Here is a 1,076,180-nt window from a genome sequence, read left to right on the forward strand (position 1 = left end):
ATAGCATCACACTTCTGCTCAGTAATCTCCAGTGTCCTTCAAATCAAATTATTCTATCAAATTCAGAATCCAAGCACTCAACATCCTCTAACAAAAAGTGGCCTTACATTTCCTGAACAGAATTCCCACTATTATCTGCTTCCTTAAAGCCTTGACTCCTACACTCAAGCTAATCTGCACATTTCATCTCTTATCCTTCCTCTGTGTCTTTATCACCCTATTGGCCCCTACCTCTTCCTCTTCAATGCATATTGGTAATCCACATTGAAGTATACTGTAACAGGAAGTGTCTCTCATCCTCTGGCACAATGTTCACTCCTTTACACAATGTTTCTTTGGCATAGCATGTACTCAGTTCGTAAAACGTTGTAATTTCTATAATTACTTAAACTTATTTTTGATGTAAAAATCATTTGGGCATACAATAGATCAGATTTCATACATTTTCACCATGACCCACTGCACACATTAAGGAATACATTTAAACATGTGAACCAATACACAACTTTGTGTGTAAATGTTGAAAAACATTTACATGTATATGTGTTGCAACAGTTTGAAAAAAAAAACTGCTCTAGACCACATCAGAACCATGCTATAGGAATTACTGGAGTGCAGATAAAAAACCAAAAAACAAGGAAACAAAAATAACAACAAAAAACAAACCAGGAACAAAGTCAGTATGGGTACAACTAGAAAACCTGAGTTCTAACCTGGACAGTGATTATTTCAGTAAACAGAGAGCCTGAAGTAACCATGCACCACAATTAGAGTAGAAAGTTTGAAACATGAGAAAAAAGATGTGTACTCACATAGATAGCACAGGGCAATATGGAAGGTTAGAAATCAAGTTAACAGTCAAACAAAAATTGATTAAGTAAAATTGAGCTCAACTATAAATCCTGTAGGTGATAGGAAACTGAGATGCCAGATTTCAAAGCATATAGGAAAGTGCAGTACTTAGGTGGCCAAAGCAGACAGACTAGGAGAATTTAGATGTGTGGCACTGAAAATACAGGAAAACTTATTTCTGATCCGTAAGAGTAGGCTTCATGCTGTGATCTGTGCAGTTGTCCCGGACTCTATGCTCAGAACTGTGCTTGGTTTAATACTTTACTGTCATTTCTTTGGAACTCTCCAAAGAGTTTTACCTGTGAATATGTGTTTTGTAAGTGAAGTCCAATGGGACAATGGAGCATACCTGTGAGCAGAGAAAATATATACATGCAATATACCTGCCCCCCATTTGTTGCTGACTGTTTAAACACAGAGCTCCTGTGGTCCCATGCACACAAAACACAAAATTCTGGTGAACTTACAATTCAAGGGGCTTCAGTGAGATTCAAAGCAAGTACAAGGTGAGCATGTGACATTTACAGCTGCGTAAGCAGGGGCGCCCCCGGACCTGAGGCCAGGCACTCCATTTTAGTCAGAACTTGCTTCAAATGCGAAAAGAATGCAATGGAGTTGTAAGAAACACAAATGATCAAGGAACACAGTCATATCTTTTCTCACTCATGTTACTTCCCAGTAAAAGCTGACCAATTAAGCTAAAAATGACATCAAAGAAAAGGCAAATATAGAGCAATCCATAGTCTCCTTTCCTTTTAGCCCTTCTGGACTCACCAGTAGGCTAAAGACAGAGTGTTGATAGAACGTGTACCTATCAAAAAGTGAAATAAAAACAGTTGACTTAGTTTTGTGTGGCATTTCCACTGTTCTGGTAAGAACAAAATTCACATGTATGCACAAACTTTTTGGTAACTTGGTAATTATTTTTGTGAGTCTATATAGGAGCTAAGTATGAATATAAAGATGAATGGTAAATTTTGTGCTCACAATTTAGAATTTTAAATTTTTTTCTACTTAAAACAACATTAAGTCACAAATAAAAAACAGTGTGACAAGCCAAGAGAGCAATGGTGAAAGAAAAGAAAAAGCTTTATATTTTAGTATCTTTAATGGCTGCTTTTACTGCTTTTTGAATAGGGGTCTCATTTTTATATTGCACTAAGCTAAGAAGTTATAATTTTAAAATAATTATCTCTTCCTCCTCCTCCTCCTCCTCCTCCTCCTCTCCTCCTCCTCCTCTCCTCCTCCTCCTCTCTTCTTCTTCTTCTTCTTCTTCTTTCTTCTTCTTCTTCTCTTCTTCTTCCTTCTTCCTTCTCCTTCTCCTTCTCCTTCTTCATCTGGCAGAGTCTTGCTCTGTCACCCCAGCTGGCCAGGAGTGGCGTGATCATGATTCAATGCAGCCTCAACCTCCTGGATGATCCTCCCGTCTCAGCCCCGCAAAGTAACTGAGATTACAGGTGCACACCACCACTCCTAGCTAATTTTTGTATTTTTTGTAGTGAACGATTTCTCCAGGTGGCCCAGACTTATCTTGAACTCCTGGGCTTAAGTGATCTACCCGCCTCAGCCTCCCAAAGTGCTAGGATTACAGTCATGAGCCACTGCATCTGGCCGAATTTTTAAATTCTAAAACATGGCAGCCCAGGATTCCAGGTAACTCTGTCATCTCTTCAGCCCACTTCTTCCTTGACACATCCATACTCAGAGCCTAGTACTATATTCTGCACATAGTAGGTGCCTAGTGAGTGTGTGTGGACAGGTTTCCACACTGAGCTTCAGAGAAGCTGCACAGAAAGATGTGCTCTCTCTCTCCCCTCTCTAGAACATCACCAGCCTCAGAAAAATAGAATGCATAAAAACATTTCAGGTTTTGGAGTCAGAAATTATTCACTGTACAAATGTGGACAAATTAATTAACTTCCCTGAGTCTCTTTTTTTCCTCCCAATCTGTAAACAGGGGTTAAAGAGGCACACAGAGGTTCTAATTGAGATCATTTAGGTACATTTTTTGAGTCCCCAGCTTTCTGGCAAACATCAAAAAAGAAATATATGAGATCCTACAAAAGAGGTTTCTGTTTGAGACTCAACAAAAGCAAAGATGTATATTTTTATTTCTTAATTTTCACTGTTGGTTATCACTATCAAGGGGTTCCATAATGAACATTTTTTAAAAAATTACTCTTTGTTCAAAAAGAGATTAACTTAAAATTTTTAGTCTTAGAAGAAAAGTGGTAGTAGTGACTGCATGCATATTTGTTTATTCAAGTAATCAATTATTCAAGTAAAATAACCCTCATTGACTTAGTTTAGGTTCTGGAACTATTAAGTTTCTGGGGCAGTTAATGGTGTATTTTGGGAATGCCAATGCTAGAGGCAGTTCAGAAATCATGACAAGCTATGGAGGTGTAAATGCCAAAAAGTAGAGTAGCCCTAGATGAAACAAGTATTGTGAAGATGCTTATTATTCTAAAGGAAGGAATATTTTTGCTTTTCTTGGAATGGGCAAACAAATGCCATCAAGTTTAATTTACTTTTTGAAATTCTAAAATAAATCATTAAGTATATACAGAAAGGATTAGAATTCCACTTCTGAGCCAGTGGAGTAAACCATACTTTTCCCTATCCTTCCAAGAAAACCCGTAGACTTTAGAAAGAAAACCAATATTAGAAGTCTCTGAGAGGAGGGCTGGGCACGGTGGCTCATGCCTGTAATCCCAGCACTTTGAGAGGCCAAGGCGGGTGGATTGCCTGAGGCCAGGAGTTTGAGACCAGCCTGGACCAAAATGGCAAAACCCCATCTCTACTAAAAATACAAAAATTACCCAGGCATGGTTGCCCGCACCTGTAATCCCAGCTACTTGAGAAGCTGAAGCATGAGAATCACTTGAACCTGGAAGGTGGAAGCTGCAGTGAACTCAGATCGCACCACTGCACTCCAGCTGGACTCTGAGAAGGGGAGAGAAGGACAGCTAGGGACTTTAGAACCCGAGGAACAACATGGTTGTGAGTTCTGTAGGTTTTCTTTTTGCCTTATGTATCTCAGACTTGGCACTGAAAGCCAGAAAACCACAAACACCAATGACTGCTGATGTAAATAAATAATAAATTAAAATAAAATAAAGTAAAATAGCCTGCTCTTTTAGTCAAATAATCAAGAAAGGGGAGACCGAGAGGAAGCAAGGACTTTCATTCCTACCAGGCAGTAATGAGACCTGGAGTCCAAGTGGGTTGCCTGGACTTCCTCCTTCATCCAGCGGTGAAAAGATACTCCTCCCTGTTTCCGTTGTGGTGGTTTCAGAGGAGGCTTAATGGAAAATCGGGACTTTTACCATCACCCAGTCATATCAAGGCCACCCTTCACCCTACCCCTTGATTTTATTGTCATGAAGGCCATTTAGGAAGCAATAACAAGACATCCCTGTATCTCCAAGTAAAGGCTAGTGGGGAGCTGGGACTCCCACCTCCACTCAGAAATAATAAGAAGCACCCCTACTAGATGATAAGTGGAAAAGATGGACCTTTAGCTCCACTTTGCAATAACAAAGGCAGCATATGCCTTGTTCCCACATCAGAACAATGTTAGAGGAAGCCAGCTAAAGCAGAAGGTTTAAATAAGACCCAGAGTCTCTAACATAAAAATAAATGTCCTGTCAAAATCAGAATTTCTTATCACATTAGAAATCAGGAAGATCTCAAAGTATAGAAAAAAAATACTATCACGAGATGCTAATACAAGATGAGAGATGATAGAATGATTTGGCAAAGATTTAAAAGCATCCATCATAAAAATGTTTCACTAAGTAAGTATGAACCTGCTTGAAATAAATGAAACAAATAGAAAGTCTAAACTAATAGAAGACATAATAAAGAACTAAATGGAAATTTAGAATAATAACATACAAACCTGAAATAAAAAATTCAAGGAATGAACTCAAAAGCAGAATGGAAGAGACAGAGGAAAGAAATAGTAGACTTGAAGACAGAGAAATTAGTTCATCTGGACTAAGAGGAAATATACATATACAACAACAAAAAAGAATAGTGCCTCAGGGACCTATGTTATCAGACTCCCTCCTAGAAGGAAAGAAGAAAGCGGGCAGAGTGGAAAAAACTATTCAATAAACAATAGCTGAAAACCTCTCATATTTGGCTAAAGATGTAAACCTAGAGATTCAAGAAGCTAAGCAAATCCCAAACAGGATAAACCTAAATACATGTTGTTTAGGTTTATAAGATACATCACAAACTTCTCAAAACTAAAGACAAAGAAAAATATTTGTAAGCAATGGGAGAATATCTTACCTATAGTGGAAAACAATTTGAATTATAGGATATTTCTCATCAAAAACCATAGTGGTAAGAAAAAATTAGAGCATTATTTATTAAGGCTAAAAGAAAGAGTTTTGAGCTTTAGATCCTATATCCAGCCAGAATATGCTTCAAGAGTAAAGGTGAAGGAAAAAAAAAGAGTAAAGGTGAAATCAAAATATGCTCAGATAAAGAAAAACTAAAAGAATTTGTCATCAGCAGACTTACTGTAAAATAATGGGTAAAGGAAGCTCTTTAAACAGAAAGGAAACAATGAAGAAAAAATCTTGGCACATCAGGGAAGAAAGAAAGAACATCATAAAATGTGAGTAGATTAATTAGACCTTCCTTCTCTTCTTGAGAATGTTTTCCCCTTAATTGTTTGAAAGTTAAAGCAAAAATTGTAACACTGACTGATGTTATTCTAAATGTATGTAGAAGAAATGTTTAAGGAAATTATAAATGGGAATGGGTAATGGGGTGTAAAGGAAGGTTTCTCCACTACACTTGAACTAGTAAAATTACAATATCATGTCATCAAGATAAAGGAAATTCTGAGCAACTGTCATAGCCCAAAACAAAACAAAACCCAAGGAGGCATGACAACTAAATGTAATATGGTTACCTAGATGGAATTCTAGAATAAAAAGTCATTAGGTTTCAAACTATGAAATCTGAACAAACTACCAGCTTTAGCTAATGTACTAACACTGCTTTATTAATTGTAACAAATGTATCATGTAATGTAAAAGGTTAATTATAGAGGAACTGTGTGTAAGAATATATGGAAACTGGACTACCTGCTCAATTTTTATATAAATCTAAAACTCTTCTAAAAAGTAAAACCTGTAAAAACACTAGTGATAACACCAATTGCTGCCAAGGTTGTGGGTAAACTGGATCACTCCCATCGCTGATATGAATGTAATATGGTACAGACACTCTGGAAAACAGTTTAGTGTAGTATTTTAATAATGGAAACAAGCAACTAGACTACAACTCAGGAATTGCACTCTTGGGGATTTATCCCAGAGAAGTGAAAACCTGTGTTCAACACAAAAACCTATAGACAAAGATTTATAGTTGTTTTATTCGAAATAGCCAAAAGCTGGTAACAACCTAACGTCTTCCATTGGTGAATTATTAATCAAGCTGTGACACACGTATACCATGGAATACCACTCAGCAATAAAAATAAATGAACTATTGATACATGCATCAGCTTACATGAATCTCCAGGAAATTATGCTGAATAATAAAATTCAACCTCAAAAGGTTAAATACTGTATGACCCCCATTTCTATAACATGCTTGAAATGAAAAATTACAGAAATAGAGAACAGATTAGTGGTTCCCAGGAGTTAAGGTGGAGGTGAGGTGGAAGAGAACTGTGGGTGGCTTATTATAAGGTCCTTGAGGTGATGGCAGTGTTCTAGATCTCGAGTGTATCAATGTCAAAATCCTATCCTGCTTGTGATATTGCATTACAATTTTGCAAGATGTAATCAGGTAGAAAAACTGGGTAAAGGATATTCAGGATTTCTTTGTATTACTTCTTACAACTGTATGTGAATCTACAATTACCTCAAAATATTACATGATAATAAAAAGCACCACTTGAAAAAATATACGGAAGAGTCTCCTCTCCTTCCATCACACTTTAAGCCTACAGGAACACAAAAATTGTATGAAACTTTTCAGAAAATATTTTTAGTTTATGAAGAGTGATAATGCATACTGCTTTTGAAAATAATTCATTAAACAGGCTATACTGTAGGATGTTAACTACTTTATGAGTATTGAAGTCACAGCAAATCATAAACACAATTTCTCCCTGAAAACGTGGCATTGTACCCTTTGACCCTGGTTTTCTGAGTGAGCAACCCTCAGAATACACATGAAGGTTTAGAGTTGAAAGAGATTTAAAAGGTCGTCTAGATAAAATTTCTCATATAAGAGATAAGAAAACGGAAGCCAAAAGCGTTTAAATGGGGTGGCCAAGGTCACATGACTAACTGAGGCAGCTCTGTGTCTGGAGCCCCAGTCTCTTGGCTCCTAGGCTATTGCTGTCACACTCATATTTCAAACTTTGTATGTCTTCATAGATGGTCCATATAAGAATCTTAAAAATAACTGTGTTTTGTGAATCTGGTTTGCTTGTTGAGCTAGGTAATTATAGATCCATGTAAGAATTCCTTATTAAGCATTTAAGGAAAAGGGACTGTGAAGTTCTTTAAATTTGCCTGCTCTTTGTTGAAAGTGCATACAATTATTAAAAGGAGAAAGTTGGCATATTTGGGTTAATGGTGACAATCAAGCATAAATTGACCTGTATGGAGCATGGAAATGTGCATATAAAACTCTAAGGTTGATTTTAAATACTGTTAAAATAGTGGATGAAGCCAAGTGAGTAAAAATAACAATGCTAAAGGAAACATTATTTTACTACTCTTCAAAAGTGACTCCAGTATTCTGCATACCATTAAATTCAGGGTATATAAGTGTAACCCAAATATTACTTTGTTCTTTCCGTTACCTCTGGGGTCAGTTCCATACCCAACTGCCACACTTAAAAAATGAAACTCCAAAAGCATTTCTTTGCAGAAATTCTAGTGAATCTGAAGACTTGGAAACATCTTCAAGAAACAGAAGAAATTTACATAGCACCTAACATTGCACATGATCTCTTATCTTTGTTTGCTGGTTCTCTTTTCCTGAAATTTCTCAACCCATTAGAGCTGCCAAATTTCTCTGTTTCTGATGTTGGATGTATGCTTTCTGTCTCTGTCCTTCTCTCAATCAACTGATTTCTCTCTCTCTCTCCTCTCTCTCTCTCTCTCTCTCTCTCTCCTTCATTCCCTCTAGCATTCTTCCTTCATACCTAATCTCTCCTCTACTACCACCTCTTCTCTGCAAACTGTCTATTCCCTTTCCAAAGCCCACTCACTTTGCATATTTTTCTGCTCTTACCAGAAAATTCACAGGGTGCATGCATCTGGGTTTCTGGAGAACACAATTTTCCACCTGATAACTTAAGAAAAACTTGAGAATCAAATCAATAATTGGTTGGCTGAAATAAAAGCACAACTATAGGATAATGTAAAATTGGCTTTGCTTTCTGGTTTACTGCATTTTTTCAATTGGAAACCAGATAAAGACTTACTGGATATTTATGCAGTGAAATATGGTTTATAAGTTTATGGAAAACACTCAGAAAACAAACACACACTTGGTCTTGCAAACATAGTAAAGGTCACTGAGTCACAGCCTGAGCATCCCAGATATAGAAAGTATATTTGGTTCTTACTTTCCATATTTTTCTATTATACTGTTTAGTAGAACCTCTACGCATGTAATAGCATTGTATTAAGAAACTCACCCCGCACCCCCAGCCCAGTTACATCAGAACTTCGAGATGATGGGTGATTTGGCTCGTGGTGAATTGTTTTAGAACATAGCAAAGAAAATATTTTCATGAAAACAAATCAATAAATAAATAGCTACCAAAATCAGATGAAGTATTCTATAAATTCTAGAGGGTGTGCATACTGAAGGGAGCCTTACATAGGGATAGGAATGAGTCCTACTGGCTTGCATCATTTCTGACTATACACATTCCTACCAGTCCTTCTCAATATGATTTTCCCTTTCAAATGAAAGTAGCTTGGCTCTTTCCTCATTTTGGTAATCATTGGGAGAAATAATTAAAGCATTATGGAGCACTGGAAAATGGTCAGTACAGCTGGAGCTTATAAAAGAAGTGGAGAGTGGAGGGATACAGTGTGGTCAAGTCACGGAAGCAGCTACATTGGGCAGATACATAGAAAATGGAATTTACAGTATTGATAGAAATATCTGCTTACTAATGCTTTCACTTGATTTCTTATGTGATCTCAGCATGGGAATATAAACCAAGCTCTTTCACCATATAATATTTATTCAAGTAATGTGAATACAGTTGATTCACAAGGATATGATCCTACTCAGCATACTTTGAATCAGAATGAGAAAATTATATTCCAATATCCTACATTCGTCTCCAATACATGGTTCTTAACTTTCTGGAAGATGACATGTAGATTTATGCAGTATAAAGAGAGGGATCCTAAATTTACTTGGATACTAATGCATTCAGATAGTTTCACCAGTCTCAGTGTCATTATATAAACTATTTAAAATGTCATTATTGTTTATATAGTTTTCCTTCACAAGAAATATTAACATATTATTTTTGTATGTATGTATATATGCAAGTCTATACATGTATAGTTTTCCAACTTTTCATCAGAAACAAACAATTATTTCTGGAGGGAAAAAATTTTAAAAACTTATTTCCTCTTCATAGATTTTAAGGTTTGGCATGTGTAATAGACTAGCCATATGTAGAAAGCTGAAACTGGGTCCCTTCATTACACCTTATACAAAAATTAATTCAAGATGAATTAAAGACTTAAATGTTAGACCTAAAACCATAAAAACCCTAGAAGAAAACCTAGGCAATACCATTCAGGACATAGGCATGGGCAAGGACTTCATGTCTAAAACACCAAAAGCAATGGCAACAAAAGCCAAAATTGACAAATGGGATTAAATTAAACTAAAGAGCTTCTGCATAGCAGAAGAAACTACCATCAGAATGAACAGGCAACCTACTGAGTGGGAGAAAAATTTTGTAATCTAGTCATCTGACAAAGGGCTAATATTCAGAATCTACTAGGAACTCATACAAATTTACAAGAAAAAACAACTCCATCAAAAAGTGGGCAAAGGATATGAACAGACACTTCTCAAAAGAAGACATTTATGCAGCCAACAGACACATGAAAAAATGCTCATCATTACTAGCCATCAGATAAATGCAAATCAAAACCACAATGGGATACCATCTCACACCAGTTAGAATGGTGATCATTAAAAAGTCAGGAAACAACAGGTGCTGGAGAGGATGTGGAGAAATAGGAACACTTTTACACTGTTGGTGGGAGCATAAGCTAGTTCAACCATTGTGGAAGACAGTGTGGCGATTCCTCAAGGATCTAGAACTAGAAATACCATTTGACTCAGCCATCCCATTACTGGGTATATACCCAAAGAATTATAAATCATACTGCTATAAAGACACATGTACACCTATGTTTATTGTGGCACTATTCACAATAGCAAAGACTTGGAATCAACCCAAATGTCCATCAATGATAGACTGGATTAAGAAAATGTGGCACATATACACCATGGAATACAATGCAGCCATAAAAAAGGATGAGTTCATGTCCTTTGTAGGGACATGGATGAAGCTGGAAACCATCATTCTCAGCAAACTATCACAAGCACAAAAAAACAAACACCACATGTTCTCACTCATAGGTGGGAATTGAACAATGAGCACACTTGAACACAGGAAGGGGAACATCACACAACGGGGCCTGTGGTGGAGTTGGGGGGTGGGGGAGGGATAGCATTAGGAGAAATACCTAATGTAAATGATGAATTAATGGGTGCAGCACACCAATATGGCACATGTATACATATGTAACAAATCTGCACGTTGTGCACATATACCCTAGAACTTAAAGTATAATAAAAAAAATTCGTGAAACAGGTAATTAAATGGGTATTAATTTTTCCAATTTTTAACATTTCTGCATATTTTTTAATTTACCTAATAAAAGGTTGAAGAAAAAAAAAGAAGTACCTGAGTTATTGTTTATCCAATGCTCTGAATATATGATGGATTATTAGAAAATAATCATATATCTAAGGGAATTTCTCAAAATATACAATGTGAATTGATATTTAATGTACTTTGGGTTGTTAAATAATGACAGTTGTTGGGGTTTCTTAATAATGTTGTGTTCCTTTTGGCCACATATTGATTTCAAATCTTCTAGCATGAAAGGAACTTTCTCATCAAAGAATGAAACAGATAATCACTTATTAATGACACATTTTTTTTCAATTTACTGAAATGTTTGAATAAATTCTAGCCATAAATTTTTAATATTATATATACCAGATACATATGAGGAAGTGTCCCTAAATAGACACATAGTTTTAGCCTAGGGAAGGGCTCAAACCCTGTAGTTTCAATTCTTTCATCAAAATGCATTGGAGGATATTAGGACTAAACTAACCATGTGGCATTTCCATACATTGAGTCTGGAGAGGTTTTTGCTTTGGTTTGTTTCTGAAACTTTGTCTCATTCTTGGAATGCAAATATATCTCATTCTTGGAATGGAATATATGTAAGACTTTAAAGAAACTGAATACTTAGCCCTTTCCTTTGACAAGTTAATGATTAACTTGATATGTTTTAATTCGATCTATCAAATAATCAGTGCTTAAATTAATTATGATTCCTATTGTTCAACTATGACATATATATTTTTAAGTGAGTTGGTTTATTCTATGCATCTTAATATATATTTGGGTAAGTTCTTCTTTAATTGTGCTAATATATGGATAACATAACATTCAACATTTTAATCATGTTTGAGTGTATAGTTCAATGGCATTAAACACATTCCCATTGTTGTGCAACCATCACAACCATCCATCTCCAGAACTTTTGTTATCTGAAACTGAAACTGCATACTCATTGAACAATAATTTCCCATTCCCTCCTCTCCTTCAGCCCTTAGTAACTACCATTCTATTTTTTGTCTCCATGAATGTAACTATTGTAGGTCCATTATAAAAGTGAAATCATTCAGTTTTTGTCCTTTTGTAACTGACTTTTTGCACTTAGCCCAAAGTCTTCAAGTTTCATTCATATTGTAGCAGATGTCAAATCAATTTCCTTTTTAAGACTGAGTAATATTCACTATATTATATGATACATATATGACATTATATCATATACTATATATCATACAATATACTATACATGTATATGTTATATCATATAACATATGTATCATATAATATACTATAATATATAACATCCATATAATACATTGAATATTATATGTACATAAAACATTTTGTTTCTCTATTCACTGATGGATGGGACAGAGATAAGAACATCAATACAGTATCAAGGGAATAAACAGAGAGAGAGAGAAGAGAAAGAAGAGGGAAAAGAAGGAAGAATTGGGAGAGGAGGAGAGGTAGAATAAGAGATAAAAATAGAGACAGAGAAAGAGGGAGGAAACAGAGAAAGAAAGAGATAGAGATGGATACAGATGGATACAGACAGAGGGGCAGAAAGAGATAGAAATGGATACAGATGGATACAGACAGGGGGCAGAAAGAGATAGAAATGGATACAGATGGATACAGACAGAGGCAGAAAGAGATAGAGATGTATACAGAAAGATACAGAAATACAGAAGCATTGCCTCCATCTTTTGGTTATTGTGAATAATGCTAATATGAATATGGGTAAACGAACTTTGTTCAAGTCCCTGCTTTCAATTCTTCTGGGTATTAAGTATGTACAAAGAAGTGGAATTGCTGGATTATACATTTGATCTTAGCCAAAAGGCTGAGAAGTGATGAATTGCTGAATTATATAGTAATTTTTAATTTTTTGAGGAACTACTATACTGTTTTCCACTGCAGCAGCACCATTTTATATTCCCACTAGCAGTGCACAAGGGTTCCAATTTATTCGCATCTTCACCAGCATTTATTATTTTTTGTTGTTTTTGTTTTTGACAATAGCATTCATGTGGTTGTGAAATAGTAGCTTATTGCAGTTTTGATTTCCATTTCCCTAATAATTAATGATATTGAGCATCTATTCATGAGTTTCTTAGTCATTGGTATATCTGGAGAGAAATGTCTATTCAAGTCTTTGGCCATGTTTTAATTAAGTTTGGTTATTGGTTGTTGGGTTGCAGGCGTTCTCTTTGTATTTTGGATATTAACCCCTTCTCATATATGATTTGTTAATATTTAACCCCATTCCATTGGGTTGCCTTTTCACTCCATTCATAGTATATTGCAATTCACAAAAGTTTCAAATTTTGATGTAGTCTAACTTGTCTACTTTTTCATTTGATGCCTGAGTGTTTGATGTTGTATCTAATAAATCGTTTCCAAATTCAATGTCACAAAGATTTTTCTCCATGTTTTCTTCTAAGAGTTTTGTAGTGTTAACTCGTATGTATAGGTCTTTGATCCAGTTTGAGTAGTTAAGGTAAAGGTCCAACTTCATTATTTAACATGTGGATGTCCAGTTTTCCCCACACCGTTTGTTGAAAAGACTGTCCTTTCTCCATTGAATAGTCTTGACACTCTTGCCAAAAATCATTTGACCATATACATTAAGGTTTATTTCCAGGTTTTCTATTCTTCCTCTAGTATGTATGTTTGTCGTTATGCAAGTACCACACTTTTTTGAATACTGTAGCATTTTAGTAAGTTTTGAAATCAAGTGTCAGAATTCCAACTTTCTTCCTCTTTTTCAAGATTGTTTTTGCTGTTCAGGGTTCCTTGATATTCTATATGAGATTTAGGATACATTTTTCTATTTTTACAGGTAATGCCATTTGGGATTGCATTGATTCTGTAGACCATTTTGGATAGTATTGGCATCTGAGCAATACTGAATCTTTCAATCCATGAAAATGGAATATCTTTCTATTTATTTGTGTATTCTTTAATTTCTTTCAGGAACATTTTACAGTTTTCAGGGAACAAACATTTTCCCTTCCTAGTTTATTCTATTTTTTTGTGATGTTATTGTAAATGGAATTTTTTTTTAATTTTCTTTTCAGAAAGTTCATTGTTAGTATATAGAAGTGTAATTGACTTTTGAGTGTTGATTTTGTATTCTACAACTTTGCTAAATTTATTTATAGTCATAACAGTTTTTTGTAAAATCTTTAGGGTTTTCTACACTTATTCATGTTACCTGCAGATAAAATTTCACTATTTCTTTTCCAATTTGGATGCCTTTTATTTATTTTTCTTTCATAAATTTTTCTGGCTAGAACTTTCAGTACTACATAAAAGAGAAGAAGCAAGAGGAATGCTTCCTTGCCTTATTCCTTATCTTAGAGGAAAAGCTTTTCACCTTTAACCATTGAATATTATGTGAGCTGCAGGTTTTAATATATGGTCTGTATATGTTAAAGTAGTTTCCTTTTATTCTTGGTTTGTTAACAGTTTTCATATTGAAAACGTGTCAAATTTTGTCAAGTGCTTTTTCTTCATCAATTGAGATGATCATGTTTATTTTTTCCTTCATTCTATTAATATAGAATATAATTGAAACATATAAAAATTGCATTCCTGGAATAAATCCCACTTGGTTATATGTATAAGACTTTTAACTAAATGTTGAATTTTGCTTGCTAGTATTTTGTTGAGAAGTTTTGAATCAATATTCATCAGGGATATTGATCTGTAGTTTTATTTTCTTGAAGTGCTTTTGTCTGGTTTCGGTATCAGAATAATGAAGGCCTAATAAAATGAGTTTGGAAGTGTTCCTTTGTCTTTAATTTTTTGGAAGAGTTTGAGGTGGATTCATGTTATTTCCTCCTTAAGTGTTTAATAGAATTCACCAGTTAAGCCCTCCATTCCCAGGTCTTTCTTTGTTGTGGGGTTTTTTTGTTACTAGCTGATTTTATCTCCTTTCTAGATATGGGTCTAACTCAGATGTTTCTATTTCTTCAGTCTGGGTGGTTGCATATTTCTAGGCATTTGTCCATTGTATCTAGGTTATCCAATTTGTTAACATACAATTGTTCATAGTAATCTCTTATATATTTTTATATCTCTAAAATTTTTACTAATGTACCCTCTTTTATTTCTGATTTTAGATGGGTGTTCTTTTTTTTTTCATCAATAGACCTAAAGTTTTATCTTTTTTGTTTATCGTTTAAAGACTCAGCACTTGGTTTCATTATTGTTTTCTGTTCTTTGTTTATCTCTGCTTTCATCTTCATTTTCTTTCTTCTGCTAGGTTTAGGTACAGTACTGTATGAGTCTGTTCTCATGCTGCTTTGAAGAACTGCCTGAGACTGGGTAATTTATAAAAGAAAATGGCTTAATTGACTCACAGTTCAGCATAGCTGAGGAGGCCTCAGGAAACTTATAATTGTGGCAGACGGGGAAGCAAACACATCTTTCTTCACATTGCAGCAGAAAGGAGAAGTGCAGAGCAAAGTAAAGGGAGCCCCTTATAAAACCATCAGATCTCACGAGAACTCACTATCATGAGAACAGTATGGAGGAAACACCCCCATGATCTAGTCACCTCCCACAAGGTTCCTCTCCCAACACGTGGGGATTACAATTCTGATTACAATTCAAGATTAGATTTTGGGTGCAGACAAAGCCAAATCATATTATTCTACCCCTGGCCCCTCCCAAATTTTATGTCCTCAACATTTCAAAACACAATTATGCCTTTCCAAAACTTCCCCCAAATCTTAACTCATTCTAGCATTAACTCAAAAGTCCATGTCCAAAGTCTCATCTGAGACAAGGGAAGTCCCTTCTGCCTGTGCGCCTCTAAAATCAAAAGCAACTTAGTTACTTCCTCTATACGATGGGGATACGGGCATTAGGTAAATACACCCATTCCAAACAGGAGATATTGGCCAAAACAATGGGGCTACAGGCTGATATGGATAAACAACCCCCAAAACTTCTTGGTACTGCCAACACCCCACCCCAAACCTCTCTGTGCCACCCCTCCCCTTCCTCCAAGCCTTTTTACATTTCTAAGCCCTTATCTAGGTGCCACAGTGGAGCCAACAGCCTTCACTTATCAGACCTTGCTGTGACAAGCAGACTGCAATTACAAACCATCTGGACCACACAGTGGGAGGTCGTGGGAAGCATAAACAAACTTTACCCACACTATCTGGTACCATAAATGTCACACGGTGACATGTGGCAGAATTAACCAGCAAACAACCCCGAGATGTAGCCATACCAAAGGACTCCCTCAAACTCCCCGCCCCAATATAAACCCTTCGTTCTGTAAGCTTGGGGCTGCTTTCCTTGACTGTTAAGGGGGCAGCTGGCAGGTTGAATAAATTGAATAAAGGCTTGCCTGAACTTGGGTCTCTCTCTCTTGTCCTTTCTCTTGGCTGACCTTACACAGGCCCCATGCCGGTCAGAAATCCAAGGCATCATTAAACCTTAAAGTTCCAAAATAATCTTCTTTGACTCCATGTGAGGGGAGGCCTCACATCCAGGTCACACTGATATAAGAGGTGGGCTCCCATGGCCTTGGACAGCTACAGGCCTGTGACTTTGCAGGGTACAGCCTCACTCACGTCTGTTTTCACAGACTGACATTGAGTGTCTGTGGCTTTTCCAGGCACATGGTTCAAGCTGTTGGTGGATCTACCATTCTGGGGACTGGAGGATGGTGGCCCTCTTCTCACAGCTCCACTAGGCAGTGCCCCAGTGGGGACTCTGTGTGTGGGCTCCTCTGACCTTACATTTCCCTTCTTCACTGCCCTAGCAAAGGTTTTCCATGAGAGTTCCTCCCCTACAGAAGACTTCTTCCTAGATACCAGGCATTTCCATACATCCTCTGAAATCTAGGTGGAGGTTCCCAAACCACAATTCTTTTATTCTGTGCACCCACAGGACCAACACTACTGGAAGCTTCCAAGGCTTGGGGCTTGCACCCTCTGAAGCAACGGCCTGAACTGTATGTTGGCCCCTTTTAGCCATGGCTGGAGCTGAAGCAGCTGGGATGCAGGGCACCATGTCCTGAGGCTGCATAGAGCAGGAGCCCCTGGGCCCAGCCCACAAAACAATTTTTTTCCTCCTAGGCCTCAGGGCCTGTGATGAAAGAGGTGGCCACAAACGTCTCTGACATGCCCTGGAAACATTTTCTCCAGTCTTGGTGATTAACATTCCGAGTTAACTTATGCAAATTTCTGCAACTGGATTGAATTCCGCCCCCCCACCCCCACCCCATGGGTTATTTTCTATTGCATTGTCAGGCTCCAAATTTTCCAAACTTTTATGCTCTGTTTCCCTTTTAAATGTAATTTCAATTTCAGACCATCTCTCTCAAGTTCAAAGTTCCACAGATCTCTAGGGCAGGGAACAAATGCTGCCAGTCTCTTTGCTAAAGAACAGCAAGTGTGACTTTTACTCCAGTTCCCAACAGGTTCTTCATCTCCATCTGAGATCACCTCAGCCTGGTCTTCCTTCTCCATATCACTGTCAACATTTTGGTCAAAGCCATTCAACAAGTCCCTAAGAAACTGCAAACTTTCCCCTATCTGTCTGTCTTCTGAGCCTTCCAAGTCTAGGAAGTACCAGACTTTTCCACATTTTCCAGTCTTCTTCTGAGCCCTCCAGACTGTTCAAAACTCTTGACTGTTAACCGTTAGGTTTTAAAGTTGCTTCCACATTTTCAGGTATCTTTATAGCAGTGCCCCACTCTCTGCAGTACCAATTTACTGTATTAGCCCATTCTCACGCTGCTAGAAATAACTGCCCAAGACTAAGTAATTATAAAGGAAAGAAGTTTAATTGACTCACAGTTCAGCATGGCAGGGGAGGCCTCAGGAAACTTACAATCATGGCAGACGGGGAAGCAAATATGTTCCTCTTCACATGGTGGCAGGTAAGAGAAGTGCAGAGTGAAGCGGTGGAAAAGCCACTTATAAAACCATCAGATCTCATGAGAACTCAACTCACTATCACAAGAACAGCATAGAGGAACCACTCCCATGATCTAATCACCTCCCATGAGGACCCTCCCCCAACAGGTCAGGATTACAATTTAGATTACAATTCAAGATGAGATTTTGGATGGGAACATAGAAAACCATATCATGTTTTCTTTTTTAGTTAGTTAAATGTGTCAAGTTAGGCTGTTGGTTTGAGATATTTCTTCTTTTTTAATGTAAGTCTTTATACATATAAATTTCTTAGTACTGCTTTTGCTGCATCCCATACATTTTGGTATATTGTGTTTTCATTTTCATTTGTTTTGAAATATTTTCTAATTTCCCATTCCTTCTTTGACCCATTGGTTTTTAAGAAATGTGTTTAATTTTCACACATTTGTAGATTTTCTGGTTTTTCTTCTATGACTGATTTATACTCATTCTATTTTGATCACAAGGGATACTTTGTAAAATTTTAATCTTTTGAAGTTTATTAAGAATTGTTTGGTCGCCTAATATATGGTCTATCCTAGATAGTGTTCCATTCACACTTGAGAAAAAATGTGTATTCTTCTGTTGTGTAAAACGTTCTGTATGTCTGTTAGATTCAATTAGTCTATACTGTTGTTCAAGTCCTCTATGTCCTTATCAATCTTTTGTCTGATCATTCTATAGATTATTGAAAGTATGGGAGTCTCCTACTATTATTAGAGCTGTTTATTTCTCTTTTCAAATCTGTAAATATTTGTTTGCTTCATACTATTGTGTATTTTCAAGGGCGCGGATGGAATTATATTTATCCCTTTAAACACCATGAAGCAGGATCAGAAAATTCATTCACATCTATGGTGACCATGTCGGTATCTCACTCAGATGTTCCTTCAAGCAATCTACTATAGGGAATATAGTTGACTGACAGCCCCAGCTGCTGTTCCTTTGGATCTACCATTGTATACAGTCAGAGAACACAGTTCTTTGGGCTGTTTCCAGCCAATAACTGAGCATGGCCCAAATTCTAGAGCTAAGCTATTCTTGTTCAGTGGGCAACTTTTGCTAGGAAATTCCCTTTGTCTTGACTAAGGCTTTATCAGAAGCATCCTACGATCTGAAACCTTTACTTCCCAATTCTCCTTCTTTCTGACTCTCCTTTCATAGATACCGACCAACATCACAGTCTGAAGGTTGTCTGTGCCTCCTTCTGCTCTCTCTAACGTTATCCTTTACAGGTGTTGCACTCAGTAAATCTCCTGTGCTGGAATTCTGTCTTAGAGTCTTCTCCGAGGACTCATGTAATCTTCCTTAAAAGTCTTTGACTCTCATTTCCCACCACATTAGAAGAAAATTCAAGTCTCTTCCATTTTGAATATTCATTTTATTTAAAGTTGAAGTCCCCACTGGGCATATTTAGATAATATCTTATAGAAGATTCTGCTTTTCTAGGCAAAAATAAGAAGAAAAAAATCCCATACCATTTTCCTTCTCTCGGATGGTATTGCCTGTCTGTGTGAGGACTCTGCTTGTCTTTGTGGAGGTAATGATAATGGTGGCAGTAGTGGTGATTGTAGTGGTCTTATTAGTAACTGATATTTATTCAGAGCTTTCTATGAGCCAGGAACTATTATGACTCATTTAATCCTTATAATCTCCCATGATATATGTCCCCCATAAGCTAATTGGTTCAGTGTCCTTTTGCAAATTAGAAAAAAGGTGGTTCATCTTCAAAATACACTGTTTTCACCTGTCAGAAAATTGTTGCTTTATACTGATTTTCTTAGAGTAAAACATTTCGCTGCAATCTACTGGAAAATTTTTGTTAAAATAAATATTCAAACTATGATGTCAGTAAGGTGAATGAATCCTTACTAGATGTGACAATCTCACGCAGCACACAACTGGTGTAGCTGTATGTGGCAGCCCTGAAGTAAAGACTATTGCCTCCAAAAAGCATTTTATTTATTCCTGTTGCTGTGGCAGCAACAGTGGCCAAGTGCTGGGAAATGTAATTTATAAGAACAAGGAATGAAACCCATATTGATTTGTTTTATAAGACCACCAGAGCGGGCACAAAAGAACCAGCGAGTAGGCAAGTGTAGGAGCAAAACTGCAAGTTTATTTTGGTCACCTAGCTTCAGGGGAAGAAGGTGGGTAGGGAGAGGTCTGTCGGCCTCCGGCAAATGAGGCCCACAGAGTCGCCGGTGGAGCTCTCGGAGGGAGTTCCGACAGTCCCCACCGCAGTGGGGAAGCTGGGAAGTCCGTGCGTGGCATTCGTCCGGAGCGGCTTTTCTAGGAGTGGGAGGGCGATAGGCAGGGCACGGGCCTGTCGGGCGGCGTTCTGCAGGTGCGACCAGGTAAATCTTGGTCTCTTCCGATTGACATCACCTGGCGCATGCCTAGTTGGTCTGCACCTTCCCGGGTCGCCGGCTGCATTTTCGCGCGCGGGAAAAGTTGGGGGATGAAGAACCCAGAAGTGCACCATCTTGCCTCCGTTCGTCCAAACACATATCATTATAGTGGTTTCAAAATATTATGCCAATTATATATGCTTTTTTTTTTTTGAGACGGAGTCTCGCTCTGCCACCCAGGCTGGAGTGCAGTGGCCGGATCTCAGCTCACTGCAAGCTCCGCCTCCTGGGTTTAGGCCATTCTCCTGCCTCAGCCTCCCGAGTAGCTGGGACTACAGGCGCCCGCCACCACACCCGGCTAGTTTTTTGTATTTTTTAGTAGAGACGGGGTTTCACCGTGTTAGCCAGGATGGTCTCGATCTCCTGACCTCGTGATCCACCCATCTTGGCCTCCCAAAGTGCTGGGATTACAGGCTTGAGCCACTGCGCCTGGCCTATATATGCTTAATTAAATTATTAACTATGACCCTGGGCATGGCTAAATAAAGTGACTTCTTACTCACTAGACACTCTTCACATTATAAAAGTTTTAGCTTTAGCAAATGCTTGTACTGCAGGGCATTTAAATATTAAGTTAGATCAGTTCGACAACTGAAAAATATAATGAGATGAGTTCTATTTTTCCCAGAATTAATAAAGAATGGAATGGGTGGCCAATTTATTATGCCACTTATCAAACGTTAGCGTATGCTCTATCTATGGATGATCAGTTTAAAAAGCAATTTAACACAAGAAGTATACTGAATATAGTTTAATTCATTGCTTATAATTCAGAAGGTACTGCAGTATCTTAGGTTGCCTAATGTCATGTTTAGCCACATAAATTACAATTGGGCAAAACTATGTTAAAAATACTGTTTAAGTTTTAAGGCTGCTGTGAACTGAATTCTATCTTCTCCAAATTCATATGATGAAGCCTTAACCCTCAATGTAACTGTATTTGGAGAAACGATGATTAGAATGTAATTAAGGTTAAATGAGGTCACAAGGGTGGGGCCATAATCCAATTGGATTGGTGGCCTTATAAGAGGAAGAAGAGAGAAGTAATTCTCTCTCCCTATTGCTTTCTCGTCCCCAAGTACACACAAGAAGTCATATGAGTACACAGAAAGAAAGTGCTGTTTGCAACCCAAAGAAAGTGCCCTCATCAGCTATCAACTCTACTGGCACCTTGATTTTGGACATTCAGTCTCTGTAACTGTGAGAAAATAAATTTCTGTTGTTTAAGTCACTCAGCCTGTTGTATTTTGTTATGGTAGTCTGAGAAAACTAATGTAATTGCTAACTGGATCCTGAATCAATTAAGTTTTACTTTTCACTACATCTAGCAAAAATTTCAAAAATTTCAAAACTAAATATCTAACTGCCTATCTCAAATAAACACTGAGATTTTTGCAAGGCACAGTGGCTCACACCTGTAATCCTAGCACTTTGGAAGGCTGAGGTGGGTGGATCACTGGAGGTCAGGAGTTTGAGACCAGCCTGGGACATGGCAAAAAACCCATCTCTACTAAAAATGCAAAAATTAGCTGGGCGTAGTGGTGTGTGCCTGCACTCCCAGGAGGCTGAGGCAGAATCGCTTGAACCCAGGAGGCAGAGGTTGCAGTGAGCCAAGATTGCAGCACTGCACACTAGCCTGGGCAACAGAGCAAGACTCTTTCTCAAAAAAAAAAAAAAAGAAAAAAATGAGATTTTTATTTGAGATAGGCAGTTAGATATTTAGTTGGTTAAAACTCAAATTAAAAAACAAATTCAGCTTCAATGAAAGGTTTTGAATTACTCTAAAGTAAATATGTGGTATAAGTGGAAATAGCTACATGGCCCATATTTGCCAGCTAATTTTTCTAAGGATATACAGCATATAAACCTGATGTTACAACTCAAATTGCAGGTGAAATATTTCTATGCGACTAATATGATCTTTCTCCCAAGTCCTGATCTGATGGCTAAAAGAAATAAATATATAAACAATAAACAAATCCAGTTAGTCTGAACAGGCTTAAAGCTTAATTGCTTAGCCTGATATAATTTTAGCATAGTCTGTGATAATCACCCCTGTTTTCTCCCAATGCCTCTTCTTAGTATGGAATCTGGGTATATATGAGGAGAGGAGTGTGGCATTAATGTCCTCATGGAATGGAAGGAGTCTGGAGCCTTGCATGACTTCTGAGGGTGTGCTTACTGGCATCCACTGGTCACAGGAGCAATCCCTATAATGTTTATACACATAAATTATAATTGAGCAGAACAATTATAATTGGGCAGGTGACTGGGTGCCCAGTTGGCCTCCTATGCTGAAGTCTTCAGCTGATTAATCATGGTTCATCTCATAGCCCAGTAAGATTTCTGGTGGTGCTTCCTGTTGAACTTGACTTCACCTTGGTTTTTGTCATCTAGTTTTGACTCCCATTCACTCTCAGCCCAAGAGGTCTCCTCTATGCCACCCTATAAGTTTACTCTACACCAACATGTTGCCTACTCTGACCAGTTTGCCGGTCAGCCTGCAGTTACTTCTGAGTCTGCTCAAAGAGAAGCTCAGAAAAGCTCCCCTTTTAGGCCTCTATCTTTCCAACCTTTGTGAGATGCTGACTTTATTTGATGTAGTTGTGGTCCAAATTGTTGGATTGCAAAGTAGGCTCTTCTTAGTGTCCCAAAGAGGAAACATGAGGAAAAAATGATCTTCTATTGAGGAACAAAGCTTGGAGAAGCAAAGTGTTACACATTAGCTCATTTTGCACTGCTAATCACTCTTTCTCCTCTGCTCGCAATTATCTCAGGGTCATAAAGAGACGACTTTTCCTTCTCCTCATCTGTACCTATTTCATCTAAAACTCTAAGGTGTCAGCTACTACAACTGTCCCTTAAAATGAAGTTAAAGTAATTTATAGAATCCTTACTCAGTGTAAGAGTTTTGCATATAATGTATCGTTTGTTTTATTGATAAGTTCTATTTTTTGAATGTCAGAAATTGAATATTACTCAATGGTAATATTTGAATTCTTTCTGTAATTTATCCTAATCTGTCCCCAGCCGTGGGATATCTCATGGAGCCTAGAATGAAGGTTATATATATAAAGCAAAAGAAGTAAGAAACTTTTCCCAAACATTTGGCATAGGTTTCTGTAAGCAAGCCAGCCAAGAGACAGATTAGTAACAACCATATGAGTGGTTAAGTGTGCATGTACATGTGTGTGTCTTGCCCTTTTCCTAGGGTGAGGCCCAAGCATCAAATTTATTTTAAAAGCCCCGTAGTTAATTTTGTGTATGGCCAAGGTGGAGAGTCACCATTGTATGCGTGCATAAATAAATAGAATATTGATGCTTAAAAGGTAGTGCATTGTATCTTATGAAGAGAAGTTAGTTTTTAAGGGTCTTCCAAGCTTATATTTAAAGGTCTTTTATCTCTTAAGACAGTTCTTAATTTTGTTCACACGAATAAGTGATAATCAAACCAAATGCCTTTATTTAAACATGATCCAAATCTAGCATCAGACTGCATAATCGAGACAGCCTTATTCCATGTGGTTGAAAGCTGAGTGGCTTAGAAGTTTCCGCAATTCTCAAACTTCATAAAGATTTGAAGGCACATGAATCAAAATAGAACTTACATGCTTAGTAAACATTCTCATTATTAAATATTATTAGTCTGAATTAAAAGTCTGAAATTCTCCTGTTTCTTCATTATCCAATAATAGTAGCCTCCTAGTGAGTGCAGACACTTCATTGTTTTTGACAAAATATATTCAATATTACACTCAAAATATTCAATTGCATTAATTAAATTTTTGTATTACAAACATTCTTTTATAAAGACCACAGAAAATAAGAGGGAAATGGACATCCCATAGAAGCGCCAAGGCCAAGGACTGAGACTTTGGACAAATCCCACTGTCAATCTATGTCCAGGCATGACTGGACAACATATGCAAGGCAACAGCACTGGTACTGCCAATATTGACTTTCCTATTCCATCTCTGAGAGATAATCACCCTTTAAATCAAAACCTACAAGTTGTGACAACTGCAGGAACTCACCATAATCTAAGAGCTTGGTTCTTTTACATCCCAAGGGCATAATGCATTTCCCCTAAATGACCTTTACTATCCCACATCATTTTAACCTATTCTCAAAAGTGAAAACAAACAAACAAACAAACAAAAAAAAAAACAGTTTTCAGGTTGGAAGAGAAGAGGCTAAGAAGCATGTAATTCTACTCACAATGGATTTTTACAGGCCTCACTGGAGTTAATTACTGAAAACTTGTATATGAAGTAATTAATTTTATGCAATTCAGCACCATCTGCAGATGCATTATTTTCATTCAAAAGTAATATAATTCGATACAAACTTAAAATCGTTGGAAATTTTGAGAAAGCCAAAATGTTTGTACCTTTGTTTACATTATCCAATTAGATAAGGATATTATGTCTTATAGAAAACTCATTCAAAATTATCAACTAGATTTCCTTTAAGGTAGACGTCAAGGAAAAAACAAACCACAAATTCAAAATGTTGACCTTAACTTCAGAGGTTATTTAGTCTAACTGAGATTTCTAGGTTATAATCATGCACTCCTGCTGAAATAATACTGTACAGAGTCTTCAAAACTCCGTAGACTTACAAAGATTTTTATACAGATTGCAAAGTTTGTACTATTCCCATCCACATTTAACAACCTCAGCTATTGCTCCCATAACGCTGGACTGCAGAGCACAAGCATCCTCTGGTTGCACATACACTCCAGAATTTGCTCCTGAGAGCCCGATGAAAAACTAATCAAAAGAGAGTATGAAGGGGAAGTAGAGTATATTACCCTTTTTTGTGGGATCCCTGCCTAGTCCTCATTAGTTTTGCTCTCTCACCCTTTTGTGGGCCTGCCCTAATTTATTCTGGGCTTTAGGCATGTGAGTCAGTACTTTTAGCTTTTCATGACATGTTTAAATAGCAGGTAAACCTTGCTAGAGCACAGCCCACTCTGCCAAGATCTGAATTTATCAGTCAGACACTGTGGAAAAGCAGATTCTCCACTTTACAAACTGCGAGACTACTGAATGCAATTTAAGATCGAGAACACTGTTATCATGTCCTTGGTCTTAAGGATACTGCCGGAATGATTATGATTCATCAGTGAGAGATCCAGGAAAATAAAACATCTGTGTTTTGGACATGGTCTCAAGATTATCCCATAGCAAAATCTTGGTGTGATATGAGTCAAGGTGTGGGGTTCACCTAGATATGCTCCCTTTCATTCTTGGTATAATAAGCACACATGCAATGCATTCGAAGAGTCGGAGTAGATATTTCAGGCCCCAATCACGGCAAGTGTTTTCTTGTATTAAATTAGCAGTATTCTCTTCTCTGACAGGATTGAAAACATTTGCAGACAGAGATACAGATTGTACAAAATATGTACCCAGAGAACTCATCTTTAAAACTATAAATGTAGGAATATAGGATTTGGTTTTTAAATTTTTTAAATGTGGTTTTTCTTTTACATGTGTATTTCTTATCTGCCAAGATGTACTGACCTTCACTTGCTGTGAAATGAGTTGTCAGGGAAGCAACAATATATGACTCTTACCTCTTTTTTTTTTTAAACATTGCCTTAAAACTCATCACAGAAAATTATATAAGCCATTTCTTTATGGCAAGGAGAGAAAGCCATTTAAAAAATTGAATAATTAGTTTGGGAAATAAAATCTTTGTAACAGAGATTATTTATAACATCCTCACTCTTTATGTGGCTACTGTCTTTGTGAACCTTTCCCAATAATTTTAATTAAATAATTCTCACTTCTAAAAGTATAAAAGTAATAGCAGAAAAAAAATTCTGGGGCTTTGTCTGTAATTTAGTCCCACAGGCAAAATAAGTTATAGCAATTCTAATGTCATTTTTAGCAAAAGAAAGTCATGCAGTTTCAGACATTTATTTAACTGACATTTATGGGTAGGAAGTTTCACCTAGAAGTCTTAAGAATGTGAAAACATGATAAGTCATCCATTTCTCTTTCTTGTACAGGTAATTTGATCTTTATCTCACACTTTCACACTTCAACACTGGAATGAAGTCTTTGTACTACCTTAACTGAGTGATAAGACCGGAAGAAACAAAGTCAGGGGCTCAGGAGGCCAATTCACGGTGAGAGCTAGATAAAATCACCCAAGACTAAATGCTGTTATTGAACTAAGTTGGCACAATTTAACACTGATTTTGACATCAGAAGACTAAAGTTCATGCAATATTTTATCTATTGAAGAAAAAGCTACAAACTGTGCTGAAAAACAATTTGACTTTTTAAAATCAATGCTTTAGTAATCCATATTTTTAAAAATGTAAACTATGGCTGCAGCCGTTGGTTACCAATCTCCATTAGTATGTTTTGACCCATAGCCTTATTTCAACATCTCAGGATACACTAGCAGGCCACATTTTGAAATAAACATGTTCACATCTGAATGTTAAAATGATTTTGAGCTAGGAGAGAAGCTTAATATGTGGTTTTTAAAAGATAATCATGTGTTTGAGGAGATTATTTATCTCCCTTTTTGTGCTTTAACATTTAAAATTGGAGTTTTATAAATACAGAAGTAGACTTTCTGTGGAATTAGCAAACATCCATCTTTCTCACCCCCACATCACAAAGATGAAAGCAAATGTCCTAAGACATATGTAAACCCTCAGGGGTGAGTGAATAGGAGAGGAATCAACATGAGATGTCAGGAAAATTTTGGAAGATGAAAAACTAAGAGAGAACTTCAGTGGCAGAGCAAAGGGAGGTGAAAATCAAGTTCCTGAAGAAAGAGGCACACCAGTGACCATTCAGAACCCACAAAAGGCAAAGCTGATGGGAATGTTAGATACCACAGGAGAGAGTAATATACAGAGCTAGAAGGAGCAGAAGTAATCTCAAAGGTTTCCCAGTTCTCTGCCTGACCCCACTAAACAGGTGGTCACTTCTTCCCTGTACAAAGGAGACCTGGCAGGTTCTTCCTGGATGAATGAATTGAAGATAGGTGACAGCCTCGGATACTAAGCATAGCTGAGACAGGTGCAAGGCTTAGGCCTAAAAACATGAATTATCAATAGATAACTACACACTAATGCTGAGACCCTACCACCTTCCCTAGCCAGTAGCCAGACTGACCCCAAAACGGCAGAATGGAGAAGCACTTTCTGAAGAAACTGAAAAATCCCAAAGAAGGAAACACAGATACTGACATTTGATAATTTCCAATAGGATAAAATTTGTGAAAGTTTGCTAATATCACTTTCATGAAGGTTCTAGTACACAGTCTTTCCCACACACACAATCTCCATCCAGCTTCTCGGTTCTCACTCACAAACACCCAAATATAGCAAACATTTGAGGAAAATACCTGAATGAGACAGACACAGAAATTAACAAACAAAAAAAAATGGGGAAATATGAGATAATTGAAACATATTTTAAAATGGTCTAAATAGACTAAGGTAATGAAAGTAGACATATTCATGGATTCCATTCATTCTCATAAAGAGTGATCCTCAGAAAACAAAAGAATATGATGGATAAATCCTTAAGCTTCAATACATCTACTTTAAGACAAATAAATCAAGATAAAACAACCCCACATTCCATCTCATTAAAACTTGGCAAATCTTTGGATCTGCTTAGAGACACTGTGTATAGAAGAATAACTATTATTATTTATGCTTAAAAATGTTTGTTTACCTTGTTTTTCTGCCTTTCTACAACCATCCTGTTGGCTTGGTGACACTCGTACTATTCCAAAAGGTTTTGCCCAACTCATGTAGCTAATAAAGCAGAATTAAGACTCAAACCCAGGTCTTCTGACTATGATCTGATATTCTTCCTACTACTTTCTCTGAACACTTGGATTTAGGAAAGGCACCTGTTTCTAATTTAATAGTCATATACTTAATATTTTTAATGAATATCTCTCCTTTTTGCTAGTTAATATTACCCACTGTAGGAGACCAAAATATTAAACTTGAAAATATACTTCTTTGATGTATTTCAAGATGGCATTTCAGTGAAGATAGAAATACAAGAATAATTGAAAAGCTGACTTTTGTGGAGATTTGCATCTGTAGAGGAAATAAAGTGAAGTGTATAACAGATGCAAACAGGCTCTCTCTGAACCACACCACCCCTTGTCTGAATCTAGGAAAGATTTACAGAGAGTCTGATGCCTTTAAAAGTCTGACAAAAACATTTAGCATCTATTCTTTCTGATGGATTCTGCCTTCAAGGTTTTCGCTGCATGATAAGACCACCTTTGCTAGCCAAGTCTTTCTTTTCTCTCCCTTTCATAACCCCATTTTGCCATCATAACCTGTCACATTCCAAGTCCCTGTTCTTTCTATAATTTCAAAATGGTATAAAAGCGTCAACTCATCCTGGCTAACACGTCTCTACTAAACCCCGTCTCTACTAAAAGTACAAAAACTAGCTGGGCCAGGTGGCGGGCGCCTGTAGTCCCAGCTACTCGGGAGGCTGAGGCAGGAGAATGGCGTAAACCCGGGAGGCGGAGCTTGCAGTGAGCTGAGATCCGGCCACTGCACTCCAGGGTGGGCGACAGAGCGAGACTCCGCCTCAAAAAAAAAAAAAAAAAAAAAAGCATCAACTATGTTACCTTTCTTTAAGTTTTTATACTTCATATAATTCCCATGTACACAAGTACATGTAATAAAATTTGTATGCTCTTTTCCCCCTTTAATTTATTATCAGTTTGTTTTACAGACTCAAATTATTGAATCTTCAGGGAGAAAATTGAAACTTCCATACAGTTTTGGTGCAGTGAATAGGTTAAGAAATCCTACTTACTAGTTAATATTACCCACTGTAGGAAACTTTGTTCTGGAGCCTACAGATGGAATCTTGGGACAACTGACACAAAGCTAACAAAGAAAGTAAGAATTTTTTTACCAAGTCAATTCTCTAAGATCTCTGCCTATGACCCCAGGTCAAATGAGGGTGGTAAGAGACTTGTCTTTTTTCTTTCCCCAATTTGGATTAACAGGAAAAAAATATATGTGAACTGGTTCACATAGTAAATGAATGAATTTGGCTATATTTAAAAGAAAGCTTTTTAGAATGCTCTTGTCTTAAACAGCCATGTTAATGGTACCTATGAAAAGACTTAAAAAAAAAATAGGGCCTTAGAAACTCCCTTGACAGATTGTTTTTAAAAGAAAACAGAAATCAGATTTAAAAGAAAGCAAAATTATTCATACACTCCATCTGCCTGCTTTGGATACCTGTGGGATTTGTGATGAAGGCCATATTGTCTTCTAGTCAAGGAGTTAAAATTCCATGCATTCACCACCATGCCCTGGTGTTCAGTTCCTGGAAAGTGAACCAGTCCCTTGGAAATGAAAGTCCTTTAACTCTGGAGAAGAAACATTTATAAAAATTGGTTTGATATTTGTGCAACTATTGACTTTTTAGGGTACCCATTCATTATTGATTCCTTTCCCTTCCATGGCCGGTTTTTGATTTTCTGTCTTACCAACTGGTTCTAGTAATGAGACACATGAGATTGTTGGCCTTTGTGTGCAGAACATCAGCTAAGAAGCTGAGACCATAGAGAATATGGCCAGATAGAAAAGTGGTTTGTACGCCATTTGTGGCTAGCAAAACTTTTCTTTGAACTGTCTTTGGGATAGTTCTAGGTCTTGCGAGGACTGCTTCTCTGCACCTCTGGAGATGTCTCATGCGTCCTTGGTCAAGTCATAACCTTGGTTATGACTTGATTGGTTTTGGTGAGTCACTTTGAAGGTATCTTTGGTTTAAAAGAAAGGCAAAAAGGTCGAAGAGCCAGGAATATTGGCTATTTGTCCTGGTTAAGATCTAATAATATGAAGTCTGAAAGGATATATATTTTAAAGAGCTCTATGGTCAAAAGTCTGTTAAAAAGGTGATATTCAAGCTATAACTTTATTTTGAAAAAAAAAGGGGGGGCTTTCTGCTTTTTGTCTTTTGGATTGTGTTTGTGGGAATATCTTTTAGTTCACTAAAACCCATTTTTATTTTATATTTGGTTCATTTGTTCATTTCCTTTTTTGTTAGTATGATTTTTGCTAAGGAAATGTAAAACTTAATTGACCTTCATTAAGGAGCTTAAAATCTCTCCAAATCAGCCTCTCTATGACTTGCTCTCCCATTTACCTTCTTCTTTTTTGCCACCTTTGGTACCACATGAAGAGATCTAGAGGGGACTTCTAGTGGCTCTGAAACCCCTTGATGAACACAGAGGAAGATATCGCACACTGCCTTTTTGGGGTCTTCCGTCTTACTCATAGAGCCTGAAGAGTCATGGATCGGTTTTTATCAGGTCTAAAGCTCTACTCTCTTTTGCATTGAGTTCCCTGATCTCTTTGGCTTTGGGGGATATCAGAGATTACTTTGTTCTGTAGAGAGCACTTGACCTTTAAGTGTGCAACGGCTAACAAATCACTGCCGAGGACTGCAGTTTTGAAGGTAACTGACAGCAGTTTTTGCAGTGAATGGTTATTACTACAGAATGCTACTCATTTCCCTGCATGTTTAGGTAGAAAGATGCAGTTTGAACACTCGGAAGTTGTGAGAACACTAGTAATCTCACCAAGGAGTAAGACTTCTATGGGGATGGGCCAATTACAGAGTGGGCTGATTGGCACTGCATTTCTCACCAGCCTTGGGGGAATGTCCTGGCAGCAAGGTGCATTGTGGAAGTGTTTTGTAGGCTGGTCCCATGATGTTTCCCTCCTTTGGTAGGAACCAGGATTCAGTAGAAAAATGGGATCCTAGATTTCTGGAGATCTAGATGCTCTGCCTTCCAGCTACACTGGCTTTTTGCATATATAAGTATTTTCCCTGAAAACTGGAAATGTTCTTTTGGCCCTATTTTTTAATGGGTCCACCTTGAACTCAGTAATCCAGTTAAGAATTAGAAACAAAATTAAAAAGCCACATATCAATTAAATCGTTCTCCAAAATGCAACCTTTTGATATTCAGCTGATATTGTGAGCAAGCTTCTGATTTTTTTTTTCCCTAGTCTCATCTGTAAAATACTGGGTGAATTCCTGTAATCTTCTGTTACCTTGGCATTCATTTTCAATCTTCCTCTAAGTAACACATCTCAACTCCTTGAAAAATCTTAAATTCTCTCTATGTGCTTTCAGACATAAATTTACTACTTTGCTTTCTTTAGAAATCAGTAAGGTCTTTGGCCATATGGGACAGATAAACTATTTAACTTGTTCTAGTTACAGAGCCACAGTATAATCCAACTGTCCTTTTAAAAGAGTGAGTTTCATTCGTATCATGGTTAAAATTTTAAAATCAACTCTACAAAATTCTTATTTATGTTTGTCTGTATTGTTATGTGTACGTGTAAGTGTCTATGCTTGCATATTGTCTACATAATACCAAATTGACAAAAATAAATGAGTACTCATAAAAATAAATAACTATCTGAAATCTTTTCAAGTTCACCAGATTTTATTAATCTTTGGTTAGTAAAACTAGTTTTCAAATTGTTGGTAAAAATGAAATAGAAATGACTTCGGAATTTATTTAGACATTTTTGCCTAGGTCTACCGGTCTGATGAGTAAATATTTTCTCTGCTAGATGTCCTAATACCATTGCTTCAGTAATAGTTTTGATACATGCCTGATTTCTCTGTGAGCTTATGTCTTTTGTTTTGAGCCCTTAGATTCCGATGGCTAGACAAGTGGCCATATTAAGGCTTATGGGCATATGTGTATCCACTCTCCTGGGCCATCATCAGCTATAGGACAGAGCCAAGCCTGTCTTTCTTGACCCATCTCTGCCTCCTGGCTATACCGAGAGGAGTTGAATTCTACAAGCATTGTTTCCACAGTTCTATCCTTTGTCCTGGGCTCTGCATCTGAAACATAACAATTAAAATTGCTTACTTCCCAGGTCTTTTTTTTTTGGACTGGAAATTAGGATGATTAAGAGTAAAAATTGTGATTAATATATGTAATTAAAAGTACTAGAAGTACAGAAGACAATTCTGTATGCGAAGTGTACAAGAAAAGTATCATGTGTTTTTGGTAAGGAAACTTATAAAAAAGACATAGGAATGTGGTCTTGTTTTAAAAAATAATTTTGTCTAGAGGTTATTTAAAAGTTAGTTGAATTCAAGAAATTTAAAAAATCATGCAGACAAAACTAAATGGATATAGAAAGCTAAAAAAGAGTAAAAAATGTGTAAGCAGTTATAAAAAGTTTATGAAAATTGTATCTTGTGTGGTCAAAGTTGATTGAGATTGGATAGATTTGTTTATAAGGTTTTGTTAAAATTAGATTTAGAATTAACAATATACCAAGGCAAAGGTAGAATGTGTTTTTCTCTTTTGAATAAGATTTTCATATAGTATTAATAAGAGATAATAAATAACTTTAGTTTACATTTTGAGTAAACTTCAAAAAAAAAAAAAAGAGGGGAGATTTTGCCTCATGCTGTCTTTATTAGGTCTTTTGTTTGAAAAACTGAGTCCTCTATCATAAATTAAGGGTTTTTGCTTTTTAAAATATTTTAATTATTACTTTGGCTAAATGAGTGACAATTATTTTATGATGATGATGTGTGATCTTATTTTGATTAAATATTTTAAAACTTTGATATTTGACAGACTTCCAAAAATAAAATTTCAGAATTCTAAAATTCAGTCTTCATTATATCAAATTAACTTCTGGACATTCAAACAAAGAAGGAGGGACCCTGGAAGTCCAAGAGAGACATGGTATGTTTAGATTACTTGGTATGTTATAAATATATGGAAACAATTATCAAATAAGAAAATGTTTACATTTTTGGTTATATTTATAAGAAAGTTATTAATATGTTCCAAATTGTATGATTTCCTAAATGTCTTGATATATATTGTTCATTATGATAATTATTATTATTATACTGCAATATTTTGTGGGCCACAAAATATAACCAAATTTGTCAATTGTATCTTTAACCATGACCATTTTAAGTTTTGTTGACCACATTAATTAGCTTTATTTGAAAGCTATTTTTCGGCCGGGCGCGTTGGCTCACGCCTGTAATCCCAGCACTTTGGGAGGCCGAGGAGGGTGGATCACAAGGTCAGGAGATCGAGACCACAGTGAAACCCCGTCTCTACTAAAAATACAAAAAATTAGCCGGGCGCGGTGGCGGGCGCCTGTAGTCCCAGCTACTCGGGAGGCTGAGGCAGGAGAATGGCGTGAACCCAGGAGGCAGAGTTTGAAGTGAGCTGAGATCCGGCCACTGCACTCCAGCCTGGGCGACAGAGCGAGACTCTGTCTCAAAAAAAAAAAAAAAAAAAAAAAAAAAGAAAGCTATTTTTCTAAAAGCACTTTGCAAATTCTACAGTGTTGTGTCTTCAAGGAGATTCATGGAAAGGATAAACATGGAAAGGATAAACAACCCTGATAGGTACTCTCAAATACAGACCTCTGCTTATAACTTTGAAATTATTCAACTTGACTGGGTAAAAATTTCAAAAACTCCAATGGAAAAAATTTGGATATATAAAATAGATTTTATGAATTTCATAAGCAGAACAAGAATTAATTACATGGTACTAAACTGATAGAGGACTCAAATAATTTTTATGACTTTTTGTTTGGAATATTATTGCTTCTTTTTATGTTTTGTTTTCCAGAGTTAAGGAAATTTTATTATTTTAGGTTATTTATAGCTTACAGAAATTGAATAAAGTATACTTTCATGAGAAAAATTGAAACTAATTTACCTTTCTTTCTACCTGAGTTCTCCAGAATTTGAAAATTATTTTTGAGTGTTCTTATTTTATGGCAATATAGTTATTTGTAGAAGTTCAATAAAAATCAGGGGTTTTTTTCTTTTGCATCGGGACACAATTAGAAATGATGGTTATTTTACTACAGCTTTAACTGGAATGTCATATTCAGATATGGTCACACTGCTTTAAGAAATTGAGGTTGACTTTAAAGCCAATAGATTTGGAAAAAGACTGGTCTGGTACCTTGTTTACAGTTTCCTTACAGAGTTCTTGATCTTGTGGTAAAAAAAAAGTCACTTTCTAATAGGCTTAGGAATCTCAAAATATTTTGGAGTCCTTGAGAAGAGAATAACTCACCCAGTTTGTACAGATATTACAGACATAGTCTTTAGGTTAGCTCCTAAACCTTCAGAGGTTTTTAAAAATCTGATCTGAAACATCTTATGAAAAAGTTCCCATTAAGCCAAGTTAAAAAGAGGCTATATGGCCACTTGCTATTCTTGCTGTACTTTATGCAAAAATCAGACCAAGTTTAAGACCAAAACATTTAACAAATAAATTAGTCTTATTATGATTTGTTTTTAGTAGAAGGAGGGGACTAGAGAGGGAAAAATTATGTTTCAGAAGAAAACGTATAGTACATTTGTTGTTAAATTCTAGTCCTGAACAATGCTTTTGAGATTTTGTTTTTTACCTGCAATCTGGACTACATGTTTAACTTCAGTTCCTCAAATATCTGTCTGTGGCTCTTCAGACTAACATTTCTAATTTTCTCCCACCATTCTGACTTAAAATCACTAGAAATTAAAACTCTGCTCTTCTTGAAGCACTGCGAACTGAGGCTAGGCAACTTGTAAACTTTGGGATAAATCACTACAGCAACTCATATATAAAAAGTCTTAATGCCTGTTGCTGTATGGACAACTCAGAAAGTTCACTTGAATATCTAATTCAAACTACATTCCAGAAAACACTGTCAGATTGCCACTTCAACTGAAGATGCTTCAGACACTCTAGAAAAGTTTTTCTAGAGTAGTTCGCAGACTACTCCAGATATTAACCTTTGCTTTTTTCCCTCTGTTTCCGTAGAAATGCCTCATATTAAAGACCTATTTGCCTGCATCATATCTAGAATCCTAAGTTTGATGAGAACCTGTCTGTAACAGCACCTCCTGAAATAAGATTCAACTGTTTAACAAAACAGACCTATTTTTAGTACTAAGAGACTGATTCAAGAAGACATGAGATAATATATTTAAATTTGTTCTTTCTACTAATTTCATGTTTTCTTCCCCTTTCACTTAATCTGTTACCTAAAACCTCTAACCCAAATCTCTTCAAAGCTATCCTCTTGGCTTTTAACATATGAGTTTTTCCAAAAGTAAAGTTTCAAAGGGGGGATAAAAAGAAATCAAAATATTTAACCCCAAAATATACATCTTGGATGTATTTTTAATATGACTATTCAGGAGAGCTAGAAATACAAGAATAGCTGAAAAGTTGATGTTTGTAAAGGGTATTTGCCTCTGCGGAGGAAATGAAGTAAACAGCAGATGCCAACAGGCTCTATCTGAACATCCTCCCAACTCCCAGTTGTCTGGACCTAGGAAAGATTAACTGAGAGTATGACACCTTTTCACTGAGAGTATGACACCTTTAAACGTCTGACAAGAACAGTTACCACTGGCTACCATCTATTCTTTCTTAGGGCTGCTACCTGTGAGATTTCATCTGCATAACAAGACTGCTTTGCTAACCAGATCCTTCCACTTCTCTCCTTCCCATAACCTGTCTGATCACCATAACGTGTCATATTCTGAGTCCCCGTTCTTTCAGTAACCTCAAGACGGTATAAAAGCATCAACCGTATTGCATTTCTTTGAGTTCTTCTATTTTGTATGACTGTGAACACACATGCATGTAATAAAATATTTATGACCTTTTTCCCTTAAATCTATCTCTTATCAGTTTGTTGTATAGATTCAAATTATCAAAACTTTAGGAGGAAAATTTAAAATTCCCTACATCATCCAGTTATATTGAAAATATTTACATAATATGTAAATAGAGATTCCTGACAACTTACAGTGCTCTGCACTTTTGTTTAAAAATTAAAGTCTAAATACGAAAAAAAGACCTCCAATAACCCCTTTTTCAACTAAAGTTATTACCTTTCAGTGTTTTTGCCATATAGTGGCAAGATTAAGAACCACATGTATGTAAATATTTTCCAACACCTAGTGAATATTTTGTATAGCAAATCAAATGCTGGTTGAGTTTCTTCTGGTCTGTGTGTTTGTTTAAAGTCTTGCTGAATCAAGCAACAGGGAGCAAAATAAAAGTTAGCTGATATGCTACATGACATAATACGTTACAAAGATAGCTCTTCTAATTGAATGAGATTTTACACTGTGATTTTAAAATATGTGATTGCTCTGTAAGTTGATCCTCAGCCATTTACTGTCAAATGTATACTACTGCAATATGTATTACTGGAGCCTTTGTAGTTAATCAGTTCATTTGAATCAAACGTATTGTTGGTAGGCTTGAAGTAGTACTTTTGATTCCCATATCATCCAGTTAACTCCATTCCATTTATGCCCATAGACTACATCACTACTTCAGGATACTGAACTATTGGTTACAAGGAAATGATGTGAAAATTAAACTAACTTAATATACCTCTTCTAAAGAAAAGAAGATGTCCTATATTTGTATTGTTTATTTTCATATGTGGAGAGCATATATAAATATTTTTAAATATTCCCAATATTAAGTTGAAAAATTTTCCTACTTTACTCATATCATCAGTAATTTCATAGGACACTTTATCAGTCAGGACCCAACCAGAAAAACACAAACCACTATTAGTATTTAAAACAGAAAAAATTTAGTACCAGGAATTGGTATACAGATGATAGAATTGCTGAGAAGCTACCCAGGAGTAGTGAAGCAAGTCACAGATTAGCAATTGAAGACAGATGGAGACATTTCTAAATCGGTGATGAAAAGAAACGGGAGTATTAACAGAGGCCAGGGCCAGAGTCACCTGGTGGAAGCTGGGAGCACAATGGGCCTGTCTGGGGAAGGCAGAGCCAAAGAAGAGATGTAGCTAGTATAGATGATGCTACTTGAGACAGACAGAAAGGGCAGGAAACACCCTAGCTTCTCCCTTCTTCCTGCCCTCTTTCTTCAAGTGTTTCTCTCATTGTCCAGAGTTGGAAACCAGTAATAGGAAAAGGGTGGAAAACATGGTTTATGGGAATAAGCTCCATGAGCTAGACCAGAGGAAGAAATTAATTAAAGGGCAAATAGATCAAGGGTTGGATCAGACATTCAATGTGTTGGGAAACAGGAAGAAAGACAAACAAATTTATTACCATGCACATGTGTTCACAGGAGTCATAGAAAGTATAAAAAAAGAAAGGCAAGATAGTTGATGCTCAAATATCCTTTTTATTGGAGATATGAGGGATAGGGGTTGTAGGAGTAAATGATTTTCAGGGGAAATCAATGAGCCCAAAGAACAATGAAGTGGGGCCAAGTTTCTCTGAACCCTGAGTGAGGTGGCATAATAGGTTATAGAAGAGTGAAGGAAGGAAAGTATTTCAAGCAAAGGCTGTTCTGTTCTGCAGATGAAAATATCTCAGGAAATGTTGGAGTTGTCCCCTGAAAGCATAGATGGGAGCCTATGATTGAGTTAATCTTTCCTAGATCCAGACAAGAAGATGGGTTCAGAGAAAGCCTGAGTGCTTATGTTATCAATGCAATTTTTTTCTACAGATGCAAATCTCCTCTATGATAGGCAACTTTGTAGGGTTATTCCTGTCTGCAGGCCCTCTGAGTAGCCATCTCACACTATGTCAAGTAAGTATATCGGGGGGTGAAATGTTTTTGGTTTCCTTTAAATGCGAGTATCTGCAGGCATACCTCATTTTACTGTGCTTAGCTTCATTGCAGTTTGCAAATATTGTGCTTTTCACAATTAAAGATTTGTAGCAACCCTGCATTGAGCAAGTCTACTGGTGGTAATTTTCCAACAGCATGTGCTCCCTTTGTGTCTCTGTGTCACATTTTGGTAATTGTCAAATATTTCAAACTTTTCCGTTATTATTTTATCTGTTATGGTGTTCTGTGATCAGCGACCTTTTATGTTACTATTGTAATGGTTTTGGAGTGCCAGAAACCACACCTATGTAAGATGGTGAACTTAACTGATAAATGTTGTGTGTGTTCTGGCTGCTACACAGACTGGTGGTTCCCCTGACTCTCTTCCTCTTCTTGAACCTTCTTATTCCTTGAAATATTAGGCCAATTAATAACCTTACAATGGCCTCTAAGTGTTCAAGTAAAAGGAAGAGGCACACATCTTTCACTTTAAATCAAAAGATAGGTGCAAAAATGTTGCTGCAAAATTAATGATGCAAAAGTAATTGCAGTTTTGGACTGCAATTTAAAATGAATTTTAAATCATTATAACCAGGCTCAAACATATCTTTATTAACCAAAATAGGGACCATTACATTCAACACATTTTTGCCAATGAGAAATAAGTTTGTTTATTCCTGTAGCATAAAAATCTGTGCTTAGGGATTCGACAAAGTCTTGGAAAGCATTTTCTGCATCCTACTCGCTGTGGAAGTGTTTTCCCTGCAAACTGCAAAAAGTTGTCAAGATGTTTGAAGAAGTGGTAGCCAGTTGGCAAGAAGTCAGGAGAATATAATGGGTGAGGCAAAAGCTGGTAGCCAAATTCATTCAACCTTTGAAGAGTTGGGTTGTGTGATATGCAGTTGGGTGTTGGGGAGAAGAATCATGCCCTTTCTGTTGACCATTGCTGGCTGCAGACATTGCAGTTTTTGGTGCGTCTCATCGATTTGCCGAGTATACTTCTCAGATGAAATTATTTTGCCAGGATTTAGAAAGCTGCAGTGGATCAGCCCAGCAGCAGACCACCAAACAGTGACCATGAACTTTTATGGTGCAAGTTTGGCCTTGGGAAGTGCTTTGGAGCTTCTTCTCAGTCCAATTACTGAGCTGGTCATCGCCAGTTGTCATGTACAATCCACTTTTCTTTGCACATCACAATCCAGTCATGAAATGATTCGCTGTTGTTGCATAACATAAGACAAGATGACACTTCAAAATGACAATTTTAAAAAAATTTTCAGTCAGCTTATGGGGCACCCACTTATCGAGCTTTTCCACCTTTCCAATTTGCTTCAAACGCCAAACAACTGTAGAATGGTTGATATTGAGTTCTTCAGCAATTTCTCATATGGTCATAAGAGGATCAGCTTTGATGATTGCTCTCAATTGGTCGTTTTCAGCTTCCCATGGCTGGCCACTACGCTCCTCATCTTCGTGGCTCTCATATCCTTTGCAAACCTCTTGAACCACCACTGCACTGTATATTCATTAGCAGTTTCTGCACCAAATGCATTTCTGACATTGAGAGTTGTCTCCACTGCTTTATGACCCATTTTGAACTCAAATAAGAAAATCTCTCGAATTTGATTTTTGTCTAACATCATTTCCATAGTCTAAAATAAATATAAAATAAGCAGTAAGAAGTCATTAGCAAAAAAGTAAAGCACGAAATGCACATTAAAATGATGCACAACATAACAACATTTATTCAGAATGTATTCCAATATCAAGCAGCAAATTCCAACGATGCAAAAACTGCAGTTACTTGTGCACCAACCTGAATGATTAAGCTTAGTGAGGAAAGCATGTTGAAAGCTGACAGAGGCTGAAAGCTGGGACTGTTACATCAAACATTTAGCCAAGTTGGGAATACAAACGAAAAATGCTTGAAGGAAATTTATAAACTTACAATGGCCTCTAAGTGTTCAAGTAAAAGGAAGAGGCACACATCTTTCACTTTAAATCAAAAGCTAGGTGATGCTGGGGAAGATTCTAAATTCTAAGTCTTGGTCTTCTCTCACTTAAAATGGGGTAATAATATTTGCCTCATAAGGTTATTAGAACACTAAGTTTGCTCATTCAGGTCTCACATTAATGGAGCAGTTAATGTAGTCATTCTTTAGTTGTATTTCTTAAGTGAGCTCTTTTTATTCAGTAATCTTTATTGCCCAGTTGTATTCAACATGTTAAAGTAGTGGAGAGTGAGTCATCAATAAATGTTAACTATTATTATTACAATTTAAATGATGAATAAGACACTGACTCTTTTCCCAAGAATTTTAAAGGGAACAGGATTATACTCAATTATAATGTTACACAGAAAGAAGTAAGTATATCTATAGAGATACAGATGCCGTGCATTTTGTGTGTGTTAATTAGAAGACAGAACATTTGTTTCCAACTTGAGGTACCAGGGAAGCCTGCACAGGGGGAGGAATTTGGGCTGAAGTGGGAAAGAGTGGTAGGATTTGGATATACATATAGAGGTACGCAGAGGATCATATGAGTGAAGGAAATCAAAATATTTTACCCTGAAATAGACTTCTGTGACATATTTTGAGACGGCTCTTTAGAGACCCTGCAAACAGCAATAGCCCTGCAAGGCTGTCCTTTGTGGAGAACATCGGCATCTGTAGAGCATCTGCATTGATGCAGCCAGGCTTTCTCTGAGGCATTTCCTTGTCCAGTCTAGGAAAGATTAACTGAGAGTCTGACAGCTTTAAAGGTCTGAAAGAAACATTTACTATCTATTCTCTCTGAGGGCTGCTACCTGTGAGGTTTCACTTGTGTAACAAGACCACCTTTGCTAGCCAGGTCTTCTCTCCCTCTTAATAACCTGACTGGCCACCATAAACTGTTTTGGGCTGTGCTTTGAGCTCCCCGTTCTTTCTGTTACCTCAAAATTGTATTTAAGCTTCTGTACCCCATTGAGAGTTGGCTTAATCACTCTGTGTTTCCCTCCCATTCGTACTAGTAACTTTGTATGCCTTTTCTCTCATCAATCTGCCATTTGTGGTTAATTTTCCAGTGAAACTTTTGAGGGCAAAGAGGGAGTTTTCCCTTCACCCTCACATGAGCAAAGACATAAGTGTGAAAATGTGAACATGCTGGGTGTCAAGAGCAAATGGTGAGTGGGTGCATTTAAACATCCAGTGGGTGACAAGTGAAAGTAGGAGTCAAAATTGGAAAGAAAGGTTGACTTCAGCTCACAGGGAGTCATCAAGGACTGGCCATAGGGCTTGGACTTTTAGAAGGAAAGCTCTGGGCTGATATCCAGAGCTAGACTTAGAGAACATAATAATAATGTCAGTTGAATGCATGAATCAGGATGGAAAAAAGAAAAGCAAAAATGGAAAACAAGTTAGGTCACTTTTGCAAAGCTGGTGCCAGTGATAATAATAAGTAGTTGAATTCGCTGATTCTATGCATCTGCCTGATGTCTTGGTCATCTGTGATGGAAAGAAAACCCTAGTACTACTATAGACCACTCCCAGAATTCAAAACAGCTGCTGACCACAGATGAGTATACATTATCCATCTGATTCAATATCCCCGATACTCCATAGTCACATCTTTTAACCTACAATATTTCCCCAGTAGAAATAATTTGGTCATTTAGTTTCCAATATTATGGTTATTTTATAGTCTTTCAACTTAATCCGGACCTCACACTGCAATGCATCAGCCTACCCACAAGTCAATTTTATGTAGAATAAGGGTTATTAGAAGTTTTGTTTAAATCTGCTGCAATTCCAACACACGCACACACACACACACACACACACACCCCTAACTTCTTCAGGATGTATAATAGTGATAGATTATTTCTGACTCTGACCCACAGCAATTTTCACAAGTATCTAAGATCATAAGAAGCCTGCAACTGGCTTTCCGTTTCTGCTTTTTAAACTCACTTATGGGATGTATGTATTGATACACTGGAACAAAGAGGTTCCAAAAGAAAAACTAGGAATGTTTTTCACAAGATGCAGAAAAGCATCCCTCATTTTCTCGTTAAGAGATCTTGCTGTGCCTCATCTTTGCATATAGTGAAGATAAACATGTTGCCATAGGAGAACCAAGGAAAATGGAAGCATGATTCAAATCCTCTGACCCTGTGAATTTCTATTATCACACATATCTGACACAGATACTCAACATATTCACATTTAATTTATTTTCATTAGTCTGTCTGTTTTTACTAGATTGTGATCTTCTTAAAATCGGAAACTATATTATATCCTGTTTTTTTAATCTGGTGCCTAATTAATACCTGACACACAACGGGTATTAGACAGTGTGTAATGAATAAATTAATGGAATATTGATTTTATTTAATTCCTCCATATTTTCTTGTTTGTTTCATTAACTTGTGAGTGCAGATTTTAATAATCTTATTTACGTATCTCTTTTATTAAAAATTGACTCAAAATCTTTTAGGAAGAATATGAGATATGAATTATAATTATATATATACACATTACACATAAATGCTGATTCTCAAAGAAGTTTCACATATGAAAGGCTTGAAAATGCAGAAATGTTTCTTATTATAGTAAGGCCAATTTATAATCTGTTCACAGTGATAAGAATGATTAAAGATTTTATGAAGGAGAAGAATTCATTTTGCCTGGATGAGAGAAGTTGGTGTTCTGATTTTCTACCAATCTTGTTTGTATAGATTGTGATATTACCTACTAGAAAAGAAAACCTCTAGCTGAAAATCTGATAATTCCTTTATGGCATTTGAGATGAGTCTCTCACAATGCCCTGGGTAAGATATTTTCCCAGAGGTCTATTCACTAAATTTCAGGAGATAATAGCCACAACATTAACGTGATGCTAGAATGTGATAATAGAGAAACAAATGGAAATTCCCACAAAAAAATCCAAAAGGTAAAAATGTCACAATAAAAATGCAAGTAAAAATACATAGGAAGCTGAATGATGTGTTACCTCTAGAAAAAAAGTGTGACTACTTGATGAAAAATATAAGGAGCTGGAGCTCATATGATTGATGAAATAATAAAATTGGATGAAAAGGAGATATATAAGGGAGGGAGGTAAGATTAGGGTAATTGTGAGATGGAGGGGAACACTGCTGGTGGATACTGTACGGAGGAGGATAATTACTATGACTAAGATAGATTAAAAGAGAATCCAGTGCTAAATATTATGAGAACACAGAGCGGGATATATTGGAAAGAAATTTATTTATGTGATTAATAGAGAAAAGTTAAGATGGATGAGAGAAAAGATTGTGAGTAATAAATATACTATTAAGGAATGCCATTTTTCTTTTCTCAGCAAATGACTGGTAAATTTTAGCTTTGGTTAGATTTAACAAAATGACAATTTCCTGTTCAATTTTTAAGCAAATCACAAAGCGGGGACTAAAATAAGATAAATTTAAAGCCTCATTTTGGAAATGATTAGACAAAACTTCTGTGCCTTCAAGTGTAAATCGGTATGATATGCTGTGTCCTTTCACTAAGGCACTCAATAGCTTATATAAAAATATTTTATAGCTAAAATTAAAATAATAAATTATAAATTCCTCTACTAAGATTATTATTTCCCTATGTTAGTTTGTTTTTGCATTTCCCATATATCCTGGAGACCTTTAGACGTGACCAGATCATCTCTAAAACTCTTTAGCCACCCTTCCTAAAAAAGCAGCGTGAGGACGGGTGGTATTCACTAGCACTGGTTTTACATAAAGTAGTAACCTCACCAGCAGAGAGCTGAGACATCAGTGAAGACAATACATTATTATTTCCTGGTATTATTTTGAGTATAAACTTTTTTTTTCTTAAAATGATGAAACACCCAGTAAATTTTTACTACTCTTAAATGTTATTGGATATCAGAATCTCAAACCTGCCCCAAACCTACTGCATTAAAATTTCATTTTAGCAAGATCCCCAAATGATTATTGTGAACATTAATATCTGAGAAGCACTTCTTTAACTTGTCTCTTTGAATTCTGAATCATTTTTTAGAAAAGTTTGCAAAATAGGCCGGGCGCGGTGGCTCAAGCCTGTAATCCCAGCACTTTGGGAGGCCGAGACGGGCGGATCAGGAGGTCAGGAGATCGAGACCATCCTGGCTAACACGGTGAAACCCCGTCTCTACTAAAAAATACAAAAAACTAGCCGGGCGAGGTGGCGGGCGCCTGTAGTCCCAGCTACTTGGGAGGCTGAGGCAGGAGAATGGTGTAAACCCGGGAGGCGGAGCTTGCAGTGAGCTGAGATCCGGCCACTGCACTCCAGCCTGGGCGATAGAGCTAGACTCCATCTCAAAAAAAAAAAAAAAGAAAAGTTTGCAAAATAATTAATTTTGGCAGGACAAAGGGAAGGTCTCCCTTAACCTCTGTTCAAAATTTCCCCTAGCACAACACCACAGTGTCTAGTTGGGAGACAGTACATGCCTTTTAAATATAATCAATGCAACAGACTTTATTACCACCTACCCTGGGTCCTGACCTCATCAACTATTATTCAGGCTGTCATCCACCAAAAGAAAATTGATTCTTAAAGCATTTCTATTGTTTACAAAATATTAATCTATTTTGCCTCCCCACCCTTGCATTATACATGGGTATGCACAGAAATTCTTTATGGTGCTGTCAAAGAACAGTAAAAACACTCATTGGTTTAAGCTGTCTTATATCAAGGTTTCACTGTATGTAGTTATGTTTTAGGAGGTATGATTTGAGTTGCAGTATATCTGACGTTGTAAAACAGCATTTTAATGTGGTTTTATACTAGGTGGAAAGTATAGAGAAAGACACATGTAAACAAAGGGCAAGAAAGTGTGATTATATGTTACTGAAAAAAACCACTTGATTAAAAATAGAAGTTGAAAAGTATTGTGATTCATACCAGCATCTTCAGACGTGCAAACTAAAGAAAGTTCATGTATATTGAACACATCATGGTTGGAATTAACTTGTTCATCTATTAGTGTTTACAAATCAAGCATTCTGATTAAAGAATTTCAAAAAAAGTTTTTATGTGATGTATTACAATTTTACGACTTAGATTTTTCTTCTAGGTGAAAAGTTAATACAAGATCTTATGTTAGGCCATACTGTTATCCAAAAGCTATAAAAAGTCTTCCTTTAAAGTGAGATCGTTATATTTAACCATTGAATAAAATATTTATCTCATATTCTGTCTTCTTCAAAAGTAATCAAGAAGAGTATGTTTATTGCTTGCTTTAAGTAATAATGACACTGTCAATCTAAGTGATGCTATACATAAAATATTAGAAAGAAATAATTAACTACAAATAATCATTCCAAAGTCAGCAGCACTAAACATCTGAATGTTAAAAAAAAATTAGGAGTTTCAATATAAATTAATTAGAAAGGCAGCTGTAATCTGATTGATTGCTAACCCATAACATTGACTGAGCATGTCCAGAGATTTGGAACTTTTGAAATATTAGTTGTTTCATGAGCAGATTTGCGTTAACATTTCTTTATAATTTCAGTGTGGGTTAGATCTAAGAAGACCTGCCTATTTCAGTAGGCAGGAGAATCTTTATCTCAAGAAAGGGCTTCTAGTCCTAGAACCCCCATTCCATCCCCAGACTCCTTTTCTGAAAAATCTATGGTAATAATGTTTTATGCTGAGCTTTTCAGAGGTAAGTGTTGATCTTATTGAATAGTTAGGAAGGCAGAGAATTCTTTAGAGAATTACTTTCTCCTCCAGAGAATTCCTGCAGTGTACATATAGCCATTGGGTGCTCAATATACATTTGTTACAAGTTACCATTATTGACTGTTCTTAATAAGACTGAATACCACTAAATAACAACTTAGAGTTTAATAAGGACAACTCCATATTTTTAGATAGTTGAAATTGTATTGATTTTTTAGGTTTTTCCTTAAAAGGATACATGGCTACAAATACTTTGTATATAAACAATGTTAAATTTAAAACATTATAATAGAAACACTCCCAGGAATTTATAAACAAGTTTATAATACAGGGTTATACAGAGCTTTAATGCTGTATCTGATTAAAAGTTCATTAATATTTATATTGAACCCTGCAAATGCAGTGAGTAGTGACTGAAAAAAATGACAATTCAGATGCACTAGAAATTTCCATATACATATAATTCTTAAAGATTATTGTAAGATAAGGAAAATGACATGGCTCCTCTAGTATGCCAGCTTAAAAGTCATCACGAGGGGACAAATTTAACATACACTGTCATTAAAACAATAAGGTACTGACAGAATAAACGTAAGGTGAACAGAAGAGACTACAAAAGTAAGATACAGGGCCAACAGTATATGAAAATTTAATATACCCTAAAGGCGGCTTTTGAAAGTAATGGGAAAGAGATAGATTACCCAATAAGTGATGTTGTCTATGCATAAACAAGGAAATGTACACTATAAAATGTATTAATGAAATATTAAGATATAATGTATAAAAGTAACTATAATTATAATTAATTAAATATTAAGTCATTTAAAAATAATCCTGAGGTGGAAACATTTTTCTAAGCAAGGCATGAAGCCGAAAAGCCATTACATATTTTGACAAACTTGACTTTCTAAAATTTATAACTAACTTATGGTAAAAAGTAAAAGAAAATAAAACTTTTTAAAGCAATACACTGAGAGAAAATATCTGCAATATATTTAAAAGTTAGCTAATACAAATACATAAAAAGCTCCTACTCACAAAAAAAGAGGAAAAAACAGTGCAATAGAAGAATAATGAGTCATGGATAGGAACAGATAATTGACAGAGGAAGATAGTAATGACAAGGAAACTTTTAAACAGTTGTCACCTTTATATCTTGCTAAGGATGTGGAAGTTGGAAAAACATGAATTCCATTTAAAATCTATTAATAAAAGTGTCAAAAGATGCACTATTATTGAAAGTTTAAATGGAAATATCTACTTTGGAAGATATTTAGTAATATATATTAATATTTTTAAAATGTGATGCTCAGTAAATATACTTTAAGATCTAGCTTAGAAATAGAAAGGACAATACACAGGATATGTGTACAAGGGTAGACAATACAATATTGTTTGCAATATGAAAAAAACAAAAAAAAAGAAACATATAATGATAGAATAGTTAACTGCATTGGGTACATTCATTCAATCAGATGTCATACAACCATCATCACAAATAATGAACTGCTGATTCATAAAGAAATCCATGATAGAATTGGTAATTGAAAAATGTGGGTTCATACGTAAAAGTACTTTTTTTTCCAAATGAATGAATAAATATCTGTTAGCTCAATTACTGTCGTATGTGTAGGTGTGTATTTGTATAAGCATCAAAATTCTTAAAACGTTTATTATCTGATTTCTTCTAAAAGAGGATTGGAAGGATGGGGTTGGGAATTGACTCTGTGTTACCTTTAAGTAATAAGATTATGAAGAGATTTTCACTTTTTGCTAATTTTTACATTCTGGAAACGAACAAATAAATATAAGTCACTCATAATAAGTTCATTTTCTTTGAAAAAAAATCTTACATCAAGCAAATGTATTTCTTCTCACTATGAACAGAACTGCACATTTTTCAAGAAATTTTACTGATTTGGCTTGAAAAGAAATACTGAATGCAAGTATTCTTATATTTTTGTTTAAAATTTTAGAAAAAAAAGTATATAAAAGCTGATAAATATTGATTGATTCTTCTGCCAGGGTTTTTGAGAACTAACCTCTTAGAACTTCACACCAGCAGGTGCCACCTAGTGGTATATTAAGGATGGTATTGCTGTCCTAGAGAGAAAACAAAGCATAAAAATCACTTTTCTTGAGTAACAGGTTCCTATGAAAATCATGGGGCAAATATTCAGTTTCATGAGTAAGAATTTAAATCCTTATACTTCTAATAATAAAGAATACAATAAACAATAATTAACATAAACAGGACTATGATTTGATTTACAATTTTTTGTAAGTAATTTATATGTTTTTGTTCTTATTTGGAGCACCTGTGTATTATGGTATGCATTTTTTAGCATATTTCTTGAATATGGTTGAACAGTAATCAGCATTCTTTTTCAATTGTTTGTAGTCTGCCTTACTGCAGTGTTTTCAAACTTCAGCATGCATTAGAATCACCTGGAGGGCTTGTTAAACAGACTGGTGGACACATCCCCAGAGTTTCTGATTCATTAGGAGTGGGGTGGGTCAAAAATTTGCTTTTTTCAAAAATTCCTGGGGGATGTTGATGTTATTGATCCTAGGATCACATTTTGAAAATCACTACCTCATTTCACTGCAGAGACTAAAAAGCAAAAACTACATTTTCCAGATTCCCTTGCAGCTAGGGATCCAGATATGAATCTTGTTCCATTAATTAGATGTTCTCTCCTGTGATTTGGAGAATGAATAAAATAAAAAAATTAATTTCATGCTCTTTGGGGCTACTATTTGTGGCATATAAGGGTATGGAGAACTGGGGTTTTTCTATAGTAGCATTCTTTTGTCCAGCCTCCAGCAAAGGAGCAACTGGACTTGGCATTGTCTTGTCAAATATAAGATTCACGGGGACTGACAGGTCTCTCCAGTGGCAGTGGCAGCAACAATGGCAAAAGAGGTGGCCTGACTTCAGCTTCCTGTTTCTTGGAACACAGGTCCAGCAATGAGATTCTCAGAGTGGGCTCCAGAATCATCTTCCGATTGTGGTAGGGGTGGTAGCTTCTTTGGTGGGCCAGTGCCTTGTGTTCAGGGAGTCATACTTGGAGGCACAGCATAATCTCTGCTTCTTCCTGTCATTCTGCATTAAATACCTAGAGTGGTTGCTGTTTTCTCTAAAAAATCCAGACCCAATAGAATACACAAAGATGTTAAGAAAATGTTCAAAATCAAGAAATGTCAACTGGCCACAGTGGCTCATGCCTATAATCCCAGCACTTTGGGAGGCCAAGGTAGGAGGATCATTTGAGGCCAAGAGTTCAAGACCAGTCTGGGAATCATAGCAAGACTCTAGCTCCACAAAAACAAATAAAGAAACATTAAAAAAAAATTAGCTTGGCATGGTGATGTGTGCCTGTAGTTATAGCTACTTGGGAGACTGAGGCAGGAGGATGACTAGAGCCCAGAAGTTTGAGGCTGCAGTGAGTTATGATCACATCACTGCACTCCAGCCTGAGAAAAAGAAAGAAATTTCATCTGTGATTCATTCCTGTATAACCATGTGCAAATTGTGTACCTAGTTTCTATATAGACATGTCTTAAACTAAACATAGTTTTCCATACTATCTAACAAATATGTCTAAATATTTACAATAATAAGGGAAGTTTCCTTGAAACCTAACTGCACTCTAATTTAGAAGCTTACTGCTTATTATGGAATATGTACTAGTCCTCAAATGATGAGATATTAGAGCTGAAAGGAATCTTAGAGGTCATCTAGTCTAATTGCTCTTCCTGATATCCCTGCCCTTGTATGGCAGAAAAGGTAACTACAATTTAGAAAATTGAAATGATAACTTATACTCAAGCCCAGGTTTTCAAATACAATTAATACAATTAATTAGAGGATAATTGGGTTGCCTAATTTACCATCAGAAATAGTTTCTACCTTATACACCACAATGCTTACATACTTTCTTTGTATTAATATGTTTCCTATACCTTGTGTTCTGGTATAATAGTATAAGGTAGCTATTATATCAAGTGATAAGAATGGACTATAAGAATAATAGCAATTACATATACTTTGTAGTTTATAGCATTTTTACATATCTTGTCTCATAAACTCAAATGATTCTTTCCATAGTCCTATGGGCAATAGTTACTCTTTAGGGATCCTAAAATAAAATTCAACTTATATATTGTGTCCACTCTGTAATTGAGGCCCCAAATAAATTTGACTCATGCCAAAAAGTTTGCTGAGCATCTTGAAAGAAAGATATCCTATGAGATAGTCATAGGAAAGCGAATTATTTTTACGCTGTGCTATATGTGTTTCTGAAAAAAAAAAAAAAAAAAAAAAAAACTATCCTAAATCTTTGGAATCCACCCAAGAAAAGAAAATCATCAGAAAATGTGAAATTGTCTAAATCCACTGAATCAATATAGTTACTGTCTACAAGATACCCCTAGGCTCAGAAATTATGTGCTCAGGAGAGAAAGCATACTTCTAGAAATCAGGGCTTTGTTCTTCAGGAAACACTAAAGCTAATAATCAAAATGAAATAAAGGCACCCAATGAAGATTCCCATATTTCAGCTTCTCCTTTTATGTTCATCTTTCTACCACAAAAGCCCATTCTCTGTGGCATTTCATAAGGTTGCTAATGATTTACTGTTGGTAGATGCAGGAGCCTAGAAGGGAGATACACAGAAAGAATGCATTTCTTAAAATGTAGGTCATAAATAGATTTCAAATTTTTTGTCCCATTACTTTCACTTAGAAAAAAAGGAATGTATTTTCTCCACATATTTTCTGGTTATCTTAAATCTATATGTTTACCTTAATATCTGAACATTACAAATATATGAGTTACTATAGGAAAACTGTGAAGAAGTTTACTTGAGGCTTTCTTATTTCATTTTCATCTTTTTCATTTTCTGAAACATCCACAGGGTCACTGTCAGGGACACTATTGTCACTAGCCCTTACTTAAAATTAAATATCCTTCTGTGGCTCTATTAACATTTTCAATTATTCGTTGTAAGTGATTGTACATATATTAAGAGAAAGGCCAGCTAATAAACAATTCCTACTAAAGTATGAGTGACTAATGGCTCCCATACATTTCCCTTTTAAAAGAGTCACTTATTAACAAAATGAGTTTCTAAATTATGAAATTAATATGGATGGGAGAGACTAAAATGCAATTTTCTTCCTAATCTAATAAGGGGGAAAATTACTCAACCTTATCAGTGTAATAACCTGTGCTTTTCAAAAGTTACTTTTTGTTCAAAATACATGAACAAGAAAATATATCACTTAACAATATTAACAGTCATTTGGGTTGCCAGTCATATATGATAAGAACTAAACATCATTTTAACAGAGACTAATTTTCAATTATGACACCAAATCACTTCTACGTTCCATATCTTAAGAAATACTAACTTTTTGGGCTACTTATAATATCTTCCTTAAGTGGAAAAATCTAAATTGAGCCCAAAACTTCCCTCCATTTAGTTTGAGAGGCTATGAACAATGACACACCCTCCCTCCCAGATATGTCAAGTAGGTTCTGTGACCTTAGAGAAACGTGCCCCTTTAATATGATATTGTAGTAGTATATGAGAGAAATGGCTTGAGGTTTTACTATGTGGGACATTTTCCCACTCAAAATCAGACTTCCTTTCTTATTGGGTATCATCTGATACTAGTGAATCTTTAGATAATATTGGGGAATGTGGTGATTCGTATCGTGTACAGGAAGTATGAAACACATTGTGTATGTAACCTGGGTGTAGTTGAGGCACTGGAACCTTTAACATTCAATTTAACATAAGAAAGAATCTATTCTACTGGCTTCTGAAACCTGCTGGCTGAGTTCCTGCTCTGCCTAGGGGAATCAGTCTATGGATCCTTTCTCTATTCAAGGCAAGCTACTTCTATGCCTCTTTTGGTCTTCTTAATCTTGGAAAGAACCATTACATATCCATTCCCTAAGTGGACATGCCCCTGTTCAACTGTCACAGAAGTATCAGAAGTTATGATATAATGGTGAGGTGGGGAACAAGAGACCTCTACATGACCAAGAGCTTATTGTGGGAAATGAAACACACCTGTTTATAAACGGTCCTTCAGCCATTCTCATTTGCCATCACAGGGTGTAGCATTCTGGCTTTCCTTGGGTTGTTGGCCTCCTTTCTGTTCCTTCTAGTGACTTTCTACTTCACTTTCCACTTCTCAACTTGTCAGGAAATTCAAAAAGTCTTATTTTATAATACATTAAGAGCAACATAATGTTGGTTTGTCTCCTTAGCCTTCATAGCTATGTCTAAGCCTCATTTTCCATGTTTAATGAAAGTATTTTGCTAAACAAGTGCAAACCTAAAAGTATCTAAGACAGGTGTCGATCAATTTTGAAGTTTATTTTGCCAAGATTACAGACATGCCCAGAAGAAAAAAACACAAAATCACAGAAACAGTCTGTGGTCTGTGCCTTTCTTCAAAAACAATTTTGAGGGCTTCAGTATTTAAAGAAAAAAATGTGGGCTGGAGAGGAAAGAGGGAAAGTATGGTAATGCACATGTTGCAAAAGAAAAGAAGCAGGCAGGTGAATACTCAATTATGTATTCATCCTGTGCTCAGTAAATCAGTACTTTATATAAGATAAGGTGGATATAGAGTAGCTACCTGTAAAGATATTTAATTTTATCTGTAGCTATCTGCTTAGGAACAAAGGAAAGGCAGTTTCCTGTATTGCTATGGGATACTTCAGGTGATGCTTCACCAGCTGGAAACTTCTGTGGCTAGTGGTGCCTTTACCTGAGTTTTGCTTGGGCCTGCTGGGCTTATCTCACCCACTCAGGTTGGCGGGCTGTGCTCAGCTCATGTTACCAACCTGGATCCCACACCTGCAAAGGAGAAGCCAGGCACAGAGTGGTGAGTGGTGCAAGAGTGAGTGAGTGTGGGGTCCAGCCACTGCTCACAGCCAGGCATGCTGATTGCAGCAGGGCAGGCAGCCCCAGGTGCTGTCATGGGCACTGACTCCCTGGGAGGCTGCAGCTGGACCAGGAGTACCACAAGTGGCTTCCATGGTAGGCACAGGGGGGTAGTGCCCAGAAGTTTGGAGTCACCAGGAACCACAGAGCCCCAAAGAAAGTGTCACAGTCCTGGTTCAGGGAGCTCCTAGGTCTGGGATCCCCAAAGGGATGCAGCTGTTCTCTCCTTCTTGTCACCTGTAATGTGGCAAGTGGGGGGCGTATTTCAGCCCTGTTTGTGTTACAGCTCTTTCAGTTTCACCCCCGCCATTCAGCAGCCCTGAGTTCTTGTCCCACATCCAGGAAGAATGAGGTACACAGACAAGTGGAGAATGAGCAAGGCAAAGAGGTGTTTTATTGAGCAACAGAACAGCTCAGAGGAGACCCACAGTGGGTAGCTCTGCTCTGCAAGCAGGTTGTCTAAATGTCTGCTCAGCTCTCAGCAGAGAGAATACTCACAGTGGGTAGATCCACTTTAAAGGCAGGTCATCCTGATGTCTGCCTGAGTAAGGCTGAGTCTGGGGCTTTTATGGGCTTCAGAGGGGAAGAGGGTGTTCTGATTAGTCCACTGGCAACCATTGGCAGGTCCAGAAAAAGCACAATAAATTCTCACTCTGGTCTGTGGAACTGGAAGCCTGGCCCCCAGGTTTCTGGCCATCCCAGGCCTAAAGGGGGAGCTTCACTGGAGACCCGCCCCTTTCCATCCAGGAACTTGTCTTCCTCCTACCACCATTAACCTGCCACCAATGGTGCCCATGGGGCCCAAGCTGTCTATGTCCAGTGGTGCCTGCAGGCCCATGCCAAGTTGTCCTTAGCCCCCCTTCAGCCTCTCTCCCATGCTCATCAGTGCTCAATATTCAGAGAGGGTCAAGGAATCAGGGGGCTTGTGTGTCAGCACTACCCTGACCATGTGCACACCTGGCCAGGTCATGACAGCACCCAGGCTCAGCCACAACTTTGCTCCAAAATTGGAGTGGGTGCTGGGATTGGGCAGAAGCCAGGCAGTGGAAGCAGGCACTTCCAAGCCTGTGGGGGAAGGGGGGCTTCCTGTGCCCCCAAAAGTGCAGAGATGCCTGAGTCCACAGCCATGGCTGGGCTTCTGCAGCTGTGCCTGGGAGAGTGGAGTTCCAGCCCCAACAACTTGGAAGAGGGTAGGGATCCCACCTGTTCTCAGCTCCCGCCAGCTCCGCAGAACATGCAGCCCTGGTCATGCCTTCCTTGCTGCAGTTGGTCTTTTTGCAGCAGCTGCTCAAGACAGGCCACTGCTGCCATCACCTCCCTTCCCCAAAAGAGGTGCACCTAACTGCCATTAGGATAGGGACAATGACCACTCTTAACTCCTTCATGAAGGGGGCATTTTGAGAAAAATGGCAGTCAGATCTTTCTCAGAGGCCTATCTAAAGACCCCTGGTAAAAAGAAAGCCATTTTCTGAGGCTCCAGTTACATGTCCACTTGGAGTTTGATGGCTTCTAGGTGAGAAGAAACAAATTTTACAAGGAGATTAAGTATGCAAAGGAAAAAAAATCTAGTGCCAAAAAATAACAGAAGTAAGAAGTAAAATAGACTAATCATTCTGAAAACAATGTTGTGGCTAGAGCTGTTTCACCCTGGTAAAAGGAATTGAATCTTGTATGGGGGCAGTTAAACTTTAAAAGAGAAATAACTGCTTAGGGGAGTAGGTAATCCCTTGGGAGTTCAGGATTAAGGGGTCCTTGATGAAGATGCCCTATGGCAAGGAACAAAAACGAGAACAGCAAGCATAGGATATTCATGGAGGGTAAATTGTTAGCACTTCTCTTTTGGGATTGTTAGCTTGAGGTCCCTGATTTATTCACTCTGGTACTTTGGGTGCTCTCCTAGGTCAACGGAGGTAATTTCATCAGTTTCCCAGGACTTCATGCTAGTATAATGAATCCAAGAATCTATTCCAGTGACATTTACTGCTGTAGGAGTAGAAAGAAGTACAGTTTAAGGTCCCTCCCATTCCAGTCCTAGAGAGGAAAAAGGGAAGGAAATGCCTTTATCAGGGCTAAGTCCCCTGGGTTGAATAGAGGTGGCCTCGTTCATGGTACTGGGCCTCTGACAGTTGTTTCAGTTCATGTTGGAAATGGGCCAAAGAACATACATAGTTAAATCAGAGCTTTCTTGGTCTAGCAAGAAATTATTGGTGAGAAAAGGTCATCTATACATCATTTCAAGGGGACCTAAACTCAGATTTGAAGGGGTATTTCTAACACATGGTAGGGCTATGGAGAGAAGAGTAATCCAAGGGAGATGAGTCTCTTGAGCCAGTTTTCTGAGGTGCCTTTTAATAATATCATTTGTCTTTTCTACCTCCATTCTGTCTCTGCAGAGGAATGCGGGGTTTTCTTTCTTTCATGGAGCCCTCCCAGACCAGAGGGGCCTCCACGGTGGATCAGAAATCTAGCGCCCTCTTGCTGCTGGTTTCGCTGCCTGGTCTGCCAACTTATATCCCTCAGCTCTTTCATCCATCTATTACTTCCACCTCCTGTGGAAGGAAGACCAAGAATAATAGTCTGTTAATTTCCTGATGATATTTAATGGGAGACCCACTGACTGTGAGAAAGTTCCTCTTTCCAGATATAGCATTGGCATGGAGGACTAGAAAAGCATATTTAGAACATTTAGTATAAATGTTAACTGGTTTTCCTTTGCTTAATTCAAGTGCCCTCATGAAGGCAATTAGCTCAGCTAGTTGAGCATTTCTGCCCATGGAGAGAGGTGTTCTCTCAATAATGTCACTTAGGGTGGCCATTGCATACCCTGCCTCACAGACCCCTTGCTCTACAAAGGAACTTCTGTCCATAAAGGGAATCTAGTCTGTGTTCTCTAAGGGGCTTTCAGTGAGGTCCTCTCTAGCCACATAGGTTTTCACTACTATCTGTTCATAGCCATTTTCAAGCTCCCCAACTTTCTCTTGGAGGAAGGTGGCTGGATTTAGTGAGGGACAGTTTTTTGGTTTTTGTTGTTGTTGTTGTTGTCATTGTTGTTGTTGTTGTTGTTGTTGTTGTTGTTTGAGACAGAGTTTTGCTCTTGTTGCCCAGGCTGGAGTGCAATGGTGTGATCTCCTCTCATCACAACCTCCTCCTCCTGGGTTCAAGTGATTCTCCTGCCTCAGCCTCCCAAGTAGCTGGGATTACAGGCATGTGCCATCACACCCAGCAAATTTTTGTATTTTTAGTAGAGACGGGGTTTCTCCATGTTGATCAGGTTGGTCTCAAACTCCCAACCTCAGGTAATTCACCCATCTCGGCCTCCCAAAGTTCTGGGATTACAGGCGTGAGCTGGGAGGGTCAGGTTCTTAACTGGACTGCAGATCCCTCTAATACCAAAGCTTGATATTTGAGAAGGCAGTTGTCCATTAGCCAGAGACTCCCCATTAGCCAGAGACTCCCCTAAGACAGCAGTTCGGTCACATTATGTGGGATATAAATGGTTAAGTTATTCCCCTGTGGTTAACTTATAGCCTCTGGTACTAGCAAACTACTGCTGCAACTACCTGGAGGCAGGCTGGTCATCCTTTAGCTACCAAATCAAGCTCCTTGCTTAGGTAGCCTACAGGCTGCTGAGCTAGATCTCAGGCCTGGGTTAGGACTCCAAGAGTGATTCGCTTCCTTTCTGAGACATAAAGATTGAACATCTCCCTATTGGGAAGACTAACAGCTGGTTTATCAAGCAAAACCTGTTTTAATTGGTCAAAGGCCCTTTTAGCCTTTGGTTCCCAAGTTAGGGAATGGGTCTTAGCTGCCTGAGTCACCTTTATTAGATGAGATAAGGGACAAACTATTTCACTGTACCCAGGTATCCATAGCCGGCAGAATCCTGTAATACCCTAGAATCCCCTCAATTGCTTGAGAGTTTGGGGGAGGAAAAAGGAGGAGATGGGCTTTCTTCAAACCTTATAACATGAAGGACTTGAAGGGATCCTTTCTTCACCTAGTGCCCTGCTCCCCTCTAACAAGACTAGACCTAGGTACTTCACTGAAGCCTGACAGAACTGAACCTTAGATTTTGAGACCTTGGAGACTCTTAGTGAGAAATTAGGAAGGGCCTTACTGCCTTCCTGACAGATTTCCTCAGTTAGGGCACAAAGGACAATGCCATCTACATATTGTAATTTAACCTGAGGATTCAGGGACTCAGGGAGATCATTTGATGATGCCTGCCCAAACAGGTGGAGGCCATCTCAGAATCCCTGAGTTAACACAGTCCAGATTAACTGGGTGTTTTGCCTGGAGGGATTCTCTAATGCAGACAAATACTGGGAGTCAGGGTGTGATATGGTTTGACTGTGTTCCCACCCAAAACTCATCTTGAACTGTAGTTCCCATTATCCCCATGTGTGGTGGGAGGGACCAGGTGGAGATAATTCTATCATGGCAGTGGTCTCCCCCATCCTGATCTTGTGAGAGTGAGTTAGTTCTCACAAAACCTGATGGTTTTATAATGGGCTTCGTCCTTCACTAGGCATTCATTCTCTCTCCTGCCATCCTGTAAAGGGTTGCTTTCTGCCATACTTGCAAGTTTCCTGAGGCCTCCCCAGCCATATGGAACTGTGAGGCAATTAAACTCCTTTCTTTCATAAATTACCCAGTCTCAGGAACTCCTTTACAGCAGTGCAAGAAAGGACTAATACAGTAAATTGGAAGCAGGTAGTGGAATGCTGCTGTAAAGATACTCAAAAAATGTGGAAGCACCTTTGGAACTTTCAGAGGTTAAGTCAGAGGTTAAGTTAGGTAACAGTCAGAGGTTACGACAGTTTGGAGGACTCAGAAGACAGGAAAATGTGAGAAAGTTTGGAATTTCCTAGAGACTTGTTGAATGGCTTTGATCAAAATGCTGATAGTGATATTGACGTTAAAGTCCAGGCTGATGTGGTCTAAGATAAAAATAAGGGACTTGTTGGGAACTAGAGTAAAGGTCACTCTTGCTATGCAAAGGGACTGTTGGCATTTGCCCCCATGCCCTAGAGATCTGTGGAAATTTGAACTTGAGAGAGATAGTTTAGAGTATCTGGTGGAAGAAATTTCGAAGTGGCAAAGCATTCAAGAGGAAGCAGAGCATAAAAGTTTGGAAAATTTGCAGTTTGAAGATGTGAAAAGAAAGAAAAACCCACTTTGTGGGGAGATATTCAAGCCCACTGCAGACATTCACATAAGTAATGAGAAGCCAAATGTTAATCACCAAGACCATGGGGAAAATGTCTCCAAGGCACGTCAGAAACCTTCATAGCAGACCCTCCAGCAACAAAGACCTGGAAGCCTATGAGGGAAAAATGGTTTCATGGGCAAGGCCCAGGGCCCCTCTGTTCTGTGCAGCCTCAGGACATGGTGCCCTGCATCCCAGTTGCTTCAGCTTCAAACATGGCTAAAAGGGGCCAACATACAGCTCAGGCCATTTCTTTAGAGGGTGCAATCCTCAAGCATTGGTGGTTTTACGTGGTGTTGGGCCTGTGGGTGAACAGAGGTCAAGAACTGAGCCTTGGGAATCTCTGTCTAGATTTCAGAGGGTGTATGGAAATTCTTGGCTGTCCAGGCAGAAGTATGCTGCAGGGGCAGAGTCCTCATGGAGAACTTCTGCTAGGGCAGTGTGGAAGGCAAATGTGGACTCAGAGCCCCAACACAGAGTCCACACTGGGGCACTTCCTGGTAGAGCTGTGAGAAGACAGCCACTGTCTTCCAGACCCCAGAATGGTAGATTCACTGACAGCTTGCACTGTGCACCTGGAAAAGTGGCAGACACTCAATGCCAGACCATGAAAGCAGCCAGGAGGGGAGCTGTACCATGCAAAGCCACAGAGACAGAGCTTTCCAAGGTTGTGGGAGCCCACCTCTTGCATCAGTGTAACCTGGTTGTGAGACATGGAGTCAAAGGAGATCATTTTGGAACTTTAAGGTTTAGTGAGTGCCCTATTGTATTTTGTACTTGCATGAGGCCTGTAGACCCTTCCTTTTGGCCAATTTTTCCCATTTGGAATGGGTGTATTTACCTAATGCCTGTAACTCCATTGTATCTAGGAAGTAACTAACTTGCTTTCGATTTTACAGGCTGATAGGTGGAAGTAACTTGCTTTGTCTCACATGGGATTTTAGACTGGGACTTTTGAGTTAATGCTGGAGTGAGTTAAGACTTTGGGGGACTGTGGGAAAGGCATGGTTGTGTTTTGAATTGTGAAGACCTGAGATTTGGGAGGGGTCGGGGTGGAATGGTATGTTTTGGCTGTGTTCCCACACAAATCTCACTGTGAGTTGTAGTTCATATAATCCCTATGTGTTGTGAGGGGGACCAGGTGGAGATAATTGAATGCTGGGGCCAGTTTCCCTATCCTGTTCTTGTGATAGTGAGTTAGTTCCCACTAGATCTGATGGTTTTATAAGGGACTGTCTTCTTCAGTGGGCACTCATTCTCTCTTCTGCTGCCCTGTGAAGAGGTGCCTTCTGCCATGATTGTAAGTTTCAGGTGACTTCCCAAGCCATGCAGAACTGTGAGTCAATTAAACCTTTCCTTTATAAATTACCCAGTCTCAGGCAGTTCTTTATAGCAGCGTGACAATGGACTAATATAGGGTGTAATGGTGATATGGTTTGGCCATATCCCCATGCAAATCTCATCTTGAAATGTAGCTTCCATAATTCCCATGTGTTTTGGGAGGGACCCAGTGGGAGATAATTGAATCATGGGGGTGGTTTCCCCACTACCGTCCTCATGGTAGTGAATAAGTTTCACAAGATCTGATGGTGATATACGGGGTTTCCCCTTTCACTTGACTTTCATTCTCTCTTGCCTGCTGCCATGTAAGACATGGCTTTTGCCTTCCACAGTGATTGTGTGGCCTCCCCAGCCACGTGGAACTGTGAGTTCATTGAACTTCTTTTCCTTTATAAGTTACCCAGTGTCAAGTATGTCTTTATTAGCAGCATGAGAATGAACTAATACAAATGGTATGCAGAAAAAGGCATCTTTTAGTTCGGGAATGTGAACCATTTGGTTCCCTCAGCTATTTGAGTTAGCAGGGTATAGGGATTGGGGACCACAGGGTAAACTGGAATCACAGCTTCATTAATGAGGTAGAGGTCCTGGACCAGTCTCCATTCCCTGTTGGGTTTTTACACCTCCAGTATCGGACTATTACGCTGTTGCAAGGTTTGAGGAGGTCCTGTATCCTCAAGTTATCGATGATGGCTTCTAGTCCTTTTCTAACTTCTTGTTTTAGGGGATATTGTCTCTCGTTAGGGAAGGAGGTAGGGTCCTTAAAGTGGATCTGCACCGGTGTGGTGATTGTGGCTTGCCCTATTTTCCCTTGAGGTGCCCAAACTTCTGGGTTAATATTGGTCTCCACTAGGGGGAGACAAAGACTCTGTCTTGGAGCCATAACGATGGTGGCTCCCATAGGAGCCAAAATATCCCTGCCCAACAGAGGAGTTGGACTTTCAGGCATTATTTAAAAGGCATGAGTAAACAAGAGGTTTCCCCATCTATAACTAAGGGGTTGGGAAAAATATCGGCTAAAGGCTTTCTTGAGACACCCCTCACGGTTGTGCTGAGAGGAGGCGAGCCCGGATTGAAGATGAGAACAGAAAGGCCTGCTCTGGTGACCACGAAGAGGTCCACCTTCCTCCCTTCAACTTCCAAAATTACACCAGGACCCAGGATGGCAATGGTAGTCTGGAACACCAGAGCTGGGGAGAGGAGCCCCAGAACCTATCAGTCCTGCTGGACCATTTGGGAGACTGGCTCTGGACCCGGTGACCTGTGTCTCTCTAGACAGTCTGCCCTCCAGTGGTCCCCATTAGAAACTGGATAAGGTTGAGGTGGCTTCCTCATGTTGCTGGACAGTCCTTCCTAAATTGCCCTGGCTTGCCCCATTTGTAGCAGGTAAAATGTGTATCTTGGGGGCTCTGAGGTTTGTGAGCCTGCAAGGCCACTGTTAGAGCCTCTACCTTTTTCTTGTATTTTCTTTTTCTTTTTTGGACTTCCTCCCAATCCCTATTGTGAAAGACCAAGATGGCCACTTTCAGGAGGTTCTCAAAAGTACTATCTGGTGTGGTAGCCTGTTTTTGTAGCTTTCTCCTGATATCACAGGCTGCCCAAGTAATAAACTTATCCTTCAGGATCAGTTGTCCCTTCACTGGATCAGGAAATAGAGAGGTGTGCTTTACCAAAACCACACTTAGCCTTTCCAGGAAGGCAGTGGGGTTCTCATCGAATCCCTGATCTACCATGGATAGCTTGTAGTAATTGAGAGGCTTAGTTGTAGTCCTTTCTAGTGTGCATGCCTGTAAGTGTTTCCTTTTCCATTCTCCCATTTCACCACTGGGGCCCCATTTGGGGTCCTCCAATGGTACTGATATTTTTCCAATTGGATAAGACTCCTCCTCTTCCCTGGCACTATATGAGATACAAAGCTCATCCCCAAAATTCTCTGCTTCTTGCAGGGTGGCCTGCTTTTCCGTGGTAGTCAGTGTTTGATTAAAAACTAATATAACCTCCTTCCAGGAGAGCTCAAATACTTAGGTTAAATTCTGGAAAGCCTCTATATACCTGTCAGGGTTGTCTGAAAACTTGCCAAGATTCCCCTTAATTTGCATCAAGTCCTGTAGAGAAAAGGAGACTTAGCCCTTAATGGGGCCATATTCACCAGACATCTGTTTTAGGGGAAGGAGTGAAAGGGGAGCTTGACTAAAGTGAGAATTTCTAGGACGGGTAAAGTCCAAGAGAAAACCTGGATAGGGAGGAGGGGACGAAGTTTACTCCCCTGCTGGAGGTACCTTTGGGGTTTGCTTGCCTAGTTTCCTGGGATTGCCCCTTGCAGCATCTCCTGAGATGGCCGCCAGGAGGACTGAATCAATCCTACAATATTGGCAAAGGTCCAGACTACCCTGCAAGGCAAAGAAAGCCTGGACATGTGGCACCTCAGACCATTTGCCTTCACATTTAAAGAAAAGATCCAGCTGAAGGAATATATTGAAATTAATGCTTCCTTCGGCCATGCTTCTCCTTCCTGCAGAACATAATTCAGTCACACTTTTGTACAAAGGAATATGAGGTGCATTTCCTACAGAGTCTGAAGGTCAAAGGAGTCTCAGTGATTCAGGAGACACACTAGAGGAGTGTAGGCTGAAGATGATTGGTTACCCATGTGGAAGAGAGGACAGAGGAGGAAAAAGGCATTTTTTTTTGTCTTTCCAGAGTCTGAGGGTCAAAGAAGTCCCAGTGATTCAGGATGCCCTCCAGAGGAGTGCAGGCTGAATATAGTTGGTTTCCCATCTGGAAAGAGGGGATAAAAGGGCACTCTTTGTTTCTTTCTCTTTCCAGTGAAAACTGGGGGTATGTGAGGGAGAGAAAAAAAAAAGTGCCCGCTTCTTTCTTCTGATCTTTTATCTCCAAGTCCCTGTGACCTTTGCAGGTGCCGACCATGGGTCCAAGTGTGACCTTCACCAGTGAAGTGGGCATAGCCAGCAGGAATATCCTCAATCACCTAGGCAGAGCCTAAGCCTCCTGCTGCTAGAAACTTTTGAGTTCCCTACACCTTATCTGTGCCGTGGATATGAGCATAACCTCCATTCATGAAGCAAGTGGGCCTAACTGGCAGAAATCAGTCATGCTAATCTGCATGACTAATTTTTCTTTCTGGGGCTTCAACCCAAAGCTTGGAATTGCCTCCAGAGGGTGTATGGACTCAGTGGTCCCAGGTGACCCTAACCAAACTGCAGCCAGCAACTGGTGGGGCAGCCCCTACGTTGCTTTCCTATCATAAGCAGGTGGAGCTGTGGGACCAGGTCCTCCTCAAACAAGGGAGAGAAAGGGAGTCCTGGGCATTGGGGAACTGGCCTAACAAGGTGCCTCCCAAGAGGAAAAATCAATAGAAAAGCTACCTGTATTCATAGATCTTTGTTGACTCCTGACATGGTAGAGAAAAGAGAAGGAAACAACTTAAGTGCAGGGGAGGGGAAGGTGCCTGGAGGAAAAAGCTTCTTGCCCTTTACAAATGGGTTCCTTCAACAGGAGAAAGAAAATTCTCAATTGTTACATCCTCCTTGCTTCTAAGAACAGACAGAAACCATTGTTCCAATTTACACTCCTGATGACCAAGTCAAATGCTCACTCTACCCAGTAATATTATCTCTAGGTTTGCAAAAACACCCATTACGTTGTATATAAAGAAGAGATAGGAGGCTTGACAGCCACAAAAGAAAGGAAAGAAAGAGAGAAAGGAAGAAGAAATAAGGAGAAAGAAAGAAGGAAAGAAGGAAAGAAGGAAGGAAGGAAGGAAGGAAGGAAGCTCTTTTCTCCTCTCATCTCCTTCTCATCACCACAATGTGGTGAGCAGGGGTGTGTTTCAGCCCTGTTTATGTTACAGCTTTTTCAGCCCTGCTGTTCAGTGGGTCCTGAGTTCTTGTCCCATGTCCAGGAAGAATGAGGTATGCAGGCAAGTGCAGGGTAAGCAAGGTGAAAAGGTGCTTTATTGAGTGACAGAATAGCTCAGAGGAGACTGACAGTGGTTAGTTCCTCTTTGCAGACAGGTCATCCTGATGAGAGTCCAGCTCTCAGCAGAGAGGAGACCCACAGTGGGCAGCTCCTCTCCACAGGCAGGGCATCCTGACATCTGCTCAAGTCTGGCTGAGTCCAGGGTTTTTGTGGGCTTCGGAGGGGAGAAAGTGCATGATGAATTGTCCATAGGCAGCCATGTGCAAACCCAGAAAAACACCATGAGTTCTCATTTCAGTCCACAGAACTGGCAGCCTGCCCACTTGGCTTCAGACCATCCCAGACCTGAAGATGGGGCTTCACTAAGGACCTGCCCCTTTCCTCCCAGGAGCCTGTCTGCGTCCTGCTGCCATTAACCTGCCATCCACAGTTTCCACAGCACCCAGGCTCCCTGTGCTGAGGGTGCCTGCAGGCCCACAATGAGCTGCCCTTAGCACCCCACTCAGCCTCCCTCACATGCTCACTGGCTCCCAACATCTGGAAGGGGCTGAGGCAGCAGAGGCTGGCGTGTCAGCACTTCCCCCAACATGAGCACACCTGGCTGGGTTGTGATAGTGCCCAGGCTCGGCCACAACTTTGCTCTGAAATTGGAGTGGGCACCAGAAGCAGGGAGAGGCCAGGCAGCTGGAGCAGGCTCTTTCAAGCCTTCAGGGGGCTTCCTGGGACTCCCAGTATGCAGAGATACCTGGGTCCTCAGTCATGGCTGCGTGGCTACAGCTACGCCCAGGACAGTGGGATCCCTGCCCCACCAACTTGGAAGCGGGTAAGGATCCCTGTCTGTTCCCAACTCCCACAGACTCTGTGGAGTGTGCAGCCTCAGCCGCATATCCCTGACTACAGTTATCGTCTTTGCAGTGGCCACTCCAGACTGGCTGCTGCTGCTATCATCATGACCTGGCTTTCAGCTTAATTTTTTTTCCATTTGTGCATAATCAATTGGAGTTCCAAGTTTTAACTTTCCTTTCACACTTCTCCCTCCTCCTCTTTTTCTTTTTAAAATCTTTCAGATAAACCATTTTAGAAGAAAATTCATCTCTGGTTTGGGGTTTTGTCTGATCTCTTCAGCTAGGATGGTTATTCCTAGACAGATAGGTCCCATATTGTTAGAAAAGCTCACTTTTTAGCAGGGTGTGAAGTTTCATATCCCAGGAAGAAAGAATAAGAAGAATAGGAGAGAAATAGAACAGAGGGGAAAAAAGGGGAAATAGTATACAACAACAACAAAAAAGGGAAAACAATCGTTGAAAAGTGATACAGACCGTATTATTCTGAAGTCCATACCTCAGCAGGCAGGTATAAAATAATTTGTGTATATAAATAGATTGCTGTCATTGTCTTCTAAAGTTTAAGTGTTTAGCTTCAGTTTTCAAGGCTTTAAGTAAGCACAGCTTAATTTTTAGGGATTCCAAATCAGGAAAAAAATGGGGAAAAAAGAAAAGTAATAAAGAAGGAAGGAAATAATGAAGAAGGAAAAAAAAACTGGAAACATTCTTTTGGAGACTTGTAGCCAGGAAAAATTTTAGGACTCAGTCCAAATTATAGAAAACAATAAAAATTGGAAAATATTGTACAAGGCTAGAATCCAATTACAGCAGCAGTTCTATAGTTTATTTTGAAACATAATTTTTCTCTCTCCAACTCCCACTCTGGCTTTTTTTTTTTTTTTTTTGAAACAGAGTCTTGCTCTGTCACCCAGTCTGGAATGCAGTGGCACAATCTCGGCTCACTACAAGCTCCACCTACGAGATTCAAGTGATTTTCCTGCCTCAGCCTCCTGAGTAGGTGGGACTACAGGCAGGCATCACTATGCCCAGCTAATTCCCAATTTTATTAAAGACAAAATCATAGTAGGAGCAATTTCTTTGTGAAATAAGTTTTAGTCTCATTATATTTGGCTTGATTATTTGCATGAAGTTCACATAGGCTCTCCCTTTTTCTTAACATTATCTTTGCTAGAACCTTTTACTTAAGGAATCTAAGATAAGACCTGTTTATAAAGCTTTGGCCCAGCCAAGGATTTATCTGTGCTTGCAGATACCTGTGTGAATTAGTTGAATTCTCTTTTTGAAGTCCCAATAAAACTTGGGGTTCCTGGGCCTATCAGAGAATGGCATTCTTTACTTACCAGGTCAGGACTCTGAAAAAGACAAGGTATGAGGCCAGTTTCTTTCCAAAGGGCTTTCATTGAAGCTATAGGTCAGCCTCATTTTCTCAAAGTTATCTGAAAATATGTCATTCCAGTCAAGGCCTTGGTAAAATAACCAGTGTCTCCAATTATTCCCTGTTATAAAAGAAAGCAGATTCTTACTGAACTTATGCAAATAACTATATTGACATAAATTAATAATACTCAAAATAGTTTCCAAATTTTGGATAAATTATGTAGAAAGAAAGGAATCATATTTTAAATTTTGCTCACGATATTATATTTTACTCAATTGTTAAAAGCTGTAATAGCTTAAAAGAAAAAATTTTCTTGACTCAAAAACAACAAAAAAAGAATCAACAAATGTTTAAAACAAAAAGTCATAAAAGATAATTTCAGTCTTCTGTTAGTTTACCCCATACTAACTGCTGTTCTGCTCAATCAGAACAACAATTGGAGCAACAATCCTCATGAATACATGGGCTCTCCATGAGGGTTCTGAAAGTTTTTCTCTATTCCAATGGTACAATCTCTAAAGTTACCAGAAACTTATATTTAAGAGTACTCCGCAGAGTTCTATAGTTGATTATAAACTGTCCTATAAAAGGATCAAAGTAAAACATCACTTGTGGATGACAGAAACCTTAGGACAGACATGATTAAAAACACAATTAACAAGAAAATTTGGTTATTTCTGTGGCATACAGCAATTTTACATAATAATTATGACTATAGATATCATATGCTAAGACATATCAGAATCATAATTTCATACAATTTTGGAACACACAGTAATAACACAGTAAATAAATATAATCCATAGAAGGTTATTATTTGACAATGCTGCCTGTGTGATTTTATTATACCAAATAAGCCAAATATGTCTCTTTTTGACTACAGAGGACCTAACATCAAAAAATTAATGGGGTTAAAGGGACAGAATTCAATATGATTTTGGAAAAAGTTTGTCAAACACTTGCTATCACAAAGTAAGATCACAGGTCATTGTAAAATAATTCATTTAGCTAAAGTATTAACTCAAAATTTTCAAAAGAAAAAAACCTTTATTATTTGAGAGAAGAGACTTAATTTACTAAAACAATAAGCCCTAGTAAAGACAGCAGAATGTGACTTAAATCTATCTCTCAATATTTGTAAACAAATCTACAAAATTTTAATCATCTTGACCATAAGATATAATTTTCACAAAACTTTTTATAACTTTTTATAACTAGCCTAGTATTTTGATTTAAAAGTAATCTTCAGAAAAACCTTATTAATTTGACCTAGAGCAAGATACTGGTCATGCATCAGTGTGCCTTTGATATTAATGTTTAATTTACAAATAAATTCTGAACTAATTTTATCTTTTAAAATTGGCCCTTACACCTCTTCTCATGTGGACACCTCTTCGTCAATAGTCCCTACACATAGAGGGGTTTAATAGCTTTAATTCTGGCCCCATGTCTCAATTATGCATTTTGTTTTGATTATCATCTTCTCCCAGATCTGAAGATGAGGCTTTAACTACTGTCACACTTTAAGATTTAGCAGGACTTGGATTTTTAGACACAGAAGTCAAGGCCCTGTAACTTAACAGCACAAAGACTTTGAAAGCAGTACAAAAAGCTACATGGATGTTATAACTTTAATTTTAAAAAAATTTAAAATCGGTTTTCCTAAGCAAATGAAAAACTTAATAACAATGAAATAGACACTATTTTGATTAAATGTAAAATCCAGTTGTTAGGCCAGTTACCAAAAGGCAAAAAATAAAAAAAAAAAACTTCCTGCATTGCGATTGCTTTCCCCCCATGAGGATTCTATTTATACAACCTGCCAGTCAAAAATGAATAGGGTACTTAATTAATTAGACATAGGGAGAATGTGTCCTGGGTCATAAGTGAAGGTTTTCAGTTTCATAGAACATTTTAGGCGTACTAAGAAAAGCCAAGAGCACAGAATGTTATATTGGAAGAAAACATTTCCTCTAGACCTTTAAGATAAAACATTTTTATCATCAGGCCTCAACAGCAGTTAGAACCTGAGGGGAAAAAAATTACAGGAGCTGACAAAAAGGTTGAAGGAGAGAATTATTATCTCAGGTCTTTTCAAAGGGGAGAGAAACCTGAAAATAGCATGATGTAATAGGAGTTACAATTTTGGTTTACAAAATTAAAATCTCTTGCAATTTTATTAAGAGTAAATCAATACTTTCAGAACATTTTGTTGTTCTAGTCAATTTTTAGAGTATTAAAATATTTTAAATATCAAAACCCAAGCTCTAGAAAGACTATAAATAACTTCCTTTTAATTATAGCCAACTTGATCACATGCAGTTTTTTTTTCCATAAATTCTCTTTTTACAAACTTTATTGTGACTTACATAAACCATTTATGACATTCTCGGACTTCCTGTTTTATTATAACCATTCATCTTTCTTAAATAACCAGTTATTTTATTTTGTGACAAAGAAGTTACCGTACATGATTCTTTCTCATAGAAAATTATTTTCCTTTTAACGTTTCTTACCAAAAAGACCTCTTTATGTCTAGAACTTTCTTTACATCTCTGTTATTTACTGGTTGTTTTTCCCTTGTTTCTTAAAAAGCCTTTAAACAAGACAAAAATTATTTCCTTTTAGTAAAAGTTTTTTAGAAGACTACTTTCCTATAATATAATTTTTTTTTTTAAATTGGAAACAACCCAGATATTTAGTTGGTATATATTATTTAATTTAATATAATACTTTTGGATTCTAAGTTATATGACAAGTTTTTATAAGCATTTATTTCCTTATATTTACTTAATTAATTAATTTGAATAGTTTATTTAGATTATTTAAGAAAACATTATTTACTTATTTCCTTATTAACAATTTTTATAGCCTGCAAATTTCAGGTGTTTACCTGAGTAAGACTTTTAAGATTAAATAAATGTTTTGGTTTTTTTTTCTCCAATAACTCAGGATTTAATTGTTTTCATTAAACCAACAATATTAGACAACATATTTATCAAAAAATTACCATAAGATCATTCTGTTTTGGGCTGGATTTATGCAAAATTTTGACACCTTATAATAATATCTTACAGAAATTTTAATTATAAAACCATTTGATCAATACATCTAAACAATAAAGCATGCTGATAAATCTGAAAACATCTCTAATTTTATTTTACCAACAGTATTAAAGCAAGCTTTTCTTTTTTAAAGACTTATTTAAGTCACATGAACTTGAAAAGCATCTGGGCTTATTTACTTAATTTTATGAATACTCCTTTAGTTTTAAGCCATTTTGGTACCTTGTGGCCACAACACACGACGAAACACACATACATACACATAAACACATATAAGCATGCATACACACTTACACAAACAAGATCCTACAGCTTTTATTTTGGAACTTTAGCCATGAGATGTCAAAACTCACTAGTGTAAAAAAAGGTTGGATGCAAGCAGTGGGTTTTATTTCAACACAAGTAGAAAAGTCCTCTAAACTAGAAACATACATTTTCTTAGGCAAAAACCATATCCTCATTTTTTTTAAACTTCATCCAAAACATATCTTATTCTCCTGCTATTCTAATTCTTAGTAACCCCAATTTTCAGTTGAAAGCCTAGACTTATTTAATTTAACATAACGTGGCTTTAAGATTTTAAATTATTGGAGAGAATTTTGAGATTACATTTATCAAATTAATCTTACCAAAGAATACAAAAGTCATGTGAACTAAGAAGCCTCTAAGCTAGTTTCTATTAGTTTGATAAATGCTTACTTTTTTAAAGCAAATTAATTACAGCTCTTTCATATAATTTGGTAGTAAAATATCACCTCCAGATGACACATATAAGCATATAGACATAACAGACCTAGAGAGAGGCAGATATTTTAGATTTATAATCTTTTTACTTGCTTGTTTTTAAAATTTTTCTCTCCCCTACTTTAGACTATTAATCTCTTGATTATACGTTCCATGTCCTACACAATGGTTAACTAGGCAACTGTCAATTTGCATCTCCAAAGGCATGACTTAGGTGAAACAAGGTAGAAAATGTACATCTCAAAGGCACAGACAGATTGATGTAAACAAAGGCAAGGTCTGTTATGTAAACTTTAAGCTATTGTCTTTCCCCTAAAGTTCGTAGTGGTTTTGGGGAGAAGCAGAGATGCCCTTACAAAATGTGATTTCCTTTCAAGTTGTAAATTTCCTTTACAAAGTATTTAATTAAAGTGATTTATTTTGATAGGTGATCCTTTCAATTTGGCTTGATTAGATTACTGGCTTTAGGGTGGAGCCTTTTAAGGAACAGGGACAGAAAATATACAGTTTTTAGGGATTAAACTGTGATTTTCTTATTCAAATGTGCAAATAAACAAGTAGGCCCCTGTAGTAATGAGCATTTCCTGCAAAGTCTTTGCAGTCACCCCCTAACATTGTAGCTGTCATCCACCGTTACACACACCAAGATCAAATGCTCTCACAGTACAAAGTATTCTCTGGTACCACCAAAAGCCAAATAAATCGGGTAATACAATGCAAGAAAACAGAGCTGTAGACCTGAGAAGAATCTACCCTTGACTCTTGAAACTCCACAAAGAAAGCAGATCATCAAAAGAGATGAGTGGTACCTTTATTCTGAGTTGTTTAAGGGGTCTGAGTCATTAGATGCCTTCTCTAGGTTTTTTTTTTTTTCTCAGTACTGAAGGTGGGAAAAGGGGAGGAGAAATAGGGTGATTGAAAGAAATAAATGAAAGAACAATTTTTTAGAAAGAAAGTGAACAGAGAAATCAAGTGTGTGGTTTTTTCTTTCTTTTTGAAGCTGTGGGGAATTTTAGTTAGTTCAGAGGCCTTGTTCCTCATAATTTTGAATTCTCATTTGGATTTAACAAAACTGGGTAGAGTGGGTCAAATCTAATGGAAGAAAATCCAAAACAACAACAAAAAGCAAACAATACAATTACTGAGCACTCCAATGGTAAAGAGAAATTAAAGTCGGCTGGTTGTTAATCTTAACTTTTAGTCATTAAGGACGATTTTTAAGACAAAACCCCAATTTAGCTGCTTTCCTAGGAATGGGGCCCAGGCTTAAGACTGCTCTCTACCACCTCAGAAGCAGCAGAAAACTCAAACTTGCCTACCCTGTTGGAAGCAAGCTGAAACTCCAGAAAGAAGTTGTCTGCCCTCCATCGCCATGGAAGCAGGAAAACTTGCCTTCCATAGTGGAAGTCGGTAAAACTCCAGAAAAGGAGTTGTACAGCAAAATAAACCTTAGATCTCAACCAAATTTTAGCAGATTAGGGATTCTCTGGAGGGGAAAGCTCCCAGGCCTCAGCAAATTGTCCTATTGGTTTGAGCCATAATAATAGCTCAAGATGATACCAAGTTCCCATAGATGTGTCAAAGGTCAGGTCAGGGCCACCTCCACTCAGAGTTCCTTCCATTGGTCACCAATTAGAAAACCAAAAGGTATCTGAGAAAGTCTCAATAAATTTAGAAGTTTATTTTTCCAAGGTTAAGGACATGCCTAGAAGAAAATATCACGGAATCACAGAAAGTCTGTGATCTGTGCCTTTCTCTGAAATTGACTTTGAGGGCTTCAATATTTAAAGGGAGAAATGGGTGAAGAGGAAAGAGGGAGGGTAATAACATAATCCACATGTTACAAGGGAAACAGAACAGGAAGGGGAATAGTCAATTATGTATTCATGTTGTGCTCAGTAAATCTGTACTTTGTACATAAGTAAGATCAACATAGAGTAGCTACCTGTGGAGATATTTAACCTTCTATCTGTAGCTATATGCTTAGGAACAAAAGGAAAGGTAGTTTCTTGCATGACTCAGCTTTCATCTTATTATTATTTTTTTTGGCATAGTGAATTGGGGACCCTAGTTTTTCTTTTCCTTTCACGTGAAAAAAAGTCAACCTGAGAAAAATTATTCCATTCCTGTAAGTTAGAAGCAGATACATTGTCAGTTTTACAAAATACAACTATATTCTCTCTTCAATAAGTGTGTATCAGTATCTATTTCTAAATATAGCTATAAAACAAGTATGTGTATTTAAACCGTAATTAAATTTAATTTACATATAGCATGGAAAGTTACTGTGCATGAGCGAAGTAATATTTAATTCAACATTCAAGGCTGGGCATGGTGGCTCACTCCTGTAAGCCCAACAGTTTGGGAGACTGAGGCAGGTGGATCACTTGAGATCAGATGTTCAAGACCAGCCTGGCCAACATAGTGAAACTAAAGTACAAAAAAAGTGAAACTAAAAATACAAAAATTAGCCGGGAATGGTAGTGCACACTTGTAATCCCAGCTACTTGGGTGGTTGAGGCAGAAGAATCGCTTAAACCTGGGAGGTGGAGGTTGTAGTGAGCCAAGATCACACCAGTGCACTCTATTGCACTGTTTGCCTGGGCAACAAAGTGAGACTGTCTAAAAAACAAAACAAAACATAACAAAACAAAAACTCAAAAAAAAAACCTCATTAAGTGGCTTCTATTTTTCTATTTTCAAAGAAAATAATTTTATGTACTCATAGATCAGAATAGTTGATTCTTATGGTAGGTTTATTTTATGTGAGTAAAAACATATTAAAATCTGTGTTCTGATAAGTATATCTATAAATAAAAGTAATTTTTACTGTGTCCTAAAATAGATTCTATAGACCAACCTAAAGGAAAACTCACTAAATAATTTTTAACTATTAGTTTCTGATTAAATGTAACGGCTAGCCAATGGAGTTGCATTTGGGGTAGTAGTCAAGGTCTGATTCTTGAAACACTTTCAGTATATGTTCTCCTCAGATAACTGATAGTCACAGCAACACCTCGTGCTTCTGCTTCTGTAATAAATAGAAAGAAAAATACAATGAAAAAATACAAGGAATATCTGAAAGTACATATTATTCCAGAAAAAGTTTTATACCATGAAACTTAAGGCCTGAAATTGCGTAGGAGATACTTAGAATGTTAATTATTCCTTACCTCATTGATGATTACTTATCAATGCAAATAGCAAAGAAAGAATTATTTTAATTAATGTGCATATTAAAGGGAGGAAGAAACTGTGGCTTTATGACTGATGTTCTGTATAAGAATAATTGCCTCATTAACCTTACAATATCAACTCCACCTCATTGTGAAGGTCAAATAAATGGATTTATGTACTTCTGAGTCACAGAAAATTTTATACAAAGCATTGAAAGTGTTTCTATATTTTTTGTTACGGTTAAAAATTTTAAAGACAATCCAAAACAATTAAATAATATAGTTATAGAGACATACAATGTAACTATTATTATCTTTATATTATTTGTTCAGAGAAAGAATGATGACCCAGGCTGGCATAAACTATATGCGTTCTTGGAATAAGACATGATCAAAGTAGGAAATATTTTCTCTATATAAAACTTTAAAAATATAATGGCAAGATTCTTAAACAGGGAATTTAGAATATAAAATACAATAGAATCATGGCTCTGGTTATACAAAAAATTCATGTGCTATTTTTAGGACACCACTTCAAGAAGTATCAGGCTCCCTGGCCTATGTTAAATGACCATAACGATATTGCTTCCTAAAATTTTTGGAAGTAATTATCCTTCCTATTGATGTTAACTCTCTGTGAAATAAATTGGGCATGAACAAGAAATTTTTCACTGTAACTGGACTCTCAATTTAACAGAAATTGCCAAAGGATAAGAAGGCATTGGTTTAGTTTTAAAAGGCTGGACTGCTGATTAAATCCTCTGAATTTTCAAATATCCATACAGATAGGCAACCCCAATACTAACATTTATCATAATCTAGAATTATGTAACAGCTTTGGTCATTAGAGTAAAAAAAGGACAAACATGTGTCTTTGCTTACAGCAAGGTATTCTTGTGTCTAAATGAAAAAGAACCTTTCTGTAGTTGCATGATTTATGTCTAAATAAATTTTTGATTAAAAAATCTTTTTTTTTACAGAAAAATTACAAAGATAGTACAGTGGGTTCTCACATACCCTGTATTCAGTTTTTACTATTATTAACATCTTTTATTAGTAGGGTACACTTATCACAACCAATGAACCAATATTGCTACATTATTATTAACTTAAATCTAGACTTCATTCAGATTTTGGTACTTTCTCCCTAATGACCATTTTCTGTTCCACAATCCCATTTGGAGCAACACATTACGTTTATGTGTCATGTCTCCTTAGACTTGACTGGGCTGTGACAGTTTCTCAGACTTTCTTGTTTTTGATACCCTTGACAGTTTTGGAGATCACTAGTCCCAAAATTCTAGGTATTTTGTGAAATGTTTCTCAACTGGAGTTGATCTGATGTTTTTCTCTTAGGACTGTGGGTTATAGGGAAGAAGACCACACATGTAAAGTGCTTTTTCAATACGTATCAAGGCAAGGATACAATCAACATGACCTACCACCATCGATGTGGCCTTTGATTATCTGGCTGTGGTAGTGTTTGTCAGCTTTGTCCACTGTAAAGGTTGTAGACGAATATTTAGTAAACATTAGTAAGTGTTGCAAGAGTTGCGTATACTCAAAAAATAAGACATATGCCCACCTATCTAGTAAGAATTAGTTTCTGGCTGGAGGGAAGGAGTTAAGAGAGGTCTCAAATTCCCTTTCAACTCTGGAATTCCAAATTCCCACTCTGTATTTATTCACTCTTGTTAATAGAAGCTGGGTAAGTGCAATCTTTTTGTTGTAAAGAATTTATGGATGATTCAAAATACATGTCTTAAGGCTGAGAATTAATTGGACCCCCCCCCCCCGCCATGAGTATTTGGAGCATTCCACATTGACTTTACTTTTTAAACTTGATTTTAGGAATAATTTCTGGATTTCAACAGCATTTTTAGGTGGAAAGGCTTATGACACAGATAGAATGTCTAACTTACAATAGTTGGTGGCCCATAAGCTCCAAATACATCACTAAGGGAACATAAAATAATGGGCAAAGAGAGTATTACAGGAAAGAATTGTGGCAGTAGGGGAGTGGTGTATGGGGGAGAATGAGTTATCAGGAATTTATTTGCAAATAGGTCAAAGTCATAGTCCTACAAACATTAATGTTCCCTAGACTTTAGGAAGTAAATTGTATTTAAGATTGTTTTTAAGTTGTATTGTTGCACTAGTTTAAAATTTCCTTGTCTTCAGAGGCTTAGAATGAGCTCATTAGAATGAGAGAGGCAGGGAAAAACTGGATAAATATAATTATCATGGAAAGTACTACACCCATCTGACAGGATAAAATAGGTCAACACCACACACATGCACACACACACACAAACACATTCATACACATTTATAATTGGTACCCTTTATTAATACACCCATTGTGGTTTGTTGGTAGGCCTGTATGTGTTGTATGTGGCATGTGGGTGCTTCATTTGGAATACATGTCCCAGGAACTTTTGGCAGTAATTGAGGTCAACTTAAATAGATAAAGCACACACAGGAAAGAGCAGTCTGATTTCTCCAACTACACAAAGCTAAAGTGAGTCCGAGGTAACCTTAACTGAGATGACCTTATAGCCATCTGCCATTTCCCAAATAAGTCAATACAACATGAGATAAGATTTAAAGGCTATAAACATATGAATACTCTATTTCCTTGGCCAGTTATGGGTAGCAGGGTGATCAGGAAAAAAAAAAAAAAGAGAGAGAGAGAGAAGACAGTTATAAGCTAGAATGAAAGCCAGCAGATGATGTGGCAGCACATGGTCAGCATGGATTACAGGTTAAGATCATGAACTCCAAAAACAGAGTGTTAGGGTTCAAATCCCAGCTCTGCCAATTATTAGGTATGTGACCTATATGTGCCTTCATTTTATAATCTGTAAAACAAGGGTAGTAACAGAACCTATCTAGTTTTCATAATATAGTTTTAAGGATTACATGAGTTAATATCTGTGATAGCATTAAAATTAACTCTGATGTTTAATGACCATGTAAGTGTTAACTGTTTATTATTATTTCTTACAGCAACTAAGGGTAGCTTCTTACAGCTGCTCTAAATAAACACTTTGGAATCAAATAAACTTAAATTTTAGTTCTTATCCAGTATGTGTGACTTTGGGTAAGTCATTTATCCTCTCTGAGTCAGTTTTCTCAACTTTAAAATGGCACTTATGAGGAGTAAATAAACCATGCATATATAATCTTTAAAACATCAGCTTAGTGTTTAGTGTAATTATTAACATACCGATAGTACTGGCTAAATAAAAAGTAGAAGTAAACCAAGTGACAAGAGTTCTCTTAATAAAAAGTATGGGCCCCAGCACTGACTGTCACTAAACTTGAAGGTTCTTAAATATCTATGGTGGGAGAGCAGTGTATTGATACTTTCAGGGCCACAGAAAATGTTGCTAATCTTTGTTATCAAAAGATATTTTATGACTTGGTTTTTGACTTTTAAAGAGAAGGACTTGATTGTCCAGCAGGTACTTTTCTTATATTTGGTGTGTGTGGTTTGAAAGCAAGAGAAATATAAATGTACATAAAATTATTTGTACACTTCATGCTGTGAATGTATTTTTGTATAACGGTTATAATCACTGGATGTATCTTTATTCCAAAGTTGCTTCCAAATGGTGTATCTTTTCTTTACAACTGTGGATTGAATTATTCACAGAGAGAAAATGTGAATACATCAATAAAAACATAATTTTCTCATCCCTACTAAATTACTATATATCTTGTAAACAGATACAAGGTAAGGTCTTATTAGATTAACACATTAGAATGTTTGGGGTGGGTTACAGGGCATTGACTACAGAAGGATATGTAGGTATAAGTAGGATGAGTAGCAGGAAAGCAATTACATAAATATGCTCCATAAGATTTTTAATGAAAAAAAGTAAGCTTCTAGACAAGATGAAAAATGGAAACCAGATGTGTCCTCATACCTGAAATCACTAAAAAGTGGACAAAATATATGAAGCGATAGTTTACAGGCAACAAAGTTAGTAATCCCTGAGAGAAGGGAAACAAATAATTCACTTGATTATTAAAGTCTTCCTTTGCTGAGGTCACCCTTTGGTGAACATTCACATGGCACACAAATATCTTCATGTCTTTTGACCATTCTGAGATGTTTTGTCCACATATCTCTTTCCCACATTTCTTTGTCACCACTTTTCCAGTCATGTTCTTTCCAAGACCCTCACCATTCAGCCGTATCATTGACTACAGCCCATGAGTTGGGATATAATAACGTATCTGGCTATTTCTCCTTCCAAGCAAAGTGTATAACCAGGTGCACTGCCCAAAATTCTGGCCACTGGGACGATTTTTCTTCACCACTGTCCTTCAGGAATGTCCCCCAAAGAGGCCGTAGTGCTACAGTTGTCCACTCTCAGGTAGTGCCTGCATATCATGCAGAACTACCTCTAAACCAGGCCCCAGTCTCTCTTCTTCTGTCTACTGATTATAGGGTATCTTCAAGGATGGAGTTTTGAAATATGCCTTTGAATAAGCATTTCAGATTTTAATATACCCTAAATTTTATATATAGATACATAATTATAGACACAGATTCTTGGAGAAATATTGCTTGACCCATAGTATAACATGCTTTATAAATGAGTTTTATTATATGTATCAGCAGATATGCAGGTTCACTGAACATTTTCAGGAAAAATAGCAAAATGTATATATAGAGGAGAGCAATAACAAGATAACAGTAATGACCTTCATACTCTAAATGCAGAGATAATTGTCAGAAACACCTGAATTCTCTTCTAACTTCATTTTGTGGCTTCAGTCCATCTAGATATCCCCTCTGTTTCTGTTTTGTCAAGTAGTAGAATGGAGGAAAATGCTATAAATGGCATTAAATAAAATATAGATGACTGGCCATCTATAACTCCAGTAATTAAGTTCTCAGGAAATCCTGCCAATTCTCAAGTTTTTAGGAGCTGATTACTGAGCTTGCATTTCTATACTTTGCCTTGCTTACCTGCCCCTCCGCATTCCAGTGCTCATTAGCACTCACCCCTGAGAGTAGGCAGGAAAAAAAGAAGGTGAAATTCATGTCAATGAATCATGATACTTCTTAATTGCTCTGCTAATTTCTCGCAGTGAGAGAGTGAAGAGGATAGGTATAGAACATCATTGTGATTATATAGAAATAGAATAATACAGCTTCCAGCATATATAGCGTGAATATGGCTACTCCATGCATGCTTGTTGCTTGTTGACTACATGAAAGATATGAGGTTTTGACACATAACCAATGAAGTAAGTGGGAAGTTTCAGGAAGTCCTAGAAAACAGTGGGATTTCATTTGCTTGCATTTATTTTTTTTCTTTTCTCTTTAAAAATATAGCTTAAATGCTGATGTTATTTCAATAGGAAGTGAAGAATATCACAATATGGTTCCTAAGATGATGTATGGACATTCAAAGACATATCATTCCACTATCACATTCCCGTGTCCTAATAGTAGGATGCTAGGCTACATTTATATAATTAAAAGTAAAGGTTTGGACTCCAGAAAGTCTGGGTTCAAATTCCCACTCTACCCTTAGCCAGGTAAATTTGAACAATACGCTTTACCTCACTGTACCTCAACTTTCATACATATTATTTCAAAATCACAGGGTTTTTGAGATTAACTGAAATAAAACATGTAAAGCACATAGACACAATTAATATTAAACAAATGTTAATTTTATTATGTGTAGTACTTTACATTTTAAAAAATATTTTTGTATTATCTTATGTGATAACTTTAAATTTTAAAAAGCAAGATCTTTTTCTCTAAAGGTTCTCTTCTTATTACCAAAATATGTAACATCCATTCTATCTACCTAGAAATATAATTAAAAAAAAACATATGAACAGATAAATATGAAGAAATACAATATGAAGAAAACAAAACCACCCAAATTTCTTGAAGGCAAGCATTCAATGTTTTTGTGCATTTTTTGTGTTTGTTTTGTTACTTCCTGTGCATATATCTTTTATCTTTTTTTTTTTTTTTTTTGAGACAGTCTCACTCTGTCACCCAGGTTGCAGTGCAGTGGTGCAATCTCAGCTCACTGAAACCTCCATCTCCTGGGCTCAAGCAATCCTCCCACCTCAGCTTCTCAAGTAGCTGCGACTTAACAGTCATGCATCACCATACCTGGCTAATTTTTTGTACAGATGGGGTCTTGCTATGTTGCTAGGGCTGGTCTTCAGCTCCTGGGCTCAAGCAACCTCCTGCCTCAGCCTCCCAAAGTGCTGGGATTACAGGCATGAACCACAATGCGCAGACCCTGTACATATTTTCACCTCATTGAGATAATAGGTTGAAATCCATGAGATGTCAATGCTCAAATTTTAGGCTCCCAAAAATGGCACTGTGATTTAGTATACAATGTTGTGTCTTGCATTTTTGTCCATTTATTATGATATACACATCAATAATCAACTATAATAATGGATTAATTATTGTTCCCATTTTATAGTTTTAGAAATTGAAGCTCAGTATATTGAAATAATTTATTCTAGGAGAGATAATTTGAAAGTACTGGAAGGAATAATAAGGTCTAGATCATCTGATTTAAGGAAAATGCACTTTATCTTATAGTAATTCATCTTTTAAAATTATTAGTTAAAAACATAAATCTTAAAATGAGATATGATTGAATACTAATTTTATTTTTCATATTTTCAAAAAAGCATCCTATCCATTCTTCTGTCTTTAAAAACTATCCATCTTCTATTTCATTTTTCCATTTTATGCACTCCCCTCAAAAAGTGCTTGAAGCTTCCTCAGTGTCAGTTCATCCAAGGTCATATATGAAATGCCTACAAAGTGAGCCCTAGTGTTTTATAACCACCATATCACAAAGACTATAATAATCTTATCACCAACACTATCAAGGTTATTGCTGCACCAGTTTCTTCAATCCCTTATTCTTAGCTAAAATATTTTAAAGAATGGCCATACTACCCAAAGAAATTTATAGATTCAATGCTATCCCCATCAAGTTACTATTGACTTTCTTAAAAGAATTAGAAAAAACTACTTTAAATTTCATGTGGAACCAAAAAAAGAGTCCATATAGCCAAGACAATCCTAAGCAAAAAGAACAAAGCTGGAGGCATCATGCTACCTGACTTCAAACTATACTACAAGGCTGCAGTAACTAAAACAGCATGGTATTCATACCAAAACAAATATATAGACCAATGGAACAGAACAGAGGCCTCAGAAATAATGCCACACATCTGCAACCATCTGATCTTTGGCAAACCTGACAAAAACAAGCAATAGGGAAAGGATTCCCTATTTAATAAATGGTTTTGGGAAAACTAGCTAGCCATATGCAGAAAACTGAAACTGGATCCCTTTATTACACCTTGTACAAAAATTAACTCAAGATGGATTCAAGACTTCAACATAGGACCTAAAACCATAAAAACCCTAGAAGAAAACCTAGGCAATACCATTCAGAAAATAGGCATGGGCAAATACTTCATGATTAAAACACCAAAAGCAATGCAACAAAAGCCAGAATTGACAAATGGGATCTAATTAAACTAAACAGCTTCTGCACAGCAAAAGAAACTATCATCAGAGTGAACAGGCAACCTACAGAATGGGAGAAATTTTTTGCAATCTATCCATCTGACAAAGGGCTAATATCCAGAATCAACATGGGCAGAGGATATGAACAGACACTTCTCAAAAGAAGGTATTTATGCAGCCAACAAACTTATGAAGAAAAGCTCATCATCACTGGTCACTAGAGAAATACAAATCAAAACCACAATGAGATACCATCTCACACCAGTTAGAATGGCGGTCATTAAAAAGTCAGGAAACAATAACAGATGCTGAAGAAGATGTGGAGACATAGGAATGCTTTTACACTGTTGGTGGGAGCATAAATTAGTTCAACCATTGTGGAAGAGAGTGTGGCAATTCCTCAAGGATCTAGAACTAGAAATACCATTTGACTCTGCCATCCCATTACTGGGTATATATCCAAAGGTTTATAAATCATTCTATTATAAAGACACATGCACATGTATGTTTACTGTAGCACTATTCACAATAGCAAAGACTTGGAACCAACCCAAATGCCCATCAATGGTAGACTGGATTAAGAAAATGTGGCACATATACACCATGGAATACTATGCAGCCATAAAAAAGGGTGAGTTCATGTCCTTTGCAGGGACATGGATGAAGCTGGAAACCATCGTTCTCAACAAACTAACACAAGAACAGAAAACCAAACACCACGTGTTCCCACTCACAAGTGGGAGTTGAACAATGAGAACACATGGACACAGGGTGGGGAACATCACACTCCGGGGCGTGTCAGGGGGTGGGGGGCTAGGGGAGGGATAGCGTAGGAGAAATACCTAATGTAGATGACAGGTTAATGGGTGCAGCAAACCACCATGGCACATGTATACATATTTAAGAAACCTGCACGTTCTGCACATGTATCCCAGAACTTAAAGTATAATAATAATAATAAAGAAATCTCAAATGTCATGTTATTTATTTCACCACCTATTTTGGAAACGTCTCCAAAATATATGTGTTCTCTCATATAACCCCAATGTCATTGTCACACACAATAAAATTAACAAAATACTTCACTAAGGATAACATTCAAGTCGTATTCAAATTTTTTGATTGCCTAAAAAATATGTTTCACAGTTAGTTTTGTGACATACAATCTATATCAGATTACTCTCACATTGCCATTTGGATATTGTACCAGTTAAGTTTCCAAGAAAGCAGTAAGATGATATTAAGAGTGCAGGAGATTTATTGGGAGTAAAAAAAAAAAAACAGAAAACAAGATTGGAGATGGGGAAACCATAAAACCGCCGTGCAATTGTAATAAAATTTCTGCCAGCCCAGCAAGAGACTCTGGATCCCATTATAGATGTCCCATCTTGGGCAGAAATGACAAGACCTATATACTACATTCTTATTCTCTCAATAGGGAGAGCAGAGAACAAAAAGCTGAGGATAACCTATAGGAACTCACATCTGGAGGCTGTCAGCTAGGCAAGAAGTGTTTTTTTAATGGAGGATCTGAGAGGTACATCTCTGTGTCTGCCCCAGTTGTTTGGTTGAGTCTCTTGCTTTCTTCATTCTACTGGCTTATCGAAAGAACTGTGTTGAGGTTTCTGTAGAATAGCGTGCATTCTGCATGTGTTTCTTTCCCCTCCTTGTGGCGTTCTTTAGGTTTTGTTTAATCCGCTATATGTCTGATAAACTGGGCGTTATCTGTGAAGGCTTGATTAGATTAAGTTTCAATATTTTTGGCAAAAATACTTCATAGATGTGCTTGGATTTCATATTGTGTTTATGTGTTAGGAGATAAAGATTATCCATTGTATTAGTCCATTTTCACACTGCTATATAAAACTTCCCAAGGCTGGGTAATTTATAAAGGAAAGAGGTTTAATTGACACAACAATTTCGTGTAGCTTGGGAGGCCTCAGGAAACTTACAATCACAGTGGAAGGTGAAGCGGAGGCAGGCACCTTCTTCACAAGGCAGCAGGAGAGAACAGCATGGGGAAACCAGCCCCATGATTCAGTTATGTCTACCTTGGTCTCTCCCATGATATGTGGGAATTTGGGGTTTTATGGGGATTACAATTCAAGATGAGATTTTGGGTGGGGACACAGCCAAACCATATCACCCATCAATTTTTTATTTAATAATTTTATGCCATGATAATTATTATATTATTAAGAACCACAAAGTCATGATTTTAGAATTTCTATAATTTATTCAACATTTATTGGCATGCAGTTTTCTGTAAAGAATAGCTCTCCCTCTAACCCCACTGGAAATAAGGAAATAAGGAAACAACAACAACAGCAACAAAGAATATCAATATGAGGCCGGGCGCGGTGGCTCAAGCCAGTAATCCCAGCACTTTGGGAGGCCGAGATGGGCGGATCACGAGGTCAGGAGATCGAGACCATCCTGGCTAACATGGTGAAACCCCGTCTCTACTAAAAATACAAAAAACTAGCCGGGCGAGGTGGCGGGCGCCTGTAGTCCCAGCTACTCGGGAGGCTGAGGCAGGAGAATGGCGTGAACCCGGGAGGCGGAGCTTGCAGTGAGCCGAGATTGCGCCACTGCACTCCAGCCCGGGCGACAGAGCGAGACTCCGCCTCAAAAAAAAAAAAAAAAAAGAATATCAATATGAACTATTTGGTTACTCTACAAAGAAACTGTACATGAAAAAACAAATAAATGAATAAATGCTTAACTATTTTCCTGCATAGTGCCAATTTTCATAAGGAGCTGTGTCCTACTTACTTTCTATGACTAATGAGTTATGTTTTATTTATAGTGCTTTTTGTTTTCTCATTTTCATGTAATATTACGAACTTATGGATTTTGTTTGGACTCATATTTAGGAATAGAATTTATTGATAAAAAGAGGATATTTAGGTACAAAATTTAAAACTAACACATTTATTCTGCGACTCGCTACTGAAATTTTAACGAAAATTGAAGTATTTTGCTCCCCCAAAACTACTAAATGCACAGATAAATAGAATTATATATTTACTCATGGATCTCTCAATTACATTAAAATTAAGAACTATTCTTCTATATAACTTTAATACTTTATAAACTCAGTACATTCTTTTGCCCATTATAGTAGTATATGTCAAATTAAAATGGTTTCCATTTCTTCTTTCCTTTGTATTTTAAAAACATTTATAATTTTTTATTTTGAAATTAATTCAGGTTTACAAAACATTGCAAAATATAGTACAAAGAATTTCTGAATGTCCTTCCTCAGCTTCCCTGAAACAAAGACTTGTGGGTATGTTGGACCATGTGGCAACCTTGAGAAGTAATGACACTAACTAAGGATAGTAGTGTAAAAGATGGAAGGAACCTTGGTTCTAAATGATTATGGAGTTGCTATACTAGTTGAGGACTGCCTGCCCTTGACTTCTTGTTTGTGGGAGAAAAATGAAACTCTTTTTGTGTAGCAGATATCTTGGGTTTTCTGTAATACACATGCCGGCTAGTCTCTTCTTAACTGATGCCTGAAGACTTCTCACATTCATCCCCATTATGATCATTCTCATAACATCTTGTAGTGTGTTGTTTTACTGCATATTTTTTCTTTTCATGTTGCATTACTCATAATATTGTTGGAAAGGAATTATGTTCTGAAATATAGCATCTGGATATTCATACTAAGTAGTCTTTTTAACTTTTATACAATTATGTAGGTTTACACACTTTCTGAACCCAATAGATCAGTCATAATCCATGTACCCTTGTTATATGTAATCACTACCTCAAATCATCTCTTGACTAGAATACCTATGTTGTGCCTTGAAATCAGGTTTGCTTTGACTATTCAGTAGCTCACCATCTACTGGTCAAGAAGTCTTATGAGTTCTCTATGTTCTAATTGTATTGTTTAATCATCACTTTATGTTTATAAGGTGAACAGGTTGGAAATTATTTCAATTTAATAAGTAAATAAACTGTGACAAGAGATAGCAAAAAATTTTGTGGTCTCATTCTGGTAAGATATAGAATCAGTTTTCTACTTATGGCTAGCCAGTTTTCCCAGCACCATTTATGAAATAGGGAATCCGTTCCCCATTTCTTGTTTTTGTCAGGTTTGTCAAAGATCAGATGGCTGTAGATGTGTGGTATTATTTCTGAGGGCTCTGTTCTGTTCCACTGGTCTATATCTCTGTTTTGGTACCAGTACCATGCTGTTTTGGTTACTGTAGCCTTGTAGTATAGTTTGAAGTCAGGTAGCGTGATGCCTCCAGCTTTGTTCTTTTGGCTTAGGATTGTCTTGGCAATGCGGGGTCTTTTTTGGTTCCATATGAACTTTAAAGCTGAAACTGGATCCTTTCCTCACTCCTTATATGAAAATTAATTCAAGATAGATAAGAAACTTAAATGTTAGACCTAAAACCATAAAAACCCTAGAAGAAAACCTAGGTAATACCATTCAGGACATAGGCATGGGCAAGGACTTCATGTCTAAAACACCAAAAGCAATGGCAACAAAAGTCAAAATTGGCAAATGGGATCTAATTAAACTAAAGAGTTTCTGCACAGCAAAAGAAACTACCATCAGAGTGAACAGGCAACCTATAGAACGGGAGAACATTTTTGCAATCTACTCATCTGACAAAGGGCTAATACCCAGAACCTATAAAAAACTCAATCCAATTTACAAGAAAAAAGCAAACAACCCCATCAAAAAGTGGGCAAAGAATATGAACAGACACTTCTCAAAAGAAGACATTCGTGCAGCCAGCAGACACATGAAAAAATGCTCATCATCACTCACCATCAGAGAAATGCAAATCAAAACCACAGTGAGATACCATCTCACACCAGTTATAATGGCAATCATTAAAAAATCAGGAAACAACAGGTGCGGGAGAGGATGAGGAGAAATAGGAACACTTTTACACTGTTGATGGGACTGTAAACTAGTTCAACCATTGTGGAAAACAGTGTGGTGATTCCTCAAGGATCTAGAACTAGAAATACCATTTGACTCAGCCATCCCACTACTGGGGATATACCCAAAGGATTATAAGTCATGCTGCTATGAAGACACATGCACACACGTATGTTTATTGTGTCACTATTCACAATAGCAAAGACTTGGAACCAACCCAAATGTCCATCAATGACAGACTGGATTAAGAAAATGTGGCACATATAAGCGATGGAATACTATGCAGCCATGAAAAAGGATGAGTTCGTGTCCTTTGTAGGGACATGGATGCAGCTGGAAACCATCATTCTCAGAAAACTATTGCAAGAACAGAAAACCAAATACCGCATGTTCTCACTCATAGGTGGGAATTGAACAATGAGATCACTTGGACACAGGAAGAGGAGCATCACACACCAGGTCCTATTGTGGGGAGGGGGTAGGGGGGAGGGGTAGCATTAGGAGATATACCTAATGTAAATGACAAGTTAATGGGTGCAGCACACCAACATGGCACATGTATACATATGTAACAAACCTGCACGTTGTGCACATGTACCCTAGAACTTAAAGTCTAAAAAAAAATAGAATCAGGATTAGAAAATATTGTTTTTGTCTTCTGCTCTGTATGTCTATTATTTAATATATAGCAGAAAATGCATCTGTATGTAATAAAGACCCATGTGGAATATTTTTTAAAGTATTACATTTTAACATGATGATTTCTAAATTCTTTAAGTCACATTACTTTCAGTACCTCATATATTATTTTTTATTCTCACTGTGTCATATTTATTTCCAAACCAGTAATGAAGTGTTAAATATATATATTATCAGGCATCATCTCTGTAACAGCAAAGAAATCACATATTTCAACTTAATCTATGCCCTGAACAGTTACTAAAGATAAAGCCATATTATTTTTTATGTTTGTAGCCCAATCAATTTTGTGATTTTTCTCATTTCTATAAACCAATATTATAACATTATTTATTCCACAGTATGTTTTTATACCATGAATACAATATAATCTTAATTACAAGAATTACTGTGGATAATGTTTACCTTTTGCTTTTAATTACAATTTGTAAGTCATACACAACATTTAAAATAAATTTTATATTATTAATTTGCAAAAGCTGTTTAGCCAAATGTTCAAGGTAAGCTGTAATAATCACATGAATGTATTTACTAACATAAAAAATAGGTAGATTGTTTTTATTATATCAAGACACACACATATAATCAGAATATTCTATAACTAAACCAGAATTTGTATGTTTACTGGGACATTAGATAATTACCCTAAAATTGCCATGGAAACAAGGACATTTTAAGGCAATCATCATTGAATCTTTATGACCATTTATGTTACTATCTCCCTATGTTTCAAATTTTCTTATATAGAAATGTTGCTAGAGTGCTAAAATAACTCACCAATTATTACACAGTTATTACCTTGCATTTAGTTCCCAGAAATGCAAAACTCATTCCTACAAAAAGTATTTCTAAACATTTTTTTCTCAGTTACCCTGTGCTTGGTAATGTAGTAAAAACATTGCTAACATTTACAAATAGGAGCATATAATGTAGAATCCACATAATTTCCCTCATTTGCTAGTTTTCCCTTTTTTGTCACCATAAGCTATATGTAGCAAGATAGTTTGAGTAATTCATTGTGTTCTTTTCACTATCCTGAGCTCAGCATGGGAAACAGAACTGATAGGTTTTTCCATTCCTATTCCCTCAAAATGAGGAGCTAGGGCTTTGGGTGTTAGTGATCTGGGTTTTCCTTACCCCACAATAGAAGCCTTTTTTAAAAATATAGGATTCAGAAGATACTGTTTTTGCATAGAGGAGGCTAAAGGTATTTAATGTTATATGAGTGGAAGTAAATCACCCTGACAAGGTGTGAAATATTAAAATCATTAACATTTAACTCTTGATGCACTACTCCAGAAGCGGCAGAGCCTCCAAACGATGTGAGTGTGTGTATGTCTGACATGAAGCATGATGTTCTGGAATCATGGAGAAAGTCCTATGTCAAAATTAAACAAGGGGAAAGTAGATGTTGCCACCAGAGAAAGTCAGTCTCAAATGGACTGCGGAAACTGAGCAAAGAAGAAAAGCAGACTAAATCCACCGGAGCTGCACTGTCTAACATAATAATCACTACCCACCCAAGGCTATTTACATTTGAACATAAATGTATTAAAATTAGATAAAATTTAATTCTTCATTCACACTAGCCACATTTTACATGCTCAATGGCAAGATATGGCTATGGCGACTACATTAAGTCACAGAATAGATCAATTCCATCATCACAGAAAGTTCTATTGCACAGATTTTCCCTAGAGCTTATGCCATACTAAGGAGAGAGAAAATGAAAACAACTGAGATTTTATTTCACAATGATATGTCATTTAGAAAATTTAGAAATATGGCACTTATCAGATGCCCAGTTTCAAGCAGAAAATTATTATTGTCTCCATTAAATTTTTTTCTTTGTTCTTTTTTTCTGTATCTCTTTCCTTCCTACCGTCCTTTCTTCCTTTCTTCTCCCTTTCTCTCACTCTCTTTTTTCTTTTCCCTTTAAATGCATTCCTATAATTCTCAAAATGTCATGTGGAAAGATCCTACAACAAACAAGTAAATATGTTCCTGTGGCACCTTGTATAGTAATGAACTGCACTTCAAAGCAAGATAGCAAGATTTTCCTCAAAGGTTAGTGTTTTGTCGAAAATTTGATATGAATATTTTCTTTCTAGAAACTACAGATTAAAGGAAAAGGAAAAAGAAAATCTCTCTTAAAACAACTAGAAAGACCAGGGGGGAAAAGTTAAAAAAAACAAAAACAAAAAAACCTACTTAAAAATATTTGATACTCATGCAGGCAGAAAGGAAAAGAGATATGACCAGAGAATTGAATCAAGCATTTGGGTTATTTTTTTCCCCTGCAATAGTTCACTAATGGTGACAGTAGTATTAATATATGAGAAACTGAATTGAACTCAGTCAGACTCATAGGTATGAGAGAAGAAGGATTGGAATTTACATAACACCAAAGAGGATGTTCCCTAGCAAACACTCCAAAGTTTACATGGGAAACTTTAATAAAGGGCTACACACTAAGAATAAGGGTAAACCTTAACAAGAGTGAATGAAAGCCCAGATTTAAATTGTACCAATATGTAAGTTAATTGAAGTCATTTGAAATTATTAATGCCTCTAACCCAGTTTTCTGCCAAAAACAAACTAAATCTTCTCTGGAAGAATATATCTTGCAGAGCCTCAGTTTTTCTCTATTATTTATCACATATAATGCATAGAACTTACTTAAAATAAGCAGAGTTACAAGGATATAAGATTATATGATCAAAACTTTAGCTATACAAATTATTTATCATGGGAAATTTAAATAATAAAAATGCCAGAAACAAATTTTATAAAAATTAAGATTGCTATGTTCAAGCAATTAAAAGACAAAATTGAGAATTTTGAAGAAAAAGTGAAAAATATTTTTTAAAAGTGAAAATTATAGAACTGGAAAATACAACAGACAAAATTAAGAATTCAATGGATAAGTTACAGTTGAAGAGAAATTAATAAACCAGAAGATAAATCAGAAAAGATATGCTGATTGAAACACAGAGATTGAAAATAATGGAAAATGTAAAGAGTGGGCATAAGGGAAATATGAGACATGATATAAAGGCATAATATATATTTATCTGAAGCCATGAATGGAAAGAAAATGAAAAGAATGAGGTACAAGCAATCATTGAAGAGGAAGTGGCCGATAATGTTCCAAAATTGGCCAAGTGACATCAAGCAATAAGCTTTTGTTTATCTTAGGATAAACAAAAATAATATCAGCAATAACAATATCAGAAAACTGCCTGGAAATACCATAATAAAACTCCTGAAAGGCCAAAAAAAAAAAAAGGGAAAAAGTCTAATATTCTTCTCTCCCCAATTCTGTGGTAGCCTTGAAAATCATCAGATTTGCAACTATAGTAGCTGTAAAAACCAGTAGCCTCACTGGCACTGGAAAAGAACAGATTTGGGAGCTCCTCAAAAGCCCCATCCCAGACAATTGCCTCTATTAATCCTTTTGGCAATTCACTGCAAAGCTCCATTTTCAGAGCTTGTGTTTATTTGACCTGACTCAGAGCTGTGAAAATAATGTTATCTCCAGTGAACTTGTCAAAAAAAAATCAAGAACAACTGTTTAACAACACAGCTGACTGAGTTAGCATTATGAGTGGCCGCTAACAAGTGGCTGATTAAAAAATCAAAGGGAAAACTTGAAAATAGTATGTTCATAAGGGACTTAGATAAATTCCAACATATATCTGGAAATCTAGAAAGTCATGCAAAAATGTAGCATTGAGAGAGGCGGAGCAAGATAGCAGCATAGAAATCTTCAGAGATTGTCCTTCCCACTCCGTAAACCAAGTTAACAACTATCTACAAAGAAAAAATACCTTCATAAGAACCAAAAATAAGGTGAGCACTCACAGTACCTAATTTTAATGTCATATCGCTGAAAGGGGCACTGAAGAGCTAAGAAAAACAGTCCTGAATCACTGATGCTGCCCCTCCCCCACCCAAGGCAGTGGTGGCATGTTGCTGCCAGTGTCTCTGGGTGCTGGGGGAGGGAGAACACAGCAATTGTGAGGCACTGAACTCAGTGCTGTCCTGTTAGATTAGAAAGGAAACCCAGACCAAACTCAGCTGCTGTCTGCCCGCAGAGGGAGCATTTAAATAAGCCTTAGCCAGAGGGAAACTGCTCATCTCAGTGGTCTGAACCTGAGTGCTCTCACACTTCCCACCTAGGTCCAAAGTGCTCTCTGTCTTCAAGTAAACTTGAAAGGCAGTCTAGGCCATAAGAACTGCAACTACAGGCCAGTTCTAGGGCTGACCTAGGCCCAGAGACAGTGGGCTGGGAGGCATGTGACATATTAAGACACCAGCTAGGACAGCCAAGGGAGTGCTGGCATCACCCCTCCTCTAACCTCAGGCTGCATAGCTCATGCCTTCAAAGAGATCCTTTTCTTCTGCTTGTAAAGAGGAGAGGGAAGAGTGGGGAGGACTTTGTCTTGCATGTAGGATACCAGCTCAGTCACAGTAGGATAGGGCACTGGTCAGATTCATGAGGCCCGCGTTCCAGACCCGAGCTCCCAGATGACATTTCTAGACACACCTTGGGCCAGAAGGGAAGCACTGTCTTGAAGGAAAGGACCTGTTCTTGCCAGCATTTATCACCTGCTAACTGAAGAGCTTTTGTGTGCTGAATAGCAGAGATACCCAGTTATACACTGAGGGCCTTCGTGAGCCTCTGAGACTTGCTGGCTTCAAGTTAGAGTCAGTGCATTACCAGCTGTGGTGGCTACAGGGCAAAACTACTTCTGTTTGAGAAAAGCAGAGGAAAAGGAAAAGGGTCTTTGTCTTGCACCTTAGGTACCAACACTGCCACAGGGGAGTAGAGCACCACGTGGACTCTTGGGGTCTCTGATTCCAAGACTTGACTCTTGACCTGCCGTAGGCCAGAGGGGTCCCACTGCTCTGAAGGGTGAGTCCCTTCAGATGACATTCACCACAAGCTGACTTAAGAAACCTTGGGCCATAAGAGAACATCAGTAATAGTCTGGAAGTATTCCTTATAACCAGAGGTGGCAGTGGCTACAGGGTGAGACACCACTGCCTTTTGAAAGGGGAAGGAATGGTGGGAAGGACTGCATTTTGTGGTTTGAGTGCTAGCTTGGTTGCAATAGAATAGAAAACCAAGTGGACTTCTAAAGTTTTTGACTAGTTCCTGACTCCCGAATGGCACTTCTGGATTGCCCCAGAGCCAGGGGGACTTCACTGCCCTGAAGGGAAAAACACAGGCCTGGCTGGCTTTGCCACCTTTTGATTGAAGAGCCCCAGGGCCTTGAGAAAACATAGTCAGTAGCTAAGATGTGGTTACAGCAGACCTTGGGCAAGACACAGCAGGCTTCTTCTCTGACCCAGTGCAGTCATAGTGGTGGTAGACACAGGAATACTTGTGTAACTTCACCCCCAGCTTTAGATGGTTTATAACAGAGACAGAGACTATATATTTGGGAGAAAGTAAGGGAAGAGAGCAAGAGTCTCTGCCTGGAATCCAGAGAATTCTCCCAGAACCTGTCCAAGATCATCAAGGTGGTATCTCTAGGAACCATAGCATTACTAGGCTTGTGGTGGCCCCTAAAGCAGCTTATATCACAACATTCACATCCTTTCAAATATTTGGAAAGGCTTCTCCAAAAAGATAGCTACAAATAAGCCCAGACAATGAAGGCTATGATAAATATCTAATTCTCCAGTGCCCAGACACCGAAGAACATCTACTAACATCAACACCATCCAGGAAAACATGACCTCACCAAATGAACTGAATAAGGTACCAGGGACCAATCCTAGAGAAATAGAGACATTTAAGAAAGATAATTCAAAATAGCTGTGTTGATGAAACTCAAAGAAATTCAAGATAACACAGAGAAAGAATTAAGAATTCTATCAGAGAAATTTTTTAAAAATCAAGCAAAAATTCTGGATCTGAAAAATGCAATTGGAATATTGAAGAATGTGTCAGAGTCCTTTAACAGGATGGATCAAGAAGAAAGAATTGGTAAGCCTGAAGAAAAGCTATTTGAAAATACACAGAGGAGCCAAAAGAAGAAATAATCAAAAACGATAAAGCACATGTACACGATCTAGTTATAATGGCTCAAAGAGGCAAATCTAAGAGTTATTGGTTTAAAGATGAGGCAGATAAAGAGGTCTAGGTAGAAAGTTTATTCAAAAAGATAACAGCAGAGAACTTCCCAAACCTTCCCAACTGATATATTGAAAGATATCAATGTCCAAGTTCAAGAAATCGATAGAACACCAAGCAGATTTAACCCAAAAAAACTACCTGAAGACATTTAATAATTAAACTCCCAAAAGTCAAGAATGAAGGAAGAATCCCAAAAGCAGCAAGAGGAAAGAAACAAACAACATGCAATGGAGTTCCAATCTGTCTGGCAGCAGACTTTTCAGTAGAAATCTTATAGGACAGGAGAGAGTGGCAAAACATATTTAAAGTGCTAAAGAAAAATACCTTTTATCTTAGAATAGTATATCTAGCAAAAATATCCTTCAAGCATTAAGGAGAAATAAAGACTTTCCCAGACAAACAAAATCTGAAAAATTTTATCATACCAAACCTGTCCTACAAGAAATGTTAAGGGGAGTACTTCAATCAGAAAGAAGTAAATCATTAATGAGCAATAAATAATTACTGATAGTTCAAAACATACTGGTAATGGTAAGTACACACACACACACACACACACACACACACAAAACGCAGAGCATTATGACACTGTAACCAAGGTGTGTAAATTACTCTTATCCCAAGGAGAAAGATTAAACAATGAACCAGTCAAAAACAATAACTGCAACAACTTTTCCAGGCATATGCAGTACAATTAGATACAAATAGAAGCTACAAAAAGTTAAAAAGCAGGGTGACAATGTTAAGGGAAGTTTTTATTAGTTTCTTTTTGCTTTTGTGTTTGTTTACGCAAATAGTGTTAAGCTATTATTAGGTTAAAATAATGGGTTATAAGATACTATTTGCAAGCCTCATGGTAACCTCAAACCAAAAAAACATACAATGGCTAAATAAAAATAGAAAGCAAGAAAATAAATCATAAAACCAGGGAAAATCATCTTCATGACAGGAAGATAGGAATAGAAGAAAGAAAGAGAAGACCACAACACAACCAGAAAACAAATAATAAAATGGCAGGAGTAAGTCCTCACTTATCAATAATAATATTGAATGTAAATGGACTAACTCTCCAATCAAAAGATATAGACTGACAGAATGGATAAACTAAATAAGACCCATCAATCTGTTGTCTACAAGAAACACACTTCACCTATAAAGACACACAAAGACTGAAATAAAGGAATGGAAAAAGATATTCCATGTCAATGGAAACTAAAAAAGAGAAGGAGTAACTACACGTATATCAGACAATATAGATTTCAAAACAAAAACTATAAGAAGAAACAAAGAAAGTCACTATATAATGATAGAGGGATCAATTCAGCAAGAGGATATAACAATTTTAAATATATATGCACCCAACACAGGAGCACCCAGACATATAAAGGAAATATTATTAGACCTAGAGAGAGATACGCTCCAACACGATACTAGCTAGAGACCTTAATATCCCATTTTCAACATTGGACAGATCATTAAGACAGAAAATTAACAAGGAAACATCAGACTTAATCTGCAGCATAGATAAAATGAAGGTAGTAGATACTTACAGAACATGTTATCCAAGAGCTGCAGAATACACATTCTTTTCCTCAGTGTATGGATCATTCTCAAGGACAGATCATATGTTAGATCACAAAACAAGTTTTAAAAATTCAAAAAATTGAAATAATATGAAGTATCTTCTCTGACTGCAATGGAATAAAACTAGAAATTAATAACAAGAGGAATTTAACAAACTATAAGAAAAGATGGAAATTAAGTGATATGCTGCTGGATGACCAGTGGGTCAGTGAAGAAATTAAGAAGAAAATTGAAAAAATTCTTGAAACAAATTATAATGGAAACACAACATAGGAACACCTATGTGATACAGCAAAAGCAGTACTAAGAGGGAAGTTCATAGCTGTAAGTGCCTACATGAAAAGGGAGAAAAAATTTCAAATAAACAATCTAATGATACAACTAGAAAGGCAAAAGTAATCCAAACACCAAATTAGCAGAAGAAAATAAATAATAAAGATCAGAGCCAAAATAAGTGACATTGAAGTTAAAAAAAATAACAAAAGATCAATAAAAAAGGTTCATTTTTTTTCTGAAAAGTTAAACAAAATTGACAAACTTTTAGCCAGACTAAGAAAAAATGAGAGATGATCTAAATAAATAAAATTGGAAATAAAAAAGGAAGCATTACAACTGATAACTGCAGAAATTCAAAGTATCATTAATGGTTACTCTGGGCAACTACATGCCAATAAATTGGAGAGTTTAGAAGAAACAGATAAATTCCTATATATATAAAACCTACCAAAATTGAACCAGGAAGAAATTCAAAACTTGGGCAAGCCAATAACAAGTAACAAGATCAAAGCCATAATAAAAAGTCTTACAGTAAAGAAAAGCCCAGAACCTGATGGCTTCACTGGCGGATTCTACCAAACATTCAAAGAACAACTAACACCAATTGTACTCAAACTATTCAGGAAAATAGAGAAGAAAATACTTGCAAACTCATTCTATGAAGCCAATATTATCTTGATATACCAAAGCCAGATAAAGACATATTAAAAAAAAAAAAAAAGAAAGAAAACTACAGGCCAATATCACTGATGAATATTGATGCAGAAATCCTGAACAAAATACTAGCAAACCAAATTCAGCAATATGTTAGAAAGATCATCCATTATGACTAAGTAGGATTTATCCCTGAGTGCATGGATGGTTCAACATATACAAATCAATCAATACGATATATCATATCAATAGAATAAAAGCATATGATCATTTCAATTTATGCTGAAAATGCATTTGATAAAATTCAACATTTCATCATTGTAAAAACCCTCAAAAAACTGGGTATAGAAGGAACATACCTCAACACAATAAAAGCCATATATGACAGACACACAGCTAGTATCATACAGAATGGGGAAAAACTGAAAGCCCTTCCTCTAAGATCTGGAACACAACAAGGATGCCCACTGTCACTACTGTTATTCAGCGTAGTACTGGAAGTCCTAGCCAGAGCAATCAGACAAGAGAAATATATACAGGACATCCAAATTGGAAAGGAAGAAGTCAAATAATCCTTCTTTGCTGATGATAAGATCTTATATTTGGAAAAACCTAGAGTCCACAAGAAAACAATTAGAACTCATAAATTCAGTAAAGCTGATGGATACAAAATCAACATGCAAAAATCAGTAGCATTTCTATATGTCAATAGTGAATAATGTGGAAAACCAATCAAAAAGTAATTCCATTTATAAAGTCACAAAAACAATTAAATACCCAGAAATGAACTTATAAAAGAAGTGAAAGATCTCTATAATAAAAACCATAAAACACCGATGAAATTGAAAGGGACACAAGAAACTGGAAACATATTCCATGTCCATAGATTGGAGGAATCAATACTGTTAAAATGTCCATACTACCCAAAGTGATCTATAGATCCAATGCAATACCTGTCAAAATACCAATGACATTCTCCACAGAAAAAAAATCTGAAATTTATATGGAACCACAAAAGACCCAGAATAGCCAAAGCTATCCTAAACTGAAAGAACAAAACTGGAAAAATCACATTTTCCCCTGGCTTCAAATTCTACTACAGAGCTATAGTAACCAAAACAGCATGGTACTGGCATATGAACAGACACATATACCAATAAAACAGAATACAGAACCCAAAAACAAATCCGCACACCTGTAGTGAATTCATTTTTGACAAAGGTGCCAAGAAAATACACTGGGGAAAAGACAGTCTCTTCCATAAATGGTGCTGGGAAAACTGGATCACCATAGATCCATGGATCACAAAAGAATAAAACTAGGCCCCTATCTCATACCATATAAAAATAGCAAATCAAAATGGATTAAAGACTTAAATATAAGATCTCAAACTATGAAACTACCACAAGAAAATATTGGGGAAAATATCCAGGTCATTGGTCTGGGAAAAGATTTTTTTAACAGTACCCCAGAAGCACAGGCACCAAAGCAAACATGGCAAAATGGAATTACATCAAGTTAAAAAGCTTCTGAACAGCAAAGAGTACAACCAACAAAGTTAAGAGACAACTCAGTAAATCAGAGAAAATATTTGCAAACTACCACCTCTGATAAGGGATTAATAACAAGAACACATAAGGAGCTCAAACAACTCTACAGGAAAAAAAATCTAATAATCTGATCAAAAATGGGCAAAAGGTTTGATTAGACTTTTTTTTGTATGCAATGTATTTTTTTTTTAAATTATACTTTAAGTTCTAGGGTACATGTGCATAACGTGCAGGATTGTTACATATGTATACTTATGCCATGTTGGTGTGCTACACCCATCAACACGTCAGCACCCATCAATTCGTCATTTATATCAGGTATAACTCCCAATGCAATCCCTCCCCCCACCCCCCTCCCCATGATAGGCCCCGATGTGTGATGTTCCCCTTCCCGAGTCCAGGTGATCTCATTGTTCAGTTCCCATCTATGAGTGAGAACATGCGGTGTTTGGTTTTCTGTTCTTGTGATAGTTTGCTAAGAATGATGGTTTCCAGCTGCATCCATGTCCCTACAAAGGATGCAAACTCATCCTTTTTTATGGCTGCATAATATTCCATGGTGTATATGTGCCACATTTTCTTAATCCAGTCTGTCACAGATGGACATTTGGGTTGATTCCAAGTCTCTGCTATTGTGAATAGTGCTGCAATAAACATACGTGTGCATGTGTCCTTATAGCAGCATGATTTATAATCCTTTGGGTATATACCCAGTAGTGGGATGGCTGGGTCATATGGTACTTGAGGAATCGCCATACTGTTTTCCATAATGGTTGAACTACTTTACAATCCCACCAACAGTGTAAAAGTATTCCTATTTCTCCACATCCTCTCCAGCACCTGTTGTTTCCTGACTTTTTAATGATTGCCATTCTAACTGGTGTGAGATGGTATCTCATTGTGGTTTTGATTTGCATTTCTCTGATGGCCAGTGATCTCCAGGCTCGGAGACCTGTGGGACACCGTCAAGTATACCAACATACGCTTAATGTTAGTTTCAGAAGCAAAGGAGAGAGAGTGAAAGAAATGGAAAGAATAACTGGAGAAATCATGGAGATTATATAATCTAGCTATCTAATGACACACACACACACACATATATATATATATATATATTTATTTATATATAAAATAGGAGAAAAAAATTTGAAATTTTATGCAAAACATTTATCTCCACATCCGAGAAGCTCAACAAACTCCAAGTGGAATAAACTAAAAGCAATCCACACCTTGATATTCAAGGTGTCAAGAGCCAAAGACAGAGAGAATATTAAAATCTGCAAGAAAAATGTGGCTCATCACTACCAGGGACACTTGATAAAATTAATAGTTGGCTTCTCATCAGAAACAATAGAGACCAGAAGGCAGTGGTATAATATATTTAAGGCAGTGGTATGACATATTTAAAGTGCTTTAAAAAATAGACCATCAACCAAGAATTTTATATCCAGCAAAAATCTTTCAAATATTGCAGAGAAGCAGTAGTTCTGCACATACATGCAGACCGTATTAGAAATGGATACATAGGCAGTGGTGGTGGTTTTCTCTTACAGAATAAAACACTCTGTGTAGAACTCAATTCTTCAGTGTCTTGTCTTCTCTTTGGAATTATATAAAGCTCAAAAATGATGTCTCGAACATATGATTCCAAGACCATCGTATTTTCTTCAGAAGGCCACTTCTACCAAGTTGAATATACCAGGGAATCATCAAACACGCTGGCACCTTTTGGAGAATTTTAGCAAACAGTGGTGTTTTGCTTGCAACAGACAGATATAACCTCCACAAGCCTCTTGATAAAATCTTTTATTTAAAAAATTATGAACTCAGTGAGGAAATGGCTTACAGTATATAGGAAATAATAATGTTCAGACTAGTAAACTAAGGCTCATTGCTCAACGTTATTTTTTACAGTATCAAGAGCCAATTCCTGTGAGCGGTTGGTTATAGCACTATGTAATATCAGACCAGCCTATATACAATTTGGAGGGAAACTTCCCATTGATGTTTCATCGCTATGCACAAGCTGGAATAAGGACTGTGGCTTTCAGCTCTATTAGAGAAACCCTAGTAGAAATTATGGAGAATGAAAAGTCACATGACCTATATCTAGATAACTAAACTCCTAGATATATTCCTCAAAAAGCTAAAAACATATATCCACCAGAAAACTTGTACACAAATGTTCATAGGAGCATTATTCATAGTGGCCAAAAAGTGGGAACAACTATTTATCAAAGGATGAATGGATAAACAAAATATGGTATATCTATACAATGATTTTTTGGGCCATTCCTTTAGGAATGAAAAACTGATATATCCTACAACAGAGATGAACTTTAAAAATATCCTGCTAAGTGAAAGAGTCAGATCACGAAAGACCACATGTTGTATGATTCAAGTTATATGAAAACGTCCGGAATATGTGAATCCACAGTAACAGAAAGTATACTAGTGGTTGCTAGGAGCTAGCACAAAGGAAAATTTGAAGTGATTGCTAACAAGTATGAAGATTCTTTCTAGAGTGATGATGCATTCTGAATTTGGATAGTGTCAGTAGATGAATATACTGAATATGCCAAAATAAAAACACTGAATTCTATGTTTTAAAGGGTAGGACTTTAAGGTACATGAATTATATGTCAAGAAAGCTGTTATTTAAAAAAATCTGCATGGAAAACTATAATACGCTATTGAGAAAAATTAGAGAAGATGTACATATAAGTACATAAGTAGAGAAATATGCATTCATCGACTGCAACATAAAATGCCTATTTATGTTGAACCTATTGAACATAAATAAATATTCCTCAAATATTTCTGTGGATTAAATGCAATGCCAACCAATTACAAGCTTATTCTAAAATTTATATGGAAGTGTAAAAGGTCAAGAGAAAATAAAAATTCTTGAAGTAGAACAAAGAAGGTAGTCAAATTTTACTAAACATAAAGATTATTACAAAATTAAATCAATTAAGACATTGTGGTATTGACACAAGGTAGACAAATAGATCTGACACTGTTGCAGGGGGCCCCAGTCAGCCAGGGGGCCCCAGTCAGCCACAACGCCTGGCATTGTTTACACATAATTGGAAGTAAGTGGAGGAGACAACTGAAAAAAGAGGATGCAAAACCATAAATGCAAAAGGATGCTTGGATTATGCAGCAGGACATTCAACTCCCTGCCGACTAGCTGAACAGGGTCCTACAGATTTCATTATTTCATACTTTTTAAAACGTTTTCTTAAAAGTTTTTAAACAGTTTTTAAAAGTTTTAAAAAGTTTTCTTTAAAGACCATATTTTATAGTTTTAAAACTTTCGAACCCCACTCATCATATTATAGCAGATTTTACAGTGATTCCTCTGAGGTGCCTAGGAAGGGTATAATTATGGAGGGCTGAGTATCATCTAGTGGCTGGGAATGTGGCATGTGTTAGCATAGTTTCTGTTTGGTGTAAGCAACTCCCAGAAGGACTAGCCTTCTAACCTAATTTAATCAGGAATGAGCTCCATCTCTAGGGATGCTGTGTTCCCTTCGGCTACACATTCCCACATTGTTGAAAACACTTGCAGTTCCAAAACACAGAAGAAAATACTCCATCTTTGGCCCAGGATCAGTCTTTATATTTTATGTTTCCTGCGTGGCTGAACACTTACATATTGTAGGCTCCTGTGTCTTAGCTTACTGCCTTCACTCAGCCTTTTGCCTCCCTGGCAACACCAATGTATTTCTAATCTTTAAAATTCTATAAGTATATCTTGAACTTGACCCCCAACCCTTGATGACATTACTTAAGTCAAATCCTTTATTTGAAAATGGCTATTAAAATACATCATACAATATTGTAACAGCCAAGTGAATACATTAATATGTTTTATGAAATGTCTTCAATTACATGGAAAGATTTCTGTATTTGTTAAAATGGAATAACTGCTATATTAAACAAACTCCAATATTTCACTATTTAAAACGATACAAGTTTATTGTTCATTTATGTAAGAGACTAGATTTGGTTCAGTTGGGGATGGAAGGAAGGGTCTGCTGCTCCACACAATTGAAACTCAGTAATCCAGGTTGCTGCAGGTTCTTCTATCAAAAAGTGGCTTCCTAGGTATTGGCATTTCACTGACAAATAGAAAATGAGCACTGAGGATCATTACGGAGGTTTTTATGGACTATGCCCAGGCAAGTCTGACATATGTTATTTCTACTGGCTTCCATTGGCTAGAACTCAGTCACATGGCCCTATCTAACTGAGAGGGAGGCTGGGAAATGTAGTTTTTGCATGTCCAAGAAGAGGAGGAATTGGTTTGATAATATGTTAGCACTACAATATGAAAGCTCTCTATTTTCCTGATCATTTAGTTTATTCCCTTTTATATACAATCACTAAATTTGCATTCAAGTCCATTTGGAGAGTGGGACCAAATGAATATGAATAAATTGTTCAGAAACCAAGAGGTAATTGCCTGCTGTATAGTTTGCCTCTAAGAGAGAGAGTGAAAATGGCATTCTTGGAAAGGGATTGGAAGGAGTTCTCTACCAACTTATAGTAAGCAGGTTGGTAGTAGGGTAGGGGGGAAGAAGAGGAGGAGTACATAGGAATCCTGTGGACCAGCCTGTAGAATACAGGAGAGCTTTTGCAACAAGTTTTTTAAAAATTAGACACACAGAAATAGCGTAGTGGAAGCAGTTAAAAAGTAAAGGCAAAAGCATTGGACTTCAAAAAGCAAACAAAAATCTAAGAATCAAAGCTATACTACTCTAAAAACATCACTACTCTAAAAACAAAATCAAATAAATAACAGTGTCTTTCTTTGCCAAGCGTTTCCCACCACTAAAGTGGAGGTGAGTTGTTGAGGAGAGTGCTACCATAAGTCCAAAAGATGGCAAAAGAATTTTCAAAAGATTATCTAAACACACATTTTCTTCATAATTATAGCAATATGATCAGCTAATCACACTTTTATAAGATCAAACTTATGGTAATACTACCCTTCTTATTGTTCCTTCTTCAGAAGGTTGTATGTAGAAATTTCAGATCATTACAAATAAAATGTTTAGCACTTATTCTAAGGTTGATTTAAAATGGGATAAAAAGGGCCTGGCGCGGCGGCTCAGGCCTGTAACCCCAGTACTTTGGGAGGCTGAGGCAGACATATCACCTGAGGTCTGGAGCTGGAGACTGCCCTGGCCAACATGGCAAAACTCCATCTCTACTAAAAATACAAAAATTAGCCGGGTGTGGTGGCTGGTACCTGTAATCGCAGCTACTCGGAAGGCTGAGGCGGGAGAGTGGATTGAACCCAGGAGGCAGAGGATGCAGTTAGCCAAGATGGTGCCATTGCACTCCAGCCTGGGCAACAAGAGTGAAACTCCGTCTCAGCAAAAAGACATAAGATCCTGTCACCTAAGTAGCGAACTCAATAATGAATCCTTATGGTGTTATAGGTTTGTCTTCTTCTCAGTTTCATTTTCCCTGCTTTTCTACTCCTGCATTCTGGGATCATGTCCTAAATAACCTACCTGCACCCAATTTGTTTCCACAAACTCTGCCTTTTGGGGAACCCATTCTAAGATAGTAGATTTGAAGAATATTATTTTATAAATAAGGACAAAGAGACACAGTCCAAAGTCATGTGGCAATAGGTGATGGAGCCATTATTACAAATTTAGTCTGCTATAAAATCTATGCTTTTATGCTGTATAACCCCAGATGATCTCTGTCTCTTTTTCAATTCTAATAATCTCTGAAATTATGCATATACGTTATTTTTTCTCCTTTGCAATACGTTTCAATCTCATCAAATATTCACTAATTAGTACCATGACAGGTATAAATGGTAAAAAGAAAATTTTTTAAGATACCACCTATATTATTAATATGCTCATGATATAAAAGGAAGAACAGAAATACACATTGTTATATTTAATTATTTAGTAGCAATTTCAATAGTGTATTTTTAAAAGTTTTTTTCATCAACCTGCTGGAACAGTGTCACCATTCTCGGAGTTTTCAGCATAAACAAAAGGGTAACAAATCCCAGTAAGCTGAAAGTTGACATCTCCTGATATCAACAGAAAAAAAATGATATTGGATATGAAGTCTCCTGAACTTTATATTCTGATTTAAACACTGATCTTGCCTCACATATTATTTGTGCGTTGTTTTTCTATATTTGCTCCATACTGAAAGATGAGAGGACACAAGAGAAGTATCACCAATGACAATTTATTTCAGGAAAAATGGTGTTTGTAAAATACCATCTGAAGCACTCAAATCTCAATCAAGTCTAATTTATCACTGTCATAATCAGCCTGATGATGTTGCTGGAAAGCTCATGTATTATTTTTCTGGATAGTAAAATAAAGATACCTATTACCAGCACCATTTCTGATTCATTTCAAAATATGTAACCATTCAGAAAATGGACCCCATTTATTTCATTGTTATTCTTTCTCTATAATGTAAAAATACTACATTGGATGTGCTTTATATATTCATATACTTACATTTTTGAACAATTTTCAATGAATTGTTGAGAAAATAATAATTATTTTTCTCTGCTATTTATTACCATAAGCCAGGAAGGGTGATATTACAATTTATCAGCCTGAACACACTTGAACAATACAGCTAAATTGCTCACTTGCTGCATTCCTAAGTTTATTTTTCAAATGCATATGTATTATTTTAATTTCTGGGTCACTCATTTTGCCTGAAATTTCTATCTTATTCTAGTCATCTCTGTTTTTCAAATAATCAGCTACTGATGTTCATCTAGTTGTTACTATTCTTGATAACGTCACGCATTTCCTTGTCAAAGTATTATCCCCTATCACTGGTGGTTGTTAAAGTCTGCTACACTATTTTTTTACTGGATAAGCTTCCAGTGTTCCTCCATTTATGGCCACCTTTTGTCTAGTAAAGTGTTTTCTGGTTTCCTTGAAATGGCAGCGGCAAAAGGAATGTGATTGCAGACAAGGGGAAGCTGTTTATTAGAGAGCCAAATAATACCTCTGCCAGGTTGTGCTGCTGGGAGACCTCTCTTTATTTAATCATTTGCTGAGAAAATAACATTCCCTTAAATAAGCAAATTCTCTTTCTTTTTCTTTTTTACATGTCTTTAAAATGTTGAATTGAAGTGACAACTGGAACCAGAGCAAATAAAAGACAACATCATTATGCTGATATTCCCATGTCTTTTTTATTTATGGTCTCCACCAATTTCAAAAGGGGTTTCATGAAACTCACAATAAAAGCAGAATTTGCATGGGGCATTTAAAATAAGAATGAAAGACCAAAACTCTACAGATAAGGGAATATTTTCACATACAAGCTAAAAATTAGTATGCCATATCCTTCAACTTTATCATCTATAGAAACATGAATACTACAACTAAATAGTCTCTGAAAGCATGAATCCCAACTAGAATCAGGTCACTACCCATAGTTGGCATGGTCGATTGGTTAGCAATGGATCAGAATACAACTGCAGTTAGGGACAAATGTACCACAACGAAACCTGACATTGTTTAAGGCCTGTGGGTTGAGAAAGGGAAACTGGTAATACCCCACAAACAAAAGTAGCTGAGGAGAACTGACCTTGGGTGCAACCTACAAGGAAGCCCTTCCACCCAAAAAGGTATATTTCCTTTCCTGCCACATGCACACTGCTTGACATCTTTTTTTTTTTTTTTTTTTTTTCGAGACGGAGTCTCGCTCTGTCGCCCAGGCTGGAGTGCAGTGGCCGGATCTCAGCTCACTGCAAGCTCCGCCTCCCGGGTTCACGCCATTCTCCTGCCTCAGCCTCCCGAGTATCTGGGACTACAGGCGCCCGCCACCTCGCCCGGCTAGTTTTTTGTATTTTTAGTAGAGACAGGGTTTCACCGTGTTAGCCAGGATGGTCTTGATCTCCTGACCTCGTGATCCGCCCGTCTCGGCCTCCCAAAGTGCTGGGATTACAGGCTTGAGCCACCGCGCCCGGCCGACATCTTTCTTTTAACTCTTATAGTAGCTGGAGTTTCAGAATTGAAGTTTATTCAGGTTAATATGCATCAGCTTCAAAATGCAAATAATTAAGACATGTTAAATAATTATCAGTCATTCACACTGTAGTCTGATTAGTTTGATTGTGTTCAAAATAGAATAATTTGATATGTCATTTGATAAAGACAAAGAGCTAAAGAATGTGAGTAGTAGCAGCAGAGTAGGAAAATTGGGGTTAAGTAATTTAGAACATGCCTCAGTTTTTCCTTCCTTGACCCAGCCTAGCATATCACATTAGAATAGTCCTGAATGCCTCTGGTCATGTCAAAGGTTCTTATTTAAATGACACTTTAAATAAATGAGTAAGTATGTATATACATAAAATAAGTCACTACTTTTTGATATGAATTCATGTCCTCTGTAATCTGGCCTCATATGCGAATATTTCTAGATATTTGTTTACCATCAACCTCCATTATACATACCCTACCAGCAATTCTCAAAATGTAGCCCCCAGACCAACAGCTTCAGCACAACCTGGGAACTTACTAGAATTTCATATTCTTGAGCGTCACCCAAGATGCACTGAATCAGACTCTGAGGCTGGAGCCAGTGTTTAAAAAACACTACATGTCCCTACAAATACTGAACGCATGCAGGGCTTAAAACCCAGATGACAGGTTGATGGGTGCAGCAAACCACCATGACACATGTATACCTATGTAACAAACCTGCATGTTCTGCACATGGATCCCAGTGAAGTATAATAATAATAAAAAGAAACACTATGTGTCTCTGATGCAAATCAAGTTTAAGACTCACTGCCCCACTCCATTCACTCTAGTCCTAATACAACTTATTTTTCTTTGTTCTTGCCTTTCTTAATGATCTTTTCTCTACCCTAAATTAAATTTATTTTTCCAACTTTAACCTGTGAAAACACTAGTTAAAACTTCCAAGATCTCACTAAAATGCCACCTCCTTCATGAAGTGCTTACCTGTAAATGGAGTCTAATGATTACCGAGCTATATTACAGGTGCTTAATCCCTGCTGGGCTCATAGTACACATTCAACTGATTGACTGAATAGCATCCTCTTCCAAGTAGGAGAAAATCCAAAAGTTGCTCATATACTATTTACAGAGGAAATGTCGAAGTCCATTTAAAATAAAATCTGTATATTGGCTGGGCATGGTGGCTCATGTTTGTAATCGCAGCATCTTGGGAGGCCGAGGCAGGAGGATCAGTTTGAGACAGGCTTGGACAATATAGTGAGACCCTGTTTCCAAAAAAAATTTTTTTAAATAAAAATCTGTATCTTAGAGTTTAAAATATCCAGGTATTTACACTTTTTCCTTTAAATTTTTCTATATTTGTCACCATTCTGAAAGCTGTAGAACAATGGTTCATCAATGCTAGCTTTAATTGGAATCACCTGGAGGCTTATACTGACACAGATTGCTGGGACCCACCCCCAGAATTTCAGTGGCAGTAGGTCTGGTATAGAGCTTGAGACTTTGCATGCACTTCTAATAAGTTTCCAGAAAATGCTATGCTCCTGACCCAGGAATCGCATGTTGAGAACCACTGCTGTAGAATAAGACCAATTTTACCACCATTTTTCAAACTGACTTGATTATTTGATTCACTTGGGGTGTGTTTTAAACATATTAATTACCCTCTTTTAGATAGTCTGATTCAGTAAGTTTGCACTAGGACGAGAGGTCTGTGTGCTTAATAAGAGTTCCAAGTAATTCTACCAAGGAAGATTTGGAAAACACTGCTACATACAGTAGTAGCATGTATAGTTTTCTACTACAGCCTTTATTTATATAATCATTTTATTTGTTTATATATAATCTTTGACAAAAGCATAGCTTGTATTTTATTATTTTTCCACTCTAAGTTTTCCAATCCCTCTAAGGCCTAAGGTATATAAAATATCACATGGCTGGATACACGTCTGAGTGGGATAGTGTTTAGGGACGGTACACAGAGGGAAGTGTTTTTACTGGACTGGATGTTCAGAATCTTCTGCTTCTAAATATATTCATCTCATTTTTGACAGTTAAAAGATCAACTTTCACCACAAAAGTGAAAAATTAAATGAACTAGAAATTAGCAGATGTTTTAATTTAGTGCACGCGCACACACACACACACACACACACACACAAACACACACATTGACCTGATAATGTTCAGTAAGCTCAAAGTACTGGTTGCAGGAGGAAATATACCTTGTAGCAGAATCACATGGTAATCTGCTTCCTGCTCCAAAACTTGGAATTAAATTTATACTTTCTGTAATAGACATCATCTAATGCTCTAAGATATGCATCTAATTGTACTTCCCTTGAATTCTTTATTCTGTGAGAGTTGCTCTGGTGCTGTGCCCTCTAAGTCTCCCAAAGCTTCACCTTTTGAGGGCATGGTTCATTTCACTGACCCTTTGGTTACTACTAACTATATTCTGCTGATTTTCCCACTTGAGAAAAGCAGATGCTCATCCACACTCGCTTCATCCTAGCATAGCAACATAGTAAGGTCCCATTCTTTCTGAGAGTGAGTTATATAAAACCCCACTATAAATACCACTTCTGTTGTCAAGTATTACTTATTTTTTAGAAAGTAAGAGAGTTAGTTGTTGAGATATAGAATTGGAAGTTATCTGCATAGAATAACGCAAAAGCAATACAAGCCCATGAAAAGAAAAGTTAAATGCAAAGGATGAGGCTTTCAGGAGACTTGCATTTACTGAGTATACGAAAGAATTGTTGAAGAACACAGAAAAGTATTGCTCATGGATTCGTTAGCTATTGCCACAATGATGCTCTGTAACAAACCACCCAAAAACTCTGTGGCTTAAAATAACAGCTATTTATTTCTCACTCACAGATTTGTGTGTTGGCTTCAACTGGACAAAGCTAGACTTTATGCTTTTTTGTTCCAGGCCCCAGAGGCATTCAGGTCTTCTCCATGTGTCTCTTATTGACCCAGGACCAGCAGCTACCCAAAGGATGATCATCTTAGAGTGAATGGCAGAACAAAATCCAAGCCAAGCCAAACCAAACCATACAGCAATACTTAAGACCGTTGCTCGAGGGACATTTGCTAACATCTCATTGGCCAAAACAGGGTACATGGACAAGAAAAACCTAAAAAAATAATTCCCTGTTCCCCTTTACTCCACAGGGTCCCTCTAATTTATATTTTATTTATTTCTTTTTCCCCTTACTAGACTACACATGAGGATAGTAATCATGTGTGTTTTTTAGCAGTTTTTACTTAGCATATATTCCAAGTAGCCTCTTTTAAAGAATGACCTCAAAAAATATCATTAAAGTCATGAATTAACAAATAGAACCACAAACACACATAAACTTACACAAATGTAATCACGCTATCTGTATTTTATCAAGGAAACATGATTTTGGGTCTAAATAACAAAGAACATAAATCACAATGACATTTATTGTTTACTGAATAAGAAGTATGGAGGTAGATATTACGGGACAGACAGCAGCTGAAGGATGACATCAAAGATCCAGAGTCCTCATTCTTTTTTTGTTCTGACATCTTCTACATTGTAGGTTTTTATCTTCAGCCTTATGGCTTCATGGTCACAAGAAGGGAGCTATAGCTCAGCTATTAATCCCTCACTATAATAGAGTCAGAAGGGTACAGGATGGAACTAGAAGAGGCCTTCTTCTCAGACTAGTCTCACCCTTTATTGAGGAGTGGAAACTTTTCTAGGATCCTCAATATTTTTCCTATTATATCTCCTTAGCCTGAATTTGGTCCGCATCCACTCCGAGAACAAGTCTAGCCCACTGCTCTAAGTCCAAAGAATTTTGGTCCAATTCCTGCCACATGTATTGCAATTTGTCCTTCCAAGATAGTGTATCATAAATATTTCAGTATATATATATTTAATTTATAGAGAGATAAATCTACTTCTTTCTTTCTTTTTTTTTTATTATACTTTAAGTTCTAGGGTACATGTGCATAACATGCAGGTTTGTTACATATGTATACTTGTGCCATGTTGGTGTGCTGCACCCATCAACTCGTCAGCACCCATCAACTCGTCATTTACATCAGGTATAACTCCCAATGCAATCCCTCCCCCATACCCCCACCCCGTGATAGGCCCCGGTGTGTGATGTTCCCCTTCCCGAGTCCAAGTGATCTTATTGTTCAGTTCCCACCTATGAGTGAGAACATGCGGTGTTTGGTTTTCTGTTCTTGCGATAGTTTGCTGAGAATGATGGTTTCCAGCTGCATCCATGTCCCTACAAAGGATGCAAACTCATCCTTTTTTATGGCTGCATAGTATTCCATGGTTTATATGTGCCACATTTTCTTAATCCAGTCTGTCACTGATGGACATTTGGGTTGATTCCAAGTCTTTGCTATTGTGAATAGTGCTGCAATAAACATACGTGTGCATGTGTCTTTATAGCAGCATGATTTACTATCCTTTGGGTATATACCCAGTAGTGGGATGGCTGGGTCATATGGTACTTCTAGTTCTAGATCCTTGAGGAATCACCATACTGTTTTCCATAATGGTTGAACTACTTTACAATCCCACCAACAGTGTAAAAGTGTTCCTATTTCTCCACATCCTCTCCAGCACCTGTTGTTTCCTGATTTTTTAATGATTGCCATTCTAACTGGTGTGAGATGGTATCTCATTGTGGTTTTGATTTGCATTTCTCTGATGGCCAGTGATGACGAGCATTTTTTCATGTGTCTGTTGGCTGTATGAATGTCTTCTTTTGAGAAATGTCTGTTCATATCCTTTGCCACTTTTTGATGGGGTTGTTTGTTTTTTTCTTGTAAATTTGTTTGAGTTCTTTGTAGGTTCTGGATAAGCCCTTTGTCAGATGAGTAGATTGCAAAAATTTTCTCCCATTCTGTAGGTTGCCTCTTCACTCTGATGGTAGTTTCTTTTACTGTGCAGAATCTCTTTAGTTTAATCATATCCCATTTGTCAATTTTGGCTTTTGCTGCCATTGCTTTTGGTGTTTTAGACATGAAGTCCTTGCCCATGCCTATGTCCTGAATGGTACTACCTAGGTTTTCTTCTAGGGTTGTTATGGTATTAGGTCTGACATTTAAGTCTCTAATCCATCTTGAATTAATTTTCATATAAGGAGTAAGGAAAGGATCCAGTTTCAGCTTTCTACTTATGGCTAGCCAATTTTCCCAGCACCATTTATTAAATAGGGAATCCTTTCCCCATTTCTTGTTTTTCTCAGGTTTATCAAAGATCAGATGGCTGTAGACGTGTGGTATTATTTCTGAGGACTCTGTTCTGTTCCATTGGTCTATATCTCTGTTTTGGTACCAGTACCATGCTGTTTTGGTTACTGTAGCCTTGTAGTATAGTTTCAAGTCAGGTATGATTATCTCAATAGATGCAGAAAAGGCCTTTGACAAAATTCAACAGCCCTTCATGCTAAAAACGCTCAATAAATTCGGTATTGATGGAACGTATCTCAAAATAATAAGAGCTATTTATGGCAAACCCACAGCCAATATCATACTGAATGGGCAAAAACTGGAAAAATCCCCTTTGAAAACTGGCACAAGACACGGATGCCCTCTCTCACCACTCCTATTCAACATCGTGTTGGAAGTTCTGGCTAGGGCAATCAGGCAAGAGAAAGAAATAAAGGGTATTCAGTTAGGAAAAGAAGAAGTCAAATTGTCCCTATTCTCAGATGACATGATTGTATATTTAGAAAACCCCATGGTCTCAGCCCAAAATCTCCTTAAGCTGATAAGAAACTTCAGCAAAGTCTCAGGATACAAAATTAATGTGCAAAAGTCACAAGTATTCTTATACACCAGTAATAGACAAACAGAGAACCAAATCAAGAATGAACTTCCATTCACAATTGCTTCAAAGAGAATAAAATACCTAGGAATCCAACTTACAAGGGATGTAAAGGACCTCTTCAAGGAGAACTACAAACCACTGCTCAATGAAATAAAAGAGGACACAAAGAAATGGAAGAACATTCCATGCTCATGGATAGGAAGAATCAATATCGTGAAAATGGCCATACTGCCCAAGGTAATTTATAGATTCAATGCCATCCCCATCAAGCTACCAATGAGTTTCTTCACAGAATTGGAAAAAACTGCTTTAAAGTTCATATGGAACCAAAAAAGAGCCTGCATTTCCAAGACAATCCTAAGTCAAAAGAATAAAGCTGGAGGCATCACGATACCTGACTTCTTTCTTTCTAATTGCTTTATAGTATTCAATTAAATGGATGTTCTACAGTTTACATTGCTTCTGGGGTTTTTTTGTTTGTTTTGTTTTGTTTTTTTTTGCTTTGTTGGTTACAAATTATACTGTGTGAATTTATATTAAGAATTAAATTCTAAAAGTAGAATGGTTGAATAAAAGACTGCAAACATTTAAAAAATGTGAAGTATACTGTCATATTGCCAAAATCAGTGTTGCATCAGTTTATATGTTCACCAACAGTTTATGAAAGTAATTGTTTCTACATATTCATCAATATTAGATACTAAAGTTTTTGAGTGTTTGCTAATCTGGTGGGTTAAAAAAGTATACTGTTATTCTAATTCACATTTATTTAAAAATACATTATATTGAATCTCTTTCAGTAAGATTTTAATTTTTGTGTGAATTGATTTTTCTTACACTTAGCTGATTTTCTAGAATAATATCTTACTGAAACAGTCATGGGCCACTTAACAAAGGGGATACATTCTGAGAAATGCATCTGGCAATTTCATCATTGTGTGAACATCAAATGGTGTACCTACACAAACCTAGATGGTGTAGCCTACTACACTCTGAGGCTATAGGGCATGTAGGCTCTTATAAATCCGTACAGCATGTTACTGTACTAAATACTATAGGCAACTGTAACACAAGGTATTTGTGTATCTAAACATATCTAAACATAGAAAGGGTAATGTTTTTTTTTTTTAATCACCAGATCCAGCAGTTTATTTTTTTATCTGTTTTCATTATTATTATTATTTTACTTTAAGTTTTACAGTACATGTGCACAATGTGCAGGTTTGTTACACATGTATACATGTGCCATGTTGGTGTGCTGCACCCATTAACTCATCATTTACATTAGGTATATCTCCTAATGCTTTCCCTTCCCTGTCCCCCTACCCCACCACAGGCCCCGGTGTGTGATGTTCCCCTTCCTGTGTCCAAGTGATCTCATTGTTCAATTCCCACCTATGAGTGAGAACATGTGGTGTTTGGTTTTTTTGTCCTTAATATAGCTTGCTGAGAATAATGGTTTCCGGCTACATCCATGTCCCTACAAAGGACATGAACTCATCCTTTTTTATGGCTGCATAGTATTCCATGGTGTATATGTGCCACATTTTCTTAATCCAGTCTATAATTGATGGACACTTGGGTTGGTTCCAAGTCTTTGCTATTGTGAATAGTGCCACAATAAACATATGTGGGCATGTGTCTTTATAGCAGCATGATTTACTATCCTTTGGGTATATACCCAGTAATGGGATGGCTGGGTCAAATGGTATTTCTACTTCTAGATCCTTGAGGAATCGCCACACTGTCTTCCACAATGGTTGAACTAGTTTACAGTCCCACCAACAGTGTAAAAGTGTTCCTATTTCTCCATATCCTCTCTAGCACCTGTTGTTTCCTGACTTTTTAGTGATTGCCATTCTAACTGGTGTGAGATGGTATCTCATTGTGGTTTTGATTTGCATTTCCCTGATGGCTAGTGATGATGAGCATTTTTTCATGTGTCTGTTGGCTGCATAAATGTCTTCTTTTGAGAAGTGTCTGTTCATATTCTTTGCCCACTTTTTGATGGGGTTGTTTTTTTCTTGTAAATTTATTTGAGTTCTTTGTAGATCCTGAGTATTAGCCCTTTGTCAGATGAGTAGATTGCAAAAATTTTCTCCCATTGAGTAGGTTGCCTGTTCACTCCAATGGTAGTTTCTTTTGCTGTGTAGAAGCTCTTTAGTTTTATTAGATCCCATTTGTCAATGTTGGCTTTTGTTGCCATTGTTTTCAGTGTTTTAGTTATGAAGTGCTTGCCCATGCCTATGTCCTGAATGGTATTACCTAGGTTTTCTTCTAGGGTTTTTATGGTTTTAGGTCTAACGTTTAAGTCTTTAATCCATCTTGAATTAATTTTTATATAAGGTGTAAGGAAGAGATCCGGTTTCAGCTTTCTACATATGGCTAGCCAGTTTTCCCAGCACTATTTATTAAATAGGGAGTCCTTTCCCCAATTCTTGTTTTTGTCAGGTTTGTCAAAGATCAGATGGTCGTAGATGTGTGGTATTATTTCTGAGGGCTCTGTTCTGTTCCATTGGTCTATATATCTGTTTTGGTACCAGTACCATGCTGTTTTGGTTACTATTGCCTTGTAGTATAGTTTGAAGTCAGGTAGTGTGATGCCTCCAGTTTTGTTCTTTTGGCTTAGGATTATCTAGGAAATGTGGGTTCTTTTTTGGTTCCATATGAACTTTAAATTAGTTTTTTCCAATTCTTTGAAGGAAGTCATTGGTAGCTTGATGGGGATAGCATTCAATCTGTAAATTACCTTGGGCAGTAGGGCCATTTTCATGATAATGATTCTTCCTATCCATGAGCATGGAATGTTCTTCCATTTGTTTGTGTCCTCTTTCATTTCATTGAGCAGTGGTTTGTAGTTCTCCTTGAAGAGGTCCTTTACATCCCTTGTGAGTTGGATTCCTAGGTATTTTATTCTCTTTGAAGCTATTGTGAATGGGAGTTCATTCATGATTTGGCTCTCTGTTTGTCTGTTACTGGTGTATAAGAATACCTGTGATTTTTGCACATTGATTTTGTGTCCTGAGACTTTGCTGAAGTTGCTTATTAGCTTAAGGAGATTTTGGGCTGAGACGATGGGGTTTTCTAAATATACTGTCGTGTCATCTGCAAACAGGGACAATTTGACTTCTTCTTTTCCTAATTGAATACCTTTTATATTTTTCTCCTGCCTGATTGCCCTAGCCAGAACTTCCAACACGATGTTGAATAGGAGTGGTGAGAGAGGGCATCCCTGTCTTGTGCCAGATTTCAAAGGGAATGCTTCCAATTTTTGCCCATTCAGTATATTGGCTGTGGATTTGTCATAAATAGCTCTTATTATTTCGAGATATGTTCCATCAATATGGAATCTATTGAGAGTTTTTAGCATGAAGGCTGTTGAATTTTGTCAAAGGCTTTTTCTGCATCTTTTGAGATAATCGTGTGTTTTTTGTCTTTGGTTCTGTTTATATGCTTGATTACCTTTATTGATTTGCATATGTTGAACCAGCCTTGCATCCCAGAGATGAAGCCCACTTGAGCATGGTGGATAAGCTTTTTGATGTGCTGCTGGATTCGGTTTGCCAGTATTTTATTGAGGATTTTTGCATTGATATTCATCAGGGATATTGGTCTAAAATTCTCCTTTTTTTGTTGTGTCTCTGCCAGGCTTTGGTATCAGGATGATGCTGGCCTCATAAAATGAGTTGGGGAGGATTCCCTCTTTTTCTATTGATTTGAATAGTTTCAGAAAGCATGGTACCAGCTCCTCCTTGTACTTCTGGTAAAATTCGACTGTGAATCTGTGTAGTCCTGGACTTTTTTTGGTTGGTAGGCTATTTTTTTTTTTTTTCTTATACTTTAAGTTCTAGGGTACATGTGCACAACGTGCAGGTTTGTTACATATGTATACATGTGCCATATTGGTGTGCTGCACCCATTAACTCGTCATTTACATTAGGTATATCTCCTAATACTATCCCTCCCCCCTACCCCCTCCCTACAATAGGACCCGGTGTGTGATGTTCCCCTTCCTGTGTCCAAGTGATCTCATTGTTCAATTCCCACCTATGGGTGAGAACATGTGGTATTTGGTTTTCTGTTCTAGTGATAGTTTGCCGAGAATGATGGTTTCCAGCTGCATCCATGTCCCTACAAAGGACACGAACTCATCCTTTTTTATGGCTGCATAGTATTCCATGGTTTATATGTGCCACATTTTCTTAATCCAGTCTGTCACTGATGAACATTTGGGTTGATTCCAAGTCTTTGCTATTGTGAATAGTGCCGCAATAAACATACGTGTGCATGTGTCTTCATAGCAGCAAGACTTATAATCCTTTGGGTATATACCCAGTAATGGGATGGCTGGGTCAAATGGTATTTCTAGTTCTAGATCCTTGAGGAATTGCCACACTGTCTTCCACAATGGTTGAACTAGTTTATGCTCCCACCAACAATGTAAAAACATTCCTATTTCTCCACATCTTCCCCAGCATCTGCTGTTGTTTCTTGACTTTTTAATGACCACCATTCTAACCGGTGTGAGATGGTATCTCATTGTGGTTTTGAGTTGTATTTCTCTAATGCCCAGTGATGATGAGCTTTTCTTCATAAGTTTATTGGCTGCATAAATATCTTCTTTTGCGAAGTGTCTGTTCACATCCTGTGCCCACTTTTTGTTGAGGTTGTTTGTTTTCTTGTGAATTTGTTTGAGTTCTTTGTAGGTTCTGGATATTAGCCCTTTGTCAGATGAGTAGATTGCAAAAATTTTCTCTCACTGAGCAGGTTGCCTGTTCACTCAGATGGTAGTTTCTTTTGCTGTGCAGAAGCTCTTTAGTTTAATTAGATCCCATTTTTCAATTTTGGCTTTTGTTGCCATTGATTTTGGTGTTTTAGACATGAAGTCCTTGCCCATGCCTATGTCCTGAATGGTATTGCCTAGGTTTTCTTCTAGGGTTTTTATGGTTTTAGGTCTAACATTTAGGTCTCTAATCCATCTTGAATAAATTTTTGTATAAGGTGTAAGGAAGGCATCCAGTTTCAGTTTTCTACATATGGTTAGCCAGTTTTCCCAGCACTATTTATTGAATAGGGAATCCTTTTTCCATTTCTTGTTTTTGTCAGGTTTGTCAAAGATCAGATGGTTGTAAACCTAACTCATTTTATGAGGCCAGAATCATCCTGATACCAAAACCTGGCAGACATAGAACAAAAAGAGAAAAATTTCAGGCCAATATCCCTGATGAACATCGTTGCAAAAATCCTAAATAAAATACTGGCAAACCAAATCCAGCATCACATCAAAAAGCTTATCCACCACGATCAAGTTGGTTTCATCCCCAGGATGTGAGGTTAGTTCAACATACACAAAGTCAATAAATATGATTCATCACATAAACAGAACTAAAGACAAAAACCATATGATTATCTCAATAGGTGCTGAAAAGGCCTTCAATGAAATTCAATATCCTTTCATGTTTTTAACTATCAATAAACTAGGTACTGAAGGAACTTACCTCTATGAACATACCATCTATGACAAACCCACAGCTAATATCACATCGAATGGGCGAATGCTAGAAGTATTCCCCTTGAAAACTGGAACAAGACAAGGATGCCCTGTCTCACCACTCCTATTCAATATAGTACTGGAAGTGCTGGCCAGGGCAATCAGGCAAGAGAAAGAAATAAAATATTCAAACAGAAAGAGAAGAAGTCAAATTATCTTTGTTTGCAGATTACATGATCATATATTTAGAAAACTCCATCATTTCAGCCCCAAAGCTTCTTAAGCTGATAAACAACTTCAGCAAAGTCTCAGGATACAAAATCAATGTGCAAAAATCTCTAGTATTCCTATTCACCAACAACAGGCAAACAGAGAGCCAAATTATGAATGAACTCATTTGCTACATTCATAATTGCTACAAAGAGAATAAAATACCTAGAAACACAGATAACAAGGGAAGTGAAGGACCTCTTCAAGGAGAACTATGAACCACTGCTCAAGGAAATCAGACAGGACACAAACATATGAAAAAACATGGCCAGGTGCGATGGCTCATGCCTGTAATCCCAGCACTTTGGGAGGCCAAGGCGAGTGGATCACGAGGTCAGGAGATCAGAGACCATTCTGGCTAACACAGTGAAACCCCGTCTCTACTAAAAACACAAAAATTTAGCTGGGCGTGGTGGCAAGCACCTGTATTCCCAGCTTCTCGGGAGGCTGAGGCAGGAGAATGGCATGAACCCAGGAGGTGAAGCTTGCAGTGAGTCAAGATCACACCACTGCACTCCAGCCTGGGCGACACAGCAAGACTCCGTCCCAAATAAAACAAAAAGAAAAAAATTCCATGCCCATGGATAGAAAGAATCAATATCATGAAAATGGCCATATTGTCCAGAGTAATTTATAGATTCAATGATATTACCATTAAGCTACCATTGACATTCTTCACAAAATTAGAAAAACTATTTCAAAAATTCATATAGAGTCAAAAAGAACCCATATAGCCAAGATAATCCTAAGCAAAAAGAACAAACCTAGAGGCAGCATCAAGCTTCCCAATTTCAAACTATATTACAAGGCTATGGTAACCAAAACAGTGTGGTACTGGTACAAAAACAGACACATAGGCCAATGGAATAAATTAGAGAACTCAGAAGTAAGACCACATGCCTACAACCATCTGAGCTTCGAGAAACCTGACACATACAAGCAATGGGGAAAGGATTCCTTATTTAATAAATGCTGCTGGGAGAACTGGCTAGCCATATGCAGAAAATTGAAACTGGATCCCTTCCTTATACCTTATAGAAAATTTAACTCAAGATGGATTAAAGACTTAATATAAAACCTAAAACTATAAAAACTCCTAGAAGAAAATCTAGGCAATACCATTCAGGACATAGGCATGGGCAAAGACTTCATGATGAAAACACCGAAAGCAATTGTGACAAAAGCAAAAATTGACAAATGGGATCCAATTAAACTAAAGAGCTTCTGAACAGCCAAATAAATTATCAGAGTAAACATACAACCTACAAAATGGGAGAAAATAATTGCATTCTATCCATCTGGCAAAGGTCTAATATCCAGAGTCTACAAGGAGCTTAAACAAATTTGCAAGAAAAATACCAAACAACCCCATTAAAAAGTGGGCAAAGGATATAAACAGACACTTCTCAAAAGAATACATTCATGCAGCCAACAATCATATGAAAAAAAGCTCAACATCACTGATGATCAGAGAAATGGAAATCAAAACCACAATGAGATACCATCTCATAACATTCAGAATGGAGATTATTAAAAAGTCAAGAAACAGCAGATGCTGGCAAGGTTTTGTAGGAAAAGGAACACTTTTACACTGTTGGTGGAAGGGTAAATTATTTAAAAAATTCAACGATTGTGGAAGATAGTGTGGCGATTTCTCAAAGACTTAGAGGCAGAAATACCACTTGACCCAGCAATCCCTTCATGGGGTATATACCTGAAAGAATATAAATTATCCTATTATAAAGGTACATGATTGTGTATGCTCATTTCAGCACTATTCACAATAGCAAAGCCATGGAATCAACCAAAATGCCCATTAATGATAGACTGGATAGAGAAAATGTGGCACATATATACCACGAAATACTATGCAGCCATAAGAAGGAATGAGACCATGTCCTTTGCAGGGACATGGATGGAGGTGGAAGCCATTGTCCTCAGCAAACTAAAGCAGGAACAGAAAACCAAACACTACATGTTCCCACTTATAAAAGGAAATTGAACAATGAGAACATGTAGACACATGGGAGGGAATGACACACTGGGGCTTGTTGAGTGGAGCAGGGAGAGCATCAGGAAGAATAGCTAACGGATGCTGGGCTTAATACCTAGGTGATGGGTTGATCTGTGCAGCAAACCACCATGGCACACGTTTACCTATGTAACAAGTCTGCACATCCTGCACATGTATTCCAGAACTTAAAATAAAAGTTTAAAAAAAAAAAAAAGAAATGAGGTCTTGATACATTGCCTAGGCTAAAAAACCATATTCTTAATTCACTGGCTCAACTAGAACATATTGTTCCCTTTACGTGAAATACGCTTCCCACTTCTTGCTAGATAAACTTGCTTTGTCCTTCAGATACCTTCTGAGACATCAACTGTGCCAAAATGTCCTCCTTGATCCCTTCAAGACTAAATTGGATGTCCTCTCCATATGTTCTCTTACCTCTATCATAGCACTTAATGCACAGTAAGTTGTTTCTTCTTTGTCTCTTTCACTAGATTCTAAATTTCTGGAGGGAAAAGATGGTGCTAACCACATAGTAATTCCACAATAAGTATTTATTGAAAGAACAAATAAATAATATCATGAAGATAAAAATTGACTAGAGCCATGTTTGTCACTACAAAGATGCAAAATTTCCTGACATACTAAAATATTTTAAAATTTCTTAATAGAAAATCTTTAAAGTAACTATCAAGGAAGATAAATTTAGGAGAAATTAAAGAAAGAGTATTCTGGCATGCATGTTTTAAGGGAGGGATCCAGCAGATAGATTATGTCCTCACCTCACCTCAACTTCAGAAAGACCCTTAAGTATATAGAAACCATTGGCTCTAGATACTTAATGATCTTTCTGTCAAATGATTTATGTGATAGAATAATTCTACCATTCTGAAATTTTTAGAGGTATAACAGAAGGAGGGGCAGATTTATTAGTTGTATCAGTAAAAAGATCCAGGGTTGATGGAAAGACTAATTCGAAATGTTCCAGCCTTCCTCCTGTCATTTAATTTCATTATTATGATAGAGTGAGAGGTTTCTGACAGGGAGACAGTGAGGAAAGACAGAGCAAAAGTAGAATAATTTGGGGTCATTGGGTTGAAAATGATTGACTACTATTCATAATGTTACATTAACCTATTGTTCTCCTGTTCTGGGAAGTGAACTGAACACTCCAAATAATTTTGGCATTCACAGCAATTGAAACATCACCTACAAAGCTCCATTTGGTTGGTTATGATCTCAAATGGGAATAGAAGTTGCTGGCTAATCCAGCCAGTGCAATCTATTTATGGAAAAATCAAATCGTTTTATTACATTGGAAAACTTTGAATTTACAGTATAGAGAAAAAGTGATGAATACATTCGCAACAACATATATTTTCATTTGACTTGGTCTTATATAAAGAAAGTATTTAGAACAGTTATATGTCCTTAGTGGTCTTCCTTCTATTCTTCCATTGATATGTGCACATGACTCTCTTTTCTATCCAAAGGAATTTTCTTTCCCTGGGTGTTACACCACAAAAAATAATGAGGAAGAAACAAAGATTGGCTATGTGATCAGCAGATTGTGAATGACTTTCAGCTCCTATTAATGCAAACCAAATATGATTCAACTAAATTCATAGAAAGCCCAGGAGTTCTTAGCTTTGGATATATGGAATACCTGAAGTCTGAGTTTCACAGCTCCACTGAGATGGTTTCAGTTTTAAGCAATACTTTATTTCCACTAAGACAGTTGTGATCATCCGGGTAGCTACATACAGAGAGAAAGTTATATATATATAACTATATATATATATAGAAAGAGAAAGCTATATATATAGAGAGAAAGTTATATATATGTGTGTGCCAAAGGACATAGTTTTGCAAAATCTTAGTCGGAGAAATCCATGTATCTCTTTCTTTAAGAAATTTCAAAGGCAAATGTTCCACTGCAATATCTATATAATTTCAATGACGAATATAAAGCTATAAATGAATGAAGAAAATAAAAATGGCATTTCTCTCCTATTAATTTAATTGTTTTGACCTAAAAATACTTTAAAATGTGGCTAACATACTCATCTCACTTACAATATAGAATGTAGATAACCGATAAATTATGCTTCTAAGTCCTGTGGTTCTTTTAAGATTTCTCAGAAATCTACCACCACCCACTCAAGCAGCATTATTCTTTACATGTTAACAAGATATACTCAATTACCAACAGAAGATATATGTGTAAAAAACTCCATTTTGAAAATAAAATATTTGCAGAGATAAGTGAATAGCAGAACCAATGCCCTACGATTCAACATCTTTCTTCCTGTAATGTGATGGCCTTTTACAAAGTGGTAAAAGGAAAGAAAGAGAACAAAAAAATATGCTACATGTTCCAACTCAAATGTACATTTATTGGAAACTGTTATGGGAACCCTTTTTCCTTCATCTCTATAGAACTAATAAGTCTTCAAGATCCAGACCAAATCTTGAAGGACAGTAACAGCTCCCTTCTCTGGGTTTCTACTACAGAGAACCTCAAATGTATTTCTGTTGGGTGTTTAATATTCATCATCACTGATTTTAGTTCTGAATGCATATACTAGATTTTTTTTGGATCTATGTAGCATATTTTACTTTGTGTGTGTGTGTGACAAGGTCTTGCTCTGTTGCTCAGGCTGAAGGGCAGTGGTGCGATCTCAGCTCACTACATGCTCGATCACCCAGCCTCAAGAGATCCTCCCACCTCAGCCTCCCAAGTAGCTGGGAACACAAGCATGTGCCACCATGCCTGGCTGATTTTGTTTATTTTTTGTAGAGATAAGGTCTCATTATGTTGCTCAAGCTGGTCTCAAACTTCTGGGCTCAAGCAATCCCACCACAGCCTACCAAAGTGCTGCATGAGCCACCATGCCCAGCCCACACTCTAAATTTATAAAGTAATTCCTGTTCTTATCTCTCCTCATCTTGAAAGATTAAGTGAAAAGACTAACATAATAGTGGACTTTATTTGACAGACATTTAGGGAGGCAGCAGGTACAGTAGAGAGGGCAATCACGGGCTTTAGAGCCAGTCAGTACTGCATGAATAATGTATTGAACATCCATATATTATCCTTCACCAAGTTCTCCAATTAAATCATGTTTATTTTCTTGCTTCTCTTGCTCTTTAAGTATATATATATATATATATAAATATATATATACACTCTCTAAAGTATATATATACTCTTTAAGTATATATATATATACACTCTCTAAATATATATATTCTATCTATAAATACATGTGTGTATGTATATATGCACATATAAAAAAATACTTTATCTGAACCACTTTAGGATAAATTTTAGACATTACAGCAATTCAACTTTGAATACTTTAGCATGTGTGTTCCAAGAACAAAAATATTTTATTTTATCTTCTCGGTAAAATTATTCACATTCAAGAAATTTAAACTTGTTTTAATGTATGTATATGTAATATATGTTAACTAATATATAGTACCTATTGAGTTTTTTTCAATTACCTAACAGTGTCTTTTTTTGCAATCTTTTTATATATTTCCAATTTAGGGTCCAATCCAGATCACACATTGAATTTAGATGACTTACTTCTTTTGTTTTGCAAATTTTTCTTTTATTTTTCTTTATTTAGTTTTTCTTCCCAACTTCTATTTTAGGTTCAGCAGGTACACGTGCAGGTTTTTTACGTGGGTAGACTGTGTGTCATGGGGGTTTGATAAACAGGTTATTTCTTTAACTAGATAATAAGCATAGTACCTGATAGGTGGTTTTTTTTATCTTCACCCTCCTCCCACCCTCCAGCCTCAGGTAGGCCATGGTGTCTGTTGTTCTCTTCTCTGTGTCCATGTGTACTCAATGTTTAGCTCCCACTTAAGTCAGAACATGTGGTATTTGTTTTTCTGTTCCTGTGTTAATTTGCTTAGGATAAAGGGCTGCAGCTTCATCTATGTTGCTGCAAAGGACAAGATTTTGTACATTTTTATTGCTGTGTAGTATTCCATGGTGTACATGCACCATATTTTCTTTTTCCAGTCCAATAGTGATGGGCGCTTAGGTTGATTTCATATATTCGCTATTGTGAATAGTGCTGTGATGAACATATGAGTCCACATGTCTTTATCGTAGAAGGAAATGATTCAAACTTCTGCATATTCAGTATGATCTTGGCTGCGGATTTGTAATAGATGGCTCTTTTTATTTTGAGGTATATTCCTTAAATGCCTAGTTTATTGAGGGTTTTTAACATGAAGGAATGTTAAATTTTATGGAAAAATTTTGTATGTCTATTGAAATGATCATGTGTTTTTTTGTTTTTAGTTCCATTTATGTGATGAATCACATCTATTGATTTGCATATGGTGAGCCAACCTTGCATCTCAGGAATGAAGACCTCTTAATCATGGTGGATTAGCTTTCTGAATGCTGCTGAATTCAGTGTGCTAGTATTTTATTGAGGATTTTTGCATCTATGTTGATCAGAGCGATTGGCCTGAAGTTGTCTTTTTTGCTGTGTCTCTGCCAGGTTTTGATACTAGAATGATGGTGGCCTAACAGAATGGGTAAGGGAAGAGTCTCTCCTCAAAGTTTTGGAATGGTTGTGGTAGGATTAGTACAATTCTCTGTAAGTCTGGTGGAATTCGGCTATGAATCCATCTGATCCAGGGATTTTCTGGTTGGTAGTTTTTTTTTTTTATTATTATTATTCATTCAGTTTCAGAACTCATTATTGGTCTGTTCAATTTCTTCCTGGTTCAATCTTGGGAAGTTCTATATTTCCAGGAATGTATTCCTTTCTTCTATATTTTCTAGTTTGTGTGCCAAGAGGTGTTCCTGATAATCTCTGAGGTTTTTTTAAATACATTTCTTTGGGGGTAGTTGTAATGTCATCTTTGTCTACTCTGATTGTGTTTATTGGGATCTTCTCTCTCTTCTTCTTAGTCTGGCTAGTGGTCTATCAATCTTATTTCTCCTTTCAAATAGCAAACTTCGAGTTTTATCAATCCTTTGCATAGTTTTTTGCATCTCAATTTCATTCAGTTCAGTTCTAATTTTTGTTATTTCTTTTCTCTTGCTACCTTTGCAGTTGGTTGGGTCTTGTTTTCCTGCTTCCTCTAAGTGTGATGTTAGGTTGTTAATTTGGGATCTTTCTCAGTTTTCAATGTGGGTGTTTAGTGATATAAAGTTTCCTCTTATCCCAGCTTTAGTTGTGTCCCAGAGATTCTAGTATGTTGTGTTTTTGTTTTCATGAGTTTCAAAAATTTTCTTGATTTTTGCCATAATTTCAGTGTTTACTCAAAAGTCATTTAGGAGCAGGTTATTTAATTTCTATGTCATTGTATCATTTGGGGATATCTTTTTTGGTATTAATTTCTACTTGTGTTGTGGTCTAAGAGTGTGCTTGGTATGATTTTGTTTTTTTTAATTTGTTGAGAATTGTTTCATGGCTGAGTATGTGGCCTATTTAGAGTACACACCATGTACAAATGAGAAGAATGTATATCCTGTTGTTGTTGGATAAAGTGTTCCCTAAATTAGGTTCATTTGGTCTGGTGTTGGGTTTAGATTCCTAATATCTTCGTTACTTTTCTGCCTTGATGATCCATGTAATACTGTCAGTGGGGTGTTGAAGTCTTCCCTTGTTATTGTGTGGTTAACTAAGCCTCTTCATATGTCTCTAAATCTGGGTGCTCCAGGGTTGGGTGCAGAGATATTTAGGATAGTTAAGTCTTCTTGTTGAATTGAACTCTTTATCATTATGTAATGCCCTTCTTTGTCTTTTTTGATCATTGTTAACTTAAAGTCTGCTTTTTTTTTCTGAAATAAAAATAGCAATCCCTTCTCTTTTTTTATTTTCCATTTGCTTGGTAGCTTTTTTCTCCATCCCTTTACTTTGAACCTATAGATGTCAGTGCATATGACATGGGTATCTTGAAGACAGCACTGCCGGATCTTGCTTCTTTATCCAACATGCCACTCTGTGTTTTTAAGTGGAGCATTTAGCCTGTTTATGTTCCAGGTTAATATTGATGTGAGGATTTTATTCTGTCATCATGTTGTTAGGTGGTTTTTATGCGTATTTGATTTTGTAGTTGCTTTATAGTGTTGATGATCTATGCACTTAAGCGTGTTGTGTGGTAGCCAGTAACAGTCTTTTGTTTCCATGGTTAGCACTCCCTTAAGGACCTCTAGTATATCAGATCTGCTTCTTTTAGCCTTTGCTTGTCTGAAAAGGATTTTATTTCTCCTTCACTTATGAAGCCTAGTTTGACTGGATATAAAATTCTTGGTCGGGGCCAGGCACAGTGGCCCATGCCGGCAATCCCAGCACTTTGGGAGGCCAAGGCAGGCAGATCACCTGAGCTCAGGAGTTCAAGACCAGCCTGACCAACATGGTGAAACCCTGTCTCTACTAAACACAAAAAATTAGCTGGGCGTGGTGGCACATGTCTGTAATCCCAGCTACTTGGGAGGCTGAGGCACGAGAATCACTTGAATCTGGGAGGCAGAGGTTGCAATGAGCCAAGGTTGTGCCATTGCACTCCAGCCTGGGCAACAAGAGTGAAAACTCCATATCAAAAATAAAATAAATTCTTGGTTGAAATTCCTTTTTTTAAGCATGCTGAATATAGGCCACTAATTTATCTGGCTTGAAGGATTTCTGCTGAAAGTTTCACTATTAGCCTGGTGTGGTTCTCTGCCCCTCCTACCTAGCAGTCTTAAATAATTTTTCTTTCTTTCTTAGAGAATCTGATGACTATGTCTTGGGGATGGTCATCCTGTAGAGTATCCCAGAGTTTCTCTGCATTTCCTGAACTTAATGTTGACCTCATTAGCAAGGCTGGGGAAATTTTCATAGAAAATATCCTCAAATATGTTTTCCAAGCTGCTTGCTCCCTCTCCCTCTCTTTCAGAGACACAAATGAGCCATAGGTTTGGTCTTTTTACCTAATCCCATGTTTCTCTAGATTTTATTCATCCTTTTTTATTCCTTTTTTAAAAATTTTTATCTGAATGAATTGAAGAACCAGTCTTTGAGCTCAGGGATTCTTTCCTCAGCTTGGTCTATTTTGCTTTTAATACTTCTGATTGGTCCAGGCACAGTGGCTCATGCCTGTAATCCCAGCACTTTGGGAGGCTGAGGCAGGCAGATCACTTGAGGTCAGGAATTTGAGGCCAGCCTGGCCTATATGTAGAAACTGTGTCTCTACTAAAAACACAAAAATTAGCTGGGCGTGGTGGTGCATGCCTGTAATCCCAGCTACTGAGGAGGCTGAGGCAGGAGAATCACTTGTACTCTGTGTGATGGAGTGAGACTGTCTCAAAACAAACAAAAAACCCTTCTGATTGTATTATGAAATTCCTGTGGTGAGTTTTTCAGCTCTATCAGATCAGTTTGGTACTCTCTTAAAATTGCTATTTCATTTTTCAGCTCATATAATTTTATTGGATTCCTTTGGTTGGGTTGGGCTTTTAATTTTTCCTGAATCTCAGTGATTTTTGTTGCTATTCAGATTCTGAATTCTATGTCTGTTGTTTCTGCTGTTTCAATCTGGCTAAGAACCATTGCTAGGGAGGTAGTATGGACATTTGCAGGTAAGAAGAAACTCTGGCTTTTTGAGTTGCCAGAGTTCTTGTGCTGGTTCTTTATCTTCTGTGTGGACTGATGTATCTTTAATTTTTGAAGTTGCTGACCTTTGGGTGGGGTTTTTTGCTTTTACAATCTTTGATGTCCTTGAGGGTTTGACTGTGGTATATTGACTTTAGTCAAATGGCTTTGTTTATGGATATTTCAGGGGGCCAAGGCTCATCTCAGCATTCCTGGGCTGCAAACTCTAACCCTAGGGGCTGGTACCAGGTCTGTGGCTTTGTTCTCTGGTCACTCAAGGTTAAGCACCTGCTGTGTTGGAGGGGCTGAGGTGTTCCCAGTCCACTGGCAACAATACTGATGGGGATGCTGGCAAAAAAAGTACTTCATTGGAGTGGTATCAGCAGGATCTGCACTCATGCATGTGTGCTAGCAGCAGCAGGGCAGTCACACAGCAGGATCTATACATACATGCACATGCCAGTGGCAGTAATGTGGTTGGGTCTAGGCATACACACCAGTGGCAATGAGGTGGCAGGGCCGATGCATGTGTGAGTGCTGGTGGCGGTGGTGCAGCGGGGTGCACACACACGGGTGGAGGCAGGGTGATGGTGTCTATGCACATGTACCTCTTTTTTTTTAATCTACAATAGCTTCTCAGCCTTTCTTCATCTTTCATAGTATTGTTCTGGAAAAAATTTTGATGGCACCCCTTTCACTCTCAAAGGCTTCCTAGTTTGGACAATAAATAATATATCATCTTATTTACATGTAATTGGGGATAATGTTTGATGAATATTCTGCATCATCAGAGTATTTTGAGCAGAGAGCCCTGGCACTTGAATTAAAGGATGATTGTATAGCAGCCCTACAGATAAAGCCACGGGAATGACCAGAGATGTATCTCTCAGAGCTATTTGTTTTCATTTCAGAGTAGTGACTTAGTAACCTTTTCCTTTTTTTCCTAGAGAGGATTTGTCTACATTCCATAGCAAAGTTTCACTTTCTTTTTCCAAGAGGAGAATGGTCAGACCTTGCAGCACCCTATATAAGCTCTAAGTTTCGTATTTCAGAACTCCTCTTCTCCAGCGCAAATTTAGCTCTCACTGCATGGCTTGCAGGGATTTGGGACATGGAGACTTGTGCAAGATGTTCCATTAGCAAATATTCTTTCATCTGAACTAGAGGTCTCAAGTTTCTGCAGAATGGTAACTCTTTAGTCTGCAAGTAGGGTAACATCCCAGACCCTTCAGAGTTTCAGACTTAACAATGTGTCATTAAGCATTTAATCCAAAATGTCCTGAGGTACACTACAGGAAAAGACCTGTGTCTTGACCACTAAGAATTTAAAATCTAGTGAAGGAAATGAACTTAAATTGAAACATAAGAAGAAAAATGTGGTATATTCTATAGTCAAACACTGGGCTGTAAAAATGCAGAGAGAAGGAATCAATTGCTATTAGGGAAATAAAACATGGCTTCCAGAAGAGTGTGATATAAATTTTGAACAGTCCCAAAGGGTAAAAGAACATAAGTGATTTGCACGAAGCCACAAAGAAGCATAACCCAAGTTAGTGTTCTTATTTTGCTAACTCTCAGTGAATTTTTATTTACATTATATTTACATTAACTAAGCTTTACATGTGATTAATAGTCAGGGTAAGAAAATAAAAATTAGATGGGTAAGCCTAATTGTCTCAGAGAAAAATAGTTTGTAATGCATCGTATTGGGCAGCACACACACCTATTAACTCAAATATTTTAATTTTAAAAGGCTTTTCAAAGTATTAGCCCTCAGAATATATTAATTTGCATATATAATTATGTTACACATTTTACAGTTACTGATTTGTTTACATATGCTTTGAGAAATCTACATTCTTATTTATATGCCATAGTATACACGCACAATATTGGGAAATAATTTGTGTTTTAGTCATAGATTTAAAATATAAGGATATTTCTAATAGTGAAATTTCTAGAAATATCTATATTTGGAGAAAAATCATTTTATAATGCAAGAAAATTGAAGTCATGGTTTCAAATATGAGAGGTTAATTAAAAATTTATTACATTGAGATTACAATACATTGATAAACAAGAGAACTGTTTCATATATATATGCAAGAGAAATGGATAAAAACTCAGATAAGCAAGTGTAGCATAGCACAACTAGAATAAAATAATTAAAATAATAAAATCTGATATGCAAAACATATTCTAGTTCCAGGTTTGAATAAAATACTATTAGGTTTTATTTTTAAGCTATTTTAAATTAATGTTAGACAACTTCCACATTCAATATAATTACCATTAGATATCTTTATACAGACATTTTATAAAGTTTTATAAGTAATACTTTTGTAAAGGTAATATCATACCACTCTTTCAAATGCAAATTTTGTAAGTAACATGTAACAGAGATAAAATTGAGAAATGCAATCTAAATACTATATTTATGGTGAAAATAGAACAGAATCTTGAAACTGGGGCTAAAATATCAGTATATATATATATATATATATATATATATATTATATATATATATATATATATATGAATCCAATATATTTTCTCATAAAATGTTAGAGCTTTACAGTATTATATGTGATACTTCTTAGCTATCAAGTATTTCAATTTTCAAAGCTCTAGTTACCTTTCCACTGAAATAAAATATATATTACAAGCAAAGTGTGCTTTTAGGTACATAAGTAGACTTTCTCTTCAACTTATCATGGAAAAAACAGATAAACCATTTTTGTTACATGGATAGCTACTTACCTTTGTGTTTTATTTGGGTAACTCTATATTACGTAGGTGATTATACTAGTTATACTTAGTTAAGGACCTAAGTATAAAAAAATAAAAATTAAAAGAAATATCCTGTGAAGCATTGATAAATTGTAGTAATAACAATGGTGAGAAGATGGCTGAAGGAAATAGTGGACAAGACCAGTCTCTATGGTTTCATCTTCTGAAGCAGAGAGAAATTACTTATCTGAAAGCAAAAGGTGGTAACTGTGGAATGTCAGAAAAGTGAATCATTTATAAACTAGATGGGAATAAAAAGGAGTCAAAGAACTGAAGGAAAGTAAAAATGAAGGATAAGGAGAAAGGAAGGCAGGAAGAGAGGGAAGAAGAAAGGGAAGGAGGCAAATGCATTTCCTAAATCTTCCATTACATCTCAATGGAAGGCTCTACTTTTGAATTTTAAGCCTGACAAAGACAGGTCCATTTAGCTTTATGTTGATGTTTATTGTCTTACATATTCACCCCAGTGCCTTTCCCGACCTCCTGAATGCTGCTAGAATAGGTTGAATTTCCCAAAAGTTTAGCTCATAACAGTCATCCATCAATCTCCACCAGTGCATCCAGGGTAATAAAGCAGGCTAAATTTTTATTCCAGGTATTTTTGACAAGAGAAAAATAATTTTTTTAATGATAAGAAAATTATACTAACTACTTGAAATAATAATGCAAAATAATAATTTGCAGGAGATAGTTTTTTTTTTCTCAACCTACATCATTACCGGAAATCACTGAACGTATTTTAAATGATGTAGCATAAACTTATTTTCCAATACTTTACAATCTAATTTCCTTTTCCTTTTGTGACAACCGAATACGTTGAACATGCTTGCATTTGTTAGGTAATTCATTCATTCAAAATCCATTTCATCATCTACGAAATACCTACCATGCCAAGACACCTTGCCCAATATCATGGAGCCTATAAGATATACACAAAGTTAAGTGACACTATGTAAATATGTTTTTAAATCTATAAGAACGTTATTTAAATAAAAGGTACATAACATTAGGCACAATCCAATACCAGTTCTGGAGAGTAATACTTACAAAAGGATCTTTTTTGGGCTTAGACTAACTCACCATTCAAGCTAACCAATAGATCAGCCTTCAACTAATAGTGAGAATACTTTAAACTTACACATTTTTTGAACTGCAGTTTATTCATTACCTAATTTAATCACAAGGAACTTGGTAGAGAGACAACATGTTAGGCTGTTCTTGCATTGCTATAAAGGAATACCTGAACCTAGGTAATTTATAAAGAAAAAGGTTTAATTCGCTCATGGTTCTGCAGGTTGTACAAGCATTGAACTGGCATCTGCTGAGCTTCCAGGGAAACCTCAGGCAGGGGACACTTTTATTCAAGGTGGAAGGCCAAGCAGGAACAGATATGTCACATGGTGAAAGCAGCAGCAGGAAAGAAATGCCAGGGAAAGAAAGCAGCAGAGGACAGGAATGCCATGCACCCTTAAACACCATATCTCATGAGAACTCACTTACTATTAAGAGGACAGCACTAAGCCATGAGAGATCCGTCCCATGACCCAAACACTCCCACCAGGCCCCACCTCTGACACTAGGAATTACACATCCAGATGAGATTTAGAGACCACACAATCCGTACCATATCAGACAAGGTCTCACTACTGCTGTTTATAGATGAGGAAAATGTGACAGACCTTGTGAATGTGACAGATCACACAGAAAATCAGGGGCAGAGGCAAGGCAAAAAGGCAGGCCCTCTTTACTTTCTGAGCATTGCTTTTGCCATGCCACCCCCTCATCCCCATCCCCTGCTTATGTTTTTGTACTCTGTAATATCTTCAGCCTGGCTGCATTGCTAGAATGTAACAAAATAACCAACTAAAAGCTAAATTGTTCCCTATTACTTCAGTGATTTAAAGAGAAGTCTTAGGTATTCAAATACCCAATTACCATAAAGGTAATGAATTCAAGTTTTATTAATTCTTTCTTCCTCTTCCTGCCCTCTAGTGAAATGTTAACCAATCCCACATCTTTCCAAAGATCCATGATGGATAATTGGCCATGAAATAATTAAATAACATTATGTCTACTGTTTGTAGGATGATAGACATATTAAGTAATTGTGGTGATTTAGGATGGTTTGACTAAAGTCACATGAATAACAAAGCAAGAACTTGAATACATTTAAGGTAAAAATCAATTAGAAAATTAGTATAAGTTAACAGTCATTATTATACCTTAGAATTTTTTGTTTATCAAGGTCATATTAGTCAGAGAATAATATAAATGGTTATTTCTACATACTTTTTATTCCGGTTCTGCCACAAAATATTACTCAAAGGTCATAATGGATCAGTGATAGAATGTAGTGAGCAATAAGAAACCTCAATAACAGGGCCCCGGTGTGTGATGTTCCTCTTCCTGTGTCCAAGTGTTCTCATTGTTAAATACCCTAGAACATAAAGTATAATAAAAAAAAAAACTCACACATGAGTCAGACAGATGGAAATCAAAACACTGTCACTAATAAAGCTCATTTGGAGAATTAAAAAAGAAAAAGAAACCTCAATAAATGCATTTTTCTCAACTCTTTGCTGATATAAGGTAATATTCACATTTTCCAATTAAAACAGAGCACAATAGACTTAAAATTTTCTATAGAGAAACTCACTGCCTATAAAACAGAAACAAGCAGAAACTGAACAGAGAGGAAAGTCTCTCAATGAGCAGTGTAAGCTATGGAGACAAAAGAAGAAGAGAAAGCAAAAATCCTAACTTCCTTTTACCTCTTTATCTGTTATCTGTTTCAAAATTCCAAGGCACGACTGCCTTACAATTGCACCTTGTGGAAGATGTGCTGATGTGAAAACCTGCAGGATCCCAGGGCTACTATCTGTCAATGCTTGGGTTTAAGTCAGCAGCAGCTTCTTCCCTTGAGCATTAGCACAAGAATGACTTGACTTATGTATTTTCAATGGATGCAAATGTCAACCTTATCACCAAGGAAGACATATGGTACCCAGTTCTGGAAGCTGAATTCTATTTCATAATGAGTTCAAATCTCCCGCTGCGATCAGTACTTGGTGCAGGGAAAGACAGAGGTCAACATGCTGAGAGGGTTGCCTCAATGCCTCGCGCAGTGCCTGGACCTGCTTGAAAATGTCAGTTTTCAGAACATGTTTCTGCAAGTAGCTTTTACAAAAATGTGTTGCTAAAATAAAAGAGATGGGAGAAAATAATCTCTTTTTTTTTTGGCAAAGAAAATCATATAATTAAGGATCATCCGTTTATCGTGAAAGTGTCTTTTGCTTTTTTCCCACATTTCTTTGAAATGTGCAAGAGAAAATTGCCAGTAGATAAATTTTAGCTGATATAATTACCATTGGATTTCAACTCTTGCTCTTGGATAGCTGCTGAGGTTGTCTGGTTCTACAGAGGTTATAATGTGGCCTAAAGCTATCTTCAATCATAGTCCACTGATGAGTAATCTTGGTCAAAATTTCCACTTCTGTCCTGAGGTCCATTTAAACTGTTTTGTTCCAAAATACAAGCCCCATTGTACTGGTTTGCTCCAACTGCCATAAGAAAATACCACACATTGGGTTGCTTAAACAAAGGGAATTTATAATATCAAAGTTCTGGAGGCTCAAAGTCTAAGATCTTATTGTCAGGTTTGGTTTCTCCTAAAGTCTCTCCTTGGCTTGCAGACAACTGCCTTTTAGTTGTGTTCATTCCCACGTGGCATTTTCTCTGTGTGCATATCCCTGGTGTCTTTCGATCTGTCCAGATCTCTTCTTATAAGAACCCATAAGAGACCATTCTAATGGCTTCATATGGGCCCATTCTAAGGACCTCAGAACCTAATCATACCTTTACAGGACCCAACTTCAAATGCAGTCATATTCTTGGGTACTGGGGTTTAGGGCTTCAACATATAAATTTTGAGGAGACACGATTCAGCCCATAACACTCATGATTTGTCATTGCGGACTGGGAGCTACTGTAATTTATCCACAGGCAGCAGTCATGCCCAATCTGCAGATTTACAAATTATGTTTCTATTTTTACCTTGAACACCAAAAAACTCAGAGATCTATTTAGTAGTTCTTGCACTTATGTCCTGGTACAATAATTTCTCTCTACTTCTTATATCTACTTTGTTATCTAGATTTCTTATTTTAATGTACTTATTGCACTGAATGTCTGCAATTAGAAGATAACACATGACAGAGGGTAAAAACAGCTAGAATCATTCTCTATTTATAGCCTTAGCCTCACCTATTGCTAAGAATGAGATCCTTGCAGGTCTCTTGCTTCAGTTCTCTTATCTGTAAAATGGGTATAATAACGGCATATATGTCAAAGAGTTGTCGTTTTCATTAAGTGAGTTAATGTATGTAAAGCTCTTTGCACCAAACACATTGTAGTGACTGTTATATATAAATTAATTTTATACAACACATTTGTGTAATATGATTTTTAAAATGTATGAATGAATAAAAAATAAACAAATACCTAACTGGTGACATATTTTTAGAATACCACCTGAAACAGATTATAAATACATACTTGTATTCACAATTCCTTTAACCTGATAGTTCATTAAATCTTCATTCCATAGTTATATTTTCTTTGAATGTCCTTATTTTATCACTTCATTTGGATAAATGTACATTTTCTCAGTTATCACTAGAAGCCCCCTAACTGCACTGCTTTACCTCCCACCCACTTCTTCAAGGCCACTACAGAACTTGTCACCTAACTCAACAAATAGTATTATATCTATGTTTCATGTATGGAAACACAAGCTTGGGAATCGTACTGCTATTACTCTCCCATGGTCAGCAGCTTCCACTCCTCCTGCCGAATGCTCTGTGAATGCTTTACTGTCAGTATCTAAGATGATTTATATACTTTGGAATCTATTTCTCATTTCACTTTGGGCTACTCAGATCTGTGTCTATAGAAATGATCTTCAGGCTTTTGTAGGATTATCTTATTTCAGCATTGCTGACTTCTGTCTTTTTCCTCTGTTCCAGGTGCTATGCCTCCTCCATAAAGCAAGCAGCCTCAGACTTCATACTGTGATTTTCAGAATAAAAATGCAATAGACTCAGTACAACTCACTACTATAGTCTTCATTATATCCCCTTGCCCTACTTCTCAGTTGACAACCTTGCTTCCTATTTTATTGACAACAAAAAAATCCTGATAATGCCTTCTTTTTTTCCCCCAGCACCAAAACAAATAGCCTGCCTGGATCCGTGCCCAGGTCTTCTGCTCTTTCTTCTATCACTATAAGTTATCACAACTCCTGCCCTCCCACTGGTTCCAGACAGCCCTTCGTTCCACTGGTTCCCAGACAGTGCCACCTTCTTGAGGACTTGGATCCCATAATGATCCCTCTTCTTATATCATCATCTTCTTCCTCTTTATTGGATCATGTTTACTAACAAAAAAACATGAAACTACAAAACCAAAAATATTTCCTTGACCCCAGATCATTGTCCAGTTATTGCATTACTTGACTGCTTTTCTTGATAGCTGAAAGACAGCAGAATATGCCACCCCAAAATATGCCACTTTGGCTTAAGAATTATTTTGAGCTGAAGGCAATTCAGAAGCAGACACAAGAAAAGGTGTCTGCCTCTTCTCTGCTGGGACTCACAAAACAATACCCTAAAATGAAGGCCTCAGAAGCAAAAGTTTTTGTCTGAATTTCTCCAATCCTGTATTTCAGTCCCATTCTCTGCCAAGGCTAGCTGTAAAAACTAGAATCCCTCTTCCTCAAGTAGAATTATAGAAACCAAGAACCCTTTTTTCCTAAAGTCAGCCATGAAACCTAAAAATATTACTCTAGCTTTCCCTTTGCCCTATCTGTGTAAAAGTTGGTCATAAAGAAATTATTTGACCTGCACTGTTTCACTGTGTCCTTCCTTGACCACTCGTATTTCTACATGGCTGTGCATACTTTGTTGAACCTCAGGATAAAAATGAGCAATTTCCCCTGTATCTTTGGGTCTTCATTCTGAAGGCTACTGTGTACACATGTTAAACACATTTATATGCCTTTTCTTGTATTAACCTGCATTATGCAAGCTGATTTTTCAGAGAACCTTCCAAAGGGGAAGTTCCCCATTGGCCCCCAGATTGTATTAACCTAAAAGCAGTACATACATTTAAAAAGTGTCCTTCCATCTCTCTCTACCAGGAAAGACAGGCTGATCACTAGAGATTACTTCAGACCCTTATAAATCTGGATATGGCACCAGAGGAATCTATATAACAAACTTCACTAACTAACTTTTATCTACCATAAATTTCCCATACCTTGCCTCCCCAACACCCTTCTTTCTTTCTTTGAACTGAAGATACTGTATCACAGCTAGAGTTCTAGCCTGCCTTGTTGAGATTTACTCTTTTTCCCTGAGTATCTCCCATGTATACATGAGATATACATTATTTATCTGTTTCTGTTTGTTTTTCTGTTACTACTCTGTCTTTTTCCTAGCTAAGAACTATGAAGGATAGAGAGAAAATTATTTTTTTCCTCCCCTACACAGTCAAATTCTCTAAAGATTTGTCTGCCATCAATGTCCTCACTTTCTCATACCTCATTCTCTCTGGAATCCACTGTAATCAGTAATTCAGCCTCAACGAAACTTTGAAACTGTTGCTTTCAATGCCAATAGTGATCTTCTGGTCATAGCCAAAGGTCAGTTCTCAGTTCCCTTTTTCAACTTCTCAGTAGCACTGAGCATGGCTGAACACTCCCTGTTCTTGGACCTTGCTTTGCTTGGCCTGAACAGCACGAACATACTAAAAACACCACAAATTTTAGAGTCAGGCAGATGTAAACATAAATTCTGGATTTTCTACATTGTAGTTGCTTGCTGTCTCTGAAATTATTGAACCTCACCTCAATGTTTTACCTTTCTATAAGATAAGGATAAGAGTACTCCTCCTGTAGGAGCATTAAAGACAGTATATATAAAACCTCAGCTTAATTGATGGCGCACCATAAGTACTCAATAAATGATAACAATAATTACCATTGCTGTTTTCTTTACTTCTTGTTTCATACTTCTGTTTATAATTTTACATCTGTGTGGTAGGTAGTCTCTTATCACCAAAATTTATTTCACCTGTGGAAATCCCACCCCAACCTTAAAATCTATCACCAATTTATTTTTTCCCATGAAGTCATCCTTGCTTGTTTCTGAAAGAAAATGACCCTTCCTAGGAATCATTAGTTGTTTATTTTATCTGTAATTCCTATAGCATCTGCATTATATTACTTTAATTCATGAAAGTATTTTATTGCCATTACTAGTTCTAAGTTTCCAGTGGGCAAAACCAGCTATGTAGAAGAAATCAGCTAAAATTTTCCTGGTGGGTTTTGTACTTTGATGTTTCAGGTTTGGAAAGTTTTTTAAACATTTGGTCAATATGGTAATATTACATAATCAAGAACCCATGAAAAATATTGAAATTAAAAGCAAAATTTATCTGACAGTCACTGAAAGCCAGTGTCTCCAAACAAATGGAAAACCATTCCATGCTCATGGATAGGACAATCAATATTGGTAAAATGGCCATACTGCCCAAAGCAATTTACAGATTCAAGGCTATTCTTATCAAACTACCGATGACATTCTTCAAAAAACTAGAAAAAAACTATTTAAAATTCATGTGGAACCAAAAACAGAGCCTGCATAGCCAAAGCAATTCTAAGCAAAAAGAACAAAGCAGGAGGCATCACACTACTCAACTGTAAACTGTACTACAGGGCTATGGTAACCAAAACAGCATGGCGCTTGTACCAAAACAGACACATGAACCTATGCAACAGAATAGAGAGCCCAGAAATAAGGCTGCATACCTACAATAATCTGATCTTTGACAAAGCTGACAGAAATAAGCAATGAGGAAAGGACTCTCTATTCAATAAATGGTGCTTTGATAACTGGCTACCCATCTGCAGAGAATTGAAACTGGACCTCTTCCTTACTTCATGTATTAGTCAGGGTTCTCTAGAAAGACAGAACTAATATAAACGGGAATTTATTAAGGAGTATTGCCTCACACGATCATGAGGTGAAGTCCCACAGTACACTGTCTACAAGCTAAAGAGCAAGGAAGCCAGTCCAAGTCTCAAAACCTCAAAAGTAAGGAAGCCAACAGTGAAGTCTTCAGTCTGTCACTGAAGGCCTGAGAGTCGCTGGTAAACCACTGGTGTAACTCCAAGAGTCCAAAAGCTGAAGAACTTGGAGTCTGATGTTTGAGGGCAGGAAGCATTCAGTATGGGAGAAATATGAAGGCTGGAAGACTCAGCAAGTCTGCTCTTTCCATCTTCTTCTGCTTACCTTATTCTAGCTGTGCTGGCAGCTAATTAGATGATACCCACCCAGATTGAGAGTGGGTCTGTCTCTCTCAGTCCACTGACTCAAATATTAATCTTTTTTGGCAACACCCTCACAGATACACCTAGGAACAATACTTTGCATCCTTCAATCCAATCAAGTTGACACTCAGTATTAAACATCACACACCATATACAAAAATCAACTCAAGATGAATTAAAGACCTAAATGTAAAACCCAAAACAAAAAAATGTTGGGAAGACAACTGAGGCAAAACCATTCTGGACATAGCAACAGGTAAAGATTTCATGACATAGACCCCAAAAGCAATTGCAACAAAAACAAAAATTGACAAATGGGACCTAATTAAATTAAAGAGCTTCTGCACAGCAAAAGAAACTATCAGCAGAGTAAAGAGACAACATACAGAATGGGAGAAAATGTTTGCAAACTGTGCATCTGACAAAGTTCTAATTTCCAGCATCTACAAAGAACTTAAACAAATTTATAAGAAAAACCCAAACAACCTCATGAAAAGGGGGGCAAAGGACCTGAACAGACACTTTTCAAAAGAAGATACACATATTGCTAACAAGCATATGAAAAAAAGCTCAACATCACTGAGTATTAGAAAAACAAAAATCAAAACCATAATGAGATACCATCTCACACCAGTCAAAATGGCTACTAAAAAGTCAAAAATTAACAGACGCTGGCAAGGTTCTGGAGAAAACAGGAAAGCTTATACACTGTTTGGTGGGAGTGAAAATTAGTTCAACCATAGTGAAAAGCAGTGTGCTGATTCCTCAAAGATGTAAAAACAGATTCAACCCTTCAATAGCATTGCTGTGTATATACCCAAAGGAATATAAATCATTGTATCATAAAGATGCATACATGCATATGTTCACTTCAGCATTATTTAGAATAGCAAAGACATGGAATCAACCTAAATACCCATCAATGGTAGGGTCGATAAAGAAAATGTGGTACATATACACCATGGAATACTATGTAACCATACAAAAGAATGAAATCATGTTCTTTGCAGGAGCATGGATGGAGCTGGAGGCCATTATCCTTAGCAAACTAACACAGGAACAGAAAACCAAATACCACATGTTCTCACTTATAACTGAAAGCTAAATGATGAGAATACATGGACACATAATGGGGAACAACAGACACTGTTGCCTACAGCATGGGAGGAGAGAGAGGGTCAGGCAAAATAACTTAGGGATACTAGGCTTAATACTTGGGTGATGAAAGAATCTCTACAACAAACCCCTGTGACATGAGTTTACCTATATAACAAACCGGCACATGTACCCCTGAACTTAAAATAAGTTTAAAAAAAAGAGAGAAAGGGATGACTGGCAAGATGGATGAATAGGAACAGCTCTGGTTGGCAGCTCCCAGCAAGATCAATGCAGAAGGTGGGTGATTTGTGCATTTCCAACTGAGATACCCAGCTCATCTCATTGGGACTGGTTAGACAGTGGTTGCAGCCCACGGAGGGCAAGCTGAAACAGGGTGAGGCATCGCCTCAACCTAGAAGTGCAAGGGGTCAGGGAACTCTCTCCCCTAGCCAAGGGAAACTGTGAGAGATTGTGCCTTGAGGAAAGGTGCATTCCGGCCCAGATACTACCCTTTTCCCATGATCTTCACAACCCACAGACTAGGAGAGTCCCTCAGGTGCCTACACCACCAGAGCCCTGGGTTTCAAGCACAAAACTGGACGGCCAAATGGGAAGACACCGAGCTAGCCACAGGAGTTTATTTTCATACCTCAGTAGTGCCTAGAACTTCAGTGAGACAGAACCATTCACTTGCCTGGAAAAGGGACGCTGAAGCCAAGGAGCCAAGAGGTCTAGCTTAACGAATCCCACCCCCACGGAGACCAACAAGCTAAGATCCACTGACTTGAAAGTCTTGCTGCCAACACAGCAGTCTGAAGTTAACCTGGGATGCTCTAGCTTTGTGGGGGAGGGGTATCTGCCATTACTGAGGATTGAGTCGGTGGTTTTCCCCTCACAGTATAAATAAAGCCACCCAGAAGTTCTAACTGGGTGGAGTCCGTTGCAGCTCAGCAAAGCCACTGTAGCTAGACTGCCCCTCTAGATTCCTCCTCTCTGGTCAGGGCATGTCTGAAAGGAAGGCAGTGGCCTCAGTCAGGGGCTTATAGATAAAACTCCCATCTCCCTGGGACAGAGCACCTGGAGGAAGGGGCAGCCTGAGTACAACTTCAGCGGACTTAAATGTTCCTGCCTGCTGGCTCTGAAGAGAGCAGTGGATCTCCCAGCACAGCACTTGAGCTCTGCCAAGGGACAGACTGCTTTCTCAAGTGGTCCCTGATGCTCATGCCTCCTGATGGGGAGACACCTCCCAGCAGGGGTTGACAGGCACCGCATACAGGAGAGCTCTAGCTGGCATCTGGTAGGTGCCCCTCTGGGGTGAAGTTCCAGAGGAAGGAACAGGCACCAATCTCTGCTGTTCTGCAACCTCCGCTGGTGATGCCCAGGCAAACAGGGTCTGGAGTGGACATCCAGCAAACTCCAGCAGACCTGCAGCAGAGGGGCCTGACTGTTAGAAGGAAAACAAACAAACAGAAAGAAATAGCATCAACATCAACAAGAGGACGTTCACAGAAAAACCCCATCTGAAGGTCACCAACATCAAAGACCACAGGTAGAAAAATCCACAAAGATGAGGAAAAAGCAGTGCAAAAAGGCTGAATATTCTAAAAACCAGAACGCCTCTTCTCCTCCAAGGGATCAGAAGTCCTTGCCAGCAACGGAACAAGACTATATGGAGAAAGAGTTTGGTGAATTGCCAGAAGTAGGCTTCAGAAGGTGGGTAATAACAAATTCTTCTGAGCTAAAGAAGCATGTTCTAACCCAATGCAAGGAAGCTAAGAACCTTGACAAAGGTTAGAGGAATTGATAACTAGAATAACCAGTTTAGAGAAGACCATAAATGACCTGATGGAGCTGAAAAACACAGCACGAGAACTTTGTGAAGAGTACACAAGCATCAACAGACAATTTGATCAAGTGGAAGAAAGGATATCAGAGATTGAAGATCAACTCAATGAAATAAAGCATGAAGACAAGATTAGAGAAAGAAGAATCAAAAGGAACAAAGCCTCCAAAAAATATGGGACTATGTGAAAAGACCAAACCTACATTTGATTGGTGTACCTCAAAGTGATGGGGACCAAGTTGGAAAACACTCTTCAAGATACTATCCAGGAGAACTTCCACAACCTAGCAAAACAGGCCAACATTCAAATTCAGGAAATACAGCAAACACCACAAAGATACTCCTCAAGAAGGGCAACCCCAAGACATATAATCATCAGATTCACGAATGTTGAAGTGAAGGAAAAAATGTTAAGGGCAGTCAGACAGAAAGGTCGGGTTACCCACAAAGGAAAGCCCATTAGACTAATGCAGATATCTCTGCAGAAACCCTATGAGCCAGAAGAAAGTGGGGGCCAATATTCAACATTCTTAAGGAAAAGAATTTTCAACCCACGATTTCATATCCAGCCAAACTAAGCTTCACAAGCAAAGGAGAAATAAAATCCTTTACAGATAAGCAAATGCTGAGAGATTTTTGTCACCACCAGGCCTGCCTTACAAGAGCTCCTGAAAAACACACTAAATATAGAAAGGAAAAACTGGTACCAGCTGCTGCAAAAACATACCAAATTGTAAAGACCATCAACACTATGAAGAAACTTCATCAACTAATGGCCAAAACAACCAGCTAGCATCATAATGACAGGATCAGATTCACACATAATAATATTAACCTTAAATGTAAATGGACCAAATGCCCCCAATTAAAAGACACAGACCAGCAAATTGGATAAAGAGTCAAGACCCATCGGTGTGCTGTATTCAAGAGACCCATCTCACATGCAAAGACACACATAGGCTCAAAATAAAGGGATGGAGGAAGATTTACCAGGCAAATGGGAAGAAAATAAAAAAGGAGCAGTTGCAATCCTAGTCTCTGACAAAACAGATGGTAAACCAAAAAAATAAAAAAGCACAAAGAAAGGTATTACATAATGGTAAAGGAATCAATGCAACAAGAAGAGTTAAATATCCTAAATATATATGCACCCAATATTGGAGCACCTAGATTCATGAAGCAAGTTCTTAGAGACTTACAAAGAGACTTAGACTTCTACACAATAATAGTGGGAGGCTTTAACACCCCACTGTCAATATTAGACAGATCAATGAGACAGAAAGTTAGCAAGGATATTCAGGACTTGAACTCAGCTGTGGACCAAGGAGACCTAATAGAAAACTATAGAACTCTTTACCCCAAATCAACAATATGTATATTCTTCTCAGCACCAGATCACACTTATTCTAAAACTGACCATATAATTGGAAGTAAAACACTACTTAGCAAATACAAAAGAATGGAAATCATAACAAACAGACTCTCAGACCACAGTGCAATCAAACTAGAACTTAGGATTGAAAAATTCATTCAAAACTACACAACTATATGGAAACTGAACAACCTGCTCCTGAATGACTACTGGGTAAATAAGGAAATTAAGGCAGAAATAGGTAAGTTCTTTGAAACCAATAGGAACATAGACACAATGTACCAGAATCTCTGGGACACAGCTTAAGAAGTATTTAGAGGGAAATTTATAGTACTAAATGCCCACAGGAGAAAGCAGGAAAGATCTAAAATCGACACCCTAACACCACAATTAAAAGAACTAGAGAAGCAAGAGCAAACAAATTCAAAAGCTAGCAGAAGACAAGAAATAACTAATATCAGAGTAGAACTGAAGGAGATAGAGACATGAAAAACCCTTCAAAAAATCAATGAATACAGAAGCTGGTGTTTTGAAAAGATTAACAAAATAGATAGACCACTAGCTAGACTAATAAATAAGAAAAGAGAGAAGAATCAAATAGATACAATAAAAATGATAAAGGAGATATCACCATTGATCCCACAGAAATACAAACTACCATCAAAGAATAAGTATAAACACCTCAACACAAATGAACTTGAAAGTCTAGAAGAAATGGATACATTCCTGGAAACATACACCCTCCCAAGACTAAACCAGGAAGAAGTCAAATCCCTGAATACACCAATAACAAGTTCTGAAATTGAGACTGTAATTAATAGCCTACCAACCAAAAAAAGCCCAAGACCAGATGGATTCAAAGTCAAATTCCACAAGAGGTAAAAAGAAGAGCTGGTACCATTCCTTCTGAAACGATTCCAATCAATACAAAAAGGGGGACTCCTCCGTAACTCTTTTTATGAGGCCAGCATCAAGCTGATACCAAAACCTGGCAAAGACACAGCAAAAAAAAGGAAATTTTATACCAATATCTCTGATGAACATCGCTGCAAAAAATCCCCAATAAAATACAGGCAAAATGAATCCAGCAGCGCATCAAAAAGCTTAGCCACCACGATCAAGTTGGCTTCATTCCTGGGATGCAAAGCTAATACAACATAAGCAAGTCAATTAACATAATCCATCACATAAACAGAACCAATGACAAAGCCACATGATTATCTCAATAGATGCAGAAAAGACCTTCGATAAAATTCAACACCCCTTCATGCCAAAAACTCTCAATAATCTGAACATCAATGGTAAGTATCTCAAAATAATAACAGCCAATATCATACTGAATGGGCAAAAGCTGGAAACACTCCTTTTGAAAACCAGCACAAGATAAGGATGCCCTCTCTCATCACTCTTATTCAACATAGTATTGGAAGTTATGGCCAGGGCAGTCAGGCAAGAGGAAAGAAATAAAGGGTATTCAAATAGAAAGAGAGGAAGTCAAATTGTGTCTGTTTGCAGATGACATGATTGTATATTTAGAAAACCTTATCGTCTCAGCCCAAAATCCCTTAAGCTGATAAGCAACTTCAGCAAAGTCTCTGGATACAAAATCAATGTGCAAAAACCACAAGCATTCCTAATACACCAGTAATAGACAGGCAGCCAAGTCATGAAAGAAATCTCATTCACAATTGCTACAAAGAGAGTAAAATAGCCAGGCATACAACTTACAAGGGATGTGAAGGAACTCTTGAAGGAGAATTACAAACCACTGCTCAAGGAAATAAGAGAGGACACAAATGGAGAAACATTCCATGCTCACGGATAAGAACAATCAATATCATGAGAATGGTCATATTTCCCAAAGTTATTTATAGATTCAACGCTATTCCCATCAAGCTACCGTTGACTTTCTTCACAGAATTAAAAAAAAAACTACTTTAAATTTAATATGGAACCAAAAAGGAGCTCATGTAGCCAAGCCAATCCTAAGCAAAAAGGACAAAGCTGGAGGCATCACGCTCCCTGACTTCAAACTATACTACAAGGCTGCAGTAACCAAAACAGCATGATACTTGTACTAAAACACATATAAAGACCAGTGGAATAGAACGGAGGCCTCAGAAATATCGACACACATCTGCAGCCATCTGATCTTTGACAAACCTGACAAAAACAAGCAATGGGGAGAGGATTCCCTGTTTAATAATTAGTGTTGGGAAAACCGGCTAGCCATATGCAGAAAACTGAAAATGGACCCCTTCCTTACACCTTGAATACAAAACTCATGGCTCATAGTGATGTCTCAAAACTTACCTTGCTTTGACTGAGCAAAAACATCCAAGTTTTGAAAAGAATAGATCCCTGAGGTTCTCTTTTTAATCTATAAATTTGTATGTTATTGATTTTTGCGCATTAGACATAGACAATTTGCTTTTAATTATCTAGACATGCTTTGGATTAAGCAATAGAGTAAAACAAACAAACGTACTTTAAACAAGAAATTGCAGTCCTGCAGCCTGAACTGACATGTAAAACAAAGAATGGATGAAATTCTACTTTAAACTCTAAATGCCTTTGCTTAAGTGTTTTCCTACTTCATATTCATAAGTAAATGTAAACTTTAATATTATCAATTCCATTGCAGTCCCTTCTGAAAAGATTTCTTTGCATTGTTGACTTCAGGGGTAATTTGTCCTTCAAGCAGAGATAAAGTTATATGTTACTGAGGAAAATATCTCCATGTTAGATTGTAACCTACTGCTTTTCTTTTCATGGAAGCCATGCAAAGCCATTATGTGGTAGGGTAGATTGAGAGAAGCCCAGCCAGTGTTAACCTGTTTCGTGAAGAACTAATGATATACCTGCATCTTTACTGAGGATGCTTTTGCTACCAAGAAAGAACACAATTGAGGGATGTAGGCACTCAATGTCTGCCTGACAACAGATGTGAATCTTTTCTAACAGGTACATAGCAACAAAGCTTTAAATAGAATCCAGCAGCTGTTAAATCAAGAACAAGAATATTTACTTCACTTTTTCTACAGTCCCATTATTCTGTGATTCCAATGTCAACTCACCCTATCTTATTTTTAAGCTGTAGCAGATAAGGAGCAAAATTCCCCTATTATCCAAAGGGCTTTGAAGGTTCTAACCTCATTTCACAGATTAAGCTCAGGCAGTTTACTCAGATTCCTTCTTAGGACTAGAAACTGTTTTTCCCCTTTACAGTGAACAGTTTTAAAAACATGTGTATTTCGGCCGGGCGCGGTGGCTCAAGCCTGTAATCCCAGCACTTTGGGAGGCCGAGACGGGCGGATCACGAGGTCAGGAGATCGAGACCATCCTGGCTAACACTGTGAAACCCCGTCTCTACTAAAAAAAAAAATACAAAAAACTAGCCGGGCGAGGTGGCGGGCGCCTGTAGTCCCAGCTACTCGGGAGGCTGAGGCAGGAGAATGGCGTGAACCCGGGAGGCGGAGCTTGCAGTGAGCTGAGATCCGGCCACTGCACTCCAGCCCGGGCGACAGAGCGAGACTCCGTCTCAATAAAAAAAAAAAAAAAAAAAAAAAAAACATGTGTATTTCAGGGGTAAACATACATCATCTCTGAACAGAACTAGGTTAGAGGTAAGCTTAGAGATTTGTCTAGATTAAATTTAGATTTGCTTTCAGATTCAAAATGACCCCATACATTCCATTTCAGGATTACTTTCTTTTTCTGCTGTGAGGTGGATTGGAGGCTGCCTTCCCTAAGATTTTCTTTTCCCTTTTTGAGTATGCAAGTGACATTTTCCTGTTCATCCAAAGAATGAAGTAAACCCGATTAGATTTGTTCTCCATCTGGGAGCAGGAAATTAACTTTGAAAATGATTTAAATCTCTTGCCTGGGGAGGGACTTTTACTGCCCTGAGTTCAATCGTTCAGTTTGACAGAAGCCTTTGCCAGATTTCTAATACATAATTGTGTTTAAAAAAAGGATGAAAATGAGGCTGCTTCAAATTTCATTAACTGAATTCTTATATCAGGCCGAATTTGGAGACCTGTCAGGCAGAATAAGTTGGCCCAGTAAACATTTTAAGTAGACATATATTATTATATTAGTTTCAAAGGAGAAAAAAAAATACATGCTTTTGTATATTAAGAGAAAATCTTTAGGACTGACAATTATGCCTTACAATTTTTTTTTTCTTATTTTGTGACCATAAGAACAGGCAGCATAAACCTGAAACCATGAAAACTGGTTGTACATGTTCAGAGTTTATTTTGGCAATCGAAATCAAAACAACAAAGCTATTCTGATATACTTCTAATGATATACGTAATAGTGGTACTGAAAGCTGACAAAATGTTCACATAAATAACTTTATTTTGAATATTTATTTGCAGACAGATGTCACTTTTAGGATTTTTTTCTTACTTTGTTTATTTGCACATATCCATAATTAACATTGATGATGACAATATTCTCAATGACTATGAACATCATGAAAACAGACATTTGTCACATTCTCTCACACACATTTATGTTTATATATACCGTAGTCCCTCTAACTGGGGTTTCTTTGCTTGGGATACTTTGTCCAAAGACAATATTGGGAATATTTGCATGTTAAGAAAATATTTGTATATTTTTCCATGAAAACATAGTAAACACTAATTGAACATCTTCTGTTTGCTAATTGTGTTAGTACTGGTGTCATGAAATAATTATAAGGACTTGAATTAGACATTTAAAAAGCCCAGGGTTAATACTTTGACAATTAATCTAAAAGAAGCATGTTGATTGCTTCCATAAGAGAGGTATATAAACTGGGGTATATCTGAAAAGGTTTTCCCAAGAAAGTGATGAGTAAACTAAGTCATGAATAATAGAATTGTGAAATGTTTGAAAGACCTGTATAAAAAAAATTATATTCTCGATATCATTTTTTTTCTTTCATGCATTCGCATCCATACTGTTTTCCCCTCAAACCAAGGAGTTCTTGTTCAGTATCTGCCCAGCAGAAAATAGTTACTTTGGCCCAAGTTAGGCTGTTGCAGCAAATGAGTCTCAAATTTCTCTCTCTCTGTCTCTCTCTCTCTCTTTCCCCGCCCCACCTCGGCTTTGTTTCTTGCATCTAATATGTGTCAATTGAGGACTAGATACAGTTCTACTCTATGTCAGTTTCATTCCAAGTCTCAGGATTATGGATCATCTTCTATCTGGGATATCATCAGATTTATGGCACAGAATAAAAGAGCAAAGGTGGAACCATAAGGTGACTTCTAAATCTTCTGCTTGGAAGTAGTACACATCACTTCCCTCTTTTTAATTGGCCAGATCAAGTCATGTTCCCAAACCAAATCTCAATGGACATGGAATATAATTCTCCCACAAAGAGTGGCTTGACAGGCAGGAATACCAGATATTTCTTTTTCTTTTTTTTTTTTTTTGAGACGGTGTTTCACTCAGTCGCCCAGGCTGGAGTGCAGTGGCGTGATCTCGGCTCACTGCAAGTTCTGCCTCCCGGGTTCACGCCATTCTCCTGCCTCAGCCTCCCGAGTAGCTGGGACTACAGGCGCCCGCCGCCACGCCCGGCTAATTTTTTGCATTTTTAGTAGAGACGGGGTTTCACCGTGTTAGCCAGGATGGTCTCGATCTCCTGACCTCGTGATCCGCCCGCCTCGACCTCCAAAATGCTGGGATTACAGGCATGATCCACCGCACCGGGCACCAGATATTTCAAATAAACGAGACTATACCCACTATTAACAAACATTATATGAGCCAGTATCCCAGTATATATGTGTGTGTGTGTGTGTGTGTGTGTGTGTGTGTGTATATGTATATACATGTAAAACAGTGCAGGGAACATAGTAGGTGCACAATAAGTATTTTTTAAATGGATACATGATTATATTAACCAATAAAATATTATATGATGTACTCTGATATTTCTAAGATATTGTGTCTTTTGTATTATATTCTATTTTATTTTTGTAAAGTGCTAATTATGGCCCACTAAATTGATTTCACAAACTACAACTCAAAAACATTGACTAACAGCTGTAAGAACACGAAAGCAATATTATTTTCTTTTTTTTTGTTTTTTTTTTGTTTTTTATTTATTTATTTATTTATTTATTTATTATACTTTAAGTTCTAGGGTACATGTGCATAACGTTTGTATCATGTATAACTCCCCAATGCAATCCCTCCCTCCTCCCCCCTCCCCATGATAGGCCCCAGTGTGTGATGTTCCCCTTCCCGAATCCAAGTGATCTCATTGTTCAGTTCCCACCTATGAGTGAGAACATGCGGTGTTTGGTTTTCTCTTCTTGTGATAGTTTGCTAAGAATGGTGGTTTCCAGCTGCATCCATGTCCCTACAAAGGACGCAAACTCATCCTTTTTTATGGCTGCATAGTATTCCATGGTGTATATGTGCCACATTTTCTTAATCCAGTCTGTCACAGATGGACATTTGGGTTGATTCCAAATCTTTGCTATTGTGAATAGTGCCGCAATAAACATACGTGTGCATGTGTCTTTGTAGTAGAGTAATTTATAATCCTTTGGGTATATACCCAGTAGTGGGATGGCTGGGTCATATGGTACATCTAGTTCTAGATCCTTGAGGAATGCCATACTGATTTCCATAATGGTTGAACTAGTTTACAATCCCACCAACAGTGTAAAAGTGTTCCTATTTCTCCACATCCTCTCCAACATCTGTTGTTTCCTGACTTCTTAAGGATTGCCATTCTAACTGGTGTGAGATGGTATCTCATTGTGGTTTTGATTTGCATTTCTCTGATGGCGAGTGATGATGAGCATTTTTTCATGTGTCTGTTGGCTGTATGGATGTCTTCTTTTGAGAAATGTCTGTTCATATCCTTTCCCCACTTTTTGATGGGGTTGTTTGTTTTTTTCTTGTATATTTGTTTGAGTTCTTTGTAGATTCTGGATATTAGCCCTTTGTCAGATGAGTAGGTTGCAAAAATTTTCTCCCATTCTGTAGGTTGCCTGTTCACTCTGATGGTAGTTTCTTTTGCTGTGCAAAAGCTCTTTAGTTTAATTAGATCCCATTTGTCAATTTTGGCTTTTGCTGCCGTTGCTTTTGGTGTTTTAGACATGAAGTCCTTGCCCATGCCTATGTCCTGAATGGTACTACCTAGATTTTCTTCTAGGGTTTTTATGGTATTAGGTCTAACATTTAAGTCTCTAATCCATCTTGAATTAATCTTCGTATAAGGGGTAAGGAAAGGATCCAGTTTCAGCTTTCTACTTATGGCTAGCCAATTTTCCCAGCACCATTTATTAAATAGGGAATCCTTTCCCCATTTCTTGTTTCTCTCAGGTTTGTCAAAGATCAGATGGCTGTAGATGTGTGGTATTATTTCTGAGGACTCTGTTCTGTTCCATTGGTCTATATCTCTGTTGTGGTACCAGTACCATGCTGTTTTGGTTACTGTAGCCTTGTAGTATAGTTTGAAGTCAGGTAGCGTGACGCCTCCAGCTTTGTCCTTTTGACTTAGGATTGTCTTGGCAATGCGGGCTCTTTTTTGGTTCCATATGAACTTTAAAGCAGTTTTTTCCAATTCTGTGAAGAAACTCATTGGTAGCTTGATGGGGATGGCATTGAATCTATAAATCACCTTGGGCAGTATGGCCATTTTCACGATATTGATTCTTCCTATCCATGAGCATGGTATGTTCTTCCATTTGTTTGTGTCCTCTTTGATTTCACTGAGCAGTGGTTTGTAGTTCTCCTTGAAGAGGTCCTTTACATCCCTTGTAAGCTGGATTCCTAGGTATTTTATTCTCTTTGAAGCAATTGTGAATGGAAGTTCATTCCTGATTTGGCTCTCTGCTTGTCTGTTACTGGTGTATAAGAATGCTTGTGATTTTTGCACATTAATTTTGTATCCTGAGACTTTGCTGAAGTTGCTTATCAGCTTAAGGAGATTTTGGGCTGAGACGATGGGGTTTTCTAAATATACCATCATGTCATCTGCAAACAGGGACAATTTGACTTCTTCTTTTCCTAACTGGATACCCTTGATTTCTTTCTCTTGCCTGATTGCCCTAGCCAGAACTTCCAACACTATGTTGAATAGGAGTGGTGAGAGAGGGCATCCCTGTCTTGTGCCAGTTTTCAAAGGGAATTTTCCAGTTTTTGCCCATTCAGTATGATATTAGCTGTGGGTTTGTCATAAATAGCTCTTATTATTTTGAGGTACGTTCCATCAATACCGAATTTATTGAGCGTTTTTAGCATGAAGGGCTGTTGAATTTTGTCAAAGGCCTTTTCTGCATCTATTGAGATAATCATGTGGTTCTTGTCTTTGGTTCTGTTTATATGCTGGATTACGTTTATTGATTTGCGAATGTTGAACCAGCCTTGCATCCCAGGGATGAAGCCCACTTGATCATGGTGGATAAGCTTTTTGATGTGCTGCTGAATCCGGTTTGCCAGTATTTTATTGAGGATTTTTGCATCGATGTTCATCAGGGATATTGGTCTAAAATTCTCTTTTTTTGTTGTGTCTCTGCCAGGCTTTGGTATCAGGATGATGTTGGCCTCATAAAAAGAGTTAGGGAGGATTCCCTCTTTTTCTATTGATTGGAATAGTTTCAGAAGGAATGGTACCAGCTCCTCCTTGTACCTCTGGTAGAATTCAGCTGTGAATCCATCTGGTCCTGGACTTTTTTGGGTTGGTAGGCTATTAATTGTTGCCTCAATTTCAGAGCCTGCTATTGGTCTATTCAGGGATTCAACTTCTTCCTGGTTTAGTCTTGGAAGAGTGTAAGTGTCCAGGAAATTATCCATTTCTTCTAGATTTTCTAGTTGATTTGCGTAGAGGCATTTATAGTATTCTCTGATGGTTGTTTGTATTTCTGTGGGGTCGGTGGTGATATCCCCTTTATCATTTTTTATTGCGTCTATTTGATTCCTCTCTCTTTTCTTCTTTATTAGTCTAGCTAGCGGTCTGTCAATTTTGTTGATCTTTTCAAAAAACCAACTCCTGGATTCATTGATTTTTTGGAGGGTTTTTTGTGTCTCTATCTCCTTCAGTTCTGCTCTGATCTTAGTTATTTCTTGCCTTCTGCTAGCTTTTGAATGTGTTTGCTCTTGCCTCTCTAGTTCTTTTAATTGTGATGTTAGAGTGTCAATTCTAGATCTTTCCTGCTTTCTCTTGTGGGCATTTAGTGCTATAAATTTCCCTCTACACACTGCTTTAAATGTGTCCCAGAGATTCTGGTATGTTGTATCTTTGTTCTCATTGGTTTCAAAGAACATCTTTATTTCTGCTTTCATTTCGTTATGTACCCAGTAGTCATTCAGGAGCAGGTTGTTCAGTTTCCATGTAGTTGAGCGGTTTGGATTGAGTTTCTTAGTCCTGAGTTCTAGTTTGATTGCACTGTGGTCTGAGAGACAGTTTGTTATAATTTCTGTTCTTGTACATTTGTGAGGAGTGCTTTACTTCCAATTATGTGGTCAATTTTGGAATAAGTGCGATGTGGTGCTGAGAAGAATGTATATTCTGTTGATTTGGGGTGGAGAGTTCTATAGATGTCTATTAGGTCCGCTTGGTGCAGAGATGAGTTCAATTCCTGGATATCCTTGTTAACTTTCTGTCTCGTTGATCTGTCTAATGTTGACAGTGGAGTGTTAAAGTCTCCCATTATTATTGTATGGGAGTCTAAGTCTCTTTGTAGGTCTCTAAGGACTTGCTTTATGAATCTGGGTGCTCCTGTATTGGGTGCATATATATTTAGGAGAGTTAGCTCTTCCTGTTGAATTGATCCCTTTACCATTATGTAATGGCCTTCTTTGTCTCTTTTGATCTTTGATGGTTTAAAGTCTGTTTTATCAGAGACTAGGATTGCAACCCCTGCTTTTTTTTGTTCTCCATTTGCTTGGTAGATCTTCCTCCATCCCTTTATTTTGAGCCTATGTATGTCTCTGCATGTGAGATGGGTCTCCTGAATACAGCAGACTGATGGGTCTTGACTCTTTATCCAGTTTGCCAGTCTGTGTCTTTTAATTGGAGCATTTAGTCCATTACATTTAAGGTTAATATTGTTATGTGTGAACTTGATCCTGTCATTATGATATTAACTGGTTATTTTGCTCGTTAGTTGATGCAGTTTCTTCCTAGCCTCGATGGTCTTTACATTTTGGCATGTTTTTGCAATGGCTGGTACCGGTTGTTCCTTTCCATGTTTAGGGCTTCCTTCAGGGTCTCTTGTAAGGCAGGCCTGGTGGTGACAAAATCTCTAAGCATTTGCTTATCTGTAAAGGATTTTATTTCTCCTTCACTTATGAAACTTAGTTTGGCTGGATATGAAATTCTGGTTTAAAATTCTTTTCTTTAAGAACGTTGAATATTGGCCCCCACTCTCTTCTGGCTTGGAGAGTTTCTGCCGAGAGATCTGCTGTTAGTCTGATGGGCTTCCCTTTGTGGGTAACCCGACCTTTCTCTCTGGCTGCCCTTAAGATTTTTTCCTTCATTTCAACTTTGGTGAATCTGGCAATTATGTGTCTTGGAGTTGCTCTTCTCGAGGAGTATCTTTGTGGCGTTCTCTGTATTTCCTGAATTTGAATGTTGGCCTGCCCTACTAGGTTGGGGAAGTTCTCCTGGATGATATCCTGAAGAGTGTTTTCCAACTTGGTTCCATTTTCCCCCTCACTTTCAGGCACCCCAATCAGACGTAGATTTGGTCTTTTTACATAATCCCATACTTCTTGCAGGCTTTGTTCATTTCTTTTTCTTCTTTTTCTTTTGGTTTCTCTTCTCGCTTCATTTCATTCATTTGATCCTCAATCGCTGATACTCTTTCTTCCAGTTGATCGAGTGGGTTACTGAAGCTTGTGCATTTGTCACGTATTTCTCGTGTCATGGTTTTCATCTCTGTCATTTCGTTTATGATCTTCTCTGCATTAATTAGTCTAGCTGTCAATTCTTCCACTCTTTTTTCAAGATTTTTAGTTTCTTTGCGCTGGGTACGTAATTCCTCCTTTAGCTCTGAGAGGTTTGATGGACTGAAGCCTTCTTCTCTCATCTCGTCAAAGTCATTCTCTGACCAGCTTTGATCCATTGCTGGCGATGGGCTGCGCTCCTTTGCAGGGGGAGATGCGCTCTTATTTTTTGAATTTCCAGCTTTTCTGCCCTGCTTCTTCCCCATCTTTGTGGTTTTATCTGTCTCTGGTCTTTGATGATGGTGACGTACTGATGGGGTTTTGGTATAGGTGTCCTTCCTGTTTGATAGTTTTCCGTCTGACAGTCAGAAGGACTGTCTGTTGGTCTGTTGGAGATTGCTTGAGGTCCACTCCAGACCCTGTTTGCCTGGGTATCAGCAGCAGAGGTTGCCGAAGATAGAATATTGCTGAACAGCGAGTGTACCTGTCTGATTCTTCCTTTGGAAGTTTCCTCTCAGGGGTGACTCCACCCTGTGAGGTGTGGGGTGTCAGACTGCCCCTAGTGGGGGATGTCTCCCAGCTAGGCTACTCAGGGGTCAGGGACCCACCTGAGCAGGCAGTCTGTCCGTTCTCAGATCTCAACCTCCACGTTAGGAGATCCACGGCTCTCCCCAAAGCTGTCAGAGTCGTTCGCGTCTGCACCGGCCCCCGCTGCTTTCCCTATTGGACTGCCGCTGTGCGCTGTCCGCAGAGGTAGAGTCTACAGAGACAGGCAGGCTTCCTTGAGCTGCTGTGAGCTCCACCCAGTTCGAGCTTCCCAGCGGCTTTGTTTACCTACTTAAGCCTCAGCAATGGCGGGCGCCCCTCCCCCAGCCTCGCTGCTGCCTTGGGGATAGATCCCCGCAGACTGCTGTGTTAGCAGTGAGGGAGGCTCCGTGGGCGTGGGACCCTCCCGGCCAGGTGTGGGATATATTCTCCTGGTGTGCCTGTTTCCTTAAAGCGCAGTATTGGGGTGGGAGTTACCCGATTTTCCAGGTGTTGTGTGTCTCAGTTCCCCTGGCTAGGAAAACGGATTTCCTTCCCCGTTGCGCTTCCAGGTGAGGCGATGCCTCGCCCTGCTTCAGCTCACACTGGCCAGGCTGCAGCAGCTGACCAGCACCGATTGTCCGGCACTCCCTAGAGAGATGACCCCAGTACCTCAGTTGAAAATGCAGAAATCACCGGTCTTCTGTGTCGCTCGCGCTGGGAGTTGGAGACTGGAGCTGTTCCTATTCGTCCATCTTGCTCCGCCCAGCAATATTATTTTCAATCCTTGATTCTGTTTTTTTTCCTTTGAAAACATGGGAAACATTAATTGAACATCTTCTGTGTGCTAGTTGTGTTAGTACTGGTATCATGAAATAATTATAAGGACTTGAATTAGACATTTAAGAAGTCCTGGGTGAACATCTTCACAACTAATTTAAAAGAAACATATGGTAATAGCTCCCATAAGAGAGATGTATAAACTGGGGTAGATCTGAAAAGATTTTCCCAAGAAAGTAATGCTTAAATGAGGTCATGATAATGAATAATAGGATTCTGAAACACAAGAAAGACCTATATAAAAAAATTATAAGTAGCATGCAAGCTTTTGGTGAGTTCAAAGAAGCATAAATGGTGCAAGAGAAGGGAGATCAGACATATTGTTGGGGAAGTTAGGGTCTTATACATCACCGACTAACTATTCTTCGACTATGAGATATGTCAGGAATTCCTGGTCTGTAATTCTACCTTTAAAAAAGCAAGTGAAAACAGAGCAGGAAAGTGGTGGAAATCAGAGTTTCATTTTATAAGCAGATCAGATTTAAAGTTAACAAATTCTTTATCTCACATAGTTATGACATGAGTTTCTTTTGTTTTCTAAGTATATTGGGCTGATTTTTTTATTTTCTTAATTTCTCCCACCTGGGATTTGCCCTGTACAAATTATTTGGCTATAAAACAAATCAACCTCCATTTTCTGATCTATACACATAAATTCATAATATTATACTTCCATGCCATTTTGGCAATATGTTTGGCAACACGTAACAACAACAACAAAGATTTAGATTTTTAGTCACATGAGAACTATGGGAACAGGCCAGAGGAGATAGAATGGCTCAAGAACATTTAGGCTGAGATCACTATGATCCAGTGGCATTTCCCTCATGCTCAAAAATAACTGCTGGGCCTTCAGTTATAACATCAATGTATCAAGAACAAGAGGAGGAGGAGAAAGAGACTAGGAAAATGGGGCAAGCCTATACTAGAAATCCCCAGCCAACTTCAACTTACAACTAATTGGCAACAAGACCATATTCATATCACGTGGCCTCTTCAAGCTTCAAAGGAGGCTGGGAAATAAAAGTTTTAAACATATTTCTGCTGTGAGTAAAATTAGAGTTTCTGGTATTATAGGAGGAGAAAACAGTAACTGCTACATCTTCTTACCTCGCAGGGCTGTTGAGGGAATTAGATGAGTGTACAGGTGTAAAACGACTTGAAAAATTTCAAATAATCATGAGCGAGTAAAATGTTTTTAAAAAGTAAGAAGTGTACAAAACTTAAGCTTAGCTAATTAGCCATTTCTGCCATAAAATGTTTGACAATTCCAACGGCAATACAAAAGTACACACATGTACACTCAATCATTCATACTCATAGGTGCTATATTAATGTGTATAGTAAAAACATTGAGTTATATATGTATATAGGCCTACATATTAATTACAGAAAATTAATATTAGTTTATAATTAATTTTCACACACATTATATATATATAAAATAAAGTAATGATGAAAATCAAAGATACGATCTTTCCTCTTAATTTTATACTACTGAAGACACAAAATTTTCCATGATACTGTGTTTATTTCAAGACTTCAAATCAAAGTGTTTATTATTTACAAGGCAACTTTATTGTTTCCAAGGAAAACCCTGATACCAATTAATAATGGGGGAGAGAGGAAGCAGATATACACATTCACCACAAAATGCACAGGCAATCTGCAAAGCTCACAGAGTCAGAAAATTTGAGTGGAGTTTAGGAGAGTTGGCCCTGCTGGAAACAGAAAAACAAGATAAAAAGAAGATATGATAACTCTCAGGTATGTAAAGGTATGTTTTAGAGCAGTTAAATAGCAATTATTCTATAAGCTGATAAGGATAGAACATGGTATAAAGGCACAGCCAGGAGTGTTTTATTAAATAACCGAAAGGAAAGGCAATGAAAACTTCCAGAAGTGGCCTACCATGCACAATGGAGATATTCAGGGAAAAATATCATTGCTGTTTTAGAGATTTCTATCTGACATGGTACAAGAGTCACTGTATATATATTCTATCTACTTCTGAACACTTTATTTCACTCTCTGCATTATTGTTTTTATTTACTAGAAAAATTGGATGGAAATTTTATTCTGTTATACTGTGATTAATGCACGATAATATCTATGAAGAGCATTACTAAACTACAAAATACTATAACAAAAAGTATAAACAAATATAATGCAATATTATTATGCTCCTATTCTAAAACAAAATCCTGCGCTGGTGCACTAGTGTGAAGTAATGGACTTCTAACTGCAGCTGCAGATCTCTGTGGCCACAAGACTATTTCAGGTGGTACATGAGGGCAAAAGTATTTTTGCAGTACTATAACAATATTGTTTGCCTTTTTTATTGTGTTGGAACTTGCACTGATGGTGCAAAGCTATAATGAATAAAACTGCTAACACCTCAGCATAAATAAAGCTACTGGCAACAAACTTTATTGGTAGTCATTGTATTTTTCACCACTATGCACTCTCAGTAAAGAAACAACAACAACAACAAAACACCTCAATTTCACTTAGGGATGTCCAAATGACCACACTAGTTCCCCAACAGTTTTTCTTAACCAGGCTGAAATAGCTAAAATGACAGAAATAGAATTCAGAAGATAGATAGGAATGAAGATCATCAACAATCAAGAGAAAGTTGAAATCCAATCCATGGATTCTAAAGAATAAAATAAATGATACAGAAGATGAAAGATGAAATGGCCATTTTAAGAAAAAAATAAACTGAACTGACATAGATGAAAAACTAACTTCAAGAATTTCAGAATACCATTGCAAGTATTAACAGCAGAATTGACCAAGCTGAGGAAAGTATTTCAGAACTCCAAACCTGTTTTCTGAAATAACACAATGAAGATCAAATAAAGAAAAAATAATAAAGATGAATGAACAAAACTTCTGAATAATATATGATTATTTAAAGAGACCCAATTTATGACTCACTGGCATTCCTGAAAGACAGGGAGAGAAAGCAAACAACTTGCAAAACATATTTCAGGATATTGTTCATGAAAATTTCCCCAACCTGACTAAAGAGGCCAACATTCAAATTCAGAAAATGCAAAAAAACAAAAAAACAAAACAAAAAAACCCTATGAAACAAGAAGACCATCTCCAGGACACATAGTCATCAGATTCTCCAAGGTGAAAATGAAATAGAAAATGTTAAAAGCAGCTAGACAGAAGGGGCAGGTCACCTACAAAGGGAACCCCCATCAGGCTAACAGTGGACCTTACAGCAGAAATCCTACAAGCCAGAAGAGGTTAGAAGCCTATATTCAGCATTCTTAAAGAGAAGAATTTCTGACCAAGAATTTTGTATCCAGCCAAAGTAAGCTTCATAAGTGAAGAAGAAATAAGATGTTTTTCAGACAAGTAAATGCTAACAGATTTTGCTCCCACCAGATTTGCCTTACAAGAGGTCCTGAAGGGAGGGCTAAACATGGAAAGGAAAGAGAGCTACAAGCCACTACAAAAGCACACAAGTACATAGACCAATGACAATATAAAGCAACCACACAAAAATATCTGCATAGTAACCCACTAACAAAATGATAACAGGAACAAATTCACACATGTCAATACTAACCTTCAACGTAAATGGGCTAATTACCCCAATTAAAAGGTGTAGATTGACAAGTTAGATAAAGGAGCAAGACTAAATGGTTTGTTGTCTTCAAGAGACCCATCTCACATGCAGTGACACCAAAAGACTCAAAGTAAAGGAATGGGGAAAAATTTACCAAGCAAATGGGAAACAGAAAAAAACAGGGGTTGCTATTCTAATTTCAGATAAAACAGACTTTAAACCAACAAAGATTTTTAAAAAATGAAACAAAGAAGTGCATTACTTAATGGTTAAGGACTCAATTCAACAAGAAGACCTAGCTATCCTAAATTATATGTACCAAACACAGGAGCACCCAGATTCATAAAGCAAGTTCTAGTGACGTATGAAGAGATTTAGATAACTATGCAATAATATTGGAAGACTTTAACACCCCACTAGCAATATAAGACAGATCACTGAGGCAGAAAGCTAACATAAATATCCAACACATGAACTCAACGCTTGACAAAATAGACCTAATAGACATCTACAAAACATTCCACCCAAAGACAACAGAATATACGTTTATTGCATCAGCACATGGCACATACTCTAAAAGTGATCAGACAATTGGAAATAAACCAATCTCATAATAAATGTTTAAAAACCTGAAATCATACTAACCATGCTCTTGGATCGCAGTGCAATAAAAATAGAAATCAGTACTAAGAAAATCCCTCAAAACCTATAATTACACAGAAATTAAACAACTTGATCCTAAATAACTTTTAGGTAAATAATGAAATCAAGGCAGAAATCCAGAAATTCTTTGAAACTAATGAGAGCAAAGATATAACATACCAGAATCTGGGACACAGCTAAGGTGATGACAAGAGAGAAATTTATAACACTAAACATCAACATCAAAAAGTTGGAAAATTTTCAAATCAGCAACCTAACATCACAAATGGAAGAACTAGAGAAACTAGAGTAAACTAACCCCAAAGCTAGCTGAAGACAAGAAATAACCAAAATCAAAGCAGAACTGAAGGAAAAATTAGACATAAAACTCATGCAAATGATGGGTGAATCCAGGAGCTAGTTTTCTGAAGAAATTAATAGGATAGACAACTTGCTAGACTAATAATGAAAAAAGAGGGCAGATACAAATAAAGTCAATCAGAAATGGCAAAGGGGATGTTACCACCTACCCCCTAACAATACAAAAACTCTCGGAGACTACTACAAATACCTCTATACACACAAATGAAAAAATGTAGGATAAATGGGTAGACTCCTGGACACATACAACCTCCGAAGAGTATACCAGGAATAAATTGAATCCCTGAAAAAATCATAAGTTCAAAATTTGAATCAGTAATAAAAAGCCTACTAGCCAAAAAAGCCAGAACCAGATGAATTCACAGCTGAATTCAACCACATGTATAAAGAAGAGCAAGTATTATTCCTATGGAAGCTATTTCAAAAATTGAGGAGAGGGACTCCTCCCTAAGTCATTCTATGAGGCCAGCATCATCCTGATACCAAAACCCTGGCAGAGACGCAATAACAACAACAACAATAACAGGTCAGGCCAATACCCTTGATGAACATAGATGCAAAATTCTTCAGTAAAACACTAGCAAACCAAATTGAGCAGCACGTCAGAAAGCTAATCCACCATGACCAGGTAGGCTTTATCCCTGGAATGCAAGGTTGTTTCAATACATGCAAATCAACAAATGTGATTCATTACATTAACAGAATTGAAAACAAAAACCACATGATTATTTTGATACATGCAGAAAAGGCTTTCGATAAAATTCAACATCCTTTTATGTTAAAAAATCCTCAAAAAACTAGGCATTGGGGGAATCTACCTCAAAATAGTAAGACCTATATGTAACAAATGCACAACCAACATCATACTGAATGGGTAAAAGTTGAAAGCATTCTCCTTGCAAATCAGAAAAAGACAAGATGCCCACTTTCACCACTCCTAGTCAACATAGTACTGGAAAACCTGTACAAGAGAAATAAATAAAACACCTCCAAGTAGGAAAAGAGGAAGTCAAACTATCCCTATTTTCAGACAATATGATTCTATACCTAGAAAATCCCATAATCTCTGCCCAAAAGCTCCTTGAGCTAATAAACAACTTCAGCAAAGTTTTAGTATGCAAAATCAATGTACAAAAATCAGTAGCATTCCCATGCACCAACAACATCCAAGTTGGGAGCCAAATCAAAAATGCAATCCCATTCACAATAACCATAAAAAGAATAACACCAAGGAATACAGCTATCCAGGGAGATAGATCTCTACAATGTAGAAGATCTTTCTACATTGTAAAAAGATCTCAACATGAGAATTACAAAACACTGCTCAAAGAAATCAGGGATGACACAAACAAGTGGAAAAATATTCCATGCTCATGGATAGGAGGAATCAATATTGTTAAAATGACCATTTACCAAAAGCAATTTATAAATTCAATGCTATTTCTATATAATATAGAAATGACCAAAGCTCCTTGAGCTGATAAACAACTTCAGCAAAGTTTTAGGATACAAAATCAGTGTACAAAAATCAGTAGCATTCCCATGAACCAACAACATCCAAGTTGTGAGACAAATCAAAAATGCAATCCCATTCACATGAGATATATAATGACATTCTTTATAGAATTAGAAAAAAACTAATTTAAAATTCATATGGAACCAAAAAAAAGGCCTGAGTAACCAAGGCAATCCTAAGCAAAAAAAGCAGAGCAGAAGGCATCATGTTATCCAACTTCAAACTATATTGCAAGGCTACAGTAACCCAAGCAGCATGGTATGACACAAAAATAAACACATAGACCAATGTGACAGAAGAGAGTCCAGAAATAATGCTGCACACCTACAACTATCCAGTCCTCAACAAAGCTGACAAAAATAAGCAATGGGGAAAAGACTCCCTATTTCATAAGTGGTGCTGGGTTAACTGGCTAGCCATATGCAGAAGATTGAAACTGGACCCCACCCTTACACCATATAAAAAATCAACTCAAGATAGATTACAAATTTAAATGTAAAATCATAAACTAAAAAGCCATGGAAGATAACCTGGGAAATACCATTCTGGAATAGGAAAGGAAAAATATTTTATGACAATGATGCCAAAAGTAATTATAACAAAAGCGAAAACTGACAAATGGGACCTAATTAAACTAAAGAGCTTCTGTACAGCAGAAGAAATTATCAACAGAGTAACCTACAACTTACAGAATGGAAAAAATATTTGCCAACTATACATCTGACAAAGGTCTAATAACCAAAACCTATAAGAAACTTGAGCAAATTCACAACCAAAAAGCAATCGACCCCACTGAATAAAGGTCAGAGGACAAGACACTTTTCAAAAAAAGACATGCATGCAGCCAACAAGCATATGAAAAAATGCTTATTATTAACCATTAAATAAATCCAAATCAAAACCACCATCTTTGCTGGGCATGGTGATTCATGCCTGTAATCCCAGCAACCTGGGGGCTGTGGCAGGCATATCACTTGAGGCCAGGAGTTCCAGACCAACCTGGGCAACATGGTGAAACTCCGTCTCCACCAAAAAATACAAAAATTATCCAGGCATGGTGGCATGTGCCTTGTAGTCCCAGCTACTTGGGAAGATGAGGAGGAGAATCACTTGAACATGGAAGGTGGAGGCTGTAGTGAGCAGAGATCATGCACCGCACTCCAGCCTGGGTGACAGAGCAAGACTCCATCTCAAAAACAATAAAAACAGAAAAAAAAAAAAAAAAGATACCAAAGATACCATCTCAACTAGTCAGAATGGCTGTTATTAAAAAGTGAAAAAACAATATGTGCTGGAAAGGTTGTAGAGAAAAGGGAATAGTTATATGCTGCTGGTAGGAATGTGAATTAGTTGAGACATTTTGGAAACCAGTGTGGCAATTTCTGAAAAAACTTAAAACAGAATTACCATTTCACCCAGCAATCCCATTTTGAGTATAGACGCCACCACCCCCTAACCTTGGCAAAATAAATCATTCTACCATAAAGACACATGCTCTCATATTGTTCGTTGCGGCACTATCACAGTAACAAAGACATGGAATCAACCTAAATGCCCCTAAATTGTAGACTGGATAAAGCAAATGTGGTACCTATACACCATGGAATACTATGCAGCGTAAAAAAGAATGAGATCATGCCCTTGGCGTCAACATAGATAGAGCTGGAGGATAGTATCCTAAGTGAACACAGGAACAGAAAACCAAATACCACATGTTCTCACTACTAAATGGGAACTGAACATTGAGTACATATGGAATCAAAGAAGGGAAAGACAGACACTGAGACACTGGGACCTGAGAGTGGAGGGTGGGAGGAGGGTGAGGATTTGAAAAACTACCTATCGGGTACTATGCTTATTACCTGGGTGACAAAATAATCTGTACATCAAACCCCCATGACATGCAATTTACCCATATAACAAACCTGCATATGTACCACTGACCCTAAAATAAAAATTCAAAAGTAATTTAAACTTAGGAACTCTGTGCATGGAGGGATTAAATATTCATGCCTTTTTAAATTAAAAAAGAATAGCTTTTGTTTAGTGCATCATAAAACATGTCAATCTTTGGAAGCTCTGCATAACTCAATGAAACAATTTTTCCAAATGACCAAAAAGAATCATTTAACCTAGAAAATAACTTAATAGATTTTAATTTAGCAATACAAAAAGTTCATTGATATGGTTTCTTAAAGATTAGTTGATAGGTTGAATCTAAAACTATCCCAATTTTTGTGTAGAATCAAAAATATATATTCATAATCATCTGAAAAGGTTACTTATCAAGTTTTGGCATAGAATCAAAGAAATATTCACAATCGGCCGGGCGCGGTGGCTCAAGCCTGTAATCCCAGCACTTTGGGAGGCCGAGACGGGCGGATCATGAGGTCAGGAGATCGAGACCATCCTGGCTAACCCGGTGAAACCCCGTCTCTACTAAAAAATACAAAAAAACTAGCCGGGCGAGGTGGCGGGCGCCTGTAGTCCCAGCTACTCGGGAGGCTGAGGCAGGAGAATGGCCTAAACCCAGGAGGCGGAGCTTGCAGTGAGCTGAGATCCGGCCACTGCACTCCAGCCTGGGCGGCAGAGCGAGACTCCGTCTCAAAAAAAAAAAAAAAAAAAAAAAAAAAAGAAATATTCACAATCATTTGAGAAAGTTAATACTTTTCCCTCTTCCAACTGGTGCTTATCTCTCTATGGTCTGATTTTCTTCATGTACTTCCACCAAAACATATAGCAATAGAATGCAGTCCAAACCAAATAGGAGGATACTACTGTTATTAGAGCTAACTCTTCTCATTACATTTTATTTCATTTTATTTGTATTGGAAAATATAATTATTCCTCATAAATAGCATATTTATAATGTTCATCATAAATAGCAACATGTAATGGGCTTATTACTGTCATTTATAAGCAGCTTACTATACAAACAAGTTTAAAATTTCTCTCTTTTGATTTTGAATATGATAAACAATTGACATAATCATGTAAGTAAATGTTCTTTGAGGTATTCAAAAATTTTAAGACTGTGAAAGAGTCTGAGACCAAATGTCTTTGAACCAGTACCACAAAGAAACAACTAAAACACATTGTTTAACATTATGCCACTGTTTAATGCAATTTAGATAGATCCATTTGTTATTTTTGTGTTTTTTTCTTATGTGTCATACTTTGTGTTTTTTCCAATATCTATTTTCATTGTTTAGATAAGAAGACGGCCTCCTTAAGCTCCCTATTGTCCTCTAGTCTTGACAATCCCAAGATCATTGCATTACTCACCATATTTCACATTACGTTTATATTTCTTTTCTTTCAGAATCATGTGTTAAGCCAGAAGCTACATGCCATGCTATGTTGGCAAACCCACTCTGGGGGACATTTTTTAAAGGCCCCGTTCCAAGTGTTTGCTGAGATCTTTACACTACCAACCTAATGTAACTATTCACGGTATTGGAGTTGGGAAGAGATGCACAGAGCCTATTCTCCTGAGTGGTAGGGGCCAACTCCAACATATCCTGGTCTAGGTCAATATTAACGGCCAGTGATTTGTGTTGAGAAAAGATAATTCCACTTTTTCCTATTTTTCAACCAGAACTTATCTGTGGTGATGGTACTGATATCACTCATCAAAAATTAGAGTCAGTCTGTTTTCTGTTGCTCATTCTCCATCTAGTAGTCACCCATTTGGACCCTCAGTGTGTTACAGAGACAAAGCTGTAAAACGAATCAAATATTATTTGCTTTTGAAGTGCAAGTTCGTATTACGCACTTTACATTTTAAATTTGACTATCTTCTGGATAATGTTATCTGCAAGGACTTTAAAGATTAACAGTTTGCGTTGCTAGGGCTCAAGTTGTAGTTCTTGGACAATAACTTCCACATCCCATGAGAGCTTGGTAGAAATGCAGACTCTCAGGCCTCATCCTAGACTTAATCAAATCTGCATTTGAACAAGATTCCCAGGTGATTCTTATGGAAACCACGTTTGTGAGCACTGGTTTAGGGTAATTTGAGCTCTAATGATTTCGGCTTGCTGCCTTATAATTGGAAAATTGTTGCTATATAAATACAGCCCTCATAAAATGTGTTATGTTTAGCCAAAATATCTCATGCTTTCGCTTGTTCCTTAGTTTGTCCTCAATGTTATTTTTCCATAGTTAGTTGAATTTAAGTCTCTTTCCAAATACTGAAATGTTTCTATGTATTTTCAGAATCCATTTCTTTAAAACAGATTTTCTATTCTCTTTTGAAGTATTAGATTCATCATGTCAGTTTCTATTAGATTTTTGTCTCCTTGAAAATATTGATGTGTAAATTCTTTGCTCTGTGGAATGATCAGTCAGAGTTGGTGCATATTTTTTCTTCCCTGTTGATTTGGAGATTCACTTTTATGTGTTACTAAATTAGTAAAGTGTTAAAATGCTGTACCTTTGATTTCTGTGAATCATTCCCAGCCCTTGGCTATAAAGGCCAACATCATTTACTATCATATAGTTCAAGAGCTTGACAGAGAAATTGGATATTTTGGGGAAGAAGAATGCATATAAAATGTATTAACACATTTATAGGAGTTTAAACAAGTCCCTCTAAGGCAGCCAATCTCACCCTGGCTGCACTTCAGAATTATCTGAGAAGATTTTAAGAAGCCCCAGTACTGGCCCCCTCTCCTAGAGACACTGGCTTAATTGGTCCAGCATTGTTTTCATATGTTTGTATTTTTTTTTAAACTCTGAAAATGATGCAAACCAGGGATTAAGAGTTAATGCTCTACCAAAGCACAAAGCCAAAAATAAATATGACTTGGCCAGCCACACTGTAACAAGAGCCTCTTTCATTAAGGGGTCTACTTATCCTGGATACTAGTATATATAGTGATTAAATTTGTCAGCTGGGTCCATCAAATTTAGTTACATATCTTTAGGAATTATGGAAATATTTGTTTTCAACCTGCCTTTATGAAAACAGCAAAAATATTGAAGGAAGATAATGAGGTTACACTATGGAATAAATTATAGAAAGCTTAAGAAATAGCAAATTTTAAGTTAAATCTGCATGCACACTTAAAAGAATGTAAGGGTGAATGTATATGACAATTTTCTCAAACCTGTCCTCCAAGAAGAGGCAAAATACAAATACAGCAGGTTCTCAATGTTGTTCGATTCAACATAGATTCTCATTATAATATTGACCAAAAAAAAAAAAAATCAATTCCCAGTCAGGGCCACTGTCTGTATGGAGTTTGCACATTCTCTCCATATCCGTGTAGATTTTCTCTGGGTACTCTGGTTTCCTCCCACATCCCAAAGATGTGAACATTAGGATCATTGGCCTATCTAAATTGCCCTAATCTAAGTGAGTGTGGCTGTGGGTCTATGTCCTGCAATGGAATCGCATCCTGTCCAGAGTTGGTCTCAACCTTGTGCCCTGAGTTACCTGAATAGGATCCAGCTGCCCTAAACTCTGAACTGGAATAATTTGGTTGGAAAATGAATGAATGAATGAATGAACGAATGAATGAATGAATGAATGAATACAAATTGTTGTAAAACAAAAATTTGTAAATTATATAATAATCATACAAATGCATGACAATAAATAATGTGGTACAAAAGCAGTCGGTGACCCCACCCTATTTGTGAGTGCTGGTACTTGAAATGTATGGTGGTAGGAGGTATTCCTTATAATTTTTGCTTTGAGAATATTTATTCTTTGATTTACCCCACCACCGCTGTGACAACTGATACTCACTGATGAACCAAACATGGAGTAAATCATTATCTTACTTGCTTTTTATTAACCTTTCTTAAATGTGTATGTAGCTCACATGTATTTCAGTGTTTAATATAAGAAGTGTTTGATGTCTTTAGAAGTTAAAGATGCTATTTTTGTGACCAGAAATACGTCATAGAAACTTAACTCTTGTTTAAATTAGCCTGTGGTAAAATTGGTTTCATTATGTTATTTTGCTTGCAGTCACAGTTTCCAAGAACCTATCAATGACATTATGTGAGGATTTACTGGACATAATCTCAGGTAAGCCTAATGCACAAACACAAACTGGCCTAGCACAATAACCTGCAGTTATATAAAGTTTTGTTTTTTCTTAAAATTGTCCATTATTTTTTACATTCTATTTCATAAATATTTTATAATAATATACTTAATATTTGATCAAATATGTACATTTTACTTAATATATAATTTAAAATATAGGTATCTTAATATTGATATACTTAAAATTTTGTCAGAAAACTTGTCATCATCAACTTCCTCTGGTTAAAGGAGAGAAATACTAGATAAAGATTTTTGGTTTAATGTCATATATCTTTACGTGTTTGTCTAAAGAAAAAACATTTAGAGAGACTGTATTAGTCAGCTTGGGCTGCCACTACAAAATATGAGGAGCTGTGTGGCTTAAACAACAGAAATTTACTTTTGCCCAGTTCTGGGGGCTGGAAGTCCAAGATCGGGGAACAGCGTGGTGCCTTTCTGGTGAGTCCTCTCCCCTTGGGTTGAAGACGGCTGCCTTCCCTGTGTGCTCACCTGGCTTTTCCTTGGTGCAGGCAGGCACTCATGAGAGAGCTCTCTGGTGTCACTGCTTTTAAAACCACTAATCCCATCAGACCTACTTCCCTTATGATCTCATTTAACCTTAATTACATCCTTAGAGGCTCCAAATACACTCACTCTGGAAATAGAGCTTCAACATAATAAATTTGGGGATGGGAGATACACAGATGCAAACATTCAGTCTGTAACAGAGAGGATCTCAGTTTATCACAAACATTGCCTTTCTTACTCAACATATTCAGTATGCTACATATACTGTTTTTGAGTATGAATTGATGTATGTGTGTGAAAATCAGAAAGAAATGTATACAAGCAAAGACATACACACACACACACACACACAGAGTAACTAAAAATGATACATATTTTACCTATGAGCTAGCATAATCCCCTCCACCCTCCTTCACAATGACCTAAAATTTCATGTCAAAAGCACATGTTGAAGCAGAGGATCCACATAACAAGAACAAGGCTTAAATTACGAAGAGTAAATCTATCTTGGGAAAGGAAGAAGCAACTGGGGATGATGGCCTAGTGCCTAACTATCACTTCATTTTTTTTTTTTTATTTTTATAAAGATGGGGTCTCACTTTGTTGCCCAGGCTGGTTTCCAACTCCTGGCCTCAAGTGGTCCTCCCACCTCGGCCACCCAAAGTTCTGGGATTACAGGCATGAGCCACCATGCACAGCCCCAAGTATCACTTCTTAAGCCAGAGTTATGTCTCCACTGAAGACCTAAAAACACTGAGCTAGTCAGGGAGCAGGTTCCAACTCAAATTTTTGTGAAGAACTCCTTACTGGCCCTCTTATCTAACGTAGTGTCCAGGAGATCTTTCATTCAACCACACCTGAAAGTGAGGAAGTAAAAGAATGATTTCAAGATTTTCTCTTCCCTACCACTTTCCCCAATTAAACCTAGTGGGAGAGGAATAAGCATTTTAAGCAAGAGATTGTCTTTGCCCTTTATTATTTATTTGCTATTTTAGCTTAGAGGCAAAGTGCCTTTTATTTTTAAATTCTTGAAAATTTTAGAAAAGGATTTTAAAATACAAAAACCCCTCAACTTTTGCTTGTGAGATTAACAGTTCCATAAGGCTCTTAGTTAAGGTGCTGATTATGAAATCTGCTGAAGCTGCTTGTTAATTTGGTAAGAATAATGCTTTTTTAAACTCATTATACTTTTTATTTATTTATGTTAATTTTTAACTTTTTGTGAGAATACAGTAGCTGTATATGTTTATGGAGAACATGAGATATTTTGATACAGGCATACAATGCATAATAACCATATCGGGAAAGTGGCATATCCATCACTTCAAGCATTTATACTTTGTAGTACAAAGAATACAATTATACTCTCAGTTTTTTTAAATGTACACTTGAATTGTTATTGACTGTAGTCACATTATTGTGCTATCAAATACTAGATCTAATTCATTGCTTCCAACTACTTTTTTTTGTACCCACAAAAAATCCACACTTACTCCTACAGCCCCACTACCTTTCTCAGCCTCTGGTAATGATCGTTCTACTCACTATCTCCATGAGTTCAATTGTTTCAATTTTTATCTCCCACAAATAAGAGAACATGAAAAGTTTGTGTTTCTGTGCCTGGCGTATTTCACTTAACATAATGACCTCCAGCTCTATCCATGGTATTGCAAATGACAAGATCTCATGCTTTCTTATAGCTGAATAGTACTCCATTGTGCATATGTACCACCTGTTTGCTATCCATTCATCTGCTGATGGACAATTAGGTTGCTTTCAAATCTTGGCTCTTTCAATAGTGCTCAATAAATATGGGAGTGTAGATATCTCTTCTATATACTGATTTCCTTTCTTTGGGGTATATATCTAGCAGTGGGATTGGTGGATAAGATCATATGGTAGCTCTATTTTTAGTTTTTTAAGGAGTCTTCAAACCATACCTCATAGTGGTTGTACTAATTGGCATTCCCACCAGCAGTGTATGAGGGGTCCCTTTTCTCTACATCCTTGTCAGCATTTGTTATTGCCTGTCTTTGGATAAAAGCTGTTTTAACTGGGATGAGATGATATTTCATTGCATTTTTCTAATGATCATTGATGAGCACCTCTACATATATCTGTTTTCCACTTGTATGCCTTCTTCTGTTAAATGTCTATTGAGATCTTTTGCTCGTTTAAAAAATCAGATTATGAGATTTTTTCCTATAGAGTTTTTTGAGATCATTATATACTTTGATTATTAATCCTGTGTCAGATGGATAGTTTGCAAATATTTTCTCCCATTCTTTAGGTTGTCTATCCATTTTGTAGATTGTTTCCTTTGCTGTGCAGAAGCTTGTTAACATGATGCAATCCGATTTGTCCATTTTTGCTTTGGTTGCCTGTGCTGGTGGAGTATTAAGAAATCTTTGCCAAGGCCAACATTCTGGAGAGTTTCCCTGATGTTTCTTTTAGGAGTTTCATAGCCTGGAGGTCTTACATTTAAATATATAATCCATTTTTATTTGATTTTTGTATATGGCAGGAGATAGTAGTCTAGTTCTACCCCTTTGCATGTGGATATCCAGTTTTTCCAGCATCATTTATTTAAGAAACTGTCCTTTCCCCAGTGTATGTTCTTGGTGCCTTTGTTGAAAATGAGTGTGCTGTAGATGTATGGATTTGTTTCTGGGTACTCTACTATATTTCACTGGTCTGTATGTCTGTTTTTATTATAGTACCATGCTGTTTGGGTTACTATAGCTCTGTAGTATAATTTAAACTCAGGTAATGTAATTTTTTTTGTTTCATTCTTTTTGCTTGCTGAGGACAGCTTTGGCAGTTCTGAGTCTTGTGGTTCCACATTTATTTGAGGATTGTTCTTTCTATTTCTGTGAAGGTCATTGGTATTTTGATAGGGATTGCACTGAATTCTGTAGTTTGTTATGGGTAGTATAAACATTTTAATAATATTGATTCTGCTAATCCATGAACATGGCAATATCTTTCCATTTCCTTGTGTGTCTTCAGTTTTTTGCAGCAATGTTTTATAGTTTTCAATGTAGAGATCTCTCACTTCCTTGGTTAAGTTAATTTCTAGAGATTTAATTTTGTTTATAGCTATTTTAAATAGGATTACTTTTAAATTGTCTTTTTCAGTTGTTCACTGTAGGCATATAGAAATAATATTGATTTTTGTATGCTGATGTAGTATCCTGAAACTTTACTGAATTTGTTTATCAGTTCTAATAGTTTCTTAGTGGGGTTTTAGGTTTTTCCAAATATAAGATCATATCATCTGCAAACAGGATAATTTTACTTCTTCATTTCCAATTTGGATTCCCTTTATTTTTCTCTTCTCTGATTGTTCTAGCCAGGACTTCCAGTATTGTGTTAGATAAAGGTGGCAAAAGTTGGCATCCTTGTGTTTCTGATTTTAGAGGAAAGGCTTTCAGCTTTTCCTCATTCAGTACAACACTAGCTGTGGGTATGTGGTGTATGGCTTTTATTGTGTTGAGGTATGTTTCTAAAAATTCAGTTTTTTGAGGGTTTTTATCATGGAGGGATGTTGAATTTTATCAATGCATTTTCAGCATCAATTGAAATGATCATATGGTTTTTGTTCTTTATTCTGTTGATATGAGGTATCACATTGATTGATTTACATATGTTGAACCATCCTTGCATCCCTGGGATAAATCCCACTTGGTCGTGATGACTAATCTTTTAAATGTGTTGTTGAATTTGGTTTGCTGGTACTTGGTTGAAAATGTTTGCATAAATGTTCTTCAAGAATATTGGCCTGTAGTTTTCTTTTTTTAATGTGTCTGTCTGGTTTTGATATCAGGATGATACTGGCCTCATAGAGCAAGTTTGGAAGTATTCCTTTCTCCATTTTTCATAAGTTTGAGTAGGATTGGTATTAGTTGTTCTTTAAATGTTTGGTAAAATTCAGCAGTGAAGCTATTGGGTGGGTCCTGGACTTTTCTTTGCTGAGAGATTTTTTATTACAATTTTGATCTCTTGTTATTGGTCTGATCAGGTTTTGAATATCCTCATGATTCAAACTTGGTGGGTTGAATGTGTCTGGGAATTTTTCCATTTCTTCTAGGTTTTCCAGTTTATTGTCATATAGTTGCTCCACGCAATCTCTAATGATCCTTTGAATTTCTGCTGTATCAGTTGTAATGTCTCCTTTTAAATTTCTAATCTTATATGTTTGGGTCTTCTCTCTTTCTTAGTCTGGCTAAAGGGTTATCAATTTTTCAATCTTTTTTTTAAATAACTTTTTGTTTCATTGACCTTTTGTGTTGTTTCCTTTATTTCAATTTCATTTGTTTATGCACTGATCTTTATTATTTATTTTCTTCTACTGCTTTTGGGTGTGATTTAGTCTTGCTTTTCTATGTCTTTAAGATGAATCATTATGTTGTTTATTTGAAGTTTTCTTACTTTTTTAATGTAGGCACTTACAGCCATAAACTTCCTTGGCTAGGTTCAGTGGCTCACACCTGTTATTCCAACACTTTGGTAAGCCAAGGCAGGTGTATTGTTTGAGCCCAGGAGCTTGATACCAGCCTGAGCAACATGAAAAAACTCTTTCTCTAAAAACTACAAAAAATGTAGCTAGGCATGGTGGTGCATGCCTATCATTCCAGCCACTTGGGAGACTGAGATAGGAGGATAGCTTGAGCCCAGGATGTTGAGGCTGCAGTGAGCCATGATTATACCATCACAGTCCAGCCTAGATGACAGCAAGAACCTGTCTCAACAAACAAACAAACAAAAACCTGTTTTTGCTGTATCCCATAGGCTTTAGTGTGTTGTGTTTCTATTGTTATTTATTTCAAGAAATTTTTTAAGTTTCTCCTTAATTTCTTCCTTGACCAACTGGTTATTCAGGAGTACATTTTTAATTTCCATGTGTTTGTATAGTTTCCAAACTTCCTGTTGTTGCTGATTTCTAGTATTATTTCATTTTGGTCAGAGAAGTTATTTGACAGAATTTCATCATTTTTGAATTTTTTAAGGCTTGGTTTTGGGGCCTCACATATGGTCTATCATTGACAATGATCCATATGCTGACGAAAGGAATATGTGTTCTGCAGCCATCGGTTTAAATGTTCTGTAAATATCTATTAGGTCCATTTCGTCTATAGTGTAGATTAAGTGTGATGTTTTTGTTGACTTTCTGTCTGGTGGATCTATCCAGTGCTGAAAATGGGGTGCTGACGTCTCCAGCTCTTATTTTGATGGGGTCTTTCTCTCTCTCTCTCTCTAGCTTTAATAATATTTGTCTTATATATCTGGGTGCTGCAGTGTTGGATGCATATATATTTACAAGCATTATATCTATTTGCTGAATTGATTTTTTATCATTATATAGTAAACTATTTTGTCTCTTCCTAAAGTGTTTGTTTTGAAATCTATTTTGCCTGATATAAATATAGCGACTCCTGCTCTTTCTGAGTTTCCATGTCATGGAATGTTTTTTTCCATCCCTTTCTTATCAGTCTATGCATATTTTTATATGTGAAGTGTGTTTCCTGTAGGCAACAGATTATTGGGTTTGCGTGTTTTTTTTTTTTTCTATTCAGCCAGTCTATGGCTTTTAATTGGAGAGTTTAGTCCATTTATATTCCATGTTATTATTAATCAGGTAGGACCTACACTTACCATTTTGTCATTTGTTTTCTGGTAATTTTGTGGTCTTCTCTTCTTTCCTGTCTTCATTTTAATGAAGGTAATTTTCTCTGATGGCATGTTTTAATTTCTTGCATGTTACTTCTTGTGTATTCATTGGATGTTTTTTCATTTGAAATATCCATGAAGCTTGCAAATAATATTTTATAACTCATTATTTTAAACTCACAACAATGTAACACTGATTGCATAAACAAAGAAACAAGCAAACAGACAACTTATAACAACTCTACACTTTAACTCCCACTTTTTAAACTTTTTGTTGTTTCTATTCGTACCTGATTGTACTGTCTTGAAAAGTTGCTGTAGTTATTGTTTTTGATTGGTTCATTTTCAGTCTTTCTGCTTAACATATGAGCAGTTTACATACCACAATTTCAATGTTATAACATTCTTTAGTTTTCTGAGTTTACAGTTAACAGTGAGTTTTGTATCTTCAGATGATTTCTTATTGCTCATTAACGTAAATTTTTTTTCAAATTGAAGAACTCCATTTAGCATTTCTTGTAGGACATGTCTGGTGTTAATAAAATCCATCAGCTTTTGTTTGTTTGGGCAAATCTTTATTTTTCCTTCATGTTTGAAGTATGTTTTGATTAAGTAGGCTATTTTAGGGTAAGACTTTTCCTTCAGCATTTTAAATATTTCATGCCACTCTCTCATAGCCTGAAAAGTTCCTACTGAAAAGTTTGCTGTTAGACACATTGGAACTCCATTCTATGTTACTTGTTTTTTTTACTCTTGTTGAAAAATCAATAATCCTTTCTTTAATCTTGACCTTTGGAAGATTAATAATTAAATGCCTTGAAACATGGGTGTAGACTGATTGATGTTCAATCAACTTCCTTGAGCTGGAATATTGATAACTTCTTCTAGGTTTGGGAAGTTCTGCTGTTATTCTTTTGAATAAACTTTCTACCCCTATCTCTCTATCTCCTCCTTAAGTCCAATAACTCTTAAGTTTACTCCTTTGAGGGTATTTTCTACATCTTGTAGGCATGCTTCATTCTTTTTCATTTTTTTAACTTTTATTTCCTCTGACTGGATATTTTCAAATATCCTGTTCTCAAGCTCACTAATTCTTTCTTCTTTTTGATTCTTTCTGCTGTTAAAGGACTCTGATGCATTTTTCAGTATTCCAATTGTATTTTTCAGCTCCAGAATTTCTGCTTGATTCTTGTTAATGTTTTCAATCTCTTTGTTACATTTATCTGATAGAATTTGGAATTCCTTCTCTATGTTATCTCGAATTTCATTAAGTTTTCTTAACATAACTATTATGAATTCTGTTTCTGAAAGGTCACTTATCTCTGTCTGTCTTGGATTGTCTCTCATGCTTTATTAAGTTCATTTGGTGAGATCATGTTTTCCTGGATTGTGCTGATGCTAGTACATGTTCTTCAGTGTCTGGGCATTGAAGAGTTAGGTATTTATTTCAGTCTTTGCAATCTGGACTTGTTTATACCCCTCTTTCTTGGGAAAACTGTTCAGGTATTCACAGGTACTTGGGTGTTCTGATCTAAGTTTTGGGGCACTGCACTCTTATCTGTATTAATTGGGCACCCCAAACCCAGTACCGATGTGTCTCTTGCAGATTTATAGAAGTCCCACCGTGGCAACCTTTAATAAGATCTAGAAGAATTCTCTGGATTACCAGTTAGAGACTTGTCTTCTCTTCCCTAACTTTCTTTCAAATAAATGGACTCTCTCTCTCTTTCTCTCCTTCTCTGTCTCTGTCTCTGTCAGTCTCCTGAGCCACCTGAAACTAAGGGAGGAATGCCACAAGCACCCCTGTGGTTACCATCACTGTGACTCCACTGGGTCAGACCTGAAACTATTATGGTACTGGATCTTACCCAAAGCTCACTGTATCTACTACCTGGCTACTGCCTCTGTGCTCTCAAAGCCCTGTGGCTTGAAAATCAGTAGGTCCTTCTATGAAGGACAGTGAGTTTTCCTGGACCACAGACAAATTCAGAAATGCTGTCTGGGAGCCAGGACCTATAGTCAGAAACCTTAGGTACCTAGTTGGTATTCTATTCTACTGTAGCTTAGCTGGCACTCAAACCACAAGATGAATTTCTTCCCACTCTTTCCTTCCCTTTCCACAGGGAGAGGAGCCTCTCCCCACTTCACCCCCACAACAGGCACATGAGAGTATTGCCATGGCATCACTGATGTTCACTTAAGGCCAAAAGACTCTTCAGTCAGCTTATGGTGAATGCTGCCAGACTTGGTACTTAGCCCTCAGGGCAGTGGGCTCCTCTCTGGACCAGGATAGGTCCAGAAAGGCAGAATAGTAGTTTTGAGTCAGTCTACCAATCCACCATTTTGCCTACCACAGATTTGGTCTTCATTTTATGCCTATCTATACCTCTTCCCTCCCCATTCCCAACAGCCTACCCTCTAGCCCCTTAGATACCAAGATATCTGCTAGTCACTTCTTTCACCAAAATAATACTTCCAGTTATTTCTTGGCTGCTTCACGTATGTCTTCACAGATAAAATCACTATTAAACTCCCCCCCCCAAAAATGGCTAAATGACCACGTTTAACCAACTGTAGGGAAATTTTCAGACCGTTTACCTCATAATAACATAAAATTCTGACAACATAATTTGACATCATATATTCAGTTAAATTTCTTGCATATATGTAGGGCACAAATATTGTAAAAATTCAAAACTTGTCTCAAATCATCTAGTAAAATCGACAGTCTGTGAAGATGTGAGAAGTTTATCACAACTTCATGCAAGATCAGAGACTACTCTAGTCTGAGAGGCAAAATCAGGGAGGGAACTCAATTTTATCTAATTTGGACTTTAGTAAGTTATGCAGTCAAGAGTTTCCAAGGGAATATCTCTGTTGCGATCCTTTAGGGATGTTCTCACAGGATGGTTCTCAATTGTTGGCTGGTTTCATGGATATGCTTTTAGTATAAAGACTAATACATATTAAAAATAAGAGGGTAAATTATCCCTGTTGAAAGAAGGGAAGACATTTTCCTTTCCCTCTTTTTCTTAGAGTTTTACTTTTTAAAACTTTGTAAGCACTTTCTTCTCTCTTTGAAATGTATATAAATCCTTTAGGTAACTAGACAGGCCTTTTGTCAGTACTATGGCCTAGAAATGTCTTTCTTAGGGACCTCAGAGTCAAGTCTTTGAAATGTAAACATCAAGGAAGATAGAACCCCCATCTCCCAATCCCTGTGGGAGAGCAGAAACCTAACTTTGAGGGTACCTTGATCCAAAATACAAGAGTATCTCCTGTAATGAAAGTATGTGAAGTTTGTTTTTCCTCTGGATAAAGCCAAATAGCTAACACAGATGGTTACTCCAATTATGTGTTAAAGTTTTTATAAATTAGTTTTGACAAATGCTGTCAAGTCCTTTTACACGCGAATGAGTTGTTATCTCTCTTAAAAACATGTATATAATGCATTATATCTGTTTGGCTATTTCAAAGGGAAAGAGCTTCTTCTGTCTTTGCATTTTTGTGGATTACCTGTGCAGCACATTACATACTGGCTTAATGCTTATTCAATAATAACAGTGTTTCCTATTACCACCTTTGTCAAGAAGATTTCCAAGTTAGGAGAAGATAATACTGTTTTTAATTATATTTCCCTAACTCATTCCCCAGCTATCTTTCTCCTCTACCAGTTTCTTCAAGACTTTCTGGTATCAACACTAATAAGTATTTAGTGTTTTCAGGTTTGGTCCAAAATTGTTCAAAATCAAGTCTTAAAAATATCACTTTCTCAACTGCATTTTATTACTTTTGTCATGTCAAATTTCCCTGCTACTAGTATGCAAATATGGGGTCCTTTGGAAGTTCTGCTTTCAGTAAGACTGTATTTGAAAATGCCATCTATGAAATCATATCTTATCTATACTCCTGAGTTAGAAGGTATTTTTAAACCTCCTTAATTTTAGGTATAAAAAGAACAACTTCTAAAGTTCTCTATTGCCTTACAGAGATTTCTGTTTTAAGAAGTAAACATCAATTCCTAATCTTGGGCTGAATTTTAACTGATTGCTGAACTTTACTAATGGCAATATTGATAGGAACAATTTAACTTATTAATGAATAGAAACAAGGTGCAGACATTACAAATAAAAGTCACAGTCGAAAGAATATGGATTTATGGGAATCAAGGGCAATTTTAGTCACAGCCCTTTTTACCTCCCGAAAGGCATCCTTTTAATGAGTCTTACAGTTGTACTTTTCATACAAAAGAAGTACAGTCATTAAGATATATTCTAAAGATATTATTGTTGAGATCTAGTCATAGAAAATACATTACACAGTGACAGATAGAGCCTAAGAGAGGATAAGATAGTTAACCAAAAAAGCTCACTGCAGTGTGTGAAAAAGTGTTTTGAAGGTCATTTGCACTTAAATAAAGTTTGCTTCTCCATTATACAAGTTTTAAAACATGAAGCAATAGAGGAATGAGAGTCTGCTTATGATCTTGGACCATTTATTAGTGCCAGCAATCCATCTTAGTTTTCATGTAATACTCATCATATTCTGGTCAAGAAGAAGGATTTTCTGTATCTCTGTGATTACTGCATAAAATTGTCAGTTTGGAGAAAACAAAACAAGCAGTTGTCTCTGCTAAATACCTCAGCCAAGTACAAAACAAATTTTTCTCAAAATCGTAAAAAGCACGAATCAGCTACTTCCTCTCTTTAGCTTTAGTAAGCATGGCAATTCATTTAAGTTCAATTTAGTGGGCATTTTATTAAGCATCTACCACATGGTTTCATGAAGTGTTCTGAATACAATAAAGGTAGTAGAAGGTAATGTTTCTGTCCTTCACAAACCTTAATATTCAAACAGAATTAGAACAAACTGGGCAGAAATCCAGAAATAATTTTTCAACTTTTCTTGGTTTTTAAAATAATGATTTATGTTAGTTCCTCCAGGTGGGGCCAGCTTTACATGGGCCACATTTACATAACAGCTTTCTTTTTGCTTCTTTTATTGTCCTAAGTCATTGTTTGTCTATACCGTTTTATGGTTCTCTGGTGAGTACCTCCCTCCTTACATAAAATGAAGGTGATCTGGTATCTTCCAAGGCAGAAATGTAAGGTTGAGGATAGTACCAATATCCAAGAGAGTAAAAGAAAAACAGAATTACAAGACAGAAGCAAGAAATATCCACTCCTGCCTCTGTTGCTCTGTTTATTAAGGAAAGGGGAGGCTGTGGAGCTGGTGAAGAACCTGGCAAAATTAGGGCATTATTGTATAAAATGTTTCAGTATTGAATAGTGGCTCTCGATTGGCCCCGACATTTTCCCTTTCTAGGTCAGGTTTGTCTCTCATAAATATTACGTAGACAAAAAAGGTCCCGTTCTTAATAGCCAAAACAATCCTCAGCAAAAAGAACAAAGGTGGAAATATCATATTACCTGCCTTCAAATTATCCTACAGAACTTAGTAACCAAAATAGCATGGTGCTGGCATTAAAATAGACATATAGACCAATGTAACAGAGTAAAGAACCTAGAAATAAATTTACACATTTACAGTCAAACCCGAAAATAAATTCACAGATATACAGTAAATTCATTTTCAACGAAGGTGCCAAGAATGTACATTAAGGGAAAGGACAGTCTTTTCAACAAATGGTGCCAGGAAAACTGGATATTCAAATGCAGAAGAATGAAACTAGACCCCTATGTTTCACCACATGCAAATATAAAATCAAATGGATTAAAGACTTAAATGTGAGACCTGAAACTATGAAACTATGAGAACAAAACATTGGGGAAATGCTTAGGACATTGGTGTGGCAAAGGTTTTCTTGAGTAAGACAGCAAAAGCACAGGCAACCAAAGCAAAAATGGACAAATGGGATTACATCAAGCTATAAAGCTTCTGCACAAAAAAAGGAAACAATCAACAAACTGGAAAGACAACCTACAAAATGAAAGAAAATATTTGGAAAGTATGCAACTGACAAGGGGTAAAAACCAGGGTGTAAAAGGAACTCAAACAACTAAATAGCAAAAAATAATAATTTAATTTGAAAATGAGCAAAAGGTCTGAACAGATGTTTTTCAAAAGAAGACATACAAATGGCCCAACGGGAAAATGCAAAATTGCTCAACATCACTAATAATCAGAAAAATGCAAATCAATCCACAATGAGATATTATCTTACCCCAATTAAAATGGCCTTTATAAAAAAATAATAAATGTTGGTGAGGATTCAAAGAAAGGAGAAAGCTCGTACACTGTTGGTTGGAATGTAAATGTGGGAGACTATTGCATAAAATGTTTATACACATTTTTATAACACAGGGAAAACAGTATGAAGATTTAAAGACAACAGTATGAAGATTCCTCAGAAAACTTAAAATAGAACTATTATATGATTCAGAAATCTCATTGCTGGGTATATATCCAAAAGGAAGGAAATCAGTATATTGAAGAGGTATCTGCACTCTCATGTTTATTGCAGCACTATTCACAATAGCTAAAATATTTGAAATAAATCTGTGTCTATCAACAGATGTATAGGTAAAGAAAATTGGTGTGTGTGTGTGTGTGTGTGTGTGTGTGTGCGTGCATGCAATGGAATATTATGCAGCCATATAAAAAAAGAAAATCTAGTCATTCACAATGCCACAGATGGAACTGAAAGATATTTTGTTGTAAAATAAGCCAGATATGGAAAGACAAATATCTCATGTTCTCACTAACATGTGGGAGCTAAAAAACTTGATTTCGTGGAGGTGAGAATAGAATGATGGTTATCAGAGGCTGAGAAGGGTCATGGGGAGGCAGGGATAAAGAGGGGTTGGCTAATGTGTACAAAAATTACAGTTAGATTGTAGGGGTAAGAACTAGTATTCAGTAGTACAATAGGATGATTATAGTTAACAGTAATGCATAGTGTATTTTAAAATAACTGAAGGAAGACATTTGGAATATTCCCAACACAAACAAATGATTAATGTTTAAAGTATTGGATATCCCGATTACCCTGATTTGATCATTACACATTTTATGCTTGTATCAAAATATCACATGTACCCCATAAACATTTGTGATTATTTTGTAATCATAATGTAATCACCCAATGGGCTCCCTTTGCCTGCTTCCTAGACAGAGTCAACTTATCAAGATAATTTGGTGGGTAGGAACTCAGGAAGTGGGGAGTACTTACTGGTCAGGTTGGAGATGGAATCATAGGGGATCAAAGTGAGGTTTTCTTGGTGTCTTCTGTCCCTGAGTGGGATGGCAGAACTGGTTGAGTCAGATTACTTCTCTGGGTGGTGTCAGCTGATCTATGGAATGCAGGGTCTGAAAAATATCTCAAGCGCTGATCTTAGGTTTTACAATAATAATGCTATTCCCAGAAACAATTTGGTGAGATTCAGACTTTTTCAGCCAGAGGCTGCATGACCTCTGAACTTGATTTCTAATCTTATAGCTAATTTGTTAGCCCTACAGAGGCAGACTGGTCCTCAGGCAAGAAGAGGTAGTTTTTTTGTTTTTGGTTTTTGGTTTTGTTTTTTTTTTTTTTTTTTGGGAAATGGCTATTATCAATTTTGTTTGAGACTCAAAACATAAACTGAAGAACTTCCCAAGGTTAGCTTGGCCTATGCCCATGAATGAAAAGGAGAGCTTAAAGGTTAGAAGCAAGATGGAATAGGTTAGGTCTGATCTCTTTCACTGTCATAATTTCTTCAGTTATAAATTTTGCAAAGGTGGTTTCAATAACTTTTTAAAAAATGTTCTATTTTTTTTTTAGCCAATCAAACTATGTTTCCAGTAATTTATTCAGGGATCTAGGAGCCACAGTTCCAAGGGAAGTAAATGGGTGCTGACACTCACTTCTTAGAGTAGGCATCAAAGATGTCCTAAACTAAGTTAGAGTAATGGCAATGTAAAAGAAAAATTACATCAAACCAGCAAAACAGTCAAGAAAGGCTTTATTTAAGACTAAAGCAATAGGGAAGAAAGACTGAACCTAACTCTACTGAAACAAAAGGCAGCAAGATTTTTAAATGCTGGAATGAGCTAATGGGACATTGCTGGAGAACTTCGGGGAGAAGGCTGGTGAATGTGATTTGGCCATCTGTGTTTGCTAGTTATCTCTTATTGAAATTAGCTCCTACTCTGCCATACAGACAGAGACAAGGATGCTATCTCTTTCAATGATTACATTTCAAAAGGATGGCTCCCATGTTCTTGAGAAAGATATTTCTGGGTTGCAGAAGGTTTATATCTCAAAGGGGGGAAAACAAAGTATTTGTAGCTGCAGGTTTTCTAAAGTAAATGTCCTAAGAAAAGGGAGGCCAAGAGCCTGTAGTCAGGAAGGTCCTAGATCTAAAGTTTAGTCAAGGTGAGGGGGAACATTAAGGCTGTCTTGGTCACAAAGATAAATGTAAAATACATCTTAGACTGTTTAGGTGGTTGAATCAGAATTGTGTCAGTCCATTCGTTTGACACCAGCCTCAGCAACAACTCAAGACTCTGTCTCTACAGAAACAATAAAAATAAAATATTAGCCGGGCGTGGTGGGTGCACATGTGGTCTTAGCTACTCTGGAGGCTGAGGCAGAAAGATCACTTGAACCTGGGAGTTTGAGCCTGCAGTGAGAGGTGTTCGTGCCACTGTACTCTAGCTTGGGCAACAAAGAGAGACCTTGTCTTAAAACAAAACAAACAAAGAAACAAAAGAATTTTTTCTTTCTCTCCATCCTTTCCTCTTTCTTATTCTCCCGCTCTCCCTCCTTCTCTTCAGCACTCCTCCCTAACACAACACTCTGTCTTTCTCTCTCTTTTTCTACCTTTCTTTCCTCATCTTTTCTTTTTTAATCTATGAAGCCAAGCCTTAGTACATCTAATACATTAATATAGTAGCCTTTTTGGATGTGAGGGTGATCTGGCTGTGATCGCCAGGGTTGATTCGGCTGATCTGACTGGCTAGGCAGGTGTCCCCTTGCTCCCTCACCGCTCCATATGCATTGCTCCCACAGCTGCTAAGCGAGGGGACCACCTCTCATATTGTCTTCTGCCTAATTTCTGCCTCAAAGGAAAGAGAAAGTAGGAGTTAAAGAAAAGGCAGAAGTGAAATTTAATAGTCAGACAGTCTGGCGGGCGCCATACCCTAGGCCTGGTAGTTAAAGATCGACCCTAAACCTAATCACTCATTATCTATCGATTCCAGACATTGTGTGAGGAAGCATTGTGTAACTCCCTGTTCAGTTCTATTCTGTTCTGATCACCGGTCCATGCAGCCCCAGTCCCCTAGCCCCCACTTGCACAATGTATCACAACCCTTTCACAATGTATCACGACCCTTTCCCTTGGACCCCTTAGAGTTGTAAGCCCTTAAAAGGGACGGGAATCTTGACTTCCAGGAGCTAGGCTCTTGAGACGCGAGTCTACTGATGCTCCCAGCTGATTAAAGCCTATTCCTTCCTAAAACCTGTGTCCAAGAGGTCTTGGCTAAGACTGGCCCTGCTACACTACATGCTCAAAGAGGACAACCATCTGGTCTTCAGTCTTTGGCCTTTGGTCAAGGGTCAAGGGTGTAGGAGTAGCTGCGCTCCCCCTGCTAGAACCTCCAAACAAGGTCTCATAATATATTAACCTTTTTTTTTAACCTGTGTGATCTGATAATGGACATTTGCACCAGGAGTAAATTACCATATTAATAATAGATTTGGCAGTAATCAATTAGAATGTAATGAAATGTATTTATCATAACCTTAAATGTAATTGAACTTACCATTGGTGAACTATTTGAGATGTTTTTGTGGGATGCAAGTAAAATCACCATTACATGCATAAAACAAATTTGGTTATGTTATAATGTTGACGGTTTAGAATACAATATGCAAGATAATTTTCAATTTTGGTATCATAATTTGTAGACAATATTATGGAAATAGGTCTATTTTCCTAAATGGTATAAAAAATATTTGACATTTTATTACTGTTAATATGAAAGACTAAAAAATATTTTTTGAAAGTATAAAAATATGATTGAGATTCCTAACAGTAATTAATATCAAAGCAATGTTTCCATAAAGTGTATCCCAAAATATCCATCATAAGCTTTTATCCAGTTTATTTTATTGCTTGATTTGCTCATTCAAATTCAGGTGAACATTTTGAAAGAATATGACTTTTTCATTTAGAAACATTTCCTGCTTCTACTGATCTTCATAACTGCGAGATGTAATAATCCGTAGTTAGCCAGGACCTGGATGGTTATTAATTCACTATAGTTTCTGGGGCTGGCAGACACAAGCTGATTGGAAATTGTTATATATTGGTTCTTACAGAGCCAGTACTGGGTTATGTATTGACCATCAGTAAAGTTTTAACTAGGAGGAGTTCAAACAGAGAAGCGCTATGGTCAAAAGCCAGGTAAGCAATTTACTTAAAAAGGGTGAAAAGAATAAATGAACACTTGCAAATTTAAAAAAGAGAACCAGAAAGCAAACACAACAAAAACAAAGATAAATAGATGGGACTTAATTAACCTAAAGAGATTCTGCACAACAAAAGAAATAATCAGGAGAGTAAACAGACAACTCACAGAGTGGGAGAAAATATTCACAATCTCTACATCCAACAAAGGACTAATATTCAGAATCTACAAAGAACTCAAACAAATCAGCAAGAAAAAAAAAAAAACTCATCAAAAAGTGGGCTAAGGATATAATTAGACAATTCTCAAAAGACGATACATAAATAATTAACAAACATATGAAAAAATGATCAACATCACTAATTATCAGGGGAATGCACATCAAAACCACAATGCGATACCACCTTACTCCCGCAAAAATGGCCATAATTAAAAAATCAAAAAATAATAGATGTTGGCATGGATGTGGTAAAAAGGGAACACTTTTACATTGTTAGTGGGAATGTAAACTAGTATAACCACTATGTAAAATAGTGTGGAAATTCTTTAAAGAACTAAAAGTAGATCTACCATTTGATCAACAGTCCCACTCCTGGGTATCTACCTGGAGGAAAAGAAGTCATTATATGAAAAAGATATTTACACATGCATGTTTATAGCAGCACAATCACAATTGCAAAAACATGAAACCAGTCTAAATGCCCATTAATCAATAAGTGGATAAAGAAAATGTGGTACATATATAGCATGGAATACTACTCAGCCATAAAAAGGAATGAAATAATGGCATTTTCAGCAACCTGGATAGAACTGGAGACCATTATTCTAAGTGAAGTAAATCAGGAACAGAAAATCAAACTTTGCATGTTCTCACTCATAAGTGGGAAATAAGCTATGAGAATGCAAATGCATAAGACTGATACAAAAGACTTTGGGGACTTGGGAGAAAGGGTAGGAGGAAGGGTGAGGTATAAAGGACTACACATTGAGTACTGTGTACACTGCTCGGGTGATGAGCTCACCAAAATCCCAGAAATCACCACTAAAGAACTTATTAATGTAACCAAACACCACCTGTTACCCCAAAACCTATTGAAATAATAAAATAAAATAAAATGCCAGAATTAAAAAAATGATAATAAGAACATTAGGCAATGGAGTAAGTATAGCTGCTGCTATAACAAGCCCTAAACTTAGTTGGCCAGCATTCACTTCTGTAACGTATTAGTTGACAGCACAAGGGATATCAGCTCTCCTCTGGGTCTCACCCACTGTTTCTTAAAATGGCCAGTGCCTTGGGTCAATGCTAAGACTGATGTAATAAGCTCATTTTTGAAAAAATGGCATCAGGGAAGACTCTCATACTTTTACTCCCCAATTTTGTCTTTCATTTCGATATTTGAGAGATGATATAATATAACGTATGTGAAGCACACAGACTTTGGATACAGACTGCCCTACTACTTACTACTTGACAGCTTCCACTCAGTCACTGCATATAACCAGAGTTAAAATCTGTGCTGCATCCTGGAGGTGAATGCCTTTGAGTATTTTACAAATTATACCTGTGCAAGTTACTTAACTTTAGTTTCTTTATCTCTAAATGAAGATAAAAGCACTCACAGGACAGAGTTTGTATGAAAAGCAAATAAAGTAATAACCATGTAAAAGGATGTCAAATTGGAAATTTCAGCTGAGACACCAAAAGAAAATAAATGCCAAAATCGTTTTGTAAGATAGCCCATTCTGTAGAAATTTCAAAGTAGATTACATGATGACACATTCCTGGTATAAAAGAGTCAAATTTCTTGGAGTTTAGATTTGTAAATAGAATCTCTTGAAGAGAATAGCTGCTGTTCTTTGTCTTTTACCACTATGCCAAAGCGTAAGCGTGAGGATGTCTTCATATTTCCCCCAGGGTCAGGGGAGAGGGCTTCTGTCCCATCAGTTAGAGGGCTTGCTATATGTACTCTAGCTTGAGGGATACAGGAGGCTGCTATCTAATTTCCACCCTAGTAGAAATATGGTAAACTTCTGTGGCAGAGTGAAGTCAAATAGAGCTCCTTTGCTTTGCCCTACACTCCTGCACTTATTCAACTTGTTCTAGAAACAAATGTATGAGTGTTACCTATGGACCAGATGTAGACTAGATGTGTGCTGATAGATGCATCCAAAGGGGTGGCTTGGAGGACCATGAGGCCTTAATATGGGAGAAGCTGAATATGGAACATAGGATTTCCAGGAGCTGAGTAGAGAAAGTGACCCAACACAGTCCATTATCCTGGAAACCAGGGAGCTTTGAGGGAGTGACCAAGAGCACCCCTATGGGAGAAAGGTCAGTTAGAGGACACTGCCAGGCACAGAGAGCAGGACATCATTTTATGAGATGTGAGGATCTTTCTGCCCTCCTTACCTTTCTGTACCATTTTCCTCCTCAATCAAGTTGAGAAATTTGATTATTACATGGAAGCAGGAAACTTTTAATTTACTAAACTGAGAATGTGTTTATAATGTAAAGAGATAGCATGACTTTCCATTACCATAGGGCCTACCCAAGTTTTTGTTCAGACAGAAGGAAAGAATTCCCCCATTGAGTAAATTTCACAGAGACAGAGAATAAAAAATAAAGTTGCATTCTTCTTATATCTCAGGATTCAAGTTTGTTCAATAGACAAATTATAAATTTAAAGCAGTTAGAACGATGACTGGCATATAATAGGCATTCAATAAATGCCAAGGCTTCTTTTTATTAGCTTATTTTGTTTGATTTTGTTGTAATCATTCTACGTATAGACTCCTACTTGACTTTTTGAGGTTAACCATGTCTGAAAATTTGTTTCAACTTTTGCATGAAGGACAAAACAGTTCCTTTGACAATTTCAAGAGTTGCGTCCTTTATAAAGTTCTTCATATTTGGTTTCCTGCCAGCTTTGCCTTATCTTTTTGGGTCTTTAAATATGCTGGCCATTGATTATCTATCTGAAGTTTTGAACTCTCACTTTGCTTACTTTGTATCACCATGGTTTCTCTCTGCCAGACTGGTTTCTGATTCATGATTGACTTTAATGTTGAGTGTTGATGTACTTCTGGCCTCTGAGACTAGGTCACACTGTAGTGGCTTTCTTGTGCTCCCACACTGTGTCCCAGCTGCTCATGGGCGCAGCCTTTCTGAGTAACCACTTTAATCTTATAGTTGTGATAGTTGTGTGGAATTCTTCTTCCCTTCAGAAATTTTTAGTTACTTAATAAAACGACATCTTTTAAGACCCCTTTCCTATTATAAGAACCCAATTCTGGCACAGGTGAATACAAGGAGTATTTCTTTATACTTTTCTACATGGGGACATCTGTATTGTTCTACACTGTAGCTGTCTCAGTCCATTTAGTGTTTCTAAACAGACTATTGGAAATTGGATAATTTGTCAGAAAGAAGTATATCTGGCTCACAAGTCTGGTGAATACAAAGTCCAAGAGCATAGTGCCAACATCTGCTTGGCTTCTGGTGAAGGCCATGTGCTGCCTGCTAACATGGTGAAGTGGAAAAGTGAGCAGGCTTGGTCAAAGAGATATGTAGACGAGGCTTGGCTTGCTTTCCAACAATTCAGGAACTAATGTATTCCCAAGAGGGTAAGACGTTACTCAGTCTCTTGAGATGGCAACAATCTATTCATTAGGATAGTGTCCCCAAGATCCAAATACCTTCTACTTTGTCCCATCTCCCAGCATTGCTAAATTGGGGGTCAAATTTCAGCATGGGTTTTGGAGGGAACACACTCAAGCTGTAGTAGAGGCCATGCTTATCTTTTCACATATATACTCTGCAAGCCTGGCAGTAGAAAAAAATTCTTGTATTACCTGTAGAAATTCAGTTATAACTTACTTTTTTCCATCTTGGAGAATTTAATGCGCCAATAAGGAGGGAGAAAGGCACAAGAATTGGAAGCATGAAGCATATAAATTGTAGTCTTGACTTTCCGTGGAAACATGGAGCATACTTAAACACTTCTTCCATCAGAAAGAAGAGAAGATGAATGTTCTTTCTTCTTGTGTGAATTGCTATACTGTGATTGCACTGAAAACAGAGTTTAGAGCACACACACTAATAATCAAAGTGTACATGTCTTTTGCTCCAAAGGAGCTACTTTAATAAAAAGTAATGGTGAAGACATGGATATGATAGAGGATGATATAATTATTGCTGACTTGAGTTGTATGTATTTATATTGTGACTGGTAGTACTTACTTTGGGTCAGTTGTTTTCTGAACCTGTTAATTTTGTTCATGCTGACAGGAGTGCTGCTGACAAACTTTATGTGGATCATCAAATATTTGCTTATTATTGAATTGATATAGCACCTCTCCTCTTAAGAGCTTATTGTGTTCCACATGAAACTTTTGAAGTGTACAACTAACTTTTAGCTAGGTACTTACATATGGAAACTGTAAAGCATAATATAGAGCCTGGAGAAAAGAGATGGGTAATGAAAAGACAGGGCTAGTATTTGATTATCTGTGACCTTGGCCCAGCTGTGTTTTATAAAAAATAATAAAAGTGATGTTCAGGCCAAATGCACACTCTAATTCCATGAGCAGGACCCTGCCCAGAATTCTATTTAAATTACTCAGTGAATGAGGCAGGGAGGTTAGAAGGAAATCCATTTTCTTACCACCCTGCTTTACCTCACAAAGCAAGTTTTGACAAGTCACTCCTAATTTTTTCTTCATTGATCCCTTCTAAGTAGCCCAGATTAAAAGATAGTGCCCAAATCTCCAGCTCAAAATGTACATTCTTCAGTCTCGTCATAAAAGTGCATCTTGAATACTGGGAAAGCAAAGGGGAGAAGTAGATAGATAAAGGTTTTTTATTCCTTCCAAGTTTACTGGTTTATTATAAAGGTGTAAATCAAAAGTATCTGAGACAAATCTCAATCAAAGTTTATTTTATAAAGGTTAGGGATGCACCCGTGATACAGTCTCAGGAGGTCCTAATGACCTGTGCCCAAGGTGGCTGGGATACAGCTTGGTATTATACATCTTAGGGAGACATGAGACATCAATCAATATATGTAATACATACATTGGTTCAGTCCAGAAAGGTGGGACAACTCAAAGTGGGGGCTTCTAGGTCAGTGGTAGATTTAAACATTTTCAGATTGGCAATTAGTTAAAAGAGTTATTATCATTAGAAATAAAAAATAAAAAAAAAAGAAAGAAAGAAGTGTCTCGGTTATGATAAGGGGTCATGCAGCCTAAGGTTTTATCATGCAGATGAAGCCTCCAGGTAGCAGGCTTCAGAGAGAATAGATTATAAATATTTCTTATCAGACTTAAAGAGCCTATTTTATTAGTAATTCCAAAAGAGAAGAGGGTATAATGAGGCACATTATTATCTGGCTTCCCCTTCTCATCATGACCTAAACTGTTTTTCAGATTAACCTTGGAATGCCCTTGGCAGACAGAAAGGGTCCATTCAGTTGGCTGGGAGAGCTGAGAACTTTATTTTTGGTTTGCAAAGGATGCAGATAAAGAGATGCTTATGGGAAAATATAGCCAAAGGGGCACTGGGCTTCCATTACCTCCCCAGGCAGGCCACCCTCCAGAACCTTCCACTTGCTCAGCTCTTCAGAAACCTCTCAGAACTCTGCACTTTTGGATTTTATTAAGACTTCATTACATAGGCATAGTTGATTAAACCATTGGTCACTGATAATCAACTTAACCTTCAACCCCTCTTGCCTCCCTGGAGGTGGTGAGGTAGGGCTTAAAGCCCTAACTTTCTAATCACCTTTAGGTGGCCAACCCCCATCTTGGAGCTATTTAGGGGCTACCAGTTAACTCATTAGCATAGAAAAATACTAATTCTAAGAATTTTAGGAGTTGTATGCAAGGAAATGAGATAAAAAATCAAACATACATTTTGCATTATTACAGTTCACCACTGATCTTTGAACCTAGATCTCTTACATGAAAAGAATATACAACTCAAAAGATACTCCACATTATTAGAATCCCATTCAGTCACATTAATAATCAGTCCAGTTCATCATCATAGTGTATGAATATGTCTCTCAGGGTGAGGTTACTCAGGTATGCAGGCTTCCATTGATACTTTCAGGTTCCAAAAGCAAAAGTGGTTTCAGCAAACATGTAACTTCACTCTGTCAGGCATCTGGTGTAATTGAGCTAAGAGCCAATACAGTCTCTTGCCCTGAGCCTCTCTTGAGGTATTAACACAATATTGGGTTTTCATCCAATGAAAACCCATGAATTAAAGGATCCCCTTATTTATTTGTTTCCCCTCAGCTCCTATTCCTCCTTCTCCCCATTAAGAGCCAAACTGTTTTATCTTTGGAAGGGACATTAGCATCTAGATCAACCACTGTGCTGGCCTAGATTGCAGGCAGCAATATTAGTATAGCAAATACCCTCCCCTATTTAGTCTACTCCAAATCAGATAGGGTAAGATTACATAGGCGCAGAACTAGTGAGCTATTTTTACCACCGGCAACTCAGCTGCATTCACTGTTAACCTCAATGTTGCCAGATGAGGTAAGGGCAAAATCCATCCCCATCAGGCCCTTAACAATTCCAACATAAAGTTTAAAAACGTAGTTGAACTTGCTTGGTTAGGAATCATCCTTGTTTCCAGCACTTGTTAAGTTGCAGCCCTGCCTGGTCCTGCGACCACTGCATCAGGTACAGAAAAACAATTGAGGTGATGTGAGAAAGGAAAAAGGTATAATCATTATATCAGTATACTCCTCACATGGCAAGAATTGCATAGTTATTCCAGAATCTTTCCTCACTTCCTCATCCTCAGATCAAACAGAAAAAGAGGAAAATTTAGTTGGGACACTGCTCCAGCCGCACTCGTATTGACTGTGAAGACCCACTCATGAAAAGTGTGTAAGCCAGCCCTTCAGAATGCCTTTATTCTTACCCCTCTGCCGCTTTCACACAGCCAGTGTTTTATTTGCCTGTTCTACTTCTCTATCAAGGCGTTACTCTGAGAAGGATATCTCTTTGTCCACATCTGGACATTACGGGTTATACAGTGTTTCTTGGTCTGAAGAAATTATGGCCGTCCAAATGCTTCCACCCTGTGATATGCTTACGTGGGGAAATAGGCATAAGGAATATGTTATTTACTTGTGTCCCCAGAAAATGGGTGTTGTTCACTCACTTCCAATTATGATAAATGGTGCTCTCCAAGTCTCCTCTTTATGGAATGACATTCCATTCTCTAAATGGGAGCCTAGAGGGTTCAGCAGTTGCCAGTACATCAGCTTCAAATATAATGATGACGGTGACACAAGTAACAGGATAAAAGAATCATCTCAACATAGGGATTTTGTAAAATCTTCCCAGTTCCTAACACGGTGCCTGGCATATAGCAGATGCTTAATAAATATTTGTTGAACTAATTAATTAATACAGAATGTGTTTATACATGCACAAATACTAAATTTTTTTATGTCTCTTCTATATAAGATTCATTTAAACAGATGTGTTATTTTACGTATTTATCTTACGTAATAATCTGGACACTATGAAAAAGAAAATTCAGAACCTCATATGATTCTGATATCTTCTGCTTCCCTATTGATTACCAGCTTTTTTTTTTTTTTTTTTTTTTTGGCTAATCATGTTAACCCTGTGGATTCTACATTCTTTCCCTAGCACATTCTCTCTTTAATTGCATTTTGTCTAATTAGCCATTGCAACAAAATAAAGGTGTTTTATCTTTGGTCTGCAGATGTTAAATGAAGCTACACCTATACAAAATTAGTTTTCAAAGGATTTAGGAAAAGGTTAGATATTTGATATAAATATCTCCATATACTATACTTGTTTAAATTTAGATTTCATTACCTTTGTTACCCATTGCCCATAAGACAATGTCTATACTCTTAAACCTGGCACTTTACTTCCCCTCTCTCAATTCCTAGAAACGTATTATGATTGTTTTAAAAAAGCTCATTCTACTGTGAATGTTTCAAGCTACGTTTTACTGATGAATACATAAATTTTGTAGTAAGAAAAATAATTTTGTCATATTGTGTTAAACATTATAGTTAATATTTATAACTATTAAAATCTTGCACCTTTAATAGACACCACATTTTTGGGAGAAAGGATGAAAAAAATAAAAAATACATGGTAGCTATTATCACCCTTCACAATGATCTCCTGGCTTTAAATTGCCAGCTTAGTCAATGCCTCCTTCAGGGTAAGGTAAAAAGTAAGTGCTCAAAGGTAATTCTTGAAGGTAGACAGGATTTTAATAGGTGTATGAAAGTGGAGAAGGCATTTTAGGAGACATATGTAATAGCACATAAGCCAGAATAAGCCCAACTTCCAGGGACAGAATAATAGGAAGAAATTTGCTGGAAAGATTTTGTTTAAATTTTTTAAAAGTCTTCAGAAGTTAATAATGATTGAATGTACTTAAGGAGAAAAAATCCTGATTCTATAAATTACACAAATATTTCTTTCACATATTTGTACTAAATTGACCCTAGACCAAAAATCCCACACCATATTTCTGCCACTTTAGCTGGTAGATAAACCACCGAGATAAAGAGAAAAAAAATGTGCACCCTGTATTTTTCATTAAAAATATATCCTGGAAATACTTTCATATTAATATTATACATTAAATTCCCAGAATGGGAATTCTGAAATAAATTTGGAAATTTGTTAAATTGGAAAATTGCTCTTCAAAAAGTTCATCAATGACACTCCCACAATAAAATAACATATGAAGATCTCTATTTCCTCATATCCTCAATAATGCAATTTACTATTGAACTTTCCAGTTGGTATTGCTTTGTACTATTAACTTGTGTTTTTGTATTTTTTGTATTATGAATGAGGATGAGCATATTTTTTATTAACTTAATAACCATATTTCTTTCTTTTTTATTTATTTATTTATTTTTTGAGACCGAGTCTTGCTCTGTCGCCCAGGCTGGAGTGCAGTGACCCGATCTCGGCTCACTGGAAGCTCCGCCTCCCGGGTTGACGCCATTCTCCTGCCTCAGCCTCCTGAGTAGCTGGGACTACAGGCGCCCGCCACTGTGCTTGGCTAATTTTTTTGTATTCTTTAGTAGAGACGGGGTTTCACCATGGTCTCGATCTGCTGACCTCGTGATCTGCCTACTCGGCCTCCCGAAGTGCTGGGATTACAGGCGTGAGCCACTGTGCCTGGCCAATAACCATATTTATTTCTTATTCTTTAAAGCATCTGCTCATATACTTTGTTCTTTCTGTATTGTTTGACTTTTTCTTACTGATGTATAGTAGTTATTTATATATTATGGAAATTATACCGTGATTGTAATATGAGTTGCAAACACTATTTTGAACCTTGAAATTTTTCTAACTTTATTTATAGTAGCTTTTTCTAGGGTCATTAAAAAAACCTTTAAAAAAACAGATTTAAACAGATTTAAGGGTTACAAATACAGTGTTTTTACATGGACATTTTGTGTAATGGTGAAATCTGAGCTTTTAGTGTAACCGTCACCCAAATAGTATACATTATACTCATTAGGTAATTTCTCATTTTTCATCCCTTTCCCACCCTCCTACTTTTCTGAGACTCCATTGTCTACTATTCCACTCACTATGCCCATGTGTTTGCATTATTTCGCTCCCACTTATAAGTGAGAACATGCAGTATTTGACTTTCTGTTTCCGAGTCATTTCACCTAAGATAATGGCCTCCAGTTCCATCCATGTTGCTACAAAAGACACGATTTCTTTTTTTATTGCTGAGTAGTATTCTGTTGAATATATATATATATATATTTGTGTGTGTATATATATATATATAACATTTTCTTCATACAATCATCTGTTGATGAACGTTTAGGTTGGTTCCATATCTTTGTTGTTATATATAGTGCTATGAGATAAACATATGAGGGCATGTATTTGTTTTTAATATGTTTCTTTTCTTCTGGGTAGATATCCAGTAGTGGGATAGCTGGACTGAATGGTATTTCTGTTTTTAGTTCTTTGAGAAATTTCCATACTGTTCTCTATTGGGGTTGTACTGATTTACATTCCTACCAACAGTGTGTACGCATTCCCTTTGCTCTGCATCCTCACAAACATCTGTTATTTTTTGACATTTTATTAATAACCATTGTGACTAGTATAAGATGGTATTTCACTGTGGTTTTAATTTGCATTTCTCTGAGAATTAGTGAGGTTGAGCATTATTTTTTCATATGCTTGTTGGTCTCCTGTATGTCTTTTTTTGAAAAATGTATGTTTATGTTCTTTGCCCACATTTTAACGGGGTTTTTTGTTGTTGTTGTTGAGTTGTTCAATTTTCTTATAGATTCTGGATATTAGTCCTTTGTTGGATGCATAGCTTGCAAATATTTACTCTCATTCTGTAGTCTGTCTGTTCACTGTGTTGGTTACATTTTTTTTGCTGTGCAGGAGCTTTTTAGTTTAATTAAGTCCCATTTGTCTGTTTTTGTTTTTGTTGCATTTGCTTTTGAGATTCTTAGTAATAAATTCTTTTCTAAGGCCTACAAACAGAAGTTTTTTTTTTCCAGGTTTCCTTCTATCATTTTGTAGTTTCATGTCTTAAATATAAGTCTTTAATTCATCTTGAGTTAATTTTTGTATATATAGAGAGATACAGGTCCAATGTCATACTTCCACATGTGGCTATCCAATTTTCCAAGCACTATTTATTGAATAAAGTGTGCTTTCTCCAGTGCATATTTTTGTGGACTTTATCAAATATCAGTGGGCTCTAGATTTGTGGCTTTATTTCTGGGTTCTCTAATCTGTTCCATTGATTTATGTATCTATTTTTATACCAGTACTTTGTTGTTTTGGCTACTATAGCTGTGGATGATAATTTGAAGACAAGTAATATGTTGCCTTCCATTTTGTTCTTTTTTGCTTAAGATTTCTTTGGCTGCTCAGGCTCTTTTTAAGTTCCATATGAATTTTAGGATTTTTTTCTAACTATGAATAATGACATTGGTGAGAGGGTGTGCTAAGATGGCAGATAAGAGACAGGGCTAATATGCAGCTTTGACTTGGATGAACAGAACAGCATATGGAGACTCACAGTATGAACTTTTGCTCCAAGAACCATGGTAGGAACATACCAGGAAAACAGAAAAAAATCACAGATCCTTTGAATGCTACTGCAAATTCTACAAGGCAGGTGAAAAACTGTGACTTCCTAAAATATGAGAGTGGGAAACTTGACTTTGAACATACATCCCCACTGGAGAATCTGAAAATCCAGATCACAGGAGAAGGATTTTTATCTTACGTAGAGCTGAAATGAATTTAGGGAGCTGTGTGAAATATAAAAGTAGAAGCAGCAGTGGGAAGTGCTTTATAGGCACTCCCAGTCTCCAGCTCAAACCCAGGGAAGCCATCCCTGACATCTCTCACAGGGGCCCTCAGGGAAGGCAGCAAGAGTAACTAGAGAGGGGGTCACAGGGCAAAAGTTTCTTCCAACTGAAATTAGCAACAATTTTGACTTGGTATGAATTTTCTTGAGCAGAATCTGGGGAGAAAATGGGAACTGCTGCAGATATAAGCACAGGAGCTGCTACTGACAGAGTGGGCATATGGGGAAGTGTGAGGTCCAAAAACCGTGCCTGGTTTCTTGGAAGCTCATGGCATGGGGCAAAGTTTGAGTGGGGCACTGTGGGAGTGAGACCAGTCTCAACAACTGAATGGGAGCTGGGTGAAGCCTCTTGCTACTGGCTATCCCTCACCTCCCTGGCACAGCAAAGGCAGCCAAAATCCCCTCTGGAACATAACTCCATTGGTCAGAGAACCACCCTCCCATCCCTCACAGTGGCAACACTAAGCCCTGCCCAAGGAGAGTCTGAGCCCAGACCCTCCTAACCTTGACCCCACCTGATGGTATTTTTCTACCCACCCTTGTAGCCAAACACAAAAGATAGAAACTCTTAGGGGCTTTATGGCTCTGCCCATCATCTAAGAAGTTAAAATACTTACACTGGACAAGTTAGAGCAAGTTTAGATCCCCCTACTTCTGCTGCAGCTGGTGCTTTCTTTAAAATGCCACCTCCTGGCTGGAGGCCAATCAACTCAGGCCATTAAAGCAACTCATGACAGACTAACCCTGATCCCAGAAAGGAGAAATCAACAGCTAATTCCACTGCCTGCAACATCCTGGCTAACCAGAAGTCCATGCAACAACATCACAGCTAGCATAACCAGCATTCAAGGAAGCCAGCACACTAAACATATCTACAACCAAAGACTTCCACAGAGTCCATGACACTCTCCTACCACCTCCACTAGAGCAGGTGCCGGTATCTACAGCTAGGAGACCTGAAGACAGATCTCATCACAGAACTCTTTACAGACATTCTCGAGCATTAGCCCAGAGCCTGGTAGCCTGGCTGGGTGGCTAGACTCAGAAGAACAGTAACAATCATTGCAGTCTGGCCCCTAGGGGAAAGGGGAGAACACCATGCCAAGGAATTACCCCATGGGACAAAAGAGTATGAACAGCAGGCCTTGAGTTCCAGATCTTTCCACTGAAACAGTCTACCCCAATGAGAAGGAACTAGAAAAGTAATTCTGGTAATATGACAAAACAGGGTTCTATAACACACCCAAAAGATCACACTAGATCCTCAGCAATGGTTCCAAACCAAGAACAAATCTCTGTAATTCTAGATAAAGAATTCAGAAGGTTGATTAATAAGGTACTCAAGGAGATACCAGAGAAAGGTGAAATCCAACTTAATGAAATTTAAAAATCAATACAGGATATGGATGAAAATTCTCCAGAGAAATAGAAAAGAAAAACAATCACAACTTCTGGAAATGAAAGACACATGTAGAGAAATAAAATTACAGTGTAAAATTTCAACAATAGACTAGAACAAGTAGAAGAAAAAAATTCAGAGCTCAAGACAAGGTTTTTAAATTAAGCCAGTCAGACAAAAACAAAGAAGAAAGAATTTTTAAAAGCAAAGCCTCCAAGAAATTTAGGATTATGTTAAATAGCCAAACCTAAGAATAATTGTTGTTCCTGAAAAAGAAGAGAAATCTTAAAGTTTGAAAAACTTATTTGAGGCAATGATTGAGGAAAACTTCTTTGACCTTGTAAGAAATCTAGACATCTAAATACAAGAAGCTCAAAGAACACCTGGCAAATTCATCAGAAAAAGATCATCACCTAGGCACATAGTCATCAAGTTATCTACAGTCAAGATGAAGGAAATAATTTAAGAGCTGTGAGACAAAACTATCAGATAACCTATAAAGGAAAATCTATCAGATAAACAGCAGAATTCTCAGCGGAAACCTTACAACTCAGAATGGATTGGGGTCCCATCTTTAGCTTCCTGGAACAAAATAAATTGTCAGCCAAGAATTTTGTATCCAGCAAAACTAAGCTTCATAAACAAAGGAGAGATAAAATCTTTTTCAGACAAACAAATGCTGAAGAGTTCACCACTACCAACAACATACAAGAACTGCTAATAGGAGTTCTAAATCTTGATACAAAACCTCAAAGTACACCAAAATAGAACCTTCTTAAAGCATACATCTCACAGGGCCTATAAAATAATAACACAATGAAAAAAACCAAAGTATTAAGGCAAAAACTAGCATGATGAACACAATAGTACCTCACATCTCAATACAAACATTGAATATAAATGGCCTAAATGTGCCACTTAAAAGATACAGAATGGCAGAATAGATAAAAATTCATCAACCAAGTACTTGCTGTCTCCAAGAGACTCACCTAACATATAAAAATGCCTCACATAAACTTATGGTAAAGGGGTGGAAAAAGATATTCCATGCAAATGGAAACCTAAAACGGGCAGGAGTAGCTATTTTTATATCAGACAAAACAGACTTTAAAGCAACAACTGTAAAAAAGACAAAAAGGGACATTATATAATGATAAAAGGACTAGTCCAGCAGGAAAATATCACAATCTAAACATATATGCACCTAACACTGGAGCTCTCAGATTAATAAAACAATTACTACTAGACCTAATAAATGAAATAAATGGCAATGCAATAATAATGGGGGACTTTGATCAACAGACAGTCCATGTAGACAGAAAGTCAATAAAGAAGCAATGGGCTGAAGCTATACCCTAGAAAAAATGGACTTAACAGCTATTTACAGAACACTTGACCCAACAACTGCAAAATATACATTCTTTTCTTCAGTGCAGGGAACATTTTCCAAGACAGACCATATAATAAGTAACAAGACAAGTCTCAATACATTTAAGAAAATTGAAATTATGTCAAGTATTCTTTCAGATCACAGTGGAATAAAACTGGAAATTAACCCCAAAAGGAACCCTCAAAATATACAAATACATGCAAAACATCTAGGAGACAGCATACATTGTACAAAAGCAGTACTAAGAAGAAAGTTAATAATGTTACATGCTTACATCAGAAAGCTGAAAGAGTGTAAATAGATAGTATAAGGTCACATCTCAAGGAATTAGAGAAACAAGAAGAAATGAAACCCAAATCAGCAGAAGAAAAATTTAATAAAGATAAATTCAGAACTAAATGACATTGAAACAACAAAAAATACAAAAGATAAATGAAACAAAAAGCTGGTTCTTTGAAAAGATATACAAAATTGATAGATCATCAGAAATATTTACCAAGAAAAGAAGAGAGAAGATCCAAATAAGCTCAATTAGAAATGAAATGGGAGATATTACAACTGATATCACAGAAATACAAATGGATTGTCTAAGGCTACTACAAACACCTTTATGCACACAAACTAGAAAATCTAGAAGAGGCAGATAAATTCCTGGAAATATCCAATCCTCCTAGATTAAATAAGGAATAAATAGAAAATCTGAATAAACCAATAACAAATAGCGATATTGAAACAGTAACAAAAACAATTGCCAACAAAAAAAGTTCAGAACCAGATGCATGCAAAGCTAAATTCGATGAGACATTCAAAGAAGAATCAGTACCAATCTTACTGAAATTATTTCAAAAGATAGAGAAAGAGGGACTCTCCCCTGAATAATTCGGTAAAGCCAGTCATCAGGGGAACCAGTCCCCAGTATTTCAATGTAGGTTCTTTTCTATTTTCCCTAAATGTCAGCTGGTCTGAGAAATAAAGAGAAAGAGTACAAAAGAGAGAAATTTTACAGCTGGGTCTCCGAGGGTGACATCACATGCCATCAGGTTCTGTGATGCCCCTGAGCCATAAAACCAGCAAGTTTTTATTAGCGATTTTCAAAGGGGAGGGAATGTACAAATAGGGTGTGGGTCACAGAGATCACATGCCTCAAAAGGCAATAAAATATCACAAGGCAACTTTGGCAGAGCAAGATCACAAGGCCAGGGTGAAATTAGAATTACTGATGAGGTTTCATGTCCCACTGTGCATGCATTGTCATTGATAAACATCTTAACATGAAACAGGGTTCGAGAGCAGACAACCGGTCTGACTAAAATTCGCCAGGCTGGAATTTCCTAATCCTAGCAAGCCTAAGGGTGCTGCAGGAGACCAGGACATATTTTATCCCTTATCTTCAACTGCATAAGACAGACAATCTCAGAGCGGCCATTTTAGAGGCCTCCCCCTGGGAATGCATTCTTTTCCTGGGGCTGTTCCTTGCCGAGAAAAAGAAATCAGTGATATTTTTCCTATTCACTTTTGCAAGTAGAGAAATATGACTCTGTTCTGCCCAGCTCTGCAGGCAGTCAGACCTTATGGTTATCTCCCTTGTTCCCTGAAAATCACTGTTATCCTGTTATTTTAGGATGCCCAAATTTCATATTGTTCAAACACACATGTTTTACAAACAATTTGTACAGATAACGCAATCATCACAAGGTCCTGAGGCGACATACATCCTCAGCTTATGAAGATGACAGGATTAAGAGATTAAAGTAAAGACAGGCATAGGAAATTATAAGACTATTGATTGGGGAAGTGATAAATGCATGTGAAATCTTCACAATTTATGTTCAGAGATTGCAGTAAAAACAGATGTAAGAAATTGTAAAAGTATTAATTTGAGGAATTAATAAATGTCCGTGAAATCTTCACAGTTTATATTTTTCTGCCGTGGCTTCAACCGATCCCTCCATTCAGGGTCCCTGACTTGCTGCAACAGCCAGTATCACCCTAATACAAAACCAGGAAAAGATGTAACAAACAAACAAAAAACTGCATATCATTATCCCCAATGAATATAGATGGAAAAATCCTCACAAAAATACTAGCTAACCAAATCCAAAAGCATATCAAAAAGATAATACACCACGATCAAGTGAGTTTCATAACAGGGATGCAGGGATGGTTTAACAAGTGTGAGTCAATAAAAATGATAGGCCACATAAACAGAATTAAAAGCAAAAGTCATGATCATTTCAATAGATACAGAAAAAGTATTTGACAAAATCCAGTATACCTTTATGATTAAAGCCCTCAGCAAAATTGGCACAGAAGGGACATACATCAAGGAATAAAAGCCTCATATGAAAAACCCACAGCCAACAATACACTAAACAGGGAAAAGTTGAAGGCATTCCCTTTGAAAACTAGAACAAGACAAGGATGCCCACTTTCACCACTTCTATTCAACGTATTACTGGAAGTCCTAGCCAGAGTAATCAGACAAAAGAAAGAAATAAAAGGCATTTGAATTGGTAAACAGGAAGTCAAACTGTCACTGTTTGCTGATTATGTGATTGTATACCTAGAAAACCCTGAAGACTCATCTGAAAAGCTCCTAGATCTGATAAATAAATTCAGTAAAGTTTCAGGATACAAAATCAATGCACACAAGTCAGCAGCCCTGGTATACACCAAAAATGATGAAACTGAGAAACAAATCAAGAACTCCATCCCTTTTACAACAGCTGCAAAAAAATAAAATACTTAGGAATATACTTAACTAAGGAGGTAAAATATCTCTACAAAGAAAACTACAAAACACTGCTGAAAGAAAACATAAATGACACAAACAAATGGAAACACATTCCATGCTCATGGATGGGTAGAATCGATATTGTGAAAATGACCCTACTGCCAAAAGCAATACACAGATTCACTGCAATCCCATCACAGTATTCCCATCATCATTCTTCACAGAGCTAGAAAAAAAAAAAAAAACCTTAAAATTCATATGGAACCATAAAAGAGCCAAGATGGGCATGGTGGCTCATGCCTGTATTCCCAACACTTTGGGAGGCCAAGGCGGGTGGATCACCTGAGGTCAGGAGTTTAACATCAGCCTGACCAACATGGAGAAACCCTGTCTCTACTAAAAATACAAAATTAGCCGGGTGTGGTGACACATGCCTGTAATCCCAGCTACTTGGGAAGCTGAGGCAGGAGAATCACTTGAACTCAGGAGGTGGAGGTTGCAGTGAGCTGAGATCATGCCATTGCACTCCAGCCTGGGCAACAAGAGCAAAACTCTGTCTCAGAAAAAAAAAAGAAAAAGAAAAAGAAAAAGAAAAAGAGCCTGCATAGCCAAAGCAAGACTAAGCAAAAAGAACAAACCTGGAAGTATCACATTACTCAACTTCTAACTATACTGCAAAGCTATAGTTCACAAAACAGAACAGTGCTGATATTAAAAAGGATGCATAGACCAATGGAACACGATAGAGAACCCAGAAATGATGCCAAATACTTACAGCCAACTGGTCTTTAACAAAGTAAACAAAAACATAAAGTGGGTAAATGACACCCTATTCAACAAATGGTGCTGAGATAATTAGCAAGCCATATGTAAAAAAACTAACTGCCCGGCGTGGTAGCTCATGCCTGTAATCCCAGTGGTTTGAGAGGCTGAGGCAGGAGGATTACCTGAGATCAGGAGTTTGAGACCATCCTGGTCAACATGTGAAACACCATCTCTACTAAAAATACGAAAATTAGCTGGGTGTGGTGGTGAGTTCCTGTAATCCCAGCTACTCTGGAGGCTGCCGTGAGATAATTGCTTGAACCTGGAAGCAGAGGTTGCAGTGAGCAGAAATCGTGCCATTGCACTCCAGCTTGGGCAACAAGGGCAAAATACCATTTCAAAAAAAGAGAAAAGAATGAAACTGGATCCTCATCTCTCACCCTATACAAACATCAACTCAAGATGGATGAAAAGCTTAAATCTAAGGCCTGAAACTATACAACTTCTAAAAGATAACATTGGAAAAACTCCTCTAGACATTGACTAATGCAAAGAGTTCATGACCAAGAACCCAAAAGCAAATCCAACAAAATCGAAAATAAATAGATGGGATCCAATTAAACTAAAAAGCTTCTGCACAGGAAAAGAAATAACCAGCAGAGTAAACAGACAGTCCACAGAGTGGGAGAAAACATTTGCAAACTATGCATCTGACAAGACTAATGTTCAGACTCTACAAGGAACTCAAATAAATCACAAGAAAAACCCAAATAATCCCATCAAAAAGTGGGCCAATGACATGAATAGACAATTCTCAAAAGAAGATATACAAATAGCCAAGAAACATATGAAAAAATGCTAAACGTCAGTAATTATCAGGGAAATGTAAATCAATGAGATACCACCTTACTCCTGCAAGAATGGCCATAATTTAAAAATCAAAAACTAATAGATGTTGGCACAGAAGTGGTAAAAAGCAAACACTTTTACACTGCTGGTGAGAATGTAAACTAGTACAACCACTATGGAAAACAGTATAGAAATTCCTTAAAGAACTAAAAGTAGAACCACCATTTCATCCAGAAGTCTCACTACTGGATACCTACCCAGAACAAATGAAGTCATTATATGAAAAACGCTTTGCACACATGTTTATAGCAGTACAATTCACAGTTGCAAAAATATGGAACCAGCCTAAATGCCCAGCAACCAATGAGTGGATAAATAAAACGTGGTATATATGCACCATAGGATACTACTCAGCTATAAAAAGGAACAAAATAATGGCATCTGCAGCAACCTGGATTGAGTTGAAGACCATTATTCTAGATGAAGTTACTCAGGAAAAAAAGACCAAATATCACATGTTCTCACTTGTAAGTGGGAGCTAAGCTATGAGGACACAAAGGCATAAGAATGATATAATGAACTTTGGTGACTTAGGGGGAAGGGTGGGAGAGGGGTGAGGGATAAAAGAGTACACATTAGGTACCGTGTACTCTGCTCAGGTGATGGGTGCACCAAAATATTGGAAATTACCACTAAAGACCTTATCCATGTAACCAGAAACCACTTGTTCCCCCAAAACAAAACAAAACAAAAATAAATAAATAACAGACACTGGTATTTTGATAGGGATTGCATTGAATCTGGAGATTGCCTTGGGCAGTATGATCATTTTAATAATATTGATTCTTCCAATCTGTGAGTGTGAGATGTTGGTTCATTTGTTTGTGTTATCTAAAATTTATTTTATCAGTGTTTTGTAGTGTTCCTTGTATAGCTCCTTCACCCCCTTGATTAAGTGTTTGCCTAGGTATATATATATTTTTGTAGCTATTGTAAATGAGATTGACTTCCTGATTTGTTTCTCAGCTTGATTGTTATCGGTGTATAGAAATGCTACAGATTTTGTATGCTGATACTTTACTGAATTCATTTATCAAATCTAGGATAATTGTGGAGGAGTCTTTAGGCTTTTCTAAGTATAAGATCATATCATCAGCAGAGAATTTAACTTCTTTTTCAATTTGGATGCCTTTTATTTCTTTCTTTTGCCTGATGTAATTAAAATATGTTTTGTTCACAAATTTATTTAGGCACAATTAACACAGTTATTCAAAATTTTGAGCTTTTGAGAAATAGCTTTATTGACATGTAACTGACATAAATTAAACTGTACATAAACTGTATGCTTCGAGAAATTTTAACTCAAGACTATACCTGTGATATCATCACTTACATCACGATAGGGAACATAGTCTAAAAATTTCATCATCCTCCTTTGTAATCCCATGAAGTACTTATTTAGCAACCTCCCACAAATTCTAATATGTTTTATTTTTATTTTCATGCAGTTAAAATACTGTCTAACTTCACATTTGGAGAAACTTAGCTTGACTACTTTGTTTCCTATTTCTCAGGATCACTGTACCTTGTTGCGTGATTCTAGTGTTCAGAAAAGTGTTGATTTATAGATCATGTCTAGTTTTTCAGATGGGAGGATAAGTCCAGTCTCTTTTATTGTATTGCGGGTAGAATCTTATGTAATTAAATTTAACAATCTTTTCTCTTATGATACCTTGTAGTTGTGTTTTATTTAGCAAGGTCTCTAACACTCAGTTTGTGTGTGTGTGTGTGTGTGTGTGTTTCCATCAAGTTTTCTTTTAGTACTTTTTGGTTTGTCTTTCTGAAATTTATTTGGAGTAAAATATGAAGTGTAGAGCCAGGATCACTACTCTTTACTTTACAAATGCTGCAGGTTGGTGTACCTAGCCCCAGCTATCCCACTCAAACCAGCTTCTTCCATGCCTGTGTAAGGTTGCACAAAGTACTTGAGATCTCAGCCTGAACTGGAGGAGGAAACATAGATTCATAGCAGCAATATTGTGAACGTGAGAGAAAGGCCTAGAGTATGTCAGAGACATTCACAATGCTATTTTAGAGTCACTGATCCAATACCAGCAAACTGCACCTTTGATGTGGAGAAAAGAAAATATCAATACATTGCTTTGAGGACTTTGAACGTTTATTTATGATTGATATGAACATTTTTGGGAAATCATATTTTAAGGCTTCTTTTCTAAATTATGACTTTTTAGCAAAAATATACCATTTGGATTAACAATACTAAAATAAGAAATATACTAATAACTGAAATGCTCTTTATACAATATATGTTTTTCATACAGTTAGGACCAGAATATAGAAATAGTATTCTTACAGTAAAATACTTATTATTAACATTTTATTGTAACTGTTCTGGGGCAGCTAAAATACTACAGTCATTTTGTTTTTATTATCCTAACATGTCGAACGTGAGGGTTGTAAAAATTTTAGTCAAGGAATGAGAGTATTTTCCTCCCAATTTTTATTTCAATGATGATTTCACAAAAGTTAAACTTGACAGTAAAATTAATATCATCAAACATTATAAGTAAATACTTGAGAACTACTTATTTTTAAAAGTCTTTCTTCATTAATGAAACTTCACTCATTATTTTTCTGATACATAAAGAAATCTCATGTCTTGAAGGTAGAAGACACTGGACTGATTCCCAGAGAAAAGGCTGAATGTTAAATGTCCTCAGCTTGGTTAAAGCAGTCAGGGCAGGAGCAGGTGGCAGGGCTGAAGGATCGTGGGATGAATAGTGGGGAGATTAGGTCACAAAGGAAGGCTAGGTTGGCGCAAAAGCAATTGTGGTGTTTGCCATTACTTTAAACAGCAAACACCGAAATTACTTTTGCACCAACCTAATAGGTCGTTAATGGCATATTGCATCAACATTTTGTCAAGTGTTTGTAGTATTAGGTGCTTATTTTCACTGAAGAATTCAGAGTGATCTTTCCACAAAACAGTACAGTAGTCAAAAGTGTGTGTGAGAGATTTTAGCGACAATTAGGTGTCATGATTGCATTTGGAATTGAAAAGACAGTGTAGCTGTAAAATCCTGGACTTTTATAGAATGAATTTTGCAAGTCTCTAGTTTATTAGGTCAGTCGCTTGTATCTCCACAGCAGTAAAGCTTTCAGTCAGGTAAAATGTTCCAGATATCATTGCCCTTGTATTCTACAGTTCATCTTAAAGTGCTTTTATCTGCCACTAAAAATTTGCCTTATAAAAACGAAATTGGATTCATCAAACAAGAAGTGTGGCTGCCCCATTGCGTTCGTGTCATAGTCATAGTGATAAGATATTTTTAGTGCGATAAAATCATCTTTTTACAGATTTGTCGGTAGTAAAGCAATTATAGTCAGATGCTTGGACAGTGAAACTATCTTCACCAATTAAATAAAGCAGATTCCAATTTACTGAGGGCAATGGGAAGAGGATTTTCTTTTTCTTTGCTTATTGTCTTCTTTAACATTTGGCTAGCACTTTCCTTTCGCCTCTAACGTCTTATACTTTCCATGGGATTTACATGTTAGTGGTCATTTCCTCTATCGGCCCAGGGGAAGAGTTGGTAATAGTTTTATCCCTATTCAAACAAGCACAAAGTGTGACAACTTGTCACAAAATGTTAGTTGTTTTCATTCCCTGCAGCAGGAAGAGAGGGAGGTGGGCTCCAGTGCTAAGTTTAAATGCAGAATAAGCACATGGGTAGGTTCGGGATTACCAGTAGTATAGAGAACACATTGGCTATTGATAGAAACTTCCCGCCTTTGCTCTACTGTCCTCAGAACTTCTTTCAGGCTCTTAATTCTGTGCCCAGCTCAGTTCTGCTTACGGAACTCTGACCTCGGCTAAATTTCTCTTTGGTAATGAAGAATAAACTATTTGGACTCCATGTCTGGAAATGCTGGTATCTTCTTCCTATACAAATTGTTAATACCATATTACGACTATTAGTAAATATGTGTGGTTGAAGTAGAGATACTGAGGAACCAAAACAAACTCTTTAGAAAGGTTGCCTCAGCCTGAAACTGAAGACTGACCTCACAATTACCATTTTGTTTTGTGTTGTTTTGAGTCTCTATTTACTTTGTTTTCCACATGCTTTAAGTTGATCATTGTTTACTCAGCAATGCAGAAGAGATGGAATGATAGGAAGAAATTACCATGGCAAATCATGATTGGACTGATGACTGCTAGTGACCTAATGTTATTTGAAACTACCTGCAAAGTTGGCAGGGTAAAAATTTATATAAGAAAATGTAAACTTTGTGTAATTAAACCCGGAGTTATGAGAATTTGACTTAACCCTGAGAATTTCTCTTGAATAGGGGCATTGGGTAATCTTCTATTAATCCCCTAAGCATGACTCCAAAGACTGAAAATGTGAAAGGCAGGCCGGGTTCGGTGGCTCAGGTCTGTAATCCTCCTACTTTGGGAGGCCGAGGTGGGCTGATCGCCTGAAGTCAGGAGTTGGAGACCAGCCTGACCAACATGGAGAAACCCCGTCTCTGCTAAAAATAGAAAATTTGCCGGGCATGGTGGCACAGGCCTGTAATCCCAGTTACTTGGGAGGCTGAGGCAGGAGAATCACTTGAACCCAGGAGGCGGAGAATGCCGTGAGCCGAGATCGCGCCATTGGGCTCCAGCCTGGGTAACAAGAGTGAAACTCGGTCTCAAAAAAAAAAAAAAAAGAAAAGAAAATGATAAAGGCTTCTACTTGATGAAAGAAAACACAGATCTTACAGCAACAAAAGAGAACATCCATGGGTCAAACGTTTCTTAGCTAGGATTGAAGTAAACTTTGACAACTAATCACTTTTTATTTTATTTAAGAATTCCCAGCCAGGATTAAAAGTGAAAGGTGAAGCCAGCTGGGCTTCTGGGTCAGGTAGGGACTTGGAGAACTTTCCTGTCTAGCTAAAGCATTGTAAATGCACCAATCATCGCTTTGTGTCTAGCTAAAGGATTGTAAAGGCATCAATCAGCCTTCTGTAAAAACGCACCAATCAGCACTCTGTAAAATGGACCAATCAGCAGGATGTGGGCAGGGCCAAATAAGGGAATACAAGCTGGCCACCCAAGACAGCAGGGCAGCCCACTCCGGTCGCCTTCCATGCTGTAGAAGCTTTGTTCTTTGCTCTTCTCAATAAATCTTGCTGCTGCTCACTCTTCGGGTCGGCACTACCTTTATGAGCTGTAACATTTGCTGCAAAGGTCTGAGGCTTCACTCCTGAAGTCAGTGAGACCGCGAACCCACTGGAAAGAAGAAACTCCGTACACATCTGAACATCTGAAGGAACAAACTCTGGACACACGATCTTTAAGAGCTGTAACACTCACCTCAAGGGTCTGTAGCTTCATTCTTGAAGTCAGAGAGACCAAGAACCCACTGGAAAGAATAAATTCCAGACTCAAAAGTACAAAGGCATGAGTTACAAGGCATATAATAAAAAAAAATAATACTATGAACTAATTTAGTACAAATAATGAAACATAATGTAGAAGGTAGGCACTTTAAATCTACATTATCAGGTTGGGTTTTCAAAACAGGGAGAGGAGACATCAAGCATTTAGAAATCAATAGGAATTCCCCTTTTCTACTCATCCCCAATACAAACTCTCTGCTTCACTCGGGCTGTAGAGCATGTTCTTTCCAAATCATAGGTCGTTTTCTCTTTGCCATGCCTGGTACTGTGCACTGTGTCCTCAAAATGGGATGCTTTTGTTCTTTTTTTCTGTGATCTGGTGGTTTAATTATTCTGAGAAACTTCAATATCTTCTAACAATTTTTTTTCTTTTGAGTTATTTAACCTGTGTTTCTGACCACAGAAATTAAAAATGTTAAGTAATATATGGCTAAATATATAAAATACAGCAAAAATGGCAAAATTAATGTCAAATTTGAATTAAAAGCATAAAGCATCCAGGAGAAGTAGTGAAGACATAAAACTTGTGAAATAATGTATGAAGTAAATATCATTTAAAAATATGAGACAACTATAGTAGTATAAGGAAAAATAGAAAGAAATAAATTGACTTCAAAAATCTGAAAACATCACTTTGCTTTTGAGACAGCCCAAGGAAACCAAGATGGATATATATAGTATTAAAATAGAAAATCTGAATAACACTAAGGAGGCTTGTGAAAGAGATATGTGGATAGCTTTATGCCCAAGATAGATCAAAAAGAGTATATGAAATGCTCATGAATCTTCAAAAATTTACTCTTTAAAAATTTAAAAGAAAAATTATAAATTATATCAAACACATTTTCCCATTTTAAATCTAGACATAAAAAGGTGTAAAGGGAAAATGTCTCTAAACTTAGAGATTTTTAAAAAACAAATAAAAGGGAATCTTATTTTTTAAAAAAGATAATACTACAACTTTAAGTAATAAAAAATAAGTGAACCTCTTTTGGAATAATAGTAAATTTATTATCTAAAAAGTTTTTATATTAGAAGCAAAAGTGAAAATAGGGTGGTAATATGTGAGCTAAGCATTTAACTTAAAGAATTAGAAAAAAGTAATAAACCAAACATAAGAACAATAAATAGAAGAAAATAAGCAGAAAATAGTTATTTAGAATGAACAATGAAAAATCATTGTTTTCGAAAATGATACATGCAAAAAAGCCTAGAAAGCCGATACGAGAAGAAATTTGAAACAAGAATATACAAATAGATACAGATGTTAAAAATGAAAGTATATACTTCCAGAAAACTATAAAAATTCCTAAATTTAATCAGAATAAAGTATAATGCCAGAATAGACCATTAAGCAGATGAGTAAAATAGTGTTCAAAATATCACTAATAAAATGATTCAAAGAAGAGGTGGTTTTAATAGATAAATTTCTCCAAAGTATAAAGAACAAAATTTCTATATCATACAAAATGTTCCAGAACTTTAAAAAGATGGGAAAATAGCTTCTTTTTACAATTTTATAAAGCTAGCACAACATTCATGATCCAACAAAGATAAATCTTCATATATTCCTTATGGTAATTATTATGTAACTTTTTTTTTTTAACTGGTTTTTGTTTTAGAAGCACAAAGATAAATTTAAAGCTTAAAGATATATGTGGTTGCAGATTTGTAATAAACTTTTATTGGTCCTGTTTTTCTCTAGACTTCATTTTACATTTTAATGTATAATTTATGCATTCTTGTATAATTATAATTTTGTGTGTATTCTTGCTGTAAGTCTTTTCAAATCTTTTCAGAATGAGATTTGGACAAAATTAATTACTTTCTTCAAAAAACCATTTTATGTAAAACAAATTTTAAGCCCACAGAAAAACACGAGAATAGTAATATAAACTTCCTACGTTCTTGATCTACATTCACTAGTTGTTAACATGTAGCCACATTTTCAGTCTCTGTCACTCTCATAGAAAAATAGGTTGCATGTCAAGAATAAGAAATTTTCTACCATTCTACAAAATTTCTGTCATGCCCTTTTTCGATGATCTGATATCCTGGAGAAGTGTGATCTGATTTGTATCACCACTGGTTAATTTTACTTATTCTGGAATTTCACTGAGTCAAATAGTATCCACCTTTTATATTTCTAGCTTCTTTCATTCAGCAAAATATTTTTGAGATTCATCTATATAGTTGCATATATAAGTTGTTTATTTCTCTTTATTGCTGAGTAGAACACTATTTTGTAAAATAACACAGCTTATTTATTCTTTGATGGACCTCTGGGCTGTTTACAGTTTGGGGCCAATATGAATAAAGCTGTTATGAATTGAACAAGAATCTTTTTATATGGATATCATTTATTTAAGGGATCTTTATTACTTCAATGAATTACTTTGACATCGTTGTTAAGTCATTTGATCATATATGTGGAAGTCTAATTTTCACTCTATTTTGTTCCATTGGCCTATTTGTTCACCCTTTGCCACACTTACTTGACTGTTGTAGGTTTATAGCAAATCTGGAGTCAGGTAGAATAAGCTTTTCAATTTTGTTCTTCTTGTTCTAGATTATTTAGGCTATTCTAGTTCCTTTGTTTTTTTAAAATAAATTTTTAAATTAGCTTTTAAATTTCTAGAAAGAATCTTGCTAATATTTTTATTGAACCTGTACTGAATATATGGATCAATTGGTGGAAAATTAATATCTTAACAATATTGAGTCTTCCAACCAATAAACACAGTGTATCTCTGATTTAATCCTTTTTAATTGAACTATAAAATGTTTCGTAGTTTTTGCTGTAGATGTCTTATATATATATATATCTTTTATTATATTTTTGCATAACTTTAATGTTTTGTATGCTATTGTAGATGGCATTTTTAAATTTCATCTTCAAATTTTTCATTGTGAGTATTCATAAATACAATTGATATTTATATTCTTTGTATCCTGTGTCATTGCTATATGTAGTTATTAGCTTTAGTACTTTTCTCATAGATTTCCTTAGAACTTTCTAAATAACATTACCATGTTATCTGCATGACAAAGATAAAGACAGTCTTAGTACTTCTTTTCCAATCTGCATGTCTGTTCGTATCTTTTCTTGTCCCATTGCACTAGGGCTAGCTCTAGCACAATGTCGAATAGAAGTGATGGAAGTATACAACCTTGTTTTGTTCCTGATCTTAAAAAGAAAGCGTTTAATATTTCACTGTTAAGTATTATATTAGCTCTAAGTTTTTCACGGATGCTCAAATAACTTGAGGAAATTTTCTTTTATTTCTTGTTTGTGGAGTTTTTAATATAAATGGGCAGTTATCAAAAACATCTATATGTATTATTATATGAACTTTCTTCCTCAATCTGCTAAAGTGATTAACTATATTGGCTGATTTGCATATGGTAAACTAACCTTGCACTTGTAGAATAAACCCCATTTAGTACAAAGTTTATCATTTTTTTGTATATTGATGAATTTAATTTGCTTTTTTTAAGGAGTTAGGCATCTATAATTTTCGGGATAATAAGAGGATGACTTAACAAACATACCATCTAACAAGACATTTAAGATCATTAGAATAAAAATATGCTAGCAATGTGAGTGCATACTTCTTGTTTAGTCATCTTACATAATACCTCCTCTAGGCTTATTTATTGACCCTTAGTGAACAGAATCTGAAGTAGAGATTGTGAATATTCAGTGGTATCAGAAATCACAATATAACAACTTATTCTGAGTTTTGCATGTTTTTTTTCATGAAAACAAGCAAAAAAAATTTTAAGCATAATTTTTGAAAGCATAACATTTGCTTTATAGCAAATTTTATAATTCTGTTGCAAATTTTCTGTTTCATATTGACACTTGCAATTTTTTCTATGTAGCTGTGTAGATGTATAAAAAAGTTGTAAATTTTCTTTGAAACTATTATTGTATTTCTTTCATGCAGAAATAGATAATATGATGTAGAAATTATGTGATTTTATGGAGCATAGAAAAGAGCTGCAGCAAAACAACTTGAATGCAATGTTATTTTACACATAAGTAATCATTTTTACTTAAAACCCATTGTGGATTTATTCCTAGGACCATCTTCCATTCAGTACATAAAAGAGTGATAAAAAAAAAATGTTCAGTAAAACTAGAGAAACCATCGGACAGCTGTGATTTTTTAAAAGTCCTCAAAAATACATGTAATAGAGAAAAATGGTACTTCATCATTTATAAGCCTTCATCCAGTGATGAAAGCATGTTACAGAGTTTCAAAACTCATGCAATAATAATTCAGTGTTGCTGGCTACCATCACAATCATGAGAAGGAAATACAAGGAAAGTTTGACTAAAATTATAATTGTAGTACACGCTAACTGTAGCTTTTGAGAAGCTATAGTTCTATCTTAGCTATTCTCTAAGATAAGAGGCTTAGAAAATATGATTTGCAAGATCTTTTTTGGACATCAGATGTACCACAACACTTTATAATAACTAATAATCATTGTGATGACTCTGAAGCATTATAAAGTCCTGAAATGTGCTTGGGTCATCAAATAAGTTATGGTAAAAATTTTTATTTTGCACATTTACTGTTTTTGCCCACTCAGCATCTATTCCATCTCTTGGGAACAGCACTTAAATATTTCTTTGATATTCATTCTTCCCTCACATAGTTCATTGTTTCACGGTTGATACCAGGGGCTCAAGCTTATAATAATTGGTATAATTCAATTTCACTGATTTCAGTGGTTCACTGGGTATCTAATTGATATCCAGTTGATTCAATTAGACTCAACCCAAGATCTCTTATTTAGAAATTAGAGAACAATTAACTTCTGTGCTTATCACGAAAGAGAAAGCATGATGATCTGAGAGCTATCGGTAGCCGTCTCCAGACTATAAAGGGGAAGTTTGTTGATGGTGGAGCCAACACTGAGATAACACTGAAAAACAAAGAACCAGAATTGAGGTCATAGTCACTTTGTTTGAACTTCTAAATCAAGCCTTGCCATAAGACACCAGAACCTTTGGATTTTTTAGTTACTTAAATCCTTTATTTGCTAAGCCAGTTTGCTTTGGGTATTTGTTACTTATGATAAAAAAGATCCTGCTGATATTAATTGGGAAAATGCTTTAAGATACAGCTACACAAGCTTCAAGGAGCGTATGTCTCCTGATATGTGTATTTGTCCCAATATCAGAACATTGCCCCTTTAGTGGTGAATTCTCTTTCTGTTCAGTATATTTTCCCACCCTGCTTCTTTATGAAACAGATTCATTTTGGGGAAGAATATCTTCCATGTTTTCTACCTCGCTTCTTCTGGGACCAGCTTTCACTTTCTCTAAGGGAACTCTCTAGTTCTCTCTAAGTGGCTCTAATAATGCCTGTAATGACAATGTCCAAGACTTTTATGTTAGCTCAGGCCAATCAAATAATCCAACATTCTTGGCAAGGTGACTAGTACACTATAGCACTCTATAGAAGACATAGCACTCTATAGAAGAATTAGAATTTTTCTTGATATCAATCTATGACATTTGGAAAAAGAAGGTTTTTTTTTTTTTTCTACTTGAGGTTCTAGTCTGGGAGAATTTGAGTTTAGGGATCCAGCGGCCATGTTCCCAGTCACTTGAAAGAAAATATATATGCCATAGGAAAGAATAAAGCCAGCCCAGAAAAAAAAAAAAAAGAAAAGAAAAAAAAGAAAAAATGAAAAAAAAAAAAGAAAGCAGGAATGGGGGAGACAGAGGGCCCTGAAGATAGCTTTCAAGACCAATATTCTCTACATGCCTGAAGCCAGCTTCATCCTTGAACTTCTCTGTTCTTCAGTTCATTACATTCCCTTTTGAGGTTAATCTAATATAAATAGGGTTTTTGCATTTCTCAAGTCCTGACTAATAATACATAAGAAAACTTGTTCAAATTTATTTGTGGAAAAAGATACCTTCTGACTAATTTGGCTGCACACCTGTTCATTTCACTTTCTCCTTGCCATTTTTATTCTGTTTTCAGCATTTGATGCTGTCATGAGTTGGGAAAACTGATAGCACTCCCTACTCCCCCACCAAAACTCTGTGCTGCTTATCACTCTCCTGATAGCAAGCCTCCTAATGAGGAAGCAGCCACAGCTGGCTTTTTGAATCACAGCTTGGGTCTTATATCAACTAGTCTTAGCAGATACTTCTTTTGGAGCTGCCAAATCAAACATACTAGCATGCGTATGAATTATGTTGTAACTGAAATCTCAACATCATTTTGCTGACCATGTGTCAAGACACAGTCAGCTGGTGCTAGGGAGACTATGAAGAGACAGCCTTTTTATCTCTCTCTCTCTCTCTCTGCAATCAGGTTTCTGGGGGCAGAACCTACTGTGAGAGCACATCCCCAGACCAACAGGAACACCAGCACTCACCTTGTGTAATACCAGCTTAATATTGCATTTTACCCTTATTTTTATTGTATTTCAATAGAAAACATACTTTTTTCCACTTTCAAACATTCAGAAATAACACTAAGATTGGCATGGATGTCCCAGTCTTCCTCCATGTGGGATCAGTCTAATACAATACTAGTACTGTACTAGTACTAGTTTTGGTCCCAGAGTTGAGGTCAAAAAAAAAAAAAGATATTTTTAATTTGACAGATTGTGGTTCTTCATGCTATAAGAACAATGGATTGGTTAACTTTCAGAATGTCATTGGTTACAGAACATATCTTTATATTAAACTGTCTCTATCTTTCCCTGATTTCATCTTTCTCTCAAATGCCCTTACACTGTTCCATGCACACACATCATTTTAAATGACCAGTCTCTGACTTCCAGAGATTGGTGTTACTGTCTAATTATAGATGCTTAGAAAACTAACTGTAGTCATCTCTCCCATTCTTGCATTCAAATCTGTGCTTAAGAAACTACATTTGCAGGCAATGGACTGCTTCATCCTTTGTCATCAATTTCTAGTTCATTTAATTGATGGATATTTATGAAGTGCATATTCTAAGCCAGACACCGTGGAAAGCAAGAAAAGGCCACACCCTACCATCATCAAACTAGTTGATAAAAGATGAGTTGGGAGCCCTTAGTTCCATTTCCATTTAGTTAAATGTCCATTTATTAGGGTTTTTAAATGGATTATCCTAATTATGATTCATGTAACTACTGCTTGTTCACTTTGTAAATTTATAAAGCTGCATGCAAATATGAGTGATTAATTATGTCAATAACTCTAAAAGCAACAGTAAGATAAAGAGGACATTCATTGCAGCTGCTGCTGTCTGTTTTGTATTCATTTCTCTCTCCCTTTCTCTACCTTCTCTTCTTTTGAGGTTACACAAATTTAAGAAAAATTAAAGTTTCTTTAACCTCCATGATCGTGACTATGATTATTTTTGCATTGCCTGAGTATGTGAGAGTGATGCTTTGTGGATCACATGATTTAAATTGGTAACATTCACACTTATACTCAGATACAGTATTTTATTAAAAAGTGGAATCCTAGCACTTTGTGAGGCTGAGGTGGGAGGGTTGTTTGAGACTGGGAGTTTGAGACCACCCTGGGCAACACAGAGAGACCCCCGTCTCTACACAAAAAACAAAATCAAAATTAGCTGGACATGGTGGCACATGCCTGCAGTCCCAGTGGCTTGGGAGGCTGAGGTGATAAGATCACTTGAGCTCAGGAGGTCAAGGTTGCAGTGAGCCATCACTGTGCCACTGTACTCCAGCATGGCTGACAGGGCAAGACCCTGTCTCAAAAAAAGACTTGGAACCAACCCAAATGCCCATCAATGATAGACTGGAGAAAGAAACTGTGGCACATATACACCATGGAATACAATGCAGCCATAAAAGAATGAGTTCATGTCCTTCGCAGGAACATGGATGAAGCTGGAAACCATCATCCTCAGCAAGCTAACACAGAAACAGAAAACCAAACACTGCATGATCCCACTCACATGTGGGAGTCGAACAATGAGAACACATGGACACAGGGAGGGGAACATCACACACCGGGGCTTGCCGGGGGTGGGGGGCAAGGGGAAGGAGAGCATTAGAACAAATACCTAATGCATGCAGGGCATAAAACATACATGATAGGTTGATAGGCGCAACAAACCACCATGGCACATGTATACCTATGTAACAAACCTGCACGTTCAGCACATGTATCTCGGAACTTACAGTAAAATAAAATAAAATAAAATAGGTATCAAGATTTTATAGATATCAAGTTAATTTCATGATAGCAGTTAGATGGTTCAGATAATTCTAGCTTTGACCTTTTAGATTCTCAGAAAGAATGGAAGTTACTAGGGACACCTCTTGGGAGACAGCTTGCCTATTCAGGACAACACCTAAATGTCTTCTTATAGTTAAGAATAAGTATGTATTTCAACAACTAAGTTTGAATAACTTTTTTATTGTTTGAGTAACATTTTCTAAGTTCAAGTAACATTTTCTTTACTTATTGTACAAGTTTCTCGGGATAATTTGACCTGAAAGCATTATGAACTAGCTACATCACTCAAACATACTCAAAATACCCCTTTTTACTATTTGGATATAATTTGAGCAAACTATGGTCTGGATAGGAACAAGTTAAGGGGGCAAGGACTCCCAATCCCAGCAGTGGATCATTTTCTTTTTCTATGTCTTCCTTGCCCCAAGTATTTTGTAATAGAAGAAAAATTCATTTGCCAAAAAGAGATGTTTGTAGATGTTGGAAAATAATCGTTTTAGTGACATTTCACTTGGAGTTTTATTTTCCTCACAGAGGACTATAAATAGTCTCTCCCACATTCCCTATGAGGATCCCTCGTCAGTCCCGATCACCAGCAGAGGAAGGAGGAAACCTTATGATATCTTTTCAAATTCCCAAATGTTCAGCTGCTCAAAAACAGTCCCCTCACGGTAACAAAAAACCTGCCAGTGAATGGGACTCTTGGATGTGGTTAGGTTTTACATATCCAAGAAACATCTGCTGATAAACAAAAGAGCAGCCAAATAGAAACAAATATTAGATGAAGAAGCTCAATAGTTTAGCCTATTTAATATGTGTTATTACCCACTTTTTTTGCATTCCTGGATTAGTCATTCTGCTCAACAGGCCTGGAGGACTAGGATCTTGAAAAACAAGTTGTAATAATGAAAAAAATGGGGACTATTAAAAGTATGGAGCACTTTTATGATGCAGAATTTCTTGGTGTTGAGTTTGCACTCCAGAAAGCTACAAATACTAAAAATTCATTCACTACCAGACACAGGGAGATGTCTTGGGTATTGTCTCTTGGATACATAACAGCTCTGCGGTCTCCTAAGAGACCATCAGGATGACATTGACCTTGGTGCATCCAAAGTCTTATCTGAGAAAATAAATTCTGCAAGTTACTCTGAGATAAAAGATTGCTGGAGTCAAATAAATTTATCTATATATCATATCTCACTATTAAAGACTCAAACATGTTATATATAACATGTTATGGGATCTAAGAAGATATAAATTAAATAATCCTGTTTAACATTTGTTTCTCACAGTAGGACTTCTCTTCTTTGAAACATTTAATATCCTGTGGGTTTACTTTGGGAAATAGGGCTTATGTGAATTTTCTTTCTGGTATCTTTTGTCAATACTTATAAAGTACAGTCTATAAGCCAAACTACTTTTTTATGATGAGGAGACTGAGCTAACAGTATGACATAGCTATTAAGTGAAAAAGCTGGAATTCATACTCTGGATGTTTGGTGCTAAAGTCCAGACATTTGATAATTACATATCCAAGGTCTAATTTTCAACATTAAATTTTAAGAAACTTAATCCTGTTCACGGTCATGGGATGCTTCATCTCTAGGCTTGGAGGAACATGAGACTAAATTCACAGATTAATGTTTCAAACCAGAATGATTACTTTATAATTTTCAATAAGAAATTGCCACCATACAGATTAGAACACTCAAAGGGCATCATTTACATTCTTTCTGTAGGTAGAGACATATGGGAAGCCAGAACACATTTAAAATGTTGCAGGATGAGAATGAAATCACAACAATTAGATCACTGTTTCTCATACTGTGCTTCAGGGACTTGCACTTGTGGGGAAATAATGTGCCTTGGAATTCCTTCATCATTGATAGAGTGTCAAGTTTTCCCACAAAACTATCATCAGTAACAGGGAGGCTGCACCAAAATGAAATACTAAGAATACATGCCTACTCACTTTCCCTTCTAAAAGCCAATGAAGATATATAAAAATTAATTTATTCAATGAATAAATCCATAAGTATGGAGAAGCTATATAGAATGTCATTAGAAAACCAAAACCATTAAGAAATTTCCAAAACATAAAAAGCAAACATAAATGGATAAATGAAAAGTAAAACGATAGGAAAACAAAATATAAAACATGATCCGAATATTTTTGAGGTAGGGATATTTCCTGTGGGAGAGAACATGGGGCATTGGTCAGGATGATTTCACTGGTGAGCTACATCTCATGCACCTAGAGTAACTAAACTCTAGTAACTCCCTCTTTTCCCTTACTTGATCAAGCAGTGGTTTATGTGTTCCTTGTTCACAGGATGAAGCAGGAAGCCAGATCAGGGACCACAGAACAGAATTATAAAATCAAGACAAGATACCAGGGAGTTATCTACCCATAAAACAATTTAAGTCACATCCCAAATTTACCACAGCCCTGCTCCTTTTTTTTTTTTCCAGTAAACATCAGGGGCAAGCAGTAATCATCAAAGCAAGGACGGGGTCAAGGGAAAACTTTCCCATTGCCTTCTGAAAGTTTGCTGAAAATCAGTTGACAAAGAGCAGATTAAAAGGAGAAAAGGGGTCAGGTGTGGTGACTGACAGCTATAATCCCAGTGCTTTGGGAGGCCAAGGCAAGAGAGGATCATGGGAGCCGAGAAATTCAAGAACAGCCTGGGCAACATAGAGAGACCCGCATCACTACAAACAACAGAAAAAACTAGCCCAGTGTGGTGGCTCAGACCTGTAGTCCCAGTGATTCTGGAGGCTGATGTGGAAGGATGGCTTGAGCCCAGGAGATCCAGGCTGCAGCGAGGCATGATTGTGTCACTGCACTCCAGCCTGGGTGATAGAGCAAGACTCTGCCAAAAAGAAATAAATAAATAAAAAAGGAGGAAAGAGAAGAAGAGAGATACAGATTTTTAGAAGTGCACACGTGTGCATGGAAGTCTTACAAAATATGAAAATTCAAAGAAAAGACCAGATGGTTTATCCTTTTATATCATCTTGAGGTTACGGTAAAAATAAGGGCCTGAAGCACGGCAAGACAGGTTATGGGAGAGAAGGAGAAAGAAAGGTAAGGCCTGCAAAGATAGTCTTGTTATGCAGATGAAGCCTCACAGGTGGCAGACCTCAGAAAGAATAGATGGAAGGCTACAGTGGAGTTCATCTTTCCTAGATCACGATAAAGGGGCGGGCCTGAGAGAAAGCCTGGCAGTTTATTTCACTGAAGTAGATTTTTCTCTACAAATGCAAATATTCTCCATAAAAGGCAGCTTTTCAAGGCTATTCCTGTCTGCAGGATCTCTGAATAGCTAACTCAAAATATGTCAAAGAAGTATATTTTGGGGTGAAATATTTTTGTTTTTTTTTTAGTGCCCCAGCTGAAAGTTTATTTTCAGAAAGTTTCATATATTAAATTGGGATTGGTGGCTATAGAGAGATTTGGCTTAGAGATTGTGAGATAAGAGATTGGTGAAGAAAAACAAAAGCATAGATGAGGTCCAGCAGCCATATCTTCTTGAATCAAACTCAGTCTTGAGAATATGAGAATCTGTCAGATCAGTTAAATAGTTGAGTCTCATTCCAGGAGTTAAACCATTGAGTCCCATTCCAGGAGGTGGCATTGCAGATGAAAACGCAAAGCTAGGTATCTATACATGATTTACGCAAACAGATCTTTAAGGGGAATTTCTATAGAAATAGAAGAAGAAGAAGAAAAAAGGTTAATGTCTAGAGTAATCTATAAAGTAGTTTTTCTAGAGTCTCTGAAGCATCTTTAGTTGGACTGGGCAGACAGTGGCAAACTGACAGATGTTCCTAGGTTGGAATTTCAGTAAAGTGTTCTAGTAAACTTTCTGCATAGTTCATAAGTCAACAGGCATGAAGGCTGTTTATAAGTTGCTATAGCAATTTCTCCCAGCGTTTATGTCAAGTTGTCTAGTTTCAGTTGGTAGGGCTTTAAAAAAAGCAGTTTTAATCTCTAGTGATTTTAAATCAGAAGGGTAGGAGAAAAGTTGTAAATGTTAATCTGGAGAGTCACAGCCAGATACTGGAGGAAACTAAAAATTTAGGATTTAGTCTAGATTTCAGGCAAATAATAAAATCTCATTTTAAAAAGCCACAATAAGCTGGAATCTCATTATAAGTGTACTATAGGTTTTTTTTTTTGACACATAGTTTTTCTCTCTTTAGTCTCTCACTTCTACCAAAGATAAATTATTGTAAGACGAATTTATTTGTAAAATAAATTTTAGTCTTATTATACTTGGCCTGATTATTTGTATAAAGTGCAGCAAGAACAGTCATTGGCATATAGATTATTTTTAAGTTAGCTTTACAGGAATTTTTTCATAAGGACTTTTGAATTAGACTTCGGGAAACTTCGAAAAGCTTAGAAGCCAAACGAAAGACAGTGTCTGTAACATCTGTGTGAATTAGGTGAATTCTTCTTAAGGTCCTCAAAATATCTTGAGTTTCCTGGGCCTGTCACATTCTTTACTTACTGTAGGGTCAGAAACCATGTAGAGGAACTATATAGACAAAGTACCAAGTTAATCTCTTTCCAGGTCTATTGGCTTTATAAAGTCAAGCTGAACATCTCAAAGCAGCCTGGTCACATTTGAAAATATGACATTCCAGTCAAAGTTTTGGTAAAATAACAGTATCTCCAATTGTGACTTGTAATAAAAGAAAACAGATCTTTATTGAGCTCATACAAATATGTATACTGCCATAAAATAAGAATACTCCCAAACAATTTACAAATCCTGGAGGGATTAGGAAGTGAAAAAGGTAAACATTTCAATTTTACCCACAAAAGTATGATTCATCCAATTTCTGTAACTCTAGAAAAGTAAACATTAAAAAATGAGCAATAGTTTAAACAAAAAAAAAATAAAAATAATTTCGGTTCTTCATCAATTCAGTCCCACATATTTAATTCTTATTGTGCTTGATACTAGGTTGGTAATTTTATGAGTCCAGTTTTCTAATTGGAGTTTTCAAAATTCTTACCTAGTCCAATTGTATGATCTTAAAGTTGTTGGAAACCTGTATTTCAGGGTACTTTTTGTAGTCTTTTCCATAAACCTCCTTGAAGACACAATACTTTAGGAGTTGCAAAGACTTTTTAGGAAAAAAAGCATCAGAAGAAAGCAATTTACTGCAGACAAAAGGCTTACAATGGCCATGGTTAGAGATGCGACTGACAAATACCTTTAGCTATTTTCTGTCGCCTACAATTTAATATATCAGATTTTTAAGAATCTCATACAATTTTGGAACACATTTATGCAAATATAATGCAAAGAAGATTCAACATTATTCCTTTTTGGACAATGCTTCCCATATAACTTAACATATCAAATAAATATGTTTATTATCTCTTTTTCAGATGCCTCAGGGGCTGTCTGTAACATCCCAAAGTAAGATTGGGGTCAAAAGACTTAATTTTGATTTGTGAAATTTGATTTTGAGAAGCCTGTCAAATATGTCAAAGGTTTAAAATACTTGACCAAAATAGATCACAAATCACTGTAAAATAGCAGTCATTCATTTAGCCACAGTGATAATTAAAAGGTTTTAGAAAGCAAAAATCTTCACCAAGAGAAGACACTTAGTTCCCAAATAATCAAAAGACCTAACAAAATTAGCATCAGATATACAGTCTCTGTTTCCTTTTCTCTCTCCCAAAAGTTTTTTCAGTTTACTTAAAGGATGAGCCAACATCTTTTACTACTTCTTTTTAATACTATGTAAAATTCTTTTTAAAAATCAAATTCTAGTTTTTCATTAGTGTATTTTTGCTATTAAGGCTCAACCTAAAAACACTTATAATAAAGCAATCCCATTGCTAGGTATGTACCAAAAGAAAGGAAATTAGTGTATCAAAGTAATATCTGCAGACCCATGTTTATTGCAGTGCTACTCACAACAACCAAGATTTATAAATAACCTAAGTGTCCATTAAGAGATGAATGAAGATTTAATATTAATGAATATTTAATCCACAAAATTTTGAAATTCCCTTTCCCTAACTTTCTATATCCACTTCCCTAACTTTTCAAGGTAGAAATCTCTGTTTTTTTCTTCTCTTAGAAACAAAACCATTTTTTTAAACAAACATACATATTCATGCCTTTATAACTTTCCTCACCAAAAGTGTATCTTGCTTCTCTCATACACTTTGCATATAAAATTTATTTCTCTTATTTTAATACTCCTAATTACATATAATAATTTAAATTTTGACTTTTGGTAGCTCTAATTTCTAGTGAAAACATGGAAAGCAATTTTGGACTGTTTTATATCAGTATTTTCAGATGAAAATGCATTTCATAATTTTTTATAAAAATGTTTTCTCAATTTTTTGTTAATTAACAGATCTAAGTTTAACTTTATGATATAAAAAGATGTCAAAGTATATAAACAAACATGTTTAATAATTAATGTTTTAGTATTTAACTTACAAATGACTCAGACATTTTATGATTATTACTTAATTTAACATAACATGACTTTAATACTTTAAATTACTAAAAAGAATTTTGCAACTATGACAGAGGTACCCTCCCTATATTTTTTCTAGTCATCTTGGGTTTCAAGTACTCACATGGCATCCAGAATGGCTGTGAAATGCAGGTCCCACCTGGGTTTTGAATTCCTACAACAGATGTGGAGCTCAGAACAGAGGACAGAACTGTGAAGATGGCAGCTGGGGGTTCAGGTGCTGTAGACACACCTCACCATGGCCACCTGTCCAGATCTTAGAATCCAGAGGCTGAAAAACAAAGACATAAGCTCACAGCAAGATGTGTGCAAGGCTTCAGGGGAGCCCAGCAGCCAGCCCTTACAGCTTCAGCTTATGGAAAAACCAAACAAATATAAAAAACATTACAGAAGCAACAGTTTCATGATCTTAAGACTGCTAACAGAGGAAGTCAAAATCTGATCAGTAGTCCCACACAAAAACAGTTTAAATTATTTTTAGTACTGAAAATTCTGAAGACATTTTATTTTACCAACAATTTTAAAATTGGCTATATTTACCAAAGATTATCTCACATTGTAAAGGTAAACTGAGGCTGGAGCTGAACCGGGAATGAAGACACAAGGCAAATGGCAGTGAGAATAACCTTTATTAGGACTCGTGGGCGAGGTTCCTCAGTCCAAAGGTGCAGGCCGAGGAAGTCACGCTGAGGGAGGAGGGTAGGGGCTTTTTATAGCCCGAGAGGTAGGGAAGCTGTTTGTGCAAACAGGGCCCGGGGGGTCTTGAAACTACTAGGGCAGGAGTCAAGTAAGGGTCATGAGGAAGGGGTCTTTGGAAACTATTAACCAAAACTGCTGTTTACAAACTTGTGGAATGCAGGTGAGCTGCAAGTCATGGGGGGGTGTGGTTGCCCAGCCAGAACCTCTGAGGTATGCAAGTCTGCAGGTGTGTTCAAAGAGGAAGGGAAGTCTTGGACAAAGGGCCTGCTATGCCAGATGGCGCCGCCATGTCAGGTCTAGATCCCTGCCTAACACACATTACATAGAAATAGCACATATACTTAATACATATACACATGTAGTCATATAGCTACTAAGACAAAAGCAGATCTTCTAGCTTTGGATAAGATTCTTTACTTGTCAGCTTCCAAACTTGGTTTCTTTCCCTCATTTAGACCATAGCTATTCTGATGACCTGTTTTATTGCTCTAAGTAGTTGTTTAGTTGTTAACTAGGCAACCCTATATTTGTACTTCTTTTTTTTAAATTAAATTAAATTTATATATTTATTTTTGAGATGGAGTCTCGCACGGTCACCAGGCTTGAGTACAGTGGCAGGATCTCGGCTCACTACAACTTCCACCTCCTGGGTTCAAGTGATTCTTCTGCCTCAGCCTCCCGAGTAGCTGGGACTACAGGCACGCACCACCACGCCTGGCTAATTTTTGTATTTTTAGTAGAGAAAATGTTGGCCAGGATGGTCTCCATCTCTTGACCTCATTATCTGCCTGCCTCAGCCTCCCAAAGTGCTGGAATTACAGGCATGAGCCACCGCGCCCGGCCACATTTGTACTTCTAAAGAGACGGCTCTTAGGTTAAACAAAGTAGAAATTTATATCTCGAAGATAAAGAACTTAGATCTAAATATCATTTTTTTTTTTTTTTTTTTTGCCAAAACATAGGTAAAGGCCTCGTTAAGGCATGATAGGCAGGAAAAATATCTTAAACAAAAGTAAGATAGATTTTTTTATGTAAACGTTTAAGTCAATACCTTTCTCATTGTAAAATTTTCTGGTGGTTTAGGTACAGAGGAGGAAGATGCCTTTTCAAATGAAGATTTTCTTTTTAGATGTAAATTTCTTTTACAAATAGTTTAGCTAGCCAAATGCCAGAAAGTTGCATTTTGGGGACCAATTTACTTGGGAGGTGACTTTGATTTAGATTCTGTGTCTTAATTGGATATGCAATTCAAGGCAGAGCCTATTAATGAATAAGTCTAAACCAACTCCTGACCCTTAGGGCTCTGTGAGGTGAACAAGGGACCCAAGAATGGTCAGTGGCACCTTGATTGAGTTCCTCAAGAGGTCTCACAGTCACTGGAAGTCTCTTTTAGATCCCTTTATGTGATAACTAGAACTCTCATATTTGTTCTTAATAATTCTTATTCATTGACCAGTAGATGGAGAAAGTAGAGGCTTGCAGGATAACTTATCAATGACTAAAGGAAACTGGATGGGAGATTGAAGGTGGCAAAATAGGGGACAGAAATAAATGAAAGAATGAGTTCTAGAGGAGCCAGCCTGGGGAGATCTTAAGCTTCCCAAAAGGACTAATGGAATTTTGCACCTTTTTTTTTTAATACCAAAAATCTTGCCACTGAGAAAATAAGTGTACTAAAGGGACTAAACAATTAAGAAGGGGTTTCAGTTGGCAAAAACAAACAAACATGGGGAAATAAGATCTAAAGGAAAACATAGAGTTAAATGATTGGTGTGGCTGTCTGCATGCATTCTGGGTATTGATTTTGAAGGATGACTATGCTTTGATCTAGATTATCAGTCTCATTGTCCTAGTTTTCATCTTATTTTGATTATCTTCTTTCTAAAGTACTACACCTATTATTAAAATAATGACTTGAGATTATTTTGTTGCAGCAGTGCTTTATAACATTCTAATATCTTGTAAACCAGATTTATTTTGACATGTTAGGCAGTGAGGGTATGTGATTAGAATTAAATATTAAAATACAAATTAAGAAGAATGTTAATTTATTTTATTCTGAAAGCTTATTAACTGAACAAGACTCTGATTTTTTATCTATTTTGAGTATCTAATGTCAGCAATAGCATGTTCATAGCATACCTCATTAAGTAAAGTAATTTAACAAAAAATTGTGTCCAAATGAATGCTAATAGCTTATAAAAGCACAAATAAAATTGAATTTGTGTGAAGAAGTATTTGCCTATGTCTAGACACTAGGGAATTAATTTCTACACATTCCCTAGAAATAATTAGAGAATTTCATCAAGTTTTACTTAACCTTTGGATTTTCAAGAAGACTATGTAACATTAAAAATTTTTTAAAGCAATAAATCATTTTTTCCCCAAATTGCTATTTTTCCAAGAAAATTTGCACCATTTTAGAATGATCTGCCATTTATTTCTTTAGTCTATCTTTGCATTGTTTTCTGCATTGATACAAATTTTTAAAATATAGAAGGAACCTGAACCTAAACAGAAAGTCAAAATAATAAGCAATGTTTTTGTTGTTGTTTTCTAGCAATGATAACACTTTTGAAGGCAAATCAGTCTGGATGCCTGAATCAATTAATCAACAAATAGAGACTCTACCATTTGTGGGGCACTATTTGAGTCCAATTCTGTACCAAGGACTGTGTCCTTGGGAAATGGCTGTCTTTTCATGATGATCTAGTTACCTAGAAGTTCCAGAATTCAGTGTACCACTATACATGGAACATTCTTTAGGCCCCATGCATGACATGACCAATTTTTTAATTGATTTTAAAGGATAGTTTTTAAAGACATTTTAAACATATTTTAATTTTCCCATTACATTTTCCTGTTAGATGATTACTAGCCTTTACTTATTTATGTATTTGTCTATTTATTTTAACTTCTATTTTAAGTTCAGGGATACAAGTGTAGATTTGTTACATAAGTATAATTGTGTCATGGGGGTTTGTCGTACAGATTATTTCATTCATCTCCCAGGTATTACACCTCGTACCCATTAGTTATTTTTCTTGTTCCTCTCCCTCTTCCCACCCTTCACCCTCTGATAGGCCGTGGTGTGCATTATTCCTTTCTGTGTGTACATGTGTTCTCATCATTTAGCTCCCACTTCTAAGTGAGAACATACAGTATCTGGTTTTCTGTTCCTGTGTTAGTTTGCTAATTATAATGGCCTCCAGCTCCATCCATATCCCTGCAAAGGAAGTTAATTAGCCTTTCAGTTGGAGCTCTTTTAGCGGGCATCTGCTGATAGCTGTAGATCCGATCTTAATTGTTTTCCCATGTATTGCTCTTTCTCAAATGCCTTATTTATTTATATTTATCTGTTTCTTCGGTCATTTTCCTATTAGAATGTAAGCTCTATGAGGGCAGACTTTTTTGCCTATTTTGAGTTATGGTATATTCCTCAGTAGCACATTGAACAAAACATTTTCCCTGTCGTTGTGGAACTAGGCCATTTTAAAAAATAGTATTGAAGAGTAAGTGAGCTAAATTTAGTGAAGTTGAATATTAAAAAAGTTTAATTAAAAAGTCTTTTTTTTTCAATAGCTTTTGGGATACAAGTGGTTTTTGTTACATGGATGAATTTTATAGTGGTGAATTCTGAGATTTTAGTACACCCATCACCCGAGTAGTGTACATTGTACCTAATATGTAGTTTTTTGTCCCTAGCTCTCTCCCCACCCTCCCCCTTCTGAGTCTCTAAAGTCCACTGTATCACTCTGTGTGCCTCCGTATACTCATAGCTTAGCTCCCACTTATATGTGAGAATGTATAGCTTTTGGTTTTCCATTCCTATGTTATTTCACTTAGAATAATGGCCTCTAGCTCCATCCAAGTTACTGGAAAACACATCATTTTTGTTTGTTTGCTTGGTTTTTGAGATGGAGTTTCATTCTTGTTGCCCAGGCTGGAGTGCAATGGCACAATCTCAGTTCACAGCAACCTCTGCCTCCTGGGTTCAAGTGATTCCCTTGCCTCAGCCTCCCAAGTGGCTGGGATTACAGGCATGCGCCACCACTCCTGGTTAATTTTGTATTTTTAGTAGAGACTGGGTTTCTCCATGTTGGTCAGGCTGGTCTCGAACTCCTGACCTCAGGTGATTCACCTGCCTCGGCCTCCCAAAGTGCCAGGATTACAGGCATGAGTCACTGAGCCCAGCCTATTTTTTTTTTTTTTTTAATGGCTGAGTAGTATTCCATGATGTGTATATATCACACTTTATCCACTCAGTCAATGGGTACTTAGATTGTTCCCACATCTTTGCAATTGTGAATTGTGCTTCTATAAACATATATATACAAGTATCTTTTTCATATGAGAAAATGTCTAAATTGTAATCAAAGTCTGTTATTATGCATTAAGACCTCCAGTCTCTAATCTTATGTTTCGATTACTTATGTAAGGGTTGTTATGAGGATAAAAATATAGTTATGGATCACTTAGAAAAATGCTTACCACATAATAATTTTTCCATTGCTGTTGGCTATTTCCCCTCAAAACTCCGTGTGTAGTATTTATTTGCCTAAATCATTTTTAATTAAAAATTATATTTTAAGAATATGCAATGTAAAATGAATAAAAAAATAAAACTATAAGCATTCAGAAGCTTAATTCCACTTTCTTAATTCCTTTTCACTGACTTTGGTAATCATTTAAAAAAAAATCTTATTTAATCTGCCAGTGACCCTGTAAGCAAATAGACTCAAGGAGCCTATTTCATTATTATTATTATTTATTCTTTTAATTGAGATTTTACTTATTTATATATTATGTATTTAAAACAGTATTTATTCTTTCCAAAGTGCCTTTGTTGAGCCAGAGGGTATTCAGTTAGTAGTTACAGTGTGTTATTGGAGAGTCAGCATGGCTTCTGGATCCAGACTAACTTGAATTAAAGTTCTATTTCTGCAGCTTATAAGATGTATTGTTCTGTGAAGTTCCTCAGTGTTGCTAAGTTAAATTTCACCATTGCAAAAGGGAAACAATAACATTTACAGAGATTAAGTGAAATATGGTAGCCATGGAGTTGTGACCCTTAGCTCTTTCTTCAGGAAAAACTGCTGCAAGGAGAGCAGTTGGGAAGAGCCTCCGCCTGCTGCTCCTTCCCACTCAGCATTCACCTAGAGGCTACTATTTATCTAGACTACTCCCAGCTGATAGCTGAAATCAGAAGGGACTTAGAGCTGGGCTACTCCTGCCCAATGCAGGAGTTTGCTGATTGGCAGTCTTTGGGCTCTCCATAGTGAAAGCTAAAATTATTATTTAAAGTTCCTACTACCCATTCTTCTTCTTCTTGTTGTTGTTGTTTTGTTTTGTTTTGTTTTTTGAGACGGTGTCTCGCTCTATCGCCCAGGCTGGAGTGCAGTGGTGCGATCTCGGCTCACTGCAAGCTCCGCCTCCTGGGTTCACGCCATTCTCCTGCCTCAGCCTCCCGAGTAGCTGGGACTACAGGTGCCCGCCACCAAGCCCGGCTAATTTTTTTGTATTTTTAGTAGAGATGGGGTTTCACCGTGTTAGCCAGGATGGTCTCGATCTCCTGACCTTGTAATCCGCCCGCCTTGGCCTCCCAAAGTGCTGGGATTACAGGCCTGAGCCAACGTGCCCCGCTGGCATTCTTCCTTCCTTGCCTCACTCCATTCATATGTTAGAACTGCATTACAATCTGAAGTCTCCTTCCCTATTCCTACCCCTCTCTTTTATCCCTAATATGTATCTCCAATAATTCTCTTGCACATCTGCCTCTCCCTTGGAATCTGCTTCTCAAAGGACTCAAAGTGACCCAGTTAATATAGAAGCAGTTCGAGAAAGGATGCAGTATGACGGGGCTGGGGACTACATTGCTTACTGTCCAGCTGGCATGAAGGACACCGGCCTGAGTAGAATGTGGGGCACAGATAATCCCTGGCACAAGATGGAGGCCTAATTGTTGAAAAGGCATCCACTGATAACCTAGAAAACCATCCCGGTGGAGGGGAATCCCCTTGCCAGTACAATAATCCAGTCATTTGAAATCTATAGGGAAGAACAATGCCTACACGGATGATGGAGTCGTACATTTATTACTAAGTTGTATTGACTCCTGTAAAGGGAAAATCAGAAATGAAAACTAATTGTGGGTTTAAAGGGAAAATTAGAAATGAAAACTAATTGTGGGTAGCAAGTAGTTAATAGATAGACGTGAAACCAAGGACTTTTTGGTAGCTTAGAAAGAGCCCCTTATCTCATTGAGTGAAAGAGCTGACACAGCTGAGTAGCAGGCTAAAGATCCCACAGTTAATAGCTCTCAAGAGCTCCGGAGACATTTAAATACACAGCCAAACGAGGTCTGTTCCAATAAGGGAAAATCTGGCCCACTGAAACATTGGATGGGACATCTGGGTGGATGCTCTGAAATATTTTTATACTTGTGGTGAACACAGTCTAAAGTAACCCCCAGTGATCCATGTTCTTGTATAATTCCTTCTGTTTTAGTGTGGGTAGGACCTCTGACTTGCTTGTAATCGTAACAGAACATGGCAAAAGTGGTAAGATGTCACTGCTGTGGCTATGTTTCATTGATGTAAGACTTCCATTTTCACAGATTGGAAAGAGAGTTTCTCTTGCTAACCTTGAAGAAGCAAATAGCCATCAATGAACTGACTACAGAGGGGATCCCATGAGAAAGAGTTTAGGTATTCTTTATCACCTGAAAAAAGCTTCACCATAGAGCCAGTAAAAAGCTTTGACCTCAGTTATACAGCCAGAAGAATATAATTCATCACAGCCTGAATGAGCTTGGAAGTAGATGTTTTTCCCCAGCAACATTTTGATTGTAGCCTTGTGAGAACTTGGGCAGAGGATCTAGCTAAGATCTACACTTTTGACCTACAGGAACTTTAAGATAGTAAACGTGCATTAAGTCGCTAAGCTTGTTGTAATTTATTATACAGATATCAAAACTAATGTGGCTTGGTAAACTTCTTTAAACCTTAACTGCTTGCAAAGGTGGTCACATCTCTTAGGGGCTTCCCCTATCTTTGAGGCCACTATGAAGTTCTCTCCCCTGTAGGGCAACAGACACCCCTTCAGGAGTTGCCTAACCCCCCCTTTTTGGCTGTTGGGTCAATAGGGTTCAATCTCAGTGTAACCTGGCTAGAAACACGCTGAACCTGACAATGGAGGAAAGAGATTATATCCGAAGGAACTGCAACAATTTGTTATCATGTACCAGATGAATTCAAGAGAGTGCCAATAAGATTCGATTTTGAGATTGCTTGATCAAGTAAGCCAGAATGTAAGTCTGAATATGCAAAGCTGTCTTCATTGACTGGGGTGTCTTTTATTGGAACAAAAGATTTAACACTACAGCAAAGACCATAGGGGATAATGCAAACACAGTGTTAGAGGGGCAATTAGAAGCCTGGAGAAAGTGAGGGTCCATTCTAAACAAAGTGGAAATGCCTGAGTTTCCCCAGCAGGAAGTGAGCATGCTTGAATGGCTGTATTATGTAAGACCCGAAAACCAAACAGGATTATATTGTATGGAAGAGCCCAGAGTACACACCACTAATTAAGGTCAAGAATGAGAATATGATAGGGGCATGTGCATTACCAAGAACGTCAGTGGTAGCTCTCCTCTGCAAGCCAGGGCTGATGGTCAGATAAGTGTTCACAGAACTGACTTTGTTAATGGCAAAGGGAATAATGGGACCTAAAGAAATAGAGTCAGTTTGGAGGTGTTTGATTGTCTGAAGCCAGGGGATTACAGTTATTATAATGACTGGCAGGATTGGAAGGGCAGCCATGAGGACTTGACTTGCAAGAAATTATGGGGGGATTCTTTAGCATCTCTAGGATAAAATTAGATGGACAGTCAATGAAGGAACTGTTTTACATCTACAAACAGAAGAAGGCAAAAATGAAGGAACATGAGTCTAAAGGCAGTAGCTCTTATTAAAAGTCATGATCCCTTGCTCAATTCCTGGATCTGAACAAATTTTCTGGTGTAATGCCAATTGAATAAAAGATATGAGTTCCAGGAGAAAGGATGCTGTAACAACGCAGCAAGAATAGACTGTAAAGGTTCCTCTAGTTCTGTGGCAAATCCTATAGTGTTGGAAATGTCAGTGGTGGGTAAGTATGCAGTGTGGTATTTATAAGCTCTAGTGGGAACATTATAACACAGGTCTCTGGAGTTCTGGAGCTATCTGCAGTAGAAGAATATGTGCCTTCTGAGAAACAGCTCCTGCTGTGTTGCTGAGCTCTGGTAGAGACATACTGTTTGCCCATGGAGTAACAGGCGACCTTCTACTCAGTATTACTCATTATAAACTGGATTCTGTTGGACCCAGAAATCATAAAGTTGAATGGGTCCATTAGCACTCCATTTATTTTAAGATGGAAATAATACATCATGGATTGAGCCTGAGCAGAACCAGAGGGCAGGAGTGTGAAACATAAGCAGGTAGCCCTTTTAGGGTTCATGTTACCCACTACAATTGCTTCAGTGCCTGTGCTCCAGCTTGCACATATGGCCTGATAGAGGTTGTCCCCTATGACCAGCTGAAGAAGGGAAAATAGCCTGTCTAGCTTATGAATAGGTCAGTTTGATATGTGGGGGTGAACTGAAAATTGGTACTGGTTGCATTACAGTCACATTCAGGGATGGCTTTAAAACACAGTGGAGAGAGAAACTTTTCCTAATGGGTGGAGCTGCAAGTTAGGCACCTGGTTATCTACTCTGTGGGAAAGGAAGAGTGTCATGAGGTGAAAACATATACAAATTCTTGGCCAGAAGCCAATGGCCTAACACTGGAAAAGAAAAAGATTAGAACACTGAAGACAAGGAGGTCTGGGGTAGAAGTATGCAGAAAGACATATGAGAGAGAGTACAAAGTTTGAAGAATTATGTATCATCTGTCAATGCCAAGAAGTTGCCTATTACAGCAGAAGTCCTGAATAACCAAGCAGACAAAATGATTTGGCCAATGACTTCAGAAAGCCTTTTTCATAGACCCTCCAGAGATGGCACGATGGGCAGATGAACAGCCTAGCCACAGTGGCCTAGATGGGGGCCATACATTGGCCCTATGGCCACTTAACCAAGGCTGATCCAGCTATTGGCACCTCTGAATGTTCAACCTTCCAACAACAAACACCCAGTGGACACCTGTTGACAATTCAGTTACGTTGGAATTGTTCCCTTACAGAAGAACCAGGAGATCACACTCACAGGGATAGAAATACTCTTATTATGAGTAGGGGTAATACTTATGGCTTTGAGTTTTCTTCCCACAGACCTTAAGTCAGCACCATTTGCCTAATAAAAGGTTGATCCACAGACATGGAATCTGTAACATAACATCCAACAAGAGGAACTACTTCATTACAAATACGGTACAAAATTGGGCTACCGATTGAATCACACACCACAACACCCAGAGGCAGCTCGTGTCCCATAATGCTGGAAGGCACTTCTATGGCACAGCTAGAGTGCCACCTTGATGGCAATGCTGGGCAAGGGTGGGTTGGTATACGTTAGGACACAATATATGCACTAAGTCAGAGGTCTAAATAGGAAGGCTGTATGGGCCCAAGAACCAAGGGCTAGAGAAAAAATGGCATCCTAACCATCCGCCATTACTCCTAATGACCCATTTGGAGGTCCTAGTCTGCAAAAGGGGCAAACTCTTGCCACGGGAAACAGCAGAGATCCTGTTAAACTACAATATAGAGCTGCTCCTGGGCATTTTAAACTTTGTATCCAGAAGACAGCAGGAGAGAAGAGAAGTCATCATCCTGGCAGGAGAAATTGAACCTGATCTCCCGAATGAGTTAAGTGTGCTTTTACCGTAAGGGGATAGAGGTATGCGTGTGGAATCCAGGTGATCTACTTTGAAGCCTTGTGGGATTCTCTTGTTCAATTTTAATGGTTAATTGACATGTGCAGCAATCCTAGTTTGAGAAAGTATGATTACCTCAGGCTGACCTATCAGGAATGAGTATCCGGGTCATGTCACCAGGTAAACTAACAGGACCTCTGGGACTAACTACAGAGATGGGGTTGTAATTTGTCCTCCAAACCTTCCTCTTTCAGAATTTTTCTCAGGGAGAGTGACCCACAGGAATGAGGGAATACTTCCTGAAAACGTGTGCAGAGACTCTGAGACATTCGAGATGGACTGTGGTGGTCATGGAAGTGTACCACGCAGATACCCCCGGCAAGATAATCTGCTGCAAGAATAGATTGGCAAATAACCTCTAGTTGCTACATTTTTGGATGCATCACAGTGTTCATGTAAAGTTCATGCTCCTCCTGGGCTGTCCCTAGCCCATAAACAGCCTGAGGTCAGCAGAGCGACTAGGGCCAGGCAATTCCTGCGTGACACAGCGCTCAGCTGAGAGCCCATCTTTGCTTTTGGATTGTATTGTTCACCCTACCCAAGCTCTCTTTTTTTCTTCTCTCCTTTCACAGATGTCAGACTTGCATCAGAAACTGGAGGTTTTTCCTGTTCCTGCTCCTCTTTTTTATTCTCTGCAGATATTTCTCCCAGTAAATCACTTACACATCTAATTCTGTCTTGGAATCTGCTTCTCACAGGATTCAGACTGACACATCAGATAATACCTACGAAAGTTCTCATTGTGATTAAAACTAAGCACTCTAATATGTTGTAGAAATGGTTTAGTTCTTAAACAGCTTTCTAATAACTCTTAACCATGGAACTGTGAATAATTTGCATGCATATACATTTTCATTATGTGAATACATGGATATAATATTGCATTTATTAATTTGAAACAACAGAAATGTTCATCTATATTTCTCAGATGTCCATAATCTATTATAGAAGTATAGAGAAGCAAAATTCCAATATATTATATTATATATTATAAATTATAATTTATCATACAACATATTCCTTTTCTATTTATAGATATACTTTAAAGGAAGTCATATTCCTTCTGGAATCCACCTCTGATCATTCAAAGGTTAAACAAAAAATAGCCTAAATAGAAATATATATTTTATATCGTTTTTAATTTTGCCACTGTTGCAGAGCAAGATAAAAAATCGTATTTTTAATTTGGATAAAATCCTCTTCAGAGGTAGGTATATGTGGGTATTGTTGCAGGTACAGAGGGTAGGCTGGTTGGTCTTCTATTGTTTGTTAGCTGAAAACTGCAGTATTCTGTGACATTGAATTAAAATGAAAACACATCAAATAGGGTAAATTACAGCTAAGTTTCCACTGGTCCGCAATGCAGAAAATACAGGGAGCATTAATAATTTTTGACCTCATTACTTTTGTATTTGTCTAACAAGAATGAAGTATTTAAGTCACTGCTATGTTAACTTTGGATTTACATAATTTTTTAAGATCACACTTTTTTTAGAGATTGTTTTATCTGCTCATAAAAGATATATATTCTAGACATTTGGTTAAGAAAAGAGATGCAAAAAGAATTATTTCTATTCAAGACGAAGTTTGTATCAGGCTAAAAGTTGCTTTATTTAGAAAAAATATGCTGTCCACGTTTGGGTGGCTTTTCCTATGCATACCGTCTTGTCAAGGACTCTTCCCTCAACTGCAGCCCTTGCTGAGTAGCTATGAACAATGAATTATAGATCAGGTGACCTTTTACTTTGTGGCTGAAGCCATATCTCTAGTCTTCATTTTTCTCTCTCTTCAGTTTGTTTTTGGAGTTTCACCTGCCTGCTGGAGTTTCCACCTGAAAGAGCTAATGTTACCTCAAATTCATTCTGTTGTGTAATAAAGAATTTGGCTGGTTTTTGTCTCTGGTCTTTGGGTGGAAGCCTCGAAATCCTTGGATCTTCCATGTGATAGGAGTGTTTATTATTTATGTTTTATCAGCATAAACACCTGAGTTTATGCTGATGAGACAACTTATGGAGAGCCTCTAGATAGTTTATGCTGATTTGATGAGTAAAGATATGTGGTGGCCATGGCAGAAAGTCCTATCATGTGATTACAGGGTTGGGGCTTTGAGCCTTGTGATCTTGGCCTGACTTCTGGCTTAGAAGAAGAAGGAGGTTGAATTTTGACTTCAACTTTATGGCCAATGAATCAATCGGTCATGCCTACATAATGAAGCTCCAACAACAACTAGATACAATGAAGCTCAGTTCACTTTTCTGGTTGTTGATACACATGGATGTGCCAAGTGGGTGACGCATTCTGGGGACATGGGTGATTCAAGTTTGGAAGCCTCTCAGATCTTGCCCTATGCATTTCTTTATTTGGTTGGTCCTGATTTTCATCCTTTCTAACAAAACTGTAATTCTGAATTTTCTGAAGTATTGATATAATTTATTGAACTCTGTAAGTTGTTCTAGTGAATTTTCAAACCCAAGGGGGTAGTGAGAACCTCAAAAAATATAACCAGTTGGTCCCAAGTATGGGTGGCCTGGGAACTCCAGACCTGTGACTGGAGTCTCAAGTGAGGGTAGTCTTGTGGGGTCTGTGCCTTTAACCTGTGTAATTTGACCTAACTTGGTTTGTTAGTATCTGAACTGCATGGCATATTCTTTAAATCCTGAAGCATAATCCTTTCTCAGAGCCAACAAGCTTAACTACTGAACTTTGTTTCTATTCCCACATTATCAGCCACTCAGTCTAATCTCTTCCCATAAACTTCTTACATGCTTTGGCTTCAGTTCATGTCCAATGCTATATGTGTAACCTTTTTTTTTTTTTTTTTTTTTAACCTGGGCTGTCCCAATACTACTTAAACTGGCTCATCTTCACTGTAATCTATTCTGTATTTCCCAGTGAAGTTCATCTTCCTCATACTCTTCAAACTCAAATATCTTTTTTCAGAGATGTCTAGCTAGTACCCACTGCAACATCTCTCAAGTAGCAGGCACACATGTATATGTTAAATAAATGTCTCCCTGTTGTCTGAACTCCACAGCTGCAGGGGAGCCTGCAATTGTCTCCTAGGTACCCCTTCAACCTCATCTTCTCTTACTTACGTAAATGAATCCTGTATTCCAAACCAATTACTTCACTCATTACTTTGCTTACTCTCAAACACTGTGGATCCATCCCCTGTCCACTGACCAACCAGTGCCTGTCAAAAAGGCTCTGTCTCCCTTTGTACTAAGTTCCATCTCTGCTGTGTGTCTTTTTAGATTTCTTCATTCCTTAGGGATAGCTCTCACTTCTGAATTTCTGTAGTACTTATTGTATGCATACTTCCATACTGTATGTGTTGTGTTGTATGTGGTTATCAATTGGCTACTAGTCTAAACCACACAGGATTTGGGTTATTTTCTATTATTGCAGGTTATTTTGTAAAACTGCACCATCGACTTACGAAAACAGGCAAGTATAACTTCTTGTGATCTCAAGAACATATGTAATAGACGCGAAAGTTTTTCAGTTTTGCTATAGAGTTTCTCTTGTTTAATTAGTACAGTCAAGTCTGAACTGTTAAAAACAATGAAGGTGAGAAAAATATTTTAGCTACTAATTCTTAATATATTCTAATCAACTCAATAATTTAAATGTCCTTGAAATGGTAGAGATAGCATTGTCCATATTGTCCTGCTGATAGCCACAATTACAGAGAAGTTCATTTGCTGTTCTTCATTAGGGCATGTATGGTTTTTCACTTACTTGCTGTAATCTAAACTTTTCTCACTTGAATGCCCAGATAACAAAGGCTCACTTCTCCCACCATAGAACCAAACAAAACTGTGCCTTTAAGTAGAATAAGGTGACCCTTTCTCTTTCTCAACAGAGAAGGAATCATGTCCCAAACATCATGTAAGCAACACAACATATTCAGACAGCTTTGCATCTATAATTTGGCATATATTCTTACACTGCCATATGCCCATATATATTTGAAGACTAAATATTAGCATTCAATTTTTTCATTTTGTGGTAAAGAGAAGAAAAATAAGACTTCAGTCTCACTAGTCAAAAAAGATACACAATTCAGCATTCACTTAATAGAAAGAGACATACCTTGTGTAGAAATGGCCCTAGTTTGAGAAAACACAACTTTTTAAAGAAAGATAAAGCCCTAGAAGTGATTGCAGGGAATTTACTAAGCTTTTTGGGCAAATGGGTTCTGCAGCATTACGGCAGCATTGTTTTAAAGAGTTTTATATGTTCTGAACCTGAATGATCAATAATACTACTGAAAAACTATAATGTTATGAAGCTGAATTTTAAAGTGTAGAACACTTAATCTGTGAATAGAGATGAATGTGTTTGAAAATAAAGATGAAGTGAATAGTGAAAATTTACTTCTCTGCAAAGCTTTCTCTGATAAATTTCAAATTTCTTCGTAAGAGTCCACATTATTTTTACTTACTGTCAATGAAAATATATTTTACAGATCTTGCTTTGTCAAATATAATCTTGTAGTTGTTCTATATTCCTACACCTGAGTTAATTACAGGTTTGTGGGTCAATACACATTTAAAAATATCCAGTAGGAAATTTTTAAATTAATTTCTATCAATTCAAAGGGATAGCAAAACTATGTGCTGATATAATAGTCTATAAAATGACATGGTGACTGAAAAGTTCAATCATTTTTACTGTTATTCTTGCCTCTTGAGTTAGTTAAGCTTTATATTAAGCTAAGGAGAAATGAGACTAGTAGAAAGAAATACAAAAAAGTACATATTTTAAACCCTTCTTTATTATCGAGTTTTACAGATGTGTGATAAGGTTTGGTAACTGAAGACTATTGTTGGATCAAAGTTGACTTTGGGAGTGAGCCCATGAACATTTTTTTGTAGGTAGAGCAAAATTAAACGCGAATGGCTGCATTTTAGTGAAGGCCCCCAGCAGCAACCCCTGAAGGTTTTAATGTCTTCCATGGTGAACAGGATTGTATTTGGAGGAAAGTATCTGTAACCAAACGAGACATACATGGATTCAGAAAGGCTTCCTAGGAAACGTCTCACATGCAATCAAGCATTGTGTTATGGCAACAGTGAGTTGCATGCTTACAGAACAGAAATTCTCAAATGATGCCTGAAACAAGGAGGTGTAGAATAGCTACCAAAAAAGTGAGATTTCTTAGGGGTCCTCAGACACTGAGCCAGAGAAGAGAGTGACCTGGAAACAGTGCCCACAATTTTGAGCAGGGAACGGATTTCATCACATTGTCAAGGGAGGGGAGCTTGGGCTCTAAATATGGGGACATAAACTGTCCCAAAGATGACATTTTGGAGTTTGGTGCATATTTTTAATGCTGAATTGAATAGGGAACTCTTATATCAGGATTCTGCATACATTGTCCATTTGTTTCTTTGTATTCTGTGGTTTTTTAGACTCTTCAGTGAGAGGCAGGATTGCTTTGGAAACAAATTGCTTTGTCTCAGCCTGGGATTCTCAAGTAACACCTCTGTCTTTCTTTGAAGCATATCTGATGTTTTCCAAGAAAGTTAAATTTGATCCAAATTTTGGAAGTGGGAAGGAACATAAAGAAAGATAAAAGGGAAAGGCAGCTATTTACTTAGAAGAGACACATCACTAAGTTTTTGGCATCAGGACCAGCAACACAATACTTATTCAGGACATGCCATCATTTTAAACAATCAGTTTATAAGCACCTCTTACATGCTAATATAATGTTAGCTATTGGAGCTATAAAGACAAATAGGTTCCTTCTGCCCTAAGGAAACTTATATCTTTATAGGGGATACAGATGAATAAGCCAAAAAAAAAAAAAAAAAAAAAAAAGACAATACAATGTGTTACATTTTCTGGTAAGTTTGCTGGAGGTACTTTGGGAGGGGAATATCTAACCCACTTCAGGAGCAAGGGGAAAGGGTTAGAAAATATTTTCAAAGAAGTAGTGGCTGAAGTAAGTCTATATATCTATTTATTTTTTTATTTATTTTTTTATTTTATTTATTTATTTATTTATTTTTTTTGAGACGGAGTCTCGCTCTGTAGCCCAGGCTGGAGTGCAGTGGCGCGATCTCGGCTCACTTGCAAGCTCCGCCTCCCGGGTTCCCGCCATTCTCCTGCCTCAGCCTCCCGAGTAGCTGGGACTACAGGCGCCCGCCATCTCGCCCGGCTAGTTTTTTGTATTTTTTAGTAGAGACGGGGTTTCACCGTGTAGACCAGGATGGTCTCAATCTCCTGACCTAGTGATCCACCCGTCTCGGCCTCCCAAAGTGCTGGGATTAGTAAGTCTATATATCAAATACGTCTTTGTGAGTGTTTGTGTAAAGGGCTCTCTGTTGAATTATGACAAGTAATTATAGCAGTGGTATTCAGAGATGAGTTAGTATTGTGTCTTGAACGTCCACCAGAGAATTCTGACTTGATAGAAATAGGAGGTCATTTAAAATTTTAAGCTGGGAGCAACAATAAGGCAGAAATTCTTCTAAAGCTTTCTGTCCGTAGATCAATCAGATGGAAAGGGGATTGGAGGTGGAGGTGTAAGTTAGTTATTTTGTTAAACAACTTGAGTGTAGGGCAATGGAAACCAACCTGAATCCAGGAGTGTGGTTATGGGGAAAACACAAATCGTCTGACTGTGAGTCTGGATTCTGAGTTTGTCTCCAGTGGCTTTTCCATAGGAATGGTCATTTCATCCAAACTGGAAGAGAGAAGAAAACCATAAATCAATCAGCAAGAGCATCCAACTGATAACTGCTTCAAAGACTATCTGTGAAACTCTTTTGAGATGTAAATATAGATTTTGAAAGAGAAGTGAGAATAAACATAAACAGCGAAGAAGGTAAAAGTTGGTTTCTAGATGAAGGTACTGGTGTCCACTTACACGCCCTTTATCCTTTTGTTTAACATTGCTTCTGCTACTGTTTTTTCATCATTATGAAAATTTCTTAAAAGAAGAGAGGAATGACTTTGTGAAAGGATTGGCACCAAGTATTATGAATATGGCCAACAGAAACTTGTGGTCAAAATAAATTTTGATATGCCTAAATGTTATTTGATACTAAATGATCTTTAGAAGAAAGTGATATGTGATACTTTAGAAGTCCTAGTATGAGAATTTAGCAAACTCAAAATAATTTATCATGATAAATATCAGTGCAGTAAAGGAGGAAGAAAACATTTAAGGAGCCTTTATACTTCATGCATTGTACTAGGCGTTTTACTAGAATAAAAATACTTCATGAATTAGAATGTGCACAGATCATATTATCTTGGTTGAGAAGTTTAGTAGAATACATTAGTTCATCCTAACAAATAAGATTACAGCATAAACAATTTTGAAAAATAATTTAGAAATCTAAAAGTAAAAGTTCATATGAAATTTAAAACTTTTAGGCCATTGATTGTCAATGGCATATTCTTGATTATACATATTTTCTACCTTTGTTTATATGTAATTCTGTTGTTGCCTATGCTTTAGGTCAATCCCTATGAAGATGGTTAATTTTCATCGCTCTGTTGGTTGAAGCAACTTCTTCTGGCAGGGTCACTGCACATTTTCCCAGGGGTGGTTCACCTCAAATTCATCGCTGCCACAGGAAAATTAACAAAGCAGATATCCTACCGATCTCAGGTCACAATAATAGTTTTCCCATACATGAAGGGCAGTGTGCAATTACACAAATATAAATGAAAATTAATATTCTTTTTGCTTAAACATTCTAATTTATCTCTCAGTTATCTTTTTTGAAGTATTCATGTTTTGAGGTTAAAAAAAGAACTGAGTAAAAGCCTACTTATAATAAAATAAATTACCCTTTGATATCCAGTGCAGCAACCTAGTATTTGAGAAAAACAGAACTCCACAAAGGCTTAATATATTCAGAATTTGACAAAGTGTGACCCATTTGCAGAAGCAGAAAATACACCACAGGTATTTTAGTGTTTCTTATTTTTCTTCCAAAAGCAGATAAATCATATTTACCAGCCAAAGAAAAGAACTGTTTCCAAACTTACTTGTTTAGAGAAAAATAGAGAAACAGGGGGAAAAATACAATAATTTTGACTCAGAAAGATATTCTCAAAATACGAAATTTGGAGGGCTTTAAAAGATCTCATAAGAATGGCAAAATATGGGAAGTATTTGATGAACTTATTTTAAAAATAATCGTTGCTATAGATGCCTACAGGCCCTTTACATGCTGTGAGGATATTGAATGATTTCTAGATGCCACATGTTCACACTGCTATTTTTTATAGGTAATTTCTAAGATTTTTGTCAGAAGTTTAAATATACTGGAAAAAGAATAAACAACATTAAAATACAAACTCTGCAATCTGGCTTAGGTATTCTCCTAAGTGCTCATATTTATAATAGCACATTTTCGATTTTTCTGCATGTGCCATTTTAATTTTTTCTTTTATGAGAACATCAACTCCTTAAACATGGGGAACTCTGTCTTGCACATCCCCATGTGCCCAGTACTTAACACATGATAGATGTATGCACACATGTTTGCCAAATATAAGAATGAGTAAACAAGCACCGAAGCCCAAGGGCAATTCTTTATGAAAAAGAGTATATCTTAATATATAGATTGAGATACCTTTATATTACTCAAGCGTTGAAAATAGATCCATATGTTCACTGATTATGTTTAAATCTTCCAGACGTCCTCTCAAAAAGGACTTACATAATACTCATTTATGTCATTTAAGTTTTATAAACTACCAAGATAGCATGCCCTTGTAATTAACACCGTAATTAATATTACTTTAAAAATTCTAAGTGGTGAACATTATGTTGATGAACTGGGACAATGACAGAGATGTCATTTCTTAACCATATTTTTGGAGTTCACACTGAGCTATGCTTTAAGTCTAAGCCAGAGTTGGGACTAAAATTGTTTTTGTTTTTTATATACTTCAATTAAAACTTAAAATGATATAGAAGGATTTAAAAAGGCTTTCAAATGCAGTTCCTTTATTTGTTGACAATCACTCCCAGTGGCCTGGTCAGACAGATTGGATGTGGTTAGAATGACTTGTGCCCACAATGCTGCAGATCAAATTAAAAAAAAAAAAAAAAAAAAGTTGGAAATGGCTTTTGGAACTCTTGGAAACCACTTCCAGTCCAAAGCCACAAGGGCAGAAATAATCAAGAATGGTAGCCATTTGGTTTCATTCACTTCTTTTAATGAACATGCTCACAACTCACTGAAAGCGTTCTTACTGGACTGGGATGGATTTCAATTCTCTGGTGACTGACAAAAATAGAGCCTTTGACAAAACCTGTAGGGTTGCATTGCTCTCCACTGTCTTTCCCTGTCCTAACAGACAGTGCTGGTGTTTAACTCTGAAAATTGCCATCTTGGTAGCGACTGACAAACAGCTGATCTGTAACTATTAGCTAAATTCTCCCCGTGATTTTTGATTCAATTTATTTTAGGAAAGCATCTATAAACTGTAGAGCAGTTTCAAATATGTAAAATCTGTAAATGCAGGCATAAAGGTCTCAAGAAAAAATGGGCTCAGAGCTGATTTAATCAGTGTATTAATATTCAATAGGATAATTTCCATTTCTGTAGTCACTGCCCTAGTTCAAGTAAGCATTAATTTGTATCTAATAAAGTGTCATTAATACTGTGGATACTTAAAAATTGCTTTTGATAAATGAACAACATCTGGCTTATTGCACCAGCCTCTTAACTTGTCTTACTTTATTTAAGTTCCTTCCAATTATTATCTATTTTATAGCTAACTGCCAAAAAAAGAAACCTCCTTGTAATTTTCCACCATAGGTAATTTCTTGCTTATGAAACTAGTTTTCTTTTTTTAACAAAATCAAAATTCCTATGCTTGAGATGAAATTTTCTCCATCAATTTTTCTAGGTTTTCATTTCTTAATATCTAATTAATCTCATTAATTCATTGCATTAGCATTTTTCAAAAAGTACATTTTAATTTTTTGATGACTACCAAATATAGTCATCATTTTAAAAATGTAGTTTAAGAATTTCTAAAATAAGTATACCAGCCCACTGGTAAACAAAGATAGAAGGTCTCTATGATTTCAGAAAATGCCCTTTTCTCATATCCAAGTCAGAATGACTTGGGCAAGAATGGGAGAAGATGTGAAGATAAAAGGGAAGTGATGATTGGTGTGTCTCTTTGTCAGTTGCTTCTTTTTCTCCCTAATTTTAAAACCATAATATCTGCACATGAGAGGATTTAGTGTTCAAAGGGATAATAAATCTTTTCAGAGGGAGTGGACAGTATAGTTACTGACCAAGTGTAAATTTACTTAAGTGCACATTTAGGGGCTTCTCAGGGGTTCTAGTATTATGGTTGCATATCACCCGAAATTGAATTTTGTCCTGCCCTAATGTTTATGTAGCAAAGGGGGAAATGAAGATAAACTGAAATGAATGAATAAATCTAGGCTTTTTAATAATTATTTTTCTTCAACAAGATAATTCAACTTAAATCTCAAGGCCTGGAATAGAAAGTATTCTTTACATACCTACGCTCCATGTTGAGGTTCCCATCACACAAACACATTTTCAAAACTTGTCAAATAAAAATAATGATTAAAAAGCCTAGATTCATAGTTTCTAGGTCACTGGAGATTTATTATTGAAAATGATAACATCTTTTCATTTACCGTTCTAATTCATCAGTTACAACTTTCCACTTCATGGAGTCCCAGAGAATCTGAGTACATCTCTCAATCAGCTCTAGCATCAGGTATCAACTGTATTACAAGAAAACAATCTGAACAACAATTTCCAAGATCAAACATAGAAGAAAATTATAGAGTTAACTTTTTAACTTGTCTTCCTTTCTTATCCTATGCTGGGAAATATGTTTCCCACAATATTCCCCAGTTTCTTCCAAATTATGTTTTTAATGGATTCCTACACCTAAAATGAACTTTTTTGTATGGTCAAATCATTCTGCCCAGAACTGCCATTATAACATTTTGAAAATGATTCTTTATTCATTTCATTTACATGTTCAAGTGACATCCCTGCAAAATGAGAAACATCCTCTTTACATTCAAGAACCTCCATAATTTGATTTCCATTTACTGTATCAGTTTTTATTTACTAATCACTTCTAAAACTCTGAATTCTGTGACTCCTGAACATAATTTATACTTATTGTCTCACCATCTAGAGTTTAGCCACCTTCTCTGTTCCTGAAATGCTCTCCTCTTCTCAACCTACTCATACTAGTCCTTATACCTTTATGGACTTTCCTTGATTCCTCAAATGGAAGTTATTTTCATTAACAAAATGTATATAGGACTTTCCATCTAATCTTGTGGCTCAATATGGCATGCAATTTTGTACTCAGCTCCTAGGGGACATTTGGCAATGTCTGGAGGCATTTTTGGTTGTCACAACTGGGGAGATGCTATTGGCATCTAATGAATAGAGGTCAGAGATGCTGCTAAATACGCCACAATATATAGGATGGCTCTCCACCATTAAGAAGTATCTGATTCAAAATGTCAATAGTGTTGCTGTTGAAAAATCCTAACCTAATTCAATCTTACACCTCTATTTCAAACCTGCCTATAATTTTACTTCTATATGTATGTGTTAATCATCTATACTAGAATACAAGTCTTTGGAATACTAGGACCACATCTCATGCACAATTTTATTTCTTCAAAAGGCCTAGCACAAAGGCTGGTATATGTGTGGACACTCAAAAATGTTAAAAAAAAAAACCTATGTGACATAGAATATCTAGATCGCCATTTATTGAATAAACATACAAGAAGAAAACACTTACCAATAAAGCTCCATTATGTTCAACATATACTTTCTTTGATGACTTTGATAATTCAGCTGTCATTTGAGGATCTTTTAATAGTAAAAATCAATTAGCATTATTCTAGTAAAGACAGAACTTATAGTTCAACATATATATTTATAGCTAATAAGCAGAAAAACATTATTTTATAAACTTCACTGTATTTTTATAACAGATGAAAAGTTTAGAGTTTGAGGTTTGCAGAGCTAATATATCTATCTTTAATAGAGTTATCTTCTACCTCTCCTTTGTTAAATGTGTTCAGTAGTTGTTGTTGTCTTAATGTGCTACCAACAATTAATCCTTGCTTTATGAAGGTCTCTCAGTAGGTGCTGGTTAAATCAGCTCCAATTTGTTTGCATTCCTCTAAGTGGAGCATCTAGCTGTTGGGCAAAATAAAACATTAAATTATCTTGCCAATATGCTATAAATATTTGAAAATGATTGCTATTGGAATACATAAACAGTTTTTTAAGTTCCCTGATGAAATGAGCTGATGCATTTTGGTTACTAATTAAATATCTATGTTTACATAATGTCCTACAGTCTCCCATATATGGAAAAATGAATATAGCTTAGTGGCTGCCTGTCCTAGAGGACAATGTTCAAGCTATTTAGCTTGCCATTCAGTATCTTCCCAAAGCTGTCCCCTGCTTATCTTTTAGGCATATCTCTTTCATAAATATTCTGCTTCTGCTGAATTATTTCACTTATATATAGCATTTGGTAATTATGGAGAGACATGTCAATACATGTTATTCATTTGTCCATTACTAAGAAAATGATTATTCTGGTTTCTTGAACTTATAAAGTTGTGAAGAACATAGCCTTTGTAATTTAGCTTTCACATAAGTTCAGAAAAGTCCTTGAAGTTCCTCAGTTCCCATATCATCTTTACCTCCCAGAAAAACATATTTCACTCACCTATGTATGCAACCAGAAAAGTTTATTATATATTTGAGCTCTTTTGTATCTAACTTTTTATTAGGAAAGAACAAGCAGAAAACGAATACATATGCTACAATTTTATTTATTTATTTATTTATTTATTTTGAGATTGAGTCTTGCTCAGTCGCCCAGGTTGGAGTGCAGTGGCATGATCTCGGCTCACTGCAACTTCCTCCTCCAGGGTTCAAGTAATTCTCCCTTCTCAGCTTCCCAGGTAGTTGGGATTACAGGCACCCACCATCATGCCCGGCTGATTTTTGTATGTTTGTAGAGATGGGGTTTCACCATGTTGGCCAGACTGGTCTTGAACTCCTGACCTCAGGTGATCCACTCACCTTAGCCTCCCAAAGTGCTGGAATTACAGGTGTGAGCCACTGTTCCCAGCCCATATGTTACAAATTTAAATATGCAATTGATCTTTATTATCTTTACAACCTTTACTCTTATGATTCTGAGGATAAAATAAGATCAGTGAAAAATGATGGTGAAAGTATTTTCTATATGGTAAATCATTCTGAAAATATGTTTACTGAGAGCTATAATAACAAATTAGTGTGTGGGGATTTTCATACTTAGGTTTATAATATTACTTGTTTTATATTTCAAAGGAGGGACCAACCTTAGTCAGTATTTTCAAAAACAGATATCGACAAGTCAATAAAACATGATGTTTATGTAAACTAATGTGTAATTTTCTATAATTATCTATAATTGTAGATAATTATATAACATGATACAGAACTCCAATGTTTGTTAACCATTCCTCCCTGCCATAGATATGAATCCTGTTCAGTTATTAGTTGTGATGCACAGGATTAAAACATGGATTATAAGATGCACTTAGTTTCTAAATTCTGAAATCAGATGCTTCTCACAATCAATATTCAAAAAATTGCTGATTATATTTTACACAAAAAGTTTTCATTTAATGTATGACATGTCTTGCAACCAACTTTGTTTCATAGTTAAAGAAGTAGAGGATATTGTACCACCATTTTTCCAGAGATCTTTTGTGGATATGTTGATATCACTCAGTTAGCCTCCATGATCTTTTATGCATTCCAACTATTTATTTTTGCTATGAAGTACTTATTAACTCTTATTCTTATTCTACCTTAATCAGCAAATGCTATGATGTAGAGGTCAAAGACTTCGCAATATTAGTTTTGGTTTTCAATGGCCAAATTATGAACTATGCACAAGTATCTTAGTAAAAAATAGGTGGAAGCAATGACCTAAGTCATAACATGCTTGGACCAGACTTGCTCCCTTAAATAAAAGTAAACTAATAACAGCACTGATACCACAAAGGGGGCTTCTAATAAGGAACAGAAAAATCATCTCAGATTCAGATCTTACATAAGTTGACCTAAAATTCTATTTTTTCTTTTATTTTAAATTTATTTTAAGAAAGCAAAACCAAATTAATATAATAATATTATAAGATAAAATTTAAACTAGCCCTCAATTATGCCATCTTGAGTTTTTATGAAACTAGGTGCCTTGCTAATTGCTTGAGATATTTTTATATTATTTCATTTTCTCCCTATATTATTCCTGTGGGACAATACATGTGAGCTCAATATCCTAATGTCTTTGTTTAGATAAGGCTAGGATCTAACTTCAGATTGAGAAGAAAGAATGGATAGTAAAACCATCATCATGAAAACGAAAAGTATCCTAATCTTCCCCAGCCATTTGAAGTCCTCTATCACTGCATCATCATCATGAGCCTTTTCCACAGCTATTCTAATATGTTCAGATTGCCTATTCATTCAGAAAATATTTATTTTGCCCTGTGTGTCAGGTGCTGTGCTAGATTCCTGGAATTTAGAGATGAATACATGTTCTGCCTCCAAGGACAGCACCATATGAAGACAGACAAATAATGAGACACTTTCAATAATATGTGGTGAAGCAATTATATAGAAAAGCTGTGGAAACAGAAAACAAGGCTGTCATTCTAACCATCCTGACTGGGGAGGGAAGGAGACAGTTTTATCTCAAAGAAACCAGTGTGTGGCCTGAGTAAAAGAATATGAATAGAAATTGATCAAGTGGTAATATTTGTGTTTTTCCTCTTTACTGGATCTCAAATTTTGTAACGCATCAGATTTAGTCGGGCCTTCCTACCTTATTTTCAGGCACTCTTCCTGAATTAGTATCATTGATTCTTTTGGCCTTAATTCCATCTCTATGCTAAATATTTCCATCCCTATGCTAATTATTTCCATCCAGATAGGTATCTCTAGGGTATATTTTTCTGAGTTTTTGTAAGTCATTTTGTGGTTGATCAAGGGGAAAAAAAATGTGACCACAAGGGGCAGTAGCTTTACCGGGGGCTACTTTGACAGTTTCTCTTGTGGAGGAAGTCCTTCACAGCTGGAGTCTGTCTAGTAGCTAAGGGTCAGGGTCACCACTCAGAAAGGAAGGAACGCAAGGGAACTCCTAGGAGAGAGGCGGGGCTTATGTGTCAAGGCAATGTTGCTCAGTGGCATGCTGGGGAGACCGGGTCAAAGAGCTCTAAAGGGCAGCAATGGCTTGGGTCTTTAGAACCCATGAGATTTATCTACTGCTAGCAGCTGTGGGGTGAGGTTTTGTGGCATATGCAAAACAGCCAGATTTTAAATGGCTAAAAATCTGCTTATGTAGCCTATTTTAAAAATAAATGCGTGTGTAAACATTTGATTTGATCCCCTGGCGGGCTTTTGGGCTAGTGGGTGTCAGCCTATATTGAGGAAGTAACAACCTGGGGGCCAATACGCAGAGGCCATCTTTGGCTCATTTATATAACAGCTTCACATCTGTATAAATCAGTATAATCAAATGCCGATTTGTTATCTCCACTGGGGTGTCACATAAATATCATGAAATTAACCTAATTAAGATAGAACTGATACTTCAACAATTTTTCTTTCTTAGTAAATAGAACTATCATCTAAGACTTGAGGCAGAAACTTAAGGATCATACACAGTTCCTCCATTTCCAATCCAAACCATCACGAAATTCTGTCATTTCTACCTCCTGCTTGTCTCTCATATCCAGTTATCGATAGCTACATTACCAACACTCAAGACTAAGTTACATATGTTTCTTGTTTGGATTACTCTAATGTTCTGCTAGGTTGTCTTCTTATTTTACTCTTACCTCCTTTCCATAGGTTCTTCATACAGCAACCAGGGTTATCTTTTGAAGCATGTAGAGATCATGCTAGCTCTTTGCTTAGGTACCTTGTAACAGTACCCTGTTCCACCCTGAGAATATCCAAATTAGAAAAACGCTGCATCATCAGACCTGTAATTCTCCCTCCAAGTCCCAGCTGCTCATCAGTGTCCAGCTACAGGCTCAATGACTCGTGCATGTTCTTTTCTATAGCAGGATCTCTGCACTGCTATTCTTTCTGCCTGCATTATGCAGCATTTCCAACAATTTGAGTGGCTGGTTCCTTTTCTACCTTCAGGTGTTGCTTAAATGTCACTTCCTCAGAGAGGCCTTATGTAACTGGCCTAAAATTTCCCTCAACCTCCCCACCTCTCATCCCCATTATTTTCTCTCCTGCTTTCCATTTATTTCTGGCATAACAATGATTTCAGTTTGTAACTTAAATATTATGTGTTTGGTTTATTGTTCCAAACTCTCTCTAGATTCTAGGCTTCATGCAAGCAGATACTTTGTCTGTCATGCCCTGTTCACTGCTTTTTTTAAAAAATGTTTTTTTTTTTTTTTGCTTTAATCAGATGTCTAGTGCAGGGCTGGCACATAGTAGAATCTAACTAAATATTTGTTAATTTAAATATAAACATAAATTTGCAAAACATAAATAAGTGAATAAGCACAGTCAGATGGGAAAGGTCTCTCTTTTTAAGGGTTAATGATGTTATTATCTTATGCCATACAGTCAAATATATGAAAAACTTAATGCCCCCTTTTTTAAAAAAAAATTAGGCCAAGGATGTAAACAACTATGGGGATTATGAACAACTCTTGAATGAACACATTTGAAAATCATAGAGTTAAATCAATTAAAATTCCTTAGTAAGGCTGGGGGTACTAAAAAGTACATTGTGATACATTGTTCTCCAAATTTTTTAGACCAAAGAAGATAAAATAAGAGTAATTATCATCATTAAGTGTCTAGAAGATGTATGAGGAAAGGTTTTCTAATGGGGGTAAGAATTAAAAAGAAAAACTTTATTAACAGGACATAACAATATCTGAGAATCCTGACTTTCTACTGTGCTGTTTTACATTTCTAAGGCATCTCTGGCTATATTCCCTTTTCCTTCTTACTATTTCCAATGTGTACATTCTCTCTGTTTTCCTTGCTTAGTCTTAATGGAAATTCAACCATTCTGTATTGGAAGTGAAGCAGTCTTAATTTGGAAATGGTGACAGAAATAATAATACAAATAATAAGAATATGATTGATAAACATTTATTGTTTCCTATGTGCTAGACATTATTCTAAGGGTTTTAGGTGGTCTAAGTGATTTAATGCTAAAACAAAGCCTATGACTTAAGTACAGGGGGAGCATTCCTTATTTGGAGTGCATGAGAGCAGAGGTGTTTTGGATTTCAATTGTTTTATAGATTTTGTAATATTTGCTATAATAGATATTTGCTACATAACGAGATATCTTGGGGATGGAACTCAAGTCTAAACATGAAATTTATTTGTTTTATGTACATTTTATATTCATAACCTGAAGGTAGTTTTATTTTCGTCTTGGGGATGCTGAATAAACTGTGTGTTTTGCACCTGCATTTTGACTGCAACTTGTCACATGAGGTCAGGTGTAAAATTTTCCTCTTGTGGCATTATATGGTGCTCAAAAGGTTTCAGATTTTGGTGAATTTTGGACTTGGGATTAGGTCTGCTCAACCTGAACTATTATGATATTCATTTTACAAATGAAAAAACAGAGGCAAAGTAAGATTACATATCTTGTCCAAAATCTCACAGCTAGAAAATTGTGGAACCAGGACTTGAAACGAAGCCTTCTGGCTCACAATGCTTGTCATTAATCACCACAGTCAATACTTTCTCCTGTAATTATGTTCCACTCTTGTTTAGTCATCAGAATTTTTTATTTAGGAGGAATAAGTGCATATGCTCTAAGTATGTTCTAAAGATATCCAGATTGTACTGGTAAAGAAGTGGGAGGTTGTAACAGTAAATGTAGGAATGCCCAATTCGTTTTTTTGCTATACTACTTGGAAATCATTAGCTTTTTAATTGTAATATTCATAGATTTTCTTGGTGGGTAGCACCAACAGTGGACAGCAGAGATTTTCTTGACTTCCCCTTTCCTTTCTCCAGGTAAAAACAAACTGAGAAGTCTGGGAGCCCCTTTCTAGGATAAGACAGATTATAAACCTATGAAATTTTGGAGTGGAGAGAAGAAAATTTGCTCTTTTGCTTTTCTCTGTTTCTAGTTCTCTCCTCTCTATGCTTTTTGTTCAGTAAAACTTAATATCTCATATAATTAATAATTGGAAAGAAATCTTCACTGTCGTAGATACATTCATTCACCTTTTATTTATTTAACAAGTATTTATGATACCTACTTCTGTTAGGCTCTGTGTCAGACTTGGATCTGTAGTGGTGAGGCAAGTTGAGATGAAGAAAATCTGTGGAGAAGAAAAGATGAAAAAATGAAGCAAACACATATGTACGCTCATATGTATGATGTGATTTTTGTATGTATTACTATACATATACATGCATCCACTTTATATTTACTACATTTTACGTATTTATATATAATTTAAGCTTATACACTTTATGTGCTTATTCTATACATACTTTACATGCGTATATAGTTACAAATCATCACAAGTGCTATGAAGGAAACGAACAGGTTATTTGACAGATAACAAATTATTAATGATGGGAACTACTAGAAAGGCAATAGTGAGTCTCTGGGGAGAGATAGGTTAGGGATATTACTTGATTCAAAGAAAAGTGGCAAAGGGGACTTGAACTCCCTGTGCTTCACAGCCTAGCTCCCAGAATCCCTGGTCTGGAATAAAGGAACCACTCAGAGCTGTGTCCTGTGTGGGTGACCAAAATGCCCATGGATGTAGCCACGGGCACAGCGTGAGCATATCAGTGTGTTCATTTTCAAGAAACAACATACCAGCACAGATTGGTGAAATCTAGAAGACATTTAGTTTACAAGCCTATGTTGTGAACATGCTGTGAGGAGATATAAAAGAAAAAGTACCTTTGACTGCAAAGCTCTGAGTCTAATTGGGTAGAATAAACAGATGCATGAGAAATGACACCGGAGGCAATGGACCAAAATGTGCAAAGAGAGCTATTATAAATGGAATAAACAGAGCATGGCTGAGCTCATCCTTTTTAAAGGAAATGAGTTAGAGACATGGCATTTACTTAATTGATGGTGGAGTCAGTGAGAATATATTTTGATGGACACTGAAAATAAGGGCTTAAATTTAGGAAGACAAACACAGAGAGAGGATGCAATTTCTAGTGAAAAAGAATGTAAACGAGATAAGGAGTTGAAAAGCTTTGTCCTAAACTTGTTAAAGTGTTACTGTTCCTCTCAAGTGCCTGTTTACCTTATCAATGTCGTTCAACAAAGATGTAACGACTTCTATGGACAGGGTATAAACACTAGGCATCTTCTGAAATAACAAGTCTGTTATATGTTTGTAAATATTTCTAGTTCTAAAATTATTTAAAAATAAAAATCTTCTATTTGAAGATCCTAATACTAAAATTTGTCCAGCATGAGAGGCCTTGAAACTTTCAGTGTTGTTCAGAATGAGCTTAACAAATATTATTTGAATGATTTCTAGGTGTCAGGGAAGTTAGCGGACACTAGGAATGCAAAGATAAAACAGTCCTTCCTTTATGGAACTTTAAGTCTAATGTGAAACTGAGAGAGAGAGAGAGAGAGAGGAGAGAGAGAGAGAGAGAGGTAAACCATTTCAGAAAATGCTCTATGGAGGCACAAATTGAGGCTACAAAGCAATGCTCCCCAGACAGTGACTGGGAGAGTTCAGAGAATACTCCTGCAAGGATAGTTATTTGGCTTAGAATTTATAACACAACAAAAGAAAGTAAAATAAAAAAGATCATGTAGGGAAGAAGGAGCAGTGTAATAGGATGGGTATACAGAAAAATGGTGAAAAAATTATAAAATATTTTTAGAAACTCAGCAAGATTGCATGTTTCAACATTCAAAATTCAAAATAAATTTAACAAATTCATGGAACACACAACCCTAGTTTGGCAGCTTTGGATTAAGAATATATTTACAGGATTAATTTAAGCTTTTAAGATACGAAGTTGCTTTGTGGCCCAAATTTCTTTCCTTAAAAAAAAAAGCACAAGGAATAGAATTTTAGAATGATAAAATCTAACAGGTCCATACTTCAGTCCTGCTATTCTCCTATGTGGAAATAGATCTGGAGACCCTGTCATTCTGTGTGACTTACTAGAAAGGGCACTAACATTTGATAGACCAACCACCTATAAATTAGTTCCTTGCAGTACATTTGAGGGATGTGGCTTGAAGAAAGTTAATAATCAAGTATAATTTCTGAGTGTCTTGTGACACTAATGTTAGCAGAAACACAGAAAAATATTTTCTCTCTGCCAACATCTCAGGAATATGGTGCAGACTGAGGGTAGAATCATCATTTAACTAAAGGAGGAGAGCTGAAAAGGGAACCATGATTGTTAGTGTTCATGAACCAGAAATCTCTGGAATCTTCATGATGGGTACAGGAGAGAGAAGAGCACTTCTGTTGTTTGCTCAAGAATCCAGTGTGGGCAAGTGGCCTGTGTCAGATCTTGGGTCAATCAGGGTTCAATTAGGAAAATAGGGTTCATTTGGAGCAAAGGACTATAATGCAGGGGCTTAGTTAAAGCAAGAAATGGGTAATGAAAGAGACAAGAAACCAATAGAGGAAAGGCTCACTTCTTGTCTCTTTCATTACCCATTTCTTCTCTGAGTTGCTCAACTGCGAAATTAGTAACAGGAGCAAGTTGTAGCTAACCCTAGGCTGGAGGGACACAGGACAGGACAAGGGGGATGCTTCTATAACTAACACAGGAGCCTTGGATTACCTGCTGGGAACTGGAACTGTGGCAAACTTGAGTCGTGAGAGTCAGAGTGGGGAAAAGATACAGCTGCTGCTGGGGAAGGTGCAGGAAGCAAAGTGAATGTTGGGAAAATAGCCTGACTTCTACCTTTTTCTCAATCTCATAGGCTCCTTCCAGGGTACTTAATCCCCAAACCCCCACTGGCAGAAGCCAGTTGCAAGCCACCTGAGACAGCTCTCTGGGAAACGAAACCTCAGGGGTCAGATCTCCCTCCTGCTCACTGAGCCAGAGAAAAGGCAAAAGGTGCATTCAAAGGCAAACATGCCCAGAAACAACACAAAACCCATTAAGGAGAGTTTAAGTTACAGAAATCCCAGGACTATCCTGCGGAATAAGGTCTGTGTTCCAAAGACTAGATTCTTAAAATGTTTAAATACACACACACACACACACACACACACACATATATTTTCTGAGATGGAGTTTTGCACTCTGTTGCCCAGGCTGGAGTGCAGTGGTGCAAGCTTGGCTCCCTGCAACCTCCACCTCCTAGTTCAAGTGATACTCCTGCCTCAGCCTCCCAAGTAGCTGGGATTACAGGCATGTGCCACCACATCTGGCTAATTTTTTGTATTTTTAGTAGAGACAGGGTTTCACCATGTTGGTCAGGCTGGTCTCGAACTCCTGACCTCAGGTGATCCACCTGCCTCGGTCTCCCAAAGTGTTGGGATTACAGGCGTGAGCCACCGTGCCTTGCCTAAATACATATTTTTAAAACATATATTTTTTCTGCTTTATGTGACCAGAAGGTCAATGGGAAAAGGGAATGTGTCCATGCACAATCAAAAAATTACTTTAAATTTAACTAGAAATGCTCATTACAGAAGACAAACTGATTTTTCTCTAAAAGAAATTGCTATGTTAATATCCTGTTTTATAAAACTTAGCCTACATGTAAGATTTTTTATTTGTTGAACTAGTCCATTTCACACATCAGAAAATCCTTGAATTATCAAAGAAAGGCTTATTTGCCTAAATAACCATGTTGGCCTGATACTGAGATGTGAAATTTGTTTAAAGTTTTTGTACATTTAGTGACCGGATGTATTTTGATAAACGCCATTGCCTCAAAGTATTCAGTAGAAAGTTTGGGCACCATCTGTGTTTGTTTCTGTAGGAGCAGTAACTGTCTAGAGAGAAATCTGATGCTCATTTCAGAGATGCAGTATAAACAAAATTCAAGATGATGTCTTTAACATAATTATTCTACCTTTCATTTACATAGTGCTTTATGCATTTCAGAGTGATTTGATGTGCTTTCACTTAACAGATCTTTACAAAACTTGTGGAAATTGAGTATGGGCTTCTGAGATATAAAAGCTCAACAAGGAAAATAACAATGAATTTAGGCAGTCTTTTAAGAGAAGATTGTAAAAACCATATAGCCTCATGTCTTGTTGCTACTAATAGAATATACTTATTGAGAACCTTCTCTGCCAGGCACATTTTTGAGTGCATCATATATAAACTCATTTCATCATCAGAAAAATCATATGAAGTTCTCATGTTAAGGATAAGAAGACAAAAGGACAGAGAAGTTAAGTGACAACTAATAACAGATTTGAGCGTAGGCAGTCTGACAATAATACTGTGTCTCTTAAGCAGTGTCTTCTTTAAATATTTATTCAGCAAGTAACATCCCTAATTACAGAGACATATATTTATATTGGGTCTCTTTTTACTTCTAAAATGTGCATGTAACTCAGTGGTGTGCTGGTAAACTGGCTCTCTGAAAAATAATTAAAAAGCCCAGATTTGTAACATTCCCCAATTTCTATGGTGTAAGTAGACACACCAGGGTCTACTTCAAGCTACCAAAATGAAGTCATTGAAGTTTAGTTGAGAAGAGATGCATATGTTTGGATCCTCTGAGCTTATATGCGCCGGTGCCAGCACATCACTGACTGATTGAAATTAATGTTGTATTCAAGATGACGTATATACCATGCATGTGATGGTCCACTTTTGAAACATTCCTAAAACAGAAATTCATTTGATTTTCAGCTGTTTTATGCCACCCAGTATGAATTAAACTGTTTTAGATATGTTCTCAATCATTGCTTATAAAGAATTATGTAATCATGTTTATTTTGGATTTGTTTTCCCTTGAGGAAAAACAGGCTTGTCTAGGGTGAAGCAATCACATAGCACCTGGAGAAAGGGGGGGGAAGCCGAAAAAGTGCAGCTACTCAAAAGATGGCCCATAGAGACAGTAGATTACAGGAATCCTGTCCTGTAACAACAGCTTCTGCCCAAGCTCCATCTTCCGGATCTTACCTGCCCCTTTCCTAGTACCAAAATAAGAGGCTGTTATCATTATCAAAGTCATCTCACACTGAAAATGTTTTTACACATGGATGTCCACAGCTAAGCACTGTATGACGCCATCGACTTTTACCCTTATTTTCAAAAGTAGAACCATGAAAATCAAAGCTTTCTGTCATCAACTCACCGTACTTTTTTCCCATCTGTGTTTTGTTTTCATTCTTTCTTCTTATTTTCACCCTACAAAACTGTTTCCAAAAGTATTGTAAAATTCCACTGGGAAAACATGAACATCTGACATCGTTTCCACAACAACAACCAAAAAGCAAAAGAACCCTGGCTTGACTGGTGCTGGGAAGACATAATGCAACATAAGAGAAAGAGCTTTTGTGATCTTTCTACTGTGCCTTTAAAGCTCCATTAACACCCCAAACCAAAACAGTGACAAAACAAACGTGTCCTAAAAAAAAAAAAAAATGGTTAGTAGATAGAGCTTGGGAAAGCTTTGGAAGCCTTTCTTCTGATCATAGGTGGGTCTGGTGACTTCAGTGCTCCCTGTGGAAGGACTGGTCTGAGAACAGTGGTTTACCAGCTGTTCTGGGCATAAACTTAGAAGGAGAACTCTCCTGTTGTTAAAAAGGAACTCTCCTGCAACTCTCATTTGCCTTTTCCACCTGTCTTTCCTTCCCTTCAGTCTTTTTCTCAGAAAGAATAAACCTAAAAGCTTTCTCCTATAAGCTAATGATTGTGAGTCTTTGTCAGAACATTGGTTCTGGGTCAAGAAACAAATAGATGAATAAACCAAAACCTTCATAGCAAAAGTTCTTAAGCCTTCAAATGGAGACCAGTGAAATTTGCCCCACAAGGTGGAATAAATAAAGCAAATAAATCCAAATATCTAATTCATTCAACAAACAAATATATATGATGCATAGGCTAGTCCACTATGCTAAATATCTAAGAATTCAAATTTGAATAAAGCATGAATCCTGCCCTTTGGTAGTTTGCGGCCTAAATTGTATTCATTAGCCATGATTAGATTTCCTTATTATTGATATTAATATAAATATAATAATATACAAGTTTTCTGGCAGGTTTTCAAATCTGATGTTCATATAGCCATATCATAGATATATTAGAAAATAATTGAACATTTCCAGGTATTTATTGTTTTATGTTTTCTTTTCTTTTTTTTTTTTTTTTTTGTTGACTCTGTTGCCCGGGCTGGAGTGCAGTGGCCGGATCTCAGCTCACTGCAAGCTCCACCTCCCGGGTTCACACCATTATCCTGCCTCAGCCTCCCACGTAGCTGGGACTACAGGCGCCCGCCACCTCGCCCGGCTAGTTTTTTGTATTTTTTTTAGTAGAGACGGGGTTTCACAGTGTTAGCCAGGATGGTCTCGATCTCCTGACCTCGTGATCCGCCCGTCTCGGCCTCCCAAAGTGCTGGGATTACAGGCTTGAAGCAGCCTAATCCAATTAGGAATCTGAAATGCAGATAAAAACGTTAAAGATAAAATTTTATTTTGGGCTAAGTAAGAAAAAGAAATAAATGTTTCTTTTACCTTCTGTCCACATCTGACCTTCCATTCAAATCCTATCTCTTCTATAAAGCCATCTTTTTATCCCAGCCAAAATTAACTTTTAAAATCTGCATAATTAACATATTAATATGTTACACATATATTTTAATCCAGTGGTTGTTATCCATACTACACCTCAAAATCATCCATGGAATTTTAAAAACACACATTTCCAGGTTCTAACCTTAAAAAGTTACTTAGTCAATGCAGTAGGGTCCCGACATCTGTAGTTTTAAAACACACCATGTATGATGCTGATATGCATATGTGGTTAAGAACCACTGTTCAAATAACACTATACAATTTGGCATTTTATAATAGTACACAATCCACATTTGTGGATTTATATTCTTATATTCCCAAGTGAATTGTAATCATCTTTTGAGTATAGGCACAGATTTAAATTTACCTTGTTCTTTGCAGTATACAGAACTTACTCTGCACTAATAAAAATTTCCGCACTTTTTATTTGAAAATATGACAAGGAATTTCAACAATCTCTATACACTATTATATCTGTTTTTATATTCTTTATACAGTTGTGGAACAAATTTGATTATCAGCAAATATTATTTATTCATCTTTTTTTTTTTTTTTTTTTTTTTTTGAGACGGAGTCTCGCTGTGTCGCCCAGGCTGGAGTGCAGTGGCGCGATCTCGGCTCACTGCAAGCTCCGCCTCCCGGGTTCCCGCCATTCTCCCGCCTCAGCCTCCGAGTAGCTGGGACTACAGGCGCCCGCGACCGCGCCCGGCTAGTTTTTTGTATTTTTAGTAGAGACGAGGTTTCACCGTGTTAGCCAGGAGGGTCTCGATCTCCTGACCTCGTGATCCGCCCGCCTCGGCCTCCCAAAGTGCTGGGATTACAGGCTTGAGCCACCGCGCCCGGCCTATTTATTCATCTTTAATACTGCTTTTCAGAAAAGTTCCTAAATGATGGTAATCTATAGAGAGTTTCAGAGATAGATGATCTCTCTAGCATAGTGGAGCTAAACTTACATTGGTTCAAATCCAAATTATCTTCTTTTTTGACCTATGGTAAGGAGGAAAATAGAAGAAAATATGTTTACAAAAATATGTAAAGTGCATGCCCTTATTAAGCACTCACTGCACAGTAATTAATGTAAACATGAGGTGCTGAGGAAGTCCCTTTGTGCCCAAGAATTTTTTCTTGCATCCAGATTCTGTGTCTTATATCCTGATAATCAAATACTCCTAGAGACAGTTAGGGATAAGACTGTCAGAGCTTGGAGAGGCCTGCTGAAACTATTTAATGCCCCAAGCTTCATTTGTAACCTATGAACCAATTTAGGGCTAATAGCTAAAGCAATCATATACATTCATGGAGTTCAAATGTTCTGCCTTGCACTGCTGTTTTTAGCATCAGTGATACAACAAAGGGAAAGTCCCAATCTTGCATAAACTAGTCACTCAACAAATCACAGTTATTTTTATTAATATAGTAAAATTAATATCCTGAACTAAAACCCAGATGAATTTTAGTTCACTTCTTTTAGAAATTTTAGCTCTTTTCTTGCATCTTAAAATCCACAGTCCTTATAAAAATATAGTTGTAAAATCTAGGAAGAATAGTAAATGAGAACTATTGATAATCTTTGAGTGTATTTTAAAAAGCAAAGCTAATTCTATCAGCAAGCAAATAAGAAGATAGCATAACCATCTTCTGGCACACGATGTTATAAAGTCAGATATTTGTCTGATTTAAGGTTAGGCCCATTATGTGAGCAGGCCATGCTATTTAACCTCTCTAACTCTTTGTTTCTTCTACTGTAAAATGGGGGAAATAAAATATTTGCCTCATTGGGTTATTATGAAGAATTCGTTATACATGAAAGCACTCAAAGTCTCTGACAAATAGCAAGCTTCCAGTAGGGCTATTGGTTATCATTATTGACATGTTATTATTATTTATAGATAAGGCTACTATAATTTGTCATCCCTATTGGGACACATCTGAGAGTAAAAGGTAGTGCTAATGATAATGACCCTAAAACAACAGGCATAAACCAGGACATATGGTCACTTTATCTACAATGTAGTTTGTAACTGACAGTGAATTCCAAAGACAGTGTCACATTGTACAGGAGAATTTACATGGAACTCTAAAAAGAATTGGGAAAGATGTTAATTAAGTATGGATCAGATTTAAGACGGTCATAAAGATAAGATTCTGTTTTCCTCCAAACTGCTCTGAGACAAAATAGAAGGAAGCCCACAATGTTTCTATAGTATCTATAACTGTTCTCAACTCTTCCCTAAGGTCTTTCTGAATATCAAGTCCTGGGAAATGTACCTTCATTAAAAAAAGTTACTTAAGTTCTTTTAAGAAAAAAATTTCTGAAATATATCTTATACAATTTCTTATCTCATTCAGCAAATATAACTGTAATTTACACTCCCTGTTTTAAAATACAAGAATATATAAGGAAGAAAACAGAAGCTTATCTTCCAAATCATCTATATCACTGACCATCCAGCCATACATTTATTTCTCTTTGTGTTTTAGAACAAATTTGAATTAAAGGGAGGAACAAATAATTGCAGTCCTATTCTACTGGGTTCTGTTCTACCCTACTCCGTTCCATCCCATTTCATTCTACGAAGATTTATTGGAAGTCCCTATATCTTGGCCCTATCCCGTGAAATTGAACTTCTCCTCTAATAAAAAAAAGGTGATAACTTGGCAGGATGACTACAGTAATACTTTAGACAAAGACTCAATAAAGAGCCATCATGTATGGTGGATGACATTTCTTCACAGAAACTTTTGTCCACCATCCTCCTTATTATGAAGAACAGTGCAAACATTCATCACATTCTCTGAGCAAATATATTTCCTTATTAGTTTATTATTGCTTTTATTTTTACTTTGTGATACAGGAATTCATAACCTCATGTCTGGTGATATAAGACATACAGAAATTGTGTGCATATGAAAATCAGCACATTACTACTATGCTGCTACAATGCAGAATAAAACTAAAAGAATTTCTCCTTGTTTGACATTAATTTCATGTCCCCACTTAGCCTCCATCTGATGTAACAGCTACTTTATCCATTTAAACATATATGTTTGGGCCCATAATGAAGTGTTCTATACCTGTCTTATAAGCAGAGTTCATAAATGAAATCACAAACGGATGAAGGGACTTACCTCCGCTGTTAAAAAATGAAACCTCCAAACAGCCAGTCTTGGATTTATTCCAGTTTTTCATTTTTGTATCATACATCTTCACCTACAGTCCCAGATGAGCAGAACAACTTTAAAGCATTGTGCAATCACACATACAAGCATCTATAAGGCATTCTCATATAGGATATCAATCAGTCTCATGGCAAATTTAATAACAGTAGCGGTTGTCAAGCATACCCAAAACAAAATAAATTATCCATCCAACCCTTTGTATTTAAGTGCTTTTTATATTATGTGTTTTAGAAAAACACTTTCACTTTAAGCAGCATCTTAGCTATGATCAGTCTCTCCTGAGGGGTTTTCTAAACTAAGATGGAGTGAAGATAATGACAAACATTAGTCATTGCCATTAGCATAAGGCATGAGGCACATAACAATATTTATAAGCAGTGAGTACATGGCAGTAAAAATATGACTTCCTATGACTTGGGCATGCTTCTGACTACAGCTGACTGCTATTTTGTAAAGTGTAGCTGGTCAAGTCTGGTAGCAGTATCCTTAACGGCACGTGTATCATAAGACCTAATTGTTTTCCACCACACGGTATGGAGCTAAATGTCCTCTATTAATTGAAAACAGTTATACTGCTTAATGACGGTTCAATTAATGTTTATGTGCTACTTTTACACCCTGAGTTATTTGATGAACAAACTTTAAGGTGTCACTTGAGAACTAAGTTTAATGAAACCTCAACTATTATTAAAAACTCCTGAGATTCTTATAGTATCTCACATTATCAGCTAGGGAGTAAAGAGCGCACATCGATATTCAAAAATCTACACTCAGGTAAAAATGAAAGAAAAATCAAGTTTGGAAAGAATTGATCTATGTGGCTTGACTCTTGCTGCCTTGAAATTGAAGATCAAAATGGTTAAAACAGAAATCACCAGGTCAAACCAGTCAAAGGTGAAACTTGGTTTAATATACCAGAAAGGCTTAAACTTTGTATTTCAATTGTTTTCTGAACTTGTAACACCACACTTATTGATCGTTCTACTTTTCTTATATAAAAGCATTTTTAAAGTACAAGCAGATTAGATGTTTTAATTCAACACCCTTCCTTGGGTAGAAGTTTTATAAAATTACTGAAAATATAGTATAATGGAATGTTGAGATTTTTGAATTTATGAGAAAAAATGACTTCTTAATTTTGTAGCCTTTTGGATACAACAGCATTATATTTATCCATTGTTATTCATTCTAATATATCCAAATACTGGGAAAATTAATTAACAATACCCTTTATTGTCTCAAATTTAGTTGGGAATCATTTGATATAAGAGAAAAACAACAATAAGAGCTGAGGAAAAGACAGTGCCCATTTCCTTTTGGAAAACAAGCATCCTTTCACACCATGCATGGTATTTGCAAACCCTGATGTATACATATTTTAACAGAACTGTAGCCACCCTCTTCTTCCTGTACTGTGGTTTTCCATATCAACATTAGGTTCATAAACACAGACAAATTAGATGCAAGTTTAAGAGATGTCAAACATTCTTTACAACTTCCTGCTAAAAACACAACTGAGAAATGAAAAATTTATCACCTACCTGTTGGGTAGAAGTTTAAAACTGACTGCTTTTGATTATAAGGCAATTAGTTTTCCATTCTTTAGCATATTTCGCATTTCTTAAACACTGTTTCGCTGAAATATATTTGGTTAAATTGATTTGAATTTGATTAGTTTAGCACTATAGTTTTATTATCTGTAATAAATAAAGGTCTGTCTATGGTGTTACAGCACATTAAAAATATTTTAGCTGAGCAATGAATTTACTTCTAATTTTTAAATATATGCCTATTTGACATTAAAACAATTTATTTGTAATTTAACAGATATACTTTTTCTAATTCCACATATTATCTAATAATTCATATTCTAATTCATGTCATCTATTTTTGATGCTTCTGAGCAAATTATGTGTTACATAAAAATTTGAATGTGTTTGGTGTGCATTTCATAAAGGAGTTAAATTATAAATCCTAATTTTACTTCCAATTAAAAATCAATATAGTATGTTTCTCCAGTTATTTTATAGCTATTTTTCTTATGTCAAAAATTAAAGCAGAAGAAAATATTTTAGGAAATAGAGTATTGGGAATAAGGTTGAGGTATTACCACGTTAATATAGGACATAAATCACCGGTGTCAAATGTTGCCGGAACTATTGGGAAATATTTTAGTGTTTTATACGTTTTTTCTACTCACTATAATGTAAGGGTATATTTTTAAGTGAAAGAGGAATTGCATCACTTATAAATAATGCTGGTATTCTCACAAAATCGGGGAGAAGAAAGAGTTAACAGGTTGTTGGCTAATTCTGGCAAATGTCCTATTTGAATAGATGATCAGTTCAGTACATAATGCTTATTTACTGTCTTAATGTAGAAAAAAAATAACCTTTCAAAACTGTGTAATCAATAAAATCTGAAGGTGGGTAAGTATATGATATGGAAAATAGAAAAATTACACAAATAATGTTTCATTAAAGTCTGAAATACAATCTTATTCATTTATGTAAGTAGGTTCTGGTAAAATCTGAATATCTTTTGAAGAAAAAATGTATACAGAATTAAACATATTATAAAACTGATGTTCTGTGTAATTATATAAAGAGTACCTTACTTTAATTTTTAATTATAAAGATTATTCATAGATCAGTTTTTACTCTAATAATTTGATTTTGAAATTTAATTCCATCATAATGAATAGGTATCAACAAATTAATTGATGGTGCTTAGTTCTGGAATTTCTATTCTCAAGTTACATTTTCATAACAAATTAATACATGGTGCTTAGTTCTGAAATTTCTATTCTCAAGTTATATTTTTGTATTTTATACATTGAAAATAATTGAAAATAAAAAAAAAACTGTTATATCTAGGAACCAATAGTCTGACAAGTTGAATAGTTATATTTTGATGTTGCCTATTATCTTATTAAGAACAAAATTATTAGTCATATATACAAATCATTTGAGAAGAGAGATATGTGTTATTCTATTACTTGATAAGTCTATGAATTGACTCAATGCAGCTGTAAAACATTAATGTTATCATAGCATTATTTTGAGAAATAAGGCATACTTCTATTGCAATAAAATAAATCCTACTTGGAAAATAAATACAATAGAGCACTTATATCTTCACATTTCTAAAAACATATCCAGAGAATAAAATAATGCCTAAATATTTACCAAATATCATTATCAAGTAATTTAGCTTTATAAATAAATACACATTCTAGAAACATTCTGTAGCATGTTAAAATCTTATTATTATTATTTTTACTGTGGACATTGTAGACATACTTAAAGTTATTTTTCATTTACACTGTGTTTCTAGACCCTTTCTTCTACATTGCAGGATGAGAATAGGTGGTGGGGAAAATTGTATTACCAAATATATATATTTGTTTCACAATTTGCAACTTAGGGGTCACTTCCTAATACAAAAGTGCATTTCCTGATTCTTGTAGTAAACCAGAAATCTGTGTGCTTCTGAGTACACCAGACCCTGAAGTGTACAGCACAGTGGAACTATCTGACCACAGGAATGAAAATTCAGAAACCTGTGTAGAATTTGAAAATAGTTTGACCTGGAAACTAAATAAGCCTAAGGCTTTGAAATATGTTGCTTTTATATTGAAAAAGATGTTTTTTTTTCTTTTTAAACAATGCAATACAGCAGATTAATTATAAAACACTAAACTCTATAATGATTTGCCATGTATTGCTTCAACGGTGGGTTTGTGACAAATAGGTATTTCTGGGTCCTTGCAATGCACTTTAGCAATAAAGGAGGACAGAGATAAATTAGGTCAAATAGTAGAATCCTCCACATGGCTACACTTTCACGAAGAAGTCCAAGTCTCTGAACTGCTAAATGAAATTGTTTAGTAAATTAAATTAAGATCAACTGCTGACCTGTTTAATTTAGACACAAACCTTCTGGGATTTTTTTTTTTCTCTCAAAAGCAGGATTGTTGGTTGAAAATTAGAAAACGTCTGTGACTGTTCTGGCTTTTGCAAACCAAACCAAAATTAGACTTTTAAACTCATTTTAAAATGTCAATTATCCAATAGCCTCAAAGTACTTTTTTTTTTTTTTTTGAAGATGGAAGGACAAATGTAAGTAAGCATATAAAAACAATGACAAAAGTTATGTTAATTTTTATCTAGTGGTAGAATAACAAACTAATTCTCTCTTTTTTAATGACGTTCTTGTAATAGTAGATGCTAAAGAAATGAAATCACAATTCTGATATTTTAAATATAAATTAGAATGTTTCCATTTATTTCTTACTTAGTGTTTCACATTTTTAATTAATTTCAATTCTATTCTTCCCCAGCTAAAGTTGGAAAACATTATTACTTAATTTAGATATTACAATTTCAATGTACACTTTGTAATCATTAGGTTATCAATTTTGAGTAATTTCATATGCATTTGTCCCCAGTATGCTATTTTAAAAAGTATCCAATATTATGACATGCCTGCAGTAAGCATATAAATAAGGCTATGAGTAAATATTTATATATAGAAAAAAATTCCAATACTTGTAGTTAAGTTGGAATGGGTTATAAAAAGATGTTGATAATTACTGTACATAAACAGCTTTCTCTCTCATACAATCTTGATTGTTTTCTCTTCTACCACTGAACACTATCGCTTACAAAATGAGAAGCTTAATTATTTTGCAGAGAATAATGTTTCAGCCCAACTCTCACCATGTAGAATTCATGTAATTTTTGGATAAATCTCTTAATCCTGTGGAATTTTATTTTCTTATCCTTAAAATAAGCATAAGAAAATTTGCCCTGTTTGCTTTATGGAACTGTTATGATAATTAAATACCATATAATAAGAAATAAACTTAGAAGTTGTTAAAAGTATCAATGCATACATTAATGTATATGTATGTATGTATATGTAATAGCATATAAAATATTAGCATTGTGCATACAAATCAATAATTTGCATAAATCATAAACAGTACATAAGAAGTATTATAAGACCAGTTTTAAAAGATGGAAGCATATTGATATTTATTCATTTAGTTAAATTTGACAAATGTCTCTCTTCAACTTGGACCAATATACTAGTTAAGAAAAAAACCACTAAGCCTTTTCCTAAGAGGGCTCCAGTTTTTCCATTAGAAAGGTAAAAACGGCTGCTTTTCCATAAAATATTTCTTCGTTATCTTTAAACCAGGATACTACAGTTGATGTCATTTTTCCTTATGTGACAGCTAGCAGTATATTTAGCACAGCAGACTATTTGGCATTCACTGAATATTTTTTAGCTAAATTGTCATGAGGCTACTTTCTTCTGAACCTACTTCATTTAGTCACAGGCTATCATTACTAGTGTTATTGCAGGGTGAAGTGTTTTCTTGGGTGATACAATGAAATAGTAGAATTAGTGATGGAAAATTATGTGGATTCAGTAAATCATTTGAGTATTACTTAACATATGCAAATACCTTGGAATTAAATCCTGAGAAAATTAATTAGTGGCTCTCTCCTACCTCTGAGGAATCAAATAAACTCATCACTAAGTTTTACCTATGAGTAATTAACTTTTTAAAATCTTCTATGCTAGATATTTCCTATTAATCTAAATACAACAAATAAAGAATACATTCTTATTGAGAACCTTTGTATTATTAAGGCTTTCAAGAAGGTCTATTTGTTACTTACAATATTTAGTATTATATACCAAACTACGAAACTCTTAAAATATAGGTTCAAAAATACTGTCTCTCAAACATCAATATATGTATAAAATAGTGTGGTAAAATTACTTTGGTATACCTTTGGCATGCATAGATTTAGTATTCTTATTTTTTAATATCTCTGAACAAATCTGAAGGTGCATGATATGCAGTATTTATAATTTTCTAAAAATACAAATTTTATTTAACAGACAAGTGAGAGGCTAGTATAAATTTTTATTCTTTACCTAACGCTGGACACAGAAATTTTACAAAATGATAAAAGAAAAATCTGCTGGTGGAAGTAAAAGGAAAGTGCAATGGTCTAAGAAAGTAATTATTCTGAGACCGACAAAAGAAGCTCCAGATGCATTCGACAGTTGAATGTCCTTTTTTCGCTGTAAAGGGAATGCACATTTTAAATATCTAACATTATTGCATTATGTGATAAACAGTACAAGATGGCAATTTATGAGAATTATTAGATCTCAGGACATTACATTCCCTAAAGGATGTAAGGAGAGGTGTTTCTTTTGTTTTTCACATTACCATCTGTTTAATCTCAGCACTTCTAATGAATATTTATCAGCTTTTAAGCTACATTCTTTTTCTTTCCAAATATTTTTCCTTGTTTTTATATTCACCTTCACTTTGGTACCCTGTTACTAAGTATAATAAGGTATAGAATATATTTTAGTGGTGGGTATCATCTGATTGGAAAAGAGATAAATAGAAAACTCCGTTTTATTTTTGCAGTCACATAGATTGAGACAAATCGATACAATACAGCGTGTTGTTAATAAACAAATAAGTAACCACGACTATTTTTCTAGAGGGATAATTTCCCATTTATTTTCGTTTTTCATTGAGATTTTATGTTACTACATTGTTTAGGATATCTCAACCTCCATGAAGGCTAAATTCCATACTTAGATACACATAGCTTCCATTTAATCAATGGTAAGTAGGCAAATACAAATATAGACAGGCATAATATACATGATGATTAGCGTTACTGTACAAGACTCAATATCTTGAACCAATATCAACTTTGTACATAGGGTTGTTGAGAAAATAAATGAAATAATTCTTAAAAACACAACAGTCTTGACAGGTAGTATGCACTCAATTATTGAAAATGTCTTTTTCTTCAGATTATTATTATTATTGAAACAATTGTTAGTCTCATTTTCATTTTTACCCCTGACTGTTTCATTGTAAACAATATATATGCAACATTATTATAAGGACTTTTATGTATAAACATACCTTATAATACCTATTATAAATACTTCCAATATATATTTGCTTATAAATATAATGACGATTTTTTAACAAGTGTTCTAAAGGCTACATTAGCTAAATATTTTATAGAGAACACTATAAAAGTGTTTAAGGTGTTTAAATGCTCAAATATATTTAAACATATTAATATGTTTATAGACTAAATTTTTATTTACATGTTTGATATATACCATGGATGTTTTCAAGTAAAAATGTTAGCCCAAGAAGAAATAACTAACTTGGGGAGGACATTTACTAAACTTGGGAGATTATACACAAACCTGCATGATTTTGCTTAACATAGCTCATAAGTCTATGAGTGTGTACTATTATTATCACCATTTTACCGATAAGAAATTTAAGCTTGAAAAGATAAAGAAATTTTGCTCACACTCTAGAGTGTGTAGTATGGATTAGTTCCATAATACATGATACAACTTTAATCACCATCCCCCCCCACACACAAATCAACCTATTGGAAATGGGCATTAGCTTATTTTCCACTAAGAAACAAAATTCAGCTCACTTCTGAAAATTAAAATTGCATATATTTACACACCAGAGTCCCACTTCAAATAAATAAATAACAAACAGCTGAAGAATGGAGGCGGAAATGAAGGAAAGGAAGACAAAGAAATAGAAAAGAACTATAAACCAGTCTACTAACAGCTATCTCTGAGGAGTAGGATTATACATTTTTTATTTTTAATTACATATTTACATTATATATTATTTTTGTTTACCTTGAGAATGGATTACTTTGTAATCATAGATGACAATGTACCAAAAAAAAAAAAAAAGAAGAAACCCTCCAAAAATACTGATTTCCTATCAATTCTGTCAAATTCTAAGACAATCATTATTTGTACTTGAATTACTCACTAGAAACAAAAAAAGATCTTTAAAAAGTTATGCCAATTTGTGTTTCATTAACGGTTATCAGTGATAAAAGGATTCCAGAGAAGTTTCTCTGATGAAATGTTATATTACTTATTTTACAAATTATTTGCCTTACAAGAAAGCATAAAGCAACATATCTAAATAAATTCTAAATAATTATTTATTGGTCAATAAAGTCAATAAATTAATTTATACTTATAAACCCTTAACAGGAAAGTTAAAAACAGAGTTTAAAAATTCAACATTAATTTCACTTTAAAGAATATCTTTAAGCAACATATAATTGTAATTTTCCCTGTTTAAAGGCATTTAAAACTGCCTTCATTCCAGTCACAGACTTTATTTAATGATCTTTGTAAATTCCATAAATAAGTGTTCATTTCTAATTTTAAAGTTTATATTTTGAAAAAATTATAGAAGTTGGACAAATCAGAGATGTTTGCTCATCTAATTCATCCTCTTGTACTTTATAGATAAGAAATCAAAATTTTATGAAGAGATTACCTAGTAATGTTGTTATTTTTCCATTTTCATTAAATATATTTCTCTTTCCCTTTTATAATTTCTGGCTTAAAATGGACACGTATTGGTTTCATAATTAACTCAATAAACATTTCTCATTGGAGGAGCTCTGTTGAATAGACTGGACATTGCACTCTCCCACATAGCTGTCAATTGCCTTTCTCTCTGTCTTCTCATTTTCCCGTATTCTATTGGGAAAATGACACAAGACACTGAGAAGCTAGGAGCATGATGACATTAGAGTATTTGACAAATGTCTTCATGTCTAAAAAGGTAGACTGTGAATTTAGAGGATAGGAAATATGGTTTACCATTGTGAGAGTGGACAATGAGACAGAGGAGAGGGAACATTTTCCTACTGATATGTCATCCTGAGAGGCATCAAGATGATAGAAAACCTGTGAGATCAAGCATCTTCAATTTTCTCCTGGAAATAGATCCTTCACTATACCCCACAGTGAAGTATGAAGCATGGCGGAACAGGAACTTAAGATTAGTGTTCATTAACTAGTTGCCAATTTTTAAGTTGGTTCATTCTGTATTTTTTTGTGTGGGGGTATAAAGAAAGATAAGCCAGCTGTTGTTAGGGCAACCAGTAGTATATAAACCAGACAACTTTCTCTCCTGTTTTCTCAATTCCTCTCATAATAAAGTGTAAGAGACTGAGATGTAAAACAATATATCAAGTAGAGTTTCTTTTTCCAATGTACACTGTAAATATTCTTTTGAATAACAATTAATTTATTCTACATAAAAAGACTAAGAAACTAATTTTAATGATGGATTTGGAAAACTGGTGCCTGTCACCAAAAACAGCTGTTTTCTTGTTAACTCAGATATTTAATTGGAAACTAGAATGTCAAGTCAAATGTTACACATTATATTGACAACAGGAAATGCCTTTTAAAAATATTTAACACTGAATGGTATCTTCACTTAGGTTCTTAACACATGACTGCATGGCTTATACAAAGATATTTCTAGTTTGAAATTGACCCTTATTCTTTAAAGCAGAGTTTTTATCTATACATTGATGAATAAAAGCTTGAAATTGCTTTCATGCTTATTTAATCATGTGAGTGGTTTTCTTAAATGTCAAAATGGAATTTGGATTATAAATGAATTCATTTGTTCTACCAATGACTGTAGTCATGCTTTGTGGCAAGTGTGGAATACTTTCATTTATGTTTTTCTATAATGAAATCAGAATTATAAATGCTGAAAGATCAAAGTAAAATGACTGACTTCAATTTAAGATGTTTTGTCATATCATTTTTTACATCAATATTCATCATATTGCTATAGAACAGAAATTATGTTAAGGCTACCTGGAATTCTGTATCCTCTTTTCGATCAAATTTATTCAGAGTTAGGAAACTCTGTAGTATTTTGGAAAATGTGTGGGTTATCAAACTGTGTTTTAAATATTGGCTTTGCTATACATATTAGCAGTGTGACAGTATTTCCTCTTCTGTAAAATGAGTTTAATTATACTTCATTTGCATGCTTGTTCAAAGAATTACAGATGCTTCATGTAAGTTTTTATGTGTAAATTCTAGTAACTTGCCCAGTATATATGCCCCAAAACTAGAGGATTCCACTGTCATTATTGTTATTAATGCTATATACCCTTATATCAATCATAAATCATGTAATCAACTTTAACAATTACCATAAAATTCAATATTTTCAATCATTTACTTACTACATGATTTTTTTTTTTGCAGTAAAAGTTAAACTTTTTTTAGCAATAGGTCTTTTGATACTGAAACTTAATATTTGATACTCAACCAGCTCAGATTACTAATCATTGTTCTCTATTCCCTTTAGAAACAAAACAAGACAAGACAAAACAACCCTACAAACTTCTGTATTATGTGAACAAAAACACAGAGTGAATGATATAAGGAGTAACATTTTAAAATTTTATTTATTGTTATGTAATAGAGTACAAATTTTTGGAGTACAGGTGATAATCTAATACGTTCGCATACTTTGTAAAGATCAAATCGGTGTAATTGGGATGTCCACCACCTTAAATATTTGTCTTTATGCAAGAAACATTTGAATTAATCTCTTTCAGCTATTTTGAAATGTATGATAGATTATTATGAACCACGGTCACCCTACTGATCTATCAAACACTAGGTCTTATTTCTACTCACTATATATTTGTATCCATTAATCAACCTTAAAAAGTTACATTTTTAAAAGGTATTTGTAGCTTTTAAAATACTAGTCTATATATTTTCATGTAAAGACCTAAAAGAACAAGAGTAATCTTTTAATAACATAGTTTTAAAAAAAATTCCTTTCAAATAACTATTGACAACCTTTCATATGTCATTTTGTGACAACTGTATTTAAAAACTGTTGGTGCTTCAATTGTTATTAAGCTAAATGGTCACAGTTCCATTAATACTATATATTAAAAGTGAAAATTATCTAAATATTACACTAGGGCATCTAGTGCCGTAGTGACCTCAGGGCACGATAAGACCTCAGGGCACTATTCAGTTTCCTAAAGGGCATCAAATTGATTCTAATTTAATCATATGTGAGTTCAGTAATACATGTTGTTGCACAAATATTAGTAGGCACAAAGAATTTATTCTTACTTTTATTATTACTAAAATACTTTGTTTAGTCTGATTGTCTAGTTTTTAGCTAATCTGATTTGTCTAGTTAATCTGATTTTTCGGTGAGGTTTCCAGTTGTAATGGAATCATCAGTGTTCCAAGAGTTAGAGCATTATCTGAAAAAATACATAAACCATGCATATATATAACTTTAAAATATGCTTAGGCTGCACTACTATCAAAAAACCTTAAAATGCCATGCAAGTTTGTATCACTTGCATGAGGTGGATGCCAGACATGATGTTTGCCAACTTTGGGAGCCACCACACTGAAGATCATGAGAATAGACATGATGCCAAGAACCCATATGAGACTAGCATTGTTTTCTGATACTGACAAGAGAAGGCATCCTCTGTGCATAAGTTTGCCAGTTAGGACCACTTGCTGAATGGTTTTCGTTCAAATAAAAGTTGCCACTTAAAGGATACTAACTTAAATAAATTATCATTCTCTGTTGCTGGAGAAACCTAGCATATTCATTTATGATTATTTTAACAGTCAGGCAAGTTATGACTTGCCTATAAATGTCTCTGCTATATATAATTACATTTTTCTAAACCTCAACTTGATTTCAAACTTAAGTCTCCATTCTGCCGAGTGGAGAAAAATCATACCAGCCAATTCAGATTAATTTTGATCAGAAGTTCCTCTGTCAACTCAGGGATTTATTTTTCCCCTTCTCTTTTTCCTAGCTTGGATTTAAGTTCTGGAGGCATTGGTGGCAGGGAGCAGCCGATCTTCTCGCCTTTCCATGTTATTGTGTCCACTGATAATATCTGCATCCTGGCCAGCACTGGTCTACGTTGAAGCTACTGCATCTTCCCTGCCTTCTTGTGAAAGCAATTGTGTGTGCAGTTTTCTCTGCCACACTTGCTTCACACTTGCCAGTGAATACACCCTATAGATACTTCCACAGGATTGCACCTGACACGCACTGGTGTGGACAACTCTGTGAGGCTTGCTGCCTCCCAGACTCCCCTTTAGTCAGAGGTCCTCTCTGTGTTCCAAACCCATCTGAGGCTTTTATTGGATAAAGGACACAGTGTATACGGCCATTAATATTGCCATATTAAAGGCCATACTAATATTTTAGATATTGCTGCCTCTTGAGCTCTCTTTTCAGCCTGTACAATCTTTGCCTTGTAGATATACGTAGGTAGGTACATAGAAGTCTTTTATATCTACTGTTTAATGCATAAACTTTATGTTCAAAGTCAATCAGGCATATGCTACTCAAAATGAAGGTATCTGAAAATCAAAATTCCCTTTCTTACAAATCATTGTTTTTGTACTTAAAAATAATGTTCTCTTTTCTTGTTCAACACTAATGTTTCTGCTGTGATAACTCTGTCCTGAGTTAATGTATATAAAGATGTAGTCTGAATGGTGAGAGTCATAGGTTTATAAGACCACAACAACAATCAAATAATTACAGTGAATAAAAAGTCATATTGATTAATACATCAAAAGAATAACAACCTATGGTTGGTTGTTCTTTCATTGCTTTATCAGATCAAGCCCAATATTTGAAATGGATAAAAGAGAATAATGAGCAGGATGTCTGGATGAGAGATTATTTTTCCTCTTGTTTTACAAAAATAGTGACAATTTTTAATACTCATATATATGAAATGTTACTGATAAATAAAATTTCAGAATTTAACTCAGAATTCAATCTTGCAGAGAAAAGAACTTTAATTGAAGCAATACAGTATTAAATAATTGTTTTAAGAGTTTGAATTTTAGAAAAGCTATCTCAGATGAAGAGGCAGTTAGTAATGATAAAAATGACTAAATGTGAGGTTTATCTTGTCTTATTGGGGTAGTTTTCTTAGGAACAGCACTCATTCTTTACTTCAAACCTGTAATAGCTTCTTCTTCCTTTTCCTTATAAAATTTGAACAATTCAACACAGCACTTAGTGACAACTGGGACCTCACCTGAACCAGTAGTGTTTTCAGGCTTTGCCTTTTCTCTGTGTACTTTCATAAGTCTGCCCCTCAGGGCCCATTGAGCTTCTGCTTTCCTCTCAAACACACTGAATTTTTCCAGCTGCACAAACTGAGACAGCATATTCCCCTTACCAGGAGGTGCTGCCTTCCTCACAGTGAATGAGCTACTCCTTTCCGTCCATTCTACCTCATATCTCCCTCAGTCTCTGTCACTGCCCCCTTTCCCCACATCATAAGGAATCTCCAGGCTCTCTCATAGCTCCCCTCAGCTGATCACTAAAGTTAACATATATTATGCATATTTATGTAGTAAAAACAGGACTAGACACAGAAGATTAAAACTTGGGGTTTAAAACCCTGCTTTAAACATCACACCAAGTCATTTCAGTTCTTTGAGCATCGGCTCAGCCTGTGGATTTCATAACTCTCCCTGCACTCTTTTCAGTCTGAAGTTTATTGGCTAAAGTTTTCAACTCCTTGTGTACAGAAACCAAGTCTCCATTTCAAATAGCAATTTTGCTCAGTAACTAGCTGCTAAATAAAATAGAATGCTGGATGAGAAGCTAAAAGCTTACTGATCAGTCTAATGGGATAACTGGGGGAAATAAAGGTAATGTTTAGTTATTTTATTTTACTCTTATGACAAGGGGTAGGTAAGGAGTTGGTTACGGACCACCCTGTCCCTTCCCTTTATTTTAGCCAATGATTGTGAGTTCCTTCTCCTATAACCAAGTTTTAGTACTCTTTCTTTGTAAAACTAAGGAGAGGTAGAATATAGTAGTTCATAGCAAAGAAAAAGGCTGAAGTTTAACTACTAATTCACAATTCACTTGACAAACTTCTGATTCAATTCACAAAGTCTTGCCAGGTAAATACTAAGTCATACCACTTTATTTCAAAGAGGATAAAAATACATCCATTTCTTGACAACAACCTACCTAAGCCTTTTCAGTAGTTCAACAAGTGGCATTAGGTGTTTTAGCTCACCACTACAGCTTCACGCTTTATTATCTGTTCATGCTGATGAGATTATCTATTTCAAAGAAGATAAAAAATAAGCTTACCTCCATCCTTCTTAGCAAATCACATCCATTACTCAATTATGTGTTCTTTGCTTGTGGGTACCTGAAATAATGAGAAGGAATAGAAAACAAAAATTACATATAACTCAACAGCACTTTGTAAAAGGCAAATATTTACAATTTTAATTGATGACAGACACACACTTCATAATACTATTAGCATGCAACTCCAGCTGCAAAAACTGAACAGCAATATGCCTAAGCTGGTTAGCAGCAAAAAAGTAAACCAATCACATCGACAAAAAGCCACCATAAACAAAAAAACTGTATTTAAAAGATTAACAGTTTTGGCATTCATCCCTACTATCAAGTCTTTCACTTTCTTTTTTTCCATCAAAATTTAGCTTATGTTTGAAGTTAGCAAGAGTTGCATTACTATTATTGTTAATTTTAGTTCTGTTTATTGCCTTGAGGGTTATATAATTTCAAATAATTTTGGTGCCTCTAGTTAATGTTAATTAGTTGTTTTAATAGCCTATAGACCTATTTGTTATATTTTTGTAGGTTTACTTTTTTAACTATCAGGAACTTAATAACTGAGAATATTTAACATTACTGTTGCATAGGCAAAATTACAGAGTTACTATTAGTGTTACCTGTTTAACGTTTAGTCATCCTTTGAGTCCTGCGACATATTTCCTTAATAATCATCAGCCATCAAGTCTGATAGTCTCAAAAGAAATATCAGCCCTCTAAACTGCCTTCAAGGGCGGTGATATTTAGCACTGAAAATTACAAATAAAGTTTTTGAGGTTGAATAGCAACAACTGGCCAGTGACACTGATGATTTGTTTGTCAAAACAAATTGTTATAAACTACGCAAATGAAGTCCACGCACTCCTTTGAGTGAAAACAATAAAGTGAATCTACGCAATGCTTACATGTTGGATGGGATATTTAATGTGCGGGGAAACTCAAAGGTTGAAGAACTAGGCATTTAGACAGTGGTAAGTGGTAATCTTACCTCTTTATACTCCATTACTCTTTCTCACGAGAGACATGCTAATGCAAACAAGTCAATCAGAATTTGTGTTTAGCAAGATAAAGCTTAGAGGATAGTTTAAAATCCATTTATTATTCTAAATCCATTTTTTTCCATTAACATGTTATACATTAGTGTTTACTAACCATGATTCATGTAACAGTTTAGTTTGTTAACTTTTAAATTATTTAACAACCATAAGTTATTAATACATTTTTAAGTATTACACAAATATCTTAAAACAGGCTTGGGTTCATTTTTGTAATTTTTAAATAGAAAACAGTTTAGGCATCTCTTGAAGAAGAAATAAAGCAGGCATTTAAAGCTAGAAAACAAGTAATTCCAAATTTAGTTTTTACAAAAGTTTTCAGCTTTATTGACAAATTATGGCAAACATATTTGACAAATTGTGGTTTCCTATTTAGAGAAGCTTACACATGGAACTTTATGTGTGTGTGTTTTTTTTCTTTTTTAACAAATACAGGTTAAAACACTGAACAAATTCAGTTAGCTACATACATACAGTAGCTGCTTGTTTTCAACCCCATTAAAACAGCATTTAAAATTAAATTTACAAACTTAATATCGAACATCTTTGTCTAACTAACAGATATTGAAAGACAGGTTAAAACATCTTATCTACAACTTTATTATCAGCTAGTTCAAAAATCATATTACAGTCTTTTAGCAACCCTAAACAAAGTTTCTGCTAGTTGGTTAAGACTCAAAATCTGTTAACAGATTCATGCTTTTTCTCAAAAAAAAAAAAAAAAAAAGGAAAAAAAAAGATTACACACAACAATGAAAAACAACCAAGAGAATATCATCCTACTGAGAGGTTTATAGACTATGCTTGCCAATGTCTTCTTCAGTCTGCTTTGTAAAATAATACTAATGTCAATGTCACGCCAACAGTATAGAGGGAAATACAAGAAATATATGGGAGTAATCATGAGCAGTTATCCCTAGAATAGAAAACAACAAACAAAAAAAAGGACTATTACTTGTCTTGTTGCTGTTTATGTGGAGACCACAGGCTATGAATTGTCTTTGAGGTGAGGTCACAGGTGGGAAGGACCTTCAATATCTACCATAGGGGTGTTCCCTGTATCCCCCTCTTGCTGACCTCGGCGGTGGTGCCTTCAAGCTAGAGCGGGTTGTGGCCCATTCTTCTGGTGCTGTGAAAAAGAGAAAGACAGTAACACACACATGACTTCACAGTTACTAAAAAATAGTCATTTAAGACACAATAGTTGACTGAGAAAAATAAACCAAAGATCTCAACACTGAACGCTAAAGCCTATTTTTTCCACATCGTAAGACTATCAAAAATGTGTATAGAAATGTGTACCGTGTATTTACTATGTGTTAGATTTAAATGCCACAAAATAGAAAGAGGAGTATTAGTGTAAACCCTTGCCCACAAAATCTTTTTACACAGAATTCTTAAAAATAAATAAATAAATCAGATATAGCAAACCAGTAGTCCTTAGCCCTTGAATAACTTGAGAATCACCTGGAAATATTAAACAATCACAATAAAAGATAACTAATGCCTGGTCTCTGTCCCCTAAATCTACTGATTAGAAAAATCTATGGGCTGGGACCTAGGGTTTGGTATTCAGATACTCCCCAGATGATAGTTACATAGGCCAGGGTTGAGATCCATTGGGCTAAATTGTAGAGAGAAAGTGAGAGATAAGCAGAAGATAGAGTAGAAAAAAACCTTAAGCAGCAAAATCAGTAAACAAAACAAAACACAAAGATATCACTTTTTCCAAGTAAACAATTCAGTAAATAAAGAAGTATTAGTACACCAGGAAAACTCCATTTACCTGCTAATTTTGGCTAGGTTCCAAAACATTGAGAGTAATAGAAATCTATTATTCCAAAAGAGCAAGAAAGAAGCAACCAAGCTTTTGAGTACTGTGGACAATAGCTATTGTAAAATCTGTGTCCCCAGAAAAGAAATGCAATTATTCTTTAAAAGAACTCAATGTTGGCTTTATGGTAACATGTTATATGATTCCAGCCACTAGGTTATTTTGGTCTCTCAATCAGAATTCAGTTCCTCATCAAGAGCATATTTCACGCATGGGTGTGTAAAAGGAGGTATGGACAAAGGGAAGAAGGTTACTAGAGACACATAGATATTGATAACTGATATATAAAATAATGGAAATATTAACTGGTAAATAATTGCAGATTGAGGTCAACTAAGGTAGGGCATTTGCCCCTAGATAGTTCATCTGATCATAAGAATTAGTTGAGAAAGATTACTAGAAAAGCATACAAAATTTCAATTGTACTCATTATAATATAGAGCAAATGAAAACAATCTACTATGTAGAAAAATGATCAAAAGTTTATCATTGTTGGGAAAAATGGCACTTAAGTGGACAAATATTAGTTTTTTGAGAATATTCTCACCAGGGAATTATTATTACAACTGATACCTGATAATAAAATTTTAAAAAATCTCTTTTACTATTTAGTATTGTATTTCAGTATGTAATAGGATATAAAATAGGAGTAAGAAACGAAATGAACACAACAAATGTTGCCGTTGCTCAAAATATAGGTTTACCTGGATCACAGGTTGGCTTACTCTGGCCTGTGAACCAAATTTGGCCAGCTTATTGTTTCGTAAATAGTTTTACTGGAACACAGGCATGCTATTTATTTACATATTGTCTATTGCTGCTTTCACGATACAAAGGAAAAGTTGAGTAATTGTGACAGAGATTATACTGCTTGAAAAGCCTAAAATATTTATACTTTGGGCTTTTACAGAAAAGTTTTACAGATTCCTGCTCTAGACCATGTTGCTTTTGGTAGGAAAATGCAGATGTTGGTCTTTCTGTTGTAATCTTTTGAGGGCAGGAATTTATCCCCAAACCATTTGACTTTATCAATATAAAAATGAAAAGAATTCCATGTATTTGCTTGACTGGAACTAAATAAAACTGTTTTTGGTGTACTCATAGGGAAAACACATTCAGCATGTGCAAGCTTGAAAGTACCTACTTAGCCTTATGTAAAATGAGTATTTACACCATGTTCATGAGATAATCCAGGCTATATCATTGTTTTTGTCTTCTGATGGTAAAATGTATCCCAATTTATTATGGGATACCAATTTATTATGGGATATTATTGGAGCAAAAAGAATGTACTACTTTTTGCTCCAATTATCCTAGAGTGTTAGAAATCCCTGGGTTTCACTCTATAGGATTTAAGAGCTGAGATAATAGAGGCTTCAAGTTTTCCCAGGAAATAGAAGTCCCAGGTCCTTTTTTAGATTCTGAATGTTCCTGAAAAATAGCTGAACAATCATGAGCAGAGTGACAGAACACTTGTCACATACACTCCCAGATTTTTTCAGAATTTTAAATTGACATAAACCTAGGAACTTGCTACAGAGGACATAAGTGTTTAATAACTACTCATCAACTTGGCTTCAGTTGACTTTTTCTAAGTCTCTAGGGCAGTTAATTGATGAGCTAAAACTCTTCATGTCTTAAATGTTAGCCAACATTAGAATAGGGACTGTCGCTATCCACTGTTGCTTCCCCAGTGCCTGGGAGAAATGCAATGCCTAGTTACGGCTGAAGCAGTAAAAGGTTACATGAAAGAAAGGGTGGATTAATGAAGAAAGGAACTATGCAGAAAGTTCCAGTGATAATTCAAAAAACAGAAAGAGCTGAGCTAAAGAAGTTTAACATTTATTTTTAAAACTCTTTAATTAGAAATCTTATATATTTGTTATAGAGTTAAAAATCAGACTTCTTACTCAAAAGGGTTAGTTATCTAAGTATCAAAAATATTTCACTATTGAATTCAATGAAGTAATCGTAGTGGGATCCCATTACAAAAAAGTAGAAAAACATCATATTTCATGGCACAAAAATGTGCTCTTTCATAATGCTGTGCTTCTATGTGAATTAATACTATGCTCTTTTCTCCTTGCTCAAGGGTAGGAAAATGGAAATTATTGTTAGTTCATGATACTTGTAACTGGAAAAGTAAATCGCCAGCCAAAGTGATTTCCTACTCAAGCGAAAGTAAGTTTCTAATTGTCCAAGATTCCATACCATTTGCAGAGGAAATTAAGGACTTATTTCACTTAATTCAGACCTTGCTTCCATTGTTTACATGTTCTTGGTAACAATAGCAAAAAGAGATCAGGAAAAATATTATTTTTATTTGTGTCCATCTTTATCTTTCCTAATATCAGAATGTTTATATATAGCTACAGATTTACAATTGCCATATGATAATGCACGCCAGTTTTTCTTAGTGAGAATATGTTCTTTGGATTGCGATTGGAGAGTCCTGACCCAATGAATGTTTTTCCAGTGCCACCATATAGTGCGTCATTGAACTTTATATGGTCGGCCAAGCCCCTCATTGTTCACCAGCGATATTTAAGCCTCTGGATTTCTTTACTGCCAGTACCACAGATAGAAGGGATTCTAACCTGAGTCCCATGGAATCTTGAGCATGGAAGAGGCCCAAACATAGGGAGAGACAAATCATGACTGGGTTCCTCATGATGGAGTTTCTCTGAAATTTGAAGTTATAAAGACCCACCAATGAACTTATAATTCATCTGTCCTCTTGGGTCTCTTAGTAGACAAGAAGATTCTAAATATTTTAAGCCTTCCTACGAATTTTAGAATCCTGTTTTTTTCTAGTCCCATGGTGTGTTCTACGATGTCATTTAAAAAACTCACTGTGATAGTAACAAACCTGCATGTTGTGCACATGTATCCTAGAACATAAAGTATAATAAAATAAATAAATAAATAAATACAATGATGATTAAAATTTAAAAAACAAAACTCACTGCATCCAATGAAATTTAGAAATTTATTTATCCTTTAGGGAAATGATACAAGAATTAAGATTCTGTCAATATCAGGATCACTGTCACATGAGAAGCACCAGCTAGGCTATGAATTAATCTAATAACAAATTCCTCCTCAAAAAAGGTATGAAATAACTATCTGCCAAATTAAAATTATGGAATGGGTTACATAACTGTGAATATGAAAATAGCAAATCAGGACATGAGAAACAGAAGTTAAGTGACTTGATCCAATTGCCACCCTTTCTTGGCTTCCAATTCAGGCTTTAAAGTATCACATATTATAAGAAATATGAGATAAATGTATATTTATTATACGAATAATAAAGCATCACTAAATACATTTTTCATTTATTGAAGATCTCCCATATGCTAGTTACTAAACTATGCCCTGCATATAAGGACAGTTGAAGGGGCCCGTAAAAGACACAGGAAAAAACTAACATGAAATTTCATAGATTATAACACAATTTTAATTGATGTTTTAAGAAAATGCTGGGGAAAGCACAGGGAAGGGAGGTCTAACTTTCATCATTCAGCTGAACTTGTATTGAACTCTAACATTTAATCATCTCAAAGAAGGGATTTTCTGAGCAAATACACTCAGTAAGAACACGGGTGCTGTTTAACTTATCTAAGAGAATTCACTTTCTTTAAAGACTTTCCTGTGTTAATTATTTTGTATTATCTGGCCTTGCTTCTAAACTGGACTCTAAGATCTATGAGAGGAGACATCGTCTACAGTGGTAGTCACTGAATAAGAACAAATAAGAATATTCATAAGCTGTATATAAATGAATGGTGCTACTAAATAAAAAAGGGGTTTCAAACCAATTATGCAAAATAAGTAAAACAGAACTTTTCAAAAAGGCATTGTTAGCAATTAGGTTGTCATGTTGCATGTATACAGTATATGTCAATATTTCTTTCAAAAGTTCTGTTTTTTATTAACTTAGGCTGCTATTTTACCCAGCGAATCGGGTTTTACAGACTGCCTAGAGTTCATCTCTATTTCATGGTAGTCAGCATCATTGAGGAACATTTGACTTTCATAGAAGAGTGTAAATTCCCTAGGTAACTCTTGTGCATTAAATATTACTGTGACTTCAAAAGTTTCTGTATCTCAAATACTGTGCGAGATGAGGCCTGTTAAGTGCTGTGCATTTGTCAATGTGTTCTTATTTCTGCAGTGGGACTAGGTAACTCGGGGAGCATTCACAGTGGGAAAGAAAAATCTGGATGATTTTTAAATTTGCAAAACTGCATTCTCTGATAGTTCCAGAGATACTGAGGTAGTTGGGAAAAACATGAAGTATAGGAATGAGGGGCCAATTCAGGAAAAGCTGGCATTATTTAAGTATCTGGAAAGCAAACTTTTCATGTTTATGTTTCAGGAAGTAGTTTTAAAACACCATCTAAGAGGAAATTAATTTTAGAGATCAGTTCAGAAAGGATAAAGGAGATCATGGAGCTTAATGAGTGCAGTCATGATACTCTTATTTTGCTATCTTAGATAGCTATTTGTCTGTATATCTGAAATATGGAAAAGCATCTTTAAAAACGCTTGTTAAACCCACAGCAAAAAGAAGGAAGTTCATGCTATTTATTTTTGGTACACTGTAAATCAACATGCAAAAATCACAACTAAAGTAGGAAACTTAAGTTAGTCTCTATCATTACAAACCGCTAGTGTTTTTGCTTCGCAAATCATATAATGGCATTATGACATGGTTGATTAAAATTCACCCTGGCTTTGAGCCACTCAGTTTGTTCATCTCAGCTAAGTTTCTGATGTTTCTAAGGAGTATTATTATATTTGAAAGCACCTTTCAAATACAATATTTATGGGTTGTTTTGAGGCTATTTAGTCCCAAAGAATATGTTAGTTTAGATGTTTTACTATTGTTGCAACTCACTATTATGATAACATCCATTTTATTTACTTAATGTTTAAACACCTATCATATTTTAAAAACCCTCACTATTATCACAACTTTGAAGGGCCTATCACAGCGCTAGGTATTTTGTGTATATTATTAGCAAATATCACACTTTTCCTACAAGGTAGCTGTTGACACTACCTTTTTTTAAAGATGAGGAAACTATGGCTCAGAAAGTTTAGTTGTTGGGAAGATACAGAATTTTTGTCTCTAACTGTCTCACCATCTATCGACCAATGCTTTCTCTTTTTCCTCTTTTTTTTCCCCTAGAAAACAAGACTTAATTTATTTTACTTCCCTTGAATTATACAATAATTAGTGTTGATTCCAACAACAATTAATTAGCCAAATGAATGAAACTGTAGTTATAATTCTGTTAGCAAGAATGTGGGCCGCTTCAACTGCATTTGTGAAGGTGCAAATCCAAAGTGGAATGCGGAGTTCTTTGCACTGCTCTGAGCATTTTAAAATATTAATGGAAATTTGGAACTGAGTGGCCCAACCATTTCAACTGTACAACGTGTATTCCCACTATTTGTAATTATATAGTTTATTATTTTAAGATGCAGAGGGTAATAGAAGAGGAAGAAATATGGGTGACCAGCATCTCTTTTCGCGGATGAACACGGTGCATTATGTTCCAACAAGAAGGGTTGCTAACTTTGAGTTCATCATCATTTATCCTCTCAGAAAATTCAATCAGCTTCTGGGAAGCATTTACAGCTTTTATCACTCTTTCAAATTTTTAATCAGATGTCCTCTGTTAGAAAAAATGTATCACTTGGGATAATCCATTTAGAGAGTAACAAGGGCTTAGCCTTTCTATGAAGTCCATTCTCAACCCTAAAATCTTACCATGCACATGGCAAGCACTCAGTAATTATTTACTGAATAAATTAGCTATATTTAAATATTTTGCATCTTCGTTTCAGACCCATAGGCTTCCCTCAGATGGATTCCTTCACTTTTGAATGGTAGTTCCCAGAGTCTTACAGCTGATCTGCATTTGCGTTATTGTTCTGCCTCTTTCTTGTTGAAAGATTCCTTTCAACGATCTTAAAACCATTTTTTAAACTTTTCTGTATTTTTATATTATTGTGCTTAACATCGCCAATTTACTTCATGTATATACCTAATTTCCATGTTATAACCTGGTTTCACAATTTTATCTTCTGTGCCTAAGCTTAGTTGGTTTGAATTACTGCTATATTCTAATTGTGAACTCAAGGAAGGTTAAAAAAAATGACTGACAAACTTCAGGTTGCGCCAAGAACAATATTCCAGGTAGTTTTGCAAGCAATGCATAATTTTTACCAGCTTCTGTTTTCCCAGGCGAGGCCACTGTGATTCCAATATTAGAAAGAATCCCCATAATTCAAACTCCTTGTTGGTAGTGGTGGTGTTTTCAAATTGCCTATTCAGTTCTAGTTCCTATCCTACACATTATTGTATTTAAAAAGTTGACTCAATCTGTACCATTTTATTTCTAATTATCATCCATTAATAATTGAAAATTATATATGTCATTAAAATTTAAACATTTTATTCTTGGCTCTGCTGTATAATATCCTGCAGCTGTAGAATAATACAGGCCAGTGGTTCTTAATATTTTTAAATAAGTATGTGCCTATTTTTATTGCTATAGGGTTAAGAACTCATTTAAATAAAAAGGAGACAAAGAAGCTAGCTAGAGAAAGGATTTTCAAAATGGAAGGTACAGAAAAAATGGTGAATGATAATTGGAAACAATGTAGAGGTTATCTGACTAAAGTCTAAAACACACTTTCATTATTATCAAATAAAATCCCGAATCATTCAAAAGACTGTGGAATTCAGCTAGAGACTTTTTGAAATGTACATAAGGAGTTTATAATATGAAGAATAATAGAAGGGAGAATAAAAATAGTGATATAAAGTAATATGGTATAATTCTCTTCTCAAATAATTTCAATACTCCCTTTAACTCAGCAAAGAAGGTAGGCTTGGTGACAGAGCTTCATAGACAGAGATTAAATTTGTAGTTGCCTGATAGTCTCACTCCCCCTACATTCTTCATTTCTCTACCTAAGAACAGAAATGAGCCAAAGTTACAGCAATTAGAAAAAATCAGGTTTTCAGCTCTACAAATGTTAATATTTCTGCATGACCTACTCTAAGTGCCTGTGCTTATACCACAGTGTGCCTTTCCCTGCTTTTCCAGGTTGTTAAATGGCTCCCACCACTTGTGAAAGATCTTAGATAGTGTTTGTCCCTGGTTACGGGGAGGTAAGCTCTAAATCTTAAAATTTCCCTAGTGATTGAAGTGTCTTTGTTATTCATGGTGAGCCCCTTCAACCACACCTTATAGTTTATACTAAGAAGATGATTCAAGATGGCAATGGTCATGCCTGGAAGACTAACCATAATATTAGAGAGTTGGGGCTTTGGCCTATGTGATAGCAGCCCAACCTGAGGAGTGGAGAAGGCTGGATATTGATATGATTTAATCCATCATGTCTATAAAATGAAACTATAATAAAATGTCTGGACACTGAGACTCCTGTGAGCTCCCCTGGTTAGCAATACTTTTATATTTTATTACATAGTGACGTGCCAGGAGGGTAATGTGGCTCAGCAGCTGTCAGAACCTTTATGTTTGGGATCCTCTCAGACTTTGCTCTTGCCTTATGTGTCTCTCTCTTTGACTGGTTTTGATTTGTACCCTTTTGCTCTGATAAAACTATAATTGTAAGTATAGCACTTTCCTTGGTCCTTTGAGTTGTTCTGAAAAATTATTAAACTTGAGAAGACAGTGGGAACTCCTGAATTTGTAGCCAGCCGGTCAGAAGCGAGAGTAGCCTGGAGTCCCCCAAACTTGTGAGTGATGTATGAAGTAGAATTTCGTGGAAATTTTGTGGAAAACTGTGCCCTTACTTTGCAAAGTTTGGCTTATGTATGGGCATCCCCTTTGTCTCTTTGCTTGCTCTCTTCAGTCTTCTCAGAAGCCTAAATCTTAGCTCTTGGCCCATGATTGAACCTATCTGTGCCAGAACTTCTGGATGCCAAAATCCCCTTGAGTTATCTGTCTATTATGGGCTGCTGCACTCCCCTGAGTCTGAGGGAGCTTCTCCTGGGACCTTCCTGGACAACTGCAAGCTTCAGAGAGACTGATCTAACTATTTTAGTTGTTGTCTTTGTTCGTTTATTTTCTGGCATATCTTGTTACCCACTGAACTAAAGGTTTGATAAGGTACCAGTACGGTTAAGACATTTGTTCAATACAAGAAGACACCGATTGTAAGTCATATATACATGTATATATACAGATATACATAGATACATATATATTTGCAGTGTTGGGAAGAATCCCTGTAATTCAAACTCCTTGGGGGTGGCGATGGTGTTTTTAAAATGCCTATTCTGTTTTAGTTCAGAGCATTTAACAATATTCTATTTCAAAATATTTAGCAAATATGCCGTCATTCAATAAGTTATGATGTTTGATAAATCAAGTGTAGCACATTTATTTTAGACCAACGTATTTAGTCTTTTTTTTCTTTTATTCTTGCTCTCTTTTAATAAACATAAAAAATCTCCTCAAATTCTGGAAATTCTGTAAAGATTTTCTAAGGTGGCATATCCCAGGATATATTTTTTTTCTTAGCTGACATACTTCCATGTGGGCAAAATTTTTTCCCCAGGTTTATATTTTGTATTCTGTACTTTGTGTTTTATAAACAATTCATTTTTCCTATATTCTACATATAAATCTATATCATCTTGAATATACTTTCTTGTACATGATCTGTTCATCCCAAGAGTTCGACAATAAGTCACTCAACTCTCCCATCCCTCTTAGCCAAAATGATTGTGCCATTAACTCAGCAGAAAAGAAAGTGATTAAAAAAAATAAAAACACCTTTCCTATGGCTTGTTTTATTGTCTCAACAAGAGCGTTGTGGACTGTAATTTTTTGTTGACTCTATCTGTTGGGTAAATTTTTTTAAAAAGTCAAGGTTGAGATTTAACTGTTCAACACACAATTGTTCCAAAAGGTAGTTACTTACGTTTATTACTACTTAAACTTACAGTTTTCATAAAGTGAACTTAAAATATCAGGTGCTCTAACACAATGTTTGATTACAAAATACCCAGTGTTATAAAAGGAGCCTGCATATAAGTTGTGTATCACCTTCAAGAATGCAAATGACTGGCACAGTTTGGCCATTCATCTTTTCAGTAGTCATGAGAAGCAGATACTGATGGGGAAAAAAAAAGGGCTTCAAGTATAATTTGGTTTTATTACTGTGAGAGAACTTATAAAGATAGTTATCAAAAAATGGATATTACAAATTAAGATCATAGGATCCTTCTAATGTGCCCCCGTGCATGTGGCTATCTAAAACTTATTCTCAACCTTAGCTTACAGTAGAACCACCCATGAAGCTTTTAAATAATTCTGATGGCTAGTTCTCATCTCCAAAGGTTGTGACAGATCCAGTCTGGGGTGGAAACTGAAAGTTGATATTTTTTTTCAAAGTTCAACAGGTGATCCTAAAATGTGTAATCACGGTTAATAATCTCTGAAACACTCTAAAGCAGGTTTTTGTCTCACCTAAAACTGTTGGATTAAGGAGTGCATTATTCAAAACAAAATTGAAACTGTAAATACTTTGAACGTAAAATAAGCAATACAAGCAGTGACGTAGTGGTGCACTGCTCTTTTTCATTGTTTCTTGCCTAGGCAACATGCTCTGCATTTGTTACCAAGGCTAATTGGATTAGATATCAATCTAATGATAACCACTGAAATAGCAAAAAGGGAAAGCTAATTTTAAAATTAATTTCACAAATGAATTTTAAAATACTTTAGAAGCATTATTTCACTAGGCCTTCTTCCTTTTAATTACAAATAAAGTTTAAAAATCTATATGAAAAGTAAAGCACAGTGATATTTTTCCCCATAACCTATTATGTAATAACTTTAATACATCTCAGAAAAAATAAATTATTTGCATATATTATTTTTAAATGACTGATAAATTATTGCCAAATTAAGAAATCTCATTTCCATTTCTAAGTCAATTTTCCAAAATTTATATTCTATTTACTATTAAAAACAGTCTTTGTTCTTGAATTAAATGGCTGGCACAACTGCCAGTTAGTTTCATTTTCCTTTGCTGTTTTCACAGATTAATCAATGCAGGGCTTATTTTCACACTGGGAAAATAATAATTCCAGCTCCTCAACACAAAATGAATACATTTGTGTTCCACAATTGACTTGAGGCACTCAAATGCCCTAGAATATGGCACAAAATTTCTTTTTGCTTTCATTCATTTCAAGATAGTGTATTAATATTATCCTCCTTGCTTCCACACAGCTGTCATCTAAAACGCCACTAAAGAATGGATGCATAATTAGCTCTTCAGTTCATACATTAAATACATTTTAATAAATAGCTCTTTTCTCAGAGAAAAGAATATTGGTGTCCATTCTTAGCTATCAGTCTCAGAGAGAACTTAGAGGGTATTTCTTATGTGAAGCATTGCTTAGCTAAGCTAATGTAGGCACTGTATTTAAAATACAGCCTTAATGAATTATTAGCCATTCTGACTCATCTGAAACAATCATAGTGATTCTGATAAATTAAGAAATATTTTTAAAATGCAGAAACTGATTTGGAATTCCTGTAAGTCAAATATTCATGCTCCAAAAACAAATTCAAGTTATCAGAAATGTAATATCTAAATGTTAATAGTAACCAATTTAAAATCAATTAAATATTTAATGAATACCAATGCATTAAACATTAATATTTATAATGAACAAGATAAGAATATGCCTTCTCATCAGAACGTAAGTTTCAAGAGATTGTTCACTACAATATCTCCAAGATTGAGATCAATGGCTTACATGTGTTAGCCATTAAGTAAATATCTGTTAAATGAGTAATGTTCTCTCAACTTGTATAAAATTATTACATACAATGGTTTAAAATCTGGTGCAGTTTTTTATCTGTAGGTGTAAGTTTCTCAACATTAAATATCAGAAACCAAGGAAGGACAATGTCCACCTTGTATATCATCATATTCTCAGAGACTAGCAATATCTATATGCACATTTTCAATGAATTAAAGAAAGGCCCAGTTTGTGTCTTACTCATTGATCACCGAGTAACCAATTGTACACGGCACGTGGCCTGATTCCTATATGATCAAGAATGTGCTTGGAACAATAGAAATATAAGTATTGCTGTGTTGAACTCCAAGAGTGCTGCAGGGCAGATGTGGAATCTCTAAAATGCTAGGCAATCTTACACCTCAGCCTGGCTGGTCCCCTGCTGCGGCTTTGGAGACAGCCTAGGATTTGGATGCTAGTGTTTTTATCAAATACCATCTGATGCCTTTGATCCCTTCCTTCCAATGAGTGGAAATTATATAAGGAACAAAACCAAAGCTGTACTTCTTATGGCAGCTTTCCAACTGAGCCAGAACTGTGCAGACTTGTTCATCATGTATATTTCTGTGAAATACTTTCTGAAATTATGTTAATTTGTTTTGGAAAAGAGTTCTAGCTATATAACAGCAAAAGATTAGGTTAATTTGATTAGTGTTAGAGAAACTTGGATTTGGGAGTGGGCCTGGTGCTCATTTTGGATTATTTACTTTTTTTCCTGAATAATAGTATAAAAGATCTCCTTCCCCTTAAAATAGTGAAATAGCAAGTGATAGCATTTTGAGAAATCCAAATTTAGGAAGGAAGATTTAGGATTTAGGAAGGAAGCTGAACGACTTTCCTTTAAACAAACTCAGGTTTAAAGTACCACATCCTGTTCTTTTTACCAAGTCTACTGAACCCTGCTCCCGCCTCCTGACAAAATCAACAAACAAACAAACTCCCAAATAATCAGACACACTTGAATTCACATTCTTGGTCTGTCACTGGCAAATTGTTGAACTGAGGCAAGATACTTAATGCTCTGAGTCTTAGTTTCTCACCTGAAAAATGCAGATGACAATATGAGTATGCATCCCAAAGCCTTATCTGTTTCCCATCCTTCTCTAGAGGATTCTAATGGGGATTAGAGTATACAAATAGATAGATGTATAATGTCTATAAGGATTACTTCTGCAATTGCTAATCCTCATTATAAAATGCTTAGTACAGGCCGGGCGCGGTGGCTCAAGCCTGTAATCCCAGCACTTTGGGAGGCCGAGACGGGTGGATCACGAGGTCAGCAGATCGAGACCATCCTGGCTAACATGGTGAAACCCCGTCTCTACTAAAAAATACAAAAAACTAGCCGGGCGAGATGGCGGGCGCCTGTAGTCCCAGCTACTTGGGAGGCTGAGGCAGGAGAATGGCGTGAACCCGGGAGGCGGAGCTTGCAGTGAGCTGAGATCCGGCCACTGCACTCCAGCCTGGGCGGCAGAGCGAGACTCCGCCTCAAAAAAAAAAAAAAAAAATAAATAAATAAATAAAATGCTTAGTACAGAGCCATAATAGGTACTTCATGTGTGGTAGCAGCAATTAATAGTATTTCAACCACTGATGAGAATATCAGAACAGAAGCTGAGCCTCACAGCCATACTCTCACATTGACTTCACCTTTGTTGTTCAGTTTCCTCATAAAAATGGGTATAAAGATACTTTATCTCCTCACTTACTCCATGACCGTAGTCATAGTATTTCAATTTATTTTAAAGAAATAAATACAAAATATCTGTAACTAATTATCCCATGATTGGTTGGTGGTGGTGGCTTGTTTTTCTCCTCCTATTTCTGGGCTTGGCCTTGTGTTAGTTTATGACTGGTTTTAAGTAAGATATTCTTCTTCCTTTCCTCTCGACATCAGGACTTGCCTTTCCCAGCATCATATGAAGCCCCAAACACAGCAACAACCATTGTCTCCTTTATTTTTCCCCATAGAGAGGAATAAAATGAACATGGTATTATTTAATTTATTTATTTTTGTTAGAGACAGGGTCTCACTCTGTTGCCTAGACTGGAGTGCAGTGGCTATTTGCAGGCATGATTATTGCACAATTATAGCTTCAAACTTTTGGGCTGAAGCAATCCTCCTGCCTCAGTCTCTGGAGTAGCTAGGACTATAGTCATGCACCAATGCCAAGCAGCCTTGGTATTATTTTAATAAAAATTCAAGACTATAAATATTTATATGAGTGTCATTTTTTAAGGTGGGGAGCTAGTGATGCTATTTATTTATTTATTTATTGAGACTGAGTCACGCTCTGTTGCCAGGCTGGAGTGCAGTGGCACAATCTCGGCTCACTGCAACCTCCGACTCCCTGGTTCAAGCTATTTTCCTGTCTCAGTCTCCCAAGTAGCTGGGATGAGAGGCATGCACCACAACGCCCAGCTAATTTGTTTTGCATTTTTAGTAGAGACGAGGTTTCACCATGCTGGCCAAGATGGTCTTGCTCTCCTGATCTCGTGATCTGCCTGCCTCGGACTCCCAAAGTGCTGTGATTGCAGGCGTGAGCCACCGTGCCCGGGTACATATGTATTTTAAAGAATCACAAAGTACGTCTCAAAAATGATGTACTGTATTGATATGTCATAGGAATTCAATAGATCTTAACTGAGTATAATTATGATCAATTTTAAGTGGTATTTTAATTAAGGAATATATTTTTTAAATAAATTAGTTTTATAGACTGACATCCTTATTGACTATCAATTTTTATGAGCCAAGCCTTATTTGGCTATGCATGCTAGAAAAATAACCTGAGAGTTATTTTATAATAACAATTTCTGCCCTTAAAGTTTGTAAATATTTTAAATGTGTATTACTCTGATGATCTTTTGACAGCAGAAAAGACACAATATTGTTGCCAAATCAATGAGTAGACAATGAACACAGTTAAACATACAAGACACTATTTAGAATGATCACTGTTGCTGTTGAAAATGATTTATGATTGTGATTAATTGCTTTTAAAATTTTGATCAAAATTGATCTGTCTAATTTTCTGGTACTAGCTGTGTAAGTCAAATCTCACTCTGGAATTACATAAATCAATTTAGTCTAAACTTCTGGAAAAACTAGGGGGAGAAAGATGGAAATAATTTTCGAGTTGTCAGTGACTGATGGATGTTCCGATTTCACAGTTTTAGTAAAGAAAAGGTCTTACCGTAGCTGTCATAGGCATCCTCACTTACTCCATGACCGTAGTCATAGTATTCAGGCACACTGCAACAAATTTAGACAGCAATCAATGTTACTGTAACCGGGAAAATCAACCCAGAAACTCATATGGAATTTGAAGGCAAAATGTGTGCTGAGGTAATATTCCAGGACCTTCAAGGCATAAAACACAATCCTAAATAAATCTTCAGTAGGAAAAACACAGGTTATTGACAAGGAGTGCTATGATGTTTTGTAATGCCACCTCAGTATTTCTTTATCTCTATCCTCCAATTTGATAAATCAAATTTCCCCTAAAACACAAGTATAACACTTCAAAATCTGTCAAGAAGAGAGTTATAAAAGGCCTATTTCCAAGAAAAAGTGCTCTCTAAGATGACAATCTGGTCAATCATGTATGGCTTTTAATGCTGTTATCTTAAGAAATATGCATCCTTTTTTTCACGTTGAAACACTAAACTATATTTATACTCCCCTCTATCCCTTTCACATCATGTCTGTGCACTCCCCAAATATATAAGCTATTTTGTTTCACTCGACATTTTACTAGATGCCTCCACATTTCAATAACTGTCGACGGTGTTCTTCCTCCATCTCTTACTCAAAGGACACTCTCTCTCCGACCCACTCTGTTACCCCTTTACAATTGTCCTCATTGTTTCCTGCTGCATCCACTTCCCCCTTTAAGGCATGATGCCTACTAGCATTTCAAAGTCTTATGTGTTTCTTATCCGTAAAAAGCTCTCCCTCATCCACATAACTCCTTCTAGCAATTATCCCATTTCTTGAAAAGAAGTGACTCTACTCACTCTTTTCACTGACTCATCTCCATAGGCATTTGAAGACGCCCAATCAGGCTGCCATTCCACTGCTCCACTGAAACAGCTCTTGACAAGATCTTAACATATTCACATTCAATGGCCAAGACTTAGTGTTCATTTTACTTTAGCACCATTTAACACGGTTGATTATTTCATGATTCTGCAAACACTTCACTTGCTTCTGAGATCTCCTCTTTCATGGGTCTTCAAGTGCACTTCATTTCTTCATTCTTCCCTGTGGTTACCTTCTCATTTTCCCAATCACCTATTCTTGGAGACCACTAGGACTCAGTTGAATGTTTCTCTTTTCTATTCATACTTACTCCCTAGGCAGTCTCATCTAGTTCCTAATGCTCTATCTAGTAGCAAATTCACTTCGAATTGTAAAATATATCCGGAATCTGAACATGTCTAAACATATCCACAGCTATCACTGAGTTAAAGTTATTACTATCTCGCATTTAAATGAGAATGCTATCCTTCTAAGCGGTTTCTATGCACTGATTGCTCTGTTGCTATTATCTACGTAGTAGTCAAAGTCATTTTTATAGAAATAAGTTAGACTATATTAGCTCTCTACTCAAAAATTCATAAATAGCTTCCCATATTCTTTAGGAGAAAAATAAAAAATTCTTATTTTGCCTACACCAGTTGCCCCCCCTAGAGTTTCTCAGACCTCATGCTCTAACACTTTCTCCTTGCTCACTCACCTTACTCAGGGGACATGGGCTCCTAGATGTTCTCTGAACACTACAAACACATTACTATCTCAGGGCTTTTTCATTTGCTGTTTCTCCTACCTGAAACATGCTTTCTCTAAATGTCCAGTTGTCCCTTTCCTCATTCTTTCAGAGCTCACTCAAATGTCACTTATGAGAGGTTTCCCTGATCAATATATTTAGACCAGGGCCCACCCACACCTACCTTGCTTTGGTCACCTTAGCATTCATTGACCACCACCATACATATTATACAAACACACACACAAATACCTGTTTGCTTATTTATTTATTGCCTATTCCCCACTTCTAGAATATAAACTTCTTGGTATAGAAAATTGGTCTCTCATTTATTCATTTGCTCTCGTTGTTCCAAGCAGATTTTCTAGAACAATGTTTTGCACATAACAGCTGCTCAATGAATATTTATAGGACAATAGAATAAATTGCTCATAGGAAGCCCAGACACCATTTAATTGAGTAGCCTAATAAAACCATGTCACAATTTAAAAAGAATAACATGTAAAAGTGAAAATTAATTTAATTTAATTATTGGGCTAATTCATATATTTTTAGTCTTACTGAGGGATCTATAAATATTCATGATACATTATATTTTCCTTCAAATACACTTCTTGGTTTAAAGTTAGCTATCAATCATTGTCCCCCTATATAAATCTTAATTTATAAGTTATGTCAAGGTTAGTAATTCATTTTAAGTATATAAAAGTGTATCAAGACAATGGCTGAATATCAAAAACCTAATTGTGTAAGGGCTGAGGGTAGGGGATAGATGTCAAAGGGTTAGGATGGAAGGAACGACAGAAGGGCCTAAAATTAGATGTTCTCTGAATGTGGTTATTATTATCCTGCAAAGCAATTCCATAGGTCTCATTATTTTAAGTATTTTTGATTTTATGGATAGTAAAGAAAGAGAAGAAAAAAAGAAAAGCAAAGTCTATATATCAGAGATAAAAAGAGGGGCAGAGAAAACTTTGGTCAACCTTATCTTCCTTGGAGGCAATTTATAACGCATGAACTTCAATATAAGTGTAAAGAATCTGAAAAAATGATTGCCTAGCTCAGCCCTCACTGCCCAACATGTTTACATTCAAACTGTCTAAAAAATTATGCTAATGTGTTCTCTACATCCTTCTAATGGCTGGAGATTGTAGAAGGCTAATGGCATTGGGTGGAATCTGGATGCGTATCTCTTCTTTCACTTACTTGACATGATAGAAATGATGCAACCCAACTCAGAGTCCTCATACAGGTATAGCAAATTCCTGAGAGTTGTTAAATTCATTCCTTAAGCGATTAAGAGGTGAACTTCATAAGAAAATAATTTAACAACCAGCAGTCCCACTTATAGCAACATAGAGGAAAATGCTGGCATTGAGGGAAGCTTCTCCTTCCCTTGTCATCATCAATACATTTTCTGCGAGTAAGCCCCTGATCATGTTCCCCAGAGTGTGCTGTGTGAGGACCAGTAGCACTATAACAGCATTGCATGGCATTAATATGTTTCTCACTTTTTATTTTAATTGTTAAGATAAGAGAGAGAAAAAGAACAGCAGTGGGAGAGAATATAAGGAAGCACAGTTATTATCTATCATAAGCGATACATACACAGCAAGAAGGAATTTGAACTTTCAGAACTCTAAACAAGGGAGAACAGAACATACAAGATATTTGTAAAATAATGGAAGATAATGGAAAATGACGTATAATAATCAAAATGGACTCTGCCATAGTCTATACCTTAGATTATTAAAATATAACTTCTCATTTCTTCCAGAGATAAATGTTTACTTGGACAAATGGCTGCACTAATCGTGAATACAACCTTTCAGCTAGATGTGCCCTCATGACTAAGTTAGGACACATGGGACGTGTGCAGAGATGGGAGTGGAAATCAACATCCTTTCCCATTTAAGAATAATCTCCTCATCCTGGGCTTGTGCACCTTTACCTTCTCAGTTGGTAGAAGGCATTCAAAGTGATGATCTAGTATCTACAATGCAAATAAAGACAATGCTTTAAGAAGTCATGAGTTGCAACACGGGAGGTACCTCTGCCTCTAAAAGATCACATGGAGCAGTCTTTACACTACTGCTTGCCTTGGGGATTGTTAAGAGAAAAATACATTTTAAAAATATTATTGGAGTCACTGAATTTTGAGCCTCTGTTACAATAGAGTGGATGAACATAGAAATAACTATGTAGAAATATGGAATTACCATTTAAATCTCAAACTATAGAGCATTAGCTTAGTAGGAGGGTGGAGGGTGCAAAGAAAAAACACTTTAGGGTGGGAAACTTATGGCCCTTGTTATACCATTGCCATTGACAACTTGGAAAGCAGGCTATGGACCTGGATACACATTGCTAGAGAAAAATGTTGAACAAAGCCCAACTATTGGTGATCCTTGCTACTTTTTAGAAAGGTTTACAAATTATAAGAGTTCAAATAAGAATGGTCATTTTATAAGATGATATAAAAGTGAATAGAACTTTACTAAGAGAGGCTATCGTTTTCTGATTTATGTGTTAGTTCTATAATTTAAATTGATAGAAGGTTCAAAACTTTGAGGCTTAACAGGGTACAGTGAAGTTACTTGCTTCTCTATTTCAATAGCAAGAGATAATATATGTTGCTCAAAGATGTCCTCACATCTTCCCATTGGACTTTGCTACCATATATGATCCCTAGAACAATCCTTAGGCTTCCAAACATACACCAGAAGAAAGTATGCTGCAAAAATTGTAAAGTTCCCAAGGAGGGCATACTCTACTGGATTAAGATACGGCCATGGATAAGTTCATTTATCCACTGGGATAAAGAAAATCCTTCCAGGATATCTGACTTGACTCCCCGAAAGGAGAACTGAGGTTGCCAGTTCTCAAAAAACAAAACAAAACATTTCACTGCTGTTTCTAGGTGTCTTTACCTCTTGGCAGGATTTTGCAACTGTTATTGCTCACTGAGTCTTATGTGTTTTCTTCTGTTTTTCTCATGATAGCTTCTATTGCAGTTATTCTGTTCCCCTTTGACCACTTAATATTGAGTGTTTTGTATGGGGACGAAGGTTGAGAATAAGAAAGATAATCTATCATTTTCAGGTTGCCAAATTGTGAAGAACTACATCAATACTTAATGTCGAGATCTGCATATTTTCCAGAGGTCCTGGATTTTGGACTGGTTGCAATAATTGGAATGAAACTTAGATTTTCTTTGTTGGGAAGAAAGTAGGTACTTTTTTTTTTAATAGAAAGAAAGATATTCACTCACATGTGGATGACTACAGCATTGGGCTATAAAAGACTTCTCGTTTTTCCCCTCTATAACCAATTCATCCCTTATTCCATAAAAGATACTGATCAGCTCAAAACTACATTTTCTAGTCTCATTTACCTTTGAGCGTCTATGTGCAGAGTGATGTTACTAATTTTTTATGACTTGCTTATCCTTTATTTCCTTTCAGTTTTCATGTAACTGGCTGGAAATGGCAATGACTAGAGTCACTTTGGACTCATGTTAATGATGGCTTCTCACTAGCCTGGATCCATGAAGGATGCCATGGAGCAGAGCCCACCTACCTGCCCTAGCCTATTACGTAGGAGAGATAAACTTTTCTACTGTTTGAGCCACTGCATTGTGAGACCTCCTTATTATGGAAGCTTAGTCCATATCCCAAAATAATATAGTTGGCAATTAACACAATCCCTTGGAGACTAACAGACATTCAGTAACATTTGCTGAATGAATGAATAAATTATTGAATTTTAAAGACTGAAGTTAGAGATCATTGTATTTGAACGTGAATAATCTTAGAGCATTTTGAAGGAAATTTCTTTATAGAATTTTGTGTATGCTTCAGAAGGGATGTCTACTTATATTGACAGCAATTGGAACAGTAAAACAAAAACAACTGATTTCTTTTTTGATAAAAATAAAATTCAAATTAAAAGTAATATATTAATCTGCTATTGACTCCTGCCTCATTTACTCCACTTATTTACATACTAATTTATTTCATTATTTTTAATGTCTAAGGTCTAGAAGTCAAAAAGCCAAAATGGTATGTAGAATTTTACTAATAATTAGATATATTTTGAGTCAATGCAGCTAACATGATATATCTTGATTTCAAGTATGTGCCAGTTCCTAGAAAAATTATATCTGCTATAACCACCAAAGTAATTAAGTTCCAAATCACTGATAATTGCCATAATTTTAATTAACAACTCCATAATTATAACAGTGTGTTTAGAAACCTTAATCCCTGTATTTCTAGAATATAGAGTAATAGTGAATTAAAAATTAAATAACCAGGTTGTATTTATATCGAATTCATTTGTCTACATTTATTCCTATTTCAACATGATTAAAGAAAATGATAAATGAAACAAATGTAATAAAAATAGCAGCCTTCTGAAATAATGAAAAGAAGTATAGAGTTGACTTTTGCTAGTCAATGTCACATATTTTAAAAATTCATTTTGTTATTTTATTGCACATATTTATGGTATAAACACAATCTTTTGATATACAAGGTGAAATGGTTACTATAATCAAGCCAATTAACCTATGTTAAAAATATTATGAAACAACAAATGAAAATCACATGTGAAAGATATAGGGGGTATTCTTAAATTTTGTTCTCATCAGCATTTACACTGAAACCTTATTATATTGTGCAGTTATACTGTATTGATAGAGATATTAGTCAAGCAAAGATAAATTTTCAGCCAGGTCTCCATCCTCAAATTGCAAATTGATAGTGCCTTTATTTTTATATCCACTTATGTTTCTATCAAATTCTTCTATTAAGCTTCCTAAAGCTCCATGAAAGGCTATTTAAAAAACATTAAAGCTACTGTGTAGATGAATGAGTATAACACACATGTAGATATATCAACTCTCACCACCAACCACAACCCCCTCTTAACGTCATTCACGGTTTTCACTAAACACTGCTAGATTGAAGGAATGGGAAACCCCTCACAAAATAGCTCAAGACTCCACAACTTCCATCCACATCTCAATACTGTTGTATTATCTGCTAATTATGATTATTATACTGAATCTTCCCTTGGAGGAGAAAATCTATTATTCCCAGTACTGAAGGTGAAGTTAACCAACAGTTCACCTTCATGCCTATGGTGGGAAACCTATACCTATGGAATGCTTATGTTGGAAAACCTACTTGCAGGTAGGTTTTAAAGACGATTTTCATTTGTCTGTTCCTTCTAGAGAAAGTCCTACCTTCCCATAGAAACTAGCTGCATGTGTTTCTCCCACCTTCACCTATCCCAACACATTCTTTCATCATCCCTAACCATACGAAGTAATAGTATAATGACCATAAAACAAAAACAAATGGCTAGTAGCCACATATAGATACATTCAGTCTATTTTGTAAAACACTAAACATCAAATAAATGGGGCTGAAAAGGGCTTCATGGAAATTAGTCTAATAGAAAAGCCATTAAACAAGTGTTAAGGAGTGCCTCATTCATTCTTTTTGTTGTTGCTGTTGTTCATCATATATGGAAACCCTAAAAATAAGTAGAAATTTCCTGAGTAAGATGGAATGAAGAAGCCTTATGGTAGCGGGTCAGCACCAGCCAAGTCCCAGAGGTAAGAAAAAGTGTGCCATCAGCAGCTACTTCGCTGGAGTGACCACGTGTCAGTATTAGGGAGAGAGGGGCTCAATATTCAATCTCGAGACACATACAGGGACCAAATCTTGAAGGACCTTGTCTTAACATGGTAAGCAGCTTGGATTTTTATATTAAGATCCGTTGAAGACAATGAAGGATTTAAGAGGGAAGCATGATTATATTTTGGCTTAAACAGGTCACTCTGCAGGCAGTGTCTTTCTTTTTTGATGCTGTATCATCAACACCTGGCACGTTATTCAATACATAGTAGATGCTCTACAAATATTTATTGTGTAAATAAATGTATAAGCAAATCATTGTAGTATGAATAATTTTCACAATTGATCTCTGCTTTGTGTTTTTACACCTATATTTCCTTTGTATCCATGAACTTGGGTTTTTTTGTTAAATTAAAACGTGAGAAAATCGACATATTAAGATAAATGATTTGTGAACACCATTTATAATATCTCAGGTCATTAGATGCTACATTTAGGATCCACCATTAAAACTGCTAAAGGCATTTTTTTACAACTTTGCAGGATAATTCTGGGCTAACTTCAATCATCAACTCAAAAGCATTTTGAAAGGTTTGTAAAATCTGATATTTTGGAGGCCCAAATTCAAATGCATAGGTTATTAAGAAGCAGGATTTGCTTAATTCTCTTTTTGCCAAAATTTTAATAACATCTACAGTGAAATACAGAGCCTACATCCATTATATGCTAATTCCTAATTGATTTAAATCTTTTCTACTCCCTACCCCTCTACCATCTGATTTCTACAGTCAAGAATTTTAAAGTAAGAGAGGGCCTTAAACAACAAATTAAGTAATCTGTCTCTTTAACATTCTTCTACTTCTTCTCCCCTCCAAGGAAAAACAATAACCACAAAAATATATCTTTAATACTTCCCTGGCACTTGGTACACACCAAACAGTGCTAAGAACTTTATACAACCTTTCTTATTTAATTGCCACAACTTTTGAGTGATAGTATTAGCCCAAGACCAGAAAAGAAAATTTATTTTTAGCTAATTAAGTTACTTGTCCTAAACTAATCCAACTTTGCAATTCATCCAGTCCATTATACGCATCCAAAACAGTCACTCTCATCTGTATTTGCACAATACTAGACAAAAAATGGGTAACTATTTATAGTATGATCTTGAGCTGCTTGAGATTAGGAATATTAGATGAGCTGTGAGCTCCCCTCTACATTTACCTGTCCTGCTCTTCCTTCTCAGAAAAATCTCAGCTACCATCAAGAACAAGGGCTTGTCCCAAGCACACATGCTTCTCAATATCCCCTTTCAATTTTTTCCTCCTCTGGGAAGCTTTCTCAGATACCCAATAACCCTGTAATGCTATACACCTCCCACAAATAGCATGGTATTGTTGAAAATCCATCTTTATATGTGCAATTATTTGCTTATCTGTCTTCCCTACTAAAATGTGATTTTCTTGAGCTCAGGGCTATTTGCATCATCACTGTATTCCCAGGGGGCAACTCAGTGCCTGACACAGTAAATGGAATATTGGCCAAATGAATAAACTGAAGTATTGGAACTTCTGTGCTTTATATTCATTCCAACTCTGAACAGTTACCTTCTAACCTGCAATCACCATCCAACAACTCATTGCATCACCGTTGATCACCACCCAGTCCTCCCTGTGTACTCTCCCTTTCACTACACATTCTATTTTGGGACCCTCATGCTATCTTATGCCACTGATCAATCACCTTAGCATTCAGTTCTATCTGGAACAAGCTACAGAATTTCCTTTACCACTTTCCTTGACTCTTCTATGACTTAACTTCAATAAGAGGCAACTGTCTGACTATATTCAAGAAATGTGTGGAAGAACCTAAAGGTTTTGAGAAGTTTGTATCCAGAAAAGTAGATCTGGCTATTAGACAGCTCCTAAGTGATAAGGAAAAGATGCTATTCACCTGGAGAGGATAAGACATGGGCTGGGAGATTTAGATAAGAAGCCTGGAAACTATGCCAGGTAATGAGGCTTGGGTTTAAGGTATGGAAATTTGAGATCATTCTCTTTTACTACTTCTCTTGGGATTGAGGACCAAAGCCTTTGCTTTCTATTTACCTAGACAATTGTGATCACATAAAAATCATTACATAATTCAACAAGTATTTGGAGTACCAGTACTATTCTGGGAATATAAAGTGGAAAAGATATATTAACATACCACTTAGATATGCTGGAATAAAATATACAAATGTTGCAAGGTATGCATGAACAGAATAATATTGTGAATGTTTTCAACCTACTTTATCTCAGTTTATGTGACAAAATTTATTTATAACCTATCATGTGCCAGACACTATTCTAAGTGTTAGGAAATATAGCAGTGAACAAAATAGGCAAAGAGATTTGCCCTCATGGAGTTCAAAAGTAAAATACTATACAAGTAAACAAACAAACAAAAAACAAAACAAAACAACAAAACAAAAAACAGTTATAAGTGCTAAGGAGAAAAGACTAAATCTGGAAGGGGGAACATTAAGTTTTCAGAGGAAAAGCATTCTAGGAAAAAAGAATAGAAAACATAAAGGCATTGAGGTAGGGGTGTATTTAGGATATTCAAGGAATGGCAAGAAAGCCAGAGTGTCAGGGCAGAGGAAGCAAGAGAGAGCTGCAGGAGATGAGGTGGGGGATCAAGGATTCCACTCCATGTCCACCCTAAGTGCAGTCTTTCCCAAAGTTGTATTGTGAACTCACTTGACTCTCTATCTCCTTCATCTTTGCCATCAGGTCCATTCCTAAGCCTTCATTGGCCACAAACTCTGTAAGTTCTATAAAGAAATTTCCAATATAAAAATAGCAGTTGTAACATTAACATCAAAGTGGCATGACTGTTAAAAATATTGGCGCTAATACTGTTAAGGTTAAAAACATACATTTTTCATTCAAATGTTAAAAGCTAATTATTTTAGTTAAATGCAAAAGTACAGTGATTTGGGAAAACATTAATTTATTTGAAAGCAACCACATTCAAGCAAGCTTGAATTTTGATAACTAAATTAAATAAATGAGTGGTAGTCTCTGAATCCAGTCATGATTACTAACACTATCAATACTGTAAGTTAGTATTAATACTAATAGTATAAGTAAGAAGAAGTGAAGATATATACTCTTTTTCAGGCTGCTGTTAATTTCATGGGTTTAGAAATGAAATGCTCCGAGTCATTAAAATAGATAGGTATAACAAACAAGCGTGATACATCCAGTCATAATGGAAAGCCATGGGAAAGATAATATATTCTATTTGTAACTGCTATTATGAATTAATTCTTATAGAGTTAAAAATTATTAATCTCTTTTTATAATAAAATCACAGGTGCCAATATCATTGGAATGGACAAGATATTTAAATATAAAAATATATAGCTTATTTAGCCCGCATTCTGTGTACATATTTTAGACAGTTAAATTTTCATTCAAGATTTTTTCCATTTAGAAATTGGCCGTTAATCTGAAGACTGCAAGAGAATTAAAACATACAAGTTAATCTCTCTGATATTAGAAGTTAGTGCTCACATGTGTGATCATTTGCTTTGCTGAGAATTCAATATCCTTACATTCACATTGGTATGAAAATAAACCACATCAACCCTTCAAACTCCCTAAATAACTTTTATTTTACACATTTTAAATATTGGAATAATTAAAATATATTTCAAAGAAGTAGAACTATCTCAACAATTTTTACTCAAAAATTGAAAAATTGATCATTTTTGTACTAAAAAATACTAAATAAAATACATTTTTTTGCATGTATATGTTTCAATCAAAATGCAAATACGTCTCTCTGTGCTCAGATATCACTGGCTCTCACAGACTAACAAAGCAAAGATCATGGGTTTTATTACTACATTTCTAAAGTATCTTTGAAATTCTGTTAAGATTGAATAAATAATTTTTAAATATTTTTGAAATTTTATTACTGTATTATTTACTTATTCAATGAATTCAATGAATAATATTACACGGAAAGCATTTTGCTACAGGGCAGCCATGTTTCTGTATAAATGTAACATAACTTTTTATCTTCCAAAATTAACGAGTACACTAAATACATTAAACATAAATAGACATATAGGCATATTGGTAGATAGATAGAAAACAGTATAACTTCCTGCAGTTATTTTTCTGATTGGTTTGTTTTGAGGAAGTCAAAGATGTAAATCTCCCACTCACAGCCAAGTCACTGTGAGATAAGAAAAGACCATAGTCTCATGATGGAGAAGAGTGAAGTCTCCATTCTGTGATCCACTTGGAATACAATCAGTACTTTTTCTAAAAATGATATACAGAATCCAAAAAAAATTGAAATTAAAATTGAGAATTGCTGAGTGTCATTTTGGACAAATCATTTAATCTCACCAACTGCCAGTTTCCTGATCTTTAAATATGGGCAATAGTGATGTCGACTTGAAGTATTAATGAGATAACCTGTGATAGGGCTGTTTTAAGGGTCTAGTACACATCAGGTGCTCAATAACTATTAATAAGTATTTGTCCACTCAATAAACGTATAGATGCAAAGCTTCTCTTTTTAATATTTATAAAAGTTGCGGCGCTGGAGAGATTTCATCTTCTTGAAATATCCTGAAACATGAAATAACCATATATGCTTTCTTAAGTTTTAGTTGATGGTATTTAATGTTCACAGGATGAAATATAGGCTGATTATTCATGACGAAAGTGACATATTTGCTCTATTCATAGATTAAGAATCAAGACAGATGATCTATATAAGGCATCTAGTGTAGAATTATGATCAGCTTTGCAATGATTCCTTTTATAAAAAATGGGTATTTTGCCTCATTTGAGGTAACCTCATATCTCAAATGAGAAGGAAATATATTTATACATGCTTTTGCTTTTTGAATATAACAATGAGAATAGAATTCTGCAAACTGTCTCCCTTTATAAACACTCTTCAATATTTTCTTTTCAATTTAGCTTTTATTTTTTGCTTACTTTGACCCTTTATTATATAAATGAGGGGTGAGCAATTTTATAACAAAGTACTAATCTTTGTTTTATTATGTAGAATTATTATTTGAACATAGGAATAATTTTCTATAAATAATGCTTTCCACTGACTAATTAGGCTCAGTGGTACATGATGTTATTAAATGAACTGTTACATGCTTTTGGTACAAGTACATAGACGCTATTGAACCCTAGTTGAAATGGACATAATTTTAACTATATCACATATATCTTTGGCTGTCACAATTCATGAACATCAGTAGGATTTCAGTGCTGTAAACATCAGTATAATTTCTAGTTATTTCAATACTTTAGTTGACTTTGCTACTGAATTCATTGGTGCAAGCTGCACTACAGCTATGTGTTAATAGTGATTTATATTCTTCCTCATTTAAGTCCCAAATGGAATTTCACCTGTGTTTGCATGATGTTCCAAAATCAGTTGTTACTTATTAAGTAAAAGGTTATTTTCATGCATCAGACTTTAGAAATTTAAATGACCAGAGTCTGGGGAAAGAATACGTGAGCTGACAACAATGATTTCATTTTGGCAGTTTTTCTTTGTATAAGAAAAAAAAATGTCACATTCACCCAGAAACTCTTGGTATGTACCTAAAGTCAGGTGCAGTTTTTACTGTTTCGTGATTAGAAGCATTATAAAACCTGCTTACCACAAAACATTAGTAATAATGCCAAATTACCGCAAAGAGAAAGGAAATCAGAATTCTGTTTGTCTTTGTTTACCATCACTGTGGCATACTTTGAACTCAATTTTAATCATGTATTTTCATGCCTTCCTTTTCTCTCAGATTGCGAGTGATTATTCCTTAGCACCGAGCACAAGTCCATTTTCTATGTTTCAATTCTATCCAGCCTCTTCCCTGTCACTTCCCTCTTAATATACTCTGTATCAAGACATGGTGGAGTGTCTCTTAAAGACCTGAGTTTTTTATGACTCTATGTCCCTGACTATGGTAATCTTTTTCTACATGGAACTCCTTCTACTTGTTCATCCAGGAAGGTATTCATCATCCTCCTGATATCCAGCGGAATGGTCAGCTTTGTATTATGTATTTACCCACCCTCCCAGGCAAGATTCACCCTTTCTCACTTGTCTTGTGTAAGACTCTGCTCACACCTTCAGGTAGATCAGCTCTCATTGTACCTGAGTTGCTTTTTTTTTTCCAATCTTGATCTAATTCTTTATCACAATGGTTTTTAACATCTAGTATGCATAAGCATTATAAGGATGCTGGGCAAAAAATGCAAACTTCTGAGCCCCATTCTTCAGATTTTAATGCAACTGGACTCAGCAGGGGCTCAGAAATCTGGAGTTGCATTTACAGTGTTCCTGATGCGGAAGTCTGAAATCATACTTTTCAAAAACCTATAGTAACTGTGAATTAATCAAAACCTGAGCAATACCTTATTTGTTTCTGTATACATGAGTCCAGAATAGTGATATTCAATAAATATTTGTTGAATAAATGAATAATTTAAAAACACTAATTTCTAGGTGAATAATTTGTAAGCTGACTGACAGTACAGACACACAGATTTGTGGCTATGTTTACAACTGTTCTTATGGAACTTTAATTAGTGGTCAATGTCAATTTAAGGGTTGCTACTAAACTTAATTCTTGGTATTCTTTTTTCCTAAATTTTTTCTTGAATAGTACTTGAATAAAAATAATAAATATAAGATGTGCTAGGAAGTATAACTAGTAACCTGTTTTAAGAATTAATATTCAAAAGTGAGTTCAAAACCAGTAATAAGAAGCTTAAACAACAAGGTGAAATGTCACAGACATAAATGTGCATTTCTAGGCTTAGTTTAAAAAAATCAATTGTGAAAACTCAAGATAATGTTAGAACTGGTTTGACAACAGTTAATTTAGAAAGAACCTAAGTTTTCAGTCGATAACAAGTTTAATAAAATACAATAATGTGACATAGCCACTTAAGAAAACCACAAATTCATATATGTTGAAGGACTTTTGAAGAAAGAAACACAAGATGTAATAGTGCCCTTTCTTTGCACCCATCAACTCTCATCTGATATATCTCAAGATCACTGAGCCCAACTTTAAGATGGACACTAGGACCACTGGAATTGTTTCAGGAGAAAACATCTAAGATATTTGGTGAAATGGGAATTATGATATACCAAGAATAGTTGAAGGAAATCATGTCTGAGGCAATTATTCTTGATACTAGTTTGTTACTGGTATAGTAATACTGCATAACAAACGACTACAAAATATCAACATCATACAACAATAAGAAATTACTTAGTTCATGAGCTTTTGGTTTGGCTGGAAGTTGGCTGATCTAGGCTGGGCTTCCTGTACTCTGTTCTAGTTATGCACAGAGCTGGGCTTGGCACTCCCTGAGGTCTAAGCTCCTCATGTGTTCATTCTGAAGCCAAGACTAAAAGAAAATCAGGCACATGGGGGAGCTCTTTTCATGGCAATGGCAAGAAGACAAGTGGGAAATACATAAATCTCCTAAGACCTGGGTTTAGTTGTGACTTTACTGTATCAGTCGAGGCAATATACATTATAGCAAAAGTCAGAAAAACATACTCTGCCACTTTATTGAGAGGTACTGAAAAAATCACACGGCAAAGGTCATGAAAGTAGGGAGGGGTGAAGAACCATAATCAAGAATACTCTACCACATTCTGGGTTGGATATTGACAGAGGGATATCTTCTTCTTTAAGCAAGGCTGACATGTGGATGCAAAAACAACCTAGATTTATTTATGTGTAGGTTTACATGACACATTAGAGACCAATGTATATAAATTGAGATTACAAGGAGGTAGATGTTGTTTCTGTTTTAGAGTTTTCCAATAAGCTGAGGTGTTTAAAAAATACAATGAAGTATTTGGGAAGCAATATGATATTAGGACAGAGAGTCCATCTTTGGAATTGGACAGAAACCAGTTTAAAGTTTGGATCTTTTACTTATTAAGCTATAAAGTCCTGGACATAGCAAACATCTGGAATCCTAGTTTCCTTATCTATAACATGAGGATAAAATTATCTACTTCATTAGATAATGTTTACAAAGTACCTAATATAGGCATCTGGCACATTGCAAATGCTTAGTATTTTAGCTATTATTATTAGTAGTAGCAAAGTTCTACCTTTGGAAATGGTTGTGCCCCCTGCCTATCCTTTTACACTTCTCTTTTGCTTCTTTCATATGTCTCCTATAATTTAATAGTACTGAATATTATGTAACACAAGTCCACAATTATTTATCCTCAAATTTCAAATCCAAAAGCTATAAAACCAAAAGTTTCTTCTTAAATAGGGTGTCTGAAGGAATTAAGCAACAAAATTCTGACCTAACATGATAAAAAGCTATTTATAATCATTTATATCTTGCTTAGTATAGTTATTCATATACTTAATACAATAATATTAATATATATTTTTGGCCCAGATGTCACAAGTAGTGATATGCAATATATAAAATATGCATTGTATCGTCTTTCTAAAATACAAAAAACTCTGAGTATGAAACATCAGATGTACAGCATTGCAACTGGAGGATTGTGAACTCATACTTTAATGTACCATATTTGTTAACCATTCCATTACTAGCACCTAGCAAAATAGCAAACCCTTAATAAACATGAATTTAATAACACATCAAAAGATTGAAGAAATTTGAAATTCTAATTATAAAAAATAAATAATATCTGTATCTTCTTCTGACTCTATCCTACATTTTTCCCAGGTAAATTTGATTTTCTTTTCTGAGGTCCTCCAAAGATATAAAGTGTGTTGTTATTAGTTTTCCAATTCTATGATTTAAGACCACAAAGATCTTTCTTTTTCCATGTGGACTGCAGTGTTAGAAGATAGTATCTTCCTTATCTATATCCTTGTAGTACAATTTGAAGTCAGGTAATCTGATACCTTTAGTTTTTGTTTTTGTTTTCTTAGAATTGTTTTGGCTTTTCAGGCTGTTTTTTTGATTCCATATGAATCTCAAGCCTATAGTAGCCAAACAGCATGGTACTTGTACACAATATACACATAGATCAATGAAACAGAATATAGAACCCAGAAATAAAACCGCATATTTACAGCCATCTGATCACTGACAAAACTGACAACAATATACACTGGGGAAAGAACACACCTTCTTCAATAAACAATGCTAGAAAAAATGGATGGCCATACACAGAAGAATGAAACTAGATCCGTATCTTTTACCATGTACAAAAGTCAACTCAAGATGTATTAAAGTCTCAAATGTAAGACCTGAAACTATAAAAACACTAGAAGGAAACTTAGGAAAAACTCTTCTATGCTTTGGTCTACGCAAATAATTCATGACTAAGATCACAAAAGCACAGGTAACAAAAAAAAAAATAGACGAAAGGGACTACATTAAATTAGAAAGCTTTTGCACAGCAAAATAAATAATTACTTGAGTGAACAGACAACCTGCAGAATGGGAGAAAATATTTAAAAACTATTCATTTAACAAAGGACTAATATCCAGAATCTACAAGGAACCCAAACAACTCAACACAACAACAAAAAATCCCTCAAATAATCCCATCAAAAAGTAAGCAAACACATAAATAGACATTTTTTCAAAAGAAGACATAAAAATGGCCAACATCAACATCACCAATCATTAGAGAAATGCAAATAAAACCACAATAAGATACCATCTCACATCAGTCCGAATGGTTGTTATTAAAAAGTCAAAAATAACACATGTTGGCAAGGATGTGGAGAAAAGGAAATGTTTATAAACTGCTGGTGGAAATATAAATTAGTACAACTTCTATGGAAACCAGTATGTAGATTTCTCAAATAACTAAAAATAGAACTATGATTTGATACAGTGGTCCCACTACTAAGTAACTACCCAAATGACAATAAATCATTTTATATATACGTATAAAAAATAACCTGCACTCACGTTTATCACAGCACTATTCACAATAGCAAAGATATAATCAACCTATGTGTCCTTCAATGGATGACTGCATAAAGAAAACACAGTATATGTACACAATGGAATACTACTTATCCATAAAAAAGAATGAAATCATGTATTTTGCAACAACATAGATGGAACTGGAGGCTACTATCTTAAGTGAAATAACTTAAACACAGAAAGACAAATACTGTATTTCTCCCTTATAAGTGGAGATAAATAATATGTACACACGGATGTAGAGTGTGGAATGGCAGACAATGGAGACTCGGAAAAGTGGGAGAACCAGGTGGGAAGTGGGTGATGAGAAATTACTTAATAGGTCCAATGTATGATATGTGGGTGATGGTTACCCTAAAAGCCCTTACTTCACTACTATGCAATCTATGCATAGAACAAATTACAACTGTACCCTATAAATTTATACAAAAATATAAAAACATCTCTCTTCTCTAATTACCAGGGTGTAAGTGCAAAATAGCAAGACCTGGAGGCGTCTTTTTTTTTTTTTTAAACATGCAAATTGACTAAGAAACTAAAGAAAACAATGAAAGCATAGAAAAGTTGCTCAGGAAAGGGATGAAATGGCAGCCAATGGAGAATTTACTGAGCTCAGATAAGTACACTGGCCTGGTGCAGAAAAAGGATGATCATAATTTTTTCCAAAGATGAATTTGGTCTTGCTAAATTCTAGATTTGATAACCTCAAATTCTATCCAAATACCAGTTTTTTCTTATTTCTTAGTGGTGTATTTAGGCTTTATTTCCTTCCTATCTCCTCAACGATATGCCCCATCACTTTCAAATATCTGATCTGCCCGAAGAAAATGTAGTTCTTTAGTAATGAATCATATTCTCATTTCTTTGTCTTTGCACGTGATGAGGTCCTTGCCTAAGTTTTACTTAACATTACAATCTTAGCCTGGCATCAGCTCTTCTGGGAAGTCTTGCAATACTTTCTCTTAACCCTCTACCTATGTGAACGCCCAAGCTCTCTCATATCCTCTAACACATCCTCCCAGCACAGTACTTATCACATGCTATGAGTTTATTTGAATGTCTGTCTTCTTCTCTTATTGTTTATAAATAGTCCTCTGTATTTTAGTACATCCTTCCTACTGTGCCTTTGGAAGAATTTCCTGAATACTGATATTTTTTTCTCTATCTTGATTATTTTGTGTTGAAGAGAATTTAGAAAATCATAGCTATCTATAGATAGGTTTGAATCCTTAAAGTGTATAATTTCTTTAAATTAGTGGTCAGCATCTAAAAATCAGAGTATTGCACAGAAAAACTGATGTAGCAGGTTTTATTTTTTTTAAAAAATGGCTACAACATGTTTTCTTCCATTCTTGAATCATGCTGTCACCCACTGACAGGTAAAGGCTATTATCCCTTCTCTTGAATCTGGCTGGACTTGTGAGGTGTTTGCAACCAACAGAATGAGGCTAAGTCATAAAAAGTAACGCAACTTCTCTTTTGCTTTTTGGGATACTCATATCTGGTAGCCTGAGCTGCCATGCTATGAGGAAGCCTAAGTGACATGGAGAGGACTGTATGGGTGCTCCACACAACAGTGCTAATTAAGGGACAAGCTGACAGCCAGCATCAACTGCTATGTATAATATGAGAAGAATCCCCAGGTGATTTCACATCCCAGCCATTGAGTCACCCTCGGCTTCTGAGCCTTCCCAGCTGAGGCCCCAGACATAGTGGAGCAAAAACAAGCCACCCTTGTTGTACCTTGTTAAGACTCCAGACGCACAAAAAAATTCCTGAGCATAGTAAAAGTGGTTGTTCTATACTACGAGGTTTTGGGGTGGTTTCTAAATGCAGGAATAGTAACCGGAAAACCTAGACTTCCAGCTCTTCTTGGGGAGGAAAAAATAACAAGCATTACTGACCTCCCTTTTCTTTTTTTAACCTAGACTGCTTGGCCACAATATCCTAATGTTGAAAAAATGATAGTCGCTTTAGATAGGGCACATACGTTCCAGTCTGCCACAGTCTTCACCACTCCTTATTGCATACTTTGACAGTTGTATACATTCATAAACATTCCTGATTCCTTATATATGCTATTCATATGTTAACCTTTCTTTTGTGTGTGTGAAGCTAGGCTTCTCTTCACCTACCGGTGAAACCAGCATTTCACTTTAGGTTCTTTACCTGTCCTTAATGCTGGGCTTTTTGCAACACATCAGGTTCTTTCAGAATTTAAGATGATCTAATTCTTCCTATTTTTGAAGCACTGATTGTGTATGGCTTACCCAATACCTTCTTGTTTCCTCCTGAGGAGTGTTTCCAATTCTAAATTAACCTGGTGAGGAGAAATGACTGACATGTTGACATGCCTTGATCTCAATAAAAGATTAAGCAGGTTTTAGTTACTTTCTAAAACACTTCATTAGGTTTTCTTGAGAGACTTGTCATTCATGTGAGTAGAGAAAATGGTTTTTCTAACTCTTCTTATTAGAGTTTCATAAAAAGTATTTTAATGGTAGATTTTTAAATACAGATTGACTGTATTTAACTACTTAGGCAAGTAGTTTAGTTATTATCAAAATTAACCTTAAATTAATTAAAAAATCAATAAATACAATGTATACATAATGATAATTTGAGGAAACACATTATTTCTTTCCTAAAACTAACATTGGTTCTCCAAAGTGCCTAAAATAAATATGTCAAATAAGAACTAAAAAAGAGAAAAAAAAAATCCAGTGTTTATTGAGAGCTGAATTCTCATCCTGGTATGGTAAATTCAAACAATATCAAACCTACTGTTTATGCATGCAGAGGTCTGTAGATGGCAGGAAAATACAAGTAAATTGTAGAATAACTGTGGGAAAATACTTAAATCCAATAAACTTCTGTAAATTCAATCTCATTATAGACTATAGCATTGAGACATAAGAGAATTAAATTACAAAATGAGGGTGAGTGACTTTATAGTGAACAGTGCCACTTAAATGAATAAGACAAGCTGTTATATACTTAATATTATAACTTTTATTAAGTTACTGGGTAACTGCAGTGCCTCCCACTTTAATTTTCATTAGAGGGATTTCTGTAGACTCAGTATCAAATATAAGGGCTTACATTAAACATATAGCCTAAAAACAAATAATTTCTTCTTTTCTTCTTGCTCAGAAGTATCTTTTGGTCAGACCTGTTTGCAAAGCATGCAGATAGCTCCCTATTTTCTTGTATTAAATGCATATTCTCTCTGGTCTTTTGCAGTACATAACAGATGTCTGAATTAATTTACATTTTCAGGTAGTAGTACCTGTTGGTCTTTATGTCTAACACTGTGGAGTTGGCAGATGTGGGTTCAAATGCAACATTTACTATTTAAACGTATTATACTTGGAAAAATCACTTAACATTTCTAAAATTTAAAACTTCTCTATATAAAATGAACAACAAAAAAATACTTGCTTCATATGCTGTTGCAGGGATTAAATGAGATAAAACACCTCCAAACATTTCGCGTAGCAGCTAGCACAAAATGATTGTTAGCTATTATAAACCAATAGCTCCAAGTAGCCTTTGAGCAAAAAAGGCAGTGGATCCCATCCTATAGGCTCTGACCCTTGAGGAGCTAAGAAGTTTGTGTGAGGGAGAACCTATCTTTCCACCAAATGTAGATATGTATATTCACTGTATATTCTGATTTCTTTTGCTTTCTCATAAACAACATATAAATTGCATTTAAAAGCATTACTATTTCTGTAACAATTTCACATTATTATTTATATGTTCAAGCAACTGACACTAATATGCACAATTACTACTTATTGAAGTGTGATAAAAATTTTAGATGTTGTGCTGGATCTTTGCAATTTGCCTTCCCACTTTCATTCTCGCCCCCATTCTGTTCTCTCCCTAGAGGATGACTAATGGCAACACCGTCTATGGGATCAGTTTTTCTCTGCTTCCTAATGTGTCCATCCAGTGGGGAAAATGGTAGGAGACTGGCAGGAGGAAGGAGAGTGAGATCAGGATGCAAACTCCCTGTACTTCCTCCTGTAGGATGGGCATGGTTGCCATTCTGAAGCAGAGGGTCTCAGTTCCTGTCAGGTGGCCTCTCCCACAGCTTTCTCTGCTTCCCTTTCATTTCTATTTTTGGTAGTAGAGCACCTCACCTTACGGATACTATCTTCAGGGGACTAAATTGTTCCTTGTGGTACTCTTCCACTGAAAATAGTTTCCTGATTAAAGTCTCCACAGATTATCCTAATTTAGGAGTCTAATTTTTCCCCTACTGTTTTATCCCTGACAACTACAGATATTCAAAAAGAGTCTTCATTCTAGAAAACTTTGTAACTAATGCCTTATATTTCAGAGGGAGATTCTATCTATATCTGTATCTATATCTACATCTATACATCTTTGCTCTCCTAGTACATTCTCCACAGAAGGGAGGCTTCTTTTCCTAGGTTGTGTGAGTTCCTTACCTGATTCATTATTTAAGAAAAGCAAAGACTTCCACTTTAATATTTTGCCCATTATACCAATCTACAGTTAAAAGTTTACATTGGAAGATTATAAATTTTTAGCATTTCACATCCAAATTAAATTACTATTAGAATCAAATATCTGAATTGGTCTTTTGCTTTTATTTGCAATATTATCACTGATATCTAAGCAAATGAAAACCACTTTTTTTCTACATGTATAATTTGGTTTGGTAGAGTTGTATTTTTTTTTTTTTCTTAATTTGGACGTTGGGAAATGCTGACAAAATCTTGTGAGTTTCCATGATTTCAGAAGCTTGATCTTTGAAAATATTAATGTCTTTGAGGAGTATGTAAAAAAAAAAAAAAACATATCAGAACATGAACAGAATTTAAATGTTTGGTTCAATTAAAGGTGTTAATCCCAGGACGTAACTTGCCTTAAGCCAAAACTTGAAGTATGTGAGTTTCCTTGGAAACTGTAATACTAGCCCTACAATTTGAAGCTTGCATGATAAACTCATCAATTTGTTTCTTAACTTTTTCTCCTCATAGACACAGGGTGAGAGAAAAAGATGATGGTCAGAGACCCCTTATATCATTGTCATCTTTACCAGTCATTAATGTCATTCAGTTAAGCTGCCTCTTGAGGATTCTTTGGTGAAGCACCTTTTCTGATCAATTTTAAATTTTTCTGAACTAACAATGTCTTGCAAGATAACTGGGGATTAATAGCTGCTGAGCTTCAGGTGAACCTTTGTAGGGTTGTTACCTTGTGAACCTCCTCTAGAATTTCTACTGAGGATGATATAATTATTCCATTTAGGCATCTGCCAGATTCTATTTTATAATCTCACAAATTCTGTGTTCACCTATGCTAACTAGTCAATTAAAGACCATTTTCTCTAAAGATTTTTATCTTTTATCTTAGTTCTGCTAAGTCACACATATTCTACTGTTTTACTTTCACAATTCAAAAACAGCATTTCTTCTGATTTAGACTGCTACGATGCTAAAATAATATTAATATTGTTTGTAAACACTGGAGGATGATTATAATTATATATTTCTCTTTATTTTACTTCTTTAGAAAACATTTCCCTCCATCAGTCCAAATCTTACATTTCAGTCTATCAAAAAAGCCACAACTTGAAAAGAAAGACAATTCGAAACTGATCCTTATAGAAAATGAACTTCCTCTCACTCCTAATTCCCATACTTGATTACCATCTTGTTATTTGACTTATATTTGTTTAAGTATGTATGTGTATACATGTGTGTGTATTTTTAGAAGGAAATATTAAAATGTATTTAAAAAATTAAAAATAAGTATTGTCACTGTATGGTTAGCATATTATCTGGCAGATAAAATAATTTAATAAGTGTTTATTTAACTGAACCACTAATCTTACTTTCTGCTGGTGTATTTGGACCAAAAGAAATAATCTAGGGAGACCAGAGAATATGGCTGATTAAAATCAGCTACAGTCCACGGCACTCACAGAGAGGAATGAAAGCAGTGAGTGAATTCGGCACCTTCAACTGAAATATCCATGTTCTCACTGGGACTGACTAGGCGAACAACTCAACCCATGGAAAATGAAGACAAGCAGTGAGGGACAATGGCAGCACAGTGCCAAAGAAACCCTCACCCCCACCAAAGGGAAATGCTGAGTGATTGTGCAACCCCACCCGGGAAATCAGCTTCTCCCATAGATCTTTGAAACCAGTGAATCCGGAGATTCCCTCATGAGCTCATACAACCAGAGCCTTGGGTCCAATACACAGAGCTATGTGGAGTCTTGGCAGAGCAGCCATTGAGGCACACACAGGGACCCAGGAGTTTTATACACTCTGGTCCCAGGATCCCTGGCAAGAAGGGAGATCCATCTGTACATATCCCTAGGAAGGGGGCTGGATCCAGGAAGTCAAGCAGCAACATTCTGCAGACACCACTTTCACAGCACCTCACAAGTTAAGACCCACTGGCTTGGAATTCCAGCCAGCCAGTGGCAACAGGCTGGAGTTGGCCTGAGACTGGACTGAGTTCCTGGGTGGACCGGTGGCCACTCTCTTTGTGGTTTGGTAGACTCAGCTGCTCCTGCCTGTGGGTTTGGAGAATACAAACAGTCCAGATGAGGAAGGGCTACCCACAATGCAGCACGGCTACCTTGCCGGATTGTGGCCAGACTATTTAAGCAGGACCCTGATCCATTCCCCCTCACTGGGCGGGACCTCCCTGGGAGGCTTCAGCCACTCCAGCAAGGGTTCTGTGGACAGAGATCTGATCTCTCTTTGGAATGGAGCTCCCTGGGAAGGACAGCTGACATCTCTGTGGTTCAGTAGATTCAGCTGTTCCAGCGTGCCAGCTTTGGAGAATACAAACTGTTTGGATGAGGAAGAGTCCCCCCCAACAGAGCACACCTGCTCTATCAAAAAGCAGTCAGATGCTTCTTTAAGCAGATCCCTGATCCCATTCCTCCTCACTGGGTAAGAGCCCACAACAGGGGTCTCCAGCCACCTCCTACAGGTGCACTAGGGCTTTCAACAGGTCAGTATCCTCCTGGGACAGTGCTTCCAGAGAAAGAAGCAGGCTGCCATCTTTGATGTTTTGCAGCTTTCACTGGTGATACCTTCAGGTATGGGAAAAACTGAGGAAACTGGGGTCTGGAGCAGACCCCCAGCAAACTGCAGCAGGACTACAGATGAGTGGCCTGACTGTAAATAAAAACAAACAAACAAACAAACAACAATAACATCAACAGAAAGAACTCACAAAAACCCCATTCAAAGGTTAGCAACCTCAAAGATCAAAGGTAGGTAAGCCCACAAAGATGAAAAAGAATCAATGCAAAAATGCTGAAAACTCAAAAAGCCAGAGAGCCTCTTCTCCAAATGACCAAAACACCTCCCCAGGAAGGTCAAAGAACTGGACTGAGCCTGAGATGGCTGACTTGACAGAAGTAGACTTCAGAAGGTGGGTAATAACAAACTTTGCTAAGCTAAAGGAGCAAGCTGTACATCAATTGCAAAGAAGCTCAGAATTATAATACAACAATACAGAAGCTGCATTGCACTCCAGCCAGGCAACAAAGCAAGACTCTGTCTCAAAAACAAACGAACAAACAAACAAACAAACAAAAAATACAGAAGCTGACAGGTAGAATAACCAGTTTAGAGAGGAACATAACTGACCTGATAGAGCTGAAAACTCAATACCAGAACTTCACAATGCAATCACAAGTATCAATAGCAGAACAGACTGAATGGATGAAAGAATCTCAGCGCTTGAAGACTATCTTTTGAAAGAAGATAGGCATACAAGAATAGGGAAAAAAGAAGGAAAAAGAATGAATAAAAGCTCTGAGAAATATGGGATTATTTAAGAGAGCAAACCTATGACTGATTGGGGTACCTGAAAGAGAGGGAGAATGGAACCAAGTTGGAAAACTTGAATGTCATCCAGAAGAACATCCCCAATCTAGCTGCACAGGCCAGCATTCAAATTCACGAAATGTAGAGAACCCCAGTAAGATACTCCATGAGAAGATCAACCCCAAGACACATAATCATCAGATTTTCCAAGGCTGAAGTGAAAGAAAAATAATTTAGAGGCAAGCCAGAGAGAAAGACCAGGTCAGCTGCAAAGCAAAGCCTATCAGACTAATGGAGAACCTCTCAGTGGAAACCCTATGAGCCAGAAGAGATTGGGGGCCAATATTCAATATTGTTAAAGAAAAGAATTTCCAGCCCAGAATTTCATATCTGACCAAACTAAGCTTCATAAGTGATGGAGAAATAAGATCCTTTTCAGACAAGCAAATGTGGAGGGAATTTGCCAGAGCCTGCATTGCAAGAGGATTGCAAGAGCTACGTTGCAAGAGCTCCTGAAAAATACAATAAATATGGAAAGGAAAAACCATTAACAGCCACTGCAAAAACACACTGAAGTACAGACCAGTGACACTATGAAGGAACCGTGTTAACAGTCTGCAAAATAATCAGCTAGCATCATGATTAAAGGATCAAATTTACATATAACAATAAGAATCTTAAAGGTAAATTGACTCATTGCCCCAATTAAAAGACACAGAATGGCAAGCTGTATAAAGAGCCTAGACCCATAGGTATGTTGTCTTCAGGAGACCCATCTCATATGCAAAGACACACATAGGCTCAAAATAAAGGGATGGAGGAGAATTTACCAAGCGAATGGAAAACAGAAAAAAGCAGGGGTTGTAATCCTAGTTTCTGACAAAATAGACTTCAAACCAACAAAGAGCAAAATGGATAAAGAATGGCATTACATAATGGTAAAGGGTTCAACTCAACAAGAAGAGCTAACTATCATAAATATATATGCACTCAATACAGGAGCATCCAGATTCATAAAGCAAGTTCTTACAGATCTACAAGGAGACTTAGGACTCCCATATAATAGTAGTGGGAGACTTTAACATTGCACTGACAATATTAGATAGATCATCTAAACAGAAAATTAATAAAGATATTCAGGACCTGAACTCAGCTCTGTATCAAGTAGACCTGGTAGATATATACAGAAATATCCACCTCAAAGCAAGAGCATATACATTCTTCTCATTGCAACATGGCAATTATTCTAAAACTGAGCACATAATCAAGTAAAACACTCCTCAGCACATGTAAAAGAACTGAAATCATAACAGTGTCTCAGACCACAGTCCAATCAAATTTGATCTCAAGATTAAGAAATTCACCAAAAATCACACAACTACATGGAAATTGAACAACTCATCCCGAATGACTTTTGGGTAAATAAGAAGTTTTTTGACACTAATGAGAACAAAGAGACAATGTACCAAAATCTCTGGGACACAGCTAAAGCAGTGTTAAGAGGGAAATTTATAGTAATAAATGCCCATATTTAAAAGCTAGAAATATCTCAAGTTAACAACCGAACGTCTCAACTAAAAGAACTAGAGAACCAAGAGCAAACAAACCCAAAGTTAGTAGGAGACAGGAATAACCCAGATCAAAGTGGAACTGATGGAGACAGAGACATGAAAAGCCCTTCAGAAAATCAATGAATCCAGGAGCTGATTTTTTGAACCTTTAAAAAAATAAACTGCTAGCTAGACTAATAAGAAAAGAGAAAAGAATCAAATAAACACAATCAGAAATGTTAAGGGGGATATCACCACTGACCCCACAGAAATACAAACAACCATCAGAAAATACTATAAACACCTATTTGCATGTAAACTAGACCATTTAGAAGAAATCAATAAATTCCTGGACACATATACCTTCATAAGACTAAGCCAGGAAGAAATTTTATCCCTGAATAGACTAGTAACGAGTTCTGAAATTGAGGTAGCAATACATAGCCTACCAACCAAAAAATTCTCAGGACCAGAATCTCAGATAGATTCACAGCTGAATTTTACCAGAGATACAAAGATGAGCTGGAAGCATACTGAAAGTATTCCAAAAAATTGAAAAGGAGAAACTCCTCCCTAACTCACTCTATGAGGCTAGCATCATCCCAATGCCAAAACCTGGCAGAGATACAACAAACAAAGAAAACATCAGGCCAATATCCCTGATGAACATTAATGCAAAAATCCTCAATAAAATACTGGAAAACTGAGTCCAGTAGCACATCAAAAAACTTATTTACCATGATCCAATAGGCTTCATCCCCAGGATACAAGGTTGGTTCAACATACAAAAATCAATAAATTTGGTTCATCACATAAACAGAACTAATAATGCAGAAAAGGGCTTCAATATAATTCAACATCCCCTCATTTTAAAAACTTTCAATAAACGAGGTATTGAAGGAACATACCTCGAAATAAGTCAGATACAACAAACCCACAGCTAATACCATACTAAATGGGCAAATCCTGGAAACATTTCCCTTAAAAACTGGCACAAGACAAGGATGCCCTCTCTCACCACTCTTATTCAACTTAGTACTGGAAGTTCTGGCCAGGGCAATCAGGCAGGAGAAAGAAATAAAGCATATTCAAACAGGGAGAGAAGAAGTCCAACTATATTTACAGACGACATAATCCTATATCCAGAAAACCCATCATCTAAGCCAAAAAGCTTCTTAATCTAATAAGCAACTTCAACAAAGCCTCAAGATACAAAATCAGTGTGCAAAAATTCCTAGCATTTCTATACACCAACAATAGACAAGCAAAGAGCCAAATCATGAATGAACTCCCATTCATGACTGCTACAAAAAGAATAAAATATCTAGAAATACTGGTACCAAGGGAAGTGAAGGATCTCTTCAAGGAGAACTGCAAACTGCTGTTCAAGGAAATCAGAGAGGAAGCAGTAAATGGAAACATTCCATGCTTATGGATAGGAAGAATCAATATCATGAAAATGACCATACTGCCCAAAGTAGTTTATAGATTCAATGATATTCCCATTAAACTACGATTGACATTCTTCACATAATTAGAAGAAATATTTTAAAATTAATATGGAACCAAAAAAGAGCCTGAATAGCCAAGACAATCCTAAGCAAAAAGAACAAAGCTGGAGGCATCACGCTGCCTGAATTCAAACTACACTACAAGTTTAAAGTAACCAAAACAGCACAATACTGGTACAAAAACAAACACATAGAACAATGGAACAGAATAAATAACTTAGAAATAAGACCATACACCTACAATCTGATCTTCAACAAACCTGACAAAAACAGGCAATGAGGAAAAGGTTACCTACTTAATAAATGGTTCTGGTAGAACTGGCTAGCCATATGGAAAAAATTGAAACTGGACCCCTTCCTTACACCATATACAAAAATTAACTCAAGATAGATTAAATACTTAAATATAAAATCCAAACTATAAAAACTCTAGAAGAAAAGCTAGGCAATACTATTCAGGACACAGACACAGGCAAAGATTTCATGATGAAAATGCAGTTAATATCATAATGACAGGATCAAGTTCACACATAACAATATTAACCTTAAATGTAAATGGGCTAAATGGTCCAATTAAAAGACACAGACTGGCAAACTGGATAAAGAGTCAAGACCCATCAGTTTGCTGCATTCAGAAGACCCATCTCACATGCAGAGACACACATAGGCTCAAAATAAAGGGATGGAGGAAGATCTACCAAGCAAACGGAGAACAAAAAAGAGCAGGGTTTGCAATTCTAGTCTCTGATAAAACAGACTTTAAACCATCAAAGATCAAAAGAGACAAAGAAGGCCATTACATAATGGTAAAGGGATCAATTCAACAGGAAGAGCTAACTATCCTAAATCTATATGCACCCAGTACAGGAGCACCCAGATTCATAAAGCAAGTCCTTAGAGACTTACAAAGAGACTTAGACTCCCATACAATAATAATGGGAGACTTCAACACCTCACTGTCAACATTAGACAGATCAAGGAGACAGAAAGTTAATAAGGATATCCAGGAATTGAACTCATCTCTGCACCAAGCGGACCTAATAGACATCTACAGAACTCTCCACCCCAAATCAACAGAATATACATTCTTCTCAGCACCACATCACACTTATTCCAAAATTGACCATATAATTGGAAGTAAAGCACTCCTCAGCAAATGTAAAAGAACAGAAATTATAACAAACTGTCTCTCAGACCACAGTGCAATCAAACTAGAAATCAGGACTAAGAAACTCAATCAAAACTGCTCAATTACATGGAAACTGAACAACCTGCTCCTGAATGACTACTGGGTACATAACGAAATGAAGTCAGAAATAAAGATGTTCTTTGAAACCAATGAGAACAAAGATACAACATACCAGAATCTCTGGGACACATTTAAAGCAGTGTGTAGAGGGAAATTTATAGCACTAAATGCCCACAAGAGAAAGCTGGAAAGATCTAAAATTGACATTCTAACATCACAATTAAAAGAACTAGAGAAGCAAGAGCAAACACATTCAAAAGCTAGCAGAAGGCAAGAAATAACTAAGATCAGAGCAAAACTGAAGGAGACAGAGACACAAAAAACCCTCCAAAAAAATCAATAAATCCAGCAGTTGGTTTTTTGGAAAATGCCAAAAGCAATTGCAACAATGGCAAAAATTGACAAATGATATCTAACTAAAGAGCTGCTTCTGCACAGCAAAAGAAGCTATCATCAGAATGAACAGACAGTCTACAGAATGGAAGAAAAATTTTGCAATCTATCCATCTGTCAAAGGTCTAACATCCAGAGTCTATAAGGACCTTAAACAAATTTACAGGAAAAAAACAAACAACCCCATTAAAAACTGGGCAAAGGACCTGAACAGATACTTCTCAAAAGAATACATATATGTGACCAACAAACATGAAAAAACTCAACATCACTGATCATTAGAGAAAAATCGAAACCAAAATGGATAACATTTCACATGAGTCAAAATTGCTATTATTATTAAAAAGTCAAAAAACATCAGATGCTGGTGAAGTTGCAGGCAAAAAGAAACACTTTTACAATGTTGGTGGGGGCGTAAATTAGTTCAACTGTTGTGGAAGACAGTGGGTTGATTTCTCAAAGACCTAGAAGCAGAAATACCATTTGACCCAGCAATCCCATTACTGGGTATATACCCAAAGTAATATAAATCATTTTATTATAAAGATACATGCACACATATGTTCACTGCCACACTATTCACAATAGCAAAGACATGGAATCAACCTAAACCTAATCGCCCAACAATGATAGACTGGATATAGAAAATGTGGTACATATACACATGGAATACTATGCAGCCATAAAAAGGAATGAGATCCTGTTCTTTGCAGGGACATGGATGAAATTGGAAGCCATTATCCTCAGCAAACTAATGCAGGAACAGAAAACCAAAAACCACATGTTCTCATTTATTAAGGGGGAGCTAAATGATGAGAACACATGGACACACGGCAGGAACAAGACACACTGGGGCCTCTTGGAGGGCGGCTGTGGAGGGAGAGAGGGCATCAGGAAGAATAACTAATGGATGCTGGGCTTAATACCTCGGTAATGGGATAATCTATGCAGCAAACCATCATGGTACTTGTTTACCTATGTAATACACCTGAACACCCTGCACATGGACCCCTGAATTTAAAATAAAAGTTGAAGAAAAAAAAAGATTTAGCTACAAAGATATTAATCATGTATTTGTTTAGAGTTATAAATAATTAAAAATAACTTAAACATTTAACTGTACTAGAATGATTAAATTGTGATCCAATCATACAATGAAACAATCTACAGCCATTAAAGATTATGTTGTAGACATGCATTTATTAACATAGATAGATATTCTTATGTGCTGGTGAGTTAAAATTAAATTTAAAAACAGTTTGCAATATATGATTTCAAATATAGGTAGATGTATTAACACACATGAAAGATAGATAAAAAGATGACACATTGATAAACAGATACTCCAAAAATGTTCACAACAGCTATTTCTGGGTGGCTGTATTTATCTTCTTCTTTCTTACTATATTTTCTTTTTAAAAAAACTTTTACATTCAGGTATATAAGTGAAGGCTTGTTATTAAATTAGTTCAGCCATTGTAGAAGGCAACGTAATGATTCCTCAAAGACCTAAAGTCAAAAATACCACTCTACCCAACAATCCCATTATTGGGCATATACCCAAAGGCATATAAATCATTCTATTATAAAAACACAGGCATGTGTATGTTTATTGCAGCACTAGTCACAATAGCAAAGACATGGAATCAACCTAAATGCCCATCACTGATAGACGGAATGAAGAAAATGTGGTAGGTATACACCATGGAATACAATGCAGCCATAAAAAAGAATGAGATCATGTCCTTTGCAGGCACATGGATGGAAGTGGGGGCCATTATCCTTAGCAAACTAACACAGGAACAGAAAACAAAATACCACATGTTCCCACTTATAAGTGACAGCTAAATGATGAGAACACATGGGCACACATTGGGGAACAACACACACTGGGGCCTTTTGACCTTCAGGAGGAGGGAGAGGATCAGGAAAAAGAACTGATGGTATGAGGCTTAAAACCTGGGTGATGAAATAATCTGTACAACAAACCTCCATGACAGATGAATGTTTCATTTCACTTGGGTAAATACTGAACAGAAGAATTGCTGGGTCATATGGTAAATGTAGGTCAACTTCATAAGCGACTGCCTAGTTGTTTTCCAAAGTGGTTTACAGTTTTACATCCCTATCAGCAACATATGAGCATTGCAGTTGCTCCACATCCTCACTAACATTTGATAATTCAATCTGTTTAATGTTAGCCATTCCACAATCTGTACTAGTATCTAATTGTGGTTTTAATTTCAATTTTCCTAATGAATAATGATGTTGAACATATTTTTAGATTCTTACTCGCAATTTGTATATCTTCTTTGGTGAAATGTCTTTCAAATTTTTTGCCCATTTTTTAAAAAGTCAGGTTATTTATCTGATTCTAAAGTTTTAGTAGTTTTTACATATTTTGGATACAATCAAAGATATTCTTTAGAAATAGATATTTTGCTAATATTGCTTCACAGTTTGTAGCTTGCCACTTTATTTAATAACAGTGTCTTTTAGAGAATAAAATTTAATTTTGATAAAATACAATTGATTTTAAAAAATCTAAAGGCAGGCATTAAACATCTTACCTAATAAAAACTCCAGTGTGTGTATCTATTTCAATTAGAAATTGGCATGATATTAAAAAAATTATTTTTCACAGAGTTTTCTGAAAAAATAGTTTACTAATTAATACATTTACTCATTTTTCATTTATTTATTCAACAAATCTTTATTGAGAACCTCTAGTGTTCCAGAAACCGTACTAGTATTGAGGATATAGTTTTGACCAAAATAGGCATTTTATCATTATTGTAATATAGACATTAGCATCACTGCAACTAATTGCATCACCTACTTTCTTTGTCCCTCTGGCTTAACAGTAAAGTATCAGAGAAGAACATAAATATTCTGTCAGTAAATATAATATATGTAATTCTGAATTTTTTATTCTCTTTGAGGAATGAGGCTCTTATTTTGTATCCCCACAGTGTAGAACATATTAGGCTGGACATTCACATACTCAACAATTATGCCTTCAGTGCATATCCCATGAAAGACCTCGTACCTGGTATTGTGAAAGACATGAGGCTGTATTAGAAAAGGATTTGGAACAAATAGAGAAAATGATAAGGGACATGTACACAAATAATCCCAATGTAAAGCAGAGAAATAAATGCTATAGAAAAGTAAATATATGGTACTATTGGAAATCAGGGCAGAAACAGATTATTCCCCAAAACACAATAAAGAAGAGACTTTTTAGAAGAGTTGGCTTTTGAGCTGGGGCTGGAAGGATGGGAAGAATTTAGCTATAAAAATTGAGTGGATAGGAAAGGAGACAGAGAAGGCAGCAGAAGTGTGTAGAATATGTCCCTTTACATATAAATTATACTTTATTAAAGCAAGTTTTATTCTAAAATTATTATATATAGCCATTACTATATGTGTGTGTGTGTTCAATAATTCTAATATTCATTTTTCAGATATTCAAAGTTAAATTATCTTAATCCCATGTTTTTCTTCTTGTTTCTTAGGGTCAGTTAAGCCCACTTAAATCTCACCATAAGAGAAATATCTGTTCATATCCTTTGCCCACTTCTGGATGGGGTTGTTTGTTTTTTTCTTGTATATTTGTTTGAGTTCTTTGTAGATTCTGGATATTAGCCCTTTGTCAGATGAGTAGATTGCAAAAATTTTCTCCCATTCTGTAGGTTGCCTGTTCACTCTGATGGTAGTTTCTTTTGCTGTGCAGAAGCTCTTTAGTTTAATCATATCCCATTTGTCAATTTTGGCTTTTGCTGCCGTTGCTTTTGGTGTTTTAGACATGAAGTCCTTGCCCATGCCTATGTCCTGAATGGTACTACCTAGGTTTTCTTCTAGGTTTTTATGGTATTAGGTCTAACATTTAAGTCTCTAATCCATCTTGAATTAATTTTCGTATAAGGAGTAAGGAAAGGATCCAGTTTCAGCTTTCTACTTATGGCTAGCCAATTTTCCCAGCACCATTTACTAAATAGGGAGTCCTTTCCCCATTTCTTGTTTTTCTCAGGTTTGTCAAAGATCAGATGGCTGTAGATGTGTGGTATTCTTTCTGAGGACTCTGTTCTGTTCCATTGGTCTATATCTCTGTTTTGGTACCAGTACCATGCTGTTTTGGTTACTGTAGCCTTCTCAAAAGAAGACCTTCAGAAAGCCAACAGACACATGAAAAAATGCTCATCATCACTGGCCATCAGAGAAATGCAAATCAAAACCACAATGAGATACCATCTCACACCAGTTAGAATGGCAATCATTAAAAAGTCAGGAAACAACAGGTGCTGGAGAGGATGTGGAGAAATAGGAACACTTTTACACTGTTGGTGGGATTGTAAACTAGTTCAACCATTATGGAAAACAGGATCTAGAACTAGATGTACCATATGACCCAGCCATCCCACTACTGGGTATATACCCAAAGGATTATAAATCATGCTGCTATAAAGACACACGCACATGTATGTTTATTGCGGCACTATTCACAATAGCAAAGACTTGGAATCAACCCAAATGTCCATCTGTGACAGACTGGATTAAGAAAACGTGGCACATATACACCATGGAATATTATGCAGCCATAAAAAAGGATGAGTTTGCATCCTTTGTAGGGACATGGATGCAGCTGGAAACCATCATTCTTAGCAAACTATCACAAGAAGAGAAAACCAAACACCGCATGTTCTCACTCATAGGTGGGAACTGAACAATGAGATCACTTGGACTCGGGAAGGGGAACATCACACATCGGGGCCTATCATGGGGAGGGGGGAGGGGGGAGGAATTGCACTGGGAGTTATACCTGATATAAATGACGAATTGATGGGTACTGACGAGTTGATGGGTGCAGCACACCAACATGGCACAAGTATACATATGTAACAAACCTGCACGTTATGCACATGTACCCTAGAACTTAAAGTATAATAATAATAAAAAAAATTTCACCATAAGAAAGAGAAAGTCCCTCATTTTCAGAAAATTATTCCAAAATTTCTTCTATTTAAACTTAGCTCTATAGAGCTGCATCAAGAAATTATTTTAGTCTATTCTAATTGTGTTTGTCGAGTGTGGTAACCACACTTTCTATCAAGGGTTTCTGAAACTAGTTATGGAATCTTGTTATCACTGTTTTTATGTGCTAATGTATAATGATAAACTAACAATTTGATTGAAAATATTCGCAGATGGTCTAAACATGTAGCCAATTTGCATAAATACTCTGTTCAGTATCTGTAATGTGATGCAAAAATTACCCTAAGCCTAAATAACTGTGTTGTTTTGCAATATGTAATTGGGACAATTAAGATATTACAGCAAAAGCTCTTGGCTCATGATGGCTTCTCTATTTAACTTACTACAAATTAACCAATTATTCAGTGTCAGTGATGGTCATTTCTACAGTGATAACTTAAGTCATACTTAGCTTTAAAGGTATCAGTTCACACTCCTCTTATCTCTCATTGCCCACAGTATTCCCTCTAAATAAAATTTCCCTTCAATACTTGTACTGTGCTGTCGCTCAGGCCATGGAAAACTCAAACTTCCTCAATACATGTAGATTTCTTCTAATCTATAATGATCTTAAAGTTGTTTATTTTTTGCCACTTCCCCTCACTCAAATATTACTTAAGTCCTAAAGGAGGTTTATTAATTAAGTCTCCATCGGTGCCAAAAAAGTTGGCCAATAAATGATCAATGCTATAATGATTTTGCAACAATAAGTTCCATTGGCTTCTGTCAATCACATAAATGGGAGACTCACTTAACTATCACATAGGCCCCCTGTATTTTCCTATGAAATCTATAACATTTCAAAGAAAAAAACCTGTGGGTGACTGAATTTTCTAAAAATGCATTTGTTTTACATCTATTTTATTCATAGTTAACAAAAATAAAAGCCAGACTCAAACGTTACATTATTGTGTTGCTTCTTCTTACAAGACATTCTAGAGAAGTAAAACTGTGGTAACGAAAAATAGATAGTTGGTTTCCAGGGCCTGAGGATGAGGGAGAAGTTGACTACAAAGGGCCATGAAGAAGCATTTTTGAATGTGAAAATGCTCTATATCTTAACTTCGGTGGTTGTTACACACTAGTTTGCATCTGCCAAACATATACAACTATATTCTAAATGGGTAAATGTCATTATATATAAATAACATCTCAATAAATCTGACTTTGAAGAAGTAAACAATCATTTATATCTCAAATTTTGGGTCAATCTAAAGAGATATATTCAACAATCAATATGAGATCTATCAAGAAAGGAAAGGAATTCTTGATTCCCTAAGATGTTTCAAGAATTTTCCTCTTTCCAGAGTACCAATGACATTTTATTATCTTTTACAAATCAATATGACATTTTAGGAAAAAAAAGCTACATTGAACAAGTGCCTTACTTTTATTATTGTCTTTTTTAAAAATCTAAAAATAACATTTAGTTAAATGCAAGCTTATTTAATGAGTTGAGTGGTTACCACAATCATCTAGTCTCAGAATGACACACTACTATTTCTTTGTTTGCAGTTGCAAGGTTATTATAGTTTACCTCTCACAGTCTGGTAAGCAACTTAATAATTCAGAGAGATAATGGAGAAAAAACACTACTAGAAATCCTCACATAATATAATTGACATTCAGATTCAAGAAACAAAATTGATAAGAGATAATTCTGAGAAGGCTGCTTTAGATAGCAAATGCCTTACCTTTGTGTTTGGGTCGCATAGCTGTTATCATAAGCTTCATAGGTCTGGTCATCATATTCAGCCCCGTAGCCATCATCATAACCCTGAGATAAAAAGTGGTACAAACACCTGTTAGCAATCAATTTGATTAACTTTGGTGTGTTTTCAGTTAGCACAATTTTATACAATGTGATCTTGGTTTAGATTTTATGTTGGGTAAGTAGCCACATATCACATTTTACTAGATTAATAATTCTCAAATAACCTTAAATAATATTTCATTGATCAGGTATTAATGTTTATTAAGCTCAGCATATCACTGAAGCAGCAATACTTATCTAAGACTTGTTTACAGTTTTCATCAATAATAATGACTAAGAAATTCAAAATAAGTTTTTCTATTTGGGTATACAAGAACAACTGTGATAACCTAATGGTGGTGTTAACATGTTTGTTACTACCCCACTGGGAGTTTTTTCTTCTCATTTTAATAATCACAATTAAGATAGAAACTATAAACTACAGGATCCTTAAATTGTAGTCAACTTTCAGTAAAAATTATGGAGTCATTGCTGATTAAAATAAATAAATAAATAAAAGAAAAAAAGAGGGAAGAAAAAAGGAAAGAAGAAGTGAAATAAAGACTTTGTGGTTGGGCCTGATGGCTCACACCTATAATCCCAGCACTTGGTGAGGCCAAGGTGGGCAGATCAGCTGCGGTCAGGAGTTCGAGACCAGCCTGGCCAACATGGCAAAATCCCATCTCTACTAAAAAATACAAAAAAGAATTAGCCAGGCATGGTGGTGTGCGCCTGTAATCCCAGCCACTCAGGAGGCTGAGGCAGGGGAATCACTTGAACCTGGGAGGCAGAGGTTGCAGTAAGCTGAGATTGCGCCATTGCACTCCAGCCTGGGCAACAAGAGTGAAACTCTGTTTCAAAAAAAAAAAAAAAAAAGACTTTGTGTGTATGTGTACATTATATGATTTTTAAATCTCATAAGTAAAATAATGTTATGTGATGAGATTTATTACTCGAGTAAGTTACACTAACAAGCTAATGGAGATTTGTCATAGCAGCATGTTCAAACAAGCTAGTAATTATACACTCCAGTTATCAATCACTCTGAATGATTTAGTTTTGTTTCTCTTTGTGGTCATTAATTTTAAACACTAGCCATCCATCTCGATTATTCCCTACTTCTGGAAAAACCTTCAAGTTTTCTGTGCCTGGTGCTGGTGCATCTCTTTCCCTGGAATACAATTCCACCCTCCACCCTACCCTACCACTTCATAAATTCTTTTCATTTCTGGAGGCTTACAAATCTCTCTTCATCTTGTTCAAGAGTTTCAATAGAAAACACCTACATGTGAAATCTTTGACATTAACCTTGGCTAACACTTTTAAGCACATTTAATGAAAAGACTAATACATTTATCAACTTAACAAATTTCTAAAAATTTTATTTATTTCTTCATTTTAATGTGGTTTAACCTTTATATAATGCTATTATTTACATATGAAGTTTTCTGAACCTAACTTCCATCTCTTGTCATTTTTCATTATATTTTTGCTCTGCAGTATGAAATAGTTTCTCTATTTGTTCCTTAAATACCCTAATTAGCTCCTATTGAGTCAACTTTTTTAATGTTCTAAAGTTAATTTTAGTATTTATAAAATAATTACATGCAGATTATTTAGAAATAATACAAACAAGCTTATGTCCCCAAAATAGTAGTTCCTTGTCTTGTTCTCCTTTAACCTTCAGCTCTCTTTCAGTATTTTCATCTATTATTTTAGTATTTATTTTTGTGTTATTAACTGATACACCTAAGTTATTGTTGTTGGATTTACAAATTTTGTCATTTTCTATTGACTGTCCATTCAGGTTGTTAAATTTAGTTCTATTATTTCCCTTACTTATCTTCCCAGTATAGTTTCATCGTAATTTTTTATTAGTCAATATTAATATTATTGAGTGACAATACATAATTGTATCCTCTTATGACATGAATTATTTAATATAATTCTGTTTTTATTCTCATACACATTTTCCTTTCTTCCAAAGTTGATAATTGTTCATTCATCTTATTATTTTCTTGGTTTTCCAAATATTTAGAAATGCCTTCATCAGTTGTCCCAATGGTCATATTAAACTAGCAGTAATATTTCTAAGATTCAAAGACATCAGCTCATCCATAATGTTTTTATGTGTAACATGGAGACTATGACCGGAAGAACTGTGTTATTGCACTCTGGTCCACATTGATGAATTTCTAGGCCTGAAGGCCAAGGTGTTTTCCTAAGGCCTCTTTCACTATTGTTGGTATTGAATTTCCTTTGGCCAGATTCCATCTTTTCCTTGCTTTAATTTCTTGCTGAAACATCTCTTTCAATAACCTCTATTAAGAGACATTTTGGAGAAAAACATTTTGATTCTTTTTTGCTTAGCTTTACACTGCCCCCCTACTCACTGTAGCTTTTCTGTTTTTATTTTTTTGGTGATAAATTTCAATTATACAAAAGTTGGAACAAGAAGTCAATGGAAACTCATCTACCCTTCACCTAGATTCAACAATTATTGACATTTTGTCTCATTTGTGTTATCTCATACATACATTTTTTACAAAACCATTTGCAAATTAGTTCTAGAAACATGATACTTTATCCCCCAATACTTCAGCTTTTATCTCCTGAGTGTAGGGACATTCTTCTACATAAATATATTATTATTACTCCTTAAAAATCACAATATTTCCACATTACTGTGAAGTCCCTAAATGTCTACAATTGTCCCAAGCATTATGAATTTTGTAGCTATTTTAATCTTGCATAGCTATTTTTTAAAAATCATAACCCAATAAATAATTTTGAATTGCATTTGATAATTATATCTGCTTAATGTTTTTAGAGCTAGCATAGTTCTCCAACCTTTTATTGCTTCCCATAATATTAACTTTTTTGAGTGGTCCAAACCAATTGTTTTGTACACCACCCCACATTCTGTATTTGTCTGATTATTCTCATAATTACATTCAGATTTAATATTTTTGAAAGAATGTTACATATGTGATATTGTATTGTACATTTACATTACTGGAAATTTTTAAATTGTTGTCTCATATTTAATTGGTTGGGTGGAGAAGTCTAGGCTGAAAAAAATGACTTTTAATCAGAATTTTGAGAGCTTTGGTACAATATTTTTTACTATTCCATGTTAAAGTTGAGAAGTCCGATTACTTACATGTGACCTAGATTCATTTTGTCTCTTTTTTATTTCTTCTGGATGCTTTTACAATTTTATCTCTGGTGTTCCGAAATTACAGAATGCAATGCCTTTGTGTATATAATGTTAATATTGACTAATAAAAATTATGATGAAATTACATTGGGAAGATAAGTAAGGGAAATAATAGAACTGAATTTAACAACCCGAATGGTTGTGTGTGTGTTTCTTTTCATTCATTGTGTTGGGTGCTCAATGAGCTCTTTCAATCTAGAGGCTTATATTCTTCAGTTGTGGAAACTGTCTCTCAATATTTTTTTCTTTCTTTCTTTCTTTCTTTCTTTCTCTCTTTTCCTTCCTCCCTCCCTCCCTCCCTCCCTCCCTCCCTCCCTCCCTCCCTTCTTTCTTTCTTTCTTCTTTCTTTCTTTCTTTCTTTCTTTCTTTCTTCTTCTTTCTTTCTTTCTTTTCTTTCTCTTTCTTTCTTTCTTCTTTCTTTCTTTCACCCTTACTAGTGATGACATTGAGTCTTCTTTCTTTCTTTAACCCTTACTAGTGACATTGAGTCTTCTGGGTTGGCACAGTAAATTTACTTTTTTTGTCCTATATGATATCTCTTATTCCTTTTATGTTACTTAACACACACACACACACACACACTAACAACTGTTAGGATGTGGAGTGGATGTTTTGTGTTCTCAGGTATAGTTTAAGCACTCTATTCTTAGCCCAAGGTCTCATCTCCTTTGTGGCGGGACAAGGGTTAATATCATAATTGGAGCTTTCTGGAGCTGCAAGAGTCAGGGCAGTCCAGCACTCTATCTTGAGGATCCGCCTGGTCAGTTGTGAGGACATCCACAGGTGCTCCAAGGGGTGCAAACTTCGTTTTAGGAATCGGGCTTTTAGTCCTTCACCAAGATTATAGAAATATGGCTTCACTCATCTTTATTTCTTACTCAGGACTCAAGATCTCTAGCTTCCAACAGGAGGCAAGGCAGTTTTAATTTGTTTGTTTTGTTCCACTTTATTTTTGTGTTTCTGTTTCTGAGCAGGGAGGTATGAGAACCAGGGATGGCAGTAGGTACTTGTCTTCAGGGCTCCAGGGCTCCTGAAATCCCTATGCTTCCCCCATTTCCACCTGTTGAAATGCTACTGATTCCTCAAGGTCATTTTACATAATATCATCTTTAGAAATCTTTTCCTCTTTCTACCAACCATATATTATCAACACTTAGTTCCCCAAATTCCAATAGCCTATTGTTTTCTCTCACTGTTCTTAAAATACCTAAACATATACTGTATTTATTTTCTATAATTTTTTCTTTTTAGAATTGAAGCTTCTGAAAAGCAAGGACTATATCATAGTTTATAACCTTTTGATGTATTGTAGCACTTAGTATTGTAAACTTATAGTTTATTCCATAGAATAGCCATGTAACAAATATATATTGAATTGTTAAATTAGCCAAAGGAGACTATTCTTATCCACTGTAGATATGGATTAACATAAATTAATCACCACTAAAAGATAATTGTTTCAAATAATAAATACATAGAGCTATTGTCTCTATTTATGAAGAATATCTTTACTATTTGGCCCAGGAAGATTATTTCATTTTACTCCCTCACTTACTCTTTTACTTCTTTAAATGTTACACAGAAAATCCACAGAGTGGATGGAAATCTTTCCTGTTAACTTAAAATTTCATAAAGCATATATAGTGCAATGTTCTCCAAATATCTGTACTTGCTGTAAAAGGGACAGTAAATGGGGATATTTTTCTAATACTTGATGTATTTTTAAAACTATCATTTTATTAAGAAATGTGTATGTATATAAATATAAATATATATGTATGTATGTAAATGTATAGTACTACAAAACAGTAAACTATCATTAGACAACCGTCACAAAATGAAAAGCATCACAATGTTTAAGATGCCAACACTGCATCCTAAATGTTAAAAACAGACTGTAAGTTATTCATTGGTATATTCTTATTGCATAAATCAGATCGTTTTCCTAATGCTAGCACTAAGGAAGTAGTAGGTGGATTTCTGAAGAAGTGAGAAAAAAGCAAGAGTGTTCTAGCAGCTAGGGCAGGGAGAGACAACCGCAGAGCCATAAAAGGCATGGACTCCGGCATTATTCTGTCTGCATTCAAATCCTGAATCTGAATAAGATTCTCAGATGTGGAAACTCATAAGACATAGGGAAGAGTAAAGATAGAACATATAATGTTTTACATAATACAGTTTTTATTTAGACCAATAAAGTTGTAGAAAAAGAAAACCATAGTTCTAGGAAACCATATTTATGTGGTTTTCTTAAGACAAGTAAAAATATGCATTGTGCTGATGATAAGATAAGATGTCTAAGATAAATCACTAAAATAGACATGCTCCCTAAAAAGCCAGTCAGTATCTGCATGAGATTTAAGTTGAATATGAATATTCAATTAAGAAATCAAAACACAAAAGATCAAAAATTCTGAAATGATACTTTTTCCAATTTTGCTTCATTGTTTTTGCTGTTTGAAGAAATTACTATCTTATTATGTCCTGGCTTATTAGTATATTTCTACTAAAAAAAATACTACTTTATGGTACTTAAATTATCAGAGTCCCAACGTAGAATTTCCTCAGGTACAAAAAGCACATCCAATGTGTCCAGTAAAAGAAAACCTTCTAAATAAATTAACAATTTTAACTTTACTTTCTTTTAGCTGTAGACAGATGATTTGATATCTCCCACAAAAAAGAAAATACTCAAGGAGATATGATTCATTCCTCTCTGGAACATGGTCATGAAAAATATCTCTTCTAAGATTTCTTTCTATCTGTGAAGTTATAAATTCTTTAGTTTTCTATTCTTTGAGTCAAACAAGACAAGTCCTTACAGGATCCTTGTGAAACATAATCTTGACTACTTTCTGAGTATTTGCTAAGTCCTCTACAATATACTTAAGGCACAATGTGAAGTGTAGGTCTAAAATGAAGACCTGAGCTATAAAGAAAGAAGGCAATTTCTTTGTAGCTTGCTATGAATTATAGACCACTTTATGCATTTGGGTATTGGGCAAGCAGCATACAGGACAAATACGTGTTACCATAAACACATATCTTTACAAAACGAGCCCTTTTCAAATCTACCCTGGAAAATATATTTTTTGTCTTTAATATGCCTACTAATTTCTCAAATTAATGAGGTCATTGACTTAAAACACTTATTATTGAACTATGATTTCCAATTTTGGGTTGTCAAATCTAATACTGGCTCTGCATATGAGCTTAAAATAATAGTAATTCATCAGATGTTATATTAACCACTGAATTACCTATTATCCAGGCATTAAACATAAGAGAAGATTTAGACATAAATCCTATCTTTGAGAAGTTCTTATCCAGTGTAGTTCTGGTAAACGCTTAATAACTACTTCTCCAAAAAATTGTATGCACACGTGTGTATATGAACATATACATACAAATTAATTACTGACATAAAGCACAGGATTTATAAATATAGAATTTATTATAAATTCTATAAACACATAACTTCAGTGTGACTTGCCAAATTTTTTGCAAAATCCACTATAAGTTTTTATAATTGTATTGCCACAGTAGAATCCCAATACATCACAGCACAGATAAATGCTTGCTTATTATCTGATTCAGCAATGATGTCAATGTTATTGATAAACAAGTAGGGTTCTGACATGACTGTTATTTGACACTTTTATTTATGTTTATTTATGTTGACCAGTAAAATGACTAGTAAAATTTCACCAGTAAAGTGAAATCTCAAATATATGTCAGAATTTTTCTTGTTTCTTAATGATAGGAGCAACTTTGCTCTGAATTAGACAATGGTTTTGACATACTAGAAGAGTATTTCCTCAATTTTGTGTTCTGTTTACAATGTAAAGGCTACAGGCATAATACACTTTTAAATAAATAAAGTGTTCTGAATTAGACAATGGTTTTGACATGCTGGAAGAATATTTCCTCAATTTTGTGTTCCATTTACAATGTTAAGGCTATAGGGATAACTAACTTTTAAATGAAATCTGCATTATTAACATTTTTTCCACAGCTTTCTTACATCTAGATAATGAATAAAACAAAAAGTCAAGTCCTGGCTTTTAGTGTTTGCCAATATCTGTAGTGTAAAATCTCTTATTATAGCTGATTTTAAGCTATCACCACGTTACCACTGAAAACACATTTGGGAAGAGGTGAACATTAACACACCATCATATGTTATTTCCACCAAATGGATACACTAGACATAAATAACCGAAAGAGCACAGATTCTAACAGATACTGATGAGTCTGTAAATGTTTATCTTCAATATAATCTATTTAATTCTAAGTTATGTAATTTAATTTTTAATAATGACTGTGTTTAATAATCAACTTACAAAATTCCTACAAATTTTACAAGAAATCTTGTGAGCCAGTATGAGTCACCTTTGCTCTTGGTTACTAGAAGATATCAACAAATGTATATGCAATTGAAATACCAAAGAAAGCACTCTAAGAGTATGTAACAGGTGCTAAGGAAGCACACTGGAGGAATGGCTAAATAGGTCTGAGGATTTCAAGGAGAATTTCTCCAAAAAGGTGTTGTTTGAGATTGGTGTTTCAGGATAAATAAATGTTTTTCAGGTGGACAAGCAGGTAAATGAGAGCATTCCATTTCCAGGTGCACCAAGTGTGAATGCATGGCATTATGAAAATAAATTGTGTTTTGTGAGCTGCTAGTAGCTGGATCTAACTAAAGCACAAAATGTCTAAGAAACAGTAGGGAGTTGGACTAAAGAGCAGAAGGGGTCAGGTCTGAATTGTGTTCTATAACTTGGTAAAGGGTTTATCTGTATCCAGTAGGTAAAGAGCCATTGAAGGGTTCCAGGTGGTAGAACGACAAATTTAGATCAACATTTTATATATTTTATTTGACTCAAAAATAAAAATTACCAGGGCTTTTTAGAGTAGGCTCTATTTTCCCACTATTTTCTTGAACATGTTATCATAGTTACTGTAAAGTCCCTGAATGGTAACTCTAACATCTGAATTACCCATGACTATTTTTTTCCTCTTAGTTTTTATTGAGTTGTTATTGTTTTCAACATTCTTATGGCTTTTCACTGAACTGTTGATATGGTGTAAGGAAATTTGTGAAAGCTTTGGCTGATGGTATTTTCTTCCAAAAAGCATTAAGTGTGTTCTTGCCAGGTCATTAGGATAGCAACAGGTAACCGTGATACCATTAAGAGTTGGTTTCAGGCAGCTGGATATACCGGTTTGAAGCTTAGACAGTTTGAGCTAGAGATATGGCTCTGGTAGTCATCAACATATACATGGCAACCATAATAACCACCATTGTTCAGTGTCCACTGAGAAGAGAAACTTAATTTACAGAAAGCTCTATGTGAACACAATGTTCCAAGCACTACTTCCCCTCTAGGAAATGAGGGCACAAGGTCAGCTGTAATAAATATATTTTGTACAGAAAGACCCCACTTAAAAAAATCAGTCTTGAATTTACACAAAATATATTATTTCTTTAAAGGCTTTATTAAACCCCCATGCCAATGTTTTTTTGTTGTTGTTGTTCTTGTTTAACAGAGACCTGTGAAAATTTCTGGCTCTTCTTTTACGTGCATTACTACCCCATAGACACAGAATCAAAAAGTTCCAAAAAGAAAAAAAATGGAAACATAAACAGAATATATGTTAAATTACCTGTAGATAGAGCTTTTCTAATCAGCACTAGTTTACGGAGCCTAAGATATTTGAAGATTGCTTGTAACTCAGAAAAGGGAATCATCACATTAAAACAGTTTAGAAACATCTCACCACATATTTTAGAAAATAAATGTGTTTTGAAACTATTGTATTACATCACTGACAGTTCAGATAATTTTAAAAAATAATTTCAACTTTTATTCTAGATTAAGGGGGTACATGTGCATGTTTGTTACATGAGTATACTGCATTATGCTGAGGTTTGGGGTATAAATAGTCCTATCACCAGGTAGTGAGTATAGGACTCAAAAGGTAGCTTTTCTTTACCTATTTAAAAAGTCAAGTAGGACCACAGGAAATTGCCATTTTTGTAAGTCAAAAATTGTCAAATGTTGTTAATTTCCTAAGGTTCAACCTAATGCTAATATTAGAAACTGTGAAATTGACATGTTTTTGTCAACTAAAGAGAACAAAAGTGTCTTGTGATACCGGTAAGTTATTGTGGCTTCTAGAAGAAAATCATTTAGAAACTTAAATGATACGAAATGTCATCCTGACTCTGTTATATACCCACATTTTCCGTAAAGACTTTAAAAATTAACAGGTCTTTGTGACAGATTTAGCATCTGCTCATTATTTTCATTTGGATTTTATTTTCTATAAAAGGTCAGCAGGTATTACAACAAAATACATAAATTAAGGGAAGTAATGTGGAATATTCTTATACAATTGAGAGAAAAATAAAGTGAAGAAAGCAATAATAATCAAGAACCATAAAAGATTCTATAATTAAGTAATTTAATTATGAGGGTCAAGATAATAAATTGTCACCGAAAACTAAAATGCTAGGCACAAAAGCGATTTGCAAATGCTGCCCTTTAATATTATTGAATGTAATTAACAGGTCAGATAGGAACTTAACATTTAAGTTACTTTATGAAGTGTGGTTAATTCTTAAAAACACGTCCCTGTCTTAGCTCATTTAGACCATAAAATGCATAGAATGTCTACTTCATATATGATCTCTTGTTACTACAAAAGCACTTCATGGTAATAATTAAAAATTTAAAACATAAAATATTACTAAAACAAAAACTAACTGTACAATGCCAATATTTTGATAGTTAATATTTCTTTAGGATATAAATTATTAATGCTTGTGTAGCCTCTTGACCATAGATTACTTACACTTTTCCATGTATTTTTTCTTAAAAATGTTACATTCTATCTGTGATATTGTTACATTCTCTCTCTGATATTGTGTAGTTGAGTCTCTGATAAAATAAGAAATATTTTAATAGTCTCTTCCATCTCTTTTTTCCCACTGAAAGCATGACTAGATTGCTGGCTTGGGATAATATGGCAATGGTTACTCCCCAGTATGCAGCTTTTGTTACTGATGCAACATGGGAACTCATTATGTGTTGAAAACCATATGAGAGCATAAAGGTCCACATCCTCATTGAGGTCATTAAACCTAACAGTTTAGCTCTGTAATTAGGCAATATACTTAAATCTTTGGAGTTTTCTATAGAAATCAGCAAATCAATCTCTAATAAAAGGAAGCTATTCTGTACCTTCCTTTCCTATGTCGATTGTAGCTGCTAAACAATTTTCCCTTATATATGTACACTCAATATGAAGGCTGGAAATTACATACTTCTGAAATCTAGATTCTTTGGAAATTAAAAGCTCCTATGGAACTACAAGACGTTCTCTGACAGCCATGCATATGCAACCCAGTATTCTACATTAACAAATTAATCTCTGGGGAGGCTAATGCTAACTTTTCAATCAGCCCAGTAAAATCAAATAACAAACCTCAAGAGACACTTGAGGAAGTTGTATATATTTAAAAATAAAATTAATAATATCTCATTCAACTGAACACCATTCATAATCATATATAACGAGCATGCATTGGGAGATCAGTAAGAGCCAGTATGTGAAGCACTCACATACAGTTATTTTGTTAAAAACCAAAATCAAGCCTATATGGCATGTTCTGTATCTTTACACTTACTTAGCAGATCAGGAAAATGAGAAATAATTTCACAAGACTACAGTCCACTAGGAAGTGTCTTGGCTACAATGTAAACTCAGTTCTCTGGCACTGTCTAGTATTTAATCTCTAGTTGCTTTACTAAAGGCCTAATATCATTAATGGCAAAATATAATTCTCATGACTTTTTAAATAATTTCAGTAAGTTTACAATAATAACACAAAACACAATTTGGAATTTTACCTGTTAAAACATATACTGAAGAAAAATGAAAAAATATTTGGCGTTAATAATTTTGTATTATATTTTTTAAAATTGGTGTTTTATTTTTAAATTGATATGCAGTTTAATGAGAATATAAAATATAAAGAACTATGCATATCTGGGATTTTAATGTACTGTAAGTTAATAAGCTAGTCTATTACTGTGTCATGGATGCTGGCAGAAGACATAACTCTTGGGTCAAAAACAAGGGACTTTATTATTCTCAATAAATTAAAAGCCAAATCTTCATATTGGCTTGCCCCACATCCCATAGGGCAATGCAAGTGGGTCTAGGTTAGATGCCTGTATACTCAGTGGGTTGTATTGCAGGGTAGGAACAGTGAGCTCATGGAATTTAAAGTACGTGGAAGCAAACCTGCTCCCTTTTTGGGGATAGATGCTACTCTATTCTTTATGTTGCTAGCTGCAAGCACAGTCCTGAAAAATCACCCCGGTAAAGAGTAATTAGGGCATTGTATTCTTGGCATAACCAGCCAGAAAGTGCAAGGATGTTCAGGTTCCATAGCAAATTGTGTCTCCTACCAAGAGATGAGCAAAACACATGAAAACTGGGAGTCCTTCAAAAGTGATTTGCTGTATTGAGGAGGGAAGGGCAGATGGTTATACTGTTTCCTTATTTGATATCTGCAGCAAATGACAATATGTGCCTTTACTTTTATCTCTTCCGCAAAATTTACCATGCTTTATCCTTTTTATTCTGGATTCCCTTTGTCTTCTAGAGTTCTATATAACATTTTACCCAAGGGCAGTACAAGCCAGTAATCTTTTCTTATTAGGAGAAACAAACATTGTCAATTGTGAGATACCATCTCCTAACAAACATGGCTATTTTAGTAAGACTACCCAGTTCCTACAGAATATTAAGATTTACTACCGTAACTTTCAAATCTGTTTTCCTTTTTTTGGAAAGAATGACTGAAAATTAATTTCAATAGTTTTACAAGTTATTTTTTGGTGATGAACAGTATTTAATGTGATTTAGGTTTCCAAGTAGGTGACTCTAAATCATGAACAGCTGAATTAATTTCCTGTTAAAAAAGGAAGCAATATAATAAACAAAAGTACATTATAAACTCTAGATTAAAAAATAATAAAACTTGGTGCTTGGTGGGGACAAAGGAAAATTTGGCTATTTAGAGATTGCTTCTAGGCTATAATTAAAATGAGATATCCTGAAACATTTTAGCAATTTTTCTGTAGTATGACATGAAAGGATGTTAACTTTGTGTTTTTTGAAAATATTCAGTTGTCAGTAGGTTTCCCTCTACTCCCATTTTTTAAATGCCTTTTAACACCTTAGAAATCAGGTAGCAATCTGTTCAACCCAGTTAATGAACAGAACTATGACTAATGAAACTGGAGTTTAGAGTAATGAAGTGGTAGTTTGTTAATGGATCTATTTTAAATGTGTTAATGCTTTATGTACTTCATATTGTAGGCATCCTTACTGCTTCAGGATAGAGCCCAAAGCAAAGGCTGTAAAAACTCAGTGGTATGTCTCTAACAACTTCTAACACACTCACCAGAAAGAGACAGATAAAATTGTTAATGCTGTCATGACTAAGAACAAGATCAAGTTTTAGAAGCCAACTCATGTTTTTCACTTCTAAGTACCAAAAGGTTAAAGATGAATAAAAGGGCATAGGCATATCTTACTATATTTCTAATCATAGAAATCCAGCAGACTGGCCATACAAGAGGAGAGTTGTTGTTTCTAAAACGGTCTGTTTTAATGCCAATTATCTGTATAGTGCATTGAGGTTGCTGCTGTGTGCCTTTTATTTTTATTTTATTTATTTGCTCACACCTTTAAGTGGTGTTAAAAACACTTGCTAATTGTGTTCTCCTTAACTATATTGTCCTTAGGAGCAAAGAGTGCGTGTCTTGTATTTCTTTAGAATTTGCCCTATTTCCGTTGTCCCACCAGTCACTTAGACTTAGTACTTACTTTTCCCCCCCCAAAAGATTTTATTTTATTTTATTTTATTTTACTTTAAGTTCCAGGATACAAGTGCAGAATGTGAAGGTTTGTTACACAGGTATACATGTGCCGTGGTGGTTTCCTGTTCCAATCAACCAGAAAGAGACAGATAAAATTGTTAATGCTGTCATGACTAAGAAGAGGATCAAGTTTCAGATGACAAGTTTAGAAGACGTCATCTAGGGTTTAAGCCCCGCATGCATTAAGTATTTGTCTTAATGCTCTCCCTCCCCTTGCCCCCCACCCCCGACAGGCCACGGTGTGTGTTGTTGCCCTCCCTGTGTCCATGTGTTCTCATTGTTCAACTTCCACTTAAGAGTGAGAATATGTGGTGTTTGGTTTGCTGTTCCTGTGTTAGTTTGCTGAGGATGATAGTTTCTAGCTTCATCCATGTCCCTGCAAAGGACAAGAACTCATTAATTGTTTATGGATGCATAGTATTCTATGATGTATATGTGCTGCCACATTTTCTTTACCTAGTCTATCATTGATGGGCATTTGAGTTGTTCCATGTTTTTGCTATTGCAAATAGTGCTGCAATAAATATCCATGGGCATGTGTCTTTATAGAAGAATTTATATTGATTTGGTTATATATCCAGTAATGGGATTGCTGGGTCAAATAGTATTTCTCAGTGGTATTTCTCAAATGGTATTACTCAAGATGGATTAAAGACTTAAATGTAAAACCTGAAACCATAAAAACCCTAGAAGAAAACCTAGGCAATACCATTCAGGACACAGGCATGGACAAAGACTTCATGACTAAAACACTAAAGGCAATAGCAACAAAAGTCACAATTAACAAATGTTATCTAATTAAACTAAATAGCTTCTGCATAGCAAAAGAAGCTAGTATCAGAGTGAACAGGCAACCTACAGAATGGGTAAAATTTTTGCAATCTACCCATCTGACAAAGGTTTAATATCCTGAATCTACAAGGAACTTAAACAAATGTAAAAACAAAAAACAAAAACAAAAACAAAAACAAAAAACAACAACCCCATCAAAAGGTGGGCAAAGGATATGAACAGAGATTTTTCAGAAGAAGACATAAAAAGTTCATCATTTCTCTGTGTTTTATATTGCTATGTTAGGACATAAGTAACAAAAGCTTAACATGTTGGCATCATCATAGCTGATTTGATTCAAATTATCTAATTCAACCTGTGTTAGATGGAGAATGAATTAGGAAAACCAAAACAAAAAAACATAAGAAAACAATATCCCATAATGATTCCTGCCACATTTCTTGGTGTTATGTTGGTTGTTGAAAAGGAATTTTATAGCTTTTAAATAAGAGCATGATGATATGATGCACCTATTTAATATTTTTAAATTTTTCCCCCAAAATACTTCAGTTCTGTTCTTTAGTAATATTTTTTCAATTAGAAAGAATTTAAGAACCGATCACTTACATTGATAAATATAAAGCAATTTTTACACATTATTTCACACAACTATTAGTTTCTAATAAACATGACAAATGTATATCAAAATGAAGTAATTAATTTTCTATAAGCCAGTTAAGTAATCTTCATTTTCATGGTGGCTATTTTTCTATTATATGGTACTGAATATAACAAAAATTCCTTTGTTATCCTGAAAGGAAGGCATTTCTAATTGTTTTCGGATTCTTATGATTAGAAACATATTAACAATGCCCTTGTAGTCATCTTTAACCTCTGGTACATAAGAGTAAACAGCATGAGTTGCTTCTCAAATTTAATCCTGTTCTTACTCATGACGGAATTACCAATTTTATTTTCCCAGAATGTTGTTTTCTATTTAGCAGTGCTAGTTAGCAGATAAAATGTAAATGTTCAGGTTAACTAAGTTATTAATAATAAAGTATTTTGATATTATTTGAATAGGGAGGGGCCTCACTGCTAACTTAGGTTTAGTTCTGATCTTTAATTTTTTTTTTTTTTTTGAGACAGAGTCTCACACTGTTGCCTGAGCTGGAGTGCAGTGGTGTGATCTCAGCTCACTGCAACCTCTGCCTCTGGGGTTCAAGCGATTCTCCTGATCAGCCTCCCAAGTAGCTGCAATTACAGGTGCCTGCCACCACGCCCAGCTAATTTTTTGTATTTTTAGGAGAGACGGGGTTTCACTATGTTGGACAGGCTGGCCTCAAACTCCTGACCTCATGATCTGCCTGCCTTGGCCTCCCAAAGTGCTGGGATTACAGGCGTGAGCCACCACAACTGGACTTAATATTCAATTTTTAAAATTACTCCCTCCTACTCTGGTAAGGGTATTTATTTACTTATTCATTTATTTATTTATTTTTGATAGCTCAGCTTTGCTTAAGGCTGGTGACTTAGGGCTACCCTGGAAACCACCAGTCCTGGAAGCCCACCATGTGAACAGGAAGAGGCTCTCTATCAAATATTGCAAACTCACCAGCTCTATATTAAGTTTCACATGAGATGTCTTTGAATAATTCTATCTGAAAAGGTTTCAAATATGTTAGTGCACAACATTCTGCTGTATTAATAAACATTTTTACATATTCTATTGTAACTACCAAATGTAAGTTATATGGGCTAAAAATATAAGTTTGCCATATAGAGACCAAAATTTTCACCAAAAGACAATTCAAATTGCTATATTATTCTATTAACTATTTATTTTCTGGGTAGTGATTCATTTCTTTCCAAATTTAGCATTGTGTTGGCTTGTAATGTTAAAACTCCTGTTATACATCACACTTGGAGACTTCACATATGCTAGCATAGTGCTGTCCAATAGCTGTTTCTGTGCTAATGGAAATTCTCTATGCCCTATGCTATCCAATATGATATTCATGAGTCAGTGTGGTTAATGGGCACTTAAATGTAGCCAGTATGACCAAGGAAACGAATTTTAAATTTTATTTAATTTTATTTAATTTTCAATTTTTATTATATTTAAGTTCTAGGGTACATGTTCACAATGTGCAGGTTTGTTACATATGTATACATGTGACATGTTGGTGTGCTGCACCCATTAACTCATCATTTACATTAGGTATATCTCCTAACGCTATCACTTCCCCCTCCCCTCACCCCACAACAGGCTCTGGTGTGTGATGTTCCCCTTCCTGTGTCCAAGTGTTCTCATTGTTCAATTCCCATCTATGAGTGAGAATATAGGTGTTTGGTTTTCTGTTCTTGAGATAGTTTGCTGAGAATGATGGTCTCCAGCTGCATCCATGTCCTTACAAAAGACATGAACTCATCCTTTTTTATGGCTGCATAGTATTCCATGGTATATATGTGCCACATTTTCTTAATCCAGTCTGTCATTGATGGACATTTGGGTTGGTTCGAAGTCTTTGCTATTGTGAACAGTGTCACAATAAACATATGTATGCTTGTGTCTTTATAGCGGCATGACTTATAATCCTTGGGGTATATACCCAGTAATGGAATGGCTGGGTCAAATGGTATTTCTAGTTCTAGACCCTTGAGGAATTGCCACACTGTCTTCCACAATGGTTGAACTAGTTTACAGTCCCACCAACAGTGTAAAAGTGTTCCTATTTCTCCACATCCTCTCCAGCACCTGTTGTTTCCTGAGTTTTTAATGATCGCCATTCTAACTGGTGTGAGATGGTATCTCATTGCAGTTTTGATTTGCATTTCTCTGATGGCTAGTGATGATGAGCATTTTTTCATGTGTCTGTTGGCTGAATAAATGTCTTCTTTTGAGAAGTGTCCGTTCATATCCTTTGTCCACTTTTTGATGGGGTTGTTTGTTTTTTTCTTGTAAATTTGTTTGAGTTCTTTGTAGGTTCTGGATATTAGCCATTTGTGAGATAAGTAGATTGTAAAAATTTTCTCCCATTCTGTAGAACGCCTGTTCATTCTGAAGGTAGTTTCTTTTGCTGTGCAGAAGCTCTTTAGTTTAATTAGATCCCATTTGTCAATTTTGGCTTTTGTTGCCATTGCTTTTGGTGTTTTAGACATGAAGTTCTTGTCCTTGCCTATGCCTATGTCCTGAATGGTATTGCCTAGGTTTTCTTCTAGGATTTTTATGCTTTTAGGTCTAACATATAAGTCTCTAATCCATCTTGAATTAATTTTTGTATAAAATGTAAGGAAGGGATCCAGTTTCAGGTTTCTACTTATGGCTAGCCAGTTTTCCCAGCACCATTTATTAAATAGGGACTCCTTTCCCCATTTTTGTTTTTGTCAAGTTTGTCAAAGATCAGATGGTTGTAGATGTGTGGTATTATTTCTGAGGGCTCTGTTTTGTTCCATTGGTCTACATTTCTGTTTTGGTACCAGTACCATGCTGTTTTGGTTACTGTAGCCTTGTAGTATAGTTTGAAGTCAGGTAGAATCCAGGAACTGGTTTTTTGAAAAGATCGACAAAATTGATAGACTGCTAGCAAGACTAATAAAGAAGAAAAGAGAGAATAATCAAATAGATGCAATAAAAAATGATAAAGGGGATATCACCACCGACCCCACAGAAATACAAACTACCATCAGACAATACTATAAACACCTCTACACAAATAAACTAGAAAACCTAGAAGAAATAGATAAATTCCTGGACACATACACTCTCCCAAGACTAAACCAGGAAAAAGTTGAATGCCTGAATACACCAATTACAGGCTTTAAAATTGAAGCAATAATTTAATAGCCTACCAACCAAAAAAAGTCCAAGACCAGATGGATTCACAGCCGAATTCTACCAGAGGTACAGGGAGGAGCTGGTGCCCTTCCTTCTGAAACTATTCCAATCAACAGAAAAGGAGGGAATCCTCCCTAACTCATTTTATGAGGCCAATATCATCCTGATACCAAAGCCTGGCAGACACACAACAAAAAAAGAGAATTTTAGACCAATATCCCTAATGAACATCAATGCAAAAATCCTCAAGAAAATACTGGCAAACCGAATCCAGCAGCACATCAAAAAGCTTATCCACCATGATCAAGTGGGCTTCATTTCTGGGATGCAAGACTGGTTCAACATACGCAAATCAGTAAACGTAATCCAGCATATAAACAGAACCAAAAGACAAAACCACACGATTATCTCAATAGATGCAGAAAAGGCCTTTGACAAAATTCAAAAGCCCTTCATGCTAAAAACTCTCAATAAATTCGGTATTGATGGAACGAATCTCAAAATAATAAGAACTATTTATGACAAACCCACAGCCAATATCATACTGAATGGGCAAAAACTGGAAGCATTCCCCTTGAAAACTGGCACAAGACAGGGATGCCCTCTCTCACTACTCCTACTCAACATAGTGTTGGAAGTTCTGGCTAGGGCAATCAGGCAAGAGAAAGAAATAAAGGATATTCAATTAGGAAAAGAGGAAGTCAAATTGCCCCTGTTTGCAGATGACATGATTGCATATTTAGAAAACCCCACTGTATCAACCCAAAATCTCCTTAAGCTGATCAGCAACTTCACCAAAGTCTCAGGATACAAAATCAATGTGCAACAATCATAAGCATTCTTATACACAAATAACACACAAACAGAGAGCCAAATCATGAGTGAAATCCCATTCACAATTGCTTCAAAGAGAATAAAATACTTAGGAATCCAACTTACAAGGGATGTGAAGGAGCTCTTCAAGGAGAACTACAAACCACTGCTCAATGAAATAAAAGAGGACACAAACAAATGGAAGAACATTCCATGCTCATGGATAGGAAGACTCAATATCGTGAAAATGGCCATACTTCCCAAGGTAATATATAGATTCAATGCCATCCCCAGCAAACTACCAATGACTTTCTTCACAGAATTGGAAAAAAACTACTTTAAAATTCCTATGGAACCAAAAAAGAGCCTGCATTGCCAAGAAAATTGTAAGTCAAAAAAAGCTGGAGACATCATGCTACCGTTTTTTTTTTTTTTTGAGACGGAGTCTCACTCTGTCACCCAGACTGCAGTGCAGTGGCACCATCTCGGCTCACTGCAAGCTCCGCCTCCCGAGTTCACACCAAGTAGCTGGGACTACAGGTGCCCGCCACCACGCTGGCTACTTTTTTTTGTATTTTTAGTAGAGAAGGGGTTTCACTGTGTTAGCCAGGATGGTCTCGATCTCTTGACCTCATGATTCACCCGCCTTGGCCTCCCAAAGTGCTGAGATTACAGGCCTGAGCCACCGCGCCCAGCCTTTCAATTTAAGTAGCTACACGTGGCTACTGGTAACCATATTGGACATAGAATAACTAGTAAATAGATGTCTATGGAAATAGGTGATCAGAAATTTTTAAAATATCTATTTTCTTCTTTGGTTCAAAATTAACTGCAGAAGCATAAAAAGCCAAAGGGCTTAGACTTATAAATGATGTCAGTCTGATAGCAAAATTATACTTTTTGAATCCGATCTTCATTTCTCATTCATCTTTTCCTGTCCTGTTGTTTAAATTATCCTTGATTTTCTCTCTTGTGATTTTAAATGATTCAGCTTTTCAATAAATGAGATGAACTAGTAGCTTGGATGACATTTTCTGTATAATTTACTTCTTTGGTAACACTCAAAAATAAGATGAAGAAAACATTAATGACATCATAATCTTTGAGAGTTCTGGAAAACGTCTGAATAGGCACACACCGAACAATATCCAAGAGCAATCAGCCTGGGAACATGAAAAATACTTCTTGACTCTGCACATATCCTTCTTATAAACATAAAAGAATTAACAAAAGGGAAAAAATTAGATCCACATGTCCCAGTCTTTGATGATTAAAAGACTGTTATTTTAAAGAAGAATCTTATGCTGTCAGTCTATATTTGTTACTGTTTTCTTATAAACTAGTAGAATGACCTTGCATTTTATACTTAAGGAGGGTTTCAGCACTCATAAAAATAATAATGAGGAGTTATTTTTAAAAATATAAAGGATCACTGTGTGAAAAAGAGTAGAAGATATCAGATATATCTTAGATGTTATCTGATTTTGAAAGGCCACAGCACCAACAAGATAACATTCTTACCATGAGGAATATCTTACATATAGAAAGAAGAAAAAAGAGATTGACAAAAGCATCAAAAGAGACAAAAGGTCATTCTTTTAAAAGTCTCTGATGTACTTAAATCTGAGGGAGGCTCATGAATACAGGTTTCCTTTAACTCCAGAGACAAATGGAAATTGAAATGAAATGAGCAGAATAATTGTGATGGTGCTTATACAAAGACTGGTAAAGTAGGAAACAAGAGGAATAAGCCAGGCCAGCCTATGGGGTTCAGGCTTTTTCTAACTGGATTTCTGTTCAATCTTGATTAAGACTTTTAGCTATGCAGCTTGTAGTGGGTGTTGTCTTTCTGAAATTCTGCTGTTCTTATATTTACTGCATTATGTCTGGATTCTTACGTACCAGCACCGTCAGTTTCACCTGTTCAATCCGCTAAGTCACCAATGGTGCTTGGCTCACTACTTCTACCAAACTTCTGGGAAAGTAACCAAGTGTTTTTAGACAAATCCATCTCCTGATTCAATCCTCAGTATCTTGTTTTCAACTTTCTTCATTTCCCTCTTTCACATTTTGCTTATTTACCAGGGAGTAACTGACTTTCTTCTTCTCATTTATGACCAGAGAAAAAAGTAAAAAAAAAAAAAAAATCTAGAAGGCAATAAATCATCATGGGAGTAGTCAAATTTGACAAATGTTACAGTTCCTTCCAACACGGAATTTCTGTTTCTAATTATATTTTGAGTAGCCTGCATAGAAAGTGTTAATGTATCTCTATTAACAACAAGGTAAATGATGACAAAAATTATCACGATTGCTATTATTATCATATAACACTAAAATACAAATATATAATTTTATATTACATTATGTGGTGATAATATAGTAAAAAAACCTTGATTGATATATTTTAAGACCTGTACTAAATACTTGCATAAATTATTCTATTTATTGTTAAGAAGCTGCTACTTATACCCATTTTATAACTGAGGATAACCTTGTATGATTTCTAAAGTAAAATTGTGATGGTCTAAAGGAACAGTGGTTCAATTTCCAATGTTCTTGACTATACTTTACATTTTTCATCATGCTTTTTCAAAATTTATACTCAGTTTTCTAACTGCCGAAATTACTAATGGCTTGTAAATGTTGATTCCTACATAAGGGATCATATCTTCACATTTGTAATCATCTGAGTTCCAGGGGCTACTGATGATAATCTGCTAATCTGGCAAAGGGGTCCATCCATGGCAGAAACAGTAAGAATTGGGTATGAGATAAACTTCCTCAGGGTTCACACACAGAACAATGTGCCCTGTTGCAGAAGTGCAGTCTTTATAATGTAAAATATAAGAGTGAGCAGAGAAAAGAGGACAAGGCCATCTGCTACATGACACAAGTCTGAACCGTACATGCTGCAATTCATCCTTAGAGTCCTTCACATTTTCACTAAATAAACATAACACCTAAATGTTGTGTAGTGCTGTATTTTGCCTGGAAATGTAGGAAGGAGCTGCTATTTAAATTTTAGGGATTAACAAAATTGGCACAGTCTGACTGAAGGAACGGCCTGTTAGTACAAAGAAGCTAGAGAAAGTGTATTAATTTCCTAGAGTTGCCATCAGAAAATACCACAAACTGGGTGTTTTAAACAACAGACATTCATTTTCTCACAGTTCTAGAGGTTACAAGTCCAAGATCAAGGTGTCAAAGGTGTTAGCTTGTTTGATTTCTTCTGAGACCTCTCTCCTCAGCTTGCAAATGGCTGCCTTCTCGTTGTGTCTTCACTTGCTCTTTCCTCTGTGTACACACTTCTCTCTCTCTCTGTCTCTGTGTGTGTGTGTGTGTGTGTTCTTATCTCCTCTTCTTAGAAGGACACCAATAATATTCAATTAGGGTCCTCCCTAATGACCCCATTTTACATTAATCACTTCTTTAAAGGCCCTATCTCGAAAACAGTCACATTCTGAGGTACCAGATATTAAAGCCTCAACATACAAATTTATGGGAGGAAGACGCAATTCAGCCCATAAGGAAGTGAGGCATCGTAAATCACAGGAAGGGGTGGAAAGGCACTGAGATATCATAGGCCTGGAGATGGCGTTTGGGCCAAGTCTAGTCAGATTGCCATGAGTCAGTTCTATGCAACATTTAGATGATGTCTAGACTGTTCTGCAAGATAAGGATTCCTTTTTACATTTCAAAGGTGAAAAGAATAAGGCTCACAGAGTTTAGGAACATGCTCAAGATCTCACAGATTCATAAATAGCAGACACAGGATTTGACCTAGCTTTATCTAACTCTAAATGTTAGTCTCTTTCCACTAATTCATATTGCTAAATCTGCTTTTCTCTAAGCTCAAACATACAAAATAATTATAGCTAAAATACAAATAGGTATTCTATTCAATAGCATTATTCTTAAACTTGCATTCCATTAGCTCCTTCTAGTATTTTAATTTTTATTATAGACTTTAACAAGCTGAAAACCTAATTATTTCACTTGACACGTGTGTTTTGAGTCCCCGAAATGTGCCAGGCACTATTCTAGTGATTGTGGTATACAAAATAAATAAATAAATAAATAAATAAAATAAGATAAATAAACAATAATAATAATAATAAAAGAACAAAAATCTCCATGCTCATTGAGGTCATATTCTAGTTGGTGGTTTAAGATGAAGACAGAGAATAAACAAAAAGATTAAACTGAGTATATATTATACTATATGGAAATAAATACTATAGAAAAAATAAAGTGAATTATTTGAGGTGAGAGGTCGGTATGTAAGTTGTATTTAATGTAGTCAGAGCAGGCTTTCCTGAGAGGCAGAACACATTGTTTGAATGAGAGGATATGTTCTGGACTAATAGAATAATAATAATAATTTTAAAAGCAGACTTGCAGAATTCTATGGGAACCCAAGCTCTTAGTTACCTTTCATTGGGTATTTTATTCATAAGCATTTCCACTCTATTTATATCACACAACCAGCTAAATTACACTGGACATAATAATTCACAGAATGGAAGGGAAGGCAGCACTAGGAACACAATAAACTCACTGTTCGTGTTGCTCTTTCTCTCTCCCTCTCATTTTTCCTCTCTCTCTTCACTCTCCATTTATCATTTCTCTTTGTCTTTCAGCCATCTCCAGTCAGCAGAAAACACAGCCATCTCTGTAGCTGCTTTGCAGTCACATTATTCAGTGACCAACCAATGAGAGAAGAAAGCTTCTTCCTCAGTCTCAGTTTTCAAACTGACAAAGGAGGACCCTAATTTGCTTAGGTCACAGGACTTGACTGGTGGTGGCACTGTGGATCTTTTGCTCATATGTGTGTAGTGTTAGAATTTTTATTTTCTTCCTTGGGGCTATATGGAAAATGAAGAAAGCATGAGGATAAGAGGAAAAGCGGGGATATGGCAGCCAATCTTATAAGCCGTCAACTCTGCTACCCACATCTACAATTAATGTATGTTGTAAAGTTGTGCGGTAGACTAATAATGGCATGAATGGTTATGTCCACATCCCCATCCCAGGAATCTCTAAATGTAACCTTCTTTGTAAAAGGGGTTTTGCAGGTATAATTGAGAATCTTGAAATAAGGAGATTAACCTGTATAATTCAGGGAGGCTTTAACTACCATCACAAGTGTCTTACAAGAGGGAAGCAGAAGGAGATAAGACATGTGGACAAAAGATGGAGATAGAAATTGGAGTGTGATGCAGCCACAGCCAAGAAATGCTGACAGCCACCAGAAACTGGAAGAAACGAGGAAGGATTGTCCCCCAGATCCTCCAGAGGGAACAAGTTCTCATGACACCTTTATTTTGAACTTCTGGCCTCCGGAACTGTGAGAGAATAGATTTTTGTGGTTTTAAGTAATCAAGTTTGCGGTAGTTTGTTATAGCAGCTATAGGTAACTGATACAGATGTGGATGAGTAAAAAGGCAATATATCTGGAGTTCTCAGCAAGCTGAGAGGTTAAAAGCTCTCTATGTTAAAACAAAACCACTGAGCCAAGGGGTCTAGTGATGGACCACAAAAAATGGAGAAATGACCTGATTCATTATTCATGAGTGGGGCAAGAGAATATTACAGGTTTGAGAGCTCACCAGTTTTCATGTGTGCTGCAGACTTAATGCTCAATGAGTGAGCAAGTGAGCCTACTATTACCTCACCAAAGTTCTGATTCTCTCTGAACTGAGGTACAAGTTTGAGAATCAGGTGTTACAAACCTGGACAACAAATCTTGTTACACAAAGACAGGATTTCATGAGTTTACAGAAGTGACTGTCTTTAAGGATATGAACTATGTTTTATGCTTTTTCTGTATCAGTCTTCCCTCTGATGCTCCACCTTACATAGGACTTTGCTCATGGTTTTATACAAATCTTTATAATTGATTATTGGAAAAAGATGCAGTATAGTGTATGGAAGCTACTTACTTCCTGTGGACTGGATGTAAACCAAGAAATGGATGCAAGAGAAAAAACGAAGAAAAAATAGGAGTGCACAGATAAATCAATAACCAAGATGCATACATTTAGGGATATCTTTCTTAAATTATAACTTTGAAAGTTAGTGTAAGGTGTTGCTCTGCTAAAATGAAAATAATAGCAATGTTTTTCAGCCCTTAGAGTTAGTGGATAGAACACTTTCAACATCAGGTATTTCCTCCAGCAATTTTCATTGCAATTTTGATGTCAATATCACATTTATAATAGAAGCTAGTATGACATAATATTTATTTGAGCTAAAATTACATGCTTATCTATTTTACATCTAATAAATCAATATTTCAAGGGATTTTGCAAAGGTTACTTTCAGGCGGTTTCTTCTCTGAACAGTTTGACAGGTATGGGTTTATGTTATCCTCCATGCAGGGTATTATTTTTGAGTTCAAGAATGTGTGAAAATAGAGCATCTTTAGGGATAACCTATAAAGTATCTTTAAAACAATTATTTAATAGAATATCTTGATATTTTATCTGGGCCCCATCCCAACATTATGATTGAATTGATCTGTTTTAGGTACTGAGTATTCTTTAGTTCCTAAAGTTCTTCAAGTTATAGAGATAAACAGATAGTTTGGGGAACCATTGCCTTAGAGCCTTATTAGTCCTGGACTATGAAGGAAACCTCCTAATGAGGCTAAAAGTTCATCAAAGCTAGTCTGCAGAAAAACAGAGCTTATCAGAAAATTGAACTGCCATGTTCAGAACCTAAGCAGCTTCTGAGGTCATCAACTTGAGTATGTGTATAAAATCTAGTAGATTGGCTGGGTGTGGTGGCTCATGCCTGTAATCCCAGCACTTTGGGAGGCTGAGACAGGTGGATGACAAGGTCAGGAATTCGAGATCAGTCTGGCCAACATGGTGAAACCCTGTCTCTACTGAAAATACCAAAAATTTGCTGGGTGTGGTGGTGCGCACCTGTAATCCCAGCTACTTGTGAGGCAAAGGCAGGAGAATCGCTTGAACCTGGGAGATGGAGGTTGCAGTGAGCTGAGATCAGGGCACTGCACTCCAGCCTGGGTGACAGGGCAAGATTCCATCTAAAAAAGGAAAATTAATTCAGTAGATTATTTTGAAAAATGTACTATAATAATTAATTGAATGGGGTGAGGGTCCAATAAAGACTTACTGAGCCAGAAGGTGGAGTTAGAGACCACCAATGCTGTGATTTGAAAACTGCTTGTTCTGAGCTCTTTCACTTTTCAGTGATTAAGCAACATCTTACAGTTAATGTATTGCTTTTAGGGAAAGTAGTGGGTATTGGTAAGAGTGATATATAATATTAGTATGCTTATATATCAACATCATTATTGACTAGCATATTACAGTGGCTTCTGGCAGGGAAAGTTTATGCAGTGACACAGTGACACATTTTCTAAACCAGACATATAGTTTTGACAAGACTAATAGATTTATGGATATAATAATTGAATTAGAAACTAATTTTTATTCATACATATTTATGGATACTTACTATATGTCAAGTTCATTATTATGAATTTTATTTTATGTACTTATTTTTTTGAGATGAAATTTCACTCTGTTGCCCAGGCTTGAGTACAGTGGCACAATCTTGGCTCACTGCAACCACAGCCTCCAGGTTCAATCAATCGATTCTCCTGCCTCAGCCTCCAGAGTAGCTGGGTTTCAGGCTCCTGCAACCACACTTAGGTAATTTTTGTGTGTTTAGTAGAGAGGGAGTTTCGCCATGTTGGCCAGGCTAGTCTTGAACTCTTGACCTCAAGTGATCAGTCTGCCTTGGCCCCCCAAAATGCTGGGATTACAGGCATGAGCCACCATGCCCGGCCTCATTATGAATTTTAGTGTTTCAGAATTTACGTATGGGTAATCTTGGATACTATTCATTCTCAACTTGTGGAAATCTTTAGGAAATAAACAGCAGTGCATTTTACTAAATGGTTAAACTTGAAAACAAAATAGTTTAGCTTAACAGTAATTTCACAAACACTTTTCAAGTATACAGCATGACAGGCGCAAACTAGTGTGTAGACACAGGTATGCATCAGGGAAACTATCACCGCAATCAAGATGAGGAACATATTAAGCATCCCCAAATGTTTTCTTACGCTATTTTGTAATTCCTCTCTCCCTTCCCTCTCCACTCCAGCCTCTTTCCTCAGGCAGCCACTGATCTGCTTTCTGTTACTACAGATTAGTTTGACTTTTCTAGAATTTTATGTAAATGCAATAATATAGAATGTACTTTTTTTTACAGTTACCTGCTTTCACTCAGCATAATTATTCAGAGTTTCCTCCATAGTTTGATTTTCATCTAAGTTTATTTTATATTGCTGAGTAGCAGTTTATGGTATGAGTTTGTTTGTCCTTTAATCTGTCCCATGTCCACTTGAAAAAATATGTATATTCTGCTGCTGCTGGGTGAAGTGTTCTATAATTGTCAACTAGGGCAGAGTTGGTAGTATTGTTCACATTTTCTATATCTTTGCTGATTTTGTTTACCTGCTTTTGCAGTTATTAAGAGAGGTTTTGAAACTCTTATTATAATTTTTGATTTATTAGTTTCTCACTGCAATTCTATTAGTTTTTGCTTAAAGTAGTTAAAGATCTGTTATTAGAAGGTTAAATATTTAAGATTGTTAATGTTTTGTGATGTCATGTTGTTAATTGGCCTATTATCATAATGAAAAGATTCTCTTTACCCCTATTAATGTGCTTTGCTTTGAAACTCACTTTGATATTGATATGGCCATTCCAATATGTTTTCTTAAACAGCTTTTTCTTCAAATACATGATTCGTATACCATAAAGTTCATATATTTAAAGTATACAATTCACCGGGTTCTAGTATATTTACAGAGTCAGTCAACTATCACAATAACTTAATTTTAAACATTTGTATCATTCTCTCCACAAGCTTGTACCCATTAATAGTGACTCTCTAATCATCCTTCCCTCTGCAATCCCTCATTTGGCCTAGGCAAACATTAATTTCTGTCTCTATAAATTTGCCTGTTCTGACATTTTATGTTAGTGGGATCAAATAATCTGTAGTCTTTTATAGCTGGCTTCTTTCACTTAGCATAATGTTTCTGAAGATCATCCACATTAGCATGAATCAGTATCCCATTCTTTTATTGCCAAATGATATTCCATTGTATAGATATCTATATACTATATTTTGTTTGTCCCTTAATCAAATAATGAATATTTGGATTGTTTCCACTTCTTGGTTATTATGAATCATGCTGCCTTGCGTATTTGAGTAAAAGTTGTTGTGTAAACATGTTTTCATTTCTCTTGGGTATATTACAATGAATAGAGTTGTTGGATCATATGGGAACTGTATGTTTAACATTTTGTGAAAGTGTCAAACTGTTTTCCAAAGTGGATCCACCATCTTCCCTTCTCCCCAGTAATGTGTGAGGACTCCAGTTTTGCCACATACTCCCTATCAACTTACTTTTTGATTGGTGTTAAAACAGTATGTATATACTTTTTATATCCTTTATAATTAACTTATTATATCTTTATATTTACAATGTGTTTTCTGGAGGCTGCGTACAGTTTGGCCTTTTAAAATTATTCAGTGTGACAATCTATGGGTTTTAATTGGAGTACTTAAAATCATTTACATTTTGTGTGATTGTTGACAAAGGTTTAAAACTATCATCTCACTCTTTGTTCCCTATTTGTCCCGTTTGTTTGTTCTTCCCTTTTTCCTCTTTTCCTGACTTCTTTTGGAGTAACTCAATATTTTTATGATTCAATTTTATCTTCTTTATTGTCTATTTTTCCTTTTCAGTTTTGCATCTAATAATTATTAGGTGAAACCAAAGTAATTCTCAGTTTAGGGCTCATTGTTCCTTACTACTTAGTAAGATCTTTTTATATACTCTACACAATGCCCCATTAATAATAAAAGGTGTTTTCCAGTATGACAACTGAGAATAGACATTATTCCCAGTCCTGTGCGAATGCTGGACACAATTACCTCTGATACTTTAGGCAGTCATTTTCCCCCAAACTCGGTTTATTTATTCCCATACAGGTACTGATCAATATTCTGCAGATCTCTGGAATTCTCTCTTTGTGCATCTCTCTCCTGTCCAGTACTCTTACAATCTTTAGCTGCCTTGGTTTCCTTGAACTCTCACTTCTCTATTCTCAATTCAGGAAGTCTCCCAAGCTTTACCTGGGTTCCTCCTCACTATGTCACAGACTGGAAACTTTCTGAAGAGTAGCCGGGGAAATTGTAGGGCTCATCTTACTTGTTTCCTATCTCTCAGAGATCACGGTTCTTCCCTATCAGATGTCTGATATCATGTCATATATTTTGTGTGTTTTGTTGTTGTTGTTGTTTTACATCAAAAGGTAAGTCTAGTTCATGTTAACTACATATGGCCAAAAGCATGTGCCATCTAACCTTTATTCTGCTTGTAAGTATAGCTTTGTATTCCTTTCTTCCACTAGATCATGAATGTTTGACACATAGGTTCTTTGTCAGTTTCCATCTTTATTTCTGTTCCCATGGCTTACACAGGATTTTATATACATTAAGCACTTACTAAATGTTTGTGGAATTTGAATAAACAAAAGTTCAAGTTGGGATTTGTTCAGTGTTGTACTTCATACTTTACATAACTTAAAAACATGAAGAGTTAAACTCTGTCCCCCAACCTCATTTTATAATTGCGTCAAATATGACCCGCAAGAGTTCATAACTTTTCCAAAATTAGAGTCCAACATAAAGTATACTCCTGCTGTATCATTTTAAGCAAATTCTTAATCAACCTATAGTTTGGTTTTCATATCTATAAAATGAACATAATAATACTGGCTCTCACTAAATGATTGCTGTAATAGCAATTGTTATATAAATATATATTTAAGGTATAGGAGACATGTATATTATTGAATCAACATATTCTCACAGACGCTCGAAGCCATTCAGTTGGTTCACAAACAACGTGCCATATTTACCACACTGCAAATCAAATTTCTCATTTTTATGGTAAATGGTGGAAATACATGGACAATACTATAATGTGCCATGATACCATAAAATTACAAAGAATTTATGTGGCATAGTGTACTCTTAGCAGCTGTCTAAAATATTAATGGAAACAATGATTTTACATATAGAATGTCTGATGTTCAAAGGACTTCAAGCCTTTCAAAGCATTTAATGGAAAAAAGCATAAATGAATAGTCACTATTTCTTTGTTCAGAAGAGAAAATAACATTCTTAACTAGACATCTGCTTGTGTGTACAGGTTGGCAATATTGGTAATGATGATAGATACTGATCTATGACTTATCTAACAATGTACACCAAAGGTATTTATATTTCCATATAGTTGTATTGGTGGTTTTGCATTTTTTGTCAATTTTTTGTGATCCTTCATGTGCTTCTTAAAACATGAAAGTTAAAATGCACTGCCCATTCCCTTTGTACAACACATTTCTAAATGCATTTAAGAAAGCAGTTTTCATAGTAATTTAAACTTTATTACATCTCATAATTTAAAACATGAAGATACTGTTAAAATAGACTTACTGATTTTAATTATTTTTGAAGGGTTTTTTTTAAGATAGGAATTTTGTTTAGTCTGTTAGGTTTCAGGGGTACCCCCAAAGTTAACCAGCTCTTTTTGAAGATGTTGTCAGACTCACTAAGCCATATGCTTCCAATAGGTAACTTATTCCTTGGCTAAACACCAAACTATTTGGGAACATGTTTGATCTCTCTCATTTCCCTTGTTAGCACGATTCGGCCTCAAGTCATGCTAAACAGGCAGGCCCTCTGATACAATAATGGGCATCATAATAATAGTAGGATTTGGCTAATCAACAAAAATTAAATGAACACTAGCAGCCTAAAGGAGCCAGAATGTGTGAAAAGGATTGTCTCTTTCAGCTTTAATTAACTTTTGTCTTTGCCCAGAACTTGCTGTATTTTAAGCCCGGCCAAACTTTCTTAAAGGTCTGAGCCTTTGGGCAGGCACTAAATGGCAAACTTGACTTACTGTAAATGAATTCAGCTTTCTTGTATTTGTTTGCTTACTCAGAAAATAATATTGAAAAAATAACATGCACTTAAATACTTTTTCCTTAATGTTGAACCTCATTTAAAAAATGAGCTATTTAAAATGAATGCTGTATTATTTTTAAGGGGTAATTCAATTATACATTGTGCTAAACATCCTAAAGACATTTTAGGGAAAATAAACTCAATAAATTTGTGACTGTTTTTCTAAAAGCATTTGTATTGTTCTCATACAGAAGGTTTGCAAACAAGTAGAGAAACAAAAGAAGAAGGCCCCAAATTGTTACTAATACTAGGAAACCAATTAGAGCTTTGGAGAGGATGATTTCTAAAAGAAAAGCCATTACTGGGCTGGATGCAGTGGCTCATGCCTGTAATGCCAGCACTGTGGGAGGCAAAGGCAGGTAGATCGCTTGAGCACAGGAGTTTGACACCAGCCTGGGCAACATGACAAAACCTTGTCTCTACAAAAAATACAAAAGCTAGCTGGGTGTGGTGGCATGTGCCTGTAGTCCCAGTTACTTGGGAGACTGAGTGGGAGGATCACCCGAACCTAGGGAGGTGGAGGCTGCAGTGAGCCTGGATCATGACAATGCACTGCAGCCTGGGCAACAGAGTGAGACCCTGTCTCAAGCAGGAAAAAAGAAAAAAAGAAAAAAAAAAAAAAAAGAAAGAAAGAAAGAAAGAAAGAAAGAAAGAAAGAAAAGCCATTAGCAATGGAATAGAAAATTATACATCTTAGAAATAATTTATGACATTCCTGGTTTTAGCTTATTTGAAATGAAAATACAGAATTACAGAAATTGATAGAAAATCAATAATTTGGCAAAGCACCTTCACATTAAGCATACAATTTAAATGTGTTGGCAGGCATCACACAAATAGGTTTATTCAATGACACATTTGGAAATGCCATGAAGAAATGCTTGAACAGTTTTGAAACATTCTTCTATAATTGAGAGGCAAAGATTACTGATTTTTGTATTACACGTTGTTTATTATTAGTATAAAGCTATTTTTAGTGGTAAGATTTAGGCAAATAGTCAGAGTTGAAAGATATTGAAAATGAAATTTGCAGCAGCTTTGCCTTCCGAATATCTTCCCCAGCTACATTTTTGTGGATGAGTTTCATATGCTATAGGGAATAGCTATTTCTGTTGTCTTTTAAGTAAGGTTTTCCAGAGAAATTGTCTTTAAGCTTAAAATGTGTGGTCAGTGAAGGGATGTAATGCCTGTCCGATGCAAATCAGGATGCGGATCAAAGAAAGGTGTTGTCAGTCACAGAGGAGGGCCTCTTTTGGAATTAATCAGGGTGTCTGGGCTTGAATTTAACTGACACTTTTGACTATTACATGTTTTAGAAAACAAGTACATGTCTGCTAAGGTATTCCTATAAACATCCATTGATTTTGTGCCAGTGACACACAGTATTTGTTTATATTTTCTATTATAATAATATGCTGGTGATATCAGCTTATACAATTCTAATGGTTCATTTTAATCCAGGAGATTTAGACACACCAACTAATCTGTTCCTGAATATTTACAGAATGGAATTGCAGATCATTGCATTAAGGTGTCTGGTACTATTTTTTCTGAGGACTAACACCATAAATGTCAAATAAATATCACCTAGCACAGGTTCTTTAAACCTACTGATGGAAATTATTTTAAATGTATACATATGTACTAAATGGAACTGCCATTATAATATGATGCGGTACAGAACTACAGAATTTGAGATCAGATTAAGCCTTATTTGAATTCCGGCTTTAACACGATTCCATTTTGTAAAATTGTGATGCTAATGTAAACATTGTATTTGGGGTGATGGAGAAGAATTTGAGTTAATTTGCACAACTAAATAAGGATGCCCTGACACCATAAAATCGCACAGGATCTAATTTGTCCTTTTCAGCTTTAAAAAATCATTTTCTGTAATATCTGTTATTACTAACAAAAATATCAGTTCAGCTATAATAATAAATTATGAAAATATAAATCAAAATATTATGTATTTCCCTTGGTCTAAAGGGTAATAAACAAGAGTGAAAACTCTTGGTGTTTTTTATTGCAAATGAGCAATCTTCAGATACTAATACAAAATGATTTAAATTAGCAAAAGGGATAATTCTTATTTGGTTATATTTCATACACTTCAATGACCAGCTTAGCATAAGTCAAGGCCACAATATTCTATGAGAATAAAATAAATTGAGAATTTGGGGAAATCCCCTAGAAGGATAAAATTCTGCATAACTTTTCCATAATTGACTCTCAGATATGGGTCTGGATAAACTAGATACTTTTTCCTCCCCAGTTTTTTGACCTGGGAAGAGTCTACTGGGGACTTGCATATCCCAAACAGAACAGGGCTGGATCATAGTCAGTAATATAATTTGGATATTTGAGCCTTCGAAACACATGTTAAGATTTTATCCACAATGTTGGAGACAGGGCCTAATGGAAGGTGTTTGAGTCATGGGGGCAGATTCCTCATGAATGGCGTGGTGCTGTCCTCATGGTAATGAGTGAGTTCTTGCTCTGTAAGTTCCCACTAGAGCTAGTTGTTTGAATCTTGCACTTCCCTCTCCTCTCTCTTGTCTTTCTGTCTTTCCAAGTGATCTCTGCACATGCTGGCTTTTCTTCACCTTGTACTGTGATTGGAAGCAGCCTGAGGCTTTCACCAGATGCCCAGTTTTCCAGCCAGCAGAATTGTCAACCAAATAACCTTTCCTTTATAAATAACTTTAGCAACACAAATGAGTTAAGATAGCCAGTAACAGCATGGTTTCACACATACAGAAGCTCAAATTCAATGTCAATATCCCAGAAACACAACCAGCATTGAAAGTCTCTCAAACAAGTTGCAACAAAGGCTGTATCACCAACCAGAAGGTTCTACTTAAATGTTATTTACCCATCTCTTTCTCAAAGCCCTTGCTTTTTTTTGCCTTCCCCCAACTCAATCAAGCCAGCTGCAGGAATGAGGGGTAGAGAGAAGGCAGTTCTTCTGCCTATTTCTTGGCTTTTACTCTCACTTCCTCACTACCTGTTCTGCCTTTGGGATCTATTCTGTCTATTCTTCAATGAGTAGCTTCATGATCTTGTTAACCTACATTAACATAACCTCCTTCCTTTTCCTATTGCCCAATTTCCATCATATGTAATCTCCGTTAGAACAAGGGAAAGCCCAGGGGTTGAGCAGAAAAGCCAAAGAAATTTGCTAGACGTGGGGAGTGGAAAAGAGTCTTGGAGACTGCGACAGTAAGGGTGTTTGATCACTAGAGTGTTCTTCTACCTTGGGGATTCGAAATGGGCTTTATAAATATCATGGAATAAATAAATAATTGGATAAACAAATGTTTAAACATTAGTATTCTGATTCCTAATGCTGTTGTAGCTCTAACTTGCATACTGTGGAGGCAGTATATGTAGGCCTCTCAGATTTTATTGTGAAGAATTTGGAACATCATCTGAACATAGATGGAAGAGGCAGGGCTAAAATGAGAGGCCAGATGTTCCTGAGAGTTTGTGCTGAGCAGCAGTAAATGTGAATTTCCGACAAAGTTCTAAAACGAATGGAGAGCATTAGGAATCATATATGAGATCATTAGGATCCCTTTTAGAGTTGAAAATGGGCAAGTGTCCAGAATAAAATCTTTACAGGTATCATATTTTATACAATGAAAGTACACGAGGCATATTAATAATAATAGAGAACTGCAAGTTTTTAAAACTAGAGGTGATATCTTGCCACTTTAGACTTACGTGGAATCTTTAAGTCATTTTATGATTGTCCTTCCACAATGGTCAATTGTGAATTTCTCTGCACAACTGGGTTGATAAAAACTATCATTTAAAAAAAAAATATTTTAAGTTACAGGATACATGTGCAGGACGTGCAGGTTTGTTACATAGGCAAATGTGTGCCATGGTGGTTTCCTGCACCTATCAACCCATCACCTAGTTATTAAGCCCTGCATGCATTAGCTGTTATTCCTGATGCTTTCCCACCTCCTACCCTCCCCTCGACAGTTTCCAGTGTGTGTTCTTGCCCTCCCTTTGTCCATGTGTTCTCATTGTTCAGTTCCCACTTATAAGTGAGAACACGCAGTGTTTGGTGGTTTTCTGTTCCTGTGTTAGTTTGCTGAAGACAATGGCTTCCAGCTCCATCCATGTCCCTGCAAAAACATGAGCTCATTCCTTTTTATGAGTGCATAGTATTCTATGGTATATATGTACCATATTTTCTTTATCCAGTCTATCATTGATGGGCATTTGGGTTGATTCCATATCCTTGCTATTGTGAATAGTGTTGCAGCGAACATATGTATACATGCATCTTTGTAATAGAATGATATATATTCCTTTGGGTATATACCCAGTAATGGAATTGCTGGGTAAAATGGTATTTTCTAGTTCTAGGTATTTGAGGAATCATCACACTGTCTTCCACAATGGTTGAACTATTAGGTTGGTGCAAAATAATGGCAGTTTAAACATTACTTTTAATAATTTACATTCCCACCAGCAGTGGAAAAGCATTCCTATTTATCCACAACCTTGCAAGCGTCTGTTGTTTCTTGACATTTTAATAATCACTATTCTGACTAGTATGAGATGGTATCTCATTGTGGTTTCAATTTGCATTTCTCTAATGAGAAGTGATATTGAGCTGTTTTTCATATTTGTTGCCTTTATATATGTCTTCTTTTGAGAAGTGTGTATTCATGTCCTTTGCCCACTTTTCAATGGAGTTGTTTGTTTTTTTCTTGTAAATCTGTTTAAGTTCCTTGTAGATTCTGGATTGTAGACCTTTGACAGATGGATAGATTACAAAAATGTTCTCCCTTTCTGTAGGTTGTCTGTTCCCTCTGATGATAGTTTCTTTTGCTGTGCAGAAGCTGATAAAGACTATCTGTTGGTTCATGTTAGTAGGTCACATTTCAGGTGTGCATTGTACTTTTTTTAAAAAACGAAAACTTAATACTTAAATTAAATTTTCAAAAAATTAGATTAATTTACATTGAAATCAAGCTTGATAGTAATAGAACTATTCTTCAATAGAACTTCAAATTATGAAAGTCATTTCTCAGTTGTCAACAGAAGGGTACAGGGAATTTAAAATGGTGAACTCATTTGTTTTAAAATTTGGTTCAACTTAAAGGGAATTTAGAAGTGACTGGCCAGGCATGGTACCTCATTTCTATAATCCCAGCATTTTGGAAGGCTGAGGTTGTAGGATTGCTTGAGACCAGGAGTTTGAGATCAGCCTGGGCAAAATAGGGAGACTATCTCAACACAAAAAGAGTTAAAATTAGCTGAATGTGATGGCATGTACCTCTAGTCCTAGCGACTCAGGAGACAGGTGTGAGGATAGCTTAAGTCCAGGAGTTTGAGGTTACTGTGAGCTCTGATTGTGTCACTGCACTACAACCTGGGCAACAGAGCAAGACCTGGTACAAAAATAAATAATAAATAAAGGATCCTACTTTTTTTAATCTTTAATTTTTATGGGTACATAATAGGTACGTATATTTATGGGGTATGGGTCTTAGAGAAAAGACTGTTAAGCTTTTCCCTGTTCAGAATGATACTAGCTGTGGGTCTGTCATATACGGCCTTTTTGTGTTGAGGTATGTTCCTTCTATACCCAGTATTTTTGAGGGTTTTTTAAATCATAAAGCAGTGTTGAATTTTATCCAATGCTTTTTCAGCATCAATTGAAAAGATCATATAGTTTTTGTCCTTCATTCTGTTCACATAATGTATCACATTGATTGATTTGCATATGTTGAATCATCTTTGCAATCCCACTGAGTCATGATGAATGATCTTTTTAGTATGTCTTTGAATTCAGTTTGCTAGTATTTTATTGGGGATATTTGCAGCAATGTTCATCAGGTTTATTGGCTTGCAGTTTTCTTTTTTTGGATGTTCCTTTGTCTAGTTTTGCTATCAGGGTAATACTTGCCTTATAGGATGAATTTGGAAGTCTTCCGTCTTGTATTTTTCTGAAAAATTTGAGTGGATTGTTTTTAGTTCTTCTTTAAATGTTTGGTAAAATTCAGCAGTAAAGCCATTATGTCCAGGCTTTTCTTTGCTGGAAGACTTTACATTACCGTGTCAATTCCATGGTAGGTTTATATGTCCAGTAATTTATACATTTTTTCTAGGTTTTTCAATTAATTCACATATAGTTGCTCATAGTAGTTTCTAATGATCCTTTCAATTTCTGCTGTATCAGTTGTAATGTGTCCTTTTTCACCTTTGATTTTATTTATTTGGTACTTCTCTCTTTTTATTTAGTTTTGGTAAAGGTTTGCCAACTTTATCTTTTCCAAAAACCACATTTTTGTTTCATTGATATTTTGTATTATTTTTGTTTAAATATCATTTATTTCTGCTCTGATCTTTATTATTTCTTCTACTAATTTTGGTTTGGTTTGCTCTTGCTTTTTTACTTCTTTAAGATGCATTGTGAGGGTGCTTATTTGAAGTTTTTCTACTTTTTTGATGTAGGTACATAAAGCTATGAACTTCCCTCTTAGTACTGCTTTTGCTGTATCTCATAGGTTTTGGTATGTTATATTTCCATTTTCATTTGTTTTGAGAAATTTTTAAATTTTCTTCCTAATTTCTTCATTGATCCACCAGTCATTTAGCAGTATATTGCTTAATTTCCATGTGGATGTATAGTTTTCAAAATTCTTCTTGTTACTAATTTTTAGTTTTATTCCATTGTGGTCAGAGAAGATACTAGAATGATTTCTTTTTTTTTTGAAATTTTTAAAACTTGTTTTGTGTCCTAGTATATGACCTGTTTTTAATCAATGTGCTGAGGAGAAGAATGTGTATCCTGTAGCAATTGGATGAAATGTTCTGCAAATACCTACTAGGGTTATTGGGTCTATGGCGCAGATTAAGTCCGTTGTTTCTGTATTGATTTTCTGTCTGAAAGATCTGTCCAGTGCTGAAAACAGGGTGTTGAATTCTGTAGCTATTGTTGTTTTGGAATCTATCACTCTCTTTAGTTATCATAATATTTGCTTTATATATCTGGGTGCTCCAATGTTAGGTACATATATATTTATAACTGCTATATACTCTTGATGAGTTGACCACTTTATCATTATATAATGATCTCCTTTGTCTTTTATAGTTATTGTCTTGAAATCTATTTCATTTTGATATTAGTATAGCTAGATACTCCTCCTTTTTTTGGGATTCTATTTGCATAGAATACTTTTTTCTATCCCTTTATTTTCAGTCTGTATGTGTCTTCATAGGTACAGTGTGTTTCATGTAAGCAACATATCATTTGGTCTTGTTTTTATTTAATCCCTTCTGCCATTCTGTGTCTTTTGATTAGAGTTTAGTGCATTTACATTCAATATTATTATTCATAAGTAAGGATTTACTCCTAATTTGTTTTTGGTTTTCTTGTTGTTTTGTCATCTTTTCCTCCCTCCCTTTCACTCACTTTCCTTTTTTCCCTCCTTCCTTTGTTTTTGTGAAGGTGATTTTCTCTGGTAGTATATTTTAATTTCTTGCTTTTTATTTTTTGTGTATCTGTTATGTGTTTTTTCATTGAGGTTACCATGAGGCTTGTGAATAACATCTTATAACCCATTATTTTAAACTGATGACAACACCGATTTCATAAACAAATAAGCAAAGAGAAAACTAATAATAACTCTACAGTTTAATTTTATCCTCTATGTTTAAAGTTTTCATTGTTTCTATTTATATCTTACTATACTGTCCGTGTCTTGAAAAGTTGTTGTAGTTATTTTTGATAGGTTCACCTTTTAATCTTTCTATTCGAGATATGAATTATTTACACACCACAGTTATGATGTTATAATATTCTGTGTTTTTCTGTGTACTTACTATTACCCAAGAGTTTTATATCTTCAGATGGTTTTTTATTGTTTGTTAAAGTCCTTTTCTTTCAGATTGAAGAACTTCTTTTAGCATTTCTTATAAGCCAGGTCTGGAAACGTCTTTATTTTTCCTTCTTGTTTGAAGCATATTTTTACTGGCTATCCTAGTCTAGGATGAAAGTATTTTTACTTCAGTACTTTAAATATGTCATGTCACTTTCTCTTGGCCTGTAAGGTTTCCACTGAGAAGTCCACTGCCAGATGTATTGGAGATACTTTGCATGTTGTGTCTGTATTTTCTCTCAGTGCTTAGGATCTTTCTTTATCCATGATCTTTGGGAGTTTGATTTTTAAGCATCTTGAGACAGTCTTCTTTAGGTTATATCTGCTTGGTGTTCTGTCGCCTTCTTGTCCTTGAATATTGATATCTCTCTCCAGGTTTAGAAATTCTGTTATTATCCCTTTGAATATACTTACTACACCCATCTCTTTCTCTACCTCATTTTAAAGGCCAATATCTCTCTCTTTTTTTTTTTTTTTTTTTTTTGTTTGAGACGGAGTCTCACTCTGTCGCCCGGGCTGGAGTGCAGTGGCCGGATCTCAGCTCACTGCAAGCTCCGCCTCACAGATTTACACCATTCTCCTGCCTCAGCCTCCCGAGTAGCTGGGACTACAGGCGCCGCCACCTCGCCCGGCTATTTTTTGTATTTTTAGTAGAGATGGGGTTTCACCGTGTTAGCCAGGATGGTCTCGATCTCCTGACCTTGTGATCCACCCGTCTCGGCCTCCCAAAGTGCTGGGATTACAGGCTTGAGCCACCGCGCCCGGCCTAAAGGCCAATATCTCTTAGATTTTCCTTTTTGTGGCTATTTTCTAGATATTGTATGCATGCTTCACTCTTTTTTATTCCTTTTTCTCCTGTCTCCTTGATTGTGTATTTTAAAATAGTCTGTCTTCAGGTTCACTAATTCTTTCTTCTGCTTGATCAATTATGCTGATAGGAGACTCTGATGCATTTTTCAGTATGTCAATTGCATTTTTTAGCTCCACCACATGGCTGTTGCCAGGGTTTGAGGGAGGAGTGGTGTCCACAATTCAAGACAGTCTTTCCTACCCTCTTCACTGCCCTTGATTTGATGTTGCAACCAGGAACTGTGATCATTTACGTAATTTTTGGTTCTCATAAAAGTGATTTTTGTGTAAATAGTTGCTCAATTTGGTGTTCCTGCATAGAGAATGATTGCTGGAGGGTTCTATTCAGTCACCTAGTATTGTCTCTTCCCCCTACCTTCTTATTGATTCAAAGTATATCTGTATCATTTTCTTCTGCATGTGAAAGAATTATATTGCCAGTCCTTTTTGATTTCCAGCCTTTATTCGAAGTCTTTAGTATATTTTATTTATAATGAAATTAAAATGCTCAGATAAAGAGAATGGTCTTTTAAACCATTTTTACAGTTTAATATGTTGCATTTTAGGCTGATGTTAAATGAAAGTCACCTAAAATATTTATGATTAAAAAATTCTACTGAGTCTAACAAAATATAAATTTCCAGTTTTTATTTTTAGAAGAGGGCCTGAATTAAGGAGGAAAACAGTGCAGTTTGCCATGCTGTGCTATCAACTCATCGATGAAGACTCAGCGATGCTAGAGGAGGTTACCAACAGAGACAAAGAGTAATGAACTTATTTTGCTTCTTCCTTGCAAATGAACATGAAAACAGAGAATGCCAAAACTTCTGGAAAAAAAATCTAAACTCATTCTATTCCTCATCTGGGAAAGTGCAGAGTAGAATTTTCAAGTGACACAGCAATGGAAGCCTCCAGAGAGATCCATGATTAGAGGGGTAAAAGAATTACATAGGACATTAGGACACTGATGTTCTCTGGTGATAGAAATCGTAAAGGAAATAACCTCCTTAGTTTGGGAAAGAACATAAAAATATGTTCTTGATATCTTTCCAAAATTCCAGCACTCTTAAGAGTATAAAATAAAAACATCACATAGCTGTAAAAATAAAGATTAAGATTGTATTTATTTATTTATTTGCTTTATTTTTTCTTTTAACCTCAATTTCAGGTCCAAGGTACATGTGAAGGTTTGTTGTATAGGTAAAGTTGTATCACAGGAGTTTGTTGTATGGATTATTTCATTACCCAGGTATTAAGCCTAGTACCCAATAGTAATTTTTTCTACCCTTCTCCCTTCTCCCACCCTCTTTCTTCAAGTAGACCACAGTGTCTGTTGCTCCCTTCGGTGTGTTCATGGCCATTCCTATTCAACATAGTATTGGAAGTCCTAGCCAGAGCAATCAGGCAAGAAAAATATTTTAATCTTATATCAGCCTTTATACTGTTTAATAAAAATAACTTACCAAAGTTATCTTTGAAACAATGAGCAAATACTAAAATAGATTAGAAAAATCTCCAAGAATCATAAGGATTCATTTAATTCCATGGATGAACAGAGCATCTGTCACTAAGGCATTTGGGTCGAGCTGGCACTGCCTTTTATGCCTGGGACTGTGCAAGACACCTTCTCTTTCTTGATCTCAGTTATAAATCTTTACCATAACTCAGTGAAACAACTATTTTTCATCCAAATTACAGCTGCAGAAACTTACAGAGGTGATCATAATTTACCCAAAAACATAAAATTTCTTGTGGCTGATGTCACAAGAAATTCAGGTACCATGTAACACTCCAAACAGAAGGCATAGTAAACATGACTTACAGAGGAGAATATTAGAAAATAAAATAGACAGTTAAAAGAAAAAGATAAAAAGACAAATTCTAAGGATACAAGTGTCACGTGATGCCATAATGGGCAGTTTTCTAAAGTTACACAAAGCACAGATGATTCCTCTTTGCTGGGACATAGTGCCACCATGCCACAAGTTGCTTTTTTGCATCCTCTTTTGCCCTTCCATCAGTCCTAAGTGACATATGCCAAACCCTTAATGCCAAGAGGCAGTAGATTGTATTTTTAATATCTTTGCTCAGCCAGTTTAAAGAATAAAATGCCAGAAACAATGGACTAGTTATTGACTGGAAGCCAAACCATTTGGTCATGATTTCAGACCCTTAGCAATTTGATTCTTCTTACTTCTGTAGCCTTATCTTCCATTGCTTTGCTCACTGACAATTTACCACTCATTGCCTGCCTAACTGGGAAATGGGCATCAGACCCATTTCCACACTGACATTTCCTTTCTATTTTGCTCATTGCCAAAATGTACTCAAGTTTCTAAAGGCTTTAAGGAAAGAACTGGGGGCAATTAGTTTACTTGGTGATTTGGGATACTGGTAGACATTTAAATGAAATATCCTCCCATCATGCCATCACTAACAATAATAAGATACAGATTCCTCTATTCAGAAATATTACATTAAATTTATAAATGTAATGTAGTATACCAATTTTTTAAATTTTAAGGACACTAAAAATATTTATATAGTCTTTCTTGGATCCACTTCCTAACATGTGAAGTCCCGTAACTCAGATATATCCTCCCATTGGGGCCATAAAAAATAACCCATGGAGTTTCTATGGTATGAGATAATGTAATAGTAAAAGATAGATATGTGTTTTAATAAATGTAGTAATAATATAAGGATGAAAATAGTATGGGAACCACTGGATTAAGATTGCTGATTTTTTAGATGAGTGTATGGTTCAAAAACATTTTTAATTAACATCACAAGAAAAAGAAAGTGTGGTAACCTGTAGATTATAGTGGCAAATAATATACTTTCCCAAAATGGAGTAAACTGGAAAAGAAGTTAAAGAATGACTGAGAATAATATTTGACCAAAAATTGTGTAAAATGCTTTAGTTTTTGAACCACCCAACCAAAAACCTCAATTAGAAAATACAGCACTGCAAAAATGATGTCTGCTATAATTAAATTTTATATTAATACTAATAGTAACTAATATTCAATGAGTGTGACGTTTCAGGCACTGTGCTACATTTTTTACCTTAATAATTGCCATTTGTTCTGCTTATAACCCCAAGAGGTAGGGTATTCATTCTCATTTTAAAAATGATAAAACTGAGGCATAAATTCCAATACCACATAGATAGAATGCATCTAAGCTGGCAATCAAATTCAAGTCTGTCTGACTCTGAAACTCAGCATTCATGGATGAAACAGAATTTCAAAATACTGTACTCTCAGTACATTTTTCTCCAGGAAATTGAGAATTTCTTTTAACCAATAACTTGAGAATAGTGGTCTGAATAATTACATTCAGTTATACTTAAAATATTCTTTTTAATTTAAAAAATTAAAAAATATACCTTCAGAACCAAACTATAAAACTCTTGTTGAAGGCCTGATGCGGTGGCTCATGCCTGTAATCCCAGCACTTTGGGAAACCAAAGCAGGTGGATCACTTGAGCTCAGAAATTCAGACCAGCCTGGGCGACACGGTGAAACCCCATTTCTATTAAAAATACAAAAAAATAGCCAGGTGTGGTGGCGTATGCCTGTAGTCCCAGCTACTTGGGAGACTGAGGTGGGAGGACGGCTTGAGCCTGGGAGACAGAGGTTACAAATCATACCAGTACAGTTCGGCCTGGGCGACAGAGCCACACTCTCTCTGGAAGAGTCAAAAAATAAATAAATAAATAAAAGCAAAACAAACAAACAAACAGCAAAAAAACACCTGTTGATTTGGGAGAATATTTAACACTGTATTATACCACATGTGACTAACATTTTACTTACTGAAATCACTGAAGCTATCCATGATCATTTTTTACCCCCAAAACAAATCTAGCTGTGGCTTTCTAATAATTTCTTTGTAACAAACATCCATTTAAATCTAACTATGGATCTTCTTTCTGAAACCTAGATTGTAGCTATTTGACGAAAGAGTTAACCATTTATAATAAATATATACCTCTTGCTACCCACTGTTGTCCATGTGAAGAGCAACCTGTCTGTTATCAGGGTTTCTGCCCTTGTGAGTGTTCTTTTTTTTTTTTTTTTTTTTTTTTGAGACGGAGTCTCGCTCTGCCGCCCAGGCTAGAGTGCAGTGGCCGGATCTCAGCTCACTGCAAGCTCCGCGTCATTACGCCATTCTCCTGCCTCAGCCTCCCGAGTAGCTGGGACTACAGGCGCCCACCACCTCGCCCGGCTAGTTTTTTGTATTTTTTAGTAGAGACGGGGTTTCACCGTGTTAGCCAGGATGGTCTCGATCTCCTGACCTCGTGATCCACCCGTCTCGGCCTCCCACCTTGTGAGTGTTTCTTGGGCAGGCCTATCTGAAATCAGTTTGTGCTTCTCAGTTGCATCTTTATGCATACGAGGCATCCCATTTAGCAGGTGTACAGGTCTTTCCCTATATATCAGTTTCATTTGTTACAAAATAAAACGGCCTTATGCTTTGAGGTGTCTGATAAAGTTCTTAAAGTGACAATTATGTAAGCGACAAGCCAATATTTGAAAACAGAACATCCCAAACATATGTTCTAAATTTGAGGAAAATATGTCTACTCAGTTTTACATAATGCAGTAACACAAAGACAGAAATTTCATTTGATTTACATTCTAGTATCCCTTCCATTTTATCTCCAAATACCACAATTATATTAATCATTTTAAGACAGGTGTGCATATAATTTATCCTCCCAGTAACTCTCAACTCTATATTTATATGTAATGGTTTTCCAAAATAACTGATAAAGTAAAAATTGGTAAAATGTGAATAATATTCATAATATAAATGAAATTTCCCCTTAAAAAAATCAACTCTAAGTATTCTAATTTAAAAACCCAGGCTAACCCTTTTCTAGAAATTTGTTTTTGAAAATCCCATTGTGTAGACAACTCCATGCCATAAATAAGATCTACTATTCCAGAGAAGCAAATAATAACAAAATAAATACATGAGTAAAATTAGCATTTCCCCAATAGAAGTCTGCAAACTTTTGCTTTTCCCAAACCTTCATTTTTTATAACCTTTTCTCCCTGTTTATTTCATTTATGTATTTTATCTTTACAAATTTGTGGGATACACGTGCAATTTTCTTGCATGCATAGTTTGCGTAGTGGTCAAGTCAGGGCTTTTAGGATATCCATCACTCGAATAGAAGAATATACATTGTAACCATTAACTAACTTTTCATCATCCACTCCTTCCCTCCCCAAATCTTTGGAACTGGAGGGTAGACTTCATCAATAAATCTCCAGGGAGATAGAGAAGAAACCTCTTATGATTTGACTTTGTGCCCCTCACTCTGAAAACTTTTGCATGACAGGAAGATAAATGAATTGTGTCTAGGGAATGGAAACATAATACTGAGCACCTATAATGATGCTTGTATGCCAAATTAAGAATTTTGGACAAATGTTGAGAAGGGGACACCTTTAAGGAACTCCAGGAAGGGAAATTTGGAAGCGTGTTTTGGTTTGTTTGTTGGTTTTTTTGGGGGGGGAGGGGGTGCAGTTTACAGATGAAGATCCAGTCTCTGTCATATATTAGCAAATCAAAGTCTGGCAACTAATTGTGTTGATTGGCTGGGGATATTTGGGCTGATTCATTAGGTATTGTGTGGGCAATGAACTGAATTTCCCTTTTTGTTTCTTTTTTTCCAGGAAGAGGTTTTAATGAATAAATGAGGCAGCAGTTATTTAAATTCTTGTTTTATCAGGATTCACATTTGAACCTCTGTCATCACGTGAGATGACAAGGCCAAGTTATGTCACTTCATGGGTTTAAGATCAACCAACTTATTCGAGTTGCTAGTTTTATGCTCCTGATAAAGACTATAAAATACCATTTCTGAAGGGCCCAAATATATAGCCTTTTGCACCAGGAACTCTTAGTTTGTTTTTGCAGTTCGAGGGGAATTATGTGAAAGTTTAATATGATTTATATAAATACAGACAAATCTAAACCTCAAGAAACTATCACAGATGAATTAAAGTACTTTCTTCTATTCAGAAGATTTCTATAGATTCCCAGTATGGTTGCATTTATGCTCAAAATTATGTATTATTCAGCTATTATTACATAACAAAGACCACAAAATTTTAATAGCATATAACAATAAGCATGTATTTTTTTATACCTGTGTATAAAGGTTGTGTGTATGTGTGTGTGTATATATATATGTGTGTGTATGTATATATATATATATATATATATATATATGGTCGGTGTGATCTAGGTTGCGCATGGCTGGGCTTACTTCAGACTAATGGTTGGGTCCACATGTCTCTCATTATTCTTGAAATAGATGGTTACTCAGGCCATATTCTTCTTATGGCAATGGCAGAAACAGAGTGGGACACAAGAACATTCTATGCCTTTTCTTAATTTATACTGCATTACATTGGCCAAAGTGATTTACATGGCCTTGTCCATAGTCAAGGGGTGAGGACTTACACTGCACATCATGAGGCCATGCCAAGTTATGGATGTATATTATTACAGGGGAATGAATAATTGAGTACAGTACTTGAAACTACCACACTTTCAAGAGAAAATAATTTTTAATGAAATGCAAATCACCTTCTTAGAAATAATATATTCACCTTTTATCTATATATAATTTATTTGTAATCAGTTACTTCCTATCATTCATTTCCTATACATTCTCACAGACTGTTCCTTATTCTAGAATGTCTTGCTCTTTCTTTTTAGCCTGATACATCTTTACTTATCCATTAAGCTCAGCACACATATCACTTTCTAGAAGAGGTACAAGTCCTCTAGCCCTGCGCTTTCCATGTTGCACTGTCATGATCTATTTGTCAGTCTTCCCAGAAGGCTGAGAGCTCCTTTGAATATTTTGTTCCTAGCACTGTATCTAGCATGTAGCAAGTACTCATTACATATTTATTGAAGAAAGAAAATACATAAAAACAAAAGAAATAAGATAAAAAAGACATAGTCCCTGCCTTCAAAATTTATGCTCTGTGCTCTAAAAATACATTGCCTCAATAGTTTCATACAGTGAATTTGAATTATAAGATCAAATTGATTTTCTTGCTGAAATAAAGTTACATAATTAAGTAATTATTCATGAAAATATTTAGAATTTAGAACCCCACCATCTCTTTACAAAAAGGTGAAATGTATTTATTTTCTAAAACTAAATTTATATTTTGTATAAAATTACAGTATGTATAGGAGATGAATAATAGTAATCATTTACCTATATGAGCCTGTGCTTTGTTGTTAATCATATGTAAACTATTGACTGCTATATTAGGAGGAAAATACAGCATTTAATTATGTGAATGTTTGTTAAGGATTATTTGATAATATCAGGCATCATTGTTTCAAATTATAAAGTGTGAATCATTGAAGCAATTGGATTACAGCGTTCACTTCTCATTAAAGAAGCATGAAAACAAACCTTAGAATGACTCTGACAACTAAGTTTTCTTTAATTCAGTTAAAAAATAAACCCTAAAATTAAATCTAGCAGTAAATATAGGCTTCCCAGCTAGAAATATTTTTTAAAATAGTTTTCAAAGCCTGAATTACTTTAATATTTGGATTCAGGGAGTTATTAAAATATGTTATTTAATTTGAAAACCCATGCATATTCCTAAAAATTTTTTAGTATTTTAGGAATCTTAGCCTTATGTTCTGAGGTACAGCTTCTCATTAAGCCTATGAAAAGTATTTATTACTCTATTTATTATAGTAATTGGATAAGTTTAAAAAATTATCTACTTCATTTAATGACTTTTTCAAGTGGTACACTGTCATTCAGTAATTATTCTATGAAGATGATTTCAATTATTTTGAAATGGTAAACTAAAAAATTCTATACAAATGTAATATGAGAAATAACTCAAAACATAAGTAAGAATGCTTTCTTTCAGAATATAATTTTTCTCATTGCATACCAATTTTGTTTTTGAATCAATTTAATCTGGAAATTTATATGGTATGAAATACATCTTTGAAATAAAAACTGGTGAGAATATTTGATGCAATTAAATGTATAAATATAAACTATTTCACCTTAACACTGTTTGTATAATTTCTGGTGAATACATTAGGTTGAACTACATGAAACTGACAATATCTACTGAAATTTTTACCTACAAATGATAATTTCACATGGTTCAACTTAACTAAAAATGTTTACTAAAAAAATTCTAAATCTACATGTATCCATACAGTAATGTTAGTGTTTCATTTTTAATTGTTACCAATATTAGGATTTTTAAGTTAGTACAAATTTTATAAGCTTTTAAAAATACATGCATGCACTGGGCACAATGGCTCACTCCTGTAATACCAGCACTTTGGGAGGCCAAAGTGAGCAGTTTGCTTCAGCCTAAGAGTTTGAGACTAGGCTGGGCAATGTGGCAAAACTCCGTCTCTGGAAAAAATACAAAAATTAGCAGGGCATGGTAGCACATGTCTGTAGTCCCCGCTACTCAAGAGGCTGAAGTGGGAGGATCATCTGAGCCTGGGAAGATGGAGGCTGCAATGAGTGATAATTGTACCACTAAACTCCAGCCTGGGCGAGAGAGTGAGACCTTGTCTTAGAAAAAAAAAAGAACAGGCAATCAAAGAAAATGAAAAAGATGGAAGAGTGCAAACATGCTACTCAGAATCTAATACTTAGAGAAATGCAAATTTATAAAATAAGATAGCACACTTTTGGCCTCTCATCTCAACAAAAATGGCCAACAACCGTTATTATTCACAATGCAGGAAAAGTAATATTCCTTTTTTTTTGTAAAAGTATAAATTTGTATAAATATTTTGAAGAGTAATTGGACAACAGGCATCAAAATTTAGTATGTACATACCTTATAACCTAGTAATACATTTTTAGGACTTTATTTCACAAATATACTACTAAGGTGAAGTGCAATTTGACCCTTTCTTGAAAAATAAAATGTGTGTCTGTGTATATGCATATGAAAACTGGAAAGACATAAAAATTGTTAAAAATAACTGTCTGTGGGATTGGATAGTGAGAGGATTCTCTTTTTTAAATTATATGTTCCAACCACAATAGAAAGATGAAGAAGTATTGGGATTACATAGATTTTACATTTTTTCTGTATGTTTTAAAATAATTGTCTATATTTAAAATGTACTGTTGCAGAATATATTTTTTAAAAGTTATCCATCTCTTACCTCCAGACAGAAAAAAAGGAAAACAAAAGTATATACCATTTTTGCTTACATAATAATAGCAATAGTGTGAAATGAGCTTTCATTGTCAAATGTGAAACTGTGCTTCTTTTTTTTCTTCCAATTGTATTCAGTTTAACTTATTCAGGCAAATATAGTTACTAATTACTTATATCTGTTTTTCTGCTGATCCTTGGCTAATATCAAATCCAGACATATAGACACACAGGCACAGTCTTTCTCATTCTCTTTCCCTCTTGTTCATACACACACACATAGTTCCCTGATACCTCATGTAATCAGGACCAAGCACTCCTGTAAGACAGTTTGAAAAGTGTAAACAATGCTAGCCTTTAAATTGAACTTTTATTTAGTTTTTATAATCTAATAATGAAAGGGGGAGAGGGAGAGAGAGAGAGAACAGAAGAAGGAAAATGGAGCAGAAAGTGGAAAAATATGCTATTAAATTAATCAAATTACATGTTCTGAAAAATATTCCATACCCTCCCAAACATATTAGTTTATTTAAGTGAATCTCTTATGAAACAGTCTTTTTCATGATTAGGGGTCATATTTAATCACTGAATATAACATTTTATTTGCTTAATAAACAATTTTGATAAAATTAACACATGGCCATTGGAGAAATTTGTAAAATACTTTTGAAAATTAAAATATCCGTGGCCGGGCGCAGTGGCTCAAGCCTGTAATCCCAGCACTTTGGGAGGCCGAGACGGGTGGATCACGAGGTCAGGAGTTCGAGACCATCCTGGCGAACACGGTGAAACCCCGTCTCTACTAAAAAATACAAAAACTAGCCGGGGGAGGAGGCGGCGCCTGTAGTCCCAGCTACTCGGGAGGCTGAGGCAGGAGAATGGTGTAAACCTGGGAGGCGGAGCTTGCAGTGAGCTGAGATCCGGCCACTGCACTCCAGCCTGGGCGACAGAGTGAGACTCCGTCTCAAAAAAAAAAAAAAAGGAAAAAAAGAAAATTAAAATATCCATAATTTTGTCAAGAGATTGCTATTAAAGCAAAGGTCAAACAATCTGCTAAATGAAACAAAGCTACATTTATTTATGATTCTAAACAAAAAATTAGAACAAAGTATCTATGGAATCTGAGGTGATAAACCGAGTAATCTTGAGGTGGGTCTTGCAAGCAAGGGAATTAGGTGGGATCAGGCAGAATTTATGACATAATAATTCTAAATTAGTGGGTAGTAAAACATGAAGGTCTTAAACTCTGCTTTTATGAATGAGCAGTTAGTCTTGGTAAGTAAATGTTTTAGTTGGTTCAACGAGCAGGTACAGTAGTTTAGATCTTTTTGCTGGTCTTCAGTATTTCCCAGCAAATACTCACACACATATATATGAGGAATATTTCCTTTGTGGTACAAGTGTTTAGCACAGGGATAGGAAATTATCTTCAGTTTCTTTTAATCCCATAATCCAAAAAGAATCCCAATAACAATTAAAAAAATTTTTCATTTCCCATAATTTCCTTCACATAAATATCTTTGTGTATTTTATATAATTGTCAGTATTATATTTTATATTTTATAATGTATTTTATAATATTATATAATTATATACAAATATGTACATTATATTAAACAAGTTATTTTCTTTATTAAATATTCCTAAAAGTATGCTATTTTGGTGGATAGATTTATGATGTTATTAGAAATGTCCAATGATTTATTTTACCAGGTCTCTTTTATTAGATACTTAGTTGTTTTAAACATTTGGCTATTATAAATAATGCTGTAATGAACATCTGTGCACATAAATCTTTAACCTCATCTTTTATTATCTCTTTAGTATACATTTTTAGAAATAAAATTAACCGCCAAAGGGTGTCCATCTCTATTTAATATAAAACTGAGTGAAATTATTTATGACTTCACTACGATCACAGTTTCAACCTTCTTGTAAGTTTTGAGGATATTAAATGACAGATACTATTCTAGAATGTGAATAATTTACACATTTTATCTCTTGTGGTTTTTCATCACAAATGAAAATCATGGAGTAATTTTCTTTAGAACTTGATTACTCAGCCTTCCTATGCCTTTTATTAAACAAATGTCAAAGGTTTCATATTAGGCACTTCATCCTTCCTCTTATTAAATTTTTTGTTGTTTTTGTTTTCATTATTTTACTTTGTAAATTGCTCTGACACATTATGAGTCTAAAAAGCTCTGGTATTCTTCACTAATATCAAGGTCTTAACCTGTGTTCCAGTCCAATGACAGTTTGAGTAATTGCATATTTCCTGGTTTCTTCCAATCAGATTCATTTGGAAAAGTTACTACCTTCCTTCTTGGAAATGACAGTGTAATGCTACTTTTATAGATGAGTTTTTATAAGTAGAATGCATTTTAACAGTAAAAGTTTATCATAATCTCAGCTCAGCTCAGGAAACTTATAAAATAAGTCTGTTCCCTAAAACTGTACACCTCTAATGTTACTTTACACATAGTACTGAATAATAACACATAGGTATGCATCACATAATATATTATTGTTAGAGACATTCTAATGCATTAACTAAGTACTATATTTTAGTGAAATTGAATTCATACATTTTTTGGGAATAATTTTTTAAGTGCATCCTAAATCAATGTTGGCCAACAATTTGAGTAGTTGTCTATTTACAAATATGGACAAAATAATGGTCTCATATGTTGTTACAAAATAAAATATTCTATTAGATATATTGGCAAAGAAAATCTGAGTCAGCCACTTTCATGATCTAAAATACTATTGTGTTTTAGACTTTGGCTTACAACCTTGACTAATGAAAGAAATATTGGGGAAGAAAAATTACTGAAGACTTTTACTACTTATAGCTTTTAAATAAGGTTTCAGCAATGGTTATTTCTGCACTTATTGTCATTTCAAACAAATCATTTGCGTAACAACATTGTATTCTAATAAGAGAGAGAATAGGTTTTCTTCCAGCTGGGGTTCTAATGTTGCTTTATTTTATCATGCAAAATATGTATGAGAACAATGTGTTGTTATACATTTGACACGTAGTTGTGAGATATTTATGTAGCATCTCACACATATTCCTTTGTGGTTTTTGAAACAGAGTTTCACATATTTTATGAGAATGTCATACTCCCTTTATTCTTAAAGACAGATACCACATATCTAATTAAGTAAAACTCTTATTACAGAGTAAATTCAGATAGGCTAATTTTATTTAAATGGAAAACTCCCAAGTTTTCTGTTTTTCTTTTTTAAACTAGAATGCTGATTATAGGAAAATAATTTTTAATTACAAGTTTTACTGAAACTAAATTGAAGTTTATAAAGAATATGCCATTCCTAGGAAGAAAAATGTTCATAGATTTTATTTATAAATATTACATACCATGATACCTGAAAAAAATCTACACAAAATTTTCCATTAAATGTTTAAAATATCGGCCGGGCGCGGTGGCTCAAGCCTGTAATCCCAGCACTTTGGGAGGCCGAGACGGGCGGATCACGAGGTCAGGAGATCGAGACCATCCTGGCTAACATGGTGAAACCCCGTCTCTACTAAAAAATACAAAAAACTAGCCGGGCGACATGGCGGGCGCCTGTAGTCCCAGCTGCTTGGGAGGCTGAGGCAGGAGAATGGCGTAAACCCAGGAGGCGGAGCTTGCAGTGAGCTGAGACCCGGCCACTGCACTCCAGCCTGGGCGGCAGAGCGAGACTCCGTCTCAAAAAAAAAAAAAAAAAAAAAAAAAAAAAATGTTTAAAATATATTTAACCCAAGATACATGTAAAAATAGTGAAGATAAATTAGATATATAATAGGCTGAAACTGTTAATAGTAAGATTTCCAAACTGAAAATTCCAGTGTTTTAATCATGGATTTGTCACTTAGTTACCTGGCAAGTTCTTTCTCTCTCTATGCCTCAGTTTTCTCATCTGCAAAATCGTTGTTAAAAAAATGAGTAGTTATCTTGTAATTTATATAAAACAGAATAGTGGTTGGCATCTAATAATCTTCAAAATATTGATACATTAGTACTACCTTACTTTGAAAAGGTACATATCCACTCATTAGTTAATATTTGTAGAAAACCCAATATTAGCAGAGCAGCATTCAACAGATATAAAAAATTTGAAAAGACAAATTGAAAAAGCAAATCTTGAGTATTTAAAATAGAAAGTTAAGTAGTAGGAGAAAAGTATTGGCATAGCAAGAAACTCAATGAAGTTATTAGAACAATTGGTCACAAAAGCAAAAATCAATATTATGTAATAGATTTAATAAATTTGAAAGAATAAAGAAATTTAAAAAGTGAAATTGCTAAGCACAATTAGCAATGGAAAGAAGAAACACAGTATTAGTGTTTCAAAAAGAATTATTTGTACAGGCAAGTAACATGTTTGGAAGATGTATGTATAGAGATTAGCCTTAAGAAAACTACACCAAATATATTAGAGACCTTGTAAGTAAGGTATGTGTTTCAACCTTTTGTTTTTGACACACACAAAACAGGCTTTGGGGTGGGCTCTTATAGGAAAGGCCCTGGTTTGTCATAATTTATTTACTCCTAAATGACTTGTGAATAGGATAATAATTTTCAAGTTATTTCTTTGGGTCTAGAATTTCAGACTTTGGTTAGTAAATAAAATAACTTTAATGCGGCCGGACATGGTGACTCACGCCTGTAATCCCAGCACTTTGGGAGGCCGAGGTGGGTGGATCATGAGGTCAGCAGATCGAGACCATCTTGGCTAACACGGTGAAACCCTATCTCTACTAAAAATACAAAAAATTAGCAGGGCATGGTAGCAGGCGCCTGTAGTCCCACCTACTCGGGTGGCTGAGGCAGGAGAATGGCGTGAATCCGGGAGGCGGAGCTTGCAGTGAGCCGTGATCGCGCCACTGCACTCCAGCCTGGGCAACAGAGCGAGACTCCGTCTCAAAAAAATATAAATAAATAAATAAATAACTTTAATGGATGCATGGCCACATCTATACTGGTAACCAGTGAAAAGCTGCTGAAGTACATTTATCTCACCTAATCCTCACAAAGATCCAGTGAAGGCACCACTATGCTTACTTTATTGTCAGGGAAATAAAGTAAGGCTCAATTATTAATTAGGAATTGCAAAATTCCATGAGATTATTACTATAACGCTAATTGAAATTCCTGTGAAATAATGTTTTATAAAGATGCAGTATAAATGATTATCTTTTATTTATGTTGGCTTGGGTGCTAATGAACTGACTCAGGCATATAACCCCCTGTAAAATCAAAGATATTTTATATCCAGAGCAAGATTATAGATTGTACTGACCAAAATGAGAAATGTGTTTTCCATTTAGGGGTGCTTTTCAAAAGATGTCTTTATATGAAATAAAATAGAAATCTGTGTAAAAGTAAAATACTAGAAGGATTTCCTCACTGGGTGCTCACCAGAGGGCTCTTCTACTTTTTTCTCTACTTGTTTAGAAGAATTTGTCCTTTTATTTCATCAAGATTTTTAATCCGTGAGATTTGAAAGATGCTTAAGTGAATGCAATTTAAAGCAGCAATTGCTAAAGAAATTAATCAAAGCCTTCACAATATACCTTACTTGGGATTTTTTTTTTAACTAACTAACAAACAAACAAACAAACAAACAGAAACACAGCAGAGGCAGACAATAGTAGTCTGAACCAACAAGAATAATTCTTTAATGGCAATTCAACTTAACAAGCTCTGTACCTGGATGGTTTCACATAGTCCTCAAAATAACTCTAAGTTAAAGAAAAATCACTTTCTTCTTTTTCAGTCCTTGAAATGAGGTTATTAATGGATTTTTATACTAAATTACCTTGTATTCTTGGGATAAATCTAACTTTTCCATGATATATATTCTTTTTAAAATTATTGTTATTCATTGTTTAGGAATTTTTGCATCTGTGTTTATGCACAGTAGCATTCAGTAATTTACCTTTCATGCACTGCTCCTCAGGTTTTGACATCCAGTTTATGTAGCTTCAATAAAATGAACCCTTGAATGGTTTACCCCTTTTCTATATTCTGGAATAGTTTGTGTAAACATTGGCATTTATTCTTTGAATGTATAATATAACATATCAGTGACGTCATTATGGTCTAGAATTTTCTCAGTAGAAAAGATAGGTCATGATTTGCAACATCTCCTTAATATAATATACTCATTTTAATATCCGTAGTTTGATCTCCTTAGATAATTTTATTAATCTGTGAGTTTTCACTTTTATATTATTTAAATCAGAGGTTTGCTAAATTTATTGCCATTATTTAAAGAATCAACTTCCGGCTCTCTTTTGTTTTCCCTGCCTCACTCTGGAATGTTTCTATTTCATTGTTTCCATTATATTTTTTTCTCCTACTGTTTTCTTTGGGACTGGTTTTGTTTTCGTCATCTTTCTTTTAAAAAAATACTTGCTTGGCTCCTTAAATTTCAGCCTACCTTCTTTACTAATATGTGCTAAGTTTATGTCCAAGTATTGTTTTAACTATATTCTCAAATTTTAATGTGTAAGATTTTTTATTATCATTGAATTATATTTTTCCAATACCCATTTGAAATTCTCCCTTAAAGCATTGGTTATATACAAGCTGTTTCTTATTTCTTTAGAGATTAAATAGAGATCAAACATTATATTTTAAAGTTTTTTGAAATAAGAGTCTTTGTATGATAAATTCTCCTAGATGAATTCATGCACTTGAAAAGAATGTGCTTCTGCAGTTGTTGGGTGCAGACCAAAAATAAAAATGCAAATCATTACAACTTACAGGTGTATTGAAACTTTTATCGTTATGAAGTTACCTTCTGTCTCTAGCAAGATTTTTTTGGGCCTTACTCTCATACTCGGATATTAACATAACCAGTTGTGTTTTCTTTTTAATAATTTCCCCTGATATATACATATTTTATATATATATATGTTTCCTATTACTTAATAATATTTGCCTTTTAATTTAGTCCATTTATAACTATTATAATTGTTGATATATTTGAATTTAATCCTTACCATCTTATCTTGTTTTTTTGATTTGTCCTTCATGGTCTGTGTGTTTCTTTCCTCTTTCTTAAATCTGCCAAATATTTTTTTCTTCTCTTTTAATGTTTTGCTTCCTGCTAGATTAGAAATTATACTCTTTTTCTATTCCTTCTCTCTCTAGCTTACTAAAATCTAACTTGATAATTAAATTTTAATTAGCATACTTAATTCATCAAAGTCTGAAGTCTAAAGTTGAAACCTGTATCTACTTCCTTCGTAAAAAATAAGATATTACAACATTAGAACATTTTAATTCCATCCACTGCTCATCTCCTTTGATGCATATGCTACTGGTTTATATATATATGCATATGCTACTGGTTTATATATATATATATTTATTTCTATATTATTTTAAATAACATATTAGTTTTTCCTACATAATCAAAGTTATTTATCTTTTTAAAGCATATTTCAATCCTCTTATTTATTCTTAAAATTTATAATTTCCACCTGAAATCACTTTTCTTTTACATCATTTCAAAATTTTCTTTATGAGCATCTGCTGGTAGATATATCAATTAGTTTTTCTTTAATAATTTGGCTCTTATTTTTAAAACACTGAGTTTGAAATTGTATATGGTACACATAGAGTGTATCGCTGAGGAGTGATAGTTTTTTTTTACTTTTGGCACTTTGAAAATATCATTCCTATCACCTTACTTTCATTGTTGCTGCTGAAAAGTCACAATGATAACTATGAATTAGAAAACACACCAAAAAACCTTTCAAGCCCCTCATCTTCAAATCTGTAAGTTAGCTAGGAGTTGTACAAATATAAATTAATTTAATATAGTATATTTTGAATGAAGAAATATAGCATGTTCCTGAATATTGAGACTCAGTATCAGAGAGATGTCGGCCTTTCCCAAATTAATTTGTGAATACAGTGAAACTTTAATTAAAATTCTTAAAGGTTTGTGGTTTGTGTGTACCTGTGTGTATCCATACCAAAATTCAGAGACAAGTATGAAGAGCCAAGAGGGGCCAAGAAAACAGTTAAGAAGATTAAGACCAGTAATGCAGGGTTTCCTCCACTCAATATCAAGATATCACAAAGCTTTGATGATTAATATCTTTAATTTTACTTATGGATAAACACAAAAGAAGAGAATGCTCAGATTTGTGCCTACATGGGAACTTGCTGTACAACAGTGTAGATATTAGAAACCAGTGGTGAAGCAATGTGCTCTTTAGTAAATATGTTGGGACAGTAAGCGTATTGCTGAAAAAAAAAGTAAAATCTGAAACCTACTTCACAATATTTATAAACAGATTTCAGATAAAAATCTAAATCCAAAAAGTAAAATAAACAAAATGAACAAGTAAATGTAGGAATATGTATGTCATTCTGTAGGGTCAGCTTTTATCTGTTGATACACAATATGTGTACACATTTATAAGGTACATTTGATATAAATAAGACACAAATGCCTCAATGTTTAAGGAATACTATGTTTATGGATGCCTGTAGATGCAGTAAAATAATAAAAATATAAACAGGAGTTTATCAACTTAGGTAAACTAATTACTTCTAAGGAGAGAAATCAGGATAAGGAGATGTGAAAAGGAAGTTTCAACAAAACTGTAATGTTTTATTTTTTTCAAAATGAATCAACTAAATGCTGAAAGATTTTAATATTAAGTAAATGTAGTTGGGGAGTCTATGGGGGTATGTTATTCTGCATATCTTTCAATATGTTAATAATATTTCATAATTTTAAAAAGTTAATTCAGAAATATAAACCTTATTTGCAAATTGCACCAGATGCCACAAACCAAATCACTTATTTTTTTAATGGTTATGTGCAGACAGTATTTTTGTTCCTAGTGCACACACACTGATTTTTCCAGATGTTACCTCATAAAAAAGATTATAATCATCAACAAATGTAGTGTTATCTTTGAATTATAGGGGTGTTAATGCCATATATTATAATAAGAACAGCTCAGATGGCAATGGGCTATGGCTATTTACCTACATGAGACAATTTCAGCACTGTGTTATGATTCAAATTCAGCATGCTACCAAGATAGGAACAAACATTTAGTATTTCTTTGCTCAAAAAGGCATTAAACATATAGAATGCTAAAACAAAATTATAAGACTAATAATTAAGTTATAGAGAGTTTTGGTATTACTAAGACAAACTGAAATCTTTATAGTACAACATTAATAAAAACTCAATTTACTGAGCCCTCATTATGATAGACAGTTGAGAATTCTATATACATGATCTCATTTGATTTTCACAACAATCCTGAGAAGTACAATATTGCCCATTTCACTGATGAGGAAGCCAAGAGTAAGTGTTCTAATACGCGTATGACATCACAATAGGTGGCAGAATCCAGCAAATGCAGCCCAGGCAAGCTCCAAATCATTGGCCATTAGGAACAACTTCATTAACAAAGAACTGGTTTTTGTTTTCTATGGCATGTTAGCCTGCTGTATTTTAAGCTACTGAAGCATTTGTACATTTTAGTGGTGGACGATTTTTACCTAGTGCAAAATTTTAAAAGCAATAGGTTTTTGCCTGACTGGATGAGAATTAGTAGGTCAAACATTTTCTTAGTTAATATTTTTTCTCTAAAAATATTTGAAATTTCATCAAATGCCATAAAAAACAACATGGAATCAGAATAGTGGAAGCTCTTCAAATTTGGAGACCACTCACAATTTGAAATATGGGCAAGATGACATCATATAGTACCAACGAAAGTGGTTCTTAACAAATTTTAGAAAGTTATAGGCACAAATACATTTTTTTTAAAACATAGTATATCCCTCAAGAATGCTTAATCAGTGAGTTTTGGTCAATCTGAAAAATTCTGCTAGAAATGGAGAAAAACATATTTAGGCCAGGCGCAGTGGCTAACTCCTGTAATCTCAGCACTTTGGAAGGCCAAGGCGGGAGGATCACTTGAGGTCAGGGGTTCGAGACCAGCCTGGCTAACATGGTGAAACCCTGTCTCTATTAAAAATACAAAAATTAGCTATGCATGGTGGTGGATGCCTGTAATCCTAGCTACTTGGGAGGCTGAGGCAGGAGAATCACCTGAACCTGGGACACGGAGGTTGCAGTGAGCCGAGATTGTGCCACTGCACTCTAGCCTGGCGACTGGCGACAGAGTGAGACTCCATGGCGACAGAGTGAGACTCCATCTCAAAAAAAAAAAAAAAGAAAGAAAGAAAGAAAAAAAGAAAAACATATTTCATTTAGTTTTTCTTTGCATCTTTTCTACATACCTTCTAATTATGCACATAGGTCTCAACCATATAAGTATATAGCAGCAATCATGAATTCAAAGTATTGAAAGTCACACTATTAAGAAATGTTGAGTTAAAGAGAATGAATTATTGTGTATGGCTTACAATTCAGCAAAAACCCAACACAAAAAGCACTAAAAGGGAGGCGTGTCAATTTATACACAAGATTAAATCTCCTGCTGTAAAACATTTCTCAGCCAATACCTTGATGAGGACTCTATACACTCAGAGCTGTTTTTGTCATACACAATGCTTGCACATCTTAAAAAAAAAACAAAAAAACAAAAAAAACTGCTTCAGTTGAGGCAGGCTTCTTGAAGCCACTGATATAAATGGTATTAAAAAAAAAAATCCATGCTCACTAATGCAAGAAGAAAAAGATGCTTTTGATGCCACTTTTGTTCCAGTTTTATTTCTCTTCCATTAATTTCATGGCAAGTTTTACTCGCCACAATTTTCTTACGTGTGTATGCCTGCTCCAGATCAATGCAACTTATAATTTGTTCTTCCCCTGAAAATCATTTTTTACATTTTGCCTCTTTCTTCTTGCTGCAGAGTGTATATTTGAGCAACAGATAATATGCTATATTCTTTGGCTTGTTTACTTTGCTCCAGTTCAATCATCTTATTTTTCAGTACACCTGAGTGCTTTTTTGCTGAAATAGTAAGAGTTATCTTTTTAGTGTCCTAGGATCCTCCAAAGTTACAGTGTTTTTAAAAAGAGTGAAGAAAAAACCAACAAAGAACAAGTGACAAAGTCCAGTAGTTAAGAGCATGAGGATGGGATAAGACAGAATGGGCGTGAGTCTCAGTTTTTGTCACTTTTAACTGAGTAATCTGGCTCCAATCAATTGTGTTTCCTCATTTGTAAAATGAAAATACGAATAGCATTCTCTAAGATTAAATAGGATTTAAAATTCTATTTTCTAGATAATAGAAAATAACTAGTCTTTTGTAGTTTCACTTATTGAGATCATCATGATTTGCCTTATTATTTTTATGTAAATATAAGAAAAATAAATAAGCTTGAAACATGTTACTTAACTCTTTTCTTTCAGTGTGAATAATTGGGAGTTGGCTTTCTCGGCAGAGCCTGAAGATTATATAATAATGAAAGATTATGTAATTAGTAGGCAATTATAAAAATATGTAATAATTTTAATAAGTGCCCTATAGCATTCAACATATATCTTTCAGTGTTGTACTTATTTAAAAATATTATCAGAATATTCATTATCTGCCAAGCATGACTCATATTATGAGAATTTGGTATTAATTACAGAAGACATATTCTCACATTTACAAACCTCACTTTTGAGTCTATTTTTTCTTAAAGGGTACATTAAAAACTATTAGTAAATAATTTTATACAAATAAATAAAATATGTAATTGGAAGAGTAATATAGTGCATAGTGACAAAATAATCTACATGAATGCTTAAGAAATTTGAAAAAGGTATTTAATACCTAGCATGGGTATAATTTTGGTTATGTACAAAATACCCTTTACACTTAAAACACATGACTATTTCTGAAAGGGGCTATATACTTGATTTGACAGACTTTTAAAAGATGCAATTTTACCCCACATGTTATATGCCACAGCAATGGTTCATAGGAAAAGACGGTTGCATTTGAAAATATATCATGTGGTATGAAGACACTCCAGTAATTAATGAGAGTTATTTATAACTGTAAGTAAAATCCTGACAGTGCACTTGAATTTTCAAGTTATCTGTATTTTATGTTTCCATTTAAAATATACAGAACAAATATCACTTCAACTTTTTAAATAATATAAGTGATAATACAGAATAAAATAAAGTAGTCTGGTCTTTATAGAAATGAGATTCTGGTTTAATACAGCATTTTCAGTTGTATTCTTAAATAATTTCCTTGCAAATAAAGAAAAAAATAAAAAATACTAAATACCCCTGGGAACCTAGGTGAACATATATTTTTGACCACAAACAGGAGGAAAGCCGAGGTTCTATTTCACATAGCAGTTAGAGACAGTAAAAAAGAAATTGAGTGAAGGGGAAATGTTTGTTGAAGACGATGCCAAAAACAATGCTACATAATTTCCCACCTTTGCATAATGGCATTATAAAAGCTTACTGGGCACATTTTAAATGCATCTTATTTCAAATAATTTTTATCACAACCCAGTGAGGTAGGTATTTATATCTCCATCTTTACACCAAAGATCACAGAGAGCCTTTAACTGGCAAGAGGTGAGAGAAGCATAAGTATGTGTGGCTAAAGAAAAAATGATAACTGATTGTCAAGATTCAATCATTTTCATCCCAAAAACATTTTTTGAAGCACTTAGCAAGTACCAGGCCTCTGCAAAATATATAAGTGTTTTCCCCTTCTACTGCTGGCCTCTGAACTGTCAGAGCCTCCCTGGGAAATGTCAAATGCCAAGTTCCACTTTCACTTGTTATACCTCACATGCATTAACTCAACATACCTCATTGTAACATAATGCTCCTAAAAATGAACAAAACAAAATAACCTGATGATAACTGATACTGTGTCAGTATGGTGTTTTGGGTGTGTGTGTGTGTGTGTGTGTGTGTATAATATATGCATATATCTAATTTATATATTATATTGAATATATTTTTTCAGATAAAAATACATGCATTTGTAGAGGGGACTTCAGTCATTTTATTTTCCTTTTCTCAACTTCTATTTTAGGTTCAGGAGGTATATATGTAGTTTTGTTAGATGGGTAAGTTACATGTCATTGGGGTTTAGTATACAAATGATTTTGTCACCCAGGTAATGAGCATAGTACCGGAAAGGCAGTTTTTCAACCCTCACCCTCCTCCCACCTTCTCCTCTCAAGTCAGCCGGGATATCTATTGTTCCCATCTTTGTGTCCATGTATTCTTGCTGTTTAGCACTCACTTATAACCGAGAACAAGTGCTATTTGGTTTTCTGTTCCTGCGTTAATTTCCAGTCTTTTGATTCACAGGAGAAAAATCTCACACCACAATTAGTGAAAATATCTCCATGAAGAGTGGTCACTTTGATGCATCCTTATCATAGTATTAGCCTATGTTTGTAGTTCATTCTGCATATGAGTAGAAACATTAAAATGCAGAATCAAAGAACCTTCTGCAAGGTGAAGTATTTCACTTCCATGCTCAAAGGCCTGAAGGGTCTTAATCTGTGTTCATACTGACAAAGCAGCAAAAAGAATATGAGACCACATTCTTTACCAATAAAAATTGTTTAAAGCTATGTAAACCATTAGAGAAGAGTAATTAGTCACGGTCAGTTTCGTTAGAGAATACTGTGGTTAGTTGGTAAGTATGAAACATAAATGTTTTGCAGTACCAATGTATTTTATGCTCTCTACTACAATAATCTGTAAAAGACAATTTTATGACATCAGAATTACTTCTACGTAAATGCTATTCTACTTGGCCACCACAGTCATCATAAATGCAAATAATTACCTTTTTCTTCTTATTACACACATATTTTGGGTAAGGAGGCATTTTAGCTTATTTATTAATTAAAAGATAAAATTGGAAACCACATTTTTTATGTTTTCCAGTGCTATTACTCGCAAAAGTAGTTTTCCTTTTTAAAAAAATGTGACCTATTTTTATAGTCATACATACCTTTAGTATATGTAAGGCAAAAAAAGCTGTTCAATACATTTAATACTTTAAGTAAACAGTTATATATTTATAATGGTACGTTGTTAAAATCCACTAGAAATGAAAGGAAAATTAAAAGAACTGATGATGATGACAATGATGAAGACAGCCTTGAATTATGTGGATATTTGATATCCATCAGAAAAGGAGCCAAAGGAACAGGTGAAAAACTAGTCTGGACTTGAAGCATCTTCCATAAGCCTTGCTATTCTTTTACTGGGCTGTGAGGCATCAGTCATGAATTACAGTACCATACGTTTTTAATGCTGCAGTTCTTTCTCCCCAGGTATCTGTTACAAAACATTATGCTTTTTAAAACAACAACAACAAAAAAAAAAACATTAAATAGGCAGTCAGAGATGTAAGTAGGCAGAGACATAAGCTACATAAGTGCCTTTTTGTTTCTTTTCATAATTTTGAATAACTCGAGGGCTTTTCAGTGCAGATTCCTACTGTTCTGACCTATAAAAATGTATTCTGTCTTTTTCCTTTTTCACATAGTTCATGATTTTGTTAATAATGTATATCTGCAAGAAAATAATCAGGAAATATTACCATCATTATGACATCTTAATGAAACAAAGTAATGTCTCAGAGTTTCTAATAGAAATCAAATTTTTTTAAAACACATAAGCACAGATCTGCCCGTTTTGGAAAATTACTTTTCAGTTAGTTTCCTTCCAACTACAGTTCCACAAATAAATCCTTTCACACATAAAACCAAAACCTGCCATCAACACTACCCTGACCCTTATTCTCTCCATAGTGTTATATTTATTCAGGGTTAGAATGTATTAAGATAATGCTTAGAAGACAGAAAACATTTGGACAGATAGTAAAGAGGAGATTGAAGGATAATCCTTAATTTATTCATCCTTCTATATCCACATTCTTTCACTGTAAAGACTATACTAATTCTACTGTGGTTCAATAAACCTATGAAATATTAGTTTTAAGTATTATATATAGAAGAGATGAAGTTGTAAGTTATGTGTATTAATCAAAACAAATGATATCTAAGTTATATATATGCTAGTATTCATATATACACATTATATATGTGTGCAGAAGTGTATATACACACGTTTTAAGTAACAAGATTTATTCCATAATATGCCTATAAGAATGACTGCTACAACATTTTGTATACATGGTAAAATTTAATTCTGAATTGTAGTAAGACCACTTGGACTTGTCCTAATGTCTAGGAGTTTCCCTAACCTTTAAGCTAAGAATCATAGTTCTTAGTCCCTAATTAATCAGGGTGTAGAATTTTTTAAAGGGAATGATTAAGAACTAAATTTTATATTTTTGTTATTCAAATCCTATATGGATAAAACTTCACATTGCTACATAGTGTACTGTTAGAATAGAAAGTCAGCTACTCCAGTCTAAAAATATGTTTGAATGGCAGTTCCTGTCATCATTAATACTTGGAGCTTTAGTTAGGTGATCATAAATGCTCCTTTCTGCATTTGTGTCTTGGCTCTCCCAGTTCTTCCCCATAAACTGCAAAACAAAAATATTGCTTATGTCTCAGAGTTATCATGTCCAAAATTAACCTGGATCTACACTGGGGCATAGTTGTGTAGTACAACAGTTAGCTTACTTTCTTTTATATATGCTAGTGGGGAAAAATCTTAACTCTGATGTCTTGTTTTTAGGATCTTCCTGACTCTGGACTTTTTTCAACTTAACAGCTGAATCTACTTCCTTCTCCAGAAATGGAGTCTATTCTACCTGCAAGTAGGGGACATAGCCTTCATGTGTCCACCCTTATTTCTGAGCTAGAAATTGCATTCCCATATCCTGCTATGGAAGTTTATTTTTTAACTTGTTCTACCTTTGCTGGAATCTATTTGTTAGTTTCCTCTCTTTTTAGGATTGGGACACCATCTTGTTCTTGTCAGTCTCTTGCACCTGGACAGCTTCCAAACACCTATGACTAAGGCCCTACTTCCTAATGTAGACTGCTTTCATAGGTATCTAAATACTATCAGTTCCTAGATGCTGTGTTGCCATAGCCAACTTGCCTGCCTGGCAGGACATCCTGGATACATACACTGGATTTCCTTTATGCCAAATACATGCCTGCATTTGCACCTATCTAAGGATGATAACAGGAGCAATAACAACAGTTATTATAATTTCTACCAAAATTCTAATTCATCAACATATTTTGTATATTATACTACATCAATAGTTTTCATTCTTTGCTTTAGTTTTAGGTAACATAATATACGAAAGCATATGTTTTCTCACATTTCCATTGATTTTTTTTATTGAACAAATAATTTCAGAGCACCTTTGTTTTGCCAGGACATTTCCTAGGAATTATAGACATTGATTTCTATCCTTAAGGAGTCTAAATACTACTTAGAGAACAGAATGTAGTGAAATAAAATGGAGCTAAAAGCATACAAGAATTCCCCAATTAAGGAAAAAAGAAAAGTAGTATGAGTTAGAGCTTTCCAGATAAGGTGCTTGCACTTAAGCTGAGCATTAATGATTAAGTAAAATTTAAGAAAATGTGCAATGGATTTGTATCTGCTTCCATATATCTCTACTTAAGCTGATAATTTATAGGAATTGTATTTGATAAAGAAAGAACGCCAATGAAAGCTCATTTGTCTTATTCAATTCTGTTGCATTTCAGCCAAAGTAGACTGAAGGTGCCACTGCTCCCTGTCTTCTATTGATGATGGTAATTATAATGACATTGGTGATGATAATGATAGCAAACAAAAACTTCCTGAGTGTTTATATATTCCAGGAGGGCTGTTACAATGCCTTTATAGCCTTATGGTCTTTGTTCCATTTGATTCTCATAATAGGCATCATATTAATACGGCCCTCAATATTTCTGGCCATTTCTGTACATACAACTTCTCTTAGTTATTCAATCAAATACTAATCTTGCTACTTCTGCAAAAGGATTTTACAGATGTAATTAAGACCTCAAATCAGTTGACCTTAAGACAGAGGATTATCTAGGTAGGTCTGAACTAATCATGTGAATCCTTTAATCTGGGTCAGAGACACTGGAGCATGGATCCAGAGCATGGGAAGGATCAATGCATTATTGGTGGCTTTAAAGATGGAGAGGGTCACATGAGAAGAAAATGGGCAGACTGTAGGATCTGAGAGCGACCCCTGGCTGATAACCAGCAAGGAAATGGAAAGTCAGGGGGTCTTAGAATCAACTGAACTGAGAAAATGAATTCATGACCACATGAGCTTGAAAGGGGATGCTGAGCTCCTGCCCACGGCCTGGCTGACACTTTGATTTTAGTCTTGTGAAACCCTAAACAGAAAAATCAGTTAAGTCTGACTAGACTTCTGACTTACAGAAATGTGTGATAATAAGTCAACATTATTTTGAGCTACTGATTGTGGTAATTTGTCATGCAACAATAGAAAATTGATATAATGCTCTCAATCATATAAATTGGTAACATTATTTTAAATAAGGAAAGTGAATCTTAAGGACTTTTGCTCGGTAGGGTTGACAACGCAAAACACAGCACTATTGTGAAGATAATATTTTCATATTACAGCAGTTTTACTTTAGATGTTAGAACTAAGGACTCTTGCCTCCTAATCTGTACACCATAAATTATATATTATTTTCTCCTAAATTCTGGTTTCAAACACAGACACAGAAGCTTGAAATGGCTGTTATGTCCCTAAGTACCTAAGGCAATATTTAGAAAATGCTCCCAATTTCATTAGGGTTAAAGTAGGGAGTTACAAATTTCTTTTTTTCCAGTATTTTCCTTATAATTTTACACATTTCTCTGGGTACAATTTGTGACCTCAGGCCTCACAAACGCTTTGTTTTCATCTACTTGTTGGCAAATCTCTCATCTTAGCTAAGGCCTGAAAGGGTCACAGAAGATAAACTTAAGGAGCACTACATTCATGTCCCCATCCTTCCCATCCCAGAATGAAACAGACATGAGTAAAAAAGGTGGCAGAGTGAGTTAAGAGTGTGTGTGTGTGTGTGCGCGCGCGCGTGTGTGTGTGGAGATTGAGAGAGAGAGACAGAGACACAAAATGGCAACTGGCCAAAAGACAGTTAATGGTTCTCCACATCCTAATAAAGAGAAGATAGAAAGATATAAGGCAATTATCTTGAAAATTTATGGAGATAAAAGCAGGAAAACAAGAAAGGTTTATTGGCCTGAGCATTTTGACAACCACATGGATTTAGTTAAAATCTTGACTTTGTTTTCACAGATTCAAAATGTATTTTCTGAGTCACAGACTGAATCATGATGCCTTGCTTCCTCCTACTCCTCATAATCAATTCTTTAGCTGTTGCTTGAGTTAGTGTGAATTGGGAACAAAACAATTTGTCAATTGGTTTCAGACTCAAAGACACAATCCTTTTGCAGATAGCACTGTTGCCTATGGAAACCATGATTATTAAGAAGTGTAAGAATCAAGGTGGTTCCCAGCACACTTTTCAGAGAGGAACTGAATGGTTATAGGCATCCTTTGAAGTAAAGGTATTAAAAGCCTGCTGACCCTGCAGCTGTGTGTTGATAAAATTACCTATTACTGAGAAGCACATGGGCTCTTATATATTTGTATACTTTCAAGCTTCATAATAATAACAGCCAACACTAAATCATTCTCACTATATGTCAGACATTGTTCATGGCATTTTTACACATATCATCTCATTTGATCTTCAAAACAATACTATTGGGCAGTGTGTTAGTCTGTTCTCATGACCTGGAGACATTTTCCCCATTGTCTTGGTGATTAACATTTGGCTCCTCATTACTTATGCCATGAAGAAATACTCAAGACTGAGTAATTTATGAAGAAAGAGGTTTAACTCACAATTCTGCATGACTGTGGAGGCCTCAGGAAACTTACAATCATGGCAAATGGCACTTCTTCACAGGGTGGCAGGAGAGAGAAGTGCAGAGTGAAGTGGCAAAAATCCCCTTATAAAACCATCAGATCTCATGAGAACTCACTCACCATCACAAGAACAGCATAGCGGTATCACTTCTATGATCTAATCACCTCCCATGAGGTCCCTCCCCCAATATATGGGGATTACAATTCAAGATGAGATTTGGGTGGATACACAGAGCCAGACTATATCATTGTGCCCCTTGCCCCTCCCAAATCTCATCTTCCTCACATTTCAAAACACAATTATGCTTTCCCAATAGCCCCCCAAAGTCATAACTCATTTCAAGATTAACCCAAAAGTCCAAGTCTGTAGTCTCATCTGAGACAAGGAAAGTCCCTTCCACCTATGAGTCTGTAAAATCAAAAGCAAGTTAGTTACTTCCTAGGGAATGGGGGAATTTGGCCAAAACAAAGAGGCCACAGGCTGCTTGTAAGTCTGAAATCCAACAAGGCAGTAATTAAATCTTAAAGCTCCAAAATAATCTCTTTTGACTCCATGTCTCACATCCAGGTCAAGCTGATGCAAGAGGTGGGCTCCTATGGCCTTGGACAGCCCCACCCCTGTGGTTTTGCAGGGTACAGCCCCCCTCCCAGCTGTGTTCATGGGCTGGCATTGAATGTCTGTGTATTTTCCAGGCACATGGTGCAAGCTCTTGGTGGATCTACCATTCTGGGGTCTTGAGGACAGTGGCCTTCTTCTCACAACTCCACTAAGCAGTATCCCAGTAGGGCCTCTGTGTGGGGGCTCCCACCGCACCTCTCCCTTCTGCACTATCTTAGCAGAGGTTCTACATGAGGGCTGTGCCCCAGCATCAAACTTCTGCCTGGATATCCAAGCATTTCCATATATCCTCTAAAATGTAGGTGGAGGTTCCCAAACCTTAATTCTTGACTTCTGTGGACCCACGGGCCCCACACGTGTAAGTTTCCAAAGCTTAGGGTTTGCGCCCTCTGAAGCAACAGTCTGAGCTGTACGTTGGCCCCTTTTAGCCATGGCTGGGATGCAGGGTACTCTGCACGTGTGGGGCCTGTGGGTCCACAGAAGTCAGGAATTAAGGTTTGGGAACCTCCACCTACATTTCAGAGGATTTATGGAAATCAGAATTGCTTTGCCAAGCTATTCCCAAATGCAAATGGATGATTTGAACACCCATTATATAGGAGATAAGTGGACTTTGTTTAAAATGAAGCAATATAATCACTATATTTAAAATGTGTTTTAATTATGTTATTATATTGGTATAGGGGTCTGATTTCCCAAACAGAAATATTCTTATTATGATATTATCACATTTGAATTTTAAATGTTGATGTAATCTAGTTACTAGTTTTGTTTTGCCTTCTATTATTTCAAAGAAAAGCCTAATTTCTATAGATACTGGATAAATTTTACAAGTTGTAACTTATTTTTCAATTTTTAATTTTTATTTTGTAATTAAATAAAAATTGTATATATTAATGATGTACAACATAAAGTTTTGATACATGTATGTACACATTGTGTGGTAGCTAAATTAAGCTTATATTTTACTCACTGTCTTTAATTATGTCAAACCATTTTTTTCAGGATGAAAAGTCCACATTACTGCAAAATATCCCCTTCTTGTGATGAAACATTCTACTTTGTGAATAAGAAACCACCGAAGACATACAGATGGCCAACAAGCATAGGAAATAATGCTCAAGATCGCTAATCATTAGCAAAATGTAAATCAAAACCACAGTGAGATACCATCTCACACCAGTCAGAATGGCTATTATTAAAAAGTCAAAAAATAATAGAGGCAGGTGAGGTTGTGGAGAAAGGGAATGCTTATACACTGCTGGTGGGAGTATAAATTAGTTAAGCCTTTGTGGAAAGCAGTGTGGCAATCCCTCAAGGAACTTAAAGAAGAATTACCATTTGGCCCAGCAATCTCATTATTGGGTATATACCCAAAGGAATATAAATCATTATACCATAAAGACATATGCATATGTATGTTCACTGTAGCACTACTCACAATACCAAAGACATGGAATCAACCTAAATGCCCATTAATGGTGGACTGGATAAGAAAATGTGGCACATATACATTATAGAATACTATGCATCCATAAAAAGAACAAGTTCATGTCCTTTGCAGCAACATGGATGGAGTTGGAGGCCATTATCCTAAGCAGAACTAATTCAGAAACAGAAAACCAAATACCACATGTGTCTCACAAGTGGGAGACAACAACAAAAACACATGGACACTAGGAGGGGAATAACAGACACTAGGGCCTCCTTGAAGGTGGAGGGTGGGAGGAGGGAGAGGATCAGAAAAATATACCTATTGGATATTATACTTATTAACTTGGTGACTAAACTATCTGTACACTAAACCCTCATGGCACACAGTTTATCTATGTAACAAAGCTGCATGTGTACCTCTGAACCTAAATGTTAAAATAAAAAAATAAACAAATCATATGGCAGTATGTAACATACTCTGTTACATACTGAGATTGTAACAATCCAGCAATAAGACTCATACTGGATAACAATATTAAATCAAGTGTCATGTTAGGGAGATATCTGAAGAACAAATTAAATACTTTTTCAGTCACTTAAACAAAGCGACTGTTTGGATGTTCATCCAGTAAGCTCCATCTTATGGCTCAGTGGACATCTTATTTGAGAAGTAATATTTCCACTAACAAACTTATTTACTTACTTAAGCTTTATTTAAAATAATTTCAAATATATAAAGTCAAGTAATATGTAATATGTGGGAGTGTAAGCTCAACCACTACTAGTAGTTTAAATCTATGAAATTGATTACTCTTAAATATTTGAAGTAGAGTTCATTTTCAAGGGACAATCACATTCAGTACCCAGTTCCTACGTATGTCCACTAGAGAGATGTAGAAATTGATCCTAACCCATTAATATGAAGTTGGAGTATTCAAACGTGCCCTAAAAGAAAATATAAAACTTATATTTTATATGTTAGATTATAAACATGAAACTATATCCAGAATTCTAGTTCTAGTTCCATTAAATACATTTATTACTAGAAGTCAGTGTAATTACAATGAAACTGAGTTTTAGCATTAGGTTTCTGAAGAAGTATTGACCAAGGGTAAATGTGATTTCTTAGTGAGATGATCATTATTCTCCTAAATATAACTCCGTAAAATGCCTATTGCCAGAGTCATATCTTTGGAGTGTCTGCTCATTAAGGATAAAACATCAAAAAATAGATAAATGAGAAATGCATGTTTTAGGTTAGATTTGGATTAGTCTTCTTTTCTGTATTTCAATGACTGCAATTGTAACTAAATGAAAAATTGAACATTTTAGGATTTGAAATGAGATAAGAGATTATAGGAATGTGAAAAACATATCTGTATTGGCATTTCATGTATCTTCGCTGTTTTTTAAAAATTGAATTCAAGTTTTCTTTTTTCTTTCTTGGTTTTTACATGAATTAAAACAAAATACAAATAATTCTATAAAATGAATAAAGGGAAGAAAAAAGTAGAACATTAAGTGAAATTCAATTAAATTTGGCGTAAAATGTGCTTAGAAAATTTGTTAAATTCAACATCTATTTATTTCCATGATTGAAATAATAATTGTCTATAATAATGATTTTTTGAATATGTATTCCTCATCTATGTTTTAGCCAGTGAACTCCACTGGGAAAAAAAAAAAAGAAGGTAAACTGTCATGCAATGGTATCACATCTAAGCACCAGCCTCTTTTTACTATATTTGCAGAAGTCAAATTTACTAATACCAGTCTAATGTTTTGTAGTCCCTTCGTGTAGATGGCAGCAGAGCAGGCATAATAAATCAATAGAACAAATTGTCAGACCAGTAGTGTGGCTTCTGTTGTTCTGCTTCTCATTAAAGGCAATGGCAATAGAAGAAAAGCTATTACTGCAACCAGAATTCTTAATGAGTTTTGCTACCAATTAGTTTACAGCCCAAGTACATGCTTTGACATTTGGCTAGCTAGAAACTTGGGCAACTTTTCATGCAAAAGGATATTACTGTACACAAGCCTGAAATGCTTAGCTATTGTAATATCTGAGCTGTTATTAGAACAGGTCTCTACAAAATACCTTAAGAAAAAAATTGACCCTCATACTCCTGCCTTCTTCTGAGCTGATGTCAAATCAATAAAAAAATCCTAAAGCCAATATTTTACTGATACTTAAACTAATGTGGTTTGCAAAATCTTTTTATTAAGCTTTGCAAACCAATGTCAGGTTAAACTGCTGTGCCCAGAAAATGTCAACCTCAAAAACTTATCTGACAAATGTGATGGAGCTTCTTAAGACACATTCTGATCAAGACCCTACCTGACAACCTCTTCTTTTCAATCACTTCAAGGCTATGAACAAATATTGCAGTTTTTATACTGTAACAAGGATTGACTGTATAAATCATGGAGAAAATCCTGGAGCACCAGTCACTGAATATTTTTAGTTTTATCATTGTGAAGATTCATAATGTAAAGACAATTGTTGTAAAGTATAAGAGAAAAAGATATCACTTTTAGCAGTATCTCAAGAAAATTGATGTTGAAAATAATACTATAGGAGCAAGGATTGAGAAACTGGAGGTCCCACAGGGTTTAAAATAAGGTAGACTATGATAGATAAGATCCAGAATCACTGAATTGGACACTTGTAGGAGGCAAATGGCTTTGAGGTACAGCATTCTTCATCCATACCTCGGTTTCTCAGGGTGACTGGGATCCCAGCCGGTGGGTCACCAGTAAGTGTCTTGCAATGAATGGCCTCTGTATGGTAATATTGATCACTCTGGAATACTGAGAGCAAGGTCAGGTTACTAACTAGCCCAGCATCCTTTAGACTAGGCCCTGAAGTGACATGATCAAAGTGACATTGCTGAGGTCAGGCCCAAGGTTGATGTGTGGTGTTAAGAGGTGACCAATTGAGTAACAGGCCAGAAGGGAGTGGCAGGGCAGTCATACTTACAGGGTCTCTGTGTATGTATATAAGCCTTGGGCTTCCTACACCTCTTCTCACCTGCCTAGCCAGTAAAAATTTCTCCAGAGCAGCATTTCATCAGGTCACAACATACTTGTATGCTCTAATAAATAATATATGCTTTGTTATTATAATGAAGCATACAAATTTGTAAATCATGTAAACATTTAATAAAAATATATATTAGAATGAAAAAGGAATATTAATACTACCATACATAAGAGACTTTGGATAGATTATCAAATATATACTGCTTATTACATATTTAAAAAGAAAAAGACATAGCGAAAATATTGACTTCAGGTACAAAACTCTTCTAGAATATTTAGAGAGGGACTGAGAATTGAATAAAATAAGCTACATCTTTAATAAACAAGAACAGAGTAAAATAATGGATTGTGATCTAAAGATCAATGAATGAGCGGGTTCTTTGGGGGGTACAAAGGAAAGGGAGATTTAGGACTAATGTGGTTTTTAAATGCATTTTTGTTTTTACTCCCTAGTCCTATTCCTCCCCATGGAAAACCATTTTATTTTATTATTATTTTTTAAGTTTGAATTTCAATTTTTATTTTAGATTCAGGAAGGTCCATATTCAGGTTTGTTACAGGGGTATATTGTATGATACTGAGGCTTGGGCTTCTATTTATCCTGTCACTCAAGATAGTGAACATGGTACCCAATAATAAGTGTTTCAGCCCTTTCCCCCTCCTTCCCTTTTTTGGAGTCTCCAATGTCTATTGTTTCCAACTTTATGTCCTTATGTACTCAAGATTTAGCTTTCACTTATAAGTGAGGACATGTGATATTTGGTTTTCTGTTTTTGCATTAATTTGCTTAGGATAATGACCTCCAGATGCATCTATGTTGCTGCAAAAAACATGATTCCATTCCTTTTTATGACCGCATAGTATTCCATGATGTATATGTACCACATTTACTTTATCCAATCCACCACTGATGTGCACCTAGGTTGATTCCATGTCTTTGCTATTGTGAATAGTGCTGTGATGAACATCCAAGTCCACGTGTCTTTCAGGTAGAATGATTTATTTTCCTTTGGGTATATATCCAGTAATAGAATTGCTGGGCCCAATGGTACTTACATTTTTAGCTCTTTGAGAAAATTCCAAACTGCTTTCCACAGTGGCTGAACTAATTTTCATTCTTACCAACAGTATATGTGTTCCTTTTGCTCTGCAGCCTTGCCAACATCTGTTATTTTTGACTTTCTCATAGCCATTCTGACTGTGTGAGTGAACCAACATGTTTCTTGATATCTCAGCTTCAATATCACTTCCTCAATCTATTTCCTCTCTTCTTGGATTTTTTTTTTTTTGTTCTGAAGATTAAACACATTTAACATTTTTCTCGTTGGCTTTTATATATTACGAATTTCAGATACCTAAATGTCATAATATTCCTTCTTTTACTCCTTTGAGACTTATAGTCAGCCCACAATAAAATCTGATGTTTCTTCATGTACATTTTTATTCTTCATGTACATTTTTATTAGCAAGGGTGTCATGCTAATTTTATAATTTACCTTCCTTTATAACCACAGTGACTAATTTCACTTACCTTCACCATCCTTCTCTTATCTTCTTCCAACCATCAAGACAAGATAGCCTTTCAGCACTCTTTACAATAACCAATATGATTTTGCATTCTCCAGATAATTAAACCTTGAAGTGTCCATTAATAAAAGGTATACTACACCTCTTTAACTTCCCAGTACTGTGAAGAGTGCTTGTCAACATGGTAGGTGCTCAATAAATGCGTGTTAAATAATAACTCCAGAGACAATGCTTACTAAATGCCAGACCTTTCATGAGGAGCTTCACATGAATCATCTGATTTAATCTTTCCAACAACCCAGGAGGAAACTAAAGTTTATAAATATTAAATAAGTGAACCAAAGTCAAAAGTAAGTAAAATAATTAGTATAAATGCATCATATATTATAATGAAAAATAAGACTCATTAATCAGCTAGTTTATAACTTTGAATGGTTAATACCTTTGAATTTCATATTAAGGAAATTGTAACATCAGAAAGATTCATAATACATTTCACATAGGCAACTTTGCCAATAAAAGGATAAAATATAAAACAAACCACTACTCTGTAAAACAGAATAAATACATATTTAATGTGGTAAAATTCCTTACAAGGAAACAAAAATTAAAAATATTGATAATAAACCATAGTTTGAGAGTTGAGATATAATCATTTATATATTTTTCTAATGCCCTTGGCCTGAGTACATTTTCACATTTGTACCTTGGCCTCAGCATATTTTCACATTTATACATATATAGTTATGTCTTTTCACAAGTATGTTAAGATCATGATAATTTAAGTTCCTTGAAGATACTTATTTTATTTTGGAAGCCTCTCAAAATCTAACATAGTTTGCAACAAATGAAAAGATTTTGCTTCTATCATTATATGTAATGTGCACAAGCAAATGTGTATATGTAAATTGTATGTATTATTAAAATTTAATGGAAAAGAAAATGAAAGTAACAATTTTAAGAAAATCAAATCTAAGAACATATACAGGAGTTAGAATGGAAAAAGTATTCTGGTATTATGAAAATGACATACAAGAGAAAAACAAAGATGATCCAAGATGAGAAACTTAGAGTTGGTTCAGTTAACGAGGTATAGGCCACTCTGATGGAAGACCATCTTTTTTGCCGTAATGTGACAATATTGTGTTCAGAATTATTCTTATTATACCACTAAAGGTCATTGGAACCTAACTATATAAAACTAGGTTTAATAGCATGCTATTGCAAGGAGACCACATCACCAGGGAGACCACTCAATTGGCAGGGATCAGGCAGGATTTGCAAAGCTAGGAATTGCTGGTACCACATTAATCTGTGAGGAGTTACTATTGTCTGTGGTTTTGAGATGGTGTATATAGACTTAAGTAAGCTAATATTAGAAGAGTTTGCGTTTAGATTGTTTTTGCATGTCATTTGCAGGATAGATAGTCATGCATGTCATTACTTGGTATAGTTCATCTGTTTTATATAGTACAGTCTTCCAGGGTGTAGTTTCCATTTGAATTCTCAGTTCTCTGCTCTGTTCTACTAGCAGAATTGCTTTTACTTTATCAATATTAATATAGTGAAATCCCATAAGAGTTAAATGAAATTAACTCACTCTCTGGAATGAATTAGATAGTGGTTAATCATAACAAAGAAAAAATATTTTTCTCCTTGGTGACCTTCCAGTGCTTAGAAGTAGTAGTAAGACACACACTAGGCACTTTGCCTCCATTCTTGCTTCCTGTTTTTACTTACCTCTCATTATTGTTCAGAATCCTGCTGAACAACTCAGTCCCACTCCCACCTCCATGCCAGTGATAAAACGTTTTGTCCTGGGTTAAATCTGGTTGAACTCCAACAAGATTAATGAAATAAAGCAACAAATTTATTCATTTATTTATGAAGCTGTGGCTGAAAATTTATACTAGCTGACCTTTAAGTCCACTTAAATGAGTGATTCTATGATTCTTTGAATCCTGTAGCGAATAGATATCAAGTGAATTCTTCAGGATGAAATGGTGTTTACTTATTGAATAAGCATCAGAACTTTGAGCTGCTGCTCTCTTCTATTTTAGCATTATGTTATAATTCATTATGACTGAAATTAAAATAAATGAACACACTCCAATCTAAGAGCTAATTAGTTACATTAAAAACTGTATGTGGCTGGGGGTGGTGGCTCATGCCTGTAATCCTAGCACTTTGGGAGGCCAAGGCGGGTGGATCATGAGGTCAGGAGATTGAGACCATCCTGACCAACATGGTGAAACCCTATCTCTACTAAAAATACAAAAATAAGCTTGGTGTGGTGGTGCGTGCCTTTAATCCCAGCTATCGGGATGCTGAGGCAGGCGAATTGCTTGAACTAGGGAGTCTGAGGTTGCAGTTGACCAAGATCGCGCCATTGCACTCCAGCCTGCTGACAGACTGAGACTCCATCTCAAAAAACAAAAACAAACAAACAAAAAACTATATGTAGTGTTAATATGGTTTCACTTTACCTAAAGTTTAGAATTGCATGGATTTGTTTGGGTTCAAATGAGTGTGGTGAGGGGTGGGCATAGATAACACAGTGAAAATACAGTAGTCTCCCCTTATCTGCTGGGGATATGATCCAAGATCCCCAGCAGATGTCTGGACCTGTGGATAGTACTGAACTCTGTTTATACAGTTGTTCCTCAGCATCTTTCAGAGATTGGTTTAAGGACTCTGCAGGTAACTAAACTTGAGCACAGAAGCTCAAGTTCCTTATATAAAATGGTATAGTATTAGTATATAACCTACACATATCCTCCTGTATACTTTAAGACATCTCTGGATTACTTCTAATACCTAATATAATGTAAATGACATGTAAATAGTTGTTATACTGCATTGTTTAGGATTTAACAACAAGAAAATATTCTGGACCACCCATTTTTTTTCCAAATATTTTCCACCCAAGGTTGGTTGAATTCATGGATGCAGAATCCATGGATACAGAGGGAAAATTGTACTATGAGTTTTTCCTTTACAGTAGCAAGCAGGTGGCATATACAGTATGTATATGCTAGACAAAGGGATGACTCATGTTCCAGGAGGAAAAGAGTGGGAAGGCATCACACTACTCGGAATGGCATACAGTTTAAAACTTAACAAACTTTTTATAATATTAAAATATTATAATATTAGTTATTATTATTTATATTATTAATATATTAATAATTATTATATCAATATATTAATAATATATAATATTATTATTTATACAATTTAATATTATATAAATATATAATATTAAGATTTTTATAATATTAAAGCTGAATCAATAAACACAACATTTTATATTAGGAAGGATTTTCAACCATGCTGCTTAGCTTAATAGAGCACTCATAAATATCAAAAGTTCCTTAGTAAGCCCAAACTCACTCTACCAAATCTAAAAGCACACTGTTGTGAGATGGAATAATGTATCCCTTAGATTTCTAACTGTTTGTTAAAACACTAACTAAATTTTAATTAAATAATTATGCATAGTGCTTACTTCCACAAAAGAGTTGTTATTGGTTACATTGTGTCCCTAAAGAGATATGTTTTAAATATGAACCCCTGAAAACTGTGAACGTGACCTTATTTGAAAATAAGGTCTTTTTAGATACAATCAAATTTGGAGGCAGTCCTTAGTGTGCATCCTAATCCCATATGGCTGGTGTCCTAATATGAAGAAGGAAGATGCCCGTGTGAAGATGGAGACATACAGAGAGAATACATGTGTAGACAGAGGAAGAAACTGGAGTAATGCAGCTGCAAGCCAAGGAACGCCAAAAATTGATGGCTAACATTAGACGCCAGGGAGAGGCAAGGAAAGAGTCCACCCTGAGTCTTAAAAGGAGTGTGATTCTGCTGACATATTGGACTTCTAGCCTCCAGAACTATGAGAAAAATAAATGTCTTTTGTTTTAACTCACCCAGTTTGTGGTACTTCGTTATCACAATGCTATGAAACAAACACAAGTGTTATCTGTTTTGAAAATCCAGTTTTGCAAAGACAGACTCATTTATTCTTAAAGAATAAATCTACTAAAATGTAGAATGCCATATTACGTAATGAAACAAAATTAACTCACCATATTCATTCAAGGTGACATTTAGAACTCTCCCACATACATTTTATGTTAATATTTAAGTGTGAAAAATATTCCTTTTAAATCTATGAGTGTTGTCCTGATTTAAACCATGCACTTTTACAATTTATGCAGTAGCTAGAAGTTAGTCCACTTCAATTTTTAGTATTTCTACTTGAGACAACTTACCTGGTGATATTTTGCCACCATATCAAAAAACAAGGAAAGTGGTAATGATGGCTGAAACATTAAGGAGAGGTACAGAGGTATGAGTTCTATACTTGTAGATAATATTCAGGTTTTCTAAAAAACTTTTCACAAAGCAATCTGATTTCTCTAGTTTTTCTACAAAGAATGCAAATGCTGCCCCCTGAATGATGACTCAGTTCCAAAGTGATGATTGCATTTCTTGAGAATTACATTTGACGGTACATTACTGATGATGGTGTTCAAGTTTTTTAAAAAAGCACTTATTGTGGAAAATGGTAAGATGAAAATCACCACTTTATGATTTTCTTGTGTCCATGTAGGAGCCCAGAACTATCCCAATACACATTACGTTTCTTTATTTAGTCCCCTATTTGTCACTTATGGTATCAAAATATCACATTAAATGCATTGCTGTACCAAAGAAGAATGGCAATTATAGAAATATTAAGCACTATATAAAAATACAGTGTGCTACATATCCAATGGTACATTAGACATTTTTTTCCTTTGCTATAAGAAAAGTCTAAATATCTCTTTCTAAAGAAAGTCAAATGCATTAGATTTGAAAAATACAATGCTATGTTTTTACACAGTCTGTTTAGATACCTATGGTTTTGGGGAGAATTTTTAGTTCGTAAACTTTTCTCTGTTTTTACTAACTATTATGGCTTTGGATATTTATTAGTTATTAGCTATATTAGTGCCAACTTAGAGCTGTGGTTTTCTGTACAATGCCCTGAAATTTCACCCTACTAACCTTTACATAGACTTACAAGTCATTGGTGCATAACAAGTATAGCTTCCACTTAATGAAGCTAGATCTGTATATTTTTAATACTCATTTGGAAAACCAATTAACTCTGGCTCTATTGAACAAATTGAACGGGAAATAAATCAAGTGTTAAAACATTGGTGACAGGCCAGACTTTCTGTAATTAGGGTGCTGATATCCCTAAGGCTGTCTATGTGGAGTTCTGTATTTTGATCGACAACTTCCATAGATTAAAGTGATTAAGTTTTTTTTAGCACACGTCCGCATCTCACATCTTAAAACCCAGAGGCTTGTATCACAGGGAAAAATCCCTAAAAAGCGCCACACAATTTACATAGGAATTTCACTTATTCTTTCATATTCAACTTGCCAAGATAATATCTACTATGATAAGATGCAACTCTACTGTTCTTCACATCAGTTGCATTCAGAAAGGATATTTCGCTGCCTTCCTCTTTTAAAAAGACCTTTCAATTGTTAAAATCAGAATAATAGGCAAGAAAAACCTCTCTAAGTTAAAAAAAAAAAGGAGGGGGGAGAGCAGGCAATACAGAGACAGAGGAAGAGAAAAGGATGGGAAAAAGACGTTAGGGACTCTTAAGAAGTTATTGAAATTTGATATAATATACTAAGATGAAAAGAAGAAATAATGATTAAAAAGAGAAGTGGAAGCTCCAATGTTAAAAAATTGGGAGTGCTAATTCTGCAGTATCTCTGAGTGACTTAAGAAAGAAGCATCCAGGAAATGAAGGATCCTGGTCTCTGCATACTGGGTTTGGGCTAGAGTGAATTCATATGGTTTTACCAGTACCTAATTCTCCACAAAACTCAGGTCTCTTTCTAGCATACTTAAAAATCTTCTCACGGTTTTCTGTGATTCTTAGGATAAAGTCTAACTTCTTAAAACACCCCAAAATTTTTCTTATTTATTTATGTAGCCTTAGATTAACTCTCCAGCTAACCTATTTCTACTCCCTCCTCTATGCTTTTGTGTTCAGTTCTCTGCACTATGTCAGCAATACAGTCTTACAAACAAGCTGTCTCCTTCTCAAACTCTATCTTCACTCTCTAAGCTGTGACATGGGTTATAACCTCAACTAAATACTCTCTCACATCTCCTCAGAAGAGATCAGTGTCTCTTTTCTCTGTACCCATAACTCATATTATTTCGATTACAACCCTTGAAACAGTCTATCATAGTTAGCTCTCTGATTTGTAACCCCGTATTCCACCAGCTGGTCATCTGCATAAGGACAGGCACTATTCCTATGTGGGTATTTGGTTTTTTACTATTAAATCTCCAGTGTCTGGTACAATGCCTAGGGTAACATATATATGTTAAATGATGCATGATGGGGTCATTCTAGCTGATAGGTGTTGGTTGCTAGGTTTTACTGAGTTAAAGTAAATTCTATGTCTCTGACTAGACTCAGTAGCAAAGGGGCCATGAGAATGTTTTAATATTCTGCCACAACCAAGGAAGGAGGACTGGGGAGACATGCATACCACATTGCTAACATTTCTTAGTTCTCACTAAAGGTTTTCCCCAGATCATCAGTGAGGAAAAATTCAGTTTATATTGGAGCCCTATTAAAAGTTGTATATAATTTTTGATATTAAGCTAAAATTAAATACATTTTCTGATAAAGCATGTGCAGTCTTTTGCAGAATATCACTGCTATTCTCTATACAATTTTATGTAAAGAAGTACTTTCTTTACATAAAGAGATTGCAGAGATTGTGAAGAATTTATCTGATGGTTAAAGATACAGTCTAACGTGCTAAGTGAGCAAACTCAGAAATAGAATATTTCTTCCAGGATATTGTCTTATTATGTGATACTTCTCTCAGAACATGATACATGTTTTAACAAATCTGTTAATTTTATGATTATCCTCATCAACGAGGTAATTCCTTCAAAATGGCTTTCCATTATCTATCACTTTTCCTGAATTTTGGGAGGTATTGATGAATTGTTGCTTCCTGGTAACATACATTTTATCTCCTGAGTATGTGGATTTAAGATGACTTTGTACTGGAAGTATAGGTTGTTCAAATTTACAGTTTTCAAAAATGTGTGGCTACTCACAATTTGGAGACTATAAAATTAAAACTGAGAAATCAAGGACCAGTAAAACGTGTATAAGAATCTCTTAAGGAAGAAATAATGTCTGAAATAAATGCTCCAAAATATGAGATCCAAGTTAAATCATGTAGAAATATTAACAATCAATTCTTTTTAATTTGGTGACACAAAAAACAAACAGAAAATATTTACTTGTATCTTCAGAGTTTTCCCAAAAGAAAATGTTTTAATTTTAATAATACAAGATATGCATAACTTTAAAAGTTCAAGAGTACCAAGCAGTTGTGTTTACAATAAATAAAGCTCTGAATCTGGTAAAGCTTATGCTCCCATTTTTATTCATCTTGTCTAGTCAACTGATATGGTTTGGCTCAGTCCCCACCCAAATCTCATGTCAAATTGTGATGCTGAGTGTTGGAGGGCCTGGTGGGAGGTGAATGGATCATGAAGGTGTTTTTCTAATGGTTTTGAACCATCCCCCTTGTGCTGTCTCATGTTAGAGTTCTCACAAAATCGGGTTATTTGAAAGTGTGTAGCACTCCCGCTTCACATTCTCTCTCTCTCCTGCTGCCATGTGAAGATGTGCTTGATTCCCCTTAGCCTTCTGCCATGATTCTAAGTTTCCTGAGCCCTCCCAGTCATGCTTCTTGTTAAGCCTGAGGAATTGTGAGTCAATTAACCCTCTTTTCTTCATAAACTACCCAGTCTTAGGTAGTTCTTTACAGCAGTATAATGGACTAAGACATCAACAACTGTTGAAAGTGCAGGATTCTACTTTGTACTAAAATTGGAGCACTGAAAAACATGCATTTTAGAATTTCCACTTTCAAATTTCTCGGGAAATTTAAGATACTTTGAAAATTTCATATAACATACATAACTAGGGAGATTTAAAGTTTTATTAATATGACATTAAATCATTTCTGTTTGTTATACATAATAGTATAATGTGGTCAAATTCAGTTAAATAGATTGTCTGCAAATACTTGTTTATGTACAATATTTAAATATTTACCAGAAATCTAAGCTTCCTAAAAATCATATTTACTACACATTTTAAAAATAAGAGTAGTACATTAATCATAGTCATGTCATTCAAATGGCTAACTGTCCACATTGCCAAATATTCACCAGTATTAAAACTGGGAAAATGCTTATGCTATAGATTATTAAAATCTATCATTTCACAATTCTTATCTGGACAATTTTCAGAGATGCAAAACTTTTTATCACAAAGTTAATCTTCACTTTAATATTTATGTTATTTTAGTTGAAAGCAAGGAGGAAATTATTTCATTAGACAAAAGCATATAGAAAAAGAACATAGAGTCTGAAAATAAAACTAATTTATGCTAAAATAGTATTTCCATAAAATGTCATTGCAACCTTTAAACATTATGTTTTTCAACGAATTGTCATCTGACAAAGTGCACATTTTCTTTCTTGTGAAATGAAATGAATTATCAATTTAAAATAGTGTTTCCATAGGCAAAACATATTCTGAGTCTTTGGGATTGACAGTGTAAATGCTGGATTTGCTCATATAAATAGTTGCCATAATTCTGCATCTAATCACACTTAATCTTCTAATGTACCTCTAAATTTCTAGCTCTGACAAATAACGCCCTAACCTATGTGTACTTACACCAAAATTATCCCGAATATTTTTTGTAGTTAGTTTGATTTTGAGTAGAAAATACATTTCTTCTTTAAAGGTCTTACAAGTAAATGAACACAGTTAAGAGGGTTGTAAAAATTAATCTAAGAAAAATCATTCCCTTTGATATGTGGACATAGTGACAGTTTAAAATTTATATGTGCTTGTAGTCATGCAACAAGTCCCCCATAAAGGATGTGACACATTATAGTGGCTAGGAACACAGACCCTACAGCCCAAGAATCTGGGTTCAGATGGTAGTTCTACCACCTATTGTCTGTGTAGGGAAAGCTACTTAACCTCTTTGAGTCTTGGTGTCCTCGTGTACTCAATGGAGATGATGAGAATATAACCTAGTTCACCTCACTGTATGAAGATTAAATTAAATAAGTCAATATTTTAAAAAAATTTAGAGCAGTACCTGCCACATACTAAGCACTGCAAAATTGATGGTTAAATAACTTTGTGAGAAGCAGTGCTAGATTCAGATGCCACCACTTGGATGATTTGTCTCTGTTGGAGAGATAGGACATTCTTAACCTGATAACATGGATGTAAAAATACTTCTGCGTTGCAAACAATCAAAGAAGGAGTTTTTCTAATGTTTTATTTTTCCCCTGAATTATTTTTAGTCCTTGACCCTGGTCTTCATGTAAATAACTGTGGCATTTTTTAGGGGTTTTTATGGGTGTATTTTAAGGTTTTGCTTCCCATAATTAAAATTTGTCTCATCCACTTTTCTTTGTACACCAGGAGACCTCTCTAGACTGCATCCCCAAGCTCTCTTAACACCTGGATTTCTCCTATGTTAAGCCAGGAGCAGGCACTGGCAAGAAATCAGAGAAAAGAAAGGGAAAAAGATGAGGATATATATCTCCCATTGCCACATCTGCTCTCTTCTGATGGGCCAAGGTTTGACAGTGGCTCCTGTCTGACAGCCACTCTTCCATGGTGGCTACTTTTACAGATTTCTTAACATTGCCTCCTGTTTGCCCCTTCAGAGGAGGAGTTTTAAAGCCTCCTACTGTTACTGGCTTCTGGCTGCTCCACCATCCCTAGTTGAAATGGCCCCCTTGTTAGCTCTTTTCATTTACCCCAGTTAGTATGTCATCTGGTTAATGCTAGCAACCTGCCTCATACAGGTAGTATTCATTAATTAGTTATAAATTTTACCTTTCTGCCCTCTAAAGAAACTCATGTTGAGTGTTTAAAATAATAGGATGATTCACTATTTCCTATCTGCCCTTGAAACACTTATTTGTATAAAATGCAGTGGCTCTTTGGGAGACATTTCTACTCACAAACCCTTACCATAAAATTTGGCAAGTTTTTTGAAAGCAGAGTACTTTCATAATTTTTTTTTAGTGTGAGTTACATAAACCAAAACAATATTAAAAGTGAACCCATCCTAACATGACACAGCTAGCTAGAAGATTCCAAGGCCTGTGTTCTTTTCCTCAATTATTCGATATCTACTAGAACGCAATTTTAGCAAGGAAATAATTAAGACTATATAAAATTATATAAACTGCTTACTTCATTAGAAAATATAGGACAGTCATTTCAATGATTATTTCAATCACCTCATGCTGGAAGTATATACTTTTTGGGGCTTCAGTGAGGGAAGCATATTTAGAACAAACAAATGTAAGCTATAGTTTCACCCAGTAGATAATAAACATCATCAGGTCATTCATTCTTTCAATAGCTCTGCACTAGATGACTTGCAAAGCCCAGGATTCACTGTGGTGCTCAAAATGCACAAAGTCCCTCTCTTCCTCTAGGTTACAGTTGGGAGGAGGATGTTAACGCAGGCTGCCTGTGATCCCCCAACTAACTTTGTAGAATTCGGGATGTGAGTGTTGCTCTTTGGGGAACAAGAAGCCAGAACTTCATTTATTTTCTTATCCACTGAACCTCCAGGTAAGCTGACACATGATGCCTGTTAGGAGGAAACAATTTTCTATATTGAAAATGCTAGGCAGGATGTTCCTGCTAAAAGATTCATTAGAGTCAATAAATCTAGTATCTATGGATTTTTAAGGCATAGTTCCTTGGACAATAAAAGTAACTTGGACAGCTCTCTGGGGTACATATTTGTCCACTCAGATTGCCTAAACAAAACACCATAGACTGGGTGGATTAAACAACAGAAATTAATTTTCTCATGGTTCCGGAGGCTGGTAGTCCAAGATCAGAGTACCAATGTGGTCCGACTCTGGTGAGGACTCTCTTTCTGGCTTGCAGATCACACCCTCTTGCTGTGTTCTCACATGGCTAACAGAAAGATATAGCAGTCTCTCTAGTGTCTCTTCTTATAAAGGCGCTAATCCCATCATGAAGACCTTACTCTCACAACCTCATTTAAACCCAGTTATCTTCCAATGGCCTTATTCCCAAATACCATCACATTGGAGGACAGTTCAGCATATGAATTCATGGGCTGTGGGAAGGGCATGATTAGGTCCATAGCAGGTATAAAGTGGAGATATTGCACAATTTAAATCCTCCCTGTTCTGTGAGGTAACCCTGTGGACCTCACCCACAGACATCACTGATCATTCTGGCACTGACAGGCATGTCTGATGCAAGAAAGAAGGAGCTGGGAGACATCTATGATGTTCAGACCTCTCTGTCCTTTGCCCAAGCCTTCTGGATTTCCTGAATCCTTAATATTCTTAACAGATATTCATGCTGGGTACAAGCTCTGATCCATGGATTCAATGTGACAATCTGATCCTGCGTATTAGCTCAACCATCTCACGATGCTTCAATGCACAAATAAGCACAGAGATCACATCTGATTATCAATTTTGACAAAGTCTACAAAGAAAAGGTGCCGGTATCTTAAGAGGGTATAAAAGAAGGATTTCTGAGAAGGTCAATTCAGGAGTAAGGCCTAAAAGGTTCAGATTAGCAAACAGAACTACAAGTTACAGGTGTGGGTGAAGGGTTATAAGCTCCCTTTCATTATTCTTTGTATGGTTAATTTTTGTCAATTATCTTTCATTTCATTATTAACCTAGCATTTGATAAAGCATCAAGAGTTTATCATAACCACTGAGTAAGTCATTAAAAGATATTATACTTTAAGTCTTAGCTCAAAGGTCCTTTCCTCTATATACCTTTTGTGTATCCCTCAGGCTGCTGAGAGGTAACCATTTCTGCATTTCAGCAAGTCCCCTCATTCTTCTCTGTTCCTTGCCCTGTTCTTTGATGTGCTTCTTAAAGTATTTATCACATTAAACATTTATCACAAGATTTTACACTGACGATCATAAGACCTTTGATGGCAGATAACAATATTGTATTTATCTTTGTATATTTTTGCTATCTTTCATTTGTCTTTTATTGATCTTTGTATGCATGACACATAGGGGATGCTTTACATTAGTTTGTCAAATTAACAAATGAAACTTAAGTTGTGTTTAAAGCATTTCTCTTCACTACTATACAGTGGGTTAGGATTATTAATTTACTCTGAAAACCATTAAGTACAAGTAAAATGATTCTTTAAAAATGTATGCAGTCTTTAACTCCAGAGAGTTATATAGAAGTATTTTCTATTCAAACTAATTTTCTAATATCTATTAATGTAACACGGATGTACGTTTTAGTGTGTATATAGCTGACATTGTGTGCATGTGTGTGTGTAGTTGGGATTGAGAATGTTGTTGTTGTTGTTGTTGAGACAAAGTCTTGCTCTGTCACCCAGGCTGGAGTGCAGTGGTGAGATCTCGGCTCACTGCAACCTCCGCCTCCCAGGTTAAAGCAGTTCTCCTGCCTCAGCCTCCCGAGGGGCTGGGACTACAGGCACCCATCACCATGCCCAGCTAATTTTTTTGTATTTTAGTAGAGACGGGGTTTCACGGTGTTGCCCAGGCTTGTGGCGACTCCTGAGCTCAGGCAATCCTCCCACCTTGGCCTCCCAAAGTGCTGGGATTACAGGTATGAGCCACCGCACCCGATTGGATTGAAAATTTTAGGGAAATTGCCTTGTTACTGGCTTAGAAAAATAAACTGAATTGAGCAAGAGATAAGCCCAAAAAATCTTAGAAGGTCAAAAAAACCTAGTAAAAGGTAATACAGTAATCTTATTAAAACTATTTGCTAGCAGGTCAGTTAAGCATGGTGGGAAACACAGATATTTATAGAGTCACATTACAAGTAAAGCAAGAAGTAAAGCAGAAAATGGTGCCCATAAACTCATGTATCAAATCATTTTCATGCAAGTTAATAGTGATATATCAATGTAAAACTGGAGTCACACATAGTATAAATCTTGGGTGCAGTAACACTAGTCAGGTCAAAGACTGGACCCATAGCCTGGGACCCAGAGAGAATGCATCAGAGTGAGAGAACAAAAGGTTCTCTCATGACAGTAATCTGTCATGGCCAGATTACTCCAACGGCAAAGCAACATGCAGATAGGAGACACATTTAAAAATCCACTTTTTCCATCTTCCCCCATATGCCTGCTCATAGATGCTTCAGAAAAATTTCAAGGGAATTAACTCTTTACTATACCTATTCAAGTTGTCTACTACTCTGAATCTATTCTAAGTTAAAAAAACAGATAGATAATTGCATGCTGAATATAGATGATAGTCTGAGAAGCCTGAAGAAAAAGAAATATAAAACATAATATGAAACCTCAATTTCCATGCCCTCTCTAATTAAATTCTCCAAGCAGACAATACTGGAAAGTGGAGGGTATATTGATATGGTAGAGCTTATTCTCAGGGTAAAGAAATGTAGACTCACAGTCAGCCTAGCTAAGTTTTGAGTGGTTTGTTTTTGTTGTCTTTTCCTGTTTGGAGTAAGTCTGGAGTGAATTTCAAGAATGACAAATTGACAGCTATACATTCAGGAGTTATTGTTAGAGGTCTTCTCTGATACCTATCCAAGTCTTGTCTAAATGTGTCCTTATATAACTCACTGTCTAAGAAATAAAACTGGAAAAAAATAATTGGTAAACCATAGAACATTTTGGCAACCTGTCTTCAACTTTCCCTTACGTGATCAAGAGAGATGAATGTTGGATACTCCACTGACTATTGAATTCTGCAATTCTGCATTCATCATACAGAATTTAGTTTTGAAACTTTTAATTCCCATTCCTTTCTATTCTAGTTGACAAAGAGGCTGGCAGGCCAACCTCTTCTCATTAGCCTGTCTGCTTTAACTTGGCACTTGTGTCTTTGGTTTCCCATTTGTAGGTCTAATGTCATGGCCTGGGTCCAGGTTAAGGCTAGCTTGTCATTCTAACTTTGAGCCAAATGGTAAAGTGGCAGTTGGAATACATGCTTGAGTTTATTGTTAATAATATACTCCAAAGCTTGCTATTAGTCATGATAATAATGTAAAAATGATATTAGTGATGTAGATAATTTAGACATCTGTAATATTTTATTCTGCAAAATATAAAATGATGATAAGATAGGCTATTATTTTATATATCATTAAGAAAGGGAAAATGTTTCTAAATAATTTTTTATTTGAAAAGCATACTTTTAAATAAAAAATTTATGTCTGAAAATTTGAGAAAATTTATATTAGATCAGATGTACTTCTCTTAACATACTTAAAAATGCACTGAACATAATAAAAGGTCAGAAGATCAGTGCTTTTCTTCTTTTTGAAGTTATTAAATCTTTTGTGATTAGCATTCAGGCTCCTTAAGCCTTTTAAAGACATGTTCAGTAATTTCTATACCAAAGGAACTCAGAGCGTTAAAGGACATTTCAAATGACTGGCTTATTGTTAATGTCTTATTACATTATAGACTAAAAAACCACAAATGATAGAAAGGTTACATACCTATTTACCCCTAAAGCATTACCAGTTGTCCAACTCCTGAAGATAGGACAAATGTGCGTGTGTGTGTGTGTGTGTGTGTGTGTGTGTGTGTGGCATTTTAGCATTAAGTTTATAATGTACCCTTACTTTTAATTAATAAAATATGTTTCTATCAATATTATTATTGTTTCTGTGATTCCTTCATTTATACCATTACTTCAAGGGACTTTTGAAAGGTATTTTGATTTAGTCAATATTTATAACATTATTTTCCTGAGAAAAATTGAATTCTAAGCAAATGACTAATACATGAACCTTTATAGTATAACCCAATTAAAAAGAGATTTCTGTATCTTTACAAATGAAATTAATATACTCAGTGCACATTAAATGAATAGAATATGATCAATAGATTTATCTAAAATTTCTCAAATGTCTTCTTAAATCTCATAGTGAAAATATAATTATATTAAGAAAACAATTCCTTTTTGGTAAAGAAAATGAAATTATCTATTCAAAACATGCCAATATTATAGAATAACTTAAGGAACAATATAATTACATAACAATTTTCACAAAAATGTCCAAAGGCAATCTTAACTATAGTAAACTGTGAGCATATTCTGAGCATAATTAGGAATAAGTCATTATATAAAGTGAGGATATTTGTACACTAATGAAAAAGGAAAGTATTTTTCCTGGTGTGATGGCTCATGCCTGTAATCCCAGAACTTTGAGAGACCGAGGTGGGAGGACTGCTTGAGTCCAGGAGTTTGAGACCAGCCTGGGCAACAAAGTGAGACTCTCATCTCTCCAATAAATTCGCTAAGTGTGCTAGCACACATTTGTGGTCCCAGCTACACAGGAGGCCAAGGCAGGAGGATCACTTGATCCCAGCAGGTTGAGGTTGAAGGGAGGCATGTTTGGGTTACTGCACTCCAGCCTGGGCAACAGAGCAAGATACTACCTCAAAAGAAAAAAAAAAAAAGAAAAAAAAGGAAAGTATTGAATTGTCTAAATTATTTTTAAATATCACAATAAATACATGTTTAAGGATTGACTTTAGAAACAAGGCCACTTAATCATGGTTTGGAGTATGGCCTATATACCTTCTTATCTATAGGTCTCTTCCCTCTTGTCTTGTGTGTGTCTGAAAAGTTTCAGTAACTTCAAAAGTGTTAATAATGTGATAAGGTAAATAAAAGCTGCAACGACATCAGGAAATTTGAATTCAGCTGCCATTTCTGCCTTGGGAAAGTGCTGGCTTTATTTTCCTCAAAGGAAATTATGTAAATACTTAACTAAAAGGATTGCTGGGAGGGGCATGAGGAAAAAAACTATTTGTAAGATTCTACTTTAAACTGAGAAGTGCCATGTTAGGCAACTAGCACTTTGTTTGTTAGGTCTTAAAAGACAACTGGCTGATTACCAAATTCCCTAAGAACAGTCCAAATGGAGAAAGATACAATGATTGAAGCCCAATCATGATCTGGCTGTTGATGTCCTGTGGTGTATCTGGAACCTAAGATAACTGTGAGATGGAAGTCTCAAGACTTTTTGTGTCCAAATGGCTTGAGTGATCGAACCATGGCTTTTTTGGTTTTAAGTCTATAGCCAAAAACATAATTTATAAATGTTTTTGAAGAGTATATTTAGGGTTCATATTTTTATCTTCATAAACTTAATACATTGATTAAAATTAATTTTTTGTCAAAACCTAAGAGAATACAAATACCTTTTGGACTTGGCATATGTAATTTGTGCTGATCTTTACTTATATGCACAAGTCATAATTTAGCAATTTAGTTTTGTTACAACTTTCCTATAAAACACCATGACTTTTTTCATATTCCAATGGATTTACCAGAATAGGTGCTTAAAAGACAAAATGGTCAGGCTCTTTACCTTAGCTATCTCAGTGTATCTATGAAATTATAGTTTGTGGAGCTTTTATTGACATTGGTATGAATGATGTCTATAGCACAGAGACATGACAATTTGTTAGTAATGCTTTCTGGCCTGAGTGACATTTTTCACATTACCTACATTCTTTGTCCTGGAGTCTTTTCAAAGCTCTTGCTGTTGATTAAATTCTAGGCCAGGCAATTGCTAACATCTCCAAAATGTAATATTTTTGAAATAGCTTTGAAACTGCTATTTCATTCACACATTCTGGAAGAGTTTCTTTTCCTATATGATACCATATGTTCAGCTTCTATCATATATTCCCAGTTCAAAAAACCTTCTGTCTTATGATGCGTCACATCAATCAACAAGGTGTTTATTTGGAAGACATTTGGTCGTGAGCTACAACATTCCTTCCAGATACAAATTAAATGAAACCCCAGCATATAGTTCTCCATCATTCATCATTCTAGGTAGTTAGACAAGACAGGCTTTAATGACTTGAAAAGCTCTTCCAAGGGCAAATGCATTTCCAGACATTTTGGTGTGAAAAATACTATGGTTACACTGAACTTGTGCCCAGATTCTCTTTTGTAAAATATATTTCTGGAATTCTTTAAGAAAACTTATTGAAAGAATGTAATATCCCTGAGCAATTATTTCAATTTCTTTAATATATATATATTAAAGAAATATATATATATCTAAGAAATATATATATATATATATATATATATATATATATATATATCTTCTTCCTCTACCCTTCATTTGAATCTTTTTCAAAGGATTGTGCCACAAGTGTTTCTATACAACAGCCAGAATTAGACTGAAGGCTACATACAGATATAAAAGAGAAATGGACAAACATTTGTTAAATACTGATGTCTTGATCTATGTTTGTTGGTAGATTTTTCTAAATGGAAAATCATTTTACTCTCACTTTCTGTGCAAACAAAGCCTTCACCTATACTTCCATTAACTTCGGGAGTATCTGTTTTACTTTTTAAACCATAAATATTATTTCTGTATATATTACTAAACATTAATAGCTTCAGAAAATTCTCTCAGGGTAGAATTAATCAAATAAAGAGAGCTATTTGGAGGTGCCAGATGAATTCTCCTAACTTTCGGAACCTCAAAACACAAAAGGCATTTTCCTCACTTTCTTCAATATTGTTATTTAAAAACAAAAATATGTATTTAACTAGCATATGAAATATAAAATACAATGAAACTACATCATGAAGTCAACATGTAAACGTAATCACTTAGCATTGTAAAACTAATTAACAGCAGAGAAGATGAGTTATTTCACCTTTGATAGCTCTGATTCTGGTTTAATTTTCTTTATCATAACTGAAGTAAAGAATACTCTCAAAAGCTAATTCTTTTTGGTTTAAGGGCATCTATGCATCTATTGTGTTTGCATTTTTTACATCTGTTCCTCTGGAAGCAAATGTAACGATGTCACTATGCCAAAGTCCTTAGCTGTTGGGAATCGCAAAATAAGACTTGGTTACCTTCTCCAGGTTGTTTGTATGTTTCATCGTTTAATTCTTCTCATTACAAAGGGTGCACTAAAAATAAGCCTGCTTCTCTAAGACAGTAACATAAAATCAATAAAATCTTAATGCATAGGAGCCTTTTGTAAAATGGATAATTTAATAGAAAAAATACAAGTCTATGTGTACTTATAATTTTCAGTCAAGCTTACTTAATACAGATTTATTTAAAAATTTGGTGTTTTACTGCATGTTCTCACTCTTAGGTGGGAACTGAACAATGAGAACCCTTGGACACAGGAAGGGGAACATCACACACCGGGGCCTGTCCTGGGGTGGGGGGAGTGGGGAGGGAAAGCATTAGGAGATATACCTAATGTAAACGATGAGTTAATGGGTGCAGCACACCAACATGGCCCATGTATACATATGTAACAAACCTGCACCTTGTGCACATATACCCTAGAACTTAAAGAATAATTTTTAAAAATAGTGTTATAACTTTCTTGAAAACTAATATATGATTTATGGTTTGTTAATAGAAATGTTATATTACTTAATTCATTTGTACTCTTTCTTTCAAATATTAAATTCCCACAATGAGAAAAGCAAAAGGATGCAAAGTACATCTGTCATGGTCTCTAACTGGATATTTTTCTGCTGGAATGATACCTTTACTTATCACAGATTTTACTTTTATCAGGTTTTTAATTTTGTCAATTTCATTAGGAAAGTGAGAAAAGCTGGGGGGTTATCATCTGAAGTTTGGAGCTTTCAACCTTGGAGAGATGCAGCCAAAATCCACTGCTGACATTTTAACTAATGCAGATGGAGATGACAACTTCAGACTAGTATCAGTTGCAGAAAGTTCCTGAAAATCACCCTCTCATGCCTATGTGGCAATTCTAAATGAAATGTTTCTTATTAATGTATCTTAACTGCAATGGCAATGAGGCATGAAAAGAGTATATGAGTAAGTGTCAGAGGGTCTTTTATTAATCAGTTGTGTTGTGTGATCCCTGGATACAGCTCATTAATCATAGCATTTCATTTCTTTCTTCCATAGTACAGGGATATTGCCATCAGCTACAGCCGTTTCACAGTGCCTCTGCCAAGATCTACTGAGATAATGGATATGAAATAGCTTTGAACAGTGCAGCGTACTATAGAAAGACAAGGACTTATTATTTAACACAAATTGTACATGATGCTTTCCCAAACCCTTGAGGGATTTGGCTTATGGCCTTACAATAAAACAATATTTCATTGACATCATTTCCAGATTAAAAAATATAAATATACTGCATCGGTGCAGCTAATGTTTATGTGTGTGTGTGTGTGTTTGTGTGTGTGTGTGGTGTGTGTGTGTGTGGTGTGTGTGTATGAGAGAGAGATAGAGAGAGAGAGAGGGACAGAGAGACTTCTAAGACAAATTTTAACAGAAGCAGTTAAGGTACTAAGAAAATCAATAATATGCTGTAGTCTTATTAATGAATTACTTAACCAGTGTTGAAAATCTGGGGACCATCATTTATTTCCTCAACCTTCATGCACTTATAGGACACTTGTTGTTTATTCTACTATTTTTAAACTAGAGGATATTTCCCAGGATAACCAACATTGTGAACAACTTAATACATCATCTATGTCTACCTGTTCTCCTTAAATTTTGAAATGACAAAATGAGGTTCAAGAGAGATTAAGTACTATACTCAAAGTCATCTGACTTAGGAGTAGAGCTGAAATGGCAATACCCTCTAATTTTAATCTAGTTTTCTTTTTACTATCGACCTCATGGAATCAGAACTGTCTTGGAGATTTATGCATCTGAACAATAATATTTAGAACATCATCTCATCTTTGCCACCGCTTTGTTCAACACAAAATGGCTATTCAAACTACTCTGGAACCCTGTCCTGTCAACCAGTGCAGGAATCTTAGTTAATGTATTCCATAAACCCACCCACATTTCCCTTAAGCACAGACTCCATGTAAGACAAGTTTCAGACTTTTTAATTGTGAAAGATGCAGGTACTATTGGATGGATCTGAAGAGTTGGCAAAATGACAGGAAGATCAGGCAGTGTGTCTGTTTTTAACTTTATGAAATTTTTCATGTTTTATTATCTATCTACTCAGATAAAATTAGGTGGGACACATTTTTAAAGCTTCCAATAAATAAGAAAAATGTGCCTGCAGCATGAAAAATCCTTTGATTGCCTTGTGTTATTTGCAACAGATGAATCTAATTTGTATTCAGACATCAGTGCTATAACTAACTAGAGAAATAAAATGGATGTCTATGACCTCTCTTCAATTATTTAGTAAGGATGAAGTGTCAATTGGCTAAAAGTAATAACACCATGGCTATACTTAGTGTTACACCTATTAGGTAGAAATTCAAGATGGGATATACACACGTAAACACATACATACAATATATTAATAACACAGAAGGTTAAGCAATCCAAAGTCATCATATTACTTTTGCAGGCCAAAGTATTTATACTCCAATTAGTTGGTGTTGACAAGAGGCTTACAATTCTATCATATTATGCAGATAGAATGCTATTTTTTAAAACAGTTATACGTTGGAAAATAAATTGGTGGAAATATGAAAATTTATCTATTGTGCAGTACTGGCAGAATTCATTTATCTGTGACAGAGTCCTTCTAAACCAGGGATCGAGGGAGTCATAAAAATATCTTAAATGTATGATAAGGAAACTATGGAAACCTTAGGTGTGGAGCACCATTTTGGGTTTAACCCTAAATGATGTTATGCAAATACTCTTGTAACTTCTAAAAAGCAGGAAAAAATATATAATTCACAAATCAGGACATATCTCATTCTATCTATCTAATACTTAGGACAAAGCATTACTATTTGAGTGTCACGTAACTATTCAAAGTGTTCATTATTGTTTCATGTTTTAGTAGCTACTGAAATAATCCTGAATATGCATGATTTTGCATGCTTTTCTCCATCTGTTATCACAAAACTTGGTCTCTGAAGACCATATCTTCCTTAGGCACCAACAGCTAGACATGAGTCAGCTATTGTTTTACTGGAGGAGAGCATCACAGTAAAACTTCAAATTGAAGGTAAGAAGAGATTTATACTATGAAGTAAAAAAGCAGCAAGCTTTACTGTAAGACAGAAAGTTCAAACATTTACTTTCAGAGTCAATAATGCTGCCCTACTTTCCCTTTTCTCTAATGTCATAATTATGGGTCATAAGGGGTGGAAATAGGTAATGAATGACCACACTGGCAAAAGTAGCACCTGACTCAAACACTACAAGCATCAAAAGATGTAGGGCCAGTTACCACACTTTTTTGTTATCTGGTATGAATAAACAATCAACAGCATGCAGCAGACTACTGCCTTACATACAGCAATATTCATTCCAACCAACTTCTGTAAACAATCCCCATTTAACAACTCAGGAGACCTATAACACCTGTATACCATCCAAGCCAGAAATATGGTCAAAGAACCTGGACACCTATGACAGCAGAACCTGGACACCTATGAGAGCAGTATGAAGTAGATGCTCTATCAGCTGATCAAAGAAGAAAAATATATAACTGAGAATTACCTTGAATATTAGTAATTGACAAAAAGATCCTCTTCTTGTACCGGTATGAGAATCAGAAAGAATCTAAATATAGCAAACTTTTCTTCAGGACTAATAAAATAGAAAGGAAGACATTCTGGAAAAAGGAAGGGCACTAATTTAACCAAATTCTTTCTACTTTGCTGTGGATTTTTCCACAGGGATTAACCAAAGATTATCTTGGTGCAGTGTTTATATGAAATACTTCTCATACATATAGGTTACAAGTATTGTGAAGTTAAAAGTTGGGAATGAAAGTCCATTTTATTTAAAAAGCTTGTGTTGTTAAACATATTTTGTAAATATCAATTCTTGAGATGTTCAAATTAAAACATCATTAAGTTACATTTATATTTCAGTAATGCCTAAGGCCAAAGATACAAGAAAATTAAAGAAAGCATACTATCATATCACTGACCCATATCAAAATGAAGAACATGCTAATGTTTATATTATACTTATTTCTTGAATCCTGGGAATATTTCTATGTACAATTTATCTCAAAACACTAATATACACTATTGTAATAATACAATAATAAAAACATCTTATTGTCTCTTCTAAGAAATCAAAGCTCCTTAACATATTTTGCCTTCTTCAACCTATATATAGTCTTGGATTCAGGAATGATATAAAAGAGGTACTAGAGCTCAGACGGAATCTGTGATTTATCCAGGCTTCGGTGAAGGATAATAAATATAAATATACCTGAATCCATCTATTTTGCCCCAGCCCCAATATTACCACAGCAAGCCAAACTGCTATCATCCTTCACGTGGACTAAATACAATGGATTTCTAACTAGACCCTATTTCTGTACTTGCTTACCTTCAATTCACTTTCTGTGCCACAATTGGGGTGATCTTCTGAAATCCAGATGCATTCATATATTCACTTGTTTTACAAGTTTAAAGCTTTTCCCTTGCATGGGATTGAAAAGTTACTCAATATGACCTAAAAGTTGCTGAATAATCCATCCCTGTCTACCTCTTCAGGGTCATTACTCACCACTCTCCTCCAGTATCACAACGCTCCAGAAATTCTTTGATCACCTCAGGGATTTTGCAGATACCTTTCCTTTGGCTGGAACGCACTTCCCTCTGCTACAACTGGATAATTTTTCACATCTTCTAGATCTCATCTTATAGAGATGGGGTGGGGGAAACCATGGAAACTTCTTAATCCAAAAGAAGCTTCTGTATCTCCAATCTTAAATAATTGCTCATCTTATAGTATCTCATTGTAGTATCTACTTTTCTTACATAGAAAGTTGATTATAATTTGTAATTATGTATTTATTTCTGATTATTTTTAATCATTTCTCTATCATCCTACCCCACTCCATGACTGTTTCTATTACTTTACATTAAATACTCTGCACCTTGCAAGGATATGACCAGTAGCAAACCATCAAGTAACAGATATTTGTAAGAGGATGAAAAAATGACTGAGGAAATGGATTGGTAGATAAATGGATAGAGTTAAGACTAATATCCAAATAGGCAAATGTGTTTAATAGTCAATTGTAAAGGATTCATTGTTGGTTGGGTTCAAATATAACTTGGCTATTTTCTGGGTGACTTTGGAGAAGTTAATAAACTTTCTTACTCTTCTAATTTACTTTATGTTTTTGGCTTTACCATAATAGTAAAATTGCAGTGATTTGGTGGATAATACCACCAGCATAAAAAGATACAAAGTGAAGAGAATGTAGGGGAAACTGTGATGTAAACAAGTTATTGAAAGTGGATGAAAGATGAAGAACATAGGTGTTTTGATATCCTTAGAAAGAATGAAGCAGAAACGCTGCCTGAACAGGGAAAGAATATTGTATGGATATCGAAAGAAAGAAGCAGGAATAGGTGAGAAAGAAATATGAAAGAGCAAATAGGAAGTATTTCTTCTTCTTTTCAGTTCATGACTGATGGCTTCTAGTTTTGCGATTCCCTTCCCCATTAGAGTGAATATTTATCTTAGAATGAAAATAGTGCATATTATTTATGCACTAATGATTAAGCAAAATGTTTTCGGTAAAATAATCTATCCAGTTTTTTGTTACCTTTTATAATAATATTTGTCTTCAATTATTACTAAAACAAAAAATGTTTTGTGTGAGTAAAAGGAAAGGTCACATTCAAAGCAGTTCCACAACATCATTTTCAATTCAAATGGGTAGAGACTTGAATAAAAATATACCAGGATTCACACTGTAAACTGATATTAAAATTGCATGCATTTAAAATGTGTAAGTTTGCCAATGTCAAACTAGTAGCAAGGGATCTTTTTTACATCATTATAAATAATAACTTTTGTATCACAAAGCAGGTAATATAAAAATGACTGTGGTTGCTTGCAACATCTCAGTTCATATATTCCAAGATTCAGCATATAACTTAGCACCTTTAGAAAACAGCGATTTTTCTGTTGATAATCAATATAATATAAATAACGACTAAAGCTACTTTAAGTTCTTTGGACAAGTGCTTCCTAAAAACAATACTTCCTTAAATAATCAAATACAAGTAAGTGGGGGAAATCTGAAGCTTAAAATCCTCCACAACCAAGATGCCACTAGATAATAAGAGTAGCTGATTCTAACTAGCCTATCTAAGCTGACTTTCTAAAGATAAGGGCAACTACTGGTATCTACTGAGAGAGAGGGACAGTGACATTTCTCATTCAAGTGGCATGTGTGATGCAACATGCTAATGCTGGCATAATTGATGACTTCTGCTCCAGCTGCATTCCGTGGTGAATCCTCAACATTGCATTCCAACTGAGCTCATTAAGTTCAGAAACTTGAGCCAAGAAGAAACAAAATTCTTATCGTGTGTTACATGGGAGTACAAAAAAAATCTCACTAATTCTGTCTAAGCTCTCATGTTTCATTCCCTAACCATGCAGAAAATAATCTTCATAAATGGAAGTGAAGACATGCAGCCCAAACAACAGGCCTTAGTGACCACTGGAAGCCATCTTTTTTCATGTGTTTTTATAATATTCTGGAATTAAATTTGAGAGCTACAGTTTTTATCAAAATTAATTTGAATTTGTAGTCTATAGTGGCCCTTACAACCATTTAAGTTTGTATAATCAAGGCACTTTAGCTCTGCTAGTACTAATAAAAAGAAAATAAAGCTTTCTTATTTTTAAGATAAACTATCTAACAAGCTGTTACTGGAATCAATCAGTCTCAGTTTAAATATTAATTTTCAACTTACTCTTCTTTACTGCTACTTAAATACTTTGAAAATAGGTAACAAATTACTAAGTATTGTTTTGCATGGTCTACTAGATCCTAAACTCTTTGAGGGCAGGCTCCATGTCTTTAAATTTATCTCCTTTCCTAGAACTGTGCTTTCCATATGGGAAATGTTTGGTACATACTTCCTGAATACATTTAAAACATAAAATAAGTCAACTTAAAAAACTATGTTTAAAATAAAGTGATAAATTAGAAATAGAAAGTAAACAAGATCCAGAAGGTTAATTTGGCTTTACAAAGATTAATGTTACTCTCTGATTTTAATAAAGGCCCCCTTAATAAATATTTATTAGATCCTTACTAATGACACGGACCTAGTCTTGGTACTGTACATTAGACTCTTGTTATTTCCATATACTTTGTTAAAACAGGATTGACTACATCTTCCTAAATGAGTCCCACAATTGCATCTTCCTGGGTATGGTATGAATCATTTACAACACTTAGCATTGAAAAGCACAGTTGATGTGGTGGCATTTATTATAAAACATACTCATTTGAAGCAGTAATTGTTCTGCTACCAGGACACAACTCTTTATAACATCCCTTAAAGAGTTTTTTTATGAAGATGGAACTTTAATTTTTTCAGTAGCTACCAAGTTCAATGCTTGAGTACCTTTCCTCATTTTTTTTATCATGAATCACTACCCAGAGGCAATCATTAGCTAATTTGCTGATTTATGGTTGCAGTTTATGAGCTTTAAACAATGCTGAACCACTTTTGTTCCTTCCTCAGTGAACTGACATTTGAAGAATGTCTGTCCTTTATATTCTTAGCTGTGTAAAGTAAATGCACCTCACTCGATGTGTTCTTGGCTTATATGACATCCAAAATTGCTGCCTTATTACTTTCCTGCTGGATCTTAACTGAAAGCAATGTTTACTTAGCTACCCAATCTGAAAGCTGCTAAGGTTCTTTGTGCTGCCACCTATGACAAAACAAGGTCAGAACATCAGTTTAGTATGGGAATCTAACAGCTATTACTTATGCAGTATTCTAGTGACATACATACTGAAGAGCAAAATTGGTTGTTGCTGTGTAGGCTGACAGGGCCTGGCATCCCGGCTGTGTGAGACATGTTTTCCTTATTCAATGAGACACAAATGTACATTCAAAACTTGTTTTGAATAATGACAGTCTATATTACCTTTACATGTGCGACCCAAATTTTATACTAAAGAGAGGAAAGATTTTGAGTGCTTCCTGGGGCTGACCTACTAGCTGTGTCATAATTATCTAAAAAGCTGAAAAGGCCACAGTGTGAAATAGCATTAGTATGCTTCTAAATTTTCTGGCCAAATACACATATCAGATAGACAACAACAAGTGCTGGCAAGGATATGGAGTAATTGGAACCCTCATACATTGCTATTGAGAATATGAAATGGTACAACTGCTTTATGAAAAACAATCAGGCAGTTTCTCAAACACTTAAGCAATTCCACTCCCAGGCATATACCTAGAGAATTAACAACACATGTCCACACAAAAACTTGTACACAAATGTTCATAACAGTATTATTCATAGCAGCCAAAAAGTGAAAATAACCCAAATGTCCATTAACTGATGAATGCATAAACAAAATGTGGTATATCTGTCATCTATACAGATAATCTATAACCTATCTCTATAGATTATATATATATCTGATCAAACCCCTGATCTCAAGTGATCCACCCACCTCAGCCTCCCAAAGTGCTGGGATTACAGGCGTGAGCCACTTCACCCAGCCTATTATACTATTATTGATATCTTCATGTGCTGTGCATCTTTGTATTAGTAATTGTTAGGCCTTTATTTTTTTTCACATGCATATAGATTATATATATATCTATAGAGATAGGTTATCTGTATAGATGACAGATATACCACATTTTACATTGTTCAGCCACAAAAAACAACAACATTCTGATACATGTTAAAAAACGGATGAGCCTTGAAAATATTATTCTCAGTGAAAGAAGCCAGACACAGAGTCACAAATTATATGATTCCATTTATATGAAATGTCCAGAATAGACAGATTCACAACGACAGAAAGTAGATGGATAGGGATTGGGGGGTGGGGGTGGAGGAGGAATGGGACGTGACTGCTTATGGGTAGAGGGTATCTTTTCGAAGTGATAAAAATGCTCTGGAATTAGATTGTGGTGATGGTTGCACAACTTTGTGAATATACTAAAATTTACAAATTTTGTTAAAGGACAAATGGCATGGTATGTGAATTATATCTATTTTATTATCAATATTGTTATTATTATATTTTGAGACAGAGTCTCACTCCCTCACCCAGTAGAGTGCAGTGGGGCGATCTCAGCTCACTGCAACCTCCGCCTCCAAGGTTCCAGAGATTCTCCTGCCTTAGCCTCCCGAGTAGCTAAGGCACCACACCTGGCTAATTTTTGTATTTTTAAAGTAGAGATGGGGTTTTGCCATGTTGGCCAGGCTGGTCTCAAACCCCTGATCTCAAGTGATCCACCCACCTCAGCCTCCCAAAGTGCTGGGATTACAGGCGTGAGCCACTTCACCCAGCCTATTATACTATTATTGATATCTTCATGTGCTGTGCATCTTTGTATTAGTAATTGTTAGGCCTTTATTTTTTTTCACATGCATATAGAAAGCTTATTTGGATTAATTTCTTTTAAGAAGCACTTAAATTATATTAACCACTATTGTACATTTTTATCAAACAGCCCAAGATTTAGTTTTTCATATATGTTTCTAATTAACATTTCATCTATTATATCTGACATTTCTCACCTCTTTTTATTGAATGAACCCTTAATTCTCTTTGATTTTCTTTAATATGCTTAAGTGTCAATCTTTTCTGTTTCAGATAATGAGAATTACTCCATTGCTCGTATTCACATAGGTTTAAAATCTGAGCTGTTTTAAAATTTATCCTATTGCCTTTGGGGTACAGGGATGAAGGAGAAGGATGCTGTTTCTACTTTCTAATTCTGTTTCTAGAAGACTACTGGAAATAAAGTTCTACCTCCCAGGCAAAAATAAACGTACTTTAAAGGACTCAAATTACCATATTTCTCAAAATCTATCATTATCTTTCCCTGGACTATAAAAATAAGCTATTAACTGGCATCATCCAACCTCTGGCCCCACCTCTCTAATTTATCCTACACTTTTAATCTTCACTAAAGTATATTCCATTATAATATTTCTCTCCTCAAAAATTTTCAGCAAATACTGCTTTCCTATTAAAATTAGTATAATTTTTAGCATATTTTGGCTTTTCTGACCTTCCCATGCCACACTTTACTAATTCCTGCATCTATCTTATAAATCAGATGAACAGGTTCTTTATTTTTCCCATTCCCACACATTCTTATAATGATCTAATGATATCCTACTGCCTGGAATGACTTTACTTCTAGTACCCTTGTTGATATTTTACTTGTTTCTTATGGCTCATGTAAAAATCACAGGTAATACAAAATCTCATAAAAGCAAGAACTTTGTCTTATTCCCTAGTTAACTCCAGTGACCAGAACAGTGCCTAGCACAAAGTGGAAATTCAATCAATCAATCAGTATTAATTTATAGTTGAATGAAGGAGCTAATAGCATTCATATGTCCTTGATACTCCTGTTCACTCTCCTTCTTCTGAAATTATGAAAAGCTACCTTTCTATTATATTCATATTCTGCTGTACATTTTAGTTATTTGACTATTTATCTTTATTTTCCTTGTAATTGTTCATTTCTTATTTCCTGAATTTTGTAATACAGCACCTTACACTTGATCTCTGTTCAGTTAATATTGGCTGAATTAAATTAATCAACAGAGGCCAATATGCTCACTTTGGAAATTGTATCTGCTTTGCATTGTTTTTGCTGCAGGCTGATTTACATAAATATTACATGCCTAGAAGGAGAAAAACTAGTTGACAAGATAGACTCTAGGTATTTTAATTATTCAGTTTTTACTAAAAATGGTGGATTTCATGACATTTTGTTTGGGAATTACTGAATCATATAGAATGTGTCTTTTAAAAACAAATGTGATTGACATATGAGTTCACACTAGTAAAAATAATTCAAAAAAGAAAAGTGTAGCTTTTGAAGCCAAGTATATATAAGTATTTACCCATTTTGCCAATAGTCAGTGATAGCAGAGGTCCTCACCACCTTTTTTTTTTTTTTTTTTGAAACGGAGTCTTGCTTTGTCACCCAGGCTGGAGTGCAGTGGCAAAATCTTGGCTTACTGCAACCTCCGCCTCCGCCTCCCGGGTTCAAGCGATTCTCCTCCCTCAGCCTCCCGAGTAGCTGGGACTACAGGCACATGTCACTACGCCCAGCTAATTTTTGTATTTTTAGTAGAGACGAGGTTTCACCATGTTGGCCAGGATGGTCTTGATCTCTTGACCTCGTGATCAGCCCACCTTGGCCTCCCAAAGTGCTGGGATTATAGGTGTGAGCCACCGCGCCCAGCCCAATGAGGGATACAGTTTTCTATGTCACCTTTGAGATCGGTGTTGGTGCCAACGGAATTTTAAAACACTTCTCATTAAATGGCTACTGGCTGGTTAGGTCACTGGTGGTGAATGCAGAGAGAATAAATTTGAGAAAGCCTCTCTATACATCATTCTTTCCAAAGAACAGTAGTGTTTCATAGATGCAGCACACCTCTTGTTTCGTTACTATTATTGTAACTATCATTTCTAGGTGATATTGTTTGGAAACTTGTCCCCACCCAAAACTCATCCTGAATGTTGGAAGTGGCGTTTGGTGGGAGGTGACTGGATCATGAGGGAAGATTTCTCATGAACTGTTCAGCTCCATTCTCTAGGTACTGTCCTCATGACAGTGAGTTTTCATGAGATCTGGTCATTTAAAAGTGTGTGGTACCTCTCTCTCTCTCCTCTTTTGCTCCTGCTTTCACCATGTGAAATGCCTGCTCCCACTTGGCCTTCCGCCATGAGTAAAAGCTCCCTGAGGATTCCCCAAGAGCATATGATTCTATGCTTCACCTGTACAGCCTGCAGAACCGTGAGCCAATTAAACCCCTTTTCTTATACATTTCCCAGTCTCGGGTATTCCTTTATAGCAATGTGAGAATAGAATAATACACTAGGCAAGAGTAAAATAGACTAAATTATAGACTACTGATTAAATTGCACGCTCCATAGGGAATATTTTATATGTAAATATATAAATAAATCTATCACATAATAGAAAATCTAACCACAGTTGCTACCTTTGTTTACCCCAAAGTGGCTACAAATTCCATAAAATGAGTCACATAGACGTGTTTCATTCATGTGTTACTACTTTCCTGATTGATTACCTAGGGCATGGTAATGACTATTGGTTGAGAATGAGCTCAGAAAAGTCTGCCCTGAGCTGGATTTCACCATCCAACTCATCCTATTTGAAAATATTTCCATCGAGAAAGAAGAGTTAAAATTTAAAAAATACTACTAATAAATGATTTGCAAATACAATTTTCTCTATCCACCAAGAAGTCATGTAATGATTATATATATTTATAATTCATTTTTCTCAAAAATAGCAGACTTTCCTTGTAAGTGTTAAATAATTGCACAAGGTAAGAACTCGAAAAAAGAAACACTGGAATTTGGTAGTTCTAAATAAGATATAGCCCTTGCAAATACACACATATATATGTATGCATACCGGATAAGCATAGGACACTGTTGATTAATTTGCTGTTTAAAAAGTGCAAAACATCTTAAAAATTACATTTACAATAATTTTTCCTTCAAAGACTTTTAGAAAAAAAGATGCTATTTTGTTCTAGTAATATGACAGCTATCCAATTTTGTGTTAGTGTTGTGAAGAAAGAGTGTAAATAAATCACAACTGTCATAGTTTTTCTTCAGAAATATACCTTGGTTTCAAACATGTATTAAGAAAATTTGTATTTTATTTAAAATATATTTGGACATTTTATACAAACCTAGATGAACAAGTGGTTCTAATTTTGTCTTCTATTTTGTAAGTTTTCACCATGTTTCTCCTAATGTTTATTTTTTATAGGGTAAGGACAAATACAGTGAAAAATAGGCTAAATTCTCACTGTTGAAAATAAGGGAAGAGATTTCCTTCTTCTCCATTTTCTCAGAGCCTTTACTTTAGAATACTTATATTTGTAAACACTTTCTCCACTCTTTGAAATGTCCAAAAATCCTTTTGAAGACTAGGTAGGCCTATTGTCAGCTTTATGACCTACAACTGTCTTTCCCAGGGACTTGGGAGCTAACTTTGGTGGGCATTTTGCTCCAAGTTACAGAACTACCTTCTGTCATAAAGATATGAGAAGTTTGTTTTCATCTGGTTTAGTCAATTAGCTACCACACATAGTCAACCCAACTACCATATAAAATTAGGATGAGCTATGTATGTGTGACAAATGGTGCCATTAAGTTCTCTTACTTGAGGACTAGCTATTGTTTATGTTCGAAAACACGTACGTAACAGGACATATCTGCTTAGCTATATAAAAGAGGGAGTTTTCTTTCTGTCTTTGTAATCTCCTAGTGGATTGCCTGTGATCTGCACCATATTTTGGTTTAGTAATTACTTGATAATAAAAGTGTTTTCTTTCTCAACTTCCTTTATGGAGAGGGTTTCCGGATTGGGAGAATATTTTATTTTTAACTATATTTCTTCAACAATTTGTAAGTTACTAACATATATAGGTATGCTACATCAGAGCAATGAATGTAAATCAATCAATTATATTTTAGAGGTCAGAATATATTTAACAAATACTTTAAAATGATTGTTTCTGCTTAATGTTACAAGCTAATTCTATTGTTACTAAACTGAAAATTCACTGCCCTTCCATAATTGGTATTTGTGACATACTTTTGCATTTCTCTTCTACTTGGGTTACTGACTGGCAGCACACTCTTAATAATCACTACCTCTGGCCAATCTTCTGTTACCATACTAGCTCCTGTGGTTCAGTTTACTAAATAATTGCTTGAGAATCACAATGTGCCATGCTATATTCAGGTACTTGGGGTACAAGGCAAGGCAAGATAGTATTTTGGGGAAGTGGTTTCAGGAACCTGTCTTTTTAACAAGTCTTTTAATTCTGATGCAGGTAGCCTATAGCCCACATTTTATGAAACACCATTTGTGAAATTGACTACCTTGCCTCTATTTCATTCCACATTCAAAATCCTAGAGCTTGACATATCTGTAGAAAAGTGCTTATGTAAGTGAACAAGCAAGTCACAATGCTGCATGTCCAATACTAAGATGTATAACACTCCCCATCTGGAAATAAAGATAGAAGGTAATGCTCCAAAGGTTATATTGTGAGAGAAATGGAGGTATATATACATTTTTTTTTTACTCAATTCCAGGCTTTTTTCATATATCCTATCTGTTCTTCAATGAGCTGTGTCTCAACTGATCCCTCTGAAGCACTTTTCTGGTCACTGAAACCTTAAATCACTGGCCTAACTCGAACTACTGCAACCACATATTTATATCTCTTTTATGATGTTTACCATAATAATGTGCATACTTTTTACTTTCCTTTTTAAACTGTAAGCTATTTGAAGACAGGGTAAATTTTTTATTTATATTTCGATCTATGATAAGTTGAAAAGCAGACAATTTTGAATAGTTAAATAAATGCATCTTTACATAAACTTTACATAAACTTGAATTTAAGCATTTTGCTGCCAGAAAAATTATCCAAATCTTTGAAAGAAAGCAAAAGGATGGGTAACACAATCATTACATATCACACAGGGCAACAACTACCCAAAGTTTTTCTAGAAATGTACGTGGTTCATTTCACTGTTTTCTCCTGAGTTTGCTTGTTAACAAGCAGATTTTCTTCAGTAGAGACACAAATATTTCCTGTCTAGTGGAACAGATAACCACAAAGATTGATAGCCTGTTAGAAATTAACCAGATTGTATCTTATCCTAATATTTCTTGTTAAATTGACTATAAATACCTTAGCTTCTTAAATGTTGCTTGAACTGATCATAATATCACTGGTTCTCTAATTAATTGTTAAAAAGAATCTTTGACACAGGTTCCTGTGATATTTGTCTGAGAGTAATGATTTTACCTCTTTGGAAATTATTCCTTCACATGAATATTTTCCTTATTAAACGAATGATTTATATTTCCAAATATCACTTAGAAGTTGCTTGCATGTGTTAAAGTCATGCTATTTTGAAACATCTACATTATTAAATAGAAACAATAAAGTATATAACTTAAGTCCTATTCCAATTGAAAATCTCTTTAATGAGTTCTAAAATAGGAAATTTAACATTTTTCTTTGGATTATCAATATGAATGAGTTTTAACTATTAGCTTGCTAAGTATGACAGAATGTATCTGTTCTTAGTATTGACTTTGGATTTCAATGGCCTGACAAGTAATGTCCTTCAGAGAAACAAAGCTTTTTTTTTTTTTTTTTTCCTAAACTAAATCTTTCCCAAAGACCCAGAAGGAGCTTTCAATGAGATTCATAGAAAGCTATTAATATGAATCATAGACTATGATTAAGCCTCTTTTGAATTTGATAGCAGCTAAAGATCTCTTAAGATCTCCCTTGTGGTTCAACGTTTATTAGAACTAATCTTAACCTTATGGTAGAAACAGAAAATAGCACGTTGCCCAGCTGTCCTGTGGATGAATCCTACGGCTTACTGAATGGGATGGAAGTGCTAGTATCCAAAACTATTTTAACTTAAATTAATTTACTAGCATCTCAATTAACGTAATCTGTCTGAACTTTGATAGACAAAAATATTTTTAGATAATAAGACTGGTACCCACAAATGCTTTCTAAAATCCAAGCTCCTCAGAGTGGTAAATTAGTCCTTGTCCCTCAAAGACATGGGTTAACTCTAAGCCTTTACACTTGTTAACTCTCCATCTTTGAGTTACCTTTCAGAGCTTCAATCTCCTACAAGGTAGAATGGAGATTTCAAATATTCATTTTAACGTTGGGAGGATAGACCGAGAAAAGTAATATTATTTATATTAGTTTTTTGGACTAAGCATTTGCCTAGACCAAGACCTGGTAACACAAATCAGACTTTTAATATATGTCAGCTATCATTTAACAAATTCTTTTGGCATCTGCTTTTTGACCAGCCTCAAGTCAATCCTAACTAATTGTAGATACCTAGTGTTTGGGGAAAAAATATAGTCATTTTCATTGTACCATAGGGAAACACATTTGCATTTATTATAAACAAATAATTAGCAAGAAGAAAATTACTCTTGGAAAATTAGTGGATCCCAGCCTTAAGGCTACCGCTGATATTTCCAATTTCATCTAGTCATGTGATGTTGCTACAGTATCTGAAGAGGTTATATAAAATAACTCACTTATAATTGTATCAATCACACTTCAGAAAAGGTCAATCATGGTCATTTGACACAAAATTTATGTAAAACACACAGAGAATTTTTTCCAATAAACTTTAGTTATTGTAATTTCAGGCCCTAGTTTGATTTCAAACTGTCAACTACCTAGGATCGAGCTTGTGTCAATCCAGCTGAGATAACTGTTGAGGGGACGGTGAGGCAATGCCTTTGAAGGGGACGGTCATGAGATCTAGGGATGTGGTGGGCCTAAGAGAACCAACAGGACAACAGGGAGCCTTTAGAACCTCAGTCACCTCCCAAATCATTGCTGCCACAAGTCGCCACAACCAAAGGATTGTTATATCCTCCAGGCTTGTTCTAGTTGGGAGAAAGTTGCAGATTACTTGTTTAAGAAATAGAAAATGCACCCTGAATGACTACCTCACCCAGTACCCTTGCCTCAGTATTGTGGAGGACCTCAGGGTCTTCCTCTTGAACTGTAGCAGTAGCATCACAGTTGGTCACTCAGCTCCATTTTTTCATTATAGATTCTGCCCTCTACAACATTGTTAGGATTAATTATCCCTAAATACATATAATTATTTCACTTCCTTTACTAAAAGCCTCTTTTGAAAAAATGAGAAAAAATATATATACACACATACACATATATATGTGTATATATAGGTGTGTGTATATATATGTGTGTGTGTGTGTGTATCCTACTTGCTTTAATACAACATAAATCCACGCTTTTGGCATCTGTATGTTGTTTGGGACTGAACTGTGTACTAAAAAATTCACATGTTGAATTACTAAACTCCAGTATCTTACAATGTGACTGTCTCTGGAGACGCGGCTTTTAAAGAGGTAATTAAGGTAGCATGAGGTCATATGGGTGGGCCCTACTCCATTATGACTGGTGTCATCATAAGAAAAGGAAATCGGGACACAGACAATACACAGACTGAGAGGCAACTAAGCTAAGGACACAGCAGGAAGACGGCCAGCTACAAGTCCAAGAAAGAGGCCTCAGAAGAAACCAAATCTGCGACAACTTAGTCTTGGACTTCTAGCTTTCATAACTCCAAGAAAATACGTATCTGTTGTTTGTAGCACCCATTCTATAGCATTTTGTTATGGCAACCTAGTGAACTATAATACAGATGTGTTAAAAAAGATATTCAATATGTTTTATTATTTATATGCTATTACATCAGTGAATTAGAATACAGTGAGAGGTGAAGAATATCAATATTCAATTTATAGAATAACTGAAATTATGATATAAGTTTAAGAAAATGTGCATACTCTGAATTAAATAAATGTAAACCAGGCTGGGTGCAATGGCTCACGCCTGTAATCCCAGCACTTTGGGAAGCCGAGGCAGGTGGATCACCTGTGTTCAGGAGTTCAAGACCAGCCTGGCCAACATGGTGAAACCGCATCTCTACTAAAATTACAAAAAACTAGCTGAGCATAGTAGTGGATGCCTGTAATCCCAGCTACTCGGGAGGCTGAGGCAGGAGAATCACTTGAACCCGGGAGGCAAAGGTTACAGTGAGCTGAGATCACGCCACTGTACTCCAGCTTGGGAGACAGAGCAAAACTCCATCCAAAAATAAATAAATAAACAAAATAAAATGAAGTTAACCAGAATAACACTGACTTTATCACTTATCAAATAAAGAGTTTTTCATGCCTGTAATCCCAGCACACTGGGAGGCCGAGGTGGGCAGATCACAAGGTCAAGAGATTGAGACCATCCTGGCAAACATGGTGAAACTCCATCTCTACTAAAAATACAAAAATTAGCTGGGCGTGGTGGTGCACGCCTGTAGTTCCAGCTACTCGGGAGGCTGAGACAGGAGAATAGCTTGAACCTGGGAGGCAGAGGCTGCAGTGAGATGAGATCACGCCTCCTCACTCCTGTGTGGCAACAGTGCGAGACTCCATCTCAAAAAAATAAAAAATAAAATAAAAAAGATTTTTCCCCCTTTAATTATTCTGCTAATACCCAGTGTGATTAAAGGAGGTCAAATCCATTACTGTTGACAGTCCTGTTTGTTACAGCCTTTATAGAAAGGTTTTATAAGGCTACTTTTTTAAAGATAATTTTGTAAACAGATTTAACAAAAACATAAACTATACAATGGCTTAGCAATTCCACTTTTCTTAAATAATTTATTAAAATAATCTTAAAAATTGAGTGTGTGTGTATGTGTATGTAGCGAGTTCTGTTTACTTTTCTTTATTGAAATATTATTTACAATGAAAAATTAAAAACCACCTACATATATGACAACAGTATATTAAGGACCTTAACTCTACCCACCATACCTAACCATTTAAGCTAGAACAATCTTCTAAAAGGCTATGGCCCTGTTTCCTCCATCTTCACACACCCACACACATATTTTTTGGGATACTGATCTATTGCCATTGGATCTTGCCCCTGAGCTCTGAGCTTCTGGCTATGAACACAGACTCTTTTGTCTTTGGCCTTTACATATTTGGCATCTGGTACCAATATTTTCCTTGACCTTGGATTCAGCCCTACTCTATGGATTCAGCTTTCCTGTTCTCTGCTTTTTGGTCATTATGTTTCAGTGAGTTTTTGCTTAGGCTACAACTCTCTAGAGTCTCTCTCCAAATCTACTCACTGAGCTGGTTATTAAGGCTATTTTTAGTTCCCTATTTCACATTATATAACTATAAAATGTACTTACCACATAATTTAACAATTTATAGCCATTAAAATTTTTCTTAATTCTGTATCATACTGTAGAAAAATGATTATAATAAAAAGTTGCATAAATATAATTACAGTTCTGTGATCAAAAACCTAGGCATAAAAAAAGACTAGAAGAAAATGTACTAAAATCTTAACGAGTACTTTTGTCTCCTCCCTTCTTACATCCTGCTGACATCCTGCTGACATTGTGGAATCTCCTGAATGTAAACATGGATTGATAAGGAAAGGTTGCTTAAGCCAACATTTGCCATTTGATACATCATCTGCAGCAAAAGCAGTAACATTTTATAATTGATAGATTTTTGTCTCGGTATCCACTAGGATTAGCTTCAGGGGCAGAAAACATAACACCCCAAATAAAGGTAAGTTGGACAAGATGAAATCTTATTGCTCTTTCACATAAAAAATCAAGGTGGATGGTTTTTGGGCTGATGCAATTTTTCATACATCAGCTATTTCTATTTGTTGCTCTATCCTACATGACTTTGATATTAAGGTTTGTAAAAGTAGCATCTGTTTTTCATGCAGCTTAAGCTGGCTGAAGGAAAAGATAACAAGAGATAACCTTTCATGCTGTCTTAAGAATGTCTTTTAGAAACTACCACAGAATGTTTTACATTGGCCAGATCTTGGTCACATGTCTCTATTTACCTAGCTGCAAGGGAGTCTGGGACATCTAGTCCCTATTTGGGATTTCCTTGGTCACAGTTATATATCTATTTGTATGAAAAATGAAAAAAGTTAATAAAGAGAAAACTCACCATTTCTGGAACTCTCTCAGTAATTCTGAAAATTTTGAAAAATAGTTGCAGAATTCAAGTCCTGGAATTTTGTTTGCTCCATGGCAATTTTATCATAATACTCGAAATTTTTTTCTGCCTCTTTGTTTCAACAACTTTGACTTGTATAATCTTGATTTTTAAATTTCTTATTTCATATTTTTTCTTTGTTCTATCTTTAATAACTTTTATAGCCATTTATAACTTAACTACTACATTTACTCATAATAGAGCAAATTTTTTTATATATTGGTTTTAAAAGATCTATACACACACACACACACACACACACACTGTTTAAAATTTCATGTAGATACTTTTTCTTATAATATTCTAATGATTATCTTGCCAATACTCTTGAACCATTAACTGGTATGAGACCTTAATACACTGAAATCATTCCAAAATGCTTTAAAAAGGCACAGTTTGAGCAAACTTGAGCTTTATGAAACAAAATTATAATTTCCTTCTTGTAACTCATCCATATCTCGCTATTTTATGCCTACAACTTATTTTAATCAAAACTTGATCTTTATCATTTTAAGAAATTCAGGCCTAAGATGATTACATAGTCAAATACCAAAGTTATTTACAGAATTGATTGCTTTTGAAGATGAACCAGAATAAAAGGAGGTATGAGAATATTTACAGAGGAAACAAAATTTGTCTTGATAATGAAAAAGGTAAAATATATTCACCAAGTCTTTGAAGACCATAATTAGAGATAGTTGAATTAATTGATGCATATGGTGACTTTGGATTTAATAGTGCAAGAGACCTTCTTGAAAGACCATATATTTTCTGTGCTCCATATGCCATGCATGGCTCCCCATATAAACTAATTTGTATTCACATGTAGGACTGTCAAAAGTCCCCAAAGCAATGACAATGAATTTCATCTCCCCTAATATTCAAAGTACACAAGAATAAAAAAGGTTTTCTATTTATTAACCAGTCTGAATGCACTGAAACCTCAATTTTTCCATACAATGACTGCCTCAATTTTGGGTGGAGGGAGTGTTGTTCTTTTATTGACACCGTAGGAAGGCATTACTAGGAGACATGCCATATCCTTTGTAAATAAAAATTAATTCTATAAGTAGTTCTATACTGTAAATTTTAAACATCATAATGCTGTTAGGATACGAGGATCATTTGATTTTTGTAAATATTTTAGGAACAATTATTTTGTTAAAATACATAGACTTTTGAAACTGTATTTTAGTTGAAATCACAGCTCTGACCATTACTTGTTGTTCTACTTCTGGTAATTTACTTATGTGCCTTAGCTTTTCCATCTGTAAAATGGTAATGATAATAATAGGTGCTTCCTAGGGTTTCTTTGAGAATGAATTGATTTCATGTGTGTGTGTATATGTATATATATGCATACTGTACCTTCATGGTATACTAGAACTATATCTCTTTGGTACATCTTATTTCAACCTGGCTGAAATTGATGATTCTAGGCACACTGCTAGGTTCAACATCAAGTACGTGCCTGGTGTTTGTTATGTTTTGTTGTTTTCCCCTGCAGTCTAAGATACGCAGTCCACACAGACATAACCCAGAGGTTCCAGGGTACTCAATGTCCTGAGGAACAGTAGTCTATAGATAAATGTCCCAGTGTCTCTTTCCTTTGGTGAGACAGTTCTGAAGTGCTTTCAACATCGTTCCTTAGGGAGTGAGAATGAGGTCCTCTTTCCCAAATAGTAGCTGGCTCATTAGCACACCCTTCATTGCCTTTTTCCCTTTCTCTCACTCAGCCCACTCCTTCCATTTTGGTTATTGGGATCTCCTCTTAATAAATTACTTGCACTCAAATCTTTGCTTCAGGCTCTGCTTTTGCCATAATACAAATGGACAGATGTTACCATTATTACATCCTATGTGAGTCACATCTGTGATTTTTGTCCAACACTTCCTGGTCTCACTGCCTTTTCCTTTTTTGTTATGTATAGTTTTTATACAGTGTTTTCCCATCTCTCAGATATTTGATGTTAAAATTTCACTATGTGTTTTCATACTCCATTTAGTATTTTAATTTGTCTATGACTCCTCTTTCTTGCCCCTTGTATTACACTGTATCAACACTGGAATCCCTGTCTTGTGGCTTCACACTTTAGTGTCTAAGCTTCACTTAGTAATGGAGAACAAGTAACATAGTGTCTAAGCTTCACTAGTGCAATGGAGAACAGGTAACATTGATTTGCCTGAAACCCGCTGGCTATTTTATTACCCTGATAACAACAGAAACAAAGCCTCTTTTATTTTTACTTCTTTGCAATAGTCACTTACTTATTTTCACTCAGAGCAGATGGTGGAGTCTGAAGAAATTTCCTCAAATCTTCATAAACTGTTTAAATGTCTCCTGTCTTTACTTTACTTTAAAATAGAAGAAAACTATTGGATATGATAAAAATAAAAATGCTTGTACTATGATTGCATTTTTTTAAAGAGAATTGTCAAGTATTTCTTATTCTCAAGATAAGTTTTATTTTGCAGAGTTTCTTTTGCCTTTAGGTTTCGGAAGATTTAGAAAGTAGATGTAGAAGGTCTCTTTCCAGGTTACTGAGTTAGTATGTTGTTTTGTAAAACTGTCATAGCCTGTCCTCTTCTTTCCCCTAGGTGTACAGGTGTATTTTCATGCTAAACTCCAACTGCAGTGGCTTTTAAGACTGACAGGCACTTAAAGAGGACAAGGCATACCCCTGGGATTGCTGGAGGTAGAGTGGGGCCAGATATGTGCAGTAGTTTTGTTAATCCTTTCATTTTACATATAGTACTGGTAGAATAAATTGGGAAAAAAACAGTTTGTCCAGAAAATGAGAACAGTTATAAGATTGAAGACTCTGGCCTTCTTCACATATTGTGCTGAAGTGCATAGCACCAATGTGAAGAATGGATCTAAAAAAAGGATTCTTTTTTTTTTTTTTTTGAGACGGAGTCTCGCTGTGTCGCCCAGGCTGGAGTGCAGTGGCCGGACCTCAGCTCACTGCAAGCTCCGCCTCCCGGGTTTACACCATTCTCCTGCCTCAGCCTCCCGAGTAGCTGGGACTACAGGCGCCCGCCACCATGCCCGGCTAGTTTTTTGTATTTTTTAGTAGAGACGGGGTTTCACCGTGTTAGCCAGGATGGTCTCGATCTCCTGACCTCGTGATCCGCCCGTCTCGGCCTCCCAAAGTGCTGGGATTACAGGCTTGAGCCACCGCGCCCGGCCTAAAAAAAGGATTCTTGCTTTAGGGCACACTTCATCTGGTAATCATATATTAATAGTAATTCCAGTAATGATAATAGAGTCAAATCAACTTTTATTAAGTAACTAGCCTTCCTGGAGGTCCTTTCTTTTATTTTTAAGATTCATGGATTTCAGTAATTTTATGAACTACATATTTCATCAGTAAATGGGAAAATTTTCTGTTGAATAAATCCTGGATATAATTGCATATAACTAAAATATTTCAAAATATAACTTTCACTACAAAAGTTGACAGGATGATTAAACATCTCTCTTAAATTTCCATGACTTTATAATGATGTTCCTTTTTATATCAATCATCCACTTAACTATAACCATGGCTTAAAAATAGTCTCAAATGATCAACCACACTCGTGATAAGAAATGGGCATATATGGTGGAGAAAAGTTTTTTTTCAAATCAAGGCTGGCATATGGACATCTTCTTCTCTTGACTCTTCAAAATAATATTTGCTGGATTCTGATATAACTTATAATCAATGTTTCCATGGATAATGGAAAATGTGATTGTTTACTTCATATTTAAAAAAATAAAATTTTCATAGCACTTTTAAGAAAGAGCCATGTTAGCAACATACTGATTTTGTTGCGAGAGTGAACCCCAGCAACTTATATACACAGAGCTTCCCCTTGTAGCTTTTGGAATTGATTGAACAGTATGATTTCATAAACCTCAAGCAGGGCAATGCCGATGTGACTATAAATCATTTGTGGCAACTCCTGCTCTCTGCAATACCTTGAAATTACTGGTATCCAATAACCTCCTTTATTAAAACATAGAGTGCAACATGATGGAGATTTTTCAGATATTAAATGATATGTATGACCTCTACATATAGGACAAATCTATTCAACTTGCCAGATGATTTAAAATTTATATTATGTTATAATATGTATATGTTATGTCTATTATGGCACACTGTGTCATAATATATCATATCATATATCATATCATATGTTATAATTGTATGACATCTAACGAATGTTATAGGTCAAATAACATGGACTCACTGTGAAAAATAAAATGCATTCAAGATTGACATCATGGTATAGATTTATATTAGTCATAGTGTCAAGCAGCTTGACTTATTTGGTTGATTTTTCTACCTTTGATACAACCAAATGAGCACCTCAGAATAACTTATTCCTGTTTCCCATTTTACATTCTCTGTAGTGTCTATTTGTATCTGAGAGACTTAATATCTTAATTTTAAGAATCTCTCATGCAACTTAAGAAAAAAAATATAATTCTACATTTTCCATATTATGCAAAAAGGGTAAATTTACTCTTGAAGAGATATAATACTAGATATGTAATCTTATTATTGCATTTTCTGTTTTTACCAAGTGAGCAATTTAAAATCTGGTGTAAGTTTTTTTTTTTTTTTATTTCTCAGTATTAATTTTTTCTGTATACTACCATTAATACCTCCCCTATAATTTTAAATTTTAACTGAAAATGGTTGCGACCACTGTAAAGATGTAACATGAAATTTTGTGAAAAGACACGTACTTACACTAACTTATTGCAATATAAGATCATTTCTTACTTTACAAACAATAATAGCTTCCTATTTTACTGCATCAATTTTCCAGCATAATGAGGTCCATACAAATCCTCCTAAAGGTTAAAATTTTGCTTAACTTTTACTGAAGTCTATAAAGAAATCAAATTTTCCACTATTTATTGCCTGTAATTAAGGAAATCAGTAGGTTTGAATCAAAATTTTATATTCAAAGGTGTATCTTCTCCAAGATACTAACTTTACAATGTAATACATAATAGCTAGTTTGTATATAACAGTTGTATATTGGCAAGATTCTGGGGAAACCTATTCAAGTAATATAAAATTATTTAATTTAACATTCAACTTATTGTATAGTTGTATATATATTGCGATTCATAAATTTAAAATTATTTCTACACATGGATAAAAACTGGAATATATGGAACAAATAGAAGTTATTCTCAACAATATCATTGATGAGAAATTCAGTGAAAGCTCTTTTACATTGTGTTAGACTTTAAAATGAGGAACAAAATGCTATATTAAAATATATACACTTAAAACTATGTAAGTGCTATATTAAAATATACATATATTTAAAATTATATAGGTGGGCAGATATAAAGGAATTCCTCGAGAGCTTCAAATGATTACAAGATGTGATTCTGGAAAGTATGTTAACGACTCCAAGTTTTTCTTCAGTCTCTACTTACCCATGCTGCCAACTGTTTAATTTTTAGCAGGCTGCATATACGCTTGGGGCAGGAGATACACACATTAGCACAAGAAAAGTAAAAATCATGTAAAAAAATTCCACAAAAACGTTAAAATCACTTTTAGAATGACACATTAGTGGGTAATTGGGAAACATACTGTTTAAGAGATAAACACGATGAAAATATTATCCTGAAAGGGTCTCATCTCTGAGTCAAACTGAAATAAAATCTCCCATTTATATGGGGTTTGGGCATATATTCATAACACTAATTGATTGAAATCCCTGCAAATAAAAAAGTCGCTTACGGCCTCTTTGGCAATGCTCCTAGAACCCTGGGAGGTATAAGTGTGTATACCTTTGCACTTTAAACCCAGGACTCAATGGATTCTCAGCTGGCACTTCATTAATCACACGGGAGAATAAGTCATCATGAATATGAATCAACATAAACATGCAAGTGCACGTATCAGAATGACAGAAATGATATATGTATATTTAACATATGTATATAAATAGACAAGGGCAATTGAGAAGAGAAAACACGAGGCAATAAAATTCAACCAAACTGGAATATAGAACTTTTAGAAGTTGAAGATACAATAATTATAACAAGGAATTCAAATATCATATTAAAAGAAGTAAATTGAAAGAAAGATCTGAGAGATTACACAGATGCCTGAGAACGAGAGGAATATGGGACATTGTTTGGGACACAGAGAATTGTGTGTGAAAGTTCAATGTATCATAATCAATGTTTAAGAATAAAAAAATAGATGGATTGAGAAAAGGGAATTTTTGAAATTACAAGAGCTCCCAGAATGGATAAAAAATACTAACCCACAGATCTAATCAATCTTCAAATCCAAAGTAGAATAAATAAAAATAAATCCACACTTAGACACCTCATGGTAAAAACAGTAGGACATCAAAGATGAAGAAGTTTAAAAGCAACCGAGACACACAAATTCCCCACAAGAAGAGACAGACTCATAGTTAATGTCCTTTTGTGTGTGTGTCATGGGGGTTTGTTTTACAGATTATTTCATCACCCAGGTATTAAGCCTAGTATTCGTTATTTATTTTTCTGGATCCTACTCCTCCTCCCACCCTCTGCCCCCAACAGGCTCCAGTGTGTGTTGTTTCCCTCGATGCGTCCATGTGCTCTCATGATTTAGCTCCCACTTATAAGTGAGAATGTGTAGTATTTCTTTTTCTGTTCCTGCATTAGTTTACCAAGGATAATAGCCTCCAGCTGCATCCATGTCCCTGCAAAGGACAGGATCTTGTTCTTTTTTATGGCTGCATAGTATTCCTTGGTGTCTATGTACCATATTTTCTTATCCACTCTATCATTGATGGGCATTTAGGTTGATTACATATCTTTGCTATCATGAATACTGCTGCAGTGGACATATGCATGCATGTGTCTTTAAAATAGAATGATTTCTCTTCCTTTGGGTATATACACAGTAATGAAATTGCTGGGTTGGATGGTATTTTGTCCCTAAGTCTTTGAGTAATTGTCACACTGTCTTTCACACTGCCTTTCACAATGGTTGAACTAATTTACCCTCCCACCAACAGTGTAAAAGCATTCTTTTTTCTCCACAATCTTGACAGCATCTGTTCTTTTTTGACCTTTTAATAGTAGACATTCTGGCTGGTGTGAGATGGTATCTCATTATGGTTTTGATTTGCATTTATCTAATTATCAGTGATGTTGAGCTCTTTTTCATATGTTTGATGTCTGCATGTACGTCTTCTTTTGTGAAGTGCATATATTTAGGACCTTTGCCCACTTTTCAATGAGGTTGTTTAAATTAGTTTGCATTCCTTATAGACGCTGGATATTGGACCTTTGTCAGATGCAGAGATTGCAATATTTTTCTCCCATTCTGTAGATTGTCTGCTTATTCTGTTGATAGTTTTTTTTGCTGTGCAGAAGCTCTTTACTTTAATTAGATCCCACTGGTCAATTATTTGCTTTCGTTGCAGTTGCTTTTGGTGTCTTTGTCATGAAATCTTTGCCTGTGCCTATGTCCTCAATGGTACTGCCTGGGTTTTCTTCTAGGGTTCTTATAGTTTGGGTTTTACATTGAAGTCCTTAACCCACTTTGAAATAATTTTTGTATAAGGTGTAAGAAAGGGGTCCAGTTTCAATTTTCTGCATACGGCTAGCCAGTTTTCCCAACACCATTTATTAAATAGGGAGTCCTTTCCCCATTGATTCTTTTGGTCAGGTTTGTCAAAGATATGATGGTTGTAGATGTACAGTCTTATTTTTGGGGTCTCTATTATGTTCCATTGGTCTATGTGTCTTTTTTTGTACCAGTACCATGCTGTTTCAATTACTTGTAGCCCTGTAGTATAAATCCGGGTAGCATGATGCCTCTAGCTTTTTTTCTTTTTCCTTAGGATTGCCTTGGCTATTCAGGCTGTTTTGGAGTTCCATATGAATTTTAAAATAGACTTTTCTAATTCTGTGAATAATGTCAATGGTAGTTTAATGGGAATAGCATTGAATCTACAATTGATTTGGGAAGTATGATCATGGATAGTGATTCTTCCTATCCATGTGCTTGGAATCTTTTTCCATTTGTTTATATCATCTCTGATTTCTTTGAGCAGTGGTTTGTAGTTCTCCTTGAAGAAGTCCTTCACTTCCTTTGTTTGCTGTATTGCTAGGTATTTTGTTCTTTTTGTGGCAATTGTGAATGGGAATTCATTAATGATTTGGCTCTCTGCTTGTCTATTGTTGCTATATAGCAATGCTTGTGATTTATGCACATTGATTTTATATACTGAGATTTTGTGGAATTTGCTTATCAACTTAAGAAGTTGTAGGACTGAGACAACTGGGATGGGATTTTGTAGATACAGGAAATCTCTGCAACCAAACGTAGTTTGTAAGCAAAGATAAAGTTTGACTTCCTCTTTTCCTATTGTCATCTGCAAGCAAAGATAGATTGACTTCCTCTAATCCTACTGTCATCTTCAAGGAAATATAGTTTGACTTCCTGTCTTCCTATTTGTATACCCTTTATTTCTTTCTCTTGCCTCACTTCCCTGGCCAGAACTTCCAATACTATGTTGAATGGGAGTAGTGACAGAGGCTATGCTTGTCTTGTGCAGGTTTTCAAGAGGAATGCTTCTAGCTTTTGCCCTTTCAGTATGATATTGGTTGTGGGTTTGTCACATACAGTTCTTCTTATTTTGAGGTATGTTCCTTCAATACCTAGTTTATTGAGAACACTTAACATAAAGTGGTTTAATTTTATTGAAAGCCTTCTCTACATCTATTGAGACAGTCCTGGGGTTTTTGTCTTTAGTTCTGTTTATGTGATGAATCATATTTATTTATTTGCATATGCTTAACCAACCTTGCATCCTGAGGATGAAGCTTACTTGATCATGGTAAATAAGCTTTTTTGATATGCTGCTGAATTCAGTTGGCCAGCATTTTATTGAGCATTTTGGCACTGATGCTCATCAATGATATTGGCCTCAAGTTTTCCTTTTGGTGATATCTCTGCCAGGATTTGGTATCAGGATGATGCTGGTATCACAGAATGGGTTAGGGAGGAATCTCTCCTCTTCAATTTTTTCAGAATAGTTTTAGTAGAAATGGTACCAGCTCTTCTTTGCACCTCTAGTAGTATTCATCTGGTAAGCTATTTATTACTGCCTCAATTTCAAAACTCATTATTGGTCTATTCAGAGATTCAATTTCTTCCTGGTTCAGTCTTGGGAGGGTGTGTGTCTCTTATTTGTCAATTTTTCCCTAGATTTTGTTATTTATATGTCTAGAGGTGTTATAATATTCTCTCATGATTGTTCGTATTTCTATGGGGTCAGTGATAATATCCTCCTTATCATTTATGGTTCTTCTTACTTGAATCTTCTCTCTTTTCTTATTAGTCCAGCTAGTGGTCTTTTTCCTTATTTTTTTTCAAAAAACCAACTCCCACATTTGTTGATCTTTTGAAGGTTTGTTTTTTTTTTTATTTTTTTTGTCTCTCAGTCTCCTTCAATTCAGCTCTGATCTTGGTTATTTCTTTCTTCTGTCAGCTTTAGCATGTCTTCGCACTTGCTTCTCAAGTTTTTTAGTTGTGATGTTAGAATATTAACTTGAGATCTTTCTAGCTTTTTGATGTGAGCGTGTAGTACTATAAATTTCCTTCTTATCACTGCTTTTGCTGTGTCCCAGATAATGTGGTATGTTGTATCTTTGTTCTCGTTAGTTTCAAAGAACTTCTTGATTTATGCTTTAATTTCAGTATTTACCCCAAAGTCATTCAGGAGCAGGTTGTTCATGTATTTATATGGTTTTGAGTGAACATCTTAATCTTGAGATATAATTTGATCGTACTGTGATCCAAGAGACTGTTTCTTATTATTTCAGTTCTCTGCATTTGCTGGGGAGTGTTTTACTTAGAGTAAGTGCCATGTGGCAATGATAAGAACATATATTCTGTTGTTTCTGGGTGGAGAGTTCTGTAGATATCTATCAGGTCCACTTGCTTCAGAGCTGAGTTCAGGTCCTGAATATGTTTGCTAATGTTCAGACTCAATGATCTCTCTAACATTGTTAGTGGGATGTTAAAATCTCCAACTATTACTGTGTAGTAGTATAAGTCTCTTTGTAGGTCTCTAAGAACTTGCTTTATGAATCTGGGTGCTCCTGTGTTGGGTGAGTGCATATATATTTAAGATAATTAAGTCTTTTTGTTGAATTGAACTCTTTACTATTATGTAATTTCCTTCTTTGTCTGTTTTGATCTTTGTTGTTTTAAACTTTGCTTTATCAGAAACTAGGATTACAAACCCTGTTTCTTCCTGTTTTCCATTTTTCCTCCATCCCTTTATTTTGAGACTGTGTTTCTTTGGATGTGAGATGGGTCTCTTGAAGACAGCATACGGATAGGTCGTGGTTCTTTAACCAGCTTGCCACTCTGTGTCTTTTAATTGGGGCACTTAGCCCATTTACATTTATGGGTTAGTATTGCTATGTGTGGATTTGATCCTGTCAACATGATGCAAGGTGATTATTTTTCAGACTTGTTCATGTGGTTGCTTCATAGCATTATTGGTCTGTACACTTCAGCATGTTTTGTAGTATTGGTAATTATTTTTCCATTCCATATTTAGTCCTGCCTTCAGGATCTCTTGTAAGGCAGGTCTTGTGCCAATGGATTCCCTCAGCATTTGCTTATCTGAAATGGATCTTTATTTCTCCTTTACTTATGAGGCTTAATTTGGCTGGATATAAAACTCTGAGTTGACATTTCTTTCCTTTAAGAAGGCTGAATATTAGCCTCAATCTCTTCTGTCTTTTAGGATTTCCCTGAGAGGTCTGCTGTTAGTCTGATAAGATTCCCTGTGCAGGTGACCTGGCCTTTCTCTCTGGCTGCCCTTAACATTTTTTCTGTCATTTTAACTTTGGAGAATCTGATGATGATGTGTCTTGCAGAATGATCTTCTCATGGAGTATCCTACTGGGGTTCTCTGCATTTCCTGAATCTGAATGTTGTCCTGTCTAGCCAAGTTGGGAAAGTTCTTCTGGATGATATTCTGAATTATGTTTTTCATTCTCCAATTGCTTCCATTCTTGATTGGTACCTCTTTCAGGTATACCAATCAGTTGTAGATTTGGTCTCTTTATATAATACCTTATTTCTAAGAGGTTTTATTCATCCCTTTTCATTCTTTTTTATCTGTTCTTGTCTGCCTGTCTTATTTCAGAGTCTTCAAGCTCTGAGATTCTTTCCTCTGCTGGGTCTCTTCTGCTATTAATACCTATGATTGCATTGTAGTGTGTTTTTCAGCTCTGTCAGGTCAGTTATGCTCCTCTTTATACTCGCTATTTTGGCTGTTAGTACTTGCATTGTTTTATCATGATTCTTAGCATCCTTGCATTAGGTTACGAAGTGCTCCTTTAGCTTAGCAAAGTTCATTTTAAATTCACATTCTGAAACCTACTATATTAGTCTCTTTTCATGCTTCTGAAAAATACATACTAGAGACTGGAAAGAAAAGCAAGTTTTAATGGACTCACAGTTCCATGTGCCTGGGGAGGCCTCACAAGAATGGTGGAAGGCAAGGAGGAGCAAGTCATGTCTTACATGGATGGCAGCATGCAAAAAGAGAGAGCTTGTGCAGGGGAACTCCTCATCATAAAAACCATCAGATGTCATGAAACTTAATGTCACAAAAACAGCATGGGAAAGATTCCCACCATGATTCAATTACTTCCCACTGGGTCCCTCCCACAACATGTGGGAATTCAAGATGGGATTTGGGTGGGGACAGAGCCAAACCATATCATTCCACCCCTCGCCCCACCCAAATCTCATGTCCTCATATTCCAAAACCAATCTTGCCTTCCCAAAAGTCCCCCAAAGTCTTAAATCATTTCAGCATTAACTCAAAAGTCTACAGTCCAAATTCTCACCTGAGACAAGGCAAGTCCCTTCCATCTATGAGTCTGTAAAATCAAAAGCAAGTTAGTTACTTCCTAGATACAATAGGTACAGCATTAGGTAAATACACCCATTACAAATGGGAGAAATTGGCCAAAACAAAGGGGCTACAGGCCCCATGCAGGTCTGAAATTGAGTGAGGTAGTCGAATCTTAAAGCTCCAAAATGATCTCCTTTGACTCTATGTCTCATATCCAGGTCATGATGATGCAAGAGGTGGGCTCCCAAAGCCTTGAGCAGCTTCAACCCTGTGCCTTTGCAGGGTAAAGCCTCCCTCCAACTGCTTGCATGAACTGGTGTTGTGTGTCTCCAGCTTCCAGGTACACATTACAAGCTATTGGTGGATCTAACATTCTGGGCTCTGAAGGATGGTGGCCCTCTTCTCACAGCTCCACTAGTCAATGTCCCAGTAGGGACTCTGTGTGGGGGCTCCAACCCCACATTTCCCTTCCACACTGCCCTAGCAGAGGTTCTCATGAGAGCTCTGCCCCTGCAACAAACTTCTGCCTGGACATCCAGGAGTTTCTATACTTCCTGTGAAATCTAGGTGGAGGCTCCCAAGCACCAATTCTTGACATATGTGCACCGGCAGTCTCAGCACCATGTTGAAGCTGCCAAGACTTGAAGCTTGCACACTCTGAGGCCATGGTCCAAACTCTGTGTTGGCCCCTTTCAGCCATGGTTGGAATAGCTGGGATGCAGGGCACCAAGTCCCTAGGCTGCACACAGCATGGGGACCCTGGGCCTCTGGGCCTGTGATGGAAGGGGCTGCTGTGAAGACCTCTGACATGCCCTAGAGACATTTTTCCCCATTGTCTTGGTGACTAATATTTGGCTCCTCATTACTTATGTAAATTTCTGCAGCTGGCTTGAATTTCTCTTCAGGAAATGGGACTTTCCTTTCTATCACATTATCAGATGGCAACTTTTTTGAATTTCTGTGCTCTGCTTCTCTGCTTTGCTGCTTAGAAATATCTTCTGCCACATACCCCAAATCATCATTCTGAAGTTCAAAGTTCCACAAATCTTTAGGGCAGGGGCAAAATGCTTCCAGTCTCTTTGCTAAAACATAACAAGAGTCACATTTGCTTCAGTTCCCAACAAGTTCCTCATTTCCATCTGAGATAATCTCAGCCTGGACTTTATTGTTCATATCACTATCAGCATTTTGGACAAAGCTATTCAACGAGTCTCTAGAAAGTTCCAAACTTTCCCACATTTTCCTGTCTTCTTCTGAGCCCTCCAAACTGTTCCAACCCTTGCCTGTTACCCAGTTCCAAAGTCACTTCCACATTTTCAGGGATCTTTTCAGCAGTGCCCCACTCTACTGGTACCAATTTACTGTATTAGTCCATTTTCAATGTGCTGATAAAGAGGTACCTAAGACTGGGATGAAAAATAGATTTAACCCCTCCCTGCCAGGCACTCCATCCCAGGGAGAAATAAGAACTCTGTCAGCCTAGAGCACCAGCGAGGGTGGCTGCAGGGCCCGGTTGGGAGATCCTGGCCAGTGAGGAGGAATAAATCAGGGTCCTGCTTAATGTCACAGGGAGAAATAAGAACTCTGTCCATAGAATACTGGCAAGGGTGGCTAGAAGCCCCAGCTGGGAGGTCCTGCTCAGTGAGGAGGAATGGATCAGGGTCCCACTTAAAGAAGCAGTCTAGCTGCATTTTGGTAAAGCAACTGCACTTTGCTGGGGACAGGGGTGGGGGCAAGGTCTCTTCCTCATCCAGGCCATTTGGACTCTCCAAAGCCTGCAGGCTGTTTGGCTGAATCCTTCAAATAACAAAGGTGGCAGCCCACCCCTCCCCGACTAAAGAGACTTACTATTAACAGACTGACAAAGTGAACTTCTAAAGAATGTGTGTTAGGTAGTGCTCAGGTGAGCACTACCCTGTTGCCAGTGGCTATCTGTAATTCCAAGCCAATGAGTCTCATCTTGTGAGGTGCCATGGAAGTAAGGGCCACAGGCTGAGGCTGCTCAGACCCTGGATTCAGCACCCTTCCAAAGGGTGTTATGGACCTCCCGGCTTGCCTGAGTTGTAGTCTCCTTTGTTGGGGATCCTGGGACTGGAGCATGTAAAGGTCCTGGGTGTCTGTGCTTACTGAGCAGCTGCTCTGCTGAGACTCCACATAGCTCTGTGTGTTGGACCCAAGACGCTGGTGGAGTGGGTTCAGGAGGGGATCTCCTGATCTGAGGGTTGCAAGGATCCATGGGAGATGCTTGGTTTTTGGAGGGGTCACACATTCACTCACTGCTTCCCTTGGCTGGGGTTGGGGGTTCCCTTGCCTCCACATTGCTCCTGGGAGGGCCATCGCCCTGCCCTGCTTTTCTCCATACTCCATGGGTCAAGTTGTTTTCCTGATCAATCTCAATATGAGTACCTGGGCATTTCAATTAAAGATGCTGTATTTACTCAGCCCTTTCATTCCTCTCTGTGTATGCCATGCACTGCAGCTGCTGCTTCACACAATTTTCTATTGTTTTTGCTAATTTCTTAATAGCAATGTTAGAAGCAAGTGGAATATCGTCAATATAGTGAGAGAAAATATTTGATGACATAGAATTATATAACCAGTGATAGTACATTTAGTAACAAGGCAAAATAAAAATATTTTAGGCAAATAAAAACTGAGAGACTTACTATTAACAGACTGACAAAGTGAACTTCTAAAGAATGTGTGTTAGGCAGAAGAAAATTTATCCAAAGAAGGTTTGCAAGCAAGAAGACATGATGAAATAAGAAAATAGAGAACAGATTGCTGGCAAGATGGCAAAATAGGAACAGATCCTATCTACAGCTCACAGCTCCCAGTGAGATGGACACAGAAGATGGTGATTTCTGCATTTCCAATTAAGGTACCTGGTTCATCTCATTGGGACTGGTTGGACAGTGGGTGCAGCTCGTGGAGGGCGAGCTGAAGCAGGATGGGGCGTCACCTCAAGCAGGAAGCACAAAGGATTAGGGAATTCTCTCCCCTACCCAATGGAAGCCATGAGGGACTGAGCCTGAGGAACCCTGGACTCCGGCCCAGATACTGTGCTTTTCCCATGGTCTTTGCAACCTGCAGACCAGGAGATTCCCTCCAGTGCCTATGCCACCAGGGCCTTGGATTTCAAGCACAAAACTGGGCAGCCATTCAGGCAGACACCAAACTAGCTGCAGGAGTGGTTTTTTTTGTTTTGTTTTGTATTTTGCTTTTTGTTTTTTTCCCCATACCACAGTGGTACCTGGAATGCTAGCGAGACAGAAGCATCCCCTCCCCAGGAAAGGGGTGGGGGCTGAAGCCAGGGAGCCAACTGCTCTGGCTCAGCAGGTCCCACCTCCACAGAGCCCAGCAAGGTAAGATCCACTGGCTTGAAATTCTCGCTGCCAGCACAGAAGCAGTCTGAGATGGACCTGGGATGCTCAAGCTTGGTGGGGGGAGGGGCTTCCGCCATTGCTGAGGTTTGTGTAGGTGGTTTTATTCTCACAGTGTAGACAGCCACTGGGAAGTTTGAACTGGACGGAGCCCACTGCAGCTCAGCAAGGCCGCTGTGGCCAGACTGCCTTTCTAGATTTCTCCTCTCTGGGCAATGCATCTCTGAAGAAAAGGCAGCAGCCCCAGTCAGGGGCTTATAGATAAAACACCCATCTCCCTGGGAGAAGGGGCGACTGTGGATGCAGCTACAGCAGACTTCAACATCCCTGCCTGACGGCTCTGAAGAGAGCAGTGGACCTCCCAGCATGGCGTTTGAGCTCTGCTAAGGGTCAGACTGCCTCCTCAAGTGGGTGTCTGACCCCCACGTATCCTGACTGGGAGAAACTTCCCAGTAGAAGGCCGATAGACACCTCATACAGGAGATCTCCAGTGGGCATCTGGCAGGTGCCCCTCTGGGACAAAGCTCCCAGAGGAAAGAACAGGCAGCAATCTTTGCTGTTTTGCAGCCTCTGCTGGTAATATCCAGGGAAACAAGGTCTGGATTGGACCTCCAGCAAACTCCAGCAGACCTGCAGCAAGGGGGCCTGACTGTTAGAAGAAAAACTAACAAACAGAAAGAAATAGCACGTCCACTCAGAGACCCCAACTGAAAGTCACCAACATCAAAAACCAAAGGTAGATAAATTCACGAAGATGTGGAAAAACCAGCGCAAAAAGGCTGAAAATTCCAAAAACCAGAATGCCTCTTCTCCTCCAAAGGATCACAACTCCTCTCCAGCAAGGGAACAAAACTGGATGGAGAATGAGTTTGACAAATTGACAGAAGTAGGCTTCTGAAGGTGGGTAATAACAAATTCCTCTGAGCTAAAGGAGCATGTTCTAACCCAATGCAAGGAAGCTAAGAACCTTGAAAAAAGGTTAGATGGATTGCAACTAGAATAACCAGTTTAGAGAAGAATATAAATGACCTGATGGAGCTGAAAAACACAGCATGAGCACTTTGTGAAGCGTACACAAGTATCCATAGCTGAATTGATCAAGTGGAAGAAAGGATATCAGAGATTGGAGATCAACTTAATGAAATAAAGTGTGAAGACAAGATTAGAGAAAAAGGAGTGAAAAGGAATAAACAAAGCCTCCAAGAAATACGGGACTATGTGAAAAGACTAAATCTATGTTGGATTGGTGTACCTAAGTGACAGGGAGAAGGGTACCAAGTTGGAAAACACATTTCAGGATATTATCCAGAACTTCCCCAAACTAGCAAGACAGGCCAACATTCAAATTCAAGAAATACAGAGAACACCACAAAGGTACTCCTCAAGAAGAGCAACCCCAGGACACATCATCAGATTCACCGAGGTTGAAATGAAGGAAAAACTGTTAAGAGCAGCCAGAGAGAAAGTTCCAGCTACCCACAAAGGGAAGCCCATCAGATTAACAGCATATCTCTCAGCAGAATCTCTACAAGTCAGAAGAGAGTGGGGGCCAATATTCAACATTTTTAAAGAAAATAATTTTCAACTCAGAATTTTATATCTAGCCAAACTAAGCTTCATAAGCAAATGGGAAATAAAATCCTTTACAGAAAAGCAAATGCTGAGACGTTTTTTCACCACCAGCCCTGCCTTACAAGAGTTTCTGAAAGAAGCACCGCATGTCCTCACTCATAAGTGGGAATTGAACCATGAGAACACACGCACATAGGGATGGGAACATCACACACTGGGGCCTATTAGAGGGTGGGGGGCAAGGGGAGGGATAGCAGTAGGAGAAATACCTAATATAGGTGATTGGTTGATGAGTGCAGCAACCATCATGGCACATGTATGCTTATGTAACAAAACTGCACGTTTTGCACATATACCCTGGAACTTAAAGTATAATTAAAAAAAAGAAAGAAAACAGAAGACAGACGGGTGAATCTAAAGCCAACATGTCACATAAACTATAAATTCAATATCTATATTTAGGAATAAATTGGAAAACTCCTAAATAGCACATATAATTTGAGAGAGGCATTAGAATTAAAGCAATCTTAGCTCCCTGTGTTATTTAGGAGGCAGTTAAAAAAACTGGTAGATTTTGTATTTTGTTAAGTATAATGCATGTGAATCCAAATTTGTAGCCCAAAGAGTCTTTGGATCATTAGAAAATGTAATAAATTTTAGAAATATTTCTGGGTATAATGTAAATTCATAAGAAACATAAGAAATATTTCTGGATATGACATGAATATCCAAAATTTAAGTTGCTATACAATAAATATAAACAGAATAATGACAATAATAATTTTTAAAGAGTTATTAGGTATTAAAGTAACATAAATATAAGACAACTAGGCCTAAAAAATGTGAAATGTATGTAGAAATATATTAAACTTTATTGACAGTAATTAAAGAAGAGCTAAGTAAATATAAATATAGGCCATGTACAAGACAAATAACTCAATATAATAAAGATGCTAATTCTTTCCCAAATAATATATCAATCTTATTTTTATGTGGGAAAACAAGACCAAGGTAAGCTAAGATGGTACCAAGGAGAAAAATGAACCAAAACATGTTGTGTGACTAGTGCCAAGATTCAATTAAAAAGCTATGAAAATTAAGTTGGTGTTATACTGGCTTATAGAAAGAAAAACAGAGACCAGAGAACTTGGAATCTGATCTGCACATCTATAAACCTGCTATATATGAGATGATTTTGCACATTTATGGGTGAAAGAACAGACTAAATACATTGCACTGATAAAATTGGTTATCCATGAAGGGGGGAAAATGAAACTTAAATATCTTCACATACGATATGTAAAATCTGTTCCTGCTGAATTAACCTGGAGGAAAAACAATATCATTTTAAAAAGATAACATAGGAGAAGATTTTTATGACCTTGGAATAGAAAATAATTTCTTATATAAGACATAAAAATCATAGTCTATTAAAATAAAACTTAAATATTCTACCACATTTAAATAAGAACCTCTCTTCATCAAACATCATAAAAGAGAGTGAAAAGATAGAATCACAAATCAGTGGATGATTTTTTAAAAAGATATAAATGGCAAATAGTATCCAGAATATATAAAGAATTCTCACAAATAAATGCAAAAACAAACAATACAATAGGAAAACAGGCAATAGTTATGCAAGCATTTCCAACAAAATGGAAGTAGCAACACCCAATAAATTTATGAAAATATACCAAATTTCATTAGTAATAATAAAAATGCTAATTAAAACAATAAAAAAATTTGATTTCATACTTGATTAGTTGGCAAAATGTGGAGAACTAAGGACAGTAATAATATACTAGGTAATTTAGTATATCTGCCTAGAAGAACAATTTACCTCAAACAGTTGAACATTCTCATTCTTTATGACCTAGCACCAGAAAGCAAGCACAAGAATGCTCATGTTGTTCACAAAAGCAAAAAAAAAAAAAAAAAAAAAAAAAAGAGGAACTGTCCAAATGTTTATATACAACAACGTGGATTTTTAAAAGTCTGGTATTTTTGTTAGTAAAAATGAATCAGCTATGCTACATGCATCAATATGAATAAACCTTAAAACTTAAAATATACATAGTGTGAGTCTCTTCTTTTTAAAGTTTAAAAAGAAACAAAGTAAACATAATAATTGTTAAGAGATACATATAAGCAATGAGAGAAAATCAAGGTGATAATTAAAATTCAGTTCAGGTCAATATATCTGAGGACAACAATGGGGATAGGATTGGACAAAGATGCATGGGGGGCATTCAGACTTGTTTTGTTTTCTAATCTGTGTACTTTGTGTGTGTTTATTTTATGAATATTATTTTTAAACTACACATTAATGGTATAAACTCATATATATAATTCTTCACATTAATAAAAATGGTGAAAGCAACTGTTTAGCTAATGGGATTAATATATTTTTATTTTTTGATAATTGTCTTTGATTATATAATTTTTTATATGAAATGCTAGAGGAATTTATTCATTTGAAGACTTTTTTCAAATAAATAGTAACTAACATTTATTACACATATACACAAAAATAGCTTTAATAATATATGTCTTCACCAAAAATAAATGCTGATAATTAATTTTTAATGAAATCTAATATTTGACACCTTTTTCAAAAAGTACCTCATTTAGAACATTTGTCAACATCATATAATAATTCATGCTGATTGAAGAGGATAGCTAGCAGAACAAGCACAAAATCAGTCTCTAATGTATATCAGGAATTAATGTTGTTTAGCCCCCTCCTTCCTAAATGTGTCTACTTTTTTCCCCCTTCTTCAACACCAGTAATCACTACTACACATATACTTTATTTCCTTATCAGTAACTAGTCAGTATTTGCTTGGATGCTTCTCTTTGTATAACCACAGCAATGTTGACCCTGGTAGAGAAAGCTGTGTCTTACAAGAATGCAGAGCTCAACATAGGTAATGAGAAAAGCACCTCATCTAAATGTGTCTGAAAGAGCTTCATAATGAGAGTCAAACAAACCTGAACAACCAAGTCTGAAAAATCAAGGAAATTGAGTAGAGGTTGGCTCAATCTCCCTGCTCCATATGCCCATCCGGGTATCAGTATAGGAGTCTAGTCAGAACTGATGCCATGATGTAAAATCCTCCTGGTATTTCTTAAAATGTCCAACTCCTGGCAGGGATTCCACATTTCTTTAGAACTGGCTATCTAGCTGATAAAAGTCAGTCATTTAATTGATTTTTTAATTGAGCACCTATTTGCGAAACAATATAGAAAATAAATGAGAATAAACCCTAGCATGTCCTCTGTAAGGCCTACCATCTAGCAGAAGAGACAGGCAAGTGTGTAACTACTACCTGAAAGGCCGACTGGACTAAGCATTACTTTTTAAGATGGTAGCTAAGGAATGGGAATGGGAATTTTGATTTGGGGACCTGATAGGTTGAATAGATCCCATCACGGGTAAATGTGTGAGTGTGTGTGGGTGTGGGCGTGGTGGGGGGAGGGATAGAGAGAGACAGAGAGTGGTGTTGAAAAGCAGAAAGAATTCTATGCAGAGTCAAATTAGGGAGGTATGGAAACCCATATAATTTTCTGTGCACAGTAAATAGAACAGGCCGAAGCTAGGCTTATAGAGTCAGGATGTGGGGGGAGATGGAGCGAGAAGCCAAGCTTGTCCATAAAAGCCCAGTTCCAGGGTCAACAAAAATGCCCTATAAGTATGTTACACATGCCAATAAGTGAAATCCTTTCAATCTGCTTTACTCAGACTCTACTCTTGCCTAAAGATGACACTTTTCAGAAATTATACAACCTACACTGTCAGGACTGATTCAGGCTTAACTCTGAGAAATAGGTTCCATTACATCTATATAACTGTTTGTCCTTCACAGACCAAAGGAAGCCTTGAACAAGGAACTTTCCACACTTCCACAAAGTATTGTATCTATCCTTCTATTGAACTGTGTCATGATTACAACATATGTCATTAAAATCAACCTTCTACCAGGCACCAAATACAAATAAGACTTTTTACCTTCTGCAGCTAATGTGATAATTATTTTATTCTCCATGTCCATAATAGTTAATTTTATAGTTCTTTAATCCTGAATTCAAACTAGCAGATTTGGTTATAACTGTCTAACTTTAAATGTCGTAGTTACCCTCTTATTTATTTTTTTAATTATTATATTCTTTTTGTCATTTTCTGTATGATTTGGGTTTTTGTTTTCTTGCTGATCTGTGAAGTTGGGATAATCTTAAAAGATTCAGGTATATTTCTCCCATATTTAAAACAATGTCATAGAGAAAGACATTATTTATTTTTTTATTTGCAAATGTGAAGTACCCTGGAGCAGGAATAGTTGACAAATAAATGACCAACTTAAAAGATTAGGTTTTGCAGCATCTTGCAATTTTTCACTTTATGCCCTCCAAACCATTACCTTGAAATTCAGTTGTTCTCTCTATGCCTTACTGATTGCTGAAGTCTTTAAGTGGCCTTAATGTCAAATCTAAGGTGCTAAATTTTACAACAAGATCAATTTCCACAACATTTTTACTGCCAAACACATTTTTTAAAGGATGCATTAAATTTGAGTCTGTCTAAAGCATGATGGCTAACAGGTTCTTTCAGAAGAAAACAAGTAGTGCGCTTGTGTGAATATTTATCTGACAGTAGCTTACAATACTAGATTATTACAAATGGCAGGGACCTAGCACTACCAGTGAGGTGACACAGAAGAATTTATCATCAGAAGTAGGTAGCTATATAGAATATTGGTATTAGTGTACCTACATTCTTCTAAAAAAATACGAGGATCCAAGCTCATTTATCATTTAGCAAGACACTCACCTGCCTGGTGCCTTCATCATCTAGCCTTCTGAAACTCTGCTGAAAATGAGATTTTTTTTTTTTTTTCCTTTAATGGCATTCGGTTGTTGCAGTGAGCAATTTGGCAATGTGCTGCATCACTTATGTATCTTTAAAAGGACGGGAGGAGCTTGAAGTCAAAAATAAGTATATGCAAACTGCCATCTCTGAGAACTGATAGAGTAAATTTGACATGATTTTATGTAATGTTTCGTCCCACCTCTGTGTCATGCAGCCCCTATGAGAAAAGGAAATAAATGGCCTTGGGTAATTTAACCAACTTAAAATTCCAGGGACTTTTTTTTTGTCACCATTGCAGAAATATGTTCCTTGTAAATTTGATTCTGATATCTGTCATGAGACCCAAATACAGTAGGTGGTATACATTAGACTGGGAGTTGGCAAACTATGACCCATGGGCTAAATCCAGCCTTGCCACCTGTTTTCATAAATAAAGTTTAACTGGAAAATAATCACTCTACTCATTTGCATATTGTGTATGGCCACTTTTGTGCCACAATGGCAGAGTTGAGTAGTCATGATAGAGACTGCATTGCCTACAGAGCTTAAAACATTTATTATCTGGCCCTTTATTTACAGGCAAATATTGTTGACCCCTGCACTGGACCTTCAGTCTTACATACCCTCTAAATTTTCTTGTTCTGATCTGGCTAAAAGACCCAAAGGAACAGAAAGAAAATTAGAGAGCCAGAGGACCTAGAAATGCCTAGAAAATACATTAGAAAAAAGATAATTACACACTTCCTATAGTGTGTCTTTTAAATGCCTTCCTGGGAGTGGAAATAGAAAATTCAGTGGAGGATTTATGGAAAAGGAAGACAATGTTTCTTAGTAATCAGAAAGTTCTGTTTTTTTTTTTTTTTTTTTTTTTTTCTGTTTTTTCCCTCTCCCTTACCCACATTGCTTCCCTCCTTTAACTCGGCTGAGTTTACATTCTCAGGGGTTACAGCACACGCAAACCCACACTGCTCCCCTGAGGAGCTGCAGAGGCTCTGCAAACAAACAAGTAATTTCCGACAAATAATAAAGACACAAACTACTTAAAAAAAAAAAAAAAAAAACTATTATGCAACTGGAGCAAGGGCTAAAATTGCCTTTGACAGATGGGTACCTCTAAAAAAACGGTGTAAAAAACCACTGTGTTTCAGTGATAGTATGTTTAAAACATCTCTTTAGAAAATGGTTCAAGCATTTGGCTAAAAAATCTGTAGTCATTACATGATTACCTTACATTATTTTACTTATAGTAAAAATATAGATATTACTTTTCTAAATCTTTTTAAAAAATCTTATGAAGATAGTTTTTTCATAAAAATTATCTAAAATGTTTAATAGTCTAAGCTTTTATCATTATGTAGATGAATTAAAAATGATTTATAGTAAAAACAAATATGATAATATTGAATAGTATTCCATTTTTAGATTATCTAAAATGTCTTATGTAATGACAAAAATTGTGGAATTATTTCCAGAGCGTGGTCCAATTAATTTACTATATGTTCCATAGTGTTTCCTATAGTTCCCTCTTTTCTGTTCCATTCTTATTTAGGTCATTACATAACTTCCAACGATACTTCCCATCTCTGCTTGTCTACCTGCTCCGGTCCCTGCTGCCCTGCACAGCCACATTAATCTTCATGAAGTACAGTTTCTTAGGTGTCTCAGAAACATTGAACAACCCCCCACTAATAACCAACTTAATTATTAAGTTTTCTTCTAGGCAATTCTTTTTCACAATTCATTGTACTACTTTTCCCCTAACTTATTTTTCAAGCTTTTTCTCCTGACAAGACCTTGTTTTTATATGTTCACTTATAGTCCAGGTAGATTGACCAAGTAGTTCCTTCAAGTATTGTACTTATTTCTTTTCCTTTGATATTATCTGTAGCTGACTGTCTAAATGACACTTTTGTTGGTTCCCCAGGGATAGCCGAGCAGCATGAACTAGAGCTAGACGCTAGACGGCTGATTTTGAACTTGCTGTTCTGCTGCTGGTTGCCCGGATGATGTTGGTTGAATTATTCAATTTCTCTGGATGTAAGCTTTCATATCTAGGGCAGGAATAATACTTATACGGGTGCCAAGAAAATAACTTGAATCTATATGTATACAGCACTTAGACAAGCACCCGCCATGTGTTAAACGCTACATTGTTACAGCTTAGAGGCTATGAGCACCACTTTTCCAATCAAACTTACGAACACTGGCTCTGTCACTTACTGGCTAGGCAACTTTGAGCATATTACTTAACCTCTTCAAATCTGTTTGTAAAATGAGCATAATACCAATAAAAACATGGTTACTGCAAAATTAAGTGCTAAAGGTAAAGACCTTTGCCTAGTGTGTAGATCATAGTAACTACTTAATTATATTAGTTGCTTCTATTATAATTTTCATTATTCCCATTGTTTGTGTTGCTACTATTAATATTCTAGACTTCTAAAGAACTTGACTATACATCTAACTGCCCTAGTCTTTTCTATCCTGACTACCATAAAGTTGAAGACTATTAGTTGCTTCCCCTCCACCAAATTCCCACGTACTTACTATATCAAACAGAAAGCAGTATACCTACTTAGTTCTTCAGGCTTTCTGAGTAGAAGCAAGGCTAACAAAAAACCTTACAGATATATTTAGTTTAATGGGATTTCCAGCTGCTACTACTTCACACCCACGTTATGAGGTAAGTCAGGAAAATATCAGCATATATCTAACAATGAAGTCTGGAGTTCACCCTCACAAATTATATTCTGCCCTGTATCTGTGAGCTTTATTTTTCTCCAGCTATCTTACCTGTTTCCTTTTTAAAGCCAGGGACTCTGCCTTTTACATCTTTACATGTTGTTAGCTTTGAAGACAGACCTATCTGGCTCTGTTATCAGGCCTATGCCTGATATATGTATCTAATTATTAAACCCTAAAACTCCTTAATGAAAAAAACAAGAATTATGCCTCTTAACTTTTATTATTGTGATATTAAATACATAAAGTCCTAATATATAATAGACATCTAATAAAGGTGACCACCTTTTTATCCTTCATTGCCTCTGCCTGTGGAAATTAGCATAATACAAAATGGGGAGTCTATAAACATTAAAGTAAATTTAGTCAAATAGCTCAGTATCCTTTAACGTACTAACATCTTAAAGTTGCTGCTAACTATATCTACTATTTAATTTAGGACTTTTGTCTCTTGTTCATCTATTTAAAAATTTTTTTTTTGGTCAAAATCTTATTTGAAAATGAAACCATTAGTTAAGAGTAAGTTCATCTTTATCTTCTCATAATATTTATCTCAGAACATTATATATCTTTATCTTCTCATAGTATTATATATTTATATATGTAAAAATTTGAAATGTTAACCTTTAGGTAACAGGAAGAGATTGATGTTTTTAAACAAAGAAGTGATAAGATAAATTTAGCATTTTAGGAAAATAAATCTGATTTAATATTTGAGACAAAACAAAGAAAGAATCAAATTAAAATCTTTAGATTTTTTTCAGGCTCAACTAAGTGGAAGTAGGCAAATCAGGAGGAATTCTACATTGGAATTGTTTGATGAAATCAGGTTCGGATGCGTGAGTATAAGAAGAGAGGTACTCCGAATGGAAGAGTACACACAAAATTGAAGACTGTCGAACAGATATGACAATAGAGAGAGTCAAGATTTAAGATAGTTGTGGAGATGAAAGCTGAAACTGTGGTGTTGTAATAGCCCTGTAAAAACTTATAATAGAAAAAATACAAAATATAGCTGGAGGAAAACTGTTAATTTGGGAGCCAATTTTAATAGAGGAGATTGCATTCTGGAAGGGAGAGGATTTGGTAGATTTATTTTAGGGGTAATATCTGCTGCCTAAGTGACATATGAAACAATCATATTCTGCTGTCTAGATCTTAAGTGTATATTTTACGTAAAAGAAAATCTCAAACAAAATCTAGATAGGAAATGATTTATATTTTTGCTTCATTATATTTACAGATCTATATGTGTAATTCTGTTCTGTACCAGATACATTGCTTAAAACATTTTAATGTATTTGGAATATAAAACAGGCACATTTTCTAAAGATCTGGTTTCAAACATATAAGGGATCAGTTTCTGCTTAATGAGTAAGAAGCTACTTTTTAACTGACTAAATCCCCAGAAATATCTCCTAAAATCTTTTCCTGCCTCCAAGTGTGTTTTCTGTCTTACAGTAAACTATACTCCTGTCTGCACAACTATAACTTCTTACTTTTGGGTGAAGTCTTAGAAAGAAGTGACATGGAGGGAAGAATATTCTTACATGATTTCTATCAATCCTGTTTCCAAGAAGAAACCACTCTGATAAATAAAGGAAAACTAGGGTCCTTCATTTTGTTTATGCTGCTGACAAACATTTGCTTCCTTAGGAGTGTCATTAACTAAAAAATAAAAGGCAGAGGATGTGGCAGGGATTGTGTGCAGCTTCTAGAAGGCCATTAGGTTTCTGAGGAGGAAAGATAAGAGGAGATATTTGGGCCACAGAAACTTCGTGCGTATATGTACTTGGTATAAGGGCTCAAACATTCTCATATGTCATGTTCTCAGCCTACTCCCTGTAATTTTAGAAAACCCTGAACCTCAGATCCACACGGGTGCCAGATGACTGACATGGAAGGCCCATGATTAAGTGCATTTGTGCCTTTTCTTCTCTCCTTGTAATATCCATTGGAAAAAGAGTTGTAGGGAAAGTCAGCAGATCTATGATTGGCATTGCCAGTCGTGTGACTTTAGTTAGTTACTCTCCTAACTTTAATTTCTCCAACATTAAATTAAAATAGTGAACTCAAAAAGACCTTTTTTTTTTCAACATTCAAAATGCATGAAGTCTTTTGCATTCAGGAGATTCTACATAAATGCTGCAGAGAGGTAGTGAGGTCCATTAGATTATGTTCAACCCTCTTTACAGATGTGGGACACACTGAAAGATTAAGAAAGAGACAGTGAGAAAGTTCAACATCTTGACAGGCAAAGTACAGGGATTTTTGAAGTCACAAATGCATCAGCACTGTGATCACACAAGGTTTTGGTGCAGTGCAACCATCTGGCTTAGACATCTGCTTCAAGGACTTCAATAGGGAATCCTCCTAATCTCTAATTTAGTTGACTTAATTTGTCTAGTTGGGAACACCTGTAGTGCTGAATTTCTAAAATTCACCGGTATGGAAGTGTTGCAATATTCATAGTCAGTATGGCTCAGGCACCAACAAATTGAATAGGAGGTCTGACAACAATGGGTGCTCTGTACCTGTGCAGAAGGGCAAAATATATTGGCTGTGGGCACCAGTTACCATTTAGGTTGGTTATTTGTTATTCTGCAAAGGTATATATTGTAGCTATATTATTTAATCCAAAAATATTGCAATATAAATTACAACATGGGCTAAATTACAACAAAGGGCATCAGCTTTTATTTTCAAGTAGTTTACAACATCCAGTACTGCTGCACAAGAGGAAGAAAGTGAGAACATTAGAAGCAAAATATCTCTTGTTCTCTTTGATACACAAACTCTGTGATTCTTAACATGTGAGGTTTTCTCCCCCTATACCAAGAATAGAAAAAAATAAGAAAGGTCTCAGGCTTATTTGTAGATGTTGAGAAGAAGAAAGAAAAGATCACTTGAAATAACAAATTACTCATCCCCCAGCAACCTGCACCTTCTATCTGGCACTCACACCAGTTGTATCTGCACATCTCCAACTCTGTTAGTATCCATGAAAGTGTAAAATAAAAACTCACTTTATATGGATGTTTATAAGTCAGAGGTATTGCTGAAGAATGAATGTCAACATTTGAAGAAAGATGAAAAAATAAAAAGCCATCAGTATATTCTCTATTTGGTTTCTAAGCAATGCAGCCTATTCTCTATTTGGTTTCTAAGAAATACGAGGCAGAAGGAATAAACAAGCGTCCTTTCTGTGTCCTTCCTCTACCAAATTGACCCACAACATGGTTTCATATAAAGGAAACGTGATTTTCCATCTTCTACGACGAAGACAAGTAGTCTTAACTCAAATCTTGAGATTATTACAAGTTATTGCAAAGAACATCTGCAGCCTCCCTAGTAAAAGCCTTTGGATCATAAGGTATCATAGAAAATAATCACAAATATCTGTTTCTGATAGAAGGATTTAGCAACCTCTATTTTCCACTAAATAGGGAATTCATAACAGAAAAGGTCCAAAATGTAGAAAAGATCTCAATCCTAATTAACCATTCCTATAAAGCTTTCTGCAAAGCTGGTGACAATCTTACTAAGTAGGCAATTTGTATTGACATTTTCCTTGCCAGAAAATTATAAGGGTGGTGTTGTCAAAACACAGTGATGAATGTTTTTCAGCCAACAAAATCTAAAGTGAATTTTAGGATTCTTAGGTATGATTTGTAACTCAATATAGGGTGTTAATTTTTCCGTGGGAGTATAATTGTCAAAACTATAATGAACTCAGAAGGAAAAAATGATTTAAAATTATTAATTTGTACCCAGCATAGCTTTTTAGGAATATACCTATAGAAATAAATCAAGGTTCAACTCACTTTCATTTTTAATCCTTAGGCCATGTGTATGATCAAAAGATAGAAAATAATATAGCCTAAAATATACAAATAATGTTGCAAAAAAATGGTAGAACTCCTTGAGGCTGTGATGGCAGTTTGTCATTTTTGCCACTGCTGTCCTCCCTGTGTCTACAGCAGAAATTGCATAAAGATCATGGCATTTTTTACTCCAACAGAGCCTAGAGGAAACTTTAAAATACTTTATGATATAATACTTTACAGCAGCTAGAAGCCATCTCAAAATGGCACAGAGAGAAACCTATTTTCATCCTTGTAAGTGTTACAAAAGACATTAGTCATCATGTTAATTATAAAGTACAGGTTTGAATATAATTCTGAGTATTGTAGCCAATAGAGGAATCTGCATTTGTTCTAAAATGACTTAAAATTTAAACATAATGCTAGAAGAAGGATGGCTTATTCGAATTTCAACTGCAGAAGAAGAATATGTGCAATTTTAAAAGGTGACATCTTACATAACTATTGGAAATAAATGTAATATCTTAACAGTATTTACATACCTCTGCCTTTTTCTTTTCTATGAATAGTTGAACCGTAATAGTATTTTGTCCATCCTATAGTTTCACAATACATTTCATTAACCTTGCATGTTTCAGTTATTTTAAATATTAGTTACATTTCAAGAAACAAAACTCTGTAATGCATCCTGGTAAATTAGTCTCTAATAAATGGGGACTAGAGCATGAAACTCAAACAAGAATGTTTAATGGAATACAAATATCCAGTCTAAAAATGCTAATAAAAATCTGCCTTCTTTGGGTAAAGGTTCTTGGCTATTACACAAAAAACCACACGTGGCTCCCCTCAAAATGCATTATAGACCAGGCTCATAATCTTTCCTTGCACAAAAATGGCACAAGAATTGATTTCAATTATCATTTAATACCTATTTCCCTCTCCTGTCAAAAAATGTTCCATACACATGAAACTGAGGGTTGGCAGCCTGAACTCATTTATGGAACTTTTAAAGACTATTGATTTACCATTGAATTTTCTAGTTTTCTAGTTCTCTCATTGTTACTGGAAGGATGCCTCAGAGTCTGAATTAGATGATAGGAAAGGCTGGAATGCTGATAGGCTTACTCAAGGCTGATGAAAAGAGAAACTTCTCAAAAATTTGTCAAAATGCATTTTATAAATTAGGTTAGCATGATTGATTATAGAGTCAACATTTCTCATGTCGTGCTGAACTGAATGTTAATTATATCTCTTCTTGCTTTGTTGTGCCCCGATACATCTCCTTGATGTCTGGGTGTTAACCCTTAGAGAAAATATGAAATAATTTAAAAATAAATTAAACATATGTCTTTAGAAACTAGAAACTGTTTTGTATACCTGAAGTCTTTGTTTTTGTTTTTGATCTGCTTTTTAAAAAGCTATACACCAACATATGAGTTACAAGGGAGTGCTTATATAAGCAGACTTTTATGTTGTCAGTATGTTTCCATAGGGTGAAATGTTCTGACTGACACTTCCAGAAGCTGTGTGCCTTTACATGCACATAACGGTAACCTTTGTTACTGTTACACTATATAACCTTTGTTAAAAGGACAGCATTTCCACAAGGAATAGCATACTTATTAACAGCACTAACTTGGTTCTAGCTAAGCAGAGAACAGACTTTTAGTACCAGAAGGAAACTAAGGTGACACAGTTTTTTCTTTAAACACTCTCTCACTGCTCTGTCCCCCTTAGAGATGTGTATTTTCCTATAAATGTTGCCATTATTTTCCTCTTCAGGGTGGGATGCAAAGTTTATGGGGCCTCAAAACTATATAATTTTGCATTCTCTGTTTAAGAAAAAGATTTAAAAATTATGTATACATAGTTGGCAGGAAAGTGAATATTTATTTTGAATGAGAAAAGCAATAACAAACAACTGTAAATTTTCTAAACCTGAAAATACTATTAACATCACAAAATCTAGAAAACAATACAGAATTTCTGTTTTGTTAGTCAACGAATCCCTATGCTTTTTGGAGGTCTACGTTTTGATCATCTTCTAATATGAAAATAATTTTGATAATATTTTCTATAGAGAAGAAAGAAAATTAAGGATTTTTTTCTTTAGCTGGTTGATAGAAAAAAAATAGAGTTGTTACAGATAGTTTTAAAAAGTGCATTTCTGTTTCACAACTCATTGCTAGTTATGTTATAGCCATTAGCATTGTTCTGATATTTGGGGAAACTTCTGTCAAGTCTGTTTCATAGCTGAGCTGAATGATTTGAAAGAGTTGTCCACAGAGCATAATCTGGCCCAATATAATTCAAACCTTATTTCTCCTCCACTAATCACGTCTTTCCTGTATCAGTGTTGTAGTTCACAATCGATAGCCGTAAAACCTCTATCTGTGAATACTTGTGTCACAACACTAGGTGAGATGGTAGGAGTATTCCTGGAAATATTTCTACAACAGAACAGTAGCAATATCTAAATAATGCAAACAAAATATTTCTCTAAACCCAAACTAAATAAATGTCTAACTCTTCTTCACAGATAGTCATGCCCCCTCTACCACCATTTGACCCAAAGGGCAGTGTGATAGGTGGGGATGTCACCTGGGGATTGCAGGTAAAATTCCTTACTTTTGCAACAAAGAGTGACGACCATGTAAACACATTTATAATCCCCTCCCACAGCCATGGAGGGAGCTTCTTTAGCATCAAAGTCACTCCTTCACTGTCCACCCCTCCCCATTATGGCCTTCCTTCCTGTGCCTCTTCCTTTAACCATTCCCATGTACAAACACACATTTGAGTGAGGCCTGCTTGGTTTTTCTTACTCTTTCCAAATGCACTTGCCATCAAACCTATTGTTTTTACCTTCAGCTTTACCTTTGGCCTGAATACTTCCAGTCTCATCCCTGTCATCATAGGTAGGACCACATCTCAGTAAGCCTCACTATTGTTAATTCCCTAAATCTTCTCCTTTCTTCATCCTCTTCTTTAATCTACCCTAGACAACTAAGAATTATGAAATTCCCCAAAACCTCAGGTTACCTTCTGCTATGAAATCTTCAGGTGGCATTTTATTATAAGTGAAGTTACAACCTCAGCCTTGAGGGTATATGTAACTCTTCTCTACTTTTCTCTCCATTATTTCCCTGCTATCTTAAAGAAATTCTATGTCACCAAATTGTTCTTCCAGATTCTTTAGACTTGCTTTGAAAGTTTCCTTTTCTTGTCTTTGCTCTTACCATCCCTTCTGCATGGAGTTTTCTCACTCTTGTCTCTGCTTCTAAATGTTATAACTATTATCCTGGTCTCCTTGCAGTTGTTTTTCTTACCCTCTTAGAGGTTTTCTAAAACAGCCATATAGCCATCAGTGATAATTCCCTTTACTGGAGCAGGCATATTTTCTATTTGGTACTTATTATATGCCATATTCTACTGTCATAATATATATGTTTATATATGTATTAGCATGCATATGTATAACCTTTTCCCCTAAATATCATAAGTAGGTTCAATTCAAAGCACTTTACTTAGTACTGAAAAGAAAAAGCAAATTTAAGAAACACTGCCTTTAGGATGTATAAAATCTTGTAAGTGAGATAAGATAATAGCAAATGACTTCTAATAGAGGGAGAGTAAGATAAGAGCCCTATATAGCAAATGCATATATGTTAATTGTTGGACTAATGCTGTCTCTCCCACTAGATGGCATACTTTTTAGAGTACAGTTTCTCTTTAACTACAGTTTGTATATTTCCAGCACTTAGTTTCTGGAGGTATTGAGTTCTCTGTAGTTGGAGGTATTCATGTAGGTATAAATACTGGGAGATGTCCTAAGTACTGCTGAGAGGACTAAAACACTGGCTAGTGGTCTAGATGGGAGTATGAAGTACAACTGATCTGTGTGAAACGGTGTGAGTTCTCTGTGAGACAGTACTCTACAGGATACTTTATGGTTCTTTACCAAGAGGAAACACAATGCATCAGGTAGAGAGGTTGTAGAGACAGAAAAGTGGATGCAATTCTCAGTTCCAAGCTTCAGTTTCTTTACCTACTAAAATAGTAAAATCTAAAACTAGTTGCTAGTATTATCCTGAGATTAAGAGAGTTAATATACAGTGACTGGAACCTAGGAGGTATTCAAAAGTTTTAGTTTTAATTTATTCTCTTTTAGCACTGGTAGAGCTGATAATGCTTAATATTTTGTCCTATGGAAGCTTTTATTGAAATATTATTTTTGATTCGGCAAATCTACTTCAATCATGAAGATGGATCTACAAAATGTAAATATACCGTCTTAGCAGAAGGTCAATGAAAAAAAGCTTTAAAATATTTAAAGTCTGGGTTACGATGTGTAACACACTAAAATTCAAAAAACTTTTAAGACTCAGCTAACACTAATGATGGTTTTAAACAGCATTCTCAATTACAGTAAGCTGTCTCTTGTCAGGCCAGCTGCCAGGAGTGGATTTGATTACCTAAATACATTCTATGTGGTCAGAAATTTAACACGGAAAACCCAGCAGGGGAGAAAGAAGTCTGAAGAGTGAATTGACTCATAGTGTGATTTACAATAAAAGGAAGCTTTTCTAAGAAATTTTATCTGAAAGTTAAGAACTCCTTTGAGATTTTCACCATCAACTCAGCACGGTGCTATTATTTTGTTATTGAAACACTTAAACTTTTGTTTTTCTTACCCCTTGCAGAGGAATCAATAGTCTAAAATTAGAGCAGAGAGTAGCAGCTCTTGAGTGCTAATCGGGGTTGGGCACTAAGGATTTCAAAGATTGCAGCCAGCAGCCTATCAGCCACGTATTAAACCTTACTCATTAAATTGCTTTTAGAAACAAAAATAATGAAAATATAATACAGGACAGGTTTTCATAAAATATGCTATAAACAGTTTTTCAAAAATATATCTATATACTTTTTACCATTATCAATAGTATGTTCTCCTAGATAGATTTTGGGATGTCTGCCAAGCTCATAATACTTTTTCCTCTCTAAAAATTAGTGTCTCTCCATGTTGGGGCTGGGTTCCCAGTAACTACGTTTATATTGTGCAAACTTCTCCCCTCCCCTTGCCATTGGTGACTGATGAGTGGTAGATCCCAGACCTAATTTCAATTGACTTCTTCCCTATAGTTAGTGACTGACTAGTGCTAGACACCTGACAACCCTGGCTGAATGCCATTTTCCCACCGAGGATATGGAACAGAATGGACAGGCTAGTATCTGTTGGTGACTAGAGCTGAACAGAAAAACATGGCAGCCCTGGGTGGAGGTATTTTACCACATGTAAGTCACATTGTCAGAGGAGCCAAGAAAAAAAAAAAAATCCAGTATGTAGATAAAATGGAATGGAAACACATGCAGACAAAACAGAGATGAGATAAAAAGAGAGATTCCTTATAGTTTTCTAATTCCCTTTTTATTTTTATTTATTTATTTATTTATTTATTGAGACAGACATTCTGTCGCCCAGGTTGGAGTGCAGTGGTACGATCTCGGCTCGCTGCAAGCTCTGCCTCCCGAGTTTAAGCAATTCTCCTGCCTCAGCCTCCTGAGTAGCTGGGACTGTAAGCACATGCCACCATGCCCGGCTTTTTGTATTTTTAGTAGAGACAGGGTTTCACCATGTTAGCCAGGATGGTCTCAATCTCCTGACTTCATGATCCACCTGTCTCGGCCTCCCAAAGTGCTGGGATTACAGGCGTGAGCCACCGCGCCCATTTGGTACAGACCTTTCTTAAGCTCAGATGGAATTCCTGGCATTCCTATGGCAGGATTTTATGAACTAATATTCATATGACACTTCCCCCAAAGCCAGCTTTTTAAAACTTTTACTAAATGAAGTTGAAAGTGCGTCTGCTTTTTGCAATCAATAATGCCTGATTCACAAAAAATAGATTATAAGTATCTATGACTTCAAAGCGTCCATAACTTATCACAAACAAAAATTAAAGAATATTATATATGATAAAATTTTATGTAATAGTTACCTTTTACTGAATACCAACAACATTCTAGGTATTTACACATGCTTATAAGTGCTTATGAATATTTATTTTTAATCTTCAATAGAGTCTTGAGAGGCTGAAACAATTATTCCCATTAGATAGAAGAGAAATCCAAACCTCAAAGTGTTTATAAAATTACACAGGTAGTGTCAAAGCTAGAATTCAGACCTTGAGATGCTGCTGTTTTGAAATGCCACATCTTGTCCACCCAGTGACACTTAGGAATCTCAGACTGAACCTTCAACTTCCCTTGTGATATCTTCATTTCAATAAACAATGTCTCAATTTAATCCAGTCATTCAGTCTAATCACCTTCACTTTATAAAAACATTCCTTTACTCCTCTTTCTTTCACACATCCACATATTTTCCATCATCAAATCTTAACAGATGATTTTTGCAGTACACTTAGAATTGAACGTCCTCTCATCCCTTCCATCATCCTGTCATGGGGTGGGTGCGGGGGCACCGCAACCAGTTAACAGTCTCCTTGTTTCCACTTGTGTGCCTACCTCCACCCTCATGTTCTATTATCCACGGTGTAGGCAGAATAAACCTTTCAAAATATAAATCTAATCATGCCACTTTCCTCCTCCGCACCCTCCAACAGCACCATGAATTGGACTGTCCACTGCCCCAGTGTTATTTGCTACCTCTCCCTCACACATTCTGCTCCAGCTTTAATGTCCTCCTTGCTGATCCCCAAATATTTCAAACAGGTTCCACTTCAGGGCATTTATGCTTGCAGTTTTCTCTACCAGGGATAAGTGTTTACAGAGGCAGCCACTGGCCAAGACCCTCAATTATTTTAAGCATTTGCTCAAATGCCTCCACTTCAGTGAGACCTTCCCTAACCACCCATTTTCTGGCAGTGGACTCTCCTCATCTCTCTCTAGAGCACTTACCTCTACATCACTAATTTTTATTCATTTGTTTACATATGTTTGTTTTCTGTCTCTTCCCACTAAAATGTAAGCTTTATGAAAGCAGACATTTGGTTTGATTTGTTCACAGATATGTCTCCAGGACCTTGAGAACACACCTAAAATAAGATGGCGGCTCAGTGACCCCTGACTGACTGAATAGATAAAAGCAAGTGGGTTGATTGTCTAAGTTTTTAAATATTGATACTTGATGTAGTAAAGATGCTTAGATGAACACATTTCATCTGTTCCAGTAGAAGTGGATTTTTACACTTACTTCACTCTTATAGATAATAGTCAATATTTCATATTTAAGCAGTAACATTATTCCTAAAAATGAATACATGATAAAATTAATATACTCTTAGTAATACCTATAAACTATATTCACTTTATTTTATAGCTAAGTTTTGACTATTAACCAGTCCATATGTTTTGAGTGCCCCGTATGTGACAGTAACTGTATTTGACGAGTTTGTTTAATGAGCAATAATTTATGTAAGACGTTGAACAGGACAGCACGCTTATGGACAGTTGCGTGAAACAAATACCTAGATCAGGAGGTGGACATGCTGGAGAGGTTAAAGGCAAAATAAATCTTTTTCATAGTACAATGATCTGGCTTGCATCAGTTAAATTTAACATTTATAGACGACTTCTTATTGTTACACTGTTAGTAAATTTTCCCTTTTCACAAGTTTCACAATCTAGTCTGAGAAATGAACACAGGGACCACGATGTAATTAGTGGAATACTGACAACCAGAACTAAAGGTTAAAAGATGTGTAGATACATAAGATGACCAAAAGATATAGTAGATAGGAAAGGAGGGGGATGCTTGGAAACACTGCATTTCATCTGCTCATTGTATACTTTTTTGAATTTTTTATGCCAATCCCATCTTTAACATGGTGAAAGAAAGAGTCAGGATATATAAATGAAAGACCAGCCACACCGTCTTACAATATTCCCAAAGTGTATAATATAATCATATTATATTTGTCAAATATTTCTGAGTTTTATGCTAATCTTTATCAAGTTCCAGAAATCTCTGAATACATGGCAATTCACCTTTTGTTTATTATTATTTCTCATTTGAAATCTGATCAAACTTCCTAAGGATAAGAAAGCCTCGGGATAGTTTGGTTCTTAAAATACAAGCTCTTTAACTAGCACTAACAGTGATGATACCTGTAAAACAAAACCTTTTCTCAAAATGCTCTCATTTAAATGCACTGCTTAAATTCTGTTGCAAATGACATTCGTTTCTGTAACAAACATTACCTGCTATATTCACAGTATATGAACAGTTTGAGATGTAGCTTGTTAACTAATCAATTTAACTCATCCTTACAACTGATTTCTTGAGAGTACTTACATATTCTTCATAAGCTTCATGGGCTGGAGGTGGAGGCGCTCTGTATCCTGGCACTGTTGGTGCCCCCCGGGCTCGAGGGGTAGGGACACCTCTTGCTACAGGTGGCACTGGAAGGGCTCCACGGGTTACAGTACTTCCTCGAGGGGTGAGAACACCTCGTCCAGGTGGTGGAGGAGGAGGAATGGCACCCCCACGGCCCCTAAGACAAACAAGTCATGTATAGATGAGAAACAGGTGATGCGAGAAAAGAGCCTATCACAGAAAAAGCTTTCCTCCCACAGCCTCCATACAATGAAAGAAATACAAATTTCTCTCTCTCTCTCTCTTTGTGTGTGTGTGTGTTTAATAGAAATTATATAAGATACAAAGTGTGTTGATATCTATGGAAGACAATAATTGTAAATACTATGATTAGTTCTTGTAAAAACCATGTAAAATACTTTTTTATTGTCTTTTACATAACTAAAAACCCAAAGCAAAGAAAAAAACAAACAAAAACCCACTCTGAATATAACCCTATTAAATTCCAAATTCTCCAAGAAGACACAAATCAGAGCATTGTCTGATATATGACTCACTGGACCATCTCTGAAACTGAGCAGCTAGATGTCTACATCTCCTCTATGCTGGGGATTATAGACAGTGATGGACAATGCTGTCATTCACCAAAAAAAAAAAAAAAAAAAAAATTGTCTGCACTTAAATAAAATGTGGAAGTCTAACCATAGTGATATCATTTTATTACAGGAGCTTAAGTTTGAGGTCACTTGAAATCACAACTCTTTGTCACTGATTTATCATCATGCATGTAACCCCCTGAGCTGGTGCTGTTCCTGACAGAACATATTTTCTTATGGTAACTACGGTGTTAGAGGAATACTTTAGTATCTGTAATAAAAATAATAGACTGAATACTTTGTATTGCAGTTCTTGATACAAAATTAGCTTGCAATAAAAGTGTAAGATCAAATGGTTGTAGCCAATTTTTATGGTATTTTGAAGCTTTTAGAAAGGTTGAGTGTTTTTCTGAAGTCTTTGGGCAAAAGCACAGTTATTTCACTTTTTATTATGTCTGAAAGGTTGGCCTCTAGATAGCACTGCTTTCAGTGGGAACACTAAAGCTTTGGAAAAAAAAAAATGATGATCATTGGGATGTCAACAATCACAGTATTTGGCTGTAGCCACATATGGGGACGTAGGTTATGCTGTCTGCTATGAATAGCAGTCAGATTGCTCTTTCTTGCTTAAAATAAAAGTGAGCTTTTATGAGTGAAGAATACCAATGCGGAAAAAGCCTTTAAAATTTTTAAATAGCTTATAGAGCTGATGAATAGAGAAATGATCAAAGAACTTATTGTGAGTCTAATGTATAAAGAATACTCTCCTAGATTGGGAGAGGGTGAAACACAAAGATCCAGAGGCCCAGTGCTGGCTTCAAGTACAACATGGCTGAGAATACAGTATTCTGTATTATCATGATAATATATAAAGGGATGTAAAAACCAGTTTTGCCTTCACTGCTCCTCCAAACACATTTCTGTTTCCTCATAAGCAAGATGAGCATATGTCCAGGTTTTAGAACTGTTGTCCTAGCTTCCTGTTCAGTTTAGCATTTTAACACTCTCAAAAGTATCCATGTGTGGACAATAAATTATATGGTCACCCTACTGTAAACTATATGCACAAGTCTTCACTATACCATTGAATAGTCATGGGTAAGTATTATAATTACCCAGGCTTGAGGTAGATATATTTTTCTAATGAGTAAAATGCAGATTTCTAAATTTTTAGTACTTCCTTCTGCTCTAATATTATATGATGCTCATCATATCAAATCTAATTTTCCATTTTCTTCCTTCATCAACTGACTACCAGACACAGCCCTAGCAAACCTGTCTCCTGAACCTGACTCATTACCTCTTATCCACTATGTTCTTTCGCTGGAATATTAACCTCCTTGTTCTCTCCTCCAACTTAACTCACATCACTTTTTTTAGGATACTGCCCCTGGCTAAAACCACACCACAGTATCCTTTCCTTTATTTGTCTGACTTCCTCTACATTTCTGAACTGAATGTTATCAGTCTAGTTCTTGCTTTCACCCCTCTATTGAAAGTGCTCTTGGCTGAGATCACCAGTAGCCTACTGATTTCCAAATCCACTAGATTTCTTTACAGTTTCCATGCCACAGCACATTTCTACTATTTTTAAGATTGTGGACCATTATCTGGAAAATGTTTCTTCGGACTTTATGACTCTGCTTTTCTCTACTTTTCCTCATTCTTCCTTCTTACTCCTTATCCTCTTTCACTGGCTTCTGGACCCACTTGGGAATCTGGATGTACCCAATTTCTATCCTTGATCTCATGGTTGTACCCTGCAATCTCTACCTCTGATGATGACTATAATCTCTTTCTTCCTAACACAATGCCATATCTTGGCTTGTCTTCTTTATATCAGAAGTTTCTTAACTTGCCTGCATGTTAAAGTTACCTGAGAATCTTTTGAAAATTCCAAATTCCAGGCCATATCCTAGGCCAATTAAACCATAATCTCTGGAGACAGGGAGCTCCCAGCGATTCCAAAATACAGGCCAATTTGGGAACCACTGCCTTAAAAGAATACTCCAATTTAAGCATCTTGACAAGCTTGTCATGTGGGCAGTTCTAAACTATTTTAAACATAAGTTGAGATATTAAGGCATGGAGGGTACAAGTTACCTGCCCAAGGTCACACCAGCCATCCACAGAGCTCAGATTATTTACAGGAATAATTATATTCTTCATTTAATTTGATCCTTCACCTACTCTTAATGATATCATCAATTTCTCATCAATCTAGACACCAAAAATTTATCTTTCTCTTGGGGAACCCTTCTTATCCAACATCTAATTGGCATTAATTCATATAAATGTTAATCTCTAATCTGGCCCTATCCCTATCTATTACAAATGCTGCTCATTTTTATCTGCCTTGGATGATGGACTCATTTTCCCATTGGCTCCCTTGCTATAAGATGGTTTCTCCGTCTCTGTCTCTCTCTCTCAATCACTGTAACTCTTCTGCATCATCTACAGGGATAACTGAGTAGTCTTTCATATAAATAAATATGATTACTCTCCTCTTTAAAAAAACTCTATTAGTTCCATGTATTAGTTCTCAATGTGGTAAACAAAAGCCTTCAAAATTTATCCCTAATGTTTCATTTTCCAGTGACTGTACTCACTGCAACATGGAGTGGTGATACGTGTTAGAGATGTCATATATTTTCATTCATCAATAATGCAAAATAAATTATTATTACAATATATAGATGTAATGCTTTATTCTCTGTTGCACATTATTATTGGAAAATTAAAGTTATAGACAGGATTATTGAAATGTAAATTGTTTTAATTAAATATATTTTCAACAAATTATATAATTTAAAAATATTCTAGACATCATCTTTTTTAATATAAGTGTAATTAAATAACTTCATAAAGTAATAATTTCATGACTTAATTCAAATTAGCAACCATTAACTCATGCAAAGTTCTCTTATTAATATGATTTTCTATTTTGCAAGGCTATTTTCTTACTCATTTTATATTGTAGATACAGTTTATCATACTGTTTGAAATAGAAGACAATAAAATTCTGTTTCATTTCCTCTCATTAATGCTAGCACCACTAATGATATCAGTACAGCACTGGAAGTGAAATTTAATTTTTAATGTTAATTTTATTTTATTTTTATGTATATAGTATCAGATCTGTATGTTATATGAGATTAAACAGTAAAATCTTTCAATCAAATTTTTCTTCTAAGAAGATATATTAAAATCCAGACCATAATGCACTATCCTATATTCAATTATTTAAATGGATTAAAATCTTAGAATAAGGCTTCTCTGGAATTAAAATCTTATATGGTCCACTCAAAAATGCCAGATGCAAAATTCTACTAAGGGATATCAATAACAAAACAAAATCTATTACTATGATGATTTCATACTATCAAATGCAGATAAATTCATTATTTTAATGCCCCCCCCCCATTTTAAGGCATATGAAATAGAAAAGTGTGTGCCCTCCTCAGGTATCCTAAATATATACTTAGTTTCTTTGTTTTTTTTCTTTTTTTATTATTATACTTTAAGTTCTAGGGTACATGTGCATAATGTGCATAACGTGCAGGTTTGTTACATATGTATACTTGTGCCATGTTGGTGTGCTGCACCCATCAACTCGTCAGCACCCATCAATTCGTCATTTATATCAGGTATAACTCCCAATGCAATCCCTTCCCCCTCCCCCCTCCCCATGACAGGCCCCGATGTGTGATGTTCCCCTTCCCGAGTCCAAGTGATCTCATTGTTCAGTTCCCATCTATGAATGAGAACATGCGGTGTTTGGTTTTCTCTTCCTGTGATAGTTTGCTAAGAATGATGGTTTCCAGCTGCATCCATGTCCCTACAAAGGACGCAAACTCATCCTTTTTTATGGCTGCATAGTATTCCATGGTGTATATGTGCCACATTTTCTTAAAACAGTCTGTCACTGATGGACATTTGGGTTGATTCCAAATCTTTGCTATTGTGAATAGTGCCGCAATAAACATACGTGTGCATGTGTCTTTATAGCAGCATGATTTATAATCCTTTGGGTATATACCCAGTAGTGGGATGGCTGGGTCATATGGTACATCTAGTTCTAGATCCTTGAGGAATTGCCATACTGTTTTCCATAATGGTTGAACTAGTTTACAGTCCCACCAACAGTGTAAAAGTGTTCCTATTTCTCCACATCCTCTCCAGCACCTGTTGTTTCCTGACTTCTTAATGATTGCCATTCTAACTGGTGTGAGATGGTATCTCATTGTGGTTTTGATTTGCATTTCTCTGATGGCCAGTGATGATGAGCATTTTTTCATGTGTCTGTTGGCTGTATGAATGTCTTCTTTTGAGAAATGTCTGTTCATATCCTTTGCCCACTTTTTGATGGGGTTGTTTGTTTTTTTCTTGTATATTTGTTTGAGTTCTTTGTAGATTCTGGATATTAGCCCTTTGTCAGATGAGCAGGTTGCAAAAATTTTCTCCCATTCTGTAGGTTGCCTGTTCACTCTGGTGGTAGTTTCTTTTGCTGTGCAGAAGCTCTTTAGTTTAATTAGATCCTATTTGTCAATTTTGGCTTTTGCTGCCGTTGCTTTTGGTGTTTTAGACATGAAGTCCTTGCCCATGCCTATGTCCTGAATGGTAATACCTAGGTTTTCTTCTAGGGTTTTTATGGTATTAGGTCTAACATGTAAGTCTCTAATCCATCTTGAATTAATCTTCGTATAAGGAGTAAGGAAAGGATCCAGTTTCAGCTTTCTACTTATGGCTAGCCAATTTTCCCAGCACCATTTATTAAATAGGGAATCCTTTCCCCATTTCTTGTTTCTCTCAGGTTTGTCAAAGATCAGATGGCGGTACATGTGTGGTATTATTTCTGAGGACTCTGTTCAGTTCCATTGGTCTATATCTCTGTTTTGGTACCAGTACCATGCTGTTTTGGTTACTGTAGCCTTGTAGTATAGTTTGAAGTCAGGTAGCATGACGCCTCCAGCTTTGTCCTTTTGACTTAGGATTGTCTTGGCAATGCGGGCTCTTTTTTGGTTCCATATGAACTTTAAAGCAGTTTTTTCTAATTCTGTGAAGAAATTCATTGGTAGCTTGATGGGGATGGCATTGAATCTATAAATAACCTTGGGCAGTACGGCCATTTTCACGATATTGATTCTTCCTATCCATGAGCATGGTATGTTCTTCCATTTGTTTGTATCCTCTTTTATTTCACTGAGCGGTGGTTTGGAGTTCCCTTGAAGAGGTCCTTGACGTCCCTTGTAAGTTGGATTCCTAGGTATATTATTCTCTTTGAAGCAATTGTGAATGGAAGTTCATTCCTGATTTGGCTCTCTGTTTCTCTGTTACTGGTGTACAAGAACGCCTGGTGAAACCCCGTCTCTACTAAAAAATACAAAAAATTAGGCGGGCGAGGTGGCGGGCGCCTATAGTCCCAGCTACTCCGGAGGCTGAGGCAGGAGAATGGTGTAAACCCGGGAGGCGGAGCTTGCAGTGAGCTGAGATCCAGCCACTGCACTCCAGCCTGGGCGACAGAGCGAGACTCTGTCTAAAAAAAAAAAAAAAAGAATGCTTGTGAATTTTGCACATTAATTTTGTATCCTGAGACTTTCCTGAAGTTGCTTATCAGCTTAAGGAGATTTTGGGTTGAGACAATGGGGTTTTCTAAATATACAATCATGTCATCTGCAAACAGGCACAATTTAACTTCTTCTTTTCCCTACTGAATACCCTTGATTTCTTTCTCTTGCCTGATTGCCCTAGCCAGAACTTCCAACACTATGTTGAATAGGAGCGGTGAGAGAGGGCATCCCTGTCTGTGCCAGTTTTCAAGGGGAATTTTTCCAGTTTTTGCCCATTCAGTATGATATTGGCTGTGGGTTTGTCATAAATAGCTCTTATTATTTTGAGTACGTTCCATCAATACCAAATTTATTGAGTGTTTTTAGCATGAAGGGCTGTTGAATTTTGTCAAAAGCCTTTTCTGCATCTGTTGAGATAATCATGTGGTTCTTGTCTTTGGTTCTGTTTATATGCTGGATTACGTTTATTGATTGCGAATGTTGAACCAGCCTTGCATCCCAGGGATGAAGCCCACTTGATCATGGTGGATATGCTTTTTGATGTGCTGCTGAATCCGGTTTGCCAGTATTTTATTGAGGATTTTTGCATCGATGTTCATCAGGGATATTGGTCTAAAATTATCTTTTTTGTTGTGTCTCTGCCAGGCTTTGGTATCAGGATGATGTTGGCCTCATAAAATGAGTTAGGGAGGATTCCCTCTTTTTCTATTGATTGGAATAGTTACAGAAGGAATGGTACCAGCTCCTCCCTGTACCTCTGGTAGAATTCAGCTGTGAATCCATCTGGTCCTGGACTTTTTTTGGTGGGTAGGCTATTAATTATTGCCCCAATTTCAGAGCCTGCTATTGGTCTATTCAGGGATTCAACTTCTTCCTGGTTTAGTCTTGGAAGAGTTTAAGTGTCCAGAAATTTATCCATTTCTTCTAGATTTTCTAGTTTATTTGCGTAGAGGTGTTTATAGTATTCTCTGATGGTACTTTGTATTTCTGTGGGGTTGGTGGTGATATCCCCTTTATCATTTTTTATTGCGTCTATTTGATTCCTCTCTCTTTTCTTCTTTATTAGTCTTGCTAGCGGTCTATCAATTTTGTTGATCTTTTCAAAAAAACATCTCCTGGATTCATTGATGTTTTGGAGGGTTTTTTGTGTCTCTATCTCCTTCAGTTCTGCTCTGATCTTAGTTATTTCTTGCCTTCTGCTAGCTTTTGAAGGTGTTTGCTCTTGCCTCTCTAGTTCTTTTAATTGTGATGTTAGAGGGTCAATTTTAGATCTTTCCAGCTTTCTCTTGTGGGCATTTAGTGCTATAAATTTCCCTCTACACACTGCTTTAAATGTGTCTCAGAGATTCTGGTATGTTGTATCTTTGTTCTCATTGATTTCAAAGAACATCTTTATTTCTGCCTTCATTTCGTTATGTACCCAGTAGTCTTTCAGGAGTAGGTTGTTCAGTTTCCATGTAGTTGAGCGGTTTTGATTGAGTTTCTTAGTCCTGAGTTCTAGTTTGATTGCAGTGTGGTCTGAGAGACAGTTTGTTATAATTTCTGTTCTTTTACATTTGCTGAGGAGTGCTTTACTTCCAACTATGTGGTCAATTTTGGAATAAGTGCGATGTGGTGCTGAGAAGAATGTATATTCTGTTGATTTGGGGTGGAGAGTTCTATAGATGTCTATTAGGTCCACTTGTTGCAGAGATGAGTTCAATTCCTGGATATCCTTGTTAACTTTTTGTCTCGTTGATCTGTCTAATGTTGACAGTGGAGTGTTGAAGTCTCCCATTATTATTGTATGGGAGTCTAAGTCTCTTTGTAAGTCTCTAAGGACTTGCTTTATGAATCTGGGTGCTCCTGTATTGGGTGCATATATATTTAGGAGAGTTAGCTCTTCTTGTTGAATTGATCCCTTTACCATTATGTAATGGCCTTCTTTGTCTCTTTTGATCTTTGATGGTTTAAAGTCTGTTTTATCAGAGACTAGGATTGCAACCCCTGGTTTTTATTGTTCTCCATTTGCTTGGTAGATCTTCCTCCATCCCTTTATTTTGAGCTTATGTATGTCTCTGCATGTGAGATGGGTCTCCTGAATACAGCAGACTGATGGGTCTTGACTCTTTATCCAGTTTGCCAGTCTGTGTCTTTTAATTGGACCATTTAGTCCATTTGCATTTAAGGTTAATGTTGTTATGTGTGAACTTGATCCTGCCATTATGATATTAACTGGTTATTTTGCTCGTTAGTTGATGCAGTTTCTTCCTAGTCTCGATTGTCTTTACTTTTTGGCATGTTTTTGCAATGGCTGGTACCAGTTGTTCCTTTCCCTGTTTAGGGCTTCCTTCAGGGTCTCTTGTAAGGCAGGCCTGGTGGTGACAAAATCTCTAAGCATTTGCTTATCTGTAAAGGATTTTATTTCTCCTTCACTTATGAAACTTCGTTTGGCTGGATATGAAATTCTGGGTTTAAAATTCTTTTCTTTAAGAACGTTGAATATTGGCCCCCACTCTCTTCTGGCTTGTAGAGTTTCTGCCGAGAGATCTGCTGTTAGTCTGATGGGCTTCCCTTTGTGGGTAACCCGACCTTTCTCTCTGGCTCCCCTTAAGACTTTTTCCTCCATTTCAACTTTGGTGAATCTGGCAATTATGTGTCTTGGAGTTGCTCTTCTGGAGGAGTATCTTTGTGGTGTTCTGTGTATTTCCTGAATTTGAATGTTGGCCTGCCCTACTAGGTTGGGGAAGTTCTCCTGTATGATATCCTGAAGAGTGTTTTCCAACTTGGTTCCATTTTCCCCCTCACTTTCAGGCACCCCAATCAGACGTAGATTTGGTCTTTTTACATAATCCCATACTTCTTGCAGGCTTTGTTCATTTCTTTTTCTTCCTTTTTTTTTTGGCTTCTCTTCTCACTTTGTTTCATTCATTTGATCCTCAATCGCTGATACTCTTTCTTCCAGTTGATCGAGTCGGTTACTGAAGCTTGTGCATTTGTCACGTATTTCTCGTGTCATGATTTTCATCTCTTCCATTTCGTTTATGACCTTCTCCGCATTAATTAGTCTAGCTGTCAATTCTTCCACTCTTTTTTCACGATTTTTAGTTTCTTTGCACTGGGTATGTAATTCCTCCTTTAGCTCTGAGAAGTTTGATGGACTGAAGCCTTCTTCTCTCATCTCGTCAGTCATTCTCTGAGCAGCTTCGATCCGTTGCTGGCGATGAGCTGCGCTCCTTTGCAGGGGGAGATGCGCTCTTATTTCTTGAATTTCCAGCTTTTCTGCCCTGCTTTTTCCCCATCTTTGTGGTGTTATCTCCCTCTGGTCTTTGATGATCGTGACGTACTGATGGGGTTTTGGTATAGGTGTCCTTCCTGTTTGATAGTTTTCCTTCTAACAGTCAGGACCCTCAGCTGCAGGTCTGATGGAGATTGCTTGAGGTCCACTCCAGACCCTGTTTGCCTGGGTATCAGCAGCAGAGGTTGAAGAAGATAGAATATTGCTGAACAGAGAGTGTACCTGTCTGATTCTTACTTTGGAAGCTTCCTCTCAGGGGTGTACTCCACCCTGTGAGGTGTGGGGTGTCAGACTGCCCCTAGTGGGGGATGTCTCCCAGTTAGGCTACTCAGGGGTCAGGGACCCACTTGAGCAGGCAGTCTGTCCCTTCTCAGATCTCAACCACCATGTTGGGAGATCCACTGCTCTCTTCTAAGCTGTCAGATGGAGTCGTTTGCGTCTTCAGAGGTTTCTGCTGCTTTTTTTGTTGTTGTTGTTTAGCTGTGCCCTGTCCCCAGAGGTGGAGTCTACAGAGACAGGCAGGTTTCCTTGAGCTGCTGTGAGCTCTACCCAGTTCGAGCTTCCCAGCGGTTTGTTTACCTACTTAAGCCTCAGCAATGGCGGGCGCCCCTCCCCCAGCCTCGTTGCTGCCTTGCAGTTAGATCACAGACTGCTGTGCTAGCAATGAGGGAGGCTCCGTGGCCATGGGACCTTCCCGGCCAGGTGTGGGATATAATCTCCTGGTGTGCCTGTTTGCTTAAAGCGCAGTATTGGGGTGGGAGTTACCCGATTTTCCAAGTGTTGTGTGTCTCAGTTCCCCTGGCTAGGAAAAGGGATTCCCTTCCCCCTTGCACTTCCCAGGTGAGGCGATGCCTTGCCCTGCTTCAGCTCTTGCTAGTCGGGCTGCAGCAGCTGACCAGCACCGATTGTCCGGCACTCCCTAGTGAGATGACCCCAGTACCTCAGTTGAAAATGCAGAAATCACTGGTCTTCTGTGTCGCTCGCGCTGGGAGTTGGAGACTGGAGCTGTTCCTATTTGGCTATTTTGATCCGCCCTATCTCTATACTTAGTTTCAACCACATAAAGCTGTAAAATTGGCATTTGTTGAACTACAAAAGTTGCAATTTCATATGATTTAACTTATAATTAAATCCATTAAAGATGAAGTCTCTTTTTACCTCATCAAGATGAGTTTAGAAATGTACACGGTTTTATAAAAACACTCATCCCATAAAAAAGTACAGTATTGTATTATGTCACATTAATTCTTAGCATAAACAAATGATCCTGAACAGCATTAGACAGCTTATTTTTGATTTTTTAAAGATAAAATATAAATAATCTCTAGAACACATTCAGAAGTTTTGCTTTTAGTGAAACAGAATTTCTAGAATTACTGCATTTTACCTCTAGTAAATAGTATTCCTTGATATTTTATTTGGTAATTTATCCTTCTTTACTTTTGTTTCTGACCAGTGAGAAACATTTTGAGATATTTTTGATTTAAGTGTTACAAACAGTGGCTATGTTGATAGTGGTAGTTGAAAGTATTTGAGGTATAATTTAAGTAAATAAACTGAATCTGAAAAGTATCTTAGCATATCTTAAGATAATTTTTATGTAATATATTAAATAATATTTTAGATCTCTGTCCTTTAGAGATTTAAGGGCCAATTATAACAAGGTGAAGAGAATGATTAAATCACATAATTGTTCTGTGAAGGCTATATTTTTTACTTTAACTCTTTTCAAACCAATGCCTTCTATTAAAATCTTGAACAATTCAGAATCCTGCAAAACAAATTCTAATACAAAAAGATGCCAATTTCTTTGTAAATAAGCAAAATCAAATAAAATCCTCTCTGATCACCAAGAGGAGCTATAAATACCCCCTGAACTTTGAGTATCCTTACCATCAGCCATGCAAGAAGTGTTCTGGCCTTCTGGGCTGATGGCATGTATGTTATCTGTATCTCTCTCTGCATTTCTATCTATCTACTTCCTTATCTAGCAAGACTATATCAAATCAAGGACTATTTAAAACACAGAAAAAGTTTACAGTTTTCTCTTCATACAAGGGTTTCTTGGTTTGAAGAGGTGAATAGTTGTATAATCTGTGTGTTCTTACACTGAGGATAGAACAGGAAAGTAGAAAATCTCCGATTTGCTGCCTTATTTTCTCGGGGTAGTTGTTAAGAGTATAAACTGAATTCTGGAGTCAGACTGTCTACGTGACCCTAGGTTAATTTCATACACCTTTCTCTACTTCAATTTCTCACCTATAGATGCTAGTTATCTCCTAGTATGGAGGATTTGGTGAGTTAATATGTTTAAAGCTCTTCTGTACCTGATAAGCTTTCATCGTTATTGTTTTTGCTGTGGTGGTAGTAATTGTGGCTGATGTTGCTGTTTACTGCTAGTGATAATCATGACATAAAGCAGGACAGAAAAGGCCTGCCATCATCCTTAATTTATTTAAAGTAAGAATGAATGTACCTTGAAGGAGCTGTGGGAGCTATTCTGATCCCTCTGCCTCTAATACCTCGGCCACGACCAGAGTCCTCTGAGCCATTTAAGTAAGATAATTCACGTAGTTGTTCCTGACGAATTTCATCATTGTAGTCCTGGAAAAAAAACATGATGCGAGGAGTTAAAAATAGGACATGCTGTTCTCAGAGTTGGAAAAAAAAAAAAAAGAAACAAAACAAAACACAATAGGAAATAATTTTTTTCATTTGTTTCCTGGAACCTTATATGCAAAAATATAAAATGATATTAAAAAGTGTATATACTTTAAATTCCTTTTTTTTTTTTTTTTTTTTTTTTTGAGATGGAGTCTTGCTGTGTCACCCAGGCTGGAGTGCAGTGGCGCGATCTCGGCTCACTGCAAGCTCCGCCTCCCGGGTTCACGCCATTCTCCCACCTCAGCCTCCGAGTAGCTGGGACTACAGGTGCCCGCCACCACGCCCGGCTAGTTTTTTGTATTTTTAGTAGAGACGGGGTTTCACCATGTTAGCCAGGATGGTCTTGATCTCCTGACCTCGTGATCCACCCACCTCGGCCTCCCAAAGTGCTGGGATTACAGGCTTGAGCCACCGCGCCCGGCCTAAATTCCTATTTTTATATAGACAAATTGGAATTGTTTATTTTATCAAGAAAATACTCAGCAGGACATCACATTAGATTTGCTGAGATGTGTTAGCTGGAAAAGGGAAGACAGCAACATAAAACAAAAACTTGGAATGTACTAAAGTTATGATTGTTAACATGACAATTACTAAAAAATAACTTCATTTGAATGAATGTGTGTAGAATATGAATGACTATGTGATATTCAAATAGCTTCTGATGCATAAACAAAAAACAGCAATCCCAAGGGTCCAGAGTAGATACTGAGCATGTATTACAACCATAAAGAAGTAGGATAGTATGTCTCTACTTCAGACAACCAGCAGCTGCAGAATCCAACTAAATAGCTTGATGTGAAATATTTATTTATTTATTTATTTTCACTTTTTATTTATTTTACTTTTTTGAGACACAGTCTCTGTCACCCACGCTAGAGTACAGTGGCATGATCTCGGCTCACTGCAGTCTCCATCACCTGGGTTAAAGCAATTCTCCTGTCTCAGCCTCCGGAGTAGCTGGAATTACAGGTGCACACCACCATGCCTGGCTAAGTTTTGTATTTTTCGTAAAGACAGGGTTTCGCCATGTTGACCAGGCTGGTCTTGAACTCCTGGCCTCAAGTGACCCACCCACCTCGGCCTCCCAAAGTGCTAGGATTACAGGCATGAGCCACTGCATCTGACCGCAGTGTGAAATATTTAAACACTACAAATTTTGTACGAGTTCCAGTATTGGCCTAAGGGAAAGTGTGAGCCAGAGAAAAAGGCAAATTTCACAATAACAACCAGAGATTCAGTCAAAGTCAAAGGGACTTTTTCTTTTATCAGGGCAGAAATATACCAGCCAATTCAAGAGGACACAAGAGTGGAGCTGAATCATTAAAGGTAAATGCTACCTTCAAAAAACAAGTGCCAGTGTCACCTGTTTCTCTTTTTACTAATCAACACACACATACACACACACACACACACACACACGCTCACACACCCCTGGTTGAATAGTACAAAATTGAGTAACTGGTTATTTGTGCCAAATGGCCAATCTGATCAATTATTTTTCTGGAAACATAGTTTAAGTGAAATCAATCTAGTGGCTCTTCTAGTGGTGAGGAGAGAGGTCCAGGAGTTAACACTATATTTGTAGAGGTTTGGCTAACAGCAATGATGTCTGAGGCCTATCTGTGAGACTAAAAATTAAGATTATCATCTGCACCAAACGATGTCAGTGTAGCTCTGCATATGTGTGGTACTGATGAAAACTGCATAGGGTCACCCACACACCTCTGTCTAGAAAATGGCAGGGAAGCATTCAGCCTCCAAGGATTTCTTTGGCACAGCTTTACCTCATGCTCTAGAAACCACCTAGATTACAAGCAAAAAGCCCCAAAGCATTTCACTTAATTTTATTTTTAGCATGTTGCGTTCATGTTTATATTCTTCAGCATCTGATTATAGTGATAATAGTCTCAACACAGTTAGCTGACAGAAGAGCCATAGAGTAGAAAATTATAGTTTCTAACAAGCTGTATATTATTCAATTTCTACCTCCTAATTTTCTCATTCAAACAACTAAACTTAAGAAGAAACATGTCTATTATTTTATTAGAATCAGGAAATATAGTGAACTGACCAGGTACTATCAAAATGAAACATTAATCCCATAATTTCCCAACGTAATGTTTACCAGTTTCAAAGGGGATATTTGTAGCTTCTTCTCTGAGGAAAACACATAGATACTTGGGGTGCTTATGAATTGTAGAAAGATATGGATTGTCACTGTTGGCAAGACTGAGGGTTAGAATAAACATTTTAACAAATTTCAATTGAATTCAACATAGATAGAAGTGTACCTTAGAGCATAAATATTTTTTATGCCAGAATCAGAAAATATAAGAATGTAGATGTGCTCTTATTCATTTTATAATAATAAAGAATATGAAGAAGAAGAATGAGGAATAGGAGGAAAAGGATGAAGTTAAGGAGGCTGGGGAAGAGAGAGAGGAAGAGCAACACACTAATCAGATGGTGTCACAGACTAAGCCAATTTGTTCAGGATTCCCTGCATCCATATCCTTAGATAGTTTCCACCACACTGACTCTGGGATTTGCCATGTGATTTGCCTTAGCTAAAACATCATGACAAAAGCAGAGATTAGAAAAGTGCTTGTGTATTGGAGCTTTCCTTTTCTTCTTACTGGAAACCCCTATGCCACCTGGTGAAGAAGCCTAGACTAGCTTTCTGGAGGATGAGAGGTAACATGGAGAAAGGCTCCAGTCATCCCTGCTCTCCCTGCCATCCTGTCTGAGTATCCAAACATGACAGTGAGGATTGAATCTCCAGATATCCTAAGCCACCCTGTTCCAGTCAAGCTGGTGCAGTCAGAAAAATCACCTGGCCAACCCCAGAATCTGGAGAAATCAATAATAAATTGCTGCTTTATGCCAGTAAGTATCGTGGTGGTTTGTTTTGTGCAAAAGCTAACAAATACAGAGGGGACCAGTCAGCACGGTACATGAGAGATATACTTCAGGAGCCTCTCTCCAGCCCTGCCTAGAGGGGGAGTTCTTGGGTCCATGTGTGATCTGAATGTTTCTTGGAGCAGCTGTAGCCTTAGTTGGAGGCGAATATATCCAAATGTCATATCCTGGTGTCACTACAGTTTGAATTGCCCATTTAAATCTTTGCTCAGAGTCCATGCTCACCAATTCAACTGCATTGGAGTTCAGCTCCTAGACAGAAATCTAACATGGAGAGGATTTATTATTATTATTATTATTATTAATATGAATATTTGACACTGCAGGTTAATTCTTAGTGTAAGCAAAGCAACTAATATAATGTAACTGAATTTCTTATGAGCTTAGCTAGAGGGCTATGCTTTGAGAAATAAACCACCTGTCAGAGTTGTGGTGGCCAAGAGAATACAGACCAGCAACTACGGATGTAATTGACCAAAGATTCCAGTTGCTGTGCTCTAAAATCCTATTGCTTCCAAGGCTATGCTACCCAAAAGCTTCTCCCAGCTGATGACCAAATGTAGTTAAATGCTAACACAGATCCATTCCTGGCCGCACAGGATTGCTCTAACTATGCCTCCGGGGATTCCTTAATAGCACTGCTGAACTTACCTTATAACTTCATTGCACCAGGGCAATCCATAAGGATTCCACCCCTCTTTCCTCGAGGTCAGACATTGTAGGGCGAGGGCTCTTCAGCCTTCCTTGGTTCCCTCTTTTTTTGCCACAAGAAAATTTTCCTAATATAACTCTTACATGTTTAATCCCATTATTACATCTGCTTCTTGGAGGACCCAAACTAATATACGGACTGCTGATAAAATCAAGTTCCTAAGATCACAAGGCTGAGAGCTTTGGTAAATCCATTTATGATAATGATAGTCAAGCCTATCCCATTCAACATACTTTATACTATGTATGATTAAATTGAACTGCTTGTTTCTCTTTTACTTTAAAGTGGCTAGAGAATGGTTAAACATGAAACTGATTACTGATGACCAAAGAGGGTAGTAATGAGTATTTTTAAGAAAATAAATTGTATGTTGTCCAATTTTTTCAATACTTTACTTAATAAGAAAATAACAAAGACTCATGAAGATGGGCAAACACAAATCATATCTTGAGCCAGAGATTGGAACAAATTGGTTGACACAAATTGTGGCAATAATGAAAAGATTAGTGCGTTCATGTGTGTGGTAGAGTATGAGAGAGATAATATGGGCAACCACAGGTCGTTTAAGAGTGCTCTAGTAGAAGAAAATACATGGTATGAATGGGAAAGGTAGAAACAAATGAAGTTTCCAGGTGCAGAAATGGCCAGAAGCATAATGAGACATTAGCCAGAGAAAAAGGGAAATGGAAAAAAGTTTGAAGGTGGAGAATTTGTATTTGGTTCGAATAACCTTCTGTTTAAAATGTCAGAGAGACCTTCAGGCTTATCTTAGAAATTCAGATCTGGGTTAAGGGAGTACATTTGAGTGTCAACTACACATACTTGAGATAACTGAAGGATGAAGACTGTGTAAGAAAACAATAAAATTATGTATAGAGACAGAAATTTTCTAATCACAATTTAAATGCAAATTTATATCACAGAAAATAGTTGATTTATTAGTTGCAATATTTATATCATTAAATGCTAACTCACCCAGATTTTTAATAAATTCTGATTTTCCTGATTAGACAATCAAAACATATGTACCACATTATTTATAGCAATGAGGCACTTAAATGCTTCAAAAAAAAATACAGAAGAAAACTTTTATTTATTTATTTATTTATTTTTTGAGATGGAGTCTCACTGTATCGCCCAGGCTGGAGTGCAGTGGTGTGATCTCGGCTCACTGCAACCTCTGCCGCCCGGGTTCAAGCGATTATCCTGCTTCAGCCTCCTGAGTAGCTGGGATTACAGGCACCTACCACCATGCCCGGCTAATTTTTGTATTTTTAGTAGAGATGGGGTTCCACCATCTTGGTCAGTCTGGTCTTGAACTCCTGACCTAATGATCCACCAGCCTCGGCCTCCCAAAGTGCTGGGAATACTGGTGTGAGACACCGCGCTTGCCAAAAAACATTTTTTAAAATGTCCAAATCTAGGGATAGTTGAACTCTTAAATATTGTCTAGACTGAACATATTCTGTGCCTTATATTTTCAGCTATTAAAATTTTTATTTAAAATTATTATGGGTATATCATATATATATATATTTATGGAGTAAATGTGATGTTTTGATATAGGTATATGATTTGTAATAATCACATCAGGATAATTGGGGTATCTATCACCTCAAGTACTTGTCATTTCTTTGTATTGGGAACATTCAAATTCCACTCTTTTAGTGATTTTAAATTATACAATAAATTATTGTTGACTATATTCACTTCGTTGTGCTACCCCAATACTAGATCTTATTCTTTCTATCTAACTATATTTTTACACCCATTAACCATCCCAACTTTCCCCTCTCCTTCCCACTATTCTTCCTGGTCTCTGGTAACCATCGTTCTACTCTATCTCAATGAGTTCAATTGTTTTAACTGTTAGTTCTCACATATGAGTGAGGACATGTAAAATTTATGTTTCTGTGCCAGGCTTATTTTGCTTACCCTGATGACTTGTTCCATCTACGTTGTTGCAAATGACAGGATTTTATTCTTTTTATGGCAGAATAATATTCCATCCTGTATACCAAACATGTTTTCTTTTTTCATTCATCCATTGATGGATGCTTAGGCTGATTCCAAACATTAGCTATTGAGAAGAGTGCTGCGATAAACACGGGCCTACAGAAATCTTTTTGATATACCGGTTTGCTTTTTTTTTTCTTTTGGATATATATACCTAACAGTGGAACTGCTAGGTCATATGGTAGTTCTATTTTTAGTGTTTTGAGCAACCTCCATACTGTTCTCCATAGTGTTTGTATAAATTTACATTCCTATCAAACAGTGTATCAGGGTTCCCCTTTCTCCAATTCCTTGCCAGCATTTGCTATTGCTTGTCTTTTGGAGAAAAGCCATTTTGACTGGGGTGAGTTGATATCTCATTGTAGTTTTGATTTGCATTTCTCTGATGATTAATAATGTTGAGCATTTTTTTTCACATATCTGTTGGAATTTGTATGTCTTCTTTTGAGAAATGTCTATTCAGATCTTTTGACCATTTTAAATTCAGATTATTTGCTTTTTTCCTATTGAGCTGTTTGAGCTCCTTATATATTCTAGTAATTAATCCCTCGTCAGATGTGTAATTTGCAAATATTTCTTCCATTCTGTGTATTGTCTCTTCACTTTGTTGATTGTTTCATTTGTTGTGCAGAAGCCTTTTAGCTTACTGTGATCTCATTTATCCATTTTTGTTTTAGTTGCCTGTGTTTTTTGAAGTATTACTCATGAAATCTTTCCCCAAACCAATGTCATAGACAGTTTCCTCAATGTTTTCTTTTAGTAGTTTCATAGTTTGAGGTCTTATATTTAAGTCTTCTATCTATTTTGATTTTATTTTTGTATACGGTTAGAGATGGGAGTCCAGATTCAATCTTCCAAATATGGTTATCCAGTTTTCCCAGCAACATTTATTAAAGAGACTGCCTTTTCCCTAATGCATGTTCTTGGTACCTCTGTCCAAAATGAGTTCTTGTACATTATTTTTATAACATATATAGTTTTCTAAACCCTGAAAGTTTTATATTATAGTGCTTTTTTTCCAGTCCTTTCTTAAGCATCAGGTCTAACTTTGAATTAATCGTCATTCATTAGTACATGAGTCTAGCTGAAACTAGAATATCCTGTTGATGTTTATTTGTTGCATGTGTTGCTGATGCTTCTGTTATATAAAACTTTCAAGATATGAGTAAACAAATTATTCCAAGTTTACCTTGGAAGCAACATCAGAAATATACTACATATTAATTCACTTGAGTAGTATTGAGTTCCAAGATTTGGGAGTCATACGATACATATGAATGAGTGGTTATAGTTTTATAGCATTTACAAATTTTATGCTCAACTTGCTAACATAGATAATCACTAAAAAGTAAAAATATGAGTTCACAAATGGTAATGAGGTAATTTATAGTTACATAATATTATTTTAGTATTGTTTTATTACTTTAGTATTAAAACACCCTGGAGAGATAAAGAGTTAGAGATAGACAAATATTTACCTAAGTATGTGAATAAAGACAAAAGAGACAAAGGAAGGTAAAGTTATGGCAATTCAGAATGAACAAAGAGGAAAAATTAATTTCCAGTCATTAAAAATCAATACATAATAAAAGAAAAATTAACATATGTATTTCATTTTTCTGGAAAACTAGAATATTACAAAACTTAAATAATCCCTAGGCCTACCCATATTATGAAGATAATGCTCCACTTGTCAAAAAAATGTAAGTTATATCTAGGGATAAACCTTAATGGTATGTTAGATAGAACTACAAATTACTGGGATTCCACACTTCAAATAGTAAAGAATGCTTTACTGTTTTGGCATATACCTGCAGTAAATGAAATATATACACTCTAAAAAGATTCCTCTTGCAAGATGAATTATAAAGTAGCTTTAAAAATGATGATTAGTTTAATCTATGGCTTTGATTTCAGACAGAAAAGACTAAAGTTTGAGTAAACCTTTAAAATATCTACTGGGGCTTAAATAGCACATGCATATCATACATATACATATACATACATATATACATATACACACACACACACACACACACACACACACATATATATATGTATTTGAGATGGGGTCTCTCTCTGTTGCCCAGGCTGGAATACAGTAGCATGATCTCAGTTCACTACAAACTCCACCTCCCAGGCTCAAGAGATTCTCCCACCCTGGTCTCCTGAGTAGCTGGGGCCACAGGTGCAGGACATCATGTCCAGCTATTTTTTTTTTGTAATTTTGGTACAGACAGGGTTTTGCCATGTTGGTCAGGCTGGTCTCGAACTCCTGAGCTCAAGCGATCCGCCCGCCTCAGCCTCCCAAAATGCTGGGATTATAGGCATGAGCCACTGTGCCTGGCCTCGTAGATATTTTTTATAATTGATCCGAATTTTAAATTTATTTTCCTATAGTGTCCAAATAATCTGCTTTTTTGCTATCAAAATAAATTTTAAAACTTTGTTATTTGAAATAATAGCAAAGATATTCACAATAATTTTCCATATTCCTTTTGTCCAAGGTAAGGCCAATTCCCCCATCAAATAATTTCCATGAAATTCATGAGTGCTCCTTTTTGCCTCTCTGACAAGGCCCTCCCACCGTGACGCCATATGGTGTAAACAGTATACACAAAAGCTCAGACCAGACAGATGTTTGGATGTTCCTAGAAAGGACCTATGCTCATAGTCTGCATATGTAATATATATGCATAATTTCCCAGTTACATACACTCATGTCCATCTGTTACAATGGCATTTTGCCCAAATACAAATTGGGAAGATTATTTCACTTGAATATGGATGCCAGGTAATGACAGGTGTAGACAGGCTACCTGGTGGTGCAGTGAGGAACCATTTTCCTGCCAAATTCCTTCTTCTGAGGATATAATGGACACTGGTGCTGCACATTTAAAACTGTGATTATAGCCACTGGTAACATGTGAATGTACACTCAACTCTGGTAATGCCACGACTTTCAGAAATCATCAGAAATGATATGTATGGAAATGATATGTAGTTTTTAGCCTTTCTGGGCCATGACAAAGAGAACTGGAATTTTCTCAGCTCCTACAAACAGATTAGGGCACTTTTACCGCAGTAGTAAAGAAGGCGTGGAAAGTATTGGGTTCTGCCCAATATCAGACCTGCAACTAAGTTGGAATGGGTAGCAAGCTATTTCAGAAAACAATAAGCTATTCCAATTAAGTTGGAACGGGTAGCAAGCTAGTGCTGTGGTGGATATTATTTAGCAAAATAGAACATGCTATTAGATAACATCTCTTAGCCACCACAGCATGAGTTTTAATCAGCCCAGACTCAGAACCAGAAAAACCTCATTATCAAAATGTAGTCAAAGAGCAGTCAATTAAGATTTATTAAGCATCTGCTTGTGCATGACTCTGCATAAGTTTTATATAAAGACTTTATAAAACTTATTCATCAAAGAAGATTGGATATCATAAGGTCAAAATATTGTGGGCTTTGTATCTTAAACAGTGAGTGATTGTAAATTTCTGTACCTAAACAATGTTTTATCTTATTTTCCCATTACTAAAGTCATATTGCCCATTACTCAAAAATAATCAAAGCATAAGATAATATCAATACAGATACTATTTAGATATTTTGCAGGAAGATTGGAAAGGCTTATTTTCTATCTTATTTTATTTGACTTTATTAAACTTTGACCACACAAGGTTTTAAGACCCCAGACTTTGTGAATGAGCAACAAAAAACTTATGTATTTGGCATTATGCTTTTATCCATCCTACCCTAGAAAATGAATCACTGTTCAGGGTAAATTCAGGATAGTAGACAAATGTTTAGATAATATTAAATGACAGATTTGACTTGTAATTATAAAAGTAACAAGTTTCATTTGTCTAGGTAAAGTCAAAATGGCTACTTTTTTCAATAAATTTTCTTGGCAAATTATTGTACACATGATATAGGAGCTTTATTTCATTTAAAGTCAAAATAGGCATTGATTTAATACTTCAGCAAGTTATCCACCTTTATTTAAAAGTATATAAAATGAACTCTTGGTTAAGACAGAATTGATGGTTCTCAGTATGATCTCATGGGACCAAATCTTAACCAAGAAACTATAATAATAAAGAAACACTGAGAGAAAAGTGTACACATGCTATGCATAAAAAAGGTTGATAGGATATAGGTCCTGTGGGTGATATTTTACCAATAACCTAGGAATTCCAGGCCTTCCTTTGGACATGGAAAATTTATATATTCAAGACAGGGATGCATTTAACCTGTTAGATGTTTTTAAGTTCCTGAAGGAGTTTTGCTAAATAAATCATCCTTTTATGTAGTCAATGCATTTCTGAGGAGCAGGTAAGTAGCAGGCACTAACGTAGGTTCTGGGGAGAGAGTGGAGGAAAGTTCTGATCCAGGGGAGTTAAAGCGCATGTAGATGACTAGCTCCCTACACTTGTTCATGTAATGTAATGGTAAACAACAATTAAAGAAACATTTTAATAAAACAGTAGGCACGGATGGAAGCCTTCTTTAATACTCTCTGAATCAGCACATGCTCAATTCAACTTTGATCCTTTTTGTTGGTTTAAAATATTTATTTACAATATTGTACCAATTATTTAGTGGCTTCTGCTTTTTGTTTTATTTTTAAAATGTTGAATTCTACATTTTTGGTTTAGAAAGAAAGACATTTGCTATATTTCCTCATGAGAAAATCCCTCCTAGAAGTTCTCCTATATATTTCCCCAAATGAAAATGCTGTGATGATTCCTTCTAGCTGTAGTTTTGTCAAGCTATTCTGTCATAGTAACTTTCTTGAGGCTCTTTGTAAAGAGTATACAATATTGCCATGCCTGCCTCTTTACAAAAAGTTATCCTTTTATTTGGCTTGCAGTTTCTAGCTCCCCTCAAATTCAATCTTGAAAAACAAACAAACACCCTGCATACTATTCCTACTATTCTTTCTGAATATTTAATCATATTAGAATAAGATAGTCCTTAAAAACAATTATTGCGCCACTTTTTCTAACCAGCATAAAGCAACAACAATTGCCAGATGGGAAAAGTGAATCTAACACAGAAAATAAGCAAAGCCAAGCAAGAGTGAGAGAGAGCAGGCAAGGGTTAAGAATGTTAAGTGAAGCGTTCTAACTGAGAATACTTATAAAGGGGAAAATGATGAAAAAATTTATTTCCATTGTCAGTAACTGAAGAAATGAACTTGTAAAATGTAATACAGTACAATACAGTGAAAAAGTATTTGGAAAAAAAATACATCAAAAAGATGTGTCAAAATATGATGTCAAAGTTCCCCCAAAACAACATAAATCAGAATTACAAAATGTAAAGAACACAGATTTATACTGAGAAGACACAGGTATATGTCATTTATTCCTTTCCTTGCTTCCATTGGTTCTGCCTCAATTGGAAACATCTCTTGAATTGTTCAGCCAGGCTTCTTTCCTCAATTACCTGAGTCCTTTCAATGGTCACAAACTGCATTTGCCTGTCTTTGAGGTGAATTCACCCATAATTCCAAATGGGTCTTTTGTCCAAGCCTTTCTAGCAGGAGCAAATCTAAATAGGGAAGACCTGGGTTCTTTGCTCTAGTGGGCCCATGACAGAGCAACTGGTACAACTAGGTTCTCCTCTGAAGGGTGACATGTCATCTCTCTGCTCTCAGGCTTCCCCCAAGATCTGCTAATTCCACAGCCCATCTGTGTAGGTCTCTGCAAGAGCACTATAGTTAGCTGAATCAGGCAGCCCATTTTCTGTCCTCTGCAAAATATACATGCACAGCAAGTGGTCAGAATCAATCCTATTCTGTATGTTACAGAAAGGATTTACTGCAAAGAAGTCATGAGATATTCTTAGCAATCATGGGAATGATTGTTGTTTTCTAAGGCTCCTTTCAGTTCTTGGATCTCTTCCATCTCCAACCCCACGTTTCAAAGAGCAACCACAATGCCTGCTCTCTTGGAATCACTCTCAATATGAGGTATTTTAAGATCGTTAAGCCACACTGCTAAGCTGCTTGTGTCTATCAAGTGCCTTCATCACGGACATGGGAGAAGACCATGGTATCAAGAGTCAGAATGCAAGTCATCATTTTTCCCCAACCTCTTTCCTTATTCATTTTTAAAATTCATTCTTCAAACTCTGATTGTGAGAAGGTAACCATTTAGTTGTATAAGGCCATTTTTGAGCTCTATGATTAATGTTACACTTTGATTCTTTTTCATCCAATTAGAGAAATGATGGGATCTCAAGAAGTAGAGATCAGCTAAAAGAAATTCAGTTTCAAGGAATATCTGGATACTACCCACGATGCTCCTGTCCTTTGCCTGAGGTGGGATTTTTATATAGTTCTAAGATGTGGAGTACTGGAACAAGCTCATACTACTCAGCACTGGAGGGAGAAAACTGGGTTTCTGTTGAACTTGTGCAACATCACCAGGCATGCATTCCAAAGGGCAGGAAGGGAGAATTTGGGATTTCTTTATTGCTTTCCTCAGTGAATAAATATATTATTATTAAATATATGAATATTATATATAGTAAATAAAACAAATATGTGGGTTTATTTATATATATATATGTTCTAGGTGGTAAGAATATAGTGAAAAAGCCCTCATTGAGCTTACATTCTAATGTGGGGAAAGACTAAAAAAACACAAAGGAATAAATAATCTTAGTTCAGAGAGTAATACTGTGAAAAAAGAAACTGAGCAACAGGATTGAGGGACTGGGGAAGCTGGTTTAGACGGGAAGTCAGCAGTGCCCTACTCGAAGAGGGAATATATGAACTGAGACCCAAATGCAAAGGAGTCTGTCATGTGAGGATGTGGTTCACTAGTCTTCCAGGTAAATGGAATGTGAAGGTCAGGAAGGAGCTGAGCATCTTTAAGGAACAGGGAGAATGCCAATGCATATATATCAAAGGTTTAGTGAGCAAGGTTGTAAATGATATTAGGTCAGACAATAGGTAGGTTCTGTATCACGGCGGTGCTTCTTGGCTTTATTGTAGGTATAACAGAAGGCCTAAGGAATATTTCAGATGGATAGTGAAATAACCAGTTTTTATCTGAAAGAGAGTATTCTGGCTGCCAGGAGGTAAATGGATTAAAGTAGGACTAGACTGGAAATGAGAGAGGGGTTAAGACACCATCGTAAGCTGTACGTGCATTAGGTACTGCAGTCATCTTTACCAGTACCATTATAAGTGGTGGAGAGAAAGGGCAATTAGATTATTGCTGATGGATTAGACATGGGAAATAATGAAAAAAATGAACTTAAAGCTGTCTTCTACATTTTTGGTTTGTGTAACTGATTCAATTGTAGTGCCATCACTGAGATGGAAAAGTTACTGAATGTGGGCTTCCCTCTTCTCTCTCTCAAATTTTAAATAGGGAAGCAAATAGCATTTCTAAACAAAGAGACTTTTTAAATTGGGAATCTTTCAGTGTGATGTGATTTCTCTCTTCTGTAGATAGCCTGTCTTCTGAGTAAATGGGAAAATCATTAATAATCTTGCTTAGGAAAAAAAATAAAAAGACAAAATACATAGTCTGTTAATCATAAAAAGGAAATAAATACTTTTACATGAAGACATCCAGTGATCAAAAATAGAGTTGGGAACTTGTCAATTAAGAGATGAAAAAGAGCAATCCAGGTAGATGTCCATGTGGGAAGTCACGAAGCCATGACAGAAAAGTAATAGAGTTAGAAGATAGTTGTGACAATAGTCACAATAATAATAATCCAATCCAAAATAATAACCCAGTTTTCCTAAGCATTATGTCAGGAGTGGACAGTAGAAGGGTATGTAGATGGAAGCCAGGCTGGAATATTAGAGTCTTGTGTTCTTAAGGTAATGAATCCTCACAAGAAGGCATATCACCACGATGGCCTTTGGAAGGATCATTCTTAGGAATGTGGATGAGGAACTGGAGTTGAAGGGATGTGTGGAACAGTTCTACAGAAACCAATCTACTACAGAAGACTCTTATAACAATCCAGACAAAAGGCAATGGAAGTTGGAATGAGCGCAGAATTCAAGTTTTGCTACTAACTAGTTTTGTCCCTGTGAACAAGTCATATCTGCCCTCATTTCTGTATGCGGAAAATAGGAAGGTGGTCATAATGACCCAACTAAGTATTTCTCAAGGTGTCTCCATAAGATCTTCTCATGAAGGAGCTTTCTGTGATAGCAAGAGGAAGGCAGGCTACTGAATTTTTATTGTCCTACAGTAGAATCAAAATCAAATGATTAGGGTCCCATGTACACTTGGAAATGTGGCTGAAGGTCTATTTATATAATAATTTATTCATAAAACTCCTACTCAAATAACAATTTGCTTTCCATACCATCTCATTTTATGCATTACTTTGCTACCAAGTCAATGAGGGAAACAGAAAAGAATATTTTTAAAAACCAGATTTAAAAACATTATAAACAAACCCTCTCGAGGAGAAAGAGAATGTTATAAAAAGAGTTTTATGGTTTGGTGTGTTAGCTCAGCTTCAATGTTGATATAGACTCTGAATTGAGATTGAAGTCTTAGGACTTTAATGGCAGCAAAGGGCTTTTGTGGTTATTAAACACTGCAATTTTACTTAGGCATTTAGCAAACCACAAAAGCCATTAATTGGCTGTCTTTTGCACTGTCGTGGATATTGCTTCCAAAGCATCAGTAAGTACAGAGCAGATCTGTGATCTCTTCCCTTTCTCACCATACAGATAATTTATAGATTAAATATACATACTCCAATTGTTATTTTGTAATGGTCAAAAACATTTTCCGAGAGATTTGATTTACATAGGTTTCTGAAGCACTTAATTCTAAACTTAATTCTCCAGATGCCTGCAAATCAGCCATCTGAGGTTTAGAATTCAGTTTGAGAGATTTTCATATGGCCTTGCTCTGAAAAGCTAAAATATATTTGTAAAATGTTGTTGGTCTACAGACCTGTATCGTTTTAAGTTATTGAATGTTACACAGGCAAAGTTGTACATATAAAGACAGAGAATTCTACTCTCAAAAAATTACCCTTGCTATTCCTTTAAATTATTTGCAACACAACTGGAGTTTTGGGACTCCACCCAAGCTTTCCAGAGATCTCCACCTTTATTTTATCCATATTTAGAATGTAACTGTGGTATATTTAAATATATATATATATATATGTCAATATTAGAAAAATTGTCAAGTTATTCCTCAGTATTACAAAGGGACTTTTATGTTCATCATTGCTATCAATGCAAACACTGACTTAGTTAAAAAAAAAAAGTGAAAAATGATGCAGGATAAATTTTTAAATGTATCTGGATTTCAAGAGAATGAGAAGAGAAGCCACAGACTTGGAAAAAATATATTTACAAAAGACATCTGATCAAGGACTGTCATCCCAAATATACAAAAAATTCATTACAAATCAACAAGAAGAAAACAACTTAAAAATGAGCAGATCTAAACATATCCTTCATCAAAGATGTACAGATGTATAGAATTTAGTGAGCAAAGGTGAAAGTGGTATTAGGTCAGACAAGTAAGTGTATGAAAAGATGCTCAAAATCATACGTCATTAGGGAATTGCAAATTAAAAGAGGGAGATACCACTATGTACTTCTTAGAATTTGGAAAATCCAGAACGCTGACACCACCAAATGCTGGTGAGGATGTGGAGCAACGCAAATTCTCATTTTTTTTTTTTTGCTGGTGGGGATTCAAAATGATATTGAAACGTTGAACCACAGTTTGTCAGTTTCTTAGAGAACTAAACATACTCTTACCATATGATCCAGCAATTGTGCTCCTTGTTATCTATCCAAATGCGTTGAAAACTTACATGCACACAATAACCTGCACACAAATGTTTATAGGCAGCTTGATTCATAATTGCCAAATCTTGGAAGTAACCAAGATGTCCTTCAGTAGGTGAATGGATAAATAAACTGTGGGCCATCTAGAAAATGAAATGTAATTCAGCAATAAAAATAAATGAGTTTGTATGAAGCCATGGAAAGACATGGAAAAAGCTTAAATGCATATTATCAAGTGAAAGAATTCCATCTGAAAAGGTTACATACTATATGATTCCAAATATATGACATTCTAGAAAAAGCAAAATTATGGAGACAATAATGAATCAGTGATTGACAGGGGTTAGGGGAAGGATGGAATGAGTATGTGGAGCACAGACAATTTCAGGTAGTGAAACTATTCTGTATGATACTATAATTGCGGATACATGTCATGCCTTTGCCGAAACCCAAAGAATGTACAACATTCACAGTAAGCCCTAATGTAAACTATGAACTTTGAGTGACAACGATGTGTCAATGTATTTCATTGATTGTTAACAACTATACTACTGTGGTGCAGGTTGTTGATGGTAGGGAAGACTGAGGGAAAATGGGTATATAAGAAATCTCTTTACCTTCCTGTCAATGTTGCTGTGAATGTGAAACTACTCTAAAAATAAAAGATCAATTAATTTGTTTTGATTGATAAGAATATGATTTCAATAGCATGATGTTATGAAATATAGACCATTTCATCAAGTTGAAACACCCTGTTCAAGATTAAAAATATCATATTGCTAAATAAGTACTTTTTTCCTCCTCTTTAGGGATAGGTGGATACTGAAGCCTCCTCCACATTCATTCCTGATCTTCAAGGAGACCTAAGTGCATCTAGCCAAATTCATCTTTATGGTGCCCTGGCGAATGATGAAGCATTGGAGGATTATTACCCCATTTATGGACTCAGAGGTTAAATGATAAATGTGAGGCAAATCACAAGCAGGGATTTTGTGGTAGAAAACACTTTAAATGCCTTTCATTTCTCATCTTTATACCAGTTAACTTATTCCTTTTTTTATTTTCCTCTTGTTTTGACATTTTGTCAGAGACCTATTCAAAATTAAGAATGCTGAAATCAATAGCTCATACATACCTAAATCAGAGTTCTAAGCACTTTACTCTGCATACGTTATAAGGGACTATGCTATTGGCTGAATTATATCCCCCTCCCAAATTCAAATGTTAAAGCCCTAACCACTCATGTGATATTATTTGGAGGTGGGGCCTTTGGGAGGAAACCAGGTTTGGATGTTGTTAGGAGGGTGGGACCCTCATGGTGGGATTATTTCCCTTATAAGGAGATACACCAAAACATACTCTCTTTTTCCCTCTCTCTCTCTCCACCACGTAAAATCACAGTGAGAAGGTGGCCATCTGCAAGCTAGGAAGAGATCCCTCACCAGAATCCAACTATCTCAGACCTCCAACCTTCAGAATTGTGCGTTGTTTAAGCCACCCAGTCTATAGTGTTCTGTTAGGGCAGCCTAAGCTAAGACAGGCTGTATGAGTGCTATTCTGAATCAGTGTACTCTTTCTGAGAGAAGAAGTAATCAAAAAATATAACTTTGCTCTTGCTGTGAAACTGGTATTATTGTTGCTACTGTTGGTGCTGATGGTGTATGTGTGTGTTTGACATGCATGTAAAATGTGTGCATTTTAGCTGTTTAATGAATTGAGACTAAGTAATCAAATTACATAGATAAATCAGATAGGCTGCTTCTTAGGCCTCAACACAGGAATTCTGAGCTCTAGTTCAGAGTCTATGCGGCATTACAGAAATCAGCTTTCTTCTCTCTACAACCTGTTTTATGAATTTCTAAATAGACTTAAATAAAACTTGGCCCCACATCTGGAGATTTGAAAATGATTCAAACTATATGGCGAACTTCTAGGTAACCACATACCATCCTCATACATGTTCATTTACATTTATGTGTGTCTATTTAGAACACATCTATGGGAACAAGACTGTATACAATTAGAAAGGAAATAAAAACTGAGGGCAAGGATTAGATGAATAGACACGTCAAATACACAGCAGAATGGGTTTATATAAAACATGTGATTGAGTAAGAATTTGTAAAGAAATACAAAAGGAAAACATCTGAAGAATCCAAAAAAGGGTTAGCAAAGCAATAGAAATGTGGCTAAGGGAATGAGAAAAATGGGGTCGAGTAGCTCACATTATAGCAAAATGGGCAATAAATGACAGCACAGTCATTTGTAGGCACATTGGAAATCGACAGTGCAGAGCTTGATGAGGTCTAAATTCTACAGTGTGATTAGATACAACTGTAATGTCAAAATCATTTTTGTAAACCAGCTGGCTCAGAAGACCATTTTTTGTCTCAATTCTGATGTATTGACTACTTTTTATATAACTTCTATTTGTAGAAACATGACTACAACATGATCTTTCATTTAGTGTCCTCCTTCTAACAGATATTATTTTGTTTAATTTCTTCATTTTAAATTATTTATGGCCATGTTCACTACGATGTAAAATCTTAAAAACCCTGAAGAACAACAACAACAACAACAAAACCCACCAAACCATCACACTTTTCACATTTTGAAGACCATTGGTTGGCGTACATAAGCAATAATAAGAGAAGACCTGCTCTCTCTTTTTGGGAAGCTGTAATATCTACTATTCTACACGTGGTACTCTTAACACTTATCACTTTAGTACCCTTTTTTCCTCTTATGTGATTCTGCGAATGGTTTGACAAATGGTTTGAGAAATTCTATTTTTATGTATTTTGAGTTGGAACCAAAATCAATTTTTATTAAAAAAGATACATGACCCCAAGAGCTTAAAGTAGATGAAACGCATGATTATAGCATACTACATAGAGGTAACATTTACGTTGCTTAATTTCATGATAAAATTTGTGTAATGCCAATTTTCAGAAATTAAATTTTAAAATTGTGAGCTGAAATTATATATATTAGATTCTGGAGAGGTTGTTTCATGCAGCAATTACGAATATCACTATGTGGCCCCACTGCCTGGGTGAGAGACATTGACACTTCGTGACTTAGTGTAAAATGCTAGTCATTCTGAGGCCTAAATTTACATATCCTAAAATAGATCAATAAGAGTAATAAGCAATATAATATGGATGTTGGATGGATTAAACAAACATGCAAATTGCTCAAAATGGTATCTAGCACACACTGAGCACCTGATAAATGTTAGCTCTTATGCTCCCCAGGGGGATTATAAAATTGCTTACTCTCCTATACCACCTATTAGAAAAAATAAGGTAAATCTGTTACTTCTACCTTACCTTATTTCTTTGAAGAATTTTAGTTAAAAAAATAAATCATTAAGTGATAAGTATATGTGAATGCTTTTTTTAAAAAGTTGTAGAGAATCTTTGGACTACAACAAATTATTAATTGTAAAAAATGATTTTTGGCTATTTATCCTTGGATGATTAAGGCCTAGGGTGAGAACATTTTTACAGGCAAATGGTTGAGTCAGAAGCTATTCTTGACTGAGTAGTTGGAAAGGATTCAGTCCTAAAAAAAATGCTGTCAGAGTACATTTAGACATAGTGATTTTAGTATCACTGGTATGAAATGAAGGTCTAAGGAAGACCAATAAAACAAAATACTGACTCAAGTGAAGATTTTGTAGAAATATAGATGGAAAGAGAGCAAAGTAAAACACTTATAATAAATTAGGAGACTCAAGCAGGTCCCTCCATAAAGGCAACAATTAATAAAATGGCAATGTAAATGAAAATAGCTATTCAGGGAAAGGAGGCAGGTGGATTTCATATTTCAAAATCAGTTTAAATGAAAAAGAAAACTAAAAGGCAAAGAAAAGTTTAAAAGAACAGAAATGCTCAAGACAAAACTTTTAAATTCAATTCACTTAGGAGAGATGTATAAACAAAGATAATGTAAATTATGAATTCATTAGTGAAAACTAGTAATCCCAACTTAAATTGCATGGTAATATCCTCGGGCAATGAGCCATATAGGTCAAAGTTGCAGGACATGTCAAAGCATTTTAAATGCTCCTGTCATTTCCACTGCCTTGTTTTCAGAATACATGCTAAATTGTACCAATCAGCAAGTGTTCTTATATTATTCATCTACTGAGTAATTTCTCTTGCAATTCTAGATGAACAGGATATTATACTAACTCCCAAGTTTCATTTTGCACACATTAAAGCAGCCCTCTTTACTGATATTTGTTCAATATGTGGGTGAATATTTTAGCAAATTATATTGGACTCTGGCTGGCAACTTTCCTGGAATTTTTAAATTGTTATTACATTTTTTTAAAAAAATTGTGAAAGCAATACCTGCTCAGTATAGGAAGTAATGTGAGTCAAATATAAATTCTTTTAGAAGTTAATATTATCAGGCCGGGCGCGGTGGCTCAAGCCTGTAATCCCAGCACTTTGGGAGGCCGAGACGGGTGGATCACGAGGTCAGGAGATCGAGACCATCTTGGCTAACCCAGTGAAACCCCGTCTCTACTAAAAAATACAAAAAAACTAGCCGGGCGAGGTGGCGGGCGCCTGTAGTCCCAGCTACTGGGGAGGCTGAGGCAGGAGAATGGCGTAAACCCGGGAGGCGGAGCTTGCAGTGAGCCAAGATCCGGTCACTGCACTCCAGCCTGGGCGACAGAGCGAGACTCCATCTCAAAATAAAAAAAACAAAAAAGAAGTTAATATTATCTTTTTATGACACATCTCTAACACACTCTTTTACTGAATAATACCTCATGACCATTGCCCCAAGACAATGAGACAGAACTCATTCTTTTTAGTAGCTAATTAGTTTTCCACAGCACACCTGTAGTTCACTAATACATTCAATTATTTATTTATGGATGTTTTAGAGTTTTCCACTGTTTTACCACTACAATTCTAAGATTATCATTCTATTACATGGTTCCTTTAAATCCTGAGATTAGATTCTCTAAAAAGGAATTATTGTGTTGAATGACATGCTAGTACTTTTAAATTTTAATGCACATTGCCAGACTTTCCATAATGATCATATTATATGACTATCAACAGAATATTAATATGCTTGTTTCTTCAAACATTAAGATGATTTCTTTAGAATGGCAAGGCATCATTTTTTTTTCTTTGACATCCATATAGTTAAAAAAATATATCTCATAGTAAATATCATTTTATATGTATTAGCCATTTGGATTTTCTCCTTTTTGAATTGGTTGTCTGCATTGAGATGTTTATAATTTCTAAAAATCTATTTATAGAGACTTATGCTTCCAGTCAAGATAGAGTAACTTGGACCACATTTATCTTCCCCTCTGAACAAAGCAAAAAAGTGGGCAAAATATATTTTTAAAAAATTTCAAAGCACTGGACATCAGGCAACTAAGGCTAGTGATTCCTGAACTATGGGGAACAACTGCAGTAAGCCCTATGACTTCCTGCCTTTAGTAAGTCTCAAAATTACGGCACGGAGAGGAATAATCTAGGCAGAGTCCAGCAGACTCCCTGAGTGGTAGAGACATTGTTGACAGTCAAGGAGACCAGGGTGATTAGACTTCCAGAAAGAACAACAAAGAGCTGCAAAAACAGACAACTCTGGAAATCTGAAGATGATCTTTTCTGGAGTATTTAACAATTCAGTGCCTGTGTAGGAGGAAACTATCTAGGGCCAGGAAAAGAACCACCAGAAAAGACTAGAAGGAACAGTTCACTGCACTCACAGGGAACCAGGAGTGGAAGAGGACCAACTACAGTAGAAATGCCACAATTCACATGGACATCAGGTACGCTGCTCAGAAAGATCTTGCATCAGTGATAGGGAATAATGATCTCCTTGAGGGGGAATAATTATCTCTATATTAAACAGCTCTTCAGTCTTGCTTTTAAAAAGTTATAAAAGCAAGACTCAATAGAGTCCAACAATTTATAAGTAACTTACTGGTATTCTAGAATAAAGTTTGAGAATATTTATAGAAATAAATACATTTAGCACTTAATATAGCAAGATGCACAAGGTGGTAATCAATTCAAAATCACCAGGCCTGCAAAGAAGCAGCAAAATATCATACATAATGAGGATAAAAATCAGCACATGGAAATTGACCTGGAATTGATACAAATGTTAAAATTAGCTGTCAAAGACATTAAAATGGTTATGATAAAATGTATTTCATATAATGAAACCATTAAGTAGACATTGATGAAAAACAGTCTAAATTGAATTTCTGAAGATAAAAGCGATAAGATTGAGATAAAAAATAAACTAAGTGAGATTATGACAGTTTAGACACTGCAGAAAAGATTAATAAACGTGAAGACATAGCAACAGAAACTATCCAAAATGAACACTAGAGATAAATAAGAATTACTAAAAAAAATAAAAAGAGAAGACACAAACTACTAGCATAAGAAATGTGAGAGGTAATAGCACCACAGATTATGCAGATATTAAAAGTATAGTAATGGACTATTATAACCATGCAAATAAATTCAACAATTTAAAGGAATTAGAAAAAATTTGTGGAAGACAAAAACTTCCAAAGTGCACTTAAGAAGATATATGTAATGGACACTCCAAATAATACTTTGTCTCTTAAAGATATGTAAGGCCACATAGGCTTTATCCCAGGAATGCAAGGTTGGTTTGATATTTAAAAATCAATCAGTGTAATTTATCATAATGACAAATTAAAAATGAAAATCCATATATTAATTTCAATAGATGTGGAAAAAACATTTACTAAAATCCAATATTCATTCCTGACCACAAAAACTCACCTAAACAGAAATATAAGAGATCTTGCTCAATTCAATAACAATAATTACGAAAAACCAACAAATACCATAGCAGTGTGAAAGACTGAATCATTCCTCTGAGATCAGCGAAGAGGCAAGTCTGCTCTCCCCACTTCTAGTCAACATTGCACTGGAGGTTCTGGCTAATTGAACAAGGCAAGAAAAGGATAAAAGGCATTCAAATTAGAAGGAAGTTAAACTGCATTGGGATATGACATTGGTTTATGTAAATAATCTAATGGAATATATTGAAAAGTAAATAGAAGCAATTAGTAAATAAATTCATCAATGAAAAATAATATAAAATATATATAGAAAAAATTGTATTTTATTTACTAGCAATGAACAATTAGGAATTGAAATTACAAAATCATACTCTTTATAATAAAAAATTGGCCGGGCGCGGTGGCTCAAGCCTGTAATCCCAGCACTTTGGGAGGCCGAGACGGGCGGATCACGAGGTCAGGAGATCGAGACCATCCTGGCTAACACGGTGAAACCTCGTCTCTACTAAAAAAATACAAAACACTAGCCGGGCGAGGTGGCAGCGCCTGTGGTCCCAGCTACTCGGGAGGCGGAGGCAGGAGAATGGCGGGAACCCGGGGGGCGGAGCTTGCAGGGAGCTGAGATCCAGCCACTCACTCCAGCCCCAGTGACAGAGCGAGACTCCGTCTCAAAAAAAAAAATAAAAAAAATAAAAAAAAATAAAAAATTACATAAATTAGATATAATCTGGCAACAACATTAAAGACTTATACACTGAAAATTAGAAAATCTTGCTGAGAAAACCTTGCTTAGAAAAATTCAAGAAGACTAAATAAAAAAGAGATGTACACTATGTTCATGGGATGAAGGAAGGATTCAACATTGATAAGTTATCAATTCTCCTGAAATTGATGTACCCATTTAATTCAGCCTAATCTATGGTGCCTTCCTGCAACAGTAAGTGGGCCATAGTGATGCCAGGAGGAAGATTCTTTTTTACCAAGGGCCATAAGGAAATTTTAGGGGTGATGGAGACATTCATTATTTTGACAGTAGTGAGTGTTTCACAGATGCATACATCAAGACATTAAATTATCCCTTTTAAAGGCTAAAATTTCTAATCAAGTTACAATAAGTCAAATTAAAAAATTAATTTTAGGTACTTCTTTTATATTATGAATATTAATCTTTAAACTGTGATGAACACTATAATTTTTAAAAGTCTAACAATGGTCTTCTGATTTTATTCATTGTATCTTTTACTGTTTATGTTTATCATTGTATAGATAAATATGTCTCATCAGATACATTTATCTAGTAATTTATTTATATAATCTGTGATACCTAGATTACATTACAATACTGGCAGAAACTAAGGTCATATAAATATTTTCTTATATTCTATTTAACATTTAGTATTTTATTTTAAACTTCATTCAATTTACAATTTACTCATTTATTAATTTATTATTTCCAAATAAATATGTTTTAATTGTTATATACGGATTATTATTGCTAGTAGTTATACAAAAATACATGATAACCTAAAACTTGGAACTTCATAGTTAAGCTTAGTTAAGAGAGCCCACTCTCTTTGGCTCTACATTTGTAATAGGATAGGGTGGTCAGACATTCATAGGTTGAATTAATTAAAGCCAAAGGCATAATATGGGCTTGCATTTAAAACTGTTAATACTAATTTTAAGCCATTTAATTATTTCACATTAATGACCATCATTTTTATATTGTGGTGCCTCAAACAGCATGTAGTCTTGTAATTGAATTGGTTGATATTAATACTTGCAAAATTAACTTGCTAGAAGAGTGATCACTAAGATTTCCAACAAAAGGTAGAAGAGTTAAATGGATGCTCTATTTCACAGGTATGTACTGTGTGTTGCGGTTGGCAAAATGTGTTCAATCCCTACTCAGTAGTGATTATATTATCTAATTTATATTGCTATATGTATGATCCTCACTTTTTGAAATAAAAAAAGAAAGATTCAGGATTACCAACATAGAGATGTAGAGATGTTAAGGAATAAATAACTAATTCACTGGATCTCTCACAGTTCCAAAGGCAAATAAGATGTTATACTTTCATTAAGCAAGTTTGGTCAGGTACAGTGGCTCACACCTCTAATTCCAGCACTTTCGGAGGCCAAGGTGGGAGAATTGCTTGAGCCCAGGAGTTCAAGGCCAGCCTTGGCAACATAGTGAGACCTTGTCTCTAATAAAATTTTTTAAAAAGCCAGGCATAGTGGTGTGCACGTGTACACCTATAGTCCCAGCTTCTAGGGAGGCTGAGGTGGGAGGATTGATTGAGCCTGGGAGGTTGAGGCTGCAGTGAGCCTTGACTGAACCACTGCACTCTAGCCTGGGCAGCAAAGTGAGGCCCTCTCTCTCTCTCTCAAAAAAAAGAAATTTGTAGTTTTGTGGGGCAATGAAAAAAATTTGAATAAAGATTAACATGTAAGTATTACATAAAACTTTTATTGAAAGTAGTTCCCAGTGTTGTGCTGTGATAGTAAAAGGTGGTTAGCACACTGCATTATGGAACATTTATTGAGTACTTATTAGGTATTAGGCATTTTGTTTTGCATGTTTTATATCTCCAATGTCCATATGTCTATGAAGCAGGTAGTAATATTATCGACATTTTAATAATGAGGAAGCCGACACTGAGATAAAATGTATGTCTATACAAGTAGTATAATTATGAAAACTTAAGTATGTATACATAAATAATTATAGTTTTAGTGTTACGTAAAAGTATTGTGGGTTTATATAAGAAAGTCCTAGGGCATGTAGGAGTCATAGTAGAGAAAACGTGGGTAGAATCTGGGTGACAGAAAAAAGGCAAATTATGATAGAAGGAATCATATGTGTAAAGGGAGAATGTATTTTTTTAATAACTGTGTAGGAAGTATTACTCTTAGATGGGTGGTGTATAGGACTGGGTGGGCTTAGAAGGGAAAGGGAATGAGCTTGGAAAGGTAGTTTGGAAGCTGACTGTGAAAGTAAGATTCTTTGGAATTTGAAGTTAAACCTATGCAGGCAAGTGGATTACAAAGGCTTTTTATCTAGAGTGCTTTTGAAAGACAGGAATTGAAAAGCAATAGAATTCTCTCCTAAGCTATTAACTGTTTATAACATGCTAGAAGATGGAAAACAAAAATGGGCCAATTCAGAGTGCAATTCTGGAGATATTAGAGAAGGAAAGAACGACACTCCTAGGCAGGTGTTCAAGTCCAAATCATACCACTCAAGGGGCCGCAGCAAACTGGAATAGAGTTGGGCCAGTAATCATCTTTAAGGGTCTTAATGAGCAGCAGAGATTTAGGATTATTGGTAACAGAAATTCTTGGTATCAACTAGCACTGGGTTAGGTATTGAGTCTGTAGGTTTGAAACTCAGGAGATAATTTTAAGCAAGAGTTTTTGGTGTCATTTGCGAATTGGTGAGAGTGACAGCCAGTAGAGCAGAGAATATCATCCAGAAACGAATGCTTCAAAGAGAAAGAGATAAATGATCCATAGACTAAACAACATTTTCCTGCATTTCTTAGTTATTTTTTTTTCAAGGTGTTCTCTTATGTGTGTGTAAAATGAAAAACTTTGGGGAAGATTTCAAATAAGTCTCTAGTATAGTGATGCTATTTGCCACTTCCATTATCCTTAGCAATCATCATCTAGTGCTTATTCAGGAGCAGGGTCTGATTGACCCTATGTCACTCAGAATAAACTGCCTAAGATTAGGATTATGGCCAGTTTTAGGTTACTAACTTTGTCAATGAATAGCTGGGTAAACAGGAAAATTTCCTTAACTTTTCAGAGGCAACAGTAACAACAACAACAACAACAATAATATAAAGTTATTCAGCTTTTAGGGTCCTTAGGAGAATAAATGATAATAAATGGAAAGTATAACTTTGGCACATAATAGATTTATAGATTTATTTTCAAAAAACATATGTTATAACTATTATAACCTAAATATTGGTAATGTTATTATGAACAAGTAACTATTTTTACTCTCAAGCAGCATAAAATCTAAATGACAAATTATCCTATAAGACATATAGTCACATCAATGTTAGTCATCAGAATTTCAGCATACTCTGAACTAGGTACCGACAACTTCAAAAAAGTGGTGCTTGTCACCCAAAGTGTTGTTATAGAAACCTTCTACACAGTCTCCAAGGCTGTTGCTCATTTAAACATATATAAAATAACATTCTGCAATCTTGAAAATAAAATTTCCTTGACTGTCTAAAGTAAATAACGGATTGCCCAAACTCCCCAGTCTATTGCTTTAACAGTCTAACAATTTGGTAGCCCATGGGAGTCTTGTAATCACATTCATAATCAATCACTTTGAAAACACAGGTTGACTCAATTCACAATAAATGGATGGAAGTATGCTATAATGCATAATACCATAATGGCCATCTGTTGCAGAGAAAATGGGAAAACACAAAGATGACAAACTTATTTTAATTCTTACAGCTGAGATTTTCAATCAGCTATAAAATTGTGGCATGTGATAGTTCTGCATCTACAAATTAAGTAGGCTGTGAAAGGAGATAAGTATTGGAAACTGTTATGCAGATACAGAGATTGATACATTGACTCCACTGAGCTCTGCCCAATCTTGGATACTGTTTACACAGTATCTTTCAAAGATATGAAGTATCTTTCTGGTGGTCAGAGGAAATACCTGCTGGGTTCTACTTACTGCTTGCATTGACAAGTCATACAAATTATGTTCTTGTGTTTACCTTATTATGTAAAATGCTAAGAACTTTCACAGGAGAAATGGAAGTTTCATACAGAAAACAATGTGATTGCTATCAACTCACATTTTGCTTGCCTATTCAAATGCAGCATATAATGCAACAATTCTTGTTGGCTTCTATACTCAAGTTCATGCTTGCTTAGTCATTGTAGTCCCTGCAGCTTATTTGTCATAAATTGCTAAGCAAAGCTGAATGAATTCACGAGGAAATAATTCCTTATTCCTTCTTCTTATTTACAACTCTCCAATCCTCAGAGGAGAAAAACACTATTTTCATGATAAAATTATAAAATCACTGTGTGGGAATAGGTTAGTAAAGAGGAATTATGAGTCTATTATTTGTATAATTCTCATTCTGTTGTGGCATGAGTATTTTAGGTACTAAATTATTCATATTGTTATTCATAATGATCAAATATCACACAATTACTTCATTTTATTTACTGACTCTACTCACAATATATTTTTCTGCATATTTTAAGATGATATAATCATAACAAATATTCATTTTAATGGAGAAACACTGTATGCAATGGATTTAAAAGAGGATTACATGCAAGCCATTACATTTTAGCAATATAGATAGAACAATTATAGGACATATATGTTTTCTTAGGTTTTATCATGCTTGTGTTTTCTACCTATATGTTTAAAGCAAAGATAATTTATGATATATCCCATATTTATGGCTGAAAATTAGATTTTATGAGCTTTAAAAAGATATTATAAAACTAGGATTGTTTGTTACACTATAAAATTTGTTTTCTTTCTGATTCCCTTTTCCATTGTTATCATTATTTTTTAAGACTCCTGGCAGCTCTTTGGTAGTGAAATTTGAAAGTGAAGAGTAATACTTATTACACAATATCATATTTTAACAGTTACATAAAAAATTACAAGTCTGCTACAAGCAAATTTCCTTCCTCTAAAGATGGCTGCCAAAAAACATCCAAATTAGGCAAGGAAGTACAATATCAATCTATGGGAAAGTTGAATGTAATGTAGGTTTGCTCCTGTGTGGTTATAAAAGTCACCAGAAAACAATGGGAAGAAGTGCTGAAGTGGGAAGTCATAAAGCAAATATGGGGTTGTGTAGTCTTTTAATTTCAAGTAATTACTAGAAAAAATAACTTTGGAAGAATATTCTAATTTTACTGATAGTTGCACTGTAGTAGTGAAATCTTCATACTGATTTTTCATAGCTGTCTTTAACAGGTGTGATAGAGGTCAAAATTAAAAGTGAACATCAGTTTTTCAACCTGCACAAATTTGGCTTACGGAACATTTTATCACAGTAACTAATTTTCATCACTTAGTCATTGTAATAGCAATGTAATGTGAGTCTGCCCAAAGGCCATTCTACCACCTGTATACCTGTAATTTAGTAAGAACCCCCTCAGTCATTCACATTCAACTTACTGAGAAATAGGAGGAAAATCCAGAGATATTAAGAAGATTCGGGTAGTTTGAAACATATCACAGAGAAAGATAAAATTGCTTACTCAAAATGCACTAATTTAGTGTGACGCTCTGATGTTATTAAGTTGCTGAATATTATCATGAAATATAACAAAAAACACACTGCAAATCTGGATTCCATTACAAGCAGAAAACTAAAAGCTAAAAAACGATATCATTTTCCTTCAACAAATGTTAATCCACACTTCGTACAGATACATATTCTATTCAAAATTGTTAGATGAAATTGTTTGATTTAACATAAACATGTCATCTCTGGGTTGCCTCAGTCTCCTCATCCATTAAATACTTAATCGTAACTATTTTATTTCTTAACCTCCCTCCTTGCTATGGTCTGAATGTGCCTGCCAAAATTCATATGTTAAAACTCCACTGCCAATGTGATAGTATTACGATGTAAGGCCTTAAAGAGGTGATTAAGTCATGAGGGCAGAGCCCTCATGGATAAAATTCCCTCATGGATAAAATTAGGGCCCTCATAAAAGGGCATGAGGGAGGGGGTTCATTGCCTTCCACCCCTTCTGCCACTTAAGGACACAGTATTCAGACCTTGCAGAGGATGCTGGAACAAGATGCCATATTGGAAGCAGAGAGCTGACTCCACCAGACACCAAACCTGCAGGCACCTTGGTATTAAACTCCCCAGACTCCAGGACTGTGAGAAATAAATTTTTCTTCTTTATAAATTACCCAGTCCGTGGTATTTTGTTATAGCAGCACAAATGGAGTAAATTAACACCTCCCTCAAATCAAACATCTTATGACTTACGATTTCTATTTGTAAAAACAATGAAACAGAAGTGTTAAGAAACAACTAGTTCTCATAATTGGCAATTCTTATAGGAAATGCCCAAGGGGAATAACTTCTAGTTATCATTGTGTGCCAAGTGTAGACTTTCTGAATGTATTGGGAGGTGATAATGGACTCTATACAGATCCTAAAAAAAAAAAAAAAAAAAAAAAGTGACTCGTCCAGTTACTTGGGAGGCTGAGGCAGGAGAACTGCTTGAACCCGGGAGGCAGAGGTTGCAGTGAGCCAAGATGGCACCACTGCACTCCAGCCTGGGCGATAGAGTGAGACCCCATTTCAAAAAAAAAAAAAAAAAAGAAGGGAAGACGGCTAATCAGTGTAAGTCAATGTAAGTCAAATGAAAATTAATATAAAAAAGAGACTCATAATAAATACAAATAAAGAATGAGTTTACCTGAGCAACTTAGTTCATGAGTTGCCTGGAGGAAGCTAAGTTTCATTTCAATGTTAAACCTAATAACACATTCTTTACTCAAAGAAAGATTATTCAAATTTAACACACGGCAATTTTTCTACTCAGGTGGATAGAAATATCCTGCTGAAAATTTTTGTTTCAAATAAGCAACTCTTCTGCATATGTAATAAAATACCATCTAATTTTACATAATAATGTGAATCAACAAAAAATTCAATCATATTACACATATACAATAACATTTTTATATTCATCGTTATAATAAAAAAAGTATATTTTATTAAAAATATAAGAAGTTGCATCCAAAATACTACTTATGCATCTTCACCAAAAATCACTATAAGAATTGCAAACTAGTCAATTTTTAAAAATTGACAGATTAAAATTGCATGCTTTTACTGTGTACAACATGATGTTTTGAAGTACAATCACCCTTGAACAGCATAGGTTTGAACTGTGCAGGTCTACTTATATGCAGATTTTTTTAAAAGAAAAGTTGCACTGAGTGTGCCTGCCTATCCTGTCTCCTCTTCCACCTCCTCCACCTCTTCTGCCTCTGACATTCCTGAAACAGCAAGACCAACCCGTCCTCTCCTCCTCCTCCTCACCTTACTCAATATGAAGACAACAAGGATGAAGATTTGTATAATGATCCACTTCCACTTAATAGTAAATATATTTTCTCTTTCCTCGGATTTTCTTAATAATGTTTTCTTTGCTCTAGCTTACTTTATTGTAAGAATACAATATATAATACGTATAAAATTTTTGGAATGTGTTAATTGGCTGTTTATGTTATTGGTAAGCCTCCCAGCTAACAGTAGGCTATTTGTAGTTAAGTTTTTGGAGAGTCAAAGTTATACATTGATTTTTGACTGTGCAGGAGGTCAGCACCCCTAAGCCCCCATGTTGTTTAAGGGTCAACTATACACATACATTGTGGAATAGTTAAATATAGCTAATTAACAAATGTATTATTTTACATAGTTATAATTTGTATAATGAAAGAATATAACATCCACGTTCTATATTTTTCAAGAATACATCATCATTAACTATAGTCACCTGGTGGTACAACACATCTCTTGAAATTTACTCCTCCTAACTGTAATTATGTATTTTTTGATCAACATCTGTCTCTCCACTAACCACTCCAGCCTCTCGTAACCATCATTCTACTTTCTGCTTCCATGAGATCAACATTTTTAGATTCCACGTAAGAGTGAAGTCATACAGGCCTGGCGCGATGGCTCACGCCTGCAGTCCCAGCACTTTGGGAGGCTGAGGCAGGCAGATCACGAGGTCAGGAGATGGAGATCATCCTGGCTAACATGGTGAAACCCCATCTCTACTAAAAATACAAAAAAAAAAAAAAAAAAAAATTAGCCAGGTGTGGTGGTGGGCGCCTGTAGTCCCAGCTACTCGGGAGGCTGAGGCAGGAGAATGGCGTGAACCCAGGAGATGGAGCTTGCAGTGAGCTGCGACCGCGCCACTGCACTCCAGCCTGGGGGCAGAGCAAGACTCCATCTCAAGAAAAAAGAAAAAAAAAAAAAGTGAAGTCATACAGTATTTGTCTTTCTGTACTTGGCTTCTTTCCATTAAAATACTGTCCTAAAGGTTCATCCATGTTGTTGCAAATGGTAGGATTTCATTCTTTTTATGGATTAATTGTATTTCATTGTGTATATAGATGACATTTTTTAATCCATTCATCTATTGATAGACACTGTATTAATCTGTTCTTGCACCACTATAAAGAAATACCAGAAACTGGGCAATTTATAAAGAAAAGAGGTTTAATTGGCTCACGTTTTCACAGGCTGTACAGAAAGCATAGGTGGGGAGGCCTCAGGAAATTTCAATCATGGCAGAAGGCAAAGGGGAAGCAGGCACATCTAACATGGCTGGAGGAGGAGGAAGAGAGAGAAGGAGGGTGGTGCTACACACTTTTAAACAACCACAACTCCTGAGCACTCACTGTCACCAGAACGGCCAGGAGGAAATCTGCCCCTTTGTTCCAATCACCTCCCATGAAGCCCCTCCTCCAACACTGAGAATTACAATTTGACATGAGATTTTGGTGAGAAAACAAATCCAAGTCATATGAGACACACAGGTTGATTCTATATCTTGGCAATTGTGACTAGTGCTGCAAAAGACATAGTGCAGATATCTCTCTGATACACTGATTTCAATTCCTTTGGATATACAGTTATGCACTGCTTAACCATGGTTACATTCTGAAGACTATGCCATTAGGTGGTTTCACCACTATCATAACATTATGGAAGGGATTTACACAAACCTAGATGGTATAGCCTACCACACACCTAGGCGTATACGGTACAGCCTATAGCTCATAGGCTCTAAACCTGTTCAGCATGTCACTGTCCTGAAAACTGTAGGCAACTGCAACACAATGGTATTTGTGTATCTAATCAGAAAGGTATAGTAAAAATACAGTATTATAATTTTATGCGACCACTATGTATATGCAATCTACAATTGAGTGAAATATTGTTATGCAGTATATTGCTGTATAACCAGTAATGTGGATTGCTGGATCATTTGGTAGTTCTATTTTTTAAGTTTTTAAGGACCTTCCATATTATTTGCCATAAATAATATGGAATACTATCATATTGTAATATCATACAATACTATCATAGCTTGTGTCTTTACTCTGTTGTTTCCCTTGCTGTGCAGAAACTTTTTGGTTAGATGTAATTCCATTTGTCTATTTTTGCTTTCATTGCTTGTGCTTTTGAGGTCTTATCCAAAAAATCCTTCCCAGACCAAGGTCATGAAGCATTTCTCCTAGGAGACTAACTAATTCTTAAATCTAATAGAAAAGTGAAATATCACACAGATAAAAGCTGTAATCGAGTACATGCATTGTCACAACTTAGGATACTTATAAATATACCCAATCAATAACATCTATTCAAAGAAGTAGATTATCTTTTCACTATGAATTGTACGATCCAGTGTAACATAAACTTGTATTTATTTAATTTAGTTTTGACATTAATAGGTCATTTTTCTGATTAACAGAAAAATAGTTAAGAATGTCAGAATTTACCGTATTAGAAACTAAAAGAAATAAACTTCATGTTGTGATTGAATTATTATTACTTTAGTGGATGGAAGAATGCACTCAGAGTCTCAAATTGGGGTAACAGGAATTTGGAGTTTAAGAATTCTTACAAAGTTACTGGAAAAGTAATTCAGGAGACTGAGGATTTACAAGGATGTAAAAACAGACACGTAGACAATTAGGAAAAGCATACAAGACTGAGTAAACCCATGGGATTTCTTTAGAGAAACTGAAGAGTGATCTCAAGAGCTTCACCATTGCTACTAAGTATGGCTTCTAACAACTTGTCTCTCACAATCAGTTTCTTCCATTCTCTCTCAAAATCACCTTGCCATTTGAGGTGTTCTGAATTTTTAGAGTTCTAGCAAGAAAGGAAGAAGAATTAGGAGTGGCGGGGAGTCAAACTTGTATGAACCCTATTTCTATTTCTAAAACCCCTAATTTTTCACTAAGAAAATTTAGGTAGATTCTTGAGGGTTGGGATTTCTATACAGACATTTAAAAGAGGGAGTAGAGAGCATGAGGTAGTAAATATTCCCTAAGAGATAGCATCCCTGGAATATAGGAAAGTATCAGTGAATTTTGAATGAGAGATGTTTAAAGCTCATTTATCCTTCTTTTTTCCCTGACCATTGCCAGTATCACCTCTGTCAAGTCTGTCCTGGACTAACAACAGGACAAGAGAAAGACAGATAATGGCTAAGGGATATCCAGATAGCAAAGGGATGAATCAGTGGTACTCAGCATGACTGGTGGTGAAAGAAAGCCCACGTTATTCTTCAAGAATCATCCATGAACAATACTTTGCATTGCAGAGGTCAGAACACGCATGAATGCTTAACATTTTATTACCTAAACAATTACAGTCACAGTTAATTATCTGAGGTTTTACAATACTATCATAGAAATTATGCACATTATTCTGTAAATGGGAAACAAATTCCCCTGAGTGACATTGCTTTGCTCAGTGCTGATAAATCTTCAGTATTATTTATATTCTGCACAGTGTATTAGGATTGAATGAGTGTTGTGAGACATTTTAGTGCAATCTACTCATTTTAAAGTTAGTTAAATATGAGAAACAGTAAGATAAAACCCATTTATTTAAGGCCAAAGCTGGAGATAAACTGCATGGTTCTGCACCCCATCTTTATTTGAAAACCAAAAGTGAGCAGGAGTAGCTATACTTAAATCAGATAAAACAGACTTTAAGTAAAAAATAGTAAAAGAAAAAGACAAGGAAGGTCATTATATAATAATAAAGTGATCAGTTCAACAAGAGGAATAACAATTCTAAATATATATGCACCCAACACTAGAACACCTAGTTTCATAAAGCAAGTATTATTATATCTAAAGAGAGATATACTCCAATGCAATAATAATAAGGGACTTCAACACCCCATTCTCAGCTTTGGACAGTTCATTTAGACAGAAGATCAGCAAAGAAGTATTTGATTTATACTGGACTTTAGACCGAATGAACTTAACAGAAGTTTGTAGAATATTTTATTCAACAACTGAAGACTACACATTCTTCTCATCAGCAAATAGAACATTCTGCAGGATGGTCCATATTTTAGGCTACAAAATAAGTCCCAACAAATTTTTAAAAATCAAAACCATACCAAGTATCTTCTCAGATCATAAGGGAATGAAACTAAAAACTCAATACAAAGAGAAACTTCAGAAAGTATACAAAAAACATGAAAATTAAACAAGTTCCTAAACAACCGCTGGGTCAATGAAAAAGTTAAAATGAAAATCAGAAATAACTTGAAACAAGTGAAAATGGAAATACAATATTCCAAAATCTGTGGGACACAGCAAAAGCAGTACTAAGAGGAAAGTTTATAGCAATAAATGCCTACTTCAAAAAAGTAGAACGATTTCAAATAAACACTGTAACAATGCACCTTAGGGAATTAGAAAAGCAAGAACAAACCAAACCCAAAATTAGAAGAAAATAAATAATAAAGATCAGAGCAGAACTAAATGAAACAGAGACTAAATGAACAATACAAAGGAGCAATGAAGTGAAAAGATTTTTTTTAAAATAAACAAAATTGATAAAGTACTAGCTAGACTAACCAAGAAAAGAAGTGAGAAGACCCACATGCAAATCATAAATGTAAAAGGAGATGTTACAACTGATACAACAGAAATACAAAAGATCGTCAGATACTATTAAGAATAACTCTGGTAACAAATTGGAAAACCTAGATTAAATGGATAAATGCCAGGAAATATAAAACCTACCAAGACTGAATCAGGAAGAAACAGAAAACCTGAACAGACCAGTAACAAGTAGCAAGATTAAATCAGTCATTAAAAAGTCTCCCAACAACAACAACAACAACAACAAAAATCCCAAGACTGGATGGATTCACTGTCGAGTTCTACCAATGTACAGAAAAGAGCTAATATCAATCCTCCTCAAGCTATTCCAAATAAAATAAAAAGGAGAGAATCCTCTTTCATTATATAAAGACAGCATTATCCTGACACCAAAACCAGTAAGGACATAACAAAAATAGAGAAGTACAGGTCAATGTCTCTGAAGAACATATATGTAAAAATCTTCAACAACAACAATAAAAAAAAAATAGTAGACCAAATTCAACAGAACATCAAAAAGATAATACACCAGATCAAGTGGAATTTATGCCAGTGATACAAGGATGGTTTGACATATATAAATCAGAAAATGTGATACATCACATCAACATAATAAAGGACAAAAATCATGTAATCATCTCCACAGATGCAGAAGAAGAATTTGATAAAATTTAATATCCCTTAATGATGAAAAAAAATCTGTCAGCAAACTAGGCATAAAGAGAACACACATTAAAATAACAAAGGCCATATATGACAAACCCCATCTTACATCATACTGAAGTGGAAAATCAAAAGACTATCCTCTAAGAACTAGAATAAAGATAGATACCCACTTTACCACTAGAACAAGAATAAAGATACCCACTTTACCACTCCTATTCAACATAGTACTGGAAGTATTAACCACGCAATCAAGCAAGAGGAACAAAATAAAAGGGATCCAAATTAGAAAAGAAGAAGTCAAACTGTTCCTCTTTGAGGATGACATGATTACACATTTAGAAAAAACAAGACTCCACAAAAAGCCCTAAGACCTGTTTAGCAAATTCAGCAAGGTCTCAGAATACAAAATCAACATCTAATTATCAGTAGCCTATCTATTAATCACAATGAAATAGTCAAAATAAACCAAGAAGGCAATCCCACTTATAGTAGCCACCCCAAATTAAAATACATACGAATAAACCGAACGAAAGAGGTGAAATAACTCTACATGGAAAACTACAAAATAAATTGAAGATGCCACAAAGAAATGGAAAGTCATTCCATGCTCTTGGATTAGAAGTAATATTGTTAAAATTACTGCACTGCCCAATCAGTTATACAGATTCAATTCACTCCTTATAAAAATGCCATCATTTCTCATCAAAATAGAATTTTAAAAAATCTTAAAACTTGTATGGAACCAAAAAAGAGGCAGCATAGCCAAAGCAATCCTGAGCAAAAGAACACAGCTACGTGACTTCAAATTGTGTTACGTTCCAAGGTTATAGTAACCAAACTAGCATGGTATTGGTATAAAAACAGACATGTAGACCCATGGAATAGAAAAGATAACTTAGATATCAATCCACGTATTTGTAGCCAACTAATTTTAGCACAAAGGCACAAAGATTCCAAGAACATATATCAGCGAAAGATACCCTCTTCATAAATGTTGCTGGAAAAATTAAATTGCTTCATGCCAAAAACATGAAACTGGATGTCTATCTCTCACCATATACAAAAATGAACTGAGAATGAATTAACTACTTAAATACAAGACCTAAAGCTATAAAACTACTGAAGAAAACATAGGGAAAACACCTCAGAACATTGATCTAAGTAAAGATTTTATGGCTAAGACATCAATAGCACAGATAATTGAAACAAAAATAGTCAAATAGCACTATGTTATACGAAAAATCTTCTGCACAGCAAAGGAAACAATAAATAGTGAAGAGACAACTTACTGAATGGTAGAAAATATTTGCAAAATATGCATCCAATAGGGACTCATATCCAGACTAAGCAAGGAATGCAAACAACTGAACGGTTAAAAAGAACCACACAAATAATCTTATTAAAAAATGGGCAAAAGACAAGCATAGATATTTCTCAAAAGAAGATATACAAATGGCAAAGAAGTATGTGAAAAATGCTCAGTATCAGTAATCATCAGGGAAATGCAAATCAAAAGCACAATGAGGTATCAACTCATCCCCGTTAGAATGGCTATTATAAAAAGACAAAAAACAAACAAACCCACGAATGCTGGTGAGGATGTGGAGAAAAGGGAACACTTATACACTACTGGTAGGAATGTAAATTAGTACAACCACTACGGAAAACACTGTGGAGATTTCTCAAAACAAAAATTAGAACTATCATACAATCAAGCAATCCCACTACTGGGTATCCAAAGGAAAACGAATCATTATATCAAAGGGATATCTGAAGTTGCACGTTTATTGTAGCACTATTCACAATAGCAAAGATGGAATCAGCCTAAGTGTCCATCAATGAATAGATGGATAAAGAAAATGTGGTATACACACACAATGGAATACTATTAGTCCGTATAAAAGAATGAAATCATTTCATTTGCAGCAACATATATTGAACTGAAAGTTATTATGTTAAGTGAAATAATCAGGGCACAGAAGGACAAATACTACATTTTCATGCATATGTACAAGGTAAAAAAAATGATCTCTCAGAGATAATAGAATGATAGATACCACAGTTGGGGAAGGGTGTGAAGGTCTGAGAGGGAAGTGAAGAGATGGTAGTGAGTGGGTACAAATTTACAGTTAGAAGAAATGTGTTCTAATATTTGATAGCAGATCAGGGTGAGTAGCAGAAAGCAACAATATATTAACATATTACAAAGTAGCTAGAAGAGAGGACTTCAAATGTTGCCAACACATAGAAATGATAAGTAGCTAATGTGATGGAAATCCCAATTACCCTGACGGGATCATTACACAGTCTATGTATGTAAAAAATACTCACATGGACCCTATAAATATGTAAAATATTACGTATCAGTAAAAAACATATGTGGCCAGGCGCGGTGGCTCATGCCTGTAATCTCAGCACTTTGGGAGGCAGAGGCAGGTGGATCACTTGAGATCAGCAGTTAGAGACCAGCCTGGCCAACATGGGGAAACCCCATCTCTACTAAAAATAGAAAAATCAGCCAAGGGTGGCAACATTTGCCTGTAATCCCAGCTACTTGGGAAGCTGAGGTAGGAGAATGGCTCCCACCTGGGAGGTGGAGGTTGCAGTAAGCCGAGATCATGCCACTGCACTCCAGTATGGGAGTCAGAGTGAGACTCTGTCTCAAAAAATAAAATAAAATAAAAATACACACACACACACACACACACACACACACACTTGTCTTGATAAAGTTTATTTTTAATAGTAAGATTTTATTGATTAAAAATTTAAAAACTCTCATTTAACATCTCAATAATTTAAAACCATATTTTAAGGTAAGTTTCATGAAAATAAAACAGATTACCTTATTTAGACCATTTGTGAAAATTTTCATAAACAGTATGTTTTAAAACATATAATTACACCCTAGTATTTATTGTACTAAAAATTTTGCTAAGCATAGCCAGAGGCAGAATTTATTAATATTTCTTCATCTGTATCAGTTTCTCCATTACCACAAGCTTTATTTACAATTCATAGCAAGATACAAAATGCACAACTTAAACCACATCTGTATTTTTTACTGAATTTAATATTCAAACACGTATAGGAATATTTTAATATAACATTTTATTTATTTAAAAACTTTTTTGCAATGTGTTCTACTCTGTTCCCTGAAAATTAGATTTTTATGGATTTAATTTTAAACATGCTTCCTTGATTTCAATTTTTTCCTACTATTTTTGTATAAAACTAAGCCAAAAACACCTTTCAAAGTTAATAGAAATGTCTTAGATATAAATAAACATAATTGAGACTGTCGAGCAAAAACCCATGAAAAAAATATGACAGGATTCCTAGAATAGTAACATCAATACATAAAGTCCATTTATGTCTATTAATAGCAAATACTTATTCATACAAGAATGATTTTCCACTTAAACAAAACGCTAAAACTGCACACAAAATGCCACAATCCAGGTAAATAAAGAACTAGTAAGTCTTCCTTTATAAATCACATAAATATTTTATCTTTGTGTCTGCCTATGCATGTGTGCACACTCAAACTCAGAGGAAGAGATTGAAAGAGAGAGAGTAATGAGAGATGATGCAGGCATCATCTCTTTTACAAAAGTATGTCATCCTCCTATGCAAGAACTGGGAAATAAACCACATAGGCATAAGATGCAATTCAGAAATCTTAAAGACCAGAGAATCAATGTCCTCCTCTACATCTGAAACAACTGGACATTATAAGCATATTTGTATACTACTCTTTCCTCTTATTATTTCTTAGGTCCACAATGAATTAATCACTCAGGTTAGATTCTTTTAGAAATATCATAATGAAAGAATAGCATGTATTTAAAAATGCACCAAAGCTACTTCTTAAAAATTATATTTTGCCCTCTAGCAAGTTTAAAGATAGAATGGCATCCCCCTTAGATCATCCACGCTGATGTCTTGCTTGGCACTAGACCTGTGTACAGGAGAGTGCTCTTTTACAATTGTTTTTCAAGTAGTCAGAATATGGTCCTAAAGTCAAGCCTCGCCTAAAATGTTTCAAACCTTCTTTTTAAGTTAAAAAATGTCCTGTATCGGTCAAATCCAGGCAAGAATAAAAACTTACCACAGATGACTCATATGAACATATTTTAATGGAGGGGCTATTTGAAGAAGTGTGGGCTAGAGAGGATAAGCCATCCTGAATCTAACAAAATGGCAAGCTATGACCATCGCTGGTATTGAGGAGATGAGGGTAGGAAATAGCTGTTGGAGTGCTGGCATTACGGAGGAGGAACTGCCAATGGAAGTTAGTCCTAAGGAGATGTAGCTACCACCAAGGATGTTGATCTGAAGCAAAGAGAACCAACCCATGAAATATCCAGATCTCTCTCTTTCTTCTGACCATCTGCTATTGCCTTTCACTGGGACAACTCCAACGAAATCAGCAGGCTAGGAAATAAGGGCATACAAGATTCAGGGGTCATCCTTCCTTATTTTATAGAAGAAAAGAAAGAAGAATGGATCTTGGGTGGGCAAATGGATAAAAATCCAACAGAGATATCATCTTTTAAAACTGTATTCTTGTTTCACTCTAGAATCATATATTCAACCAATTAAAGAGATTGAGAATTAAGATCTTAAGCATTTATCTAAAACTATATGTCAATTTTGTCTTTTACATCTTATCTATTGACATTAGACAGCTGACAATCATCCATTTCCTACCTGTAACCACTATGATAAGACATCCGCAAAATGGATGTTAGTGCTCATCAGTCAGTTAATGTGAATTGGCAATGGAGAATCTCAACAGAACACAACAGTCTCTAAATAATAATTTGGAAAAAACTGCACAAGATGATCCAATTTCACTATTAAAGATACTGCCCAATTCATTACTCAGCTCCAGGGCACAATGACATGCATTTTCATAGATCCAGTTCCTGACACAATATCAACAAATATGAAATGCCCACTAAATATTTGTAGGATTAAGTTCTCTAGTATGAGGTAGAGATATTGTTAATGAAGAAGCGAGTTGTTTAGTGAAGAGGAGAAAAACAGAAGTGGAAAGGCTAAGGGAAAATACAGTATCAGGTTTTGCAGCTAAGAATCCATGAGAGAGGAATTAAAAATTTTATTCTAGGACAGTGCGGCTCCTAGGGGATCACAAAATAAACTTAGTAGGTTTTGAACAGGGTTTTAAATAAAGACATACAAGAAAAAAAATGTAGTGTGAATTTTCAGCACACAATGCAAGCAGTAGGAATATGCATAGTGAAATGGTTGCTTCATATTTATATTTATAAATATACTGAGTCATAATATGAAATGTATCTTATTGTGCTCTCATTTCAAAATCTTTGAAAACCACCGGCACATGGAAGTTAGGCACCTCCTTGATTTCAGTTAGGAACAAAAACCAGAGGCATGATAAAACACACACACACACACACACACACAATAATAAAACAGAGGTATGACAAATCATAAGAACATGAAGTTCAGGATAGCCGCAGAAAGATAACATAAATATCATAAGAGTACATAAAGGGAAGGTAATTTGCTAATACTTCAACTAGGAACAATATACAAGAAAGCAAAGTCTACGAAGACTGGCATTTCAAATTTTATACTGCAAAGCAGATGCTTGGAAAGAAATCATTCGGAGAAAGCAAATGACAATAAGAAATACAAATTATAGAAAATTCAAGCAATTATGAAGCAATATCAGAATATTTGTACAGATAAATCATGAATGTACCTAAGTAAGTGACTTTTTAGTCTAACTTTTCATTTGCTTTAATATTTGTTCATTATTTTATCTTTGTGATTTATGTAATTGCATTTTAAGCTATAATAATTGCACTGAAAATGTAATAATTGCAGCTAAAAAGTTCTCTTTTTTAGCTGAATAAAAACTTAGTCGATGTTTAAAAATGCATACTTTTGCCACTGGGTAGCCATTTCTTTAAATTACAGCAGTGATACCCTCATAATTTAAGAATCGAAAGAATGAGTTTGGCATATCCAACCATCTATGTACCTCTGAGCAAGTTACCTAAATTCTCTGTCACCCAATTTCCTTTCTTATAAAATGAGATTGTAATTCTTGCCGTAAAGCATCATTGTGAGGGTTAAGTTAAAAATAATGTGTTGGTAAGCAGTATATTCCTCACTTGTTGTTGTTATTATTATTATTTTAGAGATGAGGTCTTGCTATGTTGCCCAGGCTGGTCTTGAACTCCTGGCATCAAGCGATCCTCCACCTCAGCCTCCCATGTATCTGGAACTATACGCACATGCCTCTTCACCTAGCTTATACCTCATATATTCTAAATCCTTACAAATCAGTGGCTTTGGTGATAGTGTTGATGGTGAGAATAACAATGCGATAAAGCCCTTATGCCCCGCTTTTCAGATTTCCATGTGTGAGTATTTACACTAGTGGAATACTTCAAGTCTCTCCATCCACCCGTGGGAGCAACCTACAGTTTAGCCGATATATAAGAAGAAACTCAACTATTCAGCTCAGTCTCTTCTTCCTTCCCTCTTTTGGGAACCAACCTTCCTCCAAGAGATCATTCTCATCTTCTCCAAGCTATAAACATCCAGGACCAGGCCCCTTGAAAGAGGCTGTGATTGTCCTCCTGTCCCACTGAATAGTGGCAATTCTGTTTAAGTAGGGGTGAGAATAATTAACCTCTTTTGACTGAATATTTAAAGCTTCTCAATTTATCTTAAATGAACCTGGTATTATTTTGACTTGTGACTTGATTCTCAATCTACTTTGAACTCAGAAGGAAAAGATAGGTGGGTTTATTAGCCTCCTGCATTCTAAAGTCATGGTGAATAATACTTCTGTACTTGCTTTATTACATGTTGCATGCTTTTTATGGTGAACAAACAGAATGACCTTCCCTTATTAGAGACATTGTCTCAAGAGAGTTAAAATCAGTCTTATCTTCAGCAATAGGGCATATTTCACAATTATACGGTTCTACATATATGCTATAACTTAAAGGGTATCCATCTCTGTTTACAGGAACAATATACGATTTTTTTTTAAAGTTTTGCCCAAAAGTTTCTGTTACCTCTTACATTGGAAAATACGTTGGTAATGTCTTTATACATGACATACTAGAAAATTTTATCTAAATCCATTAAATTTACTATCTATTGTAATTTTATTTATAGATTTATGTTTATAGGTAGTTTTTTTGTGTATTTATATAAAAGTATCTGGACAAAATTTTAAAAGAATAATACATATCAACAACAATTTATTTATATTATCAAGAATAAATATTTCATAGGTCTAAATATATCTTCCTAAACACAAAAACATCCATAAATTATTTTATCTTCCATTCTTTTACCTCATGTTTTAAACTTGAAATAGAAATTGGCAATTTTAGCTATCACTAGTTCAACTGTTTGAAAGTGAAATATTTGTCTTGAGTCAGTAAAAAGTTTATTAGCACAATATTCAAAATCAATATGCGGTGTTTCATTACAGCTGATAGTTCTGAAAGCTGGTCGTTGCTATTTCTTTCAAAAGTGCCTAATAACAGAATCAACAGGAAGGTGGGTGATTACATGACTAAAAATTCCTGTATGTTTGGAAATAGCACTGTTTGGCAAGTTTATTGGGTGACAGCTGATATACTGTAGAAAAGACTCTCTGTGTGAAAATGCTATTTTGTCGCATCTTAATTTTCTTTCCTTGGATATAGTACAGTTCCAAGACTTGAATGGCTTGCTATTTAACAGTAAGCGCTGATGTTGAAAATTCAATATATTACTTTGGTGTAAATGATTGTATAGTAATCACTACTGATATCACCAACTTCCTTCTGAAACAGATGCTAGGAAATGAATTTCCTCAATAAGATAGTAGAATGCTGAAATGCTAACTAAAAGTTAACATTCCAGATGTTCCAAGACTTTTAATTCCAGATTTTTTTTTTCATATAGATAGAGCTTCCTTCTGTTTCCCCGATCAATCAATGATGTTGATATGATTCTGGATTCTGTATTAATACACTTCATTTTGAGTGCTATGAAAATCTATATTTTCTATGTAATTCTATTATCTTGATGTATTTATTTCAACTATACTAGTTATGAAGTTATTGTCTTCCCTGGAGTAGGATTATTTGTCTTTACAAGACTTACAATGTGTAAAAAAAGATATCTCCTGAGGGCTTTAAGTGATATTTTCTCGAAGCTGATTTTCCTTAAGGTAAAGCTGAATGCCAAGTCAGAGAAGGAGAAGAAACTGAGTTCCACTGCCATATCTTTGTATTTCTTTCTTTATACATATTAATAAACTTAAACATGCAATGTACTAAGTTCTGTGATGTTTACAGTAAATGAGAATCTCACTACTAGTATTTTCATAATTAGGAAATGTATGTACAAATTTGGGGTGACTGAAGTAACAAATATTACAGGCATACATAAACACTGAGAGCTAAGCTGTATGACTTTTATATTTTTCCTTCCAGAGAAGCATGAGGCATGAGGTGGAATGGAGATTGGCTGCAAATTGCCTGTTTTATCTTTTCTGTTCTATGCAGAAATAGATAAAACATTCTATGGTTCTATAAATACTTTCAATATTTCAAAAATGAGTAAGAATGAGTAAGAAAGAAACTTCGTGTGATGTCAGTGAACCTGTGTAAGGGGCAGGTTTGTCACACCAATACAATTACTAGAGAAAAGGTGCCTTTGCTGCTCTAAAAAGGTAGACTTGAGATTGACAAACGGCTCCACATACAAATAGGGAGTAAATTCTCTTTGGAGAAGAAATTCTTCATGTGACTATAAAGTGGCGCTAAAATATATTGGGCATGGGAAAGTAACTGGACAATGTATACTTATCAACCTACCAATCATTTTACATTGACATGCAACAAGTACATTTTAACTTTTAAAAACTTTATCTATTAGTATTGTACTAGAAATTCTAGTATCATTGCTACCTTCATTATCATAAACATTTCTTAAGAAAATGCTTAAGATTATGCCTCCTAACATATGGTCAATAATTTAAGGCATTTGTATAACACTTTGGCATGCTAACATGTGTGATTGCTCACTCATCCAGTTCCTTTAAATGTATTAGCCACACAGTAAAGGTACTTTAATGAATTCAAAGACAGAATTAGAAAAACTAGTATACAGTATAAATTACTGAATGCTCATAGAGGCCACTAATCTGGGATTAGTGGCCATAAAGTGACTTTGATGGAGCCATTTATGGCCATGTTTAAGGTGCATAATTTAACCTCAAGTGAATAACAGGTGTTTATCACATCAGTGTCTCCATAAGCAATCCCTCATTCTCTTGTTGAGATTTTTTTTAAGTTGGCATACTGTCAGACAAGTTCAAAGGACACATTAAAGAGGTTCTGTAGTTATTTTTTTTTCAGTTTAAATAGCTACACTAAAGTGCAGTAAAACATTATCTGTACAACCAAAGAAAGCCACTCCTTAGACCAAGAACTAAACTGTTGATCAGAATTCTGTAATTATACTCAAAACTTTGCACTGGAGAATAATGATGTAACTTCCATCTGTGACACTGTATTTATTTGATGATAATGACTAAGGCAAAATTTGTAAGATTACATGAATATTTTCTAATTTATTTTTATTTACAACTGAGCATAAGCATACATATCCCTTTTTTACTTTTGAGCAATTATATAAAACTAATTGTTTTTAAAGGGTGGGTTAGGAGAACTTTTCAGTTAAAAACTACATTGAAAAGGCAGACTTGGAGCTACACAGGTCAGAAGCATCACAATAAGGACAATTTAGCTGGGGACAATGGCTTTAGTGTCAATACACCACTGACACAATGAACACTGGAATAAAAAAACATTTTTGGATCTTCCACCTAATCTTTTTTTCTATAATCTTGTCATGATAATTTTTTTAGTTTCCCACTTTGGACATTTAGAACTTTTCACTGAGTGCACTGAACATAAATTCAAAACTAGTAAGTACTATACAGACATGTTTTTATTAGGTTAGTGCAAAAGTAATTGTGGTTTTTTGCAATCATTTTCAACAGCAAAAACCACAATTACATTTGCCCAAACCTAATATAAGCTCATGGATTATCCCATGACTCACATCTATCTTCCCTTACTCCATTCACTATAGCTTTCCAAGCCAAGTACAATTTTCCACCTGGATATCATTACATACTTGAAATAGAACTATAAAGATTGTATGATTATCATAGCTTAATGTGTCAAGTGCATTACACATGATCACAAAATGTTGCCATGACTTGCAACTGCCATTAATAAAGTTAAACAAAACAAATGTGTAAAACGGTTTAGTATTCCCACTAATCATTTTACTACACTTCAACTCACAACACACATTATCTGCATGTATATTCTATTGTCTTCTCATTCACATTCTGTCTGGGGGAACTGTGTTGCTGCAATATGGTTTCTTTGTATGAATGCAATAAGGTTTCTTTCTCTGAAACATATGCTTTAGAACTTACTCTTTTTGTTATATTTGTAAACATTTTTAATATATTATACTTATTCAAAGTTAAAATAACTCAGAGTTTAAAAAAACACCTTTTCGTATTTGACTCAACTTAGAAAATTCCCCAAAATGTTATGTACTTTATTTATAATGAAATCTTATATTTATTTAGTATTTTCAAATCACTTTCTTATATATTAGGTAACTGGAGATTTATAATGACCCAGTGAAAAATAGAGAAGCAATTATCATTTCCGTTTTAAATATGAAGAAATTCTGTCTTAAATGATGCCATCCAAGACTTTATATATTCTCACCCCAAACAATCTATGTGAGTTTTCCAAAACTTACAAGAGTTGTAAATTTATAGTTAGTCCTTGATAAGCACTAGAAAAACAAAGATTGGAATGATCAGTATTTTTGCAATTTTCCCCATCTCTGCTTGTTACATGCAGTGATACACATGCTGAGTCAGAACCACCTAAACTGAAAAAGGTAAATTGAAATTTAGGAACATCATTACATTGTTTTAAATTGTCTAAGAAAAACTCTTATTATGCCAGCTCCGCTTTGACAGAAAGTGCCGAATTTTACTTTATACTGCTAGCATTTTGACATAGCTGCTTTTGTATCTGATGACAAAAACACCCTTCAGCCACAAACTGAGAAAGCAGGTTACTAGAACATTAAGTATAGCTCCCAGAAACAAAGTTGTAAAAATATAAAAAATGAGGATCTCTTTTCATGTTCATGAAATTCATTTTTCTGCAGGAAAATAAAAAGCACATGACCCATCCATGCTCTAGAAATCAAAACAATTTGCTGACACTGTTGGAGAGAGATAGTGCCACGACCTCTCTGTCTACTTAAAAGATCCAAGTGCAGCTTGAGAGAGAACAAATTCAGAGGCTGACTCAGAAAGAGTGAGGGGAAGTGCATGGGCCCCAGGCAAATAAACCTAAGCAAGACATCACAGTTAACTTTGCAGCCAGCAGAGAGAAGAGAAAGCTGTAAGTAACTTAAAGAAGACTATGACAAGTTTCCAGACTGAGAAAAAGAGACCAGGAAAGGAAACAGATGGTGATAGAAACACGACAAGTGAATAAACAAGACATCAGGACAATGTTGCCACAAAATCAAGGTCTGTCAAATAGTAACAGAGAAATATTCTGGCAGAGGGAGGCTCCACAGGCATCTCAGAGTGCCACCAAGCATAACACTGAGAAATATGCTTCAGCAGTATGTCATTGTTTCCAGAAGCACCTGCCAAGGTCTGGAACTGTCTTGGTTTAAATTAAATACATAAACTGTCTTAGACAATTTATATATTTTATATATAAAATAAATAAACTGTCTTAGAAAATTTAAATATGCACACACACACATACACACACACACAGATATATATATATATATATATATATATATAGAGAGAGAGAGAGAGAGAGAGAGAGAGAGAGAGAGACAGAGAGAGAATACAACCACTAGCATTTAATGAACATTTTCAAGTGCCAATCATGTATTTCAGTGCTCAGAATGATCCTATGAGGTCAGTGCTATAATTATCTAATTATCTTCTTATTCAATTATAGATTATTCAATTAGAGATTATGAAGCTGAGACACAAAAGAGTTAACTTTGCCCATAGCTACAGCTAGTTAGCAAAGGAGCAAGAATTTGAACGCAGAAGTCTAGCTATAGATTTCATACATATCGAGACCATCCTGGCCAACATGGTGAAACCCCATCTCTACTAAAAATACAAAAATTAGCTGGGCGTGGTAGTATGTGTCTGTTGTCCCAGCCACTCAGGAGGCTAAGGCAGGAGAATCACTTGAACCCGGGAGGCGGAGGTTGCAGTGAGCCAAGATCACACCACTGCACTCCAGTCTGGTGACAGAGCAAGAAAAAACAGACACTCTTAATTTATTTTCAAAGCATAGCACACCAGTATATGTAATTTTTTTCCAGCATATGTAATTCTGATTCTCATGAACCAATGTTAGTGATTTGGTTTTACTGTACACCATCAACTAGTACACTTAAAAGACATCATAGGGGGTAAACTGATAAACATCCCAAGATTCACTGACAAAATTGAAGACACAACCCTTTTTTCTCTTTGATTTCATGGGACACAGTTGTGGTGTTTCATTTGGTCATCTCAAACACCTTCAGCCAGTATATCTTTTTTTACTTCTCCAGGACACTAAACATTACAGCCACTGTCAGAGCCACAGTGAGCACTCAGGAAACAAATCACAGAACACCACCAATCTCCCTTCCCTCACTCTTCACATATGCACAGAGAAAAGCCCACGAGGGGTTAATTGGTTTAGTGTTTAAAAAATGAGACCAGGTAAATTCTCCATTCTCTACACACCCCTATATTCTTGGCCACTGAACAAAGTTAAACTCCACCAATCTTTCTGGCTTCTCCACATATCAAGCTGTGTGACTCAAAACACTAAAAGTCTGTGCCTTAAATACATTTTAAAGTGCAAAAAAAAAAAAAAAATTGATTTTTTCAGGTCTGAGTTAAGTTGCTTAGAATAGCACCTTACACATAGCAAACATTCCATAGTTGTTGGTTTTCATCATTATCATCATCATCATCATCATCATCATCATAATTTACTTTTATCCTCTATTCTCATTCATAAAGTTCTGATTGACCTAGTCTCTAATCCAGCAACTTATTTCTCTATTGACATCTAAACCATTTCCCTCTGTTCTCTGTACTCCCATTCTATGGTGTAACAGAAGACACACAGAACAATATCCCTTCTATTCTTAAATTCTTGGTGGACACAATTTCCATTTTCTTAACTGAAGTCTGGCTTCTTTGCAGTCCAGTTAGTACATGCTGTTTCTGCATATCCTGTATCTGTCAGGGTCAAGAAGCAGAACAGTTACCCCTCTCATCATCAATGTTGCTCAATTGTATGGACAATTACTTTCCTGTTTGGGGGATAAAAATGCCCACACCCTTGAAGAGAAGGCCATTTGGCCACCCTTCATGCTGCTTTCTGTAAGCTGCCTATAGACAATTTCATTCATTTGTGATTTTAAAGTTTGGTTTATTCTAACAAACTATTCACTGATATATAATTTTCCTCTCACCAACACTGGTATTTCTCTGTATTCCACTTCAGTGATCCATTGTAATCATCACACCCTTGAATTTGCACCACTCGGAATTGTTTCACTTCTTAAATATTTTCTTTTGAACACCATGAGCCTTGTTTACAGAATTGTGCCAACTCTGTCTTAAATATTCTTACTCTACAGAACCTGAGCTTACATAATATACTCTATTTCACCTAATGTCTTATTTTTCTGTTGTAAGCCCTCCTGTCTTCTGTCTTTATTCTCTGCTCTGTTGAGCTTTGACCCTCTGATCTATAATTCAATCTATGCCCTTGACAATGCCTTCAGTTCTCTGGGCTCCTCATTCTTACATCAAACCAGCCTGACACAAACCCACTCGGAGTCAATCCAAACCTCTGTCGCTTAGTATCCATACTTAGATTGCTGTGGTCAGTGAGAGGGAGAGACAATGCTGCCGAACAATGCACTTCAGTATCAATGGTGCCACTACAACCTCAACTGGTGTCACTTCAACAATGTCTGTTCTTCAAACGTTTTTGTGTTTGCCTAGTTTCTTCTATTGTCCACAATGTTTAAATGTTTTACACATCTTTCCCTGTTTCCAGCCCAGTTTCTCCTCCTTCACAATCAGCAGATAACATTGCCTTCTACTTCACAGGGAGTTATTGGATGAGATTGTTAAGAATAGAAAATATTGATTTAGGTTAAAAATTAAAGGACATACTCTTAGTTACCACATCGCTTGCCACCTGTATTTACAGACTGCCTATTGAGAAGAATATTTAAAGCTATCAGTGGTTTCTTTGAAGTTTGAATCTTAGATGTCATGAAATTTCATTTAAGACAAATGGGAAACATTGACTTGTGAAACTTCTTGAATTTAAATTTTATGGATACATCAAAAAAAGTAAATCAAGTCTGGTAGCTCTTAATGAAGTCAGAGAATAAATTAAATGGAACAACACACACGTTTCAGCAAGATTTCTTTTGGCATTAACAGGCAGTAAAATGATCCACCACACACTGCCAAGCTGCAGAATTTCGTAGACCAATTCTGAAATGTAGTATGTAGTTTGTGGCAACCATCTGCTGAAATCTCTTTACTTCCTGTCATTCGGCTCACATGAAATTAACATATCGATAGAAACAATTTCTGCAGGGAAATTGGAAAAGTTAATACGTAAGTCAATTAAGGGTTTCATGAGATTATATAGTCTTGTTTCTTGATACGTTTACTATTCTTAATTATATAACAAGACCAAGAATAGAATATAAAATGCAACAGAAAGTAGACTCTGCTAAGTACAAGCTAAATATGAAGACAGTTATGGGTTAGGTAAAATGCAATACAATATTAGATTCATGAAAATGTTAAGTCTGCATTCAATGGCAGCCATATTCATAGAAAATTTCTAATAACAAAGTAAATCTTAGCTCTACAATAAGATATTAAATATGCTTAAATGTTTCTGTTAGAAATTCTTGGCTCCCTGCCTCTATGCTCCTAAATTCTAGCTAGGTATATGTTTTTCCTTTTCAATGAACTCAAGGCTTGGTTCTGATTTCATTTAGGAAAATAAATAAATAAGAATCCTCTGTTTCAGAAAATATTGCATCACTATCAAGACTGGTCAATGAAATGTAAAGTTTAGAATTTGCACTTAATATCTTGTCCCTTCTCGCCAAATATTTCCCTGTAGTTTTCAGGTACTTGCTTGGCTTCACGCTCTCTGTGATGATCCCCGGGGCTCAGAAGGTACCCACCTTAAAAACCCCTATTTGAGCTAATCTGCACCATACAACCTGCCTCTCCACCTGGGCTCATAGTACTTATTCTTTTGTCCTTAATCTAGTAATCTATCTCTTTCTATTGATATTGAGATAAGTATCAAAAACTACCCAATTCTAAAAAAGATTTATTAAAAAAAAATCATGAGCCCTGATCCTTTTAGAGCAGTTACAAATAAGAGTGTTAAATATTTTTCTAATTTATATTTTTAAAGCAACATAGGAAAAAATTGCATCTAATTGGTGCAGGGGCAATTTTACACTCAACTAATCAATTATTAACTACCACAATTATGCATGACCACAACACTGTGGTGAAATAAAAGAAATATTTCAGAAGCAATAAACATATTGATCCTTAGATCAATGAAAACATGACTAGCTTACAGGGATGGGTTTTATAACATAAGCACAAAAGGTCATATTTGTAACATTTCAACAAAAAGCAGAAGGCCTCCATTAACAAAACTCAAAATTCAGTAACAGATACATTATTCTAAGCATTTTAACAAATTTCCTGCAAGAAAATGACCAATTTTTCTCCTTATACATAAATTTATTTTTGATAGACATTATGTACATTTGGGAGAAAATTTTGAGATTAAAGGCTTAATCTTTATGAGGTAAAGAGTAGAAGAATTCCAATAAGGCATCGTCTTCAGGGTAAGATGAAGTAAGCATACTCCACGATGTTTTATGCACTGAGTACATGAAGCAGTTATTTGAAGATACTAAAAGGTAAAGAGTATCATGCAGATTGGGGAGTAGAAACCACAATTTATAATACAATTGAAGTAGTGTTCAGTTTATCACTTTTTTCCCTTCCTTTTTCCCCCGGCCCAGACTGAAGTCAGTCCACAGCTTAGAAGTGAGACTTGTATGGATAAAGAGAAACCTGAGAGAAATTTTCCTTATGAGATCCCAAGAAAGTGAGCATTATACTATGTTGCAACAACAGCTTTACAATAAACTTTCATTCATGGACTAAGCCAACACTTACTCACTGAGTGCTTACTATGGCCAGGGATTTTTCTTATCTCTAATGATAGTCAATGAATAAAACATCCAATAAAAAAATGGATTGTACATTTTAGTAGGGGAGACAGATAATAAACAACAGCAATAATTAAGCTTATTATAAGGTGGTTTAGAAGGTGATGCATGTGAAAGAAGGAAAGAAAAAACAAGAAAGAAAGAAAAAGAAAGAAGGAAAGAAAGAAAAAGAGAAAGAAAGAAAGAAAGAAAAGAAAGAAAGAAAGGAAAGAAAGAAAGAAAGAAAGAAAGAAAGAAAGAAAGAAAGAAAGAAAGAGAAAGAAAGAAAAGAGAGAAAGTAAAGAGACAGCACTACAGGGCAAGGGGAATCAGGAGTGCTGGCAGGGGGAGCAAGATGTTTTAAGTAGGGTTGTTGGAAAGGCCTTATTAGAAAGAACGACATTTGAACAAAGATTTGAAAAAGCTGAAGTGCTGAACTGGAGACTTGTGGGAAGGCTTTCATACTCAGGGTTTGTTCAAAGACTCTAGAGAGAAAGCAAGTCTGACTTGCGCAGGGCACAATGAAAAGGTTTGAGTGACCAGAGGGAAAAAAGGGAAGACCATGGCACATGAGGTCAAAGAGAAGTTGTTGGGTGGGCAAAATCATACAGGGCCATTATAATTTCTATAGCTTTCACTCAGCATGAAGGAGAGAGCCAGTGTGGGCCTTTAAGAACAGGACTGACATGATCTGGATTATAGTTCAAACAGGATTATTCTGTCAGATGTGTTTAAAATAGACTATGTAGGGATCATATAATAAATACAATAACATATTTTATATGGTTTTATATATATATTTATATATCTATATCTATCTATCTATCTATATCCATAATATATATATATATAATAGAGAACCAACAAGAACCTGTGTTCTGTGAAAAATACACTAGGAAAGGTAATGCATGAATGAATTCATGCTCTAAAGGCAGGTAAATCTTACAGGCAATCTTCAATAAACACTATTTCTCACAAGTAAGCTTTGCTAGAAATTGAGCAGCTGAGTGGGTTTATAATCTCTGGCAGAAGCTGAATGGCAATTCTGTTGTATTGCCAATCAAAAGTATAACCAAACGCTTTGAAAGTTCATGGTTAGGTTCTAAAAAGCTGGTTTCCCCAGGCTCCTGCTTCAGTAGAAGGAAACATGACTTCTCCTCTTGATCAGCTTGTGATGAAGCAGTAACTGTGGGCACAACCAATAATATTCTCAAAAACTTGCTGCTCTAACACATGAACAAAATAGTATGTGTGGCCTGTAGATCTGTGCTCCCATTTCAGTAGTTCCCAATCTGTGGACTGCACACTCTAAGTGATTGTAATTTTGTGTGTGTGGTAGCGGTCAAGGTTTTGCAAAGGTATTTTTTTAATACTATATTTGCATGTGACCTTTCAACTAATACAAAGTACAACTACTACACTGTAGAAGATCCACTAACTTTTTCAACATTAAACTTGTAAAATTTGGGGAGTTCTTTTTATAGTTAGAAGATGCTTACAATAAACAAATTAGCATAAATAAATTTGGAGGATATCTGTCAAAAGTGATCATTTTCATTATCAATTTTCATCTTTGCTTTCTGACAAAAATTAGATAGTCATGACTGTAGTCTAGGCCAGGTCACTCATAGGGGTGACAATAAAATATCATGTGAATTTTATACAAATCAGATTTAGAACCTTTGTTCCACCAACTCTCAATGTGGGATTTTGGCTATGGAAGCTCAGATTTGCAGTTACTAAAAAGGGAAATGAATTCACATTTTATGTGATAGCAAATGTGTGAATAGGTCTTCACTGGTAAGCATGTATGATTAAAAGGAAATGAGTATCAATGTTAAATATTTGTGCTGACCATTCTGTTTTTATTTCACACACTGACAGCAGCAGACTTATTCACTACCAAACACGACATAAGCTGGTTACTATTTAATAGTGAAATAAAACATGGCAGTAAACATGATTGCAGGGAGTAAGGGTGCCATCACAAATATATGCAAAGCAGATAATATTCCAAATCAGTTTGGTTACCTGAGGCTATGTTCTAAGCATGAGATAAACCCCTGGTTTAATGTAATTATAAATTATGGCATTTAGTGATATGGAATATGCTATGAAAACATGAACAATTACATTTTAGCAGTCTAAGAAAATACCTGAGGATACAGAAATTTCAGAATGAGGGAAATGCTATTGTTTTAAGAACTAACTAACTTTACAAAAGCTGAAATACTGCTCTAACATAACCATCTCTAAACTATGTTGAGACGAAGTTAGATAACTTCCTGAACAAGGACCACTTGGTCAAATAAATACGCAAACATTGGATTGAAAAAGTTTAACTTCTTCACTGCAGGACTCCTCAGAGCCTTTACATGGTAATTACAGCTGTGACTCCATGAAAGGGGAATACTGAAGACAATATTTTCTAAATTTAATTGAGTACAGGGGCCCTCTCACTTTTTATTTTTCAAGAGACCACTGTGTGAAATAAGTGTTCTACATAGTATTTTGGGAAATGATGTCCTAACCCAATCTAAATTAAGGAAAATTCCCTAACACAGTCTAACTGGGACACGTAGCCTGCAGAACCTCACAAGAGTTTCTCTTCATCCCCCACAGTTTGATGCCCAATCCTGTATATGGGCCCAATAAATCCAAGTGAAAGGTTTCTTCTCAATATCTAAGGGAGATAACTTCTGTGATCTATAAATTAGAATAATTTCTTAGCCATATTTTTAAAAGTAAGCTGAGGAAAATATTGTTTCTTCCTTTACACCTAAGGTTTAAAGGAAGTTTTCCATAACAAAAAGACAACTTTTAAGATTCCCAACTTGTGCCCAAAGGAATGATCAACTTTAATTCTGATTTCCAGTTGACTTTATCAAGTGTAATGACATCTAAAGACATATACTTCTTTCCCTCTGAATATACCGCAATACAAAATATCGAATCTCCTTGCACTGCAGCTCATCACCACAAGTTCACTTACAGAAAAAAATTGAGCTTGAAGCCAAGATTTATCACATATAGTTTGTCGTATCAATTGGTACTATAGAGGAATAATGCTGCTCTCTAGGAGCCTACACATATATATGTTGTAGAATAATTTCTGGCTAATGCAAAAAATCATTTAAACATTTTTAGCCTGTTCACATTGTAAGAGGCTGTGTTCATCAGTCAATATTTATTGAGAATGATGGCACATGCAATCGCATCAGGCAGCATGGGGCTTATAAAGTATAATCAAGCTTTGATTTCTGACTTTAGGAAGCTGCATTTCATGAGGGAGTGAAGAGAGACACATTTGTAAATAGCATATTCGCTGTCAACTTACATGTCTCCCGAGCATATTAGATGTGCACTAGTGTATTTACCAATCAAATTTTTAATTTATGAAAGCAAATTGACTATTTCTAAAAAATAAGGTTTTTTTCTCCTTGAAATTAAAAGCCTGTTATTACTTGTGACTTGATTTTTGAATTATTTTAAAGTAACACTTGATGGATTTAATTAGCTAATGTGATTTACAGATACTGAGTTATCTAAAAAAATAAATTGAGGAATCATTGTCTTGGTCTAGCTTTCAAGTGATTCTGACATTTGAGTTGTAACATAAATAACAGATGAATGAGCCAAATAGCAGTGGCAGAAATGTGCTCTAAAGGAAAAGCACTTAAACAGATTTCCACACAGGTGTTTAGGCAAAAATAGAGTCTGCCAACAGGATAAAAAATACTTTAGTCAAATATCTGTACATTTTGTTCTACACATGGGTAAACATCTGTATACCCAGAAATGTTTAGATATTTTAATGCTTCACTTTATAGTTCAGTATACGTGTGTATTCATGAATATTGATGTATATTGCAGAGAATTTGTTAATCTTTGCACTTGGGTGAATGTAAATGAAGTTATGTTGCGTTTTGGAAAAGGGGAGTTTGATGTTGGATTGCTAGGGTTGCGATGTAAAAAAATTGAAAGGGAAATACTAAATTCCAGTGACAAGAGTCCAGAGAGATTTTCCACTCTGCTCTGGGAGGGCTTATGGTTTGCCACGTGCCAGGGGCCAATTTCAGGGCACTTGAAACCTCTGCTCCCCCTGCTTACAAATCAGTTATAGCCTTTATGTGTCCAGAAGCTTGAAAGTCTTGGAAAGAGGCAAAAGGATCCAGTCTAGACTGCTGCAGGTATGGCCCACCGCTAGGACTGGGAAGGAGACAGGCGGATATTAGGTGTCCTGCTCTTTCCTGATCACTAAGTATTTACCACATGACAAAAGTCAGGTGGGGTTTGGAGAGGCGTGTAGTTTTCGGGTCACCATTATTCCCTGCAATTTCTTCTTCTTATCTCCGAAAACTGCATGATCAGTGGAGGCAAATGTGGATTAAAAAGCAAGAGAGGGTAGATATTTTCCAGATTGGTTGAGAGTTAGGTAGTGAAAAATCTGTTATTCTAAGAAGGGTCACTCTGGTTACCAATACATGGTAGTATTTCTTTTTTTATAATATTTTAGTTATTTTTTATTTCCAAAGAATCAGAAATAAATAATATGTACAATTTATAGATATGGAGATTCTGGACTATGGTAAAGTTGTCCTACTTTACAGGATAAGTTAAGGCATTTTCTTGCAGAGGAGAGCAGAGAGATATGGGACTACTGATATTTTGATGAATAATGTTTAGAAAGTCACTTAAATTGAAAGGAGATGTCTGAGTGACTGCAATAAGTTAATTTAAAATATAATAGACATTCCATAGTCAAGTTTCCTCACCTTTGTGTGTATTCTTTATAATGAGCTACATTTCTTGATTTTATTACTTAGATAAGAAGTTTAGGGTCAGTCAGCAACAGGCAGAAAAGCCTCCTATTATTCACAGTATACCGACTCTCATTCTTGCTCCTGCAGATCAAGTGTTACGATTGATATCAGAGGAAAATAAATATCTGGATGCAATACATTCTAACCGTACTCTAATTGACATAGAATTTGTTTCATGCTTAAAATAAAATTTGAAAATGAGAATTACACTGAAAGGTAATGAATTACAGTTTGGTAGTAAAATTATCTCATTGTAAGATAAAATACTCATTCATTTAAGAAGATAACTGTAAGAAAATGTACTTTTCTATTACAACTATCTTCGGAGAGTTTGAGGCAAAATGACCTGTGCTTTTCAATACAGATCATTTAATTTTCTAATATGAAGTAAATTTAGCATTTTAATGCAATTTTAGTTATGCATTTTAATATTTCTTTCTCCCATACTATGACTGTGATGCCTCTAGTGAAAGTCTCCTTCATCTTTGATCCATGAATGTGAATTCCCTAGACCTCTGTTGTCTGGGGAACATGATAATGTGCATGTGCATTTTTCTGGGCAGAGAATCTAGAGGTTTCTTCTCATTTTGAAAGTGATCTCTAAGTAATCATTGATCTACTTGACCACGGAAAATACAAATTACACAATATCTTAAGAAGCCAAAATTCAGCAGCCCAGTTCTTCAAGTTCTTCATGCTGTCACTAATCACATGGCATTCCATAGTAACCCAAAACTACTCTAACTTCTAACTGTAACTTTATTGTTATTATTTTTTGGAATATGGGTTTTGAGAGTCTTAAGCTTCCACAAAACCATTACAATAAGTTTAGTTTCCTGGCTTAGAAATTTCTTTTTATTTTCCTTTTTTTTTTCTGCCTTTCCCTATCATGCACTTAAAGGAAACCTCTCCTTAAACAGTACAATAGTCAGAAATGTTCATTCATTCATATATTTATAATTCTAAAAATGAAGCTAATTTAAACTAAAAACATTTGGTCGATTTGTTTTAAAATTCCTAATTATGTTTAATAAATGAAGGGGATAGTTTTATACACTGAGATCTATAAAAATTAAGTATATCTTAGCTGAGATAAATTTTAAAGAAAAATAGAATTGTGGTAATTTCCTTTATAGTTTTAAAATCATCCTGTTCATTTCAAGTCATACAAATATAACAAGACACATGAAATTACAATTGTGTGCCATGTTTAAATTATTAGATTGGAGTAGGATTTCTTTCCACTACATTTGCACACACCAAAAATTGGATAAATGAGCCCACTGAAATTTTAGACTTAAAGGAAATAATAAAACAAATTAAAAAATGAAATACTTTATAACAGTAAATCATAGTTTATCTGTGAAATTCGAGAGAAAAGACTTTAATTTATTTGAAAGTGCTTTGAAATGTAAGCCATTCTCCAAGTTGGATGCTGTGAAGATAGATAGATAGATAGATGATAGATAGATAGATAGATAGATAGATAGATAGATGATAGATAGATAGATGATAGATAGATAGATAGATATGGATGAGAACAAGCAGAAGCAGGGTGGGCTGTAGCTGAAAGGAGTTATAAAGGGCCAGTGGGGAAAGGAGAGGGCAAGAGCTGTTATAGCAAACCCAGTTTCAGAGGAGTTCCAAACCAGGAGTGAGTAGAAGCTCTGAAGCAAAGGAAGGAGAGTGGAGGTAAGCAAGCAGGTTGGGAAGAGGCTGAAAGTGAATAAGCACACAGAGAGAGGTAGATTATTTTAATGTTGAAGTTATTTATTAGATTTCCTACACTGTCTAGGACTCACAGTTCTTTGTGAGGCTTTATATTATTATTTTGCGTGCTCTTAAATTTTCCATGAGAATCTCCCTTATCTCTCTCTCTCTCTCTTTCTCTCTCTGGCCCTTTCTCTCTCTCTCAATACATACACACACACACACACACACACACACACAAACACACACGCACACCCATATTTATATACACACACACACACACATACTGAAAATATGCTCCCTCCCTCTGCTCTCCTCACAGTGTATGGCATACAAGAGAAGAGGATCTTGAAGCTTTAGAATGTTACTGTAATTTAAATAGATAGTGTTTTCTTTTATTCCCGAGAATAACTGATGATATATACACATTTCCATGCCAGTCCCTCTTTTGCTTCTGAAATCTAGTTTCTAAATATATTTCAGTACACTGCACTATTAACCATTCTTACTAACTGTGAGAATGACCACATCATAATGTAAAAAGGCATCATCTTGCTTCTAGATATGAGTATTCCTGATAATGTTTGGCAATGCATAATTCCAACATACGATATGTTCATGCCCCTACACCTACCACAGTTCTGTCACATACTCCTTGCCTATGTTTAAAACAACCACAAAGTGATTTCACCAATGGTTATAATATGTTTCTGCCATGAAAATAAGAAAGTGAAAACAAGAAAGAGGTCCCCAAACAGAATAGCCTTATGAAGATATCATTGAATTAATGAGTATCTAAGAATGTGCAGGAAAAATTGTACCTGTGTTACCACTAAAAATAATATTGGCAAGTGCTTACTGAAAGGTAATAAGTCCAGAGTTGTCTATGTAACCAGAAATAGGCATTATATGATTCTCTAAATACAGAGAAGCCTAACACTAATTGCACAAACCATTGCCACCTGCAAGTTACTTATTTAGTGCCCTTCAATACAGCATGAGAAAACTTACAATATTTGGGCCTGCATATTTTGGTAATATCCTTGATGAGGAGGCATCTGATCAGTCTCTTTTTTGTTGCCTGACCTCGGGCAGTTTAAGTAACCATGCTGGCCTTTAGTATCCTCACTGGTAAAATGCGTGTTAGATTCCACCTGTGGTTTTCAAATAACCCTCTTTGGAGCTCTATGGCTTCTGAAAATTCTTTAGAGGACTGACAAAAATAAAAAAAAAGAAAAAAGAATGAATTTCAAGTACTTTCTTCCAAACGTTAATATTTGAATTGCCTTAGAAACCTGTTAATTGTTTTAAGTATCCCTTCCAGTTCTATAGTTATAGAAATGAATCCACATAGGTATTGAGATAAAAGCTTTTACATAGAAGATCTTTTCTGTGATAAAGTGAACTGGGCTTAATGCAAGGGTAGCAAGTTTATCTAAATAAAGAATTTTTGGATAACAGATTATTGTTGCTCATAGAACCTAAGGCTGATAATGCAATTCTTATAAGAAGTGACCTGTGTTTTGCCACATTTTGGTGAGGACATCATTTAGGTTCTATAGAAAAGGTTGCTCTCCTTGTATCACTAACATGCACAGTTACTAGCAAATTGTTAATCATAACAATTCAGTACACTTCTCTAAACAAAAGGATATTATAAAACTATGTTTTATGCAGTGAGTTTCTTTTGCTGTAAAAATGTGTCTGGTGTAAAAACATGTCTGTACTTTGCAGGAGGACTAGTTTTAACCGAAATCTTATCCTAACTATAACTTGTCTATTTATAGGTTGAAGGAGAGTAGTCACATACCCTTTATTTCTAAAACATTCTTTTTTCACTTGTAAAATAAATTTCCTCTGATTCTGATATCTATCCTGGTTTATAAATTGTCTTTCTAAAAGCTTCAAATTCCTCAAATAAGAAGTAGATTAGGAATAAGAAGAAAAGAACAGAAGACGGTTAAAATGTAATTTATGTTGGAAAAATGTGCTAATTTCATCAGATGGCATTTTCAATCCCTTCAGTATGCTATGGGTAACAGACAAGACCAGTGAAATTGAGTGAAATTATTATATGAATTAGTGTATTCAAATTTTATTTTGACCTAAATAAAGATAAATACTAGTTGGAGTATGTAGAATTCTAAATGAGAAGTGTGGTTGAAACAAACCATATAAAATCTCTTAAAATTTAAGATGTTATTATTCTTGGTATAAGAGAGCAACTACAATTTCCTTATCATAGAAGCCAAGCCCTAAAATTCTAAACTTCAGAAGAGGGAAAATGAAGAAAGGGAATGAAGGCCATATGAGAAATAGTAGCAATATAAAAGGAAACAGTTTTGGAAAATTACAGTTGACTCATTATGTAGATAGAAATAACATAAGTGATTGTCATCTATCTATATATATATACACATACACACACACATACATATTTATATATATAATATCATACAATCCTGGTGACTGATTAATTAAAAATGGTGCTATTACTGCCATCATCATATATCAATAATTCATTATTGAACTCCCATGTTACTTGATTGGGTCATTTAAAGAAAGTTTCTTGTTTGCATGAATAAAGTAAAGAGATGATTAGTTCAAAAATAACTGCATATTTTCAGACTATTTCAAGTGCATTTTTTAAAAAACACATCATTTTATTTCCAGGATGGGCTGATGAGAGAAGAGCAAAACCTGAGCATATCTTGGTAAAATGCCTGAACTCTAAGGATAAGGTAAAATAATCTTACAGCTCTCAATCAAAAAGACCAAGTTAAGTACATAGAGCAAAGCTGGCACGCAACACTGGATGCAGGAAGATGGTAGCCTAGCATTTCGAGATTACTCAGAGGAACACTTCACTGTGAGAACCCTGAAGACATCCAAGAGTCCACTGAGCTAAAAGGAAGAAAGCCATTTGAGGATTTGCAACAATTCTACTGGGCTATCATTCACATATCCCATCAGGGGAAAGTATTTGAAATTAAGACTCAGACCAACCAGGCCAACCAGATTACTACAGGACCAGTGTTACGCCTCTCTTGCTCTACTTTCCCATCATCGACCAGTCTCATTCTCCATGACCTTTTCACAAAGCTCTGGGAGCACTCAAAGCTGGAGGCTGTACAAGGAGATGGATGAGTATACCATGCCCTCTTCCCACTGCTACTCCCCAAGCTGTAATTTTGTTCTAAACCTGTGGGAGGAGAAGAGTTTTGTATTATATTTGAAATGGCAATTATAAATTGGAAATAAGTGGGCTTCCTAAAACCTCAATTGCCTAAATTAAGACTCTTCTTATAGAAGAAGGAGTAGAAAACTACGTTATTTGTTCAAGCCGCAATTAAGAATAAGAACGGGAGAACGACAGTTGTTACAAAAAAATAAAGCCAAGTCCTATTTGTATCACATTGAGTACAGACCATCCAGTAAGCCATTTGTACTTGTATTTTAAGGCATTGTTACATATGCATCCTTAACATACACTATATAGAGAGACTGGCCTGGAATGAATGGGAAGGGAACAACAACAACAACAAAAATACTAAAGATGAGATAGAAGTTATATTTTTGGTAGAACAGGGATTCTCCGAAGTTTCCTGGCTCTCTAGTTTAAATACTGTCAGGAGGAATCAATACATTTTTCATTGTAGCTTGCTGAGTTTCAAAGTAGTAAAATGGGATCAGTTAATCAAGGAAGGGCAATTCAAAAAAAATGTTTTATGTTACTTAGCTCTTTAAAAAGTAAGAACTAGTTGCTAGAAGTTGAACATACATTTCCGAAGTACACAATTTTGTTAAAAAATCTGTTTTTAAGTATGCTCTTCTCTGGAGGTGTTTCTTGTTGTATTTTAACATGTTCACTGTGAAATAGAATCTTTGGCTGTGAGGTCATCAATATTTTCAAGAGGCTAATTGAACTCTCTTTCTCTCTCTCTTCCTCTCCCCCTTCCACTTTCTTTTACTCTGTCTCAGTAGATAAATTACCCCTGTTTGTATGGTGGTGGTCTTTGTGAGCAATTGATTTTCGTTGACCCTAGGAATATCACTTTCTGTTTGATCAGTGTTTCCTGTTCTATTGTTGCCACCCTCCTTCCTTAAGCACATTACTATCCAATCTGGTTTCCCATTTCCAGTAGGTCTCAAATAAATCTTTATAATCTTTATCTTTTATACTTTGGAAATAGTTTTCTGGTTCTTAAATTCTACTAGGTCAGTGGCTTATGTAACATACATTGCCAAAATTGTGCCTGGCATATATTGGTGTCAATAAATATTTGTTGTGTTAATTAGTATGATCTATTCACTTATTTCCAATTCTTTTCTCAGATAAAAATTACAAACCTTATTTAACAGATTCTGATTACTGAGCACCTTTTCTTCTCAATCTCCAGTAATCATGAGTCTTTTTGAGTTGCATTCATCTAAAAGCTATTTGCAGGTCAGTGTTGACACATGATTATTATGCCAACTGCTTCTTTTATCTGTCTTCCAAGTTATGCCAACCAATTAGCAATGCTACAGTAGTCCTGGATTTCAATGATAATAATCGTGATTCTTATTATTTTTCTATTCTAAGAACTAATAAGAATTTTAGTTTTTTCTAAGTTGAAAGCCTGTATTATCTATTACAACTTATCAGATAAGAAGAAATACTCCATAGATGATTACAGATGGCTTCCAATAAAATCAGACTATTATCAGAGTGCTATAGCACTATAGTAATACAGGAAATATTTCTGAGCAAGTAATAATTACATAAATACACGTGGCTTTATGCTTACCGCCATTAGCTACCACACTATCAGAATACAGTTAGTTACAAGAAAGAAAAAGGAATTAATTGGTTTTTAGATAGCAATATGAGGGAACTCTTGACAACATTTTAAGAACCACAACAATGAAGGAATGAAATCTGGGTTATGGATTCTGCTTCCCTCTCTGCCCTGAAATTTGTTTTTAAATTCTATAACCAATCATTCTCTTACTCCTAGGATATTATTGCTATAAATGTTAAACTCCTGCTGTCAGTCAGACAAAATGTATCTGCCATCTCTCACCTTTTAGGTCTTGCCATTTATCAGTTACTTTTGCTGGCTGGTGGGGTTTAATTGAATACATTGTTTTCCCTGTATATTCACTTGCATAAAAGATTGATCAGCCAAGTGCAGCAGCTGATGCCTGTAATCCCAGCATTTTGGGAGGCTGAGGAAGGTGGGTCATCTGAGGTCAGGAGTTTAAGACCAGACTGGCCAACATGGCAAAAGCCCATCTCTACTAAAAATACAGAAATTAGCTGTGCATGGTGGCATGCGCCTGTAATCCCAGCTAAGGCAGGAGAATCACTTGAACCTGGGAGGAGGTTGCAGTGAGCTGAGATTACGCCACTGCATTCCAGCCTGGGTGAGAGAGCGAGACTCTGTCTCAAAAAGAAAAATAAAAAATAGACTGATCAAATTTTCACTTTTTCTCAAATTATGGCATCAATTTCAGGGACACATTTTTATATTTATCATCTTCTAAAACTTTATAAAATTTTTTTAGTGTACAAAAGTTTAGATCTATCTACTAAACTGAAAATATCCTGCTTCCCTTTTCTATTTTTCCTTACATTTACTTACTTTCCAGTATGATTGCTGTTAGTGATCAGTGTCATTTTCCAATTTCAGAGCTAGGATTACAGTGTTTGAAGAAGGAAGGCAAGAATATCCTCCATTTGCTTTTGCCATAAAGAAGAAAAAGATTTTACTTTTCCTCCATAGTCAGGCTCTTGGTAGGTTTCCTAGATGTGTTACCAGTATCTCAAACTTGAAATGAGATAATACACCCTAATTGCCCCATTTCAAGAATCACAGTTGTCACCAAGACACACATCCAACTAATGCAGGAAAGAAAGGACCTGAAATGATCTGTATTTTTTCTGTCTTAAATTGACTTAAAATCTTATATATGAGTCTAGTAACAGATACACACAGGCACACACACGTTTCCATAAGTATAAAAGTTATATATATCTTTTCTTTAAATTATACAGACCTCTAGTGATAATCATTAAAGACTTAAACCTGGCATGGCAAAATTTTTCAAGTTGTGTCAACTCTGCTAACATTGCAATGCTGTGCAACATGCTGTGTTGGGAAGATTCTAGGCCATGATGGGCCAAGGTAGAAAACAGCATCACAATCTCTTAACTATGTCAATAGGATAGTTATTGGAATAGGTAAAAAAGCAATCTATTTGTTATCCATGACCTAATCAAATTATCTGTGCAAAAACTCCTCCTTTCATCTTTTTAATGAAATATATAAACACACATTCAATGAGCAGAATTTGATTGAACACTTCATAATTTCTAATTATGAGACAATGTATTATGTTTTCAGTCATGAGTTAATAATTAAGCATTAGTAAAACTTATTAGTTCAATTAAACTGAAGGTGAGAATAAGCCAATTTAGGAAAATAAAACAGTGTCATTATTTTGAAGTAACCTACTGAGAAGGATTAGAAATAGGGAAGTTGTGTTCATGGTCCTAGGGAGCACATTCACAAACTATGGTGTAAAAGTCACCCCCTAGAGTTGCACAACACACAACTCTCACAACCATATGTGGCAATCCTAGTGTCTGAACTATGAAAGAAATAAATAGTATAAAATATAATAGTGGCAATACATGTTTATCTCTTTATGGAATATAAAGGGAAGAGGAGTGCATCAACATTATTGAAGCATATATTAGTTTAGGATTTTATATCCTGTTTGTCGTTACTCATCAAATAATTTATTTTACAATTTTAACCTGTATTTTTAAGATAAATAATCAAATAAAATGAAAAATTTAATACTTCACCTCCCAAAAGTACTAGAGATTTAAAATTAGCAATGTTCAAATTAAAGGTATTTTACTGACGCTTGACACTCTACTTGTTTTCAAAATACTATAGTGTGTCTGGGCGCAGTGGCTCACATCTGTAATCCCAGCACTTTGGGAGGCCGAGGTGGGTGGATCATGAGGTCAGGAGTTCGAGACCAGCCTGAACAATATGGTGAAACCCCATCTCTACAAAAAATACAAAAATTAGCCGAGCATGGTGGCAGACGCCTGTGATCTCAGCTACTTGGGAGGCTGAGGCAGGAGAATCGCTTGAACCCAGGAGGTGGAGATTGCAGTAAGCCGAGATCGCACCATTACACTCCAGCCTGGGTGACAGAGAGAGATTCCATCTTAAAAATAAATAAATAAATAAATAAATGGCTACCGTGTGTGAATGGAGACCAACAGGCTGGAAATTGTCCCCAAGGCAATAATAATTATTTTGTCTTCAACAATCTACTTAAAATGTTGAAACTGGGTTGTTTACCAACATCGTAAGGCATTCAGACAGCTCACAAGGAGTTCTATGTTCCAAAGTTCATTATCTTGGACAATTACAACTCCTGGACATACAGCAGGTTGAGTAAATTCTGGATAACATACAAGAGGTAGAAGAAGGTAAAAAGTTCTACCATGGAAAATTACTCCCTTTTGTAGAAGAACAAGATGTCAGTGGAATTCCAGTCTTGCCCTATATTAGCCTTCTTTGTTGTTCTAGCATGCCTCTTACTGCTTAGAATTCTTCATCTACAATGTTTGTAAATGTTAATGTATAGATATGTTAGCATTTCTGTGGGCTTTAATACCAAATATCAAAAGAAACTTAGATCACCAAGTGAGTTCATAGAATAAAAAACACTGGCAGTTCATTTTTGCCCCTGGCGGTTCTCCCATTCTTTGCTTTCTGCTGATACAAGCAAGGCAAATGGGACAAATTTATGACTTTCATTGATGGGAAAATATACTAATAAAACATTGAGAGACATATGAGAAGAGCCCTCATGACATTTATATTCTAATATAATGGCATAGAAACCAACAATAAGCAAGACACACACACACACACACACACACACACTCACACACATAAAATATCTGAAGGTGATAGGAGCTATGAGGAAAATAAATAAGTGAAAAGGGCTAGAGTATAATGGAACAATGAATTATAACGTTAAATACAGTGGTTGGTGATACTATGTACAAAATATTGTAAGACTGTATGATAGAAGGTAAAGGGGGCAGCTACTTTAGATTGTGTGGTTGGGGAAGAGTTTTCTGCAAAGCTAACATTTAAGCTGACAGCTGGATGCTAAGCAAACAGCCATATCAACACTTTGGAGAAAAATCTTCAAAGGCGCTTAATGAATAGCGAGCCTGGATTGTTGAATGAACAAAAGCCAGCATGTCTGAAGTGCAATGATAAGAAGTTAGATATACAAGATGAAATCACAGAGGTAGGTATGGCCATGTCACACCAGTCATGGTAATATTTTCATTCTTCAGCTGTGTCTGTATACATGGTGCATCTTGATTGTGGGGTATTAGCCCCAAAATTTTACCTGGATAGCTAGTTTATCCCCTGCATCACTCCTCATGCCTTTAGTCAGCCATTCCATCATTCCATCAGTCAAACTATCAAATAAAGATTTATTGTGCTAGGCATGATGCTAAGATGGGGATATAGTGTTGGCCAAAAGAGATACTACCAGCCAGCCCTATCTTCACACAGTATATATTTCAGAGAAGAGTATATAAATGAAATAATTACAAGAATCATTATATCTAGGAAGTGAGCAAGTGAGATGTATTACTGACATTTCTAATAAAGGAGTGTTAACTTAGCCTACAGAGTAAGCCATACATACATATATATATATGGCATGTGTATATACATATCAATTAATGACTATGCAGAAAATCATCCCTAGATATTTCTATTATATTTTCCATAATATATTTAAACCATACATTAATATTCTGCTTTATAATTTTCTAAGTCCTTTCATACGCATTACCCCATTTAATATTCACCATAACTGTGATAGAGGCTGGTCAGTGATAACTATCTTCATTTTAAAGATGAATAAACTGAAACCTCGAGAATTTAAGTGACTTGAAGTCACGAAGTATGTTAGTAACATACAGTCCTAGTCTCATTTCTGTACTATATATGTTACCAGAGGTATGGTCTGAACTAAATACAGTAAAATTCCTTACACAATACAGCACTAGGCATTTAGTTTGGAGGCAAAAGGAAAAGAAAACATAGCACCCTCATTCTTAATAAATATGAGATCTAGTTAGGGAGATGTTCAGATGAGCACCAGATAATAAATTGTGCAGAAATTCTGTGTGCAAATGAAGTTAAGGAATAATCAGAACAGTCTGCAATTATTCTATAACCTTGTCTTGAGAGAAATTAATTTTTAAACTGGACATACAAATAAATTATGTGACTAGATCTTGATACTTTTAAATTCTTGAAATTCTCTGGTTTTATTTTTATTTTTCCATTCTTAAAATAACCGCCAATCAATGAACCTTACCCACCATTTCCTCTTAGTTTATTGCTTATTTAGAAATCTACAGTTTCTTCATTGTGTAGATCTATCTTAGCTGCGTGCTTTCTCTGTTGAAGACTCTGCCAGACACTCCAGAAAACTTTACTCAGCATTCTCTTCTAATTATCTTATTCCCAGCTCTAAGCCTGATGCCAAGATTTCTATTTGAACGACTTCTTCCTAGAATGCTAAATTGTCAACCTTTAGGAAAGCTTCATTCATTTAACCTTCCTCTATTTCTTAGAAAATCAGTAGAGAATTCTACTCAGTATGCAACCCTGAATTTCTTGCCCTACTAAATAAACATTCTCTGTTGCCGTCACATAGTAGGTGAGTTTATTTTTCCAATTTTTGCTTAAAATCAACACATATCTGGCTTTACTAATATAGATTATTTTATATTATGTTTTATTATGAGCCAACACCTGGCATACCATCACATGAAAATACATTTGATATGTTTAGATGATATCATTGTCTTATTTCAAATTATTACATATCTGATCTCTTTCCCTTTTCACTATACCAGGAAATAATTTCCCTATTAATTGTAAATTGCAAACGATAACCTTTCAAGTGATTAAGATGCAATAAAAAAGTCTACAACTTCAATTATATATTTATGTTTATAAACATGTCTTCTTCTTCATGACTATGAACTGGTGCCTGGCATGACACCAGCATGACAAATATTGCTGTTAAACCATCACTATATGACAACATGCCAGGTCCTGTGTTAAACGGTTTTGGTATCCTGTTTTATTTTAGCTTTGTATTGACCGATGGATCGATCATTGGTTTGCAATATGAGTTTCCTTTTAAAAAGTCAGTGAAGATCAAAAGTGCATTTTAAAATAGAAGCTGATAAGAAACATCACTGTAAAAAATGAAAGACACTTACAGGAACCAGGAATTTTTTAATCTCTTCCAATGCATGGCTCATACGTGAATAAGCTTCCCCAGGTGGAGCAAACACTTCAATTAATACATGAAGCTCATCACTCAAGTGGGCATATTTGGCTTCCCCACTCTTCCTTAGTTCTTCTTCCTGTGAAAAAGGTTATTTTTAGAAATACAAATCCACTCATTGTACACTGATTTAACATTTACTGAGAATATGACAAAGGGGTATAATTTAAGCAAATTTTCCATAAGTAGAAAGAAACCCTTTGAGAAATAAAAATCTGCTACAAGCCATTTAAAGATTTTAAAATCATTTTTGAGTGTTTGAATGATTTAAAAAACTGCCATAATTATCATCTACAACAGATTTTAATTAGCTAAATGAAAATGCTAAACCCCTGAAAATAAGTCAGAATTACCATTAACACTGCAGTCTACATGACTACACTGTGGAAGGAAAGAATTGTTTTGTGCTTGATGTTTAGCATTTTGCAGATAGTAAGTGAAAGATTATCACTGTGTTCTTTAAGAAAACTAGAACTTTCTAGCTACTTTTTGAGAAGTTAGGAAGGTTACTTGATTGTGATAAAAAGTAGGCTAACTATACAAGTCAAGGCTTATTTCCAAGTCTTTGTTCTCACCAGCCCAGATTATCAGCAAGCCTCATACCCGCAGCTTTTCTATCTCTTGCTGCCTTTATTTACTTATCTATTTATTTATTTAGTCAATAGGGGAATATTAAAGGGTGGTTGTTTAACATTTTGCTGGCATTGATTCTGCATAGGCTACATAACTTCTGGTTAACCAATGATACTAGGTTGGTGCAAAAGCAATTGCCATTAATTGCTTTTAATGGCATTATTTTTAATGGCAAAAACCACAATTGCTTTTGCACCAACCTAACACATTTCTATTGGAAGAGACTTTTCCTAGTATTGTGCCCAAGTCATTATTGAAACCTGGTTAATTCAGTACAGGTGCAGCACAAATCAATATATGATACATATATTTTGTTAATGTATACTAAGTACTTTATACATTTCATCTTTAATCAAAATCATTTTGTACATATTCACATGTTTCAGATTATGAAACTGCAGTTAGAAGACTTAAATAGCTTCAGCCAAATTTGGATCCGGACTCAGTTCATTTTGCAAGCAGATTTGCATTTTTTAGAATTTCAAGATGTAAAATTTGGTGGAAAAGTTAACATAAATAACATTAATTATGTTTTATCTTTCTTGGACCTCACAGAAACAACCAGCAGTTACTTCACTAAATTTCAAAAAATAAAACTAAACATGTAATTATTGGTTTTATGTAGAGATTAGAGACATGACATGAATAGAACTTACCTGGATTTAAAAAACAACAAATTTGCTGTTGATGTCATGTGAGTTAACTGTATAACTCACGTTAATGTGAGTGTTTACCTGATCAGAAATGCTCATTGTTTTAAAAGATGAAGGATCCCTGAAAGAGATGGAAAGGCATCCCTGCGTTCCTGTATATATGCTCTTCACATACTCAAATCCTTCTGATAATAGCACCTTGTAGCCTGGAAATCCACTCTTCACTTCTCTAAGGATACTTTCAAACTCTACCTAGGACTTCAGAGCTTTTCTTAGTGCCCAATTATCAGTTTGGGGAGGAGAAGCAGCACTAGACTGAATGAAAATACACTCATGAGGTGTAGTAAACATTCATTTTCTCTTCGGGTCCTGCTAAGGTGCAAGCTGCTTGTTCACTCTGGGGCCAACTGGTTTTGGCACACATGATGAAATAATTAAATCAGAGATTTCTTGACATCGTCCCTTTCTATCACTTCTTATGTTGATGCTCATGTGGTTATTTTTGTGTTAACCTCTCCTTACACCTAGAATTTCCTAGGGAACTCAAGTAATCTTCAACTGTATTAAGTAAAATAATATGGTTATTGATTGATATTACCTAGAGTGACATGACTAGCTCATGGTGGAGCTCAACAAAATAAAGAAAACAGCAGTTAATTGACCCTACTATCCTTGGAAGACACAGTGTTGATCGTCATTTGCTACTTGGGATGACCCTTTGGAATCACATCTTCCAGAAGCAGTATATCCAATAATTTTATAAACCCATCTTAGAAAAAGGGAAGTGGCAGGATAATAGGATCATCATAGGGAGAAGGTCAGCAGTAAGACATATGAATAAAGATCTCTGTGAGATGAATAAGTTTAAGGAAAAGTGCTGTGCCTTGATATGCATATGCAAACATCTCCATAAACCTTTTTAGTGCATAAAGAGCAGTATTGCCGCTAGGGTAGCATGTCCCACCTTCAGCCCTAAGGCGGTTTTCTCCTTTCTCAGTAAACAGAACATACAATCCGGTTTTACACTGAGATATTCCATTGCCCAGGGACGGGCAGGAGACAGATGCTTTTCTCTATCTCAACTGCCAAGAGGCCTTCTTTCCTCTTATACTAGTCCTCCTCAGCACAGATCCTTCACGGGTGTCAGGTTGGGGGACAATTAGGTCTTTCCCTTCCCACGAGACCATATTTCAGACTATCACATGGGGAGGAACCTTGAACAATACCTAGCTTTCCTAGGCAGAGGTCCCCGCGACCTTTGGCAGTGTACGTGTCCCCGGGTACTTGAGATTAAGAGAATGGTGATTACTTTCTTTCAGGCACTTGTTTAACAAAGCACACCCTGCACAGCCCAAAATCCGTTAAATCTTGAGTCACCACAGCACATGTCTCTTGCAAGGACAAGGTTGGGGGTAGGGTCACAGATTAACAGCATCTCAAATACAGAACAAAATGGAGTTTCTTATGTCTACTTCTTTCTATATAGACACAGTAACAGTCTGATCTTTCTTTTCCCCACAATTTACCCTAGGTAATGTGATGAAGAAATAATTGGAAACATTGATTTTATAACCATAGTTTGGACTGGAATGTCATATTTGAGAATTAAGTGCATCAAATCAGATATGATCAGGCAGTTTAGAATAGAGTAACATTTTTTCTTTCTTTCTTTCTTTCTTTTTTTTAATAGTGACTAAGTCTCACTATGTTGTCCAGGCTGGTCTCAAACTCCTGGGCTCAAGTGCTCCTCTAACTTTGGCCTCCCAGAGTGCTGGGATTATAGGCGTCAGCTAAGACTGATTTTATAGAGCCACTGCTTACAAAGGTCTCTTGGAAAAACTGGCCTGATACCTACTTAGATTACAGGGTTTCTAGCCTTTAAGATAAGTAACAAAGGTCACTTCTGGGTGGGTTTAGGATACTTGGGATAGTCTGGGGACCTGGAGAAGAGAGGAATTCACAAAAATTTATAGGTACTGCAGGTGAAGTAAGGTGGTTGGTTCTTGGCTTGGTTTCACAGCATTGAGAAGGCTTTTAAAAGTCCAATCTGAGATTCCTTATGTTAATAAAAAAATTCAGCAGAGGAAACTTAAAAAGATCGATGTGGTCAGTTATCATTATTGCTTCACTTAGGTTATAATCAAGCCAAATCAAATGTAATCAGGACTTGTTTTGCAAACAAGAATAATTTTCATTTGATTATCATTGATTAAAAATCAGGTGTACTGTAAAGACAAGGTTTACGTTTCAGTGGAAAACTATAAACTACTCTTACAGGTTATTAGATTCTAATCTTTATTGTTTTTTAGCTACTTGCATCTCTGTGTAAACTGGGTCCTACCATCTTCTTAATTTTGTCATCAATTAACAGTTCTACTTTTTCTACCACCCTCCTTACTTGGAATCACTGAGAATTAAAACTGCCACTTTCCCCAAATTCCATAACAAAAGCTTTCTGACTTCACGTAAACACCAAAAGATTTATTGCTGAAACAGTTTGGACCACTCAAAAATTTCACCAGAACACTTGCAGCTTCCATGCTGTGCTCCAGAAAATAACCATGACTACACCTACACCACTTCTGTTCTTCCTTAAGATACTTAGAGCCCAACATCAAGAACCCTTCTCAGTGGGCTATACCATGAAGTTAAAAACTGGATTCATCCTATGCTCCAATCATTAATCTTTTTCTGTTTCCCTTTTACAGATATCATATTTTATAATTTTTAACCTGAAATTTCTCCCCAGAGCAATCAACCTAGCTATTTTTGTGAAATTTCTAGGGAAGTTTCAGATGGGAAAAATGTGGAGACCCATTTGGAGCCCCAGGGGTTCATACAAATGTTATTTTAAAGTGAAAACAGTTGAGCTAAATAAGCAAAAGAAAAATATGTTCTGAACATAACCTAATCTTACTAAAACAGAGATTTACCAAAGTCAGCTACACAACCCCTAACTCTGGAGTGGTCTCCAGTCAGGGAAGAACTGATCTTAGGCACTAGGACATTCCAAAATATTGTGTAAACAAGGCTTATCAGAACCATCCATTCATTAAAACCTGAAAACACCCCTTCCCTAAAGTTTGGTATATAAACTTTATCCCTGGCTATTCAGTGAACTACTCAGTACCGAGCAACCGCCACATGCCTGTGTAAGTGCATTTTGTCTTTTCCTCTGTTAATCTATTGTCTGTTAATTTGCAAGCCTCCAACCAACTGGACCCAAGTTAGAATAGGAAGTTTTTCCGCCAGCATTAAATACGTAGATTCAGTTATAATTCATTTTATGATTAAAAAACTATGCAGTTAAAGTATGCACAACATCACATATATTTTTCTGCAATTATAAGCACAAACACAGGCTGCATAAATAAACAAATAATAGAAGGTTGTAATCCAAAAGACTATCGCGGTGCTCATGAACAAATTAGGATAAGTAACTTTTGACAATAGCCTCTCCCACCTAGTCTCTCCTATGGCTTGTTACCTTACTCGATAATGGTATGGGCAGTTGCATAGGTTCTAATTAGTATATTTCAACTTTAGGAGAAACAATAACTGTATAAATATAATGCTTACTCTTTCACCCTTAAATCAACCTTATGAATCTTTAGAGTCCAAAGAGAAAGGTCCCAAAGACTGGAAACTTTTTAGTAATATGGGTTAGCCTCAACTGCCACAATTTTAAAGACCATTTTTTTTTTTTTTTTTTTTACTTCTCTCTGTGTATTGAAACAAATATTTCAAAACTCAAATTTCAATATTTCAAATATCAACCTTTCCTGTAGAGATTCTTATATAGCCCAGGGTCCAGGAAGAGCCCTGACCAGAAGTTAAAGCTACCTTAGAACTACCAACTGTGTGAAACTGCAGCAAGTAGTTTGCTCTTGTGGCTCCCAGTTACTTCATATGCAAAAGAAGAGGAGGTAACCCAAGAGGACATTTTCAAATGTTGTTATAGGGAGTCACAGGGGTTCCAAAGGCACTTCAGAGACTGCCATGGATCAAAATGAGGATCTTTTCCTATGCATTCAACGACATCAACTCAAGTTGGACCTCATTATATGTAAAAATTTCAGGTGAGATGATACTGTTCTGCAAGTACAATAAACCAAAAACAGTAGGCAACATTAGACATGATGATGTCTCCGGTTTCTCACAGCTTCAGTAATTTATGACTTAGCATGTGACTTCCCCTCACAGGCATCCTGATACTTAGAACTTCAGTATTAGAAAATACTACTATCCAAATACAGTGTCTTCTATGATACATGACCAGCAAAATTAAACATAAATGACTACTTTTATGTGATTATTTAAGCATCTACAGTAAAGACATTCCTGCATATTTTATGTACATATGTAATTTAATCTTTATAGAACCAGAGAAACATTGGGTGGATTTTGGAAGCACTAGAGTATATGGTTTCTTAAAAAATGAATTTTGGAGTCAGAGAAATCTAGATTTAAATTAATAGCTCTGATATTTATTATCTGTGATGTTTGAAGAAAGTTGTTTAATTTGGGAGACTGTGGACCTCTCATGAAAAGATGAAATGAGGTAATATACATAAACTGCAAGTACAGTGCCTGGCATAGTATAAACACTCAAAGAAGGTTAGTTTTTCTCTCAGAGAAGCTAAGTAACTTGGTTGTAGTTATTCATTTAGTAAGGGGTTTGAAAATGGTCTGCCCTATGCCAAGGTCACACTTTTATGTTAATGAATGTTTATTCTATACATTAAAATCACTTGAGATCATATAATTACAAAAGTTTCCAATTAAATGTTGCTGTGGTATAACGAAGAGTGTATCAGTTTGATGTTGGTTTAGTTATTAATTTAAATGTATAACTTTAAGGAAATATATACTTGAAAATTATTCTAAACCAAAAAGCTCAAGTGTTTTAGAAAGATAAGGAAAAATAAACATCACTATATTTCTTAGTCTGGTCAGGTTGCTATTGCAAAATACCATAAACTGAGTGGCTTATTCAACAGACATTTGTTTTTCATAATTCTGAAGGCTGGAAAATAAAAATCAAGATGCTAGCAGGTTCTGTTCCTGGTGAGGGCTCTTTTCCTGGCTTGCAGAAAGGTCACCTTATTTTTGTATCCTCCCACACGTGGCAGAAGAGAGAGGGCTCTGGCACCTCTTCTTACAAGGGTACTAATCCCACCATGGGGGCCTCCACCCTTATGATCTCATCTAAACTTAAATACCCACAAAGGCCCCACCTCCAAATACCATCACATCGGGGATCAAGGATTCAACATATGAATTTTGAGGGACACAAACATTTAGTCCACAGAATCATGTGTACTTTCATGAAGTTGTACCTTTCAAATAAACTGTAGGGTTATTGTCTACAATATGTTACATGGATCACATAACATGGACCACATATCATGGCAATTAACAGCACAGCTTCTATTTCATGATGGCCAGAATTTAAAATTCCAGCTTTTCCACTTAATAGTACATAAACTTGGAAAAGTAGCTCCACTATTGCAGCCTTCTAATTCCTCACTTATAAAATGTAGGTAGTTATAACGGTAGTAACACAAGACCAAATCCAATATTACTGTTACTAAACATTATTATAGGAAGTATCTTAGTTGTTGTTTTTTTTTTTGAGATGGAGTCTCACTCTGTCGCCTGGGCTGAGTGCAGTGGCCGGATCTCAGCTCATTGCAAGCTCCGCCTCCCAGGTTCACGCCATTCTCCTGCCTCAGCCTCCCCAGTAGCTGGGACTGCAGGCGCCCGCCACCTCACCAGGCTAGTTTTTTGTATTTTTTAGTAGAGACGGGGTTTCACCGTGTTAGCCAGGATAGTATCCATCTCCTGACCAAGTGATCCGCCCGTCTCGGCCTCCCAAAGTGCTGGGATTACAGGCTTGAGCCACCGCGCCCGGCCGAACTATCTTAGTTTTAATACAATATGCTAAATTATATATGAACCAAAATAATTAAACTTCTAAAATCCCAATTATTCTCACAGGAGTAGCTCTTCCAATGACAGGAATAAACCAAATAATAAAAAAGTTGAAAATGCATGATATACTGTATGTGCAAGTTTTATACTTTTATTTTTGCTTTAGCAATTATTACTGTCATATTTTACCTCAGAGTTATAATTTACTAAAGTGCTTTTTGCAGGTTTTTTCTTCTTGATGCCACAGGGTACTTTCTTTTAACATAAATCTTCTTCAAAAATAAGTAAGTCTATTGTCTGCACAGCTTTTACCATCAAGAAATTCAAATAAACACACATTTATTATTTATACCTTGCCCTGAATGGGATTGTTCTGAATTCCCAATTTAAAGACATTTTTAAATGGGCATATGTGGAAATTCTTTCATGCCAGAACAAATTAGTTGCCCCAAATTTACACACACAAAAGGATTTTGTACAAATGGATACATACAAATGCATGATAGAGAAGCAACAGCCAGATCCTAAAGAGCACCTTCAAACTCTTGTCACTTCACTTCTAAATGCCTGCTCTCTTTGAATTAAATGTGGCAAGAATTCTTCCAGGATCAGGCCATCCATACTCCAAATGGTCACCTATGAGAAGGGAAATCTTTTCACAATTGCACATCCATACAATACTCACTAGATTCATTTAGGGCACAGAAAGTACTAGAAGCATCAACAGAACCAAGGGTGATATTTTAAAAAGTATCACAGGATTCTGAATGCAGAGAAGTGGTTAGTGCCAAACACAAGTTTACTTATCTTGAGTTTGTAGTCTGTGGGTTTACTAGAGAGTAGGAAGCTTAAATCATACACTCTAGGCTATATCAAGGATGGTAAATTCCTCAAATAATAAAAGGGTGTTGTCCAAACAGTGAATGAGTGTCTTGATACAATAAGAACAGCTGTTTAATCAAGGAAAAGAAGGCAATTGATCTTGATCAAATGGAATCTACAGAAAAGTTTATAGGTCTTCACTCTGAATTAACATATGAGAGACTTGTTTTCCTACATTTCAGCTGCCTATTAATTAGTGTACTCACAAATACTTGTTTCATGGAACAGGGCAATATGGGAGTACACTTATCTCAATGAGCTTCTCTTATGTTTTCTTTCTCAATTCCAACTGAATACAAATGGACTTTCTTAGGGTTCAGTAGAAGAAACTGGTCTAAGACTACAGAGGTACTTGCCAAACAGCGTTGGAATCTAATGAAAATACATAGAAAGTGGGGAGTGGGTGCTGGGAAGAAACTGGCACTCAGAGATCTCTGGACTCGGAGAGGAAGTGCATATAAGTGTTCTAGTTCTCTCTGACTTCGAAAGCTGAGAAGAAACCAAGAAACGGGTTGAGTATACTTTGCCTTTGAGACTGGGAAAAATCAGAAAAACCGAAGAGCAAAGGTATCAGGAGAGGCATCACAGGTCCACAAGGGTGAGAATCACTTTGGTTTCCACTATTTGAAGGATTCCTACACTATTGTATTTCAACAACTATATCTCCACTAACAAATAAAAACAGTAACTAATACTAGCAGCCATAAAGAGGAAAATCAGAAAGAACATTTGAACACATGCCATCTGAACACATGTCAATTGAATTGCTGGAAGAAAAAGATGAACACTTGAATAAAAACACTTTTAAAAGCAGTTGAAGAGATAAAATGCAGACACAAAATTTATGGTGTTAAAAGACATGATTTACCATGTAAGGACAAATACAAATTAAAAATCAGAGGCTAGATTGTCCCTGTTGAAAACAGATTTCCCCACTCTCCTTCTTCTCAGAGCATTTATGTTAGAAAACTTGTAATTATAAGTGCTTTCTCCTCCCTTTGAAATGTATATAAATCTTTTTGGAGACTAGATAGGACTTTTGTCAAGTTTATGACCTAGTAATGTCTTTCCCAAGGGCTCAGGAAATCATCTCTTTAAAATTTAAACATCATTGGCGATAGCATCCCTGTCTCCCATTTTCTGTCAAAGGATAGGAGCCTAACTTTGGTGGATGTCTTGTTCCAAGTTGCAAAACTAGTTCCTGCCATAAAGATAAAAGAAGTTTGTTTTTCCTTTGGATAAAGCCAATTAGCTAATTCAGATGCTCATCCCAATTGCCAGGTAAAGTTAGGGCGAATTATGTTTGACAAATGGTGCTGTCACATTCTTACTTGAGCCTACTTACTGTTTTCCTTGAAAACACGTATGTAATGGGTTGTATCTGCTTGGCTATATAAAAGTGTGAGATTTCTTTTTGTCTTTGTGATCTCTTAGTAGATTGCTTTTGATGTACATCACATTCAGGTTTAATGCTCATTCACTAATAAAAGTGTTCACTTTCTCTGGAAAGTAGAGTTTTTCTGGGTTGAGAGATTTTTGTTTTTAATTGTATTTCCTCATCACCCACTGAAACAAATGGTAACAGATTCTGTTCATACTCTGCCCATATCCCCATGCCTTAGTAGCTCCATGCAATCAGCATTGATTTGTCTTTTTCGCCTGAGGGCTTGCTCTGGCCTGCGGATCCCTCCACCCTAGCATAGAACAGGGAAGAAATCTGCTTTCCAAGGCTCAACTAGTGACTGGGGCGAGGTTGGGTGTATAAATAGCCAAGGTTGTTCAACCTTTGCATGTGCTAACTTGTATGTTCTTTCTCAGAGTTCTGTGGTGGAATAAGAAACAGTTAGTTGCCCACAGTTTTAACTTGCTTGAGAATGCACCCTCTCTGGGTTTCGTTCATTTCCTTATTTCACTTCTCATGCCTTTACCTGGACCACCAGAGATCTTCCAAACAAACCTCACATAAGTAAATTTTGCCACAGTCCTTCTGTTGGGGGAACTCAAACTAAGATAATTCAGTAGCTTAAATTAAGAAAGAGATAGCCGAAATCAGAATTTTTGTCCAGAAAGTGAGAGGTGACAACGTGCTAGCAGCCCTCACTCTCAGCTCCTCCTCTGTAACGTCTGTCCCCACTTCCAGCATAGGACTCTAGTCAAGCCCAGAAGAGACCGGCCTCTAGGGAACCCACCACAGTCTCCCCAGGCCAGCGGCACCAATTCGGCCCACCTGGGCTTCCCCTCTTCCACTAGAAAGCCCTGCCCCTCCTTGTGGGCCTGTGACCTGTGAGCCTACCATCCTGTGCCAGCGTGAGTAATTCAGTACGCCACTGCACTGTGGGAACCCTTCTCTGGGCTGGCTGAGGCCGGAGCCTGCTCCTTCTGCTCGCAGGGGGAGGCGCGGAGGGGGAGGCGCGGAGCGGGAGGCGCGGAGCGGGAGGCGCTGGCGGAAAACAGGGCTACACCAGCCACTCACAGGCCAGCGCGAGTTCCCACGGGTGCCGGAGCAGATGGCTCAGCACTTGCAGGGAGGGCCACTGCCGCATTCCCTGGACAGTGGGGGGCTTAGCACCAGGGCTAGCAGCTGCAGAGGGTGCACTGGGTCCCCCAGCAGTGCCTGCCTGCAGGGGCTGTGCTGGAATTTTCGCTGGCCTCCTCTGCCTCCCTGTGGGGCAGGGCTCCGGACCTGCAGTCCACTATGCCCAACACTCCCCTGTGCCTGTGGGCTCCTGCGGAGCCTGAGCCTCCCCAAAGAGCACTGCCCCCTGCTCCGCAGTGCCCGGGTCCCATCAACCGCCCAAGGGCTGAGGTGTCCAGTGCACCAGGCTGAACTGGCGAGCAGCTCCACCTGCAGCCCTAGTGCTGGTTCCATTAGGTGAAGACAGCTGGGCTCCTGCGTCTAATGGGGACTTGGAGAACCTTTATGTCTAGCTAAGGGATTGTAAATACACCAATCAGCACCCTGTATCTAGCTCAAGGTTTGTAAATACACCAATCAGCACTCTGTGTCTAGCTCAGGCTTTGTAAATACACCAATCAGTGCTCTGTATCTAGCTTACCTAGTGGGGACTTGGAGAACTTTTCTAACAGGCTGTGTCTAGCTCAGGGATTGTAAATGCACCAATCAGCACTCTGTCAAAATGGACCAATCAGCTCTCTGTAAAATGGACCAATCAGCTCTCTCAAAATGGACCAATCAGTTCTCTGTAAAATGGACCAATCAGCAGGATGTGGGTGGGGCCAGATAAGGGAATAAAAGCAGGCTGCCTAAGTCAGCCAGCAGTAACCCACTGGGGTCCTATTCCGCACTGTGGAAGGTTTATTCTTTGGCTCTTTGCAATAAATCTTGCTGGCGCTCAGTCTGGGTCCATGTTGCCTTTATGAGCTGTAACACTCACTGTGAATGTCTGCAGCTTCGCTCCTGAGACCAGCGAGACTATGAACCCACTGAGAAGAATGAACAACTCCAGATGCATGAACAACTCCAGATGCACTGCCTGAAAAGCTATAATGCTCACCGCAAAAGTCTGAGGCTTCACCCTGAAGCCAGTGAGACCACAGACCTGCCAGAAGGAATAAACTCTGAACACATCTGAACATCTGAAGGAACAGACTCCGGACCCACCATCTTTAAGAACTGTAACACCACAAGGGTCCGCGGCTTCATTCTTCAAGTCAGTGAGACCAAGAACCCACCAATTCCGGACACAAAAGTTTAAATGCAAAATAAAGCCATAAAGTAACAAAGATCATGAAGAAAACATTAGGGAAGGGGAGGTTAGACTCAGCAAAGTCAATATGGCAATTTTTTTTTAAAAATCTACTTATATAAATTCTAAAAAGAGAAAACATAACCCAAGAAATAACAAAAATGAATAATGAATCTGCTGATTGCAATGGCTTATTTAATTTCACACAACTGGAAAGACTCACAGGGTATATCACATTAAAGTCTCCGACCTTTAAGTGAAACAAGAACAAGAGCTCATACAAGCTTCTAGAAGTAGAACTACAAAGAAAAAAATTCAATTGGTATTGAACTTCTCATCTATGAAAATTTGAATTTAGAAATAAGAATAATAAATAACATCCTCTGAACAGCAAGCTCTGTGCTGAGTACTTCACACACATAATTTCATTTTGTTCTTCAGAAACAGTACCTAGCATTTGATAACCTTTTTATTTTTTATTTTTTGGGTCTTGCTCTGTCACGAGGCTGGAGTGCAGTGGTGCGATGTCAATTCACTGCAACCTCTGCCTCCTGGGTCTAATCAATTCCCCTGCCATAGCCTCCCATGTAGCTGGGACTACAGGCCCACACCACCATGCCCAGTTAATTTTTTGTATTTTAGTAGAGACAGGGTTTCACCATGTTGGCCAGGATGGTCTCAATCTCCTGACCTTGTGATCCATCTGCTTTGGCCTCTCAAAGTGCTGGGATTACAGGCATAAGCCACAGTGTCCGCCCTGATAATCCTTTTTTGCATTGAGAACTATATGACTCCTGAGTTCCCAGGGCCATGGATGATTATAGTACAATAAGGTGATGTGTCATCATTTTGACTTTTCCACTACAAAATGTGATATTCTTCCAGGAAATGCAATGTTCAGACCACCTGGAATTAAGTCCGTTAAAACATTTTCACTAATGCAAACAGAAAAAGCCTGTTTCTAAGAAGGCTCAATAGCCTAAAATTAGTGAGAAATTAAAATGCTCTGAGTATATACCAAATAAAGTAATAAGCAAATCAAAAGCTGTTTGTCAAGAACATGTTTGTAGACAGTATTTTGAAATCACTTTATGCAGCATGCTGAGTCTTAGGGTAGTTGGGTCCTGTTTTCTATTTCAAGAAGAGGCATCCTTGTGAAGAAACGGCTTAATGAAGTATGAGACCGGCATGCTTTGAGTTTGGAATTGGGCCCAGGAAGAAAGATGGGTTGAACAGAAACTTATGAAATCAATTAAAAAATGAAGACAGCCAGTGAGCCTGGCAAGAGGATCACAATAAAGAAATCTTCCCCCAGTAGATATTGCCAGAATCACTTCTGAGCCTTATGATGTTGAAAGGGTGAGCCGTAACTGCCAACCAATAATGGAAAAGCAAACACAAGTGAGTCCCAGTTGACAGGGAGCAATAGGCTAAATGCCTGTTTTTGAAAGAAATTTTCAAAGTGGAATATCAGTTTCTGGGAGGACATCTTGTTTGTGGAGGAGCCAGCAGCAGGATGCCCAGTCAGCTCTGACCCAGGGCTCTGAATGGAGTGACTAAGCCAGAGAGGGGAAAACAAGAACAACACAATGAAAGGCTAAAAAGGCTGCTGAAGAAGGTCTTGCAGAATTGTATAGATGCTGCCCACTGGGAAAGCAATGGTTGCAGTCTGATCAATATGGCCCTAGACAATGTCATATGGAATGTTTTACTTTGGACAGAAGCATTATGCTGTTTTTCAGGCAAATGAACTGAGAAGTAAGCACCATCAGGACCTATAAAGTGGCTAACCACTTACTAGAACATAACTGGTATCAGTGCGAAAGGGCATCCAAATTTACAGCATGTACTCAAGGTCAGTAAATGCCAGGGGCAGAAAGTATATACTGCTGCTACTTTTAGCTTTTGAAAATCAAACTTGATCATATTAGTTCCTGCTTACTTACAAGTCTTGGCTACCATCTTGTTTACCTAAACTTCAACAATTTTATCCTGGCATTTCAGACTTTTAAAATTTGACACTGGTTTAGCTTACCTGTTCTATCTTCTGCCATCTCCTTTGTGAATACCATTTTTCAATCACAAGAAAATACCTTTCTTTGAAATTACCATCCTTTTTTAAGCCTCTGTGCACATTTCTTCTTGCAATGTTCAGATTGAATATACTTAGCCAGACTCCACAGACTCAGCAATGCAGAATTGCGCCATAGTATCTTCCATGTAATATCTTCTAAATGATATTAGATCATAAATATTTGGTATTATAGTAATAATATCAATTGTATCCTGCCTCATAATAGTTGGCTCCATGGGTCCTTTTAAACATGGAGTATGTTTTTCTGTAGGGGTCTGACGTGTATGTGTGTGTGTGTGTGTGTGTGCGCGTGCGCTTATACGTGTAACCAGAATGGGAAGAGTATAGTTAACTGAGGCTTTTAAAATCATATCTAAATGGTTAATACAATATATAATATTTATATACATTTGTATAAATCATTTTAATCAATGAAACAGCTTTCTGTTACCTGGAAAACAAATATTTTCCAGGGGGAATGAAGGACACAGAAAATTGACCTTTTAAATATTGCAATGTCTTATCAAATGGTCTTTTTCCCTTTCTATCCTTTACTTTTGTCAACTTAATGAATGCTCTACCAATACTGGAAAATACAACCCTAGTACCAGAGATGCCTGAGAACCTGTAAGAGATAGAGTATATGGGAGGAAGGGTGTACTGGTGCCCTTCTGTAACTAAGCTTCAAGCGCAGCTGCTTGCCAGGAAACTGATATGATATTGAAGCTGCTACAAAATTTCTCTTGGGCCCTGAAGAGCCCTTTTGCAGAATGTTTTCTCTAAGTCTGCAAAATTGACGTGTTTGGGAAAAGTGTAAGGGCAGAGTATGGGAGGAAGAGCTAAGGCCTGGATATGGGCTCCCCATAATGCTTTATACTTGTTAGCACACATCTTATTTCATATGGCCCAGAAAATATGCTTGCCAGGAGAGAAACTTTTCCCTACTAGCCATGACAGATGTTTTCTTCATAGTATCACCGAAAACCTTTCATCACCACCTACCTATGTTTACATAGGGCTTAGACTCACTCTTTCTTTACTCCAGGGCAGCAAGCATATTGAGATGCTACATACACAGAAAGAAAAATAATAGCTTAAAATAAGTGTTTGTCCTATAGAACTGATAATTATAGAAGAGATACAGAAATATTAACAGAGTCTGCAAAGTTTTAATCCAATCTCTTCTCAGCATATCCCCCACCCCACCACTGCTAGCCTCAAAAGCCAGCATGCCTAGAGTTTGGCAGTCAGCAGTAATGAACATATCTGGAGAACTAAGATCACAGACAGGAGGGCTACCACTGCCCTCTTACTCCTTCAGCCCCATAAAATCATATATATGTTTTTTTGATGTGAGCTTATATATTCAGCTGCTTGCTCTTGGTGCTAACATTGCTACAGCTCTGAAAAGAAAAACAAACATATATTGGCTATCCACAATGTCCTACAACAACACTAGGGATTTTCTCACCTACAAACTTATTTAACCCTTATAATAGGTTAATGTTATCTGCATTTTGACTCTTAAGGAAACAAAAGACTTTTTGACCATACTAGACTAAACTTTAGGAAATGAATGGACTCAAATGTTCAGCTCAATGGTAACTGTCAAACTCACATGTGATAATTTTTATCTCATATAACAAACTAGAAAGTAAAGTCAAGCCTGAGGCTGGATCCTGATCTACAGAGTATTTTGCTGTTTACCTTGCTGCCTGCTGCTCAAGGAACTGACTGGCAGGAATGCAGCTGATACTGGAGCACAAGAAACTCCTCCTAGTGAGCTAAATGTAAGGTACCAAATAAATTACGATTTTCCTGATTTCAGTGGTCTCAGGAATCCTAACAAAGTCTTAATTCTCAAGGGAGGATTTCTGCAAGGAGGAGTAATCCAAGGATATGGTCACCTCAGTCTTATAGATTGAAAGAATCCCTTTGCCCAGAATAGGCATTGGGATAGAACTCACCTCTAAAAGAATGTCTTTCAGGACCAGCATGAATTGACAGATTACTTTTATTCCAGAGTCAGACTGGTAAGAAGAAACTAATCACTTTCTTAAGAATCCTCTATCATTCCCCTTTTGAGACTGCCTACATCTGCCTGGAAAACAAGGATCCAGAAAGACGGCCTTAATGGTTCTGCTCTAAACAGTCACTAACATAATGTTAATGTATTAATGTAATAAATATTTAAAATGCACGGTCTTGTGAGGATTCTGTGTTGAGTTTTTAGGGGTGGTCTCTGACCTGAGAGAGCTCATTGTTTACATAGAGAGATAAGGCAACTATATATAATAAATTCTGGTATGAGATAAAGGTCAGAAGAAAAGTTATGGGAAGTTTGTTCATGGGCTTATATACTCATTCAGCAAAGTTTACTGAGTAGGGATGCAAAATATTTATTGTAAGTACAATAAAAGAAACAAAAGGGAGTGGAAGATCCTGGTAAAATGGTGTACTATTTGGACAGAGTGTGTGTGGGGTCTTCGTGGTGAGTAATGAGAAGGTGCTCACCTCCAAGGACACCAGGGGTGAGGGGGTGAAGCATATTGCAGGCACAGAGGAGAAGAAGGGAAAATATTCTAAGGGAGGCAGGAAAAAATGGGCATGTCTGAGGAGCAGAAAGAAAGCCTGTGTGGTTTGAGCGTAGAGAATAAAATAGAAAATGGAAGCAAATAAGGTTTGAAGTAGCAGATGTAGACAAATAATATAGGGCTTTGTAAGGCCACAATAAAGCGTTCCTTTTTCCTGCTTTTGAACCCTTTATCATGGCCTACAAAGCATTATATTATGTATAATATATAGGGTATCTATATGTTGCTTATTAGGGGAGATGGGAACTTTGATCCTGAATTTTACACACATAGTTAAGTATATCACAAAAGGTACAATTAATTGAGAAGAGTTCAATGGTAAGAAGTGTCCAATTGTCAAGTGATAAAATTGCTAATATATCAAAATATTAGAAAAACAAGACTTTATCCTAGAAGTTACTATTTTTGCTTTACTTTTTAACATATTTAATGTCTACTTTTCTAACATACAAAGTATGATAGAAGAGGTATTGGCTCAGCTAGGCTTTGAAGAATTTCTGGGATTTAAAAATGAGCAGTGAACAAGGAGCAAGTCAAGAAGAAGGAACATCAAGAATGTAATCTCACCTGCCTATTTGGTTTGGGAAGTCTAGGGTTTTTACACTGTTTTTGTCCAATAATTAATGGTACTTCCTTTCACTCTCAGAACCCACTCAAAAGGCAGGCATGCAAGGGGTCCAGATGATCTCACGTGCAAAAGTCAGGGTGAGTCTCAGAGTGGGGACTCCGTAGTTATACCTGAGAGATTGGACTTTAGTTACTTTAACTGAGAGTGGGGAAGGATATTGAAGATATATGAGGAGGATAATTAGTAATATGTTTGAGAGAAAAAAGTCAGCTAGTAGTTTAAAAAATGTATCTGTCCACTTTTAAGTTGATTCACCACTCTTCTCCACATCAATTATTTATTTGTAAATAGATGCCTTAAATTTATGTCTTTTAAGTATTATCTTACAAGGATCTTTATCAGTTGCTTAATTTTAAATGAAAAATTACTGTGTGAAAAATACATTTGTCTAGACTTCCATCAATGCATGCTAGCTTGAGAAACTTACAGATAATCTAATAACACTGGTTAAAAAGGAAAAGAGACAAAGAAATTGAACACAAGTATAACTATTTCTGGAGATATGACCTCATGACTAGCTATGTGAACTGTCTTTCAAGTTAGATTTAATCTGTCTACAGGGCAAATGTTAAAAATGTTTTAATACTTTGTAAAAGGGTATCTGTGACTTGGAAAGAAATCTCCAATTAGAGCATCACACAGAGTTTCAAAAAAGTATTTACATGAAAATAACTTACATGAAAATCAAAATGATGTGCTAAGGAAAGCTTTTAAATGACTCAAAGATTAGCCAAATAAGATACTGATGTCAAGAGTTTGAAGACATTAAATATGTGAGACAAATAGAAAAATAAAGCACTATTTAAATCTCTATCCAATTTAGTTAATATCATTAAGTAGATATTTGCTTTATATCTATATTCCTGCATTCCTTGATAATCAAATTTGCTAAATGTTTTTTTCGGGGCCTTTTTATTGACAAATTGGATATTCACTTTGCATTTTGGATTATGTTATATCAAGGAATGGTTAGTAGAGGGCAAAGTGGATATGTTCCTCCTCTGAAAAGGCAACTTCTTCCAGTTCAGGCACTCCTATTTCTTATCATTTTCTCTAAATTGAATTAAGACAAAATGAACTTTTTACTGTTATCTATTGCTCTTTTTGAGTCACATATAACTGTAATATCTTTTCATTGTGATAGCCTTTTAAATATTAAACAAACATACACACACACTTCCCCCCTTCCCCGCCCCCCGATACAGTTTTGTTCTGTTACTGAGGCTGGAGTGCAGTGGCACAATCTCGGCTTACTGCAACCTCCGTCCTCCAAGTTTAAGCAATTCTCCTGCCTCAGCCTCCAGACTAGCTGTGATTACAGGCGTCCGCCACCACACCCGGCTAGTTTTTGTATTTTTAGTAGAGAAGGGGTTTCACCATGTAGGTCAGGCTGGTCTTGAACTCCTGACCTCATGATCAGGCCCGCCTTGCCCTCCCAAAGTACTGGGATTACAGACATGAGCCACCATGCCCAGCTCATCCACACATATTTTTAAACTAAAACATTTTTCATTATTTGTTTTTTTATTTGTTTTCTGTGTTAAAGCATGTTTTGTACCTTTCATCATCCTAGACTCTTTCATTCTGATAAATTCTACATTGTTAATATTCTTCTTAAAGCATAGCTTTCAGCTGTCCACAAGTTTAAATGTATTATTTTGTCACAGGAAAGAGAAAATAATTATCACCCTATTGATTCTGAGTGCAAAGGTACATAAATACTTGATAAGATAGGATTGCCCCACACTTGACTCCTCTTTGACTTATAGTAAATGGAGACCTCTAGGATTATGTGACATGTATTGCTGGATGCTCATAAGTAATATCACTGATATTCTGAAATTAGCTGTTAAAATTTTTCATTGAAATAACTAAAGGCAGCCCACTGTTTATCTTTACCAGTTTTTCTCAAACATCCCTCGCTAGGTCCCTTCTCTTGCAAATTTGTTGAGGATGTGATTGTCACTGCCATCTAAGCCCACTGATAAAATGACCTTACCTAAATTTAGAACCTTCTTCTAATTTAACACCAATCCATATACATGAGCACTTTTAGGGTTTAGCCAGCTATGAATCCTCCTAATTCTCAATAAAGCCCTTGAGGGTATAATGAGCAGTATCATACATACTGACTCTGGAGAATCTTCTCTCAAGGCCTTGTTTCCTACTAACTCCCAGCCCAGGTTACATGTTATTTTCCTAAGCAATAGATATTCTGTTGCTACTCTCCAAAGATCAATGGACACCATTCTATAAGAAATGTACAGTACCACAGAGGAGAGAAATAACTACTGCACATTCAGAAAGAGTTAGATATTCCAAAATATGGCTAAACAAATGCTTAGAATAAAGAAGGTGGAGCCCACAATCAACTAGAATTAATAGGCCTGGTTTACTAATGTTCTCTAAAGTTTGGAGATATAGCAATTGTAATTAATTTTAAACCTGAATTATAGGTATAAATTAGCATTACATAATTTACTTATTGTGCATACAGTGGTACTGGAAATGAAGTACATTTACTTTTAAATACATTTAGTTAAATTAAGAACCTGAATGAGGGAGACTTACTGAAAACTTCAAAGTAGTCTCAAAAGCCATTAGTAAAATAAAAAATCTTTAATGCAATTTAATTAAGGCAATTTTATTTTTTATTTTATTTTATTTATTTATTTATTTATTTTTGAGACGGAGTCTTGCTCTGTCGCCCGGGCTGGAGTGCAGTGGCCGGATCTCAGCTCACTGCAAGCTCCGCCTCCTGGGTTCACGCCATTCTCCTGCCTCAGCCTCCCGAGTAGCTGGGACTACAGGCGCCCGCCACCTCGCCCGGCTAGTTTTTTGTATGTTTAGTAGAGATGGGGTTTCACCGTGTTAGCCAGGATGGTCTCGATCTCCTGACCTCGTGATCCGCCCATCTCGGCCTCCCAAAGTGCTGGGATTACAGGCTTGAGCCACCGCGCCTGGCCAATTAAGGCAATTTTAAAGAGTAAGAAGCAATTGAATTAATTCACTGAACAACTATTTCCATCTTGTAATCATACTTCATTGATAAAATTTACTCATACTACAATTAGTTGCTATTTCTTACACTCCTGAAAAATTCAGTCAAAGGTGTCTGGAAGACATTCAATTCCCTCTAGCAAAATGAGATTTTCTTTTTGTCATAATATCTACATTTTGGTTTTAAGTAATACTGAATCTCTATCTTATGAACAAAACGAAATTGGTCAAACATGCCAATTTTGATGGGATTTCTTTCCCAGAATGGAAAACACACATTTTCTTTTTTATCTTTATTTTTGGAGGTCACTTTAAACAAAATACATAGATACAAGCTCCAGAAAACATTGTTTTATTCTTTCTTTTTGGCATATCTTTTTCGTATTTTTTTGTGTGTTTTATCTTTTGTCCTTCTGCTTTCCAAATTCATGCCAATAATTAAAAAGGTCACCTTGGTTAGAAATAAAAGGAAATAAAAACTCTGAACCATTTGAAGTAATCTGCAAAACTCCAGGGCAAAACAGCTTTCTGCTTCTCTTGACATTTCCTGCTTCAAACATTGACCTTGAAGTCATACAAAATACTTCCTGTTCATCTGTTCATCTAAGTATAACTTTATCCTGTATATAAACATATACTATATCACATATACACAAATATATGTACATATATATTTTAAACCATATCTAATAAGCTTTAGGCTTAGCTATATTTCTAAAATTTATGTTTTCTTTGCCTACATTTTCTCATTTGTTTTGTTTTGAGACTTGTTATCTTTATATACTTACAAGCTGACTAAAATTCTTTCTTGCATTAAGGCAAATTATAAATAAATTTGAAAATATTCAATAATTGGGAGGAAAGAAACAAAACTACACTTATAAATTGACCTAACAAATGACCTGACTCATTTACATTAGGGTAAAAATCTATTCACCAATTTCCAACCTCCAACCCAAATAAAAGCATCCTCAAGTGATTTTATTTAAATGCCCAGAGAAATGCTATCTTTTCTTTCTGTATTAGCAAACAAGCATTCCTGTAAATAAAAATTCTAATCAAGGTTTGCATAATTACAGAAATGGACATTTACTATGTTATGTACATATGGAGAACAATTTCTATAAATTCTTACCTGGTCAAGCATCATTATCATGAGTAATAATGCTGATATAACTTAAAATTGTTTTCAGTATAATTCTTTCCTTTATATAATGTGGCACATGTTTTTGGGTGTACCAAAAACACATCCTTTGGATGTGTTATGGCACATACCTTTGGATTTTATGGATCCAAAGCTATGATCCTTCTTAAATTTCAAAAATAGTTTCTACAGTGCTTAAAATTACAAATATTTTTAATATCCAACAATTTGCATAAATTTCAGTCTACCAACTCAAATCAGATAGAAAATTATTAGACCAGGTGAGTTTTGGTAATACTAGCACAAAATGAATTTTAAGGCCAGTGAAAAGATGTTAAATTATGGAAAGGCATCTTTGTCTTTTATAGTTTTATAGTTTTTTTCTTCCATCAAACTCACTGTAATGAGTTTGAGTTTTTATTTGATAAAAAACATTGTACTAATAACATAAAATATATTATAACATCATTATTAAAATCAGAAACAAAATTAAAGTTAGGTATTAGATATCTTATGGTGAAAAATCAATGGACATTAAAATGATTTTCCCACTACTATAATAACAAAACAAAAACTATTCTTTTATAATGTATTCTCATCTTAATATCCTTAACTTAATTACATCTGCAAGTATCTGTTACCATATCAGATAATGTCTACAGTTTCCAGGATTAGGATGATATCGACATCTTTAGGAGGCCCTTATACAGACTACCACAATTGTGTGAGTGTGTGTGTGTGTTTATGCACATGCACACGTGTTTGCTGGATCATGACATAAAACAAACTTCCTATAGTGAGTTCTGGTTTAAAACGATCTGAAATACTCATTTAGATCCAGTGATAGGCAGATACGCAGAAGAAGTTATACCATTTCCCAAGTTATACAGCCTAGAAAATGTCACTAATTGATCCCAATTTTTTTTTCCTGCTAACCTCAAATGTAACCTCAGAATCCTTCTCAACACAGATTTTAACAAAATATTAGTTGTTTGGATTTGGAATGTAAGTTTTTCACTTTTTACTGTATCTCCTAATTGCATTACTGTTGAAAGAATAAGCAACAATGAGCTCCACAATTAAACTGAAAATTTCATATTTGTCAAAGAAGTGATAGGAAAGTGAGAAAAAAGTATCAAATCAAGCACCATAAAGATTTGTGAGTGTTAAATCAGTGTTCTTGTAAGTGGTCAATATAGGCTTTACATATGTCTGGTAAAAGCGTATAGGGAATCAGAGAAAAAGATGCCGGAGGTTTCAGTTCTGGGAAGGCTTCCTGCAGAAAGTGGCACTTGGCAAGATTTATCCAGGTGGGCAGGAAGGTAGAGAACTTCAGCAGAGAGCCAGTCTCATGAAGTTCTTCCAGAATAGCTGTGCTGCATGGCCTCCGTCGGCGTCACATGTTCAAAATATTTTGAATTTTCAAACAATTCAAAATTGGAAAAGTATAGTCCTTCAAGAGCAAAAATAAAAACAAAGTTGGGTATTATGAAAAACTAGTACTATTAATTGGTCAAAAATTCAGCAGAAATATGTTTAGTTGGCATATAAATAGTTCAAAAGAAAAACTAAGAACAGGAAAGTGCTGCTAAAGTAACACAAAGTGACTTTGACAAGCAAGAGCCACCATTTGTGCTTGAGCAATAATGTGTGGTGTTTGAGAAGCAGCCCTTCCTGGCCTCATTCAGACATTATTGGAATAGCTTCTTGTGTTCTGGTCATCTTACTTGAGGACAATTTAAATAATTAGTGAAATGTAAAACAGATAAACAATTTAAAAGCAAAGTCCTTAAAGAACATGCAAATTGGGTTTCAGCCTAATTAGTGGAGATAATGGATCAGTAGTCTCAGGGTTAAAGTTTAAAAACTATCAACTATACAGAGTTTCATCAAACAAAGAAGGTAACACATGATTATCTATGAATAGAATATTACTAAGTAAGTTTATTTTGTGGATGTATGATGTAAAATTGAAATCCTTACAATCATTTATTTTATTGTTTTTACATATTGGTGCTCTTCTTACTGTGACACTACATTAAAACATGGAATATGTTGGAAAAATGAAAATATTTTTCAAAATAACAGATACTTTTACGAAGAATGGGATAAAATTGCTAACTTGAAACTGCCCAAAGTGAAAAATTTACAGAAAACCAAGACAATAAAGTGATACTTAGCATATCCATATTCTTAATAACATTACATTTTAACAGCTGGTAAATATATTCACTTTTCAATGTTAATGCAAGTCATTCATAGACTCTGCTGGTATTGCTTCTAGAATTTGTTGAATATGAATAGACTAATTTGGTCTTTCCATGAAATAGCACACAGAGAGTCTTTGCAAATATTAATGATACATACAGAAGTTGAACTAAAATGACACTCAAGTGAACAAATCTCAGGTGAAAAGTTATTGAATTTTTGTTTCAATTTTCTTTGTGCTTACTACTGACATATCTATTTCATCTTTAGGTTGAAGAGGATTATCTTGCATGGATTTTACGGAAAGAAGGTTATTTGAGAAATTATTTTCAAGAAGCAAGTGAACTTGCAAAGTATATCAAAGGGAAAATTAAATTTTAGCATGATATGACACTGTACTCACTTTACCTGAAGCATAGAAAGTGTAATGTTCCCTGATATCTGTAAAGCTTTTACTGAATAGTTAGAGCACCTTTTTGATTACTTTGAGTAATCAGAAAGTGCACACATTTGAAACCATTCAATTTTGACATTTTAAGCTTCCTTTATGAGCATTAAGAAGCATAATCACCACAGTGATTTAAAAAAAAAAATCCACCAAAGGTGTTTGATATTCATGGGCCTCTAAAATTTCCTATTACTCAGAATAAATCATGAATGAAGTAAGATGATAATATTGGATAAGTGCTTTTCTCAGTACATTGCTATTGCTTGAAATAACAAAATAAAAGTGAAGGTTTATTTATTTATTATATATCTTTGCATCAGCTAATATTGGGCTACTTTTCTGACAAAAATGTATTTTCAAATATGTTCATTAAACATCATAAATGACTGTCTTTTCTATCATTTTTGCTTTCTGTAACAATTTCTATATTAATAATAGTTATAAAATTATTTAATTTTCTCTTTTATACACACCTCTCTAAATAACAGTATTTAACCTTTTAAATACTATATTATTCTTTCTAAAAATAAATTGTTTATCTGAAAATTTAATTGTAATGTAGAATAGAGCAATATAAAAATCATTATAATTATTTTAAAATGTCAATGATTCAATAAAAATTACAAAGAAGGTAATATAAATGGCATTATCATCAAAGTCTCATCTATTGCATGTTCTTTTTCTATAATTACATTTTAGTCACAAATGTCATAACACAAAGATAAAATATATTATAGGTTAAATTTCTTATAATTTAATTTTCTTATTTTCATTATTGTTATGTCCTATATGTTCAGTTAAAATATGAGAATCTATAGAACTATTTTAAAATAATAACATGCAATTTAGAACATTGAGACCATTAAAATTTCGTAATTCTTCCATTTTATCAAACCATTCTGAGGATTTAGTAATACTATTAATTCATATGTATAAATTTCATAGTTAAACCTAATGCACATAAAATCTAATCCCTTTCTTTTTGGCAAAATTATACATTTTTTTCCAACTGATTAAGTAATTTATCTTTGCATGTAAACATACTTCCAATTAAGACAATAGTCCTTATCTTTCTTAATAACACTGTCTCCTAGTCATGAGTTTCTACATATGTAAAACATAGAATAGCTTGAGCTCAGGAATTCAAGACCAGCATGGGTAATAGAGTGAGCTCTCATTTCTATAAAAATTTTTTAAAATTAGCCAGGTATGGTGACACTCGTCTATAGTCCCAGCTGAGGTGGGAGGATGACTTCAGCCTGGGATGTCAAGGTTGCAGTGAGCTACTATTGCACCACTGTACTTCAGCCTGGGTGACAGAGTGAGACATTGTCTTTCAAAAAAATAAAATAAAATAACATTTGTACCCACATAGATGGATATTATATTTTAGAATAAAATCATTTATTCAACTAAAATGTAATTCTTGTTAGCTAAACTCTCAAGTTATTTCTTGAGAGTAGAAAATCTTTCAACTTCATGATGGAGCAACAAGAAGAGTTAACTATTCTAAATATATAGGTACCCAGTACAGGAGCACCCAGATTCATAAAGCAAGTCCTTAGAGACCTACAAAGAGGCTTAGACTCCCACTCAATAATAATGGGAGACTTTAACACCCCAATGTCAATATTAGACAGATCAACAAGACAGAATGTTAACAAGGATATCCAGGAATTGAACTCAGCTCTGGTCCAAGTGGACCTAATAGACATCTACAGAACTCTCCACCCCAAATCAATGGAATATACATTCTTCTCAGCACCACAATGCACTTATTCCAAAATTGACCACATAGTTGGAAGTAAAGCACTCCTCAGCAAATGTAAAAGAACAGAAATTATAACAAACTCTCTCTCAGACCACAATGCAATCAAATTAGAACTCAGGGCTAAGAAACACTCAAAACCGCACAACTACATGGGAAACGAACAACTTGCTCCTGAATGATTACTGGGTACATAACGAAATGAAGGCAGAAATAAAGATGTTCTTTGAAACCAATGAGAACAAAGACACAATGTACCAGAATCTCTGGGACACATTTAAAGCAGTGTGTAGAGGGAAATTTATAGCACTGAATGCCCACAAGAGAAAGCAGGAAAGAGCTAAAATTGACACCCTAACATCACAACTAAAGGAACTAGAGAAGCAAGAGCAAACACATTCGAAAGCTAGCAGAAGGCAAGAAATAACTAAGATTAGAGCAGAACTGAAGGAGATAGAGATTAAAAAAAAAAAAAAAAAAAACCCTTCAAAAAAACCAATGAATCCAGGAGCTGTTTTTTTGAAAAGATCAACAAAATAGACCGCTAGCAAGACTAATAAAGAAGAAAAGAGAGAAGAATCAAATAGATGCAATCAAAAATGATAAAGGGGACATCACCACCCATCCCACAGAAATACAAACTACCATCAGATATTACTATAAATAGCATTTTGCAAATAAACTAGAAAATCTAGAAGAAATGGATAAATTCCTGGACACATACACCCTCCCAAGACTAAACCAGGAAGACACTGAATCCCTGAATAGATCAATAACAGGCACTGAAATGGAGACAATAATTAATAGCCTTCCAACCAAAAAAGTCCAGAACCAGATGGATTCACAGCCGAATTCTACCAGAGGTACAAAGAGGAGCTGGTACCATTCCTTTTGAAATCGTTCCAATCAATAGAAAAAGAGGGAATCCTCCCTAACTCATTTTATGAGGCCAGCATCATCCTGATACCAGAGTCTGGCAGAGACACAACAAAAAAAGAGAATTTTAGACCAATGTCCCTGATGAACATCGATGCAAAAATCCTCAATAAAATACTGGCAAACCAAATCTGGCAACACATCAAAAAGCTTATCCACCATGATCAAGTGGGCTTCATCCCTGGGATGCAAGGCTGGTTCAACATATGCAAATCAATAAGCGTAATCCATCATATAAACAGAACCAAAGGCAAAAACCACATGATTATCTCAATAGATGCAGAAAAGGCCTTCGACAAAATTCAACAGCCATTCATGCTAAAAACTCTCAATTAAATGGGTATTGATGGAACTTCATGTTTGAGAATCCTAGCTGTCTTTTCCTTTAATTTAAACAAAGTCAAAACACATTCATTTAAAAAGTTCATTTAAAAGATCTGAAGTTCTTATTATAATCTCTTGATGTTCTTGGTGTATATGTCATATTAATGATCATTAATCAGTAGGGTTATGTCTACCACAACAGTAAGTGATTTTGCAATCCTCTCCTCTTCCTCATCAGCAAGGTAACACTTGCAAACTACCTACTTCAAAGGAAAAATTCAGATATATAACTGATTTTACTTATAACAAATATAACTGACATGTAAAGACGTTATTAGTAACCTTGTTTTTGTTTGTTGTTTGCTATTTCTATTTCTGTCATCATTATTTTGAAGCCACTGCAATACTCTCCAATTAAAAAAACTTATTTGTACTATAAGAAGATAAAATCAAGTTATTTAAATATGCTTTCATAAAAGATTAGATATTTTGAAGAGTTATCTCCTAAAATATGAATTTTCCTTGTAGAAATTACAACAAACATACCTTTCAGCACATTTATAGACTTACAAGAGAGGAAGGAAAGTCTTTAGGGACCAAAAATCATATTCATTTAAATATTAGTAACACTAAAAAAAAAAGCTTTTGCAAGTGAATATGAAAAAAAAATCAAATATGTATAAAAACAGAAGTCTTTAGAATTTGAAATTGTCAATAAAGAATATAAAATAACAACATATGTATAAAATTCTAACTGCAAATCATGCAAATTAAAAAACCCTATAGTTATGAAATAAAAAATAAACAATGATAAAAGCAGATATTAAAACCACTAAATAGAATTTTCTAAAATGAAAATAGCAAAACCAGTAAAATATATAAAATTCAACAGATGAACCAATCTTGAGATAATACACTGTTTAAGCGATTACTAACACTGAAGAAATTATACCAAATACAACACAGAGATACAAGGAGATGAAAAATTTGAAAGCAATATTAAGAAATGGAATATGCAATAACACTGTTTAACATATGTTCCATAGCAGCCTCCAATGTAGAAAACATAATTGGGAAAATGAAATATTCTATGGGCTGAGAATCTCTAAAAAATGAGTTAAGAATCAGAATAAATCTCACGCAGGACAAATTTTTACTATTTCACTCTAGACAATACAGTAATGAAACTGTAAAACAGCAAAAAGAAAAATCCTCTAAAAAGGATAGATTTTGCATGAATTACAGAGACTGACAGACTTCTTAAAGGCAACAAGGGAAGACAAAAAGAAATGTAGTAATAAATTTGAAATTCTGAGAGTAAAGCACTGCCAATCTAAAGTTATATATGCAAAAATGAATCTTGTAAGACAGAGAGCAAGACAAAAAAGTACTTCAAGAAGGAATAAATCAAATAAAAATGAAGGTCAGAGCTGAAGGTAGGCTGAGCAAAGAAATTCATAAGCATAGTGATACATCTAATCAAAGACTATATAAAAATAACAATAACAACTGAACATGGCTTAAAACACACACACAGCTGAAATACTGAAAATCACAACATTTAGATTCAGCAGACAATAATAAAGTATCTTCAATTCTTCTATTGCTCATAGGTGAAATAAAAATACTGATCCGATTTATCCTATACAAGGCCATAGTAAACGTTTCAAAGGTAACTAATAAAGTATAATATAGAATGTATAACTTTCAAACATATATACAGAAAAATTAAATAGTAAATTTCCATTAATTTAAAAGAAGACAAAACAAGAAAAAAGAATAGATCAAAGAAAATTAAAGATATCAAAGAATGATGGTGGAATCATCAAAATATATCAATAAACATAAATAAAATAAAGCCCCAAAATATAAGGCAGGAGTTATTAGATACATTTTAAAAAATACAGTTTAGTGTTCTAGAAACTCAAATGTCCCGAAAGTTAAAAAAATTGTAAAAGTCATAACAAGCAATATTTACCAAAATAAAACTTGTATGTATGTGTGTGTGTACATACATCTACATGTAAAACAAACTGATTGCTTCCATGATCAGATAGGCTACCTGTCATGTTTCTGCTCCCATTATAATCACAAGGGTTGGGAAGCCTTCTCAAACAAAAAGCTAAAGAAAAACAAATATTTCCCAATCCAGTTGTACTTTTTCAAAAATTAAGCCTCTTCCATTTCTCCAGAGTCTTCCATTAAGCAGAACTTCCATCTTCTGCTTAACCTTTATTAACTTTTCAACACCTTTAAATACGTTTTCTGTTTAAACAGTTTGACCAGACTTTGATATCTGTGGGACAGTTCTGAGGACCTTTACTCTGCCATGATTATTCAAAGTCGCTGTGAGAGATTACTTTGTTGGTTACAACTCTTTCACATTTTGATGGGCTTTTTTTTTTTTTTTTTTTTTGTCATACACAGGCTTCAACTGTTTTTGTAAAATGCATGAATTTACTTCTCTGCCTAATTGGGTATATGAAAACTAATGACACAGGACGCATTTTTATTTATGCTTAATTATCATGCAAGCTATAATCTGTTGAATTAATTATTACTTCTTAAAAATAGTAAGTGAAACTAAGTGTATAATTAGTATTCTGAAGAAAATCATTAAAACATACAGCTTTGTTGGTAAGGAATAAATATATACCACACATACACCTCTTTAGGGAATATCAACTAAAATTCACAAGAAGAAATTTAGTGGCTGCAAAACAGATGTATAGTCAACAAGGAGGCTTTTCATAAAGTCAAATCTTCAATACCATAAGTTAAAAAAAAACCCAAACCTGCTGCTTTATGTCTTCATATCTATGATATATTTATAAAGGCATATTTGATGCTATAGAAACAATAAACTAGAACACATGTTGTGCTCTCTACTATAAAATGGCAAAATACAGTAGAGAGAACCTGCAAAAGTATAGAAAATACCAAGTACAAATTGATTTGTGAGTATACAAGATGAATATACAAAATGATATGTAAAATGAATTTCATATGTTAAAAAATGCCAAGCATTGACTGTATGTAGAAATGGAGCTTCATATATTAAAAAGCAGACAAGGTAACATATTCCTGATTAAAATACCACAAATTTTACTGTTGGCTGAATCACAAAAGTTCTCATTAAGGAAGAAATAATGATTGCATTCAGGGTCAATTAAGCAAATAAAATGCAGATTTGCAGCTGGATATAACCTGCCTCAGTAAGGTATTTTTAAAAAGTACCAACTGCTTAGGGTTTTGTCACATGAGAGGAATTTTTTTTAAACCTACAGTAAACAAAAGACTCTCTTTTCCTAGTCACGTGACAATCAGTAATTTATCTTGTATATTTTATTCTAATGTCCTTACGAAAATGAGGACAGTATAATAAACGTCTCATTGAAATTTTGTGAGGAATAAAATATATATGTACATAGCTTTTAGAATAATGCTCTATAGTTAACTATGATGGCTATGATTATCTTTATTACACGTCTACAAATTTTAAATATAATCAATACAGAGAAGGATTCCACTCCTAGGTAGTATATACAAGCTGATTTCGGGGATGGAATTATGAAACAGTGATCCCCTTGATATGGTTTGACTCTGTGTCCCCACACATATATCATCTTTTAGCTCCCATAATTCCCACGTGTTGTGGGAGGGACCCCATGGGAGATGACTGAACTATGGGGGTGGGTCTTTCCCCTGTTGTTCTTGTGGTAGTGACTGGACCTCACAAGATCTGGTGGTTTTAAAAACAGAAGTTGCCCTGCACAAGTTCTCTCTTTGCCTGCTGGCATCCATGTAAGATGTGACTTGCTACTCCTTGCCTTCCAACATGACTGTGAGGCCTCCCCAGCCATGTGAAACTGTAAGTCCAATAAACTTCTTTCTTTTGTAAATTGCCCAGTCTCAGGTATGTCTTTATCAGTGGTGTGAAAATGGGCTAATAGAGTAAATTGGTGCAGTATGGTGGGGTACAGCTGAAAAGATACCTGAAAATGTGGAAGTGACTTTGGAACTGGGTAAGAGGCAGAGGCTGGAACAGATTGAAGTGTTCAGAAGAAGACAGGAACATGTGGGAGAGTTTGGAATTCCCTAGAGACTCGTTGAACGGCTTTGACCAAAATGCCAATAAAAATATGGACAATGAAATCCAGGCTGAGATGGTCTCAGATGGAGATGAGGAACTTGTTGGGAACTGGAGTAAAGGTGACTCTTCTTATGTTTTAGCAAAGAGACTGGCTGCATTTTGCCCCTGCCCTAGAGATTTGTGGAACTTTGAACTTGAGAGAAATGATTTAGGCTATCTGTTGGAAGAAATTTCTAATCATCAAAGCATTCAAGAGGTGACTTGTGTATTGTTAAAGACATTCAATTTTAAAAGAGAAACAGAGCATAAAAGTCCGGAATAGCTGGAGCCTGACAATGTGATAGAAAAGAAAATCCCATTTTCTGAGGAGAAATCCAAGCTCACTGCAGAAATTTGCATAATTAATGAGGAGCCAAATGTTAATCACCCAGACAATGAGGAAAATGTCTCCAGGGCATGTCTGAGGACTTCATGGCAGACCCTCCCATCACAGGCCCAGAGGCCTAGGAGGAAAACGTGGTTTTGTGGGCCAGGCCCAGGGTCCCCATGCTGTGCGCAGTCTCAGGACTTGGTGCCCTGTGTCCATGCTGCTCCAGCTGTGACTGAAAGGGGACAACGTAGAGCTCAGGTCATGGCTTCAAAAGGTGCAAGCCTCAAGCCTTGGTAGCTTCCATGTGGTGTTGAGCCTGCAAGTGCATGGAAGTCAAGGAATGAGGTTTGGGAACCTCCAAATAGATTTCAGGAGACACATGAAAATAAAAACCAAAAGTAAACAATGATGTAGAAAAGTGAAAAATATTCATATTACAATGAATGAAATATGGCAATACAGGTAAATTCTATAACTCAATACTGCCTAAATAACATGATTAGTGGAAAATCCTTTCATTAATAGTACTAGGACAATATTTGTCTCCTTTGAAAAACTAGTATGTTTTCTCCATATTAACCTCAAGATTTATGTCAAATGCATTACAGGGAACCTACTTTCACACGGGGATCAATGACAGTGATACCATTAATACCCTTGGTTAGCCCATTTGCTCCTTCCTTATCTTTAAGGTCTTGATTTCTTATTTTAATTGGTAGTTTTTTATGATTTTTGTGATTAATTTTGATAACAGACCTTTGAAAGCACTTGTAGGAATTCTTGACAAATACTAAGTGCTCAATGTAAGCTATGTATCATTATTACTATTTTAGTTTCTTATTTGCATTCACTTTATTATAAACTTTCTCAAATGTACTAAAGAAAAACAAGTTCAGCAAATAGGTTAAAGGTGTTAAAACTGTTTCTAAGAGTAGCACAGATTTCAAACAACTTAGAAACAGATTTAGGGGTATATTTACGTAAACAAGAAAAAAGTGGTAGGGGTATTCACACAAAGTAAGCAAATAAAAAGTGGCATCTGACCAATGTTTCTTAATTTGAACACAGGTACTGACTTCTCCCCAGATCTTTACTCATATAACAATCCCCTTCTTGACGAGTCCATGTGGATGTCAGCAAGACAGCTAAAACTAAACTTTACCAGCATAAACCTACCTGACAGGAGTTGTTCATGTTTCCCCCAGAGTCCAAGAGTAATCTTGATTATTCACTCTTCCTCATTAACTATACCACAGTTATCAGTAAGTCCTGCCGATTCTGATCTCAAAACACATTCCAAAATCATGCACTTCTCTCTCTTTTAGAATACCAGGCTTCAAGTCCAAGTCACTAGCATATCTTGCTTGTCCTCTGTAGCAATTTCCTAACAAGTTACCCTGTATCCACCCTTATTCATCCACAATTCTTTTCCACTAAACAGGAGAAAGCTGTGTTTTTAAAATATAAAATCAAATTCACTTCAAGTCCTTTCTATTTCACTTAGAGTAAAATCCAAACTCTTCTTTCTGGCTTAAATGCTCTATTTTATCTAGATATCACTGACCTCATCTTGTGACACTTATCTACTTATCCTTTATATTCAAAGAAACTTAGTTTAAGTCCTCCAAACACACCAAGCAAGTGCCTTCCTTAGTATCTCAGCTTCATTGCCACTATCTCAGAGAGATCTCTCTTGACTACTCTAACTAGATCAGCCAACCAGGCATTCCTATCACATGGATGCATTTTAGTTACATACACAGCACTACTCACAACCTGAGGCATTTTCCTATTTGCTTGCTCATCTATTTCCTTTCATTTCCACTGTACTCCCAAATAGAATTTAAGTTTAGTGAAAGCAGAGATGTTTGTTTTGTTCAGGCAATATCTCTAGCAACTAGAAAATGAACAGATGGTGTTGTGGAAGAAGGATTGGGAACTGCAATGACACTGAGGGGAAGATCACGTCATGCATTGTGCTCCTAGCAGTTGAATAGCTTCTTCACTGTAAAAATATAGTCTGGTTGCAAAATTAAAAGGAGGACTTTGATTTCTTCAGAATTCAAATGAGATTCTATGGAGCCATGTTAACTGACAAGATTTCTAAGAAACTTTAATCAGTTGGAAAGTTATGAGCATTTTATTCATACTTCTAGATAGCAGTATGGAAAGCTATAAGGCACAAACCAAAGCTAGAAAATATGATGTGTACCTACTTATAAACATCAATAGAATTTATTGAAAAAATATTCCTAAATTTGAGTCCATTTGAAAAATAATAATTGATAAGGTACTTAAATTATTTCAAATAGATCAGACCCTAAATGTATGAATTAAAATTTACTGATTAATTTGATCGAACTGAAATGGAAACAAAATTTTATTTTACATCTTCAACATTTTGGCCCCTTTAATTTAAAATAATAGAATTTTATTATTTGATAATAATTTTAGCAAAATTTTAATAATTATAATATCAAGAAAGATGTGGTAGTACAATGTAAAATCATAGCAAAATCAATTTTATTTAAATTACTATTATTACATTATTATTATGAAAATGAGGCAAGTTGAGGATTGTTATGAACTAACACTCAGGCAGACACTGTGCTATGTGCTTTTGGAATCACTACGTTATCCACGCCTTTACAGGCATCAGTCCTTAAAGTAACTCAGTGAGGTTACTACTATCCTTTGGCAGTGCGTTGCCTCACACCAGACACCATTCCCACAGTATCACCATAATGTTAATACCTCTGTGTTTCTGGAACCCAATGCCATAAACACTTCAGTAAAGATCACTGATGTGGCAAATGGCAGAATGGTTTAAATGGCAGAATTAAGTCAAAGAGGTGCTAGCAACCACAGGAAGGAAAGAGATGTTCCCTACTCCACAGTTTTGCACCATGTTCGTTTCCTAGGTTACAAAGCAGTTATGTGTGACGAGAGTCTCACTACAGAGTTTTGATTGACAGGTCTGAAAACTAAGTGGATTGTTGCAGTGAGTATGAATGACACTGATTAATATTTCTAAGAAAATATTATTAAAACATGAGATTAAATGCGTGGTGCATGCACTAATTGCAAACATATTTTAATAAAATAAGTATTAGTTATTCTCCATCTAATTCTTAGGTGGTATATCTACTCTCAATGAGTTCTTCTAAATTTTTCCAGTCTACAATATATTAGTTTCAAATATCTTTGATAAGAACCAATTACATTTAAATTGTCTTCCTTATAGTTTCTCATAAATAAAGGATAAATGTTCTGGAAAATCTTGCTTTATGTCCTCTTAGAGATAGAAAAGTATTTTATTTCTGGTTTTTAAAACCCAATCCTTTGATTTAGGATTTAATTTATCAAAGGACTCCTATAATTTGTCAAAATGCAAGTTCAAAATTGTTTATGAATAAGTAAGTAACAGGTAAGTTTCCTGAAAGTATAAACATAACAAATTGCTATCTCTGATTTCTTTTGAACACTGTGTGACCCTACTGGCTAGATACAGTAAAAGTGTCAGAATAAATGAGAAAAAATAATAATTCAACTCATATAGTAATCAAAGACCTAAAATTATTATTTAAGCAACATAAAATCCAAATAATTTTACTAACAAAACAAAGATTAACTGAGTAATTTCTCTTAAATAATATTCAACACTTAATTTATATTCTAGAGTTATTTGTTTCCTAAATGGAACATCCTGTATCTTACTTCTGTCTAGTCATACAGCACATGAAATATTTTCATGGAAATGTTACTATTTTTGACAACTTGTAATCTATTTGACAAATTACATTATATAAGAAAATAATTACATTATATAAGAAAATAATAAGAATGTGTTTTCATTTAGGAAGTTTCTTAATACACAAAGATATATATGCAAATATGTTATCCTTTGGTTTCCTAGCTTTGGTTTTCTTATGTGGATTTTTTTACCTTGGCAAATCATACCTAGAAGGTATTCAAGGAAAGGCTAGAAACATTTATGAGGACAAATCGTAATTAGTAAATGAGATTAGGGATGGTTGTCTGAATGTTAATGCAACAAGGGACACATTCAAAAGTAATTCTTACCTCTTTTTTTCACTTTTCAAACTTACATAATTGAATCATCATTATATCACTGGTTCAATGACATTTTAGGGTAGTATACTCAGATTAATACACACATAAAGTACATATGGCATTACAGAGTTAGAGGAATTTTCTATTTACACAATTTGATTTTTACAGATAAAGACACTGAAGTCTACGGAGGCTGAGGCAGGAGAATGGCGTAAACCCGGGAGGCGGAGCTTGCAGTGAGCTGAGATCCGGCCACTGCACTCCAGCCTGGGCGACAGAGGGAGACTCCGTCTCAAAAAAAAAAAAAAAAAAAAAAAAAAAAGACACTGAAGTCTAATAATGTTAAAAGTTTTATTAAAGGTAGTATTTTTTGAAACAGCTAGAGCCCAGCCCAGAACCCATGTCCTGCTGCATTTGGCTTTACAAGATGTAAGGGAAAAGTGGTGGAGATGCAGGTGCACGCTTTCTGTCTGCTGCAGTATTTTCACACCCCGCCACTCTTTACCTTACACAGTACCATGTAGTCTATATTCCTCTAGTAAAAACATCTTAACCAAAAATGGTCAAGTTCATGATCAGCCCTCCATCTAAAAGTCCCATGATCCTTCTTTTAGCACCCTGACAATTTCCAAAGCTCCAGACAAAAACTGAAAATCTTTGTTTCTACTCACTAACTCCACCTCTAGTTTCATGGTTAGGTACTCAGAGATACACAAAGAAGTCTGCAGAGATGGCAAAAACAACAGTTCCATACAGGTATAAAATGTTTGAAAAGATAAAGCCTTTACATTTTCCAGTCCTACTGATGAAAGCCAGAATTGTTATCCACAGATCAGAAAATTGGATGAATTTCATGCCATTTCTGCATTTCTCTTAGGTAAGTACAATTAGCATTCCCTCTTGAATCACAAAGGTTAAATTGTTTGAAGATTTTCCTTCCTGCTCTGATAATTTCAATAATTTTATTCCAGTGTCAGCAAAGAGAGATGGTGCCATTTATACTTACAGTCATTAGCCTTCCTTCTGAACCCTCAAGCTAGTTCATCCAGGTTTAGACTTTCAAGTATGTTTCTAAATCAAGCATTAATTAGACCCAAAGCAAGAACACAAATTATGAAAACTAAACAGACCTTCTAACAAAGGCTCTTTTCTTTTTCTTTCACTTTTTTCCCCATAGATATTTTGGTTTCTAGTGGTTCTATGAGCTTATACTTGGGAATTTCACCTTCAGACCCCAGGATATATTTAACAGTAGAATGAGGTAGGATCAATTTAAAACAATCTCAAAAGTTTCATCACATGTAATAATTTTTAGAAATAATTTATGAGACTGAATTTCTTGTATCTTCATGCTAGTGTAGAAAATTTAGTTCTAGTCATACTAGCAGAAATACAAGAACATTCAGTATATAACTGACTATACAATAAGAGTTCAGAAAATACTTGATAACTGATGACTTTGATAAAGGTTTAGTAAAGTATTTGGATGAGAAGGAAATAAGGAAACATATATGTGTATATATATAGTGTGTATATACACATATATACTATAAATACCTATTTATACATTTAGATGTATAAGTATATTTATATAAATATAAGAATATTTGTATATAAATACATTTATATAATATGTAGTATACATAGGTATAGTATATATAATTGGATATTATATTATATATAATTTTATTTTATATAGAGTCTGATGGAGAGTGACATTTGAAGTATTTAAGAGCTGGTACAGATGGGTAATGATCAATTAGCAATGTGTACAGACCTAACATCCCTGGACACTGAGCAATCCAAAGAGATGCTGGTCATAAGCAATGGCCATAACTGAGCTCCCATTAAATGTCAGCCATACTAAAACATTACTACTTCAAAGGCAGGGTTTCTCATCTCAATACTATATAATGTCAGTAAACCCTTTATTTCTCTTATTCACATTTTACCACTTAAAAGAATGGAATACACACTAAAAATATTCAACAAATCAAAACAAAATAATCAAGTGAAAAGAAATGCCCTATATTGGTAGAATCAATCTGTTTTTCTTTTTTGTATTAAATAAATTATTTCTCTCATCTCTTCTCCCTTCCTCATTGCTGGTTTTGTTTTATAAGGTATATCAAATGAACCAAACACATACAAAAACGTGAAAGTCAATAATATATACCATGTTCTTTCTTCCTAATCTTCAGATTGATGGACCACACCTGTAAGAGGCTGTGCCTAGGATCACATGACATGGTGTTTTCAGTAGCACTCTGGTAGCATTGTAGGAAGGTAAAAATTGCTTTAGACAGGAATTGATTAAATGAAATGATGGAATAATTAGACTTGCCACCAGAACATGATAAAATCATAGAAGAGGAGTAATAAAAGAAACTTGTATCATAAAATAGTAATGACAAACACAAAACTTCATCAGTGAAATATGATCTGAAATAATTATCTTTTTAAAAATCAATCCTCAAATTGCAAACTAATAGGGTTGTTATATGAGAAAAAAATAATGCTACCCATTTATTGTATTTGAACTGACTCTTCAAAACTCTGAAAAAGAAACTTATCCTATGAAAAACTCTTAAAAAATGTTGTATTCTGATAAGATGATACCTACTACTATCTTCATGAGTGGCATAAATTCAAGAATCAAATGAGATGATTTTTTTTCCCCATTTCACCAAAAGAAAAATCCATAGCAGTATTGAAATTTGCAATACTGTAGTGTTCAGAGATCTAGAGCTAAACTGCTCTAAATTTAATTTAGAACTATAATTTTGGATAACAATTTAGATTGTAATCTTTTTCATTCTAAAGTGTAAATAAGTGGCAAAATAGCAAACACATCCCAAGTGTAAGGATGTTCAATTATTACTTTGACTTGAATTACATAATTGTAGAGAACAAAGAGCAATTTTTAATCCATCAATTTGCTTCTGATAAATGGGATATAAAAAATTTATTCCCCACTGCAAGTTACTGAAGACACATGATTTTATTATTCATGTGTCATTGGTACTTATTAGGATTTACTATTTTAGAATTAATAAGTATTAGTAGTATAAATCAGTACTACTAAAATTAGTACTTATAATGATAATAAAAGAACAATAATAGCTAACACATACACATTACCATTACTACTTCTGCTATAAATATTACTATTTTTATATTCAAAAAGGAGCAGGCCAAACTATCCCAGGGTACCAACAGAAGACTTATGGACATAAGACTGAGTAGATAAGAGAAGAATCAGTTATTAATTTGAGATTACTTTAAAACGTTCTCATTGCAAAAATATTTTTATATCATTTACTGATTTTCCCATTAAATAGTACAGACTTTAAAAAGATTGAAATTCACTTACTTTGCTATTATCCAATAATAGTTTTAATAATATACTTTGCTAGGCTGCTGAGTTATATTCTGACCATGTACACATAATTTTCTAATGTTATTAGTTATACATACATTCTTTTTTAAAATTAAAAAGAATTTTATCTCTGATACTAGTGAACTTTAAAATGAAGACAAAATAAGCTAATTTATGTTAAATAGATAGTAACAAATAAGCCATCATAAGGTGAATCACACTTCAGTCATGGAAGGTGCTAATCTGAAATAGCATCTATTTTCATTGTGATAACTCTGATGTTTCTGGTGGAACTGAGCACTAGAATTTTAGTTAGGTTTATTTTTAGAATTAATAAATATTCACAAAATTAGTCTTAGTAGTATTACTAAATACTAATAAAATTAAGTATAATGTTAACTGCAGGTTTTGCATAGATGCTCTTATAAGTTTGCAGAAGCTTACATCTATTCCAATTTTACTGAAAATATTTTTATTAAAAATGGTTTTTGGATTTTACCAAGTACTTTTTATGAATCAATTGAGACTATCACATAGTTTTTATTTTCCTTTTTCTATGTGTCTTATAATATCCTTTTCTGATTTTGGTATCAGGGCAATGCTGGCTTCATAGAATGAACTGGGAAATAATTCCTTCCTCTTTAATATTCTGGTATATCTTGTGTAGAATTGGTATTGTAACTTCCTTAATTGACTTCCTAAATTGACTGGTAGAATTCATCACCACCACTGGCATGGAGGTTTTTGCAGAAGGCTTCTCAGTACAAAATATAATTCTTTGGTAAAGGGATGTCAGACTATTTCTTCTTGAATAAACTTTGATAGTTTGAATAGTTTTTAAAATATTTTCTATTTCATCTCATCTGTAGAATTTACCGACATAAAGCTGCTCATAATTTTACTTGTTTTTCTTTTTATATCTGTTAAATCCATGGTAATATCATCTTTCTCATTCTTGATATTGAGAATTTATTTTTCTCTCTTTTTTTCTTGATTAATCTAGCTGGGGGTTTATCAACTTTATTGATTTTCTCCAAGAACATGAATTTTTATTCACCTTTATTTTTGTTTTGTATTTTATTTATGTTCAATCTGATCTTTATTATTTCTTTTCTTTTCTTTATTTTACATTTAATTTGGTCTTCTTTTCCTAATTTTAAGGTGGAAGTCAAAGGTCATCGATTTTACATCTCGTCTTATATAAAGCATATGTTTAATGCTATGAAGTTCCACCTAAATTTGATTTAGTGGTATTTCTTGCATTCTGATGCGTTAAATGTTCATATTCATTCAGGTAAAAATAATTTCTACAGTCCTTGTTTTTCTTCTTAAACTTATGGGTTATTTAGAAGTGTACTATTTAATTGCCAAATATTTGGGAATTTTTCCAGAGGTTATGTACTTTTTGCTTATTGATTACTAATTTAATTACATTGTGGTCAACCAATATCCTTTTAACACTTCTATCCTTATAAATTTATTGATAACTGTTTTATTGTCCAGAATGTGTTACATTAAATGTTCTATGTGCACTTGAGAAAAGAATGTATATTCTGCTATTGTTTGGAGTGCAGGGTATTGTCTATAAATGCCAATTAACTCAGTTTGGTTGAAAATATTGTTCAACTCTTCTCTACCCTTAATGATTGTCTACATGATCTATAATTTATTGATGGAGGGTATTTCTCAACTATAACTGTGGATATGCCTATTTCTGATTGCATTTTTGACAGTTTTTGCTTTATGTACTTTGTGGCTGTTATTATGTGTGTAAACTTTATAATTTTTGTATTTTCTTTATCAACTGACCCCATAACATTTAAAAGACCACCTTTAACCTTGATACTATTCTTTTATCTCAAATATATATTATCTGATATTAATATGGTCACTTCAGCTTCCTGTTGATTGGTGTTATCAAATATTTTCTGATATTTTCACTTTTACCTATTTGTTAAATTTCAAGTGTGCTTCTCAGAGGCCTAAAAACAAAACTTGACCCAGCTATCCCATTACTTGATATATACCCAAAATAATATAAACCAGTGTATCATAAAGCCAAATGCATGCGTATGTTCACTGCAGCACTATTCACAATAGCAAAGACATGGAATCAACCTAAATGTTCATCAATGGTAGACTGTATAAAGAACTATGGTACATATATACCATGAAATATTATGCAGTCATAGAAAAGAATGAGATCATGTATGTCCTTTCAGGAAAATGCATGGAACTGGAGGCCATTATCTTTAGCAAACCGACAAGAACAGAAATCCAAATACTGCATATTCTCACTTATTATTAAATCCAAATATCGCATATTTACACTTAGTGGGAGCTAAATGATGAGAACACATGGACAATAGAGCAGAACAAAAGACACTGGGGTCTAAAAGAGGATGGAGGGTGGGAGGAGGGAGAGATTCAGGAAAAATAACTAATGGGTAATGGACTTAATACCTGGGTGACAAAATAATATGTACAACAAATTCCCATGATACAGGTTTACCTATGTAACAAACCTGTGCATGTACCCTTGGACTTAAAAGTTAAAAAAATAAAAATAAAAAATGTGGGTTTCTTGCAGTATCATATAGTTGGGTCTTGTGTATGTTTTTGTCCAACCTGACAGTCCTCTTTTTACACTTGTAAGTTCTTCTGATCATTTTACATATATAAGTTCTTTTGGCCATACTGTCAGAGTCTACGTCCTGGTGACATAGTAGAATCTCATTTCTGGGAGGTAATGAAACCCGTGGACCAGTGTTTATGTTGTCTAGCTATTCTTAATCATATTCTTAAGATAAAATGTGTCACTCTATTTTGTCTAGGAAAATCAAAGATCTTTTGATATCATTTTCAAATTTGGATTTATGAATAAAATGATATAAAATTAAAGGATAATCTTTCATTTTTGTAAACTAATTCTTTAAAAGGACAAACTGCATCACACATTTTTCTACTGACTTTAGAGGCTAATTTGTAAGAAAATTTGATGTCTTTTTTCAAAATTTAAAGAGACTCTAAGGATAAATATGTTTCATGATAAAACGTTTTTTTTTGTGTGTGTATGTGTATATATATGTGTGTATATATTAATTCTATAGGGAAAAACAAAGTTTTTCATATGGTAGATGAAGTATTAGGAAAGCTCTTGATAATTCTTAGGATTTAACCTTGAAAGTAGATTATCCCTCGGGGTTAGAAAACACATTTTTCCTTATGAAGTAAAAATGTTTGATTAAAAGTAAAAATGTTTCCTTATGAATTAAAAATGTTTAAATAAAAACATTAAAAGTAAAACTGCTTAATGTTATGAAGTAAAAACGTAATTTATGAAATAAAAATGTTTAGCCAATTGCATTGGGAATTTATCATATTATGAAGCATTCTGAAGTTTTCCAAAGGCTGTAGGCCTGTATGAGTTAACCAACCTGTCTCTGTATCAAAATAGTGAATCTGGAGAATGTGTTTTCTGCGTTTCAATTTCTCAGTAACCACAGATTAACATACTGTATTGGCCACCTTACTAGATGAAGAAATTCTGGGCAAATTATTTGTGTACTATATCCAAGAAAAGACAACTAAGTTTTTAATGACAATTGAGATAATTGTTTATATGTTGCTTAATTTTTATTTCTAACTTTTCATTAGAATTCTTTTATATTGTTCATGTCATCCTGATAAAATTCATGAGCTCCCTCTTTGGGCTATTATCTCAGCTTTTAATTTCAAACTTACCATAAAAAACATTCAAAGTTCAATAGAATTTCAACTTCAAGAAATTTCTGAATTCTCATTTTATCAATGTAATCATCCCATATCATGTGCATAGTATATATTTTCCTCTTATGAGTTAATATTTGGTTATCACAATAGTCAAGTTCTTTAATTTTTGTTGTTTTCTTATTAATTTGCTATGTCACAAAGCAGTAAAAACATGTTAAGAGCTCTCAGGAAACTGGCAGCAGCCTTCAAATTGAAGTAGCAAATTGAAGTAGCTATCATCTTCAAAATTAAGATAAAAGAAAGACATTAAACTTTTAAAAGCTTGAACAAAAAGGCAGGCTTGCATGACCTTGGAAATACTGAAGAATGTTTAGTTTAGAATGTGGAAAAGAAAAAAACGCAATACCTTAAAAAACAAGTGTCTTACATCTCATCAAAACCTAGGAGGTCAAAGTAAGATTAAGATAATTTACTTTTAAAATTATACACTAATCCATATTTAAGAAAGAGCCATAAAAACTCAGCTTATTAAAATGTGTGTCAGATATTTAAACAATATTAATTTACCAAGCAATGTCTGTCTGTCTCAAGAAACAATCTGAGTATGTGCTTATGTATCTTTGTGATTTATCACAAAATAATAAGGCCAGATGCTGAGCACATACAGTAGGTTCCATGGCCAAATGGACTTCATAAGTGTCAGTTTTCAGCATAGATATTCTCTAAAGCATTGTAATTCGTTATACAGACAATTTTGCTTTCTACCCCTCATTTTTCGTACTAAATTAACATTTTCCCCTTTCTTGTTCATTGTTTAGCTAAGAGCAAATAACCCCAAACAATAATTTATGTGCAAATAAATATTTTTATTAAAAATAATTTTGTGACTATTGTCTTTTAAATGACTAAATAAGTAATATCTAATGTTCTTAGAGATTAAGGAGAAATTGTATTTAATGTAATACATTTATTTTTAATGTAAACAACAAAAACATAAAAGAAAACAAATTTATGGTTTTCATAATATTTTGCATCATCATGTGGACTAAATTTACAGTCAGTAAATTATATATAATGGAAAGAAGTTAGAGTAAGACTGTAACCATAAATTTGAGAGTACAGAATCATTATTCTTAAAATTACTTAGATATGCAAATATTTTACTATGTAAAATATAAACATTGCTAAAAAACAAAGCAAGAGGCTTTTTTCACCTAATAATACATATTATTTAAAACTATACCATTTGTTAAACATCTATGTAGTTATTTGCATCTTCATGGCATTAGATCATTGTTTCCTAAAGTTTTTTGACCAAGAGCCTCTACCAAAATAATCTGTTAAACATTCAATCCCAATATAAGAAAATTTATATGTTAAATATAACATATTTAACAATAGGAGTTAATATATTATTTTAAGAAATCTTAATATCTTTCTCATAAAAATTACAAATAGAATTTATAATATTTTTTCTTCTCCACTCATTCATCATCTTGAATAAATCCAAGGTCTGCATACCTAACTGAATATTACTGTAATAATGAAGTAATGATTTGTGACTATAATATTTGAAAGAATTAAATCGAAATTTAGAGATAAAAAGAGAATGAGAATGACCAAATGAATATGACTTAATCATTTATTCACACTATTTTTAAAACATTCACTTGGAAAATATGCGTTTCAAGATTTTTTTGTAACATTATTTTCCATTCTATTGTTATGCATGCGCATAGTAACTGAAGCACATACTATAAAATTTTCTTTAAACATATATATTTTTGAAAACCATAAATTACTAAAGTTTTGTCATATCTCACCCTATTTAAAGTGATAACTTTTAAACTAAAATAATTCACCATGGATACATTTGAAAGCAAAATATTGTGACAGTAATTTATCAAAATAAAATAATTTTATTGACTTATCAAACTTTCTAAAAGAGATCATTAGTCTTTTATTGTGTTATTATGAACCAAATGATTTTGTTTAGATACCTAAATTCTGTTTATCATCTTCTTGAATTGTTTGTCAAGGAATCTAATTTATCTGGGTTGTATAAAATTGTTGCTCATTTGAGCTTTTATTTTTTCATCATTCTATTCCAATGTAAACCGTAATGTGATGAAAATGTTGTCTCTATTATGCCATTACAGAATTTCTTGTAACAGTAACTCATTAAAGTATATTGAAAGTATTTACCATGGTCCTTGTGAGTAACAATAATAAAACAAATAGAAATCTGGGATATACAATCAGTACAAATAATTCAGAAGAATCTGCCTCCATTTATGAACATGTAAAACCGTTAAAACAATAACCATTAAACCGAAGAGTAAAACTAAAACTTATTTTTATAAAAATCAATAAAGTATTGAAATTTACTAAATATGTCTATATCTAGAAATCAGAAAAAAATCACTCTCATGAATAGCAAATTTCTTTAAATTTGCCAATATTCTCAAATTAGTATACTTAATGAAACTGAAATTTAATTTTGATAGATTTTTATCCCTTTTCCAACCAAAGAGATAGTCTGAATTTGGCATATGAAAATATTATGTTAATGGTGATTTACATTGTATTGTCTTAGAACATAAATTTTCAATTTTTCATGTTTCCTTCATCACTATTTTTTCAAAATTTATATCATCACTTCCTTACTACATTATTTTTCCTAATTTTTTAATGAGAAAAACTATAAAGATATTGATGTCTTTAAGATATTGGTGTCTTTCTACCTCTGAAAGAAATATCTTATTTTTTTAAATTAGAAAATACATGATTACCTATTTTCATATAAAAATATTCTTCTACATATGTACATTTTAAAAAAGTGTATCTCTATTTCAGTATGTATTTCTAAAGGATTTTTTAAAAATAATACAAAACCTCAATACCATTATCACACATAATAATTTACAATAATTTTTTTGCTTCTACAATTAACAAGGTTATATTGATTTCTCCAAATTTTTTGTATACTTTTTGTGGTAGCATCAGGGTTGAAATTCAGTTCATGCACTGTGGTTGGTTCATAAGTTTCTTAAGACTCTTAATTTTTATGTTGGTCCTCAATCTCATTTATTTTCTCACATATCTTTTCCTCATAGAAGTCATCCAGACATTTTTTCCTGTGGTTTCATAACAGTCCAGCTTTTGCTTATTATTTCACTGTTGCATTTTTAACATATTCCTCCTCCTTTAGATATAAATTTTAATTATGGTTCCTGAGACCTATAGGGTTAATTCTCTTCTTAACTTCTATTATGATGCGGTATTTCAAACTCTTAAGTGTCCATTTACTTACTTATACTAATATGTATACTTCTCTTTTCTAATATAAACGACAGAATTCTATAACACTTTCCCCACTTGGCAATATGCAATGGAGGTGACTCAATAAGCCCACTACACTTCATCTCTGTAGTAAATTACTCATAAAAACCCCATGAGAACAGTATACAATATTCCCTTAGTTCTTGCATGTTACTGATCCTACGAGGGTTTTCTTTTCTTTCTTTCCTTCTTTAATTAATTATTTATTTTATTTAATTTTTTTGTTTATTATTATTATTATCATTTTGGAGGAAAGGTCTCATTCTGTTGTCGAGGCTGGACTGAAGTGGCACAATAATGGCACACATTAGCCTCAACCACCTAGGCTCAAGTAGTCCTCCTACCTCAGCCTCCCAAGTAACTGGGACCACAGGCATGCACCACTGTGCTAGACTAACTTTTTTTTTTTTTTTTTTGCAGAGATCAGATCTCATTATGATTATGTTGCCCCAGCTGGTCTTGAAATCCACCTGTCTCAGCCTTTTAAATTATTGGGATTACAAGTGTGAGCCACCATGCCCAGTGTTTTTCTGCATAAAAGTTAGTATGACTGAATAAAAAGTTACTGGTTCACATTATCTTTTCTTAAGCATATTTTAAAAGCTATTCCCATAACTCTGGCAAAAGCCATTGGTGAGACAGCCTGATTTTTGCATGGATGCATAAATCCTCTTTTTTCAGTCTAATTTTTTTATAAGTGTGTCTAATACCTTTTGGCCAGTATAGCTAGATACATGGTGAATACTTTTGATGTAGTTTCAAGTTTTGCTTTTTGTCCAGGAAAATTTTATTCCAATTATGGCTTTTAATTCTTATTTCCTTTTTTTTTTTTCATTTTGAGAACTCTTATTGTACAAGTGGAGGATGCCTTTGCCTTATTTTAGATCCATCTCTGGAAGTTAAGAAATAACTATTCACTTTAGAAATAAGCAACCAACTAACTACCTTCTTTTCTACTGTAGTTTGAATGAAGTGAGGGAATAAAGCTGGATTGCAGTGGTTTTTGTGGGGAGAGTATGTTAAGCAGCATTATCATTATAAAGTTCACAAAATCCTAGCAAAAATATAACCTTTATTTTCTTAGTGCCAATTGCATTTAATATTTAAAAATTAAGTAATCAGGAAAATATAAAGACAAATTTGTAGGACTGTGATATAATAAGAAATATATATTTGATCTTCTTCCCTGTCCCTGGTTTCTAGCATGGAACTCTTAGAAACCTCAGAATTTTTGAAGTGGTAAAAGCAATAAAGGTGAAAGGAATATATTTTGTTATTCATCACACATCCCATCACTTTTCTTCACACCTGAGTTTATGTTAATGAGGTGACTTTTGGAAAGCCCCTAAGGATAAGGGGCTGGTTGCCAGGGTAATTTATCATGTGATTAGAGGGTTGGCTCTTCCAGCCTTACTCTCCTAAACTCCTAGGAGTGGGAGGGGCAAGGGTTTAAAGACTGACTGAATCATACACTGTCAATGATTTAATAAATCATGCTTATGAAATGCAGCTGGCGTAATAACCCAAAAGGACAAAGTTTGGAGAGCATTCATGTTGTTGAACACATAGAGGTGGTGGGAGGGTGCCGTGCCCAGAGAGGGTGTGGAAGCTCTATGCCTTTTCCCCATAACTTGCCCTATATATACATTTCTTCCATCTTGCTGTTCCTGAGATATACCCTTTTAAAACAAACCAATAATCTAGTTAAGTAAATTGTTTTCCTGAGTTCTGTGAGCCAGTCTAGCAAATTAACAAACCTGAGGAAGTCGTTGTAGGAACCTCCAGTTTGTAGCTAAGTCCGTCACAAACTGTAGATAACACAGGGACTAACCACTTCTGACTAGCCTCTGAAGTGAGGGGGGCACTTTTGTGGGATAGAGCTCTTAACCTGGGAGATCTGTACTAACTTTAGGCAGTTAGTATCAGAACTGAGTTGAATCGTAGGACACCCTGCTGGTGTCACAGAATCAGTTGGTATTTGGAAAAAACTCCACACATCTGCAGCCAGAAATGAAATCTTGAGAGTAGTAGCAGAGTATAGAAAAAAATGGGAGTTTTTTTCTTTGAAAATGCAACGTATATTTTATTTTTTAAAAACACCATAGAAAACTATAGATTTCATAAAACATTGAGCTTAGCAGGATAAAATCTGAATAAGACTTAAGGTTCCTATTAATTCTTTTTGTTCAGTGTGTTTTGATGAAAATATTTGAGAACTCGGTATCTTAAAACGTCATCTGTATGCATGTTGGCAGATTTAATCCTGTGTTGATCATCTGGTTAACCTGAAAATGAGCTACTTGCTTCATATGGATTTTTGTGCTTATATATGGTAAATTTAATATTCTTATAGCCAGCATATAATTAGATATGCAACGTTAAATCTATATTTACTCTAAAGACACTCGTTTCCATATACACTTACATTCTCCATATATCTTTAGAAAAACTTTACAGTCATGTGTTTTTAAATCATATTTGCTTTTTATACAAGAACATGTTTGTGTGCATGTGGATATGTGTGTGAAATATCACAGACTAGTAAAACTCATTGGTAATTTGTTTTCTTAAAGACAAATAAATTCTTAAAGCAAATAAACTGCTTAAATAAAGTTATGCTTATCTTTCAACTAGTTAATCTCACAGAAAGTGAAAATTTACTTGTCAACACAGGGGAGAATTCACAGGACCTCTTTGTCTTAGTGTATGAAAAACATGTCTTCAAAATAACTAAAATTGAGAAGTGATCATTTTTTTTCTTCTGCCTTGAAGTAACTTTCTGCAACCTACAACTAGAAATGGGTTCAGTTATTCAGTGAAACAATAATAACAGTAACATGTTTATGAGCACATGTACCTGGCAAATTACATTCTCCAAACCGAGTTAGAAAACACTTGGAAAAGTTAACTGTAGTTATGAATTACATTATAATTTACCTAAGTATGGGTAATGGTCTTTATATTTTAACTTTTTGTGTAATAATTATCTAAACATAATTTTTGATAGCATGTACTTTAATGATATTAAATTATCAAAAATTCATGACAAAATTTTAGTAACAGTTGCAAGAAAATATTAGGAATATGGTAACAAAATTTGTTTTTCAACATTAATAGGACCAACTGACATGTACTGCTTGACATTTGGATGGGGACTGTTTTATTACATGAATTATGTATAGTTGAATAAAACCTTCCAACAGCTTTTAAGATATGCTCAATTTATCTAACATTCTTCTTATGAAACTTTCATAAAATGTATCAAATATTTTCTAACAGAATAAGCTAAATCTAGTATCTATTATAATGTGCAAGATATTTAAGAATAAGTAACATTATCAGGAAACAGGGCTAAGTTTATGAATTCATTTTTAATTCCTAAGCAATAGGCCATGGAGACAAACATTCTCCAGCTTAATAATCCAAGCATATCTATCCTCTATTACATAAAATAGCCGAGTGATTAATCTGCATTCAGTACCAGAAATACAGCACAAAGGAGAAACAGATCAGAAATACAAGTTTCAAAGATAAAACAAAAAGGAGTGTGGCATGTTAGAAGACCTATGGCTTTTCATAATAAATCCATCTCCAAGATTTCTGCAAGTGAAGCACTTTTATAAGACATTCAATGGACGGATTTTAATGCCGTAGATAAAATTCTATTAATATTATACATAGATGTTGCATTTTTATTTACTTTAAGTGAATGTGCACATGTGGATATAAAAGCTCCTTCACTAAGAAATAAAATTTTAAGTGTGAAAAAAACAGATACTATCATCTGAAATAAGCCCTTCATTTTCCATCAGAGGAAAAGACCCTTTAGCGTTCCAACAAAAGACATACACTGAACTTAATGACTAGAATTTAATTTTACAGTACAGTAGAAAATATAAGAGAAAGGAGAACTTTTCTGGAGCAGCCACAAGAGATTCACCAATAAAATGTCAGAGATGAGAAATAGGAAACCTGCTTTAACATCAGATGTGAGGGAGGAGATGAAGATTTCTAATATCATCACTCTGGTGTACTAGTAATAAGACAAGGATCTTGCAGCATCTGTTCAAAGTCTGATATAATTCTTTGGTGAGTACTCCCTTAGAACAATATAATTTTCTAAAGTATCAGCCCTAGAGTATGCAATTCTTCAGAGAAGGTTAAATTTTCCTCTTGGTTATAGAGTTTGAAAATGCCACAGCTAATTACATGGAAATATTAGACATTTCATGAATCAATTTGGTAAAACTGTCTAAATTGATGCAGATGGCTTCATTTTTCTAACAAATCTAGTGTCTCTTACTAGGGAATCAGAATCTCAAGTTACCTTCTGAATATTGGTACCTTCATTTAGGGTACTCCTGAAAAAATATTTTCCAAACCTTAATTTAGAGATGATTATTTGCAGAATGAAAAATGAATAATTAAGAAGAGTCATCCCTAGAACTAATAGATGTTATTAACATCAAGTAAACTAAACCAAAAATCAGATTAAATATTTAGCTGATACATTAGTACTTTCTAACTTTCTAAAAAATTCATAGTCCTGTGATAAATACATTAAAATAATAAAAAAGATGCAATAAATGTCCTTGTGCTTTAATTTTTCATGAATAATTCCCAAATACTCTACTGTGAAAACATATGCCCACACAAAGACATATATAAATGGTCACAGTAGCCTTATTTATACTAGCCCAAATTAGAAACAACCTAAATTACCGTCACTAGGAGAATGAGTAAATAAATGGTGGTATAGGCACATGAAGGAGAAATTCTCAGTGACATAAAACAATGAACTACCGACATATACAATAACAGGGATGACCCTCAAAAGCATTATGTTAAGTGAAAAAAGCATGGACGAGTCATTATATGTGTACTTATGCAATACTAGAAAAAGGACAGAAGATAGCAACAGAAAGCAGATTAGTGCTCACCAGGGACCAGGGGTGGAGGGAGGCTGAAATTATTTTTTTTTTGGCCAGACAGGGACCTGCTGCCTTAAAGGGAAGGTGCCAGTCTTGGCATGACTGATCACCTGCTAACTAAAGAGCCCTTGAGCCTGGAATAACCAACAATGATACTCAGACACAATGTCGAGAAAATTGGGTAGGATTCTGAGAATTGCTGGTTTCAGGAGAGACTCAGTACATTCCCAGCTATGGCGGCTATGGGGCAATTCTTCCACTTAAAAAAAGTGCGGCGAAAAGTAAGGTAGAATTCGTCCTGTACCTTAGGTGGTCCACAGTGAAATACAGCACCAAGTGAATTCTTGAGATCCCCAATTCTAGGACTTGAATCTTAACATGCATTTCTCAACCTTCCCTGGGCCAGAAAAGAAGCCTAAGTGTGAGTTCCAGGTCAGGAAGCATTCACCACAAGCTGAATGAATGACTTGGACCTTAAGGAACTATCAATGGAAATATCAACGGTAGTCTGACAGTACACACCATGTGCCAGTAGTGGCAGTGGCCATGGGTAAGGCTCCTCTGCCTTTAGAAAGAGGGGAGAAGAGTAAGAAGAAATGTATCTTGTGGTTTGTGTCAGCTCAGCCACAGTACAAGAGAACACCAGGTAGACTTATAAGGTTTTTGACTCTAGTGCCAGGCTACCAGTTGATAGTTCTGCATCCACTTGGGGTCTGGGGGTCATCACCACCCAGAAGGGAAGGACACAGACCTGGTGAGCTTTGCCACCTGCTGATTATAGAACCCCAGAGCCTTGAGCAAAAATAGGCAGTAGCCAAAAAGTGGTTATTTGACCCCAAATAGTTATAGTGGTGGTAGCCACAGGGGTGCTTGTGTCACTCCAATCTCAGCTGTAGGTGGCTTAGAAGAGAGACAGAGATTCTGCATGTTTGGGAGAAAGTAAAGGAAGAGAACAAGGGTCTCTGCCAGGTAATCCAGAGAATTCTCCTGGATCTGTTCCAAGACCATTGTGATTGTTAATACTGAGTGTCAACTTGATTGGATTGAAGGATACAAAGTATTGATCCTAGGTGTGACAGGGTGCTGCCAAATGAGATTAACATTTGAGTCAGTGGGGGGGAAGGCAGATCCACCCTTAATCTGGGTAGGCACAATCTAATCAGCTGCCAGCACAGCTAGAATATAAGCAGGCAGAAAAATGTGAAAAGAGGGTTTGGCCTAGTCGCCTAGACTATATCTTTCTCTTATGCTGAATGCTTCCTGCCCTCGTACACTGGACTTGAAGTTCTTCAGTTTTGGAACTCAGACTGGCTCTGCTTGCTCCTCAGCCTGCAGATGGCCTATTGTGGGACCTTGTGATCATGTGAGTTAATACTTAATAAACTCATATATATATATATATATATACACACACACACACACATATATACACACATATATATACATGAACTTAATAAACTCCCATATATATTCATATATATATGAATATGTATATATATATTTCATTAATTCTGTTCCTCTAGAGAACCCTGACTAATAAAACCATCAAGATGGTACCTCTATGAGTCTGCAAGAACCACAGTATTATAGGGCTTGGGGTACCCACAAAAACAGAAACAACCTATATCACAAAATCCAAGTCTTTTCAAATATCTGGAAAGCATTCCCAAGAAGGGCAGGTACAAACCAACCCAGATAGTGAAGATTATAATATATACCTAACTCTTCAGTGCCCAGACACCAAAGAATATCTACTGTCATCAACACCATCTAGGAAAATGTGACCTCACCAAATGAACTAAATAAGGAACCAAAGATCAATCCTGGAGAAACAGAGATATGCGACCTTTCAGACAGAGAATTCAAAATAGCAATGTTGAGGAAACTCAATGAAATTCAACATAACACAGAAAAGGAATTCAGAATTATATCAGATTAATTTAACAAGGGATTGAAATAATGAAAATGAATCAAGCAGAATCCTGGAGTTGAAAAATGCAACTGGCATACTAAAGAATACATCAGTCTTCTAATAGCAAAATAGATCAAGCAGAAGAAATAATTAGTGAACTTGAGCACAGGTTATTTGAAAATACCCAAACAGAGGAGACAAAAGAAAAGAGAATAAAAACAAACAACCACAACCATAGGTTCTAGAAAACATCTTCAAAAAGGCAAAATATTATTAGTCTTAAGAGGAGGTACAGAAAGCAATAAGGGTATAGTTTATTCAAAGGCATTATAACAGAGAACTTTCCAAACCTAGAGAAAGATATCAATATTCAAGTACAAGAAGGTTATATAACACCAAACAGATTTAACCAAAAGAAGACTACCTGAAGGCATTTAATAATTAAACTCCCAAAGATCAAGAATAAAGTAAAGCTACTAAAGCAGCAAGATAAAATAAACAAATAACATACAATGGAGCTCAAATACATCTGGCCACAGACTTTTCAGTGGGAATCATATAGGCCAGAAGAGACTGGCCTAACATATTTGAAGTGCTGAAGGGAAAACACTTTTACCCTGTAAGAGTATATCTTCAAACATGAAGGAGAAATAACGACTTTCCAAGACAAACAAAAGGGAGGCTGAGGCAGGAGAATTGCTTGAACCCATCATCAAGAGAGCAGAAATAATTGAAATTGAAATGAAGAAAATTATATGAAATGTCCATGAAATAAAAAGTTGGTTTTTTGAAAACTTAAAAACAAATTGACAAACCTTTAGCCAGAATAATTAAGCAAAAAATATATATTTATATATATATTTAACTATATTGATATACTTATATATTTAAATATATTTACACACATATTTATATATTATAAAATATATATTATATGTTTAAATATATATATATAATAAATTAATTAATTTATTAATATATGCATCCCTGGAAGTGCATAAAACACGTCCTGCTGCAAAAAAAAAATCAAGTGGTGCAATTGATTGCATTTATAGCAAAATATGTAAATTTGTATTTGTATCCTTGGCATTTCATTTTCCTCAGTGTTTTTGACTTCCCTCTTGGTGAACCTATACACCCAGAAAACAAAAGTAAACTCTGCAGTGTTGTTATTGATTAGATTGAGAAGCTACTGGATTTTTTTTTTTTTTCTTTTTTGGTTTTTCTTTGAGTTCTGTTTAGTGTCATAACTGAACCAGAAAACAGTTTTCTGCTGTTTAACAATGATTGTGAAGAGACCAAACAAATTTTCAAGCATTCATGATAACTCTGTTCAACTAAGGAATGATTCAGATATTTATGACTGATAAAAATAGATTACTATTCAACTTTTGAATGACTTGTGAACTTAAAAAACCGATAAGAAAATAGAACACTGTCAAATAAACATCACTGCAACTAATGAAATTCAGAATCTAAATTAGTGCTGATGATGCACTTGAGTTAAGTGCAGAATTTTTCTCATTAACATTCCCTCTCTGGGCCCATTATCCTCTTAATTGTACCTCCAAATTCCCCAAGCTGTACTAGAACAAGTTGTCCAAGTTTCTCTTTAAAAAACATGGCTTATATTGGGGTCATTTCAACTATTAAAATAAACATTTAATGGAATCTTTCTAAAAACATACAAATAATAACAACAACCACCTTTGCACTGAAGATTTTTCTATGAGATTAAATATCATTATTATTTTGCTTTTCCAATAACCATTCCCACAGGGTTTGACATTAAAATTACCCATTAATTAATAATGTATTATATGTTACAACAAGCAAAATAAAGCTATTTAAGTAAATGTTATTTCTAATATTCAATTTTATTAAAAAAGTAACTTATTAATATGGGTCTTTGCTTTGGTGACTGAATTTGTAGGCAAGGCAAAGATAGAATCTAGTATAAAAAATTGAGTAAATTTTAATATTTTTAAAAAGTAAAATATGCAATGCAGAACTTGATAAATTGTACATGCTCTAGATTTGTCTGCTATACAACTATGGGTGTTTTATGTGTTAATCAGTGCTTTCTATTAAATAAAATAACACGTATATATCTATATAGATACACAGGCAAACATACACACACACGCGCGCATGCACACATACACACCCCTCTAGAAATGACCAGTCTGCACTGATCACCATTAGAGGACAGCAGATATATATATATGCAGTTATATAATTATATATTTATATATTAGATTATACATATATATTATATATGCATATTAGATTATACATATACAATATATTATACATATACATAATACATAATGTATGTTATGTTATACATATATAATATATAATATTATGCATTATATATAAATAATTTCATATAATTTTGAATTTCATTCAAAATTCATATATATGTATGATGTATGGAGAGAGAGATTATCTGCTAAATAATATGTATGTGGTACTAAATATATATATGTGTATATATTAATAGAATACAAATACATCTTTCTAAACAAAATTGCCTTTGGATTCTCTCATTTTTCTCTAATATAACAATCTGATCTAAGTAAATCATGTCAATGGGTACATATATTCCCAGTAATCTTGGTCTAGGTGTTGCATAAACTGATCTCCTACCTAAATTCTTCCTTCAATAAAATGTGATAAATGACTAATGACATAACAAACTCAGTTAACAGTCTCCCCCACAAAAACATCATATTGAACATTTTGTTGACCAAGACAAATCTTCAACAATCTAAAATGTTCAAAAGGAGGGACTAAGTAATAAAAACTCTCCCAGTCTTGGTCTGAGGAAGTACTTTCTGTGTGGTGCCATTTACTTTCCCTTTTGGGATCCATCTAGCATCTCTGATAAAATGCTAGAACACTGGCTTTGTGAAGTTGTAGTAAAATTAAGAAGGCTTACAGAGAAATTGGAATCACCTGCCCAATTAACCTTGAGTCTTGTGACATTAAATCAGACATCCAAAACCAGAAAGACTTTAAACCAGCTTTATGACTAACCTAATGCTTTTAAAACTAGAGCTTTCTATTTTTGATGTCTAGTATCTCATAAAATGTCTCTACCAAGAAGAAATGTTTAAATTGCTTCTCTTGGCAGCCTTTTCTTTGACAAGTTTTAAATAAAATGTTGACATGCGCTTCAATTATTTGATGGTGGGAGAGGCAAATTCAAAATGAGTTGTAAATACAATACAATAAAATACAAAACAGAACAAAACTAAACTAAAAACAAACACCCAACACACACACATGCACGCATGCACACGCATGCACGCACACACCCCTCTAGAAATGATCAATCTGTGCTTATCGCCATTAGAAGGCAGCAGAAACGCAAAAAGAGAATATAATTTTACTTATAAAGTAGTAGTAGTGTGTTCAAGTTATTTATTGTTGCATAACTAACCATGATACATTTAGTGGTCTAAAATAATGATTTTAATATTATTATTATGTACATGGTTTCTGTGGGTCAGAAATTTAGGTAGTGTACCATGAATATAGCTTGCATCTCTGCTCCAGGATTTTTTGGGCCATGGATAGGAAGACTTGAGCAGCTGATCACTCAAATGGCTAAGGACTGGAATCATTTGGTGAATTCTTTACTTGCATGTGTAAACCCTGCACTAAGATGACTCAAAGGCTGGACTGAAGTAGGACTGCCCACTGGCACCTATACATGGCCTTTCAATGTAATTTTGGCTTTCTTCACAGTAAGCAGCATCAGGATTTTCAGAATCTTTGCAAGGCAGCTTTAAACTCCAAGAGAGTGTTTCTGCAAATGAGAAAGAAGGTGCACAGCTTCTTTCAATGTAGCCCCGAAAATCACGAACCACCATTACTCTCTGCATTCTATTGGTTACAAGCAAGTCACTGAAACTATTCAGATTCACGGGGAAGAGAACTGGACCCTATTCATCTCTCTCTAAGAGAAATGTCAAATAATTTGCAGCCATTTTCAAAAGTTCCACAGAATGTGAAATTTAAAATATTCTTCAGAATATTTTATGTTTTGGTTATATATATTGGTTATATTGCATTTGTACTTTTAGTACAACATTTTTAGGCTGAGCACAGTGGCTCACACTTGTAATCCCAGCTCTTTCTGAGGCTGAGGCGGGCGGATCACCTGAGATCAAGAGTTCAAAACCAGCCTGGCCCACATGGTGAAACCCCATCTCTACTAAGTATATGAAAATTAGCAGGGCATGGTCGTGGGCTCCTGTAATCCCAGCTACTTGGAAGTCTGAGGCAGGAGAATCGCTTGAACCCACGAGGTGGAGGTTGCAGTGAGCCGAGATCATGCCACTTCACTCTAGCCTGGGCAGCAAGAGAAAAAATTCAGATCAGCAGTAAAGCTTATGACCAAAAATAACAGACCATCCTCAGTGGTAGAAAGGAACTACATCATTATAATTCTGGTTTATAAAATGTAAAATGCCTAAAAATTTCCATTTTCATACATTCTTTTTTAATAGCTTAATAAATAAAAATGGCTTGCAATATGGTAGGAGAGACCCTGATTCTGTGATTCCCTCATTTCACTCTTCTAGGGAAATAAGAGCACAGTACAAATAATGAGTGACAAGTGACAATGAGGACAAGCTACTATACAAGTAGCATTAATAAAATGTTTTCTGCATATGAAACTTGGTTTATGGCTGTGACATTAGGTCCCTGAAAGTTTCCAAGGAGCAGGTCTTAATTATAAAAATTAAAAGGAATTTGTCTAGATGTGAATAAAATCAGAAGAGAGGAAATTAATGATTTAAGATAATACATAACTTTGATTCAAAATTCATAAAACATTACTACCTCATACTCTGTCATTGAAGCTTATGAAGAAATAGAGCCCAGATAACTTTATGTTTTTTTTTTTTTTTTTTTTTCATTCTAAGGTCACAGGCACACTACACTACACTGAATGATAAATTATTCATACATCAAAAGATGAAGATGCTAATTTGAAAAATTGTCTCACAAATATAATGATATATTTCACTCTTCAATTCAAACCTAATTAGTTTAATTATTTGGTCATGTATATTCCAAATATAACACATACTGAAATAATCTATTGGTTCAACATTGCAACATAAGTTTCTCTGTATTCCCACAAATATATATATTTTAACACAATGTTTTTTATCATAAGAAACATTGGTTCAGGTGGGATCTTTCAGTCTGTTACTCCTGCTCTAAAATTCAAATCAGAGAAACGGAAAAGTTGATTGAATCAAATATAAACAAAATTCCAAGTATCTGTATTTTATAATATTCTGCTTATGTTTCACAAACACAAATGATATTTAAGCAAGTTATTATGCAGATTCCTTTAACTGTGCTGGAAATCAAAATGAGTTAGCCATTCTTTTCTTCAGAAGGCCAGTTGAGAAAGAAATGTTGTTGATCTGCTGTGCAGTTCATTAGAGGCACAGCTAAAATGAAAGTCAGGGTGTCTGGGCTCTTGATTTTGTAGGATGATAAACTGCTTTGGTGTTCAAGATATTAAAATGTTGAAACAGGAGTGTATGTAACACAGTCTGACCGACAAGCAGTGAGCATAACTTCACTCCTTCAGGATTTGAGAGACTATCACGCTGTTTGATGTTAGGCAGAGCCCAGAAGCCAGATGAGAGACGGCTCTTGCTAGGTTCACACCCATATTGCCCACTAGGCAGCACATCTCTTTGAAGGCTTTTTGTTGATTTTATTGTTGATGAAAATCAATTTGCCATGAAATCAGAAAGAATTTACTAAAGTAGTCATCACAAAATGCAGAAGCAATATTCTAAAATAGAAACTGCATGTTATTACTGCATCAAAGACAGAAAAGCTTGCCTTGAGAATTATTACATATTTTTCAAATAAAAGTCCACCAAACAGCACTGTACTTTTAATATATAATCATGAGACTGCTTTAATACCCCATTTCGTAATTTCAGCCAAGCGTATTAACAGAAATGCCAAAATACCTGGCATTACAACATTATTTATTCACAACATGTCCATTTGTGATTTCCATTTAAGGACAATAGGTTAGTCTAAGAAATTTGCTTTCAAGCTTTCCTATTTTCCTTACTCTTGTCTGGGTGTTTTCAGCCGTTGTCTGATTTTCTATAACTCCTCTAGCCCTTTCTCTTAGAGATAATATGTTCGTTTGCCACCGTTTTCAAAAATAAGCTTGTAGAACCACTGCTTCCTCTGTTCTCCTTCACCAGTCTTTGCCATCAACACCACCAAAAATAGCAACACTCTATCTGAAGCTACAGTAAGTTACCCTGAAGATTGCTCAGAAGCAACTGCCAGTGAAACCAGCAGCTGTGTGGTTGTTTAGAACCAGCTGGCCATATGGTGTATGAAGACTTAAGCTTTAAAGAACTTTCTAAACTGCTAGTTAATTTCCTGAGGTATTTTGAAATATTGCATACATACTGTATATTTTCCTTTCTAGATTTCTCTAAGAATACTTTTTCTTCTCACAATTTAAAATGCAGCTTCTGTGAAAACATTTCTGGCTGGTCTTAAGTAGGATGTGAGTTCATATGTTGTGGGATCTGACCAATACGGGAAAGAAATCATGACTGTATGGTAGGATTTTGCTACTGGTGCTACCTTGAGTATTACTATATTTTACTTTGTTTTGTTTTCTTTTTCTGCTTACAGAGTTATTGGCTAGGTATAACTAAACAAAAAGTAATTTTCCCCCAACACAAGATAACACACACACACAAAAAATTAAACTTGAATAGTCTTATTAGATACCACTAGAATTATTTTCTATATGATGCAGTTAACTTTATAATGATCCGGAAACAAATCTTAATACTTCGTATTTTCTTATGTAAGGATTAAGAAGTGTTATTAGACCACAAAAACAAAACGAAATGAGTTTGTCATTCTGTCTACCTACTAATCCAAATGACTGTTATTTTCTTAACTTTTTTGAAAAAAAAAAAAGTTACACTGGTCAATATATTTAATTAAATATCAAGCTTTGTGAGGCCTTGACTCATGTCTAATACTTTTTATATAGCATAATATTGAATCTACTCTTGAACTAATAGTAGATATGGAATAAATATTTTTGATTTTTTTCCCTGACTTACACAACCAAATATCTTCTTTTATCATGAAGTAAAGACCAAGTTTAAGACACACTTTGTATTGGACCAGGCAGAGTGGCTCACATCTATACTCCCAGCACTCTGGCAGGCTGAGGCAGGAGGATCACTTGAATCCAGGAGTTCAGGACCAGCCTGGGCAACAAAATGAGACTCCACCTCTACGAAAAATAAAATAAAATTAGCCAGGTCTGGTGGCGTTCACCTGCAGTCCCAGATACTTGGGAGGCTGAAGTGGAAATATCACTCAAGCCTTGAGCCTGGCGGTGGGTCAAAGTTGCAGTGAGCTGTGATCACACCACAATAGTACCACTGCACTCCAGCCTGGGCAACAGAATGAGACACTGTCAAAAAAAAAAAAAAAAAAAAAAAGAGAGAGAGAGAGAAAAGAAAAAGAAAAAAAAAGACATACATCGTGTAGTACCTTAGCAGTATACCCAACATAGAAAAGCAATCTGCATTATCATGTCTTATAAAGGTGAAGCAAACATGTTATTAAACAGTATATTCTGCAAAGTCACCTATCTGTGAAACCACAGAGAAGAGTGCTGGCCCAGGCCTTGTAAAGCACACAAGGAGCCCCTCATGTGGCTTCGGTTATTTAGTTTTTCTATTGGATAAAAAGACTGGCAGTTGCATGCTGAACTTCTTAATACTTGCTGATCTAAATTTTAAACATGGCTAATCTTTGTAAAGTCAGGCAAAGTTGAGAAGAGGGTTGTGAGAGGCCTGACTAAAGTTTGGTCAAGGACAGTCCTTGTCAACTTACATACCCATACATATTTGTGTGTATGTATGTGTGTGTCCTTGGACATATTACATTTCAATGCCTGTTACATCCACATTGACATGTTGAGTAGGTAAATATATAAATTTAGAATCTAGCACTTAAGGGGGAGACTGGAGGCTGGACATAAATTTGAGGTTCAGAGCACATTGGTGCTATAAGAGCATGAAGGAAAAAAAGAAATCTGAAGACTAAGTCTGGGCTTGGAGGTCTGGAACAGGAGGATCCAGTCACAGAGCTGAGGAGGGGAACAATAAAGAATGAAAGTGAGCCAGTGATCGCAAATAACTTTTCGGGAGTTTTACTATAAAGAAATCAGATGGTAGCCAAAGGGCAATAAGTATAGTTATTAAATGAAGATATGGCTACAGTTGTTATAATAGTTTTAGATATAGCTATGGTTATACATAAAGTACAGATTTACAGATTCTCCCTCAGGGCTTTCACACTTGGCATTCTCTCTCCTTTCTGATATTTCTGTTTGGCTCGTTCTCATCTTCCGGTGTTCTTTCTAACTCATCACTGTACCAAAATTTGCTCCCATCACAACTAACCTCTGTTCCCTCCTTCTGTTTCATTTAAATCCATAAAAGTTATCAATTCTTAAAATTATAAAATTTATTCATGTATTTATTGTCTGTCTTTCCTGTTGGAATGTAAACTCTAAGACAGTAAAACCTTGTATTCATTAATATAAACTAGAACTGTGAATTACACAAAATATGTTCAATAAAGAATTAAAGCATAATACACGCCAGCTTGTATGATTGCGTGTATGCACACATACACACTTTTGTTGCACAATCTCATGTGATTTAATAATTAGAAAAAAAGTATGTAAAATCTCCTTTCCTGTTCATGTCCTGATGCAAAGAGGCAAAATAACAGCATCATAATCAACAATTTACCAAGGATTTATTATTTATTTTAATCAAGTGTTTACTAAGGTAAATTTTTCATATCCATGCCTGTGATTTTATTTCAGCTAGGTGTCCAATACTTTAGAAAGTTAAGACCTTATCATTCAAAAGCAAGCAAGTGGAACAACAACAACAAAAAGAATGATAAAAAGGCCTTATCTAGAGTCTAAAAAATATTTTGCAATGCAATATATTATTATTTAATATGTTTATTTTATTTAATTTGGTAAAAAGTGAAAACACTCAAATCATAGTCCAACATGATGGATCATGCAAAGAGTATTAAGAAATTGAATTGTAAGTAACAGGTAACATGAGTAAATTAAACCTAATGGAATCTTAATAGAAGCAAATTTGTTTCCTATTGGATTTTCCAATACTTTTGCTGGTAGCTAACATGCTTATAGGGAAAAAGAAATCTGGTTTAAAACTTTATGAACAGAAAAAAATGTACAAATATATGAGAATAGAAAATAGGCATCCATCTGTTTTAAAAGATACAGAAATACCACATGGAGATTCTGCATGTGCAAAGCTAACTAGAACAGTTCTCCATCCTGGAGATAAACAGATACAGTAAAATGTGTTAAGTGATAAAAGAGGACTTAGGAGTTCAGGGAAGCCATGCTGAGGAGATGATGACAAACTTAAATCTTAAAGAATGTGTGAGACTACAAGAACACACAATATGAAATTTATAATATAAGAGCATGAAGTATTTGGGAAATTCATAACAAAAACAATATTAAAGAATAGATGAAAGTACAGTCATAGATTATTATGTGTCACTTTCTCCTCCTATATAAAGAAAATCTAAACTTGTGGCAGAGACAAAAGCTTATCTCATGTCTAGATGCTGGTGCGCTCACCTCTTAAATACTTACAATATTTATTTTAAGTGTAGTCAAAGAATCTAGAGGCAGGAGGGTTGGCAAGAATGTAGTTGTTGCTGAAATTGTACACAGTATAGAGTAATCAAAAGTTATCCCAAAGAAAGAGCTAGTAAAAATCATTCCTTCCGTGCCTTTCTACAGTTGACTATTGAACCATTCTGAGAAAGTGCTCAAATAGAGAGTTTTGCCCAAACTCCTAATGTAGACTTATTACAGTAAAGATACTTTATGTATGCTATATTCACCAGTTCAGTGACATTTCACCCTATAAATTTCCTCATTTAATACGTCTCATTAACACAGATACAGGACTCCTGAGCAATTTTCTAAGGATTCTTATAGTCAAAAATTAATATTTGAACATTTCATTCTCCATAATAACATTACCAAGTCATAAGAGTGTGGCCTGGTCAAATGATATTACCAAACACATCCAGCCTTTCGCAGTGAATTCTCAAAGATCCTTTTGGAATAAATCGCTACAAATTGTCATTTCTCCCAAACACTGAATTCTAACACCGAGAAAATTGCTAACACTTTATAAAATAAGAAATAATGTAGTTGAGATGTGAAATAAATTATTTCAAACATCAAATTTCATATATCTCTTAGCTTATTGTTCATTTGCGGGTCAGGTGAGCTGTTTAATATCATTGAAACATTTCAAGAAATAAGCAGGATTCTTTTAGATTTGCAGATAAGTATTTGAAATTGCTTCAGGTAAGAGGATCAAAGTGAAATAGAGCAGAGAGATAAAATGAGAGAATGATACAATGGATGTGATTAGGTGATATGATTGAAGAAAGAAAAAAGAACCAGCCAGGGAATTAAAGAAAATAAACACAGACATATAGAAACATCCTACAGAGGACACGGAAAAAGTGAAAAGATTTGATAGCAACCTACACAAAGGACTAAAGAAAATGAAAATACAGAATATACACTCTGAAAAGAAAAAGAAGGGAGGCCAATAATTGATTTTTAGGAAGACAGCAGAGATAGCAGAAAGTGACACAGGGTGATGCCAGGAGACAGAAATCACAGGAAATGGTGAAAGAGAAGTTCAGGCGTGCTTGTAAATTTGGCTATCAGCGTTATAGATAACCTCCTGAATGTGTTAAATATCAGATTCAAAGTTCAGTACCTTAGCTTTATCTCTCATTGATCCTTTGCCCAGGATAGACATTTTAGCACCTGTTTCTTCCTGTAGCCTCTTCAAGGAGTTTCCTCTTGGTCCAAGCAATTTCCCCACAAAATTGAACTAGGAAACAAAATCAATAGAATGTCTGTTTTAAGGTACAATAAAGTGATTATTTGCACCAAGAATAATTGATGGGTTGTAGGTTTTTCAAACTTTACCACTGAGAAGAGAGTCATGCCATAAACACACACACACACACACACATACCGCAAACCATTTCAGATATCTAATCTAACACTCATTTTAAAAGCTGTATCTCTTCTTAAAACAATGCCTAAGTCAAAAGTATGTTGAAAATATCATTTACATATATAATCAAATGAATCATTTATTAAGGAAAGAAATTAAGGAGAATCATGCTGGTTTACAGAATTTCTAAAGGCTTCTTCTCTCAAATTATATTATTGAAATAGGAGATGATTTTAACATAAGTCTATAAACCTGCAAAATTGTAAAAGTTTGCAATCAATATTTTAAAATTGATATTTAAATTGATATCTAAAATAAAATTTGATATTCAAGTTTGTTAGGCATTGTCTGGTGTCCACAACTTTCTATAACAACTTTCATAATCAGGAATAAAGGGACTCAATTATTCTTCAATCTTACATTGCCTCTATTAAAGAGTTGCTTTAGGATTAGTAAATAAAGGATGTGAGCACATAAAAGTTTAAAAACAGTACTTATAAAGCATATACACAAAACGCTTTGTTTAAATGAAAAACTCTGGGGTTCCACACAATTTGCTTAATCATCTTGAAACATGAATAAAAGCAAGTGAACTAAGAGCAGTTATGAAAGCATTTATGTTAGCTACTAAAGGAACACTACCAAACTGAATGACCGAGGTAATAACTTGTGCCATAATTCGTTGAATAAATTAAAAAATACAAAGAACATAGAATGCACCAAAAACTGTCTTGGGAACACAAAGAACAATGATAAGCATGACTAAGTAAAATTGCTTTCTATATCAGAGATTTTCCCCTCCCTTCTTTTCTTTTCTTTCCTTTCCTTTCCTTCCTTCCTTCCTTCCTTCCTTCCTTCCTTCCTTCCTTCCTTCCTTCCTCCCTCCCTCCCTCCTCCCTTCCCTTCCCTTCCCTTCCCTTCCCTTTTTCCTTCCTTCCTTCCTTCCTTTCTCTTTCTCTCTTTCTCTCCTTCTCTTTCCTTCTTTTCTTTCCTTCCTTCCTTCCTTCCTTCCTTCCTTCCTTCCTTCCTTCCTTCCTTTCTTCTTCCCTTTCTTCCTTTCTTTCTTTCGCCCTAATCCCTCAATAAGAAATACACCACAGTTAATGATATAACACTCAGGTTTTTTTCCCCAAGTCCACGATAAAAAGACAGATGTCTGTTCTTACCACATTTATTCAATTTTGTACTGGAGTATGGATTGTTGTATGTATAGGTAAATAGATATGGGATAGTATAATGCCCAAAAAGACTATACATAGGTGGTTGATTTATTTTCAGCAAAAGTGCCAAAGCAACCAAATTTGAAAAATAAAGTGTTTTCAACAAATGGTACTGAAACAGTTGAATATCTGTATGAAAAAGAACAAAACAAAACAAAAAAGGAAACAAAAAACAACCTTTCATGACCTCTTTTACACTTAGGCAAACCTTATTTTGAGATCGATCATAGAACTATATGTGACAACTAAAATTATAAAGATTCTAAGAAGAAAGCACTAGAAAAACCTTTGTGAACCTAGGCTAGGAAGAGATTACTTAATGAGGAAGCAAAGAACACTAAAAAAAAAAAAAAAAATCCCTAATGACCAGTGATGACGAGCTTTTTTCATATATTTGTTGGCTGCATAAATGTCATTTTTTGAGAAGTGTCTGCTCATATACTTCACCCATTTTTTGATGATATTTCTTTTCTCTTGTAAATTGGTCTTTTATATCCGTTGTAGATTCTGGATATTAGAACTTTGTCAGATAGGTAGATTGCAAAAATGTTCTCTCGTTCTGTAGGTTGCCTGTTCACTCTGATGATAGTACCATCTTATGCCAGTTAGAATGGCAATTATTAAAAAGTCAGGAAAGAACAGATGTTGGTGAGACTGTGAAGAAATAGGAAAGCTTTTACACTGTTGGTGGGAGTGTGAATTAGCTCAACCATTGTGGAAGACAGTGTGGTGATTCCGCAAGGATCTAGAACCAGATGTACCACTTGACCCAGCAATCCCATTACTGGGTATACACCCAAAAGACTACAAAGCATTCTACTATAAAGACACATGCACACATATGTTTATTGAAGCACTATTTACAATAGAAAAGACTTGGAACCAACCCAAATGCCCATCTATGAGAGACTGGATAAAGAAAATATGGCAGCACATATATACCATGGAATGCTATACAGCCATAAAAAAAGGATGAGTTCATGTCCTTTGCAGGGACATGGTTGAAGCTGGAAACCATCATTCTCAGCAAACTAACATAGGAACAGAAAACCAAACACTGCATGCTCTCACTCATAAGTGGGAGTTGAACAATGAAGACACATGGAACAGGGAGGGGACCATCACATACCAGGGCCTGTGGGGTAAGGGGAGGAATATCATTAGGAGAAATGCCTAATGGAGATGATGGGTTGAGGGGTGCAGCAAACCACCATGGCATGTGTATACATACACCTATGTAACAAACCTGCAGATTCTGCACATGTATCCCAGAACTTAAAGTAAAAAAAAAGAAAAAAAAAAAAGTGAGAAAAACAAAATCTTTCTGATGCAAACACTCACTTAAACATTGAATAGATAAGCCACAGACTGAGAGAAAACACTCCTTACTTCTGAAAAATGACTAATACCTATAATCTATAAAGAATTCCATCAAATCAATGGTAAATCACACACACACATATACACATACCTCAGAATGGCTAAAACTAAAAGCAAACTCATGGTATATGCTGAAGAAGATGTGGAATTACTAGTGCAATTGCTGTTGGCAGTTTAAAATGATACAGTAGTATCATTTTAAGATTTGGCAGTTATTTATAAAGTTAAACATACAGTTCCACTATGATCCAGTAATTCAACTGCTAAGTATTTATCCAAGGGAATTAAAAACATATGTTCATAAAAACAACTTGTACGTGAATGCTCATGACATTTTATTCACAATCACCATTAAGCCAAATGTAAACAAGTGCTCATCCTAGAAGAGCGGACAAACAAGTTTATACATAAACAGAAAGGAACTAGCCACCGATTGACACAACAACCTGGATGTATCTAACAGACATTTGAGAAGCCAGATATAAAAGAATACATCATGTTAGATTCCACTATTACAAAATTCTAGCAGCAAAAATAATATATGGTGTTAGAGTTATAAAAGTGGTTGTATGCTGGGAACACAGTCTGGTGTTCAACTGGCTGGAAAATGGCATGAAGGAAACATCTGGGGTGACAGAATTGCTCTATATTTGTTGGAGGTAGAGGTCTACTTTTATTAAAATTTATCAAGCTGCACTCTTAGGAACTATTATTTCATTATATGCAAATAGCATTTCAATTGAGAATGTGAAAAACAAAATGAAAGAATAAAAACTCATGTAAAAATATTTTTGAAATAGCATCATAGCTTCTGTTATTACATTTAGGTCTCATCCATTTTGGGTTAATTTTTGCATATGATAGATGATAAAGGTCCAATTTCATTCTTTTGCATATAGAAATCCAGCTTTTTTTTTTTTTTAGCACAATTTATTGCAAAGATTGTCCTTTCCTCATTGTGTTCTATTGGTGCCCTTGTAAAAAAAAAATCAGTCTACTGTATATGTTTAGATTTATTTCTGAGAAAACATAGGTTCAAAACCTCTGAAGGTTGGCCTTGGTAAAGAATTTTTGGATGTCATACCAAAAGGTTAAGCCACAAAAGCAAAAACAAATAAACGGGACTACATTAAACTAAAAAGCCCCTTCACAGTAAAGGAAAGAATCACCAAACTGAAACAACAGCCTCTGGGATTGGGAAAAAAAATATTTGCAAAGCACACATCTACTAAGGGGTTATTATTCAAAATTTATAACGAATTAAGAAAATTCAATGGCAGAAAAACGGATTTAAAAATGGGCAAAAGATCTAAATAGGCACTTAATAAAAGAAATCATAAAAATAAACAACAGGTATATGAAAAGATGCTCAACATCATTAATCAAGAAAATGCAAATCAAAACCACTATGAGATACCACTTCACACTTATCAGGATGGCTGTTTCAAAAAAGTCAAAAGATATCAAATTTTGACATGAGTGAGAAGAAACGGGTGCTTTTTGTAGACTGCCCATGGGAATGTAGATTGATATATCCATTACAGAAAATCCTATGAAGGTTTCTAAATAAGTTAAAAATAGTACTACTATATGACCCAACAATCCCTCTTCTGGGCATATAACCAAAGAAAATAAAAGTCACCTTGTAAAGATACCTGCACTTTCATGTTTATTGTAGCATTATTCATGATACTAAAGATATGGAAACAATCTAAGCGTCCACTGACAGACAAATGGAAAAAGAAACAATATAGTGGAATATTATTCAGCCTGAAAAACAATGAGACCTTGCCATTTTTGCCAAAATGTGGATGAGCTTGGAGGACAATATGTTAAGTGAAATAAGCCAGACATGTAAAGAAAAATATGGATGATCTCATTTATATATGGAATCTGAAAAAAAAAAATGAGAAAAGGAAACCATTTACCAGGGTCGGGGTGGAAATAAGGAGATGTAAGTCAGAGGATAAAATGTAGGAGATATGTAGGATGAACAAGTCTAGAGACAGAGTATACACTGGCAGTCCTCAACCTTTTTGGCACCAGGGACCAGTCACATGGAAGACAATTTTTCCACTGGTGGGGGTGGAGGAGGGTGGGAGGGTTTGAAATAGAACTGTCCACATCAGATCATCTGGCATTAGATTCTCATAAGGAACACACAGGCTAGATCCCTTGCATGCACAGTTCACAATAGGGTTCCACTTCTGTGAGAATCTAATGCCAGGGTTGATCTGACAGGAGGTAGAACTCAGGCGTTAATGCTGGCTTGCTAGCTGCTCACCTCCTGCTGTGCGGCCTGGTTCTTAACAGGTCACAGACCAGTACACGTCTGCAGCCCAGGGATTGGGGACCCCTGGTGTACACCATGTAGACTATAGGTAATAAAATTGTTCTGTATTTGGATTTCATCCTAAATAAGTAGATTTTGACTGCACTTGCCAAAAAACTAAAAAAAAAAAAAAAAAGGGTAACTGTGAGATGATGGATATATCAGTTTGCTTCACTACAGTAAACATTTTGCTCTCTATATGTATCCCATAACATCATGTTGTATACCTTAAATATATACAATAAAATGTATTAAAAATAAAATCAGCATAAAATCATAATGAAATGTACTACAAAGAAATACCAGTCCCATTAGTTGCACAAAGGGACCTCTTTAGACTTACAGGAAATATATCATTCCAATCTATGCACCAGAGGAAAAAAATGGAGAAATATCCAACAACAATAGGAGAATATAACCTTCATACCAAAACCAAATCAGAAAAGGAAATATACAGACCAAAGCCACTCATTAAAGAAAAAAGAAAAAATAACATGAAAAAACCCACTTGGCAAAATAGTAGCATAGCCAAGGCCTGTTGTATGTACAAAATACATCATGATTGAGTCGTATTTATCATTGTTATACAAGTATTTTAAAATTTATAATTCTTAATTGTAATTTACTCATTAACAAATTAATGGAGAAAAAGGCCAGGATTTTATTTGTTTGGAAAAATGATTTGATAGAATTTAAACTTAATCATTATAAAAACTCACATCATCTGAAAAATAAAGGAAACATCATCAGTAAATAGAAGGCTTCTACTCAAAATTCATAGGAATAGTAGACTTACTGATTTAAAAAATCATAAACAAGGTAAAGATGTGCATTCCTAACACTTTATTCAGCACCAATGACTCAAACCATCTACTAAGACAAGTATTGTAAATATCAGAAAGTTAAAAAATTATATGCCATTTATATAATTATATACATAGAAAACAAAGTATTTGCATAAAAGTATTAGAACTAGTAAGAGAGCTTAGCAAAGTGCTGTTATACAGAAAAGGTTAATTGTATTTTTGTATGCCAGCAGCACATAATTAGAAAGTGTTTTTTTAAAAAAGGAGATACCATTTATAACAGGAATTTTAAAAACTAGATTTTCTAGAAATAAATTTACCCACAGATGTTCAAACCTTTACAGAACACGTATAAAACACATTTTGTTGACAGATATTGTGTTCATAAATAGGAACTCTCAATGGCATATAGATTTCTAGTCTTCTAAATTTCATCTGCAATTCTAATTACAATCACTATAGGGTTTGGATCAACTTATTAATTGGTTCTAAAATTTGTTTGAAAAAGTGAAAGCACAAGAACAGTCAAAACCATTCAGAAGCAAAAGAACAAGTCAAGAGTTATTCCTTTCACATATCAAGATTCATCATAAAGCTGTGTTAATTATGATAGTATGAAGCATCCAGTCCTGGGGCACAGATAGACAAATAGAGCAATGGAATCCAGAATCCATTAACAGACTCCTGTGTATGTTAGAATGACATTTGACAGAGGTAGTGTTACAGATCTTTGAGTGAACAATGGTCCCCTAAAGATGTCCATGTCCTAATACCAAGAATCTGTAAATATGTTATTCTACATAAGAAACTACATGGGTGTGATTAGAGATCTTGAGATGGGGGATTATCCTGGATTAACCAGCTGTGCCCAACGTCTTTTTAAAAGAAAGAGAGAGGCAGCAGGGTCAGAGAAGGAGATGTGATGGCAATAGCACAGGCTCATGTGATGAGATTGCTGGCTTTGAAGATGGAAGGAGACCATGAGCCAAAGCATGAAGGCAGCTTCTATTAGGTGGAAATGTCAGGGAGCAGATTCTCCCCTAGAGCCTCTTGAAGGAATGCAACCTTGCAGACACCTGGATTTTAGCTTCAAAGAAATCATTTCAGACTTCTGACCTCCACAACCGTAAAATAATGAATTTGATTTGTTTTAAGCCATGAAGTTTAAGTTTGTGGTGACTGTTACAGAAGCAATAGGAAACTAAAATACTAAGGAAAGAAGGAACTACCTAATATATAGCATAATAGGCTATCCATAGTAAGAGAAATAAAATTAATTCCTACATCATAACAGAAAAACTAAATTCTAGAAGGTTTATAGACTTAGATGTGAAATGTAAAACTTTAGAACTTATAGAAGAACATTTTCTAATATTTTTAAAATAACGAAAATACAGTAACTGTAAAATAAAAGTTTGATTAAAATTAAGAATATCTGCTTGTGAAAATACACCACAAAGTAGATGAAAATATAAATCATAAAGCTGAAGATGGTTGACATTACATGTTACCGTTAAAGCAGTAGTTTATAAAAACAAAGATAGAACTAAGGAAAAGAAAAATACTTTAATAGATAAAGGATAAAGTCATAAATATGTCATTGAAGGAGGAATGGGAATGGAAAAATCTTATGAGAAATTCAATCGCATTATAATTTAAACAAATCAAATTTAAGACCATGATGACATACAATTTTACACACACTATATAAGAGGTCTATGACAATAAAGAGGTTAGACATCAAGCATTGGCCAGAGTGTGGAGAAACATGTACTTATATACACGCCTGTGGGAGTGTAAATGGATACAACCATAGTGGCAGTGTCTTGTCAATCTGTAAATCCATTTACTTTATGCCTCAGCAATCTCATTCCTAGATATAAAATCCAGAGAAATCTTGGCACATGTACAAGAGTATTCAGTCTCAATCCTTTCAAGAGCAAAAATAATGGGGAAAAACGATGATCAATTCAAGAATAGTTGTTGTCAGCTCCACACCATAACCAGCATTTTTATGCCTCAAAACGACTTTTCAGATCCTTTCCATGGAGGTTTACTTTTGTGGTGAGTTTGTCAATATCAAGAAGTTGCATCAGATTTGGAAGGTGGACATGAATTGGAGTCCATTATTCTCGGCAAGTCATAGAGATCAGACGTGGTGCTCTGCTGACTTCTATGTGAGTGTTCACTCCATGGATGCGGCAGCCACACAGACCTGTCCATAAATTCCCAGTTCTTGGTCTTGGCAAGTTTTGCAAATATTTCCCCAAACTTCCACTCTGTGATCATGACAGGCTTCACAGAATATCCTGGAGCTCTGGTTTCACCCCTGTGCTCTGAGGCTTTAGGCTCCAATCTTTACGGCCTGTTGGTGGAACTTTCCCACAGACCCTTCCCTCATCTCTTCCCACAGTTATATTAGCCTTGAATTGTGGGTTATAACTGTTAAATATAGAGTGGCTTCTGTTTGCCTGTCAGAATCCTGACAGGTACAAATAAATAAATTGTGACATATTAGCTGTGAAGTATTACAGAGCAGTAAATATGAATTACTCATAACTATATAAAATTTCATTAATCCTAGAAACAAAATTTGACTGATAATTCATCTACACCTATAACACTTTATATAAAATTCATAAACAAGTAAAATTAAATAATATTCTACTATGAACACATGCCTATGTAGTAAACATATTTCTTAAATAACAGGGATAATAATAAACACAAAATCCATGATCTTGGTAATCTCTGGGAATGGGGAATAGGGGACATGATCAAAGAAAGACATTAAGATATTGCAAAGCAAAGGGTGATATTTTAGACTTCAGTTTAACTATGGGTTTGAGAGTATTCATTTTATTTTGTTTTATACTCCACATGAAAGTTAAACATATTCTTTTGGATGTATTAAATATTACGTAACTCTTTAAAAATTAAGAACAATTCGAGTTAAATGTCACTGAACTTCTCTTTCATATTCTGTTACAAAACCTTCTTTCCCCTTTATTGATGACAGAAAAACATCAAACTCAGAAATACCAAATCATCCAAAGTGGTATCTCCACCAAGAATGCTTAAGACTATGAAAAGAGAACATTTCACACAATCCTGGCTGAGGACAGGTTATTGACAGAATATGTGGTACCTACTTTCAGAATTTTCTATTCTCTGCCTTGATTCTTGTGACACATTTCCCAACACTTCTATTTCAATAGTCATTTTATTTCTAAGCAATAATCAAGTTGAAACCAAACTGTGAAGCTGCAAAAGAATCATGCCCTTCAATTCTTTTACACACTCTGTTAAAATAGAACATGAAGAGCCAGTAGAAAGAAGATGTTGTATAATCAGAAACTGAGTTTCACAAAGTGAGAGAAAGTTAGCTTTTATGAGCAACATTAACAATATAAAAGTATTTTAAGTAAGCAACCTTTCTTTTAATGTGTGTGTTGTAAAATTTATAAAAGTACAATCTACCATTTGTTCTTGCTCAAAAGTATTTCCCTGTCACAGTTTAGTCTATTTATGTGATTCTATCCCTTCCACAATTTCTGGAGTTTTTGGAGACAACATGCTGGAAAGGCTCAGAAGGCTTTCATGGAAAACCATGAAAAATCAGATACCATTTCTATGTGAGATAAAGCATTAGAAGTAATCACAAAGCTGGTTACATATTTCTGATGCTGTTCTTAGTTCTTGGAAATTTATTTTAAGATAAACTGAAACTAGTCAACACAAAAGTTGTTCTAATAAGATTTTTTTCCACCTATTTTCAACCTATGCTCAGTTCCCCTTCAAACAAAACCAGTTGACATAATCATGACAGGTGAATTATCAGTTCACAGACAGCAATTGGTTCTAACCTCTTCTTAAAAGTAAACCTCTTTTGAAGACCGAAAATAAATCAAACACTACACACCAGTGTCTTTAATATTTAACAATAATTTAGTAACTTAGGAATGTCTAAGATTCTTAAGGCTTAACAGAGTGAATACAGCTGTGTTTTCAGTGGATTAAGTATCTTCAAATAATTTCCAGGTATTTTATTCACATGTGTTTTAAGACAATTAAATTTGCATAAGTCAAATTCATTTATGTTTGTCATTAAACAGTTGTTCTGTAATAACATGTCTATTAAAAAAGTCTTTTGGGCAACTTTAATCATTTTTGACTTTTTTTCTAAAAGCAAATATTTAAATTGTGTTACAAGTAAAATAAACCAAAATAATGTATTTCAATGGATTTGAAAAGCAACAAAACATAATTGGTGGCAAAACGAGTGCTTATCATAAGTGTCAGGCCATTTTAAGAAAAATATTTTAGGGACATTTTTAAGGTAGTTTAGCCAAGAACAGTTTAAAATTAAGTCACATCAATAATATTGGGCATATACATTTTAAAATTCTTCATGATATTATTTCATTAACACTCACATTAAAAACACCGTTTCTTTTTTTACACATGGCATTTTTCTGGTTACATGTTTATAAACTAATTCCATCAACTCTGTGTTTTCTCTAAGAAGATAGGCAATCCACCTACTCTTATTTCACTTTGTGTGGGCACTGAAACTGTATCTGCTATGTGATCCAAGGCCAGTGTTGCTCACTGGCATCACCTGTGAACAATTCCTGACCTGCCAGTCTTTCCTGCAGAGAGAAGGCTTCGTTTTTCATTTGATACAGCTGTTCTTGAATTCCTTCATTCCTTGACACTCAAATTCCTTTTCTCTTAACACTTGAAAATATTGGAATGCTACTTTCATGTCCATCATATTCCTGATTTGGAAATGGATCCCCTTTTTAATCAGTAGGAATTCACAGAGTGACTGTTCTGTGCTTTGGGAACTCAACATTAAATCATATTTTAGTGCTCTATCCTTGTGTTTGTTGCCATTAAAACAAATTAAAGCAATATGGAGCAGATTGCACTAAGTGGGACCATAGTCACAGATCAAAACTATTCTTCTTGTATAAACAGAGAGGAAATGACAACACTTCAGGTATTCATAGTAGCAATCATCAAAAAACATTGGTGAGCAAGGGACTAAAGTTTTACTAGAATAGAGTAGAACATTGTTTTATTCTACTGCAAAAACATCAAGCTATGCCTGTAAAATTAATTTCATTTGGAATTTACAGAGGTTTCTACCAAAGAAAACTAATTCTAATGTAGCAAAATAGACAATGATGAGTATTGAAGAAAACAGAGAAGAAAAGCAGAGTGATTTAGAATTAACCTTTAAAGTGAATATCAATATATTACCACAAATATAATTTTATTCAATAGATATACTTATATAAAATAAAATATTTATGTAAAATTCATATAAAAATCAATTCAGTCACTCACTAGTAACCACATTTTCTTAGCACCTGAGACTCAGTAAATTTATGAAAGAACCAAGCATAAATACCTCTTTCAGAAAACTTAGAACTCCACTGAGGGGAAAGGGGCTGTACATAAACAATTATATTGTAGTTTAAACAAAAAACTAATAGTGCCATAGAAGAAGTACAGATTAAGTGCTATGAGAATTCAAAGGAAGAAAAAATTTATTTCCACATAGAAAAGTTAGGAAGTTTTTTTGTGTGTTGAGCACTGAGCACTGAATAGGGAGCTTGAAGCTGGGCATGGAAAAAGGCAGTGACAGAAACAAGTTCCAAAAAAGGAAAACATATGGGACAGATGCAGTGGAGCAGGAAAAAGCTAAAGATGGCAGAGCCCACTAGAAGTTGTTTGGTGTAAGCTCAATAAATGATAATGGGAACATGAAGCAGAATGATGACCACAGAAGAAAGAAAAGGAGATAAGGTGAGACTGAGGAAATACCCTCAATAGGACATGGCAATTTATTATATTAAGTTGGAGGGAATATGAAGAGAGTAGTGTGAAGCAGTAATCAAAATAAATTCTAATCACAGGTGATTGGAAAGATAGTGTACCATTAATACAATTACGGAATATAGGAACAAAAATGTTGGAGAAAAAATTGGAGTATATTCAATTTCAGATGCCTTCCAAGTGAAGAAACCTAGCAATCATGTATGGGTAGAACTTGAGAGAGAAATCTAAGACGAAAATATATATGTAGTAATTTTCTATACAGGAGTACTATTTCAAGTTATGAAATTGCTAAGGGAGAAGGACAGCACGGGAGAGAAACTTGAGGAACACATATATTTGAAGAAAAAATAAGGAAGAAGGGTAAATAATTTCTGGAAGAATACAAAATTTAAAAAAAGAAGGAAAAAATTTTTATAAATCAGTTAATCAGCAAATATGTATCATATGACAATTATATGCCTAGCTATATGCAAGGCAAAGTCTAGAATTCTATGGGAATGTATAACCAGAATCAGCAGGAAACCCTCCCCGGAAAGGAAGCATTTCTCTAGCGTTTAAGATGTATGAGAAGTTGGGGCAGGGACAGGAGAGAAGGGCACTGATGGGGACTTTCCTGGCATAAGGAATAACATGTGAGAAACCCCAAGAGCATAACAAATTTGATAAATGGAAAGTAATTCATTTTGAAGGGGTGATACAGAAAAAAATATTCAGGAACTTATTGACCCTGTTAAAAATTCGGATCTTTAGGTAAAAGCAATGTAGCTCAATTGAAGGGTGTGAATTGAGGGATGGGCTTGGGGTGAGTGGGAAGTAGGCTGTGGTATGATTACCATTTACATTTAAAGCTGACTTTAAATGTAAATTTAAAGTCTGACTGCAGTTTGAGGATTGGAAGACTACATAAAGAACTATAAAAATCTGGAAACAATCATGACAGCAAAGGCTATAGATGGGAGTAATTTCGAGTTTGAGAAAAAGTGAAATAATTCATTGGATTTGGCAATTAGGAAAAATGATGATTCTAGGCTAAGATACCAACCTTACAATACACTTAATCTCATAATTTGTATAACATTACAAAATGAAACAGTAAAGGTGTCTCTCTCTCCCTCTTTCTCTCTCTCTCTCTCTATATATATAGGAACTAAAACAAATTTAAAAGAGAAATATCTACCAGAAGTATTAAAAACAATTGCTCTTGTCTGCTATAAGACCCAAAAATCCCACTTGGCATTGCTCTACTGAAGAAAACACTTGAATTTGAAGAATGTACACATAGTTGGATAATAAAATCCATTTATACTAAGTATGAAAATGTGGGTCCTTTCAAATCTCTTGATTAGATATATTGTGCGCTTAATCGATATATGCCCCAGATGTTTCAAAATAACATGGTCTATGTTAAAATCATATACTTTACAGAATGATCCATGTTTTACAGAAATAACAAAGAAATGAGAATGTTGATAAAAATGATTCAACATGAATTTTAATAATATCAACACATACACAATTCATGTACCATTCATTCTGTTATAAACAATTCTTTACTATGTTTCCGCATTATTGTGTATGTTAATCACATTTTTCTTTCATAGAGACATCTAAAGAGAATTTGGTCATGTTTTAAATGAATTTCATCCTGTGTGGAGAATGTTTAAATGTGTTCAAAGACACGTCTTTGCCATATTTATGCAACTGTATTAGGGCTACATTCTCCAAACTTAAGTTTGTACTTAAAAAGATTCATTTAACATATCATTGTTAAGTAAAAACTATTACATTAACAAACACCCCAATCTTAATTATAACTACAGCTCAAAACCAAACCCTAATTTTTTCAGCATATCCAATTGTCTGAATACAAGTGTTTCTAGAGTGCTATACAGTTCATAAAATCATCTGTAGAGGTACAAGACTGAATGTACACTCAGTACAGTGAAATGTGGCTGCACAATTATATTTTTATCTAAATCTTTGCCCTTTTAATACTTAACAGATATTTCTATAGCCTTTCAAATAGTCATAAAACTAACATCTTAATGACAACTGCACTCTTATATTTTAGGATTTTGACTTTCTTTAAGTGAGCCATAACGGAGCTATCAGATTTTTCATTATTGCATCAGACGAAATCTTGGCTTTCCAAGTAAATCTTTTATTTAAATGTCAGATAACATAAGTCCCTTGTATGCTGTGCTTACATGTGCAAATTAGAGATGTTTGTTCTTTAAAGAAGTTTTCCATCTCTATATAATTTCATGAAATAAATACATATGCTCATGTTTGATAAGGACAAATTAATCCATCAAGAGGTGCTTACTGAGCATACATTATGTGATAGGTACTTTTCTAGGAGACATAGAATCAAATGAAACAAAAATCACTGGCTCTATGGAATTTACATTCTAAATACAAATTCATTTCCAAGTGAAACATTTTAAAATAAGTAATTGCTTTTTTTTTTTTTTTTTTTTTTTTCTGGATGTATCTAGATTATTCAAGGTTTGGGCTGCTTAAAAATTAACTATAGTATTGTTTATTATTTTCTTGCACACAATACAGACAGATCTAACCATTATAAAAAAGATATGCCTTTAGTTTCCTAAGGTTAAATATTAATTCAGCAGTAGGAGTAAATTAAGAAGTTATTTTTGTAACTTAAGTTTTAAATTTTAACTTTAATATTTTAAGGAACAACAGCCAATTGTTTAGCACCTCATTTAAATATTGTCAATCTGTTCAATTAGATAGAGAATTGGGGACTGAGCATATTACTTAGGTTACTTTTTACCCAATTCCAGTTAGTATTCCTATCCGCTTTTCTGAAATGCTCAACTGAAACTGATATGGATCTGTTAGAAAACGAAATGGGGAATCCAAATTTCTTAATACCCATTACGTTTTCCTTAAAATACCCACTTAGTGGTTTTAGAAAATAGTAAAGGTACTACATATTTTAAAAGAAGTTTTTTATACCAGAAACAGAAATGCTCTATATTACACTCAACGTGTCTCATGTTTGTACATGATTCTAGTAAGACGGTAGGCTCTGTCCAAAATAAAGACTGTCTTAAGAGCTCTGCTGATAAATTTAAATTGTCATGGCTGCTAACTCATCATTATATGATATGTACCCTCTAGAAAGTCTCAGACTATTGGTTTGAATATTTTAAACATATGTATTGATACATAGTTTACATACCATAAAATTAATTCATTAAAAGTGTACAATTCAATTTTTTAAGTATGTTCACAGGGTTATACAACCATTGCCAAAATCTAAGTTTAGAATATTTAAGTCCTCTGTAAAAAAATCCCATACTTAATACTTAGTTACTACCCATTGGACCCCTACACTTAAACATTCATTAATCCACTTCCATCTCTATACATTTGCTTAGCTGTACCTAGTCTGCACATTTTATTTAAATATGGTCATACAATATGTGGCCTTTCCTTTAGCCTGCTGTCTTTTAGGTTCATGCACGTGTTGGAACTTTACTTATTTATTGCTAAAAATATTTAATTATGTGGATTTAGTTTGTCTATTTATTTAACAGTGGACACTTGAGTTGTGTCCACATTGTGGCTATTATAATAATGTTGTTAGGAAATTTTGTGTACAGCTTTTTGTGTGAGTTGAATGCTTTTATCTCTATGTTTAGAGTTAGAATTGCTGGATTATATGGGAATTTTAAGTTTAACATTTTGAAGAACCGTCCAGTTGTTTTCCAAAGTGGCTGCAACATTTAACAATCCCACCTGTAACGCATGTGGGATTATTTTTCCACATCCTGGTCAACACTTGCAATTGTTGATTTTTGGATTGTAGTAATTCTAGTTGGATGTGAAGTTGTTATGATTTTAAGTCGACTGATGGAAAATTATATTGAACATCTTTTCATATGTTTATCGACCACTTGTATACCTACCTGGATAAATGTCTATGCAGATTATATATCCAGTTTTAGGTTTTTTTTTTCTTACCGAGATATGAGTTATTTACATGTTCTGCCTATAAGACCCTTATCAGATACAAGATTTGCTAATATTTTCTTCTATTCTTTGGGTTGTGTTTTCATTTTCTTGATGGCTGTCATTTATAGCATAAACTTTTTTTTAAAATTTAGTAGTCTAACCTTTTTTATTGTGTTGCCTGTGATTTTGGTGTCATATCTAAAACAGCACTGCCTAATCTAGATTTACTCCTATGATTTCCTACAAGAATCATATAGTTTAACTCATATATTAAGATCTATGATCCATTTTGAATTAGTTTTTGTGTATGGTGTGAGGTACTGCTCCAACTTCATTGCTTGACATGTGACTAATCAGTTTTCCCAGTATCATTTGTTGAAAACACTATTCTCTCCCTATTGAATGATCTTGGCATTACTATAAAAAAAAATCAATTGGCCACAGATTTATAGATTTATTTCTAGAATCTCAATTCTATTCCATTAGTCTTTGTTTTTATCTTTATGCTAATACTAAACCATCTTGAATATTGTAGCTTTGTAGTATATTTTGAAATTAACAGTTTGAGTTCTTTAAATTTGTTTTTCATTTTCATGATTGTTTTGGCTATTTATATTTCAATCTAAAAATTTTATGATTCCCTTGTAAATTTCTGGAAAAAATGATACTAGGGATTTTCATAGAGATTGGATTGCACTTGTCATCTTAGCAATAGAGTTGGCCCTTGAACAACATGGGAGTTAGGGAAACTGACCTCTTGTGTAGTTAAAAATCTGCATATAACTTTGGAGTCCCCAAATACTTAACCACTAATAGCCTACTGTTGACTGGAAGCCTTACCAATAACATAGACAGTTGATTAACTCATACTTTGTATGTTATATATGTTATATTCTATATTCTGATAAAAAATAAGCTGAAGAAAAAATGTTACTAACAAAAGCATAAGGAACAGAAAATACATTTGTAGTAATTTACAACATGTATCCATCCATAAGTTTACATCATCTGTTTAGAAGATGAATAGTCTATGTGAAATGGCAGGCAACTGCAGCTATAGGACTCAATCACAGTATATATCAAGTTATTATTTTGTTTTTGTAATATCATGGCTTTTCTTTGCTTTCCGAGAGGACTTCCAGGATCACTAGTGGCAGTTCATATAGGTCTCATGGTGTTATTCAAGGTTTATGATATTGCATTTAACACAATGAGAAATACACCAGAACAGTGAGAGATCACTTTTCACTGGAATGTGCAATTTTGTTGAGAGACAAATTGCTCATGCAGAGATGATTAACATTACACAACATGTAAAATGGATACCTTCAACATCTGAGTTCACTGCAATAGCAACAAGGAGATGGCTATAAAATTATTACAATAGGATAGTGTGTACTGCCATTAATTTTATGCACTTAGGATTTTATGTTTGTTTACATTTCTCTCAATTGAGAATGGTATCATGGTCTGAGTTTATATGAGTAAATGTTGATAAATTTTACCTTTTATACTAAATTTAAGTATATTTTATGGTAGTAAATTATAAAGTAGACTAGTATCTACACACATTTTATGCATTAATGACATGCCTAATTTTTTTGATATTTCTTTTTATTTATTTATTTATTTTTGAGACTGAGTCTCGCTCTGTTGCCCAGGCTGGGGTGCAGTGGCCGGATCTCAGCTCACTGCAAGCTCCGCCTCCCGGGTTCACACCATTCTCCTGCCTCAGCCTCCTGAGCAGCTGCGACTATAGGCGCCCACCACCTCACCCGGCTAGTTTTTTGTATTTTTTAGTAGAGACGGGGTTTCACCGTGTTAGCCAGGATGGTCTCAATCTCCTGACCTTGTGATCCGCCCATCTCGGCCTCCCAAAGTGCTGGGATTACAGGCTTGAGCCACCGCGCCTGGCCTTTTTTGATATTTCTAAGCTATATGGTTTAATCTGGAGTTTTCTCAAACTGTTGCAAATCTCCAAATATTTTTAAATACATTTATTGATAAAATCAGCATATAAGTAAACCCACACAGTTCAAACCTATGTTATTCAAAGGTCAAGTGTATTAATATTCTGATATATAAATATGTTATACCTTTCCATTATTTATAGGTTTCTAATTTTTTTCAGTGATATTGTTTAGTTTTCAATGCATGTGCCTTATACTTCTCTTGTTGAATTTATTCCTAGGAATGTTACTCTTATTATTGATATTATTATAAATAAAATAGTTTCATAATTTAATTTTTGGAATATACATTGCTATTATATAGAAATGCAATCTTGTCTTGTATACTGATCTAGTGTGTCACAAATCTACATTTTTTTATTTGTTCTAGGTTGGTGCAAATGTAACTGCAGTTTGCCAGTAAGAGTAATGGCATAATAGCATTTTTAGTGTGTTTCTTTGTATTTTCTACATATAAGATATCAGTTGCAAATAAAAATTGTTTCACTTCTTCCTTTCTAATTTGGATGGTTTTCATTTATATTTCTTGCCTAATTGTGTCAGATAGAACATACAGCACAATGTCAAATAGAAATAATAAAACTTGCCTTCCTTGTCATATTCCCGGTCTCAGGATGAAAGCAGTCAGTCTCTTACCATTGAGTATAATGCTAATTGTGAATAGTTCATAGATACTCTTTCTCTGGATAAGGTCATGCCTTTCTATTCCTAGGGTTTTTAGTTTGTTTTGTTTTTGTGTCTTATCATGAAAAGGTGTTAACTTTTGTCAGAGTCCTTTTCTCCATCAATTGAGAGTCATATGGTTTTTGCTCTTTATTTAATTACTATGGTATATTATATTAATTGACCTACAGATGTTAAACCAATTTCCATCCCTAGGAGGTCCCTCTTTGTAACAGGGCACAATCCATTTTATAGGTGCTGGATTTGGTTTGTAGTATTTTGATGAAGACTTACACATATATTACACATATATTCATAAGGGATAATGATATATAATTTTCTTTTGTCTATAATCCCCCAGAAGATGGGGGATTTCTGCATTTCCAACTGAGGTACCGGGTTCATCTCACTGGGGTGTGCTGGACAGTGGGTGCAGGACAGTGGGTGCAGTCAACAAGCGAGAGCCGAAGCAGGACGAGGCATCGCCTCACCGGGGAAGTGCAAGGGGGAAGGGAATTCCCTTTCCTAGCCAAGGGAAACCGTGACACACAACACCTGGAAAATTGGGTCACTCCCACCCTAATACTGCGCTTTATCAAGGGTCTTAGCAAATGGCGCACCAGAAGATTATATCCCGCGCCTGGTTCGGAGGGTCCCATGACCACAGAGCCTCCCTCATTGCTAGCACAGCAGTCTGAGATCTAACTGCAAGGTGGCAGCGAGGCTGGGGGAGGGGTGCCCACCATTGCTGAGGCTTAAGTAGGTAAACAAAGCAGCCAGGAAGCTCGAACTGGGTGGAGCCCACCACAGCTCAAGGAGGCCTGTCTGCCTCTGTAAACTCCACCTCTGGGGACAGAGGGTAGCCAAACAAAAGGCAGCAGAAACCTCTGTAGATTTAAATGTCCCTGTCTGACAGCCTTGAAGAGAATAGTGGTTCTCCCAGCATGGAGTTTGAGATCTGAGAAAGGACAGACTGCCTGCTCAAGTGGGTCCCTGACCCCCCAGTAGCCTAACTGGGAGACATCCCCCACTAGAGGCAGACAGACACCTCACACCTCACACAGCTGGGTACCCCTCTGAGATGAAGCTTCCAGAGGAACGATCAGACAACAACATTTACTGTTCAGCAATATTCACTCCTTTGCAGCCTCCGCTGCTGATACCCAGGCAAACAGGATCTGGAGTCGACCTCCAGCAAACTCCCAACAGACCTGCAGCTGAGGGTCCTGACTGTTAGAGGGAAAACTAACAAACAGAAAGGACATCCACACCAAAACCCCATCTGTACGTCACCATCATCAAAGACCAAAGGTAGATAAAACCACAAAGATGGGGAAAAAGCAGTACAGAAAAACTGAAAATTCTAAAAATCAGAGCATCTCCCCCCTCCAAAGGAAAGCAACTTCTCACCAGCAATAGAATGAAGCTGGACAGAGAATGACTTTGACGAGTTGAGAGAAGAAGGATTCAGACATCAAACTTCTCTGAGTTAAAGGAGGAAGTTCGAACCCAGTGCAAAGAAGGGAAAACCTTGAAAAAAGATTTGACAAATGGCTAACTAGAATAACCAATGTAGAGAAGTCCCTAAATGACCTGATAGAGCTGAAAACCATGACACGAGAACTACTTGACAAATGCATAAGTTTCAGGAAACGACTTGGTCAACTGGAAGAAAGGGTATCAGTGATTGAAGATCAAATGAATGAAATGAAGCGAGAAGAGAAGTTTAGAGTAAAAAAAGTAAAAAGAAATGAACAAAGCCTCCAAGAAATATGGGACTATGTGAAAAGACCAAATCTATGTCTGATTGGTGTACCTGAAAGTGACAGGGAGAATGGAACCAAGTTGGAAAACACTCTGCAGGATATTATACAGGAGAACTTCCCCAACCTAGCAATGCAGGCCAACATTAAAATTCAGGAAATATAGAGAATGCCACAAAGATACTCCTCGAGAAGTGCAACTCCAAGACACATAATTGTCAGATTCACCAAAGTTGAAGTGAAGGAAAAAATGTTAAGGGCAGCCAGAGAGAAAGGTTGGGTTACCTAAAAAGGGAAGCCCATCAGACTAACAGGTGATCACTCAGCAGAAACTCTACAAGCCAGAAGAGTGTGCGGGCCAATATTCAACATTCTAAAAGAAAAGAATTTTCAACCCAGAATTTCATATCCAGCCAAAATAAGTTTCATAAGTGAAAGAGAAATAAAATCCTTTACAGAACAGCAAATGCCGAGAGATTTTTACACCACCAGGCCTGCCCTACAAGACCTCCAGAAGAAAACACTAAACATGGGAAAGAACAACCAGTACCAGCCACTGCAAAAACATGCCAAAATGTAAAGATTATTGATGTTAGGAAGAAACTGCCTCAACTAACGAGCAAAATAACCAGCTAATATCATAATGACAGAATCAAGTTCACACATAACAATATTAACCTTAAATGTAAATGGGCTAAATGCTCCAATTAAAAGACACAGACTGGCAAATTGGGTACAGAGTCAAGACCCATCAGTTTGCTGTATTCGGGAGACCCATCTCATATGCAGAGACATACATAGGCTCAAAATAAAGGGATGGAGGAAGATCTACCAAGCAAATGGAAAACAAAACAAAACAAAAAAAGAAAAAAAAAACAGGGGTTTCAATCCTAGTCTCTGATAAAACAGACTTTAAGCCAACAAAGATCAAAAGAGAAAAAGAAGGCCATTACATAATGATAAAGGGATCAATTCAACAAGAAGAGCTAACTATCCTAAATAAATATGCACCCCAACAGGAGCACCCAGATTCATAAAGCAAGTCCTTAGAGACTTACAAAGAGACTTAGAATCCCACACAATAATAATGGGAGACTTAAACACCCCACTGTCAACATTAGACAGATCAATGAGACAGAAAGTTAACAAGGATATCCAGGAATTGAACTTATCTCTGCACTAAGTGGACCTAATAGACATCTGCAGAACTCTCCACCCCAAATCAAAAGAATATACATTCTTCTCAGCACCACATCACACTTATTCCAAAATTGACCACGTAGTTGGAAGTAAAGCACTCCTCAGCAAATGTAAAAGAACAGAAATTATAACAAACTGTCTCTCAGACCACAGTGCAATCAAATTAGATCTAAAGATTAAGAAACTCAATCAAAACCGCTCAACTACATGGAAACTGAACAACCTGCTCCTGAATGACTACTGGGTACATAATGAAATGAAGGCAGAAATAAACATGTTCTTTGAAACCAATGAGAACAAAGATACAACATACCAGAATCTCTGGGACACATTTAAAGCAGTGTGTAGAGGGAAATTTATAGCACTAAATGCCCACAAGAGAAAACTGGAAAGATCTAAAATTGACACCCTAACATCACAATTAAAAGAACTAGAGAAGCAAGAGCAAACACTTTCAAAAGCTAGCAGAAGGCAAGAAATAACTAAGATCAGAGCAGAACTGAAGGAGATAGAGACACAAAAATCCCTTCAAAAAAATCAAAGAATCCAGGAGCTCTTTTTTTGAAAAGATCAACAAAATTGATAGATCACTAGCAAGACTAATAAAGAAGAAAACAGGAAGAATCAAATAGATGCAATAAAAAATGATAAAGGGGATATCACCACTGACTCCACAGAAATACAAACTACCATCAGAGAATACTATAAACACCTCAATGCAAATAAAATAGAAAACCTAGAAGAAATGGATAAATTCCTGGACACACACTCTCTCCCAAGGCTAAACCAGGAAGAAGTTGAATATCTGAATAGATCAATAACAGGCTCTGAAATTCAGGCAATAATTAATAGCCTACTAAGCAAAAAAAAAGTCCAGGACCAGACAGATTCACAGACAAATTCTACCAGAGGTACCAGGAGGAGCTGGTACCATTCCTTCTGAAACTATTCCAATCAATAGAAAAAAAGGGAATCCTCCATAGCTCATTTTATGATGCCAACATCATCCTCATACCAAAGCCTGGCAGAGACAAACAAAAAAAGAGAATTTTAGACCAATATCCTTGATGAACACTGACGCAAAAATCCTCAATAAAATACCGGCAAACTGCATCCAGGAGCACATCAAAAAGCTTATCCACCATGATCAAGAGGGCTTCATCCTTGGGATGTAAGGCTGGTTCAATATATGCAAATCAATAAACGTAATCCAGCATATAAACAGAACCAAAGACAAAAACCACATGATTCTCTCAATAGATGCAGAAAAGGCCTTTGACAAAATTCAACAGCCCTTCATGCTAAAAACTCAATAAATTCAGTATTGATGGAACGTATCTCAAAATAATAAGAGCTATTTATGACAAACCCACAGCCAATATCATACTGAATGGGCAAAAACTGGAAAAATTCCCTTTAAAAACTGGCACAAGACAGGGATGCCCACTCTCACCACTCCTATTCAACATAGTGTTGGAAGTTCTGACTGGGCAATCAGGCAGAAATAAGAAATAATCAGAAAGAAATAAAGGGTATTCAATCAGGAAAAGAGGAAGTCAAATTGTCCCTGTTTGTAGATGACATGATTGTATATTTAGAATACCCCATTGTCTCAGCTCAAAATCTCCTGAAGCTGATAAGCGATTTCAGCAAAGTCTCAGGATACAAAATCAATGTGCAAAAATCACAAGCATTCTTATACACCAATAACACACAGAGAGCCAAATTATGAGTGAACTCCCATTCACAATTACTTCAAAGAGAATAAAATACCTAGGAATCCAACGTAGAACGGATGTGAAGGACCTCTTTCAAGGAGAGCTACAAACCACTGCTCAGTGAAATAAAAGAGGACACAAACGAATGGAAGAACATCACATGCTCATGGATAGGAAGAATCAATAGCATGAAAATGGCCATACTGCCCAAGGTAATTTATAGATTCAATGCCATCCCCATCAAGCTACCAATGACTTTCTTCACGGAATTGGAAAAAAGCTACTTTAAAGTTCATATGGAACCAAAAAAGTGCACAAATTGCCAAGACAATCCTAAGCCCAAAGAACAAAGCTGGAGGCATCAGGCTACCTGACTTCAAACTATACTACAAGGCTACAGTAACCAAAACAGCATGGTACTGGTACCAAAACAGAGATATAGACCAATGGAACAGAACAGAGCCCTCGGAAATAATACCACACATCTACAACCATCTGATCTTTGACAAACTTGACAAAAACAAGAAATGGGGAAAGGATTCCCTATTTAATAAATGGTGCTGGGAAAATTGGCTAGCCATAAGAAGAAAGCTGAAAATGGATCCCTTCCTTACATCTTATACAAAATTAATTCAAGATGGATTAGAGACTTAAATGTTAGACCTAAAACCATAAAAACCATAGAAGAAAACCTAGGCAATACCACTCAGGACATAGGCATGGGCAAGGACTTCATGTCTAAAACACCAAAAGCGATGGCAACAAAAGCCAACATCGATAAATGGGATCTAATTAAACTAAAGAGCTTCTGCACAGCAAAAGAAACTACCATCAGAGTGAAGAGGCAACCTAAAGAATGGGAGAAAATTTTTGCAATCTACTCATCTGGCAAAGGGCTAATATCCAGAACCTACAAAGAACTCAAACAAATTTACAAGAAAAAAAGAACCCCATCAAAAAGTGGGCAAAGGATATGAACAGACACTTCTCAAAAGAAGACATTTATGCACCCAACAGATACATGAAAAAAATGCTTATCATCACTGGCCATCAGAGAAATGCAAATCAAAACCACAATGAGATACCATCTCACACCGGTTAGAATGGCAGCCATTAAAAAGTCAGGAAACAACAGGTACTGGAGAGGATGTGGAGAAATAGGAACACTTTTACACTGTTGGTGGGACTGTAAACTAGTTCAACCATTGTGGAAGACAGTGTCGCAATTCCTCAAGGATCTAGAACTAGAAATACCATTTGACCCAGCCATCCCATTACTGGGTATATACTCAAAGGATTATATATCATGCTGCTATAAAGACACATGCACATATATGTTTATTGCGACACTATTCACAATACCAAAGACTTGGAACCAACCCAAACGTACATCAATGAGAGACTGGATTAAGAAAATCTGGCACATTTACATCACGGAATACTATACAGCCATAAAAAAGAATGAGTTCATGTCCTTTGTAAGGACATGGATGTAGTTGGAAACCATCACTCTCAGCAAACTATCACAAGAACAGAAAACCAAACACCACATGTTCTCACTCATAGGTGGGAATTGAACCATGAGAACACTTGGGCACAGGAAGGGGAACATCACACACCGTGGCCTGTTGTGGGGTTGGGGGAGGGGGGAGGGATAGCATTAGGAGATATACCTAATGTAAATGACAAGTTAATGGGTGCGGCACACCAACATGGCACATGTATACATATGTAACAAACCTGTACGTTGTGCACATGTACCCTAGAACATAAAGTATAATAAAAAAAAAGAAAAGAAAAATATTGGCCTTGTAAAGTAAGTTGGAAAGTACTCACTTCTAATCTTTGAAAAGATTATGAATATTTCATTTAATTATTTGAATGATACTCATTAGTGAAGACATCTGAACCTGGAATTCTCATTGTGGGAGTTTTAAAATTACTAATTTTACTCGTACGTGTCATAATTTTACATAGATTTTCTATTTATTCTTCAGTCAGTTTTGATAATTTGTATATTAAAAATTTTTTTTATCTCATCTACGTTATTTAATATGTTGGCATGCTCTTGTTTATAATATTCTTTCATAATCTTTTTTGCTTCTCAAAGATCACTAGTAATGTCCCAGTTTCATTTTTTATTTTAGTAATTTTGATTTGTCTCTTTTTCCCTTCAGTATATTTAATTGTTTGCCAATTTTGCTCATCTTTACAAAGAGCCAGATTGTGGTTTGGTGATTTTTTCTATTTTTGTTTTGTTTTGTTTTATTCTCCATTTCCCTTCTATTCTAATGTTTTTTCTTTCTGTTTGCTTGTTTTGGTTCTAGTTTATTTTTTCTAGTTTATTAAGGTGGAAGTTTAGTTCATTGATGTGAGACCTTTCTTCTTTTTAATATAGGCATTTATTGTGATCCCAGAAGGGCACTTCTTGGCTACTATTTCCTGTTTCTCTTTATGAAATTTCTGGTTGCTATCCCATGTTGTTTTTATCAGGCAGCTCTCAGCCTCCTCCTAATAGCTCTTCACCAAGATCGGCATTAATTGTCAACAGTCTAAATCATGCATTTCTCCACTCTCTATTCCAAATAATATCTACTCTCAAAAGAAGAACTGCAGATCACTCTGGATTTATGCCTGCTTTCCCCTAAGTGGAACTCCCGCACTACTGCCCCAGAACTGAGTGGGAATCCACTATTTCTACAGTAACATATCTGCTCTGTAATATGGATCACAATCAACTCAGAGAGTTGGTAGGGCTGTAAAAATGTGCTAAGCTGCGCCCATTTAGGAACCGTCACAGCAGAAACTGTGGCAGACTTGAGAGCATTCCCCAAATCACACACAGACGTATCAGCATGAAGCTGAAACTTCACTGACACAAGGAGCTTAAACACAATCTCTAATCAAACACAAATCCATAATTTAGGATCCAGTTAAGACATTCCTGGACTTCTGAACCATAGAAACTGTGAGATAATAAATGTGTGTTGTGTTAAGCCACATTTGTGGCAATTTGTTATTTAAAACAAACAAACAAAAAAACAAGTATATCCCACATATACACACTTATTTTATCCCAAATCCCAAACCCAATTATTTTAGAATCACAATTTTATTACTGTGTCATCAGTATGATTACTGCAAACAGTTTTTCTTAAAAGTCATATGCTCTCCCCCTTATCCACACATTTTGTGATCTTAGGGTTACTATCCTGTAAGGTGACCCACTATGTGTGCAGGCATACATATGATCCCTTTGCTGTCACCCTTGAAATTTAAGAACAAAGGGAACTGATGAAAATAGACCAAAGCTTATGCTGTATGCTGTGCCATGAGTAATAAAGTCCTTTGTCTTTGACTCAAGAGTCATGTATTTTCTATCTGCTTCCATAAAATTGGCAGGCTAACACATTAAATAAACAAAGTACAAGGCAGACCCTTCACAGTTCTTGAAACAATTCTATGTATGCTTATGTACCATTTTCATTCATAACATTTCATATTGTAGGCCGGGCGCGGTGGCTCAAGCCTGTAATCCCAGGACTTTGGGAGGCCGAGGCGGGCGGATCACGAGGTCAGGAGATCGAGACCATCTTGGCTAACACGGTGAAACCCCGTCTCTACTAAAAATACAAAAAACTAGCTGGGCGTGGTGGCGGGCGCCTGTAGTCCCAGCTACTCGGAGGCTGAGGCGGGAGAATGGCATGAACCCGGGAGGAGGAGCTTGCAGTGAGCCGAGATCGCGCCACTGCACTCCAGCCTGGGCGACACAGCCAGACTCCGTCTCAAAAAAAAAATCACCAAACCACAATCTGGCTCTTTGTAAAGATGAGCAAAATTGGCAAACAATTAAATATACTGAAGGGAAAAAGAGACAAAAAAAACCATTTCATATTGGTGACTAGTATTTATTGAACTGTATTACTAGAGGTTAAAAATACCCCCTCCACCATGTGATGACCCAGCAAGAATATACCATTTATGAAGCAGAGAGCAAGCTAGTCAAGAAATTTGCTGGTGCTTTGATTTTGGACCCCACAGCCGAAAGAACTGTGAGCAATAAATTTTGTTGTTTATAAATAACCCAATCCTAGGTATTTTGTTAAAGCAGGCTCAAAAGACTAAAACATCCTGGTATACCAATGGTCCTGGTTAAATTTTATACAAATTTTAATAGCTTTAGTTTAAAATACCACGTCGGAGGATGTATACAGATTACCATTTTCCTTTGGCACAGGATTGAGGTTTCAATCTATAAGTTACTTATTTTTCCATTCCTAGCTCCTATCAGCATTCAATGGTTTCCTCCTGCTTTCTTTGTGTAGCTGGCGTAAGTTTTTTGGTCCCATTTTCATAGATGAGTAACTCTATCATCCCAGGCTTTATGCCATGAGCACAATTTCACTTTGACATTGTGGGCATATTATGACAATCTTAATTAAGGTAACACTCTGCCTCTGTAGGTAATAGAGCCTCTGTTTTCAGTCTCCAGACTCCAAAGCCTATCTGTGGTCTAATATCTGTGTATACCCTGCCGGTGGCCTGGCAATCTCTCTCTCTCTCTCTCTCTCTCTCTTTCTCTCTCTCTTTCTCTCTCTCTCTCTCTCTCTCTCTGTGTGTGTGTGTGTGTGTGTGTGTGTGTGTGTGTGTGTTCAATATTAATGGAAGCTTTTGGTCAATTTGTATGTAGATTTTTGTTGATGTTATACTTTTACTCTAATTTCTATGTGCATGTGGTATGCATGTGCTTGAATATGGGGCAGGGGAGTTGGTCTCATCCACATATCTCAATATTGCTTGTTAATCAAATTAACTCAAATATCTATGTTTATTTCTCCCCAACTCCATATATTTCTGTCAGTCCTAGCATAGTGCAAATTAATTTTTTTATTAAAGAGTTTTTTCTTAGATGATAACTATGGATTAAAACACTATATTGAATTAAATTACACAAAGTCATGTTGAGTTCTCACGATGTGTCAGCAAAGGTGCTATTGTGGATTACACAAAAGGAGAACTCATCTCATCTTAACAGAGCTATGATTTCCTATGGTGACATGGTTAAATTATAATTGGTACAAAGCACAGTATAATAAGTGCTAAAAGAATTGTGTGAGGATGAAGAGATGGTGATGTTGGGAATTAGGTAGATGTTTATGGAAGGTTCAAACAAGTCGAGGTTCATTAAGTGGCTCTGTAATTTGTGTAAATCAGCAGATAACGTTAGTTGTACTGAAACGTGGGGAAAGGATTCACTTCCAGAAATTCACTGTGAAGGCTTTTTGGCTAGAAAGTTAGTTGGGGTCATATAATTAAATGATTCGAATGCCAGGTTAAAGGGTCTTGATGTCATTTAGCAAATAATAGGGGCTTTAAAAGTGTTTGCCTAGGAGGCAAGTCTATTAGTTCCTCATGTCTCCAGGTCCTGACACTGATGAGAATAGAAGGGATGCTCAATAGTATTTGCTGAAAGACCAAATAAATAATAAAAATAGTAGCTCACACTTGTAATCCTAACACTTTGGGAGGCCACTGAGTCAGTGGGACCGCTTGACGTTAGGAGTTTAAGACCAGCTTGTGCAAGATAGTGAGACCTCATCTCTATAAAACATTTAAAAATTAGCCAGGAGTGGTGGTGGTACACCTGTAGTCCTGGTTACTTAGGAGGCTGAGGTGGGAGAATCACATGATTCCCAAAAGTTGAAGGCTGCAGTGAACTATGATTCCATTACTCTGCTCCAGCCTGGGCAACAGAGTGAGCTCCTATGTCTAAAAAAATTTAAAAAACATGGATAATAAATTGACTCCAAGATCTTGCAGAACCTGTAGAAATATTTGTTGAATTTATCATTGCAGAATACACTTTTTATTTGGAAGAAAAATGCTGCATTTGACAGAGCTTAATTTACTGAAGAGCAAGGGCCATATTAAATCCATTGTTTTTTTCTTACTAGTACACGTCACATTTTAAGAAGGCTGACTCCAGGCCAAGGTCCTATGTATGATCTTTCGGACCTACTAGAAGCAATTATGAAACTGCCTGCCGGGCCTTATGGGGGTGGGAGGGAAGCTGACTTTCCCATGCCAGCCTTGTTGTACAGCGAATGCACTGCAGTTTTCTGAAAAGTGTTGCAGTCAAGGACTCAGGCCTTCAGGGTAGCCATACTCACATGCACGTCTGCATTCCTAGTTCCAGGGACCTCCACAAAGACTTCTTTTCTGGGATCATTGAATGAGGCAATTTTCCATGGTCTGATTCAACCCTCAGTCCAATAAGACAGGAGCCCTTTTCTGGGGACTCCTTGGCAGTGAGACAGTTCACCTCATCTGTGCTGCATCCATCTGATGGTCACCTGATGCCACCCCTTGGAGAAAAACGGCCCACATCACCTTTTTGCCTTTTGATTGCACTACCGCAACAATTGCATGAGGACTTGATGATTACCTTCGGTTATACTCATTATCCTAATAGGCAACCTGTCAGCTGGACACACAGTAGTTACTCTATTAATCAAACTGAAGGAAATAATTAATTGATAAATGAATAAGAAGGATATGTCACAAGGCAATATAAGACTGAGGAGCAAATAAATACATCAGAAATGTACAGTGCCAACAGATATAGTGTCTCCTCTGATTTAAAAAAACTCATTAAGAAATACAATGTTTATCTTTCTAAGTACCTTTACGACATAAGGGAAAAGGCTTCGTACCATACATTTGAAAATGCACACGTACCATCATTACAATGGCATTTTTTGTTGTTGTTTTCAGCAAAATGACTTAATAAATGTTGCTGGCTAAGAGTAACTGCATAGCACCTTGCTTGTAAAATCACCTAGTCTCCACAGTTTTGCAATTCACTCTAATCATGTAACACCCTGACATAATTTATGAATATAAAACTGTCCAAATGTAAATTCCAAGTGATTGAGAAATTCAGAAATGTCTGACTATGCGTTAGGATCTTATGATCAATATCATAAAATAATATACAAATAATAGATGATGCTATAAAATAACTGTAGTTTTTTTGGAGTGTATGTCTTGTTTCTTATTTTATCAAAGTTCTCACAAATTTATCAGTTACATGGCTTTATCAGAGATGACAACATGTATATTATTAAATGTGTAAAGTTATTTTAGAATATTTAAATTATCAAATTTTATAATCCAAAAATGTTATGATTTTACCTCTAGGTAAAGGAATCATTTTTATGACTATTTTCCCCAAAACAAAGATAAAAATACTGATTACTTGTCTTCTAAGAGAAAAATATTTTAATTTATCATTTCATCTGTATTAGGGGAAGTGAGAAAAGGGCTTCTCTTTGTAATTATTTATACCATTGAAGTCATGACAGAAACTGAAAGGAAAATTTAGTAAATTCAGGAAAGTGTGCATGAAATGTAATAATTATTCTATACCTAAGATCTAATATTCTGAACAAAATTATACCACAGAAAGTATATTTAATATATTTCAGTTCCTACTCCCATGATGTTAAAAGGTTTTAAAGTGCTTTGATCCAAAATGGCAAATCACATACTTTAGAGACAATATGTTTTGCATTTGCTACTAAAAGGGAACATTTTTTGTGTGTCACTGTTGGAAGACTTGCTCTTAGAAAAGTCAGCTATAGTTTTAAGCTATTTCTTTACAAAATTTTCATCATAATACCTAACTTCTCCAAAGGCAAACTGCGTTCCTAACTGACTTGCAAAGGGATGATAATCAAGGTGGCAAAGCCCACTAGAAAAATTCAGCGGGGCTTCTCTAAAAAAATTGCTTTAAATCATGAACTAAGCACAAACAATAATTCGCCATGATCCATATCTATCTGCCCACTGTGAGTAAAGTCATCTTTGGTTTTTCTGTGTAAGGATGTGCATTTCATTATATTTTTATTTAGCATGCTGTCTTGTCTCCTATTTTAAGTGGAAAGTGTCTTTTCTATTAATCTGATACATAATTATTTACAGATTTACATGTTAATCATTCTTGTGAAGTATAACAGAGAAAGATGGCTGTATTTTACATAATGGTCACCAGAACACAAGTTAGAAATCCTGTAGGAAGCTAATATGTATGTAGCATTATTGTACAGCCTGGAATCCGGTTTCAGCATTTAGCAATAATTTTAAAAATTAAAACATGTTTTACATTTGTCACTGCAGAAAATTCTAAGACAAATTTAATGCTGCATAAGTGGTTTTAGACAAACACTATACAACATTTGAGCATCTTTGTAATGGCACTGGATTCAGTTGCTGAATTTCAAACAACAAAAAGGAATTTCACTGACAAAGCAAAATTGAAAACTTAATCCAACCTGTTTCAAATATTTGTTTCTAATTACTTAATCCCATGAAACTTTGAAAACACAGAATTATTCTCACTAACAGTGATATATAATTAGACAAATATTAATTGTATTCCTAATGCCTCTGCTAAGAGGGAGGATGAAAGGACAGACATATCCTAAGTTTCCATATAATTAAATCCAAGTCTCAGGAAGATGTATTTATTTATGTTTATAGTTCTCTTACTTTCCCAATAGGAACTCTTCTAAATAAAGTCATACAATATAATAGTTTAAAAATTAATGCCTACAGACATTCAAGCATGGAGGTACTGCAAGAAAGCACATTTGACCATAAGTTTTCTTGTGGTCAAAACAAAATATGATGAGTTATAAAATGTACAATGTTTCTGAAATATATATATATATATATAATTTATTTATTTATAAATAAAATGCAAATTTAAAGTGTAATTATAAAATACCTAAAATATGTGAAATAAATGTTTTATGACTCTATAAATAGATTCTCAATTACATAAAGGAATTTATTCAGAGACATGTTACATAAGGCAATTTCTTGTTGCATTCCTAAAGTTAGCTAAAAACATAACAATACTTATTAAATGTTTATGATGTGCCAAAGCACCATACTAAATGTTATATATACATTATTCTACTTAGTTCTTAAGACAAGCCTGTGATGCACAAACCTCTATAGACAAAATTCTACAGAGTGCCAACATGGAGGTATTGACTTACGTATCCAGGTTTTCAAGGATAATATTAAAAACAGTTCAAAGGCATTTTTTCCATTCGAAATGATAATTTAGAAAAAAATGTAACCCCTTTAATTATGGGGATTGATGTAGAGGTAACATACGGACTTTATAAACGTATAAATGATCCCAAAGTTCTGTAATATAGAATCCATTACATTCTTCCTTCTCAATGAAGCATGTGATAAAATCTGATCAGTGATGTGAATGTTTGTGATTATATTTTGTGGCAACACACTGGATTGAAGATTTTATATGTCAATTATTGTTCTAGATAGTCTCAATTTGTCCATTTAGACCCACTGACTACCCTCTGTATCTTGCTCTGTGTCCTGAGCTTCTCTGTGAAGTCTGTGAAACCTGACTTGTCCATGCTCCTTCACTTTGGGTTCTTGTAGAGCTTGGCCAATTGGAGACAATTCAAGCACCTGGAGAGTAGGACAGAGAAACTGGAATGCTTATAACCCTCGCTCCCACCTTGCTGCATCTTGGTTTGGCAATATTAGGTTCCTCTATCACAGTATACAGCTCCTGTCTGGTAGCCTTCTTCTATAGCTTATGGTCTCTATTCCCTTGTCCCTCTTGGCCTAGGAACAGTAAGGTTCCCCAGTGTTACTATCCTGGAAGTACATAATCATTTCTTATTAGTTTCCTGTAATACTGACCGTACTTTATAGATATCTTCTTCATTAAACTCTTGTAAATCACCACCTTTGAATGTGTCCTATTTTGTTTTGGCTTTCTGAACATATCAAGGAAGAACAAAGGTAATGTTTATGCATTTTTAACAATTAAGATATCTTAAAAAGGCTTACATATGTAATAGGTGAACATGTCACATTTATACAGAAATGTGTTAAAAGATACAGTAAAATAATTGGGAAAATATTATAATAATACAGTTTCCTTGGGTTAAATGAATTCTTAAGTGAGATCAAATGTAGCTGGAGGGTCTTGGAAAGACTTCTAAAGAAAGTAAAGTGTTATACTTGAAGGAGAGAGAGGATTTAAGTGTTTCCCTAACATCTTTCAATGGGAAAATTAAATTTCTTGTGTATTAAAGTTGTGTCTAAACAGAGAGTGAGTTTGAAAATTCTGAATAACATATGCTGTCAAAGATATAAATTTGGGGCAACAATAATTTACTGAAGTTGCTTAAATGGAATTATGCAAAATTAGAACTCAGTAAGACAAAAGAATAAAATCAAGTTCTCTGTTAAAGTAGATCAAGGAAAGGAAAGATCTTCCAAAATTAACAAAATGTACTGCATGGTAGCACATTTCAAAGATTCATCTAAACCAGAACATATTTTTATGTAAATATATTCATTACTAGAGTATAAAACTATGCAATTAAATTGTTCCTTTGTATTTTTTCATTTATCATCTCATATTTGCAGTTATCAGCATGGTGTGTTATTGCTAAAATTTTTTAGATGTTCATACTTTTTCAGACACTTTTTGGGAGAAAAAGAGAAAAATACATGTATATATATAGTTACCTACTCTTCTTCGTGTAACCTCTGAAAAGTCAGATTTAAGTATTTAGTATATGCATAATATTGTTGCCAGTGTTGGATGGAAATAACTAAAGGAATTAATTGCAATATTGAAATACATAAAGAACACAAGAGGGTATTGATCTGAGAATTTAGAATGAAGAAAACAGTTGTATGCCCAATGGGAATTGATAATTTACCATTAAAACAGCTGCTTTAGGAGGTGACAAAGCCAAAATTTAAGATTCATCTCCTAAAACGGAGCTAATGGAAGTGTAGGACTGGGGCTGAATTACTGCCCAGTTAATCTGACTTCTAGACTGAAGAAAAAAATGAAACAAAATGATTAAAGATTATTAAAACCCATCTTCTGACAAGAAAACAGGCCAAAATGAAATTCTTAAAGACAGAGCAAATACACACTGGTGTGTGTGTGTGTGTGTGTGTGTGTGTGTATGTGAACAACCCAACTTTATTACATATCACAGAAGAATACCTAGGAACATTTTACATATTTATGATAAAGTGTTTTTTTTTTTTTTTTTTGTCCTGATTTGAGTTGAAGACCAGTGAAATTGATGGATAAATCTTAAGGCTGTCCAGTGGACACTCTTCTCCCTCCATATTATGTGCTAGACTTTTTCTCCTTTCATGGAAACGATTTCATACTTTTATTACTACATCTGTCTTCTAACATTTGAATCGTACAGATATGTGACCTGATCAACAAGGACCCTTTCTTGGGATTTTTAAACATTGGAATTGGGACAGAGAACTTCTCTTCTGATTTGAGATTTAAATATGAAATTCAGAGATAAGTGTAGCCATGTTTCCTGTTCTGTGTAGGAAACAGGTATAAAGTGGAGGACAATAAAGCCGAAATTTAGATTCAAAACAGAGACTGGCAATGACGAACAAGCTTTCATGCCTTTGGAATCCTGCTTACTAGTTGCTCCTGATGCTCAGCTGAAGTCCTCCATGTTCCAAAATTTAAATATTTAATCCTTCCTTCAAGTATGTGAGATATCCCCAGAATCCACTTATTAATTTCTCCTATGATTAAGGTACTCTAAGTTGAATTCCCATCACTTATAATCAAAATGATATAGATAGAAGGCAGGGAAATACTAGGTAGAAAAGGGTAGGGTCCCTGGTGAGGATTCCACCCTCAAGCCTGGATCTGTGTCCTAAAGTAAGAACATGCATTCCTGTTTTCCCACCCAAATGTTGCCTTTTCCAAAATGACCCAGGCCTGCCCTGTCCCCCAATTTTGTACCCATAAAAACCCCAGGCTTCACTGGGAGAGGGCAGAGCAGCACAGCAGAGAAGGAGAGAAGAGAAGAATCAGCTTAACATTGGTGAGAAGCATCCTGACTCCAGAGGGATGGCTTCATTGTGGGAGCTCAGAGAAGAGTTCAGCCAGGGACACCCACACTCCAGGGGAAAACCACTGTCCTACTCCATCCCCTTTCCAGCTCCCCATCCCACTAAGGACCACTTTCATTGGCAATAAAATCGTCTGCATTTACCATCTTCAATCCATTTGTGCAACCTGATTCATCCTGGATGCCAGACAAGGACCCAGGTGTGAGTGCAAGAGGCTGTCACACTGACCCTCCATTGAGGTGTTTACCACTTAAGCCATCCATGGACAGCAAAACTAAAGGAGTACACTGTAACATACGCCCTCTGGGGCTCCAGGGGTTTTAGGCAACCCCTAGATGCTGTTTCAGGCCCATATGGAGTTCTGCTCCTGCCAGTTGCTCAGAAGTGTTCATCCCTGCCACTACACCCACTCACCTGCATGCTCCACCTTCCATGAGGGGTTGAGAGTTGTGGGCTAAGTGAGCTCATGCTCCACCTTCCATGAGGGGTTGAGAGCTGTGGGCTGAGTAAGTGAACTAACTCCGTTGCAAGTCCCAAAAAGGGGTCAAGGGAACTATCCTGTTTCAAAAAGTATCCTGAAAAATGCAGCTTCAGTAGCAAACTATTATACATACTTTTGTATTTCATAGGCTTGTTGTGACAAGCTGTTTATCACTACAGTGCTTCATTACACTAGTTGTTTTCCAAATTTATTGTCCTATTGGAAACAATTAGGTATATAATAATGTATACCATCAAGAAGGATGTAGAAATGCTAAATTTAATTATGAACCAAATATCTTGATAAGTAAAATGCATTTCTAATTTTCATATGTTAGAGAAGGACATAACCAGATATTTTGTTATTCCTTTCTTGTACTCCTTCAATTAGTACAAATTTTTGTGCAGCCATATAGTCCTGTGAAGTATAATCCCTAACGAGATATTGAATAATGGAGATTGCAGATGCTTCCTGTCTACCTTTGGCATTTTGGTATAATATTGGACTGAAGGAGGGGGGATGAATTTTGAAAAAGAGGAGAAAACCAAAGGAGATGGTTTAATGTCTTCCCCTCTTCATCTTCATGGACTGGCTTTTAGCTTCTGAAAAATAAGAGACTACATACAAAAGCCAAATAAATTTTTAAAGATTTAACATTATCCAATGATGTTGGGGAGCTATGGTGATAAAACTCCACCAAAGTTGGTAACAGGTATTTTCCCCATTTCTAAGTGGAATAAAGAAGAGCTCCCATGAAAACATCAGTGAGAAAAAAGTTATGACACTCTGCTGTGTGTATCCTGAAAAGAGACTCTTTTGGAGATTAGCATTTTCCCAGAGGAACAATAGATATACCGAGAAATCAGAGTTTATGGGGCTATCTCAAGGCATGAATAAAATGACAAGGTTTTCTCTGAAATCAATACAATTATTCTGAACTAATAACAAAGATTTTTTTAAGTATGAAATTATTAATGTTGTATCATTAAAAATGATAAATGTGAGGGGCAGGAGCAAGATAGCCGAATAGGAACAGCTCCAGTCTCCAACTCCCACCGCGAGCGACACAGAAGACCAGTGATTTCTGTCTTTTCAACTGAGGTACTGGGGTCATCTCACTAGGGAGTGCCGGACAATTGGTGCTGGTCAGCTGCTGCAGCTTGACCAGCGAGAGCTGAAGCAGGGCGAGGCATCGTCTCACCTGGGAAGCGCAAGGGGGAAGGGAATCCCTTTACCTAGCCAGGGGAACTGAGACACACAACACCTGGAAAATCAGGTAACTCCCACCCCAATACTGCGCATTAAGCAAACGGGCACACCAGGAGAATATATCCCACACCTGGCCGGGAGGGTCCCAGGCCCACGGAGCCTCCCTCATTGCTAACACAGCAGTCTGCGGTGATCTAACCGCAAGGCAGCAGCGAGGCTGGGGGAGGGGCGCCCGCCATTGCTGAGGCTTAAGTAGGTAAACAAAGCCGCTGGGAAGCTCGAACTGGGTGGAGCTCACAGTAGCTCAAGGAAACCTGCCTGTCTCTGTAGACTCCACCTCTGGGGACAGGGCACAGCTAAAAAACAACAGGGGAAGCAGCAGAGGCCTGTGCAGACGCGAACGACTCTGTCTGACAGCTTTGAGGAGAGCAGTGGATCTCCCAACACGGAGGTTGAGATCTGAGAACGGACAGACTGCCTGCTCAAGTGGGTCCCTGACCCCTGAGTAGCATAACTGGGAGACATCCCCCACTAGGGGCAGTCTGACACCCCACACCTCACAGGGTGGAGTACACCCCTGAGAGGAAGCTTCCAAAGTAAGAATCAGACAGGTACCCTCGCTGTTCAGCAATATTCTATCTTCTGCAACCTCTGCTGCTGATACCCAGGCAAACAGGGTCTGGAGTGGACCTCAAGCAATCTCCAACAGACCTACAGCTGAGGGTCCTGACTGTCAGAAGGAAAACTATCAAACAGGAAGGACACCTAAACCAAAACCCCATCAGTACGTCACCATCATCAAAGACCAGAGGCAGATTAAACCACCAAGATGGGGAAAAAGCAGGGCAGAAAAGCTGGAAATTCAAACAATAAGAGCGCATCTCCCCCTGCAAAGGAGCGCAGCCCATCGACAGCAACGGATCAAAGCTGGTCAGAGAATGACTTTGACGAGATGAGAGAAGAAGGCTTCAGTCCATCAAACTTCTCAGAGCTAAAGGAGGAATTACGTACCCAGCGCAAAGAAACTAAACATCTTGAAAAAAAGTAGAAGAATTGACAGCTAGACTAATTAATGCAGAGAAGGTCATAAACGAAATGACAGAGATGAAAACCATGACACGAGAAATACGTGACAAATGCACAAGCTTCAGTAACTGACTCGATCAACTGGAAGAAAGAGTATCAGCGATTGAGGATCAAATGAATGAAATGAAGCGAGAAGAGAAACCAAAAGAAAAAAAGAAGAAAAAGAAATGAACAAAGCCTGCAAGAAGTATGGGATTACGTAAAAAGACCAAATGTACGTCTGATTGGGGTGTCTGAAAGTGAGGGGGAAAATGGAACCAACTTGGAAAACACTCTTCAGGATATCATTCAGGAGAAATTCCCCAACCTAGTAGGGCAGGCCAACATTCAAATTCAGGAAATACAGAGAACACCACAAAGATACTCCTCCAGAAGAGCAACTCCAAGACGCATAACTGCCAGATTCACCAAAGTTGAAATGAAGGAAAAAATCTTAAGGGCAGCCAGAGAGAAAGGTCGGGTTACCCACAAAGGGAAGCCCATCAGAATAACAGCAGATCTCTCGGCAGAAACTCTACAAGCCAGAAGAGAGTGGGGGCCGATATTCAACATTCTTTTTTTTTTTTTTTTTTTTTTTTATTATACTTTAAGTTCTAGGGTACATGTGCATGACGTTTATATCATGTATAACTCCCCAATGCAATCCCTCCCTCCTCCCCCCTCCCCATGATAGGCCCCAGTGTGTGATGTTCCCCTTCCCGAGTCCAAGTGATCTCATTGTTCAGTTCCCACCTATGAGTGAGAACATGCGGTGTTTGGTTTTCTCTTCTTGTGATAGTTTGCTAAGAATGATGGTTTCCAGCTGCATCCATGTCCCTACAAAGGACGCAAACTCATCCTTTTTGATGGCTGCATAGTATTCCATGGTGTATATGTGCCACATTTTCTTAATCCAGTCTGTCACAGATGGACATTTGGGTTGATTCCAAGTCTTTGCTATTGTGAATAGTGCCGCAATAAACAAACGTGTGCATGTGTCTTTGTAGTAGAGTAATTTATAATCCTTTGGGTATATACCCAGTAGTGGGATGGCTGGGTCATATGGTACATCTAGTTCTAGATCCTTGAGGAATCGCCATACTGTTTTCCATAATGGTTCAACATTCTTAAACAAAAGAATTTTAAACCCAGAATTTCATATACAGCCAAAATAAGTTTCATCAGTGAAGGAGAAATAAAATCCTTTACAGATAAGCAAATGCTTAGAGATTTTGTCACCACCAGGCCTGCCTTACAAGAGACCCTGAAGGAAGCCCTAAACATGGAAAGGAACAACCGGTACCAGCCATTGCAAAAACATGCCAAAATATAAAGACCATCAAGACCAGGAAGAAACTGCATCAACTAACGAGCAAAATAACCAGTTAATATCATAATGGCTGGATCAAGGTCACACATAACAATATTAACCTTAAATGTAAATGGACTCAATGCTCCAATTAAAAGACACAGACTGGCAAACTGGATCAAGAGTCAAGACCCATCAGTCTGCTGTATTCAGGAGACCCATCTCACATGAGACATACATAGGCTCAAAATAAAGGGATGGAGGAAGATCTACGAAGCAAATGGAGAACAAAAAAAAGCAGGGGTTGCAATCCTAGTCTCTGATAAAACAGACTTTAAACCATCAAAGATCAAAAGAGACAAAGAAGGCCATTACATAATGGTAAAGGGATCAATTCAACAGGAAGAGCTAACTCTCCTAAATATATATGCACCCAATACAGGAGCACCCAGATTCATAAAGCAAGTCCTTAGAGACTTACAAAGTGACTTAGACTCCCATACAACAATAATGGGAGACTTCAACACTCCACTGTCAACATTAGACAGATCAACGAGACAGAAAGTTAACAAGGATATCCAGGAATTGAACTCATCTCTGCATCAAGCAGACCTAATAGACATCTATAGAACTCTCCACCCCAAATCAACAGAATAGACATTCTTCTCAGCACCACATCGCACTTATTCCAAAACTGACCACATAATTGGAAGTAAAGCACTTCTCAGCAAATGTAAAAGAACAGAAATTATAACAAACTGTCTCTCAGACCACAGTGCAATCAAACTAGAACTCAGGACTAAGAATCTCAATCAAAACCACTCAACTACATGGAAACTGAACAACCTGCTCCTGAATGACTACTGGGTACATAACGAAATGAAAGCAGAAATAAGGATGTTCTTTGAAACCAATGAGAACAAAGATACAACATACCAGAATCTCTGGGACACATTTAAAGCAGTGTGTAGAGGGAAATTTATAGCACTAAATGCCCACAAGAGAAAGCAGGAAAGATCTAAAATTGACACTCTAACATCACAATTAAAAGAACTAGAGAGGCAAGAGCAAACACATTCAAAAGCTAGCAGAAGGCAAGAAATAACTAAGATCAGAGCAGAACTGAAGGAGATAGAGACACAAAAAACCCTCCAAAAAATCAATGAATCCAGGAGTTGGTTTTTTGAAAAGATCAACAAAATTCATAGACCACTAGCAAGACTAATAAAGAAGAAAAGAGAGAGGAATCAAATAGATGCAATAAAAAATGATAAAGGGGATATCACCACCGACCCCACAGAAATACAACCTACCATCAGATAACACTATAAACACCTCTAGGCAAATCAACTAGAAAATCTAGAAGAAATGGATAATTCCCTGGACACTTACACTCTCCCAAGACTAAACCAGGAAGAATTTGAATCCCTGAATAGACCAATAGCAGGCTCTGAAATTGAGGCAACAATTAATAGCCCACCCACCAAAAAAAGTCCATGACCAGATGCATTCACAGCTGAATTCTACCAGAGGTACAAGGAGGAGCTGGTAACATTCCTTCTGAAACTATTCCAATCAATAGAAAAAGAGGGAATCCTCCCTAACTCATTTTATGAGCCCAACATCATCCTGATACCAAAGCCTGGCAGAGACACAACAAAAAAAGAGAATTTTAGACCAATATCACTGACAAACATCGATGCAAAAATCCTCAATAAAATACTGGAAAACTGGATTCAGCAGCACATCAAAAAGCTTATCCACCATGATCAAGTGGGCTTCATCCCTGGGATGCAAGGCTGGTTCAACATTCACAAATCAATAAACGTAATCCAGCATATAAACAGGACCAAAGACAAGAACCACATGATTATCTCAATAGATGCAGAAAAGGCTTTTGACAAAATTCAACAGCCCTTCATGCTAAAAACGCTCAATAAATTCGGTATTTATGAAATGTACCCAAAATAATAAGAGCTATTCATGACAAACCCACAGCTAATATTATACTGAATGGGCAAAAACTGGAAAAATTCCCTTTGAAAACTGGCACAAGACAGGGATGCCCTCTCTCACCACTCCTATTCAACGTAGTGTTGGAAGTTCTGGCTAGGGCAATCAGTCAAGAGAAAGAAATCAAGGGTATTCAGTTAGGAAAAGAAGAAGTTAAAATTTCCCTGTTTGCAGATGACATGATTGTATATTTAGAAAACCCCATCATCTCAGCCCAAAATCTCCTTAAGCTGATAAGCAACTTCAGCAAACTCTCAGGATACAAAATTAATGTGCAAAAATCACAAGCATTCTTATATACCAGTAACAGACAAACAGAGCCAAATCAGGAATGAACTTCCATTCACAATTGCTTCAAAGAGAATAAAATACCTAGGAATCCAACTTACAAGGGATGTAAAGGACCTCCTCAAGGAGAACTACAAACCACTGCTCAGTGAAATAAAAGAGGACACAAACAAATGGAAGAACATACCATGCTCATGGATAGGAAGAATCAATATCGTGAAAGTGGCCATACTGCCCAAGGTTATCTATAGATTCAATGCCATCCCCATCAAGCTACCAATGACTTTCTTCACAGAATTGGAAAAAACTGCTTTAAAGTTCATATGGAAACAAAAAAGAGCCCGCATTGCCAAGACAATCCTAAGTCAAAAGGACAAAGCTGAAGGCATCACACTACCTGACTTCAAACTATACTACAAGGCCACAGTAACCAAAACAGCATGGTACTGGTACCACAACAGAGATATAGACCAATGGAACAGAACAGAGTCCTCAGAAATAATACCACACATCTACAGCCATCTGATCTTTGACAAACTTGACAAAAACAAGTAATGGGGAAAGGATTCCCTATTTAATAAATGGTGCTGGGAAAATTGGCTAGCCATAAGTAGAAAGCTGAAACTGGATCCTTTCCTTACTCCTTATACGAAGATTAATTGAAGATGGATTAGAGACTTAAATGTTAGACCTAATACCATAAAAACCCTAGAAGAAAATCTAGGTAGTACCATTCAGGACATAGGCATGGGCAAGGACTTCATGTCTAAAACACCAAAAGCAACGGCAGCAAAAGCCAAAATTGACACATGGGATCTAATTAAACTAAAGAGCTTCTGCACAGCAAAAGAAACTACCATCAGAGTGAACAGGCAACTTACAGAATGGGAGAAAATTTTTGCAATCTACTCATCTGACAAAGGGCCTACAAAGAACTCAAACAAATATACAAGAAAAAAACAAACAACCCCATCAAAAAGTGGGCAAAGGATATGAACAGACATTTCTCAAAATAAGACATTCATACAGCCAACAGACACATGAAAAATTGCTCTTCATCACTCTCCATCAGAGAAATGCAAATCAAAACCACAACGAGATACCATCTCACACCAGTTAGAACGGCAATCATTAAAAAATCAGGAAACAATAGGTGTTGGAGAGGATGTGGAGAAATAGGAACACTTTTACACTGTTGGTGGGATTGTAAACTAGTTCAACCATTATGGAAAACAGTATGGCAATTCCTCAAGGATCTAGAACTAGATGTACCATATGACCCAGCCATCCCACTACTGGGTATATACCCAAAGGATTATAAATTATTCTACTACAAAGACACATGCACATGTATGTTTATTGCGGCACTATTCACAATAGCAAAGACTTGGAATCAACCCAAATGTCCATCTGTGACAGACTGGATTAAGAAAATGTGGCACATATACACCATGGAATACTATGAAGCCATAAAAAAGGATGAGTCTGCGTCCTTTGTAGGGACATGGATGCAGCTGGAAACCATCATTCTTAGCAAACTATCACAAGAAGAGAAAACCAAACACCGCATGTTCTCACTCATAGGTGGGAACTGAACAATGAGATCACTTGGACTCGGGAAGGGGAACATCACACATTGGGGCCTATCATGGGGGGGGGGAGGGATTGCATTTGGGAGTTATACATGATATAAATGATGAATTGATGGGTGCTGACGAGTTGATGGGTGCAGCACACCAACATGGCACAAGTATACATATGTAACAAACCTGCACGTTATGCACATGTACCCTAGAACTTAAAGTATAATAAAAATAAATTTAAAAAAATGATAAATGTGTTTTCTGTAAATAGACTTAATGAACTATTATGTGGATTTATAATCATGGTTGCTCACATTTCTCAAAATATGCTTCAGCTGAGAATAGTGCCCCCATTAAATAGTTCATTAAGTGTATTTCACCCATTACAGAAATACGATTTTTATGACAAATTAACTTATGACTATTTTCCTTTCCTTTCAAGAAAGATAAGTGATTTAGTGAATTTTGAATGCTTATGGAACATGTAAATGAATACTAGTGCCTACAAAAATAATTCTAACAAAACACTTAAATGTATGCAGGCAAAACTCAAGCATCTAACAATAAAATGGCATAATAAAATTATCTGCATAGTAGTAAATTTCCAAGAAATTACATTTTAAATATTACTCTATTAGAATTCTAAAGGAGTGCTATTTAGCACCTACTCATTCTGATAATAAGAACTCATTATATTTGAGATATTAAGAATATTAGGATGCTTAATAAATACTTACATTATTTATTTGAGACACAAAACATGGTGAAGCTAGTTAGATCAAACTATGTTGGCAAGGTTAGATGAAATTCTGAATTAAGGCAATGGAGAATGTGGATTGAAAAGAAGGAATAGCATAAATTCAATGGTTAAAGCATGAAAAATATGTGGAGTGAGATATAAAAAGCATAGGAAATAAGGCTGAGAATCATTAAAATATGGAGGGTGGTGAAAGCAGTGGAAAATTATCATCAAAGGTAACTGAAAAGAATAGGAAAGATTAGTGTTAAACACGCAAAGTGAGTTTCAGAAAAAAACAAAAAGTGAACGGGAAAACATGTTACAGAAAATCCGAGGTCTTCAATATGCAAAAATGACTTCATCTATAGATGTCAAGAGTTTAATGTATAAATGTATAAATGTATAATGTATAAATGACATAAATGTTATATTAAGCACAAACAAAATGCTGTTCAGAAACCAAGTCCATGAATCTTAGCCCTTAGGAAATTAGGGGAAGTACTGAGGAATGTATTTTTACAAGAATAATTAAAGGCAAAGGTCTTTAGCAATTTATTGACAAATAAATAGAAAATAAGCATTAAGGTTAGAGTTAGGGTTAGGGTTAATTAGAAGACCGCAGAGTCATAGAATGTTGTTACATGTTGAAAATTCATGAAAAAATGTAAACGGGGCACTGAAAGACAGGGATGGGAGGGAAACATAATTTACTTGAATAAAGTTAGGGTTAAGATTGGGGAAAAGAGTATCTTATGAAGTGGATTTCCTTTAGGAATTAGCAAAAAATGTGATCTGCTAATAGTTAAGAGGAGTGGCTGAAGGGCTTCTGAAGACTGGTGATGACTGAGAATTTGCTGTGGAGAATCTGAAAGGGTGCTGAGTGGAAACAAAAGAATTGCCAACGTACATCAACAATTCAACTAGATGTTTGAAAGAGTTTGGAAATTATGTCTAATTGTGTCTGGCAATTCCATTTGCCAATTTTCAGTGATGCTTGACAGATATATATAAGGGTAAAGAAGCACAAAAGTTAGCTTAAAATATAATGGGACTTTGACAGGAATTGTTCTGAAAAAGGAAAAGAAGATTAGGGAAATGACAGCACTATTTAGTACTTCAAAGTGATTGATTAATCCTAGGATTCTGACTGAATAAGAAATGATTCAAAGTCTGAAAAAATAGAAAGGGGTAGAAAGACTTGAAGCTTTGGTATGGCTTTAAAAAATATTTAATTAAGCAAAACAGTGGGAGATCCAGAATTATAGAGAATGTATAGTAGAAAATTAGAAATTTGGGTTTTAGATATAAGAAATCTGAAAATATTGTGAAAGTGGAGGCAGTGGTGGTGGCATAGTGTTGAAATCTCCTGGAATGCTCTCATAAACACAAACTGAGCAACTAGATAGTAAATGCATAACAAAACGAGGTGACAAGGATTCCCCTTGCACCATACAACATAAATGATGGTAATCTGTCTTTTATTAGCATCTGTTCAGGATAAAGGAAAGAGAAGCAAGTTGTCTGACAAACTTGAGAATAAAAGAATCTGAAAATCATTAAGTTGTATTCACTGGAAAATATAGTGGGCCAGTTTGAGATCAGCAGTTGAACATGAGAGGAGTTTTTCCCAACACAGTAGCAGGTGGGTACAAGGCATCCACTGTAAGTTCTAAAGAGCAGTGCAGCCCCTATAACCTCTTCAAAATTGACAGGCAGGGATCCATTTCAGGGTAAAACATCACACTGAGCAAAAATTACCAAGAGTAAAGTCAAAATTGGAGCACAACAGTGCAATAACTAAAAAACAAAAACAAACAAACAAAAAAAAAACAGGAAAATATATAGATGAGAAAAGGGACGACAGCCAGGAAATCACAAAATCAATCCACTATATTGTTTAACTCAATACAAAAACAACAAAAGAAGGAACTATGTAAATTTATAAGACACATATGAAACTTGTCTCCTTCTAGAAGATTCAGAAAAATATAAGTTCACATGAAAATGAGCAAAAGAAAAGGATCAAATCCAATCTCATACAGTTATTATAACTTAAAAAGATAATTGATTATAACATTCCCACAAACAATGAAAGCATACCAGAAGGATATGGTCACAAAATACATGAAAATTGTTTTTCATGATTCTAAACAACCTAAAAGACATTAAGAAAATTATATTGGCGTTAAAGATAAATCAGAATTAGGAAGAATAATGTTTTAGGATCTTAAAAATTGTATTTTAAAACTGAGACAAGATTAGAAATAAAAAGACTATTTCATAAATTTAGACTAATCTAGAAGATACAAAAACAAAAATTATGAAAAATAAAAGGTAGAAATGAAAATTTAAAGGCCAAAAAGAAAGAAAAAAGATATTAAATAAAATTTACCAGAAAGTGAAATACTCAAGGTGAGTAAAATAGCTCCAAATAGGATGAGATGGTTCCCTGAAGAAGAAAATAAACCTGACCTTTCTCTCTAGTTGCCCTTAACGTTTTTTCCTTCGTTTCAACTTTGGTGAATCTGACCATTATGTGTCTTGAGGTTGCACTTTTTGAGGAGTATCTTTGTGGTGTTCTCTGTGTTTTCTGAATTTTAATGTTGGCCTGTCTTGCTGGGTTGGGGAAGTTCTCCTGGATAATATCCTGAAGAGTGTTTTCCAACTTGGTTCCATTCTCCCTGTCACTTTCAGGTACACCAGTCAAATGTAGTTTTAGTTTTTTTCACATAGTCCCATATTTCTTGGAGGCTTTGTTCATTCCTTTTCATTCTTTTTTCTCTAATCTTGTCTTCACGCATTATTTCATTAAGTTGATCTTCAATCTCTGATATCCTTTCTTCTGCTTTATTGATTTGGCTATTAACACTTGTGTATGCTTCACGAAGTTCTCATGCTGCATTTTTCAGCTCCATCAGGTCATTTACGTTCTTCTCTAAACTGGTTATTCTAGTTAGTAATTCCTCTAACCTCTTATCAAGGTTCTTAGCTTCCTTGCATTGGGTTAGAACATGCTCCTTTTGCTGGGAGGAATTTGTTATTAGCCACCTTCTGAAGTCTACTTTTATCAGTTTGTCAAACTCGTTCTCCATCATTGAGTTTTGTTCCCTTGCTGGTGAGGAGTTGTGATCCTTTGGAGGAGAAGAGGCATTCTGGCTTCTGGAATTTTCAGCTTTTTTTGCACTGTTTTTTCCTCCTCTTCATTGATTTATCTACCTTTTGTCTTTGCTGTTGGTGATCTTCAGATGGAGTTTATGCATGGTCGTTCTTTTTGTTGATGGTGATGCTATTGATTTCTGTTTCTTAGTTTTTCTACTAACAGTCCGGCCCCTCTTCTGCAGGTCTGCTGGAGTTTGCTGGGGGTCCACTCCAGACCCTGTTTGCCTGGGTATCATCAGTGGAGGCTGCAGAACAGCAAGGGCTGCTGCGTGTTCCTTCCTCTGGAAGCTTTGTCCCAGAAGGGCACCTGCCAGATGCCAGCCGGAGCTCTACTGTATGAGTTGTCTGTAGACCGCTGCTGGGGTGTCTCCAAGTCTGGAGACATGGGGTACAGGGACCCGCTTTAGAAGGTAGTCTGCCCCTTAGCAGAGCTCGAATGCTGTGCTTGGAGATCCACTGCTCTCTTCAGAGCTGGCAGGCAGAAACTTTTAAGTCTGCTGAAGCTGCGCCCATAGCCACTCCTTCCCCCAGGTGCTCTGTCCCAGGGAGATGGGAGCTTTATCTATAAGCCCCTGACTGGGGCTGCTGCCTTTCTTTCAGAGATGCTCTGACTAGACAGGAGGAATCTAGAGAGGCAGTCTGGCTAGAGTGGCTTTGCAGAGGTGTGGTGGGCTCCACCCAATGCTAACTTTCAGCCAGCTTTGTTTACACTGTGAGGGGAAAACCACCTACTCAAGCCTCAGTAATGGTGGATGCTCCTCCCCTCACCAGGCTGGAGCATCCCAGGTCGACTTCAGACTGCTTTGCTGGCAGCAATAATTTCAAACCAGTGTATCTTAGCTTGCTGGGCTCTGTGGCGGTGCAATCCCCTGAGCCAGATCACTTGGCTCCCTGGCTTCAGCCCCCTTTCCAGTGGAGTGAACGGTTCTGGCTGGCTGGCATTTCAGGCATCACTGGGTTACAAATAAACAAAAGCAAGCAAGCAAGAAACAAACAAAAAACTCTTGCAGGTAGCTCCATGTCTGCACAAATGGCCACCTAGTTTTGTGCCTGAAACCCAGGGCCCTTATGGTGTAGGCACCTGAGGGAATCTCCCGGTCTGTGGGTTGTGAAGACTCTGGGAAAAGTGTAGTATCTGGGCAGGATACCACCATCCCCCATGGCATGATCCAGCTTCCCTTGGCTAGAAGGAGTTCCCTGACCCCTTGCACTTCTCAGGTGAGGTGATGCCCCACCCTCCTTCTGCTTGCCCTCCTTGGGATGCACACACTGCCTAACCAGTCCCAATGAGATGAACTGGGCACCTCAGTTGGAAATGCAGAAATCACCTGCCTTCTGCATTGGTCTCACTGGGAGCTGCAGACTGAAGCTGTTCCTATTCAGCTGTCTTGCCCAGGAATCCTGCAAAGTTCTGTCTTTAAACTGAGTAGTAAGTATAAGTTTTCTGTCTTATAATTATTCATAAAGACACACATTTGTGTTGTTTTCTGTATCTACATTTTAATTCAGTCTGAAGTAATTATGTTTTTTGAAGACTATTGTTTGTGTAATGTGTATGTAAAGGCTGAATAAAGATGTGGGGCCATTCTAGGTCTAAGAAAAACTTAGAATAAAGTCACAGATAAGGGGTCTGAGGTAGAATAAACAGTGAAGGCTAAGGAACTGCAACATCTGCATGTTGACTGGGGCGTCCACAAAGGCAAAAATGATTCTCACTTGACAGTGGTGGAATAAAACTGCTCAAGGTAGAAAAAGCATTAGTAAATGTGTGGAAGTTGCCCAGGCTTGATACATGATGGTGAGAGAGGTGAAGAGATGACAGTAGAACAAAGATAATAACAAAAACAAAAGAAACAAAAAAAATTTCAGAAATAATCTGAGGCTTGAGTGGATATTAACAAAAACTACTTAAGGAAATGGCTCCTTCACCATACTCAAGAAATTGGTCCTTGAAAAGGTTAGAAATTTTTAATGAGATTATATATTTTCATTCACAGTTGCTAGTTTTAAGGTCCCAAGAAGAGTTGGCTCTAAAGATAGACAATGTTTATCTCAAGAAAACAGAATAAATTAATACTCATTATCAACTAGTATGCATTAGTCAATAATTCTGTGCTTGGCATTATAAGCGCATTACATTGTCAGATAATTCAGTGTCAAAGCAAATTTCCATTTGGTGCACAAATCGTATAAAAGCAGGGCTGTATCTGTTAATACCAATGCAATGCTCTACCTCCCAATAACACCTAGTGGTTATAGGAAAGCTGTTTTTTTTTTTTTTTTTTTTTTTTTTTTTTTAATTTTACTTATTTAATTTTTGTAACATTTACTGAGCACCAGTCATGCATCATGCTCTAAAGAGAACTGAAAGTGTTTATGTGCCAGAAAGAACAGAGATACTGTTTTTATTATCCAACAGTCTCACTTAAAAAGAAACAGAAGTTGCTAAAATGAAGCATAAATGACAAATGTTACCCTTCATTTAAGTGTAATTTTTTTTCCAATGAACTCAATGTTCTATGTTATTGATTTAAATTTTGTTTCAAACTCTCCTAAATGGATGAGGACACATCATCGTATTACTGAGATATATTTAGGTACCCAAGTTTTGCAAGTGCCACAGAGAATATTGACCAACATGTAGTTTAAGTACCACATAAGCAGGGTTAGAATGGCAGAGCCTTTTATGAAAAATAGTTACTACAGGCATAATCTCATTTCCACAACCTATGAGTGATACTGTAATTGGGAATGTCAGGGCCCATCATACTGTTCATTGCAACCTAGCTGTTGCTCTGCTATCTGGAATAGAGCAAGAATGCTATCTGGGTGCCTGACTGGATGACGGTGAAGCACACCACCTCTGTAAAAGGACAAGAACTGCCAGGTTCCTGATTCCACTGGACAGTACTCTTAAATTATCCCATTAGGGTCAAATCTCACCACTAGAATGAAGCCCAAAGGTCACTGAGTCCATACATGTAGCTGCTAATATAACTGTCCCACAGTATTTTTTTATTTTTAGTTAGATTATATAACATACATACAGATTTATAATTTTCTAATAATTCTTAGTATAAAATATCAACCTGTATTTAATTATTCTGTTACTATTCATAAGGAAATCTGAGATAATAGTAATGTGTTTGAAGCTACAAATCCCTTGATAGCTTTAATGGAAAGTTACCAAATAAAGTTACTTAAATGGGGCACTCATTCCATAGTGACTGTAGTTGTTGACCATTCATTTTCCTTTAAAAAACTGTATTTTTCTACAGTTACTTAAAAGTCCATATGAGTGCAATTTGTTGTTGCAAGTTGGCTGTCAGAATTACCAATTAACAATAGATATCAAATTTTCACCAAATTTGAAAAGATACCACTTCTTCAAATTTTCACTTTGAAAAAGTATCAAAATTTACAGATCATCAAGAAGTAGAGTACAGGAGAAAAAAGTTACACATGCTGGAGCCAGACGACCTGGTCCATCCTCCACCTGCTCCATGAGTCCTTGGACAAATTACTTAATGGAATACTGTTGTTCCTTGAACTATAAAGTAGGGTTGATAGGAACACTATGTTTTGTTATGTAAAGCATTCAGAACAGTGACTAACAATTCCTATCACATACTAAATTATTATTAAATATAATTATTATCCAGGTTTTGGATTAAAGAGACTTTAGTAAATCAAGGAGCCTCTAAGTGGATGCACCAAACTGGGTTTTTCTAGTGAGCATGCTGCAAAGATAATATAAAATTACCCTTATTTGGTAAGTAGGCCTATTGTTACTATTCTCTATCCATATCCAATTACACATTTCCTAAAATTTTGCTTGATGTCTCCATTTTTTTTAATCTTCTGCTCAGCTTCCACTACCTCTTTACCATTTCCAGCAACCTGAGACACTTGTTCATTCCCCTTCACGTCAGACAGTGAATTTGGGGTTTGACACCTGCAACCCCACTACATAACTCACCCAAATGGCATTTACCAGGCTACAGTACCACAAAGAGACCTATCAAATCATATTCTTGAGAGTAAAAATACATGAAAATACATAATATCTTTATTGAAATATCTTCACAGAGGTAATCAGATTCAAATGTTTTCTCTTAGCTCTCATTCATATCAGAAAGTATAGGCACAACGGAATCAAAATGTTACAAAGAACCATTTTGCCAGATTCTTTAAAAGTTTCCAATAAAGTTGGAATGGTAAGAAGTAATGTGTAAGTAATTTTATTTCCCCTATGGTTTCTGCACATGGGCAAAATGCGTATTTCATGTTAATCATAATTGCCTACCTAAATAAAAATAATATTTCATTGTAACTCTGCCTCTTCTATTACATGTTTTCCTAAAATATTTCTCCCTGGAATAGGAATGAATTTATAAATGAGCTTTATTTTCATCACTCTTCTATGACTTTAATTTACAGGCAAAGTGTAAAAATCATTTAATAATGAAAGGGCAAGGTAATCACTTAATTTTCATTACAGAAAAAGAAATTCTACGTTTAGGCTAAATCAGCAATTAATACGTAAACCATATGAATCCTGGATAAGGAAGAAATAAGGAGCATTCACCCATTAGCCCTTCCTCTAGCTTTCATTGAGATATTTAGATAAAACCATCAAAAATCATCAGACAGGTTACTTTTTAAAGGGCTGATGGCAAGATTAAATGAGTTTTATATTATGGTTTTATTTAATACTGGGAAATCAATGAAATGGTAAGCATTTTATGTTACTTATTTTGCATATCTTTATTAATACATGTTTGTATGTCTTATTCAACTATAATCATTTGGCAAATAAAATCCTCTGTTTTTAAATAATTTGGCACAAACTCATTAAAAATCCTAAAGAAACTTTCAACAATATGTACACTAAAACAGGATAAAACTAAGGAAATGGATAAATTGTCCTGACTTTAAAGTAAAAAAAAAAAAAAATTAAAATAAGGAATATGCAAAACACAAGTCTCAGATGGCTTTACTAAATCCAAGAACAAAATTTATAGTTTCAACTTAAATGGATAAGCTTCAGGCAATTCCCTATAAATATTATTTTCCCAAATAAGCTTTATTTTATGACGGACACATAAAAATTATACATATTTGTGGAGTAGAATGTGATATATCCATACATGTATAAGTTATGCAATGATCAAATTAGGGTAATTAGAATGTCCATCACCTTAAACATTTACCATTTCTTTGTAATGAGAACATTAAAAAACCTCTCTTCTTGGTACTTTGAAATATATACTATATTTAACAATACATTATTGTTAACGCTAATCATCCCACTATAAAATGGAACATTAGAATTTATTCTTATCTAAATATAGATTTGGGCTTGTTGACCAATCTCTTATCACTTCCCTCCTTTACACCCTCCAAATCTTATGATAACCATTATTCAACTCTCTACTTCTATAAAAACAATGTTTTAGATTCCCATTTTAATAAAATCATGTGGCATTTGTCTTTCTGTGCTTGCTTATTTAACTTAATGCCATTCAGATTCATCCATGTTGCTGCATGATTTCATTCGTTGTTATGGTGAATAGTATTCCATTTTTGTGTGTGTGTGTGTGTATATATATATCACACTTTCTTTATCAATTCATCCCTTGATAGACATTTATGTTTGCTCATTCCATATCTTGGTTATTGTCAATAGTGCTGCAATAAACATGAGAGTGCAGATATCTTTTTGACATACCAATTTCATTTCTTTTGTATATAATACCCAGTAGTGGGATTGCTAGATCTTATGATAATACTATTTTTAATATTTTGAGAAACCTTTATACCATACTGTTTTCCATAATCGCTGTGTTAATTTCCATAAAAAAGGATGAGTGTGCATCCTTTGTAGGGACATGGATGCAGCTGGAAACCATCATTCTCAGCAAACTATCAGAGCAAAGAGATAACCTACAAAATGAGAGAATATATATGCAAACTATATGTTTGATAAGGGATTGATATCCAAAATATATAAGGAATTTAAATAATTCAAGAACAACAAAATTTTGTTGTTTTCTGGTCTTGTGATAGTTTGCTGAGAATGATGGTTTCCAGCTGCATCCATGTCCCTACAAAGGATGCACACTCATCCTTTTTTATGGCTGCATAATATTGCATGGTGTATATGTGCCACATTTTCTTAATCCAGTCTGTCACTGATGGACATTTGGGTTGATTCCAAGTATTTACTATTGTGAATAGTGCCGCAATAAACATAGGTGTGCATGTGTCTTCATAGCAGCATGACTTACAATCCTTTGGGGATAGCTCTAGTAAGGGGATGGCTGGGTCAAATGGTATTTCTAGTTCTAGACCCTTGAGGAATTGGCACACTCCATTCAGAGTTGATTTTTGTATATGGTGAGAGATAAGAATCTAGTTTGATTCTTCTGCATGTTGATATATGGTTTCCCCAGAACCATTTATCCAGAGGTCTCTCCTTTCTCCATTATGTATACTTGACATTTTTTTGTCCAAAATTAGTGGACTGTAGATGTGTGGGTTTATTCATAAACTTTCTATTTTGTTTCATTGGTCTATGTTTCTGTTTTTATGCCAGTACTATGCTGTTTTGGTTACTATAGCATTGTAGTATGTTTCACAACAAGGTAGTGTGCTACCACCAGCTTTGTTGTTTTTGCTCAGGATTGCTTTGGCTATTTGGGGTCTTTTTTGATCCATACAAATTATATGATCTTTTTTCTCTGTTTCTCTGAAGAATGCCATTGGTATTTTGATGGAGATTGCATTGAATCTGAAAATATTCTCTATGTTTTCTACATCTGAAAAAGAAATAAAGAAAGCAATCCCTTTTACAATAGTTATGAAATAAGTAAAATACCTAGGGAGAAATTTAACCAAGAAAGTAAAAGGAGCTCTACAATGAACAATATAAAACACTGATGAAAGATATATAATGAAATTCTCATCAGTGAAAGACTGCACATACAAAGGTTGTCCCATAAACTTATAATGGTGCTGTCCTATGCAGCTATATCATTTTTAATCTTTTATATTGTATTTTTCCTGTACCTTTTCTATGTTTAGATACACAAATACTATTGTGTTACAGCTGTCTACAGTATTAAGTACAGTGACATGTTCTATGGTTGTGTAGCCTATGAACAAATATAGTCTACATATTTAGAAGACTATATCAACTAAGTTTATGTAAGTAATCTTTATGATGTTTCCATAATGAAGAAATCACCTAACACTGCACTTCTTAACTTATCCCCATCATTTAGGGACATATAACTGTATGTGATCATGTTGTCTTCAAACAGGGGCAATCTAACTTTCTCATTTCTAATTTGAATGCCTTTTATTTCTTTTCCTTGCCTGATTGCTCTGGCTAGGACTTCCAGTATTATGCTGAATTAAAGTAATACGAGTAGGCATCCTTGTCTTGTTCCTGATCTTAGAAAGTTTTCAGCTTTTCCCTGTTCGCTGTGATGTTAGCTGTGGGTCTATTCTATACAGAATTTATTACATCGAAGTGCATTCCTTCTATGACTAAATTGTTGACAGTTTCTATTATAAAGTGATGTGGAATTTTACCAACTGTTTTATATTCATCTTTTCAGATGATCATATAATTTATATTCTTCATTCCCTTCATGTGATGTATCACATTTATTGATTTGCATATATTGAACCATATGCATCCGTGGGATGAATCCCATTTGATTATGGTGAATAATCTTTTTGACATGCTTTCAGATTTGGTTTGCAAATATTTTGGTGGGGATTTTTTGCATCTATATTCATCATGAATACTGGTCTGCAGTTCTCTTTTGTGACCTTGTCTCATTTTGAAACCAGGGCAAAGCTGGTCTAATAGAATCAATTTAGAAGAATTCCCTTTGTTTCAGTTTGTTGTTGTTGTTGTTGTTGTTGTTGTTGTTGTTAAAACAATTTGAGAATAACTGATATCAGATCTTCTTTAAAAGTTTGGTAGCATTCAGCAGTGAAGGCTTCTGGTCCTAGATTTTTCTTTGATGGGAGACTTTTGAATTCTTATTCAATTTTGTTCACTTTTGGTCTCATAAGATCATCCATTTCTTCATGATTCAATCTTGGTAAGCTGTATGTGTCCAGGAACTTATGCATTTCTTCTAGGTTTCCCAAATTGTGGGAGTATAATTGTTCACAATAATCTCTAGTGATTCTTTATATTTCTAAGGTGTCAGTTTTAATGATTGCCTTTTTATCTCTGATTTTATTTATCTGAGTCTTCTCATTGCTTTCTTAGGCTTGCTAAAGGTTAGTCAATTGTGCTTATCTTTAAAAAAACAGGTTTTCATTTAATTGATTTTTTGTATAGATTTAAAAATCTCTATTTCACTGATCTCTGCTCCTATCTTTATTATTTCTTTCTGTTTATTTGGGTTTGGTACATTCTTGTTTCTCTAGTTCCTTGAGCTGCAACATTAGATTGTTTTATTTTAATTTTTTTCTGATGTAGGCATTACAACAAAAGTAGTTTCAAGAGGGAAGTTTAAAACACCTAAGTGAATGCCACAATTTTGGGAATATTATAGGTTTGGGAAGGATGTGTTTCCATTTTCATTTATCTCAGTAAATATTTTAATTTCTTCTTTAGTTTCTTCATTTACCTATTGGCTGATCAGAAGCGTGTTTTTAAATGTCCATGTGTTGGTATAGTTTCCTAAGTTCTTATTGATTTCTAGTTTTATTGCATTGTGGTTAGAAAAGATACTTGATATAATTTTTTTTAATTGTTGAGACTTACTTTATTGTTTGCCATATGACCTAACCCAGAGACTATTTCATGTGTTGTTGAGAAGAATGTGTGTTCTGAAGCTGTTGAGTAGAATGTTCTGTATAGGTCTGCTAGGTTCACTTGGTCTATGGTACAATTTAACTCCACTGTTTCTTTGTTGATTTCCTATTTGGATGATCTGTCCATTGCTGAAAGCGGGGTATTAAAGTTCCCTACTATTATTGCATTTGAGTATTTCTCTCTCTTTAAGTCTAATAATAGTTGCTTTATATATTTAGGTGTTTTTATGTTGGGTACATATATATTTACAACTGTTACATCCTTTTAGCAAATTGACCCCTTCATCTTTGCAAAATGGCCTTCTTTGTCTCTTTTTACAGATTTATATTTAGAGTATATTTTATCTAACATAAGTATAGCCAATCCAGCTCTTTTTCAGTTTCCATATGTATGGATATCTTTTTCTATTATTTCACTTTTAGTTTATGTGTGTCCTTACAGGTGAAGTGAGTTTCTTGTATATAGCTGGATCTTGTTTTTTCAATCCATTCACTAATTACATCTTTTAATTGGGAAATTTAATACATTTATATTTAAGGTAATTACTGCTAAGTAAGGCCTTACTACTGCTATTTTGTTATTTGTTTTCTTGTGTCTTTGTGTATGTGTACACATGTTTATGTGCAGTTCTTTCTTCCTTTCTATCCTCCTTTGTGGTTAGGTGATTTTCTCCAGTGATGTGTTTGCTTATTTTTAGTGTATATGTTATAGGTTTTTGCTTTGTGGTTATCATAAGTCTTACCAAAACATCTTGGATTTATAACAAGTTATTTTACACTGATAGCAACTTAACTTTGATCATAAAGATAGGAAATGAAACAAAAAATAAACTCTACACTATAATTCTATTCCCCCTACATTTGGAATTTTTAATGTTCAATGTTACTTTTTTTATATTGCCTATCTTTTCACCTATTAATATAGTTATTTTTTAACAATGTTGTCTCTTATCTTCATTCTAAAGATATGTCTAGTTTACACACAACGTCTACAATATAGGAGTTTTATGAATTGGTTTGTATACTTACTCTTATCAGTGAGTTTTATAGCTTCAAATGCTTTTTTCTTACAAGTTAGAACCTCTTTCTTTCAGTTTAAAGAACTCTGTAGAATCTCTTATAAGACAGATCTGGTGGTGATATACTCTCTCAGCTGTTGTCTGGGAAAGTATTTCTCTTGTTTCTGAAGGATAACTTTGCTGGCTCCAGCATTTTCTGTTGACAGTTTGTTTTGTTTTGTTTTTCCTTGAGTACTTTGACTATATCATCATACTCCCTCCTGGCCTGTAAGATTTCTGATGATAAGTGTGCTGCCAGGCAAGTTGGAACTTCCATATTAAATATTTGCTTCTTTTCTCTTGTGGCTTTCAGAATCCTATCTTTGTCTTCCACCTTTGAGAGATCAATTATGATATGTCTTGGGGTACACTCATTTGAGTTTAATCTAAGTGGCTTTTGGCCTTCCTGTATCTGGATTTTGTATCTTTCTCTGGGTTTGAGAAGTTGTGTGTCACAATTTTTTGAATATTCTTTCCACCCCTTTGACATTCTCAAATCCCACTTAAACCCAGAAAACATGAAGAGTCACTATTTTGATGCTATCCCATAGTTTCCGTAGGCTTTCTTCATTCCTTTACATTCTTTTTTTCCCCTCTGTGTATTTCAAATAATCTGTCTTTGGGCTCACTATTTTTTTCTTCTAATTGATCTATTATTCTGTTGATGCTTTCTATTATTTTTTTATTTAGTTCATTATGGTTTTTACCTACAGGATTTCTGCTGGATTTTTTAAAAAATTATTTTAATCTCCTTGTTAAGATTTTTCTGATAAATTAATCAATTGTTTCTCTATGTATTCTTAAAGTTCATTGAGTTTCCTTGAACAGCTATTTTAAATTATCTGTGTCTAAGAAATTACATCTTCATTGCTTTAGGGTCAGTATCTGGCACCTTATTAGGTCTGTGGGGTGAGGTCACGGTTCTCTAACTGTTCTTAATGCTTATGAGCATATAATGATGTCTGCACATTCAAGGATTTGGTATTTATTCCAGTCTTCACAACACAGCTTTTTTTATGCCAGTCCTTCTAGAGATTCTAAACAGGCTAATTACTATGTTCTCAGAGCCTGTGATCACTACCACAGTTTCACCTCTAAATAGTGCCCAAAGCCCAGGTTTGCCAAGAGTCTGCAGTTAGTATGTTGCCACTTTTTCAGCAGCAGGAGGTGTCCTAATCCAAGGTTTATCCCATAGCGTTGGTTGGTGTGTTGTTCCCTAGGGGATGGCCTAAAGATGGCAATATATTCTGCTGGGTCTGTGAGTTTCTACCTGGTGCTAGGAAAGGTCCAGATGCCCTGTTCATGATAACCCACCTGGGTCAGGCACCATGGGGCTGTGACCCATGCTGGGCCCCACTGTGGACGGCCAGCACTGGGCTCCAAGGTAACATCTCATTTCTACTGTTCTCTCCTTCTCTCAAGCAAATGATGTCTCTCTTCTTGCTTGTTCCACAATCACAGAGACCAGCTCAGCAGTGCGGTACATCCAAGGACCACATTGCCATAGACCTACCTGCTGCTGAGGTAGGTCTCAGACCACCACTCATTGACAACACACCTAATCACCCAAGAACTCTGATGGAGATGTGCAGGGATATTATTGTTGTTGTCATGCCTGCTAACACAATATATATTCTGCGGTTCATGGATCAAGGAATAATTTCAACTTTCAAGTCCTGTTAATTAAGAGATACATGTTATTAGGATATGGCTGCCACAGATAGTGATTTTGCTGATGAATCAGAGCAAAGTAAATTGAAAACCTTCTGGAAGGATTAACCATTCTAGATGCCTTCAAGAACATTTATGATTCATGGGAAAGGTCAAAATATCAACATCAACAGGAGTTTTGAAAAGTTGATTCCAACCATCATGGATGGCCTTGAGGGTTTCATGACTTCAGTGGCGGATGTAACTGCAGATGTAATGGAAATAGCAAGATAATCAGAATTGGAAGTGAAGCTTGAAGATGTGCCTGAATTATCTTGACTTTATGATAAAACTTAAATGGATGAGGAATTGGTTTTTATAAATTAGCAAAGAAAGTCATTTCTTGAGTTGAAATCTACTCCTGATGAAGATGCTGTGAACATTGTTGAAATGACAACCAAGGATTCAGAATATTACATAAACTTAGTTGACAAAGAAACAGTAGGTTGGAGGCACCCAATTTCAAAAGAAGTTTTACTCTGGGTAAAATGCTGTCAAACAGCATCACATGCTACAGAGAAATATTTCATAAGAAGAAGAGTCAATCGATGTGGCAAACATTATTGTGTTGTCTTTTCCGAAATTACCACAGCCACTCTAACCTTCAGCAACCACTACCATTATCAGTCAGCAGCCATCAAGATCAAGTCAAGACCCTCACCAGCAAAAAGACTCACTCACTGAGGGTTCAGGAAATCACTGGCATTTTTATCAGCAATTTATTTTATAATTAACATATGTACATTTTTTAGAAATAATGATATTTTATACTTGATAGACTATAGCATAGCATAAACATAACTTTTATGTGCACTGGGAAACCAAATAATTTGTGCAACTTTAGAACAATATTCATTTTATTGTGCTGATCTGTAACCAAGCCCATAACAGTATATGCCTATTGGTAGACTAAAGAAAGAGATGAAAGCTATTATATTACAGCTACAGATTTTTACAGAAAAATAGCAAATTGATGAGAATAAACATTCAACACTCAAAGCAGTCCTTCAATAGTTTTATAGGCAGAAAATCTATCTCTAGTATCTGGAAGAGCATGAATTTTAAACTCTTTTTTACAGCAAGACAAGCACTATAGCTCATTCATAATGTGACCTTGAGTTTAAAATGTTCAGGCAGTTGCTTTTTATTTATAATGTGAAGAGAATAAAACATGCAAGGGATGAAAATCTAGGCTTGCACAATCAAAATCTACAACTTTAAACCTATTATAAACTTGTCCTAAAATGTTTTCTTCCTACCTAGATGCTATGGACAATCTCAGTTTATACTACAAGATATCAACATCTACAGTTTTGCAACAATGGCCTCAAAGGAGGTGAGTGAGCTTAACACAGATTATGTAGGGCTTTCTAAGTAACTGCAAGGTCTTGGATTTAATGGAGTAAAATAGGGACCTCCACAGGATTTATGTAGAGGTAGGAAAAACTCCAGTTTAACAGATCACTTTGACTGCTGTGTTGTGAATATATGTCAAAGTACAAGGAAGAAAGCAAAGAGATGGATTAGATCACTGCAATAATCTCAGCAAGAGATGACAGAAGCTCAGACAAGAGTGTTAGCCAGGGAAGAATAGTAGGATTTTGGATATGTACTGAAGGTAGAACTAGCTGGATGTCCTGAGTGATGGATATGGAGCATGAGGGAAACAGGTATCAAAGATGTTTTGGTCTAAACAAATGTAAGAAACGTAAGTAAAGGAAATTAGAGAATGGATAGATGATCAGTAATTCAGTTTTGGAGATATGTGTAGAAATGTTAATTTTTGTATATGAATATTTATTCTTAAGGATCTAAAATTCAATGCAAATACCACATGACTGTCTTCTTTATTTCTGCATCATTCTCTTATTGTACACATCTTCAAAATTCAGAGAAATAACTATATTAACATAACATGGTCTTCTCATAGTCTTTAAAATGCACAAACAAGTATTACAACTCTACCATGAAGTTTACTCATATTTATGGATCTTTTTCCTTGAGTCTATAAGACTTTAAATACAAGCAAATACACTAGCTGTGTCATTGTTTTAGGCAATAGGCAACATTCTTTGATTACAATAACTAAATCATTTTTCCTATGTTTATTTTTCTCTATATAAAATAATAATAATGAACTATATTCTAATGGTAATTATTTAATAGGTCTTGAAAATGCAGGATCCTTTATGAATTAATAAACCCACAAATTTTAAATATAATTAGAGGGTTTCATATGATAGTTGTGTTGTTAATGTATTACATATTGTATTAGTATGTTCTCACATTGCTATGAAGAAATACCAAAGACTGGGTAATTTATAAAGAAAATAGGGTCAACTGACTTACAGTTCCACATTGCTGGGGAGGCCTTACGAAACTTAAAATCATGGCAGAAGGCAAAGGAGAAGCAGGAAACTTCTTCACAGGGTGGCAGGATGGAGTGAGTGCAAGCAGAGGAAAAGCCAGATGCTTATAAAACCATCAGATCTTGTGAGACTCACTCACTATGACGAGAACAGCATTGGGGAAACCACCCCCATCATCCACTTACCTCTACCTGATACCTCCCTCAATACATGGGAATTATGGGGATTATAATTCAAGATGAGATTTTGGATGGGGATACAGCCAAATCATATCAGATATGTTCCTATTTAATTTCTAATTGTAGAAATTATATCATTAAACAATATATAATACTTTTTTTTTTTGAGATGGAGTCTCACTCTGTCACCCATACTGGAGTGCAGTGGCGTGATCTCAGCTCACTGCAAAGTCCGCCTCCCAGGTTCAAGCCATTCTCCTTCCTCAGCCCCCGGAGTAGTTGGGATTACAGGTATGTGCCACCACACCCAGCTAATTTTTGTGTTTTTAGTAGAGATGGGGTTTCCCCATGTTGGGCAGGCTGCTCTCTAACTCCTGGTCTCAGGTGATCTGCCAGGCTCGGCTTCCCAATGTGTTGGGGTTACAGGCCTAAGCCACCACGTCCGGTCAGATAATTTTCAAATATAAACATATATTAATTCTGTTGACTCGAACTTTTCCAAAATAATCAGTAACCATGAGAAATAATAATTGAAACAAATTATGATCTAACAATGTCAGTTAATAGAATAACAACAAAGCACAAAGGCACAGATGAACATAAATAATAGTTGCTCATTTGTACCAATTTATCCAGTTAATATTTTTAACTTTTTCCAGTATAATTTAATAAAGCTCTATACGAGATAAACTTGCAACAAGATTTTCTTCTTCTGTAAACAAAACTTAAACTCTCTACTGCCTATGTTTGCAAAAAAAATGTAATTTTGAGATAAGCCATTTGAAACCAACTTAAGCCAATAATACTGGAAAAACACTGAGCATTACACAACACAAGGTACATCAAATACTGTTATGCAGGTAAAAACATGAAAATGATATATATGTATTGGTGTCTCAGATACAGGTTTCATTACATACTGAACAAAATAATGCTGGACCATAAAGCCCAGTGGAAAAGTCAGTTAAAGATGCATAGCTTTGGCCGGGCATGGTAGCTCACGCCTGTAATCCCAGCACTTTGGGAGGCTGTGGCAGGCGGATTATGAGGTCAGGAGATGGAGACCATCCTCGCTAACATGGTGAAACCCTGTCTCTACTAAAAAAACAAAAAATTAGCCAGGCGAGGTGGCGGGCGCCTGTAGTCCCAGCTACTCAGGAGGCTGAGGCAGGAGAAGGGCATGAACCAGGTAGGTGGAGCTTGCGGTGAGCCGAGATGGTGCCACTGCACTCCAGCCTGGGTGACAGAGCAAGACCCTGTCTCAAAAAAAAAAAGACACATAGCTTTTCAGCTTCTAGGTAAGATGAAAAATCTAGGATTGACTAGGATTGACTTTAACTTCCTGCCTTAAACAACTAAAAATTAATCAGAAAACAAACATGAAGAAAAAAAAAAAACTTTTTTATAGACTGCTTATCAAGTAATGAAGAACAGTTTCCCAAGAGACAGGAAGGAAACAAATTAGGTGAAGCCTCAGTCTATCCCAATTTATTGTTTGACAGTTTCTAGGGAATGAGGTAGGTAAGGGTTCGCAGGCAGACAGCTATGCACTCCCTGAGTTAAGAGACAAAATTAAGAGCCCAAGAGAATTCACTTGAGCATTAGAGAAGAGTGGGATTTATCAAGAGAGAATATCAGAGATCTACAGAGTTTCCCTCAAGTATTCAGCATATTACTGATTAGCAGTAAATGCAAAGCTACGGAGGAAATTATCTGACGTCAGTAAGAGAACCACTTGAAAGAATTAAAGGGAAAACTGCCTGTATTCACATAGGGCTGGAAAGGGTGCTTGTTCGCATGAGTCAATTTGAAAAAGTAAAAAGTCAAGCACTGAATACAATATCCAAGAAGGTGTGGCTCAGTAGTGAAGAATACTTAGGCTCTGACTGAGCATAGCTCTGAAACTGCTTAACATATCATTAAAGCAAGACCCGACAGAATTGAAGTATCTCCAAGTAACTCAGCTATAGCTCAGAAAAAAGCTCAAGGATGTCTATCGCAATACAAAAATATCCAGTGTCCAACAAGTTTAAATTTATAATCTAGCATACAATCAAAAATGTACCAAGCATGTGAAGAAGCAAAGCCTGATACGTTATGAGAATTATCAAGTAATGAAGCAGATCCAAAACTAGTATAGATGATGCAATCAATAGACCAGGATATAAAAACAATCATCACATTGTATTCCATATGTTCAAAAAATTAGAGATAAATATAAGATTTTTTAAAGACCCCAATAACTTCTGGAGATGAAAGCTAAAATATCAAGGATAAAAAATACTCGATGAGGTGAGCAACAGAATAAACACTGTAGAACAAAATATTAGTAAACTTGAAGACATAGCAATAGAGACTGTCTGAAATGAAACAGTAAGAAAAAAATTACAAATAAATAAGAAGATTATCAGTGAACTGTGGGACAACTTCAAGAGCCCACATCTTTATGCAATTTACATACCCAAAGTGGACAGAAATTTGAAGATATCATGACTGAAAATTTTCCAGATCCTTGAAAACTATAAACCAAAGATGCAAGTCATTGCTCACCAAGTGTCATAAACATGAAAAAACTACACTAAGGTACAACGTATTACAATTGATCAAACTAGTGATAAAGGAAAAATTTTTTAAAAAGTCAGAGAATAAAGACACATTGAGACAAACAATGAGGATAACAGCATCACAGGATACTTAGGGTATCACTTCACCAGCCGGAAACCTCTGTAGCCAGCAACACCTCTGCTTCGGTTTTCCTTGCACCTGCTGGGCTCGCTCTGCCCACGTGGTCTGATAGGCTGCACTGGACTCAGGCTACTGGCCCGATCCCACGCCTGCCAGGGGTGAGTCTGGAGCAGAGTGGCGAAGCGTGTGTGGTTGAACGAGTGCAGGCCCTGGCCACTGCGCACAGCCAGGCATGCCAGGCACACCAGCCACGGCGGGGAGGACAACGACAACCTCAGGTGCTGGCAGAGGTGCTTGCTCCCTGCAAAGCTATGGCTGGACCAGGCATACTGCAAGTGGCTTCCGCTGAGGGCACCAGGGAATTCAATGGCACCTCAAACCTCTGAGACACCAGGGATTGCAAAGCCCCAAAGAGGGTGTTAACAGCATGTCACAGTCCAGGCTTGGGGAGTCCCGAGGTCTGAGCCCCTAGAGGGCTGAAGCTCTTCTCTCGATGCCACAGAATGGTGAGCGGGGTGGCAGGGAATGTATGTTTCAGCCCGTTTCTGTTACACTGTTTCAGTCCTGCTGCCCCACTCTGGCTCACGGCTCCTGGGCTGGCCTGGCCCTGACAACACTGCTTTCTGTCACATGGGGTGGCTGCCAGGCACCAGCAGAGGGCGGGAGGACTATAGTGTTACAGCAACTCTGGCTTGGGAAACCCCAAGATCTGGGCCCCTAGAAGGGTCGCCACTTTTCAATCCTGCAGTCTGGGAGTGTGTCACTGCTTGCAGCTCAGCCACCCAGTAAGGAACCTGTTACAGCTCCTTTTGCTCCCAATGTTTAGTGGGTCCCAAGTTTATTGTGCCACATCCAGGAAGAATGAGGTTACACGGACAACTGGAGGGTGCGCATGGTAGAGAAAACCTTATTGAGAGACACAGCTCTCAAGAGATCCGAAGTGGGTACCTCCCTTCCACAGGCAGTTGTCCCAATGAGTACCTGATTCTGACTGAGTCTGGGTGTTTATGTGCTCAAAATGGAGAAAATGCATGCTGATTGGTCCATGGACAGCCATGGGCAGGCCTGGAAAAAGTACCATCCAACCAGCCAAAAGGCATCAATGAAGTTCTCACTCCAGGTTGCAGACTTCACCCAGAACTTGCAGCCCAGCTTCCAGGCTTTCGGCCATCCCTGGCTTGAAGATGGGGTTTCACCAGGGACCTGTCCCCTCTTGCCTAGAAACCTGTCTGCCCCTTGCTGACATCAATATGTAGTCTGCTGGGCCAGGCTGTCCACACCAAGGGGTTCCTGCAGGCCCTGGTGGAACCGCCTTCAGCCCCTAGGCCTGCCTCTCACCTCATCAGCGCCCAAAGTCCAGAGGAGGAGGGCAGGGAGGGGCTGGCATGTCAGAACTGTCTCAGCGCGCACAACCTTCTGGGTTGTCACAGTGCCTGGGCTTGGCCACAATGTTGCTCCGCACTGGAGTGGGCACTGGGAGCAGAGGGAGGGCAGGGAGTGGGAACAGGCACTTCTTAGCCTGCGAAAGCAGGGGGCTTCCCCCTCCCCAGCCCCATCTCTGAGAGCACCAGGATGTCTGGTTTGGGTTCACAACTAGGAAGATACAGCTGCGCCCAGGAACGCAGGCTTCCACCTCAACAACGGGCTCCCTCTGGAGTCACCTGTTGCTGGACTCCTCTGGCTCCGCAGAGAGTGCAAGCCCCAGCTGCGTCTCTCCCACTGCAGCTAGTGACCTCGCAGTGGCCCCTCCAGACTTGCGAGGGGCCCTAGAAGGGCCCTATATATTTTGGTTGTTATTTGCTGCTGGATGAAGAACCTGCACCTTTTCATAAATTGTTTTTCATTGAAAAACAATTGAAAAACACTTTCCTCATCAGAAACAATGAAACAAGACTGATACCACTATTGAAAAAAATAAAATTGTCAACCTATAATTCTATTAAAAGTGAAATAGCAATCCCAGCACTTTGGGAGGCCGAGGCAGGCGGATCACAAGGTCAGGAGATCAGGCCATCCTGGCTAACACTGTGAAACCCCGTCTCTACTAAAAAATGCAAAACAAAATTAGCTGGGTGCGGTGGCGGGCACCTGTAGTCCCAGCTACTCGGGAGGCTGAGGCAAGAGAATGCCGTGAACCCGGGAGGCGGAGCTTGCCATGAGCCGAGATCGTGCCACTGCACTCCAGCCTGGGTGACAGCGCGAGACTCCATCTCAAAAAAAAAAAAAAAAAAAGTGAAATAGCACTAAAAATGTATGTGAAATAAAGTCATTTTAGACACAAACACAGAAAATATTCATCAACAATAGATCTTTACTATAAGTAACATAAAGGATGACCATGGAAAAGAAAAATGCTACCAGAGGGAAATACAGATACACCTAAGGGACTGAAGAACACTGGAAATAATGATAACCTTATAGAAAAATATATAGGATTTTTATTGCTTAAATTACTTTAAATGATTGCTGTTTAAATAAAAGTACTAACAATTTAGAATATCAGTAAGGTATAAAAGACTTAAACAAAACTTTCAATTATGTTGACCTTATTGACATCTTTAGAACATTCTATTCAACAACAGCACATACACATTCTCTCCAGTGTACCTAGAACATTTACACAAAATAGACCATCTTTTTACTATTAAGTAAGTCTTATTAAATTTGAAATCATTCAAGTCATTCATGGTTATGTTCTATTACCATAATGGAATAAAATTGGGTATCAGTAATTTAAAAAATCTTGATTATTCCCCAATATTTGAAAAGTATATAATACATTTCTAAGTAGCATATGAGTCAAAACATAATCAAAAGAGAAAAAAATATTCCAAACTGAAGGAAAACCAAAACTCAAAAAATCAGAATTTGTGGCATCTCACCAAAACAATCCATAAGGATAAGGGATGGCACCACATGCCTATAATAAAACTGGAAGTTCTCAAATCAATGACCTCAGGTTCCAACTTAAGAAGTTGGAAAAAAAGAACAAATTAAATCTATGTTATCACTATAAAAAATTCATAGTTACAATAAATGAAATAGATAACACATAATAATAGAGGAAAATTAATAAAACAGAACAGTAGTTCTTAGAGAAGATAAATAAAATTGATAAGCCTTCTGTGAGACTTGTCATAAAAGAAGAGGAAAGATAAAAACTACCAGTAACAGAAGTGAAAGAAGTGACATCATTATAGATTCTAGAGACATTTAAAAGGAAGTAAGACAATATCATAAACAATGCTACATCTGTAAATTGAAAATATAGAAAACATTGACACATTCATTGAAAAACAAACTACCATTCTCAACAGGAAGAAAATGATCATTTGTACAGTCCCATATCATTAAAAATTGATCTTTTAGTTAAACATTTTCTCACAAATAAAACAAGTCAAGATGGCTTCAATAGTCAATTCTATCAAACATTTAAAATAGAAATAATGCTAATTCTACATCAATTCTTCCAAAAAGTTGAAGTAGGGCAAGAAATACCCATCTCATTCAAACAGGCTGGCATTACTCTGGTATCATAAACAGAAAAAAAAATTCAGACAAATATCCCTTACGGACATGAATTCAACATTTCTAAACAAAATTTTAGTTAACAGAAACCAACAGTTATATAAAAAGTTTGAACAAGGGCTGGTTGTCCTAGAAATGGAAAGGTGTTTACAATTTAAAAAACAGGCAATGTAAGTCACCATATTAACAATCTAAAGAAGAGAAATCATATGAACATTCTGATCATCTCCTGAAGATGCTGATGAAACATTTGACAATATCCAATATTCATTCCTAATCTTTAAAAAAGTACTCACCAAACTAGAAAAAAAAAAGAAAATTCCTTATTTTTTTCAAGAGCATCTTCAAAAATTCTATAGCTAATATCATACTTACTGGAATAAGAGATTATACAAAGATATTTGGTTTTAACACTTCTAATCAGCATTGCCAGCAAAATCAGGCAAGAGAAAGAAAAAAGCCATTTGGGTTAGAAAATAAGTCTTTATTAACAGGTGACTCTCAACTGTGTAGAAAAAAATAGTCTTTATTCACAGATGACTCTCAACTGTGTAGAAAATCCAATGGAATCTATATAAAAGCTACCAATAGAAAAGTTTGGCAAGGGTACAGGATAAAAGATGAATATGTAAAATATATTCATACAGTGGCAATTAACAATTGAAAAATAACATTAAAATACCATTTACAGTAGCATCTGAAAACATTAACAATAGTCTTTTTTAAAAAAGGTTTTAGAAACATCTTATATCTATATGCAGAAGAGGGAGAAGAAGAAGGAAAAGGAATTAAAGGAAGGTAACAAGGAAGGGAGAGAGAGAAAGAGGGAGAGAAGGAAAGGAAAAAGAAAAATAATTTCAATCTAAATCACATCATATATAAAAATTAACTAAAAATAGATTCCATAATTTAAAACCTAAAACTATAAAACTTCTAAAACAAGATGTAGGAGGAAATTTTCATGACCTTGGGTTAGGAAAATATTTCTTAGATATGAAAACAAAAGCAACGTCATAAAAGGAAACACTAATACAGTGATAAATTGAACTTCATCAAAATTAAAATTTCTGCTCTTCTAGAGTGGATGCAAAGACAAGCGCCAGGAAGGAAGGAAATATTTCCAAAGCATATATCTCATAAAATTATACTACCTACCTAATGGAATTGTTTAAATTAAAAAGAATGACTACATCAAATACTGGTGCTAATATGAAGGAACTTTGATATCTTGTTGATGGAAGTATAAAATGATACAACTATTTTGGAAAACAATCTCACAATTTCTTAAGATGCCAACATATATCCGTCATACGATTCAGCCATTCAAATCATAGTTGATTACCCAAGAGAAAGAAATACCTGTATCCATACAAAAACTTCTGCACTAATGTTTGCAGCGGTTTTATTTGTAAGAGCCAAACTTGGAAACAAGCCAAACCTGGGAACAACCCAAATCACATTAATGAACAAAGAACCTATAATACAGCCATACAATGGAATACTACTGTGCAATAAAAAGAAATGGCCTATTTACACATATAGAAAATGGATGAATATTCAAATAATTATGTTGAGTGAAAGAAGCCAGACTCCTGGAGTCCCCTCTCCCAAAAAAACCCAACACATACTGCATGATTCTATTTATATAGATTTTGAGGATACACAAATGTATGTATAGTACTGAAAAGCGAAACAGTGTCCTGGGGACTAGGTCAGGTAGAGAAGGCTAGGAGTGAGGGATTACAAAGCAATCTTTTCAACAAGAAAAACTGGGGGTTGAAGGATTTAATCATTATTTTGATTGTAGTAATGATTTCACTGATGTGCAAATATGTAAAATCTTGCCAAGTTGTGCACATTTTACATGTGTAATTTCAGCTCAATAAAGCTGTTAAATTAAAAAAAAAAAAGTAAAGTGGTAATTTAATAGCCCAGTGAACCAGCACTCATGTGTTAAAATTTAGAACTTGCTTTTAAGTATAACGGACCTCTATAATAACTCCAGTAAATACATAAAGTAAGTATTTTCATTTTTCTGGGATAGCTAAGGATCTAGAGAAACTGCTTACAACTTGTAACAACCAAGTTCAGAACTAGATCAATTACTGCAATTTAATTGTATTTTTCACACTATGCACTTTGTAGACATTTTATGCTTCTTTTAGAAACTAAACTATCCACATACCTTGAATTCACAGATAGATTTAAATATATTAACATTTTAAAAGAAATTTGCAATATATTAACACTTCCTTTAAACACAGATAACAACATTCAAATATGCTTCATATTGGATCATTTTTAAAATACTGAAATTATACTACCACTATAAAGCCTAAATTAACTAGGTCTGCACAGAATTCATTCATTCGCTCAACAAGTATTTTTGAACACCTATTCTATGTGTTGCCTCTGTCATGGTATAGTATCTTATATAAAATTATTTGATGGTGAAGTCTAACAAGTATTCTGTGGAACTGGACAGTACATTTAGGCAATTTAATCATGTCAAGTCTCATACCCAATTTTTCTTTGGTAAGTTAGATGATTTATTAAAGTGATTCTCAAACTTTAGCAGCATCAAAGTTTACTAGACAGTTTAAAAAACAGACTTCAGGATAGATGCAGCAGCTCACACATGTAATCCTAGCTCCTTGGAGGATCACTTGAGGCCAAGAGTTAGACGCCAACCTGGGAAATATAGTAAGACCCCATCTCTACAAAAAATTAGAAAATTAGCTGAGTATGGTGGTACACTTCTGTAGCCCTAGTTACAATGGGAGTCTGAGGTGAAAGGATCACTGGAGTCCAGGAGTTTGAGGCTGTGATGAGCTGTGATCATACCACTGAACCCCTGCCTGGGTGACAGATTGAGACCCTGTCTCTATAAAAGACAAGCAAACAAACAAAAATCAGACTGCTGGGCCCCAATCACAGAGTTTCTGATTAGGATGTCTGAGTTGGATCCAAGAAATTTGCATTTCTAAGTTTCCTGGTGAAGCTGATGCTGCTAATCCAGGAACCATACTTTGAGAACCATTCATTTACTGGAAATCATTTGTAACTGATATGTGAAAAATTAAGAACAGAGTTCATACTTCTAAGTGTAAAGGAAAGGTGCCTCAATGGAAAATAAATAAATATTACCTAGGAAGCACCTATAATTCATCATAAATCTCACCTCTCACAATGGATCTAAATCATAAATATGAAACTCTATAGTTAAACTAAGTCAGTGCTATTAAAGTTGGCATTTATACTTGCAAAATTTCTTTTACAAGACTGGGATAAAACTTCTATAATCCTCAAATATTATTTCCCCAGTTAATGGAAGAGCCACATTAAAGCAGTTTTGATGGGGGAAATGATTATTGTATGTTTGAGCATCCTTGTGGCTTGAGACATCTATATCTCTACTCTAAGAATATTAAAATATCACAGCAGAGCAACAGGACTAGATGAAACCCTTCTAGCATAAAACATTCAGGCAACACTCAACAAATAGGGCATCTCCACTAGGATTCATACACCAGCAAATATGTTCCCTGAGTTCCCATGAGGAGAATAAAAGAGATGACTGGAACTTACAGAAAGGTAATAAAGTCAGTCACATAATATGAGAATCCTTTTCATAAATGAAAACAGTTATATAATGAAAGGGTCATAGCAAAATCTAATAAAGATGGTGAATTATTTGGTAACCTTCCTCCGATTTCTATCTCACTGAAATAAACTAGTTGGTGGTGACAAACAGGAATACTGTCCACCAAAGTGTTCAGTGGATTCCATACCTTTAACAAAATGGTGCGATAAAAATATTGTTAGAATAACAGAGCAGCTGGTGCATCAAAATTATCTTTAGCTAGCATCTTCCCTGAAATTATCACGTAGGCGAAAACATTTCATTAAAAAACTAAACTACACGCCAAAGTTGTGTTGGCTGTCTCTTCATCAGTCCGTTCACCGATCCATCTTCTCACTCACATACCTACAAATCTACCTACCACTTTTAAAAAAGTACCATTTATGTATAATATATGACATCCAAAATGATCTGAGGTTATTTGGTTAAAGCCAATGAAGCTGCCCAGTGAATGGATTTCAAATACCTCATTTGAAATTTAAGCCAAGGGAACTGTGTCACGATAAGGGCCGTATATCAAATATTGAAGGCTAGAAGAACCCTCCCATTAAGAATGGACATTCTTTAGGCACATATTATGTCATCATATTCAGGCTCTGGCTGAACGTATGACTCATTGAATATACTAACTTCTACCTAAACTCAGGCAACCAAGATCTAAAAATAGGAGAGGAGGAAAAACAGCATCACGGTATATTTGAATTGCTTCTGACAGTTGAGAATATAATTTTAATGTGGTTAAAATATATTATAAATTCCTGAAAACCCAGAAGTACCAAGTGTTAATTTGGAATAATCATTTGAGAGTCGAGTATTTAGGTTCAATATATAAAACACAGAAAAAAATATTGCTTTTTTTTGATCTAAACTCCCTCAGAGAAACATGACAAGGGATGTGTATGTGGAAATAACAAACCTTATCATCTTTTCATATTTTTCCAAATACTATTTTTAACACAATCACATGGCCTCTATGTTCTTAACTGAGTAATACTGTGAACATCTGTCTCTCTCTAGAGCCTTTTGTAAATGTGCAAAATATCTTGCATATTTGCTACTTATCAGATGATGAAAATTACCTGACAAATCAGCAGGAAGGATGAGAGACTTGACAAAATATATTTACTTACAGGGAATTTACAAATCCCAAACTCTAACATTACAACAATTGACACACTTGGGAATGAATCTCAGGAGTCGACAAGATGGTAACATTACTGTATTATTCCCTTCTCACACTGATATGAAGAAATACCCGAGGCTGGTTAATTTACAAAGGAAGTAGGCTTAATTGACTCAGAGTTCCACATGGCCAGAAGGCCTCAGGAAATTTACAATCATGGCAGATGGGGAAGCAAACACGTACTTCTTCACAAGGTGCCAGGAGAGATAAGTGCCAAGCAAAGGGGGAAAAGTCCCTTATAAAACTATAACATTTCATGAGAACTCACTATCATGAGAACAGCATGAGGGTCACTTCCCCCATGATTCACTTACCTCCTACCAGGTCCCTCTCATGACACTTGGGAATTACGGGAACTACAATTCAAGATGAGATTTGGATGGGACCAGCCAAACCATATAAATTCCTATCCTGTGGAATTAACCAAGGCCCATAAGATGCTTCAGTAACAAAATCCGGTGTCACTTGCATAAAACATTTATTTGCATAAAGGAAAATAAATAGGAGTTAATAGGTCTGTGAGTTGTGAGCTGAGTAAAAGAAGAAACAGCATGTTTTAAAGAACTGCTTCTAAAATGTAATAATTTTGTGACATTGATCAGGTCACTAAACTTTTCTGAGTCTATATTTTTCTTATTTGAGAAACAGAATAGCAATGAAATCAATTATAAGGAGTATTAAATAGAATAAAATAGGTAAAATTATTTTAAAAGCTTCCTCTGCATAAATAATATTCATTATCGAATTATATTATGATCTAAGTGATGGAAGGCAGAAATCTTGGTATTATAAACAATGACAAAAATATCTTACACTCAATATGCATTATTTTTCACTAAGTATTGTTCCAAGTACTTTACATATACTAAATACATTAACATAGGAGCAGTTATATTATGCCCATTTTACAGATAAGGAATCAAAGGCATTAGTAAATGTTGGCTCCAGAGTCTGAACTTTCAACCACCACAATTTTATTAGTCTAATTTAATAAACAAAGCTATACAATAAATGCATGTTGATTACAATATGTAATAATAACTTTTTAGAAATTTATGTTACAAATGGAAAAAAACTCTCACTACTGAGAAAACATGGTATTTAATATTTAGTAAGTAATTTTCAAATCTATGTATATTTTTGTTGGCATAAATATTTAACACAAGAAATTCTTACCTGACTTTTGAAACTATTTATCAGTTGTCAATCTATCTGTGATCATTCGTTTTAGGAGTGACTAAGTTGGAATATTAAAATTATTCTGAATTTTCTTCAAAAATGTCCACAAAGAAATGTAAATTTTCATTTCAAAATTGATGTTTTCATAGCTGTCTACTTTCTTTCAAAAGTCAGTTTTACCCTAAAAGAGAACTGTTTTGAATATGAAGCACAATTCATTTTTATAGTAAGAGTATTCACTTGAGGCCATAAAGAAGAGTCAAAAAATAACATGTTTACATTCTGCTCAGCACCTTCTATACCAATGGACCAGCACACCCCAGGTTGACTACTTTGATATCAGCATAAGAATAGGCTGCTGGATGTGTGTGCTACCATTATCCAATTTTACAACAAAAATATTTATTAACTTCAGAGAGATAAAGTCAACTTTTCCAAGGTCACAAAACCAAATAGCAAAGCTAGGATGAAATCCAAATGCCAAACTCTTAATCACCTTGATGAACTCAGTTAATCCTACAATTACGAGATGATCTTTCATAAAAATAATGACAAGGTAAATCACAGGGGAAAATATCTGTTTATGTATGTACTGGCTTGCTTTCTGCAGGTGATTGGTAAAGGTAGAACAACTTGGAAAATCCAGAGACTATTCTTTTTCTTATCAACAGAGATCAAATTTTGTGAGGCTATTTCTACACATATAGTGAATCTCTCTGTACTCTCTTTTTTGATAGATACAAATTGAGTTTTTTAATGTTAATTATATGTTGAGTTAAAAGAGATATGAGAACTCATATAAAACAAAAATTACTAATCTGAGATGGAAAAAGAAAGGCCCAATATTAAGAAGTCAATGAATATTCTCTTAAATAAAACATGGAGACAGAAAAGAAATACAAAATACATTAACAACATTTTGAAAGTAATTGACATGAAAACAGTATCCCCAAGATGGGCTACTGCTAAGTCAGAAATTATGTTTGTAGGTAAATTCATGACTTCAGATATTTCATCATCAAAATAAGAAAAGAAAAAATAAGCACTGTGCTTATAATTTAAAAAATACCCCAGGGAGGGGAAGCAGGGAGAGCACAGTCACTATAAATTTAATCTCTCTTTTAGCTCAACTAAGCTACCTTAGCGATAATAGAATATGCAAGTGTAAATGGGATTCTCATGTGCCACCAATAACTATTGGCATTTGCAACAAAATTACAGAGTAAGTAACTCAGCAATAAAGATGTCCAAGAATGTTTTCCTCTATGGTACATGCACATTCTTAAAAGTTATAAAATAATAGCATGTAATAACAGCAATAATTATAAACAACATTATCCCCACATGATTTGATTAAAATAATTTAATCCAAGTGGTGATTAGTCAAAATGACAAAGTGGTCAAAACATATTCCAAGTACCTAACTTCCAACAGATGCCCGATATGGCAATTACTTAATCTTCATACATCTTGAATAGCTTTTGTCTGTTTTCAGTATTTTTCAGATTAGTTTTTGCCTTTTTGCTAAGAATTTCAGCTAATTCTACTTGTTTGAGCTATTTGAAATAGAGAAATTTGAAAGTAACCTAAATACTCAAGGGGAAACAAAAGTAATTTGTTCTATTCCCTCACACCATAAAGTTATGCAATACATATACATTAAAATGTAGTTGCAAAATGTATCTACTGAAATGAAAAACAGAATTAAAAGGTTAGTGTATATAATGTGTTTTGGAGTTAAAAAATTAAAAATTATATGCATATGCATAAATATATTTATACATAGAAAAAAATTTCATAAAGTAGACATCATTGTGTCAGAGATCATTATTGCTTTTTAAATTGCAAATTGACAAATTATGTTATATGCATAAAAACTGGAAGGATTAAATCAAGCTAACTAATACATCCATTACCTCAAACATGTATTTTTTTTTTTTGTGGTAAGAACATTTGAAAGCTATTCTCTTAGCAATTTTGAAATATAAAACACATTATTAACTATAGTCACTATGCTGTGAAACAGATTTCCTAAAACATATTTCTCCTGTCTAACTGAAACTTGGTAATATTTGACCAACATCTCATTTCCAACATCCCCCAGCCTTTGGTAAAGGTAAACCACCATTTTACTCTTTGTTTCTGAGTTTGTTTTAAATTCCACATGTAAATGAGTTTATATGGTATTTGTCTTTTTGTACCTGGCATATTTCTTAATGTTTTGTCAATTTTTTACTGACACATAGCAATTGTACATATTTATGGGGTACATGCAATATTTTGATATATGTATATAATGTGTAATGATCAAATCAAGGTAATTAGAATATCTATCACATCAAATACTTATTTCTTTGTGTTGGGAACATTCTAAATCTTCTGTTTTAGTTCTTTTGAAGTATACAATAAGTTATTTTTAACTATCCTCTCCCTACTGCACTATCAAACACTAGAACTTATTTCTTCTAACTATAGATATACACACACACACACAAATCCCATATATATGTAATCCCATATATATACATATACACACACACACGCGCACACACATACATATATATACACACATATATATATATGACAGTCTCTCTTCATTTTCTTTCCTGCCCTCCGCCACCCCACCCAGCCACTGGTAACTACCCCTCTATTCTCTACCTCTGTGAGATCAGTATTTTTAGCTCCTGCATATGAGGAAGAACAAACCATACTTGTCTTTCCATGCCTGCCTTTTTTCACTTAACATAATGACCTCCAGTGATGGGATTTCATTCTTTTTTTATGGCTGAATAACGATTTACTGTGCATACACACCATATTTATTTATCCATTCATCTGCTAATGGACAGTTATGAAATCATTTACATATCTTGGCTGTTGTGAACAGTGTTGCAATAAATACGGGAGTGCAGATATCTCTTCAATATAATGATTTATTTTCTTTCAGATATATTCAGTGATAAGATTTCTAGATCATATGGTAAATCCAATTTTATTTTTTTTGAGGAGTCTCCACTCTTGTTTTCCATAGTGGCTGTACTAATTTACATTCCAACCCACAGTGTACTACTAGTCTTTTCATTTCTCTACATCCTTGCCAGCATATGTTATTTTTTGTCTTTTTGATAGTAGCTATCTTAACTGGGGTGAGATGATATTTCTTTGTGGTTTTGATTTGCATTTCCCTTATGCTTAAGTACACTCAGTAATTTTCACATACCTGTTGACCATTTGGATATCCTTTTTTGAGAGATGTCTAGTCAATCATTGCAAACTTTTTTTATTATACTTTAAGTTATAGGGTATATGTGCAAAATCTAATTATTTGTGACTCTGCTATTGAGTTGTTTGAATTCCTTATATATTTTGGTTGTTATTTGCTGCTGGATGAAGAACCTGCAAATATTTTCTCCTATTCTGTGTGCTGTCTCTTCACTCTGTTGGTTTCCTTTGTTCTGCAAAAACTCTTTAGTTTGATGTAATCCCATTTGTTTATTTTTGCTCTTGTTACCCATGCTTTTGAGGTTTTTTTTTTTTTTTTTTTTGAGACGGAGTCTCGCTGTGTCGCCCAGGCTGGAGTGCAGTGGCGCAATCTAGGCTCACTGCAAGCTCCGCCTCCCGGGTTTACGCCATTCTCCTGCCTCAGCCTCCCGAGTAGCTGGGACTACAGGCGCCCGCCATCTCGCCCGGCTAGTTTTTTGTATTTTTTAGTAGAGACGGGGTTTCACCGTGTAGGCCAGGATGGTCTCTATCTCCTGACCTCGTGATCCACCCGTCTCGGCCTCCCAAAGTGCTGGGATTACAGGCTTCAGCCACCGCGCCCGGCCGCTTTTGAGGTCTTAACCCAAAATATGTTTTCCCAGAACAAAGTCCTGAAGTGTTTTTCCAATATTTTCTTCTAGTATTTTCATAGTTTCAGGTCTTAGATTTAAATATTTAAGCCATTTTGACTCAAATATTTTATTTTATTTTTCTTGAGATGGAGTCTCCCTCTGTTACCCAGGTTGGAGTGCAGTGGTGTGATCTCAGCTCACTGAAATCTCCGCCTCCTGGGTTTAAGTGATTTTCCTGCTTCAGCTTTCTGAGTAGCTTGGATTACAGGTGCCCACCACCACCCTTGGCTAACTTTTGTATTTTTAGTAGGGACGGGGTTTCACAATGTTGGCCAGGCTGGTCTTGAACTCCTTATCTCAAGTGGTCTGCCTGCCAGGGCCTCCCAAAGTGTTGGGATTACAGGCATGAGCCACCGCGTCTGGCCTTGACTCAATTTTTATATGTGGTGAGAGATAGGGGTATAGTTTCTTTCTTCTGCATATGATTATCCAGTTTTCCAAGTACCATTTATTGAAGAGAAAGTCCTTTACCCAATGTATGTTAATGGTGTCTTTGTCAAAATGACTTGCCTATCAATTTGTGGACTTATTTCTAGGTTCTCTGTTCTGTTCCATTTGTCTATGTGTATGATTTTATGCAAATGTCATGCTATTTTAGTTCCTGTAAGTTTGCAGTATATTTTGAAGCCAGGTAGTGTGATGCCTACACGTTTGTTCTATTTGCTCAAGATTGCTTTGGCTATTTGGAGTCTTTGTGACTTCATACAAACTTGGGGACTTTTTTCTTTTTTTTATTGCTAAGGAGAATGTCATTGATGTTTTGTTAGGAATTTCACTGAATCTGTGGATTACTTTAGGTAACATTTTCCTTACTCTTTATTTTCAATGTTTCTTAAAATACCAGTGTGATAGTTAATGAAATGAAGGATACAAAATGTTGTTTCTGGGTGTGTCACCAAAGGATATTAGTATTTGAGTCAGTGGACTAGGAGAGGAAGACCTACCCTCAATCTGGGTAGGTACCATCTAATCAGCTGCCAGTATGGCTAAGATAAAAGCAGGCAGAAGAATGTAGAAAGCAGACTGGCTGAGTCTTCCAGCCTTCATCTTTCTTCTGTGCTGGATGCTTCCTGCCACTGAATGTCAGACTCTAAGTTCTCCAGCTTTTGGACTCTTTGGCTTACCCCAGTAATTTTCCAGGGGCGATGTGGCCTTTGGCCACAAACTGAAGGCTGACCTATCAGCTTCCCTACTTTTGAGGTTTTGGGACTCAGATTGGCTTCCAGCTTCCTGACAGATGACCTATTAGGGAATTTTACCTTGTGGTCATGTGACTGAATACTCTTTAATACACTTCTCTTCATAGATGCATCTATCCTATTGGTTTTCTACTTCTAGAGAACCCTAATACAGATTTTGGTATCAGAAGTGGTTTTAGAGGAACCGTATGTAAAGATGGATTTCTTTAGTTGGTTTTGGGGTTACTGGAGTTAGCTGCTAAATATGATTAGACCCCAGAATGCTAAGAACTCTACTTCTAAAAGTAGAGAGAAGACTAACAGAACTTGGCATAAACTGTTTAGAGGGTTATGCAAAATAAATGGACTTGATGTTCCTGATTCACTGCTCTTGAGAGTCAAGAAATTTAGTGACTCTATATATAATACCTTCAACCAAATGTGGTAACCAGGGAATATAGTGAAGTTGATTGGTTGCTCCTAAGTTCACTGGACAAAGTGATTAAAGAAAATAGGTAGCTCAGGGATTCTAACTCGTGGTTCCAGAAGCACACACTAAGCCTCACATCTAAGATTGTCCTGAGTGAGAGTTTTATCTCCTGTAGACAAAGGGCTGAAAATGTGGGAAATCAGACACAAGCTCTTATCATGCGAGTGGCTGACCTTCAACAAAAGATGTATGCTCAGCCTCACCACCTGTCTACTGATAAAGTAAGGGAAATGATTGGAAAAGAATGGGACCCTGCAACTTGAAATGGGGACATGTGGGTGGGAGGACCCTGATGAAGCTGGGGATACTAAGCTTGTAAACTCTGATAAGCCTTTCTTACCAGAGGAAACAGCCTCCCCATCCCCAGTGGTGGCAACATTCCCTCCTCCACCTACACTGCCATCAGTCTTGCCACTTTTGACTGAGGTGATTAACCATACATTGCCTGAGGCAACAGTGATGGCCTCTCTTGAGGCAGTTGCCAGGCAAGACAATGCTGATTCTCCTCAGTAACTAACCCCAACACCGCTGTTTGCTTCTAGACCTGTAACCAAAGTCCTGGCAGGCCTCAAGAGGTGAAGTTCAGAGTGTGACCCACAAGGTAGTACACTACTCCCCAAAATAACTGCTTGACTTTTCTAATGTATATAAGCAGAAACCTGGAGAACAGGCATTGGAATGGATATTAAGGGTTTGGAATAATGGTGGAAGAAATGTAAAGTTGGATCAGGCTGAATTTATTGATTTGGGCCCAGTAAGCAGGGATTCTGGATTTAATGTTGCAGCTCATGGAGTTAAAAAGGGTTCTAATAGTTTATTTGCTTGGTTAGCTAAAATAGGAATAAAAAGGTGGCCCACCGTGAATGAGCTGAAATGCGTGATCTCCCTTGGTTTAATGTAGAGGAAGAGATCCAAAGGCTTAGGAAGATAGGGATGCTAAAGTGAATTAGCCACTTTAAATCTACTCATCCCAGTTGGAAAGGTCTAGAACACATATCTTTCACCAATACTTTGTGAAATAGATTGGTGAGGTGAGCATCTGCATCCTTGAAGAGCTCTGTGATTGATCTTCTCTGTATGACAGATCTTACAATGGAACCACAGTCACTCAATTAGAAAAGTTAAAGGCAATGGGAATAATTGGATCCCGAGGTGGCAGGGGTCAAATGGTGGCATTCAACTGTCAAAGGCAAGGTGGGCGTAGCTACCATAATGGACAGCAGAGGCAAAGCAGCAATCAGAATAGTCTGACTCATGTAGAGCTCTGGCATTGGCTAATTAATCATGGTATTCCTAGAAGTGAAATTGATAGGAAGCCTACTGCATTCTTACTTAATTTGTAGAAGTAGAAAACTTCCAGGTCGAGTGGACAAATGAATAATTTAAATTATAAAAATAGAGAATCATGGCCCCTCAATCAATTTAGGACTTGAACCAGTTTATAGACCCAGAACCCCTTGAATAAAGGGAAGGCCAGGTCTACTCAAGGAAGGACTCCACTACATTACCAACAAATTATAATGTTAACCTTTTTCCCATCCTTCCCCAACAAGACCTCCAACCTTTTACCAGAGTAACTGTGCACTGGGGAAAGAGGAATGTTGAGACTTTCCGGGGATTACTGTACACTAGATCTGAGTTGATGTTCATTCCAGGGGACCAAAATGTCATTGTGGTCCTCTGGTTAAAGCAGGGGCTTACAGAGGTCAGGTAATTAATGGAGTTTTAGCTCAGATCCTACTTAGTGGGTCCAGTGGGTCCCTGAACTTATTCTGTGGTCATTTCCCCAGTGCCAGAATGTGTAATTGGCATAGACATACTTAGCAGCTGGCAGAATCCCCACATTGGCTCCCTGACTGGTAGGATGAGAGCCATTATGGTGGGAAAGGCTAAATGGAAGCTTCAGAGCTATCTCTACTTAGAAAAAGTGTAAATCAAAAACAATATTGCATCCCTGGAGTGACTGCAAAGATTAGTGCCACCACCAAGGACTTGAGAGACTCGGGGTGGTGATTCCCACCACATCCCTGTTCAACTCTCCTATTTGGCCTGTTCACAAGACAGATGGATGTTGAATAATGACAGTACATTATAATAAGCGTAACCAAGTGGTGACTCCAAGTGAAGCTGCTGTACCAGATGTGGTTTCATTACTTAAGCAAATTACCACATCTCTTGGTACCCAGCATACAGCCATTGATTTGGCAAATGCTTTTTTCTCCATTACTGTCCATAAGGCCAACCTGAAGTAATCTGCCTCCTGCCTCAGGGGTATATCAACTCTCCAGCTTTGTGCCAGAATCTTGTTTGCAGAGATCTTGATCACTTTTCCCTTCTACAAGATATCACGTGGGTCCGTTACATTGATTACATTATGCTGATTGGATCTAGTGAGCAAAACGTAGCAAACACACTGGAGTTATTAATGAGACATTTGTGTGCCAGGGGATGGGAAATAAATCTGACTAAAATTCAGGGGCCTTCTACCTCAGTATAATTTCTAGGGGTCCAGTGATGAGGGGCCTGTGAAGACCTTTCTTCTAAGGCAAAGGATAAGTTCCTGCATTTGGCCCCTCCTACAACCAAGAAAGAGGCACAACACCTAGTGGGCCTATTTGGATTTTGGAGGCAACATAGCCTTCATTTGGGTGTGTTACTCTGGCCCATTTATCTAGTGACCCGAAAGGATGCCAGTTTTGAGTCAGGTCCAGAACAGAAGGCTCTGAAACAGGTCTAGGCTGCTGTGCAAGCTGCTCTGCCACTTGGGACATATGATCCAGCAGATCCAATGGTGCTTGAGGTGTCAGTGACAGATAGGGATGCTATTTGGAGGCTTTGGCAGGTTCCCATAGATGGATCACAGCAAAAGTTTCTAGGATTTGGAGGAGGGCCCTGCATCTTCTGCAGATAACCACCCTCCTTTCGACAGACAGTTCTTGGCTTGTTATCGGGCTTTGATAGAAACTGAATGTTTGACTATGGGTCATCAAATCACCATGTGATCTGAATTGCCTATCATGAACTGGGTGCTTTCTGACACATCTAACCATAAAGTTGGGCTTGTGTAGCAGCATTCCATTCCATCATCAAAGGGAAGTGGTAAATATGTGATCAGGCTTGAGCAGGTCCTGAGGAAACAAGTGGGTTTCATGAGGAAGTGGTTCAAATGCCCATAGTTCCCACTACTTCCCACTTTTTCCCCCTCAGCCTGCACTGATGGCCTCATGAGAAGTTCCCTGTGATCAGCTGATATAGGAAGAGAAGACTAGGGTGTGGTTTATGAGTGGTGTCTGCATACCGTGGCTCTGCATAATATGCAGACACCACCTGAAAGTGGACAGCTGCAGCACTACAGCCCTGTTTTAACCAGTGTCCACTCGGGTGAATGGAGGCCAGTTTTAAACAAGGCCAGTTTCATAAACATCATCAGAGCACTTTAGAATAAACTCTAATTTTCTTTTAAAAATGTTTTATTTTTTACATTTTTAAAAATTTATTTATTTATTTATTTATTTACTTTTTGACCTTTTTTTTAAAATTATACTTTTAGTTCCAGGGTACATGTGCACAACGTGCAGATTTGTTACATAGGTATACATGTGCCATGTTGGTTTGCTGTACCCATCAACTCGTCATTTACATTAGATATTTCTCCTAATGCTATCCCTCCCCTAGCCACCCAACCCCCGACTGGCCCCAGTGTGTGATGTTCCCCACCCTGTGTTCATGTTCTCATAGTTCAACTCCCACCTATGAGTGAGAACATGCGGTGTTTGGTTTTCTGTCCTTGTGATAGTTTGCTGAGAATGATGGTTTCCAGTTTCATCCATGTCCCTACAAAGGACATGAACTCATCCTTTTTTATGACTGCATAGTACTCCATGGTATATATGTGCCACATTTTCTTAATCCAGTCTATCATTGATGGATATTTGGGTTGGTTCCAAGTCTTTGCTATTGTGAGCAGTGCCACAATAAACATAGGTGTGCAGGTGTTTTTATCATAGAATGATTTATAATCCTTTGGGTATATGCCCAGTAATGAGATTGCTGGGTCAAATGGTATTTCTTGTTCTAGATCCTTGAGGAATCACCACACTGTCTTCCACAATGGTTGAACTAAAAAGGTTTTATAAAACATGCCACAAAATGTATCCTGCACCCTTTAATCCCACTTACTGTCTTTTAAATGGTATAGCCAGCCTCTGAATATCTTAGATATACTGAGATTCATAATTTTTTAAATAATTTACACCGCTCAGCAAATTACATTTGTTCAAAGTAGTGTTTAATTTTTCAGAGAGTATTAGGCCATAAATATGAGAAAATTTGAACCTTATCACTGATAGTGTCACTCGAGGGGATGCATTTGACATGATTGTATTCAGGTATGGAAATCCTACAGTGTTATTTGACATGAGGCAGTCTGGGGCCTGTGGACATTTATGAATATTGCTCCTTTTGTTGTTATGTACTGTTTTGTTGACACATTTGCATTTATCAATTAAAATACAAACAAATGAGATATATTCCCTGCAAAACAACTGCTCTTTTGAAACTTGGTAACATGCAGAATAGATAAAATCCTATCACACTAATTCATTGATTTTTCCCCCCCTTGTACTTGCCCTTTTCATTGTATATGTTTAAACTGCTTTGGCAAAGGTTACAAGTAACTTCAAAATTGCTAAATTTGATGGACACTTTTCTGCTCTCATCTTACTTGACAGCTTTGTAAAGACATGGGGTCTCTAAATATCAGTACCCCCAGGAGTCTGAGCATAGCCTCCTACTTTTGCCTAAGACTGAGCTTGTTCATCTCCTTGGCTTCAAGTATCATATAGTAAATGTGTACTTAGAACCTTGATCTTGAGTACCAATTTCAAGAAATTTATAACTTCCTACAAGAGAGAAGTTGCTCATAGTTCTGTAATGCCTGTAAGATAAAGTCCAAGGTGTTTTTCAGATGGATACATGGTTCTTGTGTAATCCTATTTCCAAAAACCACTCTCTGAGAGCTCCCATCAAGAGACATCCTTTAAACCAGGTGCTGTGGGCTCACAAAAACGTATAGAGATTCTTATCATGCAAACCTGTTTTGCATCTTATTAACGTATTTCACTTTTCCTGGAATGTCCTCTACTTAATTCAATAGGAACTTGCTTAATTTAAGAATCAACTCTACCATGAAACCTTTTCTGAACTATCCTACACACACACACACACACACACACACACACACCCACACACCCACACCCACACCCACACACCACCTTTATCTAATCATCTGTTGATGGACACTTAGGTTGATTCCATTTCTTTGCTATTGTAAATAATAATATAAATACACAAGTGCAGGTATCCATTTTATATGATTTCTTTTCCTTTGGGTAGATACTTAGTACTGGGATTGCTGAACTGAATGGTAGTTCAATTTTTAATTTTCTTTATAAATCTCCATACTGTCTTCCATAGAGGTTGCACAAATTTACCTTCACACCAGCCATGTATAACTGTTCCTTTTTCCTTGAATCCTTGCCAACATTTGTTATTATTTTGAGTTGTTAATAATAGCTCTTCTAGGCCGGGCGCGGTGGCTCAAGCCTGTAATCCCAGCACTTTGGGAGGCCGAGACGGCGGATCACAAGGTCAGGAGATCGAGACCATCCTGGCTAATACGGTGAAACCCCGTCTCTACTAAAAAATACAAAAAAAAACTAGCCGGGCGACGAGGCGGGCGCCTGTAGTCCCAGCTACTCGGGAGGCTGAGACAGGAGAATGGCGTGAACCCGGGAGGCGGAGCTTGCAGTGAGCTGAGAGCCGGCCACTGCACTCCAGCCTGGGTGCAGAGCAAGACTCCATCTCAAAAAAAAAAAAAAAAAAAAATAATAGCTCTTCTGACTGGTGTAAGGTTATATCACATTGTGATTTTAATTTGCATTTCTCTGATAATTAGGGATATTGAACTTTTTTTCATATGTTTCTTGGTCATTTGTTTTTCTTTTCTTGAAAAATGTTCATGTCCTTTACCCACTTATTAATAAGGTTTTAACTTCATATCACCGAAAGAGGCCCTGAAGAGGGTAAGAGAGCCAGTCTTGAATTGCCCATGCCATGCCTCCCAAAACCCTGGCAGCAGCAGCAACTGTGTGGCAGGGAAAGAAAATCTGTGTGCTTGGGAGAGGAAGACGGCAGTAACTATGAAACTCTGTATTGGAACTTAGTGCTGCCTTGTCACACCAGAAAGTAATGCTGAGAACTCAACTGGTTTCCATAGTGGGGGGATTTAGACCCCCAGAGGGGAAATGTCCATTCTAGTTGTCAGAACCTTAGTTTCAGTAAGCCTTGCCATCCTTGGCTAAAGTGCTGTAGGGTCCTCAGTGAACTTGAAAGGTAGTCTATGCCACCAGCACTGAAACCTCTGGGCAAGTCTTGATGCTATGTTGGGCTTAGAGCCAGTAAACTTGGGGGGCAAACAACCCAGTGAGATACTAGCCAGGGCAGCCAAGGTAGTGCTTGCACCACCCATTCCCTGCCCCAGGCAGCATAGTCAACAGCTTCAAAAGAAACCCCTTCTTTCCACTTGAAGAGAGGAGAGGGAAGAGTAAAGAGGACTTTGTCTTATGACTTGGTTACCAACTCATCCATAGTAGGATACAGCACTGGACACAATCCTGACGCCCTCATTCCAGTCACCAGCTCTTGGATGACATTTCTAGACACATTCTGGGTCAGGAGGGAACCTGCTGCCTTGAGAGGAAGGACCTGTCCTGGAAGAATTCTTCACCTGCTGACTAAAGAGCCTTTGATACTAAATAAGCAGCAGGTGTAGCCAGGAAGTACTCACCTACTCAGAGATGTGCTGGCTTTAGATATGATCCAGAATATTCCAAGCTGTGGTGGCTACAGAGAGGGACTCCTCCTTGAGTAAAGGAGAGGGAAGAGTAAAGGGGACTTTGTCTTAAAGCTTAGATACCAGCTCAGCCACAGTGGGGTAGAGCATCAAGCAGTCTCTTGGGGTCCCCAATTCCAGGTCTTGGCTATTGGATGGCATTTCTGAACCTGCTCTGAGCCAGCAGGGAGTCTACTGCCCTGAAAGGAGAGTTCTAGGCCTGGCAGCATTTACCACAAGCTGACTGAAGAGGCCGTGGGTCTTGAGTGACCATTAGCAGTAGCTTGGCAGTATTTGCCATGGGCCTAGAGCAGTGGTGGTCGTGGGGAGAGACTCCATTTCTTATGAAAAAGGAGGGAAATGTGGGCAGAACTTTATCTTGTGTCTTAGGTACCAATACAGTTGCAGTAGAATAGAGCACCAGGTAGATTTCTAAGGTTTCCAGTTCTAGACCCTGGCTCCCAGACAGCATCTCTGGACCTGCCTAGGGCTAGGGAAACTACTTTGTTGAAGGATGGATGGGTTCACCACCTGCTGACTGTAGAACCCTAGGGTGTTGAGCAAAGATAGGCAGTAGCCAGACAGTGCTTACCAAGAGCCTTAGATGAAACTCAGTGCTGGGCTGGCTTCAGAGACAAACTAGCACAGTTCCAGTGACGAAGGCCACAAAAGTACTTGGGTCACCCCTCCCTCAGCTCTAGGCAGCTCACCACGGACAGACTTCATTTGATTGGGGGAAAGAAAGGGAAGGGCCGGTATATTTTGCCTCCTTCCTAAGAAGAATATATTTTCTATGAAAGGCTCCTTCCTCATTTCAAAGTTTTCCATTCTTCATAAAGCTAGACAGATCTCTTCTTTTCTTATTTTATTTGTGAAACCTGAGACTACTGATGTAATAGTTCCTTATTCAGAGAGAAACTTCCCAAACTCAGTTTAGCTTTAGAACCATGATTTATTTAAATTTATATACAGGTTTCCCTGGCTGATCAACAATGAAACATACACCTTTTAGTGGCTTGAGTTATTTAGTTCTATCTTTTCCACTTATCAAACCAGGTTTCCTATGCATGGCTGAATAAGTCATTAAATAATGCTTCACCATCTTTCCCAATAAGGTAAGTAAATAGCTGGTAATTAGGGAGCTATTGTCTTACTCTCGCCAACTCCTAATTAGAATAATTTAAATTGGTGTGGTTTAGAGTAGGAGGACATGGTGGAAAGTGAGTCTCCTTACTTTAAATACAACTTCAGATTCAAAACCTACAGTACTGAAATATAATCATATACATAATTGTCATGTGTATACTGAAAGTGTTTTGAAGATAGATTCTTCAAATCTTTGAAGATAGATGTGAAGATAGCTCATAATTCTATGTGCTACCAATGTTGCTTCAATTTGAGTATTGAGCCCTATTAGGAGGATGGGCTTTCAAAAGAAATAAACAAACTTTGGCCATTATTAAACTCCCTTTCAAACATAAGAGTGAAAAAAGTATATATTGCCAAGCACTTCAGAGGCAAACGAAGCTTAAAACATAAAACTGGTCAGTTTTATCTCTGAGTTGGTCAAATAAAATAATCCTTACTTTAAAATCTCAATAATATATTAATAGGCTACACACTGAGAGTCTGACATGTAATTTGAAAAATGGTTTTTACTACACTTTTTTTTTTTTTTTTTTTACATTTTATAAATTAAAATTCAAATTGAAACAACTCTTATCTAATACTTCTTATTTTCTGTTAGACTCTGCTGGGTTGTAATTTTACTAATTTGTCCTAATTTTTCTCTCTGGAGCCACACAGAACAAATCTACTGTCTTCAATTATTTGAAGGATTTTTACTTGTTAGAAGGTATATTTGTCTTTCAAATCTAACATTTATAGTTTCCATATAACACTTCAAGATTCCTTCAACATTCTGGTTACGATTTTCTGTAAAGTCTCTCATTCACTGATTGATCAATTCACTGATCATAAAATTGGTTCATTTATTCAATCATGTAATTATCAATTAGTTAACATCTCCCAGGGACCATGGGTTGTGCTGAGAAGCTACTGACAGTAGTCAATTACTAAGGCTAAAACAACAGTATCTGTCTTATATTTTTCCCATCTTTTATAGAATTAGCAACTTTTTTTCTTTTATGTCCCTTTACATGATTCTAATGCAGAAACAGTTACTTCCTGGCATCTAAATGGTTACAAATCTTTCTCATCTTATTAGTGTCTCACAAGGTAGAGACTATTAGTTGATAATATAATTATAGTTAAGAGCATGAAATAATGAGCAGGACTAGGTTCAAATCTTGACTCTTCCCCTTACTACTCCCTATAGAATTATGGGCATATGACTCTGGGCTCTTTTCCCCACCTGTAAAATGGGGATATAATCAGTAGCTACCTTATAAGGTTGTTGTGAGAGTTCCTGTGATTGGATATTTCAGTCTACTTTCATTGGCCATGCAGGTGGTAAAAAGATCTTTGTGTTCCTATAAATAGGTAGACTGACAGTCCAACTATTCATCATGTAAGCTTTTTCTCTTTTAGAATGTGTTTTAATAGGTATTTTACTGAAAATGTAGGAGAGGTGACTTTTAGGAATGAGACACCATTTAAGTCAAAAATTTAATGATCTCTAAATTTCTTTTAATGATCTCTCTCTCTGTGACTCTTCTTTGAATATTCTCTTTTATGGTGAATGTAGAAGTAACACTGTCTCTTAAAATAAAAATCTCCTTTCGTATCTGTTAGATAAGTCAACTGCTTTAATTTTGTTTTTTTGTTCAGCTTGATAAATTGAAGTCATATATTTCTAAATATATTTTTAGTGTAGACATTTACAAGCAGGACAGAATTAATCTTTCCTTCTTCCAGATGTAACCAATTACAGGAACACAATAAAAAATCAACAAATTAAAATCATAACCCAGCCAACATATAGATTAATATAAAATTAAAGGCAAATTTGAAGTAGTTACATTCTGCTTATATGCTTAACATGATTATAATTTCTTTGTTTTAGATAATTCCTATGCAGTGACATAACGAAGTTTCAGAAAATAACTTATTCCTATACAGACATCATAAATATAATGTGTGTGACTATCACTGCATGATAAATAGGACCTTTTATATTCATCAAGTAGGATGTCAGACTCAACTGACAAATGTGTATCATATTCAATGTATTTATTCCAAGGCTTGTTAAAATTACTCCATCTTGCTGCAGATGGATAAAATAACAACCACTTTTCTATGTTTTATGGATTAAAACAGTGTGAGATGATGGCTTTAAATTTCCTATGTTTACAAGTTTATTAAGACCCCACAACAAGTTATACATTTGATTAAAGATTTATAGAAGACACACTGGATTGCATTCTTACAGGTAAATGTCATTCATGAGGAACTGTCTAAACATTGCAAGTACTCTGACAACATCCATCACAGCTACAGAGAGGTAAGTTCCAAGGTGAAAAAATTGTAGTCATGAAAAATATAACACAGGAACAAAAGGAATAAGTCATTAGATTCAAAATACATATGCAACTATATTTTTTGATAGAGTGGGTTAAATTAAAATAGCAATAAAAGGGAACTTAAGAAGAGCAGAATCTTTTTAATGGCTTAAATATCTTAACCACTTGCAAGTTTAAAAAGAACACAGATTTAAAATATTCTTAAAATACGTCAAATAAAGAAGCAGTGACAAAATAATGCTCTTTAAGGTGCTTTCCTGAACTGTTTTGTCCAATAAGATGGCCACCACTCAATAGACTATTTAAATTTAAATTAATTGAATTAAAATATCATTACAAATATTTTTTCACTTTTACAAGCCATATATCACATGCTCTATAGACATGTGTGGCTAGTGACTATTGTGTTAGGTAGTGCAGACAGATTGTTTTCATCAGCACAGTTTTATTGGAGAATGCTATTCTAGAATTTTAAGAAAATACTATATAATAAAATTGTGATTATCACCTGTAGGCAATGTTCTAAACGTTTAATATGATGTTTAAAAACTGAGGAAAATTAACTGAGATTATTTGTATATAATTAGTTGAAAGAACACCTGTGCATTTTCTACTGGACACATATTTGTGCATAACTACTAAATCCAGATAATTTTTTAAAAACTAGTTTAATTGCTTATGGTCATCATTTTTAATTCCAAAATGCTCAGAAGGGATACAGCTCTGTCTATAAAAACTAATGAATAAAGAAATAAAAACAGGTTAAATTATTCATTTCACAGCCCTTCACTTGAGAAGATAAATTTAAAATTAGGGCCACAATCGTGGTAGAATCATGCCCTTTAATGAGTAAGTAGAGACGTAAGGTAAAGTGAGAAAATTGAGGCAGTACATTGGGGACCTAATGATAGTTTGCTGCAGCTCACCAAGAATCATCCAGAGGCCCGTTGCACAGTGCAGGATTCAAGATTATGTGTTCTGTAATCAGATACCTGTGCTGCTGAACTAAAGTATATAATCTTAGTTAAGCTACTTAAATTCTTGATTCATTAGTTTCTTCATCTGTAAAAGGAGAATAAAAATACTACGTTTTTCATTACAATTGTTATGAAGATAACTAATAGGGAAGATAACAATTGTTAATGAGCAATGTTATTTATAAAGAAACTTTTATTGACATAATTGTAATTTTACTATATTAATATATTGATTTATATGTTAATATATAATTAATAATATACAGATGCTCCTCAGCTTACAATGAGGTTATGTCCCAATAAACCCATTACAAGTTGAAAATATTAAGTAGAAAGTGTTTAAAACACCAAACACACAGAATATCATAGCTTAGCCTAACCTATATCAAACATACTCAGAACAGTTACATTAGACTACGGTTGGTCAAAAATGATCTAAAAAAGCCTATTTTATAATAAAGTGTAAATATCTCATGCAATGTATTTAATACTGTACTGAAAGTATAAAACACAATGGTTGTATGGGTACTGGAAGTACAGTTTCTACAGAATGTTTATCATTTTCATACCTATGGTAAAGTTGAAAAATTGTAAGTCAAACCATTGCAAGTTAAGGAAGACCTGTATTAGTATGATTACATAATTATTATAATAATGTTGTAAGAATTAATATTATTATTTTAAGAAAAACCTGGGGTATTTTTAAAATACAGATTTTTAAAACTTGTAATATATCTTGTAATCAGAATTTTTGAGGATGAAGCTTACTAATCAACATGTTTTACAAAGTCCCCAAGTAATCTTATATTTGCCCATGCTTGAGAACCTTTGACAGCAGAAAAACTGTACTTTTGAGAATTGAGACTGATTTTGAATCTAGACACTGCCACATCTCTTGGAGTCTTAGTTTTCTCATCTGTTAAGTGAAGAAATAGTTCCTTAATTAAATCATTACAAGGATGCTTTTATTAGCAAGGATCGTAACAAATTCCATTGAACTTGCAATAATTTAAAGGGAGCTTATTTACAAAAGGGCTTCTTATGAAGATTAGAGTAGCGCATATGGGCAGTACAAATGAATCCCCATGTGAAGCTAGCAGCATCAAGCTGTACCTTCACCAAGTCTGAAGGAAGCAGGGAACCGAGGTTAGTGGAAGGAGTGGAAGTTCTGTAGAGCAGGCTACTACGAGAGGAACAGTGACACTGATGAAACGTAGACATTATAAGGGAATTTCACAGGGAAGAACCAGGAAAATAGATATCCTTCCCTTACTTTCCATTCTCTTCTCATCCTCCGATTTCCTGTTGGAGTCCCAGTTGGCTGAACCCAACAGTAGACCAGAGGTCATAGAAGCCTGTTGTTGCAACACATGTATATCAGTCTCCCATAGCAGAAAATAGGGAGAAGACAAGTAAAGAGTAGATATGGAGAGAAGTAAATGAGAAATACATGTTTTACGTTTGAGGTATCTAGTACATTGTCTCATTTACAATGAATGGTTTATAATTTCTATGTTGGAATGTGTTCTGAATTGTGGAACAATATAACTTATTGTTATATAGGTTCTAACAATATAAATAGCCCCTGTTCATTCAAAATATATTGAGGATAAGATGAAGTAGGCATTCTGTATAGAAATCAGTGAAATCGCCCAGTGTATTTTCATGAACTAAATCTCTATAAACTTGCCAATCTTAAAATTTTTATAAATATCTTATACTTTAATAGTAATTTTTTCACATTACTAAGTAATCAAAAATACTTCCAAATAACCTTGTAAGGGAGGCAAAAATTCATCTCCATCCTCTATTTAATTATTATAATTCTGAGATTTTAATTTATTTGATGAATTCATGGAAGAATATATTTAAAGCTTACTTATTTTGCTTAAATGATTAATCTGTCATCTAAGTCTTTCTCATAACAAAATGTACACATGCAGATGTCATGTAGGACACCACTTGTTTTTTCATCGCTGAGTAAATACCTTAAGGTTGTGGTCCTCAAAGTGCGGTTCCTTGACCAAGTACCCAAATCACTCCTTCCTGGGAACTTAATAGAAATGCATATTCTTGCCTCTCCCAGCCCCACTGAATCAGAAATTGTAAAGATGGAGACCAGTAACCTGTCTCGCTACAAGCCCTCTGGTGACTCTGATGCAGCTGAAGTTTGAAAATCATTCCTTTAATGGATTACATTTAATCACCTGCAGGCAGCTACCATGGTTGAAGACTGAGTGTGTGGAAAGAAACAAAATATACTGATGAGGGTTTTTCTATGGTTTTAGGCTGATTTAAAAATAAATCTGTCTCCATAGAAACCTATCAACCATTATGTTGCTGCTTCCTGAAAGATGCTCAGTAGAAACATAAAACATAGCATTATCATTTTCATTACACCACTGAGTGTAATATGTTTAAAAACTATCAGGTTTCTTATTCTCTTCCCTTCTAATGGATTTTATGAAATTCCCGTAAATTCCAGCATCAAGCCCACAAATCATATATCATAAAACAGATCCAAATAGTTTTAAATCAGATCAACATGGCTTGCTTTGATCTAATTTGCTTATAAAAATTAGTTGAGGAGGGCGGAGCAAGATGGCCAAATAGGAACAGCTCCAGTCTCGAACTCCCAGCGTGAGTGACATAGAAGACCGGTGATTTCTGCATTTTCAGTTGAGGTACTGGGTTCATCTCACTAGGGAGTGCCGGACAATCGGTGCTGGTCAGCCGCTGCAGCCCGACCAGCGAGAGCTGAAGCAGGGAAAGGCATCGCCTCAGCGGGGAAGCGCAAGGGGGAAGGGAATCCATTTTCCTAGCCAGGGGAACTGAGACACACAATACCTGGAAAATCAGGTAAGTCCCACCCCAATACTGTGCTTTAAGCAAATGGGCACACCAGGAGATTATATCCCACACCTGGCAGGGAGGGTCGCACGCCCACGGAGCCTCCCTGATTGCTAGCACAGCAGTCTGCGTTCTAACCGCAAGGCAGCAGCGAGGATGGGGGAGGGGTGCCCGCCATTGCTGAGGCTTAAGTAGGTAAACAAAGCCGCTGGGAAGCTCGAACTGGGTGGAGCTCATAGCAGCTCAAGGAAGTCTGCCTGTCTCTGTAGACTCCACCTCTGGGGACAGGGCACAGCTAAACAGCAACAACAACAACAACAACAACAAAAGCAGCAGAAACCTCTGCAGATGCAAACAACTCTGTCTGACAGCTTTGAAGAGAGCAGTGGATCTCCCAACACGGAGGCTGAGATCTGAGAAGGGACAGAATGTCTGCTGAAGTGGGTCCCTGACCCCTGAGTAGCATAACTGGGAGACATCCGCCACTAGGGGCAGAATGACACCCCACACCTCACATGGTGGAGTACACCCCTGAGAGGAAGCTTCCAAAGAAAGAATCAGACAGGTACACTCGCTGTTCAGCAATATTCTATCTTGTGCAGCCTCTGCTGCTGACACCCAGGCAAACAGGGTCTGGAGTGGACCTCAAGCAATCTCCAACAGACCTAGAGCTGAGGGTCCTGACTGTCAGAAGGAAAACTATCAAACAGGAAGGACACCTATACCAAAACCCCATCAGTACGTCACCATCATCAAAGACCAGAGACAGATAAAACCACAAAGATGGGGAAAAAGCAGGGCAGAAAAGCTGGAAATTCAAAAAATAAGAGTGCATCTCCCCCGGCAAAGGAGCGCAGCCCATCGCCAGCAATGGATCAAAGCTGGTCAGAGAATGACTTTGACGAGATGAGAGAAGAAGGCTTCAGTCCATCAAACTTCTCAGAGCTAAAGGAGGAATTACGTACCCAGCGCAAAGAAACTAAACATCTTGAAAAAAAGTGGAAGAATTGATAGCTAGAGTAATTAATGTAGAGAAGGTCATAAACGAAATGACAGAGATGAAAACCATGACACGAGAAATACGTGACAAATGCACAAGCTTCAGTAACTGACTCGATCAACTGGAAGAAAGAGTATCAGTGATTGAGGATCAAATGAATGAAATGAAGCGAGAAGAGAAACCAAAGAAAAAGAAGAAAAGAAATGACAAAGCCTGCAAGAAGTATGGGATTATGTAAAAACCAATCTATGTCTGATTGGGGTGCCTGAAAGTGAGGGGGAAAATGGAACCACTTGGAAAACACTCTTCAGGATATCATCCAGAGAACTTCCCCAACCTAGTAGGGCAGGCCAACATTCAATTCAGGAAATACACAGATGCCACAAAGATACTCCTCGAGAAGAGCAACTCCAAGACACGTAATTGACAGATTCACCAAAGTTGAAATGAAGGAAAAATATTAAGGGAACCAGAGAGAAAGGTCGGGTTACCCACAAAGGGAAGCCCATCAGACTACAGCAGATCTCTCGGCAGAAACTCTACAAGCCAGAAGAGAGTGGGGGCCATATTCAACATTCTTAAAGAAAAGAATTTTAAACCCAGAATTTCATATACAGCCAAACTATGTTTCATAAGTGAAGGAGAAATAAAATCCTTTACAGATAAGCAAATGCTTACAGATTTTGTCACCACCAGGCCTGCCTTACAAGAGACCCTGAAGGAAGCACTAAACATGGAAAGGAAAAACCGGTACCAGCCATTGCAAAAATGCCAAAGTAAAGACCATCGAGCTAGGAAGAAACTGCATCAACTAACGAGCAAAATAACCAGTTAATATCATAATGGCAGGATCAAGTTCACACATAACAATATACACCTTAATGTAAATGGACTAAATGCTCCAATTAAAGACACAGACTGGCAAACTGGATAAGAGTCAAGACCCATCAGTCGCTGTATTCAGGAGACCCATCTCACATGCAGAGACATACATAGGCTCAAAATAAAGGGATGGAGAAGATCTACCAAGCAAATGGAGAACAAAAAAAGCAGGGGTTGCAATCCTAGTCTCTGATAAAACAGACTTTAAACCATCAAAGATCAAAAGAGACAAAGAAGGCCATTACATAATGGTAAAGGGATCAAGTCAACAGGAAGAGCTAACTCTTCTAAATATATATGCACCCAATACAGGAGCACCCAGATTCATAAAGCAAGTCCTTAGAGACTTAGACACCCATACAATAATAATGGGAGACTTCAACACTCCACTGTCAACATTAGACAGATCAATGAGACAGAAAGTTAACAAGGATATCCAGGAATTGAACTCATCTCTGCACCAGGAGACCTAATAGACATCTACAGAACTCTCCACCCCAAATCAACAGAATATACATTCTTCTCAGCACCACATCACACTTATTCCAAATTGGCCACATATTGGAAGTAAAGCACTCCTCAGCAAATGTAAAAGAACAGAAATTATAACAAACTGTCTCTCAGACCACAGTGCAATCAAACTAGAATCAGGACTAAGAAACTCAATCAAAACCGCTCACTACATGGAAACGGAACAACCTGCTCCTGAATGACTACTGGGTATATAACGAAATGAAGGCAGAAATAAAGATGTTCTTTGAAACCAATGAGAACAAAGATACAACATACCAGAATCTCTGGGACACATTTAAAGCAGTGTGCAGGGATTTATAGCACTAAATGCCCACAAGAAAAAGCTGGAAGATCTAAAATTGACACTCTAACATCACAATTAAAAGAACTAGAGAGGCAAGAGCAAACACATTCAAAAGCTAGCAGAAGACAAAATAACTAAGATCAGAGCAGAACTGAAGGAGTTAGAGACACAAAAACCCTCCAAAACATCAATGAATCCAGACTTGGTTTTTTGAAAAGATCACAAAATTGATAGACCGCTAGCAAGACTAATAAGAAGAAAAGAGAGAAGAATTAAATAGACACAATAAAAAATGATAAAGGGATATCACCACCGACCCCACAGAAATACAAACTACCATCAGAGAATACTATAAACACCTCTACGCAAATCAACTAGATAATCTAGAAGAAATGGACAATTTCCTGGATACTTACACTCTTCCAAGACTAAACCAGGAAGAAGTTGAATCCCTGTATAGACCAATAGCAGGCTCTGAAATTGAGGCAATAATTAATAGCCTACCAACCAAAGAAAAGTACATGACCAGATGCAATCACAGCTGAATTCTACCAGTGGTACAAGGAGGAACTGGTACCATTCCTTCTGAAACTATTCCAATCAATAGACAAAGAGGGAATCCTCCATAACTCATTTTATGAGGCCAACATCATCCTGATACCTCAGCCTGGCAGAGACACAACAAAAAAAACAATTTTAGACCAATATCCCTGATGAGCATTGATGAAAAAATCCTCAATAAAATACTGGCAAACCGGATTCAGCAGCACATCAAAAAGCTGATCCACCATGATCAAGTGGGCTTCATCCTTGGGATGCTAGGCTGTTTCAACATTCAGAAATCAATAAACATAATCCGGCATATAAACACCAAAGACAAGAACCACATGATTATCTCAATAGATGCAGAAAAGGCTTTTGACAAAATTCAACAGCCCTTCATGCTAAAACGCTCAATAATTCGGTATGATGGAACATACCTCAAATAATAAGAGCTATTTATACAACCCACAGCCAATATCATACTAATGGGGAAAAACTGGAAATTCCCTTTGAAATCTGGCACAAGACAGGGACCCTCTCTCACCACTCCCATTCAACATAGGGTTGAAGTTCTGGCTAGGGCAATCAGGCAAGAGAAAGAAATCAAGGGTATTCAGTTAGAAAAAGAAGAAGCCAAATTGTCCCTGTTTGCAGAGGACATGATTGTATATTTAGAAAACCCCATTGTCTCAGCCCAAAATCTCCTTAAGCTGATAAGCAACTTCAGCAAAGTCTCAGGATACAAAATTAATGTGCAAAAATCACAAGCATTCTTTTACACATCAGTAACAGACAAACAGAGAGCCAATCAGGAATGAACTTCCATTCACAATTGCTTCAAAAAGAATAAAATACCTAGGAATCCAACTTACAAGGAGTAAAGGACCTCTTCAAGGAGAACTACAAACCACTGCTCAGTGAAATAAGATAGGACACAAACAAATGGAAGAACATACCATGCTCATGGATAGGAAGAATCAATATCGTGAAAATGGCTGTACTGCCCAAGGTTATTTATAGATTCAATGCCATCCCCATCAAGCTACCAATGAGTTTCTTCACAGAATTGGAAAAAAACTGCTTTAAGTTCATATGGAACCAAAAAAGATTCCACATTGCCAAGACAATCCTAAGCTGAAAGAACAAAGCTGGAGGCATCACACTACCTGACTTCAAACTATACTACAAGGCTACAGTAACCAAACAGCATGGTACTGGTACCAAAACAGAGATATAGACCAATGGAACAGAACAGAGTCCTCAGAAATAATACCACACATCTACAGCCATCTGATCTTTGACAAACCTGAGAGAAACAAGAAAATGGGGAAAGGATACCCTATTTAATAAATGGTGCTCGGAAAAATGGCTAGCCATAAGTAGAAGCTGAAACTGGATCCTTCCTTACCCCTATACGAAGATTAATTCAAGATGGATTAGAGACTTAAATGTTAGACCTAATACCATAAAAACCCTAGAAGAAAATCTAGGTAGTACCATTCAGGACATAGGCATGGGCAAGGAGTTCATGTCTAAAACACCAAAAGCAAAGGCAGCAAAAGCCAAAATTGACAAATGGGATCTAATTAAACTAAAGAGCTTCTGCACAGCAAAAGAAACTACTGTCAGAGTGAACAGGCAACCTACAGAATGGGAGAACATTTTTGCAATCTACTCATCTGACAAAGGGCTAATATCCAGAACCTACAAAGAACTCAACAAATTTACAAGAAAAAAACAAACAACCCCATCAAAAAGTAGGCAAAGGATATGAACAGACATTTCTCAAAAGAAGACATCCATACAGCCAACAGACACATGAAAAATGCTCATCATCACTGGCCATCAGAGAAATGCAAAACAAACCACAATGAGATACCATCTCACACCAGTTAGAATGGCAATCATTAAAAGTCAGGAAACAATAGGTGCTGGAGAGGATGTGGAGAAATAGGAACACTTTTACACTGTTGGTGGGATTGTAAACTAGTTCAGCCATTATGGAAAACAGTATGGCAATTCCTCAAGGATCTAGAACTAGATGTATCATATGACCCAGCCATCCCATTAATGGGTATATACCCAAAGGGTCATAAATCATGCTGCTATAAAGACACATGCACACATATGTTTATTGCAGCACTATTCACAATAGCAAAGACTTGGAATCAACCCAAATGTCCATCAGTGATAGACTGGATTAAGAAATGTGGCACATATACACCATGGAATATATGCAGCCATAAAAGGATGATTTGAGTCCTTTGTAGGGACATGGATGCAGCTGGAAACCATCATTCTTAGCAAACTATCACAAGAACAGAAAACCAAATACCGCATGTTCTCACTCATAGGTGGGAACTGAACAATGAGATCACTTGGACTCGAGAAGGGGAACATCACACACCGGGGCCTATCATGGGGAGCGGGGATGGGGGAGGGATTGCATTGGGAGTTATACCTGATGTAAATGACGAGTTGATGGGCGCTGACGAGTTGATGGGTGCAGCACACCAACATGGCACAAGTATACATATGTAGCAAACCTGCACATTATGCACATGTACTCTAGAACTTAAAGTATAATAAAAAAAAATTATAGAACATTGGATAAATAAAACCATAAAAAAAATTAGTTGAGGATATAAGGTATGAGTCAACAGTGTTTTTCCATAACGGGCCATATAGTAAATAGTTTGGTCTCTTCAGACCATATGGTCTTTGAAACTATTCAACTCTGTCATAACACAAAGCAGCCATAGACAATGCATATACAAACGGAATTTTTATTTTTAAATAAGGATGATTGTTATTAAAAAGACAAGAGATAACAAATGTTAGTGAGGGTGTGGAGAACGGAAGCCTTTCTAGATTTTTAGTGGGAATGTAGATTGGTGATATGGTTTGGCTGTGTCCCCACCCAAATCTCATCTTGAATTGTACGTCTTACAATTCCCATGTGATGTGGGAGGGACCCAGTGGGAGATAATTGAATCATGGAGGCAGCTTTCCTCATACTCTTCTTCTGGTAGTAAGTCTCATGAGATCTGATGGTTTTGTAAGAGGAAACCCCTTTCACTTGGCTCTCATTCGCTCTCATTCTCTCTTTGCCTGCTGTCATGTTAAATGCATCTTTTGCCTTTCACCATGATTGTGAGGCCTCTCCAGCAAGTGGAACTGCAAGTCCATTAAACGTCTTTTCCTTTATAAATTATCCAGTCTCAGGTATGTATTTATCAGCATCATGAAAATGGACCAAGACAGTAAGTTGGTACCAGTAGTCTGAGGCACTGCCATAAAGATATCTGAAAATATGGAAGCGATTTTGAAAATGGGTAATAGAGGTTGGAATATTTTGGAGGGTTCAGAATAAGATAGGAAAATGTTGGAAAGTTTTGAGCTTCCTAGAGACTTATTAAATGGCTTTGACCAAAATATTGATAGTGATATGGATAATGAAATGCAGGCTGAGGTAGTCTCAGAGGGAGATGAGAAACTTGTTTGGAACTGGAGTAAAGGTGACTCTTGCTATGTTTTAGCAAAGAGACTGGCAGCATTTTGCCTCTGGCCTAGAGATTTGTGGAACTTTGAACTTGAGGGAGATGATGTAGGGTATCTGGGGAGAGAAATTTCTAAGTAGCAAAGCATTCAAGAGGTGACTTGGGTGCTGTTAAAAGCATTCAGTTTTAAAAGGGAAACAGAGCATAAAAGTTTGGAAAATCTACAGCCTGATGATGCAATAGAAATGAAAAATCCCATATTCTGAGAAGAAATTCAAGCTGGCTGCATAAATTTACATAAGTAATGAGGAGTCAAACGTTAATCGCCAAGACAATGAAGAAAATGTGTTCAGGGCTTGTCAGAGACCTTTTTGGCAGTCCCTCTTATTACAGACCCAGAGGCCTAGAAGGAAAAAGTGGTTTCGTGAGCTGGGACCAGGCACTTCCTGCTATGTGCAGCCTTGGGACTTGTTGCCCTGGGTCCCTGCTGCTCTAGCCATAGCTAAAAGAGGCCAAGGTACAGCTCCAATCGTGACTTCAGAGGGTGCAAGCCCCATGTCTTGGCAGCTTCCATGTGGTGTTGAGCCTGTAGGTGCACAGAAGTCAAGAATTGAGGTTTGGGAACCTCTGCCTAGATTTCAGAATGTATGGAAATGCTTGGGTATCCAGGCAGAAGCTTTCTGCAGGGATGGGGCCCTTATGGAGAAGCTCTGCTAAGGGCATTGTGGAAGGGAAATGTTGTGTTGAGGTCCCCACAGGAGCACTTCTTAGTGGAGCTGTGAAAAGAGAGCCACCATCCAACAGACCCTAGAATGATAGATCTAGCAACAGCTTGCACTGTATACCTGGAAAAGCCACAGACACTCAATTCCAGCCTGTGAAAGCAGCCAGGAGGAAGACTATACCCTGCAAAGCTACAGAGGCAGAGCTTCCCACGAACATGGGAACTCACCTCTTGCATCAGCGTGACCTGGATGTGAGACATGTAGTCAAAGGAGATCACTGCTTTAAGATTTCACTTCCCTACTATATTTCGGACTTGCATGGGGCCTTTAGCCCCTTCATTTTGGTCAATTTCTCCCATTTGAAATGGGTGTATTTATACAATGCCTGTACCCCCCATTGTATCTAGGTTTTAATTAACTTGCTTTTGAATTCACAGGCTCAGGCAGAAGGGATTTGCCTTCTTTCAGATGAGATTTTGGACTGTGGGCTTTTGAGTTAATATTGAAATGAGTTGAGACTTTGAGGACTGTTGGGAAGGCATGATTGGTTTTGGAAAGTGAGAACATGAGATTTGGGAGGGACCAGGTGCAGAATGATATGGTTTGGCTGTGTCCCACCCAAATCTCATCTTGAATTGTAGCTCCCATAATTCCCACCCATTGTAGGAGGGACCCGGTGGGAGTTAATTGAATCATAGGGTGATTTTTTCCCCATACCGTTCTTGTGTTACTAAGTCTCATGAGATCTGATAGTTTTATAAGGGGAATTCCCTTTCACTTGGTTCTCATTCTCTCTTTGCCTGCTGTCATGTAAGACATGCCTTTTGCCTTCCGCCATGATTGTGAGGCCTCCCCAGTCATGTGGAACTGTGAGTCCATTAAACCTCTTTTCCTTTATGAAAAAAGGAAAAGGTATGTCTCAGGTATGTCTTTATCAGCAGCGTGAAAACAGACTAATGCAGCTGGTGCAGCCATTGTGGAAAACAGTATAGAGATTCCTAAAAAGTATTAAAAATAGAGCTACTGTATGACCCACGTATGCCTCTTCTGTGTACAAACCCAAAGGAAATAAAATAATCACCCCCCAAAACATATCTGCACTCCTGTTTATTGCAACATTGTTCACCATGGCTAAGATACGGAAATAACTTCAGTGTCCATGGATAAATGAATGGGTAAAGAAATAGTGATATATATATACACACACACACACACACATACATATGTGCAGATATATACATACACACACAATGGAACATTATACAGCCTTAAAAAGGAAAGAGATCCTGCCATTTACCACAAAGTGGATGACCTGGAGGATATTATGCTAAGTAAGTCAGACAAAGAAAAGTACAGCATAGTCTCTTTCACATATGGAAAGTAAAACAAAAAACAAACAAAAAAAGAACTATAAGAAACAGAGTAGAAAGGTGGGGTGGGGGAAAATGGGAAATATTGATCAAAGGGCACGAAGATGTAGTTATCTCAGATGAATAAGTTTAGAGATTGAAGCTATAGCAAAAGTATTAAAGCTAATATTGTATTATGTACTGGAAATTTGCTAAGAGAGTAGATTTTAGGTACTGTCACCACAAAATGAAAAAAAAAAAGAAAAGAAAGGTAACCATGTGAGATGATAGATAGATTAATTTACTTGACTGTAGTAACCACTTCACTATGCATATGTATATCAAAACATCATGTTGGATACCTTAAATACATACAATAAAATATTTTTAAATGTATACATTAAAAAAACTTTATTTATTGAAACAACTCATGAAATTTGGTCCACAGGCCACAGTTTGTCCACTCTTGGTCTAAGGAATCTTGTGTTCCAATGATAACACTTTATATAAGAAAAGTGGAACTAAGCCAGGTGAAGAATTTTGTTCAAATCATACAGCTGAACACGAGACAGTTTCTCTAATTGATTCTCTATCAGGTGATATGCTCCTTTAAATATGAAAAACGCATTATAGCTAAAGTTTCAGCATCATTCATTACCGTTAATACATTTTATTCTTTATATTTTATTCTAGATTATCTTAATTTTGTATGATAGTCACAAAAGAAATGGTATTTGCTTTTGCTTTAGATGATAGGTTTCGTTTTTGAAATTATGTTTTATAATGTTATGGCTTTGTATTTTTCTCTTCTATGAAAATAACACTAGAAAATCAATTACAATGTAAGAATATCACTAACGCTAAAATGTCAGTGAGAGGTTGGCCCCCTACCACAATGAACGGTCACTATCACATGAGATTCTTGGCTTCTGCCTGGCAAACACTTACCAACCATTTTAAAAGCACAGTCATTTAGACACACAGTCACCCATCCTTTTCCCTGAAGCAAAGAGCCTTGCTCTTGGTGACATAAGTAAGAACTTGCTTAAGGTGATAATATTCCCAAAGTTGGCATTGTCTCTCTATCTGAAATGTATTCCTCCTCTTTCCCTACTATTTGGTCTGACCCTTGGATGCTAAACCTCATGTGACTGACTTTCAGCTTTTTTTCTTAATTCAATCTAATTCTCAGATCCTGTGCCTAATTGTTCTTTTAGATTTCTGGCATGTAAGTAGACACTTCTAGGATAACTCATTTTAGACATAGAATTTCATATCAGTTTTATTTAGAGCAGAATTATAAACACAAGGTCTTCAGAGTCAATGCAATGAACAATGATAATTATAAATGCTAGTTATAAACCAAAAAACATTGCAAGATTTACATTAAGTGACGACTGATAGTTGGCTTCAGTGTCAGTGAATAATAGGGAGTGGTGGATACTTGGGCAAACTGGAGAAACCATGTTCTGTATAACGGAAACAGTCACTGCTTACTACCTACCTGAGACTATAAAATCCCTACTCTCTTTAACATATTTCTTCATACTCAAGTCTTAAATGTTGTCTACTAATTTCCCCCAAGGCAGTATATAAAGTTTTTTAAATGTAAAACACTGTGAGGACTGACTGCTCATAGACTACCACTTTACAAACTTTGATTTGAGTTTTTATACATTATTTAAAATATTCCATTTCACATTCTGGTGTACCAAAGTTACAATAACAAAGTTTCTTTTAAGTGGTTTAATTGTTATGCAGTGAGATTTAGCTGTGATCTTGATATCACAACAAAAAGTTCACAATGTGTTGTTTTTCCGTGTTTACTGTTCTGTGTGGTTGCTTTGCTGCAAAGTTCACTTAGGCATTTCCTAATCCCTCATTGCCTAGGTCCCCAGCTGATGGATTTTAACTGACTTGTGGGCTGACTCTGCTATGGTGTAGGAACACAACCACAATTGATCACTATATTCTGAATAAGACTTGAAGTTCTAGCAACCATATGAAAAGGCACTCAATAACCTTCTGTCTTCCTTGATTCCAGATACTGTATACATAAAGGTTATCATATACTCCTCTTCAGCTATCTAGGTTATCCTGACATGCTTCCATTATTTTGCAATTGCCACTGTTTTTCAACAGTGAAATGCATTTGTTCTTTTGACTAATCAGATAACTTAAAAATGCAGTGTCACTTCTGCAATAAAGCCAATATTGTTAAGAGTCATTGGTATTTTAAAGGATCCATATTTCAGGAGAAAATTACACCATCAACTGCAATTTATGTGAAATTGTGTTGTATGTAAAGCAAGTGTGTCTCTAAATTTCTACTTGTGAAACATTTAACTAAAAATGTTGTCTTTTATTTCTGTGACCAACTCAAAGGCTGATTTAAAAAAGTGATTCTACAGTGAGTCACTCATATTGCATTTTCACTTAATCCTAAAATAGCAGTCTGTTGCCAAACAATAGAAATAACAGAATAACTGAAGCTTGTCAAGACCATCTAGGAGATTGATTAAACCTAAAGATGGTTCCCTGTGAAATTGACTGTGAACTAGAATTTATGAACCCATTATACTTTGCAGATAAGACTTATATAGATTAATCCTCAAGAAAATTTTAAAGAAAATAAAGATATGTTACCAAAAACTATATGTGTTGCTATTACAACAAAATATAAGGTTAACTATAAACAAACCTGCATCTTTACTGTTTTATCTTATCAAAGTGCCTGCATGTTTTTACAGGAAGAGTGTAAAATTGGTTATTTTAAATTACTCCCCCAAGGCAATGTATAAAAATGGCCATGGGCAAGTCATAAGTAATTGTTCGCAATCCACTTTTCCTTTAGCAAATACAATGTTGTTTTTATCATGAAATGAGTAGTGCTGAAAACAAATTGCTTGATTTTTTTTTAGATGGAAAACAATTTGAGAACATAGGATTTTTGAAACCTTTAGTTTCAGATTTTATTACTTTTCAAGAAGCCATTGACAAAAATTTTCAGAAAAAAAAAAATTCTTCCCTAGATGCCAATGGGAAGACAAGAGAATAAATATATATATTACTTTGCAAAAAGAACTATTAATTTGAGTTAAAAACTTTTAAAAATATTTATATGTAAAGACAAATTTGGAGGAAATACATCTTTTGACTACTCTTTATTGCCCCATCTCCTAAATATTGATTCAATATACATATTTCACATTAAATAACACCCTCTCCAGGACAATGTAAACTTAATCTGAGCTATGCAACACTGATGAGAAGAATGAGAAGTTCATTGATTTTTAACCATTATGCTAACTTGAGGTAAGTCAAACCATTCATTAAATGACAATTACGTAAGGGCTGCTTTAGCTGTGGGTAATCAACCCAGATTCTCTATAGATGAAGTATGCTCTGCTCGTGCCCCCCAATGCCAGTTCCACCTTTCACTTTTGTCCTGAGACCTTGCAATCACTATTCTTTTACTCAGCCCATTTTAATGACTTTCAAATATTCAATTAAAATATCATAAATGTCTGGATATAAATTTAAAAAAACCTAAACGCTGTGGTTTATTAATCTTATTCTATGATTCACAGGAAATCTTTTCCTTCACTATTACTCTCCTTCCAAATTTTGCTTAAGCTCCTAGATTACTGTAGTTTCCACTAAAAACTCCAAATTTCTTAGCAATATCTTTTAAAAGATTCAATATTTTTGAAACAAGTAAGGTAAAATCATTAATGCAACGTCTGGTTCATTGCGAGCACCCCATAAAAAGTATTTCTATGTAGGAGATAACAAGAGATGAGGCAGAAGAGCTAGGTACAGACGGATAATAGGAAGCAGTTAATGTGGACTTTAGGTTTTGCAATCAGATTCCCATATTAGATAAATAATTCTGACAGCTAAATAGAGGATGCATTTGTTGGGGCAAGACTAGAGGCAGGGACAGTTGGGAGACTTTTGAAGTGAACATGGAGATAAATTACGTAAATTTGAGGGTTATCAAAATGAACCCAGTTAGAGAGAATAGATGATTAGGGGTTCTTAATCAAAAATCCATTAATGAGTCTCAAATAATTCATAAGCTTTCTGAAATGTACATATAATTGTCTATGTTTGTATGATATACATATTACCATCCACACTTTCCGTTTTGGGACAGATTCTAAAAGAGATGTTCAAAAAAGTCCAAAAGTATTAAGAACCTCTGTTGTAGAGTGTTACATGCTGTGGATTAAGAATGTAACTCTGAGTAACACTGATATTTAAGCAGCAGATCAATGACAAAGGGCAAAGAGAAAAATCACAGAAGTATAAAGAGAAATTGGTGAATGCATTGCTTTAGAATCAAAGGAAATATAAGTTTTTAAAAAGGAGAATGAGTTTAATTGTGTACAATGCAGCATGGAAGTTTTGCATGCAAAGAAACTTCTATTGGTGTTCACAATTAGAGTGTCACTGAGGACCTTAAAAAGAACAATTTTGAAAGAACAATAATTTATAATCAGGATAATTCCATCCCATTATGGGGTGTTTGGAAATACATGACGTGTTTTCAGATTATTATAACTACTGAAATTTAATACACAGGATTAAGAGATGCTAAACATTTTCAAAATATATGCAACTATCTTGAACAATGAAGACATAAGCATGAAAGTCAGAACACACTAAATTTGACAACTAATGGCAGTGTAAAAGTGAAGATGTTGAGAGTAGAATGCATATTGTAAAGCTAACATGAGAAAGAAAAGAAAAGATACTGGACAGTAGCTAGATGTAGCTTTCTTTGTACAATGGGGAAGATTTAAACATATATATAGACTAAAGAGTAAACGATATGTAGAGAAAGTGAGATGGAAAAATAATATCATAGACCAAGGCTCTGGGGAAGTTCACTGCATGATATAAGAATTGGCAAAATATAAATGATTTGACCTTAGATAGGACAGAAAAAACTTCATCCTATGTGACAGAGGAAGGAGAAGCCCTTGGGTATTATGAATTTTCTCCATAAAATACATTTGAGTGTTAGTGAAGTAGATGATTTCTAATTTTTCATCTGTTTACTGCAGTACATTGAAGAAAATCTTCTCCCTCTGCCTAATGAATAAGATGCTGCATTTTTAGTTGTTTGAAAAAATGTATCATAGGCTCATGATTATATTTTTACAGTCAGTCTTGATATACATATGCAATCCCTCTATATAGTAAACATTCCTTCTTTTTCTGAGCATTTACTCTATCCTAGGTATTACTCTGACCCTTACTAATGTAGAAGGTAAGTGGATTTCTTGGATAATTTTCATGTACATGAGTGCTAATATTTTCATGTACATGAGTGCTAATACAATTTTACCCTCAGATCTTAAGTTAGAAGTTGATCTGTAGAGCTTTCAGTCAAATGTATTATATCTAAAACATACTATCTTGTGTGATTTTCCTGGGCTTAAAAATATGCCTTTCCTAAGCTTTATCAAACACTATATGGAGGCAAAAATATCGCTGAGTAATTTTAAGTAGTCCTTACAAAAATTCACCAAAAGTAGAGGAACAAAATTTAACTACCAGTCCAAGAGCTCTTTGCATACTATACGACCTCATCTCCAGTAGCACCTCTACACTTTTCTTCTGAATATACTGAATTTGTGGGAAATAGAGAAAGAAGAGTACTGATGAGGGCAAGCAATTGGGGTTGATATGCCAAGATACTCTAAAATAACAGTGGGTAAACTGTAGCGAGGTTCCTGGTTGCCAAAGGCCCAGGTCTAGGTGAAGAGGATATAAAATTGAAGCAGGATGAAAAACTTCTGCCTTCGTCCTTTTTGACTGTTGTCTTGTTTTAGGTCTCTATTTGTGTTTTGATGGGTAGAAATGTGTCTTGTAACCTGAAAGTTTGCTGATTAATATTCCTGGAGTGTACAACTGAGAAACCTTGCATCTCTCGGATAAATTTACACATAGATTTCAATGAGAACTTTTGGGCGCTATCCATAACATGATTAGCTCTTCTAAGTACCAAACCATTGTGTTTGTTTTACATGCAAATGTGGGTTTACTTTCCATCTAAAACGGTAATCAATGTAATTATTCTTAATCTTAAGTAAACATCAGTAGCACTGTTCCTAGCTCTAAAACACCACAATGAAATAATCAGCATGAATGTTTGAAGAAATTTCATGATAAAGAGGATATAGGACTACTTTATGCCCAAATGAATATGTCTATAAATTGGGAAGGTCTGGATAACTGCTGAAGTATCTATCAGCTATATGTGTATACTTTTTACAAAAAATGTATTTTGAAGTCCTAAAAGTTATCTTCATATTTCAAACATGCAGGTGGCAAAATATATCCAGACAAGCGTTATTATTGTATGTAATATATAGAGAGACAGAAAAATAGATATGGTTTATAACAATATTATATATCATCACATTATTGAATGATTTAATTGACTTGATTTGTGTTTCAGTGGTTAGTAACAAATAATTTATTTTAATAAATCAACATTCTCATAACAAAGATATCATATTTACTGGAAAACATAAGTTTTAAGTTTGTATAAAATATTGAATTTTAAAATCACTTTCATTTCTGCATCTGTGAAATCTTAAGCTCAATAATAGAATTACCTTAAAGCTAATTATAACATAATTGACTTATTCTGGTTTAAAAACGATGGGAAAATACATCAAAAACTCCAGTAATGTTTCTGCATATACTTGATGTTTCAGTCTTCTGACAATAAAATTTATGCAATACCAGTATGACATAAATTTATTGTGACTAAGCTGATGGGTTTAATTCCTAACTTATCTATACACCTCCCACAAAAGCTTTCTTTTCATGAATGATTACACATATTTTGTACTGTACTGAGCTCAGAAATGAATATAGGCTTTGCCTTTTATATTATAGCAGATAAACTATTTTAACATGGATAAAAATTAATTTTAATGTATACATTTAATAGACAAAGACAGCAATCTATTTCATTCACATAATTTTGCACTGGGCTGCAATGTCTCTGTTATTTACTACCCATTAGTATTAGGGACTTCACAGTCTACATTTAGTCTATGGCCAGGTATCATTCGCAAGTATCTGAAGACTGCTACATTTACTCTCCTCTGGAGTCTTCTCTTTTCTATGGTAAATTTCCAGTTCCATGCACTTTGTTCTATAGGAGATAATTTTGCAACTCTCCAATCATAATAGTTACTCTCTCCTGGCTAAGTCTCAGATTTTTTTTTTTTTTTCTCTATTTCAGAATGTTAGGCTTAGAACAGAACGTAATATTTAAGAGTCTGAGTAGTGCAGAGTAGGATTACTGACTCACCTATTCTGAATGGTATGCTGCTCTTAAAGTTGTCCTATACTATGGATTCATGTTGACAGTACTTCTGACATAAGCGTTGGGAACAAATTACATGGTCTTATATTTACCGTTTTGAAATTTATGCTTTTTTAAGATACAAAACTTACCACTTAATTCAGATATTCAACATAACAACCATCCTTTGCCAGTTGAAACACAAAATATAATAAGCCCACTCTCTACTCATTCAAGACAGTGATAAAGTAGTAAACATAGCTCTGTAGCACACCAAAAACATCTTTCAAAATCGACTATTAAAATCAAGCATCGTATTTCAACCAGTTACCATCTTCTTAGTTTTACCTGTGTTTCATATTTCTCTATTTATTATATATTAAATAAATTAGTGAAAACCTCTTAATAAAGACAAGAAATGCTGCCTGTTCTATTTTCTTACCTGAAAAGCTAGTTTGATGGGCTTTGCATTTAGAAACCCATACTACTTACTTATAATCACACATTTTTCCTGTTTTAAATGTTAACAAAATATTTATTTCTAAAATTGCATTCAGCATTGATAGCAAGTCATCCAGTTAATAATTTGTAAACTTGACTATTATAGTTTTTAAATTAATAGGCAGTTTCCCATATTTAATCCTTCATAACTCTTCCTAACCTCATGTGTTTTTTTCCTCAACAAACATTGATAGTGGCTCAATAATCTTGTCTGCAATCTCCTTTAATACCTGTATATGTAAATTCTAAGTTCTAGAAATGTGGAGTTCACATGAGATAGCTACATGCTCTTTACAAATATATTCAATGATTTGGATCTCATTTTCATCTTATCAATCAATACTTACTCTAGTATTTTCAATAATATGCACCATCTAATTTAGTTTTTTAAGAAAATCTTCTTAGCAAAAATAACATGTAACCTAATAGCTCAAAGAAAAGCAGTTTTTAGTTAACAATAAGTACAGTGAAAAGAATATCCCAGCACGAAGGTGCAAGGTACGTGAAAGATTTGAGATAAGATTATGCATGACAGGTGGTGCCATGGATGAAGAATAATAATGAGTAATGAGGACAGTAGCATGCCTACACATTTAGGAAGGAAGGCCATGTAATAGACCTTATTAAACATTAAAGATATGTCCTTAGTGCATTAGGGAGCTACCAAATTGTTTTGAACAGTATTCATAATTGAATGTATATCTTTAAAAGATCCCCCACTGCTGGTTCCCTTTCAATTCTGCCATGAGCAGAAGTATGAGGGTCTCACCAGAAGCATATTCTAGCACGATGATTTTTGTACAGCTTGCAGAACCCTGAGCCAAACAAAACTCTTTTCTTTATAAATTACCCAGTAATACAAAAAGACTAAGACAGTTGTATAATTTCTTTATAACTTTTATGTTTTCAGTTCTTGAAATCTATTTGTTGAAATAATGGTTACATCCAATATATCATTCCTAATGCTGTCTCTTTTTTGTTCTTTTGGTTTTTTTTTTTTTTTTGGTAGGCTAGATATTTTCAAAATATCAGTTTGTGAATTATTTTATAGTTTTCTTTCTAATTTATCATTTTACTTCATTATATTCAATTTAAGCTTACATTGTTTTCTCACTTTTTAATGCATTTCTAATAATTTCCATTCTTAATACAAGTAATTTATGATAACTTTTGTATGAGAAAAATTTTACTAGTATCATATCTTTTTCTAGGTACAGTGTTTTCTGTGAAATTATTTTCTAGCCAATAATTTCAGTTTTACTTTGCCCTTGGACCAATGTGATATTAAAGTAATAGTTTTTCTTTCTTTTATTTTTAGGTTTACTTCCAAGTGTTTAGGAGCTGGAGTTCACCTTAGCTATTAATTCTAGTTTAGTCATATTTTAACACATCAAAACAAAAATCTTGGTGTCCTCTTTTTAAACAAAGTCTATTCTCCGACCATAGACCAAACTGCGGCTTCTTAGTACTTATCAATAAAAATAACAAGGCCCATAATATGGGCAGAAATTAGCTAATCTATCTAAACACTTGTTAACTTCACTTTATGATCTTGATACTCTACTTAACAGTAAGAATACTATGATTAAAGATAATCCTTAACCTTAAGAAGCTCTTGAGTCTTGGAGACAAGGACAATTGAAGGAACAGAGAATTAGAGTACAGCATGGTAAGCAGTATATAGATAAACACAGAGTCCATCATAACCACTGTGAAAGGAAAACAAATTTCACAATCCCAAAATCGCTTAGCCAAAGGAAGAAGTCAAGCTGAGAACTGGGTCACACAAACCTGCCTCCAATTTTGTTCCTAAATAAGATAGCTATAAATATTTTTTAAAAAAGAAAAAGAAAGAAAGGAAACAAAATGAAAAGCCTCAGACCTCTCTCACCATTTGTCCACAAAAAAAAAAAAAAAAAAAAAAAAAATCCCTTGAGGGCCTCAAGAACTTTACCCTAAAAAAGCTCTGTTAAATTTCACCCTGACAATGTAAATTGATAGCCTATCTTCATAGGTACTGGACAAAGGACAGAACTCAAAGTCAATCTTCTGCTCACCTGAGACAAATGTATCTAATTGTTTCCTCTGCCCTATGTTTATTTTATCTTATGCAAAAATTCAGATTCACTGAGCTAGGTGAATACATAAGTAACTATTCCTCTACCCCCCCCCACTTGTGAATGGCTAATCAAAGACTCAAAAGAATGCAACCACTTGCCTCTTATCTACCCACATTCTTTTAAAAATTTATTCCTCTTTCCCCAATACCTGCACTATTTCCTTTAAATATTGAGGTCCTTAGATCTCCTTTGAAAAAAGAATGGACCACAATTTTTCCTGTGGATCTGTGTTCTTTCCCAGACACAGCCTTAACCTTGGCAAGTAAACATAAAATGATTGAGACTCACTGCAGCCATTTTTAAAACAATTTACACCACTAAAAGAAGATGTCCTCCCTTAAAAAATACCCACAATTATTCCAATTGCACTCAAAGTTGCTTATAACATCACAGCCTTTTACGTATTCTCTTTTAACGCACTGAAGAACCCTATCCCTTCACCCTTTCACTTTCCTTTCCTTCTTCCTTTATGCGTTAATTCCTAAACATTTCAAATGTCTTTGAGATCCTATGAGGAGCCTTTCCTTATTCTGAAGTCTAGAGCAACAGCTATCTTACATGCTACCAAATCACCCTGCAGTTCACCTCTCAGGGTCCATCCATACTGTACTGTAGTGGTCTGCTTCTCTGTCCATTCCCCAAACCAAAAGGTCTTTCAAGAAAAAGTGAGCATTTAAAAAAACGAGTATTATCCCACTGGTGTTTGTGGTTCCACTTTTTAGCATAATTTTCTTAACAAATATTCATTAAATTAACTTCTGAATAAATATGAGAATTAACTGATATAAGAAAAGCACTCTGAAAGAATTTGACAGCCATTTTATAGCTAAGTAAAATAGAGTGCAGTGATTTAAGAACTTAAGTCACAGCCAAAGAAAGAACAATTGTTTGAAAATCAGCTTTAGTTACAGGTATACCAGAAGCATGGTGATGCACTCTTTCATCAGCATTTCATCAGCATAGGACTAAATTAGACAAAGTTGTGTTCCAACCTTTTACATTTAAAATGTATTAGCAGTAGATCATAAGAAGCTATCTAATTCAACTGAACTCTTTTTTTTCCATGTGTGAAGTTTTAATGTCTAGATCATAAACTATTAAAACAATGAAATGAGATAAATGCAAAACATAGCTGTGTGGCTGGTACAGAGTACATCTTGAATTCAGGTTTATCTACCTTTCTTCATTTTAATTCATGGTAAAAACCAATCAGCATTAAGGGACTCTTAGAAAGTAATCCAGCCAGTGGGAATTACTAGATTCAATCCAGCTGCGTTGGGCTGGTTCATTTATTTGCCACATCCAGTTTCATCATGTGAGGGAGTAGTGTCTCTTTTAGGTAATGGCCCTGACAGTATTTTTGCTGCCACCATGTGGCTGGTGATAGTTGATGCAGGGATCATGCTTAAGAGATTGTGAAAAAGAAAGTCTTTAGAAATTGTAGCATACATGGTCTTGCTTACCATGTTTAAAAGATGTGTTAAGTGTTTGACATATGCTATCTAATTTAATTAAAAATGCTAAGTCGGTGCTATTTATATCTTCATTTTGTAGGCAGCTACTGATCACTGAGGTTAGGAGGGGACAGTACCTTCCCTAGGTCTATGCAACCAGTAAGTGATAGAGTTGTACAATATTTGAATTCAGAGCAGTCCCATTTCAGGGCATAAATACCAAATCATAATGTTTTCCTTTCTTTCTAAATGGTGTTCTACTAAATATTGGAATATAAATTGTTTAGAAAAATATTTGAACCAACTGTACAACTTTCGAAGCACCCAAATAAAAAATGCTGATTCGTTTCCCTTCATTTATTTGGGTGTGTTCTCACAATGTATATGCTGTTTTTCCAAAAGTAGTTAGTCCTTTGTTATCTCAGCTTTGTGTCACAGAAGTCTTTACATTCCCACAACCCAGTGAATATTTATAAGGGAGACATCAAATCAATGTGTTAACAATTTTAATTTATACTTCTGTAAGCAACCGACAGATCTCTCTTTTGTTCTTACATCCATTTGAGAGCCAAAGGTAATCTTTATTTACAATTCATGTTTGATCTTAATCTCAATTCCCCTCGGACAATCTTTAAGCTTTACTTTGTAAGTTTCCCCCCTCCTCACCTCATTACCTCACCCCTCCCTACCCCATACTTCTATCTGCACCTTTTGCTACAAAGTAGCAGGGTCAGGGGTGGAAGCATATATGGACTCTGGACTCAGAACTGTCAAATTCGGGCTTAGCCACGGACTATCAATCACATACTATTGATGAAATGCCGAGATACTTAATGAATTTCCCTTAGCCTCAGTTTTCTCATCTCTACATTGAACATAAGAACACCAGGCTAAAACTTGCTGCTGATTAAGTGGCCAATAGATAGTTACTGATAGTTGCTCTGCCTTCCTCTAGCACAAAAACCCAAGTTGGATTCACATAAGTCACACACGATCCATCTGTTTCTACACTTCACAATCACAGTCCCAGAATTAATCTCTTTCTTTCTGGGAATATTCCCGATAATCCACTTTTTGAAAATATATTAAACAATAGTGCTGGTTCTATATTTAAGATATTCCTCTTTAGTGATGAATGGGGAATCTTTAAAATTTATCTTAAGTAAAAGAATAAATATTTCAAAAGTTACCAAAAAAAACTTCTATAAGGCCTATATAAGCTGAAACAGACAATGGCACACATCTTGGAGATACAGATTAACTCAACAACCTCTGAAGGAAGTGGCAGTGGCATATTCAACCTGTTAGGTTGTGAACTGAAGTCCTTATAAACACAATAAGAAGAACATGGTATGTACACACACACACACACACACACACAACTTCAAGTAATGCAACATAACTGAAAAATGTGAGTAGATTGTCCTAGCAAAGAAGTAGCACTGGTGAATAATTTCAAATAAAGACAGAGTGTCAAGCAGCAAATATCAATCACATGGATAAAAAATGGTAACAGGTAACATGTGCCCATCTACTTTATAAAGTAGCTAATATAAGTATGTGGTCTGGAGTCAGATTGCCTGGGTTTAAGAACCACATCCATATCTTAATAGCTATGTCATGGGCAATATTTTATTTCTCCATGCCTTAGTGTTTTCATCTGCTATATGGAAATAATAGTGCTTACTGGCCAGGCTCATTGGCTCACACCTGTAATCCCATTACTTTGGGAGGCCGAGGTGGGCAGATAGATCACCTGAGGCTGGAAGTTCAAGACCAGTCTGACCAACATAGAGAAACCCCGACTCTACTAAAAATACAAAATTAGCCAGCTGTGGTGGTGCATGCCTGAAATTCCAGCTACTCAAGAGGCTGAGGCAGGAGAATGGCTTGAACCTGGAAGGCGGAGGTTGAGGTGAGCCGAGATGGTGCCATTGCACTCCAGCCTGGGCAACAAGAGCGAAACTCTGTCTCAAACAAAAACAAAAACAAAAAACAAAAAACAATACTTACCACATGGGGTTTGTGTAAGGCTTAATTGATATAATACAAATAAGTCAGTTAGCACAGTGTCTGACAATAAGAATTCACTAAATGTTAGTTCTTATGCATATAAAGACAAATGGGATTGATAATCTTGCTTTAGAGAAGGCATTGTTTTATTTACTTAGTAATCAGTGACTCTCAAGAAAGAATATAAATGACAAAAAAATTCTTTGTATGATATACACTACTCATTTAATCTATGATATCATTTTAAAAGTTGAAGAGGTAGAATTTGCATAGGAGACTGACTAAAATATTATTAAACATGATGATGAGAAATACATATTCAAATCTTGACCTGACTAAATCCTCCTTGAGGTTCATTTATTCCTTTGCCACCTGCTTGCTCCACAGAGATGGCTGGTATAAATTGGTGCAGGCTGCTCTGTGGCTGTCATTCACATACACACACTATCCTCAGGAATGACTCAGAAGTAACTTGTGTATGACAAACAAGCTTCGAGACCATAACTCAGATCTGAAATAAACAAATTAATATATTCAGCCTGTTACAAGCTCTTTAAATTGCATATTTAGATTCTTTGAACACAGCAGGGTAAAGATACAGCATCCCAGATCCACCTGATAGCATCGGGGCTTTGGCCCACATGTGGCTCACTGGTGATTATGTATGTGAATGAACAGCTTGGAGGCGAAACCCTGGATTTTGAAACATTATTTCACAGTTTATAGCTTGCTCAATGGGAAAAACATTAAATTGCACATTTTAAGGTCATATCTCAAGGATTAGTTTCACTCTCTTCCAAGACTTAAATTCATTACCATAAACTATGAATGAATTGAGCATTAGGGAATAACCTGCTTAGTATTTTAAACAGAACATGCTACAGAGTCAAATTCCAAATCCAAATTTGCTTGTACAACTCTAATGCTGAGCAAATGATGAAATTCCTTCATGTCTGTTTATTTTAAAATAAAATCCGGTTAGTAATAAAGAAAAAAAACTATGAGTAGAGAGTCAAATTCTTGGAGTCCAAGCATATTTCATCTCAAATAGCAAATAGACACCTTCTTTTTGCATTATACTGCGATTAATATTATGACATAATAAATACTAGCCTCTTAAAAAATGTTTCAGCCTTTATATTGTTTTTTTAAGCACGAAAAAATAACTAAGCACAATGCTTTGCCCCTTTAAAAGAGTATGCATTTAAAAATAAATTAGATAAATATGAACCATGATATTTATTTACATTGATTTTAAAGCATGGGGAGAAAAATGGCCAAATATGATCATTGCTAACTACTAGGGCCATGCTTGCTTACATCATGGTGAGTTGCTCAGGGTGGTAGGGACCTAGGAGCAGCTACTGTTAGACTCACTCAATCCTACTGCCTTTAAAAAAAAAATATTTGGGCCGGGCGCGGTGGCTCAAGCCTGTAATCCCAGCACTTTGGGAGGCCGAGGCGGGTGGATCACGAGGTCAGGAGATCGAGACCATCCTGGCTAACACGGTGAAACCCCGTCTCTACTAAAAAATACAAAAAAAAAAAAAACTAGCCGGGCGAGGTGGCGGGCGCCTGTAGTCCCAGCTACTTGGGAGGCTGAGGCAGGAGAATGGCGTAAACCCGGGAGGTGGAGCTTGCAGTGAGCTGAGATCCGGCCACTGCACTCCAGCCCAGGTGACAGAGTGAGACTCTGTCTTAAAAAAAAAAAAAAAAAAAATTTGGCATAAAGTATACTTAGTTCTCTTGAACCATGGGTATAGTCCAAGGGAGATTCTTTTGCTACCCTTGGAAACTCTCCATCCAGGCTTTGTCTAAAGCATTCACAGTATGATTTTAACGGGAACAGTCTCAGGCATTTCTCACACAGCATCCACTATTTCATCCCCGACGTGCCTATCCTGGAGTCACAAAATAGGCCTCTCGAGGTACTACTGTCCTGAGTGTTTGATTTCTTTGTTTCACTAGTAGAAGCATTTCTTTCTTTTATTCTTCGATTAATCATCTTGGTAGTAAATGACCACAGCCCTTCCCAGACAATACAAAATGGGGTAAGTCAAGGACAGTACCAAGTGAGAGGCTGTATGAAAAGGTATCAGAGAAGACTTTAAAGAAGACATTGGGCCGGGCGCGGTGGCTCAAGCCTGTAATCCCAGAACTTTGGGAGGCCGAGACGGGCGGATCACGAGGTCAGGAGATCAAGACCATCCTGGCTAGCATGGTGAAACCCCGTCTCTACTAAAAACACAAAAAACTAGCCGGGTGAGGTGGCGGCGCCTGTAGTCCCAGCTACTCGGGAGGCTGAGGCAGGAGAATGGCGTGAACCCGGGAGGCGGAGCTTGCAGTGAGCCGAGATTGCGCCACTGCACTCCAGTCTGGGCGACAGAGCGAGACTCCGCCTCAAAAAAAAAAAAAAAAAAAAGAAGACATTGGAGAAAACAAATGTCAGGTTAGGAAAGGTGGGCATAGAGGTGAAATAACATGCCCAGGCTCCAGGGACACACCACCCCTCAGGTGTCATGGAGATTCCGTCTGTATCCTTTCTTGATAGCTCCCTTTCCCATTCCTATTTTCGTCTGCCTTATTTCACCTGCTGTATTACTTCCCAGTCTGGATTTGAGTAGAAGAAAAACGAAATGAAATTCCCTAAAATTACTGCATCAAAGTGATTTTATAGGACATCTAGTCAGATTACTTCTAGAATATATCAAATTTTAATTTATAAAAATAGTAATATAAGCCCTGGTTTTTATCCATTGAAAAAAAGAAATAGGATTCTGATTTATATATCGCCTCAATCTCTGCTTATTTTCTCTGTATGAAGGAAAATCACTTCTTACAATTTCCTTAGTTTCTCCTATTCGTCTTAGAGTTAAGACGTAAAGGAAAAAAAAAAAAAAACGGAATGAATGATTCATGGGTAAAGGGGTTAAAAAGTCATGGGAGCAAAAATGATAAAACAATGAGGGTGTCACAAATGACATTGAGGAGAATGCCAACTGGAGGAACGCCATATTAAAAATACTACCACATAGTTTGATTTTATTTAGATTCTGGTTACGCAATGATATCAAAAGCTTTTAGTTTTGAGAATTACTCATGCCACAATTAAACCAAAACAGGTAAGTGACTAATGGCACAATTCAAGGGAGGGAGGGGCCATTCAAGTCATACAAGAATTGTCATGTAGACTGTATTCAAGCAGTGGATAAATATTGAAGGGTCTTACAACAGAGAATGACATTATTTTAAAATCCTCACTAAGATCTTTTGTGAAAAATAAACCAGAAAGAGAAAGACTGAATTCTGCAAAACCAGTCAGAAGGCTGTAGCAGAAATGTATATAACATTTATAATGGGAGTCTGGGAGATGTTAGTCTGGAAGACAGGGGTTGCAGTGGGGCTGAAGAAATGTAACTGGATTTGAGCTGGGTTTAGAGAAAAAAAATGGACAGGATTTAGTAATTGAAGAGTCAAAGCAAGAGTTAAAGACGACACCCAATTCTGGCTATGTAACAAAGAGAATAAATTCACTGGAAGAGGGATAAAAAAGTACCAGCAGAGATTCTAAGGAAAATAAAATTAATTAGGTTTGAATGTGGTGAGTTTGAGTCATCTTAGAAACATTCAGGTGGAGCTATCAACCAAGTTACTGAATATGTAAATCTGGAGATCAAGAAAAAGTATCCGCGTTGAGAAAAGATACAGTCTTAGGAGTCATTAGCAAATACATGGATCGGAAGATCATGGCAGAAGACGAGATTGTCTAGGATTGGTATAGACTAACATAAGGGACCTAGGTCAAGATCTATGCATATGCCTTCTGCCTTGCATGCTGTCTTCAAGACCACGAAGGTTTGTCTCTGGCCCCAACACTGCCCAAGACATAGTAAAGTATGCATGCATCATTTTATTCAACTTCATTGCTAAGCTATTGTTTCTGTAACTCATGAATACAATTTATATAATCTAAAACAATGCCCCCCATAGTTGTTTTTAAAATGAACAGTAGAAGCTATTCCCATATCTGTTTTCCACAGTTTACAAAAATACAAGAGTTCACATAGTCATTTGCCGAAAGGGTGAAAAAGGGGAAAATTTTTAAAAAGTGAGTGTTTCTGCATAATCTTTCAATTTTTGTGAAGATTGGACTGTTCTATCCTGCTGGTGTATTTTAGGGGAAAAATCCCGTAATTTCAGAGTGCAGAATGGGCTCATTCCTTTGCTCACACATGTGAAATAAGATTGCAGCAATTTCTCTGTCTAGTTAGACAATATATTGTTTGGCAGCCAAATTTTGTATGTTAATTTAAGGCATTTCCTCCTACATTTTGCAGGGTGTAGTCAGAAAAAAAATTCTTTATATACTAAAAAATAAAAGGATCTCAGCAATGCCATCAACCCAATTATACCTGATAGCTCAGGTACCCAATCACTGTGTGTAAAAAACTTTTAATAATTTCAAAGGATCTGTGACAAATATAAAAATAATAAACATGTGAAAAACATTTCCCAAGTTCTACTAAACTATGTACTTTTTAATGCATTTTGTACTACCTATTTTTTGTTAACCAAAAAGTTTTACGTTAATAGTCAATTTCAGAGAGAACTTTTGAAGACTACATTAAGTCTTACAATAAAGCACTTATTTGGTCAGTTCAGCAGACTTAGACTGAACTAAAAGCAAGATGAAGTAATGGGATACATGATCATATGTTGATTATTAAGTCAACTGCAATATTAGTATAAAACTATAAAATAAAAACTATTTTAAGACTGAAATAAAAAGCGTAGAATAGGGAATATTTTTCGCATTTTGTTAGATTTCATTTGCTGGTAAAATCATAAAAATGTGTTACTAGACTTTTTTTTTTTAACCATTTAGAGGTACTCTTCTAAAAAGTTAATTTTGTAGATTTTTATGACACCACAAAATTAATACTTTTTCCATTAGGTTAAATATAATATCTTACTCTTAAAAGAAGAAAATAAGAACGAGGGCTGGGTGCGGTGGCTCACGCCTGTAATCCTGACATTTTGGGAGGCTAAAGTGGGCAGATCATGAGGTCAAGTCATCGAGACCATCCTGGCCATCATGGTGAAACCCTGTCTCTACTAAAAATACAAAAAGTAGCTGGGTGTGGTGGCACTCGCCTATAGTCCCAGCTACTCAGGAGGCTGTGGCAGGAGAATCCCTTGAACCTAGGAGGCGAAGGTTGCATGCAGTGAGCCAAGATAGTGCCACTGCACTGCAGCCTGGGGACAGAGTGAGACTCCTTCTAACAAAAAAAAAAAAAAAAAAAAAGAGGAAGTTAGCCCAATATGGGTATAATATAATGCACGTTTGTGAAGTTTCAATATTTGTTTGATAGTTCTGGAACTATTCAACATATTCCCAACTAACTGAAATGTAGAACATTTTGGTCTCCTTTACTTAGCACATGGAATTAAAATTAAACCAGTTTTTGGGGTAATAAGCAACAGCATCAATTTTATCTCTGAGATGTGTCTTCAGATGGGAACACAGGAAATGTTCTTTTGAAGTATTTACTCATTTATTTTAATTCCAAGTGGCATATAACTATGAGTCAGAGGTCTAATACATAAAATACAATAATAATAGCATGTTTTATATAATGTTTATCATTTCATTATTTAATATTACATGTAGATTATTCACTTTCCAATTTATGACATTTCACGAATATCAATCACCACTTCCAAACATTTGAACAAAGAAGCAGCATAAAGAGAAACAATGTTTTAGAATTGTATTTAAATAAATATGGCTAAAAATTCAGTTTGTAAATAGGCAGATATAAATAAGCAGATATAAAAGTAAGATTTATGCATAGCTTCCCCCTTTTCAATCTTGATGCATTTTCAAATGTCTATGTGAGTTTCAACAATTGAATTATATGTGGCCCAATCTTCTCTTCTGTACAGTATTTATTCCACAGACGTTAAATGGATTTAATCAGGTAATAATATAAATCACAAAGAAAAGTGCTTGATACATAGTAAGCAGTGAGCAAATCACAACTTTTATTACTTGTAATATAATCATTATCTCCTTTCATCCATTTCATCCCTATTCTAATTAGTGCCTTAATCATTCTCTCATTCAGGAATGGCATTACAGAACTCTTAGATAAATAATTCCGACTATCTGTTTTATTACACTCACACAGAATCTGGCACAGAGTAGGTGCTACCTCCAAAAAGACTATCATTAAATGAAGAAACAGAAGAAGCTAATATTTACTTGATAATTATACTTGTGTCAGCTTACACCATGTGCTGACACTTTGCCAGGTATGTACATAAATTTTCATGTATTCCTGATGAAACCTCACGGCATGTCATTATATTCATGTTGAAGCTGAAAAACAGTTAAGATGAAGGTGTTTATGAAACTTCCCACTGGTCACAGTTAAATGATAGTGCAGCTATGGTTGAAACTCAGGTCTATCTGGTTCAAAATTTTATTTTCCCACTACATTACATTATCTTTCCACAGATCTCATTAGCATCTCAAAAACTCTATATCTTAATATATCCTTACAGATTTCTTTCCAGGGAGAAACTTTACAGGCAAGGAAAGAGGCCAGACATAAAAATTACCATGTTACAAAAACATCCATATAAATGAAGGTTTCTCTTATTGAGAGAACTTGAGAGTAGGAAGATAAACATTACCCTGATCTTACTTCTCTGTTCCTCTCAACACTACTTTCCAAACAATACCTTCTCTCTCTTTGCTCTGTTTTAAAAATAATGATCTATTTTTTTTTTCATATTCTTGTTTTTTTTTCAAATGTTAGCCTCTAAATTTTAAGGGAAATAATTAAAAAAAACCTGACTTCAGGCTTCTATGCAAACTAATACAATCTCAAAGTTTCTCAATCCAGCCTACTGTGAGATAAAATTAGGAAAACTGTTCAAATGTACTATAGCATTTACTTAGACCAGTGATAGCATCTTTTTCATTTTCACGAGTTAAATGCCACGTGACTGTCATACAGATCCAAAAAAATCTCTTGAATGATTTAATGAATTAATTGGAATTAATATTCAAAATGATGATGTGGAGGATGTGTAGGCTCATTTATAAAAGTTCAAATAATGTTCAATATGCTGCACTTAGTAAAAATGGATAATTAAATAATGAAAGCATAATGTTCAGTAATGACTTGAAAGTGATTCCTAAGTTAACCTTTTAACTTCATTTTAACAAGAAAATTTGGTTAAGCAAAGTAACCGATAAGCTAGGCATTAGAGTTGAGTAAAATTTTCACTTTAATTGCTTTATTCTTATACTTTAACTCTCTCTGCCAAGATTAGAGTAGCATTGAGGCAACTGTCATCAATGAAGACAGCAATATGGAACCTCTTTCAGAGGACTCATGACGTCATTGCTGCAACTGTGAAAGGTGCCTGGGAATTCTGTAAGATGAGGAAAATGGTGATCAGGTGATCCCTGTTCTGAATCCATTCTACAGTAACTGTGCTTCCATAAGTGGGAGTATCTTAGAGAAGAGACTACATAATTAAAGTTGATCCCTAAACGACAAGGGGGCTGGAACATCTACTACTCACAAAGTTGAAAATCCACATATAACTTTTGACTCCTCTAAAACTTAACTAATAGCTGACTGTTGACCACAAAATTTACTGATAACATAAATAGTCAATTAACACATATTTTTTATGTTATATGTATTATATACTGTATTCCTACAATAAAGTAAGCTAGATAAACAAAAGGCTATTAAGAAAATCATAAGGAAGAGAAAATATATTTACTACTCCTTAAGTGGAAGTGAATCATCATAAAAATCTTCATCCTTATTGTCTTCACATCAAGTAGGCTGATGAAAAGGTAGGCTGAGGTAAAGGTAGGCTGAGGAAAAGGTTGAAGAGGTGGAGTTGATCTTGTGGCCTTTGGGGTGGCAGAGGTGAAAGAAAATCCATGCAAAAGTGGGCCCAGTAGTTCCAACTTCTATTGTTCAAGGGTCATTTGCATTCTGTATCTTTTCATAAAGTATTTATTGACCACCTACTATGTGCTAGACATTGTTCTAAGTGAGTGGAATACATGAGTAATCGAGAAAGAAGAACTTGCCATTTTGCAACTTTACACTCTGACATGAAGTGACTATAATATAACAATCAAGCAAATTATAAACTATATTAAAAGATAATACATGTTATGTGAAAAAAGAAAAACTAGAAAAAGGTAAAGGGACTGTGAGTACTTGGGTAGCGATGGATGAAGGTTGCTATATTAAATAGGTTGTCTAAGTTAGACCTCATTAAGAAAGTGTTATCCAAATCAGGAGTGGTTTTACATGAGATAGGTAGTTTTGTAAACGTATGAGGGCCAAGTGTTAGGAACGCTAGCCAGCCAGGGTTACTGAACAAAATGAATAAACAAGGCAACTTAGGACATGGTAATGGGCAGTCAACTCTTGTAGGCAACTGCAAACCCCTGTCTTTTACTTTGAGCAAAATGAAGGACCACTGGAACTTTTTGAGGAGTTACATGATCTGTATGACTTATATGTTTAAAGATGACGATGGCTATTCTGTTAAGAATAGATTGTAAAGATACTTGTATAGGAGCAGAGAGCTGGGTTGAGAGAAGATGACAACTTAGGCCAGGTAATAGCCCACTTGAGAGAAAATGATGACTTAGGCCAGGGTAAGAGCCCAGTTGCGAGAAGGTGATGACTTATGCCAGGGTAACAAGAGCTCTTTGTTCTAATTTAAAAAAAAATGGGGGAAATACACATAAAATATTACTGTATTTAAATTTTTAAGTATACAGTTTAGTGGTGTTAAACACATTCATAATGTTGTACAATCATCGCTATCATCCATCTCCACAACTCTTTTTATCCTTGAAACTGAAATTCTGTATCCATTGAACAATAACTCTCCATTCATCCCTCTGCCAAGGCCCTGGCGATTGCCATTCTATGTTCTGTCTTTATGATTTTGACTACTTAAGTAACCATATATAAGTGTAATCACACAGTATTTCTCCTTTTATGAAAGGCATAATGTCCTCTTGTTTCAACCATGTTGCAGCACGTGCCAGGATTTCCTTTTTTCACCTTCGATCTACTTGTCTTTGGATATAATGTGAGTCTCTTATAAATATCATATATTTGGCCGGGCGCAGTGGCTCAAGCCTGTAATCCCAGCACTTTGGGAGGCCGAGACGGGCGGATCACGAGGTCAGGAGATCGAGACCATCCTGGCTAACATGGTGAAACCCGTCTCTACTAAAAATACAAAAAAAACTAGCCGGGCGAGGTGGCGGGCGCCTGTAGTCCAGCTACTTGGGAGGCTGAGGCAGGAGAATGGCGTGAACCCGGGAGGCGGAGCTTGCAGTGAGCCGAGATTGCGCCACTGCACTCCAGCCTGGGCGACAGAGCGAGACTCCGCCTCAAAAAAAAAAAAAAAAAAAAAAAAAAAAATATCATATATTTGAATCATTTTTAAAAATCTATTGTCGATCACTTTTGATTGGAGAGTTTAAACTGTTTACATTTAAAGTAATTACAGTTGGCCCTGCATATTCACAATTCCACATCTATTGATTCAGTTATTCAGTAAACCATGAATTTAAAAGAATTAAAAAAATAAAATATAACAATATGATAAAATAATACAAATAATATCCAATACAGTATAACAATAATTTACATAGTATTCGATATTATAAATTATGTACATGGTATAAGTTATTATGAGTAACCTAGAGATCATTTAAAGTATATGTGAGAATTGCTTAGGTTTTATGCAAATACTAGGCCATTTTAAATAAGGAACCTGAGCATCTGAGAATTTTGGTATTTTCAGGGGTCCCAGAACAAATCCTCTGAAGATTTTAATGAAAAACTATACTGATAAGGAGAAATGTACTTCTGTCATTTTGCTACTTGTTTTCTACGCGTTTTATAGCATTTTTGTCCCTCATTTCTAGCATTATTGTCTTCTTTTATGTTTAGTTCATTTTTTGTAGTGAAATATTTAAATTCCTTTCACATTTTCTTTTGTATGTATTCTATAGCTATTTTCTTTGTGACTACCATGGGCATTACATTTAATATCCCAAAATTGTAACACTCTAATTTGAATTTATACCAACTTAATTTCAGTGACACACAAAACTCTGCACTTTTACGGCTTTATACCTGTTTCTACTGTTCATGTCACAAAATTACATCTTTATGCATTATATGCCCCAAAACATAAACTAATAATTTTTTAAGTACATTAATATCTTTAATTATATAGTAAAAAAGTGAAGTTACAATTTTACCAGCTTTTAGACCATTTTAAAAGATGTATTAGTCTCTTAAATCTGTAGAAAATAAAAAAAAAAATGGAGATACAAACCATTGTTAAGATAATACTAGCTTTTATAATTGTCCTTTATTTACCTTTATTAAGATCTTTATGTCTTCATCTGGCTTCAAGTTACTGTCTAGTTTCTTTTAATTTCACCCTGAAGGACTCCCTGAAGCATTTCTTGCAGGGAAGGTCTAGTGGCAATGAACTCTCTCTGAGCTTTTGTGTGTATGGGAATGTGTCAATTTATTCCTCACTTTTAAAGAACAGTTTTGCTAGATATAAGATTCTTGATTGACAGCATTTTTGTTTTAGCACTTGAGCTATATTTTCCGACTGCCTTCTGGTCTCTATAGTCAACTGCTAACAGTTGAAATGGATCAAAACTAATGGCAATTTACTACTCATGGCTTCCCCTGGAATTTGCAATACTTCAATAGGCTTCAGTAGTTACAGAATAGTTACATCAGACAGATTCTGCAACTGCAATTGCTTTCTAGGTAGGAAGACAGATTTCTGGTGCTTCCTACTTCATCATCTTCCCACAGATCCTTCTCAAATTCATGGTATATTTTGAACATAAGACTACTAAGTTTGCCTGGCAGGTTGGATAGAATGTGCAGGAGAAAGAGAGGAGTGAAGGAGGCATCCATGGTTTTTGACATGACCAAGTAAAAGGATCAGGTGTTGTCACCAGCTGAGACAGTGTAGATGACAGGTAGAGTAGAAATGGGGTGAGAAGAATATTGGTTGAATCTGAGATGTCTAGATATCCATATGGTGATGTCAAGTGGGCAGCTTCAAGTAAGCCTTGGAGAGAGGCCTTGGCTTGATCAGAAGCTTATGTAAGGGCATGGCACAAGTGACATCACAAATGGAGTGTGGGTGTAGACAGGGAGGAGCACTATAGATAATTCTTAGGGAACTTCAATATCATTAAGTTGTGTGGAAGAGTAGAAACCAGCAAACTAGGCTGAAAAATACAAGCAGTTTTGCAACAGGAGATAAAAATAGTCTTGTCCTGGAAGCCAATGAAGGCAATTTATCAAGACTAGTTAAAGACAGACTTTAATTCCTGTGATTTCTTTATTGTTGCAGAGACAAAACCAGCACCGCTGGAAACTTACAAGGATAAGGATCATATTTCAATGAGGAAATGGAAAAACTGAACAGCGATATCTACTCAATATTAGATCCAACTGGTTTATGAGGCATTGAACTTTCTTTTCAATCCTAGAAGTATTCATATACAGACTGATGAGTAGCACAAATACTGTAGAAATGATTCCTAAATTGGGTAGAAGATTCAGCCATATGACCTATGAGACACACTCCCAACTAATGAGTAGTTTATTCCTGCCTCACTTAACACCAGAGGAGAAACACATCTGTTTTTCCATCTGTGGGCCTTTGAAATCTTAGCAATCTGTGTCCAGAATTATCTCAATGCCTCCTCAGATAAAAGAAAGTGAATTATACCATGGTTTAATGCAAAGAGAATCTTTGGTGCAGATAGATCCAGGTTCAAATGTTAACACAATCATTAATATATTGTGGGGCTGTAGGAAAGCCACTTACATAGTTTTAAACCTTATGCTCTTCTTTAGAACACTCACAATGTACTTCAGAAAAGAAAATAGCAGTTTGTTCTGCTTTTCTCAGTGTCTGATATATACAGGGTAGTCATAAAAACTGTAATTCTCTTAAGTGTGAGGTCCCAGGTTTAAGGACTATTTTACAATGTTTTAAAGTTAGTCATTCCTCTAAGCTTGAGTTTTACACTATGCTCTTAATTTAAGCACCATATCTATTCATAAACCAGAAATAAAATGTGCATTGTTTTTTCATAAAGACAAAATTTGAATATAGTTTTTAAACTCATAATAGATTTTGGTGGATTTTGGAGTCATGTTTGGGGTTAAATTTTCTACTGCATGTTTTAAGATATGACTTGCTTAGATTATAATAATGAACTACACGATGTAATAATGAGGTAAAGGCAACAGGCTGTAAACTTACTAATAATATTATTTTGGCAAGTCAGTTCCTATGAGAGTTTCCTTACATATAAAATGGGAAGGATAGTATTATTAGAATTTTTGTGACAATCAAATGAGTCATAGATAAAAACTGTAAGTTATTTGGCATATAGACAACACATAATAATTCTTAGTTTTAATTATCTAGGAAAAAAGAAGCTTCTACATAGAACCAATTTTTCTACATTACTTGCTTTCCATTAGCGCAAACTATTTCTAAAATGTCTTTATTATTAGGAAAATAACATTAATAGCAACTAATTCAAACAGCACAAAAATGCCTGCAATAAAAAGGGAACCTCCTTTTACTTCAAATTATCTGTCTTACATTTATTTACATATAATTATATGCACATGTAAACACATGCATGTATACCTTTTATACTAAAGGGGAACAAATGCATTTGTTTCATGTAGCAAGGTCTATTTTTGCAAATATATAATTCTAACATGAATAGCTAGATGGGCAACTGCTTTCAAAAGTCTGTGCCTTTGTGATAGTAACTAATTTTGCAAAACTGCTCTCTAAAATACTTGAGTCTATAATCTCTGACCAAGAGATTATGGAGTGAAATTTTCTACATGCCCTAAAATCATTATTGATTATAATCAAAACTTGTCAGATAAAGAACAGAAGCATCTCAAATTAATCATAATTTGTATTTTTCTAAAAAGTGAGGTTCACATTTTTTTATAGTATAGTATATATAGTATTATATAGTATAGTATAGTATAGTTCCCTTACACTATACATGTGTGATAGGAACATTAGCTTCTTATTCAATTAGAAATATGAATTCATCTATATAGAAAGGCATGGATTTTCTGTCATGTGTTTCAACTATTCATATTAATTTAGAATTTCCTTTTTGATTTTAGTAATTAATTATCAACATGACTTTTCTTGTACAGAAGTTTTCAATTTATGTTTTAAAGTAATTTATTCATTTACTTATGGCTTCAGTAATTTTCATCATTTTTTGGAAATGCTTTCCCCAATTAAACTTTATTAAATAAAATTGGCCATAACTCATTCTAGTACATTTATTTATTTATTTATTCATTGGCACTTAATTTTAGTTAGATACAGAATTTATTTTGGTGTAGAGGTAAGATAGGGATCTGGTCTTCCTTTTCTTTTTTCTCCAATTGTCTTACTGGTTATCTCTCTAACACTTATTCAATAAATGATTTATTCACATTGTTGTTAATATCTACTAATTATATACATCCATGTTTATTTAATAAGGAATAGAAAATTGGTTTTATTAAATGCATTTTTGATCTAAAAAATTAGTAAATTTGTTTATTTTTAAAAATTAAATCAATCTTGCATTCCTGAAATGAACTACATTTGAGTGTAATTTACTATGCTGATAGATGTGTTCTACTGAAATACGTTTGGTAATATTTTGGTAATATTTCTTATTACTGTAAAATAGACATAGCATAAAATTTACCATTCTAACTATTTTTAAAATATATCATTGTCATTATTATTTTTAGAGACAGGGTCTATATTACCTATATTGGACTTGAACTTCTGGGTTTAAGTGATCCTCCAGCCTTAGCCTACCCAGTAGCTGGGAAGTAGCTGCACGCCACTATACCTAGCCCATTTTAACTAATTTTAAGTGCACAAATATGTGGCATTAAGTACATTCACAATGTTGTGCAACTATCCATTTCTAGATGTTTTCATCATTCCAAACAAAAACTCTGTACCCATTAACGAATAATTTATCATTCGTTCCTCCCCCACAACCCCCTGCAACCTCTATTCCACTTTCTGTCTCTATAATTTCGCTTGTCCTAGGAACCTCATAAAAGTAGAATCATATATTTGTTCTTTTTGACAGGTTTATTTTATTTAGCATAATGTGTTCAATGTTCATCTATGTTGTAGAATATAATAGAATTTCATTACTCTTTAAGGTTGAATAATAATCCATTATATGTGTATACCACATTTTATTGATCTGGTAATTTGTTGAGGATATTTGGGTTGTTTTTATCTTTTGGCTATTGTGAATAATACTTCTATGAACACTAGTGCTCAACACTTGGTAATATTTTACAGTTTTCCAATTGGTATTCACAACTGAGGTTGTTCTACAGTTTTATTTTTGTGACATCCTTATGAAACGCATGTATTTTTAAGAAGGTTCTTTATAAAATTGCATAAATCTAAAACTGTGTATTACACAAATTTATTTTCACAATGACTTACCTTAAAAAATGAAAATAAAAGTTACTCCTAATTTTTCTACATGGATCTAAATGTCTTTCAACAAGTTGGTTGCAGTCAGTTCCTAACTTAATAAAAGTATTAATAATCCCTTATCTACATGTTTCTAGGTAAAAAGCATTAATTTTCACTTCCTTATTTCTCATAGAAAGTTTTATTTTTCTGCTAATCCCCCAAAATACAGTATTTAAGTTTATATCAAATTCACTTGCTTCCACTTTTCAAAATCAATAATAAAATGGAAATCCATTCTATTGATAATGCAATGTCTCTTGATTATAATGGTGATATTTCTTTTCTGATCTCTTAAACATCTGTCTACATAAAAGGCCACTCCTACTGCAACAACAAAAGAAATAGCAGAAGATCCATCTGTGCGCTAATGAGTGTAGAGAAGCTTACTGAAGGCTCCCTGAGTTAAACAAACAAACAAATGAACAAACAAGCAAATGAAGAATGGCAGGATTATAGAGAGGCACATGAGATGAAAGATTTTTTGGCTGTCACAGGGCCCTAAGGAAAGAATACGGGTTTGGACATTTTTCTAAAAGCACCTGCATTTTAATGGTCCTTTTGAAGCAGTCTTCAGTTTTCCAGTTGAGGGTAAATGTGAAAATAAGAAGCAACCCTCCCAAATAAGGTAGAAAATATTAGCCTGAGGTATGAGAAGGAAAAGGCTAGGGGTTTTGTTAGAGAATGAAAACAACTAGTTAAAACAGGCTGAATATTCACTAGACCTAGAAAAGGAGACTGGTATGATTTCAGGAAAATCAAGGACATATTTGCAAGGGGTCATAAAAAATGATGTGAATAGAAGCACAACTAATTCAGAATTAGAAATGTATGACTCAATGTGGGAGGAAAACATAAAAAATTAAAAAAATACAAAATGGAAAAATAATATTTGAAGTACATGGGATAGGCATTAATTAAAAGGACAGGTAATCAGAAAAGACAAATTCTAGACATAATACCACTGAAAATTTCTAAATTTTCCTAGAAAACAGGATTATTTCACATGCCATTCTATTGGAGAGAGTATAGTCTACAGCAATTTGAAATTTTTTTCCTCATAAACATGTGAATCAGTGTCATATTGTTTTCTCAGTTAAAATTTAAATTCACAAACGAGGAGTTGGAAAACTGATATGAATGAAACTGAAATCACAAAGCTCGTCAAATCCTCTCTTCCATTTACTTTAGAAAAATAAAAAGCAATGCTGTGCAGTGGTCTGTGGTAAAGATAAAACAGGTTTAAGCTGTAAGCTACAGAGTGGCTTCTGAAAAACCATATTGCTTACAAAAATAGATGTGTTTCCAAGATTGTAAGTGGTTATATTTGGCTTTGAGTTTTAGTTTCCACAAGAGTCGTAGTTTCCACATTTAGGAACTATTCTTAAATGATCTGATAACTACTTTAAAAGTCAGAAAAATCACACTCATCAAGTACTTGGACTTGGGTATTTCATCTTTTGATGTATAAAGAAGGAAACTCACACTCTGTGGGAAGACATGGCAAGTTGCAACCATGGATGAGACTTCTTCCAACCAGGCACAGAAGGCTGCCCCTTTTTCTGGGACTAAATAGAATAAGAAGAAGTATAGAGCAAGTGAGATGGTTTTAAACACTTTGGAACTTTAATTTTCTGCATAAATCTACATAAGAAATTGATTTGAAAACCAGCACAGGGGAATGTGGCTGCGTTTGATCTTAAAAAAGGTCAAATTTGGGGCAGATTTACACTCCTGGCAATATATTGCTTTCAAAAGTTGGCAGTAACTCAAGTCAAGAAATATAAAGTGGGCCTTGGGGCAAATTTAATTGAAGAAAAGGTCTGATGTATTTCACAGAATTCTAAAAGTACATCAAAGAGATACTTTTAAAAGGCATTGAGAGGCTGAATTGCCTAGGTGAACAAACAGGTACACCAGCAAGCAACAACTAGATACCCTCTTACAAGAGGAAGCCGCACATTCCTGTCCTCTAATGGTCTCTCAGTTTACCCAGACACGTGCCAAGCATTCCTTTTGCATATCTAGCAGTAACAAAATATAGCACAGCTTGTGCCATTTAGGTATACCTTGGTTTATTAGATCCTACAAGGCACTTGTTTGTTGTGGCACAAGAAAATATGGAATTTTTATCATTTCTCCAGGGAAAATAATTGTCTTCATTAATATCAAATTTATACCCTAAGCTATGTTTTTATTCTTTTTGTATCTGTAACAGCTTTGCATTTCACCACTAACTCATGATGTAATTGTACTGAAGACATTTAAAACTGCAAGTAAACTCAATACACATAGTTCCTACACTACCAACAACTTACTATAAGAAGCCAGTACCACATTTACACATGTACAGGCAAAAACAGTGAGCTACGATCACTGCATGCCTGAAAGAGATTGTATTATGATGTTGACTGTAATATGCACAATAGGTGGAGATGTTAAAATTTGAAAGAAATGGCATATTGGACAATGAAACATAGTATATGTGGAGGAGAAATAGCAAATGTTAAGAATAGTGTTTATTCTCATCATATATATAAATATACATTTATATTTACATATACATATATTTTTTTAACTGTTTCTTGCAAAGCAGGGATAACTCATAGGCAGTGCACCTAGAGTCAGCCTCCAGATTCTTCAAGAATGTCTTAGGAATATGGAGGAACATATTGACACAAGTTGCCTTTGTAGAGGCAAAGGGTCAAAATGGCGGACTAGAAGCAAGAAGCTCATGTGTACTGCTCTCATGGAGAGGAAAGAAAAGGGCTAGTGAACGCCGACCCAACAAGCTGATCACCTAAGAAATCGCTTTGGGATCCATCAAGGCAGGAAGAGGACACAGCAGAGAAGAACAAAGCTGGGCAGAAACCCATGTGGAATCAATGCGTAGACAGGAGAAGCTCCCCATATGGGAAAGCTCCCCATATAGAAATTCCATGGGAGATTCACACTCTCTTGACGGGGACCTGTGCAAGACTGGGGATGGGAAAATGCCCCTGGCTCCGCTGAACTACACCACACACTTCTAAACTGAGGCAGAGAGCTACCAGTAGTTTTGGCAAAGGTAACTCTGAAGTCCACAGAGACCTCTCAAGCCTTAGACCCTGAAACAGACTGGTACCAGTGCCATAGCCCTGATGGAATGTGTGGGAGCAGTAAGAATGATCCATTCACCCTCACCAGACAAAGCTTGGGCCCAGCTTCTGGCCCAGTAGTCCCTCTTCTGCTTGAACTCAGTTGGTGGGTACAGCCTTCTGTTGTCTTAGAAAATAACCAGAGAGCAGGGCGGGTGACTTCACCTACCTCCAACACTGGTAGCAATGTGTGCCACGACTGCTAGATCTTTTAGCCCGCTGTCTTACTTCTGTCCAAACTCTGTGGGAAGGCACAATCACGTGTTCCCTGGGAAAGCACCCAGACAGTCGTCTGACCCCACCCACTGCTGGCTTGGTTGGTGACTAAGCAGGGAGAAGCCTTCACCGAAAGAAGTGAGACACCTGTGTTCATAGGCTGATGGAGGATCAGGGCGTGCCTCCCTCCACAGGGCCAACTACAGCCTGTCTGCAGACCACTGCCGCTACCTGAGGAAGCCTTATGGAATAAAACACCCAGCAAAAGAAACGCGGGGATGGAGCTTGATTGAAGGGGGCTCCTCCAAGGCCAGGAAGCAGACTACGTGAGTGGGCCATCCCTCTCTGGAGCATCACAGAGAACTACTGCCAACTGTGCCAAAAAACAGAAGAGCCACACAGCGGAGTAAGAGCCTATCTGCTGGCTAACACTCTTAAGTGCCACCTACTGGACTATGGCCAAAAAATACAGGACTAAAATATTTTGCCAGCATATCCCAGCCAACACATGTGCACCCTGCTATACCACCATAGCTGCTGGCACATGAGAAGAACCATGGATCCCATTGCCACCACCCTGACGAAGCACTTTGGCTGGGATCCCCCATCAAACAGTTGTGACCACAAACCAGAATCACGTTAGCCTCCCAAGCACAGCAGGTTCCTCACCTCAAGGGGCCAGAGAACAAAGATGGGGACCTGGTACCAGTCCATTCAGGGTAAGAGCATGTAGCCCAGGAGTGCAGAACTGAGCTATGGTCCCCTGAAATATTCCAGAATCAAAGCCAGTTGACTGAACCCACCTTATACCAAAGTCAAACTGCCAAGAGCATCAAAGAAGATAAATGCAAAAAAAAAAAAAAAACCAACCAAAGGACAGTGACTTCAAATATTAAAGGACCATTGGCCCACACAGAGAAAAAAGAACCAGTGTAAGAACCCTGGCAAGTCAAAAAACCAGAGTGTCTTCCTACCTCCAAACAACTTCATTAGTTCCCCAACAATGTTCTTAACCAGGCTGAACTGGGTGAAATGGCAGATACATAATTCAGGGTATGTATAGGAATGAAGATCACGGAGATTCAGGAGATAGTAAAAATCCAATCCAAGTAATCTAAGGAATACAATAAACCATTACAGAGAATAAAAGATGAAGTGGCCATTTAAAGAAAGAACCAAAGTAATCTGATAGAGCTGAAAAATGGATTACAAGAATTTAATAATATAATCACAAGTATTAACAACAGAATAGACCAAACTGAGGAAAGAATCTCAGAGTTCAAACACTGGTTCTACAAATCCACTCAGTCAGACAAAAATAAAGAAAAAAAGAAAAAACATGTATGAAGAAAACCTCTGATGATATGGGATTATGTAAAGAGATCAAAACTACAACTCACTGGTATCTCTGAAAGAGAGAGAGAGAGAAAGCAAGCAACTTGGAAAGTATATTTGAGAATATTGTCCATAACAATGTCCCGAACCTTGCGAGAGGCCAATATCCAAATTCAGGAGATGCAAACAACCACTGTAAGATACTATAGAAGATGATCATCCCCAAGACACATAGTCATCAGATTTTCAGTCAAAATAAAATAAAAGACATTAAAGGCAGCTAGAGAGAAGGGGCAGGTCACCTACAAAGGAAACCCGATCTGGCTAACAACAGTCCTATCAGCAGTAACCCTATAAGCCAGAAGAGATTGAGGGCCTATATTCATCATTCCTAAAGAAAAGAAACTACAACCAATAATTTCATATCCTACCAAAATGAGCTTCATAAGCAAATGAGAAATAAGATTCTTTTGAGACAAGTAAATGCTAAGGGAATTCATTAATACCAGACCTGCCTTACAAGAGGACCTTAATGGAATACTAAATATAGAAACAAACGACTATTATGTACCATCACAAAAACACACAAGTACATAGACCATTTACACTATAATGCAACTACACAGTCAAGTCGGCATAATAACTACCTAATAACATGATGATAGGATCAAATCACACATATCCAAACTAACCTTGAATATAAATGGGTGAAATGCCCCAACTAAAAGGCACAGAATGGCAGACTGGATAAAGAAGCAAGACCCAACTGTATATTCCTTGAAGAGACCCATCTCACATGCAATGACATCCATAGGCTCAAAGTAATGGGATGGAGAAAAATCTACAAAGCAAATGGAAAGAAAACAAACAAACCAAAAATAAGGGGTTGCTACTCTAATCTCAGACAAACAAACTTTCAGCAAACAAAAATCAAAAGAGAAAAAGAAGTACATTACATAATAGAAGGGTTCAATTCAGCAAGAAGACTTAATTATCCTAAGCATATATGCATGCCACATAGGAGTACCCAGATTAATAAGCAAATTCTTAGAGACCTACAGAGAAACCTAGATAACCACACAACAATAGTGGGAGACTTCAACACACCACTGACAGTATTAGACAGATCATCATGACAGTAAACTAACAAAGATATTCAGCACCTGAACTCAACACTTGGCTAAACGAACTTAATACACATCTAAAGAACTCTCTACCCCAAAATTTCAGAATATATATTTCTCTCTGCACATGGCACTTTAAAATCGACCACACAATTGGCCATAAAACAATCCCCAGAAAACTGAAAACAAAACAAAACAAAACAAAAACTGGAATCATACCAAGCACGCTCTTGGACCACAGCACAATAAAAATATATATCAATGCTAAGAAGATTGCTCAAAACCACAGAATTACATGGAAATTAACCTGCTCCTGAACGACTTTTGAGTGAACAATGAAATTAAGGCAGAAATCAAGAATTTCTTCGCAACTACTGAGAACAAAGATACAACATACAAGAATCACTGGGATACAACTAAAGCCTTATTAATAAGAAATATTATAGTGCAAAATGCCCATATCACATAACTAAGAAGATCTCAAATTAGCAACCTAACATGACACCTAGAGGAACTAGAGAAGCAAGAGCAAACCAACATCAAAGCTAGCAGAAGACAAGAAATAAACAAAACCAGGCCTGAACTGAAGGAAGTTGTAACATGCAAAAAACACAAAAGTTCGCATCCAGGAGTTGGTTTGTTGAAAGAATAAATAAGATAAACCACTATCTAGACTAATAAAGAAAAAAAAAGAGATGATCCAAGTAAACACAAAGAAATAAGAAAGGGGATGTTACCACTTTAGGGATCCCACAGAAATACAATAACCTTGAGAGACTATTAAAAACACCTCTATAACACATGCTAGAAAACTTGGAAGAAACTGGGAAATTCCTGGACACATACAACCTCCCAACACAGAACAAGGAAGAGACTGAATCCCTGAACAGACCAATAATGAGTTCCAAAATGGAATCATTAATAAACAGACTGCCAACCAGAAAAAGCCCAGGAACAGTTGAATTCACAGCCAGATTTTACCAGATACATAAAGAAGAGCTGGTCCCATTCCTACTGAAACTATTCTAAACTCTAACTCATTCTATGAATACAGTATCATCCTGATACCAAAACCTGGAATAGACACAATGAAAAACACTAAAACTTCAGGCCAATATCCTTGATGAACATAGATGCAACAGTCCTCAACAAAATACTAGCAAACCAAATCCAGCAGCAGATTAAAAAGCTAATATTCCACAATCGAATAGGCTTTATCCCTGAGATGCAAGGTTGGTTTAACATATGCAAATCAATAAATGTGATTATTCACACAAATTAAACTAAAATCAAAAACCGTACGATCATTTCAATAGACACACAAAATTATTTCAATAAAATTCAACATCTCTTCATGTTAAAAACCCTGAACAATCTAAGCATTGAGGGAACATACTTCAAAATAGTAAGAGCCATCTATGAAAAACCCACAGCCAACATACTGAATGGGCAAAAGCTGAAAGCATTCACCTTCAAAACCAGAACAGACAATGATGCCCTCTCTCACTACTCATATTCAACACAGTACTGGAAATCCTAGCCAGAGAAATCAGGCAGGAAGAAGAAATAAAAGACATGCAAAGAGAAAGGGAGAAAGCCAAAATATCCTTATTTTCAGATGATATGATATTGTACCTATGAAGCCCCATAGTCTCTTCTCAAAAGCTCCTAGACCTGATAAGGAACTTCAGCTACATTTCAGGATACAAAATCAATGTACAAAAATCAGTAGTAGTATTTCTATACACCAACAACATCAAAGCTGAGAATCATATCAATAACACAATCTATTCACAATAGCCACAAAAATCCTAGAAATACAGTTAAATAAAAAAGTGAAAGATCTCTATAATGAGAATTACTAAATACTGCCGGAAAGAAATCAGACAAGACACAAACAAATGAAAAAACATCCCATGTTCATGGATAAGAAAGAATCAATATTTTTTAAATGGCCATACTGTTCAAAACAATTTACAGATTCAATCCTATCCCTATAAAACTACCAATGATATTCTTTACAGAATTAAGAAAAATTATTCTAAAATTCATATAGAACAGAATAAAAGAGTCCAAATAGCCAAAGCAATCCTAAGCAAAAAGAACAAAGCTAGAGGCATCACATTACCTGACTTCCAACTATACACTACAATAACCAAAACAGCATGTTACTGGCACAAAAACAACCACCTAAACCAATGGACAGAACAGAGAACCCAGAAATAAAGACTTTATTTCTGCCTATTGAAAAACAGGCAATGGGGATAACTAGCTAGCCATATGCTGAATATTGAAGCTTACACCTTCTTTACACTAGTTACAAAAATAAACTCAAGAAGGATTAAAGACCTAAATGCAAAATCCAAAACTACAAAAACTCTGGATGATAACCTAGGAAATTATCATTCTGGAAGTAACAAAGACTGCATGACAAAGACACTAAATGCAATTGTAACAAAAACAAAAATTGACAAATGGGTCCTAGTTAAACTAAAGAGCTTCTGTACAGCAAAAGAAACTATTGATAAAACATACAAACTACAGAATGGAAGAAAATATTTGCAAACTATGCATCTGACAATGTTCTAACATGCAGCATCTACAAAGAACATAAAAAAATTAACAAGGATAAAACAATCCCATTAAAAAGTAGGCAAAGTATATGAACAGTCACTTTTCAAAAAACATACATGTGGTCAACAAGCAAATGAAAAAATGCTTAACATCACTAATAATTAGACAAAATGCAAATCAAAAGCACAATGAGATACCACCTCACACCAGTCAGAATGGCTATTATTAAGGTCCAAAAATAGCACATGCTGGTGAGGTTGCCAAGAAAAGGAAATGCTTATACACTGCTGGTGAGAATGTAAATTTTATCAGCCACTGTGGGAAGCAGTTTTGCAAATTCTCAAAGAATTTAAAATAGAACTATTACCTGACCCAGCAATCTCATTATAGGGTATATACTCAAAGGAATATAAATCATGCTACCATAAAGACACATGCACACATATGCTCATAACAGCACTATTCATAACAGCAAAGACACAGAATCAACTTAGATGCCCTTCAATGGTAGACTGGATTTTTTAAAAATGTGGTATGTATACACCATGGAATACTACGCGGCCATAAAAGAAGTTACCATGTCCTTTGCAGCAATATAGATGGCGCGGGAGGACATTATCTTAAGTGAGCTAATGCAGGAACAGAAAACCAAATACTGCATGTTTTCACTTGCAAGTGGGAGCTAAACATTCAGAACACATGGACACAAAGAAAGGAACAATACACACTGGGGTCTACTTGAGGGTTGAGGGTGGGAATAGGGTGAGAATGGAAAAACTACCTATCAGGTACTATGTTTATTACCTGGGTGAGGAAATAATCTCTACACCAAATCCCCATGACACACAATTTACCTATATAATAAATCTGTGCATGTAACCATGAAACTAAATTGAATATTAAAAATAAGCAATTGCTGTGATTCCGAAACATTTGCAAATGCAAACAATAGATGTACAACATCTATTTCTCTATTAATCTCTTTTGAAATAAATGTTGTTGTGTATTTTCAAGGTACACAAAATTATTTTATGGGATACATATACAAAGTAAAAAAAAAAGGTACTAAAATGAAGCAAATTAACATACTCATCCGAATAGTTGCCCATTATTTTACTTGCTTTTGTAGGCAAAAGCAGCTAAATTCTACTCATTTAGCACGAATCACAAATACATGTCTATTAATTTTATTATAAAAATACAAAGCCAAGAGGGACTAGGCAGAGCCGTGGAACCGCTGCCAGGTCGTTGTCCGGTCCACGTAGCGCTGCCAGAGCGCTCAGCGTCCGCCGCCGCCATGGGAGGCAAGTGGAAACCATCTCCCCAGGAGACGGGCGCACCTTCCCGAAGTGCAGCCAGACCTGCGTTTTGCACTACACCGGGATGCTTGAAGATGGAAAGAAATTTGATTACTCCCGGGACAGAAACAAGCCCTTTAAGTTTATGCTAGGCAAGCAGGAGGTGATCTGAGGCTGGGAAGAAGGGGTTGCCCAGATGAGTGTGGGTCAGAGAGCCAAACTGACTATATCTCCAGATTATGCCTATGGTGCCACTGGGCACCGAGGCATCATCCCACCACATGCCACTCTCGTCTTCGATGCGGAGCTCCTAAAACTGGAATGACAGGAAGGGCCTCCTCCCTTAGCTCCCTGTTCGTTGATCTGCCATAGAGGGATCTGGTGCCTCCAGACGTGTGCGCATGAATCCATATGGAGCTTTTCCTGATGTTCCACTCCCCTCTGTATAGACATCTGCCCTGACTGAATGTGTTCTGTCACTCAGCTTTGCTTCTGACACCTCCGTTTCCTCTTCCCCTTTCTCCTCATATGTGTGTTTACCTAAACTATATGCCATAAATCTCAAGTTATTCATTTTATTTTGTTTTCATTTTGGGATGAAGATTCAGTTGCAGTCTTTTGGATATAGGTTTCCAGTTAAGTACATGGTCAGGCATTAGCAGCACAAGTGATAGGTTAACGTTAGAATAAGAATTGATGTTGGGGGCCGGGGGTTGCAAGAATATTTTATTTTAATTTTTTAGATGAAATTTTTATCTATTATACATTAAACATTCTTGCTGCTGCGCTGCAAAGCCATAGCAGATTTGAGGTGCTGTTGAGGATTGAATTATTCTCCAAGTTGAGAGATGTCCTTGGGTTAAATTACAAACCCTACCTAAAACTGAGGTGGCGATGGGGAGAGCCTTTGCCTCCACCATTCCCACCCCACCCTCCCCTTAAACTCTCTGCCTTTGAAAGCAGATCATGTTCACTGCAATGCTGGACAATATAGGCATCTCTCCCTGGGCCAGCAGGGACCTCTGAAGCCTTCCTCGTGGCCTGGCTTATTTTGTTATTTTTATTTTTTTTCATCCTGTGGTTTTTCTAACGGACTTTCAGGAATTTTGTAATCTTATAACTTTCCAAGCTCCACCACTTCCTAAATCTTAAGAACTTTAATTGACAGTTTAAATTGAAGGTGTTGTCTATAGACTTAACACCCAGTGAAAGCCCAGCCATCATGACAAATCCTTGAATGTTTTCTTAAGAAAATGATGCTGGTCATCGCAGCTTCAGCATCTCCTGTTTTTTGAGCTTGGCTCCCTCTGCTGATCTCAGAGTTTCCTGGCTTTTCCTCCCTCAGTGCCTTCTCACCCCTTTGCTGTCCTGTGTAGTGATTTGGTGAGAGAAATCATTGTTGCCCTTCTCCCCAGCACCATATATGAGTCTCAAGTTTTATTATTGCAATAAAAGTGCTTTATGCCGTCTTTTTCTAAAAAAAAAATGTGTGTGTGAGTGTGTGTGTGTATATATATATATATATATATATAGCCAAATAAGAAAAACTACTCATTAAAATAATTTAATATTATAATATGACATATTTCCCCAAGTCAAATTATTAAATGTAAAGCACCAGGGCTAGATAAATCAATCTTAAAGAGCATTTTTCTTAAAGAGTAATTTTTTAAAAGAGTAAAAATTAAAGAGTAATTTTTATAAATCAAATTTTAAACTTCATTCAATTTCTTGTAGTATTCAACTATGTCAACAAATTCACTTGAAATTGGAGAGTAATTGAAACACAATCTATCCAAAAAAAGTCATGTAGTAAAGTCTTGAGAGGACCATTTCCCTAAGAATTCCCATAGTCATTTATTGCTCTTTGAGAGGACTGTGTCATCAACACGTTAATTATTGGTACAAACAGACAGCAGTTGTCAAGGGGAGAAATCGTTCTGAGAGAAAGCTGTGTAAAGGAAGTCTTTCACCAGTGTGGCCCCCTGAAGGATAAATCACTTTTCTATTACAAAAGATTCAACTTTAAACCAATAAATACTGTTGTGTTCTGCTCAACAGCTCATAGTATTACACCACATCACACATTTTACAGCTCATAAATGTACATTGAATACAGCTCAAGTTTAGTGAACATAATCTTAACTCTATCTGATTGATATTTTTCTAAGAAATGGACAATGAACAGCAGGAAAAAAATCACAACTTTTATAATAAAATATGGTGTGTTTTCAAAAGATTATTAAATATAGTCAGATATAGTTTGTTTTCAAAATATTATGATTTATTGTACTATAAAAACAAGAACAAGGTAGGTCAACTTTGATAAGTGAGTATAGTCTCCTCCTCAGAATTTCACTGTTGTTCTGTAGAAAAGCTCTAAAGTTCTCTTTTGTGTGATAATTAGATGAAATGAATATTCCTTTAAAAATAAATTAAAGGAGTTTGGCAGGCTATTCATAATTTAAAGAAATGGTAAATTTTCTCAAGCATGAATTGTTATTTGAGACTATTCCATAAAACTATTAGGTGTTATCATTTTTCACATTCTTCCACATTTAACATGAAAAAGTGATGCAAATATGTGGGCATGATCAGTCAAGTTAAAAATGTAACGGTGCACCAAAAATGAAGAGCCTAAAATTATACTAACTGCACTAAAGATTTCCATCTCTAACAGAAGCATGACCTTGAAAAATTCATGATTTTTCAGTTACCTCATCTATAAAATAAAAGTTTATATATTCTGTGATTTCCAAGATTAGTCCCAGCCTAAACATTCCATAATTTTAAAAATTATAAGAGACATAATAGTTTGCTGGTGATCCATGGTCCACAGCAGTTAAGAATAAGCAGTTTTATTGTTAGAGCATTTTCTTATACATTACAAAATTAAACTTCAGACAAAAATTTGACATCATAGAATATTCTTATTTGGGTATTCATCATTCTGAATCAAACATAGATCCAGTAATAATCAGCAAAAAAACCACTCATACGGGAACTTGAAGAGCCATCAAGACTTTAAATGCCTTACATACCTTGTCAGTGTAATTTGATCAGAGACTATAGAACTAAATTTTTATTTAGAGGCAGGTATTGAGTGTGTCATTGACTTTCCCTTATCCAGAGATACAAATATGTTATTCCAAGAATCATCATCAAGTTATACCATATTGAAATGTATGATTTAAGAAAAGAACCTTCTATTCAAGACTATAACTGGTTAATTGATCAAGTGAAAAACGACATATTATTCTTTATACTCCGACATATTTCTACCTCATTTCACTACCATGCAAATTTTTCATGTACATTTCTAAGCCTGCCCAATTTAATATTCAAGAGAACATGATTATAAAGCAAATCTAATAAAGTTTATTTTAAAAACATACACCCATTTTAAACAGCTTTCTTGTAGTAGAGTCGAGCTCAAAAACAAATTCCATGCCCAAAACATTTTATCTCAAAGACAAATTTTATGGTTTGCTGGGCTTTAACAATTTTATCCCTGTTTGAAATAATTATAGACAAAGCATCTAGTTAATTATATTTACTGAAGTTTATCATAGTAGAAGACAACTGGTAAACCAGAGCATTTATTTCTGTAATCGTTACTATTAGGATAATTACATGGTCCTTGCTTCACATTCACTCTTCAGAAAGTTAATTATCAGCTTGAATCTTTGAGTTTACATTTTAGTTTCCTCCATTCATTTGACCAAAACAAAAAATCCCTCTTTTTACCCATTGAAATGTATGAATATAATTGATAAAACCATGCCACTGAATGCTATCTTTTATAATCAATGATCTACTAGTGAAAAATTAGTTTAAAGAAAGATGTAACATTAAGAATGATATTGTAATTATTTTACGAATAAACTTTGATTATAGAAGACTATAGGTTATAATCTAAGAGTCTAATAACCTAATTTATTTTCTTAGATATATTAATAATAATTCCCTGCTGATTTTCTAATGTTACATATTTAGTATAATTAACTCTACTCCGTTTTATAATAAGGAGATACATTTTAACATGAATCAAAGATAATCATGTGGGTGCACATATTTGGACAAATTGTTATATCATTTATATTTTGAATACATGATTAAAATATCTGATTATGCCTCCTACATTCACAGAACAAAAACGCTGTAGCCTTCAGTTTAAAATTACCCTCATCATTGCACTTTCAAAAGTTTTCCTTTCCCTCTGTCAATATCACGTGCTTGCATATACCTACATTATGAAGCATCAAATATTTATTTTATAAAAGTCAATAAATAAAATATTTTATCATTTTTTAAATCAATTCTATGAGAACAAAGTATATATGGTAGTACCTTTGGATACTGCTTGACAGGAATCAGTACTCTTTCTGAGAGCTTTATGTTTTTGTTGCTGATGACATCAAGATACTTCTTTTCTTCGTCTTCCTTTTTTCCATCAGAACCTTGAAATTTTTCAATTTCTGGAAGAAAATCACAGGAAGAAAACAAGTGAAATAAGGAAAAATGTTATAAATATGCTGAAAAATGCTATCATAAATAATATTCATATTACTCCTCGTCTCAGATAAGATTTTGATGAATATTGATAAAAGGCCTGAAACAGCATCTCGCTAACAGTTATGTGAATGCTGCTACTGTATGTAAGAGAAGCTCTGTCAACTCAAACTAAAAAGCGATAATTGAAGATGTGACTGTGTTTTCTGTGAAAAAATTGATGAATTTAATTAATTTTAATATCTTCAAACAAAATTAAAAAGGTAATATATGTCCTTTGACTATTTAAACTATTTTAGCAAACTTAATTTTTTTCTAGGAGCAATAAATAGAACAAAATACATTTTAAGGAAATATGCTTTATTTTTACTAAGAATTATTCCTAAGAAAATAAAAATAATTAAAATGGTAATTATTTAGTTAGCTAAAATAGGTAGTAAAGAGAAATTGCATGATATTTTACAAGGGGTTATAGAAAAGTCATATAAATGATTAAATCTATAAATGCTAACATTCATATTCATCAACAAGACATTATCTATATAGGTGTTTAAGAAAAACATTAGAATACTATCAAATTTGATATTTTGGAGCATACTTATCCACTCCTTCATTTTTGAATTAATTTATTCCATAAAAAATGTTAAATCTCTACTAGGTACCAGAAATACAACAGAAAACAATCAAATGTCTGCTGTTATAGACTCTATATTCTAACGTGGAAAATGAAGAGCGAGAAAATGAATATATGGGCACACATACAGTTATGGCTGGAGGCAAATAATAAACAAAATATGCTGTTATGAATACAAAGGAGAGTCAAGCAGTGGCTATTACTTCAGATTTGAAGGGTGATATTTGATCAAAGCCCTGAATGACAGAGAAGAATAAGCCATGAGAAGACTGAGAAGAGCTTAACAGTCTGATGAAAAACAAGCTTTACTTGCTCTTGGAATAGTAAGAAGCAAGAAAGCCTGTGTGGCAGAAGAACAGTGAATGTAAAAAAAAAGGCTTGATGGGTGATTATAGGACAAATCATGTAAGAACTTCTAGGATACATGATGCTTTCTACTTTATATTGTGACTGCAATGGTAAGCCTCTGGACCACTTTGAAGAATAAAGGAAGGCAGTCATATTGTATTTTTATTTTTAAGGATAACATAGTATGTAATATGCAAAATCAATCACAGCAGAAGGCAAGCAAACAAGGAAACCAACTTACATTTGTCTAGTTGAGAAACGAGGCTGACAAGGTAGGAATGAGATGTTAAAAGACTGTGTAGTTACAACTAGAGTCATCTCATGCAATGCACTATGTAAAATAAGTGTTTTGGAGAATTATTAAAAATTCATTTTGAAAATTTCCCTTTTTATATAGTTATTATTAAGACCATGACATAATCAGTAAATATTTCTTTTTGTTCTTTGCTGTTGGTCAGTGTAAAATAATAACTAAATTAATGCATGAATGTGACAGTGTTTCACTTTTGCTATGGATAGAACAAAACATTCCATTTTTGTTATATTGGAGTAGAGAAAAGGTGATGATAGTTATTAAGTATGAACATGTTTCATATAAATTTATTTATATTGCATTTTAAAACAAGTATCTTTTAAAGATCTGACTACTTCCAAAGGTAAGGGGAATATATATTTTGTCTAATAGTTTTCTTCTTTGTTATTCTAGCTTTAACTAAAATTTTTCCCCCAAATGTTTTCAAATGCCTTAAAGAAAAATTCCTAAAACATTCCAATAGTAATATTTTTGCATACTATGTATTTGGGCTGTGTGGAATTTGAAACAATTATTTTGGAGTAATATTACATTACTTACCCAGGTAGTGCCTGAGTGAAATCTACACTGCATAATTTTTACAAAGTCATTTATAATCATCTTATCTGTTATATGGTACAATTTCCCTAAAGACAAGTATCTTGAACTAAACTGAATTGTTTGAAAATAAGTTATATGTCTATAATTTCTACTTGGTATGATAACATCAGATTCGTATGTTCTACATGGAAGTACTAACAAGTCACTTTGACTCTTTAAACTGAAAATCACTTTATTCCAACTTTTCAGTCCCTTATATAATTATTACAACCAGAACTATAATAACTGCAAAGAAAATCCATTCATCATATGCTCTGATACTAAGAATAAACTTTTGATCACTGCCCTGTGGGGGCATGCACCTACATACCATAGCTTGCTGAGGTAATTGTAATGTGGAACACACTGAAGAAGCTGACTCAATTCCTGATCTATAATACATATGGCTTCTCCCTTGTTACTGTTTCATAAAAATAAATTGAATTTGTCTGACATTATTTGCTATCCACAAAACTACTACCTTAGGCTTCTTTAGACATTTGCAATTTGATCAGGCCAGGATTAATTCTAATAACCTTTCCATCAAGAAACAGAGTTAAGTGAAATAGCATTTCCACTGCTATTTCTATTCAATTCTACAATTTTCTTTTGAAATGTTTTGGTATTATTTTGCTCTCCTAATACTTAAAGGAAGTTATCTTGTCTTCTCTGGCATATCTCCATGACTAATAACTCAATACTTGCATTTGTCAAATGCATAGTAACAAAATGGTATATGCCAAACTTGCCTGGGTTTAAAACCAAAGAAAGCTTCATCCATGTCTCTGCAAAAGGACATGAACTCATCATTTTTTTTTATGACTGCGTAGTAAACCATCATTCTCAGCAACTAACATAAGAACATAAAACCAAATACCGCATGTTCCCGAGATCCAGAACAATGTGGGGATACCCTGTCTTACAACTTCTATTCAATGTACTACTGGAAGACCTAGCCAGAGCAATTAAGCAAGGGGGAAAAAAGGCATCCAAATAAGAAAATAAAAAATAAAGTTATTTGCTTGCAGTTGACACGATCTGATATGTAGGAAACCCCTAAAGACTTCACGTAAAAACTATTGGAACTACTAAGTGAATTCAATAAAGTTGCAAAATAAAAAATCAACATCCAAAAATCAGTTACATTTTTATATACTAGCAACAAACTATCCAAAAAAGAAATTAAGAAAACAATCTTATTTATGAGTATCAGAAAGAATAAAATATTTGAGAATAAACTTAGTTAAGCTGGTTCAAGACTTGTACACTGAAAACCAAAAACATTGATGAAATAAATCAAAGACAAAAATAAATGAAAAGACACTTTATAGATTGGAAGAATTAATATTGTTAAAATGTCCATAATACCCCAATAACCTAAGGATTCAGTTCAATCTCTGTCAATATCCCAATGGCATTTTTTACAAAAATAGAAAAAAAAAAAATCCACAAATTTATATAACATGATAAAAGAACTTCAAATGGCCAAAGTAATTTTGAGAAATACACAACTGGAGGCATCACACTTCCCAATTTCAAAATATATTATAAAGTCATAGTAATCAAAACAGTATTCTACTAGCATAAAAACAGAAATATAGGCTAGTGGAACATAATAGGGAGCCTAGAAATAAATCCATACATGTATGTTCAATTGTTCTTTGACTAAGGTTCCAAGAATGCACATGGGAGAAAAAAAGTCTCTTCAATAAATAGTGTTGAGAAAACTGGATGTCCACATGCCCAACAATAAAATTGGACCATTCTCTTACACCGCACAAAAAAATCAACTCAAAGTGAATTAAAGACTTAAATATAAGATCAGAAATTGTAAAACTCCTAGAATAAAAAGGGGTAAATGCTTCTTGACATTGGTGTGGGGACTAATTTCTTAGCTATGACCACAAAAGCATACGCAATAAAAGCAAAAATAGACAAGTGGGATTATATCAAACAAAAAGTTTCTAAACAGCAAAAGAAACAGTCAACAAAATGAAAATGTGACCTACAGAATGGAACAAAATATTTGAAAACCATATATCTGATAATAGAATGATATCCAAAATATATAAGGAACTCCCACAACTTAATAGCAAGAAACCAAATAATGAATTCAAAATGGGCAAAGAACCTGAATAGGCATTTCTCCAAAGACGATATGCAAATGGACAATAGCAATATGAAGAGATGCTGGACATCACTAATCATCAGAGAAATGCAAATCAAAGCAACAATGAATTATTACTTCACACCTGTTAGGATGGCTATTATTGAAAAAACAAATGTTGGCAAGGATGTGGATAAAAGGGAATCCTTGTACATTGTTGATAAAAATGTAAACTAGTGAATCCACTAACTATGAAAAACAGTATACAGATTCCTTAAAAAAATTAACCTACCATATGACCTAGTTGTTATGGTCTGAAAGTTTGTGTCCCCCGCAAAATTCACATGTTCAAATCCTGACTCCAAGATGATAGTATTAAAAGGTTAGGCCTTTGGGAGGTGATTATTTCATAAGAATGGAACCCTCATGAGATTCATGCTCTTAAAAAAAGAGGCCTGAGGGAGAGCCCCCAACACAACTTCCACCAGTGGGAACACAGCTGGAAGGTAAGGAGACAACTACACGGCAGCATCCATAAAACAGAAATTGGGTCCCTACCCAGATACTGAATCTGCCAGCACCAAGATCTTGGACTTCCTAAACTTCAGAGCTATGACACATAAATGAGTAAGTTAAGGGAGCTCATTCACCCCTTCAACCATGTGAAAACACAAGAAGAAAGCATCATCTATGAAGCAGGACATAAGCCCCCACCAGAAACCAAACCTACCGGATCTTGGAATTTTCCAAGATTTTGGATTTTCTTGGATTTTCCAGCCTCTAGAATTGTAAGAAATAAATGTTTATTGTTTATAAGGAACTCCATTTATGGTATTTTATTATAGCAGCCCTAATAGACTAAGAGACCATACATTTATACATGAGGAATCTAAAATAGTCAAACTCATAGAAGCAAGAAGTATGTTGATGACAGGGACTGAGAGAAGGTGGAAACAGGGAAGTTAAGAGATACAAAGTTTTAGCTATAAACAGTGAACAAGTCCTAGAGACCTATTGTACAACATAATGCCTATAGTTAACATTACTGTATTGTTAGCTTAAAAATTTGCTAAGAGGGAAGATCTTGTATTAAGTGTTTTTATCACAAAAATAAATAAATGTAGTGGGAGGAAACTTTTTGAGGTGATAGGTATGACTATGGTATTGGTTGTGTTAATGGTTTCATAGGGGTATACTTCTCTCCAAATTCATCAAGCTGTATACATTACAAAAGTACAGCTTTTTGTATGTCAGCCATATCTCAATAAAGTGGAGGAAATTTTTGAAGGTTTTGTTTTCTGTTACTTTATTTTGTTTTGTTTTGTTTTACAATAAAGGATTATAGAAAAATAGGAGATGCAATTGCCTGGACTGGCAAGTCATACTATATAATTCTTTTATACTAAGAATGGTTCTTCATTTTGCTGAAGTTTTTTAAAAAATATTTTTAATACCTCTCCTATATGTATAGTTTAGTATAGTCTATGACTTCAAAACTCAATGTCAATGTAAAGATTATTTTATATTCATTCTGAAAATATGAGTAATATTTCAGTGAAAGGAACTATTTGAATATGTGAATCTTTACTTTGTCAAGTTACTTTCTTAACCCACATGATTTCTTTCCTGCAACAAAATTCATACTTCCTGAACCACATATACTAAGTATTTAACACTGGCTTCCTACACACTTCTAGTATTTATCTGACCTCAAAATAGAATTTGCTTAAGATATTAGAATCCTTAATAGCTATAAAATTAATGTGTTAGGACTGTGTCTGTATTTTGATGCTTAACACAAGTTATTTTGTTGTGATTACATTTCTTTTACAATTGGCACATTGTCGAGGCTCATATTTTTAAATATAAATGACATAATTACATATGCACAAACACAGAAACCACAATTATCTGTTTATATTTTAAGTTGGTTATTCAAGATGGATTTTAAAATTATATAATATTTCCCCTAAAGTCGAAATTTACATAAATTTAAATGAATTACTTGTTTTCCAGTCATTTCAAACACAACATAGAGCTATATAAAACTAAATATTAAATTATACTAAATATGTACTTCAAGGACCAATTATGTAGAACTGTTTATGCCTAATTTCTTTATAGAGGGTGAATTACATGGTCTTCCAGATATTTATATTTCTAAAATTAAAAATAAAGAGAAGAGACAAATTTACAATATGTGCAAACTAGAAGTTTCTAGTTCTATGGAAATTTTCAGAATCCAGATACATTTAATTATTGAGTACACTTCAAAAATAATCTTTCGATGCTACATAAAAGAACATTTGCATGCAAGATATAATTTTCGAGTGTATTTAAATGAAGAACATGGAATTTGTCTGCAAAGAAAATATTTTTTGTTAATGAAATGAAAATGACCTTAAAATATAACAATAGGGTGGAATGCCAGTATTCAATGTTTTCAAATTTTTGGTCATCTATAATCAAAATTCAATGAGAGGTTGTAAAACACCTAACTTTTCTTTACGAATATTTTCAGAAGGAACTTTATTTTACAAATGATACGTAACTACCTGATAATTAAAACTCATTATAAATGGAACACGGACAACTTGTATTTAAATAATATCACCAAGTAAAGTTTATACTACTTTTTTTCCACTCTGAAATTATACTTTTTTAGTTTCCAAGTAAAAATGCATTTTGCTTTTTGTATTTGAATACAGAACCAAACCTTTAATAATTAGTGTTAATAGAATAGAATAATGCAACACAGAAGAATAATTTTCATCTTCGTTTTAGAAATTTTCACATGAAAATTTAGAGATTATGTATACTATATTATAATAAGCTTCCATCACTTCAAAATCTAAGTCCAGAATAAAAGGACAAATAGACTACAATTGTCATGAAATAAAAACCTAACATTAATCACAGAATACAGGGAAACGACTTTGCACAAATTTTACCTCTTTGATACTCATGAGAAAGATAGAAATTTTCAAATTTCAGTATCAAAAAATGGGTGAAGAAACATCAATGGTACTTTGCCATGAATATCTGCATTATAACCCTGTAGAATCTGTAACAATTATCCCACTTTCCAAAGAAAGAAATAGGAGTTCAAAGAGCATATATAATACATATTGTAAATACATAAAAGAGAGAAAAAAATGTAAAATTTGAGGAGTCCTCAATGTAGTTTTACATTTAATAATGTAAACAAAATTAAACAGAAGCCAATCTTTGCTTAAAAATACCATTTAGAAATTTGTCTTCATATAAAACATTTTTCCAGGGAGTGGGCAATTAGGGTTCATGTTTTGCCACAACTCCTTCTAGGAAGCTCAAAGCTAAGTCTGTCTTCAAATAGCTCTAACTTTCCTCAGATAAGGATTTCTTGCATAATTCTTTTTCCTTTCATCAAATTTACAACTTTGTATTTGTTTTATTCTGCAGGAATATTTTATTTTTATCTTGTACTTGCTTTTATGTAAGGTGCCTCAAATCCACCTCAGAAATAGGTAAGTGATTAAATGCCACTTTAAAATTATTATGGTGCATTAATAATATTAATCCAACAGGCCTTATTAATGCAAAATTTCTTTGAGCTCCCTTTGTGGTTTTTGGAGTTAAATCTGGGTACTAAAATATCTTTGTCACCTGCTAGCTACATGATCTTAAGCAAGTTAGTTAGCCTCTGTTTACTTATCTTTTTAAAAGCAAGTAAATCTTTTAAATGATGTTATTATAATGATTAACATTTTGTACATTGCTCTCTGGCAATAATTATTGCATTGTTTTGATATTATCACATCTGTCTCCCTGTATTTTGTAATCTCTTAGCAGGAAGTTTATTTTACCCATCGTTATAGCTTTGGTTCTTAGGCCAAAGCAGAATAGGAAATTATACCTTAAACCTATGTTTTACATCATACAAAAATAAAATGAGTAATTTCTCACAGAACAAACCTTAACTGATAACATGTTAACCTTAAATCTGAACTATGTTGCTAGCAAAACAGATGTCGTAAATCATGGATCTCCCAGACCAACGGTCAGCAGGTCATAAAGTTTAGTGAATACTGGTCTAATTCCACAACCATTTAAGGGATGGAAAGTTGTTCTTGAATATAGAATCATATTTTCCTTTTTATTGACGGCATAAGAGACTGTCAGATCCATTAATGACAAATCAGTGCTAAATAATTTTAAGTATCTTCACAAGCAATTTTTTTGTTGTTGGTTTTTTTTTTTTTTTTTTTGAGAGGGAGTCTCGCTTTGTCACCCAGACTGGAGTGCAGTGGCCGGATCGCAGCTCACTGCAAGCTCCGCCTCCCGGGTTTACGCCATTCTCCTGCCTCAGCCTCCCGAGTAGCTGGGACTACAGGCACCCTCCACTTCGCCTGGCTAGTTTTTTTTTTTTTTGTATTTTTAGTAGAGACGAGGTTTCACCGTGTTAGCCAGGATGGTCTCGATCTCCTGACCTCGTGATCCACCAGTCTCGGCCTCCCAAAGTGCTGGGATTACAGGCTTGAGCCACCGCACCCGGTCACAAGTAATTATTTTTGATTTTTGAAGTAGAAATAGAGACATTAACTGCTAGACAATTTAAATATGATCCAGGTATATATTTTCAATGATATTAACCATAAGATAGTTAACTGTTTTAATCACTATTCATTTATTTTAATGCGTTGAAGTTACTAAAATTCTGAAACCATCTGATACCCCGATCCCCATTTCCTGTCTGCTTATCCAAATTATAACTACTTCAAGGTTTGGCTTACAGTTCCTCTCTCTCATGGAGTTGTACAGAGTAACTCAGAAATTTCACTCTTTATAAACTCCTATCACCTAATTCATATGTTAAATATTCAGGTTGTACGGTTTTGCTTTTAAGATAAAACCACAATCTGACACAGTGGCCTTGAACAAGTCACTTAAGTTTTCTGGGCTTCTGTTGTTCTTTCCCACCCATTCACCCTAATATGGGAATCAAATCTTATGAGGGGCATCCTAGTATCTTCTAAAGAATGCAGGCTTTCAGATACAGTATTGTATCTGCCACTTGTTAACTGTGTGACACTTGCCAACAAGATGATGGCAGTTATTGCTTTCTAAGCATTTTCTATGTATTAGGCAATGATCAATTCCTGCACATATTCTAGTTCATTTACTTAGTTTACTTAAGTTTTCTGCATCACATTGCTTAGTTTAAAATGAGAATAATAGCCTCATAAAACTGTTGTAAGGATTCAGTGAGTCAAATTTTCAAAAGTACTTAGAATAGCATTTGGTACACAATAAGAACATGACAAATACTAGCTATTATCATTTTATTTACTTGCATTTGTGGGCTGGACATGAGACTTCACTGAAGTTTTGTATCATTAAAACCAAACATCATGACAGTCAATGTCATGTATTTCACAAGCTTACACCTTGTCTTTAAGTAGACTGTTAATTATTGATGGTATACCCACGATTTACATTTGAATGTGTCCTTTATCAGACTGATACTATTATATAAATGCTAGGAATATCATACATATTCATTTAAATAAGAAACAGGACAAAATGAAGGAGAAAAATGCAACTATGGTGATGATAAGAATAGGGTGTGGTATAAATTTGCTGAAACCATCATCAAAAAATGTTGGAATCTTTTGGATAGTATTGTCGTCTAAAACTAAGCAATGCTACTTCACAGAAGGCAAGAGGTAAGATTTATTTATTTTTAACTGTGTTGAGACTCAGACACAAATTCTTAAATTTTAATGTTAAGAACTTTAATGGGTTTTTATAAAGAATAAAATATTTTATTGATACTCATTCCATATATATCTACATGTAGTCGTCCCATCTGGGTCCCTTTCTCTGAATGTATTCAGTGTTTTGAATTAGATCTTGCTAAGTTAAATACACATAGATTTCAACACAACAACAACAAAAAATTCAGGACACATATTTCTCTTTGCTGAGCAACCATAATTACATTACAAAAGAAAAGTAACAATCTTATATTGATATTCCACTTTGTGTGTCAGAGTTCCACAGTCCATCATGCTGACAAAGACAACATCAAGTTGCCTTAAACTTGTACCTGGTGCAAGGAATTGCTCAAGTGATTTGTATGCATTATATCATTCCATCTTCATATTAACCCATGACACTATACACAAATATTACATACATTATACAAAAGGAAAACCTGAATATTAGTTTCCCCAATTGCACAGCAAGGAAAGTAAGAGATTTGAATTATAAAGCACAGGTTCTGAACCATTATATCATCATTCATATTCTTACTTATGCACTATATCATTCAGTAATGATTTATTGAAGGCCTACTATGTCCCAGGCACCATCCCAGAAACTGAAAAATGTGGTGGAGCAAAATTTGTGCCTTATTCAATCTTACAGTCTAGTGAGGTAGAAAGTAAATGAATAGGTAAATTATAATGTAATTCAGAGAAGGATTTTTTAAAAGTTTTACTACGTAAGTTTCTATACAAAATATTGAACATATTTCTATTATATTTTGATGACTTTTAACATATGCATACAGCCACGACACCATCACTGCAATTAGTATACTAAATACATTCATCATTTCCAAAAATTTCCCTGTGTTCTTTTGTGTGTGTGCTTTGGTTTGTTTTAATTTTGGGGGGAGAAGGCGGTTGTTGGTTCTTTGTGTTAAGAATACTTAAGGTGAAATCTATCCTCTTAACATATTTTAAAGTACACAATACTGTATTGTTAACTATAAATACTATGTTGCACAGCAGTATATTTGTCTATTTGCATTGCTGTAAAAGAATACCTGAGGCTGGGTAATTAATAAAGAAAAGAGGTTTACTTGGCTCATGACTGCAGATGGTAGAAACATGGTACCAGCGTCTGCTTGGCTTTTGGTGAGACCCAGAAAGTTTTGGTCATGGTGAAAAGGAAGGGGAGCCAGCATGTCACATGGTGAGACAAGGAGCAAGAGAGAGAGGAGGAGGGACCAGGCCTCTTTAAACAACCAGTCCTCAGGTGAACTACCAGACCAAGAACTCACTCATTACCATGGGGATAGCACGAATCCATTCATGAGGGATCTGCCCTCATGACCCAAACACCTCCTACTAGGCTCCACGGCTCCACTTTCAACACTGGGGATTCTATTTCGAAATGAGCCTGAGAGAGGACAAATATCCAAACCATATCAAGCAGGTCTCTAGAACTTATCATCTTGTATAATAAACATTATATCCATTGAGCAACAATTCCTCATTTCTCCCTCGCTGCAGCCCCTGGTAATCACAATTCTATTCTCTGCTTCCATGTATTGGATTACTTTACATATCAGATGTAAGTGGAATCATGTAGTGATTGTCCTTCTGTGACACGTAGCATAATGTCCTCCAGGTCCATCCATGTTGCCACAAATGAAAATAAATGTTTTGAAAAACATATACGGGGGTAACGGCATATAAAATGGTGAGAAGCGAGTGATGTTTAGATAAGAGTGATTAAAAATGGCCTCTTTAAGAAAGTCATCCTTGACCAGAGACATGAATTAAGTATGGGAAATAAATACATGAAGATCTGGGGTAGAATTTTCAAAGCAAATGAAACAGGAAGTGCAAGACATCTCAGGCTGGAAAGAATTTGGTACATTTAAGAAATTGCTAGAAGGGTGATGTGTTTAGAGTGGCATGAACATGGGAGAAAGGGATAGAAAGTCCACCATTTCTGAGAATAGGTCATTAGAAACACTGTGGTTCCCTTTCACTCTTTCTCTTAGAATACGTGTCTGTAGGCCAGGTGAGGTGGCTCACACCTGTAATCCCAGCACTTTGAGAGGCTGGGGAAGGTGGATCACTTGAGGTCAGGAGTTCAAAACCAGCCTGACCAACATGGTGAAACCCCGTCTCTACTAAAAATACAAGATTAGCCGCATATGGTAGCATGTGCCTGTAATCCCATCTACTCAGGGGGCTGAGGCAGGAGAATTGCTTGAACACAGGAGGCGGAGTTTGCAGTGAGCCAAGATTGTGCCACTGACCACTCCAGCCTGGGCGACAGAGCAAGACTGTCTCCAAAAAACAAACAAACAAAAACTAAAAAAAGGAAAAAGAAAGAAACAGAACATGTGTCAGAGGGAAGGCAGGTACCATGTCCTGAGAACATTCAACTAGCCCTATGTAGAGGCCCATGTTGTGAGAAACTGAAGCCTTTTGCTAACGGTAATGTGAGGGAGCCACCTTAGACGTAAGTGCTCTCTCAACATTAAGGTTTTTCAATGACCACCGCTTCTTAAGAGACCCTGAGCCAGAACTGTGCATCCAGGATTTTCAAAAATTCCTTACCTATGGAAACAGCCAGAGAGTAAGTGTTTGCCATTTTCAGCTCTTAGGTTTTGAGGTAATTTATTGTGCAACAATAACTAACATCATGAGACAGAATTTTTATTTTCTTTTAAGTGCAATGCTAAAATTCTGAATAATTTTAGCACAGTTTTAATCTGATTTGAGTGGAGACAGGAAGATCAGTTGTGAGGCAGTTGCACTAGACCAGGTGAGATATGCTGAAGGATAAAGTGTTAGAGGTAAAGGTCTACAAATTGGTTGGATTATTTTGAAGGTAGAGGTTTGCTGTAGATAGAATGGAAGTCTAAGAAAAAGGGGGGAAATCAGCAGTGACTCTCAGGTTTTTGGCCTGTGTAAGTAGGTGGGGAGTAGCAACACTTATAGATATAAAAATGACTGGCAGAAGAACAGGCTTGGCTGGGAAAAATATAAGTTGTACTTTGGCTACATTTAGGTGAGACCTAATCAGAGATGTAGGAGTTGGATAAGGAATTCTGGAGACTAAGGAAAAGGTTGGGGTTTACATAAATGTTTGTGTCATTAGTACATGATTGATGCTCAAATTTATAGGAGTGGGATAAAGGAAGGAAGATCGCCAAGGACTGAGCCCAGTGATACTCTAATATGTAAAGCTCAGAAAGAGAATGAGAATCCAGCAAATGAAGTAAGAAGGGGCAATGAGTGCAAGAGGAAGAAAATCAGGAAAATGTAGATCACAAGATTCAAGTGCAGAAAGTATCTTAGAAAAAGAAAGAAATCAACTGACTCATCCTATTGAGAAGTATAGTTAAATGGAAGCTGAGTTTTGACTATTGGCGTTGGCAAGGTGAAAGATGCCACGTATCTTTATAAGAGTAATTTTAGACACTCATTAGAGTGGATTTATGAGAGAACAGTTGAAGAGGATGTGGCCACAGTATGAAGTTTCCTCCTATACCTCAGTAGGGCTACTCTGGTTCATTGCCTTCCTGAACCTTTCTCTAAATTCTTGAGACCATCGGTACTGCAGTTCCTTCAACCAGATAACATTTTCCCATTTCCTTTTCCATTTGGAACTAAATCCTTTTGTTAAGGTCATCTGCGCTAAGCACACTTCCAGTTCATTTCATCCACTTTCATAATACACATCTACCATCTTTCATCTTTTTAGACAAGCCCAAACTACCTTCCTGGGTTTTATACTTTTTTCAATATTTTACTCTATATTTCTACTCTAAAATGTTTATTACAAATAAAACTCAGTGCATCTCAAACTGTATTCTAAAACCTATTAGCTCGAAAACCTATTCTTTCACTATCTTCTCTTTCACCACAAGCTTCCTAAGTCACCCAAGAACAACAAAACCAGAAATCTCAGCCATGTGAACAAGAGTTACTCCCTGGTACTCCCCATTCTATATGCAGTAGTCAAAGAATCCTGTTGATTCCATCTCTGGAGCTTCTCTCACATGGAGCTTCTCCACTCAGATGCTCTCTCACTGCCTCAATTCACTTTCCCATCATTCTCACCTGAATAGGCAGGACCCCTTCAGCCAGTTTCCCTGAAAATCCATGTAAAACTTGTCTTCCACATCCAAGCTATCTTTCTAAAACACAGATCTGAGCATTCCACATTTCTCTCTTCTGTTGGAATATGATATCTGAACTGTGTTTATTCCCTGGCTATACTAAGTATTCAAATCTTTGTTGAATGAATGAGTGTCACTACCCTGACATGTACCTGCTTCTCACTGTTGAAGGTTAAATTCTAATTTTTACCCGGTCACTAAAAAATGATCAACCATTCTAGTCGTGTCTCTCACCACTTTCTAGTCTTCTTTCTTGCCATCCTGAAACAGGCACAGTCTATCCTCGTACATACTCTGAGCAAACAATACTCTCAAAGTTCTTAGGCTTTTGCTGATGAACTTCCCTCCTTCCTCTGACCAGTGGAGGATTACTTCATCTCTAAGGCAGGCCCAGCTTTAATACTCATTTCACATGATTGCTCCATCCCAGGTCTCCTTTAGCACTTTCTACTCTACATGCAACACTTTTGTCACTTTTTAATGTGCTATTTGCAAGTGTTTTCCTCATTAGACTATGACTTCCTTAAAGCCAAGGACCATATCACATCTATTATTTTTCACTCCTGGCACCCATTACAATAGATAATTTAAATTTAAACTCAGGTCTACCCATCAGCCTTCCCTCTTGAATAAATCTTTCTAGAAGAATATCACTTGGTTTTTAACATGAAAACTTCATAAAACATATGCAGTTCTTGATACAATGATTTTTAGACTGCTGTTTATGCAAAAAAATTTACATATATTTCCACAAAACATGGTACTAAACTTTAACATTCATATTTATATCCACAAAATTCAATGCATTTTTAAAATCTGCATTGATTTTAATATCATATATGCATCTTGGAAACCATAACAAAAGAGTGACATCTAAGAGAGGTGACATAAATTTTAAAAAACTTTTTTTAACAACCTTATTGATCAGTGATCAGACAGTGACAATTTACGCATTTTAAAACCTAGCATAATCTCTTGTTACTTATATGTAAATGGTTAAGGATAATTTGGGTTATATTTTAGAAAAGTGTTTGAAAGTTTTGTGTTGACATGCAATGCATTCTAATTTTTTCATGTAAAATATTAGAAAATAAGCTCTCAGAGAGCTTATTTTATTCAACAGATCTGATCAATCAGTAGATCTGATATTGATATAAAAAAGCAATAGATCTGATTTTTTAAATAAATTATTAATTGGGAACAACCTGTACTCAATACTAGGTTATTTCTGATTTTCTCACATCACATTCAAATTCAATTGCATTTATTTCCAGAGCATGAGTAGAATATATGTCCTATGTGGGTGCAAAAAAATAAGAGGCTTTACTGTTGCCAAAGGTATCTTGAGATCTACTATCTTAATGAAAAGAAAATAACATATTTAAAATCAGCAACTCAAGCTGCATTGGTTTAGTTCAAACGAAAAGACTTTTTCCCTGATCCTACTTTTACTGTGATAATTATATAAAATGACATTCACCATTTAGACTCAATTTACAGAAATGCTATAAGCAGATGTGCTTGAATTTGTATTAATTTATTTTCAAGATGTTCAGAAATCTAATTACATTAGGTATTCCTTGTGTTTAAAACTCAATTTTTCTGAATGTATAGAGGCGGGCCATTATTCATTAGAGGTAAAAATTCCAACTATGTCAATAGCAGGAGGTATTTAAATAGAACTGAATATGACCTGCTTCACATACATCTTGCCCCAGGGCACAGTTTTGTCATGAAATAATTTCATTCACTCAGCACATGTTATAGAAAGCATCTTACTGTGTATAAATTATTGGGAAGTAGGTGATGTGACACTGTTTTAAACTGCTGGTTATCTAGTGACCATTCATTGCAAGTGTCACAATGAAACAGTCATTACATTTGTTGCACATGCTACTCCTAATTTCTTACCTGTATATTTCAAGAAGCCAAACTTACATAAGGCAAATTGAGAAGTTTATTAAATACATTTCTAGTATTTACGAATGGCTTAAATATAAATTGGAAGGCCATCTCCCTTAGCATCAGTATTTTCCCTGAATATAATAAATACTAATGCTATCAAGTTGAAGAAATTAAGCGGTTCCCTTAAAATATATTTAAAATGAATATATATGTATTTACTGTGTATATCTATACATATATAGATATGTTAAAATAAGGTGTACCTGAAATCTTATATCGTTCCTTTGTTTTAGGTATATAGGCCCCATTTTGTAACTGATTCTGTGCTTGGAGACAGTAAATGTAGGATAAACCAGCCACAATTTTTGAAGTCAGACTAATCAAATATGTGTTCTAATTTTTATGGGCCTCAGAACTGTAAATAGATCTCATATGAAATGATGAAACCACTTCCTAACTTGTTGGGTGGTTTTTGAAAATTAGGCCTAAGATATATATAATTTAAGGGCTTGATGTTTGTGGTGATTTTTAATCTCTAGGAAAAGATTATACATCCTTTCCCTTTAAACATATCCCCTTCACCCAACTCTAAAGGAGAAAGCTCCTCAAATGCATTATCTTGGGTAGATTACTGGAAGTGGAGTAAGTCATACAGTAGCAATACGCTTAACATTTTGAAAAACTGCAAAATGTTTTCCAATGTTACTGTACCATTTTACAATCACGCCAGCAATGTATGAGGATTCCATGATCTCTGCATATTCACTGACACTTGCTATTACTATTGTCTGTCTTTATTTTAGCCATCCTAGCATGTATGCAATGGTATTTCATTGAGGATTTCATCTGCATTTCTTTAATAAAGAATGAGAATGAAGTTGAGCATATATTAACATGATCATTGTAAATTTGCTAATTTCTATAAAAAAAATCTACTCAAGTCGGCTGTCAATTTTTAAGTGAATTATTTGTCATTTTATTACTGAGTCATAAAAGTTCTTTACACTCTTGGATACAAGCCCCTTATCAGAAAAATAATTTGCAAATATTTTTTCCTATTATGCATGCTTTCTTTTCACTTCCTTGATATCATTTGCACCCACAAAGTTATAATTTTGATGTAGTTCAATTTATTAAGTTTTTTTCTTTGTCATTTAACTTTTGGGTCATATCTTAGAATCTTAGAAACCACTGCCTAATCCATAGTGGCAAACATACTTCTATGTTTTTTTCCAGGAGTTTTATAACTTCAATCCATATTGAGCAAAATTTTTATAAACAAGATAAGAGTCCAGCTTCATTTTTTTGCATGTGGACAACCAGCTGTCCTACCATCACTTGTTGAAATGACTATTTTTTTCCACATTGACTGCTCTTGACACCCTTGTAAAAAAAATCAATTAACCATAAATGTGTGAGAGTCTATTTCTGGACTTTCGAAGCAATTCTATTGATATACATGTCTATCCTTACGTCCATACTACACTTTCTTTTCTTTTCTTTTTTCCTTTTGTTTTTTTTTTTTTTGAGATGGAGTCTCTCTCTGTTGCCCAGGCTGGAGTACAGAGGCACAATCTCAGCTCACTGCAACCTCTGCCTCCCATTTCAAGCGATTCTCCTACCTCAGGCTCCCAAGAAGCTGGGATTACAGGTGTGCCCGCCAACACACCACACCCAGCTAATTTTTGTATTTTTAGTAGAGACGGGATTTCACCATGTTACCCAGGATGCTCTTGAACTCCTGACCTCAAGTGATTCACTCCCATGGTGGCCTCCCAAAGTGCTGGGATTACAGGTGTGAGTGACTGCGACCAGCCTACAATTTCTTTATTATTGTCTTTTTGTAGTAAATTTTTAAATCACAAAGTATGAGTATTCCAAATCTGTTCATTCTTTTCACAATTGTTTTTGTGATTTGAGGTTCCTTGGATTTCCACATGAATTTTTAGATTATTTTGTCAGTTATATAAGAAATATTATAGGGATTTCACTGAATCTGTAGATGAATAAGGGATATTATCATCTTAACAATATTTAGTCTTTCAAGTGATGAACATTTACATTTAGTAATATTATATATTACATATAATATTTAGTCTTTCAAGGGATGCATTTACATTTAATTAGGCCTCCATTAACGCCTTTCAATAAGGTTTTATAATTTTCAGCATACAAGCCATGCAATTATTTGTTAAATTCATTCCTAAGTATTTTCTCCTTTGATGCTATTATAAATGGAATTTTAAAAATTCATTTTCAAATCCTTTTTTTGTTGATGTACAGAAAAACAATTTACTTCTGTATGCGCTTGTGTCCTGCAACCTTGCTAAACTCACTTATTAGTTCTAACATTTTTATGTGGATACTAAAGGATTTTCTACATCAATTATATTTTGATTTATATTATCTTAGCATTCTATATTCCTTGTTTCCCACAACGTATTTTTGAAAGAAGTGTTATTGCATTTTTCTTCCAAATCAGCAAAAATTTTTAATAAAATAAACTCAAGGAAGAAGCAATGGCTGAATGAGAAATTTCTTAGTCATCAAACAAAAGTTCTCCCTTAGGGAAATAAACGCATTTGTTATAAAGTATGGCTTATTATTTTTTTATTCTAGTAAAATTAAAATTAATCCTGTGAAATAATGACAGCGCTCAGAGACTCTTTTCTGAACTAAGGAATGAATAAAAAGCCCTTGGGCATTGGGTACCTGATAAACCTTGGGTGAATGAATGTAAAAGTAAATGACATAGATAACAATACAGAAAGTGTGCACAGTCCAGCTAAAAAAAAGTCAGTGAATTCTCATCCCCAAATAAAGGCGTCAGTGTGGAAAAACAGTCTGCCACTAATTTTTGGCTTAGGCTGGCCAGTGAGAGCACTGAGCTCTGTTTCACATGAATGAATGAAAAAGAAAGAATAGAATTAAACATTAGAAATAATGTTTTAAAATGTAAATTAATTAAACAGTTAGAAACATTGTTTTTAATGTTGTTGAGCTGCCTGTTTCTAAAAATATTAAAATAGAGACAGAATAAGCATCTGTTATGGATTCTAAAAAGTGATTTCCCATTCTGGGTGAGTGAGTGGAGCCAACGACCTCAAGGTTCCCTTTAGGATCAATAACTTTATTAAAAGAGTCAAATTTTCTAATAAATAGTTAACACTGATTTTAGAAAACAGAATTTGAAACCCCTGTATAGGCTAACTTCTAACGTTTTAGATCCTAGGGTAGTAGTGCAAACGGAATCTCCTATAGAATAAGTTGAAATATTTAGAGTTATAAGGCAAGTTAACAAACTATCAAATAAAATAAATTCTATACTTCTATCATGACAATAGACCTTCTTATTCATATTAGCTTTACATTCATTACTTCCCAATAAGTATACTTCCAATTAGGCAAAGTGCCTTATAGAATTCAGATTTCTAGAACTCCACCTGTGCCAGAACAGATTGGTATGGGAAGACCTAGACTCACTCTCAGTTCTGTACAGTACTACAAAAGGTTATGCTCACATTTGTGTGGGCATCCAGTCCCAAACCACCAAGCTCCCTGTACAGACTCATGTCTTGGAATTCTTTAGGTCTGAGGTATGTACATCTGTGGTATGGTCTATCCTTGGGAAGATGGACAATAAACCCACATTGCCAGCTTCAGTCACACATCCCTTGCATATATCCACTTCTTGGAAACTCTGCAGACTTAGATGTTCATTCACTAGCAATGAGGTCTGCTCTCAGGTAGATGAGCTTGAGGAACAAACTTAAATAGGTCCTGGAAGTGGTTTGGGGGCCAAATAGGCAAGGACTTGGGGGATCTCAGATGCTCAGAATGTGTACTAGAGAATGACGAGGGGAATGCTGGCTCCACGTGCTGACACCTGGGTCCTATGAAACTCCTTGCCTTATGGTGTGGGTACAGCCAGAAGAGAACCATAGGAAGCTCCCATAAAGCATAAATGTCCTCTCTAGCCCAGGTCTAATAGGACCAGTACTATGTCGTTCATTCTATAATCTACTTTGCTCTCTAGCACTGCACTATAAAAATCACAGTGCAGCATAAAAATGAGTATATCATGCAGTATAAAAATCACACTGACAAAAGAAGCTGCACAGTAAGTAGAGCAACTATTTAACCTTTAAATCTTCTGGAAAATTTCATAACAAGGATATAGAAAATGAAGATTTCCCTTCAAAAATGGGTATTAAATTATAGTAAATGAATTTGTCATATACAGTAAATTTAACAGTCTTATGTAGTCCCTAAAATTCCATCACAAGCTGACGCAAATGGGATAAAGATATGTACTGTGGTATCAACTTAAAACTTGCAAACTCAATTTTGAACATAGATCAAACAATATTTGTGAAAACCTGTATTTTACTGAGGAAAACCTATGGTTACATTCAAATCAGCATGAATTTTAACTGGTATTATATACAATACATCACAAATCATCTACAGAAACTGTTCCTTAAAATTACTCTAAGAACACTGCTTCTAGCGATAATGGGTCTTGAAGGAGTTTACCCTTCTTGTAAGACATGCTATTTGCCAATTCAAGTATTTATCACACTAAGCATGAAAATGAGGTTTCCTGAGCCCAGTTTTTCAGACTAATAAACATGAAATCCCTCCAGTGTGTCTAGTGGAGACAAAGTCCATGAATTTATAAATACAGATTTTAGAGTAGGGCCAAGAATTCTAATGCTGATATAAACAGAAGAAAGAAAACTTATACAAAAATAGAACAGAACAGGTATAATTAAAATGTAGCAGATGTGGCAGACATTTGAAAGGCATTTTGAAATTTGTAAGAAGGGTTTGTGAATCATTTAACATGCTTAGAACATTAGCGTGTAGTTATTAAAATATCCAAAGTATTTTAAGACTGTACATAAATGAAATTTACCTAGTGTATAAATAGGAGACAATGAAGTACACATAGAAAATACATGCTTCTAACAAATTTCATAAATGAAATCTACCAAGTATATAAATAATAGAAGACAGTAAGCTACACGTAGAAAAACACATGCTTCTTACAAAACTAATTTGTAAATTCAAAGTTTCACTTTTGCTTTGGAAAAAAATTGGTTAGAAGGATAAAATAATTTGTTCCAGGACTTTAAAACACCAGAAACTATTATAAAGTAATTTTTGCCTAATACCTTAAGCTAATGGGGCAAATAAGTCATTTTTATTAAAGATAGATAATATTCATTTTTATTGAAAATAGATCATCATCAATAGACTATTGACATGACAATAGACATGTCAATGTTTACAGAATTGAAAGTTACACACATTCATAAGATTAAACACATAAATATTTAGAGCATATGAAATATATCTCCTGGATTTCAGAAATATTTATTTTTAATGATATGTAAAAATTATCTTTAAATAACATTTAGGGTTAAAAAACTCTATGTAATTATTTAAATGAAGAAATATATATTCATTTTTTAAAAAGTAGTTTTCAAGTAATATGTGAAAATAATCTTACAGAAAAATTGGAATTGGGTATACGACCTGTATTTATTCTGACTATGCACTTAAAACAAGTATACAAATTCTATTTTAATTGAAAATAGTAGAATTTTGTCAAAGGCCTTTTCTGCATCTATTGAGATAATCATGTGGTTTTGTCTTTGGTTCTGTTTCTATGCTGCATTACGTTTACTGCTTTGCATATGTTGAACCAGCCTTGCATCCCAGAAATGAAGGCCTTTGACAAAATTCAACAGCCCTTCATGTTAAAAATGCTCAAAAAAATTCGGTATTGATGGAACATATCTCAAAATAATAAGAGCTATTTATGACAAACCCACAGCCAATATCGTACTAATGGGCAAAAACTGGAAAAATTCCCTTTGAAAACTGGCACAAGACAGGGATGCCCTCTCTCACTACTCCTATTCAACATAGTGTTGGAAGTTCTGGCTAGGGCAATCAGGCAAGAGAAAGAAATAAAGGGTATTCAGTTAGGAAAAGAAGAAGTCAAATTGTCCCTGTTTGCAGATGACATGATGGTATATTTAGAAAACTCCATTGTCTCAACCCAAAATCTCCTTAAGCTGATAAGCAACTTCAGCAAAGTCTCAGGATACAAAATTCATGTGCAAAAATCACAAGCATTCTTATACGCCAGTAACAGACAAACAGAGAGCCAAATCAGGAATGAACTTCCATTCACAATTGCTTCAAAGAGAATAAAATACCTAGGAATCCAACTTACAAGGGATGTAAAGGAGCTCTTCAAGGAGAACTACAAACCACTGCTCAGTGAAATAAAAGAGGACACAAACAAATGGAAGAACATACCATGCTCATAGATAGGAAGAATCAATACCCTGAAAATGGCCATACTGCCCAAGGTAATATATAGATTCAATGCCATCCCCATCAAGCTACCAATGACTTTCTTCACAGAATTGGAAAAAACTGCTTTAGGTTCATATGGAACCAAAAAAGAGCCCACATTGCCAAGACAATCCTAAGCCGAAAGAACAAAGCTGGAGGCATCACGCTATCTGACTTCAAACTATACTACAAGGCTACAGTAACCAAAACAGCATGGTACTGGTACCAAAACAGAGATATAGACCAATGGAACAGAACAGAGTCCTCAGAAATAATACCACACATCTACAGCCATCTGATCTTTGAAAAACCTGACAAAAACAAGAAATGGGGAAAGGATTCCCTATTTAATAAATGGTGCTGGGAAAATTGGCTAGTCATAAGTAGAAAGCTGAAACTGGATCCTTTCCTTACTCCTTATACGAAAATTAATTCAAGATGGATTAGAGACTTAAATGTTAGACCTAATACCATAAAAACCCTAGAAGAAAACCTAGGTAATACCATTCAGGACATAGGCATGGGAAAGGACTTCATGTCTAAAACACCAAAAGCAATGGCAACAAAAGCCAAAATTGACAAATGGGATCTAATTAAACTAAAGAGCTTCTGCACAGCAAAAGAAACTACCAACAGAGTGAACAGGCAACCTACAGAATGGGAGAACATTTTTGCAATCTACTCATCTGACAAAGGGCTAATATCCGGAACCTACAAAGAATTCAAACAAATTTACAAGAAAAAAACAAACAACCCCATCAAAAAGTGGGCAAAGGATATGAACAGACATTTCTCAAAAGAAGACATCCATACAGCCAACAGACACATGAAAAAATGCTCATCATCACTCGCCATCAGAGAAATGCAAATCAAAACCACAAGGAGATACCATCTCACACCAGTTAGAATGGCAATCGTTAAAAAGTCAGGAAACAACAGGTGCTGGAGAGGATGTGGAGAAATAGGAACACTTTTACATTGTTGGTGGGATTGTAAACTAGTTCAACCATTATGGAAAACAGTATGGCGATTCCTCAGGGATCTAGAACTAGAAGTACCATATGACCCAGCCATCCCACTACTGGGTATATACCCAAAGGATTATAAATCATGCTGCTATAAATACACATGCACACGTATGTTCATTGCGGCACTATTCACAATACCAAAGACTTGGAATCAACCCAAATGTCCATCTGTGACAGACTGGATTAAGAAAATGTGGCACATATACACCATGGAATACTATGTAGCCATAAAGAAGGATCAGTTTGTGTCCTTTGTAGGGACATGGATGCAGCTGGAAACCATCATTCTTAGCAAACTGTCACAAGAACAGAAAACCAAACACCACATGTTCTCGCTCATATGTCGGAACTGAACAATGAGATCACTTGGAGTCGGGAAGGGGAACATCACACACCAGGGCCTATCATGGGGAGCAGGGAGTGGGGAGGGATTGCATTGGGAGTTATACCTGATGTAAATGACAAGTTGATGGGTGCTGACGAGTTGATGGGTGCAGCACACCAACATGGCACAAGTATACATATGTAACAAACCTGCACGTTATGCACATGTACCCTAGAACTTAAAATATAATAAAAAAATAAAATTAGGCAGCTGAAAGAGAGAGAAAAAAAAAGACAAAACATGACATACAAATCATCTCACATAGTTACTCACTTTTTTGACAAGAGCAACTAAAATCTTATTTGACAAAAATCTCTAATACATTTTTATTAGGCCATTCTCCTGCCTCAGCCTCCTGAGTAGCTGGGACTACAGGCGCCCGCCACCTCACCCGGCTGGTTTTTTGTATTTTTTAGTAGAGACAGGGTTTCACCATGTTAGCCAGGATGATCTCGATCTCCTGACCTCGTGATCCGCCCGTCTCGGCCTCCCAAAGTCCTGGGATTACAGGCTTGAGCCACCGCGCCCGGCCCTTTGCCATTTTCAATAAGAGCTGAGTCTTTCTCATGAACCTAAAATCACACTGTCATTAATTCAGATCTTTAACAATCAATCAATCAATGAATCAATCCTATATTCAAATGACCAGAAATAAAGCTAAATTCATATATAGAAACCTTTCACAACTGGGTTGTGACTTTTTTATTTAAGGAGTATATTTTCAATATCATGTAACTGATTGTTCTCAGTCAATATTTCTGACTTAGAAGTAAACATATATAATTTATTTAGCAATTACTGTGGACTTACAAAATTCCAAATGCTGTCTTAGACTCAATCTTTATTATTGAAGAGCTGTTTTTCAAACACATAGTTGGTAATACAATATGGTAAATATGATTTATAAATTATCAAGATACTAAGGAAGCAGCAGAGATTGAAAAATAATCAGGCAGAGTTCTTGGAGATGGACTTACAAAAATGACATTTAGGTTACATTTTCTAGAAAAATGACCAGCTGATGTCTTGATTAGAACAGACTGAGTCTAATAAAAGGGTCAAATTGTCTTACATATGTAACAATAAAACATAAGTTGCTTTTATAATCATGAGGACTCATGTTGAAGAAGCCAAAGATAAAACTACAGTATCATGGAATCCATAAAGCATCAAAATATAGAGTCCTGAAAGTTTATATAAGTTAAGTTTTTAAATTATTTATTGATTGCAGCTAGGACAAAGATGCTGTTTTCAAAACTGTCCAACTGGATACTTTGAACCAATCCTTCAAATTGATTTAATACTTTAAAAATCTTATTAAAAGCAGCAAAAGACTAATGAAGAGGAGGAATCCCTGGGCCAAGGTCCCAGAGAAGAGTGACTCTGGAGAGATAAGACTGGCATTTGGGTTTGCTTTCATCCTCGGGGCATCTTGCCAACATAGAAGGGACAACAAAGGGACCGCACAGCATGTTCATTACCTCTCATGCTACAGGGATGACATGTGGAGTCAGGAGAAGTCAAATGGAAAAAGAGTAATGATATACCAAAAGAAAGCAGCCCTCAATGGACGGCAGCGAGGCTGCTACTCATCTCAGTAGATGAGAACAATCTCAAGTTTTGAAATAGGATTAAAGTGATTTTTAAAATCTGCAATGCTCTGGGTATCTAAAAGAGCAAAAGAATATCCCCTTTGGAATCAGATATCATCATCTTAGACATATAATTATTTCTTCAAGCATTTTTAATAACAATGTGCAGCGCACAATTGCAGGTATTCAAGCAAAGATAACATGACATGAACAGAACCAACACAAACAAAGAAAATGGGCAAAGGCCCAGAGAGAGTACAGTAGTGAAAATTATTCAGAAAAAGACAGACATCAAATATGTATAAAGTTAAAATTTGAAACTAAAAAATTTAGCCAGAAATTGGTAACCTTTAAAGAGGTATGTTATAAATTTAAAATAGAATCAAACAGAATTTCCAGAACATAAATATTTAATAAATAATAGCAAAAACTAGCAATCTCAACATGGGGTATCTACCTGAAGGAAGTCATTTTATCAAAATAGATACCTTTACTCAGATGTTTATCACAACCCTGTTCACAGTAGCAAAGACATAGAGTCAACTTAAGTATCCATCAACAGATAACTGGATAAAGAAAATGAAGTATATATCCACAATGAAATACTGTTAAGCCATAAGAAAATAAAACAATGTTTTTTGCAGTAACATAAATGGAACTGGATGCCATTATCTTAAGTGAAACAACTCAAAACGGAAAGTTACACACTGTGTATAATCGGGAGCCAAATAATATGTACGTGGACATAGAGTGTGGATCTATAGACACCAGAGACTCAGAAGTACTGGGGGGGAAGAAGTGGGCAGGGTGATGAGAAATTACTTAACAGGTTCAATGTGTATTATTTGGCTGATGAACACACTAAGAGCCAAGACTTCACCACTATGCAGTATAAGGATGTAACAAAAGTACCCTTGTATTCCTTAAATTAATACAAACAAAAAACTAAATAGGCAGATTCAACTGCAGATGAAACACAGCTAACTTGAGAATTAATGAACTTGGTGATTTTGTAGAAGGAAGTGTAAAGACCAAAAAAGAAAAAAAATATATAATTATAAGAGATACAGAAAGCATAGTGAAAGGAACTAACATAAATTAAATTGGAGTGCCAGAAGAACAGAATAAAGAAAATAAATGGAAAAATAAACATAAAGAAATAATAGCTTAGAGTTTCCAAAATTGATTAAAGACATCAATCCACAAATTCAATATTACAATCAATCCTAAAAATGATAAAAAAAACAAATTCTCATGTATGATTATATCAACATGAAAGAGCAAAAATAAATACCAAGATAAATAATAAAACTGAAAAACCCATTAGCAACCTAAAAGATGCATATTAGAAGAAAATTCAGTATAGAAAACATTTTTTGAAATAATTGGGGATTTTAAAATATGGAATGGATATTAGATAATACAAATTTATTTTTAATTTTCTTAAGAGTAATAATGCACTATAGTTACATAAGACAATGTCCTTATTCTTAGGAGACACACACTGAAGTATCTAGGGTTGAAGTTGCATATCTTTAACTTATTTTCAAGTTATAGATATATATAAATTTTTACTATATGATATATAGTTACTATATATGATAGTATATATAGCTGTATAAATAACTTGAAATTATGTGTATAGTTATATATATAACTATATATACTATCATTTTGTGTATATATATCTATATTTGAAATTATACATATATCTTGATAGTACATATATAACTATATATACTATCTGGATATACAGTACATTTGTATATATTCTGTATGTTTGAAACTTTTGAAAATAAAATGTTGGAAATAAAAAAGACAAAGAACATATTATAAGTAAAGAAAAAAGAAATTTCTAAGGAGGAGCATGAGATGGACTGACATAATTTCTCAGTAACAGCAGTGTAAGCCAGAAGCAATTGAATGATGTTCTCAAATATTCTGAAATAAAAAGTACAACCTAGAATTCTATACAAAGTAAAAGTCTTTCAAAAATGAAGGTGAACTAAAGAACAATTCAGTCAAACCAAATAATTTTCCACCAACAAACTGTACAATTTAAATAGTAATGTATTTCTTCTTAGCAATAAATGATCTCAGATGAGAGTGCATAGATGAAAGGACAAAGCAGAGCAATGAAACAGTAGCTACATGGGGAACCTAAATAACAATTTTCTTTAGTAAAATAATAATTTTGAGGGGAAATTATACATTATATACAAATATACATAAGTGTGTATATATATGCAAGTATGTACAGCAAATGCATACACAAGTATACAGTTAAAATATACAGTAAAAGGGTCATATAATCTTAGAGGGTAAATAAGAGTAAATGGAAATAGAGTGTTCTAAGGTACTTCTATTGATCAGGAGGAGGGTAGAATTAGCAATTAACATTAGACTATCATCATTCAACATTAGAAATTACATGTTGTAATTTCTAGTGCAATGAATGAAAGAATAACATAAGAACACAGAGATTTATAACAGATAAAAATGGAATAATAAAATAATCAACAGAAAAGAATCCAAGAAAACATATGGTAACATCAAACAAGTAAGACAAATAAAAAGTACTTAGAATATGATAGATTTAAAAGCAAGTATGTCAGTGACTATTTCAATGGAAATGAAATTAAAGCTCCAATTTAAAGAAAAAAATTGTTAGATTACAAAGAAACGCTTATTTACTGTTTATAAAAGACACAAATTAATCATATGACCCAGAAATTTCTATTCTGAGTATATATCCCAAAGAAATTAAATCACCACCTTGTAAAGATATCTGCATTTCCATGTTCATTGCACATTATTCACGATTCCCAAGATATGAAAACAATATGTGTCCACTGACAGATAAAGGAACTGTGATACATATATACAATGAAACATTATCCAGCCATACAAAAAATAAAAAAGATTGTGCCATTTGCCACAACGTGAATGAAACTAGAGGACATTATGCTATGTGACATAAGCCAGACATAAAAATAAAAGTATTGCATATGTCATTTATATGAGGAATCTAAAAATTAAAAGGTTGAATATACAGAAATAGAGAATGAAACAGTGGTTACTAGGATTAAGGTAGAGCGTATGGGGAGATGTATGTCAAAGGATATAAAGCAGCAGAAAGGCAGGCTAAACAAACCTAGAAATATAATGTACCACATTAGGACTATAGTTACTAATATTGTATTCAAGATTTTTGCTAATTGGGTAGATATTAGCTACTCTTGCCACAAAGGAGAAAAAATGGGTAACGATGAGAGATGCTGGATATGTTCATTTGCTTCATTCTATTAACCATTTTGTTATCTACATGTGTCTGATAATACCAACTTATATACAAAAAATTATTTTAAAAAGAATATAAAACTGTAAAAATAAATTAATAAACAATCACATGGCCTCATTATACATGAGGCAAAAACTGTTGGTGCTACATGTAAAATAAAATAGAAAAATCCACCATCACTGTTGGAGTCAAATTTCATCCTCTCAACAACTGATAAGTCAATCAGGGAAAAAAATGACTCAAAACTTTGAGAAAACTATTACAAACTTGACTTCATGGACATATCAACCATTGATTTTTAATGATATCACTGTCAACACTCTATATAAGCACACTCTGAGGATTCACAAATTAAAAAAAAACCTGACCCTAAACTGAAAACTAATTTTTACAAATTGTAGTTAACTAAAAATCATACAAATAATCCACAGCCAGCAATCTGTTACTATCATATAATTAAGTTCTAAACAAGTAGCAAAAATAAATCAAATCACTGTAAATCTCTGCATATTTGGAAGTTGAGACATGTAATTCTCCATATGCCATTGACCAAAGATATGATATTCAAAATTAGAAAATATTTTAAGCTGAATAGTAAAAATGGTCACACCTCTAATTGTGTGATGTACAGTAGAAATGGATTAGGTGTGCCTCTCACGCCTTAGTATTTTGCATGAATACTGCATGAGATGGAAAAAGAGAGTGAGGGAGGGAGAGAGAGAGACAGAGAGAATGAGAGAGAGAGTAGGGAGGGGTTGGGAGGAGTGTATTACTCCATTTTCATGCTGCTGATAAAGACATACCCAAGATTGGGGAGAAAAAGAGGTTTAATTGGACTTGTAGTTCCACATGGCTGGGGAGGCCTCAAAATGATGGCGGGAGGTGAAAAACACTTCTTACATGGCAGTGGCAAGAGAAAATGAGAGAGATGCAAAAGCAGAAACCCCTGATAAAACCATCAAATCTCATGAGACTCATTCACTGCCGTAAGAACAGTATGAGGGGAACCGCCCTCATGATTCAAATCATCTCCCACCAGGTCCCTCCAACAACATGTGCAACATGTGGGAATTATGGGAGTAGAATTCAAGATGAGATCTGAATGGGGACACAGCCAAACTATATCATTCCTTCCCTGGCCCCTCCTAAATCTCATATCCTTACATTTCAAAATCAACTGGACTTGGGTAAATATAGCTGTTCTAAATGAGAGAAATTAGCCGAAACAAAGGGGTTACAGGCCCCATGCAAGTCTGAAATACAGTGGGGCAGTCAAATCTTAAAGCTCCAAAATAATCTCCTTCGACTCCATGTCTCACATCCAGGTCACACTGAAGCAAGAGGTGAGTTCCTATGGTCTTAGACAACTCCACCCCTGTGGCTTTGCAGAGTACGGCCTCCCTCCCAGTTGCTTTCATGGGCTGGCATTGAGTGTCTGTGGCTTTTCCAGGCACACGGTGCAAGCTGTCAGTGGATCTATAATTCTGGGGTCTGGAAGACAGTGACCCTCTTCTCACAGCTCCACTAGGTGGTGCCCCAGTAGGGACTCTGAGTGGGAGTTCCAACCCCACATTTCCCTTCTGCACAGTCCTAGCAGAGGTTCTCCATGACAGCCCCATCCCTGCAGCAAACTTCTGCCTGGACCACATCCAGGTGTTTCTATACATCCTCTGAAATTTAGGTAGAGTTTCCCAAACCTCAATTCTAGACTTCTGTGCACTCGCAGGCTCAACACCATGTGGAAGCTGCCAATGCTTGGGGCTTGCGTCCTCTGAAGCTATGGTGCAAGCTCTACATTACCCACTTTCAGCCACAGCTGGAGTGGCTAGGAAGCAGGGCACTAAGTACCTAGGCTGCACACAAGTTGGGGACCCTGGGCCAGGCCAATGAAACCATTTTCTCCTGGGCTTCTGGGCCTGTGATGGGAGGGGCTGCCGTGAAGACCTAGACTTGCCCTAATGACATTTTCCCCATTGTCTTGGGGATTCACATTTGTGTCCTTGTTACTTATGCAAATTTCTGCAGCCAGCTTGAATTTCTCCTTAGAAAATGGGTTTTACTTTTCTATCACATAGTCAGGATGCAAATTTTCTGAACTTTTATGCTCTGCTTCCCTTATAAAAATGAATACTTTTAAGCACTCGAGTCACATCTTAAATGCTTTGTTGCTTAGAAGTTTCTTCCACTAGATACCCTAAATCATCTCTCTCAAGTTCAAAGTTCCACAAATCTCTAGGGCAAGGGGGAAATGCCACCAGTCTCTTTGCTAAAAACCTAACAAGAGTCACCTTTGTTCCACCTCCATCTGAGACCACCTCAGCCTGGACCTTATTGCCCATATCACCATTGGGCTTTTGGTCAAAGTCATTCAACAAGTCTCTAGGAAGTTCCAAACTTTCCCACATTTTCCTGTCTTCTGAACCCTCCAAACTGTTCAAACCTCTGTTACCCAGTTCCAAAGCTGCTTCCACATTTTTGGGTATATTTTCAGCAACTTCCTATGCGCAGTACCAATTTACTGTATTAGCCTATTTTCATGCTGTTGATAAAGACATACCTGACACTGGGAAGAAAAATAGATTTATTTTGACTTCAGTTCCATGTGTCTGGGGAGGCCTCAGAGTCATGGCAGGAGGTGAAAGGCACTTCTTACATGGCAGCAGGAAGAGCAAATGAGAGAGATGCAACCCCTTATGAACAGAGATGCAACTCCTGATAAAGCCGAAACCCCTGATAAAATCTTCAGATCTTGTGAGACTTATTCACTACTACAAGAACAGTATGGGGGAAACTGCCCATATGATTCAAATTATCTCCCACCAGGTACCTCCCAAAACATGTGGGAGTTATGAGAGTACAATTCAAGATGAGATTTGGGTGGGGACACAGCCAAACCATATCAGTGGGGGTGTGTGTGTGTAAAGCGTAGGTTTGTATGGGAATATGACTTCCTAAACACAACTCTTTTGTCTAGTATTAAGATGAAGAAATGGTTAAACTTTCATAATATTGTTGGAAACACTGGTTATGTAGGACTTAACTGAGAAATTTACATCATTTTTCACACTGGCACCATCCTATGGATTTCAGAAATTATTTTGGCATACACAATTTTCTCCCTATATACTTTAGAATTTATCCTGTGTAATATTTTTTAAAAGTATCAGTCCAATCTATCTCAGAAATTTTATATGAAGTGTTAAAGAGTACAGGGTTTAAGAGTGGAAACATGGCTTAAGTTTCCACCAATACTGACTAAAAATTAGCTAAGCAAAAGTCTTTTACGTGCTAATTGGTGAATATCTGAGTTATACTACCATAGAATAAAATGATAACTCACTATCCAAATATTAGTACAAAGAAAAGTTTCATGCTCAAAGATATCCTTACCTGACATATCATATAAAAACATACTTCCTGGGGCTTAACCATGATCCCCAAGTTGGACTAGTCTTGGTTTTGACATTCACTGTAATACTGGTTAACTCAGTGACTCTTGATTGAAGGAGATTTTACCCCTAGGGAGCACTTGGTACTATCTGAATATGTTTTTATTTTTCATAACTGAGGAAGATTCTACCAGGATCTAGTGGGTAGAAGCTACGCATGATTCTAAACATCCTACAGTGCACAGAACAGCTCCCCATATAAATAAATGATCTAGCTCAACATTTCAAGAGTGTCGCACTGAGAAACTCTGGTCTAATCTGAACAATCCAGGAGGGTTTTCTTATCCCACTGATCTTTGTGAGACAGTAATGTTGCATCATTTTCTGTCAGGTTTTCTAGAGTAGATGAAGACTATCTTTAAAACAAAAAATAAAAAATTAAAGATAGTCAAAACCTTAAGGTATAAAATTAGGATATACTTATTATCATCAATTATGGACTTAATCTATTAATCAACTATTCAGATTTCCTGAAAAGACTTTTTAAATTATAAATCTGACAAGTGGAAGAAACATGATTACAATATCAATTTGGGATGTTTGTTTAAACAAGAATCTAAACTTAAAATTAATTTATATATTTTAGGTTACTTTAAGTCCCAGGAGGAGACAAGTGCAGAACACGTAGGTTTGTTACACAGGTATACGTGTGCCATGGTGGCTTGCTGCACCTATCAACTCATCATATAGGCTTTAAGCCCTGCATACATTAGCTATTTGTTGTAATGTTTTCCTTACCCTCGGCCCCCACCTCCAAATGGTCCCCACCTCCAATTGGTCCCCATGTGTGTTGTTCCTCTCCCTGTGTCCATGGGTTCTCATTGTTCAACTGCCACTTATGAGTGAGATCATGCAGTGTTTGGTTTTCTGTTCCTGTGTTCGTTTACTTAGGATGTTGGCTTCCTGTTTCATCCATGTCCCTGCAAAAACCATGATCTCATTCCTTTTTATGGTTGCATAATATTCCATGGTGTATATGTACGACACTTTCTTTATTCAGTCTATCATTGAAGGGCATTTGGGTTGGTTCCATGTCTTTGCTATTGTAAATGGTGTTGCAATAAACATACATGTGCATGTGTCTTTATAGTAGAATGACTTATAATCCTTTAGGTATACACCCAGTAATGGGATTGCTTGGTCAAATGGTACTTCTGGTTCTAGATCCTTGAGGAATTGCCACAATGTCTTCCACAATGGTTGAACTAATTTACATTCCCACCAATAGTGTAAAAGCATTCTTATTTCTCCACAGCCTCACCAGCATCTACAGTTTCTTGACTTTTTAATAATCACCATTCTGACTGGCATGAGATGGTATCTCATTGTAATTTTGATTTGCATTTCTCTAATTATCAGTGATGTTGAGCTTTATTTCGTATGTTCGTTGGCCACATGAATGTCTTTTTTTGAGAAGTGTCTATTCATATCCTTTGCCCACTTTTTGATGGGGTTGCTTTTTTCTTGTAAATTTGTTTAAGGTTCTTGTAGATTCTAGACATTAGACTTTTGTCAGATGGGTAGATTATAAAAATTTTCTCCCATTCTGTAGGCTGCCTGTTCACTCTGGTGATAGTTTATTTTGTTGTGCAGAAAATCTTTAGTTTAATTAGACACCATTTATCAATTTTGGCTTTTGTTACCATTACTTTTGGTGTTTTCCTCATGAAGACTTTGCCCATGCCTATGTCTCAACAGTATTGTTTAAGTTTTCTTCTAGGTTTTCGATTTTACTATTAAGTCTTTAATCCATCTTCAGATAATTTTTAGATATGGCGTAAGGAAGGGGTCCAGTTTCAGTTTTCTGCCTATGTCTAGCCAGTTTTCCCAGCACCATCTGTTGAATAGGAGATCCCTTCCCCATTGCTTGTTTTTCTCCAGTTTGTCCAAGATCAGATGGTTGTAGATGTGTGGTGTTACTTTTGAGGTCTCCGTTCTGTTCAATTGGTCTGTATGTCAGTTTTGGTTCCAGGACCATGCAGTTTTGATTACTGTACCATTGTAGTGTAGTTTGAAATCAGAGAGCATGATGCCTCCAGCTTTGTTCTTTTTGCTTAAGATTGTCTTGGCTTTATGGGTTCTTTTTGGTTTCATAGGAAATTTAAAGTTTTTTTTTTTTTTTTTTCTAATTCTGTGAAAAATGTCAATGTTAATTTGATGGGAATAGCATTGAATTTATAAATGACTTTCTGCAGTAAAGCCATTTTCACGATATTGATTCTTCCTATCCATATGGATGGAATGTTTTCCCATTTGTTTGTGTCATCTCTTATTTCCTTGAGAAGCAGTTTGTAGTTCTCTTTGAACAGGTACTTCACATCCCTGGTTAACTGCATTCCTAGGTACTCTATTCTCTTTGTAGCAATTGTGAATGGGAGTTGATTCATGATTTGGTTCTCTGCTTTTCTGTTGGTATATAGGAGTGCTTGTGATTTTTGTACATTGATTTTTTATCCTGAGACTTTGCTGAAGTTGCTTAGCACGTAAGGAGTTTTGGGGCTGAGATGATGGGGTTTTTTACATATGCAATCATGTCATCTGCAAACAGAGACGATTTGACTTCTTCTCTTCCTATTTGTTTCTCTTGCCTAACTGCCCTGGCCAGTTTATTTCTTTCTCTTGCCTAACTGCCCTGGCCAGTACTTCCAATATTATATTGAATAGGAGTGGTAAGAAAGGGCACCCTTGTCTTGTGCCAGTTTCCAAAGGGAATGCTTCCAGCTTTTGCCCATTGAGTATGATATTGGCTGTGTGTTTGTCATAAATAGTTGTTATTATTTTGAAATTTGTTCTATCAATACCTAGTTTATTGACAGTTTTTTAACAAGAAAGAATGTTGAATTGTATTGAAGGCCTTTTCTGCATCTGTTGAGATGATCACGTGGTTTTTGTCATTGGTTTTGTTTACATGATGGATTACATTTATTGATTTTCATATGTTGAGCTAGCGTTGGGCCTAGGGATGAAGCCAATTTGATCAGGATGGATAAGCTTTTTGATGTGCTGCTGGATTTGATTTCCCAGTATTTTGCTGAGGATATTTGCATTGATGTTCATTATGGATATTGGCCTGAAATTTTCTTTTTTTGTTGTGTCTCTGCCAGGTTTTGGTATCAGAATAATGCTGGCCTCATAATATGAGCCAGGGAGGAGTTCCTCCTTTTCTATTATTTGTAATAATTTCAGAAAAAAATGGCACCAGCTCCTCTTTGTACCTCTGGTAGAATTTGGCTGTGAATCCCTCTGGTCCTGGGCTTTATTCGGTTGGTAGGCTATGAATTACTGCCTCGATTTCAGAACTTCTCATTGGTCTATTCAGGGATTCAACTTATTCCTAATTTAGTCTTGGGAGGGTATATGTGTCCAGGAATTTATCTATTTCTTCTTGACTTTCTAGTTGATTTGCTAGAGGTGTTTATAGTATTCTCTGATGGTAGTTTGTATTCCTGTGGGGTCAGTAGTGATATCCCCTTTATCATTTTTTATTGAGTCTATTTGATCCTTTTCTCTTTTCTTCTTTATTAGTCTAGCTAGGAGTCCATCTGTTGTGTTATTTTATTTTTTCAAAAAGCCAGCTCCTGGATTCATTGATTTTTTTGGAGGGTTTTTCATGTCTCTGTCTCCTTCAGTTCTGCTCTGCTATGATCTTAGTTATTTCTCATCTTCTGCTAGCTTTTGGATTTGTTTGGTCTTGCTTCTTCTGCTAGCTTTGGATTTGTTTGGTCTTGCTTCTTCTGCTAGCTTTTGGATTTGTTTGCTCTTGCTTCTTTAGCTCTTTTAATTGTGATATTAGGGTGTCGGTTTGAGGTCTTTCTAACTTTCTTAAGTGAGCATTTACTGCTATAAATATCCCTCTTAACACTGCATTAGCTGTGTCCCAAAGATTCTGGTATGTTGTCTCTTTGTTCTCATTGGTTTCAAAGAATTTCTTGATTTCTGTCTTAATTCCATTATTTACCTAGGAGTCATTCAGAAGTTGATTTGCTTCCACACCTGGAGATGTCACTCGAGGAAGTTGGAGAACAGCAAAGAGCTGTGCCTCCTCCTTCCTCTGGGATCTCTGACCTCAAGGGGCACTGAACTGATTGCCAGTAGGAACATTCCTGTATAGGGTGTCTGACAACCCTGTTGGAGGATCTTACCCAGTTGGGTGGCACGGGGCGCAGGATCTGTTTAACAAAGCACTTTGTCCCTTGGTAGAGGGGGTGTGGGGGGAAATCCAATAATCTAGGCTGCCCTCATTCCTCAGAACTAGTAGGAGGAAAGGCTGAATCTGCTGGTCTGTGGAGACTGTGGTCATCCCCTTCCCTAGGGGCTTATGCCCAGAGAGATCAGAGTTGGGTCCCTAAACCCCTGGATGGAGCTGTCAGAGTTCCTGCAGAGTGGCCCTGCCCAATGAGGAGGGATGGGCCAAGGTCAGGCCTGAAGAGGCACTCTGTCCACAGTCTGCCACAGCTCCTGTGTTGAGCTGTGGGGGACAGACACCTCTTAGGATCAAGCCATCTAGCCTCCCATAGGGTTAAATGCTCCAATAGGGGAAAAGTGCGGCCTGGAGCTACAGAGATGGCTGCTGCCCTTCCCCCGTCCTGGGAGATTAGTGTGTTAGGCAGCTGTCAATCACAGTGGTGGACATCGCCCCTCCCCCAAGTGGCTCAGATGGCTTAGACAGCAGGCCTCTGCAGCTGTGGTGCTTGTTGCCCCTCCTTGCTGAAGCTAGGCAGGCTTATGCAGATTCTAGCTTAGTGGCTGTTGAGAATCTGTGCAGCTCCATGGTTGGGACCCTAGGCCCCAGTAGCGTGGGCTCACAAGTGGGATCTTCCAATCCATGGGTTTCACAATTCCATGGAAAAAGCACGTTTTCTCAAGCTGAGTAGCACGCTCACTCACCATCTCACTTGGCTCGGGGGTAGGGGCTCCCCTGTCCCTTGTGGCTCTCAGGTGGGCTGCCACACCATACTGCTCTTCCTTCCTTCTTCTGGGTCACACCAGCCGCCTAGACAGTCCTGATGACAGAACCTGGAGACCTTGGTTACTGGTGCAGGATTCGCACGCTGTGATGGTTCTTTTTGATGGGAGCCTCCAATCTCTGCTGCTTCTAATGGGCCATCTTGGCCCCAGCTTCCAGTTTATTTACATTTTATACATTGGCATTAGAAACATAATGGTCCTCCTGAAACCCGGACATTGTCTTTATGTGTCTAGAAATCACAATTCTGAAATTGCTCTAGCAGTGGTGAGCAAGCACCTTCCTTGCTGAAAATGTGAATGTAGTATGTCCTTTAATATGTAGTACACACACCTGAAAAAGTCTTCCTGTATACAATGTATTTCAACTCCTTTTCTTCTTTATTACTTTATGTTTATAAAACACTAAAGCAAGAAATGTTTCATAAAATGTTACAAAATAGTTTTGGGTTAATTTTGAGTTATATTTAACAGGAAATTAAATGACAAATATGACAGAAGTAGCTAAAAAATGAATTTTCTGCAGTGTTCTTCTACCATTAAGTGACTCATAGGTTCTCTAAATTGATAGAAAATTGGTAGAATTTAAATGTAAGTAAATTGTTAAAAAATTAAAACTCCCAGATTCATCTTGGACATCCATTTTATAATAGGGCAATGACCTTTTATCTTTTTAAACACTATATTATATTATAACACTATATATGTAAGGGCTATATTTATTTGGTTAAGTACTAAGTTTGAATTTTAGTTAAGTACGCATTTGAGTTTTTAAACACATGAGTTGTTACATCTTCAAACGTGCTTTAAGCTCATTTAGGGAAGATTAACAAGAAGGTAGATTTTCATTTAATATAATATTAGAAATGCTTTGTTTTTATTTGTAACTATCTCATAGCCAATCACTTTTTGAGAGATCTAAATGTACACACAAATGTAAATTGTCCCAGTGTATTAATCCGTTTTCACACTTCTATAAAGAAAGACCCAAGGCTGGGTAATTTCTAGAAAGAAGAAGTTTGATTGACTAACAGTTCTGCATGGTTGGGGAGACTTACAATCATGGCAGAAGGCAAAGAAGAAGCAAGGACCTTCTTCACATGGCAGCAGGAGAGAGTAGTTCAAGCAGGGGAAACGTCAGACACTTATAAAATCATCAGGTCTCATGAGAACTTACTCACTATCATGAGAACAGTATGAAGAAACCATTCCCATAACCCAATCACCTTCCTCCCTCTACACTTGGGGATTAGAGGTCCTTCCCTTGACACATGGGGATTACAATTTGAGATGAGATTTGGGTGGGGACACACAAGAGCCAAACCATATTACCCTGCAATATAAAACATGCCAAGATTATTCAACAGTGAAAACAAAAAAATCATCAAGAGTACTTTACATCAAGCCTAATAAATTATGCATATCAGGTGCAACTGAAAAGAAATTGGTAAAATTTATAAAATATTGTTTGTACTACGGTTTAATTTCCAAAGAATATCTTTAATATCTTTCATTTTTTTTCCCTTTGTTTATTCTTCGTGAAGAATTTTCTTTCTCTGGAACATTTACTCTCAGTACTTATTTGAGATAAAGTAGAATAAATACTCTAACTATTTATGATGCAGCACTCAAGACAGCAATCTGTCTTGATTGCCTCCTGATGAATTCTTACGAAGCATGTTAAAATACTTCTTATAAACATTAATTTGCCATATTTCATTGAAATGAATCTAAACAGGGTTTCCTGGTTTAATGTGTTTTGAAATAATTTGCCTATCTAATGTTATTCATTTGCTGTATTCTTTGAGGGCAGTATGAAACCTGAGTTACACTGTCATTTTTAGTCATGAAAAAAATAAGTTACTGCGAAAAGTAATGTTCTTAAAAAGGAGAGACCTTTTTGCTTTTTATTTACACCAACTTTCAAACTTACATGAACAGTACAGATAAAATAACACTGTAATATGACATTATGTTAGGTATCTAGACTTACATAAGCCCCATGAAGGAAAGACCTCTGTTTTGCTGCGATCTGTATTCTCATTGCTCAAAATATTGCCTGGTAAATAATAATCACTTAATAAATAATTATTGAATGAATAAACATCAGAAAATAAGTCTAACTGTCCTCTCCTCATGTAATTGAGAATGATTTTTATCCTACCTAATCCCATTGTATATAGAATGGAGATTATATTTTTGACCAGACTATTGCTCAATTATGGAATAATTCTAAGGAAGAAAGTTCACAACAGGTACTAGTCACTTCCCCAATGGAAAAACAATAACAACAACAACAACAAAACATACACCTGAAATACACACCTACACACCAGAAATACACAAACATACTTATTTAAAATATGCAAATGTACCTGAAATACACACACCTGAAACCCTGTGACTATGTTGCGCCTAATACTTTATTAAACATATCCCTATATATAGCCAGGTAAACCGATTATTATCTTCTTTTGCCCAGTTTTTCTAATGTGAAACTCTCCAAAATGTCTTCAAAGAGGTCAGTTAAGTTGGTTTTAACTGCAAGTAACAACAACAAAAAAAGCTCAAAATGGCTTCAAAATGGTAATTATTTGACATTTTAAGAAGCCGAGAATTAATGTAAGCCACCACGAAACTAGAATTCACCAACAAAGTACAACAAGGTCAAAGAGACCCGATTCTTCTTGCTCTGATGTCCAACCAAAGAGTAACACTTACAGTCATAGTTCTTTGTCACATCTTACACAACGAGAAATAAATCCATCTTTGAACCATAGCCATAAGTCCTTTCATTTACTTTCACTGGATATTATTAAGTTTCCCACAGTTGCTTGGAAAATGTCATATGAAGATTAACTTAGACGAATTGGGATCCACCCTTGAAGCGAGGAAGAGGGTAGCTTCCTCAGAACCACAGAGATGTGTGAAGGAGGTTCAGATGCCAGAGGAAGATCTGGCTTCCATTGGAAAGAATGAAGGCATAATGAGTAAGTGGGTAAAATACACATCCAACAATAATCTCCTTCTCCTCCACCCCACACCATGATTGTCTCAATGTTTCTAACTCTTGAAGGTGTAAAATGGAAATTTAATGGTTCTCATTAAAAGCTGTCAATATCAAATTCATTTCAAAGACACCAAATATTTAACTTCTCATATCTAATCAATACAGTTAAATGTTAAGCTTTTAACATTTAAAGGAGATTTCATCTAAGTTGTCTTTAGGAACAGCATAGTTAACAAAAACTGGTCTTTTCAAAATTTAACTTTTGAGTTCAGGATACACGTGCAGGTTGGCTACATTGATAAACCTGTGTCATAGGGGTTTATTGTACAGATTATTTCATCACCCATATATTCAGCCTGGGACACATTAGTTATTTTTTCCTGATCGTCTCCCTCCACCCACCCTCCACCCTCTGATAGGCCCAATGTATGTTGTTCCCTTCTATGTGTTCATGTGTTCTCATCATTTAGCACCCACATATAAGTGAGAACATGTGGTATTTGGTTTTCTGTTCCTGGGTTAGTTCTCTAAGCATAATGGCCTCTAGTTCCATCAATGTTCCTGCAAGGAACATGATCTCATTTTTTATGGCTGCATAGTATTCCACAGTGTATATGTACCACATTTTCTTTATCCAGTCTACCATTGATGGGGATTTAGGTTGATTCCATGTTTTTGCTATTGTGATTAGTGCTACAAGGAACGTATGTGTGCATGTGTCTTGGTGATACAATGATTTATATGTTTTTGAGTGTATACCTAGTAATGCGGTTCCTATGTCAGATGATATTTCTGTTAAAAAAAAAAAAAAAAAGCTGGTCAATAAAAGCAATATGTTCAGAAAACTAAATTCCAGATTGATAACTGCCTATAACAATCATGAAATAAAATCCTTTTGGGATCTATCCAGGATTCTCAAAAAATAGCACCCTTCTATGCTTTGGAATGATTAAGGTAAAAACATCTCCCAAACTAGCACCTATGGTTGGAAGAAAAATAGATTTGAGTTCTAGTTTACTACATACTAATTAGGTGACCTTGCAAAAGTAATCTGATCTTTCCCTTTCTGCAACGTATGTTTATTACTAATTATAGCACAATGTTGTTACAAAGATTAAGCAATCTGCATATGAAAGGTCAATTCGAATGAAAGTAACTTATTCAATCAGTCAGAAATATTTAACGAGAACTGTTTATATGCCAGGTTTTGCATACACAATGATGAAAATGACAAATATCATTTTATAATATCCAATATTCTTCATCATACCTCAACCTGGAGCTTAAAAAAATAAACAATGGGTTTTAAAATACTGTTTTAAAAATATAAAAATGTTGTAATAAAGTGAAGAATGCTAGTTTGAAAAGTTTCTAACTCAATAGCCTCAGAGTAGTCTGAGCAAGTTTGATAGAGAGAATAGGCCTTAATTTCATCAAATACCTAATGTCCTTTAACACCGACTACCTCATTACTTGACTTAGGAAGTGAATGGTGACCACAGGAGTACTTGAAAAGAAATCATCGGAAGAATTTCTGACACCACCACACAATCATTATCTATAATATTACAGTGCTATCTGTAATGGCTAAAGTAGATTTGACAAAGATTAAAACTGAGCTTCTAGGTCAGAGTAAGTCCCATGAGGTTCCCTTTCTGCACCAAAACTCAAAATAAAACAAAATTTTGAACTATAAAAATTGTAATATTTAAAATGTTAGTATATCTAATTTTAAGTGGTTTTGTTCATAATGATAACAAACGAATAAAAATCACCAAAATTTATTCTATGAAATGATAGAACACATTATTTTACAAACTGAGATGTTTCCATTTACTTTAGGCTTTTTTTCTCTCAAAATAAAGAAACATTGGACTAATGCTTACGTGAGCCATTTCTATTTTAGATTTTCAGTTTAAAGTTGACCAAACACTTGATACACGGGATGGTAAATTGTTCAAGAAATGCTGTTTTATTTATACTCTGAACTCTGTTTTATATTTATCTCTCCATTTCCTCTAGAGATTCTTATACTGTTAGACCTTAATCTTCAGTTGACTGGTACCACAACCTTCTAAATGCTCCTAGATAGACACTTTCTTCTGCCACGTGTTAGTTTTGTAACCCACCTATTTACCAGTCTGCATTCTGTATCTATTTTAGCAAACTTGAAACTGAAAGTCATATTATCTTCTCATATCTTTCTGAGTTTAATTATTACTGAGAATTTTGTTTCCTTTTAGTTTTATCTTCTGGACCCAGAATTTTATTTATTTCCTCTGGGATCAGATATTATGTACCTTTATCTTGTGCTTTCTCATTGAATATTTTTAAAGTCTGTCCCAGGAAGGCAGTGGAAAATCAAAATTTCTCCTGACAACTTGATATAATAATACAATATTTTCAGTGACACCTATTTAAAAGATGAAAATAGAAAAACATTCTGAGTCCATTTAAAATTTAATAAAATAAATGGTGATATCAGCCAAGTTTTTCCCTTCCTCACTACCATTTACTTCTCCAAAATAAACAACATAACATAAAGATCACGTTAATTGCACTGAAAATAATTTATGAACCTACAGAAGTGACAGATTAAACATTTTTATTTAACATTAACTAGCATTATAATCTCAGGTAAATCACATTATCTGTCTCAAATACCATTTTTTATTCTGGAGGAGGAAAATTAGATCAACTTTAATGTCTTTCGATAGTCTATTTCTGTTTATAGAATTTGCTTGATGAAAGTAAAAATCAAAATTGTTCAAGGTCTTGGCACAGGCCACTAATTCATTTTCAAAATAATTTTCTTGATTGCTAATTATATTTGACACACCATAAATATACCACATAAAATAACATATTAGAATTCTTTGTAAACTGCTTATTATTTAGCCCCCTCTATACCTTAATAACGAAAGAGGGATTTTTTTCTTTTGAAAGTTTCATTGATATCATGTTCTATGCATATAGCTTTAGTGGAGAAAAACTCTTCAGATTAATCAATAAACATTAATAGTTTAATCTCAAAGTGTTATCTAGTAGTATAGTAAAATAAGATAAATTAAAAGAATTAATGAAAAAGTTCTCTATTTCTGGTTTTCAGGATTTACAACACAATTCTACCAGAGAATTAGAGGGCTTTAGGTATGTATACATATAATATTAAAATATTAAAAATAATCTATTATCAGAATAATTTTATATATTTTTGAGAATGGGGAGCATCAAGACTTCCATGGAACCTCACAAACAAGTATTTAAAATGATAAGGCAATTTCATACAAAAACACTGTAAATATGAGTTCTAGCACTAGCCTTATCACATTAGCTTTTGTTCTCTGTGTCTCAGTTTCCTCATCAATATTATGGGAAGGGTAATAGTACACTTTTTCAAATGTTTATTCTAATAATTTAAAAAAATACATGTAAAATACTTAAAAGTTGCCACAGAAAGAATATCCAATAAACTGTTAGGTATATTACTATATTGATAACATGGCATGATGCTAAATATGTGCTTGGTATAACTTACAGTGGCAAAAGATTTATAGGAATGTAAATTAACCAATAACATATTGGTAAATCCTCAATAAATTCATCATTTGGAACTATCTTCATTTTTTTCATATAAAAGAACAATTTTAGAAGTTTCACACTACAAAAAGAGATTATTTGATGACTCAGGATCTATTTTTGAGCTTCAATAACTATCTTGTCCTGAATTATAGCATTATACTTGGAGCCTATGACTTGCATATGATGGCTTACTTCCTCACTAAATGACGCAAGGTGGCTTACTTTGTTTGTTTTCCAGATTGCCATTGCATTACACATGCTGTTTTATATGGAAGAAACTCTAAAATCACATAAGCATAATTCTTTTTAATAACATGTTAAGAAGATAGAGGCTCTAAAACTTGTATTTCTTTGAATTTCCCAATCTGTACCTAATAAAAAAAATTCATAATGGCTGTGCAGTGGACTTACTACATAACAGTTACAGGTTGTGTTATGTAAATATAAGTGTGCTGTAAGTGATCTATTATTTTGCATAGTTTTAGACAAGTCAGGGAAAAAATAAGTCCAACAACTACTCTCTAATCTCAAAAATAATTAATTTTTAATAAATCACCTACTCAAGGTCCTAATCCTTATCAGGATGCATATGCATAACTGGATATAGAGGTGTCTAAAAGAGTTCTGGCTTGGATTTTTTGTTTGCATAATGGTATCAAAAAGCAGAAACATGATGGGTGAAAGAGAATAAATGTCTGAACACTTTAGAAGTCAGGTGTTTTGCCTAAGATAAAAGTATTAGCCTGAGAAGATTATAAAAGTATTTTATAATATGCACAGGGCAATGAAAAGGCATGAGAAAATACACCAGTCATTCCCACTAGAGGGAAAATATACAAAACATCTGGAAATCAAGCTTGTTCCATTATTGCTCTGTCTCACATGAAGAAAAATATTGAGGCCTGATGCAGTGGCTCACGCCTGCAATCCCAGCACTTTGGGAGGCTGAGGTAGGCAGATCACAAGGTCAGGAGTTTCAAGCCAGCTTGGCCAATATCGTGAAAGCCTGTCTTTACTAAAGATACAAAAAATTAGCTGGGCATGGTGGTGCGTGCCTGTAATCCCAGTTACTTGGGAGGCTAAGGCAGGAGAATCACTTGAATCTGGGAGACGGATGTTGCAGTGAGCAGTGATCACACCACTGCACTCCAGCCTAGGCAACAGGGCACGACTCCATCTAAAAAAAAAAAAAAAAAAAAAAAAAAAAAAAAAAAAAAAAAAAATTGATATAGTTTCTTGGTAAGAGCAAAGATATCCTTAAAAATTGTCAAATTAATTAGATGTAAGTTTCACTTGGTATATTTTAATTTATACATCCACATGGTCTAGCATACATTATTTTGCACAGTAGTTTATTAATACTATGTATGAAAAAATATGCATCTTTCTGTACAGGGTTGTTATTTAGTGCTTCCCGTTATTATTCTCCCACAAGCAGCCTGGAAAGGAGACAGAGTGAGATTCAAGTTTAACGACTGTGTCTTATATGAGTATATTTTTACCTTTATAAGAAACTCCCAAACTGTTTCCAGAAAACTTTTTTTTTGTAATTCAAACACCTTATTCCCTTTTACCTTTCTTAGGGGATGACATAAACATGCTATATTTAAAAGGATACCTATTTATAAAATAAAACTATGTTTTCTGAGAAAATATATAACATCTAAAATTAGTTCTGGAGGGAAGGAAAAACTCTTATTTACAGACGAATTCAAGTTTCTAAATGTGAAAATGTGTAATTATTAAATTACCGTATTCAACCCTTAAAATAATAAATAATTCAGGCGATCACCATTGATGGATGCTAAGACGACTGGGTGAAAGGCTTTTAAGACATATATATATATATACACACACACACACACACACCACACACACACACACACATGTATTTGAGTACAGACTCAAACTAATAGCCCACAGATTATTTATTACAGTGGAAAAATTTTTAATTTTTTAAAATTGATACATCTGAACCACCTTAATCAAGTAAACAAACTGAGCAGGAGCAATAACGTGCCTTCTCATGTGATATGGAGATTTATGACTCATCTATAATACTTTACTCAAAAATGTTTAACCTGGATCTAATAATGAGAAAACAATATAAGCAATGTAATGATGCTATGATATAACTAGATGGAACTGTTAAACATAATTCAATGTTATGAAAGACAAAGAAGTTAGGGATTAAAGAGACATGACAACCCAATGTAATATGTGAATCTTGCTTCAAACCCGATTTTTTTAAACGGACTATGTAAATTAAGTATTATTGAATCAATGTTAAATTTCTTGGGTATCACAGTGGTATTGTTGTATACGAGAATGTCTTTGTTCTCAGGAATACACGCTGAAATGCTTAGGGTAGGGGTGAAACTGTCTTGATGTCTGTAATTTACTTTCAAGTGGTTTGCAAAAACATTTACACACATTGAAAGCACTAGTGCGGCCGAGCACGGTGGCTGACTCATGTAATACCAGCAATTTGGGAGGTCGAGGAGGGCAGATCACTTGAGGTCAGGAGTCCAAGACCAGCCTTGCCAACATGGTGAAACCCCGTTTCTATTAAAAATACAAAAATTAGCTGGGAGTGGTGGTGCACACCTGTAATCCCAGCTACTCGGGAGGCTGAGGCAGGAGAATTGCCTGAATCCTGGAGGCAGAGGTTGCCATGAGCCAAGATCATGCTGCTGCACTCCAGCCTGCATGACAGAGTTAGACCACATCTTAAATAAATAAATAAATAAATAAAGCATAAGTGTGCTTTTGGGGGAAAAAAGTGGCATACTGTCAATTTAGATGACAGGTGTATGTTTCTTAAACTATTTATTTATTTATTATTTATTTATTTATTTTTAAGATGGAGTCTTGCTCTGTCACCTAGGTTGGAGTGTAGTGGCGGGATCTAGGCTCACTGCAACCTCCACCTCCTGGGTTCAAGCAATTCTCCTGCCTCAGTCTCCTGAGTAGCTGGGATTACAGATGCCTGCCACCACACCTGACCAATTTTTGTATTTTTAGTAGAGGTAAGTTTCACCATGTTGGCCAGGCAGGTCCCGAACTCCTGACCTCAAATGGTCCTCCCACCTTGGCCTCCAAAGTGCTGGGATTACAGGCATGAGCCACCATGCCAGGCCCTAAACTTTTTTTTAAATAAAAAATTTTATTTCAGAATACATGGTACAGAGTACAGAAAAGTTGCGAAGATGGTACAGAGAGTTCCCATATATCACACACCAGTTGCTCCTATTATTAACATCTAACATTAGTATGGTACATTTGTCACCATTAATGAACCACCCCTGATACATTGTACTTTGGGTTATAATCTAATATTGGTTTATTTATCTATTTACTCAAGTTGCTCCAGATTTGCCACTGGGAGTTCTCTCAGTAGGCTCCTATGTGCTTCTAACATATCCCCATCACTGTGGATGTTTTGTTTTGAGAAATTCTTTACTTTCTAGTACTAAAACATGTTTAGGCTCATCTTGTATACATTCTACCCAGTCCTACCATCAGCCAGTTCTCCAAAGACCCTGGTTTCCTTTACTAGAAAAGTTTAGCAAAAATTAAGATCTAGGTACTGGGTATGTTTGTTGCTCTTGAGGTGTCATTGCTTGCAGGCTAGTTGAGCTGAAAGAACAAGGAAATAAGTAGGTATACACTAACTTCATACATACAATTGGATGTATAATATTTATAAATATCTGTGACTACATATACATATATACATAATATATACACATACATCTACATATACACATATGTACACACATGTATGTGTATGTGTATATATATAGCTAAACATGAGTTAATACTAATGTATTTAACTCAAAACCTTTAGGCTGGAAATTATTCTAGTCTTGTCCCCTTTTTTATCTGTAACTTCTCTTTTCAAGTCTGTCATCCATCATAGATTTCATTCATTTTTCAACTTCAGTTGACCCATATCTCCATAGGACACAACTCTATCAATAGAGAACAATATTTATGCGCAGTTCCTTTTGCCTTTAATCTTACAGACTGCATTCATTTCCAAAGATAATTAGATCAGCACCTCTTCCCTTTATATGGGCGTTTTGTTATTACCTCTTTGTCAGTTTGAAGTGTTTCAAAAATTTTTAAGTGTGGAAAGAATAAAGTAAAACATATTTTGAAAAATTTATAAAATTATAAAATTGTGCAAACACATCACTAGTGGCTCTCCTAGTGTCTCTGAAGAAAGCATGTAAAAGAGACTCTGAACCTTAAGCTTTATTAGCTCCTTAGTATATTTGTGGTTAACTTAGTGAGGAAAAACTGTAAAGACAGTGAAACTACACATCATATAAGGATGCAGAATAAGGTTCTCTGCAAGAATTAACTTTAAAAACACTAATAACTGTCGTTTTACTCTTCTTTTTTTCTATGATAAAAGATACAAGGTTATTAACTTGAAGTAAGAATCCCAAGATAAATTGAAGAAAGTGATGAAACACTGAAAAGTTCATTTAAATAGCAGAAAATAATAAAATAAATTGATTACTAAGAAAACCAGCTGAGGTTAAAAAATACATTTACACCTGCACTATTCCACATAGTTTTATGTGATTTTTCTTCCCAGCAATGCTCAGTTATCCTGAATAAGTGTGTTGATGGCGTAGCACACCATTGTGGATAAGAGTTCAGGTCTAGAACCAGATGGTTTGACTCTCGGTTTCACCATTAACTAAAAGAGTAACTTTGAATAAATTACTGAAATACTTTATGTCTGAGTTTTTATTTGAACACAGGGATAATAAAGCAGTTGGCATGATGCCTGGGACACAGTTATTGCTCAAAAAATATTAACAATAATTATCATAATTATCCAGGATTCAAGATTTGTGAGCCAAGTACAGTAGAAGGGCAAATAGGTATTATACATATGCATATAGTCTGGCTCTGAAAATAATGTTTTGCTGTATTGGTCTTCTGTTCTCCAGGAGTGGTGTTCTTTTTTTGGAATTCAGTCAGGAAAGATCTCCCAAGTGTCAACTTGTAGAATTTCAACATCAGGAAGTTTAGACTGTCCTAACTTACAGACTTTTGACATGACAACTGAAAACTTCTACTTGTAGTCTGTATCAAATGACTTTACACACTTTTCACTTTACCTCAAACAAGAAAAATAGGTATTTAGCATCATAATATTAAAATTTATACTGGAACTGGCAATCCAAGAGAAAGACCACTATGGGTACAGAGGATAAAACCATGTTTACAGACTTAAGAACCCAGTTCACACGTCAGCCATCCTGCAGGAGTTTTAACTTACAGAACATTGCATCTATATCAGCCTAAAGCAGCCCTATCAAAATCTTAAAGTCAGGTTGTTCATTTTACTTGATGACACCTTTTCTTCCACTTACTGAAATTAAAAGATACATTTTTCCTCAATGGTATTGCCTAGGTTTTCTTCTAGGGTTTTTATCGTTTTAGGTCTAAAACTTAAGTCTTTAATCCATCTTGAATTAATTTTTGTATAAGGTGAAGCAAGGGATCCAATTTCAGCTTTCTACGTATGGCTAGCCAGTTTTCCCAGCATCATTTATTAAATAGGGAATTCTTTCCCCATTTCTTGTTTTTGTCAGTTTTGTCAAAGATCAGATGGCTATAGATGTGTAGTATTATTTCTGAGGGCTCTGTTCTGTTCCATTCATCTATATCTCTGCTTTGGTACCAGTAACATGCTGTTTTGGTTACTGTAGCATTGTAGTATAGTTTGAAGTCAGGTAGCGTGATGCCTCCAGCTTTGTTCTTTTGGCTTATGACTGTCTCGGCAATGTGGGCTCTTTTTTGGTTCCATATGAACTTTAAAGTAGCTTTTTTCCAATTCTGTGAAGAAAGTCATTTTTGGCTTGATCAGGACATAGGCATGGGCAAGGACTTCATGTCTAAAACACCAAAAGAAACGGCAACAAAAGCCAAAATGGACAAACGGGATCTAATTAAACTAAAGAGCTTCTTTACAAAAAAAGAAACTACTATCAGAGTGAGCAGGCAACCTACAGAATGGGAGAAAATTTTTGCAATCTACTCATCTGACAAAGGGTTAATATCCAAAATCTACAAAGAAATCAAGCAAATTTACAAGAAAAAAACAAACAATCCCATCAAAAAGTGGGCAAAGGATATGAACAGACACTTCTCAAAAGAAGACATTTATGCAGCCAACAGACACATGAAAAAATGCTCATCACTCACTATCAGAGAAATGCAACTCAAAACCACAATGAAATACCATCTCACACCAGTCAGAATGACGATCATTAAAAAGTCAGGAAACAACAGGTGCTGCAGAGGATGTGGAAAAATAGGAACACTGTTACAGTGTTGCTGGGACCGTAAACTAGTTCAACCATTGCGGAAGACAATGTGGCGGTTCCTCAAGGATCTAGAACTAGAAATATCATTTGACCCATCCATCCCATTACTGGGTATATACCCAAAGGATTATAAATCATGCTGCAATAAAGACATATGTACACGTATGTTTATTGTGGCACTATTCACAATAGCAAAGACTTGGAATCAAGCCAAATGTCCATCATGATAGACTGGATTAAGAAAATGTGGCACATATACACCATGGAATACTATACAGTCATAAAAAAGGATGAGTTTGCGTCCTTTGTAGGGACATGGATGAAGCTGGAAACCATTATTCCCAGCAAACTATCGCAAGGACAAAAAACCAAACACCGCATGTTTTCACTCATAGATGGGAATTGAACAATGAGAACACCTGGACACAGAAAGGGGAACATCACATACCTGGGCCTGTCATGGGGTGGGGAGCGGGGGATGGATAGCATTAAGAGATATACCTAATAAATGAGGAGTTAATGGGTGCAGCACACCAGCATGTCACATGTATACATATGTAACAAACCTGCACATTATGCACATGTACCCTAGAACTTAAAGTATAATAACAACAACAACAACAAAAGATACATTTTTTAGCAAGGTTTCTCAACCACTGACATTTTAGGACAGGTAACTTCTGTTGTGGTGCGTATTCTGCACATTACAGGATATTTAGCAGCATCCCTGACATCCACTCACTGGCATCAGAATCGTTTCCGCGTTGTGACAAGCTAAATAGTCTTTAGGCATGGCCAAATGCCTCCTGGGAGTAATATTATCCAGGATGAAAACCAATACTTTAGATGAATGGAATTTATTGAATTTAAAAAGAAGAACCATTGGTAATACAGCAAACCAGAAAAGTCTTCATTAAAAAAAAAAAAAAAAAAAAAAAAAAAAAAGTTTTTTCCCCCTAGGAGTTAACTAAATTTTATTCCAAAATATAGTCCTCAGTAGCACTGAAGAAAAAAGAAAAATATATTTCCTTTAAAAATTACATCCTTACAAGTGGAGAACTGAACAAGCTAATCTCTTTCAGAACTGATGCTTTTCTTGTTTCTTTAAAGACATCTGCCCTTATGGTAGTGACACAATTTAAAATCCAATCCAAATCTGGGCCACATGTTTTGCCTACAGGACATGCCTTTTTGCTACTATACACTTTGTCAGGTGCCACAACCATAACAATCACAGAATGACAAAAGGTAGGAAAGTAACAGTGTGTGTACTCAGATCATTTTTTTCAGAAACACTTTCCCATTCGGTAAGCTTTGCATCAGTTTACCTCTGTGTCTGAAGCTAAAAGGAAGTCACACAGTGGCCTAAATACAGGGCTCAGTGTTACCTGTTTGGGCACAATGCAAGTCGCTCTAGAAATACAATATATACAACATATGCTCTAGAAATACAATATATACAACATATGCTCTAGAAATACAATATATACAATATATGCTCTAGAAATACAATATATATATATACACACACACACACACACACACTATATATATAGGAATATTTGTTGTGAAAATGTTACTGTTGATGTTTTCCAGACAGTAAACACTGAGTTTCTATATGCTTCTGTAATGGTCAGTGAACTTCTTGATAAATACTGACATGGTGCAGTTACATGTGCTCATGGGTCAATTTCAAATTTATAATGCAAATATTATTCCTATACAGTGGATACCCTAAGATTCAGTAACCTCAACATAGAAATCTAAAGTCAAAATGATCACACTGCTAGTCAGGCTTGTAAGCCAATAACAGACACGAGATGTGTTAAGATGTCCACGCTCAAAGATGATTATTTTATATGTCACTTTTACTCTGAAGTGTAAAGAAAAAGCACAGTATTCAGTAGACTCAAACATAATACATCATACCTATATGAAAAAAATGACTCATTATACTAAGAACAAATGTAAATAATTGCTACAAAACAGAATTGCTGTAATAAGGAAGTACTAGGAAAAGTATGGACTTCAGTCACATCCTGAGGGTTCAAAAACCAATTCTCAGCTTATAATCCTTTGGGGCTTCATCTACAAAGTGAAGATGTCATCACCAACACTGCAGAGTTGCTGAGAGGATGGGTTAGGGGGTATGCCAAATGCCAAGCTGAGAGCCTGACACAGCAGATACTCACTAAATGGTGGCTGTGAATCTTTGACAGATTAAGGAAGTATCCTATACACAGTGTATTAAAAATCCATTAGACTTCAATATATTTTTTTTTGGAAATTTCTAGTGTATATCAAGTATTATTTTCCCCTTTAATCAATTAGTGTGATAAATTCTATGAATCATATTTCTAATATTGAGTCATGCTGTCCATCTTAGAACAAAACAAAACATTGCCTGCTCCTGTCATCTGCTACTTTAAAAAAGATTGCTGAGTTTGCCAAGAGTTTATGTAGGGTTTTTGTATCTAAACTTAACACATGAAACTATTGTATTTTTGCTTTGTTTGCTTTATCAGTCTGTGTTAGGTTTTGCTAGCTATCATAAATAAAAGCTGAGATATTTCTGTATTTTTCTATACTTAGAAAAAGTATTTATATATCATAAATATCAAAGTTCCATGAAAATTGGATGGAACTTGCCTATTTTTAATGACTCTTCACACTGTTAAATGATTATCCTTTTTAAAAAGGATTTAAAGGAAGTTTAAATTCATCTGCCCATGGTCCTAGTTGTGTTTTAAAAAGCAAAGAGAATAGAGAGAAGTGAGAGAAGAGTAACAAGTGTCAACATTATGACATGATAAAGAAAGCACATGGCTATTGTCAAGTAGTAATTAAAATAATATCTTGAGAATAAATTAAAGACAATTGGCTAGATCTTCGGGGAAGCATAGCTCAGATATTTAGACAATTTTTTTTTTCATTTTTCAACATATTTTTAGACAGGTGAATTGAGTCACCATAGTACCAATCCAGGGTCCCATTGTAGGCTTGTAAATAGAAATAGATCAAGCAATAGATTTAATCTGTTTCAATAAATCTTTATCACTGATCTCGAATGTCAGCCTTTTTGTATCTACTATCAAGTCTTTAGAATGTTGCCTCTAGGGAACAGTGCAGTTTGCATTTGGCTGGCCGTGTTTTCACATTGTATCTGTGGAGGTTTGTGACTTTAAATAAAAGAATGGGCAGGACCAGTCAAATTAACATCTGGACTTCACAACCTCAGGGCTCTGGTACCCTGGGCCGTGCAGCAGCCAGTGCAAACCTTGCTCACACCAAGAAGGTAAAGGTGACTTTCTGCTGAGGAGGAGAATATAATATTTTATGAGTTCTACAGCATATTCCCAAGATCCCTATATACTAGAAAACTGAAAACAGAGACAATATTCTCAAGCGGCTAGAAGGGTTTTTGGAGACTCATTACTGAATACCTGAACACAAGGTGGAAAGTGCAAATCAAAAATGTTCACTATCATGTTAATGCTTCCTAGAAGATCTGCTGCATTCTCTTTGTTTCTATTCTTCCTGTTACTTTTCAACATATTTTCTGGTTGTCTTTCTAGTATTTTAATCTCACAAATGTCATCTCTGTTGCCCAGATATATTAAAAAGAAAATTTTTATTGAACGCTTTAACCCTACGTAGTCCATGAAAGGAAATCCTGGCTCCACTACTCAAAAAAAAACCTTTGTGGAGTATGTGGCTAATTCAAAACAGTGGCTGAAATCCTTTGAAAACTGGACATCAAATAATTATGTTTGATTTTCTTTCTGTTTCTACTTCAAGCAATTTTAATTGACCATAAAGTTTGGGCTTAAATAAATGCAATTATTGAAATAACTACTGGCCAGGATCATCCCAAACAATGTTTATATCTTTAAAAGATTCAAACTATATTTTAAATATAAAATACAATAAATTATGTGCCAATGCCAGTCTGTTGAAGACAGTTTATAGGAATATGTGTGTCATACAATTTACAGATACATCATATATGAACTTAGGTGGCAAATAATAATATGCTCTAATTGCAGATTAGATAAATAGAAATAGATTAAGCAATAGATTTAATCTGTTTCAATAAATCATTGTCACATATCTCTGAAGTCAGTCTTTTTGGATCTACTCTCAGGTCTTTAGAATGTCACTTCTAGGGAACAGGGCAGTTTGCATTTGCTGGTCCATGTTTTCATATTGTATCTGCAGAGGTTTGTGACTTTGAATAAAAGAATGGGCAGGGCCAGCCAAATAAGCATCTGGACCTCACAACCTCAGGGCTGTGGTACCTTGGTCCACGCAGCAACTGCAAACTTTGCTCACACCAAGAAGATAAAGGTGACTTTCTGTTGAGGAGGAGAATATAGTATTTTATGAGTTCTACAGCATATTCTACAGCATAGAAACATTAATTTAATCAAATATATATATATAATATATATATAATCAATGTTAAAGCTGCCCAGATAAGCTAATGCTAACCTTGTTTTATCTGTAAAAGACTGCACAAAGAAGAGGAATGTATATTAAAATAGGGAGTTCTTATCATAGTGAAGTATCTACAAAAGAGGATACAGGCCAAGGTCTTTTTAAATTAGTCAGCAAATTATGTAGGCTAGCTGGACTTACATAATTTTGTATCTCACAAAACATATTTTCTCTGTCAACATATATCTGAAATACCTCACTCCTCCTTTCTTTTCTACTGCTAACAGTTCATTTTTCAAGTGTGGTTTCTTAGATTTACTTATCTTTTTAGACTAGGAGGGTATATAACCCAATTCTGTTCTTGTTCTTTGCGATGTACAGCTCACAAACTTTAAATACCCTGCTTTGCAAAATAAAAGATACAAGAACCTTTCAGTGCATAGTACATAGGACATTTAATCAAAGTCAACTTTAGGAAGAAAGACATAGAACCATTTTCAAATGCTGACAAAGTAGGAATAGAAAAATCAGCCCCCATGTATCTTTAATGAGCTTTCAGGGAAATATGTCTATACATATTTTAGTGATTTCTGATATTAAGATATGTTTTCCTAATTTCATAAGTCAAAATATTACTCAGTTGTGAGTAATAATGATTTCAATTTCAATGAAATAAGCCAATGATATATAAATAATATAATTTTATACATAAAAGAAACTAAAATTTAGCAAGTAAATCATAAAAAGTGGTAACACTGAATAATTATCTGATAGCAAATTACTTTATTTATAAAACGTGTTGACTGCCAAATCCTAGGCAAAAAGGTGTGTTTGAAAGAATTTTACCAACAATTCATCATCAAGATCAAGGTTATTTGTTCAATTTCCAAACATATTCACACAAACTGTCTCCTGGAAGAGAAGGGAAAGAGATTTCTTCTTAAAGTATAGAGAAATAGTAACTCTTTGGTCTCATACTTGTGGTTACCAGCAGTATTATAGTTAACATTTCTGGGCATTTAAAAATCTACCTACTAGGACCACAGCTTTATTATAAAGTTGAAGTTCTATTTCCAAAGACATTATAATGCAAGTTATTAGGATGGTGCAAAAGTAATTGTGTTTTTTGCCATTAAAAGTAAATAACATGAGATATAGTGTAAGTATATACTCTCTTTGGCATTAGGTTGGTGCAAAAGTAATTGTGATTTTTGCCATTGAACCACATTACTTTTGTACCAACCTAACACCAAAGAGAGTATATACTTATACTATATCTCACATTATTTAACACAAACAAGAAATTTTTAGCTTTTGAGGAGAAAGGGGAGTTTTTCAGAACTGTACTAAAGTAATAATGGTATATCTTAAATAGAGAAACCAACTACACTAAATATTTCACAAATCTCTTATACTTATCAAAGTTACTTAAAATGTAGGCTTTTGGGGCCCAGCAAACTTGGATTCCAGACATTGCTGCTCCACTCTCTCACCAAATTATCTTAGGTTCTCTAAGCATCACATCTTTCATTTGTAAAAGAAAGCACATGACATGATATAGCTCCTACTTCCTATAGCAATCATCGCTATGAAAAGAGATAGAACCTATAAGCATTTTGTACAATAATAATTAAATTTCAGTTAATTCTACTAATAACTGCAAAAGATTAGAATACCAAGGAACTAATACTATCACTCTTCATGTCAAAGAAAAGGCCATAGGTAGTATTAATCTTCTATTTGAGAAACTCCCCAGAGAATATATCCATTTTTTTAAAATCCATGAATTTTAAAATTCAACAGGGATTAAAAAAAGTTTTTCTAGAATGCTATGACATTTTCTTTGTATTTCCCCAAATGGAATAGTAGTGTAAAACAAGTACAGCATTTCAAATTTCAGCCTCTAAATTATTTTTAGATAAGATTGCTAAACAGGAAATGTTACCCATAAATTAATAATTATCAGTTATTAGCCTACTTCAGAGTTGTTAGCTCCACTTTATACCTAGTTGTAGTCACAAGATAAATTTAATTAAATTAGTATAAATTAAGATTGTGAGTATTCTAGCTTTCATTACCTCTATAATTCCAAAAATAAAAATAAAAGGAAAGAAAGAGACAGCTATTAACACAAGAGAAAGGGTAATTAAATGAATTAGGAAAATAAAGGACAGCTTGTGGTGTTTTTTTGGTTTTTTTTTTTTTGTTTATTTATTTATTTATTTATTTTTTATTACACTTTAAGTTCTAGGGTACATATGCACAAAATGCAGGTTTGTTATATATGTATACATGTGCCATGTTGGTGTACGGCACCCATTATCTCGTCATTTACATTAGGTATATCTCCTAATGCTATCCCTCCCCTGTACCCTGTCCCCACAATAGGACCCGGTGTGTGATGTTCCACTTCCTGTGTCCAAGTGATCGCATTGTTCAATTCCCACCTATGAGTGAGAACATGCAGTATTTAGTTTTCTGTTCTTGCAATAGCTTGCTGAGAATGATGGTTTCCAGCTGCATCCATGTCCCTACAAAGGACACAAACTCATCCTTTTTTATGGCTGCATAGTATTCCATGGTGTATATGTGCCACATTTTCTGAATCCAGTCTGTCACTGATGGACATTTGGGTTGATTCCAAGTCTTTGCTACTGTGAATAGTGCCGCAATAAACATACGTGTGCATGTGTCTTTATTGCAGCATGACTTACAATTCTTTGGGTATATCCCCAGTAATGGGATGGCTGGGTCAAATGGTATTTCTATTTCTAGATCCTTGAGGAATCGCCATACTGTTTTCCACAGTGGTTGAACTAGTTTACAGTACCACCAACAGTGTAAAAGTATTCCTATTTCTCCATATCCTCTCCAGCACCTGTTGTTTCCTGACTTTTTAATGATTGCCATTCTAACTGGTGTCAGATGGTATCTCATTGTGCTTTTGATTTGCATTTCTCTGATGGCCAGTGATGATGAGCATTTTTTCATGTGTCTGTTGGCTGTATGAATGTCTTCTTTTGAGAAATGTCTGTTCATATCCTTTGCCCACTTTTTGATGGGGTTGTTTGTTTTTTTCTTGTAAATTTGATTGAGTTCTTTGTAGGTTCTGGATATTAGTCCTTTGTCAGATGAATAGATTGCAAAAATTTTCTCCCATTCTGTAGGTTGCCTGTTCACACTGTTGGTAGTTTCTTTTGCTGTGCAGAAGCTCTTTAGTTTAATTAGATCCCATTTGTCAATTTTGGCTTTTGTTGCCATTGCTTTTGGTGTTTTAGACATGAAGTCCTTGTCCATGCCTATGTCCTGAATGGTATTACCTAGGGTTTCTTCTAGGTTTTTTATGGTTTTAGGTCTAACATTTAAGTCTCTAATACATCTTGAATTAATTTTCATATAAAGAGTAAGGAAAGGATCCAGTTTCAGCTTTCTACTTATGGCTAGCCAATTTTCCTAGCATCATTTATTAAATAGGGAATCCTTTCCCCATTTTTTTTTTATCAGTTTTTTTTTTTTTAATTTTTTTTTATTATACTTTAAGTTCTAGGGTACATGTGCATAACGTTTATATCATGTATAACTCCCCAATGCAATCCCTCCCTCCTCCCCCCTCCCCATGATAGGCCCCAGTGTGTGATGTTCCCCTTCCCAAGTCCAAGTGATCTCATTGTTCAGTTCCCACCTATGAGTGACAACATGCGGTGTTTGGTTTTCTCTTCTTGTGATAGTTTGCTAAGAATGATGGTTTCCAGCTGCATCCATGTCCCTACAAAGGACGCAAACTCATCCTTTTTGATGGCTGCATAGTATTCCATGGTGTATATGTGCCACATTTTCTGAATCCAGTCTGTCACAGATGGACATTTGGGTTGATTCCAAGTCTTTGCTATTGTGAATAGTGCCGCAATAAACATACGTGTGCATGTGTCTTTGTAGTAGAGTAATTTATAATCCTTTGGGTATATACCCAGTAATGGGATGGCTGGGTCATATGGTACTTCTAGTTCTAGATCCCTGAGGAATTGCCATACTGTTTTCCATAATGGTTGAACTAGTTTACAATCCCACCAACAGTGTAAAAGTGTTCCTATTTCTCCACATCCTCTCCAACACCTGTTGTTTCCTGACTTCTTAATGATTGCCATTCTAACTGGTGTGAGATGGTATCTCATTGTGGTTTTGATTTGCATTTCTCTGATGGCAAGTGATGATGAGCATTTTTTCATGTGTCTGTTGGCTGTATGGATGTCTTCTTTTGAGAAATGTCTGTTCATATCCTTTCTCCACTTTTTGATGGGGTTGTTTGTTTTTTTCTTGTATATTTGTTTGAGTTCTTTGTAGGTTCTGGATATTAGCCCTTTGTCAGATGAGTAGGTTGCAAAAATTTTCTCCCATTCTGTAGGTTGCCTGTTCACTCTGATGGTAGTTTCTTTAGCTGTGCAAAAGCTCTTTAGTTTAATTAGATCCCATTTGTCAATTTTTGCTTTTGCTGCCGTTGCTTTTGGTGTTTTAGACATGAAGTCCTTGCCCATGCCTATGTCCTGAATGGTATTACCTAGAGTTTCTTCTAGGGTTTTTATGGTATTAGGTCTAACATTTAAGTCTCTAATCCATCTTGAATTAATTTTCGTATAAGGGGTAAGGAAAGGATCCAGTTTCAGCTTTCTACTTATGGCTAGCCAATTTTCCGAGCACCATTTATTAAATAGGGTATCCTTTCCCCATTTCTTGTTTCTCTCAGGTTTGTCAAAGATCAGATGGCTGCAGATGTGTGGTATTATTTCTGAGGACTCTGTTCTGTTCCATTGGTCTATATCTCTGTTTTGGTACCAGTACCATGCTGTTTTGGTTACTGTAGCCTTGTAGTATAGTTTGAAGTCAGGTAGTGTGATGCCTCCAGCTTTGTTCTTTCAGCTTAGGATTGTCTTGGCAATGCGGAATCTTTTTTGGTTCCATATGAACTTAAAGCAGTTTTTTCCAATTCTGTGAAGAAACTCATTGGTAGCTTAATGGGGATGGCATTGAATCTATAAATTACCTTGGGCAGTATGGCCATTTTCACAATATTGATACTTCCTATCCATAAGCATGGTATGTTCTTCCGTTTGTTTGTGTCCTCTTTTATTTCACTGAGCAGTGGTTTGTAGTTCTCCTTGAAGAGGTCTTTTACATCCCTTGTAAGTTGGATTCCTAGGTATTTTATTCTCTTTGAAGCTATTGTGAATGGGAGTTCATTCATAATTTGGCTCTCTGTTTGTCTGTTACTGGTGTATAAGAATTCTTGTGATTTTTGCACATTGATTTTGTATCCTGAGACTTTGCTGAAGTTCCTTATCAGCTTAAGAAGATTTTGGGCTGAGACAATGGGGTTTTCTAAATATACAATAATGTCATCTGCAAACAGGGACAATTTGACTTCTTCTTTTCCTGACTGAATACCCTTGATTTCTTTCTCTTGCCTGATTGCGCTAGCCAGAATTTCCAACACTATGTTGAATAGGAGTGGTGAGAGAGGGCATCCTTGTCTTGTGCCAGTTTTCAAAGGAAATGCTTCCAGTTTTTGCCCATTCAGTATGATATTGGCTGTGGGTTTGTCATAAATAGCTCTTATTATTTTGATATACGTTCCATCAATACCGAATTTATGGAGAGTTTTTAGCATGAAGGGCTGTTGAATTTTGTCAAAGGTCTTTTCTGCATCTATTGAGATAATTATGTGGTTTTTGTCTTTGGTTCTGTTTATATGCTGGATTACGTTTATTGATTTGCATATGTTGAACCAGCCTTGCATCCCAGGGATGAAGCCCACTTGATCATGGTGGATAAGCTTTTTGATGTGCTACTGGATTCAGTTTTCCAGTATTTTATTGAGGATTTTTGCATTGATGTTCATCAGGGATATTGGTCTAAAATTCTCTTTTTTTGTTGTATCTGGGTTCCAGCAAAACGTCTAATCTAGTTTCAATATTATTTTACTTTCATTATTTTTTATTTTTTATTTATTTTATTTTATTTTATTTTTTTTGAGACGGAGTCTCGCTCTGCCGCCCAGGCTGGAGTGCTGTGGCCAGATCTCAGCTCACTGCAAGCTCCGCCTCCTGGGTTCACGCCATTCTCCTGCCTCAGCCTCCCGAGTAGCTGGGACTACAGGTGCCCACCACCTCGCCCGGCTAATTTTTTTGTATTTTTTAGTAGAGACGGGGTTTCACCATGTTAGCCAGGATGGTCTCGATCTCCTGACCTTGTGATCCACCCGTCTCGGCCTCCCAAAGTGCTGGGATTACAGGCTTGAGCCACTGTGCCCGGCCTCATTTTTTTTTTTAAATAGAGTCTTGTCCTGTCACCCAGGCTGAAGTGAAGTGGGGCAATCTCAGCTCATTGCGACCTCCACCTCCTGGGTTTGAGCGACTCTCCCACCTCAGCCTCCCGAGTAACTGGGATTACAGGTACGCACCAGCTCGCCCAGCAAGTTTTTGTATTTTTAGTAGAGACAGGGTTTCACCATGTTTAGTAGAGACAGGGTTTCCAGGCCAGGCTGGTCTGGAACTCCTGGACTCAAGTGATCCACTTGTGTCAGCCTCCCAAAGTGCTGGAATTACAGGCATGAGTCACCTTGAGTTATTGAAGATATTAGTATCTTCAATATTAATGAGGGCATTATATCTTCATCTTCAGAAGACTCATGGGGAGCTCAATTGAATTGCCTGGTTTTCCTTTGAGGAAAATCCTAAACGGCAAAAGCTATATTACAAAATAATTACAAAGTAAACGTGCTGTACCATTGCCACTGCAAACACAGCAAGGCAACTACAGGATAAGTGAAGTCGACAAACACTGATAGTAAAAACTGTGCTCGATAGACAATGTGGGCATTTAAATTTAAAAACCTGAGATAGAGAAGAGAAACAAAACTAGCATAGATGCCAAAATATTAATGTAATATTTTTGATAAATAATTCTTTACATTTTGACCATGTACATTCAGCAAAATGTCTGTGGAAAAGTAATGAGGCCAATCAATTTTTTTACAACTCAGTGCTGAAGAATCTGTTTCAAAAGATGCTTTAAAGATGTCCATTCAGCCATTTCTAAATAAATTCTTTGAAGTAATTTACAGGACAAATGTGTTAAAATTATCAGTAAAGCTGCTCCACTACTACTTAAATGCCATAATTACGGACATATATGAACATGTCATTTAGCCATATTTATAGTAACACTGATCAAAAGTACAGTAAATCAATAAGTCCTTAATGAATGTCTCACCCTATAAGTTTCCCTCAATAGATTTTGTAAAGTATAGTACAAGGTACACTTTATAAAATAATAAGAACATATTTTAACCTGAAAGTTATTTTCAAATATCAGTTTCCATGGAAAATTATTGAACACTAAAGGATATTTGTCATAAATCACACATATTAATGTACCAAAATCTTATCTAGATAATTATACAGTTAAAGCCTATTTTAATTTTTCAAAAGAAAATATACAATATTGGGAAAACATTAATTTGTATATTTTTCTCTTCCCTTAACTCACAAATATTAAGTAACTTAGGAAATATATAAAATATAACAAAAAAATTCAACTTTCACATTTACCTCCTATAGTTTGTGGAATGCAGGCGGCCATTTAAGTGTAATTGAAAACCACCAGCTTGCTGTCCACATGAAAATCAATGCATGACACATGTTCTATTTCTCTATAAAGGGACTCTTTTCTATGTGGAATTATTCAGACAAGTAGCTTTCATATTTAGGAAAAGAACATGCTCTTCCACTCTCAACAAATGATTAAACACTGCCATAAAAAAAAAACCTTGCTTTAAATAACTAATGTAAATTTATATAATTAAAGTTCACTAAAAAGGCAGCTTCATAGGATGTTCTGAAGATCCACTAAGGCGTTAATTTTATCCCCATGTTGTCTCTTAATTATCTTCTTTATTAACTGTAGCACTCTGTTCTTGCATTGAGTACTAGAATTAAATTAGAGAAAAATGCTTTTGTATGGTTTAAGATGATAAATGGGAACAGTTCTAGGGGCAATGGTCTGCTCTCAAGAAAACTTTCAAACGTCAATCCTAAGGAATACAAAGTGCATGCTGACTCTCCTGACAAGTGAAGAAAAGTTCAGTTATAAAAGGGGACAAACGACATCCTCTAGATCAGCTATTGTTAATGAAATGTTGTAATTATAAATTATTGTTTAGACATGCTTCTCCACGTATATAACATGATCTCTTGATATTTCCTGTAAATAATATCATAAAATGACAAACTTCAGTACACAACTGGTTTTGACTGATCTAAGTTAAAGAGTAATTAGACAAATGTCTTGTAATTCTAATAAAACTGTTTCTATCCATTTGTTTTACGTACTTAAACAGTTAACTTCTATGAGGAATTCTATAATGTAATTTAGGAAATATATTTCAGACATAGAAAAATAGAGCTCATATCAAAAGAAAGAAAGGCAGGCAGGCAGGCAGGAAGGAAGAGAGGGAAGGGAAGGGAGGAAGAGAGGCAGGCAGGCAGGCAGGCAGGCAGGCAGGCAGGCAGGCAGGAAGGCAGGAAGGAAGGAAGGAAGAGAGGTAGCCCTTGCTTTTAGCAGAATGTTGAAGTCTGGCTGGCATATGTGGAGACGTGCTGTAGTTGGAAAACTATCATTTTTTAATCTTCATAGTAAAGACTAGATAAGACATGTATTAGGAGAAACTAGATATTTTCATGATATTGAAATATCTCATCACAGACTCACAAGTTGCAAGGGAGAAAAAATATTTATTATAAAAGAAATAAGGAAAGTTATTTTTATTTAAAAAGGTGGGGGATAAAATGTATTCTTAAAAACTATCAGTCATCAAAGACAAAGACGAGCTATAGAAATGTTTTAGATAAAGGAGGCTAAAGAGACTCCTCAGTAGATTATTTGGTCCCAAGCTGGATGCTGTACTGAAGGAAGAAATACTACAAAGAGTATTACTGTGTTAATGATACAATCTTATTAAGATTGGTAAACTATTGCATCAAAGTTAAATCACTAAGGTGGATAACTAAACTGTAGCTATTTAAGTGAATATCTCTGCTTTTAAGTAATACTCACTGGCGTACTTACAGGCAAAGAGTCAAGATGTATGCAACTTATCTTCAAATGGTTCATTAAAAAAACATAAATATGTAAAAATATGTAAATGTGGATAAAGGGTATACTGGTGTTTATGAACTATTCTTGCGATTTCCATGTAAGTTTGCAATTATTTTAGAATAAAATATTAGGATGTGGCACAGAGAAGTTAACAACTGGATCCATATCACACAGATTATAATTGGTAGAGGTAAGATTTTAACCTAAGGAGTCCGAATCCAAAGTCCCTACTCTTACAACAATTCTGTTTTGTTAAATAATAGAATATTAGCTTGTTATACATAGCAAAGGAATCTGAGGAATATCAATAAATGACATTGAAGTAGTACAATTATCCCCAAAGATGGGTTAGAGGATGCCTACTTAATAACAATTGCAGGCACTAAAACTCTTGCCAGCATATATACCTAACACTACATTTGATGGAATCACACAATATGGAAACAGAACAGTTTTGAAAATCAACAAAAAATAGGTTGTTTCCTGCAGACATGCAAAGACACATGTTTACTTAAAATTAATTATTAAAAAATAGTAAATGTATTAAATATAAAACATAAATAATATTTAAAGTTGTGAGGATAATAAAAATCCTACTAAATGTTAAAATATTTAAAAATACAATTCCACAACCATTTATAATACCTCAAAGTGGAGCATTTGTGAACATGAATTGAATAGCTTCCGTAGGAGGAGGAGAAGATTTTGTTATAGCATTTCACATAATAATATTTATTGACTAAATTTATGAGGAGAGGTATAATAAATTTTTTAGAAATGTGTTCTTTCCCTCAGGTTTTGGTATTTTTAATAGGCTTTAACAAAAAAATAAAGATAATATTCATTGCTTGATGATACCACTCAATATTATCAGTACTAGATTTACTCGAGAAGAACATTTCACGGTAGACTTGTTTGCAGCAATACTTCATACTTTTGGGGTCTCCATGCTTTCATTCTTATCAACATGCCAGCCAGCATCACATCACTGCTGGTCTTCATTCATCCGTTACGATCACTTTTATCTTATCTATTTGAATAACACCTTTCCTATTTCAGACTCAAATATTTTCATTTGTTTAGCAATAAGTAGCATTTTCTATTATGTCTTCTAATTATTACCTTGAACAGCTATTCAAATCTTATTATAGATACTGGATTTTTTTTTTTTTTTTTTTTTTTTTTTTTTTTTTTTTTACCAGTTCTATCATTTCCAACCAAACAGATTATGTACTCCTTGAGCTAAGGACTGTATCAGATTTCTTTTCATTAATCATAATGCCTACTAGCCTCTGGATAAGTCAGCTCAATACTTTGTACTGATTTTATTTTTACCTGTCTCAAAGTTTCACAAAGAAAGTTAAAATAACTTTCAGTCTTTTATGATACCACTTTTGATTATTTAAAAGAATAGAAAACAAATGGCACAAATGCCCTTCTTTTCCTCTGCTCAAAATATTCTATTTCTAAAACTCCTATTCAAATGAAGATATTTTCATAGAATTTTCCAGTTTCTCTTCTTCTTCAGGTCAGTCTATTGATAATTTGAATCTGAATCAAAGATCTATAAAATCTTAAGTAAAATATTAAGTAAAACCTACAAAATAGAAACTGCATGTAAATTATGATCATAAGTAATAAAAAAAAACAAGTTATACTATAAAGCAACTAAAGTAGAATTGCATACATAAAGATATTATCAGTAATAGCCTCACAGTGTAACACTGGATGGCTTTTCTCTTGTTCCGTAGATCCACCTCCCCATGAAATTTCTATAAACAGCATATACAACATTGTATTCTTTACAAAAAACAGTGTGGGCTTTATAATTATTGTTTAACGTATCCCAAATGTCATTATGAGAGTTTTGAAGCCAGTGAGTATCTTTTATTTCTCCAACATCATTTCCAGGACTCTGTTTGGCATACAGTAATGCTGTCAAGTATCAAGAATGTCTTACATGTTAATCAGGGGAGGTTTTTTGCTTTGTATATGTTTATATATGAATTACACATAATTTATCCATATTCAAACAAAGTTACAGACTGTCCTCTATGTGGTCCTCCCCTGAAAAGAGCTAGTTGAGCCAAAGCTGGGTCAATGAGACCTATCCCTAGGGTTTTTGTATTTAGGATCAGAAAATTCATTAAGGCAATCTCTCTGTCTCTATTCCCCCTGAAACCCTGCCTCCCCTTCTTTGGCCTTTTCCTCCCTCCGTCTCTTTATCTTAGCTAAAATGCAAACTGTACAGTTTGAAAGCCGTTTGTTTGAAATCCAGGTTTCCTTTCCTCTAAAAAAAAAAAAAAAAAAAAAAAAAAAAAAAACTATGAGTGAATAAAACTGACACACAGAAAAAGAAGGAGGAGGAAGAGGAAGAACAAATTCCTATTATTTTTGCAATACATTTGTAATGATGTTTACTGTAATAATTATTACAATAACAGCCTGTGTCCCTGAAGTCCAAATTTCCATCTGACCCTGAGGCCAAATACATTCTCACCTTTCCTTAAATGATCTTAAATTACTTGAATGTTGAACTTATAACATACTGCAATTAGCATTATTATTGCGAAGTCATAAAATGTTGCTATTTCTGGTATAACAGTGGAGAATATTTTTTCTTCATTTGCATAGCCCTGAGGACTGGATATCAGAGTTCTTCTTTTATTTGAGGAATTATCCCATTACCAGCATGGGGAATAACACAAGCAAGAATCCTAACTTTTAACAAAGACTGAAATGACTGATCCACAACAACACTGTTGACAGAAACTCACTCATATGGGAAGTAAAGGTGCAACAGGCAGTAAAGCATGGAAGAGTGTTGAAAAAATAATGTCAAAAAACAATTACATGATAACATTTGCTTTACACTTTTGTTTCAGTTGCTGTTCCTGCGTTTTATATGTCTACCACTTCAGAGCACAGAAGCCTTTAGATTAAAATGCTACAGAGTCCTGCCACTTTACTATGCTCAAGATAAAGGAGACATTTGTAACCTCGCTAAACTGTACCCACTATTTCATTCATCAAATATTTGAATCATTGATATATTCCAAGTACATTTCTAGGTACAGTGAACCACAAAGAGACAGGCAATAAGATACGCATAATTTAAGACATTTAAGTTAGTGACAAATGTTTTCAATAAAAGAAAAGATGATTATGACACAGAGGAGAGTGGGCAGGTTACTTGATTTATACCATCCACAGAAAACCACTCTGTGCTGAGGCAAGAATGATAAGATGGAATAAGTCATGCAAATATCTGGGACTGATCTTTGAAAAGTAAGCAGATCTTTATCAGAAAAGTAAGCAGCTACTACAATGGTCCTAAGACAGGAGAAAGCCAGTATCTAGTCAAGCGAGAAAGGAAACCTGCACTGCTGGCATAAAATGAGCAGTGGAATGAGCGTGGTGTGAAATCAGGTCATAAAATAGACAGCAGTCAGATGCAGGAGTAGAACAGGATACTGGATTTTGTTCTAACTGCAACAAGCAGTTCGAGTTTGGAGAAGATTGGCAATACACTCTAACTTCTGAAACTTCTGAAAGCAATTGAAGGAATGGATTATGGAAGGATTATAAAAGGATAAGAATAATACTATCATGAAACAATTGTTCAACTAAATTGATAATGCATGTAAAATATTAATACAGTACACAGCACATTGTATATCCAAAATAAATGTTAGTGATAAAAATGTATTGCTGTTGTTTCTCCCATGAGTTCTTAAATATGTGCTGTGAGTCAAGACCTTACCCGAGAGTTATGCCAAGATAAACTTTGCTCAAGGTCACGCAAATGTAATCACTGTAGACAGTGACACTATTTAATATGAGAAAAATAAACAGGCATCTTTCAATTTACAAATAGATCATCTTCCCAAAGTCTCCTTAGACATCCATCCTTGGAAATCCAGAACACATTTTCTCATAGAAACAAAAATTGTAGCTGTTTTTCAGGGCAGCCTGGAGAATTCTATCTAATCTATAACATGTTACCAACACTAGTTTTGGTTTTGGAGTCAGAAGTCCACATGATATATCAGAGGAACATAACAACTGCACTATTCATTGGATGCTAAATAAGTGCCAACATTATTCTAAGCACTAATTAATTGAAGCCTGTTGTAATTTCATGAGGTAGATACTATTGCTATCTCCATCTTAGGTATGAAACACTAAGAAACACAGAGGTGAAAAACTACCCCATGCACTACCTACAGAGCAGGGAGTCGAACTCTTACAGTTCAAAGGAAGTAACCATTTCTGTAAATACTGTTAACAACCATGCAATGCTGTGTTTATTCTCATTCCTCATTCTTTAAAACACACACACACACACATACACACACACACACAATGTAGAAATGGTTGTTGTTTGCCTGTGAGTCCTTACCAAACCCTTTTGGAATTTACTGCTATATCCTGCTACTCCATCTCAGAATACTAGGTATACTACTATACTACCCCAGGTAAAACCATCCTATAGATTTGTACAACTTAGTCTAAGTTGGTGAACTATATTGACACAACATTTTTTACAAACTCAAAACAAGGCCAGGCGTGGTGACTCACACTTGTAATCCCAGCACTTTGGGAGGCTGGGGTGGGCAGATCGCTTGAGGTCAGGAGTTCCACACCAGCCTGGCCAACATGATGAAACCCCGTCTATACTAAAAGAAAATAAAAATTAGCCAGGCGAGGTGATGTGCGCCTATAATCTCAGCTACTCGGGAGGCTGAGGCTGGAGAATTGCTTGAACCTGGGAGGCAGAGGTTGCAGTGAACCAAGATCACACCACTGCACTCCAGCCTAGAGCCTAGGCAATAGAGTGAGACTCCATCTCAAAAAAATAAATAAATAAATAAAACCCAATAATCTTCATCTCAGCTTTAAGAAAATATTTTAGATGTTGAGCCCCAGCTACAGGGTCCACCTCTGCCCTGACATTAGATTCCAAGCTGAATAAACCCAGGGAACCTTGTAACCCATTAGCATTTTACTCAGCTTCTTACTTTGACATGGTTTGGCTGTGTCCCCACCCAAATCTGATCTTGAATTGTAGCTCCTACAATTTCCACACGTTGTAGGAGGGAGCCAGGGGAGGTAACTGAATCATGGGGGTGAGTTTTTCCCTTGCTATTCTCATGATAGTGAATAAATCTCACTACCTGATAGTTTTATAAGGGGGAGTTTCCCTGCACAAACTCTCTTCTCTTGTCTGCCGCCACATGAGACGTGCATTTCACCTTCCACCATGATTGTGAGACTTCCCCAGCCACGTGGAACTGAGTTCATTAAACCTCTTTTGTAAATTGCCAGTCTTGGGTATGCCTTTATCAGCAACGTGAACACGGACTAATACATACTTGTATCTGCTTTTGAAGAATTTAAATTATTCCTCTCAAAAACTGCCAGAGGGGAGGCATTGTTACTCTGCTAGTCAGGAGAAGGAGACTGCAGTAGTTATTTCTGTAAATGCAGGTTGCACAGAAGAGAAACTATATGGAATATGGGAATGGAAACTCTTGGATCCATATAAACTGTGTTTGAGCTAGTTACCTGTATTCCTTGATCCTATCTCCCCATGTAGGGTTAAAACAGTATGTGTACCATGAGTTGGTTGTGCAGATGCTTAACAAGGTAGTGGTGGAGGAAAAGCAGCCTCGGCTATCTCACTAAGCATATCCTATGTCATGTGCTTTATTAATGCTTCATATAGATCAACCCTCAAACTGCTATACATGTTAGGTCAAATGTAATCTCCATCTTACAAAAGAGGAAACTGAGGTTTGCAGAATGATAAGAACTTTTTCCAAGGTAAATTAAGGTGTAAGTACTAATACTGGAATTTGCACACTGGCAGTGTAGATCTTCTGTCCCAAATTCAATCACTAAGTGCAGCATTCTTCTAGATACATAATTTGCAATAAAAATGCATTGTTATGATTTTTGTTGTCATCCCTATTATCAACCCTATTACTGGGTTGTTAAATGGATTTAAGGAAATGTAAAACACTACAATATTGACTAGCATATAACCAATGCTATACACACTGATTCCTTCCTTGGTAGAGGTTGTGTATTATCTGTTTGGCTCTATTAAAACTATCAAACTCAAAAATATTTGAAGTAAATAACAGAGCAGATTATTCTTTACAGTTGCATGAAGCAATTAAGCCTCCTGCAACAGGCATTCATTTATTGCTAATTTTTACTTGCCCTAGAATAACTCAAATTTATTTTCAAAAGTTACTGTGAATATTAAGTTAGTGCTTGAAAGTCTTCAGGCAGTTTGTTTTCCTCTGATATCTGGGCAGAGGTAGCCCCTGTAGCTGGGGGTTATTTCCCCTGCTCAATGAGAAAAGTCCACATTTTGCTTGCTTATGAATTGCACCACTACCTTCAGCCACATATTTCCCTCTTTTCCTGACCTACTTTAAGAGTTTCAAACCTCTCACTCAACCTGCTTCCCAATAAGTTTCTCTTTGTGAACACTAAAGCTATGGAGCAAGTATCCTGCTTTTTTTTTTTTTTTTTTTTTCCCAGAAGCATAAACTCACATCCATCTTCTGGTCTTTACCCAATTACAGAAAATTTTTTCTCCCTTTGCTCTCTAGGACAACCCAGCTTGTGTTCAAGACTGAAGCACATTTAACTAGTTACCAACAGAGGTTGAGTATCCCTAATTCAAAAATCCAAAATCTGAGATGCTCCAAAATCTGAAGCTTTTTGAGTGCCAACATGATGCCACAGACCAGAATACCTATGTTAGCTGTTAAACAGCAGTGGCACAAACAACAGCAGGTTTTCAGTCTCCATGTATAATGCTGTGTTTTGATTAAAGGGTTACTGTGAACTTATTTTACTATTCTAGGTGAAAAACATCAGAAGCAGTTGAGGGACCAAGAAGTGGATCCTCAAAGGATAAAGAGGCATTCTGCTAGATGGGTTTTTTAAATGTTTCTTCCAGTCTATAGCAACCTTTTAATCGAAACACAGTGTCACAGATGGACTGAAAGCCTGGTACTGTTTGTTGTTGCCGTGTTTTAATGGTTAATTCGGATATTCTGGATGCTACTGTGCTGCTTAGTTACCCTGAACAGATGAATGACCTTTTTCATTGTGTTAATGGTATGTCATACTTCTTACTGTTAAGTACTTACATGTGAGCAGGTGTAAGAAAATGGCTGAGGATCAGTGGCATACAAATTTAGAGTCACAAATGACAGTGATGCCAGACAACCACACATCGTCCACATGTGTGGCTGAGAGAGTGACACTTTTGCTTTCTGATGTTCAATGTACATACGCTTTGTCTCATTCACAAAATAATTAAGATATTGTATAAAATCACCTTCAGGCTATGCATATAAGGTACATATGAAATATAAATGAATTTCACGATCAGAGTTGAGTTTCAGCCCTAGGATATCACATTATGTCTATATAAATGTTCCAAAATCTGAAGAAAAAAACAGAAATTCAAAACTCTTCTGTATTTTAGATATGGGATACTCAACCTGTATATGAAAATAAGTAGTGTTTCTACTGGTAACCCTTGGGAGGCGGTTCAAGCTCTGCACATGTCCCCATCAGGGTGACTTCTCAGGCATGACAGCATTCTGGAGCATACCCAGTGATGGTACAGAAATAGACCTCAGGTGATCAGGTGCAATGACTTCACTTCAAAGAGAAGAAAATTAAGAAAAGAGAAATTGTTCTCCCAAGTTTTCACTTACCAAGGCACAGTCCAGGAGAGAAACCAGTCTTGTGCTCTAATAGATAAGGAAGGAAAAAAGGATGTATTTCAAAAGACAAATAAGTATGCCTATTAGAGGCAACAGGCCAGAATAGCAAGAGTTTGCTTTTAATAATATTTTTTCTGATTCTAAATGAAATATATGGCCATTGTAAGAAAACTGGAAATGACCAAAACTATAATGAAAATAATCATGGATAATTCCAGAATTCAGAACTTTAGCTATACACATTCCAATATTTATGTCAGGATCATATTGCATATATAATTTTTGTTCTATGATTTTTCTTATAATTTAGACCTTAAATTTTCTTCAAATACTGTATTTTATTTCTATATTGTATTTCATACAAAGGTACACAACATGACAACTAACTGGGAATTTAGTTTTACAACTTCTTATTTTTTATCACTCCATTGCCTCATTCCATCATTCAATTTACTATTTCATTATTCATTACTTCATTATATATTATTATGATGAATAAACACCCTTGTACATACACAGTAGTAGTTTCTCAATGTTTTATTTTGTTAATATAGTCAGGAAAATAGAGGAAATGGTTTAGATCAACTAAAATAAAAATCAGATGACAGAAAACATTTCTCTATTGAAAATAATAAATCTTGCTCTGATCACCTGGTTAAATAATCAGCTTCATATCTTATGATAATTTTCGTGATAGTAAATCCTGGACCACAGAAAGGTAAAAGCCACTCCAAAGCAATTTTTTACCCATCATATTCATTGCCACTTAGCCCTAAAAATATTATTATTTGTATCAATAAAGCACAAATAAAAAGTTATAATCAGAATTCATTTTTCAAAATGTGTATTTACCTATACTCTGATATGGAAAAAAATGTTCAAATACCTCGTACAGCTCTATAAGTCTAATTTTCAAGGCGGTTTTATGTGGTCAATATTATACAGGGTAGGATCTGTTACATGTAGCTGAGGCTATGAGGATCTTTCACTGCTGTCAGGAAGGCAATGTAATGCTGTACATAGAACTCAGGCTTTGCTGCCAGTCAGAGCTGGGGTCCAAGCTGAGCTGGGCCACTCCCTAGCTGCATGGACCTTGGTTCTGTCATCAAGTAGAAGGTAATACTAACATTTATCTCAAAAAGCTTTGTTTGAGGCCCAAATGAAGTAATATGCACCAGTTACCTGCCTTTTATAAGATCTTATAGATTAATATAGATTGTGCTTATCAATAAAAGGGCAGAATGAGTCTCAAATAAAGTAATAAGTGCCAGGCACCTTCCTTTTACAGCATCTTACAGATTAATGTAGACTGTGGTTCCTGATAGAAGGGTAGAATGACCTTTTGTCAATATACTTCTTAGTTCTATTACCAAAATCCGATTGTCAGAGAGGTCCAAGCTAAGCTGTGTGTTTAGGCTAAATGGAACACAGTGGCAGCCACCCGTAGATTTAACAATTCCACACTCTTTCCAAGCAGTTACCAACAAGCCTTTGATCTCCACTTCTCTTTTGTCCAAGAAAAAGCCATCTTAGATACAGATCTGATCTCCACAATGAACTGGTATTCAGAATTTTTTTAAAAAAAGCAAACTTGATTAATCTTGCTTTTTTACCTGGAATTCCCAGTGATCTCTTTCAAGAATTGTATTTGTAGATAAATATATCTAACTCTGAAGCTACCTTTTACAGGAAAATCACTATAGGAACAGTCTCAATCTCTCTGTAGCAAGTTGAACCAAAGCTGATTGTGGGAAATTTTAGGTCTGAGTATTTCCATTCCTGTTGTTTTTAAGTATAATGAGTATGCACAATACCTAAATAAAAATATAATAACCAGGCAAAATTAAGAAATACTTGTTAATAAGAAAATCATAATTTAATAATAATTAATAATAGTGTTAGTGTAGCTTTTGTTTCCCAGTGTCCTTTTTTCAGGGATATCTGAGATATTTTCATTTCTCAGAACCAGAATTCTCTCCTCCTAAAATCTAGTCACTGGCAATGTATCTTCTTCTAGACTACCAAACAGACATACTCACTTTTATTCCATAATGATAGCTTTTAATGTGAAAAACTGAAGGGATCCCAAATGAATGTGCTAAAGTTGTTTAGTTAAGTAGCATTAAGCAAATACAGTAATTTTACTGCTTTACTTAAGATCTATAATTTCTTCTTATTACCAAAAAGATAAGTACTCAACTCATTAGGGCATACATTTCTTCACGATTTTGTCCTTGTCAATTTCTCCAGTCTCCTCATTCCACATGTGCCTATGCTCCAGCTCCATGCCCTAATAAGTTTATACCTAAAGAGCATATACCCATCTTTGTAGTCATAGGACACTTTATATAATGCTTTTCGGTATTATTTTAGCAGATAGTAATGCACGGCTCATGTTATAAAATAGGACTGTCTAATTAGTTACAACTCATTGAGACAGGTGGGCTTCTGTTAAAATTAAAAACAATGCTAATGATACTGATAATATTAATCTTCCAGTGCATTACTATCTGCTAAAATAAATATCAGTTGTGGATATACATGACCGTATACCTGGTAGTTTTCATTTGTGGCATTAGATATATTTATTTTAAGAATTGACAAATTTGGCCAAAGTTCTAGATTACTCTTAAAACTGTAAGATAATAATTTCCATTGAATTTTTGGGGGGGATTTAGGTTTACATAGAATGTAAAATGCATGAGAATTTTATTAAGGTCGCCTATCCTGTGGTATGAATTTAGTGCAACAAAATTTCACATTCTGTAGCTGCTCTCAGTCAATTTTTTCCCACTTATCTTTGAACTTCTATAGATGTACTTTCTTTATTTTATCAAGATGTAGCAGGACACATACTCCAGTATTTGGATTCAAATATCTGGATAACTCTGGAAATACAACATTCTCTTAGTACAAAATCATAGAAATGAGGACTCAGGAATCATGCATTTCCAGCATTTGACCTCATAATCGCTTTATAAAAAGATTTCCACTTCGTATATAATCAGATGAAATTAACCCCAAGTGAAATTACATTAAAACCCATCTGTCAGCCAAACCATTTGAGGTTATATCACAGAATTAATCATTTCTGTCACTGTCAGCAAAATCAAACACTCATATTAATCCATACCATGAAATAATAAAAATAGAAATGAAGTTGAACCCTAAAAGAGATTTCTCAAGAATTTGAAATATAGGTTTTAATAAAAACTTATTAAAATTAATCAAATCTCAACTGGAATCTAAACTAATACTATCTGAAATTCTGGTAAGTTTTTTTGGGGGGTTAGTGAACTTATGTTTAGCAAGTATTGCTTTATGATCTTTGATTCCCAGCATCTAGTACAATGCTTAAAACAAGGTTATATTCAATTAATATTGGCTAAATTGAATTATTAGAATATGTTTAATACATGAAAGTATCCAGAAGTATGTGCACATCACTGTCAGAAATAAAACAAACTTCATAGAAAAATACATTACAAATATATAGAAAATATATAGTAACATTTTTCTCTAGAGAGAAACCATTCTCTCTAAAAACAAATACATGTAAAACTGATACCTTGGTCAGCTTTACCTGTGTCATACTAACATTCAATTATGCCTTACAGGCAAGCAAGCAAAAAGCAAGAAATCAAAGCTTGGGTATAAACATTAAAATTACAGGAAACAAACTTGATTTTCATACACTACCATGTATTGGTCTGCCAAGAAAACTCAAAGGAAAGACTCGTTAGTAATTTAGAATTTTATATTTGCATTTTCTATGCCATTTGCAGTAAGTGTACTTTGTTCAACCTAATTTTTAAAAAACACATTCAGTGCTATGAAATTTTCACACACACAAAAAATGCCATTTACTGTCTGGGGTAATTTTATAAATTATTTCTTACAAATATATAATTCACTAAAGAATGTGGAATATTGTAATGCTTTTCTATTTTTTTTTAATTATACTTTAAGTTCTAGGGTACATGTGCACAACATGCAGGTTTGTTACATATGTATATATGTGCCATGTTGGTGTGCTGCACCCATTAACTCGTCATTCACATTAGGTATATCTCCTAAGGCTATCCCTCCCCCACCCCACTCCCCACAATAGGACCCAGTGTGTGATGATCCCCTTCCTGTGTCCAAGCGATCTCATTGTTCAATTCCCACCACACCAGTTAGAACTGCAATCATTAAAAAATCAGGAAACAACAGGTGCTGGAGAGGATGTGGAGAAATAGGAACACTTTTACACTGTTGGTGGGACTGTAAACTAGTTCAACCATTGTGGAAAAGTGTGACGATTCCTCAAGGATCTAGAACTAGAAATACCATTTGACCCAGCCATCCCATTACTGGGGATATACCCAAAGGATTATAAGTCATGATGTTGTAAAGACACATACACACGTATGTTTATTGCGGCACTATTCACAATAGCAAAGACTTGGAATCAACCCAAATGTCCATCAGTGACAGACTGGATTAAGAAAATGTGGCACATATACACCATGGAATACTATGCAGCCATAAAAAAGGATGAGTTCATGTCCTTTGTAGGGACATGGATGCAGCTGGAAACCATCATTCTCAGCAAACTATCACAAGAACAGAAAACCAAATACCGCATGTAATGTTTTTTTTAAAAACACAGTGGTATTTTTTAGCATGTTTGGGATCTAGCAGCTACTGTAACATCAATTCTTTTTTCCATTACTTCAGTTATCAACTATATTTTTTGAAAATATTTTTAAAACTAAGAGTTGCTGCATATTGTCTCAACCAAATATTACTGATACATGATTAATGTTTACTGTAATGGAAACAACAGACTATTTTTGTTTAGCAGAGCGACAACCTGTTAAATCCAACTAGAATAATTCATATCAATTGTTTTCATATTTTACCATCCAAAAACATTACTGCAAATACAACAATATTTTTCTCAACTTTATAACAGGAAAATCTGAGAATCTCTTCACAAGTGTACATAATATAATGAATGCTCTGTGTTTCTTATAAAATGAAGTTACTTTAAATACTATATCTATTTACTAAATTCTCTTAATTACTACTTAATATTCAATAATTTATAAAAATGTGCATCAAGCCTTGAGGTGAAATGGTCTTGACACATTGGTTTTACATCCTTGCCATAGAGTAACATTTACAATTAATTATTGCACCTAAATGAATATGCACATTTTCTGCAAATCAGAAAATGCTTTAATTTCAGGGATATCATTTTAACCTCCAGGATGAAAGTCATAGGACATCATTGTCCTTACTGTTACCAAATAAAAGCTCTAGGGGAAGCTTTGATTTTCAAAATGCAGAGTCAGGTACACAGTTTTGCACAAAATGCAATCTGAAAACATCAACCAGATATTATTTCTCATTTGACGTCAACCTGCCTTTATCTGACAAGTAAATTGGGTATACAGTCAAATACACAGAAAAAAGATGCAAATAATATATATTCTTTATAAGCACCTAAAGTTACGTCCCAAAGTCAGCGAACATAGGAAATGATTGAGTCACATCATTTTTTGAAAAAATACTAACTGATCACTTTACTATGTTTTCTTTATGTTCCCAATGCTACTTCTAAAAACAAAAATTATCAGCGTTTCAGGGATCTGCCAAAGGGCTCTCTTTGTTGTGACATGTCAAACCAAAAATAGTTACTACTCATTCCTTTAATCAGAAACTCTAAGACTGAAATGAATATATCCAAAACCTTCCTTTTATTCTATGTACTCTAATACAGCAGTTATATTCCAATTTAAACAGAAAGCCAGTTTGTTTCTTCCCATTGTGATTTTCAAATTCAACTTGGTGACTTTTTGAATCTACAAAAGAGCACGGATTGGCTATTTTCTTTTCCTTTATTATAGCCTTTATCCTTTCTTATCCCAACAGGCCTCTCTGCTTGCAAGAACTCACAAAAGACCATTAACAGTTTCAAATGATCTTATTCTTTTTGTGACATGCAATAATTGACTCATTTTACACTTATTGAGATACACAGAGTAGGGATTTATTACCACATCATTACAACTGCCTTTCGGTTTTTTGAAATACATATTTTGAATAATATATATATAATATATATTTATCATCTAATATTAGGCCTTTTTCCTATTCCTTATTACAGTCATTGAATCAAAAAGCCGACACGAAGCTCAAAAAGTAAGTGGCATTAAAAGTCCTGCTGTCTTTTTAGGAGTCCCACAAATACAACTTCACATGACTAACAATTGAATAGCTAGTATTCTGTTTCACATCCCTGCCCCTACCCACTGAAACTCATAAGACTAATAATTTCAACTATCTAATATGAAGATAAGTTCCAAAACACAAATAGATCTAGAGCAATAATCATAGGAAATTTGCATTTTTATTAGAATGATTAAGTAAACTCGGGTTCACAAACTATCAGAGAACTATTAAGCTTAAAGTTTTACTTAAAACTTAACTAAAGGATGAAATGGGGACCCTCCAAGTACTGGTGTTGCAATATACACTAAAATATTTATCTAGAAAATGAGCTTATTTGATCTTGTTCATATAATAAGTGATTTAATGATAAAGGGAAAGGATAACATAGACCACTGAAAAGACTGTCTCCTGCATACCACCCTTGCTAAAAGAGCAGCTATTTCCTTTCAATTACAAACCAAATTTGCTAATTAATTAGCATCCACTTTGATAGGCAGAAATAGCAGGATGACAGTGAGAGGAGTGTGTGTGTGTGTATGTGTGTATTTGAGGCATATCATTAGCAGTGAAATTAAGTGAACTCCTCCAGATTTAACACATAAAGATGAATTTAAAAAGGGAACATTTTAAAAAATTAAAGTTAATTGAGGAAGGATTAAGAAAATGAATCAGCTAAGTGTTACATTTTCAATTACATTTAGTTTAACCAACCCCAAAGCCTATAAATATTACAATAGTAAAATGAGAGACCTTGTGACTATTTCACAAAAATTCTTTTCTTATTTTCTTTCTCAAGTAGGAGTATCTTATATTCACCTGTTCATTGCAGGCTTTTAGTTCCCAGCAGCAAATGGAAAGGCAGAACATGGCAATGGGCCTTTTGAAACCAAAAGAAAAGATTGTCACACCCAAACTACCAGCTATTTCCCTTTTGAATACAAACATACTATTTGAAATAACTCATTTAGCTTTTTCTGAAAGCACCTTGTATAACCTTGCAAGTGGTGATTTGTAATGTGGCAGGCTGTTATCAGGCAGCTACAATATTTTAACTCAGCTCAATAAAAAGCAGCATTATTCCAAAGTTCATTCATACAGAAACATTTCAGGGGTGGTATTTTCCAAGCCTAGTTCATGTTTATTCATTTCTTGATTTGGAGGTGGGGGGTAGGAGGAGATAGGGCTGACAAGCCATCTTCCTCCTCACTTAGGTGACTGACTTTCAACTCACGAAGGACTCTGCCAGGTTTTATTTGTATTGCACAGCCAAAAGGGATTAAAAATAATCTTACATTATAGCATCCTATGCATTGCAGTGTCTGCATTTGACCACCTTCCCTCGTCCTTTTGGCTTCAGTGCATATCTCTCCACCTTCTACGAACTAGGGCCTATATATTTCTTGCTTGAGGGCTGGCTCTGGCTGGCAGAGCCTGCTTATTTGCCCCTACATGACAAGCATGAAATATCAGCAAATTAATGCCTCCTAGGAGCTGCTCTCAATCTATGGCTGATAGAATTCAGGTAAATATATTAGCTCCCTCACTTCTCCACTTGTGTATGCTTACCTTCTAAAATTTCCTGTGTGATTAAGCACCAGTTGCCAATAGTAGTAACTCGCTTGAAAACAAATCATATGTGGGCGCCTTTTTTGCAGGTCTAGTTTCCTCATTTCCTGAGATCACCTCAAAAATAAATTACCTGCATTTCAAATGATGTGTCTCAAAGTCTACTATTTCTGGGGGAATTTGTAAGACACAGTGCACCTCTTACTAAATAAGTTTGGGCCTAACTTCATCCAAAATGAATGAAGGGCAAATCTGAGATACATATTTACCCTAAAATGAAAGCAAAAATAAAGATGTCAACAGAGAATAACTGTATTCTTTCTCCTTATTTTTATCTCTGAGAATTAGTAGAGTTTGAAAAGGAAAAATTTTAAATAATGACGTATAATACATATATAGATGTTCTTAATTTACACATAATTACAATTAGAATCACACACATTCAAATAAAAATATTTTTTCTTTAGAAATTAATAAGGCTCCTTTGGCATTTTAGCTAGTTTCAGTGCTGGGAATTAGTAGTAGCAAAAGTAAGTTTCTACAATCAAGTCCTAATTTCCATGTCTGCTTCTGGGGGATCCCAAACTGAAACATTATAAAAGATTGCTATTATCTTACAACCAGACCTGTTCTCCTTTGTAACCCTTTTGGTTTCAAATAACATAAACCAATTGAAGCCATCTTAAACAATAATCAGAAAAGGACATATCTTGGAAAAATTCCAGAGTTTCTCAAGAGACCAAGGTCAGCAGGGCCCCTTGAAAGACTTTCTTGGAAGCCCACAGGAAACCAAGGAAATTCTCCTTCATCTCTACCTGACTGTTTTGTTCTGTCTGAAGATTAGACCCCCAGCTCCAAAGTTTACATGTCCTCTATATTAGGAATCAGCCCAAACTGCTTTGCTTCCTCTCAGTTTTAATGCCAAGCTCCCAACAGAAAGAGTCTTTTAGTTGCTCTGAGGCTTTTGGCTGCAGTCAGGTGAACAAGGGTCCATAATAAAATGCTCAGAGAAGGAGACAGGGGTTCTAAAATGGGTCAAAACAAACTTGGACAATCTCCTTAAAAATCTCATAAAATATCAATTATATAATAATAACAATTACTAGGGAATAGAAAGTGGAGCACATAAGCAAATTGTATTTATTTTTTGTTTGTAACTGGGAGTAGTCAAAATGAGCTACAGACTAATGATAAATGTTGAAATGCAACAGAGATTTTATTCTCTCCTATTCCCCCCATGTGGATCTTAAACTGACTAGTATTGTAGCAGTTTGATAAATGTATAAAAAGATGCTTTCAGGGATTCAAATCTATCAACTACTACTTAACATCAAATCATACATTCATACACAAAATATTTTGTGATTAAACTTCAAAATTGTTTTGCTTTAATAATCAGTTATGAAATTATTGTTCAATACTATGAAATTGCAAAAACATAAGATGAAATAGATATTTATATGTTATCTAAGCAAAAGTTCCATTTTCAAGAAAGTATCAATACATAGCTTTTGAAGAAAACAAAGTATTTTTCTTTTCTCATAACTTTCTATAGGGGGTATTAATCCTATGGGAACACATTTCAGTATTTTATAATTTTATATCGCTTGATAGCATCTAAATTCATTTCTCTTCCTGTCCTAAATACAAACAAAAAGTTTCCACGGCAACACTATCTTAAACCTCATTATACAGGTTCATCTGCTTTTGGGGGTAGTAGCTTTCATGCCCATAAAAACATACTTCTTTGAGAATTACCTCACCAAATGCCAGCACTGATATATTCTGTCAGTCTAGATCATTGTTAAATCTTCTTTTTGGTTATTGGTGTTGACATGATGAGTACATACATGTTTACTAAATGATAGTGGTTTAGTACTTGAGGGATAAGCATAAAGTCACCAGTCATGCTGTTGAGCAATTTCAAGAAATTTATGTCACATTTCAGGGTGACAGCAATGCTGGCAGCTAACATGCCCCTGAAGATGAAGATATAAAGATGAGCTATCATTGTGGATGCAGATGTAGGTCTTAGTTGTTAGTCTACAAGTACATCTACTCTACCAAGCGTGGGGATGCCAATTCTGTTTGTGTAAAATATACTGTTTTCTTGAAAAAATACAAAAACCATGTAACATATTGTCTAAGCTTACATGGTCCTTTTTTTTTTTTTTTTTTTTTGAGACGGAGTCTCGCTCTGTGGCCCAGGCTGGAGTGCAGTGGCCGGATCTCAGCTCACTGCAAGCTCCGCCTCCCGGGTTTATGCCATTCTCCTGCCTCAGCCTCCCGAGTAGCTGGGACTACAGGCGCCCGCCACCTCACCCGGCTAGTTTTTTGTATTTTTTAGTAGAGACGGGGTTTCACCGTGTTAGCCAGGATGGTCTCGATCTCCTGACCTCATGATCCGCCCGTCTCGGCCTCCCAAAGTGCTGGGATTACAGGCTTGAGCCACCGCGCCCGGCCACATGGTCCTTTTTAATGGAAATGTTTAATGTGTTAATACAAGAAAAAATGTTTCCTCTATTTTTTTTTTTTTTTCACACCAGAGCCTACTTCGCCACACAGGACAGTGTAGTGCTTAGGATTTACTAGATATGATTCCATAGCTATGTATAAATTAAAAGTACAGTATAAACAAATATCATGGTTAATAATCTCAACAGAGTCACTATCTCCTTCAGAATTAAAACAGTCATGCAGAGGGTCAATATTGAAAGACAATTCATATATTCATAAAACACTATAAAATGTATTTTGCCATATTTTATATATTTAAACACAAACCTTCATTGTATTTACATGATATTTTTGAACACTTTAAACACAGCATTGGGCAGAGAAAAATTTTTTCAGCAAATGATTCTGGAACAACTGGATATTTCAATTAAAAAATACTTCGACTATCTTGACACCACATACAAAAACTATTTCTAGATGAGACATAAACCTATACTTAAAAGCTAAAACCATAAAACTTCTAGAAGAAAATATTGAGAATAACTCTGTGATCTTGATATAGGCAAAGATTTCTTAGAGAGGACACATACAGGACCAAGTATGAAAAAATTATAAATTGACTTCAGCAAAATTAATAACTTATTCTCTTTGAAAGATGAGAATATTAAAAGCTGAGCCACATATTAGGGGGAAATATTCACAAAACATATTTGTAACAAACGATGCAAACCCAGAACACAAATAACTGCTACAAGAATAAAAGACCCACAACCCAATTAAAAATTTGTCTCAGCATTCTAGGCACTCATTTCAAATAAGAATACATATAATGGACTCCAAAAAAGCACATGAAAGCATGATCATCAACGTTAATATTCAAGGAGATGCAAATCAAAACCACAGTAAGTTATCACTGCAGACCACTGAAGTGGCTATTGTTGAAAAGACTGAGAACTTCAAATGTTGGCAAGGAAATGCCACAGCCAGAATTTTCATACATCACTGGTAAGAGAGTGAGACTGTATAAGCATTCTAGAAAACTGTTTGCAATTCCATATATTATAATAAAAGGTTAAGCATTATATATGCTCTAAGACCCAGAAATTACACTCCATGCAAAGAATGCATGTCTATAAAAATCCTGTATATGAACTTTTATAACCGCTTATCTATAATCAGCTAACACTGAAAGGAGCTCATATGTACATTCATGATATTGAATAAACAAAATGGGACATACTTGTATAATGGTATACTTCTACTTCTCAGCCATAAAAGAAATAAACTATTAATACATGCAACAACATGGATGACTGTCAAAGATATACTGAACCTAAGAAAAAGGAAGAGTATATACTACATTTTTCCCCTCATATGAAGTTGAAGAACAAAGCTTTCTCTAATAACAGAAATCAGAATAGGTGGTTCCTAAAGGAAATGGAGGGGACATAGTTTGAATATTTGTCCCCTCCAAATCTTATGTTAAAAGGTGATCCACAGTGTTGGAGTTGGAGCCTGTTGGGAGGTGTTTGGATCCATGGGAGTGGATCCCTCATTAATGGCTTGGTGCCTTCCCTACAGTAAAGGTAAGTTCTCACTCTATTAGTTCACACAAGAGCTGGTTGTTTAAAAGGTGTGGAACCCCATCCTTCTCTCTCTCTCTCTCCATGTGACACATCAGCTCCTCTTCCATTTCTGCCATAATTTGAAGCTTCCTGAGGACCTCGCCAGAAGCAGATACTTGTATTATACTTCCTGTGCAGCCTGCAGAACTGTAAGCCAAATAAACCTATTTTCCTTATAAATTACCCAGCCTCGAGTATTCCTTTATAGCAATACAAAAAAGACTGACACAGCAGGTTATGGAAAGGGGTCACAAGCGAAGTCTCCAGGCTGACAGAAATGTTCTCTACTTTGATACGGGCATTGTTCACACAAGACTATACAATTACCAAAACTCATTAAGTTTTATACCTGAAATCTGAATTTCACTGTTTATATATGTTACCTCAATGTTTTTAAAGAAAGAAAACCAAAGCAAAATAGATAACGAAAATAAATCTTTATTAATTTCTGCTATCAGATGAATACTGCATATACACTTTCATAGGATTCATGAGATGACTGGATGACCTATGAGATCGTTGGTAAGAACCTATGTCATAGATGAGGAAAGGAAGGCTCAATGAGATTTAGAAATTGGGCCACTGTCACAAAGGTACCAGGTTAGCAGATCTGGCACTCAAATGGTAATATTTTGACTTTACCTACCTTTTTTTTTTTTTTTACTATAACAGTAGCTTTCAGCATTTTCACCATATTCCACAGTAAGAAATGCATTTTATATAATGACCTGGTAAATCCACAAATTCCATATATACACACAAACTATAATAAATGTTTCATAAAGTTATGTTTAACCTTAAATATATATATAGTGTACACACATATATACACATGTGTATGGGTATGTATTAATAAATATGTATGTGTGTGTATATATAGTCATATGCCACATAATGTTGTTTCAATCAACAATAAACCACATATAACATCATGGTGGTCCCATAGGATTATAATGGAGCTGAAAAACTCCTGAGGTTTAGCCATCCTAGTATCTAGCACAATAGATTACTCATAAGTTTGTGGTGATGTCAGTGTTAGCAAACTTACTGTGCTGCCAGTAGTATAAAAGTATAGCACACACAATCATGTAGAGTTCATAATACTTGATAATAATAAATGTGTTACTATTTTATGTATGTATTATACAATACTTTTTACTGTTATTTTCGAATATGCTCCTCAACTTACATATTTTAAAAGTTACCTGTTAAACAAGCTCAGACAGGTCCATCAGGAGATATTCCAGAAGGAGATACGATTATCATAGATGATGACAGTTCCCTATGTGTTATTGCCCCTGAAAACCTCACAGTAGGACAAGATGTGGGGTGATGGTGAAATTGATGATCCTAACCTTGTATAGTCCTAGGCGAATGTGTGTAGTTGGGTATTATTTAACAAGAAAATTTAAAGAGTAAAAAAAATAAATAAATTTAAAAATCAAAAAAGCTTACAGAATATGGATATAAAGATATTTTTATAGCTAACTACAAAAAGTCAAAAAGTTTCTAAAAATTAAAAAGCTTATAAAGTAAAAGTTATAGGTGGCCACTAATTTATTATTGAAGAAATAATTTAAAAAATAAATTTAGTGCATCCTAACTCATAGTGTTTATAAAGTCTACAGTATTGTACGGTAATGTCCTTGACCTTCACCTTCACTTATCACTACTGACTAACTCACCCAGAGCAACTTCCAGTCCTGCAAGCTCCATTCATGGTAAATGCCCTATATAGGTATATCACTATTTATATTTTATACTGTATACTTACTATACTTTTTCTATGTTTAGGTATACAAATACCATTGTGTTACAATTGCCTGCAGTAATCAATACAGTAACATGCTATACAGCTTTGTAGCCTAGGAACAATAGCTGTACCATACAGACTGGGTGTGTGGTAGCTATTCCATTTAGGTTTGTGTGAGTATACTTTCTGATGTTCACACAATGATGAAATCGCCTAATGACACATTTCTCAGAATAGATCTTTGGCACTGAGCAACAAACGACTGTATTTGAAATGATACACAAGCACATTCTTTTTCTTAGGTCCAACACAGTCGTGATTTCCCTCAATACTGAAACAGACCTATGTAGCAGGCTGCATTGAAAGATAATACATTTATCTTTTCATATTATATCCTCAGTCAATAAGAGAACTGCTCACATTACAAGAAGCAGTGAGGATCCAGCAGCATGCCCACTGAGGCATTCCATCTCATGCTCACCATGGATGATAGCTTCACTGACCACAATGGAGGCAGTAAATTTCTGTATTGAGTACAGGAGGACAAATACAAAGGAAAAAAGTATCATGATGTTGGCAGTGAGTGGTCAGTAAAATCACATATGTCAAGATGTCAGTAAGAATTGCCAAAGGAAAAAGCAAATGCCTACAATGGATTTCAGAGAGGAAAAGATTCAGGATTCCAAGAACAGTCTTATAAAAGGAGTCAGAATTCATTTCACAATTTTATAATATCATATGTAGTTTTACAAAAGGATGTTCCACATTACACTGAGCAAGTTAGAAAGGTGGAAGCAGATAGGATGAAGAACAGAGATACAGAGAATAGGAGACTACAGGAGTTCTGTCGTAGTTTACAGTGAGCAAAAGAAACAATAGGCAGCCGTCATTATCTTTTCAGTTTAGAACTAAGAGTGTACCCAATTTGCACATGAGGAAAAAAAGGGATATAGAAGTTAAAGTACCTCACTCAGAATAACATGGGCCTTTAATTCTAGGAAGAAATAAGGGACTTAGGGAGTCTAGCTTCAGCATGTCAGCCACTACCCTCAAATGACTCTGTCATTCTACTGTCCCCTTTTATAAATTAAATCACACAAAATTGCTATTTTTTCAGGTCAAAATGATGAAATATTATCAATTTCATACAGTTCAACATATTACTCCTAGTTCTCCTCCCCTATGAAGTCAAAGTTCTTGGGCGAGTTCTCCTACCTTCTCTCATAGCCTCACTTTCTATTCATTCGTCAACTTGCAGAAATAAGGGGTTTTCTCCAACCCTTCTCTCAGTCTGTTCTTTGTTGCCAAATCCATTAAAGGCTCTTAATCCTTGTCGTACTTGATCTACTGCAACATTTGAAAATACTAAACAAATCCTTCATTCTTCAAATACCCTATTTATCCGATACTGAACTTACTTGGTCTTTCCGACCTACATTTTAGTATAGTCCTTTGAGTCAACTTTGTAGATGAGTTTTCTATCTTTCCCTTAAATACTGATATTCCTCAGAATTTTATCCTAAGTCTCCTTTCTATTGTACTTTATATGCTCACTCAGGGTGATCTCTTCTACTCCAAAGGTCAATTATCACCTAGATGCTAGTAAAACTTAAACCACTACCTGCAGCACCATCTTTCTCCAGACCCAGCTCTCCACTTGCATCCCTTCAGTGTATATCCAACTGAATGCAGCACTAACCTTCTTTTAATAAATATCTCAGTAACTGACACCATCATTAACTAATTACCAACGAGCAACCCAGATGGCCAACTTGACCACCCTTTATTTTTCAGCCCCTCTATCCAAACCAACACTTTACATTTTACTTGCTTTTTTTTTTTTTTTTTTTTTTTTTTTGAGATGGAGCCTCTGTCACCCAGGCTGGAGTGCAGTGGCACAAACTCAGCTTGCTATAACCTCCGTCTCCTGGGTTCAATCGATTCTCCTGCCTCAGTCTCCTGAGTGGCTGGGAATACAGGCATGCACCACCACACCTGGCTAATTTTTGTATTTTTAGTAGAGATGGGGTTTCACCATATTGGTCAGGCTGGTCTTGAACTCCTGGGCAGAACTCGTGATCTGCCCTCTTCGGTCTCCCTAGATCTGTCTACTGAACTGTTGCTCTAGCTACCTGATGTCCTGTCCATGTCTTGTACCTATCCAATCCAGTCTCCAGCAATGCAGCTACATTATATTTTAAATAAAACTCCATCACACTTGCCCTTTTTTAATGCCTTTCAATGATTTACCATTACTTGTAGCATAAAGTCCAAAATTCTTAACATATTTTACAAGGTATGTGTGATAAGCCTCTGCCACTCTCTAGACACACACACTCTTCTTGATTCTTTTCCCTTTACTATGTCTCCAACGATGCTTAACTTCTACCTAGTTGAATAAATATTCTCTTTCTTGTCAGATTTTAAAGATGTTGTTTACTATACGTATGTATAATTCTCTCCAATTTATAGCTGCTTCATCACTGAATTCTGGTCATATTCTACTGATTTGTAGCATCTCAACTAATATGCCCCTTCCTATGGAAGCCTTTCATCTCCGTACACTTGTTTAGGTGTCCTGCCCCAAAATCCTAAAGCGTCATCTACTTCTCTTATCATTGTATTGTGTAGATGTTATGTAACTCCTGCCCCCTCCTCAAACTAAATGTAAGTCTCTGTTAGTAAAGAGAAACACAAACAATAAGAACCAATTGGGTCAAGTCTGCATCGCTTCTCTTTGATTCCCAATGTCTAACGTATGCTTAACACACACAATATATACATATATCACTCATCAAATATATATACACACACACACACACACACACACCCCTATATATTCCCTTAAATCCCTTACTTTAGAATATATTATATATTAAATATATATTAATATATATATATATATATATATATATAAATAAAACACTCATTTTACTCAAAGGGAAACCATTTGGTTTATTGAAACTCATTCTAAATACTTATCACTTCATCTGACTTCATTAAACTGCTTTTAATTATCATAATGTTTTATTCTAACAGATTTTCCCTATGTGGCGATGACATAATACCCAATCTTTCAGTAATTTTAGAAGACTAGCTTAATGCATGACCATCTATCATACTGAAGTCCATTCCAAAGTAATATCATATAATAAAATGCCATCTGCCTCAGCATACCAAATGTTCTTTCATCTTTACACAATTCCTTAAAGGCTCCATTTTCCACAAGGTCTTGGATGGATAAAAAAGCAGCTTCTACATTTGCCAGAAAAAAAAAAATACACTGTGTAGAGACATAGATGATTCTTAATCCAATTTTACACTTACTAAAGCCTTTCCATTTATAATTTACAGGAGTAAACATCATGGTAAATGTATTCTATTATTTAGTCATTCATCTACTGTTTGCATTTTATAGTATTATTTTATAAAATGAATGTACTGGTGGATGTAAATCAAGTTCCAGAAAAAAAGTTCCTCAAATTTCCCAGAGAAAATTATTTTAAAGAAAACAAGTTCTACAGTAACCTAGTTAGTTCACTTTTCTAAAAGTTTATCAAAGCAACATTTTGCTATTCCCTTAAACGAGTTATGTTCTTTAATACCATTTACATTTCAATGTATAATGGCTGTTTTTTGACACTCTTTCACACTTTTATTGGACATTTGCCTAACCTCTGATTTATTGGGGTTTAAAAAATCCAAATTGATTGTGCTACCTTGTAATCTTCCTTTTTATATTTTCCTATAAAATAGGGACAATATTACACGTCTCTCGGAATATAAAGAATAGGAAGAGCTATTTATGACAAACCCACAACCAATATCATACTGAATGGGCAAAAAGTGGAAGCATTCTCTTTGAAAACTGGCACAAGACAGGGATGCCCTCTCTCACCACTCCTATTCAACATAGTGTTGGAAGTTCTGGCTGGGTAATCAGACAGAAATAAGAAATAATCAGAAAGAAATGAAGGGTATTCAATTAGGAAAAGAGGAAGTCAAATTGTCCCTGTTTGCAGATGACATGATTGTATATTTAGAATACCACATCGTCTTAGCCCAAAATCTCCTGAAGCTGATAAGCGACTTCAGCAAAGTCTCAGGATACAAAATCAATGTGCAAAAATCACAAGCATTCTTATACAGAGCCAAATCATGACTGAAATCCCATTCACAATTGCTTCAAACAGAATAAAATACCTAGGAATCCAACTTACAAGGGATGTGAAGGAGCTCTTCAAGGAGAACTACAAACCACTGCTCAGTGAAATAAAAGAGGACACAAACAAATGGAAGAACATACCATGCTCATGGATAGGAAGAATCAATATTGTGAAAATGGCCATACTGCCCAAGGTAATTTATAGACTCAATGCCATCCCCATCAAGCTACCAACGACTTTCTTCAAAGAATTTGAAAAAACTACTTTAAAGTTCATATGGAACCAAAAAAGAGCACACATTGCTAAGACAATCCTAAGTCAAAAGAACAAAGCTGGAGACATCACGCTACCTGACTTCAAACCACAAGGCTACTACAAGGCTACCCTAACCAAAACAGCATGGTACTGGCACCAAAACAGAGATAGAGACCAATGGAACAGAACAGAGTCCTCAGAAAGAATACCACACATCTACAACCATCTGATCTTTGAAAAACCTGACAAAAACAAGAAATGGGGAAAGGATTCCCTATTTAATAAATGGTGCTGGGAAAAGTGGCTAGCCATATGTAGAAAGCTGAAACTGGATCCCTTCCTTACACCTTTTACAAAAATTAATTCAAGATGGATTAGAGACTTAAATGTTAGACCTAAAACCATAAAAACCCTAGAAAAAAAACCTAGGCAATACCATTCAGGTCATAGGCATGGGCAAGGACTTCATGTCTAAAACACCAAAAGCAACGGTAACAAAAGCCAAAATTGACAAATGGGATCTAATTAAACTGAAGAGCTTCTGCACAGCAAAAGAAACTATCATCAGAGTGAACAGGCAACCTACAGCATGGGAAAAATTTTTTGCAATCTACTCATCTGACAAAGGGCTAATACCCAGAATCTACAAAGAACTCAAACAAATATACAAGAAAAAAACAAACAACCCCATCAAAAAGTGGGCAAAGGATATGAACAGACACTTCTCAAAAGAAGACATTTATGCAGCCAACAGACACATGAAGAAATGCTCATAATCACTGGTCATCAGAGAAATGCAAATCAAAACCACAATGAGATATCATCTCACACCAGTTAGAATGATGATCATTAAAAAGTCAGGAAACAACAGGTGCTAGAGAGGATATGGAGAAATAGGAACACTGTTACACTGTTGCTGGGACCGTAAACTAGTTCAACCACCGTGGAAGACAATGTGACGATTCTTCAAGGATCTAGAACTAGAAATACCATTTGACCCAGCCATCCCATAACTGGGTATATACCCAAAGGATTATAAGTCATGCTGCTATAAAGACACATGCACACGTATGTTTATTGCAGCACTATTCACAATAGTAAAGACTTGGAACCAACCCAAATGTTCATCAATGTTAGACTGGATTAAGAAAATGTGGCATATATACACGATGGAATACTATGCAGCCATAAAAAGGATGAGTTCATGTCCTTTGTAGGGACATGGATGAAGCTGGAAACCATTATTCTCAGCAAACTATCATAAGGACAAAAAACCAAACACCGCAAGTTCTCACTCATAGGTGGAATTGAATGATGAGAACACTTGGACACAGAAAGGAGAACATCACACACCAGGGCCTGTAGTGGGGTGGGGAGAAGGGGGAGGGACAGTATTAGGAGATATATCTAATGTAAATGACGAGTTAATGGGTGCAGCACACCAACATGGCACATGTATACATATGTAACAAACCTGCACGTTGTGCACATATACCCTAGAACTTAAAGTATAATAAAAAAATAAATAAAAAATAAAGACCTAAGCCACTGTGTAAAGCAGTCATTACTTGAGTCACCCCTTTCTTCTCCTCAAAACTCAACAAATTTCTTCTCATTCAGGCTCTTTATTTTGTTTCTATCACAGAAGCTCCCCCTCCTAAGTTGCAGTCAGGGCTTATCATTATCTTGCATACAATGCTATGAAACTGCTAAAAATATGCTTAACAGAAAACACACTTATTCTGGTTTTCTATAAGAAGAGTAAAATCTAATCTTTAATGTTTTAAAGGAAACAGACATTGATCGTGCCATTTCTGATAACAGTACAATAACACCAGTCAATCTGTTTCAAAGTTATTAAATTCTAATACCTCAAAACATGCAGATAACATTGAAATCAAGCCATATTGTTTTCTGCTTCTGATCAAATGTAAAATTTGCTCACTTCTAAATGTTAAACAAAACCGTGACCGCCTCAGGACACAAGAGAGGACCTACAGTTGTTCTTTTGTTTCTAGAAGAATTCAGCAAATATAAGCAGTTGTCTAAAAAATATGGGGAAAAAATGCCTCAGCAAACCACACAAAATTATCCATCACTTTTTGGGTCAAAAGAAGTCTGAAATGTTCCCTCTGCTCTGCTACCACATCACTAAACTCTCTACGAAGTAGTCAATATAAGTCATTCAGAAATGTAGGCTGTCTTGATGATCCTTAATTCAATTCTATAATAAGGTAAATCCCCCCATTTATAAATTTGACTTTTATAAGCTATACTTATATTTTATGATATCATATAATAACTCATCCAATATTTGCACTCAGAAACATATTTCAGAAGTTAATGGCAACAACAACATTGATCTTCTAGATAAAATTTGCATACTAGCATCTGGCCTTCTTCCAAAGCCTAACATTGAATCTCTATCATAGGAAAAAATATGGTGTAATGGTTACAGGTACAATTTCTTTGCTGTGAGACTTGATATAAATTAATTTCTCTAAGCCTTAATTTTTGTAATTTGTAAAACTAACACTAATAACTACACAATAAGACTGGTGGGTAGATTACTTGTGGTAATGCATGCAAATCATCTAGTACAGTGTCCGGCAAAGAGTAAACTCACAATAAACATTGAGATAATAATGGTAATAATGATAAATCTCTCATTACCATAAACAACCGAGGTTATGACTTTCTCTGAATTCCTATATCAGTTGTCTCTAAATAGGTTTATATAAAACCTATTGGACCTTCCATATACTTATTTATATCACGTGTGTGTATGTGTGTGTATATATACACATATGTATATGTATACATATATATACACATATATAGATGTCTATATGTATACAGTTGAATCCCCTATAGATTGTAAGCCCCATAAATTAAACATTTGATATTTCATTACTAATAGCACATATCGTGTGCAGTTTTTACCAACACACATTTAAGGGCATGTGTGATTGTGTAGTCAAATGAAGTAGAGTACTAGTCTGATGAAATTAATCTTCCAAACTATAGCTAAAATATAAAGTAAATAGCCTAATGCTTTTATGATTGTTTATTATCTCTCTATACTGCAAAATCTTTTTGGAATTACTGTTCATGAGTCAAATGGAGGATGCGCTAAAAATGACTTCTTTCCCCCCCAAAAATTAAAACAATTGAGCAAGAGGATGCTTGGCCATGACCTTGCAAGTATTTGGCAAATAAAAGATGCACTCATTACAGAACTCTACACTTGAGAAAATGAGGAAGTCATATAATATGGATATTTGCTAACATTAATGTAGAATATCAGCAATTAGTGGGTATTCTACCTCTAAAAATTTTTCCAAATTATGTTTACTTTATTGGAATTCAGCATTTTATAGGGAATAGTACCAAATTTTGATCTATGGAATATATTAAATATTACACAGTTTATAGCTTTAAAAAAAATCAAACTGGTGTCAGAATATAATTCCAATGAAGATATATTTCTTATAATATAGTCAAACCAAAAAGAAGGATCAAATTCGGTGTTCAAATAAGTGCATAAGGAAAGCCAATGATATTACAGTTATTTCCAAGGGTTTCTAAGAATTACCTCCAAACCTCACTTCCTCCCCTTCTACAGCTGCTGTGGGAACAAACAGCTTCACTACAGACTGTGTAATACAGAGAAACCAAGAATAATGATCACTTATGTTCCCACTCTCAGGTACCAGGCCATAAAAAGAATCTTAAAATGAGATAAATATAGAGAATATTACTGTGTCCATTATCCAGATGAATTTATCATGGTCATGCTCATTCTTATACAACTAGTTAATGAAATATTAATATTAATGTACAAGGCCTAATATTCATTCAAAAGATTTCATAAAGATATAATTTAAAACACATAAATGAATGGGGATGGGACATTACAGATAAACATAAGAAAACTTTCTTTTCTAGAAAGTAGAGAAAAGGAGGCCAATTGTCTGAGTACCACAAGACTCGGGGAATGACATTTTAATGGTTTTCCTAGATTTTCTTTGTGCCGCATATGTGCCAGACTGAGTGCTAGAAAAGCTGGCAACTCAGAAGTATTAAAAGCAAACACACACACAAAGCCTCAATCCAAACAACAAAGAAACAAATGAGCAGATTCTCAGAGACCTCAAAGAGTAAAGCAGGACTTTCCTGTACTAACTTTCCAACTTCCTGCAAATGAATAATTTTTCAAAATTGACTTAGAAACAAATGGAAACTTTCAAAGTGGCCTCCTGAGGTTTTGCATTATGCAAAGATAAAATATGACTGAATTAGTATTATCATTCTAAATGACAGAATTACTGAAAACTTGTTTCTGGAGATACTTTCTAAACACAAAATAGGAGAAAAAGGAAGATATGAGGTCAGCATCATTCAGTTAATAAACATTTATTGAGTCCTTCTACATATAAGGCTGAAGGCAGGCCAAAAAAGAGCCCGCATTGCCAAGACAATCCTAGGTCAAAAGGACAAAGCTGGAGGCGTCACGCTACCTGACTTCAAACTATACTACAAGGCTACAGTAACCAAAACAGCATGGTACTGGTACCACAACAGAGAAATAGACCAGTGGAACAGAACAGAGTCCTCAGAAATAATACCACACATCTACAGCCATCTGATCTTTGACAAACCTGACAAAAACAAGAAATGGGGAAAGGATTCCCTATTTAATAAATGGTGCTGGGAAAATTGGCTAGCCACAAGTAGAAAGCTGAAACTGGATCCTTTCCTTACCCCTTATACGAAAATTAATTCAAGATGGATTAGAGACTTAAATGTTAGACCTAATACCATAAAAACCCTAGAAGAAAATCTAGGTAGTACCATTCAGGACATAGGCATGGGCAAGGACTTCATGTCTAAAACACCAAAAGCAACGGCAGCAAAAGCCAAAATTGACAAATGGGATCTCATTAAACTAAAGAGCTTTTGCACAGCAAAAGAAACTACCATCAGAGTGAACAGGCAACCTACAGAATGGGAGAAAATTTTTGCAACCTACTCATCTGACAAAGGGCTAATATCCAGAATCTACAAAGAACTCAAACAAATATACAAGAAAAAAACAAACAACCCCATCAAAAAGTGGGGAAAGGATATGAACAGACATTTCTCAGAAGAAGACATCCATACAGCCAACAGACACATGAAAAAATGCTCGTCATCACTCGCCATCAGAGAAATGCAAATCAAAACCACAATGAGATACCATCTCACACCAGTTAGAATGGCAATCATTAAGAAGTCAGGAAACAATAGATGTTGGAGAGGATGTGGAGAAATAGGAACACTTTTACACTGTTGGTGGGATTGTAAACTAGTTCAACCATTATGGAAAACAGTATGGCAATTCCTCAAGGATCTAGAACTAGATGTACCATATGACCCAGCCATCCCACTACTGGGTATATACCCAAAGGATTATAAATTACTCTACTACAAAGACACATGCACACGTATGTTTATTGCGGCACTATTCACAATAGCAAAGACTTGGAATCAACCCAAATGTCCATCTGTGACAGACTGGATTAAGAAAATGTGGCACATATACACCATGGAATACTATGCAGCCATCAAAAAGGATGAGTTTGCGTCCTTTGTAGGGACATGGATGCAGCTGGAAACCATCATTCTTAGCAAACTATCACAAGAAGAGAAAACCAAACACCGCATGTTCTCACTCATAGGTGGGAACTGAACAATGAGATCACTTGGACTCGGGAAGGGGAACATCACACACTGGGGCCTATCATGGGGAGGGGGGAGGAGGGAGGGATTGCATTGGGGAGTTATACATGATATAAACGTTATGCACATGTACCCTAGAACTTAAAGTATAATAAAAAATAAAAAAACAAAAAAAAAAAAAAAAAAAACAAAAAAAAAACAAAAAAAAAAAAATTCAAAGGCAGAAGTCATAGTCTGGCCCTCAAGCTTAGAGGGGAAGACAACCAAAACAGAATTGCATGTTGCAATGTAGTAATGGTGGATAGGTTGAAAATAAAACCAGAAGTGCACTTAATTTATAATGAATTAGATGAGAAGCCATTATGAAAGGGTTCCTAGAAGAAGGAATAGCGGTACTCAGTTTTATTGAATGAAGATAAATTATAATCACGGAGAGAAGCTAGAAAGGGCATTCTAAAGCGAGGTCCTAGCATGTGCAACACCTTAGACATAGGAGAGGACAGAGAGAAGGGCAAGTATTATCCACATGCAGAAGAGGTAGCAGAGGGGCCAACAGGAGACGGGTTCTGAAGTCTGATGGAGAAAAGCCTGTTTGGCCTCTCCCTGGCACCACCATATACCACGCACTGTGAAAAGTGCTGCTAATATAATGATGAAAAAGACTTAGTTGTGCTCAAGAGCGGACAAAGAGGAGCTGTTTCTCTAGTGATAGAGACAGGCACAACCTGATCATTCTAAAATAACAGTTTGGACAGTGATCTAGAGACATTCATTATGGGAATGAGGGGAAAATATCTAGTTTTCTGTGAATAGGTATGGGAACGTCAAGGGAATCTAGAGAGTGAACTATAAGCAGTTTGGTATACCTGAGAGAAATTAAGCAGAAAGGCTGAAGAGATGCTTCTGGAGAGGTAAGCATGTTATAAGAACATCAAGGAGTATGGACTACACCTTGCAGGCAATGGAACTTATTAAGAAGTGTGACATGGTGAGACTTTAGCCTTAAATGAAGTACTGTGACAGCATTGTGTGTGTTGGTGTGGGAAGAAGGGAAATGAAGGATGATGAGGGCAAGAAACGGTCAAAGAAGGAAGTAAAACCAGCAGAGTATAGTGCCTAGAAGACAAGGAAGGTGGAAAGAAATCAGAAGAAGGTCAACAGTGGAAAGTGCAGCCAAGAGACTTGATGATAGGTCAGAAAAAATTTATTTGATTTGGCAATTATGAGATTATTCTGTCACTAGAGTCATCAGTTTCAGGACAATGATGAAGACAGAAGCCAAACTGAATAAATTTTAAAACGTAAATGAAGAAAGTGAGGCAGTTAGTATATACTAGTATTATCAGAAGTTTGAAGGAAACAACGAAGGATACATGTCAAGAGAGATCATTTTTTAATACTCGTGGCAAGTGAAAGAAGTACTCTATTTCTTCAAATTATTCAGATTGAATCATGTTGACAGCTGCTATAAAGAAAGAGTTCATTGGGAGAAAGAGTAGGAGATATTGAATAAAGGATTTAACTACAGAATGAGTCCAGAGATGAAGAGCATTTAGGTCAGGGATATGAGTGGCAAGTCAACCTTGAAGAAAAGAAACATTTGGTCTTCTGGAAATGAAAGACAGTGACGATGGCTATGGAAGTTTTTAGGTGGTAGGAGGTTAAGGAATAGCAGAAGAGATATATCCATTTCCTCCAATAAAAAGGATGATGAAATCACCTGCTGAGAGTGAAGAACATGTGGGTTTAAGGGGAAGTCTGAATAGGTCTGAAATTACTCTTGAAATAAATAGGATCAGGGCTAATCAAGCTCATAGTTAAAGACTAACAAGTGATCCTTTACTAAACATGATATTTTTAAAACTCTAATCATTTTTCATAAGGTAATTTATTTCATAATTTGCTTTATGAATTCAAATTTAACTCAGCAGTAATCTAAAGTAAGGAAGTGTTTATTTTACTTATTTTCTCAAATTGAGGTGCATCATGTTATATTTGTTTAATTTCTGCTTATATTTTTGTTATACATATAAAAATTACTGGCCGGGCATGGTGTTCATGCCTGTAATCCTAGCACTTTGGGAGGACGAGGCAGGTGAATCACAAGGTCAGGAATTTGAGACCAGCCTGGTTAACATGGTGAAACTCCGTTTCTACTAAAAATACAAAAATTTGCTGGGCGTGGTGGCACGCACCTGTAATCCCAGTTACTCGGGAGGCTGAGGCAGGAGAATTGCTTCAATCCAGGAGGCAGAGGTTGCAATGAGCCAAAATCACACCACTGCACTCCAACCTGGGTGACAGGGCAAGGCTCTGTCTTGAAAATAAAATAAAATAAAATAAAATAAATTTTTAAAATACTGCTTATGTTATCACAGGCATCACAAGCACAAGTTTGTTTGTTTGTTTTTCCATCTTAAAAGAACTCTGCCTGGCAGGTATTACTTTTCTTGTTATATAGATGAAGCAACTGAGTATCAGAGAAGGGGGAAATGACACATCCTATATTTCCCAGTAGGTAGAAATGTCAATACTCACTCCCAAGTGTTTTTCTTGTCAAATTACAAATTTTCCACTATATCATAAATTGTTTTAATTGAAGATCAAAGATAACTTGAATTTAATTTTTTGTCCATGTTTGTCTTATATTTAAGAAACATAAGTAAGATTATCCCAAATCTATTGGGAGAAAAAGGTGATTACATTAATCAAAAGAAAAGTCACTTTAAAGAGTCACAGGAATACTATTTTTAACCAGAAGCTGCTTTAGACATGACACTAATAACTTTCCTTAATTTAAAAACATATCAAGCTTTATGAAAAATATTTAAGAAACACTGTCTAACCAAAAAATGGTTCTTATTAATAACCGAAATGTAGTTAACTCACAAGTTTGCATTTGTGATAAGTATTAATCTCTGTTTTCTTAATATTTTAAGATCTCATTTATATCTGCAAAAATAAAGGCTAAGTCTAGATGGGAGGTCAAACTTCTCACTAAAGTTTGAAAATAGCACGTACAGTTTTTTGAAAACCATTCGAACTGCTGGGGTATTTGGCAATGTTTGACATCATCATATAATGCTTGCAAAGATTTCAAGCTAGAAAATCTTCCCCAAACCGCTCTCAATTGGACAAAAATTTCTAATGCTCCTAAGAATATCGAATCACCGTAATTGAATATATAAATCTGAACAGATCTATGTCTGTCAGTAGACATAGAATATTTCCAGACAATATTCTCATGTATATATATTTTTGGCCTCAAACATTAATAGTAGTTCAATAGACTTAAGAACATAAATCTGTCCCCAATATCCAAAATAAAGTATACGCCTCAAATTACATTTTAGTGCCATAAATATATTAATCATTAAACTAGGAAAGAATGAAAAAAGTTTTGAAAATGTGCAGCCATTGAATTTTTGTTCCGAATATACAAACATCACTTCGTTGTATCCATCAGTAGTCTGAGACTTAATTAGAATTGCAAAAAGAAAACGTATACATCACTTAGTCCAACTCCTTAATTTGAGAGACAAGGAAACTGGGCCCAGGGAAAGAAAGCTTACCCAGATTCAGTTGAGGTATCTACATTCACAGTTTAATGCACTTCCCAGAAGCAGAATAGATATAAATAACCTCATGTAATTTCATCTGGCAACCAAATTCAGACGCTGAGTAGAACTTTAAGGATAGTCCTGAGTTTGCTGTTTTATCATATTCAAAAGCACCTACCATAACAAGTGGATAACTAAACAACATTATAATCGCAGGATGAACATTATTTTAATTATTTAAGCATACTACAAACAAACTTCAAACTACATTATTCAAAATTTCTTCTGAGTAACAATCAATTGAAATCATTCCTATTGAAAACACACAGCAGAAACAAGTGAAATAAAACAAACTACAATGGACCCCCCGAAAACCCCAAATAAACACCCAACTAGTACTTTCAACCCCACAGCCTTCAATTCTACATGCAGCACTGTCAATTGAGCACTGATTTGCATCTATCACCAATCAAAATGCAAAATAAATCATTGGAAAGCTCATTGGTTTATATTACTGCCTTTATAGATATTAGCTTCCGGAAAATCATTCTGAAGAACTGAATCATCTGTATCATTTTTATTACTCATTCAGGCTTGACACTGTCTGCACAGTACTGACTGAAATGTACTTCAGTATGCACCTTCTTTCCAAATGAATATCTATGTCAGGTTTATTTATAGCCACTGCCTTCAATCAGTGCATTCTCTCAAGTATGAGAAATAAAATCACCTCAACGATACTCTTCTATAGACATCTGAAACTAAGCATAGACATCTTGGCAATTGGCCTTTGGAAAGATAATGAAAGATCTATGCCATAAAATATACATTAAGATCATTGAGATTCCAAGAACAATCATCTTACACTCTTTAGTACACGTAAAGAGCCCCAAGTACAGAGGTAATCTAAAACTTATGCATCCGTTTGCATAACTCTTTATGTACTCCAAGATTATCATAACCTCCTCCATTCTCTTTTCCTCATGCTGATTTCTCTGAAATTTGGGTACCCTCTTTGTTTCTTACTTAGATGCTTTCCTCTATTTAGGAGCTTTTCCTTCTAATTCTTTACAAAAGCAGGGCATGCTTCCCCCTGCTGGGAAAAAATCAAATTACAAGGAACATCAGAACATGTTCCTAAGTATTATATCAAGAAATCAAGTTCCTAGGAAAGATAAAATGTTAAGGAACCAAGTGCATAGCCTTCTCTGACTGTTTTACCAGACAAAGAAATACTTATGCACTCTGTTAAGAGTTTCTTGTATGCATTGATTTAGCTTGACCGCCTTCAAGTACAATAACTCATATTAATGACTGATGAATTAATCTTTGAGCCACTTGTCTCAAATAGAACTCTAATTAGCGGGTCAGAGAGAACGATCAATTTGTAAGTGTTTTTTTTTTTCACTTTAAAGACATATTATCAGCTACATAAAGAAACTTCTGGAAAATGTATTGAAGACTATTCAAAATATATTAAAGATACTGAAGACTGGTAAGACTTGCCTTTTAAATCATTTCAAACAATCTTAAACATCTATTAACTCATTATTTTGCTATTATTTTTATGTAGTCTTTTTTGAGAAAGCAAAAAAGTGCATTTTTATTGACTTTACTTTTCCACTTTAATTTCTATTTTTTTCATTCAGTAACCAAAGTAGTAGGCATAACTGTATTTCACCTTCCCACTTATCTATAAAACAAGCTTTTCCCCTGAAAACAGTTCAGTTATTTCACATGTTCCATGTTTTGACTATAAATCTTTTCCTCTTTAGCATTCAAATATAGAAAAATACCTTACACTTTATTGTTAACATAAATAACAATCCATCAATTAAAAATATAGCTAATACCGATTTAAATTATATATTGAGGAGCAGAATTTATTCTTCCTTGGTACAACTAAGTCTCAAAAAAATCTTTTAATACTGAGGAGCTGGGGTAGAGGAAGTTATCCCTTTTAGTTTTTTGCTGTATGTAAGTCCATAACAACCTTAGCTACAAAACTGCACTGTAACCAATTTGATGATGAAGCAATTCATTATTAATGAAGCATTCATCTAAAAAAAAAAAACTGCAGCTGTTTTAAAAAGGCATGTGTAAATAACTATAGATATAGGTGTCTTGAGTATTTAGATGGCACTATTATAACATAAATGGAGTAATTTGGTTAATAAAGTTTGCGTGTCTTTTTTAACCTTTCAAAGCAATGCAAAAGACAAGACATATATGTTCCTCTGGGAATGAAATCTCCTTTAACATTACAGGTACACAAAAGAAAATGCACACTTGGTAAAACAGTTGATCAATTATAGAGTGTTCCCAGGGACCAATATCTCGCAGAGTACCCAATCATCACACTTCAAATAAATGTATAAGCACTTTAGCCTCTACTTACCACATTAACATACATATAAGAACATGCCCAGTTTAATGCATAGGTTAATTCTAACACTTTCCATACGATAGACTTTGATTAAAGGGCATCAAAAATCACTTCCTAAATGCAGTAAGAAATAAAAATAAAAATACTGATCTGTAGCTAAAAAGCTCTTAGAACACTACATTGATCACCATTGACTTCCAAACTGCTTTCCCCTCCCTCAGTGAAGTGAAAATGTCCCTGTAGACCGCGTTACACTTCACGGTTTCTCTATCAATGATCCTAACAGGTCACATCGCCACTGCCATTAGATCTCCGTAGCTTTGGTCTTCTCCAAATTAAGACGTGGAGAAGGAGCACTGCTATCCGCCCCAAGAACGGGGTCTGTCCGCCCGAGCTCTGAGACGAGCATCTTCAGGGGGACAGTTTCTGCGAAGGCGGCGACAGGAGTCCCTCCCCAACTTCACTCCCCTAATCAAGCCAAGGGTGAGATAGGCAGCCGGCGGTTTGTGCCCATCGGTGGGGGCAAGTCCTACCTTCTGCCAAAAGGCGCGATGCATGCACAAAAGATGGATCCAAGCTATCTTTCTCTGCCATCAGCTCAGGCAAATATTTCTCCTCTTCCATAGCGCGGACTTTGGACTGTCCCCGGGCGAAGTGCGAGGTTCCGCTCGCTCGGACGCAGGGTCGTGGGGCAGCGCCTGGCTCCCGCGCTACTCCTCCTCTGCGCGGCGAGGGGATCTCCGTGCGTCCTCACTGGCCCATGCACCCAGCACCTGCGACTCCCGCCGTCTGGCTGCGTGGCCCCGCGTCCACACCTGCCCGTCCCTTCCGTTGTCCCTCGCTCGCGCCGAGCCCGGGCTCACACCATCGGCCTTAACTGGAGAGGCGGGAACAGGGCGCGGCCCACCTCCGCCAACCACTCATTGGTGGTGATGCCAGGAGAGGCGGGGCGCTGGCGAAGGCCGCGGGCCCTCATTGGACCGTGGTGCACGTCGGGTCGCCTGACTGGCAGGAGGAGGCTGCAGAGGGGAGGGGAGCTCGGAAGATGCAAACGCTTTCTTTTTGCAGCCCAAGCCTTCCCTGGCTATTAGGCATGCCCAGTTCTGTGGAGCTCCCTGTGTCTTCAGCTAAGGTGCGGAGGAGAGAGAGGGCGGGAAAAGCGCCGGTTAAACAGAGAGGTCTGAGTCCAAGTGGACAGGGGAGATGGAGATGAGAAGTGAGCCGCTGAGAGGGTGGAAAAGCGCCAGCAAAAGTCTCAGGAAGGTAGATGGGACTTCACCTGCGTCCCTAAGGCACAGGTGTCTCCTTTCCCTCACACAGCTCAGACGCACTACAGTTGTGCAGGAATCAGCAGCGCGCTGGGTCTGGAAGTATAATGAAGACTGCATGTGATCGGCAGCTGGTATTTCCGATGACCTACATCTCAGATACGCAGTAGAATGTTCATTGATAAACAAATAAAGCGGCTCGGAGAAATATTGTGCAGAAACATTCTTCCAGTGTAGAATCATTGGGATATTGAACTAGTTATGGTAACCTATCTGTGCCTCCTTTCCCCAGACCCTATCTGTGGAAGGCAGGTTGGGAGGGGCTTAATTTAAAAACATATATATATGATTCATTAGTCACAGTTTGTGAAGGCATTGGGAAGACATGTAAAAGAAGAGACTAGAACATAGGTAATCACGTTTGCTCTAATTCTCCCCTTTCTCCTCGTTGTATATGTGCCAGTCTCTTTCACCAGGTACTGTTGCTGAGCTACTTTGCATTATCCCACCTCTATTTAAAGGAAAGTTAAACCTTCATGATATCACCAACCGTGACAAAAAAAAAAGCCCATCCTTCTTTTACCAATGTGGCCATAAAATGTAACTTGCATGCCTCAATCGCTAGGAAATAACCTTTCCCCAATCTTGGGTTATCTTTTCATAAGCAGTCACTTCCTGATTCTTTCCCCCATTATTTTTGATGTAGAAGAATGAGGGCCAACTTTTCTACAAATAAAATATGCTGAAATTTTTCCAACTTCTCTTACTGAATTTAAATATTTTTCTTTTTATTTAATTTTTAGATAAGGAGATTATCTTTTATTTATATAATGTTTAAATAATGTAACGTGCCTCACATCAATTATTTCAATATGTCCTCACAGAGGCACTCTGAAAGTTGCCAGCCAAGTATTACTTTTTCTGTATAAATATGGGAACTGAGGCAAAACAGAGAACTCGTCTCATGTCTAGTGAATGCTGAAGTTGAGATTAAAATTCAATTCCATATTAGCACCATTTAGATCCAGATTATACTGCTTCAACCTACCTTTCTGTGTGTTAAATATTTAATTTATTTGTGCATGAGTGCATTGAATAAAGGTTTATTGGATACTGAAAAGAGTCTAGGAACAGTACTTAAAATTGGAGAAACATTGATGAACAAGATACACATTCATTCCTTGTCATCACAAAGATATTTTCTAATGAGAGAAGATAAATAAAACCAAGTACACAAGAGAAATGGTAATTGCTGGCTGCAATAAAGGTCAAGAAAGAACCAAGGAGTTAAGCAAGATACTACAAGGGAAGACATTAGTTTCTTTATTTTTGACTAGGGTAAACATACAATGTCGATAAGCAGCTGATATTTACAGTGAAAATTCATGAAAAAGAATGAACCAAGTGTGTACAATGTGCAAAGAAAGGCATTCTAAGCACGGGAACTTGCCACTGAAAAACCCTGTGGTGTAAAGAACTGTGCTGACTTTTGGAATTGACTGGTTTCAATGTGACTACTGTAATATGGGAAAGAATGGAATCAGTAAGGGTGGGGGATTGATGTGTACAAACATCCAGGATTCGATGAATGAAAATTATTTGGATTTTATTCTAAGTGTAATAGGGGACCATAAAGTATTGGTGTCTTTCTGAATATTCTTCTTAATCTCTTTCTGATTCTTATGTTACTTTCAAAGAAGCTATTATTTAGAAATGAGTATATATACAAAAAGTTCTTGCTATTTTATCGGTGTGCAGAATGTTTAGTAGTTGATGGGTCATGCATCCTGCACCTGGTCTGCAACAGGGATATAAAGGGAAAATATGCTTCAAACTTCAAAGAGGTGGCTACGATTCGCTATTGTAGTCAAGGATGAATACGATGCCAATCACAGCCAAAAAACTGTAAATATTTTCAAATAAATGTAAATTAGAACAAAATATTTTACAATAATTACAATAATATTTTGCATATCAAGAGATTAAAAGCATATGGTGAGGATGGGGACATGCAGAAACCCAGTTTCATGAATGAAGACGGTGCAGGAAATCTTATAATGTCCAGCAACAACAATTACTTTATTATTCAAAGCCATCTTTTCTATGATTGCAGGATTAATAAGAAGATACCACAGAGAGCTGTCCAAGTGCTGACTTTATTATATAATGTCTTCAATTCATTATAAATATAGTCAAGTTATTTTTTCTAGTTATTATCAAAACTAAAGATTTATTATTTGTAGTTCCTCAGGTAATCCCTCATCAAATGCCTAAAATGCATTCTAACAAAGCAATGTATTTATGTAACCTAAAAAATCAAAAGAAAATAAACTCTAACCTAATCTTCAGAAAAGTTTGTGTACTTAGTACATGATGGATATTGTAAAATAAAGATATATAAATATATTGACCCTTAAAAATCAATGTGCTTCAGAATTAACTCACAAAATATTGCCCATTTTTAAAAAGAATATGACTAAATAAAGGTAAACACCAAGGACCCTACATATACACTCATCCAGCATCAGATCCACGTGTTTTCAATAGATGGCTCTGTGTTACTGCATGTTTTCCATTTATTTCACATGCAAATATTTTATAGGTACAACATTATCTTTTAATATTCTCAGAGAAACCTTGAAAATGCAAACATTTTATAAACATAAATGCAAACAGAAAAACTTTAAAAAATGATTGTTGAATATAGAATATTTTGTGTTTACCCTTGAATAAATTATAACTGAATTGATTTGCCTAACTTAAGTAAACATGACTTCTAGCCCCAAAACACTTTTAATGGAGTTCTAGTAATTTTAACATTATTTTTAAAATGGGATTATTATAGAAAATTTTGCCCCAACCAAATTTGGTTTTGGAGGATGAACAAGTCATACACCATAGAATAAGTTCTTTGGTTAAAGCACAAACTGCGTTTTCAATATTTTCACACACCCTTGTAAGAAAGGTCAGGCTAAAGGGCATTTAATCAGACTAATCCTTGCAAACTAATAAAAAATACCCAACCTGCATTATCAAATAGAGCACAGCTTCTGTTGCTTTCAGAGTTCTCATTAACTTTATGGATACCACTTTAGCTACTCTTGACTAGTTACTCCAAGGATTAACTAACTCTTGACTAGTTACTCAAAGGATTCAGTAAAACCAACTCACAATAAGAACCCTATGTTTCCAAAATTATCCTGACCCAATAATTTACATAATGAAAATAGAGAATGATGGTGTTGATATTCTTTTAGCAATCTAATGCCTTGGTGCCTAGAACAGAGTATAATAAAGTACAACAAAGGACTGGCTCACTTACATTTACAGTAGAGCCCGACAGAACTCATTATATAAAAGACGCTATTTTAATATCTTAATTTATTTGAATTTCACTAACTACACAAGTGAAATCAGTTCCAGTTTATTTTAGAACTTCTATGTTATACTTTAGGATTGTAAGAAAAGACAGGGAAATGAGGACTTGGCTCTGCTGATGACCAATAGTGGTAACTGTATGTGTAGTAAGAAATTTCTAATATGTAATATGCTCAAAGACAAAATTTATGCCATATGCTAATATATCATAGTACCACATAAGTATTCACCACTTAAAGCTGGTGTGTGTCTGTGTGTGTGGGTGTGTGTCTGTGTTTTCTAATTGGAAAGCATTCTAGTTATTTAATAGCATATTATATTTAAACTGATACAAATGTATAATTAAAGAACAATGGAATAGAGGCAGAAAGAAAATAATTGACATTTGTTGAGGGTCTGCTACTGTGTTAGAACACTGCTGTTCTGAATCCTCACAAGCAGGAGGAAGGAAGGAAGGCCAAGGAAGAAACTGTTCTTAATTCTAATGTAGCTTAGCCCAGAGAAACTATTTCTGAGGTTTAAATTATCTGTGTTTGGAAAACTGACAGAGTTGATGCCCTTGTATCTCCATGGACAATTGTTGTACTGACACATTTCAGGTGGCACCCAGAGCGGCTGAGGAGCAGTACTTCATTATAGGAAAGGGGAACGGCGCTGTCATTCCAAGGTGAAAGTTATTTACCATATTCTTAAAATTAAGTCCTTGAATTGTAGCTCAAGTATTGATTATTTCTGGAGATCAATATTTTAAGGTAAAAATTACATCAGTTAAACGTATTTTTCTTATACATCAAATGAAGATCTAATCTCTGTTGTATTCAGTATGAAATAAAAATATGAAGGCTAGGAGATGATTTAATAAAAACGATGTTAAAGTGTATTAAAACTTTTGCCAGAGAGGCAGATATATAAGCAATTGTTTTACATCATGAATAATACAAAAAAGGAAGCATGAATTAAATTTCAATTTAATTTGGAGGTTAATAAAAAACAATTGAAAAGGTTTATTAATATCAAAATAGTATTTTAAGAGAATACCATCCCATTCAAGTTTTTATATTACAACAGACACTTGTTTGGTATAAGCTTTTGTCATTCTGGTCTCTCACATTTAAAGACATTACCATGCATTTAACAATCATTATGAAATCTACTGTATAAAATAGTTCGTACAAAGCAAGTGCCAGGCATTTTAAAAGAATGATAAAATTAGAATAGACAGCTCCAAATTTAAGAATTTATCAGTTCCAAGAGAGGAAAACAAAACAATAAAATCAAAAACACAGACATTGTATGTGATGCTTGGTAATAGACTGTTGTGACAATCCAACCAGCATAGAATAAATATCATAAGAATTATCCCAATACATTAAAAATAAATACAAGTGTAATACTGGATTAGATCCTAAACCAGATTTTGTTATTTCTGTTTTTCATGAGAAAGAACATTAATTGGATAGTTTGTTAAATGTAAAAAATGTCTATTGTTTAAATTTACTGATTTTGCTAATGCTTTGTGATTATATAAATGAATGTATGAATTTTTTAAAATACACAATAAAGCATTCAATGGATAAATGGGCATCAGATCAGCTACTTACTTTCAAATAATTAAGAAAAAAATAAATGTTTATGAATGCACATAAAGGTGGGAGGGAGAGAAACATAAAAAGACAAAAAATGGCAACTTACAGTAAGTATGGTAAAATATTAACACTTGAAGAAGTTTGAAAAAGGGCTATATTTAAACTTTCTGTATTATTTTTTGCAACACTTTTGTAAATCTGAAGTTATTTCAGAATATAAACATAACTTTAAAATTAGCTAGTTATTAACAAAAATAACTGCAATGTATTTTATCCATACTTCAGTTTAAGTATCATATTTTACTAGCTAGTCATAGAGTACATAAGTCCATATTTATATTATATAACCTTTGTTATACTGTGAATTGAGTTCACAAATTTGGTCACAAAGTGACAAATTTGTTTTAAAAAACATAACTTTACAAATCTTGTTGAAAATACCAACCACACGTGTGTAAATTACCTATTTATCTTGTTTTTTTTTTTCAAATAAAGGACAGTACAAATAATTGTGTTGGCCAACACAGCTGGCCAGGCGCGGTGGCTCATGTCTGTAATCCCAGCACTTTGGGAGGGTGGATCCACAGCCAAGGTCGGTGAATCACCTGAGGTCAGGAGTTCAAGACCAGCCTGGCCAACATGGTGAAACCCTGTCTCTACGAAAAATACAAAAATTAGCTGGGTGTGGTGGCAAGTACTTGTAATCCCAGCTACGTGGGAGGCTGAGGCAGGAGAATCACTTGAACCCGGAAGGTGGAGATTGCAGTGAGTCAAGATCACGTCATTGCACTCTATCCTGGGCGACAAGAGCAAACCTCCATCTCAAAAAAAAAAAAAAAAAAAAAGGACAAAAGCTATAGTCTACATGCTTCTTGTATATGATCTTGGGCTTTGAGTGTGTTATGATATCCCTGCATTTCTGATTTTACCCTGTGTCTTCTAAACGCTTTCATTCAGTTTGTTAGCTGCCATGGACAAAGCGTATGCTTTTTTTTTTCCCCCCATCATAACGTGTTTTACGTGTCCTTGAATGCATTCAGTTGGCTGGTTCAGAAACTACGTGGAGGAATGGAAGTAATGGAGCAAAGTAACAAAAGTTATTGCTGTCTTATTGTGACAAAAGTTTACCATTGTAGCAAATGTTTAGAAGCAGTAAATACTGCTGTATTATTGTGACCAAAGTTTGGGAGCAGTCACCCCTTTATTATACACACACACACACACACACATATATACATATATACATATATATATATATATATATATATATATATATATATATGAATAGATAGCAACTTCCTCAATACGGTAAAGGGCATTTATGGAAAACTCAGTATTATTGTACTCAGCAGAGAAAGATAGTTTTACTGCTAAAATCAGAAATAAGACCAGCCTGCCTACTTTCACCACCTTCATGCAACATAATGTTGGAAGTACTAGCCAGAACACTTAGAAAGCAAGAAATTAATGGAATCCAGATTTTAAAGGAAGAAGCAAACTCTATCTATTCAGAGACATAATCCTGTAAGTATAAAATCCCAAAGAATACACAAAAAACTACTAGAGGTAATAAGCAAATTCAGCAAATTTGCAAGCACCAAGTTAACACACATAGAACAGTTGTGTTCCTATACACCTGCAATGAACAATCTGGAGAGGAAATTATGAAAAAAAAAATCTATTTACAATAGCATCTAAAAAAAAAAAACCTAGGAATAAATTAACCAAGAAGATGAAAGATATACACTGAAGACTACAAAACATTATGAAAGAAATTAAAGACCTAAATACATGGAAAGACATCCCAATAAAAAATATTTTATTGATTGAAAGACTTAATATTATTAAGATGGCAATACTCCCTGAAGCAATCTATAGAATCCATGTAATTCCTGTCAATACTCCAATAACACATTTTGTAGAAATGTAAAAGCTGATTCTCAAATTTCTGTGGAATTGTCAGGTACACCAAATAGCCAAAACAATATTGAAAATGAAGAGCAATGTTGGAGGACTCACACTTCTTAAGTACTTACTATAAAGCTACAGTAATCAAAACACTGTGGTAGTGGCATAAGATATAGAAATTAGAGTCTGTAAGCAAACCCATATATCATGGTAAATTAATTTTCAACATTGATGTCAATGTCACTCAACTGGGAAAGAATAGCCTCTGACAAATGGTGCTAGGGCAACTAGATATCTAAGTGCAAAAGAATGAAGTTGGACCCCTGCTTCATATCATACACAAAAATTACCTCAAAAACGGAACCACAACTTAAGTGTAAGATCTAAAACCATAAAACTATAAAACTCTTAAAAGAAAATGTAGGAGTAAATCTTCATGACCTTGGACTGGCAATGAATACTTGGATATATCACAAGCACGTGCATCAAAACAAAAAAATAGATAAACTGGGCTTAATCTGAAAACGTTTTTTTTCCTCATTATCAGTAAAATTAAAAGACCTACACAAAGGGAGAAATAATTGTAGATTAAATATATGATAAAACTCTTGTATCCAGAATAGATGCTCAATATCATTAGTCATTAAGGAAATGCAAACTAAAACAATAGTGAGACACCCCTTCATATCCACTGGAATGGCTATAATTTGTATAAAAACAAGGAAAGTAACACTTTTTGACAAGGATATTGAGAAACTGGAATCCTCATACTTTGCCAATGGGAGTGTACAATGCAGAGGCTAATGGTGCAGAAGCTATGGAACAGAGTTTGGTAGCTCTCCAAAAAGCATAAAATTACCATATGATCCAGCAGTTCCTATCCTATGTATATATATAAAGGAAAAGAAAATTGGTACTTGAATTAATACATGTACTCACATATTCACAGCAACACAGTGCACAATAGCTAAAATGAGGGAACAGCTGAAATGCTCATCATCCACTGAATCAAGAAACAAAATGTGGGGTATCCATACAATGAGATATTATTCAGTCATAAAAAGAAATAAGATATTAGTATGTGCTATGTAGATGAATCTCGAAAACACTACACTAAGCAAAAAAAGCCAGATACAAAAAATCACACATTATGTGACTCAATTTATATGAAATATTTAGAATAGGTAAATGCATAGAGACAAAATGTGGAATGATGGTTACCAGGGGCTAGGCGAAAAAGAAAATGGGAGGTGACTGCTTAATGGATACAGGATTTCCTTTTGGGGTGATAAAATGTTTGGGAAATAGATAAAGGTAATGGCTGTGAATCAACTAAATGTGACTGATTTTTTTTCTTTAAAATTATTAATTTTGTGTTACATGAATTCACATTTCAATAAAATTTATAAAGTGAGATGAATTTTGTTAAGTGTTTAGGTGCAGAAAATGCTGCAGTAGGATCTCAAGCTTGGGAATATGCATAGTGCATCTTTGTTTATTCTATTTATTCAAGGGGATTCCAGGGCTAAGGAGTCTCTCACTCTATTCCTTTTGTTTTCCGGTTAAGCTGCCATCCCTTTCTTTTATTCAGATTATTTTCTCAAAGTTACTAACTAATAATATAGCAGAATTGGCTTATTTAATTGAGAAATATTTATGCATTTGTGCATGCAAGCAACCCAAACGCAGACACACACACATTGGGAATGAAGACTTTAGCTCTGACCATACATGATATCAAACCATGCTTGCTAATTGCATGAAAGATCTTGGAAAAATCAGGTATTTCTTGAATTATGTAATATAAAGACAGCAGGATGGCAGCATAAACTTGTTAAACTAACCAGGGATTTTTAAAATTTAAAGGAGTAAAATCAATCTCATATTTATCTTGGATTCAATAATTTAAGACTCTTAGGAGTTATATTATTTAAATAAAAATAAACATAAATAAAATAAGAAGGCAATCAGTGCTTCCAAAGTTAATCCTAATTTGCTCTAAGTTTAAAGCAGACAAATAATGTATACCCATAACATTCATTAAACACTATGTCCTTAGAAACCAAACCCATCAAAAGTTATTTATTTAGCAAATCAACAACCAAGAATTTTTTATGTAGGCTTCACCACAATTAGTCACTTTAAGTTTTGTTTGGACATAAACTTGTTTTCCTGTTTTATTAATAGGTTCTCAAAATATTTTGCCCTGAAGGCCAGTTAAATAATACAGTTCATTACAAAATGTTGAATCCTTAATGCATTCACTTACCACACACACACAGACACACGTGCACACATGCTTATCCTTCTCATTTATTGTGAGTTCTAACATCCAACTCTGTTGGGCTCATCTGCACACTTTCTCTCAAACTAAACTTAAATGATCATTTATATATATATACACACACACACACACACACACACACACACATATATAGTGATCAAAGTTTGGGAGCAGTCACCCCCTTCATTATATATATATATACACACACACACATATATACATATATATAGGAATAGATAGCAACTTTCTCATATGGCAAAGGGCATTTATGGAAAACCCAGTATTATTGTACCCAGCAGAAAGTAGGCAGGCTGGTCTTATTTCTGATTTTAGTGGGAAAACTATCTTATATTATAATATTTATATATTATATATTACATACATATGTAAATATGTATATAATACATTATATTACATTCTATATTTATATAATATAATATATAAATATATATGAGCGACAACTATTCCTATTCTCTTGTTTTGAGGATAAGTGAATATATATCTTATATATATTCTTATATACATCATATATATCTTATATAGATATATATTCACTTATCCTCAAAACAAGAGAATAGCAATACTTGTTACTTATATAATGCTGACAATTTGCCAAGCTTATTTTAATTACTGCATTAGTTATCTATTATTCAACAAATAACCACAGCATTTAGCAGCTTTTAATGATAAACATTTAATATATAAGTCAATTTCTGATAGTCAGAATTCTGAATCAACTTCATTGGGTGGTTCTGGTTCAGGGTCTCTCATGAGGTTGCAGTCAAGGTTTTGGCTAGTGTTATAGTCATCTGAAGCATTGACTGATATATAGAACTTCTCCAACATAGTTGTTGGCCAGAACCCTCAGTTTGTCATGACACGGGTCTCTCCGCAGAGAGAATTTCAGGATGGCATCTACAAATACAGAACAGCTACACTGAATTCCTTTTGAAGTAGGTATTATTACCATCCTCTTCATTTTACAATGAAAACAATTGAGGCATGAGAAAGTTAAGTTGGCCAAAGTATGTAAACTGACAAGTAACAGAATTAATATTCAAAAACAAGTGGTTGGGACCAAGGGTCTGTGCACCTAAGAACTAAAAGATGTTAAAAAATAACATAACTAAATGAGGCTAGTGCTGATAGCACAGAGAGAATTTCCCCAGCACTTCTGGGAAATGCAAACAGTTCTTATATTACCTGTAGTCCACGTCATTTTATTTATTTATTTATTTTTTTTTTTTTTTGAGACGGAGTCTGGCTCTGCCGCCCAGGCTGGAGTGCAGTGGCCGGATCTCAGCTCACTGCAAGCTCCGCCTCCCGGGTTCACGCCATTCTCCTGCCTCAGCCTCCCGAGTAGCTGGGACTACAGGCGCCCGCCACCTCGCCCGGCTAATTTTTTTGTATTTTTTAGTAGAGACGGGGTTTCACCGTGTTAGCCAGGATGGTCTCGATCTCCTGACCTCGTGATCCGCCCGTCTCGGCCTCCCAAAGTGCTGGGATTACAGGCTTGAGCCACCGCGCCTGGCCGTCCACGTCATTTTAAAGGCCATCTCTTTGTGGATATCTATCTTCAAAAGAAAACGTTATCCTCTTCCTAGGACTTGTTGTTAAGTACTAGTATTAGTCCACATACCACAAAAGCTGTACCTTATAAGAAGAATTTTCAAAATGTAGAATATAAAATCAAGATATATATTTTTTATGGCTTATTGCTAATTTAGTTAAAGCTTATTGCTTTAACGAAATTTAACTCTTTTGGGATAACATTGAATTATAGAAGCAGAAATTTTCTCTGCTTGCCGGGGATTTGTAGATACTAATTCAAAGATTATGAATTTCTCATTAAATGCATCTGGAAACACATAAAATGTATTACATCTCACAGTAGTTACTGTGATTTCCTTGAACGTTAACAAAAGCAAGGCAGTGATTACACACAAATCAGCCAATATTTTTTTTCCAGATGCCAAAGCAACCCAAATGGTCTCAAAAATAGTGAAGTGAAGCCACAGATATATTTTTACCATGCCCCATGTAAGCACACATTTCCCATGATCTGGATTGTTTCATCAGATGTATTACGTATTTAAGACTTTTTTAAGTGAATGAAACTTTTTTAAGTGAAAGAAAAATGTTATGAGATCATTTACTAACCAGTTTGCTGTTTTATTTGTAAATGGGTACCCATACTAATTTTTGTTGCTGCTGTGACAGATAACCACAAATTTAGTAGCTTAAAACAATAAAACATTGTTATTTTTCAGTTCTGTAGGTCAGAAATTTTAAATGGAAATCCTTGAATTAAAGTCAATGTGTTGTCAGAGCTGTATTTTGTTCTTGTAATGTGAAATCTGCCTTTTCAGCTATTGGAGGCTGCCTACATTCCGTGGCTGATGGTTCCCTTTCTTCACCTTCAAAGCCAGACACAGTGGGTTATACCTTTTCCACACTGCATCACACTGATTTCCTCTTCCGCCTCCTTTCATTTTCAAAGACCTTCGTGATTTCATTGGGGTCATCTGTATAATCCAGAATAATCTCTTTATTTTAAGGTCAGAGGATTAACAGTCTAAACTCTATCTACAATTCCAATAACCTGAATAATGCCCCAGTGTCCACATTCTAATACACAGAATCTGTGAATAAGTTACCTTAAATGGTAAAAGGGATTTTGCAGATATGATTAAGTAAAGGACCTTAGAAACGAAAGATCTTTCAAGATTACAGAGGTGAGGGTCTAATGTCATCATAAGGGTCATATAAAATGGAAGCAGGAGGATCAAGGAGAGAAATAGAGAGAGCGGTGGAGGTGGGGGAGAGAGATTGATTTGAAGGTGTTATTCTGATGGTTTTGAAAAAGGAGAAAGGGGCCGGGCGCGGTGGCTCAAGCCTGTAATCCCAGCACTTTGGGAGGCCGAGACGGGAGGATCACGAGGTCAGGAGATCGAGACCATCCTGGCTAACACGGTGAAACCCCATCTCTACTAAAAATACAAAAAAAAAAAAAACTAGCCGGGCGAGGTGGCGGGCGCCTGTAGTCCCAGCTACTCCGGAGGCTGAGGCAGGAGAATGGCGTAAACCCGGGAGGCGGAGCTTGCAGTGAGCTGAGAACCGGCCACTGCACTCCAGCCTGGGCGACAGAGCAAGACTCCGTCTCAAAAAAAAAAAAAAAGAAAAGAAAAAAGAAAAAGGAGAAAGGGACCACCAGCCAAAAAAAAAAAAAAAAAAAAAAAAAAAATGTATGTGACCCCTAGAAATTAAAAATGGAAAGGAAACAAACTTTCCCCTAGATAATTCAGAAGGGACACAGTTCTGCCAACCCATTTTAACTTTTGAACTCAAGAACTATAAAGTAATACAACAGTATTGTTTTGAGCTACTAAGTGTGTGGTAATATAGTAGCCAGAATAAACTCACAAATACAACCTCTCCATGTTTACAGGTTCCTAGCATTAGGATGAGGATGTCTTTGGGGAAGCCATTATTCTGCCTATCACAACATCTACATTTTTAGGTAAATGAGTTCCTAAGTATGCATGCTTGTTATTGTATTTGTCAGTGAAGAATCATCTTCTACTTAGGTGAAAATAATTTTCATATATAATGATGACCACTGCATCATTTGCCAGTGGCAGGGTAATGGCTTTCAAATGCTCTTTTCCCTTTTAAAAATTCTCTGATAAGTGGCCGGGCGCGGTGGCTCAAGCCTGTAATCCCAGCACTTTGGGAGGCCGAGACGGGCGGATCACGAGGTCAGGAGATCGAGACCATCCTGGCTAACACGGTGAAACCCCGTCTCTACTAAAAATACAAAAAAGTAGCCGGGCGAGGTGGCGGGCGCCTGTAGTCCCAGCTACTCGGGAGGCTGAGGCAGGAGAATGGCGTAAACCCGGGAGGCGGAGCTTGCAGTGAGCTGAGATCCGGCCACTGCACCCCAGCCTGGGCGACAGAGCAAGACTCCGTCTCAAAAAAAAAAAAAAAAAAAAAAATTCTCTGATAAGTTCTACATAAAAAGAAAAATTATTTCTACACAGCAGCCAAATGGAAATGTGACTGAGCTCAAAATATATAATATTCTCCCATGAATATTAATACATGCTTTTATTAAAAATAAAATATAGCTCAGCTAAAAGTATTGGCAGTACACTGTTTCACAAATGTTTATGAAGCTTTCTTTGGCATACGTTTAAGAAAAAAAGGTACTGAAGTTTCTAGGATGGCCTATGGAAAGTAAAATGAAGGGAAATTTATATTTCCTACAAAGCCAACCAAAAGAAGAAGTGAAATCAAATCAATGAAAAAAAAGAGAGAAAGGAAAATCCAAATGACACACTAACGTGGTATAACAGAAGAAAATATTTAAATAAAACTAATCAAAGTACAGATTGCAAGGCTAAGAGCATTGAGAATAGTCTCATGCTAGTCAAGATAAATATTGGTTTAATTTTTTTATACTCATCACTGAAAGTAAAACTGCCATTTGGGGAAAGGCAAAACAAGATACTAGTATTGACAGTTGAACACAAACCAAGTTTAAGAGAGATGTTTAAGACTGAAAAACTTTCATAAGGTAGTCAGGAACACTTAATCCAATTGGATTGATTTTAGAGGAAATAAGTGATCTTGTATGTAATAGAACACTTTCATACTCATTATCACACAGGCGAAAGACCTTTTAAAGTATTTTTACTTTCTTACATACAATTTTAGCAGCAAACAATGTACTTTATAAAACACTTACAAATTTAATTCCTATATTTTTGTGCTTGTACTTGCAGAGAGGCCTGTTAACCTTTATTCACATACCTTATTCCAAAATGAATTCAAGTCATTTTCTTAGGAGGCATTGTCTAAGTATGATTTAAAACTCTTCATTTACTCTGTTCCATTTTCACTTGGAGAGTTGAATCCAGTGGGTATTGATTTTATAATATTATTTTGAAATAGCAAAACAGAACTGAAAAATCAGTGCTGATTGTTTTTCCATTTAAGATCAAATTATTAACTCAGTTAATGTTTGTTGAATTAGATGTATCTTTTTCTGAACTATAACTGTGAGGCAAGGAACACGGAAAGTGTCCAAAAGGCATGTGAAAGCCAAACAACCAGTCTGTAAAAGATAACATACCTGGGTTCTCACATAAATTTCTATTTTCTATTTTCCTTTATTTATCTCCCTTTTTTCCTCCCTCCCTTACTTCCTTTCTTTCCTTTTTTTCTAATACCAGGCTTTGCACACTGAGAAAAAAAGAAACACAGTCCTCTCACAGACCTTTTTTTAGACTAGAGAATGAGATAGACTGGAATCAAACAAGAAAATGGACAAGTAAACAATGATTTTGATGAAGAATAAAAACGGGCCCCTGAGAAAGAGAAACAGATAGTCCATGAGAGGTAGCAATTTTGATTGGGTTATCAGGGACGATCTATCTGAAGAAGTTGCATTAAAGCAAAACCTGAAAGATAAACAGTTATTCAGTGGGGGAGGGAGGTGGGAGAGGGAGTTGGAACCTCAGAACCTCCTAGGCAGAAAACAGTGTGTGTGCTAAGATTATAAAGAAGGAGAAACCTTAGTATACACTTAGATGACTGAAGTGTAATAGGAGCATATTGCATCATAATTTAGAGAGGTAGGCAAGAAGCACATAAAAAAACAAAAGCCCAGTTCTTAGGGAGTCACAATGACCTAGAAGCATTTTCCAGACTCCCTTGCAGCTAGTTGAAACATATAACTAATTTCTGGCCAAAGTACTGAAAGTTGAAATGTCATACGTACTTCTAGGAGATTGCTTTAATGGGAGGAGCAGAGTCTTCTGCTCTACTTCCTCCATACTGCTGCTTGTGATAGCTGGAATTCTATCAGTATTCATGGACTGTGACATAGGCTTGAGAATCACACCTACATAGTGAGCTCTAGCTTAATTCTTTCTGACAGCTTCATAGAACTATCATACCAGCTCTGGATTACTTAACTTTTCATTTATTTTATGTTAAAGAGAAAACAACGAACTTTTAAAGTAATGGCTGTTTTGGATGTTTCTATGATTGCAGGTAATAATTCAGGAGACTGATGTAGCTCAAATGAAAGGTGGCAGTGGCTTGTGCTATAATAATAGTGTGTAAAAGGAGAAGAGGACAAATTAAAGATACATTTTGGAGGCAGAGCACAAAGGACTTAAACAAAAGATTGAGAATGGAAGAGTGAGGGAAATAAAAATATCAAAAATCAATCCAAGATATGTAGCTTGAGCAATAATTTTGTAGATGGTGTTATGACTAAGTGGGGAAAAATTGAAGAGGTGCAGATTTGAGGCAACATAAAGACTTCATTTGTGATATATTTAAAAAATGTTAAATTATTCATATTTGTTTTAAATATGTGCTAAGTTCATCAGGCAAAACTGAATACATTTGCAAAATTTCTTATAACATTCGTAGTTAATTACAATTTTACTAGAAGACCTATAGCCAGCTTAGGAAGTCTCACTGAACTTAGTTTATTTTTACTTTACGTTACTCATAAGTGGATTTGGTTGCTGTTTGCTTTATGTTACTCATAAGCAGACTAAGGTGCTGTGCAAATATGCAATTTTCTCTTTTTTGGTTGTTATGAATTCCAGAGTAAAAAACAACAACAACAACAACAAAAAACAATCGCCACCACCTAGATTTAGGCCAGTAGATTCTCTAATTTTTCTAAAGGGGAATACCAATATTTTTGAAGGCTTTCTACCATGTTGATGATTTACAATGTTATTTAATTTGGACCTTAGCAATAAGGCTTGTCATTACCATTTGTCAAACTCAGAGAAGTTAAGCAACATAGCTAGAAAAATGCAGAACAAGAATTCAAAGCTAATTCTAAGATATATTAATTTGTTATCATTATGAAAAGTACTTTTGAAAATATATTTACATATTTATCCATACATTTTCATGTATATACACTCTAAATATTTTCCAATAAGAACAATATATAAAGAGTTGAACTAGAGTAGAACTTTTTTTGTGAGCAAACCTGTATCTCTGGGTAGTCTCTGGCACTGATTAAATTGAAGTTTAAAAATTATAATTCAGTTCTATCTTCAGACAGTCCATTATCAAAGCATAATGCCTTTTAAATGAGTTGAAAATAAAAGCCCATAGGCAGTAAAAAGTAGTACAATCAAGAATGGTCATCTAGTGCATGATATTCAAATGAGAAGTGAAGGGAGTAAATTAAAGGATACTGCCAGTTCTAGCCAGGGAAATTACAGTGCATCCAGTAGGGAAAAGGCTGGAATACATTTTCATAGAAAATAATAATTTAGCCATATAGAGAGTTCTTTTCCCTAAATTCCTTTTTTAATGTCCTATTTTTTCCTTAGTATATCATTGCATAATATCCTAAGATCCTACTATTTGACTATCTATACAGAGTAAATTATCATGTAAATTGCTTGTTCTTAGTATTAGATTCAAATGTAAAGGCATTATATTCAAAAACCAAACCATATCATGCTTACAGTCATTAGGTACCCATTATATAAAAGGATTTGTACTAGGTGATGAATGGATACAAGAAATGAATAGCTTCTCATCTGAAGAAGTTCACATCCCACTGAAATAACATATATGTATATGCAAATAACCATGTTCAAGCAAAGCCTGTCATTATGTTTATGCTGTATTTCTAAATCAACAAAAACAAGCTTAACTGTTCATGAACTTATTTAGTATATCATAACCATTGTTAATTGTTATGTCAAAGAAGTGAACAATAATTTGATCCATACATGAATTGTGCCTTTAGAAGTAACCTTACATTTACATTCAGTTTGCATATTCAAACATTGCATATTGCCAACTCAGTGATTTTTAACTCCAAATTAAGACATTTAAGCTGACTATTGAACAGTTAGGACAATAGCAATTATTTACACACCACCCCCTCACAGCTCATTTCCTTCCCATTGATGTTTCCTAATGCATTTGGGGTTTTTGTAAGGCTATCCACCTCCTACTTCATCTTCTCTTTTGAATCAGGAAGCTACACATTCTCAGTGATGTACAGATACCTTTTCACCTACAGCTTTCCTTGCTGTTCCCATATAACATAAAAGGTGAATACCTGGTTGGACTTCCTTCCTCTGGCATTGAGGAAATATACATAGCTGGCTAATGGCTCTTACCCTGAGGTTGCTACATTTCCTCCTTGAACATAAGTTAGCATCCTTGCCCTCTCCCAAATTTTATCCTTGCCTTGTGCAATCTTAACTCTAAAACTTCCAGTTAAATTTTTTTTGTATATTTGAAGTAACTTACATTTCCATTTGATGATACTTTCACATGAAAAAAATGTGTGGTCCTTGTATTTTTTTTTGCTCTTGGGACAAAACTTTTCTCCATGCCTCCTTTGTTTTTTAAAAAAATTTACTAGGCCGAGACGGGCGGATCACGAGGTCAGGAGATCGAGACCATCCTGGCTAACACGGTGAAACCCCGTCTCTACTAAAAAAATTACAAAAAACTAGCTGGGCGAAGTGGCGGGCGCCTGTAGTCCCAACTACTCCGGAGGCTGAGGCAGGAGAATGGCGTGAACCCGGGAGGCGGAGCTTGCAGTGAGCTGAGAACCGGCCACTGCACCCCAGCCTGGGCGACAGAGCGAGACTCCGTCTCAAAAAAAAAAAAAAAAAATTTTTTTTGACTGATGCTTTTTTAAAAAGAAGTATATCTTACTGGAACTTATTATTTTCATCAAATCAGAAAATACATTTATCAAGTAGAATAAGGTTCACTGGTGTCTTCTAGCACATTTTATTGTTTTGAGAAATGAAGCAAACTTTGAGAGACACCTGTAAAAAGTGAAATTGATGGGCATAATAAGGCATCTTAGATATGATGGCTGTTTGATTTTGACAGATGTTTTAAAAAGAAAATCGTCTAAATTGTCAGTCAATTGTCAATTAGATTTTCATTTCAATGCTAAAGAAAATATTTCTACTTGGAAATTTAGAAATGCTTTTAAAAACTCAGTGAAATGTTGTTTTGCACATACGTAGTTTTAAAATCAAAATTTTAATACAGTTGACTATAGTAATATTTTCTTTTTTTTTTTTTTTTTTTTTTTTGAGGCGGAGTCTTGCTCTGTCGCCCGGACTGGAGTGCAGTGGCCGGATCTCAGCTCACTGCAAGCTCCGCCTCCCGGGTTTCCGCCATTCTCCTGCCTCAGCCTCCCGAGTAGCTGGGACTACAGGCGCCCGCCACCTCGCCCGGCTAGTTTTTGTATTTTTTTTAGTAGAGACGGGGTTTCACAGTGTTCGCCAGGATGGTCTCGATCTCCTGACCTCGTGATCCGCCCGTCTCGGCCTCCCAAAGTGCTGGGATTACAGGCTTGAGCCACCGCGCCCGGCGACTATAGTAATATTTTCTTCTATATTCATATATAGAACAAAGTAGATATATTCTGCAAGACTTTTGGAAGGCTTAAATATATAAACTAATGACTTTTAGTGTATGAAGAAGTGGAAGATTTCTTAAAACAGGAAATTCCAGTCTCACACTGGATATCCATTCACATAAGTAAAGGTCAAGTTACAAGTCAAATAAGAAATTGTCATTTTACAGAGAAAGTTTCTAGACTATCAGCAAACAAATTCTACTTTTTCTAGTTACAAGAATATAGGTCGAGAATAATTCTAAGGGAAAATATACCATTTTACCAGACTTGGCTTAAAAATAAGCAATAAGAATAGAAGACAACTAGGGAAGAGAATGAAAATAATGGAAATAAAAAGCTTCTGAAATCTCCAGTCTGACTGTTGGATGGATGAGTTCAATCCAAACTTTCCTAGAGCTACCTTATTCACATTATACTGTATATTTGTGAATAAGAAAGCATCCACAACATTTCCAAAAGCTAATATAAGTGAACCTAAACTTTATTTTTTACCTTCCCAATTTCTATTCCAAGTTATAATGCAAAAATTATAAGTTAAATATTAAGGAAATATGTTCATTAGTACATTAAAATAATTCCTTATAATCAAGTGACATTAATTTCAGAAATGCAACGCTAATTTAAAAAATAATTTTAAACTGGAAACATCCAATCTATATCAGGGAGGGCTGGAAGACTAGCTCAGCTATACTTTGGATGTCTAACCTTGTCACGTTAATGAAACTTGCCATGTGTTACTTTTTTAATCCACATTATCAGGCTAATATTACCTATCTCAGATAAATTTTGTGAAGATTTAGGTTGGTTAATACCTTGTTAAAAACTTAAGACAGTGCCCAGAAAATTGCAGGAGTTCATCATTTCTTACCTATTATTTGGACTAGTATTAATTATTGCAGTTATTTTATTTATTGAAAAATGATTTTAAAAATTCAATGTATTAATATATCCTTGGAGAAATATAGATAATATGAGCTGGAAAGGCATTATCTGAAATGTAACATCCATATGAAAACTGGAAAAACAATAAAAAGATAATTTACTTGATACAGATTATAAAGTTTAAACTAATAACCTGTATAATATTATTGTTATATTTATTTTTTAAATCATTTTTTAGATGAACTCTCACTCTGTAACACAGACTGGAGTGCAGTAGCACGATCTCGACTCACTGCAACCTTTGCCTCCCGGGTTCAAGCGGTTCTCTTACCTCAGCCTCCTGAGTAGCTGGGATTACAGGTGCGTGCCACCATGCCGGGGTAATATTTTTGTATTTTTAGTATGGACGAGGTTTCACCATGTTGGTCAGGCTGGTCTTGCACTCCTGACCTTGTGATCCACCCGTCTCAGCCTCCCAAAGTGCTGAGATTACAGGTGCGAGCCACCGCGCCCGACCATATACTTATTATTCTTTATTCCAACATCCCTATTCATGAAATTTTCCTGCCCATAGGGCACTATGTTTTAAATATCCATATATACATAGAAGAATGGAGGATAGTGAAGAACAGTTTAGAAGCCAGTCACATCTCTCTGTCCACATTCCTTTGGCCCACAGAACTCAGCTATATAATCCCACCTAAAAATAGGGAGATTAATAAATGTAATGCGACCAGAAGGAAACTAATGTTAGTGATCACAAATGAGTATCTTTGTCATACACCCACTGATGCACATTCAGGTTGCTTTCCAAATTTGTTAATATTGCCAAGAGTGTAAATTATGTCATTTTTCATGTACATGAATATATTTCTAAAATAATATCCTAGAAGCAGAACAAAGATTTTCAAAGCATTTATCTCCAAATTAGCCTCCTTTTTTTTTTTTTTTTTTTACAAATGTATAGTCCCAAGAGTACTTTATCAAATTGATTTTTCTTCATACTTTTTTCACAGTGTGTTGTCAGACTTTTGGATTTTGCTAATCTGATACATTGGTGAAACATTCTATCAGTTTAATTTAAATTTGTATTTCTTTTATTATGAAGGAGATTGAGCATCTTAGAATGTGTGAAAGATATTTTTATTTTTATTTCCTTTTCTATGAGCTTTGTTCATGCCATTCCATATGGTAAAAAGATGTTGATGGTGTTTTTCTTATGTATTCATAGGTACACTTTATACATCAGAAAAATGCCCTTTATATTAGGAAATTCAAATACTTTCCCAGTTGTTAAAGATGGTTTTATATGTTATCTTTTTATTGATGTGTACTTTAAAGTCTACAAATCTTAGTGTATAATTGAGTAAATGTGCATAAACTGAACATACATGTAAAACTGGCATCCAAATCAAGAAATAGAACTGCAGAAGAATCTCAGAACCCACTTTTATTCACCTTGTATTCTCTATTCACTTTCCAAAGATAACTACTATTCTACTTTTTACATATTATATATTCATTTTGCAAGTTTTTAAAATTTACAAAATTTGAATCAGTCAACATTTAATACTTTGTATTTCATCATATATTACATTTGCAATATTATATTTATAGTATTATTTTAAATATTATTCCATGACATTTTATATGGCACTTTATTATTACTGTATAATATTCCATTATGTAAATTACTATGACATCGAATATATATATTTTAAATCATATTATTAGAAACTACCAAAAAGTTCTACTATATGATTTTACAGTTTTATATTATGACTTATTAAGCACAATAGTTACAGTTATTCTCATTCTTTCAAAAAAATTGATATTGCTAAAATTTTTCATTTTAGTTGTTTTGGTGAGTATGTAATGACATATTATTGAAAATTTGCATTTCTTTGGTTAATAATGATATTAGATATCTCTTCAGATGTTTATTGGTTTTCTTTGGATATTTTCATCTTTAATTCTTCTCTCATTTAAGACTTTTGACCATTTTTCGCTTAGTTGTTTTATTTTCATATGGATTTATTTGAAATCTATACATTCTAAATGTTAGTCCTTGGCTGTAATATACTTACTGCAAATATTTTTTCTGTCTCTGTCAATCGCATTTTCACTTTTAATAGTAACTTTAAATGACCAGGAATTCTTAACCTCAGTGTGGTGCATATTGTCATTTTCTCCTTTACAATTTGTCTTTTGTGTCCTGCTCAATAAATCTCTGATTTTTCTATGGTCATCAAGAGGTTCTTCAGTTTTCTTGTTTATTCAACTTTTTAGAGGCAGGAGTCTTGCTATTTTGCCCAGTCTGGAGTACCATGGCTAGTGGCTATTTATAGGAATGAAAAAATTTCACTACAGCCTGAAATTCTTAGCCTCAGGCATAGGCATCTTTCTCTCTAGGCTTCAGAGTATTTGAGATTATAGGTGCACATTTATTTTCTCTTTAAGGCTTTATTTTACTTTTTTTTTTTAATACTTTAAGTTCTAGGGTACATGTGCATAACGTGCTGGTTTGTTACATATGTATACTTGTGCCATGTTGGTGTGCTGCACCCATCAACTCATCAGCACCCATCAACTCGTCATTTACATCGATTGCATTGGAAGTTATTTTACTTTTTAAATTTAGATCTGAAATACATCTGTAATTGATTTTTTAATATACATGTGAGATAGGCTCAAATATATACATTTTTCCATATAAATTCCCAACTGACTCAGGACCATTTATTGAAAAGACTACCTTAGTGACACTTCCTTTTTTTCCTATTCCAGTCTATTGGTCTATTTGTGTAACTCTGAATCAATTTCACATGTAAACAGTATTACAGTATAAATACACTATGCTTTTATAATCAGTTTTGATACTTGATGTAAGTCCTTCGATGTTGTATTATTTAAGATTATCATGACTATTTGTGCCCATTTTCATTTCCATATGAATTTTAGAAATAGCCTGCCAATTACCACAGGAAAAAAAAAAAACCCTTTGAAATATGATTAAATCCATCAAATCTATAGATCAATTTAAGGAGAATGAATAGTTTAAAAATATTGAATCATTTGACCCATGAAGACGGTATATTCCTTCACTTAGCTTTTTAAAAATTTTCCCTCAATTATAGTGTATTCTTTATAATATGGAAATCTTGAATAGCATATTAAATTTATGCTTGATTTTTTTGGTTGCTTGGATATCGGACTTTTTAGATGTCAAGTTCTATTTGTTTATTTGCTGTATATACAAATGCAATTAATTATTGGTTCTTGACTATATACTCATTAAACCTGTTGAATTAACTTATAATGTTAATAGCTGTCTTTAGATTATTTTGAATTTTCTTCATACATATGGTATTACCGCAATAGGAAAATTATATCACTTATTTTTTAGTCCTTTTTTTTTTTTTTTTTAAGCGGGGGAGATGATTTTACTCTGTCACCTAGGCTGAAGTGCAATGGTACAATCTTAGCTCACTGTAACCCCTGTAATTTTGAATTCCTTAACCGAAGATATTGAAGGGTAGGATCAGCCTCCAAAGTAGCTGGGACTATAGGCATACACCCCCACACTCAACTAATTTTTTACAATTTTGTGTAGAGATGGGTGTCTAGCTTTGCTGCCCCCGCTGGTCTTGAACTCCTGGCCTTAATCCTCCTGCCCTGGCCTCCCAAAGTGTTGGGGTAACAGGTATGAGCCACTTAACTTGACCTTTTAAAATTATCTTTCTTATTTCCTTTTCTTTTTTTCCACTGGTTAGTTTTTCTACTACATTATTGAATAGAAGTGGTGCTGCACTATTTAATTTAATTCACTATATTAGTATAGTGAATTAAATTAAATAATTGTCAAACAGTAAAACTTTCTACATTTCTGCAATAAAACCTATTTGGATGTGACTGGGATTTATTGACTAACAGTACTGTGTTTGTCATTTTAAATAGTTATTTTGAAGGACTATCATTTGGCTTTGTTGATTTTCTCTTTCATATATTTTTTCTATTTAATTAATTTCTATTTTTATTTATTACCATCTATATTTTAATATTTATTTATTTTGCATTTTTTTTTCTAGTATTTGAGATGACAAATTAGACCACTGATTTTCAGGTTTTTTTTTTTTTTTTTTTTTTTTTTTTTTTTGGAGACTGAGTCTTGCTCTGTTGCCCAAGCTGTAGCGCAGCAGCAGGATCTCGGCTCACTGTATCTTCCGCCACGTTCCAGCAGTTTGCCCTGCCTCAGCCTCCTGAGTAGCTGGGATTACAGGTGCCCACCACCACTCCAGGGTAATTTTTTTGTTTGTTTGTTTGTTTTGTAGAGACAGGGTTTCACCATGTTGACTAGGCTGGTCTTGAACTCTTGACCTCAGGTGATTCGTCTGCTCCAGCCTCCCAAAGTGCTTGGATTACAGGTGTGAACCACCGCCTCCGGCCCAGATGTTCTTTTATTGTAGCTGCATTTAAGATTACAATTTCCCTCTGATCACATATTATCTGCATCCTACGAGTTATATTTTTGCTATCATTCAGTATAAAATATTTTCTAATTTACCTTTTATTTGTATTTGAATCATATGTGATGCATATGAGTATTACTTACTTTCCAGTCTGTTTGGGATGTCCTAGTTATTGACCTTTAATTTAATTCCACTGAGGTCAGAAGGCACACTCTGAATCAATTTAATCATGTGAAATTTGTTTAGGTTTTCTTTATCCCATCGCTTATAGTTTTGGTAAAATTCCCTATGCTGCTAGAACGTTCGTGAATTGTCACTGGTAGTTTCAGTATACAACAGGTAATAATATGTCAAAGTTGTTTAAGTCATTTGTATATTTACTAGTTTTTAATCAGTTTGTTCTACGAGCTCTTGAGAGAGTGATGTTAAAAATTTTCACCGTGACTATAGATAATTATGTTTATCTCTTTAGTTATGTCCATTTCAGCTCTATATGTTTGAATCTATTTTATTATCTAAATACAAATGTAGGATTATATCTTTCTGCTCAATTGAATCCTTTATCAAATCCCACATTTTCTTTCGATATTTCTGTCTGAAACAATTTTTCTTCTAGTTGAAAATTCTGTCAGTATTTCTTTTAATGAAGGTCTTTGATACGTGTTTGACAGTGTATTTATTGCCTTTATTCTTAAAAGGTATTTTCAGTAAACATGGTACTCTGCAGTGACAGAATTTTTTCGCAGCGCTTCAAATATGTCATTTCAATGTGTTTATTCTTGTTTTAAGTCAACTTTGTTAAGGTGTAACTTACATATAATACTTTCACCTATTTTGAATGTACCGTTTAATAAAATCTGACAAACTTACATACCCTTGTAACCACTACTCCAATCGGGATGTATAATATATCCAACACCACAGAAGTTTCCCTTATGGTCCTTCACAGTTACTCCCAAGTCCTTGGCTTCAGATATCACAGAACACATTTCTGTCATCATAAACTGTTTTTTGCTTTTTCTAAAATTTTGTATAATTAAAATCACACATTATATAATCCATTGTATTTGGCTTCTCTTGGTTACCATATAATTTCTGAGGTTGTTCTATAATACATGGTCAGATATATCAGCAATTTATTTATTGCTTTTATTATACCACAAATTGGTCATCCATTTATGTGTGTGGACACTTGGATTACTCAGTTTTCTTTTTATTATTTTTAAAGCTAGTATGAGATTCATGTACAAGTCTTTGTGTATATATTTTCATTTCTATAGAGAAAATTCTTAGGAATATAATTTCTTAGTGTAATCATAAGTAAATATTTAATATTATAAGAAGTGGCAGACTTTCTAAAGGGTTTTTTTGTTTTTTGTTTGTTTGTTTTACAATTCTTACTAGCTAAGTATGAGAGTTCTGGTAACTCCTAACCTCATCAATATTTGATACTATCATTCTTTTTTTCACTTAATTCCAATGATTTGTAATGTATTTTAAAAGCCTTCTACCTGTGCATTACATGAAGAACATTGTTTACATTATAAATACTTGAAGATTATCTGGATATTTTTCTGTTAATAATTTATTTAATCTTGTTTTGGTAGAGAACATACTCTGATGTGAATAACCTTAAATTTATTGAGACACATTTTAATTTTCAGTACAAGGTCCATCTCTGTTAATCTTCCATGGATTGTTGTTTGGTAGAATGTGATTATCTATCTATCTATCTATCTATCTATCTATCTATCATTTATCTGTGCAACTATCTATCAATTAATCAGAGAAATCTCCAACATACTTAACGGATTTTCTCTCTATTTCTTCTATCAATTTTTGATATGTTATTGAACTGAAATGATGATTTTTTTTCTATTTATTCTTTCAGTTCTATAAATTCTTCTTCAGGTATGTTGAAGCTCAGTTAAGTGCATGTACCTTTAGGATTTTTATGACCCTCACATAAGTTGACTCCTTTGTCATTATGAAATGACTGGAGATTACCTCTAATATTCTGGGATATTATGCAATTATTGCTACTATATATTTCTTATGATTAAGGAATTCATACTTAATAATTTTCTAGTCTTTCAATTTTACACTTTACTTTTATGCATAAAAGTTAGCGTCGCCCAGGCTGGAATGCAGTGGCGCCATCTCAGCTCACTGAAAGCTCCGCCTCCCGGGTTTATGCCATTCTCCTGCCTCAGTCTCCTGAGTAGCTGGGACTACAGGCGCCCGCCACCATGCCTGGCTAGTTTTTGGTATTTTTAGTAGAGAAGGGGTTTCACCGTGTTAGCCAGGATGGTCTCGATCTCCTGACCTCGTGATCCTCCCTCCTCCAGCCTCCCAAAGCGCTGGGATTACAGGCATGATCTACCGCGCCCGGCCCTAAAGTTAGTATACTTATAAACGGCATAAAATTGGGTCATATGTTTTTAGTCTCTCTGATAATATATTTTAATTGGAATGACTACACCATTCACATATTTTTAAAACGTATTGATATATAAGTGTTGTACATATTTTGCAGCTACATGTGATATTTCGCTACGTATATAAAATGTGCTATAGTCAAATCAGGGTAATTGGGATCACCAGGTATATTTGGATTTAAATCTACTTTCTTGATAGTGCTTTTCTATTTGTCCACGTTCTTTTTTTCCCTATTTCCTGCTATTTAATACAATAATTTGTTCAGTAAGTCTGAAGCATTGTTAAGTCTAGGACTGCTTTTTATCCACTATTTGAGTAAGCCTTCCTGAATATCCTACCTAATATTCTGTAAATTGTGAGTTTTTCTCAGGCTGCTTGGTTGGAACAGGTACTATTCCTGGCTTTCTTGAGTGTTGGGCACTGTTTCCTTTAATCCCTCCAGATGGTTCTTTCTCTCAGCTCTGGATATTTTCCCTCACACTCATTAGCTGATCAGCTTTTTCTTAAATAATTGATGTGGACCTTCTGTAGATGTCTGGAATTCCGTCTGTATGCAGCTCTCTTTGTGAACAGCAATTTCCTTGGCATCTCTGCATTCTCACCTCATCTCCATATGGGTGCTCCTTATTATATCTTGGCTTAGAAATGTTCTCATGGCATTCAAAGACATGTAGTAATCATAGAGCTTATCTTTTTTGTTTTCTATTTGTCCAGATTTGTTGTCCATTATTAACTTATATCCACTATTTTTTATTGTTTCAGGCAAGAGAGGACATTAAGTACCTGTTTCTTCATCTAGATGAAAAGTTGAAGTCTACAAATACATTTTAGAATAAAAACTGAACATACTTATTTTAGTCAGAGTCCCAACAGGAAGTAGATAGTAAAATCAAATCTGAAAAATGTGAAGAGTGTTTGTATCCAAGGGTCAGAGGGGTGGGGGGATATTTACAGAGGTTTAGTGGTTTATAGGGGAATTCACAAGAAACAGTATAAAAATCCCAGGTTGTTTTTTTGTTGTTGTTGTTTGTTTTGTTTTGTTTTTGTAGCAGAGGTGTTATTAACCCTAGTCTTTGGGGGTCTAGGACCAAAAGTCCTTAATAAAACTCTAAAAAAGAGATTCAAGGGAGCTCCGTCAAAAGGATCCACCAGCTGAGGTGACTCTGAGGAGGGGGCCAGGGAACAACACTCATCTTACTTGGTTCCTCTCTCTTTTCTTTTACCTATAAGCTAAATCCAAACCAGAAGCCAAAGGACAAGAAGACACCTGCAACAGTTGACAGAGGCCACCTTCCTAGAGCACAGAGCAGGTGGATTTGCAAAGAAAATGGAAGATATCCAACATAATAAGTTCCTTGGCATTCCTCTACCTGCTCTGTTGCAAAAACCAGTGACCTGGTACTATTTGATTCCTTCCTGTTCCTCACCTCCCCACATTCAATTGGCCACTAATTCCGTAGGCTCTACTTCTTAATACGTTACGCATTTATTACTTCTTCTCCAACTTTACTCCTGCCACCGTCTGCCTTAATGTCATTACCATTATTCCATATACTTTGCTATAACTTCTTAAATACTTTTTTGGCCTCCCAGGTTTACTCCATCCTCTTCAGTTCATACATTGTTTAAAGATAGTGTGATTTTTTAAAAAATTCAATTCTGATCACACTATTTCCCACCTTTGTGTTTTTGAATTGTTCAAAAACTTCTTAACGTGGACTTCAAGACTATCTATTTTCTAGCTCCTACCGTTGTTACAATCTTAAACAAGAGGCAGTCACAATATATAATATACACAACTGGCTGTTTTCAATAAATATCTCTTGACACCTTCTGATCCCCTAGTGTTCAAATGTCATCAATCTTTGTACTGTCAATTCTAGGTTAACTTTTCTACACATTGTTGTACTAGCTTACTACATCAACCAAGTAATGCCTCTTTAATGCTCATTAAACTAAGAATTGTTTCTGTTAATTTTACATGATTTCTCTTAAGAGAATCGCTTGAACCTGGGAGGTGGAGGTTGCAGTGAGGTGAGATCACGCCACTGCACTCCAGCCTGGGCAACAAGAATGAAACTTGGGCTAAGGACATGAATAGACAATTCTCAAAAGAAGATATACAAATGGCCAACAAACATTTTTAAAAAATGCTCAACATCACTAATGATCAGGGGAATGCAAATCAATACCACAAGGCAATACTACTTTACTCCTGTAAGAATGGCCACAATAAAATAATAATAAAATATAAAAACAGTAGATGTTGGTGTGGATGTGGCAATCAGGGAACACTTCTACACTGCTGCTGGGAATGTAAACTACTACAGCCACTATGGAAAACAGTGTGGAAATTCCTTAAAGAACTAAAAGTAGAACTACCATTTGATCCAGTAATCCCACTACTGGGTATCTGCCCAGAGGAAAAGAGGTCATTATTCGAAAAAGATTGTTGCATACCCATGTTTATAGCAGCACAATTCACAACCGCAAAATCATGGAACCAAACCACATGCCCATCGATCAATGAGTGAATAAAGAAACTGATATATACATTTTATAATATATATATATATATATATATGATGTAATACTAGTTAGCCACAAAAAAGAATGAATCAATAGCATTTGCAGTGATCTGGATGAGACTGGAGACTATTATTCTAAGTGGAGGGACTCAGGAATGGAAAACCAAACATCGTATGTTCTCACTGATATGTGGGAGCTAAGCTATGAGGATGCAAAGGGATAAAAATGATACAATGGATTTTGGGGACTTGGGGGGAGGAGTGGGACAGGGAGTGAAGGATAAAAGACAACAAATATGATGCAGTGTATACTGCTTGGGTGATGGGTGCTCCAGGATCTCACAAATCACCACTAAAGATCTTACTCATGTAACCAAATACCACCTGCACCTCAATAACTTATGGAAAAAAAGAACAGGGTAGAAAACAGGTGATGGTTTGCTTATTTACTTGTTGGCTCTCTTTCTCTGTCTTTTTCCACTCCAAATAAATTCCATAACAAGTTCTTATGACAATGTTTTTAAATTATATCTCTATGCCTGGAGTAAAAAAAACAATAATTATAAAACTTGTCATTTACTCACAAAGCCCAGATTCTTGTCACCCTTTTCCATTCTATTTCCCTTTTAACTGACATCTAACCCCTCACAACACTACTCCCATGTTTTCATTACATTTTTTCAAAAGTTTTATCATTTCTAGAATGTCTGAGTATTCACATAATTCCATCACTTACTAGTTTGTGACCTGTGGCAAATTCCTCTTTGGACTCAGTTTCCTGATCGGTAACATGGGAATAACTACTACCTAAGGGTGTTGTTATGAGGAATAAATGAGTAAGTACATTAAATATTTACATCAGTGTTTGGACTATTGGAAGCAATTCACAAGAGTTACTTGTTATTATAATGAAATCAAATCTAAGCTTTTATTCTGTCCCTTCTCCTCTCTAAGGCCAGTCAGACTATCTGATAAGCATTATAGTTCCCTGTTAATTTTCACCTCATCAGGTACCTTGCTCTCTCAATTATTTTACTTTTTGGATCTTCTACTTCTCTCTTGGCACTGGCTCTCTTTCATCAGTATTTAAACATCTGAATATTTCTTCAGCTGGAAACTTGCTTCCCCTTGACCTCAGTATGACTTATGCCCTCACTTCATTTAAGTCTTTGCTTGAAAGTCACTTTATCAGAGAAGCTGCCACTTCATTGAAAATTGCACCATCTCTCCCTACATCCTTTTCTGCTTTCTCACTTTATTTTTCTCCATGGCATTTATGACCATCTCACATTTTGCCTACGTGTTTATTCTGTCTCGTCTTCCATTATGTCTAAATTCCACAATGGCGAGTCCATATGCCATTCTGTTACATTCATCACAGTATTCCAGTGTCTGATATGTAGCAGAAACTCAATGAATATTTATTAAGGAATATAAGAAAAAAGTTAACAAACTTATCCATAGAAGGCTCAAATGCTCCAGCTACTAACATCATTTGATTCACAGAGCAGTATCTACAAATAATTATCGGTTCTGAACTTTTTATTTCCCATTCATTTCTCATTCCTCAGCAAGCTGACCTCCATTCCCTCTATTTCACTTAAGTGGCTCTTGGAAATAAAGTTTATGTGTTGCATCTTACTAATGTAATAGAAATGTCTATGAATTTTTTTTCCTGTTAACTTCAGCTTTAAACAAGGCAAACTCATCCTTTTTAAGAAATTAAGTTCTAAAGTATCAAAAAGTTTTCTACATAAAGCAGATATCATATAAAATAATTAATACTATATTTCAGACATTAACAGCAAATAGGATTTGATGCTTAGATAGCTACCTTGGGTAGGATGGGGAATGACAGTGTGAGAGGAACAAACAGTAGAAAAAGTCAATGTACAGGCAAGACACAGGTTTATTGGTGAAAAAAAATATTCCAGATAATGTTCACCATTAAGGGATCTGGCAATAGGCAATGGGCCTAGATCCAGGTAGTTAGCATAAGAACAGTCTACCTATTATGGACCAAATGGTGTCCTCCCAAATTCATAGGTTGACTATCCACTGGTACCTCAGAATGTGACTCTATTTGGAGACAGGAACTTTAAAGAGGTGATTAAGTTAAAATGAGACTGTTGGGGGCAGGGCTTAATCCAATATGACTGGCATCCTTATTAGAGGATTAATTTTGAACATACAAAGGAACACTGGGGCATGTATGGGCAGAGAAATGGCTATGTGAGGACACAGCAGAAAGATGGCTATCTGCAAGCCAAGGAGATAAATTTCAGAAGAAGCCAAATCTGCCAACATTTTCCCTTTGGACTTCCAGACTCCAGAACCATGAGAACATAAACTTCTATTGCTTAAGCCACTCAGTCTCTGGTATTTTGTTATGTGAGCCCTAGAAAACTAATGCACTGCCTTGGTACTTAGTATGGAACACAGGGTTAGAAATCTTTGCAGATACTAAAATAAATGAGCATGACACAAAGCCTGAAAAAACAGAGAAACACTTCTATTTAGTGCCATAACAGGTCTGCTGGTATTGGTATGCTTCCATGCCAAATAATTATTCAGGCTACATATTTTATATTGCATAACAACTGCTTAAAATAGTTATACAATGAAAAATATAAGGTTATAAGCCTTGACAGAAAGGAGGAAACCAAGTTGAGCAGGTTTCTTTGTGAGAACTTTTTCAAATGCAACTAACACTCAAATGTAAGTCATCAACATTTCTTTCTTACTTCACCTCAAATATGATTTTCCTTTTATCTCCTCTCAGTCTTATACAGTTTATTTTCCACACAATAAATATAATAGGGTTAAAAAACCAACTCGAACACCTTTAGTGGCATCCCATCACCTTTAAAAAAATTAAATTCTTTGCATGGCTATAAGACCATATAGGAATTTGCTTTCATAAATATGAGACCTCTTTCCTTTGCCCCAGCTACATAGGCCTACGTTCTCCTCCTTAAATAAAGCAATTTTTTTTTTTATCTCCTTGGGCATTTGCTTAGTGTCTTCTGCATGAAAGACCCTGTTCCATATCTTGTTTCTTTGTCATAATATCCCAAAGATATTCCACAGTTAGGCATTTTTAGTCCACCTGATCTCAGTTAGCCCCCCTTCTCAGAAATAACCTAAAACTATCTGAAATTTTTAATTAAAGAATTTTTTTTCTGTCTTTTACTACATTTGAAAAAAAAAGTTTGTCTTACAATCATACCCCTATAGGCTAGATTGCAAAAGCTGAGCACTCAAAAGTGTAAAATTTCAAGTTAAAGAAAAGGACAAGAAGAAATAAGAGGCAGATGGGGCAACATGGAAACAAGGGGATGGCATGAAAATGATTTAACGAAAAAGGAAAAGGTTTGGCAGGATTTTGCTTGAAATCGCACCCTTGCCTGCCTCATCTTTTTTATTCTGCTTCCACCATTCACTTAGTGTTTAATAACTTGCACATTAATTCGTGTTAACGTACTGCTTCTGAATAGCTTAACCTAAGACAAATCCTAATATTTAATCCAGTTTTATTTATTATTTAAAAAGAAAAGTGAAAATAAAAACCAATTGCTAAGTTAATTATTTAATAATGTCTGTGTATTCTTGCATAAATACTGTCAGAGTAAAATCTGGGAACCTCATAATTTTCTGAGCAAATCAGACTTGGAATGATGAGTCTCAGATATGCCAGGATTGGAGAGGTTCTGGGATTCAAACCAGTGTTAGGTAGAGAGGCAAGGCTATGAAATGATTTGGTAGTCAAAAAAAAAAAAAAAAAAAATTGTCTTGCAATTGTATCCCTATAAGCTAGACTGTAAAATCTGAATGCTCAAAAATGTAACATTAAAGAGAAGGACAAGGAAAAATAAGAGGCAGATTGGGAGATGTAGAAGTAAGAGGATGGAATATAAATGATTTAATCCAAAAGGAAAAGGCTTGGCAGGATTTTGCTTAAAATTGCACCCTTGCCTGCCTCATCTTTTTTATTCTGCTTCCACCATTCACTTGGTATTTAATAACTTCCACATTTATTCTTGTTAAGGTGCTGCTTCTGAGTAGCTTAACCTAAGACAAATCCTAATATTTAATCCAGTTATATCCAATTAGAGCCATGATAAAGAAGAGAACAAGAGCTTAGAGCCTGAAAGACCATTTGAAATATAGATGACTATTTACAGACATATATTTGATGATGATAAGACTTTAATAGCACCCTATGAATGGTATTTGTTATATGCGTGGGTGAGTATTATTGAGGAAAAGAGATAACTATATAATACAGAAAAATAGTTTTTTTTAAAGTAAGGTAAAACAAATATTTATAGTGTTATGAAAATAAAATACTTTAAATAAAACAAACAAGGGGATCCACGTTAAGGTGGAAATTATCATTATTAATTTAGTTGATTTTCTGAAAAAAATTATCACATTTTAATTGATTTGAAGTTATCTCCTTAGTCAATTATATTTAGTTTTATTAAAATCAGCTACGTTTGAATATTAACATATGACTTTTTAAAGAAAAAGTATCACTTTATTCATCACTTTCTCCTCTCATCTGTGTTTGGTATTTAATTAACATGTGTAGAGTATAGGCATATATTATGTTCAATTAAACATATAAATTATATATTTAATTAATATGTATCTATATACACACGTGCCTTAACCCTATAAAATATTGCTCTTTTTTGGAATTAAGAACTATATGGTGCCAAAATTGACTGTGTATATACATATATATCCACATGCACACACAGGTTATGGGTTAAAAATGTATATTCAAAAATCACATGCCATTAGAAAAATGCAAATTTAAACAGCAGTAAGATATCACTACACAACTATTAGAAAGGGGGAAATCTAAGGTACTGACAACATCAAATGCTAGCAAGGATGTGCAGTAATGGGAACTCCCATCCATTGTTGGTGGAATGCAAAATAACACAGGTGCTTTAGAGGACAGTTTCTTAAAGCCTAAACATAGACTTACCACATGATCCAGCAATTGTGCTCCTTGGTATTTACCCAAATGATTTGAATAACTTATATCCACACAAAAACCTGCATATGGAGTTTTAGAGTAGCTTTATTCATAATTGCCGAAACTTGAAAGCAGCCAAGATGTCCCTCGGTAAAACAGATAAATAAACTGTGGTATATTCATAAAATGAAGTATTACCAAGCACTATAAATGAAGGAGCTAACAAGCCATGAAAGGGCATGGAAGAACCTTCACAGCACATTAATAGGTGAAATAAACCAATCCGAAAAGGCTACTACATATTATATGATTCCAACCATTATATGACATTCTGGAAAAGGCAAAACTGCGGAGGCAGTAAATATGTCACTGGTTGCCTGGGGATTAGGAGGAAGGTGGAAGGGACGAGTAAGTGGAGTACAGACGATTTTTAGGGCAGTGAAACTATTCTGTATGGTATTATAATGGCTGATATATTTCATTATACATTTGTCAAAATCCATAGAATGTAAACACCAAGAATGCACCTAATGTAAACTGTGGTCTTTAGTGATAATAACGTGAAAAGATGTAGGTTCATTGGTTGTAACAAATGTACCACTCAGATACAGGATATGGACTGTGGATTAAGCCATGCATAGGTATACGGGAACCTTGTGTATTTGCCACTGTTTTGTAGTGAACCTAAAACTTCTGGAAAAGTCTTTATTAACAAAAAAAAAAAAAAAGAAAGAAAGAAAAAATCTATATTTAATTTTGTTTCTATGCAATATTTTTGATAGTGCTATATGAGAACTTACTGTTTCTTAATCACCTAGACATCTATCTAAGCTTTGTGGATAAACCTAAGAAAGTCATGCTCACTATGCTCATTAGAATTCATACTACCTCCTTTTCACTAGAGTCTTAATGATGCAGATAAATATTTATATTTATTTGTGTTGGATTCTTGCCTTCTTCCCCACGGGCGACATTGTTGTTCTTCAAGTATCAGCTTGCTCTTTCTTCTTTAGTTGCAGATGATGGCTTTGTTGCCAATTTATGAAATTTGGCTATCCAGTGTGAGTCTCACATACATGGTTGTTTTTTCCCGCTTTAAAATATCTCTGTCCTAACACTTTCAGTACTGCCACAAAACATCTTAGAAACTCTACTTATTTCCAGTTTTCTTGGAGACTACATTCAACATTGCCCATAACCATTCCAGTATAGGACTGAGTCTGTGGTCTCCTCATGCCTGAATTTGTAGTTCATATGTCACTTAGGACTCCCCATTCCTTTAAACTTTATCATTTCCTTTTGCCCTCCTGCTCTTCCCTCTGCTTAGTTATTTTCCACATTGAACACTTTTCCTTAACCCTCTGTCCCTACTTCAGTCCAATTCAATTCATAGTTAATTAGCCAATTAATTAATCATTGTGGAAAAAAATGAGTAGTATTTGTGGGACTAAGTTCCAATGTTAGGGTAATTTAGTCTCTGATAAATTTACTTGTACCCATATGTAATTAGCTATCATGAGAGTAAGATAAGGGTTTTTAGTGATTTACAGACCAAGTACAATGGGAGACCAAGAGACCTAATGCCCCAATACAAAGGTTTGCTCAGAAATATATTAATCATGAAGACACTATTTCAAAAAATTTTTAAAGACAAAGTAGTAAATCAGTAGGATGCCAGTCAAGGTGGAAAGAACTACAGAAGATAAACTATGGTATCAGACAAACAACAGAAATTGCTCAGGAATTATTAAATAGAAAAGAATAGAAGGAAATAGGGTGATAGGAAATAGGCAGATAGTGTCTAAAAAATGAAAGGTCTGAAATTGTAAAGGGAGGCAATTTTACTTAATTGGGAAGGCAATGAACAGCTATTAAAAGTTTACTGTAAAGCTGATATAATTGAGGTTTCACATTTTCACAAAATATTTCTTACAGCAATGTTTAGAATAAATTAGTGTTGTGAGTGACTGTCAGTTGGAGGGCAGGACTCAGGCAGGAGTCTAGTAAATTGTTCTTCTGTAAAGTAACAAATATCTCTGTGGAAGTTAGATGAGTACATGTGTAAGACTTTGGGCTCTGGGGCTACACTGTTGTTGGTCAACTCCTGGCTTGATTGTTTATTGTCTTAGTGACTTCAAACAAATAATTAATTCTTTTTGAGTACTATTTTCCACTATTTTGGAAAACAGTGATTAACATTTTACCTCTTTTTTATATTTGTTATGAGGATTACCTAAGAGTAGTCATGAAAGGCCCATCATGCTTTAGTAAGCACCTAGTAAGAACTCACCAAACACTAACAGCTATTGTCATTATCAATAGTGCTAACTAAAAAATGGTTGTAGATGAAAACTGGAAAGCAGAATATGGCAGGTAAAGGTAACTGAGGATTTTTCAACTTATAGGGTAGATGTGAAAAAAAGTCAAAGATGTCTCAAAGGTTTAATTCTGGATAAGTCAGAGACTGCAAGTGCCATTAATCAAAACATGCAAGTCAACAAGAGTTGCTGATTTTGGAGCCAAAGCAATAAATTTGGGTTTGCTCAAGGTCCATCTACGTCATCCAAGTAGAGTAGTTATTATACAATTGAAAATTATTATACAATTTACAAATCAGGGATACACTATAAATCCTAGAGTTGCATGGACAGATTGCACTGCTGAAGGGAGAATGAAACCTCTTACAAAATAAATTATAGTTCCAGAAATGAAGGAATCGCCACACCTCAAGAGCCCCTAAGTCTTTCTTTTGAATGGCACTTCTCACTTAGGTTTTATAAGTGAATCCTCTTCGTTTTCCTGTAGTGGTGTCACCATTGTCTGCCACATCTACTTTAGTTTATTCACTCATAGCTCATTTTTCTCTTTAAGCCAAAAAACCAGCCACCTGCCCCTGCGTGACTATGTTTGCAAAAAGCAATAGAAGGAATTGCAGACACCATTCTTTTTCATACCCCTTCACGTTGTGTCAATGAAATAGCTCTTTTGTGGTGTGCTTACTCTCACTCTGACACACAGACCAAATCCAAAAGAGATAGACAGGAAAATAATTCATGATGCTGTCACTATGCTATATTTAGAAACTTGTTGAATGACAATATTTTCTCAGGGGATTTTTTAGTCCATGTTCTGATTCTTAACCTATCATTTCAAACAGCCCTCCGGGAACAAAGAGAACTTTTCCAGTATTTTCTGTTTCCCATCACTTTATCTTCATTCTAAGAATGAGCACCTAGACCACTTCCACAGACACATTTCTATATGTTAGCTGCTCATGCCTTTTCTTTTCGTATCCTCAAAGATGTATCCTCAGAACTTCAGGCTGCCCAGCACTACATCAATTTCGCTCTCACTATCCTAGAAGTGGCCACTGGAACAAATGTTTTTTCTTAAATTTGATGTTGAAGAAAATTATTCTGTGAGCTTTATTTGGGACATTTGGTAATTGAGAAACTAGCAACATGGAGACCAGCTGGGAAACTATCTTAGTAACTTGAGTGAGAGGCCAAAACAGCATTATAAGACTGAAAATCCTAAACAACAACAAAAATAACTTAGAAATATTTTGAGATTTTTGTCATTCAAAGAGATTTATTTAGCTATTTTAGGTCAAAATTACCTTTATTTAGCTATTTTAGGTCAAAATTACCAAAAATCTAGAGATTTTACAAATCTTAGTGTCTGTTTCAGACCATGCATAACAATTATGGTTAAGAATTTGTCTTATATTTAGTAAATTTGTTACTTTTCTTCTGTAAAATTCTAGAAAGCATTGTGTGATATAGGGATTTTAATATATTGATTTTTCTATCTCTAAATACCAATTTAATTTATTTTCTTCCTAGCTTTCAAATGAGACATTTAATCAATGGATAACATAGGGTCAACTCTCACACTGGACATTGTTGATATGCCTGAGGTAGGGGTCATGCCCAACATAAGGAGGAGACCCCAATGGACTTCTCTTCCTTGGGTGTAAAAAGAGCCGGAAGCTCCAATCAAACTACAAAAAGGAAGATATGACTCACCCACTGACAGTATTTTGCTCACTTTCTTTTCAAGAGTGAAACTCTGTGCCTCAATGTAAGTTTTTCTTTCTTGTGCATTCTGTTTGCTTGTCTTGCAATTTGAGGGGAAACAAAAAGGAATAAGAAGAACAAGGAAGAAGTATTTTCAGATTCTGACTAAAGAATGCCCCAGGAATAACTGAGTGAATTGCAGCATGTAACTGGATATAAACACAAATACAGCTCTAGAAGCTGAAAATAATTTATTTGAGACATTGTTTTTCTCTAGCCAGTTCTGTTGAAAGTGGATTAAAACAATCTATTTACATTATGTTTAGCAGATGCCAAAACATCTGGTCAAATAAATCTTTTAAGTAATTTCATATGCTTTATTTTAACTTCATTATAAAATATTTTTGTTTCCAACTATATGATTTAATTTTCTACACAGAATAATGGTTCAATAAATAAGTTACTGTAAGGTCCTGATTTACCTTTGGTATATACTATTTATGAGATTATATAAACTGCAAAATTTTCTGTATTTATATTTTTATAATTTTGATAGTAAACAAATATTTATTAAGTGTCTATTATGTGCAGTATATATACAAGACTTTGGGTAGACAATAGTGACAAGTCAATTGTCAGCGCCTGTCTTCTTGGAATTGTAGTCCAATGTGCAATTCATATGTGCATTTAGTCTATAGAGTAATCTGTGGAGGGAAGCCAGTTTTGCTGTGGGAGTACAGTGCAGGGAAGGCCAATCTGAACCCACAGATAAATCACAGTTCTCTGTATTAAGAAACTCAATGTACACTGGAAAACAAAACATAATGAAAATCAAACACAACCTAGATTTTCAATAGGATTTTATCATGTAGAGGATTTTCAATTAGAGACTTTAAATGAAAAGATGTTTACAAATATATAGCTATATATTGCTACCCCTTAATGATTATGTATTCTCTGGTATTGTTTTTGAATTTATTTTTATCTGGAATACTATAATGCTTATAATCTAAAACCATGCCTTTAACTTCTTGAATTTTATAATTTTTGGCCTTCTATTCCATTAACTAAATGTTTATTCAATGCTTACTGCCAGGCATTGTATTCTGTGCTGAGACTAAAAATATACCAAAGACAAGGATTCCACTTGTAAAAAACTATCATCTAATACACACATGGTCTTGTAAATGTCTCCAAGTATTCTTGGTTTCAAAAATAAATATTTGACCAATCCTAAAATATAATGCTAAAATAAAAGATGTAATATCTAATGACTCAGTGAAAATAGTAAATTTATATTGTATTTGTTACAATTAAATTTGTGAGCAACATATAAGGACCCATATTAGTAAATTATAAAAAATTAATCTAAATATTTCAATAACAGATTTAGAAAATTACTGTAGCAGAACAGCCTGTGGTATGGTGGATGAAGCAGTGGACTTACTGTACTCAGTGAGTTCTTGATTTACTTTGTAAACTTTGATCAATAAATTAGATGGACTTGCAAAAATGTTGAAATAGTATCATATCTATTTTATCTAGATTAAAGGGCTATTGTGAAGATTAAATGCGATCATCTGTGATAATTTATCAAGTGTAATACACATGCAAGATATAATTATTGTTTCATTTCTCATGGAAATCTCATCATAGTCTTGTAGCTAACGCTGACTCAATATTTTATTAACTATATTCTCAGTACGTGCTCCACAGAAATAAATGCAGATCTTTTACAAAACAAAATAACATTACATTTATTTCCACTCCTAATAAAATGTACAGTATGCATTGAGTATAGGATTCTGGAAATATAATAAAATCTTCCAACCTATATGCTGAGTCATAGTTTGCACCTAAGATGTATGCCAGAAACATCAGGGCTGAGATAGACGTACTTTTAAAATGCCCTGACCACATTCCCATCACCACACCCTCTACAGGGCCAGCCATTGCAAAAGACTGTGTGATGATTTGCCTTTGAATCCCTTCTATTCTCTTGGTGTGACCAATTACCAATCTAAAAGTACATGGCAGAAGAAAATACACTCCAGGTATGCCTATGTATCATCCCTCTTTTGGAATTAGAGGACAAGGAGTTCAGATTGCAAAGTAACTTTGTCTAGTTACTTCATATAATACTACTTAAGTTACTCAAATTTCAGTTTCAACAAGCTCTTTAGGACTCATTGAGGTTACCTCTCTATTCTTAGCTTGAGAAACAAAGGGCTATCTCATACTCCTTTTCCTTGTGTCCACCAGGCAGTGGCTACTCAATAACTTATGCTCTCCCTGCCATACCAAATTTAGCCAGGGAGTCAGTATATATTATGCCTCTCTGTCTCTCTCTCCCTCCATCCCTCCCTCCCTCTCTGCTTTCCTTTCTTTTTTGATATTCTAATTCTCTCTCTGAAGAAAAGTTGGCAGAACATTCTCATCTTTACATCTTTATTTTCCACATCAACAAACAACACCAAAGGAGTCTATCAGATTTTTCTTAAGGGGTAGAGACAATTTCTTTGTAAAAGGAGATAGAGAAATTTCAATCACTGCTCTAAATATGACTTTCCCAGAGCACAAGAGAAAAGCACCCCAAAGTTAAACTCCATTTAGCTATCCCATTTTCTGTTCTTGCTACCCTGTTCTCAATATACAACTCTCTGGTACCTCATTTTTCTGATCACCCTGGGAGGAAGCCTTATTACTGTAGATGTTGCCTCACTGTGAAATCCAGCTTTCTTTCTTTCTAATATATGTATTAATCAGCTCAGGCTGTCATAGCAAAATATCATAGACTGTGTAACTTAAACAGAAATCTATTTTCTTACAGTTCTGGGAGCTGGAATTCTGATTAGAATTCCAGCAGGGTTTGGTTTCTGGTGATGGCTCTCTTCTTGGCTTGCAGATGGCCTCCTTGCTGTGTCCTCACATGGCCTGTCCTTAGTGCATGCACATGAACAGAGAGAGATCGCTCTTTCTCTTTCTCTATTAATGAGACCACCAATCCTGTCGAATTAGGATCACCCTTATGACCTCATTTAACTTTAATTACTTCCTAAAATCCTTCTCCAAATACAGTCACATAGGAGCATAAGGTTTAAACATAAGAATTGGGGGGAAATACAATTCAATCTTTAGCAGTTTGTTTCCACCAATGTGTTTGATCCAGTGGGTCCCAATCTCCTAGAGGTGTCAGGGAGATGACAGATATCCAATGTCAAGGCCACTGAGAGGCCACCATATCAGTGTATGCTGCAGCTAATGGCTGCATACATTTATCTGATATTTTCTGCTCAGTACCTGCCTTCTGTTGTTGCTTCCCTGTCCTGTCATTCTTTTCTCTCTGTGTGTCTCTCTCTGCCTCTCTTTTAACATTTTTTCTCTCTCTCTCTCACCACACACACACACACACACACACACACACACACACACCTTCCAAGGATAAGTACTAATTTTCAGAGACAACATGTTCTAAGCTCCAGGCCACAAACTAGAATGCTGCCAGAGCCAGTCAGGTAATGTAAATATAAAATAATAAAAATAATGTGAAACTTTAGGGAGCAAAAAACTGTATGTATCCTTATCTAAATACATCAAACAAACTCAAATGTCATGTGCACAGAATGCAAAGTGTCAGCAGGCTGAATTCATCCTGTCTATATTCCTTTGTAACCCTCAATCTAAGTACATTAGAAGGAAGAGAAATATCTTCCTAACTAACCCATGATTGGTAAAACTACCTTATCCCCGGTGGATTTTGTATCTACCATAATAATGAAGAACTAACAGGGTTCTTTCTTTTCCTTTACCTGTCATCCTGCACTCCTTTCAACTGCACCCACTCTGGTCTGTGGAAAGAATAAATGAGAATTCTTGTCTCACTGGGTGTACCGTAAAACCCTCAAAGTGGAAGCAAGTGTTTTTAAGTGTTTGGTTATATTCTCAACCAACTACCATTCTCTCTACTCTGTTTCAGTCAGGCGTGGGGTTGGGTTGCTTTTCTTATTCCCACAAGAATTCCTACTGCTTAAAAAAAAAAAAAAAAAAGCACAATGGAAGTTGATCAAAGTCTTGTTCTGCTGAGAACTGTTTCAACAGTAAAGGGCTGGGATGACACTAAGGAGTTTCTCCTTCTGGTCAGCAATAAACCACCCTCTCAACTGCTCCCCTGGCTCTCAGCCAGATGTAGCTTCATAAGGACTCTCATCTTTAGATTGCCATGCAAATCTGTTCTTTCTTCTTTTCTAGAGAAGAACCTAGGAAAAACATCCTTCATGAAGCCAAATAGTTTCTTCCAGACTCTGTGCCCAATAAATATTAGGTCTTCGTGTATCATGTTATTTTGCCTTCATGTATCAAGTTCTGGAGATTATTTGGTCTTCATGTGTTATATTCTGTAAACACAATATCAGTTCCTTAATTTACCCTGCACTGTGCCCACCCCATGTCTACATTGCAACCCCTGCATGCTAACATACATTGACTTGAGTCTATCTCCAACACTGAAGGGCCTGAGACAAAAGGACAAAGGAAGGCCATATACCATAGGTTTAAATTTACTTACAAATTAAACTAATAATATTCAACAAATATGTTCCATTCTCCTACTCTCAGAACATTCTGGAAGCTCATGTTCAAATTTAGAATTCTTAGACATTTCAGAATTCATTGTGGTAGTGTTGGGAGCATCACTCTCTCCACAATGCACCGCAATCCACCTTCCTGTTACCTCCTAACTCTGTCTCAAATGTCAGAGTCCCCCCCAACCCCCAACACAGGCATTTGTCCATTTTGGAAGAGAATGATAAATTTGAACCTCAGTTTATTTAGGTATAATATTAAACCCATGACATGTATAAGACAGAGTTGTCCAGAGACTTAAATTATATAAAGTGTTTTGAGCATTGGATTTTGTACATAGCAGACTCTCAATAAATGGTTGCTTTCCTCATTTCATGTAATTTTCCCTTCTCACGTATTATTATTCTATGTCACAATTGAAGAAATGGAAAAATGGACAAAGAATGGGTTTCAATCCACATGTGATATCCTGCCCATTTTGTGTTAGGCATGCTACAATGAAAATGCTACATGTCCAAGTACAGAAAACCTTTTAACATTAATTAAAAACTTCAAGTGCAGATCCATATGGAAACCCATACCTTTCTCCCCTAATCTCCCAGACACTAATCTACCTTTTCTGAAAAGTAGACAAAAGAGGGGATACAAAAAGGAACAGGAATAATAACCAAGTCTCAGGGTGACTATGTGGATAGCTTTTTTAATTGGGAGAAGGAAACAGTTAAATTCAGCCTGAGATGTGGGACTCCTATTTTTAGCACTCACTTTCCTAGGAAAGCTGAGATTTGGTTTTGCCAATAGAGAAAAGTCACATGTTATGAAGATGGCTGTGAGGGTAAATTTCAACAGCTATTCAGTGCCTGCTGGTATTCCCAGATGTCAGGCAGAAGCTACTGAGGTGAGAGTTAGCAGGAAAGGAGAGGAAGCCCACAGGTTAGCTTCCAGAGGACGTCCTGGGCTTTCTAAGATCTGGCCTTGTTGTGTCTCCAACTTCAATTTATATCATTCTAATTCAGCCATGCAGGCTTGTGTTCTATAGGGGTTTTTATAAAACAAACATAAAAACCCCAACTTTATTGAGATATAATTCACATACCATATAATTCATTCATTTAATATGTACATTTTCATGCTTTGTAGTATATTCTCAGATATGTGTAGCCACACCACAGTCTATTTTAGAATATTTTATCACCTCAAAAAAGAGTATACCCATTAGCTACTATCAGTTCCCTATCCTGCTATCCCCCACCTCCATCCCTCACCAACCACTAACCTACTTTATGTCTCTTTATTTTCTTATTCTAGATTTTCACATGAATGAAATAATGTAATATGTTTTCCTTTGTGACTGTCTTCTTTCACCATAATGTTTTCAAATTTTATTTATATTATAGCATGTATCAGTCAGTACTTCGTTTCTATGGTCAAATAATATTCCATTGTATTGATATATCATATACTGTTTATAAATCTGTTAATGTACATTTGGGTTGTTTCTACCATTTGACTATCATGAATAATGCCGTTATAAACATTCATGTCAAAGTCTTTATGTGGACATGTATTTCCACATCTCTTTAATATACTTCTAATAGTAGAATTGCTGGGTCATATGGTATCTATATGTTTAATTGTTTTAGAAACTATCAATCTGTTTTCTAAGGAAGTTGTACCATTTTACATTCCTACCCACAGTGTATGACACTTCTAATCTCTCCATATCCTCGTCAACACTTGTTATCTGACTTTCTAATTATAGCATCTGCAATGAACTGAAAGCTTATGTTCCCCCCAAATTTATATGTCTAAATCTTAGATCCCAACGTGATAGCACTAGGAAGTGAGGCCTTTGGGATGCAATTAGATTGTGAGAACAGAGTTGTCATGAATGGGATTAGTGCCCTTATAAAAGAGATCCCAGAGAGCTAGCTCACCATTTCCACCATATGAGTACGGAAAGAGGAGGTGCTGTCTACAAGGAAGCATGGCCTCACCATACTTAAAATATGTTCATGTCTTGGTCTTGGATTTCTCAATCTCCAGAACTGAGGGACATAAATTTCGATTGTTTGCAAGCCACTTATCTTAAGGCACTTTTGTTGGAGCATCTTAAATGGACTAAAATATCCTACTGGATGTGAAATGGTATCTCGCTGATGTTTTCATTTACATTTCCTTGATTACTCAAGACAAAAAGCATAATTTTATGTACTTATTGGCCATTCTTATATTGTCTTTGGAGAAATGCCTGTTCAAATTCTTTCTCCATTTTTAATTGAGATGCCTTTTCATTATTGATTTGTTAGAATTGCTTATATGTTCTAGATAGATTATGATTTGCAAGTATTTGCCCTCATTCTACATATTGTCTTTTCACTTGTTTGATGGTGTCCTTTAAACACAATAGCTTTTAATTTGAAGAAGGCCAATTTATCTATTTTTGTCTTTTGTTGATCTTGATTGTGCTTCTGAAATTGTCTAGGAAATTTTTTTTACTAAATACAAGGTCATAAAAATTTATCTCACTGTTTTCCTCTAAGTGTTTACAGTCTTAGCCTTTAACTGTTATTTTCTCTGCCTCAGATATTTTTCATCTGGCACTTAGCATGGTTAATGTTTTCATTTTTCAGGTCTTGTCTCAAAAGTCATGTCTTCAGGAAAGGTCTTTGCTGACCATTCTGTCTAATTTTGACTTTTCTTTCCATATATTTCTTTATCACAATACCATAATTATTTCCTTTAAAGCAGTTTCCACAATCAGAAATATACCACCTATTTATTTACTTACTTATTGTCAGTTTCTACCTACTAGAATATAATCTCCTAAAGGGCTCAGTTACGGTTGGTTTCCTAGCACTAGTACTTCTTAAGTGTCCAATAAATAATACATTAATGAATGGAGAGTGACAAAAAGAAAATTCATGCAGGGTCAAAGACAGGGGGAAATTCCTGATGAGCCTAATAGTAGGTGAATCTATGGCTTGTGTTAATATATTCATCTATTAAGCAGATATTTAAAAGATGTGTTCTGCCTATATTTGAATATCAAGGTAAGACATTGGGATTCGCATCCAAACAGAAGTTAAAAAAAAAATAAAAGAGACATGTAAGTAGCAGAAATCAGGATATAGAAAATGAGGCTGGTATTTAAAGATCACCTTGAAATTATTGATCTAGTCACAAAAGGTCAACTCTGTGAATACATAAGTGATTTACACAAAGTAAATGCATTACAACTTGAAATAATTTCCACATGATAACGCATATTCTCCTAAAATTTTAATTAAAAATAAATGATTATGAAACCCTGTTCTTTGAATATAAAATTATTTTTTTTCTGAGAAATTGTAAAATTTTCTAGCTTTCAACAACACCAGTAAAAGTGCCTTTATTAGATCTTCTCACACAAAATTATGCTATACCATAGGAGCTATCAATCTCTAGGTCCATTATTCTTAACATTTTGATATTACCTTATATTACATTCTGACTGTACACCATTCCATTTACTATCAATTTAGACCTTATTGTTTCCTGATGTTTCTGCCACAATATATTTCAGGATCATCTACAAGTACCAGCCTAGTTCATGATATCAGTAGGATTACTAGATCTTTCAACCAATATTTCTGCTTCTAGATATTTTCCACTGCAGTCTCTTTTTCTCATTCTCATCTGAAATATCTTTCAGAAACACTAGTTCATTCCTTTACCTCCTCATCAAGGAAGCTCTTCCAGGTATTTTAATTGAAATCTATCACCAGGCTAGAATTTCAAGCTCATGGTGAACTATGCCAAATTTCTGTCCCTCTGCTAGTTATGGTTAATTCTTCGCTATCCGTTGGACTTGCCAGGATTATTCTTCCTTTGCCCATTCTTTCTTATCAATCTAGAACACCTCTCTGCTTCCCTCTGTTAATCTAAATTTTACTTTGTTTTTATGGCATTTGACAATTTAGGTCTTATTTTCCCTGTCCCTGCTCTTACCCACTCTGCACAGCTAGAACCACAGATATCTTAATGTAAAGGTTCAGTCTCCTTCCAACCAACAATCCAGTCTCAACAAGAGTCAAACAATTTTCAAAGGAATATTATCAGTTTTTAAATGGCTTAGAAAAGAAGACATTTAAGCATGTTTTTACACAGAAGAGGAGGAACTAGAGGCAAGAGAGCAAATAAATGTACAGTCGAGATAGAGGATTCCATGCAAAAGGTATTAGAGGAGACAGAAGCAATCAAGAAATGGCAGAGTAATAGTGATGGTATATTTAATAGTGACAGAGAGGAAAAAATACATTTTTCCACTGTGGTAAAAAGGAGAAAAACTGTGTTTAAATTAAGAGAGAAATTGAGGTTGTGAGGAAGAAAATTACAGAAACTCTTGTTAAAGCAGTACCGCTTAGAAGACCTTATATGAGAGTTCCACAAAGGATTAAAGTGGAGTTAATGATAGGTATCAAGCAGAAATTAAAAATATTTTAGTGTAGTGCCAGCTTTTGCAGGGTCTCTAAAATTAGGTTTGTCACACTGATTATGGAGACAGACTGACCTGCATTTTACTCTTACGATTGACTCTGCAGTCCTTGAAAACTAGGTCACTAAAAATTCTTCAGTGTCCTCATCTGTTGATTGGGTCTTTGTAAGAACTGAATGCTGTAATGTATGTGATGTACTTAGCACAATGTTTGGCACGTGGTAGGAAAACAATGGATTTTGCTGTCATTATTCATCAATCAGTTATCTGAAGTGCTGACAATTTTCTGAAACATTGCAGGTTTCTTTTTTTTGATGAAACCCAGAGGAATCCATACCCATAATTAAAAATGTATCAGAAAGAAGACTTCCCACATAACAAGAGATGAACAAATAAGAAAGGGGACATGCTTTAGTTTACAGTTTTTGCAGTACTGGCTAAAACTGACTAAATGATGTTTGTCCTAATTAATATTACATGGTAATTATATGTATAGGAACATTTCATTCACAGTATTCTTTGTCAGAGAAAGTATTTGTTAGTGAAATTCTAATGACTTAAAAAGAAAAATATATGCAAGCTATATTTGTGACTAATGGCTCAGGTGCAGAGGATCAAGCAAAGAAGAGTTAATTTTAAAGGAAAATGTTTTAAAATTGGATCATATTGAGGAACTGTGATTCAACAGACCATGGGATTTACCAACAAAAATATCAATAAAATAAAATAATAGTTTCTGTCTCAGAGACAGGAATACTACAAGTTGATGAGTAAGTTCTGGGAATTATTCAAATGCTGAAATTAGCTTTTAAAGTTCAAAATTAGTTCTAACATTATCAAAAACACTATAGTAACATGCCTCAATTTGTTCAAAAGGAATAGAATAAAAAGATTTGTTAGACAGAAGAAAGCAGGAGATATTGAATGGGAGAGTCCCTGGAAGGCCCTGGAGCCTCAATCAAGAAGTCATATTCCATGTTAAAATAATGAATCCTCAAATGTCTAAGAAAAAATTACCACATTTTCCTAAAATTTGAAAAATGCATCTCTTCAGCCATTCAGTTCTATTCTAGCCCTTTGGGTGTACCAAGGTAATAAAGAAATGGCTATGTTTGCTTGTGAGAAATTAAAGAGAGTATTTTTAATGACACAGATGTTCTAGTGACAGTGAAACAGACAGACATGGAGGATGGTTTTATTGAACATCATTGTACATACTAGATGCATGTCTGGGCACCTCTTATGCATCTCTTCTATCCTCATAACCCTACCTCTTACCCTGGTCCATCATTTACCCCAGCCACCCCTCCAGATGCCAGTTTCCCTAGGCATGACCAGCTTCTCACAGGTGCAATCTAACAGGCCCTCCCTTAAGCCTGCACACTTTCTGCCCCAGTATCTTAGAAATCTAGTTGACACTCACACAGAAGTGTGGGGTTTTGGCCAGGATGGGTACATTAGACCAATAGGAAATGGAAGCCAATTCTGAAGTGCATTTTATAAGATTCCTCAGAAGTGAAGTACTCACACTCTCTACTCACAGAATTGGCCCCCATGATAGACACATGTTGTTGTTCCTACTTTTTCTCTATGTAATCATGTGTCCCTCACTCTTGCATCTTAGGCTTACATTCCCAAATAAATTAAACCCAAGGCTCTGTCTCAGCCTCTACTTCAAGGGAACCCAGGCAAAGACAGAGCAGTTACTTCTGCCTTTTACATAATAGTTTTTCTTTTTTATTCCTTTTCAGAAAATAATCAAAGTTAGTATTTGCTCCAGTAATCATATAGCTCTACATACTTTATTTAATTGATTATCCTGTGTGTTTATTTTATTTATTTATTTTTTTATTATACTTTAAGTTCTAGGGTACATGTGCATAACGTGCAGGTTTGTTACATATGTATACTTGTGCCATTTTGGTGTGCTGCACCCATCAACTCCTCAGCACCCATCAAGTCAGCAATGGCAGCAAAAGTGTGTTTATTTTAAAATGCAAATGACAAACAATAAAGTTAAATTTACATTAGATAGAAAAAAACCTCTCAAAACTAGCACCACTGTCTTTTTTTGTGTCAAGACAGATTTAATCCATGGCCCATGTGTAAATGTCAGTTTTACGTGTTCACTTGGCTAGGCTATAACACCCAGTAATACAACCGAACACCAACCTCGGTGTTGCTGTGAATGTTATTTTGTAGATATGGTTAACATCTACAATCAGCTTTCTTCAGGTAGAAGAGATTACCCTGGATAATGTGGGTGGGGGTCATCTAATCAGTTGAAAGACTTTTAAAGCAGAAACTAGATGGCGCTAGTGTGCGAGGCTCTCACAGAGAGAGAGTAAACGAGGCTCTCACAGAGAGGAAACACTAGCTCTTTAAGTGCATCATCCAGGAGGCCACATTGGGATTCATCAAGGAAGCAATGTCAAATCGTGGATAGTAGAGAGGAGTGAGGCAGGACAATTGCCTCACTGGGATTGGTGTGGAGCCAGGGGAGGCACCCTATGGAGGGGAAGGGTGAATGAGTGAAAACCCCCAGAAGTCAGACTTCTGCCACTGATCTTTGCAATCCCAGGCACAGGAGATCCCCCTGACCCACTCAAGACCTCCAGACCAACATGGAGAGCAGCTCAAGGCAAAGATACTGCTCAGGCCCACAGGAAGCCCCATGAACCTTGGGTCCATGAGCAACATGGGGCCAGCTGCTGTAGACCTGCCAACAAGGGAGGCTACACTCTTGCATACCCCCAGCATAGGGGCCACATCCATGGTGCTGAGGTGCAGATAGCCTACAGGCTTCATCTCTGCTGCACCTCTCCAGGTGTATTAGTCTATTTTCACACTGCTGATAAAGACATAACCAAGACTGGGCAATTTACAAAAAAAAGATGTTTACTTGGACTCACAGTTCCACATGGCTTAGAAGTCTCACAATCATGGCAGAAGACAAGGAGGAGCAAGTCATGTCTTACATGGACGGCGGCAGGCAAAGAAAGAGAGCTTGTGCAAGGCAACTCCTCTTTTCAAAACCATAAAATTTGTGAGACTTGTTCACTATCATGAGAGCAGCATGGGAAAGACTTGCCCCTATGATTCAATTACCTCCCACCAGGTGCCTCCCACAACACGTGGGAATTCAAGATGAGATTTGGGTGGGGACACAGACAAACCATATCACCGGGCAAACCTGCCCTGGGCAACCACCCCAACCCTGTCTGAGTACTCCATCTGGTTCTCCATTTCCCTGGGAGAGAGCACCCAGAAGTAACCAACAGGCCCACTAGGATAGCCTGCTGCCACCGCTTCACCCCTACTACTCTCAGGCTGGGGAGGGAACAAAGAGCCTGAGAACTGTCCCAGGCATCTGTACAGAAATGCTTCAGGACTGTTTTCCACTTGGGTCCTTGTCCCTGCTACTCCTCACTCGACAGGAGGGATGGCCTACACCTGTCTGACCTACCCCTGTCTGATGACTTCAGTGATGGTAACCTTGCATTTGTTTGGGGTGGAAATCCCAAAGCCACCCAACAGGCTCTCTGGCATTGCTGCCACAGCAGTACCTGCCCTTGCTGCCATCGGGCTAGTGAGGAAACAAAGACCTTGATTCCTGATTGCTTTGCTGGCACCCCCAGTAGCCACAGCCACCCTATGAGGAGAAGGCCAACCTGTCTTCCCCACAAACTGCTGCTGCCCTGCTCCTCACCTAGCAAGCCTTGCCAGCCTCTGCCATGGGCCCATAGCTTAGCTGTTCCATCCTCAGGTGAATATTCCCATTGGCAATGGCTTTGTTCATCTCTTGGGTGGTGCTTTCAGAGTCAACTAATAGCCCTTCTGCCACCGTCTGGTGCTGCGCCTGCTCTTGTTCACCTCAGGCTGGGAAAGGAGCAAAAAGTCTGTGCTTTGCTTGCACCTACAGCACACAACAGCCACCCTAAGGGAGGAGGTCAGATTGTCTTTCCTGAGAGCCCCTCCACTCTTACCCCTGCTCTTTACCAGGCAGGACCAATTCAGCTTGGGCCAGCAGGTAGCCACCCCGCCTCCAGCTGATCATTCCAATTGGCAGCAGCCCTGTGCTCCTCTGGGGTGCAGCTCACAAAGAAAGACACTCTGTCATTGTTACTGCCAAGGCCCTTGCCTCTGCCTCTGCTGCCACCAAGCTGGGGAGGGAATAAAAAGCCTGACCTTGCCCCAGGGCTACAGTCCACAGCTCAGGATTGTCAAGGTAAGATCTGTGGTCAGCACATGAGTAAGAGAAGCCTACACTCTTAGAGGGGTAGATTGCTTGGGTTTGGGGGTGTGCCATTGGAGTAGGGTGTGCCTCTCTCTCCAGGGTTGGCCTGGGAAAGGTAACACCTATCTCCTTGATGTGGTGTCTGCCCCAGAGAACCCCACATCCTGGAATACCTAACAAAAGAAACATGGGTGCGGTGCTAGTGACAGAAGTGGGCTCCCCCGAAGCGCAGGAGTGGACCTTGTAAGGGGGTCACCACTCTCTGCCTGTCACCACAGAGCATGGCTGCAAGCATGAGGAGATACAGAGGAGCAGTGTGGATGAGTAAGAGCCTATCCACCAACCATTACTCTTAAGCACCATATAATAGATCACGGCCCAAATGACAACACTGAAAATATTTTGTTAATACACACTCTTGTGAAACCAAGGGCAAGAAGTCAGCCACAAATAAAGACACTACACAGATCCCTGGTCCTCTGAAAACATCCAGAAATAAAGCCAACTGACTATGCCCATACTATACCACAGTTAAATGAACACCACTCTTCGCATATGAGAAGAACCAGTACACTTGTGGCAATGAAAAATTTCAGTGTCCTCTTACCTTCAAATGCGTCCACTAACTCCCCAGTAATGCTTCTTAAACAGTCAGAAATGACCAAATCGATAGACATAGAATTTATAATCTGGATGGCAGGGAAAGCCATCGAGGCTCAGGAGAAAAGTTGAAATCCCAAATCTAGGAAAATTGTTTAAGAGCTGAAAGATGAAATAATCATCTTAAGAAAGAACCAAGCTGATCTTACAGAGATAAAAAAGTCACCACAAGAATGTCATAATGCAATCAGTAGTATTTACAACAGAATAGACCAAACTGAGGAAATAATCTCTGAGCTTGAAAACCAATAATTCAAATCAACTCAAGAAAAAAGAAAAAATATTTGAAAAAGTGATCAAAACCTCTGAGAAATATGGGATTATGTAAAGAGACCAAATTACAACTCATTACATTCCTGAGAGAAGAGAGAGAATAAGTAATGTGGAAAATATATTTGAAGATATTGTCCATGAAAGTTTCTATAATGCCACTAGAGATGTTGACATATAAATTCAAGAAATACAGAAAACCCTGGTGAGATACTATAAAAGACAATCATCCTCAAGGCACATAGTCATTAGATTCATCGAGGTCAACACAAAAGAAAAACATCTTATAGGCAGCTAGAGTTAAGGGTCAAGTCATGTACAAAGGGAACACTATCAGGTTAGCAGTACACCTCTCAGCAGATACACTGCAAGTCAGAAACTGGGGGCCTATTTTCAGCATCATTAAAGAAAATAAATTCCAACCAATAATTCACATGCTGCCAAACTGAACTTCATAAGTGAAAGAGAAACAAAATTCCCCCCAGACAAGCAAATCCTGAGGGAATATATTTAAACTATGGCACCTTTCAATGAGATCCTTGAGGAAGTGCTAAACATGGAACTAAAACAATGACACTTGCTACCATAGTGATACATTTAAGCACATAGCACACAAACACTACAAAGCAATCACAAAATAAAGTCTATATAACAACCAGCTAACAACATGAAAACAGGGTCAAAATCTCCCATATAAATGTGAATCCTGAATGTAATGGTTTAACACCCCATTTAAAAGACAAAGTGACAATTTGGATAAAAATCCGTGATCCTACCCTCTGATGTCTTCAAGAGACCCATCTCACTGTAAGGACACCTTCAGACTTAACGTAAAGGAATGGAGTAAGATCTACCATGCAAATGTAAAACTTAAAAAGAGGAGTTGCTACTCTCATACAAGATAAAATGGACTTTAAATCAATATTAAGAAGGATATTACATGATGATAATGGTACAATCAAAAAGAAGACTTAACTATTTTAAATATATATGCACCAAACATTGGAGCACTCATTCATAAAACAAGTTCTTCTTGGCATACAAAATGACTTTGATAACCACAAAATAATAGTGGAAGACCTTAGTACTTCACTATGGTGTTAGATCGATCATTGAGGCAGAAAACTGATAAATAAATTCTGAATTTAAACTTGACACTTAACCAATTGAACCTAATAGGCATATACAGAAAATCCCACCCAACAACTAGAGAATCTTCATTGTTATAAACTATGCATAGAACATATTCTAAAATTGACCAGATTCTCAGTCACAAAGCAAGTCTCAATGAATTGAAAAAACAATGAAATCATGCCAAGCATACTCTTGGACCACAGTGCAATAAAAATAGAAATTACTATCAAGAGGGTCTCTCAAACTGCACAAATTCATGGAAATTAAACTTGCTCCTGAATAACTCATGGATGAACATCTAAATTAAGGCAGAAATTAAAAATATATATTTGAAATTAGTGAAAATAGGGATACAAGCAACCAAAATCTCTGGGATACACATAAATCAGTGTTAAGAGGAAAGTTTATAATGCTAAATGTCTTCATCGAAAAGTTAGAAAGATCTCAAGTTAATAATCTAACTTTGCACCTACAGGAACCAGAAAAAAAAAATCCAAAGCTAGCAGAAGAAAAAAAGAAATAACTAAAATTAGAAAAGAGCTTAATGAAATTGGTATGTGAAGAGTCAAATTAAAGATTAATGAAACCAAGAGTTTGTTTTTTGAAAAAGTAAATAAGATCAAAGACTATTAGTTAGATTAACAAAGAAAAAAATAGAAGATCCAAATAAGTACAACCAAAAATGACAAATATGACATTACAACCAGTCTCACAGAAATACAAAATATCCTCAGAGAATACTATGAACAACTGGATGCACACAAATTAGAAAATCTAGAAAAAAAAATGATAAATTATTGGAAACTCACAATCTCACAATGAATCAGGAAGAGATTGAAGCCCTGAATAAAACAATATCAAGCTCTGAAATTAAATCAGTAATAAAAACCTACCAACCAATAAACTCTCTAGACCAGATGGATTATCAGTTGAATTCTACTAGACATGCAAAGAAAAATTGGTATCAACCCTACTGAAACTATTCAAAATAATTGAAGAGATGGGGCTCCCACCTAACTCATTCTATAAAGCCAGTATCAGTCTAACACCAAGATCTGGCAGAGACACGACAACAACGAAAAAGGAAAAAGAAAGAAAAAAAGAAAAGAAAAACTTCAGGCCAATAGCCTGGATAAACGTAGATACAAACATTTTTAAGAAAGTATTATCAGACTGAATCCAGTACCACATCAAAAAGTTAATACACCATGATCAAGTGGGCTTTATTTCTGGGATAAGTATGTAAGGCTGCTTTAACATACACAAATCAATAATGTGATTAACCACATAAGCAGAATTAAGAACAACAATCATATAATCATCTCAGTAGATGCAGAGAAAGATTTCAATACAATTCAACATTCCTTATGATAAAAACTTCAGACGAGGCATTGAAGGAACATATCTCAAGATAATAAGAGTCATCTATGAAAAACCCATAGCCAACATAATACTGAATTCAATGGACAACAATTGGAAACTTTCCCCTGAGAACCAGTACAAAACAAGGATGCTGACTTTCACCACTCTTTTTCAACATATTACGGGAATTCTTAGCCAGAGAAATTAGGCAAGAGAAAAAAAGGAAAGGCATTCAAATAGGAACATAAGAAGTCAAACTATCTCTCTTCACTGATAATACGACCTTATACCTAAAAAGTCCTAAAGACTCTACAAAAGGCTGCTAGAAGTATAACATCCAGGCTTATAATAAAATCAAGAACACAATATCACTTTAAATAGCTACAAATAAATGACACACCTAGGAATACAGGTAACCAGGGAGGTGAGAGATCTCTGTACAGAGTACTGCAAAACACTGCTGAAATAAATCAGAGGTGACACAAATAGATGAAAAAACATCCCATGCTCATGGATTGAAAGAATCAATATCATTAAAACAGCCATACTGCCCAAAGTTATTTACAAATTCAATGCAATTTCTACAAAACTAACAATGCCATTTTTCACAGAATTCGAAAAAGCTATTGTAAAATTCATATGGAACCAAAACAGAACCCAAATAGCCAAAGCAATTCGAAGCAAAAAGAACGAAGCCAGGAGAATCACACTACCCAACTTCAACTTCAAACTATAATGCAAGGCCACAGTAACTAAAACAGTTTGTACAAAAAACAAACAAACAAACAAACAAAACTCACAGATCAATAAGACAAAATAGAGAACTCAGAAATAAAGCCTCACAATTATAATCATCTGAAATTCAACAAGCCTGGCAGAAACAGGCAATGAGGAAAGATTCCCTATACAATAAGTGATGCTAGGATAATTGAATAGCCATGTGCAGGTGAATGAAACTAGATCAGTATCATTCACCATATGAAAAAATTAACCAAATGGATTAAATATTTTATTTATTTATTTATTTTGAGATGAAATCTGGCTCTGCCATCCAGGCTGGAGTGCAGTGGTGCAATCTTGGCTCACTGCAACTTCCCCCTCCCAGGTTTAAGTGATTCTCCTGTCTCAGCCTCCCAAGTAGCTGGGATTACAGGTATCTATCACCAAACCCAGTTAATTTTTTATATATCTTTTAGAAGAGACAGGGTTTCATCATGTTGGCCAGGCTGGTCTCAAACTCCTGCCCTCAGTTGATCTACCCTCCTCGGCCTCCAAAAGTATTGGGATTACACGCATGAGGCACCATGCCCAGCCACAAGTGGAATAAATATTTAAATGTAAGACCTAAAATTACAAAAATCCTTGAAGACAATCTTGAAACATACTTTTGGACATTGGCCTTGGCAAAGACTTTTTTGGCTAAGTCCCCAAAAGCAATTGCAACAAAAACAAAAATTGGACCTATTCAAATTATAGAGCTTCTGCACAGCAAAAGAAAATATCAATAGAATAAATAGACAACCTATAGAATGGGAGAAAATTTTCACAAACTATGTATCTGACAAAGGTTTAATATCCAGAATCTATAAGGAACTTAAGCAAATCAACAAGCCAAAAACAAAAACAAATAACCCTATTAAGAAATGGTTAAAAGACATGAACAGACACTTCTCAAAAGAAAACATACAAGAGGCCAATAAATATAAAAAATGCTCAGCATCAATAATCATCAGAGAAATGAAAATCAAAACCACAATGAGACACCATCTCACACTAGTCAAATGGCCGTCACTAAAAAAAAAAAAAAAAAAAAAAAAAAAAAGTAAAAATAACACATACTGGTGAGACTGAGGAAAAAAGGGAATAAGTACTTACACACTCTTGGTAGGAATGGAAATTAATTCAGCCCCTCTGGAAATCAGTTTGGAGATTTATCAAACAACTTAAACAGAGCTACTATAACATTCAAACCAGCAATCCCATTACTGGGTAGAGTTTCAAAGGAAAATATACCATTATGGGAAAAAGATACATGCAGTGTGGTGGGGTTGGAGTGGGGTGGGGGGAGACAGGGGTGGCCATGAAGGCCAACTAGAAGCAACTTGTATGTGCAACTCTCACAGAGAGAAACAGAAGTGTGAGTAAATATAGCACTTTCAACTAAAACATCTAGGTACATGCATCGGGATTAACCAAGGAAACAACTCAACCCGTGGAGAATGGAGAAAAGCAAGGCAAGACCTTGCCTTGGTCCTCCTGGGAGTGACATGAAGCCAGGGAAACCTCCTCCATCCAAGTAAGTGGCGAGTGAATCTGTGACCTGAGAACCCATGTTTCTTCCACAGATCTTTGCAATCCTCAGGTCAGGAGATCTGCTCATGAACCCTCTCCACCAGGACCTTCGGTCTGACACACAGAGCTACGTAGTGTTTTGGCAGAGCAGCCACTCAGGCTCATGAGGAGACGAGAGAGCCTTAGACACACAGGCTCTCCAGGCTTCCTGGCAAAAACAGCTGAAACTCTGGCAAAACAGGAGTTTAGACCCTTGTACAACCCCTAAGAAAGGGGGTCAATCCAGAGGGCTGAGCAGTGACAGTCTGCAAGCCCCACTTTGATGGCACCTCACAGGATAAGACCCAGTAGCTTAGAATTCCAGCCAGCCACCTGTACCTGGAATTGTAACTCTCTGAGATGGAGTTTCCAGGGGAAGAGGTGAGTCATCGTCTTTGCTGTTAGGGTGACTTAGCTGTTACAGGCTTAGGACTTTGGAGAGTCAAAGCCAACCAGGGGCAGAAGCAGTCCCCCAGCACAGCTGCTCTACAAACATGGCCATTGTTGATACCTGCAAGAACTGGAAAATCGGAGGTGAATAGAGACTAGAGCAGACCCCCAGCATACCACAGCAGCCCTATGGAAAAGTGACCAGACTGTTACATGGGTGCCTATTCCCATATCTCTTCACTGGGCAGGTCCTCCAGGCTTGGCATCCAGCTATCTCCTGCTAGAGCTATAGAGAAACAGCTTATCAACTTCCTGGACAGGGCCCCCAGGAACAACTGAAAGCCTCTCCGCCACTGCCTCTGCAGTGAAATTTCTGCCTCTGTATTTGCTACCCTCAGACTAACAAAGAAGCAAAGATCCTAAGGGTCTTATCCACACCTATGATAAGCTGCAGTCAACCCAAGGAGAGGATGCCAGTCCATCTCACATGGGTACCAACCCTACCCCACTGCTTGTTACCAAACAGGGAACTCCTGACTTGGGCCCACAGCATGAACCCGCCATCCTGGGTTCGTTGCACTGAACAATTGCTGACCTGCATCTCTCTAAGGGGTAGCCCCTAGGTGACAAGCAAAAGACCCTGGCCACAACCACTATGAAGGTATCTTCTTCTATTGCTGCCACACTGGGGAAGGGACATAATACTGAGATTACCCCAGAGCTTCAGTGGACAGCCCAGGAGTGCCAAGCTGTGATCTACAACCAGTACTCAAGGGGGAGAAAACCTACCCTTTCAGATAATTGAGAGGAAACATGACTGCAACTTTTAAGAAACATAAGGGAGTCACACAACCAAGCAAAGGTCTACCAACTGACCAATACACATAAGTGTCACCTATTGGCTCATTCCCCAAAAGCTTAACATCAAAAACACCTTGCTAATATGCCCCCTCTGAAACCAAAGACAAGAAGTCAGCTTCAAATAAAGACCTATGCAAAGCCTCAGCCCTGTGCAAACAACCAGAAAATAAATCTATTGACTGTACTCAATCTACACTGCAGTTAAAGAAACACACATATGCAGAGATGAGAAAGAATTAATGCAGGAACACCAGTAATTCAAGTGGCCAGTGTCGTATGTCCTTCAGACAACTACAGCAGTTCTTAACAAGAGTTCTTAATCAGGCTGAGGTTTCTGAAATGACAGAAATATAATTCATAATGTGCATAGGAATGATCATCAAGATACACCAGGATAGCAAAACCCAAGACAACGAAAGAGTCACAATATAATAATACAGGAGTTGAAGGAGCTGGTATAAGAAACAACCTAATGAATTTGACAGAATTTCACAATACAATCACACATATTAACAGCAAATAAATCAAGCTGAGGAAAGAATCTCAAAACTTGAAGACTGGCTCTCTGAAATAAGACAGTCAGACAAAAATAAGAAAAGGAAGAAATGAACAAAACCTCGGAAAAGTATGGGATTACATAAAGACATCAAATCTACAAACCACTGGCATCCTTGAAAGGGAGGGGGGAAAAGGAAACAACTTGGAAACTATATTTCAGGATATTGTTCAAGAAAACTTCTCCAACCTTGCTAGAGAGGCCAACAGACAAATTCAGGAAACACAGACAACTCCTGCAAGATTCTACACAAGAAGGTCATCCTGAAGACACATAACTGTCAGAATTTCCAAGGTCTAAATGAAAGAGTGTTAAAGGCAGGTAGAGAGAAAAGGCAGGTCACTTACAAAGGGGACCCCATGAGGCTATCAGCAGACCTCTCACCTGAAACCCTGCAAGCCAGAAGAGACTGTAGGCTTAAAGAAAAAAAAAAAAAAAAAAAAAAAAACTTCAATCAAGCATCTTATATCCAGCCAAATTAAACTTCCTAAGCAAAGGAGAAATAAGATCTTTTTCAAATAAGCAAATGTTGAGGGTGTTCGCTACCACTAGACCTGCCTTACAAGAGATCTTGAAAGGAGCACTAAATATAGAAAGGAAAGACTGTTACCAGCCGACACAAAAACATACTTAAACTCACAGACCCATGACACTATAAAGCAATCACACAAATAAGCTGGCATAATAACCAGCTAACAACACAATGACAGGCTCAAATGCACACATATTAATAATAATCTTGAATGTAAATATGCTAAATTCCCCACTTAAAAGGCTCAGAGTGGTAAGTTGGATAAAAAAGCAAGACCCAATGGTATGCTGTCTTTAAGAAACCCACTTCAAAGGTAATCACACCCATAGGCTCAAAATAAAAGGATGGAGGAAAATCTACCAAACAAATGGAAAACAGAAAAAAGCAGAGATTGCAATCCTTATTTCAGACAAAACAGAGTTCAAACCAACAAAGATCAAAAAAGGCAAAGAAGGGCATCACATAATTGTAAAGGGTTCATTTCAATAAGAAGACATAACTATCCTAAATATGTATGTATCCAACACAGGAGCACCCAGATTTATAAGGCAAGTTATTAGATACCTACCAAGGCCGGGCGCAGTGGCTCACGCCTGTAATCCCAGCACTTTGGGAGGCTGAGGCGGGCGGATCACAAGGTCAGGAGATTGAGACCACGGTGAAACCCCGTCTCTACTAAAAATACAAAAAAATTAGCCAGGCGCGGTGGCGGGCGCCTGTAGTCCCAGCTACTCAGGAGGCTGAGGCAGGAGAATGGCATGAACCCAAGAAGCGGAGCTTGCAGTGAGCCGAGATCACGCCACTGCACTCCAGCCTGGGTGACAGAGCGAGACTCCGTCTCAAAAAAAAAAAAAAAAAAAAAAGATACCTACCAAGAGACACAGACTCCCACACAACATTAGTGGGAGATTTCAACACTCCACTGATAGTATTAGATCATCAAGGTAGAAAATTAACAAAGATATTCAGGAACTTAACTCAACATTGGACCAAATGGATCTGATAGACCTCCACAAAGCTCTTCTCCCTAAAACAACAGAATATATATTCTCATTGCCACATAGCATATATTCTAAAATTGACCACATAATTGGACATAAAACAATCCTCAGCAAATGCAAAAGAACCAGAATTATACCAAGCACACTCTAAGACCATAACACAATAAAAACAGAAGTTAAGACTGAGAAAATTACTTAAAACCACGCAATTACATGGAAATTAAACAACATGCTCCTGGATAACTTTTGGGTAAATTATTAAGGCAGAAATCAAGAAGTTATTTGAAACTAATGAGAACAGAGACACAGCATACTAGAACTTCTGGGACACAACTAAGAGAGTGTTAAGAGGGAAATTCTTGTGGCCACTAAATGCCGATGCAAAACAGTTAGAAAGACCTCAAACTTAAAACCTAGCATCTCAACTGAAAGAATGAGAGAATCAAGAACAAATCAATACCAAAGCCAGTATAAGACAAGAAATAACCAAAACAAGAGTGGAACTGAAGAAAATCGAGACACAAAAAGCCATTCAAAAGAGCAAAGAGGCCAGGCTTGGTGGCACACGCCTGTAATCTCAGCACTTTGGGAGACCACGGTGGGCAGATCACGAGGTCAAGAGATCGAGACTATCCTCGCCAACATGGTGAAATCCCCTCTCTACTAATAAATAAATAAATAAATAAATAAATAAAATCAGCTGGGCATGGTGGTGTGCACGCCTGTAGTCCCAGCTACTCAGGAGGCTGAGGCAGGAGAATCTCTTGAACTCGGGAAGCAAGCAGAGGTTGCAGTGAGCTGAGATCACGTCACTGCACTCCAGTCTGGCAACAGAGTGAGACCCTAGCTCAAAAAAAAAAAATAAAATAAGAGCAACGAATACAGGAGTTGTTTTACGTAAAATTTAATAAGATAGACGGACTTCTAGCCAGAGTAATAAAGAAGAAAAAAGAGAAAACCCAAATAAACACAATCAGAAATGACAAAGGGAATGTTACCACTGACCCCACAAAAATAAAAATAACCGTCAGAAATTACTACACCTACCTCTATGCACACAAACTAGAAAACCGAGGAGAGATGGATAAATTCCTGGATACATACCCTCCCAAGACTAAACCAGGAAGATATTGATTCCCTAAGCAGACCAACAACAAACTCCAAAATTGATTCAGTAATAAATATCCTACCAACCAAAACAGCCTAGGACCTGGTGGATTCAGAATCATTCCTACTGAAACGTTTACAAACAATTGAGGAGGGGGGACACCTCCCCAACTCATTCAATGAGGCCAGTCCTATCCTGAATCCAAAACATGGCAAAGACACAACAACAACAACAAACTCCAAGCCTATATTCTTGATGAACATTGATGCAAAAAATCCTCAAAAAAATACTCGCAAAATGAATCCAGCAGCACATCAAAAAACTAATCCACTGCAATCAAGCAGGCTTCATCCCTGGAATATGAGATTGGTTCAACATACACAAATCAATAAATGTGATTCATCACATAAACAGAATTACAGACAAAAACTACATGATTACCAAAATAGACATAGAAAAAGCTTTCAATAAAATCTAATGGTCCCTCATGTTAAAAAGTATCAATAAACTAGGTATTGAAGGAACATATCCCAAGATAATACGAGCCATCTATTACAAACCCACAGTCAACATCATACTGAATGGTTAAAAGCTGGAAGCATTTCCCTTGGAAACTGGCGCAAGGATGCCCTGTCTCACCACTTCTATTTGACATAGTCTTGGAAATTTTAGTCAGGGCAATCGGGCATTAGAAAGAAATAAAGTGCATCAAAATTAGAAGAGAGTAAGTCAAGCTGTTTCTGCTTGATTCTACATCTAGAAAATCCCATAGTCTCAACCCAAAAGCTCCTTAATCTGATAAAGAACTTCAGCAAAGTTTCAGAATACAAAATCAATATACAAAAATCACTAGCATTGCTATACACTAACAACAGCCAAGATGAGAGCCAAATCAGGAACAATCCCATTCACAATTGCCAAGAAAACTCCAATAAAATACCTAGGAATACAACTATCCAGGAAAGTAAAAGATCTCTTCAATGAGAATTACAAAACATTCCTTGAAGAAATACTAGATGACACAAACAAATGGAAAAATATCCCATGTTCATGGACAGGAAGAATCAATATCATTACAATATCCATACTGCCCAAAACAATTAACAGATTCAATGCTATTCCTATCAAACTACCAAAAACATTCTTTGCAGAACCAAAAAAAAAAAAAAAAAACTGTTTAAAACTTTATATGGAACCACAAAAGAGCCAGAATAGCCAAGGCAATCCTATGTAAAAAGAACAAAACTGGAGGCATCACATTACCTGTCTTTAAACTATACTACAGGGCTGCAATAATGAAAATAGCATGGTACCGCTACTAAAACAAGCATATAGACCAATGAAACAGAATATACAGCCCATAAAGAAGGCTTCTCATCCATGACTATCTGACCTTTGACAAAGATAACAAAAACAAGTATTGGAGAAAAGACTCTATTCAATAAATGTGCCAAAATAACTGGCCAGTCGTATGCAGAAGATTCAGCTGGACCACTTTTTTTGCACGATATACAAAAACCAACTCAAGATAAATGAAAGAATTAACTGTAAGACCCCAAACTATAAAAACCCTGTAAGACAAACTAGGCAATACCATCCTGGACATAGGAGCAGGCAAAGATTTCATGACAAAGATGACAAAAGCAATCACAACAAAAGCAAAAACTTACAAGTGGGATCTAATTAAGCTTAAGAGCTTCATCACAGCAACAGGAACTATCGACAGAGTAAAACATACAGAATGGGAGAAAATACATGCAAACTTTTCATCTGACAAATGTCTAATGTCTAGCATCTATAAGCAACTTAAACTTACAATAGAAAAACAAAGAACCCCATTAAAAAGTGGGCAAAGGACACGTACACTTTTAAAAAGAAGACAAACATGTGCCAACAAGCATATGGAAAAAAAGCTCAATATCTTGATCATTAGACAAATGCAATTCAAAACCACAATGAGATATAATCTCACATCAGTTAGAATGGCTATTATTAAAATGTCAAAAAAAAAAAAAAAAAAAAAAAGAACCCAGATGCTGGCAAGCTTGCAGAGAAAAGGAAACACTTACACACTTTTGATGGGAGTATAAATTAGGTCAGCCATGTGGAAAGCAATGTGGGCCATTCCTCAAAGAGCTAAAAGCAGGACTACCATTCCACCCAGCAATCTCATTACTGGGTACAGACCCAGGGGAATATGTATCTTTCTGCCATAAAGACACATGCATGTAAATGTTCATTGCAGCACTATTCACAATGGCAAAGACATGGAATCAACCTAAATGCCTATCAATGACAGAAAGGCTGAAGAAAGTGTGGTACATATACACCATGGAATACTATGCAGACATGAAAAATGAGATCATGTCTTCTGTGGAAACATGGATGAAGCTGGACACCATTATCATTAGCAACCTAATGCAGGGACAGAAACCTTAACACTGCATGTTCTCACTTATAATTGGGAAATAAATGATAAGAACTCACGAATATATAGAAGGAAATAGCAGACACTGTGGTCCACTTGAGGGTGGAGGATGGGAGTAGGGAGAGGAGCAGAAAAGATAACTATTGGGCACTGGGCTTAATACCTGACTGATGAAATAATCTGTACAATAAACCTTTGTGACATAAGTTTGCCTATGGAACAAACCTTCACATGTACCCCTGAACCTAAAATAAAATTTTTTCTTTTAAAAAAAGAAAAAGACACATGCACTCCTATGTTCATATCTGTACTTTTCACAATAGGAAAGATATGGAATCAATCTAAGGGTCCAACAGTGATGGATTGCATAAAGAAAATGTAGTACATGTACACCATGGCTTACTATGCAGCCATTAAACAGCATGGAATCTCATCATTTGTAGCAACATGGATGGACCTGGAGGCCATGATCCTAAGTGAATTAATGCAGGAACAGAAAACCAAATGCCATGTTACTACTTATAAGTGAGAATTAAACATTGAGCACTCATCGAAGATAAACATGAACAATAGACATTGTGGACTACTAGACAGTGGAGGAAGGGAAGGAAGAGTTGCTTGAAAAACTACTTTATTGGGTACTATGTTCACTACCTGAGTGCAATATACCCACGTAACAAACGTGCACATATATCTCCTGTATCTAAAATAAAACTTTTTAAAAGACAAAACATGGTGGGCGGAGCAAGATGGCCGATTAGGAACAGATCCAGTCTCCAACTCCCAGCGTGAGCAACACAGAAGACAGGTGATTTCTGCATTTTCAGCTGAGGTACTGGATTTATCTCACCAGGGAGTGCCAGACAATTGGTGCTGGTCAGAGGTTGCAGCCCAAACAGCGAGATCTGAAGCAGGGCGAGGCATCGCCTCACCTGGGAAGCGCAAGGGGGAAGGGAATCCCTTTTCCTAGCCAGGGGAACTGAGACACACAGCACCTGGAAAATCGGGTAACTCCCACCCCAAAACTGCGCTTTAAGCAAACAGGCACATGAGGAGATTATATCCCACACCTGGCCGGGAGGGTCCAACGCCCACGGAACCTTCTCATTGCTAACACAGCAGTCTGTGATCTAACTGCAAGGCAGCAGCGAGGCTGGGGGAAGGGCGCCCGCCATTGCTGAGGCTTAAGTAGGTAAAGCCCTAGGAAGATCGAACTGGGTGGAGTTCACAGCAGCTCAAGGAAGCCGGCCAGTCTCTATAGACTCCACCTCTGGGGACAGGGCGCAGCTAAACAACAACAACAACAAAAACAACAACAACAACAACAACAAAAAGCAGTAGAAACCTCTGCAGACCCAAATGACTCTGACAGCTTTGAAGAGAGCAGTGGATCTCCCAACACGGAGGTTGAGATCTGAGAACGGACAGACTGCCTGCTCAGGTGAGTCCCTGACCCCTGAGTAGCCTAACTGGGAGACATCCTCCACTAGGGGCAGACCGACACTCCACACCTCACGTGGTGGAGTATACCCCTGAGAGGAAGCTTCCAAAGCAAGAATCAGACAGGTACACTCGCTGTTCAGCACTATTCTATCTTGTGCAGCCTCTGCTGCTGACACCCAGGCAAACAGAGTCTGGAGTGGACCTCAAGCAATCTCCAACAGACCTACAGCCGAGAGTCCTGACTGTTAGAAGGAAAACTAACAAACAGGAAGGACATCCACACCAAAACCTCATCAGTACGTCACCATCATCAATGACCAGAGGCAGATAAAACCACAAAGATGGGGAAAAAGCAGGGCAGAAAAGCTGGAAATTCAAAGAGTAAGAGAGCATCTCCCCCTGCAAAGGAACACAGCTCATCACCAGCAACGGATCAAAGCTGGACGGACAATGACGTTGATGAGATGAGAGAAGCAGGCTTCAGACCATCAAACTTCTCAGAGCTAAAGGAGGAATTATGTACCCAGTGCAAAGAAACTAAAAATCTTGAAAAAAGAGTGGAAGAATTGATGACCAGAATAATTAATGCAGAGAAAGCCATAAACAAACTGACAGAGATGAAAACCATGACACGAGAAATACGTGACAAATGCACAAGCTTCAGTAACTGACTCGATCAACTGGAAGAAAGAGTATCATCGATTGAGGATCAAATGAATGAAATGAAGCGAGAAGAGAAATCTAAAGAAAAAAGAAGAAAAAGAAATGAACAAAGCCTGCAAGAAGTATGGGATTATGTAAAAAGACCAAATCTACGTCTGATTGGGGTGTCTGAAAGTGAGGGGGAAAATGGAACCAACTTGGAAAACACTCTTCAGGATATCATCCAGGAGAACTTCCCCAACCTAGTAGGGCAGGCCAACATTCAAATTCAGGAAATACAGAGAACGCCACAAAGATACTCCTCCAGAAGAGCAACTCCAAGACACATAATTGCCAGATTCACCAAAGTTGAAATGAAGGAAAAAATCTTAAGGGCAGCCAGAGAGAAAGGTCGGGTTACCCACAAAGGGAAGCCCATCAGACTAACAGCAGATCTCTCGGCAGAAACTCTACAAGCCAGAAGAGAGTGGGGGCCAATATTCAACATTCTTAAAGAAAAGAATTTTAAACCCAGAATTTCATATCCAGCCAAACTAAGTTTCATCAGTGAAGGAGAAATAAAATCCTTTACAGATAAGCAAATGCTTAGAGATTTTGTCACCACCAGGCCTGCCTTACAAGAGACCCTGAAGGAAGCACTAAACATGGAAAGGAACAATCGGTACCAGCCGTTGAAAAAACATGCCAAAATATAAAGACCATTGAGGCTAGGAAGAAACTGCATCAACTAACGAACAAAATAACCAGTTAATATCATAATGGCAGGATCAAGTTCACACATAACAATATACACCTTAAATGTAAATTGACTAACTGCTCCAATTAAAAGACACAGACTGGCAAACTGGATAAAGAGTCAAGACTCATCAGTCTGCTGTATTCAGGAGACCCATCTCACACGCAGAGACATACATAGGCTCAAAATAAAGGGATGGAGGAAGATCTACCAAGCAAATGGAGAACAAAAAAAAGCAGGGGTTACAATACTAGTCTCGCATAAAACAGATTTTAAACCATCAAAGATCAAAAGAGACAAAGAAGGCAATTACATAATGGTAAAGGGATCAATTCAACAGGAAGAACTAACTATCCTAAACATACATGCACCCAATACAGGAGCACCCAGATTCATAAAGCAAGTCCTTAGAGACTTACAAAGAGACTTAGACTCCCATACAATAATAATGGGAGACTTCAACATCTCACTGTCAACATTAGACAAATCAACGAGACAGAAAGTTAACAAGGATATCCAGGAATTGAACTCATCTCTGCAGCAAGCAGACGTAATAGATATCTACAGAACTCTCCACCCCAAATCAACAGAATATACATTCTTCTCAGCACCACATCGCACTTATTCCAAAATTGACCACATAATTGGAAGTAAAGTACTCCTCAGCAAATGTACAAGAACAGAAATTATAACAAACTGTCTCTCAGACCACAGTGCAATCAAACTAGAACTCAGGACTAAGAAACTCAATCAAAACCGCTCAACTACATGGAAACTGAATAACCTGCTCCTGAATGACTACTGGGTACATAACGAAATGAAGACAGAAATAAAGATGTTCTTTGAAACCAAAGAGAACAAAGATACAACATACCAGAATCTCTGGGACACATTTAAAGCAGTGTGTAGAGGGAAATTCATAGCACTAAATGCCCACAAGAGAAAGTAGGAAAGATCTAAAACTGACACTCTAACATCACAATTAAAAGAACTAGAGAAGCAAGAGCAAACACATTCAAAAGCTAGCAGAAGGCAAGAAATAACTAAGATCAGAGCCGAACTGAAGGAGATAGAGACACAAAAAACCCTCCAAAAAATCAATGAATCCAGGAGTTGGTTTTTTGAAAAGATCAACAAAATTGATTGACTGCTAGCAAGACTAATAAAGAAGAAGAGAGAGAAGAATCAAATAGACGCAATAAAAAATGATAAAGGGGATATCACCACCGACCCCACAGAAATACAAACTACCATCAGAGAATACTATAAACACCTCTACGCAAATAAATTATATAATCTAGAAGAAATGGATAATTTCCTGGACACTTACACTCTCCCAAGAGTAACCAGGAAGAAGTCGAATCCCTGAATAGACCAATAGCAGGCTCTGAAATTGAGGCAATAATTAATAGCCTACCAAACAAAAAAAGTCCATGACCAGATGGATTCACAGCTGAATTCTTCCAGAGGTACAAGGAGGAACTGGTACCATTCCTTCTGAAACTATTCCAATCAATAGAAAAAGAGGGAATCCTCCCTAACTAATTTATGAGGCTAACATCATCCTGATACCAAAGCCTGGCAGAGACATAACAAAAAAAGAGAATTTTAGACCAATATCCCTGATGAACATCAATGCAAAAATCCTCAAGAAAATACTGGCAAACCGGATCCAGCAGCACATCAAAAAGCTTATCCACCATGATCAAGTGGGCTTCATCCCTGGGATGCAAGGCTGGTTCAACATTCGCAAAGTAATAAACGTAATCCAGCATATAAACAGAACCAAAGACAAAAACCACATGATTCTCTCAATAGATGCAGAAAAGGCCTTTGACACAATTCAACAACCCTTCATGCTAAAAACGCTCAATAAATTCGGTGTTGATGGAACACACCTCAAAATAATAAGAGCTATTTATGACAAACCCACAGCCAATATCATACTGAATAGGCAAAAATTGGAAGCATTTCCTTTGAAAACTGGCACAAGACAGGGATGCCCTCTCTCACCACTCCTATTCAACATAGTGTTGGAAGTTCTGGCTAGGGCAATCAGGCAAGAGAAAGAAATCAAGGGTATTCAGTTAGGAAAAGAAGAAGTCATATTGTCCCTGTTTGCAGAGGACATGATTGTATATTTAGAAAACCCCATTGTCTCAGCCCAAAATCTCCTTAAGCTGATAAGAAACTTCAGCAAACTCTCAGGATACAAAATTAATGTGCAAAAATCATAAGCATTCTTATACACCAGTAACAGACAAACAGAGAGCCAAATCAGGAACGAACTTCCATTCACAATTGCTTCAAAGAGAATAAAATACCTAGGAATCCAACTTACAGGGGATGTAAAGGGCCTCTTCAAGGAGAACTACAGACCACTGCTCAGTGAAATAAAAGAGGACACAAACAAATGGAAGAACATACCATGCTCTTGGATAGGAAGAATCACTATCGTGAAAATGGCCATACTGCCCAAGGAAATTTATAGATTCAATGCCATCCCCATCAAGCTACCAATGACTTTCTTCACAGAATTGGAAAAAACTGCTTTAAAGTTCATATGGAACCAAAAATGACTCCGCATTTCCAAGACAATCCTAAGTCAAAAGAACAAAGCTGGAGGCATCACACTACCTGACTTCAAACTATACTACAAGGCTACAATAACCAAAACAGCATGGTACTGGTACCAAAACAGAGATATAGACCAATGGAACAGAACAGAGCCCTCAGAAATAATACCACACATCTACAGCCATCTGGTCTTTGACAAACCTGAGAAAAACAAGAAATGGGGAAAGGATTCCCTATTTAATAAATGGTGCTGGGAAAATTGGCTAGCCACAAGTAGGAAGCTGAAACTGGATCCTTTCCTTACTCCTTATAGGAAAATTAATTCAAGATGGATTAGAGACTTAAATGTTAGACCTAATACCATAAAAACCCTAGAAGAAAACCTAGGTAATACCATTCAGGACATAGGCATGAGCAAGGACTTCATGTCTAAAACACCAAAAGCAATGGCAACAAAAGCCAAAATTGACAAATGGGATCTAATTAAACTAAAGAGCTTCTGCACAGCAAAAGAAACTACCATCAGAGTGAACAGGCAACCTACAGAATGGGAGAACATTTTTGCAATCTACTCATCTGACAAAGGGCTAATATCCAGAACCTACAAAGAACTCAAATTTACAAGAAAAAAACAAACAACCCCATCAAAAAGTGTGCAAAGGATATGAACAGACACTTCTCAAAAGAAGACATTCATACAGCCAACAGACACATGAAAAAATGCTCATCATCACTCACCATCAGAGAAATGCAAATCAAAAGCACAATGAGATACCATCTCACACCAGTTAGAATGGCAATCATTAAAAAATCAGGAAACAACAGGTGCTGGAAAGGATATGGAGAAATAGGAACACTTTTACATTGTTGGTGGGATTGTAAACTAGTTCAACCGTTATGGAAAACACTATGGCGCTTCCTCAGGGATCTAGAACTAGAAGTACCATATGACCCAGCCATCCCATTACTGGGTATATACCCAAAGGATTATAAATCATGCTGCTATAAAGACACATGCACACGTATGTTTATTGCGGCACTATTCACAATAGCAAAGACTTGGAATCAACCCAAATGTCCATCTGTGACAGACTGGATTCAGAAAATGTGGCACATATACACCATAGAATACTATGCAGCCATAAAAAAGGATGAGTTTGAGTCCTTTGTAGGGACACGGATGCAGCTGGAAACTATCATTCTCAGCAAACTATCGCAAGAACAGAAAACCAAACACCGCATGTTCTCACTCATAGGTGGGAACTGAACAATGAGATCACTTGGACTTGGGAAGGGGAACATCACACACCGGGACCTATCACGGGGAGGGGGGAGGGGGGAGGGATTGCACTGGGAGTTATATCTGATGTAAATGACGAGTTGATGGGTGCTGAGGAGTTGATGGGTGCAGCACACCAACATGGCACAAGTATACATATGTAACAAACCTGCACGTTATGCACATGTACCCTAGAACTTAAAATATAATAAAAAAATAAAAAAATAAAATTAGGCAGCTGAAAGAGAGAGAGAAAAAAAAGACAAAACATGAGATTTCCCATAGAAGAAAAAAATATGCATCAGTACTGCAGCATCAACTCCAGGCTGAAAGCTTCCAGCATGCTAATCTGCCCTATTTCAAACTTTCTAGTCCCCACAATCACAGTAGCCAAATAATTCTAACATCTCTCTTTTTCTCCCTCTCTTTCAATGTACCTACATATCACATATATATAATGTGTGTATATGTATTACATGTATATTACATTATGTTTGTATATATGTATGTATCTCACTACATATATGCATGTGTCTGTATCTCACTGGTTTTGTAAGATATATGTGTGTGCATATGAATTGATCTCACTGGTTTTGTTTTTCTGGTGAAGAAGAAATTGTATATCATGTAATATTTAAACGTAATATTCTAAATGTATTACACTGTTTAATTCATTACATGAAAAAAATTGTTGGCATAAAGGAAATAATTATATTGAGTAAATTACATGAGGACCAACATATGAATATTCCTTACAGAAGAATTCCAAATCCTTTCAAGGAGAATGCACTCCTTTCTAGGAAGGTAAGCTAGAATTAATGACTCACTTTCACAGAGTAAAGTAGGGAAAGTTTAAAAAAAAAAGCAATATTACAGTGGCAGAAGCTAGGAAATACTAGTTTACTCAAGTAATGAAGCTTAGCATCATCAGTGATATCACATGGATAGCATGGACTCCAATGTGATGTGACAAGAAAAGCACTTCACAAACACCTCTATGCAAATAAACTAGAAAACCTAGAAGAAATAGATAATTTCTTGGACACTTACACTCTCCCAAGACTAAGCCAGGAAGAAGTTGAATCACTGAATAGACCAATAGTAGGCTCTGAAATCGAGGCAATAATTAATAGCCTACCAACCAAAAAAAGTCCAGGACCAGATGGATTCACAGCCGAATTCTACCAGAGTTACAAGGAGGAGATGGTAACGTTCCTTTTGAAAATATTCCAATCAATAGAAAGAGAGGGAATCCTCCTTAAATCATTTTACGAGGCCAACATCATCCTGATACCAAAGCCTGACAGAGATACAAAAAAAAAAGAGAATTTTAGACCAATATCCCTGATGAACATCAATGCAAAAATCCTCAAGAAAATACTGGCAAACCGGATCCAGCAGCACATCAAAAAGCTTATCCACCATGATCAAGTGGGCTTCATCCCTGGGATGCAAGGCTGGTTCAACATACGCAAATCAATAAACGTAATCCAGCATATAAACAGAACCAAAGACAAAAACCACATGATTCTCTCAATAGATGCAGAAAAGGCCTTTGACAAAATTCAACAGCCCTTCATGCTAAAAACGCTCAATAAATTCGGTATTGATGGAACATATCTCAAAACAATAAGAGCTATTTATGACAAACCCACAGCCAATATCATACTGAATGGGCAAAAACTGGAAGCATTTCCTTTGAAAACTGGCACAAGACAGAGATGCCCTCTCTCACCACTCTTATTCAACATAGTGTTGGAAGTTCTAGCCAGGGCAATCAGGCAAGAGAAAGAAATAAAGGGTATTCAGTTAGGAAAAGAAGAAGTCAAATTGCCCCTGTTTGCAGATGACATGATTGTATATTTAGAAAATCCCATTGTCTCAGCCCAAAATCTCCTTAAGCTGATAAGAAACTTCAGCAAAGTCTCAGGATACAAAATCAATGTGCAAAAATCATAAGCATTCTTATACACCAGTAACAGACAAACAGAGAGCCAAATCATGAATGAACTCCCATTCACAATTGCTTCAAAGAGAATAAAATACCTAGGAATCCAACTTATGTAAAGGGCCTCTTCAAGGAGAACTACAGACCACTGCTCAGTGAAATAAAAGAGGACACAAACAAATGGAAGAACATACCATGCTCTTGGATAGGACGAATCAATACTGTGAAAATGGCCATACTGCCCAAGGTAATTTATAGATTCAATGCCATCCCTATTAAGCTACCAATGACTTTCTTCACAGAATTGGAAAAAACTGTTTTAAAGTTCATATGGAACCAAAAAAGAGCCCACATTGTCAAGACAATCCTAAGCCAAAAGAACAAAGCTGGAGGCATCACACTACCTGACTTCAAACAATATTACAAGGCTACAGTAACCAAAACAGCATGGTACTGGTACCAAAACAGAGATATAGACCAATGGAACAGAACAGAGCCCTCAGAAATAATACCACACATCTACAGCCATCTGATCTTTCACAAACCTGAGAAAAACAAGAAATGGGGAAAGGATTCCCTATTTAATAAATGGTGCTGGGAAAATTGGCTAGCCATAAGTAGAAAGCTGAAACTGGATCCTTTCCTTACTCCTTATAGGAAAATTAATTCAAAATTAATTAGAGACTTAAATGTTAGACTTAAAACCATAAAAACCCTAGAAGAAAACCTAGGTAATACCATTCAGGACATAGGCATGGGCAAGGACTTCATGTCTAAAACACCAAAAGCAATGGCAACAAAAGCCAAAATTGACAAATGGGATCTAATTAAACTAAAGAGCTTCTGCACAGCAAAAGAAACTACCATCAGAGTGAACAGGCAACCTACAGAATGGGAGAACATTTTTGCAATCTACTCATCTGACAAAGGGCTAATATCCGGAACCTACAAAGAACTCAAACAAATTTACAAGAAAAAAAACAACAACCCCATCAAAAAGTGTGCAAAGGATATGAACAGACACTTCTCAAAAGAAGACATTCATACAGCCAACAGACACATGAAAAAATGCTCATCATCACTCACCATCAGAGAAATGCAAATCAAAAGCACAATGAGATACCATCTCACACCAGTTAGAATGGCAATCATTAAAAAATCAGGAAACAACAAGTGCTGGAGAGGATGTGGAAAAATAAGAACACATTTACACTGTTGGTGGGATTGTAAACTAGTTCAACCATTATGGAAAACACTATGGCGATTCCTCAAGGATCTAGAGCTAGAAGTACCATATGACCCAGCCATCCTATAACCGGGTATATACCCAAAGAAATATAAATCATGCTGCTATAAAGACACATGCACACATATGTTTATTGCGGCACTATTCACAATAGCAAAGACTTGGAATCAACCCAAATGTCCATCTGTGACAGACTGGATTAAGAAAATGTGGCACATTACTATGCAGCCATAAAAAAGGATGAGTTTGTGTCCTTTGTAGGCACATGGGTGCAGCTGGAAACCATAATTCTCAGCAACCTGTTGCAAGAACAGAAAACCAAATACCGCATTTTCTCACTCATAGGTGGGAATTGAACAATGAGATCATTGGAAGGGGACACAGGAAGGGGAACATCATACACCGGGTCTATTGTGGGGAGGGGGGAAGGGGGAGGGATAGCGTTAGGAGATATGCCTGATGTAAATAACGAGTTAATGGGTGCAGCACACCAACATGGCACATGTATACATATGTAACAAACCTGCACGTTGTGCACATGTACCCTAGAATTTAAAGTGTAATTAAAAAAAAAAGAAAAAGAAAATTACTTTGTGCTTTCTTCCCCCAAAACCTATAAGCCCAGGCTAAGCATAAGGTAAATGCTGGGGTCTTTCTGTTAAGCGCAGATAAACTGAGATAAGGGAGGCATTCTATAGTACACATGAACATTTTTCTCCAACTGCCAAAACTCTGAAAAATAAGACTGAGAAAATGTCATAGACCACAGTAGAATTGGGAGCTATATGATTAAATGCAACGTGGTACTCTGAACTGAATTCTAGAAAAGGAAGAGGTTGTTGATGGGAAACCTGGTGAGATTTAAAGTCTGGAGTTTATTGAATAATAATATACCTATATTATGTTCTTAGTTTTGACAAATGTACAATAACAATTTAAGACGCCAAAATGGAGGATACAATGTATATGGCAAATATTTTTACTATCTTTGCAACTTTTCTTTAAATCTAAAAGTATTCCAACATAAAAATTTGCTTTAAAAAGCTAAAATGTTTACTTATCTTCATGATTTATTAAGTCATAGCAATATTTGATAAATTTGACAAGCACTGATGATACAAATGTTTTGAAATTTTTCCATGGTTAAAATATTTTTATTTAATAAAAACTGCTAGTAAGTTAATAATCATGAAAGTTTTATTATGCACACAGAGAGAAAAACCTTCATATAAAAGCCAAATTTGACATTAGCTAAGTCATAATTTTTTAACTTTAGGAAAAAATTCTAAAGACCTTAAAATCAAAGAGAATACTACATGATATATATCATGATTTTTCTCTCTCATTTTCTTCCAATTCACTCTGGAAAGTAAGTTCTAAGTTGGAATTTTATGGATGATTATGTAAATTCTGTTATATTATTCATAACAATACAAAATGATCTATAAACAGACCTCTGACATTTTGTCATGTTTGTGCTAAATATTGGTTACAAAATATTAGAAAGCAATATATCTTGATATCAAAAGAAAGCTATTTGGTATAAACCAAGACAATCATAAAATTTAATAAAGTAGTATATATTCGTATAATTGATATTTCAACATGCATTGGCAAAACATTATGTTATACAAGGGAACTAAAAAATTATGAATCTTTTCTTCTCCTTTTTTTATAAGACAGTGAGAGAAAAAACAAATTTTTGTTTATTAAGTTCAGTTCATTTCTTATTTGACTCATATTATTACTTGTTTCCTAATCAATATCTTTGTTTCCTAATCAGTATCTTGTTTCCTAATCAGTATCTTGTTTCCTAATCAGTATCTTGTTTCATAATCAGTATCTTTCCTGGTTTTGTTTAGGGCAATGTGCTTAATGAAAATACTTATATGTCTAGTGGTAGATGTGAGACCTTGCTACATAAAATAAGATGGAGCAGATGTCTCCTAAGAAGTGGCTTCTAAGAACACGTAGTTTCTCGAATGCAGATGAAAGTCTTAGTTCATTTGCTCTTTGCTCTTTGTTCTTTTTATCTTGTCTGTCCTGGAAGTAGATCAGTCATCTTTTAACCACTGGGATAAAGTGCATATATTTTAAAAAGCAGAACAGGAAGCTTGAATAACCCCAAATTTTTGCTTACCTAAGCAATTTCACCAACTTTGGACACCCTACTTACAGATTTCTAATAACTGATAAATATAAGCCATTATTTAGTTAAAACACTATTACAAAGTTTCTGATGCATGAAAATTCCATCATGCTATATACTATCTTTTGTGCCAGAAATTGGTTATAGAAGAGCTTGCTCACTTTGGGTTTGGAATTATAGACCACTGGGATATTGAAAATTGAATTCTTTGATGATCCAAAAGATAGGAGGAGGGTTTTGTAGCACCTTTCATTGTGGTTGGTAATTTTGAAAATACAGTGATAGTCCTTTCCTCTCCCTGCCACTATTAATGCTGTTTCTTGGCTAAAGGATGGTTTTGTTTCACATAGAAATTTTTTTCAAAATTACCACCTACGTATTAACACCATTTATTTATTGGTGTATATGACTATATTTTATCTCTCTATCTCTAGAATGTTATTTTTATCCTTTTTTATATTTAACTTTTTTACATAACATTCTTACATTTGGATGGCTGTTCTTTAATTATATAATTTTATGCAATCATAACAGCTTCATGTCTTCTTATAAAGCATAGCTTTTTAATATGAATCATGCTTTATTCTTAAATATTTAATGCACTGTTAGGAAGAAGTTATAAAGAGTATATTCTATTATCTGTGTTACCTGTGTTAAACAGTCTCATGTCAGTTGTTTAGGGAAAATCGTAGGATAGTGTTTGGTTGTGCATAGCCAAAAAAAAAAAAAAAAAACTGCTTCCCAAAAATGTAAATAACGTTAAAATCACTCATATTTGGCTGGGTGCATTGGCTCACACCTGTAATCCCAGCACTTTGGGAGGCCGAGGCAGGAGGATTATCTGAGGTCAGGAATTCGAGACCAGCCTGGCCAACATGGTGAAATCCCATGTCTACTAAAAATACAAAAATTAGCCAGGCGTGGTAGCACATGCCTGTAATCCCAGCTACTTGAGAGGCTGAGGTAGGAGAATTGCTTGAGCCTTGGAGACGGAGACTGCAGTGAGCCCAGATCGTGCCATTGTACTCCAGCCTGGCCAACAGGGTGAGACTGTTTCAAAAAAAAAAAAAAAAATCACTCATATTTATTCAGAAAGCCTGGAGATAGACAGTCCAGGTATGTTATTGCTGTTTCCTGGTGTCATCAGAGATTGTGTAGTAAATAGTTTAACCTTACTCAAAGAGAGGTCTATTCTTTTTTCTTGGTTCCCAGGCAGAAATCCCTAAATCCTGAGAATATCCTGCCTGATGAAAGTCTGTTTCCCTGGGGGGTTTGGGCCAGCTATATATAACAGCGTGGTTTACAGTGAGAGCTTTGTGCAGCACCAACACTGTGATGTAGGTTGAGGATCTTAAGCTGGACCAGATAGTAACAAGATGATTTAGGATGCTGGCTTTGGGTCACATAACAGTTGACTTTCAGAAGAGTTGGAGACAGAGGTCAGAAACATGGGTGATTACCAAGATTCACATGATAGACTCTAGACACCAAGGCTCTGCTGAGCTTCCCTGGTTAGGCATAATCTGTGCATATTGTTACACTTTGTTGCTGGGAAATTAACGTTGTCCACATCTCCAAGGGGAGAAGACAACTGTAAGTTGGAAGCTAGACCTTCTGTGTTTGGAACTTACTTGGGCTTTCCCTTATGTGCCTCTTCCCTCGACTTTATTTAATCCTTTAACTGTAGTATTACCATAACCATAAGTAAAACAGCTTTAGTGAGGTCTGAGAGTTCTAGCAAATTATCAAACCTAAGAGTGGTCTTGGGCAATCCTGAGATTTGCAGTTGGTGTCAGAAGTAAGAGTGTTCTTGTAGATTATTCCTCTATTTTCACAGGAACCCAGCTTCTATTTTTTGTTCTTTCCGAGGAATGGCTTCTATCCTCTAATTTACTTTATGATCTAAGGTGGATGCTAGAATCCCAGATATTGTATCATCATTTAAACCTGAAAGAAGCAGCAAGGTGTTGTGGCAAGGAACAAATATTGTTCCTTTTTCTATACTTACTTTCTATATAACAAAAAATACTACCACCGGTATAACAAAAGTATTTATATGAACTTTTTCATTGTTGTATTCATGGACAAATGATGCCAAGACATATACTTTTGCTTTAAAATAAAACAAAGCCATTCATCTTGTTACTTGTTCCCAAAACATGACATACAAGATGATTCTTTTAAAAATTGTTTTTGTAGTTGTCATCAGCATACATCTGAGAGAAACTCTACCATGTTTTGGTCATTTCAAGTAACTCTGTCTAGCATTTCTTTGATATGAAGATCTATTTTTAACTTTATTCACTCCTAACATAGAGGGGAAATACATATCTTCACTGACCCAAAGCTTGGTAAACTTGCTCTAAGCAGCCCTCCTAGAAATTCTAAACATCATATTTAGTTACAAGCCTGGCTAAGACTTAATCACATGGCCACACTTAGCTGCAAAGGAACTTAGGAAGTATTTTCATTCAGGTGACAACATTATCAAGTAAAAGTCAAAATTATGTTTCTTAAAGAGAAAGAGAGCATAAAGTTTGGGTTAGACAACTGGTGATCTCTGGCGCATGGTCTATAAATAGTCTCTTTAATGTGACAAAAGCAATATATGTAAATAAATTTTTTGCGAAATAAAAATTATTTTTATAATGCCATTTTGATTATGGAAATAAAATATTTCAATATTGGACACATGGTTTTAAGAATCAATTATATAAAGTTACCCAATAAAATATAAAAAAAAAGACTCATACACAAATCTGCAGTATTATTCATAACAGACAAAAACTGGAAACAATCCAAATGTCTGTCAGCTAGTGAGATGTTTTAAAAATATGGTAAATTCAACAATGGAATACTATACATCAATGAAAGGGAATGAACCACTGATTCTACAAAAACATGGATTTATCTCAAGTCACTATGCTAAGTGAAAAAGCCATACAAAAAAGACCATAGGGCATGATTTCATTTACATGGAATCTCCAGAAAAGGCAAATGTGTAATGACAGAAAGTGAAGTGAAGGCAGCAAAAAGGCATAAGAAAATTTTTTGGAATAGTGGGCATATCCTAAAATTTGATTGTGATAATGATTACATGATCCAATAAATGTACTAAAAGTCTTGAATTATATTCTTACAAGTGGATTTTACAGTATATAAATTTTGCTTCAATAAAATTATTTTTAAATAAATTAATTATGTGAGCTTCCTGGGAATATGTACCTAGGAACTTCCCAACCAAAAGGACAGCCCTGTAAAAGTGAGTGTTCTATAGCAGTCATATGCAGTGATTCTTAAGACTACCTGAGGAGCCCTTTATATTATAATTCTATAATGAAGTTTGTTACAGATAAAAATCCTTGTATCTTATCCTGCCATCCTATGTTGGAGCCAGTTAATCTTCATTTTAATAAGTTATTGAAGTAATTATTTTTCACACTAACATTTGAGAACAGCTGGTCAAAAGAGTTAGGTAATGTGGGTTAATAATATAGTACATTGAAGATTTGGGTTAGGAATAGATGGAGAGTTGAATGTTTCTAAGCTCAACTAGGATTTCATTTTTACAGCATGATGCTATTATTAGTGTCAAATATAAAGAAAATCATAAATCTCTTCATATAAAAAGAAATGAATTACTTTCAAGTTTCAGAAACAACATATCTTATAAAATAATATAAATCTATAAAATAAAGTAAAGGCCTAGAACAAAATAAATAATTTGATTCACTGAAGGAAATATCAAGAAAAGGAAGAAAGGAATTTTGGGTGGGACTGAATGAGATTTAATTATAATATGACAAATGGAAGTTGTTTTAAGTTGTTGACATAACTCCTTTTTTAAATGTCAGAAATGTAGTAAACATATTCTAAATGCAGAAAAACAAGTTAATGACAACACAAAGAAATACTAATTTTTGTCTGAGCTCTAGAGAGAAATATGATACTGGGAGGTTTCAAAATAGGAAATTAGTTTAATAAAGACTAAGAGGTCACAGTAGTGATGTTGCCGTAACAGTAGATACATCATCTGCTTCAAAAGGCAGGGACAGTACGTCCATTTTTGCAGAGAAACTTGTCAGTTCAAAGAAGGTAAAGAGAACAGATATTGAAATATAATAACCATGATTTAATCCTGAATGACTGAATAAATGATGGTAATTTAGAAAGTGATTAAAAATGAGGTAAGGAGTTAAAGAGCTTTGGGGAGCAAAAATAATTATTTCTCAAATAAAATCAGTGACAAATAGGATTGCTATTTTTCATAGAAAATTCTACATTATTCTGGAGAACAGAGAAAATAACAAGCAATTTCTTAGCACCAAAAAACATCACTTAAAAAGTTCTTTGCTTGAAATAGCAATTAGTAAGACTAATTATTACCTCAAAATGATACAGAGAAACCTAAAGTGCTCGGAGAAGGCATCTAAAATTATTTAAATTCTTATACTTGGAAAAAATTAGAACTTAAATGGGTACGTTTACTTGCTTATTTCCTCATTCTAGAAAATGTAGCTGGTAATATAACCTTCTTCAAACCATTTTGTGAGGATAAAGTTATATGACATGCAAAATACTTAGCACAACTAACTACCCTGTAACAAAGGGTAGTCATTATTATTATACTTATGATGACTACTCTAAAAGGTCAGTTTTTTAAAGACATCTAAATAAAAAGGAAAGACAACCCCATACAACAGTTTTGTTCACCAAATTCGAAGACATTCCAAATAGTGGTCATTCCCTTAATGTCATTTTGAGAGGTTTATCTCTCAGCAACTTTGAGCTGTCTTTAGTTTCCGGCACCACTGATTCATGCTTCTCTCTGGTTTTAATCACATTTTTTCCTCTGCTTGGAATTTTCATTTCTTTCTTTATCTTGCCCACTTCTAACTGCCCAGCTTCACCTCGAGTTTTCTGACAAGCTTGAAAACCTGTACCCCCACTAGTACTAGTTAAGTGTTCCTCCTAAAGCGATCCTATAATACTTTTCCTGTAATATTACCAGTTTTATCACTCCTTAATAACAATGTTTACGTTAGCCAACTTTCTTAAAAACAGAAGATGCTATTTTGTCTTTGTATCTCTTTGTCAGAATACAGGCTGGTTTATCATAAGCACTTGGTAAATATTATTTGGATTTAATTGGCTCAACTCAGTATGTTAAAGCTGTGATACACATTAAAACTATTAATAGGTTCAAGAAGCATTTGAAAAATACATAAATGTATTTTAGACTTACAAGAAGTGGATAAAACAATATAAATATACTTAAAGATTATTATAATGGAGAACATTGCCCTCTAGGCAAATGTCCCTGCCATCAGTGGGTTGGTAATATTTAATTAAATAAACCATGGAACACTTTCATTCTGGTATTTCTTAAGTTCTGCTTTGTACTTGTTCTTCTTTCTTTACTCTCTACTAATTTCTCATTCATTAGCCGAAAGCAGTAATATTTAAATAAATGTATTTAGAATTAAATAATCCCTTGATTATTTGTAAAATGAACATTTTCATTGACAATCTTTAATGGTATAAGAAATTATTCTTGTTCTTACAACTTTCAATCCTTAAATAATTTTAAATATAAATTGTGTCCAATAAAATGTGAAACTTACAAAGTGACTTACTACTCAAAGAATTTGCATTTTTAGTACTAACTTGAATAGCAAACTTCAGGTTTCCTTCTTTATTTACAAAAATTCTTTTGAAAATATTTTCCATTTATTTGTTGTTGAAAGCAATTTGATTTGTGCTACCTTTCAACTCAACCGGTATGTATCTGTTGATTAAGGAAGATGTAATTACAATGTGATCTCTGAATTTACGTAACGTTCAACCTAGAGGGGAAGACCTTCATTCATTGACATGTTATTTTTATCCCTGAAAAGCAAATTTGCAGGGGTCTTCAATAGAAGACATTAATACTGAAAAAAAAAAGTAAACAACAACTGAAATAGATTCAAAACAAGAACTTAGGTGGCTTTAAAGGGAAAAGAGCTGGATGAAGGAAAATCAGTTAGATAATTATTGTAAATTATTATAACAAAGTAAGAAAATATAGAATTCAGAAATAGGTCAGTGGCTATATTCTTTAAGAATAGGAGCTTCGTTTTTAAATATTACATAGCACCTAATAAACTGCCGTGCATAAAATCAGTGCTTAAAAATTATTTGTTGATAGAATATTATTTATTTATTTATTTATTTATTTATTTTTAAGATGGAGTCTCGCTCTGTCGCCCAGGCTGGAGTGCAGTGCCCAGATCTCAGCTCACTGCAAGCTCCGCCTCCCGGGTTTACGCCATTCTCCTGCCTCAGCCTCCCGAGTAGCTGGGACTACAGGCGCCCACCACCTCGCCCAGCTAGTTTTTTGTATTTTTTTTTTAAGTAGATACGGGGGATAGAATACAATTTTAAAGAATTTCCTCGTGTCCTAGTTTTATATTCTCTTTTCAGTATGTGATAGGACTTAAGATGCTATGAATTCAATTTTAATCTCTTCATATTTTTAAAGCATTAAGAATAGATTCCTAGAAAGTATGAGTATATTAACTTATGTATATTATTGAAAGAATGTGGATTCTCAGTATAAATTTAAATACAAAGCTTAGATTGCAAACTCAAAAAGCTTAAAGCATCATGGAGAAATAATTTGCTACAGCTGCTATATATTTAGAAATCAAAACTATCCATGAGAATAGCAAAGATATTTAAAATATATTAGAAAATGAAGAATATTTTCCTCATTTTTTTCTGTTGTAAGAAATACAGACATCGCACTACTGAATAACTGATTGCAAAAATTCTTTTCTGTGTATATATACTATTGTCTTTTTCTATCTTTTGTTTCTTTCTTCCTATTTTATTCATTATTTCAAAAACAATCCTTGCAGGATGGAAAAATACAAGTGTTTATTTTAGGCTCCACGTTAGAAGCTGAATTAATTTTTCTCTTTGACGTTTGGGTTGCAAGATTATTCCCTGGAATTACAAAAAAAAAAAAAAAAAAACACCTGGAGCAGCTGTCTAGACCTCACCTCCTCACGGTTTGGACGATTTCCTTTATCAGTCTCCTTACTGCCAATATCTCATACTTGTCCATTGTAGATAAGAGCAAGTGGGATTTCAGTTTGGATATTGTTGAATAGAAGCTGTCAGAAAGAATTTGAACAGTTCAGCACTCCTGAAATGTTGCATTACCCTCTTTCTAGTCCTCATTATCTACACTTCCCACATCTACGCATTGGCATCTGTGGCCCAATTCTAAAGTAGGCTGTTTCTGCTTCCTGTGAGGTTTATAGCAGCAGAAATATCATCTACAATTCTGGTACTACTCCCAGCATATTTTTTTTCAACCAAGAACTCCTGAGAGCTTATTATTTAAGGAAAGTATATCATTCTACCTTTTATTTATTTTCACCCTTTTAACTTCTTTTTTAATTTTGCTTTCCTCTTGATTTTTGTCAAGGTTGTGACACTAAGTCATTAAGCTTCAGCTATGAGGAGATCTTTAAGATAAAGATCAAAGGCAAATATGAAAAAGCCCAACAGTGAAGTGTCTCTTCAGTAGGGAACACAAAGTGTTGTATTATTAACACCATATACAAGGTCATAATTCATTACATTTAAAATGAAAAGCGGGAAATCCCTTGCCAATGAAAATCTGAACTTGCATAATAATTTCCTATAGAATCCATGGAGGTTTTTAAGCAGAGCAATGTATCTTCAGCATTTCTTAGAAAAAAAAATGGAATGGATCTTTCCTAAGTTGAAATATTGCTCTTATAAATAAGGCTCAATTGCTTTGGCATCGTTAACTGAAAACCATCATTACAATCTAAGTTTATCTTGCATAAAAGAAAAATGTTACATTATTTTGAGAAATAAATTTTCTCAATCAAAAGGTTCTTGGGAATTCTAAAAGTTAAGTCTGATTCTTGTTGGTCTACAATCCTATCTGCTCTGTCCTCATGAAATCTGTAGCCTCAAGACTAATAGAGAGGATGTATATCCTATTACATTTTAAAACTCCAACATCATGAAAGTTATAAAAGATTCAAAATAGTTATTTTATATTCAAGGATTTGATATAAAGACATACTCAGTGATACATATAGTACCTTTTATTTTCAAACAAAATTATAAAAAGATGACATGTTTGTATAATGAATATATTAATGTACTTTGATGATGATGATGATGATTGGAGACAGGGTCTTGTTCTTCTACCCAGGGTGGAATGCAGTGATGTGACCATGTCTCACTGCAACCTCAACCACTTGGGCTCAAGTGATCCTCCTGCCTCAGCCTACCGAGAAGCTCGGACTACAGGTGCACACCACAATGCCTGGATAACTTTATTTTTTTTTGTAGAGACAAGGTCTTGCTATATTGACCAGGCTGGTCTCAAACTCCTGGGATCAAGCAATCCTCCTGCCTTGGCCTCTCAAAGTGCTGGGATTATATACATGAGTCACCACACCTGGCCTTTTATGGTATTTTAAAAGATTTATAAACTATAACCAGGGTCAAATGGTCTTCAAAGATAATTTTCTAAATTTTTAAAAAATTTTAAAATTTTTAAAAAATTGGTGAAAGTAGTATATATTTATGGTGTGCAATATAAATATATACAGTATATTTTATGTTGATTTAAAGGAAATGGAAAACTACATTAGTTTTCTTTCAGAAAACTGCTTAAATTTATGATAAGCATTATCATATGTAGAGAATAATGCTATCAAGTTCTTCATAATTGGGTTTTCTTCTTTATCTAATTAAATGCCAGTAGGATTTTAGAAAAAATAATTCTTAAAACATGTGGCCCTTTATCTTGTTTCATTTACCTTTTACATTTTTTTCTCTTTTTTAAGCATGAATGAAATTATTTAAGTTATTACAACTTAAGGAATTACTGCTAAAATATGTTTGTTCAGTTGGATTCTGAAAATTACTATAAAATATTCAGAAAATAGAGCAATAAAATCAGTTTTCAATTCAAAGCCTCACTAAAATAAAGTTTACCTAACACAAAATACAGGGAAATTTAAATTATTTATCAAAAGATTGAAAAGAAAGAGAGAAAACTTTATTTAGAATTGTTTTGGTGTGATTAGTCGTAAGCCACCATTAATATTAAAGTTTTGTTTGGAAAAGATGAATGCTGATACATTTTTCTGTAAGACATTTTTGGGACATATTAATGATGGAATTTTATTTCTCTCTGTCTCTCTCTCTCTCTGTATCTCTGTGTGTGTCTCTCTCTTTGTCTCTCTCTCTCTCTTTTTCACACACACACACACACACACACACACACACACACTAGGAAGAAATAAAGTCTAGTAGTGTCATAAAGAATACAGAAATGTCCTGAACAGACACTTCTCAAAAGAAGACATACAAGTGGCCAAAAAAAAATATGAAAAAATGTTCAATATCACTAATCATCAGAGAGAAGCAAGTCAACACCACAACGGAATACCATCTCACACCAGTCCAGAACGGCTATTGTTAAAAAGTCAAAAGACAGCAGATGCTGGTGAAGCTGTGGAGAAAAAGAATGCTTATACACTGTTAGTGGGAATATGGTTTCAGCCACTGTGGAAGCACTTTGGAGATTTCTCGAATAACTTAAAACAGAGTTACAAGACCCAGCAATCCCATTAGTGTGTATATACCCAAAGAAGAATAGGTCATCACACAGAAAAGATACATGCATTCCTATGTTCATCACTGTACTATTCACAACAGCAAAGATATGTAATCAACCTAGGAGCCCAGCCAATGGTGGATTAAAGAAAATGTAGTATATATATACCATGGAATACTACGCAACCATAAAAAGCAGGCAATCACATCCTTTGTAGCAACACGGATAGAGCTGGAGGTTATAATCCTAAGTGAATTAATGCAGGAACGGAAAATCAAATAGCACATGCTCTAACTGATAAGTGGGAACTAAACATTGAGGACACATGGACACAAACATGAGAACAATAGACAATGTGGACCACTACAAGAGGTAGAGAAGGGGTGTGCGTTGAAAAACTACCTATTGGGTACTATGCTCACTACTTATGCTCACTACCTGAGTGTAATATACCCATGTAACAAACCTGCATGTGTACCTCTGCATCTAAAATAAAAGTTGAATTTTTTTAAAGAAATGTTCTGACAGGTGTAGGTACCTAAATATATTTACTGATAAAATTTTTTTTTATAAAAAATCTATTATCAATCAGCCTATAGATATATGGCAGATATATATGAACAGGTAAGATATATGAACAAGTAAACTCAATGCCTTTAATCTTTTTCATTTTATATATTAAAAATCTGAACTTTGAATAAGAATTATACATACATAGGTTTAGGCTAATCAAAACTTTCTTCCATGTAACTACAATATCCATATGTTTAAAGTTTGCCCTTAATTTTGCCTAAATCCCTATTTACAATATTACAAATATTTTTTTCTTAACTTCTGTGTTATTTTTTCCTGAAATTTATAGATAATTGCTAAGTATTATTGACATGTTTTGGATTTTAATAGAACATTTATTTAAATTTGTACTAGACCCAGCTTAAATATCATTCAGCTAATTATTACATTAGTTATGGAAGACTCCAAATGCCTAGTTTGTCCCCTGTAGAATAGGAGAACATGTTTTCAGTTCGCTTTACCCTATTTTCCTCAAATTCATAGTAATACCACATTTCTGGTTCCTCTGACTTATCAAGGACTATTCTCTTGCCCTCTTCTGGCTCTCAGATGTTCTCATTCCCTCACTGTCTTCTTTTCTCTCTTCTTCTGGCTCCTGTTTGACTATAAAATTGTATAAGTCTTGATCTCAGCTAAAACATCTTTGCTTGACTTGAAGTTGGTTTTCACTGTTTTGCCTCTTTTCTTGTCATCTCAAACTTTTAGAAGGTATATAAACTCAGACATCATTACTCACACCATTCCCTCCTGGATCTTCTGTAATGCTGATTTTGTGCATGTAACTGAATCCAAATGGTTTTTCTTGTCTCAATTTCCGCTTTCTCAAGTTCTCTGACTTATGCCACAGTATACTCTCACTCAGAGAATTTGCTATGCTTACTTCCTATACCTTAATTATAATTAGCTATTTTGACAAAAAAGAGCCCAATATATAAAAGGAATATATTATGTTTGTGTGTATATTTTGCACATATAATGACACACCTTATGTTCCTTAATACATATAAAAAAACTCTAGTAACTTTTTTTATACTATTATAATTTGGGCATAAGTTTGGCTTAAGGCTGTTTATCTATTGATGTATGTCTGGTTAGCTTATCTTTGGCTTCTCTTGCCTTTATTCCTTCTATTTTTCTTGCACATTCATGGCCTCAATTCTCATGCCTATCAGTCTATTTTCTGGCCCATACATTTCCTTGCACACTTCTTTCTAGGAATTATTTCGGCACTTCAAATTCAATTAGAGAACATTAGTGCATTTCCTTCCCTCCTAAACCTGTCAATGCTCCCTTCTTTTGTATTTTGTTAAGAGCACCACCAAATGAGAGGAACACTCAGATACAAAGACAAATACTCGGAATAAATCGTGCTTGCCCTGTTTCTCAAATATAATCACCTATGAACTCTATTGGATAAATCTCTACTTCTCCATTGTCACCTCTTTCATTTAGGGCTTGTTTAATTCTCACTTAAAATATTTTTCAGAGCCTTAACTGATATGTTTACTTCCACTCTCTTTTACTTATTAGTCTCTCATATGTAAAATAACCTTGATAAAAATTTAGTGTTATATATTCTGATACAAATCTCGAAATATGTAAACCAGTATATTCTCTTTGTACTTTTGCAGCACTGGAAATCCTCTCTGTGGGAGGAAATACATATTCTGAAATATCAGAAAATTTGAAATGTGTCTGCATTTTTATGTGGACAGCAACAGAATAACTGATATGAAGACTGTCTTTAAATATCTGAAAAAAATATATCTGACAGCTAGCCAGTACTTACTCAGTGTCCCACATCTATTTAGAGTAAGGCTAGATGGGTTCTATTGCTATCCCCGTTTATGTGAGTAAACCAGCTTGAAGAAGTTAATGATTTTCCCACAGCCCTCATTCTATTAAGCTGTGAAACAAGGATTATAAATAAATGACTCTAATTTTAGAGCCCTCACTTATATTTGATATTTTATAGCCATGTCACTCAGTAAGTCTCTATTGAAGGAATTCAAATGCTACATGGAAGGAGGTTGTAGGAGCATCAGACTTACTAGGAAGATAAGATGTTGAGATTTAGATTCATTAAGCTTATGAATGAATGTGCTGTGGATAGTCTTTTGGAAAGAAACCCTATCAGTAAAAATAGATACTTTAATGTTATTCCATTAATAATATTACCATCTTAATGTATCACAGAATAAAAGCTGAAAAAATTAAATATGAATTATAGCAAACTCTGAAATAATAGAGTGCTCACTATAAGCAATTAAGAAATGAGGAAGTAATAAGAGGGCATAGAACTTATGAATGAAAAAAGAAATTAAACACAGAACTAAAGTCAACATGTATGCCAGGTGGACCTCCCTAGAAGTATCAATACTGTGGAAGAAAAAAAGGATTGCAAACATCTAGTAGGTCCTCATTAAATGATGCTCAGCATTACTAATCACTAAGGAAATGCAAATAAGGACAGTGAGATACCATTTCCTACCCATTAGGATAACTAATATCTAGTCGAAAAATAACAAATTGGCAAGGAGTGTCAACATATTGGAACCCTTGTGCACAACTGATAATATAAAATGGTGCAGCCACTGTGAAAAGCCATATTTCAGTTTCATAAAATATTGAAAACAGAATTACTATATTATCCAGAAATTCCACTTATGGATACACACTCAAAAGAATTAAAAACAGAGTCTTGAAGAGACATTTGTATTTCAGCATTTATACCAGCATTATTCACACTAGCTAAAAGGTAGCAGATACCCAATATTCATCAATGGATAAATAGATAAGAAGAATGTACTATATACATACTGTGCAATGGAATATTATTCAACCTTAAAAGAGATGGAAATTTTGACACATGCTACAATATGGATGAATCTAGAGGACACAATGCTAAGTGAAATAAGCCAGTCACAAAAAAAATCCCACAAGTACTGTATGATTCCATTTATGTAAGGTATCTAGAGTAGTCAAATTCATAGAGATAGAAATTAAAACAAGGACTACCTGGGGCTGAGGGAAGGAAGGAATGGGGAGTTGTTTAATGGTTATAGGGTTTTAGTTTCACAAGATGAAAAGAGTTCTTGAGATGGATGGTGGTGATGCTTTCACAGCAATATTAATGTACTTAATGCCATTGAATTGTACACTTAAAAAGGGTTCAAATGTAAATTTTATATTTATTTTATCACAATAAACAAAATTGAAAAAAAATAGTGGGCCTTAAGCAAAGGAGGCAGAAATTGTCAGACACAAAACACTTCTTGCTATATCAAATTATTCCTTATGAGTCCATTTTTAGGTTACTAATCTGACAAATCAACCAGAGCAATTAGTGTGTACAGACTCAGGCTTCACTTGTCAATAAAAACTAGATTGCACTTTATTTTCCTATAAAATGAAAAATTGATACATTAAAAGATGATTTTTATCTTGATAGATTTTTTCCCTTTTTTAAAGGAAACAAGCAAAATGGTAATATTAATGCTAAACAGATATTACTTAAAGTTATAAACAACTTTCTGTAACTACTTTTATGACCAATTATAGTTATATTTATAGAAATTTTTAATGAGTCTCATAACTAATAATCGTAGTTCCCCTCATCTGATCTGGTATTTTTTTTTCCTTGAGTTCCACCGAAATGTAGTTGTGAGAGAATATTAAGACACATATGCATGCACTTCTAGAAAGAAAAAAGTGGCTATTATACGCAAAGACAGAAAACTGGAGCTACTCCTATTCCTTTCCAGGAACATTAAATGTTAGCTGATGGCTCATCATTTCTGAAAAACTCAGGGGTAAAAGCACCAGACAGTTTAAAAGATCTCTGGTATATTCTCCAGAAACCAAAAGGATTTATTACATGCAAATTTCCATTAGTGCTAATGGGAGTTATTATAACTGATTCATACTTTAAATACATAAACTGAAAGATCTTTTCTATTTTGCTCATATTGAATGAATCTTTTATTTTACAAAATTCATAGAAAAGGTGAGTAATAAGCATCAATATTTTAAATATTTAAAAAGTAACTGGGTGAAATAGTGCTCTTTATAGTCAAATAATTTCAAATGTGAATTTTTAAATTCTCAATTATATGCCCTTAGCATTGCTTTCTCACTCCTCCTAGTGTGTAGTTAGGTAGCACAGACTGATATTAATATTAGATTGATATACTGCTGTTATTAGTCATATAATACATGACAAAGCCAAATAAAAAGAAGGTTTTTTGGTACCTTAACTTTGAGCATAATTGAAAGCAAATTATCCTATCTTGCAATCACACCATTATTTATTGGGAACTTCACGGTACTGAACTAGATTATCTAGGATAAAAGCTTTGATGTCTTATTGGAGAAGCATATGATTTGGTAGGAAAATATGTTAGTTGAAATATGAATGCAAGTTTCCTTTGTTCCTATCCCCAGTATTGTCATATTCGTATGGCCTTGCTTCTTTGAATCAGATAAGGAATTATGCATCATCAGCTCCAGGAAGAAATGATGCAACAGAATACAAAATAGAAAAAGTTATTTCTTCTACTTCTGAATTTCAAAAGCCTAGAACTCCAAGGAATCATATAAAGTGCTCATAAGCAGGGTCAGGTGGTATGGAAAAAAGATGATGTATCAAAAGAAGATTTTCCACTCCTGAGACTAGATAACAGGCTCCGGGGGCAGGAAAAATGAAGGCAAGTGAGGAGAGTTAAATAATCACCTGTCACTGAGCACAGGGTTATTACTCTGTCAGGTGTCTGTCAAGGATTGAGTGAAGATAAAGAGAATCCTCACTTAGGTTTAGAAATTAGACAATGGTGGAATCTGTGCCTACTTTCCCTATAGAGTCTGGGTAGCCTGGCAGGTCTCCAGAACAGAAATATTGGCAGGTGTACCTAGAAAACTAAGAATTAGCTCATGGGATCTCCTTGGCTCAATATGATACAATTTTAGAATGTTCTCTGAGTTTCTAAAAGGAGGTCCAAAAGTATTCAAGAGATAGTACATTAAAGGAAAGCTGAAATAGCAATGGATTGAACTGAGTTAAAGCCAAAGATTAAGTAAAAAACAAAATTCATCAAAGGGTGTCCGGAAAAGTAAAAGTGACAGAATTTGACAGGAAAAGGCAGATTACTCCACCTCAAAGTCTTGAGGCCCCCAAAAGCCCTGTAGCGTTTATGTTGCAGCTAAAAGGAGAGGACAATTAAAACTTAGCCCAAATTAATTTTCCTCCTAATGCTGAGTGAGAGCCCCCTAAACTGATAGTGAGTTGTGTTACAGAAAAGTGAAGCTATACATCTCTACTGTCTGAGAAGTCAATCTGCTTCATATTCATACTACAAAGCAAAACATGATCACTCCATAGTAGAAGTGAAAAATAAGCCTTATGGGAATTTGCAACCATTATACAAGAACTGTGTAGAGAAATATAAATGTTTCCACTTTAACTATTTATGGTATTATTATAACAAAGCAAAGTAACACAAAACAAAACAAAAATTTACAAATGTTTTCGATGTGCCAGAAACTGTGCTAAATATTGTAGTTGAAATATAAATAAAGTTTTGTTCCAAAAGAGCTCAAAATCTACCAACAGAGATAAATATATTATTAGCTCTGGTGCCTTTAAATATACCTTTTAAAATAGGTTGTTGTGGACAGAATGCAATTCTCATTATTGGCTGTCTCTACAGAATCTGAATAATTACTAGTTGGAGATCTTAGAGGATATTCTTGCATGCTGCAGAAGTTTGGATTAGTGACCACTAAGATTCCTCTTTATGATGATATTCTGTGGTTTGATGATGATAGAATCCTGAAAAATGAGGTTGAAATGCTAGACAATTTATTGCATGTAGATTCGTATTTAAAGCCTGTTAAACCACAAATTATTTGGATTATGCTTACTGATTTTGAAGACTCATACCCAGCCTGTTTTAATTTTTCTTATATACATTCGGCTGCATTTTTCTATTTTTAATAGTGTTAGCTCATAGAATGAAACTCATTCCCATTGATATTAACAGTAAATATTTCAATCCCAGAAGAAAACAAATCTGTAGAAATTTTGCTCACATAATGGCCTAATGCCAAGTTTATAGTTTTGTCAAGGAGCTTACACATGGCCTTTGTCTAAGTGCAAATGAGCAAAAGAGCTTTTCAGAAAACCAATCATTTTCACAGACTGCAACTTCCAAAATTAATTTAAAAAATTCAAGTAATGGTTCAAAATGTATACCGATCTTGATGACATATGCAAAGATGAGTAAAATCAATTTAGCATTAAAGGTACAGGCTGCAGTTTCAGATTAGTAGCTGGTGTAGCAGGCAGACATGGCTTTCTGCAAATTTTCTGCTCTGAGACGAGCATGTGTGATTTAACTATATGGCTTTGAAAGATTTTCATAAAAATTCAAAAAGGAAACTTTAGGGAAAAAAATACATGTTCAATCAAAAAAGTAATACACAGTTTTAAGTTAGATTAAAATGTCTGGTAAGGATTGAAATATACTCTCGTTTTTGGCTTGAATATACAAGATATATCTACATGTTTTATAAATATTGATATTTGTGTCATGATGGTGTCTGAGACAAAGTACTTATAGAAATAATCTGATGCAATTCAATAAATATTTCAGAGAACTTTGTATTTTTATGGATTCTGCTGGGCATGTAAAGGTAAATGACAGAGTGCCTGTTATTAAAAAGTTAAAGGTTGAACATAAAGGAGAATACTGACATAATCATATAACACACACACACTCACATTGTGTGTGTGTGTATGTATAAGACAAAGCACAGAAATTATGAGTAATAAAGTGAAGTGAAAATCTTAAAAATAAATAAAAGGGAGGTGGGGGTCCAAGTGAGATAGCCTGAATGAAGCTCTTTTATTGGATATACGTGATAATTCTACCCTGCTTGTAACTTTCTTTTGTCATTTGTTTTAGTAGTGGTGTATCTGATCAGCTGTTCCTTTTAGATTCCTTTCTTTGATGTGTTGTTAATATTTCTACACATAATCTAAATGTTGGAGAACCTTAGGAAAGAATCCTGGTACTTCTTTCTTTACCTCCTATCCTTAATTTTAAGTTTCCTCCATATTCTGATGACTACTTGATTTTCACCTCCGCACTATTCCTCCCGTTAGGCAGGTATATTCTCCTGTCTATAATATTTGGCGTCTTCACATTTTTTTAGCATCTCAAGTATATTCAAATATTAATTAGAAACTGATTCTTCCCCCATCAGCAAACCCATTTTCACCACGTTTCGCTACGTCAGTGGATGATGCCAGTGTTCACCGTGACTTCAAACCCAAAACTGCAGGAGTAATCATTGAACTCTTTTACCTCCCATCTTTCAAAACCAAAGCAACCTCAAACCATACTGTCTTGCCAAAATATCATATCCACTCAGTTCCCTCTATTTCCATTTCTATTATTAGAGTGCAAGTCCAAAGCAGGCCAATATATTGATTTCAATTCATAAAAATCAATCTGCTTGTAGCCAACATGTTAAAATTCAATTGAAGTATTTCTTTAAGAAAACCGAATAACTATTACCAAAACAAATTTGTTAAGTAATCAATTCACTCACGGGCCAGTTTACTAAATTTCCAAATAATTAATTTCCCACAACTTTATTTTTCTAAATAAACAAATTTGCTTAAAATCAATTATTTAAAAGCCAAATAATCAGAATCCAATTACCAAAAATGCAAATTCACTCAAACATTTTATTTATTTTTATTTTTTTGAGATGGAGTCTCACTCTGTCACCCAGGCTGGAGTGCAGTGGTGTGATCTCATCTCACTGCAACCTCTGCCTCCTGGATTCAAGCAGTTCCCTGCCTCAGCCTCCTGAGTAGCTGGGTTTACAGGCACCCACCACCACCACACCTGGCTAATTTTTGTATTTTTGGTAGAGACGGGATTTCACCATATTGTTCAGGTTGGTAAACTCCAGGCCTCATGATCCACCCACCTCGGCCTCCCAAAGTGCTGGGATTACAGGCTCAAACATTTTTATATTAAATATTTATATAGTTTCTAGCATATTGTTTTACAAACATGGTTTCTAGAGGATTTTTAAATTGTGAGATGAGTTGATTCACAGTAGTTTTGAGACTGCTAAATTTTACTTACTCCAGTTGTTTGTACTGAATTTTGTTATACTAGTTTACTCAAATGTCTAAGAGGGGTTCACATTTCAGACTTCAAGAAATCCTCAAATATTAAGCTAATTGAGCTCAAAAATGATTATATGACTGAAAATTTATTGAAAAATAGAAACATTATTTCACTTTAAAGTCCCAATATTGAATATATGCCCCATAACTGTCATTAAAAATGCAGAAGATATTCTTATTCTCAAATCAGGAATAGTAAAACAACCAGGCATACACTAAATTTTGGCTTGCTAGAGTAAAATGGATCATAATAAATAAAAATAAACTGGATATAAAAATAGACAAAAACTTAAATTGTTTCACTAAAACAACTCAAATTTTTCAAATTAAAATCATTCATTTCAATCAAAATATCTCTAAACTGTATGAATAAATAACATTTTCTAGTAAACTGATAAATTTGACAAATTAATCATTCCGTATACTTATGAGTTATTTTTAAGGATTTGGTCATTTTATAATTGATGTATGCTTTCCCTTGGGCAAATTAAAATTTTGGAATATTACAATTCTTCCATTCTTCTTTTGTTCTTGGGCATGCTAACAATCCTATCTCTACCAATCTGCCAGAAATATCATTCTAAGCTACTGGGTCTTATCCTGCGAGGGGTCATCAAAGTGGGGCGTGCAGACTGTCGCTGCTCAGCCCTCTGGATTGACCCCCTTTCTTAGGGGTTGTACAAGGGTCTAAACTCCTGTTTTGCCAGAGTTTCCATTCTTCTTTTGTTCTTGGGCATTCTAACAATCCTATCTCTACCAAGCTGCCAGAAATATCATTTTTAAATTCTATGATGATCATGTCGCTACTCATTTAGAGTATATTCATGGAGCCTCAATTTACAAAGTAAAATCTAAACTTCTTACCAGAAGCCTTCGCGTATTTTGGTGATTTCACCCCAACTATATCGTCAGCTTCATCTCATGCCACTCTCCTCTTTTTTACGATAATGTAGTCACCTGGCTTTTTGTCCCACTCCAGAAAAGATAAAATGTTTTTGCCTAGGGTCTTTGCATTGTTCTCTATACCTGAAATGTTATTTTTCTGGTTTTTCCCTTAGGTGGCCCCTTTTAGTCTAAAATATCACTCCCTTAGATAATCATTGCCATTTATCTATTTAAACTGCCTCTATTATTCTCTACCATAGCAATCTGTTCTTTTCTTTCCTAATTATACTCCCTTCTAGGCTTCTTTTATGTATGTATTAGGTGATATATTAATTTTGTGTGTAACTCCCTCTTATATAAATTTTATGAGAAAAGCGAACTTGTCTATATAGTTCAACATTGCACTATTGTTGGGTTTAGCACATGGTACGTGGTCTATATATATTTATTATTTTATAGAATAAAAGCAATATTATGATATTTGGGATAACAAAAATTAATCAGATGGAAATAAGGGAAATTGACTTTTAATATAAAAAATGAATTCTAGAATCTATCATATCAAACCAACACATTTGATATCAACATAAAAACTCCACAAGGATTATTAAATAAATTTGTGAAGATATGCAAAAGTAATATCAGTAATGATCATCCTGGTTAAAACATATGTAAAATTAAATTGGCTTGCTAAATCCTGATTAGATCTTTAGACCCAGAAAGTGACTGCTGCATAAACGGTGTATTTTTATTTGTCTACATACAGCATAATATAAATAATTTTACAAATAAGGTGTAAAAACTAAACACCAGTTTATATTATAGGCATTTAGATACATGGCTACTTGTGCAATCTTCTCAAAAAAAAGAGTATTGATTAATGAAATGTCATTGTAGAGAAACTGCTCTAGTGAAGTATGTCATAGGATTATATTTTGGCTGTCTTTTCAATTTTGAAACAACAATATTTCTGAAAATGTATAAAGCAAGCAGATCAATGTTACAAAGCAGTAAGAATTGCTAAAATATTGTGTGACAGAATTAGGCTAAAACTATGTGAAAACAGGAGAGTATAATGAGCAAAAAAGAGCAGATAAATTTTGTTAAGAATAAATATAAAATGTTATATTAATGTGTGCAATTAAAAAATATAGATATTTGGTGAGGGAAGATTGTTTAGCAGCTCTTTTAGGCGTGGCAGACAGAATGTTTCAGTGGAACTCAAGCTTTACCAGAAGCCACACTATTATGTTTGCAATGGTGAAAGAGGAAGTTAGAAACGTTCTATTAGTAAAATATTATTCAGACAATGAGAGAGCTTAGTCTCATTTCAATATTCAGGAGTCTGACCTCTTTAAACATAGTATATCTAATTCAGACTTTTACATTTTAAATATGAGATTAAGACACAAAAGCTTATCCAAAAGGTAAAAATGCTTAGGAATTGTTATTTAAGCTCCAGGTATATAAATTGTAAACCAGAAAAAAAAGCAGCCATATGATATGAGAAGAAGGTTTAGTCAGATAATTTAAAAATGTTTAAGGGGTTAAATGTTTTGATTTTATTATAGTTAACATTTAAAAGTAATTTTAAAAGTTAAACAAGGAAATAAGAATATGAACAATAGTTCCATGGGAAATGGTAGTATTATAATGACAAAAGCTGTGATTTATTAAGCATTTAGGTGGCATGTTTTATAGAATGTAGTTTACATGCATTATTTCATGTCACTCACACAGAATATCTTGGAAAAATTGATATTATTTCCCATGTTATGTAATGAGAAGCACAAAATAATTTCATAATGTTTTCCAAAGTTCAGAGTAAGAAAGTAGCAGCATCGAAATTTAAGTCTAAATCTGCCAGATTATCTAGTTTGTTCTTAATATGATAGGTTTTTTTTCCAGCTTCTTTACATTTATTTATATTTTATATCTTTTTAATGAATATGGATTATTTTGATGAAATGTGTTTAAGCTAACATAATAATAATTCAAAAAGTATGGAGTTGGTAACCTGAAAGTAAAAGCAGAAAATGATTTGTAAATGGAGAGAGAAACATTTCTGAAGACGAAAAGTGTATTTTTCTCTTAAAATGATTATATTCATTAAACTAGATTTTATGCTTTTTTTGAAGGGACTAAGAGAATATTTTTAATATCCAGCATAAAATAAATATTGTCTTATGTTCTCATAGAAAACAGTTTCAACTTTAGACTATTTAATACATGCCATCCTCAGAAACCTGTCAGTTGAGGCTCAACCTTTAAATTAACAATTAACATTTGTATTAATACTTCGAAGTTTATTTATTTTTGTTGGTTAAACATAGTGGCACGTGTCTGTAGTCCCAGCTACTTGGGAGGCTGAAGTGAGAAGATTGCTTGAGCACAGGAGTTTGGGCTATGATCCTGCCACTGTATTTCAGCCTGGGTAAATAAAAAAAGTCAAAACTTTTCCCCATTTGATTCTCATACATTGCCTCCTCGTTTTACAGAAAACAGAAAATCAGAAAATCAAAGTGACATTTTTGAGGCCACAGAGGACACAAGTGGTATAAGAAGACTACAATTCAGTACTTCTGACTCCAAATTTTGTTTTATTCACCATGTAGACTCAAAATAGCAAGGGCGAGAAAATGCACATAGAATAATAGAAAATGCTGTACATCATAAAAAGCATCATTATTGGTAAGTTGTCAATGTTAACATCCTTAAATTTGAGATTTTGAGACTAACTCTTAGAGTTAGTGCCTTTGTCCAGTTGAACATTCTTAAATATGTGAAGACAAATTGAATAACTGTGTTGTATACAAACCTGTCTTTATTTTACTTATCTTTTTATTTTACTAGTAATTATATTTCAGGAGGGGAAATAGAACATTAGCCATACCCACTTGAAATAAATTCCATATTGTCCTTTTATATAGATTGGTTTTGTTAAGAGTTAAACTGAGCCAATGTGTTACCAAGTTTGTGGTATAAAATTAACTCCATATAGAAAGATGGTTTAAACTTTGAGTTAACATGGTTTTACGTAACAAATACAATAAATTTTTCGTATAACAATCTTTTTCAATATTTTAAGAAAACTCTTTGCTCTAACAAAAGGATCTAGATAGAACTTCAGATTTATGTTGCCAAGATACATATACATTTAGATTTAACTTAAATTTTAAGGTAATAGCTAAAAATTTGCTGCTTATTTCCTGTTTTTCAACAGAATGAACTAGCTAGCACATGGCTTGTACAATCAAATTACCTATGTTAAATGTCTACCATTCTTCTAAGATTTTTTAAACTAACCAGTAATGAAGTTACACTTTCTAGTCATGGCTAAATTAAAGAAAATAGAGACTGTAATTTTGTTTCTCCTGATCTAAACTTAGCCTTGTAAATTTAAATGTAGGATACTCCAGGGAATGGCTGAATATAAATTAGAAGTATCTGAGAGAAAGAGAAAATTCTTAGCAGATCATATTTTTGTCTTTAACATGAATACATGGAAGTAGATGTGTAAAGTATGTGAGGATATAACATCATAATATTTAATTATCTAATACAGATTAATCTTGCCCTTTTTTTGTCCTGAATTAACTTAACCTATGTTCTCACTTTGTTTTTCCCTTTATTGTCTTCTATTGACAAGAGTATTATGTAAAAATTAACTTTGGGTAGAAAACAAGTAAGTAATCCAAAACAAATTATTTGATTCAAAAATCAAAATGATTCACCTCTTTCTTTTTGATTCAGTACTTCTATTTCAAAGTATATTCCTTTAACAAATGTTTAGTAATTATTATGCAATGGTGTTTATAATGATAATGAGTCTAAAGTCCACTAAGGTGAGAGACTGCATCATAGCATAAGAACATAAAATCTTTATTGGAGATGGAAAAAGAAAACTTGATTTTTGAATTTTACTATTTTGGCTAAATATTATTAAATAGCATGCATTCCAGGAAATAGAGAACAAAATAAAGAAAGGCAGCATGTTCCCAGGAAGACTAACTAACAAAATATGACACTAACAGAGCAAAATGCTCTTAACAGAGCTAATAGCTCACAGAATGGTAGTAGTATGCATTTTATAATTTGACTGTGAGGCCTAGATTTTCGCAGATGCCACTGTAAATGTCAGTACTTACACCATGTCACAATGAACAAAAAGTAAGTCATTATATGAAACCAACAGCTGTGTCACTATTGAAACTCATCTTAAGTAAATAATACATTGCAGATTTATGATGACATTGAAACAGATTCAAGGATGATGCCATTTGTTCAACTTAATTGGGCAGTAGAGAGATTATAAGTTTAGAGTCCACCATTAACAAGACAAGCCCCCATAAATCGTGTGCCAACCAAATAGTTGGGACACATTCAGTTACACTGAAGTCAAATAAACTCAGTCTAAATATGAATTGCAAAGGGTTGTTGAATAACTGCTTTATGCAAAACCAAGAACAACCAAAATCACGGTAGAAACATGAAATTCTATGAGGACATGCCTAAGCATAATTTTGAGCAACAGGGCATAGCCAATGACTGAGAAACCATAGCAACAGGAAGAACAAGTTGGCATGTTAGTAATCTGAGATAGGATGATTCTTATAAAGGGAGGAAGCTGAGCTGTAAGCAGGATCAAGCCTGTAAACACAAAACAAGCATGCTTCCTCACCCACAGAAAGTACAGAAAGGAATGCAGCTAATAGATGTCAGCAAAAAGAGAACCATCATTAAACCCTGGAGCCTTTACCTTTAGAATACATGTGTCAGGACTATTTTGTAAGGAAATAATTTTGACAATTCAGTAATTTAGCCCCCTTGGATGCCATTTGAAAAAAAATTTATACTTATGTCAAAAATAATAAAGGTTACTATAAAAAGGATTTAACATATACTAAATTAAATGCCAAAGCATGTTATTTGGCAATCCAAATTTCAAAACTGGTGATGCACAAAAATCCTGTAAGTGACAGCTTTGTCATACACTGGAACATAGAAATTCAAAATATTTGAATAAGTTCTGTTTGTCAAAAATGGAAAATTTCATTTCCTCAACATAAATCGTGAGACAACGAGGAACATATAAATATGTAGAAATTGAAACAATAGTATTATTTTTGAATTTCTACAAAGCAAAATACTTTCTTATTTTTCATGTCTACTGTAAGTTGTTTAATCTATAGTATAATGTAAAAAGAACCAATGAGATATTCTCTATATTTCTTCCCATTTTTACTGTCTTGAATATTTATAAAGCTGGACTACACATTTTCCTGCATGAATTCGCTGTAAATCTCACGTCATATTTTAGCCAAGTAAATACATCTTCAAGGAAAGACCTTTAAGGAAAGGAAAAATGGGATTTTAAAGCCAAATTTTAAGTACAACTTCCTAGATAGTATTTTATTTGAGACACTTTGCTGAGTTATCAGTAAAGATAGAAAATCATACTGAGGTTGAGCCTTTTTTATGAATTGAGATTGAAAGTAATTAGGTTTATAACTGTTTTCCAGCTGATAGATACATGTAAAAGTCTAAATATTGTGCTGAATTTATAATCAGATTAGTCTAAGACAAACATAATTGTAAAAATCATTCTTAATAAATAGTACTAATAAATAGCTATAAATGGAGGTTTAATTCTGACAATGTGATATCGTTTTTAGTTTTCTTTACTTTTGTTAAATCTTATAAAATACAACAAAATGAACAAAAAATAGAAGAGCCCTTCTTTAATGCAGGAGTTTTCTGCTTCTTTAATGAAGCAGAAAAAAATAAAAGATTATAACCACAATTCATACATTATACTGAAAAGCTGTCAAGTACTCAAAAATGTGAATCAAAACGTAGAGACAACAGTTCACCTGTATGTCCTTAGACATGGGGAGGTGGGAAAGTGTTAAGTTACCCCTAAAAGTATGAATTAAGTTCCTAAATGGTATGTTTAATGATTATCAAATATATTGACACAGGTGGTCATAGAAAAAAATATGGGTGTTGCCTCAGTTTGGCACATTATAAATGTAGGAGAAATTAGAACTGAAAGATTATAATAATTATCAGTTTTTGCAATTTAAGCCAGACATTTAGCTAAGAAGAGATTCCAAATAAATTGCAACAAAGGAAGGAAGAAAAACAGTTTTTATAACTTAAAGACTTCATGAATTAAGGGACTATATTATAAATCATATCAACCAGCTTGTATTAGTCCGTTTTCATACGCTATAAAGAACTGCCTAAGACTGGGTTATTTATAAAGGAACGGGTTTTAATTGACTCACAGTTCAGTTTGTCTGGGAGGCCTCAGGAAATTTACAATCGCGTCAGAATGTGAAGGGGAAGCAAGGCACCTTCCTCTCATTGTGGTAGAAAGGAGAAATGCCCAGTGAAGGGAAAATAACCCCTTATAAAACCATCAGATCTCGTGAGAAGTCAGATCTCGTGAGAAGTCACTATCACCAGAACAGCAGAGAGGAATCAACCCCATGATTCAATTGCCTCCACTTGGTCTCTCCCTTGACTCATGGGGATTATGGCTATTACACTTCAAGATGAGATTTTGGGTGAGTACGTAGCCAAACCATATCACATCTGAATGTAAACAGCTGAGGGAGGTCATGTCTTGGAGGGTAATAGACATAAGAAATTTAGGATTCCAAACAACAGTCATAATTTAAAGCTGTGGTTTTCCCCAGATGTCGTTCACACAATCCTTAAACTATTATTCAGCAAGTGGTTGTCTTCAGTCAAAAATAATAAAGGAAGAGAAAGATAAATAAGGAAGGAACTACCCCGGCATTAGTGTATGGATATGACCCAAACTCAAGAGATAGAGAATAAGAAACCTATAAAATTAAGGTGAAAAATATGGTAAATATGATCAGAAAGAGGAATAATTTATACAACAACTCTCCTTAGTGTTTTTGTTTGTTTGTTTGTTTACTTGTTTTCTGAGATGGAGTCTCACTCTGTCGCCCAGGCAGGAGTAAAGCAGCGCGATCTCGGCTCACTGCAAGCCCCGCCTCCTGGGTTGACGCCATTCTTCTGCGTCAGCCCGAGTGGCTGGGACTCGGGCGCCCACCGCCACGCCCGGCTGATATTTTGTATTTTTCAGTAGAGACGGGATTTCACCGTGTTAGCCAGGATGGTCTGGATCTCCTGATCTCGTGATCCGCCCACAGTGCTGGGATTACAGGCGTGAGCCACCGTGCCCGGCCTCTCCATAGTGTTTAACAACACACATGTTTCTCGTAAAGAATGGATCCAATACTGCAACACAAACACACACACACACACACACTCACAAATTTAACAAAGAAAATCGAGGATAGCTACTTGAGATAAAAGATAAGGAATTGTAGTTTAGGAAAGGCAAGGACTGATGATGGAATAGATCAATGGTGGTTAGCATAAGAAGTACTTAGATTTGAGATACATACTGGGTTACAACGGGGTAGAATTTTAATGGATCCAAAATGGAGGTAAAATGAGTAAAGAGAATCCTTTTGACAAGTCATAACATTCGCTTCACCAGACCTCGTGAAAGTATAATGCTGCTTTGACGTATATATATCTCTCTTTCAAACCAGCCCATCTGATTCCTTCACAGCTGACTCTGTTTTCACTTTTAGGACTGATACTAATTAGTCTTAATCAATCGGGATAATCTCATCCTCCTCACCAGATACAGAATTCCAATCACTATTTGCGATTTTTTTTTTTTTTTTTTGGTTCATGGTGTTGGTCCAGAAGCAGACATATGCCAACGTTTTGTCGAATCATACTAAAAAATAAGACCTTTTTCAGATGAATGTAAAAGTTTATTTTTTCACAGGATGTGAATGTCTCGGATATGTTGATTACACAATTAAATGGATAAACCTATTTTAATATCCTGGGCAAATATATTAAATTGACAATCAATTGAATATATGTAACTGTTACATTGAATAAGAACTCATGAAAATTATTTATAAAAGAAACTTTATTTTACTTCTCAGTATCTCTTTACTTGCATACTATGACTCTTCTAATCAATGTAAAGCAATAGAAAAACCTATGGTTGTGTAAGATTTAACACAGTCTCAAAGCAAATGTGCCATCTCAATGATAATAAAAACTGAATTTGATTTAACCAAAATGTGCTCTTCTTCTCTTACTCCCTGGATGAATGGCTGCTTGATGTGGGAAATAGGAGTGTAATCCTATTTCTTTTTTTCTCTCTAAGCCTGTTAAGTGTGGTTTCAAACCAGGTCTGATCAAAAAGAGGAGTTAAGTGGGGAGGAAAGTTCTTACACAGATTAATAAGTTGTTAAGATGGATTTGTGTTCTCTGCGTTTAGTGTATAGTTTTAAATATGTCTTTTTATCTTTCTTGGACACTTTCAAAGGTTCTCTGGGGACTCCCCACTGGTGATATCTGACTGTGCTTAATGAAACATGGAACATGTGTTTTCCTTGAATCTTCCTTTCTAACAATTTCACTCCAGTCCTTCTTAGTTTCCCATTCCCCCTCAGACAATCTTCTGAGAAGATTTAAACTGTCTTCAGGTTATCTTTCTCTGATGAATCACTCCCCTCTGACCCATGGAAAACTTTCAGGTATTTTTTACCTGGCAATTTCCAATAGTCAGGTCAATTCCATTGTAATAATAAAGCTCCTTACTACTTTACTCAAGTTGTTAACCAAATAGTCTTATTCTTAAAAAGCAGTCCCTGGATGGGAATCAGGCACCAGTCCATTCAGCCTCTACAATTTTATCAAACATATATTACTCCTAAACAGAATTCACAAAAAATACTAGTTCTTAGATTCAGAAAACCCAGCAAATATAAATAAGTAGAAATAAATGACATAGCTAGATACTGCATGTTGAAATTGTTGATTTCCTCTTTCACATGTATTTCCCTTTGTCTCAAATATCCTACGTTCTATACAATTTCTTCATATACAACTTCCAAACAGCTATCTTTCAATGGTGCTTAAAGAAATCAGAATAGCACAGGAGTGACGGGTATTTTCTGGAGCCAGAATGCATGAGTTATATCCTAAAACTGATTTATAAACAATGAATTTGGGGCAAAACACTTACATTTTCTGGTTTTACCCTTTCCTTGTATGACTTCACAAATATTTTCTTTGTTTTTCTACCAGTACATCTTTGCAGAGAGAGAGAAAGAATAATTTGGAGATTAATATGCAAGTTTAGATAGTAGGAAAGATTTAAAGATATATAAATAAATAAATACTATTAGAGTCATAGGGAAGAAACATTAACCCATAGTCAGTGTGCTTTCTGTATTGGTAGGCTAAAGATTGCATCTGGTGACCTCAATTAGAATGTAGCCTGTATCCCTTATTCTAATATATAGCCTATGCTTAGGAATATCTAAAAATTCAGATGAGGTATTAAGAAGTTGTTTTAGATTAGAAAGGATAAGATTATATATGAGATGAGTCATCCAAAGAATGTCATAAAAGCTATTGCATGTAAGGAGTGAGGTGCAAAACACTAAGCGATTGGAAAAAGGAACCTAAGAAAGAAAATGTGCTTAGTTTATTCACATTATATCTGAAGTCTCAAAGGTACACTTGGGTTGGTGTATCCAGCATACCAATATTTATATAGATCTATAGTTCAGAATCAGATGAAATACACAAAAATAATAGCTAAAACTGCTATGAAAGAGTGTGGAGAGAAAAGAGTAAGGGACTAACGATACCAACGTATGCTAAGAAATTAATGAAGCTTAAGCTTCTTGTCCTCTCACTTACATGGATTCCTTCTGAAGCCATAGTAGGTCCCTAGGAATGTATTCACATGGTGATATATTTTTGTAAAATTTGCAACACTAGATTTTTTAAATTCTTTTTACATTTTTGTAAAAGCCTCATACATATATGTGTGTGTATATATATACACACACATACACACATACATATGCATATGTATAATTATCTATACACTTGACTCTTGAACAACATGGGGGTTGAGGTGCCACCCGCCAGCACATGAAAAAATCCATGTATAATTTTTACCCCCATAAAACTTAACTAATAAAATATTGCTAACCAGAAGCCTTACCAATAACATAAACTCTTGATTAACACATACTTTGTATGATGTATGTCTTACATATAATATTCTTACAATAAAGTAAGCTAGAAAAAAATGTTATTTCAAAAATTAGAAGAAAGATAAATATTCAATATTCATTAAGTGGGAGCAGATCATCATAAAAATCTTCATCCTTGTCATTTTCATGTTGAGTAGGCTGAGAAGGAGGAATATTTGGTCTCATCTCAGGGGTGGCAGAGGCCAAAGAGGTGGAGGAAGTAGAAGGAGAGGCAGGAGAGACAGATGCATTCAGAGTAAGTTTATGGAAATACAATCGTACTTTCTGTCTGACTTTTTGCTTTTTCATTTTTCTAAAAATGCTTCTACATAGTACCAATCCCTCTTCCACCATTTGCTTTAGTTTCAGTGGCCATATCATAGAAGAGATCATATAAAACAAGTCAAAAACAGTCTTGCATAATCAGAACGTTTCTGCCAGATTGCCTAATGTCAATTTGTTTTCTGGCAATGCTTATTCTATGTCTTTATCTCATCATCTGGCACTGGATCAGAAGCACTCATCTTTATCAAATAATCTTCTGTTAATTTCTCTGATGTGGTGTCTATTAGCTTTAGAATTCCTCTAAGGTCCATATCTTGAAATGCTTCATCCTCCACCTTTTTTTTTTTTTTGCCATATCCACAATCTCTTAGATTTTCTTGATTGGCTGTGTCATAAATCCTGTTAAGTTATGGACAACATCTGGACAGCGTTTTCCCCAGCAGACATTTATTGTTTGGGGCTTGATGGCTTCCATGGCTATTTCTACAATAACGATAGCATCTTCAGTTGTAAAATCCATCCAGATTTTTACAATGTTCCATCAGGATTCTTTTCCAATAACTTTGACAATCCTTTTCATAGAGTACCATGTGTAATGAGCTTTAAAGTTTATTATGACCCTCTGATCTAGAAGCTGAATTAAAGACATGTTTGGGGACAAGTAAACCATTTTGATGCCTTTGTTGTTGAACTCATAGGGTTTGGTTGGCCAGGGGCATTGCCCAATATCAAAAACAAAAAACACACAAACAAAAAAAACTAAGACAGTCCCTTACTGATAAGGTACTTCCTGACTTTGGGGACAAAGACAAAGTGTCAATTAAATCATCCAGATAAAGTGTTCTCATTGCTCAGGCCATCTTGTTGTACAATCACAAGACTGACAGCTGGTGTTTATCTTTTTCCTTCAATGTTTGACAGGTAGCAGTTTCAAAGGTAAGGACAGTCCTCACTATAAACCTGACTGCATTGTGCAAAATGGAATAGTTGGCCTATTCTTCCCTGCCTTAAAACCTTATTTTTGCATCTCCCCATTACTAATAAATGTCCATTGTGTCATTTTTTTTTCAGAATAGGATTTTTTCTCTACATTACAAACCTATCTAGACAGATATCCTTTTTCCTGGATGATTTTCTTACTGGCATTTGGAAACTCATTTGCTGCCTCTTGGCTGGCAGAAGCTGCTTTTCTTTTTAAGTTGACTTTTTTTTTTTTTTAAGGCAAATCTCTTTCTAAACTTATCAAACCATCCTTTGCTGGCTTTAAATTATCCAGCTTCAGATCCTTCACTTTCTTTGTGCTTTAAGTTATCATATAATGATTTCACTTTTTCTCGAATCATAATATAGTCTATAGGCATGCCTTTTCTTATAGCAATCCTGCACTCACATAAAAGCTGCATTTTCAATATGAGATAAAAAGATATTTCAACAAAAGAGCAAGGTTTGCATGCCTGCCGGTATAGATGCAATAATGACGTCATGAATTTCCTTTTCTTTCTTTACAATGGTCCTTACACTGGATTCATTTATCTTGAAATGGAAAAACTGAGAACAGTGGACACATTTATAAGGGATGCCTGCTTCAATCCTGTGGGTCTCAACATAAACTTTAAAGAATACCCATAATTAGAGTAAAAAAGATAGGGAATAGTAAGAAAATGAGAAAAGCTTAAGTAGTATAAATACCTGAAGAGAAATAAATGAAAGCAATATTAGCAAAACAAAATAAAAAAGACTGCCACAATGAGCCTGGTCAAAGCTCTAACCTTAGAAGGTGCTCAAAAATGAGATGTTCTAAGAATGCTATCAAATTGGGTTTACGAGAGATGATAGTTGACTATATAAATATAAATTTAATTGTATAAGTGGATTAGAAAGTTGGCCATAAATACTTTCTTCTGCATTTCTTTCTTATTCTTCTTCTTTTTTTTTTTTTTTCTGAGACAGAGTCTGGCTCTGTCGCCCAGGTTGGAGTGCAGTGGCGTCATCTAGGTTTACTGCAAGCTCCATCTCCCGGGTTCTCGCTCTTCTCCTGCCTCAGCTTCCTGAGTAGCTGGGACTACAGGTGCCAACCACCACACCCAGCAAATTTTTTATATTTTTAGTAGAGACAGGGTTTCACCGTGTTAGCCAGGATGGTCTCAATCTCCTGACCTCGTGATCCGCCAGCCTCGGTCTCCCAAAGTGCTGGGTTTACAGGCGTGAGCCGCCGTGCCCGGCCACTCCTCCTGCATTTCTAAGTTAATCATTTTCTGAAAATCTTCCTGCCTAAACACCTGTATGTTTCTGTGATATTAAATGAGTTAATAAAATTCTTAGATAATCTGGTACATTGTAGGTACTTTTGAACTATTATCTACTATTATAATAATTATCAAGAAGTTTCTAAAGACACTGTGAACAAAGCAATAGGAAGAAAAATAGATATCAGTTTAAGATTGCTAAGAAAATAGCAGGTCTTCTCAAATCAGAGAAGACTATGTTGCAGTGATCTCTAGAGTATTGGGAGCTCAAGATACAAGGGGGATATAGGGATGTTGGGGGGAATCCAGCTTCTAGGAACAGAAGAAACTGGGAAGATCAAGAAGAATATCAGAGATGGGAACAACAAGAAGAGTAAGGGCTGCTTATAGCTGGTCAAAAAACGAGATAGGCAAAAAGTTAAGAATTGGAGACATGGAGACTGTTATCAGAGAAGAATTTTAGAATTGGAAATATTGGAAGCAGAGCAATTCTAATCTCCTTAGGCATAGGTGACAGTAGACCTGAGATATCCAAAGTAGAGTGAACATTTCATAATCAATAGAATGATAACATAAAATTATACTGTACAGCTCACAGAGCTTTACACTCCTCAAAGTAATGCATACATACAAATTCATACACACACACACATACACACACACACAAAATGCATGCACTTATACACATACAAAACACTATACATTAGCCGGGCGAAGTGGCGGGCGCCTGTAGTCCCAGCTACTCTGGAGGCTGAGGCAGGAGAATGGCTTAAACCCGGGAGGCGGAGCTTGCAGTAAGCTGAGATCTGGCCACTGCACTCCAGCCTGGGCGACTGAGCAAGACTCCGTCTCAAAAAAAAAAAAAAAAAAAAAAAAAAAAAACACTATACACATGAGGATATTTATTATCCTAAATTAGCAGGATGCTGAAAGTTTGGAAAGATAATAAGATAGTTTTAGCTTATTCTACCAGCAATTATAATAATGATTATTCTTTCAATCCTTTATTCTAATTAACAGAACATGACTAGTTTACAGATAACATTTTCTTATTAAGAGCATTTTACAGAAATATTTTTCATAGTCTTGTAAAATATGAAAGTACAATGTATCTGAATGTCCATGACTAATAGGCTCTAGCAGATACTCTCAAAAAATTAATTTGTAATTTTCTTATCCTTCATTTGTGTGTATTGATGACATTTTTATAGTTTTAAATTCTTCAAAGAGACCTCAAGTTTCTCTTTCGTATACCCGTATTGCTTTGTACTTTCAAATGAAGAATTCTTGGCCAGCACGGTGGCTCATGCCTGTAATACCCGCACTTTGGGAGGTAGAGGGGGGTGGATCACCTGAGGTCAGGAGTTCCAGACCAGCCTGGCCAACATAGCTAAACCCTGTTTCTACTAAAAATGCAAATATTAGCTGGGTGAGGTGGTGTGTGCCTGTAATCCCAGCAACTAGGGAGGCTGAAGCAGGAGAATCGCTTGAACCCGGGAAGTAGAGGTTTCAGTGAGCTGAGATTGTGCTACTGCACTCCAGTCTGTGTGACAAAGTGAGACTCTGTCTCCAGTAAATAAATAAATAAATAAATAGAATTCTCATTTGTCACAACCTACTCCCTTTTGATTTTTATAGCAGTTTTATGCACTCTCAGTGTCTGCTTAAGAATTATATGTTACCTTTTTTGACCAGTAAGCAAATACCAGAATGTTGAAGATGCCTCTAATTTTAGCACACAGAATATTTTTCAGATTATGAGCATTGGCCACTTTTTTCATTAACACAGAACATTATACTCAAAGACACATTCACGTCAATTCCTTACAGGTTTCTCAAAGGTTTATTTCAAAGTGTAATTGTTTTATACAAAAGAGTGAGCACTCATATGTTACCATGGTATTGACTGTTACAAATCAATATGAATATGCTCTAACTATCCAAGCAGGAATATTGAGAAACGCACATTATGCTCTCACGTGGGTAACAATTCCAGGATGAATCTCCACTGTGGAAGATTAATTTCATGTCATGATCAGCCTTTGATGACTTAGTATGTGAATCAACTACTTACTATCTGTACTAATGCAGAATATTTTGTGGAAACATCTTTTACATGAATTTTGAGCATAAATTACTGAAATGAAAATTGGAAAAACATCCATATCACATCATTAGAAAAAGAACAAAATGAATCTTTCTAGTCATTTAGGGAATTTTTAACTAAATGCTTTAAAGTGGTTTTTTTTTTTAATTTATTACATTTACTCTATTTGTCTTGTCAAATAAGTAACAAGATAAGAAACTACTGATAAAATATATCTTTCAACTTACCCATGCAATGAGATGATCATCGTTTAATGGCCTTGTAACAAAGGAATTCAGCATTCACGTTCTAATAGGGTTGTAATTGAACTCTGAAATTTCCAGCAGTAAAAGATCCTCATCTAATTAAACACAAATGAATATATCTTAATTCACATCCTCAACAGAAGTAATCCCTTTATATCACAGCCAACTTCAATGCTTTCAAAGGATTTAAATAACTGAGAAAAGTGCTTAATCAAAAACAGCTAGTTATTTCAGCTAACTTTCTGTTTAATATGAATGATGCATCATTTCCAATGTCCTGTGCTATAAATGGTGACACAGTATTTGTTAATTTGCTGATCAGTCAATAAATATTGAATAACCACTACATATGTTCCATGCAACTGCCAGGTTTCTAGAATTTCCTTTATCAGGACAACATTGGCCCTTAAATTGAATTTTTTTACAAATTGACATTTTTTTCCTTAAGATCACGCATAGAACTGCTCAAAATTTGGGAGTTAAAAACCAGAACCTTCTAGGAATCAAAGAATATAAACTCAAATAGAAAAGAAAGGGCGGCCGGGCGCGGTGGCTCAAGCCTGTAATCCCAGCACTTTGGGAGGCCGAGACGGGCGGATCACGAGGTCAGGAGATCGAGACCATCCTGGCTAATACGGTGAAACCCTGTCTCTACTTAAAAATACAAAAAACTAGCCGGGCGACCAGGCGGGCGCCTGTAGTCCCAGCTACTCGGGAGGCCGAGGCAGGAGAATGGCGTAAACCCGGGAGGCGGAGCTTGTAGTGAGCTGAGATCCGGCCACTGCACTCCAGCCTGGGTGGCAGAGCAAGACTCCGTCTCAAGAAAAAAAAAAAAAAAAAGGAAAATAAAGGGCATGCAGATAATTAACTATAATAAAAAATGTAAATGTTAAATTGATAACTTTTCAAAATTTAAAATACCTTAATTTCACGTTGTTCTTCTCTCTGTAATCATCATTATAATACACTTTAACATACCTTTAATTTTGAAATTTTATTTGACCTGTTGTGTGATAGTGTCTTACCAACAATGATGATGGTGGTGATGATGATGGTCATGATGATGGTGGTGATGCTAACTAACAGTTGTTGGACATTATGTGCTAGTCACTGCTCTAAGTAATTGATATGTATTGAGTTGGTAAATTCTCACATCTGTATGAAGTAGATGCTATTATATTTAGAATTTAAAAGCAGGAGACCTGAAGGACACAGAGGCTAAATAATCTGCCCAAGTTCCCACAGCTAGTATGGGCAGAACCAGGAAGAAATCTCGGCTATCTGGTTTTAAAAGTTACATTGTCAACCACCATACAATACTGTCTCTTAAATCATCATTGCAAATGTCATAAATATCATGAAATATGTTCTGTGTCAAAGAATTCATACAAGAAATATTTCTCTACAGTAGGATTCAACAAACTTCCTAGTAATGGGCTAGATACTAAATATCTTAGCCTTCATAAACCACATAATCTCTGTTTTAAATATTTTTTAAATATATATAAATAAATGGGTGTGGCTGCTGCTTCAAGAAAACTTTATTTATAAAACAGGTAATAGGTTGAATTTGCTCCATAAGCTAGTTTGCTCACAACATACAAGTATTAGAATATGTCAATGTTTTGATTAATTAAATACCTCTATTTATTTCAAAGTTGAATTGCTGTTGAAATGTTTTCTTGAATGAAGGTGATTCATAAGACTAAAAACAGCAATACTTTAATTGAGCTAGATATCCCAAGATAAATATTAGAAAATTATTTTTAAAAGTGTTCTAGTCTTTCACACCTTCAATTTGCTCCTTAAAATTCTTCCCACTGAATTCTATAGTTTGGATTAATAATTTCTGCCCACCTGCTATGGGACCTTAAAAAAATTAAAGTTTATAGAAATTTACAACTTTCAAAGTCTGTAAAATGAATCTAATAATATAATTGTTCTATTTCATCTGAGATTTCCAGGAAACTTCCAGGTTTCTAGAATTTTCTTTATGAGGAATATATTATTCCTTAAATTGATTTTTCTTTCACAAATTGGCATTCTTTTCTTAAAATCAATTTTATGAAGCATAATTTCATTATAATGCAATGTATTTATATGAAGTATATATTTTGATGTGTTTTGACAATTTATACATCAATGTATGTAGTATCACAGTCAAGATATAGAACATTTCTATCACCATACAAAGTTATTTTGTGGTCACAAAAGGTAGCTGCCCCAACCCCCAGCACTAGACAGCTACTGGTCTGCTTAATTTCACTATAGATTATATTTTTCTTTCCTGTAACCAGTCCTTGTTTAATGTCTGTTGGTAGAAATTCGGTTGCTCCCAGTTTGGGACTTTTATGAATAAAACTGTTATAAATATTCATACATATATATTTATATAAGCATATATTTATCCATGTTATTAAAATTTGGGATCATGTGAAATGTGTGATTTTTAACTTTAAAAGCAATGTCCCAACTGCATTTAAAGTGAAAAACATTCCTATCATCTATATGTGAGAGTTCCACTACATACTTCCTCACCAAAACTTGATACCTTGTCTTTTTATTTTTAGGCATTTTAATGATTGTATAGTGACATTGCATTGTGGCTTTCACTAATTTGAATTACCTTAGTGGCTAAATAATCTTGAGCATCTTTTCATTTGTACTTATTTGCTCTCCATGCATCTATCTGAATGCCTGTTCAAATATTTGTCTAGTTTTAAAATTCGGCTTTTATTTTATTGAGCTCTTAGAGGTTTCTGTATCTATTCTGGACCATCTCCATAGACGTTCATTTTTGTAGATTCAAATTTCTGTCTCATATCATATTTATTCTGCCTGCAGAACTTCCTTTAACATTTCTTGTAATGCAAGTGTGTTGGCAATAAAGTCCTTCAATTTCTTATATTTTGAAATGTCTTTTCTCCTTGATTTTTTTAAAGACACTGTCCCTGAGTATATTATTCTAGGTTGATATTTGTTCTTTTTTCTCCATTTTAAAAGATGCCAGTTTACTGTCTTTTTGCCTGTGTAGTTTCTGATAGAATGTTTGCTGTATATTTTTTTATCCTCATTTCCTTGCACATAATATGTCTCCTGCCTTCCTGCCCTGCCCCGCCCCACTGTGCCTTCAAAACTTTGTCTTTACCTTTGATTTTAGCAATTTGAATATAATGTATCTAGGGGTGTGTGTGTGTGTGTGTGTGTGTGTGTGTGTACTCCCCTGTTTGAAATTATCTGAGGTTATATCTGTACTTGGTGTCTTTTATAATTTTTGTATAATTCTTGGCCATTATCACTTCAGTTATTGACCATTATCACTTCAAATGTTTCTTTTCTGCTCTTTTCAGCTAGCCATTCCAAATATACATAAAATAGGCCACTTGATACAATCTTACATCTTTGGTTTACATTTTCTCTCTCTCCTTTTGTGCTTCAGGTTGAATAATTTCTATGGACAATCTTTCAAGTTCACCTGCTCTATTCAAGTTTGTGTCACATCTACTGATGAACCTATTCAGGATATTCTTCATTTGTGTTGCCATTATTTTTCTAGCATTTCAAATGGAGTCTTTCTTTTAGCTCTCATCTCTCCCCTGGTATTATCCGTCTGCTTTTCCATGTTCTATACCTGGTCTACCAGAGTCTTTGCCGCATTAATCTAAGTGATTTAAACGTTTTTGTCTAATGGTTCCAACATATAGATGATCTCTGAATCTTATTTTATTCATTGCTTTGTATTTTTACAATGGCTTCTTTATGTTTGCATTTTGTATGTCTTCAGTTTTTCATTATATTTCACATATTGTGTGTATGACAATACTAACAGTGGTTAGTATTGTTTTTGACCTGGTTAAATGGTTAGTAATTATTAAGTGGTTAGTAATTATTTTTGACCTGGAAACAGGCATATATCTCTTTTTCTACTTGGCACTAAATGTGAGGAGGAGAGTCAATCTAGTCACATGTTGAGATAGGTTTGGATTTTGGTGTTGCTATAGGTACCCTCAGTGTACTTCCAGCTTCAACTTTGCCTACCTTTACCTTGTAAAGTGAGAACTTGATTGCCAGGTAATTTTGCTCCATCTTTCTATTCCACCCTAAGTACCTCATTACTTCTCTCAAGGCTTTTGCTCTTCCCTAGCAGCAGACAGATGCTGCTGGTTTCTTGGTGTTTGCCAGCCTGGTTGTGGAAAGTAGGTTGGGTGCTCTACTGTATCTAGCTTTAGTCTTAAATTGGCCCTCTATCTCCGTGTCTTCGTGGTGGGGGCTTTCGAAATAGTTCTGTTCATCCTCTAGCTGTAAAATAAAAAAAAATTGTATGGCCTAGGTTTAGGACTATGTCTTATCTCTCTCCCAAGGATAAAGGGATTTTTACTATTAATTTTTCCTTAAAAAATAAAGGAAAATAGATGAAATAATCTGCTACCATAATCCAGGAAGTCAGCTAGTTGGTTGTAACTTTGTGAAGTATCAAAAAGTAATTATTTCAGGTATATATACAACTAATACTGTATAATTGCATTTATATAAAGTTCAAGAATAGGAAAACTGTAATAATATAAATAAGAACTTTGTTAGTCTCCGAGAGGGAGAAGTGGGTGGAGATTGTCTAAAAATTGTTGAAAGGGAACTTTATTATATGATGATAATTTCCTGTATATTTATTTTCAAAATGGTTAAATGGTGTACATTTTCAAAACTCATGATATTGTATTCTTAAAATCTGTTTGATTTATTACATGTAAATTATAGTTCAATTAATGTCAGCTATAACCAGACAAGAAAGAGGTAGAATTAAATTCAGAGACTAATTACCTTAGAAATATTGAGGTCAATAGAAAGTTTTACTTCTACAATTTTAAGTAATACTTATAATTTTAAAACATTTTAATGTGCATTATTGTATTTAATCTTTACTGGTCATATGTATTATTATCTGCACTTTATATATGAGGTCTTCTGACTTCAAATATGGTTCTGTTGAAACAGTTGGCTACATCATGAGTCAGAAATATTATAAAACATAAAGTAAATACAATAATATCTTACTGTAATCTACAAAGTCACCTGGGAGGTTTGTAACTTCACCTGGTAGTAAAAAGAGAACGTATCCTCTTTTTTCCTATATTGCACAGATGAAAATGAAGCTCCCTATTTTGTCACAAGAACCTCCACAGTCTAAACAGATAGAAAATGTTATTCTTTAGTAAATGTCTGCAATGAAATACATTATTATCATTTCCCTCTTCAAGTTAATTGACAGGAGCATTTTGGACAATGCAATTAATTCAGTGTTTCTAGAACACATATCAAACAATGGGTCCATCCTGTTATCAGGCTAATTAAAAACATTTATTTGATAGTTATTTTGTTCATTGGCCTACAAGGATGTTTGGGATACTTTACTAGGACTATTTTCTCACAAATTATAATAAGAAGGACTAAACCTGTAATTATCTAACTAAAACATTGCATCAGTAAAATATATCCCATTATCAGATAAATGACACTAGTCAGGCAGTCCTTCACAAACAAAAAGCATTTATTTAGTATATGCTATAATCACAGTTTATAATATGGTTCTTAATTCTATTATTAATAAGATAGGGTGTTATTGCTTATTTATGTTCACTTTGATTTAATGTTCATAAAAAGCACTGACTTTTAAAAATGACTGGAAGTTCAAGTATGGCAATGGCTGTCCATTTGCAATTTCGAAGGTGCAGAGACCATATCCAAATAGCCACTAACTTATTGAAACATGCATTTAATAATCCAAAAACCATCACCATCATGAAGTACGTCATAAGTTTTACACTCTTCCCTGTGTTTACCTAGAGCTACACCTGCACACAGAGGTGGAGCCCAATGATGGAAATAACTAACTCGTATGATTACTTACAGGTTGGACTCAGAAAGTAACTCATAATATGCCTCATGGATGACCAGATAATGTAGCTCAAATTGGGCTTTCTCATCTCTAATTGCTACACATACTAGTCCTGGCTTCCTACTGTCGTCATTTCCTAGTTGTTATTTGCTCAAAACATACTTCTTTCTGGCATTTGCTCTTGTTTCTTCCTGCTGAGCTTCTGGTTGGCTCCAGCAAAGCAAAATCAAGTAGATGGGAGCATTTGTTTAGTGTCAGAATATTGACCACCTCCCAGGACATCATTATCATATGATTTTTTTTTTCATTTAGTACTGATTATAGTACCCAAATTATTTTCAAAAGAACTATGTCATTTTATTGTGAAAGTAAGGTTTTATACCATGGTTGGAAGATACTCTTGAAAAATGCAACACCAAAAGGAAATGGCTAAGTAGCTGACAATTTCCTCTCTGACACTATTGCTTGTGTTTTATTAACTCAAAAAAAAAAAAAAAACTTTCTTCTAATCTGGTTCCACATTATAGAAGAGACAAAATTAAGAAGTGGTTGTGACTCTCAAGGTCACAGTTTTATTTCCTCCTTGGTCACATGGGAGATAGCTAATGCCCATTCAAACACCAAAGCCACTCTCTTGTTTCTTCTGCTATGAGGTAACAGCATGCTAAAACAGAATTCTCTTCCTCTGTCTTAGTTTCTTGATTCCTATTTTTGTCACCTCACTAATCAATAGAGTGGTGAGAGAGCCACTGAGATAGTAAATCAAATGCTAATGTCCCTTCTTGATTTGCCAGGTTATATTGTTTATCACTGCTAAGTGGTTGGTTTTTGGTATTCTATATAAACTTTGAATTACTCACTGAAAAAAAAAAAACTGTAAGATGCTGCAAGCAGCAGGTATTTCCTCTTACTTTTTTTCTGAGACATAACAATTGCATACTCTAGGCTGTAAGTACCAATGATAGAACAGAAACAGAGTTGTCCTAAGAAAGGCAACCACACACCCGCAATCTGACTTTGGAGCATGTTTCAGTCTCAGTTCCTGCTCTTTACAATGAATAATTAAAGTGCTTCAAGCATCAACTTGTATGTCTTTGTTTTTTTTTTGTTTGTTTGTTTTTTTGTTTTTTTTTTTTTTGAGACGGAGTCTCGCTCTGTCGCCCAAACTGGAGTGCAGTGGCCGGATCTCAGCTCACTGCAAGCTCCGCCTTTCGGGTTCATGCCATTCTCCTGCCTCAGCCTCCCGAGTAGCTGGGACTACAGGCGCCGGCCACCTCGCCCGGCTAGTTTTTTGTATTTTTTAATAGAGACGGGGTTTCACCGTGTTAGCCAGGATGGTCTCGATCTCCTGACCTTGTGATCCGCCCATCTCGGCCTCCCACCGTGCCTGGCCATGTCTTTGTTTTTGATGGTAAGTAGTTCAGATGAGTTCTTCCATAATGAAATCAACACATGATTTTCAATGTTCTCAAAAACATTTATTCACAAACCAGTATATTATCTGTTTTCCAAAATCCAAGCCCCATATCTGAGTTTGCTTGAAATCTTTAAAGGCAGGTCCTCCCACCATCTCACCAATTGTACTTTCACATGGTGGACACAACTATGATATATATTAGGAAAGGCATGGATCTTGAAGTGGACTCAGCTTCAAGTTCCATTTCTAAAATGTATTACCTATGTGGTTTGAAAAAAATGTGAATATTATTTGCAAGTCTCAATTCCTTTCTTGTAGAGTAGTAAAATCATTTACCTTACGAGGTTATTTAGGAGATGGAATGATGTGAGACAGTGTGCTCTGTAATTGGTTTTATATTTGAGAAAGGTAAGGTCTGTTAGAATAGAATTCAATTTACAAATAATCTCATTACAATGGAGTTTTAGCTACAAATGTAGGGATGCAACTGATAATTAGCATATATTGTTTGATGATTATAGTTTTCTAAGATAAATAAACCTTCTTCAGTACTAAAATGTCTCTGTTTGCTTTTGCATTTTTTTTTGTATATAGTGATAATCAGAGCATTGCTGAAAACGAACAGACTCCTAATACTGACAAAGATCCCATGCAGTCTTCAGGAGAGAATTTCATCTCCAGCTTTGCCTCTCTCAGCAGTAAGCCATTAGCTCTGGGAATAGAGCCGACAGAAATTTCAGATGGTGTCATATCATTGAGGCCACTGTTTGGAAAACTGTAGGATGTTGTGTTCCACTTGTGTCAAATTTGGTGTGAAGGGATGGCAGAAATGCAACTGTTATTACCAGAAAACCACTTTTCTGCTCTTTGACAAAGAGAAAACCAGCCATGTTTCTTAGAGACATAGGTATGGTGATGACAATCTGTCAATCTGAGGAGCTCAGAAAGTACTACCAAACCAAAAAAGAGTATATTTTTCTTCACTTTGATTTACACTTCTGAAGACTTTTCCTTTGCTTAACCACTGGTGTGATTTATTCAAGAGTTGCAATAGATGTAGTGCACTTTTTAATTTACTATGCCTCAGTCTTTCTAATTAGATAGTTACAGCTACTAAAACATTCACATGGAGAGTAATCATTTAAAGAACTTTCACAGGAAGCAATTGTAAGATGCCTATATTTTGTGTAATTATATGGCTCATTCTTTGTCTTTCTCAAGAGAATTTTGTATAGGACAATAACTTCAGAAAATGATATTAATATAACTGATGCCAGAGTTATTACCAATCTTAATTTTCACCTTTCATGCTACTTTGAATATTTCATTTATGCTGAAATGTCAACTATGCATCTGAAAATGGCCCAAAAGGAACCTTAGCTATCCATCTCTTCAGACAGAATGTCCCCATATCATCCCCGAAAATATTAAATCCTCTAAGATACAGTTTTGTATACCTTTGTGCTTATAGATGATTGAAGAAGATCAAATGTCTCATGGATAATTTATTCCTATTTTTGTAAATCTCCAACACAAAGCTACTCTTATAAAAGTAATTGTGAGGTACTGATTGAGGGCTAACTCAAACAATGCCGTGATTTAAGTGGAGATACAAAGAAGTTGCTAAATGCTCTAGAATTAGAAGAATACCTGTTTCTTCATATAAGATTCTTATGCTCTCTGGTTTAAAAAGGAAGGTTAAACTTTTTTTGATAAACTTTGCTATCAAGATACACACACACACACACACACACACACACACACACACACATGCTACACCAGAAATGAAAAAGTGTGGTCTTTAAAAAAATGTGGTTTTTATAGCAGTAATCATCTCATCTCTTTTCCTTTCATTTTCTCCTATAGAAACTGCCTGAAACATGCATTTGCTCAGCTTTTATAAATGATGTCCTTTTATCATGAAATTGCTGAAACACTAAAACAGCTCAGTCTTTTCCACTGTGAGGACACAAAAGAGGCAAAGAAGAGGAGGTAGAGTGGAAATTAAAACCTAGATTCTCTCTAATTAATGTAACAATGGTAAGTCCCTCCTCATGGGTCTCACACACACTTTGGATGTTTCCAGGGGCGTAAGCATTCTTGCCAATTCCTCCAAATGAGCTGCCTACTGGGAGAATATCCCAACTGCACAAGGCTGTAAGGTAGATAGCTAGAGGCAAAGTTTGGCATGAGGAAGAAAAGAAGAAGTTGCACTTCAAATGGTTCGTCTATGCCAGGAGATCACACAGGGAAAGAAGCCAGTTCTTAAACCAGAAAAATGCATCACCAAGAGTGAGATGGCATTAGGACACATAAAATACAGAAAAAGAAACAAAACTCTAAACAGTGCAAGGCAAAGAAACGATGAAAACTAGCAACACTAGAGCATCCTCACCATCATTTATATGTCGGGCTTGGGGCTACTCACATTGTCCTAGCCCACAAGGCTAAGTGCATAAAGAAATGTTTTTGCCCTCTTTACCTGCTGCACCAAGATAAGAGTAAGAGTGTTGGAAAGAGTCTCCTGTGAAAGGAGAGACCACTGCCTTCTCCAACCCCCACAGCTGAAGTTCTTAGCCTAACATCTCTGGGATAGACACAATGAATGTTTTGAATGAAATGTAAAATTGAAGGATTTAAATAAACAAGACCAAGCTTTAATTACTGAAATAAGACATTTTGAATAACCAAAACAACAAAAACTTTATGGGCTCAGGCAAAGATATTGTTAAAGGACATATCAAACACAGAAAAGGGGCACTTACAGAAAACTCATTAATAGCAGTTCCTAGAAAAAATGAAACATAACATTTTCATCAGTAAGTTAAGATTCCTAAATCTGGTTTGGAATTTTAATATTGCAGTTATAAATTTTGAAACCTTTTAGAAACACAAAATTATCAGTGTGTCTTTGTGTATAAACCTAGAACTTTAAAAATAAATTCTTTTTTTTTTACATTTCCGCCCACAAGACTTTTTTAATTTTTAATTTTTTGAGGGTACATATTATGTGTGTATATTTATGGGGTACTCAAGATCTATTGAAACAGGCATAAATGCATAAAAGTCACAATAGAGTCAGTTAAGTACCCATCACTTCAAGCATTTATCCTTTCTTTGAGTTACAAACAATCTAATTATATTCTTTCAGTTATTTTTTAAAGGTACAATAAATTGTTGTTGACTGTAGTCACACTATTGTGCTCTTAAATACTAGATCTGATTTATTCTAATTATATTTTTGCACCAACTAACCATCCCCCCTAGCCATACCCTGCTACCCTTCCCAACCTCTGGTAACCATTCTGCTACTATCTTCATGAGTTCAATTTTTTTTTTTTTTTTAGCACCCACAAATAGATGAGAATGTATGAAATTTGTCTTTCTGTGCCTGACTTGTTTCACTTAACATAATGAGCTCTAGTTCCATCTACATTTTTGCAGATGACAGGATCTCACTCTTTTTTATGGCTGAATAGTACTCCATTGTGTATATGTACTATACTTTCTTTCTTTATCTTTTGAGGGACAATTGGTTTGCTTCCAAATCTTGTCTATTGTGAATAGTGCTGCAATAAACATGGGAGTGCAGATATGTCTTTGATATACTGATTTCCTTTCTTCTGAGTATATAGCTGGCAGTGGGATTGCTGGATCATATGGTAGCTCAATGTTTCATTTTTGAGGAACCTCCAAACTGTTGTCTTCTCCAGTGTGGCTATTTAAATTTTCATTCCTACCAACAGTGTACAGGTGTTCCCCTTTCTCCATATTTTTGCCAGCATTCATTATTTCCTATCTATTGAAGAAAAGCCATTTAAACTGGGGTGACATGATATTCCATTGTAGTTCTGATTTGTATTTCTCTCATGATGTTGAGCACATTTTCATATACCTGTTTCCCATTTGTATGTCTTCTTTCAAGAAGTGTCTATTCAGATATTTTGCTCATTTTTAATTGGATTATGAGATTTTTTTTCCTATACAGCTGTTCGAGATTCTTATATATTTTGATTATTAATCCTTTACCAGTTGGGTAGTTTGCAATTTTTTCCCCATTCTGTGGATTGTCTCTTCACTTTGTTGATTGTATCCTTTGCTGTACAGAAGTTTTTAACTTGATGTGATCCCATTTGTTCATTTTTGCTTTGGTTGCTTATGCTTGTGGGGTACTGTGTTCAAGAAATTCTTGCCCAGTCCAATGTCCTGGAGAATTTTCTCAATGTTTTCTTTGAGCAGTTTCATAGTTTTGGGTCTTAGATTTAAGTCTTTAATCCATTTTGATTTGATTTTTGAACACCGTAAGAGATAAGGGTCCAGTTTCTTTCTTCTGCATATGGATCTCCTTTTTTTCACAGCACCGTTTACTGAAGAGACTGTTTTTTCTCTGGTGTATGTTCTTGGCAACTTTGTCAAAAATTATTTCACTGTAGATGTATGAATTTGATTCTAGGCTCATCATTCTGCTTTATTGGTCTACGTGTCCATTTTTATGCTGGTACTATGGTGTTTTGGTTACTATAGCTCTGTAGTATAATTTGAAATCAAGTAATGTGATTCCTCCAGTTTTGTTCCTTTTGCTCAGGATAGCTTTGACTATTCTGAGTCTTTTGTGGTTCCATATAAATTCTAGGATTTTTTTTTCTATATCTGTCAGTAATGTTACTAGTATTCTGATAGGGATTGCATAGAATCTGCAGATTGCTTTAGGTAGTATGAGCGTTTTAACAATACTCATTATTTCAATTCATGAACATGGAATAGCTTTTCAGCTTTTTGGGGCCTCTTCAGTTTCTTACGCCAAGGTCTTATAATTTTCATCATAGAGATCTTTTGATTCTTTGGTTAAATTAATTCCTAGGTATTTTACTTTATTTGTAGCTATTGTAAATGTGATTATCTTATTATTTATTTTTCAAATTGTTTGCTTTTGGCATATAGAAATGCTACTATTTGTGTACGTTGATTTTGTATCCTCCAACCTTACTGAATTTGTTTAATAATTCTAATAATTTTTTGCTAGAGTCTTTAGGTTTTTCCAAATATAAGCTCAAATCATATGCAAACAAGGATAATTTGACTTCTTCTTTTCCAGTTTGGAAGCCCTTTCTTTCTTTCTCTTGTCTTATTGCTCTAGCTAGGACTTCCAGTACTATGTTGAATAACAGTGGTGAAAGTGGGTATCCTTGTTGTGTTCCAGATCTTAGAAAAAAGGCTTTCAGATTTTCCACCTTCAGTATGATACTATCTGTGGGTCTGTCACATATGGCTTTTATTGCATTGAAGTATGTACCTTCTATACATAGTTTTTTATCATAAATAAATGTTGAATTTTGTCAAGTGTTTTTTTCAGTGAAATTGAAATGACCATATGATTTTTTTGTCCTTCATTCTGTTGCAATGATGTATTACAATGACTTGTATATGTTGAACAAACCTTGCATCCCTGGAATAAATCCCACTTGGTCATGATGCATGATTTTTTTTAATGTATTGTTGAATTTGGTTTTCTAGTATTTTATTGAGGATTTTTGCATCAATTTTCATCAGGGATATTGGCATGTAGTTTTCTTTATTTGAGTGGCTTTGTCTGGTTTTGGTATCAGGGTAATGCTGGACTCACTCACTGGTTTCCTAGAATGAGTTTGGAAGTATTCCCTCTTTGTCTACTTTTTGGAATAGTTTGAGTATGACTGGTATTAGTTCTTCTTTATATGTTTGGTAGAATTCAGCAGTGAAGGCTTAGGGTCATGGGCTTTCCTTTGCTGGGAGATTGTTATTATGGGCTTCCATCTCACTACTTGTTATTGGTCTGATCAGGTTTTGGATTTCTTTGTGGTTCAATCTTAGTAGGCTGTATGTGTCTAGGAATTTATCCATTTTTTTTCTAGATTTTCCAATTTATTGACATGTAGTTGCTCACAGTAGCCTTTAATGATACCTTGAATTTCTGTTTTTGTTTGTTTGTTTGTTTGTTTGTTTGTTTGACAGAGTCTCGCACTGTTGCCCAGGCTGGAGTGCAATGGTGCAATCTCCGCTCACTGCAAGTTCCGCCTCCAGAGTTCACGCCATTCTCCTGCCTCAGCCTCCTGAGTAGCTGGGACTATAGGCGCCCGCCACCACACCCGGCTAATTTTTTGTATTTTTAGTAGAGACGGGGTTTCACCGTGTTAGCCAAGATGGTCTCGATTTCCTGACCTCGTGATCTGCCCACTTCGGCCTCCCTAAGTGCTGGGATTACAGGCATGAGCCACCGCGCCCGGCCCGGTATTGATTTTAATGTCTTCTTTTCCATCTCTGATTTTATTTGTTTATGTCTTCTCTCTCTCTCTCTCTCTCTTTTTTTTTCTTATTTAGTCTGGCAACAGATTTGTCAATTTTATTTATCTTTTCAAAAAAGCAACTTTTCATTTTGTTTATTTTTTTTCATTTCATTTCTGTTCTGATATTTATTCTTTATTTTCTACTATCAACTTTTGTTCTGGTTTGCTGTTGTTTTTCTAATTACATAAGATGCATTGCTAGATTGTTTATTTGAAGTCTTTCTACTTTTTTGATGTAGGTGCTTATAGCTATAAACATTTCTTTCTGTACTGCTTTTGCTATGTCCCATGGGTATTGGTGTGTTGTGTTTCCATTATCATTTGTTTCAAAAAAATTTTTATTTTTCTTCTTCATTTATTCATTGACCCACTGGTCATTCAGAAGCATATGATTTAATTTCTATGTGTTTTCATAGTGTTCAAAATTTCTCTTTTATTGATCTCTAGTTTATTCCATTGTAGTCAGAGAAGATACTTGATATAATTTAAATTTTTTGAATGTTTAAGACTTGTTTTGTGGCCTAAAGTGTGATCTATATTTGATAGTGATCCATAAACTCAGGACACAATGTGGGTAGACACTGGATAAAATGTTCTGTAAATATCTATTAGGTCCATTTGGTTTATAGCGCAGAGTAAGTCTGGTGTTTCTTTGTTGATTTTACATCTGAAAGATCTGTCCAATGCCAAAATTGGGGGTGTTGAGTTCTCCAGCTATTATTGTATTGGGGCCTATAGCTTTCTTTAGCTCTAATAATATTTGCTTTATACAGTTGAGTGCTCCAGTGTTGGGTACATATACGTTTACAATTGTTATATCCTCTTGCTGTATTTTTATCATTATATAAAAACCTTTGTCTCTTTTTATAGTTTTTTCTTTAGCTTGAAATCTATTTTGTCTGATATAAGCATAGCTACTCCTGCTCTTCTTTGTTTTCTATTTGTTGAAATCTCTTTTTCCATCCCTTTATTTTCAGGTTATGAATGCCTTTTGAAGTAAAATGTGTTTCTTGTAGATAACAAATCATTGTGTCTTCAAAAAAATTATCTAACCACTCTATGACTTTTTGACTGGAGAGCTTAGTCGGTTTGCATTCCTGTTATTATTGATAAGTAAGGACTTACTCGTGCCATTTTGTTATTTGTTTCATGGTTGCTTTTTGGTCTTCTCTTCCTTCTTGTTACCATGAGGCTTGCATATAGTATCTTGTAACCCATTATTTTAAACTTACGTCAACTTAACACTGATTGCATAAACAAACAATGAATGACAACACTAATACAATTTCTACACTTTAACTTTGTTCTCCACTTTATAACTTTTTATTGTTTCTTTTTATATCTCATTGTACTCTATATCTTGAAAAGTTGTAGTTGTTATTTTTGTTCAATTCATCTTTTAATCTTTCTACTTAAGATATGAGTAGTTTATACACTACAATCACAGTATTATAATATTCTCTTTTTCTGTGTACTTACTATTGCCAGTAAGTTTTACACCTTCAGTTTCTTTCTTACTGCTCATTAATATCCTTTTCTTTCAGATTCAATGACTCTCTTTAACATTTCTTGTAAAACAGATCTGGTGTTGATGGAACCCTTCAGCTTTTATTTGTCTGGAAAAGTCTTTATTTCTCCTTCATATTTGAAGGATTTTTCACTGGATATACTATTCTAAGATAAATGTTTTTCTTTTTCGTCCAGCTATTTAAATATGTCATGCCAATCTCTCCTGGGCTTTAAAGTGTCCACCGAGAAGTCTGCCACCAGATATAATGAAGCTCCATTGCATATGGTTTGTTTTTTCTCTTAGTGCTTTTAGGATCCTGTTTTTATCCTTGACCTTTGGAAGTTTGATTATTAAATGTCTTGAGATACTCTTCTTTGTGTTAAATCTGCTTAGTATTTTCTAACCTTCTTTTACTTGAATACTGATACTTTCTCTAGGTTTGAGAAGTTCTGTATGAATTATCCCTTTGAATAAAGTTTTTACCTCCATCTCTCTCTCTCTACCTTTCCTTTAAGGCCAAAAACTCCTAAATTTGCCCTTTTGAGGCTATTTTCTAGATCTTGTAGACATGTTACAATTTTTAAATTCTTTTATCTTTTATTTTTTATTATTATTATTATTGTTATGCTTTAAGTTCTAGGGTACTTGTGCATAATGTACAGGTTTGTTACATATGTATACTTGTGCCATGTTGGTGTGCTGCACCCATCAACTCATCAGCACCCATCAATTCGTCATTTATATCAGGTATTGATGGAACGTACCTCAAAATAATAAGAGCTATTTATGACAAACCCACAGCCAATATCATACTGAATGGGCAAAAACTGGAAAAATTCCCTTGGAAAACTGGCACAAGACAGGGATGCCCTCTCTCACCACTCCTATTCAACACAGTGTTGGAAGTTCTGGCTAGGGCAATCAGGCAAGAGAAAGAAATCAAGGGTATTCAGTTAGGAAAAGAAGAAGTCAAATTGTCCCTGTTTGCAGAGGACATGATTGTATATTTAGAAAACCCCATTGTCTCAGCCCAAAATCTCCTTAAGCTGATAAGCAACTTCAGCAAAGTCTCAGGATACAAAATTCATGTGCAAAAATCACAGGCATTCTTATACACCAGTAACAGACAAACAGAGAGCCAAATCAGGAATGAACTCCCATTCACAATTGCTTCAAAGAGAATAAAATACCTAGGAATCCAACATACAAGGGATGTAAAGGACCTCTTCAAGGAGAACTACAAACCACTGCTCAGTGAAATAAAAGAGGACATAAACCAATGGAAGAACATACCATGCTCATGGATAGGAAGAATCAATATCGTGAAAATGGCCATACTGCCCAAGGTAATTTATAGATTCAATGCCATCCCCATCAAGCTACCAATGACTTTCTTCACAGAATTGTTAAAAACTGCTTTAAAGTTCATATGGAACCAAAAAAGAGCCCACATTTCCAAGACAATCCTAAGTCAAAAGAACAAAGCTGGAGGCATCACGATACCTGAATTCAAACTATACTACAAGGCTACAGTAACCAAAACAGCATGGTACTGGTACCAAAACAGAGATATAGACCAATGGAACAGAACAGAGCCCTCAGAAATAATACCACACATCTACAGCCATCTGATCTTTGACAAACCTGAGAAAAACAAGAAATGGGGAAAGGATTCCCTATTTAATAAATGGTGCTGGGAAAATTGGCTAGCCATAAGTAGAAAGCTGAAACTGGATCCTTTCCTTACTCCTTATACAAAAATTAATTCAAGATGGATTAGAGACTTAAATGTTAGGCCTAATACCATAAAAACCCTAGAAGAAACCCTGGGTAATACCATTCAGGACATAGGCATGGGCAAGGACTTCATGTCTAAAACACCAAAAGCAATGGCAACAGAAGCCAAAATTGACAAATGGGATCTAATTAAACTAAAGAGCTTCTGCACAGCAAAAGAAACTACCATCAGAGTGAACAGGCAACCTACAAAATGGGAGAACATTTTTGCAGTCTACTCATCTGACAAAGGGCTAATATCCGGAACCTACAAAGAACTCAAACAAATTTACAAGAAAAAAACAAACAACCCCATCAAAAAGTGTGCAAAGGATATGAACAGACACTTCTCAAAAGAAGACATTCATACAGCCAACAGACACATGAAAAAATGCTCATCATCACTCACCATCAGAGAAATGCAAATCAAAAGCACAATGAGATACCATCTCACACCAGTTAGAATGGCAATCATTCAAAAGTCAGGAAACAACATGTGCTGGAGAGGATGTGGATAAATAAGAACACATTTACACTGTTGGTGGGATTGTAAACTAGTTCAACCATTATGGAAAACACTATGGCGATTCCTCAAGGATCTAGAGCTAGAAGTACCATATGACCCAGCCATCCCATTACTGGGTATATACCCAAAGAAATATAAATCATGCTGCTATAAAGACACATGCACACATATGTTTATGAACATCACACACCAGGGCCTATCATGGGGAGGGGGGAGGAGGGAGGGGAGAGGGATCGCATTGGGAGTTATGTCTTTTATCTTTTATACATAATCTTTTGATTATGTATAATCACAGCCCTTTGTGTATTTTCAAATAGCCTGTTTTCAAGATTACTAATTATTTCTTATGCTTGATCAATTCTGCTGATAAGAGATTCTGATGCATTCTTTAGTATGTCAGCTGTATTTTCACCTCCAGAATTTCTGCTTGATTCTTTTAAATTATATCAATCTCTGTAAAATTCATCTGATAAAATTCCAATTCCTTCTCTGTGTTATCCTGGATTTTGTTGAGTTTCCTCAAAACAGCTATTTTGAATTCATTTTCTAAAAAAAAAAAAAAAAAAAAAAAAGTCACATGTATCTGTCTCTCCAGGATTGGTCTCTCATGCCTTATTTAGTTTGTTTGGTCGAAGTCATGTTTTCCTGGATGGTCTGAATGCCTGTGGATGTTTGTCAGTGTCTTAGCATTGAAGAGTTAAGTATTTATTGTAGTCTTTGCAGTTTCAGCTTGTTTGTACCCATCCTCCTCAGAAAAACTTTCCAACTATTCGAAAGTACTTGAGTGTTGTAATCTGTTTTTGGTCTCTGCAACTGTGTCTGCATTAGGACGCACCCCATGCCTCATAACACTGTGGCTCTTCCAGACTTGTAGGGATACAACCTTCATGGTCTCAGATAAAATCTGGAAGAATTCTCTGAATGACCAGGCGGAGATTCTTGCTCTATTCTTTTAATTTCTCCCAGACAAATGTAGTCTGTCTCTCTGTGCTGAGCTGCCTGGAGCTTGTTGATTTTAGCACAAAATTACAGAACATCCTCTCACTTTGTCTTTGACAACAAACATCATGATGTGAATTTTCTACTTCCAGAAAGTTCACCTTAATTTTTTGAAAATGTCCGTTCCAGAGTTATTTTAGTAGGTGATTCCCTAAAAACTTTTTCAATGTCTTTAATGGCTATTGATTTATCTAAATTTTTACAAATTTCTAATTGTTTGATTCTTAGTAAGATTTTCTTCAGAATATGGTTTATGTCATACTTTTTCACTCTTGACACGGAGACACTAAGAAATACAAATTGTTTAAATGTCATACAAATTGAGCTTATAGTACTACTAATTCTCAAAATTATATGTTTATACTTTCTTTTTCTGGCTTTAAAGATTATTTTATACTTATTTCAAAAAACATAGCTTATACTTTAAAAATTACTTGTCTTAATGTTTTGTGTGTTCTTGAAAATGATTTGTATTATTAACTTTTTGAGTAGAATTTTACATGTAGTCTGTTAGATCAAGCTTGTAGTGTTAGATAATGCCTTTAAATTTAACTATTTTTGTATACTTAATCTACCACTTATAAAACATGTAAAAATGTCATACTACATATCTATTTCTTAGCACAATTATATTAGTTTTTGATTTATGTGTTATATAATTTGATGCTATTCTAATGAATCATACATGATTGATTTGTTATAATTTTCTGCTAAATTAAAATTTAAAAAATATTTTTGGTGATCGCTTTATCTCTCGTAATAACTTTTGTTTAAAGTCAGTCATATTAGGAACTATAGTTAAGTTCTACAACTTATTTTTTGTTTGTATTTGCCTGCTAAATTTTCATTTTGAATTCTTTTAATATGAATCTCTTGGAATTTTTTGCTGAAAATCTTTGTGTGGGGCTGAAAATATTGTCTGTATTTTCCTGTCTTATGCTTTCTTTTGGACTTATGTTCTTCCTTTTCCAGACAAGTTTGAAATCAATTCAATAGGCTTTCACATTCTATTTCTCTTTCTCAGGGCTTAGAAATAATATTCTGACTTTTAACATTTTTTATGTGCTAGATAAACGCACACAACTTACCACACTCTAAAGTTAATAAATATATTTTTCACTAAAAAATATAATCACTATATAATATTTAATTCCAAATATTCTATTCAAAATTTCATGGTAATATTTTCCAGTATTTATATCTATCTCTATTTTTGTTGTTTAAATCTCATAGGCCTATAAGATGTTATCATTGTTTTACTCAGTCAATACTTATTTGATTTGGCAACAAATGTACAATCTTTGTGCTCATCTTATTACTTGTATCACAATGCTTCCATCTGGGATTATTTTCTTTCTGACCATAGAACTCATTTAAAATTTATTTTATTGGAAATCATCTAGTCACATACTTTCTCAGTTTTTGTTTTTTAAAAACATAATTAAGTGTATTTAAAAAAAAAATCTTGGTGTTTTATTAATTTCTGGTGGGTAATTATTTTCCTGATATCACATTGAATATTGCGTTCTGGTCTCTAAAATGGTCATCCAGTAAATTACACCTTCTAGTATTTATACCATTTTGTAGACAATTTTCATTGAACTGGTACTGGCAGTATGACTAGCTTTTACTAATAGAATGCAGAGCAACTGATACTGGGTGACACTTAAGGTTATGTCTTAAGAATCTTTGCAACTTACCATGTGGTCTTAGAAGGTTTACTCCAGGGGAATGTCAGCCCTGTGTAAAATATCTCCATCACTTGAGCTTACTATGCTGTGAATAAACTCAAGCTAGCCTTATGGAGAAAGGGATTTATATTTGAGTCCAATAAACCAACCACACTCTGAGAGATAATAACACATTTTTTCAAACCACAGATTTTTGAGCTGGTTTATTATGAGCAGCAAATAACCGTTATAAAATTAGTCCATTCCCTTTTTGTATTTATTTGTTTACAAAAAGTTTTTTTTTTTTTCTTTTTCTTAACTAATCTAATTTTCTTTTTCTTTTTTTCTTTTTTTGAGGCCGAGTCTTGCTCTGTCTCCCAGGCTGGAGTGCAGTGGGGCGATCTCAGCTCACTGCATGCTCCGCCTGCCGGGTTCATGCCATTCTCCTGGCTCAGCCTCCCGAGTAGCTGGGACTACAGGCACCCACCACTGCGCCCGGCTAATTTTTTTTTTTTTTTGAAGTTTTTAATAGAGACAGGGTTTCACCGTGTTAGCCAGGATGGTCTCGATCTCCTGACCTTGTGATCCACCTGCCTCGGCCTCCCAAAGTGCTGGGATTACAAGCGTGAGCCACCGTGCCCGGCCTAACTAATCTAATTTTCATTCCATTAGAGTAAAACAGGATTGAGGTGGGTGAGAGTTAACCAACTACAAAGTTTGAAGGAACAGACTATACAAAACCATCCTCAATTGCAGGTTTAGAGAGCTCTCAAAGCTTCCCTCAGTTCTGATAATTTGCTAGGATTCACAGAATTTACTGAGAACCATTATACTCATGGTTACAATTTATAACAGGGAAAGCAGGGTACAGATAAAAATCATACAAAAGGTGAAATGCATAGGGCAGAGTTCAGGAGGGTTCCAAACTTCTAAATGTCCTTTCCTGTTGAATGATAGACAGTGGTAACGCCATTTGGAGATTATTTGTGACAACACACATGGAATATTTTGAACCAGTGAAGCTCTTGGTGTCCAGTTTTTATTGTAGTTCTATCACATAGGCCTGGTTGACTCCCTAAGTGACTGACCTCAGTCTCTAGCCTCTCAAGAGGTTAAGGTTACCCAATGTCCAGATGCTACATTATACTGTTGGTGTGGCTCAATGCTCTCACCCAAATCACAGTATTACTATCTAGCTGCCCCAAGGTCCTTGAACAAACATAGTGCTATTAGGCATGACATTCTAATGGTTCAGATATTATCTCCCAGCAGTAAAGGACAAAAGCCAGACCTCATTTGGGCTTCACTAACTGTATTCTACTAATTCTTCTTTAAATGGTATTCTAGTTTTATCATTTTAGCCTTTTTTCACCATGTTTCATAAAATGTTGCCACAAACAAAAACAAACTGCGCTATCTTTGCATAAATCTAACACCAACTATCAGTTTTCTTCTTTCTTTTCTCTTTTTGCCTAATAGGACTTAATCATTTCCAAATATTTTGAAGGCCATTAGACTGCGTATCATAGAGTGAATCTCAGGCAATAGTAACAGAATTGTTGTGCCTAATGCTCATAGTTTCAAAAGAGTAGAGCACTTAGAGGGAGTTAAAATATTTAATTATTGTAATCTATTCTAGGAGTACTCTTACAGTTAGGCTTTACCCACTAAAAATACAAGAAAATATTTAAATTTGAAATTCAGATAAACAACCAATACTTTTTAGGCTAAGACTGTCTGAAGTATTACATTTATACTACAAAAATTACTAATTGTGTATCCGAAAAGTCAAATTGAAATGAGTGTCTTGTATTTTTCTGGAAATCCTACTTCAGCCATTCCTCCAATATAGTGATAGTATGAACTAAGAAAAAATGTGATCATTGATTTGGACTTGTAAAACATTCTTGAAGGTATACAAAAATGCTAAACTAAATATATACCTATGTAGAGTATTATCATTTATTACAACAATTTTGAAAAGAATAAGCTAACTACAGAGCTGATTATTCCCTCAAACATTGATATCAACTCTTTAATAAGGCTAATTTCAACAGTGGTTTCTGCTTTTCTATAATTTCTCAATGCCAAAAAAAATAAGAAAATGTTAATATATGATGAGTTCAAACGTTATTAATATTTTTAACATCTCACAAATGTTATTTTAAGGGTATTTCCCTAAAAGCACCCAAGCAATTAAAGCTTTAGGTGATCTACCTGATGATTTAGTGCATTAATATTAAACAATATTCATAGCTGTGTCATGAGCTAAACTCTATTTACTCTTAGCATTTGATTTAAAATAATGCATAATTAACCTTAGCTTTTTAAATAACATTATGCTGTGTTTTTACAACCAAATAGTGAAACCTTACTCTGTAACTTCTCTTTTACTGGGATTGACATACATACCAAAAATAATTGTTACATGGCTTCTGATAGTTCCAATTAGTTAGCATCATAAAGAAATAGCTGTAAACAAGAACAGTATTCCCGCCTGAATCATGAATTATAAATTTACAAATTGATTTCCTTATGCTTCTCCATTGACTTGAACCTTAAAAACATGGCATTGACTGAATAGGTTCTCTATTGTGTATGATGGTGAGAAAGAAGCTTGAAAAGACTGACATGACAAAAAATATTGCAATGCATTTATCTTAACAAGAACTATTGATGGGGGAATCTACTTATTCTCTATTTTTCTAACCAATCCAATTATTGGAACCCTTTTATTATACTAGGCCATAATATACGGCATGTTGTAAGAGATTTTGTGAAGGCAAAAAAAAAAAAAAAAAAAAAACCTTAAGAAGTAAGAATACACCATAAATTATCTATTTTTGTCCTTGCAAAAATTATAGACACAAGTAGTGCTTAAAAATTGTCTTTCTAAATGCTTCCTGTAAGAAATGTGGCTTTCCATTATTTTGTCCTTTTATAGTCATGTCATTTACTCACCGCTTCATTTTTTCACTGTTTCAAATATGGATTGAATTCTTGGTACAAAACCGCATAGAATGCTATGTTCTGACTATTCAGTGATGAGTAAGTAACAATAGCTTCTTTCAATACATTTATAAACTAGTGGAGAAAAATAGACGAGAAAATCAATTATTGCAACAAAAAGTAAAAACTGCTAACATCAGAGAAATATATAGTGAGAAGAGAGGAGAATATTTTTTTCAGACTGTGTGTTAGTGAAAGGAAAATGCATTATTAAACATTTCCACAAGGACATCCATAAGCTAAGTAATTATTCTACGTTCTCTTTGAAAATTATTTTCCTAAATATCTATCCTGGAAGACAATATTGGTGTGTAGAGTCCAGACATGGGGTGGGATAAAGTTGAGGGAAAGAAAAAAAATTGTATGTGTGTTAGGAATTTCACCCCAGGTCTCAAAAAATGTAATATGAGGAAAAACTCAAACTTTAAAAGTAGGCTAAAATATAGGTCATGAAGTAAAATGAGCGAAGCAGTGTTCTGCCTGTGAGTTGTCAGCTGCTCAGTCCTGAGATAAAAATATTTAAAATCCATACATATTAAATTATCTTTTTAACTGACATCTAGTAATTTTTATTTATTGATTTAGAAAGTTGAATAAAAGCAAAAATTTTAAACTTTTGTTCATAAAACCATCGCAAACTCCCAGGTGTTGACTTTTATTCTCAAAAACTCTTCTTCAAATTAATTCCAGGATATAATCTCAACTGAGAGACACAAAATACATAGGCAATGTCATTTTAAAGATCTGTTGAGTGTTTTTGTTCTGATATTTTGTAGTAGGGCTTACTTAATGACCTTTATTTTATGCCATTAATAAATTACAAGTCTAGGCTTTGCAATCCAATATTACACACGAGGAACAAGTGGATTTCAGATACGTTTATTCCTTTCTTAATCTCTTTCCTCATTCTTTTTTGTTATTTGAACAGTGACAAAGATTGTGACCAATCAATTGGCCTCTCTAAAGCGTTAGAATATAGAAAAGTGTGGTTGTGTACTAGATACCCTGTTAAGCATTTTTAAAGCTATGTATTTATCACAAAGGAGGTGGTAACATTATTTTTTCCTGTATTACATATGATGAAACTGAAATTTTGAATGATTGAGTAATTTATCCAAGGTCATATGGTTAATAAATGGCAGAGTTTAAATTACTATTTGGTTCTGTCTGACTCTAGGGCCCATACTCTGAAATATCATGCATTAGTGCATGCTGCAACTGCAACTTACCAAGACCTTGTGCCCAGTGGAGGGAGAGAATATCTCTTTGTATAAATGTACATTCTGAGAAAAAAATAAAAATTAGTGAATCTTCTTATTTTTCTTGTTTTCTTGTTTCTGTGTCTTTGTGTGCGTGCTTTTTGGTCTATTTCATTGTTTTTGCATCTTTTCCTGAGTATCTTTTTCTTTCCCCTCCCTCCCACCCTCCCTCCCTCCTTCCCTCCCTCTCTCCCCTCCCTCCCTGCCTTCCTTCTTTTCTTCCTTCCTTCTCCTTCCCTTTCTTTCTTTGTCACTCTGTCTGATGTTCTTTCTTTCTCTCTCACTCAGTCTTTTGTGCATGCATATGTCATGATGTTTGTATCATGCAGCTTTATATTTAATAAAAATAACATAAAGGAAATTAAATGAAGGAAAAATGCATCATTCAATTCTCTGCTTTTCCAAACTAAGTGATTCTTGAAAACTCATGATAGCAAAGAATGTTTGTTTAATCATATGTTTCTTTGCCTGTCAAAAGAATTTGAAATGATATCATCATAAGACAAAGTCAACTTAAAACGCAAAGGAACAGTAAAATTATAAGATCCAATTAATTCATTTCCAATGGAATTTCAAATAAATATAGTTTGTATTTAAGCAAATTTGCTACTTATTTGAAATGTACAACTGTAATATCCACTGATTTATTAAAAGGAGACATGGGATAATCTACATATAAGAAGTGTTTCTGAAACCCATAGACCTTCAGAAAAAAAATATTTCAAACACTGACTAGAAATCATTCCAAAGCCCTGGTGTTCTGCATCACTGTAGGGTGAATATGACTAACTACACTTTATTTTATATTTTGAAAAACTATAAGGGAAGATTTTGAATGTTTACAACACAAAGTAATGATAAATGTATGAGGTGATGTATATACTAATTATTCTGATTTGATCGTTACACATGGAATACATATACTGAAATATGGCTCTGTATCCTACAAATATGTACAATTATTACATGACAACTGAAAATAAAAGGAAAGCATACAACTAAATAAAAAGAAATTATTCTAAAGTTAAAATGTAGCAGATATAAATTATTTTGAGAAAAAATCTTTATTTATAAAAGCTGTGTAGTGAATAGTTGCTTGTTTCATGTGAATTAAAAAGTCCTGTTCTAGGAAAACTCGATTAATGATTGAACCATTGTGGAGGTTCATTACAGAAGTTCTGATATATAAAATAACATCACTTTCTTTAAGTGACTGCTAGTAAGAAGACCCTTGCCAGTAGGAGCAAATGCCTATTTTCTTCTCTTTGTTCACAAGGAGAATGGATGTTTTAGAAAAGATCCATGGATTACTTTGGACATAACCATAATATAGCTGCTTCAACAAGAATTTTCGGAAATCAGAGTTCTGTTTCTTTCTTTTTTCTTATAATGTTTTCAGATCACGGTTTTAATAAGAACATGTCAGAATACATAATTTTGATTTGCTACTACTTATAGGCATATGTTGTATGAACAAATTAAAAAGCATTTGGAATAATTACTCAACACAGAATAATACCATAATAAAAAAATAAAAATGTAGATTTCCCTCAAAATGGAAAAATGGGCAGTCCAAAGAAATGAAAATTGTTTAAATGCTGTCTCACTTTTAATCATGTTTATTCTTTGTATACCTTAAAATTCAAAAAGTTCAGCATGTACTCTATTGAATACTATGCAACCATAAAAAAGAATGAGTTCATGTTCTTTGTAGGGACATGGATGGGGCTGGAGGCCATTATCCTTAGCAAACTAATGCAGGAACAGAAAACCAAATACTGCATGTTCTCACATAGAGCTAAAAGATGACAACACATGAACACAGAGAAGGGAACAACACACACTAGGGACTTTCAGAAGATGGAGGGGAGGAGGGGGGAGAAATAATCTGTACAATGAATCTCATGACACAAGTTTACCTTTGTAACAAACTTGCTCTTGTACCCTTGAACTTAAAATAAACTTTTTAAAAAAGTTCAGCTTTTAATATTTATGTGGAACAAAACGCATGATAATCATAGCAATATATATTTTGGAAGGTTTATAATGCATCCCCTGGAAATAGAATTAGGACAATCATATGGACTTTTTTCCTAAGGCCATTTTTAACTCAATATTCTTTATATTGGGCAGTGAAAATATGACCCTGAAAGGAGAAATAAAATTGCAGTAATTTGTGCACACTATTTTCATTTTCTCATTTAACAAGTCATGTAGCTTTGGTGATATGTTGAGATTTGAGCTTATTTTCTCTCTGCTAAAACATAAAGTTTACGATTACTCATGTTTTTATAACTGCCAAAAACCAACTAAACAAGATTTAAGCAAAATTCATAAATGAAATTTATAAAAAGGAACACTAAATGCTCAATGTCATGACTAACAATAGAATTTGTAACATACAGGGTGGGCGCGGTGGCTCATGCCTGTAGTCAGTCCCAGCACTTTGGGGAGGCCCAGGTAGGTGGGTCACTTGAGGCCAGGAGTTCGAGACCAGCCTGGCCAACATGGGGCAAAACCCCATCTCTACTAAAAATACAAAGATTAGCTGGGTATAGTGGTGCATGCCTGTAGTCCCGGCTACTTGGGAGGCTGAGGCATATGAATGGCTTGAACCTGGGAAGTGGAGGTTGCAGTGAGCCAATATAATGCCACTGCACTCTAGCTTAGGTGACAGAGTGAGATCTTGACTCAAAAAAAAAAAAAAAAAGAAAGAAGAAAGAAGAATTTTTGTCTTTGTGTTATAAATGTATATTCTCAAAATTGGCTTTTTATAAAAATTTATTTATACTCAAATAAATTATGAGTTCAGTTTAATGACCTATTATAGCAAAAGGTCAAAAATTTATTAACATTTAATAAACTGACTTATCTTTTAAATATTTTCATGTGTGTTTAATTAAACTGACCTAAATCTTGAAAACATTAGTAAGTTGTTAGGTAAAGAGGTCATTCATTTGAGAACCATAGACTTGGTGTTTCCACTTGTTGCCCAGCTGCATTTGCCGCTAACGAGTGAGTCAGACCATAGACTAGGAATGAAGACCTCCCAGACCCTCCTTAGTGCACACCAGTGACTTACAATATTATTTCTCCTGCCTACAGGCAGCTCTGCTCTACCTTTTTTTTTTTTTTTTTTTGAGATGGAGCCTTGCTCTGTTGCCCAGGCTGGAGTGCAATGGCATGATCTTGGCTCACTGCAACCTTTGCCTCCCAGGTTCAAGCAATTCTCCTGCCTCAGCTTCCCAAGTAGCTGGGATTACAAGAGTCCACCGCAAGCCTGGCTAATTTTTGTATTTTTAGTAGAGATGGGGTTTCACCATGTTGGCCAGGCTGGTCTTGAACTCCTGACTTCAGGTGATCCACCGGCCTTGGGCTCCCAAATTGCTGAGACTACAGGCATGAGCCACCGCGCCCAGCCTACTGTACTTTTTTCTCCTGCCTTTCTGATTGCCTCTGTTACTGGTGCTCCAAATGTGTAGGAGCATTTACTCCCTTCATGATTACACCTGTTTTTAAGATTCACAAATGGAATGGTGGCATTTCCAGAAATTAGAACATGTTTACTGGGGACCAGATTGGGTAGTAATTTAAGTTTATAACTCTTATCACAGGAAGGGTTATTCTTTGATGCTCATGACAAACTTTGGTCTCAAGTTAAGTTTTATGTTTGGTTCCATCTCACTTAAGATGAATTTCCTACCTGTCTGAAATCTTTACGTTCTTTCATTAACTTGCTTTATGAGTGTTTGCGATCATGAAGAAAACCTAAAAATTAGTCCAAAAACTTCTTCATTAATATGCAAGGTGTATACGTTTTGACATCTAAGTGCCCTGACTTGATGGTTTAAATTTGTGTTATGGATGAACAATTTAACTCTCCACTCTGAACCCCGGCTGTACTTAATTTTATATGGTTTTCTTGTTTATATAACTTAGGACATTTGTTTGGATTAAAAAAATTCTCTTCCATCTTTCTGTCAAAAACTGCACCCTATTAAATATCACCTTAGTAGTAGAAAGTGAATTGCACTTTTCCATTAGTATAATAAGAAATAGAATGGGTATTGAAAGTCCTAGATTGTGATCTAGATTCTGCAATTAATTATCTATGTGAGTGGACAAATTGTTTGTTATATTTGATCTTCATTGAATAATAAAAATTTTGAAATGGTTTTGTTTACAGATTGTATCAAATATATGTATTAAGTAATACTCTTTATTCAGCTTTACTTCCATAATTCTGTGACAGGCCCAGATCTAAAAAAGAATGAAATATCTAGTATCTTTAGCATTAACAGTAAGAGAAAAGTGAGGAACTCTGGGGGTGTATTAGGGCTCTCCACAGAAGTGGGACCAAAAGGTTATATAGAGATAGCTAGATATAGATGTATATATAAATATAAATATAGACACAAGCATATCTCAGAGATATTGGGAGTTCAGTTCCAGACCATCACAATAAAAGTGAATATAACAACAAAGCATGTAAAAAATGTCTTGGTTTGCCAGTCATATAAAAGTTATGCTTACACTATACTGCAGTGTATTATGTGTGCAATAGCATTGTCCGCAAATTTGTATACCTGCAGAAAATATTTTACTACATTCTTCTCATTGTCACATAGCATGTACTCTAAAATTGATCACAGAATTGGACATAAAACAATCCTCAGAAAATGCACAAAATAAAATAAAATAAAATCATACCAACTACTCTCTCAAACCACAGCAGAATTAAAATATAAGCCAATGCTAAGATTTTTTGTAACCACATTACGTGAAAATTAAACAACCTACTCCTGAATGACTTTTGGGTAAACAATGAAATTAAGACAAAAATCAAGAAATTCCTTGAAACTAATGGGAACAAAGACACAACATGCCAGAATTTTTGGGACACAGATAAAGCAGTGTTAAGCAGGAATTTTATAGCACTAAATGCCTATAAGTAAAAGCTGCAAAGATGTCAGATTAATATCTTAACATCACATGTAGAGGAACCAGGAAACAAGAGCAAACCAACCTCAAAGCTAGAAGAACAAGAAATAACAAAATCAGAGTTGAGGTAAAGGAGGTTGAGACACTAAATAACCATTCAAAAGATCAATAAATCCAGGAGCTAATTTTTTGAAATAAAATAATAGACCATTAACTAGACAAATAAAAAAGAATAGAGAAGACACAAACAGACACAATTAGAAATGACAAAGGGGATATTACTACTGACTCCACAGAAATACAGATAGCCATAAGAGACTAGTGTAAACACCTCTATGCACACAAACTAGAAAATCTAGAAGAAATGGATAAATTCCTGGATAGATACACTTTCCCAAGATTGAACCAGGAAGAAATTGAATTCCTGAACAGATGAAAAATGAGTTCCAAAATTGAATCAGTAACAGTCTACCAACCAAAAAAAAAAAAAAAGCCCAGGACCAGATAGATTCACAGCCATATTTTATCAGTTGTACTAAGAAGAACTGGTACCATTCCTAATGAAACTATTCCAAAAAATTGAGGAGGATTGTCTCCTCACAACCTCATTCTATGAGGCCAGCATCATCCTGATACCAAAATCTGGCAGAGACCCAACCAAAAAAAAAAAAAAAAGAAACGTTCAGGCCAATAACCTTGATGAACATTGATAGAAAAAATACTCCATAAAATACTAGCAAACCAGATCCAGTAATACATCAAAAAATTAATCCGCCATAACCAAGTAGACTTTATTCCTGGGATGCAAGCTTGGTTTAACATATACAAGTCAATAAATATGATTCATCACATAAACAGAACTAAAGACAAAAACCACATGATCATCTCAATAGATTTAGAAAAGACTTTTGATACAATTCGACATCACTTTATGTTAAAAACTCCTAACAAACTAGGTATAGAAGGAACATACCTCAAAGTAATAAGAGACATCTATGACAGAGCCACAGCCAACATCATATTGAATGGGCAAAACCTGGAAGCATTCGGCTTGAAAACTGGTACAAGAGAAGGATGACCTTTCTCACCACTCCTATTCACCATAATATTGGAAGTCCTAGACAAAGCAATCAGGCATGAGAAAGAAATAAAGGGCATCCAAACAAGAATAAAGAAAAGAAACTATCCCTGTTTGCAGCCAATATGATTTTATATCTAGAAAATCTCATAGTCTTGGCTCAAAAGCTGCTTCAGCTGATAAACAACTTCAACAAAGTTTCAGGATACAAAATCAACATACAAAAATCACTAACTTTCCTATACATCCTAAGAACAACCAAGCTAAGAATCAAATAAGAAACATAATTTCATTCATAATAGCCACAAAAGAATAAAATACCTAGGAATATAGATAATAAGGGAGGTGGAAGATCTCTACAATGAGAATTAAAACCACTGCTCAAAGAAATTAGGGATGCAGCAAGCAAATGGAAAAAGATCTCATGATCATCAATAGGAAGAATCATTGTTACTAAAATGGTCATACTGCCCAAAGCAATTTACAGATTCAGTGTTATTTCTATCAAATGTCCAGTGACTTGCATCACAGAACTAAAAAAAAAAAAAAAAAAAAAAAAAAAAAAAAAAAAAACTATTTAAAAATTTACATGGAACCAAAAAAGAGCCCAAATATCCAAAGCAATTCTAAGAAATAGGAACAAACGTGGAAGCATCATGCTAGCTGTCTACAAACTATACCACAGGGCTACAATAACAAAAACAGCATGGTACCAGTACAAAGACAGACACACAGACCAATGGAACAGAATATAGAGCCAAGAAATAAGGTTGCAAACTTACAAATATTTGATTTTCGACAAAGCTAACAAAAACAAACAATGGGGGAAGACTCCCCATTCAATAAATGGTGCTCGGATAACCAGCCAGCAAAATGAAGAAGATTGAAACTGGACACCTTCCTTAGACCACATTTAAAAAAAAAAGCTCAAAATGGATTGGAGATTTATATGTAAAACTCAAAACTATAAAAACCCTGGAAGACAACCTAAGCGATACCACTCTGGACATAGGACTGGGCAAAAATTTCATGACAAAGACTCCAAAAGCAAATGAAACAAAAGCAATAATTGAGAGACAGGATCTAATTAAACTTCAGAACTTCTGCACATAAAAAAAAAAGGTACCAACAAAGTTATCAGACAGCCTACAAAATGGGAGAAAATATTTTCAAATTATACGTCTGTCAGAAGTCTAATATTCTACATTTATAAGGAACTTAAAATGGCTATTATTAAAATATCAAAAAATAATAGGTGCTGGTGAGGTTGCAGAGAAAAGGAAACATTTATACATTGTTGGTGGGAGTGTAAATTAGTTCAGTCACTATGAAAAGCAGTGTGGCAATTCCTCAAATAATCAAAAACAGAAATACCATTTGACCAAAAAATCCCATTACTGGGCATATACCCAAAAGAATACAAATTGTTCTACTATAAGGACACATGCATACATATGTTCATTGCAGCACTACTCAAAATAACAAAGACATGGAATCAACCTAAATACCCTTCATTGGTAGACTTGATTTTAAAAAATGTGGTACTATACATGGTGGAATACTATGCAGTCGTAAACAAATAGGATTGTGTCCTTTGCAGGAACATGGATGGACCTAGAGGCCATTATCCTTAGCAAACTAATTCAGGAGCCAAAAACCAAATACAACATGTTCTCACTTATAAGTGGGAGCTAAATGATGAGAACACATGACTAAATAGAGGGGAACAAAGACACTGGCAGCCTATCAAAGGGTAGACAGTGGGAGGAGGGAGAGAATCAGAAAAAAAGTAACTATTGGGTACTTGGCTTAGTATCTGAGTGATGAAATAATCTGTACAGAAAACACCTGTGACAGGAGTTTACCTGTATAACAAATCTGAACATGTACTACCGAACCTAAAATAAAAGTTTAAAAAAAGAAATTTTAAAAACATACTTTAAAATCTCATACTATAATAAAAACATACTATAAAATAAGAGAGTAAGGATGCACTTTTGAACGTTGTTCTTGAGATATTTCAAATTAAATATTCAATTAAAGACTTGGAAGACAAATTCCAGAATGCCTCTCCAAAAGTATCCCCAAGAGAAATATTTTAGTAGTAGAAATGAAAAGAAGCAAAGTTAGTAACCAATAAAAAAGAAGTTCAATATTAAAATGTTTTTAAAAAGACAAATAAGAAATTGGTCAGAGGAAAATATTAGAAAATAAAATTACAAGAACATTTCTCGCAACTGAAAGTGCCTATGAAATAACTATGAAATAAGGGAAAATAACTCACATCAGAGTCACATCATTATGACATGTACAACACCAGTAGTAAAGGAAAATCTAAACACTTCCAATAGGAAAAATGTTGTAGTAATATGAAAAGAAGTGGGAATAAGAGTAGTACCCAAATAGTCAACAGATACTACAGTTGAAAAGTTGGGATATATATGCCTTCAAAAATATGGAAGAAAATAATTTTCAGTCTAGAAACCTATAGCTTGTCAGATCATTATTCAAATATTATTCTTGTATAATTAAGATATTTCTCAGGCTTACGGACTCAGAAAACATGCCTCCCATTTACTGTTTAGTAGAGACAGAGAGAAGCATGCAAATGATAAACAAAACAAAAAAGTTGAAAGGGAAAAAAATTAAAAATTTTGTTATACTATTGGGCTCAACAATGAAAGATCTATATAGTCAAAACAAAATAAATACTGACTATTTAAATAAAAATATAAACATATCAGGTGTATTGGGAAGTAAAGAGGAGTGGTGTATGACATCTAAATTCTCAATAATTATTACATAATGACATCTATAGATTTTATGTAAAAGTAAATAGGAACTATTGTTATTCAAGTTATTTAGATAAACTTTTTTTTTTTTTTTTTTTTTTTCCTGGAGACAGTCTTGTTCTGTTGCCCAGGCTGAAGTGCAGTAGCACAATCTCAGCTCACTGCAGCCTCCGCCTCCTGGCTTCAAGTGATTCTTCTTCTGCCTCAGCCCCTTGAGGAGCTGGGATTACAGGCATGTGCCAACACGCCCTGCTATTTTTTTTTTGTATTTTTAGTAGAGACAAGGTTTCACCATTTTAACCAGGCTGGTGTCAAACTGAGCTCAGGCAACCTGCCCACTTCAGCCTCCCAAAGTGCTAAGATTACAGGCGTGAGCCACCGTGCCCAGCTTAGATAAACTTTTTAGTAGTAATTGGCTTTAAAAATATTTCTATAATTTGTATGAAATTGAGAATTTTTTTAAATATAAAAGAATGACAAAATTAGTACCTTTGTGCATGTGTACTGAACTTGTCAGCTATTAAAATTTGCTTAGGGTAAGCTTTCAATAAGATATCCTTAAGATTGTTAAGAGATCTAAATGGTCAATAGTGAAGACTGAGTTGGTAAAACCTTGGCAGGACTACAGTGATGTAAATGAAACACTTACCTCTGGCACAGAATTGAGGATGGTGACAAAAATCTCAGTAATCAAGATAATTGGAAAGGAAATTTGTTTTAAAAAATTGAAAGTAATGCAAAACTCCATAGTGGAAAAATATCAATAATGTATGTAAAGATAGGATCTAATTCTCTACTTGGCTCACTTGACTCTACTCACTTCCACTCAACTCACCCTAATTCCTGCCCTGAGTAAACCTAAACTTAACTGTCCTATTTCTACAAAGAAGCCACTCTATTTCCAAAGAGAATAGCACTTTCTTTTCCTTTCAAGATAGTAGACTGCAGAACGGAGTCCTGGGAAGAGTGATATTGGAATGAAGTTGTGGGTGGGGGTGTTCTATTCACAAATTTCAAACTAATACTTTGCTTTAAGCTCAATCTCTTATTCTCTCTCTTTTTTTTTTTTTTTTTTTTTTTGAGATGGAGTCTCGCTCTGTCGCCCGAACTGGAGTGCAGTGGCCAGATCTCAGCTCACTGCAAGCTCCGCCTCCCGAGTTTATGCCATTCTCCTGCCTCAGCCTCCCGAGTAGCTGGGACTACAGGCGTCCGCCACCTCGCCCAGCTAGTTTTTGTATTTTTAGTAGAGACGGGGTTTCACCATGTTAGCCAGGATGGTCTCGATCTCCTGACCTCGTGATCCGCCCGTCTCGGCCTCCCAAAGTGCTGGGATTATTCTCATTCTTAACTGTAATCTCCTTCTTATGGTTTGGAGCCTGTCTGTGATTTTTGTCAGGAAAAATATGATACTAGTTAAGATAAAGTCTAAGCTGCTTTAACAAAGACATTACAAAATACAATTCTTTAGATAAACAGAAATTAATTTATTTCTGACATAGAAGATAAGAACTTTGTGTACAGTTCATGGCTGATAGGTGACTCTACTCCATGACATTCATAGACCCAAGCTGGTGGACTGATTTTGCTATACTTCGCATAAAAATTCTGTCTTGGAAGCCAAGGCAACTTCTTTGGCTATCGCCATTTTCCTGACTAAGTAAAGCAGAAACAGGATAGAAAACAGTGAACTTTCACTTTAAGATTGCTGTTGAGACATTTTACATGAAATTCTGCTTACATTTTATTGATCTGAACTTAGGCATATGGTTGTATTTAGCCACAGGAAGGCTGAAATATGTAATTCCTAGCTGAGCCATATTTCTTATTAAAAATGAGAGACTAGATGTCGGAGTCCTTTAATTTTCAAAAAAGAAGAAAAGCAGAGAGATACTAAGGGAAATTAGCAGGCTCTGCACAGATAGTTCCTTCCTCAGGTATATCAACTTTTGCATATTCTTCTAAGTAAGATTTATTTTCTTCTAGTGCATCAGTCAACACTCTTTCATCAGATTCTTCCAAAATTTTATAGAACTATCACCCAACAATATTATATCTTTCATTTACTCATTATTAGCACACCTTTAAAAAGTATACCTTCTTGGCCGGGCGCGGTGGCTCACGCCTATAATCCGAGCATATTGAGAGGCTGAGGCGGGCGGATCACGAGGTCAGGAGATCGAGACCATCCTGGCTAACACGGTGAAACCCCGTCTCTACTAAAAATACAAAAAAATTAGCCGGGCGTAGTGGCAGGCGCCTGTAGTCCCAGCTACTCGGGAGGCTGAGGCAGCAGAACGGCGTGAACCTGGGAGGCGGAGCTTGCAGTGAGCCAAGATTGCGCCACTGCACTCCAGCCTGGGCGACAGAGGGAGACTCTGTCTCAAAAAAAAAAAAAAAAAAAATCTATATATATATATATACCTTCTTGTCATTGCATTGGATTATCATTATAAGAAAGAAAGAAACACATATTCATAGTCTTTAAGCTTAGTTTGTAAAATCTATACTTCTTCCTTAAATCTCATTTTATGAAAAAATATTTATTCCGTATTATTCAAATAACAGTGGTTTTAACGTATGTAACAATGAATGAAATTAAAGGTGTTGCATTAATATTGACATCTTTATAAGCTCATTACAGTAAAAGGCAACATTGTTTGCACATACTTGTATATGTGCCTCAATGTTTATGAATGGGGAAGAGTTGAGTGGGATAAGGAGGTCAGAAAATTCAGGAAGATGATTTTGACCAGATGATGTGCTATTGCTGATTTTTTCCCATGTCTAAAATTTATTATACCTTCAGTTAAATCTGGAATCTTAGAATAGAAAAATCGGATTATTTTAGAACTTGAAATTTTGTACATTAGAGATACTGTGAGATAGTTATAAATGGCAATTCATTTTTTATCTGATGAACTAGGATGTGCCATTAGGAAGTTTTCTCAGTAAAAATTTCCTAGAGATCTAGAAATTTCTGCTAGCTTATTCATAAAACCTCTCATCACAATTATGTGTTAATCATAGTACTTATAACTAATATGCATCATATGTTAATTTTGTATAAAGTAACTCATTATTCTTACCAAACAAATTGCAACATATTTTCATACTATTATTGTTTTAGTTTTGAAGACATAAGGAAACAGGCACAAATATGTTAAATACATTACAGAAGATTATAAGGAAAGTCAGAATAAGGAATAATACCAAGATCTTCTCACAGAAAATGTCGCTGCAACAGAGAAATGGTAAATTCACTTATTAGAACAGAACCTATGTCCCATCCATCCATGTCTCTCTACCTGTAGGATCATGTCTGCAACTGCTTGTTTCATACTCATGCCAGCTAGTAAATTTTTCATTTAAGTTGTTATATTTTTCAGGTCTATAATTTCCAATTGGTTGTTACTATAGCTTTCATTTATCTCTTATTTTTAGCATATCATTATTTAATTCTTTGAGCACATTTATCATAGCTGCCTTAAGTTTTTTAAATTTTTTTTTAGCTAAAACCAATGTCAAAAACCAGTCAGAGTCAGTTTATACCTAGTGCCTTTTAGTTTTCCTGAATTTTGCTCACACTTTTTAATTAATTATATTCCTACTAATTTTTGTTTGAAAACTGTTCATCATAGATAAGACATTTCAATATTTCTAAATTTTGTGTTATTCTTCTAACCGATTTTGATTTACTTACTTGCATGGACTTAAACTGCATAACTATCTCCTTTACAGTATACAATCATGTGTGTGTACGTGTCTATGTGTGTCTCTGTGTGCATGTGTATGTGTGTGGGCGTGTATGTATCCCCATTTAGGGCCGTCCTCTGTATCGTTTAGTTTACTAGTCAGCTAATAATTTGAGTTGGGGCTAAGAGTCTATGATCACATATTTGGGACCTGTAAACCTTCCACTTTCTGCCACCTGAGTTGTATGTGGGTTGCATAATGCAGCATTAAAGGTGTGGCAAGTTCGAAAGTCTAATTTGAATTTGAATTTTCTGTAGTGCTTTCAGGTCTCTTCCTTGTACATGTAGTTTAATAGCAAGCCAGGATTTTGGTGGAGAGTTTGTTATGTCAGTGCTTCTACCTCTCCCTCAATTCCAGGATCTCTCTGCTAAATTTATGCCTAATCTGCCATATGTCTAAACAGAAAGCAATGTTTATACCTATTAACCTGGCATTAATTAATTAATTAATTATTTTTGTTTTGTGTGTGTGTGTGTGTATGTTTCTGCCTGTTTTGAATCCACCACTTACAGATAGTGGACACCACATGCCTCTGATAAAGCTGAGTTTTTGCATCCTGAATTAGAGCTGAATAGAAAACAAGATAACTGGAGACTTACAACCATTATTACGCGATAGTGAGCCAATTTGTAAGAATATGCTCCTCTCAGGTTTTTGTCATTGTATTCTGCTTCATGCCTTGAAATGGTTGTTTGTGACATTGTTGTCCACTTTTATACATTTCTTATATGGAAGGAAATTTCTCAACTTTTTCAGGATGCCATTACCAAAAATATGCTACCCAGATTGCATTAATATGAAGTTCAATAAAGCCAATATGACATGAAAGAAATAAACAATAAAGGATATCAGTATACAAAATCAACGTGCAAAAATCACAAGCGTTCCTATATGTCAATAATAGACAAATGGAGAGCCAAATCATGAGTGAACTCCCATTCACAATTGCGACAAAGGGAATAAAATACCTAGGAATACAACTTACAAGGGATGTGAAGGACCTCTTCAAGGAGAACTACAAATCACTGCTCAAGGAAATAAGAGAGGACACAAACAAATGGAAAAATATTCCATGCTCATGGAGAGAAAGAATCAATTTTGTGAAAATGGCCATATTGCCCAAAGTAATTTATCGATTCAGTGCTATTCCCATCAAGCTACCATTGACTTTCCTCATAGAATTAGAATAAAACTACTTTAAATTTCATATGGAACCAAAAAAGAGCTCGCATAGCCAAGACAATCCTAAGCAAAAAGAACAGAGCTGGAGGCATCATGCTACCTGACTTCAAACTATAGTATAAGGCTACAGTAACCAAAACAGCATGGTACTGGTACCAAAACAGATATATAGGCCAATGGAACAGAATGGAGGCCTCAGAAATAATGCCACACATCTACAACCACGTGATCTTTGACAAACCTGACAAAAATAAGCAATGGGAAAAGTATTCCCTATTTAATAAATGGTGTCAGGAAAACTGGCTAGCCATATGCAGAAAACTGAAACTGGACCCCTTCCTTACACCTTATGTAAAAATTAACTCAACATGGATTAAAGACTTAAGCATAAGACCTAAAACCATAAAAAAAACCTAGAAGAAAACCTAGGCAATACCATTCAGGACATAGGCATGGGCAAAGACTTCATGACTAAAACACCCAAAGCAATGGCAACAAAAGCCAAAATTGACAGATGGAATCTAATTAAACTAAAGAGCTTCGCACAGCAAAAGAAACTATCAGCAGAGTGAACAGGCAATGTATGGAATAGGAGAAAATTTTTGCAATGTATCCATCTGACAAAGGGATAATATCCAGAATCTAAAAGGAACTTAAACAAATTTACAAGAAAAAAAAATCAAAAAGTAGGCAAAAGATATGAACAGATATTTCTCAAAAGAAGACATTTATGTGGCCAAGAAACATATGAAAAAAATCTTATCATCACTGGTCATTAGAGAAATGCAAATCAAAACCACAATGAGATACCATCTCACACCAATTAGAATGGCAGTCATTAAAAAGGCAGGAAACAACAGATGCTGGAGAGGATGTGGAGAAATAGGAACACCTTTACACTGTTGGTGGGAGTGTAAATTAGTTCAACCATTCGGTAAGACAGTGTGGTGATTCCTCAAGGATCTAGAACCAGAAATACCATTTGACCCAGCAATCCCATTACTGGGTATATACCCAAATATTTATAAATCATTCTACTATAAAGACACACACACATTTATGTTTATTGCATCACTGTTCACAATAGCAAAGACTTGGAACCAACCCAAATGTCCATCAGTGATAGAGTGGATAAAGAAAATGTGGCACATATACACCATGGAATACTATGCAGCCATTAAAAAAATGAGTCCACATCCTTTGCAGGGACATGGATGAAGCTGGAAACCATCATTCTCAGTAAACTAACACAGGAACAGGAAACCAAATACTGCATGTTCTTACTCATAAGTGTGAGAACACATGGACACAGGGTGGGGAACATAACACATTGGACCTGTCGGGGAGTAGGAGGCTAGGGGAGGAATAGCATTACGTGAAATACCTAATGTAAATGATGGGTTGATGGGTGCAGCATACCACCATGGCACATGTATACCTATGCAACAAACCTGCACGTTCTGCACATGTATCCCAGAACTTAAACAAACAAACAAAAATACTGGTAGCCAAAATGGAAATTTATCTGAGTAGAAAAGAAATCAAGAAAATTTCCTAGAAAGATGAAAATTTTGTTTATTGTGATAGATATATGAGTTACAAAATTGAATAGCTAAGATATGTACCTCATAATACATGCATGCAGAATTTGTCCTTTCTTAAAGAGAGATCTGATTTTTGTCCCTAAATCCTAGGAGGTCTCCTCTAAACTCTTGGAATTTTTAAAGTTATAGAAATGTTTTGATATCTGTGATGAGCCCCTTTCACCACACCTGATAGTTTAAGCTAATGAGGTGACTCACTGTGGACACTTTGGGTCACACCTTATCAGCCAGACCACCAAGGATGGAGGTGAAGTCTAGAGACTGAGTTCAACCATGTGGAAAATTAGTCAGTCATGCCTCCATCATGAAGGGCCAATAAAATCTTCAGACTTTGTAGCTTGGGTGAGTTCCCTAGGTTGGCAATACTTTTTCCTAACGTCGCACATCAAAGCCAGACTGTAATGTCTCTCTGAGAACAATGGAAGTTTTGCATTTGGAATCTTTCCAAACTCTTTCCTTGGCTGATTTTAGTCTATCCTTTTGTTGTAATAAACCATAACTTTGAATATAATTGTTCAGTGAGTTCTGTCATTTCTTCTGGAAAACTATTGAGCCTGAGAGAGGTTTTAGAACTTATCCTCACGCTCTCAAAACTTGCAAAATGCCTCTGAAATTTAGCTTAAAAAGTAACAAAGAAACATAACAATCTCGTGGAAGGATGAGGTGCGTATAAAACTAGATAATACAAAAGTGACAGATTGTTGAAGCTATGTAAGGAAAATAAAAACAAGCGCTATTAGTTTTACTTCTATTTTTGTAATTTTACATATGAAAAAGTTAAAAAGTCTCAGTCTTCATAGATTTTTCCTTCAGATTAGAAAGATCCAAATGAACACAAGATTTAATTGTACGATAATTTACTTACTCATTCTACGTCATTAAATATAATAATCAGCATTTTGATAGGTAATGACAAGAAAGAAAACACTATAAAATTATCATTAGTTGTTTTTTAACTAATTTATATAAGCTTTATTTTATTATCTAAATCATATTTAATATTAGAGTTTTGGTCAATTCGCTTCACATTCTTACTCTGTAGTATTTCTCTGAGTATCTCTAATCAATAAAGTCTATTTAAACTTGTTTGAAGTGGTCAATTTACCATGAGTGAACACAAAGGAATAACGAGATTCTTTAAAATTCAAAATAGAGGCAAAGATAAAAATTCATTCAACAGAAAAATCCTCTGTCCTTGTGAGTAATCATGCCCTATATCACTCACCACCTGGAGATATCAGTGTACAGGCATCAGTAGTTGTCAAGTGACTGATAATGAGTGATTCGTGCCTGAAATCTCTTTCCCATTCAGTAGCTCAACATAGCATATCAATAGTATTGTATTTAGGGACCAAATTCTAACAAGAGTAAGGCATTAGGATCACCTGGGAAACATTTTCAAAACAAGAATTCTTGAACTTCACTCCATAGGTATTTGGAGGCAAGAGGCCTAGAATGGGAGCCAGGTACATGTTCTTTAAAAACGTTCCCAGGTAATATTGATATGCATTGCAATTTAAGAAGATCTGACTTACGGGTTTTGTCTGCATTCGTTGACTGGGAATTACCTGTGTTTACATTTTAAAAAATGTAAAATTAGATCATTTCTTTCTAATTGCTATATCTGTTTTAAAATAGCATGATTTTCAACTTGTTGATTATATTTTGATGTGCATTAATTGACAATATGGTTAAAATACCTGTTGTTTTTATCATAATTTTCATTTATTATCTTGCATAAATCCTCACAAATACATCGTAACTTGGAATCAATAAATCATTGTGCTCTGTCACACACACACAAAATCTTTGCACTTCGTTTCTAAAAAACACCTGCAGTTTCAATTACATCTTTCAAATCTTCCCTTCCACCATTTGTCAAGTTTCACTATCCATAGGACTTGCTGGAATAATTATCTATCTCATCTGAAGAGAATAGGAATTATAATCTCAATCGAAATGGGAGTTTGTCATACTTCTCAACAGCTATTCAATTCATACTTCAAGGAAAGTTTATCTCTTTGTACCTCAGTCAGAAGATATTCTGCTTTTTTTTTTTTTTAACTCTGGCATTTTCACAGAGAAAAATATGCTTTTTGGGATTAGACGCTACAGAGTAGAAAGCATTTTGGACAACAAATTCAAAGATTTGCATTCTAGCTCTGGTGTTGTCAGCAACTCTGGCAACACGGAAGTCTTTTTTTCTTCTTTGTTGTCCTCATATGAATGATGAGAAATGAATTAAATGCTGTCTTCAATCCTACTGGCTATATGAATTTAGATATTTGGTCATGCATGCCAAGACCAAAGTCTGCTTTTTCTTTAATTACATTGCCAGCAGATTTTGTCCTAAATAATTCTGATGTAACTTTTGGTGAAACTGACCAGTAATTGTTCTTTAATATATAGCAAGGTAGAGTAATCAGATACCTAACCCTTTTATAATCAGAAGGATTTAGACAAGCAAAAGTTCTGAAGTCATGTCCCCAATGGCTGTTGGGAATGTACAAAAAACCAAAGTTATGTGATCTTCATTTTATATTCAAAAGAAAGAAGATAAAGAAAATGCTATCAACCATGACATCTTTTAGGGAGGATATTAGGTTTGTTATTAATAATTATTTGCAAGTCCCCTTGGATAGCATGTAAGTCCCCAGGGACTGAATGTAGAAAAAAATATTTCACAATAGAAAAAATTAGAAGGCAAAAATATGGAGGTGGGGTAAGGTGTAAGAGGTGGAGTATGAAGTCAGTAATATGGTAGAAGATGATTTAATTTTCATGATTTCAAAATCTTCAGAAAATTTAATAAGAGTAAATTTAGTGAGAGCATATATTTGTGAAACCCAGCAAAGGGGCTAACTTCTCAATCAGAATGATGGTAAAATCAAGAGAATCCCATGTAGATTCAGAAGCAGAGAGAGAACGTGAGAAAGTAAAATTGAAAACATGATGTAAAACCATAAAAAGTGTGAGCCGAACTTTATATTCTCTTGGATAATGGAATTGAGATTGACGCCTAGTTTAAGCAGAGCTCTAAGAGACAAGATTAATGATATGTAGGTTATGCCAAGTAAACACTTCAAGGGTCTCTAATCTCAGGTTTCACTATCATGACACCCTCAGAATTCAAATAATTAGTCATCACCATCTGTGGAAAAGGTGGAATCTTGAGTCATAGGATCTATTCCATCCACAGATTTGTACAGATATTTACTTATTACTATCTTTTAAGTCCCACTGATCTGTGAACTTGTCAGATTGTGTTAGCTTACCCTAATCTAACCTTCTGCCTTCCATCTTTAGGTAACCAATATATGCAGAACCTTCAAGAAATCAGTTGATGATGCACTAGGGAGAGGATTGAGTGGTGACTACACACAATGGCCTATTATTGTGATGGTTGATATGAATGTATCTGTCTTAAATATTTTTAATTTATAATTTTTAATCTATAACCTATATTTGTTTCTTCTTGTTTAATCACACTGGCTAACATCTTCAACTAAATGTTAAATATTATGACAAAATCTATGTCTTATTTTTTCTTGACTTTATCAGAAAAGTCTGTTACTTCCCCAAGTAACATGCTGGAAACTGCACTAAGTTATGAAAATTTTATTATATTAAAGGAAAATCTATAAATTCCTCTTCAGTACATGCTTTAACATAAAGGAGAACTGAATTTTGTCAGATGCTTTTTCTGATATTCATGAAGATAATCTTATGATTTAGTACCCCTAGTTTTTTAAAATTCAAAATAATTTTAATTGAAGCACTAAGATTATTATGAAACTTGATCAATAATATAAATTTATATAAACAAAAATACCTTATGAAAAGGATCATATAGATGCTACAAAAGAATAATAATGAACTGAAACAAATAGGCTCTAGAAGATGTTGAAAGAGATTAAAAGTATAATTAAAGAGATTTCCTACTGAAGGACTAGGCAAGTCAATGGAATTGAATGTGAAAGTACAAAAGCAAATTTGAGTCAATTTTTGAATTTTCTATATGATAAAGTTAGTATTTTATCAGTTAATGAAAGATAAATTTTGAAAAATGATGTTGGGGCAACTGGTAAATATTTAGAAGAGTATAATTATTTGGTAATGTACATTTAATGATACTCATACTAATTGTTAATATTTTTATGCTAATTAATATTTTGCATGCTAATTCTTTGAAAATAATGTGATTTTTTTTCCAGTAAATTCAGGGAACAGTTGGGGGAAAAGTCTAGGAAGATAAAAAATTAGGGACTAAAAAAATGCTTCCAGTTTTAGGGCATTAAAGAGTAAAGTAAGGAAAGGTAACAAAATCTGACATGATATTTAAGTTAACACTAAAGTATACAGCTACCTCTGAAAGCTGTCTAGGTGATTAGACTCTGCTCCTCATGAGATTAATACAGTAATAGAGAAAAGTATTAGGTTGAGAATGAAGGAGGAAATGAAATGGAGGCAGAACTAAGGTGAATTTTGAAAAAATATTGTGCAGTAAAATATAAATGAAGAGATGAAGAAATGCAAGTGGAATCTAAATAAATAGCTGAAATGACCAGGAAATCTTTAGGGCTTATTGGTTAAGGCAGATATATTTTATTGCCCCACAATTTAGCTGAAGTCAATGTAAATAAACTAAATGTTCCTGTATTCATATTGCCTCTCTTGTTCTGCTTGGGAATTAGGACAGACAGAAAGAGAGTGATCTGGGTTTGTGTCACAGTTGTTCCTTTGCTATGGAACAAACTGCTCCAGAAACCTATTTGTTTAAAGTAACACCCATTTATTTAACTCATGATTCTGTGTGTTAGCAATTTGGAATGGGCTCAGCTGAACACTTCTTTTTGTCTCAGATGCTGTCGTTTATATTTCCCTGTCAGCTGCCTGTCTGTTAGGTTCACATTCCTAGAACATTTTTGAGAGAATATGAGGAGCAGTGTCTATCAGTCTGCCAAGCTGTTATCAATTATCTCCTCTTCTTCCGCCTTGTTTGGTTTTCTTCCTATAGAGACTTACTTTTGTTTGTGTTGCTTTGTTTTCATTGGTTAGTTTTTATTTTCATATTGTGTTAGTTAATTTGGGCTGTTATTAAAAAGGCCATAGACTTGGTGACTTAGAGAACAAACAATTATTTCTTACAGTTCCGAAGGCTGGTAAGTCCAAGGCACTGGCTGATTTGGTTTCTGTGGAGGGCCTTCTTCCTGGTTTGTACAGGGATACCTTCTTGTGTATCATCATATGTTAAAGAGAGAGTATGAAAACGCTCTCGTGTCTCTTTTTATAAGGGCACTAATCCCAGCATGAGGACTCCACTTCAAGCCCTAATTACTTCCCAAAGGCTTTGTCTCCAAATACCATCACACTGGGAATTACGATTTCATCATAAGTTTTCAGGGGACACAAACATTCTGTACCTGGTGTGTGTGTTTGCTTATTTATTGGGAAGGAGAGTGTGCTTGTTCAGTGTGTCACACCTGAAATTAATTTAAGAAATAAATTTTGATTGGTTTCATAATATCTCAGACATCTCTTTGATAATACTACCTTTTAATCGGAGTAACATGAAATAAATATAGCTTTAAAAGACATTTAGCTTCTGATACTGAACTTTATTCATTTTTCTTAAATGTTTAGATAATTTCAATTTATATACAGGGGATACATGTACAGATTTGCTACATGATATTATGTGATGCTGAGGTGTATAATATGGATCCTGTCACACAGGTAGTGAACATAGTACTTGATAGGAAGTTTTTTTACCCTACCCCCACCACTGTCTAGTAGTCCACAGTGTCTATTGTTCCCATATTTATGTTTTTGTGTGCTCACTGTATAGCTTCCCCTTGTGAGAACATGTGATGTTTTGTTTTCTTTTCTGTCATTAATTTGCTTAGGATTGTGACCTCTAGCTCCATCAATATTGTTGTAAAGGACATGATTTTATATATTTTTATGGCTGCATAGTATTCCATGGTATACTACATTTTCTTTTTCCAATCCAGCATCCAAGGACGTCTAGGTTGATTCTATGTCTTTGCTATTGTGAATACTGCAGCGATGAACATACAAGTGCATGTATCCTTTGGTAGAATGATTTGTTGTCGTTTAGATATAGACCCAGTAATGGGATTGCTGGGTCAAATGGTAGGTCTGTTGTAAGTTGTTTAAGAAATCTCCAACTGCTTTCCACAGTGGCTGGACTAATTTACATTCCCATCAACAGTGCATAAGTGTTCCTTTTTCTCTGCAGACACACCAGGACCTGTTGTTTTTTGACTCTTTTAATAATGGCCATTAACTGATGTGAGATGATATTTCAATGAAGTTTTGATTTGCATTTCTCAGATGACTAATGATACTGAGCATTTTTTCATGTGTTTTTTGGCCACTTGTATGTCTTCTTCTATGTCAAGTGCCTGTTCATGTTCTTTTTCTTAATGGGGTTTTTTGTTGTTATCTTGTTGATTTGTTTAAACTTCCTATAAATTCGAAATTCTAGATCTTTGTCAGATGCATATTTTGTGAATATCTTCTCCCATTCTATAGGTTGTCTATTTAATCTGTTGATAGTTTCATTTGCTGTGCAGAGGCTCTTTAGTTTAGTTATGTCCTATTTGTCTATTTTTGTTTTTGCTGCAGTTGCTTTTGGGGACTCAGCCAAAAGTTATTTGGCAAGACTGATGTTGAGGAGAGTATTTCCTAGGTTGTTTTCTAGGACTTTTATAGTTTGAGGTCTTACATTTAACTGTTTAATCCATTTTTTAGTTAAGTTTTGTATATGGTAAAAGTTAGAGATCCAGCCTCAGTCTTTTACTTATGGCTAGCCATTTATCCCAGCACCATTTATTGAATAGAGAGTCCTTTCCTCATTGCTTATTTTTGTCAGCCTTGTTGAAAGTCAGATGATTTTAGGTATGCAGCTTTATTTCTGAGTTTATTATTCTGTTTCATTGGTCTATATGTCTGTTTTGTATCAGCACCAATCTGTTTTGGTTACTGTGGCTTCATAGCATAGTTTGAGGTTGGGTAGTGTAATGCCTGCAGCTTTGTTCTTTTGGCTTATGATTGCTGTAGCTAGTTGAGCTCGTTTTTGGTTCCACATAAATTTTAGAATACCTCTGTGTAGAATGATATTGTAGTTCAGCAGGAATAGCATTGAATTTATAAATTGCTTTGGGCAGTATGGCCACTTTAAAAATATTGATTTTTCCAATCCATAAGCATGAAGTGATCTTCCCATGTATTTGTGATGTCAAATTGAACTTCTTGAGCTGAAAAATTCACTACAAGAACTTCATAATACAATGGAATTATTAACTGCAGAATAGACTAAGCTAAGGAAAGAATCTCAGATCTCAAAAACCAGTTATCCAAATTAACCGAGTCAGATAAAAATAAAGAAAAAAAAGAATTAAGAAAAATGAACAAGGCCAGGTGTGGTGGCTCACTCCTGTAATTCCAGCACTTTGGGAGGCTGAGGCAGGCAGAACATGAGGTCAGGAGTTCAAGACCAGCCTGGCCAGCATGGTGAAACCCCATCTCTACTAAAAATACAAAAATTAGCTGGGTGCGGTGGCGGACGCCTGCAATCCCAGCTACTTGGGAGGCTGAGGCAAGAGAATTGCTTGAACCCGGGAGGCAGAAGTTGCAGTGAGCCAAGATTGTGGTACCACTGCAATCCAGCCTGGGTGACAGAGCAAGACTCCATCTCAGAAAAAAAAAAAAGAAAGAAAGAAAGAAAGAAAAATTAACAAAACAAAACCTCTGAGAAATGTGGGATCATGTAAGGAGAGCAAATATATGACTCATTGGCATTCCTGAGAAAGAAGGGGAGAAAATAGGCAACCTAGTAAATACATTTGAGGCTACAGTCTATAAAAATTTTCCTGATCTCACTAGAGAGGTCAATGTGCCAAATAAAGAAGCACAGAGAATCCCAGGCAGATGCTATACAAGATGATCATCCCCAAGGCACATAGTTATTCATGAAGGCCAGCGCAAAAATAAAATAAAATAAAATAAATTAAAAAGTCTTAAAGGCAGCTAGAAAGAAAAGGCAAGTTACCACAGAGGGAACTCCATCTGGGTAGCAGCAGATCTCTGCAGAAACCTTAAAAGCCAGAAGAGATTGGAGGCATATTTTTAGCATTCTTAAATAAAAGAAATTCAAACTAAGAATATTATATCCAGCCAAACTCAGCTTCATAAGTGAAGGATAAATAAAATCCTTCTCTGACAAGCAAATGCTGAATGGAATACATTTCAACTAGACAAGGCTTACAGGAAGTCTTTTTAAGGGAGTGCTAAACACATATTTGAAAGAATAATACATACTACCACAAAGCGCATTTAAACACATAGTCCACAGCCACTATAAAGCAACTACACAATCAAGTCTACATAACAACCAACTAGCAACATGATGGCAGGATCAAAATCACACATAGCAATACTAAACTAGAATGTAAACAGACTAAACACCCCACTTAGAAGATACAGAATGGCAGCATGGTTAAAGTACATGACCCAATCATCTCTCTTCTTCAAGGGACCTATCTTACATGTTACTACACCCACATGACTTAGAGTAAAAGAGTGGCATAAGATCTACCATGCAAATGGAAAGCAAAGAAGAGCAGGAGTCACTCTTCTTTTTTTTTTTTTTTTTTTTTTTTTTTTTTTTGAGGCGGAGTCTCGCTCTGTCGCCCGGACTGGAGTGCAGTGGCCAGATCTCAGCTCACTGCAAGCTCCGCCTCCCGGGTTTACGCCATTCTCCTGCCTCAGCCTCCTGAGTAGCTGGGACTACAGGCGCCCGCCACCTCGCCCGGCTAGTTTTTTTTTGTATTTTTAGTAGAGACGGGGTTTCACCGTGTTAGCCAGGATGATCTCGATCTCCTGGGAGTCACTCTTCTTATATCGAATAAAACAAGTTTTACATCAATAAGAATTAAAAAGGATAATAAAGAGCTTTATACAATAATAAAAGGTACAATGCAAAATGAAGATTTAATGATCCTAAATATAGATGCACCCAAGAATGGAGCACCCAGATTCATAAAACAAGTTCTTGCTATGAAATGAGTCTGACAACCGCACAGTAACAGTGAGAGATTTCAACAACTCTCTAACAGTGTTAGAGCATCGAGGGAGAAAACGAACAAAGAAATTCTGGACTTAAGCTTGACTCTTGACCAGTTGGGCCTAATAGGCACCTACAGAACACTCCACCTAACAACCACAGAATATATACATGGATCATATTCTATAATTGACCACATACTCAGTCATCAAGCAAGCCTCAATAAATTCAAAAAATTTGAAATCATACCAAGCATATTCTTGGAACGCAATATAATAAAAATAGAAATCAGTAACAAGAAGATGTCTCAAAAGTACACAAATACATGAAAATTAAACAACTTAATTCTGAATAACTCCTGGATCAAAAGGCACAAATCAAGAAATTATTTAAAATTAATGAAAGAAGAACACAGCATACCAAAATCTCCAGGATGCTGCCAAAGGATTGTTTGGAGGAAAGTTTGTAGTACTAAAAACCTTCATTAAGAAGTTAGAAAGATCTCAAATTAATAATCAAGTTTTGCATCTAAAGAGACTAGAAAATAAAATCAACCTTAAAGTTAGCCAAAGAAAATAAATAACTAAAATTTGAGAACTTGATGAAATTGAGATGAAAATTTTCATACAAAAAAATCAATGAAACCAAGAGCTGTTTTTTTGAAGAAATAAATGAGACTGATAGACTCTAGCTGGATTAACAAAGAAAAAGAAAACAAATATCCAAGCAAGCACAATAAGAAATGACAAATATGATATTACAACCAATCCCACAGAAATACAAAAGACCCTTAGAGACTACTGTGCACAACTCTGTATACACAAATCGGAAAATCAAGAGGAAATCGATACATTCCTGGAAGCAGTTTCCCAAAATTGAATCAGGAAGATACTGAAACACTGAATAGACCAATGTCAAACTTCTGAAATTAAATCACTAATAAGCAATCTACCAACCAAAAAAATTCCTGGACTAGATGGATTCACAGCTGAATTCTACCAGATGTAAAAAGAAGAACTGGTACCAATCCTAAAGAACTATTCCAAAAAAATCAGGGAGGAGAATCTCTTCCCTATCTCATTCTATGAAGCCAGCATCAGCCTAATACCAAAATCTGGCAGAGACACAATGAGAAAAGAAAGTTTCAGACCAATATTCGTCATGAACATAGACACAAAAATTCTCACGAAAATACTAGCAAATTGAATCCAGCAGCACATTAAAAAGTTAATACAGCATGATCAGAAAGGCTTTATTCCTTGGATGCAAGGCACTTCAAAATGCACCAATCAGTACTTTTGATTTATCACATAAACAGGATCAAAAGCATATGAACATCTCAATAGACATTAAGAAAGCTTCCAATAAAATCAAACATCCTTTCAGGATAAAAATCCTCAACAGACCAGACATCAAAGGAACATACTTCAAAACAATAAGAACCATCTATGACAAACCCACAGCCAACATTATACTGAATTGGCCACAAACACTGTGTAAGTGTTTCCTTTTCTCTGCAGCCTCACCAGCATTCATTGTTTTTGACATTTTAGTAATAGCCATTCTGACTGATACGAGATAGTATCTCCTTTTGGTTTTGATTTGCATTTCTCTAATGATTAGGGATGTTGAGCATGTTTTCCTATGCTTGTTGGCTGCATGTATGTCTTCTTTTGAGAAGTGTCTGTCCATGTCCTTTGCTCACTTTTTTATGGGGCTGTTTTTTGATCATTAGTTAGTTTTTGTTTTATAGATTCTGGATCTTAGAACTTTGTCAGATGCATGGGTTGCAAATATTCTCTCCCATTCTGTGGGTTCTTTGTATGCTCTTGATAGTTTCTTTTGATGTGCAGAAGGTCTTCAGTTTAATTAGGTCTTATTTGATAATGTTTGGTTTGTTTGCAATTGCTTTCGGCATCTTTATCATGAAATCGTTGATCCATCCTATGTCCAGAATGATTTCTCCTAGGATATTTTTCAGGGATTTTATAGTTTTAGGTTTGAACTTTAGGTCTTTACTCCATCTCAAGTTGAATTTTGTGGATGGTGTAAGGAAGGGGTCTTCTGCACACAGATAGCCAGTTATCACAGCACCATTTATTGAACAGGGAATTATTTCCTCATTGCTTGTATTTGTTGACTTTGTCAAAGATAAGGTGGTTGTAGGTGTGTAGCATTATTTCGAGGCTCTCCTATTCTGTTGCATTGTTCTATATGTCTATTTTTGTTCCAGCACCGTGCTGTTCTCATTATTGTAGCTTTGTAGTGGCATTTGAAGTCATGTAAGATGATACCTCCAGCTTTGTTTTCTTTGCTTAGGATTGCCTTGACTTTCAAGGCTCTATTTTTTTTTCTTTTTTTTCTCTCTCTCTTTTTATTTTTATTTTTATTTTTGCTGTTCCATGTGAATTTTAAGATAGTTTTCTCTTTTTTTTTGCTGATTCTGTGAAGAATTTCCTTGACAGTTTAATAGGAATAGCATTGAATCTGTAAGTTGCTTTTGGCACTATGGCCCCTTTAACAATATTGAATTTTCCTATCCATAGCATATATTTCCATTTTTGTGTCATCTCTGACTTTTTTTTCTTTTTTCTTTTTTTTTTTTTTTATTTCAGTAGGCTTGGGGGGAACAGGTAGTGTTTGGTTACATGAATCAGTTCTTCAGTGGTGATTTCTGAGATTATGGTGCACTCATCACCTGAGTAGTATACATGGTACCCAGTGTGTCGTCTTTTATCCCTCAGCCCCCTCTCAAGCTTTCCCCAAAGTCACTAAAGTTCAGTGTGGCATTTTTATGCCTTTGTGTCCTCATAGCTTAGCTCCCACTTATGAGAGTGAAAACATATGATGTTTGGTTTTCCATTCCTGAGTTACTTCACGTAGAATAATGATCTCCAATTCCATCCAGATTGCTGCAGATGCCACTATTTCATTCCTTTTTCATGGCCGAGTAGTATTCCATGGGGTGTGTGTGTGTATTACATACATTTATAATTATTATATATAATGTACTATATGTAAATAATATATGTAATTATATGTAATATATGTAAATAATATATATGTAAATACTATATTATATATAATTTTATATATAATTATATAAAGAAAATTATAATTTTCTTTAACTATTCATGGATTGATAGGTATTTGAGCTGGTTCCAAATTTTTGCAATTGTGAATTGAGCTGCTATAAAAATGCATGTGCAAGTATCTTTTTCATATAATAACTATTTTCCTCTTGGTAGATACCCATGAGATGGATTGCTGTATCAAATGGTATATCTACTTTTAGTTATTTAAGGAATCTCCACACCATTTTCCATAGTAGTTGTACTGGCTTACATTTCCACCAACAGTGTAAAAGTGTTCCCTTTCCACCACATAGGTAGTATCATAATGTAGCTTTGATGCATTTCCCTGATTATTAGGGATGTTGAGCATTTTTTTCATGTGTTTCATATGTTTGTTGGCCATTTGTATATCTTTTTTGAGAATTTTTATTTTATGTCCTTAGTCCACTTTTTGATGTGATTTTTTGTTTTTTTCTTGCTGATTTGTTTGATTTCCTTATAGATTCTGGATATTAGTCTTTTATCAGATGTACAGATTGTGAAGATTTTCTTCCACTCTGTGGATTGTCTGTTTACTCTGCTGATCATTTCTTTTACTGTGATGAAACTTTTTAGTTTAATTAAGTCATATCTATTTATCTTTGTTTCATTGCATTCAACTTTAGGTTCTTATTCATGAAGTCTTTGCCTAAGACAAAGTCTGGAATGTTATCTTCTAGAATTTTTATGGTTTCACATATTAAATTTAAGTCTTTGATCCATCTTGAGTTGATTTTTGTATAAAGTGAGAGATGTGGATGCAGTTTCATTCTTCTACATGTGGCTTGCCAATTATACTAGCACCAGTTGTTGAATAGGGTGTCCTTTCCTCAGTTTATACTTTCGTTTGCTTTATGAAAGATCAGTTGGCTGTAAGTATTTGGCTTCATTTCTGGTTCTCTATTCTGTTCCATTGGTCTATATGCCTGTATTTATACCAGTACCATACTGTTTGGGTGACTACGGCCATATAGTATAGTTTGAAGTTAGGTAATGTAATGCCTCCAGATTTGTTCTTTTTGTTTAGTCTTGCTTTGGCTATGTGGGCTCTTTTTTTGGTTCCATATTAATTTTAGGATTGCTTTTTTTCCAGGTCTGTAAAGAATAATGGTGGTATTTTGATGGGAATTGCATTGAATCAGTAGATTGTTTTGGCAGTATAATCATTTTCAAAATATCGACTCTACTCATTCATGACCAGGGGATGTGTTTCTGTTTGTTTGTGTCACCTAGGATTTCATTTGCAATGTTTTGTAGTTTTTTTTGCAGAGGGCTTTCACCTCCTCTACTAAGTATATTCCTAAGTTTGTTTGATTTATCTATTCATTTATTATTTTATTTTTGCAGCTGTCATAAAAGCAGTTGAGTTCTTGATTCTCAGCTTAGTCACTGTTGGTGTACAGCATAGCTACTGATTTGTGTACATTAATTTTGTATCCTGAAACTTTGCTGAATTCATATACCAGTTAGCAGCCTTTTGGATGAGTCATTAGGGTTTTCTAGGTATACAATCATGTCCTCAGCAAACAGTGATAGTTTAACTTCCTCTTTACTGACTTGGATGACATTTATTTCTTTTTCTTGTCTGATTGCTTTGGCTAGGACTACCAGTACTATGTCAAATAGAAGAAGTGAAAGTGGACATCACTGTCTTGTTCCAGTTCTCAGGGGAAATGTTTTCAACTTCTCCCACACTTAGTATTATGTTGGCTGTGGGTTTGTCATAGATGGCTTTTATTACATTGAGGTATGTCCCTTGTATGCCAATTTGGCTGAGGATTTTAATCATAAAAAGATGCACATTTTGTCAATTTTTTTCTGCATTTATTGAGATAATCATGTGATTTTTGTTTTTAATTCTGTTTACCTGGTATATAATGTATACTGATTTGCAGATGTTAAACCATCTCTGCATCCCTGGTATTAAACCCATTTGATCATGGGGGATTATCGTTCTGATATGCTGTTGTATTCAGTTAGCTAGTATTTTGTTAACAATTTTTGCATCTATGTTCATCAGGGATACTGGTCTGTAGTTTTCTTTTCCTTTTTTTTTTTTTTTTTTGTTATGTCTTTTCCTGGTTTTGGTATTATGGGATACTGGCTTCATAGAATGATTTAAGGAGGATTTCCTCTTTCTCTATCTTTTGGAATAGTATAAATAGAATTGGAAACAATTCTTATTTGAACATCTGATAGAATTCAACTGTGAATCCATATCGTTCTGGACTGTATGTGTGTGTGTGTGACTTTTTAATTACCATTACAATCTCACTGCTTGCTATTAGTCTTTTCCAAGCTTCTGCTTCTTCCTGGTTTAATTTAGGTGACTTGTATATTCCCAGAAATTTGTCCTTATCTCTAGGCTTTCTACTTTATGTGTGTAAAGTGTTCATAGTAGCCTTGAAAAATCTTTTGTATTTCTATGATATCAGTTATGATATCTCCTGTTTGATTTGTTTTTTTTTTGTTGTTGTTGTTTTGAGACGGAGTCTTGCTCTGTCACCCAGGCTGGAGTGCAGTGGTGTGATCTGGGCTCACTGCAAGCTCCGCCTCCTGGGTTCACGCCATTCTCCTGCCTCAGCCTCCCGAGTAGCTGGGACTACAGGCGCCCGCCACCACGCGTGGCTAATTTTTTGTATTTTTAGTAGAGACGGGGTTTCACCGTGTTAGCCAGGATGGTCTCAATCTCCTGACCTCATGATCCGCCAGCCTCCATCTCCCAAAGTGCTGGGTTTACAGGTTTGAGCCACCGCGCCCGGCCCTGCTGTTTTATTTCTAATTGAGCTTATTTGGATCTTTCCTCCTCTTTTGGTTAATCTTGTTAATGGTCCATCAGTTTTATTTATCTTTTCAAACAACCATTTTTTTGTTTCGTTTTTCTTCTGTATTTTTGTTTGTGTGTTTGTTTCAAATTCATTTAATTCTGCTCTGATTTTGGTTCTTTCCTTCTGCTGGGTTTGGTTTGTTCTTGTTTCTCTAGATTCTTCAGTTGTGCCTTCAGATTTTCTATTTGTGCTCTTTCAGACTTTCTGATGTAGGCATTTAATGCTATGAACTTTCCTCTTAGCATGACCTTTTCTGTATCCCAGAGATTTTGATAGGTTATGGCAGTATTATTGTTCAGTTCAAAGATATTTTTTAATTTCCATCTTGATTTTATTGTTGACCCAATGATCATTCAGGAACCCGTTATTTAATTTCCATATATTTGCATGGTTTGGAGCATTCACTTTGGAGTTGATTTCCAGTTGTATTCCACTGTGGTCTGAGAAAGTATTTGCTATAATTTTGATTTCCTTAAATTTGTTGAGACCTGTTTTGTGGCCTATCCTATGGTCTATCTTGGAGAATGTTCCATATGCTGATGAATAAAATGTATATTCTTCACTTTTTGGATAGAATGTTTTGTAAATACCCATTAAGTCCATTTATTCTAGGATATAGATTAAGTCCAGTGTTTCTTTGCTGACGTTCTGTCTTGATGAGCTGTCTAGTGCTGTTAGTGGAGTGTTAAAGTCCCCTACTATTGTATTGCTGTCTATCTCATTTCTTAGGTCTGTAGAAATTGTTTTATAAATTTGGGAGCTTTAGTGTTTTGTATCAATATATTTATTATTGTAATATTTTCCTGTTGGACTAGTCCTTTTATCATTATATAATGTTTCTCTTTGTCTTTTTAACTATTGTTGCTTTAAAGTTTGATTTGTCTGATATAAGAACAGCTACAATGCTCACTTTTGGTGTCTATTTGCATGGATTATCTTTTTCCACCACTCAAAACTTACCGTAGTAAGTTTATTTGAGTCTTTATGTAAGGTAAGTCTCGGGAAGACAGAAGATGCTTGGTTAGTAAATTCCATTTTGCCTTTCTGTATCTTTTAAGTGGAGCATTTAGGCCATTTACGTTAAATGTTGGTATTGAGATGTGAGGTACTATTCTATTCATCATGCTATTTATTTCCTGAATACCTTTTTTTTTTTTTTTCCATTGTGTTGTTTTATAGGTCCTGGGAATTTATGCATTAAGGAGAGCCTATTTTGGTGTATTTTGAGAATTTGTTTTACGATTTAGAGCTCCTTTTAGCAATTCTTGTAGTGCTGGCTTGGTAGTGGCGAATTCTCTCAGCATTTGTTTTTCTGGAAAAAACTTTATATTTCCTTCATTATGAAGCTTAGTTTCCCTGGACATAATTCTTGACTGATAGTTGTTTTGTTTAAACAAGCTAAAAATAGGACCCCAATTCTTTCTAGATTGTGGGATTTCTGCTGAGCAATCTGCTGTTAAACTAATAAGTTTTCCTTTATAGTTTACCTAATGTTTTTGCCTCACAGCTCTTAAGAGTATTTCGTTTGTCTTGTCTTTAGATAACCTGATGACTATGTGCCTAGGTGAGGAATTTCCCAGTTGTTCTTTGAGCTTCTTGTATTTGGATATCTGGATCTCTAACAAGGCCAGGGAAGTTTTCCTTGATTATTCCCTCAAATGTGTTTTCCAAACTTTAAGATTGCTTTTTTTCCTCAGGAACACCAATCATTCTTAGGTTTGGTCATTTAATATAATCCCAAACTTCTTAGAGGCTTTGTTCATTTTTTTAAAAATTATTTTTTCTTTTTCTTTGTCAGATTGGGTTAATTTGAAAGTCGTGTCTTTGAGCTCTAAAGTTCTTTCTTCTGCTCGTTTGATTCTATTGCCAAGACTTTCCAGTGCATTTTGCAATTTTCTAAGCGTGTCCTTCATTTCCAGAAGTTGTGGTTGTTTTTATCTGGGCTGGTACTGGGGAGTGTCTGCAAAGAGTCCTGTAATGTGATTAATCTTCAGGTTTCTCAGCTGTAGATACCTGTATCTGCTCTGGTAGAGGTAGCATAGGAGTCAAGTGGACTCTGTGAGGGTACTTGGTTGTATTTTTAAGTGTGCTGGGGTTTTTTAATTGTTGTTTGGCATTCATCCAAAAGGTGGTGCTTTCAAGAGTGCCTCCAGTCAGGAGGTGGTGCTTTCAGGCAGTGGGCAGGGCCATAGGGCACCCAAGATATATGTTCTTCATCTTCTTTTACCAGGGCAGGTAGAGAAAGATCATCGAGTGGAAGCAGGGTTAGACGTGTCTGAGCTCAGATTCTCCTTGGGTGAGGCATTCTGTGGCTGCTGTGATGGATGGGTGTGTGATTTTTAGGCCAATGGAGTTATGTTCCCAGAGGGAATATGGCTGCCTGTGCTACATCACACAGATCACCAGGAAAGCAGGGGAAAGCTGGCAGCCACAGGCCTCACCCAGCTCCCATGCAGCCCACAGCCTGAAAGATTGGTCTAACTCCAGCTGTGCCCTTCCAACAGCACCAAGTTTATTTCCTGGCAGCTGGTGAGCAGAGCTGAGGACTTGCCTAAGGGTACAAGCCTCCCAGCTGAGAAAGCAAGCAGACTCACAGTTCCTGGCTCTCACATGGAGCCTGTGGGGGTAATACACCTCCTTCAAAGTGTCTGTGGATTCTCTAGACTTTCCTGGTATATTCCTGCAGTAGTTCTTCAAGCAAAATTTCACAACGTGAGTCTTCATACACTACTGTCCCTGTTTGAGTGGAAGCTGCAAGTTAGTCCTCCCTCCTATCTGCTATTTTCCCTCCTATATTTCATCTCTGATTTCTTTGAGCAGTGTTTTGTAATTCTTGTAGAGATCGTTAACCTACCTGGTTAGCTGTATTCCTAGGTATTGTATTATTTTTGTGGTTATTGTGAAGTGTGTTGTGTTCTTGATTTGCACTCAGCAAAAATGATGTTGGGTATATAAATGCTACTGATTTTTGTACATTGATCTTCTATCCTAAAACTTTGCTGAAGTTGTTTATCAATTTTAGGTGCTTTTGGACAGAAAGCATGGGGATTTTTAGGTACAGAATAATATCATTTGCAAACAGGGATAGTTTGGCTTCCTCTTTTCCTATTTGGATGCCCTTTATTTCTTTCTCTTGCCGGATTGCTCTGGCCAGGACTTCCAGTACTATGTTGAACAGAAATGATGGAGAGAGAATCTTTGTCTTGTACCAGTTTTCAGGGGGAATGCTCCAGGTTTTGTCCATTCAGTATGATGTTGGCTGTGTATTCTTTATAGATAGCTTTTATTATTTTGAGGTATGTTCCTTTAATACCCAGTTTGTTGAGGGTTTTTAACACAAAGGTATGTTGAATTTTATCAAAAGCCTTTATTCCATCTATTGAGATAATCATGTGCTTTTTGACTTTAATTATGTTTATGTGTTGAATCACATTTATTTATTTCCATATGTTGAACTAACCTTGTATCCCAGGGATAAAGCCTACTTAATCATGATGGATTAGCTTTTTGATGCACTGCTGAATTCAGTGTGCTAGTATTTTGTTGAGAATTTTTACATCTACATTCATCAAAGATATTGGCCTGAAGGTCATTGTTGTTGTTGTTGTTGTTGTTGTGTAAGCACCAGGTTTTGGTATCAGGATGATGTTGGCTTCATGGAATAAGGTAGGGACGAGTTTCTCTTCCTCAAGTTTTTGGAATAGTTTCTGTAGAAATGATATCGGTTCTTCTTTATACATCTGGCAGAATTCAGCAGTGAATTCATCTGGTCCCAGGCATTTTCTGGTTGGAAGCCTTTTATAACTGACTTAATTTTGAACGTCATTAATGGTCTGTTCAGTGATTCAGTCTGTTCCTGGTTCAATCTTGGGAGGTTGTGTGTTTCCAGGTATTTATCAATCTCTTCTAGGTGTTCTAGCATAAGTAAATAAAGATGTTTGTAGTAGCCTCTGATGATATTTGTATCTCTGTGGCATCAGTGTTAATGTCCTCTGTTATTTTGTATTGTGTTTATTTTGATCTTTTTTTATTTATTATTCTAGCTAGTGGCATATCTGTCTTATTTTTTTTTTCAAGAAAGTAACTCATGAACTCAAGTTTTGTATGGGTTTTTCTGTCTCAACATCCTTTAATTTAGCTCTAATTTTGGTTATTTATTGTCTTCTGCTAGCTCTGGGATTAGTTTGTACTTTCTTCTCTAGTTCCTGTAGGGTGTGATGTTAGATTGTTATTTTGAGATCTTTGCAGCTTTTTGATGTGGGCATTTAGTGCTATAAACTTCCATCTCAACACTGCTTTAGCTGTGTCACAGAGATTCTCATATGTTGAATCTTCATTTTTATTAGTTTCAAATAACTTCTTGATTTCTGCCTTAATTTCATTGTGCACCCAAAAGTCATTCAGGAGCAGGTTGTTTAATTTTCATGTAATTCTGTGGTTTGAACAATCTTAGCATTGACTTATATTTTTATTTTATTGTGGTCTGAGAGTGTGTTTGCTATTATTTATTTTTTCTTTTTGCATTTAATGAGTTTTTCTTTGTTGTTGTTGTGGTTGTTTTTTTAATGGCCAATTGTGTGGTCAATTTAGAGTATGTGCCATGTGGTGATGAAAGGACTGTATAACCTTTCATTTTTGAGTAGGCAATTCTGTATATATCTATCAGACATATTTGATCCAGTGCTGAGTTCAGGTCCTGAATATCTTAGTTTTCTGCCTCAATGAGCTGTCTGATACTTTCAGTGGGGTATTGAAGCCTCCCTTTATTTTTGTATGGTAATACAAGTTTCTTTGTAGGTCTCTAAGGACCTGCTTTATGAATTTGGGTGCTCCTGTGTTAGGAGCATATATTTAGGATAGTTAGGTCTTGTTGTTGAATTGAACTATTTAGCATTATGCAATGCCATTCTTTACCTTTTTTAACCTTTCTTGGTTTAAAGTCTGTTTTGTCTGAAAGGGGATTATTATCCCCTTCTTTCTTCTGTTTTCCATTTTACTGGTAGATTTTTTTCCCAACCTTTTACTTTGAGCCTATGGCATTATTGCATTTGAGATGTCTATCTTAAAGACCATACACAGTTGGGTCTTGCTTCTTTATCCAACTTGCTACTCTGTGTCTTTTAATTGGAGCAATTAGCTTGTTTACACTGAAGGCTAATATTAATATGTGTGAATTTGATCATCCTCTCATCATGTTGTTTGCTGTTTATTGTATGCACATATTTGTATGGTTGCTTAATAGTGTCAATGGTCTATGTACATTAGTGTTTTTGTAGCGGCTGGTAATGTTCTTCTATTTTCATATACAGCATTCCCTTCAGGACCTGTTGAAAGACAAGTCCAGTGGTAATGAATTCCCTTAGCATTTACTTGCCTGAAATGGATCTTATTTCTCCTTAGCTTATGAAGCTTAGTTTGGTTGGATATGAAATGTTGGAATTTGTTTTATTTAAGAATGCTGAATATAGGCCCCTAATCTCTTCTGATTATGTAGCATTTCTGCTGAGTGGTCTTCTTTTAGCCTAATGGGGGTCCATTTGTATGTATCATGCCTGTTCTCACTAGCTGCCTTTAACATTTTTTCTTTCATTTTGACCTTGGAGAATCTGATAACTATGCATCTTGGGTACAGCCTTCTTATGTACTATCTTCTGGGGGTTCTCTGCATTTCCTGAATTTGAATGTCAGCCTCTTTAATGAGGATAGGAATATTTTCATGAGTGATATTCTCATATTTTTCAAGTTGCTTGCTTTCTCTCATTCTCTTCATGGATGCCAATGAGCCATATAGTTTATCTTTTAACATAATTCCGTATTTCTCAAAGTTTTGTTCATTCTTCTTTAATTTTTTTCTTAATTGTTGTCTGAGTTATTTCAGAGAACAGCTTTTTGAGCTTCAAACTCTTTTCTCAGCCTGGACAATTCTGCTTTTAATATTTGCAATTGCATTATGAAATTCTTGAAGTGAGTTTTGCAGCTGTATCAGATCACTTTGGTTCTTTCTTGTAATGACCATTTCATCTTTTATTTTCTGTGTCATTTTATTGTATTCCTCAGAATTTTTGTATTAGGTTTCATCTTTCTCCAGAATCTTAATGATCTTTGTTTCTATCCATATTCTTAATTCTATGTCTGTCATTTCAGACATTTCAACCTGGCTAAGAACCATTACTGGGGAAGTAGTGTGGGCATTTGGAGGTAAGAATACACTCTGATGTTTTGAGTTGCCAGAGTTGTTTTTGTTCTGGTTCTTTCTCAACTGTGTGGGTTGATGTTTCTTTAATCTTTGAAGCTGTTGTTCTTTGGATAGGTTTTTTTTTTTTTCTTTGATTTTATCTTCTTTGATGCCATTGAGGGTTTGATTGTAATATAATGTGGGTTCAGTCAGTTGACTTTGTTTATGGAAGATTTTAGGGTCCAAGGCTCAGTTAACAATCCTGGGCTGCATGCCATAACTTTTTGGGCTGATATTGGGCCAGTAGCTTTGTTCTCTGTTCTCTTTAGGTTAGAAACCTGTTGTGCTGGAAAGGCTGTGGTGGTCCTAGACCACTGGTCACAATGCTGTAATGTGTGATGCCAACCAATGTACTATGTTTGGGCAATGGCAGTGAGATCTCTGCTTATTTGCACAATCCAGCAGCAGCAACAGCATGACGGGGTACATACTGGTTGACTGGGATAGGGAGCTGGTGGGCATGGGGCTGCCAGCCTCCATGTGCATGTTTGCAGTGGCATGGTGTCACCATGGGGCCAGGACATGGCTTCTGGCATTTATATGCTGTCGTTTATGTACTGGCAGCAGTGCTGGCACGATGGTTGGGCACTGGTAGGCTGCAGGGCTGCTGGACTGCATGCACACATTTGCTCCCACAGCAGTGAAAGTGCAGGCTGGGGAGCAGGGCCTCTGGCATCTGTACACATGTACATCAGCAATGGCCACTCGACCAGGGTATACAAGGGTGTGCTCACTTGAGCAGCAGTGTTGTGGTGGGGTGCAACACGGTGGGGTGTGGCTGTAGGTGAGTGCAAAACAGGAGTTTTTTAAAGACGAGAACTGGTAAAGGGAGACTAGGATACCAAAGAAGGCAAAACATGCCAATTCACAGAGATATTAAAAGAACAGGTTATGTTTTCCAGGGTATGAAGGCACAAAGGAGGAGTGGAAACACAAAGGAGGACGCTAGTAGAAATAAGATGGATAAAACATTTATTCCTAAACTCATAATTAACTAGTCAATATTACTTTTTCAGGGCATGTACTGAAAGTAAATATATTAAAAAGTAAAATTATTCTATTTATTTTATTATTCTCTAGTAAAGCGATCCCGAGCCTCTCAAGCATATTAAGTATGCTGCTAGCTCTGGAGCTCTCACCAAAGAAGTAAATGAAGACACTGCTTCAGTTCACATTTAAAATGATCAATATTTTCTACCCGCATATGTAAGAAGACTGGCTGGAAGTCATGTAAGTGCAGGACATAAATACTATCCAAAGATTATTCTATCTCAAAGAGAACAATAGATAATTCTGGCAGAACTGATAGCATTTGTATAGTCTTCTAGATTTTGGGAAAAAATATTTTCACTACTGACCCTGATTTTTACCTACACATTGAAAATAGAAGAGAATCACTATAACTATTTCTTATCTCAAGATGCTTTTTATCATAGGCATAAACTGATTGGTATAATTTGATGTTCATCAGCTGGTGGTTTACATCATTTGAATGAGATTTTTTCAGTTGCCTTATCTAGAAAGAAAGTGGAAGAAGTCAACCTCAGAACTTAATGCAGAACGATTTAAACGAGGAATGCTAAAGTTCAGGTAGATGAGCCTGGTTCAAGAACTTTGTTCTTTGGAGCAAAACATGGCTCTGTTAGAACTGATTTTCAATGCAGAAAGACTTTAAATTCCTTAAGGAGTTTACCAGTTCTATTAAGTCAACAAGCTTGTCATTAAACAAATAAGTCAAGGTCATTAAACAAATAAAAAGATAAACTTCAATTCGAACCCAGATTTTGCTTACCTCAAAATCACAACATTGTATTACTATTGAGTACCTACTCTATGTAAAATCTTGTGTACTAAATGTGGTATGAAATATAAGAAACCAAGGGAAGATAAAGCATGATGACAAGATATAATTTTTCCACTCTCTGAACTTTCCTTCTTTAACTTCCCCCTTGCTAATCTCTATGTTCTTCACCTTGCCAAATTTACCCTATCTCTATTCTTTGCACTTGCTGCTTCCTCTCTTTCAATCACTCCTTCCTTAGACAGTGAATGTCTTGCCTCCTTTAGGCAGTCAGATCTCACCTTTTCTTTCTCCACAGAGAGGAAACTTGTAATCACTCTTGATTTTCTTAGCCTGCTTTAATTTTTCTATAGTATGTATTTCCTGCAATTATAGTACATATTCATGTTTGTACTTATTTATAACCTGATTTATCTATATTCTGGAAAACCCTGTGAAGGCAGGAATTTTTGTCTTGTTCACTATTTTATTCTCAGGGCCTACAACACTTCTGAGCTCACTGTAGGGGTGCTCATTGAACACTTACCTTAGGTAATCATTGATGTATACTTGCAGGTATTCATCAAATGAATGAATAAGTGATTCAGTTAGTCAGTTTTCAGAGAGAAATACATTTGTAAAAATAGACTAATTGTAAGACAGAGAGAAATACATATGATAATATTAAAATGAGATCTGTAAACAAAATCCTTTGTGATTCTAAATAAGAAAGCAATTATTTCCAACTTGGGATTCATAGAAGGCATTACAAATTAACTGAAATTTGAGCTGACTTGGGAAATAAGTATTTCAGAAAAAGACGGCATGATGCATGCAGAGGCAGGGCAGAAAACGATTTAAGTGATAGCATTTATGAAGGATTTTTGTGGGAAGTGAGCCTGGAGTTACAGTTTTGCCTCCAGGGTCATGCAAAACCAACTGAATACTTGCATGCATTGGGAAGCTGTAGAGTTTTACCTAAGAAATGAATATACCTGTCTCACCACCAGCTCTATTTGGCAACAATGGGCAATCATGCACATGCAGTTATATAAATATAAGTGCATCCATTAGTCCTTGAGACAAATCAACAGAAGTGGGAACTTAATGGCTCTGATCTCTTGTTTACTCATTTGACTTTGGTGAAATACTAGTTCTTGGCCTTATTTGAGAAATGCTTACGTGAATTAACTTGAAGTTAACTGTTTATACTTCGTTAGTGTGTAGTGACATGTTTGCAATTAAAATATAGCACATTTTCCTGAGCTACAAACTGATCAGACATGGAGATTCTGGCAAATTCAAGGCAGTATCATATATAAAAAAATCATTTAAATAGTTCTGTTTTAAGGAGATCTGAATTCCAATGTAGTATTTGTCAATAATATATGGAACAAACTGTTTCTCAATTTATATTTAAAATGAAAACACCACTGCCCTATACTTCTAATCCTAACAGAAGAAATAAGATATTTCATGTAAACTATTACTAAAGGTAAGTAGTAGTAAACAATACAGAAAATAAAGTATATGCATGCTTCGACAAGTGCTTTTTTTGATGCTTGCTAGTAAATACATTGCATTCGTCCATCTATTCTTAAACGATGAATATTCACATTTTATTTGTTAAAATATATAGTATACACTGCAACTATAAAGATAAATAAAATATTGCCTGATCTTCAAAAAAATTCATTTCTAAGTACAAAAATATGCATTACAGGTGTTAGGTTGAACTTTAAAATTAAAACCAGTAAAATATTAAAAATGAGCACCTTTTTCAAAAATATTTTCATTGATATAGTGAATAGATATGTAAGCTAAACAATATATCTTAGAAATTTAATCAAAGTTCATCTCCAGCATGACCTATATTCTTTGTAAATAAAAATTAAGAAATTATTTGTAAACAATGCCCATATGGATACTTGTCTATATATATTATTAAAATGAAGTAAGTTGTAAAAGTGCTGATAGCAAGATGGTAAAAGGAAAACTAATTTTTATTAACTGAGAGATGGACTTTATTTCAATTATATCTACATACTTTCTGCATCTAACCTAATAAAGGGTTATCAGCATAAATGTACAACAGATAAAACTATGCATAGTTTAAATGAATCTTGGTGTTTCTTTACTGATTGTGGCCCATAAGTTCTAAAGATATATCAGCCTTATTGTTTTCATCATTAATAGAATGTCTGCGCAGAATAGAGACTGACTTGAATGGATACTTGCAGCACTCTAGTGGCCATTCTGTTTAAGTGCAAAGACACCTCGTAGTAAAATAAATCATAGTACATGACACAAGATGTTCTTGAAAAGACAGTCTATACCTAAATACTGATATTTCACTTAAATATATTCTTCTTACACTGTATATAGTTAAATTTAAAATTAGTGTATTTATCCTGTTAATTCTTTTTAAATGCTGCACATTTTGGGAAATAACGCTTGGGAAATATGGAAGTGAAAAGTGATCAAGGAGATGAGGAATTATAAAGGTTGAGATGTTCATTGAAGTTAAAGACGTTAGACCAGTCTGAAAGGTATTTTGAGGGCAATATTTTGTTGAATTATAAACGAAGGCAGATGAATAGCTTTATATTTCTGAAATTCAATTAATTTTGTGCCTGTAATTTTGTTTGGCTGAGGCAGAGTCCTCAAACTTAGAAGAGAAAAAGTCAATTGAAGGGACACCATCTATAGAATACGTCAAATTATTTACCAAATATTTCATTTTACAAGATGTTTGATCATTGAAGAATGAGGGAGAAGTAGTGGTTTGGGGATGGGTAGTATAAATTGCTCAAGAAATAGATGAAGGAGAAAATATATTAAACATAATATATATTAAATAGAAAAAATAAATATAGAAACATGGGAATAAAAATCCAGTGAAAAATTTATATTCTGATAAAAATTTACATGTATCTATTAAATCATATGTTTGTCTATGTAGCGCTTACTTTTGGTTAACTTGCTAATGTTTTCTTTCATTTTACCATTGACTGACTTTAAACTTTATGAAAGATAATAATTGTTGAAAAATGTTTTAAATAATTCATCGGCTGAGAGTGAAAATGTCATTCTTGCCATTTGGTAATGAAATACATTTGGTGATAAAATGAAAGCTGACAATTGGGCAAATAAAATGATGTTTAGATCAGCTTCTCTGTTTTCTTTAGCAGACATGTATGCATTAAAGTTGTATTTTACCTCACAAATAACATACAGATTTTTTTATTTTTTTATTTTTTATTTTTGAGACGGAGTCTCTCTCTGTCACCCAGGCTGGAGTGCAGTGGCCGGATCTCAGCTCACTGCAAGGTCCGCCTCCCGGGTTCCCACCATTCTCCTGCCTCAGCCTCCCGAGTAGCTGGGACTACAGGCGCCCGCCACCTCGCCCGGCTAGTTTTTTGTATTTTTTAGTAGAGACGGGGTTTCACCGCGTTAGCCAGGATGGTCTCGATCTCCTGACCTCGTGATCCGCCCGTCTCGGCCTCCCAAAGTGCTGGGATTACAGGCTTGAGCCACTGCGACCGGCCAACATACAGATTTTTAAAAATATTTATTTAGGTTAAAAAAAGAGCTCTACAGAATATCAGAAAAAAATAAAAGACAATATTTTATTGTAAACAATCTTATTTTCTAACCATAGATTTAAATATAAAATAAAAGGTTAAAAAAGGTTTTGGTAACCATAGTCATATTTTTCATTAGTAGTGTCTACACTCACACACACACACATACACACACACACACACTCTCAGGTGGGCATACATGCACAAGTCAAATATTAAAACAGTATTTCCAATGCTCAAGCATTTAAACCATTGAGTCAGAGTCTTCATCTGACATATGCAAACACACTTCTGATGGGATACACGTTGAAATGATTCCATACCTAAACAGTTTCTGAGGTAGTTTTTGAAATTAAGAGAAAAACACATACTATATGAAATTTCATACTATATGAAAACTATATGAAATTCTTTCCATATAGTTTTCAACATGCAAATAAATAGTTAAGGGGGTAAAAGTTTGAAATGAATGTGTCTTTATCAAGCTCAGTAATAATATTAATTATTGTTGACAATATTTATGTAAGCCCTGTCTACATATGATCACAGAAATGTAAAACTAGTCAAAATATGTTTTAAAGATAAATAAATAATGCTCAGTTTGCTTTCCACTCTTAAATATATGGAATTGGCTTGCCTCGGTGGTACATGCTTTTTCTGCTGTGAATCGTTGAATTTAGATGAAATACACACACACAAATCATAATGACATATTTCAAAGTCATCTCTACAAGATATTTACCTCATATTAAATTCCTTTTTCATAGTAGATAAGAACCATGTTATTTAAAACAAATGCAAAAATTTAATAATTTCAAATCTCATTATTTAGATTATTAGATTCTTCTTTTTGAGAGTGGGAAAGTAGCAGTAAAAAAGGAAAAAAGATTGCATGAGTTAATTATCACCAGTAATAAAGAAATATTATTCTGACACTAGTTAAAAAATGAAGACGACTTTATTCAGAATTAGTAGCAATAAATGTAATGATTTTTGCAATAGGGTAAAAAGAGCAGACTCAACTCCGAATACAGGAACAACAGCTGGGGATTTATAGACAACGAGCAAAGTGAAGGCATCAGTAGATGGAAAATTACTCAGAGGAGGATTCTTGCTAAACTGACTTAATGGGATTCTTGCTGAAGGCAAGCCAGATGATCAGATATGAAGGGTGGGGGATTCTTGCTAAACTGACTTAGCAAGATTATTTGGTTTTAATTTTTATGACTACATCATAGTTGTACATATTTATGGGTCATATGTAATATTTTGATGCAAGCATACAGTGTGTAATGATCAAAATAGGTAAGCCAGGAAGCCATCACCTCAAGCATTTATCATTTATTTGTGTTATGAACATTCCAATTCTACCCTTTTAGTTATGTTGAAATATAGAATAAATTAATTAACTATAGTCATCTTATGGTGCTAACAAACAGTGAATCTTATTCCTTCTATCTGACTGTATTTTTGTTCTGATTAACAAACTCCCTTCCCAGTAACCATCATTCTACTCCCTATCCCCTTAGTTCTCTTTTTTTTTTTTTAATTATACTTTAAGTTCTAGGGTACATGTGCACAACGTGCAGGTTTGTTACATATGTATACATGAACCATGTTGGTGTGCTGCACCCATTAACTCATCATTTACATTACGTATATCTCCTAATGCTATCCCTGCCCTCTACCCCCTCCCCACAATAGGACCCGGTGTGTGATGTTCCCCTTCCTGTGTCCAAATGATCTCATTGTTCAATTCCTACCTATGAGTGAGAACATGTGGTATTTGGTTTTCTGTTGTTGTGATAGTTTGCTGAGAATGATGGTTTCCAGCTGCATCCATGTCCCTACAAAGGACATGAGATCATCCTTTTTTATGGCTGCATAGTATTCCATGGTATATATGTGCCACATTTTCTTAATCGAGTCTGTCAGTGATGAACATTTGGGTTTTATTATATATATAAAATTATATATATATAGTACTCCATCTATATATAATGGAGTACTATTCAGACATGAAAATAGTGAGATCCTTCATTTGCAATATGGATGGGACTGAAGGACAATGTTAGGTGAAATAAACCAGGCACAGAAAGACAAAAGACAAGTACCATATGCTATCACTAATAGGTGGGAACGAAAAAAAAAAAAGAAAGAAAGAAAGAAAGAAAGAAAAGAGAACTCAGTCTTTGCTATTGTGAATACTGCTGCAATAAACAAAGACTGAGTTGAGTTCTCTTTTCTTTCTTTCTTTTTTTTTTTTTTTAGTTTCCACCTATTAGTGATAGCATATTGTATTTGTCTTTTGTCTTTCTGTGCCTGGTTTATTTCACCTAACATTGTCCTTCAGTCCCATCCATGTTGCAAATGAAGGATCTCACTAATTTCATGTCTGAATAGTACTCCATTATATATAGATGGAGTACTATAAATATATAATTATATATAATAATTTATAAAATTATAAATATAAAATAATTTTATAATTATATATATATAATTTTATAGATATGAAGATATGGAATCAACCTAAATGTTCATCAGTGGATAAATAGGTTTTTTTAATGTGGTATACACACACACACACACACACACACACACTCTGTATACCACATTAAAAAATAATTATCCATTGATGGTTGATTCCCTTAGGTTGATCCTTAGGTTTATTCCATATCTTCATTATTGTGAATAGTGCTGTGATAAACATGAGAGTATAGATATCATTTTGATACATTGATTTTCTTTATTTTGAGTATATACAAAGCAGATTTGCTGCATTATATGGTAGTTATATTTTTAGTTTATCGATAAAGCTCCCTACTGTTCTTCAGAGAGGCTGTATACTAGTTAGCTGGATTCTCTCTTTTTTTTTTTTTGAAAGACTACTTGTTTAGAGCAGTTTTATGTTCACAGCAAAATTGAGACAAAGATAGAGTTTTTCTGTATACCCCCTGCCTCCACACATGCACAGCCTCCCTCATGATGAATATCGCTCACCACAGTGGTACAGTTGCTATGATGGTGATCCTATATTGACACATAATCACCCAAAGTCCATAGTTTACATTAGGGTTGACTCTCGTTGTTGTACATTGTATGGCTTTACACAAAGGTATAATGACATGTGTTTATCATTATAGTAACATATAAAGTATTTTCACTTCCCTAAAAACCCTCCACTCTGCCAATGTATCATTTTCTTCTCTTGCCAGTCCTTTGGTAACCACTGATCTCTTTACCATATTCATAATTTTGCTTTTTCCATAATGTTGCATAGTTGGAATAATGCAGTAAGAAGGTTTTTCAGATTGAATTGTTTTACTTCACAATATGCAGTTAAGTTCCTCCATGTCTTTTCATAGCTTGATAGTTCACTTATTTTTATCACTGAGTAATATGCTATTATACGGCTGTGCCACATTTCACTCATTTACCTATTGGAGGATATCTTGCTTGCTTCAAAAAATGGTTGAATTTATACATCCAGGCTCATGAGGAAGTTTTCTTATTTTTTACAAAAAAAATCATTGTCTGGTCAACATTATTGAATGGGTTGATATGTACTCGTTTTTATTTCTGGGGTAGAGTTTATGTAGAATTATATTATTTCTTCCTAAAATATTTAGTAGAACTTAGCAGTATAGCTATCTGGGTCTGGAGTTTTCTTTGTAGGAAGGTTTTCAACTATGGCTAAATTTTCTTTAATAGATATAGGGCAATACAGATTATCTTTTCTTGATTGAGGTTTGGTAATTTTCATTTTTCAAGGAATTTTTCAATTTTGGCAATTTAGCCATATTTATTCACATAAATTTTGTAATATTGCCTTGTTTTTCAAAAGTATCTATAGAATCTATAATATCACATTATTCATTTCCAAAGTTATTAATTTATATCTTCTCATTTTCCTGAGCAGTCTGACTAGATAAAAGTTTATTACTTTTATTGAACTCCTCAAATTCTTTAGTGGTATTGATGTTTCCTACAGTTTTTCTGTTTTATTGGTTTCAGCTCTGATATCTTAGTCTCTTCATCCTGCTATAACAAAATGCCATACACGGAGTAACTTATAAACAAAAGAAATTGATTTCTCACAGTTCTGGAAACTGCAAAGTCGAAGATCGAGGTGCTGTCAGATTTGATGTCTGGTGAGGGACCACTTCATGGTTCATAGATGCATTATTTTTCCCCGTGACCTTACATGGCAGAAGAGGTTAAGGAGATCTCTTGGGTCATCTATCTAAGAACATTGATTGACTTATGAGGGCTTGGCCGCCATGACCTAATCATGTCCATAAAGCTCCATCTCCTAATAATATCACCTCTGTGATCTCGCTTTATCATATAAATTTTGGAGGAGCACAAACACTCAGATCATAACATGTATTTATCATTTCCTTTCCAATGCTTCCTTTGGGTTTAATTTTTCTCTTCTTTTTTTCTAGTTTCTTAAGGTAGAAGTCAACGTCATTGATTTGAGACTCTTCTATTATAGATATCAGTGTTGAAAATTTTTATTTACTGTTGTAGCTGCATTCCACAATTTATCATATGTTGTGTTTTCATTTTCACTTAGTTAAAAATACTTTCTAATTTCTGTTTTTATTACCTCTGACCCAGGGTTATTTGGATCTGTGTTACTTGATTTCCAAATGGTTGAGTTTTTCCAGATATAATTTTGTTATTGATTTCTAATTTGATTGCTTTTTTGTCAGGGAATATGTTTCATATGACTTAAATCCTTTTGACTTAATCCTTTTATTAAGATATATTGCGTGATCTAGAGTAAGGTCTATTTTGGTAAGTGTTCCATAGGTACTTGAGGAGAATGTATTCAAGTCTCCTCTATTCTTGCTGATTTTCTGTCTCCTTGTTCTATCAATTGAGTAAAGAGATACAAAAATCTCAGACTATACTTATTAATCTGCCTGTTTCTTTTGCAGTTCTGTCCATTTTCTTTGTATCATGTATTTGGAAACTTTTATGTTATTATGTACATAAATGTATAGGACTGTCATATCCTCTTAATTAAAACTTTTATCATTATGAAATGAACTTGCCTATTGCTGGTAATATTTTTACAATGAAATCTACTGCAGTATTAAATAGCCACAGCCCATAAGCATTCTTTTGTCAAGTGTTAATATGATATATCTTGTTCTATCCTTTAACCAATGTGTGTCTTTTTATTTAAATATACTTCTTGTAGACAGCATTTAGATGGGCCTTGCTTTTTTATCCATTCTGACAATCTGCCTTTGTTTTTGTTTGTTTGTTTGTTTGTTTGTTTTAGTTTTAGTTTTCTTAATTTTAGGTTCGGGGTACATGTGCAGGTTTGTTATATAGGTAAATTGCATGTTGTGGGGGTATGGCATACAGACTGTTTCATCAGCCAGGTAGTAAATATAGTACCTGCAAAGCGTTTTTTGATTCACACCCTGCTCCCAACCTCCACCCTCAAGTAGGCCCTGGATCTTTCATTCCCTTATTTGTGTTCATATGTATTTAATGTTTAGCTCCCACTTAAAAGTGAGAACATGTGGTATTTATTTTTCTGTTCCTGTGTTAGTCTGCTCAGTATAATGGCCTCCAGCTCTATCCTTGTTGCTGTGTAGGATATAATTTCATTCTTTTTTATGGCTGTGTAGTATTCCATGGTGTCTATGTTCCACATTTTCTTTATCCAGTTTACCATTGATGGGCATTTAGGTTCATTCCACGTCTTTGCTGTTGTGAAGAGTACAGTCAGCAGGATTCTTATTACAACTGGGATGGGCTTGGGAACAAGGCCCAAGGATGAGGCCAAGTTGAAAAGAGGGCTCAGAGAAGCCCATCTACAGTTTGGTCAAGGAGAGACTCTGTCACTTGTAAAATAATTTTGAAGGAGACTTAATTGCTATCATTCATTCATATAATGCTGGATACTTGAAGCATGAGAATGCAACAGTCCATGCCTTTTTCATCTTCATTTTCATGAGGTACCTGAAATATATAACACCTTTGGATATCTGTTACCATACTCAAAAGTTTTACATCCTCTGTATTCTCTACTAATGAATTTGCCTTTATGCATGGTATGCTTGATTAGTATTTGCATTGTGCTTTGAATTTCTAAGCATGTCGAAATAATTGCTTAGTTATTTCCCCCATAACTCCATATGAGATAAGCCTAATGCTTAGTTCTTATGTAATGTTTCCAACAGCAGCATTTTTAATACATATCACCTAGTTAGTTTTGATATCACTGTTGAAGGCTATTATCTCTACTTTATAAGAAAAACAGAAACAGGATGAATAAACCACTTTTCTGAACTGATAAAGGGAATAATTTTGAGGAATAGGAAAATTGGGTCTCAAATATAGTAAAAAACAAGGGAGAATCTATAAGCACTTTAAAGATCTTATGAGCTTTTTTGCATAATAGCCCTAAATGCAATCTAAATAGAAAAAAAATAATTTAGGAATCATGTAACGTCAGCTAACTTATATGAAAATTTAGGATAGTCACTTCAACTTACTCTGCTACATTTTCTTTACCTCTAAAATTACAACGGTTAAGACTTACTGACTTTTTTTTGGAAAAATTGTAAAGAAATACCAGTTAATGTATGTGAAAAAAAATCTTCAAAGAACAGTATGATTAACAGTGTCACCATTTTAGAATGCAAAGGTATATCTGTCTTGTGCTTTTGAATAAAATTTGTTGATTCACAAAAGCCTGAATATCCCCAAATTCCACCCACAAGATGAGGTCCTAACTTTTTTGCATGACTAGCCAGTCCTTTCAAGTACCCTCTATCTTGTCCCTGCATGATCTGTTCCCTGAATACCTTTCAAGCCTCATTTCTTGCCAGTCTCTGTTCTTTTCATTATGCTCTGGGCAATCTGACCTCACTAACCCTGCAAAAAGCCTACTTCAGTTCCTTCATATGTACATTTTTCCTCTTTCTGAATCCCTGTTTTCAATTGCCTTCACCTAGTTACTCCTACACATTCATTAAAAGGCAATCGTTCAGCAAAACTTTCTGATCTCCCACACTGGCCAATTCTTTTTCCTGTATAAATAGAAATTATTATATACTTTTTCTTTAAATCATTTATCAGAATTGTAGTTAAATACATATATAGTATGTGTATATATATATGTATATGTATATTTGATTTGTTTAAAATCTACTTTCTCCCACTAAACTGCGACCTCCATGAAGGTGTAGTGTAGTGTAGTGTTTGGTGTGCTCAGGGCTTTAATTCCCAGTCTCTAGCTCAGTATCTCATGTCTAAAAGGTATTACCTGAATATTGTTGAATATTCTTGTTATGTTGTACCTCTTTTTTTTTGGAGAAGAATTTTTTTATTTTTTTATTTTATTTTAAGTTCTGGGATACATATGCTGAACGTGCAGGTTTGTTACATTGGTATACACGTGCCATGGTGGTTTGCTGCACCTATCAACCCATCATCTAGGTTTTAAGCTCTGCATGCATTAGGTATTTGTCCTAATGGTCTCCCTCCCCTTTTTCCCCACCCCCAAAAAGGCCCTGGTGTGTGATGCTCCCCTCCCTGTGTCCATGTGTTCTCATTGTTCAGCTCCGACTTATGAGTGAGAACATGGGGTGTTTGGTTTTTTGTTCCTGTGTTAGTTTGCTGAGGATGGGTTCTAGCTTCATCCACGTCCCTGCAAAGGACACGAACTCACTTTTTATGGCTGTATAGTATTCCATGGTGTATATGTGACACATTTTCTTTATCCAGTCTATCATTGAGGGACATTTGGGTTGGTTCCAAGTCTTTGCTATTATAAACAGTGCTGTAATGACACATGTATGCATGTGTCTTTATAGTAGAATGATTTATAATCCTTTGGGTATATACCCAGTAATGAGATTGCTGGGTCAAATGGTATTTCTGGTTCTAGATCCTTGAGGAATCACCACACTGTCTACCCCAATGGTTGAACTAATTTACACTCCCACCAGCAGTGTAAAAGCATTCCTATTTCTCCATGTCCTCTCCAGCATTGGTTGTTTCCTGACTTTTTGATGATCACCTTTCTAACTGGTGTGAGATGGTATCTCACTGTGGTTTTGATTTGCATTTCTCTGACCACTGATGATGAGCTTTTTTCATATGTGTGTTGGCTGCATAAATGTCTTTTTTTGAGAATTGTCTGTTCATATCTTAGCCCACTTTTTGATGGGATTTTTTTTTTTTTTAATTGTACCTCTTAGCTACCTTTCTCTTCTAGATCACAAATATGCTACTGGAGAACATAGAAAAACCAAGTATATTTGGGAGCAACAATTTAGCTAATGTTAGAAAGAAAAGTAGGAAAACTGCTGATTTTAGCCCTTACTTATACCAAAATGCTGAGTTCCCGGACTTTTGATGTCAGTTTACCTTAGTTATCAAGATTGCTTAAGGTGTAAACAGGAGATCCTAAATTCATGCACAAGGAGGGTCTGAATTCAAGAAAACTCTAATATCATAGCTGGGGGTATGGTGTTTGAGGGAATAATCAGAATAAACAGACATTTCATCATTCATATCATGGGCAACAGAAAAGAAAGGTCATTGGGAATAGGCATTAATTTTGTGAAGGACACATTAAAAGATAGGGTGATTTTTTACTGAGATGAGATTTTTAAAAAGGTAAATAAAGTTAGAAATATTACAAGGAACCACAACTTGTAATGACACAATGCAAAACAACAACAACAACAACAACAAAAACTTCTTTCATACTAATAAAGGTAGAAATGGACTTTAGAAAGCCAAATAATTTGTATGGGAATAAATATTGTCAAGGAATTTAGAGAAATAGCAAATGGACAAAAACAGTTAAAGGTGATAGTTATGAAGACAAGAAAAATAATCTAATAGAGTTATCTTGATTGTTTTTTGTTTTGTTTTGTTTGAGATGGAGTCTCACTCTGTGGCCAGGACTGGAGTGCAGTAGCGTGATCTTGGCTTACTGAAACCTCCGCCTCCCAGGTTCAAGTGATTCTCCTGCCCTAGCCTCCCGAGTAGCTGGGATTACAGGTGCCTGCCACTACACCTAGATAATTTTTTTGTAATTTTAGTACAGACGGAGTTTCACCATATTGGCTAGTCTGGTCTCCAACTCCTGACCTCATGATTCACCCGCCTCAGCGGGATTACAGGCGTAATCCCAAAGTGCTGGAATTACAGGTGTAAACCACCGCGCCTGGCCCCAATAGAGTTTTAGTACATATTCTTGAGGACAATGTGTAAACAAATAGAATAAAAATAATAAGTATGTTTGGTAGAAAACTAATTTTCTCTGCTAAAGAGAAAATTCTATACATCTAAAAGAGTCCTCCACATACTACAAAATTCAGAAAAGATAAATTCTCAAGTAAATTATATTAAAATTATTTAACTATAAGTTAAAAATTATATACTGTGTAAGCCCAAAGAGCAAACTTTTTTTTTTTCATTAAAGCAAACCGTTGCTTGTTCTTAGGTTTCCTTTCTGCTTTGTTAAACAAGAGAAGATAATGGAGAGGTTAGGGAGTAAAACAGCCAAACTGACCTCTCCCCAACTACCTTGTAATGCCAGAGGGCTTAGAATGAATAGCATTCACTTCATTCAATTAAAAAAAAAAGTAAAAAAATCACCACAAAACTCCAGAAGGAAAATTTGTGGTCTGAAAGGACAGATAATGCAATCATTATTTAAATAATTGATGAAAATATGGTTACACATTTTATGAAAGCAATTCCGCTTGAAAGTAAAGACATACAGCGAAAAATGAAAGTAAACAATAAAATTTGTTCTAAAATCCAAATTATACAAGCACAAATCCAACAGTATTAATTCCAATTGCTGATTATTTAAAAATAATCAAAGACTTAGATGCAAAAAAAAAAAAAATTAAAATGTTTCTCGCAAATCTACATAGTAAGGAAAGATGGAAAACAAATAAAATGCTCCATTAAATAGAATTGGATAAATAAATTGTGATATATCCTTAAAAACAAAAGGCTCTTCCTCTTCCAAAACTCTTGTTTTATCAAAGTATTTAATGAAATGTAAAGACAGGTTACAACAGTGAGTACTATAATTATTTCAAATCATTGCGTAATGCACTGTAATAAGTTGTTTTTTGAGATGGAGTCTTGCTCTGTCGCCAGGCTGGAGTGCAGTGGCGCAATCTCAGCTCACTGCCATCTCCACCTCCCGGGTTCAAGCGATTCCCCTCCCTCAGCCTCCAGAGTAGCTAGGACTACAAGCGCGCGCCACCATGCCGGGTAATTTTTTTTTGTATTTCAGTAGAGACGGGGTTTCACCGTGTTAGCCAGGCTATCCTTGATTTCCTGACCTTGTGATCCGCATGCCTAGGCCTCCCAAAGTGCTGGGATTACAGGCATGAGCCACCATGCCCGGCCAATAAGTTTTAATAAGAAAAGTTAACCCCGTCTCTACTAAAAAAATACAAAAAGCAAGCCAGGCGAGGTGGCAGGCACCTGTAGTCCCAGCTACTCAGGAGACTGAGGCAGGAGAATGGTGTAAACCCAGGAGGCGGAGCTTGCAGTGAACTGAGATCTGGCCACTGCACTCCAGCCTGGGCAACAGAGCCAGACTCCGTCTCAAAAAAACAAAGAAAGAAAAGTTAAATAACATTTTTAAATAAATTGTTTTAGCCACTTATGTATGCCCAAAGTATGTTTAGAGTTTAAAATGGGTTTGATCAAATTTGAATACGTAGAAAAGCTTGGGGGCTAAAATCCCATATCTATCTATTTCAACTATATTGATTATTAAAAACAAAACAAAACAGAAAAATATGTCTATAATATTAAGATAAAATAAGTTGCAAATCTAAGTCACAAAAAGATACTTATTTATACATCTTTAAATATAAAATTAAAATCAAGAAGTCATCTGAGGTGTACCATGTTTCAATAACTGGCAAACTTCATGTAGAATTCATAAGTATCTTTTGATGGATAATCTGGGAAATTTTTATAATTAATGAATAAGATTTTTCTTCAAAATTTTAAAACATATTTTCCAAAAGGGGGTGAAAAAGTAATGATGACAAATAGGTGCAAGTATATATAGCTGGAGTCAGAAAACAAGCTTATGTAATCTAACTCTTCTTTTTTTAAGGCTATGTGCATCTTCACCTTTAATAAATACTGCCAACATTTAAAAACCTGACAATGTCAATGACTGGTGAACATGTCACATGTGATGAGTGTGAAATGGCGTCTCTTCGCAGCAGGTGCTGGAGACAGTCTGGCCTTAGAGAAGCACTTAGACAGTTACAGCAAGAATGTTTTATAAATAGTGTTTGATATAGTCTAAGATTAATGGGGAATAAAAACATGCTGCTTAGAAATAATTATTCATAGATCTAAAGTCAACAAAATCTTTTTTTTCTAATGTAACGATATATAAGATTTTAGAGAAAGGGAGAACAACTTGAAATAAATCAGAAAACACTTTTATATTAATCATTCTTTTCATATACTTCAAATTTGTACTTAATGCCTTTCTCCTCCTTCACATCAGAGACAACACCTTGTGGGTATTCTGGAGAAGTGTATATTTGTCTAAATCGTCTTCTGGGGGAAAAAGTGTCACTTTCAAGGTCTTCCATGATCCATACCACAAATAGTTTAAAATGGTCTCTTAATTCATGGATTCCTTATAAACAGAACTGACTCCCACTGTAAAAACCATGTCTAGTTTATTCGCTAATTGTAGTTGCTCAATACGCTTTAAGGCATTACTCAGACTTTAGGCAGGAAAAGGAGCTCTTTGTGGTGGTTCCTTGGATTCTCTACTGACAACTAAATTAATTATATACTTCAAAGGTTGATTCTTCTCAGTAATCGAGAACCAGGTCTTCCTACTCAAAAATACTAGATTCTGTTTACCTTCTACTGAAGAGGGTGTGGTCATTCTTTGGAACTGAATTTATTTCTGAGCTGGGGTCAGGGCAGGTCCCCATTCCTGACAATGCCCATCTTCTGGAAAACAGCGACAATGCAGTTTAGCAGATGAACCATGACAACAGCAGTTAACACCTATGAGCTACACCAGGATGCAAGGCCAAGAATCGTGTGAAATTCTAGCTCTTGTTTTTATATTGCCAGTCATTACTTCCATTTCTTCCTTGGATTTGGGTTACTGTTGATGAATAAGATTATTGCTAATATTTATAATATTTTATCAGTATTATATTTTATGATTAATAAGAAATATTTTACATCCATAAATTAGATAATGGGTTCACCTATAAATATTTTTAGCCAAATAAGAAATTTAAAAATTTACAGGATTAAGTATAGTTATAACATTTGCTGTTTTCAGTTGCATGAATGTTATATGGGGAGAAGAGTTAACCTGTAAATAAATAACTATTCAACCTTGATTTTCACCTTTGTTTACTTAAATGTATATTTTCAGTCTTCTGACAAATTTATTTTTGATAATGACTTTTTGTTTGTTTGTTTTGATTTTGCTTTTTGAGTCATGGAAAATCATTTATAAAGAGAAATACAACATGACTGTCTTTCTTCCAAAAGAAACATAACACTTGCATAGAAAAGTTTCAACTGTGAGGCAATATCTACCACAATCATTAAGGCAGATGGTTTACCTTCCTGTAATATTCAATTATCTCTTAGCTACCTATAAGTATATAATGTGAAGTGTTGAGTGCCTTATATTTATTTCATACAAGCTTAACAGTATTATAATTGCTTCACCTTTTTGATCCATATCACTTTAGTTTTGATGATGTTAGTATTCTACTGAATTTAAAAAAAAAAAAAAACACTTTTGTTTGTACACATATTCCTCAGATAGAACAAACAAACAGCAATGGAGGCTGCTGGCTCTCTTTGGTTTCTTGGGGTTTTCTGTGTGAGTTCATCTGTATCTACCTATATAAATCAAATTAAACTATAACTCTTAATGAATCTTAGAATTCCTTCCAAGTAAGAGAGATGAGGAGGGGCTTACACCCTCCATGACACTAACTAAAAGGAACACCTCATTTATACTCAGTCTTAATCTTTTTCTGGCCTTTCTTTAATCTCAATTTGCAACTAATTTATTTATTTGATTATTTGATAAATGTCTATCCTCCCCACGGTGCTTTAACCACTGTCAGAGCAAAGATCACATCCCTTTTGTTCACCATTGTACCCTAACACTTAAGGCAGGGTTTAACTGAAGAAAATTCAAAGAAGAGAGCTACAAAGAGAATATAGGCTGCAGAATTATTGGCCTAACTCTTCAGGGTCCTGTCAGGGGACAAACCAACTTTTTCCTTATCTGTATTTTTATGCTCTTTGACTCAAAATGCGCAGAAAAAAAAATGCTCAAATTGTTCTGGACTGAGTCCCTTGCCTGCTTCTTGGCAAAAAGAATACAGGGCACCTGAACTGATAGACACACAAACTGTGTACAATAAAAGAATAGTAATTCCTCACAGAAAATCCAGGTGTTGTTACCAGACCATAGAAGGGATGGATACCAGGAAAGCAAAACTTAGAGATGCTCATTACAGAGAATAAACAAATGGTTCTGTATTTACAATAAGTTATTCACAATAACAATACCAGAAGATATGCAAAATAAAAGCTGTCACATTTCCTTTAATGTCAGTTTTCCCTTAGAATAACCAACAGGAAGTTAATTAATCTTTTATTAAAATGTTTGTGCCATCAGATATTTTGGAAGGATTATCTAGACTGTATACCAAGATGGCTCACATCCCTAAAGCATTTTTTAAATATTATGAAGTGTTTTCCCTTACACTGCTACTCCATGAAGGCAGGAACCATGTCTGTTTTGTGTACCTCTATATTCCTAGTACATGCTCAGAGCCTGGCACAAAATACACACTCAAATATTATTGAATGAATAAATTAATGAAGGACTACAGAGGGTTTCTAACTGTATACAGTCATGATTGATCTCTTTCTCTTATGGGAACTAAAAATAAGTTAAGACTGGAATTATTTTAAGATTTTTTAATACAAAGTTGAAATACAAGTTAGTTACAAATACTTTAAATTTACATGTAAAAACATCTTAAAATAATTTCAGCCTTAACTTCTTTTTAGTTCTCATAAGGGAAACAAATAAAGCCAAACCCATAGTTTCAAAAGGAAAATGTCTGTGTCGCTTCTGGGTTGTGTTCAGCCTAAGATGCTCATGAAATGTTTTAGGAGGATAGAAAATGATGTAAGGTGATCTTGTGCCAGTTTGCCTCTGCTCTGAGGCAGAAAATAAGATCTCATAGACAGGTTTGAGAACTTAAATTCCTACAAAATAGTTCTAAAAGTATGAGGGGCTACATCTTGACACTAATTCATCTAGTGTGGTATTATTTTCCTGAAATAATCCTCCCTGGCAACTTGTCATGAAAATCTATCAGATGGACAAGTTTCTTCATCTATTGATTTTTTTTCCATTGACATCTCCATTAAGTGATATTATTATTTCTGTTCAAAGTGTAATTCTTTTTCAGTTGTACTATCTACTGGGGCCTTAAATATTCATACTGACTCTTCCTCACACTTTAATTTATTTTTTGCTAACTATAGAATATGATTTCCTTGAAAGCAAATAAGCTTTCTTGTGCTTATTCCTGATTTCGTTGGTTTACTACCCTACAGTCACATCTCTAGCAATAAATTATTCGACTTTTCTGTGTCTTTGGTCAGATAAAGGCCCATTCAAACCAGTGTTTTTGATCATATAGCAACTGGGTAATAGGAAGAGTATTATGCTGAATTAAAATCTTATTAATAACTCTGACATGTATTAAATATTTGCCCTTGGGAATGCATTTTTCTGAATATTTGAACCATTGTTCATGGAATGAGAGTAAGAATATAAATAGTAGGTCTGTTACATCAAATGGAATAGCGTATAAGAATGGCTAGTACACGGACAGAATCATGACAAGTATTCGAAAATGGTTATTTTCTTCCTTCACTTCCAAACAAAAAATGGCTACACTTTTTCTGACCCAGTAGACTACTAATAACTGAAAAGTATTCCTCAGTTATAAGGTGGATATGCACTGCCTAATAAAGACTCTAATCTGCTAATTATCCATATAGAAACTAAATGAAAGCTTATGCAGACATCTAATGGAAATTTTTCTTCTAGCATCATTCAAGGCTGGACGTGAATTTGTCTTTGCCTACCTTATACCTGCAAATAGTTAATTATATTAGATCAGAAGCATTTATTTCCTCCTTATTTGATATATGATATTGTTGTCACTTTCTATTTGAAACTGAAATAGTAAGATTAAAGACTGCGTCAAACAGCTAGATATACCTATAGTATTTAACCAGCATATAACCATGAACTGACACAGTGCCTAGAACCTATTGGATACTCAATAAATATATATTGAAGAAATAAAATATATAAATGAATAAAGTTGTACTATCTACTGGGCTCTGACATAAAATATGAATGATGAAGATTTTTCTGTGTTTATATCCATATATCTAAACATAATCTTCAAACCTTCCTTTAGGGAGGCTCTCATTGCCCTGCCCACTGCATACCAATAAATCATAGACACTTCAATCCAGTTCTTTATGCCCAGAATAGTACTAAGTACTTTGTTCAATAATGCCTACTGCTTAATAAAATATACAAATCATGCAAAGTAAATGTGACATTATAATATGTGCTAAACAGTGCTATTCATTTTGCCCACAGTGTTAAAGACAGAGTATATGACTTTAGCATTTTAAAATATGAGATGTTAAGGCAAAACCAGAAGAAAATAAATGGGATCATTTGATGGTTTGCAACAAGCTGATTTCGGGTGAAAAGCCTTTTGTATTAAAGTTAATGTGATCTTGGGTAAAAGAAGCTATCTGCACCTCCACTGCAGAGATAACTGCAAAAGACAGAAGGCAAGCACAATGCCACGGAGCACAAAGAAGATTGTGAAACCCAAACTGGTGAATAAGAGCATTGGAAAATGAACTATCTGGTTAAATATTATAGAACAGGAAAACTTTAAGTTACATATGGGAATTTTCACAGGAAAGATTGGGAAAACGCATTCCAGGAAGAAGAAGCAACATATACTGAGATAAAAAATAAAAGATAATATGTGGTATATAAGAAATGTGGGGTATGTGGCTTGAGGGCAGCTGAATGATGAGCTAGACTCATGATAGGCCTGATTAGTGTGGCTAAGACATTTGGGTTATAAACAAAGTTATAGAGAATACATTGAGAATGTTGAAGAAAGAATAATGTATCAAATTTATCTATACAGCTATCTCTTGGTGTTTGTGGGGGAATTGATTCCAGGACCTTTTGGGAATACCAAAAGCCAAGATACTCGAGTACCTTATATAAAATGGAACAATATTTGCATGCTCTGTATACTTTAAATAATCTCTAAATTACTTAATAACACTTGATGCAATGTGAACATTACGTAAATAGTTGTTATACTGTATTGTTTTTATTTGTATTTTTCTTGTATTTTTATTTTTAAAAAAAATATTTTTCATCTGCACTTGGTTGAATGGAAACTGCAAATACTGACAAGATTAGAAATATCACTCTGAATGGAAATATAGAGAACAAATTTGTTAGTGAGTGGAAAGAGGACTGGTCAGACTTTAGGTATAAAAAAACCATGTAGAATGTGAAAAATAATGAAGTAGTAGAGGAGAAGATCTAGTAGATGAGAAGGATTACAGTGATTTTAAAGAAGCCATTATCTGGACATAAATTGGTTGAATTAAAGAGGAAATGGAGTATCTTTTTCGCATGGACTAAATGAAATGAAGGGATATCATAGCAAACCTGTTTACTTTGTTATTAGGATTTTGAATTTGAAGGAGTTCATGTAATAAATTCAATTTAACCCATTCATTTAGAGTCAGAGAAAAAAGGCAGAAAGTCTATTGAAAATGACTATGGTGGGTATTGTGAAAGGGGCTTAAGAAAAAAGCAAAGTCTGGAGAGATTGTTGAAGACAAAAAAATGATATAGTTAGCTAGGTAAGACACAAAAGGATTTTCTATACACATTGAAGTTTCACATGAGGCTGAAGGCTAGATTTGCAATGGCACTGATCTACATGGCTACATAATTTTTGCCATAGAAGATATCAACTTTTTAGATATTATGTATATATATAAAGCAATTATTGGGTTAGTCAAAGGAGTTTTTATCAGATCAGTGCAGCAAGGTACTTGTGTAAGGTAGGGCATGAAAATGTGTTGTGAAAGTGATATGGTCAATAAGGGTGTAAAGTGAATAAGGTGGATAACTAGCGAAAAATAAATGGGTTCTAGAAATCTAGATGATGTCATAGACTAGAGATGATATAGGAAAGCTAAAATAGGGGAAATGGTAATTACAGTGCAAAATATTTGAGTGTACTCTTTCAGACATGGAGAAATGTGAAGCCATAAGGAATTTTAAAGATTAATTTGTAATGAGTGGTTAAAAAGTTTCAGAGGTTCAGAAAGGGAAAAGAGATTAAAGTGAGCTGAAATGTTTTTGGAAGTATTAATGGAGGAAGAGAAACCTGAGCTTGAAGGAAAGACAGTAGATGCATATATTGATGGAGTATATGGGATATTTTGGTATAGACATACAATGTGTAATAACTACATCAGGGTAAATGGGTATTCATCACTTCAAGCATTTATTCGTTGTGTTACAAACAACCCAATTATACTCTTTTAGTTATTTTTAAATGTAAAATTAAATTATTACTGACTGTGGTCACCCTGTTGTGCTATAAAATACTAGATGTTGTTTATGCTTTAACTTTTTTTGTACTTGTTCAAGCATCCCCGCTTCTCCTTCATCCCATTATTATTATTCCCAGCCTCTGGTAACTACTCAGCCATAGAAGGAAGAAGGAAGGAGGGAAAGAAGGGAGGGAGGGAGGGAGGGCAGAAGGAAGGAAGGAAGGAAGAAGGAAGGAAGGAAGGAAGAAGGAAGGAAGGAAGGAAGGAAGGAAGGAAGGAAGGAAGGAAGGAAGGAAGGAAGGAAGGAAATTAATCAGGGAAAGGATTTGGACTTTGTTGTTTAGGCAGTGCTAACTGTTCAGTTACAAATGTTCAAATTAATTAATAAAATGCTTAACAAAAGCTGCTCAAATACATTTTCTGCCCTTTATTCAATTCCAAATAATTTCTGAAAATATACAATAGAAATATCAATGCAAAGGATCATCTGAGTCACTTTCAACTGAACTCCTTTGTGCTATTTATAATGCTATGTATCAAGGTGATTAAGGACCAGTTGATGGTCTGTTAGTATAAATAGTACAAATTTATGGTCATTATGTCATTTCAATTGGGAGATTTTCTTAAGACATCAGTCTAATCGATTTATTTATTTGGCAAATGTGCCATTTAGGTAGTAATATGCTATAGAAATATCACATTATAGTTGCAGTATCTAATATAACTGTTGTTTTAAAGTTCAATATTTTTAATTCTCTTATTAAATGTGTTATACTGCTTTTTTCAATATTTTATCAAGACTACATGTAACTAAATTTGTTTGTGTAAATTATATTTAAAGAGTTAAATATTACAAAAACATAATTTCTCACGGTAAAACTTGTGGCAGAAAGATAATGGATTATATGTTCCCTATATTATTTTTTTTAAAAGTCTCCATATATTTTATAATGTTTAAATCACCAAATAATTAAAAAATAAAAATGTCAAATCCTTAAAAATAAAAGACAGACTCCAAACTAGAATAAAGATTCAAGTTATAAAAGATATATAATTCAATAAAACAAATCAATATTTTCTCTAATCAAGTGTAACTATGTAATCAGGAGTAGGCAGTCAAAAATTAATTACTGTATGACTCTGGATAGGACCACACAATAAAGAGCGACAATGAAATTGTCCTCATATCTTAATAAATACTTCTAAACTCTTATTATTTGCAAAGAATAAAGATGTCTTCTCTGTCCTCAATTAGTTTACATCCTTATTGACAAATTAGTCAGTTTGATTTGTAACTAAAATCTAAGACAGAAAGCCATATATAATACCAGAAGCACGCAAGTAATTTCTATGAGCACTGACTTCATTATTTTTTACTGGAAGGAAGTAGGGCACACTGAAAAAGGGAAAAACTGAATTTTCCCAAGAAGGATTTCAAAACATCCTCATGTTTCTGAAAATTTAATTTTAAGTAAATGCAAACATATAGTCTTAAATTGCTTTTGCTTGATGATACGGTTTGGCTGTGTCCTCACCCAAATCTCATCTTGAATTGTAGCTCCCGTAATTTCCACATGTCCTGGGAAGGAGCCAGTGGGAGGTAATTGAATCATGGGGGAGGGTCTTTCCCATGTTGTTCTTATGATGATAGTGAATAAGTCTCATGAGATCTGATGGTTTTATAAAAGGTAGTTTTTATACACAAACTGTGTTGCCTGCCACCATGTCAGACATGACTTTGCTCCTCCGTTCACCTTATGACATGATTGTGAGGCCTCTCCAGCAATGTGAACCTATGAATCCATTAAACCTCATTTTCCTTATAAATTACCCAGTCTCATGTATATCTTTATTAGCAGTGTGAGAACAGACTAATACACTTAAGAAAGGAAACATTGACAATCCACTGTGAAATGACTTTTAAAATAGTTATGGTAATTAAGGGAAGGTATAAGGGGTTAATAAAAACATTTCTTAACATATCTGTATAATTTAAGCTCAATTCTAGGCATGTACAATGGAAAGAACTAGTATTTTGGATGGGGTAAGGTTTGATAGTGAAGATAAGAATAACACCAAATGTCTACCTCAGTTAGTCATACATCCCTGGTGCCAGAAAAAAAAACAATTTGTAATCTGAACATTTTCCTGTTAATGAATTGCAGCAGTGTTTATGGATTTTTTTTTTTTTTTTTTTTTTGGATTTAAGATTAACTTCATACGAATCCCAGATCTTCTAGGAGTGTTGGCAACAGAGTAGTAGGATTTGGTCACAGAAAGGTTGGAGCAAAAAGTATCATGGAAGACAGTAAGGAAGCAGCAGATCTGGGTTTTCTGAAACATGAAGCTCATACAATTTCCAATATCCTACGTAAGCAAAAGAACATAGACTAGGCACAACATTGAATATTTATTTAGAAGGAGAAAATATTTCAAATTTTTTGAAATTCCAAATTTTAAAAAGCTGACAAATATCAAAATTATCACAAAATATGAAAAAACAACACATTTTTATTTAACTGCCGCATCTATTCCCAAAATATTTTAATTTTTTTATATTTTGCAGCTGCAGCCTTTGATAGCTCTTTCATAGCAATAACTTGAAAGAATAAAAAATATTTTTTCTTTAGTATAATCAAATATTGTTTCTTATTAGTAGTTGAGAAAGTTACTTTTAGCTTTATAGCTCATTTTTGGTAATATCAGGTAAACATTTAGAATTGTTATAATTTACTTCCATATATGAGCTTCTATATTTAGACCTTCTGAAGATCAGCTTGGAGTTATAAGCATTTCAAACCCTATTTCTCCTTCACTACCTACTTACTTGTGTTTGGGCAGGTAGGATTTGTTCATATTTTTTTCACCTGCTGGGCAGGAGTCCCTGTGTCAGAATATTAAGGTTATGGAACACTGTAGCCATTCTTAGACCAAGACAGCCAGCACCAATTAAATTAAAGACAGAAGTGAGCACAAATTGCAAAACTGTAACGGTTAAACTGTAACCGAATATATCTAAACTCAGCATCCCTATTGTTGGATCACAAAATTGCCTATACCTAAGCCAATACCACCCACGAAAACTGTAGATTAGCACTATTTTAGCCAATGAGTTACTTTTGCAGTGTTAACAAAAACACATGACTTGTTTGAATACATTAATAGGATATCTACCAAGAAAGAATTTTTGAAAATTAGGGGCTATAAACCATGTAGTTTATCAGTTTTATGGTAAATAGGCTTCTAAATAGTGGTCCTAATTTATGGTTTGTTATCTATGATCAGAGTTTTCTGGGGTTAAAATCTTTCTTCATGTTTCTCACTTCTTTCCATCAGATGAAGACCAATCACTTTAACTCTCATATGTCATTCAGAGCAGTGCTTATCCCTTCTCTTTGCCCAGCAAGGATGCCAACTTGGAAACCAGGGTTTAGTATATTTTGGACATTTTACTGCCAAGATCTATTCATATAAATGGATATTTGCTTCTTGTTGGGAAAACTATGTTATAATACTTACAGAAGAAAATAGTTTCCTAACACAAAGAATCAAAATATTCTTATGGCTAGGTATCATTGACTAAAGTTATATCCCATTTTCATTGTGTGTATCAAATAAAATTATATTCAATGTCACTTTTAATTCTCCTGTTTTTGAGATACTCTTTAGGAAATTCTCTTGACAGAGCATGAAATGTTCTCCTTTAACCTTCTGTTTCAGAAACATATATAACACTGACAGGAGGCAAAAATTACAGAAAGCTGAATTGGAAAGTTAAAATTAGAGATACTCAATTTTAAGAAAAAATCCATAAGTAGCATTTTTCTTAACCCCCTAAACTAAATTATAATCCCAATAAGAAGTTGCAACTCCCTTGAAAAGCTAGTCATAAGTATGCACTTGGGCTTCTGTTGCTTGTAGACATGGGTTTTGTAAGATGAATTGTAGAATCACAAACCTATGAGAATTGCACTGTAATTTGTCATGTTTCACTGACCTTCCCAGACATTTTCCAATCACACACTGTCTAAAATACTTGATCGATTATTTAAAAATTTCAAAAAGCCCAGAGTGGGTGATCTCTTGCAATCATAATTGTTGAATGTGTCCCCCATTATTCTGAGGATGGATTCCAATTCCTGTAAATACATTCGATGCCCTTCTCTTGAAAGGGCCATAGATCATAATCAAGTAGGCCTTTAAGAAAGGAAAAAAAATTGTTAATTCCATTGTAGGATATTAGATAAGTTTTTCAATATAATGTTAAGTTTTAAATTAATGTCAGAAGGACTAAGCTTTCAAACTAACATTTTACATGAATAATACATAGATTTTCAGTAATTTTTTTATTTGTTTTTCATGGGAAAATAATCGAGGATGCCAAAGGCAATATAAGCTAATCTTTTATTTAATTGATAAAAAGTATCAGTGGTGCAAACTATATATTCTTGAGATATACTAGAGACTTCACAGTGTTTAACACACTGCTGTTGCTAAAATTGAGTGAGTGTGATTTCATTTAATATACACATTCAGTGTTAAAATGTATCTAATAGTACCTTAAGTCATACTCCTTTCAGTTATACTCAAATTATTTTCAGGTACCCAATAAACTGAGTGAAGTGCCTCCTTCTATCAAAAAAAAAGTAAGTGTTCTTCTCCAAGTTTTATATACATTATATATACTATATAACATATTATATATGTTATATGATATATATTATATAGCATATATATGCTATATAATATATATCATAAAACCTATAACATATAATATATAATATGTCATATATTATATAATATATATTATTATATGTTTATGTAATATCAAATATATATTATCTATAACATATAAAAACATAATATATTATAATATATTATAAATACATAATATAGAAATATATTATATAATATATAATATATTATATAACATATTACATAATATATTATATAACATATTACATAATATATTATATAACATATTACATAATATATTATAAATATATTATAAATACATAATATAGAAATATATTATATAATATATTATATATAATGTATAATATATGTTATATGTAATATATAACATGTATTATATAATATATAATATGTCATATATTATATAATATGAATATATTATAATATATTATAAATACATAATATAGAAATATATTATATAATATATAATATGTCATATATTATATAATATATATTATATATAATTATATATAATATATAATATATTATATATAATAATATATATTATCTAAATACATATTATATATAATTATATATAATATATAACTAAATGTTATATATAAATCATATATATTTATACATATGTGATTTTATAATCTATCAGATAAAAAATAATTTAAAACATTGAGTTCTCTTAGCTTACTATGTTTTACAAAAGGAAGGTTTTTTTTAACTTTATCAAAATTAAATTATTACCTTGATGGTAAGGCTTTCTTCAACATATAAACTCAAGTCACACTTTAGTTCATCTTCTGCCTTCAGGCACATTTTGTAGCTAGCTCGTCCTTAGATATTATAATTAAAATTGATACTGAGCAAAGGCCATGCCAATGTACAGGAAGTAAGGCCTTTTAGGGACTGTTTAACAGACTGATGGGGATGCTGAGGGCCAGAAATTAAAACTGGAGGAATAAGTACTGTAGAGTCCAAATGGTAAAAAATTTAAATGATCATATGTAAAGCTAATTGGCAATCTCAGCCTGCATGCACAGTTTTGAAAATATCTAAAGGAGTCAGATGTTGTAGTTAACATAAAGCCATAGGCTGTGATAATCTTTAATGTCAAGAATGTTTGAGTAATCATGTTTGTAAGTAAGGCTGATTTGTCTCTATTTGCTTGCTCCAAATCCATTCTGTCGCATTTCTGGGTCCACTGCACAACAGAAAGAACCAACAAAAGATTCAAATGTGGAAGGAGGAGAAAGAGTTTGTAGTTTCCTTGCTACACTCCACTTCTTCCCTGCACCTGAATTATTTTGGCTGATAAGAAGAAACCAGTAGAGATTGAGTGGTTAAAAACTCACAACAAAGCAGGAAATGAATTAATAAGAGTAGGATCCACAGATACAGCCCATTGGGGGGTACCATTCTCATGGCTTTTACCTCCCTACAAACTCAATTAAAACTATTTCTTCTGTTGCCCCTTTAATTCCTGTAATAATGCTTCCTAATATTCCCATACCCTGGATGCTTCACTAAAACTGGTTATTTCTTAAACTTCCCCATACTTTTATTAAAGTAGTCTCAGTTAATGTCAGAATGTACCATGTATTCCCTGCCAGAACTCTGATGGACACTGAGCTATCTTCCTGGTTTGAAGAAGAGCCTAGATACACTCAGGAGTGAATGAGCAGGGACAGGCTTCTGAAATAGAGGAGTGGGGAATAAAGTAGATATGCTTTCTGCCAAAACAGTCACTTAACTGGAGAAAATGATGAAACAAACAATAAAAAAAAAAACCATTTAAATGTCTGGACATTGTTCTAAAGATATACAACTTATTGAGAATCATTCCCTCAAGAAAATTGACTAAATCTTGGTAAGCACTGAGAGTCTACGGCATTTGAGCAGTAAAACCACTCCATTGGTAATGCAGCAGGCTGACACTAAGCCTGATTACCCTGCCTTGGATTGTTTGTAGGGAAAAAAGTCTCCCCATTAGAAGGGGCAAAACAAGAAGTTTAGAAGCTGCTACCCCCTCCAGCACCCACTTGTGGAGCAGGAGTGTCACTCTAAAAAATAGTGGGCCATTTTCTCTGCTCCCAGATTCTATGTAATGATGCAGGAGTTCTGTCAGAGGAAAAAGCAAGCCATAAGGCCTAAGAGTTCTTCAGCATGTCTGAGGGGACTCATGTTATTTAGAATAGAGGGTGAAGAATTCAGCATCTAAGAGTATTGTTGCAAACGACGGAGATTTTGGTAGAAAATAATAGAGGGCACTCACAATACAATGATACTTATAGAAATAAGGAAAATGGCAGAGCAATAAAAACTTTGACAAAAATAAATAAATAAAACAAACAGTCAAAAAGAACTCTCCTGAAATGATAATCAACTCTGGGGATTGGGAAGGCTTTGCACGAGCACTAATTTGCACCTTATCTGGAACATTCTGAATAGACTCAATGACATTCTCCAAGCCACATGCAGATGCATCAGTAAAAGGCAGAAACCTAATTGATACAAAGAAGGTATTTGAGCACAACCCCTAACCAAACATTGGCTGATTGAGAAGCCGAGAAGCTACCCTGAACCAGGAACAACTCCCAGGACACAAGCCTTAAAAACAAAGTTGCACTCATCTCTAGCAGTCTGGAAGATTGTGTGGGTGTCCAAGGCTGTGCCTTTTTAGGAGAGATGAGAGAGGAAAAATTTAAGTTACTAGTACCTGGCAGAATGTGTGGAAAAAAATGTAAATTTACTGAACTGTGAAAGCCACTTTCAAGCCACTTATACATCCAAAGGTAAAGGGTAAACACCCAACTGGCTAAGAGAGCTTAAACACAACCTTTAACAAAGAATTCACTCATTCTGATGCAGAGGAGACCCCAACATATCCAGGCTAACTGATAGAAACAATAACAAAAATGTTCTAAGCAGGAATATCAGATGCTGTACACAAAGGAAATCAGCTTCACAGTTTATACAAATCACTTACAAAATAAAAACATGACCAAGCAAACAACAATATTACCTCAGCGGCTTGGGCAAATTAATATTCAGAGTTGCTATGCTGTATTATCTAAAACTACCAGTTTTAAATAATAAGAATTATAAGGAAACAGGAAAGTGTGACACATATGCAGGTGAAAAAATTTGATAATAGAAATTTTGTTTGATGTAACCCAGGTGTCGAATATAGTAGATAAAGACTTAAAAACAATCATTGTGGCTATATTCAAGGAACTAACTAAACAGAACTAAATACTTAAAGTGAGGTTTGAGGATAGTGTCTCATCAAATAGAAGAAAAAAATCAAATAAAGAAAATATAAAAACAATAAAATGAAAATTATGGGCCATGCACCGTGGCTCATGCCTGTAATCTCAGCAATTTGGGAGGCTAAGGCAGGCGGATCACCTGAGGTCAGGAGTTCAAGACCAGCCTGGTCAACATGGTGAAACCCTGTCTCTACAAAAATACAAAAATTAGCCCAGCATTATGGCAGGTGCCTGTAATCCCAGCCACCAAGGAGGCTGAGGCAGGAGAATTGCTTCAACCTGGGAGATGGAGGTTGCAGTGAGCCGAGATCACACCACTGCATCCCAGCCTGGGCGACAGAAAATGAGACTCCATCTCAAAAACTTATGGAGTTGACAAATAAGAAAACAAAAGTAAAAATTAACTAGATTGACTGAAAGTACAATTGAAGTGGCCAAAGGAAGAGTCTGTAAAGTAGAAGATAGTTCAATAGAGATTATGCAATCTGTAGAACAGAGAAAAAGGGAAATTTTAAGTAAAGAAAACAGAGATTCATGGAAATGTGTGAAACAATTAAGTGTACCAACATATGTAAAATGGGATTACTAGAAAAAAGGAGAAAGGAGCCAAAAAATAAATTTAAAAATTAGTTCCTGAAATCTTCCTGAATTTGATAAAAAGCAATAAACATAAAAAATCCACACCCAGACAGCCACATTAAAATGAAATTGCTGTTAGCCAAAAACAGAAAAATCTTGAAAACAGCAGGAGAAAAAAATGACTCACCACATACAAGGGTACTACAATAAGTTTAACATCTGACTTTATATTAGAAACAATAGAGACTAGAATGCAGCGGGATGACTTTTTCAAAGTATAGGAAGTAAAAATAATCCACAAAAAATCATATATATAGCAAAACTACCTCTTAAAAATAAAGGAAAAGGAAAGAATTTCCTAGAAAAGCCATATCCAAGAGAATCTGTTGATACCAAAATCAGAAAGATGTCACAAGAAATAAAAATTATAAACAGATACTTCTTAGGAATTTAGATGAGAAAATCCTCAACCAAATATTAGCAAACTAAATTTAGGAACATCTTAAAAGATTAAATGCCATAACCAAGTGGGATTTGTCCCAGGAATGCAGAGTTGGTTTTGCATCTGAAACATCAATTGGTATAATATGCCATATTAAAGAATAAAGGAAAAAATTCACATGATCATCTTAATGGATGCAGAAAACAGATTTGCCAAAATCAATTACCCCTTTCTTGATAAAATCACACACAATCTGACCAACAACATTTATGAAAAATTAGTAGTTAACATCATTCTTAATGGCAAGGTTGTCTGCTCTCACCATTCCACACAACATTTTACCAGAGGTTCTAGCCAGGGCTATTTGGTCTTGTCCCCCACCCTCCAAAAAAACTCCAGATTGTAAAGAAAGAACTAAAACAATTTTTATATGCAGGTGACATGATCTTGTATATGGAAAATTCCAAGGTATTCATTTAAAAACTGTTAGTCCTAATACATGAGTCAGTCAATTTGGCAGGATAAAAGACCAATATACAAAATCAATTGTATTTATATGCACTAGAAATCAACATTATGAAAATAAATTTTAAAAATTTCTGTAACAATATTATAAAAAGAATTAAATACTTATCAAATTTAACAAAATAAATGTAAAACTTTCATACTGAAATTTGTAAGCATCATTGTTGAAATGAAAAAGATTTAAAAATATAGAAAGATATTTCAAGCTCATGGGTCAAAAAATTGTGAAGATGGCAATATTCCCCAAATTAATTTACAAATTTAATACAATTTCTATGAACATGTTAGCTCCCTTATTTCTTCAGAAGTTGACAAGCAGTTTCTAAAACATATGTGGAAATTCAAAGGTTCCAGAATATACAAAACAAGTTTGATTACAAAAAGACAAACAACAAAGTTGAAGTACTAACACTTCCTGACTTTAAAATTTAATCAACAGAGTGTGGGACTAGCATATGGTTAGACCTGCATAGATCAATGGAATTAAATTGAGAACCCAGATCTTTGTGGCCAATTGACTTTTGAAAAGGGTGTGAAAACATTTTAATGGGGTCAGGCAGGGAACAAAGGACAAATGGTACTTAGAAACTAGATATCTACATGCAATAAATGAAGTGGAATCCATACCTCACATCATACACAAAGTAACTCAAAATGAATCATAGACCTAAATATAAGTGCTAGAAATGTAAAAGTCTTAGAATAAAACCTGAGAGTAAATATTACGGATCAACAGTAGGCAATGGTATCTTAGATATAATATTAAAAGCACAAGTGACAAAAATAGTTACATTGGATTTCATAAAAATTAAAATACTTTTGTGCAGTAAATGATAAATCAGGAAAATAAAGAACCCCTAAAATGGGAGAAAACATTTGCAACTCATATATCTGATAAAAGATTATATCTAGAATATGTTACAAAAACACTGTTACATCTCAGTAATAAAAATACAAATAATCCCATTAAAATAAACAAAGAATTTGAATAGACAGTTCTCCAACAATATATATAAATAGTAATCACATAAAAGGATGCTCAATCTCTTAAGCCATTTGAGTAATTCAACTCAAAACTATGATGAAATACCACTTCATACACATTCACACAACTAAAATAAAAAGATAGGCAATAAAACATCTTGGTGAGGTTGCAAAGGAACTGTAAATCTCATCGTTGTTAATGGTAATGTAAAACCGGGCAGCCACTTTGGAGAATAGTTTGATAGTTCCTCAAATTTTAAAAACAACTTTATCATATCATCCAGTAGTTCTACTCCTAGTTCTTTATCCAAGAGAAATAAAAACATATGTACATACAAAGATGTGTACATGAATATGTATGGCAGCATCATCCATAAACAAAATGTGGAAATAGTCCAAATGACCATCATTTCATGAGTGGATAAATGATCATATACAAAGAAATATTATTTGGCAAGAAAAAGGAATAATGTTCTAATACATGCTAAAACATGGATAAGGCTTGAAAATATTATTTTAAGGGAACCACATTGATGACAGAGAATACTTTCAAGAAGTTAGGTTGGAAAAGGTTAAGTGGCATAAAAGGGTAGCAGCTGGAGAGGAGTCTTTTGTGCCGAATACAGAGGCAATAAGACTGGATTATCATAGAGAATTTTAAAACAATGATACAGTTGACCAAGTCTGTCTGTTTTTATTATAACCGTGCATAGGCAATTCGATGACAAAATATTATTCTCGGTCAGAGAAGACCACTCATCTCTACCATTTTCTCCCAACACCGTTGAGTAAAATAAAAAGGAGGGCAAGAAGTTAAAGGAGGATTTCTGATTTGTTTTGTTTGTTGTTATAAGAAAGGAAATACTTGTGTATGTTTAGATACTGATATGACCAAAACGGCCATAACATTTCCTTTAACTTGGCTAAGCCTTAAACAAACTTTTATTTATTTTATTTATTTGCTTGCTTGCTTCCTTGCCTTTACACCCCTGACCTTGCTTGATCTCATCCTGGCAGTTAGAGAACCCAAATATCTAACCACAGAAGTCTCTCCCTTCTCTTTTCTTACAGTATTTACTTTAGAAACATTGTATTTGCAAATTCTTTCTCTGCCGCTTTGAGATGTGAATATTTTTAAAATCCTCTTGTTAGCTTTATGACCCCAGACTGTCTTTCTCAAGGACATGGGAACAATTCCTTTGAAATGTGATCATTAAGGAAAATAGAGTCTCTATCTCCCAGTCTCCTTGGGAGGATAGAAACCTAACTTTGATGGGCCTTGCTTCAAGTTGTAAAACTACCTCCTGTTTGAAGACATCAGAAAATTGACTTCTTTTTGAAGGCCAGTTAGCAAACACAGATGGTCTATGATCCCCCCACTCAAGCTACAAGGAACTCTTATGGCTTCATTTCAGTGGAGTTAATACTGTGTTCTATTCCCTCTTGTCCATTGCTATACGCTGCAATAAAGTTTTCCTTACTTATTTAACTTCATTGGTACAAATTTTACTTTGACAGGAAGGAATGAGTAACAGTTGTAGATACAGGAGAGTGCAATGATAATCAATAGAACAGAGTTTCTAAAAAAGACAGGATAAAAGATATGTAGAGAGATTTACATTAGCCTCGGGGACAGCTATCCTGTGATTTGTAATCTACTGGATATTCTTACAAATGACACCAGACTGGAGTATTTTGGCTTTCTGTTTGGGAGTAGGTGAAAACACTCTTATTTTTTGAAGGAAACTGACTACTTTGACATCTTTATCTTAGATATCTAACTTAACTATAGCACAGATGGGCATTTGTTAATTTCATAGTCACAATTTTTAGTGTTATTCTAATTATCTTCAAAATTTATTTAAAGAAGACAATATTTTAGGGGAAACACCAATTTTTTTTCTATTCTTAGCATTCAGTTTAATAATTATTATATATTTCACTGCACATTTTAAATAGTATGTATTTTATTGCAGAGAATCCCTAATTTTAGTTGAAACATCATAAACTGAAGTACTAACACCACTGCATCTCAGACCAGCAAAGAAAATCATGAATTGAATTCAGATTTAATGTTGGGTTCTTTATACTTTAATAAAAAAGACTTACTTATTTACGCATTTTCACTCAATAAAAGGAGAAATTTTCTAAGAATTAAATTTTCCAGCAGTGGAATTATTTGCTTTTCAGTGAAATAAAATATCTACTGGATATTCTTGGAAACATATGAATTTAAGTGAAATTACTTACAATAGGTGCCCAAATAATGCCATTTCTTTCAACATCATTTCAGTATAACATAGATGAGGAAAAAAATGGTTTGTTATATGTTGTTTCACTTAAAGCTGCAGTTTCCAAGACCCACGGGTGATGTTAAGTGAGGACTTACTTTAATTAAGAGACCATTACAGTGGTTCTGTACTTTTTAAGTGTATGAATTGAACACATTACCTAAATGTACTGGGCTTCAGTTTGTTCACAATTAATTTACTGGAATGTTGTAAAGTTCAAATAAACTAACATATAACTTGTTTTAAAAATTACAAATGAATATATGAGCCATTAGTGTTTTATCAATAGTCATCATTATACATTTCTTATTTGCAAATAGACTAATTTATGTAAAGTTATGCAATACTCAATCACGGTATCTAGCTTTCAAAAGATGCACTATTCTTCTAACTGTAATTGATGTCAGATGCTTAGTATGGAGAAGTGCTGTCAAGTACTCATCCCCAAATTCTTTTCCTGGTGTTTTCTGAAATTCAGACTTTCAAAGTTGCTGGGTTCTCTCATTAGTTGGCATTTCTACCATCCTGAGTGTTCCCTTCAGGGTTGATTCATGTTGATCCAGGTACAAGAGGTGGTGGTAATGTTTGAGGAGCAAGTTTCACATTTCTAATAGTGAAAATGCTTATAAGAGCTTATAAAAACAATGATGGGTTCATGTACTCCAATAATTATACCAGGTTTTTACTTTGAAATAAACCACAATGTCCAATTAATTGAATTTGCCAGCCATGTCTTTGAATCGGGAGTAGACGATTCTGGTAGGAGAACGTAAATGATGATTTAACTCTATTAGTGTTAAAAGCATCTCGTTCTTAAATTACTTCTACTGAAACTGTATACCCTCTCCACAAAACATGCTAGGACATTCACTTGAAAACAAAAACTGAGAGATTTTAGACTCATGAAAAGCCAGGTGTTTAATTTTATAGAGAAAAAAGTGTTTCAAGAGAGAATCTAGTATAATAAAGGGTGAGGAAAATAACTTGCGGAAGGACAGCGTCCAAGGAGCTATTTTGTCCTTCAAGAAAGAGGATGGTAAACATACAAATTAATTACACTTTGGCGATCCATTGGCATCAAATAACATATTTTAAATCTGCTTGCAACTGCATTTAAAGCCTCCAAATGAGGACCAATTGTCTCAGCTTTTCTCCTTCTCTTCTTAGCTCTAGATTTGTCTGGAGTTTGTGTGCTTGGATGGTTCAGGTATTAATTAGAACTATAAAATGAGGTTTGACTACTAACTGTGTTAAGGTGAATTCAGCCACATATCTCTGTTATCATTTATTGGTTTTGTATAGCTAAGAGCTTTTATAGATACTGTATTCTTTCTGGCAAATTAGTCACCAGGTGTGACCGTGCACATACTTCAATAATAACATTGCCCTCAAATTCTCTCATGTATTTCAGAGGTGTTGTTAGGAGGGGTGCAATGTCAGGTGATAAAAGCTAATGTTAACCTTGGAAGATAAGAAATTCTGAAGTAGTTTTCCAAAGAAAGGAATAAGAATCTGAATATCGATGGACTTTATGAAAAAAGTTAAATAAATATTAGAGTACTAGATTTGAGTTACCAGATCTTGCATTTGATATCAGTTATCCACATATTTTGACTTTATTTTTTGTACAGATGGCTTATATACCTAAATATACTTTAATTATTGTAAGTAATATATAATTGTATATGTAGCTGATATCATTTCATAATTTGTAACAAACATTCTTTTGTTATTACCAATCATTAATTCTTATTTATTCAAAAAACATCCTCAAAATTAGAGAGTGCCGAAGTTAAGAAACATTAATATTGATATCAAATAAAGATTTTTATATTCCAATGATGTAACTATTTTAATCCTTTTTCTGCTGTGTTATGAATCTATTCTGCTAGATAATTTTATGACCTATTGGCAAAAATATATTCTAGGCTTACTTTCTTCTGTATTTAAATGCAGGGTTTAATCATTTTATGAGTAGACAATCACTTCTAAAACTTTTCATTGAGCTAATTTAAGACATTACTTTTTATTTAAATTGTGTAATTTGATACAAAACAGTCCCTGTCTTCTGTTTACTAGGGAGGAAAACTGGTAAGGAATACAAGATAGAATTCAAACTGAGATATGGAAAAAAGAAAAAATTCAAACATTCTTAACTGAAGGCACACATTTCAATCCAACTCACTAAATGGCCTCATGAGCTTTGAAAGAGTCATATTATATTAGTTAAGAGAGTGAAGGAGCACTATGGGAAGACTCTCGAATATGCAAATTAGCCAGTATTAATTAGCTCCAGCAGCCATATATTTTAAGTGTTAGAAGTTAGCTAAGGCAGTAAGATCAAATCAGGTCTCAGTAATTTACATTTTTATAGTTCTTCCTAAAGCAATCTAAGATTGACTGTTATTGCCAAGAGAGGGCATCAACTAGTATGTAAAATGCACTGTACTCTAGGCAGTGCATTTAAATATGATCCCTTGTCCATTCTCAAGATTTCTGCTTAAACTGGTAATATTTTCATAAGATATACTCTTCTATGTTGTCAAACTATGGTAAATAGGATCTCTGAAATCAAGTGGCATTTAGGAGATGACAATAGTAATTCCTATTCTTTGGAATTTGTTCACCTTCTCTGTTTTCATTTTCTTCCTTGCTGTCCTCCTAAGGCACAAACCACAATCTCCTTAAAAGCATTTTGTTCAGCCTCAGCATTAAAGCAAACAGTCAGGACTGAAACAGGCTAAAATGTGCCCTTTTATTTCTTTTTTAGCCATGTTGCTCAAAAGTTCATAGCAAGTCACACTCGGTCATCTCTGATGTAATTTTATCCTATACATAGAATGTTTAAAACCACTGAAAATGGTATTTTACTGAGGAAGGTGAGAAATTCTGCCTGGCTCAGTCCAGCTGCATGATTGTAGACTGCTCGTTTTCCCCTAGAGAATCCCGCCCATTGTACAGGGAAAATTTTCAGCAATTGCCTATCTTAAAAAGAGTGTTAAGAGGTTGCACTGCTCTGTTTAGATAGACAGTTTCCAGGAAGGAGAGTTCCTGGTGGAGATTTCAAAGAGTGGAGGTTC

General features: G+C 35.5%; 1 protein-coding gene and 2 pseudogenes across 2 annotated transcripts; 1 reads left to right on the top strand and 2 right to left on the bottom strand.

Annotated features, from left to right (window-relative positions):
* Positions 1–273,820: 273,820 nt before the first annotated feature.
* On the bottom strand, positions 273,821–865,607 carry KHDRBS2 (KH RNA binding domain containing, signal transduction associated 2). The gene is made up of 9 exons (XM_033217544.1): positions 865,241–865,607; positions 763,658–763,785; positions 619,641–619,757; positions 555,897–556,043; positions 486,747–486,874; positions 474,807–475,005; positions 326,176–326,258; positions 289,695–289,753; positions 273,821–274,925 (listed from the first exon to the last, which is right to left on the bottom strand). The coding sequence occupies exons 1-9, from the start codon at positions 865,329–865,331 to the stop codon at positions 274,828–274,830; spliced, it is 1,050 nt and encodes a 349-aa protein (XP_033073435.1). The 5' UTR covers positions 865,332–865,607; the 3' UTR covers positions 273,821–274,827.
* LOC117087409 lies at positions 759,224–760,288 on the top strand (annotated as a pseudogene). The gene has a single exon (XR_004438801.1). The product of XR_004438801.1 is annotated as a peptidyl-prolyl cis-trans isomerase FKBP1A-like (transcript).
* Positions 865,608–1,054,044: 188,437 nt separating the features above from the next.
* Positions 1,054,045–1,054,606, bottom strand: LOC117088720 (annotated as a pseudogene).
* Positions 1,054,607–1,076,180: the final 21,574 nt, after the last annotated feature.

Source organism: Trachypithecus francoisi, unplaced genomic scaffold (genome assembly GCF_009764315.1).
Source record: "Trachypithecus francoisi isolate TF-2019V2 unplaced genomic scaffold, Tfra_2.0 Lachesis_group10, whole genome shotgun sequence".
Classification (NCBI taxonomy): domain Eukaryota; kingdom Metazoa; phylum Chordata; class Mammalia; order Primates; family Cercopithecidae; genus Trachypithecus; species Trachypithecus francoisi.

Coding starts and splice junctions, on each gene's coding strand:
- KHDRBS2 (XM_033217544.1), bottom strand. CDS start 865,331: ATGGAAGAGGAGAAATATTTGCCTGAGCTGATGGCAGAGAAAGATAGC. Junction 486,875..555,896: donor TTAAAAAATTCCTGGTTCCT/GTAAGTGTCTTT, acceptor TTTTTTTTCCAG/GACTACAATGATGAAATTCG. Junction 274,926..289,694: donor GGATGCCTATGACAGCTACG/GTAAGACCTTTT, acceptor TCTTTTTCACAG/CACCAGAAGAATGGGCCACA.